The 1056502-nt window shown below is 43.0% G+C and overlaps 13 protein-coding genes, 1 non-coding gene and 4 pseudogenes across 28 annotated transcripts; 9 read left to right on the top strand and 9 right to left on the bottom strand.

Annotated features, from left to right (window-relative positions):
• Positions 1-21440: 21440 nt before the first annotated feature.
• On the bottom strand, positions 21441-29906 carry GARIN1A (golgi associated RAB2 interactor 1A). Its single transcript, XM_053608718.1, has 5 exons — positions 29754-29906; positions 26719-26900; positions 25319-25568; positions 24090-24208; positions 21441-21633 (listed from the first exon to the last, which is right to left on the bottom strand). Exons 1-5 carry the CDS (start codon positions 29904-29906, stop codon positions 21441-21443), a joined length of 897 nt encoding a protein of 298 aa, XP_053464693.1.
• Positions 29907-39347: 9441 nt separating this feature from the next.
• LOC128560156 (procathepsin L-like) lies at positions 39348-40554 on the top strand (annotated as a pseudogene).
• A 12804-nt stretch (positions 40555-53358) lies between these two features.
• On the bottom strand, positions 53359-55224 carry HILPDA (hypoxia inducible lipid droplet associated). Its single transcript, XM_053608862.1, has 2 exons — positions 55081-55224; positions 53359-54273 (listed from the first exon to the last, which is right to left on the bottom strand). The coding sequence occupies exon 2, from the start codon at positions 54203-54205 to the stop codon at positions 54014-54016; it is 192 nt and encodes a 63-aa protein (XP_053464837.1). The 5' UTR covers positions 54206-54273; positions 55081-55224; the 3' UTR covers positions 53359-54013.
• Positions 55225-64678: 9454 nt separating this feature from the next.
• LOC128598463 (pleckstrin homology domain-containing family B member 2-like) lies at positions 64679-65357 on the bottom strand (annotated as a pseudogene). Its single transcript, XR_008383631.1, has one exon. The product of XR_008383631.1 is annotated as a pleckstrin homology domain-containing family B member 2-like (transcript).
• A 598-nt stretch (positions 65358-65955) lies between these two features.
• On the top strand, positions 65956-115166 carry IMPDH1 (inosine monophosphate dehydrogenase 1). Of its 7 annotated transcripts, none has more exons than XM_053608858.1 (16): positions 65956-66011; positions 98144-98236; positions 102753-102851; positions 105200-105248; positions 107872-107973; positions 108092-108166; positions 108459-108665; positions 108818-108905; positions 109711-109910; positions 110478-110568; positions 110802-110897; positions 112168-112311; positions 112411-112555; positions 112818-112961; positions 113065-113148; positions 114403-115166. In XM_053608858.1, the coding sequence occupies exons 1-16, from the start codon at positions 65998-66000 to the stop codon at positions 114422-114424; spliced, it is 1653 nt and encodes a 550-aa protein (XP_053464833.1). In that variant the 5' UTR covers positions 65956-65997; the 3' UTR covers positions 114425-115166. The 7 variants fall into 7 exon arrangements, with proteins under 7 accessions (XP_053464833.1, XP_053464832.1, XP_053464829.1 ...); XM_053608857.1 differs by having other exon boundaries at positions 102750-102851; XM_053608854.1 differs by lacking the exons at positions 65956-66011; positions 98144-98236 and adding exons at positions 98249-98727; positions 99137-99301.
• LOC128560653 (small nucleolar RNA U13) lies at positions 73612-73715 on the bottom strand. Its single transcript, XR_008373122.1, has one exon. It is a non-coding gene; the product is annotated as a small nucleolar RNA U13 (small nucleolar RNA).
• A 22310-nt stretch (positions 115167-137476) lies between the features above and the next one.
• Positions 137477-147919, top strand: PRRT4 (proline rich transmembrane protein 4). Of its 5 annotated transcripts, none has more exons than XM_053553962.1 (5): positions 137477-137610; positions 139042-139766; positions 139847-139951; positions 140246-140365; positions 145601-147919. In XM_053553962.1, the coding sequence occupies exons 2-5, from the start codon at positions 139115-139117 to the stop codon at positions 147421-147423; spliced, it is 2700 nt and encodes an 899-aa protein (XP_053409937.1). In that variant the 5' UTR covers positions 137477-137610; positions 139042-139114; the 3' UTR covers positions 147424-147919. The 5 variants fall into 5 exon arrangements, with proteins under 5 accessions (XP_053409937.1, XP_053409938.1, XP_053409940.1 ...); XM_053553963.1 differs by having other exon boundaries at positions 137517-137856; XM_053553966.1 differs by lacking the exon at positions 137477-137610 and having other exon boundaries at positions 138662-139106; positions 139556-139766; positions 145601-147900.
• A 6346-nt stretch (positions 147920-154265) lies between these two features.
• On the top strand, positions 154266-184982 carry RBM28 (RNA binding motif protein 28). The gene is made up of 19 exons (XM_053553481.1): positions 154266-154450; positions 159260-159418; positions 159729-159823; positions 160833-160908; positions 161284-161376; positions 162157-162228; positions 163037-163238; positions 163357-163493; positions 165808-165880; positions 168466-168575; positions 171441-171514; positions 172302-172437; positions 173679-173743; positions 175540-175698; positions 178129-178278; positions 178553-178627; positions 180852-181102; positions 181802-181901; positions 184440-184982. Exons 1-19 carry the CDS (start codon positions 154333-154335, stop codon positions 184572-184574), a joined length of 2280 nt encoding a protein of 759 aa, XP_053409456.1. The 5' UTR covers positions 154266-154332; the 3' UTR covers positions 184575-184982.
• A 38546-nt stretch (positions 184983-223528) lies between these two features.
• On the bottom strand, positions 223529-234042 carry LEP (leptin). Of its 2 annotated transcripts, none has more exons than XM_053609424.1 (3): positions 233823-234042; positions 226076-226247; positions 223529-224285 (listed from the first exon to the last, which is right to left on the bottom strand). In XM_053609424.1, the coding sequence occupies exons 2-3, from the start codon at positions 226217-226219 to the stop codon at positions 223926-223928; spliced, it is 504 nt and encodes a 167-aa protein (XP_053465399.1). In that variant the 5' UTR covers positions 226220-226247; positions 233823-234042; the 3' UTR covers positions 223529-223925. The 2 variants fall into 2 exon arrangements, with proteins under 2 accessions (XP_053465399.1, XP_053465400.1); XM_053609425.1 differs by having other exon boundaries at positions 223529-224282.
• A 148361-nt stretch (positions 234043-382403) lies between these two features.
• SND1 (staphylococcal nuclease and tudor domain containing 1) lies at positions 382404-868606 on the bottom strand. Its single transcript, XM_053553506.1, has 24 exons — positions 868145-868606; positions 830778-830927; positions 822452-822572; positions 811830-811908; positions 808992-809152; positions 807783-807874; positions 807015-807173; positions 805640-805746; positions 803254-803344; positions 791754-791867; positions 682836-682925; positions 644008-644108; positions 594899-595009; positions 577463-577535; positions 553058-553199; positions 494789-494898; positions 398997-399185; positions 392226-392367; positions 388629-388752; positions 387768-387837; positions 386530-386643; positions 384900-385103; positions 383111-383155; positions 382404-382991 (listed from the first exon to the last, which is right to left on the bottom strand). Exons 1-24 carry the CDS (start codon positions 868220-868222, stop codon positions 382926-382928), a joined length of 2733 nt encoding a protein of 910 aa, XP_053409481.1. The 5' UTR covers positions 868223-868606; the 3' UTR covers positions 382404-382925.
• LOC128560044 (7-methylguanosine phosphate-specific 5'-nucleotidase-like) lies at positions 448161-449282 on the top strand (annotated as a pseudogene). The gene has a single exon (XR_008372864.1). The product of XR_008372864.1 is annotated as a 7-methylguanosine phosphate-specific 5'-nucleotidase-like (transcript).
• LRRC4 (leucine rich repeat containing 4) lies at positions 455729-486342 on the top strand. 2 transcript variants are annotated; one of them, XM_053553508.1, is made up of 3 exons: positions 455729-455858; positions 456037-457910; positions 486284-486342. In XM_053553508.1, the coding sequence occupies exons 2-3, from the start codon at positions 456137-456139 to the stop codon at positions 486325-486327; spliced, it is 1818 nt and encodes a 605-aa protein (XP_053409483.1). In that variant the 5' UTR covers positions 455729-455858; positions 456037-456136; the 3' UTR covers positions 486328-486342. The 2 variants fall into 2 exon arrangements, with proteins under 2 accessions (XP_053409483.1, XP_053409482.1); XM_053553507.1 differs by lacking the exon at positions 486284-486342 and having other exon boundaries at positions 456037-458579.
• LOC128560045 (MOB-like protein phocein) lies at positions 812651-813620 on the top strand. The gene has a single exon (XM_053553509.1). It carries the CDS (start codon positions 812672-812674, stop codon positions 813347-813349), a length of 678 nt encoding a protein of 225 aa, XP_053409484.1. The 5' UTR covers positions 812651-812671; the 3' UTR covers positions 813350-813620.
• A 5897-nt stretch (positions 868607-874503) lies between the features above and the next one.
• LOC128560690 (uncharacterized) lies at positions 874504-874701 on the bottom strand (annotated as a pseudogene).
• Positions 874702-910988: 36287 nt separating this feature from the next.
• PAX4 (paired box 4) lies at positions 910989-915464 on the top strand. The gene is made up of 10 exons (XM_053608915.1): positions 910989-911095; positions 911426-911556; positions 911833-912048; positions 912357-912432; positions 913015-913140; positions 913331-913413; positions 913933-914002; positions 914327-914382; positions 914897-915035; positions 915394-915464. The coding sequence occupies exons 1-10, from the start codon at positions 911083-911085 to the stop codon at positions 915462-915464; spliced, it is 981 nt and encodes a 326-aa protein (XP_053464890.1). The 5' UTR covers positions 910989-911082.
• An 8148-nt stretch (positions 915465-923612) lies between these two features.
• Positions 923613-929123, bottom strand: FSCN3 (fascin actin-bundling protein 3). Its single transcript, XM_053608914.1, has 6 exons — positions 928874-929123; positions 927189-927885; positions 926725-926843; positions 924738-924897; positions 924083-924253; positions 923613-923818 (listed from the first exon to the last, which is right to left on the bottom strand). Exons 1-6 carry the CDS (start codon positions 929015-929017, stop codon positions 923613-923615), a joined length of 1497 nt encoding a protein of 498 aa, XP_053464889.1. The 5' UTR covers positions 929018-929123.
• A 1447-nt stretch (positions 929124-930570) lies between these two features.
• On the bottom strand, positions 930571-933625 carry ARF5 (ADP ribosylation factor 5). The gene is made up of 6 exons (XM_053608913.1): positions 933422-933625; positions 932821-932901; positions 932387-932496; positions 931847-931918; positions 931182-931307; positions 930571-931052 (listed from the first exon to the last, which is right to left on the bottom strand). The coding sequence occupies exons 1-6, from the start codon at positions 933486-933488 to the stop codon at positions 930966-930968; spliced, it is 543 nt and encodes a 180-aa protein (XP_053464888.1). The 5' UTR covers positions 933489-933625; the 3' UTR covers positions 930571-930965.
• Positions 933626-936596: 2971 nt separating this feature from the next.
• Positions 936597-941575, top strand: GCC1 (GRIP and coiled-coil domain containing 1). The gene is made up of 2 exons (XM_053608912.1): positions 936597-938045; positions 938899-941575. Exons 1-2 carry the CDS (start codon positions 937014-937016, stop codon positions 940192-940194), a joined length of 2328 nt encoding a protein of 775 aa, XP_053464887.1. The 5' UTR covers positions 936597-937013; the 3' UTR covers positions 940195-941575.
• Positions 941576-1056502: the final 114927 nt, after the last annotated feature.

The raw sequence follows: 1056502 nt of genomic DNA, 5'->3' as shown, positions 1-1056502 counted from the left end.
GTTTGCAAACTCATCCTAGAAATATTGTTACATGCCTCATTGCATAGTCACTTTTGAAGTAATTCCCTTGGGAAACTGCACTGATGCCAGCGCCTAGTCCACCCTTCAAAGCAATTTTGGAACTCTTTTACTGGAATGACCATCACAGCTGTTGTCATATGAAGGTCTCACAATTAAGTTCTCAAACGTGCGCTAATACTGGTAGCACTGTACAAACAACTTGGTAAGGTTCCCTTCCCTTCCCTCCCCTCCCCTTCCCTCCCCTTCCCTTCCCTTCCCTTTTCTCTGAGAGACAGTCTCACTCCATTGCCCAGGCTGGAGTGCCATGGCTTCAGCCTACCTCACAACAACCTCGAATTCCCAGGCTCAAGCAATGCTCCTACCTCAGCCTCCAGAGCAGCTGGGACAACAGGTTACCACCACCACAACACTAGGATAATTTTTCTATTTTTAGTGGAGATGGCTGGTCTTGAACTCCTTATCTCAAGTGATCCTCCCATCTCAGCCTCCCAGAGTGCTAGGCGTGAGCCACCGTGCTCAGGGTGAGTAAGGTTTATAACCTTGGTCTCGCAGCTGTGTTCACATTGATGTGTGGTGAATCCTGAGTGGGGTTCATTATTGTTGTTGCCTATTTTTGTGTGCTGTATGATGACAGCAGTGCCAAGCACTGCTTTGGCAAAATCCTACACATTTTGATATTCTGTCTTTTTGTTTTCATTCAGTTCGGTTCAAAATATTTAAAAATTTTTCTTGAGTCCTCTTTGACCCATAGGTTATTTAGAAGTGTATTGATTTCCAAATATTTTGGGACTTCCCAGAAATCTTGCAGTTACTGATTGGTAGTTTGATTTTGCTGTGGTCTGATTACATACTTTGTATGATTTTTTAATTTTTATTTATTTATTTTTCCTTTCACAGTTTATTTTTTTTATTTTATTATTTTTTTCCAATTTATTTATTTTTTTATTAAATCATAGCTGTGTACATTATGAGGTTTGTGTTATGGCCCCAAATGTGGTCTATCTTAATGAATGTTCCATGTGTACTTGTAAAGAAAGTGCATTGATGGAATGTTCTATAAAAGTATTAAAAGGGTCTAGTTGGTGGACAATGTCCAGGTTTCTGCCTCCTTACTGATTGTTTTGGTCTATGTCATCAACTTATTAAGAGAAGAGTATGAAGTTTCCATCTGTAATTGTAGACTTCATTTCTTTTTTTAAGTTCTATCAATTTTTGCCTCATGTATTTTGTTTGGTTTTTGTTTGGCTTATAAACAACAGAAATTCATTTCTCACAGTTCCAGAAGCTAGGAAGTCCAAGATCAAGGTGTCACACATTCAACGTCTGGTGAGGGCCCTCTCCTGGTTCACAGACAGCTGTCCTCTCACTGTTGACAGAGCCTCATATTTTGAAGAGCCTCATATATTTTGAAGCTCTGTTGTTACATGCACGCACCTTTGGGATGGTTATCTTCTTGGAGAATTGATCCCTTTATCACTATGCATGTCCCCCCATCTCTGAGACTATTCCTTGTTCTGAAGTCTACCTTATCTGATATTAAAATAGCTATTCCATCCTCTTTCCTTTAGCCTCTTTGCACTCCTGAAAGCAAGGTGGGCCACCAGGAGCTTTACTGAAACCACCTGTGAAAATTTGGCTAGTGTTTTCACTTTAATCATATTTGCTTAAATCACTATGGTCTGATCAGGAAATAAAGCCTCAATGTGTGCTGCCAGTGTTTCTATCAGTCCGTGAAGAAAACAGATTTCATTAAGTTGGACTAAGCAAACTTCCTTGGATGGGTTATCCACGGCATCCACCCAATGGAAGAAACCATGCTAGTTTTTCATACATAAAATTAAAAAGAAATAGTTACTCCAGCTTTCTTTGGGAATATCTGTGTTTTATAGCTTACCTGTCCTGTTACTTTTAGCTTCTTTTTGTCTTTTTATTTTAAACTAGATTTCTTGCACAGTTGGGGTCCTGTTTTTTTAATCCAATCTGATAACCTCTGACTTTTTTTTTTTTTGGCCGGGGCAGGGTTTGAACTCGCCACCTCTGGCATATGGGACCAGCGCCCTACTGCTTGAGCCACAGGTGCCGCCCGATAATCTCTGCCTTTTAACTGATGTACTTAGAGCAGCGGTTCCCAACCTGTGGGCCGCGGCATTAGGAGGGTTGAGAACCACTGATTTAGCGTAACCATCCACATTTAATCTGCTTATTGTTACAGTTAGATTAACATCTGCCATATTGATCAATGTTTTCTTTTCTTTTCTTTCTTTCTCTTTTTTTTATGAGACAGAGTCTCAAGCTGTTGCCCTGGGTAGAGTGTGTGGTGTCACAACTCACACCAACCTTAAATTCTTGGGCTTAAGTGATCCTCCTATCTCAGCCTCCCGGGTACCTGGGACTACAGGCGCCTGCCACAATGCCTGGGTATTTTTTGGCTGTAGTTGTCATTATTGTTCGGCAGGCCCAGGCTGGATTCGAACCCGCCAGCTCCCGGGTATGTGGCTGGTGCCCTAGCCACTTGAGCACAGGCACGGAGCCTGATTACTGTTTTCTATTTGTTCCACTATTGTTTATTTCTTTCTCTTTTTCTGCCTTCTCTTGGGTTGGTCATTTTTGATGACACCCTTTTATCATCTCTACTATCTTATAAATGTATATCACATTTAAAATGTTAAAAAACTAATTATCAAGTACTTTTAGTGGTTGTCCTAATGTTTATAATGTACATCTTTAATTAAAATCAACCTGCAAATATTAATAATATTATACTGCCTCCTTTCACAACAGGTCCTTCCAACCCCTCCTTCCTATCTTTTTTGCTACTTTTGTCATACATTTTACTTTTATATATTCCATAAACCCACAATATATTGCTACTATTTTCTGCTGTAAGCAGCCAGTTATCTTTTACAGAAACCAAAATTTAAAAAAATGAATTCCCTCTTACCTTCTCTTCATGTCTTTGTGTAGATCCATGTTTCAGTCTGATACCACGTGATTCGTTCTGCGTAAAGAACTTTTTATTTCCAGATTTGAACAATTAAAGAACTTTTAAAAATATTTTTTGTAGAGTAAGTCTGCCAATTATGCACTTTCAATTCTTGTTTGGGGAAGTTTTTATTTCTCTTTTATAATTTGAAGGATATTTTCACTAAGTATAGAATTGTGTGTTGCCAAAGGTCGCCCCCACCACCACCTTTCTGCACTTGAAAGATGTCAGCCATTTTCTTTTGGTGTATGTGGTTTCTAATAAGAAGTTTATAGCAATTCTTATTTTTATTTTTCTGTATGTAAAGCAGTTGACTTGTGTACCACATGAGTTTGAACTGGTCAGATTCACTTACACAGGTTTCCTTCAAAACATACAGTTACCCCTCCATGTGGGCAATTTCCATAGCATAACTAAACATGGATGGAAAATGCCATATTTGTGCGATATGAAATATGGAAACCCACATATAAGGAGGGCTGACTTTTCCTATCTTCAGATTGCAAATGGCTGACTGTAGGGATCTGGGTATATTGGATTTCATGGGGGTTCCTGGAATCAAGGAACTGCATTTCTTTTTCTCTGGCTCTTTCAAGATTTTCTTTTTTTGTTTTGTCTTCAGTAATATGAGTTTAAAATGCCTAGGTAGTGTGTTTGTGTGTGTGCAGGTGCGTGCGTGTGTGTTTACACATCAATATATCCTGCTTTGTGTTCTCTGAGCTTCTTGGATCTGTAGTTTTATGTCTATCATTAATTCTGAGAAATTCTAGGCCACTATTTCCTCAAATATTTTTCTGTCTCATTTTTTTCCTTCTCCTTCTAGGATTCCAATTATATCTATGTTTCCATATTTATTTAGATTAATATATATATTTAGATTTATATAAGGGTACAATTAGGTTACATTGTTTGTATTTGTAAGGTAGAGTCAAAGTTGTGGTAGTACCCCTCACCCAGGAGGTGTGCCACATACCCTTACATTGTGCCTATTAGGTGACAGCATACCAATCCTCCTACCTCCTCTCCTTCTCCCTTCTCACCTCATCCCAATTATATTCTTATAAGCCTTGAAAACTCAGGAAAGTAAACTGAAAAACTATTAGAAACAGAGTATTCAATAACATGCTCAGTTATAAAATGAACATTTAAATATCAATAGCTTTCTGTATATATAAATACAATCAGTTAAAAATAAAAATATAGGCTGGATGCAGTGGCTCATGCCTATAATCTTAGCACTCTGGGAGGCTGTACTGGGAAGATTGCTTGAGCTCAGAAATTTGAGAACAGCCTGAGCAAGAGCAAGACTTCATCTCTACTAAAAATAGAAAAATTAGCCAGGCACAGTGGATTTTCCCTGTAGTCCCAACTACTTGAGAGGCGGAGGCAGAATGACTTGAGCAGATGAGTTTGAGGTTGGTATGAGTTAGGCTGGCACTACGGCACTCTAGCCCAGGTGACACAGTGAGACTCTGTCTCAAAAAACAAATAAACAAACAAAAAAAAACCAGAAAAAATATTTCATTCATAGTACTAGCAATAAAAATTATAAAAGAATGGAGATAATTATAATGAGAAATAAACAAGATATTGATGAAGAAAACTGTAAGACCCTAATGATGGATATAAAAACATAACATGAATAAGTAAAAATAAATACAATTAATTACACTTGAATAGAAGATTCTTTCTTTCTTTTTTTCTTTTGAGACAGAGTTTCACTCTGTCACCCCAGGTAGAGTGCCATGGCATCATAGCTCACAGCAGCCTCAGTCTCTTGGGCTCAAGCCATCCGCTTGCTTCAGCCTTCCAAGTAGCTAGGACAATAGGTGCCTGCCACAACACCCAGTTAGTTTTCTATTTTAAGTAGAGATGGGGTCCTGAACTCCTGAGCTCAAGCAATCCACCTGCCTCAGCCTCTCAGAGTGCTTGGATTACAGGCATGAGCCACTGTGCCTGGCCAGGATATTTTTTTTATTATGAAGATGATAGTTTTCCCGGAATTGATTCATAAATTCAGCACAATCTCAATAGGATTTATTTGGGCAGAAACTTGACAAAATGATTCTAAAGGTCATCTTCTTTCAAAGGAGCACTTGGAAGAAGATTAAAGAGGAAGGACTAGCATAAAATAAAATAATTGTGGTAGGTTGAAAAATGCCTCCCCCCAAAGGATATGCACATCTTAATCCCTGAAACCTGCGAATGTTATCTTTTATCACACACAAAAAAGAGTCTTTGTAGAAGGGATTCCCTTCTTTGTAGAAAGGAAGTTAAGGATATTGAGAGGTGAGATTAGTTTGAATTATCCAACTGGGCCCTGAACACAATCCTTATAAGAGGGAGTCAGAAGGAGATTATTCATGCAAAAAAGGGAAGGCAGTGTGAAGTCAGAGGCAGAAATTGGAGAGATGTGGCCACAAGCTAAGAAATGTCAGCAACCACCTTGAAAAGGCAAGGTGCAGATTCACCTCTAGAGGGAGCATGGTTCCGCCAACACCTTGATTTTGTCCCAGTGATGCTGATTTTGTACTTCTGGCCTCTAGAGCCAGAAGAAAGTACTACAGAGAAGGTACATCATCTCTGTTGTTTAAGTCACCAAGTCTGTAGTAATTTTATAGCAACCACAGTAAACAAATATAATATAAATTAAAATAGGTTGGTACTAGTTCAAGAATAGAATGGACCAGTAGAGGGTCCCAAATAGGACAAAATACTCATGAAAATTTTATATGTATAAGCCTGGCATTTAAAATCACTGGAGGGTAAATGGGGTTTAATTGGAAATAGTATTAAGACAAATAATGGTATTAAAAAAATCAAGGCCTAGTGCTGTGGCTCACACCTATGATCCTAGTACTTTGGAAGGCTGAAGTGGGAATATTGTTTAAGGTCAGGAGTTCCAAGATAGCCTTTTTTTTTTTTTGAGACAGATTCTCACTTTGTCACCCTGGGTAGAGTGCCATGGCATCATAGCTCAGAGCAACCTCAAACTCTTGAGATGGAGTGGTCCTCTTGCCTCACTTTTTCATTTTATTTATTTATTTATTTATTTATTTTACTTCTTCATTTTTAGTAGAGACAAGTTCTCACTCTTGCTCAGGCTGGTCTTGAACTTGTGAGCTCAAGTAATCCACCTGCCTTGGCCTCCCAGAGTGCTAGGATTATAGGCATGAGCTACCAGTCCCAGCCCCAAGACAGCCTTGAGTAAGAATGAGAACCACATCTCCACTAAAAATAGAAAAACTAGCTGGGTATTATGATGAGTGCCTGTAGTCCCAGGTACTTGTGAGGCTGAGGCAAGAGGATAACCTGAGCCCAAGAGTTTGAGGTTGCTGTGAGCAGTGATGCCACAGCACTCTACTCAGGGCGACAGCTTGAGAATCTGTCTCAAAAAAAAAAAAACTGTATTGGAAAACTATTTTGAACTGCACAATAACAAAAACACAGTATTTCAAACTTGTGGGATTAGAAATCAAGTGACTGTAAATCAAGAGAGTACAGGCATCCCTGAGACCATCTGGAATGATAGAGAGGATGCTTTCTCTAAGTGTAGCCTGAAGTCTTACATTCCTTTCAGGGGTCCTTAAACTTTTTAAACAGGGGGCCAGTTCACTGTCCTTCAGACCGTTGGAGGGCCAGATTTAAAAAAACAAACAAACTATGAACAAATTCCTATGCACACTGCACATATCTTATTTTGTAGTAAAAAGACAAAATGGGAACAAATACAATCACACCGCCTCATGTGGCCCGCGGGCCACAGTTTGAGGATCTCTGATTATATGATAAAGGAATAGGTGCCTTAGAAGGTTATAGAACTTTGGCACGCTAGGATTACACAGGAACAAATAAGTCATTTTATAAAAAAGTTTGTCTGGGGATGGGCCAGTGGCTCATGCCTGTAATCCTAGCACTCTGAAAGGCTGAGGCAGTTGGATTGCCTGAGCTCCAGCCTGAGCAAGAGCAAGATCCCCACTCTCTAAAATATAGCCAGGCATTGTGGCCGGTGCCTGTAGTCCCAGCTGCTTGGGAGGCTGAGGCAAGAGAATCACTTGAGCCTAAAAGTTTGAGATTGCTGTGAGCTATGATGCCACAGCATTCTACCCAGGGCAACACAGTGAGACTATCTAAAAAAAAAAAGTTTGTCAAAATGATATCAATCAATTTTTTTTTTTTTTTTTTTGTAGAGACAGAATCTCACTTTATGGCCCTCGGTAGAGTGCCGTGGCCTCGCACAGCTCACAGCAACCTCCAACTCCTGAGCCTAAGCGATTCTCTTGCCTCAGCCTCCCGCCCAGCTATTTTTTGGTTGCAGTTTGGCCGGGGCTGGGTTTGAACCCGCCACCCTCAGTATATGGGGCCGGCGCCCTACCACTGAACCACAGGCGCCGCCCCAGTTGGTCCTTGTTAAATAGGAGAGACAAAGGTAAAGTTGAGTCGAAGATGACTATTAGGACTTGAACCAGGTTGCCCTGGAATATTGTGGTGGTAAGACAGCAACCAAGACTTCAGAAGAAAGAGCCTCCTGAAGAGACGAGTTCGCTGATGCAGGATGCCCCCTGACCCAAGGGGCTGAAGATATAACAGGACTATGGCAGGGAACCCCGCTGGGCTCAACTGGCTGGAGTAGGGGCTGTGTAACGAGAGGGCCTTGCAGCTTGGTCCTGTGGACAGGACGGGAAGGTCCGTAGAAACCCTCAGCAGTGCAGAAGACCCAGCAGACTGGAGATAAGGACCCAGTCACCAACCTCAATGTAGAAGTATTGACGTGAATAATCCAGTATACTAGTTCTTAACCCTGTCAGACCCAAGTCCTCTTTTTATAGCAAATATTTTGCAACACCCTGTCACCAGCCTAAAATAAAATTCACTGTGATTATATCCTACCTATACAGATACGTTTTTCAAAAACTGATATGGTGCCCCGACTGTAACATAAAAGGAAAAATAGAATATAGGCGCCAATATGTAAATGCTCACAAGCGACTCCATTCGAAGTCACGAAATAGAATCAGAAGCTTGAATCCACCATGCAGTTGGTGCAAAAACAGACACGTAAAGGCTACTTGACCTGGCTACTCAAAAACAGTAAAGCTCCAGTACAGATTGATAAATGGGGTTCAAAGTAGCCAGTCGGGGTGGGGTGGCCTTACCGCGAAGAGCTCGAAGTGCCTGAGACCAGCCTGCGGTTTGACAAGAGGCCGCAAGGGCGGAGCCAAGCCTCTGCGTTCCACTGGCGGCGCGGCGCCACCTGGTGGCAGAGGCCGTCTCTGCCTACGTGGCTCTGTGAAAAATCCGAGTCTTGGGGCTGTCTGGGCTTCCCACCATCTCTGGTTTCCTTGGCTTGGTCTGCGGAGATCGGCGGCGAGAATGCCCCACCCAGAGGAGCCGCCCCACCTCCACGGCCACTTGTCTGTCGGCTTTGCCCTTCCCTCCAAGTTCCATTCAGAGTGAATTCCAGCTAAATTTAAGGTTGGGTAGGGCATCTGAATCCACTTTTTAAATAGATTTTACTGTACTGTGACCAGCTTTGTCATGATTTTTCAAGCTATGAACAACTTTTGGACAAGTGCCAAACAAACAAAGTACCATCTTCCCAATGTATCATCTGGTTACATTCCTGGAAACGTCTGTGTATATTGAAGTGGCAGTGGGGGTGGGGAGAGACCTCTGGCTTAGGGAGTTAGGGTCTAGACTCTAGAGTAGTTGTCAATGAGCTCATGCAGGATGCTGGCCAGGTCTTTACTCTCTGCCGGACTTCTCACATTACGGGCCTTACCTATTAGGTGCTGTTAGAACCATGGTGACTTTCCAAAACACCCCCTATCATTAAAAAATTCAAACACCTCCAATGGTGGGACTCACTAACTTAGAATCCTAGACTTGGAAAAAGTTAACAACATAGTCAAACACGTCAGTTTAGACAAAATTGTAGGCCCTCTGAGTTGACAGAAGGCTAGAGAGAATTAATACAAAGACATTTAAAATGGCCAAGAGAGCCAGTGTGGAGGTACATACCTGTAGTCTCAGCCACTCAGGAGGCTGAGGTGGAGTTCAAGGCTGAAATGAACTGCGATCTTGCCACTGCACTCCAGCCTGGGTTCCAGAGCAAGACTCTGTCTCTAAAAACATAAAATGAAATAGCCAAGCAGATAGAGGGGATTATGGGGCAGATTAGAACAATGAGGTAGAGGGAGAATTTCAAAACTCAAAAAACAAAGTGTAAAGAAGCTCCACACAAGCACCCACACTTCCTTGGGGATACCTCTTAAAACCTAAAAAGTAATTTTGTGAAGCATGATATTATTTGCATAGCATAGGCATGGAATTCATTCTGTGGGAGAAGTTCAAGAAAATAAAGAAATATAAAAAGATGCTCAAGAAAGATTTGTGTCATTCTTCTAAACTCATTCTTCAGAATACTAGTTTCAAGGGATATTACTAGAAGTTTCAGGAGGACAAGAGTGCTCTCAATTCAAGCTGGCTTGGGTGTCATCTATCCCCCTCATGGTGGCCGTGAAAATGCTGTGCCCAGACCTCCAGTTGCTGGGAGACTCCACCTATTGCCCTTCTGGACCCACCACTGCATTTGTGCCATTGTACCAACATTGCCCTCAGTTGTTCCTGCCAGTGGCTGAGGATAACAGGAATAGGGGACTAAGAGGGGCCCATTCTGGGGACACATGGACTCCTGTAATGAACAACTGACTTGAAGGCTCCTCTCCAGTCTGCTATGCTGCAGCCTGCGACTCTCCTGCCTCAGCCTCCTTGCTTTCCTATTGGCCAGACCCATGCAAAGAGGTCCACAGCCTCTGGGGGAGAGAGCAGGATGGGGACGATGGACACTGGCCTGGCCTGGGGTGGGGCAGATGGAAGATACTCAGCATACCACCAACGGACTTGGTTTACCTTGCACAGAAACAACGTGCTCGTGATCTTCTCACTCATAAGGCTCAGGAGAGCAAACTTGGAGACAATTAAGCCACTGTTGACTGTGTTCTCATTGCTTGCAGCTAAATACGAGACGGACTGACAGACTTTAAAGAAAGAAGCTAACTTCCTGGGGAGACAACTAGGAACACACAAAGACCAATGGGTTAGGGAAGAAGGAGTCCAGACAAGATCAGAGCAGAGCAAATTTCAGCCCTTAGTGAAGAAGGCTGGAAATTCAGCCTTCAGAACTCCGCGCATGGGATTCCTAGTTGAGTGGCTATACTTACGCCTAAATTAACTGCCTTGCAAAATATTTTTAGGCTTCATTTCAGGCTGTTTGAGTTTAGTCATTCTCAACAAACCCTTTTCCTGTACACATAACCTCCCAAAGTGTTGTTATATAAAAGTGCATGAACTGGGTGAACTGAATTCTGATGCTCAGAGAGGAAAAATACTTGTGATCATTAACCCTCATAGAATTGTCTTCTTGAAGTTTACTCACATTTTGGTGGGTTACAAGTTGTAGATGCACTAAAGCCCATGCATTGTTTTCTTATTTTTACTGAGGCTACTTACTTTTTTTTTTTTAGATGGAGTCTCACTATGTCGCCCTCAGAGTACCTGTGTCATCAGAGCTCACAGCAACCTCTAACTCTTGGGCTTAAGTGATTCTCTTGCCTCCACCTCCCAAGCAGCTGGGACTGCAGGCACCCACCACAACGCCCTGCAATTTTTTTATTGCAGTTGTCATTGTTGTTTAGCAAGCCTTGGCTGGGTTCAAACCCCACCTGCCTCAGTGTATGTGGCCGGTGCCCTAACCACTGTGCTACAGGCACTGAACCAAGGCTACTTACTTACTTTTATCTTAGATATAGGTAGCAGAAACTAGCTCTTCTCTTTACTTTTAAAAAATATTTACAATCCAAATAGCTCGCAAGAAGAGGGCTCTTCTTGATTGTGGGCCTTTTGTTTGCTGAGCACCTTAGCCAGCTTGTGTATCTTGTTTAGATGTAGGAGTTGAGAGAGCAGAATTACTCTGTGAGTTAGAGGAGGAGGGCCTGGGAGGAAGGGATGTGGAGCCAGGTTCCTGGGGAGGGAGGGAAAGCACCTGCTAAGTGACTTCTTGATCTTTAGTAACATCCCCTGACTCACAAAATGCTTCTTACAAATTTCTTTATAACCCAATGAAAGGAATGAGTCCTATACTCAGAGTAGCCAGGGGATAAAATGGCAATGGCACATTAGCAATGGGAGAGAGGCTAAGAAATGTATATCTGCCTTTCTTAAGGACAAGAGAACTGGGCTACAAATGATTTTAAGAAACACGTCCATCTGGTGTCTTGGCTCCCAGGGATTTTATTTGGCTGCAAGGAAGACTGTTAATCAGGTACGCAGAGAGCTGCTTTGAGAAGCTAGGATGGGGCTTGCTGCCCGTAGCATAGTGATTACGGTGCCAGCCACATACACCAAAGGAGGCAGGTTCGAACCCGGCCTGGGCTAACTAAACAACTGCAACAAAAAAATAAACATGTGTTGGCAGGCTCCTGCAGGCACCTGTAGTCCCAGCTACTTGGGAGGCTGAGGCAAGAGAATCGCTTAAGCCCAGGAATTTGAGGTTGCTGTGAGCTGTGATGCCACAGCATTCTACCAAGGGTGACATAGTGAGACTCTGAGGAAGGAAATGTGGCATTCTAGAAAAGTTTTCTTTTAAAAAATGTTTAAAGTGATAAGGTTTAGTTGTCTGCTGGAAACAAGAGAGAAAGGAGAGAGAGATATGTGTTAAAAGAGAGAAGAGAAAGAAATTGGGAAAATGTGAACACTGGATGTTTGAAGATATTATAATTTATGGGAAATAGGGCTCTGGAGACAGGGCAATGCCAAGGCCTTGGCTGCACATGCTGGGGTCAGAGAAGGGCTCAAATCCCATAGAAACTGAGTTGACTTGGTGAGGGGCAGGGCAGGTCAGGGACTCCACATACCCATCACAGCAACATGGCTTATGTCAGACTGCACCTGCTGAAGGTTGAACACTCATGGTATACCCTTTCCTTGGGTTCATTGGCTTAGCTAGGCTAGACTGAGCCTGCAACCCGAGGTCTTAGTGATGACAACTGAGAGGAATGGGCATGGTGGGGCTGACCCCTGTGAAGAGAGGCCCTGGGGCCATCACCCCACTGCCTGCTGCACTTTGAGAATCACTGCTACCTAGAGCTCACACCTACACTTGATAATAATAATTTAATTAATTATAATTGATTATTATTATTAGCTTATGCTGTTAATAATAGCTTACACTGTTCTGGGCTTTACTTTTCTCATCTGTGAAGTATAGTTAATAATAACAGCTATTTTACACAATAATGAGAATCCCATTAGATTGTAGATGTGGAGACACTTTAAATATGCCGAGCATTTACAAGTGGAGTGTTCCGATATGTGTGTGTGTGCGCGACAATCCCCTACTACATTCTTCTTGCATCTAGATATGATCCTTGAATGGCAGGGAAGAGAGGGGAAGGATGTGACAGACATTCCTTTTCTTTTTTGTCCAAGGCACTGTGCTTAATTAGAGACTCAGGCGGTTATAAAACTAACCTAGAATAAACCACCTATGAATATTTCTTTGCATGTCCTGGGTACATGGTGTGTTTCCAGTTTCTATTGCAATTATTAACATCTAAAAGCAGTGTTTCGTTTGGACATAATGAAAAAGTTTTAGTGACAGTTTACTAAACAGCATTATCCATATCACCCCTGGAGAAATGCACTGATTTATTCTAAGTAAGTCAGACAGAAATTAGAGCAAAAGCCAGAATTGCCTTTTCTCAGAGCATCTTTAGATTATTATTATTCCATTCATTTCCATTCAAATTATAGCTCCTGTAGGTGGCCTTAACCTTAGTAACTCTCATTTTAAATTGTCAAGTTTTACCATTCTCCATGATGGAAACCATTTTTAAAACCATGATCTGGTATTTCTTGAGATTGGCCTCTCGTGTTTTGTGTTTTCTAAATCAGTGGCCTGTGGTTCTGAGAGTTCATTAGCGAACCCCTGAGGACTCTGCGGGTGCAGGTGGAGGCATTCAGAGCACTGCTAGCTTCTCTGTTTCCCCTGAGGCTGGCTGCCTCATCAACACAGTAGAGTCTTAATTACCATGATGTTTATTCGTGTTCTCAAGACTTATAAGGGCATTTGTAAAGCTTTAATCTCATTTCCATCACATATTATTTTTAAATGGGTCTATCTTGCTATTATGCCCTGAAGACATTCCCTCTTTCCTCTGAATTCCATCTCAGGAACTTTAATATGCATTTTTTTTTTTAAGTTCTGGTGTTGAGATTTTTTTTTCTTTTTTTTTAATTAAATCATAGCTGTGTACATTGATATGATCATGGGGCATCATTCACTAGCTTCACAGACTGTTTACCAAGTTTCACATATACTCTTGTAAGATGCACCGCTGGTGTAATCCCACCAATCCCCTTCCCTCTACCCGCCTCCCCCTTTCCTCCCCTCCCTTTCCCCCTTCCCCCTATTCTTAGGTTGTAACTGGGTTATAGCTTTCATGTGAAAACGCTAAATTAGTCTCATAGTAGGGCTGAGTACGTTGGATACTTTCTCTTCCATTCTTGAGTTACTTTACTAAGAAGAATATGTTCCAGCTCCATCCATGTAAACATGAAAGAGGTAAAGTCTCCATCTTTCTTTAAGGCTGCATAATATTCCATGGTGTACATATACCACAATTTATTAATCCATTCGTGGATCGATGGGCACCTGGGCTTCTTCCATGACTTAGCAATTATGAATTGGGCTGCAATAAACATTCTGGTACAAATATCTTTGTTATGATGTGATTTTTGGTCTTCTGGGTATATGCCCAGTAGAGGAATTACAGGATTGAATGGCAGATCTATTTTTAGATCTCTAAGTGTTCTCCATATCTCTTTCCAAAAGGAATGTATTAATTTGCATTCCCACCAGCAGTGCAAAAGTGTTCCCTTTTCTCCACATCCGCGCCAACATCTCTGGTCTTGGGATTTCGTAATATAGGCTAGTCTCACTGGAGTTAGATGGTATCTCAAAGTAGTTTTGATTTGCATTTCTCTGATGATTAAAGATGATGAGCATTTTTTCATATGTCTGAAGGCTGCACGCCTGTCTTCTTCAGAGAAATTTCTCTTCAAATCCCTTGCCCAGCCTGCGATGGGATCCCTTGTTCTAGTCTTGCTAATGCGTTTGAGTTCTCTGTGGATTCTGCTTATTAAACCTTTGTCGGAGACATAACCTGCAAATATCTTCTCCCATTCTGAGGGCTGTTTGCTTGCTTTACTTACTGTGTTCTTGGCTGTGCAGAAGCTTTTTAGTTCGATCAAGTCCCAGTAGTGTATTTTTGAAGCTGCTTCAATTGCCCGGGGGGTCCTCCTCATAAAACACTCGCCCATCCCGATTTCTTCAAGGGTTTTCCCTGCACTCTCCTCTAGTATTTTTATAGTTTCATGTCTTAAGTTTAAATCTTTGATCCAGTGAGAGTCTATCTTAGTTAATGGTGAAAGGTGTGGGTCCAGTTTCAATCTTCTACAGGTCGCCAGCCAGTTCACCCAGCACCATTTGTTAAATAGGGAATCTTTTCCCCACTGAATGTTTTTAATTGGCTTGTCAAAGATTAAATAACGGTAAGTAGCTGGATTCATCTCTTGATTCTCTATTCTATTCCAGACATCTACCTCTCTGTTTTTGTGCCAATACCATGCTGTTTTGATCACTATTGATTTGTAGTATAGTCTGAGGTCTGGTAGTGTAATTCCTCCTGCTTTGTTTTTATTTCTGAGTAATGTCTTGGCTATTCGAAGTTTTTTCTGATTCCATATAAAACGAAGTAATGTTTTTTCCAGATCTTTAAAGTATGACAGTGGAGCTTTAATAGGGATTGCATTGAAATTATATATTGCTTTGGGTAGTATAGACATTTTAACTATGTTGATTCTTCCCAGCCATGAGCATGGTATGTTTTTCCATTTGTTAATATTTTCAGCTATTTCTTTTCTTAGAGTTTCATAGTTCTCTTTATAGAGATCTTTCATGTACTTTGTTAGATAAATTCCCAAATATTTCATCTTCTTTGGCACTACTGTGAATGGGATAGAGTCCTTAACTGTTTTTTCAACTTGACTGTTGTTGGTATATATAAAGGCTACCGATTTATGAATGTTGATTTTGTAACCTGAGACGCTGCTGTATTCCTTGATCACTTCTAAGAGTTTTGTAGTAGAGTCCCTAGTGTTTTCCAGATATACTATCATATCATCCGCGAAGAGTGAAAGTTTGATCTCTTCTGACCCTATATGGATACCCTTGATTGCCTTTTCTTCCCTAATTGAGATGGCTAAAACTTCTATTACAATGTTAAAAAGCAATGGAGACAATGGGCAGCCTTGTCTGGTTCCTGATCTGAGTGGAAATGATTCCAATTTAACTCCATTCAATATGATATTGGCTGTGGGTTTGCTGTAGATGGTCTCTATCAGTTTAAGAAATGTCCCTTCTATACCGATTTTCTTAAGTGTTCTGATCATGAAGGGATGCTGGATATTATCAAAAGCTTTTTCTGCATCGATTGAGAGAATCATATGGTCTTTGTTTTTTAATTTGTTTATGTGCTGGTTTACATTTATAGATTTACGTATATTGAACCAGCCTTGAGATCCTGTGATAAAACTGACTTGGTCATGATGTATAATTTGTTTAATGAGTTGCTGGATTTTTAATATGCATTTTTACATTGTTCTGGATTGTTTTTGCAAATGCCATGTCCTTGTGGATTTTAATTGACTCTGGATAACAATGTTTTGCTTCTTTTCTCTTTTAAATGGTATAAATGGTGTGTTTATTGGTAATTAAAATCTTTAGCAATCCCTTGTGTGGTGTTATTTTCATCTAAGAAATAGTCTTTGAGAAATTAATTTCAGGGATAAGCTCATTTAGCAAAGGTTGTAGTTTCTTCCTTTTTTTGGGGAGAGGAACAATGTGGCAGCCAGAACTGTCTATGAGAGAAATGGGATTATTTCACAATAAATAGACACTGAAGGACAACAAGGCACTGGAGAATACGCACTTGAATAAGACACGCGTTTGGTATGTTTGCCTACACAGCACTCACTTTTCTGGAACAGAGCATGTCAATTAAACTGAAGCTTAAGTTTAAGCTTAAACTTAAGACATGGAGAATTGGCTGGAACCAAAAGCATGGAGCTTCTGTCTCACAACCAGAATGTCCTGGTCAGGATGCTGTCCCCACTGCCACACCTTCAGGGAGATGAGTGGCATCCCTGCGTATGACATGCAATTCAGGAGGCTAAGGATCTGAGGGGTGAGGGGAGGGAGAGGGTTACTGGAACTTCGAAAAAGAGACTCCTGTGTTAGGAACCAGGCCACACAGCAGGAGATGAATGGCGTGGGGTGAGGGAAAAGCTTCATCTGCATTTATAGCCACTCCCCATTGCTTGTGCCATCACCTGAACTCCACTTCCTGTCACATCATCAGTGGCATGAAATTCTCTAGGAGCGTGAACCCTACTGTAAACTGCTCATGTGGGGGAATCTAGGTCGCAGCTCATGAGAATCTAATGCCTGACGATCTGAGGTGGAGCTGAGGCAGTAATGCTAGCTCTGGGAGTGGCTACAAATACAGATCATCATCAGCAGAGAGGTTTGACTGCACAGAGACCATAAAAGATCAATTGCTTGCAGACTTACATCAAAACCCTATCATTGAGGCTGGGCCTGGCATCCAGCTCACAGCAACCTCCTACTCCGGGGCTTAAGTGATTCTCTTGCCTCAGCCTCCCAAGTAGCTGGGAATACAGGTGCCTGCCAAAATGCCCAACTAATTTTTGGTTGCAGTTGTCATTGTTGTTCGGCAGCCCAGGCTGGATTTGAACCCGCCAGCTCTGGTGTATGCGGCTGGCACCTTAGCTGCTTGAGCTGCAGGCACCAAGCCACCCGGCTATTTTTTTTTGCAGTTTGGCTAGAGCTGGGTTCAAACCCTCCACCCTCGGTATATGGGGCCGGCGCCCTACCCACTGAGCCACAGGCGCCACCCATGAGACCTCATCTTTACTAAAAAATAGAAAAATTAACTGTGTGTTGTTGTGGGTGCCTGTAATATCAGCTACTTGGGAGGATCACTTGAATCCAAGACTTTGAGGTTACCATGAGCTATGACATCATGGCACTCTACCCAGGACTACTGAGTGAGACTCTTTCTCAAAAAAACAAAACAATGGCTTGGCACAGTGGTTACAGCGCTGGCCACATGCATTGAGGCTGGTGGGTTTGAACCCACCCCAGGCCAGCTAAACAACAATGACAACTGCAACAACAACAACAACAAAAATAGTCAGGTGTTGTGGCGGGTGCCTGTAGTCCCAGCTACTTGGGAGGCTGAGGCAAGAGAATTGCTTAAGAGTTAGAGGTTGCTGTGAGCTGTGACACGACAGAACTCTACCAAGGGCAACATAGTGAGACTCTGTCTCAAAAACAAAACAAAACAAAAACCCTATCAGTGAGTGGCAAGTGACAATTAAGCTGCCTCCGGTGGCAGGCACACACTTCCGGTGTCCCTGTCTCTCATTAGCCACCAGTGGGACTGTCTAGTTGCAGGAAAGCAAACTCAGGGCTCCTACTGATTCTGCATTATGGTGAGTTGTACAACTATTTAATTATGTATTACAACGTAATAATAATGAAAACAAAGTGCACAATGAACATAATATGTTTGAAACTATACCCCATGCCCCAGTTTGTGGATAAATTGTTTTCCATGAAATTAGTTTCTGCTGTCAGAAAAGGTTGGGAACTGCTGCCCTAGAGGAAGCCACCACCAAAGGAGCAATTTCCATCTGTGAAGGAACACAGCCAGAAAGGGAATAGTTGTCCTGACCTCATTCTCCTCCTCTCCCTGACCTGCTGCCTGGCTTCCCATTGGCCAAACCCACCTGGAAGTCAGATGCAATGAGCCCTTAGATACAGTTTGTGCAGATCAACTTGGAGAACAGGCAGGAACCAAAGAACCAAGGGAACTACAGGCAAAACCATCGAGGGTGCAGGTTTTTCAGAAGTGAAAATTGTGATCTCCTAAAGAACGCCAATCAGCAGCAGTGGTGGTCAAAACAAGAGGTGTATGGACTGGGTTGTAGAGAAGGGAAGTCGCAAATACCACTGCAACGCCTTGTAACCACCATGCAGAAGCAAGAGCTAAACTTCCACCTGTATGTTTTTCTTTGTGGTGATATTGATATTATTTAAATTATTCATTCTCATTAGCGTACCTAAGTTGTGTTTGTGGCATTTAAATTTATCATTCACCCTAGAAGTTTTAAAATACAAAGGTAGATAGAAAAAAACAAGGAGGAATGGATATCATCCCCAAATCTAGACTTAGAGATGAATACAGTAACTGAGAAAGCTGCTATGGTGGGAATGTTCATGTCCCCTCAAGACTTGTGTATTGAAACCTAATCCTCAAAGTGATAGCATTAAAAGGTGGGGAACCTCTGGGAGATGATTAGATTCCGAAGGTGGAGACCTCATGGATGGGATCAGTGCCTGTGTAAAAGAGGCCCCAGAGAACTTGCATGCTGCTTCTACCAGGTGAGGACACAGTAAGAAGGTGCTGTCTAAGAGGAATAGACCTTCACCAGACTCCAGACCTGCCAGTGCCTTGATCTTGGTCTCCAGAACTGTGACAAATAAGTTTGTTTATGGTATTTTTATGGTATTTTTGTTATAGCAGCCTGAACAGACTGAGACAGAAGCTTCGTGTTTTCTCTATAAAGAAGTGTTTTTTTGGTGGCACCTGTGGCTCAAGGAGTAGGGCGCCAGACCCATATGCCAGAGGTGGTGGGTTCAAACCCAGCCCCGGCCAAGAACTGCAAAAAAAATAAAAAAATTAAAAAAAAAAGAAGTGTTTTTTTTTTTTCAAAATAGAGGCAATATGTTAGGTGATTATTTTTAATAGTGAAGAAAAATTATAGAATAAAAATATATGTGGGTTTGAACAGTATCAGAGGAGGGTCCCTGTCTCACAGAGGATGGCAAGGAGTAACAAGTTGACTTACCGCAATCATATAGGTGCCCCAAACTAGAAAGGAGATTCAATTGAACAAAGCAAGACAGGGCAAATAGCAGGAACATCATGATGGCAGCACCAGTTGCCTTGCCTCCAGGCAGCATGATGGGCCCAGAGGAGTGCTGTGTGTGCAACGGATTGCATTGCAGCTGGAGCACCCATGGATAAGGGCCATCACCCTTTACAGCAAACAATAATCAAACCAGTCCCTTCCTCCAGAGAGCAAGTAGTCATAAGGTAGCCATGCTTGGTCACCTTGACCTACTTAATTGCCTATGTGACTAACTACAGAAATGGCTCAGAGTTAGAGGGCATTTAGGTCTTGAAAATTGGCAGACTTAGCAAGGATGTGTAGAGATACTTTAATCCCATGGCAGAAAGCCTTGCCCAACAGTCAGACTTTACTGGACATTTGCTATTATCAGCCACTAGATGTCCATTTCCCTATTTGTTCTTATGTAACACCCTTCAATTTCCTTTAGGGAAACCACCCAGCCTGCAACAGTATTCAATGAGATGGTCAGTTAGCCACCCTTACCTGAATTCCTGGAGCTGCTCTGGTATCAGTGCATCCTGTGACTGGCTCTTTGGTTGCCCTTTGATTCTGTGAGCCAACCCACATCCTTCCAATGATTTGCTTTTGGTTTAAATTAGATTCAGCCTTTCTCAGTGGCAACCAAAGAACTCTAATATAAAATGGTCTATGCTGGCTCGGCGCCCATAGCACAGTGGTTACTGTGCCAGCCACATACACCAAGGCTGGCAGGTTCAAACCCAGCCTGGGCCAGCTAATCAATAATGACAACTGCAAAAAAATAAAAAATAAAAAATAAGCTGGGCGTTGTGGTGGGCGCCTGTAGTCCCAGCTTCTTGGAAGGCTGAGGCTTAAGCCCAAGAGTTAGAGGTTGCTGTGAGCTGTGGCACCATGGTACTCTACCCAGGGCGACAGCTTGAGACTCTGTCTCAAAAAAATAAATAAATAAAAATAAAATAAAAATTAAAATGGGCTGTGTTCTCAAAGAATTCATAGTTCCACCGGGGGACACAGATAAGTGAACAAATAACTATGATGGTATGAGAAATGGTATTATTCAAGGCACATGCAGGGCACAAGAGTAGCATAGAAGAACTCCATCAATAAGGACCAGTGTCATGAGTGCAATAGGCATAGAAAGTGAAAGCTGCACAAGGTGGTGTATACTTATAGTCCCTAATACTTAGGAGGCTGAAGATGGAGTCTAGGAGACCAGCTGGGGCTGTCACAGTCGTCTAGGTGAGAGCACATGGAGGCTAAAGCTGTGGCAAAGAAGTAGAAGTAGGGATGGAAATCCTTTAAGTGTAAGCACATTAAATTAACAGGGTGGCCATACGATTTTACCATTCATACAGGGACATTCTGAGAGCTAAATGGGTAGAGGTTAATAATGATACCAGTACAGTGGGCATAAACTGGGAAGTATGGGAACTCTTCACATTAATCTCGTCTAAGTTTAGCTTCCATGTGTCCCTCACCGGCATCAACAATGCTCAGTGTATTTGATGATAACACGTTGAAAGGAAATTTGCTTTGTTTTTAATTTTTATTGGATACAGGAAGAAACCCACAAACCTTAGGTATCCTCCCAGCTCAGATGTCTTCTCTGGCCCAGTCCAGCCAGGATTTACCACTTGGCCCAAATGAGCCCACAAAGGAGGGTAATTATATTCTTTCTCCCCACAGCCTACAGCCTTTACTTGCTGACTGCAGGGCTTAAATATCATGACAACCTTCATGGCTTTCCCACATCTCCCAAAATAGGGCTTGATATTTCTCCCATGCCCTCCCTAAAGGCAAATAACTTGTCTATGTGTCTTGTTCGAGTATACTCAGCACCAAGCACAGTGTCTGGTACCTAGGAGGAACTTGATTATTAGCCTATTGAATATTGTTTAGTATTTTCTGTTGAAAGGTTGGCCGAAGCTCCTTCTCCATCCCCAGTACACAAAGATGCCTCTATTTCTCTCTCCTCTTTGAAAGAGGAGGTTGATTTCTCCCCAGAGGCCCTCTCCTCTGGATTGGTTGTCTTGGCTTTGCTTGGCTGCTCTGTGATTTCCATTGAGCAGATGGTAACTTTTTCCCCACTTATTTTCCCGATAAGCGAACTCCTGTTCCCATCAGTCCTTCCCCAAGCTGGAGCCTCCCTTTAGTACAACCTACAATAATTAGGGACTCACTTGGAGGTTTATTGGTGGAAGTTCAGAAGCACTTTGTTATAAACATCATCTCACCTCTCTCAGTGGTCACTTGGCCCACAGTGGGAGAACAGCATTATAGGAGTTGGTAGCAAATACATGGATGCCAGGGAAAATCACCCTGTTTTAGCTAGGTGTCAGGGTCCTAAAAAGTTTTCTCCTAGGGAACTGGCTACAGGAACATTCGGGAAGTGCTCATCTGAATCCTCTTGTTCCCAGAGGCTGTGGCCCAAGGTGGCTCTCATGGGTATTTTCAAATTGCATGAAGATGCCACTGGAGAGGGTATCTTCTTGTGTCTGTTGTCTTTTTGATCAGCAGGGTCGATGCTTCTGTTAGAGCCCAGAAAGTTGGGGGGTCATTGAAAATAATAGAAGAAAAAGAAAACGTTGTTAAAAATCTAACTTTGAAACCATCTTTTAATCATGTCTTTTTCCAGCATGAGTGCCTTGATCACGGGTACGAAGGGCAATGACAATATGCATATGTGGAATGGAGTATCTAAGAGCAACCTAAGGAGAGAGAGGATAAGGAGGGACAGGAGCTAAGACCTGCCCTATCGAAGGGGAACAGAAAACCCTCCAAATCTTAGGCATTACTTGGATATGTTGGGAACTTAATGCATTTTATGACTCAAAGGCAAAATGCCAGGGATCAAAAATTTAAGACCAGAGAAGTGAGTATAAGCTGGGGCTGCCCAAGGGATGGCAGCCTTGGTAACCAAGGTAATCATGGGGTTGTTGAGCATGGAGAGAGTCCTTTGTAAGGAGCTGCTGTCTCATTCACCTTTTCTGGAAGACAGATACTTCCCAGAATACCCAGAGAGCTAGACCTATGGCCCCTGGGCTCTCGCAGACCCTGCAGATGGGGCCACAGCTGCTGCTCAGGAACGTGGAGGGCAGGAGAGATGGACAGTGGGTTTCTCTGTGAATGCAGTTAAGAAGAGTTGCTTTTGTGTCCAGGAAGCCTGGTGTTCCTCTCCAGGAAGTAGAGAGGATATTTTTTGAGGCCTGGATATGGACTATTTTAGAGAGAGATTGAGAGAGAGAGAGAGAATTCCAGCCTGGAGCCACTGTAAACCCTTTCTAAGAGGACTTGAAGGAGTGAGGGGACTCTGACAGCTAGGGCTGTGCTGGCATGGATACCTACAGAGCCAGCATGTAAGGTGGGGGGTCAGATGAAAGGGAGATATCACAGGATCATCAGAATTACAATTTAGAGGTCGCTGCGGTAGGGGGAGACTTCAAAGAATGGAAGATAGCTCCAGAGAAAAAGTCAGCTTTCAACATTAGGAAACTAAGGCTGGGTGCGGTGGCTGATGCCTGTAATCCTAGCACTCTGGGAGGCCAAGGCAGGTGGATTGCCTGAGCTCATAGGTTCAAGACCAGCCTGAGCCAGAGCAAGACTTTGTCTCTAAAAATAGCCAAACGTTGTGGTGGGCACCTGTAGTCCCAGCTACTTGGGAGGTTGAGGCAAGAGAATTGCTTGAGCTTAGGAGTTTGAGGTTGCTGTGAGCTATGATGCCACAGAACTCTACTGAGGGAGACAAAGTGAGACTCTGTCTCAAAAAAATAAAAAAAATAAATAAAATTAGGAAACAGAAAGAGAAGAGTGACAGCACAGTCCTCCAGTAGGAAAGAACACCTTGACAAGAGGCCAAGTTGAGGCTAAGGGATATTGTGTGACTTTTGATCATTTTCAGGCACTGATTATTTTAACTTCATAATCGAGGTTGCTTTTGCAATTTAAAGGGACAAAAGGACCTGTTGCATCTAACAGGGAGCCCACATACTATGGACCCTATCCAGAGAACAGGCTTTTATCTGGGGACAAGAAGAAAACTTCTCCCACTGAAAAACCATAAGGGGAAGACAAAAATAAATTTGTATTTTGATGATACCACACAAGTTGTACTTGCTCAGTGTATTGGTTGCACTATTTTGCTTTAGGTTTCTATCACTTGTTACAGAAAGAGTCTAATGCAGGGGTCCTCAAACTTTTTAAACAGGGTGCCAGTTCACTGTCCCTCAGACTGGTTGGAGGGCCGGACTATAGTTAAAAAAAAAAAACTACGAACAAATTCCTATGCACACTGCACATATCTTATTTTGAAGCAAAAAAACAAAACGGGAATAAATACAATCACACCGCTGCATGTGGCCTGCAGGCCATAGTTTGAGGACCCCTGGAATTAGTTAGCAAATTAATAAAACTTTGGAGTTAGTGGCCTTCTCCCCTTTGGGGTCCTATCTTTTTTGTCCATTTTATGGAATACACGGGTGAGACAAAGAGAACCAGGGTCTTACTTAAGAGACCCTTGCGAGCTGGGATTGGAGATAGCCAATAGTTAACTCTATGAACCTGCTTTGTTAGTTTACACTTCTTTGGGTTGTTTTTTTTTAAGCATGAAACAAAGTTCATTGAGAAAGAGAAAGACAGAGCAAGAGCAAGAATAAAGGTTTACAGAACAAGATAGGTTTGGGAACTGGCCCCTGTTGTTGTGAAAGAGAAGGCCAGCTTATACTTTGATTTAATGTACTCATCCATCATTCCTTTTATTGAGCATCTGTCATTAGAAAACACTGGCATTAGCCTAGGAATTAATATTCAGATCACAGATCCTGTTTTTTTTTAAGGACAGGAGTATGACAAAGTTGACAGAAAAAGTCACGCATTTGACTATCTACAATGAAAAGCAAGAACTGGGATAGGCTAGCAGAATGTCCTTTCTCCCACAACGTCATGCTGGGGAGAAAGGACACGGGAGCCAACCCCATGGAGGTCGTACCTGTCTTCTGTGAGCTGGGCCCTTCCCGAGAGTTGTGAGAAATGGTCAGTGGTCTCCTCGGCCGCCAACAGCACGAGGGTCTCGCTGGGCTGGGAGGATGATGGGAGGCTGTTCTCAGGCTGAATGGAGAAATTGGAGTCAGAGGGCCAGTTTCTCTCATTGAGATTTCTTAGCTTCCTTGGTGCAGAATTATGAAGGAACCTGGAGGCTTGCACTTAAGTTCCACAGCCTGGCTTGGGAACCTGTGCCTTTAGCATTAAGCCCTGGGATCATCAGACCAAAAATGGGACCCCTAGCAGGGTTTCCCCTCTCTCTGCTGGGTGGCAGTGACTATTTTGTCTAAAAGACAAGAACTGAATGCTTGGAATCAGAGTGGTTGGGCTATAAAACAGCTGACTTTTTCAAAGTCAATAATAACAAACCAAAAGCACACAACTTAAGTGAGAGAAGACAAGTATTTGGATTCTGCAACCTGAAGATTTGGGGCAGTCCCATATATCAAGCTCTCCTCCTAGAGCCTCTAGGCTACACTAAGCAGGTCCTAGAAAGGCCTTAGGTGTGTCCAGAAGCACCCTAAATAAACTGATAGGGGGAGAGCAAATGCCAGAGGGAATATTTATTAAAAAAGAAAAAACCTTGTAATTAAAGGGTCAAAAATCTTGATGTATAAAAAGCTTTACTTTACGAATCAATTTAGAAAAACACAACACTGCCAATGGAAAGATGGCCGAAGAACATGTTAAAAAAATATATATATACACACACACACAGCCTGTATATGTGTATATATATATACATGTATATATATACACATGTGTGACATTGATTCATTGAAAAATCAGAGATGTCACTTTTTTACCTATCATGTTAGAAAATTTGTTAAAATTTATACTACCAATTGTGATAGGATACAATGACACGGACAAATATTCTTGATGACAGCTTAATAATTTGGTGTGATCTTTATAGAAATAATCTGGTAATATGTATCAAGAGCCTTGAAAAATGGTGTAAAATTATCAAAATGGTGTTTACAAAGCACTTTGAAAAGACATGGAAAAGTGTATATGATATAATCTAAAGTGAAAGAACAGCCTTCGGAAATAGATATTTATATTACATTACATTCTAATAGTGGTCTATTTTAAATTGCACACGCACGTTATGGACATGCAGACTCTACACGTATATGTGTATTTCTCGACTGAGCTTGGAGGGGTGCCACTTACTGTTGACTCAGTGGAGCTGCTGGACATCTTGGGCACCAGACAGTGAGTGAATTGGATTCTCGGGTCTTTAGTAGTGATGGATAGACCTTTCTTCAGAATTTTCACCAAGCGGATCCAGAATTGAAAGACGGCTTCTGGGTGTTTTTTGTGGAGCCGCAGGTAGTAGATCTTTTCTGTCACTGTCCTAACTCTCAGGATGCGTTGGAGCCGGTCGCAGATTCGTAGCTCCACGTACTTCAGGGGGAGAATCCTGGGCATAATCAGGAAATTCCCATAGCAATGCTGGTGATTTTAATCAACCTCTGAGTGCCCACCTCAAGCGTGGGCTCCCCCGGCTCTGGTTGGGGGATGCCAAAGGGAGGAAGCCCTTGTTCTAAGACAGACTCCTCTCTGATGTCCAAGACTTTAGTTTTTAAAGAATTTGCCCACTTCAATAACAATGACTGATATTGATTATATCATATCTCATTTAATTCTCACAACAATCCTTCAATGAAGTAAAGGTAACTATTATTAATTCCATGTTACAGATTTTGAAGCTGAGGCTTAGAGAACCTAAATGATTTGCCTAAGTTTAGATCTTATTAAACAGGAGTTGGAACTGAGGTTTCCTGCCTCCACTTCTAGGCCTCCTTCTCCCTCTATCATGACTATGTTGAAGGGGTAAGGAGAAGGAAGGATGTCTTCCATATGCCTGGTTTGGTTTTTTTAAGACAGTTTCTCTCTGTTGTCTGGGCTACAGTGCTATGGTGTCAGCCTAGCTCAGACCAAACTCAGATTCCTGGACTGAGGTGATCTTCCTGCCTCAGCCTCCTGAGTAGCTAGGATTATAGGCACCTGCCCTCACACCTGGCTAATTTTTCTATTTTTAGTAGAGACAGGGTATTTATTTGCTCAGGTTGGCCTTGAACTCCTGAGTTCAAGCAATCCTCCTGGCTTGCCTTCCCAGTTCACAGGTGTGAGCCACTGTGCCTGGCCATTTCTTTTTTTCCAATCTTAACACCTCGAAGTCCTATTTGACTATATTTTTCACCTTTTCATTAGAAATCCCCTATATCTACAATGACAAAATAAAAACAAAAGTACACAAAAGCCTCTCAGTCTATCAGTACTACTTAAGAAGATTTAAAACAACAACAAAAAAAGGGACACAAAAGCCAAAATCCTCAAAACCTAGGCCTGAGACAGGGTTTGTGTACTGCTCTCTTCCAGCATGAAGCACAGGGCACGGTACATACAGACATTAAATATTTGTTAAATGAATGAATGAATGAATTCTGCATAGCTTATACCCTGAAGAACACCATCTTTTCTTTTGATCTAAAATCAAGCTGTACTGCCATGCATGTGCCAGTCAATCACCCCACCCGTTCCGGCCCCTCCCTCAAGCTTTCCTTTACCTTCTGAGTGTGATGACAGGAGCATCACCAGGTGTTCTCTGGGTGGAAAACTGATGCTGGGGCCAGGTGACATTGGCCATCAGGAGGATGTTGGGGAGAGGCAGGCTTGGCACTGAGGAGGTCACTCCAAGGATCATGGTGGTAGATCTGTCACAGACTTCCATGTTCCCAGGATGGGTGATCTAGAAATCAGCCCCACGTACACAAGTCAGAAAGGAGCAGAGGACAAGGAGGTCAAAGGACACAGGTACTAGAAAGGGGCACTTCATCTAGGTGACAAGTGTGCAGCACACTAGGCTGGGCTGTGACTTGCTATTGATCTCTTTTGGTCTCCCCAAATAGACTTCAAGTTCACCAGCAACAGGAAGTCTGCCTTGCACTTCTGCATGTCCTCTGTTTTATCTAATTGTAAGAAGATGCACTAGGAAGAAAAAGCTGAATGGCATTGAAATCTTTATTCCCTCACCCTTGAGTAGGAGAAGATAGCACTGGTTTCTAGTGGCCAAGATAGGAGATTGGCCAAAGAAAGTTCCAGAAGGGGGCTGGGTGTGGTGGCTCACCTGTAATCCTGGCGCTCTGGAAGGCTGGGGTGGGTGGATTGCCTGAGCTCAGGATTTCAAGACCAGCCTGAGCAAGAGCAAGAGCAAGATCCTGTCTCTACTGAAAATAGAAAACCTAGCTGGGTGTGGTGGTGGGCACCTGTAGTCCCAGCTACTTGGAGGCTGAGGCAAACGGAACTCTTGAGCCCAGGAGTTTAAGGTTGCCGTGAGCTATGATGACACCAAGGCACTCTATCTAGGGTGACGGAGTAAGACTCTGTCTCTAAAAAGAAGAAAAAAATGTTCCAGAAGGGGAGGAAAGTGAGTGAAGAGCTATTGAATGGGGAAGACCCAGACAGCCCAAGTTAAGGGAGGTTTGGGCACTTTCCCCAGGATGAGAGAGGGACCATCTTGTTGGGTCACAAGTAGAGTAAGGATTGTTCTCTTGAAGCACCTGGGGGCTGTGGCAGAGCCCTGGGCCCAATGTCTTGGCTAAGGTACCCCCAACATCACTGTAAGGGACAGATGAGGAGACACCCCCTATTTCCCAAGGCCAGAGGGTCTTCTGTCAAGGTTCTAGACTTTGTAAGCTCATCGGCACCATTGCACGGCACATTTCATTCCCTGATGGAAGTTGGGTCAGGGAAGAGCCCCAGAACAGACTGAAATTTAATTTCCTATCAGCCTGTCCAGAACGTGCTCCAGGAAAAGTAAATTTTGGTTTTGGGAGGAAAAAGTGACATTTCTTGGAGCCCATGTCATGAAATGAAATTCATGTTCCCCACAAAACATAGAGGATTGCACACCTTGAGAGAAAGAACTCAGTAAATATTAGTGGGTGATGCTGCTTTGAGGGGATGACAGTGATGGTGCTAGGGGGGCAGGAAGAGAGGAAGCAGCGTGGCCACCCTGTAACTACACAGCTTTGGCTGTGTGGGTGGCATCATTTCAAGCAAACTTTGAACTCTGCTGTGGGTCTGCCTCTCCCTGGCATGTTCTGAGTTTCCTGCTGCCTAGGTCACTTAGTGTCCATTCAGAAAATCCAAAAGGTTTTGGTATCAGGCCAAAGAGAACAAACCCACTGCCAAAACATCACACCCAAATAGGAATCACCAGAATCTGGATTTCTCGTGTTATTGCTCCTTTTCCACAAACAATGGATTAAGAATGACCTTACCTCCAGGTTTGCCAGTTGACCACCCGATTCTGCCTCCCTCCCAACCCCCCAGGCAACACAGGGACCATGGAACACCAGGAGCCATGAACACAACTCTGTGAAATCCGGGGATTCCACTAAACAGTAGATCACTGCTCTGTTAAGAATTGCCAAATTAAGCCCAACACCCATCTCGAATTGATCCCACCCTCTCTCATAACACCTCCATTTGAATGGATTTTCCACTCTGTTTGAATGGATTCTTGCCTGCAGACTTCCCTGTGCATTCCAGCCTCTTGCCTTTCTTTACCCAGGTACTTTAAAGTCCCTCTGTCTGGAATATCTTCCCCTATGTCCCACTCTTCCACTTACCAACTTCTCAGCTACCTCAAAGAATGGCTTAAGACCATTATGAAAAGCCTTCTTTAGCTGCTAAGATCCAGAGGGAATGCTCCAAATGCTCCCAGCACCAGCTCTCTGTACTCATGCCTTGGGGATCAGCAGGTTCAAACAACCTGACACAGAGCTTGCTTAGACAGTAACCATTTTATGCCAGGCAAACCAAACTTCTAAGATTCTTGGGCCAGGCAGACTCTCTGATCTCTCTTTGCACCCCCAGCCCTGCACACTGGTATTTAGTGTGTGTTTTTTGGCTGATTGACCACACCTGCAAAGGAGCACAGGCACACAGATTCAGGCTGGACTGCTAGAGGGAGGCAGGCAGCACTCGGGTAAGATTTGATACATATGAAAACAATCATTGCCCCCAACTCCCAGTGACTCCACCCCAGGCCATAAATGCCATTTCCATTGGTCATATTACCACCCCTTTGGGGGATGGTAGGATCTGGGCACAGCAGATTTCCCCCAGTGGCTTTCCTTTCCAATAAAGCTGTTTCTAAACCATCCCAGAGGATGGTACTTATTCAAGGGGTAGAATCAGTTCTTTTAAACTCTCAAGAGACACACTACTGTGGTCCACCTGTGATTAGAGTTCAATTTCCTGATACTTCTATTAGCATCCAGAGAAATACCCTCTCCTCATTGGTTTTCCTCAAGAGGAAGGAGCTTGGATTTCAGAGCAGAATTTTTAAAAGCAATTTTCATTTCCTGTGATCATCTCCAGTTTGGAGACAGGACTCTGATTAATCCTTTTGTAAGGTATAGATCTATTTCCTTAAAGCATATGGCCTGCAGGGAGCTCCATGATACTGTAGGTCTAAACAGAGGTGAGGTTGGGCCCAGGCCCTCTCATTTTCTCTAGCCTTGGAGGCCTCTTTGTCCTTAGGAACACATTTTGGAAAGGCAGAGATAGCTAGCCCTGAGCTGCACAAGGGTACCTGTATAAAGTTGCTTTCAAATACCACCGAGTCGGAGAACAAGTTGAATTCTGGAGAATGAATCAGTTGACAAAGAAGGCCATCTTCCACCCCAAGTTCCACTCCAGGCTCTGGTTCCCTGACCTCAGGTGGGAGGCCCCTAATTTTATTCATTGGTTCTTGGGTAAAAAAGGGCTGGGGAACATCTCTGGGGCCCCACGTAGACCCAGCCCAACTTTTAGATGTTGGTGTAACCACTGCCCACCCCCTCCCCAGCTCCACCTGTCCTCCTTACTTGTGGGCAGTCCCCCAGGGCTGGGAGGGCCTGTCATCTCACAATGGCAGGAATGACATCAAGGAATGTGACAGCTAACAGTAGAAAAGGAAAAATGAAGAGAGGGAAGAGAGAGGGCTCTTTCTCACTCTTTCTACCAGTTACAAACCAGCGGTAATATAGCCTATCCCACTTTTTAAGCATTCAGTCTTACCCAAAAGGAAAAATGACCCTCTTGAGGTTGTACCCAGGCAGCAGCGAGCTGGCCAGAACAGCAAGAAAGGCTGTTAGGGATGTTTTCGTCTCACAGTGAAGCCTCTCACAAAACTTCCCCTGTAAATAAGTGTGACTTGTTCATCTAAAGTCAGGCCTTGACCTACCCAGAGGAGTCTCAGGAAGGGGAAAGGTAGTTCCTCTTGCCTCCCTTATCTCATGAGATACAGTGAGAATTTTATTTTTAAATACCAGGCTGTTAACAAAACCAAGAGGCTTATTTATTTGGAAACAGTGGGCAAAGGAAGAGGTAGCAGCCTGGTGGCATGCGGCCCACAGCTCCAAGCAGGTCATGAGAACTCGTTAACATCTCAGGAATTTTATGAGCCAGTTGTTAAACACAACCATTATGAAAACTTACAATTAAATAGCATATCAAAAACAAAGGTAATAAATCAATTTCTTTTTTTTTTTCTTTAGCCGGGGCTGGGTTTGAACCCACCACCTCTGGCATATGGGACCGACGCCCTACTCCTTGAGCCACAGGCGCTGCCCATAAATCAATTTCTTATTTTACTGCTTCATTTACTATTTTCTATATTCTTGATTTTCTTTTTTCATCTATTATATCTACATGGTAGAATTAGTGTGCTACCAAATATCTGCATAGTGTGTGTTCAGCAACTTCCTTTTGGTGGCTAGCTTGAAAGGTCAGCTATGTCGGGAGTTATTTACACCAAGGGAATGAGCATATGCTGCCAATCAGAGGGCTTGCTTTGTTGTTTTGTTGATTGTCTCTAAAATGACAGAGAAAATGTTAATGATGCAGATTAAACTTAAAAGTGTGTCTGTAGCTACCATACTGTGGGCACAGAAAAATCTCACGAAATTGTCTTCCAGTATTTGAAAACCATTCTCTGATTTAGCAAAGAAGTTACTCATGTCATGGACAAATGAACAAAGTTCCAACATATAACTTTGTTATTTCACTTTTGCCCCTTGCTCATTAATGTAAATAAAAATATCAACCAATATTCATGTCAGAACTACCCTTGTTTGTCATAGCTTGGCTGGGAATATAAGAATTTGAGAAAAATCAACAAAAGCTTTCTAAGAATCAATTGACCTCATGAAATTTACAATAAAGAATATTGTCTATTTTATTGTTATTTATTGTATAAGTATGCCATATATACTATGTCAGTAAAATTTATTCAGAAAAAATATATATGCTTATATGTATTGTATGCATACATAATGTATGTGTATATATAATGTTTTTCTCCTAGGAGAGCTGGTTGTTAAACATTTACTAGTACCTCATTATAATGGCACCAATTTGTCCCTACTTCCTATTATCTCCTATCTTCTATAATAGGATAAGAAACTTTCAGCTTTCTTATCCTTTCAACAGATAAGGACCTGTTCTTCAGGTTGCACAAAGTTGTGGAGGAATAAGGCATAAATTAATGTTTCCAGACTATGGATGGACAGTTACATGGCTCTCTAACCTTGATACTTATTCAAGGGGTAGAATCAGTTCTTTTAAACTCTCAAGAGACCCACTATTGTGGTCCTGCCTGTGATTAGAGTTCAATTTCCTGATACTTCTATTAGCATCCAGAGAAATACCCTCTCCTCATTGGTTTTCCTCAAAACTAACTTCAGAAACAGGAGCTTAGAACTCATTGACTTATTTCTTCCTAAAATTTGCTCCTTAGAAGAGGAAACCAACTTTTATTTTGTTTTAGTGATGCAAATTTCTAACACTAGAAATTCCAATCTTCAAAAGTGTTACTCTTGCTTTCTTATAATAATACTCTTTATTCATGACATTTTCTCCCTCCTTTCCTTATAAAAGAAATAGAAAATATCTTTTACAATGTTTGTAGCATACTGGCCAAAATTTTAAATGACACTGAGGATGTCAGCATGGCCTCTTGCACTAGAGTACTTCACTTACTTTTGAAGTAGGTTTTCATTTTAACCAAGAGGATATTTAGTATGACATTATTTGCAATAACTAAAGATTGGAGACAACTTAAATGTCCATCAACGGGGCACCAATGAAATAAATTACGATATATCCATATGAAGTAATGTTATTCAGCCATTAGTAAAAAGTCTATATGCATTGATACAGAATGATCACCAAGATTTATCAAGTTAAAAAAAGATGCAGAATATTATATGTTATATGCTACCACTTGGGTAAAACGAAAAACAGAATATATACACATATATCCTTGAACATGCACAATTTCTAGGAATGAAATGCTAACAGTGGTAGCCTTAGGAGGGGAGTTAACTTAAATGAGAAAAAAGATTTACTTGTCATAGTATACTTTTTGTACTGTTTGAATTATTTACCATAGGAACGAATTTCTTATTTAAATAAACTTAAATAAAATGTGTTAAAGAAGTTCCCTATATACAGCCCTACAAATATTTACGCAGAGGCAAATATGTGCAAAGTATTATAGATATTGAAAAAAATCATTACTAACTCTAAAGGTGGTCTGATCAGATTTGTGAACATGTAGACAGGGCTCTCTTGGAGATAACTGTCTACTTCCCAAGGTAGAGATATATATTTGAAGAAATATGGCTAGAAATTTTCCAAATATAGTGGAAACTATAAACCCACAGGTTCACAAAGCTTAATAAATGCCAGGCAGGATAAACACCCACATCCCCCCCCCCCGCACACACACACAAACCCAAACCCACAAGGCATATCATAATCAAATTGCTAAAAAGCAATGATTAAAAGATAATCATAAAAACATACAGATAAAAAGAGAAGAATTGCAGCAATTATAATTCAACTATTCAATCCAGAAGACATTGAAAATAGCACCTTAAAATTGTTAAAAGAAAAAATTTTCAGCCCAGAATTCTATATCCAGTGAAAATGTCTGCACCTGTAGCACAGTGGTTACGGTGCTGGCCACATATACCCAAGCTGGTGGATTCAAACCCTGCCCAGCCAGGTAACCAACAGTGACAACTACAACAAAAAAATAGCCGGGCATTGTGGCGGGTACCTGTAGTCCCAGCTACTTGGGAGGCTGAGGCAAGAGAATTGCTTAAGCCCAAGGGTTTGAGGTTGCCATGAGCTGTGATGCAACAGCACTTTACTGAGGGTGAAATAGTGAGACTGTCTCAAAATAAATAAATAAATAAATAAATAAGAGCAAAGAATTTTTAAGGCAAACAAAAGCTGAGAAAAATTGTTTTCAGTAGCTCTGAACTACAAGAAACAATAAGAGAAGTTCTTCAGGAGGAAGGAAAATAATGAGGTGGCAACTTGAATCTATGTCTACACAAAGAGTAACGGCACTAGAAAATTTTAATATATGACATATATATATAAGTATACATAAATAATTTTTAAAGCTCTTTAAATGTTAATATTTTTAAAAATTATAACAATGTAATATGTAATGTCAGGCTTAGAACCTATGTAGAAGTAAAATATATGTCAAGAATGGCACAAAGGGTGGGAGGAAGAAAACTAAAGTGTATTTGAAGGGTTCTTTAATTACACATGAAGTGGCGTATTATTTGAAGGTAGACTATAATAAGTTAAAGATACATATTGTAAGCTCTAGAATAGAGAAACCGTTAAAAATTAAAGTGGTATAGCCAATACAAAAATCAATAGTAGAGATAAAATAGAACACTGAAAAAAATCAATTCAAAAGAAGAGGAAAAAAGAAACAAAGAACAGATGGAAAATAGAAAAGAACAAGATGGTAGATTTAAACCCAACCACATGGATAATTACACTAAAGGTAAAAGAGCTAAAAACTTCAATTAAAAACCATATATTGTCAGACTGGATAAAAAGCAAGACCCAACTAGATGCTATCTTCAGGAAACTCATTTGAAATATAAAGAAAGGATAGAGTAAGAAACATTATGCAGCCACTAATTATAAGACAGAGTGACTATATTAATAGCATATAAAGTAGACTGCAGGATGAGGAATAATACAAATAATAAAGAGGAGCATTTTAAAGTGACAAAGAAATTTATCAGGGAGACGTAACAATCCTAAATGTATTTGTACCCAATAATAGAATTTCAAAAAATGTGAAGCAAAAAGCTAAAAGAACTAAAAGGTAAGATAAACAAAACTGTAATCAGAGTTGGCTTTCTCACCATTCTTCTCTCAGAAATTCACAGAGCATGTAGATAGAAAACCAATAAGGATACAGAAGACTTGAAGAACAGTATCAACCAATTTTGTGTAATTGCCACGTATAGAACACTTCACTTGACACCACAGAATTTACGTTCTTTTTAAGTGCATGGTGAATATTCACCATCTATATTATATGCTGGACCACAAAACAAGACTTGATACATCAAAAATAATTAAAATTAGTCTGGGCACAGTGGCTCACACCTGTAATCCTAGCACTCTGGGAGGCCAAGGGGGGTGGATTCCTTGAGCTCACGAGTACAATACCAGCCTGACCAAAAGTGAGACCCTGTCTCTACTAAAAAAAATAAAAACTGAGGCAAGAGGATTGCTTGAACCCAAGAGTTTGAGATTTCTGTTAGCTATGATGCCACAGCACTCTACCCAGGGCAAAAGCTTGAGACTCTATCTCAAAATAATAATAATAATCATAAGTAAAATAAAATAAAATAATTAAAATTATACAGTGTATGTCCTTTTACCACAATAGAATTAAATTAGAAATAAGTAAAATAAAGACATTTAGAAAATTTCAAAGTATTTGCATATAAAACATCACACTTCTAAGCCCATCATCAAAGGGACATTATCATAGTTTTGAACTTAATAAAATGAGTTGGACTGGGTCCCCACCCACAACATACTGGGTCGATCTGTGTGACTGAAATAATAAGGAAGAAGCAATGGTATGTCACTTCCAAGATCAGGTTATAAAAGCTACTGCAGCGGCCATCGGTATTCCTCTTTGTCATTCGCCCTGGGGGGAGCCATCTGCCATGTTATGAGCAGCCCTATGGAGAAGACCACATGATAAACTTAAGCCTCTAGCCAACAGCCATCCAGGAACTAAGGCCACCAACAGCCATGGGAGCAAGCTTGGAAATAAACCCTCCAGCTGCTGAGGAGACTTCAGATGACTGCAGTCCTGTCCAACAGCTTGATCTCAATCTCATGAGAACCACCCAGCTAAGCCACTTCCACATTCCTATCAGACACTGTGTAAGATAATAATTTTTTGAAGCTACTAAGATTAGGAGTAATTTGTTACACAGCAATAGACAACTGATATGGTAACCCCAACAAATCCAACCCCCCTCCCCCCGACCAAGACATGTCCTAGAAAGAAGGGAAAGCTCTACATAAAAAACAAGAGGATGGCTCCTTGCCTGCTGCTCAGTGGTTAGGGTGCCAGCCACATACACTGGGGCTGGTGGGTTTGAACCGGCCCAGGCCTGCTAGTTATGACGTTATGATGAGCACCTGCAGTCTCAGCCTCTCTGGAGGCTGAGGCAAGCAAATTGCTTAGGCCCAAGAGTTTGAGGTTGCTGTGAGCTGTGACACTACAGCACTTTACTGAGGGTGACATAGTGAGACTCTGTCTCAAAAAAAAAAAAGCGAGAGGAAAGCAGGTTTCTTTTTGGTTACTGGATAATAGTTTAGTTTTCCTTTAAAGCACTTTTAACACATTTCCAGTAGGCATTCTCTTCATTCTTCTATCAAATTATTAATTTCCTGTACCTGAACACCTAAGATAAATTTGAATCCGAGAACTTTATACAGTATCCATTTGTTTAACATTGTATTTTGTTAATAAGTCTTATGAATATAATGCTATCAAAATTTAGGATTTCTCAGATTACATAAATATACCTACTTTTGTCAATTATTTAATTCTGTTGTTATAATGCTAAGTTTTTTAAAAAGGAAAAAGGCCAGGTGCAGTGGCTCACACCTGAAATCCTAGCACTCTGGGAGGCCAAGGCAGGTGGATTGCTTGAGCTCATAGGTTCGAGACTAGCCTGAGCAAGAGCGAGACCTCTGTCTCTATTAAAAATACAAAAAACTGAGGCAAGAGGATTGCTTGAGCCCAAGTGTTGGAGGTTCCTGTGAACTATGATGACACCATGGCACTCTACCTAGGGTGACAGCTTGAGACTCTGTCTCAAAAAATAAATAAATAAAATTAAAAAAGAAAAAAATGCCAACTTGAAATCATACCATTACAATAATATGCCTCGTGTGCATGAACATGGTGAAAGAAAAATAAAAACAGTGTTCAGGCAATGAATTATAAGTTACTAATTTTGCATATTTTTTGCCATATAAAACAAATCAAATCTATTGACATTGTTGATGGTCTGTGGGCAAAGCAGTGTGCAAACATTCTAAGTTATACCCATTTTGTGATTTTGAATTTATTTACAATAGATTTTTTTAATCCCACATGTTCTAACATAATAACTGCCTTGGAAATGAGAAGGCTTATTATTAACATGCTTTGTTATACTGCATTTCAGAGTCCTAGAAAAAGAAGGAAAAAAGCATGTTGTAGAGTATAGAGCTACATCTTGGGAATTGAACCCCAATTGGCTCAATGATACTAAGTTACTTAGTCTTCTTTCATTAATTTCCTCAGCATTAAAATGAAAAGACTGAGCCAGATCTGTGCAGTCCAGTGCAGTAGCCACTAGCCTACCACACTAGCCTACCATTGAGCATTTGAAATGTCACTAAGCCAAGCAGAGACATGTTAAAAATGCTAAGTGCCCACCAGTGCAAATACGCAGTTAGTACAACAGGAAAAGATTTTAAAGTATCTTTATGTTAACTATCATGTTGGAGTGATAATGGTTTGAATTTATTGGTTTAAATGCAGTATGTTTAAAAATACCTTCTGTTTCTTTTTACTTTCTAACGTAGCCACTAGAAAATTTTAAATTACGTATGGGTCTTGCATTCAATTTTTATTGGAGAGTGCTGGACTAGATCATATCTTCCAGCCCTTAGTATTTTGGTGTCTTAAGTTTTAGAAGCACAGCCTTTCAAATTCAGAAAGCATTACACAGCATACAATACATGAAGTAGTCCCTTCTTCCTTAGAGTCCACTAGATGGCACTAGAGTTCGGGTTTTAAGCTAATAATAAATAGCGATTTAAAAGTAGTAGTTTTCTAAATGTGCTGTGCATAGGTTCATCTCCATGCTTTTGCTCACATTGAGAAACCCTTTCCTAACTTGGCCATCAATTCCTCAAACATACACATTAAAAAAAATTCAGATCCTCGGCTTGGCGCCTGTAGCTCAAGCGGCTAAGGCACCAGCCACACAGACCAGAGCTGGAGGGTTCAAATCCAGTTGGGACGCCAAACGACAACAACCGCAACCAAAAAATAGCCGGCGTTGTGATGGGTGCGTGTAGTTCCAGCTACTTGGGAGGCTGAGGCAAGAGAATCTCTTAAGCCCAGGAGTTGGAGGTTGTGATCTGTGATGCCACAGCACTCTACCCAAGGTGACAGCTTAAGGTTCTGTCTCAGAAAAAAAAAAGAAAAAATTCAGTTCCTCTTAAAAAGTTTTTCCTTAACATCCCCTCCTGCCTACAAAAAACTTCATGTACCTACAGTTTTATACACATATTTCTATCACAAAACCGTGACACATTATTTGTTCATATCCTTCCCACCTACTATCTTGTGTACATTATCTGAATTAGGTAGGGATGAGGTCTTAGCTGATTTCTGACATCTAATAGGTACTATATGCATTATATCAGTCAGGATGGGCTAAATTACACTGTAGTAACAAAAAGCCCCAAACCTCAGTAGCTTAGCACAAATACGCTTTATTTCCTGCTCATCAGGGATCAATTGAGGGCTCTGTTCCATGGCATCCATACTCTGGGACCTACACTAAGGAAGCATTGCTAGTCATGGCACAGAGGGAAAAAGAGGGTTTTGTTGGGTTTTGAACCAGCACTGAAATGTTCTGACTAGAAGTTACAAAAGTGATTTCCCCCCACAACTCATTAGTTGGAACTAATTACATGGTCCCATCCAACCACAAGGTAATCAGTAAGTCCAGTTCTATCAAGTGCCTGAAAGACATGGGCAGAACTACAGTAGAACAAGGGTGTCTAACTTTTTTCCTCTGGGCCACATTGGAAGAAGAGTTGCATTGGGCCACACATTGAATACACAAACACTAACAAAATCTGATGAGCAAAAAAAAGGTCCATGCATAGTTTTTTATGATATCTGCTGCCACAGATAAGCAAAAAAGTCCTCACATGATAATCCTAATTATGCAGTGGTCTGATCAGTCTTTTAAATTGTCAAGCAGGTCCCAAGTTTGTAATCACTAATACTAGATATGTACATTTCTGTCTCCAGGGTTTTTTTTTGATTTTTTTTTTTATTATAAAAGCAAAAGAAAATATTTGACATTGTATTTGAGAAACTAATGCATCCATATCTGGTTTAATGGAAGTAGTTGCAAGCTCCAATGAGTTCTCAAGGAGCGCGTCAGATTTTTGGGTCCTAGGTTTACTCTTAATGTGCTTAATTCTTAAAAACAATTGCTTGCAAATGTAAGTACTACCAAAAAGCAATGACATGAATAAGGTTCGTGATTGTAAAGTGAGGGATATTTGTTTCTGGCAAGATAGGACATATAAAGATCTAGTAAAGAGAGATGATCACATTTTTCTTTTAAGTTGAATGTCAGATTGCAGTTCTATGCCTTCCATTTGAAAATCGGCAGATAAGAACCACAGACCTCACCAGCCTAGACCCGTGTCCGTGGAGTGCACCTACACAGCTGTGATGTTTTTGGAACATGAATCTTTTACTCATCCTGGCTGCCTTTTGTGTGAGAAAATGGTCCTTGCTGTTGGGAGTTTACAGCCAGAGAATAGCTTCTACAAGCTAGTTCTTAACAGCACAGTAACCTCACGGCACCCATTAATTTGCAACTGTGAACATACACCCCTGTGGTGTCTCAGCTTGGAGAACAGCTCCCAGAAGTATGAGCCATGCTTGGCCATGGTTTTTGTCCATTTCTGTCTGCAAATCCAGTTGATGAGCATGGGTTCAGTTTTAGGTAGAAATAAAGAACACCAGTTATATGTTTGTCTCTAGAATGAAGAAGGATGGAGGAGAGCAGTGTGGAAGAATATGAAAATGATTGAACAGCACAATCAGGAATACAGCCTGCTTCACAATGGCAGTGAATTCCTTTGGTGACATGGTGAGTGTGAAGTGGATTGCTGAATTCTGGGCTTCACTCTTCAGTTCTTTACCAAGATAATCTTCGTCTTGCTTTGTAACATTTTATTTACTCTTCAAGGGAGAGTAAATAAATGAAGAATTCAGGTAGGTGATGAACAGCTTTTGAAAGCAGAAGCACAAGAAGGGGAAAGTGTTCCAAGAGCCTTCATTTCTTCTTTTTTTTTTTTTGTAGAGACAGAGTTTCACTTTATGGCCCTAGGTAGAGTGCCGTGGCATCACACAACTCATACCAACCTCCAACTCCTGGGCTTAAGCGATTCTCTTGCCTCAGCCTCCCAAGTATCTGGGACTACAGGTGCCCACCACAACACCCGGCTATTTTTTTTGTTGTTGCAGTTTGGCCGGGGCTGGGTTTGAACCCACTACCCTCCGTATATGGGACCGGCACCTTACCTACTGAGCCACAGATGCCGCCCGAGCCTTCATTTCTTAAGGTCTCCAAATCTGTTGACTGGAGCAAAAAAGGCTTTGTGACCCCTGTGAAGAATCAGGGTCAGTATGGTTCTTTTTGGCCTTTTAGTGCTACTGGTGCCCTTGAAGGACAGATGTTCTAGAAAACTGGCAAACTTACCTCACTGAGTGAGCAGAACCTGGTGGACTGCTCTTAGCCTCAAGGCAATGAAGGCTGCAATGGTGGCCTAATTCTATCTATATGATGGAATTCTATCTATATGATGCAAAGGATGAATCCTATAACCACAGGTCAGAGTATTCTGTTGCTAATGACACTGGCTTTGTGGACGTCCCTAATGAGAAGAAGGCCCTGATGAAGTCTATAGCAACTGCGGGGCCCGTCTCTGTTACTGTTGATGCAGGCCATCGGTCTTTTCAGTTCTATAAAGAAGGCATTTATTTTGAGACAAACTGCAGCAGTGAAGAGCTGGATCACAGTGTTCTGGTGGTTGGCTATGGATTTGAAAAAGCAGAATTGGGTAACAGTAAGTATCGGCTGGTAAAGAACAGCTAGGGTAAAGAACGGGGCATAAATGGTTACATAAAGATGGGCAAAGACTAGAGAAACCGCTGTGGAATCGCCACTGCAGCCTGCTATCCCACCATGTGAGCTGACAGTGATGAGGACACACTTTACTGGGGACAGCATGTGCAGAGGAAGAACTTTATCTTAAAACTGACCAGCTCCCACTATCTGGGATATACATTTGAATCATTGAAGATCCCAGTGTGATTCTAATTCCATGATACTTGTACATTGGTAAAATGTTACCTCTATTTTAATTACTGCCATAATCACGTTTATATTATTGATTCACTTACTGACTTCGGATTTTTGTTTTTAAAAGGATGTATAAATTTTTACCTGTTTAAATAAAACTTAACATCAAATGTAAAAAAAAAAAGAAAATCAGCAGATAACACATTTATGTTGACTGAAAATGGAGTCACAAATGCTCCAAAATATTATCTCCCCAGAAATCTTGAAATCTGTTTTCAAATTCTTATATCAAATAAAAAAACAAGGCTGCATATTTTTCACTGTTCAAAGGACTGTGTTTAGCCAATGGATCAACATGCATAAAATTGTTTGCCTTAATTTGAGCTTGCCATAATTTTAGTTTCATTTGAAATACTATTATGGTTTGAGACATTGTATTGATCAGTTGGTTTTCACCTTGAAGATGAATGTTTAGGCCAGGTGAAATGGTTCATACCTGTAATCCTAGCACTCTGGGAGGTTGACGTGGGTGGATTGCCTGACCTCACAGGTTCGAGACCAGCCTGAGCAAGAGTGAGACCCCTTCCCTAAAAATATCTGGACACTGGGGCAGACACCTGTAGTCGCAGCTACTTGGGAGGCTGAGGCAAGAGAATTGCTTAAGCCCAAGAGTTTGAAATTGCTGTGATCTACGATGCCATAGCGCTCTACCGAGGGTGCCAAAATAAGATTCTGTCTCAAAAAAAAAAAAAAAGATGCATGTTTAATTCATTTAAATGAGTGGTTAAATCCACTAAAAATGCAAAATCTGCAAACCAATTTTCATGGTCAAGTTCTGGCACAAATTTGACTTTTGATATCATAGACTTGATAACATGTCGCAACTCATAAAATCTTTTCAACATTTGGCCTCCACTTAGCCATCTTATTTCTGAAAAGTAAATGATGTTGCCATAGTCAGTATTAATACTTTTAAGGAATTCCTGGAATTGGTGATGTTTTAATCTGTTGGCCTTTAGGAAATTCAAGGTCTTAATGATGATTTGCATGATATCATCCATTTTTAAAGCTTTTGAGCATAAATTTTCTTGATGTACTGATGCAATGAAACTTCATGAAATATAAGTTGTGAATGGCAATTTCATCATCTCCTATTAATTTTACAAATCCCTCTCTTTTACCTATCACCACTGAGGCATCATCAGTAACTATACCAGATGTGTTGACAATGGACAAAGATAATTGCTTTAACATATTTTTTACTGCTTCATATAAAGCTTTTGATTTAGTTGGTCTTTTAATGGCACTAAAGACACCGTTTCTTCAGTGACATTATATTTGTCATCAATACCTCTAATAAAATTGGCAAGTTGAGCCATATTTATAGCATCAATGCTATCATCCATCACCAAAGCATAAAATTTTAAATTAGCAGCTTTACTCTCCAAACTTCTTTGGATAGATTTTCCAATTTCTTCAGTTTGTCTGGCTATATAGTCTGGTGAGACAAACTGATTTTAGAAATAGCCCCCTTTTTTTCAGGGAAAATTATGTCTGCCATGATTTCCATACATTGCTGAATAATCTCACCATCAGGAAATGGTTTTGATATTTTTGCTATTAAATATGCTGCCACATAACTAGCTTTTACAGTGGAATCGTGTGAGTTATAACTTTTAAAAAAAATTTTGTTGAGGAGACAGATGTTTTTCAGTTCCGCTATTTTTCTCCTTAGGACATAATCCATCATATGCATTTGAAGGAATTTGCAGCATATTTTTCCATATAATGCCTTTTCAAATTATAGTCTTTGAAAACCTGCACAAATTCTCTACAAATTAAGCAGAATGTCTTACTATTTGCCTCAACAAAAAAGTAGCCATCTGTCCACTTTTCATTGAACAATCTTCATCAATAATTTTTCTTTTTTTGAGGTTCTGTTTTCTTTTGAGACATTGCAGAAGCCTTGCTAGTATTAAAAAAATAATAATAGGCTGGGCATGGTAGCTCATACCTGTAATCCCAGGACTCTGGGAGGAGGCAGGAGGATCACTTGAGGGCAGGAGGATCGCTTGAGCGCAGGAGTTTGAGACCAGCCTGATCAAGAGCAAGACTCTTAATGTGCTTAATTCTTGAAAACAATTGCTCACAAAAGTAGGTGCATTTGTTGCTGTTAAAAATAGGAAACAGGCTCAGCGCCCGTAGCACAGTGATTATAGTGCCAGCCACATACACTAAGGCTGTTGGATTCAAAACTGGCCTGGGCCAATTAAACAACAATGACATCTGCAACAAAAAATAGCCAGGCATTGTGGCGATCACCTGTAGTCCCAGCTACTTGGGAGGCTGAGGCAAGAGAATCGCTTAAGCCCAAGAGTTTGAAGTTGCTGTGAGCTGTGACACCATAGCACTCTATCGAGGGTGACACCGTGAGACTCTGTCTCAAAATAAATAAATAAATAAACAAAAATAGGAAACAAATTAGTTAGGTGCTGTGGCAGGAGCCTGTAGTTCCAGCTACTCAGGAGGCTGAGGCAGAAGGATGGGTTGAACCCAGAGTTTAGGTGGTAGTGAGCTACACCATATCATAGCACTAGAGTGACATCACAACACTCTAGCCTGGGTTACAAAATGAGACTCTATCTTGCACTATATTTACTTTTTTTTTTTTGCAGTTTTGGCCAGGGCTGGGTTTGAACCCATCACCTCCAGCAGATGAGACCAGCACCCTACTCCTTTGAGCAACAGGCGCCGCCCACTTTATTTATTTTTATTATGAAAATTAATTGACAGGAAAATAGAAAGCAAGGTTTGGGTTCTTCCACGTCTCAGTTGCTGATGCAGGGAAGGCAGAGGGTCAATTATTAAGTCCTGTGGGCCCTGCCAAGGTGTGGCAGTACCCTTAATAATCAAATAAGAGTGCATGGCCAGGTGCGGTGGCTTACCCCTGCAAATCTAGCACTCCGGGAGGCTGAGGTGCCTGGACTGCTTGAGCTTATGAATCTGAGACCAGCCTGAGAAAGAGTGAGACCCCATCTCTACTAAAAATAGAAAAACAGGCATTGTGGCAGGTACCTGTAGTCCCAGCTACTGGGGAGGCTGATGCAAGAGGATCGCTGGAGCCCAGGAGTCTGAAGTTGCTGTGAGCTATGACACCAGGATATTGTACCCAGGCAACAGAATGAGATTCTGTCTCAAAAAAAAAGCTTATTTGACTTCTAAATAACATGAAACACCTAATATTGCAACAGTACCTTGAAATATTATTGATAATTACTGCCTCACCAAGTCATCATGAGCACATGTAACATCTGATGGTGTCAATTCGACTGTCTGTGCTCGGAAGATAACACACTGGAAGCTGCACACTGCCAAAAAACTGAAACCACGCATGCGCACAAATAGCAAGAGCACAAGTATGTTTATTTTACATGACATTGTCGTCTACAAAGTTCATGCTCGAGAACCAAGCAATGTGGTTGGATGTTAGTTGGACACCACTGCAATAGAATCTCTGTAAGTTGACCACCCAAGGGACTGTAATGAACTGGTCAACATACAGACGTGGTTGACATAAGGAACTAGGACTACTGTACATACATGTGGTGCATATCTGGTCTATGAAAATTAGGTCAGCCTAAGGAGGTAATTAATGTAGGGAGGTGGTCAACTATGGAAGTTGTACTGCATTTGGAGAACATAAGTGACTACCACTAATGACCCTTCTCATCAGTAAGCATTCAGCTCACTCCCTTCTATAGGAGGAATATACTCACTAAATCTCCCACAAAGAAAACAACCCCAAAATTCCATTTAGTTACAATCATCAAGTTCAAATTTAACTCTGAGTGATGCACAAGTTTCTTTTTTTTTTTTGATTTTTATATATATATTTATTTATTTTTATTGTTAAATCATAGCTGTGTACATTAGTGCAATCAAGGGGTACAATGTGCTGGTTTCATATGCAATGTGAAATAGTCTCATCAAACTGTTCAACGTAGCCTTCATAGCATTTGCTTAGTTATTGTATGTAGACATTCGTATTCTGCCTTTAGTAAGTTTCGCCTGTACCCATTCTAAGATGCACTGTAGGTGTGGCCCCACCCATTACCCTCCCTCCACCCCAGCCTCCCCCCTCCCTTCCCCTTCCTTGGCCCTTTCCTCATAATCTGCGCTATAGTTGGGTTATAGCCTTCATGTGAAAGCTATAATTTAGCTTCATGGTAGGGCTGAGTACATTGGATGCTTTTTCTTCCATTCCTGAGATACTTTGCTAAGAAGAATATGTTCCAGCTCCATTCATGTAAACATGAAAGAGGTAAAGTCTCCATCTTTCTTTAAGGCTGCATAGTATTCCATGGTATACATGTACCACAATTTGCTAGTCCATTCGTGGGTCGATGGGCACTTGGGCTTCTTCCATGACTTAGCAATTATGAATTGGGCTGCAATAAACATTCTGGTACAGATGTCTTTGTTACATTGTGATTTTTGGTCTTCTGGGTATAAACCTAGTAAAGGAATTATAGGATCGAATGGCAGGTCTATTTTTAGGTCTCTAAGTATTCTCCAAACATCCTTCCAGAAGGAACGTATTAGTGTTCATTTCAACCAGGAATGTAGAAGTGTGCCCTTTTCTCCACATCCACACCAACATCTCTGGTTTTGGGATTTTGTTATGTGGGCTACTCTTACTGGGATTAGGTGATATCTCAAAGTAGTTTTGATTTGCATTTCTCTGATGATTAAGGGATGAGCTTTTTTTCATGTGTTTGTAGGACGTGCATCTGTCTTCTTTAGAGAAGTTTCTCTTCAAGTCCCTTGCCCACCCTGAGATGAGATCACGTGTTCTTTTCTTGCTAATACATTTGAGTTCTCTATGGATTCTGGTTATTAGACCTTTATTGGAGGTATAACCTGCAAATATTTTCTCCCATTCTGAGGGCTGTCTGCTTGCTTTACTTATATATTCTTGGCTGTGCAGAAGCTTTTTAGTTTGATCAGGTCCCAGTAGTGTATTTATGATACTACTTCAATTGCCTGGGGAGTCCTCCTCATAAAATATTCACCCAGGCCGATTCCTTCAAGAGTTTTCCCTGCACTTTCTTCAACTATTTTTATAGTTTCGTGTCTTAAGTTTAAATCTTTTATCCAGTGAGAGTCTATCTTAGTTAATGGTGAAAGGTGTGGGTCCAGTTTCAATCTTCTATAGGTCGCCAGCCAGTTCACCCAGCACCATTTGTTAAATAGGGAATCTTTTCCCCACTGAATGTTTTTACTTGGCTTGTCAAAGATCAAATAATGGTAAGTAGCTGGATTCATCTCTTGGTTCTCTATTCTATTCCAGACATCTACCTCTCTGTTTTTGTGCCAATACCATGCTGTTTTGATCACTATCGATTTATAGTACAGTCTCAGGTCTGGTAGCTGATTCCTCCTGCTGTGTTTTTATTGCTGAGTAATGTTTTGGCTATTCAAGGTTTTTTCTGATTCCATATAAAACGAAGTATTATTTTTTCAAGATCTTTAAAATATGACAATGGAGCTTTAATAGAAATTGCATTAAAATTATATATTGCTTTGGGTAGCATAGACATTTTAACAATGTTGATTCTTCCCAGCCATGAGCATGGTATGTTTTTCCATTTGTTAACATCTTCAGCTATTTCTTTTCTTAAAGTTTCATAGTTCTCTTTGTAGAGATCTTTCATGTCCTTTGTTAGGTATACTCCCAAATATTTCATCTTCTTTGGCACTACTGCAAAAGGAATAGAGTTCTTGACTGTTTTTTCGGCTAGGTTATTGTTGATATATATAAAGACTACAAATTTATGGGTGTTGATTTGTAGCATAAGACATTGCTGTATTCCTCGATCACTTCTAATAGTTTTGTAGTAGAATCCCTAGTATTTTCCAGATATACAATCATATCATCTGCGAAGAGTGAAAGTTTGATCTCTTCTGACCCTATGTGGATACCCTTGATCGCCTTTTCTTCCCTAATTGCAATGTCTAAAACTTCCATTACAATGTTAAAGAGCAATGGAGACAATGGGCAACCTTGACTGGTTCCTAAGTGGAAATGATTTCAATTTAACTCCATTCAATACGATATTGGCTGTGGGTTTGCTGTAGATAGCCTCTATTAGTTTAAGAAATATCCCTTCTATACCAATTTTCTTAAGTGTTTTGATCATGAAGGGATGCTGGATATTGTCAAAAGCTTTTTCTTCATCAATTGAAAGAATCATATGGTCCTTATTTTTTAGTTTGTTTATGTGCTGAATTACATTTATAGATTTACATATATTGAGACCCTGGGATAAATCCCTCTTGGTCGTGGTGTATAATTTTTTTGATGTGTTGTTGGATTCTGTTTGTTAGGATCTTATTGAGTATTTTAGCATCAATATTCATTAGTGATATTGGTCTATAATTTTCTTTTCTTGTTGGGTCTTTCCCTGGTTTGGGGATCAAGGTGATGTTTGCTTCGTAGAATGTGTTGGGTAATATTCCTTTTTTTTCTATATTTTGGCAGAAGTTTGGTAATATAGGTACTAGTTCTTCTTTAAAGTTTTGGTAGAATTCTGATGTAGAGCCATCTCGTCCGGGGCTTTTCTTTTTAGGGAGATTTTTCTATAGTTGATGCTATTTCAGAACTTGATATAGGCCTGTTCAACATTTCCACTTCATTCTGGCTAAGTCTTGGTAGGTGGCGTACTTCCAGGTATTGGTCAATTTCTTTCAGATTTTTATATTTCTGAGAGTAGAGTTTCTTGTAGTATTCGTTAAGGATTTTTTTAATTTCTGAGGGGTCTGTTGTTATTTCATCGTTATCATTTCTGATTGATGAAATTTGAGATTTTACTCTTTTTTTCCTGGTTAGGTTGGCCAAAGGTTTGTCTATTTTATTGATCTTTTCAAAAAACCAACTTTTGGATTTATTGATCTGTTGTATAATTCTTTTGTTTTCAATTTCATTTAATTCTGCTCTGATTTTGGTTACTTCTTTTCTTCTGCTGGGTTTGGGGTTGGAGTGTTCTTCCTTCTCCAATTGCTTGAGATGTCCCATTAAGTTATTAACTTCCTCTCTTTCCATTTTCTTGAGGAAGGCTTACAGTGCAATAAATTTCCCTCTTAGGACTGCCTTTGCAGTATCCCAGAGGTTCTGCTAATTCATGCCTTGATTGTTGTTTTGTTCCAAAAATTTGGTGATTTCCCTCTTAATCTCATCTATAACCCATCTATCCTTCAGCATAAGGTTGTTTAGCTTCCATGTTTTTGTATGGGTAGGCAGGTTCCTGTTGTTATTGAGTTCAACTTTTATTCCATGATGGTCTGAGAAGATGCAAGGAATAATTTCTATTTTTTAAAATATGCTGAGGTTAGATTTGTGGCCTAGGATGTGGTCAATTTTGGAATATGTTCTGTGGGCTGATGAGAGGAATGTGTATTCAGTTTTGTGGGGGTGAAATGTTCTGTAGATGTCTGTTAAGTCCCGATGTTGAATGGTTAAGTTTAAATCTAAAATTTCTTTGCTTAGCTTCTTTTTGGAGGATCTATCCAGCACTGCTAAAGAGGTGTTAAAATCTCCAACTACTATGGAAGTGGAGGAAATCAAGTTGCTCATGTCTGTTAGAGCTTCTCTTATAAATTGTGGTGGGTTCTGGTTGGGTGCATATATACTAATAATTGAAATCTCATCATATTGAGTATTACCTTTAACAAATATAAAGTGTCCATCCTTCCTTATTTTGGTTGGTTTAAAGCCTATTGCATCTGCAAATAGGATTGCAATGCCTGCTTTTTTCTGCTTTCCATTTGCCTGGAGTATAGATGACCATCTCTTCACTTTGAGTCTATATTTGTCTTTTAAAGTAAGATGAGATTCTTGTATGCAGCAGATATCTGGCTTGAGTTTTTGTATCCAGTCCGCCAACCCATCCCTCTTTAGAAGAAAATTTAAACCATTCACATTAATTGAGAATATTGATAAGCCTTTTGAGAGTCCGGTGGACATTTTTAATCCTTTTGCAACTGTGGAAGTTGGAATTTGATCAAAATTTTCTGGGTGGGTTTACTTTTGTGGTGGAGGATTATGCTGGTCTTTATGGATGATAGGTCTGAGAATATCCTGGAGAGCTGGTTTAGTTATGGCAAATTTATTTAACATGTAAATGTCATTGAAGTATGTAATTTCTCCGTCATAAATGAAACTCAGTTTAGCCGGGTACAGGATCCTGGATTGAAAGTTATTTTGTTTTAGGAGATTAAAAGTCGATGACCATCCTCTTCTAGCTTGAAAGGTTTCAGCAGAGAGATCTGCAGTTATTCTAATATTTTTGCCCTTGTAGGTAATGGTTTTCTTTTGTCTGGCTGCTTCAGAATTTTCTCCTTCATATTAACTTTGGTGAAGATGATTATGATGTGTCTGGGTGATGTCTTATTTGGGTTGAGTTGTGCTGGAGTTCTGAAACTGTCTGCTATCTGAATTTCAGAATCTCTTGGCATGTCTGGAAAGTTCTCCTTCATAATCTCATGGAGAAGAGACTCTGCCTTGTGAAGCCACTTTGTTGCTTTCGGGGATCCCTATAAGACGAATATTGATTTTCTTCAAATTATCCCAGAGCTCTCTGAGAGACTGATCTGTTTTTGCCCTCCATTTCTCTTCCTCTTTAAGAGTTTGGGAGCATTTGAAAGCTTTGTCTTCAATGTCAGAAATCCTTTCTTCTGCTTGCTCCATTCTGTTACTGAAGGATTCTACTGTGTTTCTCAGATCTTTGAGGGATGCAACTTCTTGTCTCAGTGTGTCAAAATCTTTGGTCATTTGGTCTTTGAATTTGTTGAATTCCTGAGATATCTTTTGGGTTACTGCTTGGAATTCTAATTCGATCTTATTTGCTATCCAGATTCTGAATTTGATTTCTGACATCTCAGCTATTTGTTTGTGCATGGGATCTTGTGCTGTTTCTGCCCCATTGATCCTTGGGGGAGTTGATCTACTCTGACTATTCATATTGCCAGAGTTTTTCTGTGGCTTTCGCCTCATGATTGTTTTTCACCATTGCCTCTGGCCGTCCTCAGAGTTGGGCAGTTGCTTCTCCAAGATTAGACCCCAGCAGGATCACTCTATTGTTGCTAGATCTTTGTAGGGAGTGGCCCTGTGTAGTTCCTCTGGCGTTGCCACAGCCAGGGAGTTCTGGTTGTGGAAGCAGCACTGGAGTGTGACACACCCGGATCGGCAACAGGGTGGGAGGTAGTGCGCACAGTCTGGGAGTGCCTGGCCCCCAGTGACTTTGGCACAGAGAGCCCAAGGCTCCAGCAGTCTCTGGCCAGGAGAAGAGCTCTGCACAGAGGCAGGGAGGGCTCCAGAGGGCACACAGCTACCAGAGTTCCTGGCCAGACGAGCGGGCTGGTGTGTAGGCAGGGAGGGTATAAGAGGGAGGACGCAGGGTTGCGCAGCTCCCACAGTTCCTGGTCAGGGCATGCAGAAGCCCAGTGGGCGCGAGTCACAGGTTGGGGGTCGGGGCGCAGCTCTTATGGAGGTTCAGGCAGGGCCAAGCCTAGGAGTTTGAGGTTGCTATGAGCTGTGACGCCACAGCACTCTACCCAGGGCAACAGCCTGAGGCTCCAGTGTGCCAAAACCGGTCTTACTCTGCCCCTGAGGGTTAAGGCTGTAAGGCAGTTCAGTCCCCTCCTTTAGGCTGCTCAGTCACTAGGTTACTAGCTTCTGCCTGATCCTTGCTCTGCGACCCTGAGGGCGGAGCTTGTCGGGGCAGTTCTCTCACAATGGCTCCCTGTGGCCCAAAGCCTAACACTATTAGCTCCATCCAGCTCAGCGGCTCAGTCTGGGTCCCTAGACAATGCCCAAAGTTCTCTGCACTCCTGCTCAAGCTCTCCCCAAAGGCAGTTCAACTGAGTTCCAAGTCCAAAAACACTGAAACAGTTCACAAGTAAGGCCTTTCCGGTTTGCAGTCTCACTGCTGCTTGTACTTATGGCTGTGGGCGGGATTAGGTCGATTGGACACACGCAACCACTTGCCAGTCTTCCACTGCTTTTGTCCTCCTCTTGGGGTCCAGAAGTCCCTTGCTGACTCCCTGTATCCTCAAAGGGATGATTATAGGCAGATCCCACCAGCCAGAGATGCCTGGAGTCTTATCTCCCCAGACTCACGGTGCCCTATTGCAGGGAGGCTGTTACTCGGCCACCATCTTGGATTGTCCTCGATGCACAAGTTTCTATACGAGTTTCAGATGTGGCTTGAGGTGCAGATCTATAAACTAAAAAGACAAGCCACGTATCCCTATACACCTAATTAATACACAACAGTGGAACAGGGACAGGCAAAATGCAGTAAGGGAGAAGAGGAAGAATGAGACATACAGCAGCCAGGTGACTGGGACGTCCAATTAACTGAGCAGAGGTGGTGAGAGTTCCTTACCCCGGAGGATAGACTATGCTTTGCTTAGGCCTCAATTCTGCTTCCTTGGAGGGGATTCTTATGCAACTGCTATTTTAAACTACTGAGATTTTAAGGTTCTTGCAGTATCCTAATCTAACCTAATGTGTCTTTAACTGATACGGAAATTGGAATTGGGTGGGGGGTGTTGCTGCATGTTAAAAAACAAAATTTACATAAAGGGCAACAAAGAGATCTTACTGGAGACTGGAAGGCAAGTAAACTTGTTATGAAAAATATTGTGAAATATTTGGGTAGAAACGTAGGCTGCAGAGACTTAGAAGACTTATCTTAGGAGTTTGTGTATCTAGGACAAAAAGAGTCAAGAGAACAGATTTTAGCAGCATGAACTGGTTACTGTTGGTTGCCATTGAAAAAGCAGCACAGGGCAGCACCTGTGGCTCAGTCGGTAAGGCGCCGGCCCCATATACCAAGGGTGGCGGGTTCAAACCCGGCCCCGGCTGAACTGCAACCAAAAAATAGCTGGGTGTTGTGGCGGACACCTGTAGTCTCAGCTACTCGGGAGGCTGAGGCAAGAGAATCGCTTAAGCCCAGGAGTTGGAGGTTGCTGTGAGCTGTGTGACGCCATGGCACTCTACCGAGGGCCATAAAGCGAGACTCTGTCTCTACAAAAAAAAAGAAAAAGCAGCACATGGAAAGATGAGCTCGAGAATTGGCCAGCTTGCAAGCAGGCACACAGGACCTAGGGAGACTACAGAAATCAGTGTGCTTGCAGGGCTGGCAGAAGCAATTACTGCTTGTCCTAACGGTAACAGATAAAATTGAGAACTGTTTGGTGTGACAAAAGTCAATTCAAATTCAAAATTGTCTGGTTTCCTCAGTCTGTCTCTGTTTGAGCACTGAAAGACCTGCATCCAGGAAATCTCTCTTCTGGAAAAACAGGGACAGCAGTTGACCACTCTACTTGTAGGAAAGATGGAAACAATGATATGGCCATCGCATGTGTTGTTGAAACCTCCAAGTATATTAAGTTGTCTTAGTGCAAAGACCTCATTAAAAGATACAGCTGATCATTTCACTTAAACTAAAGCACTTGGGAAGACTGAGGGTAAACCTCTCCAATTAAAAGTTCAAAAGTACCCTCAAGTTAGTCAGAAAGCTTGAGAATGAGAAAATATATAAAATTTAAAAAGTATGTCTAGAAAAGTGCAGCTACTGGCCCGTGAAAACTGAGAGAAATAAGAGAGAAAAAGCCAACTACATTTTTGAGAACTATGCTAACAAAATAGGAGTCATGTAAACCCAGCCAACTGCAAAGGGACCAACTTACCAGGTGCCCAGTAGGTTGGAAGCTGGAAATAACAGAGAACACCAATAACTACTCCAGTACAATAAATGAAAGTGATGCCTACACCACCAGCTTTCAGGGTGCTGGCACTTTAAAAAAGTTTAACAACAGAGCGGTGCCTGTGGCTCAAAGGAGTAGTGCACCGGCCCCATATGCCGGAGTGGCAGGTTCAAACTCAGCCCCTGCCAAAAACAGCAAAAAAAAAAAGTTTAAGAACAGGCTCAGTGCCTGTAGCTCAAGTGGCTAAGGCGCTAGCCACATACACTAGAGCTGGCAGGTTCCAATCCAACCTAGGCCTACCAAACAATGACAATTACAACCAAAAGAAATAGCTGGGCGTTGCAGCAGGCGCCTGTAGTCCCAGCTACTTGGGAGGCTGAGGCAAGAGAATTGCTTAAGCCCAGGAGTTGGAGGTAGCTGTGAGCTGTGATGCCACAGCACTCTACCCAGGGCAATAGTTTGAGGCTGTCTCAGAAAAAAAAAGTTTAAGAACAGTCAGGGCTGGGTAAGGTGGCTCACACTTGTAACCCTAGCACTTTGAGAACATTCTGAATCAAGCAGTCATTTTGGTGGATAAGGAAAAGATTCATGAGAACAGAAGAAAAAAGCCAAGGCCTCTTGGACCCGTGGTCCTTTTTCCCCCTCAGACTCAAGGTGAAGGGCTGGAAGAGGTGATCATTTTCTTCTTTACGGATGAATAGTCAGGGAGGACTTAATATAACTCAGAGAACTGGTTGATACAGCGCAGACCTGACTGCTCCTGCTCTCAAATTCAGAGGTTTACTGACATTGTGTTTTAAACAAAGTGATCTAAGCACTTTTGTGCTCTAATGGTTTAAGATGTTAAACCTCAGCTAAGAATTAAGATCCTCCCCTCCCACTAATTCCAAGAGCGGAAGTCAATATGACACATAGTAGAAACATATGTTCAACTTTATTGCATTAGAAAAATTAATTTAAGCCACATGGTGGCCATAATGTCCATGTCTTGAGTAGGCTTTGTCATCCCATGACCCACATATACACTCGCATATACACTTTGTTGGAGGAAAGACCTTAAAATGTGAAACAAAGAATAATGAGAATGACACTGAATATTTCACCCTCTCCCTCCCTACAGTCAACCTACACACCTCTTCAACTGCTATCCAAATATAAAGGAGCTCTCAGAAGAGAAGCTGAACACCAAATAAACTGAGCACATGACACCTAATGCCAAAGGAACTCTTGGCAGATGTTTAGGAAGGTTGAAAACATCTCCCAACAGCTGAAGTTGCATACAGCCCAAGTCTCCATCTAAGAGATGTCAGAGCCACACTGATGAGGCCAACAAAGCACACAGCAGACCCTGGGAAGAAGAGTGAGATCACTCCATCTCACAGGCAAAGGCAACCCATGCACACTTGTGCATTAAACAGGATCTTTTTCCAGGGCAAGGAGCATACTGTTGGACAAGTCCTTCCAGGGCCAGTAACAGTTCCCTATAGACACCAGTGCTCAGCTTGCCAGCTAGGAAATGGGACGGACATGTTTAAGTTAGTGTTCCAAAGTATGGCCAACTCAGGGGAAGTCTTTATCACACTCCTCTGGATGGATGGTCTGGAAGGCCGTTGGGGGGCTCTGTGTTGGTCAGCTGACTTCTGGTGATCCAGGAGCTCCCAGGCAACGGGCTCTCCAGTAAGCCCCCCAGGGACTCCATCAGTCTAACAAAGATGGAGAGCAGGCTCAGCCCTGCCCCTAAAAGGTAGAGGTTTAACACATGCTTCATGGCTGAAAGGATCCCGCTCCTTAGCAAAGCAGTCGGGTTGCCTTCTGCTTCCGGGGGGCCTCTGGATCCTGAGGAAAGAGAAGAAAGGATTAATCTACTGCTTTCTGGGATATGCATACATCCCGGACCCTTTTGTCTTCCCATAGAGTTAAGAAGAGGCTTGCTGAGGCCAGTGAAACAGGGACCAGTGGATGTTCCTCCACAGCAGAATCTACAAGTATATTTACAAACCCCATGACTTTGGAGCCAGTCTTGCTTCTTGGACTAATTCAAGAGCATATCTTAAAACTAACTTCTCTTCAAACTTTGTTCCTGCCTGGTGCAATGCACAATTCCTGTGCTACAGCGCAGGTGCCATTAACCTACCTTAAGTATAGGCCGAGTCCTTTTGTGGGGAGAAGAATAAGAACATGCCCTGGAGAAAGCAAGCTGCCTGTAAGTCTCCCCCATGCCACAGTCAGACTTAAACTATAAACATCTCAAAAGTCAATTTATTCAACAAATATAGCCTGAATGTATGCGGTATACTAGGAAGGTACTAGGGTCCAAACCTTAGCCATGAACCCTGTCCCCGGGGGGGGGGTAGTTACCCCACAACACGACTGATGGGAAGGAGATGTTAAGGATGTTTTGTAAGGACATGACAGGGGCCCCTAACCCACCACTGGTGAGCAGGGGATCGTGGATCCTAGTTATGGCCACCCAGGAGAAAACAGAGCTACGGCGGCTGACTGGGAATCCCGGATGGAGGTGAGGGGGCTCCCGGCAGCGCAGCCCCAGTCCGAGAACTCTAGGTGGGCAAAAACCCCGGGGAGGTGGGGTCGGGAAGCCGGAGAATCGGATCTCGGACCGCGGAAGCACATAGGGCCACTTACCTCGAGGAGAAAAAGCCAGAGGCGACTCGCTTTTGGTCGCAGGAGTCGTGCAAGAGTCGAGAAAGTGGGCCAACGAGCAGCAGCACGGGAGCACCACAGACGCAGCTCTCTAATCCCAACAGCACAGCCCATAGGGTCTCCCGCGTGCGCCAGTTTATAGCTGCGTCCCCGCCCACGGACGCGCGCGCACGCGCATTCGCGTCCGCACGTACTCGCCGGGACGCACGTCCGCGGTCCCGCCCCCGAGGTGAGGGTGGTCTGGGGTTCCGGACTGTCAGCGGTTGCAACCCGGCTGAGCTGTGCCCGAAGGCTCACGCGCGTTTCTGAGTCATGGTGGTGTGGACTGGGACTAGGCGTATGTATTAACTTTCACTGCCTTCTCCTGGTGTAGGAATTTCAGCAAACTTACCCCCCGCCCCCACCCCCACCCTGTACCCAGTGGGGTAAGACACTTGAGAGGACCCCGGTCCGAGGGTCTTTGTATCGGATTAGGTACCAGCAGCCAGGAATGGGTTCTTCTTCACCGCGTTATTTCAACGACGTGCACATTGTCAGAGGCACCAGACCGATGTCTCACCCCGTTTTTCTCCGTTTCAGCGACTGGAGAGCAGATTTTGTTTCACTTCGTAGAGACTAAGATTCTAGACTCCGCCCTCTATTCCAAATCCTGCGGTTTAATTTGCTTGTACATCTCTGGAATGCTGAGGACCTTCTGCATCATATTAGGCTCTGCTTTTCCACGAGAATTTGTTAATGTTATTTAAGAAAATATGAAATATTCCTAACACTGGTGTGGGCTCCTTAGTGCGTGTGGGCAAGTCTCTTTGCATTCACTGGGGCTGAGTTTCCTCATCTAAAATGAAGGTGTTGGCCACTAGATGACTTTAAGGGTGTTTTTGGTTTCATGCGAAGAGCCAGGAGGCCACAGTCCAGTCTCATGCTGAGATTTGGGGCCCAGGCTCCCTTACTTAGCACCACCCACCCCAATCCAGACAATTAGACCCAATGCAAAGTAGGATCTTAGAAAATAGAATTTGGGAGAGACACTGGGAATGGGGAAGAACTTCCTGTGAAGGGAAGCCTCTTGATGGCTTTTAGGACCGGCTGTTCCGTATGTACGGGTCAAATACCGGGGCAGGATGAGTGAGACTGGGCGATCCTAAGTCTCTGTGAGGCCCCGCGGGCTCTGCGGAAAAGGGACTGAACGAACTACTAGAAGGGAGGAACCAAATCCATCCCCACCCCTAGCCCCGCCCTTGACCTTTCCCCTACTTCTCAGCTTGCTTGCTTGTCCGCCTCGGAGGAGGGAGTGGGAAGGAGTGGTGGCCGGCAGGCTCTTGGAAACCAATTTTCCCTGTTAGCCCGCAGCATTTTTTGTCTTTAATTGTACCAGAGTTTGGTCTATTTTTGTGCTTGACTCTGTGACTCTCAAGCTCTGAAAGCACACTGCCAGGTGCCCCAAACTCCACCGCTTGCGTTTTGGGGGGCCTTGGGCGAATCCTTTAACTTTATTGTACTTTCGTTTTCTCACCTGCTGCAAGGGATAGTAACAGACCTTACCTGAATATGAAATGAGTTAATCCATATTATACAGCACTTGAAACAATGCCTGGCACATAGAAAACATTATTTGTATCATCAACTACAAGACTCCCAGTGGGGGACTTTGTTCACTGGGAGCCTATTCTGCGTGAGAGAATGTAAGAATTCCACAGTGACCCCCTGGGTTCTGTCAGGGGTCTATGAAGACCCCAGCCGTCCCCACACCCCCTACATCCCCCACCCATGTTGGAGCTTTCTCTGGGTGCAATTTCCTTCTTTCACCCTGTTCCCTGTCTGGCCCTAACAGGCTCTACTTATTGTGTAATATTAAATTTGCGCTTAAATTTGTATTTTTACACAACTAGAAGGGGTTGGTCCCTCTCTTAAAAATTTTCTCTCCCATTATCTCATGCCCAATGGAGATAGGCAGGTATTGTGAGTGTAGCCTTGTCCTTTCTCCTCTACTAACTACAAATGTTACTGATGGCATTTCTGGGTAGATACTAGGCCTAAATAATGGGGATTTTAGTCCTGTCTGCACTACCTTGGCCAAGTTAGTTAACCCCTTTGTTTTATCTTTCCCCTGTTGTTTTATCTGCCAACTGGGGAAAATAATGTATAAAATACAGGGTGGTTGTGAGGATTAGCATAATGCGTGTAAGAGTGTGTGTCACATAGTTAGATACTCAGTAAACAGTAGATATTATTTTACTGAAGACTGTACATACCCTGTTCTTGTCCTAAATAAGCTTGTCACCTGGTTAGGTAACAACAATAGCAGTGTAGAGTACTGGTTAGAAATACTCATTTCTAGGCTCAGCGTCTATATCTCAATGGTTAGGGCTCCAGCCACATGCACAGGGGCTGGCAGGTTTGAACCTGGCCTGGGCCTGCTAAACACCAATGACAACTGCCTGTAGTCCCAGCTACTCCGGAGGCTGAGGCAAGAGAATTGCTTAAGCCCAGGAGTTGGAGGTAGCTGTGAGCTATGATGCCACAGCACTCTACTGAGGGTGACAAAGTGAGACTCTGTCTCTAAAAAAAAAAAAAAATAGCTGGGCGTTGTGGCAGCCACCTGTATTCCCAGCTACTTGGGAGGCTGAGGCAAGAGAATCACTTATGCCCAAGAGTTTGAGATTGCTGTGAGCCATAATGCCGGGGCAACATAGTGAGATTCTGTCTCAAAAAAAAAAAGGCAGTGCCTGTGGCTCAAAGGAGTAGGGTGCCCGCCCCATGTACCAGAGGTGGTGGTTTCAAACCCAGCCCAGCCAAAAACTGTAAAAAAAAAAAAAAAAAAGAAATACTCATTTCTAGACTCTGCTCTGCAATTTATTAGCTATTGTCCTTGGGCTCTGCTTGCTTCAGTTTCTTCATTTATAAAATAAAACTAATAATACTTCTTACCTACTAACATTGTTATGAAGATTAACTTAAATAATGAATGTACTTAGTATTAACATATATTAGCAGCAAAATAAGTGCTGGTTATTAACTTAATTAGCTCCTGAGGTAGACTGTGATCAATGTATTGCAGTGCTTGGGAGCCCAGAAATGGGGTCCCAAGAAGGAATAAATGAAATACAAGGTAAGAATATAACTAAGGTAGAAATACTTTTTGCTTGGGGAACTAGAGTTTTAACATCCACCATGGTCATTAAAAAAAGAAAAAGAGTAGAAACAAAATAATCATTCACCAAATAACTGACATGTGCCAAGCATTTTGCTAAATCCATTACATGTATTATTTAATTCTGGTAATATCACTATGAGGTAGGACTATAGGACCCTTCTTTATTTGTTAACCATGCCTTTTTCTGCCAAAGGGAAAAATAGATTTCCCTTCACCTAGTCTTTAACTCATCCTTCATATCTCAATTCAAACACACTTCCCCTGGGAACACTTTGCTGACACTTGTTACAGGTGCCAGTGGTAGGATACACGTTTCCCTCCTAAAGTGTTACTTTACTATTAGTTATGTTAACGTTTGCTTCCCTTCAAAAACTGAAAACATGTATGAAAGGAGTGTCTGCTCTGAATTGGGGGTTTTGTTTGTTTTTGAGACAGAGTCTCACTATGTCACCTTTAGTAGGGTGCCGTGGCACCGCAGCTCACAGCAACCTCAAACTCTTGGGCTTAAGTGATTCTCTTGCCTCAGCCTCCCAAGTAGCTGGGACTACAGGTGCCCACCACGATGCCTGGCTATTTTTTTGTGGCAGTTGTCATTGTTGTTTAGCTGGTGTTGGCCAGGTTTGAACCCTCCAGCCTCAGGGTATGTGACTGGTGCCCTACACACTGAGCTACAGGTGCCACGTCTGATTTGGATTTTATTCTATCCCCACCACCTAGGACCACATAGTAGGATTTCAATAAATACTTGTTGTTTGAAGGAATAAATTACTATGTTACCCAGCGTCTTCAAGTGAATATTCATTGTTCTACTAAGGAAAGATACATAGAAGACCCAAGACAAACCATTTTCAGATTCCACCTCCTCAAGAACTGCTCATCAACAAAAGCTCTTTATGAGATGTCCTTGCTTCAAAGTCCCTAAAAATAACTGATTCTAAAGTCTGCCCGTGCAGGAGTCCCATACTGAGAACATAGTGCTTTCACAAATTTGATCTTATGATCCTGTGTCCATTTAAAGAACATATTCCTACATTGCTGGTGAGTATAAATTGATACACTATGTATGGAAATCAATTTGGCAATAATCATAAAAATAAAAGCATACATATGCCCTTTAACTCAGAATTTCACTTTTAGGAGTTATCCTTACAAACTCCTATGTGTGGAGGAATGGAAAACACTGTAATAGCAAAAGACTGGATAAACAGCACATTGATAGGGAACTGGTTAAATAAATTATGGTACAGCCATATGTATAATTATGGTACATATGGATTACTATAAAGTCAGCAAAAAATATAAAAACAGTTCTGTGTTTACTGATATGATCTCCATAATACATTATTAAATGATAAAAGTTAAGCATATAGTATGATATAGTTTGTGTTAAAATAAAGATAAAATGTACTTAGTGAGATACCACCTCACACTCACTAGGATGGCTATAATAAAATGAAAAAATAAACACACAAACCAGAAAAAAACCAATGTTGATAAATTGAACTCTTTTTTTTTTTCTCCCCTTCTTTTTTTTTTGAGTCAGGGTCTCACTATGTCACCCAGGCTGGGGTGCAGTGGCATGACCATAGCTCACTGTAATTTCAAATTCCTGGGTTCAAGCAATCCTCCCACCTCAACCTCCAGATGAGCTGGGACAACAGGTCCACACTACCATGCTTTGCTGATTTTTTAGTGTTTTTTTTTGTTTTTGTTTTTGTTTTTTTGGTGTTTTTTGTAGAGACATGGTCTCACTATGTTGCTCAGGATGGTCTTCAACTCCCAACCTCAAACCATTCTCCTGCCTCAGCTCCCCAAAGTGCTAGAATTACAGATGTGATAATAACAGTCACCACACTTGGCCTGGAACTCTCATATGCTTCTGTTGGGAATATTAAATGATACAGCTGCTTTGGAAAACAGATTGACAGTTCCTCAAAACGTTAAGCATATGATCCAGCAATTTCACTCCTAATTATATACCTGAGAGAATTGTAAACATGTTCACACTACAACTTGTCCATAAATGTTCATAGCAGCATTATTCATAATGACCAAAGAAGTGGACACAACCTACATGTTCATCAGCTGGTGAAATGATAAAATGTGATGCAATGGAATGGTATTCAGCCATAAAAAACAAGGTACTGACACGTGCTGCAATATGAATGAACCTTGAAAACATCATGCAAAGTAAAAGAAACCAGACAAAGGGCACATAGTGTATAATTTCACCTATGAAATGACAGAATAGGCAAATCCACAGAGACAGAAAGTAGGTTAGTAGTAGCCAGCAGGAGAAGGAGAGGGGAGTGAGAAGGGACTACTAATGGGTACAGGGTATTTTTGTGGGGAAAAGATTTGGTGAAATGTTCTGAAATTAGTGGAGATAGTTGCATGAGTCTGTGAAGATACTTAAAACCACTGAATATTGTACACTTTAAAATGATGAATTTTGGGCTTGCTGCCTGTAGCTCAGTGGCTAGGGCGCCAGCCACATACACCAGAGTTGGTGGGTTCGAATCCAGCCTAGACCTGCCAAACAACAATGACAACTACAACCAAAAAATAGCCGGGTATTATGATGGGTGCCTGTAGTCCAGCTACTTGAGAGATTGAGGGAAGGAGAATCACTTAAGCCCAAGAGTTTGAGGTTGCTGTGAGCTGTGACGTCACAGCACTCTACCAAGGGCAACACAGTGAGACTCTGGCTCAAAAAAAATAAATAAAAAATAAAATGATGAATTTGGGTTGCGAATTTTATCTGAACAAGGCATTATATTTTTAAAGGAAGAGCAAATTAAAGACATCTTCCAATGAGGAACAAAAACAAAGACTTAAGTGCCGTAGGCCTTCCTAAAGAAACTTGAAGTGTGAACCTAAGAAGGAAGAAAATTGAACCCAAAAGGAAAGTGAGACACAAGAAGAAATGGTGAGTGAATATTTAGATAACATTTGTGTACATCAAATTATGACTACTCAAAGCTATTTTTAATGACATGATTAATTTGGGAAAATAAAAATAAGATGAACAAAAGATATTTGGTAAACATTTAAGATGAAAGCAATGAGTAAAGTTGAACAAGTCTTTTTATTTCTGAGGAAAATAGATATTGATTAATTTTAGAGTTTTGATGTGTTTATACTAAAATGTTAAGCGGCTGAGTGCACCGGGTCATGCCTTTACTCCAGCACTTTGGAAGGCTGAGGATTGCTTGAGGTCAGGAGTTTGAGACCAGATTGGCAACATGGTGAGACCCTGTCTTTGTAAAAATAAAAATATTAGCTAGGTGTGGTGGCTACTGGGGAGACTGAGGTGGGAGGATCGCGTGAGCCCAGGAGTTACAGTGAGCTATTATCATGCCCCTGCACTCCAGCCTGGGCAACAGGGCAAGATTCTGACTCTAAAAAGTAAAATAAAATTAAAAAAATACTAAGGGTAGCTCTTCTTCCTTCCACTCTTCAGTCTTCACGCTATTAAGTAGAACAGAGCAGTATCTGCAATAAAGAGGAGGACGGTGGCCCAGAGTGGCTTGCCTCTTTCATTAGCTGCTTTGCACTCAGTGTCTGAAACATGATCAGTAAATAGTTGGTGAGTGAAAGGATGGATGAATGGTTTACTCTCTCACTTCCTTCTGGATCCTGATCAAATGTTGTTTCCCGGGGATGCTTTCCTGATCATCCTATAATACAGCAACATTCACCACCCTCTCCATCCACCTTAGTCTGTTTCATTTTCTCTTCATAGTACTCAACACCACTGAATGTCGTTTTTTGGTTTTTTGGTTTTGTTTTTTTTTTTGCTTTAAGGTTAACGATCATTTAATGTATTGACATTTTCAGTTATAAATGTGTAATTCGCATATACAGGGGAAAACAGGTTCTATAGACAATACTAGAGACCAGGAAGCAATCACAAAAAAGACCAACTCCGGAAAGAGAAGTGGAACTGTATTCCATGCCTTATGTCTATATAAACTACGGAAAAAAAAAATAAAGATTACACAGGACCAACACTTGATGTGAAAAATAAACTTGGGTCATTTGTCCCAATTGCAGGGCCTTCTTCTCGTGATCTAAATGGCAAACCTGTGTCCTATGAACTAAAATAGATATAGTCTGGCCTTGTTCGTGAATGACAATCTGAGACATTAACAATAGGTCTCCCTCTTCTCTTTAGAGAAGTTAACTGAAGTTAACTCAAGAAATTAAAAGGACAATCAGATCAGCATGTATACAATGTCAATGGCTAACTTTTCCCAGGTACAGATCATCATTTAAAAGCACACATGGAAGGAAAATGCTTACTCAAACTTCCAACAAAATTCTTCCAACTCACACACTTAAAAAAAGACATCGCTATGAAATGGAGGTGATGAGAAGGTGGGCATTTATGCAAGTTCTGGCAGGCAATTGATCTGAGCTCACCATCACCCCCAGTATGCATCTCATACCAGGCTCAAGTCTACTGACAGTGAATTCCCAGGCCCCACTGTGGCTGCCTCATGAGGCTGGCCCCATGGGCGACAGGGACTGGGACACACAGGTACCCAGGCTTCCATCCACACCTCTCCCTCTTCAGCCAGAAGGAGCCAGGGAAGCCCACAGGTGCTTTTTCCTTTAAGAGCACCCAGGGATAACTGAATTCTGTGTGGTTCCTGTAATTCCTGCCCAGTAACTCCAAGTTCAAATTCTACTTGATGCAACAGGAAAAACTATGAATGGTTTGAAAGTAAAACACACTGCTTTGACAATGATTATAATCTGAACAAAAGCTACTTATATCACACAGGACATAAAATCCTCATAACAGCATTTTAAACCACTGACACCATTGTTGTAACACACCACTTCTATCCTGAGAGGACACATTTCCCTCCTGGTGGAAACAAACACCCCCTTGGCAACAAGACCCAAACAGACCAGCAGTCACTATTCAGTTTCTTTGGCATCTGGGGTAACATGGAGACGTATGTAAGTGTGTCTCAGAGACAGAGCCAACTAGTACGAGACAGTATCACACAACCAGCCAGGGAAAACAAAACAGAGTCTGTGCAACCTGGAGTGTATTTGGGGAAAAAAAGGACCACATGAAATGTGGGGCAGGGACACTCACTGTGCTAACCTGCCCTTGCAAGAAGGGACTGCTCACAGAATGCAAGACAGAAAACGGAGTCACTAGGAGCTGTGAAACGTGAAATGTGTGAATATGTGAAATACATACTTCATAACACTGGACATAAGAGTACTGGATGGAAAGGCAAGACTATGGGTTTTCAAGAGATTCACATGTTTGGGGCTCAAAACTCAATGTTCTAAGGTTCTCTATCACATGTGGGTCAGGAACAAGAACAAAGCTGGGGGCCTGGCCGAGCTGAGTGGTCCTCTGAGCAGGTCTCTCACATCCCTGGGCCCCACTTGCGTGTAGCCTGAGTCTTCCAGCCCTGGTCTGTCCCAGCACTCAGTGGACAGTCACAAGGCCCTGTCTGGCACAGGACAGGTCCTCAGAGGAACAGAAGAGCATCCTCCACCCAGCACAATCCCCAGAGGGCCAGAAATAGGAAATGTTCTAACTATGGCTCTCCTATTTCCCTCACATTCTTTTACTATCACTCTCACAACCCGTAGAAAAATAGGCTCCACGTAGGCTTAGGCAGCAATAAAAATACCCAGAGCAGACACAAAACCACAACTCTGAATAAAGCAAATCTACCTCCATATACTTGTTTGTTATTGTTCTGCCTTCTTCAAGTGTTAAAGGATAAAGCCCTAAAACTTTGAGGTGCAAATCAATTCCTAATTTGAGATGTTTTCTAAATCCTACTACCAAGACCTACCAAAATAACGGGAGAATAAGCAGCTAGGGTTAGGCAGGTTTCTGAAGCATCCTTTCCTAAAGCGGGGCTGTCCCCTGTCATCCTGAATGGATGGGGCTTGTGGAATCCACAGGGCGGGTCTGGGGCTCTCACATCACAGCCTCAGGGAAGCTGCCCAGGACCCAACCAGCCCAGCTCTGGCCTGAGCTTTGAAGGTCTGAAGTTAAACAGAAGCTGCAGGTTTTCTTGCCATGATCACTCATTTACTAACACATCACTATATTACTGGCACAACACAAAAAATAAATTATCCCTGAAGTTGCTACACTCAACTCTAAAAAGAAAATGCCTTTCAAAATAGGTATATTCAAATAAGGTATTCGAAGAGTTGCATTAGGAATGAACTTGTGCCCCTAAAGCGTTCGTGTTCATCTAAACAGCACAGTGCAAACTCTCCTCTGAGATACTTATATGGATCAGTTACAATTAAGACATCACTACTTTCAAAGGAACTATTACAACTATGATTAAAAACGTGTGTCACGAACGGAAATGCCCTGCAGATCCTATGGGGGCGTTATCAGAAGCTGTGCACGTCCAGATCTCAAGGCCTCTAGAAGACGCAGAAGAGAGAGCCTAAGGCCATGCCCGTGGCTGCCCCAGCCAGCATGCCCAGTGCCAAATCACTGTCCTTGTCTGGATACGGCTCACAGATGATGACTTGGTTGGTAGGCTGCTGTCCGTAAAGTCCTGCATATGGGTACTGGTGGGGCACAGCATAGGCTTGTCCATTTGCAGCATAGACAACTTGAGTTCCTGGTGGGTATGCACCACCGTATGGACCATAGCTGTTTGCCTGCTCAGGTGTCGGTGTGGCATACGCCATGTACGGAGGAGGAAGAAACCACAGCTGTCTTATCAGTCCTGACCACTGAGCCCACATAGGCTGGGTTGGTCCTGGAATCCTGGAGTGTAAATTTCCACGCCAAACAATCATCTGTACTTTCTGCACAAAGACTGACAGTTTTCCCATCTCGGCAAACAATCTGCAGCATACAGTCTTTAGACTTCCCTTCTGGGGGCTGAGTACCCCGACGTTCGTGCCCCGTGCGGATGTTGATGCAGTCCACTGGCATGTGGACCTTGTCCTCGATCCTCTGACGGGGCTGGTCATCATAATAGATCAGGCGACCATCCGACCACAGATCAAACCAATTCTTCTTCCAGCGTTTCAAAATAGTACTCTGTCGCAGCAACCATCCACTCTTCACAAACGCCATCTCTGCACCGGAGAACTCTAGCAGCGCGCGAACCAGGGCGGGGAAAGTAAGGACGCAGCTCGGCCTCCCCTGCCAGGATTGCCGCAGTCAGTGACCTGGCCGCCGCCTGAATGCAGTTTTTATTTATTAGTTGATTATTTATCTTCCCTCACTAGAATGTAGCTCCTTGAGAACAGGAGTTGGACTATTTTGTCAGTTACTATGTACCTAAACCCAGAACTGCGCTAATGTATAGCAGATGCCCAACCAATATTTATTGAATGAATTAATCATTTTTTGTACCTCAGATTTTATATAATTTTTTTTAAAAAGGAACAGAACAACTGATCAATGGCCAATTCTATTCGTTGATATTTATTATATAACAACACTGTAATGATCATTTCTAGATGATATGATGACCTCTTTTTTTCTTTTATTCTCCCCAGTTTTCTCCAACATGCATCTCTTTTTTCTCTTTTACAATCAGAGAAAAAATTAAAACTTAACTTTTTGTAAATTTACTGCTTGAGCAAACATTGTGACAACAGTTATGCAATGAAAGGTAAACAAACAAGGGAGTTTAAATGGGGAAATTGGGTCAAGAGCTTAGGGCCGGTGGTAGAGGCAGGAGTGGAATAGGCGGGCCTGGCTGTGTGTACTGCAGAGGAGCATGCCCCGTGAGAGGTGAGTCCAGCCCTGAAAGATGAGCAAAGGACAATAGCTTCTTTACCTCCAACCTGAGCCAGTAGCCTCAATTCTGAGTCTGATTCTGGCATTCCCACCCACCTAGCACCAGTCAGTTCTCCAGGACTCAGTTTCCTTATCTGGGAAATGAACCAAGAGGCTGCACCGTGGATTTGGGGCTGCCTCTGGCACAACAGGCCTCTGCTCTTGAGCTTCATTTGGGAAATATTGGATGAACAATACAAAGGAGGAAAAAAGCAGTAACCAAAACTATATGGGCCCTGTAAGTTATCCATGATAAATGTGTATAGAGAGAGACTGACAAGATATTGACTCTTAAATATTAACCATTTTCCCCCCACTGAGCAAGGTCTTTTTATTCACTACTCATAATAAACACAGTTCCTGGGGCCTAGAGACTTTTTGAAGACTCTCAAAGATACACTGAGATATAGAATGCAAAATATAATGGCTTCAAAATCTTTTAAAGGCAAAATTAAAATTAATAAACATTTGATCTGCAAAATTAGAGATCTGTAAAATGGGACAGATGTCAGCCAGACAGTTTCAACTTAATACAGTAACGTCTGGGGTGGAGGGGCTCCTATAGCAAGCATGTCTGGGGCCTGTAGAAGCAAAGTGAGGCTAAGGTGAATTATAGAAGTTTTATGGTTTCCTGAATTTCAAATCTTCTACTATGAGCATGTATCATTAGAAGAAGAAAAAATTCAATGAATGTTTTTGAAAAAGCTTAGGAAAGATCTGGGGTAAAGTCGTCCCTATTTCCTCATCTCAATAAAGGCTTGTGGATAGTTCACTGTCTTGTATAGGGACCCTGTTTCCCCCAAAATAAGACACCTTCCGAAAATAAGACCTACTTACAGGAAAAATAAGATGTCCCCCGAAAATAAGACCTAGGGCATCTTTGGGAGCACACCTTAAAATAAGACACTGTCTTATTTTCAGGGAAACGGGGTAATAAGAATCAAAAAGGAAACTCTCTGGAAATGTGCATTTTAAGACAGTCTACTTCAAGACCGCAATTGGGATAAATCTGCATATTGACACTTTGGTCTCTACTTCCATCATGGAATCATAAAAGTATTAAACATTAGAATCTAGAGCAGGGTCCTCAAAGTGCCGCCCGCGGGCCACATGAGGCGGTGTGATTGTATTTGTTCATGTTTTGTTTTTTTACTTCAAAATAAGATATATGCAGTGTGCATAGGAATTTGTTCATAGTTTGTTTTTTTTTTAAACTATAGTCCGGCCCTGCAATGGTCTGAGGGACAGTGAATTGGCCCCCTGTTTAAAAAGTTTGAGGACACCTGATCTGGAGGGAACTTCCTCCTTGCTGTCACCTCTTCTCACTGGTCATGGTGGGCTCTTTGAGCATGTCCGAGCCCAGGCCACTGCAAATGGCCAAGCCTGGATGAGCTCCGTGCTGCTTACAAAGTGACTGTGCGAGCTAGCAGAGGTGGCAAGTGTCTGCTGTCCTGACAGGGAGGTGTAGAGGCTGGGGTTGAGAGGTAGGAAGGCAGTGGGGTTCTCATGTTTTCAGTCCTGCTTTCATTCATCATTATGACAGCTACTTCACACACACATGCCCTGCACTGACAGATGTGCGTGCGTGCATCTGGGCACATTCTCAGTCTGCCTAGCTGGCTGGCACTTCTCCCCCAGACATCTCTGTTACCTGCTGACTAACTCCATGGCTCTCCTGCAAGTCGGCTAGTACAGGGCAGGGGAATGTCCTGCTACCTCTCATCCCAGCCAAGGACAGCAGCTGCTGTCGGCAGAGGCAGTAAAGAAGGGAATAGGACAACCAGCCTTTGAGGGAAACTTTTTTCCTCTTCCCAGCTGACTTCCCCTGCTTTGGCTAAGATAAGAGGACCAGTGCCCCGGCCCGCGGGGAATTCAACGAGGACCTGGGAAACAAAGGGGTCAGTCGAATGAGGGGACAAGAGACAGGAAAGAATGAGAGCAAGTCAAGAGTCTGATCAAGCTCCGTTGAGTTTATTTTTCAGCTGGACTTATAAGCACACAAACGAGGAAGTAACTAAGGGCTGTTCCTAACAGGGCGGGGAGGGGGCTAGTTTCTGGAAAATTATTAGGAGAAGGTCCCTAAGGCGGGGGGTGCATTTTTGAGGAGATATGCAAGGGGAAAGTACCGTTGCTGTTTACGGTTGAATTCCTGAGAATAGTTTGCTCGTAAAATCAAGATAGCAAGGGGCATTTTTGTGAGATGTTTTGGCTCCCGGCAGACCAGAGAAAAGGGCTGTCCAGTGAGAATTGCTCCCTTCCCCAAAATGATGATGGCCTTGTCTTCTAAGCCCTGTCTCCACCACACTTCTCTACCCTCTCCTATTATGGATCCCAAAAAGCAGCTAAAATCATCTGGTATCTCAGCTCTCAGCTGTTGGTGTCTCAGCTCCCAGCTGTCCCATTTGGCCCTGGAAACTTCCCAGTCCCCTATTCTTAGTTCTTCTGCATGTTGGGGTACTGCTTGCTGATATCATAGCATTTGATGTTTATGCCTCTCAGTTGCTAAGCATATTGTATCTAGATAACTTCTTGTATTACTCTTAAAAATTATTACAAACATTTTACTTTTTTGTAGGGATGGGTCTTGCTATGTTGCCTAGGCTGGACTCAAGCTCCTGGGCTCAAAAGATCCTCCCACCTCAGCTTCCTGAGTAGTAGGAACTATAGGCTGTGCCTTTTGTTCACTCATCTCTTCTGTTAGATTATGATTACTTTGAGAAGGTTATCTGAAAATTATAAAATATATTATCTTGGCCAGGTGGGGTGGCTCATGCCTATAATCCTAACACTCTGGGATGCCAAGGCAGGAGGATCACTTGAGCCCAGGAATTTAAGCCTGAGCAAGGGCAAGACCCAATCTCTTCAAAAAATAGAAAAATTAGAGGCTGGGTGTGGTGGCTCATGCCTGTAATCCTAGCACTCTGGGAGGCTGAGGCAGGAGGTTGAGCCCAGAAGTCTGAGGTTGCAGTGAGCTACTATGATGCCACTATACTCTAGCTCAGACACCAGAGAGACACCCTCCCTCATAGTGAAAGCAAATTGACTGAGCTCCATATGGCTCCAACATTCCCCCTAGCCCTTTATATTTTATTTTATTTATTTATTTTTGAGACAGAGTCTCACTATGTCGCCCTGGTAGAGTGCCATGGCGTTACAGCTCACAGCAACCTCCAACTCTTGGGCTTAAGCGATTCTCTTGCCTCAGCCTCCCAAGTAGCTGGGACTACAGGCACCTGCCACAGCGCCTGGCTATTTTTTGTTATAGTTGTCATTCATTGTTGTTTGGCAGGCCGGGGCTGGATTCGAATCCACCAGCTCTGGTGTATGTGGCTGGCGCCCTAGCTGCTGAGCTACAGGCACTCAGCCCCCTCTAGCCCTTTAGATTCTGGTATACAACTAAGTGCTTCTGTGGAGTCCTTGCAGCCTCCTTCCCTCAGTTTTCTGGAATGAATTTATTGCTGTCCCTGCCTCTTCTCTCTCTGCATGACAGGGAAAAGAAGTCCAGGAGAGGGTGGACTAGAAAGTGTACAGGATCTCCTTTCATAAATAGCCTTGGAACTCACTTAAAAGGATGGCTAGGCTAAATTAGCTGCATAATGAGCTGTCAACAGCCCAGGGGGCCCTGAGGGTAAATTAGGACAGATGTTTATACAGGATAGCAGGTGTGCGGATACTAGGAACCTTTGCACCTGTCAGTGGCTCCAGGTCTGTTGATGTGCTCATTGCTTGTGTGCCTTGAGTGCCTGGGCCTGGGCCTTCACAGCCTCTGGCATAGGTCTCTGAGTCAAAGGACATGTGACTGTTGGTGGTTTTGTGTACCTGAGACTGTGTGCTGCCTTGTCACTGCAGGAAGTTCAGGTTCTTTGGTTGGATTAGTGAATCACCCAGGAAACAGCAGAAACAGGCTGCCCAAGCTCCCCTACTTTTTCTAAGCCAGGAAAGGAAGGAAGGGTATGCTCTCAAAGACCAGCATACCCTTCCCACAAGGGAGGTGTGCTGTGCCTTATCTCCCGAAGATGAGGCTTCATTTATGAGGCCCCTCGAGGGAAGGGCACAAAGACAAAGTTGTTCCAAAGTCTGGAGACAGGGCAAGGGCCAGTAACCAAGTACAGTGACCAGTCTCTGCAGTTGCTAAGCCCCAGAGTCACGTCACCTGATTGACCAAGGAAAAGATATTTTCATGTGCCAGGCAGGACTGAGAAGTGGCTGCTGCCGTCAGTGCCCAGGTTTCAACTTACTCTGCTCCTACGGCTGGGCCACCTGACCTGTCAGAGCAGGGTAGACAGCTGCCCCTGCTCTGAGGAGGATCTCGCCTTCCTCCTCTTTCTCCATCTCCTCCTCCAGCTCTCTCCCCAGACTGCCATCTACTCATAGATTTGGATTTCCTCTTGAAAGGGTGGGCTCACCTTCCAATCACATCCTGGCAAAGGCCATATTCCTTCTTCCAAACAGGGAGTTCACCAGTGTATACACTGTCTACTTTCCCCAACTTGGGACATCTGATCATCCTGTCAGGACATGAAGCAATTCCTCTCCTGCCTTCTAGCTCATCTGAAAAAAGGCTTAACCCAGCTCTGCAGCTGAGTTCTTTTGCATTTTCTTATCCAGGTGGTACTGGATGTTCTCTTGCAAAATTAATGCACTAGGACGGCGCCTGTGGCTCAGTGAGTAGGGCGCTGGCCTCATATACCAAGGGTGGTGGGTTCAAACCTAGCCCTGGCCAAACTGCAACAAAAAAATAGCCAGATGTTGTGGTGGGTACCTGTAGTCCCAGCTACTTGGGAGGCTGAGGCAAGAGAATCACCTAAGCCCAAGAGCTGGAGATTGCAGGGAGCTGTGACACCACAGCACTCTACCGAGGGTGACAAAGTGAGACTCTATCTCTAAAAATAAATAAATTAATTAAATTAAATTAAATTAATATGCTAAATTCCAGGAAAGCTATTTCTCCAGGAGCCTCCACTCAACCATTCATTCATTGCATATTTAGCATTGTTGTTTTTCTATAAAAGATTTCATCTTTTTCTTATCAATTTTCCAAGTTCTTGATATATAAGTTGTACCCTTCCCTATTGTATTTATGAGAATATTTCCTGACTTATTTGCTTTTAATTTTGTTTATGATCATTTTCCTATTTTTTACTGTTCATTCAACAACTATTTGTTAGATGTCAACTATAAAAAAGCAGCAGGCAAAGGATGTTGGAGACTGAACGATATGCCTTTAGGACTTTTCCTCTCTCCTATCCCATAATTACTTAACTTATAGGTCTGGAAGTTTGGTAATATCCACAAACTCTTAGGTGGTAAGGCTTTGGGCCTTATTACTTAAATCACTTAAACTTGTATATGACTCACATATATTCTATACAATAAAACTTTAAAGTTAACAAAAATATCAGGGTAGACATAAAGTTCATGTGCAATTTACAATACTTTAACATAGTAAATTGTACACGAACTTCATGCCCACCCTATATAATATTTACAGTTACTATAGTAACTCACTTGAAATTAACTCACACAAAATTAACTTTCTTTTTCTTTTTTTTTTAGAGACAAGAGTTTCACTCAGTTGCCCTCCATAGAGTGCTGTGGCATCTCAGCTCACAGCAACCTCCAGCTCTCGGGCTTAGCCTCCCAGTAGCTGGGACCACAGGCGCCTGCCACAAGGCCTGGCTATTTTTTGTTAGTTTGGCCAGGGCCAGGCTTGAACCCACCACCATCACATATGGGGCTGTTGCCATACTCACTGAGCCACAGGTGCTGCCCACAAAATTAACTTTCATTTATTAAATTACAGTGATAAATAAACCTGCCAGGCTGTGTGCAGATTGGTCAATCAATGTTCTCTGTCTTCTATGCAGAAGTCTAGTTGGGGACCCAAAACACAACAGGAAGTAGATTAAGCTATAAAACCAGAGCTGGGGAAGCTGGCTAGGGGATCACGAAGGCAAGTGTCACCAAGCTTTGCCAGCCTGCTGTCCTCATTGTCCCTGCAAGAAAAGATCCATCGAGAGGACTGGAATTTTCAAATTGGTGTTTCAGGCATCTCATGTGCTCAACAAATGTTAGTTATATTTTATTGTTATTATCACTATTATTATTCTTATCCTTATGAAGGTGTCAGGGAGGCAGCAATGAACAAGACAGATGGGGTTTCTGCTCCATCCCACCTTCAAGTGAGACAGGGAACTGGCAGATACTGCTTTGGGTACAGCATTGCCACAGGCATTACTCTGGGCATTGCTGCCGCATGGACTAAATCACAAAGTCTCAAAGTTTCTGATGGCCTTGATCAAAACAAGATAAAGGCAGAAGTTCCAACTGTTAGAACCAAGATAGTGGAGAAACACTGCCCCTTCCATGAGTATTTCTCCCCTTATTTAGCCTGATGCTTAAACAGAAAGGCAACAGGCACTAGGGTGCTTGTCCTCTGTGCAAGGCTGGTTTCCTCTGCGCCAACCCGTTCTCTTTTGCAAGGAAAGCTAGCCTCTACTCTGTCTGTGAAGTAGACTTTCTAGCTTTCTATAGTTTCTGAATAAATCTTGCTTTTGCTTTATTCTGTCAGCTTGCTCCTGACTTCTTTCTTGTACTAACCCAAGAACTCTATCTTGGATATCAAGTGGCTCCCAGCATTGGGGGGTCACTTTCCTAAGTTACAAGGATCTGATTGATTATACACAAGTTTTCAGCACCAAACTCAGCCTCATTTACACACATGGCCTTATGATATCCCTTCCTGCACTGCATTTTTGAAAAAAGTCTCTTTAAATCAAGGGAAATTTTAGACTATAAACTCAGGGAAAAACTTTGAATTCTTATTCCACTGAATTACACAATAATACATATTTGGAAAATTAAAGAGTCTTAATAATCTCTTATGTGTGTGCAGGGCTGTCAGTTGTCAAAGCTTTTTTTTTTTGAGACAGAGTCTCACCCTGGGTAGACTGCCATAGCATCATGGCTCACAGCAACCTCAAACTCCTTGATTTGAGCAATCCTCTTGCCTCAACCTCCCAAGTAGCTAGGACTACAGGCACTCAGCACAATGCTTGCTAGTTTTTCTATTTTACCTGTAGTAGAGATAGGGATCTAACTCTTGCTCAGGCTGGTCTCGAACTCCAGAGATCAAGCCATCCACCCATCTCAGCCTCCCAGAGTGCTAGGATTATAGGCGTGAGCCACTGCCCAATCAAGTTGTCAAAGGACTTTCATACTTATTTCATGCTAGACAACAACCTGAAAAGAGAAATAGATAACATTTTTTAAAAATACATACAGAGAAATGTCAATAGAACAACCTTACAGGTTGTGATAACCTAGAAGATACTATAAAAACAGATTTCAATTAGACATTTCCTTTGTGTAACTTTTATGATGAAGAGTTTAGGTTATACAAAAGTATGCCCATTCTTAAATTGGGGGATTTGTTTTTTATTGTTGAGTTGTAAAACCTCTTTATATATTCTGAATATAAGTCTCTTATCAGATACTTGATTTGCAAATACTTTCTCCTATTCTATGAGTGCTCTTGTTTTCTTTTCTTTTTCCACACCAGACAGGTAATGTGCTAACATATTAACAAGGTTTGAGGGAGGCACATCTCACATATGAATGTGAAAACTCAATCATCATGTTTATGAACTACAAAAGAATCAATGTTCTTGATTTTAAAGGCAGTTTGCCTAAGTATAAAATTCCAATTTGCCAGTTATTTCCTCTTACACTGATGATCGAAATTAAAGATTTAATGTCATTCATCATTGCTTCTGAACAATTCTCAGCCACTACTTCTTAGAATATTGCCTCTATTCTATTTTGTCTTACAATATCCCAATCGGGTGTTGGTCCTACTCATTTTGGTCTTTGTGTGTCTTCAGCTTTCTTTCAGATTTTTCGAATTTTTATCCCTATCTGCTGCATTCTGTATAATTTTTTAGATCTTAGAGGTTTTTTTAGTTTAGTAATTCTGTCTTCTATTCTATCTAATCTGCTGTTTAACTTGCCTATTGAGTTTTGTTTTGTTTTTTGAGATAGAGTCTCAAGCTGTCACCCAGTGTAGAGTGCGGTGGCATCATAGCTCACAGCAACCTCAAACTCTTGGGCTCAAGTGGTCCTCTTGCCTCAGATTTTCTATTTTTAGTAGAGATGGGGATCTCACTTTTAGTCAGGTTGGTCTCAAACTTCTAAGCTCAAGCAATCCACCTGCCTCAGCCTCCCAGAGTGCTAGGATTACAGGTGTGAGCCATCGCACCCAGCCTTCTATTGAGTTTTTGATTTTAATTATCATGGCTTTCATTTCTAGATGTTCTATTTGATTTATTTTTCAAATCTCTCACATCTTTTTTGATAGCATATGGTTCCTTTCTCATATTTTCAACTTTTTCTTACTTTTCTTTAACCACTTTAAGAAGTTCTTATTTTTTACTTCACATCTAATATTGTGAGTCTGTTATAGGAAGATGGAAAATATGCTGCCGTTTATTGAGTATGCTGACATTTGTTCATGCAGATTTGTTTCCATGTTCTTATTTATTTACTTTTTGTGTTCGAGCTTCATTTGTTCAAACTTTTTGTGTGAGAATCCTACATAGCTTGGGTTAAGAGCTGGCATCTTCAGAGAAGCTTTGTGCAAAGCTTCTTCAAGGAATGAATAATTCACTACTAATTTTTATTAAGGTTTCATCTTGTGTTTTCCCAGATCATGCATCTTACACATTCTGTCTTCAAAAGTACCTGAAGCCCAGGATTGTAAATTCTCAATGGAAACATTTTTTTCAGTAGCAGAACTCAGTTGAGACAAACAAATTTCCCTTTCCCCTCATTTTGCAAATGCCAGATTTTTCCTGGTTCATCATTCCTTAAAAGTATAGCCTTTAAAACAAAGCCTTGCAAACACTACTTTAATGACAGTCCTTGGTTATCAAGATTAGCCAACAACTCCAGGCAGCCATAGCATCAGGGTCCACTTAAAATAACGTTGGTTTTCTGGTTTCTTTTTCTTCCTGTGCTTTGTGTAAGATTTGTGTAAGATTTTTCTTCCTCCTCCCCCCAACCCCCAGCTGGTCTATGTATTTACAAGAACATTTGTCATGTTTTAGGTGTTTTTGTACTGGGAACATTGTCGTGTTATCTAGTTCCCACATTGCCTGAAATAGAACTCTAGTGGGGGGAAAAGCATAAATACAGGAGCAGATAGTTGCTAGAGTTCACAGCTCCCCCTTGGAGCCTTTTCTGGATCTTCGTGTTACAGAAGATGACTTAACCAGATAATGGAATTCCTATGCTGTTAGGTATCAGATGACGTCTCTGGGTAATTTAGAACTCTGACCCAATCAGAATGCATTATTTTTAAGAAGAGTTTGAGGAAGGGAAATCAGTGCTCTACATCTTGCATGCAGTCAGGAGGAGGGATGTTTGAGATAAAGGTGGATTTTCTGAGACTCTTCAATCACCTTCTGCCTAATACTCCTACATGGGGCTCTAGGGGAAGCCCTGTGGAACCATGGTACCTGCCACATGGTAATGCTCAATAAATGTTTGCTGATGAAATGTTGAAGCATAACTGAGTCATTGTGTCACAAGACAACTTTGATTTTCCGCAGTAAACTTCCCTCTATTGTTGATGTGACCAATCCAGAACCCTGTGTTGGAGAATATATTTTTTAAAACATTGATAAAGAGAAATAAGTGTAGGTTAGTGCATTGGGGTGATGGGCAAGAGATAACCATTTCCGATTAATTAAAGATCGTTTTCATTACAGGTGTACGTAGGGTTGAATGGTGAGAGAAAGAGAGCTGCTCCAATGCTTAGGTATGAATTGAGAATAGTAATGCCTAACACTTACGGTGCCCTTAGTATACCCCAGCACTGTTCTGAGTTCTCTTCATTGATGAGTTCATTTACTCCTCCCCCAAACCCTTGGAAGTGGATACTATTATGATCTTATTTTATAGATAGAATCGAGGCACACAGAAATTAAAGAACTTGCTAAGAAGTGATAGAGTCAGAATTCTAACCCAGGCAGTGTAGCCCATGAGGTTGTATGTTAAGCTATTATGCCGCATGGCTGGGCTTGGACCTTGGTTCCTATACACAGAGCTGCCTGTTGTTCCACAGATATTATACCCCGGGAAGCCTTTGAGCCTTATCTGTATTGTTCTCCAGATTGAAAATGACCAGTTCTTTCTTTATCTGATGAACTCTTTATCTTTTATGCCACTGCTGGGATTTTTGTAATTTCCAGAAATTGACTAGTTTGGACAAGTGTAATAAGGACAAAGGGAATGGCCATGTATGGTGGCTCAGGCCTGTAATCCCAGCCCTCTGGGAAACCGAGGCAAGTGGATCCCCAGAGTTTAGGAGTTTGAGACCAGCCTGAGCAAGAGCAACACCCTGTCTCTACTAAAAATAGAAAATATAGCCAGGCCTTGTCGTGGGTCCCTGTAGTTCCAGCTACTCTGGAGACTGAGGTAAGAGGGTCATTCAAGCCTAGGAGTTTGAGGATGCTGTGAGCTATGATGCCAGAGCACGCTAGCCTGAGGCAACAAAGTGAAACTGTCTCAAAAAAAAAGACAAAAGAAAAAGAAGGGAAGAATCTGTACTCTGTGATTCTGATATTTTTTTAAAAAATCAAAAACTCTGGAGGCCAGGCACAGTGGCTTACACCTGTAATCTGAGCACTTTGGGAGACTGAGGCAGGTGGATTGCCTGAGCTAATGGGTTTGAGACCAGCCTGAGCAAGAGCAAGACCCCATCTCTAAAATATCTGGGCATTGTGGCAGGCACCTGTAGTCCCAACTACTTGGGAGGCTGAGGTCAGAGAATTGCTTGAGCCCAAGAGTTTGAGATTGCTGTGAGCTATGACACCACAGCACTTTGCTGAGGTCAACAAAGTGAGACTCTGTCTCAAGAAACAAATTCAAAAACTTTGATTATATGAACAGAGAAAAATCCAGGTTGTTTCCCTTCCTGTGGCTCTGGGGAACCAGGATGCAACCTCATGTGTACCCGTGCGTGTGCAGGGAGAAGAGAATTGATTAAGTTATGTTTAGGAATTTTCAGAAACACTATTTGGATCCCAGTTCCCAGCTTTTCTTAATTAGAACTGTTTTATCCAGAAAAGAAACAGAAGTAGTGGGTAGTCTATTCAGTATGATTTGGGTGGCAAGGCAAAACCTGCCTGCCCAAACATATATTCCTCTTTCTGTGAAACCCCACTCTCTGAAGTTAAATGTTGTCCTGAGAAAGGCACACTTCTCGGCACCCGTAGCACAGTGGTTATGGCTCCAGCTATATACACCAAGGCTGGTAGGTTCGAACCCAGCCCAGGCCAGTTAAACAACAATGACAACTGCAACAAAAAATAGCCAGGCATTGTGACGGGCTCCTGTAGTCCCAGCTACTGGGGAGGCTGAGGCAAGAGAATCTCTTAAGCCTAAGAGTTTGAGGTTGCTGTGAGCTGTAATACCATAGCACTCTACTGAGGGTGACATAGTAAGACTCTGTCTCAAAAAATAAATGAATAAATAAAGCCGTGTACCAAGCTCCTACTATGTGCCAGGTCCATTCCTTTCTTTTCTTTTCTTTCTTTTTTTTTTTTTTTTGAGACAGAATCTTAATCTGTTGCCCTGAGTAGAGTGCTATGGTGTCATAGCTCACGGCAATCTCAAACTCTTGGGCTCAAGCGATCCTCTTTGCTGCCCAGGCTGGCCTCAAACTCCTAGGTTCAAGTGATCTTTTTGCCTCAGCCTCCCAAGCCAGGACTACATGGCATTGCCATGTTTTGTCTCATTTAATCTTCACAGTAATTCTAAGAAACACTCAATCATAATTATGAAGCGTTTTACAAATGAAGAAATTGGCTTCTGAGAAAAGGAACTCACCTAGGGCAACACTGAAAGGTGCAAACAGTGGTGCCCAGAGACGAGGTGGCAGAGATGCTCAGGCTAGGCTTATCGAAAGGGGAGGTGACCCACCTGGGCAGTGCACAGATGGCCTCTGCCACGGGTGCGGGTGGGGGAAGGTTAGAGACCACCTTTATATGGGGGGATGGGGGTTGGGCACATTCCACAGATTGCCTGTAAGGTTAGGGTCTTTCATGAACTTCTGGGGGGTGGGGCCAGCCATCTCCTTTGTCTTAGGAGGAGAGATGGAGGAGGAGGAGGAAAAAAGGAGGCCCCCCAACAAACAACTCAAAAAATGTCTGAGTCAGGACTTAAGCCTAAGTTAGGATGCTAGAATCCCAACTTTTAATGATTTCTCGTACTCTCCTTTATAATTATGCTTTTTTCCAGTTTCTGGAGAGTGGAAAGGGACCCTCATAGGAGCGAAGTCTTCACTCTTTGCAGTAATAATTACTTTGCTGGGAGAAGTCCTGAGCCGCTAAGTTTCATTTCTCGTGCAAATGCCTGGTTGACAAGGTTTGTCCCGGGGAGGGGAAGGAGATCTAAGCTCCTGCTCAGACCTTTAGGGGTCAAGGATTGGTCAGGTCCCTGACAGCTTGCCTGGAGGCAGCTGCCAGGTGCCTGGAGGAAGTGAGCGAGCCAGTCCCCAGCACACCCGGAGCCTGAAGCTGACCCAGCGGTGCTGGCGCTCTCCCCACAGGGCTGACTCAGCCGGAAGCCGCTCTGGGCCGCCTTAACGGAACGGGTCTGTCCTCACCTTTACCCTTCAACTGAAACATAGAGGCTGGGAGAGGCCAGGCTGATGCAAGAACCAGAATTCCTGCTTGTGGGGTAGGGGCAGGGCAGATGTGTTTGCAAGTGATTTGGGGGTACCACGGATGCCTGGTCCCATAGCCAGGGAGAGTTTTCCTGTCACCTGGAAAGTCACTCTATTCTTAGGTGTTAGCCCAGAGGTCTGCGGGTGCCTTCAGGGTACTGTTTTAGATTGTGCTGTGTGTGGAAGAGCCTCCAAAAAGGATGGTTCCCGAACTCAGGGAGGCAGCTGCTCCCCCTTTCTTGCTGAGGATGGCCACGCTGCAACCTCAGATGATTGCTGCTAGTGTGGCCACAGGCTCCTGGAGGAGGAACCCCAGAGAGTCACCACAGTTGGCCAGAATTGCAAAGCCTCTTAGGGTGGTAGAGCCCAATCCAATTTCCCTGAGCCAGAGAGGAGTCAGTCTAGTGTGGCAGGTGTCTACCCGCACACTGTGGGGACCTGTGGCTGCAACAGGGAAGTAAGTGGGCAGGAAAGAGGTGAAAGGTCTCTCTCCAGCTAGGTCTCCACCTGCACCTATGACGTCAGCAAACCTGGGCTGGGCAGGGAAGGCAAAGAGACTGAGTCTTTCCCAAAAGCTAGGACAGGGCGTGGGCCGTGTCCTAGTCACAAGCAGGTCAGGCTCTAAGCAGTCAGCTCAAAGGCTTCTCTGAAGCAGTGCTTTTTAAGGACAGGACCAATTTCTATTCTAACCAATTTTGCTTATAATAATTTTTTAAGAAAGTAGTGAGGTTGGTGTTTTGTATTAGGCAACTCAGGGTTCCAGAGTGGGAATGGACGTGGGCATTCGGACTGGCCTGGGACATTACACCCTGATGTCATGCTACCACGTGGACATTGGATAGCAAACAAGTTCAGACTGGGTTTTTTTTTTTTTTGGAGACAGAGTCTCACTCTGTCCCCCTGGGTAGTGTACCATGGTGTAATAGTTTAATAGCTTACAGCAATCTCAAACTCCTGGCCTCAAGAGCTCCTCTTGCCTCAGCCTCCCGAGTAGCTAGGACTACAGGCGCCTGCCACAATACCTGGCTGTATTTTTAGAGATGAGCTCTTGCTCAGGTTGATCACAAACTCCCGAGTTCAGGTTATCCACCTGCATTGGCCTCCCTGAATGTTAGGATTACAGGCATGAGTCACCAATCCTGGTTGCAACTGGCTTTCTAACACTAACCCCTCAAGCTTCTGTGTTGCACAATCTGGGGGCAACAAAAGTATAAATAGAATAAGTCAAATCACCTCCTCCTCTGTGGTCAGTATTCTGGTGTCCACCCCTTAGCTAAAAAGCAAATATTATCTTTGCCACTTTTCTCTACACTCAAGTATCCCAGGGAGCAACAGGAGGTCTCAGGCCTGGGAACTCAAAATTGGCTTTGTTGCTTCACCTCTGACCTCCTGCTCCCTGAGACTTTTCCATGAGGGCTGCTGGAATTCAAAGCATGTCCATAGCTAGGACATATGACAACCAACACTCAAACAAGTCCTGCTATCTGGTAGGGTGCAATCTTGGGGTCAGTAGAGTCTTAAGAAGGTGTGTCCAGATGTGGCAAGGTCAGGGAAGAAGAGCACGGGGCCCATACCATTGTGTTTTGCGGGCGTACTTACACACAGCCCATGCAACAGCAAAGGGTCTTTACACATGGGGAACTCAGTAAATACTCATTAAAGGAACATTTGGAGCTCAATTTTGGACCTGAAAAAAGTGGTTCTAACCACATCTCTACCCTTCACACAGTTGTGAGGTACACTGCAGTCCCATACCCCACACTTCTTCGCCTCTGTACTTCTGCTTTTGTCCTGTTTCCTTACTTAGGATGGTCCTTCACGGGCCTAACTCCTCCTCATCTGTTAAGTTTTGGTCTAGATGTCACTTCCTTCAGGAAGTCTTTGCTGACCCTCTGGGTCTGGGTTCAGTGTCAGTCCTATGTGCTGCCCGTTAACACCTATACTGCCCTCCTGAATTAGCATACATCACACGGGATCTGTAGCTGCCCATTTCCCAGCCTGGAGCCTTCATTAGACCATAAGCCTTGAGGGCAATGACTGGGTCTTGTTCATGCCCATGCCTTTGTGCCTAGCACATAGTAGGTGCTCACTAGATATTTATGGGATGACTGTGTTAGGGACACTGTTGCTTCCTCCACTTCCTCCTCTGTAGTTGACCTGGAGTTCAACCTCCTGCCATGTGAGACATAAGATTTACTTCTTGCAAAGAGAGGTCTGTTTTATAAGTCTTCAAGTTCAAAGAAATAATATCTGAAGGTAAAAGTTCAAGCACCTCAGCTGGTGTAGAGAGCTTCTTCCTGGAAATAACACCTGGGAGAGTGTGATAATCTGATCTGGGGCTGATACTGTTCTTTTTTTTTTTTTTGAGACAGAGTCTCACTATGTCGCCCTTGGTAGAGTACCTTGGTGTCACACCTCAAAGCAACCTCAAACTCTTGGGCTTAAGCGATTCTCTTGCCTCAGCCTCCCAAGTAGCTGGGATTACAGGCACCTGTCACAATGCCCAGATATTTTTTGGTTGTAGTTGTCATGGTTGTTTGGCAGGCCTGGGCTGGATTCAAACCCGCCAGGTCCCGTGTATGTGGCTGATGCCTTAGCTGCTTGAGCCACAGGTGCCAAGTGGGGGTGGGAGGCACTGATACTGTTAAGAACCAATGTGTGTGTGTGCTGAGATGAAATGGAGAACATTTTTAGGTCCTGAGTGTCCCTTTGATCCAGCGGCATAATGAACAGTGATATGATGGACAACTGGAAAAGGAGATAGATGTGGACCTATTGACTCTGCAGTATACTGTGGGGCTGGTAGAGGATCTCCCAATAGCAGTAGCTCTCCATGGAGGATATGTGGGGAGAGGAGAGGGAGTTCCAGGCTTATTTTGCCAGGCACCTGGCTCACGCCTATAATCTCAGCACTTTGGGAATCTGAGGCGGGAAGATTGAAGCCAGGGGAGTTCAAGCCCAAGGTAAGCTGCGATTGCACCATTGTACCCCATCCTGGGCAACAGAGTGAGTCCCTATCTATTAAGAAAAAGAGAGAAAGCTTATTTTATTTGCTTCATTGTTCTGCCCATTTATTTTGTGCTGATTTAATCAGCCAAGATGCTGTCATTTTATGTGTGTCTCTGTGTCTTCAGATCTGCCATGGAAGTGAGGAGGGAAAATAGGGACAGAACACTTATTGAGTACCTGTTCTATACCAGATGGTTGAGGGGTTTTATCTTGTTTAATCTTTGTAACTACCCTATAGATTTTGATATCCTTATATACAGATAAGAAAACTGAGATTCAAAGACATAATGTAATTTGCCAAAGACATTGTAATAATTTGTGGTCCCAACAGTAATGTTTAATTTGTGTCTGCTCTATCATTTTCAAGTTGACCCCTTACTCAATGTTTAGAGTTTGGCGTCTAGAATAGGACACAGAAGAAAAGCTCAGATTGAGCCCAGTTCAGAGGAAGGGTTAAGCAGTTGGGCTCAGGGATCAGACTAATCAAATTTAAATCCTACCTCTGCCCCTTTATTGTGTGACCTTGGCATTAGGAAGGTGCTTTCCTTTTTCAAAAATACATAAATTTACCTTTTCTAAGTAAATTAAGTTAGGTCCAAACAATATAATTAGTATTTATGCCTTCACGACTTAGCCATTTAAAAAGAATAATACATATAAATTGAAAGAAAAAAACATTTATTTTATCCTAAAATTATCACGATTACTTACTAATGAGATATCTGTGCCTATTGGGCACTGTACTACTTCTCCAGCTTTGGAATAAAATTGAAGACAGCCACACTCATATCCTCTCCACTGATTTTCACGCTGAAAAATCCAGATTTGCAAAGACGTTCATTAGCAGGAATGTAGCGCCATCTACTGTAGAAATGATGAACGACCGTAAACTAGTGTAATAACTCGCACGGTGTCCGGCAAATGCCAAGTACTGTGCGGTGTTTCCCTGAAACATTTCCACTAGCATTGGAATCCCTATGAGTTCACTGTGGACTTGGAGCACTTTAGTGAACAGTTTGGAAATTTTAGTATCAGGCACTATCCAGGATCAGTTGGGCATTTTATCCCTTCTGTACCTTGGTCTCCTCACCCAAAACACAGGAATCGTAATACCCTGCTGATGGGATTCTCCTGAAGTCTCAATGAGAGGACGTTTATAAAGCCCCTACACAATGGTATTTGAAGAGCTACATTAGAAACACCCAATGGAAGAAACAACAACAACAACAAAAACCCCACACAAACTTGGGTTTGGAACCCAAGTACAGATGCTGATGTAATTGGTTGGAGAGGAGCCTGGGCTGGGGGGTTGGGGGGTGGGGGTGTTACTTCTTAATATACCCCAGGAGATTTTAATGTGCAGCCGGGTTGAGAAGCGCAGACCTAACACATACTAAATAAGTCTTTTAAAAATAAAAATAGCCAGGGTGCGGTGGCTCGCACCTGTAATCCTAGCACTCTGGGAGGCCGAGAAGGGCGTACTGCTTGAGCTCAGGAGTTCGAGACCAGCCTGAGTAAGAGGGAGACCCCCATTTCTAAAAATAGCCACGTGTGGTGCCAGGCGATTGTAGTCCCAGCTACTCCAGAGGTTGAGGCAAGAGGATGGCTTGAGTCCAAAAGTTTGAGGTTGCTGTGAGCTATGATGCAACAGCACTCAACCTTAGGGCGACTGAGTGAGACTCGGTCTCAAAAAAAAAAAAGTAATATTTTTTATTATGGCTAGGCAGAAAGAATCCAAACCCAAGTATGGGAAGGCCTGGTTCCAGAATTTCTTTTCCGTGTGGTCTTGGGCAAGTCACTTACTATCTGTTAACCTATGTTCTTCCATGTAAAATGGGGAAAATAATTTGTGTCCAGTTTCAAGTCACAAGATTATCATGACCTGTGAAATAATAACGTGTGAAACTTTTTAAACTGTATAGTACTGTACCAGTGCAAGGCATTTTTTAGAAGCAGATGTAGTCTCTTTCCTCAAAGAGTAATCTGGAAAGGCTTCCAGAAACCTAAGACACTGAAAACCACTGTTCTTTGATGGTCTGTGCATCGTAGAGACACCTGCTCAACCCCAGCAGTGAAGAGGGAAAGGGATACCCCTGGCTCACTCAGGGCCCTTTTGCAGGAGGTGAAGGTCAAGAGCCCACATGCTTAAGGAGTCACTGCAGTAGTGAAGAGTCCCAGAAAGGAGCAGCCCTGTCTCAACCCCAGCATGGGTTGAAGTACAGCCAAACCAATTTGTCTAAGTGAATACTTACAAATTTAGTTTATTTTTATTAGCCACTGTACCTTAATACATAAAGTAATTTAAAAACTTGGGAATTAAAACCAGAATCAAGGAGAAACCTCAGAGCACTCAAGCTAGACCTCCCATTTGATCCTGCAATCCCATTACTGTGCATCTACCCAGAAGGAAAAAATCCTTTTATCGTAAGGACACTTGTACTAGACTGTTTATTGCAGCTCAATTTACAATCACCAAAATGTGGAAACAGCCTAAATGCCCACCAACCCAGGAATGGATTAACAAGCTGTGGTATATGTATACCATGGAATACTATTCAGCCATTAAAAAAAATGGAGACTTTACATCCTTTGTATTAACCTGGATGGAAGTGGAAGACATTATTCTTAGTAAAGCATCACAAGAATGGAGAAGCATGAATCCTATGTACTCAATTTTGATATGAGGACAATTAATGACAATTAAGGTTATGGGGGGGAGGGAAAGCAGAAAGAGGGACGGAGGGGGGAGTAGGGCCTTGGTGTGTGTCACACTTTATGGGGGCAAGACATGATTGCAAGGGGGACTTTATCTAACAATTGCAATCAGTGTAACCTGGCTTATTGTACCCTCAATGAATCCCCAACAATAAAAAAAAAAAAAAACAGAATCAAGACTGTATATTGTAAAAACTGAAAGCTAATTTTTATTTTGTTTATGGTTCTTTGGCAATAGATCTTAGCAAAAGTTTCTCCAGAGTTCTTTTTAATTTTGACTTTGATTATTACATCTATATTCAAACTAGGCTTATATTCATCCATGCAGATTAGATATGCACATGTAATGAAATAGTTATTATAATAGGAGACAAAGCACCAGTTTTAGTGAATTAGCAATAATACCTCATCCTTTTACTCTGAACATAGCTTGAGTTCAAGGGAAATCAAGTTCCAGGCTCCCAGAGCTCTTTCTGCAGAGACTTTACAGAAATGCACAAGGCTTCTGTTTAGTTCCAGGTATAAGGGCAATATTATTAATATAATAGTTACCATTTATTGTATTCCAAGTGCTTCATTTTACAAACTGCTATTCCTCATAGCATGTTAACAGAGGTTACTAGCATCCTCATTTTCTGGAAAAAGAAACAACTCAGAAAGTCTGTCCATTGGTGGCACCCATAGCTCAGTAGGTAGGGCACCGGCCACATACACTGAGGCTGGCAGGTTCGAACCCTGCCAGGCCAGCTAAAACACCAATGACAACTGCAAACAACTACTTGGGAGACTGAGGAAAAAGAATCACTTAAGCCCAAGAGTTTGAGGTTGCTGTGAGCTGTGATGTTACAGGACTCTACCGAGAGTGACAGAGTGAGACTTTGACTCAAAAAAAAAAAAAAAAAAAAAGGAAGAAAGAAAGTCTGTTCATGGTTACACATGGGATGACTGGAGAGTTTCAGCCAGGCCTTCTGTCTGCCAAACTCATTATCATTCACTGTACTACTCAGTTGTTCTAGTTCCAATAACTTTGGCTGAGGGACTCTCTGAGACAAGTCCAAGGCCTCAGGCAGGACCATGCAGAAGTTCCTTTACCCAAAGTTTCCTGCTTCCTCCCACATGCTCTGCCCTGTGGCTTCATGACCTTGGGGTTCAGGGTATAGCTGCCACCTATTCCAAGAAATAGAATTAGGGTGTGACTAGATTAACAGGAATCCAGCAAATTGGCTTTTCAGCCCATTTATTGCCAGACTTAATGGGAACCATGTTTATAAGGCATGTGGTCCTTCCTGAATCTAGGTAGATGGGCAGCTTGAGGGCCTGTCTATATTGTTGCTGGGTCTCTGCACTCAGCCAAATCGTTCTGAGACAACTGTGAAAAGGGGGTTGAAAATCTCAGATAGGGTTAGTCTTCTAACCATGTTTATAAAAACCCCTTTCCACTTAGGTTGCCCTGCATCTTCTGAATAATCAACAGTGATTTCTAATGCATATAGCTCACATTAAAGCTGTTCACCCAATTTTTCCTCCTCTCTGCTCTCCAGCCATTTGAAAGGATTACACTCCCTGGTCCCTGGCCCCTTGTGATTATTGGATGTGGCCATGGATTACAATAGTTATGGCCAACGGGATGTTAGTGGAAGTGACATTTCACTATGAGGCTGGAGCATTTTATTGACTTTGTGAGATCTTCAGTGCTCTCTTCCCTCTGCCACAGCTAGTGGTAACGCTCCAGATAGTGGCTGCTCCAGTATCCTGAGTTTGACAGTGGCCCCATCTGACCCACAGTGGACATGCAGGATACATGAGAAATACGCCTTTGTTGTCTTGAGCACTGAGCAGTCAGGTTTTGTTGTTCTTCTTACTGACACTCAATAACCCAGGCTATCTGACTAGTAGAGCGTATTTAGTATTTCCCTGGCAATGTGCTCTCAGTTAAGGTGGAGTAAATGAATTGCTTAAAGAGCAGGGTGTGTAGTAGAAAGAGAAGAGATGGACAAAGTACAATTACATTTCAGCTCTGCCACTTCCAATATGTATGATTTTAAGTAACTTTTTAAAGCACACCTGTTGAATGGCAGAAAACAAACAAAAAACCCCTGACAGTACCAAATCCTGGGAAGGATACAGAGCAACTGGAACTGGGGGTGCAAAATGGTATGGCTACTTTGGAAAACAATCTGACAGTTTCTTATACAATTAAACATATGCTTACCATATGCCTCATCAAGCCCACTCTGATTTACCCAAGAAATGAAATCTTCATTTAACCAAAAACCTGTCCATGGATGTTTATAATATAGTGGCTTTATTCATAATTGCCCTAGACTGAAAAGCACCCCAAATGTCCTTCAGCTGGTGAGTGGACAAACAACCTGCTACATCCATGCAATGAACTGCTGCTCAGAATAAAAAGGCGGGCGCTGTGGATGCAGAAACCAGGCAAGTGAACTGCAGGGGCACTTCCCTACGTAAGAAAGGGCTCCAAAAGTGATATGATGTGATTCCATTCATAGCGCTGTCTGGAAAAGGTAAAATTATAGGAACAGAAAACATATTCAGGGTTCTCAGGATGAGGATCAAAGTGGGGGGGAGGGTGGCAGGACAGTTGATGACAACAGGGCAGTGTCAGGTAGTGAGGACTGTTTTATATCTTGTTTGCATTGACCATCACATGACTATCTATTGTCAAAACTAAGGACTGAATATTAAAAGGAGTGAGTCTTATTGTATGTAAATAGAAATTTAAAGTGAATTAAAAACCAGACATGAAAGGCCCCATATTTTTTGATTTCATTTATATGAAAAGTCCAAAATAGACAAATCCATAGAGACAGAAAGTAGATTAGCTGTTGCCAGGGGCTGAGGGGAAGGAAGGACAGACAGTGACTATGAATGGGTGTAGGGTTTCTTTTTGGGGTGAAAAGAATGTTGTGGAATTAGTAGTGATGGTTGTAAACCTTGTAAATATGCTAAGAACTAATGAATTATACACTTTAAAATAGTGAATTCTATGGCATGTGAGTTATATCCGAACATTTTAAAGTGAATTAAAAAATTTTTTTCTCAGCCAGTTTCTTCAACTATAATTTGTTTCGTTTTGTGTTGGTTTTTTTTTTTTTGAGATAGAGTCTCACTCTGTTGCCCAGGTTAGAGTGCTGGGATGTCAGTCTAGCTCACAGCAACCTCAAACTTCTGGCTTAAGCTGTCCTCCTGCTTCAGCCTCCCCGGTAGCTGGGACTATAAGCACCTGCCACAGTGCCCAGCTAATTTTTCTATTTTTAATGGAGACAGGGTCTCATTTTGCTCAAGCTGGTCTTGAATCCTGGAGCTCAAGCAATCCTCCTGCATGGGCCTCCCAGAGTGCTAGGATTACAGGCGTGAGCCACCACACCTGGCCCAGGATAAAATTAACCTTCTTCATAGGATGGTTGTTCATGTTGTAGAATACAGCACCATGATTATAGTGGATGCTCAGTGAACAGCCAGCCACCCAGGAGTCCAGCTTTGGCTGAATTGCTCTGTGAACACTGCAAAAATCCATTTACTTCACTGAGCCTCACAGTTCTCACTTGCTAAAATGAAGAGTTGGATTAGACGAATTCTCAGATCCTTCTCAATCTGCTAAGGACCTCTGTGGTACTCCGTGATCATGAAAACACTAAGAATAATGACTTGTGTTTGCGTAGTTCTTGCCCTCTTTCGAAGCATTTTCAGTTAACTTACTTCATTTGTTATCTCACCCCACATTTCATATGTTCTATCCTAGTGACAGTCTTCAGAAAAATGTGTGAGCTGAGGCTGCAGTGTGACAGGGCCAGAGCAGGGGAAGATGACATACTCCCCCAGTAGGTCCCTGGCACAGAGTTGCTGCAGAAGCCCCTGTCTGCTCATGAGCAACCACCCCCCGCCAGGACAAGTGCCAGGCCCTGCTCCTGTGCAGCATGCAGGGCGACAGTGGCAGAACTTGGAGTGTACGTGATGGGCTTATCCCAGATGTCCAGGCTTGACCCTCCCCCTGCTGGCTCATGCTACGAGGGGCCATAGAACCCACTCTTACAGCCTGCGATGATGGCAGTTTTCCAGACCACGTCCTACACTACCCTCTGTCTTGGGAGAAGTATTCTTGATTTCACTGAACAGGGCAGTATCTCACAGAGCTTCAAGACTGCAAATGTGATGTATTTTTGCCATTTATCAGCATGTGAAGAGGGAGCCTTAGGGCATCCTCCTTCCCTCCTCCTCCTCGCTCTCTCTCTCTGACACACACACACACACACACACACACACACACACACACACACTCTTGGGCATGCCTGGGGGGGTGGAGTGGGATTGGGTCAGTGGTTCCATAGCCTTAATGGGGGTAAAGACCACATAGGACTTATAACAAGGGGTGATAGCAGCATGAAAGATGCTTCTTGTGAACCCAACAAGATCTCACCTGGCCTGGAGCATTTGCCCCACCCCTGTATTTCAAGGGGTAGAAGTATCCTCTGCTCCCCTCTTACCCCCAGGTGGCTCTGGGCTGAGCTGCAGGCACACCTGTGGGAGGGAACATGGTGCTATGGGTCAGTCAGGAGGCCCAGGTCTCCAGAAAGGAAACCCTGAGGACCGAGGGGTGGAGACAGGAACATGAGTACTTCCCCTTGGGCGTCCCCTTGAGGGAACCAGTGGGTACAGGAGGGAGATACAGCAGCTGTGGGAACTGTGAGGGTCTCAAGACCTGGGAGCAAGGTGGGAGGTGCCACCTCCTAAGGTGCCCTTGAACTGATCAGGCAAGTCGGAAGCAACCCCTGGGGTGGAGGGAGGCTTGGGGCAGTGAGGTGGGCCTGAAATAGCCCATAGCCTGCCCTGGACTGGGACCCTACCCTTTCCCTACTTCTCCCAATGATGGGCCTTCACTCCAGAAAGAAACTCCAGTCCCCCTCTCTTTCCCTTACCTCTGTTCTAAAACACAGCAGCCTGCTTGTGCCCTATGATCTGGCAGGAGACAGGGGGAGGCAGGACCTAGGCAGGCAGGGAGGGGGGGCCTATTGCCCTTCTGAACCTGGAACATCTTCTTCTTTCTGCCCTCCTGGTACTCTTTGGACTAAAATATACCCCCCGCAGCAATTCCCAGGCCAGGCAATGCACAGGCCAGGCTGGGGGCCCACCCTGGTGTCTTGGGCCCAACACTGCAGTACCAGCACCCCATGTCCCTCTGCTTTCAAGCCCCAGGCAAGAGGCAAGAGTGGGTTGGGGTGAAGGCCAGGGTTTGTTGTCGCTCTGATAATGTCAGGGCCTCTTAGGCAAGAGAAAAGTGCAGCTTGCACATTGCTTACATTTTTCTTATGAGGCCACACTGGGAAATGATTGGAAATAAAAACAAGGGAGGGTAGGCACTGTGGCCTCAGAGACAGGCTGTTGGTGTTCCCTGAACCCCTAGGGGTGAGGGGAGGGTACTGCAGTGGGGTCCAGGGCAGAAGGTGCTGTGGGCCTGGGAGGAAGGAATTGCTGGGTCTTGGCCTGGACGTTCCTGGATCAGGGACTCCCACAGTTGCCCCAGCTCTGCGTGAGCCCAGCTTCTCCTTCAGAGGAGGTGCAGAGGCATGCACAGCTAGGCAGAGCATGGCAAAGCTTTCAGGCCACTGTGGCCCCACTTACCTTTGGGAGATTCCTTCCAAGACTCTCAGTGGATGCTTGAAACCGAATCCTGTATGTACTAGGTGTGTGTTCTTTTGATCTGATGATCCAGATGGCTCCTAAGGGACTAATATGCAACCTGTAGACAATATGCATATGCTGGAAAAAGGAATGATTCATGACCTGGGCAGGATAGAGCGGGATGGCTTGAGATTTCACCCTACCGCTCAGAAGGGCACATAATTTCAAACGTACAAATTGGTTTTATCTCTGAAATTTCCCATGTAATACATTTGGACCTTGGTTGATCGCAGGTAACTAAAACTACAGAAAGCAAAACTTCAGATAATAGGAGACTACTGTATTTAAGCCATATAGATCAGGGCTGGGACAAGGAGGGGTGCTGGGGACACTGCTTCCTCCCATCAGCCCCATCCTGGGGAAGTGGGTGGCTGGCAAGGGTGGAGAGAGACCCAGACTTGGAGCCCTGCCTCCTGCATGGGCCTGTCATTTCTATCTGCTAAGCAGGAGTCAGGGTGGGGGGCAGCCTCCCAGCAATCTAGATGATTCCTTCCCCAAGTCCCATTCCCCTCTGGCCTAAAGCACTTGCAGTTACACTTTCTTTTTTCCTGCCCTTCATTCTCCTTTTCTCTCTTTTCTGACACACTCCAGGCTGCTTTACCTTAGGGTCCCTAAATGCAGAATGGAGAGTAGAGATACTAGGTAGTCAAAACAGACTTTCAGGAACTGAAGTTGTGTAATAATTCCCTAGGGATCTTAACTGCTCCCTTCTTCTCAGATTTGCAACAGCCTTTGCCTCAAAGTGTCTGAGTGAGAAGTTCCCAGCCAGGGGATGTTTCTCCCCTACTGGCCCTGCCCTGGCAATGCTGAACACCCATTGTCCTGGCTCCCTTTCCCCCTTCCCCACCACTGATGGATCCCTGACTTCTTCATTTGCATTTTAGCCGATCAGAGCTGTTCTGTTGCTATTGCATCAGCCAGTTCACTGATGTTCCATACTAATTGTGTGTCTGTGCTCTTTAGGATGTGATTGCATTTTCAATCAGCCTTTCTCTCCATTCCTTGTGTAGGAAGTGTATGTTTCTATAGGGTGGCCTTTCAAATAAAGAGACAGTGATATTCTGAAGGACTGCTGGATGTGGGACAGAAGAAAGCCTTTGTTTGGGCGATACCTGTGAAGGTTCTATTTGGCTCCTGCTGGCTGGTAGCACAGGGTGAAGGTCAAGGCTCAAGTGAGGTAGATTACACTGGGGGAGGGTCATGCCTGGGCAACAGGTGGACTGGCTTCTAACCCCAGCTCTGGGATGATCACAGAACCTTCTCTTAAGCTTCCTATGCTTTGGTTTCTGTCACCTGGAGTAACATTACCTGCCTGGCCCAACCCACAGGCTGTGGAGTGACGGTGATATGCCACCCAGGGTGGCCTCCTAGCTCACACCACCTCAGCATTTTGCCCATGTTTCCTCCTCGGAATGTTCTCTCTAGTCTCCCTCCCTTCCTAGATCCTAACTCCTCTTCAAAGACTCAGTATAATTTTTTCTCCTCTGTGGCACTGTCCCTGAATGGTGCAGCTGATAGTGTTGTGTCTCTTCTTTCAACTTCTATTACACTCATAGTTGGCACTACCCAGTGAGCATGTAATTCTTATATCAGGATTTCTCAACTCAGCACTGTTGACATTTTGAGCTGTATAATTCTTTGTTGTGGGGGTTACCCTGTGCATTCTCAAATGTTCAGCAGCAATGTTAGATGCCAGCAGCACCCCTTCAGTGACAACCCAAGTGTCCCCAACGTGGCCAAGTAAATCCTGGGGGCAAAATTCCTCCCAGCTGAGAATCACTACTTTATGTTGTTATTTAACTTTTAATGTTTCATTTCCCTGCCTAGATTCTGTTTTGTGCCCTCGCATGCCTAGTGCACTGTTACACATATCATGTGCTTCATAACTATCTGTTGAACAAATCGATATGCTCTTTTCAAGCGTTAAAGGTACAAGTAGGCTGAGTACAATGGCTCATGCCTGTAATCCTAGCACTCTGGGAGGCTGAGGTCAGGAATTCAAGAACAGCCTAAGCAAGAGCAAGACCCTGTCTCTAAAAAAAAAAAAAAAAAAAAAAAAAAAAATAGCTAGGCATGGTGGCATTCACCTGTTGTCTAGCTACTAGGGAGGCTAAAGTAGGAGGATTGCTTGAGCCCAAGAGTTTGAGGTTGCAATGAGCTATGATTCTTCCACTGCACTCTAGCTCTGGTGACAGAGTGAGGCCCTGTCTTAAAAAGGGTGGGAAAAGTAGAAGTTATAACTATCTTTAGGCCTAGGTTACACTTTTATGAGTTGGAGACATTCACATTTGTTTCTAGGTAATCAGTGTACTCTCTTCCCACAATTAGATGATGAAAGTACTTGTTAGTAATGGACTTTGCTGTGTCTACTGCAGAAATTTTGTTATATTGAATGTAACCACAATACTGTAGTCCTAGTTACTTGGGAGGCTGAGGCAAAAGGATCACTGTAGCCCAAGGGCTTGAGGTTGCTGTGAGCTATGATGATGCCATGGCAGTCTACCAGGTTAATGGAGTGAGACTGTTTCAAAAAATAAATAAATAAATGTAACCATAAAAAAAACATTTCCAAGCTAAAATCCACCTATTTCGTTGATATTTGTTTACTCAGATCAAAATCTGAATCAGAAAATAATCTGAACCTTGCAAAGGCCCCTGTGATGAGCTGTGGCTTGTGTTAGGTTCCCCGCTGATGTGTCAAGTTCTGTGAGCTAGAAGAGAAAAGAAAGTCACTAGGAAGATATTTAGAAGAACCCCTGTCCAGGAAGTCTCTCTGGTTTTCCTTCCAGGTTGGACTATCTCCCTCTTTTTGATCTTCAGAGATCTTCATTTGTGCCTCTCCCCCTCTTTTGGCTCAGCCCAGGCAGTTAGAGTTGTTAGAAAGGGCTCAAGTGTTAGAATAAACAGGCCGAAGGACTTACCCCAGCTCCAACAATCATCATTGTCTGACTGTGGACAAACTGCTTAACTTTCCTGAGCTTCCGTTCTGTTGCCTGAGAAATAGGCATAAGAAATGGGATGCAAAGTGCCTAGCCTTCCATCTTCCCATATTGTGGGTAACTCAAGGGCAAGAACCATATCTAATTCCTCTTTGGACCCCTCTAACACCTAACGTGGTGCCTTGCCCATCGTAGATATTCCATCAAGTTTTGATAAAAGGATGCAAGAGAAGTCTGGAAGATGAGGGAGTGCAGACAGATTAGTGCCTGAACCGACCACCACCCCTCTATCTTATAGCCCCATGTTAATTGCATCTTATGTCTGTAACTATACATATATTAGTTTTTCTTTTCTTTTTCTTTTTTTTTGAGACAGAGTCTCAAGCTTTCACCTTGGGTAGAGTGCCATAACATCATCATAGCTCACAGCAACCTTTAATTCTTGGGCTCAAGTGATACTCTTGCCTCAGTTTTTTGTATTTGTAGTAGAGACAGGGTCTCTCTCTTGCTCAGGCTGGTCTTGAACCTGTGAGCTCAAGCAATCGACCCACCTTAGCCTCCCAGAGTGCTAGGTTATCGGGGCAAGCTACTGCCCCTGGCCCTGTAACTATATTTCATTCAAGTTGGAAAGGACTTGCTACATAGTCTTAACCAATACTCTCATTTCTTAGATGAGGAAACTGAGGCCCAGTGAGGATACATAGTTCTTTCATATACAAAAGATCAGTCCCTTGTTCTGATGCCTTTAAGAAGATTAAAAACTTCGGTGTTTTTAATCTAGCTAGTTTCTTCCCATAATTCCTCTAGACCAAGATCTCTCAATCTCAGCACTATTGACATGTGGGGCCAGATAATTCTGTTATATAGGGCTGCCCTGTACAGTGCAACAAGTTTAGCAGCACCCCTGGCCTCTACACGCTAGAGCAGTGATTTTCAACCAGTGTGCCATGAAACATTTTAAAGATAATTAATTGAATTATCTTTGAAAGAAGTTCAAAATATGATAAGTATATTCTTTTTTTTTTTTCTGATCAACGCAATTTAAGTGTGCTGTGAAAGTTTAAATATAGGTTCGAGTGTGCTGTGAGATAAAAACATGTTGAAAAACAATGCACTATGGGTGGCGCCTATGGCTCAGTGGGTAGGGTGCCAGCCCCATATACCAAGGGTGGCGAGTTCGAACCCGGCCCCAGGACAAACTGCACCAAACAAATAGCTGGGCGTTCTGGTGGGTGCCTGTAGTCTCAGCTACTTGGGAGGCTGAGGCAAGTGAATCACCTAAGCCCAAGAGCTGGAGGTTGCTGTGATCCGTGACACCATGACACTCTACCGAGGGTGATAAAAGTGAGCCTCTGTCTCAAAAAAAAAGAAAAGAGAAGAAAAACAATGCACTAGAGGCTTCTAATACACCCTTTCTCCCCCTAGATATTATCAAAATTAAGGGGCTCTTTTCATTCATTCATGTCTACTAGTATTCATATTAATGAATGAGTACTAAGCCCCTTAGTCTTGACAATAAAAAGTGTCTCCATACATTGCCAAATGTCCCACAGAGAACCACTGGTCTAGATATATCTGTAGGTACAATCCTTTCATATAAAATGCTGAGGTCCTCAGGTTATTTCTTCATAATATAGTTGTTTTAATGAATAGTTTGCTGGCAAATCTCATTTGTAGCCAATAAGCTCTGCAGATAAGACAGAGCTGCTCTGTAGCGAGTGCCAGGTCTCATCACTACTCAAGCCCTCTCATTATGTCATTACGTATGTGTGTTCATTTATTTATCATATTCTGCCTACTTTTAGGAGCCTTTAAAGTGGTCCTAACTCATCTCTATTTTGGAACATCTGGTCATGTCTGTGCATTGCCCAGGCATCTGGGCTGTGTGGAAGTGTGTCCGTCCCTGTCAGAACCCTTCTCACATTGTATTCTGATTTTTCCTGTCTGTTTTTTTTTTCTCTGTCCCACTGTATTTTAAGACCCACAGTAAAGGGGCGGCACCTGTGGCTCAGTCGGTAGGGTGCCGGCCCCACATACCGAGGGTGGCGGGTTCAAACCCAGCCCCGGCCAAACTGCAACCAAAAAATAGCCAGGCGTTGTGGCGGGCGCCTGTAGTCCCAGCTACTCGGGAGGCTGAGGCAAGAGAATCGCTTAAGCCCAGGAGTTGGAGGTTGTTGTGAGCTGTGTGAGGCCACGGCACTCTACTGAGGGCCATAAAGTGAGACTCTGTCTCTGCAAAAAAAAAAAAAAAAAAGACCCACAGTAAAAACAATGACCTTCTTGTTCACCATTGTATTCTTAGCATCTAGTTGGCACATGGGAGGTGCCCAATAAACATTTGTTGAATGAGTATGTAATAAAAGTTATATATTTTATTTATAACTGTGGGTCAAAAATACAGAAATTAGCTACTTTGTACCCTAAAATACAGCTTACAGCTTATTTATTTTAGTTTACAATAATCATTGCTTGTGTTTATTAAGAGCCTCCTTGGTACCTTAGCATGTGTTATCTCACTTCACAAAGCAGCCTTATCTTAAGGCTCAGAGAGAGTTTATGGCTTGGGCGATTATGTAGTAAGAAGCCCCTATTTGGACCTAGGCTTCAGGACCTAACTGCAGGACCTGGGCCTAGTCTGCCTTGATATATTAGGATTATTTTTAAAGTTCATGAAAAATGCATACTTTGAAAAAACAATGCATGGATTTCAAAATTTTTTTGCACCAATATAAACTCCTACTAACTTGTTAAAACATTTCTGAATAGGATCTAGTCTGAGGCACTGAGAAGGATAAGATATTAGTATGAAAAGAGCACCTATCAGAACATGAATTCTGCTAAAATTGAAGCAAGAACAGACATTAAATTTGTGGCGAAATCATTGGTGCTTTAGGAAAAATTTATGGGGACAATGCCCCAAAGAAATTGGCAGTTTACAAATGGATAACTCGTTTTTTTTTTTTTTTATCTGAATGTCTATAGCATCTTTATTTGAATAGCTCCTAAATGGAAACAACCTGAATATCTTCAGTGGGCCAGTGGAGAAGCATATTGTGGTATATCCATAAATGGATAACTCATTTTAAGAAGGGACAAGATGATGTTGAAGAGGAAGCCTGCAGTATCAGACCACCAGCATCAATTTAAAAGCAAAAAATTAACCTTGTTTGCACACTAATTAGAGCAAAATTATGATTAACAGCAGAAACAACAGCCATAGCCATCTAAATCCACTCAGCTTACACAATTCTAACTGAAAACTTAAAATTGAGCAAATTTTCCAAACCATGGGTGCCAGAACTGTTGCACCAGATCAGCTATAGACAATCAACAACAGAGCTTTCAATGTAGATTTTGAACAAATGTGATCAATATCCTGAAGCGTCTCTTTGAAGAATTGTAACTGGAGATGAAACATGGCTTTACCAGGATGATCCTGAAGACAAAGCACAAAGTGATGGCTACCAAGAGTTGGAAGTGGTCCAGTTAAAGGGCAAGCAAAAAAGTCAAGAGCAAAAGTCATGGCAACAGATTTTTGTGATGCTCAAGACATTTTGCTTGTTGACTTTCTGGTAGACCAAAGAAAAACAACATCTGCTTATTATCAGAGTGTTTCAAGAAAGTTAGCCAAAGCTTTAATAGAAAAACACCTGGGCGGCTCCACACCTATGGCTCAAGCGGCTAAGGCACCAGCCATATACACCTGAGCTGGCGGGTTCGAATCCAGCCCGGGCCCACCAAACAACAATGACGCTGCAACCAAAAAATAGCCGGGCATTGTGGCAGGTGCCTGTAGTCCCAGCTACTTGGGAGGCAGAGGCAGGAGAATCGCTTGAGCCCAGGAGTTGGAGGTTGCTGTGAGCTATGATGCCAGAGCACTCTACCCAGGGTGACAGCTTGAGGCTCTGTCTCAAAAAAAAAAAAAAGAAAGAAAGAAAGAAAAACACCTGGGAAATCTTTACTAGTGAATCATTCTCCACCATGACAATGCTCCTGTTCGTTCCTCTCATCAAATGAGGGTAATTTTGTGAACACTTTCATGGGAATCATTAGCTATCCACTTTACAGTCCTGATTTGGCTCCTTTTGACTACTTTTTATTCCTTAATCTTTAAAAATATGTAAAGGGCACCCATTTTTTTTCTGATTGAATTGACATGGTTAAATTCCCAGCACACTCAGTTCTTCAGGTATGGGCTAAATGGCTGATATTATCACTTACAAAAATGTCTTGAACTTGACAGAGCTTATGTTGAGAAACAAAGTTTATTTTATTTACTTATTTATTTATTTTGAGACAAGGTCTCATTTTGTACCTGGCTAGAGTGTAGTGGTGATGTCATACCTCACTACACCCCCAAATTCCTAGGCTTAAGTGATCCTCCTGCTTCAGCCTCCCAAGTAGCTGTGCCACCACACCCATCTAATTTTTCTATTTGTTGTAGAGATGGAATCTTGCTCTTGCTCAGGCTGGTACTTTAATCTTTTAATTCAAATTCCTATGAACTTTTTTTTTTTGAGACAGAGTCTCACTTTTTCACCCTGGGTAGAGTGCGGTGGCATCATAGCTCACAGCAATCTCAAATTCTTGGGCTCAAACGATTCTCTTGCCTCAGCCTTCCAAGTAGCTGGGACTATAGGCACCTGCTATAATGCCAGGCGATTTTCAGAGAGGGGGGTCTTGCTCTTGCTCAGGTTGGTCTCGAACCTGTAAACTCAGGCAATCCACCCAGGTCGTCCTCCCAGGTTGCTAGGATTACAGGCATGAGCTACTGCGCCCGGCCCAAACTTTTTATTTTTATTTTAAAATTGCTTTTGACACAGCCTTGCTCTGTTGCCCAGGCTGGAGTGCAGTGGCATCATCATAGCTCACTGCAACCTCAAACTTCTAGGCTCAAGCGATCTTCCCCCGCCTCAGCCTCCCAAGTAGCTGGTACTACAGGCATGCACCACTTTGCCTGGCTAATTTTTCTTTTCTTTTCTTTTTTTTTGGAGAGAGGGGGTGAGGAGACAAGATCCCAGGAGAACCCCTGCCTCTGGAATCACTCCCCGCTGCTTTCTTCAGACTGGACTAGGAGAACCTGGAAGGTCTGGACGGAGGGGAAGGGGCGAGGGACCTTTCTAATACCACCCTTGGAGACACATCCTCTCGATCTTCGGATTAACCTTGGGGAACCAGGGATGGGAGGGACACTTTCAGTCCTCCTCTACTCCTAGAGAGGGAAGTGCGGGGAGCCAAGGGCGGAGCCGGGCGAACTCCTGGATACCGCCCCCCTGGAGCACGCCCCGCCCCTGGCAGCACGTCCCGCCCCCTCCGCGGGACCCGACTGGGCTGCGCGCACTGCCCAGCCGGGGCCCGGGAGCCTCCAGGCGGAGAGGCTCCCACCCGCCCTGAGCCGCGACCTCCGCATGGAGTGGCCGCTCGCTCTGTCATCGGGGTCGGAGCCGCTCTCGCCGCCGGTGCTTGGAGGCGCAGACGCCGCTGTTCTGGAGCCCGGAGTCCGGCAGCACTCGGGACACGAGACAGCAGCGCAGCGGTACAGTGCCCGCCTGCTGCAGGCCGGCTACGAGCCCGAGAGGTGACGCCCAGGGCAGAGCGCGCGGGGCGCATCCGGGGCGGGCGGCTTAGGAGGGCGCGGCGGCTCCGGGAGCCCGCGGCGCTGCGGGAGAGGGGAGGGGCAAGCCCCCCCTATACCCTTCCTCTCCTACCGCCTCGACCTCTAACTTCCTGAAACGCCACTCTCCGGGCTTTGGTTGGGGGATCCAGACTGATACAGTGCAAAGGATTCGGTGCTGCGTTGCACAGGAGAGCAGGAGGGAGGGAGCGAGCAGGTGGTTAAAACATTCCTTAAAATCTTAGCCGTGGATCGGATCTCGATTACACACCCAAAGGCACCCAGTCCAAGTGACTCCAACTCGTGGGGTTCATATAGTTTGTTGGAGTCCCTGGCCAACTTTGCTTACTCCTCCTTAGCTGTTTCCTCCTAGAACTATCTTCACTAGTCTTACTGGCAGGAGTAGATGTCCAGATGGGTGGCCTCTGCAGGGCCAGGTGAGGACACTGTCCCCTCCTCACCATGCACTGAGGTCAGAAGAGGCTGCCCGGGCAGCTCATCTCAAGCTCTCTCTGAAGACCCAGGTCCCCATACTGGGGTATGTATGGCATGAGGGGGACTGGAGGGACAGTGGGATAGTGAAATGGGCTCCAGAGGTACTGGCTGAAAAGGAGACAGCGGCTAATCTCTGGATTGCATCGCAGCTTGAAATGCAATCCCACTGTCCTTCCGGTCCAGGGGATTTGGACTTCTTTCTCTGCCCCATCTGCTGGTGCTCAGCAGCTTGGGGAGGTGACCTGGCATCTGGGTTTGGGGAGGGTGATCTGGGGGAATTAGCTTGGCAGCTCTGCCCAGGGGCTGGCTGCTTATGTAAGAACTTTTAATGGCTTAAGGGGCTGCAGGGCAGCCAGTTTGCCAGGTGAAACCTGGTCCCTCCTGTCCTAGAAGGCCTCTCTAGAATTGACACAGGCTTAGGCAACCCCTCTATTTCCTCTTATCCTAGAAATCCAGCTCCTGAGCTCAGGGCCCAGGGTGATCAGGAAGGGTGGGGCCAGAGAAGGCAGGCTGGGGCACTTGCAGCGTGGATGGGTAATTAGAGCAGTTATTGCAAAGGCATCGCTTCAGAGCTCATGCCAGGGCCTTGCAGGTGTACCTCTTCTCCAGGTTGTAATTCTGCAGCAAGGGGCCATCCCTATCCCACACCCACATTTAGGCTCAGAACCATCTGTGTAAACCTGAGCCCCAGCCAGGTGGTATAATGAGATTCAAAACCTGCCTGCTAGACCTGCATCTGCCTTCACCAACCTGGAGCCGTGGGAAGAGGGCAGGGTTCCATGGGGAATGCTAGGTTTGAGTCCAGTGTTAGTGTTCTCTGGCTTGAACTTGGGCAAACCATGACCCTGTTCCAGCTTAACAATGCTAATGTTGTTATCACCTCTTCTCCCCTCAAAAGTGTTTTGAAATCTTGTTCCTTAAAAAAGTTCCAGGCCAGATAGAGATGTTCTGGCTCCCTGTCTGGCCCTCTGTACCTAGCTGGGCACCACTGCTCTACTAGCTTGAGGAAGGGGCTTAGACCAGCTCTCCTACCCTCACAGCTGGCTGTGAAGTGGGGAATCTCAGGGGACCAGCAGCTCTTCCTCAGGCTGAGGAGGGCCACTGGTTGCCTGGTGTCTCCTCCCCATGGAGGAAGCAGCTGGGGAAGATCAGGAAGAGAGAGGAGGAAAAGGGGGGGGGGTGTGGATTAACAGCTTCTCTGGAAAAGGACAGCCTAGCTCAGGCCTGAGCCTGCAGCTTAGAGTAAGGAGGCAAACTGACACAGGTCACAATGGGGGGTTGGGAGAACAAGAAAAAGGGAATGGAGTCCTGAAGTCTGTAATCACTGGGAAGGTGACTCTCCCCTCAACTTGGCCTGGCAGGCTCTTTTGGGTCCCAGAGTTCTAGGCTGGGGCGTATGTCACATTAAGGTTACCTGAGATGGCAGAACCTAGCTGTTCTCTTGGGCTCCAGCTCTGGGGGAACCCTGAGTAGTAACCTAGACATTCTGGACCCATGCTGTAGGGGATGGTGACCCAGAGCAGCTCCCTTAGAGACCCAGACAGACCACTGGGGCAACCTCTGCTCTGTGCGTGCAACTGGACAGCTCTGTCCTTCTATGGCCAGAAACGTGCCCTAGGGCAGCCCTGAATGGCCAGAGTCTCACTGCCTTGCTCCAGGCAGCCAGCATGCACCTCAGGATACTCTCCTGCCTTACCCCCTATGGCCTGGGCTCCCTGCCTGGTTTTATGAATACTAAAGTTTCAGAGGTTCTTCCCAGGCATCCTAGCAAGATGGCCCCAGCCCCCACTCAGCAGAGCACCCCAGCATAACTACTGCCTCCCTTCCAATGCCAGAGGCCCCCATCAGGAACACTGCTGTGGGCTCCACTGGTGGGGAGGAAAGTTTAGGGGGATGTTATGTCCTTGTCCCCATAGTAAGGGTAAAGTCTCTTCTCACACTCTCTGCCAAACAGGCCTTATGACTTGAGCTCCTTGGGAAGCCTCCCCTCTGCACACAGATGGAACAGTCTGTGTTTTCCTGGCAGGGTCCCGGGGGGCATCATGGGGGAGGGGGAATGGGCATCCCAGAGAGAGGCTTAGAGGCCAAACATCCCCTGGGCCTGCCTGTAACCACACTATTGAGAGGTAAACAAACAGCCTCCCAGGGCCACAGCCAGCCACCATGCCAAGGAGAGGACTGTGTCCCTGCCCCACTGTATTCTCTCACCTCACCAAGAAGTGAGCTGTGGGGACCACAGGAGGACACCAGGATGAGGCTGTGGAGTTTGGGTGGGGGGACCCACTCTCTAGCTTTTGCTCAAGGAGGAACACTGGCAGTTCTGGAACATGAGAGGGAAGGGTCTGCCTCCTACCATCCTGCCTTTCCCCATATGGATCAATTTGCTGCCTTATCTTACTGCCTCCCATGCAGAAATTTGGGTCTTGCTGGGCACCCAGGGCCACTAACTTCTGCTTTGGGAATTTTTCAGAAGTTCCCTAGCCTATTCTCATTTCTATTCGTACTTGTCTAAGCTAGGCCTGTGAGGGTTCCCTCATCTTACCACCAGCCTACTCTTTCAAATAAAAACAAACTTTCCTCTTTGGGGTTAGAATCCCTGGTATCTACACCATTTTCTGAGCTGGTGATAGGACTGTCTGACTGAAACATTGGACCAGAGTCCAAAGCAGTACCCTTCTCCCCTTCTAAAGTGTAGGTTTGCATCTGTAAAGTGGGGGAATACCTAATTGGCAATTAATTGATCGTGAAGTGAATGGGATCATTTATGAAAAATGCTTTGTCAACTGCAGAGGGCCCCAAGGCCACCCAAAGTTCAAGGAGTGTCACTGTTAAGAATACTGGGCCACATAGACATGATGTCCGGGTGGACTTAGGGGTCCAACTTCAAACTCCTGTGTGTTTGGGAGCTGTGAGCTCAGACCAGTTTCTCAGGGATCCAGGCCTTGAAAGGGTCCAGGGATTAGTACTGCGGAAAGGTAGAACTATGTTAGAGGTACCCCTGGGAGTGGGGAGTAGGGCAGGAGGGGACTCAAGCTGGCTGGGGCCCAGAGGCCTTGGGTGGCTCAGGCTGGCTGCGAACCTAGGAGGCGCGCTGCCGCGGGTCCCGGAACTCTGCCAAGAGGAGCGGCCGAGGGGGCGTGTCCAGCCCTGGCTCAGTCCCCTCCCGCCTGGACTCCCTAAAACCCGGTGAACCAGGTGGCGGTGCCACTGCAGGAGGCCCGAGGCGTGCGCCCCACAGCCGCTGCTGGGCCAGGCTCCGCTGGGCCCTTTGTGCGGCGCGGGGCGGAGGCGGTCTCGGGGGCGGGGCGGAAGGGGAAGGCGGTGCCCGGGCCCGCCCCGCCGCTGCCGCAGCCCCGGCCCCCGGCCCTCCCGGCCCGCGGCGGCAGCGTGTCCGCGGCGCGGCGTCAGCAGCAGCGGCAGCCACAGCAGCTGTGGCAGCAGCAGCGGGGCGGCCCGCACTGGTGTTTATGTCGGGTCCCGGGTTCTCCCAGCAGCATGGCGGACTACCTAATCAGCGGCGGCACCGGCTACGTGCCCGAGGATGGGCTCACCGCGCAGCAGCTCTTCGCCAACGCCGACGGTCTCACCTACAAGTAAGCGCGGGGAGCCGAGGCCCCACTCGGTGCGCGCATCAACGCCGGGGATCCCCCGGCCCGGCCCTGAGAGCGCACGCCTCTCCGCTCGCAGGCGCCACGTTTCCTGGCCCAGTACGAGTGACTTGGAGGGGGTGGCGGGCTGGGGGGATGGCCAGGGGAAGGAAGGAGGCCCGCGCTGAGAGCAGAGGGACGTGGCACAGTGACATCGCGGCCCTCAGCGCCCTGCTCCGTTTCTGGCCAGATCTAGGTTTGGCCTGCCCTCCTTCTCCTCTCGTGGGCATGGAGGGGCCTTGGGGCGAGGAGGAACTTGTGGGCGTCCTGGGAAGACTTCCTAGCCATTGGTCCGGGACACACTCTCCCAGCCTCACCACGAGGGCATCAGGGGCTGTGGCAGCTGCTTGATTGTTGCTCCCAGGGAGAGGCTGGGCTGGGTGGTCACAGGCCTGGCTCCTTTTCTCCACTTCCCAGTCCAGCCCTCCTTCCGCTTGTGTACTTGTCTGCCCACAGGTTGGTATGGTGCCCTCCTGACACACACACACACACACACACCCCGCGCAAGTATTCTATGACTACTACCCCCAAACCCATCCCATGCAGGATTTTGGAGGAGGATGGAGACCTACTGGTCTGCCTCTGGCTTAGTTTGCCTTCTCTTATGGGCCCTAGGCCAGTTGTCCTGCCAGCTGCAGGCCTGGCACTAGTGCTGACTACTGGCTGCCGGATAGTGTCCCTGCCATGAAGGAGCATCAGGAGTGGGTGGAAAGGGGACATTGGCCAACCAAGAGCATCCCTGGTTTGTCTCCTGTCATTCCTACCTTCTGCTTGGTAGGCAGTGTTTCTAAACATTGGATACCCAGTCACTCCTCAGGACCATCTCCTCCTGCCTGCCATAGGTCAGGGTTATATATAATACCTAGAAAATGCAAAGAGTTCCGGATACCAGCATTTCCTCTCTGGCATCTAAGTGAGCCAATAAAGCCTTCTTGCTATACAGAAGAAGGACTGCCAAGGAGTGGGGACAGCTGAAATTCTTTATTTCAGAATAAAGTGGGTTTGAAATAAAAACCCACTTGGGTGGGTTTGGTGATGGGAGAGAGTATATCTTTGCATGTTTTTCACTGGAGGCTTCTGGGGAAACTCCTAGTGGTTTCTCTAGGCCTTGGGGCAGATTAATGACCCCATTCCCATCCACCGTATGGCTTTTCCTTCCTGCACTAGGGATGCCTGCTGCTTTGCTTAGCCCAGTTCAGAGTGTTCCTGAAGCATGGGGTATTTGTTTTTGGGTGTGTCTGTCAAGGCCTGCTGTGATTTCAGGCAGCTTGAGCCTGTGAGGCCCCTGGGCTATGGCACTGCACCTAGATATGCCAATGCAGGCTTCCCCTAATGGGATGCACCATGGCCATGGCCCATGAGAATGTTGGCAGCTGCCACACTTTACTGGGGCCCCCATGTCCTGGACCCAACTGCAGGACCTACCTCCTCCCCTCTCTCATCCCAATGATATTTATTGGTTACCCCAGTCCCAAGTGCCTGCTCTGTCAGAACATGCCCTGTGCTTGACCCCCTGAGGTCCCTCCATGCTTTCTGAACCTCATGTAACTCAGCAGCCCAAGCACTGTGGTATGCAGCTTGTCCTGTGCTGGGTTATGTTCATGCCATATTGCACTACAGGATTGTTTTTGGGTTCCTTCCCTGTGTTTAATTATTGTCTCTCCCTATCAAGAGTGAGAAGTTAGGCCAGGTGCAGTGGCTTATGCCTGTAATCCTAGCACTCTGGGAGGCCGAGGTAGCGGATTGCCTGAGCTCACAGGTTCGAGACCAGCCTGAGCAAGACAGAGGCTCTGTCTCTAAAAGTAGCCAGGCGTTGTAGCGGGCGCCTGTAGTCCCAGCTACTTAGGAGGTGGAGGCAAGAGAATCACTTGTGCCCAAGAGTTTGAGGTTGCTATGAGCTATGATGCCATAGCGTTCTACTGAGGGCAAAAAAGTAAGATTCTGTTTCAAAAAAAAAAAATTGAGAAGTTGTCAAAGGCAGACACTGTATTTGATGTATGTGGCACATGACAAACTCTGAGCCCTGAAGGCAATGGATGTTTTGGGCCAGCTGCCTTAATGGTACCCTCAGCTACACAGACCTTTGCTATCTTTGGCTCTAGATCTCTGGGCTGGAATCAGAAAGACACTAGTGTACAGCACAGGGCAAGTTCAGCCCTGATGGGGTAGCAGGGATCAGAGGGTTCCAGCCAATGCTCCTCTGGTCTTTTCTCCACACCCATGCTACCTCCCCTGGCAAGGACCCTGTGGGCCACTCCTCCCCACCAATAACCCTCCCCTTTCTGTCTTCACAGCGACTTCCTGATTCTCCCAGGATTCATAGACTTCATAGCTGATGAGGTGGTGAGTACCTCTTCCTTTGACAAGGGGGCAAGGGTTGTGTATATGGTGGAAGAGACTGACTTCTTGCCCATTTCAAGGGCAGGGTGTAGGAGAGATTTTTCTTGGGAATGTGGTGGACGTAGCCTTTATGTTGCCAGGGACCCTGGCACTGTGCAGTGTTATGTCTGATGGGCAGAGGTAGCTACGGGAATTCAGGAGGTATCCCTGATTCAGGAGGTACAGGCCTGAGTAACAGAGCCTGTGGGCAGGGCTCAGAAAAGGCCCTAAGTGGGGCTTGGGTGTGGCTGCCTTATTGTAGACCATAAGGATTGAAGTTGGTCTGAAATGCTGAGCAACCACATGATAGAAGCCAGTGAAATTAGGTAGAGTTTGGATACAGTGAGTGGACTTGTTCACTGGTTCACAATGTATAAGCACTAGAGAGAAGGGTGGCACCTGTGCTTCAGTGAGCAGGGCGCTGGCCCCGTATACCACGGGTGGCGGGTTCAAACCTGGCCCCAGCCAAACTGCAACAAAAAAATAGCCGGGTGTTGTGGCAGGTGCCTGTAGTTCCAGCTACTTGGGAGGCTAAGGCAAGAGAATTGCCTAAGTCCAAGAGCTGGAAGTTGCTTTGAGCTGTGACGCCATGGCACTTTATGGAGGATGAAAAAGTGAGACTCTGTCTAAAAAAATGAAAGAATTAGAAAAGAACTAGGGAAAAGAACCGAAGGAGTTAGATTTTGGACAAATACAAGGAAATACTGCCTTACTTTTCAGGCGATGAGCCAAATCAGTGAACAATTAAATACAGGGTGCCGATGAAGTCCATGTGTATTTTAAAATTGCACATTATTTTGAGGAGGAGGAAGAGGAAAAAAATTGCACATTATTTTAAATTGCACACAAACTTTATGGCCACGCTGTATATGATACACTCAAAAAAGTCAAAGGGAGGTAGTGATGATGGTATAAGTCATTTCAAGAAAAAGTTTGGGCCAGGTGAGGTAGCTCATACCTATAATTCTAGCCCTCTGGGAGGCTGAGATGCAGGAATCACTTGAGCTCAGGAGTTCAAGACCAACTAAGCAAAAGGGAGACCCCCTTTATACTAAAAATTCAAAAAATTAGCTGGGTGTTATGGCAGGCACCTGTCATCCTAGCTACTCTGGAGGCTGAGGCACAAGATCACTTGAGTCCAGGAGTTAGAGATTGCTGTGAGCTAGGCGGAAGCCATGGCACTCTAGCCTAGACAACAGAGTGAGACTCTGTCTCAAAAACAAAAAAAGTTCCATGATTCTACAATGAGTTCATTTACATTTTTAAAAGCCCATTTCTTTTTCTATTGCTGTCATTACTGCTATTTATTCTGGTCTCATTCTCGTGAGAGGCAAGAGAGCTTGAGTGTGCTTAGATCACTTATGTGTTAGGGAAGGTTACATTCAGCCTGTGGGTAGCCAGGGCTGGCCCAGTCAGGTTTTTAGAGGGAAATTAGTGCTATTCTGGATATTTCTTTTATGACAGCAACCAGGAAGCCTTCTTCATTCAGCTGTTCGGTTAACAAAGTTTACTGAGCACCCTGGTTTTGTCCAGACCCCGGGCTGGGTGCTAGGAAGAGAGGGATGGAAAAGACCCCTGTCTGGCTTGACAGAGTCTCCCTGTCCTGTAATCTCTGTCCGGAAATTTGTGTCTCTTTTTCTCTTTTCCTATGGCATGATGAGGAAGGAACAGGTATCATTTTCTAAACTACTGGGCCACGGTTCTGAACCAAGGTCAGTGATGGACTTACATAGCCTATAAATCTCAAAAATTACACACCCAAATCAGTGTCTGAGTGTTTTGGGGACTGGAATCTACAACTATTGTCACAAATCTCAGAAGGGTCTGGCCTTCCATACCATTCATGGGAAGACAACTCCTAAATGTGTATTTGCAATTTCAACTACTTGCTTGAGCTCTACACCCTTAGTCACCTACTTTCTTGGATGGCCAGTAGCCTCCATCCTGTGCCTCTCCCATGTCAGCCATTGGTACCCAGAATCCATTCTTCACATCAGAGCCCATGTGATCCCTTGAAAACATACATCAGACCATGTCTGTCCTCTGCCTAAGACTGTCCCTTGGCTTCTCCTTTCAGAACAGAACTTGAGCCACTCTCTGTGGCTTCTCAGCCACACATACCTGCCTCTGCCTGCCCCTGACTCCCTCCTTCCTCTCCACTCCATTAGCCTTCTTTTTCTTTCCTAAATACACCTCACAGGGACTAGGAATCAGAGGGGGGCTTGCATGCACTGCTCTTGCCGCCTGCAGTGACTGTTCCACAGACTTTTCCTTGACTGGCTTCCACCTGTCGCCTCCCAAGAAAGAGACTCTCCCTGATCATTCACTTTCCCAGTGGTCACTGGCTTTGTTGTTTTTCTTCATAGCCTTTTTGTCCTGACTGTAATTATCTTGTCCCTGTATCTCATGTCTGTCATCTTTCTTTCCAAGTAGAAAGTAAGCTTAGTTGGACTAGCAGGGACCTCATCCTCCTTGTTCACTGCCGTATCCCCAGGGCCTGTCCTGGTGCCACATACATGTAGGAGGTTGGTGAATGTTTGTCTTCTGGATGATAAATTCTTCACATGGACTGTGCCTCTGTCCTCAGGACCTGACTTCAGCCCTGACTCGGAAGGTCACGCTGAAGACACCATTGATCTCCTCTCCCATGGACACTGTGACAGAGGCCGACATGGCCATCGCGATGGCTGTGAGTCCTTTACCCGGGTGGGAACTTCATGGCATAGGGAACTGAGCAGGGCTACACTGAGGGGCAGGGGCAAGGAAGGTTGTGTCCCAGCTCTGACCACCCTTCCCTTCCACACCAGCTGATGGGAGGTATCGGTTTCATTCACCACAACTGCACCCCAGAGTTCCAGGCCAATGAGGTTCGGAAGGTCAAGGCAAGTACCAGGCTTACCCCAGAAAGATGCCACCTGCAGCTCCCACCTCAGGGAGGGAGCTGGCCTTCCTTGCCAGCCCTGCAGGCTGCTGCATTCCCTGGCTGATTGCTTTGGAGTCCCACTGCCTTTCCTCTCAGTGAGGCCATAGGGCTGAGCCCTCACTGTTCCACTGGCCCCTTACCCCACTGAGTGTCCTGGCTTCTTTGTGGCACACTTGCTGTTCCCTATGGCCAGGCTGGGCACCATCCTTGACTTTCTCCCAGCCTTTTCTTTCCTCTGTCTCTGCCCGCAGAAGTTTGAACAGGGTTTCATCACAGACCCTGTGGTGCTGAGCCCCTCGCACACGGTGGGCGATGTGCTGGAGGCCAAGTTTCGCCATGGTTTCTCTGGCATCCCCATCACTGAAACAGGCACAATGGGCAGCAAGCTTGTGGGCATTGTCACCTCTCGAGACATCGACTTCCTTGCTGAGAAGGACCACACCACTCTCCTTCGTGAGGTACCTGCAGGGCAGGCAGAGCGGGCCTGGGGTGCAAAGAGGACCCTTAGCCCTGGGGCCTCAGGCTGGTGCCTGTGACCAGGGACCAGAGGGAGGCCTGGCTCCTTCTTTCTCACCTGCCAACCTACAGGCAAATGTTCCTGGCCCTACAGGTGATGACGCCGAGGATTGAGCTGGTGGTGGCTCCAGCAGGTGTGACGTTGAAAGAGGCAAATGAGATCCTGCAGCGTAGCAAGAAAGGTACCAGGGAGTAGGCAGAAAACTCAACACACCTTACTCCCTGCACCCTAGGACCCCATTCCTTGACAGCCTTGCAGATTTTCCTAGCAACCAAACTGGGCCATAGGGAAGGCTTTCTAATAACCTCAGGCAGGCTAGATTCCTGACATCCTTCTCCAGGCTTAGGGAAACATGTCCCTAATTTAGCCTCTTCCTGGTGTGTTACCCAAAACTAGTCCTGTGAGATGCTCATCATGAAAAACTGCTCTAGGGTCTTAAAGGTCTGAAAAATGCTGCTTTCTGTATTCCCCATCTTACATTTGAAAAATTGCGTGTTAGCTTATTAAAAGCTCTGAGAGTTCCTGCCATTAATTTATTTGACATTACATAATATTCACTAGGTCCTGTGGGCTATACTGGAAATGCTTCACTAATTCATACTGGAGAGTTCTTTGGGGTTTGTATTGGGCAGAATACATGTTCCCCCTTCAAGACAGCCTGACATTTGTGCCCTGGCTAGGCGTTTTCAACCACTGTAACTCAGCAGCTGAAAGGCTGCCAGTGCTCAGGAGCCGCCCATTCCAGCAAGGCCAGGTTGCAGGGCAGGAAGAGCCCCAGGAACCCGCTTGGCTGGGAGGTTTCTCTGATTTCCTGTTCCTCAGAAGAGGTCCAGGTGCCTAGAAGCACTTCCTGGTGGGTGCTGTCACCTAGTGGCTGGTTTGGATACTTCATTGGAATTCTGGTGTGGGCTACTTTTACATTCACTGTCCACTCTGCCCACCCTGCCCAGCCTGGTTCTTCATCTCACCTCTGCATTCCTTGCCAGGGAAGCTGCCTATTGTTAATGACCGTGATGAGCTAGTGGCCATAATTGCCCGTACAGACCTGAAGAAGAACCGAGACTACCCTCTGGCCTCCAAGGATTCCCACAAACAACTGTTGTGCGGGGCAGCCGTGGGCACCCGCGAGGATGACAAGTACCGCCTGGACCTGCTCACTCAGGCTGGTGCCGATGTCATAGTGCTGGTAAGGGTGCCTCCTGGGTGGAGGGTGGGGGTGGGGGCTCAGAGCAGAGTAGAGGCTTATGAGGACCCCGGTTCACCTCTACTAAAGCTTGTGACCCTCCCTCACTAATAATTATAGCTCACGTTTACTGACAGAATCTCCCACATGCCAGGCACTGTGCTAAGACCTTTATGTATATCAGCCCATTGCAGTATGGTTCCATTCCCAGTTGTCAGATGAAGAAACTAAGGCTCAAAGGTGAAGTTATTTTGTTTGGTTAGTGAGTTGATGGGAGCAGGATACAACCCCTGGAGGTGTCTCCTTGTGAGGGGAACAGTCTGCACAGTGAGCAGGGAGGGCTGTGTCTGTGCTGGGAGAGTGTGCATTAGTGGTGTTTAGCTTTGGGGGCAAAGCAGGCCTCTTTGAGAATCAGCTGAGAGCTGTCAAGTGACTTTTCAAAAACAAAAAAAGGAAAAGCATTATCATAACAATTTTCCTGGGATTTCAGAGTTCTGTCTACTTAGGACCTCCCTCCCCCAGTGAGGATCTTACCTTCTAAGCCCTGGCTTTTCCGTCCCCTTCTCACAGGACTCATCCCAAGGAAACTCAGTGTATCAGATAGCCATGGTGCACTACATCAAGCAGAAGTACCCCCACCTCCAGGTGATTGGGGGGAATGGTGAGTGAGGGTTCCCCTCTCACCCCCTGCTCTTGTCCCCTCACTGTGTAACCCCTCTCTGTTGTTTAGTATTCCTAGGTGAAGCCATCGCTGTTGGCATGCAGTGCAGGGAGCATGTTGGACTTTGGTTGTGGAAGGGGGGTCAGGGGACTAGGCTGGGGTCCCAGGAAGCCCATGGGAAGGACAAGGCATCCTATCCTCACATTGTTCCTCTGTCCCACCCCCACTCTCAGTGGTGACAGCAGCCCAGGCCAAGAACCTGATTGATGCGGGTGTGGACGGGCTGCGTGTGGGCATGGGCTGCGGATCCATCTGCATCACCCAAGAAGGTGGGTGTCAATAAGAGGGTGGTGCTGGCCCCTTAGGCCCCCCATGGGCCCAGCCCTGCCCTAGGATATCCCTCTTGTGCCACAAATGCAGGCTGAGTTCTCTCTGTTCCAGGCCCCTTCCTCAAGTAGGTGGGGGGCTCTGCCCTGTATGGCTCCTGCCCCAAGCGCAGCAAGGGGTAAGCAGGTGAGGGTGCTGACATGCACCAGCCCACTTCTCACATTCTGGCCAAGGAGACCCAGTCTGGAGGCCTGAGGCTGGTGTGACTACCTTCCCAAGGGGCTTGTGGGAAGCCAGCTCAGGGTTTGGATTAGATTTGTGACGAGGCAGATGCTTAAGACATGGAGACAACATGCCCCTGCATACGTAGGAATACACACCCACATTGCTGTGTGGTCACACTGTGGGGGCTATTCCTCTCAATCACAAAGCCCTTTTGCAAGGTAGGTTTCTGACAGGGAGGAAGGAGGAGTGACCCTGACACATGTCCATAACCCTGCCCTGTGGTTGAGGGGTGCTCCCTGGAGCTGGTGTCTGTCTTGTGGAGTGGGTGCCTGGAGAAGTGAGTCCTGGTGAGGCCTGAGGGGTTATGTCTGGGCCCTCTTGTGCAGGTCATTTGGCTTTCCCTTCCCGAATAGCTCTCCCTTTTGGTCTTTGGAGCCTCTGTTTTTTAAGTGTCTACCCTTCACCTTGGCTGATCACAGAGTAAAATGTGGGCCATCTCTCACTTAGCAAATATTAATTGAGCTATGTGTCAGGCAGTTCTAAACCTTGAGATATAGTAGGGACAAAACAAATAAAGGTTTCTTCCCTAGTTCATCCAGCCTTGCATCTATCCCAGGTTCCTTACAATTCCCACTTAAATTCTAACACTTTGAGGACCTTGGACAATTAAACATGATAAAATGCAAACCAGTACCCCAAAGGAGGCCATAAATACATAAACCTAGTAACAACCTTTGCAAATGAAGGCCTCAAAGGGGAACTTGAACACTGAGGGTAGGTGAGGCTGCGGACCACCTAACTGGGGGTGCTGTATGGTGAAGGCCAGTTCTGCTTCCTCGTCAGAACCCTGGTAGTGCTGGTATGGGTAGGGTAGCCCATGTTCCTGGAGTGGTGTTAGCACCTCTAATATGCTCCACAAACACCATCCAGCCCCATCCCTCTCCAGGGTAGAGGTAGGGTACAAGGAGAAAGGGCTGGCCTAGACCTGGGCCTGGCCTTGGTGCTATGTTAACTCCCTTCTGCTTTGTGTACCCCACCCTCCCCCAGTGATGGCCTGTGGCCGGCCCCAGGGTACTGCGGTGTACAAGGTGGCCGAATATGCTAGGCGCTTTGGTGTGCCCGTCATAGCCGATGGCGGCATCCAGACCGTGGGGCACGTGGTCAAGGCCCTGGCCCTTGGAGCCTCCACAGGTGAGGGGGTGCTGCTGGAGCTTGGATAGGTAGGGGCCTGGGAGTGGGCAGGGCAGCAGGAGGACAGGGCCTGAGGCACTGACCCCTCAACTGCCATAGTGATGATGGGCTCCCTGCTGGCTGCCACCACGGAGGCCCCTGGCGAGTACTTCTTCTCAGACGGGGTGAGGCTCAAGAAGTACCGGGGCATGGGCTCACTGGACGCCATGGAGAAGAGCAGTAGCAGCCAGAAGCGATACTTCAGGTGCCCCAGCCCTGGCAGATCAGCCCCACCCCTTGGGCCCACAAGTGCCACTGACTCCCGAGAGTGTGTCCACCATATTGTAGTTCTGGAAACTGAAGCCCAGAGCAGCAACAGCAGACACAGAGCCATGCTTGCTTATGCTGTAGCCAGTGAGCAGCCAGGGACTATTCCGAGTGGTTCCCCTCTCCCTGTTTCCATGAGAAGTAGGGTGGGGTCCTCTGGGCATTGGGCTGCTGGGCTGAGTCTCCCACCCTCCATGCAGTGAGGGGGATAAGGTGAAGATTGCACAGGGCGTGTCAGGCTCCATCCAGGACAAAGGCTCCATTCAGAAGTTCGTGCCCTACCTCATAGCGGGCATCCAACATGGCTGCCAGGACATTGGGGCCCGCAGCTTGTCTGTCCTGCGGTGAGTATGTGACCCTGGGAGGCTCCATCTCCCTCCTGCTTCCTTCCTCTCTCTCTCCTTGGCCCTTGGTGCCCCTGACATGCCCTACTTACCTGCCTGCCAGGTCCATGATGTACTCAGGAGAGCTCAAGTTTGAGAAGCGGACCATGTCGGCCCAGATTGAGGGTGGCGTCCATGGCCTGCACTCGTAAGTGTGGTGGACTTCTCGTCCTTGCCTGCTGGCAGGGGTTGGGCAGCTGAGGCCAGACTTACAAGGCCAAGCTGAGATTCCAGGGACCCCATGGCCCATCTGCAGCAGGGATGCTATGGCAGGATGACCCCCCACTCTCTCCTGCAGTGCCCAGCCCACCCTGTCCCTTGTCCTATTGCCCTAATGCAGGCAGGCGCCTCCCCTCCCCTCGGGCCTCTTCCCAAGCAGCGAATGGGAGGTGTAGCCGCTAGCCTAGCAGCAGCTGGGCTCCCAGCCTTTGTTTGCTCAGGAAGCTTGGTGGCTGGTGGCAGGGGGCTACTGGTGCTGGGCTCTTGCTGGTGGTGGCCCCAGGCAGGCAGGTAGAAGGCAGGGGTGTGAGCCCTCTGGTGGGGACAAGGGCAGAGAGATGGATGACAGGGCCAGCGTCAGTGACCGTGGGTGGGGGGCAGTGCTAGTTGGCAGCAGTAGTCTTCGCAGGCATGCACCCTGCCCTGGTGGAAAGGCCCGTCTCCCCAGACATGGGGGCCATCTAACTGTGTCTCTTTCTGCCCCGCCCTCCCATAGCTATACCTTTCTGCCGTGTAAGTAACCGCGCTGCCGAGGCCAAGCATAGAGTAGAGCAGGGGCAGTATGGGTGGGACCTGGGCTGGGGTGGCTATTAGATGGGAATGGCACTCGGGTATAGTCATGGGACATGGACCCTGGGATTGGGCCCTCCCAGACCCCTGTCCCTAATACTATAGTGGAGGAATCCAGCAGCAGCCCCTCATCTAGCCAAAACACAAATCCCCTTCTGTGGTACAGAGATATGCCTGGGACCCTAGGCTTGAGGCCGCCTTGTCTTAGACTGGACCCAGTGATGACAAGGGGCCTGGGCCACTATGCGTGCAGGGGTGGGGTAGAGACATGGCAGCAGAGTTTCATCATCTGGTTGGAGCTTACTCTGTGAAGATAGGCCATGCCTTTCTGAGCTGTCTCTCCATCCCGGGCACTGAGGACAGTCCACTCAGATGTGGCAATGGCCTAAAAGAGCATTAGCCTCTCTGGACCTAAACAGTCAGTCAAGGAGTTCTGGCCTGGGGAGGACAGAGGCCCAGCGCCTGCTCGCTGCCCACTCCTGTGGCTGAGAGGCTGGGGTTCCTGCAGCTCCCTGTCCTCCCCCATATCTGGGGACTGTAGGTGAGGGCATTTGGGGAAGGGAGCAGGGTCCACATACCCACTCTTTGTCCTCCTCTTGCCTTGTCCCCACAGTTATGAGAAGCGGCTGTACTGAGGACAGTGGCGGAGGCCGAGGTGGTGGAGCAGATGCAGCCCTGGGTCCCCCTTTGGGCACAGCCTCCCTCCATAACTGAGTGGTCCACAGATTTGCACTACGGGTTCCCCAGTTCCTTTCCAGGGAGAGAGGAGGGGAGTCCTTGAGGGGTCTGCAGCCCCTCCCTGGGCATCCCCTACAGAGTCAGGACTGCTCCCTGGGCCAGGCTGCCCTAGGAGTCCCTGGGTTCTCCCTTCCTCAGCCCCCTGAGCCCAGCCAGCCCGGGCTCTCCGGCCCTGCGCCTGCCTCAGGTCTTTCTTGCTGCAGCCTGCTCCGGCCTGGCTCCTGCCCTGGGGCAGGTGGCCCCTCCTGGCTTTTGTAGGGCACCTCCTCCCTAGCCCCACCCCAGGAAATGGTGCTCTCCTGGCCCTGCCTCTGGCCCTTCCCAGGCTGCTGCCCCCTCAGCCATGTGGCACTTCTGGGCTCCTGACCTAGACCAGGGGGAAGGTTTCTGCCCCCTTTCCCTGTCCCTGGGCTACCCTTGGGTCCTGCTCCTCAGGCCACTCCCCCGACCCTGGCCCCAGGAGGAGGCTGCCCTCATAATGGCCGCCTGCCCATCATTCCTGACTCACCACCATCCCCAGGCGCACCATTCCTGCCCTCTCCTCAGCTGCAGTTGAAGGCTTTAACTTTGCACACTTTGGGGTCACAGTTGCATCATTGTATATTAAATCTGAATAAATCAAGCAGGTCTCAACACCTCTGCTGTCCTTTCTCCATCCCTTGAGATCACTTAGTGGCTGCAGCCCCACAGGCACCAGGCCCAGCCTCCCCAGAAAAATGACAAAAGCTTTATAGTACTCTAGGTGGTATAGACACAGGTGGGCTGCATGGCGAGAGGTCTCTCAGACCTGTGTCCACACCAGCATTCCTGCCTGCTGCCCCCTGGCCAGCAGCTCCTGTAGCCAGGCAGTTTCACAGAGGGGATCACCATGGCTATAGCAACAGAGGCCTTGTGAGCAGCTGCTAGAAAGCAGCACCTGCAGCCTCATAATGTCGAAGTGTAGCCCAGGCAGAGGCAGAGGTGTAGCGTGGCTGCAGCCCTGACCACTGAGCCCAGGCCTGTGGTCTTATCAGGGTACACAGAAGAGCAGGTCAGCAGGTCAGCTCCCACTCAGGACCTGCTTCCTAGTCTCGGACCCCCACTGGAGGAAACAGCACTGCCACATGGCTGCTGAATACCCCTTGGAGGTGAGGGGTCTCGGGACATTCACATTGGCTTCCTGTGCCTCTGTCATAGTTGGGCAGGGGCCACAAAGCTGTCCCACTGAGGTATAGAAACCACTTGAATGAGCAGAAGCAAGGACGATGGCCTGGGAATGCTCTGGTGGCAGGAATGAGCAGAGGGTGAAGAAAAGCCTGGTTTGTGGGAAATGAAGGTCTGGAAACATTCCCATGACTATGGAGAGGAGCTTCCGCAGCTCTCTGTTGGCAACTGCCTTCTCCCAGGCCCCTTCTGACAGAGAGCCACTTGGTCTGGGGCCAGATATATATAGATGGTGTACCTGGAACCTGATTTTTACTGCATCATTTTCCAGATCAGTGCTTCTTCAAGGATGAGAAGGAAAGAGCTGGATGGCAAGAATGTCAGTTGGTTCAGGGATGGATGGACAATTGCTTCAGAAGTTGCGGCAAAGTGATTGGGTCATTGACAGTCCCTGGAGGCCTTGTGCCCTAGAGTCTGTGGCCTTGGTGAGCACTTAGAGTCAGAGGTGGCCCAGCTGGAAGGAAAGATGATTCCCAGATCCCAGGGGATGGTAACAGATGAGAGGGGACAGACCAAAATGAGGCCTTGTTTCATGGTTTGCCTTGCACATGGGTTTACAAAAATCAGACAGGAATCAGCTTGACCAGCCATTGAGATGAGAACGGTTTAAGGGTGTTCAGATAAATGCCAAGTCACTCTGAATCAAGAGTGTGAATGGTTCAAAGGGAGAAGTTTCCTTTTGAACTAAACCTAGTTGGTCAATAGAACTGAAAAGGCTACCTTGTAAGTCAGAGCATTACCTTGTAATGCTTCCGTACATTAGCATTAGTGTGGCTCCTCTAGAGCAGCGGTTCTCAACCTGTGGGTCGCGACCCACAGGAACTGTATTAAAGGGCTGCGGCATTAGGAAGGTTGAGAACCACTGCTCTAGAGGAAGATTTAGTGCTATTGTCCTTGAATTTTGGTGTGTGTCAGAATCACCTGGAGAGCTAATACTGAACAGAGGCCCAGGCTTCCCACAGGTGGATGGCGGTCTGGGCTGCAGAACTGCAACTTAGTCCCAGGTGCTGATACATAATAGCTTGAGAATCAACTGTTATAGAGGAAATTTGTGCATCCAGTTCTGTGATTTCTGAGACAATGTCCAAAGCATATATCCTAAGAAAGGAATTTCAGGTGTCAGAGCACCCATCTCATGCCTCATGGTGAGGATTAGGTGAGGTTGGTTATAGGCACTCAGCAAATTAGTCTGTCTCCTATTTGCCCTCCACTTGTTGGATGAATAGGGTGGGAGATAAATGTACATAAGTCTGGGCCTGACAGCACACTCATGCTGGGTTGCAAATTCAGCCACAATGGGGGAGGTCCAGGTGGGATAAAGGGACAGATGCTCTGGGTATGAAGGCCGCATCAGGTGGATATTCAGAGGCAGCCCAGAACCACATTTGGGATGCAGATCAGAGACATCTTGTTCAGCAGAACTGCATCTCCACCTGGAGTCCAGCCAGGTCTGTGCAGCTCAGGCGCCACTCCCTAACTCCCAGGAACATTCACCCAGTGCCATTCAGCCCAGGCTCCTCACTAGCAGTCTATCAAAAGTGGCCTGGCAGACGCCGAACCTGCTGTGGCATCACAGGTCCAGCTCATAAGCAGCAGCGCCTGCCTGTGTGAAAGTGTAGAGACCCAGGGAGAGAGTGTGCACCACTGCTGGGCAGCCAGCCTGTGCCCCAGGGCCTCACAGCAACCCCAGCACCTGGGCAGCCTGCATAGGAAGTGGCTCAGCATGCTGCATTGTCAGCATCACAGGCCAGGCAGAGCTGCAAGTGCTTGGCCTGGGCAGCTGGCCTCTCCCCCAGCCGGAGCAGCGTGCAGGGGCCAGGAGATCCTGGGAGGCCTGGCAGGTAGTACAGCTGGATGGAGGGGGAGAGTGGGTGGCAGGGAGCCATCTCTGGTGAACTTTGGGGTACCCGTGGATGAGGAGCGGTGAGTGTCCTTGGCCTTTGGTCCCTCCCAAGGCTGAGAACAGGGACTCTGACAGGGCATGACCTGGTCATTCTGGGGGGCCAGGCCAGCCCTCTGAGGCCCCTTTCAGCTCTAGTACCAATCAGGAAATGGGCTGCCACCTGCAGGGAAGGAGGGGTCAGCGTCCCAACTGTGTGCAGCTCAGTGCCCTCGATCCCTCCTTTCACCCCCTCACTTCACATCTGGAGTCAGGTAAGGAAGAGGGGCCACCAGATGAGCATGAGGGGGTTCTCCTCCTGTGCTTCTGCTGAGCTTTTTATTTTACTTTATTTTATTTATTTATTTATTTATTTTGCAGTTTTGGCTGGGCCTGGGTTTGAACCTGCCACCCCAGGTATATGGGGCTAGCACCCTACTCCTTGAGCCACAGGCACCACCCCTGAGCCTTTTATTTTTTCAGCATCCCTCCTGCTCAAAAGACCAGACTCCAACCTCAGTCCTCTGCCCTCTGCCTTACACACAAACTCAACTAATTAGGGGTTGGGAGACCAATCCTGTTCACCTCACCACACCCCCTGATGCGGAGAGTTTGGAGGCCAGGACCTGGGCAGAGGAGAGTGGCCGGGTCAGAGCACCCTATCTCCTACAACCTTTACCCAGCCCCAGCGCCCAGGCCTGTTTCTCACAACTCTTGTCCTCAGGGCAGGGCCCCCCACCTGCAGGGTGCAGGAGTCACTAGCTTCCTCCTCTGTCACCTTACTTGTGGCTCAGCTCAGGAGGGAAATGAGTGGGGCCGGGGACCCAAGGAGACCTGGTCCCCTGCCTCCTGCTCCACTCTCTGCTAAGCTCATTGGTGACAACAGTTTCTAAGCTAAGAGCCAGGGTGTCTGGCTCCCGAGTTAGCTATGTCCTGAGCTCAGCTAGAGTTGGAGAGAGGGCATCTGGACAGCAAGGTGCAGGAGGATTAGCACAGGACAGGTAGAGATCAGACTTCCTTGCCCCCTGCCTTGATTTCTCTACTTGTGATCCTAACAGGGAGAGGAGCACTCCTACACCCCCGACACTCCATGGGCTTCCTGAGTCTTGACCCCACGACTCAGCTATTCCACTTCACCTTTCAGGGCAAGCCCCAGGATGTGGATGTCTAGGAGCAGGGCTGGCTCCCGCGGGGCTGAGCGCTGGCAGCAGGCGTCTTTTTGCTTCTCCCTCTTCTGCTTGCAAACAGGATGACAGAGGCTCCAAGAAGTTCATCTGACAACTGTCACGGTGGGTAGAAAGGTTTTTCCCAGAGAAAAAAAGGGGACCAGGAGCTGAGCTGAACTGCTCCTCACAGGGAGAGATGGTTGTCTCCTGTGGCCCTTTCCCATGCCCAACTTTAACCTCTTCATTCCCACGGCTCCCTCCCCGTGGAAAGCGGGCTAGTGGGAAACAAAGTGGGTATCTGAGCTGCGGATTTGGAGCTTCAGGAAATAGATTAAGGGGAGAGACTTTCAGGGACCGCGCACAGGGAGTCCTGCTCTGAATCCTCTTTCCTTGCATGGGAGAAAGGACATCGCTCCCAGTCCTCCCCGGGGTCATAGTGCTTCCAACTCCCTCCCATACCGCTGGTCTCTGGGAAAATCTGGGGACAAAAAGAGCAAAGAGCTTTTATGTGGAGAAGTTAGGGTGAGAAATGAGACGGAGGCGTGTGCCCTGCTTCTGGCTGCGACTCCGGGTCTGGGAGCTTCAGAAGCAGTGCGGCCCTGCGGCCAGCAGATGGCGCCAGCACCCACCGACCTGTGGGACCCTCGGAAGCCGGAGCCGAGCAGTTTCCTAGGCAACAGGCTGCACTTCCGAAAGCCCTACCCTTAACAACCATTCCCGGGTCACCCGGGTCCCAGTAAAATTTGGCTTCTGAAGGACAGGAAGGGACTGGGGGTAAAATAATCTCTCAGAAAGGCGAGAGGCTGGCTGGCATGGGGAAGGCAGCCTAAAAGACCTCCGTTTTCGGCGCCATTTATTACGACGCGCCAGACGGTGCGCTAGGTGCTTCTTATTCTCAGCAACTCTGTTGACAGCAATGCATGTTCTTTCACTGTGGAAGGGGAAAGACAAGTCTCAGAGATATAAAGCGACTCCCCCAAGTACAGCTGGTAGGAACCTATGCCCGCCTGGATGTCCTCCTGTCCACACTATTCTGCCTCCTGCCAAGGGTCAAGTGTCCAAGCCCGCGTGAGGAGGACTGAGGCCAGGCTTGCTGGGAAACCCGGAGCAGCTGCAGGGGGTGAAGAGAGACAAAAAGAAATCCAGCCCCTTCTGGCCGAGTTCTTTCCTTGACCAGCCCGAGTGGGGAGCCCTGACCTCTACCTGGGGCTTCTATCAAAGGACCACAGAGATGGATGGAGGGGGCTTTAGGAATTCTGGCTGCTGTGTGGCCTATCCGAACCACGGGCAGGAGAGCGCTCTCCAAGAAGGGCACGAAACTGGAGCACAGGACTATTCTAGGGAGAGAATTCAGGAAAAGATTCAGTTTCAGGAATTGTGCAGACAAGGAAACCAACTTCAAGCAGGTCAAGAGAAAGATCCGGAGGATTCAAATTCAGTTCAATTGTCAATCCATGTTCCCTTGAGATCTCATCTTCCTGACTATGCCACATTTCACACTGAACATAACTAATACTGAATTTCTGGCTCCCTGCATTATTATTGTTATTAGAGAAACAAAACCAATTGTACACACACACACACACATAGAGAGAGACTTATTATAAAGAATTGCTCACATGATTATGGAAGCTGACAAGCCCAAAGGTCTGCAGTTGGCAAGCTGGAGATCCAGGAAAGCCAATGATGCAGTTGCAGTTTGAGTCCAAAGACCTGAGAACTAGGAAAGCTGATAGGGTAAGTCTGAAGTCCAAAGAAGACCAAAGTTCCAGCTCTAAGACAGTCAGGCAGAGAGAGCAAATTCTGTCTTAGTCAGCCTTTTTGTCCTATTCAAGCTTTCTACTGATTGGATGAGGGCCACCCACATTGGGAGGGCACTCTCCTTTATTCAATTTGCCAATTCAAATGCTAATCTCATCCAGAAACGCCCTCACAGACATGCCCAGAAATATATTTAACCAAATATCTGGGCACCCTGTGGCCCAGCCAAGTTGTCGGGTATCATTAACCATCACACTCCTCACCACCCTCCCAGATCTGGTCCTCTTTAAATCTACCCCATCTCAAGAAATAGCGATTCCGTTCCTCTAGTTTCATAGATAAATAAAACAAAACATTTTTTGACACTTCTTCCTTTCACACTCCATGTTTAATCTGTCAGCAAATCCTCTGGGCACTGCCTCCATAAAGTATCTTCAGCGTGTACTTCCTCCAGGCTCTTCCCAACCATGCCAGCCCAGGGTATCACATCTCCTGCATGGATTACTGCAATGAGCTCCAATTTTCCCAGTCCCCTTTGTTGCCTCCCTCTAGAGTTTTCTTAGCACAGCAGCCAGGGTGATTCTTTTAAACTATAAGTTAGAGCATGACATTTCTGTGTTCAAAACCCTCCAGTGGTTTCCCTGGAGTTAATGTAAAAGCCAGTCTTCACTGCAGCCCACAGGCCCTTCATTAGCTGGCTTCCACTGTCTTGGGCCTTGTTTTCTCTAGCTTTCCCTTTACCCATTCTGTCCCAGTCACACTGGCCTCCTTGCTGTCCTTGCTTCCCTAGACCAGTTTCCTCCCTCTCGCCATATGCCCCGTGGCTCACTCTCTCACATCCTCCAGTCTCTGCTCAAGGGCAGCATGTTAGACCCTCTCTACACACACCCCCAAACAAAAGACGAAACCACTCTAACCCCCCTACTTGCTTTACTGCTTTCCATAACACATCGTAAACATGCACTCTGCTTATATGCATAGTGTCTGTTTCCCCTCATATGTCTTTATCCCCTAAAATGGTGTCACTTGCAAATACTTGTTAAATGAATGGATGCAGAAAACACGTATTCATCACCCAGTATCCACCTGGAAGTATGGCAAATGCTGAGGATACAAAAATAGACAGAGGATACATGTTCCCTCAAAGAACTTGGCACCAACCAGGAGATCAGTGATCAGCTTTATTTTTGTATTTGTGGGTAGTACAGTGTGTATACAATGATAACACAAAGACCCAGTACACTTGGAAGGTTTGCTCTACACTGGACTTGGTGTTTACATGCGTTATGCCTTTTAACACAGTCCTGGGATGTGGGGACTGTTATTGTCCCATTTCCAGAGAAGAAAATAGTCTCAGTAGGACACAATCTTTTGCACCAATTTCCTCAGTCCCCGAACTGAGGTTGTGACCCTCTCTAGCCCTTGCTCTTTCTACTCTTCTAGGGGAGGTCAGGAAAACCCTGGGATGGAGAAGGGAAGAAGAAGGGGATGTGGGTAAGGGGGAGGCTTCCTGCCCACCAGGAGAGTGGGAGAGAAGCACTGAGCTGGCAGGGGGCCCTGGGCAACAGGTTGCTGTGCCAGCCCTTCCAGCCTCCTCCCTCCACCCCTGTGTGTGTTCTACAGCCCTAGGGCTGACTGGGCTCCCTCTCTGGCATTGGCTGTCTTGCCAAACCCCACCCTTGCCTCAGGCCTGGCTGTACAGGGATCCCTTTCTGGCTCAGTCAGGCGTATAACCCCAGGCTGACAGGCATCCGGGTGCCAGGACAGCTGTGGCTGGCCAACGGTGAGGTCACAGGCTGAGCACTCATGGTCTGCCCCTCCTCCCTCTCATCACAGGCTCAGTCTTTGCCCTGCCTGTCTGCAGAATTCCTCCAACTCCCTCCCATCCCACAGCTTCACCACAGAAGGCTCTGGCCTCTACCTGACAAGGCTGAGTGTATTAGTTTCCTGTTGCTGCTGTAACAAATTACCACAAATTTAGCTGTTTACACAACAGAAATTTCTTAACCTTCTCTTCTGGAGGTCAGAAGTCTAAAAGTTCCTCTAGGCTGCATTTCTTCTGGAGGCTCTAGGAGAGAATCCATTCCCTCACTGTTCCAGCTTCTAAAGGCTGTCTGAATTCTTTGGCTCATGCCCCTTCCTCCATCTTCAAAGCCAACAGCATAGTATCTTCCAACCTGTCTACCTTTCTGACATGCCTCCATTTTCATATCTGCTCTGTCTCTGACACTCCTGCCTCCATTATAATGATCCTTGTGATTACACAGGGCTCACCAGATAATCTGAGGTAATCTCTTCATCTCAAAACCCTTAACCCAATCACATCTGTAAAGTCCCTTTTGCAATGTACAGTAACATATACACAGGTCCTTGAGAATACGACATAGACATCATTGGAGGGCCATTATTCTGCTTCCCCTTAAGTGTATTTATAGCACACTTACCATGAGCCATGCTCATCGTATGAAATGAAATCTTTCCTCCTGGGAACTACTGCTTCCCCTCCATGGCCCTCTGCTTTGGTCTTGAATCCCTTGGGTTTGCATCTTGGACTGGCCTGCAAGCTCCAGAGGCAGAGGTCGTGTCTTAAACCTTGGGGCCCTGGCATGGGGCATAGAGAAGTAGGCACTCAGGCAACATCAGGTTGGAAGGAAAGAGGAGACTTTGTGGGCTGGGGTACACAAATGGGCTCTGGAGGATCTAGGGCATGCCCATACCCCTCAGCCATGTATATGGCATTGTGTGTCTGTCCATTTTTCTGGGCAGAGAGAGAGCAGAGCTTCCACTATATTTTCAGGGGGGGATTAACACCTCCCCCTCCAGATCAAGAATCATCTTGATCTTTGGCTGCTCCTCATCCTGGGCTCCCTTCTCTGAGCCTACCTGTCTCCAGGGTTCACTCAGCACCAGGGGCCACGCTCAGGGAGGTAGTGGTGAGGGTGTGGGATGAGGCACCATTCTATACTCCCTGCCTGTTGTCACAAATTCTGGAAGAACATACCCAGACCTGCTTGGACATTGGGCAGGGGAGCTTCCTGGGCCTGGCTTAAGCAAGGGCAGGGCACCAAGGAGGCTGAATGTCTATAAGGAGACACCATAGTGGTGGTGGTGGCAGCAGTACTCCCTTGCTGTCCCCTCTAGACAGCTCTACTCACACTGGATTGGGAGGGCAGTCACCTGCTGCCACTTTTTTTTTTTGGTAGAGACAGAGTTTCACTTTAGGGCCCTCGGTAGAGTGCCGTGGCGTCACACAGCTCACAGCAACCTCCAACTCCTGGGCTTAAGCGATTCTCTTGCCTCAGCCTCCCGAGTAGCTGGGACTACAGGCGCCGGCCACAACGCCCGGCTATTTTTAGGTTGCAGTCCAGCCGGGGCCGGGTTTGAACCCACCACCCTCGGTATATGGGGCCAGCACCTGCTCACTGAGCCACAGGCTGCCACTTTTTAAACAAGCATCTGGGTAGTGCTAACAGTGCTGCTGGTCAATGGACCATACTTTGAACAAAGGCCCTAGGAGATCTTGGTCCACTCCTGTCCCTTTCTTTTCTTCTGCATTCATTCTGTCATTATTTTTGAAGCTCCCACAATATGTCATGTTCACCCCCTGTGCCAGCTGTGAGGGGCCAGGTGGAAGAAGCTGCCCCCTCTCCTTTCCCTGGCAAAAAGCAGCCCCTTGGGGGTGGAACATGGCCTTACTTGGGTGCCAGAATGAAGCAGGGTGTTCCTCCCTTCAGCTTCTCAACATCCACCTCTAGGATCCTGGTTGCCTCCCAACCTCTTGCCTGCCCTCAAGTTCCACGGTGGTCTCCGCCCTTCCAGTCTTTCCTGCCCAGGGCCCTGCAGACGTGACTTCACTCTGCTATCAGCAACGGGCCGCCTGGGAGAAGAAGGGGTGTGGTCCTCACAGCTTTGCCAAGACGGGACTGGAACACAGCTCTCCCAGCTCCCAAGGAAGCCTGATCCAGACACATGATTACAGGATTACAGAAAGGAGTGCGACAAATGGCTTATTTCACCTTGTAAAACAGAAAGTGCATTTTGAGCAATCTCCTCCAATAGCCACAGGCACTAACTAGTATTTCCAGAATGCCCCTTTACCCAGGCCCTCATGCCTGGGCTGGTGTTTCAAAGGGGGTCCTCCAGCGCCCCCTGCAGGCCACATGCTCAGGGGCTCCACCTGTGGTGGGGTGGGCAGAGCAGAGAACAGAAACATGTAGAAGTCAGGCTGTTTATGCTCACAGCCCTCACTTCAGATACCAAACTGCCCTCCCATAGCCCAGGAAAGGGGTAGGGGTCAAGATGTAGAGAAAAGATGTAGAGGGCATCCAGAAGATCGCCTCTCTTCTCCCCAGCATCCCCAGGCATGGAGCATGTCCTTTATTGAAGTCCCAGCCCCAGCCCAGGCCCTCTAGTAGGGGAGGGAGACAGGTGGCCCCAGCATCAGCGTTGCCATTTAGGAATCCTGCCATTTACACGAAGAAGGCCTCAGATCTCAGGGGAAATAAGGGGAGGGCTGAGACCAGGGAGCAACATGAGGTTTCTCTCCAGCTCTTGGCTGCAGTGAGTGGGGAGGCCTGCAGAGGAGAGGTGGGGCCCTGGATTAGGGGCACTCTCCTCCCCTGTGCATTCACAGCCTGATTAGGCCTCTTGTGGGTGCTGACCTGGTGGCTCTGTTGTCATCCCCCCTCAGCCACAGGCCCCTCAGCTGCTCCTGTCCCTGCTCTCTGAGGACCTGAGGGTCAGAGGTATGCCCTAGGAGGACAGCGGGGGTCTCCACTCCCCTACTGCATGAAGCAGCTGAGTTCACCTGGCACTTGTGGAAATCCTTCAGGCTGTCAAAAGCCAAAGCCCTCCAGAGGTTTGTCCCCACTGTTGGTGTTGGCCTTCATGTGGGAGGAGGAGCTTGGATTAGAGCCTCCAGCACTGCCACAGACCTATCACCCCACCTCCCCTTATGCTGTGCCTGGGTGGTCCATGGGTCTGAGGCAGAGTGGGAGGGGCAGAGGTACAGCCTCTGCTCTAAGCAGGCAAGACGTGTACTTTTTCACAAGTGACGTATCACCCAGGATAGTTTTCCCTGCGTCCCACTCTGACATACAAAACAAACAGATCAATCTCTCAAGGTGATACCAGCCACCAGCCTTGTTACCTCTACCTGCTGGCAAGAGTGCACCTTGCAGCCCAGCCCCTGGCCATGTAGTCTCTTCCTCTCCCCTTGTCCTGGTATCCCCCCCACCAATCTCTTCTGTTCGCTGACCCAGACTTCTCCACTTTTCCCACCCCCACCCCATGGTTTCATCTTTCATTCCTGGAACCATAGCACCATAGTACAGATAGCAGCAAAAACACACCCAGCACATTTATATGCCAGGCATAGTGCAAAGTACTCTGTAGCTATTGACTTATTTAATGGTCACAGTGACTCTACGAGGGAAGAACTGTTATTATCCCCACTCTGCAAATGAGGGGACTGATACACTGGAGAGCAATAAGGTAGAGTGAAGTCTGAGGGCTGAAGAAAGAAGGAGAATGAGACCCACAAAGCAGACATTTGGAAGCAGCTGCCCTTGACACAAGATGAAAACACTGTTGTTTTGGGCGGTGCCTGTGGCTCAGTCGGTAAGGCGCCAGCCCCATATACCGAGGGTGGTGGGTTCAAACCCGGCCCCGGCTGAACTGCAATCAAAAAAATAGCTGGGTGTTGTGGTGGGCACCTGTAGTCCCAGCTCCTCGGGAGGCTGAGGCAAGAGAATTGCTTAAGCCCAGGAGTTGGAGGTTGCTGTGAGCCGTGTGACACCACGGCACTCTAACGAGGGCCATAGAGTGAGACTCTGTCTCTACAAAAAAAAAAAAAGCACTGTTGTTTTAATTACAAAGTAATGTGTGCAGCAGACTTCCCTGACCTTTGCTCTGCTCATACCTAATCCCCAAGACCTAAAGACACAAAGAGATGAAAAGCAGGAACTCACCTGAGGGCCCCCTCTGCTGGCCTGTCCAGGTTCCCCGCCCTAGGAGCCAGAGCAGGAGGCAGAAGACAGGGACCAGGACAGAAGGGGGAACAGGGCAGGGAAGGTTCCTACTCATCAAGTCCCTCCCCCGACTGAGCTTCTTATTTGCCGTTTTTCTTCGTCTGTCTTGGAGAGAGCAGGGAGTCACCTGCTGGTCTTGAACCTGTGGGTGGTGAGGAAGGTGTCTGACCTGCCTGTGACACGGCAGCCTCACAGAGCTGGGCTGAGAAACCCTGGTTCCGGGCCTGAATCTTCTCAACAGTCCTGACATAGCCCCTCCATCCCATCATCCCCTTTCTCTGCCTCCCTGGCCCAAGCCAACTCTGCTGTCAGGTGGCTGGTGCACGAGCCCCATGATGTTCCTGCTCCACTGTCCCCTCCCAGGAGAACTCAGCCCCAGGAGTCTCCCTGGAATGTGGCCTCACTCTCTGTCCTGGGAGAAGAGGCAGAAAGCTTTGGAACATCGTCAGAGAGGGAGTAAAAATAGCTGGGCTTAGGAAGGCTAGACAAGGAAGTGGCTATTGGGATGATGTTGGCCAGGGCCATCGGGAGTCGGTGATGGATATCCTAGTCTGGGACCCAGGAAGATCACAGGATTCTTAAGTGACAGAGGTGCATAAGGTGTTGAGAACCACACCTGGTTGATTCATTTCGTATTTATCTGAATAGGCCTTTTTTTTTTTTTTTTTTTTTTAACTGAGACAGAGTCACCCGTGGTAGAGTGCCATGGCATCATAGCTCACAGCAACCTCAAATTCTTGGGCTCAAATGATCCTCAGCTTCCCAAGTAGCTGGGACTACAGGAGCCCACCACAAACCTGGCTATTTTTTTTAGAGCTGGGGTCTTGCTCTTGCTCAGGCTGTTCTCAAACTCGTGAGCTCAGGCCATCTACACACCTCAGCCTCCCAGAATGCAGCACTTTTTTTCTTTATTAAAAAGTAATTATGGAGAAGCAAAGACTGAGAGAAAATATCTTCAAAAGACATAGCTGATAAAGGACTGTTATTAAAAATATAAAAAAAAAAACTTAAAACTCCATGAAAAAACAAATAACCTGACTTTAAAATGGGCAAGACCTGGAAGAATAGCCCACCAAAGATATACAGGTAGTAAATAAGCATATGAAAGACTCTTGACATTACATGTTGTTAGGAAATTGCAAACTAAAACGAGATGCCACGACACACATATTAGAATGGCCAAAGTCCAAAACACCAAATGCTGGCAATGATATAGAGCAATAGGAATTCTCACTCTTTGCTGGTTGGAATGCAAAATGGTACAGCCACTTTGGAAGACAGTTTGATGGCTTCTTTCAAAACTAAACATACTCTTACCATCTAATCCAACAATCATGCTCCTTGGCATTTATGCAAATGAATTGAAAACATGTCCACACAAAAATTGGCACACCACACCCCCCCAGGAAAAAGACTGGTACAAGGCTGTTTATAGCTGCTCCATTCATAATTAAAAATGTGGAAGCAGTCAAGATATCCTTCAGTTGGTGAATGGATAAACTGTGATACATCCAGATAATGGAATATTATTCAGTGCTAAAAAGAAATGAGTTATCAAGCCATGAAAATAAATGGAGGAAACTTAAAAGAATATTACTGAGCGAAAGAAGCCAGTCTAAAAACATACTGTATGACTCCAACTATACGATCTTCTGGAAAAGGCAGCACTATGGAGACAGTAAAAGGATCCGTAGTGACCAGGGGTTAGAGGAAAGGGAGGGATGAACAGGTGGGGCACAGAGGATTTTTTACGCAGCAAAACTGCTTTATATGATATTATAATGGTGGACCATGTGTCATTTTGCATTTTTCTGAACCCACAGAATGTACCTGACCAGGATTGAACCCTAATGTAAACTATGGTCTTTGTGTGACCATAGTCTTCCTGTTTCCAGATCCTGGTTCTGCCACTTCCTCATTATGAGACTTTAGACAAGTCGTGTAACCTCTTTGCTTCAGTTTCCATATCTAGCAGTAAAATAGGATTATGTTGGGAGGATTAAATAAATTAATACATATAAAATACTTAAAATAGTACTCAATATAAACTAAGCCCTTGATAAAGGGTAGTTATTATTGTTATTGATAATTTGACTGCAAGGAACAAAGACTTAAGTTAGCTCAAGAGAACAGGAGTGTGGTGAAGGGACATATGTGAACTAGAACTGGAATCCTGTCAGGAGTAAGGACAGTTGTGTTTGTTGTCTGTCTTTCTGCCTCTTCTGTCTCTATTCTTCTTTCTGCCTATAGGTATCTTCTGCAAATTCAAAATTTCTGACTTGTACGCAGCCACAGTACACAGACTTGTACACCATGACTTTTCCATTTTCCCTTTAACTAGAATCTTAGAAATTTTGTATCCTGTTATATTGATAGTTTCAGTTAGAGAGGGAAGGAAAAAGAGAAAGAGAAAGAATAAGAGAATATGAATCTAATAAAGTCAGCTCATCTTTCTCCATCAGGTTGTAAGTCACAAGTATCACTCTTGCCCTTGTTCATTGGCTAAAGAGGGAATAGGGATTTTGTGGACAAAATATGGCTATTACATCCCAGTAAGTCAGAGTAGCCAGTGTTCCTTAAGGAGATTTGGGGGGAAAAGTGCAGATAAAAAAATTCAGTAAAGTTGCAGTATATAAAATTAATATACATTAATTTTTAATATGGTAAGTAGCATCTCTATATATCAAAAATTAGAGAAGTCAAGAAAGCAACCTTATTTACAATAGTTACAAAAACATTAACATACCTAGGAATACATTTAATCAAGGAGGTGAAAGATCTCTACAAGGAAAATTATAATACATTGATGAAAGAATTGAAGAGATCATAGTAAAATGGAAAGATATCCCATGTCCATGTCGTGGAAGAATTGATATTGTGAAAATGCTCATACCTACCAAAAGTGATCTACAAATTCAATGCAATCTTTATCAAAAGACTAATGACATGACATTCTTCACAGACATAGAAAAAAATTATAAAATGTATACGGAACCACAGAGGACACTGAATAGCAAAAGCAATCCTGACCGAAAAGATCTGGAGTTTTCACTCTGCAGAGCAGTGATAGATAGTAAAGCAGTAAGCAGGTAGAGAGAGAGAGAGAGAGAGAAAAAAAAAAAAGAATGTGAAATGACCTTTAAGTTGCATCTGTAATGAATGGCATGAGGGAGCTCGTTCTGTGAAGACCTGGGGAAGTATCTCCTAGGCAGAAAGACAGTTCAAAGGCTCTGAGGTAAGAACCGATATGGAGCATTTGCAGGAGAGAAAGAAGAGAAATATGTCTAAAGTACTAAAAACGAGGAGGAGATCCGGCAGATGAGAGTGGAGGAAGAGATGGTGTAAAACAGGTTCGGATGGGCAAGCGGGGACCAGACTATGTAAGTAAGCCCTACATGCATCACCAAGAAACAGAATTTTATTCAGGGATTGATCTGGTCTGATCTGTGTTTTTTAAAAATCATTTTGTCTGCTGGTTGGATAACAGGTGGTAGGAGCAAAAATGGAAGCTAGAAGTCTATTGTAGTAATCTAGGCAAGATATGATGGCACCAGAGGTGGGGGGAAGTATTTTGGAGATAAAGCTGACAGAATTTGCTGATGAATTAGATGTATGAGTGAGAGAAAGAAAGGAATCCAGAACAACACAGTTTTGACTGTATCAACTGAGTAGAGAAAGGTGGTGCTATTAAGTAACATTGGAAAGAATGGAGAAAACGAAAAGAAAAGTTCTTTTGGTGGGAAGATAGGAGAAGGGGTGTGTGTGTGTGTGTGAGAAATAATTGGGGAAAGAGAGTTCTATTTGAGGCATGACAAGTTTGAAGCATCTCTAGAAGGCTAAGTAGAGAGATGTCAGGTAAGTGGTCAGACAATGAATCTGCAGCTTAGGGGTCAGAGTTGAAATTTCTTAGGGAGATGAGTGAGATTACCTAGACCAAACTATAAGTAAAGGAGGCAGAGCTATAAAGGAGTAGAGCCAAGAAAGTGCAGTGTCTCAGAAAGGAAGAAAGCAAGTCTTCATGAAGAAAGAGTAAATGGTTACGATGGTAAATTTTATTTGTCAACTTGACTGGGCTTGGGGCTACCCAGATAGCTGGTAAAACCACTTCTTGGTGTGACTATGATGGTGTTTGGGGAAGAGATTAGCACTTGAATTGGTAGGCTGAGTAAAGATCACCCTCACCAATCCTTTGAGGGGCTGAACAGAACAAAAAGGCAGAGGAAAGGTGCATTTTCTCTCTCTGCTTAAGCTGGGACATCCATCTTCTTCTGCCCTTGAAAATTGCTGTTCCTTATTCTCCAGCCTTTGGGCTTGAACTGAGACTTACACCATTGGCTTCTCTGTTTCTCAGCCTTCAGATTTGGACTGGAACTATCCCACCAGCCTTCCTGGGCCTCCAGCTTATAGACAGCAGATTGCAAGACTTCTCAACTCCCATAATTGTTTCAGCTAATCTGTTATAATAAATCTCTTTCAATATGTCTATATATCCTGTTGGTTCTGTTTCTCCGGGGAAACCTGACAAATACAGTGATCAATAGTATTTACTGTTTCAACAAGGTCAGGAAGACTCAGGTCCACTAGACTTAGCAAGCTTAAGGTCATAATGACTTGACAAGAGCTCTCTTTGTAGAGCAGTAGGATGGAAACCAGCCTGGAGTAGGAGGTAAGAACATGGCAATGGTAGGAGCAGACTACTTTGCTGTGAAGACCAAAGAAATGGGATGGTAGTTTGATTCCTGCTGCTTCCCACTCCTTTGAACTTCCTATTGATTTTTGGGCTAGCATCACAGCTTATTTACATATTTATTTTTTAGTTTTTGAAAAATCACTGTAGCTTTGTAGTGTAGTTTAACATGTATGTAAATGAGTGAATGCATACCATTCAAAGGAGCTAGTTTCTGCTATGCATCCCATTTGCTACTTTCCTTTTTCCAAAGAATTTTGCTCATTATTCTTACAAATGAGCTTTAAAATAATTATTTCAAATTTAAAAAGATTATATTGCTATTTTAACAACAATAATACTAAAAATAAAAATAAATTTAGAGAGAATTAATGACCTTATAAAATACTGATGGGTTCTATCCATAAATGAAGCAAGAGTTGGCTGGGTGTGGTGGCTCAAAAATCCCAGCACTTTGGGAGGCTGGGGGAGGAGAATTGCTTGAGGCCAGGATTCAAAACCAGCGTGGGCAAATTAGCAAGAACATTGTCTCTACAAAAATAACAATAAAAAAATTAGCCAGGCACAGTGACTCATGCCTGTAGTCCCAGCTATTCAGAAGGCTGAGGCAAGAGGATCATTTGAGCCCTGGAGTTCAAGGCTGCCGTGAGCTATGATTGCACTGCACTCTAGCCTGGGAAACAGGGCAAGACTCTGTCTCTAAAAAACAAACAAAAACAAACAAATCCCACCCCCAAAGCATATTGAGACTCCATTTGTCTCAATGAAGTTTTGTAATTATTGTCACATAAGTTCTTTCCATTTCTTGATCAACATTTCTTTTTTTAAGGCACTTTGTCTTTATTGAATGGGATTTTCTCCTCCCCATTCCTATATAGAAAAGCTATTAAGTTATTGATGAGAATATTTACCTTTCATCTAACCACAATGTTTTTCCTAATATTTTTCCATTTTTTCACACAGAAGATGATATTTTGGCTTTTCCTTTACTCTTTTCCAACATTCAGTACTGATTATACCTCCTCCTCTTCTTCTATTCTTTATCTGCCTTCTCCTCTTACTTCTGGTCCTATTGCACTGGCTACAACTTGTAAAACAAAGTTAAATGTCAGCATTGATAGCAGAATCTCCATTTCTAATTCTATGGAAATTCTTCTTATATTTAACTAAGTAGGAGGTTAGCTGTTCTTTCGATATGGAGTTTTTATCAATTAAGGAAATGCCCTTCCATTATTAATTTTTGAATATGCCTCTTGAATATCTATTAAAGTGATCATATATTTTCCTAAGTTGGCCTATTGATGTAATCAATTATATTAATGTATTTACATTTTTATTGAAAAATGAATCATGCATTCAGTACATTAAAGTGTATGTAAAAATGAGGGGAGGTATGTGTGTGCTTTTTTAAAGATGAGAAGATAAACACCAGTGTATTTGCCACATAGGTTAAGAAACAAAATATGACTTGTCTAGAAGTCTCTTGAGTTCCTCGTCCCTGTCATAACCATTCTGTCCCTGCCTCCTCTATCCTCAGGAGTTCTAAAGTTCTCTTGACTTTTAGTTAATTGTTCATTGCTTTTGTTTATGGTTTCACCACATATGAGTATATAATTAAACAATACTGAGAGGGAAGCATAATTCTAACTGTGAAAGAAAAGGACAATCCTGTGCTAGATGAACACTCCCAGGAAAAGAGATGCTGACCAGCCCCTCTGGGTCTTGGTGTGGTTTTAGCTTCCCTGAGAATTTATAAGACTCTTTCCTGGAGATGTTAGGGCAAGGTCAAGAGAAGTCCTGGGAAACACAGAGCTCCCTACATACCGGGCATATGGCAGGGCTGTTGTGTTGACCAGATCTTGGACCTCTGGATGGAAGAGGATCAGAGGCAGTTGACTGCCCTGTGCTTTCTGCTTAGGAACGAACTCCTATCTCCTCCTCTCATGAGCAGGTCAAGTAGAACACTTCCGGGTCAGGCAGCAGGGTGTGGGGGGAGAGCAGGAGCCTCATAGCACTTGGTCAAGACAATGCAAGTACAAACAAGAATGGGGTCAGGCTCACCAGACATTCTAACCTGAGGTTTCCAAAAATGGTATACTGGCAGCAGGGATCTTGGTGATGACAGCTGTCTGCCTGCAGAGTTAAGTCACATTGCTGCAGTCTGAACTGGTGTCTCTCGACATGTGACAGCCTGGGACCCCCTTTCACTGTCTTCCATGGAGCTTCCTCTGCCTCTCTCCTGTGGTGGATCTCTATCTTTTGCATCCAGGTCTTCTACTTTCCTGTTTTACTCTCTGGTTTTAGTGGAGCACTTTCTCCAGTATCTTTTTCAGAAATTGTGTGTGTGGGGGTGAACCTTTTGAAATTTCATATGTCTGAAAATGTACATACTTGTATTCTAACTTCTCACTTGATCAACTGTTTGAATGGGTAATACAAATTATAGGTTGAAAGTAATCTTTTTCAGAATTTTGAAAGTATTGCTTTTAACTTCTGGTATTGCTGTTGAGAAATTCAAAGCCTTTCTGATAATTGATTCTTTGTACATTTATTTTTTTCTTCTTTCTGGGAGTTTCTGGACTCTTCTCTTTAATTTGTCTTGGTGTAAGTTTATTTTCATCTACAGTGCTGGGGTCTTGGTGGACCCACCCAGGTGATCTCATGGGCTTCTGTTATGGAAAATTTCCTCAAATTAGTTAACTGTGACTTCCTCCCTTTCACTTTCCTCTCACTCTTCTTTTCTTTTTGGAACTTCTATTATTTTGATGTTGAACTGGAATTTGAAAGGTAACAGAGCCAAAGATGAAAGATTATTCTCGATGTGCAAGATGAAAGAAAACCAGAGGCCTGGTTTGTGCAATTACAATGGCTTTATTCCACCTGGCTGCAGGTGGGATTTCCAACCAGGGAGAAATCCACATGTGGGTATTGGGAAACAGGGTAGGGGGATTAAAGGTCAGAAAGGTGGAGGTCGGGACATTTCCTTTCCTGGGTTGGACATCTGTTGTAAGGGTGGGAATTGGCCCATTTACCTTTCCTAGGTGGGACATCCAGTGTTGTAGGGTACGGGGTTGACCCATTTTCTTAGGTGGGACATCTGGTGGGAGAGGGTAGGGGGTTAATTCTTTTAAGTGGGTCCACTCTATTTGGGCGGGGTTTGACCCTATCAGAATTGTCCTCTAATGTTGTTATATTTTCTTTCCTGTATTTTCTGTCTTATTATATGTGCTTAAATTAACTTCCTAGAGAGATTTAAGCAACCCCACCTTGCTATCTTTCTGTTGAACTTTTTGTTTCTGTTGTCATGATTTTATTTCCCAAGTCACTGTTGCTGTTGCTGTTCTCTCAGTGTTCCTTTGTATAGCATCTTATTCTTGTTTCATGGATACAGTATCTTCTGATCTCTCTAAGGATGTTAACAATCATCTTTTTGATGCATTCTAACTTGTTTTCTCCAAGTTATTTTTTTCTGATTGTTTGTTTTGTCTTTCTCTTCTGTGTTAGAAAATCTCCTGGATGTCTGGTTATCTTTGGTAATGAGTAAGATTTGGAAATGGGGCTGTGAAGTTGGTCAGGTTGGGCTTGCCACAGTAGGATGATCAAGCTGGGCTTGGAGAACCTCCTTATGTCAGTATCTTTAGATGTTTCCTCTTGGGCTGGTATAATGCCTCCAGATAGAATCTTCCAGTCTCCAATCTGGCAAGCCTAGGTCCGTCCTGCTTCCACCACTTTTGTGAGGTAGTTGTGGGAGAAGGCTCAGGATCTCTGTATTCAGCATTCCATATGACATGGCCACTTAAAACCTCATTTTCAGCATTTTCTGTATGGGATCTCTGTTCACAACTGTGCATGAAGCTTCCCCAGTCCAAATACCTTCTATTTTCACTTCATTAGAGAAAAATCCTCCAGACTCTCCTGGGATATGAGAGAAACTGTTGCCCAGTAGTTTGGAGTTAAAGAAGAGATCTAGTGATCCAACTACATTTTAGTCCAGTCCTGCCTTTAGCAATCTCTTGCGCAGTTCTGGAGGGACCTTGAACCGCCAGTTTCTGTGCCTTCTGAGAACTTTTCAATGTAAATTGGCTCTCGGTTATCCCCACTGTCAGTTCAGAGATGTCTTTTTCCTTAGAGCTGATAAGTCAGTAACCTCATGAGTGCCTGCCATCCTGTCTCAAAAATTATTCTGCTGTTGTCTCCTTTCATGATCTCTCTCTCTCTGGAGGTTTATCAAATCTCTTGATTTGAAAATCTCTTTACTGATATTTAATAGGTTATAAGAAGGGAGTGAAATTACATGTATGCATTTAATCACCATCTTAACCCACAACCCTAACTTCCTTTTCAATATGTTTTTAAAATTATAGTGCCTGGGAATAACCCTACTTGGTCTTGGAGGATTGCTATTTTAATGTACTGGGATATGTTTATTTCTGTCTTTCCATTTAAAAGTCTTTAAGTGAACATGATTAGCAGGAAATGGGCCTTTCTGTAAGGAGGATTCAAAGAAAATGTCTCCAATGGGATAACTTTTATTAAGTAGATGAGAAAAAAACAAAGGCTGAGTCCTAGTACGCAGCCTCCAAGCAGCCCCTAATGGACTGGGGAGGGGGCACAATAGTAACCCTGAGGGTGCATCTGGAAATGAAATGTTTTGTTTAGGGACCCAGCATAAATCTCAGACTTTATCCTTGATGACCCTGAAAGAAGCTCAATTGGTGGCCTAATTTGATTTGACATCAATTGGGAGGATTCTGTGATAAGGAAGTGAGTCCTTAATACCTTTCTGAAATGCAACGCATGGCCCTTACGAGCCTCTGAACAGTTCATTCATTCTTCACTTACCAGTCATGGCGCTTCTACCATGGACAAAGTGCTTATGCGACCTCTTGACAACTAAGACAACTAAGACTGAACTTGCCCTCAGTCACTCTTTAAGCAATGCTCCTCTTTACCTCCAAAAGCAGAAGGAGGGGCATACATAGAAAGGGGGTTCAGGGTCATCCAGAGTTATTACATGGTGACAATAATTTGTTTTTTTCTCTCCAAGGTTTGTGATGAGGAATAAATGAGGAGACTCACATAGAGCATCTACCATGGTGCCTGGCACATGGTTAGATGTATGGATATTTAGGGAAAACTTTAGTTTAAATGGTGCAGGGAGCCTCAGGTATTTAATATTCACTCTCCTGATACTTTAAAATCATTAGCATTTCGGGGAGAAAACACGAAGTGATTTAGAGACTTAAAAGCACACAAGTGAATTAGTTCTACTTAAGTCAGTCATGATTACAGCCTAACAGAGCCGGTGCAGTATCCACAGTAACATCTCTGTTGTATTGGTCATCTTCAACGCGAGTCAGCTTTTGTCCCATCTGTCTTATTTTCTGGGGAGGCTGCACACTCCTGTGATTTTGCTGTACTCTCACCTCTTACTAGAAACAAATTGCAATCCACCTCACTCAAGCAGTTTAACTCAACCATTTTTCCTGGCGGACGTTTTGGAAACAGTATTTGTGAAAGATACTTTTAGCGAAAAGAAATGTTACACGGGGATTGACATACGGCAATTCACCCGTGACCTGTTGGAGGCACCCCAGTGTGGCCATACAACTGGTGAAAACCACCAGGTGGCAGAGAGGGCGGGTGAGAGAGTGGGTTCAAGTCTCCGCCAAGCTGTGCAATCATGGGCAAATTCAATGAATTTTCTGAGTCTTCATTTACCTGTCTGCAAAATGGGGACACACACAGGGCTGTAGTGAGTACTAATGAGATAAGGAATGTAGAAGTGCCTATTACACTTCTATTTATGGTGGAGGATTAACAAACGGAGCGGCTCTTATTGCCTGGGGTGCCATCCTGGGACAGGCTGAGTTTGTGTGCGTGTGTGTAGGGGTGTGTGTGTGTGTGTGTGTGTGTGTGTGTGTGTGTGTGCTCGCGCGCTCTGACCTGCCAGTGTGTTTTCTGGTTAAGGCATGCGTGTGGATGTGTGTGCTGGGCTGCCCGGGGAGTGCCTGGCTGTCCTCGCCGGGCTGAGGGCGCGGCGCCCGCCGCGGCTGATTGGCAGCGCTGGGTGAATGAGCGCGCGTGGGGGCCACCGGCCCCGGGCTGCTGCGCCTCGGCGCGGCTGTGTGCCGGCCTTGCTGCCCGGTGTGGGGCGTACGGCGGGCGGCGGGCTGGGTGGGAGGAGGAGGAGGAGGGGGAGAGGAAGGGAGGGCGCGGGAGCAGCGAGGGAGGGCGGGCCGTCAGAGCCGCCGCCGCGGAGCCCCGGCGCGGGCTGCAACGCCGGGGAGCGAGGCTCGGAGCCAGGAGGCGGCGCAGCGGGAGGGAGCGCGGAGCCCCAAGCCCGGCTGCCCGCCTGGTGAGAGCGCCGCGGACGGGCGCTGGGCCGGGGGCAGCGGGTCGGTGGAGCTGCGGTCGCCCAACGGGCCGAGGGGGCGTGGGGAAGTCGGGCTCCGGATCTCCAGTCAGGGCGCTGGGCGCCCCAGAGAGATCGGGAGAAACGCTACGGAGCGTTGCCCAGCTGGGCGCCTGGGCCGCCGCGACCGCCCCTTCTCTGGGGACTTGGCGGAAGAGACCTGCCTGCGGGAGCGAGAGAGAGGAGCAGGTTGGCCGGTCCCGGGCGTGTGTGCGTGTGTGTGGGTGCATGTGTGCCTGCAAGGGGTGGTGGGTGTGTAGGGGCATGGGGCAACGATGTGTGGGGTGTGCTTCTACGGTGTGTCAATGCGTGTGTAGGGGGTGTGCTCCTCTCTGTACAGTATATGCTGTGTGTGTGTGTGCGCGTGTGTGCGTGTGAGAGAGAGAGAGGTTGGGAGCTCTCACAGCTTGGGTCAGAACCCACGTAGGAGGGAGGGGGCTCAGCAGGATGGAGTGCTTGTGTGTGCAGGGGCAGGAGTGTACTGAGTGTGAATGGCTGAGTGTACCACGGGTGCTAGGTGTGGCTTTGTGTGTGATGTAAGGGTGTCGGGTGCACGTGTGTCCCTAGCTCACCCTCCCTTCCTCCACCAGATGTGTGCAGGTGGAGGGGAGAATTCTGGGGAGGAGTGGGAGGTACTGCAGCTGGCCCTTGCCAGAGTGCTTGCCTGGCCTTCTCCCCTAGGAAAGCACGGATCAACCAAGCTACCCCTCCCCCCAAATACTGGTAGGGCCCTGGGGAAGGGAGCAGGCCAGCCCCCAGGAAAGAGGGGAGGGTGCTTCTGCCTTATTGGGAACCCTGCTTCTCTGGTGGGAACCTTGGCTGCCTTCCAGGCTAGACCAGATCACTCTAGGCTGGGCTTCGCCCTCCTGCGGCCCTGTACTCCCAGGGGTCTGAGAGGGAGGGCCAGCACCTGAGATTGGGGATGGAGGTGGGAGTGGGGAGGGCTTGCTTATTCAGAGCTGTGTGCCTAGAAGGGTGTGTGTCTCACAGTAGCCCCAGTAAATATTTGAGGGAGGAGGGAAGGCTCAGGGAAGCAGAGGGAGTGATGGAGGGAAGGAATCTTCATCTGGGGACCCAAGTCCATCCCCTCTGCTGTCAGTTAAGGATGAAGGCCACTGGCTGTAGTCAGACCCCAGTCCCACCACCAGCAGGTTGAGGGGAGAAACTGCAAGGCAAGAATTTGTGCTGGAGCCTGAAGGTACAGGAAGGACTCTGCAAAAAGAGCCATCATGTCTTTCTCCTTGGGCAGAACATTGCATCCTGCCCCTACCACCTGCTTCTCTGTGATCAGAAGCCTCTCTCTGGGGCATCCCATCCTGGGAAAGGGAAGAGGGAGGCAGCAGCCAGGGCTCACAGGACCTCTCCTCTTTCTAGGACCTTCGTGCTCAAAAGGCGCTGAACAACTGAGCCCACTGCCCACCAAGGGCACCCACGGCCAGGTGGGGCCATGGCAGGGCATGGCTGTCTGGGGCTGGGGCTGTTCTGCTGGGTCTTGCTTGCTGTTCCTGTGGGCCCCCAGCCTGCATCCTCTGTTCCAGGTGTCCCTCTCACCACTTTGACCCCACCACCTCAGAGTGAGGACTCTATGCTCTCTCTCAACCTGGGACTTAACTTTAAATTCCATCTTCGGGGACCTGCGGCTGTCTGGGGAAGCCCTGTCACAGAGACCCAGTCTCTCTCTCTTGGGCCAGGCCAGGAGGCTGGGGAAGAGGTGGCCAGTGGGCTGAGGACTGACCCCCTTTGGGGACTGCTGGTGGGCTCTGCTAGGAACTCTCCCCCAGAGTGGGGTTCCGCCGAAGGCAGCTCTACACCCTGGGCCTTGCCCCTGCCTCCAGAGTCCACATCCCCCCTCTCTGGGCTAACCAACGGGCCCACTGCCCCCTATCAGCCAAGGACGGGCACTGTGATCTGGGACACTGCTTTGGTGGCCACAGCACCTGCATCCAGTGCTCCTAGGCCTCACCAGAGTGAGCTGGAGCTGAAGTTTGACATGGCACTGAGAGCAGGAGCAGCCCCAACACTTGGGCATCGGACACTGCCCCTGCTGCCCAGCCTGCGGGCCAGCCTAGCAGAGATTGCTGGGCGCCTGGGACCCTTTGGTGAGTACCCACATCCCAAGGAGTCCCTACTGGGCACCATGGCAGGTAGAAGGCAGCTTCAACCTGGGCTTCTTTTGCAGCATTCTTTGGCACTACACTGTCCCCACTACGGAACTTCTCAGGTCTGAACACCCCAGGTGAAGCTACATCTCCAACCTCTGCGTCTGGAGTTTCACCTTCTCCAGGTGAATGTTTTTTCATTGCAACAAACAATCATGGAAAACCTTTACATGCCACACTGTGCTCAGGGCCTAACCAGCAATCCCTCCATTGGAAGGATTCTTTCTGCCATATTCTGTGTCCAATGTGGTCCCTGTAGCTTAGCTCATGGTGTACATAAGCTTAGCACATGGCTACAATTCCTGGGACAGTGGCTTCCTTGGGGCCAGCTCTGGGGAAGAGCAGGATTTTCTCCAAAACCCCGGAGGCCAAGGCCAGCTGGTAAGGTGGCACTTGAGCCCCCTGTGCTCCTTTGGCAGGGTCCTTTGTCACCACTCTGTCCCCACCCCTGAGCCCCCTGGAGAGGAAGCTTTCCAGCTCAAGCCTGCTAGACACAGCTGCTTCCCCAAATTCTGCCTTGATTGCAACAACATCACTAGGTAAGTGTCCAGTTCATTTGAACTTTCCAATTATTATTGAGCACTTTACAACATGTTAGTTGCTCATCAGTATTCTGAGACCCTCTTATTTCACTACCATCATAATAATCACCAATCCCTTCATCATCACATGGAGATATATATTAATGGTCTGAGAACAAGTGTTTCCGGGGAAAGTCCCAAACAGAATTAAGTAATGGTCCTCTGAGAGTTTTGCAGCCACAGGCAGAGCAGGATGTAGACAGAAGTATCAGGGCGGACAGACACAGGAATTCCTTCCTGATTCCCACAGCCTTGCTGCTAGCCCTGCCCTCCACTCCAGCTGGCTGACCTGCCTCCCCACACTCACCCCCATGTGAGGGCTCTCTCCTTTGCTGTCTGATCTGACATGACATGTTGTCAAATGTGGGCAGAGCTGGGCACCTCCCTGGGAGACATTGAGGAGGAGTGATTGAGCAGACAGGTGCCACCTTCATTCAAAGTCGCCTTTCAGAACATGCACACAGATAAGCCAGTGATGCAGAGGAAAGACCACAGGCTCTGGAACCCTGAGACCTGGCTTTGAATCTCAACTCATGTACCTCCCAGCTGAGTGACCTTGGACAAGTTATTTAACCTCTCTGAAGCTAAATTTTCTCACATAGCTCGCATTTCTCACATATCATATATTTAATAACAGTACTTACTTTGCTGAGTTATTATTAAGCTTCCAGATAGTATAAGCTCTTGGCATGATGCTAGGCATGAAGTATAATAGAGACTAATTTTATGGTAGCTATAAACCTTGCTTCTTTCCCCTGCTGCACCCCAAATACACTTCCAGACCTTACCTCTTTCCCCTGCTGCACCCCAAATACACTTCCAGACCTTACCTCTCAGACATATGCCCCAGGCCCCAGGTGAGGGTGGGACAACACATAGCCCACAGGGAGAGGACACAGGTGCTCCAGGAGAGGTTCTGGTAGCTGAGGCCAAGGGAGCCATAGACAGAGACTTTGCTCTGCAGAGGGTTTACTGTGATTGTGAAGCTTCTCAGCTACCCCACACTAGGTTCAGCAGTGGGAACCAGTGGTCCCCTCAGCTTCTTCCAGCTCCAGACTTCACCCAGCATCTGATTCTCTGGCTCACTCCGGCTGTAGTCACTGCCCTCCCTCAGAGAGTGGGTGAGGGGCCTGCCATCCCTCCCCACTCTGTCCAGCCCAGTGTGCAACAGTGGCAAGATCCACTGTGGGGTAGGAGGCAGGCTCTGTGCCTCAGGGAAAGGATGTTGGCTGGCAGTCTGTCAGCCTCAGTGACAGCACTGGCCAGGCAGGTTTAATGAGTCTGGACAGTATCAGAGGTAACATAGCTGGGCAGGCTGATGGCCCCACCCTCACCCATCATCCTCACTGCTGGCTGCAGGAACCCAGCCTCTCACTGGCTGATAAGCCAAGGAGGACTATAGGCCTCCTGGAGAGAAGGCCAGTAGCTTTGCTCATGCCAGCAGCATGCATGTATGGGGTAGGCGATTATGGGACAATAAAGTGTCTCTGTCTCCTCTAGGATCTCTCTCTTTTTCTCTCCATCTCCCTTTTTTTCTTTCTTTCTTTCTTTTTGAGACAGGGGTCTCACTATGTTGCCCAGACTGGTCTCAAACTCCTGAGCTCAAGTGATCCTCCTGTCGCAGTCCCCTCAGTAGCTGGGATCATAGGTGTGTGCCACTGTGCCTAGCACTTCTAACCGAGGTGCAGTTAACCTTTGACTCCTGGGCCTTCCTTTCATTAGGTGTCCTTTACCTTAGTTGGACACAGCTTATATTCAGTCATATATACATCAAAATAGTTGCACAGGTCATAGCCTATTGAAGGACTTTCATACCAGTCGATCTGTACCCACTTCCCTTAGTCCCCTGAGTGTTCCCCTTTACTCCCTGACCACCCTGGCTGTTCTGATTGGCTGGCATCTGTACTATCCCTGTTAAATATTTTGAGTGTCACCCCTACAAAGAGTATCAATCTTCCGTGATCCTGGAGGTGGGGATGGGGGAGAAGGTTAGGGCCAGGCTACTGAATGGGCCGCAGCATCCAGAGTGATGTGACTCTTGGCCCTTTGATCTAGACATCTGGGGGATAATCAGGCCTGATCTTTCTCTGAGTGGAGTTGCCCCTTTCCTGCTAGGTCCTGCCTCACCACTTATGCACATTGATATCCCATGTTCTCCCTTACCCTGAGTTAAGAGGGGGTACAGTACCAAAGTAGGACCTCCTATAGAGGAGGCCTGCCCAGGAGAGGACCTTGGAAAGAGAGGACCAGAGATCACTGTCATCTAGGTTCTTTGAGTGGGAAAATAAAGGCTTTTTCTGGGGAAGTTTCCAAGGGGAGACAGGAGGTGAGGTCAAGTGAGCCATTCAAAGGCAGCATCTGGGTTTTCTCCCACCTGTCACCACGCCTCACCTGGAACAGAGCACACATGGTCTGACCCTAAGGATCAGTGACCCTATTTCAGAACTCCTTCTCTAACATTTGAGCTGTCTCTGTACTTTGCCTATTTTCTGGTTTTTATTCCTTTTCTGGATTCCTATGTTGAAATTTTTTCTAGTTGCCCTAGTGCTTGGGGACATAGATAAGAGATGGGGTTTTCTGTGGTTCATGGGTGAGAAGTGAAGATGGAAGAAGGTAAAGTGGAACTGACCTCTGAGAGCTGCACTTGTCTAGACAGTGAGCAAAGTGGATGGGTAAGGAGCGACTGGTTGGGGCAGACTCTAGGCTCCCAGACAGGGTCTTCCTGCCTCTCAGCAGAGCCCACAGAGGTCAAAAAAGACCAAGCAAATTCATTCCCTTTGCAGAAGTGGGTTGGGCAGGGGCCAGGGAATGAGGAGGAAGGGAGAGTGTGTGTTTGAGCCTCCTAGTGCCAGACAGATGCCATCCTTGACCAGCAAGCTCTCTGTTCCCAGCTGAGTGGTTTCTCATTTAATTGAGGCCTGGCATCTTAACTCATGTTCAGGGGGTGGTTAGGCCATCAGAATGGCATTATTTAAGCAGAGTTCATAAAGTGAGACAATGTGTTTATATTATTCATATGACTAATCATTGTCTTTCTAAGCAAGTTTAGGATGTGCCAAGGGCTTTTAAAATGGACCACAGCCTTTAGTTGTTAAATCAAGTATTAGTTTGAGGCCAAAAGTGGTTACAGTCACACACACACAAACTGAGGACTGATCAGTGATGAACATTAGCCACTAACAATGACACCGACAGCAATCATATACTGAAGAATTATTATGTACCGGGCACTCCCAGAGAGTTTTACCTGCATCATCTCATTTATCCTCATACTGCCTTAGGCAGCAGGTGCTCTCACTCCTTTGGATTTGAGGCATGCGGTGGAAGGGAGCCGTCACATGCTGCCATTTGCAGGTGGCAGTGACTATGTATGTGATTTTTTAGCTGCTTCCTCTCTTCCCTCTCGGGTTGTCCATTTCATCCTCCCTTCCCTTCTCCTTGGAGCCACTGTCTGGCCCCCTCACTCCTTTCTTGTTCTCAGAATTGCTGTGTTTGCATGTCCCCAGCACGGGCTGGTCCTGCCTGGGGGTGGGGGTGCTCCTGGGCTCTTCCTGTATTGTCCATCTGGGATATGGTGGGGTATGGCCAGGCACTTGGGGCAGAAGTCTGATCGGAAGGACACCCTTCTCACACATTCCACTTCTATCTATTGTCCCCATCCTCTCCTGTAGCTGCAGTCCTGCTAAGACTGCTAGGTGGGTGTAGGGCTCATTTATTCAATGAATATCTGGGAGAGGTTCAGCTTCCAGGATCTTCCCTTGCTGCCTAACCACAGGAAGAATCCTTGGGTCTAAAGCAGTGGTTCTCAACCTTCCTAATGCTGCTACCCTTTAATACAGTTCCTCATGTTGTGGTGACCCTCAATCATAAAATTATTTTCATGGCTACTTCATAACTGTAATTTTGCTACTGTTATGAATCATAATGTAAATATCTGATATGCAGAATGGTCTTAGGTGACCCCTGTGAAAGGGTTGTTCGACTCCCAAAGGGGTCATGACCCACAGGTTGAGAACCGCTGGTCTAAATCTAACTCCTCTCTTGCTCTAGGAAAATAGAATTTAGGGAACTTACTCCTGCCCCTCTCTTAGCTGACTTCTCTTTCCCCAAGGGATGTGGGAAGATGTTGGAGGGTGGGGCTGGTGGCCTGAATTAGCAAATCCCAGAGCACCCTAGATACCTACTTGCTCAGGTGGTGTTTTATCTACTATGATCTCAATTGTTCCTCCCTGGAACAATTCAAGGACAATTTCTCAGACTCAGGTGAGTCCGTCTTAATGTCACTTTCTGTAAAAGGTGGGGGAGGGCAAAGGGGCATATACATTAAGGCAGTTAGACTTGGCTTTTTGATGAGTCAAGATGGGGACCACAGCCACTGATAAGCCAAGAGTTGGAGTGCAGCAGGCAGGAAGGCCAGTGAATGAGGAACTGATGTTCTTACCTCTCCCCCTGCTGTGTGTGTGCACACAAGTGCATCAGTTTTTCCTGAAGCCAGGGACGAGAGGAGCAATTGAAAAAGGGCCTGGAAAACTAGCTCCTCCTGGCATCAAGTTGGGGGTGGAGGTGAGAGTCAGGGATGAAGAACAAGAGATAAGCAAACTAGTACTGTGAAGAGGTTTTAGAATCTTTAGATCTGCATTCTAGTTGCTGCTTGCTAATATGTGACCTTGGGCAAGTAATTTTGCCTGTCAGCAGAGCCTCATTATCTTCATCTGCCAACAAGAGGGCTCATTTATTCAATGATTATCTGCTGTATGCAAACTAAGCGATAGAAACCATTTTAGGCATGGAGATTTGGAAGTGAACAAAGCAAACAATAATCCTTGTTCTCATAAAACTTCCTTTCTGGTGGGGGGATTGAATTGGAGGTGGCATCCAAAGTTCCGTCCAGTTGAAAGTTCTGCCACATCTTAAGAAAAACTCTTTTAGTAGAATCACAAGTGAACAAAATTTTGAGCTAGGGTGGGAGGACTGTGGGGTGAGAATCAAGAGAAAAGGGGGAGAACTAGAGTGGAAACTTCAGGGTGAGGAGTTTGGGTGGGGCAGTGAGGCGACAAGTGGTCTGATGAGTCTCTTCTAAGATAAGTACGTCCTGGATACTTTGAGGAATTCTTTGGCACTCAGGATATTGGCTGTGGGGCCAGCAAGGGAAGGGCTGTATAACTGTCTCAGCCAAACGTTCTTTGCCCACAGACCCCACCAACTCCACCTCTGGCTCGGATGACCCCTCTCCTGTCAGCCTTGGGAGCCCATCAGTACAGCCAGAGTGTGGGCCTGAGTCCTGCAGCAAGAGCGGATTGCCTGAACACGAGGGGCATCCTCCTGCAGCCTCGCTGCCCCTCTTCTTCCTGACGCTGGAGGCCGACTGGGCAGAGGCCAGGGCTCGCTGGGGGCTTGCCTGGGAGGCCCATGTGTATGGGGTAGGCGCGCTCTTCGGCCTGGTGGCCCTGGTGGCGCTGCTCGCTCTGGCCCTGTTACCCTGGCGCTGCCCGCCCGGCGCCCCCTGCCTGGCGCTGCTGGACCTGCTGCTGCTCTCGGCCGGGACCTCGCGGGCCTTCCCGCTCTTCTACGACGCTTATGGGCACAGGGAGCGACTGCCGACGCTCGCCTGGTTGCTGCTGCAGGACCTTCCGCTGCCCTGCCTGGCGGCCGGCCTGGGGTTGGCCTGCATGCTACTGGCCCGGCCGCGTCCCCCGCGGTGCCCCGCCGGCCTGGCTGCGCTGCTGTTCCTGGGGCTTGGGCTGGCAGCCGCCGCCGCCCTCGGCAGCGCCGCGCACCGCCCGCTGCGGCCTCTGAGGCTCGCCTCGCGCGGGCTGCACGCCTTCCTCGCCGCCCTTCTTTCGGGGCTCCTGCTGGCGCTCTCCTGCTGGCGGGGCCGGCGGCGGCGGGCCGGAGCGCCCCTGGGAGGGTCTGGCTTCAAGGGAGCCACCCCTCTCCCGCAGGCGCGCAGCCCCTTTGCCCCGCGGGCGTCCTGGCGGCGCGCGGCGCGCACGGCCCCAGTGGCCGGCACCTTCGGGTTGCTGAGCGGAGCCCTGCAGGGCTATGAGGTGCTGCACGCCCTGGGCTACGGCGGCCAACCTGGCCTGGAAGGGCCCTGGCCCTGGTGGGCATTCCAACTAGGCCTGCGCCTGGGCGAGGTGGGCGTCGCGTTGCCGTTGGCGCTGCTGGGCCTCTACCCCGCGCTATGTAGTCCCCGCGTGCCGCCGCGCTGCTGGGCCAAGCTCTTCCGCTTGTCCCCAGGCCATGCGGCCCCGCTGCTGCCCGGAGGCTGGGTCTCCGGGCCTCCAGACAAGGAGCCCCTGGGCAGTGCCATCGCGCGTGGCGACGCGGAGCTGCTGCAGCTGTGCGCCGTAGCAGGGCCAGGCCCGGATCTCCTACTACAGGGCTACGGCGGGTTCGAAGGAGCGGCGGTGGCGAACCCCGCCCCATCCCCAGCCTCCTCCCCCTGCAGCGATTACACCGTGGACTTCCGCCCTCCCTCCCCAATCAACCTGAGGCGCAGCATCGAGGAGGCCCTCTGCAGCGAGGCCCTGCTGGCGCCTGGCCTCTTCCGGGGCCCTGCCTTTGGGGACGCTCTGCCTGGGCTCGGACTCTACCGCACTGCCTCGCTGGGGACGAAGACAGGGGCCGGGCCCAGTGAGAAGTCGGAGGAGGCCCCTGGCTCCCCGGCGCCCCTGGAGCTCCCCTCCCCCGGGGCTTGGCCTGCAGGCAGCAGCGCCTCATCTGGCTCGCTGTGCGGACTCTCACGGGACAGCTCGTCCATGCTGCTCTGCTCCAGCCCCGACAGACCCCCGCGCTGCCCTCTGGTCCGCGTCCTCAGTCCCACGCGGCCCTCAGGAAGTAGCCCCAGCCTTCCCGCCTCAGGATCCTACCAGGCCCTGTCCCCACCCTCGCACGACTCCCCAGAGCCAGCTCCTGAGCTGCAGGCTGAGGAGGCCTTGCTGCAGGAGCAATTTCTGGACGCCTGCCGACAGATCGACGAGCTGAGCATGGGCAGCGACACCATAGACCTGTGAAGAGGCAGCCGACTCGCTGTGATGGGCCATATGCCCCTTTCTGGCGCCTGTTCTGCCCCAGACCTGCACACTGTAACCCCTTCTCCAATCCTGTCTGGCTCAGATACCTCTTCCCGTTTCCTTCCCCATCCAGGGTGGGTGGGTCAGCAACCAGGCTCTTTAGATTGGGAGTCAGCACCACCTGCTTTGGAGCCCTGGGCACTGATGCGCTCAGCTGCAATTCTAGGCTGGCAGGGGTCCTACTCACCTTGGCATTCACCAGCAATAAAGCTCCAAGGTGCTGTACTCCTGACCACCACTCCCCACTCTGGTGCTGAGTGAGAGGGGCTGTCCTCAGGCCCCTTACTCACCTCTGCCACACCCAGGAATCCCACTCCTGTGAGAGTGAGACTCCCTGCCCTACAGGGGCCCATAGACCATCTAGGAGACTTCACAGCATTTTGGTGGGAAGGGAATGCTTTCAGAGTTAATTTATCAATAAAATATTTTCAGAGGAGAAAGGTCTGACCTTCTTGGGAAAGCTTAGATGGGAAAACAGTAGGAATCACCTGAAGTGGAATACAGGCAGGTTTGGGATGTGCCTCAGATCCCAGGAACCTTCACACAAGACCAAGGAGTCTCGCCTTGTGTCTGAGATAGGTGAGGGTCCTAGGAGCAGCCCCTTGAAGACCCTGGTGACTCTCTGGGAAGTAGCTTTTCTTTTTTTTTTTTTTTTTTGTGGTTTTTGGCCAGGGCTGGGTTTGAACCCGCCACCTCCGGCATATGGGACCGGCGCCCTACTCACTGAGCCACAGGCACCGCCCGGGGAAGTAGCTTTTCACAAAGATAGAACATGACCCTGAGAAATGAAACAGAAATCTTATAGTCATCAATGGGAATGTCTGTGTTCTTAGGAGCCTGGATTCAGGTCCTGGTAGACAGCTGGCTAAGGACTAGTTCGTGGTAAAGTTCATGAAAATGTTAATAAACATGCATAAGGGTCTGATAACCTTGAACTGGGACGCCCAGCACCACCTTCCTCCCCCTCCACATGCCCATAGTTTGGGATTTCCAAAGAGGAAATTACCTTCTTCAGCCAGCAGCAGGGCCTCACAACACCCTCTCCTGCACAGGGCTCTCATCTCTCTAGGTGCAGATCCTCCCTGAAGAAAGTCTGTCCAGCCCCAGCCATCCCTCAAAGCAGAAACCCACAAACACATCCAGCCACCAGGCGCTCCCTAATCCCTCCCTTGCCTGGAGCATTTGGCTCTGAGCTCTATGGTATGCATTTGTCATTTGGCTAAAATGCAGTGGTTTAGAGTGGCACAAAAACAGCATTGTGAATTAGGTTAAAAAATGAAAATCTGACATGTTTTGGCAGATGCCCTGCACATCACAGGGAGACCTGCAGGAGTACACACACTAGGCTCAAAAAGTGGAAAACACAAATGTAGTTATTTTTCTTCCAACTCTGCCCATCAGCTTCTGAGGACTAGAAAAGGGGAGAGCCCAGAGGGAAGCAGGCAGGGAGGCTGAGAAGGGGATGGAGCCCTCAGCTAGGTTAGGTCCAATGCAGTTGGGGAAGGATTCAAGCCCTGCTTTCCTTGCAGATGAACATCTGTCTTGGCCAAGAAGAATGTTCAAGGCCTGGCACCTCAGATGGAGGAGGGAAGTCAGTGATATTTGGGGAGAGTGGGAATCACAGGGAAGAGAAATGAGAGGGAGGGTGTAGAAGCACGGTGGAGGAATGGTCCTGGAATGGTTTTGATTCTGTCTCCTCCATCACCTGGCACAGCCTGGCTCAGAAATTCTTGCTGCATCGTCACTCTGGGCTCAGGCCCAGAGAACTGCCAACCTCCTAATTACAGGCATTTCTCACTGGTGTTGTAGCAGCGACAGCAGGCCCAGCATCGAACTTGCTTTGTGTCATGCAAGGAGTGCTTGCTGCTCTGAGAAATTGCTCCCTTTCTTCCCCACTTAACCCTTCCAGCTGCCTCTCATCTGCCCCTGCTCACAACTTAGTTCTTCTCTGCCATCTTTCTCTTCCTCACTCTAATCCTTGCCAACTGTTCCTCTTACCCTGCCCTTCAAGGCTCCAAGCCTGAATATTCCCAGCCAGTCTCTTTGTTTGCCTGTTTTTTTCTCTCTTGCTCTCCCTGTCATACACATACACATGTGCACTCTCAGTTTCTGTCTGGAAGCTCTGAATGGGGCTGTTGAGGGGAGAGGGATGAGGGAATTTAGCTCAGTGCTCTCCAGCTTCAACACTTCTCTGATTTTCTGCAGCAAGAATTAGCTCAGCCCTTTGACTTTGTAAAGAGGCCAAGACTTTGAGATGACTCTTCTATCTCAGGCTTCATTTCTTACCCAAAGCAAGTTTCCCAGAAAGAGTCCAGGTAGATGCTAACGCATACACCCTTCCATTCTAAATCTTGGTCCCACGGAGGACTGAAAGAGAAATCACTTCATTCAGACATTCAATCTTTTAAAAACTATTTCTTTTGAGACAGGGTCTTATGCTGTCACCCATGCTGGAGTGCAGTGGCACAATCATAGATCATTGCAACCTCAAATTCCTGGGTTCAAGTGATCTGACCACAGGTGCTGCTACCATGCCTGGCTAATATTTTTTAATTCTTTATAGAGATGTGGTGTTGCCTAGTCTGGTCTTGAACTTCTAGCCTCAAGTAGTTCTTCTGTCTTGGTCTCCCAAAGTGCTGGGATTACAAGTGTGAATCACTGAAAAATATTATTTAATACTTACAATGTGCTAGATACTGGGAATAGAGAGGTGAAAAGGGTGCACACCAGCTCTAAATTATGAAATTTTTGAGAGAAGGCAGACATTAAACTAATCACATAAATAATCACAGTAGCACAAGTAATTAATTACAGTTGTGAGGAGTGCTAAGAACAAGAGGTATATTGTATGATAACAAGGTTTGGCTTGCAAGAGGGAGTGGATACAGAGGTATGGAATCTGGGAAAGGCCTGCTGAGAATAGCTCAGGCCTCTCTTCTTTCCCTTCTGGGCTTCTGCACAGTGATGGATGAGGAGGAGGCTAGCAGTTTATTTCCCCTGGAAGTCACATTGCTGTTGTGATGCAAGGTACCACGACTCCTGCTATTTAATAAAGAATGTTGCTTGTATCCTGGGGAGATGGATGAGCAAATATTCTCACCCTGAAGAATGTGCCCTCTCTGATTTAAATGGATAGGAGGGGTGGGGCTTAAAGACAAACGGGGAAACAGGTCTGAACTATGAGTTGAAAAGATTAGCTGGGCTGTTGTCTTCTCAGAGGGGCATAGAACCCTGCACTGTGGGTGGCTGCTGCCCCCTGATGGGCATAGAGACACACTTTAGTTTTGTCCTTTAAGGAAGATATGGGTCCAAAGTATTTAAGGGATGTCAGAACAACCCTCTCAGGGTTCTTTTCTCTGTACATTTTGCAGCCAGAACTGGGAAGACCTCCCCACAGATGGGGCCTTGAAGCTTGCAATTTTAGTGTTTGAGGATGGAATTTTAATTCCTAAGGTTGTGAGAGTAGTCAGCAGGGAAGGAAAAAGAAGAGGGAGGAATGTGGAATTCCAAACAAATTTGGTTCAAATGACCCATCCCATTTCCTTTATCTACTTATGCTGGGTAGGATTAACCCAGCAGCCTTAAAAATATGTTCTGTTTTTTTTTTTTTCTTTTTTGAGACAGCGTCTCACTATGTCACCCTCGGTAGAGTACCATGGCATCACAGCTCATAGCAATCTCAAACTTTTGGGCTTAAGCAATTCCTTTGCCTCAGCCTCCCAAGTAGCTGGGACCACAGATACCCGCCTGGCCATTTTTTTGTTGCAGTTGTCTTTGTTGTTTAGCTGGCCCAGGTCGGGCTTGAACCCACCAGCCTCCGTGCATGTGGCTGGTGCCATAACCACTGTGCTATGGGTGCCAAACCTATGTTCTGTATTTTAATACTTCCTCTCCTGAATTATGTTTTTAAAAAATAATTGATGTTATCTTTTTTTTTTTTTTTTTTGAGACAGAGTCTCACTTTGTTGCCCAACCTAGAGTGCCATGGACTCAGCCAAGTTCACAGTAACCTCAAACTCCTGGGCACAAGTGATCCTCTTGCCTCAGTCTCTCGAGGAGCTGGGACTATAGGTCCCCCACCACAACACCTGGCTAATTTTTCTATTCTTAGTAGAAATGGGGTCTTGCTCTTGCTCAGGCTGGTCTTGAACTCCTAAGCTCAAGGAATTTTCCCACCTCAGCCTCACAGAGTGCTAGGATTACAGGCGTGAGCTACCACGCCTGGCCTAAATGAACATAACCATTAGATATATGTTACTTCCTTAGAGCAAGAGCTTTATAAATCCAATGTTTAGTGTTCTCCCCCCCAATCCCTACCCAATCACTACCAACGAGTTATCCATCCATCTGAAATGCATTGACAACTTACTTTGTACATTTTATGCAATTTGAGTGTTCTGCCTAATATGTCACTACTATTTTAAAGTAATGCTTTAAAAAATGTCTTAAGTGTTTGTTTTAGCTAGACAGTCTGCATGATGCAGCTGTCTTGCACACAGGCCTACTCTTGAGTCTGGTGGGATGGCAAACTCTGTGTTCCAGAATCCAGGACTACCTGGATCTATACTTGGCCAAGTGAGACCTCTCAGCTTTGGGCCTGTCTGGTGAACTTATCTAAGGGAAGATCTTCTGTGTACCAGCTGGATGTTATATTTGCTTTGTGTGTTCTGATGTGGTTTTGCAGTGTGCCTGGTATTATTTATTTGTAAGAATTTTTTTTTAAACAGGGTTTCACTTTGTCACCCTGGGTAGAGTGCTGTGGCATCATAGCCCACAGTTATCTCAAAATCCTGGGCTCAAGCAATCATCTTGCCTCAGCCTCCCAAGTAGCTGGAACTACAGGTGCCCACCATAATGCCCAGCTATTTTTTGGATATGGAGTCTAGCTCTTGCTCAGGCTGGTTTCAAACTCCTGAGCTCAAGCAATCCACTCACCTCAGCTTTCCAGAGTGGTAGGGTTACAGGCGTGAGCCACCATTCCCAGCTGATTTTTTTTTTTTTTTTAAATAGGAGGTCTTGCTCTGTCACACAGACTGGAAAGCAGTGGCATGATCATTAGGTCACTGCAGCCTCAAACTCCTGGGCTTCAGTGATTTTCCTGCCTCAGACTTCAAATTACTGGCATTACAGTCCTGAGCCAGTGCACCTGGCCCTATTTGTAAGATTTTTTAAAATGAATATTAAATCATAGCTGTGTACATTAATGCGATCATGGGGCACCATACATTGGTTTTATAAACAGTTTGACACATTTTCATCACACTGGTTAACATAGCCTTCCTGGCATTTTCTTAGTGTAAGATTTTTTTTGAATTGTCTGTCTTCCCTACTACACTATATTCTTTATGAGGGTGAGGAACCTGTCTTTTGGTAGCTCACCAAAAAATTTTTGGTTCTCTTCTCTTCTCTTCTCTTCTCTTCTCTTCTCTTCTCTTCTTTTCCTTTCTTTTCTTTCAGTCTAAATTTGCCTCCCAGGCTGGAGAGCAGCAGCATGATCAAAGCACATAGCAATCTTGAATGTCTGGACACAAGTGATCCTCCTACCTTAGCCCTCAGAGTGGCTGGGTCCACACAGGTGTGCGCCACTATATCCAGCTAATTTTAAGCTCATTACTTTTATCCCTAATTCCTGACACATGGTAGGATCTCAGTAAATATATATTGAAAGATCAATGTACTCAATACTAATATATATGTATACACATCATGTGTAGGTGGTATATATATATATATACATATAATCACTTACACATTCATATGAATGATTACACAGGACTATAGTCCAGAAAGGAGGGAAGAGGAGGGAGAAGGGGAGTTAGGTTGGGAGGAGAGAGGGTATTTGGTGGGAACTCACCTAATGTGCACAACGCAATGGTATATTTCTTCTCTCTCTCTTTTTTTTTTTTTGAGACAGAGTCTCAGTATGTCACCCTCAGTGTCACAGCTCATAGCAACCTCAAACTCTTGGGCTTAAGCGATTCTCTTGCCTCAGCCTCCCAAGTAGCTGAGACTACAGGCACCCACCACAATGCCTGGCTATTTTTTGTTGCAGTTGTTTAGCTGGCCTGGACCGGGTTTGAACCCGCCACCCTCCATGTATGTGGCTGGCACCATAACCACTGTGCTACAGGTGCTGAGCCGGAATGGTACATTTCAAAACTATTTAGAGTATAAATGTCTTACCACAACAAATAAGTAAGTGTACCAAATCAGCACATTATACCCCATAAATGCATTAGTGTACAGTTATGATTTAATAAAAATATATATAAATAAAATTCAGTTTATGAACTAAATATATTCTATATATGTATACAGAATAATTGTGCACAATCTGTGTCTGTGTGCACTTTAGTAACCACAATTTTTTTCTGAGGCCGAAGTGACAGATGTCTTACATTCTCATGATAATCTCCCAAGTGATGTAAATGACATACTTGAGTTTCTGTCTGTGTACTGGCTGTGTTCCACAAATGTGGAAACACTTCAGAAGGTGTTTATTCAACAACTTGGACGGAGGCAAAAATGATTTCTCCAGCCTATCCTAGTGAATTTGGGGTCGATCTCCTGGAGGTGAGATTTTTTTTTAGGCAGGTAGAAATTGTTGATGCCAAGTTTCCCTCAAGAGGCGGGAGCACCGCTTAAAAAGCTCCGTCTCTGGGACGTCACTATTTTTTTCATTCCGGAACGCTTTTTCTCTCTTTCCTCTCTGTTTTCCTCCGGACTCTTTTGAGCAACGAGCACTTCCGGGATCTACCGTCAATTCGGCTGCGGCTCGGCGCGGTCGTCCTGTTAAAGCAACCTCTCGGCTCCCTTCCATCGAGCCCCTTCGCTCGCGCCCTCGCTCGCATGGCCGGCCTGACCCTGTTTGTGGGCAGTCTCCCGCCCTCGGCCCGCAGTGAGCAGCTGGAGCAGCTGTTCAGTCAGGTGGGGCCGGTGAAGCAGTGCTTCGTGGTGACTGAGAAAGGTAGGGGCGGGGCGGCCGAGGATGGGGCTGGGGTTTGTTGGGAGCGGGATCGGACGACGACACCTTCCCAAGCTCCAAGGAGCCATATAATTCTTTATCCTCTAAGTGCGTTTCTTTTTGGGGTTCTGTAGAGGTCAGTTTATGAAAAGCAAAGCATTTTCTGACGTTTCTACAGCACTTTCTATTATTATGTATGCTCTCATATGCAGTCTTACTTGGCAGTAATGAAAATAGCTAACTTAAAAAGTATCAGTAACGCTTATTGTGAGTCGCCTGATTGCTAGGCCCTGTATTGAGTTCGACACGGGCTATCTTGTTAAATTTTCTCGAAAGCCTTAGTCTTTACCGACAGGAATCTGGGACTTGGGGAAATTTAGTAACTTTAGTTTACGTTCGTACAGCTATTAACTAATGCAGATTTGAATTATCACACCTGGAGTTCTTAGCCAGTATACTATTCATTTGTCAGTTTATTTATTCAGCAAATACTTATTGAAGGCCTGCTATGTGCTAGGCACTGTGGAAGGTCCTGAAGATACAGCAGTCCACAACACCAAACCAAGCCATCATTGCTTTTATGTTTTCAGGGGGGAGAAGACAGCCAATAAACAAATGAGCCACATATATAGTGATTGATAATGATGATAAATGCTAAGGAGAAAAATAGAGAAAGGAGTTAGAAAGTATATGTGTATATGTAGGTAGAGGAAGAGGAGGTAAGAAATAGCAATAAAAACAGAGTGGCTAGGAAAGATCTAGATTGAATTAAATTCCTCTTGGGGAAATAGCAGTTGGGCAGAGGAAGAAGCAAGCTCAAAGAAACTGAAGCAGGAATGTGCCTGGTATACTGGAGGAGCAGCAAGGAGGCCAGGGTGACTGGAGTGAAGTGATGAAGGGAAGAGTTAGGAAATGAAATCTAGAGTACCGTATCATGTAAGTCCTTATAGGCTGTTGCAAAGACATTGCCTTTTACCCTGAGCTAGGAAGCCTGAAGTAGGGACATAAGGATTTTAATTGTAGAATCATTTCTTCCTCTTACCTGGACTGTTAAGGGGCACCTGAGACAGGTACTTGATATTACCCCAAACATTTTGCCCTCTTCCAAGTTACCATGCAGTTTCTGTCGGTGGCTTCCTCTTTTCTCTGCCTTTAGTGGGAGTGGAATCTCATGGACTAAGTCTGCCCCTCCCTGCCATGGTATCTGAATATGTGAGTAGGCAGACTACCCTGTTAATATCACCCCATCCTTAGCTTCTATTTTGTTGTAACAGAAGTTATACCTAGGATTGTCAGCATAGCTTTGGATTATACCTAGGATTGTCAGCATACCTTATGTCCCCACTTCAGAGTGACATGATGAGCATTAAACAGAATGTGAAGTATATAGGATTTTCCACAAAGTCAGTAAATCTCTCCAGTGACTCAGGACAAAAGTCAAGTCTGACTCCTCTTTTTCTTATACTCCACACCTGACCCATCAGCAAATCTTCTCAGCTCTACCTTCAAAAATGTCCACATTCTAACCACCTTTTCCCACCTCCTCTGCTACCATCCTAGTTTAACATCATTATCTCTCACCTGGATTATTGTAAGAGACTACTAACTGGTCTGTTTTCATCATATTCACCAGCAGTCTATTCAGAACACAGCAGCCAGAGAATCTGGCTTTGAGAATCTTTCAAAATGTAAGCTAGATCAACAAGCCATGGTACCTGCCTGTAATTTGTCATTTTAAGTATAGAAGAAGATAAATGAGAGAATGGGGTTGTTGTACAATAATGTTTCTTAAACTCTTGAGTGCATCATGACTAGAGTTTTGTTTTTTTTTTAATTTATTTTTTTTCCTTTTTTTTTTAGAAACAGAGTCTCACTTTATCACTCTCGGTAGAGTGCTGTGACATCACAACTCACAGAAACCGCCAGCTCTTGGGCTTAGGCGATTCTCTAGCCTCAGCCTCCCGAGTAGCTGGGACTACAGGTGCCCACCACAACACCTATTTTTGGTTGCAGTTTGGCCAGAGCCGGATTTGAACCCACCACCCTTGGTATGTGGGGCCAGTGCCCTACTCACTGAGCCACAGGCACTGCCATTGACTAGAATTTTTAAAAAGTGAAATAGTACAGAAGGAGCACATCGCATATGGTAAAGGATAAGCATTTGTAAAAATTTTATTTTGGTTTCAAAGAATATATACATGGTGCTGGGGTTCCACATTCCTTACTGCGAGTTGTCTAAACATTTTGAGAAACACTGCTATACAGTGCTAGGTGGTTCTGCTCCAGGGAAAAACAGGCCATTGAATGGGAATTCTCCTTTGAGTCCACAGAATATTGGCTACATGTAACCTTATCATAAGCCTTGTGTACTTGGTATACATTCTTAACAATCTCTTATTCCCTTTTTTAAAAAACTATGCACTTTCCTTATTCAGACAGCTGAGATGTATTGAAAAGAGTGCTGCACTCAGTGGAATTGGAAGGAGGGTATGTGGAGTGACGTCTTTGTCAATGGTAATAGCATGTCACTTAACATCTTTAAGATGGGAATAATTTCACAGGGTCATGAAGGATTCTAAAGGTATATGAGAGTGCTTTGCAGACATATAAAATGAATTGTTATTTATTGTGAGTGTGTCTTTTTATTTGGGCATTTCAGCTGCTTCATTTTTGTTTTTTTTTTGAGGGTTTTGGGGGACAGTCTCACTATGTTGCCCTTGGTAGAGTGTCGTCGCGTCACAGCTCACTACAACCTCAAACTCCTGGGCTTAAGCGATTCTCTTGCCTCAGCCTCCCAAGTAGCTGGGACTACAGGCTTCCCCCCACAATGCCCAGCTATTTTTTGGTTGTAGTTGTCATTGTTTAGCAGGCCCAAGCTGGGTTTGAACTTGCCAGTTTTCGTATATAGGGCTGGCACCTAGCTGCTGAGCTCCAGGTGCTGAGTCAACTGCTGCTTCATTTTTGGTTGTACTGATCAGGAGATGGGCCCTGAGGTTTTTTGCTCTTATTTTCTGAAGGTGAGTGGGTAGGTTTATGTGAGGAGTTCCAAGAGAAAATAAATCAGTCTCTACATCACAGTATGCTTTCCTTTACCCAGTTTATATGGATCAGCATCCTCTCAGGCTTGTAACCTGAAGCATATTCAAGTGTAGTGCACATGAGCGCTGTTTCTCTTCTTCAGGTAGTAGGCAGACTTCTTAGTCTGTCCTTTTCCTTTTTCAACCAATAAATTACTTAAAATTTTACTGAATGAAAATATTACATAGGGCGGTGCCTGTGGCTCAGTGAGTAGGGCGCTGGCCCCATATACCAAGGGTGGCGGGTTCAAACCCAACCCTGGCCAAACTGCAACAACAACAACAAAAAAATAGCCAGGCGTTGTGGTGGGCGTCTGTAGTCCCAGCTACTTGGGAGGCTGGGGCAAGAGAATCGCCTAAGCCCAAGAGCTGGAGGTTGCTGTGAGCTGTGACACCACAGCACTCTACCAAGGGTGATAAAATGAGACTCTGTCTCTTAAAAAAAAAAAAAAAAGAAAAGAAAAGAAAATATTAAATAAAAAAGGACAAAGATAGGTTATAGTTGATATTGATAATTTTTCATTTGCTTGGTACTTATATTCTTCTCTGTGGAGTCCTGTGGAAGAACATGGGGCTAATAGGGAGGAATTAATTCAGCTGCTAAAATGCTGTTGTGACGTTAACCAGTTCACTTGCTCTCCTCTATCTCAAATTATTCATTTGGAAAGAAGGCATGATAATTGCTTTTCCCATGTTAGGTATTCTGAAGCTAAATGAAAGAAGAGATTCCAACTGCTTTGGAAGGGTTTAATTTGATATTTCTGGCTAAGACATTAGTAATGGTAATAACATCTACAGGCTCCTAAGGCAGAGTTTTTTGTTTGAGGTTCTTTTGTCAGGACTTCAGGCATTTAGTGCTGATGTATTCTGAGAAGGGAACTGCATTATATTCTGATTTTTGAAAGTACTATACTGTCTTAGTCCATTTTCTGTTGCTTATAACAGAATACCTAAAACCAAATAATTTATAAAGGAAAGAAATTTACTTCTTAACAGTTTTAGAGCCTGAGAAGTCCCAAGTGGAGGGGTCATATCTGGTGAGAGCCTTCTTGCTGGTGGGAACTCTGGCAGAGTCTTGAGGGGACTCAGTATTATCACCTCAAGGGGGCTGAGCTAACATGCTCGCTCAAGTTTGTTGTCCCCTTATGATAAAGCCGCCTGTTCACTCTCAACAGTAACCTGTTCATTCATTAACTCATCAACACGTGAATTAATCAGGATCCATTTATTTCTTAGAGGCCCCACCTTTCAGTACTGCCACATTGGGGATTAAATTTCTATCACATCAAATTTAGGGGACACATTCAGAATATAGCACATACCTTTCCTACCTTCTCTGGTGATGTTTCTTTTTTTCTTTCTCTCTTTTTTTTTTTTTTTCACAATCTGGATTGGCAGTAGTTGTTCTTTTTGAGATTGAGTTCTTCTTTGAGGGGCTAATGTATGTCATGGATCCTCCATAGTATTGAGATTATCAACATGGAGGAAGAAGGTACTAGCATCAAAGACACCAACTTAAAGAGGAGGAAGCCTAACAGTTTCTGAGCAAAGTGGGGAAGGGACCACTGATGTCACTCTTGTTTCTTTCCCTCATGAGACTTTTTGCAAACTGATAGCATGGTGGCTTGTTGGTACATCTGCTACTAAGAGTTTAGGCTTTGCGGATTTACTCATTTAGTGTTCTTCTTGGCTTATGATCCTCTCTCCTTTTCATTCCCCACTTGCATTGTTCCAGGGAGCCAGGCATGTAGAGGCTTTGGATATGTCACTTTTTCTATGCTGGAAGATGTTCAGAGGGCCCTCAAGGAGATTACCACCTTCGAAGATCGCAAGATCAATGTGACTGTTGCCAAGAAAAAACTGAGGAACAAGGCAAAGGAAAAGGGGAAAAATGGTGAGTTTCTAGGAATTGAAGGAAGTTTTCCTTCAGGGTTAGGAGCACTGTGTCAGTGAGGAAGAGGCAGAGTGGGAGCTGCTAGAACTTAAGGTTCCTGTGTTTCTTTTTGGGATCATTTAGTATATTTTGATACTCATTTTAGTTCCTTTTTTTCCATCTCAGTCTGAAAAATCCAGTGTTCCTGGGTATTGCTGCATTTAACCCTGTGGTAAATGGCATCTGTCACTAGTAGCTTTTTTCTGGGCTGTTCTGGCCTACAACTGGGTGTTTGGAGCACAGACTTATTCCATTGCTTTTTACTTTGTAGAAAATCTAGAGTTCTCAAAGAAGGACTTGAAGCCTACAAAAGCTAAAGTGGCAGATAAGAAAGCCAGATTAATTATTCGGAACCTAAGCTTTAAGGTAAGTGAGAGTAAAAACTTATACTGCATATAGCCAGGTATTGTGGCAGGCGCCTATAGTCCCAGCCACTTGGGAAGCTGAGGCAGGAGAATTGCTTAAGCTCAAAAGTTTGAGGTTGCTGTGAGCTGTGACAACATGGCCTCTACCAAGGGTGACATAATGAGACTCTGTCTCAAAAAAACAAAACAAAACAAAAAAACTTACATTGCATGTTCTGAAGGCTTAGAGCCAAGGAATGCTCGCTGATGGAAGTCCTAACTAAGATGGTATCATTGGGCTTAATTCCTTTTGGGAATGAACCTTAGTGCTTTTGAATTCAGAAAGTGAGCCTGTATAAGAACTTATTAAGGACACTAAATGTGAAGATGCCTTCCTTTTAGAGAAACTACTACTGAGAAGGAGAAGAAAGAAAAATTTCTCTGATGTCTGTTTTTTTGCCTCATAGATACTAAATAAGATGTCTTCTATTCAGAAACATTTTATGTCCTGGTCTCAGATGTAGGCTGGGCACAGTGGCTCATACCTACAATTCTAGAACTTCTGGAGTCAGGAGGATCACTTGAGACCCAGAGTTCGATACCAGTCTAGGCAACATAGTGAGATCCCATCTCTACCAAAATTAAAATTAGTTGGATGTGCACATCTTTTACCCTAGCTACTTGAGAGACTGAGGCAGGAGACTCACTTGAGCCCAGAAGTTTGAGGTTATTGTGCAAAATGATTGTGTTGCTGTACTCTAGCCTGTGCAACAAAGTGACAAGACTCTGTCTCAAAAAAAAAAAAAGATTAGAAAAGGAGTTAAAATATTCAACTTTTTTCTTTTTTTTTGTGGTTTTTGGCTGGGGCTGGGTTTGAACCCGCCACCTCCGGCATATGGGACCAGCGCCCTACTCCTTGAGCCACAGGCGTCACCCCAACTTTTTTCTTAATGAATAAACTTAGTAGGAGATGTTTTATGGTTATTTGCTATAGTAATATTTCTCTTTTTCTTTCTTCACTTTGGTTTCAGTGTTCAGAAGTTGACTTGAAGACAATATTTGCTCAATTTGGAGCTGTCCTGGAAGTAAATATTCCTAGGAAACCAGGTAATAGTAAAATTTCCATTGGTGTGGATTGGCTATTACCCTTGAACTAAGTACCTTTTCAAATAGAAATACAAGGTTCATGTCATACTTTTTGTGATCTTTGGACAATACGATGTATGTGAAGTATTTGGTATAGTGCTTGACAAGCGATAAAACCCCAAATAGTATTGTTATTCCCCTGATAGTATTATTAATTAGATCAGAATGAATTTTAGAAGACTAGTTGCAGTTTGAGAAAATGCATTACTCTCTCCAAGCCCAAATCAAAGTATACTCAGCAAAAGGCCATCTTGCCAGCCCAAGTTGCTGTAATTTTCTTAGTACTCTGTTGCCGTCCCCCTGCTGCCTCTAACTTCTTTGTACATTTGCACATAGATGGAAAGATGCGTGGTTTTGCTTTTGTTCAGTTCAAAAACCTCCTAGAAGCAGGTAAAGCTCTCAAAAACATGAACATGAAAGAAATAAAAGGTAAGTTTTCTCTCTGTATAACATTGACCTAGATATTTCTGGTGTTGTGGTGAATTAGCAGAGTAACCCACTTTCTATATTTTCAAAAAGGCATTTTCCATTGTTGGGGTTTTTATGGCTAATATGGAAGCCATCTTGGTGAAATATTCCTAACACATGATCTTGGAGTCAAACTTGAAAGACCTCATGCCAATATTCTTTCCTTTATTTAGAGAGTGTCCTTTTAAATTCCTCATGAAAATGTCCCTGACATAATTGCTGATAGATGCAGGTTGGTGTCTAGGTTCCTCTTTCTTGGCTGTGATCACTGTTGAGCATCCATGAGCTATTAAGCTGACTGTGACTCTTAATAGAGCTATTAAGCTGTCTGTGACTATTAAGCTGACTCTAGGTATCAATGTATTAAGTATTATGCCTAAAGAAGGGCTTGGCTTAGAGACTTCCTATCTTCTGAGGAGGGTGTGGGTGATTCCAGAATGCCTGTTTTGCTTCTTGCTAGTCTAACAGGAGAGGATAGTCTAATTCTTTATTTTTTTATTCCATCTTATCCCAGGATGGTGGCTGTATAGAAAGCAAAATTTTTGTTTATTGATAAAAAGGTTAAGGATTAAAAAATGTAGGCAGTTACTGGGTGCTTTATTAAAGGACCAGCATTCTCTGATTTGACAGTTTATTGTCTCTTCTGGTTCTATTATTATCGTTGATGACTAGAGATCATTTATAGGAGATAAGGATGTTAAAGGAGGGCAGTCTTTCCAAGGCCACTTTTTTGTTTGACAGGGCGGACAGTGGCCGTAGATTGGGCTGTCGCAAAGGATAAATATAAAGATACTCAGTCTCTTTCTGCCCCAGGTAAGATGTGATAGTGTTGGGTAAGGGGGGTTGTATGTCCTGGGTGAGAGTGTGGAAACAACTCTTGTTTTTATGATAAAAATATAAGTGAACCTGCTTGTCAGAGTGAGAATATTGCAGAAGATTAACTTAAAGAATGAGACTGAGTGTTAAGGAAAACCTCTAGATTCCTGCCAGCTCAGAAATGAGCCCTGGGCTATTTGTCAGTTCATACTGTACCATCTGGTAATCTGTTCCCAAAATGTAGAACCTTTTGAGTCTAAGCCCACTCCTGGGGGTGGCTGTGAATGGGAAGTAGAGCCTGAGTTCATTGTCTCTTCTACTTGCTATCTTTTCCCAGCTTTTCATAATAAGATGTAATGGAATATTATTAGAGAAACTTAACACTTGAGTTTTACCTATGTTTAGAAAATAATTGGCTATTAAGCCACCAGAGTCTTTAACTGAGGTCAAAGTTCATGATTTGGCTTTACCCCAGAGTGAGCATCGTGCTGGCTGTGGTATTTGGTGTATGGATGGTAGTCTATTTGTGGAGACTTAGTGGCAGTTTTCATTGTGGACCAGATAACCTTCAGGCTTCAGGTGAATGGGACAAAGATTCCAAAGAAATTTGAGTGGTGAGGGTTGTTTGTTTTGTTTTTTTCTCCCCTTCATATTTTCTCATACTTAACTATATTATGTATAGTAAGAAAAATACATGAAATTCTAGAAAATCAAAGAAACTAAGAACTTGGAATATTAGTCAATCCTGTTAAAATAATCTTGTTTGTGATATTAAATGGATACCTAACTTTATCTCCCTCCATAGGTGAGGAAAAGAGCCATGAACCTAAACCTCAGTCATCAGTTAAAAAGAACAGTGGGAAGAAAGAGGATATGGAAAAGGAAGAAGATGATGATGTTGAAGTTGATGGTGATAACGATGACGATGATGACGATGACAGTGACAGCAATGAAGAGGAGGAGGATAAAGACTCAAAGGTGACGAAGACTGCGCAGATTCAAAAGAGGTAAGCAGCTCAGTAGAGGAAGATTCAGGATTGTCTTTCTCCATCATTGCAGAATTAATGTGTGTAAGTAGGTCCCTCTGTGAGCCCATATTCTTTGTTCTGAACTGTGCTATTGCAGAGCAATCAAGAGAGCAGCCCCTGCAGAAAGCAGTGAAGAAGACCATTCTGATGAGGACCTGGAGGAAAGAGTTAGTATTGGTGGTGAAGAGGAACTGGCTCAGAGTGATGCTAGTACTGAGGCCCAAGAGGATGAAGGTTTGCTCGAATCTTCATAAATGCCTTTAAACTTTAAGTTACTGAGAAGTGTGCATCAGTTCTACTCAGGCCTTTTTAAAATAGGACACCAGGATGTTCTATCAAATTTATTTAAATACTGAAAAGAAAACAATTTGTTTGTTTAAATGAGTTTGTAGTGGCGTTTGAGGGTGAAGATTCTTTCTTAGAGAATTTAAAACCTAGCTTAATGCTGAATTACTACCTCTCTCTCGATTGTCCAAGTTAAATGCATAACTGGATAAACAGGATATTGCATCTTAACACCAAAGTAGATTTTAAGCCAACTCTTTCAAGCTGACACAGGAATAAAGAACTATATATTAGGGCGGCGCCTGTGGCTCAGTGAGTAGGGCGCCGGCCCCATATGCCGAGGGTGGCGGGTTCAAACCCAGCCCTGGCCACACTGCAACAACAACAACAAAAAAATAGCCGGGCGTTGTGGCGGGCGCCTGTAGTCCCAGCTACAGCTACTCGGGAGGCTGAGGCAAGAGAATCGCGTAAGCCCAAGAGTTAGAGGTTGCTGTGAGCCGTGTGACGCCACGGCACTCTACCAAGGGCGGTACAGTGAGACTGTCGCTACAAAAAAAAAAAAAAAAAGAACTATATATTATCAGTTCAGGCTGCCATAACAAAATGCCATAGACACCTACGGTGCATCTTAGAATGGGTACGGGCGAAACTTACTAAAGGCAGAATACAAATGTCTACATACAATAACTAAGAAAATGCCATGAAGGCTACATTGAACAGTTTGATGAGAATATTTCAGATTGTATATGAAACCAGCCATTGTACCCCTTGATTGCATTAATGTACACAGCTATGATTTAACAATAAAAAAAAAAAAAATGCCATAGACAGGGTGGCTTAAACGTTAGAAGTGTGTTTTCTCAGAGTTCATAGGCTTGAAGTCCCAGAACAAGGTACTGGCTGATTGAGCTCCTGAGGAGGCCCTCTTCCTGGCTTATAGACTGCTGCCTTCTTGCTGTGGTCTCATATGGCCTTTCCTCTGTGTTCTTGAGGGGAAAGAGAGAGGAGTAAAGATGATGACATCTTGTCTCTTTCTTATATGGACGCCAGCCCTTTTGGATTAGGGCTTATGACCTTCTGTAGCCTAATTCCCTAATGCCTCTTTCTCCAAATATAGTCACACTGGGTATTAGGGCTTCAGTATATGAGTTTTGGAGGCACACAATTCAGTTCATAACAAGGACTTCTTTGAGCGTTTTGTGAAACTTACCAGTCCCTATTGCTACCTTTACAAGAATAAACTTGATAAAGTTTATCTTTATAAACATTTAATTATTAATAATAACACATTTATTGAGGAAAGCAGGCATTATAGAATAAGAAATGGCCAATAACTGTTCCTTTGGTTTGTCATGGGTGGAGATTTTTATTCAGCTATGTTTTTTCTACTTTCATTTCTGTAAGTCTGGAATGTTGGTTTGACAATATAAGAAATCTGAGGAAATAAGCTTTTTCTGTGAAGAGAGAATGATAGTCACGTTAGAATTGAAGAAGCTTTTAAACTGAAGGGACTTTAAGACCTTGTAGAATATTCTACAATCCACATTCAGCTGTCTCTTGCCATTCTTTCACTGAAAAACATTATAGGACAAATACATGATGAGAAAAGATTAATAAAAAATACCAGTCCCAACAAGTCCTGCAAAGTAACCACTGTTGTTTCTTATGTTTCCTTTTAGACATTTTCTGTGTATATATAAGCACGTACCTCTATCCTTCAAGGCAGTGTGTCTCCTTTGTACCCAGATCCTCAGCATCTTAGGGCACTTCTCCAGGAAGAACCAATGTTGTATGTCTCTTGTGTATCTAGAGATATTTTAATATCTTTATAAGCAAAAACCTGCATATATGCAAATTACACAGGCACACTGTAGTGTATTTTGTAGTTTGTGCGTGAATATATGTGCATTTCTCCTCAAAGGTTCTATATATCCTATACAATATTTCCAGAAAGTTTATACTGTCACAGTAGTATATGGGAATGTCTTTTTCCCTTCACCCTTACCTCACTGGATTTCATCATTCTTTTTGATTTTGCCAATCTGTTAGTGAAAAATAGTATTGCGTTTCTTGTGCTATGTTTTTCTTTAATTATGAGTGAGTTCAAACTTCTTTTCATGTATTTAGTTGTATATTCTTTGTCTATTAAATTTTTTTCTATTTTATCAATTTATGCAAGATTTTTATATGTTCAAGAAGTTAGCTCTTTGTCATACGGCTTATACTAGTCTTTTTCAGTTTGTTGTTTTTCTTTTTACCTTAGATGTGGAAGTCTCAAGGAAAAAGAAAAAGAAATTACCATCTGATGTGAATGAAGGAAAAACTGTTTTTATCAGGTATGCCTTTCTACCTCGAGAACTGCTGTTTTTGTCACCGTCATAGATCTCTTTTTCTTTCTTCTTTTCTTTTCTCTTTTTCCCTTCTCTCTTTCTTTCCTCCCTTCCTCCCCTCCTTCTCTCTTCCCCCCTTCCATGCCTCTTCTTCTCTTTCTCTCTTCCTCTCTTCCTTCTTTTTGGCACTTTTACCTAGCCCCAAAATTAGATGCCTCTGAAACTTTTAGTACATCTAGTCCCAGGAACTTACCAAACAATGAGAAGTGTGGGAGAATCAGAACTATATCACAGAAAATAGGTAGCATGGGTTCTGATAGCTTGTCCTTATTTAGATTTCATTCTTTGTAATTGGGTGGCAAATCAGTTCAACTGTTAGAAATATCTTGCTTGTTTCTGGCCTTTGTTTTAGGAGGAGTGCTGGGGAGTGGTGAGGCCATTTGTCCCAAATGATTACTGTCTTTGTGCCCAGCTTATGGTCTAAAGCAGTGTCCACAATAAAGTAAAATATCTGATTTGTTTCCAAAAAAACTAGGAGTGGGGATAGAGATAGGTTTTATTTCAAGTTGCTGTTAATATTTCATCTCTCCTGATTGCAATAGATTGGCATTTTTATAAGTTCAGGCTATCTTCAGAACACCTCAAATGTGCTTTCTCGCCCTTCCTTATCATTTTTTTTTTCTTACAGCAAACACTGCCTAACAATCATACTTAAATACCAAGGTACTAGGGCCATTTGGGCCTGATTTTAGAGGTATATATTTTGTCCTCTTATATACTCTTTTAAGATCCTTTTTGTTTTACAAGTAGCCTATGTTCATTGTAGGAAATTTATGAACTACATGAGCAAAAATGACAAAATTAACCTTAATCACAACTCAGAGAACACCTACACACATGCCCACATCATAAATATTTATAAAGATGAGGTTAGCCTATACATGCTGTGCTGTAGCCCACTTTCTCCCGCAGCAGCATGTCTTTCCATGTATTTTTTTAGTTATGTTACTTGGAACTGCCATATGAATAACTTTGTATTCATGGAGGATTCTAACAGGAAAGAAGACAAGTCACATTCAGAAGCTTTGCCCTCAGAACTAATGATGCCATTCTTCATGCATCTTTTTATTAATAAAGAACTTAGGGAAATAAAGAAATGGAAGAGAGAGAACTATGTATATGATAAAGTAAATTAGAAGAAATAATGTAGTTAGTATATGTCTTAACTGCAGGAAACCTCTTTTATATGGGTTACTTCATAAAATAGAATAATGTATGGGACTGTTACTGAGTACAAAATATTAAATAATTATCAGAGACTGTTATTCTTACCCCTGGAAGGAGTGCATAGCTGGGGAAATGACTAATCTTTATACTATTTTGAAATTTAGGACAACAGAATCTTCTTCCAACATTTTTAAATCCCATCGAGAGAATTAAGTAGTTTTCTTTTTTTTTTTTTTTCAGTTAGCTAGTAAACTTTACCGTATTTGTTTTTGTGTTATTATTTTGAAAGATTTTCCAACATTTATAAAATTTTAACTGAAATCTTGGTTTTCTCCTCAACTCAGAGGAGAAAATTGCTAATTGAAAGAAAGGGATATGAGAGAAAGAGATATTTGACTTTTCTTACTAGCCTGCTAGTCTTCTGGTTGTAGTAACAAACTAATTTTGGCCAATATATGTGAAAAGGGGGGTTTGTTGGATGAACATTGGGGTGGTTCACAGAACCGAAGTTGTCAAAAAGCAAACCTCAAGAAGAGGATGAAAACGTAGGCAGTTCTGGAGACTCCACTGCTAAAGGCTTTGGGTCTTTTCTCTGGAACACTACTTTTTTTTCCTTTTAGGTATGACATAAAGTGCATTAATTGAAGGGTACAACTCAGTGAAAGTTGTCATATGTGTATATCCATGTAACTACCACCCAGATCAAGGTATAGAACATTTCCAGCACTCCAGAGGATGTGTCACTGCTATTTTGAGGTCAATCTGCACCTACAACTTCTATTTTTTGTTTATCTGTTCATGTTTAAAATTCCTGGGAAAGGGAACCTGATTGATGAAAACAGGTCCGTCAGTTGTGAGAAAGGGGCAGAGTCATATAGCAGAGGCTTGGCCACTGGGGGCATCCCTATTTATTGGTGCTATTTCTGAAAAAAGAAGGTGGTTGCAAGTAAGGGAATCACCTCAGCTGATGTCTAACTCACTTTGTACCATAACATAGGGTCTCATTTTTGTAACTGACTTTTTTTTTTTTTTTTTTGAGACAGGATCTCGCTCTGTCACCTAGGCTAGAGTGCAGTAGCGCAATCATAGCTCACTGCAGCCTCAAACTCCTGGGCTTAAGTGACCCTCCTGCCTCAGCTTCTGAGTAGCTGAGACTGCAGGTGCATGCCACCACACCTGGCTAATTTTTTAATTTATTATTTTTTATAGAAAAGAAGTTTCCCTGTGTGGCCTAGGCTGCTTTCAAACTCTGGCTTCAGGCAGTCCTCTCACCTTGGCCTCCCAAATTTCTGGGATCACAAGTAGGAGCCACCTTACCTGGCCTGTAATTGATCTTTCTCGTGACCTTTGGTTGTCTTTCATAGAAATCTGTCTTTTGACTCAGAAGAAGAAGACCTTGGGGAACTCCTCCAGCAGTTTGGAGATCTTAAATATATCCGAATTGTCTTGCATCCTGACACAGAGCATTCTAAAGGTATGTGCTGTAACGGGCCAGGCCCTAAAAGAGTTGAGATCACTGCCTTGGGCTTTAATTAAGTAGGTTACACAAGATCATAGTGTGTGCCATTTTGAGGAGTCCACAGTCAATCCAGCCCAAGTTTCTGGGTTCCATGGAAGCATTAAAGTCCTGAGGTTGTCTTCTGTGATATCAAACTCAGCATCTTAAGTGGTGCTGCCAGCCATAATTTTGTCTAAGCTTTTTAAACTCTTGATTATTGACCTTAGTGTAAGACATTTCATTTATTATTCTCCTTTGAATTTCAGATGTGATAACATTTCATAGGTGGTAATTATTCCACATTGCTTGAGATTTGGGGGATATTTTTTTCCCCTCTGTTGCTCCTGTTAGAGATAGAAGCTGAAGGAGAAACTCTGTTGCATTGGCAACAATCAGAAGGAAAAATGTAAGTCCTAGGAGTCCTGTCTTTTTTTTTTTTTTTTTTCTAAAGCTATTTCTCTGGAGTTTCAAGGCTTGACTATTCTTCATCCTAGTATACTATTGTTAGGTAAGCATCTTTTATTGATTCCTTTGTGATCTAGCAAAAGCTATGGACCCTTTGCCCAGAAAGTGCCACTTCTGAGAGTTCGTGCGAGCTTTCTTAAGCCTATCCATGGTTAAGAACTTCCATTCTAAACCTCTTTGTTTTCCAAATTGGTAAGACCTGAAAATTTTTGGTTACCCAACTAAAAAAAAAAAAAAAAAAAAAAGATGTAAATAAGGCAGTACTGTGCAACGAAAACACTGAACTGCTTCATGGTGATTAGGGTCTAATCCCAGCTATGCCAGCTGGGTAGTTTTTTTGCAAATCATTTAACCACTGTCGGTTTTGGTTTCTTATCTATAAAATGGATGGATTCAAGTAGAGTAATCATTTAAGAGGCCTTTAGTCCTCATGTTTTGTTACACATCTCAAGCTTTCTTCATTTTCAGAACATTTTTTAAAAGTAGGCAATTAGAATAGCATAGAATCTTCTAAGTACTGGCATGATATTGCTTTTCTTTGATGATAGTCAGCATCTTTTGTTCCTTTTGTAGTACAGTAGTACATTGGGTTAATATTTTCAGAATAAAGTCTACAGTTGACTTACTACATGTCCTCTTTGGTCTATTAATGTTAGAAGAGTTAATGATCTTAGTAAGCATAGTTTTAATTATGTTTTTCTTAATGTATTGTCTTTCTCTAGCTCACTAAATTTTTCTGACAACTTTTTTGCTTACTCATACAGTCTTTTGCTCTTTCCATAATTTATTCCTCTCAGCATGCCATTTCACCACCTGGAAGGGCTAAATATCTACAGGCTTGTAGGGAAATGTTAAGACTGAACCCAGTAATGATGATGGAAATTCCAGTGTAAGAGTCTTTCCATTCAGAGAGAAGTACTTATTTTTTTCATATTGAATGACTGGGCTCATCTTCCTATTAGAAATATTTTTTCCCATTATTCTTTTTTTATTATTTGTTTCTTCCTATTGATTATCCATTAATTCTGTACACTATGGGAAGTGCTAAGAATATAGAAACAGCCAAAATATGTGGTCCTCTTTGAGGCATTCATTCTGTTTGGGAAGATGCCACCTGGCCAGTGTTATAATCAAGGTGTCAGTAGATGATAGGAGGTAAGAACACAGAAGTAGGATCACTCAGCCCCTCGATGGTAATCCTTGGCTTGCTTGGCCTCCCACATGTGTCCTTTCAGTTTGTCTACTGCCTTTCATTGAAGATCAGTGCCCCAGAAATATGGCACTGTTTTTTATATATAAGAGGATATTTAAAATTTAAAGAAATACTAACACAATATTATGAACTGTGTATTTCTTTTTTTGGAATCTACTATAAGGTGAACTTTCCTTTGCTAATAAAAACTGCTTTTTTTGGCAGTAACAAATTCAAATGGGTCAAGTGGCCCTGCATCTGATCAACAAAGACTTGCCTTGTTGGAAATTCTAGAGTGTGAGCCAAGAATGCAGCTCATAGCTGTCTGGTTCCTGGCTGTATTTGTGAAGTAGAGGTCAGGACTTTCACCCCAGGATATAGATCTATCCTTATCTGATGCATCCCAAGTGACTGTGACACAGTGAGATCTGTAATTTCAGGGTTAAGTCATTCCTGCCTCATTTTTTAGTCCTCTCCATAAGTGATGTTGAATTAAGTGTTAGGCTAGAATTTCTCTTACCATTTCATCTGAATATTTCTTAAGAGAGGAGGTAATGAGATTAAAGTTCTGAGAAGCACTAGAAAAGATGAAGGAAGTAATAATAAGATTTCATTGAGAGCAGATATGGCACCTTATTTGTTTTTGACCTTTCAACACCTGAAATACTGCCTGTCTCATAGTTCGGTATGCATCACTAATAATGGGGATACATTCTGAGAAATGCATCCTTAGGTGATTTTGTTCTTGTGTGAACATCATGGTGGTACACAAACCTAGGGGTAAAGCCTGCTACACTTCTAGGCTGTATCGGATGGCCTGTGGCTCCTGGGCTGCAAATCTGCACAGCATGTTACTATAATGTGTACTGTAGGCAATTGTAGTACAAAGGTAAGTATCTGTATACCTAAACATAGACAAGGTATAGTAAAAATACAGTATAAAAGATTAAAAATCTTACACCTATATAGGGCAGCTCCATTATAGTCTTATGGGACCACCATCATATATATGGTCTGTTGTTGACTGAAATGGCTGTTATTATATGGTGCAGGGCTGTACTTCGTAAATCGATGCTACCTACCCCTTCTGCTCTGTGTCAGGCTGCTGCGTTTGTGGTGTTAACCATTGGCTTCCTGCTGGGCTATGGCAGTTTAGGATCTCATTTAATTTTGTGTCTCTGTAGGTTGTGCATTTGCCCAGTTTGTGACTCAAGAAGCAGCTCAGAAATGCCTCAGTGCTGCTTCTGCAGAGAATGAGGTAGGGAAGATACTTCTTTTATATCCTTTTTTACCCTTTAACACCTTTTATACCCTTTGTGACTCCTAGAGTAAAGTCTAATGTTTAGTCAAAGTGTAATTATTACTATTGATAATAATAAAGCTAACATTTATTGAGCACTTAGTGTGTGTTAGACCCTGACCTTTCATGTATTACCTCATTTAATCCTTGTATCAGCCCTATGAGGTAGGTAGAATTATTATTGCTACTTCACAGGTGAGGAAACAGGAATTATAAGGTATCCGATAGTTACTGGTTACGTGTCAGACTCAATCCTAGATTGATAACATGAAAGACTGAGACAAGAAGGTATTAAGCCTATTTATTAAGTAGAGTAAATGTTTGAAAGAAAAAGTGTGTGGGTGACAGAGAATTTTTGTGTGTGTTCTATAATCAAGTCTAAATTGTTTTGAGATAAATTAATCTGTGTTGCCATTATTTCTTAAATTCTCTTGAGTAAACTACCATTTTCATTAGATTTCTTTAGAATACTAAAATTTTGCCTGTTTACAGGTCATTTTTCTCATTTTGGGCCTACTTTGGGATTAATTAACTCCAATAAAATAAATTCTTTACTGCCTACTGCCTAAATACACATGTGGCCTTTTGCATAGCTATAATAAATATTGAAGTTCAGTGATCTGCTTGTAGCCAGCTGGGCTCAGACCTCCAGGGGGTTGGCTTCCATAGCATAATTGAAGTTTGCCTTTTCCCTTTCCCTAGTGTTCCTTGTTAGGGGTTTGGTTTCATTATGTGTTTTTTGTAGGGTGGTGGGCTTAAATTGGATGGCCGGCAGCTCAAGGTTGACTTGGCAGTAACCCGTGATGAGGCTGCAAAGCTTCAGACAAAGAAAGTGAAGAAGCCGACAGGAACCCGGAACCTCTATCTGGCCCGAGAAGGCTGTGAGTAGCGGAAGGGAGATATGAACCAGGCTTCTGTGTGGCCAGCCTTGTGCCATTACAGTGATCCAGCAATAGTATTTTTTAGAGCAAGTTTAAGATTAAAAACCCAAAAGTACTCTTTAACAATGTCATGTTGTCATTCTCCTTTACTAGGTGTGACTTTCTGTTAGGAAACCTTCATCCATTTTGTGGCCTAACCAGTCCCATTCTCTTTCCTGCATGGTTGCCTTTGGTCTTTCATTAGAGGACTGACAAGGCAAAGAGGGAGGAAAACTAAAATTACCTTTGCTTCTTGTTATCCTTTCATTATGTCTAAAATTACTCTTTCAGATTAATTTAAAATGTACATTTGATACCTTTCCCTTAATGTTGGAGAGATAATCAGAAATTAGCTTCAAGATTAAAAAATATATATCCCTGGCTGGGTGCAGTGGCTCATGCCTGTAATCCTAGCACTTTGAGAGGCCAAGACAGGAGGATCATTTGAGACCAGGAGTTCAAGACTAACCTGAGCAATATAGTGAGACCCATCTCTCCAAAAATCAGCTGGGCATGGTGATACCCACATGCAGTCCCACCTACTCAGTTAGGCTGAGGCAGGAGGGTCATTTGAGCCTAGGTGTTTGAGGTTGCAGTTCTAGCCCAAACAACAGAGAGACCCTCTCTCCAAAAAAAACAAAAAAAGAAAATCTCTTCTGGGTTACACAGTATTTATCATGTTTATTAGCCTACTTCCTGCATAGCTTAACAGCCTAGACTAGTAATGTTAGTCTGTTTGCCTTTGATACTAGTTTATCTATGATGATGATAGCCTTTTCCAGGCTCCCTTATCTCAGGGCATAATAATGGCCCCCAAGAATATAAAGAACAGGTATGTTCCAGGACCAGATTATGGACAGAAGATTTTTTCATTCCAAGTACCTAAAATGCACTTACGTTCAGAACTTCTCGCACTCCTTTGCATTTGATTTTGGGCATGCACATGAAGTTTCTTTGAGGGGAGATAAGGAGAAGAAGAACAAAATCACAAAATGTTCAGAGTTTTAGTCATTGAAAGCAGCTCTGAACCTAGAACTTAGCCCTGTATCCTATTTCTGGACCTAACCAAATGCCACCATGTCCTGGCCAACATAGTCCTCTGGGCCCTGTACAAAGAGCTTGCATCATTCAAATCACATTCTTCTTGTTGCTCAGTGAAAATTCCCTTGGTGATATCTTGGCCTTTTTCCCTATTTCTGCAGTGATTCGTGCTGGGACGAAGGCTGCAGAGGGTGTGAGTGCCGCTGATATGGCCAAAAGAGAACGGGTAAGTATAATAGGCACCAGCCTTCAGTCTCTGCATAGTGTATAGATCAGTCAAAAATAATTATTGCATTCTAGATGTGCTCACCAAAGAGCCAAGTATAGGTCATAGACCATACTCACAGTCTTGTTAGAAAAGAAGCACATAGGTAAAACAGCAAATAACCCAATGTTATATATAGTATTACATCAGCCTCACATACAAGTCTAAGTACTGCATCTTATTCTGTTTCCCTAACACTCAACTGTGAATGTTTGCTGAATAGCATCCTGCTAGTTCATGTTGTAGACACTTAGAGGTTAGGGCTGCATATAATTAGGTGTCAGTGTAAATGCATAATAACATAAGAAAGGAAGATCAGTATGGGCTGTAGTTATAGAAAAGGAAGAAGATGTGGCTCATGGAAGGGGTAGCTAAGATGTCAGTTGGGAGGAGTTGGTATCTCCAATGATAAAATTGTCTTAGGAAAATGGTGTCTTATAGGAGTTTTCATTATTAACTGATACCATTAAGTTCCTTTGCTGCTTGGTACTGTTAGTTCTCAGTGATTTTTACTTTTGCCATGTAACTTACTTTCAAAAGCTAAGCCAGCCTAGAATGGTAAAGAAAGAAGCATAACCATTAACAGAATTAGCTATGGCACCTTAACATGCAGGAGATGATGAAAAGAGGTGACGATAAAAGGCAGTGTGTCCTTTTTCAGTGTGCACAGGTTCCAGACTAGTGTTCTTTTTTGGTAGTGGGCATCTGGAAACCATGGTATTTGGGAGCTATTGTATACTCTTTTCTTACCATGCTGCAATAACGACATATTTAATTTTATAACTAATTTTGTTAGCAAAAATCTCACTAGATTATATCTGTATTTCTATGTATACATTATAAATTCACAGTAAGGACAGCTTTTCGTAGGAGAAAAATAGTCTGTTGAACATAGACATGATAGCCTCTTCAGAAGTATTTGTTTATTTTGTGATTTGCTGGTACCTTTATCAAACAAGAAGTAGCAGGACTGAAAAGACTAGTGAAAGAAAAACTTTAATTGAAAACTTTTTACTAGTAACTTGGTTTTTCCTTTTTCTGATTTGTTTCCTTTTCTTTTTCTTTCCCTTACACCCTCACCTTTGATCTGTTAACTTAGTTTTAAAGAACCAGTTAGGAGAAAAATGTCGTCTTCCATTTCGTTGTAGATACAGATCTAAAATGCCAGCATAGTTGAGGGTGCTGCTCTAAGCAGAGTATGTTTCTGTGGTTGTGGACATTCCTTTGCCTCAGGGTGGCAGAGTTGAGACAAGGCAACATTATATCAAGTATTCTTTGAATAAGTTCGTTTGAGTTGGTGGGTTGAGGACTGGGCATAGGTGTTAACCACAGAATTAATTATTACTTACTCTGGGCTGCATTTTGAGCTGAAGATATTTTGTTTATGATCTCATTTTGGCTTCATGTCAGTGGTGAGAGTTCTTGATCTGCAGTTTCATTTTGTAGATGAAAAATTGAGCCTTTAAATTTTCAGGCAATGTTCCAGTTGGGCTTACTTTCTTTTTCCTCTCTGACTCCAGAGCCCAGTATCTTACTACCCCCTTCCCACCATCTTGTCCCGTGAACTTTTCTCTCCTTATGCTGAGCAACCTAAGGTTGTAGGTGGGCCATTTCCTTCCTTTTTTCTATGGAAAAGGATGGGGGGAGGGTGATTCTTTCCTTTTGGAGAATTACAGACCTTTCTCTTTAAAGGGTGGGTTGTACTGTTAACAGTCTATTGGGGTTTTTTTGTTTTTGTTTTTGTTTTTTTTTTTCAGTTTGAGCTGCTAAAGCACCAGAAACTCAAGAACCAGAATATCTTTGTCTCCCGGACCAGACTCTGCCTGCACAATCTCCCAAAGGCACTGGATGACAGACAACTCAGAAAGCTACTGCTGGATGCTACAAGAGTGGAGAAGAGGGTGCGCATCAAGGAGGTGAGAGTTGGCCCTGCCTGTTTGGAACTTTCCTTCTCATCCTGGTCAGATCAAGCATTTATTTCAGGCTGTCGAGATGTGGTCCTGTCTCAACAGATTTTCTCTTGGACATGCCAGCACACAGAGCTGAGTTCAGCAGTTTCTTGGTTTTATTTTTTTTTTCTTCTTCTAAGAATTGTCTTTCACTTCTGACCAAATTGCACCAGAATGTGAGGAAGTCTCTGTCCTCATGAATTAACTAGGCAAGCATTTTTAAAATGCCTGACATGTCCTTATCATTAAACTAGGTGCTATCATGTGAATTTTCTTTCAGAGAAAATGACCTGTGTGTTTTGTTCTTTGGAAGAGCATTTTTCTAGCAATTAGGCTCTTACTCTTTGGTCAGAGCCCCTGTGGCCCCATGGTGATCAAGGAGTCACATAGGTCTTCAACAGTTGAATTAGAAGAACACTGGTATCAACCCAAAACTTGTTTTAGACTCTGTGTAAATATGGAACCTCTCCTCTGCCCCCATGACCCCCTTTTCGTGCCTCTGTTGTGACACTTTTATTACACTGGCCTGAAATTATCTGTCAGTTATTTCTCCTGACCTGATTGTGCTCATGTAGGGCAAGTATCCTCAGTCCTTGGCATACTACCTGACATACAGTAATCTTTCAATCACTGTTCATTTGAAAAGTACCAATGCCAATATTTTGGGTCTGCTTTTGTCTGGTTATCTCCATAAACAGTTTTCCTAATCCCTGAAATGTATATATTTGGGAAATTACATGAGAGATTGTGAATACATCAACACATATCTAATCTCTTAGTAAAACGTCTCAAAGTGTTATATGGCATGAGGGGGGTCAGTTGAGTGATTTCTCATATCAGTATCCATAATATTTAATAAGTATCTACATACTTAAAACCTGTCTCATTTAGAGGGATTTTTTTTTTTTTCAGAGACAGTGGACTTTATTATTCTCTGCAAAAATAGTGGCCAGAACTTTGTTGGTTTGTGTTTATTCAATTTAGAGAAATTTATATGTATTCTACAATATTTGCATTATATTGAATTTTTCTCTTCTTTCATGTGTTTAAGTATAGTGTCTCAGTAAGATAGTGTCTTGAGGACAGGAACCTCATTTCTCTTGATTCTCTTGCAGTACATGACAGTTTTAGGCACTAAACAGCAGATATAAACCAAATGTGATATCCAAGTGTCCCCAGTACCTACACTTTCTCTCTTACAGGAGAATGGCAGTTTCTAGGAGTAATCGCTTATAAATGATCAGTTTTTTCAAAATACTTTACCATACTTCAGCACTCTGGGATACTGCCATATCTTAAAGATTTAGGGGAAAATCACATCAGAGGAGCCGGGTGTGGTGGCTCATGCCTATAATCCTAGCACTCTGGGAGGCCAAGGGGAGTGGATAGCTTGAGCTTACGGGTTCAAGACCAGCCTGAGCAAAAAGTAAGACCCCGTCTCTACTAAAAATAGAAAAACTGAGGCAAGAGGATCACTTGGGCCCAAGAGTTGGAGGTTGCTGTGAGTTATGACACCACGGCACTCTACCTAGGGTGACAGCTTGAGACTCTGTCTCAAAAAAAAAAAAAAAAGAAGAAGAAGAAAATCACATCAGAGGGGATCTGAGCTCCAGGCAAAGAAAATTGAAACTTCTCTTGTTATCTTTGAGACTGTATGTTGGGGAGGCTTTTCCCCATACCTGAAATGTGTTTCTTATTTAAAGCCATCAGGCCTGCCTTCTTCCCTTCTTCAATAATTTCTTCCAGAGGCCCTTCTTCAGTACTCCATCCTCCGTGATAAATTGTTATACAAGTTAGAGTACCATGTACCTTTCAACTTGTATATTTTATGAATAGTTAACTATTATAAATTTTCCTTGGAAAGTTTTATTTCATTTGCGTGATTTATGGTCCTCTGTTGATGTCTATACACTCTTAAAAAACAATAAAATATCAACTTAATCATTTTGTGCACTCAGTAGATATATTTTAATAAGAGGGACATTCATGTTATCAGTACGGTTTTTGTAACAGTGTTATAAATGATTCTGTTTCAATAACCTGATTTTTTTTTTTTTTTTTGAGACAAGAGTCTTACTTTGTCACCCTTGATAGAGTGCTGTGGCTTCATAGCTTACACAACCTCAAACTCCTGGGCTTAAGTGATTCTCTTGCTTCAGGCGCCTGCCACAACACCCAACTATTTTTTGAGATAAGGTCTCACTCACGCTCAGGTTGGTCTTGAACCTGTGAGCTCAGGCAGTCCGACTGCCTCAGGATCCCAAGTGCTGGGATTATAGGAATGAGCCACTGTGCCTGGCCAATAACCTGATTTCTTATTGAATCTACTAAAGCAGTTCATGTCAGGAAAGCCTTCTCATTCTGTAATAATTGATTATTATTATGTTCTATTCATAGTGTAGGGTAATGCGAGACCTTAAAGGAGTTCATGGGAACACAAAGGGTCAGTCCCTGGGCTATGCCTTTGCAGACTTCCAGGAGCACGAGCATGCCCTGCGAGCCCTCCGCCACATCAACAACAACCCAGAAATCTTTGGGCCTCAGAAGGTGAGCCTCGTCTGCTGGGAGACCTGTTTCTTGGGGGCCATTTACAGAAAGCTAGGCTTCTTTTTCTTGTCGGTGTCCTCTGACATGGTGGGAAGGAGTAGCAAGTTGATGTGGGGACTACGGGGAAGGGAATGTGAGTAGTGATTCTTAAGTAGAGGAAGTGAGCAACACCTCTGATTTGAGAAATGAAAAGGGCAGCAGGAGGACAACCCAGCTCATTGCACTCGTAGATAAAGTAGTCTAATGAATGACATTTTGTCTTCCTCTGACACAGAGACCAATAGTGGAGTTCTCTTTGGAAGATCGAAGGAAACTTAAAATAAAGGAACTAAGGATCCAGCGCAGCCTGGTACAGAATTTAAATGGTTCTTTTTTTTTCTTTCTTTTAACTAAATGCATCTGTTACTATTTTGTTCAGTTTGTGCTTCTACTATATTAGAGTAGTTCTCTACCTAGTTAGGGTTTTTGTTTCCCTTTACTGCCGGTTCCCTAAGCCTCTCCAGGTCTTCTCTCCGAGCCCTTCTGTGGTAGTGCCACAGGAGAAGGGAAAGAAAAGGGAGGAGAAGCAGACGGTGTTATTAACAGGTAGCAGTTCTTGTACAGAGTCTGGTGAGGGTACATGGCAGAATTAATGGTGAGGTTAAGGTTTTACATTATTTGTAGATTTCAGTGACAAATTTCTATTTTCTTCTTAGATGGCTCTAAAGTGTGATGCCTGTTAGTTTTAGTACCGTTTTTTAAACTAATAGAGGGAAGAACAGAGACTCTGGAAACAAGCATACTCATGTTCATACTCTGGCTGTGCCCCTTTCTTGCTACATGTTCCTTGGCAAGTTACCATCTTTCTGCCCTTTAGTTTGTAAAAATGTGTAAATAAGATCTGCTTCACGTGATTGATGAGTGTGCAAGAGATAATACATGTCCCTTGTCCAGCATACTACATGGTCAGTACACAATCAATACTCATTCTCTTAGGGCTAAATTATTCTGAACTCTGTAACTCTTAGCGTTCTCATTAATATTGTACCTTAACTTGCATATATAGCACACATTTGTAGTCTTTGTGGTGTATACCAAGAGCATGACCAATAGATAAGCAATTTTGGAATTTCAATGGGTAAGGTTAATATAATGGTCCTGGGTTGGAAAACCTGGGATCTGGTTATTGTTTAAGGCAACTTTGTTATCCTGAATAATAGAATTGTTCATTACCTTTAACCATTGTTTCAGAGGTGATTTTAAAGCTACTGGCTTTTTTTTTGTAATATCCAAATTATTTTATTTGTTGTCTATACTTAGGTACATACTGCTCTTTCTGTATAAACATACTTTTTTTTTTCTGGATAGTTCTATTCACTTTCCATATTCATATTAAATGATCCGTTTAAAGCAGCAAAAGAGATGATAAACCTTGGCCTTTCATGAACTTCCCTAAACTGTTTAGTTTTTTTACTTTGCTTTATTTGCATATGCATCTCTTTTCTCCACTACACTATGAGTCCTGAAAGGCAAACACCTTATTCTTTCCTTCTGTATCCTCACCATTTACAACAGACTGGCACATAGTAGGAAAGTGTTGGTTGTGTCAAGATGCCATCTGGATTTTTAAGATGAAAAGGCTGAGTAACAGATGATAATACTTATTACATTAATTTCACTTGAATCTTTTCTTCCACTTTAATGCAAATAAATCTGTAACATCCTTTATGCCTAGCTTTTCCTTTTATCTTGTCTTCTTTACTTCATGTATTCTTTCTCTGTGCTCTTCCTCTTATAAATCTGAGTTTCTGACCTATGTCATTTTTCTTCTCTTTGAAGAAATTCATTTAGCATTTCCTGCAAGACAAGTCTTCTGGTGACCGATTTCTCTTAATTTTTGTTTGTCTGAGAAAATCTTTATTTCTCCTTCATTTTTTCAAGGATAATTTCATTGGTGATTTTTCTCTTTCAAAATTAATATTCCACTCTCTTCTTGCTTTTGTGGTTTCTGAAGAGAAATTCAGCATAACCTTATGTTAAGAACCTTATGTTCTTCTATAGGTACATTTTTTTGTCCTCTGGAGTCTTTCAAGGTTGTATCTTTGATTTTCTGCAATTTGACTATGATATGGCTAGGTATTAATAGTATAGATAGATTGGTATTTATCTTGTTTGATGTAATTTTTTAGTATTTTCCTAACTCTGTGGTTTAATGTCTATTGTTAATTTTGAAAAATTCTCAGTCCTCATTACTTCAAATATTTTTTCTGTTGCATTCCTTCTTCTCCTTACACGTATATTACACCTTTTTGTAATTATTCCACTCTATTGGCTTTTGAGTCTTGAGTGTGTACTCTTCTTTATTTCTGTGTTATGAGACAAGAATGCTTATTGTGTGTCCCCTAGTCAGTAACCATTTGTTACTAGGACAGGGCTTGTGAACTTGTACTTACTTTTCTGTAGTCTCCAACAGTGGCAGGGAAGAGTTCCCCTTTTTTCACCCAGCTCAAATAAAGCTATGCTTTGGCTGAGTGTTTGCAGCAAACAAACCTCATCCAGTATCCAGAAACCGGATGTCATTTTGTTTTATGCAGCAAAAGATGAAATCCAAGCCTGCAACCAGTGAGCCCCAGAAGGGCCAACCTAAGAAAGACCAGCAACAGAAGGCAGCTCAAAACCACACAAAGGAACAAAGCAAGCCTCCCCCAGAGCAGAAGGGGAGGGCAGGCTCCACCTCATGGGCAGGGTTCCAGACCAGGGCCGAAGTGGAGCAGGTAGAGCTGCCTGATGGAAAGAAGAGAAGAAAGGTCCTGGCTCTCCCTTCACACCGGGGCCCCAAGATCAGGTGAGATGGAGGAGAGTGTCATGAAATGGTGGGTGGCTTCTGAGTGGTTGGATGAAGGGGTGCTTTTTGCTGTGTTTGTTCTACATGAAGGGTTAATACACAAGTCTGTACATCGGCAGAGATGTCACTCCTGGATCACATGGCAGAAGGGGCCAAGAGGAGCCTTCATGGCAGACTATTGTGCTGTTTTTCCCCCTCTTTTGAAGATTTTTCTCCTTTCCAAATGGCCGTATCTGTCAGCTGTGAGGCCACATGTTTGAGGTTTACCTGTAGTTTCTGTTTGGGGCAACAGATAACTACTATGTACCAAAGTTGATCTTTACAAAATATTTGTTAAGTAAATGAAGGTTTTTAAGATGTACATAGAGTTTCAAGCAAAACAACGACAAAAAAACCCACAAACAGTAAGTACACAAAAATGTTAAACTTTATGGTAGTCTTTTGCAGTATACCTCTTTAGAATAATTTAACTTATGGGCTTTGAAAGAGCTAGTGTAAAGCCCAAGAGTTTGAAGTTGCTATGTGCTGTGATGCCACAGCACTCTATCCCGGGCAACAGAGTGAGACTCTTATCTCAAAAAAAAAAAAAAAACAAGGCTGGTATACAAAAAGTAAATTTATTTCTTGAACTTAGAGAACCAAGGGGTGGGGTATCAATTAGATGAGTACTCTGGGTAACACTTGGCCATCTTATTTCAGGTTGCGGGACAAAGGCAAAATGAAATCCCTCCCTCCCAAAAAGCCAAAGCTTCAGAAAAACCAGTGGAGGCAAGAGAAACAGCAGTTATCTTCCAAGCAGGTAAGTTCTGCCAAGCTGGCAGCCACTTTTGTATCTTGGTTAGTTGGGCAAAAAGAAAGGGCTTCTGCATTGCAGCTCCATGCAGGACTGTAGCATTTTAGAGGATGTTGAAGTTCACAGTCATCTTCTACTCTGCTTCAGCAGTTACCATGCTTTCCCTGTCCTCATACATGCTGTCCCCACTGGAGTATATGAAAGCAAACTCTACTTCGCATATTAAAATGTACCTCATGGCCAGGCACGGTAATTCACACCTGTAATCCCAGCACTCTGAGAGGCCAAGGTGGATGGATTGCCTGAGATCACAAGTTGGAGACCAGCTCTGAGCTAGAGTGAGACTTCATCTCTAAAAATAGCCAGGTGTTGTGGCAGGCACCTGTAGTCCCCGCTACTTGGAAGGCTGAGGCAAGAGAATCACTTGAGCCCAAGAGCTTGAGGTTGCTGTGAGCTATGACGCCTTGACAACTCTACTGGGGGTGACAAAGTAAGACTCTGTCTCAAAAAAAAAAAATACCTCATATGGAAATGAGGTATATTACCTACCACACAGCCCTTATTAAAATTTTCCTAATTGCCTCAAAAAATGTTGTTAAAGTTAATATAAATTGGATCCAATGTCTGCAAATTACATTAGTTTTTATTTTTATTTAATTTTTTTTTTTGTAGAGACAGAGTCTCATCCTATGGCCCTCGGTAGAGTGCCGTGGCCTCACACAGCTCACAGCAACCTCCAACTCCTGGGCTTAGGCGATTCTATTGCCTCAGCCTCCCGAGAAGCTGGGACTACAGGTGCCCGCCACAACGCCCAGCTATTTTTTGGTTGCAGTTTGGCCGGGGCTGGGTTTGAACCCGCTACCCTCGGTATATGGGGCCAGTACCTTACCGACTGAGCCACAGGTGCCGCCCAGTTTTTATATTTCTTAAATCGTTTTTCTATAATTTCCGCTCTCCCTTATACTCCTCTTTATTCCATGCTATTAATTTATTTGAAAATTTATTTGCCTGATAGAATATGTTACATTTTGAATTTAACTATTTGCTTCCTTGTGGTATCATTTAACTTATTCCTGTGACAGCCCATGTTACTTGTCAACTGGTAGTTAGATCTGAAGGCATGGTCAAATTCAGTTTTCTTGACGAGAGTATGTCCTAAGTGGTGCTGTGTGTTTCCTTGCATCACATGAGACACATACTCCCTCGTTGCACATTTTTAGTGATAGTAAGATTGATCAGTAGATTTGGGGTTGTCTGCCTTTTCCCTGCATTGAAAAAGTTTCTTTTCAATCAGCCTTTACTTAATGGCTTTAGCAACCACTGTTGAGTGTTATCTAGATCCATTATTTCATTATGGGTTATAGAATGATGATTTTCTAATTCTGTCCTTTTGAATTTTTTAGTAAAATTCTAGGAAGAATCTTCCCATGTCAATTATTTAGTTGTCATAAAATATCATTTGTATAGGAAAGGCAGGATAAATACTTGATTTTTTTTCTCTGTATCAGTTTCCAGAGTAATGAGCTATTGCCCTACTAACCTCTTGTGGTGACCAGTAAAAATTTTTTAGTATTATGAAATCCTAAGGTTTTTGTACTTGACGTGTGTTAAATGTAGGCATTATTCTTATCCCATCTTAGGCCAGCAAAAGCCCACTCAGGTTGGCTCCTGTGTCCTGACATGACCTTATTTGTCTTTGGTAATGTCCTTCCTTTCTAGTACAACAAGAAGTCCCAGGCTTATCTCATGAATACTTCTTCCCCAGTTCCAGCATTAGCCAGTTTTCCAAGGAACCCTAGCTCCTTTTAGTAGAAAATGGTGGTCCCACATTCTTGAGCATTTGAAGTCAAGCTTTCTTCTCCACTTCTCTAGTCCCTTTCTTTTAAGGATTAAAAAAGTATTAGCTTCTCATCTTACTCAAGAAATCTGTCTGTGGGCTCGGCACCTATAGCTCAAGAGTTTGAGGTTGCTGTGAGCTGTGACGCCATAGCATTCTACCGAGGGTGACGTAATAAAACTCTGTCTCAAACAAAAAGCTGACTGTGGTAGGTTTCTGATCTATACCATACTATATTACAGAGATCTCTGAAATCTCTTTTTTGTTGTTGTTGGATATTCATTGAGGGTACAAGAAACCAAGTTATACTGATTGCATTGGTTAGGTAAAGTCCCTCGATCTCTGAAATCTCTTAAGCAGTGTTCTCATTGAGGAAACAGGTAGTGAAAATGTCCAAACTCTGGACTGGCTCATCTGTGTCAATCTGAGATTAGAGTGAGCATTTGGTATCTGCAGTGGGGGAGGCCTCCTAATCACCCACACAGTGTTAGGTGGGCCCTGCTCTTATGCATTCTTGGTCCGATTTCTTACCAATGGATGATTCTTTTTGAATTTTTCTCTCTAGGAGTCTCTCTCTGGAAGCCTACCTCTTCCTGGTGGACATGAATTGTGTACCTATGTGGTTTCTTTCTTGGGTGGCTTAAGGCTAAGGTGATATTTAACGTTTGAAATTGATTATCTGATGATTCTTTTCCTTCCATTTGTAGGTACCTAAGAAAAAAGCTAAAGGAAATAAGACAGAAACCCGCTTCAACCAACTGGTCGAACAATATAAGCAGAAATTGTTGGGACCTTCTAAAGGTGCACCACTTGCAAAGAGGAGCAAATGGTTTGATAGTTGATAATGCCAGCAGACTGGCTAGAGGCCAGGTTGTGTACTTTTTGATGAAGCTCCCAAGTTCCTTCTTACCCCTGATGTCTTCTAAAGGAAAGAAAATCCCTGAGGGCATTGTTACTGTGTTGGGAGGCTCCCTGAGCTATGCACATCTGAGCTTTGGTCCCTCCTTCAGTGTGTGGTTGGTTAGCCACAAAGGGAAATGTCCAAAAAACATCATGATGCTTCTTACACATTATCCAGATTATTATATGAAGTTATGTCTATAATTATGACCATTTTCTTTGTTTCTCAAATGGAAACAAATGTAAAGAGTATTCTAGAGTGCTGAATTTTTAAGATGTATGTTTTGTTAAGCATTTTCTCTAAATCAAATATTGTGTGGCTTTTTAATAATAGACTCTGATTTCTAATAATGCAAATTGTTTATTATTTATGAACTTTCTTGACTTACCTAATTCAGTTACATCATCCTACACACAGCAGGAGTTGACTAGGAGCAGAAAAAACTGCTTCCTAACCTAATCTCTGTAGGTGGGAGACACTTGGAAAGTCACAGGGGTGGAAAGGCCTAGCAGAGAGTGGGGCCTGACACCCAATAGATGTTTGCCGAGCAAGGGGGTGATTGTTGATAGTTGACCAGAAATCAGCTTGCAGTGGCCAAAAGATATCAGTCTGCTGAGTGAGGACTTGCAGTTCTCTCAGAGAGCACCTCTTTCTGAGGAGTTAGAGAGTTAATGCGTATGGCAGAACAAGCAGTAAGCCTGAGGCCAGGCTCTAGCCCAACCTGCCATCCCCAGTGGGTGGCCTTAGGCCATATAGTAGTTCTATGAGTCTTAGTTTTCTCATCTAGAATAAGGAGTTTTCTCTGATCCTCCCCAGCTCTAAACTCTTTCTGTAATTTATTCCCATCTACATTCATATTTTTTCCCTTTTCTAAATTTTAGAGGTGTCAACAGAAGCTGGGAGGAATGGTAAATATTAGAGAGTCACGGTCCATAAGGCCACTTGTGGCATGATGGAATAGGCTAAGTCTGATAAGATGAAAATCAGTGAAACAAGCATAAATCCTCATGCCTGGGTCTAAAAACTCACCTGTACACCTTCTGATGGGGTATTTCAGTTAATTGAATTCACACTGTGAAGCACCAGCCTGGCCACCACACATGTAATAGGATTACCAGGCTATATTAGTGGACATGTGATATCTCAGGTAAGTGAGCTCCTAGTACCCTGAGCTGGCCAGGCAACCTGTAAGACAAATGTAATGACCATGTTGGTGAAGGAAATCAAACTGTCAGATGAAAGCAAAATCGGTCATGAGTTGATGCTTGTTGAAGCTGCTTATTGGTTAGCAAAGATTTGTTAATGATATTTCTCTCTGCTTTTGTGAATATTTGGAATTTTCCATTTTTATGAAAAGTTAGAAAAGTCAGATGAGTAACTGAAGGAAACTGAAACTGACCTGCTTACAAAGGGATTCTTGGAGTATAATAGTTGGTGATAGAGCTCAGAAGGGCATCTGCAGGCAGATGACTAAACACCATAAGGAATCAGATTTTGGCTAGGTATAAGGAAGAACTTTTTATTGTTGCTGTCAGAAGGGTATGGGTCCATCCCAAACAGTCTGAGTGTGGATCTAAGCCTGTAATACTGTACTGGGGACTCTAATACCAGCGGGTTGGGCTGGAGGAGATGGTATGGATTCGTCAGCTTGTGAAAGTTTGGCCCCAGGATGACCTGGAGATGTACCTCAAGCCCTGGTCCCAGAGGCCCTTGCTAGAGAATATGTCTGTCATTCTCTGTGAAGTAGCCTTCTTGCATATGATCATTAGGTCTGCCCCAGAGATGGCGCAGGTCCTGCTTAAACTCTCCGGTGATTTCTCAGCTCACTTTGGTTGAAGTAAGAGCATCTTCCCTTGACGTGCAGTGCCCTGGGTTCTACAGCCCCATCACCTCTCCTGTCTTCATCCATTCTCTCCTCTTCATCCACTCTTGGCCACTTCAGTCTCTTCACTCTTTGTCTCTCAGAGCCTTCGTATCTGCTCCTTCTGCCTGGAAAGCTGGTCCCTTACATCCTTCGCTTATCATTTGGATCTCTCCTGAGCTGTCACCTCTTCCTGGAGCTCTTTCCAGACTATCTAAAGTAGGGCTTTTCTTCCCCTCTTCTCTGTCCTGCTCCCTAACTTAGTTCTGTTACTTGCTCTCTTTTCTTCCTAGTACTAACCTTTATCTGAAGTCATTCATCTCCCCAGTTAGAATGTATGGGATTTTATCTCTTTTGTCCCTCCTGTAGACCCCGCACCTAGCACTGACCTTGACACACAGGCGTCGAATGCATTTTTTTTTTTTTGAGACAGAGCCTCAAGCTGTCGCCGTGGGTAGAGTGCAGTGACATCGCAGCTCCCAGCAACCTCCAACTCCTGGGCTCGAATGCATATTTGTTGAATGAAAAAAATAAAGGAGGAAAAGAGGAAACAGTACTCAATAGACAAAAGAAAAAGTTGGAAACTTAGTCCAAAGGTCTTGCTTCCCTAGTCCAGTCCAGTGCTTTAAATGATGCTTTCACAGAACCACTGCTGAACTAGGGATATGGCAGTATCTTGGGTAACCAGTGAATGCTCACACATGCCCTCGTTTGGTTTAGAGGTACACGAAGAAGAAGCCCTAAGGACAAGCGCTGCCAGATGGAATGGCTCACGCCTGTAATCCCGGGACTCTTGGGAGACCAAGGTGGGTGGCTTCCTTGAGCTCAGGAATTCCAGACTAGCCTGAGTAAGAGTGAGATTCCGTCTCAACTAAAAATACAAAAAACAGGGCGGCACCTGTGGCTTAGTGGGTAGGGCGCCAGTCCCATGTACCAAGGGTGGTGGGCTCGAACTCAGCCCCGACCAAACTACAACAAAAAAATAGCTGGGCCCTGAGATAGTGTGACTTGGGGATTTTCACAGGTTCTTGCAAGAGCCTGGCAACACATCTGTCCTAGCATGGTCTACATGGTGTGGAGGAAGTCAGGGACTTCATTAACGGTCATCTGTTTGCCCTTTGCCAAGCTGTGTCTGCTCACCACTTTTTTTTTCTAGGATAACAAATATCTTTAACATTGAACCATGTATCTTGCATTTAGGATAGATAAAAATTGGTATTCATTTAGATAGCGTTGCCAGATTGAGATCCAGATATTTCTTCTAACAGCTTTAGTAACCTAGTGTGTTAAAACCTCATTCAATTGTTTGGAAAGTTACTGCATAGTTGTTTTAAAAGAGTAATATGAAGAGAAATCATCCGCTTTCTCAACACGCAGATTCCACATATGGTGTCTTCCTTTGGGACACCTTACCATGGGCTATTTGGTCAGCTCCATTCCCTTGGGAGTGTTAACGCAGTGAGTTGTGCTCACTTCTGCTTCACTTCAGAGCCTGCTGTGTAAGGAAATGAAGTTTTTCTGAATGAACACGAAGGCTGAGGTACACACTGCTTGGTTAAAAACAACAGCAAACATTTCTGTTAACATCCAAGACTGATGGCCACCTGTGAAAACTATCAAGTTTCAGTAGCATTTTCCTGTTTGATTATGTGGTGGCCTGGTTCAGTGACAAGACCTTTAAATAAAGAATTGTAAGATGATGTGTGGCTTTGTCTTTGCCTATTGATAGATTAGTTTATGTTGGTTAGTTTGTAGTTTTGAAGAATCTGCTCCACTCCAGCTGTACAAGCCCTTCTTCTAGAGTGGCAAGGATTATGCATCAGCTGTTAACAGAAATCCATGGTTTCCTCTATAATAAAGTCAGAGTATGTGATTCATTCTTCGAAATACTTCCAAATGTTCTTTGGTATGTTTTTATCCTGAAAAGAGGTTTTCCAACTAGAAATTCACAGCCCATAACCTCAAGTCTCCAGAGATCCCCTTTTCATCATGAACTTGGCCTTCAGTTCTCTGAGGAGGCAGAGGGTCAAATGTGTCACAATGTGTGCTGACACCCCCAGAGTCTGGAGTCCTGTGCTCTCCAGCTGACCCAAGTAGCCCCTTCTCTGCCTGGTGTGCCTGACTCACTGTGAAGTGACTGACAGGCAGCTGCCAATTCTGTCATATGAGAAGCAGCTCAGCTTGAGCAACTTTGAAAATTCCTGCACTTCTCCAGACTGTTCCTTCATAGAGATAGGCATGTTGTCAATTGTGAGGATGCCTGAGATAAGTTTGTTTTCATTTTGTCTCAGGCACCACTCAACTCCTACCTTTAACTCAGCAATTACTGGGGCTTTAAGGGCCAGGATGAGGTTTCTCTTGGGCCAAGTAAAGATTTCCAAATTTCCCTTTGCCCGTGATTGACTAATTTAGAAATTATCCACATGCATTGCCTTGTTTTGGTTCTTTTATTCTTGTCGTGGTACATCTTCCTTTCCAGGATTATTTGCAGAGTCTGAGACCACACATTGTTTGGGTAGTTATTCAGTTGCCCCCACAGGGGGGCAAGTTACTAGTATAATCTGCAGTTACTTTGGCTTCTCATTCTGAGCTAGGGACTGGCTACACACAAGCTTCCGTATGAAGGAATATACTGGGAAGACCGTGGAGAATATAGCTGGGAACCAGTACTGAGAAGAAAACTGCAGAGTCACTGAAAGACCTTTTGGACCACTCCCAAATGGAGCATCTTGATAAATAGCAAATCCAATTTTCCTTAGACTTGTTCACTCTGCCCAGAGCCCACTGCCTTTTATCAGAATCTTCACTGGACATTTGATAGAACACAAATCCTTTATATCCTTGAGGGCAGGGAGTATATTTTGTGCTCTTCCCCATACTTTGCAACACCCAATATTGATTTACTCATAGTAGGAATTACTGTGGAACTCCCCAAAGGCCGTTTGTTCCTGTGCTTAGTGCAGCTTGTGAAAGGACCCTGCAGTACAGTGATAGGAAAATGGTAATCAACTGCTAATTGCAGTGTCTTGACTACCTCATACGTGCTTCCTGCTGTGCCTCGTCCACGTGAGCCTGGACAGTTTCTCTTGTCCTTCTCCATTCAAGTACCATCCAGCATTCAGGTCTGGGCTCAAGGCCCAACTTCTCCCCAGAGATCTCAGCCATCCCAGGGCATTGTGATCTCTCCCCCTAAGTCCCTGGCACACTTCCTGTTTAGCATCATCTCACTTGACAAAGCATGTACTACCGTAGTTAATTGTCATTTCTCACTTTGTCACTTTCAGTAGAGTTGATATGGCGTTACAGCTCACAGCAACCTCCAGCTCTTGGGCTTAGGCGATTCTCTTGCCTCAGCCTCCCAAGTAGCTGGGACCACAGGTGCCCGCCACAATGCCCAGCTATTTTGTTATTGTTGTTGCAGTTTGGCCAGGGTCAGGTTCGAACTCGCCACCCTCAGTATATGGGTCTGGTGCCCTTCTTGTCATTTCTTTAGGTTGTGCCTGCCCAAATGTGAGCCCCTTCATGGCACAAACTAGCTCCCCGTAGGCTCAGCTCTGGGCCTGGCTTGTGGCTGTCCTTGGTGATTGGCTACTGAGGATGATGAAGGTGAAGGACATACCAGAAAGTCATGTGCTGCAGTAATCTTGCCCCAACCTGTCCTTATTTTGTGTATTTTTTCTTTTTTGTCTTCAGACAAGAGTCTCACTATGTCACCCTCGGCACAGTGTCGTGGCATCACAGCTCACAGCAACCTCAAACTCTCGGGCTCAGGCAATTCTTTTGCCTCAGCCTCCCAAGTAGCTGGGGCCATAGGTGCCCGCCACAATGCCCAGCTATTTTTTTTTGGTTGCAGTTGTCGTCGTTTGGCAGGCCTGGGCTAGATTTGAACCCACAAGCTCTGGTCCATGTGGCTGATGCCCTAGCTGCTGAGCTACAAGCGCCAAGCCATATTTTTTCTTTTTTGCTCAGCCTTGTTCTTAGTAAATGATCAAAAAACGTCAGTTCCTCCCACTCTTCCACTCCGTTTCTTTTTCTCTTCTTCCCTGTTCTGGTGTCTAGGCCTCAGTCCACCAGCAACTCCTCTCAGATGTTGCTTAATTTGCCTTGTGGAGGTGCCAATCCCATTCCTGTCTCCCTGCTTCCCAAGGGACTCCCAGCCTATGTGCACCGGGCTGGATGTGCAAGAAACCTGGCTGCCAGAAACCGGTTCTCAAGTGTTGTTTCCTCTCCTTACTCTCAACCTGTCCCCCCAGTTCCTCCTCCTTTTACTCTCCCCTGGATCTGATGCTCCATTGTCCGGATGTACTTTTCAACTGAAAGTTACTCAAATGCCTTATTTTCAAAGTTTTCCCTTCAGATGCTACCACAGAAAAGATGCTTTGTAATTTGGTCCATAGTGGGGAAGCCCCTATTGCAGCACTTTGCACCTCAGATGGAGGAAGAGGCCCAGAACATTATTCCTGTGCTATTTGCAATAATATGTCTGGACTAGTGCATGACTTTCTTTTCTTTTTTCATTTTATTTTATTATTTATTTATTTTAATTGAGACAGAGTCTCACTTTGTGGCCCTTGGTAGAGTGCCACGGCATCATAGCTCACAGCAACCTCCAACTCTTGGGCTCAAGCGATTCTCTTGCCTCAGCCTCTCCAGTAGCTGGGACTACAGGCACCCACTACAATACCTAGCTTTTTCTTTTCTTTTCTTTTTTTTTTTTTTTTTAGAGATAGGGTCTCTGGCTCAGGTTGGTCTCAAACTCCTGAGCTCAGGGCAATCCACCTGCCTTGGCCTCCCAGAGTGCTAGGATTATATGGGTGAGCCATCACTCCTGACCTAATGCATAACTTTCTAATAACATACTCCTAAAAACACTTGGACAGACATCCCTCCTTAGGCACAGGGATCATCATGCCAGAGAATGTGAAATTGTCCAGCCCTCAACACACCACCAGCTCTGCAGCAGAGTTCTGGGGAGTGGGGCAGGCCTGAGCTACTTCAGAGGTAGGCGACACCACAAATAAAATGAAGAACAATTTTTGGAGGTGAGCCCTTGGGCCCTTTCCAAGCCAACAGCACCCACATGAAGTCTGAAATCTGCCTTCTGCACCAAATCAGCAAGAGGGAAAACCTCTCCTAGTTGGCATGTTCCCTGGGAAGTGTGTGTTCTACCTCTCAGGAAGAAGCAGAGGTGCCATCCCAGTGCCAACTCCACTCACCTGTGTGGTACACCTGACTCTGACCCTGTCAATGGGATGAAAACATTCTGGCATTTTCTGTCAGAAGGATAAGTTAGCACTGAACCATCTCACATGTCCTCTCACTGACCAACAGCCCATATCCATTCAATGACATGAGTGACTTCCTTGCTGATCAGGTAGTATCAAACATTTATTTGTGGTCCGATTACATCAAATTATGGTTGAAATGCAACCACAGATTCCCTACTGATATGAAAGTCGGCAAAAATCAATGAAAGTATTCTGTAAGAATCAGTTATATACAATTATAATGGCCAAGCATGGTGGTTCATGCCTGTAATCCTAGCACTCTGGGAAGCTGAGGGAGGAGGATCACAGCTCAGAAATTCAAGATCAGCTTGAGCAAGAGCAAGACCCTGTCTCTACTAAAAATAGAAAAATAAGTCAGGCAACATGGAAGGCACCTGTAGTCCCAGCTACTTGGGAGGCTGAGGCGGGAGGATTACTTGTGCCCAGGCTTTTGAGGTTGCAGTGAGCTATGATCCCATCAAGAAGCACTCCTGGGGTGACAAAGCAAGACTCTGTCTCAAAAAAAAAAAAACAAAGAGACAAGAAATAGCCTTGTGTATTTTATTATTTGTGAATGATGTGCTGCACATCCTTTTTAATCAATAAAATTTATAGTAAACATATACAATATACGTACAGTTTTAGATCAGAGAACCAGTTGTTAAGCAGTTACCAGCACATCACTAGTAGCCTAGATCCTTTCTGGCTCCTGCTTACACGGGCTCTAAGAGTGGCCTGCCCACTACTTTGAGCATGCCCACTCCCCTTTTCAGTTGCCTGAGTAGTGTTCTGTCCATTTTCTTTCTTTTTTTTTTTTTTTGTAGAGACAGAGTCTCACTTTATGGCCCTCGGTAGAGTGCCGTGGCCTCACACAGCTCACAGCAACCTCCAACTCCTGGGCTTAAGCGATTCTCCTGCCTCAGCCTCCCGAGTAGCTGGGACCACAGGCGCCTGCCATAACGCCCGGCTATTTTTTGGTTGCAGTTTGGCCGGGGCCGGGTTTGAACCCGCCACCTCGGTATATGGGGCTGGTGCCCTACCGACTGAGCCACAGGCGCCGCCCTGTTCTGTCCATTTTCTTATCCTCCCCTCAAAACTGTTCTGTTCCTATGTTTAGACATTTGGCAGATCTGAGAGTTCCACGTGGCCTTTCATGCTTAGCTCCTGATGTATGCATGGATGTTAATAGGAGGGGGCTGGCCTTACCTGGTAAAAATAATGAGAACAGGAGACCTGGCCCTTTCTCTTTAGTCTTCTCTAAGTGACAAGCATTCAGGTCAGATAGGTTCCCACATGGAAAGATAATGTGGGTCAGAAGGAGTTACGAACCCCTTTCTAACAACACCTAGGGGCAGCTGCCTATGGGGTGAGGGGGCTTTACACAGTCTCCCCGAGCAAGGACCAGTTTTGTGGAGTTGTCAGCATGCAGCCTATGATGTGTGCTGAGTATGGACATTGTCCCTTTCCCGTGAAGGCTGGCTGAGCAGGGCTTAGACCTCTGCTTCTTCAAAGCCCCTATCTTAGGTAACCTTCATAACAAGCCTGCAGAAGGTCAGAAAGTCACTGAGGGACAGGTATCGCCACCCAGGCCTGCCACTGATAAATGCAGGATTCGAGGAAGTCTGGACCCTCTGCTAAGATCCCTTGGCCACCGGAGCTCAGACCAGAGCAAGGACCCACCTGGCCTGAACCCAGTCTCCAGGACCTGTTGATGGAACTATCTTGCATAATGTTTGAAAACACTTTTTGCCAGGTACACTAAATGTTTTTAGGGCAAAAAAAAAAAAGTTTGTTCTTGCTCTAATTAGGTGATAAGGAAAGGGCATTTTCATTCTCACATTCCTTGGGCGGTGAAACCTTTTAAAATTTGCTTTGTGTTATCAGCAATGCCAACTTTTTATGATACATTATTAATGTAAAGCCCTTTGCTTGACCAGATTCTTCCCCACCCCCTATACCAGGGCAAAATAAACCATCATGTATTTTTGTACTTGTTTTGTTGTATTTGTTTTTCTCTTTTGCCCTCCTGTGCTACCAGAAGCCAAATGTACCCACACACATACAAATAGGTGTAAAGAGAGTTTGCTAGGACTCCTATTGAGGCTGCTAATGCGAAAAGTGTGGATTGGCTCTACGTGGTTTTCTTACTGCCTTTCCCCGAATTCTGCAGACATCTCCATTCCCCTGGAGGTCAGATAATGGTTATTTATTTTCCATAGTCATGGAAATCTCCTGGGAGAGCCATGGCAATTTGACAAGGGCTATTAAAGGGACATTGGGATTGGAATGGCTGCTCAGGAAATCACATACCCTTGATCCCTGTCTGCGGGGAAGCTGCCAGCAAAAACGAGCCCAGCCTGGCTTGCCTGCCCAGTGACCAGCTGCATGTGGGTATGGCTGGTGTACTGACCAGCCATTGGATTGAGTCCCAGGGAAGGGGACAAGTTTTTAGAATAACTGTTTATCTCTGCTCTTTCATTCTCCACAAGAGGATGAGAGTTCTAAACTCAAATAACAGTTAATATAATAATAGCAGCTAGCAATTACTGAGTGCCTGCTATATGTCAAGCTTGTGCTGAGAATGATCTCCACGAGTAAAATGGTTATCCATCCCCATCAGCCCAGATGGGAAGGCAGGGGGGTCCTTTGTCTCAGGACGCTCACCGCCTGTTCTAAGTACCTCTTGCATTTTCACACAGCTTGGAACACATGTTCTAGGACTTCGGCTAATTGACAGAGTAAGTTTCCTCTGGGCCCCCAGAGCTCCTTAGGACCCCTCAGCAGAGCCTTGGCAAGTGTCCTTCTGGGCCCGTCTTCCCTGTAGGAGTGTCTCCTTCCCTTACCTACTCCCAGGGGCATCCTAGGCAGACAGCAGGCACTTAATAGAGAATATGGTGAGAGTGGTCTCCAGGCTGGCCCCAGCTGCGCCAGTCATTTCAGGCAGCATAATGTCCATGGGGGCCGGGGATTGGCGTCCATTCCTGGGGCATTGGGGTGCCACGGGTGGGAAGAAGAATGAGCAGATCTGAGCTGCTCTAGGAGAGAAAGGGACAAAAGGGGGAAAGCCAGAGAAAGGCTAAGACACTCTCCCAAGAGATTCTAAGTCCTGAGGGCAAGTAGCACAGTGAGAATTGTGTCTGACCCAGTGCTGTCCTGTCAGCAAAAGGAGAGGCTGCTGTGATGTGTGCCCCTGATGCTGAAACAGGTTACAGGCCATGAGATGAGGTGTGGCCTCAGCCCCTCCAGTCCTCTTTGCTTATCTGTAAACAGAGGAGGTAAAGCCCCCTTTGCAGAATTGTTGTATTTCATGAAATAGCCACTGTAGACCAGCATAGAAAATAGATGATGGGGACCTGGTCTCTGAGGAATATGGAAGAAGGGTCTCTTTGATGTTAGTGTACTGAGTGGATTCACAGGAAAGGGGAACAGCTCCCGGGTGACTGGTTGATTTCCACTTCTCTTTTGGCAGGGGAGCAGAGCCCCCCTCTGGTCAGAACAAACAGCCAGAATCCTGGGGAGCTTGTGTGTCCTGGGGTGGCTGGCCCTACCTCCAGCCACTGTGGGGGCTGTCTTTCCTCTTTCTCTTACAACTGCAGGGAGGAGGAGAGTGTATCTTGTCCCTCTGAGGAGCTGGCTCTGCCATTTGAGCAAGCCCCGAGGTGAGCACTGTCAGGGCTCCCGGCCCTGGAGTTCTTCCTTTGTGAGCAAACTTTGCTAATCATTCACAACACTCCCTCCACGGAGCCCAGACTGGACCTTGGCAGCCTTTCTGACATAGCAGTCTGGGTAACTGCACCCAACTACTGGAGCTGGTGCATGAGATGAAACTCACTTACCAATTCTGCTATGAAGGAACAGCTTTCTTTGTTAAAGCATAACACAGCATCTGTAACAACAAGGCCAGGAGGTGGATGCTGCTGCTCTCTGGCTTATTGAAGGGTCGGAGCAGTCAGGCTTGAGACAGGTCGCTCTTCACTTGCTCAGCCACTATTAACTGAGCACCTGCTTTGTGCTAGTACTTCTCCAGAAGCTGCAGAAGGCATTACACAGAACTGCTTCCTGTCCCTCTGGAGCTCAGATTCTAGCAGCCAGGTGCTGACTCACCCCAGACATGTGAGCCATGCCCAGGCTTTAGCCTTGCCCTTCTCAGGGTCCTCAGAGGAGAGGTGGGAAGAGCCCAGAAACCAGAGCTCCTGCAGGAAAGCTCATTGTCACCACCTTACCAGGCATGAAAGAAAGGAGGCATGAAATGTGCTTGCCAGGGTTATACCAAGGAAGTCTGGGTTTCGAGGGAAAAGTCAAGAAAGAGCCTGTATTGGTTTAGTCAGGCCACTGTAACAAAGAACCCACAGGCCAGGTGCCTAAAAACAACAGAAATTTCCAGTCTTATGGTTCTGGTGGCTAGAAGTTCATATCAAGGTGTTGGCCAGGTTGGGTCCTTCTGAGGGCTCTGAGGTAGAACTGTTGCAACTTCAGGTTTTTGCCAGCAGTTCTAGGTTTTGCTTGATTTATAGAATCATCACTCTAATCTCTACCTCACTGTCACTGTGGTCGTCTTTGTGGCTGGGTTCTCCCTGTGTCTGTGTCCAAATTCCCCTCTTCTTATACCAGTCTATTGGATTAGGCCTTCCCCAATGGCCTCATCTGAACTTGATTACATCTGCAAAGACCCTATGCTATGGTCTGAAAGTGTCCCCTTCAACATTCAGGTGCTAATATGGTGGTATTGAGAAGTGTGGGCTTCACCTTTATTAAAGGGCTTGGTGGAGGGAGTTGGTTTTCTCTTGCCCTTCTGCCTCCTGCCACATGAGGACACAGCAAGAGGCCCTCGCCAGAGCAAAGCTGGCATCTTGAAGATCTCAGACTTCCCAGTCTCCATACATGTGAGAAATAAATTTCTCTTCCTTATAAATTACCTGGTCACAGGTATTCTGCTTAGCAGCACAAATGGACCAAAATACTCTTTCCAAATAATAGATACCATTCACTGGTACCAAGAGGTAGGATTTTTGGAGGACACAGTTGGATCCATTAACAGAGCCTCTGACTTTTCCCCTTTAAAAAATCTTAACACAATTCTTTTAGAAATAGGCAACACACCCACATGGCACAAAAAGGAAAAGATACAGTAACTATGTCCCTCCCAACTTTGGTCCTTAGCTACTGAGTTCTGTGCCCTGGAAGTAGCATGGTTAAGGGTTCTTGTCTATCCTTCCAAGAGATACTCTGCATTTGCAAGCACAGAGGTATGCATGGTGGAGAATATTTAATATAAACTTTTTCACCAGGGTTTTTTTTTTTTCTTTTTATGATACCTTGGAGATTATTTGGTCTTTTTCATGGCTGCATAGTGTTTAATTGTATCAATGTACCAGCATTTATTTAATCGATTCTTTATATGATGGAAATTCCATTGATTTCCAACCTTTGATACTACAAACTGCTATAAAGAGAAACTAATTATGGGTTGTTGTCACTGCTGTTGTGATGACACTTTGACATATTGGGGGGCAGCTCCTCCCAGGGCTAGCTACTTCCTAGAGATAGTAAATGACTGGCCTTTGACCACTCCTTTCATACACAAACCAACCAAGCCAGAGTCCATACCCCAGCTACCTCCTTTGTCTAACTCTCACACACTAAGTCAATATTCCTCCTGCCCTAAAGCATCCCAGGGCCAGGTGCTGGACAACTAAGGACCACTCCTACAACCAGAGCCTGCTGAAATTGTTCAAACTGGCCAATGCAAGTCTGCTTATCCTGGCTTCACTTGCTTTGCTTGGGGAGCCCCAGTGAAGGCTCCTGCTTTCCCCTCACTCCATCTGCTTCCTGATAGACCCTAGCGTTCCCCCCGTGGTGTTCATGGTGTAACATATGCTCTCCTCTTGGGAACTGTGAGTAATAAACTTCTCTCAAAGGTAGGTGTTTCTGTGTCTGTCACCTTACCATGGCTGATTAAAACAAATCCTGGGTACGTTTTAAAGTAGTCATTTTGTTCATGTGCAGTCCTTCCTCTCAGTTAAGGTGCAAATATTGAGTGATCTTTTGGTTGGCTCTGATGGAATGATGCTTTCTATGCAAAAAGAAGAAAGAAAAGCAATGGGAAGCATTTGAAAATAAATACATTCCTTTCTCTGATTATAAAATAATAATACATATTCAGTACAGAAAAAATGAAAAATGTAGAAGACATTTTTAAAAATTAGAACCAAATGTTCCTCAAAAAATTAAAAATAGAATTACCATATGATCTAGCAGTTTCACTCCTTGGTATATACCCAAGAGAATTGAAAGCAAGGACGCAAGCACTGATTTGTATACTAATGTTTATAGCATGATTTGCAATAGCCAAAAGGCAGAAATCACACAAGTGTCCATTGACAGATGAATGGATGAACAAAATCTGGTATTTAAGTTATAAACAAGGCAATATTATTCAACCATAAAAAGGAATGAAATTCCGATACATGCTACAACATAGATGAACCTCAAAAACATTATGTGAGATAAGACATAAAAGGAAAATATTGTATGATTCATCTTGTACAAAATATCTCAGATAGTCAAATTCGTAAAAGACGGAAAGTCCAATAAAGGTTACCAAAGACTGAGGGTAAGCGGAATGGGGAGTTTTTTTTTTTCCTTTTTAGAGACAGGGTCTGCACTCACCTAGACTGGAGTTCAGTGGGGTCATCACAGCTCACTGCAGCCTCCAACTCCAACTCCTGAGTTGAAGTGGCCTTCCCTCCTCAGCCTCCCAAGTAGCTGGGACTACAGGCATGCACTACCATACCTAATTTTTTGGGTTTTTGGAGAAACAGGGTTTCACTATATTTCCCAGGTTGGTCTCAAACTCCTGACTTTAAGCAATCCTCCCACCTTGGTCTCCCAAAGTTCTGGGATTATAGGTATAAGCCATCATACCTGGCCAAGGTATTATTTAATGGGTACAGAGTTTCAGTATAGGAAGATAAAAAAGTTCTGGAAAATCATACTAGTGATGGTTACACTAGTATTGTGGAAGTACTTAATGCCACTGAATTATACACTAAAAAGATTAAAATGATAAATTTTATTACATATATTTTACCAGAATAAAAGCAATTAAATACAGCCATAAGTCATGCTATCTATAAGAAAATTCCCCTGTAGGCATGGTGTTTTGTCAAATTTGGTTTATAATATGCATGTAATAGTGAGATCATTAATTTTACATTTTTATGGTGGATATTTTCCATGTTACTAAAAATGTCAACATCACCACCTTCAAAAGTTGCATAATTTAACATTACATGAACGTGCCATGATGTTGTTAGACATTGAGGCTGTTTCTAATTTTTCATTATTATAACAATACAGTCATGAACATCTTTGTAGATAAACATTGGCCTAAATTTTTTATTGTTTCCTTAAGATAGATTTTTAGAAGGAGAATGCTGAGTCGAAGACTATCGATTTTCAAACGTCTATACGTAGCACCAGATTCTAAAACATGTAGAAATGTATACTTTGAACAGTATTATTGGGGGAGGTACAGTTTTTATTGTACCCTTATCAGGGCTATTTGAAAAGCAAAAATGATCTTTTATTTCTATGGATTTGATTATAGCAAGGTTGGATAATTTTTATGTTCGTAGTCATGTATATTCTGTGAATTGTTTGTGGTCTGCACCCAGTTTCCTATGGGTGTTTTAGGGTTCTCCTTACATATTAAGAAAGTGTCCATGTGTCATTTTGTGGCAATTATTATATATTTCTCAGTTTGCTATTTACCTTTTAGTTTTGGTAAAGCTATTTCTCTAATTTGTTTATATAAGAAATATTGATTTTCCCTTTGGATCTTTGGCTTTTGCTTGTATGCTCATAATGTTTTTACTGGTTTTGAAAGTGCAATACATACATTTCCACCTACATTTTCTTTGAATTTTTCAAATGGTTCTAAAGTCATACATTTATATTGGTTTCCCAGGGTGGTTGTAACAAAGTACCACAAATTAGGTGACTTGGAACAACAGAAATGTATGGTCTCACGGTGCGGGAGGACAGAAGTCTGAAATCAAGGTGTAAGCAGGGCCATGCTGCCTCTGAAACCTGGAGGGGAAGGATCTCAAACTCCTGAGCTCAAGTGATCCTCCTGCCTCGCCTCCCAAATTGGTGGGATTACAGGCACCTACCATAAGGTCCTGTTAAGTTTTTCTACTTTTAGTAGCAATGGGGGCTCACTCTTGTTCAGGCTGGTCTTGAACTCCTAAGCTCAAACTTCCCAGAGTGCTGGGATTACAGGCATGAGTCATCATGCCCAGCCTAACATGTTCTCTTTTTATAAGGATGCTAGTTATAGTGGGGCCTACTCTACTCTAGTTTGACTTCATTTTAGCTTAATTAATTATAATGGACTGATTTCCAAATAAGGTCACATTCCAAGGTGCTGGGGCTTAGGACTTCAACATGTCTGTTTTTATCCACACAGAACTTATTAATTTGAATGCATACTATGCACAAGGTATAATTTTTTCCCAAAATTTTAACTAATTTTCTCCATACCATTCATCAAATAATGCTGCCTCTCCTCACAGGATTGCGATTCTGCCTTTATAGGACACTGAACCCTTGCACACTAACATCTGCCAATTCTTGCATCATGGTACACTATTTTCATTATTTTAGCTTTATTGCATAGTACTTAATATCCAATAAAGCAAAATGCCTCATCATTCATCTTTGAGGTTTTCTCAGCTGCTTTTGCCTATGTATTATATTTATTCTGAGTAAACTTTAGAGTTACTATGGCCTGCTTAACAGCAACAAAACAATAAATCTCCTTAGACTTTTAAATGGTCTGTGTTCGATGTGTAAGTTAACTCTACAGCATAGTCAGTCTTCTCATTTGGGAACATGGCATGCTTTTTCATCTAGTTAATTATTTAATGGTTGTTTTTTTTTTAAGTTTAAAAACTTGTAAGATGTAGGATTTTGTCTCCAAAACTTATTGGTACAGGGAATCCTACATATTTTTGTTACCATTGTTTGCTATCTCTTCCCCCATCCACCCACCCCCGTTTTATTTTCTAATTGGTCATTGCTGGTTGATGAGGAAGCTATTGAATTTTGCATCCAGCCACTTTATTAAATTCTCCTGTTAGTTCTAATAGCTTTTCAATTTATTCTTGTGGGCTCTCTGGGGCTTTTTGCACAAACCAATTCAAATGAATAATTAACTCTCCAGCTGAATCAGTGACCTTACCTAAATTGGGCCTCTTGTAACTTTAGGGAAATTTGGCTGAAGGAGAATGCTGTGTAAATGCAGTGTAAAAACGAGGCCTTGGAAAATTCTTGTAGCCTCCATATTCTTGAATGCATCATTTTGTTGCTCAAAATCTGTAATCAGAATTGTGGATAAAAGAGTTTAGGTTCAAGAAATGTATGGCAAATATTTTTTTTATGGCAATGAAAATTGAAGACAAGCTAATGATTAATATTAGCAGATTGGCTAAATGAATATCCAAGGTTTTCACTTAAACCTTGTGACCCCTTACTCTGCCCATTCCCTCATGAGCCTAGACCTCTCCCTCGGACCTCCCTCGGACCTCTCCCTCGGACCATGGGAGCAGGGCCTCCCATGCCCTGCTGCTGCAGAAGACTCCAATTGCATGTTGGAGCTCAACTTAACCAACATATCCCCTGTCAGAGCTCGGCTCTGGGTGGAGGTCAGATTCTTCAGTTTCAGCCAGACTCCTGCCAAAGGTCCTGGGGCAGTGATTTAAGTGCAGCAGATGACCAGAGAAGACATGAGGGATGAGCATCTGCAAGGGAGTGAGGCAAGTGGGGTCGGGCAGCAGGAGAGCCGAGCTGTGGTGCAGCTGCAACAGAGCCATCAGCTAGTCCCTTGGGGAGCGCTGGAGCTTGTCTTTTGCCCCGACTGACAATGTGGCCATCAGATGAATTCAGGGCTATTATTCTTTTAATAAAATTATTGATTTTCCTTAGGCCTGGTCAGTATTTTACATCTGGGGTATAAGGTTCAGTTGCTACAGTAGCAGTGGCTATAGTATTTAGAACACATCATATTTGTAGTATTTAGTAGCTCTCCTATTTCATTTCAGTGGTATTTAGCGGCCATAGTACTCAGTAGCTGTCCTGTTTGGAATCTATCACGCTGTGCGGTGGTTGTAGAATTCAGCGCCTCCTGGACTGCAGTGATTAAGCGTGTGCGCTGAGCTCTCTTGCTGCCTCTGAACAAACTTAGCAGTCTGTCTGCCCTGCCAGTTCAACTGCTCCCTGGGCAGATGTCCTCTGCTCATAAGCAATTTTTCACAACTTTCAAATGAAGCACAACTTCATTTATAAATGCACTTCTCTGCAGTGCCTGAAAGATTTTTCTTCTGTTTTTCAAAGTTCAGCTGTTTCTGAATCATTTTCTATACTTCTATCCTCCCTTCACTCCCTCTTGCCCCCAAATTGAAGGTCTTTTCAAAGTGGAATCTGTGGATTTTCCTGCCTCTACCTACAGAGCAAGACAGTGATTCTGCACAAGCCTGGACCAGACAGGGGAGGTGTTTGTCCAAAGGGACCATGGGTACCAGCTCTGAGCAGGTGACAGGAGAACGATGGGCGGGCTGTGACTCCATTGTGACTGGCTGTCCACAATGGGCAGCTGCAGAGTAGCTGTAGGCAGAACGAGTTTTTGCACCAGGCTCACCCTGGCCAGTGGTGTCACCCTAGGGCCTCTCTGACCCCAAAGGTGCTGATTTATGCACTGGCCCCAGAAGAGTCCCCCACTCCACGGGCAGTGTGAGGCTGAAACGGCATCGGCTATTCAGAACTGCTCAGCACAGGGGCTGGCACTCAAGGGCTGCTGAGGCAACTGAGCAGTGTCTGGCAAGCTGTGCCGACCAACGCGGCTGGGGTTGGGGGCCCCAGGACCATGTGAGAAGCAAAGGAAGACTCTTCCCACCTATTCTTCCCCAAGAGAACAGGAAACCATCCACGAAGAGCTGGGAGTCCACTCTGAGAGAGTTATTTATGCTGATACTTTCTTGCTTCTCCATTTTACATTGGAGACTATAATTTTGTCATTTCAAGTATACTATACAAATGGAATCATACAGTATACAACCTCTTTTGAATGTATTTTTAAATTAAACTTTTAATTTTGAGATGATTGTAGATTCGCATGGAGTTGTAAGAAACGATATAGAGATACCTTGTACTCAGTTGCTCCCAATAGTAACATCTTACATGACAATAAGGCAATATTGCAACCGGCATATTGCTGTTGATATTGTCAGGATAGAGAACATTTCTATCACCACAGGGATCTCTCCTGCGCTCCTTTTAAAGCCACTACCTCTTCCATCCCTAATGCTTGGCAGCTATTAATCTGTTCTCCATTTCTATAATTGTGTCTTTCTGAGAATGTCAAGTGAATGAAATAATACAGTCCGTGGTCTTTAAGCACAGTGACCTGGAAAGCCATCTAAGTTGGTGCATCTATATCAACAGTTCCTCTCTTTTTCTTGTTGATTACCTGTGAATGGATGCACCACTCTTTGTTTACCATCCACCCACTTCAGGGCATCTGGGTTGTTTCCAGCGTTTGCTTATTACAAATAGAGCTGCTATGAACAATCATATACAGGTCTTTGTGTGAACATGAAGCTTTCATTTCTCTGGGATAAATGCCTGAGAGGGTAATTGCTGGGTCATATGGGAAGCACATGTTTAACTTTGTAGGAAACGGCCATATTATTTTCCAGAGTGGCTGTACCATTTTGCATTCTCAACAGCAGTATGTGAGTGACCCAATTGCCCACATCCTCAGCAGCATTTGGTGGCATCATTATTTCTGATGTTCGTTTTTCTGGTAGGTGTGCAGTGATATTTCATTCGCCATTTTCCTAGTGTCTAATGATGCTGAACATCAGCCATCTGTATATCCTCTTCTGGGGAGAAGTCTGTCCACGTCTTTTGTTCATTTTCTAATTGGATTGCTTGTTTTTTCATGGTTGAGTTTTGAGAGTACTTTACATAGTCTAGATCTTTTGTCAGATACATAGTTTGCATAGATTTTCTCCCAATCTGTAGCCTGGCTTTTCACCCTTTTAACAAATTCTTTCACTGAGGAAAAGTTACTAATTTTGATGAGGTCTCTATTAAATTCCTTTTTTACCTTTGCCAAAAATTGTTGGGCATACTTGTTTAGAACTTTTATACTATTTATTTATTTATAAATGTAACTGCAATATTTTATTTTTTCTTTTTAAGAGGCTGAGTTAAGTTACCCGGGCTAGAATGCAGTGGCATAATCATAGTTTATGGCAGCCTGGAACTTCCAGCTTAAGTGATCCTCTTGCCTAAGCCTCCCAAGTAGCTGGGACTATAGGAATGTGCCATCATGCTCAGCTAATATATATATTTTTAATGTTTTGTAGAGCTGGGGTCTCACTATGTTGCCCAAGCTGGTCTTTTTAATAATAGCTATGTTTAATAATTGGTGCACAAAATTCTTGGAAATTTAACAATTGGCTTGGCTGTCTGAGCAGATTCTGACTTAAGAGGTCAGACGTGAATTCATCCCCCCAGAAAGTGCTACATACCTTATTGCTGAATATCACTACAGTCACCTTTGAAGCGCTCCCCCAGGAAGCTATGCACTGATTCCAGGCCACTCTTAGAAGCGATTTTGGAACTCTTTTTCTGGAATGGCCATCAGAGCTATTGTTGCATGAGGTCTGACAATTAAGTTCGCTAACTCATCCTAGAAAATGTGCTACATACCTCATTGCCCAGTATCACTATGGTCACCTTCGCAGTACTCCTCTTGGCCTTCTGGGGAGCATATTTATATTCAGCAATGAGGTATGTAGTACTTTTTCTAGGATGAGTTTGTCAACTTAATTGTGTAACCTCGTAAGCGTGCTCAGCCCCTCTGGTTTTACTACAGCCTCAGTCTTTGACCTTGTTCCCTGCTTCAGTGAGAAAACAGAGGCTGCATGAAAATTCTCTTTCCTCATCTCTGGGTCTACAACCCACCCCTGGCCCCTGCCTCATCGCTGTCCCTGCCTCCACCCTGCTACTACATAGAAAGATCCTCAAGCCCCCTGGGCCTGAGGCCAAAACACCTGCTGTTCTCATTTCTGGCTGCTGTCCACTTCCATGGACACCTCAGCTCAACGTCTGTCTCTCCTTCCCTGCAGGCTCTCAGAATTTGAAAAGATGCGCTTCCCTCATCATGCCTTCCTTTCATAGACTTGTTCTGAGAACCAGCTTCTGGTTCTTCCTCCTCCAGTCACCTTCCTCGAGGCACTCTGGTCTTTCTTCAGTCCTGCCACCGTGCCGAACCTGTCCTCAGGGTCTCCAGAGACTGGCCTGTCTCCAAATCCCACTACATGATCCCCAGGGGAGGCCCAGCCAGCTCACCTCATGTTCTCATGACATTCCTTCCCTGAGCCCCCACGCGGCCCTGTCTTCCGGTTGGCTACTGGTTTCTGAACCTTCTCTTCTCGTCCCTCACCTACTGGGGCTCTTTAGGGCTTTGCTTGGCCTTCACTTCGCCACAGCAGAGTAACCCTACCTGCTGTTCCTCCTGGACCCTCCTGTGTACTTAAGCTGTCTCCTGGGTATTGTCCCTGGTGAAGAACACCTCCTCAAGTCCCTGTGGGTCTCTTAAAAGCACCTCAAACTCAACATGGCCAAGCAGATGGAGCCTACTCCTCCCTAATGCTTCACTGTCCCAATTGATGGTGCCTAGTCCCATTTGCCTCAGTCATTGTAGCTCCTTTCTCTCCTCCCCCCTCCCCTGCCCCCTGTCCATTCTGCCTGCCTCTCCCTTGAATCCTGCTTTCCCCCTTCCCTGCTGCCACTGGTTCCCTGATCACCACACTCCCTCCTCTGGCCCATGGCAGCAGTCTCCTAACTGCTCTGTCCATGCTTCATTGGTGCATCCTCTACAGCCAGAGTGGTCTTCCCAGAGTGCAAAAATGGCCACGTCCCTCCCTAGATTAAAACCTTCTACTGGTTTCCACAACCCTCATGATCAAGTCCACCTAAAGGTGGCCCTTCAGGATCCAGTGGGCCCAACTCTCCCTTTCATTCCCATACTATGCAATTCATCATTTTAAAGTAAAATTCCATGGGTTTAAGTATATTCACAAGATTGTCCAATCATTACCACTATCTAATTCCACGTGTTTTTATCACCCCAGAAAGAAACCTGAACTCATTAGCAGTCACTGCTGATTCTCCCCTCCCAATCCTAGCAGCCACTAGTCTACTTTCTGTCTCTATGGATTTCCTGATTCTGAACATTTCAGGTACAGGAAATCACACATGTGCCCTTTACATCTGGCTTTTCTCTTTTTTTTTTTTTTGACAGAGTCTCACTCTATCATCCTCAGTAGAGTGCTGTGGCATCACAGCTCACAGCAACCTCAAAGTCTTGGGCTTAAGCAATTCTCTTGCCTCAGCCTCCCGAGTAGCTGGGACTACAGGCACATGCCACAATGACTGGCTATTTTTTGTTGCAGTTGCCATTGCTGTTTTAGCTGGCGGGGTCCGGGTTCAAACCTGCCACCCTCAGTATATGGGGGTCAGCGCCCTACCCACTGAGCCACAGGCTCTGCCTACATCTGGCTTCTTTTACTACACATAATGTTTCCAAGGTTCCAGTGCCTCTCTCTTGTCCTGGAAATCTCAAAAACACTGTCACTCTGTCCCTAGCTAGCGACATCCCCCCACTCCAACCCTCCACCTGGAGAGCTCCTATTCCTCCTCAGGGCTTGTCTTCTTTGGGGAGCCTTTTCGGACCCAGACTCCTGTCCCCAGGCTTGCCTGGGACACCAGCTTTAGGCCATAGCAGCCTCACTTCTACCAGCATGACACCTTATCACACCTTATTGTTGTTACTGATCTCATTTGTTCTTTTGCTACACTGTAAACTCCATCAGGGCAAGGACCCAATGTCCTGTTTCCTCCTACATCTTAGGGCCTTGCCAGGCCTGGTACATAAAAGGCCCTCAATAACCATGTGCTGCATGAAAAAAGGAAATCGATATTTACTGAGTCTTGGGCCTCACTGAGCTTCTCATTCTTTCCCTATCTTTCTCCTCTTTGACACTGAGATGGAATTAGGGGCATGTAGGGAAGGGTACTGGACAAGACCCTCTATCTCAGAGAATCTGGATAGTGGTGGGGAGGGTGCAAAGGAGCTGCCAGCCCAGAGCCATGCAGAGTTTTTACAGAGAGTGATTCAGTAGAGGCAAAGCTGGAAGGGTGAGGCTCTGAGCTCCTGAAGACCACCCAGGCCTTGTTTGTCCTTGTCCTCCCATCCCCAGTACTGGAGAAGAAAGAAGTGTCCAATATGTGTTTGGTGAAGGGGTCAGTGGAGACAGGACTTAGCTTAGGGATTTTCAGTAACAGCACCCTGACTCCACCTGCGCTTCTGCAGTGTCAGGGTGAGGTTCTGCTAGGGTCTGGCCTACAACAGTAATGAGTTTCTGTCCTTCCTGTCATGCTGGTACTGTGAGGTGGTATCCCAGAAAGAGCTGTGTCCTGGGAGACTTATGCTGGGCCCAAGTCGGAGGGGATGGAAGCCTAGAGTCTGGGCTAAGGACTGTCTGAGTCTTTTGCCAAAAAGGCAGCTGCCTCCTTGGGGAGGTCTGCAGGAAAGAGTCAACCCTAAAAACATGCATAGAAGCGGAAGCCCTGCTCTCTGAGTCAGCAGTGGGTCAGAAAGCAAAGCTGGGGGCCTTATTTCCAGAAGGTTCACTGTGGCCTGCTTGGACCCTATTGTCACCCAAGGCTCTATCTAATGGTCGGTGGGGATGTTGCTAACACAGACGTACATGCTGCCCAAGAATTGGATGGTAGGGAGCGAGAATGCTGAAGATCTGCATGTTTTGTCCATAGTTAGCCTTGAGGCACTTACATTCTCTCATCTAACTCTCACTATGATGGGAGTTAGGCATTATTAGCCAAATTATATAGATGTTTGACATTGCCTGAGAACACTGGGAGCAGTATTCAGCTGGGGCAGAACCAAGGTCTCTGGACTCCAAGTCCTTTTCTCTGCACCCTCCCCCACTTCCCAAGCAGGTGGTGAGAGGGGGGTGGATACACACTTCAAGCAGGACCTCTCATCTCCCTTGTGGGGTAAGAAAGGTGGCTTCCGGGCGGCGCCTGTGGCTCAGTCGGTAAGGTGCCGGCCCCATATACCGAGGGTGGCGGGTTCAAACCCGACCCCGGCCAAATTGCAACCAAAAAATAGCCGGGCATTGTGGCAGGCACCTGTAGTCCCAGCTACCTGGGAGGCTGAGGCAAGAGAATTGCTTAAGCCCAGGAGTTGGAGGTTGCTGTGAGCTGTGTGAGGCCACGGCACTCTACCGAGGGCCATAAAGTGAGACTCTGTCTCTACAAAAAAAAAAAAAAAAAGAAGAAAGGTGGCTTCCGAAAGAGGTCCAAGCTGCATGAGTCCAAGCCAGAGGGACTGTCTCACTGAGCCCCATGCATGTAAAGAGGGCTTCTGTTGCCGTATCCTAGACAGTGGCTGTCAGCAAGCTGCTCATTCCCGCAGGGACCTGGGACCAGGCTGGAACTTCAGGGAGGAGGAAGGAGAATAGATCCTGGGCAAGGGTGCCCAGAAAGACAAAGCAGGAATGGGGGCCACCTGCCTCTGACCAACCCAAATGGGCGTCCCGAGAGAGAGTTTCCAGGTTGGCAGGGCCCCTCTGCAGTCTGCCAATCCAACTTCAGACTTTTGGCCCTGTGAGACTCAGTGCAGGGATCACAGGCTTAGGTCAGCCAGCTTTTGCAAATAAAGAGACAGGACACCCAGTCAAATTTGAATTTCAAACAAACAATGGATTGTTTCTTGGTATAAATATGCCCTAGATAAACAACAGATAAATTTCTTGTATAAATATATCTCCAGTATTGCACGGAACTTATACTCATGCAAAGTCCAGACAGCTGGACTTGTCTGTCCAAGCCAGACAGAGGACAGCAATTAATTTGAAGGAAGGAATCGTGACTGGTAGATTTTTAGACCTGAGTGTAGGATAATATTTTTGTGGGCAGGGACCTTTCAGATATTCCCCTCAAATCTTAATGCTCAGATGAAAAATTACTGGTTTGCCATGCTTTGATTGTTATGTTATTATTGCCTGGTTTGGCTGCCGACAATAACAATGTAGGATAATAATAGCACCTGCTCACAGAACAGCGGGTGAGGATGAAATGAGTTAAATGCAAAGCACTTGTTAAAGGGGCGGAAGTCATCCTGGTACAATTAGCTGGGTTTGGGGAGGGAGCCTCAGGCAGGCGGAGCGCCCGCGGCCACAGGTGACCCTCGGGGGCCCGCATTCAGTTGCCTTGGCAGAAAAGAGGTTCAGAAACGCGCGTCTCGTTGCCGGGGGCTGGCTGGGGGCCACCGGGGCGAACCACGCGGCGTCTGTCCCTGTTCGCCCCATCTGCGACGCTGGGCTCGGCATTGCTGACTCAGGGGAGGAAGGAAAAAGAGAAAGGAGGGGAAAGCCAACAGACAAAACCCACAATAAAGGGAAATTTGCTGAGCAGGGGGGAATTGTCTCCGCAGCTCCAGCGAGGCAGGGCGCGGGGCGGCAGGGCGGCGGCCGCGGCGCGTGGCTCCCCCGCCCACAGGCACCGCTAGGCTGCGGGAAGCGTAGACGGCGGGGGTCGCCAAGGTTTTTGATGTCATGATAGATTCCGCCCAAGCCAAAAAGAAAAGGCAGGGGAGCAGCTCTCCTCGAACTCGATTCTGTCCTTATGAAGATTCCTGGTCTCCCCTTCTGGGAGGGCAGCGGGAATGAGCCTGGGTCCCGAGGAGCCGGGTAGAGTGGAGGGCGCCCTTTCCTCACCCCCACCCCCGCAGGAGTAGTCTCCTTCCATTCCCACCCCGAGAGGCAGTCACCGATACCGTCCCGAGCCGGGAGAGAGCCAGCAACCTGCCCAAGATCACACAGCGGGCGTCTGCCTCTGAATCCAACGTTTAACCTGTGTTACCCCATCTCCTGCTGGACCCAGACTCCTTATGCAGCATTACGGACAGCCGCCACCAATGTACTTGAGTTGGCTCATGAAATAAAACTTGTTTTCCGAACTTGTTAAACTGGTGTGTGGATTCAGAGGCAAATGACTGTGGCCCCTGGACGACGTCGCCCCACCGGATATATTAACCTACGTCTGTGGAATCAGAGAATAGTCGATCCAGGATAGACCCAGGCGGTGGATTCTAGGAGTTGGTTTTCCAGGTGAGGAAATTGAGGGCCAGAAAAATGAAAACGTCTACCCGGGGCTATACAGCATTAGGATTAGAATCCGACGTCTGGCATTCCAGAGGGGGACACTTGTTAACTCTCCCGTGTGGCTGCGCTCCTCTCCCCAGCCTAGCCTGGAAAGCCTTGACCCAGGACGGCGTCCTTGGGCCCCAACCTTGCTCTCTGCCCCTCTTTCAGAGGGGTTGGAGATGCAGAGTGGGAACCAGGCCTGGCAGGGAGAGGGGGCTGCAGACAAGGGGACACTGCCTTTCCCCAGCGCCGCGCGGAGGATGAGGCTCTGTCTTTTGGCCAAGCGCCGCCTAGCGGCAGAAGCCTACGGAGGGCACGAGGCACTGGGCCCCGACACAGGAGGCTGAATTTGGGGAGAGGAGTTCGGGCCAGCGTTTACTGAGTAGCCACCAGACGTTGGACGCAAATAGGGGTTAAATCAGCCTTAAGGACTGACAACTGGGAGACCCACAGCCTCCCCTGCCCAGGTCCTGGGAAAATCTGGTTCTCTTTGGTCTATTTTAGATGGTCCTGAAGCTGTCTTTGCAGATGCCCAGAGCCATGAAATGTGGGAGTCTCAAAGAACCCCCCTACCCCCGCACACACACAGGGGCTCCTCTGTTTAGTCCCATAGCTCTATGAATATACAGTAGAACCTCTATGAGTTGTCCACCCAAGGGTCTGTAACAAACTGGTCAACATATGGAGGTAGTCAATGTAGGGAGGTGGTCAACGATGGAGATTCTACTGTTGTTTTTTTGTTTTTGTCTTTGTTTTGAGATAGAGAGAGAGTCTTGCTCTGTTGCCTGGACTAAAGTACAGGGGTATTACCGTAGCTCACTAAAACCTCAAACTCCTGGGCTTAAGTGATCCTCCTGCCTCAGCATCGCAAGTAGCTGGGACTATAGGAATGTGCCCCCACATCTAGCTAATTTTACTATTTTTCCTGTTTTTTGAAGAGATGAGGTCTTGCTATGTTGCTCAGGCTGGCCTTTAACTCCTGGTCTCCAGGGATCCTCCTGCCGTGGCCTCCCAAACTCTTGGAATTACAGGTGGGAGCCACTGCACCTGGTCTATTTTCAACTACTTACGCACAATGAGTATGAACAGAGATCCATATAAAACCTGGCAGCAAGCGCACATGGATGCATATGCGAGGCCCACGTGCCTCTGCAGGGTGAAGACAGAAGACTCCCACCGTGGAAGGGGCAGGGGTCTGCCTGCTCCTCTTCCTGCCAAAAACATCATCTGCTCTAAGCCACACAGAATTGTGAGAGGGAGGCTTGGAGAGCTTAGTGACTTGCCCCAGCTCAGCCAGCTCAAGTGACAGGACACAGAGGAGACACCAGATAGCCTGACCTCAGAACAGCAAGTGATTTATTAGATACCATCCCCCAAATTCTTCCCCCTCCTAGATCTGTCATGATGTCTAAAACTTTGCCATTATAATCCCTTTTCCCCTTTTACTACTAGAGGGTTTGAGGGCTTTAAGAGTTTCCTCTCTAAAGAAACTATCCTGGAAATAATTCTTCACTAATTTTTAATACTGTAAAAGGATCATGGCAGCTGTGGAGAGGAGGGAGTCTGGAGAGTGACCCCAGACTTGATCTCCATGTGTTCCCCACAGCTCAGGAAGTCCCCTCTGTCCATTGGGCTATGAGCTCCTCAGGTTTGTACCTGGCACAGTACCTGGCACATAGTAGGCACACAAGAAATGTTTGCCCAGCTCCTCACATACCATAATTTAATCTGCCTGACCCAGGACCTGCCAGGATTGACCAAAGGGCTGCCATTTGCATTCCTCTCCTCAAACCCCCCACCCCTGGACAGCCCCCAAATGAGTGTATGGCGGAGGAGGCCTCAGGATTCCTCTAGAATCCTGTTTCTCATAAATCTAGGCTCCAAAAAGGGACTTGGGAATTCCTCACACAGCCAGTGTGCATTTGGGCATAAACACTTGGGCTGCCAGCATCCCCACATGTCTGTGAAAAGCATCCACCAAGCACCCTCCTGGCCAGGCTGGCTGGGCAGCCCCAGACGTCCAGGATGTTGTCCGGACCCCTTGGGGCTTCCTATTCTGTGCCAGCAGCTTCATTCCTCTCCCTAGGTCCCCCTGCCAGCCACAGCTGGCCCCTGAGACAGCAGCTGCTTGTCCTCCCTCGTGGGATGGGGACTCATCTGCATTTGGCAGTGCCCAGATTAATCCCTTTACCTTCTCTGCAGTGATTTCTCTGGCCCCCACCCCCATCCCCTGGGAAAACAAGGCTGAATGTTCCCGCAACCAATGTCCTCACTAACCAAGGAGATTATGGCTGTGTGGGGTTCTAGGAAGAGCAAGGGCAGAGTGTGTTCTTAGGAGGGCAAGGAGGCACCGAGGGATCTGACAGCTTCCTGAACAGGGCAAACAAAGAGAGGCTGTGAGATGGAGTGATGCAACACGAACAAGTGGAAGCTGGGGAGAAGACAGAGAGAGGAGGCCGTAGGGAGGAGGAGGAAAGCCTCTTTTGCAGGATATTTTATTTATTTCTATTCTCTTTGAAGTCAGACTTCAAGAAGAATCAGGAGAGGAACGGAGTAAAGAAGCAGGGAAGGAAAAGGTGGAGATGTCAGGCATGTGCTTTGGAGTCCTGCAAGGGGACTTGTTCCACGCCCAGCCCCAGGCCAAGGGCAGAATGCCAGGAACAACCCCACCCTCAGGGATGCAAACACAAGACCACCAGAGAGGGGCTTCCAGGGCAAGGAGGGCAAGGACTATGGCTCTCCGGATTGTTTCTGTATCTATGGTAACTGGTACAGAGCCTGGTATACCCTAATTGCTCAATAAACAATAGCTATGTGCTAGGAGTTATTCAATGTTCTTTGAATAATTCCGCTTAGCCTTTCACAAGGCTATGAGGTAGATACTATTACCTTCGTGTTACAAAAGAGTAAATGGATGCACAGAGAAGTTAAGTTACTTGCTCAAGGTCACATAGTTTGAAAGTGACAGACCTGCGATTCAGACCTGTGCAGGCTGATTTGAAAGACTGTGCTCTTATTCACCATGCTTTTTCGATGCTTGAAAACATAAAGAGAGCAAAAAGAAAGAAAAATATATTAGTTGCATCATTGAAATAGACCATGGATGTCATTTAAATCCAATTTCTTGTTTTATCAACTAAAACTAGAGAGGAGAAGGGAGTTGTCCAAGACCCTTGGCACTAGCCACCTATTGGCAGAGCTGGGATTAGAACCCAGATCTGCTGACATCCAGTCCTAGACACCTTCTACTCCACTAGCTTATTGTGGGAGAGAACAGCAGTGTCTTCCATGGTCTGTAAACTCACTAACAGCATCAGTGTCTGCCAAGCATGGGAAAACTTGGAAACTGGTTTTCTCTCGTTCCCCAACTGTCTGCCAAGCATGGGAAAACTTGGAAACTGGTTTTCTCTCGTTCCCCAACTGTCCCCACACCTGGTCAGCCTGGCTCCATATAACAGACCCTAGTTCTTCATGCCTTGGCAACCCCACTCTACAGGGAGGCCTTGCAGCTTCGAGTCCCCAGGGGGTGGGAAGGAGTGTCCCTGAGGGAAGCTGCTGAGACTGGCTTTAGGAGCCAAGGCTCTGTCTGTGGCACCCGCTCTCCAGGGCCCAGTCAGGGACATGTGTGTGTCCAGTGTGGACTTTTTGTGCTTGGATTTTGGCCTAAATTCCCAATTCTTTGGCAACCTGAATACTAATCATGTTCAGGGTAATTTTTCTCCCAAGGCATTTGTTCTGGATCTCTAATGGCTGATATATAAGATATTTTTGATTCAACATATTTAAAACTCATTTTTCCCCTAGACAAGACAAATAGAATTTGTAGCTTCCTATATGAGGCTTTTCAAAAAGATTGGAGCTGGGATGCATTGGCTTCCTAGACTCATGTCATTTGATTAGTTCTGGTATATATTTCCCCCCCCATTTGTGGGGGGCAGGTAATTGTAGTTATTCCAACAGGGAAAAGGTATGATTGGGTTTTCTCCTATGAGGGAAAAACAAATCCTATCAGATAGATGAGTTTCTGCCATCTCCTATTTTTCTCTGCTGCTTGACAGTTCCTTCCAGAATAGAAGCTTCAGTGCACAAGTAAACCATTCAGGGAAGCCTTCACCCAGGCCAGGTAGGGCAGTGCTTAATATGTCCTGAGGTGCTATTCACCTCAGACAAGGCTGGGAAACCACCTTGACTTACTATTAATAAACTCCATGGTGGAGTCAGAGGCCAAGGCTGACTTGGTTTCCCAGAGTACACTGGGGCTGGCTACTTCCCCTCTGGCCAGTCTGTCCTACTGAGTCCCCAGGACATTTGGACATTTGATCCTAGAGACGGTGCTGGAAGGGTGGGAGTCAGGGCCCATTTCTGTAGGTGTTCCTTCCCATTTACCTTGTTTGTTCAAGACACAAGCAAATCTTCGAATAGGAGAGAATTTCCTGGAGATTCCTAGGGTCATGGCAAGAAAAGGAAGGGATCTTCAGTTTCCTAAAGGCTCTTCCTCCCATGGGAGGGGAGATGATAGAGATATCGTCCCCTGTGGTGACCTTGGCTTTCTGAGTTTCTTTGGTATGAGTAGACTTTATGTATCATGGGGAAACCAAGTAGGCCTGTCAGCTGCCTCCTCATTTGGGCTTTTCAGTGTGGGAGCTCAGCTGGGCATAAGAGAAAAGGCAAGGATGTGGTAAGGAGAGGAGAGACCCTCAAAAGGAAGCTCCCAGTCTGGAGTTCCCATTCAGGACCTCAACCACTCAGGGGTTGAGACCATTCAAATCTCAACCATTCAGGGCTTGAGATTTCCCCAACCCCAGTGCCAACCAGATTTGCCCCCTCCCTTGTGGCAAAGTTCTGTCTGCACCCATGGCCCCAGACACCAGCCCTGCTGAGGAGAGAAAGGGCAGGGCAGGATGAAGGAGGTCCATATCAGGGCTGAACCAAGCTGCCCTGAGCCACTGTCCGCTCTCCAGGGGGAAGACTATGGGTAAGCCCACATGCTGACAGGCTCCAGTCATAGCTGCTGGTGGCCCCGTGATTGTGTTTTTGTCCTTCTGAGTTATGTAGTTAGTGCATTGAAATAAAAAGAAGTGGAGTTGGAGAGTTAGCCTTGATTAGCTTTGCAGTAATAAAGCCTAATCTTGTTAAGTAAATCAAGCCTCGAACAAATGCCTGCTGATTCCTTGCCAATATTTTCCTGCTACCTAAGGCGACATGGCTCTGTCACCTTTAGCCAGTCACTTAACCCCCCTGAATCTAGCCATATTCCATAGAAAGTGAGTATAATACTATTTGCTCTTCTCCACCCTGGTTATTGTGAAGATCAAATGTAATAATACATGTAAAAGTCCTTTATAGACGGCAAGGTGCTGTTTCACTGCAAGGAATCGTTATCATCATTATGCTTATTATAAAGCGACCAGAACAGCCATCCCTTACGACATAGGATGACAGTGACATGAGCGCCATTATAAGAAAGGGAAAAAGGGAACCAATTTCCCAGTGAAAAAGAGTGATCCCAGACAAAACAGGAAGACCAATAAAATAACCCCCAGGAGAGCAATGACAATTTGGATGATTTACTATCAAGGCCCATTCCAGTATAACCAATACCAAAAGTGTTCTTCGTTCTTGTCAGAAGCAGTTGTCAGAGCCAAGGACAATCATTCCACCCTTTTCTAAGCCAGGGTCAAACATTATTTTTTATTTGATGCTATCTAGTTGAAGGTAAGACCCAATTAGAGCCAGTTTTGGTTCTCAGTACAAAAGGGCAAAATGGTCTCCTCTCTGCCATCTCTCAGAAAGAAATCCAGACTGGGACAAGGTTCTGGAGAGCTATCAGGAATCAGAAAGGCCGGGAAAGAAAAGCTCTGAGCATTCCTGGAGGAAATCTGTTGTTTCTGCCTTCCCAGGGTCCCTTCCTCCCTCTTTTTGGTAACATAGCCCTCTTTTCCTCTGGGAAGCTACCCTTCGCCCATGCGCTTTCCAAATGTGATTGACGCCTTCCTTCCCTGGGTTGATTCAGACCTGACCATAGTGATTGGTTCAGCAGTAGGCAGGTGACTGAGCCAGGTCAATGAGTGTCAGCTTTGGGTTTGTGCTGGAACAAATTAGGACGGGCGAAGCTGTCTTTCCTGGAGAGTTGCCAAGCTGGAGGTTATGTGTCTGGAGTGTTTGGTGGTTGCTGTTGTGGCCACCTAAGAATGAAGCCAATGTTGAAGGAAGCACAGCAGAGAAGACAGAAGGATTTCCCTGGCCATGGTTTGAGCACTAGCTCAACGGCATGGGAAACGTAAGGCAATCAGGTGAGCAGGTTTAGGATTCGCTAGTTTGAATGATTTCAATGGGCTCTGGGGCACAGGGGCTGTCTCTAATTGTGTGATACCTGGCCCTGGGATGATTAGGGCAGGGAGCTAGTGATCTTGACTATGAGAGCCAGATGAGCTGGTAGTTGAGGTGTGGGCTCAGCATTGGTTGATTTGCATTCAAAGGTATGCTCCCCTTTCTGGGAATTAGCTAACCCTAGGAGAATCAATCCCTCCAGGGTCAACAGATTTGGGGTCAGACAAAGTCTAAGTCCCAGGGAGAAAGGGAACGTCCCCCTCCTCTGACCATCTTGGACTTGTGTAGGAGAGGCTCCACTTCAGATGGTGTGGGCTGCACCTGCTTGTTTGCCCTCAGAGAAATACACATTTTATACAAAGAAAAGGTGAAGCTGTAATGGCTGGTGTTTCCTTAAGAATTATGGCAAAAAAAAGGATGAGGCTGTCATCAAAACCTCAGGCTTGGTTTTCTGATGTGTGACTGGGGACATCTGCCTGAGATGAAAATCTGTGTTCAGCATCTTTCAGCACCAAAGGGCCTGGCTTAGGCCAGCGGAAGGGAGGCCCAAAGGACGCGCATAGCATGAACTCTGAATAAGTCCCTTGGCCTGCCTGGTTCCACACTCTCTGAATCTCCCGAATTCAGGAGAATTCTCTGGGTTGGGGAGGGACTGGGAGTGTGAACTGTGGTCTGCTCCCAGCCCTGGGAGGAGTCCGAAGTGACAAGGGGAGAGACAGGATGAACCTGCTTGAGATTGCTGCCAGATCCTCAGGAGAAAGGTTTTGAAGATAGGGATTAGGCACCTCATTTTATAGTGATTCAAGTGGAAAAGCAGACAGGAGTGCCACCTGCCTCCTCCCAGGTCTAAGGAGCATGTTCAATAGGGAGGGAAAGCTGCACAGTGGGAACACCGGGACCAGCTGCGCAGTGAGCTTCTGGGAGCACCGCAGGCCCAGCAGGACTGGGGCCAGGCTGAGGCCCTTACACCTGCTCCTTCGGCTTTCTCCAGGGAGCATCAGACTCGCCTCTCCTGCGTCTTGCAGCTGGCTCTTAACCACTCACTCCTTGTTTGATTAGCTAAATCTGTTTAGTTCACTGTTTCAGCCTCACACTGACAGTCTGCCACCCCTCAAGGCCCTGGGACAGTGCCAGGCAGTGAAATCAAATGATACGTTACATACAACTCGGCTTCCCATCACATTCTCATTCTTTCTCTTCCCAGGAGGGTGCCCAGGTAGGGGAGGGCTGGGCTGAACCAAACCTTTCCCCAAAATGTTTATTCTGGAAATTTCAACCAAAAGTAAAGGGCCTGATATAATAAACTCCCACTTACCTATCACCCAGCTTTAACAATTCTCAATATGTTGCTGATCTTGTTTAATCTAACCTCATATATGTATATACAAATACTGGTTTTCGCTGAAGTAATCCCATTTCTGGATAATCCCATTATCACATCATCCCATTTCTCCCTAAACTATGTCAGTTTGCATCTCTAATGCATAAGGAAGCATTTAAAAATAAGCAACCACCACAGCATCATTACATCTAATAATATCAACAATAATTCCTATTTATCATCTTAAACCCACATTTCAATTTCCCTTATTATTTCAGAGTTGTCACTTACAGTTGGCTGGGACCTGTATCTTTGAACTCAAAGGTGTTTGCTGAACAAATTTCAAGTGAGCAGAATTCTAATAGTTTAACCTTTTTAGTTCATACTGTTTTCAGGCTTTTTGGATAATTTACTGACATATTAAATAATGGGCTTGTTATATAAGAGTCTCAATTTTTTTAGCCGCCAAATAAGAGCAGAGGTCCTGCACTGTGCCCAACACTCTACCCAATTGGCGGCCATAAGGTGATATTTAAGTTTGTATATAATTCTCTCTTCAGTCCTCTCATTGCTTTTTTTTTTTTTTTTTATGGCTCTTTCTTCCATCTCAGTAGCTGCCTCTTCCTGTCCTCACTCTCTTTCCCTGTCCAGGAGTTTCCTCTGGAGTAGATCCCTTCTTCCTAAGGACCCCTCTATTGGGCACAGGGCTGTTTCTCTGGGTCCTGGTGTATGTTTCCTGTGCATCTCTGCAACCTTGCTTCAGAGTTCACTCAGCATCCAAACTCATCTTCGTTTTCTTTGTAGTTGTCTTAGTTTTGGTACCTCTAAGAGAAGAGCCTGAGATGAGGATTTGGTGCAGGTTTATGTGGGAGGATTTGGTACAGGCGTTTTATGTGGGGGGTGTCCCTGGGAAGCAGGAGTGAGGATGGGGAGGGTGAGGCCAGGCAGAGGTAGAGCCAATAAAGAGTGCCTTCCTGATCTGGTTACTGGTGTGGGCCCCAGGCTTCAGTCACAACTGCCCTGGGGGATGGGGAGAGGCTGGGCATTTGCCCACAGACCCCAGTCCTCATTGGCAGACTTGGTGTCCAGTAAGTGCAGGGGTTGACAGAACCCAGGGACCAGCAGGATGGGCTCACTTGGTGGGAAAAGGTGGGCAGTAGCCGGGACTGCCCAGGAGTGAGAGGCGGGACTCAAGATCTGCCCAAGCTAAGTCATGAAGATCATGGGACTCCAGAGAGCAGACGATATGGTGGTAGGTGTATGTTTCCTATTTTTTTTACACATTTGTTTTATTTATCTGTTTATTTTTCTGAGCATCTCAGGGTGGGACTACTGCTCCCCAGTCTCAGCCCATGTGGTTTACATGGGCTTCCCCATCCTTGGTAATATAATACAGACCTCCCATAGGACAGCCCTCCTGAACACGTTTGCTGGAAGTACTGAGAGACACACTCGTCTCCCGTGGTCCTGGAGGTGCTGGAGGCCGACTCCACTGCGTGGAGAGGCACAGGCTGCCTGAGGAATCGGTAAGAGGTGTCAGAGTTGCTGCCTTGCATTTCATCCCTTGCAGCTAAAGGAGTCCTGACCTGGACAGAGGCCTGCCACTTCTTCAAGCTGCCAAGTAGCCCGCAGAAGCTGCTCTACCCATATCGGATATTCCTTCACGGCCTCCCCTTAGGCAGGAACTTGGCTCCCCGTTCCAAGCTGGTACACTGGTACAGCTTGTGGATAATTTTTGTATATAATTCTGAATGTTTGAAACTGAATGTTTGAAACCCCAATGTGATGATATTAAGTGAGGCCTTAGGGGTGATTAGGCCATGAGGGCGGAGCCCACATGAGTGAGATTAGTGCCTTTAGAAAAAGGACCCCAGAAAGGTCTGTTGCTCTCCTTCTGAGGATACAGGAAGGTGACAGCATGCTTCTGCAACCCAGAAGGGGGTCCTAACTAGAACCTGACCATGCTGGCACCCTGATCTTGCACTTCTTGCCTCCAGAACTATGAGAAATAAAAGTCTGTTGTCCAAGTCACCCAGTCTATGTACTGTCAGGTAGTCAGTGGGACATGAGCAGGGTGGAAGGCACACATGTTTAGGCTATTTTGGGTTTCACTATGTCACCCTTGGTAGAGTGCTGCATCACAGCTCACAGCAACCTCAAACTCTTGGGTTTAAGTGATTCTCTTGCCTCAGCCTCCCAAGAAGCTGGAATCACAGGCACCCACCACCACACCCTGCTATTTTTTGGTTGCAGTTGTCATTGTTGTTTAGCTGGCCTGGACTGCGCTCGAACCTGCCAGCCTCAGTGTATGTAGCGGGCGCCCTACTCACTGAGCTATGGGCACCAAGCCAATTTTGGCTATTTTGGATTAGCTTTGGTAAGGCTGGCCTGAGCTTTTATGAGAATGGGGCTAATTGAGACCTTGCGGGAGCTGGTTGTCTTGGGGAGCTGGTTGTTTTGGGGGACTGATTAATATTGCTGGGACTTTCTGATGTGGACAAATAGATACAAATTGTTATAGGAACATGTTGTAGGAGCAGAGTTGATCAAGACCCTGGGAATTTCCAAGAAGCAGGTGATATCCCCCCATAAGTTATGTGTAAAATCCAGCACTGTGCTCTCCAAGATTCCTGGATCACTAGGATGGGACCTGGTTTTCTGCCCATATCATTAAAATAAACTTTGCCTTCCTTGCTAAAAGTTTACTTGCTCTTGCTCTCTTTGGTTATTTTGGTGACTACCTGAGCTGTCACCACGTCACCCTAATAGTACTGTGCTGTTGCAGCCTAAACTAAGGCAGCAGGAAAGGATCCATCCATGCTTACTGTGAGTTGACACCCCTGTGCTCCCTGGTCCAGGATCACTAACTTTTAAAGCCTGTTGCTGATTGGGATGGGAAGGGAAGATAGGTTCACTCAAATCCAGACACTATGCTGAGTCATTATCTCATTTAATCCCTGGAGCAACCAGCAACTCTTTTTGAAGAGGGGAGCATCTTTGAAATCACTCGTAGAAGTGATGGCCTTTGGTGGGCTGCTCTCCAAGTCCCCTGGGATTCGGGTGGGAACTGTCAGGTTCTGTGTGTACTGCAGAGGTGGCAAGAGGAGGGCCCTGTTTTTCTTTGACTCAATGCACCTGGTCGGCTATATTATTGGGCGGCATAGTTCTTTTGTTTTGTTTGATTGTTTGCATGGATTTTGGTTGTTGTTTTGTTTCATTTTGTTTTGTTTTTTAATAATTTAGTGCTTCTCAAGGCTGATTTGCAGCCCCACACAGACTCTGGTGCAGAATGTGCTCACCAGCCAGCCCTGGCTCTAGGGTAATCCTTTTGCCTGAATAACTGGCCACTGGCTGTGGCCAAGCCAGGGGTGGAGCTGACCCCAGTGGTGGATGGGGGCCAGCCAGGCCTTGCCCTGTCACACACAAACAGCTCTCCCGAAGCCCCTCTACGAAAAGCAACAGAAAACAAAGACTAGGGAGCAAAGTTAATTTATTTAGTTTTTTTAAACAACAACAAAAAATGTTTTAAGTATAAAAAGATAATCACTTACATTTGGGAAGTTTCACACACTGGTAATGAGCCAGAGTGCCAGGTTTTGTGAGCAAAAGGCTCAAGACACCTCCACCGGTTAGCAGGCTGTGATGACCTGCGGCTTGTTTTCCAGAGCAGGTGGGACCCTGACCATCGCACAAGCCTCTGCTCCTGAACTTGTGACTTAACTCTTGACAAACTTCTTTCCCTCTCAAGGTTCCTTTAGCATGTCTTTTTCCCTCCCATCTCTTCTTTTTCTGCCTTTCACTATAACCCAATGCTCACATCTTTACCTCTGTGTCTCCATGTACCAAAGCTTCCAACAAAACAGCCTCCTCCCGGCAGATGATTCACACCCCGTACCTCCTTCAAAATCAGCCTCAAAACACCTCTCTTCCAGAAAGCGCTCTGGTCTTCCCTGTTCCAGTTTCTCTCTGGAGAGGATAACCTGGCTCGGAGGATGCTCTGGGAGTCAGGGGACCTGGTCCTGCTACCTATCGGCTTTATGCTCTTAAATACTTTCTTATTTCTAAAGTCTCAGTCATCCTGCTTCAAAGGGATGTGGCTGCACAGTAATAGATGCTAACGTTCCCTGAAAAGTAAAAAATGCTACAAAGTATAGGCAGGGTTACCTGTGGGCCCCTGGGCACTGACATCCTCAGTTCATACCATTTCCCACCTGCCAACGACCCTGATGCTTTCGGTTATTCAGCTGCTGGGCTGAAACACCCGCCTCAGCACATGGGTGAGTGGGGTTTGAATGTTGGGAACACAAGGTCCCTGGGGGCAGGACTGGGTCTTAATGTCTATTTGGTGAGCTTCTCTAGCCCACAGCACCAGTTAGGGCTGAGCACGAAGGAGGTGCTCAGTCTTAAAGTTTATTGCTCTCATTCAAGTTTCCTTGGACAGATCCACCACTCACAGCGTGATTTCTACATCACAGCAGCAAAATGGTAGAAAAACCCAAGCCTTCTTGTCCATGCCATGGAACATGACTTCCAGCAGGAAGAGTGATTCTATTGGCCTGACCTGGGGTTGTGGCATTCACCCCGCAGTGCCTGCCCAAGTCTCAGGACCACCTGCTAAAGGATTTTGCTTTCCCATTGGAATAAAAATTCACAGTCTTGGTGGAAGACTTGGCTTTGCTTTAAATTAGCCAATCAGATGAGAACTACAATTTGGTATGCAAACCCCAAACAGGGATAATAAACCTGTAATAAAGTAATAAACCCAGAGTGAATCAAGCCTGGACCATTTGGAGGGACCCTTGCTCTGAAGAACACTGTCTCTCCTGTGGGACCCTCTCTCCCTGCTAGAAAAGACCACTGTCCAACAGTCAGAGGCAGTCAGATCTCACCACTGCCCTGACAATAGTCTCTGGCTTCTCACCTTTCTTTCATAGGGGCTCCCCCAAGACCTCAGAGCTCCCCTCCTCCCCGTGAAAGAGTTATTCTTTGCTATTTTCATGAAAAACATCTTAAGTGGTTACAGAAGATCAGAAAACTACCTCACCCCTCCTAAAAAGCCCAACATACAAATGTTATTCAGAAAACACATTCTGGATCCCTCCCTTGCCTGCCAACCCCTGGGTGCACATATTACACTTGACAAAATTAATCTTCTTTTTGAAAGAACTTGGTCCTTGAATCTCTGCTCAGGGCAATGCCATTGCAATGACTGTGACTTAGCATCACAGCAGAAACAAAATCAGTTGTACGAGCTCCAACCTTGATGGGCTCAACACCTCTGCCAGCTTTTGCTCAGACAATTCCAGCCTTCAAGTCACTCAGTATGGGTTTGCCTTGGCCAGACCCTTTGATGAGATTGGAAAAGCACCCCAGGAGCATGTCTGTCCTTGGCTGTCCCCAAAATGCCTGGGAAAGCCAATGCTTTGCTTCAAATCCATCCAGAATAAAATATATAGTAATAGGGCGGCGCCTGTGGCTCAGTCGGTAAGGCGCCGGCCCCATATACCGAGTGTGGCGGGTTCAAACCTGGCCCCAGGCAAACTGCAACCAAAAAATAGCCGGGCGTTGTGGCGGGCGCCTGTAGTCCCAGCTACTCAGGAGGCTGAGGCAAGAGAATCGCTTAAGCCCAGGAGTTGGAGGTTGCTGTGAGCTGTGTGAGGCCACGGCACTCTACCGAGGGCCATAAAGTGAGACTCTGTCTCTACAAAAAAAAAAAAAAAAAAAATACATAGTAATAAATAAGTGCTTCCAACTTGTTCTGCTTAGGAGTTTCCAGCTGTGTATGGATGTAGCCTTCATGGTACTCCTCGGAATTCTTAGATGGAATCTTGTTCTGATTGTGCAAATCACCCCAGGTCACATTGAAGCATGCTGTGAGAGGGAGACAAAATGGGGAGGGGACAAGACAGTCTTGCTGATGGCTGAAGAATTTGGTGAGAATCACAAACATAGTCTACTCTGCTGGACAGACCCTCCACCCCCTTCCATGGTGAGAGTGGGATCATATATATATATAAATATATCTTTGGTTTCAAGCAACATGGAGGCTTAGGGCCTTATGCCTATCCAAGGGTGGCCTAAAGCAGTGAGAGAAATGGACAGAGTCCTGGATAAGAGTTGCCCACACGAGGCTCTCTTCTCCTGGGGACACCTGGAAGCCAAGGTTTCTTCCCTCCATGTCGTCCTTGGGGGAAGAGCAACCTTGATGGGCTCAACACCCAGGGCTGAAGTCCAGCTGCCACAGCATGTCCTGCAGAGACCCTTGCAGCCTGCTCAGGGCCACCACCTCTGTGGAGTAGAGTGAGGCTTCCAGGACACTGCCTAGGTTTGCCAAAGTCTCCAGGCCACTGGTCCAGGGCAAGGGGCAGTTCTTCGAGGAGGCCAGCAGGTGGAGAAGGTCCCGGAGGTTCTCCAGGTCATTAGATATTTGGATCACATTTCTGGAAGGCAGACTGGTGAGGATCTGTTGGTAGACTGCTAACGTCTGGTCCATCTTGGACAAACTCAGCACAGGGTGGACTGCAGGAATGAAGTCCAAACCGGTGACCCTCTGTTTGGAGGAGACCAACTGCTGTGCAGGAGGAAGCAGGACAGTAGGTGCTCAGTACAGCGGGGGGTCATTATCAAGGCTCTCTGCCTTCCCCACAACCATGGAAGCTCATTCTCTGGGCTCCTTCCCTCCCCACTCCTCACCATTTTGGTCCAGGCCCCTATTTCTTGTGCCCAAGTGACTGCTGAGCCCTCAGATGGTCTCCTGGACTCTTGCCCTCCCCAAACCACCTCACCTTCCACTTCTTGCTCTTCCCAAACCATCTCACCCTCCACTTCCAGACCAGTGTTCGCAGACCATTTCCTTCTCCTAATAGCCTCTGCAGAAAAACCAGCCATGAAGCCCCAGTTCCTCCCCAGGCATCTGAGGTCCTGCATAAGCACCCTCACCCCCCAGCCATCCCACTATTCCCACCCTCAACAGACTCCTCCCTCCCAGTCGGTTCTTCATGCAGCCCGCCTTGTTTTGCTGGGCCCCCAGGGGATCCCCACCTCCCTCTACTGCTCCAGTGACTCTCTGTTGCCAGGAGGGGCTCCCTGTCCCACTGCCTACAGCACTGAGGCTGACCACCCCAGCAGTCTCCCCCTTTGCTCCCGTGATAGCCTGTGTTGGCATCACCCAACTTGGGACATCCTGGTTCTATCATAGGCAGCCTTGTTGAATGATTATTTTCAAAGAAGTAGGCTTAAAGGTTTTTCTCTATGAAATGCTCAAAACTCTAATTCTGAGCTATCTCTGCTTCGAGACACTTAACTTCTTCCTGGTTTTCCAAGGCCACTGTCAGACACCCACAGAGACCAGAAGATGTGAAAGTCTCCGGGTGGCTCTATGTGGCGTGGGGGAAGGGGGGACTCACTTGCTTTATCTAATTTGGGTCTTATAACAGCTGGTGAAATTCTACAATATTCCTATTATCTAGATGAGGACATCAAATCTTAAAGATATTGGGCGGCGCCTGTGGCTCAGCGGGTAGGGCGCCGGTCCCATATGCCGGAGGTGGCGGGTTCAAACCCAGCCCCGGCCAAAAAAAAATCTTAAAGATATTAAAGAACTTGTTTAAGATTTCACCAAGAAAAGAAGCATGAAGAATCACACTTAGTCTTCCTAATTCCAAATACAGACCTCAACTGGGGAATGGCTGAAGGTCTAGGCCTGTCGGACCCCAGGAAAAAGCCCAGGCTAGTCTTTGACTGCTACTTGAAAACATGCAGAAGGCTAAATGCAAAAGAGGGTGGACTTGCAATTCTGGGTAGCCTTGAGAGGCAGTAGTGCGCTTTACAGGCACAAGGCCAGCTGACACTACAAGAACCATAACGACAAGCACATTTGAAGAAGGGGCAGAGGCGAGAGGCGCTGGTACCAGGGTCTGCTAAGGAAGTGAAGTCAGGGAAGAAGGCACGTGTGGGAGCCAGAGACAGAGGAGAGAAGAAGACCTGAGGCGCTGAGTGCACCTGCTCATGCCATCGCTGATCCTCGGTTTCCCTGAGGTGGAGTGAAAACAAGCACACGTGGCCTCCTGATATCAGGGAATCCGATGATTTATAAACGGAAACATGTGGCAAGCTTAAATGCTTCTAGGGTGGTTTTGAATGAGAACCATTCATCCCTGACTCCCATCAGGAAGAGGGGCCAGAAGAAATAATCAGAAAGAATGGGAGCCCTGGCCTTTCAAATCCTCCTCAGCTTCCGGGGGGGATGTGGCATTCAGAAGGTGCTCAATGAACATTTCTTGGACTATTTGGTTCCAGTCCCATTGGGAGCCAGTGCTGGGGTGGCCATAGTTCTACTTTGTCCCCCCAGGCCCTCCCTACCGTGTGTGAAATATCACTGATCCTGGTGACAATTGTCTTGATGAGGGTTTTGGTGTCATCCTGGACTTTTTGGATGGGCACAGCATGGACGTAGGAGAGGTAGGGCCAAAGCCACAGGAATTGGCACAGGGGTCCACAGCGCATTTTCCTTCCTGGGATGTGCTTCTTGGGCCTGAAAACAGAAGGAACCACATGTTGCAAGGGGCTGGTATCTCAGAATACAGCGTTCTGCCCATATCACAGAACACGGGTGAAATGGAAGCTTTGCTTTCTGCCCTGGCTTCCAGCTCCTCAAAGTCAGAGACAAGTCACAATCTAGACATGTGGTAATGAAATGCATCTCCTTGGGAAGAGGATTATGGCCTGCTCCATAAAACCGCCATGAGAGCACAGAGCAGTAAGACGGGCTGTGATCAAAGGGGTGTGGGGCGGGGGGAGATGGTAGTAAAGTTAATCTCTGCTTTTTGTGTTCTTCCTCAGCTGGGTTTTGATGGAAACAGGTAATACATTTTCTGTCCATGGGTGGCAATATTAGAATTCATTTTCTGGCAATATCATATAAACAAGGAGTCTGTTTACAGATTATTTATAATGTTTGATCGAAGGCATTTGTTAAAAATCTGAATCTTACAGAAGAGAAAAAAAGTGAGACTCAGGAAGATAAGTTAACTGTGGCAGAGCCAAGATGCAGAGCCAAGATACAGACCCAGGGCTGCCTGACCCAGCAGGCAGGTACACTCCCAACTCCACCCCACCACCTTCTCCAGGCTTTAAGGAAAAGCCCAAATTACAAACCACCTCAATTCCCAACCAAGGGTAGCTCCTGCAAACATGGCGCTTGGAAACAAATGCCCTGCTCTAGGATGAAGCTATGAAATTTGACCCCCATGTTTTTGTGTATTGTGTCTTTCTTACAGAAGTAAAACTTCCTCTATTAACTACTTGTTACCTGAGTAATGCACCAAGTGTTTGTGGAACAGTGTTGAATAGTGCTAATCCCTAGCATGACCCCAGGAAACCCTAGCAAAGGCTGGAGGTTGTAGTGGTTAGGCCCCAGGGCTCAGCAGCACACTCTGTCTTCATTGGCTGAGTGTCTCTGGGTGGGATAATTTAACTTCCCTAAAGCCTCAGTTCCCCATCAGTAAGGTGGAGCAAGTGCCACTACCTGGCTCAAAGAGTAAATGAGATGAACGCCTGACGCCCCTGCCTACAGTGTGTGTGTGTCCACCACAGGGTGCGCGGAGTACATGCTGGCTTCTTTACCATTATTATAATTTCCCGGGCAGGGCTTGAAGCGCTTGGGCCACACTGCCTATAGCCAACTCTGAATCTAGCATCTGGCCCACAGGCCATCTCAACAGGGTATTTCTGGGTATTCCCCCTACCCCAACACCCTCACCAAGGTGCAATATGGAGCTGAATCCTTTTCTAAGATTCATGTGTTAATGGCTCCTTCCTCCCCAAGAGAATTTATTACCAGATTAATTCTGGTCATAGTCACTTTCACATAATGACTACCCTCTGAAACCTAAATGCAAAAACAGTTTATAAGCCACTGCCATCACCACTGGTAAAATGCTTCAGTGGGTGCTGAAAAGAAATTGCACTTCCTTGAAAACATGGCAATGAGAAGATGCTGCTCCGTAAGTCTGCCTAAGAGGAGAGGCCAGGTGTAGGCAAGATGTAGGGGGGCTGCAGAGAGAGCTGGTAATGGGTCCATCTGAGATCAGAGTGCTGGTGAGAACCTGCCCTACACATACCTGCTCATGCACACATTCCCACACTCACACATAAACACACAAGACAGGATGCCCTTTCAGTAGAGGCTGCCAGTCGTCCCCAATAGCTACTCTTCCCTTCTTCCCCACCAGTAGAAAATTCCACATCTTAGGCAAGGCTGCAGCCATCCAGAATAAATACTATACTTCTCAGCTTCCCCCAACTACATATGGTCGTGAAACTAAACTCTGGCCCATTAAACACAGACCACCACACCAGGTGGCAGCTCTGAGGACCCTGTCATGGACCTCTGCCTCTTCCTTTTTCATCCTTTCCTGCATTCTGCTGCCTGAAACATGGGTGTGATCACTGGCATCCTAGTATCAGCTTGGACCAGGAGGATGAAGCCCTCACTGTATGATCAACAGAGCCTGGAGCCGCAGGAGCCATGCTGGGCTTGGACTGAATCCCTAACTCTGGACACGTGCTGCACCGTTCCTTCAGGTCACAGCTAAATGCAGCTGAACTTAATTAAAACTGACTTAATGCATCCCCAACATAAGCATCAGAAAAAAATGGACATCAAGTCTTCCTTGGTTCACCTGAATCTCAGTACTGGAGTGGGACCTGGCTTTGGCTGATAAGGGAAGACAGAATATCTAGGAAGAGCCGGGTGGAGGGACCAGGAGAGGAGGGAGAATTCAAGGCAGCAAATGCAGCATCATCTGGCATAGTGCCTGAGACATCATAATTGCTCAATATAGGTCTGGTGGCTGGCTGTTCATTGACTGCCTGTGATGGGCCAGGTACAGAGATGAAAGAGACACAGACATAGGCCGTGTACTACTGTATTTAATTTTGTCAATTGAATCCCAGGAAAGTGGGATCAGGACTAGAGAGGGACAGGGTAGAGGCCGGTGGTGTTCCCAGGAAGCATAGGCCATGTACTACCGTATTCAATTTTGTCAACTATTTTCATAAAGTATTTGTTAAAAATAAAAGAACAAAATTGTACCCTCAAGCCACTGGTGTAAGAATTTACATAATTAACTGCAACGCAAGGAGGACATTTAAACAGATAAAATGTCTTAGGGAATTCAGGGATGGAAGTCATTGTTCTTAAATTTATAAATGCTAAGGTTCAGCAAATTGTTTGAGTCAGGGTACAGGCCCTTGGGAAAGTTAGCTGACCTCTCTGGGACTCAGTTTTCCTAGCTATAAAATGGGGGTGACCAAATCATAATGACCACCTGTGGCTATTATGTAGCCGAAATGAGATTAAGCACCTCAAGAGCTAATTCTGTCCCTGGCACATAGCCAACCACAGTGTTAGGTCTCGTGACCATTATTTCCAGTAAAGGAATCAGGAGGCATCATGGAGGAGATGGCATTTGGTAAATTCCTACCTGAGAATGGGTAGGAATTGGATTTGTGAAGGTGGAAAAGAGGGGCAGCCTTGGTGGAGGCGAAAGGACACAGGTGGTTTGGGGGTGTGCATCCTACCTCGCAGGGAGGGTGTGATGGGCCATGAGGCAGGGCATGGATTGTGGGGCTGTGAGGCTTCCTTCTGCTCTCCGAGAGCCAAATGTTTTCAGCCTGGTTGACCAGAGGGATGGAGATAGAAACTGGGAGAGGCACAAAGAGAGATTTGAGAAAGAGGAGGCTGCTAGTACTAGCAGGACATTCAAGTGACCTGTCCAGCTGCCAGGTGGAGTCTGGAGTCTAAGGTCCTGGGACATAGACCTAGGGGCAGCAGCTGGGTAGGCCACAGGAGAGTGGGCGGGGGAGCCAGGGAATGGGATGCTTTGGTCAGGAAGAAAGGCTGCGGTCAGCCATCAGTGGTCAGCCATCTTCCTGGGCAGCAAAAGCTTCCTCCCCCCAAATTTCCAAAGTGGTTTTGAACATTTAGGGGCTGTCAGTTTCTAAAAGTTAAAAGATGAACCACTGAAATGTTGATGCAGCATCTTTTCTGTCCTCTGAGCATGGTTGAAGGGGTGTGTGGAGAGAGGAGGGGAGCTCCAGGGTGGTGGGCAGCCCCTCTCTGCTATCTCCATCACGTCCTGTGCCTCTTGCTCCCCAGGGCCACCTCACTCTAGCTATTCCCAGGCTGTCTTCCTTCTCCTTTAATTAAGGGCCTGCTTCTCCCATTATCTCTGCCATCATCGCCTGCCATGGTGCACTGGAGGAGAAAAGAGAAAAAGTAGGAAGAGCAGCCCCCGGGGAAGCCCTAGATAATGAAACGTAATCACAGAAAGTAGGCTGGGGCCAGTGAGAGGCTCAGAGAGCTGCACCATCCACCTTGATAAGATTGCCTCTGTCTGACTTCACCCAGTCCCATCTGTACTCATCCTCAGGTGTACCCCCCCACACTTCCCCAAGAAGCTGGTGGCCTCCAGACCCAAGCTGCCTGGCCTTCTGTCCACCCCAGGAGAGAAGGCAGACTAAGAGAGGCCTCAGTGTGGAGGTGGGAGTGGGGGTGGGCAGAGATGTCCACTGCTTCTCTAGATCCACTTCTCTAGATAGCCATTGATTGTTTAGATACACGACTGAGGCCTTAAGGACAGGAGTCCCCAGAGGAGAAAGGGGACATAGGACAGGCTAGGGCCAGGTTAGGGAGTTGGAGAAACCATGGTGGGTCTGAGAGAATTGAGCATAGTAGACGACTAGAGCATGGGAGGCTGGAGAAATACACTTTGGGGGGCTTGATTCCACATGTAGTGGGGGCCTGCTGAGAGATCTGACTTACTCAGGACACACACACACACGCATGTGTGCTCCCTGGTGGCTGTGCTTGCATATACCCTCTAGTCCCCCTTGGCCACAATTGCTTGACTGGTGGTAGGCAAGAGACCAAGATGTTCTTCTCTCCTGTTCATGGAGTAGCTGAGAGAGACCAGAGTCTCCACGGCTACTGAGACATGGATTATGGTCACTGCCCGGGCTCCCTGTTGACCATCTTCGTACTTCTTGGCATTTTTGGTTCTGGACTGGCATGAGACTTGGTGGCCCTCCTCATGCTTAGTCTCCAGTGCAAAATACTCTTTTCCATTTATACTCCCTAGAAAAGCTTTCAACTTTCTAAACATATTTTTGCTTGAGACATACATATACATGTAAGAGATATGAATGTCAAGAAATAAAATTTACCTTTACTATGGAGGATACACTCTTGAGAGTCTTAGTTCTTTTTTCAAATGTTGGTCACAATATACAATTTGAAAACCACTGAGCTTACATGCATTATTTTTCTCGTTTGCAACCAAAGCCTCATTAGAAATCATGTTAACATACTTAACCAGTAGCCAGGTTGTAAATATGGAGGTTATTGGAAACTACCCTTAGATCTAATCCCATCAGGAAAAAAGTAAGTTTCAACTTCCTGTGTCAGTTTTGATCAATTGCTACAGTCTCCCTGGAGGCTATGTGAGGGGAATCTGCAGCCCCATCCAGACTCAGAAGGGGCCATGATCTATTAGTGACACCTGTACTCATCCCAGCACCTACCACAGGTCTGACACAGAGCAGGTATTCGTTAAGTATTTGTTAAATAAATAAATGAAATATTTCCCATTCTTGATCTTCATCGGCTAATCAGGTTAACCTACCTCCGCCTTACTCCCATCTTAAAGTCACATCCTAGAATTCACTTTTCTCCAGCAGGAACTCTTAAGAAGCTGTCTTAATTAAAACAGAAAAAGCTTCAGTGCCCGTGTATTCCTTTCTTGGGTATCTCAGTCTGTTTCCTGCCCCTCCTCTGTGGCCCTGACTCTGCTCCATCTAGACCAGTGGTTCTCAACCTTCCTAATGTTGCGGCCCTTTAATACAGCTCCTGTGGGTTGCGACCCGCAGGTTGAGAACCGCTGTTCTAGACTCATCCCTGGGTGCTCCCTGCCATGGACCCATTCATGAGCCTGGCTGTCACTCCTGCTCTCTGGGCCCTGCCCTTCCCAGACACCTCTGCTCTGCTCCCTATCTTCTCTGTAGTTTCTCTCCTCTTCCTTGGCACCCCTCCAGCCTGGAGTCCCCTAGATGGGGACTAAATCTTCTATATCAGTGAAATGAATGTTGGTATGGACACTGATTACAGATTCCATTCCAGAGAGCTACCAAACTGAGCAGGAAAGGTGGAAATGTGCCATTTGCTGAGAAAAACGGCTTATCTATTGTCACATGTGGAATAAGTGCAAAGAATTCTGTGGGCCCAAGCACCAAGTGTGTTGTTTTTAAGTAGAAACAACCTCTTTCTGTTTTTCTGAGACGACTGTGTGGACAAAGAATTTCAAGGCTCTCTGCTAGGAGGCCAGAGGGCGCTGCAGGCTGCTGGAGGCCTGCAGGTGCGGGTGGGACCTATTGATTGAATGGCTGACTACTGGAGAATTTGGCTTGATTTTCCTTTAAGTCACATCAATTCTGTTCACAGATGACCACCCTACAAGGACGCTATCTCCCTGGAACCTCTCTTCTCTCCCTGACTCCAATGCTCCCCTGGGTGGCAGCAAGGCAGAGGTGGGACAATGACTTGGGAGGAGAGCTCTCCCAGGGCAGCCACCTTCGCAACCTGCATAGGTCACTGAGACAGGCCACCTTCACATCCTGCATAGGTCACTGAGACAGGCAAGGAATCCGCCTGGGGCTCATGGGCAGGAATTCACTGCAACTTCCCTGGCTCTGTCCTTGGCTCTTGGAGCCATTTCCTGGAATGGAGGGGGAGGGAAATATTTTCCCCAAATACCAAGAAGAGTTATTTTGGGTAGAAGATGTACAAAATATGAGAAGGATGCTCCTTTAGCCAACATGGAAATGTTCCCCTCAGCCCAATTGCTTGAGAAAGGAAAGAACCAAAGGCATCCCCCATTTTCTCCTTTTTTTCTCTTGATCGCCTAGAAGCCTTCCTCCTCCCATATTTGGTTCTGCAGACCATCCTGGTGGGAAAGAGATTGGGAACTCGCTCCCCAGTCCCAGCTGTCCCCTGCCCACTGCCCACCTTAGAATCCTACAGAGCAAACACAACTCGAGCTAATAGAGGTCAATTCCTGCACTGTGAGGGATAATCAGAGAGCTTGGTCTGCTGGCATGGTACTGCCAAGCCCCTGCCCTCCACCCACCTCCCCAAAGACCGCCCTTCCAACAGAAATGAATTATCACATGGTCTTCAAACCTGCTATTCTCAAATGACAACCAGGCCACTTATCTCACTTGCATCTAACTGTATGTGAGTCACTTTTCCAAATTGCTTCCATCTTTAAGCTATAGAAACAGGAGTGTAAGTCTGGAGAGAAGGAAGGTGATAGGTGGGCCTGAGGGTCTCACCCGGAGTCCACCTGCCAATGGTGTGACTGGAAATCATAACATGCTGGCAAAAGGCCTTTCCCATGAAATCCCACTTTATCCTTATGAGAAAGGCAGTCTGCGTGGCTTTAAAGCCACACGTGGTGAGACCCGACACAATTTCCTGGGAGCTTAGGATTCTTCCTGACAGTTTCTCTCCCCACCTCTACACATCCTCTTCCTGGGCATCAGCCTTTTACAGCCCCTCCCTTTCAGGGTCAGGCCCTTCTCTGGAAAATGATGCCTGGATTATCCTCAGCCAAGGGGATGTCTCATCCTCAGAAATTGGCCGCTGGCACTGGCGTCCCCTGCACCTCCGAATTGATCCTCTCAAGATGAGAGTAGGCTCCCTGATCTTTGGGGACGTGCTCAAGGCAATTTCCAGAGCACCTCGGCTCCGCTGGCGCGTTGAGGCTGGAGGTTCAGAAGGTCTCCTGGGGTCCTCGCTGGCTCCACAAGGACAGAGTCCTCACTTTTGGGCACTTGGCACAGCCCCAACCCCGAATCCAACGCTTACCAGCTCCCAGCGCTTTCCCCCTGCCTAGAGCTCGGTGCAAAGCCACGGAAGTCCGGAACCAAACCATCCACCCTGCCTCCTGCCTGCCTCAGTTTCCCCGGGCTCTAGAGTTGAGTGGGTGCTGCGGCCTGCGAAGGAAGACCAGCGGAGAAAGGGAAAGGAGCGCGCTGGGTCCTTACTTACCTCGCAGCTGTTGGCGCCGCGACTCCTCCGGGACTCCATGCCTGCCCGCCCCTCTTATAGCCGCCCAGCACAACTTGCGCAAGTGCCCGGCAGGCCCAGGCGCACCCCAAGCGCCAGCTCCTGCCCCGCCCCGCGGGGTAGCGTCAGGTCTGGGGGCTGCGGGCTGGGGCCGGTGCACGCCTCGGGCACCTCAAGGGAGGGCCTCGGCTGCGCCAGGAGCCACGAGCGCACCCTCGGGTACGTCCAGAAAGTGTGGGGGCAGTTGGCAGGAGCCAGAAATCCTTGAGGTCCGGTCAGACGCTCTGGCGCAACTGTGGCACAGGGATCGGCTGCTCAGGACAGGGCTTCCAGCAGCGCGGGGAGCGGCCGGAGTTGGGTGGTTGCGAGGGACTCGGCGGAGCCGGCTGGGGGACCGGGCGGCATCCCCGCGGGCGGGTGGCGCGAACCCTGCCCGATGGAGAGCCCAGCGCAGCCAGCACTGCGGGGCGGTGGGGGAGAGCGAGTTCTCCGCGCCGGCGGCTCTAGACGTCCGGGCAGCCCGGGGTTAGAGGGAGCGGCCCTGCGTGTGTCCGGCGTCCACACGAAGAGTGTGTGTATGAGGGACCAGGGCGGATGGTCTCTGGCTCCCTCCACTCCAGGACACGCGTCCCCTAGTAGTGAGGAGTCTGTCTCCAAAGCTATAGGAAGCGCACTCGCTCGGGGGTGGGATGGGGCTCCAGGCACTGCCGCCTGTGGGGACGCTCTGAACGCGCCCCATCAGCAGCCCAGTATTTCCTGTGTACAAGTGGAGGTGTCCCAGGCATAGCCACACTTCCCTCACAGCAGCCTGTGCGTAAGGTGGTGTCATCCTCAGCCTTTCTGGAAGAGGAAACTGAGGTCCAGTGACGTTCCCGAGAAGCCCCAGCTGGTAAGGAGCTGTCATCAGCTGGGAACTCAGGTGAGAAGACTAGATCAAGACCGTTCTAGAAGAGCAGCTCCAGAAACAAACCATTCCATTTAGAAGCATCGTGTCAGGTGGGAGTTCGGAAACTGCTGGTGAACTAAATCCTGCCGCCACCTTCCTCGTTTGGTACCGCCCATAAACCAAAAATAGTTTTTATCTTTTAAAAAAGGTGAAAAAAATCAAAAGAAGAATAAGAGTTCTGACATGAGAAAATTAAAGGAAATTTACATTATGTTGTGTATCCAAAAGTTTGGATTTTATCCACAAAAAAATTGTGGAAATGTTTTCACTCTTGTTGTATAAGGATCTACATAATGTCCTTGATTTAGCCTTTTGACCCACAAAGCCTGAAATGTTTACTCTCTGGCCCTTTAGAGAAAAGGGGAACCCACACCCACCATGTGCTGGCCCCTTAGGGGCCTTCTATTCCAGTCCCTCTGCGGGGACGCGGGATGGTTTGTCCATCCCTTTTCTAGCCAGAATCTCTCCATTCCACTGGGGTCTCTCTCTCCACCATGAAGAAGCCTGTCCAGGTTGCCCTCCAACCAACTTCCCTCCTGGATGTTGAGGCTGGGTTGTGTGGAGAGAACAGGGGTAAGGACATCCACTTTTTAAATCCTGGCACCTTTGCAGTGCCAAACACACATGGGTGCCCAGGAAATGTTTACCCGAACCCTAGGGGTGCCCCACTCCACAGAGCTGATTTTTTATGTGTATTATATGATTGTGCCGCTGTTTGAAAATTCCCAGTTAAGCCCATTAGAGAGTAGATGTTTTTTAAAACTTGGAAAAATACATCTGTAGTAATAATGGTGTGAAGGGAACAAGAAAAGCAAAGCTCACACAGACCTTGGAGACATCAGTCATATTGTCTTTGAGACTTCCTAATGGAAACATGACCCCCGATGACTCTGTGTTCCCTGAGATGGTAGGAGTCTGATTTGCCCACCCCTATACCCCCAGCTAATAGTGCCTAGCTCAAAGTATTTCATTTTTTAAAGCATATTTTAAATGAAAATGTCAAATGTCAAGGTAGGCAATAGTATAATGAACTACAATGTACCCATCACCTAGATATAATAATTATTTTCTACATTTGCTTCTTTTTTGGCAAAAATATTTTGAAGCAAATTGCACACATCATGAAATTTTACTTCAGTACTTGATAAGAAATAAGAATTTCTACATAACCGTAAGCCTATTTTCACAAAATAATAATTCCTTCACATCATGAAAGAACTAGTCTACATCAAATTTCTCCAAATGTCTCTCAAATGACTTTTAGTTGCTTTGCTTGAACCTGGTTGTTTTGCTCTTTATAATTGGTTGTTGAAGAAAAGAAAGGAAGAAGGAAGTAAATTGAGCTATATATTTGTGGAAACCATCTAAATGTCCAACATAGGAAATTGGTATGGCTATTAAAAAGCCACATTAGAGCAATATACAGACATTGAAATTCATTTTGTAAAATAATATTTAATGATGTAGGAAAAACTGTATTTTGTAAACTGGAGAGGATCAGATTACAAAGTGGTACAAATCAAATTACAAAGTACATTTTTTCTGATCATATACATCAGGCGCATACACATGCACATCAAAATATAATGCCGTTACTGGGAGTAAGATCAGGAATGATTTTTAACCCTTCTTTATGCTCTTCTGTTTTTTTTTTAAATGTCTGCAATGGCATTACTTTTTAAAGTGAGTTTTTTTTATATCCCATGGAAATAGGTTTTGTTATGTTTTGTTTTTCATATTCAGGCTGTAGCGCTTGGTATTGATGCCGTATATAATCAAGCTTTTCCAACATTTTTGTAACTTTGCTAGCATTAAAGACAGCTTATTTGCAACCTGGGGCTTACCTGTCTCAGCATCACCTTTTTGGGGGCTACTGGGCAGATTAGGACCTGGGATTATTGCCTGAACTCATGCAACACTTGAGACCATATTGAGAGGGTATGGGCTGCCTGTCTATCTATAACCTACCTGTTTTTTGCATTAGTTAAATTTTTAAATATTTTATTTTATTTTTATTGTTGGGGATTCATTGAGGGTACAATAAGCCAGGTTACACTGATTGCAATTGTTAGGTAAAGTCCCTCTTGCAATCATGTCTTGCCCCCATAAAGTGTGACACACACCAAGGCCCCACCCCCCTCCCTCCGTCCCTCTTTCTGCTTCCCCCCCATAACCTTAATTGTCATTAATTGTCCTCATATCAAAATTGAGTACATAGGATTCATGCTTCTCCATTCTTAAATATTTTATTTTTTAAATAAATAATATATGACAGGGTTTAATAAGTTCAAAAAGGACAAAGAGCTATGAAGACTCAGTTTCCCCCTAAGTTCTCCTCCTCTCCCTAGAGGTAAATGTTGTCACCAGTTTCTGATGTGCCCTTCCAGCAATATGTTTTCATGTTTCAAATATGTATTCTCTCTCTCACACACACACACATCATACTATTCACACTGCTGTTGCTGCCCTTATCTTTAAACTTTTTTAATTTTCTTTTTCCCATAATAAATTTACAAGAAAAATAAGCATAACAAATCTCCATGTGCCCATTATCTGGCTTTAGCCAGTATTAATCTTCTCTCACTTACTGTATCTAGAATATAATTCCTTACTGGTATACAGAGCTGGGCCAATCTTTTTAAACTCAGCATATATCCTATTTTATGGATGCAGCACAATGCCCCTAACCATATCGTTACATACATAATATAATTAATATGTTTAAATATACTTCTTTGAGCACTACGTGAAAAGACTGGTGGGGGAAATTCTGATAAGTGGAATTGAGTCAAAGGGTATGTACATTCTAAATAGAAATATATCGCCAAGTTACATTCCTTAGAGATTGAACCAATTTACATATGCAATGGCTGCAAGTAGCCGCAGTGACTTAAGTATTAACAGCGTTTAGTTATCTCTCATAACCAGGAGCCTGGAGAGGGCAGGTACAGTTTGCACTGTGGCATCATTGAGAGTCCTACCTCACTTCTGCTATTCTGCCATTGTGTCCTGGCTTTGCAGTTGCGAGAGGGATGCATCATGTCTGCACATAAGTAGCAAAGACAGGATGGAGGCAATAGGTTTTCTCTTTTTGAAATTCTTTGTTTCCAGTCAGGGAAGGGACATGAGACTTTCCCCTATTTCTAATTAGTCAGAATTGGGACATACGCCCTCGGTAGACAAGTCACTGGCAAAATGGAACGTGACCGCCATTACCAATACCAATCACAGTTCTTCCTAAGGAGTTGGTGTAGATCAAGCTAGATCTGTCCTTACCTGTACAAACTGGGGTACCCTGAGCTTAGAAGGAGAGGAGAAATACCTATCAGGTCGGGGGTGCAGAGTAGTCCGAGTTCATTCTGCTATAATGATTGACCTCCTGTTGTTATCCATTGTCCTCTTTATTTCTACATAGAACCAATTGAAAACTAAAATCAGTTAGTTAATTACTAATTTATCTATGTTTTTGTCTCCATCATGAGAATGTAAGTTTCCTGAGGGTCAAAACTGTGTCTTCCCAGTGTCTCCCTTGAATGAACAGTGTCTTCATTGTTAAATGAAACTTTGGGGAAATGGTGGTATTTTTATAATTTAGCAGTGCCCGGTGCATAATAGCCTTGATAAACACCTATAGGGGCGGCGCCTGTGGCTCAAGGAGTAGGGTGCCGGTCCCATATGCCGGAGGTGGCGGGTTCAAACCCAGCCCCGGCCAAAAACCACACACACACACACACAAAAAGATAAACACCTATAGACCACATGGCCAACTAAATATGATGGTGACTTTGTGTTAAGACACTACTGACAGGCGGGCTAGGGTGAAGACAGCAGGTTAACAAAGCAGAGTGACAGCAAGGGACCAGGCTGCCCAGCAGTGCCACAGACAGCGCAGGGGGTTGGGGGATGGCCAGGACAGCCCACCAGAAGCTCCCTGCTTCCATGAGACACACCCACACGTGCAACCTCTCACCATTCTTGTGTCTGACCTATTTCTCAACTTTCTCTAGTTCTGCCTGATGGTTTTGTTTACTAACAAATGATCCATTGTATTTATTCAAGTCCCCCCAGTACTGATTTTCACTTCCTTGTGCTATACTTGGGTGATTCTGGCTCAGGCTCGGAGCATCCCACAGACTTTCTTAGTTGGGGAGAATGGGGAAGACAGACACACCATAACTGAACCCTGACTTACTCATGTTTTCTGTGAAAGGAGCTGCTTCCTATAGCAGAGGACTCTATGGGCTCTCCACTTTCTAAAGGCTCAGTTTATGCAAACATAAGGTTACCAAGCCTGTTTGATTTTGCCCCCTTACCCCTGCTAACAGACTGGGTCTGTTCTCTCTAGGAGTAGGGCTCTGGGTAGCTGGGAAGGGAAGGATTTTGATTTGGTCTTTGGGCAGGTCAGACAGCTGTGCTGTGCACCCAGTTCCACAGATATTGCTTGAGCCCTAGGGTCAATGTGAATCATGAAAATGAGAAGCCAGGGCTTACCTTTAGGAGATACCCAGCCCCAGGCCAGTCTTGCAATGGGGTAGGTACGCATGTGAAAGGGAGGAAGTGGCTGAGGGAACCAAGTGGTCCCTTGAACAAATGGCCCCAGCGTCCTCCAGCCAGGTCCTGCTGGCATGTCAGGCTGGACACCCTCCTACCTGGCTTCTGGGGATGCTGCCAGGAAGGGTCCACACTCATAACCTCGTGTTCTCTGTCTCCGCTTTCCTCTTGTGTTTTCCTTCTCTTCTTTCTCCAACTTTCCTCCTTCCTCCCCTATGAACCTTCTTAAACAAAATAATAAAAAGTAAACCACAAATTTTAGTGTGTGTCCTCATACCTCCATCAGGATGTCTGTAGTCATACCTGGGAAGTTTCAAAAGGTGGTCCGCATAGCATCTCTTCCTCCGGTCAGCAGACACACAGTCTTACAGATTCATGAGCTACATAACACTTTACTCCCAAAACTTAGTGGCTTAAGGCAGTAACAGCTTATTTAGCTCATAATTCTCTGGGCCCAGCAGTATGCCGTGACTCATACATTGGCTGGCTGTCAGCTGAGATGGTGAGGGCAACTGGGCTAGCCTGGGTTTAAGTGGTAACAATTGCTGGATTTCCAAGAGCAGAAAAAGATGGGCGAGCACTTCTCAAGTCTCTGTTAACATCCTGTTTACTGTTTCCCATTAACTAAAGTAAGTCATAAGGTCAAGTGCAGACTACCAAATTGAACAATAGAGGGAGACACAAACAGAGAGGGACTGTTACTGTCATCAGCCCACTACAGAACAGGGGCCCGTACTGACCTCATGAAAAAATTAGCCAAGAGTAAGCATGAGCGTAGGAGGCCGGATTGTTAAGCAGAGAAGATCAAAGGAGGGGGAGGACGAGATGCTTCTTGTGAACATGGTGGTTGAGGACACACAGCTGCAGGTGTTGGACAGTTAATTGGAGCTAAAGTCTAGGAGACCAACCAAAAATAAATACACAATCTAGATATCATCTGCAAAGACACGAAAGATGACTTCTCATGGCAGCAGGGCTGTGGGGACCAGCAGGCCAGTGAAATGCTGTGTAATCTGCACGGTATTGACCAGGTTAGTATACAGTGAGAGGAAGGACAAAGTGGGGGTGGGATTTGCTGGTGTGAAGCTCTGAAAGAGCTTGGGGAAGCTACATAAAATAGAGGGTGCTAGGAGCTCAGCAGCCTACAATAGGCTGGGGAAAGAGTCCTTCAAGGGCCAGCATAAAACCGTGACTTTCCTCTCCTTTTAATCACTTAATTGCCCAAATAATCATGTGCATTGCAGAAAATTAGAAAAAGCAGAGAAGCAAAGCCAAGAAAAAAGTCATCTGTAATCCTACCATGCTGAGATAACCCCTGTTAACATGTCTGTACTGGATCTGCCCAGCCTCTTACAACCGGGGCTGGAATCCAGCCTGGAAACCCGGCAGAAACAAATGTCAACCGAGAGGTCCACTTGCACCCAGCTCGCCTGCTGGTGGCATGCTGTTTCTCTCACAGGGTCTTTCTTTCCCAGTGGAGTGGAAGCTCTTGGGCCATGATCCTTTGTAGAGCTGGGTCCCGTCCAGGTACCTGGGGCTAAACAGGCATTTGGGAGGATGATCTGGAGAAGTGGCAAGAAACCAGGAGCCCTGCAGAAAGCCGAGACTTAGCGCATCCTGAGTCTGGGAATAAGGTGCTTCCAGCCTCACATTTTTCCCTAAAGACATGTTTTGCCAGATTGGCTGCATAATTACTTAGACACAAGGCTCCAGCTGCAGGAGTCTAGCTGGAGTAGTAAAGAAGGTGGGCTGTGTGTGCCCGTGGCACAAGCCCAGGGAAGCTGCTGTGTGCGCAGCACGCTCTTTGGTCCTGGGAGGTCTCAGGGAAATAAAAGGCACAGTTCAGATCCTTGAGGAATCCAGTCTTCCAGGAAAGGTCTTGGAACAACTCAGAATCACCATGGAAACATGACCGTGATAGCCATTGTCTACCAGAGAGGCTGCATGGCATGGTGTCCCCCAGGGCTGATCTTGGGGCCGCACTGCCTGGGTCTGACTCCATGCTCTGCCATTCATCGGCCTGTGACTTTGAGTAAGTTGTTTATGCTCTGCCTTCACGGCCTCATGTGTAACGAGAGCGTGACAGTACCACCTCATAGGGTTGTTGGGAGAATCATTCCGGCTATTAGAAGTAAAGCACTCTACAAGTGTCAATTATTAGTGCGGGAGCAGGGCAAGCTCACAGCAGAGCAGGGTGGTCAGGAAGGCTGCCTGAAGAGGGTGCCTGCTTTGTAAGGGCTGAGCAGTCCAGGAGGGAAGAAGTTCTAACATGCCTGCTCTGCTGAGCTGAACATACTGACCCAAAAATCCATCCGTCCTGCTTTTACGCAACTATCAGGCCTGAGGTCTGATTTGCCCCATTGGGGCCCGCAATGGAGCTGAGGAGTCAGAAAATCTGTTTGCTCAGGGCTGAGGCAAGGCCGCCAGGCGCATTTCCCTTGCAGCTCTTTGCATAAGCAGGGTTGCTGTGCAGAGCCCAGCAGAGGAAGGTGCTCCAGCAGCCTAGGGCTGCCCTGGGCAGTGCAGCTTTTCTGCACCCAGCACCCAGCTCCCACCTTCCAGTGCCTCAGATGGAAACCATTGTCCTGTGCTTGGGAGATGTCATTTTAAAAAATAGACTGTCTTTTATTCTCATTATACAAGTAATGAACATTTCTTGTAGGAAACATTCAGAGAAGATCATTCAAAGTTCTTATAATTCCACTATTTTGAAATCATGAATGTTTTATGTTTTTGACCCATAACTTTTCTCTCTCCCTTGTGTTTTTACATACACGTACATATATTTTCTATCAGAAATGGGATCATATAGTACACGTTGTTTTGCAGTTGTCTTAAGTTTCTCTTCATGTCATTAAATATTCTTCCATGATGTAATTTATAATGCCTGCATTGTGTGAATACACCATAAACTATTTAACCAAGCCCTATGGATGGAAATTGAGATCATTTTCAATGATTTTTCCCCCCTCATAAACAAGGCTCTTATGCATAATCTTGCAGATAAATCTCTGTAAATACTCACACTTATTTCCTTAGGATTTCTAAAAGCCAGGTTAACGGGCATGCATATTTTTAAGGCCTTGGATGCCCACTGAAGTGGCTCCCCATCATCCCAGTGATGGCTTTCCAGCCCAGAGCCTGAGAAGGCACAGCTGAGCCACTTAACAGGCAGCTGGGCAGATTCCTCCAAGCACCTCAGAAATTCTTCCAGTGCTGAAGGGCAAGTGGCAGGGATAAGGAATGTAGCAGGAAGTGGGGTCGGCCAATGTGCAGCCAGGATATCTACCTGTCCTCTGGAGAATCAGGGAACCTAAGGAGAGCTGGTGGATCTGTGTGAATAATTCACAGAATGAGGCGCCTCCGAAAGGAAGAACCCAGAAGGGACAGAATTTTCCCAGCTTGCAAACCTGCTTGCAGCTTTCAAAGGAGCCCTGGCTTTGCCCAGACAGCTGGGCTATGGTCTGTCTCTCCCAGCAGGCTGTGTTCCCTGAGGACAGAATGTGTCCATTCACCCCTGCACAGCACACCCAGCCCAGTGATGGGCAAAGATTTGCTGAGTGGATAAGACAAACCCCTACTCCCACTCCCAGCCGCTGTACCTCCTCCTCCTCCTGCATTTTCAGACCAAGGCTGCCGGCATCTGCCTACTGCAGTGTATATTGAAGCATCCTTTCTGGAGGACACTTGAGCAATGTGTACCAAAGGCTTTAAATATGCATACCTCATCTCTAGAAATATCCCCTAAGTAATCTAAGATCTCCTGCCTCACAACCTGGGCTACCTGACATCCTTGACATTGGGAGAAGGGCATTTCCTGCTTCATTACCCAAACTCTGCTTCCCTTCAATGCACAGTCAAAATACTACCTCCTCTAGCCAGGCTGCTCTGACTCCTGGCCTGGCCTCTCCTCAACTGGGTGTTAGAGTTAGTTACATGCATGGCTTATCTGAACTTCTGCACCTCAATCTATCTGAAGGCAGGTAAGCACAATTTGTATCTATTTTATCTTTAGCCCTGTCTACACCCGGCAGAGTACAGAACCAGTAGCCGTTCAGAAAAGGGCTGCTCAGGAAAAGCTGGTTCTCTACTGCCTCTCCTGCAGTGCTGCAGAAGTGTGTCCTTCTCCCACTGAGTCTGCAGGAGGCATGAGGAATGCCACAGTCTTCACAGCATTTTCAATCTCACTTTTCAGAACCACAATCTAAAATTTAGTGGAGCAAATGGAGGCTAGAAGAGGTCGGGGTATTAGTCAAAGGCACACGAATGTCTAAAACCCGTGTGACCTGACATTAAGTTCCTATTTATATTGAGATACAAAGGTGATTATTTCTAACAGAAAAGGATCCATTTCTTTTCAATAAGGTCTAATATATAAGACCTTAAGTATATGCAAAGAGTTCCCTGGAAACTCCCCTGAGTTTCAGGGAGACTTTAGTAAACTACCATTTGAGTCTCGAGAGCCAGCATCCTGAAACGGGATTTTTTCCGAGAGAAGGAAAGGAGCCTGTTGTGACATTTGCCAAAGACTTGGAGGACAGGAGGGCCCTGGCATCTTCTTTTTCACATCCCCCAAAGCAGCACCTTTTTATTGATAAAAACCGGGTTTTTATTGGTAACATAGTTAATTACTAACAGTAAATTTACACTTTCTGACAAGGGAGAATTATTGAGGTCGACCACCTGTAGTCGACCCAGTGTTGGCAATGAGAAAGCTGAAGTTCAGAGAAGTTAATTAAGCTGCTCAAAAGTGCCAAACAGAGCCTCAACTCCAGTCTGGTCAGTCTGATTGAGAACTTGGGGTTCCGTTCTCTGTCCTGGTGAGTTTTACCCTGCCACACATCAGAGGCTCCTGGTGCCCAGGCCAGCACAGTCCAATAAAATCAGAAACTCTGGGAGTGGAGTCTGTACATTAGCACACATAAGCTCCTGGGGCGATTCTAAAGTGCAGCCAGTGTTGAGAATTAGAGTCCAGAGGCTTAAACCAAGTCACCTCTTGAGGCCTTCCCCTTAGGCTGACCAGCCCCCAGCCTGACCAGGGCAGAGCCCAGAGCCACTCAGACCACCGTTTGTAGGATTCTCACTTAGCTGTGGGGATGAAGGAGAAAAATAATCAACATTCAACATTCCACAATCCAGTGTGCAAAGATGTAACCCCGCGCTCAGAGAGAATTCCTGCTCTCAAGTCAATTCAATGGTTCTCAGCAAATTTGTTGACACATGTACTTGACAATAATCTTGTCTTCACAGAGAAAGCAAAATACACTTTAATCTTTGCTTAGAAACATGATTTTTAAAAATGCCATGAATGGGGTCCAGATGAATAGGGTTCACTGTGTAACAAAGGGGACAGGTAGAGGATGGTATTTCAGGCACATCTGTTATATGAAGCTGGAACTGCTAAAGGGGAAAACAAAAGAAATTTAACAAGCAATGCATAAAAGACGGCGGATGAACCTGGGACAGAGAGCCCTGCTAGGAAGGCAGACTGGGGCCAGGGAATCAGGACACTGCTGAGATTGCACCGCCCAGGATGGATTGAACCTGTTTGTTCCTGGTAACACCCGGCCTCTGTTATCCCAGCAGGGCTGACCTTGGCAGGGCCTGTGTGCCTCTCCTCGCTTCCTCCCTGCCAGCCTCCCACTCCTAAAAGGCCTGGGCAGAGCATTGCCATATCTTCTCTGTAGGAGAGCCTGGAAATTACCAGGGAATTGTAATTAAAAACAAAATCTGCCCCAACCCAGAAAACCTCTCTTTAAAGGTAGAAGAGAAAGAAAACATTTTATTAATGAATGAGCATTCAACCAGAACGTGAAAAGGTGCAAACACAGGAGTTTCAGCCTTGTATACAACCAAGCACCACCCACCCGTTATGTACATTTTCTTAGGATAAATAATAACTAGTCCTCAGGTAAGAGGACTTGGCAGCACCATTGGTCATACAGAGTTCATCCTAGACTCACTTGGTTATTGGGGTAGTCAATTGTCTTTGTTAATCGCCTTTATCCACAGGGAAAATGAACTTCTCTCGTTACGACTAGAGGTAGTTTTGTAGTTTATAGCCAAAGGTGGTCTCCTACCCTCCACCCCCAGAAACTAGGAGATCAGGGCGCTGTGTTCCCTTTCAAAGGGATGGTGCCCAAGTCCCTGAGAAGGACATGCCTGGGTGGCAAGAGGCTTATTTAGCATTTTAAAAGAGTTACAAATGTTTCAAAGAGACAGTGAAAAAACTGCCAGTTACAGATTTTCTAGAGTAAGTGAGTGCTCTAGGAAAAGGAGGTAAGATGTGGGAGACTGGTTACTTTTTTTTCCCTACACATTATTATTACCATTATTATTATTTTAGAGACAAAGTCTTGCTCTGTTGCCCAGACTGGAATGTAGTGGTATGATCCTAGTTCACTGTAACCTTGAACTCTTGGGCTCAAGAGAGCCTCCTGTTTCAATTTCCTGAGTAGCTGGGACTACCAGCGTGTGCCACTATGCCTAGTTAATTTAAAAAAATGTTTTTATGTAGAGGTAAAATCTCGTTATGTTGCCCCAGCTGTTCTCAAAACCCTGGCCTCAAGCGATCCTCCTGTCTGGACCTCCCAAAGTGCTGGGATTACAGATGTGAGCCACCACACGGGGCCTCTTCCATTTCTTTCAACAGGAAGAATTAAGCCTCTTATTTTTAATTGAATGTGTCTTTACACACTTCAGCTTTAGCCCTCACATAGTGTCTGCCTGGGAGGGTATGTGAATATTTGAACCCAGGGACAGGTGTTGGCTCAGGACACGAGAAAATCCAAGGGGTGGAGTAGATTTAAACTGGATTTGAATTTATGACCTTGGGAGTTAACAAAGGTAGACTGAGAGCTTTTAGGAGTCTCCAGGGCTTGGGTAGTTTCTGGATTTGGCTAGGGTATTAGCAAGGATGGAGTTGGAACCCTCTGGCTTCCTGCCTTTCCCGGTCTTTTCCTTTGTCCAGTGTCCACCCCCATCTCCTCTGCAGGTTGTCCCTCAGCTGCCTGCAGGGGAGGAGAGCTGTCTGCAGATGATGGCCTGGTGTGGTTCCCTCCCTCCCCTTGCCAGCATGGCTCATGGCTTATGCTCTACTCCAATTAGACTCTAACCCACTAGAAGATACAGCCAATTCTGCAGAAAGTTCAGGTCTTTAGGGACTTCATAAATTAGCCTTTACTGCTAAATGTTCTCAAAAAAAAAAAAAAAAAGAATTGGGTAGTGGGGGTGAGGGGCAGTTGCAAAGCATAGCAAAATTGTGCTTACCCTTACCAAGCTCTTAGCACTGGGGTTGCAAACAATTAAGGCAGAGCCATCAGGAAAGGGCAACTGGGGTAGTGGGTCAATGCAGCAAATCCTGGCTGGCCCAGGGGGCCTGGATGGCTCTGGGCAGGTCAGAGGAAGGACAGTGCTGAGGTGGAGGTGCTATGACAGAGCTTGTCTTGTGTTGGCACATTCTGAGCAGCTGAATTTCTAGAGAGTGCTTGTGAACACATTGGGTATGTGGCCTTTCAGGTTTATGTCAGCGAATTCAGAGCAGCAGCTTGTGTTTCTGCACACATGTGTCTCTGAGAATGTCTGCTGTTGTTAGGCCTTCAACTACTTGGATGAGGCCCACCCACATTATGGAGGGCAATCTGCTTTACGTGAAGTCCACTGTTCTAAATGTCTAATCTCATCCAGAATAGCCGGAACAAAGTTGACCAACTATCCAGGCACTGTGGCCCAACCAGTTTGATACACAAAATTAACCATCACAGTAAGGGACACAGAGAAGGGGAGGCAAATTGCTGAGTCCCAAACAATATTTCAGTTGTCCCAGACCCGTTTATAACGAAACAAGAGTAAAATGGACCAATGGATACATGGAAGGATGGTTGGATGGATGTGTGGCAGGGTAGATGGAAGGTTGAATGGGTGGGAGAAAGGATAGATAGGAGAAATGACAGATGGATGGGAGGATGGATGGATAAATGAGCAGACAGATGGGTGAGTGGAGAGGTGTATGGGGAGATAAATAGAGATAGGACACTAGAATTGGTAACTTGTTGCTTTTCAGTCAGCCTTAGACTGAAATTTTCAAATATACAAAACTGGAAAATGACAGAGCAGAGAGGCCAACTTATCCAACTCTAAATTTTCTACATGAAGAAGAAAGATGCCCTACTCAAGGTCACACATGGGTTATTGGAGGTTATTCTATTGCCTCCCAGTCTGGTGCTGGGAAGGAGAAATGTATGTGCCACATCAGGTGAAGCCAAACAGCAGGAGCAAACGACCCTCTGCCGTCTCAGAGGCCTTCCGCCTGCGGGGCTGACTGCACGCTTGCTCGGTGGGCACCGCACTCTGGTTGGTGGGGGAGCTCTACTAGTGGCCCCCTGGCCCCGAGGCAGGGGAAGAGAGAGGGATAGTATGTTGGGTTCCATTCTTACATGCTTCAGTCCTAGGGCAACACCCACCACTTTTTCTCTCAGCCACGTGAGAGGGGCTAGAAATGAAGTGAGCACATGGACTTTAGGTAAGAAGCAAGGGTTTCTGCCACAGAGTGGTTTCTCATCTCTTTGTTAGGATCTCAGCATTTCCTTTTCTATATATACATACATATTTGAGACAGAGTCTCATTTTCACCCTCAGTAGAGTGCTCTGGCATCACAGCTCACAGCAATCTCAAACTCTTGGGCTCAAGTGATTCTCTTGCCTCAGCCTCCCGAGTAGCTGGGACTACAGGCGCCCACTGCAACACCTGGCTATTTTTAGAGATGGGGTCTGACTCATGCTCAGGCTGGTCTCAAACCTGAGTGCTCAGGCAATGCACCGGCCTTGGCCTCCCAGAGTGCTAGGATTACAGGTGTGAGCCACCACACCCAGCCCTCCCTTTTCTCAAACAAACAAATGAGTTGCCTCAGGATATCTCAGGACCCCAAGGATCTCCCTGAGCCTGTTGGAGCCTCCAAGGGGTCTGATTTTACATAACACAGAATGAATACACTTTTTGCTATTGCAGAACTTGAAGTGTTTTTTGTGCATATAAGGGTTTGAAAGAACTCTTCCATCTCTGCCATCTAAACAAAGGGAGGCTGATCCATTTACTGCCATTTTTACCCAAAGCACAGCGGTGTCACCCCAGGAACATATCTGGCTCCTTCTTCTCACTGTTACTCACTTTTAGGACATTGGCTGTCCACACTTTAAGGCTTTTAACACTTGCTTCTTCTAGGATGTGGCCTATTAATAAGTATTGATTAAGCACTATGACAGTTCCAAGAATCTTATAGGTTCACACTGCTTGTACCCCATAAACTGTTCATTTCCTCTGAAGTTCCTTGCCTATTCTGGGAACTAACTACCACCAGGGAGTTAGCTGAGTTTGAATTGGTTCCCCAGAGGCAATAGTAATTAAAATATTCTTTTCTAATAGCATTAGTTTTCTTTAAACAAATTTAAATAGAGCTTTTTATTAAAATAATAAAAAAAATGGAGAATAATGAATTTTAACTTAAAATAGGATAAGTAGTTGGAGTTAGATCTAAAGAAATAACAAACAAATATGCACAAGCTGGTATCTTCCCAAGCCACTGTTAGGGCCTTCATCCTTCATTTGGTTTAATCATGGTTCCTTCTTAGGCTTAGTTAGAATTGATTCTGAATGTTTTAACTTTCTCAAGTGTGTACTGACTCTGGTCATATTCATCAATAGTGCTGGTCCATCTTCTCCCCAGAGTTGATCTCTGATGTCTAATAAAGGGCCCCACTCCTGACTCCCTGTAACTGCTCTGAAGAAGCCTTTGGTTTCTTCTGGATTTGTCTCAGCTCAGCCTCCTTGTCATCTGTGGGGAGAAAGAGAGAGTAAATATGGTAAAAGTGGGATGTTTCCAGAATGTTTGAAACTTGTGACTGCCTTTTTCTTTTTTCTGAATCAGCGGGAGGATTTGCTTTACCTGGATTCTTTTCTCAGCCTCAGCTCTTTGCTGAGTTTGTTATCACTAATCTCCACAGAAAGGTCCTTAGCAACCAGGTCCCTGATAAGGTTAGATTGTAAACTGACCCTTTATGTCTCCTGACTGCAAAGCCCTATCTTTTGTAGGTACAAAGCAGGCCATTCCAGAACATGATTTTTAAAGTACTTTTAACTAGAAGGAGGCACAGAGACACAAGGTGACTTCTTCCTGAGCATCCCTGTGTGCTCAGCAAGATCCCAGGGGACAGGAAAATGGGAAAGTGCTGAAGGAGCTTGCAGACAATGGAGGGGGAGGCCCCTGGACAGCTGGATTCAAAGCGCCACGGCCCAGATGTCACAGAGCTGACTCAACATGGTAAACTCCTGGTGTCACAGGGTTCATCATTCCTGGGTTCAGACCACCTGTTAGCAGAGCCCTGTTTCCTGTGGCTTGAGCACTGGAGGCAGGGCTGGTGCCCTTCAGCACTCTCATCAGGTCCCCAGGTGCCATCGCTCTGGAGGCAGGAAAACAGAAGAGTGGGAAGGCGAGGTGGGGGGAGTCCTGCATCAGCAGATGTGGCCAGGGGGATCAGGGAGTCAGGCAGGCCTGCCCTGAGGGCTCGTGCTGGCTTCTGGCATGGAGTATTCTTGGGGCAGCTCAGCCTGTTTCATCTTCGGTACTTGGGAACAGCTTGGCATGAATGGAGCACTTCTCCTTAGTAAAGCTGAACCAAGTTGGTTAATAAAGTTACCCAAAGCTGTTCCTATCGACAGTGTCCAAATTATGCCTCAATTCTGTAGCCACAGCTGTGCTGGGGGGTGGCGCAAAAACTGCTTGCGGGAGCTGTATATATAGAAATCATTAACATGTATTGAGTGCTCGCCGAGCGCCGGGCTCTCTGTGAAAGCGTTACCTCATTATCTTAGTTATTGCGATGCACAATGTTCTCCTTGAAGGGTTCTGTCCTGTTTGAGAACAACCAGGAGGAAGAAAAATTCAGCTGCAGGGGAGTCTTGATGCCAGAAGGAGCTGTGCAAGGAAGGTGACTTGCCCCCACACCCTTCCAGTCTCCCCCACTCAGCCGGTGCCAGGGCAAGCAGACCTATCTCCGAGCCAGGCTGTGCCCAGGGGCTTTGCTTCAGGGGGATTGTTTGCCCCGCGCTGTGCTGTGTGCGTATCATTCCGTTCCCTTGTTTTATCTTCATCACAATCTCATGAGGGAAGGATAGTATTGTTGTCTTTATTCTACAGATGAGGACACTGAGGCACAAAAGGATGAGACTTTGCTCAACATGCAGCAGCTAAAAGCTGCCAGTGCCAAATTCTACTCATGTTCAACCTGATTGTCACCCCCTGTGGTCATCTGCCCAGTTCTGAGTCCATCTACACAGCCCCAGTCAGGTGACTGGGCACACTGAGATTCTCGGGAAGGGTCAGGAGGGTCTGAGGAATTGTGGTGGAGGGGGGCAATTATCCTGTCAAACTGGTCAATCTGGACTGCAAATGGTGCTAATCAGAATACCAGAGTGTGTGGCTTCAACAACAGAAATATGTCCCTCCCCCCACCCTTCTAGAGTCCAAGATCAAGGAACCAACAAAGTTGGTTTCTGGTGAGACCTTACTCTTTGGCTTGTGGACACAACCTTCTCAATGTTTCTTCTTGTGGCCTTTTTTCTGAGCGCTCTTGTCCCCAGTGTCTCTCTGTGCACCCAGATTTCCTCTGTGTATATTGATACCAATCAGATTGAATTAAGGTTCCACTTTTATGACCTTATTTAACCTTAATTACCCTTTTAAAGACCCTATCTCCAAATACAGTCACATTGGAGGTTACGGCTTCAACATACGAGTTTTCGAAGACAGATACAATTTGGTCCACAGCATGGCAGACCCCACAGCGCTGGGTGCAGTCAGCTGTAATCTCTGCAAGGTGTGGGGGCTGGACGTGCCCTCCCTGGAAGCCACATCAATGAGAATCCGCTGCTCCACTGAGAATTCAATAAAGGCTTTTTACAGAACATGACTACAGACTCCTGCAGCTCTATACAACCCAACATTTACATGTAATTTTCACTTCTGCTAAAGCTTGTAAATTTAAAATTTCAACACAGTGATTGAAGCCACAACCCCTGTCTAATCAAAGTTCCTATCAATGCTAAAAGTTATCATTTTAAAGAGTCCTCAAAGCTTTCTGTGGTTCCAGAGTGCTATGTTCTTCCCACATACAAAAATGATTCCTCTGATACCTTCCTTGGAATAGTTTTTCCACTGAAGAAATGGCTTTGCAAGAAGCCACACATACTTTGGTAAACGATCTCTTAAAACAATTAAGCCCTGATTTATTACCAATTTTCATATTGTCAATATTCCCACTGCAATAGATTTCAAGCTGCTAATTATTTAAAATTGGCTTGCAAGGTTCCAGAGCATTTTAAACTTGGCTCTCAGAAGCCAACATGAGCCTGCCCCAGCACATCACCACTGGTTCCTCTCATGATCATAGATGCCCATTTTGTAGACTCTAATCTGGGTCAGGGATACAATCTGGGATCTTGATCAATATGAGGTTGACTGGCCCTTCCAGGACTCAGTCTCACACAATCTTATTTCCAGTTTCATTATGCTTTATCCTCTGAGCACAGGCCAGCTTCTATGTGCATCTCATACAAATCTAACTTAGAAGATTCACCCATTTTCGGGAGATCAGAGTTACCCCACTAACTGTGAGAGTTCTCATGGAACATTGCCCCCTCTTTCCCTGACTGTGCTCCTCCTCGCCTGTCAGGACAGACTTGGTGGAAGCAGGAGGTGGCAAAGGGCCCTCAAGCCCCTCCTGCCTCATGGACATTCTCTTTTTCTCCCCTCCTGTATAGTCCACTCTCCAAATTATTCCTGGGTTCCCAAGGAGCCAGCTGAAGTGGTCATGATAATACTAATAAGCTGATTTAAGAGAAGAATTTAGCTCATTGGACCTTTGGGAAAGACCTCGGCTGGTGCTTTGCTTGGTAGGATAACAAGCTTCAGTGACTAACAGACTAACAGGGACACCAGCTCACTCCACTGCTGTATTCCTATTTTATATGCTGACAGCATCAGTAATCACTCCCGTAAGTGGAATTTGCCTTTCCTCTGGCAATGGAAAGGCTAAATTGTAAATAGTATCTTTGGGGCCTCTTTTCCCTTCTAGAGCTTCTCTGCACTCAGAAGAGGATGGGCACAGGTGATTCCACACATTCACTTGCCCTTGGGGTCCTTGGCCAGTGTTCTCCATAAGTAGGTTGGCATTTGAAACATCAATAATGAATTCTCTTTTCTCTTACGCTCCCATGTTCTCTCTTTACTCGTAGGTCTATTTGGACGAATACATCAAATTAAAATAATTATAATTGAGCATCTGCTAGGTCCCAAATGCTGTGCTAAAGATATGTCATAAATATTATTTCCAAACCTAATACAACTGTTATGAGATAGAAATCATAACTGCCTTTTATAGGTGAAGAAGCTGAGACTCAGAGAAGTTAATAGATTCCCCCACTGTCAGTAAGTGTTAAGATTCAGGCCGAGGTCTTTTTAAAACTCTAAAGCTCACATTTTCGTACTCTGTTACTGTGTTATGTAAACCATTGCATCAGTCAGCACAAAATTAGGTTCTACTGCCATTACAAGTGACCCTAAAATCTGAGTGGCTTATAAAACGGAGTTTTACTTTCTCCTCCTGTGTGACACATGATTCATATGCATACAAGCTTGGCTGGGGGCTCTGCCCCCTAGTGTCTCAGGACTTGGGCTCATGATGGAAGAACCACCAGACTGTTCCTGGTCACTATGCTAGAGGGAGAGGGAGCTCCGGAGGGTCTAAAACTAGCAGTGAAATGCCCTGGCATGGAATTGACACACGTCACTTCTACCCACAGCTCACTGGCCAGAGTATTAGATTACTCTTCCAAACCACAAGAGAGAGGAAGTGCAGTCCCACTGGGCATCTGAGAATAGAAAGTACTAAAACCTGCCACGAGTGTCTAGCCCAGGGCTTGGCACCTACACGCTCAAGAAACACTTTAGCGCTCCCTTTCCTTCCTCAGCTATGAACAGATTATGGCAAAACCCCATGTATCAGGAGTTTCCATCAGTTGTTCTGAATACCTTGTTTCAGATGATGGGTGACATTCACATGCATGGCACATGACTCCCTCTCAAGGGCATACCACAGGCACAGAGCTGCAGGCAATCGCTGTTGGGCAGCTGTAACCTCACCCCTTCTTCTGCCTTTCATGGAGGCATATCAGAATGCAAGTGAGTGGCAGGAATATATTGAATTTGTTCTAATTAATAAAAAGGTCATCAATCATTTGAAAACCTTGACAGTTTATTTTTAATAACCAATCACCTGTGACATACCTGTAACTGTTCTGGGTATGTAGTACGTCAGGACACCTCCACCGAAGAACCACAGGTCAAGATAACGCTAGGGCAGCAGTTATGAAAAGCGGTGCCAATTAACTGGTCGTTTTATCCTGTGGTGCCAAAGAATTGATTGAAGGGAACATTTTGTCCACATTCACTGAATTAGCTAGTGGTCCTGGCACTGTGGAGACACAGCCTAAGTATTAAGAATGTCAGCATAGTATCATCAAATCACAGAATGTTGGCCTGGAAAGAATCTCCCGAGATAGCTTTCATACATTCCTCTGGTGTTACAGATGAGGAAACTAAGGACCAGCCAGGTTAAAAGACTTGCTTAAGGACATGCACCATAACTGTTAACTATTGTTTTAGAAAAGAGGTAAATGCGGGCACATCTTCACCCACTGCATTTTTAACATTTTCTGTAGCTATTTCAGAATCAAAATGCCCACTGAATGGCATTGCGTACTCCTTCTAAAAGTAGACAAGAATTTGAGAAACACCCCGTGGTGCAATTGTTCATTGCCTAAACTTGCTGCTGACTCATTCGCCCTCCACTCCATCTTCACCAACTTTGACCGTGGCCCTCTCGTCACTTCCGCTGGCTCTTTTCCCCAGCTTGTCCCATTCCCACTGGCTGTGCCGAGAGACAGGATCCAGTGACGTCACCACTGTCCGTCCTCATTGGTTGGCGGGCGGGGCTTGGAGGAGAGCCCTGACAGGGCGCCTTGGGCAGTGTGGCTCCGGGCTGAAGCCAGACACCTGTTGACCAGAGGTCCAGAATGTTGTGGGCCAAAAGGAGTCTGTGGAACAAGGAAGACAAGGTTTTCCGGCTTCACCTTTTTGATACAGGAGAAACACCCCCTCCAAACAAACATCTCTTGTAGGCCACATTTCAGGCATTGGTTGAAAAAAGTCCCATCCAAAGATAGTCTTTGGATCAGGGCCTTCCCTACTTGTGCTCAACTGCGAATTGCACTTTTTCCTTCACTTTCTGTTCCTGCCTCTTGAAATATATTGAGTTTAACCTGGGCAATTTGGTGGTACTCTCTTGCCTCTTCACCCCTTTCTCAAATCCACTCAGAGGGCTTGGGGGCTCCGTGCTTCAGGGACCATGAGGGAAGGCTCTCCAGACCAGTTCCACGTGGCCCTGGGACTGAAGGGTCCGGCTCAGTGGCCAAGATCTAGGCTCTTCCCCATCACCGCCCAGTCTAGCATTTTGGCAGCTCTCCCAGTCCACAAGCCCAGATGCAGAAGCAGTCTTTGGCATGGAGAGAGAGCCCTTAGGCTCAAGGCCAAAAGTCAGCCCTTTACCCCAGATGGACACATGGGGCTGCTCCTCCCCTGCAAAGCACACCTCTTTCCCTCTCTATGGGTTTACACAGTTCAGAGAAGTGTTTGGAGTTTGGTGGGGGAGGGGAGCAGAGAAGATGAACCATAGGGTGACGTCTTCAGACAAATCTCCCCCCGACCTGCAACAAGTAGAAGGGAGAAGAAAGGATCTATAGCTTGAGAGTGGATTCTAGGTCACATTGTTTTACCCCCCTTTCTCCTGGGTTTGATGCATTGTTGAAAAGATGTTGTGGAAATCTTGCTCTTCCCAGCTCTTTCTTGTTGGCTTTGTTACAAAGCTACAAATATAGACAGACACAGACACACATTGCTCTACCCTATAAAATACCAATCATTCCTTCTTGGCTACTTGGCGGCTGTACCCTATAAAATACCAGTCGTTCCTTCTTGGCCACCAAGGCTCACTAGCTGCCAAAGCCATTCAGTGGGCATTGGCCATTAGTGAACCTTAGACACTAGGTTCCAGATTCTGGAAAACCCTAGTTGTAGAAGAATTCATGGCTGAAGAATTTAAGACTTTAAGGGAAAGAACAGTTAGGAGAACAAAGGTCACAAACGAACCAGAGAAAATCTTTACAATTGGTTTTGCATTCAGGAAAGAAGTCAACACACTACATGAGGAACATTTTAGGATGTCATTTGCTGCTGGTGGAAATTTGAACTGGCTTAAAGTTAGTGAGCAAATTGATGGTGTTGCCTGTAATTGAGCATGCATCCTCCCTATAGCCCAGTGTCACCACCTGCAGGGATCTACTCTAGAGAAACATGCTCGAAGATGTTCACTGCAGATTCATTTGTGGTAGTGAAACACAGGGAACAACTTAAATGTCCATCAGTAAGTGAGTGGATGAATAGTGGTCTCTTTGTACAGTATAATGTTAGTTAGCTGTTAAAATGAATGGGTAGGTGAAAAAAAAGTAAGATTCAGAAGAATAGGTTCAGCGTAATAACCTTGAGTAAATCACGAAGCACTCAAAGTATTGCTAGATATAATTTATGAGTAATACATATGTGGTGAAGTATGAATGCGTGTATGAGAAGAAGACCCACCAGTTTCAGGATAGTTGCTGCATTTGAGGAACAAGAAAGGGGCCCAGCGGGGACTTCAGCTGTGTCTATAAAGTTTTCTTTTTAAAAATAATGTGACATAAATGTGACAAAATGTTAGCATCTGCCATTTCTGGTGATGGGTACAAGGCTTTTTTAATATTACTCCTTGCATTTTTATGTATGTTTGAAATATTTTAAGAAGGAAAAAAAATTCCAGTGGTATTTTGCACGCATTTACATGAGTAGAAATGGGTATGGTACAGAGATTTTCCATTTTCATCCCTTCCCTGAAAGAATCAGGATTTCCGGTCCTTGTGTTTCCAATGAAATGATCATGAGTGTGTTTTTCTTTGTTGCAGAAATATGCATCCAGATGGGCATTTTTCCAGCCAAGTATCCTCTGCCCTTCTGATCTCATGATTCAGAACAATTGACACCACTTCCCTCATTCAGATAAACGGAAAAAGGAGAGCACCCATGTAAAGTAAGTGCATCCACCCTCCTGGCAGGTCCTCCCTTCTCTTTCCATTCCCTGGTGTAGTAGGGCTCATGTCTGCCCAGGGGACCTTCTGCCACACACCTAGTTGCTCTTCTACTGAAAGGAAAGCCCCATGGTCAGGTTTAATTTCTCTCTTCTTTCTTTACCTTTCCCAAAGTTTTCTTTGCAAAACCCTGCCCCTTGGGCACCCCAGTATTTCTTTCTTTCTTATGATTCCACCAGACCTGAACCACTGGAAGCTGATTCTACACTTGAGTGCATATCAGAATTACCTGAAAGGTTATTAAAACATAGATCTCTAGGCTCTGCCTTCAGGGTTTCTGATTCAGTAGGTCTGGATGGTATTCAGCAGTGTGCTGGAAGCTGGTTTTTGTTTGTTTTTTGACTCACTCGGTCACTTGGGCTACAGTGCAGTGGCATCATCCGTGGCTCACAGCAGCCTTAACTTCTGGGCTGGGCTCAAGTAATCCTCCTGTCTCATCCTCCCAAGCAGCTGGGACTACATGTGTGGGCCACCATACCCAGACAATTTTTCTATTTTTTGTGGAGATGAGAGTCTCACTATGTTGTTCAGGCTGGTTTTGAACTTCTGCCTCAAGTGATCCTCCTGCCCTGGCCTCCCAGAGTGCTGGGATGACAGGTGTGAGCCACTATGCCCAGTCACAGAAACTGTTTAGCAACAAGCTCTCTGAAGGAAAAACTGGCACTGACCCGTATGTTGGCCAATTTCCACAGCATAAATACTCCCACCATGGCTGATTTCAAGCCTCCAACATGACTGTCACTAAATGTAGAGTTGGGGAGTGCAGAATGGGTTCCCCTGAGGAGATGCACGCCATCTCCAGCCCACCCTTTGGCACTGGGACCTTAGAATTTGCATTTCTAAAAAGATACCAGTTAATGCTGGGCTTATATAATACTTTGAGAACCACTGCCTGAGAAGGCTGAGCACAGAAGTGCAGAGTTTGGGAAGAGATTACTGGATTGTCTCAATGATCCAGCAACCTTGACCTTAAAAATCCCATTTCCTACAAAGGAGCCCAGAAAGAAATTTCCTGCTCTCACAGCAAAGGAATGACATGGGGACTGGCATAGGTTATGCTGTGGAGTTAGATAAAACAAGCCTGGGTTCCATCCTGCCTGGTGCACTGGCCTGGAAGTTCTGTCCCCTATTCAGAGGACACTAACTACGCTGCTCCCATGTTCCCCAGCTCCAGACCCTGCAGCTCAGAAGCACAGTTCCGCAGGAGGGGCACACATGGATGCCAAGAGATTCTTGAGAGAAAGAATCATGTCTCTGAGCGTGTTCCTGGTAGAATGAGGCACGATGCCAGAAAGAAAGGAAAGAAAACAGAAAAGGAGGAAGGATGGGAAAGAAGAGTTTGGGGGCTCAGGAGTGAGACAAGAAGATCCAAAACAGAGATGCTGATGAGTCAGGGAACTTAAAAAATGAAAGCATCAAATGACACTGCTCCCTTCCTCCACTAGTGACATGCCAGCTTCATTCAAGTGACTTTCCCTTCTCTGGTCACTTCCCCCAGGTCTAGCCATGAGGCCACCTCTGGGGAAGAACAAAGGAGACTCTGTAGGCTCTGCTGGGATGAGAAAGATCATCCCAGGAGACAGACAGGATTAACACCCCGCTGTGTTGCCACACACTCTGTGATATTATCCTGTTGGTATATAGGATTATATGTCATTAGGATTACAGGGTATGACAACTCCAGAAGCATTTGACATTTCTATTCAAATTGTACTTTGGGTAAACCTATAGTGTTTCCTTGTTCATGATTTCTCTGGCTTCCGCCTCCCAGAGCCTGGCATTGCCCCCACTCCTTTCTCCCCTCTCAGCTTGCTTCCCTGCTTGGCTCCCCAGAAGCTCCTTCCTTGCCCTCCACAGCTCTAGCCAGTTGGAGCCCTAGCCCTAGCTTGCCTGTTTTGAGCTGAATAGATTGTGTGGCTGGAAGGGGAGGAGACTATAGCTGAGAGCTACAGTCTGTAGCTGTGCTGGAGCTGGATGTATCCAGCACCTTCCTTTCAGGGAGTTTTGGGGATTTTGGTTTTTTTTACAGATGCAGAAGCTGAGACCCAGAGAAGGAAGGAGAATAGCAGAGGCCACTCCATCTGTGTGGCCCAACCAGATCCATCAGTCTCCTGGGAGAAGTATGCTGTGCCCAGGTGCCCCTGCTGGCTTCCCTGAGCGGTCGGAGAGAGGGACATCAGCCACCTGGAGCCGACTTCCCATTTGGCCTCTCTTTCTTCCATTTCATTCTTGCCTTTCCTTTGCCCTTCTGTGCCACCTGCCATCGCCTCCCTCCGTCCCTGAAAGGCTCTAATGACTGTCAAGTTGGGACATCCCCTCCCAGCCTGTGCCTCTCTGGCTCTAGGGTCTGGGGCTGGGGAACTGAGGTGAGCCTCTGACTTCCTCCAGCCTCTCTGTCCAAGGCCTAGGTCCTTCCTGCTTCCCGTGGGGTTGAGGACTGGCAGCCGCCTCATGGTGCCTCAGCTCTCAGCTCACTTCCTGTCTCTTTGGGTGGCTTGAGTAGGGGGCAAATAGCTCTGTGATTTCAACCAATTTGTTGCCAAACACCACACACAAAAACACAACTGTAACACACACACACACACACACTCACGGGCACACACCAACAACCAAGAAGATGCCTCCCTGGAGCTGACAGCCCCAGACTCAGACAGGGGCTGAGCTTTCTCCTGCAGGGACGGCTCCTTGACGAGGACCCAGGACACTGCAAGGTGGGCGTTATTATCCTTGTTTCACAGAGGAGAACACTGACCCATAGAGGGTTAAGGACTTTCCCGCAGCTAGTGCAAGGAGGATCTGAGGTGTGAATCCAGATCTGATTGAGCCTGAGGACTGGGTTCTGTCTAGTAACTTTAGAAACAGGTCCCTTTTCTGAATAATGCCTCTCCTGAGGCCCTCTTCCTCTGATGGGAACAGCCTCCCTAGGGTGGCAGGGATTTGAGGGTGGTCTCACTTGGGATGTGGACCCAGGAACCCACTTTGCGAGGCGGTCTAGACCCAAGGAAAGGAGGCTGGCTGTGGACACGCTCACTGAGCACTCCCACCCACCAGCAACCCTTCCCTTCTCCCCTCCTCTCCTCTTCTCTTTCCCTTCTCCCCCATCTCCTCTCAGGCTCTGATCCCCTCAAGACTGCTCCTCTCAGAGACTGATTCTGTGGGGACCCGACTTTCTGTCCTGGAACAGCGCCCAGCGCAAAGCTCTCTGGAGGCTGTCTGATGCGCTACCGGTTTTGGCCACACGATGCCACCCTTGAGCTGCACATACATTCCCCGCCCGCCGGCTGACGGCAGGTGGCGGCACGGCCTTTTCTGCAGCTGTCGGGGACTGAGAGGTCGGTAGCATCAGGTGGTCACAGGCATTATTCAGCCCTGCGGCTTTGCCTGGCACTGTCCGGCCCGCGCCCCCTGATCCCTAGCTGTCTCCAGGAGGGGCTCAGTTTGCCTCACTGCCGGGGTCTGTGGGTCTGGGAATGGCCCCCCGGAACCAGAAACCCAATCCTCCTTCCTGAACCTCTACAGGTAACCCCCAGCCCACCTAGAACAGTTCAACACCTCTGAACTCAGTGGGGGCCACACACCAGTTCACCCGTTGCCTTAGAATTGCCTTCTAGCAGCTTCTGCACGGGGAAGGAACCTTCCAGGAGCCTTTTATCAGACAGCTATGGCTGTTACAGGGGGAAGGCTGACGCCATGCCCCTCACCTTGTGCTGCTTCACCACAAATGCCACAGGGCCAAGCGGGAGGATTCCATTTAAGCGGGAGGATTCCCCTGGTGCCCAGGGGGCCCGTGTCATCCAACTGGTCGTCAGTGGTATACAATAACATGGATGCCCATATGGTCATCCTTGACCTGCTGTGGACTCGGCGCAGCTGCAGTGCCCATCCCCCACCCCCTGGCACTGGGAGGGCCCACAGGGAACACACAGCCACTGTAATAGGTGTGACCCATTTCTGCTCCCTTTAAAAGTGAAGCGCCCCTTTACTCCTCTATCACATCTCTCCTAATTGCACAGGTCTTCCTCTGTGCTTTATCCCGACATCGTTCTCACCTGGAGGGAAGTTTCCTTGGGCTGTAACCCAACCCTCGTCTATGACCCCTGCCTTTGGCTGTGCCACTCCCCTCCTGGTGTTCATTCACTCAGGTGACCCCCTCCCGCCTACTCCATGGTATGTAGTCTCACCCCCCCTCTCTAGAGGGCGCCATACTGAGGCAAGCAATAATACCAACTCCTGAGTGTAAGCAATCAAGGATTTTATTTGGCGGGATTGAGGGTGGTTCACAGGATGAAGGGCCAGGGAATGGCAGGCACGTCAGTGACACAGGCAGCAGAAGTTCCAATTCTTCTTGTCGCAGGTGAGGCTGCTGGGATCAATCAGTTTTAACCATTTTGTTCCCAATCTTGTATCCTTTTGCACAAGACTCTAATTCCTGGGCCTGCCTTAGGTTTCATGTCCACTGTGGGTAGGGAGAGGGCAGGACATCTTGAGTGAACATCCATCCAGGATGGACTGGCCACGATGTGTGTGGGGGCAGGGGTTACCCCAAAAGGAGCTCTAATGGAGGTCATCTGCATACAGAGGACAGAATACCGAGAGGACCCAGCCACCTGAGGGTGCCACAACAGTCTCCCTGGCCTTAAATTGAGCCATTCCTTTTTTTCTTACCGTGGGGAGTCTTCCAGTAGACACCTGTAAATAATTAAAAGTGGCACACGGAGCCTCAGCACTTGAGTTGCTCAGCACCTCTTAGGGAGAGCCAGGAGCCCCAGCTCCACTCATAGTCTTGGGTTTGTGTGTGACTCACCCGGAGCCCTGGCCCCCCCTGTGGACAAAGCCTCCCGCAGATACTTTTTGGGGTAAGGGCTTCCTGACTACTGTTGAGAGGAACAGCAAGCCCAGACCGCAAAAAGATCCAAAGGAGACAGCAGCCACCCAGTGGCAGGAGGGCTGGCCCCCCCAGGGCTCCGGGTGCACCTGAGACAAGGTTGCAGTCACAGAGGTGGAGCTGGGACCCAGGAGGGGAGGGAAGGAGAGGGGAAAGGAGATGAGAGCCCAGGAAGGAGGAATCCCAGCTGTGGTAGCCCCTCCACCACCCAGTGTCACACGTGCATTTCTCCCCAGCCCAGTTGGTGAGAAGCGGTGGAGGCTATAGTGCCCGTCCAGCACAGGGAATGTTTGAACATGCATCTCCCTGTCAGTGCCCATGTCTCCCTGCAGCCGCCTCTGCCTTGGAGTATTTTACAGCCTCCCACTGTGTCTGGGGCTCAGTCAGGTAGTCTTGCCTGTGGTCTCACAAGGCCTTGGTGCTTCCTTGGTTCCACAGAATCAGAATACCTGGTTCCCACTGTAGACACTCACAGTCACATAATGCCAAGAACCCCAAGAAGAAGATGCCATCACTGGTTGAGACATCTGTGGACAGACACATTTGAACTTTCCTTTCAGCAGACACAACTGCCAGGCTGACTTAGCCTGAATAAACCTCTCCTGCCCATCTCGAATGAGCCACTTCTCAAAGGCGCCTGTGGCTCAGTGAGTAGGGCACCGGCCCCATATGCCGAGGGTGGCCGGTTCAAACCCAGCCCCGGCCAAACTGCAACAAAAAAAAATAGCCGGGCGTTGTGGCGGGCGCCTGTAGTCCCAGCTGCTCAGGAGGCTGAGGCAAGAGAATCGCGTAAGCCCAAGAGTTAGAGGTTGCTGTGAGCTGTGTGACGCCACGGCACTCTACCGAGGGCGGTACAATGAGACTCTGTCTCTACAAAAAAAAAAAAAAAAAAAAAAAGTGGCAGTTAAGCCTCCCATGTCCCACAGTGGCCTCCTGCGTCCATAATGTGTGAGAAATGTTTCCTGGAAGTCAGCCAACCAGCCTGACTTGGGTCTTACCTGCCTCACCTGAAGGGCGCCCCAGAGACTGTAGCCATGAGGAGAGGAGGGGGTCCTAGAAGAGAACACTGCAGGTGTGTAGATGGATGCTGTTTGCCCCAGGTCCACTGCAAAGCTCAGGATAGGACGGTTTATCTCTTGCTTTTCCTGGAGATGAAGAGGCATTCTGGAACCTGCTGCAGGGGGTGGGCCCCAGGACCTTCCTCGGACCCCACTGCAACACAGGCTTCTCAGCAGAGGCCACCTGGAGACAGTGGCACTGCTCTGCAGTCCAGTCCAGGGAAGAGACAGAATGTGGGACACACAGCTGTGAATGAGAGGATGTGGCCACAAGGCAGGCTACAGCAGAGAACGTGGGGCGACGGGCTACTGAGGGTGCCCATGGCTGGACCTCCCCCAGAGTGGGCCTGCATTTGCTGTCTCAGGAGGGGGAGGAGAACATCCTTTCTAGCCCAGGAAGCAGACCACTTTTTAGTTGCTCATCTTTGGGCCAGGGTGCCTATGCCTGGAGGTGACTCGGGGCAGTAGGCAGCTGCATCACGAGGATGGGGACTACTGTCTCCCACAGGACAAAGGATTGCCTATGGCCAACTTTGAGCTCTGGCTGCCCCAGGGTCTGCCTGGGACCCATCGTCATGCTCCATGAAATCTCTTGGGGCTGTCCCTGGCTCCCTCCTGCCCCAAATTCCTGGCAGCAGCCTGTGCCAGAACACAGGACAACACTGACTGGCAGGGGGCAGCGGGAGGGGATTGAGCTGAGCCGTGGGGCTAGTGGGGCCATGGGGAGGTCAGTGGCCCCTGCCCCACCTGCACAGGTTCCACCTCCCATGAGACAGGAGATGGCTTCATCTTCCAAGTCTCCTCCATCTGACTGAATTTCTGGCGCTTAATTTCTCAGGCACTCACTACAAGCCCACTCAGACCTGTGGGACCTCACTTGTTCCTATATCAGGAAATGGGAAGTCCTACTTCCAGCTTTAGGGAAAAAAACCTCAGTGTCCTCCCTGACTCCTCCCTCTCTGCTTCACCTCTTACTTCTCCTTTCCTTTTCTTTTTTGAGACAGAGTCTCACTTTGTCACCCTTGGTAGAGTGCCGTCGGCATCACAGCTCACAGCAACCTCAAACTACAGGCACCTGCCACAATGCCCAGCTATTTTCTTGAGATGGGGCTCTCACTCTTACTTCAGCTGGTCTCAAACTCATGAGCTGAGGCAATCCACCCTTCTTGGCCTCCCAAGTGCTGGGATTACAGGCGTGAGCCACCGTGTCAGCCTTTTTTTTTTTTTTTTTCTGAAACAGGTTTCACTCTGGTGCCCGGGCCTGAGCTGGAGTACAATAGCATCATCATAGCTCATTTTTAACCTCGAACTCTTGGGCTCAAGTGATCTTCCTGCCTCAGCCTACCAAGTAGCTGGGATTATAGCTGAGGCTATAAGTTCAAGTGTCACCATGCCCAGCTGATCCTACCCCCTCAGCCCCTCTATCAGCCACTGTTTCTCATCTCCTGACAGGCTCCCCACAATCTAGCCTCCACACAGCAGCCTCAGTGAAGTCAGGCTAGTCAGGCCAGTCTCATCTCTGCTTAAAGCCTCCTTCCCCAGTATCCTCCCACTCTCTCACAGTAAAGTCCCCAGTATTTACCATAGCTGATGAAGCCACTCATAATCCTGCATCCTTCCCACCTCCATACCCACTACTGTCTCTCTGATGAGTTCCCCATATACCAGACACACTGGCCTTGCTGGGCTTCACACCACAAAGCAGGCCACTGCCTCAGGGCCTTTACACTTGCTGTCACTTTTGGCTGGTTGTTTTTCTCCTATATATCCCATGGCTCTTTCCCACTCCTCACTAGGTTTCTTCTCAAATTGCTGTCTTCTTAGATAGGCTGTGATGGTTAATTTCATGTATCAACTTGACCAGGCTACAGGGTGCCCAGATATTTAGTCAAATATTATTTCAGAAGTATCTGTGAGGGTATTTCTGGACAAGTTTAACATCTGAATCTGCACACTGAGTAGAGCAGGTTGCCCTCAAGAATGTGGTAGGTCTCACCCAAGCAGTTGATGGTCTGACTGAGCACAAAGCCTGGGTAGGTGGAAATTCTCTCTGCCTGGCTGTCTTTAAGCTGGGACATTATTTTTTTCTTGACTTCAGGACATCAACTCTTCCTGGGTCTCAAGCCTGTCAGACTGGGAGTAAAACTAAACCTTCTGCTCTCCTGGGTCTCTAGCTCACCCAGTGTAGATTTTGGAACTTATTGGCCTCCATATTTACGTGAGCCAATTCCTTACAGTCTCTCTCTTTAAACACACAAACACACACCCTCTTTGATCTCTGGACAATCCTGACAACAGAGCGCTTTCCTGACTAGTCTGACTAAATATCTCTCTCTCACACACACACACACAACACATGTCCTCATTCTCCATGTCCTCATCTGCTTGGTTAAACTTCACGATACGTACCACAGCCATGTGTGTGTGTATGTGTGTCTGTGTGTGTGTGTGTGTGTGTGTGTTTTGTTTGAGACGGAGTCTCACTTTGTCGCCACTGGTAGCTCACAGCAACCTCAAACTCTTGGGCTTATGTGATTCTCTTGCCTCAGCCTCCCAAGTAGCTGGGACTTCAGGTGCCTGCCACAACGCCCAGCTGTTTTTTTTTTTTTTTTTTTTTGAGATGGGGTTTGCTTTTGCTCAGGCTGGTCTTGAACCTGTGAGCTCAGGCAATCCACCAATCTCAGCCCCCACAAGTGCTAAGATTATAGGCGTGAGCCACCGCGCCTGGCCCCAGACATTATATTTTAAAATTTGATACTATGAGGCAGGACCTTACTTGTTTTAATCATTGCTGGATTTCCTGGGGTGCCCAGCACATAGTATTTGCCCGATGAGTATTTATAATTGAAATGAGACCACAGGTGAGGCTATGTGCTTGGCAGACTATGGAAAGTGTTCAGACTATGGGTGGAGCAATTAAACATCAGCCCCATTCTCTCCACAGCTCTTCCTTCCAGAGCTCACTCACCCTCACCCAAGCTGGCACAGAAGCCATCCCGGTCATTTCTGATTATACTATTAAAAGAACAGCTCCCTGGCTGAGTGTGGTTCACATCCATAACCCTAGCACTTTGAGAGGCCCAGGTAGTGAATCACCTGAGCTCAGGAGTCTGATATCAGCCTGAGCAAAAGTGAGACCCCATCTCTAACAATAACCAGGTGCTGTGGTGAGTCACCTATAGTCCCAGCTACTCAGGAGGCTGAGGCAAGAGGATTGCTGGAATCCAGGAGTTTGGGATTGAAGTTGCTGTGAGCTATGATGACATGCCATGGCACTCTACCAAGGGTAACAAAGTGAGACTCTTTCCAAAAAAATAAAAATAAATAAATAAAAAGAACTGCTCCACATGTGTGTTCTTCTGCTGCTAGAAGCCTATGTTTATTGAAAACTGAATTCACAACCTTTCCTTTCAAACCAGTGACCCTCCAGGAATTCTCTGGTCACCCGCTCCACCCAATCTGGCCATTAATGGTAAGGGAGTCTGCCTGCCAATCTGCAAATGAGGAGGCCACAGGAAAGTTCCATTTCTCTCTAGTTCTCCAAACTGCTACCTCCCACTAAATAGGAACAAAGGTTTTTTTTTTTCACAAAGGTAACAGGAAAGACAGAGCCTGAAACATCCTCCTGTGGAGGTGAAAATGGCTGATATCTGAGCCTTTCCTTAGAGCTCTCTGCCTTTTACCCTGATGTGTAACTGGGGAGGAGGAAACAGGCCTTGAAGGGCTAAAACGGAGGGAAGGGGGAAGGAGGCACGGGAGGGGTGTGTGTGGTGTGGAAAGGGATAGGGTAGGACCACTCTAGTCCAAACAGAGCATTTGTGCAAGTGAGAAAGGTCCTCCTTCTTCCAGATGGCATGCATGGCTCTGCCCACAGCCCTAGCCCACAGCCTGTCCCCTTGGCCAGCGCTGTCAAGGACAGAGGACACAGGGAAATACCCTTCCTGAATGGGCGAGCCTGACTCACAGACTTGGTCCTCAGGGTCAACTGTGACTTCCTCTTCCCCCACCCCTATTTCTTACCCCACCAGGATCAGCCCAACGTGCTGACTGCGGCCCCTCACCCCTGGGGAAGAAGCTGTGTACTTTGCTGAGATTCTCACCTTGCAAATGTCCTTTCTGGAGCTTGCAAGCATAAAACATGAGCCAGCTCAAAGCAAGAGGTCTTCAGCTTCCCTCTCCCGCTCCTAGCTCCTGGGCTCCTGTTCTTCCCACACACGGCTGCTGGACCAGGTTCTGAAAAGGGCTGGAAGGGGTGAGGACTCCACCCAGCCTCCATGATCTCAAGGCACAGGGCAGGAGGTTGGAGCTCCCTCTGGCTTAGATGTCTGCCCAACCTGCCCCCACCCCAGGGCACCCTGGTTGCATTGACAGGACCCCCCCCAGACCACCCTCCTCCTCTTCCAGGACCAGCCACACGGCTGCTTACCTCCCATTCCTCCTCCCCAAATCCCTCCCTCCTCTCTCTCAGAAAGTCTTCATCATCACCCTCCTCCTCCCTTTCTCTGTCCCAACCACTCTGGCTCAGTCTTCATCAATTCTACCTCCTTCCTGGAACTTCCCTTCTCCCACCTTAATCCCTTTCCCGAAATCCCTGCAACTTTCACATCTGGTCCCTCACCCCATAAACATCAACTGGGTGGCTGCACATGCCACGCCCTGTGCTGGCTGCTAAGCCCATGAAGTCCCTGCCCTCTAGGAACTCCCAGGTCAGAAAGGAAGTGTGGCCATTGCCCCTGGAGTTCCAGCCCCTCCAACAAGACATGCTGCAGCCAGCTCCTCACCTTTCCCAAGGCCTAATCTTGCTCCCGGGCTGCCTTTGCCAACAGCATAGGCCCAAACGATGCTGGGGTAAGGTAGGCAGCTGTAGATGCAGGAGCAGGGTCCGAGTGCTGTGTGGGGTGCCCAGGAAGAGGAGACTCTCCAGGCTGGATGGGAGCGAGTGGGAGGAGACGGGTAGAGAGAGAAAGGCGGAAGCAAGGACTCAAGACGGCAGCATATTCAGGGGAGCCGGTTTATCGGCACAGGAAGGGGAGAAGGGAGAGAAAAGGTGGGAAAGAAGCTTCAGCCAAAGCTTGGTCTTCGGTGCCAGGCAGAAGAGCTTGCATTTTCTCCAGCAGGCAACAGGCATCCTCTGAAGGTTTTCAGCAGGAAAAATCTGTGAAATTCACTGGAGGAGGGAAGGCTGCTGGAGGGATTGAAAATAGAGACTTTACAATGCTGATGAGGAGGCTGACCCTGAGGGGTGGAAGGAGGAGACAGGCAGCAAATTTATGAGGATGTAATACACTGGAAAGGACAAGGTGCAGGTCGCCCGGAAGGCGGGAAGAGGGGTTCCAGCGATGAGGACAGAGGGGCAGCCACAAGAGAAAAGTGAGATGATTGGATCACATCCAGCATGCAGCCCAATTTAATAAACAGACTTTGAAGACCCACCACATACAGGGTTGCTTTCAGCTCTCAAAGTGTAGGACTTGATAATGACAGAAATATGTGAAGGGCAAAAGGGACAGAGGGAGGCAGAAATAGAAGCTGGAGGAAAAAGGAAGGCGTGCAGACCTAGGGGCCTTGCCGCGCGGTGGACACTTTCATCGTGCTCCAGGCGAGTGCTCTCTGGCCCAGTGCCAGGGCCCAACTGGGAAGTGGTGAGCAAGGCAGCCTGCAGAGCAGAACACGGCGGGAAGCCCCGCCCCCTGGGAGGAACTCTCGGAGCCACGCCCACATCGAAGACTAGATGGGGCGTGGCCTCCTGAGACCCCACCCCAAGGACCACAACACTCTCCCCACCCCCGCTCTCTGAGCTGAAAACCACAAAGGGGCATACACTTGGCGCAGGTAGTTTCCAGTTTCAATACCGGCTCTGCCCGCTGCAGGAGAGACCTTGGGTGCCTCCCTGCGGCTCTCAAAGGCCGGCCCCAGTGCACCTTAGTTGTAAAACAGGAGAGTTTCAGACACAAAAGAGAGGTTGCCCCGCCTCAGTGACAGAAGCCTCCATCCTCCTGGCTGCACCTGCTACCGACGGTACCTGTATTTCTTCATCTCCCGTTGATAATGTCTCAGGGTCGGATTCCTACATGTCTTCTAGATCTATCCACCTGTTTCCTGCCACTACACTGCTCTGCTCTGTAGAGGACCACTGTGTAACCACCATGTCCTCACGACCTTGATGACCACAGTGATATCATACGTGGTCTCTCCACACCTATGCTTACCCCTCCAACCCATACAACCCTCACAGGGGTCCTCAAATATTTTAAACAGGGGGCCAGTTCCCTCAGACCATTGGAGGGCCGGACTATAGTTTAAAAAAAAAACTATGAACAAATTCCTATGCACACTACACATATCTTGTTTTGAAGTGAAAAAACAAAACAGGAACAAATACAATCACACCGTTTCATGTGGCCTGCGGGCTGTAGTTTGAGGACTCCTGCATCTACAGCCATGATAATTTTAAAAAAATTTTTTTCTCACTATGTTGCCCAGGCTGGATTCGAATTCCTGGGGTCAAGTGATTCTCCTGCCTCAGCCTCCTGAGATAGCTACAACTTTTCAATGCAAATCTGCTTCTGTTCATTCCTCCACTGCTCAAACAATCCTTAAATGGTTCCTCGCCACTCCAACTAAACTGCCTGCCATCACCTGCCTGCTCCCCAGGCTCTTCCTATGTCAATCTTTCCCTGTCTCCTGGAGCTTTAGCCACACTGGCATTTTCCCAGCTTCTTAAACAGACCAAGCTTGCCTTAGGGCCCTTGCCCTGGCTGTCCCCTCTGCCAGGAACACCATCCCTCCCAGTCAGCCTTAAAAACTCCCACGCAGTCTGCAGCAGGGAGCTTAATTATCACTCCCCCAAGAGACCTTCCTGGCACCCAAATTCAATCCACCCTAATAGTCTGTTGTATAGCACCCCTGTACCTCTTCTCAGCACTTAATCTCCTTTTGCATATATACATATAAATATACATACATACACATACATATATAGACTAATAATCACTACTACGTGATTGTTTAATGTGTTCCCAGTGGACTGTAAATCCATGAGGACAGAAGTTGTTAACTGCTATATACTAAGCACCCATACTTAGTGTTGATGGAATGAAAGAAGGAAAGAATTAAACAGGAAGGAAAGAGGAAAAGAAAGAGGAAGGGAGGAAAGAAAGTGGGAGAGAGAGAGAAAAGAAAGGATAAGGGAAGGAGGGAAGAAGGGAGGGAGGGTCTGGAGGCAGGAGGCTGAAGGTCACCTCTGGATCTATGGTCTGCAACTATTCTAAGATTCATGTCAATGAAGGTGGGAGATTGGTCAGGATCTGATCCTTCACCACCAGGGGACAGAGGAAAGCAGGGGCACTGGCCTAAGCTCTAAGCTGAGTGCTCTCTGTCCCCTGCTTCCTGGTCATGCTACAAGATGAGGCAAAGAGCAACACGCAGAGGGAGGCTGGGGTCTGAGCAAAAATGTGCCTAAAAGTCATATGCCAGAGAAAGCCATTGTGCTAGACTTCAGGCAGCACCAAGAGGCCGCTGGTGAGGCATTTTTGGCCCTGGCCTAGGGGTCCTTTGCACTGCCGGCAAAGCAGGGAAGAGAAGCAGCATGAGGCTTCATCACAACTGCTGATCTTGGCCTTGTGTCTTGTTCTAAGAGTCACAGGGCTGCTTGCTGCTCAGAGAGGCTGATTCTCACTGTTCTTGGCCTCTCCTACATCGTTTTGCCAGCAGCAATTGGCTTCTGAGCTCCCCCACTAAGGGCCCTGTGCTCCTGCTGTAACTGCATCTACCTCTAGAGACCCCCTACCTTCCTGGAGAGCTCTGGGTGGGGGGGCTCTTCAAACAGGCACCCCATCTTCCCATGTACGCTCCCCATACACAGTAGGCAATTTACATTAGGACTTCACCTGGTGAATAACTTTTATATATCTTTCTTCATTTTAGCTTCATATTTTTTTATTTGTCACCTGCTTGGTGATGAGTTTGTCACATGTAATTTTCTCCATTTAGTATTAATTTTCCTTAGTTCATGTTAAAACAGAAATATTTCTTATTCAAGTCTTCCTCGTAAATTTATAGGCCATTATTTACATTCTTTATATCAGCTCAGTAATGATATTTTCCAGATCTATTGTAAGTTCTTATTGTCTTCGTCGTTTCATTAGCCATGAAATGAAACTAAATAGAGCTACGGTTGTTTTATTTAACATCTGAATCTTATTCTTGTTCAGGAAATAATTTAGATAAAAATAACTATTGTATACCCTGAATGGGGTATGAATCGACATGTGGCTGTTTATAGAATTCCATTCTATTAATAATTTTAGAGTTTCCTGGTTTCTTTCTGATGCTAATAGAAACTCTGCCTCCCACTCTCACTCCACCCATCTGAACTCGCTATATCTGGGAATTTGGACTATGAGGTAAGGAGTGGCCTCAAAATCTGAAAGCTGTCATCCTACACTGGGGTTCTTCAGGTTCTCAAGGAAAAACAACCCTTCCCAAGGGTCAGATATTCCCATGTGCAGAGAGAACTCTTTTTCCCATTTAAGTGGTGCCTAGGTTTGCAAGGACCATGCTCGGTATTGGGGGTAAGGCAAGAAACAACATAAATAAAACGGCACATCTGGTGATCACATTGCAACCCAGGAGTGGCCCAGAGAGTTGTGCTGTTGGACCTGCCTGGAGAGGCCCTCAGAGATGGTCTGGGAGCTCAGAACTTTGGGCAAGGGGACAGCCAAGTAGCTGGGAGCTGGTTCTAACACATGCAAGCACAGGAGCTTGTGTGAAAGGAGTCAGGACAGAGAAACCGGAGGTGAGGGTCTGTCCAGGAGGTGGCTGCTATAGAGGTAGCACTCCCTCCCAGTCCCTGGCCCTCCACAGTGACCTCACCCCAGACGGGCGACAATGCAGCTTCCTAGGTTGTGGTTCCATCTGGAAACTGACTTGGCAGTGAGCAGCTGCTGGACAAGAACGTGGCAGTCTCCAGAGAGTTACCCCTGACCCCCTCTTACCCATAACAACCTGCCTTCAGTCTTCTCTCCTATTTTTAACCCAGGCCCCCTATGCCTGGCCCCCTTCAAAAAATGAAGCTAAAATGAAGAAATGAAATAGATGGGAAATTGTGATTCTGTCCCGCAAGGTTGTTTCCAGACAACCTGTGGAGCCTGAAGCACAGACCCACATGAAGCCCTGAAGAAAAGCCATGGCCACCCCCTCTGCCCTCTCCGGCCTCCTCTCCCCTCCTCCCGGCCTTGCTGTCCCTGCTCTAGGGCTTTGTCTCCTTCTTTCTGTCCCTGCCTCTGTCTCTCTGCCTTTCTCTCCATCAAACTACCTCCAGTGGAAATTTGACTGTTTTCTTCCTAGGGCAACAAATGAAGCAGAGGAAGAAAAAGGAAGCGAGAAACGCAAAGGTAAAGGTGTTCTTCACTTAATGTGGATCTAAAGTCTACAGGATAAAGCTGGGCGCAATGGCTCATGTCTGTCATCCCAGCACTCTGGGAGGCTGAGGCAGGTAGATTGCTTGTGCTCAGGAGTTCGAAACAGTCTGAGCAAGAGTGAAACCTGTCTCTACTAAAAATAGAAAAATTAGTCAGGCATTGTGACAGGCACCTATATCCCCAGCTACTCGGGAGGCTGAGGCAGAAGGATTGCTTAAGCCCAGGAGTTTGAGGTTCCTGTCAGCTAGGCTGACACCAAGGTACTCTACCCAGAGTGACAGAATGAGACTCTGTCTCTAATAATAATAATAATAATAATAATAATAATAATATCTATAGGATGGTAGACCCAGGCACACTGGGAGGGAGACTTTAGGTCGGCAAGGCCAGTAGGTACCTGCCCTTTGCTCAACACACAGCATACCTGTGGCATAAGGGCAAGAAAATCTGAACTCACAGATATGGTGAGGAAGTTTTGATTGCCATCAGGAGTAATCTTAATAACTGATCTGGGACAGAGAAGGCAAAAAGCTGGAGTTGGATTTTCTCTACCAGCCATGTTAGAGTTACTAGTACTGGACTTGCTCTCCTGACCCAAAAACAGAACACGTGAAGCAACTGTTCCCAGCCGTAGTCCACAAGCAGCCAGACTAGAATTGTTGAGAGAAGGAAACCACGTGAGGCAAGGCTCACGTTTGCCTCAGATTTCTGCCCGGGGTGCTTTTTAGGTGGCACAGATCAGACTGCAGGGCTGCCAGAGTGGCTAGAATTTGAGGCCAGGATAGCAGGTACGGACTGAGTTCTGTCCCTTCCTCTCTCCCATTCATATGTTGAAACTTTAGTGCCTCAGACTGTGACTAGATTTGGAAATAAAGCATTTAAGGAGGTGATTAAGTTAAAATGAGACAGTGACCTCCAATCTGATGTGTCCTTCTAAGACAGCAGTTCTCAACCTGTGGGTCATGACCCATAGGAACTGTATTAAAGGGCCGCGGCATTAGGAAGGTTGAGAACTGCTAGGAAATGCAGACACACAGAGAAACACTTTGTCTTTGTACTTCCAGCCCCCAGAACTGTGAGGAGAAGGTGACGTCTCCAGGGGGACTCCTGGTGGGTGACTGGCTGAGGCCTGGGTTGCTATGAGCAGGGCAAGACTTCATAAAGCCCAACAGAGAATGGCTTCTGGCTGCATGGGGCGAGAGCTGCACAGGGTTTACACAGTTTGCACAAGGTCTGAGACAAAGTTGCAGTCCAGTGAAGAGTAGGTAGATCTCAGCAAGTACCTCAAGCATTCAGGAAACAGCCTAGAAAAGCCACATTGTCAGGAGTAACAACCACTCCCTAGAGTAGGTGCCATACTCTAGAACCAAGGGAAAAAAACATAGCAAAGAAAAAAAAAATAAAGTCTACCTGTAGCTTAATGTCCACCAGAACAAAACCCAACACCTATTTTTAAATTTTTTTTTTATTGTTTTAAGACAGAGTCTCAAGCTGTTGTCCTGGGTAGAGTGCCATGGCATCATAGCTCACAGCAACCTCCAATTCTTGGGCTCAAGTGACCCTCTTGCCTCAGTTTTTCTATCTTTAGTAGAGACGAGGTCTCACTTTTGCTCAGGCTGGTCTTGAACTTGTGAGCTCAAGCAATCCTCTGGCCTCAGCCTCGCAGAGTGCTAGGATTACAGGCATGAGCAACTGCGCCTGGCCAAACCCAACATCTTATAAAGGAAGAAAATAAATTATCATCCATAATGTCCAGCATACAATAAAAACTTTTTGACATGAGAAGCAGGAAAATATAACTCATGATCAAGAAAAGTAAACCCACCATTGCTCGTAGTAAGCCAAGAGAAGTGTTTGGTCTCAAGGCAGCTGCCTGTCTCCTAAAACGTCAGGATTTCATGCAGCTGCCTGGGTCCTTGGTTCTTGGATCTCTCTTGGTCGAAAAATGACATCCCAAAGTAAGGCATGTATGGAACAAAGTTTACTGAGGAAGAGAAACGTAAGAGCAAGATAAGGCTTACAGAGTAAGATATGTTCACCGTAGACAGCAAAAGGGCCTTCATTGCCAGGGCAAGTAGGTAAAGAGGCAAAGAGGCCTTGAACATGGCCAGGAGTTCCCTGTTATACGGCCTGGTCAGCCCTACCTCATGGTGCAGAGGTCACCTTAGAACCAGAGTCTTACTACACATGCAGACCTCCCATGAGCCCTTTTGAGAACTCATGGAGGTGTTGGAGCACACCATATGATTAGTCTTAAGGCTGTTTCAGGTCACCTTCAAGACTCTATTGTCCCCTTTGTTAGGCTAGATAGTCTACTATATCCTTTTGCAGCTGGGACACTAAGTCTGATTAATGAATAGGTAGGGTAACTCCTCCTCCTTAGGTGTAAGCAATCACCTGGGACAAAATTAAGGTGGATGGAACCAAGATGGTAGCCTGGGAGCTCAGCCCTTGTCCTCCTTCCCCAGGAGAGCTGTTTCTTTCTTTTTTTTTTTTTTTATAGAGACAGAGTCTCACTTTATGGCCCTCTGTAGAGTGCCGTGGTCTCACACAGCTCACAGCAACCTCCAACTCCTGGGCTTAAGCGATTCTCTTGCCTCAGCCTCCCGAGCAGCTGGGACTACAGGCGCCCGCCACAACGCCCGGCTAAGGAGAGCTGTTTCTAACTAACTATTTAACAGAAGCAGGCCCTCAAGTAATGGATGTGAGAATTAGTAGATAAGAATTTTTAAAGAGCTGTTATAAATTATATTCAGGAATTTTTTTTTTTTTTTTTTTTGAGGCAAAGTCTCAAGCTGTCACCCTGGGTAGACATAGCTTAAGCAACCTCCAACTCTTTTGGGCTCAAGTGATCCTCTTGTCTCATTTTTTTCTATTTTTAGTAGAGACAAGGTCTTGATTTTGCTCAGGTTGGTTTTGAACTCGTGAGCTAAGAAATCCACCCACCTCAGCCTCCCAGAGTGCTAGGATTACAGGCATGTACCACCATGCCTGGCTATGTTCAGGAATTTAAAAGAAAAAAAAAGTATGTATACATATAAAATGAGTGAACAAATGTAGGAGTTTTAGCAGAAAAATGGAAACTACAAATGATCCAGGGTGGGAGCAGTGGCTCACACCTATAATCCAGCATATTGGGAGGCTGAGGCTGGAGGATCACTTGAGGCCAGGAGTTTGAGACAAGACTGGGCAACATAGCAAGACTCCATCTCTAAATAAAAAAACTTAGCCAGGAATAATGGTGCATGCGTGTAGCTAAGGAGGTTTGGGAGGCTAAGGCTGGAGGATCCCTTGAGCCCAAGAGTTCAAGGTTATAGTGAGCACTTCAACCTGGACAACAGAGCAAGCCATTGTCTCTAAAAAAATTGTTTTAAAGTGCTACAAGAAAACAAATAAAAAGCCCATCAGTCCAGAATTCTATATCCAGAAAAAATATTTTTCAGACATTTTTTTGAAAAAATAAAGGAATATAGTTTCAAAGTGAAAGCTGAGAGAATTCATTGCCAGAAGATATGCATACAAAAAATGATAAAGGAAGTTCTTCAAGCTGAATGGAAAGGACAACAGATGAAAACTGTGACCCAAAGGAAGAGGTAAGAATACCAGAAAGTAAATACATGGGTAAATATAAAGACTGTGCTTTTTTTCCCTCTCAATTATTTTAAAGAATACTGTTAAAACTAATAACATCATATCGTTGAGCGTGCAGCCTGTATACTCAGTGAAATATATGACAACAATAGCACAAAGGGTGAGGGAGCAGGGAATAATCCCAATGTAAATTCTTACATTTTCTGTGAAGTAGGACAATATTAAACAAGCAGACTTGATGTATTAAGGAAGCAAATTGTAATTTCTAGAGCTTGTTTGGAAGAATCTCAAAAACATTATGCTAAGCAAAAGATACCAGACATAAAATACTATATACCACATGATTCAATTTATGTGAAAAAATTTTAAAACATGAACCCATAGTGACAAAAGCAGATTTGTCTGGGACAGGGTAGTGTCGACAGCAAAGGGGCGTGAAGAAATTGTTTAAGGAGAGGAGCAGCTCTATATCAGGATTGTGGTGGAGGTTACATCACAGGATGCAGCTATCAAAATTCATCAAACTGTGTACCTAAAATGAGTGAATTTTATTATACATGAAGAGCACCTCAATAAAGCTAAAAAGTTTCAAAAATATAAAATTTGTACAAAAAATGCAAAGAACTTAGAATATCCACATAATTTTGAAAAAGGAAAACAAAGTCAGAGAACTCAGACTGTATTATCTCTGCTTTCTAGAAACTGCAGTCCCTCCTGGAGTGAGCAAACGGGGGTGGGGGAGAAAGCTCCACCCAGATCAAGAGGATGGGGCTTTCCGCTCAGCTCTGCCTTGTGGCCTGTATCCCCAGCCAGCCTCACATTTGCAGCAAAGGCTGCCCATTTCACTCTAAGTCACACCAAAGTCCCTAAGATCACCTAGAAGGCTATGCTCTGCCCACCCACGTTCTCCCAACTTCCTCTCCTGCACTCTCTCCCTCATCACTTGCCCCCATCCACACTGGCTACCTTGCTGTTCCTCAAACTCACCAGATGCATACGCTAAGGCCTTTGCTCACGCTGTTCCCTCTGCCTGGAATGCTGTTCCCCCAGATATCTCTGGGTTACTCCTCCCTTCTTTTAAGTCTTTGCACAAATCTCACTTTCTCAATTCACCTTCTCAAAGGCCTGTGCTGAGCCCTTTGTTTAATCTTGCAAATTGCCTTCTTCCCCTTTACTGGGCTATTTGTCTCTGTTTTTGTTAGCGCACTACAACCTTCTAATATACTTTCTAATTTGCTTATTCCTATGTCTATTGTGTTTTGTCTGTGTACCCCTGCTAGAATGCAAGCTCCTTGAGGGCAGAGATGTTCATCAGACTTATTTATCAGCACATCCTAGGATGCAAAACACTGCTCAGTACCTAGTAGGCTTCTATAAACATATACTGAATAAGTAAAATCTCTTTCATGTCTTTTGCCCATTGTTCATTTCTTATTATTGATTTGTAAACTATTTTAAATTGCATGTGAGCTTTATGGCCACCCAGTATTACCTGCTCTTGGCCTTTGCTGGTTTAATGTGTTACTGATATTTTCTTCCCATTTATGACTTTCCATTTTATACTCTTTTTATTTATGATTATTGGATGAAAGAGGTCCTTAATTTTAATGTTGTTTGATTTACCTATTTTCTTCTTTATTGTTTGTACCTTTTTTATTTGTTTAGAAAATCCTTCCCTGCCCAAGATCATGAAGGTAATCTCTGTTTATCTTCCAAAAGTGAATGATTTTGCCTTTTAAATTACAGTATTGAATATACATGAAATTGAGTTTTGTGAAGGGTGTGATGTATGGGAACAGTTTCATTTTCTTTTCTATACAGATAATCAATTGTCCCCACTCTGTTTATCAAATAGTCCAACCAATCGCAATGTATCTGCAGTGCCCATCTGTCATAAATCAAGCTTCCATTATATGTACCCCTTTATCCATTTATCTGTTCCTATACCATGACACACTATCTTAATTACTGTAGCATTAAAACAGTTTTTGATTTCTGGTATTTCAAATCTTCCAAGTTCCTTTTCTCCTTGTGACATTTTGAAGTTTTATACAATGCATAAATTGCTTATTTTTTTAAATAAAAAATATAGATGCAATAAAATATTTAACTAGATGGAAATGTTCCTTTCATGGATTTAAAAATCAGGTTACAAAAGGATTTGAATAGTTTTAAGTTGACAGAATTAAAAGATTTATTTATACTCAGTAATATATGTGTGTATATATATATACATGTGTGTATATATACACATATACACTTTTTAAAAGATAGAAAGGCTATCTTCCTAAATTTAACAGTGATTATCTTTGCTTGGTGAAATTGTGGGTGCTTTCTATTTTTTTTCTTTGTCTGTATCTCTATTTTCCAAATTTTTTTACCATGAGCTTGTACTATTCATTCTGAGGAAAAAAAATAACCGAGTTATTTTTAGGTAATGCTGTGTAACAGTAAGGAAGCACAGAAACAAATGGGGCAGGAGGGAGTGGGGCATGTCTGGGCCAGGGGCATGTGGGCAGGAAGGCGTCCCAGCAAGTCCAGGAGGACAGAGCCATTCTCACAAAAAGAAACCAGAAGGAGGAGCTAATTTAGGGACAAGTAGGAAATGTTAAATTTGCATTTAAAGAAGTCAAAATAGAAAGAAAGCCCAGTATGGGAGCAGCGGGAAGAGTCTGGCCCAGAGGCAGACCCCAGGCTGGAGGGGGCAGAGCCTCTGAGTTGGATTATTGGATCTGAGGAGCTGAGAGCTAGGAGAGCCCACTGCGCCCTGGGACAGGGGATTTGAGAGGCCAGAGACTAGGGGTGGGCTGGTAAGCCAGGGGTCAGATTAAGAGTGTGAAGGATGCCAGATGGTGGAGGTGGAGGTGGTCAGAGAGCCAAATTGAGTGGACTCCAAGAAGGGACACAAGCTGCCCACCCCACCTCAAGAGAGCAGCTTCAGGGAGATGAATCCCACAGTCAGGGCTGGAGGAAGGGGAAAGGCCTCGCTGAATCCATCTTCAACACGAAGCTCTCACATAGGTATAACCATTCGCATTTCACAGGTGAGGAGACTGAGGCTCACAGGGCAGAGTTTAGATCCTCATGCCCATGCCAAACCTTTTAGGTTAGGACCAGTGTGGTGGTTACAGAATTGGAGGAGGCGGCAGAGGGGGAAGGGATTCTAGAGGATTCTTGAGGTCTAGAGAGGTCTTCCATGACATGACCTGTTGGAGAAGCAGGAAGTTAACCCCTCCCAACCCAGTGAATCCATACAGGGGCTGACCCAGGCCTGGCTCTGAAGGTGGAGTGTTGACAGTCCATCCAGAGCCAGGCCCCTGCTTGTCTGCTTGAAGCTGCATTGACAACAGTGTCATCTGACAAATGCATGAGGGCCCCGCTGTGACGCACAGACTGGATCCCCCTTTACAAAGAGCCCAACCTGAGGGCTTGTTCCCCAGCTGCTGGGCATGCCACAGTCCTCCATCTCTCATCCCTCTTCAGGAAATGTCCTTGACTACAAAGAGTCACCTCACCCAGAGTGAGGTGTCCTTCCCGGGGGCAAACCACTTCCATGACTGACTCTGGAGAGCTCTGCAGGGCTGCAGGGGCGGGGGGGGGGATGGGAGGGCGGGGGGTGGGTCAAAGCTCCCTGGGGGTTGGGGAAGTCTTCAATGGGCCTGCACAGGCAGCCCAGTACCTTCTCCTACCCAATCCCGCCTCCTAGGTCCCCTCTGCAGGTGTCAGTCCTGAGAGCTGTCCCAAGTAAGCCCCCCCAATGCTACACCCACCCTCAGGGAACCTGAGCAGTGACACACAGACTCTGCTTTCATCAGGAAAGCAACTAGCAGGGGAAATGTAATCTAAATATTGTCACCCCCTTTTTTCAGAGAGAAAATTGAAACTCAGAGATGGCCATTTGCCCAAGGTCACACAGCTGGCAATGGTACAATCATGGTTTGAACCCAGTCTCCAGGAAACCAAATCCCATACTCACTGCACCCTCCTGGCATCTGTGAGGGGCAGTCAGGAAGCAAAGACACATCCTCTTGGGCCTGGAAAGGTGAGCTGTCCTGGTGTTCCCCAGCAGCCTGGGCACATTCAGGGTTGGACACTTCTAAGTTACTCCAGCCCTAGCCAAGGAAGGAGGATGGAGGTGTCTGGGCTGAGCTGCACTGCTGGCCACCAGAGCCAGTCTCCCATCAATGCCCTAAGTGCCCAAAGTGAAGGCAGGGGCTCAGGGCCCCCCATCACAATGTGCCCCCACATTAGAACACTCATCCCATTGTCCCAACATGATGTCCCCACGGTGCAGCCTTTTTGTAACTGTCAGGAACGTGGCAGAGCATGAAATCCGTTACATAAGTGATCTAGCTTAAGCCTTGGTGCATCCTGTTTGTTTTATGACAGGGAAGAAATGGAAAATTTTGCCACAAGGTGGAAATAGAAAACAAAGACAGGCTATGATAGCCTCTCACAGGAGGCCTGTCCCTTGCAGAGATGAGACCTGTGCCTCCTCTGTGCTTTCCACACTCAGCCATCAAAACCCCAGCCCAGGTCGGCCCGGCTCCCACCACACCACTAGAATGAATAATGACAAAAAATCATGGTCTTTAACTTCCATGGGGCCTCTGTACCCCATGATCTTTTGAGTCATCCTCATTTCTCTGTTTTCAACTATTTTCTTTTCTTTCTTTCTTTTTTTTTTTTGAGACAGAATATCACTATGTTGCCCTCGGTAGAGTGCTGTCACCTCATAGCTCACAGCAACCTCAAACTCTTGGGCTTAAGCAACTCTCTTGCCTCAGCCTCCCAAGTAGCTGGCACTACAAGTGCCCACCACAAAGCGCAGTTTTTTTTTGTTGTTGTTGTTGTTGTTGTTGTCATTGTTGTTTAGCTAGCCCAGGCCAGGCTCGAACCCACCAGCCTCGGTGTATGTGCCACCACCCTACTTACTGAGCTACAGGCGCCAAGCCATGTTTTCAACTATTTTCAACTTTCATGACTGGCGTCTGGTCTTCACCCACTAGCTCCTCTGACAATCTTGCATCCATGGCCTGATACCCACCAAGGCCGCTAACTGTTCCCTGCCCCATGTCCTCCTGTGCTCAGCTGATTTGGCCAGTCTTGCTCACCCTTCATCCTCCTTCCTTTTGTGAGTGGTCTGTTCTGCTCTCATGCCACCTGGCCACTTGTGTGCCAGCCCCACTGCCTCTTCTTTCCCCTGGCACCTTATTGCCCTCATTCTCTCTTTTCTCCAAGCTCTTCCTCCCTCCCGGCTTCCTCCCCACAGCCTATGAATACACTCACAGTGAACGCTTCCTCCACTTGGAGTCTCTCTAGACAGCTTCAGCCCTCTCTCCTCCCTTCTCAGCTCAGCTTTTCAAAAAGCTTTCGGGAGTAATCTGTACTCTCATATACCAACGATAATGGGAACAAAACCAAAATATTACACAGAGACTCCAGCAGAAGAGTAATAAAAATAATAACATAAATGACAAAGTGAAGTTTATTTCAGGAATTTGAAGACTGTCAGCGCCAGAATACCGATTAATGCAATTGATCTCATGAATAGATTAAAAAAGAAAAATCATATGATCCATTAGATAGATGCCCAAAAGACATTTTATAAAATCAATGTATATTTTTTGTTAAAGTTCTTTTAGTAAACTAGGAGTAAAAGGATAATTCCAACGCAGGATAAAGAACAAATCTACATGTGAAACTTAGTAAATGTAGAATATAAATGTCTTAACACAATAACTAAGAAAATGCCAGGAAGGCTGTGTTAACCAGTGTGATGAAAATATGTCAAATGGTCTATAAAACCAATGCATGGTGCCCCATGATCACATTAATGTACACAGCTATGATTTAATAATAAATAAATTTTTTAAAAAAGAACAAATCTAAACCAGGAACTGATGTCATTCTGAAAGATGAAACACCACCTTACGATGGCACAAGGATGTCCTTGTTCAGAGCTATCACGAAATATTGTTTGGAAGTAAGTTCTAGTCAATATAATCACAAAAGAAAAATAAAACCTGATCTAATTATTGGAAGAGAGAGTCGAAAACCTGACTGACTCCAAAGAACATTCAAAGATCAAGTGATAATTATTATAATTAATAAGAATTTAATAAGGCAGGTAGTTACCAAAGAAATATAGATAATTTTATTAACTTTTCTATAGAGTGGCAAGCACCAGAAAATATAAGCAGAAAAAGGATTTCATTCATCATAGGAACCAAAATATAAAATTCCAACAGAGATCCCTAACAAGAGGACAGGACCGCCTAAAGAAAAGCCCTTGTACTTTTCTGAACAATTTGAATTAATAGGAGGCTATGCTTTGTTTCAAAGGTAAGACTCAATATTGTAACTATGTCAATCTTCCCCCAATTCATCCATACATTTCCCATAATGCCAATCAAAATCGCAAGTGAGTCTTGAGTAGAATTTGATGAAATGAGTCTCACATTATTCTGGATGAATAAGTGTAAGGAAATTCATAAGAAAATTAAAAAAAAACAGAGCAGGGCACGCTTGTCATTATCAAATATGAAAAAATGTATTTTAAACCTGTAGTAATTGCAGCAGTAAAATCCTGGTGGCAGAGTAAACAGACAGATCAAAGGAGCAGAACAGAAGAAAGAGGGGAAAAAATGAGCTATTCAAGAAATGGTGCTGGGATAACACAAAGGCTGTTTTCTCCTGATGATCTGATTTACTGAAACATTAAAAAGTTCCATATTTCAAAGACACAGTATCACTGAAATCTTTACAGAAAACATGATATGATGTCTGGGTTTTGCTTCAAAATAATTGGGGAGATTTTGGCAGGGTGTCAACGAAACAAAATTGACTGTGTTAATGGTTGAGGCGGGGCACTGGCTATGTGGGGGTTCGTTCTACCAGTCTGCCTTCTTTCACATGTGTTTGACGTTTCCCATAATAAAAAGTTTTAAATAGAGGGCAGTGCTTGTGGCTCAGAGGGTGGGGCGCTGGCCCTATATACCGAGGGTGGCGGGTTCAAACCCCGCCCCAGCCAAACTGCAACAAAAAAATAGCCCAGCATTGTGGCGGGCACCTGTAGTCCCAGCTAATTGGGAGACTGAGGCAAGAGAATGTCCTAAGCCCAAGAGCTGGAGGTTGCTGTGAGCTGTGTATGCCACAGCACTCTACCGAGGGTGACAAAATGAGACTCTGTCTCAAAAAAAAAAAGTTTTAAATATAATATGGATTAAAAAGTCCAACTAGGAAAATATTCACACACAGAGATAAATGTCCTCGAGATATAAATTGCTCTTACAAAGAGATACAAATGTTCAGTCCCGATAGTAATCAAAGACATACAATTCTTTTTAGTTTTTAGCCTTTAATAGCAGCAAAGACCCAAATGGATGATAATGCTCAGAACAGGTGAAGGTGTGAAGAAATGGGCACTCATATACAGGGGTGGAGGAGTAAACTGGTCCAACTATACCTACGGGCAAATTGTGAGTCCGTACTGGAGCCTTTAAAATATGCTTACACTTTAACTGAGCAATTCAATTTTTAAGAATTTTTCTAACAGATACAAATACTCAAGTATGTTCACAGAGATATTTATACATACGTGTTTATCACAATATTGTTTACGACAATGAAACATTGGGAAAATGCCCCAAATATTATTAGTCAATAGGTATAATAAATTAATTATGGTGCATCCACACATTAAAACTGATGGTGTAGCAGGGCACAGTGGCTCCTGCCTCCTAGCACTTTGGGAGGCCTAGGTGGGAGGATCATTTGAGATCAGGAGTTCAAGACCAGCCTGAGCAACATAGCAAGACCCCCATCTCTACAAAAAAATTTAAAAATCTGCCAGGCGCGGTAGCATATACCTGTACTCTCGGCTACTTGGAGACTAAGGCAGGAAGACTGCTTGAGCCCAAGAGTTCGAGGCTTTAGTGAGCCATGATTGAGCCACTGTACTCCAGCTTGGGTGACAGAATAAGATTTTTTTGAAAGAATAATCATGAGTGCAGATTTAAATTTAATGACATAGAAAGAGATGCTGTTGTATGAGAAAAATTAGAATAAAAGTAGTGTGCACTGTGAAGCTAGTGAATGATGCCCCATGAATATATCAATGTACACAGCTATGATTTAATAAAAAAAAAAGTAGTGTGCAAGGTAGGATGCCATTTCAAAAATATCATGAAAAATATTGGAAAGAATGCACATCAAAATGTTAATAATGATTTTTCTTTAGTTAGTTAAACTGTGAGTGTTTTTGCTTTCTTTTTAATCTCCTTTTTATGAGAAGACAATTTTATAATTTGAAAAATAAAATTATTTCTATTTATTTATTTATTTATTTTTTTGTAGAGACAGAGTCTCACTGTACCGCCCTCGGGTAGAGTGCCGTGGCGTCACACGGCTCACAGCAACCTCTAACTCTTGGGCTTCCACAATTCTCTTGCCTCAGCCTCCCAAGCAGCTGGGACTACAGGCACCTGCCACAACGCCCGGCTATTTTTTTTTTTGTTGTTGCAGTTTGGCCGGGGCTGGGTTTGAACCCGCCACCCTCGGCATATGGGGCCGGCGCCTTACTCACTGAGCCACAGGCACCGCCCTATTTCTGTTTTTTTAAAAGAAGAAAGGAGAGGAGGAAGGGGGAAGGGAAGGAAAGGGAAGGGAAGAAAAGATAACTGTATGTGACGTGTCCTTCCAAAGGTACTTTATATTGATAGAAAATTGTGGAGTTTTTTTTTAAACACGAATGGTAGGTAGTGTGCTTTACACATTGTTCTATCCTTGCCTTTTGCACTTGACAGTAGATCTTGGTCACAGCAAATTAGTCTCCCACCAATAATGCTCCCCTGCCCCCAGCTACACTCTTGCCAATACACTGTGCTACCAAATTTCTTGGTCTTTACTAAGTTTTGACGGATGGAAAATGATATCTCACTGTAATTTTACTTTGAGATATCTCATTTTATATGAGAAGGAACAACTTCTCATATTGTAAGAGAAATGAATTCTTCTCTACCTGTGAACTTTATTCACATTCTTTGCCCATTTATCATTTTTTTAATATTGATTTGTAGTGGCTCTTTATATAGAAGGAAGTGGGCATTCATCTGTTTTATGGCTTCATGAGCACAAAACCCTCTCCATGCTAAGATTTTATATGTATATAATATTATATTATATATACATACAATGCTCCATGTTTTCTTCTAGCACTTTTATTATTTCAATTTTAAATTAAATATTTTCTCCATTGTTTTGACACACAAAGTGAAGTCAGAATCACTATTTCTCTTAGACATGTCCCCAGCTGTCCCAGTTCTACATATTGAACCAATTGTCTTTCCCCCTATCATGTGAGATGGCATTTTATAATACATTAAATTCCTATATTAATTTGGGTCTATTTCTGAGCTGTTTATTCTATTCTGTTGATCTGACTGAATTTGCTACAGTATATCTCTATTTTAATTATGTTTTCACATATGGTATAGCTGATCTTTTCTGATGACTCTTTTTTTTTTTGAGATAGAGTTTCACAGCGTCACCCTCGGTAGAGTGCCATGGCGTCACAGCTCACGGCAACCTAGAATTCTCAGGCTTAAGCAATTCTCTTGCCTCAGCCTCCCACTAGCTGGGACTACAGGTACCCGCCACAATGCCTGGCTATTTTTTGGTTGTAGTTGTCATCGTTTGGCAGGCCTGGGCCGGGTTGACCCTGCCAGCCCCAGTGTATGTTTCTGGCACCCTAGCTGCTGAGTTACACGTGCCAAGCCTGATGACTCTTTTTAAAGAGAATTTCTTGGATATTTGTCCATGTTTATTTTTTCAAATAAACTTGAGAATAAGCTTGTCTGGATCCAAGAAAAAAACTTATCTAAGTATTTAAGTGTAAAGTATAATTTAAGAAGAATTAACATCTTTGTAATATATAAAATCAACATTTTTCAATTCAGGATTTTTTTTTCATGTTTTTCATTTCTATTTCATGAGTTCTTCTATTCTTTTCTGCAATAATGTTTTAAAACCTTCATATGGTTTTAAACCTTGCATGCTTATTGCTATTACACTCAGTTTTTCTCTTCCATTGTATTCTTGTTGTTTTTATATTGGAATGCCACTAATGTACCATGTTAATGTTGTTATCAGCAATCTAATAGAATCCTTATCCTTTGTAATTTTTCCCATTAATTCTCTTGGGTTTTCAAGTTATACAATCATTTCATTTTATATTATTGATATAAATTTATTTCCTGTTTTCTAACTTGGTGGTTTATTTCTTTTTCTTATTTAACTGCTTTAGTTAATAATTCATCTAACCGCTCCTTACTCTAGTGGGAATCTTTCTATCATTTTATCATTAAGCTCAATAATTGATTTAATTTACAATAAGTAGAAATAGAAAAATAATCAAAACACAAAATAGGTATTTCACAGAAGAGGAAATAAAAATGACTCACGAAAACAGGAAAAAATGTTCAACTCCTCTGAAGTGTTACTAGCCTGCTGTTTAAATGCTAAAACCCAGACTTTCATCCTCTGTCTCCTGATTTTCTTGCTCGATGCTTTTTGGGCCATGGCCCCTGCTGCCTACTCTAGGCTGATGGCTCCAGGATCATAGCTCCAGAACTGGCCTTTCCCCAGAGTGTCCAATCTGTATGTTCAACTGCCTCCTAGCCATCCTCACTGTGCTTCCTACAAGCACCTCAAACTCAGCACGTTCAAAACTGAACCAGTCATCTTGGCCACCAAACCTTATTTAGTGAACTGTGTGTCATCTGCCCGCTCCTCCCAGTCCAAGTTTCCTCCCACTTCCTCATCCTGCCTATTCACACAATCAAATCTTGCCACTCATTTACCTCCTAAATATCTGCTTTAATTTGCCCCCTCCAATTCTCTACCCATCGACTTGGATCAGACCCTCACATCTCCTCCTACCTGGCTTATTACAGTGAATTCCTAAATGAATTTTCCTTCTCCATTGCTGACCTTTTAGGATCAGCTTCCAGAATTATTCCTGTCAAAGTGTATTTCCAAAACCCAAATTTAATCACATTGTTTTCCATCTTATAACCTCTAAATGGCTCCCCATTGCCACCAGGATCAAGGCCGAGCTCCTGAGACAATCTACAGGGCTCCTGTGGCCTGGTCCCATCATCCGTCCTTGCTTTCCTGGAAGCCCCTACTGGACGCTCTGCTCTGGGAATGCTGGAGCCTTCTTGTAATGCTGTGCTGCTCATCTCAGCCAGCTCGCAGCCTCTTGTGGACTGCATCTTCTCTCAAAGCATGCTGCTTGCTACTTACTACATTTTGATTTGAAGTTTTTATGTGTTTATCAAACCAATATGAACCCACGGTTTAAAAAATCAAATTTTATCAAAAGTCTGAAAATGAATAAAACTCCCAGGGGTGGCGCCTGTGGCTCAGTCAGTGGGGCGCCGGCCCCATATACTAAGAGTGGCAGGTTCAAGCCCGGCCCTGGCCAAGCTGCAGCAAAAAATAGCTGGGCATTGTGGCGGGTGCCTGTAGTCCCAGCTACTTGGGAGCCTGAGGCAGGAGAATTGCCTAGGCCTGGGAGTTGGAGGTTACTGTGAACTGTGTGACACCATGGCCCTCGCAATAAAGTGAGACTCTGTCTCTATTAAAAAAAAAAAAAAAAGAAAGAAAGAAAGAAAGAAAGAAAAATTACTTCTGTTTTTAAAAAGAAAAACTGTAGGTCAGGTGTGGTGGCTCATGCCTGTAATCCTAGCACTCTGGGAGGCTGAGACTAGAGGATCACTTGAGTTCAGGAGTTCAAGACTAGCCTGAGCAAGAGTGAGACTCCATCTCTACTAAAAAAAAAACAACTCAACCCAGGCCCATCTTTCCCATCCCCATTCCTACTCCCTGGAGTCAACCACTTTTAATTCTGTCAGCTGTTTCTTCTGATATTTACTTTTGTATCTCCAAATAATATGTTTATATAGTTATTTCCTGACTTACCAAATTTATACATCATTCTCAGATGAGGGTTGAGTTCCATTATGCTCCCCACTCCTTGTCTCTCCCATTCTTTGAATGTTTACATTACTGGGACTATATAGGCATTGTCATATAGACTCAACTAAGGCATAAGGATTGAATTTTCTTGGTGTGTACAGATTTTTTGTTTTCCAGGGATTTCTGATTTCCTCTTTTTTTTTTTTGTTTTTTACTTTCCAACACCCCCATATGCTTTCTTCAAATGCTCTGTCATCTGGGTACTTTATCCAGTCTTCCTTTTTTCAGGACACCCCCTGCCATGAGCCTTCTATCCTCAGACTCCAGGCTGAAAGACAGCTCCCTGCACTCATTCCAGCAATAAGCCTAGGACTTCATCCAGCCACTTTCCAGAATGGACCCATTGTTTTTGGAATTTTTTGTCTGCCTTTCTTGGCTTACTCCTTTATTTTGCTGGAATACATTATGAATCACTGCCATAACTAGGGTGCTGGGTTCTTACCTATCTGACAAATATCTTTATTCTACCCTCATGCTTGATGATAATTTGTCTGGGTGTTGAATATGGGTGGAAATTACTTTCTTTCCAAGTTTTGAAGGCCAAGTTGCTCTATATTTCAGGGTCTGGTGCTGCCATTAAGAATTCTCATGACGCTGGGTGTTGTGGTGGGTGCGTGTAGCCCCAGCTACGTGGGAGGCTGAGGCAAGAGAATCAGTTAAGCCCAAGAGTTTGAGGTAAGAGTTCAAGGTTGCTGTGAGCTGTAACGCCACAGCACTCTACCCAGGTGACACGGTGAGACTCTGTCTCAAAAAAATAAAAATAAATAAAAGAATTCTCATGCCATTGTGAGATTCACTGGGATTTTTCATTTTCCCCCTGGAAGTGTTTTGGTTTTTCTTGCTGTTCCTGGTATACTGAGATTTTAGGTTGACATACATTGTTGTGGATCTATTTTTATTCTTTGTGAAAGACAAAGGGTAGGCCCAGTGGACTTTTTAAAGACCTCTAAACTTCAGGTTGAGAATTTTCCTGTGTTATTTATTTGATCATTTCCTCACCTCAATTTTATCTGTTCTCTCTTTCTGGAATTCCTAGGAGTCTAATATGAACCTATCAAATTGATTGTCTTTTTAGTTCTATTATCTTTTCCTTCCATCTTGTAACTCTGCTTTCTCCAAGATTTACTCAACTTCACCTTCCAAGTCTACTGAATTTCTATCTACTTTCTGGGAGGCTTCCTTAACTTTATCTTCAATTCTACTGAATGTTTTATACTGGTAGACATTTTTAAAGTGTTTTAATTTCCAAGAGCACTTTCTTATTCTTTGAATTTTGTTCTTTTTTATTCCTTATGTTATTTCCATTTCCTCAGAGTCTTTTTCTCTGTTTCCCTCGATCTCAATCATATTGGACTCTCTTTGGGGTGGAATAACTTTGGCTATATCTACTTACACATTTAAGAATAAAGCATGTTGGCTCACACCTGTAATCCTAGCACTCTGAGAGACTGAGGTGGGTGGATTACTTGAACTCAGAAGTTCAAGACCAGACTGAGAAAGAGCGAGACACCCCTCATCCATGCCCTGCGCTGACCCTACTAAAAATAGAAAAAACTAGCTGGGTGTGGAGGCACATGCCTGTAATCCCAGCTATTCAGGAGGCTGAGGTAAGAGGATCGCTTGAGTCCAGGAGCTTGAGGTTACTGTGAGCTTTGACGCCAAGGCACACTACCCAGGGTGACAGAGTGAGACTCTGTCTCAAAGAAGAACAAAAAAGAAAGAATAAAGCACTGATCATTTAGGATGTGGGTGAATGGGGTTTGCTTAATAGCTGAGCTTGGTTTTGGGGTTCTCAGTGAGAGCCTGGTCACCGGGATCCTCACGTGCCTGCTTCGTGGGACCACTCAACATTCCTGAGAAGGAACTTCCAATCTACAGATCGCACAGTGCAGGCCTCCCTAAAAATATTTTCTCTGGTGTAGGAGTTGACTGTTAAACAAGTGGGCTTTCTAGTACCAGATCCCATTTCTTCCTTCTGCCACACCTCACTCCTTGTGGACCCCTTCTCAGGGGCTCTCTAGGGGCAAATAAGCTTCTCTTTCCCACGCCTGCTTCTTTGAGCACTCTAAGCTAATGCTTCTTCCTCTGTCTTTTTTTTTTTTTTTTTTTTGAGACAAAAATCTCACTCCATGGCCCTGGGTAGAATGGCATGGCATTATAGCTCACAGCAAGCTCAAACTCCTGGGTTCAAGCGATCCTCTTGCCTCAGCCTCCCAAATAGCTGGGATTACAGGTGCCCGCCACAACACCTGGCTAGTTTTTTCTATCTTTAGTAGAGTCGGGATCAAGCTCTTGCTCAGGCTGGTCTCAAACTCCTGAGCTCAAGGGATCCACCTGCCTAAGCCTCCCAGAGTGCTAGGATTACAGGCATGAGCCACTGTGCCCAGCCGCTTCCTCCTCTTTTGTACACAGCCGCGGTCATCCCCACCTCTGCCGCCTCTGCTCTTAGTCTTCTACATTTTGGTGGAAGCTTCTCATCTGCTGATGGCCTCTCTTCCTCATTGCTTGTTTTTTGTTTTTTTCTTGCTTTAACTTTAGAGGGGCCTTGGGAGGGAAGCAAGACGAATAAGTGTTTAATCCTCTGTTTTATGGGACTGTTTCACTGCTGGCTGAGCTCCCAGGGACAACGGCTGCTTCTAAATCATCTGCGTCTCCAGAGCTGAGCACAGTGAATGGTATAGGTCAGTCAACAGTCTATAAAACATCCACTAAGTGGAAATGAGCCTGCTAGTCTGTCTGAAGCCCTCATGCTTTGTACAAATACCTGGGTTGGCCAGGATAACAAGGGCACACAAGAGAAGGCAGTGCTGGTGGGTGAGGGGAGTGCATGGGGTTTATGGTCATCCACAAACATCGGGGAACCCTCACATAGAAGAATCTACACTTTCTATGTAGCCTCAGAGGACACAACCAGGAAGTCTGAGGTGGGAGATACTCTGTGACAGGTCAGCTCCTTATATGCCATCTCTTTTGAACAGCCAGACTCCTGATGATGGAACAGATGACCTGGAGAGGCAGAGCCCTGCCCTGGAGATATTCACGCAGAGCTGGACAACTGGTTACTAGAATTGCTATAGAGAGGATTCAACTCACTGGTTGAGAGATTGGCATGAGATCCTTTTCTTTAACTCTACCAGAAATAAAATACCCACTTTTATAGCAAATATTTGGTTATATCCCCTTTATTATCCTGAAATAAAACAGAATAAAACCTGCTTTTAACAAAATAACGTTTTTGTAAAAAATCAATACAATTCTCTAATGGGTATATAAAATAAAAATGACCTAATTTATAAGAATATGTGTTCTCACACGTAAATGTCTCAGCATGATTACACATAATAGAAGGAGATGAGATACTTGCACTGATACTGTAGAATCATCCTGAACGCAACTGGTGCGGTGTGGACGGTTACAGGTTCAGGTGCAGTGTGGACGGTTACAGGTGTACAGGTGTGGGTGTGGTGTGGACAGTTACAGGTGTAGGTGCAGTGTGGACGGTTACAGGTGTACAGATGTATGCAGTATGGACGGTTACAGGTGTACAGGTGTAGGTGCAGTGTGGACCAGTTACATGTGTACAGGTGTAAGTGCAGTGTGGATGGTTACAGGTGCACACGTGTAAGTGCAGTGTGGATGGTTACAGGTGCACAGGTGTAGGTGCAGTGTGGATGGTTACAGGTGTACAGGTGTAGGTGCAGTGTGGACCTGTTACAGGTGTACAGGTGTAAGTGCAGTGTGGATGGTTACAGGTGCACAGGTGTAGGTGCAGTGTGGATGGTTACAGGTGTACAGGTGTAGGTGCAGTGTGGACGGTTACAGGTGTACAGATGTATGCAGTATGGACGGTTACAGGTGTACAGGTGTAGGTGCAGTGTGGACCAGTTACATGTGTACAGGTGTAAGTGCAGTGTGGATGGTTACAGGTGCACAGGTGTAAGTGCAGTGTGGATGGTTACAGGTGCACAGGTGTAGGTGCAGTGTGGATGGTTACAGGTGTACAGGTGTAGGTGCAGTATGGACCTGTTATAGGTGTACAGGTGTAAGTGCAGTGTGGATGGTTACAGGTGCACAGGTGTAGGTGCAGTGTGGATGGTTACAGGTGTACAGGTGTAGGTGCAGTGTGGACCTGTTACAGGTGTACAGGTGTAAGTGCAGTGTGGATGGTTACAGGTGTACAGGTGTAGGTGCAGTGTGGACCTGTTACAGGTGTACAGGTGTAAGTGCAGTGTGGATGGTTACAGGTGCACAGGTGTAGGTGCAGTGTGGACCTGTTACAGGTGTACAGGTGTAAGTGCAGTGTGGATGGTTACAGGTGCACAGGTGTAGGTGCAGTGTGGATGGTTACAGGTGTACAGGTGTAGGTGCAGTGTGGACCTGTTACAGGTGCACAGGTGTAAGTGAAGTGTGGATGGTTACAGGTGCACAGGTGTAGGTGCAGTGTGGATGGTTACAGGTGTACAGGTGTAGGTGCAGTGTGGACCTGTTACAGGTGTACAGGTGTAAGTGCAGTGTGGATGGTTACAGGTGTACAGGTGTAGGTGCAGTGTGGACCTGTTACAGGTGTACAGGTGTAGGTGCAGTGTGGACCTGTTACAGGTGTACAGGTGTCAGTGCAGTGTGGATGGTTACAGGTGTACAGGTGTAGGTGCAGTGTGGATGGTTACAGGTGTACAGGTGTAGGTGCAGTGTGGACCTGTTACAGGTGTACAGGTGTCAGTGCAGTGTGGATGGTTATAGGTGTACAGGTGTAGGTGCAGTGTGGACGGTTACAGGTGTACAGGTGTAGGTGCAGTGTGGACGGTTACAGGTGTACAGGTGTCAGTGCAGTGTGGACCTGTTACAGGTGTACAAGTATAAGTGCAGTGTGGATGGTTACGGGTGTACAGGTGTAGGTTCAGTGTGGACCTGTTACAGGTGTACAGGTGTAGGTGCAGTGTGGATGGTTACATGTGTACAGGTATAGGTGCAGTGTGGACCTATTACAGGTGTACGGGTGTATTGTTTCAGCAATTCCACTACTGTGGGGAGCTTTGCCTTCATAGATGTAATTTTCCAAAATGACACACAACCATTAGTAAAGTTCTGAAATACAATCCCCTCCATTTATATACAGAAACATCCCTAGAAAATTGAACTGTGTTTTTCTGTTAACCATAGTTCGCACATAATCTGCACAGCTTTCTACTGCTTGGCAAGGCATTTGAAAGCCGTGAAAGATGTGGGACACGTGCCTGGCACAGTGGATCCCACTTGAAATCCTAGCACTCTCGGAGGCCAAGGAGGGTGGATTGTCTGAGCTCAGGAGTTTGAGACCAGCCTGAGCAAGAGTAGACTCCATCTCCAAAAATAAGCCAGGCATTGTGGTGGGTGCCTGTAGTCCCAGCTATTTGGGAGGCTGAGGCAAGAGAATTGCTCGAGCCCAAGAATTTGAGGTTGCTGTGAGTTGTGATGCCACAGCACTCTACCAACGGCAACAAAGTGAGACTCTGTCTCAAAAACAAAAGAAAAAGATATGGGACACATCTTTGCCATGCAAGACTGAATAGTGCCTTGCATGAGGCCAGGTAGAATATAGTAGCATTCCTCTAATCATTGTTTTTGTCCCACATATATCCAAAATGTCCTCAAAGGTCACAACTGCCTGAGAACCACTGGTCTAGCTGATCACCAAGATTCCTTCCAACCCCAGGGTCTTGATTCCTTCAGGGGCTGGGGAGTCAATGGGAGGCAGGTGAGTCTGCGTCCCAGTCTCTAGAGCCACCAAGGCTGGTGGACACAGCAACACTGCCAGAGGCACCTGTGGGTCTTCCTCTTTCCAAACAGATCTGGAACAGCCAGGGAGCCAGCAGCACATCCCCATGAAAGAGGTGCATTGAGTGGATGTGAGTGGCCCTGCATCTGAGCCTTCTGAGACAAGGGTCAGGAGAACATGTCTCCAAAGATGACGGCATCAACAATTCTCAGAGCACCCTGGATAGTCTTCCTTTTGTGCCCTTCAGCTTAGCTAATCCCCAAACTGGGAGGAAACCGGCCACCTTCACTCTCTTCACCTCCTGCGCCTCTGCTGGGACTGCTGCGAGTGGGGGCAGGTGGAGGCCACAGCTGCCCACCTCTTTCCACTACCAGGCTCCTCAGCTGCCCAGCCCAGCATCGTCCTGGCTGTCAGCAGATGGCTTTGCCCCTTGTCAGAGAGCATCAGTAGGACTGCTTTCACAGCCCTCTCCTCTCCAGGATTAATCCCTCTCTCTGTGCTCTGCATGTATCTCCTCCCAGCACTTGAGACAGACTCTGTAGATATCTTCTGTGTGTCTTTTAACTCTTGCCTCTCAGCTCAGAAACTGAATGGCCTAATTACCAAACCCTGTTTCCCATCACCATCTTCTACCTCAACTCTCTGCAGCGCTTCCTTCCATGAGTCTTGCTCTTTCCCCTGAATAGCTGTTTCTGTTTTCAGGTGTTGTTTCCTCTTCTGACACATTCTTTGAGTTTGGCTTTGCTGGCTTCTTCCCCCTCCCCCAGACCCCTTCTCCTCTTCTCCTTTTCCTCTTCCCTCAGTCTCCCCTCTAAATAATGAGACCCCAGGACTGTCTCTCCTCTCCCCTCCCTGAGTCGTTCCATTCACCCCTGCGGCTTCAGCAAACCCTTGGGAACTGTTGACTCCCAGATCTACATCCAGCCTCAATTTCCTCAGCTCCCATCCCAAATACAAAACTGCCCATTCCACCTGGCCAAGCCTGCCCTGCCGCTGAGCTCTCATGTTGCTGAACTGGGGTGCTCCACCACCTTTGCTTAGATGCCTGAACTGTACTCCTGGGGTCCTGTTCATCTTCTCTCCTTCTAACCCCATGTGCAATCTGCCCCAAACCCAAACCCTGCAGATCCTGGTCCTTTCACAACTGTCTCCGGGACCTGGCCCTCCCCTCCACCCCGTCTGCCACCCCCTCCACCATTAGGTCTCTGGATTCTAAACGTCCCACCAGGTCTTCTCTATCCTGTTCTTCTTCCTGCTCTTCTAGATTCTCCACCACCAAGGCCAAGCTGACTCACAACATTCTTCTCCTTCTTACCTAAAGCCTCCAGAGGCTTCTCATTGTCCACAGCTAAGGACACAGACTGTCCCCTGAAGGCACAGACGTCTTCCCCTTCCTGTGTTGCCCACCTCGACTGCAGCCATCCTGAGTCTCTGTAAGCCCTGAACATCCCAGACCCCAAAGGATGGCTCCTCTGCTCTGCAGGACAGAAGGACACTTCCCTGTACCTTCCCTCAGAGACCTGGTATTGCTTTTGTGCACTTGCCCGGCCCCTCACCTGGCCTGGTGCAACCACTTAGCAAGGATATACTCAGTGATTATCAGCGAGATGACTGAATAAGTGAATGAACAGGGGGATTGACTCAAAAATTAAGCCTTATCTGCTCTTTTATCATATCATTCCCTAGGCCAAATTTGTTTTATATGTATACAAATTAACTGGAAATCCTGTTACAATGCAGATTCTGATTCTAGGGTCCAGGGTAGGGCCTGAACTTCTGCATTTTGACAAGCTCCCAGGAGACCCTGATGCTGCCAGTCTGCTGCCCACACTTAGGGAGCAAGGTTCTATCCTGTGCCAATGGTTTCTCAAACTTTGCTGAATATTGGAATCACCTAGAGAGCTTTTACCACTCCTGATTTTATGCTAATTGAATCAGGATGTCTGGGGAGGGAATCAGGTGTATTTTCACAGATCCCTGATGATCCCTGATGATTCTGATGTGCAGTAAAGTCTGGGAAGTGGATGCATCACTTCCTTCCTCAGTGGTGCTCCCGGGAGCTCTCACTAACCACTGAGGCCCCGGAGGCACCAAGAGCAATTACATCAGTCTCTGGAAGCTGTACCTGAGCAGAGCTAAGGCTCCCCAGGTGATTCTAATATGCAGCCAGGGCAAGACTTTGCTTTCAAACTGTGCTTCTAAGGAAGAACTGCAGATATGAGGGATGGTAGGTCCAGAATGATGAGTAGGTGTGAAGTCAGACTTGAGTACCTGCTCTCCGGCAATGCACTGTATAATCTCAGAAAAATTAATTTAGCCTCATATAATCTCAGAAAAATTAATTTAACCTCATCTCTAAAATGAGATTAAAAGTACATCCCCCCCCCCAATTTTAGTGGAGATTTCTGGAAGTCATCAAGCTTCAAATGGAATTTTGGAAAGTGTCCACATAGGAGCCTGTCTTCACCTCCCTAATATTTGGTTCCCATTCTTCCAGTTGGCTTCAAAGGCCCAGTGCTGGCAGGAAAAGTCTCTATCATGCATCTGCAAGCCCAGCTAAGGAGCAACCAGGTCCACCAAAGGGGAAGTCACGAGGATGCACAGACTACAAGGTGGAATCAAACACACCCCCTGCAAAGCTGTCTGGCCTGCAGCCTAATGCTGCTTGGGGGGCTGGTTGGCCCAGTACAGGAATAGGGCACACCCGCTCTTCCCAGCACACCCTGCAACTCTGCCACCTGACCCACAGCAACGAGCCTGTGGGTTGCACCAGACTCCTCTTATGAGCTCTGTAAATCTATCCTGGTTCTGAGGCTTCCCTCATACACAAATGCACAAAATAAACACAAAAACTTAGGTTCAAATCCAGCCTGCCCCAGCTGTATGAGATTGGATCTCAATTTCCTTGGCTGCTATCATTATTTTCTATTTTATCAGCAGCAAAATGGGCTGTTAGGGTCTCAGCCCCTCCTCATGAATGGAAGCCCAAGCATCACAATTCAGTAATACAAGCTGGCACACTCCTATCCCTAGGCAAGGGGCTGGAGATGGAGGAGACAGATTCCAGCGTGGATGGATTCTGGGTCCTAGGTACAAAGAATCTTGAGATATATTTACATCAAAAATTATTTGTATTTATCTAAACTTAAAATTTAACTGGGCATTTATATTTAAAAAACCCGCAACCCTACAGGAGGGGAAGGAAAGAGTTAAAAGGCAGAGCAAATGCCCAAGGCCCAAGAGACAGGCCTGCAAGGGGAAGGCCTGCCTGGTGAGCTGGGTTTGGGCTGAGAACTTCAGGGCTCCAAAAACCAGATGGCAAAATTACATAAACTTCTCTGTCCCCTGAGCACCTTCTGGAAATAGGCCTTGGCAGGTGGGGCTGGGCTGAGGACAGAGGAAGTGTCTTAACTTACACTCATCATGCCACCTTCTATTCACCCCAAAAAACTAAGTCAACACGACTCTACAAGAACAAAAATGCCCTCCTACCACTTGCCTTCAAACCCCCAGCCTGCATGGCTGGGGCCTGTTTGTTCCAGAGGCAGAGCCCTTAAGATTCATGGCTGGAGGGAACTGAAAGAGCCTTTGAGTTTATCCAGTCCCCTTTGGTTACTGCTGAGAAGTCTGAGCCCATAGAAGGATGAATCTGCCCATAGAAGGATGAGTCTGCCCATAGAAGGATGAATCTGCCCACAACCACACAGCAAGGGAGAGGCTGGAACCCAGGTTTCCCCACCAATCTGGTCAGCTCAACTCCATCCACGTCCTTGAATGTACCCTGACCTTTAGGACTTAACACACAGATCCATTCATCAGCTCCACTCTCTGGAATAAATAGGTACCAAAGAGAGCCTTGGGTTCCCTCCAGTTACATCCCAACTAGAGGCAAAACTGCAGAGAATTCTGTCCTGAAAAGGGCAAAGGCCTTCCATAGGCATCTGGAGACAGCCCCACTCAGTCCACTGGCTCTGAGAAGCAGCTGCTATCTACCATGTTCTCACTCATGGGCAGTGTGCACAGAGCATGCGCTGTGGAGTCAGGATGCCTGGGTGCAGAGCCTGAGCCAATGATCAGGGCTCACACCCAGCCTCAGTCTTCTCATCTGTGAAATGGAACTATCTCACAGGGGTGTCATGAATGATACTGGGGACAGGGTCTGAGCATTATATCACAAGGCCTACAAATTCAAGGGCTACATTGACATCTTTGCTTTCCATAGGCCTGTTAGTTCCCTTGCTCTCTCCAGGTGGGACCCTCCTCACCCAGTGAAAAAGGCTCCCCACCCGGCTAGTCCCCATCAGCCAGGCCCATTCCACTCCACCTGGTTTTCAGCCTAATGGCCTTCACCTCCCTACCAGCCCAGGAGATTATTCAAACAAGGATCACAACCTTCTGTAGGAGCTAGGGGACACCTTACACCTATGTCACCCTCAAGCTGCCTCCCACAGCCCCTGGTGGTTCACTCAGCTCCTGGAGCAGCTCCAAGGTCAGCCCTTGTGTGGCCTTGCATGGTGTGCTGTGTCCCCCTCCCCCAGGCTGTGATTGCATGTGACCAATGTGCTGCCCCCAGTTGCCTCTGTCATTGTCAGGTGTGGTATGTCCTGCCATCTCATACTATAGAGTGAGGGATCCCTCCTTTTCTAAGACAGTGAATAGGAGGTGGCCCCAATAGGTGACTTCACAAGATTATGGACTCTGATGATAATAAACATATTCAATCACTGTCCTTCTGGGCAGAGGGTCCTCCTTGTATTCCTGAATTGTGGTGCCTGGGCTTCCATTCACAGGGGGAGGCTGAGACCCTGACAGCAAAAGAACTTGCCAGGAAGAGAGAGCATCTGGGGTCTTCTTGATGTCCCAGGGTCAACAGTTCCTACCAACTCCCGTGACACATTCATCTTCACTGTATCTGATTATACTCCAACTACTGCCCCATGAAGGGCTGTGGCAGGTGTTTTCGGGCTGTGAGAAGAAATGACTAGTCCAAGGTCATACAAACAGGAGCAATAGCCCCCCTCTCTAACTGTCAGCATCAACTCTGTACCCCACAGCCTTCTGCCCCTTATACTGAAGTGACATCCCCCTATGCTCACCAACTTCACCCTCAGTAAAATGGAATTAGAAACCTCCACGCTGTGAGCCCCCTTCATGAGGTCTGCACAATCCAAAGGATGGCCTCTGTCATGAGATCCAGGTATTCTGGGAAGCTCCACATGGGGAAGGGAACACAGTTACCTGTCCCAGCTCACCTGGACCTTGGCTCAGTCCTGACTGGGCCCAGAGATCCAGCCGATAGGCAGCAAGGTGACTAGGGGTCTCTACATGATTCCTTGCAGATGGGAAGACCCTGAGCTTCTTGGCCCCAAGAGTAAACCTTAGGACTATTTCTATTTTGCTGTAGACCTTCTGTCCTTTGTGGGGTTGAAGGCTGCTAGCTAGAGTCCTCAGCAAGGGGCCAGAGCTAGGTGGCTTTGGCTGGCCTGGAACTTTTCCTCACACAGGCGTCCTATGGGTACAATGAGTCTCTGATTTCTGATCAGTGGGATCTAGGCTTCTATCTACATGGAAAGGCTGAAGCCTGGCAGGAAGTGAGCTTGCCCAGGAGGCAGTGAAGTTACCACTTAACTTGGACCTGCCTTTCCTGTACTCTGGGCATGCTGAGCCTCTCAGGAACCCAAGCATTTTAGTGAACAAAGGAGCCAGCTCTCCTGGCAAGTTCTGACTTCAGATGCTAATAAAGTGTTCAGACATACTCAGAACAAGCTGACTCTCAAGCTGCAGATGCCATTGCTGCCTCAGCTAATCCCCATTATGCAGATGGAGAAATTGAGGCTTGTTATAAGGACTTACTTAAGCAAAGGACTGAATAAGAATTTGGCCCCCTGTGCTGGGAAGCAAGCTGTGTCGGTCCAGCGCCTTGCTGAGTACCTAACCCAGGTGACTTGAAGCTCTCTGGCCTGTGATGTCTGCAGTCAGGTAAGGATAACTGGAGAGGTAGGCCTGGGCTCTCTGTGACACTCACATGATGTCAAGTGCTAGCTTCCTGCAGGGTAGGAGCCACTTCTCTGGCTTTCCTCTCCAAGGTCCCTATTGTGCACAACCAAAAGAGAAGCCACGCTTATACTACATATCCATAAGGCAAACTTCCTTGTACCTACCTGACCTTGGCAGGCTATCTCCTAAGGCCATGGCCAGATGTTACCCAGATAAGCACAGAGGAAGGTGAGGAAGTCAGGGAAGCTTGGAAGTGGCCAGGACTTGGGCTAGGCAGATCATGGCAACTTTGCACCCCCAGAGGACCAAATTTTGGCTGAAAGACCCTGGGGAGGCACTGTCCTTTAGTAGAAGGTGCATCTCTTTGACTTCTGCATGTTTTGCCAACACTGCCACCTCCTTAAGCAGATCATGCACAGCTCTTTTGGTCATGAAAATTAATTCATTTAGGAGAACAGCCATTTCTAGTTTCCCTTGAGACCTCTGGAAACTCTTTGGATGTCAGAGGAGCAGGCCTAGGCTTCTACTCTGTCAGAATAAAGTGCCACTATCCTGGGGTGGCTGGCCTCCTCCCCTGTCCCCAGCACAGGGGCACTTTCTCTCCTTCCTCTGGTAGTTCAGCAGCAGACAGAACAATGGCTGTTTCAGAGAAAAGGACATTTCCTGCCACAGTATACATGCCTTGCCCCAGGTCCCAGAGCTTCTGCAAAGAGGCATCATCCCCGCAAGCCCAGACCTCCTCTAGTGCTCTGGCCTCAGTAAGACAAAGACAACATGTGGATCTGCCTCGGGGTCAGATCTGACAAGGGTAGCTTAATCTCTGCTGCCAGATGGAGGAGAATACAAGTATCTAGAAACATCGGATACCCAGGTAGAGAAAGGGGCTCACCATCTCCAGCTTGCCAGGGTCTTCTGCAACAGGGTGGGGCAGAAAACAAGAGAGGTGGCTTCTCCTCGACTTCCTCCACCCATCTCTGAGCACATAGACCCTTTTTGCTTTTCCTGGAGAACTGGGGACGACAGCAAGAAGACACATTTCCAAGGAGGAGGTGCCTGGGACAATATTCCAGGAACACCTCTGGTGCTTTGTTAGTAAAGGAACTCAGAAGTGGGGAGAGCCACAGGGAGAGTTGCTGTATCCTGGATTCCCCCTGGGGTGGTGACTATCTCAGGTGTTAGGATAGCTACAGGCCAGGGAGTGTGGTTTCCATGGAGCCCTGTCGCTACAAAAATCACTTTTGGGAGCCTCTTGAATGGCCCAGGGCACATCTCTGGTGAGAATCTACACAGACATCATCCTGTCCAGAGTTCCCAAGTCCATGACATCATCTAAACCCTGACTGAGACCGCAGGTGGAGACATGGTCAGGATTCACCCCCACCCCTCTCCACCTGATGAGGCCTGGATTTAAGAAAAGAGAGGAAGGAGGGGCTGCAGGGATATCTACAAGGAAATCTCACGGGCTACCACCTGCATTTCTAGAATCCAGAATATCCTGGCTTCCCCCAGGGCCTTTGGAAGGCCAGCGTGCCTTTTGGGCAAGGAATCTGGCTTTATTCTCTTATTTTAGTGAACTGAGAGCCTGCGCCAGAGCTTTGGCAGTCCTCCTCAGGGTCACTGCCCCTTGGAGAAAGCCAGGCTGCGGTGTGGCAATGCCTGCTAGTCAGCTTCAGAGATTTCCCAGGCCACCCAACAGAGGTCTGGGATGGAGAGGAGAGGCCCCAATTTGCGAGCGTTGCGGGCAGAGAGGAAGGTCTAGGATGGGGCCTGGAACTAGTTAGAAGCTGTAAAAACAGGGGCTGGGCGTCCCAAGCCAGAGCTCCTCATTGGCAAGAAAAAGCAGCAGCCCAAGGCCAAATGTGGAGCTGTCCGGACTATGGTGCTGAAAACGGAGAGGGGCGGTACAAGGGGCTGGGAGCAGCCAGCCAAGCTGGTGCTTTCGCCCCAGGTGAGAGGAGGGTGGAAGGAAAGGGATTCCCCGGTCCCCTCTCCTACTCACTCTCCAAGGAGGTAAGGAAACAAGAGAGTTGCGGGGAGGTGGGTTGAGCATTGATACGTATGCAGCTTCCAGAAGCTGCAGCCACTGTGGGGAAAGTGGGCCACGACCCAGCAGTGAGTAGGATGCAATCTGGGCCAGCTGTAGGGTCTCAGCAGGAACGAAAGCCTGGACTTGGGCCCGTCTCACTGGTCTCCTACACCCCAAGCAAGTACCCTGGGTCCATGGCAAGGAGGGGTGCACGAGGTGTTCCCACGCGCATGGCACAGACTTGTGTGCACAGCAGACTTCCATGGGTACATACACAGTCCATGGACGCATGGGGTCCGCTCCCAGAACGGGCATGCACCAGTCACACACAGGCAGTCCCCTACACGCGCCCTACACACGAGCACCGGTTCCAACCAAGCTGCCCAGGCCTCCCCCTCCAGCCTCACATCCCCTGACCTGGACGTCCCTTCCGCTTTGCTTCTGGCCTCAGATGGTGCCTCCAAGGGAGACACAGCCAGTGGGAAGCCCCCATTCTAACCTGAGACCAGGGTAGATGCTGGAGAGGAGCAGCCAGCCAGCTCCCATGCCCAAAAGCAGAGGGCGAGACTTGTGCAGGGGATGGGTCTCAGCACCCTTCTTTCCCCAGCGTCCCAGTTATGGTGCCAGGACACGAGAGGAGTGTGGACGGGAGTTGAGTGTGAGTGTGTCTCCCTCCCAAACTGGGGACACCCCAAGGACCAGCGTACCTGTGCGTGGGAGGCCCGGGTGGAGCCCCCTCAGCGAGTCCGGACCTGCTGGCTCCTCTGGCTCCCCTGGATAAAAGTGGGGTGGGAGTGGGGTTACCCCACCTGCCCTCCACACGCCTCCCGGATGTCAGTGGGCAACCGAGAAACTCCGTCCAGGCGGCGGGAAGTTGCCCGTGCTCAGGAGCTGGGAGGGAGAGCCCTCCCGGCCCCCGGCTTGGCCGGGGCCTCCGTGCCCCCGCGCCCGCCGCCCTCGCCACCTCGCCGGCGCCCTCCCGCCCGCAGACTGCGCCGCGCTGAGAGCCGGGAGCCCGCCCGCCCTCCGGGAGAGTCTGCTGCTGACCTGCATTGACGTCATTGCGTCATTAGGTTTCCCCTGGAAACACTGGCTCGCCCGAAATAGTAACACATTAATTCAGGCCGGGGGAGCAGGGAGAGACTGTTTGTAACCCTGCAGCTAACTCGGCTCGCGCGAGCGGGCGCGCGGCGGCCCCCACCCCTCGTTAGGGCAGCGCCGGCCGCGCTCGCCTACTATTTTGAGAACAAAGAAAGAGAAAATATAGAACTCTGGAAAGAAGGTGCAGGGGACGCCGAGACCCTGCACGGCTGCAGACACTCGCACCTATGCTCACAACACCTGCGGCTCCCTCTCCTGGGGCGGGCGCTCCCCAGTCCCGGCTCTTTCCAGGACCTGCTGAGGTGTGCTCCCAAATCCCCTGCGCTCAAGGACCGGCTGGGGTCGGGGCTCCCTCCCACCACCCCACCCCCCACTGGCCCATCTCCATCCGCTCACCCTGCCTTTCTCCCTCGGCCACGCTCCCCGCGCGTGAGTGGGTCCCTGTCGGGATCCAGCCGGCCACCCTGCGGTCCCTACCATCCCTCCTCGGGCCACCCTGCTTGCCCCCACGGAGGACTGACGTGGGACAGGAAGACTGGAGGACATGGGTGCTGTCGCAGGCTTCAGAATTTGGGCCAGGGAGCCACTGACATTTTTGAGCATCTCCTCTGGCTCTCCGGGCTCTCGGCCTGGCCCGCAGGCGGGGAACATGGGGCCGACGGAGCGGCCGGCCGAGGGCTGCCCTCGGCTTCAGAGGCTCCTTCTTAGCTGTGGATCCTCCCATGACTGCCCCCTCGACTCGGTCTCTCTGGGAGGGTGAGGAGAATCCTTCTCTGGATCAAAACGGCAAGCGCTTAGCCTCGCGGTCAGCAGAGGCGGGACTCTGAGGGCGAAGGTGGGAGCCGGCGGGGAGAGCAGGCGGCCGGCTCCCTCTGGCGCCCGAGTCGGTGCGGGGAGCAAGGAGGTGCGTGTGAGAGGGCGTAGGCCTTTCGTGACCTCGAAAGCGCTCAGGAAACCTTCGAAGGGCGTAGAGAGGCCTGTGCTGTTTTGTTCCATCTTGGGTTTGTCTCACCTCTACTCTCTCTGGCTAGGGGTGAAAGGTGTGCCTGGGATTTAGGGACACATCCCCCAAGGTCTGTGCACACGCAGAGCCCACTGTGTGACTCATCTCACACAGCTCAGGGTGAGATGGTCCTTGACTATGGCCTTTGTTCCTTGTTGACCACAGAAATTATGAACAGGTAGCCACACGCTGACCTTCATGGACAGATAAACCCAGATGTCCCCATCAGGTAGGAGCCAGACCAAAGGACACTGTTTGGAGAGGACAGGCCTGGCCTTGCCCCCTTGGGGGTCCTGTGTACCCCTCTCCCTTTCTCTCCCCGAGCTGCAGTGGTCTCATCTGTAAAACTGGGCATGAAGCTCAGTCTATGGGCTGCTCTGGAGATTACAAGAGATGGTCCCTCAAATGTGCTAGAAAAATGATATGCCCTATCCCTGCCTCTGTCCCTGTGGGGAGGTTCTCTCAGTAATGAATGAACCCACACTCTTCACTATACACACACACTCCCCAGTGACATATTTGGGAGAAGCTGATCAAGGGACGCTCAGGAAATGGTGACATTGAGGGCCTGGCTCCCCAAGAGAATGGTATCTGTGTTCCTTGCCTGCACATTATCAGCCTCTGACAAACTCCCTACCCCCAAAGCAACCCTCTACTGCCTTCAGATTCAAGTGCAATCAAGTGGGTGGGGGGGGTCATGATATGGCTCCGCCTCGCTTTCTCTGGGCTTACTTCCCAGCAGGACACCCACTTGCTGCCCCTGCCCTCCCTCATCCTGGCTCTTATCTCTGAGCTGCAGCCAGCCTCTGCCTGTGTGGCTCCCTCTCTGGACCATGGCAGGGACCACATGACACCTACTTCTGTCTTCCCCTCCTTCCCCCCTTTTCCTGGCACAGTGCCTGACACAGCTGATGTTAATCGTGAACAAAGGCTGAGAGTACCTTTCTCCGGAGACTATGACCCCAGTCCCCTGCTCTTATCTGCTTCTTTGTGTCAAAGTCCACATGGCCCCCCAAGGCCCAGGTCAAATACTGACCCTTCTGTGTAGGCTTCTCTTGTCCCCAGGGTTATGAGTTCACCTGTTATTGCTCCCTAGATTGCTGGGGAGGACACTCAGGGCTTTGATTATGCCCTGTCCTGAATTGCCTTTCTCTGTGTAACCTGTACATCACCCTGCCGGGTTGTAATTTCTCAGAGCCAGAAGTGGGGTCTCACCCATCTCTCTGTGCTCCATCCATGTGACTCAGCTGTGCCAGCTAGGCTGGAATGTTTGCCAGGATGAACTCTGCAGGTCCACTTGCTATTTCTCAGCTGAGGGCCTGGCCAGAGATAGAGAGTGATGCTGGTGGTGATACTGCTGCAGGCCTGGGCTGAGAGAGACCTGGCCACGTTGGCAGGAGATGCCCCAGTGTGCTCAGCCCAAGGAGAGAGGCCCAAGAGGAGTGACATTTCTGCTTTTCTCTTATCCTGGTGGAAAGTGCAGTATGTCTGGCTACTTGGGAGGATGAAGGAGAGTGGGGGAAAGGAAGAAACCCACCAAGGTCAAAGCCACAATTTGTCCAAAGAGCTGTTTGGAAGGCAAGCTAGTGTTTACAGTCACAGGACAGACCCCAGTCTTGTCTGGACTCACGGCAGCATCTGTTACTCAGTGAACAACAGTAAACTGGAGACTCAGAGTGAGCAGGGCCCAGCCAGCCAGGGGGAATAGGGCCCCTGCCGGCCTCAGCCACACCCGTACTGGCCCAGGGCTAGTTCTCTGCGGCCCAGCCTTATCCTGGCCACTCTGCTTCCACAGACTACCGGCATGTTAATGTCAGCCTGAGTTCCCAGGGGCCTGCTGGGTCCCCTGATGTAACATTCTCTGTCCTCCAAGGTGGGGAGTAGAAGGTTCTCTGTATGGGGAGGCACAACTACACCCCATTAGTGTCTCTGCTGCCATCAAGGGGGCCTTTGGAAAAGGGCCTCACTCAGGCTGCCCCAAGTGACCAGGTCTACTGTGAGTAGACACATGGGAATGAAGGATCTGGGAGGCTGGGTATGTTCATATATGGTCACTGGGGTGCAGAGGCAACTCCCAGAAGGCCACTTGGTATCCTGGAGGCTCCACTGACTCTGGACTGTCCCATTGCTCTGAGGCAGCTGGAGCTGCCAGAACCCAGGTTGGAGTGCTGCAATGAAGGTTGCTTGTGGCTCATTTGTCCTTGTTTCCTTCTGGATTTCTCCCCACATCTCCAGTTCAAATTACTAGGGTCCCTAGTTATCCAACAGCCTCTGACCCAGGCCACCTCTGGCCTCTTGGGATGTCTGCAAATCACAGCCCTTGGGTCAGGCATCCCCCACTGGCCTAGATCATCTGGCTGGACTAGGACTAGGAGAAAGGAGAGGATTGCCATCTGAACTGATGTGGTCATAGCTCACCCTCAGAAGAACTTTAGGAAGGGCCATTCCTTGGAAAGACTCTATTGCTGTTGAGCAATAGGAAAGACTCTATTGAGCGCCTCAGCTGGCCTGTGCAATGCAATCATGCTCTGGAATCGACCTTGACCTTCCCCTCTACCTCCAGCCTGGCAAGATCAGGATGCTGTTGATCACGTGAGCAGCCAGTTTCAGTGCTGAGTTGATCTTCACACCAGGCCTCCCATGGGCCTAGAAGAAGTGGCTGACCTCACTGCAGAGTGTTGGTGGCAATGGGACCAGAGGGGCCCTGATCTAGTGAAAAGCCTGCCAGAGGCTGCTCTGTGTCCCATATCAGCCCCCACATAGTGTGCAAGACCAAGACTGGGGCTTCTGCTGACTGCAGGGAGGTCGGAGGAGAACCCCCCAGCATCCCACCAGAGGCCTCGTTCTGAGCTCCACAAAGGCAAAGTGATTAACTTAGGCAAGAGAGTCAAGAAGAAAGAGACTGGTCTGGGAATTAGGAAAATGAGTTTCTATTCCTAGCACCACAATTAAGTCAGAGTATAACCCAAGATGAGTGACTTTCCACTGCCTGCTTCATACACTGGTGGAATGGGATGATCAAGTAGAGTATCACTGAGCGCTGGAGACTGGGCAATGCTCTCAGCTTCAGTGGAAATTGGCCCAGTCAACAGGAGCCCATGCCCCTTGAGCCCACTGACACAGGTGGGCAGGTGGTAAAGTGAACTGCTGTCATGAGATTGGGCCTCTGGTCGCCACAGACCCTCTCTTTCCCACCATGCCCTCCATCTGACCCCTTCTTAGCCCCTCTTGCAGCAAGGGTACTACAGCCCCTTAAGTTCTCCCCCAATGATATGATGAACAGCCATTCATACAGTTACTCCACAACCTCCATTGGCCCAGTGCCACTTATCCCCAGGGTATTCCTCTTTTGGTTCCGTTCCTTGGTCACTGAACTCTATCCTGATCCCTGCCCAAGTTTTTCTTTCAACATTTTCCAGCCCATGGGGCCAACCTGTTGCCTAAGGTGCCATCACCACCACCATCGTCAGGTCTGGGTCTGGGTCTGAGAAGCCAGGAGGCCTTCTCCACACTATCCACCACCACCCTGGTACCCCTGTCTCTCAACCACAGTCTGCATTCCCAAATTCTCCCCATTTCCATCCCTAGGAGGGGAGCATTGAGTCTAGGATACCAGTTGGCAGGACCCTGAATCCAAGTCTTGCTCTCAGTAGAAGCACAATTGTGCTTGTTGCTCTTCAGGGAAGGGGTAGAGACAGCTGAGCGGCAAATAACTCAATATGTAAAGTTTCCCCGGGATCCTGCTAAGGATCGAAGCCAAGAGTTAGATTCAAACTGAGGGGTAGGAACCAGACCAAACCACTTCAGGGGGACAAGTTTTGCATCTGGAATTCAGAAAAGGGAGGACTCAAGCAGGCTGGTGAAAGCAGTCAGGACACACAGGGAGATGACACTTGGACTGAGCCCCAAAGACAAGTAGGACATGGGGTGGGGAGAAGGAAGGTGAGAAGGAAGGTGCTCCAGTGGGAGCACCTGCGAGAAGCAGTGTTTTCTTTTCTTTTCTCTTTTTTTCTTTGACAGAATCTCATTTTGTCACCCTCAGTAGAATACCATGGTGTCAGAGCTCACAGCAACCTCAAACTCTTGGGCTCAAGCAATCCTCTTGTCTCAGCCTACCAAGGAGCTGGGATTATAGGCGCCCCCACAATGTTAGGCTATTTTTAGAGATGGGGTCTCGCTTTGGCTCAGTCTGGTCTCTTAACTCCTAAACTCAAGCAATCCACCTGCCTCTGCCTCCCAGAATGCTAGGATTACACACAGAGAGGTAATGTTTTCATCCCCAGCTACACATTGACATCACGGCGGGTAAACCTGGGCTTCGCCTACAGCTAATGTAAAGATTCTCAGCTCCTACCACCAAGAAATTCAAATTTCATTGGTTTGAAGTGACACTCCAATATATTAAATTTTCCATTTGTGCTTGGCAATGTATTGGCAATTATATGGCATGCTATCGGAAATTATTTTTAATTTGTAATATAATTCAAGAGACTACAGAGTAGTGGTTTACGGGGAAGTCCTGTCCTTGGGAATCCTGGCTCCCCATTTGCTGGCCATGTGACCATGAATGATGTCCTGAACTTGCTAAGTTCATACTCCCTCCCCTATGGGACAGTGACAGTAATAGCCCCTATACCTCACTTGAGGTAAGGCCTTCAAACGTTGGACACTAACTCACTGGGCACGACCTTGAGCAGTTCCACTGCAGATTCCCATGTTCAACTGGGGCAGGAAACCTCTGGTATGTGTGCAAAGCAAAGGCAAAGAAGTCAGGGCAAAATGGGCTTTGTTGGGGACTCTCTTGGGTATGGGGAAGGCATGTATCAGAGGAAGGAGAAACCAAAAAAGTTGGGTCAGGACTATGTTATGAAAAAGTTTAATGCTACAGCGAGATGTTGGGACTCAATTCAGTTAAACACAACAGAAGCCTAAATTTTGGAGGTGTGAGGACATGGAGTGACATGATGAACATAATCCCTCAGGAATCTGGGGGTTGTACAGCCTTGATTGGAGGGATAGAGATGGAGCCAAGAGAATATTCTGAGATCAGGAGGGCCGTGGAAATGGAAAAGCAGGGATGATGTGAGGTGAAGCGTGAAGGAAGAATCAGCAGAGCTTAGGACCCTGGTGGCTAAAGGAGCTTAAAGAGATTGAGGGAAGACAAATATATGCAAGTTTTCAAGTCTAGGGGGAACTAAGGAAACAACTCCTGTGTTGGTTAGGATTATATTTAACTGCAATTATCAGGTAATTCAAATCAATAGAGGCTCAAGTAAAATGAAGTTTATTTCTATACCAGTTAAAAGTCCAGAAGTATGCAGTCCAGCACTGGTAGGGCAGTTCTGCCCCACAAAGTTCTTGGAGATCCAGGCTCTCACCAGCTCACTCACCTGCCGTCCCTAGGGCATGGGCTTTATTCTCATGGTACTAGATGGTGGTTGTTGGATTCCAGCATTCAGAAAGGAATGGAGAAGAACTGGCAGAAAGCAGGAGCCAAGGTCTCTTGGGGGTTGGGGGGAGTGTTCCTTATAGCCACTTATCACATCCACTTACATTCTATTATATAGAAATTAGCCTCGTGGCTATGCTGAATTGCAGAGGAAGCTTGGAAGTATGGTGATTGTTTCCCAAGTGTCCTTGTACCTGGGGAAAAATGCTATGGTACCTCCGGTGGTAGAGGTAGATTCTGTTTCTACAAAGAAGAGGAGGAGAGCTAACAGTCTTCATCATTGCCTCATATCCTTAAATGGTGAACTTGAATCATGGAGTCATTTTAGGAAAAGTGGGCAACAAGAGACAGACCTATGGGCTATGGTAGAGAGAATTCCAAAGGGGCTCTGCGATTCCTGATGCCTGTTGTACACACTCACCCATGGGTGGGACTTGGGAATATGATAGGAGCTTTCGAAGGAACTTTTTTTTTTTTTTCTTTGAGACAGAGTCTCACTATGTCGTCCTTGGTAGAGTTCCATGGCATCACAGCTCACAGCAACCTCCAACCTCTTGGGCTTAAGCGATTCTCTTGCCTCAGCCTCCCAAGTAGCTGGGACTACAGGTTCCCGTCACAATGCCTGGCTATTTTTTTGTTGTAGTTGTCACTGTTGTTTAGCAGGCCCGGGCCGGGTTCAAACCCACTAGCCTCAGTGTATATGGCCAGAACCCTAACCACTGAGCTACGGGTGCCGAGCTGAGCCATCAAGGGAGCATTGAAAGCAGCCAGGCAGGGATCCGGGCCAAATGTAAGGAGTTGATGAGGAAATAGCCAATGAGAAAAGTCTGGGCACAGTACACAGATTGTCAACTCTACCCAACTGCTCCACAGCTGCTGGTCTCATCTCTGTGCCACCTGGAATGCCCGTCACCTGTCCCCTGTACTGTGGTTAACTCCTATTCAAGCTCCCAAGCTCAGATCAGACATGGCCTCATCAGGGAAGTGTCTCCTTTTGCCACTCACAGGCTGTCCTGACCCTCGCTCCTTCCCTGAATTTATCACGTTGTTAGAACATTACAGTTGATCAGGAGTTTCTCTCCCCTGTCAGCTCCTGGAAGGCAAGCACAGAGCAGATTGCCTTTGTAGCCACAGATTGCACCCAACTCTTGGTGTGGTCAACTCTCAAATATGTGGGCAGCAGATAAACAGAGCTCTCTCCAGACTGGGATCAAGGGAACATAAGACAAGGCGCATTTATTCTGAGACTGACAAACAGAAGGAGAGCACAAATGTGGAGTGAGATGCTTTACATGAGGAATCATTTTAATCAGTTGCCATTATTACAACCAAGAAAGGATGTTTCTTGGCATTTTTAATAATCAAGCTCAAGTGAAGGTAGGTTGAGGAAGTTGGAAATATCATCTCAGGAACAAGATAGAATGGGAGGGTGTCAGGGAGGCACGGAAGTCTATTTTCAAAGCAAAAAGAAAATCTAAACTGACAAGAAACAAACAAACCAAAACAAAGCAGCAACAAGAAGGCAAGGATTCAATCCATAAATTAACCACAAATCTCAGCTGGAATAGAGGGCTGTCAAATTCTGAGGAGAACCTTGGGGCTCTTCTGTTCTTGGGCACCTCTCTCCCGACCCCCATTCAATTCAATTCACTGCAGCAAATATTAACTGTTTACCTCTGTGTGCTGAGTGTTCGCTGCTGCAGTAGGCCTGGCACCAAGGAGGTGGCTATGAGGAGACAAACGCAGGGACTCTGCTCATGGAAGAAGGGAGATAAACACTGAGCAGGTGCACCAGCTGCAAGCGTGATGAAGGTGGCCGGAGGAGGCCATCTGGTTCCTTGCGTCAGGTGCCCTGGACCCTCCTCTGATTTCAGCACCAGTGGTGGCGGGCAGTTCCACGTGAGCCCAGACTCCCCCTTCCTGAAGCTCGCGAGCTGCCAGGCTTTTGCTGGCTGCCTCAGTCAGGGTCTTCTCCAACTCTCTGAGATCCCGAGGGAGTCCCGGAGCCGCCCTCCTCCTTGTATACCCAGCAACCTCAGTGATGCCCCCTGCCCCCAGCTGTTTCTCCTTCCCTGTCTCTTCCCATGCCTGCAGTTCTGACGTCTGCGCCACACCCCAGTACACGACCTGCACCCAGTCTGTGGCTCATACCCTGTTTTAGTGGATCTAACTCGACACAATGGAGCACAGTGCTAAGAGAGGCTATAACAAGGGGATTTAGCCTGGTTGGACTTTCTAAGGTCTCCTGAGGAAGGTCTTCTTAGGAGGTGGCATGTAAGCAGAGACTAAAGAATGGGTAGGAATTCTCCCAGAGGAGAGGGGGAGGCGAGATGTCACAGAGCCTGAATGTGCAGAGGTCCAGAGCCCGCACTGCGTGTTGTGTCTTTTCAGAAACACTATGGGGCTGTAGCAATACTGCAGGAGACGGAGTGAAATGGGGCAACACTTGGGTGTGGAGCAGCCCTACCTCAAAGAAACTTGTACTGTAAACATGGTAAGAACTTTTGACTGAAACCTAAGACATTGGGTAGCAACTGAAGGGTTCTAAGCAGGACTAAAACAGATTTTTTTTTAATAGAGTTTTGTGCTGTTACCCTGGGTAGAGTGCAGTGGCATCATCACAGCCTACTACAACTTCAAAGTCCTGGGCTCAAGTGGTCTTCCTACCTCAGCCTCCCAACTAGCTGGAACTACAGGCGCTGCCACCACGTTTGGCTAACTTTCTATCTTTAGTAGAGAGGGGTTTCACTCTACTGTGGCTAGTCTTGAACTCCTGAGCTCAAATGATCCTCCCACATCAGCCTCCCAGAGTGCTAGGATTATAGCCATGAGCCACTGCACCCAGCCAGATCATGTATTTTTAAAGATCATATTGGCTGCTGTACAGAGACTGGAGGGGAGGCAATATGGAGACAGTTTGGATAGTTCAGAGGCTGACAAAATAATCCCAGGATGTGTGGGTAAAAGTCATGGCTGAGGGGACAGACTCAAGGAGGGAACTGGAGCACTGGGTGTCTGATTAGATGTGGGGAAGGGGTGAGTCAAGGACTTTCAGGCTTCTGATTTGAGAAACTAGGTGGACATGTTGGAAAATACTGGCAAAAGTGTACATTTGGGGAAGAAGACAAGGAGTTCTGTTTTTATTGAGTTTGAGGTGTCCCAGAGAATACCAAATGCAGAGAGCCCAGAAACAGTTGGAAAGAGTACAGAGGGATGGCCTCAAATGGTCGCTTCCCCCCACAACCCCCACCTGGCTTTGTCAATTAACAGCTTGCTAGCTCAGCCCACAGATCAGCTCAGGAGCAGAAGAATGCCTCCTCAGGCTGATCCTGGAGGCGATCCTTCCCAGCAGGGCCACAGCCTTGGCCAGGGAGCTTCCCCTGTTGCAACCTGGCACAGATGTTTCTGCCCACCCCACCCCCGTCCCTATAAATAGGTAAGGAAGAGAACAGAGTCCCTCCTGACCAAATGGCTCCAGTCTCATCTTTAGATGTCTCCATCAATATCTGTGAAACGGAGTCTAGGAAAAAGACTAAAAAAGCTATCTTTATTTAGCCTGAAGAAGAGAAGGAGGAGAGCTGTGATGTTGCTAGGAATAAACTGCTGCTCTTATCTTTTCCTCCTAAGGAGGCCAGAGGAGGTGGACTTGGGATACAGTCAGAGAATTGACTCTCGAGGCCGGGAGGCGGGAGGTGGAGAGTTTTGCTTCCATCCCCTCCCACTCCAGGGACCGTCGCAAAGTCTGGAGGCATTTTGGGTCACCATGACTGGTGGTGGGTGGGTGTGGTTTGCTACTGGCACTCGTGGGTAGAGGCAGGGATATTGCATGAACAGGACAGCCCCCATCACAAAAAATGGTACACCCCAAAATGCCAGTAGTGCGAAGGCCGAGGTAGCCTGAGTTGAAGGAATTTGAGTTGCTTGATTTCGTCTGAAACAAAGAATAAATAGTCACTCAGTCCACTTTAAAGGAAAGGGCATTTATGTGTGTGTTTGTTTAAGGATGTATAGGGTTGGGAGCTGGGATTAGGGCAGGACAGCTGTCAGGCTCCCACACCATAATGTCTTTGTTTCGAGTTGCTGCCTTTCTGCCTGTCTCACTGCTGACTGGCCAAACCTTTTAAAATTCTAAAGAAAGGGGCAGTGCCTGTGGCTCAGTGGGTAGGGCGCCCGCCCCATATACCGAGGGTGGCAGATTCAAACCCAGCCCTGGCCAAACTGCAACCAAAAAATAGCTGGGCATTGTGGCAGGTGCCTGTAGTCCCAGCTACTCGGGAGGCTGACGCAAGAGAATCGCCTAAGCCCGGGATGTGGAGGTTGCTGTGAGCTGCGTGACACCACGGCACTCTACCGAGGGTGATAAAGTGAGACTCTGTCTCTACAAAAAAAAAAAAAATTCTTAAGAAAGCAGCCTGATGAGCTTAGCAGTCACCATCACTGCGGAGACTCCATCTGAGGCCACCCTCCTGGGCTCTGACTTGCCCGTGGATGGAAGAATAGCCTTTGGCCAGTGGTCCACGAACCCATCCAATTAGAGGTCACTCTTGTACAAGGAACAGTCTAGACATCATCCCTGGATGGGAGACTGAGCAGGGCAGTATGAGTCAGAGATTTCAGAATCAAACACACCAGAGCCGGCATTTATTTTGGTCTTCCTGGCACACAGCTGTCTTTTTCTTGGCATAGCAAAGACAGGGTCTGAATACAAAGCTGTGGTTTTCCTTCAGGCTCCCACACTGCACTGTCCAAGGTAGCCACTAGCCACATGTGGCTAATTAAATTTAAATTATTTAAAATTAAATAAAATGAAAAACTCCGTGCCTCAGGATTAAGCACATTTCAAGTGCTCGATTGCCAGATGTGACCAGTGGCTACCATACCAGATAGAGAACATTTTCATCACTGCAGAAACTCCTTCTCCAAAGGAAGACACAGACCAAACTGGAAGGTTGGATGGGACTGAAGAAGCCATTTTAGGGTTAGCCCTCAAGAAAAATCCGAGCCTGCTTTGATTCATTCATAGTCCTTACTGCTAGGTACGTGTGAAATACTGTGAGCAACCGTGTTCGCTACAGCGGTCATGCCTTGGCTTGGCATATCCCCAGTGACAACGGTCTCTGCTCACTGAAGCAAGAGCGTGGGGAATAATTTTTACCTGGGAGGACTGCTGTAACTTACCCACTCAGAAGGGTTCTATCTGTGTTTAAGAGCAAACAGCAGTTAAAGAGCTATTGATGGTGCATAATTAGATTTTCAAATACCAGGACAAGAGATGGCACACAGAAATTTATAGCTCCGGTGAATAACAGCATGTGACCAGGGCAGCACCTGTGGCTCAGTGAGCAGGGCACCGGCCCCATATACCCATGGTGGTGGGTTCAAACCCAGCCCCAGCCAAACTGCAACAACAACAAAAAAATAGCCAGGCGTTGTGGCAGGTGCCTATAGTCTCAGCTACTGGGGAGGCTGAGGCAAGAGAATCGCTTAAACCCAGGAGGTAGAGGTTGCTGTGAGCTGTGATGTCATAGCACTCTACCAAGGGTGATAAAGTGAGACTCTGTCTCTAAAAAAAAAAAACAAAAAAAGAGCGTGTGACCAGAGTGTTAGCCCCACTGATAGGCCTTTAAGAGCCTACAAGGTCTTTCTTTGTCAACTCCCATCTCTTCTCCTACCCTGGTCTTATTTTGCCTCTAAATAGAACAGTTTCTTCCTCCCATGTGGCTGCTGTTTATCAAATACTCTGGGCCCCTCTGCCTCCCAGGCACAGAACAGGATAGCACATCTGTCCCTTGTGATGGGAGACTGAGCCCACAAGACTCGTCTGGCTCTCTGCACTCCTCTGTCAGAGCATCCGATTGCTGATATGAGACCATTCAGAGGTCCCTTCTTGGCACAGCCAGCAACATTGAAGATGGAGCAACCCCCCATCCTGAATCTCTGAGTGACCACCATTTTGATGGTCCAGTCAGCCCACAATGGTGATATAATGTGAGTATGAAACGAATCCGTGTTGTTTGCAGACACATAGATTTGGGGATTGTTTTTTTAACTGCAGCATAATGTAGTCAATCCAGCCTGGTCACTGAGTCTTTCACGTATTCATACCCCAGCCATACTATTTATGACCTTGCAATTGGTTGTGTTTATTAGCTGATGCTCTTTCCTGTTACTTAGCGGGAACTTTTTATATTTGTACCAATCACTAAATTCAGATGGTGACATGATTAATCTTTTTTTAGAGATTGGGTCTCTTGATACTAGAAAAAGAAGTCTCTTCAGCTGCTGAGAAGGGGGGACATTTCTTCCTTAACTGGTTAAATACCAGCTGTCTCCTTGGTTCCTTGCAGAATGACCTTAAGGCTGACAACATCTTTGGAAAAGAAACTCATAGTGGTTAATAACGGCGATGAGTCTAAAAGGAGAATAAAACACCAAGGAGGAATTAATTGATGGAAATGATCTTAATCCAAGAGACAGAAGTCACCCTGCTAGGGAAATGTACACACAGCTGCTAGGCCAAGAAAGGCCTCATTCATTCATTAGTGGAGATTCATTGAGTATTTAATATGTGCTGTGCGCAGATGGAGCCGATGTCCATTCAGGAAAGGAAGGCCTCTCTGTCCACTCCAGGTTTTAGCTGAAGGAGAAAAAGGAATCAATCGGTCATGTAAAAAGCAGAAGAGCATCGCAGACTGAGAGACAGCAGCTCAGAGGCCTAAGGAGGAAAGGGCTTAGTAGAGACAATGGGAGGAGAGGAGGACCAGGCTGACAGATTAGAGGGCGGTGATGAAGAGAACAGGAGGAGATGAGCCAGAGGGGCAGCAGGGCCCATAGGCCAGAGTAAGGCCTGGGAGGACCAGGGAGGGAGATGAGAGGGCGCGATGTCAGCAAACTTCTGTGAAGGCCCTGACAGTATCTCAGGCTTAGTGAGCCACACCACCTCAGCTGCCACTGCTCAGCTCTGGAAGCAGGCACAGACACTACGGAAAGAATGACTGTGACTGTATTCCAATAAAGCCTTACTTACAGACAATAACATCTGATTTTCAAAGTTTCCTAGACACAGACCAAACTGAAAGGTTGGACGTGACTGGAAAAGACATTTATTATTCTGCAGTTTTTCTCAACCATTTAAAAATGTAAAAATAGGGCGGCGCCTGTGGCTCAGTGAGTAGGGCGCCGGCCCCATATGCCGAGGGTGGCGGGTTCAAACCCAACCCCGGCCAAACTGCAACAAAAAAATAGCTGGGTGCTGTGGCGGGCACCTGTAGTCCCAGCTACTCGGGAGGCTGAGGCAAGAGAATCGCTTAAGCCCAGGAGCTGGAGGTTGCTGTGAGCTGTGTGATGCCACGGCACTCTACCAAGGGCCATAAAGTGAGACTCTGTCTCTACAAAAAAAAAAAAAAAAAATGTAAAAATAGGCTGGGCCGTGGCTCACACCTGTAATCCTAGCACTTTGGGAGGCCAACACAGGTGGATTACCTGAACTCGCCAGTTTGAGACCAACCTGAGCCAGAGCTAGACCATGTCTCTCTCTTTTTTTTTTATGTTCTGCTGACTTTGTTTATTCTTGCATTAAATTCTACAAACCAGCTAACTTAATAGGTCGCTCCAATTTGAAGAAATTTGGCAGCAAAAGAAAAGATGTAGGTATTAGAATAAAAAAATTAAAATGATTTCAGGCAACCTTTATTTATTTATTTTATTTATTTATTTATTTATTTATTAAATCATAGCTGTGTACATTAGTATGATCATGGGGCACCATACACTTGGTTCATAGACCGTTTGACACATTTTCATCACACTAGTTAACATAGCTTTCGTGGCATTTTCTTAGTTATTTTGCTAAGATCTTTACATTCCACATTTACTAGGATTCACATATACCCTTGTAAGATGCACCGCAGGTGTAATCCCATTAATCCCCCTCCCTCCACCGACCTCCCCCCTCCCTCCCCTCCCTTTCCCCCTTCTCCCTATCAATAAATCAAAAAGCTGGTTTTTTGAAAAGGTCAACAAAATAGATAAACCTCTGGCCAACCTAATCAGGAAAAAAAGAGTAAAATCTCTAATCTCATCAATCAGAAATAACAAAGACGAAATAACAACAGACTCCTCAGAAATCCAAAAAATCCTTAATGAATATTACAAGAAACTTTACTCTCAGAAATACGAAAATCTGAAGGAAATTGACCATTACTTGGAAGCACGTCACCTTCCAAGACTTAACCAAAATCAAGTGGAAATGTTGAACAGGCCCATATCAAGTTCGGAAATAACATCAACCATACAAAATCTCCCCAAAAAGAAAAGCCCGGGACCAGATGGTTTTACGTCAGAATTCTACCAAACCTTTAAAGAGGAATTAGTACCTATATTACTCAACCTGTTCCAAAAGGTAGAAAAAGAAGGAAGACTACCCAACACGTTCTATGAAGCAAACATCACCCTGATCCCCAAACCAGGAAAAGACCCAACAAGAAAAGAAAATTATAGACCAATATCACTAATGAATATAGATGCAAAAATATTCAACAAGATTCTAACAAACAGAATCCAGCAACATATCAAACAAATCATACGTCATGACCAAGTCGGTTTTATCCCAGGGTCTCAAGGCTGGTTCAATATACGTAAATCTATAAATGTAATTCAGCACATGTCTCTTAAAAAAAAAAAAAAAGCCAGGCATTGTGGTGGGCACCTGTAGTCCCAGCTACTCGGGAGGCTGAGGCAAGAGAATCACTTGAGGCCAGGAGTTTGAGGTTGCTGTGAGCTATGACGCCACAGCACTCTACCAGGGATGACAAAGTGAGACTCTGTCTCAAAGCAGAATAAAAATGTAAAAATCACTTGTAGCTTCTGCACCATACAAAAGCAGGCAGCAGCTAGGACTCAGCCTGCAAGGCATAGTTCATAGACCCCTGGTTTATATCACTCAGGGCATTCCACAGTAGAGACAGAGGAACATTTTGGAGGCTTTTGCAAAATAATTTGTCAGGAGGTGAGGAAGGCTTGACGTACATGGTTGTGTTGGAGGCGAAGAGAAGGATTCCAGATGTGTTTCAGGGCCAGGGTGCAGGATGTGGGGACACACAAGGTACAGGGGTAGGAGACACAGGGGACGTAGGGCGACTCAGCGCTGGTGCCATTTGGGAAGGAGGGCACTGGAAGAGGCAGGAGTTCTCACCGGGCCACTTGGAGCTGGTTTCAAATCACATCTCCATGGACTTAGTCAGACTTGATTTGGAGCCCAGGAAGTGAGATTTCCACAACTAGATTTTTCTAGAGCCTGTTGCTTATGAACTATACGACCTCAGGCAAGTCACTTCTGTCCATCATTTTTTTCTTGTCTCCATAATGGACATAGCGTTTCCCACCCATCCTTTGTCAAGACAGTGGTGAGGATCAAGTGAGACTCCACTTGAATCTGGTAAGGAATTCCTAACAGACTCCGCACCTCAGCAACCCCTTCCCCAACCCACACCACCAGCTCCAACTCCAAATGATTAAGGGGTGAGTCCTTAGGTTTTGTGAGTTAATAGAGGAGCCATACTCACTTGGTGCACAGCAAAACTTTCTGGAAGCCTCCTTTAAAGTACTCTGTCCTTTCTGTGAACTCTCTCTGCTGCAGGTGCCTGGACCACCAGGAGCTTGCCTCATTTTTTTTTTCTCCTGTACTCACCCTCTCCTTAGGCTCTCACTTACCCCTCAGAAACTCCTAGCTAGGGTTGAAGACACGGGGACCCTTGTGGTGATGGAACTGTTTCGTATCTTATTTTTTTTTTTTTTTTTGAGACATGGTCTCACTCAGTCACCCTGGGTAGAGTGCCGTGGTGTCATAGCTCACAATTCTCCTGCCTCAGTCTCCCGAGTAGCTGGAACTACAGGCATCCACTATAATGTCCTGCTATTTTTAGAGACTGGGTCTCACTCTTGCTCAGGCTGATCTCAAACTCCTTAGCTCAAGCAATCCACCCGCCTCGGCCTCCCCGAGTGCTAGGATTACAGACATGGCCACCGCGCCTACCCTGTTTGGTATCTCCACTGTGGTACTGTGGAGATACACAAACCTACATGTGTGTTAAAATGGTGTACCAGAGTGTCCAACCTTTTTCTTTTCTGACATACACTGAAAGATGAAGCGTTATCTTGAGCAACACATTAAATACACAAACACTAACGAAGGCTGATGAGCAAAAGAATTTTCATAATATCTGACACCACAGATGAGCAAAACAGCCTTCAAATAATCCTAATGTGGCATGTGGGCTACAGGTTGGACAGTTGGGCCAAAGCATGTGTGCATGTGCCCCCCCCCCCCCAGTACAAGCGAAAATGGGAGAAATTGGAATGAGATTGTTAGATTGTATGAAGGTCACATGCCTTGTTACGATGTTGCACCTATAGCTTTGGGAGATGTTACTACTGGGGGACTTGGAGGAAGGGCACACAGGATCTCTCTGTACCATTTCTTTTTTCTTTTAAGACAAAGTCTCACTTTGTTGCCCTTGGTAGAATGTCAGGAGCTCACAGCAACCTCAAACTCTTGGGCTCAAGCAATTCTCTTGCCTCAGCCTCCCAAGTAGCTGGGACTACAGTGCCCGCCACAATGCCTGGCTATTTTTAGAGATGAGGTATGGCTGTGGCTCAGGCTGGTCTCAAACCTGTGAGCTCAGGCAATCCACCCACCTTGGCCTCCCAGAGTGCTGGGATTACAGGTGTGAGCCACCATGCCCAGCCTTTATCATTTTTTACAGTGCCCTCAAAATGAAAAGTTTAATTGAGGCTTGGCACCATAGCTCAGTGGTTAGGGCACTGGCCACATACACTGGGGCTGGCCAGTTTGAACCCAGCCCAGGCCTACTAAACAACAATGACCACTGCAAAAAAAAAAAAAAGAAAAAATAGACAGGCATTGTGCCAGGCACCTGTAGTCCCAGCTACTTGGGAGGCTGAAGCAAGAGAATCTCTTAAGCCCAAGAGTTGGGGTTTGCTATAAGCTGTGATGCCATGGCACTCTATCAAGTGTGACGTAGTGAGACTCTGTCTCAAAAAAAAAAAAAGAAAGAAAGAAAGAAAGAAAAAAGGAAAGAAAAGTTTGATTGAATGAGAAAACACAATCAAAAAAACTCTGGCTTATAAACCCCACTCACCAAGTAGCCTAACCTTGAGAGCAAAATTCCCTCTTTGGGTTCATTACATGATTTTCTCTAACAATGTCTGAAATTGTTTATTAAAAAAAAGTTAACAAATACATCCCCTCACTAGCCAAACATAATTACCATATTTTAAACCTGAAGAGCTTTAATAGACCCACACTAAAAATATGAAAATCCTTGGGTGGCGCCTGTGGCTCAGTGAGTAGGGCACCAGCCCCATATACCGAGGGTGGCGGATTCAAACCCGTCCCAGCCAAACTGCAACAAAAAAATAGCTGGGCATTGTGGCGGGCGCCTGTAGTCCCAGCTACTCGGGAGGCTGAGGCAAGAGAATCGCCTAAGTCCAGGAGTAGGAGGTTGCTGTGAGCTGTGTGATGCCACGGCACTCTACCGAGGGCAATAAAGTGAGACTCTGTCTCTACAATATATATGTATATATTTTCATATATATATGAAAATCCTTTTAAAAATGTTTCCGGAACTGTCTTATGGTTAAACGAGCATGAACTGAGCACCAACTTGTACCAGACCCTATGCTAAAAGCCAGGGAGAGTGCGGGAGAGCCCAGGTCTGGGGGCTACTGGGCAGATGAGGAGAGGGAGGTGCAGGTGGAGGGGGAGGAGATGTGGGCTGGAAAAGTTCTCCAGGTGGTTAAAATATGAGACCCCTGTAGGAAACCTTGCTCCCATAATTGAGGATGAAATTGGATGCTTTGGGTCACCGTCCTAGCCTCCCAGGCCCAGTCTAGAAGCCCAAGGTTTCAGATGGCAAAGGATGAGAATGAAGATTACTGTAATACAATTATGCGTTGTTGCCGCCCATTCTGTTCATCTGCCCACTGCCCAGGAGAAAACCAACGTCCAGACACAGTAGGGTACACAGCAGAGAGTTTATTCCGTATAGGGCCAAGTGGGGAGGCAGGAGAATTCTCTCCAATCTGCCTCTTCAAGAAATGGGGACAAGGTTTTTGAAAACAGTTGGTGGGGGCCGGGGTAGGTGGCTCACACCTGTAATCCCAGCACTCTGCAGCAGGAGTTTGAGGTTGCTGTGAGCTGTGACAACAGGGCACACTCTACCCAGGGCACAGAGTGAGACTGTCAGAAAGGAAGGAAAGAAGGAAGGAAGGGAGGAAAAGAGAGAAAGAGAACAATTTAGTGGGCAGGGTCTGCTGATTGGTTGGTTTCAGGGCAGAACAAACCGTCCTTTGGTCTGGGCCTCTGCCTGGGTGGGTCAGCCCATCCACCACAATGCAGTTCCTTGGATGGGGGTCCAAGACCAGTTGAGTCAGTTTCTTATTCTGAGGGGGTGAGTCAATCCACTGGAAGGCAGGACCTGGAAGATTATCTCAAAAACTACCCCTAGGTTCCAAACAGGTGGTATTATTTATGGAGAAAAACTAAAAATCTTTACAACCACTAGCTGTGCCCTCTAGAGTAGCAATTATAGAGAAGCAAACAAGGGGACAGTGACTATTATCAGCAAACGAGGGGACAGTGGCTGATTATTATCATTATTTTAGCTAAGCCTGTTCCTTCACAGAGTTTAATTATTATAATTATTTTAGCTAGGCCTGTTCCTTCGCAGAGTTTTGGGTCTCGCCTTGCACCCTTTCCTTAATTTGTAAGGGTGGTTTCACAATCTCTTTGCCTAGAATCTGATTTCTAAAGGGTGGTCCTCAGACTCTAGTTCCACAAGAGACTTACAGGTGTTCCTTGAACGAAAAGCCCCTCAGTCAGGAAATTTAGGAAACTGTGTACTGTTTTCCTCTGTAAATTTCTCCTTGGAAATTCACAAGGTGCGCAGAATTGGAAAGTCCAGACAATTCCTGCAATAAATCTGTTTAATCGTGTTTAAATCAGCAATTCTCCAGTTTGTTAGATGATGGTTAGTACAGTATTGCTTCCCCAGTGTTTAGAGAAAAGCACTTTTGCTGTGATTTAATGGCACCTGATATGCACCAGGCATTGCACCATCTCAATTCCTTTTGCCACAGGGGTGAGAGTTCAGAACATCTGCCCTGTGCCTCCCCTTTCTCTGCTGCCTCCAGAGGGGCTGCAGTTTTAAGCCTTCCCAAAAAGGGGAACTATTTTTAGGTGGGTTCAAGCCTTGGGGTTAAGGAGCCATCAAGTATTATTATGCAATAAATGAAGGGGAGGTGTTTCCTGGGGGGGGGGGGGAGCGGCAATTTCCTAAGAGAAGGACGGGCCCTCCCTGAACAGAGCTCAGAAAGACAGACTTGACTCAAGACCACTAAAGGAGGATTGTTTGAAACCCAGCCCCCTATGGCAGCAGAGTCCCCCCACCCCCTGTGACCTAGGAAGGCCTCCCCACCATTCTAACAGTTGTTACCACCATCTGTACCCAGGCCTCCGCTGGTTGCCCTTCCTGTAGGCAATTGGCCTGGCCCAATGAGCACAAGCAGAGGCCATGCTTTGTGTAAGCCACCTTTTAACCTTCCACGTAGTCCTCCCCACTCTCTACCTTTCCATACCCCTCAAACCCCAGAAAAGGGGTGTGTGATCCTAAATTCTTAATAGGGTGGAGGCCTGAGGTGGGTATTTTGAGGATGAACTAAACCAGTTCAGGATCTCCAGAGCTAAGTCAGTGCTGACTAGCTCCTCTGCAAGGTTAACATTATCCCCATTACACAGATGAGAAACTTGAGGCCCAAGCAGTTTTAAGTGATATTCCTGAAAAAAAATTTTTGAGACAGAGTCCCACTATGTTGCCTTCGGTAGAGTGCCGTTGCGTCATAGCTCACAGCTACCTCTAACTCTTAAGCAATTCTCTTGCCTCAGCCTCCCAAGTACCTGGAACTACAGGAGCCTGCCACAACACCCAGCTATTTTTTGTTGTAGTTGTCATTGTTATTTAGCTGGCCCATTTAGCTGGCCCGGCTGGTTGGAACCCATCAGCCTCGGTCTATGTACATGGTGCCGTAAGCACTGTGCTACGGGTGCCACAGAGATTCCTGAAATTTATATAGCTACTTAGAGGCAAAATAATTTGAACTCAAGTGGATCATACTTAAAAGCCTGGGTTCTTCACATTAGACAGATGCACCCCATCCCAACTGAGCTCCAGGACCGTCCATCATCACATGCGCCACCACCCATGGTCCCCTCCCCAGCACAGTAGTTGGACTTCTCCAAAGCAGTTGTTGCCAAATCTCTACCTCTACTTACTTTTTAAAATGAGCAAGTATTTATTGGGACTCTGTTATCATGATCCATTGTTTATTCTGCAGGGCAGCTTCACAGCCTCCTCAAATGGCTAGTTTAAAAAGTTTTAAATTAAAATAATACAAAAAAAGCACAAAGGTAAAGATGCCATCCACACTCTCACACCCAAGAAATCCCCTCTGTGGAACATTTTGGCATTTTTGCTCTTCTGCCTGTATTTTATGTCTATACTTTTAAAAATTACATAAATAATGAATTCAGTGTCCCTTGCCAAAAAATGTTAGGCATACTGAATAAACCTGACCTCTACCACTATCCCATCCTAATGCCCCCACTACCGGCAGGAGAAACACAATTATGAATTTAATGAGTAGCACCTTCCAATTGTTAAAATGCATTGCATGTAGGTAACTGTGCCCACAGAAACTATGTAGCTTGGTTCTGTGGCTATATTTACACACACCGGTGCAATGCTGCACACATCATTTGGCACTGTGTTTTCTTCACTCATTATTGTTTTTGAAATCTACCCATGTTGATAACATTCTGTTCCAACAATAAGCCAGACATTAGGGGCCCATCCAGGTTCAAGGATTGGAGAGAAGAATTCTGACTTGACTTCTTTCAAGGTTTCTTGATGGAGCAGAATTCACTCATCTCCACGATCTAGACCTGCCCCTTCCTCTGCCCAGTGGAGTAGGGCCTGTCTTTGGCAGCATCCTATACGGACTGAGGATTCTGCATGGTTTGAAGATAAAGGAACTTGGGTTTACCATTTAGAGATGGCTACAGCTGCTCCCAATATCCAGACTCAGCGTTATTATACGGGGGTTTGTAATCATTTGCTGTACCTTAGAAACAGGCACTTTCCTATTTTATTTTTGCACTGTAAGCACTACCCAAGATTCCAAGGCATCAGCCTGGCAAAGTTCTGAGGCAAGTATCATAGGATGGCAGCCCAGGTATGTGCCATAGCCTACTGACCCATCCTTCTTTGGCGGGACACTGAAGTCACTGTTGCACTGAATGACCTTGCATGGGACTCCCTGCACCCTAAACGTGATTTGAGCCACCACTGAATGGCCAGCAAAGCCCCTGAACTCATTTGTTCCCAGACCAGCACTGGTAAGGGTGCTTTTTCCCCACATTGATGATAAGCACCGGAAGTTGTTAGACTTTAAAACTTTTTCCTTGGCCAGGCACAGTGGCACGCTCCCAGGAATCTGGGAGGCCAAGGCAGGAGGGTCAGGAGGATCCCTTGAGCTCAAGAGTTTGAGACCAGCTGAGCAAGAGGGAGACCCCACCTCTACTAAAAATAAAAAAATTAGCTGGGCATGGTGTCAGGTACCTGTAATCCCAGCTACTTGGGAGGCTGAGCCAGAGGATTGCTAAATAAACAAAACAAAAAACGCAAACCAAAACATTTTTTATTCAGGGCCCCGCATTCACACAGTTGTTCAAGACAAAAACAAAGTAAAACAAAACAACAACAAACTCACATCCACAAGAACAAATTTAAAATCCACCCTCCTGGCCAGGGGCGTGGCTCACACCTGTAATCCTAGCCCTCTGGGAGGCCGAGGTGGGTGGATAGTTTAAGCTCAGAAATTCGAGACCAACCTGAGCAAAAGCAAGACCTCCCCTTCTCTACTAAGAATAGAAAAACTGAGGGATCGCTTGAGCCCGAGTTGGAGGTTGCTGTGAGCTATGATGCCATAGAACTCTACCCAGGGTGACAGGCAAGGTTTGAAGATAAAGGAACTTGGTTTTACTTGAGACTCTGTCTCAAACATAAATAAATAAATGAATAAAATAAAATCTCTCCACCACTGCAAAAGCCACCATGGGTCTTGCTCCATTCTCATCCATTCCCCACACAGCCGCAGAGTGCTTTCTATAAATTAAATGTTTCAAAACTTGAGACAAGAGAATAATATCATGAAAAGACTCCTTTATCAATTATTCAGCTTTATCAATTTTTGACATGTTGTTTTAGTTACTTCCTATGCAGGTTTTTATACTTTTCCCACTAATTTATGTAGTAACTACAACCATAAACAACATTTAGAATGGTTTTGCATATTCTGGAACTTTTTATAAGTGACAGTATGCAGGAGGCATTCTTGCGCCTCTTGCTTGATTTAGATCCTGTGGGTTTAGAGGCATTGGTGTTGATATATGCAGCTCTTGTTCATTTGCTCTAACTGCTGCAGTGTATTCTGTTACAGGCATACCTCACAGTTTATCCATTCTCCTGTGATTCTGCTTCTCATTACTGCAAATGGTGCTCTGTAAGGGTGAGTGTTCCTGTACACAGCCTCTTTATGCATATGTATAAGAACATCCCCCGGGAATATGCCTGTGAGTGGAATTGCTGGGTGTAGAGATAAACCCCTCAGCTCTGCTACATTTTGCTGAATTGCTCTTGAAAGTGTTTATACCAGTTTACACTCCTAGAAGTACATTTATTAATATTCAATGTTTAATACCAGTGATACCATCTTGATGTGTATTTAATGTGGACTTTCTTGAAAATGATTGAGGTCAAGAAGCTTTTCAGATGCTTGTGGACCAGTTTGGGCTTCCACTTTTGTGAAATGTCTGTTTGCATCATTGGTGATGCAAACTGTGTCTTTTATTATAAAAGGAAAAAGATTTGTAAGACTTTTGAATAGATACTAGATCCGGGCTCATTGATTATTTGCATTGTGAAAACGTTCTCCAATCTATGTCTTGTCTTTATGTTCATAGTACCTTTGGTTGTACAAAAGTTCTAAATTTTAATAAAGTCAAAATTATCAATGATTTTCTGGAATTGGGAGATTTTACATCTTCTTTAAGAAATTCTTCCCCTTTTCAGGTGGCACCTGTGGCTCAGTGGGTAGGGCGCCGGCCCCATATACCGAGGGTGGCGGGTTCAAACCTGGCCCCAGCCAAACTGCAACAAAAAATAGCTGGGCGTTGTGATGGGCGCCTGTAGTCCCAGCTGCTCAGGAGGCTGAGGGAAGAGAATCGCCTAAGCCCAAGAGTTGGAGGTTGCTGTGAGCTGTGACACCATGGCACTCTACCAAGGGTGACAGAGTGAGACTGTTTTTTTTTTTTTGTGGAGACAGTCTCACTTTATGGCCCTCGGTAGAGTGCCATGGCCTCACACAGCTCACAGCAACCTCCAACTCCTGGGCTTAAGTGATTCTCCTGCCTCAGCCTCCTGAGTAGCTGGGACTATAGGCGCCCGCCACAACGCCCGGCTATTTTTTGTTGCAGTTTGGCCGGGGCCGGGTTTGAACTCTCCACTCTCGGTACGTGGGGCCGGCGCCCTACTCACTGAGCCACAGGCACTGCCTGAGACTCTGTTTCAAAAAATATAAAAAAAAATAAAGCATACAGAATGTTTGTATGGTATCTGTGGAGATTTATTATCCTATGAAGGGGATAATTTGTCCCAGTAATGCAACTTCTCTCATATATCAAGTTCCCAAATATGAGTGGGCTTATTTTCTGGACTCTGGTCTGTTTAAATGAGGTTACTTTTCTGTCCCTGTGCTAATGCCACACTGTCGTAGTATAACTTTATTTATTTATTTAATTTTCTCTATACATTTACATGTGTTTATTTGGTTTCCACTTTTTGCCTTTCACAAAATTAAAAAGGCTTAAAATTTAATAACAATAACAATGTTTAAGATAAGGACTAGAAACAAAAACCTCGTAAAGAACGAACGAAGATAAATACATTCAGAAAAGAAATCAGACAATTGCTGCACCAAAATATTGAGTGATAATAATATGAATAATGCAAAAAAGTAACATTCATGTTGTCAGATAAGAGTATATCTATCATAGAATGCTTGGACTCTGAGGTTCAGTACGGAGTCATCAGTTAACTTTTTCTTCTTTATTTTTCCAAAGTCTCAAAAAATAGACAACTGATATTTGTAAATAAAGATAAAAGACAATTTCAAAAAACAGATCATGCCAAATCTTATAGACAATAGGAAAAGAAGAAATACTACAAAATTATTTTACTTCATCTGAATATACCTGATATTAAAATTGGAAAAAATATATTATTAGAAAGGGAAATTACAGACATATTTCACTTATAAATGAGGATGCAATATCCTAAACAACATATTAACAAGTTGAATTAAAAATTAATGTTCAAGTAATATACTTTGGTCAAAATTAAATCCAATTCATGTGAGAATTAGTCACTATTGTCTTTTCTTTTCTTTTTTTTTCTTTTCCTTTCCCTCACCCCCTCCCTCCTTCCTTCTCTGTCTGCTTTCCCCTTCCCCCATGCCCCACCGTGTCATTAATTGTCCTCATATCAAAGTTGAATACACAGGATTCATGCTTCTCCATTCCTGTGATGCTTCGCTAAGAATAATGTGTTCCACTTCCATCCAGGTTAATGCAAATGCTGCAAAATCTCCATTTTTTTAATGGCTGAATAGTATTCCGTTGTATACATATACCACAGCTTGCCAATCCATTTCTGGGTTGAGAGGCATTTAGGCTGTTTCCACATTTCAGTGATTGGAAATTGACCTGCGACAAACAGTCTAGTACAAGTATATTTATTTTTTATTTTTTTTAGAGACAGAGTCTCACTTTGTTGCCCTCGGTAGAGTGCCATGGCGTTGCAGCTCACAGCAACCTCCAACTCCTGGGCTTAGGTGATTCTCTTGCCTTGGCTACCCGAGTAGCTGGGACTACAGATGCCTGCCACAACGCCCAGCTATTTTTTGGTTGCATTTGGCTGGGGCGGAGTTCAAACCCGCCACCCTCAGTATATGGGGCCTGTGTCCTACCAAATGAGCCATAGGCGCCACCCTACAAGTGTCTTTATAATAAAAGGTTTGTTTGTTTGTTTTTTTCCTTCTGGATAGATGCCCAGCAATGGAATTGCAGGATCAAACGGGAGGTCTAGGTTGAGTTCTTTAAGGTTCTCAAGTATAAATTTATAGGAAATCTCCACATCTTCTATGGAAAGTCCCCTTCCTCCCTACTTTATAATCATCTTAGTACATCTTTTCCTTTTGTTCTTCCACATTAATATTAGAATAAACTTGTCAAGTCCCACAAAAAAATTCCACAGAAATTGTCATTTGTGTTGCATTAAATTGATAGATTAAAATAAGAAGAGTAACCACCTTTATGATAGTATCTTCCAACCCATGAATATTTAAAAATCTCCATTTATTCAGATCTTCTTTTATGTCCTTCAATAATATTTTTATGATTTTTCTCCATAAAAGCCTTGCATGTCTTTGGCTAGATTTATTCTTAAGCATCTTTTTTTTTTGAGACAATAAATTGTATATTGAGATAATATATTATTTCCAATGGGGGGGTCACTTTATTACCCTCGATAGAGTGCTGTGGCATCATAGCTTACAGCAGCCTCTAACTCTTGGGCTCAAGCGATTCTCTTGCCTCAGCCTCCCAAGTAGCTGGGACTCTAGGTACCTGCCACAACACCCAACTATTTTTAGAGATGGGGTCTCGCTCTTGTTCAGGCTGATTTCGAACCTGTGAGCTCAGGGCAATCCACCTGCCTTAGCCTCCCAGAGGATTATAGGTGTGAGCTACTGAGCCTGACCTATTCCTAAGTATCTTGAAGTATATATTAATTGTTAATAATGTTAGTTTCCATTCTATTTTCTTTTTCTTTCTTTTTTTTTTTTTTGTACAGACATAGTTTCACTTTATTGCCCTCGGTAGAGTGCCGTGGCATCACACAGCTCACAGCAACCTCCAACTCCTGGGCTTAGGTGATTCTCCTGCCTCAGCCTCCCGAGTAGCTGGGACTACAGGCGCCCACCACAACGTCTGGCTTTTTTTTTTTGTTGCAGTTGCAGTTTGGCCGGGGCTGGGTTTGAACCCGCCACCCTCGGTATATGGGGCTGGCGCCCTGCTCACTGAGCCACAGGCGCCGCCCTCCATTATATTTTCTAATTGGCTATTACTTGTGTATAGGAATAGTAGGAATTTTTCTATCCTGACCTCTTTCAGCAAACTTGCCTTATTCTTTTTTATTTTTTAATTTTTTATTTTTATTTTATTTTATTTTTGTGTGGTTTTTGGTCAGGGCTGGGTTTGAACCCGCCACCTCCAGCATATGGGACCGGCGCCCTACTCCTTGAGTCACAGGCGCCGCCCACGTTATTCTCTTAATAGTTCTACCTGGCCAGGTGTGGCAGCTCATGCCTATAATCCTAGCATTCTGGGAGCATTGCTTGAGCTCAGGAGTTCGAGACTTGTCTAAGTAAGAGTGAGACCTCTTCTCCACAAAAAATTGAAAAACTCAGCTGGGCAGCCTGGTGGGCACCTGTAGTCCCAGCTACTTGGAAGGCTGAGGCAAGAGAATCCGTGGAGCCCAGTAGTCTGAGGTTGCTGTGAGCTATGATGATGCCACTACACTTTACCTGGGACTTAGAGTGAGACTCTATCTCAACAACAGCAGCAAGAAAAATAGTTCTATTTGTTTTTCTGGGTGTTTTCATGGTAAAAAATTCCTGGGACCTCCCTCCACTTCTGCAAGTAACAGCCTAGATACTCAGACACGTCACAGTCATTTATCCTGCTGGGAACATAATTCCTCTCGTACAACCGGCATTGCAGGAAGCATGTAAAATCTCCAAGGGACCAAGTGAGCTGAAACCAAGTGGAGGAATAACCATACAGGGGAGATGGGGTTGCTACGAGGACAGATGTCCAAAGTGCGGCAAGATAAACTTTGCAAGACTAAATTGAAAGGTGTAGGCAGTGGTGCCCAGAGAAGAGACGGGACTGGAGATGTTCAGGCCAGGTTTATTGAAAGGGACAGTGACCCCATCTGAGCAGTGCAAAGAGGGCACCTGTGTCCTGGGGGCAATTGGACACCCCTTTTCTATGGGGCTGGAGGGGGTGGGCAAATTTCACAGCTTGCCCAGAGGGCTTTGGTGAGTCGGGTCCTTTGGCGTGGGGTTAACTAGGTTCTTTGTGTTCTCTGTCTGAGGAGGAGAGATGCGGGGGGGGGGGGGGGGGGAAGGAGGAGGGGAAGAAGGAGGGGAGGAGGAGGAGGGGAAGAGGAGGAAGAGAAGGGGGAGGAAGGGGGTAGGAGGAGGAGGAAGGGTTGGTGTGGGGCTGAGTTAAACCCCCCAACAGAAACTTTGGGCCAGAAGCAAGGAGAAGCTGAACCAAGTCACGTACAATAAGCTAGGATCTGGGAAGATGGCTACAGTGATCAGATTGGCCCATTGGCACCCAGAAAAAGCAAATGTGAATTATTCTCTGAAGAAAGTCATCTTCAGTTAAGGCCTAAATACTCCCACAGTTAATATTTACAAATATGAACTCATGATCAAAAATCAACAGAGACATAGGAAATAAACTTCTATAATTGAGAGCCAGGAGAACAACCAACCAAAAACTTAGGTCCCCAAGGATATAAGATAATTGGAATCATCAGAAGAAGAGCATAAAGTAACCGTGTAGGGAGTGCCTAAGAAAATAAAAGGTTGAATCACAAAAATAGGCTAGCAATGAGAGACTATACAAAATTGACACACACTGAAAAAATGTATAACTTTTAGAAATTAAAAATATAATTTTAAAATAAAAAGTCAGAATGTGGTGAATGGCATATTAGGCCCAAATGAAGATTTAGTTGAAGAGATCATTTGTGAACTAGAGGCTAACAAGAAGGCCCAGCGCCCATAGCACAGGGGTTATAGTGCCGGCCACATACACTGAGGCTGGCGGGTTCATGAGCCTGGTGGGTTTGAACCCAGCCCGGACCAGCTAAACAATGGCAACTGCAAAAACAACAACAGAAAAAATAGCCAGGTGTTGTGGTGGGCACCTGTAGTCCCAGCTACTTGGAGGCTGAGGCAAGAGAATCACTTGAGCCCAAGTGTTGGAGGTTGCTGTGAGCTGTGACGCCACAGCACTCTCCCCTTGAGCATGATCTTGGTTTAATGATTTCCATGTCTCTTAGTTTTTCTTTTCTATTTTCTATTCTTTGGTCCTTCCTTCTTCCTTCTTGAAGATTTTCTTACATGAATCTCCAGTTCACTCCTTAGTCTGTAGCTATCCTAACTGTTTTGTTGTTCATTTTAATAATTGTATTTTCCATCCTAACACTGTATTTCAACTATTACACTGATCATGTCTAATGCTCTGTTTCGGCTGTTTTCTATGTTCATCCGTTGTCTTATTTTGTTTCATATTGCTTATATTTTTCTTTATCTTTCTGTGTTTATGAGGCTAATTAAAAATTTTTGGCCCATCTGTTGTAATATATTTATGCTTCTGATGGAGTCTGAAATCCAATATGTTGTTTTCCTTTTGAACTATTTGTGCTCCTCTGTCAGGCAACACAGAAGGCCAGACCTCTGTGCTTGTCAGTCAATTAGCTCTGTGGGAATAGGAGTTGAGCAAATGAGATTTAGGGTGGAAAGCCACAGATACCAGAAAATGTCAATCCTCACCCACAAAACATCTTCTTGTGTCAGGGGAACATTCTCCTTTCCCTCATTCCTCTTGGCAGGGAAAAGCAGCATTAGGACAGGAAACTTAGATTATGATTTACCGGCCTTGGGGAATTTGTAAAATGAAAAGAAACCACCCAAAGGAAGTTAGTCCCTCTCTGTTTTTCTCAGATCCTTATGATCACAGGGCTTCTCATTTAATTGCTGGTGACTTCTGGACCAGTGGTCTGAGACACAGCAGCTGTGTACAGAGCAGGTAACATTTCTCCCAAAGTAATGGCAGAGAAGAAGCAAGAAAACAATTCCAACCATTCCCAGAGAGGTTCCTCAGAGCTTTCTTGGTGTTTCCCCCCAAAGTTCCTCTGGCATTGGTCTCTAGAGAAGGAGTTAGAAGTTGTGCTGGTTCAGCATCTGGTAAGAAACAGAACTACATCCTGTTCTCCTTTCAGGGATGCAAAACTTCTCTTTTGTTCAACTTTTATCTTTTGAAGCTGTCTTCTACTTTCCTAGTCTGTTTGTGCCTGTGTGCTCTTTAATGTTGGTTTGGCTCCTTTCTTTCTTGCTGGAGGCTTTCTTCAGCTGCTGATAATCCTTGGTTGTCTGTTATGACCAAGAGCGAGAAGCCACAAAGCCGTTTCAGAGCTCTGAGCTCATGGGAGGTGTGGGGTGGCAGTGGCGGTGTCAATCCGGAGCTTTTTTGTGGAGTCCTCTGGATGGACTGTTTGGTGTATCCCAGTGTGGTAGTTTTAGGTCTTTCTTCTTCTTGGGTACCTCGTAGGGCAGGAGGCTAGACAGTTTCAGCAGTTGTGAAGCACATATTAACTTAATTCCCTCTTTCTTGGGTAATCCATCTTCACAACTGACTTTCTCAGTCCACAAGATAATTCTCCAGATTTCTCCCGGCAGGGAGGGGTCATTGCTCAGCAGTGTGGAGATGAGGGAGGGCTGAGATCTTGGGTGTAACTGACTCCTACCTGGCTTTCGACCAATTATCCCATTTATTCCCACACCTATCACCTCCTGTCCCAGCAGTAGCAAAGGTATACCCATCTCTGAGCCTTTGAGAATGCTGCTGGGTGGATCAGGTGGAGCCCCCCTCAGCGACGGTCAGCTGGGATCCGGCTTTCTTGGACCTGTTAAGTCGGTAACTTCTTGTCCAGCTGCTTCCTAATTGCTAAATGTTATTGAAGGTAACTTTTCTCTTGTTTTCCTTGTTCTTGTGGATTTATGTCTAATTTTTTAAAATCAATAAAAGTTGAGCTATCATACATACCATCTTTGCTGTAGTTTTAGTAGCATAGCAGGAGGGAGAAAAATTAGATTCATGTGTTCAATCCATCATCTTTACCTGAAAATCTAAATTTTCTATATTTAAAATCATTATGCCGGGCAGCGCCTGTGGCTCAGTCAGTAAGGCGCCGGCCCCATATACTGAGGGTGGCGGGTTCAAACCCAGCCCCGGCCAAACAGCAACCAAAAAAAAAAAAAAAAAAATAGCCGGGCGTTGTGGCGGGCGCCTGTAGTCCCAGCTACTCAGGAGGCTGAGGCAAGAGAATCGCCTAAGCCCAGGAGTTGGAGGTTGCTGCGAGCTGTGTGAGGCCACGGCACTCTATCGAGGGCCATAAAGTGAGACTCTGTCTCTACAAAAAAAAAAAAAAAAAGTTTATTTCTTAATAAATTGGTTAAATAAGGCTTAAATGAGTTAGAAGTTGATTTCTTCCTATTTTTTCATTTTATAGAGACAAGGCCTCGCTACATTGCCCAAACTGGAGTGCAGTGGCTACTCACAGACATGATCACTGCCCATTACATAGCACAGCCTTAACCTCCAGGGCTCACGAGATCCTCCTGCACCAGCCTCCCAAGTAGCCAGGACTAGAGGCACACACCACCTTACCTGGCTTATCCATCTATTTCTACCAGCACTCCACAGCTGGAGTGGAAGTCCCTAAGTCCTTAGGGATCTGGGCTCCCTCCATGCCTTCTCCTCCCTCTTTAATTTGAGGCTCACATCCCATGTTCCAGAATGGCTGCTCTAACTTTAGACAGCAAGTCTGCATTCCAGGAAGGAGGAAAAGACAAAGAAAGGGAAGGGCATGCTCCCTCCCTTGAAGGATTTAGATTAGAAGTTTTACATAGCATTTCTATTTACATCTCATGGGCCAGAAGTAATTCATTGGGACACACCTTGCTGAAAGAGAGTCTAGGAAATGTTTTTTATTTTAACCCATTACGTGTGTGGCTAATCTGAGTTTTAAGTCTTTCCTTTATCTGTTAGTAACACTAATACCATTTTTCTTTTCTTTCTTTCTTTTTTGAGACAGAGTCTCATTTTGTCACCTTCAGTAGAGTGCTATAGAGTCATAGCTCACAGCAACCTCAAACTGTTAGGCACAAGTGATCCTCTTGCCTCAGCCTCCCAAGTAGCTGGGACTACAGGCACCCGCCACAATGCCCAGCTATTTTTAGAGAGAGGTTTTGCTCTTTCTCAGGTTGGTCTCCAACTCCTGAGCTTAGGCAATCCTCCTCTCTAAGCCTCCCAGAATGCTAGAATTACAGGCGTGAGCCACTGCACGGGGCCACCTGTTTTCATTCTTAATATACTTATGCCTTTTCTCATTTCCTCAACTTGTTTTTTTATTTTTCTTATTCCCTCTATCATTTGTTTTCTATTGTATTAATTTCTAGTCTTGCCTTTATTTTCTTCCATTATTTTTTAACTGTTTTTTCACCTCTTTGAAGTGAACACTTATTATTACTCTTTCTTGCTTCTTTTCTTTTCTTTCTTTTTTTTTTTTTTTTTTTGTAGAGACAGAGTCTCACTTTATGGCCCTTGGTAGAGTGCTGTGGCCTCACACAGCTCACAGCAACCTCCAACTCCTGGGCTTAAGCGATTCTCTTGCCTCAGCCTCCCGAGTAGCTGGGACTACAGGCGCCCGCCACAACGCCTGGCTATTTTTTGGTTGCAGTTTGGCCGGGGCCAGGTTTGAACCCGCCACCCTCAGTATATGGGGCCGGCGCCTTACCGACTGAGCCACAGGTGCCGCCCTTCTTTCTTTCTTTCTTTCTTTTTTTTTTGAGTCAGAGCCTCAAGCTGTCACCCTGGGTAGAGTGCCATGGAGTCATAGCTCACAGCAACCTCCAACTCTTGAGCACAAGTGATCCTTTTGCCTCAGTATTCTATTTCTAGTAGAGACAGGGGTTGGGGGGGGGTCTTGATTTTTGCTCAGGCTGGTCTTGAACTCGTGAGCTCAAGCTATCCACCCACCTTGGCCTCTCAGAGTGCTAGGATTACAGGTGTGAGCCACCATGCCCGGCCTCTTTCCTGCTTAATAAATTTAAGGGCCAGGCACGGTGGCTCACACCTGTAATCCTAGCACTCTGGGAGTCTAAGGCAGGTGGATCATTCGCACTCACGAGTTCAAGATTAGCCTGAGCAAGAGCAAGACCCCAATCCCTAAAAGTCGCAGGCATTTTGTAAGGTGCCTGTAGTGCCAGCTACTTGGGAGGCTGAGGAAAGAGGATCATTTGAGCCCAAGAGTTTGAGGTTGTTGTGAGCAATCCGCCATGGCATTCAATCCCAGGGCAACAGAGTGAGACTCTGTCTCAAAAATAAAAATAAAAATAAAAATAAATAAGTAAAGACTACAAACTTAATGAGTATCACTTTAACTGCAGTAAATTTTGTTATGTATTAATAGTAAGCACTGTAGCAGCGCCTGTGGCTCAGTGAGTAGGGTGCTGGTCCCATATACTGAGAGTGGAGGGTCCAAACCCAGCCCCTGCCAAACTGCAACAAAAAAATAGCCGAGCGTTGTGACAGGCGCCTGTAGTCCCAGCTACTCAGGAGGCTGAGGCAAGAGAATGTTGCTGTGAGCTGTGATGCCACAGCACTCTACCTCGAGTGACAAAGTGAGACTCTGTCTCTTAAAAAAAAAAAAAGTAAGCACTATATTGTTACTCAGTTGTAAATAGTTGGTATTTTCTTATTTGATTTCCTCTTCGAACCATAAATCATTTAGTTTTCAAAATGTGAAGGTGGTATTTTTTTGGTGGGTTGGTTTATTTGTACATTTTAAGTCATTTAAAAATTGTAATTGCATTGTGATCAGGGAAAATGGTCTGTAGGATATCAATTTTTTAAAATTCATTTAAGATGATGCTTGTGTTTTATTTATTTTTATGAGACAGATTCTCACTTTGTCACTTGGTAGAGTGCCATGGCACAGCTCACAGCAACCTCAAACTCTTGGGCTCAAGTGATTCACTCATTTCAGCCTCCCAAGTAGCTGGGGCTACAGGTGCCCACCACAATGCCCAGCTATTTTTAGAGACAGGGGTCTCCCTCTTGCTCAGGCTGGTCTCGAACCTGTGGTCTCAGGCAATCCACCTGCTTCAGCCTTCCAGAGTGCTGGGATTACAGGCATGAGCCACCACACCCAGCTGATTCTTGTGTTTTTAAAAAGAATGTAATATTTTCTCTGTGTTTGGTGTAGACTTCTAAATATGTCTATTTGATCCTCCACTTAATTTGTTTATTTAATCTCTCAGTTTCTATAGAAGTATGTTAAAATCTCCCAGATGGCTATGATTTCTTTATTTTCTCCTTGAAATTCTATGAGTTTTTTGCCTTATATATGCCAGTATTTAGGCTATGTTGCTAGATGAAAACAGGCATGTGAATTTTAAATCTTTTCAGATTTTTCCTTTTATTATTATGTGATGTCCCTCTTTATTTCCATTAGTAGAACTGTATTAAAATCTACTTTGTCTCATATTAGCATTTTTATGATATCTCTTTTCCACGTCTTTAATTTCATCATACTTTAGGGTTTTGTTTCAAGTATGTTACTTAAAAGCAGCATAGAGCTGAATTTTAAAAAATTCAATCTAGTGAATTTAATCAGTTTGTGCTTAATTTCATTACTAACGTATTTTAATTCATTTCTACCACGTTGTTCTGTCAGTTATGCTTACTTCCTTTTCCTTTGCTTCTTTTATTCTCCTTTCTTGCCTTCCTTTGGATTGATCAAGTTTTCTACATTTTCTTCCTGCTCATTTGAAAGATAAGGATTATATTTCTTCTCCTTTAATGATTACCTTTACTTTTTAATATGCATGCTTAACTATAAATTATTCCAAAATTATGAAAATTTAGTATTTCTATTCTCCGTCCAAATAGAAGTTCATTAGCTTATTTTAATCACCAACTGAACACCATCCTTCCCTATGTTTATATTGTCTTTTTAGAGTTTCCCTCTCACCTTTTTTAAGTTCCAAAGGCTTTCTTTTTAAAGCTGGAAGTTTACCAACGTTTTATCAATGGCTGTGCTCACGTGGGTTGTCTGTTGCAACCCACATCTTCCTTCTGGGTTCATTTCTCTTGCTGAATTGCTTTTTCTTGTAGTGAACACTTGTGGGAGGCAAATTCTCTTAGTCTTTGTATGTCTGAAAATATCTTTATTTTGTCTTTGTTTCTAAATGATAATTAGCTGCATATGAACTCAAGGCTTTGAGATATTACTGCATCTGACTTCTCAGCTACTTAAAAAAAAGATATTATTGCATTGTCTTCTGGTATTGTTGCTTATGAGAACTAGGCTGACAGTCGAAAGACATGCCTTTAGGTGGATTTTATATTTCCCCTCTGATAGCTTTTCCAATTATCTTGTTATCCTTCATATTGTGCAGTACAGTGTGTAGTACGACATGTCTAGATGTACACTGCTTTGTATTTACCTTGCTTGGCACCTCAAATGTACTTATAACCAGAGAATTCATGTCCTCTTTAATCCAGTAAATTCTCAGCTTTATTTTCCCAAATATTACTTCTCTGTGCTCTTCCTCTGAGACATCTGTTTTCATACCGTGGAGCCTCTTTCAGTCAATCATTCATGTATCTTAATTAGTCTTTATTTTAATCTCTTCATCAGTCTGTGCTGTATTCTAGGCTGATTTTTTTTAATTAATACTATCTTCCAATTCACTAATATATTCTTGGATTCTATTTTAGAACTTATCCTATTGCATTTTTTTCAATAACTAATAACTAATCACCCCGTTTCCAACATATCTTCTTGGTTTATTTCTTCTTATTTGAATGCCTTGGTCCTTTTTGATTTAATAGGAGTCAGCCGTCAGTCATTTCTTTCTTTTTTTTTTTTTTTTGTGGTTTTTGGCCAGAGCTAGGTTAGAACCCACCACCTCCGGCATATGGGACTGGCGCCCTACTCCTTGAGCCACAGGCGCCACCCCGTCAGTCATTTCTTTGACCTCCTTAAACATGTTTATAATTTTCAGTGGGAGGTTTCAATGGTTTGTTTGTATGGTTTGGGGTTTCTTTTCTTTTCTTTTCTTTTTTTTTTTTTTTTTGAGACACAGTCTTGCTCTGTTGCCCAGACTAGAGTGCAATAGCAGCACCATAGCTCACCAAGACCTCAAATTCTTAGCCTCAAGCAATCGTCCCACTTCAGCCTCACGACTACTACAGGGAGCACTATGGCTAATTTTTAAAATTTTTTTTGTAGAGATGGGGTGTTGCTATGTTCCTCAGATTGGTCTCAAAATCCTGGGTCTCAAAGGATCCTCTCACTTCAGCCTCCCAAATTGCTAGGATTACAGGCATGAACCACTGTAAGCCAGACATTTTTTTTTATTATTATTACTATAGCCTCTACCTGGCTTCCCTGGAACTCCTGTCTAGAACTAGATTTCTTTTTCTTTTTGAGACAGGGCCTTGCTTTGTCACTCAGATTGGAATGCAGTGGCATCATCATAGCTCAAACTCCTGGGCTCAAGCAATCCTCCTGCCTCAGCTTCCCCAGTACCTGGGACTATAGGTGTGTGCCACCGTGCCTGGCTATAGAACCAGATATTTTATTTTATTTTTTTAGAACTAGATATTTTAACAAATCATTGTCTTTGTCTTTGTGAAGCATAAATATTAATGGGGAAGGATTAACAATAAACAAATCTGTACGGCAGGTGGTAGTAAGTGCTACAGAAAACATAGCAGAATAAGGAGACAAGGATTGCAGCAGAGAGAGACCAGAAGGAAGTAGTAGGGCCGTGCAGCTGTCTGGGGGAATGGCATACACAGCAGAGAGAGGCAAATGAGTCAGGAGTTCCTGCAGCCCCAGCACCTAGCACACGGGGGACATTCTACTTTACCCCTCCACATCTGCTAAATGGTTGCAAGAACACAGGGGAAGGGCCTTCAAGAATGGGGCTCTGTGTGACGTTTTTCATGGCTTAAGTTTGTGGCCTGGAGCAGGTATGATACAATTCTGCTCACAAGGTTGGTACCACCTCCTGCCCCCAAGCAGGAGAAGCCATCCCACAGCACCTCTCAGCCCCTGTGGGGGCTCAGCAAGGCCAGCTCTAATACCACCCAGGGGAGTCAAGCACCCCCCACTGAAGCCCGGGTCCAGCTGGCTCCTTCATTCAGGAACTCTGAGTTGCAGAAAGGACTTTCCCCTTCCAGCTGCCTCCCAGTGGGTGTCCTTGGCCTCCAGGTTCAAGGATGGTCCAGAGACTGTGGGGAAGGTACCGGACAGATGAAGCAAAGGCTGAGTCTCAAAGTATTTGTCTGTTTCTGAAGTTCCTTGGGAACACTCTAGGGCGGGTTGGGGGGGAGGGAAGGACTTCTGGTATTAGCGAAGTCCAAATTTCATCCAGGCAGAGGGCAGAAAACAGAAAATCGACTCCTCCCCAGAATACACCTTTAAAGTGGAGCAAGGGCACCAGCAGCGGGGCCTGGGGTGAGGGAGCAGCCCTTCTGGGAGTGCATCACCTTCTGGCGCCATCTGCATGCAGAGACCAGCAGCTGCTCACCAGGCGGCGGCCGGGAAGCTTTACGATGACAGAGGAGCTGCTGGGGCGCAGGATGTGCCGCTAGTTGGGGCGGGAAGAGAGGAGAGAGGACGAGGCCACTCCCAGGACCTCAGTAGGGGCCATCAGAGCGTGTGGGGGAAAGGGAGTGGGCAGAGAACCACTTGTCAGCCTGGCTCAGGTGGGCACACGGTCCCCGGTAAGCATCTGCTGAGCCCAGAGGTCTGTCAAGAGCCTGCGATGTGCGGGCCCCAGTTCTAAGGTCTTTACCGAGAGTCTCATTAAATTCTCACAACTAATCCTGTGGCAGGTGCCTTCATGCGTCCCATTTCTCAGTGTGACGGGGAATAAAAAGAGGCCTGGAAGGTTAAGTGACCCCAAATCCCCAGCTGGTTAACCGGAATTTGACCTTGAGTCTGTCATTGTCATCACCACAAACACAGAGCAGCGGCCCTCACCCAGCCCAAAGTCAGGGTCGGGGGAGCTGGTAAGGACCCCTCCTAGAGAAGTGACCAGGAAAAGCCCGAGTCTGACCCAGGAGGCGGGCGGGGCGCGCTGCCGGAGGAGGGTCCCCGCCCCGGCGCCGCGTTCCTCAACCGCATCACTCCCGGGAGACTGGCCCAGGGTGGCAAACTCCCTGCCGCCTGGGGCCACCGTGGCAGCGCCTGGAAGCAGAAACGTCCAATCCAGGGCCTGTGGGCCAGCTGCTGCCACCCGCACCCGCCCCACCACGCCCCCTCAGCCCTTTCGGCCTAAAGCCTCGCAGCGGAGCCGCCTTTTGTCACGCAGATGCCCGCAGAGGGACTAGGTGGGCTGTAACTAGCACGGTCTCTAATGTCGCGGTGTAACTGGGGGCTTGGCGCGTTCATTCAGTCTGTGAAGACTAGGTAAGGGCCTGCTGCGCTGTAGAGGCAAAGCCCACCTCTCCCAGGGCCGTGGTTCGCGGGGGTCGTTCGGGGAGCGGAACCCGGGCGCCCCGGGGCTCCCCGGGGCTCCCCACGGCCTCCCGCTGCCTCCCGCGCCCGCCGCTGAGCTCGCGCGCCCCCTCGTGGGGGCTCCGGGCACGGCGCGGCGCCGCCCCAGACCCGGGACCCTGACGGTCCCTTTAAATCCAGGGGAGCGTCCCGAGGGTCTGGCCACGTCCGCAGTCCCGCTATGTCCCCAAAACCCCTTCCCACGCTCAGAAGCCTTGATCCCTCATCTGTCTTCGTGGCGGGACCCCCAGCTCACCCTCTCCCGTGCCTCCGCCGCCACTGTATCCAGACTTCCCTGAACTCTTTCTGGGCTCCAGTCCGCGAGGGCAGAGGTGGAAACAGGGTCCCCACTCAGACGCCCCCTATTCCAGGTAAACATCTCACAGCCTGCTCCTGGCTTGGGGAGGATCCAGGGGGCGCTGGTGTTGCCGCTGAAGCCAGGGGCTTTCCCAAATGTGACCCCAAAGTGAAGCGTCTGCTTTCAGGGTCTCATCCTTATTCTCTTTCCTGTCCCATAAAGATGAAAAGATGTAGCTGACGGGCTACACTGGCGCGATTTCCCGGGGACGGGGAGCAAAGGGACAGTCATCTGGCCTTTAAAGACTCACCCTAAAGATAATCATGGATGAGGATGAGGGTTTAGTTGGTTTTTGCAGCTCGGGTCCTCCCTGCTACTTACCTCTAAGGAGAATGTCAAACCAATAGTACAACCAACTTTAAAGAAAACCAAGATAATTTGAAGAACAAAAGAAAAACATTTATATGCATGTAGAGATGAGGGAACAAAAAGTAAGAATTTAGGAAATTAAAATTTTAACTGCCAAAACACAAGCTTTAAAATCCATGTAGACAATCTATCCAGTTCTCCAACTTCTCCAACCCTAACTTCTTCTCCAGTAATTTCCACTCACCTGGGGCACCCAGTCCAGGGCCATAGTGTAGACATCGTCTTTATTAATTCCCACATCCTTCCAAAATTTCCATTTCAAGCCTCCCATTTGCTCATCACACTTCCCGTATTTTCAGCAAATTCTCTCTAATGTTCTGAGCAATGTGATTATAATCACCTCATCTTTATAATCACTCCCCACGTACATGCCTCACTTCCTGGGTTCCTCTCCCTCATTGTATTTTCCTGACCAAATTCCAACACTTATTAAATCCAGAGTTCCATGTCTTCCACATCACCACCTGAGCCACTGAAGAGAGCTGTCACTGTTTTAAATTCATGAACACAACCCTCAGAGGGCTCCCTGATTCTTGGCACTGCCTCTCCATCTCCCTGTTCAATTCACTCTCAACTCTCCTAACAAAATTTCATGCCTTCTCTCCTCTCCTAAAATCTCCAGCGTTGCTGCTTACTTCTCTGAGGAGCGTGACCACTGGGAAGGGGATCTCCACACTCCGCAGCAGCCAGGGCCAGCAGCACCTCCGTTTCATCTGTATTCCGTGCCCTCTTGCCTGCTAAAGACTTCCACCTGCAACTATCCCCTCTCTCTTTCATCAGACATAATTGCTTTCTCTGTACTAGGCCCTCCCTACCGCCATACAAATTCGCCACTATAGCAGTCATGTTAAAAGAAAAACGTTGACCCTGTATCCCTCCTCCAGGAATGATTCCATTTCTCCAATGTCTTCTGCAACAAACTCCGCAAAAGACCTGTCTTTAGTGGTGATCTGCACTTTCCTTCTCTGCATTTATTTTTATTATGAAAAACTTTAATTATGCAAATTCAACATTCACCCAAGTGAGAGAATGGCATAATAAACCGTCTATTCTTGTTATATGGTGAATTATCTCCCTTAAAATTCCTATGTTGAGGTCCTAACCCCCAGTACCTCAGAGTTAAGGTAAAACGAGGTCATATGGATGGGACCTTATCCAGTACACCTGGTGCTCCTCTAAGAAGAGGAACATGAACACCACCAACTGAGGAACCACCATGTGAGGACACAGCAAGGAGGCAGTCTTAAAGTGGAGCAACTAAACCTGCTGACACCTTGAACTTGGACTTCCAGCTGCCACACTGTGAGAGAATAACTTTCTGTTGTTTTAGCTACCTGGTCTGTGGTGCCTTATTACACAGCCCTAGCTGACTATTACAGCGCCTGTCACCCAGATTTAATCATTGTCAAAGGTCTTTCTCTACATCATCTCTCCCCTTTTTTCTGAAGTTTTTTAAAGCCAACTCCAGACTTCCTACCTTTTCATTTCCGTGTGACTCCATGTGCATCTGGAGGGAAAGCGCATTTTCTTAACATCATCACAATGGCTTCTGCACACTTAGAATATTAGCAAGAATTGCCTGGTAATGTCCAATACTCAGCCCCTACTGAGATTACCCTGATTGTCTTTGAAATGTCTTTTCAGACCTGGTTTGTTGGACTCAGGATCTGCACTGGTTTGCTGTGTCTCTTAAATCTTAAATTAGTCGATTAGCCCCTCCCCCATTTCTGCCCTTTCATTTCTCATCTCACTGACTGGCTTCTTCATCCATCTTTCCTGTGTATTTGTTTATTGTTTTATTCTTCTAGTATTTCAAACTTAGAAGGTGCAAGAACAGCATAAAAACTTTTACTTGGATTGGAGCATAGGTTGTTGGCATGACGCCTCGCCCCCAAGAGTACTTTAGTGAGCATTCGCTGCAAATAAGGACCTTCTCCCACAACACCCTAGCAAAATGAAGAAATTAACATGCATGCATGGGTGCTACCTCATTTGTACCTCCACTCAAATTTCACCAACTTTCTCACCAATAATGCTTTTCCCACCAAAAGAACTCAATCCAAGACGGGCATACAACAGTCCCTTGGGTTTCCCTTGAATTTCATGATCTTGTTACTTTTGAGGATTACAGGCCAGGTTTCCAGAGTGTACGTTGGGTTGGTCTGTTGTTTCTTCGTGATTAGATTTGGGTTTTACTCTGGCAGAGGTATCTCAGAGCTAATGCTGCGTTCTTACTGAGTCCCAGCAGGTGGAACATGAATTCAGTTTGTCCCCTACTGGTGATGTTAACCTGGATTAGCTGACTGAGGCAGTGACTGCCAGGCACTAAAAGCCGTGCCTCGGCTGTTGGTATCAATGCATATTGAGAAGCTCTGTAATATTCTGCTATCCTTCAAGCTTCCACTCACGCTTTAGTGTCCATTGATGTTTCTTGGCTGGTTCATTATTACCAGGAGGGCTGCCAAATTTTCTAATTCTATCATTCCTTCTATATTTATTAGTTGGCATTCTATTATAAGAAAAAGCTTTGTTGTCTCTCTCCTTTCTATCAGTATAGACTCATGGATGGATTCCTATTTTATTTATGGGGTTTTAACATGTTATTTTTATTTAATGTGATGCTCAAACATCCAGATCTGACCAGACAGAGCCCAGCTCTCCCAGTAAGTCTGGCTTTCCATGTCCCTGAGTACTGTCTTACATTCCAGTATAGATATTCCAGGTTTATTTTGTCATTTTTCCACCTTAATCATTTCTCCAGGGAACCCTGATTCCTTTTAGAGGAAAATAGCATTTAGGGACCGAGATCTGACTCAAGGTGCTCTTTGCTATTGGATGGCACTGCTCCCAGGCCCTCTCTCTCCCCACACATTATCATCTGTATTTCTCTATCTACCTAATCTCTCCGAGTATGTGTGTACCCATACAGCCATTAGTTCATACTGACGGAACCAATTCCAGCTCAACATCAGAGGATTCTTTCTAACTTTCTCCTTTCAAATTTCAATTGCTCCTTTCCTTTTTCTACCAATGAGAAGCCTAAAGCCCATGATCCTTACTATATTTGCTTATTTGATCAATTTCTATATGTGACTGACCTCCTACTGATGCTGCTGTCACACAAATACAGTGATGGCCTCCTAATCTGCTCAGGCTCCAATACCCAGGACAAAGCTGTCCCCCACCCACCAACTTCCAGCCATAGACACCTGCCTGGCTCAGCCCCATCCAAAGGCTTTTGGACTGAATGATTCTGGGAGAAAGGAAGTGAGGGAGGGAGGGAAAGAAGGAAAATCTATTTTTCTCTGAATGGGAAACAATGCAACTTCCCCAGCCCTCTCCCTCAGCCCAGTCCCCCAGCTTTGGCTCCTGCCCAGCCTCCTGCTTCTCTTATTCCACTGGCTTCTTCTCAGCTTTGTAGGCTCCAGATGCAGGAAGGCTTCAGGGCTCATGCTCAGCCCTCTTCTCCTCCCTCTTCCCCTCACTTTCTTTTCAGGGGTGGGTGGGTGACTTTCAGTCCCAAGACTTTATTTATTTATTTTTTAGAGACAGAGTTTCACTTTGTCATTCTTGGTAGAGTGCGGTGGCATCACAGCTCACAGCAACCTCCAGCTCTTGGGCTTAAGCGATTCTCTTGCCTCAGCCTCCCAAGTAGCTGGTAATACAGGCACCTGCCACAACGCCCAGCTTTTTTTTTTTGCAGTTTAACAGTCTTGCTGGGGCCGGGTTTGAACCCACCACTCTCGGTATGTGGGGCCTGCACCCTACTCACTGAGCTACAGGCGCCGCCCAAGACTTTAAATTCTATATGCTGAGGGCTTCCAATTTTTTCTCTCCAGCCTCAACCTCTCGCCTAACTCCAGGCTCAAACATCCCATTGCCTTCTCTAATTGCACATCTAATAGAAAACCCAAAGTTAACACACCCAAAAACAAATTCTTCACTTTTCCCCCTCCAAGGAATTCTCTAGTGTTTCCCATTTCAGAAAATGACATCTTCATCCAGCTAATGTCTCAGTTGCTTGATTTCTGTCTCTCTGTCTCTTACCTAATAATCCAGCTGTACATTCTAGCAGTTATGCTTCAAGCGACACCCCGCCTCCCCCCGCCACCCCCACTGCTCCTTCACACAGTGTTCTTCACCACCTTCCAGTCCAAGCCATCTCCTTGTCCTAGGACTTCTGCAAGAGTCTCCTAACTGGGCTGTCTGCTTCCTCTCCTGCTCCAATCTCCATGCCTCTCCATGCCACAGCCAGAATGATGCTGTTAATATGCAAATCCCATTTCCAGCTCCCATAATAGAAATGACAAAACCATTTTAGAATTTAAAACTAAAGGACGAAGAATGCAAAAGAGAATGGATACTATATAAATGAGAAAATAAAATAAAACAGAAACAAAGGTGATTTTTTTTTAAATTAGAAAATGACAGATGTGTAGGCAAATGTTGCATAATTCTAATCCTCAGAGGAGACAGCCAGACAGTGGAACCAAAAAGATAATTTCAATTGGAATTGAAAAAATAAGGGGACACTTGAATCTATGTATTGAAAGGACAAATTGACTCAACACAGTTGACTTGGAAACATATCTTAGTATGTCTCCAAGCACCAGAATGAGCTTCATGACCAGAGGAGGTAAATCCTGGGAGGAGAAGGCCCAGGGACAACTGACCAGGGGTTGGTCGAAGCTGCCAGAACATAAGTGTGCAGATGACACGCTGCCCTTTGAGTCAGGCAGCGATAAGTTGGCTATTTGTCTAGGGTGAGATAGAGCATGTGAAAGCTTAGATTGTAAACATAGGGCCATACTCCAGCCCTTCTGCTGACAGAAACAGAGAACAACTCCACTGAAGACTGGAAACCCTATCTGGTTGTGTCTGAGTACCCCGGTCCCCAGGTGCACTCATTGCCAACAGTCATATCCGGTCTCCTCCTCGAGGCAAGACAGAGACACAAATACGGAAGGTTCTCCCAGCATTGGAAGAAAGCCATACTCATTGACTAGAACAACAGTTGCAAGAATTATACTTGAGGAAACAGTTAATGGAGAGGGCAGGAGAAAATTTTAAAATTTATATTATATATTTTTCATTTTTATTTTTATTTTTTTACTTTTTGTAGAGGCAGGTCTTGCTATTGCCCAAGTTGGTCTCAAACTCTTGGCCTCAAGGGACACTCCCGCTTCAGCCTCCCAAAGTGCTAGGATTACAGGCATGAGTGCCTGGCCTAAAATTAATATTAAAAATACCTTCAAAGGCATGAAAGTTTGTGGCCTACATGAAACAAGAATAGTTTATTTTGAAAAATATTCAGTAAGAGATCAAAGAAATTAAAAATACATTTCTTGAAGATTCAGTAAGACAGAATGGACCTAGTTAAAGAACAAATGAAAGACAGAGGTGAATTCTCTGTAGAAGAAGCTGCAGCAAAGAAGTATAAAGTTATGTAAGTTATGAAAGGAAAGATACAAGACATGGAGAGCAAATTGGGAATTAACACCCATTTACTAGGTATTTAAAGAAGAAAAACAGGGTTAGAGAAAAGGCTATATATATTTAATGGAGGATAAAGTAGAAAATAAATATAAAATTTCCCCAAACTGAAGCAAGATACGAGTCTCAGATTAAAAGGCCCACTGATGTTAAGTCACTTCATAACCTGACGCATTTGTTGTATAATTTAAGAATAAAGAGAAAAGTCTAAAACAATTCTATAAGAAAATAATACGTTACAGATTAAGTATCCATAATCTGAAAATCCAACATGTAAAATGCTCCAAAATCCAAAACTCTTCAATATAACACTACAAGGGAAAATTTTACACCTGACCTCATATCCAAGTTGCAGTCAAAATGCAGTCAGGGCTGGGCATGATGTCTCATGCCTGTAACCCTAGAACTTTAGGAGACCAAAGTCAAAGGATTGCTTGAGGTCAGGAGTTGAAGACCAGCCTGAGCAAGAGAAGGACCTCATCTCCACAAAAAATAGAAAAATTAGTCAGGAGTGGTGAAATGTGCCTGTAGTCTCAGCTACCTGGGAGGCTGAGGCAGAAGGAACACTTGAACCCAAGAGTTTGAGGTTGCTGTGTACTATGATAACTTCGCTGAACTCTTGGCAGGGCAGCAGAGTGAGGCTCTGTCTCAAAAAACAAAACAAAAAATACTACAATTCAAACTTTGTTTCATGCATAAAATTATTACCTTCAGACTGTGTGTATAAGGTGTATATGAAACAAATGAACTTCATGTTTAGACTTGAATTGGTCCCATCCCCAAGATATCTCATTATGTGTATAGAAATATTCCAAAACTCAAAAAAATCAAGAATCCAAAACATATTTAGTTCCAAGCATTTTGAGTAAGAGATACACAACCCATACCTACAGAAACAGACAATCATGTTGCTATAAGTAGATCTATTCAAAAGAAAGCCAGAATTATCATGTTAATATCGACCAAAACAGATTTCAAAGTAGCAAGAATTACAACCTCTAAATAACATAGGTTAAGAAAAAAGTAAAAATCAAACACTATAACTGAACACAAATGTGAGCACTATATAACCTATGGGAGGTACTTAAAGAAAAAGTTATAGTCTTAATACCTTTATTAGAAGACGAGAAAGGCAAAAAATAAATAAGCTGTGCTTTCAAATAAAAAACCCAGCAAAATAACAACAAAATTAATGTAGAGAAAGTAGAAAGAATAATGATAAAAGCAAGATTTAAAGAAAGATAAAAAACAGAGGAGTTTCTGAACGAAAATAAGACATTGTTCTTTAAAAGCATTATCAGTATAGACAAACTTTGGACAAGTATAATAAAAAAGTGAGAATGCTAAATAATCAGAATTAGGAATAAAAACTGGGTATAACCACAGACAGAAATGACTTATAAAGAACATGTGAAAAACTACATAAAAATAAATTATAAAAATAAATTCAAGAAAAAGGAAAATAAACATAGAAAATAGACTAATAAACATTGAAAAACCTGTAATGGTGGTCATTGACTGAATTTAAAAAGCACCTGCAATGGACTGAATGCTTGTGTCTCCCCCAAATTCATATGTTGAAATCCTAACCCACAAGATGATTGTATTAGGAGGTGGTGCCTTTGGGAAGTGATTAAGTCATAGGCTAGAGCCCTCACAAACAGAATTAGAGAACCCAGAGAGCTAGCTTGCCCCTTCTATCACGTGAAGACACAGCACGAAGGCACTGTCTATGAGGAAGCAGGTCCTAATCTGAACCAAATCTGTTGGCACCTTGATCTTGAACTTCTCAACCTCTAGAACTGTGAGAACTAAATTTCTGTGGTTTGTAATCTACTCAGTTGATGGTATTTTGTAATAGTTCCCAACTAAGGCAATACCAGATCCAGACAATAGTTAGGTGAGTTCTACATTACTAAAGAATACCCATTTTGTATAAATGTTTCAGTATATACTGAAAGAAGATGGGAAAGTTTCAATCTCATTTTCTGAGGATAGTATCACCCTGACCATATAGAAAAGTGGACACGGGCAACACAAGAGGGAAAACTACAGGCTACTCTCATTTATACCCACAAATACAATTTAGGCAGTCTCTGGGTGATGAACAAGATAAGTTCTACAGGTTTGTTCTTAAGTTGAATTTGTACATAAGTTGGCACTGGTACATTTATCTATTATCTGTAATAACCTCCATTCATAAGTGTGAGTCAGCCAGATGTTTGTAACTTGGGGACTTATTGTAATAGCCTCCATTTATAAGTCAGATGTTTGGTACTTGAGGACTGCCTGTAATACTAATCAGTCAATGACCAAGTAGGATTGTTCCAGAAGAATATGCAAGAAAAGAGTTGAATAAATAGAAGTTATACCATGTTCATGGATGAGAAAGCTCCATGATAGGTTTTATACATGTTTTATTAGGTTTACTTAAGAGTTTACACTGTTATTAACACACTGTGCACAGAATATACTGGGCCCAAAAGGATAAAAGCCAAATACTAACAAAAGTAGAGAAAAAAGAAAGAAGTTCAGTTTGTTGTCAATGTTGTGGAGTCTTTACATTAGCTTTGGTCTTCATTTCTTTATAATTATTAGTTAAATGAAACTAAAATTCCTATTATTTTAAGTGTCTGTTTGCCTCAGTTATTCAATGCTGATGTGGATCCCAACTAAACTTCTAATTAGATTTATCATGGAACTTGACAAACTAATTCTAAAATTCTTATGAAAGAATAACACTTACATACCAGGCAGTGAAAGAAGGAAATGAGAAAGAGGAAAGAGTGGTGTAAGAAAGTACTGTATTTTGCTACATATTATGTGCCATTTTCTACCCAAAATTTTTGAGGGAAAAACAAGGATGCCCATTATACATGGGTAGTACTAGTTCCATATCCATATAAATATTTTTAATTCTTGTATTAATGCTTATGCATTAAAAGCATAACGCCAGAAAAAAAAAATACTATCCATGTGCAAAATAATACCCTAGAATACTGTAATCAATTTTGTTGAATTTATGACAAACTAGCAATGAAAGCATTTTTGGCCAACAAAGAGAGACATATTTCTTTTCATACACTTTAGGCAGAAGCTAGTAATCTAGCTGACATTTTTACAAAAATGATTGGAAAGTCTCTTGGAAAATGTTGAAACAGTTTTCATATATTGTAAGCACTGAGCTTTGGATATGAATTAAAAAATTAAAATGAAATTTTTTTCCAGCAAGTTTGTGCCAAAAATGTGTGTGCGCATTATACACAGCAAAATATGGTAAAAATTTTCCCAGAAATTTCCCCACAGACTTTTGCTTACTTTTCCTAGGCCAGAGCTAGGTCGCATGGGAGTCCCTTGCTTCAAAGGAGATTGGGAAATGCAGTTTTGTTTTGTTTTTTTCTGAGACATTATTGCCACAAAAGAATACTACAGGCCAAGAGTGGGGGTTCCTACCTGTAGTCCTAGTACTTTAGGAGACTGAAGCAGGAGGATCACTTGAGCTCAGGAGTTTGAGGTTGGAGTGAGCTATAATGACACCACTGCACTCTAGCCAGGGCGAAAGAGCAAAACTCTGTCAAAAAAAAGTAGAGAAGGACGGGAGGAAGGGAGGAAGGAAGAAAAGGTAGTCCAGAGAAATTAGACATCTAAATGGTTTTTTCTTTTTTTGCAGTTTTTGGCCAGGGCTGGATTTGAACCCGCCACTTCCGGCATATGGGGCTGGCACCCTACTCCTTTGAGCCACAGGCGCTGCCCTAGACATCTAAATGTAAAGAAGAAAAACTTTTAAATTACTAGAATAAATTAAGAAGACCATCTTTTTTTCACTTTGAGGTAAGGAAGGCTTATTAAAATAAGACACAAAATCTACAAACCAAATCATAAAAGATATTTTTACAGAAAGAACATTTTTACAAATCAAAATTTAAAATCAGTGTAGGGTACAAGATACCATAAACACACCTGCTTAAAGGGCAACCAACAGACTGAAGGCAAACATTTTAAATATGTAAAAAAGGAATTAAAATCTAGCACTCATAGGAAGGAAGTGCAAAAGTATACTCTACAAATCAATAGGAAACGAGAAAAATGATCCTTGGGCTGAGTGCAGTGGTTCACGCCTGTAAATCCTAGCACTTTGGAAGGTCAAGGTGGGTGAATTGCCTGAGCTCAGGAGTTTGAGACCAGCCCAAGCAAGCGCAAGACCCCTGTCTCTAAAAGTAGCCAGTGGTTGTGGCAGTTGCCTGTAGTCCCAGCTACTTGGAAGGCAGAGGCTAGAAAATCACTTGAACCCAAGAGTTTGAGGTTGGTATGAGCTATGATGGCACGGCCCTCTACCAAGGGTGAAAAAGTGAGACTGTTTCAAAAGAAAGAAAAATGGCCCAACAGGGGAAACATGAGCAATGAATATAAGAGCACAATTCACAAAGGAGAAAATATAAATGATCAATAAGCATATCAAAGGATGCTCAGCTCTGGGCGGCACCTGTGGCTCACTGGGTAGGGCCCCGGCCCCATATACCGAGGGTGGCAGGTTCAAACCTGGCCTCAGCCAAACTGCAACAAAAAAATAGCTGGGTGTTGTGGCGGGTGTCTGTGGTCCCAGCTACTCGGGAGGCTGAGGCAAGAGAATCACCTAAGTCTAAGAGCTGGAAGTTGCTGTGAGCTGTGATGCCACAGCACTCTACCAAGGGTGATAAAGTGAGACTCTGTCTCTACAAAAAAAAAAAAAAAAAAGCTCAGCTCCAGCAGCAACCAAGGAAATGCAAATCAAAACTCCAAGGAGATTCTATTTTTAATCACCAGTTTGGCAAAAAATAATTTTATTATAATATCAAGTGCTAGCAAGGGGCATGGGAATTGGCATGCTCCTATAACTGCTGGGGAAAGGGCATTAGCTACTCCAGAGAGTGACTTGGTAGTATATTCAAAACAGAAAGTGTTCACATCCTACAACATAGTGATTATGCTTCTGTGTGTCAGCACTAAAAACTCACACGTGTACACAGGGAAGAATGCCCAGGAATGAGCATCGGGATATTTTTGAAATAGCAAAATAGTGGGATGGATAAATAAAATGTGTTATGTTAAAAAAAAAAAAAAGTGTTATGTTTTTAGGGTAGAAGACTATGCTGCAGCCAGAATGAGTGAACCAGGTTTAAATCTATCAATGTATATAAACGTAAAAAATATCATTAAGTGAAAAAAGTGGTTATAGAATATGTATGATACTATCTATCTATGTGTGTGTGTGTGTGTGTATTAAAAGCGTACACCCCGGATAACACTGTTTTCTGCGGCATATCTAATGGATTTTAAAATATTTTCAAATACCTGAAGGATCCACACCAAAATCATAATACTGGCTACCTCTTGGAGATGGGGGAAGGGTAAAATTGTTAGCTTAGTGAAGACTTTAGATTTATTTCTGATAATTTTTAAGAGGAATAAATTCATATATGGAGATATTAATTTGTAAGTGAAATGAATTCAAACTTCAGATCATTAAAATACGAACTTATAGCAGGGTGGTGTGTACGTCGTCAGCCGTCTGTTGTGCCTACTTGTGTTTAATTGAGAGCAAACCATATATGGCTCTCCTTCCGGGAGTTTTCAACAAATCCTTTTGCTGTCTTCATAAAGAGCTCATTCCAGCTCTCCCTTCACAGAGGAGGCAGAGGCCTGGAACAGCGTCTTTAGGGAGTGCTGATGTGGCCAGGCATATTTTAAAAGGCTGCATAGCTATGGAGTGCCTGTGGAAGCCCGATTTCCTAAGCTTTCCTGATCTCCACAGCTCATATCCCTTGGATTCTCTCTGTCAGGGTCCTCCAGTGCCACCAGGTGCACTTGGCAGCTGAGAAGATGGGGCCCAGCGTTCCTGGATAGCTGGGGTGAATACTCGTATTTGCAGTCCTGTGGAGCTCCTGAGGCTGCTTTCACAGAAAGGGCTCTGGAGGGGTTAAGAGTGGGTGGCATTTCTCTTCCTCACATGCTGGTTGGTCCTGCTTGGTGCCAGCTCAGAGGGGTCCCTTGTCACTGCTGTGGGCTCAGAGGTCACCCTGGGGACGTGGAGCCTGGGTAGTGGTTGCACTGCCTGCGTAGGGAGGCCCTATCCATGCCCAGCTGTGTCCCCAGAACCTCTGCAGCTGTTCCTCCCGGCCAGGGGCACAAGCTAAAGCCCTGCCCCAGCCTGTAGAAGGTGGGAGGGAAGGGGCAGGCTAGAAGGCAGGGCTGGGGCGGGGGCGTCGTGCACGCACCAGGCTGAGACTGCTCACTGCACCCCCGCTCCCGGGAAAAGCAAGCCTGGCACACCCGAGACGTCAAGGTGAACTCATCAACTGATGAAATACTGAAAAGGGGGCACAAAGGGCAGGGTGCTCCACTGAGGGGCACCTTGCAGAATGAAAGGTTCACGAAATTGTCTTTGGTCTCTAGCTCTAAAGCCCCCAGTTCTTGGCCAGGTAGAGGCTGTCCCTGAGGAAGAGTCAGAGGCCGGAGCCCTGGTCCCCCGTAACCATCACGTTGCTGCCCACCTGGGCTGGGCTCAGACAGGTGAGTGGAGCCCAGGCTGGTCCATCTCCCACATCTCCCTACTCCCAGCCCATCCTTGGCAGTCTTAATTAACTTCCAGAGACACTCCATAGCTCTGGGTGATGGGAGCCATAAATTGCATAGTCTGATTAAAAATAATAATGAGAAGCTTATTGCCCATTAGCCTGTGCCTGAGCCCTGAACTAGGGCTAATTAAGCAGCCTCCTGGTGGCCTGAGGAGGGTTCAAGGGTCACTGGCACCCTTTTAGAGGCAGGCAGGGGTCAGTGAGGGGCTGGTGCTGGGAGGAGGGGCTTTGCCTGAACTACCTGGACCCCTCTAGCTCCTGGGTCACAGCAGAGAGCTGGGGGCTACCAGCAGAGATCACCCCTTTAAGGTGGACACCTGCTATGTGACTTAGGGAGGCCGAGCCCCCTTCTCCAGCCTCAGTTTCCTTATCTGTAAAGTCCAGAGTTTGGAATGACTGCTTTGCAGGGCTTCTTCCCCAGCCACAGTAGGACTATACCTACCATGTCTGCTGCCACCTCCCTGGGGAGGAGGGCAGGGCCGGGGTCTTCTTCAGGGACAGGAGAGCCAGCCCCTGCCCCTGCCCTGCAGAGAGACCCTGGCTTGTTAAGTGAGCCCAGTTATCTCCTGCCCCTGATGCTCTCATTTTTGTTTTTGTTTTTCTAAATTGTGGTTAATACAAAACATAAAATGTATCATCTTAACCATGTTTAAGCATATGGCTTAGTGACATTAAGTATATTCATACTGTTGTGCAACCGTCACCACTGTCCAGCTCCGGAAACTGTCCCTATTAAGCACTCACTATCTCTCTGTGCTCCTCGGCTGCCCCCGTCCCTGGAAACCACCATTCTCCTTGTCTTTGTGAATGTGGCTGATCTGAGAACCTCATGTGAGGGGAATCGCACATATTTCTTCTTTTGTGACTGGCTTGTATCACTTACCATGTTGTCCTCAAGGTGCCTCTGTGCTGTCTGGGTGGGCATTTCCCCACCTTCCAGGACTGCAGCCTGGGTGGGCGGGGTGGAGGTGGCAAGGGCCCGGAGGCTGGTTCTCATGGGGGCTCCCAGGCCTCACCTGGGGCTGCCGTGAAACCAGGACAAAGTAGCACAGTCTCCAGGCTTGTCAGTTTTACTCAATGGTAGATATTGTAAAACTTTGTGCATTAAAATAAACATGGATGCATTAAGGGGCAGCATACAACCTGCACTGTGAATTTTGAAACTGGGACGTGAAAGAATCTTGTGCCTGGGGCAGATTTTCTTCCACCCTTGGTCCCTGGGGGAATTGGATGGGAAGTTGACAGAAGCACAAACCCAAGTCCCCGGCCCAAACACCAGCTTGCTTTGGCAGTGTGCAGGACAGCCTGGGAGGGAAGGGGCAGCTGGAGGGGCTGTGTCCTGCAGAGTAGCTAATTTAGGCCTTTGGAACCCAGGGATCAAAATTGTAGTAGTCCTAGTGGGCACCCTCAGCCCACGGCTGCCAATTGAAGATGATCCTCCTCCAGTCGAGGGGGCTGGAGCTGGGACTGCCCATCTCGGGTTCAGGTCTCACCATGCCAGGGACCTCATGGAAGAAGCAGGAAGAATGAAAGAGGCAGGGGAGGGGCCAGATTTGAGGTTCTGGGCAATCTGCACTGGGAGAAATTGCCAGAGGCAGCAACCCCCACACCCGCACCTCCCCCCGCCTCTAAGGGCCGGTGGAAAGCTGAGCCCGTGAAGACCAGTACCCCACAGCGGGCTCTGGGGCAGCTGCCAGGACCTGACAGAATCTGCCATCAGGGCCCTCTCCCCAGCAGCCAGAAGCACTCCACAATAATTTGGCCTGAGAGATGAGCACCGGAAAGTTGCCGGTTTAATTTAATTTATTTCAATTTAACTTTAATTCCAGCTATTCCACATTTGCTCCCCAGCTATCTTTTCGTTCCTGAGGTTGTTAAATTATTGCAGCTCATGAAGAAAGGGAAGATGGAAAATGTGCAGAAAATCGGGAGGAACCAGCCCTAACCCTGAGGCCCTCATGTGTCCTGTGTCTCCTTGGCACTCTGAAAATGCAAGGCCAGATGGAGGCAGGTAGTCAGGGGCACCTCTGAGGCACCCAGAGAGGGGCTGTTTTCACCCCAGAGTGGAAATAGTAATAACACTCACAACTCACTGAGCGTCTGCTGTGTGCCAAGACTCTACCTCCTAGGTTATGGACCATGCCCTGCAGGGTGGCAGGCATTGTTCTCACCTCTCAGAAGCAAGCTGAGGCTCTGAGGCCAAGGTCAGGAGGAGGGACTCGGACAGCAGGTGCGAAATCCTGTCCAGCCACAGTGAGGAGAGTGTGCCGGCTCTGGGCTCAATATTACATCCCGAGGGCCACGGGGCCTGCACCCAAGGGGCCTTTCCCAACCACATAGGCAGCCAGGCTGGGGACCTCTAGACCCTCTACTTGAATCCCATATGACAGTTCCAGAAAAGACACCCGCATCAGAAGGGACCACAGAGGGAGCACCCAGGTTTGCATATGAGGTCCGTTACCAGCTGGCTATGTGTTTCTGGGTGTGGGAATTGCTCTCTCAGAACCTCAGTTTAAAAATTGCAAAATGGGGTATTAGTAATTGTACCTAAAATGGTCTCACAGGTATACTGATCACAGAAAATTAAAGGAGGCAGAGAGGTTGTTCAAGAAAGACTGGACTGAAATGTGGGAGGGCTGCTACGATTGTTCTTTTTGTATTAACAGTAAATTCTTCCTTGTGGACAGAAACCTGAATTTGTCTTTGGGATCAGGTTTCCATTTTATTCTGAAATGGAGCCTTTGGATAGCCATTTGGTCATTCCTTGTGAGACGAGGACCTTACTGGGGGTCCAGGGTAGGTAGACACCTGCCGGCCCGAAAGCCTAACCCCAAAGAGGAAGCTTGATATATTCCCATGGCAGGCCCTCTCCTCCACTTCAGGATTTTACTTAATACCACCCTCTCAGTGAAGCCTTCCCTGACCATCCTGTCAAAACTGCAGCACAGCCTCCACCCCACAATCTCCATTCCTTTGCCGGGTTTAGCACCCTCCACATGGCACTTGGGGGGTTGCTTACAATGTGCAGTATCAGGTACTCAGGGGGTGTCTCACATGTCTCCCAGTCTTAGATCAGGCTAGTATTACAAAATACCATCAATGGAATGGCTTATAAACAGTGGAGATTTATTGCTCACAGTTCTGGAGGCTGGGAAGTCCAAGATCAAGTGCTAGCAGATTCAGTGTCTAGTGAGGGTCACTTTCTGGCTCACAGATGATGCTTTTTTACTGTTCCTCACATGGTGGAAGGGCCCAGAGAGCTCGCTGAGGTCTGTTTTATTAATATAGGAGCACTAATCCCATTCATTAGGGTTCTACCCTCATGACCAAAATAAGCTCCCAAAGACATCTTCCAGGGCAGCGCCTGTGGCTCAGTGGATAGGGCACCGGCCCCATATACCGAGGGTGGCGGGTTCAAACCCGGCCCCAGCCAAACTGCAAAAAAATAAATAAATAAATAAAAATAGCCAGGTGTTGTGGTGGGCACCTGTAGTCCCAGCTACTTGGGAGGCTGAAGCAAGAGAATCGCCTAAGCCCAGGAGTTGGAGGTTGCTGTGAGCTGTGATGCGATGGCACTCTACTGAGGGCGATAAAGTGAGACTCTCTATAAAAAAAAAAAAAAAAAGACATCTTCCAAATACGATCACACTGTGTATTAGATTTCAACCTATGAATCTGGGGATGAGGTTCAAACATTCTGTTGTGAATACTGCCTCACTAGACCACAGGGAACTTGAGGGAAGGGATTTTTCCTGTTTTGTTTACTGCTGAATGGCTAGTGCTTAGAATATCACCTGGCACAGGGTGCACGCTCAGTAAAAGTCAGGTGACTAGATTACAGGGAAGCCTTTGCTCATTGGAGAGCCTGTGGCTGGGTGGGGTAGGGACCAAGCAAGCCCAATGTTCTTGCCGTCTCACACCAGAAGAAAGACCTAGTTGAGAACTGAGGTGGCTCTGCCCAGCACTACCTAGGGATAGATGGTTGGTGACCTCACAAAAGGGCTTAACCGCATAAACTGGGGTCTGGAAGGACATTACTGGACTCTGGGGATGGACTTGCCAGGACGGAGGCCACCACACCCTCCTGTGGTTACCTTTAAAAGGTACAGCCAGCCCCATGGGAGATGAGGCAGGCCCAGGCGTGAGGACCTAGAGGTTCTCGTCAAGCTGGGATGGGCTTGGCATGGAACACTCTCAGGACAGTGAGCTGCTCTTGGCCTGCACAGGTGAGTTGTGCTGGGCAGGGTCCCAGTCCCCCTAGAACAGGATGGGACAGTGGGCTCTGTTGATGGCCTCTTTTAACGGCAGCTGGAAGGCCTGGCCTGGGCTTCAGAGGAAGAGCCAGAGGGGGTAGGAGGGACCTGTCTGAGGCTGGAGCGAGGGCATGGGTCCAGGTCTCCAGGGGAGGCCTGGTGACTGGAAGGAGAAGCGACAACATATTGCAGCTGAAGTCTAAGGCAGATCACCTGCAGGGGCCTTTTCGAGAGTGTATGTGTGGCGTGTTTGGCTGCATTGTTCACGAATATTCAATTCTGATATAAAACGTTAACAGAAGCTACTTATAGGAGTGAAAAGCTGGTGAAACATATTAAAGATCAAGTATATAGAATATAGGTATGTTGAACAGAGATTTTAAAAAAAGAATGGAACAGGCCAGCCATGGTGACTCATGCTTGTAATCCTAGTACTCTGGGAGGCTGAGGCAAGCGGATTGCTTGAGCTCAGGAGTTCAAGACCAGCCTGAACAAGAATGAGACCCCTCCTCTCCACTAAAAATAGAAAAACCATCTGGGTGTAGTAGCAGGTGCCTATAGTCCAAGCTACTCAGAGGCTGAGGCAAGAGGATTGCTTAAGCCCAAGAGTTTGAGGTTGCTGTGAGCTATGACACCATAGTACTCTACCCAGGGTGACAGACTGAGACTTTGTCTCAAAAAAAGGGGGGGGGGACAAATAAGAGTGTTACTGATGGTGGGAAGGATGGAAAACACAGTAAGATAGCAAATATTCCTGCTACACTAGTTATATTCCAGGCACTTAACCCATTCCATATTCATGAGATCTTAAGTCGGCCACCCACTGGTGACACTCATTCTGGCCCCATGTGTCTTATGCCCAAGAAAATTAGTAAATTTTTTACTTAAAACATCCCAGATGCTACTTCTATGAACGCTTGCCACAGAAAATGCTTTCTCTAATCTATGTAAATTAGGTGGGTTTGAATCTTTAAAATAAACCAAATAGCTGCTCTTTGGGCTCATTGGCAAGCCCAAGTCGCTCCCAAACCCCTCCGCTGGAGCGCGAGTGCCTGCCCCAGGCATCGTCAGCCTGCTCGCCCCCACCCTGGTCCTCGTAACCCCACCACCAGCACCAGAGAAGACTGACACGGCAGAGAGCAAAGGGACCAGTGAACACCCCACACCCAGATTCAGTGGTGCGTGTGCTCCCTCCTCCCCGAGGGCATCGAGCCCAAGTGCATTAACTTTCTCATCTCTGTCCTCTTGCTTCTTGCTGTGTATTTTTAATTAATCTAATAAACCGTGTAATTTGAGAATCTTCATTTCATCTGTCCTGTGACCCCGAGACAGCTGACACACAGAGGCTACCATTGACTCGAGGTAATTTCCCCGAGGACAATGTGGAGTATCTTTGGAACACTCACACCTGAGCGCTGTGGTTTGAATGTCCCCTCCAAAATTCAGGTTGAGGTTTAATTGCCAATGTGATGGTGCTGGAGGAGGGACTTTTTAAGAGGTGATTAGGTCATGAGGGCTCAGCCCTCAGGAATGGATTCATGCTGTTATCTTGGCATTAATGGGTTGATTGATTAGTAATGGATTAGTTATTTAGGGAGCAGGTTCATGATAAAAGGATAGTTTGGTCTGGTTTCCCCTCTGCCCTGAGTGTCTCTTACCACATGATGTGTCCTCCGTGTCACAGCGCAGGTGTGGCCCTTCCATTTTGGACTTCCCAGCCTCCAGGTGAGAGAGCCACATAACTTCTTTATAAACTACACACTCGTTGGTGTTCTGTTATAGTAGCAGAAAATAGGCTGAGATGTTGGGGGAGAACATCTGGGACTCAGGTCATGGTAATTGGGATATGCAGGGAGGGACCACCCTGTCCTGCAGGTATAGTCCAGTGAGGCAGATTACCCTCTCCAGCAGATTACCCTCTCCAGCAGTGACTACGACGCTATCTCCCATCCCATTTGCTCTTTTCGCAGCGTGACCTTGAGTGGTACAAGAATGTGGACGTCCCTACCCTTTGAACCCGGGGTGGCTCACTGTGACTGTTGGGGCTAGAAGGTAGTGCTGGCCAGGGTGCTGGAAGTGGTGCTCTGTGACTTTTGACTGGCCAGGATGGTGGAAGTGGCATCCTGTGACTTCTGAGGCTATCTGAGGCTCACTCCAGATGCAGCAGGGTGGGGGTTCAGACAGGTCTCAGGATACCATCCTGCCCTCCACCCCTGCCTGGTCCCCATCCTGCCACTCCAGCCATCCGGCATGAAAGGAGCGTGTGTCCTAGAGAGGGTGTGCCCTCTCCTGGGGGGTTCTTTTGAGGCAGGAGGGCCATGCTGGGTGCCCAGCTCCTCTTTATTTGGGATGTCTAGCAGGGAAGGGACATTTTTGTCCACGTGGTTTGGAACCCTCTCCAAGTTGACCCACAGGGCTGGGTCTGTTGGTCCTGAGAGAAAGTGGCATTTCTTGGAGAGGACATCTGTGAGTGGTAGCTGAAACCCACCCCAGGCCTGATCACAGCCCCAGGTGCACCCGGCGCCTCTCACCCCATCTCCATCATCCCAGTTGCCAGGGTCTTATACAAAAGCTTGATCAGACGCCCCTGGATTTATCAAGGACCTGTGAGGGGTGGAGGCAGCATCAGGGAGGATGGTTGGAGCCAGACCTCCAGGCCAATCCTACTCGGGATGAGGCCTTTCCTGACCCTCAAGTTAGGTGGCACCTTTGTAAGAGGTGAGAGGAGCACCCAGGCTGCTCGGCGCCATTGGTGTGGGGTTGTCCATGTATCTCTCCAGGGTCCTTCTCCTCTTCCCATCACAATCCTTTATTTATTTGGGACAGAGCCTCAAGCTGTTGCCCTGGGTAGAGTGCTGTGGCATCACAGCTCACAGCAACCTCCAACTCCTAGGCTTAAGTGATTCTCTTGCCTCAGCCTCCCAAGTGTCTGGAACTATAGGTGCCCACCTCAATGCTTGGCTATTTTTTGGTTGTAGTTGTCATTGTTGCTTGGCAGGCCTGGGCTGGATTCGAACCCACCAGCTCTGGCATACGTGGCTAGCACCTCAGCCACTTGAGTTACAAGCGCTGAGCCGCATCACATCCTTTAATAGGAGCATTTCCTCCCCTCAGCATCCAGCAGTATCTCCAGTGCCTCCCAGTTGCTCCCAGTTCCATTCAATCCACTTAGTTCACCTGGAGGCCTCCCTCTTTGCCCCTGGTCCTGAGGCCCTCTTAGTCACCCTGAGGAAATCTACCAAGCACCACACAGAGGAAGCTGTTTCTGGGTAACACTTGGGGCCTTACCCCATCTTGATCATCCCAGTTGCCAGGGTTTGTTTGGGGTGAAGGGTTATTCACAGGGTTTCGGGATTGACCAAAGAGCAACGGCGCTGTTTGGGATGAGGGTTACAAACACAGCCTTGGAGCCAGACTGCAGGGTCAGTTTGGGCCTTACCACTTAACCAGCTGTGTAACCTTGGGCAAGTTATTCGATCTGTCTGTGCTTCAGTGTCTCCTGCAAAATGGGGTGTAATGGAAGCTGCCCCACAGGACAGTGACTGAGTGTGAAGTCACTTCTGAGGCTATCCGTCACAGGTACATCCCCCAAGGACCTCTCACAGGTCCTTGGTAAATCCAGGGGTGTCTGAACAAGCTTTTGTATAAGACCCTGGCAACTGTGTGGCAAAGGAGTGACTATGTGTGAAGCGTTTAGAACAGGACTTAGCACGAGTGGACGCTGGGTATTACTGCATGATGCTGCCAGCAGTATGGAGCCCAGATGGAGGGCTTGCTTCCCCTGGAGGGGGCTATGTGCCTGGAATTCTCAGCAGAAGAGGAGGAGGGTATCCTGCCTTAATGCCTGCCACAGACTACCCTTCTTGCCTACTCTCCACTGCATTTGTCACTGCTATAGCCCAGTAGAGGAATGGAAGACCATGGCCTCCAGTTATCCAGACAGAGAAGCGGTGGTGCAGTGCAGGCCTTCATGCCCCACCTTCCCTGCCAACACTCTTTCCACCCAGTCTTCCAGCCATTGCATATCTTCCTGTGGCCTTGGTGGGGCATAGGGGTCCAGCAAGCTAGAGCCACCTACTCACACCAGTGCCAGATGCTGGAGACAGCAGATGTCTACAGGAGTCAATCCTCCATTCTCCCGATTTGTAGATTTAGGATACTGGGTGCTGGGAGCACCCCCTACCCCTGTCCCACACACATGGTGCCTCTGCTCCTTGGTCGATCCCGAGACCCTCTGAACAACCATTCACTCCAGATGCTGGCAACTGGGATGATCAAGATGGGGTGAAGCCCCAAGTGGTGCCCAGAAAGAGCTGCCTCTGTGTGGTGCTTGGTAGATTTCCTCAGGGTGACTAAGAGGGTCTCAGGACCAGGAACAAAGTCCAGGAGGAGCTTTCTGTTTGGGGATGTTTGCAGGCCAGGCTGACAAGAGGCTACTGTGGAGGTCTGCTCCTCCTGAGAAGGGCCGCTGTGGTCCCTCAAAGGCAGCTCTCTACACAGAATGGGCCATATGGAGAGGCACAGGGTGAGCCCAGGAGACCCCAGATGCCCTTCTCCATTTACCCAAGGTCTTGACATCTTACGCCCTCCTGGGAATTCCTAGAAAATTCTGGCATACTTTCCTCATGGGATATTTTGCTGGGCGCTTTGAGAGTCCTGTTAGTACATGATGCTGTAACTTGCTCAGCTATTTCCTGCATCCCTCCAGCCACTCCAGCCAGACTAGAAAATTCCAGAAGACAGGACCCATGCTACCTCCATCTCTGAATCCCCACAGTCTCTGTTTTTGGGGGACATGGTTAGAATGACTCTCTGCAGATGTCACCAACAAAGAGGTGACTGTGGACTCTCTAGAATAGAGAGTGGATTAGAATAGAGGCAACTAGAATTAGAATAGAATGGAATAAGGTATCCATAACACCTCTAGAAACACGAGGAAGTGGGTCCACATGACTCACAGGAGCTGGGAGATGAAGTCTTCACTACCGCTGCCTCCCTTTTTTTGGTCAAGCCTTTCCTCTCTGAGATGTGACCTTCTCTCTGAGCTCCAAGGAAAGCAGCTGGAGCCACACTCACTCCCTCTGCGGGAAGGCAGGACATGGCTGCTGCCACTGAGCTTGGGTAGAATGTCATGGGTTGGAGAGGAAACACAGGGAACCCACAGAGGAGCATCACTTCTCTCACTCTGTGCCCCTCTAGACACAGCACAGACTGCACAGGGCAGGGCGGGGAGCAGCAAGCTGTGCCCAGGGAGGAGGGCCAGGGCTGGCCACTGGCAATGACTCACAGGCAGTGATAGTAGGTGCTCATGGGGCCCTCACGGTGTCTCCCTTGTCTCCTAGAGCAGCCCTGCGACACAGATCTTTCTATCATCATTCCCATTTTATAGATGGGAAAAATGAGTCACAGAGCGTTTGAGACACACACATTAGCAGCAAGCGGCAGGCTGGCAAGGCAAGAGCAATTTAACTCTTGCCTTCAGTCCTCACCACACCTATGGGACAACGTCCTGCCAATAAGTGCCATGAGCTTGGTCCCAGACTGCCCACGCTCCCCGGGTCCATTTGTCTCAGCCAGCTACCAGCACAACAGTGCTGTGTAACAAAGCAGAAAATCTCAGCAGTTTGTAACAAAAATCATTTACATCATGGGGCTGAGTGTCGGCTGCAATTTGGCTGCATTTATTAGCCCCCTGTTATGTGCCAGGCACTGTTCTCAGTCAGGCCTTCAGGATCTAGTCCTCCAGCAGGGGAGATATACAAGAAACTCACTTTCTTGTATATCTTGTAACGAGGAACACAAGCACTGTGACAGAAGCTGTCCAAAGTGCAGAGGAGACGGAGGGAGGGACCAAGTTTTCCTTGGGAAGAATTGGGGATAGAGAGTAGCGTGTGCTGGGCTTTGAAAATATTTATAAAGAATTTCAAGGGACAATGACAATGGAGAATGTGTTCTGGGAGGTGGGAACTGACCCTAGCAAATGAATGGGGGCATGAAGAGACGACCACAAGCATTTCGGGGACAACAGGTAGTTTAACTGCTGAGGAATAGGATGGAACAGGACACACAGGCAGGCATAGGTGAAGCAGGTTGGCCACAGCTTGGAAAGGGCCAGGCCAAGCAGTTTGAGAGGCCCTTGAATTTTTTAAGCTGGAGAGTGGACTGACCAGCTCTTAACAGGGAGGAGAACCAGGGCTTGAGGGCGGGAATATAGCTAGAAGATCTTGGCAGTTCTCCAGGCAAGGAGCAAACCCCGGGCCAGCTGGATGCAGGTGGTGGGGCAGGGGGGATTGGGTGTGCATGATCCCAGGGTAGGAGGGGAACAGAAGGGTTCCTCCAAGAGTTCACACAACATGTGATCAAAAAGCAATATAAGGAATATTTCTGTGAGGCTGACACACAGGCTCTGTTTCCAAAGAAGCATTATTGAAATGTTTTTAATCAATGGCAGCAGAGCTGAGAGAAATCCATGCCCTGACTCCTAACCCCAGGTGGATGTTTGCAGAACCCAATTCCTTACTGAAGTGCTTATTCTTCTAATTTTTTTTTTAAACCCAACTCGATCTTTAGAAACTATACATAGTACATGCTGGAAACTGAGGTTCACCCTGGTGTCCTTTCTATGGGTCACAGACCATACTTTAAAGAGCTGGCACCAAGTGCAGACAGATGAGCCCCAGGTTACCAGCACCAGCACAGTGCTCAGTGTCCTTCTCCAGTGACAGTTGGATGCTCAGTGCTGACGGGAAGCAGCCTGGGGCGAATGGGGCCTGGGGGAGTCAGAGGGGCTTACGTCCTTTCCCTTTGCGCACCCTGCAGCCTGTGCCCCTCACTTCAGGCCACTGTGGCCAGGCCTGAGGCGAGGCGTCAGAGCAGACAGACACCTGCCCGGATGTGAGAAATTCACCCGGAGTCTGAGGGACCCATGTGGCCAGCTCAAGTCAGGGAAAGGAGAGCGCTGCTGCAGCTGGGCCAGGCTGCTTATTTTTAGCTTGCTTATTGGCCGTGGCTTTGCAGACTAAGATGCAGCGGCTGCTCCTCGCTGATGCTGTTATTTCTCCCCACTAGGGCTGGGAATTGGTTTATTTTCCAGGCAGCCACCTCAGCAGCTGCCACTCCAGCGGCAGGCCCTGGGCACGTTGTTGTGTCTATTATTTTGATTGTACGTCTTATGGGGCATGAAATCACCTTGGGGGTATAGGCTCTGTGCTGCCCTTGGTACAGCTTGAGAGGTGGCAGGAGGCAGCCCCTCTCCCTAGGGCACAGGGTGGCTCCAGTCAGAGATCCCAGGCCCACAGGGCTCCCACCCTGCTCTGTGTCACGCCCTCTGGCCCTGAGAGGGCAGAGTGAAAGGTGCCCAGTGCGGGAGGAAGCCTTCAGCTGGGAGGCAGGGCACCTGGCTTCCAGCCCCATCTCTGCCCGGCCTTCCATGCTTGGGTGTCTCAGTTTCCTTTTCCTTTTTTTGCAAAATTAGCAGGGCCATGCTCCCTTTAGGGAAACGCTCTAGAGGAGAATTCCTTGCCTTTTCTAACTTCTGGTGGTTTCTGGCGTTCCTTCATTTGTGTAGCAAAACTCTAACCTCTGCCTCTGCCTAACTTCTTCACATGGCCTTCTCCCCTGTGACTGTCTCAAATCTCCCTCTCATTTCCTTTACCAGGACACCACTCACCAGATTCAAGGCCCACGCCCCCCTTCCCCAAATCCAGAATGATCTCACCTTGAGAGCCTTTCTTAAGTACTACTGTGGTCTGAATGTTCATGGTCCCACAGAATTCACATATTGAAACCTAATCCCCAACACGATAGTGTTAGAAAGTGGAGCCTTTGGGAGGTGATTAGTGTCCTTATAAAAGAGACCCCAGAGAGTCTGCTTGTTCCTTCCACTGTGTGAGGACACAACGAGAAGATGCCATCTGTGAAGCAGAGAGCGCGCCTCCGCCAGACACCAACTCGGCCAGCACCTTGATCTTGGACCTCCCAGCCTCCAGAACTATGAGCAATACATTTCTGTTGTCTCTAAGGCCGCTAGTTTATGGTATTTTTGACACAGCAGCCTGAACGGACTAAGACAAGCACTGACTTAATTACATTTACAAAGGCCTTATTTCCGAATCAGTTACATTCACAGGTACTGGGGATTTGGACCTGGACAGCTTGTGTTTTTTTGGTGATGGTGGAGGTAGGGGGTGCACTATTCAACCTGCTATAGCCAGGTACTTGTGGAGATGCTTCTTAGTTTTCTCCCCCAGGGTGGTATGACACGGTCAGAGGGCAGCAGGGTCAGAGGGAAGTGAGGTCAGAGGGCGTAAGGCCTACAAAAGGAGTTTTGCTGAGAGCTGTTTCCATGGTGGGCTGTTTACTCACCTCCCCGTCCTGGTGCAAATGAAGAATTTGGCCAGAGTCTGTGCTTGAGCACAGAGTAAAAATTTATATCAAGCTCTTCTCCTTCCTCCCTGTGAGGACGTTTAAAGAAAGGGAAGGCAGGACACACGCAAAGGTGACGGGACCCAGGGCTGAAAGCTGTACGCCTCCCAGATGTTGCAGCCCGGGATTGCCCCCACCTGGGCAAGGAGCAGAGGAGTAGGCTGGCGCCCTGGGAGCCCCAGCAGCTCTTGGCAAACTCCGATGCTTACCTCCAGCTCTCCTGCCTCAATGTGGACCCTTTTCAAACTATGGTCCTTGGCTCGGCACCTGTAGCTCAGCAGCTAGGGCGCCAGCCACATACACTGGAGCTGGTGCATTTGAATCCAGCCCGGGCCCGCCAAACAACAATGACAACTACAACCAAAAAATAAAATAGCAGGGCGTTGTGGCAGGCACCTGTAGTCCCAACTCTTTGGGAGGCTGAGGCAAGAGAATTGTTTAAGACCAAGAGTTTGAGGTTGCCATGAGCTGTGACATCACTGCACTCTACTGAGGGTGAAAAAATCAGACTTTGTCTCAAAAAACAAACAACAACAACAACAACAAAACAAAACTAAGGTCCTTCCCTGGAGAGGCCAGGCTCCCCACTCAGCCCCAGAGTTCTAACCCACCTTGGGTGGTGCCCTTCACACACAGCACCCTCTTCTCTCATCAAGATGCCTCAGGCACATGTCTCATTCCCTCAGCCTCCTCACAGCTTTTCTGGTGATAGGGAACTCTTCCTACAAAGAAATTCCTCCCATCTGGAAAGTTAATGACTGAAACCATTAATGGCTGCTAACAACAAAACCGGTTGATGGGAGGGGGGCATTTTTGTGCAGAAAAGGCTTTAACTTGAAAAAAGGAATCCCTAATAGTGGCTTGACAGCCCGGTGACTGGCTGTGGGACATATTTTTGAGTTGACGGGCTTTATCAGAGCTCTGGACATCATCCCTGGGTCATGCATTGACCCCACAAGCACAGCTGCCCTTCCAAGCAGCTGATGGGCCCCTTGGCCCTGCACTTGAAAACCCTTTGCCTTCCTGCCCCATAACAGGTCTCAGTGGACAGCGCCTCAGACAGGTTTAGCTAGGTCACATTAGCATGTGTCAGGTTTTATTTATTACTGTTTCCTCCTGTTTTAAAGGTGGAACCACGAGCGCTATGCCTGCCCAAGGTCACAAACAGCAAAGCTGCTTCGACCTGAGCACAGGTGTTCTTCTGTCTCTGTTTTTATTCAGAGGATTTCTTTATCCCCTTTCAATGCTATTCCCCCCCTCTCCCCCTCCTCTCAAAATGACGCCATCCTAGGTTTGCAAGAGTGATTACAAAACGAGGTTTTTCTATGTGCCTGTGTGCGTGCATGTATTTTTAATCTACTGGAGTGGTTCAGAATTACGAATCTCATTCTCTTTCTTACTCTTTCTACTTAGCACTGCTTTGAACTCTTCCATGTTCTATGTGAACAGTGTGATTTCCTGCCTGCTGCAGAGAACCTGTGGTTTGTTTCTGCTGCATTTTATCCATCCAACCACCCAGGAACCCCACCTCCCACTATCTCAAGGAATATTGCCATATAGATGTCCTCACACCTGTCTCCATATGAGAGTGTGTGTGAAGATTCCTGGCACTCCCAGGAGGAGCCATGCTGGGCCTTGGGTGGGCATGGCCTGCATTTCACCTGCCAGGACGGCAACTTGATCTACACCCACCTACTCTCCTTAGGGAATTCTTTCCCACCTTTCATACAGGCTGCCTGACTGTGAAACAGAGTGTGGAGTCATGTGAGATTGTCAGGGCTGACACTGAGTATAAGTTCTGGTGAGCCACAAATGTGAGAAGAGAAAACCTACAAAGTCGCACTGCATAGACACATAAATCATAGTCACTGATGTTCTGTTCCACATTTGTCAAATGACCAGACTGCCCAGTAATTCCCAACATTTGCCTGTGCTGAGGTCTCCTGTCTGCACCCCCCAGACCCATTCTTCCCCTGCCCCGCGGGCAGATCAGCTGGGCCGCTCGCATCTCTGGCTTGGCCACACAGAGGCCCCTGGCAAGGGCCTCTCCTGGTGGGACAGGGAGATAGGGCTTCACTCGTCTGGCTCCTTTCTCCCATCTAAACATGTCCTTCCCTTAGGCCTTCTTTTCTCAACTTTTCAGGTGACCCACCTCAGTGCTTCAGATGCTGGCAAGCCAGGTCACCTGCCTGCTGGCCTTCACACAACTCCTCTCACAGGATCTGCCAGCTGTCCTCATGCCTTGTCCTTGTAGGCCTAGGGGTGGTGAGGACTCCTCTCTCTCTGGATAGCCCTAGGTCACCACACTATGTCTTGTTGATTTCCCTGAACTCTGCCTATATACCTCTGTGCATATTCCTTTCTTCAATGGAGTCTGTCACCTGTTTCCTGTTGGTACCCTATGGCTGATGTCCAGTGTCTGATATTTTAAAGGAATACATAATATGATGGGCCAGACTAGATGACAGCTAAGGACAGTGTCAGTAGTAACACCATGTGTCTAAGGATGGCTACCATGTCTTCCAATATGCCTGCCTCAATGCCTCCCCTCTGGGACACACTAATTTTCATATTTGCAACTCTCTCACTTACCCTGTCCCCAGTAGAGGCTTCAGGTTAGTGCTATGCTTCACACACCTTACCCCACCTAAGATGCCCCTTTGTACCCCATCTGCTCCCTGGGCTTAGCTGTGACATAGCTTTGATCTTTTATCCACACCAGGACTCTAAAAAGCTTGTGAGCTCTAGAAGCCAGACACAGGGTCCCAAGTTCCTGGCACAGTGCCTTGCCCATAGCAAACCCTCGGTGTGTGTGGAGCACTTGCTGGCCCTGGGGTATTTTCTCTGATGCCACCAGGATCCTCCCTGGCCAAATGGAGATAGTGTCATTGTCTGTTTGGCACCTCCACCACCCTGTCCTGGACCCATGGCCTGTCCCACCTTTGAGAAGGAGCCAATGACAGAAGCTGGAAGATGTGGTTGGGAGATCCTGGGGGGCTGGAGGGCTGCCACTTTCATTGCATAATTATTTCCTCAATAATGATGCTGCTGGGGAAGATGAGGCCTACTGCCTCCAGGATGGATGGTGTGAAGATGGGTGAGCTATATTTTCCCAGATAAAAGCACCGATTGCCTATAAACTCTGATTCTGCCTGATGTGAAAGCCACTTTATTGCATATCCAGAAATTACAACCCGTATAAAAGCACATTATTGTGATGTAAAAATAGATTTTTATATAATTTTTTCATGCCGCTACCTTGTAATTCCTCATTTCCGAGCATCCTGAGATTGCACTGAGGTTTATTTTTCTCTTTTAATTGTTTGCCATGGCATGCCAATTTATGGTGAAATATTCTCTCTGAGATCAGAGTGGGGCCAGGGCATAAATATCAGCATCACCGTGTGGCAGGCAGGGTTCTGGGGCACTCAAAATGCCATCAAACATCAGGTTCTATGCAGTACCACAGTTTGGGTTGGTCTGAGTTTCAGACTCACCTGAAGCCTTCCAGAAGGGCAGGCAGGGGGAGGGACCCAGCCTCTCCCCCACCCCAGGATGTAGTATATCCCTACCTTTCTGGACTCCTGTCCCAAGGCAGCCAAAAAAAGGGCTGGGCTCTGGGATGTGCCTATAGACAGGCTTGAACCATCTGGCTTATGAGTCTGCTCCTTCTCTGGTCCTCCAGTTGTATGGAGAATCCTTCATCCCATAAAGCTTCCCTTCCAGAACTCTTGACATTTTCCACCTTGAATCTCTTTGCCTGGGTTTCCTTCCAGATGGATAGACCTTACTTTGGGAGAGATGAATGAATTTTCTCCCCTGCTGGCAGTCATGTTCCCTTGGTTGCCCACCCAGTCAGGGGTCCTCCCTGCTGCAGAAAGCAAGCTGTTCCTGGCCTTCCTGAGACTCTGTCCTCACTTACCAGGGGCAAAGTGAGACTCTGTCCTCACTTACCAGGGGCAACCTGTCCATACAGGTTGGTGAATGGGTGCTGCAAGTGCAGCACAGTGAATTCACACAGGGTCTCCCCACCGCCACGTCCACTGGAGGGCGGGACACACAGAACAGGTGCTTTCCGGGTGCCCCGCCTCCACTGGCAGTGCTGGTGGGTCAGGTGAAGAATGAATAGTGGCTTCCAACTGCAGCATACATCAGAATCTCCTGCTGCGCTCCAGTTTCTGTTTAGGCGGATCTGGAGTGGGGCCCGAGAATTTGCACTGATCATACTAATGTACACAGCTATAATTTAATAAAAAAAAAAAAAAAGAAGAAGAAGTTCCCAAGTGATGCTGATGCTGCTCCTCAGGGAACCGTACCTTGAGAACCACTAGCTCAGACTACTTGTGTGTCTGTCACCCAGAGCGAAGAGGGATCATCGGAGGGCGCGTAGTGTAGCCCAACAGGAGATGAGGAGCAATCAGCTGACTTCATAGCAGTTCCTGAGGCAGGGGCGGGGGGGAGAGGGGACGGGAGAGTAAGAACAGGGGACAGGAGGTCCGGATTGCTAGGAGAACCCGGAGACAAAGTCGTGGGGAGTCAGATCCAGCGGGCGGAGAAGCGGCGGCCCAGGGAGTGCCGGTTTTCCGAGCGGCCGGAGGGTGGAGAAAGCCGAAGACCCGGGCGGTACCGCACCGTAGAATCAGGCACCGAAGTTAAGCCGCCTCGGGACACTCCCGGCAGGGTAGCCCAAGGCACCCACAGCCTCCTCCCGCGGCCACCAAACTGGGGGTGTAGGCCCGTGTCGCGCCCTCTGCCCTGCCCCCTCCCCGCCTCATGGGGCGCACGTAGTACAGTCACCGCGAGGGACTGGCAGCGGCCCCCGCGAACCCCGTGAACCCCGCGGCGCAGCCCGGGTGTGCGCGCCGAGACGCAGTTGTCCTTCTGTCGCGGGCAGGATGCGGCCCCGGACGCGGATGCCGGGAGCTAGACTGGCCCTCCAGCTAACTCGTTATACGATATTGGCCAAGTCGCTTCCCCTCCTCAGTTCTCAGTTTCTTCACCTGTTAAATGGGGCTGGGGACGGCAGTTTCCGGTTCTGAGGCTCTGCAGATCTGTAATGTGGAAGGCTGAGAAGCCCCCGCCCAAACCATTCAGCGATACCCTAGGCGGGTGTCCTTGGAAGAACCGCCACTCACTCGGCCTCCCTCCTTGGTAACCAAGCGACCGCGGCAAACAGGGCCTGCACCACCATCCGCGTCCGCCTCCCTCTGCCTGGCCTTGGCCCTCTAGGGGCCGCTGTCTGCGAAGCTCGGGCGTGGTTGCCGGGACAAAAGACCGCCTCGGTCTGTGACCCACCTTGGACGGTAAGACCCTGGACCGCAGCAGGACGCCTGTGGGATGCAGGCATAAGACATGTGTGGCGCAGAACGAGGCCTAAGGGCAGAACTCTAAGTGTAAGGCCATTCGGATAACCGGGGCCTGACCACCTAAACTTTACCAGGCCCTGCCCTGCCCCTCTCAGCACAGCAAACGGATTTAGTGTTTTCCAAATAGAACTAGGGAATCAATCAACCTGGAGCAGCACAGGGCTTAGGTAAAGATTGCACTTTTCCAACTAGTAAAGACTGACTGCAGGTTCCCAGACTACTTGTTGGGATCAAGCCTTGCCTGGGCCTGGTGGATATGTGAGAAGTGGTCTAGAAAACTGCATCTGGCCCCACACAACGCCCTCTGGACTGAAGGGCACTTTAGTCATTCATTCATCCATCCACATCCTTCCAGTACTTGTTACTGGCCTTCCAGAGGAAGTCTGAACAATGCCGGCCAAAGATCCCACTCTCCTAAGGGTATGTAAGCACTTGATTAGAGATCTAAGGCTTATTCCACATAGAACTCCAATCAAACGGACATCCGGAGAGCATACACCCTGGCACTCCTAAGGGCAGAGAGTGTCTAAGGTAGCCCTGGCCCCTCCCCCTAGGTAAGGTTAACCAACAGAGCTACAGCAGAGGCTGGTCCCTTCCCTAGATTTCTGGCTCTGTGTAGCATGAGTGTCCTTTCCCAAGCACCTCTGTGGGGACCAAGTGGGATTCTCTACTTACTTACCTCCTGCTGGTAGCCTTGGGCCTGAAAAGGGAGGTGAGGAGAGGCTAGCTCTTCACAGGGTGGTCCTGGCCCAAAGAATCTACAGGAAGTTGGCTAAAAATGCAGATTCTTGCCCCAGACTTACTGAATCAGAATCTGCATTTTTAACAGGCTGCCACGATGATTCATTTTGTAAGACAGAAGGCTGGTCTTCTGGAAATGCCACAAGCCCAAGGAGTGCAGCCACCTTGAGGTACAGGGCCTTAACACTTCCTGCTTCTGGAGAACTGCCATACCCTGCCTTCAGGGAATTGGTCTGGCCAGCCAGATGGCTGATAATCTGCAGATGATATCTGGCAGACAGGGTAGAAGACTAGGTGCTTAACTCATGTCTATTGAATTGCAAAACATTCTTTGCATCTGGAACACAAGAACAGTAATAGAGCGAGAACTAAGAGGGTTTCCAGTACTTTGCTAAAGTTGATCCCTGTGACCCCTACTTTGATGGAGTTAGATTCTGGAACCTTCTTCCCACAAAAGAACCAAGAGAAGGATGGCAAATGTATGGGACACACGTGACCATCCCCCTTTCCCACACCCTTGGTAGAGACATTAGTAATCGATTACAGCTGACTTTCTGACATGACCTTAGAATCTTTTTCTACATAACACCCCAGGGAACCACTATTGATTGATTGGACATGTCACTATTTGTGATGTTTGCCTCAGGTCTCCCCAGAGAACTGCCCTCTACAGATAAGGCCAGATAAGGCAGCCAGGATAGTTCCCAAGGACGCCCATTGCTCTACCATCTCACCGAATGGGTCAGAATGGGGGTGTTGCTGCAGGTTGGGGCACACCCCATTTAACAGGCCATTTCCAATACAGCTGTGTGGGTGAGATGCAGTCCTAACTCTGTCTTTGCCCACACAGCTTCTTCTCACTAGGGGTCATGGAGATCAGGTAAGTGGCTCACCATAGTGGGACTGTGTGCAGCTCACACCTATCTGCAGTTCACCAGGTTCACACTCTGTAAACTTGAGACCAGGCACTGACACCTCAAGGTCTGCATGGCCCTGTCAAATGAGAATGCCCCCACAACAGTCATGCACTATGCTGAGTGTGCCCTCAGACCCCAAGGTTTCAGTGGACTCATGAGGATGGTCTGGGAAGTGCCTGTCAATGTCAACATTTTCTGCATGGCATGGAGCCCTCAGCTTGAGTCTCAAGGACTTGCTCTCATAGCTCTGCTGTGTCTTTGCCCCCCTTCACTCTCCCAGAGGAGTGTGGCACTGGTGACTACTTCCTGAGCCAGTAACCTCCAGCATGGGGCTTCCTGCTGGGTGTGGGTTAGGGTGGGGTGCACAGCAGCTCCTCACTGTCCCAATACTTCCCCTACTCCCATCCCATTCTGCCCAATGCTCCTGCAGCTGCCCCACCACATTGCTTTCCCAAGACCCGCCCCACCGCAGAGGAGAGGATTCATTTTCTGGTGCAAGTTATCAGAGTTGCTAATCAGAATGGTTGATGCAAGACATACACACACCGTCCCTAACACCAATCACCACCTTTTCCTTCTGGCTGCAAAGTCCAGATGTTATCACAGGTCCAAGGAAAGGCATCTATGTGCAAGTTGTGGCTGGGCAGGCATCCTTCCACGCTGAGCTGAGCATGGGCATATGCCCTCTCACTAGTCCATTTGGTCAGGGACTCTGTGCCTTTTGCGGCTCTATCTTCAGCACCAAACAGTGCCTGGAACATGATAGGTACTCAGTACACATGGGTTGACTGCCACAGCTGCAGGACTAGTCACACAGGCCAGTAAGATGGAGGGGCCCAGCGCCCCCTGCATCCTGTCTCCCACCACCATTTCATAACTGGAGACACTCGGGAACTTGGCCAAGTAGCCCAGATCCCTCTCCCTCCTCTCCTGACACCCTGGCTCCCATCTATCCTCACTCCCAAGACACTTTTTTTTGGATATAGAGTCTCATTTTGTCATCCTTGGTCGAGTGTTATGGCACCACAGCTCACAGCAACTTCAAACTCTTGGGCACAAGCGATTCTCTTACCTCAGCCTCCTGAGTAGCTGGGACTACAGTCCCCTGCCACAACGCCTGGCTTTTTTTTTTTTTTTTTTAAGAGATGAGGTCTCACTCTGGCTCGGGCTGGTCTCAAACTTGTGAGCTCAGGCGATCCACTCACCCTGGCCTCCCAGAGTGCTAGGATTACAGGTGTGAGCCACTGCACCTGCCACCCCTAAGATTCTCGAGAGCAGGATGCTTTGATTTGATAACATCATTTGATAACATTATCACTAGTTCTCTTTACCAATAGTTCTAGATTGCTCAGATACCTGCTGAATAGGTCAGCCACTGGTGACCCAGGTATTGGTGGGTCACCTGCACTGTCTTCCCAGAGCTGTATCAACATACATTGAACACAGTCTGTGCTGGGTCCTGTGCAAAGCACTTTACAAGTATCTCTGAATTCTTTTTTTTGGCTGGGGCTGGGTTTGAATCCACCATCCCCAGCATATGGGGCCAGCACCCTACTCCTTTGAGCCACAGGCACCACCCATATCTCTGAATTCTTTTATCACCCATAAGGGGTGGGAATTTTTATTTTTTTCTTCAGTCTGCAGAGAACAGCCTCTGAGAGGTTCAATAGCTTGCTTGGGAACACTAAGCCTGTGCATGGGAAGCTGGAACTCAAAATCAGCTTGTCTGCCTTTAAAGTTCACGTTCTCAACCACTATGCTGCATTGACTCCTTGAGATAAATCTCATTACTAAGTCCTTTGCCAGCATCAACTCAGCCTAATTACTAATCTGGTTGACATCTATTGACTCAGTCTCTGAATGCAACTTAAGGCTCTGTAAGAAATTCTTTGAAACTCAAACTCTTGATCACCCACTGCAGAATAGGCTGGAGACAGGAGGCCAGCTCTGGCAGGGAGGCCCTGGTATATTTATCAACATAGGGGGAGGAGGGAGGTTGGCCCCATCAATACCATTTCCCCTTCTGTGAAACCTGAGTCTCAGACACTCTTGATCACAGGGGAGTGGAGCATGTGACACCCCAGAGCCAAGTAGAAGCAGCACCTATTAAATTAATTGTAGCTTTGGCTTCTCCTTCTACACAATTGAGAATATGAAATGTTCACATCACAGGATCTGTCCCTGGGCCATACTCACTGTGGCCTGGACCTCTAGCACGTAGGTGGCTGCAGTAGTCACCTGAGATCTGCCTCAGAGTGAAAGGGGAGCTGGTCTCCTAGGTCCAGGCAGCCAGATGACTGCTATGATTGCTATAGATTGAGACCACCTGCTCACTGAATTGCTTCAGTACCACAGGCCCAGGGCCTGGAATGATGACTCCACAGAACTGAGGTGATTTATCTGTACTTCCAGACTGGACATGGCCAAGGCCTCAGGCAGCCATGGTGGGCTCTGAGGCTCCATCCTACCCAGTGTCAATTTTGGTCCCAGATTTAGGTGCTTTAGCAAAGGTACCTAGAGATCGTGTGGTCCCGTCACTCCCCCAGGGCTGTTTTGGGTAAAAGTGATTTCTAAAAGATCCCCGCACCAAGAACAAAACTATGGTGAAAGATAAAAACTGTCTCAAACTCAGCCTGTCTGCCTTTGGTATGTTTGGTAGTGAGCTTTCTGGGATGCTTGATCAGAGGGGTAGTTTCAGAAGTGCATAAATTTGTCAAAACCCACAAGCCATATACTGAAGACCTGTGCAGCTTACTGTAAGTTACACTTCAATTTGAAATGTGAGAGGGTCCTGCAGGCCCTGTCAGCTCTCCCCATTCTCACTGGCTGCTTTTTCCCAAAAGGGTGGGGCTTCAGCCAGTCAGCACTCAATGCCAGGGAGGACAAAGTCCTTAGTTCTGTGGCCACATACTATGGAAACATGAGCAGTCTTCTCAAAAGAGTCCCACCAGCCAGGAAAGGGCTTTGCCCAGTGTGTCCCCTCAACTAGACCCATTCTTCATTTGGCAATCTGTTGGAAGTTACCACCTTGTCCATAAAACCTTCCACAATCCCTGGAGGCATTCTTCAGGAAGTGCTTCATCCCCAGCATTGGTCCCAGGCAAAGTTTTCTCCTTTGAGCTCCCACACCACTCTATACATTTAATAATGGAAAACCATCTATAGATTCACTTCTCAAACCAAGATACAGAGCACTGCTAGTAACTTGTGTCTCCCTAACATCCTCCCTTATCCTGTTCTCAGGATCCCCCGCCCCACCTGGAGGTGACCACTATCTATATTTTTGTGTTCATCATTTTTTTGCTTTTGTATTTTATCACCGCTTTGCAGGGTGTTCATACTTCCCCATGACAGTGCCAGCTTTCACTGTGGCACAAATGTAAGGATTTAAGACTGTTCCTTGTCACTTGCCAATTTAATCCAATTTGGACAATAAATCAAATGATTATTCAACATATATGTATGAAGCAATGTTATGACTTGATCGTGAACTTTATAATGATATCTACGCTATAATGCCAGCCCTCTGAGATGTGCTTTACTTACGATCATTTCTAACATTTTCCCATGTTTTGTGTGGTCACAGTTCATTCATTCTCATTGTTGAGTGACATTCCATTGTGTGAATACATCTTGCCCAGTCTGTGCTTAGTTTCTTGTCAGCAGAAACAATGCTGCAATACCCACTTCTGGCAGGTGTGTTCTAATATGTAGAGGTAGAGCCTTTGATCATGGAATTCCAGGAAGGAATTCCTAGATCATGGGGCATGCACATTACCAACTTAACAAGCTAACGTCACGGCATTTGTACAAACATAAATTACACTAAACAGACTTTTCTTTCTTTTTTTTTTTTTTAAGAGACAGAGTCTCACTTTGTCACCCTTGGTAGAGTGCTGTGGTGTCACACAGCTCACAGCAACCTCCAGCTCTTGGGCTTAGGCGATTCTCTTGCCTCAGTCTCCCGAGTAGCTGGGACTACAGGCACCCACCACAATGCCCGGGTATTTTTTGTTGTTGTTGTTGCAGTTTGGCCGGGGCTGGGTTCGAACCCGCCACCCTAGGTATATGGGGCCGGCGCCCCACTCCCTGAGCCACAGGCACCACCCACTAATCAGACTTTTCTATTGCCAATATGCTTTTCTTACTAGACTGTAAGACCCATGAGGGATTACTTCCCTTGCTTCCATAGCCTTTATGATAGTGCCTGGAACTATCAGCTCAGTAACTGCTAGATGTCTAGCTAATTGACGGGAGGCTATGAGTGGTACAGGAAAAAAACGGAAAGGTGTTGCTGCTGGCAGGGCTGCAGGAGCAGCTGTCTTTTTACCTTTGCCAGTCCCTGCAACAGTTCTGCACAGATCCAGGGCTGTGGTTAGAAACATCCTGCTTGCTTGAGGGCTCTGGGTCTGAGGCAGGAAGAGTTGAGACCTCTGCGCCTGTGCAAGGGCACCCTAGCCTTCCACTGAACTAGGACCCCAGCTCACGCTGAAGTCCCTAAGGGCCAGGACTGTGGAGATGGACACCCACCATGATGAAAGCCATGATGTAGAGAAAAAGCACAGGCCTGAGGCCAGGAGACCTGTTTTCTATTCCTGGCCCTGCCATTAATAAGCTGGGTGACCTTGGGCAAGTCACTTTGTCTCTTTTCTCAACTTATAAAATGAGTTTGGACAGTAATAGCTATTTTTTTTTTTTTTTGAGACAGTCTCACTCAGTCACTCTGGGGTTGAGTGCCATAGTCTCATATAGCTCACAGCAACCTTGGGCTCTAGTGATCCTCTTGCCTCAGCCTCCCAAGTAGCTGGGACTATAGATGCCTGCCACAATGCCTGGCTATTTTTTAGAGACAGAGGTCTTGCTTTTGCTAAGGTTGGTCTGGAACTCCTGAGCTCAGGCAATCCGCCTGCCTCGGCCTCTCAGAGTGTTGGGATTACAGGTGTGAGCCACTGTGAACTAAGAATACATTAGAATCACCTAAGAAGCTTGTTAAAAGTCCAGCTTCTCCAGCCCCACCCCCACAGGGATGGAAGAAGTAGGTCTGGGGCGGCACATACATGCATGCATATTTACACGATAATGAATAAAAAGAACACCAGAAAAGCGAGCATATGGTTGAAAATTCAATAGTAGTCAAGGAATTAAAACAAAAAGCAGTGATTCCTACTCCTACTGATGCTATCCTACAGGCAAGCAACCATTTTTAATCTTCTGGTGGTTACCATCTTTTTGCTAAATAATAAGCTAGTTTTCGTTTTACAAACCTCAAACACTACCCATTGTCTTTCCTGCTATGACAGATGAGGACTTAGATCACTTTCCCCAACCTCACTCCCAAGATAGTTCTGATGCTATTTTTGGAAGCTGCATTTTAACAAGCACCCCGGTGACTCTGATGAAGGTGGCCTGCCAGCCACACTTACAGACTCCTTGGTGGAGACACAGAAGCTCCCATACCCCATCTCTTAGGCTCCTGGGCTTGCTGACAGGTCCTCGTCCACCTCTGGAAGCTCTGAAGCCAGCTGCTGGGGTCGCACAGACCCTCGCTGTTCTGGGTCTGCTGGGGCTGGGAGCACCTTCCTGTCATCTTGCTACCTCTTCTATTGCCACTTCCAGTCCCCCAGGACCTGATTTCTCCTTTAGGGCCTGGCTCTAGCAGATTGTTGAATGTAAGAATGAAGGAGTAGTATACTCATACAATGCACCACACAGAAACAAGAATGCACAAACTAAAACTAATGTAACCACACAGAGGAATCTTTTAGACATGCTGAGTCAAAGTCAAGCACGTGAGAGTATGCATGAGTCCACTTCCATAAAATTTAAAACCAGGCAAAACAGAAAAACAAGATCAAGTCAACGCAAAAACATACAAACAAAATAGGCAAAACTCAATTACTGCGATAGAGGTGAAGAGGGGAATTACCTTTGGGGGTGACAGTGACTGTGGATGGAGCTCCTGGGGTGGGGTAATGCTATTTTGGTGCGTGCTGTTTACATAGGTAATGGTCACTCTGTGAGTACTTGATTTGTGCACTTTTCTGAATGTCTATCTCCTTATAGATGTTACCCCCACCCCAAAATGGAGAAATACCAGGCAGCTTTCCTTTCTCCTTCCTAAAGATGCCCTTTCCTGGGTTGGCCCAGGAAGGCTGGGAAGCCAGGAACATGCCTGTGTGGCAGGGAGGAGGGTGGGCAGAGGAGCTGGAGCCCGGAGTCCTGACTGCCAGTCTTGATGTATTTCTGAGTTCCCGCCTGGCGCCCCAAAGAGCAGAGCCACCTGCTAGGTCAAGAAAGTGGCTGGAAATGAGACCCAAGCATGTTCCCTGGGAAAGATGACAAGATTCTAGCCAACCAAGACTTATGAGCCTTCTTCCCCACCTGCTAGCCGCCAAGCTGTCCAGGGGGAGGGTGGCGTATAGGCCCCCAGCCCGCCTCCCCAGGCTGCTGGCCAACCTAGTGTAAATATTATTACACTCCTACGCATCTGAAGGACGTTAATTATTAAAACACATGCCACCCAGGGTAGTGCACTGTAATTAGGTTCAAATTAAATTAGCATCCTCTTGTAATTAGGACATCAATAACCACTCTTGAGGCACCAGCTCTCTAGCCCCTCCCTATTACTTCCCATCATGGGCTAATGCAAGAAGAGGGGTCCATCGACTCTCTCCCCAGGATGCAGAAATAATCAACCCAATAAATAAAACAGAGGCAGCCACAAGAGTCCTTCTCTCCACTGCCTGCCTTCTCTACTGATCCTGCATGTTGGCAGGGAGGAGGAAGATGCTGGGGCGGGGTCTTGGGTATCCATACTTCCCAGGTGGCTATCCCAAAACCTGGCTTCTGCTGTAGCCACCCTCAGAGATGGGGAGACTCCTGAACCTGCTCAGAGATGACAAGACTTTCCTGCCACCTGCTAGCCCCAACTCTTGCCCTTCCCTCCTCTGGGAAGCATCCAGACACTCAGGCCAGGCCCTCAGCCCTTTGAAGTCCTGGGGGCGCTGCTACTGCTATGGCTTATCTCAGATGTTACAGCGCTGGCTGCTCCTCCACACCTAGCCAGCGTATCTTGCTTGAGAGCCTACAAAGATGGCTTCAGCGCTCACTGGACCCAGCTCTGCACTTGGTGCTCCCTGGGTCTTCCCTGTTGGTGATGCACAGATGGGTGGATAATAGGAGTTCAAGAAATTCTGTTGTTCAACTGGAAAGATGACTGGGGAAATAGAACCCATGACTCTGAGGCCAAGGAGCACATTGTTCTAACTCAAGGGGTAGGGGAAGAACCTATGGAGAGTCTTTTTTGTGATACTGGTGCAAGCGCTGATGCTGACTGGACAAGTCTGGATGAAAATAGAACATGCTAAGGCATGTGCACACTCAGAGCGCCTCCTTCAATGCTGCAGCCCAGGCACGTGGCTGGCCTCACTGTGGCCCCAACCCTGCCCCAGACAAACCTCAGGAACTCTACAGATGTGGTAGGGAAGAAAGGAACACCAAGTAGCAGAACCTTCCTGCCTGGTGACTGCTCTGACCTTTGTCTAAACCAGCCTTGGAAGAGAAAGGAAGTAAGAAGTGGGAAGGCTCACGCATAATTTCAATTGGAAAACTAAGGAGGGTTTATTCTTGGGCGCAGATGTAACCAAGGCAACTGTTAAGACAGTGAGATGATTTCAGACCCTTTTGCAGAAGAGTGGGCTGGCATCTTGCCCCTCTGCTGACTGAGTTCACGATGAACGCACACTGACCTACCTTGTGCCCTACCAGGAGCACCTTAAGGTCAACAAATGGGTGACATGGACATCTTCTCCGTGGATAAAAATAAAATGAGACCATGATGAGCGTGTTTGCCTGCTTGCTGGGGGCAGGACAGCTTCTTCAGGAGCAGGCAGGATGGAGAAATTCTCACCAAGTTATTATCCACACTTCTGCTGACTCATTGGGCCCCCTGTAGGGCTGCACGTAGTTATGGGAAATGCAGTTCACTGGACCACGAAGGGTCTGATTCCGGGAGCCTAAGTGCTTGCTGTCACCAAACCAGAGGGTCTGTAGGCAGAAACCGCGGGTCTTTAAGATGAGAAAGGGGAATATAGTGGTTTCTGGAGCTGAACTGCCCTAACCATTGCCCCTCTTTGATTCTTCTCACTCTTGTCTCTCTTAACTAGTGCATCCTGAGTACAAGAAACATGTATCTTTTTGCCGGAAAGGAGGAGTCTTGGCAGAACCCCACATGAATCCCAGCCAGCACAAGTGTGTGTTAGAGCAGGACTTCTGCTTTAGGAATGAGAGCTGGCTAGCCAGGCTCTGTCCCCACCACTGACTCCCCCTATCCCAAGATCAAAGGACCAATCTTATATGGCAGCTTGGCGTACCATATATGGCACCACAGATTAGAAGGTCAAAATGGAACACAAGCGTGCCAGAAAGATGTGCCACCAGGTTTCACCAGAGTTTAGGAGTAGGGCCAAACAAATGATGCCATGGATGGAGAATGAGGGGCTGGATGCTGGGAACCCCAGGAGTGGCAATCTCTATCTCATACACCTTTCTCTCTCTGCCATTCCCTGCGTACGATAGGCCCCTCACTGCACACCACAGTGGCTGTTTAGGGGCTCTCTCTCTTCCCTTGTGGGCTAGAAGTAATCTGGAAGACTCTGAGATGCAGGGTCAGCTCTACCCTAAGGACCTCTGGGGAGAGCTTATCACATCAGACATGAGCAGGAGCTAAGCTGCGGTAGACAGACCTCTCCTTGCTTGGGACCTAGGTCCCTCTTGGAGAGACCTGTCATCTTAGCCCTCTCTAACAAAGAACAAGGGCTGTGTTCTAACCCACTCTATGCCAGCCACAGCAGGGATTAGGGATATTGCCTCATTTCCCTCACCTGATCCCCTTTTGAATCCTTGCTGGGGCTGTAGCAGGGCCCATCGACGGCAGGCTCAGCAATCCCCTGCCTGGGCCTTTCGTGCCATGCACATGTTCACAGTGGGTGAGTGATACTGGGCACTGGCACTGAGCTGCTCTAATTCTCCAAGATCCTTAAGGACAGCCACTTGCAACGAGTCAAAGACATGCAGCCTTTGCATGATGGCCGTAGTGCCCAGTGGTGCCCACCGGGGTCTAGGAATTACTTGCTTGGGACTCTGAAGAACAGGTTTGCTTTCCCCAGCAGACCAGGTTTTAGGAATGGCTGGACATTTGCATGACTACCTTGAGGGTCAATCAAGTGTCCAGGTCTCCTCCTGGCTGGAACTGCAAAGACCCAGGCTCTGGGCTCTACTATAACCAATAAAGGCTGCAGACAGCATGTACTATTTTATTGGGCCTTGAAAGCTTTAAATACAGAATGGGCTGGCCAGGGGGCACATGTGGCATCTGAGAATGGACATATCAGAGAAATCACATAATCAAGAGTTGGACAGAGAGCTGGGGAAGAAGGGCAGTCTGGGATAGAGGTGGGGGCCAGCTGGCCCGGGTGTTAGGATTACTCTCTCCACTGGGACAAAGTCTTTCATGTTTCTTCCTGATTGAGGACAACTTTTAAAAACCATAACCCCCAAATAAAAATACAAAATCAGCTGGGAGAGACAGTGGACAGCAGTGCCTGTTGTCCCAGAGGATAATGGTCTGCCCCCAGAAAACCCTAGGGTTCCCCTGCCCCTGATGCCACCCTATAAGACATTTCCACAACTGAAGCAAAGCTGGACCCAATCTACACCCCTTCTCTGGGTTTGGAGTTGAAAACACCCTCCCGGCAGAGAAAGAGGTACTGGCATGAGCAGTGCTGGGGGCCAGACTCTTCCCTTCCTTAGCGGCTGTAGCCAAACTCGTCAGCGTCATCAGCTCTGAAGTCTCCATAGCGCCACAGGTTCAGCTGTGAGAGAAAACAGAAGACAACTCTTCAGGGATGCTTCAGGGATGTGAAGCCTGCTGAACTCGGAGGGGCAAGCCCTTTAACTCAGCACCCTGTGGGCTCTCCAGGCAAGGACTCACCCTGGCGCTCTTGGCTGACTCCTGGGCGTTCAGGTATTCTGTGATCTGCAGGGAAGAGAGAGGAAAGGGAGCAGTCAAGATGTGGGGGGAAGAGTCCCCAACTGAGTGGCCAGCATGACCCTGCAGAATGCTTAGGGCAGGTGCACACGACTCCCTACTCAGGCCCCTCCTGTGGAGTCCCAGTTTCCTTAAAGTAAAACCCAAGTGCACAGTCATATTTGTTTCCCTGGTTTTCCCTCAATTCTTTGCTGTTCCATCTGCCCGAATGCTCTTCCCCTTAGGTCCTCCTGCCTACCTATTCCCCATCCTCTGAGTCTATGATAAGTATCTCTTTTTCATGCACCCCATGTAAAATGAAAACCATCCCTCCTACCCCTGATTCCCTTGACTCTGTTTTTTCTCTTTTCCACTGCAGTTATCATCTTCTACTGTGCTATTTACTCATTATATTCATTTTTATTATTTGTTTCCTCATGTTTGAACATAAGCTCTAAGGGGCAGGGATGTTGTCTCTTGCTCACTGATATATGGTAGGCCCTCAATAAATGTTTGCTGGAAGAATAAATAAATGAATGAACACATGTTAGGTGTTTATCTCAGGGACTGGGAAGAAGGAATTTTCTAGATAACCAAAGACATCATGGGCAGTTTTTTATGGGGGACGTTAAGAGCTCCAATTCTATAGGGAAACATAAGTAATCTCATAGGAGCCATTTTGAGAAATTGAGGGTCCCCCAGGGGAGAAGCAGAGGTCAGGCTTCTCCCAAGACACAACAGCATTTCACACTGGCGTCTTGTTTTGAATGAATTGTCACCCAATGTCACTGATCCACAAACCACCAATAAGAAATGTGGGCCTGAGGGGTTGTGGGGAGAGTGGTGCGGAGGGGCTGGGAAGGAAAGCAGCACACACTGAAGACAGAGAGGGAGCAGGGAGCAGGTCTTCACGCCCTGCCTTTCCCACCCCTGACCTCTGAGCTGCAGCCTGCTGCCAGTTCCTGCCTCAAGGCGGTGGCCCTCTCGGATGGTTCCCCAACTCAGCTTGGTTGGGGAGCAGGGCTGGTCTGCAAGGGGCCTTAGCTGTTGCTTGGTAAGAAGGCAGGTGGGACTCAGGTTTGTGAGGTGCGGAGTGCATGGGGCTGCCTAGTATCCAGAGCTGCACAGGCCAAGGTGTTCCACAGGGATTGGCTCACTGACTGTCACCATCAACTCCACAAAGTGGCAAGGCAGAGAGTGCTCTCATTGTACAACCAAGGAGACGTGGGCTTCAGAAGGCTGACTTCTTCGTCTCATCAGTGGTGGAGGCAGGACTAGTGCCCAGCTCCAAGTCCTTTTGGGCTCTTTAGTGCTGCTTCCTAGACAACTCTGGCTCTGGGTGGCACTGGGTGCTAGGAGTTACTTATGGACTTGAAGTTGTATGTTGAAGGGAAGGAAGTGAGACCGGGACAGAAAGACAGGTTTTAACCCTCTTCATACCACCCTTGGCAAAAGCTTCTTAGCCTGTCACCTGGGGGTGTAAGGGAAGGGAAACTTTCCACTCCAGTTTGCAGCTGCAGTCTCAGCCATGCCCATAGCCAATTAATTCGGGATGTAATTAGCTTTTTTATAAAAAAGAAAAATAAACTTTAACAAACCCAAGTCTATTATCTTTCTCCAGCAGGAGCAGCAAGATGGTGGGTTCCCTGCTCTGTGCCTAGACACAGTCCCCAGTCCCTTCATCTGTGAAGGGATGGGGGTGGGGGTGATGGCAGAGGCCTGCCCGGAGTGGGTGGTGCCTCTTATTACATACCACTTTCTGGAACTGTTTCTCCTTGCGCACCTCCACCATGACCAGACCCTCCTTCACCAAGCCCAGCCCCACGTCACCCTTGGAATCTGCAAACTGCAGGGTGACATGGGGGCAGCCAGCACTCAGGTGTTCCACGTTGAGCAGGCACTGAGTGTTCTGGATATCCCGGACCACACTGTCCACAGCATCCGTGCGAGCATCGTCCTGCAGTAGGGACACACCCAGGAGAGCAGATGGAAGATAAAGAACAGCCACTTGGGCCTCAGATCCAGTCCACAGAATTCCAAGAAAGTCTGGCCAGAAGAGGCCTCCAACTCACTCTGCTTTGGATCCTAATGAGGGTAAACAGTCCCTGGACAGGAAAGATCCCCCTTTCCCTCTCATTTCCTTTCCTGCAGCCGGAGCCTATCTGCATATAAACCTATTCTTCTTTCTTACCATCACACTCCACCCACCTGCCTATGTGTCCGAGGAGAAGTGGCTTTTTCCCACTCAAAACTCCCCTACCCTTGGCACCATGGCTCTCTCACCTCCTGCCCCTTGAAGGACCTTGCTCCAGCAAAGTGAGCCATCCTCACAGACTTCCCCTTGAATGTTTTGTGTAACTTGTCCTCAACATTTTTTTTGTTCTTTCTCTCTTGCCCTTTGGCAACTTTGTGAAAAGGTAGGGAGTAGTCAATCATACCAATTCTTACTCAAGTTTTTTTCATTTGCACCCCGTATCTGGTGGCAGTGCCAACCATGCTGTTCACACAGCTCTCACTCCTGGTACCAGGCACCTCCGTAAGGCTAAAGCCTCTAACTGCCTGAGCCCGCTGGGGATGATGTAGGCTGGGTCTCCCCTTCTGGAAGTGGGGATGCCTAGGACCCTGAGCATAGGCTCCTCTCTGTCTGCACGTGCTGCCTCTGGGTTCTCATCCTCAGGTCACGAGACCCCAGTCCTTCCTAAGGCTCTCTTTCTTTACCTATTACGTGGGCCCACATACTCTGGGTCATCTATAATTCTAGATCTCATCTCACTTCCAAATTGAAAACTATAAAGCCACCTGAGGTCCCACAGCCCCAAATTGACTCTTTCTTGTTCCTCTTGGCTAAAAGCAGTGCATGCACATGTAAGAAATCCAGTATCACCTAGTCTTCAATCCAGACTGTTATGAACTGTCTCCCCCCCATTCCTCCCAGTCCTCCCATCCATAGTGCCACTAGGACATATTTGCAGGAACACACTAGACTACATCACACTTCTGCTGAACATCGTGCCACATCCTGTCTGCTTAGGGCACAAAGAATGAACACACAAGGGCAGACAAGCTCATGACACCCAGGCCCTAGCTTCCCCTTCCTTTTCACCTTTTGCCACTGTCCATAAGCCCCCTGGGGTCCAGCTGTGGTGGCCTAGTCTTTTTCCAAACACATCCTGGGCAAAAGGCTTGCCTGTTTCTCATGAACTAACTGTAAGGCTCTAATGTCACCTCTTTGGTGCCACCTCCCCTCAGCTTCCCATCTCTTGAGTCCTATTACTAACACACTATAAACAATTGTTTCCATCTTCTCCTGTCAACCTGTGAGGGCCGCAGCAGTGACTGTCAGTGGACAGTTCCCTTCGGAAGAAGAAAGGGTCTATACTTACATCTTGGGGCACCTGGATGAAGGCAAAGGCATACTCTGTGGCTTGAGCTGGCAGCACCCGAGTGCTGAAGGCAGGTGGCAGGGCACCCAAGCGGGTGGATGGCAAGACCTCTCTCTGCAGAAGAAGCACCAGGTCAACTGCATCATATACTCAACGCCCCCTTGTTCTCACATGACAGCTCTGTGGCCAGGTCTTGGGAATGCTAACTGTGGGCCTCCCCTGTTCACCCTATGACTTGCTTCCACTTCTCCATGTGCACGGGGGAAGCCTTGGGAGAACCTGCCTGGCTGCTGCCTGCAATAGCTGGGGAGCTGTGACTCACGCCCTCTCACCTTCGGACTGCTGCTGGCATACCTGGTGGCTCCCTTGAAAACAATCACAGTGGTAACTGGGCTTTAACTGCTGTTTGCATTTCTTTCCAATGCCTGTTGGTTCTCAGACTACTTTTTCAGAGCTGCTGGCTGGAAGATCACAACAGGACAAGGGTCTCTGCAGTCTCTGGGCCTGCCTATGGTCCTGGCCCAGGTGTGTGGGATCACCCTAGACTGGGTAGGACCTCTTCTATTGTGTACTCCTGGGAGGTAGTTGGGAGCAGGGCTCAGCTCTGAGCTGTCACTAATAGATCCTCAGCTCTAGTACTTGTGGAGGGCATGGGAGGAAAGCAGAGAACCATAGCCACACCTTGGTGCCATCATGTTCCTAAACTACAACTTTCTCTGCTCCTTGCGGCTGCACCTACAGGGAATCTCCAAGGAACTGTCGACAGACTTCCAGGTGCAGCCTGAGAGATTTTTCTCCCAAGGGGTACCAGTCACTCTGTTACCTTGTGACTGTCCCTTCCCTGCCAATCTGGATTTTAGGATGTACCGGGGATTAGCAGATGGAACAACACCTGGCTCAGCATGAACACTAGGAGCTGTGGGGGAGAAAGGGCCTTCACGTGCTGTAGAGGCCCCACAGCCCTTCACAGGGCTGCTGGGCAGAAGAGCAATGGTGCATGTGGCTGGGGACTCACGTGGGCCTGATGTAGGACCTTTTAGTGCTTGTAGCCACTGGCCACAGACACCAGTTTTGCCTGGTTACTCAGGGGACCTGGCCTGTCATGCACACAGCAGAGATGCCCAAATGCTCATCACTGTGTCAGTAAGCTCAGAGGGACCTTCCAGAGATCAAATGATTTGACCTGGGGGCTACTGCTTTTGGCAGCCTCCCACCCTGCCCTGGTTCCCAGCACTCACATTCCCGTAGTCGATGTAGAAGACGTGTACTTTGGCAGGAGATTCGACTTTCTCTACTCGAGCACGGTACCTACAATGGCAGCACGGGGAGAGCTCAAGGGACAGCCCTGAGGGGTCTGGGAACCCAGCTATGGCAGGGCAGAGGGCGCAGCACCTCGCTGTCAAGGCTCATGGGTGTCACAGAGGACAGTTCTGAGACCCCATACAGGCCCAGCCTCAGGCACTGTGGCCACCACCTAATGGAATCAGAGCGTAGCTGGGAGCAGAGAGCATGTGGAGCAGATTAATATGTCCTTGGGGCATAAAGCAACAAGACTAATGACTAGATTGATGTCTGCTGTTTAAACCCAGCACACTAAACAGCAGCTGTAATTAGCCGGCAGATCTGTCTGGGAGGCCACAGCAGGGAACACATCCAAATCACTTCGTCACCCTGGAAAGGCCATAGGCCCTACCCTTGGTACATCACATGTAAGTGACCTTCTTCCAGCTTGTGCTGCTTCTCATGTCCCAGACAGCTGAGGTGGAGGGTCAAGTGGCTGGTCTGGGCTTACTGTGGACCAGCCTCTCCCTCAGCTCCTGTGACATCATTCTTCCCAGAGAGGGTGGGGAGGGTGCTAGAGAAGCCTGGCCAGCCAGCCAGGACTCCCACCCTGGGATTCCCCAGGAGAGAGGAAGGGATGTCACGTCTGTTCTCCAAGGGCTGTTGGACTGCAGGGGGCTCACAAATCAAAGTGCAGGGCCCCAGATGGCTGTGGTCATGAAGGGGGACACCCAAGAGAGCTGGTGGTCACCACCAACACCAACCCAGGGCAAAGCTGACAGCTGAGACTTCCTGCCCTGCTATCCCCCACAGCTTACCATTCTCCATCCACAAATTTGGCAATGCAGAACTCTCCCCGGCGGGGGGCATAGGAGCCCTCGACAGGGGGGTGGCTGGCAATGTCATTACGCATGTTCTCCATCAGCTTCTCCAGCTGGGTGCCTGCCGGAGAGGTAGGGGGCAGTGAGACATGGGTGACCTGCCCTTGGGGCCTCCTCTGGGCCAACCTGGGCAATGAGAAGGATGTGAGATTCTGGAGGGCACTGTGTGGGGAAACCTTTTTGGCCCCATTCAAGAGGCTTATGAGATTTCATGCTGTCTTTAGAAGTGGGACTGGTGACTCGCTGACACATCAGGCTTTAAAGGCACACAGCCTTCCTATCTCAGCTCTCCAGGCTACTGACCAGGCCACAGCAGGAATATGCCTGGGCTTTGAGTAAGGAGGTGAAGCCAAGGAACATGGAACAAGGCTGAGACCAGCCTCCTTCATAGGGAAAAATTACCAGCCCATATCCAGTTCCTACAAGGGCCAGCTAGCTCCTGGCCTGGGAGGCCCAAGTTCTCCTAGGGTGCACAAGGGAGGATGAAGGATGGGCCCCCTACAATATTGGGTAAGGAAAGGACCTCAGAATTGGATCCATAAATGATGGGGGAGGAATTCTGGGAGCAGGGCCTATAGCCTCAAGTTGGCCACTCTGATCCTTGTCACTTTGCATGTGTCACCTCGCAAGTTCTGAGCAGAACTTCTAGCACTGGAAGAGCTAGGCTGGGTTCTGCTTTCTTGGTCCTAACCCAGTGCTTCTCCTTAGCTGGGGTGGGAGTCCCCTTCCCTGCCTTGTCTTTCCCTACTCACCCTGACCTTGGGTCAACTGTCCTGTTTGTCTGCTAGTTTTTGTCTTTTTTGGCAACTCCTGAGGCCTTCTCAGTTTCCCTTCTGCTATGCCCTCTCCCTCTTACTTCCACCCTACTTTGTAGCTCAGCCTCACACGTTTTTGCCTCTTTTCCTCTCAGAGGTGAGGGTGACTATGGCTGTGGGGTTTATCTTCAGGGCCCAAGGCTATGCTGTAACAGGTGTATGATGCAAGTTTATTGTAGTTACACTTCCACAGTCAGCCTTATAAGTTCACTGCCATTACACTGTGAGCTCTTTTAGAGCACAGACCATTGGTCACTTGTTTCTGTTTACTCGTACAAGGCCTAGCGGAATCTCCAATGCGTGCAGGGTACTTAATAATTCAACTGTATGGAAAATAAATTCAGCATATGCGTGCTAGGATATGTGTCTACTATCAGGCTGCTGCATGGGCCACTGGGCAGTTACACAACCTGGTTTCAGGACAGGGACTGTCCATTTCCCCACCATTGGCAATGCTTCGACAACTCTCCTTAGCAAGTGCTCTTTGCTCACAGACAGTAAAATTCCAGGGACTAAGAAGAAACCTCGATACAGACAGGTTTCTCTATTACTTAGTTGACTTTTATTTTTCTGCTCCAAGGCAACAAAGTTAAGAGTTTGTCTACTACAAACAGGCAAAGTCCTCTGGGAGGTCCTTACGCAGAGCCTGGATGGTCATTTGCAGCAAATGGCAGTGCTTTTGTCAGATCCTTCCTGAAGACAGGCTTTAATTGAGAGAAGGGGCACTGGCAAGATGATGTCCCCCTAGGGGAGATAAAAGGTTTCTGAAGACAGAGGCTGTGGATTCCAATGTTTATTTTTTTTTATTTTTATTTTTTTTGTAGAGACAGAGTCTCACTATACCGCCCTCGGGTAGAGTGCCGTGGCGTCACACAGCTCACAGCAACCTCCAACTCTTGGGCTTACGCAATTCTCCTGCCTCAGCCTCCCGAGCAGCTGGGACTACAGGCGCCCGCCACAACGCCCGGCTATTTTTTTTTTTGTTGCAGTTTGGCCGGGGCTGGGTTTGAACCCGCCACCCTCGGCATATGGGGCCGGTGCCCTACTCACCAATGTTTATTTTTATGGATTTTATGGAGCCACCTGAGGGCAGGGGCCTCTCTGGAGCCTACCACAACTCCCCACGAGGCTTGCCATGAAGTGCCCTCTTCCCTTCTCTTCCAACATTCTAAGAACATACTGTTTTCTCTAGTTCTCTTTCTTTCCTTATTTTCTGCCTTAGGTATCACTCACTTCAGTGTCCTGGCTTCCTAGAGCTGCCAGAGATTCCCAGGTGGGGTACAGGGCCGACACATGAACCCTTATACCCTTAGGTTTATGCAAATCCCGAACAGGGCCCAGTGCCCAGAGGAGCCTGCCTGGGAATCATTGCACCCTTTTTTCTTTCATTTTTTAAAATTTTAGATTAATATGAAGGTACAAAGAATTAGGTTACAATGTTTGTTTGTTAGATAAGATCCTGTTGTAGCTATGTCCCATCCCCAGAAGGTGTATTGCACCAATTTCACCCAACCTCTCAGAGGGCCTTTCTAGCTGGCTCCTCTGCTCAACCTCAACCACTACTGCAGGACTCCTCCCTGTCACACAACCCAGACCTGGAGGCTCCGGCCACCCCGAACCCCCCACCTCTTCATTTCCAAGCCAATTGCTTGTCTAGCTCTCACCAAGATGCCACTGGTGCATGACCTCAGGAGAACCTAATTTTGACGGCTCATCAGTCCCTTCCCTACCCCTCCCTGCATTTTTCTTTCCCAAGCATGGCCAGCTCAAGGCCAGGAATGGTCAAGTTTTTCCGGGTGAAATGACTCTGCCACACAAACAGCAGGCTAGGAAATATCATTAGAAGGGAAGTGGCTGAGACAAGGCTGTTGGCAGTCTGGAGTGGGCCTGACGTGGGGCTGCGGAGGTCAGATGGAGATGCATCCTGGCATCTGTGGAGCTGTCCTGAGTGCTGGTGACACCTTCAGCCTCCTCTGCTGGGATTGGGCTCCTTGGACCCAGAGGTGGCTTTAGAGCTTTTTCTGGTGCTTTCAACTAAATCATTTCCCTGCACGGGGTGGAAAGAGCATGCGGGTGGAGGCAGGAAGTTGGGCCAGCTGCTGCCAAAAAGCCCTCCTGTCCTCTGGTCTCCAGAAGCCTCTGCCTAGGAGACCCTGGCCACAGTGCACAGCACTCGAGGAGAGGGTCCTTCAGAAAGACTGCCCAGGGATGACTTCCTGTTTCCATGGAAACCAACTACCACTCGGGGCTATGTTAACCTCTAGAGAAGGAGAAACCCCAGCAGATACAAGTCCAGCTCCCTCCTTCCCAAGGAAGTGGAGGGAGAGGGGCTGAGCCAGGTCCAGCTAGTGCTTCCTGACGGACTCTGGGGGCTACAGCTCCTTATGCCCAGCCCAGCTGAGGATGCATGGGGGAAAACCGTTACGTAAGAGTCTCAGCACCACCCAGGCAAAATCTGTTGCCTCATGGATCCTCAGGACCTGCTCAGCCTTACCCATGACTGACTGAGTCCATTGCACATGTGGGCTCATGACATGACTCTTGGGCCCAGGGAACAGTGTGACAGGCCTGGGAGTGGGCGGCACCAGCATACACTCTTCAGGGCAGGCTACTAGGAGTAGTACACTAGGCCGTGCTCCTTCTTTCTCCCCCCACGCCCTGCCGAGCAAAGCTACCCCCTCAGGTGAGGGGCACTGAGCCAGTAGCCCCTAGCACTCACCGGTCTCCACATCCTGCACGTAGAAGTGCAGGTCATCAGTGATCTCGGTCACGAACACTGGCTTGTAGCTGGCTGACCGCTCCTTCTCCTCCAGCACAGGCGTCACCTCCTCTACTGGCTGCTCCTCATAATGGGCCCAGACCTAGATGTCCAGTCAGCAGAGGAGAGGCGAGACCAGGAAGTAAAGTCAAAAAGGACACTGGGATAGAGGCTTTGGGCAAATGGGGTTACCCCAGATGAGTGTGTGTGTGTGTGGGTCACTGCCAGGCACCTGAATCACACTGGGCTGAGCTCGAGGTCCTGGTGCCTCTGAGCAGGATGGCAGGCTCTCTAAAGTTCTTCTCATCCAGAGACTTAAAATTCCAGAAGGCATCAGAAATAACTACGGAGATTATTAAAAATACATGTCCCGGGGCGGCGCCTGTGGCTCAGTCGGTAAGGAGCCGGCCCCATATACCGAGGGTGGCGGGTTCAAACCCAGCCCCGGCTGAACTGCAACCAAAAAATAGCCAGGCGTTGTGGCGGGCGCCTGTAGTCCCAGCTACTCGGGCGGCTGAGGCAAGAGAATGGCTTAAGCCCAGGAGTTGGAGGTTGCTGTGAGCTGTGTGATGCCATGGCATTCTACCGAGGGCCATAAAGTGAGACTCTGTCTCTACCAAAAAAAAAAAAATACATGTCCCCAGGTCCCACCTTAGGCCTACCAAATTATAATCCAAGGGTCCCAGAGAGTGAAACAAGCAAAACCAGACTCTGAGTTGGTGCTCATGCATACGTGAGTGAAGACCAATTGCTATCTATGGCTTGGGGGTCTCCACTCTGCTACGTCTCTTCCCCCATGGCACTCTGCAGGGCTTACTCTGAACTCTCTAGGCCCGCTCACCCACTCAGCCACCAGCACTCCTCAGGCAGTCCAAGTGACGGCCCTGGGCTGTGGTGGGCTGGGCACTGTGCAAGATGTGTCTCTGCAGCAACTTTTCTTTTCTCCATCCTCCTCACCTCCAGCAGGTTGCTCTGACCTCAGCACAAAAGCTGAGCCATCCCCTTCCTACCTCCCTTCCTCAAGCCCTGCACTGTCAGGGCTATAGTGGCTCAGAAGTTGATTTGACGTGACAATGAGTCAAGTCCAATTCTGCAGCCAGGAGATTATCCAAGTAGTGACGCCTGTCAGAGCAGGAGAGGGAGATAGCTTTCTGGCTGAGCAGCAGGAAGGGGTTGAGGGAGCAGTGGAGTACAGAATTAGACCACACATGGGGTCCCACAGACACATGCCCCTGGTAATAGGGATGATAAAAGTATTTGCCCCAAACTTATCTGCTTACTAGATAGCCAGGTGTTATTCTAAACATTCTCCAAATATTAATACATTTCTCCCAACAGCCCTTTGAATAGGTATTGACATTACCCTTGTTTTACAAAGGGGAAACTGAGGTACACAGGCTTGCAGCTAGAAGTAGTGAAACCATAATCCAAACCCTGGCAGCCTACTCTAGAGCTCTGGTGGGACATTTTGGCATTGGCTGGGCGTCTTGGAAATAAAGGCAGGGCTGAGCAGCAGGAAGAGCTGTGGAGAGTAGATGTTGCCTTGTGTCCTTACAGTCTCTGAATTTGCTGTTTTGACTCTGGTCAAACTAACTACCTCCTCTGGGTTTCTTCTTCCCTTGAAATTAGGTAGTTTATTTGCTCACCCAATCACTAAGATGAGACCTTTTGGGTGATACGTAGATTCTGGGGCCTCAGGAAGCAGCTGAGGGGCAGGAATGCTGGAATTCTGGAACCACCTGACTCACACATCAGCACCCATAATTCTGCATTTAACACAATGCAAGTGTGTTCTTCCACTAGAAGGTATGGCTGCTGGGGAGTGGCTGAGACATCGCCTAGGCCCAAGCTTTCTGCCATCCTGAGCAGAGCAGTACCTTCTTAGGCTGTGCTTGTCGGCACCTGGTCAGATGCTGGTCAGGGCTTCTACCCAAACAGCTCCTGAACTCCTCTCAGCTTCTAGGCTCCAGACACCCCAATATCTGTAACCCACAGCTCTGCCCCTAGTCAGAAGAGAGACTCTCAGCCTAATTCCTCAAGGGCCCAGCTGCCAATATGGGAAAAGTGGGGTCTGTAGCTCGCAGACTTCCCTGTAAAAGGGACTTGGGAGAGAGCCACAATGTTCCACCTCCAAGGCCTACGTCCTGATGAGGCTGAGGCTTTGCCAGTCATTCTTATCAACATCTGGTACCTAGGCTACAGCTCTGAGGCCCAATGGGACACACTGCCTCTGGGAGGTAAGACTGTCAACCCTATCTTACGTGAGCTGGAGCTGAGCCCTTCATACCTGCTGCCCCTTTCTCCCCATAGCACCCATCTCTGCAGTACTGCCTCTCTCAGCACTCTGCGCTCTCCAGACCAAGAAGTCGGCCCTTCCCTCGACCCCTCCTGCTCTTCCTCTAGCTCCTTCCCTTCCCAGCACTCAGATGGTTAAAGGGACAGCGTGCCCTGCCCTGGTTCCAGATTGAGCTCTGAGCCTGGGAGCAGTTCAGGGCTCCTGTCCTAACCCTGCCCTGCACCCCTTCGCTGTGGGGAAGGCGGCTCCTCAGCTGTGTTGATGAACTGGGAACAGACTGACAGGCCGAGAGCAGAAACCACTAATGACTCCTCAAGTGAAAATGCCTTAGGCGACATCATCAGGTTTCCTCCTTGGGGAAGAGTGAAGCTTCCTTCCCTGGCAGGCTCAGGTGGACAGCAAGCATGAGGTCATGGAGGATGTAAACAAAGGCCTCAGGGATGACCCTTTGCCCCCAGCAATGGGCCCTATTACAAGGTCCCACAGCTCAAGTCGGGGTAGAAGGGGGAAGTACATACTGCCACCTGACTTGAGAAGACAACATATCTCCACACAAAGTGTGGCTGGCTCCTGAGGTTGCCAAGAAGCACCCAAAGGGTATTAAGACAATGCTGAACTTGGCCCTTTGGACAGTGGAACCATGAAGGCCCCTCTTCCCTTCAGGATGGAGGTGACTAGCTGCCCTCTGGGACTTGGCCTGCGCCAGGGGCATGCTGCTAAATGCAGCCTGGACAGGTGACTTCTTGGTGGGAAAGAGTCACTCAGCTGGGCACGGCTTTGCTCCCCATGTCCCACTCTTAAAACAGGGTGCATTTTGCTCATGTTGACTTACACTGCCCTTTGGCAGAGCTGGTGTAGAGAGGAGACACATATGTTGAAAAGATACCTGCCACACAAGTGCCACCTTTCCACAGCCATTCTAGCCCTTCTACAGCTCAGATCCCTGACAAGGAGCTTTCTTCTGGGAAGCCCCATGGAAGGTGTTCTGTTTTTTTTTTTTTCAGAGACAGAGTCTCATTTTGCACTCACTGGTCCTTGGTAGAGTGCTATGACGTCACAGCTCACAGCAACCTCCAGCTCTTGGGCTTAGGCGATTCTCTTGCCTCAGCCTCCCAAGTAGCTGGGACTATAGGTACCTGCCACAATGCCCGGCTATTTTTTTGTTACAGTTTGGCCGGGACTGGGTTCAAACCCACCACCCTTGGTATATGGGGCCAGCGCCCTACTCACTGAGCCACAGGCGCCACCCATGGAAGGTGTTCTTTTTCCTGTAACTTTGGGGGAAGTGAGGAAAGAACTCTGACCAAAAGAACAGTGACTGTGCACACAGGTAAGTAAAGTTAGTGCTGATGGCCCTACCCCTAGACTCTTGGCCTGTGGACAAGCTGGGAAGAGGACAGGGATCCTACACCTGTGAATTCTCTGGGCATTTGGCAGAGCAAACTTGAGCCTGACTGAAGTAGCAGGGTCCAGGGATGCTGGACAACCGGCCCATGGAGATCTGCTCCAGTTCTTGGACCACTCTGAGCTGCATCACTGGGGAAGAGTCTGTCCTAACTCTATGACTGATGGCAGGGTGTGGTCAGGTTGAGGAATAGTGTCTTTTCTGTTGTAAGACTGGGGCCAGGACAGAGTTCTGCCCTGAGGCAGGGCACTGCTAGCACCCCTCCATGACCTTGGCTATAGACCAAGATCAAGAATGGATGAGGCAAGTACTTCCCTCCTCTGATTGCTACAGGCTTCTTCCATATACGTTCCTGCCTTGGTCAGGTCCCTTCCATGCTCTGGGGCTCCTTGTGGTCCCCTGTTACTGCAGCTGCTAAAATGGAAGGAGCCTACTATGCTAGCCACGAGCAAGCCCAGTTCTAGAGTGGAGGCTGTCTCTCCTTTGGTCCTCTCCTTGCCCTGGCCTTTTCTTTTCCTTGTACTTCCTCATCAGGGAGCCCCAGGTCCCCTTCTGGCAGGACAAGCGGAATGTGGACCGAGGATCCACTGGTTGGAATCTTTCCTTTTAAAATCCTGTTTAATATCACTGCTCACAAGCCTCCAGGGGTGGGGCTGGCACAGGGCTAGGATACCAGGCTTTAAGCCTGTAGCAAGGAAGCCAAGTTCAATAAAAACCAATCAATGGTCAGTCCAGCTCTGTCCAGGTCCCTGCTGGGCCAAATGAAGGGGTGGGGTTAGGAGGGAGGGGATAGGTGTTTGCCATCTGCAGCTCCTTCTTTGGTTCTTGGGTCTGCCCAGGAGTTGGGGGGTACCCTCCTATATAGGAAGGGGAGGGCCCTACCTGCCTTCACTGAGAGAGTCCACAGAGTACAGGGAGGAATTAAATCCAGCAGGGAGGCAGCTAAGTCCTTGTAGGTGGGAAACCAGCATTGTCAGGTTCTCCCAGAAAGACACATTCACAAATGCATGCACACATAATCACATTCTCTAAAGACTTCTGCACACTTCTGGTCTCACAGAATCTCTCAGCATTTCCTTTCCTTGGTTTAGCTAGCAGACAGAAACATTTATGCATCCCAATGCTAACATCATCTCTAAACCCCAGTGTCTTGACAGGTAAGGCAGCCCTCACTGGGATCACAAGCGAGTACACTCAGGTTACTGTCCCAAGCTGGCCACCAAATGCTCTCATCTGTGTCTAGCCAACTCTGAAGGCTGTTACAAAGTCTGCCACTGGGAAACAGCCCCACCAGGACTAGGAAAGCCAGCTTAGGCTCCTCAGGATCCTTGGAGAGAATAGGGATTTTCAGAAGAGGGACCCAGGAGGCAGCAGGCCCAGCACTGAGGGTTGTGCACTGCATTTTAATTGAACTGGAATAAAAACACGCAGCCCATGCAAGTAATTAATCACTGGTAATTACTCCTTAGCATCATCAAGTGGCACCAGCAAAATGTTGACTTGGGCTCTTCCAGCAAACCTAGTAAATAATGATGCCCAGTTCAGCACAGTACCTGGCAAGGAACCTGCCTCTTGATCTTGGGCCACATTCCCCTCCCTGCCATACCCTGGGTCCCTCTGGGGTTTCTACTCTGGGGGCGGAGATGTCTTGGCTCTAAGGGGCAGCCATGAGGCTTACTTGTGAGGAGCCAGGAAGCAGGGCCAGGGGCAAAGATGCTTTCAGAATTTGGGCCTTATGCTCTGTGCTTGCTACTCTGACCCCTAGCTGCTAACTCTTCTGTGAAGATTAAGCCCTTTGAATAGAAGGGTCCCAGTACTGCCTCTTTTCTGTCTCCCTGCTGTAGGCAGAGGACATGGGGGTGGCAGTCTTAAGATCAGCTGTCAAAGCAGGAAATCCAGGAGGAAGCTGTGTGACTCCTTTCCTGTAGGAGCCAAGGCTGCCTGCTTTCCCCATTGTTCTGGGAAGACAGGGTTTAATGTCAGCAGGAGGTGGAAACCTCCTCTGAAGCTTCATGGGGGCTGCTTCCTCAAGGGCCATAGATAGTCACTTTCTACTTGTCTTAGCTTTTTGGTCCCCCTCTCCCTGGAGTCCTTCTACTTCCATTATCCTGCTACCACCAAAGGGCTGGTTGTCTGCCCTAATCCAGAGGATGGGAAGAGAGGCCCTGAGTGAAGAGGTTGCTGCTCTGGGCTGAAGGAGCTTTTGGGGCCCCAAACCCCCCGCTCTTTTAGGCAGGTGTCTGGGATTTGGCTCTGGGAAGTGAGTTTTGAGCCAGACGGCTGCTCCATAGGGAAGGAAACATTTATTCCTGGAACAATTTATTGCTCAGCACGGCTGTCCCAAGAAATCCTCCTCAAGCCCAGAGAAGCCCTGACAAATTGGTGGCCAACTGATTTATCCCCATTATCAGGGCTGGGCTGTAAGTCAACAGTGACAGGCTGAGTGCAGTGGGTGCTGAGCCTGGCTACCATCACCAAACCACTGTGTTCCTTAATTGCAAATTGGTTTCCAAAAGCTGCTTTCTGACCCACCCTCCTTGTCTCTTCAATGCAGTGTCTGCAGAGACCAGTGGGCCATCCATCTGCTGCCCTAACAGCTATGCGCGTCTCCTGGGGCCATCTGCCCACCTGGGCAAAGCAAAGGAGATGCCTCTGAACTGATGCAGAGGGGTCAGGGCTGGGAAAGAGGGACATCCCCGGCATTTCTCCCATGGCTCCAAGGTCACCTTCTAGACATCTTTCTGCCCTAGGTACAGCTGAGCGGGCCTGGGGATCTCTCGTGATCTTCCAGGTTGGCAGCCCAAGTCCAACACAAGTCTGCGACAGGCTCTGGCCAAGGACATGTAAACTGGCAGCCTCTTCCTTAGTGTGTATGGCTCCTTGGTGTGGGTCTGAGATCAACACCTTCATAGGCCACTCACAGAAGGGATAACAGAACCATTTCCACCTGTTCTCTGGAGACAGCGAGTGACTGTGGGGGTGGGAGGGAAGTGAGAGAGAGGGAGAACATGCCTGGGCTGTGACACTCTACCTTCTCTTTCTTCTGCTTTGCGGTCTCCTCAGCAGACAGTAGGGACTTGTAGTAGGAGCTGCGCTCGGCGGTGAAGTGGACCTTGGAGAGCGCATGCTCGACCAGCAGGACGGACAAGTTGGTGCCATCGATGTGCAGCCAGCCGATGAAGTTGCCAGCCTTGTCCATGCTCTCCACCTCTACCTCCACCTGGGACAGAGAGACATGTGTCAGTCCACAGGGGCCAGGCCTGGGTGTGCAGGAGCTGAGTCCACAGAGAGGAGAGTGGTGCTGTGGCCTTGGGCAGCTGCAGCCATACCTGCTCCATGTGGCAGCTAGTGAGGAAAGCAGAAGAGCAGCAGCCTGTTGGGATCCCTCTTAGAATGCTTCACACTGGGCGGTGCCTGTGGCTCAGTGAGTAGGGTGCTGGCCTCATACACTGAGGGGGGCGGGTTCGAACCCAGCCCAGGCCAAACTGCAACAAAAAATAGCTGGGCGTTGTGGCAGGCACCTGTGGTCCCAGCTACTCAGGAGGCTGAGGCAAGAGAATCGCCTAAGCCCAAGAGCTGGAAGTTGCTGTGAGCTGTGATGCCACAGCACTCTACCAGGGCGACAAAGTGAAACTGTCTCAAAAAAAAAGCTTCACACTTCAGTTCTGTAAAATGGGTCTGAGTGTATAGCCACTCATACTCATATCCAGAATCACCTTTGACAGACATATCACTGATGAAGCAAGCTCCACACTCCCTTCCTCCCAGTGACAGCTTCTGGGGGCAAGCGTGACTCTCCTTAGCCTGTGTGTATGTGTATGTGCACACACTTGGGGATTAGGAGCTCCAGCACCCACCCCCAGCTCTGCACTAGGAAGACAGGCCCTTAGGGAGCAAGGCAATCCCTGGGGAGAGGGAGACCACTTTTCCCAGCAGAAATGAGTGGATTCATGTTTAATGAAGATAATTAAAGTGGCTGCATGAAAGCCAGGAGAGGACAGGTGAGGCAGAAAGATGTGGCAGGAAGGGCATTAACACACAGGGCAGTTAGGGCCAACCCCAGCAGAAGGAGCAACCAGAGGGTGTGGTCACTGCCAGAAGCCCATCCCTGGGGCCATAGGCTGTGGCTGAACCCCTAAACTTTCAGGAATCTCCACAAGGCTCAAGAGATCTCTGGGCCTTCTCCACTGAGGGCCTCATTGCAGTATATCACACCCTAGACCTGGCAATGACTGTGCCTTAAAAAAGGCAGCCTCAGGGTCATGGTCCTCCTGGTGGTTCATCTCCCACCCCATGAAGGCAACAGCCCAGGGTAAATTCCTTCTTTGATACCCTCCGGACCTCCTTCCTCTTCTACTTAAGGGGCCTATAAAAGTCTTTGCTGCCAAATGTAAAAACTGGTATTAATTTAAACAGCTTCAAGCTTGATTAAGCAATAAAATGAATGTCTAAATACTGGGAATTCTTGAAGTCTGGGCTGGAACTAGTGGTAGAGAGTTAGAAGGGATGAATTGGGGAGCAAGAGACATTGAGTGACATGGCTCCCCAGAAGGACACAGAGGAGGCCTGGGTATGCAGAGAGACAGTAGCAAGGAGGAAAAGAAGGGGTCAGGCCAGGGAGACAGGACTCTCACTGCCTCCCATTCTTGAACACCTTCCAACTTAACGCCCATAATTAATCCATTCAGAGGAATGCAAGTTCAACAATGCCTGAAGTTGGAGTGTGGAACAGAAGGGGATATGTTAAGTCTATTAGGGTTAGAGAGACCAAGTCCATTGTGTTGATCTTGGAGGTGGCATGGACAAAGTAAGTGCAGCTGGTGAAAGGCAGAGCTGAGACCAGAATCCAGGTTTCCCACTGCCTCCTGGCAGAAGAGATTGTCCCCTCACATCCTACTCCATGTCCACAGCCTTCTGTTTCAGGTGTAGCCCTTTCTTCAGTCAGCCATACCTCTGCCCCCACTTACTCTCTTCTCACTGGGGTAATACCTGCTTTCTCCACTATCCAGGACTATGGGACCTTTCAGCTCATGAGCAGAGTCCGGTGGAAGTACCGGGACACAGCGTGCTTCCAGGCTCTCTGCTGGGCTGGGCCAACCTGGTGCCTGTACCACACTGCTGAGGGGCAGAAGCAGGAAGAAACTGTTAAAACAGACTTCTCCTTTTCCTTCCTCTAATTCTGGCCATTAACTCAATTAACTGAAAGACCTATCTATGTTTGTGTGAGAGAGGAGCAGGTGGACAAAATCTGAGTCTACTCAGATTTCAGCACCTGTGATCTACTTTGCAAATGCCTCGAGTGCTGGAGCAAAGGGGAAGCTTGGCCAGTGGAAGATTGGGCACTCGGTACTGGGGTGGGATAGGGATGGGGAAAAGGCGGTCAGACCTGGGGATGAGGTGGATGAGAACTGCGATGGGTAAAAGGACACACAGGAAGATCATCTCTTGTTTGTTTTAATTTGCCAAACTTTAACAAAAATGCTAAAGTTAAACAGCAGCAGGTTCCAGAAGAATTCTAGGGAAGCAGGAAAAAACAGAGAGGCTGTCTGCTTGTGTTGAGGGCTCATGAGACATATGCCTAACTAAAAGCAAATGAGGCTGGGACAGTTTCCAGCCAACACTGAACCCAGACCCAAGGCAGTTTTCCCATTCCCTAACCTCTTGTCTCCCACAGACTTAGTAGCCATGTGTCCTTTCCCTAAAACCAAAGATGGCTTCCTTGCTTGGACACAAAGCCTCTCTCCAGGCCTGGTAGCCTCCCAGCTTGTGGTGGGTCAGTGTGGCTGCTGGGATAGATGCAAGAACTTCAGAGACAGGCTGCAGAGGCAGCCAGGCTGGCACAGCTGTGCTCAACCTATAAGGTGCCCATGCTTAAACCTCACTCTCACAGCAAACCCCAAATTCATATAACCTCACTCTCACGGCAACCCCCAAATTCACACATGGCTCTCTTCTGAAGCTAGAATCAGATGCTTGCCTCTCCTCTCTCTAGGACTCACATTAGACAGACGAGCAGGCATACATTGGGCCAACATCGCCAGGGAGCCATCAGGCTCTCCTGGGCAGGTGAGACTGACTTCACACTTAACCAGCCTCTCACGGCAATCAATACGCTAACTTGAGCTTGACAAGTCTCTAGGCCCAGCCAGCCACAGAGGAGAGAAATTTCCAGCCTTGGGCACTGTGCTGCCATTGAATCTGTCTCCATTTCAGTTGTAGAGAGAGATAAAGCTGTCACTCATGGGACTCTGATCCCCTTTTATTACAGTGCCACAGTCACAGTAATTTCTCAATCAAACAAAGGCAATCAGAAGAAGGTGGGTTGGACTCCTGTTCCTGCTGGGTTCTCTCTAACCCAACCCTGTGTTGTGTCTGCTCTTCTGGACATGCCTCACCCTGGATGGCTGCATGGATTTACTATGACTTTTCTCTAGCCCTAGGAGAATCATGGGAGTTGCAAGCAGTGGGGTAAGCAAGGAGCTCCAAGGTGGTTGGTATGTATGTTCATCCTTCATCATGTTCTCCTTTATACTGACTGCCAGTAACTTGTGGGTTAATTATAACATTATGTGGTTCCATGTCTGTACAAATGTTATTTCTTTTTTTTTTTTTAATTGTTGGGGATTCATTGAGGGTACAATAAGCCAGGTTACACTGATTGCATTTGTTAGGTAAAGTCCCTCTTGCAATCATGTCTTGCCCCCAGAAGGTGTGGCACGCACCAAGGCCCCGCCCCGACTCAAATTTCTCTTCCATTTTCTCTCAGTGAAAACTTATGATGCTTTTGGTATATGCTATAGATTTTTGTTATGTTGTATTTCCATTTTCATTTAAGACAATTTAATTATTTTTAATTTTTTAATTTTTTTGAGACAGAGTCTCAAGCTGTCACCCTGGGTAGAGTGCCATGGCGTCATAGCTCACAGCAGCCTCAAACTCTCAGGCTTAAGCAATTCTCTTGCCTCAGCCTCCCAAGTAGCTGGGACATATAGGCGCCTACCACAACACCCAGCTATTTTTTGTTGCAGTTGCCATTGTTGTTTGGCAGGCTGGGGCTGGATTAGAACCTGCCAGCTCTGGTGTATGTGGCTGGGGCCCTAGCCGCTTGAGCTACAGGCACCGAGCCTAAGATATTCTAAAATTTCTTTATTAACCAACTGATCATTCAGCAGCACACTGTTTAACTTCTGTGTTTGTGCAGAAACTGCGGGTCATGATGTTAAGTAAAATAAGCCAAGCACAGAAAGACAAATATTGTATGTTCTCACTCATATGCAGGAGTTTAAAAAACTGGATCTCATGAAGACAGGGAATAGTGGTTGCCAGAGGCTAGGGAGGGAAGGAGGGAAGAGAAATGAAGAGAGATTGATCAATGGATACAAATATTAATGGGTACAAACTTACTTAGATAGAAGACGTAAGACCTGGTGTTCCACAGATCAGTAGAGTGATTATAGTTAACATTAACTGATTATAAATTTTAAAATAGCAAGAAAAGAATAATCTAAATATTCCTAGTATAAAGAAAATAGGGATCAGTGCCCATGCTCAGTCGTTAGGGCGCCAGCCACATACACCGAGGTTGGCAAGTTTGAGCCTGGCCTGGGCCTGCTAAACAATAATGACAACTACAAAAAAAAAAAAAAAATTAGCCAGGCATTGTGGTGGGTGCCTATAGTCCCAGCTACTTAGGAGGCTAAGGCAAGAGAATTGCTTAAGCCCAAGAGTTAGAGGTTGCTGTGAGCTCTGATGCCACAGCACTCTACCAAGGGCAACATAGTGAGACTCTGTCTCTAAAAAAAAAAAAAGAAAAAGAAAATAGAAATATTTAAGGTGAAGGAAATCTCAGTTATCTTGATTATATAAATGTATCAAATTGTCACACGTACCCTGAAAATGAATGTGTATATAATAGGTATCAATGCAAAATATATATATACTCACACAGATACAGATATATATACACTCTAGTTATGGTCTATAAAGTGATCGCAAACACTAAATTAGCAAATACTGAACCACTGCTCCTAGAGGAAATACAGGGTTTGAGTTACTGAGAGCCTCTGATCACAATATTTTCATCCAATCAAAATATAACTTTATTCCAATGTGTCTCTGTTTAAAAACGCCTTACTTAATTAACATAGTCATTGATTCAGTAACATCGAAATTATGACCAATAGCATAACCCATGCCTGAATGAAGCTTAACAATCACAAGCCGTTCTCCATAAGGCACATCCCAGCGTTCTTCCTTCTAGCTCAGGAACACTAGACAGAACTTCAGCATTATGCTTGGAGACCATTTAAAACTATAAAATCATCAACAACAACAAAAGCCAAAAAAGGAAAAAATATGGTACTAAGTAGGCCATGATAAGGACGCTTGTTCATATTATGAGAGATGAAACAAGAAGGCAGAGTATTGCCTTGTTCAACCTAAGATGAAAACTTGCTTACCAGGTGACTACAATTTTTTGTCCCTCTGTAATGACCATAAATGATCCCAAAAGTACCACATGTATTGATTTGGGGGTTACAAATAATCTTGGCAAGTAGATGAATATACATATACATAATCTGCAAATAAAGAAGACCAACTATATACCATATAGATGTCTAGAGAGAGCCATTTCCTATAAGGTTCCTCAGACTAATGATAAGAATTAGGGGAGGGAGACTCATTCCTGTCAAATATGAAAGAAACCTCTTTATCTCACCAAACTAGATGCTGCAAGCATTAAACGAGATATTATTGATGGAGTATAAACTGCAGATTGATCATGCCAACAGAGCTACCTGTCTCTGTGGCATCTTGGAGTGTTTCTGGAAGAGATCTGGACTCAACAGCTTCCATAGGCAGCCTCCCACAATGGCAGGTGACTTGGGGGAGTTTAGGCTTAGGTGACTACCATGGGTTGCCAGAAGTCTGGGAGCAGGTTGCATGTGAGTGGGCATTTGGTGTGTACACATGTGGGCAGATATCACCTTAAAGGTATCAGAGTATGTGTGTGCACATATACAGGCAGTGTAACTGACAAACTGTGGGTCTTCTCTTTATTCTTCTCTGCTTAGTGTACACGCTAAAGCTGAGACCCAGAAAGATACGTGGCTCCGGGAGAGGGAAGTGACTCCTAAGAAGCGGTTTGGCAGTAAGTGTTTAAGAAAGAAGTAGAGCCTAGATGCCTGCAGGTCAGCCATGCCCCTCAGGTGTTCAAGGCTATCTTGGTGCTGCCTCACTTGCAGCCCTGCTGGTCAGCTAGTCTGCCAGCATCCATTCCTGATGCTGGCAGAGTGGGTAGGGATTTCATGGTTGCTAAGTACCTATGTTCTTCCCAGCTTTGATGCCTCTTTCTCTGTGAAGGCTTCCTTCACCCACACTTGCCATGAGCTGCCCTCTGAATGCCCATGGGCTATCCTCCCTGTGGCATTTAGCGGGCAGTGTACAGCACAGAGGTTGGGAGTGTGGAACTCTGGCACCAGATGGCTTGTACCTGTATGAACTCAGGGGAGTCACTTAACTTCTCTATGCCTCTGATTACTTTGTTGTAAAACTGGCATTGCAATAGTGTCTACCTCGAGGATTTGTTATGATGATAAAATGAGCTTATATATATATATATATATATATATATATATGAAGCACTTAGAAGAGCTCTTGGTACATGAAAGCTTCAGCATGATCATTGTACACACATTATCTACTTCCTGGTAGGGGCAGTTATTTCATTTCCAAATGTCTTTTTTCACCAATTAGATGGTCAGATCCATGGAGAATGAAGCTTGATCTAGATACCAAAACTTCTCCAGAGCGAGGCATGCTGACTGGGCCATGAGGTAGTAGAAACAACATGGATTTTGGAGTTAGACTAGGTTTAGCTCCTAGATCTAGCTGTGAGTTTTGGGGTAAGTCACACGACCTCTCCTAGACGTTTTCCTATCTGTAAATTGAGAAGAGGGTCCTATGTATTAAATGAGGTAATAAAACTAACTGTTTCTTCTTCAACAAATGACAGCAGTACACTGATAGTCTGGGGTCTCTCCAAGATGGTGACATCTAGCAGCTGTCTTGCTTTGCTGAGCTGTGCATAGGGGTCTTCCCATCAGAAAAGACCAACCATTGACTGGGTGCAGTGGCACATGCCTGTAATCCTTGCACTCTGGAAGGCTGAGGCAGTAGAGCTCCTGAGCTCAGGCATTTGAGACCAGACTGAACAAGAGTGAGATCCCTTCTCTACTAAACACAGAAAAATTAGCCAGGTGTTGTACAGGGAGCCTGTAGTCCTAGTTACGTGGGAGGCTGAGGTAGGAGGATAGCTTGAGCCCAAGAGTCTGAGGTTGCTGTGAGAACTCTATTCAGGGTGACCGAGTGAGACTCTGTCTCAGAAAAAAAAAAAAAAAAAGAAATGACCAACCACTGCTATCCTCATACAAATACAAAGTGAAGGTAAGGCAAGTGGGGGCTGACTGTCCCCAACCCCAAACAGACAAATGCCTTCCTGCTCAGTGTGAGGAGTGAAACATGCTGGACGTGGCCTCTCTGTGGGCTGGGGCAGCCAGCAGGCCCTGTTGCCTCACAGTGGGATGCATCCTCCTGCTCCCAAGCACATTAATGTGGCACTAATGAAATTGTTCTGGCTTATTTACCAAATTAATACAAACGGCACAGACTGTTAATTTGCATGTCTCCTAATTACTGAGGAAGAGCTCCCTCGTGCCCAGGCAATACACACACCTCAGTGATCACCCAGCCAGGCTGTGGTCTCACCCTTCCCAGTTGAGGTGGTGAGGAAGGGGAGAAGAGGGAAGAAGAAAGATGAGAAGGGGAGTAACCCTCAGCTCCTTGCTGGGAGCAAAGTTGGGGTAAGGTGTGGCCAGAAATTTTTTCATTTCCTAGAGCCTCTTTCTCAGCAGTCTCAGTGCTCTGGCCTCAGAAATATCCACTTCTCCTTCCTTCTCCCTACTGTCTGGATTCTGTCCAGCTCCTTGAAACAGGAAGCTGAAACAGGAAGTACTTCAGTCAAACAGCATTCTCCTCCTCTAAGCAGTGGGGTACATTCCCACCTGGGGCCCAGGGCAAGGAGGCACTTGGGCTTTGCTGAGGGCTTGAAGGAAGGAAAATAAGTGAAAGCCAGGCCAAAGCTGATGGTTTTATATATGTTAACACACTCTCCCAGCTTCTCCTGAGTATCCCAGCCAATCGACCTTCAGATTCTGAGATCTTCCCTAACAGTATGTGTTTAGGATGGAGGTGGGGGAGTATGTTTTGACCGCCTTGGGGGGTCAGTTGGCTGTGTCTGTCCTGACTTTCCCAGTATGAGAGCCAATGTGGATGCCAAGAGGCTCTAGTGACGGACAAAGCTGAAGGCTTAGCTCTTCCTCCTGAGGCCTCCTCTGGATCATGGGCAAGGGGAGTATGTAGGGGAGGAGGGAGAATGTGCCCTAGAGGCTGCCTCCACTGAAAGGTCAGGTTAAATCAGGGAGCCAGGGGCACTGAGGGCCAAAGAACCAGAATACATGGAACAGGGGATGACAGCAGGGGTACATGTTCCACTTGATGACTTGGGGCACCCAAAACAGGTAGTCCACACAGGGAACCTCCTGGCAGTGGGGAGGGCAGGGAGACACCCTCCACTCCAGTCTTTCCCTTAGGATTTGCCAGGAGGATGGAGAAGAGGTATCATCTCCCCCAAGTGCACAGGAGTTGCCACTAAGCACAATGCCTGAGGCAGCACGGGAAATTACTGAGCCTCAACCAGCCTCAAGCCTGTGAGTCGGGAGGCCACAGAAGGCCTGAACATAGCTGGGGAGGACACTCCCTTCTCAGGGCAGGTGGCTGCCTCAGGCAGGACAGGCCCTCCCCGGTAAGGAAGAGCTGCAGCACAGGACATCCTGCCCTGGGGCATCTGGAGAAGAAGACTTCCTCACAAAGTGGGGTAGTGGCTGCCAGTTCCTCCACATTGTGAAGGTGAGCTCAGGGCTACCTCTGGAGAGGCGACATCAGGCTTAAGTCTCTATCCGATGACAGGCTTAAGTCTCTATCCTTTCCCTATGCTGTCTGGCCACATTCCTGCTTTCGATACTCCCAAAGCAATGAGCATCAATCAAGTGCAGTAAGATGCTGGGTGGGGGGAAAGGCACAGGGGAGTAGAAAGAGCCTTGGACTAGAACTGAGATCCAGGGACCAGACCCACCTCTTACAGCCTGGGCATATCACACCCTCCTTTGGGCTCAGTTTTTCTATCTCTGAAATGAGAGTTGAACCAAGTTTCTAAGGTTTCCTGTGCTCTGAATTTCTGAGGACAGACGCAGAGGATGGCAGAGTTGAGAGTATAACAGGATGGGGGAAAGGCTGTGCCTGGGGGCTGATGACAGAGAAGAAAAGCAGTGGGTTCTAAAGAAAGAAGAGCAAGTGGGGAAGCCCTGCTCATTAACTGTCAAGTCCCCTGGGAGAACTTCCAGTGGGCTGGAAGAAATAGAGGGGAACTGAATAATAATGTGGGGCGCAAGGCATGTCAACCTCCTGCCAACCGACAGCTTTTGGTGAGAATATTAGTGATCCACAGCCACCAGAGTGTAACTGAGGTCCCTTCCTGCTGTGCAGAAGAGCTGGGTTTCCCACCATCACTGATGCTGCACGTGGGCTGTAAGCGTGTTGTCACAGCCAGAGCTATGAACTTGAAGAGACACCTTACCTTAACACAGTAGCAGTTTAACACAGCCAGCTCATGCCCTCCACTCCCGGCCGCCCACAACACAACAACCTTTTTCAGAGGTGATGAACACAAAGCAATTAATAATGTAATACTCTGGGAGCTGAGAGGCAGTGCCTATGAAATGCCTCCTGACTCCTACTGCCGCTATGGGAAATGGGCAGGACAGCGGTGGCAGTGGCATAGATCTTCCACATGCTGCTGAGCAGTGTGGCTCCTAATTCACTATCACCTCCAGGCCACCAGATGACTCTTTGAAGTCTAATTCAAAGAGCAGATTGCCTGTTTTTTTTTTTTTTTTTTTTTTTTTTTGAGACAGAGTGCCATGGCTGTCAGTGTAGCTCACAGTAAACTCAAACTCCTGTGCTCAAGTGATTCTCCTGCCTCAGCCTCCAGAGTAGCTGGGACTACAGGTGCTAATTTTCTATTTTTAGTAGAGACAGGGGTCTTGCTCTTGCTCAGGGTGGTCTTGAGGTCCTGAGCTCAAGTCATCTTCTCACCTTGGCCTCCCAGAGTGCTAGGATTATAGGTGTGAACCTGGCCTGCTCCTGGCTAGAGCAGATTGCTTTTGTAGAAAGCCTCTTTTCTGACCCTTGAGCCTGGGTCAACATTAGCAAGAGGGGCCAAAAGGCTTCTAGAAATGGAGGGAAGGCAGGGGCCATCTTCTAGAGCAAGATGGCTCTAGAAGCTCGGGGCATCTTCCTCTCTTCCTTTGAATGCCTTTTGCCTACTTGAGGTATGAGGGGTTGTATGACAGGGGTAGAGATGAGGGGCAGCTTCTGGGCCTGCCTGAGGTAGAGAGGCAGCAACCAAGGCCATCAGCATCATCTGGGTCTGCTGGGAAATACAAACTTGCTGACTCCAGGCCTTTTGCAAGCCGTAACACAGTTTACAAACTGACGCAATCTGTTCCTTTAGTGCAGACAATAAGAAAAGCAGACTGTTTATCTTCCCCAGATAGCCCTGGGCTGGAGACTGGAGGGATATTTAACTCTTTCTCTTCCCTGAGGGTTGTATGCTGTGAATGTAGCTGGTAAGGGGGCCCTCGTTTTGCCCCTAGCTCCCACTGCTGTGGTCTTCTCTCAAAGGTTTCTGCAGCCTTAGCAGGCTGTGGAATGCCTCCTGAGAGCCAGCACACCTGACCCACGCAGCTCCTGCTCATTCTCCCTGACAGACATGGAGAAAGGCAAAATGAGGAGTGAAGACTGCCTTCCATCAGATACCTACAGACAGCATCCTTTATCTTGAACACTGGCTGGGGCCAGGGCATGAGCCACAGTGGCATTCTCCCAAGCCCAGCCAGTGTATCTCTATGGCTTCAGACTAAGTACCCATGCCCTAAAGGGATAGAGCTACGGGTAAGAAGGCAGTTGGCCTCTTTTCTCAGGGGAAATCAATGTATGATCTATGCAGTAAGTACATGACCTGATCTGAAAATCATCAAATGTTGTCCAATTGGGTCAAGTTCAAATACCAGTTCCCCTCCATAGGCTCCTGTACCCATATAACTGACCCCAAGGCCTGCTCTGGGAACTGGTGCAGACCCCTGTTCTGTGCACTGTAGTTTGCTGACCTCGACTGTCAGGCTCTACCTGAAACACTGTGGGTTTCTACGGGGACCCCATAATTTGCCATTAAAAATCACTTGGGGTTGCAAGTGGGTTCGCAAGAGTTTGAGGTTGCTGTAAGCTAAGCCACCATGGCACTCTTCTGAGGGTCACCAAGTCAAACTCTGTCTCCAAAAAAACCTTCCCAAAACAATCGAACAAAAAAAACAACTTGGGGCTAGGCATGATGGCTCGTGCCTATAATCCTAGCATTTTGGGAAGCCAAGGCAGGAGGCTTGCTTAAGACCAGGAGTTTGAGACCAGCCTGGGCAACACAAGGAGACCCTGTCTCTAAAAAAATTAAAAAAAAAAATTTTTTTTTTTAATCAGCTGGGCATAGTAGTGCAGGTCTATAGCCCTAGCTACTTGGGAGGCCAATGCAGGAGGAATACTTGAGTCCAGGAGTTTGAGGCTGCAGTGAGTTCTGACCATGCCATTGCACTCAAACTTGGGCAGCAGAGTGAGACCCTGTCTCTACAATAACAGTAACAACACCACCCCTCTCCCCCCAACAAAGCACTTAAGTTGGCATCCATGATTACTTTCTCTTCCTTCCCATCTTAAAAAGAAATTACACTGGCTCTCCTACGTCCTCAGTCACCCAATTCCATCACTTATTTTTCACGTACAAGCATCTTGCCCATTTTGGGAGCCTTGCTTTGCCCTCATACCCCATTAAGTCTCTTTCTCTTTAGCCAGAGAGCATTCTACACTCACCCAGCCCCTTCTCTAATGCAGACTTACCAATGTCAGTACTACAGTGTAATTATCATTTCAAAGGTCACTCAGAACCTCTTTTTTTTTTTTTCACTCAGAACCTCTTAATTGACATTTCAACAACTCCTTCTCAAATTTCATCATTTTTGATGTTTCAAGTAATCTGATGAAGCTAAGCACCCCCTTTCTTTTGTGAAACTTTCTTTTTAATGCCTCTGTGCTTCTGAAACTTGGCTTTTTCTCCCTGCTCTTTGTTAGTCTGCATTGTTAATTCTTTCCCAACACAGCCCTGGAATATGGATATTCCCCAAGGGCCAGTTTAATCTGTAGATAGGCTCTGTGGTTCACCACTCTCTGAGTTATAGGAAACCACATAACTTCTACCTCCAGTCCAGGGCTTTTTTCAGAATTCAAGTCCACCAGGTAAATCTCAAATGTGACGAGTCCCATCCTGAATCTCTTGCTCTCACAATGAAATCTGGCTCTTCCATCTGTACCTCCCACCCCAGGTGGTAGCATTGAGTAGAATAAAAATCACTCCAGGATCCTTGTACATTTATACCCATCTCCAGTGCACACTGGTTCGATTTCAGAAATGTATCTTGGCTTCTGCCCCTCATTTTTATTCTTATTGCCATATCCCACATTGAGGTTCTAGCTTTGAGTAATAGTCCCCTCACTATGTCCCCGCCACCAGCCTTGCCTCTTTCCTGCAGAATGAAGCCTGTCACAGAGGTTAGATGAAGGCTCTGGAGCCAGACCACTTGATTCAAATCATGCCCTGCTGTTTACTAGCTGTGTGACATTGAGTAGGTTATTTTACCTCTCTGAGTCTAGGTTTTCCTTTTTGTCAAATGGGAATAATGAATGCTATCTACCTCAAAGGGCTTTGGTGAAGAGTAAGTAAACTGATTTAAGTTAAACACTTAAGAGGAGTCCAGCAAATATTAAGTGCTCAATAAATGTTGTTGTAATACTTCCCCCCCCTGAATCCCAGTCTGATCACTATACTTTTCTGCTGAAATGCTTTCCTTGCTCTCTGCTAATATTCAAATTCCACCCAGCATGGGAAAGTATAAGCTCCTCATAGCCAGGCTCTCCCTGCTTTCAACCCCTGCCACTCTTGCTCTCATTATTTTGCTTTAGTCATGCCACACAATGCCCAGCTCCACACACATGCTGCATAGTTCCAGGCCCTGGCACCTACTATTCCCTTTGACTGGAATGCTGCTTTCTACTATATCTGCAAACTTCTACCCAACCCACTCATTAGGGTTTTGCACAGATATGATTCCATTTGAACCATTCCAACATTTACTTAGGGAGGGCTTTTCCCCATAGCATATTGTTCACTTACTACAGCGGTATCATAATGGTCATTTATTAGTGGCAACTGATGGGCACTTAATAAATAGATGATGAAAGGTAAAAGGCCCTAATACTTTCTCCAGATCACCAGCAGTGAACTGGGAGAAGGAAAGGTCCTGGGCAGAAAATGCAGAGCACCAAACTGATTGTAGAAGGCCTATTTAGAGAGCCCCTCTGAGGTGAGCAGGTTGTCTCTTAGCTGCCCCTCTTGCTTGTAGGAGCCCAGGGGGGCAGAAACTGGCTTTGGTCAGTGCAGTCAGCGCCAATGACTCAGAGGCAGCCCAGACTTCTGTGAGCAGAAGGGGCTGCTTCGCACTTAGCTTTGCTGGTACCAACTGTAATCAGAGCGAGATGGCTTCCTCTATTTATCTGGCATGAGCACAGGCAGCAGCTGTGTGAGCTCCTACATACCCACAACCTCCTGGTCACTGATTCCTTAGGAAGGAAAAGTAAACAGCAGAAGGAGACATGAGATAGCCCAGGAGGAGCTACAAGGACAGGGCAGGAGTTGTTGAGATTGAGCTGAGGTGAGGTGAGGCCACAGATGCCAGGGAGCCTGGACCCCTGGATCCCAGATCACTGTCTAGTGTGAAACCTTCCAAGCAAGGAGATAGGTTGTGCTGGTCAGGGTGCTGTCACCTTAGGAAACATCTAAGTACAAAGACTGAGAAAGCCTGAAGGTACAAGTCACCTGCCAAGTGAGAGAAAGTCTCAGACTCTCTAGAACACAGAAACCTTTGAGGAAAAACCATTGCTGTTGGGTTTAAAGGCATCTGAAATTTGGATTGGGAAGCCAACCTCTGAGTTGTTAAAATTGGGCTGTGGCCATGGAGGCCAAAAGCTTTCAGGATAGGGTAGGGGTGTCCTATGTATGTGTCTGTGGCAGGAAGAAATGGGGACATGAAATGCCTTCTTTTGTTTTACCATTCTGATCTCTTGGCAAAAAAAGGACACAGACACCAATCCCTCTGCAGTCCAGAAAAAGGCATTAGACAAAAATTCTGTATTTGCAGCTAGGGATCAGGCAATTTACTTGCTTCATTAAACTGAATACAAGAAATGACAGACAATTTCAACACAAAAGCATGGAATGCCCATGTGATGTCACATCAACTGCATGAGAGGCACAACTGAAGGCATCGAGAGGATAAAGAAGTGCTGTCACCAAAGGAGACTCCCTTGCCCCTTCCTCTTGCCTTTTCCCCTCATGCCTGCGTTATCACCAGGCTGCCTGAGAGGGTACCATCCACTCTGAGGCCCCTGTACTTACCCCTACCCTTCCTCAACTCCACCCTGCCTCTGTGTGCCAAGCAGGAAGCCGCATGCCATGTAAGCTGTACCTGGCTGCCCAGGAAGGATTTCAGATTCACAAAAAGGCATTGTTGAGGGCTGGTAGCAGTCTTGTTAACCTACACCTCTAGATAGGACACAGAGAAAAAAAGTCTCAGCTTCTGCTCTCACACTACTCAGGAGCTGCTCTTAGGCCCAGGAGAGAGAGATCTGGGCATTCAGAACTATGTATGTTCCCAACTATTTCAAACCTATCATAACATGGCAAGGAAAGTGAACAGCTTTTGCAATGATGCTGAGTCTGAGACTGGTTTCTGAGCTCAAGCAGCACCAGAGGGCTCCTGAGCACAGGGCCACTGGATTCTTGCTTGATATGACCTGGAAGGCCTGCGATTGCTCTGGCCTTTCCATGATACAAAGAAAAGCCTGTGGGTAAAAGCCACCAATTATAAGGTTTGAGCACGTGCACAGAAAGTGAGGATAAATGCAGCATACCAGAGGCCAGATCAGCCTGGTTAATGACCCTGGCCCCTGCCCTCTGCTGTGTAGAGGTCGGGCTTCCTTGAAGCTGTTTTTGTATTGCTAATGACAATTAAAATATGACATTGCTTATACTCTCACAGTAGAGCTCTAAAGTGCCAGTCCTCCCAAATGCCTAGTGCAGGGCTGGAGTTTGCACCTGGGGACGACTGGGTTACAGTCATCAGCCTTACCCATCTCCTGCCCTCCTCCCTCTGCAGTGGGTCCCAGCAGTCCTCCCTCAGTCTGGCATCTTGACCCCAGTGCATCCCCACACTGGGGCACATTCCTTCTTCCTCTACTTTACCCACTCCCCAAGGCATGGGCTCCTGATGTTCTTTTGGGCTTGTGTTCAGCTCATGGAAATTTTAAAAGCCACCTTAGTGACATCAGAGGCAAGACAGGAAGAAATATTAGTGACGGGAAAGAATAATATGTAGGATGGGTCAGCAGCTCGGTTATTAAAGTGACTCTGCCCATTTGCTTGACAGGAGCCAGGATCCCATTCATCTCAATTACTGAACTCTCTCTCATTTCAACCAAATGTCCCAAAGACAATTCAGAGTAATGAGGTCCTGGGACCCACTGGGTGGCCCTCAGACCTATTATTTGCCCAGGTTGATTTTGCCTTGTTCTTAGGTGGGAAGTAGCTGTCCTGTAGTCCACCCATGGGGGTAGGGTGGCCTCATTTGCCCTGTTTTACCTCCTAGTTCTGTTGCGCTAACCAGAATTCCACTGACACCTGCTCTGTACCTCATGTGGGGAGCATTTCTCCAAGTAGGTGTGTTCTGAAATGGAGAGAGGAAATGAAACTCAGTGTCTCCAGCTAAGATGTCACAATTGAGGTTTTAAAGAGAATCTCTTTGACTCTGGAGGAAGAACACTGATCTGTCCCTTGCATAAGCTAGCTGCCTCTCCTGATGGTGGACACTTGGATACAGCTACTGATGGCTTCTCCCACTGTGGACTTCCTGCCACAGTGCCTATGGAAAAAGCTTCGAGACACCTGCCACCACTCTGCCTCTCAGTGTAAATACTGTTTAAGCGATTTGATTTCTTTTAATGCTATCTGGAGTTGTTCTCAATTGCCTGCTGCTCCTGAGCTGCTGCTTGGAGCCAGTGGGCAGGAAAATGCAGAGGGGGAAGGTCAGGAGCAGCAAGTAGGAAGGGAAAGGCCAGGCCCATTTTTTATTTTAAGCAGTTGCTCACAGAGATGTTGCGGGGAGGATAGGAAAAAAAGGATTCGGGAGATTCTCAGCATCTTCTCAAAGAGAAAGTATATCATATGGTGTTCCTGCTCCCCTCTCACCAACCTCATTTGCACTGACTTTCCTTTTAGGACCTTCTGCTGGATCCCAGTTGATCTGCTTGTTGCATGAGCTGCCCAACCCACCTCCTGCAGCCCTGTCAGTTCCTAATACCATGAACCTGCATCACAGATACAAAGGCAGACAAGGGAGGTGGAGCCCACTTACAAAGACATCTGTCCATCTACTGGTAAAGGGACGCTAAGCCAACCTCCTTTGGGATGATGGTGCCCAGGAATGCTGAATGAAAATATCTGCAAATGCTCACAAGGCGCAACCCACACCCACCACTCTGTTGTCTTGTTCCTTCTTTCTAACAAATGACTCCATCTTCGTGCTCATGCTCTGTTCTATGTCAACTTGCTCTTGTTAACCTATCACCTTTTGCATGTTATGCCCTCTAAATGAGCCGGTTTTCCTGTTTCTTTGAAACACAGCTCTAGTTGCCACAGCTTGAGCATGTGCAGCAGGATTCTAGGTGGTGCCTGACAAAGAGAAGGTGCTGGATGGAGGATCCCAGACTCCTGGGGGAGACTGTGCTTGGCAGGGCTTTTGTTTCTGGGCAGCACCTTCCATGTGACTACTCTTGTGGTTGCTGCCCAGAGCTTTCCTAACAAAGACAGCTTCCACAGCCAGGAAAATGGCAGAACATGGAGGTTGAAGTTATAATAGAGTACCATGTACACTGCAAGGGAACAGGGTGGTGGTTCAGTGTTGCATCTCCAGAAAGATGGCAGGGCTGGAGGATGACTAGGGATGCCTAGTTGAAGTTATTAAAAAGATGAGAATACCCAGGCCTGCTAAACAACAATGACAATTACCACCAAAAAAGAGCCGGGCATTGTGCCAGGCGCCTGTAGTCCCAGCTACTAGGGAGGTTGAGGCAAGAGAATCGCGTAAGCCCAAGAGTTTGAGGTTGCTATGTGACACCATGGCACTCTACCAAGGGCAACATAGTGAGACTCTGTCTCAAAAAACAAAAAAGTAATGTAGTGGTAAATAGTGTAACTTAGTCATATGTACCCTCATATTAAATCATAATAAATAAATAAATAGACGAATAAATAAATAAAATAGACTGTAAAAAAAAAAAAAGATGAGAATATCCAAAACTGATTAGGATTCTCCAAAATGAGAAGACAAATGCTGAGGGAACTACAATGCACAAAACTCATTAAGAGTATGTAAAGAAACTGAGGACTCATTGCAACCAATCATCCAAGAAATAGTTATTTGCCATCTCCTGAGTAGAGAAGCATTGCACTAAGCTCTTTAGTAGATCTAAAAGGAGAAAAAAACTAACCTCTGTCTTCAAAGAACTTAAGATTGATAAAGCCACATCATGTCAGTTAGTGACAAAATGCCATGTAAAACACAAAACTGCAGAGTGACAAAGGTAGCACATACTAGATGGGTTCAAAGGAGAGGGCTAGCACTGAAGGCTAAAGGGTTGGGACACTCTTTAGGCAGAGGCCAGGCTGTAAAGGATGTGACTTCACAGGTGGGCAGAAAAGCAAACACACCCAGCATAAGATGGGTGAATAATCATATGAATGACACTGTGGAAATAGTATGTAACTGGTAGGAGACGGAATGAGGGTAGAATTTTGGGGCAGAAAGCGATGCTGAGGTTATGGAGGTGGAAGCAGACATTAGAGCAAGAAAGAGGATGATGGAGAGAGCAGAGGCCAGGACAACGTGCAAACAACTCAGAGGAAAAGCTGGAGAGGGCAGACCTTGAGGGATAGGTAAGGGGTAAGCCAGAGCCCAACTCCCAGCTGGGATAGATCTGGGATGAATGAATCAGGAGCTAGAGTCCATGGATTCCACAAATTCTTAGGATGGCAAGAAGGTAAGATGGAAGGATAGGAATCCTATTGCAATCATGATGTTGGGAGGATGGAATGGAAAGAAATGAAAATGCACGGTGGTAGTTTGTTAATGAACTATACTGAACTGGAGTTAGAATGTACAGAAGAGAGACATCAAAGGAATCAGAAAGAACAGAAAGTGGCTGAAGGGCCAGCTTTTTCCAGATGTTGTTGGTTAGCATGAATTTTCCTTCTTTCCTGTATAAGAGATAAGAACAATGCTTTTGTACCTACTCCCACTGTCACTCACCTGCCTCAATTCCAACATTTTTCTCTGAGTTTTGAGTTAACCGTTGGCTGAACTGCACAGTGGTAACCAGTGAGGGCTCTGGAGCCAGACTATCTGGGTTGAAATTCAGCTTCTGCTATTTAGTGACCTTCGGTGAGCTATTTTAAGTTGCTTGCTTCAGTTTCTTCAAGCTGTAACATGGGAGTAATAAGGCTGAATACTCCCTCATAAGGTTTAAATGAGTTAATACACATAAAGCTCTTAGAAAAACATCTAGTGCTCAGTAAGCACTTAATAAATGCTGGCTCTTTTTACTGGGTTAAGCCCATGTAGGGAGAATAGAAATGCATGCTGAGTGTACTTAGGTCACAGAGTGACCATGCTCTGTGGTTCTCTAAAGAAAAAACTGTAGGCTTTCAGCCAATGTAAAGTCCAGTTTGTTTGCTCCTAGCCTTGGCAGTGTGTCAGGCCTTTGAGACTCATAGAACCACATGCAAGATTTCCCTTGAGACAGGGAAGGGTGTGAAGCAGAGGTTCTGAGACCTGGCCTGATAGTCCAGGGACTAGTGTCTTGGGCAGATTCTGCCTGCCTAGCCCTGACCTAAGCATTGGCCACCGCACTGTTCAGCTCAATACCTAGATGGAAATGTGGATCTGCTTGTCTAGTCTCATGTTCAGCACCTCCTATCTGCCTTATGCTGCATGGACACTTTGATCTGAGCTAAGCGAACTTTCTGTTCCCTCAATAGACACTGAAGTTTCCTATCTCTAAGCCTTTGGATGTGCTGTATGTGGTAGAGATCTATCTCCCAGTATCCATTCTGTCCTTTTTCTTTTCCTTTTATCCCAGGCATCAAATGTGATCAACTAAAAGACTACATTTTCTAGTCTCCTTTCTCATTGGTCACATCAGTGAGATATGGCAGAAATTTCTGGGTGGAACTTTTAGCAAAGTATTCCCTATCTTTGTGCTTTCTCCTTGTCTTTTGGTCCTGACTGAATGGAAGAAGTGAATGGCTGCAGTTCCAGACACCTTGGACCTTGAGAATGGAAGGCAAAATTTTCTAAGAGCTAGCTGAGCAGGAGAGTGAAGGGTCTTGAATCCCTGATGACATTAGGAGTCACTGACCTAATTTTGGACTGCCTACCTCTAGACTTCTTTTATGAGAAAAGAGTAGGCTGGGCACAGTGGCTCCAGCCTGTAATCCCAGCATTTTGAGAGGCCAAGGTTGGAAGACTATTTGAGGTCAGAAGTTGGAGACTAGGCTGGGCAAAATAATGAAACCCTGCCTTAACGAAAAGATGAAAGAGTCAGCCAGGCATTATTATATACACTGGTAGTCCCAGCTACTCAGAAGGCTAAGGCTGGAGGACTGCTTGAGCACAGGACTTGGAAATTGTAGTAAGCTATGATTGGGCCACTGCATTCAGGCCTGGGTGACAGAATGAGACTCTATCCCTAAAAAATAAATAAATAAATAAATAAAATGAGGAAAGAGTAAACTTCAGTCTTGGTACAAATGCTTGTTTTGACATTTATCACCAGCAACTGAATGCAAATAATAACTGTTGCATTTGTATCTCTCTCTGGAATGCATTTCCTTCCTCTACCCTTGGCTGGGCAGACTTTCTCATGGACTTGACCTAAGCAGTACTTGTATCAGGATAACTTTTCTAAACCGCTAGTTGAATAACATAGAGCTTATAAAGTAGTCTCCTCTCATCTGCAGTTTTGCTTTCCACAGTTTCAGTCACCCGTGGTCAAAAGTGGTCAAGAAATATTAAATGGAAAATTTTAGAAATAATTCATATGTTTTAAATTGTGTGCCATTTTGAGTAGTATGATGAAATTGTACCTTCCCACCCAGGCCACAAATCATCCTTTGTCCAGGGTATCCAGGGTGTAGACATTATCTGCCCATGAGTCACTTAGAAGCCATCTTGATTATCAGATTGACTATCATGGTACTGAAGTGCTTGAGTTCAAGAGCTGTCCTTACTTAATAGTAGCCGCAAAGTGCAAAAGTAGTGATATTGGCATATTATCATAATTGTTCTATTTTATTATTATTGTTAATCTCTTACTGGGTGTCTAATTTATAAATTAAACCTTATCATAGCTTCATATGAATAGGAAAAAACACAGTACATGTAGAGTTCAGTACTATCTCAGTTTTAGGCATCCACTGAGGGTCTTGGAACATATCCCCTGTAGATAAGGAAGTACCCACCCTGTACTCTGATTGCTGATGAGCTCCTAAGCCTGCCAACTCCTTGATGGCAGAAAACATAGCTTGACTTTGTAGTCCTAACTCCTAGCACGGTGCCTGACACACAGTGGAAGGTCAATATGTGTTTGTTAAGTGAATCTAATGAAAAGGAAATACAGATGCCAATCATGGGCAACTCAACTATTGATTTGTCTTTGCTCTCAAGAATGTTTGATTCAAAGAACATAAAAGGAAGACAATCTCAGAGAAACAAGGCCCTTTCTTCTTTTGTTACAGATCCAAATGCAGTCCCTGGCATATGGCATCAGGGGCAAAGGCCTGCTCATTATGGCTGTACCCTTCCCTCTAGGCCCCTGAACACAGGTTCTGTCCAACAGCCAGGCTCAGTGGGGGGTGGATCATAAATGCTCTTGGCCGAGGCTCTGCAGTTGTCCAATTTCACATCTGAAGGAAAGATCAGCAGCTTCTTGTTACAGGGAAGAAGGAAGAGAATTAACATTTATTGAATACCTGCTGTGTGCCACACATTGAATTAGGTTCACAGACACATATGTCCTTTTACTTAATCCTTACAACCATTTTGTGAAGTGGTTAAGATTCATTTTACTGATAAGAAAATGGGGCTAACAGAAATTAAAAGAACTTGCCCAAGGTTATTTGGTAAGTAGAGAGGCCAGATTTGAACTCAGTCCTGCCTAATTCTAGAGTCTGGCTCTTGTCAATAACCAGTGGGCAGAATGATTCTGTAGATATCTGGGAGACTCCTAGATGATGAAATTTTCTGAAGCAGCCAAGGGGAGCTGAGGGTGGGGGTAGGAAGTGGACCTGGGGAAAGGCATCTGTCTTCCTGCTGGCCCTGGTTGCTCTGCCCTTAGGCCCAGGGGTGATGTGTCAGTGTAAAGGAAAAAAGTCATTAAGAAAGCAGAGATCCCCCTCAGCACCAATTTGCCTGAACTCTTCTCCCCAGTGAGCTCACGCTGAGCACTCCAGTTAAAGTGTTCTGGGCTCATTACCCTCTGGGACTCGTTGAGTCTCTTCTCTGTTGGTTACGCAGCATGAGCCCAGCCTCCAGAAACTCACTGTCACCTCCCTGACTGCCTGGGAGCCACTAGTTGCACACATCTGCCTGCATCGGAGGTGGACATGCTATGGCAGCTCCTCGCCATGAGGCCAAGAGGTTCCCACTTCATTCCTTTCCTGCTTCCCTTGCTCTGCAGAGGAACACTAAAGCATACATCAGAGAGGGCCTCCCCTAGACTCCTGTGGTGGGAACAGCAGCTACCCTGAGAATGATGACAAGAACAAGTCAAACTATGGTCACACAGAGCTGCCTGGGGCCGGGGCTCAGGCTGTAGAGAAGGCAAAGAAGGAAGGATGAACAAAACCTGGCAAACCTTCCTGCCTCCCACCCTCTGATTGGATCTGCCTTTTTTATCCTTTGACCAGAACAATCGCCTTCTGGCTTCCCCAACTGAAAAAACGAAGCTTATAATTGAAAGGCCAGAGAATTTATTGCTGTGGAGACGAGGAAATGTAAAACTCATAACCATCCTCCAGGCCAATAGATGAGGCAGATATCCCTCCTATTAGAATAACTCCACACTGTAGATATCCATCTTATTCAACCAAATGGTTAAGAAAGCCTTTCCTCATATCACAGAGATGCTGCATATGGTTTTCTGCTCACTTTGAGTCCATTCATCAACCCATTTTGTTTCCTCTGTTGAGTTCAGCATCAGAATTACAAACTGCTGAGAGGCAGCAGAAGTTTTAAATTAAGCATTCATGGACATAGGTGAGCTTGGGAAATGATGGTGGGTGAGGAGGCAGGCAGGAAGATTTAGTGCCTCATGTGTGGGGCAGTGGGGGGGAAAGCTGAGGCGCATCAACAAGTTTGGATCAAGCCTGGGGATAGGAGCCAGGGAGAGGAAGAGGAGAAAGCGGGCTAGAGAGGAGGAATTTAAAAGCTCTTTGGTGAAAGGGCCAGACATGCCAGAAAATAAAATGAAAATTATTGGAGACTTTGAACCACTATAGATATCTGCTCTGCAGGGCAATGTACATGTGAGGTCAGGACCTTGGTAGGACTGTCAGCTAGGTGCCTCTTCCCTTCAGGCATTTTCAGACCCCACCTCTTCCAGCTAGTTCTACATCTCCAGCACTTGTAACAGACACAGTGCAGTTCGGGCTGTCTCTGAGGAACACTGACCTCTGCTCCTCTGCCATCTCTGGGCAGGACTTCTTTCTAGCCCACTCCAGTCTGCCTTACGAGGGGAAATGCCTCTTTCTGACCCCTGCCTCCTGCCACTGGAGGGCTGTCCCCTAGAGAAGGAACCGAGGCCTGTGGTATTTGGAGCTCTAAGAAAGCATGCCAGTATACATGCTGCTGCTCCATCTGACCACCATGTGGGTCACTCACTCAGCCCCAGAAAGGAGGCTCCGGGGACTGCAGATGACTTACTGACAGCGGTCTTAATGGCCATCGGTGGTGCTGGGAAGATGGACAGCAGCAGGCCCAGTTCTCTTGGGGACCGCCCCCTGCACAAGCCATTCCCATTACCTTGTTTTATTTTCTTTTACTGCAGAGCAGCTCCAGTGTGTGGGCAATAAAGCTTTGACTGCTGCACTGACAGGGCTGAGGTAGGGAGAGCTCAGCTTGTCGAAGCAGGGCAGCATGGAGAGAGAAGGCCCAAGCAGGCAGCTGACTGCAGCAAGCGTATCTCCAGGGAAGCAATACCAGAGAATCCTTCTGTAGTTTGAAAGGCCCTTTGAGGACCAGCATAAAAAGGAACCACTCTGAAACTATGGCTTCTCCTGGGTCACCCATTCATTCAGGATCCCCATCTTCTGTTTGAGGTTTTGGAAGACTCCCACCCCTGGGAAAACTCTAATGTCCCTCAGCTGCTATGTTCCACACTCTTGCTTCTGGGCTGACCTCTTTCCCCATTACCCAGACATTTCACTTCTGTCTTTTGAACAATTTTGTGTTACACAATCTTCTAGGTATGGGGGGAAATAATACCCTCCAGAATGACTGGCCCCATGTAACAGCTGTCCTTGAACCGTGAGAGTCATTCAGACCCTGAAGGGAGGATAGGCCGAGGGGAGAGAATTAGCTGGCACAGCTTTTGACAGAGGTGGGAAGAGGGCAGCTCTTCACTTAAGCACCAGCAGCCTCAGGAGATGGAAGTGCTAGAGTGGCTGAGGCAAGAGAGGGGCTTCTTGAAGTTCAGGTACATGCTTGTAGGGGATAAAAGAGGCTTTAGGAAGAGGAAAAAGAAGCAGCTAGCTGGCTTCCTGCCAAGACATGGGGTGACAGAGCTTCTTGTAGCCCCAAATGGTTTACAAACATAGAACCTCTGCCAAAACTTGTACTTGTCAATTTTGAAAGCCTTAAAACCCCATAATTGCCTCTCTAATGAGATCTGTAAAAGAGACCCTTCCCCACCAATTGTCTACAATACACTTATTTAACCTGACTACTCCCTCTCAATATACGTTCGGAAAATGTTTTATTAAATTCATTTGACTTATGCTCTAATTTATACCAATCAGTTTAAGAGAATTATGTGTCAATTTTGTATTGCTCTAGACCTGCACTGTCCAGGTAGTAGGCACTAGCTCTGAACTGGAAGTTCCTAAAGAGTATGGGGTATTGGTCCTTTCACACAATTTTCCTGATTATAATTCTCCTGCCCCAGGGGACCCATCGGTGTAACACAGGAATTCTAGGCGGAATGATTTTCAGGTCAGGGCATAAAAGTAGGGTGGGATACAAGACTGGCATTCCAGACACAGCCTATTGGGACAGCGTTTGGACAAGGAGATGAATTTCGTCTGATTTCCCTTGACGGACGAGTTGTGTTCAGCAAACAGCTCGGCATGCAGCTGTCACTCTGATGCTGAGCTCTGACAGGCATCGATCAGGCTGCAGTGTGAGCATGCAGATACATATACAGGCCTCATCAACACCCCCGGCACAGAAGACAGCTCTGTCTAGGGCCAGGATGGCTACACCCACCTGAGCGGATGCTGCTGAGAGAAGACTGCATCAGTGGAGAAAAAGAGACAGGATGGATGTTCTTCAAAATGCCCATTCCCAGGAAGGAAGACAAGCTGTGGCATTGAAGCAGAGTCAAACAGGGGAGGAGAGACAGATCCAACCTTGACAGACAAGTTGTCAGGATGAGATGAGCAAATAGAGGTGCGAGGCTAAAGCTGGACATAAATGGCCTGTGATCTATAAGCCCGAGCAGGAGTGGGTGGACCACTGGCAGCTCCAGCTTCCTAACCTGTCAAGCAGCTCTCCTGTGCCAGATGCACCCTGCCTGAACCAAAGGTCATAGGTACCTCCCTCCCCAGTACAATGTCCTCCTCACTTCTGATAGCAGCTTCTATCAATTTCCTCCTACTTTAAGAAGAGCCCTTTCACTATTAGTAAAGTCCTCTTTTACGTGGAAACTCTAACCTGAACTTCTTCCTACTGGTCTAAGTTTTGTACTCTGAAGCAATTTGGAACAAATCTGATCCTCTTTTCTTATTTATCAGTGGGTGGCTTTTGGAAAGCTCTCTGAGCCCAAATATCACTTAGCTCAGAGGGCTACATTGGGGAGAAAGTGAGAAAAGACCTGTTAAATGACACCGGACACAGTGCTCAGCAACAGCAAGTACACCAAAGTGTTCACGCTCTGCCTCCTTCTGCAGCATTTGCTCTGTCCTTTCTTTCCATTGCTAGGGATTTCCATTACTCATTGGACCTGAATCCCATATTCTGTACCACCCAAGTCTCTTCCTAGGGATGTCCCTCCATTTATCAAGAACCCTCTAAACCTCAATGCTTAGAACTGAAGACAATGTTCTACATGCTGTTTAGGCAGTGCAGAATAATTACTGCCTTCGATCTATACTATTTCTCTATTAATGCAATCTTTATCAGTCACTTTACACTGTTGTTAGCATACATTCTGTAGTAAACAAACCCACTCCCCCCCCCCCCCGAGTAATTTTCAGATAAGTGCTGTCAAGCTAGGTCACCTTCATCTTGTAATTGTGTAGCTGATTTTTACACTTAAACATAGGACTTGGCATTTGTTACAACAAGTAAATTACATTTCACATTGTAACTTGCAGAGCATCTTTCTCTATGCTTGTAAGAAAATTTCAACCTTGATTTTCTGTTCTAACAGAAAAGTCTTGTTCATTTCAAATGTTTTTCTGAACATGTGTGAAGTCCTCGAAAGGTTAAGCCGGGGAAGGAACATAAACACGCGTGATAGCTCCAACATGCCCCATGTGAAAGGATTTGGTGACACTGCTGAGAGGGAAAATCCCTACCCTGGGACTTCTGGGAAGCCCCGAAGAAACAGCACACAGGCAGAACCAAGGAAGGACTCACCTGAACTCTACCCTCAGGGAACCCTGACCCACCTCTTTCATATTTATCGGACTTGATGCTTTCACTCGAGTGCAGCTCCTGTCATTTACATGGGTCCAGGGATGGAAGTGGGATAGCCTACACTCAAAGTGGAAGCAAGGCAGAGAAAAGCTTAGAAATGTCTAGGAAATCAGGCTTAGCTCAGGAGAACCGACTTGGCCCTGTCACCTCCTAGAACCCCTCATCTGGGGGGCTCTGCCTGTCTTCTTGGAACAATGGTTCTCTCGGGTAAGTTCAGAAGACTGGCTGGGCTATGGGAACACAGGGAAGGATCTGGGCAGAAGCACAGAAGGTGGATTTGTGGCTGATAAGATAAATGGAAGAGGGATTTGGACTCTCACACCAGGGGAAAATTGTGAGAGGGAAGACTGAAAAATCAGCCAGAAACTTGAGGCTAAAGTGAGCTTTTCTCACGAATTGCTCCAATGGCAAAACTGCTGGGGGTCTGGGGAACATGTGGGACTTATTTGGGGTCCAGTTCCCAGATTTTACATAGCAATAAGGTCCTCTTTCTACATGGATTGCCAATAATTAACTTCTTGCTATAGTGTGGTAACTGGATTGTTCAAATCAGTGAAGGTAAAACTAGCTCCTTTCCTAGAAAACAAAACCTAGACTGCGAGACTCATTCTTGGTTGATGCTGTAAGTGTGGGTTATGTGGGGAAAAGGGTAGGAGAACAAGGTAGGGGATTATTATTATTTTTTTCTTTTTTGAGACAGACTCACTATGTTGCCCTTGGTACAGTGCCGTGGCATCACAACTCACAGCAACCTCAAACTCTTGGGCTTAAGCGATTCTCTTGCTTCAGCCTCCCAAGTAGCTCAGACTACAGACCTTAACACAACGCCTGGCTATATTTTGTTGTTGTTGTTGTCATTGTTGTTTAGCAGGCCCATGCTGGGTTCAAACCTACCAGCTCCGGTGCATGTGGCTGGCGCCCTAACCACTGAGTGTGCGCACTGAGCCAGGGGGACCCTTATTGTACTTTTTTCTTCATGACCTGCTATATCACTCAGACTTGCTTTTCTGCAAATGATATAAAAAAGGAGTAAAGATGGCTAGAAAACAGTAGCTTTTGCAAAAATTATTTGTCTCCATAGGCATTCAAACAGAAAAAACCTCTACCTGGGTATACTCCATGCCTCATCCTATGAAGTCCTCCTTTATATATGCGCCTGGCTTAGCCTTCTGAGGAGCACTGGGTGGAAGCAATCATGTGGTCCCTGAGGCTACCTGTCTGGATAGAGAATGTCACTGAGGTCAGTTCTTAGTGACTGAGAATGCAGTGTTCTCTGGGAAACCCTTTGTGTGCGTTTATCCCAGCCCTCCCCCCCCAATTTAGCCAAGCTTCATTTGATGATCCTACAATATCAGCTCAGAATCTCATTCACCTTCACATTGCTCTTGAGATTCTGCTGCAGCAAATCTCCAACTCCCCTAAAAATTCTACTTATTATTGTCGTCCTCATTTTATGGATGAGGAATCTGAAGCTTAAAGAGTTAAGTGCTTTAGGTCTAGGGCCATATAGCTCGTAAGTGAAAGGGCCAGAATTTAAAAGCAGGTCTCTGATTCCAAAGTCCATGGTGCTAACCATATCATGCTGTCTTGCTGCACTGACAAGTCACTAGACTTGAAGGTCCTCAAGTCTCTGTTCTCATCAGAAAGAGGTGATGCTTGGAGAACTGAATGTCCTCAGAACCGCGGTGGACCTGAGGGAAAGGAAAAGGAAAGGGAGGGGAGAGGGGAACTGGTGTGCACTGTGTTGGTATGGCCCCTAAAGAGAAGACTGTCCTCTATGGGAGACCTTGGATGGAGTGGGGGCAGCTTGGGCAAATGAGCAGTTAAGAGAGGAGGGGTGGAAGAGCAGAGACATGTTTCTTTTATCTAGAATAGAAGATGTTCTGGGGAACTTGACAGAGTGACATATCAACCATGGAGCCCTCCTTAGCACTGTGAAACTCAGGCATGGAAGGAAAGGGAAGAGTGAACATGGTGTGGGTTGAAAAATCCTTTAGGTTTTGTTCCTATAATGGTAGCAAAGAAAAAGGGGTGACAAGGGAGGACTGGGGAGAAAGCAAACCATGAAGGGGAAGGGCTCTGGCCCCACTTCCACCTCCTCAGATCAGTACAGGGCCAAAGTATTCAAGGCTGTTTAGAAGAAGCTCTGAAAGGTTCTGCCATGCGGCCAACCCAAAGGGCCTGCTCTTTAGTAGACAGAAAGATGGAGTAGAAACCCATGTGAATACTTGAAGAAGGAGCTGTAAATCAGAGACAGCATTCTCTCTCTACGGACTGAAAGTGCACTGCACTGGCCAGTGGGGTAGAGGAGGTGCACAGGGGTGGGATGGGCGGCAGCAGGGACGATACGCAGACACTTTGCATCACTTGAGAACTCCATGCGGCCCCTCTTCTAATAGCTTTCTGCTCTCTTGACCTCCAGAACAAAAAGCCGATCGATCCCAGCAGTGCTCTCCCCAGTCACACAGCTGGCTGGGCGGCCACTGAGAAGCTCTTTTCAGGGGCAATATCTTCCTTCCCTCCCTCTGTTCACAAGGCTGTCACCAAACAGGCTGTGTTTCCCCAGTTCATCCCACTCTTTCCAATCAGTGCTAATTGAACCACTTAACTCAAAGACAATAACATTTGTCATTTCAAACCATTAAGAAAAGCAGCTCAGTTGAGGCATCATGCATGAAGCCTGCTTTGGCATCTGCGTACACACTCACAAACATGCCCACAGAAGCCTGTATGGCACACTCAACATGTAAACATGCACATAGCTAACAGAGCTCAAGGAGAAATTCTGCAAAGCATAGTCAGCAAGTGTCAACCTGTCTTTCTTAACAGGGTTTCCTGAATTAAAAAAAAAAAAAAAATTGCTGCCAGTTCTAATCTGGGGCCTGGAAAATACAGTTGTGGTCTCATGGTCCTCCAGAGCTTCTGCTTCTTATATTCTCTGCAGTTCAGGTAAGAAGAGAAATGCAGACCTCAGATCCCACTACACTGGGGGACATGAGAATATTTAGGAGAGGAGGACAGAGGGGAGAGAAGGAGAGGCCCTCCTCCAAGCCCCTGTTGGGCACTGTTTCCTTCTAATCAAGTCCCTATCAGAAAGGGTTACTATCCCTAAAAGAACATCCTCTCCCAGTCTCACCGCAGGGCCTGAAGGCCCAAGGAAGAAGAGGAGAGTAGGCTCTGGAGAAGCAGAGCTACAGTCAAGGTCAAGAAACTTGGGATGGTGTGCTACTCTGGCCCTCATGGGCTTTGGTCAGAGGAAAAGTGAGAAGAACAAGGAAGAAGGATAGAAAAATGACCAGTGAGGAAAGAAGAAAAGAGCACAGGAGAAGGTAGGGAGGGTCTCTAGACTGATTTGGACATACTGTATTTTCCTCTGAGAATGACTTAAAATATTAAGTGGAAACAGATCAGAACAGATCTTAGCTCTGCTACTCCTTTATGCCATTATGACTTTAAGGTAAACCATTTAACTTCTCTGGGTTTGTGTTTCCTCAAGTCTCGATGGGGAATGGGATTAGAACTCTATGCTTCCTTCCTGCTCTCAAATACTTGGCTCCGAATCCTTGGCTCTCCACCTTCAAGTTGCATGCTCTGTTCCATCCACATGCATGTGTTCCTGTCCTGCTGGTACCAGGGCCAACTGCTTGGTGCAGCCCTGTACTGAATTTTAGAGCCTCTGTTCAGCTGGTTTGCCTCTTCTTGGGTCTGGGGCAGGGCCAAGAAGGGGCAATCTCTTCTGCTATAGGTTTCCAAGACTGATGTCTCCCACCTTAAAGTCCCATAGTGTAAGATCAAGGCTAATCAAGTGACTAATAATTGCTGAATTCCAATCTGTATTCTTTAGGGGATCACAGAGAACAGAGTTGTTAGGATGCAGACAGGCAAATGATAGTCTGAGCTTTGCAAAGGGGGAAAAAGAAAGAAGAAAAGAGAAAGATAATGAATTCCACATAGTATAGGTAAGAATGTGTGCATTCTGTCCCAGCCAAATTCTAGAACTAGTTGTTGAAACTTGGTTTATAAACTCTTAGAAAATGAAGAAAATATGGCCAGGCATGGTGGCTTACGCCTGTAATCCTAACACTCTGGGAGGCAGAGGTGGGTGGACTGAACTCACGAGTTCAAGACCAGCCAGAGCAAGACCTTATGTCTGAAAGTACTGGGTGTTGTGGTGGGTATCTGTATTCCCAGCTACTTGGGAGGCTGAGGCAAGAGAATCACTTAAGCCCAAGAGTTTGAGGTTGTTGTGAGCTGGGATGCCACAGCACTCTATGGAGGGTGAAAAAGTGAGACTCTGTCTCAAAAAAAAAAAAAAAAAAAAGACAATGAAAACGATGGTTTAGAGATGATATATGCTTATTAAAAAAAAAAAGGTCTAACCTCATTTCTTTTGTAGGTGGGATCACTAGTCTGTAAAACAAGGAATCTATCTTTTTTTTGTTTTCATTTTTTTTAAAGGGATCTATCTTAAACCTGCTTTTCCCCAGTGACTGAAAAACACTGACCCATTTAAGGTGGGTCAATGACAGGACACAAAATAAAAACCACAAACTGAATTATTTCCTTTTCAATTATTTCTCAACTGATTATGTTAAATTAGAGGTCGCAGCCTGCAGCTAACCTGTCTTTAGCACCTCTTTAACAAAAGGGGGGTAGAGCCTTGCAGGCAAGTAAGATTTAACTAGGATTCAGTGACACTACTGTGTATTCTATGCGTTTATTTTTAAGGTTTCCTTTTATTTATACATTTGTGGTTCCCAATATTTTTTCTTCTTGTGACTCAGGAAAATGCTAACTGGGCTAAGTTATTTTTTGTGCTACTGACCCCTCTGGAAGTGGGTCTGGCGGGAAGCCTATGGATCCCTTCATAGAATATTTTTAAATACATAGGAATGCTAAGGAAACCAGTTACAGCAAAACAGGTACTAAAATATTTTTAAAAATCATCAGAATTGGGCATGGTGGCTCAAGCCTGTAATCCTAGCACTGTGGGAAGCCAAGCAGTGGACTGCCTGAGCTCACAGGTTCAAGACCAGCCTAAGCCAGAGTGAGACCCCATCTCTAAAAAAAAAATAGGCAGGTGGGCAGCGCCTGTGGCTCAGTGAGTAGGGCGCTGGCCCCATATACCGAGCGTGGCGGGTTCAAACTCAGCCCCCGCCAAACTGCAACAAATAACAGCTGGCGTGGTGGCGGGCGCCTGTAGTCCCAGCTGCTCGGGAGGGTGAGGCAAGAGAATCGCGTAAGCCCAAGAGTTAGAGGTTGCTGTGAGCCGTGTGACGCCACGGCACTCTACCCGAGGGTGGTACAGTGAGACTCTGTCTCTACAAAAAAAAAAAAAAATAGGCAGGTGTTGTGGCTATAGTCCCACATACTTGGGAGGCTGAGGCAAGAGAATTGCTTGAGCCCAAGAGTTTGAGGTTGCTGTGAGCTGTGACACCATAGCACCATACCGAGGGCAACAAAGTGAGACTGTTGGAAAAAAAAACAAAACACCCTATCAAAATCAGTATATAATAAACACATGTTTCTTTATTAACACATTAAATAACGAGATCTAGTAATAGGTATAAAAAACGACTATCTTGCAAAGCAGTGATTAACATCAAACAGTATTTTGGAATTCTTGCAATTAATGTAATGTAATTTGAAAACATTTTTGATTTCTATTGGTGGTAAAATCGTAGATAAACTAGTTTTACTTTGATTTGTTCCATACATTCATATTCAAAAGAAATGCTAAATTTCAGTTAGAGGTTCATAAAAATAAAAATGAAAAATTTTTTCCTATCCAAGTTCATGGACCCTACAAATCCCAGTCTCAGCCAATCGGTGGGGTTGTGGTGGAGAGTTCCCTTTCCTGGTCTCACATACTGGCTTAGGAGTGGGCATATCATCCAGAGTTTCATAATAAAACGTAAACGGAAGTCAGCTAACAGGCTTGTAGAGAAGGTTTTTTTTAGTTTGTGTTTGTTTTAAAAAGGCGCAAAAGGCAGGGCATGGTGGTTCATGCCTGTAATCCTAGAACTCTGGGAGGCTGAGGTGGGTGAATTGCTTGAGTTCATAAGTTCTAAGACGAGCCTGAGTAAGAGTGAGACCCCTATCTCTATTAAAAATAGAAAAACACTAGCTGGGCATTGTGGCAGGTGCTTGTAGTGCTGAGGCAGGAGGCTCACTTGAGCCCAAGAGTTTGAGCTTGCTGTGAGCTATGATGCCATGGCACTCTACCCAGGGCATGCTATGAGACTTTGTCTCAAAACAAATAAACAAACAAATGCAAAACAAAAAAATAAAAAGGCAGGTGGGGCACAGTGGCTTATGCCTATAATCCTAGCATTCTGGGAGGCCAAGCAGTGGACTGCCTGAGCTCACAGGTTCAAGACCAGCCTGAGCCAGAGCCAGACCCTGTCTATAACAATAGCCGGCTATTGTGGCGGGCACCTGTAGTCCCAGCTAATTGGAGGCTGAGGCAAGAGAATCGCTTGAGCCCAAGAGTTTGAGGTTGCTGTGAGCTATGATGCCATAGCACTGTACTGAGGGCAACAGAATGAAACTGTCCCCAAAATAAATAAATAGGCACAAAATAAGAAACTATGCTTCTCTTGACTTTGGAGATTGGTATGTGAGCATGCAATGCGTAGAGCCATGGCAACCATCTTGCAGCCAAAGAAAGGCACTTGTTTGCATAGAGAATGAATGGCAGAACAGAAAGATGGAAAGAACCAAGGGACCTCATTCTGATCTGGAGCCTCTTCTCAGTTAAACCAACCTACCCTAGAGCTATCCTACTTTGGGGCTGTTTTTCACGTGAGATGATAAATCTCCTGATTATTTAAGCTGCTTGCATGTTTTATTACTTGAAGCATAAAACACCTATAGCCTAAAGTGACCCCTGAGTCTTTACCATAGTGACATGTCTTTTTCAACCTCCATAAAAAAATCCAGATGGCCTGATCCCCCACTATTTCTGTGTCACAGGGTAGAGTGGCAGGGGTTGCTCTGTGCCCCAAGCTCATCTCCGTTCTTTTTTTCAGCCTCTTAGCCTCCTCAATGTGGAGCAGAAGAGCTGTCTAATGAGAACTGACAAGACAGAGGCCACAGGGACTACTGACGACAGGAGAGAGAGCTCTTGACAGGAGAGAGAGCTCTTAGCAGAGGATGCCGCCCAGAGGGCTGGAGTATTGGCTTATAGCTCCATTCTGGGTGTAGCTACAGGGTGGGGAGGAGGCAGAGCCAGGGTCCTGGAAATTTCATAGAAAAGGGATCAGGCAGCTCAGCAGGGTTGTAAAGTCAAGAGATTGATAAGAAGTTGATGTTTTCATGTTCTTAAATAACAGAGCTGATACCACTCCAATTTCTTTCTAAGAGTTCTTATCAACATGCAAATTTCTGAATTTATAGCCATACATCTGATAGAAAGCTCAGGGAAGACTTCAGACAGACTATAGTCTATAATCTCTGCTAATTCTGTAATTGAGAGCTAAACCCAGGACAGTTGGATTTGTAAAAGTATGCATTTTAGAAACTAAAATGGCATTAGCAGGCCTCAGAGACAAATGTACATAACGAATGAGATCCATCAATACAGAAACAGATACAGCATGCTGCTTCTACTCAATATCTGGAAAAACAAAGGCCTGAATGGGATACAGCTGTTATACCTCTGAGGATGAGAGCAAAGCCATCTCAACAAGTCCCTTCTTGAAGGTTCTCGCAAACTACTTGCAACAGAAATGAGAGGAGGGATAAAGGGTGGCAGAGGGGGGAGAAAGGGAAAAGAAGTTCCTTTTTATTATCTTCTTTGTGAAAAATAATGACGGATTTAAAAAGTGTGTTTACATGCACGGGCCCATGCAGAAAATTCTGTAGTGACTGGCTCCCAAGTCACTGATTTCACATTGTCTGCTCACCCGACCTATCCTAGGGACAAGAGAATCAGGGAGGACTGCATTTGTAGGAGCCCATCTACCACTTTGTGGACTCAGCCTGAATAAATCTTTCTTGCTTACATGTCAGGGCTGCAAAGCTCCTTGACCACATTGAGTGGAAAAGTGATAAGATACACACTGTTAAGTGCCACTAACCCAAGTGCAGCAATGGAGAATGCGAGAGAGGAGATGGGTCTGGAAAACCCTTTCTTTCAGCTGGATTTCCAGAAACATTACCTTGAGTTTTCTTCTCCAATTACCCCGATGTGAAAGCAATGAGTATGGGGGAGTCATGTCTTTGTTCCTTTTGGGAATAAATGCTCCTGAGTAGATGGTGAATGCAGACTAGTATAGGAAACCCCATTCTGCTAGCTTCTGTCCCCCAGTTTCTCTCAGGCCCACAGCCCTTCCCTTTGCATTATCCCTCTCCTAGTGGCTTCTGAAATACATTGGGGAAAAAAATTGGTTACATCGCTCTATTTATTTATTTATTTTTTAGAAACAGAGTCTCACTTTATTATTCTCGGTAAAGTGCCGTAGCATCGCAGCTCACAGAAACCTCCAACTCCTGGGCTTAGGCGATTCTCTTGTCTCAGCCTCCCGAGTAGCTGGGACTATAGGCCCCTGGCACAATGCCCGACTATTTTTTTGTTGTTGTTGCAGTTTGGCCGGGGCCAGGTTTGAACCCACCATCCTTGGTATATAGGGCTGGTGCCCTACCCAGTGAACCACAGGTGCTGCTCACATTGCTCTATTTAATAGACATTCTTTAGAAAATGTTGTGATATTGGGCGGCGCCTGTGGCTCAGTGAGTAGGGCGCCAGCCCCATATGCCGAGGGTGGCGGGTTCAAACCCGGCCCCGGCCAAACTGCAACAAAAAAAAAGCCGGGTGCTATGGCGGGCACCTGTAGTCCCAGCTACTCGGGAGGCTGAGGCAAGAGAATCGCTTAAGCCCAGGAGCTGGAGGTTGCTGTGAGCTGTGTGATGCCACGGCACTCTACCGAGGGCCATAAAGTGAGACTCTGTCTCTACAAAAAAAAAAAAAAGAAAGTGTTGTGATATTGATGACATGTATATTATTATGATGGACCAAATATGGGCAACTAAATATGCTTGTCATATGATAGGGACCTATCATCAGGCCTCTTGATCAATATATTCAGAATAATTAGGGCAAATAAGACACAAGGAGGTTTTTACGCTGGCAAATGTGAAGCCACTATGATCAAACCAGCATCACTTAAGTAGGAGGAGGCAAGGAGAACTGGTGTCACCTCTGAGATGGAGATGTTTGGGGGCCAAAGACTGAGGTCCACTCTCCACTCATCTGCCAGTACTACTGTCCTCTAGGCTCACATGGGAGTGTGGGACCTTAGAAAATTCTTCAATACCTACTTAATTCTTTTCTTCCCTAGAAAATAGTACTTAATGAGAATGGTCTTGTTCACCTAAGCGAGCGAGTCAAGGTTACATGTTTCGAAAACTCATTAATAACAACATTTTAAAAGAGACAGACTCAGACAGCAGGAGAAAAGTACTTAGGAGGCATTTAAAATGGGGCAAGGCTGCTAGTGGTGGTGCTGACGGCCAGAGACATACTTGATTTCCTGTCAGGGCAGGAATGCCTCACCTCTTGGTCTCAAATTGATAAGGAATTTTACCCTTAAGCTGCCAGATGTTCAGAAGCCCAGGTTCTTATTTCTGTCCCTTTTCATACAATAGGAACAAAAGATGTCTTTTATTGGTTAGGAAATCAAACAGGTTGAGGCCAACACAGGTCCTGCTTAGGGTAAGAGAGGACCGATCTGGCAGGAAGAGCAGCAGCAGGGCAATGGGCACAGGTTACATCCTTCTCAGAAGCATGAGAATGTCCCCAGTTTCTTGATGGGTCTGTTCAGGTTCATGTTCTCTTTTTTTCTCTTACTCTTTGTCTCTCTGACATGCAGATGCAGACTTGAATGGATCCCACTGACTGGTATTTGGACGCAGACTGCCAGGTGCCAGGATAGGAAGAACGGAGCCTAAATTGCTCCATGTGTCTGGGATCCTATTGGGGAGGGATCCCCAAGGGCTCTGTGCCAGCTCCAAAGCACCACCAAGTTGCTAGGGCAGAGAGGCCATTTTGGGGAGAGGGAGGGGAGCCCGATTCTGCTCAGACACTGCTTACTTACACAAAGAATCCTTTCACAGTTATTGGCTGGCAGGGCTCCTCACAGGTTTTTTCAGGGTTTGTTCCCTGAATACAAATTAAGCAGCCTCACTGGGCTGCCACACAAACTGGCCCCAGTTACCAAGAAAGTGATACAGAATGAGGCCTCTTCTAGCCAGGCTATCAGTGTCCAGGCATCACGGTAGGAGATTCCAGACCCCCCCGCTGGTAGTTCCACAAAGGCTGGGGCTTTAGTGGCTCCCATAGAAGTAGAGCCATCTCAGTCTGGTGTGCTTCGGAGAAATAGTTTAAGTAGACCAGGATAAAAGGTTCCCCAGAGCACCCTGCTTAGCATTCTTGGCTGATGGTGAGGCAGAAAGATGAGGATTCATGGCTGGAGGATGGTATCCTTGGGGAAGGAAGAATGAAATTCAAGGTAGTCACGTCACCCATGGTTAAAAAGAAATAAATCTACAAATCTACCTATCAGTTATAGCCAAATTCAGAATTGTATGCAAGAGAGACAAAGTAAAAGAAAGAAAATATGCACATGAAGAGAACAACTTAGCAACCAACAAACTGGGGACACTCTAACCTCCTCTAAATCTGATAGAGAACCTCAGGGCCCTAGCTCCTTTACTTCATGTTCACCTATCCCTATTTCCTCTAGATATAAAAGTGATCTTCCACTGACAGCATTTGTGAGAGAGCTGTATCTAAAAACATACACCAGGAACAGGCAGGTCCATCTAACCCCGGAAGAAGCTCATATCATAAAGAAAAGCAAGGCAGCATCCAAGAAACTGGGTGTCAGTCAACCCACACATCATCCCTCACTTGGTGACACATCAGTCTTGTGGGCTTCAGGCTGGTCTCCTGGTGTTCCTAATGCTGCGTTCCCCTCTACCTCTAAGGTAAAGCTTATCCTTTTGCTCAAGGATGAGGATGGTCACACCAGCAACTGAGACAAAATTTAAGCTTACTTTCCATTTTGGGTCCTTTAATTCTCCCTTAGATGAGACAAATGAACACACTGAGGAATTCGTGTCACTAGACCAGTATCGAATGAAGTACAGATATCATACCAACTGGAAGCAGGAAGACCCCAGATAATGCTGGAAGCCGACCGTTGAAAACAATTAGTAACCTGTGCAAGGCAGCCTGACAGCCACAGATGCTGATGTGCAAAGTGTACAACAGATCAAGAAAACTGGCAGAAAGAAGGCAGTGATGGCACTACCATACAGACCAAGGGGATCAGAGTGGCATGGAGGCCATGGAAGAGATGTAAGAAACCACAGAAAAGAACACAGATGGTTTCAAGCCAAATTGAATAGATTAAAAATATGGACAAAGTTCCAACCCAAGTAGTAGTCTTAAATGTAGTCAGAAATTCCACAAAGTAGAAAAAGTATGTTCCCATTTTGTTCACGCTTTCTAAATGCTAAGATTTTCTCTGGAGCACAAAATTGCTCAGTAAGGGACCCTAGGATATTCCTGGGAGAAGAGCCCTAAACCATGTGACTTGAAAAAAAATTAATTTCTGTGACACACCCCTGGGTTGAAGGAAATGAAGTCACAACATCAATAAACATCTTCCCTCAAGGCAAAAGGAAAAGTCAATAAGAAACCTGCAGAAGGACGCGGATGGTCTAGGCTCCCAGTCAGACTTCCATATAGCTATTAACTTTGTCTCCCCCTGAGTATTTTAAATTAAGAGTTTGTTGATGGAGTTGTTTGTTCTTTAATCAAACAAAATTTGGAGACTGACAGCTAATAAAGATGAGGATGTTGGACAGAAGGGGACCGAGGCTCTAGACTCCTCTCCTTGCCCAGCTGCATGCCACCAACTGTGCTACAGATCAGGCACTCAGTGGGATATTTATAGCTGTCTTTAAATTTACCCAGCTCTCCATAAAGCGAGGTAATGGGGCGCCCTTTACTGCTGCTGATGGTGATTGTCCTAACACTCTTTAATTAGCAAAAAGCGTTGGCACAGCCACTTTCAAAGCATTCCTATTTCAGGAACAGCCCCCACTCCCTTTGGAGAAAATGCACTTTAGCAAAGTTGAAAATGACTGGCATATGTGTACATGAGCCCAGATATGTGTATTTGTATACTTATGCTCACTGTCAAGAACCTGTGATCCTTCATAATACTTATTTAAAACTCTGGTTCATAAATTTGTCAGCAAGAGATTGGAATTCTAAAAATTGAGGCCTAGAAAAACCTTAAGGATCCTCCTTAATTTTTTCAGTATTAAAAAAGTAAAGTTGGTAATTTTTCACCTACCTTTTCAAAGAATATGTGTACACAGAGTAGGTATAGGTATGGGGCTAGGGCTAGGGCTCTACCAGGGAAGCCTGAGCTCTTACCAACGTGGGACATCACCAGTAGTTCTCAGAAACAAGATGGCCTCTGTTTTCACAAAGATATGCAATAAACAAACATATAAATAATATAATTTCAAGTAATGGTAAATAGAATAGGAAAATAAAACTGGGTGATGTGACCAGGATTGGTGGGGTTACTCCACCAATGGGAGGAGTAGCATGGAAAGTCTCTCTGAGGAGACCTGCTCAAGAAGAAACCAGCCACCTGAAGATGTGGGGGAAGAACACACCTAGATGGAACGGAGAACAAAGGCCTTAATAAGGGGACCAGCTTAAGAGTATTCCAGGCAAAGAAAGATGACCAGCGAGGCTGAAGTGTAGGAAACGAACAGGAATAAGAAAACAGAGGTGCAGGCAAGGGATGAAGGCTCAGGCCTGTGGGGCATGGTAGGCAGTTTGGTTATTATTCAAATTTTCAGGGGGACGACATAGGAATATTTTAAGTAAATCAGTAACATAACCTGATCTAATGTCACAAAGATCACTCTGGTTGCTCTGGAGAAGAGATTGTAGAATGAAAGAGTATTTATGTCTCAGATTAATTTCTTAGTTTTGAATAAATGTTCTGTGGTCACATAAGACGTTAACGTAGGAGAAACCTGGGTGAAGGGCATATGGGAACTCTGTATCATTTTGATCTCCCTGTATGCCTAAAATTACCTCAAAGTTAAAAACAAAAAACACTTATACCTTGAATCAAGAATTAAAAGTTCTAAATTAGGTACAATATTAAGCGAGTAGATGAGTCTAACGGGAAAAAAAGGAAAAAGATTCTGACTTTGAGAAAAATAGTGCCTTTTTTTGGTGGGGGAAAGGGTATAAAGTCTTGGTCTGTCACTGGGGCTAGAGTGCCATGGCCTTGGTCCCTAGCTCACAGCAACCTCAAACTCCTGGGCTCAAGTGATCCTCCTGCTTCAGACTCCCAAGTAGCAGAGACTACAGATGCTATGGCCTCACTCCCTAGTTCAAAGCAACCTCAAACTCCTGGGCTCAAGTGATCCTCCTGCCTCAGCCTCCCAAGTAGCAGGGGCTTCAGGTGTCCAACATGTCACCCACCTTATTTTTCTATTTTTAGTAGAAATGGAGTCTCACTCTGGCTCAGGCTGGTCTCAAACTCCTGCCCTCAAGCGATCCTCCTGCCTTGGTCTCCCAGAGTGCTAGGATTACAGGCATGGGCCACTATGCCTAGTCAATAGTGTCTTTCTACAATAGTTTCCATCTTAGAAAATAATAGGTTCTACTATTACTACAATTTGCTGAGATTGACTATGATTTCCCTTACTTGCTTCAACAATACCATAAAATAAGTGCAGTTATTAATCCCACTTTACACATGAAGGGTCTGAGGCTCCAAGAACAAACTTACATAAACACAGTATGTAAGAGGCTGAATTGGGATTTGAACCCCGCTTTGTCTGACTCCAGAGATACATCGTACCCACGACTTTGCTATAATGCCCACTAGCATATAATCTCAATCTCTTCCTCATGACAAATTTTGCAGAAGTCAATTTTGGGGAAAAAAATGTTTAGGCTTCTCTCAACCAAAATATGAACAAATTTAAACACACATTGTATGTGTTTCTGTGAAAAGGCTAATTACATTGTAGGCATGATTAATGATCAAGTTTATGTTTGAGATACTTGAAAAGCCATTTTATTCATAACTCTCAGTTCCACATCTATAGCTGCTAGCTTTGATCTAGATGTATCCTTTACTCTCCAATGAACATAAAGCTCAATGCCTTTGACAGGTGAGCCAAATTTTGTAGCAAGTACAATGAGGTCCTTTTAGTGTTGCTGGTAAACACTTAAAAGTTCCAAGATCTATGGAATAAAATCTAGAGACCACGTAAAGAGAATCATTAAGAAACAGAATCTGGAGACCTTTCAAGAGAAGGGTGGTGAAGAGGGATGTGGGAGGATGTCAGCGAAGGAACACTTCACCTACTTGGTCCAGACCTCCTGCTGCTCAACCTGGGGATTCTGCTGTCTGCCTCAGTTTATGGCCAAATGACACCTCTCTTGATGAACCAGAGAAAGACAAAGTTGGAAAAATGAGCAAGAAGGCGGGCGAGTAACAGCTTCCCTGCAACTGGGCACAGTGAGTCTGGGGAGATAAGACTCCAGGCATCTCTGGCTGGTGGGATTGCCTATCCTTTTGAGGATACAGGGAGTTAGCAAGGGACTTCTGGACTCCAAGAGGAGGACAAAAACAGTGGAAAACTGGCAAGTGGTTGCATGTGCTCAATCAACATAATCCCGCCGGCAGCCGTAAGTACAAGCAGCAGCAAGACTGCAAACCAGAAAGGCCTTACCTGTGAACTGTTTCGGTGTTTGTGGACTTGGCACTCAGTTGAACTGCCTTGGGGAGAGCTTGAGCAGGATTGCGGAGAACTTTGGGCATTGTCTAGGGCCCCAGACTGAGCCGCTGAGCAGGATGGAGCTAATAGTATTCGGCTATGGGCTGCAGGGAGCCATTGTGAGAGAACTGCCCAGGCAAGCTCCGCCCTCAGGGTCACAGAGCAAGGATGGGCGGGAGCTAGTAACCTAGTGAGCAGGCTAAAGGCGGGGACTGAGCTGCCTTACAGCCTTAACCCTGAGGGGCAGAGTGAGACCGGTTTTGGCACACGGGAGCCTCGGGCTATTGCCCTGGGTAGAGTGGCGTGGCATCACAGCTCATAGCAACCTCAAACTCCTGGGCTTGGCGCCGCCTGGACCTCCATAAGAGCTGTGCTGCGACTCCTGACCTGCAACTTGCGCTGGCTGGGCCTCCGCATGCCCTGACCAGGAACTGTGGGAGCCGCGCAACCCTGCATCCTCCCCCCTGTCTCCACACCTGCCCACTCATCTGGCCAGGGACTCTGGTAGCCGAGTGCCCTCCGGAGCCCTCCCTGCCTCTGCGCAGAGCCCTTCTCCTGGCCAGAGACTGCTGGAGCCTTGGGCTCTGTGCCAAAGTCACTAGGCGTCAGGCACTCCCAGAACCGTGCACACCACCTCCCGCCCTGTTGCTGGATCCGGGTGTGTCACACTCCGTAGCTGCTTCCACAACCAGAACTACCTTGCTGGGGGAACCCCAGAGGAACTACACAGGGTCACTCCCTACAAAGATCCAGCAACAATACAGTGATCCTGCTGGGGTCTAATCTTAGACAGACACCTCCCCATCTCTGAGGATAACCAGAGGCAACGGTGAAAAACAATCATGAGGCGACGGTGAAAAACAATCATGAGGCGAAATCAACAGAAAAACTCTGGCAATATGAATAATCAGAGTAGATCAACTCTCCCAGGGATCAATGGGGCAGACACAGCACAAGATCCCATGCACAAACAAATAGCTGAGATGTCAGAAATCAAATTCAGAATCTGGATAGCAAATAAGATCGAATTAGAATTCCAAGCAGTAACCCAAAAGATATCTCAAGAATTCAACAAATTCAAAGACCAAATGACCAAAGATTTTGACACATTGAGACAAGAAGTTGCAGCCCTCAAAGATCTGAGAAACACAGTAGAATCCCTCAGTAACAGAATGGAGCAAGCAGAAGAAAGGATTTCTGACACTGAAGACAAAGCTTTCAAATGCGCCCAAACTCTCAAAGAGGAAGAGAAATGGAGGGCAAAAACAGATCACTCTCTCAGAGAGCTCTGGGATAATTCAAAGAAAACCAATATTCGTCTTATAGGGATCCCCGAAAGCGACAGAGTGGCTTCACAAGGCAGAGTCTCTTCTCCATGAGATTATGAAGGAGAACTTTCCAGACATGCCAAGAGATTCTGAAATTCAGATAGCAGACAGTTTCAGAACTCCAGGATGACTCAACCCAAACACATCATAATCAATTTCACTAAAGTTAACATGAAGGAGAAAATTCTGAAAGCTGCCAGATGAAAGAAAACCATCACCTACAAGGGCAAGAATATTAGAATAACTGCAGATCTCTCTGCTGAAACCTTTCAAGCTAGAAGAGGATGGTCACTGACTTTTAATCTCCTAAAACAAAATAACTTTCAACCCAGGATCCTGTACCCAGCTAAACTGAGTTTCATTAATGACGGAGAAATTAAATACTTCAATGAGATTCACATGTTGAAGAAATTTGCCATAACTAAACCAGCTTTCCAGGATATTCTCAGACCTATCCTCCATGAAGACCAGCGTAATCCTCCACCACAAAAGTACACCACCCAGAAAATTTTGATCAAATTCTAACTTCCACAGTTGCAAAAGGATTAAAAATGTCCGCCGGACTCTCGAAAGGCTTATCAATATTCTCAATTAATGTGAATGGTTTAAATTATCCTCTAAAGAGGCACAGGTTGGCTGACTGGATACAAAAACTCAAGCCAGATATCTGCTGCATACAAGGATTGCATCTTACATTAAAAGACAAATATAGACTCAAGGTGAAGGGATGGTCATCTATACTCCAGGCAAATGGAAAGCAGAAAAAAAGCAGGTGTTGCAATCCTATTCGCAGACGCGATGGGCTTTAAACCAACCAAAATAAGGAAGGATAAGGATGGACATTTCATATTTGTTAAAGGTAATACTCAATATGATGAGATTTCAATTATTAATATTTATGCACCCAACCAGAATGCACCTCAATTTATAAGAGAAACTCTAACAGACATGAGCAACTTGATTTCCTCCAGTTCCATAGAAGTTGGAGATTTTAACGCCCCTTTAGCAGTGCTGGATAGATCCTCCAAAAAGAAGCTAAGCAAAGAAATCTTAGATTTAAACTTAACCATTCAACATCTGGACTTAACAGACATCTACAGAACCTTTCATCACAACAAAACTGAATACACATTCTTCTCATCAGCCCACGGAACATACTCCAAAATCGACCACATCCTAGGCCACAAATCTAACCTCAGAAAATTAAAAAAAGTAGAAATTATTCCTTGCATCTTCTCAGACCATCATGGAATAAAAGTTGAACTCAATAACAACAGGAACCTGCATACCCATACAAAAACATGGAAGCTAAATAACCTTATGCTGAAGGATAGATGGGTTATAGACAAGATTAAAAAGGAAATCACTAAATTTTTGGAACAAAACAACAATCAAGACACAAATTACCAGAACCTCTGGGATACTGCAAAGGCAGTCCTAAGAGGGAAATTTGTAGCACTGCAAGTCTTCCTCAAGAAAACGGAAAGAGAGGAAGTTAATAACTTAATGGGACATCTCCAGCAACTGGAGAAGGAAGAACACTCCAACCCCAAACCCAGCAGAAGAAAAGAAATAACCAAAATCAGAGCAGAATTAAATGAAATTGAAAACAAAAGAATTATACAACAGATCAATAAATCCAAAAGTTGGTTTTTTGAAAAGATCAATAAAATAGATAAACCTTTGGCCAACCTATCCAGGAAAAAAAGAGTAAATTCTCGAATTTCATCAATTAGAAATGGTAATGATGAAATAACAACAGACCCCTCAGAAATTAAAAAAAATCTTTAACGAATACTACAAGAAACTCTACTCTCAGAAATATGAAAATCTGAAAGAAATCAACCAATACCTGCAAGTACGCCACCTACCAAGACTTAGCCAGAATGCAGTGGAAATGTTGAAAACGCCTATATCAAGTTCTGAAATAGCATCAACTATACAAAATCTCCCTAAAAAGAAAAGCCCAGGACCAGATGGCTTTACGTCAGAATTCTACCAAACTTTTTTTTTTTTAATTTTTTTAAACTAATTTTTTTTTTTTTTTGTAGAGACAGAGTCTCACTTTACTGCCCTCAGGTAGAGTGCCGTGGTGTCACATGGCTCACAGCAACCTCTAACTCTTGGGCTTCCGCGATTCTCTTGCCTCAGCCTCCCGAGCAGCTGGGACTACAGGCGCCCGCCACAACGCCCAGCTATTTTTCTGTTGCAGTTTGGCCGGGGCTGGGTTTGAACCCGCCACCCTCGGCATATGGGGCCGGCACCCTACTCACTGAGCCACAGGCGCCGCCCTCTACCAAACTTTTAAAGAAGAACTAGTACCTATATTACTACACCTCTTCCAAAATATAGAAAAAGAAGGAATATTACCCAGCACATTCTACGAAGCAAATATCACCTTGATCCCCAAACCACGGAAAGACCCAACAAGAAAAGAAAATTATACACCAATATCACTAATGAGTATTGATGCTAAAATACTCAGTAAGATCCTAACAAACAGAATCCAACAACACATCAAAAAAATTATACACCATGACCAACTGGGATTATCAAGGCTGGTTCAGTATATGTAAATCTATAAATGTAATTCAGCACATAAACAAACTAAAAAATAAGGACCATATGATTCTTTCAATTGATGCAGAAAAAGCTTTTGATAATATCCAGCATCCCTTCATGATCAGAACACTTAAGAACATTGGTATAGAAGGGTCATTTCTAAAACTAATAGAGGCTATCTAGAGTAAACCCACAGCCAATATTGTATTGAATGGAGTTAAATTGAAATCATTTCCACTTAGATCAGGAACCAGGCAAGGTTGCCTATTGTCTCCATTGCTCTTTAACATTGTAATGGAAGTTTTAGCCATTGCAATTAGGGAAGAAAAGGCGATCAAGGGTATCCACATAGGGTCAGAGGAGATCAAACTTTCACTCTTTGCAGATGATATAATCGTATATCTGGAAAACACTAGGGATTCTACTACAAAACTTTTAGAAGTGATCAAGGAATACAGCAATGTTTCGGGCTATAAAATCAATACCCATAAATCTATAGCCTTTATATATACCAACAATAACCAAGCCGAAAAAACAGTCAAGGACTCTATTCCTCTCACAGTAGTGCCAAAGAAGATGAAATATTTGGGAGTATACCTAACAAAGGACATGAAAGATCTTTACAAAGAGAACTATGAAACTTTAAGAAAAGAAATAGCTGAAGATGTTAACAAATGGAAAAACATATCATGCTCATGGCTGGGAAGAATCAACATTGTTAAAAGGTCTCTACTACCCAAACCAATATATAATTTTAATGTAATTCCTATTAAAGCTCTATTGTCATATTTTAAAGATCTTGAAAAAATAATACTTCGTTTTATATGGAATCAGAAAAAACCTCAAATAGCCAAAACATTACTCAGCAATAAAAACACAGCAGGAGGAATCACGCTACCAGACCTGAGACTGTACTATAAATCCATAGTGATCAAAACAGCATGGTATTGGCACAAAAACAGAGAAGTAGATGTCTGGAACAGAATAGAGAACCAAGAGATGAATCCAGCTACTTAACTGTTATTTGATCTTTGACAAACCAATTAAAAACATCCAGTGGGGAAAAGACTCCCTATTTAACAAATGGTGCTGGGTGAACTGGCTGGCAACCTGTAGAAGATTGAAACTGGACTCACGCCTTTCACCATTAACTAAGATAGAATCTCACTGGATAAAAGATTTAAACTTAAGACATTAAACTATAAAAATACTTGAAGAAAGTGCAGGGAAAACTCTTGAAGGAATTAGCCTGGTTGAATATTTTATGAGGAGGACTCCCCAGGCAATTGAAGCAGTATCAAAAATACACTATTGGGATCTGATCAAACTAAAAAGCTTCTGCACAGCCAAGAACTTAGTAAGTAAAGCAAGCAGACAGCCCTCAGAATGGGAGAAAATATTTGCAGGTTATACCTCCGATAAAGGTCTAACAATCAGAATCCACAGAGAACTCAAACATATTAGCAAGAAAAGAACATGTGATCCCATCTCAGAATGGGCAAGAGACTTGAAGAGAAACTTCTTTAAAGAAGATAGACACAAGATCTAGAAACACATGAAAAAAAGCTCATCATCCTTAATCATCAGAGAAATACAAATCAAAACTACTTTGAGATATCACCTAACCCCAGTAAGAGCAGCCCACAGAACAAAATCCCCAAACCAGAGATGTTGGCGTGGATGTGGAGAAAAGGGCACACTTCTACACTGCTGGTGGGAATGCACACTAATACGTTCCTTCTGGAAGGATGTTTGGAGAATACTTAGAGACCTAAAAATAGACCTGCCATTCGATCCTATAATTCCTTTACTAGGTTTATACCCAGAAGACCAAAAATCACAATATAACAAAGACATCTGTACCAGAATGTTTATTGCAGCCCGATTCATAATTGCTAAGTCATGGAAGAAGCCCAAGTGCCCATCAACCCAGGAATGGACTAGCAAATTGTGGTACATGTATACCATGGAATATTATGCAGCCTTAAAGAAAGATGGAGACTTTACCTGTTTCATGTTTACATGGATGGAGCTGGAACATATTCTTCTTAGCAAAGTATCTCAGGAATGGAAGATAAAGTATCCAATGTACTCAGCCCTACTATGAAGCTAAATTATAGCTTTCACCTGAAGCCTATAACCCAACTATAGCACAAGACTCTGAGGAAAGGGCCAAGGAAGGGGAAGGAAGGGGGGAGGTTATGGTGGAGGGAGGGTAATGGGTGGGGCCACACCTACGGTGAATCTTAGAATGGGTACAGGCGAAACTTACTAAAGGCAGAATACAAATGTCTATGGAGGGAGGGTAATGGGTGGGGCCACATCTATGGTGCATCTTAGAATGGGTACAGGCGATTGCACTAATGTACACAGCTATCATGTAACAATAAAAAAATAATAATTAAAAAAAGAATACAAATGTCTACATACAATAACTAAGAAAATGCCATGAAAGCTACGTTGAACAGTTTGATGAGAATATTTCACATTGTATATGAAGCCAGCACATTGTATCCCTTGTTTGCACTAATGTACATAGCTATGATTTAACAATAAAAACAAAGCATCTGTACCAGAATGTTTATTGCAGCCCAATTCATGATTGCTAAGTCATGGAAGAAGCCCAAGTGCCCATCGAACCATGAATGGACTAGCAAATTGTGGTATATGTATACCATGGAATATTATGCAGCCTTAAGGAAAGATGGAGACTTTACCTCTTTCATGGATGGAGCTGGAACATATTCTTCTTAGCAAAGTATCTTAGGAATGGAAGAAAAAGTATCCAATGTACTCAGTCCTACTATGAATACTATGAAGCTAAATTATAGCTTTCACATGAAGGCTATAACCAAACTATAGCACAAGACTATGAGGAAAGGGCCAAGGAAGGGGAAGGGAGGGGGGAGGTTATGGTGGAGGGAGGGTAATGGGTGGGGCCACACCTACGGTGCATCTTAGAATGGGTACAGGCGAAACTTACTAAAGGCAGAATAGAAATGTCTACATACAATAACTAAGAAAATGCCATGAAGGCTACGTTGAACAGTTTGATGAGAATATTTCAGATTGTATATGAAACCAGCACATTGTACCCCTTGATTGCACTAATGTACACAGGTATGATTTAACAATAAAGAAAAATAATAATAAAAAAAGGAAACAGAATCTGAAAGAAAGAGAAACAAAGTAAGAGGAGGCAGATTTCTTTTTGTTGTTGTTTTTTTGAGATAGTCTCACTATGTCTTTGGTAGGGTGCCGTGGTGTCACAGCTCACAGCAACCTCAAACTCTTGGGCTTAAGTGATTCTCTTGCCTCAGCCTCCCGAGCAGTTGGGATTACAGGCACCCACCACAATGCCTGGCTATTTTTTGGTTGCAGCTGTCACTGTTGTTTAGTAGGCCTGGGCCGGGCTCAAACCCATCAGCTTTTGGTGTATGTGGCTGGCACCCTAGTCACTGAGCTATGGATGCCGAGCCAAGGAGGCAGATTTCTTTTTTTTTGTAGAGACAGAGTCTCACTTTATGGCCCTCGGTAGAGTGCCGTGGCGTCACACAGCTCACAGCAACCTCCAACTCCTGGGCTTAAGTGATTCTCTTGCCTCAGCCTTCCGAGTAGCTGGGACTACAGGTGCCCGCCACAACGCCCGGCTATTTTTTGGTTGCAGTTCAGCCAGGGCCGGGTTTGAACCTGCCACCCTCGGTATATGGGGCCGGCGCCTTACCGACTGAGCCACTCCTTTCCAGTGGGAAGACCCAAACTGGAAAAGTCATTTCCATGGCTATATACCTCATGTGTGGCTCTTCAACCTCTCACAGCATAGATGACTGGAAGAGTCACCTATTGGCTGTCTGATGCATCATCTCTTTTCCCTTCCTTTAAAGATGCACATTGTAACATCACAATAGTTCAGAATCTGAGCTCTAGACAGAGATTGAAAGCTGGTTCTATCAATGCAGAAGTTTGAATGAGCCCCAGAGAGATAGGTGCAGAACTTGTGACTATTGCCCTATTTGTCAAAAGTCTTTACAGACATTACTAAGGATCTTGAGATGAGGAGATCATTCTGGATTATCCAGGTGGGCCCTAAATTCAATGGCAAGTGTCTTCGTATGTCATTAAAAGGAGATAGGCAGTCTTCTGCGCCACCAACTGGTTCCGAGCGACATGGCTGAAGAGCTGAGCACCCTGATGAAGGCCTCGGTCCTGATGTGGCATCCCGGGTGGGTGCAGGAGATTGTCGGTGCCCTCCACAGGGGCAGGGGAGACCAGTTACAGGTGATTTCTGATTTTGACACGACCTTAAGAATGTTTGCATATAATGGGAAGCTCCTTCTTCTCACAATATTCTGGACAACAGCAAGATCATCAGCCATGATTGTAGGAAAGAGCTCATGGAGCTCCTTCACCACTACTACCCAATTGAGATTGACCCCCACTGGACCATCAAGGAGAAGCTACCACATATGGTGGAGTGGTGGACCAAAGCACACAATCTCCTGTGTCAGCAGAAGATCCAGAAGTTTCAGATAGCCCAAGTGGTTAGAGAGTCCAGTGCAATGCTCAGGGAGGGATACAAGACATTCTTCAACACACTTTATCAGAACAACATTCCCCTTTTCATCTTCTCAGCGGGCACTGGTGATATCCTGGAAGAAATTATCCGACTGATGAAAGTATTCCGCCCCAACATCCACATCGTGTCTAACTACATGGATTTTAATGAAGATGGTTTCCTACAGGGATTTAAGGGCCAACTCATATACACATACAATAAGAACAGCTCTGTGTGTGAGAACTCCAGTTACTTCCAGCAGCTTTAGGGCAAAACCAACATCATCCTGCTTGGAGACTCCATGGGGGACCTCACTATGGCCGATGGGGTTCCAGGTGTGCAGAACATTCTGAAGATCGGCTTCCTAAATGACAAGGTGGAGGAACGGCAGGACCGCTACATGGAGTCCTATGACATTGTGCTGGAGAAAGATGAGACGCTGGATGTGGTCAACAGGCTGCTGCAACACATCCTGCACCAGGTGGAGATACAGGGCTTGTGAGGATGCAGGCTCAGGCCAGGCCCTGCAAGCCAAGATGAGGAGGGGCCACCAATTTGGTCAGCTGTTTTTCTGTGAGCACAGAGAAAAGTTTAGGGTGGCCAAGACTGGGCTCTTCCATGCCCCTCCCTCCTCCTCTCTCCTGCTGCCTTCATCACTGGAGGCTTAAGGGAGGCCCTGCCCGGCACACAAGCACCATTCCTGCTGAACTGTTGACCATGGCATGTTAGTGCTGTAAGGCTTGTCTAGTCCAGCAATTCTTTTTTTCAAAATGTTTAAACATGGAAAGCTGTTCTTCAAACAAATGTATGAGACAAATAAAAATTAAAAAACTGAAAAAACAAGAACAACAAAAAAAGGAGATAGGCAAAAGAGGAGGAGGCAGCGTGACCACGGAGGCAGAGATTGAAGTGATACAGCTATAAATCAAGAAATGTTTATAGTCACTTGAAGCTAGAGCTAGAAAGGGCAAGAGGCAAGGAATGATTCTCCCTGAAGGCCTTTGGAGGGAGAGAAGCCTTGGCACATTTTTAGCTTTTAGCCTCTAGAACCATGACAGGATAAATTTCTGTGTTTTAAACCACCAACTATGTGATGATTTGCTATTGCAGCCTCAAGAAACTAATTCATTTGCTCATTAGTTGTATGATGCTGAAAAAGCTTCTTAAATTCATCTGTAAAATGGGGAAATCCAATGATACTCACCATGCAGAAGTATTATAAGGATTAAATATGTGTAACTTAACTCAGTGCCAAATACCTATCAATGCTGCAGTAAAGGTTGCTATTAAAATCATTATTACTACTGCTATACACAGGCAATTAAAAGAGGATAAACCACAAGGGCCTAGAATGGGTTAGTTTACCGGCAAAGGCCCAGTTTTAAGATTCCTGGCTGGACCTCTTTGGTGAATATGTAGGTTGTTGTGGCTAGAAAGGGCACCAAACTATTCCAAAACAGGAGACAGTAGGGGCAGTTGGGAGATTTTCTCTATCAATCAAGCCTGGCAGCCCTCAAAGGAATTAAGCCCTGGAAACTAACCTCAAAAGAGAGGAAAAGGCCCTTCAATTCTATTGTTCTTTGCCATTCATATTAAGCATCTTGTCTTTTCTTAGCCCAGGTTTTAAAAACTGCTCTTGATGGGACCTGCAGGGAGAATGGTTTTGTGTCCACTCCGTCTGATTTCTTTAAAGAGCTGAGTCCTTGGGGGGAAAGAACAATGGATTCTGAGCATACTGAGAAGAGTGAGTAACTGAAACAGCTATCTTTACCTGAATCATGGGCTCGAAGGAATAAAATCCATTCCTTTCATGACTGTAGGTAGTAGCAGTACAGCCAGGCTCACCAAGGGACCACAGGCTAGAAAATGAACCTTCCTTTTACAATTCTGTCTTCCTCTATTAAATTGAAAGTTCATGACTAGTTGACCCTGAGAAGTATCTGCACATGTGGGTGGAGGTGAGTGAGATATGTGTGTATATATACACACAAAAGGTATTCATTACTCTGGGAAGAGTAGCTATTTCCATGCAGATGATTTCTACTACTCTTTTGTCATTACTAATTTCCAATCGATATCTTTCCTTCTCTTTGTGCCAATTTCCATACTATAGTTTTCCTTCTTGTTCCTCAAATTCCTTTTTTGTTTTTGCTCTTGTTCTGTTCCTGCCATCAACAACCTATCTGAAATGGACCCCAAAACCTGCTAGAGGCAAAATGGTACCCTGTGGAAGACGGCTCATTTCCAGCACTCGCTGTGGGGCATTATAGACATCTAGTGGCTGCTCAGGATAATGCCTCAGGTATGCATGTCAGGTTGGGGAATGGTCTAGCCCTGGACTTTACCGAAGCTCAATAACCCTGGCGGGACAGTCCTAAGTCCTCTAGATGACCATTTCTGCCACTTTCTCTTAGGAGCTTGGAGTTATTAGAAATGGCAGACAGGCTCTATTGAAGACCCATCTTTATCCCAGTGAAGCTAAGTATAGCAGCTCCTGCATATAAGACCACAGAAGGCAAGCATTTGGAACTGTCTTCAAGCCTCAGGTTTAAATGCCAATTAGCTATACACTGTCATCTTGACTGAGGGACTGAACTCAGAAAGGACAGACTCTGATCTAGTCATATGGCTCACTGTGCCTATCTTAACTTCATTAGTGACATCTGTACAATGAGAGGTTAAATCCAGATAATCGCTGTGGTCTTTTTAGCTTTAACATCCTGTATCTATGTACATTTTTGGTAGCTGGGAAAATAGTCTGATCTGGTCTCCTCTGGCACTGTGGATCTCTAGATTAAATGAGGAACGCATCTTCTCCTCAACTTTGCGGTCCATTTCCAAAGACTTGGCTATAATCCCACAGGATCAACCTTTTTACACAGAGCTATGTATCTGAGACAGGGCAGTAATCATGGACTAAGAGTTGCAAGAATCTTTCTAGTCCATTTCCTTCATTTTACAAATGAAGAAATCAAAGTTTAGAGCTATTTTAAGAATTGTCACATGTCTAATCAGTGGCAGAAAAGGGAATAGCACTCAGGTATCCCAATCGTGGGGCAGTGCCCATTCTACAATCCCAAACTGCTGACACAGGTCTTGCCCAATCACTGCTCTGTCAACTTGCTCTGGCTTTATCTAGTCTCTCTGTGTGCAACTGCTAGTGAAAACATTCTCAAGCCACTTTTTTCCTTCTCTTCCTCTTAAGTTGCTTTCTTCCCTTGTTCTTTGGTGATATCATCCCAAATCAAGGAACTAGCCACTGCTAGATGGTACTTGGGCTCCAAGATGAGAAGCTGTGGCCTCACTTTCAATTCAGAAAGGCTGTGTGCTACATTGGCCCCACAGCCTCCCTGCAGTCCAGTTGGTAGGTTCAATGGTGCTTTCCTCACCCAGCTGGCCTACAGAGGGAAAAGTAGGCCCTTACAGAGCTCCATGAAGAAGTACCAACAGCAGTCACAAATATTTGTGGTGAGACAACCTTATTACTAAGTACTGCTCTAAGCCTAGTCAGCCCACTCACCCATCTACCTCCACAGGGTGGAGGAGCAGCTTTCACTTTTTGGGTGTGGATTTGAACAGATGTGGTCTAAATGTGTCTACAACAGCAGGAAACCAGCCTAGGTAGAACCCCTCTTTTGTGTAAGAAAGGACAAATACATGCCACTGTGCTGTCCAGACCCTGGCCAGGGGTCTCCTCAGTCACTGGACGACTCTATTCAGTTGGTGCCAGCTATGATAAAGAGCAGAACCTGGCACAAGAGTTTCTGATTTTCTCTACAAATCTCAGTCAGTCTAGGTTTACATTTCCCAGTCTACGAGACTATAGTGTGCTGAGTGAAACTAAGAATAGACAGATGAGGTTTTAGACAGAACCCAGGTGGAACTAAACTCTAGTGTTGGGGTTTGACTTGCCTCCATTCTTCTCCCATTTCTTATCTTGATTAGATGTGGTATGAGAAACAAGTTTATCTTCTCAGCCCTTCTCCCAACCTCATCCTATTTCTCTCTCAGACATTCTGCTCTGAACTCTCAGTCTTCCCTTCCTCCAATGTCTACACTGCTTACTCTATGCAGAGCAGACACAGTGTATATCCTTGTTAGTGACAAAAACCCTGGACTCAGGGCTTAAAGACTGGACTGGAAGACTGACTCTGTCACTTTCTAGGTGTATGACTTTGAACAAGTTACTTGCTGCCTGAGCTAAGTGCCTTCATCTATAAAATGGGGACAAGTATCACAATTACTTCACTGGGTAAATAAAGAAGATTAAACAAGAACAAATATAAGTTCTTTGTATGATGGATAGCACACAGCAAACATCACAATAAATGACTATTGAAGTGGATGAATGAAATCTGAGTTGTAATCCCACTGAGAGAATTCTTTTGGGGAATCATTTTCATACCCAAGTTCTTTGACATCTGAGGTCTGCCAGAGTTCAAATCCACAACCACTTACTAGTAACCCTAGGCAACATATAAGCCATATAAAATGGATAATAAATAGGGTTGCTGGAAGATTAACAGTGGTACATGCAGAGTGAGGGTTCAATAAATATTAACTACTAATGTTATTATGTGACTGAAAATGCAAATTGAAAGGTCTTGGTAAAGAATGGTGAATCCAACTTGCCTATAAAGAAACTGTTTTGGGGACTTCAAGAATTCCATGCCAGGTCAGGCACCGTGGCTCATGCCTGTAGTCCTAGCACTCTGGGAGGCTGAGGAGGGTAGACTGGCTGAGCTCAGGAGTTTAACTGAGCAACAGACAATACTGAAATATGGGTGTGCTGGAATCCAGACAGCTGAGAAATCCAGGACCTCCTCATGCTTAGGCAACAGAGCAGGTGCAGGTGATGTGGCTTTAACAAGTGAGCTTGTCAGAAATCACACAAGGGGGGTAGGGAGTGAGGAGTCTGGAGGCAGCTCTTGAAAGGATATTAAACCATGGCATATTTTACTGGATCTGCTTCCCAGGGTTTAGCCACAGATTGTCACACCCCAATTCAGCAGAAAAAGAAGGGTTTTTTTTCCCCCGTGAGTTACAAAGGGCTGATCTAGACCTCTTATCCACTGGTCTGTCAAATGCTGCCGATGAAGTTCTCAGGAAGTCAAAGTAAGAGAGGGGCTGTTGAAGCTCACAGAGTAAGCTGCTTATCACCCCTCTCCGTCCCTTGCCATCATTCCCTGGGTGCAGGGGAGAGGCAAGAGTGGACATAGGGCTGCAAAGAGAAACCACCGCCTTAGCTCTATGAACGAACGGGTAGTGCTGAGTTCTGGGAGTTCACCTCAATCCTCCTACCGGCCTCGGATTTTGTCCCAGGTTGTCATTCCCCCACGCTTCTCGCACTTGGTCTTTCCTTCTACTGTTTCTCACCCCCGCAACCCCCATTAAGGAAAGTATTTAAAGTCCTAGTTGGAGCCCAGGAGGGGCAAGGAAACGTGCGGGGGAGGGGGGCAGGCAGGACTGGCATCAGTAGCGCAGCGAAGCCCCACTCTCCGTCTTCGGACTCTGAGCATCCCCGGCCGCCGCCCCCAAGTCCGAACTCCGAGTACGAGTCCGCTGCCCAGGCGGCGCGGCCAGGCGCCCCGTCAGCATTCGGCGGGAGTGAGGATGACGCGGTCCCGGCGGGCGGGACGCGGGCCAACTGCAGCGGCCCGCCGTGCCTCCTGCTGGTCGGCCCCTGAGCCCACCTCCCCAGGGCCAGAGGGTGCCGGGCGGCTGGGTGCGGGCGGGAGGGCGGGGGCCGGCGCGGCCTCTTCTGCGGCAGCCCCGTGCTCTCTCCAGCCTATCAGCGGCCACCCGGCGGCTCCCTCCAACCGGACCAAAATAACTGCGAACGCCTGCGACTTGCGCGCGGCCCTTCACTTGACGCTCACTCCAGCTTGCTCGCCCGGGCCCTCTCCCCTCGTCTCTTCTCGAGGGGGCGGGGAGGAAGCGTCTGGGGAGGGGGGTGGGGGGTGGGGGACAGGAGGAGGAGGGAGGAGGAAGGGAGGCGGACGGGCGGGTTGAGGCGCGGGGCTGCGCGGCGGGCGCGGCGCTGGAAGGCGCCGGCGTTAACCCCTCGAGGGCAGGCAGCGAAGGGGGAGCTGTGTTAATACATAAGAGCACTGCATCACGCTAATCTTCTCCCCAGAACAGTATGCGTCAGCAGTCCATTCACGTTCTGACTGAAGGACAAAAGGATGAGAGAGCAGTCTGCGTGGCTGCTGCCTGCAACACCGCGAGCCAGGCGCGAGGAGGAGACGGTGGGCGCGGAGCGCAAGGGCCCCGCTGCCGCCGCCGCTAGCCGGCGGGGACCATGTTCCTGGGCTCCGGAGCGTTTCCCGCAGCCGCGACCCCCGCTGCTCACGCCTCTGCAGCAGTCCGCGAGCGGCGCAGCCACTGAAGGCGTCAGGAGCCGGAGCCGCGAACTCGCTTCCTCCTCACAAAGCCGGAGCCGGCGGCGCGCCGGGGGCCCGGCAGCGGCGGGCGGAGACGGGCGGTTGCGCGCCTCCGGGGGCTGCGGCCGCCGCCGGACCCGCGCCCGCCCCCGGACTCCCTGAAGGCGCCGCGCGCTCCTCCGGCCAGCAGACCTGGTCTGGGCGCAGCAGCCACGCCGCGGCCCCTCAGGGGGCTGGACGGATTACCGCTCCTCGCGCCAGCAGACCGCGGACTGGAGAACTAAGCCCAGTTTTTGTGTTTTTAACCCCTCCAAGAAGAGGCGAGGAGAAAGGGGGTGTGTGTCTGGGGAGGGCGAAGGCGCCGCGAACACCTCCTCTTAACTCTCGCAGCACCGCAAGCTCACGACTGCAATCAGCTGCCACCGGCCGGGAGCAGCCGACGCCGGGAGAGAAGAGCGCAGCACAGAGCGAGCGCGGCCTGGGAGGCTTCGGGGCGCCCCCGCACCCCCCTCCGGCGGCAGCCCAGGGAGTGGGCTGGGGGCGCCGGAGACGCACTTTGGCGATGAAGCGCCTTCCCCTGTGGCTGGAGCGAGCCGGTGCTAGGGTCCAAGGACAAAGCAGGGAAGCGCTGGTGGCGCTGCTCCTCGGGTGGAGGGGGGGGCATGCACCTGCATAGCCCGCCGGGCCTTGGCTCTCCCTGGCGCGCCTCAACTCCGCGGCTTCCGCGTCTCCTGCTTCGGATTTACTAGAAGCCATTTTGTCTCCCCCACCCCTCCTTTCCCCTCCCCTCCCCTCTGCCCTCCCCGCCCCCACCACTTCCCCCTTTTGTTAATTAAAACTAAGAAGTCAGAATGGGAACGAGGTGCCTAGCTCCCGAGGAGAAGCCTTAAGGACACCACGCCAGTTCTTTCCAGCCTTCCTTCCGAGGTAGGTGACAGCGAATTGGGTGGGGATGCTTGCAGCGTGGGAGAGAAAGTCGTAGCCTTCGGAGGGCTTGCCTTGAGGGGGGCTGGGAGATGAAGGACCACTCTTTAGTTTGGCAGGCTTTTTTTCGGCCGATCTGCTCCGTCTCTCTAATCGTCCCCCTCCCCACCTCCTTCTCCAGATGGAAAGAGGAGCTCCTAGCTCACTTAAGCCGGGGTAGGGCTGGTTCTCCTTTCCGAGCCAAAATCCCAGGCGATGGTGAATTATGAACGTGCCACACCATGAAGCTCTTGTGGCAGGTAACTGTGCACCACCACACCTGGAATGCCATCCTGCTCCCGGTCGTCTACCTCACAGCTCAAGTGTGGATTCTGTGTGCAGCCATCGCTGCTGCCGCTTCAGCCGGGCCCCAGAACTGCCCCTCCGTCTGCTCGTGCAGTAACCAGTTCAGCAAGGTGGTGTGCACCCGGCGGGGCCTGTCCGAGGTCCCGCAGGGTATCCCCTCCAACACCCGGTACCTCAACCTCATGGAAAACAACATCCAGATGATCCAGGCTGACACCTTCCGCCACCTCCACCACCTGGAGGTCCTGCAATTGGGCAGGAACTCCATCCGACAGATAGAGGTGGGGGCCTTCAATGGCCTGGCCAGCCTCAACACCCTGGAGCTGTTTGACAACTGGCTGACAGTCATCCCCAGTGGGGCCTTTGAATACCTGTCCAAGCTTCGGGAGCTCTGGCTTCGCAATAACCCCATAGAAAGCATCCCTTCTTACGCCTTCAACCGGGTGCCCTCCCTTATGCGCCTGGACCTGGGGGAGCTCAAGAAGCTGGAGTATATCTCTGAGGGGGCTTTTGAGGGGCTGTTCAACCTCAAGTACCTGAACTTGGGCATGTGCAACATTAAAGATATGCCCAATCTCACCCCCCTGGTGGGGCTAGAAGAGCTGGAGATGTCAGGGAATCATTTCCCTGAGATCAGGCCTGGCTCTTTCCATGGCCTAAGCTCTCTCAAGAAGTTGTGGGTCATGAACTCACAGGTCAGCCTGATTGAGCGGAATGCTTTTGATGGGCTAGCCTCACTTGTGGAACTCAACTTGGCCCACAATAATCTCTCTTCTTTGCCCCATGACCTCTTTACCCCTTTGAGGTACCTGGTGGAATTGCACCTACACCACAATCCTTGGAACTGTGATTGTGACATTCTGTGGCTAGCCTGGTGGCTTCGAGAGTATATACCGACCAATTCCACCTGCTGTGGCCGCTGTCATGCTCCCATGCACATGCGAGGCCGCTACTTGGTGGAGGTGGACCAGGCCTCCTTCCAGTGTTCTGCCCCTTTCATCATGGACGCACCTCGAGACCTCAATATTTCCGAGGGTCGGATAGCGGAACTTAAGTGTCGGACTCCCCCCATGTCCTCTGTGAAGTGGATGCTGCCCAATGGGACAGTGCTCAGCCACGCTTCCCGACACCCACGGATCTCTGTCCTCAATGACGGCACCTTGAACTTTTCCCATGTGCTGCTATCAGATACTGGGGTGTACACATGCATGGTGACCAATGTGGCAGGAAACTCCAATGCTTCGGCCTACCTCAATGTGAGCACGGCTGAGCTCAACACCTCCAACTACAGCTTCTTCACCACGGTAACGGTGGAGACCACGGAGATCTCGCCTGAGGACACAACACGAAAGTACAAGCCTGTTCCTACCACATCCACTGGTTACCAGCCGGCATATACCACCTCTACCACGGTGCTCATTCAGACCACCCGTGTGCCCAAGCAGGTGGCAGTCCCCGCGACAGACACGACTGATAAGATGCAGACCAGCCTGGATGAAGTTATGAAGACCACCAAGATCATCATTGGCTGCTTTGTGGCAGTGACTCTACTAGCTGCCGCCATGTTGATTGTCTTCTATAAACTTCGCAAACGGCACCAGCAGCGGAGTACAGTCACAGCCGCCCGGACAGTAGAGATTATTCAGGTGGATGAAGACATCCCAGCGGCAGCATCTGCAGCAGCAACAGCAGCTCCATCCGGTGTATCAGGTGAGGGGGCAGTAGTGCTGCCCACAATTCATGACCATATTAACTACAACACCTACAAACCAGCACATGGGGCCCACTGGACAGAAAACAGCCTGGGGAACTCTCTGCACCCCACAGTCACCACTATCTCTGAACCTTATATAATTCAGACCCATACCAAGGACAAGGTACAGGAAACTCAAATATGACTCCCCTCCCCCCAAAAACTTATAAGATGCAATAGAATGCACAAAAAAAGAGACAGCAACTTTTGTACAGAGTGGGGAGAGACTTTTTCTTGTATATGCTTATATATTAAATCTATGGGCTGGTAAAAAAAACAGATTATATTAAAATTTAAAAACAAAAAATTAAAACAAAACTATTTTCTAACTTGTAAGTTCTATTTAAAGGGGGGGGGGAGGGGAAATACTGGGAATGTTGTGGGTAATAAGCAACTTGCTATGCTGCCAGAAGGGATATCTGGTATAAGGTTGAAACTGCTAAGATAAAACAAACTAAAACAACAAATATCCCTAAAAGAGGTAGAATGTGGGCTGCTGAGGAAGTAGGAGGGATAGACTGAATCTGTCATTTTTTTAGATGACGATGCTTCATAGGATACAGGAATACCCATTTCTACAGACATCTTTCTTAAACTGAGAGCTGTCTTTGCAGTTTTATCTTATTTAAAAAAACAAAAACAAACAAAAAAAAAGCATCATGAATTTGTACTGTGCCAAATGTTAGAGGCAATAATTTTTTTCTTTAGAAGCCAAGGGGAGGATAGATCTGCAAATGTATTTTAAACAGGAAAACCACCAAAATTCAAATCAACCTGTTAAGGGGCTGAGTCTTTGACCATGTGCACAAGTCATTGGGACATGCATGTGCCTTGCCTGACACAGTGCTTCAGGAAGGAGAAGAGAAGGAAGAGAGCTGGCGTAGCTCTCGTGTAATGCTTTCACACTGCACCAGATTCCCGCAGTTGGGTTTAACCTACTCTGCAAGGCATGTGTCTGATCAGGGTTTCCCATAAAAAAGAGGAGGTCCCTGAAGGGGGTGCGGCAATGGGGAGTGGGGGTGGGAAGAGAGGGCAGAAGCTGAGAGAATGTACTCACAGGAGGCCACAAATTAGCTTTGTGCCATGTCCACCTGTTGTTCCTGGTATCTGACAAATGATTGTAGATGATGGCATTTTATGATTTTTTAAAAAGGTTTTGTTTTAAGGTGGAGATCAAGGAAAGACTGGGAGTGGGGAACCTGGGGGAGTGGAAGCTTTTCTCATGCTTGTGATTTGGTGACTACAGTAAGTGCTGATTCATTAGGGATTATTACAGCTGATGTCAACTGGTTGTGGTGATGGGGTGGGGGTAGAGAAGAGGAGAGACAAAAAGGGCACAGGCTTATTTAAAGTATCCAACTAGTATGGGTCACAAAAAAATGATGTGAGATCCACAGTTACAGGAGACACACATGCACACATGAGTGAGTTCTGCATGGAGTCCTGCTGAAAAGAGCACTCTGAGGGGAAGCTTCCCTCCCCCAGGCCCACCTCAGGAGGAGGTGGGAGAGAAGGGGTGGCGTGGGTGGGGAAGGCAGAGATCTCTGTTATTCCGGTCCACTTAATGATGTAACTTCAATTATTATTTTAGCTTTAAAAGAAAATAAGGGGGTCAGATTTGAAAGGGGGTGGTATGGGTGGGGGGAATTGCCAACAAAAGAACACTGATTGTAATGTGAGAAAAGTGTATTTTTGTATTTTAATAAATACTGTTCAATTTTTAATTCAGTGTCCCAAAAGGGTTAAATTGAGTAAGACCCTGAACCTATAGATTCTTATGAGCATCAACCAAGTCATTTCTATTTAAAGAAAAAAGGGGGGGAGGGGAGGGGAGAAGTACAATGGTGGGGAGACAAATGTTATTTTTTATTAAGTGTGGGAAAATGCTAAAGTTGTCAACAACCTTTCCTTAGCTCAAATAAAAGCACCCCAATTCTAGTGCACCTTCCACAAGCTAATTGTGTTAGTCCCTGGCTTTGTTGGGGGTACAACCAAATTACCAATGCCCTGGAAAAGCAGGGGAAATGGGTCAGCCTCAGCTCCTGGGAATGGGCCAAAAGTTAAATGCCACCTCAGCGGAAGCTAGTCAGGCAGCAACAGCTCTACCCAAGGACCCTGGGGGATCTGGATTTAAGAGATCTGCAATAATGCAGTTTGTCTTAAATTTCCCACAGACAGTATTTTTTGTTCTCTGGGTGTTAAATAGTCAAACATGTCTTGATGGTGGGTGTCTAATCTCCTGAAGCTTACTGAGTAACGATGTCTGGAGAGGCTACATGAACTAGGACCTTGTGTTTCTTCAGTGCTAATATTGGTACTAATGCAGGGAATCGGGACTGAGTGGGAACTCTCTGGCATTGAGGAGGAAAAGAGAGAAAGGCAGCACTTTGCAGCAGTTGGCTAAGAAAGGGCCAATTCTTAATCCTCTTGGGTACAAAGATCGTTTCTGGGTATCAGTGTTAGTGGCAGCATATATGCTTAGGTACACACTTATAAACTGCCACTCATTTTTCTAGGCACCAAACATAATGTTCCCTCTGCCTCTCCTTTACCAGCATATATCCTTAGGAAAAGGAAAGAAAACAGCAAAGCAAAGGGTGGAACTTGGCTAGGACCAGTTGAAAAAGCAAGAAATTATTCTCTTTCCTAATGCCACAAACTCAGGCTGTTTAAAACACTTTACTGGGTATGCATTCAGAAGCAATTGTGGAGGAAGTTGCTGCTTCAGACATAATGGATGGGGAGCCTGTTTCCTAACACTCCCCCCACCCTTTTTTTGGAGATAGAGTCTCACTTTGTTGCCCCCAGTAGAGTGCTGTAGTGTCATAGCTCACAGCAACCTCTAACTCCTAGACTTAAACGATTTTCTTGCCTCAGCCTAGCTGGGACTACAGGCACCTACCACAATGCCTGGCTATTTTTAGAGATGGGGTCTCACTCTAGCTCAGGGTGGTCTCGAACTCGTGAGCTCAGGCGATCCACCCACCTCGGCCTCCCAAAATGCTGGGATTAGACGTGAGTCACTGTGCCTGGCCACCTCTTTTTTTGGGGGATAGCTATTTAGGCAGAAGCTAGTCAGGCAACAACAGCTTTACCCAAGAACCCTGGTGGATCTGGATTTAAGTGCAGTAACTATGCAGTGACTAAGGGTCTATGGCTAATGGTCTGAGGGGAAAGGTAGAAAAACAGGCCTACAACAATCTGTGGAAGAGTCTAAGAACAAACGTATTTGTTTTGAGGAAGAGCATATTCAGATTTTAGAATCAGTGTGAGTAGTACTTTCTAAATGGAATCTTAAAGGAAGTTGGAGACTAAGAATATGGATCCTAAGTGTAAGCATCCTTGGAGCTGCAAGTATAACTTCCTGTCCCCAGTGGGTTAACCCTCCGATCTGGGCACCGTTTCAGGCCTTCAGAGCAGTAAGCTTCCTTTGCCATAACATTGAGTATATTCTCTGGAGCAGGCACCTGGGACAGCTCTTCAGAGAGGAGTCCTATGAGCACCAAAAGAACAGCCATTAATGCTTTGTTAGTGACTCATCCTCAGGCCTGGCCCAGGTTTGTTACCTGGGAATGGAACATGAGTTGGTAGCTCTTCAGAGGGGTAGTTATAGTAACACATTAGAGGTAAAGACTGTTGCAGAATATATGGAATTAAAGAATTTTTCTTAGAACTGAAGGCTGTAAAAAATCATTTAGACCAATCCTTTCACATTTTTGGTTAAGGAAACTGAGCCCTAGGGAAACTGAAAGATATATCAAAGGTTACATTACTAGGTAGTGGAAGAGGTGAGACTAAAATCCAGAACTCTTGACGTGCAAGTCAATGTGCTCAGGCTCTTACGATCAAGAAAGTATTTCTTTCCCTGCCAATATGCAGTTAAAATGGGACCTGCCTGCAGATACTTCTGTGTTCTTTTCTTCCCTTATAGCTGTTTAATTTCCTTCAGAATTGGTTCCACTGCCCTCCAGGGCCTGACCAACATTCTGAACACAGGGGCTGCACAGTTGGCCCAGGGGCAACATGCGCTAAGGGGTTAGAATTTCAGGATTGTATATAACAGCTACCTGATTCTTAGGCCCAATAGTAATCAGAAACTGTAGGGTCCCACAGAGGATGACAACTACAGGGGAAAGGGTAAATTAGGTAAAGATGGAGTGTTCATAGTAAGAAAGGTAGCTTGGCCTCCTCCCAACCTTTGACTTAGAAGCTTTGCGGAGTAGAGACCTGACAGAAATCTTCAAGTACCTCCCAGAAAAGTTCTCCTTACTAGAGTGGTTTTTGCTTATTTGGCTCAACAGAGAATACTGGAGGCCTCCTTAACACCCCCATTCCTGTATCTACCCTAGCTCTAACTTTTTAAGTGCCAGGCTGTAGCTATCACTTCCACGATCTGCTCTAGGGCTTGTTAACACCTTTCAGTGTAATGCTGCATTCCATTACCAATGAAGGTAAAGGTAGACAGCTAGTTTCTACGCCTGGAGACAGTAGCTTTATCATGGCTATTTAACATGTATTGAGGCCAGCAACTTGCTGGGTGTTGGATGGAACAATGCAAGACAATTCCTATTGTTGGGTAAGAGGGCCAGAGTCTGTGGTCTCAGTGCTAATGGAGGGGGGTGATGAGAAAAAAAGGGAGAGACGGGGAGAGAGAGAAGGCTGGGTAGACCTTACTCACTCTAGGGTTCTACCTCAGGGGGTCACACCCCACAATTAAGGCTCTACCGTATCACTGCAACAAAGCAGCAGGGGCTTAAAATTAGAAAAAGGAAAGAGAGAACATTTATATCCAAACATATGTCTGATTTTATCTCCTCTGCTAGCACTCGGCAGCACTCTATGCCATCGACTAATGCAGGCACTCACTGTTCATGCCATTTCTAAATCTTGCCTCAGCTAAACTGCAAGGCAGCTTTTGGTTCAGAGCAACTCTCTTGGTCTCCATCCATTCAGAAAGCACCCTTTTCCCTACAGGGGGAAGAATGGTTTGGACAGTGGATTAACATTTATCATCTTTGCTTCAAATTAAAATGAAGTAAATTACTTCTTGGAGCAGAGATAAGGGCTTCAGGAACAAGATCAGTAAAACACGCACATGCATGCTCACCCACATAGAACAATATAGCATAGTGTTTGAAAGCACAGATTCTGGAACTTGTCTTCCTGGGTTGAATCATAGGTTCCATCACTTACTAGCAGAGTGACTTTGGGCAAATAAGTGCCCAAGGCACTTGGTCCAGGAATGGATTACCTTTTCTTATGGTAAACCAGAAGAAAGTAAAGGTGCTGGTAATATTATACAAGCTCAGCACAGGGACAAGAAATATCTTTCTCGGAAGCCTTGGTCCTTTATTAACAAGGCAAGCTTCCTAGAGTCTTTTCCACCTATCCCTGTTTCTCTGTCAGGGTGCAGTCAAAGCAATATTATTAAGAAGGTCAATGATAAAATCATCCCTGACCACAGAGTGTCACCAGGACTGGCAGTGGAGAGGGAGGAGGCATGCGGAGGGAGAAGGTAGCACAGAGAGGGCTTCCAGTTAGTACTAGAGAGCATGGAGAAAAGAAAGGCAGTAAAAAAGCACCATAATTTGAGCAAGTGAGAAAAGAATGGAGCTATATGACAGATACACAGGCAAAGGGTCTGCAATGCAGTTAAGGAGGAAAGCCAAGGAGATTCTTCTGTCTGAGCAAGTGGGAGGCTGGCTAGACCCTGGATGGGGGAGGACTTCTAGTGGGAAATTTCATGTTGCGAAACAGAGGAGAAAAAAAGCAGAAAGATCAACTTTTCCAAGAGAGGTGAAGAAAGAAAGATGCTTCGATTTCCTAATGAGAGGCTAGAATTAGATTTTAGGATGATCATAGGTTTTATCTTCTAGTACATGCTAGCTCTGCTGTCAGTACCTGGGCCAAACCCCCTACCCACAATAGTCCTCTCCTACCCTGAGGTTGTCCACTGCTTGGGGAAGCAACCAGCCTTCAGGGCTGTAATCTAATCTGGACCCAGACAGGCTCCCTCAGTGATCTGTTCTGACCCTATTCCCTCATTTCTATTAAGGCTTATTCATAGGGGGGAGAGGAGAAGATGCAACTCTCTGTCCACAAAAGGAGTATTATTCCAGAGAGAGAATGTTATATAAATCATGTTTTCCAATAAAAATAATGATGACTATGAGTTCAGTGCACATAGACCCTTCTAGTGAGTCAGACAGATTAGGACTAGGCCTGTGGGGATATCCCTGGGAGAAAATATCTTGTCAAAGGAAGTTAGCATTTGGGGAGGATAGAGTGATTTTCTCTAGCTTATCCCATTAATAAGAGTTTTGAACCTTTAGTAGTAAAGCACTGAGATGAGAGGCTACTCTAATGCTAGGTGTGAGGGCTAGATGGACCAAAGTAGCACTTAACCCTTCAGGTTCATTTATCCTGTATATCCAGGAATAATACTAGAGCCAACTACTCAAGTTTAGAGTGGTTACAGAATGCCAAAGCAATAGCCTTTGATCCACTATTTCTTTTATAACTACCCATTTTCTTATATTCCCACTAATAAAAAACATCCTCCAATTAATTATCATTTCAGGTTTTCCTTTTTTTTTTTGAAACAGAGTCTTACTTTGTCACCCTTGGTAGAGTGCTGTAGTGTCACAGCTCACAGCAATCTCAAACTCCTGGGCTCAAGGGATTTTCTTGCTTCAGCCTCCCAAGTAGTTGGGACTACAGGTGCCTGCCACAACGCCTGGCTAGTTTTAGAGAGGAGGTCTTGTTCTGGCTCAGGCTGGTCTCAAATTTATGAACTCAGGCAATCCACCCGCCTCATCATCTCAGAATGCTAGGATTATAGGCATGAGCCACTGTGCTTGGCCCCATGTTTTCTTTTCTTTTTTGTTTTTTGAGTGAGAGTCTCACTATATCGCCCTGGGTAGAGTGCTGTGGCATCATAGCACACAGCAACCTCAAACTCTTAGGTTTGAGTAATCCTCTTGCCTCAGCCTCTTGAGTAGCTGAGACTACAGGTGCCTGCCACAACACCAGGCTAGTTTTTCTATTTTTAGTAGAGATGGGATCTTGCTTTGCTCAGGCTGGTCTTGAACTCTTGAGCTCAAGCAAACCATCTGCTGCGGCCTCCCAGAGTGCTGGGATTACAGGCGTGAGCTACTGTGCCTGGCCCATTTTAGGTTTTCTTTCCCATAAACCCCATTTGAGTACATTCATCTGCCATGACAGGACCTAGGAAATCCTATATGATCTGTTTTGAAGAATGATAGCTTTCTTCTAATAGTTCTCATGATATTTCCTCTCCAAGGCAACGCCTTAATCTGTAGTCTCTCTTATAGTTCCTTTAAGGTCTCAACCCTGGTTTCTCTGCATCTCTAAGCTAGGGCTGATTTAGTTACTAGATAAGTCATTCTACCTGCTCAGTAAGTCAGCAAGGATAACTGAGAGGAGCTTTCACACACCGTTTCCTGTACAAAGTTTGGTTTCCTGGCCTCGAGCTATTTCTGCCCTGTCTTCAAGTCTTCCTCCCTTCACCTGCCCACTCATCCAGCTTCATTAAGATCATTTAGATAGCTTTGCCCATCGTAGGAGAACTGGAAGAGTTATTGGCAGCTCTCTGCAGAAGCAGTTCCAATCATGAACCAAGTACCAGTTCCCTGGATTGTGCAGATTTGTCTGGAGGAATGCTCAGTGCATCCTACACAATAGGGCCAGAAACAGAGCTCAGGCCACAGATACTAACAACCTGTTCCTGCAGCCTGCCAGCCACAGTGGTTATAAGTTATAATCTACTACCATTGCAAGAAGACTTAATTTTTGGACTTAAAGTAAGTTGGATAATACTTTATCCTATTAGTGTCTGCCTGTGTGAACTGACAATGGCTTCCTTCTGACATGACAGCATATTCTTCCAATTCATCTCTTTAAGGCTGGGCAGGGGTGAGGCTAGAATAAGAAAGGAGGGAGGAAAAGAAAAGCCTAAGGAAGACACTACTAAAGAAACCGGGGAAAGGGAAGACAATTTCCATTAGAAATGATGAGAGGGCCAGCTACTTGGGAGGCTGAGGCAAAGGTATCGCCTAAGCCCAAGAGCTGGAGGTTGCTGTGAGCTGTGATGCCATGGCACTCTACCAAGGGCAACAAGGTGAGACTCTGTCTCTAAAAAAAAAAAAAAAGAAAATGATGAGAGGGGCCTCAGAAAGACAAGATGGAGCTATTTCAAAGCACGTTTGCATTTCATTTTATTTCTCTCATGAAGAAAGTTATTACAAGCACTGGGGGTGTTGTGTGCATGTGTGACAGAAGAAATACTCTGAAACCACAGAGAAGGATGGATACAAGAATAAGGCACTGGCCTCTGCTGTGTTCTGTGCATTTCAGTCCATTGTGCCTTCTGGGTAGCTTTCCCTTTCCTTACTTCCGCTTCCTCCTTCCTGTCTAAATCCACTTCTGCTCTGATTAGTGGTACCTCGTCAGAGAAGGCATCTTCACTTCATGGGTGTGGCACTGAGATGGAATGTTTATGGTTTCTAAATTCTGAGATGTGGAGTCAGTGAACAGAACTTTTAAGTTAATTCAGAAAATCTAGTTGAGCCCCCTCTTTTTTTTCCTGATACAGAGTCTCACTTTGTCACCCCTGGTAGACTGCTGTTGTATAACAGCTCACAGTAACCTCAAACTCTTGGGCTTAAGTGATTCTCTAGCCCCAGCCTCCCAAGTATCTGGGACTATAGGTGCCCACCACAATGCTTCGTTATTATTTTTTTTTTTTTAGAGACAAAATCTCGCTCTGGCTTAGGCTGGTCTTGAACCTGTGAGCTCAGATAGTCCACCTGTCTCTGCTTCCCAGAGTGCTAGGATTACAGGTATGAGCCGCTGTGCCCGGCAGAACCCCCTCATTTTTTTTTTTTTTTGTCTTTATTATCAAAGTTTATTGTTAGGGTCAGTTCCTGTCTACTAGGGAGTACAACTACGTCTCAATATGTGCTAGAACCCCCTCATTTTATCATGAGAGAAATAAAGCCCAGGGAAGTGTGACTGGCCCAGTGTCACACAACTGGTGATACAGAAACCAGATCTCTGGTCCCTCCCTGAGTTCTCATCCCAATACTATCACTGAGCACCACCAGCAAGGCCACCTGACCATCACCTTCAGGGGGGACCATTTATAGAAATGGCAAAGCAATTAGTGTCCCCAGGAATTTGCAATTCAGTGTAATCCCTTAGTTCCCCTCCAAGAGAAAGGAAGGCCTTTCTGCCCAGCACTTTATTATGCTTAATGCTTGAGACAGGTAGTGCCCACTCATGATTCATTGGAACAGCTAGGGCTGAGAAATCAGACAACTTTTCCTTTCTCTTCAACTACTAGTATCGCAGGGCATGTGGGTTCTGATGGCAGCCCAAAGAGCTAATAAATAAAAAATGGCATTTGTTGCTTATATCGGCTTCCACTTCTCCCTACAAGAGTGGAGGGTAGTTAGGTAAAGAACATCTATTCCCATGCAGGAAAGGCTTGCAGAAGCTAAATTACATTAGAGGTCCGTTCAAGGTTAAGAAGACCACTAGTGAAGCAGAGAAGTCTGGAGTCCTGCTTTACTTCCCTTGTCTTCCCTGGTATTGTGTAATCAAAGACTCTCTCAGAGAGAAAGCTTAGCCCAGGCTGTCTAAGGAGCCCACTCTGAAATAGGGGTCTAAGAAACTAGTAAATTGTCTCCTCTTCCTCTGTCTGAACAAAGCCTCTCTTGGGAATTGGAGTGGCCCTGGCTATAATTTTATCACATACATTTAATTAGAATTTGTCTCCTTCATGATGGTTTCAAATGAAATCCCTGTAGAAACATTCTAAAAGAACAGTCACTTTCCGCCAAGGATCTCTTTTAACCAAGTTAATTTAGCAGAAATTTGCCGTCTTGCATTGGGTGGAGTTACCTCCCTTTTCAACTTCAAAGCAGAGAAGCAAAGGGAGGTGGAGAATGCAGAGAAATAAAGAGGAGGGCGGGGGGCTTCAAGCAAATGAGTTTCCATCTATTAAGGAGCAGTAATTTCTGCTAGCTCCCCTAGAGACCGGTCCCCTCCAATAATGGCCTGACTCTAATGATTCCCACTCCTAAGCAACAGCCTGTGTTATGCTGGTGCTGAGACAAACTGTGCCAGAGAAATTCCCTTTCTCTCAGAGGTGCTGCTGTCATTACGCAGGAGAGATTAGCCAGCCAGGAGAATGTGCTCTTAGAGGGGAGAGAGAGAGAGAACCAAAGAGAATACACTTCTCTAGCAGGCTTGGTATAGCTTACCCAGGACAGCAAAGCCTGAGGGGTTAAGAATGTGCATATTCTGTGAACAAGGGGCTGACAATAAGAGGAAGAAAAAGCCTTGCTGGGTGCCTCCTGATGAGTAGATGAACTCAATGCAAAACAAGCACAGGCTGGCTGGGAGACAGGAGCAGGTCTCTGTGGTATGCAGTATGGCTGTGGGTTAAATTCAGGCATAAATAACAAAACTGATGAGCATCTGAAATAAGAAACATAGCAGTAAGTTCACTGGAAGTAAGGACGGGGGAATTGATTCCAGGTCCCTAAATGTCAGTCATTTGCAGGGCAAAGTACAAGGTTATGGTCTAATAATTCTGAAATTAGGGCTGTGGCTGTTACTGAGGCTGTAATATCAGGTGTGTGTGTGTGTGTGGTGTTTCATTCTGTTTTCTCCATCCTAAATATACTGAAATTTGTGGTTAAAGCTAAAACTGTGGCTTTAGTTATTGCTGAACTTGCTGCCAGCAGATCTAGAGTAGGGGGTAGGGAGTCCACTTATTTTGCCTCCTGGGGTTTCCCAGTGATGGAGACAGACTGCTTCCAGAGGTTGCCTTGCCAGATGTGCCAGCAGACTGCCTGGCCGGACAGCCTGCAGTGCAGACAGATGCTCTGGGCCATACTCAGGATGGTGAGACCCTTTATGGTACTATGGCTTGGCTCTGGGGCAGCGCCAGAGCGGCAGGGTAATGTTCCTCAGCCAGATTCATTTCCCCCCAAACCTCTTCGAATATGTGGGCCATGGAGGGAGGCAAATGTAATTAAATTACTGTGTCATGAACTGCCCTTCCTGGGCAAGGGCTAAAAATGGGCTCATGCTGACATGCAAGCTCATCTGTGTACACAGAGCATGAGTTTTCATTGTGCTGGGCTCTCAGCAGCGGGGTGAGGTTGGCAATATCCACAGCTGGCCCCAGTGAGCTGGCCCCTTTGCTGGAGCAAGGCAGAGTCAACAATAATCCAACCCCGGCACCATACAGCTCCGATGACCTTTTCTACTTAAAAGATGACTGAGCTGCACTCCCCCTTCCTACATCAATCTGTTTCTCCTCAAACGCCTTTCTTGCTGACACCCAGGACCCTCCCATAAGGTGGTGTCCTAAGAGAAGAAGGAACTAAGCTGCAGTGAGGTGTGATTCAGAAGGGTGCATGGGCAGGGTTTGTTTAGCTTGGCAGGAAATGGAGGGGTCCCCCGGGTGATTCTCCAGAGTGCTACTTTAGTAGTTCCCCACTGGCAATGCCAAGGATGGATAGAGAACCCCTGTCAGGTGCCAGAGTACAGCAGGAAAGCTGCTTCTCCCTCATACCCTGCATGGATGCCACAGTACATACAGGACCTGACCAACAAACTGTGGTGAGGAAGGTCAGGATCTATTAGAAGCATTTAACATGTGGAAATCAGCAACGAAAAGAAAAAAAGGTTGCTTTACTGAACCTGCCACCTCCAATGCCACCTCCAACTTCTCTCCTGGAAGTTCAAGTCTTGCTGCTTCAGCCAACAAAATATCACAAGGATAAAGATTTTGCTCTGAAGGAGTGCTGCTGGAGCTGTAAGAGGTCTTTCCCTGCTGGGAAACGGTCTCAGATGGGATCAGGTGTCTATAGAAGGTAGCAGACACTGAGAGCCACTGAGGGTTTTCTGTTTGGAACAGAGACTGGGGAAGAGTTGGCTGGGCAGTGTTTTCCTGACTTGGCCCCCAGACAGAACAGAGCCGCTTCTCTGTCCAGAACTTCAGTGGACGCCACACAAGCAGCCTAAGAAGTAACCTTGTTATGGGACAATGGGAAAAATCTTCATGGGTGATTAGTAGTTGTACTTATACAGCCCCTGACATCCAGGGCAGCAGTGAAGGTAGCTCTAAGGGCCATGGCAGCCTTCTGTAGGTCCCTGTCTATGCAGGTTTGCAGGCAATGCCCTGGGAGAATGGGGGTAGAACTGAGCTGTTTCCTTGGCACTGTGCTGAGGAGCTCCAGGGCAGTGCTCCAACATGATGGGTGTGTGTGTGTGTGTGTGTGTGTGTGTGAGGGGGGTGGTGTATCTGCTATATGTTGTTGCTGGCTAATGTTTTTGGTTATCAATCTGATCGTTATTAATAGGACTAAAACAGATATTGTCAATTCAGGTCCTTGGGACTAGACCCCAAGAACCTGAATTGTGTCTACAGATCACTCAGTCTAGCACTTCCAAATGACTAGAATTTCTAGATCAAAAGCAAACAGGTCACTATGACTAGGTCAGACACAAGAAGAGAATAGACCCAAGAGAATAAATAACAATTATAACAGGAAGAGAAAGTGACATAATATTCTGCATAAGGAGGGCAGGGTAGTTACGAAGAACATACAATTGCTTTGGGGAGATCTATCATATGGCTCTAGAGAGAAAAGGTTTCTGAGTGCTAAAGGATTCCGTGATAAAGGATCTTTCTTCCTTACCAAATTGGATAGAAGGGAGCAGACCCTAGCTCTAAACATAGTGAAATAAGGCCCTTTAATTCCATGCCATCCACACGGCTTGATGCCCACTCAGGCATGAAAGAGCTCACCAAATAATGTTTTCTTTAGTTAGTTTATTACTGGTCCTTGGATGGCAATTAAGATATTAAATCTTAATCTTGATATCATTATCAAAGATTTAAAAATACCCATATCCTGAAGAAAACATTTCCAGTTGTGTAGAGAGTTGATAATACATATCTCAATCCTAATATTCGTCTATAAAAAAGGTTTGCTTTGGAGGCTTATGTTCCTCCTGTTTAAACAGCCTTGGACTAGAAGAATTTTCTTCAAAGGAGAAAAAGCCTTGAAATAAGGTAATAGCAAACTAAGTATTAGGGTAAATAATGTAAATACTGGTATGGCTGTACCAGTGGCATTCTAACAGCTGCTGCTAGGATCCCTTCAGATTATAGATGAACCAAATGAGCCAATGTATTTGCATTGTATGGCCACATCCAAAGTGGAACAGTCTACAGTGTAGTAGACTGCTGCCCCAGGATCCCCTCCTTTAACACACGCTGTTGCCAGAGTGGATGGCTGTGGGTCTTGCTCAGGCAGAGCCTGCTAGATGGGACAGCCTATTCCTGCGCAGCTCTAAACTCAGTGTATGCCAACAGAGAAAGGCAGAGTGGTGCCCTACAGCTGCTGCAGCCTATCTTTCTCCTATACAAGGTCACTCACTATCCCCTTTTTTGCACTTGTTGGCAATCACTTCATTTCTGTAGGAAAGGGACAAGGAGAAGAAAAACTAACTGATTATAATGGTATATTACAGGGGACTACCTTTTAGCACCTGAACCACAATGAAAAAATGAGGAGCAGTACTTTGAGACGTTGCCGAAGTCTGTTATTAAAATAAGGATAGGAAATAAAAAGAAAGGTGGTTTCTGTTCCTCTGATTCTCAGCTCCTAGTAATACTCAGGAAGCAAAGTGTGTGGTATTAAGGCCATTTGCAAAAACAGATCAGCTGACGCAGGATACAAAATGTTTTCTGCAAAACTGACCTTAAACCTTGCCCTGTCCTTCTCCTATGAGTTTTAGGTAAAATCTTTTTATCATCTTAGCTCCAGGTTGACCTGCAGGTGAGGCTTAGCCAAGCCCTTTCATCTTGGGAAAGCAGGGAGGAGAGGGGATGGGAGTGGCAGACATTGCTGGGTATGGCTGGGGCCATTTGCACTACTGTGAATCAAGGTTGGCCTAGACAGAAGGCGCGAGGGAGGAGGTGCAGCTGCTGATGGCTCAGACAGCTTGGACCTGTCCAGGCAAACAAGCCGCTCAAGTGCAAGAACAGCCAGCCAAGTAGGCAGAGCACAAATAAGGACTTAAAGCTTGAAATATCTGACAAGATACGGAGGGAGGGTAGGAAGCTGTCTGGGATTTCAACTGGTGTCTGGCCTTTCCTGTTCCTGCTAAGTCAGGCTCTTCTGCTACCAGTCATGGGATGTGATGCTCAGGAACTGGTGGGATGGATGCAGGCGAGCATTCCTTGAACTAGAATGTTTAAAAACCATCATCTCTGGTAACAAACTACAGAGAAGGCTGTGGATTGTTCACTGCTATCCCCCAAAGCAAAATTGAACCTGTCCACAGATACATCTGTCTTCCCTCCATGTTTCTGTGCACAGTTAAGATGCAGTGTGCTTCATGTGGGTGGGTGGGTAGGAAGCTGCACAACTAACTGCGTGATGTGGGAGTTCTGTCTTAGAACTAACAAGGAGGGTGACACCAGTGCTCCACTGTCCTACTCTCCTTGGGGACAGGGAGGCCAGCTATGCACTGTTCAGGAAGGACAAGTGCTACTTCAGCTCCTCTGGTGAAGACTTAGACCATACCTCTCAGCCCTATGTGAATATTACCAGCATTGAGGGAGCTATTAAAAAGATCAATCTCTAGGGATGATGACAGGACTTTGATACACTTTGAAGGAGAATTGGTACACCTAGGATAAGAACCTCTGGCTCTACACTTAAGACAGAGAGAAGACTCAGTGCCATACTGGCTTTTGGATAAACAGGATGGCTCTGTCACTAACTTCAGAAGCACTTGTACGTGATTATGCTTAAGCTGAGGTATTGTCCCTGACGTTTCATTCGGGTTCAGAAGGAGTAACTTCCAAGGCAGCTGGCCAGGTGTCAACTAGAGGACTGCCTGGGAAAAAAGAAAAACCTTCCTATTGAAACCCCTTCTATAAACATGTCACCCTCTTCAGAGCCTCAGGCAAAAAGAGAAACCAAGGAACAGAAAGGTTACCCTTTACTCCAAAGGGAAGAGTATCAGGTAGCATGTTTCTTTCTAACCACTACCAGCCATAGACTGTCCCTAATTAGTCATAGGTTACTCTCCAGGCTAATTTAGACAGAGCTCGAGATCACTATATAATTTAGATTCATAACTCATGTAAATGTGAGATTTCTGTCCTTTAGCACCGTGGCACTCCCTGCCATAACCCTTTTGTGGTTCACTGATTCACTACTACTATCAAGCTTATTTAGAACCAGTATAGCGACAGCACCTTGCCAGGTGCTGGGGAACAAAGGAGATGAAAGAGATTGTCCTTGCCCTAGAGGTGGTTAGCATCCAGGGACAAACAGTTATTATGGAGAGTCTGAGAGTGGTGACAGTGGAGGCATGTGCAGGGAAGCACTCTGGAGGGAGCAGGCCAGATTTGGGGGAAGCCTCTGCCTCCACCTATCCAAAGAGTCCCATGAAGAAATGCAGAGTAGGCATATGGTAGGCCTTGAGTTTTAAATTTTAGCACCTTGTTGGCTGCTTAAGGTAGCCTTGTTTGGATTTTAGATGTAGGCACATGACAGTGATGAGGCCAATGCTGACTCTGACTCTGTAGAAGACAGAGACGCCCCAGGCCCTCCTCAGAGGTGCAGGGGTGACCTGTGTACTTTTCTCAGGAAGGCACTGGCTGAAAGGACTGTCTAAGAGCTCCTGGGAAGAAAGGAGGGCAGCCAAGCAAGCCTCTGGTCTGGATGAGTGACAGGGGCATCCACAGGCCTCCCTCTGCTCCAGCTTCTCTGTGCAACTTACAGACTAGCTTAATATTTAGTTATAAATCACAAAGCCCCCTGAATAAAGAAGAGTTAGCACTCTCGCCCCAAATGAACAAGTGCTAAGCCAGGGTCCTAGGCTAGGTTGGGGTGTATAAAAAAGCACAGAAGCTTCTGGCTTGAGCTCCATTTAGTTAGGCTGCAGCAAGCTGCTGTTCTTCCCACATGCTGAGCAGCCAGAGCAAAACAGTACTTGGGAAATGGAACAGGCACTAAGGACACAAAACCACCCTCACATACATGCAGAGCTGAGAGCACAAGGACTCCTGCGAAGGAGGGAGGCAGAAACTTCAGTCCTCACTCCTTAGTTTCAGCCAAATCCCACCTGGTATAGAGCTTGAGCACTCCTAGATCAGCTTTCTTGTGGCATGTTTCATAATGCAGCTCTCTTCCATTGTCCTGGTATAGCCAGAGAGAGCCATAAGATGGGGCATGCAGGGTTGGCAGGTGACAAAGCAGGTTAACTCCAAGGCACAACAACTCTCAGGGGCAGTTACAGGGAAGCCACTCCTGCATTCAGATTCTAGATATGGGTCTAACTTGATCACTGTACACATCCTGTCTCCCACCTACCAAAAGTCCACATTGCTCCAGAAAAATCAGGCTTAAGTTAGACAAAGTCCTAAGTCAAACCTGATCTTCTAGGATATGGGACTCTAAATTTAACCTCCTAAACCAGCAGTTCTCAATCTTAGCACCTGGGGAGCCATAAAGTTTTTTAAAAAAAAATCTGTAGGCCAGGTGTGGTGGTTCATGTCTGAGGAGGGAGGATGGCTAGTGGCCAGGAGTTTGAGATCAGCCTGAGGCCCCGTCTCAGCCATAAAGTGTAAAATTTAGCAAGGATGGTGGTGCAGGCCTGTAGTCCCAGCTACTCAGGAGACTGAGACAGAAGGACCACTTTAGCCCAGGAGCTATGACCTATGATGACACCACTCAGGAGACTGAGACAGGAAGACCACGTTAGCTCTGGAGCTATGACCTATGATAACACCACTGCATTCTAGACCTGGGTGACAGAGAAGACCCTGTCTCAAGAAATAAACAAAAATCTCAAACAAAAAAATACATCTACCCAACAAAACAAACTCATTTGTATCATTTTTTTTTGGAAAAAAAAGCAGCAAGTTTATTGAAGTAACAAAAGAAGCAGAAGGGAGGCTTGCTCTATAAGCAGAGCAGCAACTGTCTCTCACAGCAAATGAGTAGCTCATTTGTTTTATTAAGAAAACTTCTATAACATGAAAAATGTGAAACACTGGAAATAGAATATTAATGAACTCCCATATACCCATCAGTCAGATCCAACAGTTACCAAAGTTGTCATATTTGCTTTATCTATAGCCCCCTTTTCTTTGGGGAATTATTTTTTTGGGGGGCGGAATTACAGCTTAGACATGATGCCATTTCAACCTTTCATACTTCAGTATGCATCTCTAAAAATCACAGTCATTTTCTTATATAACTAGAGTGCTGTTATCACACCGACCAAAATTAACAAAGTTGTTCTTTGGTTAATATGCCTGGGTTAATATACCTTTAACTTATAACAAAATAAAAAGCTGGTGCTTGATTAAGCCAGAATCTTTGGAGAGAGGCCCCGGCATTAGCTACCCTGTCCCATGATTCCAATGTGCAGCCAGGGTTGAGAACCATTTGCTCTGATAAATCTAGCATCTTGCGATGGGGTATGAAGCAAGCTCCATGAATGTCCTCTAGCCCCGATCACATGATAGTACAACATAAAAAGGCCAAGGAAAACGTGACAAGCCACAGATAGGATGAAGAGAAGGAAAACAAAAGCATTAAAAAGTCAGCAAAGCACTGAACTGAGGAGTCCTTTGTACACTGCAAGGCTGCCCTCTCCTCAGGAGTTGAGGCCCACTCACTTGATCTACCAGATCCATCAAAGTTCTGAAAGGCCTGGAATGAGGGTAGTTCTCAGCTGCCCAGGCTGCTCCCAAGGCCCTCAGCACCTCTGCACTGAGCCACTCTGCATCATTCCTCCTATTTCTAGCTCTTCTAGCTTCTGTACACACTGTCTATACCGGCTAATATTCTGGCAAACTCTGAGCCTCAGCACCTGGTCTTAGGATTAATTTCATTGGCCTGTGTTGAGTGGGGTATGCCAGAACTTCTTGGGTGTTGGCACTAGCGTGAAGTACCACAGTCTTCAATTTTACTTATTTATTTCATTAAAAAAATAACCAAACAGGCTCGGTGCCCATCGCTCAGTGATTAGGGCGCTGGCCGTATATACTGACTGAGGCTGGAGGCTTGAACCCAGCCTGGGCCATCTAAACAACAATGCAACAACATTGCAGAATGACAACTGCAACAACAACAACAAGATAGCTGGGCATTGTGGCAGGTGCCTGTAGTCCCAGCTACTTGGGAGGCTGAGGCAAGAAAATCACTTAAGCCCAAGTTTGAGGTTGCTGTGAGGTGTGGTGCCACAGCACTCTACTGAGGGTGACATAGTGAGACTCTGTCTCAAACAAACAAACAAACCAAACAAACAAAAAAACAAAACACCAAACAAACAAACAAACAAAAAAAAAACAACCCCCAAATAACCAAACAAAACATCCTACAAAAAGATGAGGCTGTATTATTGTAGCTAAAAATACCTCTACTGAGGGCGTCTGCTCACCAGCTCCTCAATTAGAGATGCTACAAGGCCCTTTGTGAGCTGTGCAGTGTTGGCAGCTCCACAGGGGCTCTGGGAGGCTGGGGACAATCCTGGAGTAGTGACTACTGACTGCTGGGTGGAGAGGGGCTGGCAAACAGCCAGTGAACCAGCACGGACATCTGCACACTTTAGGTAGCTCCCAAGTCCCTTTTTATGGACCCACTACCTAATCCAAGAAACACCTTGCCCTCTTCTGCAATGGGGTCAAATGGCATCTTGGAAACTGTTCTTGGCTTCCCCGGGGTTCCCCCAGTGCAGAAACCACTAGAGGCAATAATGTAAAGCAGTCTGGCTGAGGGCATGTCTGTGGTGCTGGACAACAACTTGCAGTTGGTAAGTGGTAACTAGGTACACTTGAAGACTCTGGGTGGCCTCAGGAAAGGGCTGCTTAAATGCAGGCTGACATCTAAAGAGGGAGACTGCATGGAGGCATAGGGCTTCATGGCAACAAGGACCTCTTTCTATATCCTCTCATACCACAGGTCATTTAGTCTAACACACTCGAATGTCAGAAGAGTGTTGCCTGGTTGACCTGGCAATTCTGCAATCCCTGCAGTTCTGGGAAACTCAAGGGTTAGACTCAGCAACTGAATCAGATGTTCAGTGGGAACAGTGACAACTTCACAGATCTGCGATTTTCAGCACAGATCCAAAGCCATTTCCTTCTTTTCTTTCTGGGAGATACCTAGTATTAGCTTGACTAGGGAATAAGGCCAAGGCTGTCTGATTTGATTCAGGCATTTGAACTCCTTTCTCACTTCTTGACAGTATGTGTGGCCCTTATAAAAGAATTTGGAAGTTTATGTCAAGGGCATGAGGGGTAATGGTAAAAAAATAAAGGACTGAGGAGACACACTCATGGTATGGGGAAGGTAGAGATTTGTTGTAGAATCACTATGGAAATCACATTTTCATAGTGCCCAATGGGCAGGGGACTATCTAGAGTCCTACACTGTCCAATATGGTGGTTACTCTTCACATGTGTCTATTTAAATTAAAATGAACTAAATTTTATTAAATATTGTATTCCTTAGGTTCACTAACCACATTTAAAGAGCTCAAAGTCTACGCGTAGCTAGTGGCTACTGATTTGGACAGCACAGATAAAGAACATTTCCATCACACAGAAAGTTTTGTTAGACAGCACTGGTAGACTGTGGCTGTCTTCTCTCATCTCTTGCTGGCTAAAATGAGCAGTTTCTGAAACCCCTTTGAGGAAGAACTGAACTTAGAAAAGGTAGAGGGTACCACAATTCACTGCCCAGCAAGCCTCCTAAACATTTAGCTCAAAGAAGCTAAGAGTACCTGGGCACATGAATCCACCAGTGTACTAGGCTCACAGGTCCTAACCCTTCTTCTCCTAGCGCCTTGTCTGTGTGTTCACAGCCATTCTGACCTTTGCCTATTTTATTCAGTTTCTATTTTACAGTGTTTTAATTGATGTTTAATATAGCTTAACTTGCATGGCATTCCAAGCCCTTCACTAGGGGGCTGTTCACAGGCAGAAGCACAATTAATAGCAGTCCCCGGAAAATTATGGCCTGTATCAAAGTTGTCATTGCACCACATAAATGCTTATTATCACTATTGAATTCTCCAGCCCTGACACCTCCCTGTGTTTACTAGGTAGCAGATAAACTTCTATGTTGTGCCTTTTCTACTCTACCACGCCATTAGGACTAAATATAGCCCTTGTGTGTGTGTTTAGCTCCATTTAGCTGTGCTTTGGAAAACGGTGGGGGTGAAATCAGAGTTAATAAAATTAAAATTGCTGGAAAATGGGATCTGTTCCTCCCCCACTTCATAACCCCTTAAAAGACAAATAGATGTCACTGCTAACAAGATGGGTAACCAGCCTCAGCTACAGAGTGGGAGAAACTCCCAGGCCCTGACAAAATGGCCCAGCTGCCGAATCAGCCTTCTGTGAGAGTATAGGAAATGGGACCAAAAGCACAGGATGCTGGGATTTCAAAAGGGGTGGCCCTGTCTGAATTTGACCAGAATATAGTGTTTGAGCTGGAGTCCTACCTAGGGAATTCAAGGGCAATCCTAACTAGGTAATTTGACCTCCCCTCTACTCTCATAATAAAAAAATAGAGTATAATCCCTCACTCAGAAGAAAAAAATAAATAAAAAAAATCCCTCATAATAAGTTTAGCATTCCTGGGTCGTTTCCTTTGGGCTTGTCTGAAGCATAGATTTGGCATGAGTAGACAGCAGCTTTTCTATAATTACGTACCAGGAAAGGCAGTGGAAAATTCCAGGTCTGTCAGACACCTGTATTCCTTCCTCTCTGACATGCCTTCTTATCCTGTGTACAGTTGCCTTTGCAACCCTATCTAGGACGAGTCTCCTTAAAGAAAGCCAAGGCCCTAGATGACTTCATCTGACTTAGCCTCCTGTCCTTTTCTCACTAAAATAATACCATTTAAAGAGGATTCACTTGTTTACCTCTTCTGTCTGCCTCTGTCACATCACTTACTCCCTTTTATATGCTACTGGCATATTCTCAAATTATTACTTCAAGTGGATGATCAGGTGTTGGTGGCTGTTGACTGGGAGGCACTGTGGGGATAAAGGGGAGAGCAGTACAATGGGGGATGTGGAGACTTCAGCTCTATTGGGAATTTACTAAGTGAATGTGCCCAAGTAATTAACTTCTTCATGTCTCAGTTTTCTCAAATACTGCAAAATGTTTGGTTTGGACTATATAGCCTCTAAAGTCCTTATAGCTATAAAATGCTCCAATTCAGTATTATGGAGGCTGGATGCCTAAGTCCTTGGAAACTGAATGGGTCATACTCATTTCTATTTATAATCTGTTTATTATTGCTGCACTCAGTATTTTATGGAGAAAAGTAGATTTCTATTCTAAATTCTTTTAGCCAACAAAGGAAATGCTCTATTTTAGTTTGTTTGACAAGGAAATGTTTGTAACTAGATTGAGTTTCCCATATTATATTTGCTTTGCCTTCTTCCGTCTTTGCCTAAAAAAGGAGTTTCTAAAAAATCAGAAATGCTTTCTGTATGCAGGCATAGCAGGAATGAGGCTGCCTTGGCTGAAGGAAGAAGATGGTTTGTATCTTGAGCCCCAGTGGAGCAGGACTATTTGCCATCTGCCGCACTAGTTCCCTTGTCTCCAAAATCAGGCCTGGTCTATAGTTTGCTGCAAATATTAGGAGCTGAGCCACTAGCACTTCCCATCCATGGCAAGCCTTAAACCCTTTGTACTCTGGTTGCCAAGATGATCTGAAAGCAGGGGCCACTTCCCAGCTTAGGAAAAAAAAAGTGCATTAGGGTGGCGCCTGTGGCTCAAGGGGTAGAGTGCCGGTCCCATATGCCGGAGGTGGCGGGTTCAAACCCAGCCCCGGCCAAAAACCAAAAAAAAAAAAAAAAAAAAGTGCATTAAATGGAAATAGATTCTTCTTTTCTCTCCTTCTTGCCATTCCCAGCCATTTTTTAAAGTTTTAGTCTAAAAAGGAGGAAGACCTGTCTGAAAAAGCTGAGGAAGATGATGGAACTGTCAGGCTAGAATGGTTTATTAATGATCCACGAGAAAAAAACAATCATCCTGCTGGCAGCTTCACATGTAATTAACCAGCTTCACAGAGAGCTGGCTGCCTTTTCCAGGTCTGGCATCCAGACTGCAGAACTACCTGACATAGTGACTACCTGACATAGTGACTAGGTTTCTAGTGAGATCTCCCTACTGGGAGAGGGGCATCCAGAATAGTGACCTTAACCCACTGGGTGCTCAGGAATCAGGAAACATGACTGAGATGGCAGTGCTCCTCTGGAGAAGCCTGACTGTGTGCTGGGCCTGACATAAGAGGCTGCAACCTCCCTGATGGCAACCACCACCTATGGGAACTGCCACTCCCACTGGTCACCATTAACTGCCCACTCAGGTAAGTGGCTGAGCAGGGTTATCCAGTACGCTTCCAAATATTAGCTCTCTGCCAAAACTCTACACACGCAGGAGTTTCTGGGAATTGGCTCACTTTATACTATGAAAACAACTTCAGGACTGTGGAGGGGTTAAGAGGGTTGAATAATCACAATGGGCATGGTAGACAATAGTCCCTTCTGTGTAAGAACCAACAAAATTCAAAATAGGATGTATCAAAGAGAAGCAGGAACTGGGTTAACCAAGCTTGGGCTTTGTAGTTAATGCTGACTTCCCTTTAAGAGTTTTGAGATTCATTGAAAGCAGAAAGAAGGACGGAGGGAGGGGGGTGGGGCCTTGGTGTGTGTCACGCTTAACGGGGGCAAGACATGATTGCAAGAGGGACTTTACCTAACAATTGCAATCAGTGTAACCTGGCTTATTGTACCCTCAATGAATCCCCAACAATAAAAAAAAAAAAGAGTTTTGAGATTCAAAGAACCCTGGTCTTTTCACCAGGTGAGTGAACTAATAAGTATTTGCCATTTGCCATGCAGTTTGGCAGCTAAAATATCATTATTTGAGAGGATGAGGGAGCGCATTCCTTTCCTGAGTGAGAGTCAGAGGTGTTCCTAGTGAGTGTGAATGAAACATACACATATGTCCTCTCTGTTTGCTTGTTTCTGTGGTAGAGAAAGATGATAAAAACTCTACTTTTCACTCCCTGGTAGATAATAGAACCTCCTAAGAATAAGAGCTCTTTCCTCATTCCCAACTGCACTAAGACCTGACTGTGAGGACCACATATTCCCATATTTGGGTGTGCCAAAGCTATGACATAGAGGATCATAAAAGGAATAACAGAACCTTTGCACCTGTAGCAAAAATGGAGCCAATTCATAGGAGTCACGGACTTTTCACTCACCATGCTCAATTTACATTCTGTGGAAAAACAGATAACAAAGGCAGGCTGTGCCCTTTAGAAAAATGTCACATTGGAGGAGGGGGTGCTACTGGAGAAAGGATGGGTGAGACAGCAACGTCTTTCATGATGCCATACTGCCTCTGCTCAAGAGCACAACACATGTGGTGAGCTCCTCAAATAAAGTCACAGAGCCAAAAAAAAAAAGACCCCACAGCGATTTTCCTGTTCAATACTTGTAGTCTCCTCCTTCACCTAGGAGGAGGAGACTTTTACCACAGGAGCCAATTACAGTGTTATCCCCATTAAAGCAACTTGGAAATAGGAGTAACCCAACTACAAATCAACAATGTCACAGGCAAAGGGTGGTGGCTTGGTAGAAAATGGATGGCTTATGATAAATGGATTGGTATTGCCTGCCATTTTTTCTGGGGGTTGCTTTAATCAAAAACGGAAAAGGTGAATTGCTATTGATCTCTTCAACACCTCTCAACAATACTATACAAATTACAGAAACATGGGGGTGGGAGAAAGAAAGGAAGGGAGGGAGAGAGGAAGGGAGGAAGGGAAGGGGGGAAGTAAAGAAGAAAGCCTGGGCTATGTGAGGCTACTGTATTTTCCTGGAGGTTGTCTTCCAGTCACTGGGTGTTAGGCATGCTGGGGCATGCCTGTGAGGGGGGCATGAGGAGGCCTGCCTCGCACCTGGAGGGGCTGGGCCATGGAGAGCTGTTTCAATGCCTCCCTCCCACACTTCATGCACTGGTGATGCATCACCAGGGCCAAAGGGCATTTGGAGCCATATGATTTCTCTTGATGTAAGGCCAGATGCTTATATTGAGAAGTGCTGTCGATCCCAAGGTCTCATAAATTTTTTAAGTTGCCATCCTTTAGTGGTGTTGGCCTGGGCAGGGCTATCTCAACAACTGACTGTAATTCTAGACAGGAAAGTAAGAATCTAAAACTTCAAGGGCAATTTCTACCTAACCCTGCTCTTAGCTCACATGCCAAGAAAATATAGACAGGCAGAAAATAAGGCAAAACTATCTCATGATCTTTATTATTTTCAAGTATGATGTGACTTCTGGGGCACAGGCCTGTCCTTGAAAGACATGGCACAAATATCAGAGGTCTGGGCCAAAATGTTAAGAGGTCTGCTAGTAATTCCATGGCAAAAAGTATATTGACCATACTCTGGCAAGAAGACAAACTGTGTATGTAAATAGGTCTTATCTAGCCAACCAGGAAACAAGATATGGTGTTATAACAGATGGGTACAACAATCCATGACAGAAAGACATCACATTCAGCATTTTCAACTCAGGGCTTCGACCAAAGTAGACTACAAAGACAACTGAGGGAACATCTAAGTCCTCTGAGACAGGTTCTATTTAGGATATTCTGCTTATCAGAAATCAAATTCAGTACACTGCTTCTAACAAGGAAAAGCCAATGCAACAGACATATTTCATGGCAGAGAAAAGGGAATACAGACCAAAGTTAGCCCAGTGGAGGGAAAAAAAGGGTCAGATGTCAGAGTCCCATACCAGCATTATTCTACCAACTGGGTCTAATTATTCAGATGCTAGTGAAAAAAGAAACTGTCAGACCAGGGATCCCTTTCCAGGTCCTACGGCACTCTCAGCATGTCACCTGTGCCTAAAAGTGCCTCAGAAAACTCCCTGCTATACCTGAGTGTTCACTTTTCAGCATTCTCAAGGCAGGAGAAGGGTTAATACTCCCATTTTGCATCCCGGTGAAACTAAGGCCCGGCTGTCACTAGTGTGGGAGAATGCGAGCCCTTCAGAAGGCTCCTGGAACTCTTGCTTAGAGGATTCTCCAGAGATAATGACTCAGGGTGTAAATGTATCATTCTGAAATCAGTGATACCACAGTTTGCCAGTGTCCCCACCTTCCTCCCACAAATACCTGAAGGACTGAAATGGAGAGGAAAAAAAAAGTAAGTTACAAAGCTGCTGATGTGTTTAGAGTGGAAGTGCTGAGATTAGAAGGAGGAAGTGGTTAAGTGCACCCTGGGTGTTTGGAAATAGCCACGTCTACAGCCCTGGGAGCTGATGAAGAAGGAGCTCTGGCCTTCTCTGCCAGGCAGGCCATGAGACTGGCCCCCAACTCTGGAGGTACAGTGCATGATGATAAGAAGCAACTATTTAGCAAACACCAGTCTCCTCCTCCAATGTATCTTTCAGTTTCAAAAGTGACCCTATTCTAAAATTATCAAGTGGCAGGTGGCCAGGCCAAAAATCCATATCCAATCAGTAGTAATGGACTATTTGTTGCATGTCCTCATATAAGGCTGAAGCACTGCTATAAAAACTCTGGGTCAGTGGTTTTAAATTTATTTAACTAGAAAGGTAACAGCACCCCAGCACTGCAAGAACGTCCAATGACAAGACCCTTTTCGGGTAACCATTAAAAAGAATTCCACTGCATCACGAGAAGGGAATGAGTGAAGAGGAAGGCATAATGCTAACCTGGGAAGAAAAGTAGCAGCCATCCTGGTTCAATGGATAGCTGTTTTTGTTGTAGTGATCATCCCAAATGATTCTTCTTGGGGTTCGTTTTCTATCCTTTTCAGTCCTAGTTAACAGCTAGATCTTCTATATAGTTCCTGCTGACACTATGCTATCTTCCAACTTTCCAACTTAATGCAGATCAAAATAGCCCCATGGCAATCTTAGATTGCAGTGGTCGTGGTAAGACAGCATGAGGACAAAAAGGGGCACTGCTACTCCATGAGAGGATAAGGAAGACTGAGCCTGCCAGGATCTAGATAGGCCATCCAGGTAGCCTTAATTTTCAAGTTATAGCAATAAGGGGAAAGTAGCCCTGATGCTGCCAGATCATTCTCCAAATACTCCCATGGCAGTCTTGAGTTTGTGGCAAAGATACTCAAGCCATTATTCCTTATTCATCTATGAAGTATCTGAAATCCCTGGCTTCACTACTCCCTCTTGGTGATGGTAGGCCTTATCAGTCCACAATGAAGTCTAGAAAAGGCTTTTTTGCGTAGGTTAGGACTCAATGGCATTACCTCCAGATCTTTGCTTTTCCACTGAATGTGATACTACCTAACTTATAGGATCATGCAGAAAAAGAATCAAAGGAAGAGCAACTCTTTTACCTTACTTAGACTGGCCCTGAGGTAAAGAAAACACTCTTTTGTGAACTTAGATCAAGGATGGAAAACAGGCTTCCATGCAAGTGCCAAATCCACCCAACTGGTATTAGTTTAGAGGAGCCCTGTTTGAGAAAGATTTGAGCCCCAAGCTGAAATAGAGCTGTGACTTACTGGCAATGTCTGGCCTAGGTAGCTAGATTAAATGCGGGAGCATATGTGTATTTGCCATCACTGGCTTAAACAGGACAGATTTGGGAGGTGAAGAATACTGGAGAGGATTGTTCTTTGCTGATTCTAATATGAATGCTGCTCACAACATACATACCTATACTCAGCCTATGACTCTACTTAGGTATAATGTTTTGTCTATTATGAATTTCAAATCCTAGATTTTAGTTCAACTCAGAGAATGTCTGTTAATAATATGAATGAGGCCATAAGCTGCAGTTCACTGAATGGTTATTATCTATCAGGTTCTGTGTTGAACACTTTACATACTTTCTTTTCACAATAACCAAATACCTTTTCAAATACCTTGAAAAGGTACCCTCAAAGGCAAGGCAGTTAGGTTTAGTAGGGCTGCTGTACCGCACAATACTAGTCACTGAGATTGCCCTGGGTTTAGAGAGGGTAAGGATTGTGTCCTAGGGTCACACAGGAAATGCTGAAGCTGAATGAGAATCCAGGTGTGACTTTTCACATTACTAACAGAGGTTTTTTAAATAACCAAGAAGGAAAACTTCTACTACCCTTCCAGGTCTTGATGAGAAATCTAAGAATGAGCTATTCCTTTCTGACTGTGTGACACATGTTGTTTGAGCAGGTTAGGATATCTCTGCTGTTAATTCTCAAGCTTCCTCATAATCTTATTTCATGTACCACAGAATTTCATAACAGACCATTGGTCACTTTTATTTTCAAAATCCATTTAAGTTCAGCTGACCAGAAACTCATCAATAAAGCCAAGTTCATCAATAAAGTCAAGTATGGAACACAGGGGTTCTCTTCAAGTCCACGGCAACAGACACAGGGAGTAGGCATGCAAGAAGAGGGCAGGGTTGAGGCCAACTCATCCACCACAACAGTCACTCCTGTGTCCTTGGGGAGTCACATGTAAAACAGCAGAATGTTTGTATTATCCCGAGAACAAATGCAATCTGTAATATGCTTATGACTTGCTGGTGGCTCGGGTAGTCTTGCTATTGTATATTACGAGTTGTAGTATATAAAAAATACTGAGTTGAATTATGTAACTCCAAGGAGGAAATTCAGACAGTGGGCATGGCTTAAAATGCTTAGGACAAATAGAGCAGGGAGGCAGGAGGCCTGAAGACACTCCAAACATGTGAAAGCTCACAAGGCTGCATGGGGGTTTAGCTAGTATGTTAGGTTCAGAAGCTCCTCCGAAAACCGGTAGTAGGGAGGTCTGTATGAGGTCATCTTTAGTTTGTAAAAGAAATATCTGCTTGTCAGAAGATAATTCCAAATTAGGCGTTGAGAAGGAAGTGGACAGATTTCACAGTAAGGTATTTCACCTGAAATACAAAAATTCTCAGCCTGGGCAACACAGTGAGACCCTGTCTTTATAAAAATAATAATTTAAAAAATCAGCTGTGTGTGGTGGCACATGCCTATACTCTCAGGTGGCAGGAAGATCAATTGCGTTGGGGTGGGGAGCGTTGAGGTTTCAGTGAGCCACGTTAGTGCCACTGCACTCCAGCCTGCATGACAGAGCAAGACCTTGTCACAAACAAACAAAGAAAAAAACTGAGCTGGTTTTCCTCAGCCCTTTGTTATACATTAAGAATATTAGCTCACATTTTTTTTTTTTTTTTAGAGAACCCTCACCAAAGCTCAAGAAGCAGTGAATATTCAGGATGATTGAGGAGGTAAGAGAAAGCAGAAATTGCTACCAGGAGCATCTGATACTCCTGAATGAAATAAATGGCACCCAGCTCTCCTAGCACAAACCTTACCTCGGGGGACTCCAGTAGTCTCTTCCTCCTGATAACATTTTCTTATTTGCTGTGGGTCATAGGCCCTACATGCACATAAGGAAGGCAGTCCAGGATTTGAATGTGCCTGGCAACAGCTGTCTTCCAGAGGGATGGCTCCTAAAGAACCTCATTTAGTATAAGATGGATGGACAGCAGCAAAGAGTACTGAGTAGCAAGGGTTTGCAAGGCTCGGTCTCAAGGATTCTCACGACCATCTATGCACCAGTAAATACAATGGCATTCACAGCTCACTATCCTCATGACCAGGCATCAGTTTAGATGAGGTATAAAGTAAGTACTATGGACCTCTGTAGTAAAAAATACAAGAAGAAATCATGTTAGAGCCTTTCTCATCTTTACTCTAGGACTGAGCTGAGTCAGAACTAAAGATGGAAAGGAAAAGTAAGTGCCAGGATAGTCTTGGCACTGCCAAGGTTCTACTGCTTCTACTTAGGGGAAGAAAGTGAAATTGTCAGATCTAAGAACTATATTTCTTTCTTCCTTTTTCTGATAGAAATAACGATAAGAAAAACACATTGACCTGGTGGAGAAAATGTAAATGTCTCTAAAGGAAGAGATTATTATAGTAGGGAACAATTCCCTAGGGAGAGGTAAGAAATGCTTCTGCTGAAAAAGATTTTCTTCCCTATGATAGAATTATATCCTTGAGATCTTCCTACCTGTCCCAAGAAGCCAAAATCTCTTGTGGTCTTAAAGCATGCCTGTTCCACCCCTAATCCCAACAGTCAGCCTGGGATATAAACACTAGCCTCTGGAGGGCAGTGAAGCCTATCAAAACTACACCAGTCAGCATGTATGACATAATTATAGGTAATAGGATCTTGGCCAAGCCAATGAAAAATTATGCGCAGTAACTATTTCAGAAGAATGAATGTACTTCTATGCTTGACTGGCTATGAAAGTTCTAAGCAGAAGAATAGGGAAACAGCCTAGCTGAGCCAGCAGCTTTCCAGAGAGGAATCCCACCGGAGCCAGCACACTGTTGGCACCCATCAGCATATGCTGCTGAGTTTGCTTGGGGCAGGCCACCAGTGACTGGAGACTAAGCTACCTTGCAAGGGAGACCTAGCAGCCAGGTGCAAAAAAGGGCAATGGGACAGCATTTTCCATTCTAAATTGTTATCTCATCTCTTTTCACGGTGATGCCTCTTTCATTTACAGACTGGAATGGGATTCGAGGGCCGTCCTTCCAGAGCTTTTAGAAGTACTTGGCAAAGGCCAGGCGCTCAGAAAGGAAGGGGTTGTAGGTGGTAAGATAACAGTCTGGTATTCACATAGTGCTTATAGCCTGTCTCCAAATAGGAATTTGTTGACCTTAACTTTAAAATAAACTCTTCACCTCATTTAATAAACTAATCCAAAAAAGCAGAGGACAGGAAATATACCAGGAAGGGAGAGGCAGGTAGCAGATATTCAGAGAGTGAAGGAACACTAATAGTTTCTATTTGAACACTACAATGTTTTCAAAATACTCCTTTATACATCATTATCTCATTACCTTTAAACAGACAGGGAGACCCATGGAGGTCAAGGTCCTATAGTAAGTGGTAGTCAGGTCTAGGTTATGGACTTTTTCAACGTTAAGTTCCTGAATTAGCAGCTAATATGTCCACCCTCAGTACTCTAAAGCCTCCCTACCTCCTCTACAAATGGCAACTTTAGAGTGCATTCCCAAAGAACTATAAAGAAGAAAGAATAGGACTTATCCCCTAATCTGTAGAATTAGGTCACAGGGAGTCAATTAGTTGATTTAACAAATATCTATTTACTGAGTATCTCTTATATACTAGGCACTGGTTCAAAGACAAAATATGGTTCCTGTCCTTGAAGAGGTTACGGTCTAGTGGGGAGAGATGTTGGTCATAGATCCCTTCAATACTGTTGGGAAGTGCATGATAGATGCACCCACAGGGTGTGGTTGGGACCACCCACCCTGAAAGAGCAAGAGAAAGTTTCTGAAAAAAGGCGCTGGACCCAAGGAAGAGGCATGAATAAGAAAGCAAAGAAGGGGGATGACTGCTCTGCTGCGTGGAGAGCATAAGTCTACCAAGAGATGGGAGAGACAAAACACAGTAATATATAAGAGGAACTGTGAGGTTTTTTTTTTTTTTTGTAGAGATAGAGTCTCACTTTATGGCCCTCGGTAGAGTGCCAGGCGTCACACAGCTCACAGCAACCTCCTACTCCTGGGCTTAGGTGATTCTCTTGCCTCAGCCTCCTGAGTAGCTGGGACTACAGGCGCCCGCCACAACGCCCGGCTGCAACATGGATACACATGAGCACATGGAAATTAAGCAGTCACTACATAAACAAGTAAGGTCCACAAAGGTGTAACAACAGATGAAGCAGGAGTCAGGTAGTCACAAGACAGAAGAACTGTGATAAGAGCAAGGTGAGTATGTAGGGGAGGTGTAGCCACAGCAAATCCTTCAAATTCCTCTGTGGTCTTGCAGGTGCTCACAATCAGAATCCATGCCTTACAGAACACGGATTCTTCTTGATGAACCTTTAGGGATGTCCTTCACTAGTTCTTTAATTAGTTTCAGATATTCTAGGGTTGAAAAATGATAAAATATGGCTAAAAGAAAGATCACCTTCTAATAGGAAAACTGGCAAAATCTGAGGAGACTAAGCATTTGATTTGGAATGCAGACATTTGAGTTTTAGTATTTGTCCCATTGCTAGTTCTGCAAATAGAGGCAAGTTATTGTATATCTCTGTTTCCTGGACTATAAAACTCAGATAATATTTTTCTCATAGTTTGTTGTAAGATTAAAATGAAATATTAGATATGAAAACACTTTTAAACTACAAAATACTATATAAAATTAAGGTTTTATCACTATTAAGATAGAAAGGTCTTTTGTTTGCTTTTAAGCTGAGCCCTCTTCAAAGAAAATAACACTTAAGAACAAACTGAATTTAAAGACTACTGGTGAGTGATGAGCTGTCAAGCATGTGTGAGGAGGTAAGAAAGGCCTTAGCCATCAAAGAGCCTTTAAAACCTCATGCGATGAGAGTTGACCATAAGATAGTCTCTTTTTCTCGGGTGGTGGCTGAGATAATCTGGAATAAGGTGTCTTTGTGCAAATAAATGAAACACGGCTGGACAGCCTGGACAGCAATTATTAGTAGCTCAGGGAGAGTTCCCAAGGGACATGGCAGTCAGGGAGAGCAGGTTTCCCTGGCTTCACCCACACTAGATATCCTTTAGCCTCTTGGAATTCCCTGTGGCTTGAACAATTCTCATCACTTTGATGCAGAGATACAAAACGTTGCTACTGTTCCTCCGTCCATGTATCTCCTCAACAGGGAAGGGACCTGCATAGACTGAAGGAATAAAAAGGGCTAAGAGTATATACCACAGCATGTACAGGACAATTTGAGGAAAAGAGAGAGGGTGTGGGAAGGAGCACAGATTTAGATTAACTTTAAACTGCTTAGACCAGGTTATCTTTTCAGACAGAATACAGCACATTTGGAGCTAAAACAAAGGGGACGAAAATCACCTTTTCTTTAACTTTTCTTTCCAGACATATGCCCCTTCATAAATACATACCAGTATTCATGACTGGGGCCACATATCCCTTGAAACAGAAATACATTTTCTTCAAATAGCTAGTTACTTGTAATGCTTTTATGTATTTTTGTTTTTTTTTTTCAAAAGCAGGGGGTAGGGGCAAGAGAGGAAATCCAGGACTGTGCCCTGGCCACTGCAGCCTGCAGAATGAGCTCCCCAGGGGGACATCCTCCCTTTTAATGCCAACAGGAAGAAGGGAAATAGGTCAGGACAGCAGTCTTGAGTTTTCAGCTGGGGCTGTCCAGCATGAGGACATCTTTTTCAGGCAGCAGCAAAGAGCAATTTCTGAGGTCTCAGAGAGGACATAGGGGTCGTTGCAAAGGCTCTGGAAATGATCACCAAATCCCCGTATATTATCTCTGTTCTCTGAGAACTGCACCTCCCACACCTGTGAAGAGAGTTAAACTGTGGCACTGATCTTTTAACAATACCTATGGCTGTTTCTCTAAAAGTTCAGGTTTCCCCAACACAGCAACAATCACAGTGCTGCACAGGCAGCAGCCTATCAGTGTGTGCTGGGAGCTGTCCTCTTGGAGGAAGGGGGACAAGATCTCCAATTACTGTTTTATTCAAAAGAAGGGCTTCAGAGGAAGAGAAGATGGCTTGGGATTGCTAGATCAGTATTTTAAACAGGAATACCAAGATAGGAAAGAATCACATAGCCAGGACCAAATAAAAAGTAGAGTGTGAAAACCTAGGAGTTTGCATTTTTAAGCCAAATTATCTACCCATTAGCTACTGCTATCTCTCATCACTACTTCTGAGAGGATGCTAGCAATGGGCACAATTCCCCATCTGGAAAATCAGACCAGATCTTCCTGTCCTTGACAGTGTGGCGGGGAACTGCCTTAAAGAGGCAGGTGTTTAGGGGGAGGGGTGCCGTCAAGCACATGCTATCCAATGGGACAGAGCACTCAGCTCACAGTTGGCAGCTATGGAAATAGATACAATAATCTCATGTAGTATGGTCCAGAAGTAGTCCAGCCTCAATGGCAGGGGACAAGAAGGCCAACTCGTACTTTTAGGTCACAACAAGCTATTTGAACCCAATTCAGCATACCCTGTACAGCAGCGGCCAGAAAATGTATCCTCTGTCACAACTACTCTGTTGTAGATGTGAAAGCACCATGGACAATACATGAAAGGAATAGCATGGCTGTGTTTCAATGAAACTTTATTTGTAAAAAAAAAAAAAAAATGGTAGTGGGTGAGATTTGCCCATTCCTGCTATATGCCAACTGAGGCAAGCTGGAAAGAAATGTTGAACTTATTGGATTTCCTTTGAGTAAAAGTAAGTGTTAAGTCCTTTGAGAATTGCTTGGCTGCTCTGGGCTTCAAGGTCACAAAGAGAATCAGGTAATGAGACTGTTTTTCCTGTCCTGAGGCTGGCAGCACCACCAGAATGCCCAGACCACTGACCTGGAACATTCTTCCCAGACTTCCAACCCACAGAAAAGAAAACAAAACCCAATAGCAATCAACAGATGAGGATAAGCAACATGTGAAGTGATGGAGAAAGAGAAGAAATGCAGTGGAAGAGGGGCAGGAGAGTGAGTCAGGAAAATGGAGCTTAGTGGGGCCAGAAATGTCAGTAGCTCTGTGCTGAGTAGTGTCACTGTAAAGCAAATATAAGGAAAGCAGTGTTATGAGGAACTGAGTCCCTGGGGGCCACCTGAAACTGCAGAGAAAAGGCCTGTCTTAACACTTGCAGGCTCCACATGGGGACATGGGATGTAAAGACTACAATTTTCTCTTCACTCTAAACAGAGGAAGAGACAGGCAGGGATTCCTGCACTGCTCACCAAAGGACAGCACAATGCAGTTAATAAAACATGGTATCACTCTTTTCAGCACCAGTGACCATTACACAGTCCTGCTCTCACTCTAGATCCTCCTCAAATCAGCTTACAGTTTTCAAGAGGGGAGTCAAACTCCACAGGCCTCTGGGGTCACACAGAGGGGGCCCAGGAAGCACTCTGACATCACTAAAGCTGTGTGCTTCTATGCTATGATAATACAGATGTATCGTAACTGGGGAAAAGTATGCAGGGGACAGAGAAATCCTAGAGGAAAATAAGCTAAGAGGAACACAAATTTTAAAATTTAAATGGAAAGGATGGGGCAGGGCCAAGGACTCAATCATATCTTCAACATATCTGGCTATCTGAACTAAGTCTGATTATCAAGAGAAAGACACAAGGTATAAAAAAATAGTAACAGTTTAATGGTGGCCATTCCAGCAGCAGCTCAGCTCCAGAAGAATTCCAGGAGTGCACTGTGGCCCAGAGGCTGCCCTGAAGGTAAGAGCTTCATGCGGTGGGATGGGCCCATACCCAGGCATGCATGCAATTTCTGGGTACTTTCACTAAGGGCAGGAAAGACTCTGCTTGAAGAAGTACCAACGCAGCAGGCTGTTCTCCTTTGACAGATCTTATGGGGGAGGGGAGGGAGTAGGGCAAAGAGAAATGTTTCCCAAGACAATTCATGAAATAAAAGTGAAGGTACTACCCAGGTAAAAGTAAATGAATAAACCTGTAACAAAACAAACACTTCTCTTTATTCCTATGGTGTTCAGAAAACAGTTTTCATATATTACATGAAGGGAAATGTCCAGGAGAAATTGGCTACAACTGGTTCCTTTAGTCAAAATCTTTAATTATTCCTAGTTTAGGATATACTCATATTTCCTATGGCTAAGAGCTTTTAAAATAGCCAGCCCAAGTAATCATATAAGAAGCTATGAATATGCAGAAAGGTTCTTTCTTGAGAGACACTCAATATATGCATATGAAAGACAGGGTCACTATAATCAAGAAAAATCAGCTTTGCATTAGACTAAGGATATGCAAACTCAAACACATGCCAAGGCCATCAAAGAAGGTAGGGGAAAAGCTTGATCCTTTCCAACAAATGTTATCAAATATAGATTAAGGTAAGGTCTCCATAACCATTATAAAAGAGCTGGCTATTGCTCCTGTTAGCAGTCAGTATTCTCTTTGACCCCCTGTACTTTTGGATACCACCAGGAGGCCAGAAACAAGATCAGAAAACTGGCTGGGAAAACAAGAGTTAAAAAAAGAAAGGGAAAGAAACTTTAGGAGATGTGAAGCAGGAGATGACTATGGTGAGAAATTTGATTCAGATGTTAAGTGGTGAGAACACCACCAGCAAATATCCTAGGTAACCAATGAAAAGATATCCTGCCTCTATCCAAAGCATAACAACAAAACCACACAAAAGTCTTGTGCTGCATCTTCTGTAATGTCTGTAAGGTATAAATCTGAGTGGACTCACCTGCTTGTTACTTCGCAGTTCATTATCCAAAGACCTCGGTCAGAGGGAAAGGCTACAACATTTGCCTTGTTCACCTGATTACTGGGGCCACTCCCCAAACTGCAATAGGTACTGATGGACAACTGAGTGTTTAGATTCTTGAAATACTTCTCTATCAGGGGCTATCATTAACTGATAAAAATTCAGGCTACAAAACAAGAGGGAGGGTGGCACAGTCCGTGTCAATATGAGGATTTCTACTCACAAGCATCTTCACAAAAACAAGAGAGGGCAACGTGAATCTGATGATTCAATTGAGCCTGCAACACCCCAACTATTGTTAGATGGCTAACAAAGCAGATGTAATACCCAGGTCTTCCCAGTTGATGTTTGGGAAATGGAACTGAGAATTCAGGATTTGTTTTGCAGCACTACTTTCTTTCACAAAATGAGAAGGCAAGTGCTAGAGAAATCCCAAAGAGGTGACAAATGACAGGAATAATATTGCTTAGTTAGAAGTCAAAGCTGTGGTTCTCTGCAGGTCAGGGTAGTCCAAGATAAGCATCTTGGGATGGCTTGTTCTCCTTTACCTCTCACATCTGCCTATCACATGTACTTGCTAGTGATTCAAATCAAAATGAGATGCTAAAGGTTATAAACAGGTAGTTGTGTCACTGAACATTGTAAAGAACTCCATGTGCCTGCTCTTAAGGATGTGCAAAGACCCATGAGAGAGATAACCTCTGGGACCTCATATTGTAGCTCTGTGCACACTATCATACTGCATGAAAGCTGGAGGGACTCTATAGATTTGATTGTAAAAGAAATGAGGACAAAGACAGATCACCAACCCTAAGCCCAGCACACTCCCCCACTGTTTCTGTGGAGCCCACCTAGCAGGATGAATGGCTGGCATACTCCAGGAAAGAAGATGGATCTGTTGATGATGCTTCAGCAAAATGAGCAGGTAGAAGGGCACCACAGCAGCTGAGAGCCTAAATCCTGCCTGCAAGAGCCAGCCCAACAGGCAGCAACAGAAATACAATTAAATTAAGTCAGAAAACCCGCTACAGAAAAAGCAATTACTCAAAGATACAAATAAATGTTCAAAGAAAATTGGCCCCTGATAGGGTTAGTCAAGCTTCTAAATCCAGCTAGAGGCAGGCAGCTTGGGCTAATTCACCAAGGAGGAGGAATGCAAAGGTTCTGCATTAGGATCCCAGCTAGGCTAGCCTGGAGTTTACCACACATCCCAGACCACCAGTGGACAGGAACAATTTGGGAGTAGATGGCCAAGGATGCAGGGCTCAAAGAAATAAGATTTGGGCAGACACAGAATGAATCATAGATGTACAAGGGTAAGCAATGGAAAAAGCAACAGACTGACCTCTGACATGGTAGAAAAGCATCAGACCAAGGCGCTTTTTTTCTCACCCTTCTCCATACAAGAATCAATAGGAAGATGTCCTACCTCTCGTTGAAGAACCAGTTCCTTGGTAAAAAGCATAGCTTCTTCACTGAAGGGTTCTCCTTCTTGCACCAAGCCTGGGAGGTTTCGGGCTCCTCTAGGGCATTCAATGCCTGTGTCAGCAGAAAAAGAGAATTTGTGATGAAAAGGGACCCACGAGGCCTGCTGTCCAGCAAGGACAGTCTCCTGACACCTCCAAAGAAGCAGGTGTTATATGTAACTTCCATCCAATCTGAGACTAAGGTAGAGTCAGTGAGAGAAGGAGGAGGGGTTTTGTTCCCCCAGGTAGAAAAAACCAACACTGGCACATCAGCAGCAATGAAGAGGGACTCTCAGCCACTGCACCTGGGAATTATCAAGGACACCTGTGGAAAAGGAATGTTCCACGTAAGATGAGCAGAAAACTCCTCTTCCCTAAGAGGAGTCCTCAGCTTGTATAGCTCATACCTTACAGTCCCCTAGTCGCACAGCTTTGGCTATCATGGAAATGCTCTCACCTAAATGTAACTGATGTCCTGTTCTGTCTCCTGAGAGCCCCTAGCTGACTCCTAGACATTTTCTTCTTACTATCTGACCTTCACATCACATTCAGAAGGGTTAATTCAGTGCCCTTTTCTTCTTCAAATAAGCTTCCCCACTCTGTCCTCTGGTTATATTTTGAACAACAGTGCTATCAGTTTTTCATTCAGAATGAAAAATAGAATACTGATGAAGTATGAGGGGTCTGGAGCCAGAAAGACCTAGACTGACATCTTAACTTAATAACTTACTAGCTTTGTGACCTTGGCCAAAAAACTGAACAAAGTTCAGTAAACAATACAGTATCTGTAAAACAGATAATATACCTATGTCTTCAGGTGTATTTGGGCAGACACAGAATGGATCATAGATGTGTAAGGGTAAGCAATGGAAAAAGGAAAAATAATACAATATCTAAAAAACAGATAATATACCTATGTCTTCAGGTTGCTATGTAAATTAGGAGAGATTATGAACGATGTCTGCACATGGAAAGGTTTACTATATTTTGGCTATTATTAACATAATCTTTATCACTCTTAGCAATTTCCACACTCAAAGTCTTCTTGAATCCTATCCTTCATACTTCATTATATTCAATAGTACTCTGTGCTAAAGCACACACAGGCCAACTTAGGCTGCCTTTTCTTTCTTTGAGTCAATCATTCATTTTGCGAATATATTTATCGCTACCAGTGATCAAATGTGACAGATCATGAAATATATGTTGCATTTTTATATGAATGAAGACTTATAAATATTTCAAAGAAATTCATACTGCAGGTATAATTATGAGACAAAAAGCTGAGCTGGGCTAGAGACATATAAAAATGTATGATGAAAATTCAGGGGGAGGAAGCATTTAAGTGTCCATGTCTCTGAATCAGGAGTGGTCTCTCCTGCTGCAGTAAGGCAGAACTGGGAGGTGCTACTCTTATTTACAAGGGAAGATATAAGAGATCTGGCACAAGAAGACCACAGTTGGGGCTTTTTGGTGATTGCAAACACCTAGGTGGGCCTCAGGAAGATGAGGTTCCACCATTGGTTGGATAGAAGGTACATCTCCTTTTGTATGAATAAAAAAATAAAAAAGGAGGTTGCTATTGTTTCTGGCCAGGGCTTAGATTCAAGATGACAAAGCTCAGAAGGAAGGGAACGGCCTATATTCTGGGCTTTCACAAGATGAAGAACAGAGCTGTCTCCCTGAGCCTCAAAGTCTCACAAATGGAAGATACCATTATGAAATAAAATGCTAGGCCAGGAGAGAGACAGCAGTAGGAGAGCAGCCTGAGCTGGCAGCAGGAACCGTTCTCCCACCCTTGCAAAGATGGGACAGATGAAGGCCTTTCCCAAGTGTCACATGGGTAAGAAGATCACCAGGGCTGCCTAGCACTTCAGTGCCAGGCTGCAGGGGAGGAGTGGAACTTATTTTTGTAAAAGACAGCAGTAAACTCATGAGCCAAAGAGCTTGAGATTAACCCTGCAGGGAGAGATAAGGCTAGAGAAAAAAGGAATAAAGGATAGACCATGTTTTCTACAACGTCAACAACCAACAACATTTTTCATTTTGTATCTCCAAACCAAGCAAGAACAGAATTGTCAGAGAGAAAAATAAACAATTTTACTGAACTATCTTGCTACATAACCATAGAAAAGGTGTTGTGACACAAAAAGAATAATGCTAAAACAAGTGTTCACTTTGTTTCTGACTATTAGCAGCCATTTGGGAGGGATAGGACTGGCGTGCTGCTGTGTGAGGCTGCTATAAACTGGGGACCAAGTACTAGGGTGTAGTTTGGGTAATCCACTGGGCAGCAGGAACTAGGGTGAAATTTTTTTCCCTATGAAGGCTCAAAAGATTGCTGAGTCTCAATGTTTGAGTATTTACTCCTTTGTCACTCACTTGGTAATTTGAAAGCTCCAGAGGGTGGTAAAGATTCAGAGATCCAGCAGCCATCAGAATCCTGGAGACCACCAAGTGATTAAATCAAGAAAATGTGGCTCAATAAGTCCAAGGAGTTAAGCAAGTCAAGCAAATATATTCAAAACATTTTTCATGACAGTCCTTTGGGCCTGTGGAAACCAAAGACCAACCACTCTAGGTAGAGGAAACAAGTAAGGGCCTTTGTTACACTGTGTCTACTTCCCAGCAGCTGAGCTCCAGTACAACAGAGGGGAATCTGAAGTTGGCTGTTTCTGTGCCCTTTTAAAGTGGAAATAAGTAAACATCTATTCTTGTCAGGCAGGTAGGTAAGAAAAAAAAAGAAAGAAATTTCTCTTTTACCTGTGTCCTCTAAAGTAACTCCTCTTAAGGAACAAGGGATCCCTATTCAAGTAACCAAAACAGGGATCAGAAACATGGAGTAGGCAGGCAGAGGCAGACTATTACCAGACCAAGCTGCAAAGTCAGAGCCAGGACAGCAGGAAGGATTTCATGACAACTGAATGTCTGAGAGTTAGAAATTTGCTGAGTCAAGCTATGTATGCAGATAAAGGATAATGTAGATGAATGTTTTTCAAAGTTTTTCTTGGAGGTGGGGAGACAAAGTTTAACTCCATTGCCCTGTGTAGATTGCTGTGGAGTCATCACAGCTTACAGGAACCTCCAACTCTTGGTTTCAATTAATCCTCCTGCCTCAGCCTCCTGAGTACTCAAGACTATAAGCACCTGCTACCAGTTTTCCTATTTGTAGTAGAGATGGGATCTTGTTCTTCCTTAGGGTGGTCTCACACTCCTGAGCTCAAGGGATCCTCCCACCTCGGCCTCCCAGAGTGCTAGGATTACAGGTGTGAGCCACCATGCCCGGCCTTACATTTTTCCCCCTTATATCCACATACACAGATGTATGGGCACGGACACCTATATATAACAAAGTTTCCACAAACAAATGGTTAATCTTAACTATATGTATTATACTAATAGTTTCTCTCTGGTACATTTCATTAAAGAAAAAAATAAGATGGCCATTAACACTGAGTTGATTTAAGACTTCTAGTGGGACACAAGACCCAGCTTGAAAAACCTTGGGATACATTGAGGTGTGAAGACAGAAGGCTGGAAGGATGGTGCAGGTCCTGATGGTCTTCTTAGAGAGTGCAAAAGCTGTTTTTCTAATAGAGGGTTTTTCCAGACTTGCTTTTGTGTCCTAAGGGATAACGAAACAGGGCAAAAATGTTCTTTCTACTGGGAGAGAAGTCAAATGTTAACATCTTGAAGCCAGAAAGTGACTTGTTATTGCCGAAAACCAGGTGAAGACACATGCTTGGCAGCAAGAAGAGTTCTGGTGTGCCCTCCTCTCTCTCTCTCTCTCTCTCTCTCTCTCTCTTCCTCCTCTCTCTCTCTCTCTCTCTCTCTCTCAGCTCAGGCAGCAGGTCAACCCAGCCCATGCTGAACCTTCACTCAAACAGTGCCTGTATTGCTGCACTGGTGTCCCTGCTGTGCTGCTTTCTTACCTATAAAATGGACTTTAAAAGAAAAAAAAAAAAGAAGAGTTAAAGAAAGTAGATAAAGGGAAAGAAAGTTGGGTTCTAAGAAGGCAACCCTTGCTGAGCTGGGCAGGCTGACAAGCAGCACTGGAGAGCTCCCAAGCTATGGGGGGACTCAAGACTGTAAATATAGAGTATCACCAGAGTTGCAGACGTTCTCCCCAGCCAGTACGGAAGTGCCCATAGTTCTGGATTCTGCATATCACCACTAATAAGCCACATCTTTTCTGGTAATGTATCAGTACAGTGCTGCCTGTTGCTAAGGAGGTATTAACTTAGCTGTGCTTCAAATGTCACAGGTGCAAGCTAAGTGCCAAGTTTACCTCTGACACAAACATTGAAGAAACAAAACTACTTTGTTTTAATTAAAAAGAAAAATAAATCACACTACACCTAAAAAAGAACTCAATCATTTTTGAACATTTTCCTTCCCTATTATGAGGTATTCCAGAACAAAGAGAGACACCCCACCCCCTGTGGGCTTTCACAGCTGACTGCCACAAAGGCAGGCTAGACACATGCTCGCCCTCACACTTCATGTGGCCCACTGACCTCTTATAACTGCCCGCCCATGTGCCTACTGGTAAAAGCTCAGTATTTTTCACACCTTTTCTAGACAATCTGAGATATAAATGGTTGACCAAGGATCACTTAAAACAAAACAAAAATAAATGAAATTAAATTTTATAAAGAGGATTTTGCCTGACTTTGGTTTAGGAAGACAAAGTTTATTACTAGCCATCAGCACATCATAGTTCTGGTTTCTGCTGTGCCACTGATAGAGTATTAAACGTCTCTAGACCTCATGGTCTCTGCCTATAAAATGAAGGATCTGCAAAATCTCACCTGGACATAGAATCTTACAATTTTGGCTACTTTGCCTACTTGCTGTAGCATTGGAGGCCTGTTCACTTGTCTGTGGTGAATGTATCCTGCTCTGTAAGCCTACATCTTGCTCTTCCTCTGTAAACCTCTCTTTCTCTTCCTCAATAAACTTTGTTCCCTGCTTGCCTTAAAAAAAAAGATCTTACAATTTTGGTCATGCACTTTTGAGATTTCTCACTCCAGGCTTGACTCATATAGTATAGGGTGCCTCTCTTCAAACTTAAAATGCTGGGCTCTCGAGCAATCATTCTATTAAAAAAAAATTATACACTTAGAGACATTGACTAGGTCAATTAACACAAACACTTTGGTCAGTTAGCTTTGGAACAAGAAGTGCAAATTCTTGTTAATGACAAGATAATGGCTATAAAAAGAGATTCTATTGATGGCTATGTTAGAGTTATGTATTGCTCTGATATTTTACACTCTATGTTGAGTTTTATGATGACTAAGCCTTAGGACTCAAAGTGTGTTCACTTTTCCCTTTATTGGGCAGTGGAAACTAAAGGGAAGTGTGGCAAATCTTGCCTTGACTAGAAGTACATGACAGTTTCCCAATAGTACTTAGTCTAGCAACAAAAGACCAAGCATTTAGCTGATGGAAACAAAACTCTAGTGGAAACAAAAACCAATCTGAAGGATTAGTCAACAATGCTTACTGTATGTTCACTGTGTTCCCACCAATGCATCAGACATCACAGAGAGAAGGGCACAGGAGGCATGCAGAATCTGCCTTTGGCCCACTTACGTTTTTTTTTTTTTTTTTGGAAACCCTGGGTAGAGTGCCATGTTGTCACCATAGCTCACAATAACCTCAATCTCTTGGGCTCAGGTGGTCCTCTTGCCTCAGCCTCACAAATAGCTGGGACTACAGGTCCCCAGGACTACACTGAGCTAGTGCTTTAATTTTTTTATTTTTACCGTTAGTAGAGATGGGGTCTCATTCTTGCTCAGGCTTGTCCTGAACTCCTGAACTAAAGCAATCTATGTGTCTCAGCTTCCCAGAGTGCCAGGATTACAGGCATGAGCCATTGTGCTGGGCCTCCACTTAGGATTCTTAAAAACACCATAGTTTACCTAGAAGACTTTCTGTTCCTTTGTCTAATTAATACTGGCCAGTGCCTACTCTGGGCTAGGCATTGTGTGGGAAGGTGAGAATTCAATGATGAAAAAGAAAGACTTTGTATTCATGAAGCTTAATTACCAGCTAAAAAAGGTTATTTTTTTCCTACTATGGTATAAGGTATTAACTGGTGACTGACCATGCCATTTGGCCTATAGGTTGCACAGTGTTAGGAAATAAGACGTGATAGATGTAGTAGATTATGTAGGGCAGACGCGTGTGTCTCTGGGAGATTGCTAGCAGAATGTAGTGGAAAAGCCAATGAGTGGGCACGCCACGACACATTCCTTGCTAAGGAGACAACCTCCAGCAGCTATGTTTTGCAGCACTTGACCCTGGCCTCTGTTCTCTCCTCTCATCACAGCTGAAGATGGGAAGTCAGAGCAGAAGGTGGGGAATGGCAGCAAGGGGAGGGAGGGGTGCTGCTGCATCAGAGTCGAGGGTAGCAAATCTGCAGTCAGGCCAGCAGCGGGGAAAAATTCTGTTCAAAGAGAAGAGCATCAGGTGAGCTAACAAGGGGCTCTTTTTGAAATGTGAACTGGGCAGTACGCAAAACATTGGGAGTCAAAGGGAAGAGGCAATGAGCAGAGAGACCTACCTGGCATTAACACTGGAGATCTACAGCAAGGTCCCTAGAGCAATCTCAGACCCATAATCACCCTCTTGTTCCAGGTTCTGCAAGCAAGAATGACCCTAGCAAGAATCCTGTTCTGCAAGCAAGGTGACCCTAGCAAGAATCCTGTTAGATTTTCATTGATATTCTCTGCTCTCTCTTCTTGTTGCCAACATGGGCTATGGGCCTGTCTGCGAGAATTTCCTATTTTCAACCAAAATAAAACTAAAGCTAAAATAGAAATTGTTTCTTAGGTTAGGCACTGTGTCATGCTCAAGATTTTATTCTTTCTAGCACCCAATACAAAGACTAGCACACAGATCCTCGATAAATGTTGAATGAATATTAGTGAAAACCAGTTCTGGAAAAAAGTAAACACACAGAGAGAAATGGTTAATGAGCTGTGAGGATTGCAGACCTTAAATCAGGTCTAGTCTGACACATTTGGAGAACAGAAGTGTTTAGGCAAATACCAGGACAGGGCTCTGCAGAATCCCTAACTATATACATTCCATTTCCCATGGTTATATAATACCTCAAGGTTGAAAAAATATGGCACAGCTACACCCATTTACCCCACTGGTCCTTAAGTGGGCACCTGGGGAGAATATGGTTTAAATACAGAGATAAAGTGGTCAACACTGACCAGCAATGCCAGAGACACCTGAAGCTGGAGCACAGCAGAGATGTTTAGCTTCCGGTACAACAAAGGAGAATAATAATTCTCACTCATGACCTATGTTCAGTTCTAGGAAGCTGTGTGGCCACATGGAAATGGAGAAAACTGGAGCACACATAAAGAGAACAAGAGAAAATGACTCAGGGGCGTGGAGGCCTGCCTTTAAAGGGAAGATAAAAGGTGCTAAATATGTACAGCTCTGCTAAGCGGTGACTAAGAGGGTGACACGATAACAATCTGCAAATATTTGAAAGGTGTAAACACAAGAGAGGAGGGAGTATGCTTAGCCTGGAAACAGGGGGTATAATTATTAGGGGAAAGAAAATCTGGACAAAATGTTGAAAAAACTTAGTGTGAGGATGACTACTGGGATATAAATAAGTTTCCCAATGGAAATGAAAATGTTATTTGGTCCTAAAGCTGAAACATGGTTGCTAAGTCCACCCCTCTGCTTATACTGAAGCAGTCCAGACCAGTAAAATGCAATTTTATTTTCTATATTTAGATAAAGACCTCTTTGATAATATTCAAATCTAAATACCCCTGCTTTAAATACCGCTTCCTGAAATTTTAATACAATTTTTGTTGATCAAGCCACAGAGACAAAAATGGCAGTTTTGGTGGGCTAGCCGAAAAAGTGGGCTGGGTGTACAGACACAGCTAGGAAGGGTCAGGAGTCTAGATCTAGATTGTGCTATTTAGCTTTCATCTTCCTCCCTAGTCTGCAAGACCCCAGCCAGGAATGCTGTAAAAATAATCCCAATAGGAAATGATGTCTCCCTTCTTTCTACATACTGTACACAGTCCCTCAGAGTAACTGTCAAGGACAAGGCAAGGCACAAAAAGAACACCAAAATAAGCTTCCTGTCACACTGACTGCACTCCTATACCTTTGCCGGAGTTCCTGCTGCTGCAGCTACTCAATTTATGATGCACAGGCTCTTTGCAGTTTTTCATACCCCCAATTCAATTAGTTCCACTTCTCCTGCCACCCTTTCCCCACCAAAAAAACCCTTGAAATACACCGCCTCCCCCCCCCAATTTTGAAAAGCCCCACTACACATAAGAGAATAAAGCACTTACACTCTTTATATAGGCTAAGAAAAGCAACACTTTTTAAGCCTGTTCAGGCCAATTTAAAAATCTCTTGGCAGAATAGGTACAGTGGCTCACACCTGTATCCTAGCACTCTGGGAGGCCAATGTAGAAGAAGCACTTGAGATCAGCCTGAGCAAGACCCCAGCTCTACAAATATAGAAAAATTAGCCGCACCTCTAATCCCAGCTACTCAGGAGACTGAGATAGAACGGCTTGAGCTCAGGAGTTTGAGGTTGTAGTGAGCTATGATAAGGTCACTATGCTCTTCCCCAGGTAAGAGAGAAAGATCCTGCCTTTAAAAAAAATAAAAGTCCTATGGTGATAACAACATATAGACAGCTATTTCTTCTATAAGCATCAAGAATACAATCAAGAACTCTGTTACTTTTTTCTTTTTTTTTTTAAGAGATAGTGGTCTTGCTCTATCATCCAGGCTGGACTACAGTAGCATATCTAGCTCACTGTAGCCTTGAACTCCTGGGCTCAAGCAGGAGTCCTTCTGCCTTGGCCACCTGAGTAGCTGGCACTACAGGCATATGCTACAACACCTGGCTAAATTTTCTTAGTTTTGGCAGACAGGGGTCTTGCTATGTTGTCCAAGCTGGTCTTGTACTCCTGGTCTCAAGCAATCTTTCTGCCTCAGCCTCCCAAAGTGCTAGGATTTCAGGCATAAGCCCCTTGCCCCTGGCCCCAAATCAAGAACTCTTAACTATCAACCATGAAAGGCAAAGGCAGACAAACCATCTGCCTAATTTTAACAAAGCCAAATCATTTCACATCAGCTGGTTGTCAAAGGGGTAACATCTCACACACTGAAAACTTGCTCTCAGTTCTTGCTCATAAGATTTAAGGCAGAAAGAATTTTGAGGTCTCAAGCTGCAAATGCTGTCAATGAATCAGTTAATAATTGAAAACTACAAGCCATCTTACATAGGGCCTACATTTTTATGTTCTTAAAATGGCCCAAAGAGAAAGGCAAATGGTAGACCAGTTGGTTCCTAAGAGTTCTACATGGTATGAGGCTTCAATTTATATTAAAAGCTTCAGAAGTAAAATAAGGATTTTGCATTGTCTCAAATTCTTTATTCTCTCCCTTGTTCTTTAAACCTCTACTTTGTTACCTCAGGGGAGGTAGCACCTTGTGGGCCAATTTTGGAACATGTCACTGCTAAAGCTCTTTCGATAATCAGAAAAAAGGGATAAAAGAAGAATGAAGGGATCCTAATTAAAGGGATGAAACACCTCAGGTAATTGCAGTCAGGGGAGTCAGAACTGGGCAGAAACTGAGACTGAGCTGTTTTTAGTAGCTTCAATGGCTTCAATTTTTCATAGCTTCAATTTTTTAGGATAGACTTTTATGAGGTTGTTCTGATTTTGTAATGTCTGATATAGCTGTTGAAAGATCAGGAACTGAACTTAATTGGAAATAGAAACAATAAGACCAAGTCTTCACCATGGAAGAGAAACTCAGCTCCCTTTGAAGGAAGGAAGGGAATAGAGGGAGGCATCTACAGAAAGGAAGTACAGTGCTTGGCTGTGAAACACGCTTTAAGTGTTTCTGATTTAAGTCATAATAGTTGTTAGCTTGTAAGTAGTAGATCCTGCAGAACAGTAGATTCTGCAATTATTTAAGTCTGCTCTATACCCCAGTATCTAGCAAACAGTAGATGCTCAATAATTGTTTGCTACATTAATGCCAGAGAGGAGAAAAATCTAGCAAAACCAGATATACCAAACCCGTCATAACAATCTTTCCTGAGTTCCATATGCATGTAAGTTAACACAGGGAGAGTTGATGAGGAATTCTAGTACTGCTTATTTCCAAGACTTTAAAGCATGTATTAAATGTGCTATCACTGACCACAGTCAGTGGAAGAGACAAGGAAGGGATGGTTTAGAGGCCTTATACTGGATTTCTTGCTCTCAATCTAGCTGGGCAGTGTGAAAAACCGGCTTTACCAAATTTGATTTACTGTTAGCTTCAGACACCATAGCATCACTCCCAAATGGGAGAAAAGCTTTTTTAAATGGAGCTGGTACAGCAGATAACAATCAGGCCAGCATGGGAACAACCTTTTATAATTTTCCTTATTGCAGAGTAAGATCTGAAAACAATTTTTAAAGGGAGGAAAAACTCCCACTGATTAATGCGGCCTTTCCGTTCCTGTGGCATCCCAAGAGCAGGCTGTAAACAATCCTGCCAGGCTGGTTTCTGGGGCTATGCTTGGGAAGGGGACTGGAGATAGCAGGCTGTCTGCTTCCCCATACACATGTTCATTGCTGCGTTTGCTATAAGTAGCAGCCGCACTAACATCAACTAATAGGAGAATAGAACATTCTTCCTCTGGGTTTCTCTTCGTAATCGCTAACAAAACAATAATCTCATACCTTCATTAACAAACTCACAGAAAACAAAGCATTTGAGGTCAAAAGCCAGAGCCACATGGTCTTTGAATGAACAGAAAACTCCTACATGGCTCAAGTGTTTATGTAACAAAGTGGCACTGTGGAGACAGAACCCAGCAAGCACAAACGTTATGTCTGAGCAAGGTGGGAGTGTTGGTTTCTATGAGAACCTCAACTTTTGCTTTTTCGGACTTATTTTAAATATAGAACTTTATCTTTAAATCAAATAAAACTTAGATACCCTCCCCCCTTTTCATTTTCTGACCAAACATTTCCTAATCTTGGTCTTTTTTCTTTCTTATTAATGGATAAAGAGAAAAATTTCAATCTACAGTCTAGGCTGGTAGAGATTAGCTAAAGGTGGGGAGAAAGCCATTGGAAATGCCCATGTGGATCTTGCAAATCTAGGCTTCCAGAAGGTATTCTGGCATACACCTGGCAGCAAAATGTAAAAGCTACTTACTTGCATAAATTTAGAGTGACTTTTCCTAAACCAAGCTGTGTTGTTATTGGTTTTGAGGCACGTGGAGTATACTTCCAAACTATTGCACTTTTGAGCTTTTACTGAAAATTGCTGTGAGCTCCTCTTCCTAAAGCAAATGAATTCCAAATGTCTAAAGACTAGTAGGACAGGGAAGAAAGGTCCATGTGAAGACCCAAGAATCAAGGAGAATTAATAAAAAATGTGGGAGCTAACAAACTCTTTGTAAGAACCCTTTACCACACTAATTTTAAAGAAAAAGAAAAGAAAAATCAAGCAAAAAAGGGGCTACTCCTGTTTTTATCTTTGGCTTTTAAACAAGGAAAGGAATTCTGAAAAGCAAAGGTCCTTCAAGAATGCATGCCAATATTTACACATCCAGTCCTAGTGAGCACTTCGAACTCTGAGGTGTGGGTAAAGAGTGGCATTTTTTTTCCTTGGGTACCTGGTTACCATACTCTAAAGCAGGGGTCAGGAGACAACTTTTTGAGGACTAGGTCTGCCGACTGTCTATTTTCGTACAGTCCATGAGCTAAGAATGAGTTTAACATGTTTGAATGGGAAAGAAAAGAACACTTATGACCTAAAAATTATTTGAAATTCAGATTTCAGCATCCATAAATTAAATTTCATAAGAACAGAGCCACATGTATTCACTGACTATGACTGCTCTCATGGTACAAGGGCAGAGTTAAGTATTTGTGACAGAGACCGTAAGGCTCACAAAGCCTAAAATATTTACTATCTGGTCCTTTATGGAAAACATTTGTAGCTCTTGCTGTAAAGGATGTTGCATGGTGATTAACAAAAATACAGGGAAGGTGGAGTTCAATTTCCCATAACTATAATATCGGTATAGTGACAACCTAAGAATACCTTAACTTATAAAACTATGGTCATGTGACCTTAGAAGGTAAAAGGAAAGGAAAACTGAGGCAAGTGACATTAACCTTTTACTCCTGGGCCCAGTCTCAGGATCAGAGATCAGTCCCCTTAATTTCCACTCTCCTCCCACAGACTCATATTTCTTTAGTCAAAACATACATGGCATAAGCTCCAACCCTGAAAATGCCAGAGCTGCCATTCTTTGCTGCCTCATCATAACTGCTTCGCCCGCTCTCTGACAATATCCCTTCACTATCACAATTCTGCTGCAGAAGTTTGCTCTTTGGGTCTCTCTACGGCATTCACCACTGCACACCTTTCCTCTTTTTTGGTTCTCTCTGCTGGTTGTCCTATTTTTCTGGGCTGCTTGTTCTGCTTCCTGCTGTTGCCCTCAGTCATTTCTTTTCTTTTTTTCTCTGTTATCCCTTGGCAGGCTCATCCAATTTCACCATTTTCAACATCATGATCATGCAGAACTCACAGACATGTAATTGTCACCTATTCTCTAAGTTCAACACCCAATTCCCAAATGCCTACCAGAGATCTCCCCTGGGATGTCCTGCCAATACAGCAAACCCAATAGGTCTTAAAATGAAACTCATCGTCTCACTTTTAACTCTCCACTTCCTTTTCTCCTGAGGGTCTCTATTCTGGTTTCAGCAGGCTAAAAACCTCACTTACACCTTTGCATCTTTCCTACTCTACCCACTTAACCAAATGATTTTTTTTTTGAGACAGTCACACTTTGTCTCCCTCAGTAGAGGGCCATGGCATCATAGCTCACCACAACCTCATGGGCTAAAGCTATTCTTTTGCCTCAGCCTCCCAAGTAGCTGGGACTACAGGCACCTGCCACAACGCCCAGCTATTTTTAGAGATGGGGGTCTCACTTTTGCTCAGGCTGGTCTCGAACCCAGGAGCTCAGGCAATCCACCCACCTTGGCCTCCCAGAGTGCTAGGATTATAGGTGTGAGCTACTGTGGCCGGCCCTAACCCAATGACTGCTACAAGCTATCAATTCTATTAATTTCACCCCCACTGTTTGTCTCACTCTTCAATATAACTCTTCTAGTTTAGGCTCTTACCAGTTCTAGCCAAGAATCTTCTCACCTATCTGCCTGCCCTCCATTTTTCCCTGTGTGTATTCCTCATACACACAACTACCAGATTAATCTTCCTAAAGTACAATGATCTGCTGAAAACCCAAAAGTTTATAAACTAAAATTGTACCTCCACAACCTGACATTTTAGGTCTTCTAAAATCTAGTCCAATTCCTTGGGACCATATAAATCATTCATTACCCACTTGACAGCCTTTCGAGTATTTGAAGATAGCTGCAACATCTATTTCTTCTCATGTTCATGTCTCATTTTCTTTCTCTGGGCTGAACATTCCCAAAGTCCTCATGAGACAAGAGTTCTGATTTCCTACCATTCTACTTTTTCCTTTTTAAACCTATGTAATATGAAGGGAATCTTCAAACTGAAAATATCTTTCCAGTTTATTTAATTAAAAATGGTCTGATGCGAGCGGTGGAGAGCATGAAGTGGGGAGCATCCCTTCTCCTGCGCTGTCAAGCGCCAACTTTGGAAGGCGAGGCAGTGAATATGCTGCTTTTGCTGGATAAACGGGGCAGAGCTGTGGAGTAACTCCATATCATTCTGTCAGCAGGCAGAGTTAGACTTTCACTACAGCAGGATGCTGTAGTGAGAGACAACTCCATTAGGCAGGAGGAGTCCCCAGGCTGAGGAAAAAGGAAAACCCTCAAGTGGCTGGGGCAGGGGGAGGTTGGAAGGAGGTAGCTGGAGGTGTGCTGGGGAAGGCTTCCTGCCCCATGGCCTCCCTTCCAGCCCATTTTCATTCTCTGTCTCTCAGTAGCAGCCCCAGGCACCGTGTAGACCCTGGTGGTGTTGTGACAAGTAGTCTATTCATTTCCTTCCCTCATTCAAACAGCTCTTGGGGATAAAAAGGAATAGCAAATCCAAACCACTGCATAGAATCTACTTTGCAGAATTCGGGGAAAGAGTGTTGTATTGAAGTGATTATTTCCCCGTTTGGGAGACCCGAGGTGGGAAAAAAAAGACTTCTGCACCCTTTTCTTTCTACTGATGCAAGGTCGCGGAAATGACTACTCCAGCCACAGCTGTGGCTGGTGGTTAGGGAAGGCATGGTGTGCACTTAATTGAGGCTTTTTAAGTTCCTGTCACAGTGTGGCAACAAACAGGGTACCAAAGCACCAGGCCTTGAACTGTGATGCTGGACACAAAGCTGCAGTTGAACAGGTACCTGATGACCTGCATCCTGAGATACTAACCTAAACTGTCAGGCTGTGCCTGTCTTCCAGAGGGTGGAAAGGTGCTCTGATATGCTTCGCACAACTGAAGGCCAGAACTACGGAGGAAAACTTGCTAGAAACCACAATTCCTAATAAAGGTAGGGAAGGGGAGCGAGAAAACGTCTTGAACACGACTCTCAACCAAGCTCATGCCCTGACTAATTCCTAGTGACTGTGACAGCTAAGGGGTATGCGTGTGTGTACTTGTGTGTGCTCACTCACCCAAGGCAAGAGGGTGGAGAAAGGTGGGGGTAAAGGGAGGGGGATGGGGAGGAGGAAGGAGGAGGAGCTGAAGAAACTGCAGTGGCCATCTCTAAGGGCTGAGCTCACATGTTCAAAGTTATGGTATAGACAGCAACTGTCCTAATGACCCAACTCAGAAACTGATGTTTGGGAAGGAGGTGGGAAGAATGATGCTGAGGCTGTACTGACAGGACTACCGACAGGCATAAACACACCCAGTGGGAGTGTCTGAAGCGGAGTAAAGCAGAGAGGAATTGATGAGCGTATTCAGCACAGCTCACACTAAGGTCTTATCACAGGGAAAGGAAGGGGAGCCACCTATCTGCAAGGGATTTGCCTGCCTCACACACTACACAACTCTTCCAAAGCACCGGGCTGTCTGCCACTCCCTTTGACCATCCTGCACACCTTTGTCGATGCTGGCTTGCTCCTGCCTTCTCATTCTCTTTTGTTCTTTGCTCATTCTTCACCATATCCGAGCCCTACTCTCCATCAGGCCGTTCTTGTCCATTAACACAAGCACAGAGAAACTGAGCTAAAACCTTTTTAACTGTGGTTACTGGATCCTCGGGGGTGCGAGTGGAGGAGGGAATTGCTCTCTCTCATACACAAACATGTGCACCACACAAACACCACCAATGCTTCGCCTAAAGAGCCCACTTCCATGTCTCCCTACCATGTCCACTGCTGGCATATATAACACAGGCCGGTGAAAAAACATCTAAGTTAAAAGAAAAATACAGGGTGGCACCTCTTTGTAGGAAAATTTGGGGTATCTGGGAAAGCTTTATGCTTTGTGGTTTTGCCTATTTTATATAACGATATATTTTTGTTTCCGTACTTTTGTCATTTAAGTAATTGTATGTATTTTAAAAATATAAGACAAAACAAAATCAAGTGGCTAGTTACCAACAAGGTTCTTTTTTTCTGGGCACTTCCTTTGCAATCTATCAAATGCCTGGATGCCCCGTGGCCCAAACGAATTCCTCCAGGTCAGAAGGCAATTAGATGTTTTGGCACAAGAAAGTCTTCAGCTGTACAACTACAGACCCAGGGTAAAAAGGAAGAACAGCCTTTTCCATCTCAGCCAACATCCTACGGAGATACTAGCTCCTGAATGGCAAAGAGGACAGCTGTCAGCAAGAGGGCGGGGGAGCGGCGAGGCAAATTTCACAGCCTAACAGCCAAGAGAAAAACAAAAACAAGAGAAGCATTTCATATGGAGGCTGTCTCCCCTAATGTCACTAAACTGGAAAATCCTATGTTCTGTAATTCACCCACCCTTAGCAGACAGCTGTTCACGCTACAGCCAGAAGGGAAGGTGAATGCTCTGGAAGGGGTTTTCTCCCAGCCAGCCTGGAACTTCAAGAAGCTCAATCATCTAAATAATGTCAGTATTTTGGGCTGCCACAAAAAGTGGGATTACTTCTCTATCTCCTAGGAAACCAATTTGCTCCCTAGGTAGTGAGTGAGAGGGCAATCAAAGTGCTGCTCCAGAGGGAGCCAGGCCATGCCCACAGAAGGCAATTCTGTATTCCACTTAGTGTCTTCAGGGCAGACTGGACCAAGGCAGGAATATGAAAGAATCTTGAGGTGCCAGGTTTGATCCCAACTACTTGAAGTCACCTTGTGTGGACCGAGGGAACTGGCATCTATCTGTTGGGGCCCTCACATTCTTATTTGCCTTTTACCAACATTCTAGCTGAGATGCTGTAACGTATTAATCTTTGTAGAAGACTGATGTGGCTTAAAATACCGCAGGCTTTGGCTGCCATTCCCTCCCCTGGGGTCTCAAAATAACTCCACACAAATCATTTTTGCTAAACACTCACTCAAGCAGCTCTTCCCTGCCAGAACACGCATATCTTATGTAACTGAAGAAGCCACCTAGCTTGCTGGAAGACAATAGTGTTCCCAGACAGGCAGTACTGCTTACTGCCCCCAAGACTCTGCACAGCTGGATTTTCAAAGTATCCCTGTCCCCTGCCAAAAAGTAGGCAAACAGCCTGGCCGGCATAAGCGTCCTCAGCAAGAGAGCCACAAAGGAGGTTCAGGCGGTCAGGTCAGGGAAGGTCATCCAATTCAGGGCTGCCTTTGAAACAAAGGCAACTCAGACAGTTTGTGACCACTTGCTACGCAAAAGGCCTGTCGGCTAGATTTTCAAAAGTAATGGGGGGAGTAATGTGGCCTCTCTCCTTTAAGAATCACAGTTTATCATGGAAGATAGGCACAGATATGATATAATACAAAGATACAGGAAAGAAACTGAAAGAATATAGTCAGAGAACAGGAACAGTGAGTGGGAGTGGCTGGGGAGAGGTGGTAGTGACCCCCTCACCTTAGGTAGCTTCAAAGCCTCCTCTTCCCAAATCTAAGGACACTGACAGCTAAGGCTTCTGTGACATACTACCCTGACCTTGGCTTGATTTATTTGTTAATTCTATCTACTGATGCCCTTCCTACCTCTTCTGTCTCTAAATCTCTGCTGTCAGATCCTCTTCTGACTTTCAAAGCCTCGGACCTTCACAGTGTTCTGTTCTTAGCTCCTTTCCACTCCAAACCCAGTCTGTAGGCCAGTGGTTTTCAACCTTCTTTATCTCATGGCATACTTTAACCTATAGTTGAACTTCTGCAGCACACTTAAATTATGTTGATAAAAAAAAAAGAATGAAAAAAAGAATTTACTTACTGTGCTTTGAACGTCTTTCAAAAATAATTTAATTAATGATCTTTAAAAATTTTCATGGCACACCTAAGATCCTCTCATGGCACACCAGTGTGCTGTGGCACAGCAGTTGAAAATCACTGCTCTAGGCAATCAGATTCACTCTCAGTGCTTCAAATTTCACTATAAGCTGCTGACTCTCAAAGTTTTAATCTCCATTTCTGACCTGTCTATTGAACTCATCTGGACCTGCAAACATCCACAGGTATCTAACATCAAAGGTGTCAAAATTGACCTCATCAAACCTTACATGATTTACAAGCCAGAAAACTGATCTCTTTCTTCCTTACCCTCTAATATCAAATCACCAATTGAGTTCCACAGATTAAAGCCCTCCTACACAGTTCTGAGAGCTGCCTTTTCTTGTTCACTCCCAGTGCAGCCGAGTTCGGGCTGCCATACCTCTTCTGAGGTCCATGGCAACCACCTCCCAGCCACACTTCTTCACCTTAGTTTGGGCCCTCTCCAATCTAGTCTCCAAACTGCCAAAGTGATCTTTTAAAAGTACAATGAAAAAGGAGGAGCTACAGCGATATCTAGTAACATGGATGAATCCCACAGACAACATCTGGATACACTAAGATTATGATTCCATTTTCAAAGTCCAAAACAGGCAGAACTAGCCAGCCATGGTGGTTTACACCTACAATCCCAACACTTTGGGACGCTGAGGCAAGAGGATTGCTTAAGACCAGGAGTTTCAGACCAGGCTGGGTAACACAGCAAGACACTTCTCTCTAAAAAAATTAAAATGAGCTGGGCATGGTGGCATGCACCTGTAGTTCCAGCACTCAGAAAGCTGAGACGGCAGATTGCTTGAGCTCAGGAGTTAGAGGCTACAGTGAGCTATGACTGTATTCCAGTCTGGGTGACAGAGTGAGACTCTGTCTCTAAAAAACAAAACAAAATATGCATCATGCTGTTTAATAGTTAGAACAACTCTTACTCATATTTGAGAAAACTAAGGCAAAGATAGGTTAAATAACTTGTCCTAGATCAGTGTTTCTTAACCCCCTTGGGGGGGTCTCCTGCATATCAGATTTTTATATTATGATTCATAACAGTAGCAAAATTACAGTTATGAAGTAGCAACGAAAATAATTTTATGGTTGGGGGTCACCACAACATGAGGAATTGTATTAAAGGGTTGCGGCATCAGGAAGGTTGAGAACCACTGTCCTAGATCACAGGGATTATAAAGAGCAGATCGAGGATTTAAACCTATTCTTGTGATTCTAAAAGTGCATCCCTCAAAAAGTGATATGTCCTAGAATCTCCAAAGCTGGAGTTAAGAGACCATTGATCATCTCTGTTCACTTTCTCATTTTACATATGAGGCAGTGGAGCCAGAAACTGAGTATCTTGTCTCTTAAATCATTTACTTTTGCCTATGTAACACCAGTACTAACAGGGACCTAAAACACAATAGCTGATTTTGCTTGGACATGTATAGAAAAGCTCAGCATGCCAGGGGAGCTCTTCCCTTCCCTGGTTCCCGGCACTCACAATGACTGACTAGAGAAATGTGCACTTTGCTATACCTCTCTTCCTCAGGACTCAGCGGACTCAACAGCTCATGAACCCATCTGCCCACCAAGTATTTATTAAGTTTCTACTCTGTTGAAAGTGCCAAAACTCCAAACAAAGGAGCAGTGACAAGGTAGTAAACTCATGCAATGACAGAGGCAGCAAAGGATGCCACGTGAGCAAACTGTGTTAGGTAGAGAGGACTCACAGAGGCAGCAATTCTGGAGCTGAATCCTAGAGAACATAAAAGTTACCCAAAAGACCATGCTTTAGGCAACCATGGGGGTGCTAAATGATGCTCCTAGTAACAAAGGAGTATCATGAATAATAGAAGGGGAAGAAAAAGCAAGGTATACATGCTCTAGCAGGGCATTCAAGTTTCTTTTGAGAACCACAGTCCAGTTTAGGAGACATCAGATCTGCTGCGTTGCCCTTAGCAGAACACATCACTGAGTATTTCTGCTACATCCTCACCTCTAAGCCAGAAAAGGAACTGGCTTCACAAAACACAACTAAATCCTATGTACTCTTCCCTGCCACAAATTCTCTTATAACTTCATAGACATCAAACAAGGTAGTAATTATTCAGACTCTCTGAGTGTCTAACTACTTATATGAACAGAGCATTTCATGTTATCAGTCAGATTTAGTTTTAATTAAAACTGTGATCTGAGAACCATTATCACAGTATTTTTCTTCCCTCTGTCAATGTCTTAATCATCAAACCTTCTGAATAAAAATTCAAAGAGAGCTAAAGGAGGAAAAAGTGGGCTATTTCATACTTCTTCACCACTTTACAAAAATCTTTCACTTCCTACTACTATGGAGATGGCTTTTCTTAGCATTACATCCATATATCAGACGACAGGGACTGCAGGTCTCTGTGTTACTGACACAACTTTAAAAACCAAGAGTAAAATGGTTAAAAGGGGACAGAAATATTTGATTGATAGGAGGTCACAATTCACTGGCAGAAGAATAAAGAACTTGTCTCAATGGAAGATTGGAATTGAAAAGCTTAAAATATTCTTTGGAAAAAAGAAACATTGTTCTGACTAATCTAAAGAGGACAAATCAAATTGGTCTCCTCCCTCAGACTCTGAAAAGAAGAAAAAGGAAATGGTGAAGTGTCAATTTCATCCTTAATTAAGCTGTGTGACCTTGGCCAATTAACAACTTTATAGAGCCTTAATGTTTTCAATTGTAAAATGGCTATAATAGCTCCTCCTATGTCACAGAATTGTAATAAGCATCTAAGGAAAAAAACATATGGGAAAATACCCTGAAAATTGTGTCTTATTATATAAATTATACTTGTGGAGGATAATCTCCCCAGTAAGTTTTAGCATATTTAACCATGAGTTAAGCCAGTGCTTAAAAATGGCAACAATGGCTATGAGACAGCTAATGACCTCACTAACTTCCAGAAATACCTCTTGGAAATATTTTTTTTTTTTTTTTTTATTGTTGGGGATTCATCGAGGGTACAATAAGCCAGGTTACATTGATTGCAATTGTTAGGCAAAGTCCCTCTTGCAATCATGTCTTGCCCCCATAAAGTGTGACACACACCAAGGCCCCACCCCCTCCCTTTGTCCCTCTTTATGCTTTTCCTCCCCCCGGCCTTGGAAATATTTTTACAAACTCTAGAAAATGCAAAGTAACCATATCCCAATGTAAAATCAGGGTCCTAGAAGAAAAAATAAGTTTGGATAAATGCATATCATAAATGCAATTTGAGAATACTTTTAATTTTAAAGAACAAAGCCAAAGTAAGGATGAGGCAGCAGAGATAGGGTGCTAGTAGGAAGAAAGGGCCTCTCTGACATCCCAGGATCTGTTTCTAGCTAAAGTTTGTGAAGCATGAAGAACAGACAACAGCTGGGAAATCATGAAGGAAGTAAATCAAACTGCAGTTATTCATGCTCCTGGAAAGATACAGCATGGACGGCACCAAGTGATGATAACATGAAAGCAGAAATCATATTCCTCGCTGATTCTCTCCATCATATCTTGGCAAACACATTTTTTTTCCCCACCACTCCCACCCCTGCCACTAACTTGTGCACGAAGCATCAAGGAAGTATGGGAGATTTTTCCTCTGCATGTCATGTCATGTCATGTCAGTAAACACCGATCTCGCTGAAAAGGAGAGGGCCAAACTCCTAAGCCAGAAGAACTATTTTTCAGTGTTCCCTCAGTTTCTACCTTCTGTCTTTTCCAACACTCCTCCTATCAACCAAGAGATCTGATGACTCTGCAACACCTCCTGGGAGTGTGTGTAAAACTGTGAGGGTAGTTTATTGAGGCTCCCAATGTTTCTGATGGAAGAAAGATGCTATGTAAGGCATTTGGGAAGAGGAGCTAAGATGCTATACATTTTACAATTCATAGAAGTCTCCCACAAAAGGAAATGTTCCACCCAAATGCCACTACGTACAACTCTAGTCATACCTGTCAGTACTCAGCCACCATCTACACTCCTTACAATGTGAACAATGTGCTGCAGCCTATCCAGGCCTTGCAGTTTCACTCATCTTAGAATAGACCTATCCAATCTCCTTGTTCAGGTCAGAACATAATGATTTTTGCCAAAGGCGTTTAGCAACTTAGAGAAAAATAGATCAAATGGAAGGCAATCATCAGAATAAACTCTAAGAAATTGTTGATTTGATTTGAGATTCTAAGGAGGAGGAAAATATGTTCTACTCCAAAGTGTTCTTCAGACGCCAAGAGATTACAGTATCATCTGAACTGACACGTAAAGTAGCTTTGGTTTTGAGCTGAGAGCTATCTGTACAAAAAAGGCAAGTGAAGTTAAGTACCTGTTATGCCTGAGTGCAAGGTGTAGAGCTGAAAGTCCAGGGGACAAAGCCCCTGCTTTTGCCACGGTTTATGACTGTAGCAATGCCATTCCATTTCTTTGTGCTGTGTTTCCTCATCTACAAGATGATTAGATAGTTTTCATGATAAGATGATTGGATAGTTTTCAACCCTTGCTCCAGAAATGCTGTCAAGAGCTGCCTGCAGGGTGGGGTTGAAGAATAAACAGACTGGACTTGATCCCTGTGACCCATCCCATGATTTATATATGATAGCCAGAAAAGTGGTAAGAAACAAAACTCAAAAAAGTTTTTTTAATTAAACATGGGAAATATGAGGATCCTTAAAGATAGAAAAACCATATATGCCCTGCTGCCTACAGGCAACAAGTTTTTCTATATTTGATAAAGGATACCCTTTTCTATTTGGGGGATATATATATATATGCTTCAGTTCTCTTCTTCACAGATGGGTAATACTTTTTGCCAAAGAAGCCTGACCAAGGGAGTAGCAATGTGAAGACTTCTTAAATATATCAAGAGAAATAAACACATATATACAAAGAGCCTGGTTTTGTTTGGCCTCAACTAGGATCATGTATTCTTTAGCAAACACTTCTGTTTGATTTGTAGTCAGCTTGCTTACATAGCACTATTTGGGTTTCAAGGCTTAATTTATTGACTATATTCATTCCCTTTTCCCATCTTTTTTCCAGCATAGCCAATTGCAAGCAGTGAGTGAACCCATCAGAACACTCCTTTATGCAAAGAATATTTCAGCCTTATAGTGTAACTCTCTAGAATTACTTTTTCTTTTTAGTAACAGCAAGAAAAGGCATAAATTATGTGTACCAATGTAGCTATCCTACCCTTAAACTTTCTTTCTAATTTTTTTTTTTTTTTGAGACAGTGTCTCAAGTTGGGTAGAGTGTTGTGACGTCATAGCTCACAGCAACCTCCAACTCAGGCTCAAGCGTTCCTCTTGCTTCAGCTTTTCTATTTTTAGTAGAGATGGGGTCTTGCTTTTTGCTCAGGCTGGTCTCAAACCTATGACCTCAAGCTATCTACCCGCCTAGGCCTCCCAGAGTGCTAGGATTGTAGGCATGAGCCACCGCGCCTGGCCTTTCTAATTTTTAAGAGTTATGCAATATGATCTTAATATGTGTATGGGACCTGATCATTGCAATGCACAGGGTAGGTGGTGAGAATAGTCTGGCTGATCAGCTTGCAAAGGTAATAGTAAGATGCCCTTCCTGTCAATTCACATGGCTTATTAAAATATACTTTTTTTTTCTGATTAGTCTCAAAGGCCTGGTGAGGGAATGGACACTGACATTTGCATTGATTTATTTTGGTTGAGAATGGACACATAGGAAATGGTAGAAAATCTTGTTCCAACCCAGGCAATCTTTCTGCTTTCATAAGCCCATAACGATACTAAAAATGAATCATCAGAACAAACAGAAGTTGATGATGGCAATAGAAGAAAATGAGGCTGATTAGACAATTTCAGATGGCAAAAGTAGTATTTAAATTTTGGTTGTTTAGGTTTTAGGTTCTTCTTTTTTTGTTCCTTTCTTGAAAATGAGTGCTTTTGCACGTGTGTTTTACAGTGGCAAACACTCAAAGAATTTAATTTTATTTGTTTTGCTATTATCCTGAGTTTTCATCTATTCTCAAGTTTCAGCTTGTTTTTCAAGTAGCTCAGAACAAAGATGCCTGAATCTTACTATCATGTTGCTTTTTTTTTTTTTCTTAAATCATAGTTGTGTACATTGATATGATCATGGAGCATCATTCCATGTTGCTTTATTTGTAAAGAAGAAAACATACAAGTAAATATCATTTGTATTTAGTATATAAGAAAAAATTGCCATTATTTTAGAAATACATATGTAACGTATTATAACTTTATCTTCCTAAATTAAGCAAGTATTGTAGTTTTAGTTCTGTGAAGATGCTATTTACAAATTTAAGAACTATCTGGATAATAGGCTGTGGCTGTGGGAAAACCAAAAGTGGGGTTGTATGTGAAAGGGATGCATTTAATTAATGTCTTTCTTTTCAAGAAGAAGAAAAGTTGACTTTTTAAGACCCTCCTATGCTTCCCAAGTCCAGGCAGAAAGGAAGGGCTTGGCACTATAAAACTCTTTTCCCCAAGATCTAACTTCCCTGGGGATTTCCCTAAACTTCATCCCAGGATGTTCCTGAGCAGCTGGCAGCATAGTATTGAATCTCACAGAAGTTAAGTTTTCATTCCAATTTCACTGTAACACTGCAGCATCTGATAAAACCCCATAAAGGCTCCGAGTCTGATCCTAATCTCTCTCCTAAAATATAATGTAGAGATGATCTGAATATAGATGGCAACCTGGTCCACTTTTTTCTTCACACATCAACACAAATGGATCATAGTGAATGCAGATTTAATGTCTAATTTCTCAGCTACCAATGTGCCTGGGGCTGCAGAACAGAACTCAATGGAAAAAGTCCCATAACTAGGCTGATTGCACTTTATTATTAATTCATCTTTACTTAACCCCAGCTGAGGCCTCGATGCTCTGCAGCAAAAATGCTGCACCCTACCCCTTTCCAGATGACTGTAATAAAATCTTTTCTTTCTTCTACTACAGACAAATGATTCTCAAGAAGGAGCAGTATCAACTGCTAGAAAGGATGTTAGAAAATGTGTGTGTGTGTGAGGGTTGAGGGAATCATTTTGGTTGCTGTAATGGCTGAGGCTGGTGCTATGGCATTTAGTGAGGAAGGACGAATGATGCTAACATGGGCAGTCCACACAATGCATTTACTGTCGGTGCTAGGTAATACTGCCTATGACTCTTTCTGCCCCCGTATGGTAGGAAATCAATAATGAGAACCTATTCTAGAAAAACAGGGTATCAGGCCGGGTGCAGTGGCTTACACCTGTAATCCTAGCACTTTGGAAGGCCGAGGTGGGAGGATTGCCTGAGCTCAGGAGCTCGAGAGCAGCCTGAGCAAGAGCAAGACCCTGTCTCTACTAAAAATAGAAGAAAAAAACAAATATCTAATCTTTATGGTGGGCACCTGTAGTCCCAGATCCTGGGGAGGATGAGGCAAGAGGATAGCTTGAGCCCAGGAGTTTGAGGTTGTTGTGAGCTATGATACCGCATCACTCTATCCAAGGGTAACAGTGAGACTCTGTGAAAGAAAGAGAGAAGGAAGGAGGGGAGAGAAAACCAGGGTGCCTGTGCCAGCAATTATGATATTGGCTCAGATATTATAATGAGAACCTGGGAAAGGAGTGACAGAAGCAGAGTTGCGATTGGACCTTGTCTTGCCACGCAGTAAGTTTTAGAGGACAAACAGGTAGCAGCCAAGGGAGTGTTATTTGTTTTCACTTTCTTTTCCACCTGAGAACAGACAGCACATGAGAGGAGACAGGGGAACAAGAAGTGGAATGAGAGGGAATGAGTGAATGAATTCTTCACCCCATTTCCTCAGACAGTAAAGACACAGAGCATGCAGCAGTGCCTGGGAAGGGGCTGAGGGGGAATCACCCCCACCCTCTTCTGAACCCGTGGGCTGCTGCTATTACCATCACTACCATTCTAGGGGGGTGTTAAATTAGCCAATTTAACAACAAAAAGCCCCACACAAATGTAGCTTCCAACGGAATATTCATTTTTATTAATTGGCTACTTTAACACTGCCTAGAACTGTAATAAGAACAGCAGTCAGTGAACATGCCGCATGGTGCATGCTCTCTCTTATCATCCCTGCACCCCCACTCTCATCAGGTCATAGTTTCCTGTGTGTGTTGAGAATTCAGGAAACAGGGCAGTGAATGTTTCTATTCTGGTAATTGTACTGAATGCCTCTAATGTCTTGTCCAGTAGAGTTTACTCTTCAACAACTCTCTGCTCACCCCATATTATACAGTGGCCTTAAGAAAAGGCAGAAGAAGAGGCAACTGATGATGCTGGGAGAACTCCGCTTGCTTTTTTCAAAATGAAGTGGGCAGATTTCCATAAAGATGGGGCACATAAGTCTGGATGAAAATAAGGTAAATTTGTCAGCCTCTTATGTGTCATATTTATCCAGGGGCTTCACATACCTTCACACAGAAGCCTGATCCTCTTTGAGGAACCTGAACCTTATCCTTATAGTACTCTATTAGAAACATTCCTGCCAAGCCTCATATGCAAAGACAGAGTAAAGTGGTTCACAGTTAGTCTTACTTCCATGTACCTCAGGGCCAACGTACTTAGCTATGCAGCTCATGCCCTGAAAAATCCGAGGGTGACATGTACACAGACTATGGGGCTCAGGTTCCTTACCAGTAAGATAGAAATAAAAGTGAAAATGAATAAGCTTAGTTACTGTATGAATTAAATCAGACAATTTATTATAAATGTAACAGTGTTGGTAAACATCAAGTGCCTACTAAAGTAACTCATAAGAGCTTAATCCTAAATTACTGGTGGTGAGGACCAGTGAGATTTGATAGCCAGGTACTCGCTGATCACAGCCCAATTAACTGCAGCCATAATTCTTGGTCTAAGAATCCTAAGAAATCCTGCTCTGGAAAACCCAGAACCTCCACTGTATAGCTGAGGGACAAGGACAAGCCTAAATCTCATTTAAAGGGTACATAACTAGTGAAATAGAAATAACAGCTTTCCAAGAAACACATGGTCAGAAACAAAAGGTTAGGAGGTCATATTCTTTGTTTCCTTTTGAAACTACAGGATGGAAGTTTTGGTACCAAAAAAAGATGAGGGAACAAGTTTCAGTTCATCAAAGGCACCCTCAAAATGATATGACCGTCTAACTGGCTACTATTGCCCACACAGGGTCAGATTTCATCAGGATGCTAAGAACCTATGCAGAAGAGGAAACTAGTTAGTGAATTACCTACTGAGCTGCTTTGCTGGTGTCCAAGTGATGCCAACATGGCAAGAAACCTTTGAAGAAAAATTGTACTTGGATTTATCTTCTTGCAGATCTGGGGACAGAACTATAGGATTGTGCAAATTAATAATTTGCTATTCCATAGGCCACAGAACACTGAATAGCAGACTGGTAAACGCTAGGTTTCCAGATAGCCTCTCAGGATTTCCCTGTTTAGGAAAAAGGTCACTACTGAGTAAATACTCATTCTGAAATAGGCAATGTTCTAGTGTTGAGAATATGGCTGGGAATGATACAGACAAGAATCCCTGCCTCCATGGACTTTATATTCTCAAAAGGAAAAAAAAAGATAATAAAAAACAAATAAATTGTACAGTGTGACAGAAGGTTTTAAGTGTTAGGCAGTAAAACAAAGAGAGATAATATCACGGAATTGAGAAAAAATTACACACGTGTGCAGATATACACATGTATATGTATCATCAAACTACTCAAACCACAGTGCCCATGGCTAGGAGAATGAGGTGATAACTTGTCTTAAACTGCAGTTTGCTCATTTTTTTCTTGGAATTCAGCTACAGGCCAATAATAATCACTGGCAGACCAGGAAACAGACCTCCGGGCTCTGCCGAAGCTCTAGGCCCTCCAAGGAGTCTCTCCTGACCATCACAGATCTGTCACCTCTTTCTCACCTGGACTTTCTGTGACAACCTGTAATCACACCTTCAGGTGTCTACTGCCTTGAGTATTTAATCTGATTTAATAAGCATACCATCTTTCCAGCATGGACCTGCTTCTATGGATAAGGTATCCAGATGTATCCTCTACTGTTCTACTATAAAAGGTGGGAGGGGGAGCAAATGGAGCAAGTAGGGTACTTGGGCTTTAGATTTCAATGTACATGCAGGGTCATGGAGGAAGGAGATGGGAGGAGAGACCTGGCATATGCAATCTTTGTTCATTTTACATACATAGATGTGATACCTGCTATGTGTTAAGCATTGTGCTAAGGATTGTGCACACAGAGATGGACTAGGAACATACAGGCTAGTGGAAGTGGCAGAAATGTACGCTAAGCCAAGGATTCTCTGGGAGCATATACCTACACCAAGTTCTGGGGGTAGGGGAGTGATCATGGAAGGAGGGAAGGGAATGGGCAATCTAAGCTGAAAGAGCAAAATGTGGTTAAGATGCCCAAGGCCATCATGACCCTTCAAGTGCCTCTGCGCAGGAAGAGGACTTGGTAAGGGGTATAATTAGCAAAGCTAGAAAGATGAACAGGGCTTGGGTCATGCAAGGCCATGAATGTCTTATTTTGAAGGTAAAGAAGTGGCTGCAGATGTGTTTTGAGTCCTGTCTGAGCATAAAGAATGAAATAAACTGACTCTATGAACACCACAGATTTCTACTAATATGCCTGAGAAAGGGAGCTGGGCTAAGTGTACCAGGAAGCAGGTCAAACAAAATATGACACCCAAAGAAGAGTTTATTAGAAGCGACACTTTTCTCTCTTCTATTTTAAATCCTAGAAAATTTTACCACCAAAATCTCCCTCACATGCATGACCATGTGCCACTCCCCCAACACCGCTGGCTGGGATGGTGAAGTGGCTTCCCACACTGCAGTGCCAGTGCCTGGCAGGATGAGTTATGGGAATGCTCTCATCTTACTCTCTCTCAAGATAAGGTACAGCTCTCCATGGGAGATACAGGCAGATATATATCAGTGCCCTAACCAACATAGATAAATGCCATAACTCCAGCCCCTGCCCATAAATACACAGCAGCAGAAACATCTTAAACATCCCATTGTGCTCAGAGGAGGTAAGATTTAGTGGGCTTCGTTACTTGCTCATGTGCTGAAAAGTGCTTTTAGGAGGGTGTTAAATAGGCACATTACACAAGCTCATGGACCCAAAATATATAAGGCGTTTTCCTTATGTGGACATCGCCCACACGGACAGGCTGCATGTGCCCCGCTCAATGAGAAAGGAGAGAAGAGACTTAACAGAGCTGCTAGATACTGCTCTTGAGCCAGTGTCCTTCAAACCAGTGCCAGCGAGAAGGCAGGGAAGGAGATTTTTTTTTTTTTTTCTGTAGCAGGATCCCACCGCAGACACTAGGGATACTCATTCTGGACAAGACGTGAGTCTGAACAAGAGAACCTGCAGCCTGTCATCTCCTCCAGTCTCGCAATTTCTTGAGGTGTAACTGGTCAGAGACTTCTTGGTGAGACACCATTTATGATTATGGTGGTTGTGTTTTATTTATCTCCTATCATCTACTTGTTGCCCTTAGGTTCAGTTCACCAATTTGGCTTTCATACAAAGCTCTGCTCCTAAACAGGCAAGAGGCTCATCTCTTGAAATCAAGGAAGCTTTCCCGCTCCCTGGAGAGGGATATATTAAATATCAATCATGCATACTATTTTACAATACAATTACTTTGGCAATTAATCTGTAAGAAAGATTGCTGTCCAGAATCTAACTTCTGCCAACACAAAGCTCTTAAAGCTCCACACGAATAGAGTCTGAGTTTCTACAATGCACAAAGCTGAAGACGTAAGACATAAAAGGAGAAGACAGTCTCCCCAGAGACTCTTTCAAGCCTGCGTCAGGAGACCATCAGAGCCACTGGTGTAGTCATGAAAAAGCAGAATTCAAGCAGAAATGGGGAAGGCATTATCCTTACCCAAACAGGTAATAATAACAAAGGCTCTTTGTGCAGTCACGAGGTTTACATTCTGCATTTTGGGGGGAGAAAATATTTTCACAGATAAGATCTTTAGTACAGCACCTCCATACAAAACCACTGTTAGCTTAACGAAGGTGGGTTTTTGTCTTGTTCCCTACCGTGTTCTGAGAACAAGGTGTACATTCAACAAATACTAAAGTACAGGGAAAGGAAAGAAAGCAAGTACTCCAAGACTCATTTCATAGAGAGACACTCACCTAGCTGTTCCATCTACCAGCCAGTCCATCTTTGCCCACAATCCTAAGTGGAGCTTGTAAGATAGAATTTTTTTTAAAAGCCAAATCTATTTCCAAAACCTAAAGTTTGTCGGTCCCAAACCTAAAGATTGCTTCATAATAATCTGCTGATACCATTAAAATGTAAGTGTCTACATTTACTGCTTAAATTTTAGTTCCTTCCCCCTCTCCTTCTCCATGGTGAAGGAAGAACAGCAAAAAGGCTAAGATAAGAATCGCAGCAGGAGAAACCAGAGAAGGAAGTGATAACTGCCAAATTGAATAAGTAGCTGTTGAATATATGAAAATTAATAAGACTTGTTTTCCAATACCTTCAAATCTAAGCAAAGATTTGCTGATGTTAGGAGGAAAAAAAATTTCACTTTATCAAAAGCACTTTTCCTTTTTTACTTGACATTTCTTTTACTGCCCCCATTAGAGTCATGACAATAAACTAAATGAGGGACAGATTGAGTGTTAAGGGAGATTAAATGAGTAATCCATGTAAAAGCTGTGAACTCGACGACTAACTGGTACAGTCCACACACACAAAAATGTTTATTTCCTCCTTGATTCCTTTTCCTATTAAGAGTGAATAGAGAAAGGAAAAAAAATAGCGGCAGGAAAAATACAAGTAAGTGTGATAAATACAGAGGCAAAGAAGTTGAAACTAAACAGGATTGGAAGAGGACAAAGAAATAAGAAGTATGTATGTGTGTGTGGTGAAGCAGGAGGGAGGAGAATTTCAGGAAGGTAAGAGAGCAGGCCTCTGAGGGGAGTCCCTTAGCTGACCTCAGGGGCTGGTGGGTAAGGAGTTAGATACTCCCTCCCTGATGTCTCCTTCTCCTCTAATCACGTGTCTGTCTTTCTTGTGCTACAGTCACTCGTACTAGGAAAAAAGGGTTGAGAATCTAGTGATTAAAAAAAGATGTTTTACAGGCATCTACATTATGTAAAAATGTTCTAGTTAATTACTGGCCTCAAAATATTGGGTAAATGACATTTAATTTTGATGAGCAACTTCAGAAAATATCTAGATTGTTGTAAACTGTCATGTCAAAAATGAGTTATTAGCACAGAAAGCTAAAGCTAACAGCCATAAAAATCTCACATAGCTGTTTTACTCAGTGGCTAATACTGAGGAATCTCTGGAGGCTACTAGCTCTAGAGGTTTGAAAAAAATACAAGCAAACTGCAAACTAAGAGTTTCTAATTTTCAGCGTAGTGCTGATGGTTTTTCTCAGGGAAGTTGGGAAATCAGAGATGATCTCTATTTATGTCTGGTCTTCATTCCTGGAGGTAGACTATACTCTCAAGAGACTCTTAGAAATGCCTGCTGGTGCCACGAATATGCCTACAAAGAAGAATCCATGAGTATCTTAAAAATGATATCCAAAGGAAATTAAGACCAAAAACAGCTAAGGAACGAAGCTGTATGTATGTAAGAACATACATAACTTTCTTGTTCTCTATTTTCTACTCAAGAATGCATGGCTTTGAAAGTATATGAAATGTCTACTTATTCAGTACACATTTACTGAGTTCCTACTCTGTGACAGGGACTGTTAGGCACTGGGAATACAACAGAGATAAGCAACAACAAAGACCTTAGGAAGCAGAGGCTATGGAGAAGGTCTTTACTAAGAAATGTAAGTAAGGTAGGGGAACTACAGAAATAGATAATGAGAGAGAAGGGCTTGTTCTACTCTAGAAGCTAGCAAAGTTCTCCAGGAAATAGGGGTGTTTAAACGAAGTGAAGGATGAGTGGGAGCTAGCTCCTTTGATGTGGCAAGTGTTCATTTTCCAACATGCAGGCCCAAAGAGGGCCAGGAAAAGAAATAAAGGATTCTTAGATAGAGAAAGTATTAATAGAGTTTTTTGTTGTTACTGTTTTGTTTTTGCTTTTTCAGTGCAGCGAGACAACACTTGAGCCATATGCTGAGGCTCTCACACTTACTCCTAACAGAGGGCCAGGGACTAAGATTTGTGAAAGGTCCCCTAATGGCAGGCACATTCTTTAATCAATTTGGCCTCATATTTCCAACCCCTACTTTTGACCATCACATTCTATCTCAAACAAATTAGCTTTACTCCCTAGTAAGAACACATTTACAGAAGCAGAATTTCTCTGTGCTTCCCCCTTTTAATGTGGTAAGAACAGCTGACATAAGATCTACCCTTTCAAAAAAATTTATACATACAAGATAGAGTTATTGACAATAGGTACAATATTGTACAGCACACCTCTAAATTTATTCATCTTGCAAAACTGAAACTTTAAGACCCACTAAACAGCAATACCCTATTTTTCTCACCTCCCAGTGCCTGACAAACACCATTTATTCTACTCTCTGTTTCTATGAGTTTGACTATTGTAGTGACCTCATGTAATTGGAATCATGCAGCATTTGTCTTTCCGTGACTGGCTTATCTTACATCACTTCGCATCCTGCAAGTTCATCCATGTTGTCTCAAATGGTAAGAGCTCCTCCTTTTTGTCTTTAGGTTAAATAACATTCCGTTGCAGGTATATGAGGTCTGACAATTAAGTCTGAGAACTGGCCATTGTGCGCTTACACTGGCAGTGCTGTACTAACAGCTCAGTAGGTTTCATAAGTTGGATAGATTAGTGTCTCCCAGCTGTATTCATGTTGATATGTGGTGGTGGTGTCTTACTGAGAGGCATTCATTACTGGAGTTGCATGTTTCTGCGTGCTGTTGTGAGAATGTCTGTGCTTGAATTAGATCAATGAACAAACATTACATTTCTTGTTAAACTTGGCAAGAGGAAGTAAAAATCAAAGACATGTTAGTTCAAGTTTATGGGGATAATGCCACGGAGAAAATGGCAGAGTGTAAAAGGAGTAGACATTTTTCGAGGAACCATCATGAGGAAGAGAGATCAGGGCAGCCAGTAACAGGCAAGCAGAACTGATGAAAAGATTGCAGAAATTAATCAAATTGTGCATCAAAATCGTTGGCTGACTGTGGTAAGTGTAGCTGACCAAGTAAACATTGATAAAGAAACATATGAAAATCTTAACTGAAAATCTTGTCTTGAGAAAGGTGTGTGCAAAAATGGTTGTCAAGGAGCTCAGTGATGAACAAAAGCAAAGAGCTCACAGGACACTGTCTCTCTTTAGACAGAGAACAAATAACCGTATTGGAACACTCTCCCTACTCACCTGATCTGGCCCCCAATGATAAAGGAAAGATAAAGGAAATATTGAAAGGAAGACACTTTGGGGCGGCGCCTGTGCCTCAGTGAGCAGGGCGCTGGCCCCATATGCCAAGGGTGGCGGGTTCAAGCCCGGCCCCGGCCAAACTGCAACAAAAAAATAGCCGGGCATTGTGGTGGGCGCCTGTAGTCCCAGCTACTTGGAAGGCTGAGGCAAGAGAATCGCCTAAGCCCAGGAGTTGGAGGTTGCTGTGAGCTGTGTGAGGCCACGGCACTCTACCGAGGGCCATAAAGTGAAACTCTGTCTCTACAAAAAAAAAAAAAAAGAAAGGAAGACACTTTGATGATATTCAGGATATCAAGGATAATATGATGACAGTTCTGATGGCCATTCCAGAAAAAGAGTTCCAAAATTGCTCTGAAGGGATGGATAGGTGCTGGCATTAGTGTAAAGCTTCCTAAGAGGAGTATTTTGAAAGCAACAGTAGTGATACTCAGCAATGAGGTTTATAGCATTTTTTCTAGGATAAGCTCAAGAACTTGACTGTCAGATCTCATATACCATATTCTCTTCCCCCATTCATCCTGGATGACCATTTATGTTGTTTTATATCTTGGCTATTGTGAATAGTGCTGAAATGAAAATGGGATTGCAGATACCTCTTTTGAAATTCTGATTTCATTTCTTTTGTATATATACACCTAGAAGTATTCATGGAATTGCTGGATCATATGGTATTTATATTTAAAATTTTGGGGGAACCTTCATTCCATTTTTCCATAGAAGCTACACCATTTTACAATCCCAACAGTGCAGAGGGGTTCCAATTTCTCCACATCCTTGCCAATACTTGGAGTAGCCATGCTAATGGATGTGAGATTTGGCATCTTTTAAAGAGTCTAGGCTGGACATCATGGCCTACCCCGGTAATACTAGCACTCTGGGAGGTCAAGATGGGTGGACTGCTTGAGCTCAGAAGTTCAAGACCAGCCTGAGCAAGAGCGAAACCTTGTCTCTACTAAAAAGAGAAAAATTTAGCCAGGCGTAGTGGAGCACACTTGTAGTCTTGGCCACTTGGAAAGCTGAGGAAGAGGACTGGTCAAGCCCAAGAATTTGAGGTTGCTGTGAACTATGATGACGCCACAGCACTCTACCCAGAGTGAGACTCTGTCTCAAATAAATAAATAAATAAATAAATAAAAATAAAGAGCCTGTAATCTTATATACATCTAAGATTTAATCAACAACTACCATTGCTACTGGAAACAGTGCCTGAATACCCTCCAAGGTGGGAGGCTAATAGCCCTACTCTATCCTACCACACAGAGAATGCCACTATAGACAGCAAGGCAGGAAACAGCCATCACAGATCTACAAGATGTAGCCTTAGTCACAGAACATTAGTCTGTACATGTCACTAAAGGCCCAGCACTTTGATCAAGCAAGAGCTAACCTCAGCAAGAGAAAGGGAATAATAGTACGACCACAGTTTTGTTTTCATGGATGAAAAAGAAAGCCACATAAAGTGCTAGTTCAAGGGTATGCCTTAGAATGTCATAAGGCAGAGAGAGGCCTTCCCAGATAATGGTATTTATGCATACAAGATCATGCATCCTCAAACCATGCATTAAGTTTTGGCTCAAAATGGCCACCTAGGGTTTTGACTATATCATATAAATATGTATTTTTATTTAAGACAGAGTCTCAAGCTGTTGCCCTGGGTAGAGTGCTGTGGAGTGATCATAGCTCACAGCAACCTCCAACTCTTGAGTTCAAGTGATCCTCTTGCCTCAGTTCTTTCTATTATTAGTAGAGATGGGGTCTCGCTCTTGCTTGGGCTGATCTCAAACTCGTGAGCTCAAGTAATCCACCTGCCTCAGCCTCCCAGAGTACTAGGATTACAGGTGTGAGCCACTGTGCCTGTGCCTATTTAAAATAAATTTTTTTCATATAAATATTATGTCATTGGATGAGAGGCAACTCATAGGGATGATTTCTTGATCACAATGACATTAGTCCATCTTCAGTTTTATAATACAAAATTAAGAATTTCAAATATCGGGCGGCGCCTGTGGCTCAGTCGGTAAGGCGCCGGCCCCATATACCGAGGGTGACGGGTTCAAACCTGACCCCAGCTGAATTGCAACCAAAAAATAGCTGGGCGTTGTGGCGGGCGCCTGTAGTCCCAGCTACTCGGGAGGCTGAGGCAAGAGAATCGCTTCAGCCCAGGAGTTGGAGGTTGCTGTGAGCTGTGTGAGGCCACGGCACTCTACCGAGGGCGATAAAGTGAGACTGTCTCTACAAAAAAAAAAAAAAAAGAATTTCAAATATCTAGCAAGTAAAAGATCCTAAACTCAGACTAGATGGGGATTAGTTTTAAAACTTGTTTTCTTAGACACTAAGGCTTTGTGCATGCAATGAATATTTCATAATTCCCAAACCTAAGGTAAAAAAGAGGGGGAAAGTTTAGACCCTTTCTATTCAAAAGAGAGGTCTCCAAATCACCAGCACTGATGTCACCTGGAAACTTGTTAGAAATGCAATAAATCTTTTGGCCCTTTCCAGACTTATTAAGCAAGTTTGGGAAGCCCGGTCCTAAAGCTCATCAAGGTCCTGGTGACACAGTCCCTACAGCTTCTGCTCCAAAATGCAAACCAAGAAGTTCTGACCCAACACTTCACATTTCTTTCAAGTACAGTGAGAAGAGGAGAACTGATGGAGGAGGAGTATAAGCCTTCTTTATCTTCTATTCAGCATAAAACTTTGCCCATCAAATAAGGGAAAGACAAAAACAAAGTGTTAGGGCACTGAACACAGCTGGCTGACAAATTAGTGCTGACAAAGGCTGAGGGAAGCACCTTTTCCTTCTTTAGAAGAGCTAACCCACACTTAACCCTGTGCTAGGGCCAAATTTTGAGCTGGGAGCAAGCTTGGAAGGAGGAAGAGAAGCTTGGTTTAACAGAAATTTTGTTCTGAGATGAAGTTTCAAACAAATAAAGGTGACTTCTGAGCTACTAAGTAAAGAGTATTTTTAAAATTCAAGACTCCACACACAGGTACACATTGTAGATTAGATGCTTTTCTGCTTCCAAAAACCAAACAACAACAACAAAAGAACCCCGTGAAGTTTTTTGGTTCTTAAATGATGCTGAGAGAGTGATTCAGTTTTGAATTCAATAGTTAAAGCTGTAAACTTAATTTCTCAGTGTGTATGCAAATCTCATGTCCTTCCAAACATTGAGAGATTAAAATCCAGCTCTTCTAAACTTGGCTCATTAAAGGGAATCTTCCTGCTAAGTACTGAACTTGAACTGCTTTTAAGTTTGTTGCAAACAAAGGTCAAACTATTTTACTTTCTTCTTAAGGATTTAGGGAAAACAAACATGCATGAGAGTAAAAGGTGGAAGAACTGAATGAGCACTGAGAACTAACCATTCATTCAAAGTGATTTAGAGAGAACAGGGTTTCATTTATTTGCCAGCTCCCTGTCTTCTCATCTCTCCCTTCAAACCTCTTCACATTTGCATTGTTCATGTAAAATGAGTCAGGGAATGCAAAAGTGAAGGTTCTCATAGCAACTGTTAACAATCCCACAGTACACATAAGCAATACTGGTAATTGGTAATTGGGCTGTTGCTAAAGGTGAACCCTTAATATACCACATGTGTGAAGTGGGCGAACCAGCGTTCTAAAAGTATTTTAGATTTATGTATTCCACAACTTATTAGTTTAAATTTCTAACTTTAAAAATGGGCACCTGACAAGACAAATCCCAGATAAAGCAAATGGTTAGCAAGATGAAACTATAATCCCAACACAAAGAAAACTGGGACTAGAAGAGGGTTGGGGCTACATAGGGGACTAAATCTTGCACAGACATCTGGGAGGCATTTGAACAAAAAGTGGACCCCAAAGAAGCAGTTGCCCCACAAAAGCTGATAAGACCATTCAACACAGCTTCTCCACTTCTCCCTGGTGCTAACCCAAAAGGCCAAAGCCCTCATCTCACTAGGACTTTAATTGCTCTTGTGAGAACTGGATCAATGACATTAGCATTAGCCCTTGGCTAGCTCACCTTTGAGCTCAGGATACTTTAAAAGTGAGCTCTGTCATCCAATTACAGTGTTTATCTGATGAACTAAGGGAAGACACAACCTGTCTTCTGCGTTGTGACCTCCTACTCATATAGCTTACATTTATGGCGGGGCAAAGATTTAAACACTCCATTTACTTATCAGCTGACTTGATTTCATTTCTCAAAATGTAAGAGTATAAGAAGAAGCATTCATAAGGTCATGGCATTTTAGGCCTTGAGAGAATTTCAGCTGCCATTTAATATAATCTAAGGCCATAGAGCTAGGACTATAACTTGGAGTTAATGATGGGGGACTGGGGATGGGGTAAAGCCTATAAAAGCACAATGAGACTCAAAGAAGTGAAGATAGACACCTGTGTTGATCTTTGCTTTAAGCTGGATGAGAGTTTGGATGAGAAACAAGATCTTTCAATTTCTTATTCAGTAAACTTTATTACCAACTTCCCTTTAAAATGCATCTTCTCCTATTTTATTCCCCTACAATTAGGCTTTCCTATGTTAATCTTACTACATTATTTCCTGCTTAATTGAAAAGTAACAATCTCCTTGCCTCTACAGAATCACAGAAAGCATGGGGGCAAAACAAAAGTACCAATGTGGCCAGGTGTGGTGGCTCACACCTGTAATCCTAGCACTCTGGGAGGTTAAGGTGGGAAGATTGCTTGAGGTCAGGAGTTTGAGATCAGCCTGAGCAAAGCAAGACCCGGTCTTTACTAAAAATAGAAAAATTAGTTGGGCCTGGTGGCATGTGCCTGTAGTCTCAGCTACTTGGGAGGCTGAGGTAGGAGGATAGCTTAAGCCTAGGAGTTTGAGCTTGAGGTTGCTGTGAGCTAGGCAGAGGCCACAGCACTCTATCCTGGGGCGACAGAGAAAGACTTTGTTCCCCCGCCCTAAAAAAGAAGCAGCACAAATTCTAAGAATGGTGGGGTCCTCTTTGGCTCAATGCTTGCTATTATAAAATCAAGACCATTCACTGAAGAATGAGAAAACAGAGCTGAGTAAGGCTAAAAGAGACAATCAATGAGGACAAGTACACACCCCAACATGTTATTCATTTAGGTGAAAACGGAGGACATAAAACACAGAGTATCTGATAAGTGACGATCAGTCCAGGGGCCTCGGGTATTAGTTGTCATTCATACTTTTTTAGCTGAAATGCTGGGAAGCATTGGCCTTGAGATCCCTCTTCTATTTGCGGTGTCCTCTGCTTTCAGCGGGTTGCAATTCAGCCAGTATTTATACTTTATCAGGAAATCACAGATATTCTCATAATGTCATTAAATAATAGAATCCAAATATGCTTTGAAGTATATGAATGAATCATTTTGCCATTCTTCTACCCCATTATTTCCTGAAATGTGAACTAAAATTATAAAGCCCTTATCATATCTAGGGACTGCTTGAAAAACTCATACAGCAAACATGCAGATATTCTGGATGTGCAAATTCCCAGTGGCTTCCAGACAAAGGCTATAAACTATATTACTTAACTGTTACTTCCAGGTTTTCTCATCCTGGAAGTATCTGGGCCTAACAGATGACCCAAGCTGACAGAAAGGTGGTTGAACCCAAAACACCCACTGGCCTCACAATGGCTTAAAATTTGAACAGAGGGAGGGTGGCGCCTGTGGCTCAGTAGGTAAGGCGCCGGTCCCATATACCGAGGGTGGTGGGTTCAAACCCGGCCCCGGCCAAACTGCAACCAAAAAATAGCCAGGCGTTGTGGCGGGCGCCTGTAGTCCCAGCTACTCGGGAGGCTGAGGCAAGAGAATCGCTTAAGCCCAGGAGTTGGAGGTTGCTGTGAGCTGTGTGAGGCCACGGCACTCTACCGAGGGCCATAAAGTGAGACTCCGTCTCTACAAAAAAAAAAAAAAAAAAAATTTGAACAGAGGACTTAAAAGCAAGAATTTCCCTAAAAAGCCAGGATATACAATTGCCATGGTCACCTTCCAAACTGGGGCAATATCACTATTATTGCCACAGAACAAGTTTGGGGACTACTTGAACTTTTTAAAATAGTATGAGAGACCATTCAGCCAAAATATTCAAATTCTATTATAAAAATACACAGAGGTGGTGATGGCTCATACCTCTAATCCTGGCACTCTAGAAGGACAAGGTGGGAGAACTGCTTGAGGTCATAAATCTGAGACCAACCCGAGTAACTGAGAGACCCCCATCTCTACTAAAAACAGAAAAATTAGCTGGGCACAGTAACACATGGCTGTAGTCCCAACTCCTCCAGAGGCTTGAGGCAGGAGGATTGCCTGAGTCCAGGAGTTTGAGGTTGCAGTGAGCTATGAAGAATGACATCACTGCGCTCTAGCCTGGGTGACAAAGTGAGAGACTCTGTCTTAAAAAATTAAGTAAATACAAATACACAGATGGCAAATGGGGAAATAGGTTGTCAAGTCAATAAAGGGCAAATGGAAGATCCTTATAACTTTCTATAAATATGAAATTATATCAAATAGAACAGAATCAAATGATCCTGGGACATCTGATCACCACAATCACACCACTCAGTGAAAGGTACATCACATGCAGTGGTTATCTGCAGAGGAAAGCCCTTTGTTAGCAGACAGTGTTAACATCTCTGCACCAGTTTTGTTTAACCCTTTCATCTCCAATTAGAAAGGAGGGCTCCTGGGTGGTCAGCAAATATTCTGTCCCTCTAACCTGTTCATTCTATAAAGTCATACTCTTAAGTATCACCAGGATTAGGCAAGTTGCTTGGCTTTTTATTAATAAAGCAGCTGAATAATTTATAAGGGTTGCACAGGGCCCATTAGAAGTGCCAGCGCAGTAATAACTGGGTTAGGACTTTGCTTGCTCAGGGCTAAAGTTTAATTTGTCCATAAATGCCTTAGCTCATAAACCCATCCCACAGGTCTGACCTGCTCTCTACTCTTCTATCACATGTCTTAGTCATGCGAGTCTCATCTTGACTGTGGTCCTATCCGTGTCATCTCCGAGACAAATAAAACCATCCAAACCCTCAGACAACAACAAAAACTCCATACTTCCCTTACTCTATTTCCTAAATAGGGCCACTACCACCGGGCCCCCTTTGTAAGCTTTGCTTTTGGTCATACCGAAAGAAAGGCAGTGCCAGGTTGATTCCTGGCCAACAAGAGAGCATAGGCAGATGCAGTCATTGAAGGGAAGACTGGAAAGCTCCCTCATTACCTGGAGAAATTTAAGAGGTAAAGCGTAGGTAAGAGTATGTTCAAGGTCAGTACAGGTACTGCATTCTAAATGAGGGCACCTACAATGAGGTCAAGAAAATGTGCTCTGCTATTTATTTAGCAAGTTAATTTCTTTTCTAGTCCTCGGTTTTCTCATCTGCAAAATGAGGATTTAATGGTACCTACCTCATAGGGCTATGGTAAGGATTAAATTAACCCATGGATATAAGAACCCTTAAAAGCTATTATTAGACATTCAGACCTGGAATGAACCTTAGAAAAACCTAATCCAACCTCCTTATTCTACAAAAAAAATAAATAAATAAAATGCAGGCCCACTGAGGCTATATGACCTACTCAAGGCTCTGCGACTTTGGGGGTCCAGGCATTAGTCTAATTCTCCTGAAAACCATCCAGTTTGGTTCTCTGGTTATGGTTTCAGCACTGCTGTGGCTCTAGAACTCTTTCTCTATAGAAACAGTAGGGTTAATTTGTTTTCTGAATTTTAAAGTAATCAAAATGTTAGTCCAGAAATATCAGTGCTCATTCATTCATCCATCCAAGAACAAACTAGTGAGTGCTCACTCAGTGAAGCACTATTCTAGGCACTGTTGCAGTGGACTCAGTGGTGACAAGAAAGTCCTCACCCTCAAGCATTTTACATGCTGGTGATGGAAAGAGTGACATGAGAGTGAGTGATGACAGGGATTGAAGGCAGGAGGGATGTACCTAGACAGAGGTGATTTCTTTGCAGTGTAATCTCTAGGAAGATGGCACTATAACACTTGTTTCAACATATGCATATATAAACATTCATGGATATATGTGATAGGAAGAAATTATACAAAGTGGCATCACCCTCTAAAAATTTCACTCTTGAGAAATCATATCAAAAATAAACACACTACTCATTAATGACTTTATCAGAATTGACCTTTTCTGGTCTTTGGGCCTTACCTCCCTGGCTGTTTTGGAGCAGATGGGTGGGTCAAAGCAAAAGGGCACCACAGTAACGGAAGCAGGCATTATTTCACTCTTTCAGGTGAAGTTCATTTCTCTACCCTCTCAAGGTTGGGGTCTTAGCCATGAAATCCCTGCCCCAAAAACCAGTTCAGGGGATCAAAGAGCTATTATTAATGTTTCAGTTTAGGCCAACTGAGAGAGGGAATGGTGGTAGAGGCAGGCCACTCACCCCTCCATTCACCAGCCCTGTTCCACAATGGGGCCATTGAGCAGGCGCCATAATAGAGGGCTGAGAATAAAAGGCCGAAGGAAAGCATACAGAGTCCCCTTGCACAGACTCGGTCATTCATCACCAGGCAAGTGCCAATATCTGGGAACAGCAATCTCAATTTCTGCAAATCCTCCAACTTGCAACAGCTGCTAGTGACTCTGGTGGGCGGCTTTGCTGCTTACGCAAGTTTCCAATACTGAGCCCTGGCCCACAGCCAAGTAGACATTGCTTAGGTTAGAGACACGCTGGCTACAGAGAGCAGCAACAATGGACTTCACAGCTTATAAAGCAGCTTACAAAGGGCTCCCGTGTATTTCAAAAAGCACTTCAGATAGCTGGTGAGAGAAGCTATCTGCACAAATGCATTCAAGCAGTTTATTCCTAACCCACTTAATTCAAGGTTTCTGTCAGGAGCCAGTGACACAGTGGAGGAAGGTGCAGAGAACTGCAAAAGGGCTGGATAGACTGGCTGCTGGAGGAATGCAGTCAAGGCACATCCACCCTCCTCTGGAGCATCAGCTCAGCAGGATGGGGAGTGACTGGCAGCAATCAGCTCTTCACCGGTTAACAAACATAATGAAAAAATGAGATAATCCATGCAATTCCATAGCTCTTTAGTGAGCTGTCTTTTAAAACTGCTTTCATCAGTATTGCTAAGTAGCATTTCTAATGCTGAATGAACCCCCCAAGTGCCATCTAGATGCCTGCTGCCACACCATCCAAATGTACTTTCATCTGACTGAATAGGTGACACCAGCCAATGGCATCTTCTTGTACTGCCCATTCTACTCTGAAGTATCTAGGGCCCCACTCATCTCCTCTATGACAGCTAGGCCTGTCCTGTTAGGCCAGTGGTTCTCAGCCCTCCTAATGCTGCGATGTATTTTTATTGTTACAAAGGGGTCGTGACCCACAGGTTGAGAACCGCTATGTTAGGCAAACCTTATTAGTTATTAGAGAACAATTTCACTAGGTAATAGGCTCAGAGATCAAAAGAAGCTAGAGACTGAGGCATAAAAGCCCATGTTTGGAGCCTGGAGTTCAAGAAAGCCACAAAAGGGTACAGAAAACAGCCGAAAAGGGAGCATCTCAAGAGAAGAAATACAGAAGCAGGTAACAACTCTTTATCAAATTTGTCTTGCTCATCAACTTTTCAAAAGGATTTCTTTAGATCTTTGTTTATAAAAATGAACTAATGTGAAGATGTGAGGTGATAACCAGCTCTAACTGAACTCTTAGATATTTAAGTGAAAGGAGGCCTCACGTGACTTTGGATCCCACATAGAAACCTGACCGCAGATAATGCTTGTCGTGCTAGGTATGGGGTTTCTTAGAGAACTCTCTGAGTCAGCAGATCCCAGGATGAGAAATTATTATAAGAATAATTGGCCTGGCATGGTGGCTCATGCCTATAATCCTAGGACTCAGAGGCTAAGGCGGGAAGATCCCTTGAGATCAGGAATTCGAGACCAGCCTAAGCAAGATCAAGACCTTGTCTCTAGCATTGTCTCTGGCACCTGAAGTCCCAGCTACTGGGGAGGCTTGAGGCAGAAGGATCACTTGAGCCCACGAGTTTGAGGTTGCTGTGAGCTACGCTGTTGCCACAGCACTCTAGACTGGGCAACAGAGTGAGATTCTGTCTGAAAAAAAGGACAAAAAAAAAAAGAATAATTAATAGGATCAAAAGAGATATAAAAAGCCATATCAAACATAAACTGGATTCTAGTCTAAACTAGAATCTGGACTGTGAAGTAGCACAACTCAAGTGCTACTACACTGAAGCAATAAAAGCCTGATCAACCTCCTAGCGCTCATTCCAATGGGTAAAACCTATTTTCTAAAGGAACAGGGAGTGAGTATAACATGGCAATGTTTACTGTGAGGCCAGCTTCACAGCATGAAATGGGTCAAAGTCAGAGTAGGCTTAGAATGCTATTACTCCATACCATGTAATTTCTCTTACTATTATATGATATGCCATGAGCAGCAATGAGATGCCTTAATGAGATCACATTCTGAATTAATACATCATCTGTACTTGGATCATCAGCCTCAAATGTAACCCTTCATGTCTTGGTTATTCCAACAGCTAACAGAATGAGGATTATATGGGAGACAATCTTTAGGGAGAATGTGGGAAATTAAGTTTTTACCAATTGCAGAATTTATTTATTTTCTTCTTCTTCTTTTTTTTTTTAATTGTTGGGGATTCATTGAGGGTACAATAAGCCAGGTTACACTGATTGCATTTGTTAGGTAAAGTCCCTCTTGTAATCGTGTCTTGCCTCCAAAACGTGTGGCACGCACCAAGGCCCCACCCCCTCCCTACTTCCCTCTCTCCAATTGCAGAAATTTTATTTGCCTACCTATAATGCACATCTATTTCCAGTGTGACTTCCCTACATGTTTCATGTTATATTTTCAAAGTTACAGTTTAGCCATGTATGGTGGCTCATACCTATAATCCTAGCACTCTGGAAAGCCAAGGCAAGAGGATCGCTTAAGCTCAAGAGTTCGGGACCAGCCTGAGCAAGAGTGAGACACCATCTCTACAAAAAACAGAAAAGTTACCCAAGCATGGTGGTAGATGCCTATAGTCCCACCTATTCAGGATGGGGCAGGATGATCCCTTGAACCTAGGAGTTTGAGGTTGTAGTAAGCTACAATGATGCCCCCACACTCTTACCAGGGTGACAGAGCAAGACTTAGTCTCAAAGAAAAAAGTTTAACAATTCACTAATAGGAAGGATTCCTCCAACAGAAATCAGAGAACCAAAATTAGAGATCACAGAGGACCACAGACCTACCCACCAGAGCTTGCTTTTTTCTGCCCCATTCTGCTAACAGAAACCCGCCAAAGACTAGGTTAAGCAGAGTTGGGCAAGGATAGGAAGGCTTCGATCACAGATCCACAATCCATGACTGTTCATTTCTGATTTGTTTCTTGTCCTCTAGATGCTGAAGTGACCGTCTGCCAAGAGCAATGGTTGCTCCAAGAAGATTTGCTACTGGCAACTTTTATTTAAGAAGCCTACCTCTGACCTGGTATTTTACACTTTAAAAGAACATGCAGTCCTATAGTGTAATCTAATTGCCTCTTGTCAAAAATAAGTTCCTTACAGGCATACACTATTTCCTCTTTTTTTCCCTTGCAGTGGCAAGGGATTAATAGGTGTTAATAAATAACCACTGACTAATCAATTATAAAAAAAAGAGATTTGTGAGCACACATACTAGCAAGAACAAGTATTCGTTACCATATCTTCCCACCCACCGAACTGCGGAGGAGTACATTCTCTCCGCTGAAATCAAGGCAGGCTGCTTACAAGGAATACCATGTGAAAGGGAAAGATGGCCACTCTACGCAATATGCCTATTTTCATCTGAAGGGTTGGTCTGTCCTTAGCACTTCCCAATCAGAAGCACTCACAAATAAGTCTAAACTTGGAAAAGAACAACAACAAAAAAATTTCCCTATCAAACAATGAGAATCAAGAGTAAAAAAGAAACAGTTTGCAGAAAAAGAGACTAAAATACATCAGAGCCTTAGAAGAGTTATTTCTGCATTCCCTGCACATACGACATCATTCATGAAGAAGGCAGTGGGACAAATATAGCATAAATGTCGTCTGCTCTAGCTTGTAATTTAAAATGCAAATGCTAATGAGTGAACTGGTATATCAGTGGAGTTAATAACCGCATGCCTAGCGCAGGGGCTGCATCCAAAACACACACAGAGAAGAGACAGACACCATGTTCCAATTTAAAAATAAAAACACCCAAATTAACCCTAGAAAAATCACTAGCAGATGTACCAGCTCAGGAAAAGGAGGCACACAAGGGCAGGGAAATAGGAACTTCTCTACCGGTGGTAGACTAACTAGTTGATTTAAATATTTTCCTACATATAGTAAAGGTAAGCATGGGAGTTACTAGGGTTCATTGAGGAATGCTATTGTAAAAGCGTTATAGAGTATAATAAGTATAATAGGGAAACACTACAGGGAGTCCAGAAAGCTTGAACAGGAAGTTTTCCCCAAAGCTCACTTTAGAAGCCTGTATTCTTTCAGGAGCCATGAGATGTAGATCTCATTTACTTTATCATAGGCAAAGGGTGAAGTAGCTTTGGTTAAAAAGACCTAAAAACTTACAAGGTCTGGATTAAGTGCATAATTTAAATAAATAGGAAAAGGCTCTAATGACGCAAAAACACAACTGAGAGAATACGGTTGTGTCTCAAATGCCTTCCAAATATGAAAGGAACTTCTGTGAACCATTTTTGCTCCTACTATGACGGTGGTTGATGGTCCTGCAGCAGAATCTGGGAGTACTCTGCTGCACTGAGATGAAGGGCAGCTCACTGGGCTTCTTCAGAGCCCCCCACAGGCGGTGTGAGGAAGTGTATGCTTCGGTCAGTGGCGCTGCCCAGTTCCAGGACAGAAACTCTGTGACGCCCTCTCCAAGCCAACAGGAGGGTGTCCCTGCAAACGCTGCCTGTACTGGACATCTACTGTGTTCTAATTCCCATGTTAGTGCTATTCATTCAAATTTTATACAAAGGACCCAGCACAACTCTGGCAAATCCAGCCCATAAAATTGGAGAAGCTTCAGGAAAACTTTGTAAGAAACTTGGAAAGAAATTCAAGGTGCTCAAAGATCTAGGGTTTGGGAGGGGGGCAAAAAGTTTTTCAAAGATGAAGAACAGTTTTATTTTTAAACCCGGTCAAATCTGGATTTTTTTGGGGTGTGTGCGTATGTGTGTGTGCATGTGTGTGAGAGGTGGTTTCCACAGCAACCAAGATTAAATCTTACAGCAGTATGCACTGTTCACCCTGGGGTTGCCCATTACCAGATTTCAAAGCATTAACCTTTAATTTCAAATTACCACACCATTTCCACTCCCTTTCCTGCATCGAGGTTCTGCCATTTTCTATTATTAGTATGGCCAAATGGAGTCTCCCCACAGAACTGAAATAGTGATGAGTAGCCCAGTAGCTTGTCAACATTACTAAGTGGGTGCCGGGAAATGTCCACAGGCTGACAAGATGGTGCTGAAAAATCCACGCTGAAATCTATTCTTCTGGGAAAGTCACAAGAATGAAATTAGAACAGAGGTATTTGGGCACAACCGAAAACACAGGTGCTGAAACTGGGAAACAATCTAGCAGAGAAAGCCACTGATGGCTTTTTGTTAAGATGTCCATTCTATCCCCCAATGCCCACCAGCTAGTGGGCAGCGCAGACAAACCTAAACTCAGCGCAGACTCAAAAAGGACATTAAAGCAGAAAGGAGGAAGACAGACCTGAAAGGGATGCTTAGGGGAAAGCTCATAGGTCTGACCTTCTGGACCACGCTACTGGCTCTTATTAGTAAAGAATACGCCTCATTCCCATCCAAGATACTTATCTCATCCATTTTAAAACTCAAAAGTAGAGGGGTTCAATAGAAGCACTAGTCAAGACAATTTAGGAGGAAAGAATTATTTCTAATCACTGCAGTCCCCACGCCCCAGGCCGCCAACTGGTACTGGTCCGTGGCCTGCTAGGAACTGGGCTACACAGCATCATCACCTGAGCTTTCCCCCCATCCCATCTCTCTGTCTTTCCCTTGCACCCTCCCCTGCTCTGTGGAAAAACTTCCATGAAACCAGTCCCTGGTACCAAAAAGGTTGGGGACCACTGATGTAACAGCAGAGGATAAATAACATCTATCTTTTCTTGGCACACAAAACACAACATCCAATTAGAAAGCTATACCATCCTCATCCATCTGATTTCACAGAAGGTAATGCCTTTTCTAGGACAATCTTTCCCTTAGTTATAGGAGGCCCTAGATAGGATGGCACATAAATGCCATATGGGACTTGCTGTCTTCCTGACATCCAGGTCACCAGCATCACATCAAGATAAGCAGACCAGTCTGACGGAAATAATTAATTTGGAAGCAGGAAAGCAAGAATTCATCTTTAAGTGTTTTAGCTCTAAGGTCTGTGACTGCCATTAAACCATGCTGAATAACCCTTATTTTTATTGACAGCTTTATTTATTACTGTGCCTCAATCAAGAAAATATTTGAAATCATTACTGAACAAATTGAATCCCTCCGGCTGTTACCCTGAAACACTCCACGATGCCATGGAAGTCTGTTCTTTATTCCTGCTATATTAGCCTTTGAGTATAGGCATTTTTAGGTTCTTTACCATCCAGATCATCCTCCTCTGATCTGATCCACCTGCATTTGCTGATGTCCTTCATAAAAGGATGGACCTCAGTTGGAACGCCACACTGTCCCCAGCTAAGCCAGCAGTTGGCCCCACCCATCTGGATTATTTCTGGGTTACAGACCAAGACTGCCTTAGTCTTCTTAACAGTAGCACCATATCTACTTTTATTATTTTGCAAAATCTGACTTGTTTTCATTTGTATGGTATTTAAAGCATGTTTCTCCTACTGTACCCTTAAACTTTTAAAAAATATTATTTCCCCATGTTTACATATTCTTTATGTCAGTACACACAATTACTTTGCTTGAAGGCTAGAATTTTAGCACACATTTCTATATTTCTAGCATTGTGCTCAGTGGATATAAAAGAAAATCATAAATAATCATGTGTTTGAATGACCCTGAAGTATCATGAGGCTCATTCTGGGAATGATTTGTGATGTAACGATAGAAAATAAGCAGGCATAATTGGAGATTTCCACATTCACCCACTGACCCGTGGGAATGCTGCAGAGACTGGGAAGTGAGGGCAGAGGAGTGACTGCTCAATGGGAAGCGAGGGGAGAGGATATTTACACCCCAGCATAAAAGCAGAGAGAAAAATGATGAGCATACATCCATTTCTGTTAGGTAACTCTTCCCAAAATCTGATATAGACAAAACTGTTGTGTACAGATGAATCAAACCCCCTGCCCAAACAAAATATTGCAGATCTTCTTGGAACCTCACATGCTATCTCCCTGGGGAAGTCTCTCCCCTTCCCCTGAAATCTTTTTCATTCAAAAATTCATTGTGGTCTTTCTTCTACACTCTCATAGTATGGTGCTTATACTTCTGATTAACTGGTCTCTTGTTTTTCTTTATTTATATTTTTCATATGGCTGCATACATTATTAGACTTAAAGATATTTGAGGTAGAAGATACCTTATTAATTTATTTATCATCACAATTTATCTTTTGAAGACTGTCTTTCTTATAGTATGCTTGTGAACATCTTGACCTCATTAAAAAAGCACTCCCCAAATTTGTTCACTGTGCTAATTCTTTCCTAGAAGTGACCCTCTAGGATCCCCTGATAAGAACATAATTCTGTTAATTCCTATAATGATTATATTTAAAAGTAGAGAACTAGACCAACTCCAAAAAGTGTCACGTGAAGCTGCCATTTCTAACAATAGGACACAACTGAAGGGAAGTAGGCAGTGAAGACAGAATCAAACTGTGAAGTCCCAAGAGAAAGAATACCCCACTTTACAAATACCCATTAAGTTGCAATTCAATTAAAGCATCTGAAAGGAATTCATAAGTATCAGCAGACCCTGTAATTGCTTAATTAAGGATAGAAGCCTAGGAAACACACAACCACAATAACAGCCTGATTCATTAGCACCTCTGTGATAGCAGAATGGGATTTCTCACTTAAACATACATTGGCTTTAATTGTGTAATTTAGTTAGGCACTGGTAATCAATGGGGACCCACCATTCCTGGGGCCAGGAGATGAGAAGGATATTCCTGTTCACCTTCCCTCCCTTCCTCTCATTACAAGTTTTTGGTCTATTAAAATTAAAATAGGCAGTGGATATTCCAATTTGGATTGGCTGGAGAAGAGACCTTAAGGAGAAAGGAGGAAATGAGGCACCTTATTCAAAGGCATTCAGGGTGGAAGAACACAAACTAACCACCATTTGTCAAATCCCAGACACCCAAAACCTTTGTCATTGCCTCCCATGTCAAAATGCAGCTCCAAAGGGGAGCTGTAATGGGAGGAGGGAGGCAAAGAGATTGAGAGAGGACAAAGGCAGGGGAGTAAGGAGAAGGAGAGAGAAAAAGTGAGAATGAGGGTGATGGAGAGGGAGAAAGAGGAGAAAAGAGTAGAAATTTAAAGAAGAAGAGAAAAGAAAAATGCCGAAGAGCAGGAAATGGTAAGTCTTAGATTCTAGTCTCATTTCATGTGAATAGGCAACTGGTTCATTATAAGTCACCTGCTGTGATCCACTCATCCACATGGGAACCCCCTGGCAAGTGGCTGCTGCCTTCCAAGTGGTTTGTACCATGAGTTCCAAGCAAGGTGACTGACATCCATTCCCCAACCTCTTATCTGCCTCTGTCTGTAATTCATCGTGCTTATTGCTGTATCGCCCTTAAGAATATGAAAATTCAAAAGGGATTGGACTAAGTTGCAAAAGACTCTAAATACTTGATATAAGACTCTTTAGATGACTTTGCTTTGAAATCTCAAATTATTCTCTTCCAACTCAGAAGAAAAGCATTTGGTTTACAGGCACTATACTTTGAGACCTGCTATGCTTATCCAACAAGACAACTTCCTGAACTGTGCCCACAGCATGACCCTGATTTTCAAGAGCAAAGAAGATAATTCAAATTAAGGAAACTTAATATACAGGTTATAGTAGGCTGGGTGCAGGGGCTCACCCCTGTAATCCTACCACTCTGGGAGGCTGAGGTAGGTGCATTGCCTGAGCTCACAAGTTTGAGACCAGCATGAGCCAGAGCAAGACCTCATCTCTAAAAATAACTGGGCATTGTGGCAGGCGCCTGTAGTCCCAGCTACATAGGAGGCTGAGGCAAGAGAATTGCTTGAGCCCAAGAGTTTGAGGTTGCTGTGAGCTGTGATGTTGCAGCACTCTACCAGGGGCAAGAAAATGAGCCCCTCTCTCTATATATTAAGTATAGATATATATATATGTGTGTGTGTGTGTGTATGTATATATATATAAAGGTCATAGTAATAAGACACAAACTCCATGCTTACTGGTGCTGCTATTAAAAAAAATGTGAATCAAGGGCCAAGTGATTTCCAAATATGTGACTCAGTCTCCCGTTAGACAAGACACTAACGTCTGACACATATGACAAGTGACAGTAAACTAAAAATAAAGATTGCAGATGAACTGCTTTCGCTATCATGCAAGAAAATGTATGGAGTTCACTGCATGTTAGCTGAGGGAAAAGAGTGCTTTTTTTACAAATGCAGGCTGCATGGGGTTCTTGGCTTCCGGGCTAACTTAGGACAAGAACTGACTGTGACTGCCTCCTAGACTGAAATAAGCATACACAGGAGGCCACTGCAGCAGCAGGCAGAGACATCTTGAACTGTGTCAGCTCTGGTGTAAAGTCACCTCGCCAACCAAACCTAAGCCAGGTGCTTAAAGGACCAAAGGACAAGAGTGCTCAGGAGGCACTGACCTGTTAGTTACAGCTGACTGTCCCCGGCCCCACCTGCTAGCCCATCTGATCACACAATCACTCCACATACAGGGGTGCAGGAACCGTGACAGAGAGGCCAGCTGGCTCCGGCCAAATGCCACTCCCTATCAAGCTGTGGGGCCGTCTGCCCAAAAAACGCACACAAAAATGGAAAGTGTTAACCCCACCTTGAAATACAGAGGGCTCTCCAAAAGGCTGGGATTAATGAGAGGAGCACATAAGGGAGTGCTCCCAAAAATTATCTGGACTTTCCCCTTGAGGGTCACACCCCAACTCCCTTGCTGCAAAGAGACATCATTTCCATCAGAATGCCACGTTTACATAACGGAGAGTGCACACCACAGACATCTGCAACGTCCGATGGCGATCGCTGTCCTGGCGAGCAATCCTACACAAATACTGTGTCTGCACCTACACTCATTTTTAGCTTTTTCTCAGAGGACCAAGGGGTCCTTCCTTCACTAAGGCTACTCCCCCCGCCCACACTCTCTGTCCATGTCATTCATTCTGTTTCCTCTAGGTCACTGCTCTATTAATTATCTATTGCAGACTTTCCTAGTTCCTTCTCAGAATACAAACCAGTGCTTTTAACATTTTAAATCTCATATTGCCCAAGATATTTTTTCACTCCATCTTTTTTATAACCTCATTTGCCAAGATTTTTGTTGAGTTTTACATTCTGTAATTGGTATTATGAAAACAATAGGTATATAGAACAGCTTTTTCGACTATACTTGCCATCTTCTTGATGCCTGAATAAGAATTATAGTTCCAAAAGTACTAAAGATGCTGACATCCTTAAAATGTAGTTACCTTGACCCTTCGGCTTTCACTTTTCTCTATTACTTTTCCATTCTGTTAGATATTTACTTGTGAAAAGTAATCTATATTTTGTAACTCTTCTTTACCTCCCACATTTACTTCCTAAACACCTGTCATCTGCCTTAGTTGACTCAACTGTGATGAAACTGTACTAAGGTCACCTGTGATTTACTAATTGAAATTGATAAATAAAATCACTCCACAGTTTTTATGTATTTGATCTTTAGTGTAAAACCTGACACTGGTGATGTGCCTCAGAATTCTCTGCTGCTTTGGTTTCCAGAAGACAGATTACTCACTCATGATTCTCCTATTCCTCTGACTGTGCCTTCTCTGCCCATATATATGAATCCTTAGCCTATTCCACACAGGTTGGTGTTTTCTAAGGTTATAAACTTGTCCTCTAATTTACTGCTTATATACTGATGACTCCCCAACCTAAATACTGGGTCCAGGCTCCTCTGCTGAGCTTCAACATTCTAAAACCAAACCCCAGTGATCTCTTCCTAAAACCTGATCATAATTTTCATGTTGCACTAAATTTGTGGACATCACAATCTATCTGAGTGCTCAAGCCTAGGGAACTTCACTTTCTCCCTGACACTCAACATCATCCCTAATTCCTGACCAAAAAGAGTCCAGTCAATCTCCAAATCCTACCAAGTTAACCTCCCACTTGTCCAAATCCCTCTGCTTGTCTTCACTATCAGATTTCAGACCTCTACTCTCTTGTCTCCTAACTATTCTCCCAGAGTTTTGCCTCATTAATTCCTATTTACCCAGTAAAATGAACTTTCTTAACCTGAGTCTGAGCGTGTGACTCCCACGCTTAATACCTTCCAGTGACTCTGAGGGTCCATAACATAATTCAAGGAAAAAACACCAGCTCCTGAGTTTTGAGCTTCATCCTCACCCTCCTCACTCTTTGCACTCCACTTGTAGTCAAGGGTATGTGGTTGCCCGGAGGCATGCACACATGTCAGACTTCTACAATTCTGTACGGGCTGCTCCCTCCACCTAGACTCACCTCTCCTCTTACTCCTTTTTCTCAACACAGTGCACTCGTTTTGTTTTGTTTTTTGCAATTTTTGGCCGGGGCCGGGTTTGAACCCGCCAACTCCAGTACATGGGGCCGGTGCCCTATTCCTTTGAGCCACAGGTGCTGCCCAACACAGTGCACTGTTACTTCAAATCTCAGCTCAGAAACTAACACTTCAGGTAGGTGTTTCCTGATCTATACCTTAAGAAATAATCATTCCCGGCCAGGGTGCAGTGGCTCACGTCTATAATTCTACCACTCCGTGAGGCTGACGCAGGTAGATTGCCTGTGCTCATAGGTTGGAGATCAGCCTGAGCAAGAGCAAGACCCCATCTCTAAAAAATAGCTGGGTATTGTGGCAAGCACCTGTAGTCCCAGCTATTTGGGAGGCTGAGGCAAGAGAATCACTTAAGCCCAGGAGTTTGAGGTTGCTGTGAGCTGTGACACCATAGCACTCTACCCAGCATGGCCAAGTAAGATTGTCTCAAAAGGAAAAAAAAAAAAACAAAAAACAAAAAAGAAATAATCATTCTCTATTCAATGCTACTTCTATACCTTCTATACCTTCCATAATTCTCTCATCAAGTGTCAAACACTACAGCTTGCTTACATGACTGTATTACTTTGAGAGTTCCCTGAGGCCTAGCACTGTGTCTTAGCTGCGTAGTCTTTGTGATAGGGTTAGGACAATACAGATTTGCTTGCTCCCAAATCTCAGAGGGAAAAGCCAGGATCCTTCCTTTCACTGAGCTTAGTCAGAAGGAGGTTGGCACAGTTCCATATTTTGATTTATTTCTATTAATAGAAAGGTCAAAATCTTCATGGTAGAGCCAAAGGTATATGCATACACGGAACACAACCATACCATTCCAAATTGAGATTTAAGGCAAAGTCTAGTTATAGAAACACTAACTCTTTGCCAGGGGAAGGAAGCATATGTATTATTTGCTTCACGGTAGGCTTGTTCTAGATTCACCTCATTAAAACCTCCCAACGATCCTGAGAGGCAGGAAACAATTTACAGTTATAACTAATATGTACACTGAGGCTCGAAGAGGGTAAATAACCTTCCTAAAGTCATTTGCTTATATATAGTAAAGCTAGGATTCAAACTGAGATCTGCCTTCTCTTAAGACTTTTCCATGTCCTGTATCCTTGCCAGGTTTCTAAAGAAACCAAAAGATGCTTCATATAACAGCACATACTATGGCAAGAGAAAAACGTAAAAGCTTTTATTTTTATCATGCATTTACCTCTGTGTAATTTATCTTTCAGAATGTAAGTTAACTCAGGAAATGCTTTTGGAATTGCTAAGCTTAGAATAATGCCAAGTTCACAGAGGAACAGGCTGATGCAGAGTCAAGCGATCAGCCTGCTTGTGTCTAAGCAAGGAAGAACTAGGATTCCACAGATAAATGCCAGCCAAGGGAGAGAGGTCTGTGCTCTGAGCCAATTCCATTCACGTAGTTTTGAGTTCAAAAGTCAGAACTTCAATGTTTTCATTCCCATATAGATCTGCCCAAGTTTCCCCAGAAAGAATAATACTGTTTCTCTCTTTTTCATTTCTGGTATAAAGCTCTACACTACCAAAGGAATGATTTTGTTTTTCAGCTACATAGCAGAGGATGAGGTGAATATACACAGGGATACCTCAGAGATATTGCAGGTTTAGTTCCAGACCACTGCAATAAAGTGAATATGGTACAAAAGTGAGTCATACGATTGTTTTTAGTTTCTCAGTGCATGTAAGTTTACAATATACTGTGGTCTATTAGATGTACAATAGCATTATGTGTAAAAAACAATATGCATACCCTATTTAAAAAATATTTTACTGATGAAAATGCTAGCAATCATCTGAGCCTTCAGCAGAGAACAGTAATCTTTTTGCTAGTGGAAGTTATTGCCTTGATGTTGAAGGCTGCTGACCGATCATGGTGATGGTTGCATAGATAGGGTGGCTGTGCCAATTTCTTAAAGTAACAGAACAATGAAGTTTCCTGCATTGATTGACTCTTTCCTTAATGAAAGATTTCTCTGTAGCATGCAACACTGTTTCACAGCATTTTACCTAGAGAATTTCTTTCAAAATTGGGACTCAATACTCTCAAACCTCCACCCACTGCTTCATCCACTCAGCTTATATAATAGTCTAAATTCTTTGTTGTAGAAGAACTCTTACATGTTGTAGGTGGGAATGTAAATTCATATAGCCATTATAGAAAACAGTAGGAAATTCCTTAAAAAAAAAAGAGAGAAAACGAAAAAAACCAGAATAATTCCTTTGTGGTTATTTCAACAATGTTTATGGCATCTTACCAGTTGTTTCCATCTCAAGAAATCAGTTTTTCTGTTCATCCATAAGAAGCAACTCATCTGTTCAAGTTTAATCATGAGATTGCAATTCAGTCACATCTTCGGGTTCCACTTCTAATTCTACTCCTCTTTCTATTTCTATAACATCTGCTGTTCCTTCTTCCTCTGAAGTCTTGAATCCTTCAAAGTCATCCTTAAAGGTGGGAAATCAACTTCCTCTAAGCTTCTATTAAGGTTGATATTATAAACTCCTCCCATGAGTCACAAACGATCTTAATGGCATCTAGAAGGGTGAATCCTTTCTAAGAGGCTTGGCAGCTATAGCCCTACGAGAATGTTATTTCTTAAATAATAAGACTTTAAAGTCAAAATTAATCTTGATCTATGGGCTACAGAATGGATATTGTGTTAGCAGGGACGAAAACATTAACCTCCTTGTGCATCTCCATTAAAGCTCTTGGGTTACCAGGTGCGCTGTTGATGAGCTGTAATATCTAGAAAGAGATCTTCTATGAGCAATAGGTCTCAACAGTGGACTTCAAAGATTCCATAAACCATGCCGTAAACAGATGTGTTGTCATCCGGGCTTTGTTGTTTCATTTTATAAAGGCCAAGCAGAACAGATTTAGCACCATTCTTAAGGGCCCTAGGATTTACAGAATGGTCCATGGTCATTGACTTCAAATGATGATTACCAGCTGCATCATCCCCTAACAAGAAAGTCAGCTTGTCCTTTGAAGCTTTGAAGCCAGGCATTGGCTTCTCCTCTCTAGCTAGCTATGAATGTCCTAGAGGGTACCTGCTTCCAGTAGGAGGCTGTTTTGTTTACATTGAAAATCTGAGTTTAGTGTAGCCACCTTCATCAATGCACTTAGCTGGATCTTCCAGATACCCGACTGCAGCTTCTACATTAACATTTGCTACTTCACCTTGTACTTTCACGTTACAGAGATGGCTTCTTTCCTTAAATGTCATGAACCAACCACTGTTAGCTTCAAACTTCTCTTCTGGAACTTCTTCACCTCTCTTAGCCTTCATAAAATTAAAGAGAATTAGGGCTTTACTCTGGATCAGGCTTGCTTTAAAAGGCAATATTATGGTTGATTTGATTTTCTATCCAGATCACTGAAACTTGCTTTATCAGCAGTAAAACGGTTTCACTTGCTTTCTTTTTCTTTTGAGATGGGGTTTTCGCTATGTTGACCCTCCCATTTCAGCCTCTTTCTTTCTTTGATTTTTTTTTTTGAGACACAGTCTCAAGCTGTTGCCTTGGGTAGAGTGCTGTGACCATCACAGCTCACAGTAACCTCAAACTCTTGGGCTCAAGCGATTCTCTTGCTTCAGCCTCCCACATAGCTGGGACCACAGGTGCCCACCACAACAGCCGGCTATTTGTTGTTGTTGTTGTTGCAGTTGTCATTGTTGTTTTAGCTTGGCTGGCACCCTAGCCAGGGATACGGCTACCACCCATTTCAGCCTCTTTCGAGTAAGCATGCACCACCGCACCAGGCTTTATTTTGCTTTCTGATAAGTGATGATTGCTTGGTTGGTGGAGCAGTTAGAACACACACAACATTTAGTTATCATATGGCTGTGATTTGTGGTGTACCAGAACAATTAATACACTAACATCAAAGATCATTGATTATAGATCCCCATAATATATGTAATAAAGTTTAAAATATTATGAGAATTACTAGAATGTGACACAGAGGCATGAAGTGAGTACATACTGTTAGAAAAATGGTACCAATAGACTTGATTGACATAGGGTTGTGACAACCTTCTGTTTGTAAACACTTTTGGCAAAGCGCAATAAAAAAAGGTATGCCTGTGCATCAAACTGTGTGACAGGATTTCACCACTCAGAAATTTCTCAATTACAGAAGCCTTAGCAAAAAGGCACAAATGGCTCCACGAAAGTACTCTCTTCTACCCTAGTATGCTATCCCTTGGTTTTACTACAACTCACATTTGCAGAAAAACCACAGCCTTTCAATAAGGAGAGGATTTGTTGTGGTCCTTCTTTGCAATGGCTATCCCTGAGCTTGCTGTCACACTTCAATTAGTCTCTTCAGAAAGCCCACAGAGCTGTGCAGTGATCAAGTTCATAAGAGTGTGCAAGATAAGCTCAATTTGAAGTGACAGCCCAGCAGCAGCAGTGAGCTTTACAGTCATGTATTCAGGGAGTGATTTATCTCACATAACTCAATCCATTTAGTTGGGGCCTGAGGGAGACCCTTATCCAGACAAGAAACTACCGGTGCCTTCTAGGAAAAGGAGACCAAGGCAATCTGGCAGGAGACAGCAAGTATGGCTCCTGTTTCTCTTTCCCCATAGCAAATTCTAGTCAAGAACTCAACAGAAGAAGTGCTGAGGCAACAGAAAAGGCAATGTGCATCTGTGGACTACAATGGAATATGTCCTTTGTGAATGAATGAGTTTTTGTGTGCGTTAGGGCTGAGCTGGGGGTGTGTAGAAGTGAAATGACAGCTTTCCCTCAAAGACCACAGTCTATGTGAAGTAGTGAGTGGAAATAAATAACTATTATTTGCCAGCAGCGAAGAAATGAAGCAGTTTCCTTCTTGAATGCATAAATGTAAATTGCTCAAAGGGCACAGTGCATACACGGCTTTGTGAAATATTAAGTTACTGGGAAAGACAGGATAAGAGAGACACACATTCAGTCAGCAAAGAAAGGAGCAAGGCTTGCCTTGGCATGTCAACCTTAGTGCAACAAGAAATACTACAGACATAGGAGCCTGTGAAAGTATCATCATGGCTGCGGTCTCATTAAGGATTCCAATCCTGATGGCATTTGAATGAAAGAGACAAACGGCACTGCTTAGGGAGCTATAAGGACAGGTATCTCAGCTCCTCTGAGGCCTGTCCATGACTAATACGGCAGGAATGGTTGCTCTCAAGTGGGTAATGCCAATTCTGAGAATTCCAACATTGAGATTTTTCTAAGTCTAGAGTTCCCTTTGCTTGAGGTATATCAGGTGACATGCTGCTTTTAAGCTGCTTTATTCCTTTGTCCTGTGCTTTGTGAAAATGTGAAACAGGAAGAGGGTCCACCGCTGGCTCTGCAGTCACAGGTGATCCAATTTAGAAATTGTGGATTCATATCCCAACTAGAGAAGAATGCATCTCAGTGGGCTGTAGGGCCTATCTAAAACAGAAAAGGAGGGTGCATGGGATGACTTCTGAGCTCCAGAAAGAATATTTGGAGTAGCATTTAACCTAAGACTTACCTGCAAGCAAGAAGGTGATAAGGCAAGTTTCCTTTGGCAAGTAGAGTTTGAGGCGAGAACCACTGAAGACATATTCCACCACAGCTTCAGAACGACCTGCCCGCTGAAGAAAAGGCAGGAATTGCTTTGCTTTTTGGGTATCCTAATGAAGAAAAAAAGAAAAGAATCATTGGAAAGTAATGGAATCCAAGTAAATGTTTCCTTCTCTCTGGTCTAGGACAAAAAGTCTGACAGATCACAGGGATCTAAGATGCCTATAAATTATAATAGGCATTTCTGAAATCGTGACATGTGATCTCAATAGAAGAGATGTAATCAACAGTTTCCACAACATTCTCATTGACTGGATGCTTCCTTCTGTACAGTAATTAAGTACTCAGTGAATGTACAAGTTAGGAGGGTTTTTGGAAACTGAGATGTTCATACCTTCTCTGGATAGGAGAAATAGCTCATCTTTCTTTAATAAAAATTGAGATCAGAAGAACAGAATTCACTTTTTATGGAGGTACATTTGACCTGTAATTTTCATCTTAAAATAAAAGTGATATTTGGCCCTTGTCATAAAGCTCCTAAAATCCTTCCCCAGGAAACCAAAAGTAGTTCATCTTCAGTCTTAAATGGGTTATGTAAAATTGAGAGCTCACTGTTTCTTAACCTTGAGAAGAGGTCAGCCTTCTTTGGGTACTACTATAGCAACCCCTGCACTATGTGCATTTTGGGAATGAGACGGCACCTGGGGCACACTGTTCCTACCCAGGGAAATCTATAACAGCAGGATGTGCTCCCATGGAGACAAACAGCACATCATGTCAGCATGAATAATTATAGAAACAATGAGAACACATAAAATGGCATAGCACTTTTTAAACTTTTTCCATGCATCAACGCAAAGTCCATGCATTCTATCCTCAAGAGTACCAAATCATGGACATTTCCAACCTCAGAACTCTCAGCCACATAGGAGCCAAGGGCCTTCAAATCCTTTCAGCCTCTCTAGCTATTTAAACAGATGATAGAATAAGCAAACATCAAAATATCTCATCGCATATACTGGGGGAAGAGTCACTGGATGTCAGAATTTGAGGTTTTCAGCCCAGCCAGCAAAACTGTAAACCTCTTCTGAGGACAGCAAGTTCTACACACTTCCTGACTTCTGTGACACAAGCAGTCTGTACTCAGCCAAGCTCTTCCTTTCTAACTCTTCTCCTAGCAACAGAGCTATTGTATCTAAATTAATGCACATTAGATAATGAAAATTTAACAAGCCGTCAAGTATTTCAAGAGTTTTCACAGCAACCAAAGGGGCTCCTCTCATTCAGAAGCAGCCGAGGTAGGCTGGGATGAAAACAATATTTATAGTAATGAGATTCATCCTTCCCATCAAACAGATTCTCAGAGAAAAAGAGAGACAGTCATCCATTCTCAGTATCTTGAATGGCACAGTAGTAAAAGGTAAGGAAACAATGAGCTTTAGTGCGTTGGAAACTTCCCCACTGAACACTTAAGCAACATACACTCTTCTATTCATATACAGCATTAAAAACGCCTTTCTGGCAGTTGGCTAAAGTCCAGAACAGTCAAGCAAAACAAATATTCATGGGAAAGAAAGCACTACCCGATTAAAATCCTTTTGCCACACTCGTTTAAATCTGGGACATTATTCGTGAGCAGAGCTGGTAAGTCAACAACAATTATCAAATTGATTATTGCAAATCATGAGGTAAATGAACGTCTCTGAAGAGAAGACCTTTTCCCTGAAGACTGGAGTAATCTATACTTTTCAGAAATACTTTTGCTCTTCACTGTCCTTCAGATATATTTACCTGAAAAAAATGCTTGTAATAAAAATAGTAGTACCACACACATAGAAACATCCATTTAATGTTAACACTAACAGTATTAGTTATCATGATATAACCAAACTCATCCCTTTTTGCTAAATATTACCTTCTTTATAAAGACAGATACCTTCCCAGACTAAGGATAATCAAGGAGAATCAAAGGGCCCTTACTGTTACACATATAATAAAAATCAACAGATGCTCTTGATTCCTTCTAAGCCTCAATGCACAACTCAACAGCCCTATTCCAGACATGACGTATGTGAAGATAGCAAAGAGAATGACATGTCATGGATTATGGCAAAGATTAGAAGCGAAAGGCCACTATGAAAATCAGAGGCATAAAAGCAAATATTAAAAGACTACTAAAACTGACCATGTTTATTTCTAGAAAAAAAATTATACAACATGGAGCTCCCCATCTTCTTGAGTCAAGTGCCCCAAGGCTTGGATAGGATGATATGCCTGTGGACCACATTAAGAGAAAAGATGAACATTTCATCCATACTGACAGAATTTTAAGTTCTTATTAAGTCAAATGATTAAAACTAACTGAAAGATGTTAGTTCTTTCAAATCTCAGTTACAGACACAACGGTGCCTGTCTTTCCTTGTCATCTCAAGCACTTTTTACTCGGCATGTTCTGTTCTTTTTTAGGGAAAAAATTCTTAAAAATGTTAAGAAAAGACTGGGAAGAAAGATTTGCAAGCTTCCTTAGGTGATACAGCCATAAATAATTCCCCGATAACTTAGGGAAATTATTTATTTTAGGCATTGTGATTATATCATTATAAAATTCACTGAATGTGGTTAAGTAAATTGCCTCCCAAAGAGCCTGTGCAAGTATGTTAATGTGCTTAAGTCTCTTTTACTCATTTCTATGGTTAAAAGGAGAAAGGTAAATGGAAGGTAAATAAGCCAGGCATGGTGGCATGCACCTGTGGCCCTGCTACTTGAAAGGCTCAGCTAGGAGGATCCCTTGAGTCCAGGAGTTTGAGGTCAGCCTGCAAAATACAATGAGACCTCACCTCTTAAAAAAAATGTAAATAAGAGAAAACTTGATTATGAGGAATAAGGTATATAACAGAGACCAGTGTAGGCCCTACTGAGAAGTTGAAGATACCAGATGGATTTTACTGTGATAAAGTACAAAACACGTCATTAAGATAACGTTTCTAATTCTCTTCCAATAATCCTGAAGTAGGACTCAGTGAGATTTAGTGCAATTAAAGATTTCTTTAGAAAAAATTTTCATCCAGGGCGGCACCTGTGGCTCAGTCGGTAAGGCGCCAGCCCCATATACCAAGGGTGGCGGGTTCAAACCCGGCCCCGGCCAAACTGCAACCAAAAAATAGCTGGGCGTTGTGGTGGGCGCCTGTAGTCCCAGCTACTCAGGAGGCTGAGGCAAGAGAATCACTTAAGCCCAGGAGTTGGAGGTTGCTGTGAGCTGTGTGAGGCCACCGCACTCTACCGAGGGCCATAAAGTGAGACTCTGTCTCTACAAAAAAAAAAAAAAAAAGAAAATTGTCATCCAAAATGTATTTTTAAAAACAGATTAGGCTCAGCACCTGTAGCACAGAGGTTATGGTGCAAGCCACGTACACTGAGGGTGGCAGGTTCGATCCTGGCCCAGGCCAGCTAAATAACAATGACAACTGCAACAAAAAATAGCCAGGCATTGTGGCGGGCGCCTGTAGTCTCAGCTACTTGGGAGGTTGAAGCAAGAGAATTGCTTAAACCTAAGAGTTTGAGGTTGCTGTGAGCTGTGACACCATACCACTCTACTGAGGGCGATGTACTGAGACTCTGTCTCAAAAATAAATAAATAAATAAATAAATAAAAACAAAGATTAAAGGCTTCAGATTTAAAGAAAGAACAACATTGGTACTTGTTATACAGAATGCTTATTTCAAGGTAATATAAATATTTCTTTACATATCAAGATTTCTGCTTAGATACCTGTCTGTAGAGACTTTCACCCTCAGGTTTTCTATGTTGTAGCTGATTTACAGAAGGTCTGGGATTCTATTTGACATAGTTTTCTGGCATTATGTTGACTCATAGCTTTGAGAATTCAAGTAGATAAATTAGGTATGGTTTTCTGTTATCTATACCAATAGTCCCCTCCACTGATATAAATAATCAGGGAGCAACTGTACTTCTGAGCAGAGGAGTCTTTTTGCATTGCACTGGTAGTTTTCATGTTACTTGTGCTCCAAAACAAACCACATGTAAGTATTTTCCTGTACTCTTAGAGAAGCTCATTTAAGGTTGTATTAGCTACATTTAACCTGCTATTATGGATGGCATCTTTTTTTTTTCTTTTTAGAGACAGAGTCTCACTTTGTTGCCCTTGGTAGAGTGCCGTGGCATCACAGCTCATAGCAACCTCCAGCTCTTGGGCTTAGGCGATTCTCCTGCCTCAGCCTCCCGAGTAGCTGGGACTACAGGCGCCAGCCACAATGCCTGGCTATTTTTTTGTTGCAGTTTGGCTGGGGCTGGGTTTGAACCTGCCACCCTCAGTATATGGGGCCGGCGCCCTACTCACAGAGCCACAGGTGCCGTCCGTGGAAGGCATATCTTTAAGGAATGTTTCTGGCTCTTCAATGCACCTTGAAATTGAGAAAGTAATGATGTAACAAATGTGCCTGGAGTGACTTCATTTCAAAAGATATTAATATCTATATCTCAAACTTAGAGGAACAGGGTTTTAAGTGATCCCCCAGAAAGGCAGGACCATCCTTAGATAGAAGCAGAGGTTATAAAGGAACATAATTATACATTCCCACTCTGCCCCCACTTCTGCCTGCCAAGAAAACTTACAATCAAGTTTTCTCTTATTTATATTTTTTTAGGAGGGGAGGTCTCACTGCTTGCCAGAAGTGGGGGCAGAGTGGGAATGTATAATTATGTATCTTCTAAGCTTGAGTACATTGATTGGTCTATGGCTGTAAGAAATCCCCCTCAGCAGTAAGGTTGCAATTTATCTCCACAAAGTACCTTGCTGTGTATAAACAATTTATACAATGAATTCCCAAGTTTGGGAGAGTGGGAAAGTTGAGCAAGTAAGTAGAGGAGCCAAGGAAGCAGAATCCTAACAGAGCAGGCACAAGGAGAGGTGCTCTGAGACAACACAGCTTAGACGGGTTACCCGTATCCCAGAAGAGCAGAACTTACAGAAATCAAAACACTGTGAATTCTAGACCAGAATTTTAGGCTGTCAATGTGCACCAGATGTTCGCAAAGTGAATTCTGTGATTTTTCCAGTGAAAATTTCCATATAGTAAGGCATGAAACTAGAAAGGACTGGGGAGAGGCAAAGATCACAGCACACAAAACTGCATGGGGAAATGGGACTAGAGTAAACCTATTAGTTAACAATTAACCACTTAGGATTATCATGGGCAAGACTCAAATGGCAACTGTTAATAATGAAGCTCAGTAATGAGTCTCATCATCACAATCATTCTTTGATTAACATTCTAGAAAAAAGAACTAAAAAAATATATATATACAGAACTCATTGGGCGGCACCTGTGGCTCAGTGAGTAGGGCGCTGGCTCCATATAACAAGGGTGGCAGGTTCGAATCTGGCTCCAGCCAAACCTCAACAATAAAATAGCCAGGCATTGTGGTGGGCGCCTGTAGTCCCAACCACTCGGGAGGCTGAGGCAAGAGAATCGCCTAAGCCCAAGACCTGGAGGTTGCTGTGAGCTGTGATATCACAGCCTCTACGGAGGGAGACAAAGTCTCAAAAAAAAAAAAAAAAAAAAATAGAATATTTCAGATTGTATATGAAACCAGCACATTGTACCCCTTGATTGCACTAATGTACACAGCTATGATTTAACAATAAAAAAAAGTAACACATAGGAAAAAAAAACTGGAAAAGAATAAATAAATTACCTCTAAAGTAAAAAAAAAAAAAAAGAACTCATTATGTTACCATGGGGGCACTCTACCAGCACATGAGAAAGCCACCTACCATGACAAACCTTCCTGGAGGTACAACCATTTCCTTTATTGCTCACTCCAGAGGTTTCTTCCCTGTGAAAGCTGACTGTACTGCTAGGTCTCACCAGGGCCAACCTGAGGATAAACAACTCCAGAGCATAATGCTATTGGGGTCCAACGAATCTTAATCTCGAAGTAGTAAAATCCTTGTGAATAAGAGAACAGATACAGATAAAGGACCATGGAGATTAGAACTATTTGCTAAGGATACTGAAGCAAATGTCCTCTCACATTTTAGAGTGCACTGTGATCATTCATTTCCATAGTTATCTATCTTTTCAGGGCTGCACAGACCAGGAGAATTACTTTTCAGTGATGTGGGAGACAAATCATAACTATATCCCCTACCAAAAAGGCAAAAACATCATCTATCACTGCACATTCTCCTTTTCACATCTTGGGCTCTATGGCCCCAAATGACATTTTAATTCACAGAATGAGTTTATGAGTCTTTGTGAAGAGTCAGCTGTATAGCATAATAATCTCTTGAAATAAATGAGACCCTTGGTGGATAGGGTAGGGAGGACACCTGGGAATGCTCTAGCTCCAATGTTACCAAAAAGCACTTGAAAATGAGAAACCAAGCTTCACTGGCTGGTTGGTTTTCAAAGTTTCCTGGTGAGAGCTGTGGGCCTGGGGGAGGGCAAAAACTTTAGTAAGTTTTAAGTTCATAGCAATGAAGTGAAAATAGGAGAGAATCTAGAAAAGAACACTGACCCAAAAAAACTAAAAAAGCACCCCAAAAATTACAACAGGGAAAACGGTGCTAAAGCTACATCATCAATAATCTTTCATTTAGTGTTGTCTGTGGTTTATAATTTCTCACACTGTTTTGTTAGCTGGCATAGTTACTTGCTCAGGGCTCCACCATGTTCAGAGGAGAAACCCCGAGCAGGCCCTGGGCTCTGCTCCTGGGAGCATGGATCAAGAGCACATCAGTCGTTTTTATTTAGTTGATCCTGCCTACCATCTATTTCCTTTCTGCAATATGCAATACTGAGGAAAGAAACCAGAACTTGGCAAATGTTAAAAAAAGAAAACACATCCTTGTGTTTAGAATGAAAATATATGAAGTTGCATTCTGACTGACCATCATGGAAGTCCAATGAACAGAGAGCCAAATCATGTTACAGAAATAGATTAGGGACCCCCAGAAGAAAATGGCTTGGGTTTCATTTGTAATCACTCAAAACTGGAAATAACTTAAATATCCTTCAACTGGGAATAAATGAACTATAGTACAATACACAATGGGATATTGATCTGCACTAAAAATGACATAGGCAACGACATGGATGAATCTCAAACACTTGATTCCATTTACATGACATTCTTACAAAGGTTAAACGATAGGGACGTAACAACAGATCAGTGGTTGTTAGAGGCTAGGCATTGACTCCAAAAGGAAGAGACATTTCCTATGATGATAAAATGGTCCTATTATCTTTTTTTTCTTTTTTTAAGAGACAGGGTCTTGCTCTGTGGCCCAGTATGAAGTACAGTGGTGCAATTACAGCTAACTGTAACCTTAAACTCCCAGGCTTAAGCAATTCTTCTACTTCAGCCTCCTGAATAGCTATGACAATAGGCACAGGCCACCAAACCTGGCTAAAAAAAAAAAAAAAAAAATGTAAGAGCCAGGGTCTTGCTATTTTGCCCAAGTTGGTCTCAAACTCCTGAGCTCAAGAAATCTTCCCCCCTCAGCCTCTTCCCTACCTTTCTGGGATTACAGACATGAGCCACTGTGCCCAGCCCAGTCCTCTTACCTAGATTGTGGTGATGGTTACATGTATATGTGTTTCTTAAAATTCACGCTTGCCAAAACTCATCAAGTTATGTGAAAAAAAAAAAAAAGATGTATATTGCATAAAAACTATACTTTGATTTTAAAAATATACAATGTAAGAAATGACCTAGATATGAAGAATATGTAATATTTTATTTTTTAACTCAAGAAAACTTTAATTCACCAATAAACTAGTTGGTAAGTAGCTCAGAGAGAATAACATATTCAAAATTAACCACTCAGTAATTATGTTTTAGATCAACTACTTTGATATAATTAGCTATTCACTGTATTCAAGTACTTTAAAAATATTAAAGCAGAAAGTAGTTTAGATGAGAAAGCAAGGGGTTGGAAGACATAGAAAAAACTCATTGGTTCTCCAAAGTAGCACAAGAATGTCTCAATTCTCTGACAGTGGCTAAAAGAAAAGCATCAGAGCATGAGGTCATCTTCAAATAGCCATACAGAGGACATGTTTTGTTCAAATAAAAAAGTTCTACTAAGTACATATGCCTACTGACATTTATTTTCTACCTTGAAACAAAATCATGGGATATGGATTAATGTGAATAAAAAAAATCCAATTCTCAAATAAATTTGAGATTAATCTATTATTGAATGACTTTCAGTTTCCCATACTTAACCAGCTAAAATTATTCTGTGAGAACCATTCAATTTAACCTTTAGAAATCAAGTTATTGCCTTTTAATGGTAAAATCTGCATTTTATCATCAACAGGATATATAATGCCCTTGGCTTATTCTATAGTACTGTTTTTGTAAGATAAGTTAGACAGAGAAAGTGCAGATGATGGTATATCTGTGCCTCATTTAAAAAGGGTAGAAGTAAGTATGTGGGTATAAAAGTTTTGAAATACACAAAAATGAAGAAATGTAAAATCCATGTGGATGGAAACAAATGAAGCCCTCCCATCAACACCCATAAGCTCAGCAAGTGAACTTGCATGGGTAAATCAGAAATGATGCTGTCAACTATGTTTCTTGGAAGTGAAATAATGGACCATAACACAGTCTGTCTAAAACTTTCGTAGTGACCCACCTATATACTGTTAATAGTTAAAGTAACAACTACATAAACTTGCTTCCTTCCTATGATCAATCCTCTTTCTCTAACTTGGATCAGATATGGATGTCAAAACAGTTCCAAAGGTGCAAAGTGACATCCCTCCTCAGGCCTGCCAATCCATAAATTATCTGAAAATTATGCCTTATAATTCATGGTCAAGAAGTTTCCATTAAGTAATTTCCACCTCTTCCTGCTCCCTACCTTACCCTAAATTGCCCACTTTCCCATACTCCAACAGAGCTGAGCAGTCTTCCTCTGCAAAGTGGCTTGCTAAGCTTTCCATTTAGCAGGACCCTGGAAATTCCCTTTGCTGCCTTCCTCTGTTTGTGTTTTCTGGACGTGTGCCTTCTGCTTTTTTGGTTTACTCCCCTTTGTTGTTATTTCACGGAAAAACTATCTCATCTCTCTGAGGTCAAATAAGTAAATACAGAATTGCTCTTATAGTTTTATTTAGGAGAAAGACTATAACCCATGAGTACTTTGAATCAACAGATAAACTCCTTTCACTGTTCATCAGCAGAGTAATACACTATAGTTTTGATACAACTGAATATTTTAATAATGATGTGAAGAAAACTTGAGTGTGAAACCTAATTGCATCTACTAAAAAATATGTGTATAAGACATAGTGATTCAGAAATATCAACCTGTAAAAAGAAAATTATTTACAAGAGAGCTTAACACACTGTATACTTTCCAATTATTTTCAGGTAAAATGTTCTCTGAAATCAGGTACTTTATTCAAATCGCAAACAAACAATATACATCAAATAAACCACAAATTGAAAAGAAAATAGTCAAAGGTAGCATTTCTACTTTGAACTGGTAAGGATAAACACAACCAAAGGGAATGTAGTTGGATTTTTAACAACTCTACTGTCACTTTCCCCAAAGTCAAAAGATAATGAATTTTTATAGGAATACCACAAGAAACGTCTTGGACATTTTCAGAATTGAGACACAAGACTAGTCTAAAAATCATAACTTATACATGGTGTGTGACATTGTGATTACTGAATATAGCATATGAATCGGCATCTGTAACTTGGGATATCAATTCCAGGCTAGGGTTAAAAAAATAACTTTACACATTTGAAATACTATTTTTTCTTTAAAAGTTTTAGATCAATTTTTATCACTTGAAAGTTTCCATAGGCAAGAGGTAAGGATTTATTATAGTATCAGAAAAGAACTTGAGATATAATTAAAATAAAATGTGCAGAGTAAAGAATTTAAAAGACATCTGATGAAGTATAAGTTTCATTTCATGGGCAAATCAAATACTCAGGGGCAAGGAAATTGATGTCATGCTAAACTATGTCCCACCCAAGACAAGAACACAACTTCAGAAAAGGATAGAGGAAAAATGTCAGCAAATAACGCATAATATGAAGCTGTTTTAAGATAAAAATAAAAGTTAGTAAGTTTTAAATGGCTAAATAGTTTCAACATGCCCTAGAAGTACTTAAACATTCATTTTTGGATGCAGACAACCAGTGCTTCAATAAACTGTAAGTAAAAGCTTTTTTATTACATCTAATTAGTCTTTTTAAAGCCTTACATTTTAAAGAGTTAATAAAATTAGATAATAGTACAATTTGGAAGAGTAAGTTTGAAGAAAAAAGGCAACAATTATGGTACAAATTTATTAGTAATTAGAACGAAAGGTGGTCAGTGTTCTGAAGAACAAGTATCAAATTAAAAAGTCAATCATTTTGCTCAATAAAGATTCACAGAATCTTGTTAAGAGATCTATGCTATTCTTTGGCCTAGATTTTTACTTTATGAATATGTTGTGAGACAATAATCTCAGACTATGATTTAGCTAAAGGAACAAATGAACAAATGTTTATGATGGGAAAAAACAATACAAACAAGCTTGATATCCAATAATAGGAGGCTGTTTAAACCATCCATAGTAAGGTAATTTGCAGCATTTATTCATCTAAGAATATCTGCTAAACTCTACTTCGTGTCAGACACTGTTCTAGGCACTGATTTTATAGTTAATAACACAGAAGATTCATGTCCAGAAAAAATCTTAAAACAACAACAACAAAAAAAGGGCAGTTCATTTACACCTTTAACTTGACTACAAAACCAATGATTCACAAAACAATCTCTCCCAACACACATATTCTGGTAAATAAAAGTATTAGCATAGAAAAATTTCTGGTGATAGCAGCACAAATGATTTGTTTCCACTCACTCATATTTGATGGATTTAAAAACAAACATTAACAGAAAATTTTTGTAAAGAAAAAATATATATATAAGTTTTTGTTTTTCAAAGAAAAAAATAAGGCTGGGTATGGTAGGGTAGGCCTGTAATCCCAGCTACTCTGGAGGATCACTTAAGACCAGTGTGGGCAATATATCTCAAGACGAAACAAAATAAATAAAAAAATAAAATAACATTTAATATGACTATATTTTCAGGGGTCATTTCTATAGTCCATATTAATAGGCAAGCCTGATTCAGCTTTGCCCAGATAAACTTCAGCGGAAGGTCCCTTCAGCTTGTTAATGCTACCACTCACCATTCTCCACAGTGAATCAGTTCTTTATAGTTGTTCTATATATTTTGAGACAAATAAATATTATTGATGTGCTAATAAAGTCTATAAATTGACATGGAAAAGTCTTGATCTGAAACTGCATGTGAAATTCGCTCCATGATTCCATCAAAAACAGATTTAAGCATGGTGTTTTGTGGGGCTGATGACATCAAACTAAGTAGCTCTTTGGTAAGGAATAAAAGTTTAATGCAGATAATTATCATTCAGAGCCAAAGAGTGTGGGCAATAGGCAGAAAACAAACAAACAAAACCCACAAATCAGTGTGATGTGAAAATGTAAAAAGCCCTAGAGTCAGACTCTGCAAAGAATTTGATAAAGTGTACCCAGAATTGCATGCATATGTGAAAAGTATGTGAAAATAGGCTTAAACAACAAACAACAAAACTACTCTTACAGAAAAATATCTTCAAAGTAGTTAAAGATGTAGTACATTAGGGAATTTTAATTCTTCTTAAGGAAAATATAGAATTAACCCTACAATTTTGATATGATATAACCACATGCAGATATTGTACTGGGATTCTAGAATGGTGACTCTAGTGATCTGGTCTATCAGTGGAAAACCACATACCACACAGTACATGCATGACAGTGGAGAACTGAGACAGAGTGGGTTTCGATAAGAGAAGTTAGCTTGTTTACTTGAGGACCTCACGACATTGTTATTTCTTTCTCCATCAGTTGACACGTAATTATGGATGCTCTCAAGACTTTTCACTCATTCAGCACTACACAGGCACCATCATTATGGACATTTATGCATTTCCTATTGTTATGAAACTCCTAAAACCATAGGTCTAGAGAAGTAAGACACAGTTTCTCCTGATAACCCAGCCAGGCAGACATCAAACTTTCACACATCCCCACCAGCACTGATTCCTTCATTTCACAAAAACTGCTTTAAGGTCACTATAACCTGTGTAGCTACACTGTCCATTGGACAGGTCTTAGTCTTCATCTTACTTGACCTTGAAGCAGCAGAGTCAACTTTTGTGTTGCAAAGCTCTCTCCCCTATTGATTTGTACATCACATTTGCCCAATTTTCCTCCAACAGCCTGGGAAGTAATTTTTATAGTTTGTTTGGCCCCTGGCTCTCCATGCCTTGGCCTATAGACTCTTCTCTCTTATTATCCTCTGGGCAATTTTGTACACTTAAGTCTATGTGTCAAATAGTCCTGAATCTATGCACTAATCTCATGCCAATATTCTGGGCTTACTGACAACTTCAAAAGGTTTATTAGAATGGCTCATGGGTGCCTCAATTTTAAAATGTTCAGAAATCCTTAATTTAATCCTTAATCCCAAATCTACTCTGGCAGTGCTTACCATATTGGGTCATTCATTTTCTTACTGCTGAATGTTATTTTGGGGGAGACAGGGTCTTGCTATGTTGCCCAGGGTAACTCCTGGCCTCAAACAATTCTCTCTCCTTTGCCTCCCAAAGTGCTTGGGATTATAGGGGTGAGCCACCATGCTAGGCCCAGTGTTAACACATTGAAAAAAAGAGTAGCATCATCAGCCAGTTTATATGTGCCAGGTATTAGAATAGGTCGTGTATGACACCTGATTTTACTTCCCCTCCTTGACCCCCATCTAGTCAATCACTTAACTGTACCAGTTTTTCTCACAAACTAGAGCTCAAATTTATCTTTCCACTTCTATTGCTACAATCCTAGGTCCAGCCTCTATTTAGCTATCACTGTGTACACTACAGCTTCAACCCCCATGATCCTGTAGCTATACTTATCAAACCTATCTATACATCAGAGGCAGAATGGAAAAAAATATATAGATAATTGATTTCTCATTGTTCTTCAGAGAAAATTCAAAACCTTGTCAAGTACTAGAAGTCCAAATGATGTAATCATTCACTGTTGTGTTTCTGGTTACTATCTTTACATTGCGGCAAGACTGGCCAAAAAAAAAAAAGAAGAAGAAGAAGATGAAGAAGAAGAAGAAGAGGAAGAAAGAAAAAAGATTGATTGGTCTTAACTTTTTTTTTTTTGCAGTTTTTGGCGAGCCTGGGTTTGAACCCGAAACCTCCAGCATATGGGGCCAGCACCCTACTCCTTTGAGCCACAAGCACCGCCCTGGCCTCCTTACCTTTTGAATCCGAGCATTGTCCCACCTCAGGATCTTCCTATATATACTTTATCCTTTGACTATAAGCAAGATCTTCTGCTAACTCCTTCTTTGGGTCTCGTTTTGAAATCAGTTAGAAGACTTTCTTAGACCACCTAGAATGAGCTGTGGCCATCACACATGCCCAGGACCTTGTACTTCCACCACGACTGTAGTGATACAGTAAATTGTGTATCCCCTACAAAGACCGTATCTGTCTTGTTTAAATTTATATCCTTAATATCCAGCATTGTGCCTGGCATATAAAAGGCTATAGATAAACACTTATTGTTTGATCATTCATTCCGTAATTCAACATGAAAAACGCATTTAAAAAACAAGCCAGAGATGGCATATGTTAAATGTCAAAAGAGAGAAAAGAGGAGAGGGAATAGTATGATTTGGGACTTGAAATGGATGAAGGGTTTGTGATGTAAATACTACCGATAATGATAATGACAGCTACTACATATCATTTAGAGAGGACTTTCTTATGCTAGGCAGAATGTTAAGCAATTTAGTAACAATAAACACTACCATGTGAATCACTGCTCTCTGCTGAGCTCTTACTGTTCTAAACACTTTGAATGTATTAGTTCATTCAATCACCCCACAACCTAATGAGGTATGTACCATTATCATACCCATTTCCCACATGGAAAAACTCAGGCACACAGATATTAAATAACCTCTTCAAGATGATATTAAATAACATCTCCAAGGAGCCATGATGTAAAACTCCAGTAATCTTAGAGTCTATGATAATCATGACTTACATACTGCCACTATATTCTCAAAGACAAACACATTTTCTGCTGTATCCTCTTACTAGCCTTCCCACACTTGTACTTACTAACCAATGGTTAAACGTTCAGCTACAAACCAGCAGGTTTTTCTTTCTTTCTTCTTTTTTTTTTTTTGCAGTTTTTGGCCGGAGCTGGGTTTGAACCCGCCACCTCCGGCATATGGGGTTGGCACCCTACTCCTTTGAGCCACAGGCACCACCCAAACCAACAGGTTTTTTTCAAATAAATTTGTCTTGCTTGAGTCTGTCACTTTGTAAATAAAATCTCAACTAGGCACTGTGAAGACGTACTAAAAAAAAAATTCTCCTTTTTTTAGGGGTGAGCAAAGAAACCCAGTGTACATGTAATTAAACAACTTGAGAAGAAGTTATCTATCAATTTACCAACAAGTGCAAGTACTATGATTATGTAAATGCCAAGGAAAGACATGATCAGAAAGGGGAGATAAAAAGGGGAAATTTCTGGGGAAAAGAGTCATATGCTGAAGAGGAGGAAGGCATGGTAAGGAGAAGAGAAGACACAGGAGTCCCAAAAGAAGAACCGCCATTTAACAACTGCTAATTAATAAGGGAGTCAGCCGACTGAGAACCTTGAAGAGTGGAATTGATGAATATGATATAAAAGAAGATAAACAGGCTCTCCCTGGGTGAAGTATCCTTGCTTACTGCAGGTATGCACAATCAGTAGAACATAGAACATTGGTCTTCTCCAAATTAGAAACTCTGGTAACAGCTTATACTCTTAGGCACCTTCCAAATACAACACTGTAATAGGAATTCCATAATTTCTTTCTGAGAATACCACTTTCTGAAGAACTGAGACAGAAAACTATTAAGGCATTCCAACACAACCCTGAGCTCTAATTTAAAATATCCGAATGTCAACACTCAAAAAGAGTGTCCAAAATTCTACAGACATCTTCTGTAGGGAATATGTTAGAATTATGCTAAATAAAGACTTAAAATACAAGTAAGCAGAATGTCTATGTTAGTAAAATGACTTACTTTGAGATGTTTACATAAGCAATAGCCACAGGACAAAATGAGTTCAATCTAAGGCTAAGTAGTGCTATGATGATGAAGTTGAGAGTGAATCTGGGGCTATGCAGAAATACTTCAAGTTTTATCACATCACTCAGCAGCCATAGGATGGATCAGACTACACAATCATACACCTCACCTTGGGAATCCAGGAATTTTGTCAAATGCCTTCAAATTATGCTTACATTCATTCCAGCCAAGCCTGTAATGGGCTCATTTAACCAATTTGGATCCATGAAATAGAATTGCAGAGCAATATCTATGTATCCAGAGAATGGGAAAGAGAATAGAAGGTCATGAACCAGCTATAGCAGAAACTTTGCTACAGGGGAAATTTCTTTGGTAAAAAGAGGCCACTTTTTTGGAGAAAAAGTTCCCCAACCCCCTCAATTTCCTTTCTCCTGTCTTTGAACAAAGGAAGAAAGGCAAAAATCATTATATCTCAGTGCACATAAATAAAAACTAGGAGCTCATTTGTATACACTCCCATCTGTGAAGTCATAGTTAAACAAAGAATCAGAGGGAAACTAGAAAAAAAATTATTATTATTATAATTTTTATTTTTGAGACAGAGTCTCACTCTGTCACCCAGGATAGAGTGCCCTGGCGTCAGCCTAGCTCACAGTAACCTCGAACTCCTGGGCTCAAGCAATCCTCCTGACTCAGTCTCCCGAGTAGCTGAAACTACAGGTGAGTGCCACAATACCCAGCTAATTTTTCTAGTTTCAGTAGAGATGGGGTCTTGCTTTGCTTAGGCTGGTCTTGAACTCTTGAGCTTAAGGGATCCTCCCTCCTTGGCTTCCCAGAGTACTAGGATTATAGGTATGAGCCACCATACCTGGCCAGGGAACTAGAAAAATTTATAGCGGTAAGTTTCTTTTCTTTTTTTTTTTTTTTTTATTGTTGGGGATTCATTGAGGGTACAATAAGCCAGGTTACACTGATTGCAATTGTTAGGTAAAGTCCCTCTTGCAATCATGAGCAGTAAGTTTCTTATAACAGAATTCATGGCAATGACATACCAAGGTTACTAGTTATTTTAGGGTGATTTCAAACTTGATGTTTTTACTCTGTATTTTGACTACACTTTGCACTTCTAGCAAATTCACTTCAGCATTCCTAGTAACCTATCAATGTCTGTTTTTCAGTCTTCTTCGAGTCTTTCTGGCTCCTGTACTACTTACTGGGTTAAAATAAAAACTTTGGCATGTGTTCATTTTCTATTTGTAAAAGGGTCACAATTTTACCTTATTGAAAATTATCTTTTAACATGGGTAAAAGCTGCAGAAGAAAGAGAAATACCAAACTGTTTATAACAGTGAGCAATAAACAATCACAGAATTATGTGCTTTGAAAATCTTTGTTTTAGTGCCTTCTCTATATCTAGAAACATGAAGACATGAAGAGTAACTTGGTTGTGAAAGTTTGAAAAGGAGAGAAGAGGCGGAGGGGAACAGAGGGGAGGGGAGAGAAAGAAGGGGAGAAGAAGGGAGAGGAGAGAAGGGGAGAAAATCAAATTCTAACGTGAATCTCTCTCTCATCTGCAGAATGTCTGGTTCTAAGCCTGTGCACTATATGATCTACTATTTTGTCTAAAACAGTCTTGGGTTTGGAATATTCAGGCACCACAGCAGATAACCTGGAGGTAGGGAGTCCAGACAATGAAGTCAGGGCACAGAGTCTAGCCCTTTTTGGGGAGTGTCCCAACTCTGCAACTCAAAGCCTCTGAGGAAACGTTTCATCAGATGACTTGGAGAAGACAAGGCTGTTTTTGCCTCCCTTACACTTCCCTCCTTGTAACAAAAACACACTGCCTAGCACCAGACTCCCCAAGGAATCACATAACTTCAGAGGTTTACTAGGTAGTACCCAGCACTTCATTGGAAAGATGATGGGTACTCAGTAACCTTCTTGATCATTCCAAAGTCCTGAACAATTTTTTCTTACCTTACCAACTAAAGAAATGAGATACCATGTACTAATAAATTTGGTGCCCTACAAAAGGAACACAACTCAGTCAAAATGTGGGTTAAAATCTGTAAAAGGAGGTACTTAAAGTCAACTACCAATGATCTTAAAAAATTCCCATGGTAATTATAAATGCTTCCAAATGTATGGGATGCTCCTGTGGGAACTCTACTAGCCAGCAGCTAGTGTGGGAATGAAGCTCCAGCCCCAGGCCACCCTTGCAGTTATAGACACTCAGCAGGCAGAACCACAGCCTTGACCTTGTGCCATCTGTACAATAACTGCAGTTGGCACAAGATATAAATGAGAACCTCATGCAGGGCCAAAGAGAGTTAAGAAAGGGAAAGGCTATAAAAAATGAGGTGGTGGCTCATGCCTATAATTCTAGCCCTTTGAGAGGCTGAGGAGGGAGCATCACTTGAGGCCTTAAGTTAGAGGTCAGCCTGGGCAACACAGAGTGATCCTGTCTCTATCAGAAAAATCTTATAAAAAACAATAGCTGGGTGTCGTGGCGCACACCTATGCTACCTGGGAGGCTGAGGCAGGAGATCGCTGGAACCCAGCAGTTTAAGAATGCAGTGAGTTACTGCATTTTGACTTGGGCAAAAAAGTGCGAGACTCTGTTTTAAAACAAAAACAAAAATAGCACAAAACACTTAGAGATTAAAAAGAACAGAGATGCAGCTGAAATGAACTTTAGATCTATAGAATAAAAAGGAAACTAAACTAAGGGGCCAGAAGAAATAAGGAAAACTGAAATTTAACACAGACCTAACTTGCAAAGCCCCTGGGTGATTCTATTGCTTTTACCTTCCTGGCATCTATTGGGAAAACCACTCTTTTCTGTTTTTAATTATCTTTAGCCAAAAAGAGTACTAATTCTTTTCATATTCTTCCATCAAAGCCCAAGTCCCTAAGTAGCTAAGGAAAGGTAACTCCCTTTAAGAGGACTGCTTTAGGAATTTCAAGGAAAGAGCAGTGTTATAACCATAAATCAAAGGAAGAAATCAGGAGGAGAGTCTAGGAAATATCCTACCCTATCTGTCTATCTCTAGATACCTCTTGTCTATCTATCTACTCTCATTAGCTAACTATTTTAAAGGAACACTTTCATCCTTCATATTTGCACTGGTCAACTCTTTAAGTCTTCATTTCATGACTCACTTCATCTCATGAGTAACAGGGCCCCCCAAAGTGCGACCTCCTTCCTTTGCATCCCCCAGACGTAACTGTTGGATCACCCCAGGCCACAGCTTTGGCATATTTTTCTCAGTAATACCATGAATCTACAATGAAATCAGTCGTGGAAACAGAAGGTTATTAAAAAGTTAGTGTGTAACATGAGCAAGAAACCAAGTAGCAACATCATCAATTTCTTTTTTTTTTTGTAGAGACAGAGTTTCACTTTATTGCCCTCGGTAGAGTGCCGTGGCATCACACAGCTCACGCAACCTCCAACTCCTGGGCTTAGGCGATTCTCTTGCCTCAGCCTCCCAAGTAGCTGGGACTACAGGCGCCGGCCACAACACCCGGCTTTTTTTTTTGTTGCAGTTTGGCCAGGGCTGGGTTTAAACTCGCCACCCTCGGCATATGGGGCCGGCGCCCTGCTCACTGAGCCACAGGCACCGCCCTTTTTAGTCTCACTTTATCACCCTCGGTACAGTGCCATGGTATCACAGCTCACAGCAATCTCCAACTCCTGGGTTTAGGCGATTCTCTTGCCTCAGCCTCCCGAATAGCTGGGGCTACAGGCGCCCGCCACAGCGCCCGGCTATTTTTTGTTGTTGTTGTTGCAGTTTGGCCAGGGCTAGGTTTGAACCCGCCACCCTCGGTACATGGGGCCGGTGCTCTACTCACTGAGCCACAGGTGCCGCCCGCAATATCATCAATTTCTAAGGGAGCATGGTAGCAGTTAAGAGAAAGAAAGATCGATAGATAAAGAGAGTAAATAGTGTAACAATGAAATAAACAGGTGAGTTGTCAGAACTATATGTATGAAAAGGGAGAATACTCTTATATTAAAAAAAAAAAATCCCCATTCTGAGACTTTCCGAATAAGATTGAAGTGGATACTGGTCTAGGCCCTATCTTCTTTTTGTGCTGTCAACAAAGAAACAAACATCCTAACCCTTCATGCACAGAGGAAAGAGACGGTGACAGGAGGGAGAACTCAAATAGACACTCTCACTCCCCAGGTACAAATGGAGAAGGAAGAGGAGTGGGGGTAAAGGAGGAAATCAGCACTCGCAGGGATGGCTGCAGCCTGAGGAGGGGGGAGCTCGCTCTAATCTCAGAACCATAATTGATTTGTCTGATCTACCAAAACAGTAAGACAAGCACCAGCCCTATTTTATTGCCTGTTTTACACTGTGTATCTGCAAGAGATCGTATTTATTACAGAGCGGGCTATAGCAAAAACAATAATAAACCTAAGATAAAGAGCAGCTGAGAAATCTAAGATAAAGAACACTGACATACACATTCTAACTTTTTCTGTGAGAGCAAGGGAGGTAGTTGAGACAGGATCAGGAAAAAACAAAACCAACTAATAATGAAAACATGGGTATAAAAAGAGAAGCAGTCACTGCAGAATCATCCTCCAAAGCGCATCAGGTCAACTACCCAGCTGGTCAAATTCTCAGTTGGTTCTCCATACATAGGAATATCCTGGCCCGAACGAAAACCAGACTATTACAGAAATGACAGCACCGGCTGGTACCTGTAATAGCTCACTTCCTATACCTTCAGAAACTGGAAATAAAGAACAGCTAACTTCTTCAGGATCTGAGTTACCAGTTTGGCAGTAAGTACTTTTCTTCCTTAGTGCTTTCCCTGAAAATAAGTGTAAAATATGCAAATAGACCGAGTTTTATCAAAGTCCCAGATCAGTGATTTTCAACTGGCGTGCTGTGAAAAATTGTTAAAGATCATTAAATTATTTTACAAAGAAGTTTAAAGCACATTGAGTATATTCTTTTTAAAATTAACATAATTTAGGTGTGCTGTGGAAGTTTAACTATAGGTTCAAGTGTGCTGTGACTAGATAAACGGGCTTTTGCTCAGTTGGTGTTACGTGCAGATGTGCTGTCCATCTTATGGAAGACACAACACTCAGCTGACACTAACCTAAAAAGCCATCTATAACAACAAAAAGCCTTGCTAGTTTTAGCTACTGTGGAGGCTGGTGTCTCACCTGCCAAGGCAGGCCAGCAACCTCCCACTCCAGTGCCTGGATTACTTACTTCTCACAATATGCAGTCAGCCAAGCAGGTCTTGCACTTGTTAAATTTCCACACAAATGCATTTTGGGGGCGAGGGAAAGAGGAGGAGGAAACAGCCTCACTCTATTGCCTCAGGTGCAGTGCAGTAGCCTCATCATAGTTCACTGCAATCTCTCTCTTTTTTTTTTTTTTTGTAGAGACAGAGTCTCACTGTACCGCCCTCGGGTAGAGTGCTGTGGTGTCACACGGCTCACAGCAACCTCTAACTCTTGGGCTTACGCAATTCTCTTGCCTCAGCCTCCCAAGCAGCTGGGACTACAGGCGCCCACTACAACACCCAGCTATTTTTTTTTGTTGTTGCAGTTTGGCAGGGGCTGGGTTTGAACCCGCCACCCTCGGCATATGGGGCCGGTGCCCTACTCACTGAGCCACAGGCGCTGCAATCTCAAACCCCTAGGCTCAAGTAGTCTTCCTGCCTCAACCTCCCAAGAAGCTGGGACAACAGGCCCACCATGCTGAGATACTTTTTTTTTTTTCTATTTTTGGTGCAGATGGGTCTTGCTTTTGCTCAAGCTGGTCTTGAACCCCCGACCTCAAGCGATCCTCCCACCTCAGCCTCTCAGAGGCTAGGATTATAGGCATGAGCTACTGCACCAGGCCTATACAAAAGTATTTTAAGGAAAGAGAAGAGATATGGAGAATGAGTAGAAACTCAATTCTTAAAAGAGGCAGTTAACACAACAACAAAATTATAGGTTATTTGCCTCACAACAATGATATAAGCTCTTCCATATGGCACATTTTTTGAGCGTTTAGGGGATAAAATGCCTTTTTTTTTCTGTACAAGGATATATACCAGGGTAGAAAAGAGGATGGTGGGAGGTATTAGGCATGAATACCAGTTCATAGTAAATTATTTTGGCAGTATGTTGTTTATTCTGTCAGCTCACAAAAACCTTCATTTACCATGACCTACAACTAAAAGGGGGGTCGATCTAGACCAGTGGGGAACACAGCTGAAGATTACAAAAAGATTAAGAAGCCTTTATAAAAACATTACATTTGTGTATCCCATGCTGCCTTTTCCCCAGGTGTTTATTCTTCATCAGGCTATAAGCTGTTTGCCTGTCTGACCCCACATGCCAACCTGTCTCTCAGATAGTGAAATGGCCAGCATGGTTTGGAAAGCATAAAACTCATACATCTCACTTAAATGGGATGAGGGCACCCAGCACCCACACACAAACTTAACACTATGATGGAAATAAGGGAGGTTATAAGGGGGAAAAAGACAAAACTCCTCTTTTGCAGAGGTCAGAAAAGACTGCAATCTTAGCTGAATAATTTGTGATTCAGGCAGCAAGGTCATATCTGACATCTATTTAAAATTGAATAGCTTTTTCACTTTCAGTCTCCCACTTGTTCAAGCTTTCCTCTTTTATTTATGTGGTGACTGAGAGAAATTTAACTGGCACTTATTTTTAAATAACATAAGAGTAAGCCAATTCGCCAATATCCAGATAGATATGAAACTAAGCAATAGATTATGGGAGAGTTGGTGGAGTAGGCATAAACAACAACAACGAAATGAAGACAAGTTTCACAAGACCTAAAACTACCAAGAACAGAACAAAGGAATAAAAAAGCACCAGAAAGCCTCAAAGTAAAAGGCAGCACAAGACTGAAAGACAGCAACAAGATCTTTAGGACACTACAATGGCAGGTGCTATCCAGCCCCGAGGCAGGTACACCTCAACTTCAAAAACCTTCTTAGAGTCCTTCACCTAATTGCCAGTAGGAAATGGAAGCAAGAACATGAACTTGTGCAGGACAAAAGAAAGCACCAATCTCCAAGGTTGAATTCAGCTCCCCCTGGAGGGCAGCTCTTTAGGTAAACTTCTGGATGAGCATTCTTGGCCCTTTCATGGAGAAGCCTGCATTATGTTTTCCAAAACAAGTATTTATGACTTTTTTCCTATAGTTGAACAGCCAAAAAATGGCCCTCTGATTACTACAACATCTTTACCAAAAGAACATTAAGGAAAGTATTGCTGAGAATGCCACAGTGCTCACATATTAAAGTAAATAATACACTTGTATGTAAAGAGTAACTAGCTGGGTAAGCCACAGAGAAAATGGGTCGAATAACATTGCACTGGGTGAGTCACACCTGTTAAAAATGAGCCTTAGCAGATACACCATAGTCACCTGTGGTCAAAGGCCATTAACTATAGGTTTCTGAACTCAGAATTCTAAGCCACAAAGAATGTGTATTACTGTACATCACCCACCCAGCAGAGGCCCCGACTTCTTCACTAATGCATGGTAGGTAAACACTGTTTAACTTATGAGTGTGTGACCATAGAGGAAAAAAAAGTTCATTAGAGTCCCACTGCTTAAAATTAGCATGGTACTACTAAATCTAGGTAAGGGTGAGCTGGCCAGACACATTTGTAATAAGCAAACACCAGGAACAACAGAAAAAGCCTCAGCCAGGCCTGGGCACACAACATAACAAGATAATATGCTCTAATTCATCACTGCTGTGGGCTATGGTAAGCTCTGGAAGCTTTTGTTTATACTAGTGTTTTCTTCTCAGTGCCCCAGGCAAATTCTCTGAGTGTCCAACCTAAGATTTACTAGCCTTCCTTCTTCGTCTTCCCCGGGCTACGTGGTCTTCCCTACCCTTGACACATACCTGATCCCTTCCTTAACCATTAACGACTATAAGACTTGAAATAAATGGTGTGTCTCAGGAACAGAGGGTGCCTTCCCTGGCCACCTAATCAAAATCCTGTACCACTCACTATCCCCTTAGCTGGTTTTATTTCTTTTCACAGCAGCTGTCACCACCTGACATGGCAATTCTCTCCCTTTCCCACTTGAATGTAGGGACTTTATCAGTTTTCTTCATTGTTACAGTCTCAGGGCCTAGAGCAATTCCTGGCACACAGCAGGCACACAAACACTTATGGAATAAATGAATAGACTCATCCAACTAACAAGGGGATCTATTCAGCCAAAAGAGATCCTAAATGTGTAAGAGTAAAGCAAAGCCCTTTCTGCTAAACAGTCATCTGGACACAGCGGTTGGGGAACTTCATTTGTGTTATGAATTCTTCTATATAATCTACATATGTTATTGCAAAGGCTTTTCTCCATTCTCTCCTATTTATTACAGGCAAGGTGAAGAAAAATAAGTCATGAGGATATCATGATGAATTCTTACACTTGTTCTAAAAATCTATACTAGATTGTCTACTCCTAAGACTTCCCACTCACAGTAAGGATTAAACAGGTATTAAAAAATGGGTATTCTGATTCTGCCTTGGGAAGAGAAAAAAAGGGGGGAGGGTAATTTTATTTTAACTGGGAAGAAGTACCTCTAACTACAAAATACAGTAATAAAAAATATAAAGATTGCCGGCTCGGCACCCACAGCACAGTGGTTACGGTGCCAGCCACATGCACCGAGGGTGGAGGGTTCGAATTTGGCCCGGACCTGCTAAACAATAATGACAACTGCAACAACAACAACAACAAAATAGCTGGGCATTGTGGTGAGCACCTGTAGTCCTAGCTACTTGGGAGGCTGAGGCAAGAGAATTGCTTAAGCCCAAGAGTTTGAGGTTGCTGTGAGCTATGACGCCACAGCACTCTACCTAGGGTAACATAGTGAGACTCTGTCTCAAAACAAACAAACAAAAAAATAGATTGTCACAGACTTGGGCATCAGTTCAGGCAGAGAAATGGAATGAGGTTTTAAATTCTTCCTTTCTGGAGTCCTATTGATGCCCAAGTAGAATGCCCTGGAAAAATTCATCTTCAATGTCTGAAAGAGTGAGCTGGAGAATACACATAAGCTCTGGTCTTCAGCAAATACACAAACATGTTCTTGGAGCCTTGGAGCTCCACAGCTCCACCCAGGGACATGACTTACCCCAGATATATCTGCAACCCGGTGGATAGGCACTTCCTTCTTGCTGTGCAATCCTTTGCCATTCTTAATAGCTCTGCAAAGGAAGAAGAGAAAACTGATTACAAAATAAAAATTACAATGTTTGGAAAGGGTAGGACAGTAGGAAAATGGGAAAGTATGACTACACAAGTCACACTGTATCATGCTGAGTAGCCAGTCTGGGCAAAAGGATTTGCTGGAGGGAAGAATATAAGGCTGCTCTTCTCCTAAACCCAGTTACTTACTAGCACTTGGCTGCCAGTTGCAGCTAACCATGTGCTTTATAATCAGAGGGCTTACTTGTTTCCAAATTAAAGGCATTGTTCCAGGTACAAAAGAAGAATAAGTTGGAAGGGCATACTCCTAAGAAACAGAAGTAATAATGTTTTCTTTTAGTGTTTAATCACATGAAACATTTTAAATGCAAAATATGTAGCTAGTATTCCAATTCTAATGGAAATAAGTTCCTCCCAGGTAAAAAGATAAGGTATTCTGAATGGAGCAATAGTGTACAGAAAAGTCATTTAACACTAAGGAAAAAAATAGTAAATGCTACATAACTGAAATGAAGCCTCATTTCCGATCAGTTTTAGGTTGTAATAAAACAGAGATTTATTATTATAACCAAGGACTGTGAGACTTCACCACACACTGCATCATGGATTGGTTTGCTCCAGTCTCCCAATCCTTTGAGTGGGAGTACTTAAGCATCTCTGGGCATAATCACTAGTGTAACAATGAAGGACCAAGGAATAAAATGTGATTGGTAAATCACAGGCTCCTACACTATTAGGTAAGGCCTTCTTGTGTATACTGCCAGCCTGAAGACTCTAGTAGGGAAGAGTTTCAGAGTTTAGAGACAGAGAAATAGAGATTCAGGGTATTTCCTCTCTGTGGTTTCTGAATTCCAGAGGAAATACAGAGAAAGCTGCCCAGACCAAGGCCAAGGTCAGTCTGTGAGACCCTCACACTCGCAGCCATGTGTACCTTCTCACACTTAGGTGAAGTGTGGAGTACTTGGAGAAGTATGAAGTACCTGGAGAAGAGGACACTGCTCTGCAGGGGCTACTTTTAAGGTCATTGCTTTTTAAACCGAACGCGCATAAACCAAATGTTGTGGGTGTTGCTCAGTGCAAAATGGAACTGTCATATTTCTTATATACTTGGGTTTTTATCATCCACCTGAGCTCTTCCTCCATTTCCAGGGATCTGTCTCTCACTCCACTGACTTGAAATGCTTTTGCTTCAGAAACAACAAATAAAAGCTTTCCTTGCTGCCTAGTTTCTACTCCATGATGAGTTTCTACTCCAGAATTAACGAGAAAAAAAATCCGACCATACGTTCTCTAATTCACTCTGATGTGAAAGCTAACTCAAGTAAAGCATTTCCAAGTTCTGTGAATCCCATGGTTCCTCCTGAATATGAATCAAGGGCTTCAGCTTTAGAAATTGCACATGGATCACAATATTTCCCTTCACAATTTAGTCCAGTGATTTACCATTCAGGGATCCTGTCAATGGTCACTGACCAAGGCTGATTCTCAAAGTTTGCTCTGTGTCCCTTAGGATTTTGTAAGGTAACAGAAGAGGATGAAAGGATGGTTTATATGGGGAACCAGTGGCTAGCAGCCAACTAAGGATATCTCTTCCACCTCCCAAAGCCCAGTTTACATCTTTCCTCATGTCTTATTTCTATAACCTCCTCTGCCACCAACAGGCTCTCTCTGTTTTGCTACTGTAAACTGGAAGAAGCAACCTTACCGTGGAAGCCTCTGTGAGGCGAGGCAAGCTCCCTCCTACCCTGCCTGTGCTTCACCTCTTTCAAGGTACGCCTGCAAAACTTGCAGGTCCTATGGGCACTAAATGCCTATAGCCTTATTATCCTCTAACCAAGGACAACCAAAATAAATAGATCTGCAGGTTCTATAAACAGGTTCATGTTAGAGCACTGCTAAATTCCTGGGCTTTCCTGAGGGCTAAAGAACATCTCCTACACTACGAGGAAGAAGGAAGAAAGAACGGCCTAGGCGGTAAGCTAGGAAGCAAAGGTCCTCCAAGCAAAAGCAATGAGGTGGTAAACTATAATTCTCTTTCTTTCTGTGACCCCAAGGCAGCTCTGTACCATAAGCAGAAATCTAGGGCTTAACCAAGACTAAGCACACTGCCAGGGAAAAATAAAACACCAAAAACTGAGGCTAACAGTGTATATATGAATTTTTAAAAAAACAATAAATATCTTAAAAATTAAATTTTAATATTTTTCTTCTTTCCCCATCCCACCCCTCTTTTTCTTTTGGATAGAATCTCTCTCTGTCACGCTGAGTAGTGTGTCGTGGCATCATTATAGCTCACAAGAACCTCAAACTCTTGGGCTCAGGTGATCCTCCTGCCTCAGCTCCTGTATAGCTGGACTTACAGGCACCTGCCACAATGCTCAGCTAGTTTTTCCATTTTTAGTAGAGACAAGGTTTTGTTTTTTGCTTAGATTGGTCTGGAACTCTCAAACTCAAACAATCTACTCACTCTGGCCTCCCAGATGGTAGGATTACAGACGTGAGCCCAGCCTAAATCTTAATATTAGGGAAAAAAGGTTATTTATGTTCTGTCTGGTTTTTAGACAGATTTTTATCAGATGTTATTTGCATTCAGGCATTAATTTTGAAAAAACTTTCAAAGACTTGATTTTTTCACATAAAAGATATTGTTAAATTAGATCAATTTCCGGCACATTCAAAATATAACCGTATATACACTGAGAAATAGTTCTTACTTTTGTTAATAGAAGATAAGCAATATTGAAAGTCAACAGTAGGTAGTAAACTACCAAGTTCAAATAATGTCCATCTAGGAAGCACTCTAAAGTCATAGTGGTCCACCAGATCCAGGCTACTAAGTTTGAGGGATCTGTGAGAACTAAGCAGATTGACCTACTTCAGCTTGGGTCTTCTTCCCTGTACTGAGGTTGCTTTGGTTCTCATTCCCACATTGCTGCAGAAATGACCCTAAATGAGCCATACGCAGAAAACCTTCCTCTGCCTGCTGCAAGGCTCATGCCGCACCAAGTGATTCTCCCCGAGAGACTATCTGGTGTAGAAGCGCAGGCGTGTATCTCAAAGAGGAGAGGAGGGACAGACTTAGAGCAGCCCTTGCCAAAAGGGAGTGTCCATCTGTGTTACAGGACCATGAGGACACACATGACTGCCTGAGAAGAGTTGTACACATGGGAAATAAAATGTGGAGGTCCAGGCTCTTCTGAGAACAAGGTACGCTGCCTCGGCATTTTTCAGTGGGGCTGTCCTTTTGCATCTCACATATTCCAGTTTCTCTGGGTTAGATTAATGGAGCTCTGTCTTTGCAAAATGGAAGGGTAGGCAGACAGAAGTTTTGCTTCCACTGATACCTGCTCCACAGAGCAAACACTAACTCCCTCTCCACATTGCCTATCCCTGCAGGCCACAGCCACAGCTCTACATTCCTTTTCATTAGGCAGGGAATGAAACTCCTGACTCCTCAACTTCTCCTGCTGTGTCTGCTTAATAGCCACTTCCTCACAAAGGCAGGCTGGTGTTTAGGCTGGCCAGGAGAAAGGAACCAGCGGGGCAGAACACAGCCTGCTTCATCTCAGAAGCTTTCTTTTCCAAGATGCAGCAGTACAAAGACAGCAAAGACTACCAGGGTCGGTAACGGACAAAAATCATCACCAGCCAGGAAAAGTGAGCGGATACATCCATACAGATGCCAAGAGATGACAGGGCATCAGAGGGACGAAAATTATGCTTTCCAGGCTGCTTGTAGAAGATGCAGAACTATAAGGTGTTATAATGGGGGAGATGAACTCCATTCAAATCACTAAAAAACTGTTTTATTTAAACAGCAAAGTTTGAAATTTACATATTGACTGCCTTCCTTCTATCTAGAATAGTGATTTTCAACTGGTGTGCCACGAGAGAATCTTAGGTATGCTGCAAAAATTTTTAAAGATCATTAATTAAATTATTTTGAAAGAAGTTCAAAGCACAGTAAGTATACTCTTTTTTCCCCCATCCCCAGTTTTTGGCCCAGAGCCAGGCTTGAACCTGTCACCTCCAGTATATGGGGCCGGTGCCCTACTCCTTGGCACCGCACTCTTTATTTCACTCTTTTTCTTTCATCAACATAATTCAAGTGTGCCATGGAAATTTAACTATAGATTCAAGTGTGCTGTGAGATAAAAAAGATTGAAAACACTGGCCCAGAAGATAAAACCTACAACTCTGAAAAGGCAGATGAGGACCTTGTGAGAGCATTCCCATGGCCTCAGCACAAGAGGATTAGAATCTTCATATACACTTCAGGCAAAGGAATATAGAGTTTGCCTTCAGTTTTGTGTCTCTAACTCCACCTGAAAATCCTAAAACCAACCCTCTCTAAGCCAGAAGTTTCAGCACCACAGTAACGGTCCCTCCTATGCCAGCACAAAGACCCTGTTCTTACTGCCAGTTCGATGATGGCGGATTATTATTCTGAACAAATATTTTTATGAGTTTACAAAAAAACCCAAAGGATTTATGGTTAGATCCAACCTTATCACGATCATAAAACAGTTGTCACATCAAGAATTCTTAACCTGGGGACATAGTAAGCTTCTGCTAGGAGGCTAGAAATATCTATGAACACCCCCCTCCCAAAGTATATCTGTGAATCTTCCTGGGGAGCAGGAGCTTTCAACAGAGTTTTCACAAAAAGAACTACTTTCTCACATCAAAGAGATCTAGGAAAAATAAAGTGATAGCAGAAATGGCGAGTAACAGAGAGGTAGCGGGAGATGAAGGGACAGGGAAGGCTGTAGAGCTGAGAGAGATCAGGAGCCGCTGAACATCTCTCCTCATTTACAATCTCCTTTTAACAATGCTTTCCTGATAACTGGGGTTCAACATGTCCCTGTGTTCTGCTTTGCTTTATCTCCAACATCCAATGCCTTCTTCTTTCATAACTATGCTCCCTTAGCCCTTTTGTAATCCTCCTGGTCTAGGCCTTCACCAGTTCATTTCAAGATAACATCAGGAACATTTTAATTAGATTCATTCAATCCTTCTTGGTACTGGACACCACTTTGATTCAACATTACATAAAAATGCCGTGTAGCCTTAATTGTCATTATGGGGGGGAAGCAGAAAGAGGGACGGAGGGAGGAAGGTGGGGCCTTGGTGTGTGTCACACTTCATGGGGGCAAGACATGATTGCAAGAGGGACTTTACCTAACAATTGCAATCAGTGTAACCTGGCTTATTGTACCCTCAATGAATCCCCAACAATAAAAAAAAAATGCCATGTAGCTTCTCAATAAAAATCTACTTCATCAATTCACCCAAAACAAAGACTACCAGCCTATGAAGTAAGTGGAAATCCTATGCTTGACTTTCACGGGCTCCTACCATGTGGGTCCAAGGCATGTATTCACATAATTTCACATTACTCCCTCAAATCCAACTAGATCCATTTTCCCCATTCCCCTTCCATGCAAATGACTGATTACATGTGCCCCTTGTGCTTTTGATCCTCCTTGATCCTACCTGTCCTTTTAGGTGAATATTATAGAAGGAAAAGAGTTGTCACATATCTGTAGCCACAACTTCACGGTAATCATAAAATAGTTGTCATAGCAGAAATTCTTAATCTGGGGCCTGAGGTTGATGTCTTTGAAATTGTAATAAAATTATACACAGTATGTGAAAGACTGTATGTGTGTTATCACTTCAGTATGTAATTATAAACTACAACATACAACTTTAAATTTGCTTCATGTGATAATTTTTATTTCTATTACTGGACTATAGACCCCTTGAGGGTTAGAATTCTGTCCATAGTACTTGCTATGGTGTTTACCACAGAGTTATGTACCCATAATTATATAAACTCAGGGCCATCTTGTTCGCTTAAAGTATGCCTATAAAGCTAAATAGGCTGGATGTGGTGGCTCATGCCTGTAACTCTAATACCATAGGAGAACGAGGCAGGAAGATCCAGGAGTTTGAAACCAGAATGGATAACACAGGGAGACCTCTTTAAAAAAAAAAAAAAAGAAAGAAAGGAAAAAGGATAAGAAAACTTTGGACAAATGCCTGGTAACTGACTGACTAATGCAGAACAGTGAACACATTTCAGACTGAAGACACGGACAACACCAAAGCAACTGTATGGCAAAAGAATGAGGTTTCATGACCTGTGCTCCAGGGCAGAAAAGGTTAAAGCTTGCCCTCTGAGCAGAAACACAAGCAGTGTATCCAGAACAAAAGCATCACCTCCCACGTCAAGTTTCCTGGAACAGGAGGAGATGGGCAAGAGTCTGAGCGGCAGCGAGTGGAAGCAAAGCTCTGACCACCATAAACAATAAAACAGAACCCTAGTGGCAGGAACGTAAAGAACTCCTACTAGACAAGAAAGGAGAAACGACTCAGAAAAGAGAAAAATTAATTCCAACACAAAAGGTTAAAAAGAACAAAGACTGAAAAGCTGCTAAACTTCTAAAGTACTTCTTACTATGTTTCAGGTCACAGTAAAGAATACGGTGTTTCAGCAGGAACCAAATACAGGTATCAGTGAAACATGGCAGCAATGAACAGTTCCTTTGGCCTTTCTTCCATTGGCTCCTTGGAAGCCGGAGGAAGCAATAGGGGCCCATCAATCAAAAAAGAAGATACAGAGCAGGAGCAGGTGCAGAATGGTAGGTGGGAAAGCTAGGGTTATGTAGCTGTAATTCCAATCAAAATGAAAATCACTGATAAGAAGAAAGACAGAAAATATAGAGAGTGCATCTACTGGAAATGAGGAAATCGGGTCCTACTAGGATCAAGGGAAGGTGGGCAGACTAATGAGTCAGTAGATATAATGTGGCAATGAAGCAAATAACAGAAAACTCTAAGCTATCATCTTATCTAAAAAGCTAATATAAGGAATAAATGAAGACACATGCTATCGAGCCAGGATGACAATGGATCCTCAGTGGTAGAGAAGGGGGCAGGGAGGAATCCTGAGCTCCAGGACAGGGAACAACCAACCCAATACTGCCCCAGATTAGGATCAAAGGAATACTGCAGCTAGGTAGAAATGGTCCTGAATAGTCTATCTTCTTCAGAGGACAGGGCTTCAGGAAGGTGGAATTACTCAAAACTGTCTCAACATTGTTTCTTGTTTTATCTGTCCTGATCATAAAGTCTATCAGAAAAACATTTTGGGAAACAATGATTCACAATCCTATTACAAGATAAAGCATCCTTAACATATTTGCAGAGTGCTTATACACACTCACCCACGTAACCTTTTTTTTTGTGAGAGAGAGAGAGTCTCACTTTCTTGTCCCTGGTAGAGTACCGTGGCATCATAACTCAGAGCAACCTCAAATTCCTAGGCTCCAGCAAGCCTCTTGCCTCCGAGCCTCCCTACTAGCTGGAACTGGAGGCAACTGCCACAATGCCCAGCTATTTTTTGGAGATGGGGGGGGGTCTCACTCTTGGTGAGGTTGGTCTTAAACTCATAAGCTCAAGCGATCCACCCACCTCAGCCTCCCAGAGTGCTGAGATTACAGGTGTGAACCACTGCACCCAGCCCCACTTAAACTTTTTTTTTTCTTGAGACAGTCTCACTTTGTCGCCCTCAGTAGAGTGCCATGGCATCATAACTCACAGCAACCTCAAATTCTTGGGCTCAAGCAATTCTCTTGCCTCAGCCTCCAGAATAGCTGGGACTACAGGTGCCTGCCAAAATGCTGGCTTTTTTTTTTTTTTTTTAAGAGATGGGACCTCACTCTTGCTCAGGCTGGTCTTGAACCTGTGAGCTCAGGCAATCCACCTACCTCTGCCTCCCAGAGTGGCAGGATTACAGGCATGAGTCACTGTGTCTGGCCCCACTTACACTTTTAAGGAATTACATCACCGAGGAAAAAGTTTTACAGGCTCTTCTTTCTTTCACCAGAAACACTAGCTAAATGAAAACTTCCCTATGCTATTAATTTCTTTAAATCATTTTAAATAGCTGCAGAGTAAATCCACCATATATGGATGCATATGTCAAAACCCTCTAGTATGAGGTATTTATGTGACCATGACATTTCTACTATTACAAATAACATCACGAGGAATAACTTTTTATTTTTTTTGAGACAGAGTCTCACTATGTCGCCCTTAGTGACCTCAAACTCTTGGGCTTAATCAATTCTCTTGCCTCAGCCTCCCAAATAGCTGGGACTATAGGTGCCCACCACAATGCCTGGCTATTTTTTTTGTTGTAGTTGTCATTGTTGTTTAGCAGGCCCAGGCTGGGTTTGAACCTGCCAGCCTTGGTGGATGTGGCTGGTGCCTCAACCACTGAGGTACGGGCGGCGCCGAGTCGAGGAATAACTTTTAAACAAACTGATGGGCACTTTGCTAATTGCCTCCTTAGCATAAATCCATAGAAGTGGAACTGCTATGTCACAGGGCAAAGTAGTAGTATTTGTTTTCCATTTCCTTTAACCAAAGCAAACAAAACAGAGTATGCCTTGCCTTGTGAACTCTTTTTTGTGGATTCCCTCTGCATCCCAGGTACCCATATGTATCTTCACTTTTGCAATTATTTACAATATTTTCCTGTCAACCAAATCACCACTGGATCATGCTTTTTGTTTTTATCTCCCAATACCTGATAAAATATGTTACTGTAACATTAACAAATCAGTTATAGAAAATGTTAATGTGTCTTTTGCCTTTGTGACATTCAGTTTGGAAAATCATTTTCCAATGTGAGGTACATTCACCTGGACCTACTGGAAAAAATTCATTGCCATTCTCTAGAGATTTGGCTCTCTGAACTTGATATAAAAGCAAGAGGAATGGGAAGTAATCCTTCTCAACTTCTGGGCCCAACGCTGGAGAGGGAGGAGTTGGAGGAGTCAGAAGCAGCTTAGTGTAGAACAGAAACACATAAGGGAATTTACAAGATATTTAGATGCAAAAGTCTTGCAAATGAAAAAGCTATGAAGTAGATTTACCACTCACAAGCCCCTATAAAATTCTGTGCATTGACGTATCAGTGATTAATTATTAGAACTATAGTCTTCCTGAGAGATTTCTAAGGATTAGAGGAGGAGAAAAAGGATAGGGATATGCCTAAAAAAGACTCTGCTCTTCATCCCACTCATCCACCTGACACTGCAGATGAACCAAAGCAAGCAAGCAAGTAAGCACTGCAACACTCAACATGATTTCACATTAAATTAACCAAGAGCTGGTGGAAGCTACTCATAAGGATTGAATTAAGGAGCCGTGAATGCAGAGTATGAGGCAGGGGAAAGAGACAGAAGTCAAGGGGAATAAATAGCCAGGACATAATATAGAAATCCAAAGCTGGTCCACTCCATGCTTGCCCTCTGTTACTTGCAGACATGACTTATACAGATTATTGTAGTACACATTAAATGGTTAATCTGGTAAAAAAGGACACAAACTGGTTTCACAGTGGTCAGGAAATGTTTAGGGCAATGCCTCTCAAAATTTAGTGTGCATCCAAATCACCTGAAGAACACGTGGAAAGAGGCTGAGCTGGGAGGGAGGGATGGCAGCCAAGAATTCACATTTCTAACAAGTTCTCAAGTGACAATGATGCTGCTGGTTTATAAAGTCAAGTAATAAGACATTCAAGAAAGTCAAGGGTGAAGAATTATCACTTTATTGCTACAACTTACTTTAGATTGAAATGCTATTCCCAGTATAAGCCAAATGTATCAAATATTTTGGGGTTGTGTGAAAAGGGGCAAAAGCCTCTTTACCAAAAGAATAGTGAAATGGGAAAGAGTGACAAGGTGCTCTGGAAAGATAAGGGCATAGCTGAACATATTTTGGGAGGTGGTGTTTCGCAGGACACAGTCACAACCAAATCATCTAGTAAGGTAAGTCTAGAAAAATTTTCTCTGAAGGAATACAACCAGTGCAGACTAATACTACAGAAAAGATAAGGCAAAGAGGATTTCTTCCCACCAGTTCATCACTTGACTGTGACTTGTAGAACTACTCATTGCCTGGTATGCAAGAGAGCAAATAAAGCTAAAATCTCCAACTAAACCCCAGGCCCCTCACACTAGTCAGCAAGTAAAGAACTGGGGGAGGGGAGGGTAGAGAAGGATAGAATGGAGGGAGTGAACAGATCCTCTTAATATCCTGAAGGAGAAAACTATTTGGAAATGGAGACATTATACAGCTCTCCAGAAGTGGCCATTTGTGCTGCCTTAAATGCAGATTGATTACTGCTATTTGGATGTTGAGTGCATCATCTTTTCTGAAGAAAGGGAAAAGCTAAATTTCCCCACATTCAGCTGCATCGTCAAATCACATCCCACACCAGCTCTTTTAGCGCATTTTCCTGTTATCACATCCACTTGCAATAACTGATCTTCCCTACTCCTCAACAGTGACCCCCCCCACCACCACTGACTTGTGCTGGATCCAACCAGCAACCTCATGACCATGGCACCTAACTCCATGTCCAAAATATAGTGTGGGAGGGGTGCATTTCCAGAGTTAAGAAAGAAAGGAGGCCATTAGAATATTTAAGAGAAAGGCCAGTCTCCTTGCTCTGTGCTGGCTTCCAACCTGTAGCAGCATGATGTAATGCCTCTGGGTGAAGAGGGCAAGCGATAAGTCACCCAACTCCTGCTCCCTGTCATGCTCAAGCTAAAATTCCAACAACACCCTGGTGTTACAGGAATCTATGATTAAACTTCAAGTAAAAGCTCTGTTTTTTCACAGTACTCAATAGGATCTAGTTTTATTCAGAAAGAATTTTCACTTGTTGAGGTCATTAGTTTGAGAAATCTTGCTTTATTTAAAGCTGCACCATTAAACCACTGAGAAGATAAGAAGAGAGGCTGGGCAGAAAAGATGAATTTCAGAGAGATGCTCTCATGGGAAAATTTAATAGAAATGAAAAATGGAATATAAAAGATGTTAAGGCAAGCAGAGTTAAAAATAAAGTGGGAGAAAAGAGGAAGGGCTAAGAAAACAGGCAAGGAAAGAGAAGAAATAGGAAAAATAGCAATATCCAGAGGTACTATTAAAATTACTTAATCTATGATCCTCTGAGATCACATGATTTGTAAAGGGTTGTATCTATTATCTTTTTGTTCAGCGCTATTATCCCCAATGAAGGGGACCCAAGACACACTCAAGAAAATGAGAATAAAGAGAAGACATGAATGCAAAGCCATCAGATGCAACATAAACCAGGCTTGAATAACTATTCCTGACAGAGGAAAATGATTTATTTGAGAACTGATTAACCATGTAATCTACACCACATGATAGGATACACACACACACACACACACATATATATATACACATATATACAATAGTTTTAAAATTTCAGAACACACACAAATCCAATGCTAATATTCTCAGTGGACTGGTGCAGAAAGAAATGAAACCTGCTTCTTCCTGTCAAGATACTTAATAAATTAGAACTGTGTCAAACCAGTATACTGACCTCTTCCATGTAAGAGTCCTAAAGAAATATCTTTTAATGTGTCAATAGAAAGTGCTGGCAAGTAACTCTACACATAAGCTCATATCCAGTATTTGAATGCCAGTAAAAGTGAAGATACATATATGAAATACCCTGATGATTTTTTTTAAAGGCATAGTAACTTTTTTCCCTCATTTATTGAAATTTTATGGGAAAATCTTCCCTATAAATCAGGAAAAGGTAAAGCTCCTCTGGCTAAGTCAAGAGTGGAAGTCCAAGAGCACATGTTCTCAGTGGTATCAAAAGTATTTCAGTGAAACTGCAAAATATAAATATATAGAAATGAGAAAGCCCAACCTGGCCCCTAATAACTAAATCACCAAGAGAGATACATGATTAAAACTGCATTCCTCGGTCAGGTGTCACGATTGTCATCCTACAACTCAGGGAGGCCGAGCCTGGGGGATCCCTTGAGTTCAATATTAGCCTGAGCAAGAGCGAGACCCTGTCTCTACAAAAACTAGAAAATTTAGCCAGCTTGCTGGTGGGCGCCTGTATTTAGGCCCAGCTATTTGAGAGGTTGGGGCAGGAGGATCACTTGAACCCAGGAGTTTGAGGTTGCTGTGAGTGAGGCTGATGCCCTAGCACTCTAGCCAGGCTAACAGTGACACTCTGCCTCAAAAACAACAACAAAAAAACTGCATCCCTTTTATTTATTTATTTATTTTTTGGCCTGGGCTAGGTTTGAACCCGCCACCTCCGGCATATGGGGCCGGCACCCTACTCCTTGAGCCACAGGGTTGCCCATGCATCACTTTTAATAATGACCACTGATGCCAGTCTAGGAAAGAGTGATCAACAAGTTTCTAGCCTTTTTTTTTTTTTTTTTTTTGAGACAGTCTCGAACTGTTGCCCTGGGTAGAGTGCTATGGCATTATAGCTCACAGCAACCTCCAAATCAGGCTCAAGCAAGCCTCTTGCCTCAGTTTTTCTATATTTTAGTAGAGATGGGGTCTTGCTTTTGCTCAGGCTGGTCTTGAACTTGCTTGTGAACTCAAGCAATCCACCCACTGCGGCCTCCCAGAGTGCTAGAATTACAGGTGTGAGAAAACCACACTGGGCCAAGTTTCTAGCCTTTTGATCAAAGTCTGTGATAGAAATGACAGCACAGATTTCTTAGATGTTCAAACAAAGAGAAGCTTTTGAAAGGAAGGTGACCTCAGTCACACTGACAAAAAGTAACAGATTGATTGGTACTTATGGGGTTCAGAGATTGGAGATGTAGAAGTAAGGCAGGAACACTAATATTTCGGGCTTGCTCAATCAGAAAAATGAGCCCTTAAGGGGACCAGGAAAAGAGGGAGCTACGGCAAAGCTGAGAGAAGGGCAGGTCCATGTGTGCCTCTAAAAGACAGAGGACAACCACGGATTTCTGAATCTGCAGTGTGCAAGGCAAGAAACAGAATACAAACGAAAAGATAAGACACAGTCTGCCCTTTTCTCTTCTGAGATAACCCTAACCTCATTAGGTAGGTCTAGAATGAATCTAAATTCATTTAAATCTGCTCAGACACCAGATTGTTCAATAGAATTACTTTCCCACAGTCAAGCTGGGGCAGCAGTTTCTTTTTTGAATATATACATTCTATATTGAAATTACAAAATCTCAGAATTAAAGGGTGCCTTAAAGGAATAAAGCCTCAACATTGGAACTTCTGTGTTTTCCTGCAATGAGCCATAGATTCTAATAGTTTCTAGAAATTTTTAAAGTATTACATTTAAAAACAAAGCCACTGGTAGCATCAGCACGATGCACATAAGATGATATTCTCCGTGTCTGAAGGAGAGTGCACAAAGCCAGGTTTTGAACTGACTCTAATCACTATCAACTTGTCTTTAGTGTCCATAAATGCTCAACAAAAGCCCAACTGGAAGACATCTACTATGATAATGAAATTCTCATTGTGGCCTTTACAAAATCATACTAGATGTATTACACCAAGTACATGGGATAGAGTATATGGAAGTTTGTCAAAGCAACTTAGAAAGTAAGAAGGGTCCCAATAATGACTATCTTAAAAATGCCTCACAAGGATATAGGAGAAATTCCCTGAAAATCAAAACCTCTGCCTTAATTTTAGAACACATATGAAGACTAGGAATATAATAGGCCAGCTAAATGAGAAAGACTGAAGTAAAATGAGAATTGGAAATGGTAGAAAGTCAATATGGAGATCAAACATTAGAATCATGCAGAACAGAATAGATGTGTCACACTCCCTAAGGAGTTTATATGATGCATCCAAAAGGGGGGGGGACCAAGTTTAGGAGTACCACAGAGAACTGTGGGTCTGCTGCACTGAAATCCTTCTTGTAAAAAATATGGAGGATATGCGTAGTGGAGCTTTCAGAACCCTGGGACAAAATCAATGGCTTTTCAGTGGCGCCCACGAGAGAAATAAGACCTGAGAGCACATGAGAAAATGGCAAAACCTTATCTTGTCAGTACACAAGGTAATAAGGGAGGAGGCAGCTGATGATAGACAACTGCTCTGGAAAGGAAAGCTGCCTTTTGGGAATTTGATGTTTATTTATCCTTTAAACAAAAAAGATGTGGCTTCCTTGAGATGGGCCACATACTTGAGACATAAAGCAGCCTGGCATCTGAATGAAGGCGCTTCAATGGCTTAGCAAACTGAGCCGAGCTGCTGTGGTTGTAGAGGTTGTCTGCAACAGGCAAAGGGATATGCCTGAAAGCAACAGCCGAACTGCAAATTGGTATTCTTTTTCCCCTTCCATCTCATCTGGTCTCCCAAAGAGCACCTACCACATTACTCCCAGAGCTCCCATCAGATGACCTAAGAAAGACTAGATCACATACCGCCTTGCAGACCAAGTAGGGATTGCAGAGCCCTGTGAAAGCTCATCAACTCCTAGGCAGGCAGTTGTACCAGGCTGACCTTTCCCCAAAGCTTACAATGTTTCTCTAAAGGGATTAATGACCAAGTAGTGTGCTGGAAAGCAAAATCAGTGGAAGAGCACTCTGCACCATTGCCAATAACACTAGTGATAACCAGAGAGACAAACAGGAAATTAAGGCCAGGGTCAAAGAAGTCTGTTGGAATCAGTGGCCTTGGGGGGAGCGACTGATCAGAATGATGGCATTCACCATCATGTTACTTTCACCCACTTATTATTCACCTAAAGAGTTTCAGAATGAATGACTAATATGAATGCAGCAGATGTTATGAGTTTGGCCTTTGCTAAAGCATTAGATACAGTACCTCAAGAAATTTTACTTGAGAAATTAATTCAAACAGGCTTGGTTCAATACACAATCACGGAAGATTAAAAAGTGGCTGAAGGATGATAAACAAAAGACAGTTAAGTGACAGTTCACGCAGTGAGAGACTTGGGGTCAACACCAAAGCCATTCTTATTTAGGGGTTCCATTCAGGGCCCAGAAAAGGAGTAAACAACTCGCTAATGAGATCTGCAGAGGACACAAAGCTGGGAGGTAGACAAACTGCATTGACAGGAGCATAAAATCACAAAGCAGAGTTCAACTGGAAAAAATATAGCTAATCTATCTAGGGGAAAACAATCCTTAACTCAGATAATATTCAATAAATAACAGGATAAGGGCAGAAGCAGCATGTCAAAGAGCTCTGATACTCTGTAATGTGACAGAAGGTAAGAATGCTAAGGGAACACAGGGAGTGTGTCATGAGAGAACCAAGTGCTTCAAACAAAAGCAAACTCAAAGTAGTGTCAGAAGGTAAGTGGTCTTGCAAGGGGTTGACTTTATCATTTTCAAACAGGTACATTCTGCACCAAAATCTTTCCTAATGGCTACAAAGCTGCCATTCCCATACAGCAGGTGTTCTGATCTTTCGTGAATGTGTCTTCACCTCCCTGAGGGTTACCATCTAGAAGATGGCACTGGGCCACCATCCTGGGGCTTGCTGACAATACTGTTCCAAATGAAAACCTACTCACAGTTCATGCTAGATATTTCTCCCTGTTCTTTATGAGACCTGTATTGCCTTATGGCAATGCCTCACAGGCTTAAGGAAGTGGTTAATTTCTCTCCATTTACTCAACCTGCAACAGTGCAATGACCCCAAAGCCAATTTTTCCACCATCAGTCTGAAAGCAATGGCTTAACACAATTATCTCTAGGCAGCTTGCTGCTTTAGCAAGCAAGCATCTTGTTACATGACTTCAGCACAAAATGAGCACTAAAGAGGCTATTTTCTTCTTAAAACCTAAAGCTTAAAATATTTTACTACCTATGTATATTCAATAAACATTATAGTTCAACATGGCTATTTCTAACAGGACAATAAATGAGCTTTATTCTGACCTTACTTTCTGGAGCTCCCTTGCAAATTATTTCCATGCTTACCTGTCTGTCAGAATTAAAAATTCACCAGTGGCAGTGTGAACTCAGCAAAGAAAATATGACTACATATCCCACTGTATTACAAAGCACTGTTGCTACTCTGGAAATGTATAAGTTACCATCAGGTCAGGCTGAACATGCCCACTATGATCTACCCTCTGAATCCCATCTATCTTTTAGTAATTGTCCATTTCCTACAGGAGCTAGATGATCAAACAGTACCAGGAAATGTGAAGCTACATTTCTCACCATGGGCTGTTTGGGCCTACCTGGCTTAGCTGTAACACAGGTAGGGAGAGAAGAAAATAAGTGAGGTTTATGAGAAACACTAGTTACAGACTATATATCACATTACTTTTACATGGCCATTAATAAGCCTTAAACAATCAAGCTATGGATATTTTCACTATATTTTTTGTATTTAAGAATCAGATGCTAGACAGGGACTACTGGGAAAAGCCCACAAGAAAGAATTGAAAAAGCCGCAGTAGCTGGACAGACTGATTTCTTAGCTAACATTCTGTGTGACATTCCACAGATGCTCTATCCACCAGGACATGGTGGTGTTAGAGGTCAATGTCACTTATCAGGGCAATGTTCTAGGCCAGAGAGCAAGAGAAGTGATCTCAATGTCAAAATCTGAAGTTGAGATTAGATAACATGTGCCCAAACTCATTTTTCCTCTAAATGTGGAGAATAACCTGACAATTACCAAAATTCTAGAACTAAATGGGTCCGAGAGACCACAGAAAAACTGCTGAGCGAGGCAAACCTATTGAAATGACAGACACATTTTGGTTGAGTACAAGCAGTCTGCTGAGTTACCCAAATCAGTTCAGCAATAAGCAGCTCAGTTCTTGCTCTGCTTCCCAGGAAGTCTGGGAATCACTCAACTACCACACTGCCCACTGACAAAAGTCTCCTTGAATAAAAGCCTTGAGGAATGTCAATGGCAAGAAATACTGCTAAGCAGTACCATGTCCTTGGGGCAACCTGCCACCCGGATAAAGGACAAAAGTAAAATGTCACAGGGCTTCTCAAATGCTCTCCTGCCAGCTGTCAGTGTTTGAAACCAAAACTAATTTTCTAATAAATGTTTTCATTTCCTTTGTACATGACAAAAGGTCTAGAGGTGATCAATGGGATAGGTTGGGAATAGAGGTCTCTGGAGGTAAGAAACAGGCAAAAGTAGTGCTCACATAAGCAGGACTTCCCTGTTAGTTGCAGAAATGATGATCAAAGTATCTCTTAGAATGCTCTCATTCATGTTTCCTTTTATAATGTCTAAATAGGGACCTATCTAATATATACCAACTTTGCATATAAAAAAAAAAAGGAAGCTCAAGTGTACCTAACCAAGGTTAGATGGCATGTTCAAAGTGTGCCCTTCTTTTCATGGGGAAAAACTGAAATAATAAAAGGACACAAGCTTTATCAGCATATTATTTTCTAACACATTCTGCTCAAGTAGAGCCACAATAGTGGGAGAGAAAAAAACGGGGCTGTGGGTCCCAATGTGTCTAGTAATTATTTTGTCTCACCTGGCCTCTGCAGCAAGCAGTTCATCATAGTGTGAGGATCGCTGGTCGTCATCCTGCCGGTATCTGATCACTGTGGCTAGACCTTTGCTGACAAGAGCCTCAGCGATGTTTCTGCAACAGAAAAGATAGGTCAGTGAGCACTAGAAGTGCATATGGGGCTCAGTCAACAGAAATAATAACAGTTAGCACCTGGAGGTCTTAATGCATTCTGGCAGTGGGAGGGAGAAGTCAAGGATTTCAAGACCAATGAGCTGCTAAGTTAGAAATCCAAATAAAAGGTTGAATAACAAAGTTCCCTAGCTCAGCATTTTTCTGGTTAGTATAGTCAGATGCTGTAGCAATCCACACATAAAAACTAGCTGAAAATGTGTGTAAAAAGCCCACATTAGGGCAGGCTATTTACAGAATGTTATAAACAAGCCACTACCCTCAAGAAAAGTCTGCTCTAAAATATTAGGCATATAGATGAAAAACTGAACACATAAAAGCATGACCTGAATTTCCCAAAATTTCTTTTCTAGCCTTTATGGCTCCTAGAAAATGTCTTGTTTTATTTTACTTAATTTTATTTATTTATTTATTTAATCAATTTTTTGAGACAGGGTCTTACTCTTTCTTCTGGGCTAGAGTGCAGTGGCATCATCATAGCTCACTGCAACCTCAATCTCTTGGGCTTAAGCAATCCTCTTGCCTCAGCCTCCCGAGTAGCTGGGACTATAGGAAGGTGCCTCTATGCCCTGCTAATTTTTTCTATTTTTAGTAGAGATGGGGTCTCCTTGCTCAGGCTGGAAAAATGTCTTGTTTTAGTTTTGTAATGTTAGAAACATTGGTTTGACTTAATAGTCAAAATGTTTCTTTTCTTGTTACAACGCTTGAGAGTGGCTCTCTTGTCCAAAGTGGGCTTAGAGAAGGTAAGAATTGGAGAGAAGAGGAGAGGTGGGGAGGAAAGCATTTTAGTACAAAGGAAATTCTTTCTAAAAAACAAAACAAAGTAAAAAAGTACAAAATCTGAGATGAACAGTTCTGGAGCAATACTCCAAAGCAGGCAAATGTACTGCTCCAAAGGGGCAAAAGAAGATTTCGGGTTAGAATCTAACTTAACGCAATTCTCAAATGCACGAGCCTTCTTTTTTCACCGGAAGAAAACTGTTCCCACTTTGGAATGAGAGGTGCCATAATAAAGTGGCCTGCATCTACTAACTAGAGAAAAATGCTTAGGAGATGACAACTCAGATAACTAAAAGAAACAAATTTCCACGGTTTCTCCTGAACCTGGAAAGGGAGCTTTGATATAAACAATCAAACCCCAAATACAAATTTCCAACAAATTAACTGTAATTAACAAAAGCAAGAGGAATGATATTATTGAGGCAACATGGTGCTTATGTCTTTCTTTGTGTCTGCCACAATTACATGAAAGGCCCCACTCTAACCATCTGGTTTGGTGCCCTTTAGGGAGAGGGTATGGTAAGCAATAGGCTACTGGGCCATATGCTATGATTTACTATTGTTTGAAAATGTAGTTAACTCTTAACACACTAGTGGTTCTTAGAAAGTCATACTGTGGGGATGCTGGGAGCTGAACTAATCAGTATTTGTGTATATTTAAGCCCTTTATGGGTTCTATTTATCAAAACCCAGGAGAACATACTTTTTTAAAAAGAAGGGAAAATGTGCTAGTAGAGAAAGGAAGATGCTGTGGCTGACAATATTCTCATTATATGCCCCTCTGCTGCCTGTTTATCTACTGCCAGGATGATATTAATATCTCCAAACTGCCACGGAATTAGCACTTCTCAAAATCTACTCCCACAAAGAGGCTGCTTTGCTGGCCACTCTGTCTCCTGAGTCACTGCAAAAGCATGCTGGCAAATGCTGTCGTTATCACAGAGTTGTGTTTGGCAGCACGGAGAAGGCAACAGCCCCAAATCAGCAGATGTAGATGTTGATACATAATGAGGATTTAACTAAGATGTCACCAAGGAGCTCTAACAGGGCAAGAGGGAGCCCCCCCCCCGCCCCCGCATCCCCGAGAGCCAGCAAGAAGGCTAGAAAGTGGAGTGGGGAACAACTCCACTTCTGACAGCTTGAGATGTTCTGGTAATTTTAAATGCCAAGAGAACAAAGAAATATTTGTTACTGCATTCTGAATTAGTGAGCATTGACATTTTATAGTCAATACATGGGGTCTGTGGGAAAAAGCTGGAATGGCAAAAAAATTCACATAAACAAGTCCTTATATGAAAAGCTAGAAAATACTAAGCAAACCAACAAATGTTTAATGATCCACTCCTGTTAATGCTGCTCAAATCAATTCCCAGTATTACTGAGTACCCACCTGCCTGGACAGCAAAGGACCAAAGGTCCTTGCCCCTTTATTCTATCAGCAAATGTTAGAGACCTGTCAAGCCCTGCCATATGGAATTCCTAAGTCCTTACATTCTCAAATCACTCCACACCTGCCCACTACTTTCCTTTATTTTCCTTTTAAGCTTAGCATCTAAGCCATGTTCTCTTAGCTTCTTTTCCCTGAGTACAGATTTCTTCTGGAGGAACAGTTGTGGTGCTGCTGCTGCTTAGTAGTAAGGACAGTAAAAATACATGAAATTATAACTGTCACTATGGGGAGTTTATTATGTGCTAGGTATGTCAAAATCACAGGTACTGCCTAGATGCGTTCCCCATGTGATAAATCATCATGCAATAATATATTACAATTACTAATTCATTACCTATCTTCTGAACGTTCATCATTCATTAAGGGCATGGGTCACATTTTTCTTGCTCTGTAACCCAGTGCCTAACATAGTACTTTGTATAGGAAGATAGTAAATATTTTCTGAATGGAATTATTTAGCTAATCTAGGATAAATAAAATATTTTAAAGGTAAAGCAAATTCTCTTGTTTTCAAATACCCAGAAAAATTTGAGCTATCCTAATCATTTTGGAAACACAGCTTTGGAATGTTATTTATTTTCCTAGCCAGGTATGCCCAGCATAGAATCATGGACAGTAACTTCCTACTTTCCTTCACAGCTTGTCTTTTTCCTCCTGGTTACCTGAGACTTCAATTTAAAAAGAGAAGGAAAGGGAGAGAAAGAAGATGGAATTAGCCAGGATCCATATACTTGACTATCTCATTCATTTCTTTTGGCTGCTAATTAAAGGTCAGGAGATTTTCTCCTGGCTAAAGATGACTCAGAACCTGACACTAGCGTGTTGATCAGTTACTCAGTAAGAAAGAAGAACATTGAATTGCTTTGGGTAAATGTGCAAGTTTTGCTTTCTTGAGTGTATCAGTAGTTCTACTCCAAATAAACGTGTGTGGCCTGAATGGATAATTTACAATCAACATACAAAAAGAGACCCAACAGCCTTGGAAGCCCTAACAGTAAGTCAACTCTCTGTAACAGTAGAAACACAAAGAGAATTTGTGCTGGGACTGAAATGCTTCTCTAAACTAAAACAGAAATTTAGGGTTCTATTATAAGGGAACAGTTTCCACTGAGCCTGATCAGGCGTTCCGGATACAAGCCAACACAAGGGACATGGATCTCACATACATGCTTTCTAAAAAGATCTACAAGTAGCTGGGCATGGTGGCTCACCCCTGTAATCCTTAGCACTCTTGGAGGCCAAGGTGGGTGGATTCCCTGAGCTCACAGTTTCGAGACCAGCCTAAGCCAGAGTGAGACCTCATCACTTGCATTGTGGCGGGTGCCTATAGTCCCAGCTACTCAGGAGGCTGAGGCAAGAGAATCGCTTGAGCCCAGGAGTTTGAGCTATGACATCACGGCACTCTATCAGCGGTGACAAAGTGAGACTCTGTTTACAAAAAAAAAAAAAAATAGATCTGCAAGTACTTACATCTTCCCCTCCAACTCCTTTCCACAGCAAGCAGGCTGTAATAAGCTCATACTTTCCCACTGTAAGACAGCTGTGAAACTACGAGGTCCTATATTATGCCAACATGGAGAAAAATGTGTTCTATGTCCAAATACAAGAATAAGAATCTTAAGGAGTAAACTTCAATTATAGTAGGTTATAACTGTTTGATCACATTTCTGCCTGTTTTCCTCACCTCTACCAATATCTGAAGCAACAAACAAGTCATTACTATGTCAGGTAATTATCTAAAACTATATAGATTACTTCACAGTATATGTCTGTATTAATTTTGAAACCATCTAAACTTATAGAAAAGTTACACATACTGTACATGCCCCTCCTCTTTAAACCAACTGAGATCAAGTGGCTGACTTGCAGTACCATCACCCCAAATAACTTAGCATGCATTTCCCACAAGCCAGGACATTTTCTTACATATTCAAAAAATGAGAACCAGGATATTAACATAGCCACATTATTACCATCTAATCCACAAACCCACTCAATTTTTGTCAATTGTTCTAATGGAGTACTTAGAGAAAAGGGATCTAGTTCAGAAACATATCTCTTTAGTCTGGAACAGTTCTTCAGTCTTAATCTTTGATTAAGATGCCCTGATAACTTTTGAAGAGTACATGCCAGTTATTCTGGCGTGCCTGGTGTTTCTTGGTGATCACATTCAAGTTAAGCACTAATGTATAATTTATTGATGATGCTAACCTTGATCACTTGATTTGGGAGGTCTATCAGGACTCTCCATATTAAATAGGTATTTTGTGAGGAGACACTTAAAACTATAATTCTCATCTCCCAACAAACTCCCAAGTTATTCATTTATTTGTTATTTGTATTAGAAGAATTCATGAAAAATCTCATTTTATTCGAACAGTTGCAATTTACTACTATTGCTTTCATTTTGATGCTCACATTGTTCCCAACTTGGCCAGTACAAACTGGCTTTTGTGTCCTTGAAACACATCTTCTTTCCTTCTTTGAGCTCGTCTCTGTTTTCTAGTGCATATACTGCAGGTTCCAGGTTTATCTTGTACGGTCTGCCCAGCTCTGGAATTAACCACTTATCTTAAAGATTCCACATGTATGTTTGTATTTATTTCTATGTCTATCTAAAACTACTAAAAACCATGTGTGATGGTCATGAAAATGGGTCTCCAAGAGCAAGAAGCATAATTAATTGATGGCCCAGCTGCTATGCTCAGAAACCCACCACTTTTATTTCAGCCAAGACTACATTTTTACCAGCTACTCCCAGCCAATAACTGAGCACAGCAGAGATACTAAGGCAGACTCATTGCTGAGAGACACGGAGTTCGCCGATGGAATTTTGACTCCTTATCAGTTTTGAGGAAACTTCCTTTAGAACTTCCCAACAACTTAAGACTTTCCCTAATCCAACCTTCCTTCATTCCCTTTCTTCTCTGCCTTGGTTTGAACTGCACTGCAGTATGGCAGCTCTCCAAGCCTCCCATGACCCATTTTCTCTCAGGTAGTTTCCCCCAATTAATCTCTTGCACGTCTAATCCTTTTTGGCATCTGCTTTTTGGAGAATCTGAAATAACACAGCATGAGTTCATACAGATATTCACAATTTAGTTCACTACTACAGGGTTTATTCTAGTTTTCTTCCTTTTAATATTTGTAACTCCTTTCTCTGACCCTGAGAAATTTGGCTTATCTTTAGGTACTTTTAGTTACCGGATCAGGTCTCCTAAATGTAACTAATCTGTATCATAATATCACATATTTCAACAGTGACAATAAAGATAAAATCTTCCCCATATATACACATTTGCTCTTTATCACTCAATTCATACATTCTGTGACTTCAAGGATTTGGTGCCTATAAGTAGAATTAACTTAAGTGACTATACTACTTGACAAACTAGAACCTGGACTGAACGGATAAAGATACTGTAGGGACTAAGGGAAAAGCTCTCCTTGGCCTCTGAAGGTTCCCTGAATATCAACTGATAAAAAGTAGATTAACATGAGAAAAAGACATATGAAATTTTAATTTAAAATGCATAGCATGGGGGAATTGCAGGGGAATGATTACTCAGTTACCCAGTGTGGTACACAAGCATATATAGCCTTTTTCATAGGGGACTGGGGAGATGAGGGACACAGATAACTCTTTGGAAGGGTAGTAAATCATTATGGAGAATAAATGGACCCAGGGGGTGGGGCGCAAACATTGCTGGGAAGTTAGAGGTGGAATTGCACAGCAACAAAGGCTGTTTTTGTTGTTGTTGTTTTTTTTTTTTTTGTATTAAGCTAAAGTTGTCTTATTAAGTAGATAAAATTCCCCAGGTAATCTTTTGAAGCTGTCCTCAATAGAACAGATGAAAAGTTGGTCTGAGCATGGTGCTGACTCCCGGTCTCTCCTATATGCCAGTGGTCCATCTTTCCTGGTTATTTGATAAGATCCCTAGGGAGGGGGTTTAAGGCCAATGCATTTCTTCAAGAAAGAAGCTTTCTTAGATAAGGATATTCCAGAGTCTGTCCTTCTCTGTCCTTGGGGATAGGGGAATAAGACAAGGTCTGAGGGAATCTTGATTCTGAGACAGCTTCTAAGACCTCTCAGTACATCAAACTGTTAAGTCTTTGGGGCATCATGTTCTCAGCCCCAACAATATCAAAAGAGTGGGCATAGTGAATAATTCGCCAACACCCCCTCATATACCCACCTCTTCATTCTCCATCTGAAAAAAGTAATAGATAAACTCTGTCACTCTGGCTCACAGACCTTTATCTAGCCTTTTGAGCTTAACATTTTCCACTTAAAAACTATCTACATTTTATCAGTCACTGAGGTATCCATGGAGATTACAAAAGCAGAATATTTTCCTTAAGGCAAATACATGTGGGTATATATTCAGAATAAAGCAAACCTATAAAGAAATGCTTCTATAATATATTTATGTCAAAGTTAAAGGGAAGGACTGAAAGATAATCTACAGAACAGAATATTCATAATACAACAGCCTCCCCTTCCCCTTATTTGCAGGTGATACCTTCCAAGACCCTCAGTAAATGCCTGAAACTGCAGATAGTACCAAACCCTACATATACTATGTTTTTTCATACCTATGAAAAAGTTTAACTGATCAATAGGAACAGTAAAAGGGTAATGACAATAATTAATAAAGAATAGAACAATTATAACAATATGCTAGCATCAACAGCCAGTTGATGTAATAACCTAGATGGTTACTAAGGGACAAATAGTGTACACAGCATGGATACTATGCTGAACTAAGGAATGATTCACGTGTTCTGAGCTGGGTGGTGTGAGATTACATCACTGGATGGGGAGTCTCAGAAAAGGTGTGTAATTTAAAACTGATAAACTGTTTATTTCTGGAAGTTTCAATCTAATGTGTTAAGAATGTAACTAGCTATGGGTAAGTGAAACTGTGGGTAAATGTAGACTAATACAGTCACTTTATCTTTATAGAGATACATCTCAGGGAGATGTATGCACGCACACACATATACTTACTATATTATTTCTTTACAGTAATTTTAAGGGGTTACGTTTTATATACTAAGCACCAAAAGCTGTTACTATGAGACATCAGGTATGTATCCTGGGCCTCTGTCACCCATGACCCTCAAAGGTTCCAATGTCTTAAAGCTGAAAAACTGCTTCTACTTCCTTTACATACTGATTGTACTTTCATCATAAGTACAGGCATTTTCTTTTTTTCTTTTTTTTTGCAGTTTTTGGCCGGGGCTGGGTTTGAACCCGTCACCTCCGGCATATGGGGCCGGCACCCTCCTCCTTCGAGCCATAGGCACCGCCCCAAATACAGGCATTTTCGTAAGTGGTGGGATGGAGATCCCCAGTTGACCAAGTTCCAATATTGATTTCTAACATACCAGATGGGTAATCTCACTTCTTGTCAGCTGTTCAGAGGATAATGTGGAGCTGATCTACAAGGGAAGCTACAGCATGCAGGTGTCTTTCTCTGTAACTAGATTAGAGATAAGTAAGGAGGAAAAGATCATCATGGGTTTCAATGAGACAGCTCTGAAGATCAAAAAATTGTCTTCAGAAATTTAGCTTCACTTTTGCTCATATACATGGAAGATATGGGTTCCTTATCCCAAAAGACAGCAAATAAGTAAGAAAAATGTTCAATGGCTAACAGGCCCAAAGCCAAGATCCCTTCAGATCTTCTCTATATTTAATTACTTAGGGTCTCTAACCATCCATGCTCTTTGAGGCAGGAACCTGACAGTGTTAAGCTTGAGACAGACTTACTTGGCTTTTATAAGTTCACAAAATAAATCTGTAAAGGGTGAGAGCAACATTCTAGATGAGAGAGATCTAGAGACAATGGGCAATGATAAAGTATCTTTTATTAAGTTTCTATTTTCCAACCAGGCCTTGAACCAGAAAAAAGTCTTATGAAGCAACAGGCAACTTCCAAATACTAGTCTGATGGCATCTTCAACAAGTTAGAGTAAGCTCTCCTACCTACTGTTTTCATTGTCCAATCTCCACTGGCTAAACCCCTGAATCACTGATTTTTTAATCTGAATCTCTGATTTTTTTTTGTTTGTATTTTATTCTTCATATACATCCAGGAGACACTTCTCATATGAACAAGCAGTATCTGTAGACAGGAGATTCTATTTTGGAAGCATCTATAACTGGAAACATTTTAGGTGGCACACCTCCTTTATAGATTTACTAAACATCTTCGCTATTTTTTTTTCACTTGCTCCTTAAACTTAAATAATTATAAAATAACTAAAATTGATTTGTAAAACCTTTTTACATTGAATGAATCCCTTTTCCTACTCAAAAAGTCCTGTCTTCAGGACAACCACTGAAGGATGGAAACAGTGGCTGAAGACTTTCCAAGCATTTACAAACAGAGGGAAAACAAAGAGGAAGAATCAAAAGCTTGTATGTCCCTTTAACGTTAGGCTTTAGTGACTAGGGTGAACTAAGGGGAAAATCCAGGATTATTAAGAGCTGCATTAAGGCACAGGGAGTCCTGGGGCAGGGCATCATAATTCCAGGCTCTAGGAGCCAACTGTCCTTCATAGAAAGATAAGGCACAGCTTGACCAACAGAGAACATGACTCAAAAAAGCCAAACTCACAAATGGGCAAGTTATGGAATGGAACTTAAAAGCAAAAAAAAAAAAAAAAGGCACAAACAAATCTCTCCATAAAGTTTTAGTTCATATTTAATAAGCATTAAAATATGTACAGGTCTATGATTCTAAACACAGCTAAAAGTTGAGAGCATTTCCCAGATACTAGAGTTGAGATATAAAAATCAAGAACTCTTGGGAATAATGACCGTGCTTTAATGAATCCTAATCATTCATCCTTATGATTTAAGGAAGGACTGTGCTTTAATGAATCCTAATCATTCTTCCTTATGATTCATCCTTATGAGGATGAATTGGAAAGAAAACAATGAAGACTGATATGGACTTAGTCTTATTTTAAGAATTCAAAAGGATGCGTGGTTAGAATGAAACCAAAGGAGACCTATAAACAAGACTGGAAGAAATGCTTGATGAAAGAAACAATGGAAGGAAGGAAGAATAAAGGGGAGACAGAGGGGAGAGAGGGAGAAAGGGACAGAAAGGGGGAAAAAAAAAAAAAAGAAAATAATTCCATGAAAATATTGCTGCTTTATGGACATATAAATCCTTGAATCCCTATAGCATATATCCACTTAAACTTCATTATTAATGAGAAACTTACACTCAAGGACCAACAAAAGCCTCTGTAGCTTCAGAAGCCACATCTCAGTGGGCACCAATAGCTCACTTTCTTTGGGAAGAAAAAAAATAAAACTAAAGATACCTATGAACTTAGCTTTTAAAAGTGGGTGATAAAAAGATGTCACTTCATATTCACCTTGCTAATTGTCTACTCCAAGGTATCCCTGAACCATATCCTATGTGTTACCTTATTTCTACTCATGCCCTACCTATCCACCTAGATGAGTATACCTAGCCTTGATCTCCTCAAAGAAAAACTAACAGAAGAAAATAAGACAGAAATATTTGGAAACAAGAGAATTAAACAACTAACCTACTTCATAAATCTGGCTAGTGGAGAATATAGTATGAAAAATACAGGTCAAAGTGATTAGAAGAAGAGGGCGAAGAAGCATAACATCAAATAGTTATATCAAAATACTTATGCTTAGTAAATAGACAATTTTATTCTGCCCTCAGGATTTCTGCAGAGCTGTAATCTTATTGCCACCTCTTATATGATGGCTTCATCTATTCAGCAATACTATAGTTATGGCTTTATAAGACAAGTAAAATTGTGATATTATGCTCCATTATGCCAACTCCTTTCTGAGTACCACTGCACTTCCAAGTCAACAAAATTTGGGGGGAAGTTAGGACAATGATGAATGTTGGCTGAAGAATGCAGGGCATATTATATAAGTGGCAATAAAACAATGTCCACCTTCAAATATCTGATATTCCCCTGGATTACCAATCATTACAATAAAAGAAAAGAAACGGTGAAGAAAAAGTATTGTTTCATAGATAGCAACTGCATTGTCTCACTATATGACAGAATATGGATGAATGTCCCCCAAGTGGCACCCCCGTCTATATGATTAACATGCTTCGAACCCAGACAAACACCCTTCAAAAACAAGATCACAATTTTGAAGAAAGTAAACTGTCTAATAAACATGCACTTCCAATCTAGCCAAATTGGTCCACTCATTGCTAAATATGCCATGAATTCACATTTCCAACTATTTGTAGGACATGTGAATTTGTATGATTCATCATCATGTAAAACTCAGCATTTTAAAAATAAAATTCACTTCCCTAGACTAAAGCTTTTCTGAATCCTACCAAATACGCTCCTCCTTCCAATAGCCCCATCTATAGGACCGTCATATTTCCAACAACTAGGCCTGACATCTCTTTCATTCCCACATAAAATATCTGAACTCGGGTGGCGCCTGTGGCTCAGCGGGTAGGGCGCCGGTCCCATATGCCGGAGGTGGCGGGTTCAAACCCAGCCCCAGCCAAATTAAAAAAAAAAAAAAAATATCTGAACTCAAACCTATAATGTTTCTGCCAGAAATGTTTTCTTTTCCATTCTTTGTCTCTACCCCAGTGAAGGTTTCCACTGCTTCTCACATGGACTATTACAGTCTCCCCTACCTGGTCTCCTCAGAACACTGACCAATCCCTACCGCCGTTACTTTAATCCTCTTAAAGCATTAGCTGGCAAGTAATCCTCATTTTCAAATGCACCACCACTACAGAAAACTTGTTAGAAATACTGAATATGGAGACAAATATTAAGGTATTATATCTGAAATGATGATGACAGAGAGGGAAAGAGAGGAGGGGAAGGGAGAAAAAGAGTGGGATGGGGACAGAGGGAGAGAAAAAGGGGACAGAATAGGAGAGGGGCAAAGGGAAGGGGGGAAAGGAAAGACTTAGGGGACAGGGAAAAAGACTAAGCTTATTGACCACCATTCTAAAGGGTCTATATTTATTAACTCATGTAATGTTCACAAAATTCTGATGAGACAGACACTGTTATCATTCCCTACTTTACAAATGAGAAAACTGAAGCACAGAAAACTTACAAAGCCTGGGCTGTAACAACACAAGGCTACAAAGGGGCTTTCAGTACCAATGTGGCATTCCATAATGAAAAGAACCTTGCCAGTCACCTCATCCAACACCTAACCTAAAAACAACTCATGACAAAACTCTTTCATTCGTTTTCACTCAAAAGATAATTTCAGATTTAATGACCATCTACTGGTTGTTTAATACAGGATAAGCATTTTAATATTCATTAGCCTAATCCTTTAAGCAATACAGAGATAGTATATATTGCTTCCAAAAAAGAGCATACCATTGCACACTTGGTCCAAGGAATATTTTTGTAAGAGGCAGAGTCCTTACAAGCTTCCTGATTCCAAATCCAGTTTTCTTTTGAGTTAAACAGCACCACAAATTACAGGGTAACTCAATAGACAATGAAAGGCATTCCATAACCTTGCACTCATATATCTCTAACCCTATTTATTAAATCCCTTCCAACTTTCCATTTTAGCCCAAATAGGCTGCTTCTTAGCCACCTAACTAAGCCCTGCTTCTCTCCATGTCTGCGTGTCTGCCTGCATCACTCGCTTGGCACTTATCTTTTATTGCTGTATATTATTATCTTCTCTGTGTACATATCTTGTCTTTCCAACTAGATCATATTCCCTACTGGTCCAAGAAGAAGAAAACACTTAGTAGGCACTCAATAAATATTTATTGGCTAGCTGATTGATTTTACTCACTGAGTTCTCAGGAGAGTCTGTGGGCTGTTGGATAAAAACAAAGTAATAACTGACTGAGTCATAGAATTTTTGAGCAAAAAGGGCCCACAGAGATAAACTAATCCAAATGCTTCCATATACAGATGAAGACAGATCCAGAGATAAACCAGTAACAATTTTTAAACAAGTCTTCTAAGAGCAAAACAGAGTAGCAACATCACAATGGTCATCAAACAGCCTCCCCACCTCTCTTTTTTTAGACAAGAGTCTCACTTGGTCACCCTTTAGGTAGAGTGCCGTGGCCATCTTAAGCTCACATAAACCTCACACTCTTGGGTTCAAACAATTCTTTTGCCTCAGCCTCCAGGTAGCTGGGATTACAGGCACACACTACAGTGCCCAGCTATTTTCTTAGAGACGGGGGTCTCACTGTTGTTCAGGTTGGTCTCAAACTCGTGAGCTCAGGCATTCCACCCACCTCAGCCTCTTTGAATCTCAGCCTATTTCCCTTTATCATATTGCTGTCCTTTTACAATTATTTCAAATAGAAATACATATATGTCACACATAATTATCTAAGATTGCCTTAATAAATTAAAAATGTATCAGCACATTAAAAATAATCTATCCACATCACATTATAAATTTTACCACTCTAATACTAATATGCTAGCTAAATTATATATTAAACATTTATTTACAGTAATTTGTGGGCCTTCTGGGGATTCAGGGACTTTTTTGAGTGGTGATGAAATGATTTGAAAGTGTCTGATGACTTCTCTTTTTCTCTCAAAATATATTCTAACACAAAGTAGAAATGCTCAGTGTATATAAGTATGTTTCCCTTATTCCTTATTTTCTCTGCCCCACTTTCCTTTTGAGAAATACTGTTTCACAAAAGAATGGTGTGAGGAACATGAATAGAGGTATCAAAGCATCCTTGGCCAGGCGCAGGAGCTCATGCCTGTAATTCCAGCATCTGGGGGGGCCAAAGAAGAAGTATTGCTTGAAGTCAGGAGTTTCAAATCAGCTTGGGCAATATAACAGGACCTCACCTTTACAATTTTTTAAAAAAACAGTTAGCCATGGTGGCATGGTGGCTTACACCTATAGTCTTAGCTACTTGGGAGGCTAAGGTAGGAAGATCATCTCAGCCCAGGAGTTTGAGGCTGTGGTGAGCTCTGATCGCACCACTGTAACTCGTGCTTAGGGAACAGAGTGAGACCCTGTTTCTAAAAAGACAAAACAAAAACAAAACAAAACCTTCAACTTCTCTCACTCAATGATGGTGGAAAGTGCAGTTCCTCAGGGGACTCTTTCTTTACCCAACCATTGCCCTAAACTCCTTCCTGATGGAGGTCATTAACCTATGAGGGGTATGGAAATAAAAACTGACTGTAGTCATTCCATACTTTTGTGTATTATAGGGTCTTTAAATATGAATTAGAAAGCCAAATACTTACATGTTAAACAATGGGATGTAACAGAAAATTGCATCTCTCTTTTATAGCATATCTCACTATTGTAGTCTTAATGGGATATAATGCTGAGCTGTATACTATGGTAGATGAAAATCATGAAGTGTTCACCCTTGTCCCTGTCCCTGGCAGAAGGGACACAGACACATGATGGAGGCCCTGCCTATTAAATGCTCCTGCTTAGGAAAGGATACAAAATAGAAGGGATGTCAGAAGTCATTTACGTTGTGTTCTGCCCCTGTTGCAGTGCCCAGTGGAGGTGATGGAGGTGTGCGGGCAGCTATTTCTAATTCATACAGCTATTCTGCTTCCTCTTCTCTTCTCTCTCATTTTTTTACTTTTCTTTCCTTCTCTCCCTTTCTTCCTCTTTCTTTCTCTGTTTCTTTCGGCTCTTCCTTCTCTCTCTTTTTCTTTTTAAAAAAATAGGGTCTCACTCTTGCTCAGGATGGTCTGTAACTCCTGACTGCAAGCGATCTTCCCACCTCAGGTTTCCAGAGTGCTAGGATTTACAGATATGAACCACCACACTGTTTGTCTCTCTGCAGCTGCCCTAGTCCCCATCTATTTTTCCTAGCCTAATATTCCATCTTACAACGGTTCTACAAGTTTTCCCCACATATCTTTCTTTTGCTTAGCATACTTAGAATTGTTGTTCCTTGCAACCAAAAGCATCTTAACAGTTTAAAATGACTCTGACATTATAAAGTTTTCAATCCCAAGAGTTTAAAAATAAAAGATCCAGCTGGGTATGGTAGCTTGTGCCTAACAGTTATACAACTGTCAGTGAGAAGCTAAGGCAGAAAATCACTTGAGCTCAGGAGTTCAAGGCTGCAGTATGCTATGATTGTACCTGAGAATAGCCATTTGCTAACAGAGAGTGCAACACAGCAAGACCCTGTCTTTAATAATATAAAAAATTAAAGGTCCTAAGCATGGACTACATAGGCCATGCTTTCCTCTAAACCAGGAAACATGGGATCCCAGTGCCAGGGTGACAGGTGAATAGTAAGGCTTTAAGAAGTTTGTATGGCCCAACAAAGAACATACAGAATTTTCTCTTTTCATGGTTCCCATTCCAACTGGAAGGTCCAGGACAAGTCGTTGGACAAATCTCACTCCAAATACATAGACCCAGGCAAGCAGTTTAGGTAACACTTAACTTTAACCCTCTGCTTAGGCACTGGGAGAAGTGGAAGAGGAACAGACTCTATCTTGCTATGTCACCTCACCACTAGCTGAAAAGGGGCGTAAGGATGTACTCTCTACCTGAACATGTGAATCTCCGTGAGATTCCCCAATCCACCTGTAACCTCTTAGTCCCAGCAACCCTGCTCAGAAGCAGCAGGAGGGCAGGAAAAGAAGTAAGGGTGACTGTGAAGATACTGCCATTGGGGGAAGAATCAAGGCAAATTTAGGGATATCCATGAACAACACATTTAAGTGTAGAATATTTGAAAGAGTAGTATCTTAAAGTCAAGAAAATATGGACCATTGTCTTTACAATGATACCACTATATACTTAGGCAAAGGAATCGAGCATAAATGTTTATAAGAATGAACAAGGTAAATGTGAAGTAGGTCTGCCATTGGTGAAAAACATAATCTCCTACTTATTTTCTTTACAATTCTAAACAAAAATGATGCCTCAACTACATTCATTTTCTTAGTAGAAAAAAACAAATCAGTTAAAATTATTTCATATCTTTAGGCACCAAAAATATATTAATAGCTTAGCTTACTTTGTTTTCCAAAACTCACTAAAGAGCAATATAACTTTCCAAAAAAGACATTTCACAGTGTGGCAGGGTTTAACAAAGAGAAAAAAAAAATAAGACAGAGAAAAGGAAGGTCTAATAAGAAATATTATTTCTTGGCTCGGTGCCAGCAGCTCAATGAGTACGGTGCTGGCCACATACTTTGAAGCTGGTGGGTTCGAACCCAGCCCAGGCCTGCTAAACAATAATGACCACTGCAAACAAAAAATAGCCGGGCATTGTGGGGGGCACTGCTAGTTCCAGGTACTTGGGAGGCTGAGGCAAGAGAATCACTTAAGCCCAAGAGTTTGAGGTTGCTATGAGCTATGATGCCACGGCACTGTACTAAGGGTAACATAGTGAGACTCTGTCTCCAAAAAAAAAAAAAAGAAATATTATTTCTTATCCATCCTTTAATAGGGAAAAAAATCCTCACCTAAAATTATAAAAATTAAGTGAGGGGAGAAGAACACAGCAAAACAAATGCATATGGCAAAAAAGGAATGTTAATAATAAATGTTGGGAGGACCAGGTAACAGTGGCTCGCATCTATGTAATCCTAGCATTCTGGGAGGCTGAGATGGGTAGATTGTCTGAGCTCACAAGTTCAAGACCAGCCTGAGCAAGAGCAAGAGCCCGCCTCTAAAAAGTAGCTGGGCATTGTGGCAGGCACTTGTAGTTCCAGCTACTTGGGAGGCTGAGGTAAGAGGATTGATCACTTGAGCCCAGGAGCTTGAGGTTGCTGTGAGTTATGATACCGTGGTACTTTGAGGAGGGTGACAAAGTGAGACTCTGTCTCAAAAAAAAAAAAAAACCCAAAACTCCAATAAATGTTGGTCAATTTTCCATCACCCATACTAATGTTACACACTTCCTCCAACCCTCTTTAGCCAAAGAGAGCAATTCTGAACCTGTTTCATAAAGCCAGCATGGCACAGAGCAGTGACGTGCAGTAGAGGATCTCGGCTCTTACCTGACCCAACCCTCACTCTGTTTCACTCCAAGTAAATGGGCTGAGCCTATGCCAATTTCCATATCTATAAAATGAGAGGGCAGATCTAAATGCTCTACAAAATAACTTCCGGATCAAAGAAGGTGAACTAGGATTTACTGATCAATAGTCATGGAGTGTATATTCAATTTAGCTTTATCTTTTATCTGTATTTTTGTATAATACTTGATGATAATATTCGAGGCCAACAAGATTGTATATCATTTCAATAAGCACTAAACATACCTTAGGGTTTATACATATCTCTAGCTGTAAAGCACTATGGCAGCAGGAAGAATTTTTAAGCCTTCCACAAGTGACTCAAAGGGCCCTATGGCCATGCACACACACAGTGCTGATAATGGTAGGAGGCCAGGCTGCTTGGCAAATTAAGGAGAAAATATTTTCTTCCTTTTCAATTCTTTAATACAGACCCTTTTCCTATGATATACAATGTATTCCCCAAATGCTCTGGAGTATATGTTAAAGAAAAGGGAGGGATGAGGAAATGAAAAGTAGTGTATTTTCTACCAAGGAAACCAAAGTCTAAACCAGGGGTCCTCAAACTTTTAAAACAGGGGGCCAGTTCACTGTCCCTCACACCACTGGAGGGGCGGACTATAGTTAAAAAAAACAAACAAACAAAACTATGAACAAATTCCTATATACACTGCACATATCTTATTTTGAAGTAAAAAAACAAAACGGGAACAAATACAATCATACTACCTCATGTGGCTCGTGGGCCGTAGTTTGAGGACCCCTGGACTCTAAACTTTTGAATTCTTTAGCTAAGTACTTTTTTCATATGCAACAAACTGACTTGGCTCATTAGCAGAAATGTGTTCAACGAATTGATTCAAGAATGAAGAGCTGATGTAAGAGTAGGACTGACATTTAATAGCAATTTACCATACTTCTTATACTACCGTGGCTCACTACAATGTGTTAACTAAGAGGTTTACTTTTGTATCTTTGCACTGAAAATAGTGAAAAATCAAACACTCATCTTCACATTTATACACATTCACACACTGCCTAACAATGACAGTTATAACAAAACTTGTATAAGCAGGGGATCCCATAATGGAGCTGAAAAAAATTCCTAATGCCTCTAACAACAGGGACACTGTTGTTATAGCCATTGTAATGTCTCAGCGCAATGCATTGCTCCCATGTTTGTGGTGATGCTGGTGGAAACAAACCTACTGCATTGGCAATTGGATAAAAGTCTAGCACATACAATTATGTGTGGTACATAATACTAGATAATGATAAACAGCCATGTTGCTGGTTTGTGCACTTAATATACAATGCCTCTTGTTATTTCAGAGTACACTCCTGCTTACAAAAAAAAAAAAAAAACAACTAACTGTAAAACAGCCTCAGGCAGGTCCCTCAGGAGATATTGCAAGAAAAAGGCATTGTCATCATGGGAGATGACAGCTTCACGCATGTTATTGCACCTGAAGACCTTCCAGTGGGACAAGATACGGAGGTGGAAGACAGCAATATTAATGATTCTGACTCTGTGTAGACCTAGGCTAATGTGTATGTCTGTGTTATAGTTTTTAACAAAAAGGTTTTAAAAGGGAAAAAAATGCATAATAGAAAAAAGCTTATATAATGAGACTATAAAGCAGGAAAATATTTTTGTACAGCTGTACAATATATGTTTTAAGCTAAGTGTTATTACAAAAGCATTAAAAAGTTTTAACTTTTTTTTTTTTTTTTTTTTTTTGAGACAGAGCCTCAAGCTGTCACTCTGAGTAGAGTGCCGTGGCATCTGGACTGCTCCAGATGGACGTTGGACTGCTCACAGCAACGTCCAACTCCTGGGCTTAAGCGATTCTCTTGCCTCAGCTTCCCAAGTAGCTGGGACTACAGGTGCCCGCCACAGTGCCCAGCTATTTTTTGGTTGCAGCCATCATTGTTGCATTGTTGTTTGGTGGGCCCAGGCTGGATTCGAATCCACCAGCTCAGGTATATGTGGCTGGCAACTTAGCCGTTTGAGCCGCAGGTGCTGAGCCAAGTTTTAACTTCTTAAAAAAATTATAAAATAAAAAGTTATAACAATTTATTATTGAAGAATGAATATTTTTAAGAACAAATTTAGTGTAGCCTAGGTGTACAGTATTTATAGAGTAAATGTTCTAGGCCTTCACATTTATTCACTATTGACTCAGTGAGTCACCCAGGCAACTTCTGTTCCAGAATAGTCCATTCATTGTGATAGCTTTTTTTTTTGTGGTTTTTGGCTGAGGCTGGGTTTGAACCCACCACCTCCAGCATATGGGACTGGCGCCCTATCCCTTTGAGCCACAGGCGCCGCCCAATAGTCCATTCATTGTAAATGCTCTATACAGGTATACAATTTTTAATCTTTTCTACCATGTTTACTGTACATTTTTATGTTTAGATACACATATACCTTCGATTGTGTTACAACTGCCTATACTATTCAGCACAGCAATATGCTGTCCAGGTAGATAGCACAGGAAGAACAGACTATATAATAGAACTTAGATGTGTAGTAGGCAATACCACGTAAGTTTGTGTAAGTACATTCTATGATGTTTGCACAATGACAAAATTGCTTGTGAAAGCATTTCTCAGGAGCTATCCCTAATGTTAAGCAATGTATGACTATATATTAAGTATATATTGGCCTATCAAGCTTACACTTGAAAAATATAAGTAGCAACAATATGTCAATAAAACCATCATGAGATGTTTCTTGAGTGAGCATTATAAGCTTACAATATCCTAATTACCATAGGTGATTACTACACAGGAAATATTAAGACAGATGGATTTCATTACTGTATCAGGAGAAATCAGGGTATACTACTAAAAGAATCTTGGTATTCTACTCCAATTCCTTCATTTTATAGATGACTAAACTGAGATTTAGAGACAATAAATAATGTTTTGTGATGAATTTGGAGTAGGACTCAGGTCTGAAGTCATAAAACAGGTGTCCTTCCACCATGACAGCCTGTCTGCTGCTTTCATACACAGATCAGAAGTCAAGAGGAACTACTGATACAAGCAATGGCTTAGACAGATCTCGAGGGCATTATGCTGAATGAAAAAAAGCCCATCTCAGAGGATCACATACAATACAATTCTATTTATGTAATGTTCTTAAATGACAAAATTATAAAGATGGAAAATGGTTTAGTATATTGTCAGGGATGATAAGAGGAGAAAGCAGTAGGAGAGAGAACACAAGGAGGTCTTTGCATGACTCAATAATTTTCTACATGAATTGAGGTGCACATGAATCATTGTGTGTGATAAAAGGGCATAGAACTATACACGCATACACAGCAGTGTCAAATTCCTGGTTTTGACAACACATTCTAATTATTAGTGGAAACTAGGTGAAAGGTACATGGGACGGACCTCTCTCTGCTTCTCTAATGTCTTTTGTAAATCTATAATTACTTCAAAATAAAAAATTTATTTTAAAAAAAGCCAATAGGGCTGGGTACACTGGTTCAGACCTGTAATCCCAGCAAGCTGGGAAGCTGAGAAGGGCTTCACCTGAGCCCAGGAATTTGAGACTAGCCTAGAAAACACAGTGAGAGTCCATCTCTAGAAAGTCTTAAAAATAAAAAAAACTTAGCTGAGCATGGTGGTCGCACACTTAAAGTTCCAGCTGTTTGGGAGGCTGAGATAGGAGGATGGCTTACGTCAAGGAGTTCAAGGCTGCACTGAGTTACAATCACACGACCGCCTGGGCAACAGTGAGACCCTGACTTTAAAATAAAATCAATAGGATTTAAACTTACTAAAAGGTGAGAAGTATAGAAGACCCTAAACTCCATTCTCAATAAGAATAATTCTCAGCTGGAAGAAATTTTTGAAGATGAAAGCAGACAGAGCTTGTCACTACTCTTCTACTCCAAACTCTGCAATGGCTCTATCTCAACCAAAGTAAAAGCCAAGTTCTCCCCACGCCCACCTCTACTCCAGCCGAGAAGACTTCTTTACTTTGTAGACACACCTGCACCACCAGAACTTTGTCTCTGTGGCTTCATCTGCCTTCTACTGCTTGCTCCTTCCCATCTGTCAGGTCTTTGCTCACATTATCTTGTCACCTAATCCTCCCTGCCTCCTTCCAACTATCTGTCTGAAAATTTTCCTCCTCCCAATTCTGAATACTTCCTTCTACTCTTTTTTAGCTTACTTTTCTCTATATAACTTCTTGTCATTTACATATTTCATTGTGTCTTTATCTGATTATCCTCACTGGGATGTAAGCTCCACGAAAAGCAAATTTCACTCTACTTTATTCACTGCTTTATCCTCAATGTAAAGAATGTTATGTACTAAACTCAGTAAATAATCTGTTGAATAAAGGAAAAAAACCACAAACTAAAGCACAAAAGTGAAATGGTTATATAATATTCACATAGTCTAAGAAAAAGTGCAGTTTGGGGATTATACATAAATGAGGTTGAGTTTCACCTACACTTGGAACCAGGAGATTCTTTTTTATTTTTTTTGTAGAGACAGAGTCTCACTTTATGGCCCTCGGTAGAGTGCCGTGGCCTCACACAGCTCACAGCAACCTCCAACTCCTGGGCTTAAGCGATTCTCTTGCCTCAGCCTCCCGAGTAGCTGGGACTACAGGCGCCGGCCACAACGCCCGGCTAGTTTTTTTTGGTTGCAGTTTGGCCGGGGCCGGGTTTGAACCCGCCACCCTTGGTATATGGGGCTGGCGCCCTATGGACTGAGCCACAGGCGCCGCCGGAACCAGGAGATTCTAAATTTCAATTGTGGCTTTAGTTAAATGAAACTTTGAGAAAAACAATGAACTTTTAGATCATATTTCTCTGTTCTACCATACTAAGGGGGCTAACCTGAAGGACCTCTAGGGTCCCAGACAAAGCTTAAGTTCTAAATTAGGCATGGTACATCTGTATTTCAGACCCAGGCCAACCCTGGAAATAGTAACATAACTCACAGGAAGCCATATAAAGAATTTGAACGTTTGTTAATTCAAAGACCCTCTACATGCCAGGAAATGTATTATATGCAGAGAATAAATTAAGAGAATTTTGTAACCTAGTTTTGGAAGTGCTATCAACCCTACTGTAAGTAAGCACAAGGTTGTACACAAAGTGCCCAATTCAGATTTTAGGCAGAGTACCTAAGGAAAAGCCTTCCTCAGAAGGTGCTGAAGGGTAAGCAAGAGGCAGCCAGGTGAAACGTATGTTCCAGGCAGAGAGAGCATACTGAATTCAAGAATAGTGGGTTTGCCTTGGCGCCAGTTGCTCAATGGTTAGGGCACTGGCCACATACACCGGGGCTGGCGGATTCGAACCCAGCCTGAGCCTGCTAAACAACAATGACAACAACAACAACAAAAGAAACAACTGAGTGTTGTGGCAGTCACCTGTAGTCCCAGCTACTTCGGAGGCTGAGGCAAGAGAATTGCTTAAACCCAAGAGTTTGAGGCTGTGAGCTATGATGCTACAGCACTCTACTGAGGAAGACATAGTGAGACTCTGTCTCAAAAAAAAAATAGTGGGTTTGTGCTGTTTTTTTACAGAAATGATGAAATGAGAAGAGGGGAATGATAAAGATAAACAAAAAGAGGTAGGCGGGTGCCAGATCACGGGTTTGTATAATCTTAAAGGTTGTGGAGTGATTAATGAAGACTTTTAAGCAAGAGAATATTTAGATTTGTGTTTCAGAAAGAGAATTACATCAGAAATGGTAGAAAATGATCAGAAGGGAATAAGATTAGAAATAGAGAGGCCAGTAAGGAAATTGTTGAGTTATTTTATGCTGACAGCATAAGCCAGGAAGAGAGGAGACAAAGGGTGAAATGAACCTGAGATACAACAGTAGATAATAAACAGGGAATTTTATTATTTATTATTATATTTATTATCATAGGGAGTAATTGAGGAGATAAAGACAGCACCTCAATTTCTGGACTAAAAATGTGACACCACCAATCAACATGGGATGATTTGAGTAAAGGAACAGGTTTAAAGAAGAGATGATGAGCCCATTTTTAGCCATGTTGTGCTTCAGCATCTAAGTGATGATATCTAGTCAGCAGATGAATATTGGTGGGGCACTTGGTAGAAGACTTGGGTTAGACATGAGGATATGGGAATCAGCAGCATCTGCATGTAAACTGAAGCCATAGCGTGAATGAGATCACCCACAGAGACAGAGCAGAGGGGGGGACGAGGACAGATATGTAAGGGTAACTCAAAGCAGACTCAGAAAAAGTAATCAGACTCGTAGAAAGAAATCCAGAAAAGTATAGTGCAATGAAAAGGAGAAAGAAATTTCAAAAAAGGCCGGCGCCTGTGGCTCAAGAGGTAGGGCGCCAGCTCCATATACCAGAGGTGGTGGGTTCAAACCCAGCCCCGGCCAAAGAAAACTGCAAAAAAAATTAAAATTAAAAAAAGAAAAGGAAATTTCAAATAAGATTCAGATACATATTGAATACTGCAGAAAGATTAAGTAAAGGTAAAGATTGAGAAGTTTTTTTGAGGGAGATATTGGTGAATGATGTGGAGGGGTCAAAGAAGAAGTAAAGGAATAAACTGTAAATAAAGACAGAATTAAAATGTGTTTCTTGCTTTTGGTAGGGACAGAGTCTTGCTATGGTGCCCAGGCTGATCTTGAACTCTTGGCCTCAACTCTCGGCCTCCCCCAAATTTCTTTTAATTCTTCTAATTTACTTGGCTATAAAGAGAAGGCAAGAAGAAGAAAAGTAGATATGAAAGGACAGAGCACTGAAGAACAATTTTTGAAATATAGTTAAAAAGGAAATAACTGATGGGTCAAAATCCTAATACCAAAAGAACCAGAATCCAGAGCATGCAGTTAAAAAAAAAAAAAAATTAGTTTCGGCTTGTGCCTGTAGCTCAGTGGCTAGGGTGCCAGCCACATACACTGGAGCTGGTGGTTTCAAACCCAGTCTGGGCCTTCAAACAATGACAACTACAAACAAAAAATAGCCAGGGATTGTGGCGGACGCCTGTAGTCCCAGATACTTGGGAGGCTGAGGCAAGAGTATCACATAAGCCCAAGAGTTTGAGATTGCTGTGAGATGTGATGCCATGGCACTCTACTGAGGGCAACATAGTGAGACTGTCTCGAAAAAAAAAAAAGTTTTGAAAGAAAGGAGGTAACACCTACTGAGATAGGAATACAGAAAATAAGAAAACAGTCAAGAGAGATGCATGTGGTGCCTCATCCCTATAACCCTGGGGACACAGGAGCTGAGGCAGGAGGATTATTTAAACACAAGAGTTTGAGACCAGGTTAGGCCTTCTCCTTTTACAAAAAGAAAAGGAAAAAAAAAAAAGGCAAGAAAGAAAGACAGAACAAGGAAAACCAACAAGTTTGGAGTTGATAGGATAAGAAATTAAAGGGATTTCCCTGATAAGCATATATTTTCTTCATAAATTAAGAGATGAGGTTGTTTTCGGATAGGAAAGGAAGACATTACGGAGTAGGGGACTTGACTGAAAACAGATGTTAGAATCAAAAATAGCTGTTGTGGTGAAGTAACAGCAGAACATCCTTTATGCAGAAACATTTGGTAGGGGGGAAACCAGTAAGAAAAGGCTTTGATTTGACTTGTTGCGTGACATGGAATAAAGGCAAGAGTAACAGGAAAAAGTGAGGAGGGAATTCTTTAATATGTAAACAACTAAATCACCACCTTCCTAATGCAACTGCTTTGTCCCAAAATTCCAAGCAGACTCAAACACTCTCAATTACTTTAGGTCCTGGTTGGACCCAAAGCTATAGATGGCAGCCCCTCAGGTTTTAGGTTTCCCAGTCCAGAATGCTTATATGTTTTTGAAGCATGGCTCATAATCCAGTTTACTAACCCAGTAAATCTAAATGACCATGCCTATTTAAAGCACATCTGGAACTGTACCCTGTATAAGCAGTGATCACCCTGCTGGACAACCCTTCAACATGCCCCTTTTATCTAGATTCTTGGCTTCTCTCTAAGCTCAATGTATGAATACTAGATATAAAAAGGAATGGAATCACTTGAGGGGAGAAAACTATCTTTCATGAATACTACAAAAGGTGGGTCTAGCCTAATGTCTGGGGTATAGTTCAACAAGCAACACATGTGAGTTTGAAACACACTTGAGTTTGAAACCTTCATTTTAACCAGCATTAGCATTAAGCATGTTAGCTTTGAGATGAAAGTTAAGACATATAAATGAAATGAAAAGCAGGTATGGGGTAAGTTGGGAATAGAGATAAGATAAGCAAAGAGAAAAAAAATATTGATAATCATCAGCATACATCAGATAGGGAAAGCTATGATTTAACAAAATACCTAAGGGAAATCATTTATAAAGAAAAACTTTCAGGATGAAGAGACCCTTAGAGAATGTGAAGCCAAAGGATTTAATTAAGTTTTTTAAAATCCTGCACCAAAGGTAAGAGATAGCTCTTAGAGCACATTCAGTTCTTGTTTCTCCTCTCATCTCTTAAGTTCACATCTAAAGATTGACAATCAATGATAGGCTGGGCGTGGTGGCTCACGCCTATAATCCTAGCACTCTGGGAGACCGAAGAGGGTGGATTGCTTGAGCTCATGGGTTCAAGACCAGCCTGAGCCACAGAGAGATCCCATCTCTAAAATAATATAGTCAGGTTTTGTGGTGGGCTCCTGTAGTCCCAGCTTCTTGGGAGGTTAAGGCAAGAGAATCACTTGAGCCCAAGAGTTTGAGGTTGCTGTGAGCTATGATGCCACGCCACTCTACCACAGGCAACAAAGTGAGACTCTGTCTCAAAAAACAAAACAAACAAAAAAAACCCCACAAAAAAACTATGATACAATAATGCTTTGGGCCACAATGACCTAACCTAGTTCCAATCTTTATCTTCCTAAATTAATCAAATGAAGAGAAAACAGTTCACATTTTTTATAGATAGAAGGAAGATGTCTTGTAACTTTAGACTCATGGCCAAGAATCTGTAAATTCAAGAAACCCAGTATATGTGCTAGATTCCTCAGAGGGACACAGTAATGTAACAGTTAGATAGTGAGGGATCTCGAGCCCTCCTAGGGACAATTGCCAGCACCCAGGCTTGTTGCTGCCTTAAGCAATTGCCACACCCAGGGAAGAAGGGCTAGGGCAGCCACTCCACCTTGATGCTGCCTCACATTGACACCCAAGTAAATGTCACACTTGGGAGAAGGAGGACCATTCAGCTAATCTGCAAAAGAATGAAGGGAATGGGAATAGCCCACCTGAGGACTGGGCAGCCCACACACAATAGGGTCTAGAAAGTGACCTAGAGTAACCTAAAGCTAATTAACTGTCAATCGAGTGGTTCCACAGTGACACTAGGAGGAGGGCCCAATCTAGACAATATAGAACAGGACCCCCACCATAACCAGAGCCTCTTGTTATGACGGGGGTGTGCTCATTATCTGTGACCAATGTATTTTGCTCTTGCTCTATAAACCTATCTTGCCCTTCCTCAATAAACTTAGTTTCATGCTTGCCTTGCTTTCAATGTGTCTGTTCATTCTTTGGCCAAGAGTACACCAAGAACTGAGAACAGACTGCCAACCCCACATAATCACCAGTAGTGTTTATCTCTCAATGGAATTCCTGCCTGACTGCTGATCTGGGTGCAAGCTAATTTCCCCCGGGTGAATATTGCTGTTGAGATGCAGAATCCTCCACCATCTGTTACTCAGAATTAGCATAATGACAAATTATCTAATCCCTTACATTTAACAGATACAAATGGCTCTTCTACAACACCGGTTTATTCATATCCTTGTTCCTACGGTCTACCCGCACCTGATAAAAATTGGTCCTCCCACCCTGCTTGTGATGGATCTGTTCTGAAGTTTACCCCCAATCTTGCCTAAGAGTCCAGGTGTTTTGCCAATGAGTAGCTTTCCTAACCCATCTTTATTGGCATGAGAATGCAGCTGTTATTCTAGATGCTTCTGAAAAGGGGCATGTTAAAAATAAAGAAAAACTGTCTCTAGTAGACCAGCAAAACTCACTGTACAAGAAAGTGCCTTCAGTTATAACAGATTAAAGATTTCAACAAGGTAGACAAAGAAAAGGGTAAGTCAGTACCGAACTGTTGAGAATGACGAAAAGGAAAAAGACACCAGAAAGAAACTAGAAAATTAAATAGGAAGCAAAATGATAAAATTCTAACAGGAAAGAGTCTGCTGTTCTACAGATTCTAAAGTATTCAAGATAGTAAGATTTAGGTAACATTAACAAAGAGTGAGAATCAAATACCCAGAAAATAGGGACATGCTCATAGAATTAAATAACAGGAGCATAGCACAATCAGTAACAAGTGGATGGACCACCGGAGGAGGTGGTGAACAGTCTCATTCCCAGTGACCAGTGCAGAGCAGCTCAATTAGAAGTGAGAAGCCATCAGATTATATTGAAACCAATTTCCCAAACGAGCCATTTCCTCATAAACTGAGCCTTTGGCAGGGGTCATGAGAAAAAGATTACAAAAAAATGTAACTGTATACAAAGTGCTACCAAATTGCATGGCGGGGGGGAAGAGTTAAAAAAGTGAAAGACATTTCTTGTTTATCTCAAATATCTCACTTTACAGATAGGTGAAATCATCAAAAATTTATTTCTACTATTTACATAGTATTCTGTTGTTTAAATCATTATATTTCAGAAAAATTTCAGTCAAGCAAAATTGTATGAATGTATTAGACACCAGAATATACATCATCATTAAAGACATTCTTCCAGATATTTGCACCAGAATGTTTATTGCAGCCCAATTCATAATTGTCAAGTCATGGAAGAAGCCCAAGTGCCCATCGACCCATGAATGGATTAATAACTTGTGGTATATGTACACCATGGAATATTATGTAGTCTTAAAAAAGATGGTGGCTTTACCTCTTTTATGTTTACATGGAACATATTCTTCTTAGTAAAGTATCTCAAGAATGGAAGAAAAAGTATCCCATGTACTCAGCTCTACTATGAAACCAATATATAATCACCCACACTTCCATATGAAAGCTATAACCAAACTACAGTCCAAGATGAAGGGAGAAGAGGAGGAGGAGAGGAGAGGAGGGAGGAGGATGAGTGCAGGGAGGGTAATCAGTGGGAACACACCTACGGTGCACTTTACAAGGGTACATGTCAAATCTATTAAGCGTAGAGTATAAATGTCTTAACACAATAATTAAGAAACTGCAGTGAAGACTATGTTAATCAGTTTGTTGTATTTCATATTGTATATAAAATCAGCACATTGTACCCCATAAATGCATTAATGTACACAGCTATAATTTAATAAAAAAATATATATATATAAAAAAAAAAAAAGACATTCTTCCAGAAAGTTTTTTTCTCGTTTTCTCCTTATCTTAAAATTTAATCATTTGTTCCATAGGTATGCTGCATATTCATACATCTACAACCAATGTGCCTAGAACGCGGGTTGGAAAACTCACCTCTTGTTTTTGTAATTAAAGCTGTATTGGAACACAGCCACACACATTTGTTTTCACATCACCTATGGCTGCTTTAGCTCTACAAGGGCAGAGTTGAATAGCTGGGAGAGACCATATGGTTCTCAAAGCTGAAAATATTTACTATCTGGCCTGTTATAGAAAAAGACTGCCAACCTCTGCCTCAGAGCTCTGCTCTTTAAGGTGAGCTTTAAAAGGTCATTTTCCATGACACTTTTAATTAGAGGGTCATATCACAGAAATAATTATTGCATTTGTGTAAAAAAAAATTTCTGGCTTTTTTTTTTTTTTATTCTTCCCATGTGACATTCAAAAGCATTGGCTGAGGTTATACCAGGCTAATTGATATGTTTAAAACAAAGTAACTGAGGAAGCACTCTGTAAGACTAAGTGTAAGGTCACTTCCTCTCTCCTAAGCAATTTTTTTAAGGGAAAAAAGAACTTGGTAATTTTCCAAAATAAAAAAGACACAAATCCTTAAGAAAAAAAAACAACTTGGCATTTATTCAGGGTATTAATAAAATTCTATTGTAAATAAACTCGTATCTCTCTTCCAACAAACACTCACAATGCTTCCATTAAGATTAGTAAGGAGAACAACCAATGTCATCTCTGCTTCTGTTTGTTTATTTCAGAGTCTCACTCTGAGTGCCAAGGTGTCAGCCTAGCTCACAGCAACCTTGCAATCCCCCTGCCTCAGTGTCCCCAGTAGCTGGGTTACTATAGGCGCCTGCCACAATGCCTAGCTAATGTTTTCTATTTTTAGTAAAGATGGAGTCTCACCCTTGCTGAGGCTGGTCTCAAACTCCTGAGTTTAAGGGATCCTCCTGCCTCAGCCTCCCAGAGTGCTAGGATTACAGGTATGAGCCATTGCACCATACCTTCTTTGCTTTTAATAGCAGGAGATGCTAGACTTGCTATGCAGTGTTACCTCTTGAAGCTTTTGTGAGGAAAAAAGAGAATGATGACATTTAGATACTGCCTGGAATATAGTAAGCATTCTATGTTCTAGTGGTCACTACTGTTGTTATTAATTTTCATTACTATTAAAACTGGCCTTAGTTGTATCACTCCTCCTGGACTCAGCTATGTTGTCTGTAAAATGAGGGAGGTGGATTAGTGAGTCTTATAGGTATCTTGCTCCTATAAAATTCTATGACTTTACTAGAAGAAAAAAAGTCCCAAATGTAGACATTAAGGTACAAAGAAAGCATCTTTTAGGAAATAACTGAAAAGCCTAACTTCACAAGTCCAGAGATCTGTCTAGTACACAAAACTGTCAGTGCAGATTCCTGCTTCAAATCCAGTGTCCTAGGAAGAGGTCACCCTGAGCTGATAAAGATATTGTGCTCACCTCTTCAGCAGCAGTGCACGGCCTGGGAGAGTACCCATCCATCCTCAGCTCTCTCAATCATACATGCCATCGCAGAAACAAGATTCACGGCCCAGGCAACAATCCAGTATTATCCAATATGCATGAAATCAAAGTTTTCATCATTTCCAATGGTCAAAGGCCAGTGAGTGTTAAATCCCAGCATACCAGGATTAATGAAAGAGTCATTAAAACTCAGCGTTAAATCACTTCTGTAGCCAATGTTGAGAATGATGTCTATAATACATTACAAGGCTGATTAAAAAGAAACAAGTTCCAATTTAGAAATGAATTACCTGATTTTTTTTTAACTGGTTGGATGGCTATCACAGCAATTTTGTTATTATAGAAGTAAGAGAGATTAGATAACATGTAAGTTAAGCCATGAACAAGGAATATCATATTAAAATCATAGGGCACAGAATTCCAGAGTGAAAAATGTCCTAGAAACATAAAGAGGGAGAAGAAATGGGGGGACTATCTGGCCAACTTTTACTCCTTTTTAGAAAATGAGATCTGCTAACACTTTGTGTCCAGGAAATAAATGTAATCTAAAAAAGTTTTAGAATAATTACAGTCTCAGTTCCACAGTTCCAGCTTTATTAAACTGTAGAAAAAGCGAATGCACTCTTCGGCTTATACTTTTGGAGCTGCCACACATAAAGCAGTATGCTTTCCAGAAAAAGATTTCTTAGCTAGTAAAAATGAAGGGTAAACAATAAAGAAAGGGGCAATACAAGGATTACCTTCTAATTCATGATGAATACTACTGTTTTATTGCTAGACATAATCTAACAAGGTGAAAAAACAAATGCCCTCAACAAATGCATTAAAATCTGGGCATGGTGGCTCAGACCTATAATCGTAGCACTTTGCAAGGCCAAGGTAGGAAAACTGCTTGAGTCTAAAAGCTCAAGACCAGCCAGAGGAACAGAGCAAGCCTCTGTCTCTACAAAAAAATAGAAAAAATTAGTTGGGCATGGTGGCACATGCCTATAGTTCCAGATATCTGGGAGGCTAAGACAGGAGGATCACTCGAGCACGGGAGTTTGAAGTTTCAGTGAACTATGACACTCAGGCAACAGAGCAAGATCCAGTCTCCAAAACAAAACAAGAAAAAAAATGCATTAAAGACAATGCATGGTGACAAACCAAAAGTTGGTAAAAATGGGCATGGCCATACTTAGCCTACACACTCCACTGTTTCCCCAAGTTTCTGGATGTGAAAATCATAGCGTCCAGAGACTTCTATTTATTGTTTTAGGTTCTGACCTAGGATGGTGCATTGCTAAAAAAAAAAAAAAAAAAAAAAAAATACAATAATTAGATGGTCAAGCTGAGAGAATTCCTTTATAGGCAATAATTCTCAGCCACACTCTCAACATACAAATTCAACAGTGCAGGGCAAGGTATAGAAAACAGTTCCAATTCAAAGGATCCAAATCAAAGTGGGTATATTGGTTCTTCACTCTCTCCTCTCTGCTAATCCAATATAAAAAAAAGATTTATGTCTCTTCTTGAAAAGCAGCCTTGAAGGGTTCTCTAAGACCATGTGATACTACATGTTATAAACATGGATATTTAAAATGTAACATATGGCACTAGTTAATATCCTGTATCTCTAGGATAAGAGCCCTTTTTATAAATAGAAAGGTGTGAAACAAACTAAGCTGGGTCATAAATAGAAGGGAATCAAAATAAAACAGTGAATCTACTCCAGGATATTAGTTTGGCTCAAAGGCTGCCACATAACTATGCTTCAGTCACCAAAACATACCTTATTAATTTCGGACACATCAGTTCACAACCCTCCCCAAACAAAACTGGATTAAGTCTTTATAATCGTCACATGTGGCACTAATGAGCCTGAAAAATGGATAAATTATTTTTTTAATTTCTTTCTTTTCTTCTTTTTTTTACAGTTTTTGGCTGGGGCTGGGTTTGAACCTGCCACCTTCCAGCATATAGGGCTGGTGCCCTACTCCTTTAAGCCACAGGCACTGCCCTATTCTTGGATTTCTTTTGTCTCCAAAGGTATTTATTACATGGAGATTAACAGTTTTGGTTAATCAGCAAAACAGGGACAAGAAAAGAGGCTAACATCTTTCACTACTTAAGAGCTCCTACTGAGAAAGAAATTTTGAAACAGTATCTTAACAGTTATTAACTATAGACAAAAATCTATAAATTTGATAATCAATTTTAGGTGGAGTTAAAAGGAACCTTACAGGTCAAAATTCACTATACCACTATTCCACTACACTAGTGGTCTCTCAAGTAAGCAACTTAATTAAGGTGATGTCACAGGCTAGTGGCAATGAGGCCACTGAACCAACTGGCAGAGATTACTAAGAGTTAACCGTGCATTCCTTCAATCGCTGCTAATAAGAAAAAAAAAAAAGTTAACTGCGTAAAGTCTGATTACATTAGTAAAGGATATGCATCTTGAGCAGGCTTAAATTCACAGACTTCAAGCAAATCTCATTACTTTATGATCAAGAGCCTGAGAAGAAAGGACTACAAAAGGAAAAAGACATAGGTAGACGGTAAAGTGATGGGAAACTTGTGGCTTCATTGTTAAATGCTACTCTCACCCACAAACACACCCACCTCTGAAAAAGCCCCCTCTATCAATAACCTGAGAAGAGGTTTAAAGGAATTTTAGATTTCTAAAAAGAGACACATCAAGGAAGCATATTAACAGTACTGTTTATGCCACTTTAAAAAAAAAAAGAAAAAGACCAGATAAGGGCCTTAGGAAAAGAGGTTAAATGACTTACAAGGTCATGCTTTAACCTAGAGGCAGAGCTAGAAATAACCATCACACACATCCTTAGCCTCTCCATGACTCTGCTATCATGTACATTTTCTAAACAGAATTGGTGCAGGAGAAATATTGAGTTGTAAAAGGATGGGTTTAGGAACCAAAAGTATTACTGAGAACATAGACACTTGCAAAAAATCTTTGTTCATTCTTCCCATTACCTATATTTATGGTGCAGACATATTCCCAGAATAGAGGAGAATTTTGGTTTTGAAACTTCCTGTTTCCATTAGACTTCCTTTCTTGTCAACACGGGCTGCACATTAGAATCATCCTCAAAAACACCACTGCCAGACCACACACCAGAACGATAAAACAAGAACCTCTGGGGGTGAAGATCTGCATTGTTAAATCACCAAGCATCAGTACCTAGATTTTAAATTTGGACTCCATTATTTTTTGTAAGTGCCCCAGGTGAGTCTATCAAGTTTTGTGGAAAACTGCCCAGACAGAAGACTTCATCAAGAGATAAAGTCAGAGTCCTGAAGAGATCAGGGCCAAGAATGACCACAGCCACAAATGTATCAAAACACCTGGTTCTGGTTCCCAAAGAACCAGAAGCTGAGAATTGTGGGCAGGGAACAGAGCAAACATTGGAAATATGTCAGGAACAGCAATCTCATTCCTATTGATTCTTTAGGTTATAGGAAGCTGAGCAGTCAGTTGTGGTGGCAACCAGAGAGAAGATTCCTCATCTTCACCTCTTTAGATCAGAACTGCCAATTGCCATGCGGCATTTCCTAGGCATCTGTGATGTCAAGAGCCCCCGCTAAAATGTAGACATCACTTTGGGTGGGAGACAATGGCTCTCTATCTCTCTAGAGAATAGGGATAAATAAGCTAACTCGTGGTCATTATGACAAAATTAGGCCTATGGATCCAGTTTATTATTAGCTTGACATTAAACACCACTTAAAAACAAAATAAAACCACCCGCTCACACAAACACATACCCCAAGACAGAAAATTACATAATGGCCCCTAGAATGATCTGCTTTGACAGTGAAAGTAGAACCAGCCAAACCAGAGAGGTCCAGTAAGGTACAAAAAGGGGAAGGAGCAGCCCTAAAGAGTATATTAACATTTCAAATAGCTTTAGGTAAATGCTGATGTACACAAACAATGCTTTGTTCAGAGGAAGAAACTAAAAAAATAGTCTAGATTCTAGAAGGCTGTCATTCGCTAGGAGAAATACCAAGATACTACTACTAACTGAAAATACATAAATAATTCTATGTTCTTCTACCAATCCTAATCATTCTAAATAAGTTAGAAGAAATCTGACTTAGCACACATTGCTTCTTAGAGTGGAAGCTCAAGATAAGTTTAATTTTGTATAGGTCAGAAAGGAATAAGATCCAGTAAAAGGAAACTTCAGTAACTACCCCATTATGGTTTATGACCCACAACCTTGCCAGCTGACACTGTGGAAGCAGAAGAGTGGTGTTCTTATTCCCCAGAGTCCATTAGCAACTGGACCAAACCCCATGTCAGTGTTGCTGAAGTCTATGGGGTGTCCCAAAGGTTGCCATACATAGAAAATTAACAGACTCGTATTATATTTTATATTTGTGATATTTATGTCAACTATAGAGAAATATTTTGCCAATATTTTGTAAAATTTTATAGTGAATATTTTGTAAATAGAGGTACATTGAGCTATGATTTCCCATTTTCCCTATGCATGTATGGCAACCTTTTGGATACCCTGGAGATTATAGCAGATGCTGTAGACTTTCACTGTATAAACAAAGTATAGAACTTCTGCAGGTAAAAGCTCTAGTGCACCTGATTCTCAACTGGTGTGCCATGAGAGGATCTTAGGTGTGCTGTGAAAATTTTTAAAGATGATTAATTAAATTATTTTTGAAAGAAGTTCAAAGTACAGTAAGTATATTCTTATTTTGTACTGTTTTTTTTTTTTTTTTTTTGATCAACATAATGCAAGTGTGCTGTATAAGTTTAAGTACAGGTTCAAGCATGCCATGAGATAAAAAAGGTTGAAAAGCACTGCTGTAGAAACAAGACCATACTTAGAAAACTAATTAGGTGAAAACAAAAATGTGGGAAAAATGGTCAAGATTTTTCCTAAGAATTGGAAAACAGAATATTTTTTAATTTAACAAGTCATAGTTCTAATATAGGCAACAAATGGTCCCAATAAAAAGTTAAGCGTTTTTAAACTTCTACGTATTCTCTTCTTCTCTTTGGGGAGGGGGGTGGTTGTTGTGGTTCCCAGTTTTGAAATACCAAAAACTAGTATAGATACTCTGTGGTCAACCTTCACTCAATGGTATGATCCTTCACAGCTGCAGATTGTGCTAAGCGATATTTGAAGGGACACAAACATTTCATGTTTTTGTTTTTTTTTAATTAATTAATTAATTATTTTTTAGAGACAGAGTTTCACTTTGTCACCCTCGGCAGAGTGCTGTGGCATCATAGCTCAAAGCAACCTCAAACTCCTGGGCTCAAGCGATTCTTTTGCCTCAGCCTCCACAGTAGCTGGGACTACAGGTGCCCCCATACAACACCCAGCTTTTTTTTTTTTTTTTTTTTTAAAGACAGGGTCTTGCTCTTGCTCAGGCTGGTCTTAAACTCCCGAGCTCAGGCAATCCCCCCACATTGGCCTCCTAGAGTGCTAGGATTACAGGCATGAGCCACCATGTCCAGCCAATGAAAACATTTCAGAGGGTGGTTTTGGAAAAAATTTGACAGAAATAAATGCATTATATAGTTACTTCTTGTTTTTCTTTTTCAAAAAGTGGTTCTGCCGTCAAACCAAGATGATGCTCCCTACCTTTTTGGGAAAGGAAAAGGGATAGCATGAGAACTGTAATATATAGTTCCCCTTGCTACTGACCTGTTATCTGAAGGCTTATAAATCACATGCTTAATACAAGTTCTCATTAAAGCATCAGTCTCCTAAATCACAGTTTATATGTAAGCAAATATAGCAGAAAGCCAAAAGGCTCCATGTAAAAACCACAGTGGAGATCCAACAGACTGTAGTCCCATGTCCCTTTATGAAGCTCATGATGGTAAACATCTCCAAATTCTACCATAAATATTCACCTCAAGTTGGGCGCAGTGGCTCATGCCTGTAATCCTGCCACTCTGGGAGGCCAGGGCAGGTTGATTGCTTGAGGTCACGAGTTTGAGACCAGCCTGAGCAAAAGTTAGACCCCATCTCTACTAAAAATAGAAAAACTGAGGCAAGAGGATTGCTTGAACCCAAGAGTTGGAAGTTGCTGTGAACTATGACGCCACAGCATTCTACCCAGGGTGAGAGCTTAAGGCTCTGTCTCAAAAAAAAAAAAAAAAAAAAATCACCTCCAAGGTCCCAGTATTTGCTAACCCCCTCCAAATTCCATTGTTAAACATCTCCAAATTCCAAACACAAATTCCACATGTTTCCCTCTTTTAAACATATTTTCACTGAAGGCACAAAAATTCACCAAGGCATCACAGTAGTGGAGAGACTCATTCTAAAAGCTCCACAGACCATGACTTAGACCATGACTTCCTCATGTGGCAGTATAAAAACACATTTCTTAAAATACGAAGAAATTTTTACCACCTCAGATAAATAGGTAGCAGTAGATAGCAAGATCATTAGTGATAGCAAGCACACCTCCTGTTTTGAAAGTATCTGATAAATTGTTTTTATTAAGAAATAAATTTTGTGCCTATTAAATGGTAAATGTGTTAAGCTTCTGGAAAGATCAGGAATTACTCATGAATATCCATTATTTCTACCCTAATGCAATTATTTATCAATCATTAGTCCCAACAGAACATAGTTTACATTCAATATTTAGGGGGGAAATGGATGTAATTGGGCCATCAGGACAATTGAAAAGGTGAGAGAAGAAATAACTCTAAACCAAAGTGCCTCCAATGGAGCAATAAAATGGCTTAGTACAACTAAATATGAACCATAATCCAATGTGGCATTTTATTTTGTTTTAAATTGAACTCTGGGCAACTACTACTTACTAAGTTCATCCCTAGAACATCTGTTAGACAGCAGTACTTTCTTTCTTTCTTTCTTTTTTTTTTGAGACAGAGCCTCAAGCTGTCGCCCTGGTTAGAGTGCTATGGCATCACAGCTCACAGCAATCTCAAACTCCTGGGCTCAAGCGAGTCTCCTGTCTCCGCCTCCCAAGTAGCTGGGACTACAGGCGCCCACCACAACGCCTGGCTATTTTTTGGTTGCAGCCATCATTGTTGTTTGGCGGGCCTGGGCTGGATTCGAACCCGCCAGCTCAGGTGTATGTGGCTGGCGCCTTAGCCGCTTCAGCCACAGGCACCAACCAAGCCAGACAGCAGTACTTTCAGTGGAGGAGTGGAGTTAGGGGTGAAAAATCAGAAAAAATAGAATATAAAATCCCTCAAGAAAAATCCTTATAAAATGAAAAAGTCTGAGCTAAAGGGGAGATGTAGAAGAGAAGTGGGAGAGAAGAAAAGGAAAAAGGATGGATACCACTAATGGGCCTGAAATTAGGCCAACAGTCATCAGTTACCTAGAGGAGTGAGGGCTCATTTTATGTCTAATATATGATAATTATGTTAGTCATCATACTAAACATTTAAAATACAATATCACAGTTAATCCTTATAACATCCCTACGATGTTCTCTAACTTAGAGAAAACAACAACAACTAAGGCTCAAGATTACACAGTATCTAACAGTAGAGCTGAGGTCTTACCTCAGGCCCATTTACTTCCAACCTTCAAATTTAAAAAAAACAAAAATCAAAAGAATTTTAATATCTAATAATAGTCTGCCTTAGACTTCATCTTAACACTTTAACAAGGGATCAATGTTTTCTGCTCCTAAATTAAGTTCTTAAAAAATAATAAGCACTCAAAAGGAATACCCTCCAAATAGCAGCTACTATCTTAGTAGGATGATATATTGGGTAATTCCCCCCATGTCCTAAACTTATTAGAAATATTGCTATGAGTTTTATTACTTTTTAAAAGATCACTCAGCATGAATTGGAGCAAATGCTTTTAAGTCACATCACTTACCGGCAGTTAGAAAAATCTACAAAAACTCCATTCCTAATTCCCTTGACACTTTGTACTATGCTGACCACAGGAATTATAAAGAGAAAGGGGCTGAGAAATGACATATAAAAGACCCAGAAGTTTCACTTATTGGTAACTACATCAAATGTCTCCTCTCCTTACCACATCAATTGCACTATTCAAAGAAATAAAGAAAGAATGCTTGTGGGAGGTCAGAAAGGCCAACTGAGAACTTACGTCTACATGCCATGCCTCACAAGGTCCCACTGAAATAAGAGAAAAGACAGATATGGAAAAGCATAAAGCCTTGATGATGCTGGAAATTAAGAAAGTGTGTTAACAGCATATCAGAAAGTTTATGCAAACCATGCAAAACAAAAAGCAGATGGGATCAGATTGGTGGAGAAACAGTAGCACAAAGATTAAGAAGTAAGAGCACTCCAAGGGCCTTCTATCAACAGATACAAAGCCCCCCAGTGAGTGGGCTTAAGGGACATCATTGCAGCAATTAATTAGAAACGACATTCAGAAAAGCTGGGCTCCTCAGCCCGAATCTCTCCTTTCCTGTGATGCCTACAGAATAGCCAAAAGCAGAGGGTTTTGACCCCTGGCAAAATCCAGGAAATACTCTTATGAATATTAGAACTGCTATATATCGTATACTTGCTTATGTATTTCCAAACAATACACATACCACAAAACTGCATAGAAAACCCTAAACAAATAGGGCTTTGAGAAAAACAGTTATGGGTAGACTACTGTCATAAAAAAAATCCCATGGAACTTTGTAGCCCAGGCACTAGTAAAAACAAGCCTAATAAAAATATAAGCATGGTTAAATCTCTACTGGCAGAACAGCCTAAACCCTGGGCTTCTAGTCCTTTCTCCTCCTTCAGGATGGAGGTACTAGAGGATTCTGGCTTCTCATGGAGACCATTTCAATCAGAAGATAAAATCCGATCAAGGGTTTGGCCTTCTTCATCACCCCATGTTTTAATACTAGACAAGTCTTCACAGCTCTTCCAGCCATACTTGCAGCTACCAAACTTAGCCAAAATGCGGGAGAAAGCATTAAGGTTCCTGAAGCCACAAAGTAGTTCACAGCTCACACTAACAAAAGTTAGATCTGCAGCTTTTCCAGCTTTACATTTTCAGATTTTTCTTTCTTAAGGTGCAAGAAAGTGTATCCTTTATTGTTTCAACTTGGAAATACTGCTTATAAGCCAACATGACTTCAACTTTACACCAACACCATTTCCCAAATCATCAATGTCATGAGTTAATTCACTTCAAAGAAATGTGTTATAGAGGAATAGATGATAGCTAGGTATTTAACATGGGAAGAACCTTAACCAAGTGACTTGAAAGAACAGCAGAGGCATAGCATTTGAGATAGCCTCCACAAGGCTTAAACCAGCCTGCCCCTATAACCCCACTCGTACCAGGGCCTTGGGCAATACATAAAAGCCCTCAACCAGAGAGCTCCCCTTTCCTTGACATTTTAGTGGGGTCTATAATTTGCTTGCTTCCTCTATCCTCTAAGCCCTGACACTTTAGGCACCCCACAAGAAAGACTGCCTCTGATACTCCCTCCCCACTAATTCCCTTCATGACATAGTTATCATGGGAAGCAGACCTACACACCTGTGGTAAACTCCAACTATGAAGCAACCTAGTTGTTCCTTCAGAAACAAATATACATGAAGATGTACAAACATTTAGGACTTCTGAAAGGAAAAGAATAGAGAATAGTTAATCACAGAGGAAACAGAAATATTAGATAATAGAGGAGAATGTTCTTTCTTTTAATTTTATGTTTTCAGAGACATTACAGAAAATAAAAAACAAAAAAATTAAAAAAGGTAAAATGAGCTAGATTAAAAAAATAGTCCATAAATCTTACGAGAAGCAAAAAATCCTTTCAGTTTTAGAATTACCAGTATATTCATAATGCCTAACACAATGTTAGGTACATATGAAGGATTCCATAAATACTTGATAAATGAGCTAATGAAGAAGTAAGATGAATGAATAAGCAAGTGTGTGTGGATAAAGAAAAATAAGTCAGCATGCATGGCTGATTGGCTGCCTAAGCAAATAAACTGGAAGATCAAGTTGCAGACATCTTTTTGACTATAGGACAAAAATGCAAAGGAAGTTTTAAAGCACTTAGACACATGTTACAACAAGACACGAAGCAAGAGTTACAATCCAAATAGATTTGGAGAAAAGCCTTAGTCTTTCCTGGGTTCTCTGTGATAATCTTTGAGAAACTGACAAGGGGGAGCTTCCCATGGATCAGCTCAGTAAATATTCAAGTCATCCATACACAAACTTGACATGCTACTAAACTGATATTATAAAAAGAAAAAGTTATCACATACCTCAGCAAAGGATTTGCTGATTTGCAGCATTCAAGGGTATGCTTATAAAAAGCTAAATTGAACTTCCATCCAGAAATGATGGTAATAAAGTAATCTGAAACCAAGGAAATAAGACTTGGCAGTATGAAGTTTCCATAGATAGACAGCCACAAAATATTTGAACAAAAGAGACAGATTTGTCTAAAATTCAACAGCATTTTCCTAACTACAATCTTGAACCCTGTGCAACAGCCAAGTTCCTTTCTACAGTGCCTTATGGGACAAGTCTCCTAAAATGATTGCTATACTAGAGATAGCAGAGGATAGGCCCAGTTATTTAAGTACTTCTTCTCAAATTTGTGTTACTTAAATGCTACAGTTCCTTCTGGTTTTCTCAGAATGGAAAGGCATGCTTACACTACTCAATGTAAGAGAAGTAGCATGATTTTATTAGTGAAGCAGCCTGTGACTTCTTGGAAACAATCTAAGCTGCTCTTTGGGGGAAGGGAGAGGTTTGAATTGGGCTGTTTAGCACTGTATTTCTGATTTAAGATGGGAAAAATCCTCATTCTGGTGTCTTATTTTTCTTCAAAGTTAGAGGGGGGCGGTCCACCTGCATGTTTTATTAAATACGAGAGTATAAATGATCAATCCATGGGGAAAGGGCTATTTCACAGATGCTACCTCCTGGCCCATTAATGTTCCCTCTATGCTTCCCCTAGTGCTGAAAAGAGATTTTTCATGTTGTTCTGGGCTTCTCTGGGTAAGAAGACAGGCCAGAAAAGGATTCAAGAGGCCACTTTTTCTAAAATGTAGCTTGAAAATCAGGTATTAGCAATATGTTTTAAGATTTGAAAGTCTAAGATTTAGGACGTTTGGCTGACAGTAAAACCCTTAAAGCAACAGAACTCTAGTCAGAGAAGCTGAGGGTTGTATAACACTTAGACCTATTGTGACTGAGAAAAACCAAACTAGGATTAAAAGAAAATGATTTTAGCAAACCAAGGATAAAACCCAACCTAATGCTTCAGTCACTAATAGAACAGCTGGGGGAAAAAAGGTATCCTTGCAAATTAGAACAACCAAAAAAAGGGGAGGGGGTAAAGAAAATGCAAAGGAAGTCTTATTCTTTGCAAGTTTAATATAGTCTGATTCATTCGAATATAATAAAGTTAATTTCTTTCCATGAAGAATCCAAAGAAACAGAAAGGAAGTTCATAAAGATGGCTTTGAATCTGTCGGATAATAACCATTACAGCCAAAAGGTCACCTAAGATGTCCAAAGCCCCACAGAACTTGAACTGTACCTCTGGTAGCAAGGCTCTTTACTCAGCCAAGCCAGACATCAAGGTGGATGGCAGTGGTGACGTGTGACTCGAGAGAGGCAGCCAATGCAAGGAAGCAATTGGATGAAACCGTGTGAAGAATAAATACTTATAAAAAAACAAATCATCTCTCTAAAAAGTTGTGATCTCATGAGAAAATAAACAGGAATTTTCCAAGTTACTAATATTTCATAGTTCCATTTCTGTGCCATTTGTTAACTTTCACAAAATGGGAACAATGAGAAAATGCCTTATGACAATGTATCTTCTGGATCTGGAACAATTTTCCAGGGGTGAAGGGTGAGGTGTGGTGAGAATGAGTGCATTGTATGTCTGAGGCTTGATCTTAGTCTTATTTTTAAGGTGTCCCATCTTAAACGTGAATACATCTTCTTCTAAAAATTTTCTCTGAAAATGTGATACGCAGAAAGACAGGAGGAAGGAGTTAATAGATTATATGGGTTTGCCAAATTGGAGATCAAAGTAATTGTGAAGTCCAGCACAGGGAAAGGTCACCCAGAAAATCTCACTCGGCAAGAAGGAAAGAAGATTTTAATCACTGTAGCTAATTACAGAGAGGACTAAATCACAAGAAGAGTTATTTCAGTGTCTTAAATACAATAAAAAGTAATTAACAGGAAGCACCATCTTGACGGCTTCATGTTGCAAACCAGGCCTAAAAGGATCAGCTTATTTCCAACCCCAGAGTCACGGAATGAGAAATGACTCAAAGTTTGATCTTTTTATTTTTTTATTTAAACTGTTTTGGTTAACAGATAACTCTTGCCAACTCCACAGAGAGGTCAATCAAGAAAAAAATTTTAATCTATTAGAGGAACAATGAACTTTTTTTCCATTGATTCCCTAGAGGGTAAGAGATGAGTTCCAGCCTGTCACGCCAGCAAGGCCCTGCCATGTTCCTGGCAATAATGTCAAGAGGAGAAACAGAAGGATTAGACAGAACTCTCTTGGGGATACAGACAATTCATATACTTTGCATGTGAAATACATCTAAAAATCAGCTTTAAAATAAATCTTTAAGAGATACCATCTCATCTGTCTCTTCTCTTTTCCCTAAAATCACCAGTTTCAAAGAAGCTTTTCTACAGTTAGAGAAGTCTGCTATTCCTTTTAATAACAGGAAAGCCACTAGGTACTTTGAGGGCCTAAATGCAGTTATACAAACCCATAGATTATGATAGACATAACTTAGATTGGATCTCTTCTTAATTCCACATTTCTTTAAGGTTGAACAAACTTACCTTTCAGAGAGTCAATGCATACCATGGAAGCTCTTTTTTTTAGGCAGAGTCTCACTTGCCCCAGGTAGAGTGCCATGGGGTCATAGCTCACAGCAACCTCAAACTCTTGAGCTTAAGTGATCCGCCTGCCTCAGCCTTCCAAGCAGCTGGGACTACAGGCACCCACCACACCGCCCAGCTATTTTTTAGAGACTAGAGACCGTGTCTCGCTCTTGCTCAGGCTGGTCTTGAACTCGTGAGCTCAAGGGATCCACCTGCCTAGGACTCCCAGAGTGCTAGGATTACAGGAAGCTCTTTTAACAAACCCTTTCCTCAACTTATTCACACATTTCATGATCCCACCAAAAGCTATAGGCTGATCCTAGTATGAGTCCCTGAGGGCCACTCTTACACAACCTGTACACTTCTGCCCAACCAGACAAGCCATTTGTTTTTTTGCCCTCAAATCTAATTTATACTGGTTGAGCTTCTTTTAATTATGTGCAATATTAAATACTATATTAATCATTGAAATATGAATACACAAAGAATTTGTGCTTATGAAAACACTTTTATGCTTTAGAAAGTTTAATAAAGGCTCGGCACCTGTGGCTCAACCGGCTAAGGCACCAGCCACATACACCTGAGCTGGATGGTTCAAATCCAGCCTGGGCCCCCCAAAACAACAATGATGGTTGTAACCAAAAATAGCCAGGCATTGTGGCAGGTGACTGTAGTCCCAGCTACTTGGGAGGCAGAGGTAGGAGAATTGCTTGAGCCCAGGAGTTAGAGGTTGCTGTGAGCTGTGATGCCATAGCACTCTACCCAGGTGACAGCTTGAGGCTCTGTCTCAAAACAAAAGTTGAATAAAGAGAAATGGCTTTAAAATGGCTGCAAAGTAAATATGAGTGGGGCAACTGTAACAGATAAGGAGGATGTAGATCACAAAGATACAGGGTTCTATAATTAGTGTGTAAGTCCTCCTTTTTTTTTGAGATGGAGTCTCACTATGTTACCCTTGGTAGAGTGCCATGGAGTCACAGGTCACAGCAACCTCAAACTCTTCGGCTGAAGCGATTCTCTTGCCTCAGCCTCCCAAGTAGCTGGGGCTACAGGTGCCCGCCACAACGCCTAGTTATTTTTTTGTTGTTGTTCTTGCAGCTGTTTAGGTGGCCCAGCAGGATTCAAACCCGCCACCCTCAGTGTATGTGGCTGGCGCCATAACCACTGTGTTACAGCGCTGAGCCTGTAAGTCCTCATTCAAAATAAAGTTATGTAATTCACAAGATATCAAAAAGGTGATCCACGTTGCCCAGATAGCAAAGATTTAGAAATATATTCACATTTTCATGCTTAAAACAAAATACTTGAGATCTTTTTAAAAAAGTCCCCTACTCCAGACAGTGTTTATAAATAACTAACCAATAGGAAGAATGCTATTAGTAGAGTACTTTAATTCTGAATATAAGGTGAATACTTGGAGATTCTTATTTATTAACACCTCAATTTTTCTATAATATTATTTGGAGAGATTGTCTTTTTTAAATTTTTATTTTTATGTTTTGAGACACAGTCTTGCTTTGTAGCCCTTGGTAGAGTGCCATGAGGGTCATAGCTTACAGCAACCTCAGACTCCTAGGCTTCAGCAATCCTCTTGCTTCAACCTCCCAAGTAGCTGGGACTATAAGTGCCTACCACAATGCCCAGATAATATTTTTTTTTTTTTTTTGGAGACAGAGTCTCACTATGTCGCCTTTGGTAGAGTGCCATGATGTCAAAGCTTACAGCAATCTCAAACTCTTGGGCTTAAGCTATTCTCCTGCCTCAGCCTCCCAAGTAGCTGGGACTACAGGTGCCCGCCACAACGCCCGGCAATTTTTTTGTTGCAGTTGTCATTGTTGTTTAGCAGGCCCAGGCTCGGTTCAAACCCTCCAGCCTGGGTATATGTGGCTGACGCCATAAGCACTATGCCCTAATTTGTTGGGTTTTTTTAGAGATGGAGGTCTTGCTCTTGCTTAGGCTAGTCTCAACCTCCTGAGCTCAAGCAAACCACCTGCCTTGGCTTCTCAGAGCACTAGGATTACAGGTATAAGCCATCATACTCTTTTTATTTTTATTTAATTTTTTTTGAGGTAAGGTCTCACTCCATCGCCTTAAGCTGGAGTGTAGTTGCCAACATCATAGCTCATTTAAACCTCAAACTCCTGAGCTCAAGTGATTCTCCATGCCTCAACTTCCCGAGTAGCGGGGACTACAGGTACATGCCACCATATCTGGCTAATTTTTCTATTCTTTGTAGAGAAGGGGCCTCGCACAGGCTACTCTCCAACTCCTGACCACCAGTAATCCTTCCAAAGTGCTAAGATTACAGGTGTGAGCCACCATGCTCATCCTACAGAGATTTTTTAAAGTGTATAAAATTCAGAAAAAAAGATAAATAAGAACAATATCAAGGCAGGGGAAAATATATAGAAGCTAGGAATAAAGTTAGAACATAAAAAGCATGCTGAGGCCCACTTGCTACAGCTGGCCTATCTTTGGCATTACGCTTTCAATCACCAAATAAAAGGGGACAACTATTAGTTACAAGTTTTACAGTATTGATTAGATAAAAACAAACTTTAGCCAACTCAGGTAATGACACCCCCAAGAACCCCTGTTTATGCTTCAAAAAGGGATAGTTTGCAATACAGCGAATAATCATTCAACAAATTCATTGAGCTCCTACCATATGGTGAATACTGGGCCTATAACGGGGAATAAAAAAGACAAAACAGTCTACCTTTAGGAACATAACAGTCTAGCGATGGCTGGCTGAGATGATATCAGTAAATTTTTTGCATTTCTAGTGATCATAGCCCAGTTTAAACACAAAGGCTAGCTCAATAGAAACAACCCTATGAGGAAACTCATAATTCATTGTAGGTATCTTCCAGGCTGGTCTAATCCAAGGAGACTATTTAAATATCGTAGACGCTTACTTCTTTTTTTTTTTTGTAGGGACAGAGTCTCACTTTATGGCCCTCGGTAAAGTGCCATGGCATCACGGCTCACAGCAACCTCCAGCTCCTGGGCTTAAGCGATTCTCTTGCCTCAGCCTCCAGAGTAGCTGGGACTACAGGCGCCTGCCACAACGCCCGGCTATTTTTTTAGTTGCAGTTCAGCCAGGGCCGGGTTTGAACCCGCCACCCTCGGTATATGGGGCCGGTGCCTTACCGATTGAGCCACAGGCGCTGCCCAACGCTTACTTCTAAAATTCTTCTGAACTTGTGTATATTTCTAAAATTCTCAAAAATTTACTTTGATGAGTCACAAAAATAATACTCCACACACTTCAATGACAAGAGCTAGGAAGCAGAAAACTATCTGACAGGAACCTGGAATACAGATATTGGATTAATGTTTAACAACTTGTATGGCGCCTGTGGCTCAGTGAGTAGGGCGCCGGCCCCATATGCCGAGGGTGGTGGGTTCAAACCCAGTCCCAGCCAAACTGCAACAACAACAACAACACAAAATAGCCGGGCGTTGTGGCAGGTGCCTGTAGTCCCAGCTGCTCGGGAGGCTGAGGCAAGAGAATGGCGTAAGCCCAAGAGTTGGAGGTTGCTGTGAGCCGTGTGACGCCACAGCACTCTACCCGAGGGCGGTACAGTGAGACTCTGTCTCTACAAAAAAAAAAAAAAAATAACCAAGCAGAAAACAAGGTTGATACCTTTGAAGGGCCCTGGGTGAATGCTAACCCTGCAGTGGGGTGGGGCAGGGGAAGGGGGTGGGGGGTGGGGGTGGGGGGTGGGGGTGGGGGTGGGGAAGCGGCTACAGTTTAAAAAGACCTTATTTTTTCTCTAGTTCTAAATGAGTAATTGACTTTAGTCTTCTGTGGAATGCCAGCACCTTATCTCAAAACTACTTGTAACATAGCAACCACAGGTTTTTTTGCAGCCAGAAAAAAATAGTTTTTAACAAACTTTGTAGTAATTCTTTATTACTGGAAAGAGAGGGTTTTGACTGCAACACTACAATGTTAACTATCTCCCATCCAGAGATGTTAAGGGCAATGGGAGACATAGGGGATATAAGAGAGAGAGACGATAAAAAGGCTAGTTGGGGGTGGGGGTGGGGGAGCAGAGTCGGTCTTTCCCCAGGAGCTGAGAGATTCTCAGGGCCCTCCCCCTGGGTGAAAGTTGGCCCTGGTGCCCCAGCCACAACTAGGGAAAGCCTGCCCTCCCAAGTCTCACAGCCTCCGGACAAGGTCAGTTCCAGATAGAGGCAGCGAATCCAACATGCACTCCTTTATTCTCACAGCCTCCAGGTAGGGCCAGTCCCGGATAGAACCAGCCAATCCTAAACCTCCTAAGTTACCTCAGTCCCTGCGCCGACCAACCCCCCAGCTTGGTCCCGGTTTCCCCTGGGAAATTTCCCTCACATTTTGTTGCAACCCAAAATGCATCATGCCAAACAGTGTAAAACCTAACATCATTTCTACCTCGGGGTCGTCCTCTCTGAGCAGAGTTCTGCCAGAGGTACGGTCTGAGCATGCTTAAATAAAGTCACTCGTTTGTTTTTTGCATGTGTGTCTGGTGATCTCTCAGTGGCGGAATTTGGTCTTAACACTTTCTTACAAGAATGTAATCAAAATCTAGACTGGAACAGAGAGTGACTCCAGCTCTGAAGAGAGGAAGGCTGAAGGAGTAATATCTGTACAGGCAAAACACATGCAGTTGAAGCCGCAAGGTGTTATGCAAGGAACATGGCAACAATGAGAGAAGGGTGAGGTCTACAAGAACAGGTCTTCTCAAGGAGACCACAAGGATACACAGACAGGGTCCTCTCCACGGTGACTCAGCTCTTGGGAATTTGTAAACTTAACTTCCTGAAACTTGGAAATTTCCAAGTTCTGTGAAATCCTGTAGTTGTGTAGGGGCGGGAATAGCATCTCCTGCTTGATTCAAACTGGCCAATGAGAAGGGTACCTGTGGGGTGGAACTTTTTGACTGGCAATAAAAAGGGAAAGACCAAGGCAGTCGGAGAGCGTAGCCATTTGGAATTCTATGCCATAAGCTCCCGGCTGGTGAATAAAGCCCTTCCTCTTATAAACGTGGTGTTTGGGTGCTCTTTCTCTCTGTTAGGCCTTGTCTTTCTGCAACAACTACACTGTAATCTGGAAATTTTCTAAAGTCATCTGTCTCAAATGATCCTGAAAATAAAAAAAATCCTAATAAAACACACCCTAAATATATATATATATATATATATATATATTTTTTTTTTTTTTGCAGTTTTTGGCCAGGGCTGGGTGTGAACCCACCACCCCCATCGTATGGGGCCGGTGCCCTACTTATTTTAAAATATATACCTATCTCAGTGGTAACTAAATGAGATAGTTTACTCTAATAGAGTGTTAGATAAACATTGGTGGAAGCCATATGCTAAAAATAAAGATACGTTTTTTTACAATAGTGCAGTTGTTTCACCAATAATTAACAACAGTAAAAATTTTAATATAGGGAAATATTAACATTCCAACTCTTCTCAGTAGAGAGGCATGCATCCAGTTCTTAAGGAGTGGTGATAAATTGGTAATAAATCATTATTGCAAGTTATACCCATAGAATGGCCAAAGTTATGTCCTAGTTTTTCCCATTTCAAAAATATCATTTGATTTGTTAAGAACCTGCCTTGCTCCTAACAAAATCTGATGCCTGTGATGGTGTGAAGGTAATAACATCAAAACTATATTGAGCTCTTCCTGGCAAAGATGAAACCTCTCTTTGTTGTGTGAACATTAACAACATTAATAAATATAGGAATGGTAACAGTGGCTAAAAATAGTAATTTCCAAATGTGAAAGCAAGAACAAGAGGAAAAAGGCTCCTGTTTGATAGGAGAGCTTCTAGAAGCTAAATAGCTACAAGATCCTCATTCTTTTCAGAGGCATGCTGAGGCTTAGAGGTATTTCTCCTAATGGGCTTCATTGTACTTTCAATAAGACAATCTTTGTTTTGATGAGAAACCTATTCTTTTCTTCCCCTCCCCTATGCCCCCTTAAAAGAAAAGAAAAATATCAGTTTGGTAACAAACAGCATTTAAGCCTGTTAAATGGAGAAGGAAACAATTACTGTGCTGGTATATTTTATGCAAAGTAAGAATTGCTACTGGGGTCTGACTGATTGTTTTAATATTTATTGTGGAAGCATGGCCCAGCAGGCTTCCTCCTTCCTCTATCAGATACCTCTCTTGAAAGACTCCTTATCAACCAGACTGCCAAGAGACCTTGGAATATGACCAGGTTACAGCCAGTACAGCAGAAAAGGAAGACCTTACCATATACTGATTACATTCTTCTATAGAAAGAAAATGTCCAATTAACAACAACACCCCCACCATGCCCCATCTGAACTTCCTAAAACAATACTACCTAGATAGTAGCTAGGGCTTGCTTGATATTCAATAAATGGCATTATCAATAGTAATAATGTGTACTTCATAGTGCCAAGCACAAAGAGCTCAATAAATCTTAAATAACAACAATAATGAAAGTATATGATTAGTAGGGCGGCGCCTGTGGCTCAGTCGGTAAGGCGCCGGCCCCATATACCGAGGGTGGCGGGTTCAAACCCGGCCCCGGCCAAACTGCAACCAAAAAAATAGCTGGGCGTTGTGGTGGGCGCCTGTAGTCCCAGCTACTCGGGAGGCTGAGGCAGGAGAATCGCTTAAGCCCAGGAGTTGGAGGTTGCTGTGAGCCGTGTGACGCCACGGCACTCTACCGAGGGCCATAAAGTGAGACTCCGTCTCTACAAAAAAAAAAAAAAAAAAAAAAAAAGAAAGTATATGATTAGCTAATGAGTGATTATAAAGTACTTTGCAAATATGAAGTGCTACACAGGCACATAATTATAAACCACTGGGTTAAGAGCAAGAGAAAGCAAAGCAGAGTGAGAGGAAGGAGAGATTTGAATGAGCAGAGAACTCTATCTACTTGAGAGACAGCTGAGTCCCTTCAGCCAGGACACTCACATTCCTCCAATGGTGACAGTGGCACAGGTACGCTCTGAAAAGGCAGGCACCGTCTCTGTAGCTGGGCTAGCTGGTCTAATGTAGTCTACCATCACATTCACCTGGAAATAAAGAATTAAGGGAGTTAGGGTTGAGACTTTGCAAGACAGCTCACCAGAAGCCACATATGCCTAAACGATTGCGAAAGATCATTCACAGTTTGATTTTCTGGGCCTAGGATTTTAAAAAACAACAAACAGTAAGGAAATTATTTCCAAATGACATAACTTTGTAAGAATACAAAGAACTCTTAAAACTTAACAATAAGAAGATCCAGCCTGGTGGCTCACACCTATAATCCCAGCACTTTGTGAGGCCAAGGTGAGTGAATTGCTTAGCTCAGGAGTTTGAGACCAGCCTGACCAAGAGCAAGACCCTCTTTCTACTAAAAATAGAAAAACTAGCTAGACTTTGTGCTGGGGGACTGTAGTCCCAGCTACTTGGGAAGCTAAGGAAAGAGAATTGCTTGAGCCCAAGAGTTTGAAGTTGCTGTGAGCTATGATCCCCTAGTACTTACCAAAGTAAGACTCTGTCTCAAATAAAAAAAAGATAAAACTTTATGAAAAGACAACCTTATTTAAAAATGTAAAAGATCTGAATAGCTCACCAAAGAAGATATACAGATCACAGATAAGCTTAGGAAAAGATTCTCCTTATCATATTGAAATAGTTTCCCCACTCAGGCAGGGACCCTCCGCTATTTTCTAGGCTTGAGTGAGCTCAGAAATCAGTCTCATCACAGACCCCCAACTCTAGACACAAACAGGTTCGTTGCAGGTCCCATTCTATGGACCCCAAAACAAGGTCATAACAAAAAAGTAGCCTGATTGGTATCTCATCTGGGCTACCCCTCCTGGAGCAAGGAACAAACCCTACTGCCTCGCCTGGAGCAAGGACCACATTCCTTTGCACTATGACAGTTTTAAAATTATTTTCTTTCCACAGGTGGCTGATTGTGACTTGTTCCAAACATATATTTCATCTCCTCAAAACCCTGCTGCCTGCAGGATAGGAAAAGCAGTATATAAACTCCCTCATGGGCTTCCCACTTGGGTACTCCTTTGGCTTGCTGAAGGCTCTTTCTTCCCCCCCTTATCATCCAATAAAATCTGTCCTTTCACTTACTTTTGAAGTTTGTGGCTTCATCCCTTAAATCTCCAAAGATCAAGGACTCAGCAGAGAGAACTTCTGGTTACAATGTGTATTAGGGTGGAAAGCTCAGTGTGTGCTCGTGAGAGCGCACGTAGTGAGCTAGGGCTGACAGGACACAGCTTCTGTGGTTGGTTTAGGTCCTGCGTGACCTTTGCCTCAAGCGTTCCATCCTTGTTTTATAAATTTAGCTTTACCTAAAAGTGTATATCTTGAGTAGTTTTGCGCAATTTATTTAGGAGACTAACTTTTGAATTAAAAATGTTGTTTGGGGTCATAGATTATGTTGGTTATTGTTTATCATGGGTCATGGATTATACCGATTATTATTCATTACGGGTCATGGATTATACTAACTATTGTTTATTATGTGTCACAGGTTATGCTGATAATTGTTTAAGATAAGGGTTATAGTTTTTTAAGATAAAGGTTAACATGGTTTCTGCTTTGAACTTTTGTGTAAAAAACTGTGGTTTTAGAAAGGGAAGGGCAGAACAGAATTAAGAGACTACTCTCACCGTTTGCCAGAATTGCTAACCTTGTGAAGGTTCAAAGCTAGTTGGACCTAATCCCCGTCTCTTCATTTGGCTGACAGTGACAGGTGGCTGCACCCTCTTTGATAACACTCAAGGAACAAGAAAAGATTTTCTCTAAACAAAGATTAGAATATAAAAGTATAAAGTTTATTTTATACTCTTACTAGGAAAAGAGGGATTGAGAGTGAAAGAGAGTGAGGAGAGGGAGAAAAGGTAATAGGGAGATGCCCTGGCATCCCCAAAAAAGAAAGAAATATGCTAGCCCTGAAGTCAAGTAGCTAGGTGAATTTAAAGGGGGATGACCTGGGGGGGACAAAGAGAAAAAAAGTAATTGTAGTCAATTCATAGGGTACTGTGAATGCTGTACACATAATCATTTTTTCTCTGGCAGGATGATAATTAGCAGTCACGCTGCTGGGAACAGACTTTTCACAGGTGTTTCTGATCGTATTGTTGATTCTGCCCTGAGATGTGATTTTGGGCCTAGTCTGAGGCCAGACACTCATACCCTACTGTTCCCTGCCAGGAACCCAAGCCTGTGAAACGGGTTCTCAAAAATAGTGAGTTGGTAAAAGTAAAAAGAAGAATTTACATTTCCTATCTCCTCTTGGCAGTGGTTTGTGAAAATGGAACCCTACAGGGTGCCTGCTATCAAGTCCACTAGGCAGAGATAGAAATCAAAGAGCAGAGGGCGAGCTTGATTTTTTAGCCCTTCCTGAAAAACTGTAAGTTAATAACTTCTCTATCATTTCACTACGAAGACTGTAAGTTAATAACTTCTCTATCATTTCACTATGAAGACCAACCACCCTTACAATATGTCATTAGGAAATTGCCAATTTACACAATATTGAAATACTACTACACAGTTATTAGAATGGCTAAAACGCAGAACAATGGCAACACCAAAAACAGGCAACAGGAACTCTACTTCATTGCTGGTGGGAATGCAAACCAATAGAGCCACTTTAGAAGACAGTTTGATTTCTTACAAAACTGAACAAACTTATCATTCGTCTAGGAATACTGCTCCTAGAAATTTACCTAGAAGAGTTGAACTTCTGTTTGCACAGTAAACAACAGCTTTGTTCATATCTGCCAAAACGCAGAAGCAAACCAAGATGTCCTTCTGTAGATAAATGGATAAATTGTGGTACATCCAAACAATAAAATATTCTCTATCCCACCTTTTTTTTTTTGGAGACAGAGTCTCTGTGCCCTAGTGTCATAGATCACAGCAACCTCAAATTCTTGGGCACAAGCGATCCTCTTGCCTCAGCCTCCTGAGTAGCTAGGACTACAGGTGCCTGCCACAATACCCAGCTAATTTTTCTATTTTTTAGTAGAGATGGGGTCTTGCTCTCTTATTCAAACTGGTCTTAGAACTGTTAAGCTCAGGTGATTCACCTGCCTTGGCTTCTTAAAATGCTCCTGTAAAGGAATAAGCCACTATACCCAGCCTTAAAACATTATTCAATGCTCAGAAGAAATGAGCTATCAAGCCATGAAAAGACATAGAAGAATCTTAGATGCATATTACTAAGCAAAAGAAGCCAATCTAAAAGGTGTCAAAAATGATTCTAACAATATGACAGTCTGGAAAAAGCAAAACTGTAAAGACAAAAAAGAAGATCAGTAGTTGCCAGGGGCTTAGGGTGGGGGATGAATGGGCAAAGCGCAGAGGATTTTTTTTTTTTTTTTTGAGACAAGAGTATCACTACGTTGCCCTCGGTAGAGTGCTGTGGAGTCACAGCTCACAGCAACCTCAAACACTTGGGTTTAAGTGATTCTCTTGCCTCAGCCTCCCAAGAAGCTGGGACTATAGGCGCCCCCCACCCCCGGCCCTACTATTTTTTTGTTGTAGTTGTCGTTGTTTTAGCTGGCCCCGGGCGGGGTTCGAACCCACCAGCCTCAGTGTATGTGGCCAGTGCCCTATCTAACTGAGCTATGGGTGCTGCCAGCACATAGGATTTTTAGGACAGTGAAACTATTCTCTATGGTAGTACAACGGAGCAAACATGCCATTAGAAATATCTCAAAGCCCACAGACAGTACAGCACCAAGTGTGAACTGTATGGACTTTGAGTGATGTTGTCAATGTAGGGGAATCAATATACCACAAATATAACACTCTGGTGTGGGACTTTGTATGTATGGCAAGGGCAGAGGGTATATGGGAAATCTCTGTACTTTCTGTTCCACTTTGAACCCAAACTGCTATAAAAAAAATAAAGCCTCACTCTACCCGAGGGCGGTACAGTGAGACTCTGTCTCTACAAAATAAATAAATAAATAAATAAATAAATAAATAAAAATAAAGCCTATTTTTAAAAGAAAGAAAAAAGTGATAAGCAAAAGAGCCAGGACAATTGGAGGAACACATAAGGCCCCACAGAAATTCTACTGGACAGAAGTGGTTGGCAACATTCCTGCATGGCTGCAAGACATTATGATAAAGCACTTCTTTAACCTTTTCTAGGTCAGACTAATTTGAAAATCTGTTTTAAAAAATATGAAATGCCTCCATAGAAAAACTGCATGTAATTTCAGTCTGTCATAGCTTCTCAAGGACCAAGTAAAGAATTATCAAGAACAAAACGAAACGACAATCACAAAGATGCTTGGAATTGGTTTCACAGTATGTAAATCAAAAAGATACAGCTAACGAGGTCCAATACCAACACAGATGCAGTTCTGAAGTTCAGGGGTGAGGGAGATAAAATAGACTAGAAGAATCTTTAGGTTTTGAATTAACAAATGAAATGTATAAAGTTAGGACCCTGAACTGCAAAAACTTGTTTAATCCTAGCATACATTAAATAAATAGACGTAGATACATTAAACAATGCTTTTTCTTTATAAAACAATGTAAGATAAACATGTTTGTATGTTGGTATGTGGTGCCCGTTAGCAAACATACAGGACATATCTTTATAGACGGTACAGGTTTGCCAGAAGTCTAAGGCTACAGTGAGCTATGACTGAGCCACTGCACTCTAGCCTGGGCAATACTGAGTGAAAAAATAAATAAATAAAATCCTTAAAAATGGAAAAAAAAAAAAAAAAGAATTTTAAAAACTATATTTGGCTGGAGGCAGGAAGGTTCCTAGAAGTTTGAGACCAGCCTGAGCAAGAGTGAAACCCCCATTTCCACAAAAAATAGGAAACTTAACAGAGTGTGGTGGTATACAGCTAGTCCCAGATTTGGGGGAGGCCGAGACAGGAGGATCATTTGAGCCCTGGAGGTTGCTATGAACTATTACTTCACTGCACTCTAGCTGGAGTGACAGAGCAAGACCCTGTCTCAAAAAACAAACAAACAAACGAACAGGCATAGCCACCAATACAGTCCAATTTGGGGTCATTCAGTGGGAAGTTAATAAACATGTGGAAAATGGGGGGGGGAGGGGCGTTGCAAGGAGATGATTTTCCCCCCAGGGGTGGGAGGAAATCATCACTGCTTAAAAACAAAATAGGTGAATCTCAAGGTTACCTTATACCTGCCAATGTTAAGCCTCCTCCTCAGCAAGCAGAAAGGGATAGGATGGCAACTTTCAGAAACACTGCACAGAGGAACAAAAACTCCATCCAAAGAGAACACTAATTCATCAAGAATGCCACATGCATGGGGGGAGAAGGGGTGGTCATGATGATGATGGGAGGAGTAATGGAGGAATAACAAACAAAAGTGAATACCTGAACATCTTTGTGGTTAGAAGGCCAAACTCATCAGCTATTCCAAAACTGCCTTCCAAGTAAACAGAGGAAAGACAGAAAAAACTTAACCTTCAATAACCAAAGAAACAACTACATTCATTTGCCAATAAGTCTGAGATTAAAGAGCTCTTTATGGATACAACATTATTAGAAAAAAAAATTTCAAATACAAATGAGGCCCCAAGAATAGCCCAAAGCCAAAAACACACCTGCAGGCAGCTATGACAAATTAGGAATTAAAGTCAAGGTGTAATTAGCATTATGTCCTTCTCTGGTGGATTCCAAAATCCCTTTTTTACCTTCAAGTTTTTCATTTCTAGATACTTATCAGTTACCTGTCAATCGCTTGAAAATGAGCCATAGTCTAAATGGTTTCAACTAAAAACACTGTAAATCTTATCAGTCTTCACCCAAATAAATGATACCCTGAATTTTGCATTTTGGGGTAAGTACATGTTGAATGGCACGAATTAAAAGAGAAAAAACACATTAATATAGATGTGTTCTTCCCTTTAAAGCAAATACTCCTGAAATGTTTGGTATGTAAGTATTTGACAAGTATGACCAAAAGGCTATCTAACTGACCCAGATACTGACCCTTGTTTATAACAATGACCAACCACAAGGAGCACTGACATTCTTTTACAAATGACTCACACATCATCTTTGGATCTGTTTCTCTTCCCCTAGAAAATGACAGCACTAGATTAAAACTTTGATCATTATTTAGAGTGCTAAGAGATAACTTAGCCACTTATAGTATACTATGTAGTTTTCTTAATCTTTTGCATTTCCTATCTTACATTTACTACAATCAACTGAGGCACACAGATTATACGATCCATGAGAGTGCAGACCACATCTTTTATTCACTGAAAGAGTTAGCATAGCACCTGCAAAGTAGTAGGAGAGTATGTAATAAACATGTTTTGTGTGCATAAATATTTATCATCAAAAACTCTTATAGACAGAACATTCTGAAGGACATCTTTGAAGTGAGGTCAGGCATTTTTGAGGCCCACGTGGTCAAGCTGTTGACCATTCTGTTGTTTTATATAACAACATATTTATTTAAACCAAGGGTGTGGTGGTGAGGAGGGAGATAGAGGGAGAAATACTTTGAAATTGTGATAATGCTCTAGCACTTTCATCAAAGCAATACTACAAAAGATAAAGCAAGCAAAATTATGTAATTTTTCACATTATTTTTTCTCAAAGATAAGAAAGGGTAGCAGGTAATCTGATTTATCCTTGGTTCCTTAGATTGTAGAATATTCCTTGAAAGCAATTTCTGGAACCCTTCAGAGGAACTAAGATTGTTAACAAAACTACAAATTTATATCTCAATCTATTATGAAGTCTGAAAGTAGGTTAGTATAAAGTAATAGCTGTGAGCCACACTTAAGGAATTTTGAGGATCACTGGATATTATTCATACATCTTGGGACTAGAACAGTATCAAACTGTCACAGAACTTCTTAGACTTTGATATTGCTGATGATAACACAACTCCACCATTTCACATAGCCATTCATAAATTTATAAGCAGTCATAGTAAATACTTAGCTTCTCAAAATAACCCCTTTATTAGCTCTCCCTCCTGACAGAACTTGCAGGCAGTTATGGAAGGCCTCTATTTGCCCCTTATACAGAAAAGAAAATGCTATCTGGTCTTAATCTGGCTGATACTGCCTTGAAACAAAAGTAAACAAAATATGTCACACATCCTCAGTAAGAGCCTGGACACTTTGGAGCAGCCAGGCTGTGGGGTTTGGATCCCAGCAATTCTACACGACAGCTGTGTGAACCTTGATATGTTATCTAACATCTCTGTGCTTCGGATTAATGCATGGTAAGTGCCGATCTCACTGCTACAGGAAGAAATTCATTAATACACATAAGGCATTTAGAACAGAGTCTGAATCACAGTAGGCTCTGTCTAAGTCAGTTATTTTCAGATAAACATGTACTGGTTTTCTTAGAACAGTGCCTGGCACAGAGTGTTATATAAGTACCGTGAAAAAAATAAATGCACGCATGCACACACACACAGAGATAAATAAGATACATGTTGAACTAAATCATTAGATTACTTAAATCATTAGGCAAAAAGAGTAAATTAAATATACTTTTCTCTTTAAGGAGCCATAGCAAACAAAAACATGCACTTCATACATATTCATATTCAGTGAGCAAAATAGGGCTTACTTTAAAGAAATGATAAACTTTTTAGCACTTACAGATTAATTCAGACATGTTTACAGATTAATTTTGCAGGTACCAGTTATTAGATGTTTTATTTAATGAAGCAGAGTACTGTGAAGCTTCTCAATTAATAGAGATATTCTGGGCAGGGTATTTCTTGCCTTACTAAATTAGGAAGGCAATGAACATCAAATAGTGACCAAGTTTCCATTTGCTTGGGACTTAACAGGACCTCCTGTATATAATACTCTTCATTATTGAAACAATGTATTTTTGAACTTTTTTCCCCCGTTACAAATGCCTTATATAATTATTATAAAATTATGCCAGTCACATATATTTTTTAAATTGTTAAAACACATATCAATCACCCATTCATCTTCGTACAGGAAGAGCTTCAGAACAAAATGCTAAGGAGCATCTTGGTCCTGCCTCTGGGCATGCTCTCAGCTCACCTCCCACCTAAGTGATCTGTTCAGAGACAAGCACTTGTGGAGCTGCTCATCTTACAAGATGTCAAACTTTCCTCCTTCTATACAAGCAACTGTGTAAGAGAAATGTAATGAGAATGACAAATGAGAGCCACAAATGAGTTGTTCCCTAGAACAACATTGAAAAATTAAAAAGAAACAAGCAAAATTAATTTTAATACTATCTTTTTATCTAACTCAAAATTTCTAAAACAAGAGATTGAGGGATGGGAGGTTGTCTTGCTCTTGTTCAGGCTGGTCTTGAACTCCTGAGTTCAAACAATCCACTGGACTTGGCTTCCCAGAGTGCTAGGATTATAGGTGTAAGTCACTGCAGTCGGCTAATACATAATGAATATTTTTAAAGTGTTGAAATTATTTTTTGTACTAACCTTTTAATTGTGATGTGTGCTTTACATACATATGGCACATCTTCAATTTGGATTAGCTACATTTCAAGTGCTCACAACCCATATTTGGTGATGGTTGCCATATGAGATTGTACATACCAAGACTATCTGTTAAGAGTCTCATTCTTGTTCCTGTATCATATGATCTTACCTTTTGCGGTTTAAATTTTCTCCCCTGGAAAAATTTTTGCCTCGTATTTTCTCCTGAAAGCTTAGGTTTAATGAAATTCTCTTAGATGAAGTATGAAACAACATGGCAAGAAAAACCAGGTATTAAAAAAAAGTTATCCTTCATTTTCTTTTTCAAATCTTTTATCTGAATAAATTAGAAAGATAAGCTACATTTTCAGATCCAAAAGAACAATTTCGGGTATGAACATAAATTCGTACAGAGGTAAGAATAGGCCCCAGTCCCTAACTACTATTGTAAAATACACTCTATTCAAATACATTGATGATGATACTTTTGAGAGCCTTCTACCAATTCAATAGCTGGATTTTATTAATTCTTATTTTATGGCCAAGTTTTCTCAAATTTTTATTTTTATACTTAAAAAAATTTTTTTACTTAGATTTTATTAATTCTTGATTTGCCGATATAAATTTAAAACCTTTACCTTGTTTGAAGTTCACTCTAATGTATGGATGGTGAGTGAACAGTGGCCAGAAACTCAGGTTAAAGAAACATCTGCTCTTGTAGTTAATAATTAAACCTTCCTTTGATTATTTATACCATTACAAAGAAAATGAGTAATTGGTAAACACAAAGTACTTATTTTCATAAATTCTTATAATTATAAAATGCTAAAATTTATTCCATTCAGACATCTTTGAGGTGATAAGTCTTAAAACATACAGATACATTCACAAACAATTATATATTTTGTTGTCTCATCTACACCACAAAGATAAGGAGACATAAACCAATGCTCCCATCCTGTCTCTCGAATCCAGCCTAAATATCTTCTGTAACACCCCCTTCCAAATCATTAGAATTAGGTGCTTACCCTGGTTGTTTGTTCACATGTATTTATGCTGCCTTCTACCATCTACAATCATCCTTCCTACCCTACAGAGTCAGAACTATTTTGAGCACATTTCATTTTCATCAATGGAATTTTTTTTAATTTTTAAATATACATGTGTTTATTAGGTTTCCATTTTTTTTGCTTCACAAAATTAAAAAGGCTTAAATTTTAGTAACAATAACAACGTTTAAAATAAGGACTAGAAACAAAAACCTCGTAAAGAACGAATGAACATAAATACATTCAAAAAAGGAATCAGACAATTGCTACATCGAAATATTAAGCAATAATAATGCAAAGAAAGTAACATTCACATTGGCAAATAAGAGTATGTCTATTATAGAATGCTTTGACTCTGAGGTTCAGTATGGAGTCATCAGTTAACTTCTTATTTTTTTTAAGTCTCATAAAATAGACAACTAATATTTATAAATAAAAGTAACAGATAATTTCGAAAAATAGATCATGCCAAATCTTATAGACAATAGAAAAAGAAGACATACTTCAAAATCATTCTACTTGATCTGGGTACATCTGATATTAAAATTGAAGAAAATACATTATTATAAAGGGGAAATTACAAACATATGTCACTTATAAATGAGGATGCAATATCCTAAACAACATATTAACAAGTTGAATTAAAAACTAATGTTTAAATAAGGTACTTTGGTCAAAATTAAATCCAATTTATGTGAGAATTAGTCACTATTTGATTCACAGGGATCAATCCCTCAGTCATTTCTGATTGAGGTTACTAGAGATTTTACTTTTTTATTTCTAGTTAGTCTACCCAAAGGTTTATCTATTTTATTTCTTTTTTCAAAAAACCAATTCCTTGTTTCATTAATTTTCTGAATGATTCTTTTGTTTTCAATTTCATTAATCTCTGATTTAATTTTGGATATTTCTTTTCTTCTGCTGGGTTTAGGCTTAGATTGTTCTTCTTTTTCTAATTCCATCAGATGGCTTGTGAGTTTGTTGATGTGCTCTCTTTCTGTTTTTCGAATGTAGGCTTCTAAAGAGATACATCTTCCTCTTAGGACTGCTTTTGCTGTATCCCATAGGTTTTGGTAACTTGTGTTTTCATTGTTGTTATATTCAAGGAAGTTAATGATTTCCTTTTTTTTTTTTTGAGTGAACTGTCATCTTTACTTGCATATGAACCAGTGTCTGTCCCAGCCATGAAGGAGTGGAGAGGAATTGGTGGAAGATAAAGCAGTTGTTCTTGGGGACCACTGGAGGTCAGGCTGAAGTCTCTGGGCAGCGACTCTGCAAAGAGCAGGCCTGGGAGCATCCTCAGCTTCACTCTCCTTCCTCCTCTCTGCTACCACATCTCAAGGTGGGTGGAGCAGAGGAAGAGTACACTTTGCTTGTCTGTCTCTCCCCTACTGACCTTGCTGGGTGGGTTGACTGTGAAAGCACCAAGCCTCAACTGGTCCTCACCTAGGATCCTGGGATGAGGAGTCGGGTCCTAGAATCTGGCCTCTTTCCTCCTCCCCAGGGCACATTCTCAGCTAGCCCACTGCACTTTCCAGATGAAACAGGGCAAAAATATCTCATGAAACTGATTGGGCAAGGCCTCAAGGCTGACCATCCCTTCATAAGACAAGTCCTTCTCTCTGCCCTTCCCCCCACGATGGGGAGACAGACCTACAAAGGGGCCCTTTCCCGGGCTGTTGCTCCCTCCATCCCTTCACCCCACATCTGGGTCTCCACACCAAGCACCTCCATTGAGGCCACCATAGGCACCACTGGTCCTCCTAGGGGTGAGGTGGGGGCAACAGAGGTGACAGTCTGGCACTGCATTGGGCACTAACCTAAGGCTCCTCCTGGGGAAACCAATCCCGCACACCCTCTATCCATTTCCCTCCTTCCTTCTGTACTAATGGTTTCCTTTTTTATTTCTTCCCTCACCCAACTATCATTCAGTATAAGGTTGTTTAACTTCCATGCCTTTGTGTGAGGTTGAGCATTTTTGTTGGAGTTGAGTTCCACTTTTAGTGCCCTGTGGTCTGAGAAGATGCAAGGTAGAATTTCAATTCTTTTGATTCTTTTGAGGTTTGTTTTGTGTCCTGGGATATGATCAATTTTGGAGAAAGTTCTATGGAATGATAAGAAGAATATATATTCTTTATCTTTGGGATGGAGTATTCTATACACGTCTATCGAGCAAGTTGTTCTAGGGTCTCATTTAAATCTCTAACATCTTTGTTTAATTTCTGTTTAGAGAATCTGTCCAGCTCTGAGAGATGGGTGTTGAAGTCCCCTGTTATTATGATGTTATTATCATATTGCTCAAACTAAGCAAGGTCTGTTTCCAACTTCGAACCTAATTTCCACAATGATGCAAAAGACAAAACTAAGCAATGGACTTTCACAAAATAAGCTGAATAGAATGCTACCACACTTATCAATTATCTCAATAAATGTCAATGGTTTGAATTCCCCACTGAAGAGGCATAGATTGGTTGACTGGATTAAAAATGCGAGGCATAGATTTGCTGTCTGCAGGAAACACACCTCACGTCAAAAAACCAATTAAAACTCAGAGTTAAAGGTTGGAAGTCAATTTTTCAGGCAAACGGAATTCAGAAGAAAAGAGCGGTTGCAATCTTGTTTTCAGATACATGTGGATTTAAAGCAACTAAAGTCAAAAAAGACAATGATGGTCACTTCATATTGGTCAAGGGGAAAATACAACAAGAAGACATTTCAATTCTAAATATTTATGCACCCAATTTAAATGCGCCCAGATTCTTGAAACAGACCATCAATGGAATTTTAATCTACAGTACTTAAAAACCCTTTTAAGCACAGAGTTAAACAGTTTTTCTTATTTGATAAACTAAGAGTCTTCAACAAAATGTGGCTCCTATCCCAATCCTTCCTCTGGCCCCTAATGGATGGACAGATGCTTTTATCTGTTTTGAGAGGAAATTTAAAATATAGCTTAATATAGGGCCCATGGACATATTAAGAGTCTCTACCAGGCATCAGGCATTCATTTAAGTGGACACCACTGCTCCCTGATAAACCTGTAGATTAATAAATATTTAATTAGAGGAATATACAAGCATGAGATCCACAAATATATGTTAAAACATTTTATGTAAGAGGCCATTAGAGAATGGCAGAGATTTCTAGAAGTGGTGATTATGACCCAATAACAAATATAACATTAAAATGACCTGAAAATATAATGCACTATTTATGTACAGAGGTAAGTAACAGTCACACATAAAAATCTAATTTTAAATAATGTGACGGGTACCTTAGAGAAGAACAGAAATCACTATTTGAAAATAACTTCACAGCTGCCAGAATTCCCATTAAACCTCTTGATTCCTAAGTCCTTATAATCCTACAAATACAGTTAAAAAGTATAATCTGTGTTTGTGCTAATGATCCATTATTTTATCATTGCTATAACTCATATCAATACCTCATTTTAATAGCATGCTGCTTGTCCCTAAGGAGGAATGCCAGAAGACCTCAGAGGCACACAGGAAACACTGCTCGCATCCCCTGCATCTCACACTGCCTTCCTCTAAAGGACGGAAGTTGAGTGCGGGGCTTTTTTCTCTTTTATACAGTGTCAATCATAGTCATCTGTGGCCAAAATTTCCAAGGTCACCAGCAGTCAGGGGAAATTAAATCACTCTGTCCAGAACTCTCCCTGGAGGAGTTCCAGCCACACAAGCAGCACAAATACATGGAGATACTTATGCCTTTGTGTGGAATACACACAATGTCACCCAGACTTTAAAGCAACAATAATAAAACCACAATGAGAGGCTCACAAATAATGAAGAAAGAGAATTTGCTTAACGGCTTCTAAGAAGAACTTGGTGTGTGTGTGTGTGTGGGGGGATAATTATTAAAATGGATAAAAGTAAGAGGTTACTTTGTATTGGCACTATCTTCAAAAATTTGGAATGTCTGTACTCACCAAAAGGTGAAAATGGGAAACCTAAGTAATAAAAATAGAGACTACAGTATTCACCCTGCCAAGAGCTCCAATAAATTCCTATTGCTCTGGGGGCTAGGTACTGCTTGGGTGAGCAAAGCCAGTACAGAAAAGCCACCCTGCATTCATTACAGTTCAAAGCACTCCTTATTTCTGCAGCATGCCCAAGATCTGGTATTAAGAAGTGAGAAGGCACTTAGACAGGGAAATATACATTCATGTAAGTTAACTAAACGCCAAAGTTAGAACGGTAACTTGTCCTCAAGGAAGTGTATCATAACTTCAAAGAAGAATTATGGAGAAAAATGTAGGAATTCTTCAGGAATATATACCAATGACTAAACAGGCCCTCCGAGTACAGCATTTGTACATATAAATTACTTAGTAAGCATTTCAAGATATAACCGTGTGTCAATATTTACAGGCCTTCCTGTAGACGTGCTACCCTCTCTCTCGATTTCTCACAGTAGAAGCCTACTAAATGAAACAAAGTTCCTTGATTAAAGACACAGGGTGCACAGAACAATGACTATAACTGAAATGTCAGAAATTACACAGACACTGATTAAAGACTATCCTGCACTGCATCTGTACCAACCTCCAAATTCAGGTCTCTGAACTAATAGCCACTGTTTTGAAAAATAGTATACAACCAGGGCCATCCAGAGAGTATCCAGCCATGTGTATCTCTATTTTTCATATTTACATGGCTGGATACATTCCTCATATATATGCACAACAAATCTCCCAGCTCTCAAAAACTTAACTCTGCTCGTACTTTCCCCTGGAAACTTAGGTTTTATGAAATTCTCTTAGATGAAGTATGAAACAACATGGCATGAAAAACCAGGTATTCAAAAAATACCATTCATGTAACTTAACTTATATTAAGTTCCAGCTCCAGCTTCCACTAAGTTAAAAGAAATATGAAGCAAAAATGTTGCTTCTTAAAAAAAATTAAAAATAGAATTACCATATGATCTAGCACTTCTGCTTCTGGGTATATGTCAAGAGAATTGAAAGTAAGATCTGAAAGAGATACCTGAATATCCAGGTTCATACAAAACTTATTCACAATGGCCAAAAGGTGGAAGCAACTGGAATATCCATTGACGGATAAATGGGCAAACAAAATGTGGTATGTACATGCAATGGAATATTATTCAACCTTAAATAAGAGGGATTGGGGTGGGGAACCTGGGGCCCTAAAGAAATCTGTGGCCTTCCTGGTCCTTAATTGGCCTTCTGACTAAATCCAAATTTTACATAACGAATCTTTTTTATTAAAAGGGGTGCAGCAGAGAAAGATGGAGTTTTCCTCGCCTCTTCTGGTGTTTAAAAAAGAATGATCTTTAAATCATAAAGACACAGGTTACCCACCCTAGCAAAAAAAAAATACTATATAATACTGTATGATTCTGTTTAAATGAGATACCCAGAGCACTCAAATTCATAGCCAGAAAGTAGGAGGATGGTTTGCCAGGAGCAAGAGGGCTCCTCTCTTTTTCCACTCTAGGATGTTCACCCACACATTCCGTAAGTCAAGAACAATGTAGAAGCAGGAGCTGGACAACTCTGGAATATATTGGTTGCTCCAAGAGGAGAACTCAATCATATTCCCAGGAAAATAGATGGTTCCCCAAAGGCAATAATAATTAGGAGTCAATGACCTATAAGTAAAGACAGAGAGGTCTCAGGTAGTGTTATGGGACAAAATAGTTCACCTTTCTCAGGATATAAAATACATTTGTCTATTTTTTTACTTTCTAAAAATAAGAAGGCACAAGCTGTTATGTCTAGGTACCATAAGCCTACTCAAATGTACCTTCTTTGCCATTTCTCAGAGGCAGTTGTAGAAGGGGGATAAGAATAGTCTATGGCTCGTTGACTTCCTATAAAATTGACAAATTGTGATGTCTTTATGCTCTACACATTCCTTCTATGAAGAACAGTCCTCCTTAAAGATCTGTCACCTTCACATCTACAGAATTTTAAGTGCATTTCAACATAATACGAGATAGATACCACCTCTATCTACTTCTCTAGTTGCAGGATTTAATCACTGTTGTCCGTGCTTTTATCTAACGAACCTTCAATTTTCATGTGCTTCTCTAAGTGCTATTTTTCACCATTGGCAGGAACCTAAATTATTACATCTTTGGAGGTCAAGCTGGCAATTCTACTGACATTTAATATGTGGATACCCTTCGACCTAGCAATTCCACTTCTAGGAATTTAGTCTATAGAAACAAAGATGTATGTACAAGCACTGTGTCCTTTGCACACAAATGCATAATTACAACCTGAGATCCAGCCTATACATTCCAGAATTGGCAGAGAGCATGCCTATTTATTTCACAAATATATTACTGGCATTTCTCAATAAATGTGATGCAGCTGTTGAAACCAACAAGGGAGATCTATACATTCTGCTACGGCAAGATGCCCAAATAAAAAAGTAAATGCACAATGGTACATATAATATAATACTATCAGAGGAACAAAAGTGAGGAAAACATAGGAACAGGATCTGGATGAGCATAGTTGATGCTGCTAAAAGGGCTTACCTTTGAAGGTACAATTATAGGGCACTTTCCACATTTTTTACATAATACATTTCCTAAAGATTAAACTTTTAAAATTATAATTCATTAGGGAAAATAAGATTAAGTTTTAAAAAAATAGGGCCAGGCATGGTGGTTCACACCTGTAATCTCAGAACTCTGGGAGGCCGAGGTGGGCAGATCGCCTGAGTGCACCAGTTCGAGACCAGCCTGAGCCAGAGCGAGACCCCGCCTCTAAAAATAGCCGGTGTTGTGGTGGGCGCCTGTAATCGGAGCTACTTGGAAGATTGAGGCAAGAGAATCACTTGAGTCCAAGAGTCTGAGGTCGCTATGAACTATGATGCCACAGCATTCTACCGGTGGCGACAAAATGAGACTCTGTCTCAAAAAAAAAAGTTTTAAGAAAAATAAACAGGGTGGTACCTGTGGCTCAAGGAGTAGGGCGCCGGTCCTATATGCCGGAGGTGGCTGGTTCAAACCCAGCCCCAGCCAAAAACCACACACACACACACACAAAAAAAAAAAAAGAAAGAAACAATAGGGTAAGCTAAATAAATAAAACATAACAGCGAAAATACAAAAAAGCATCAGAACCAGGGTCTTCAATATTGAGCTTCTATTTCATCATGATAGTTCCCACCCTGAGGCCATGGTCACTGCTCAGTCGTGTCTGCCAACCAGTAAGCATTATGCAGACAAGCTAAATACGTTAGAAGGACACAATCACGATGGCTTCCGGGTGCCCAGTGGTATACTATTGCCTATGGCAGGTGGGCATCACTATCTGCAAATGAACTGCCAGTTTCACTCTGAGCTGATAATGATCCTGCCACCACCACCTGCCTGCCATATGTTTTCCCTACTTGTCACATAACAAGGAACTGCATTTTGGCATGCTGATCACCGACAATCTAATACTACTGGTTGATGTTTGTTATACCTAATTGTAGCCCTTCATAGGGCTGGGAAAGAATGGAAAAAGGATATAAAATACTGCTCTGCCAACTCATCTTTCACTAAGGCCCAACATCGTGCAGCAGGCTGGCCAGCTGTTCATCCTTTAGTTCTAAAACTAAGACCTACTAATGTGTGAAGGGCTGTGCCCCATCCCCATTTGTGCCTTTTGATCCTATTCCTCATTAGTAGAGTAGAAAGGGAGCCCAGACTTCCCACTGCAAGAAACTGGATTCACTCTGTCTCCCTAATCATCAAGGTATAGTCAATAAAAATTGATGTTATCCCATGGGGTCTTGTTGTGTACTCTAATGTAATGCATTGCTGAGCAAAGGGTCTGGCATCAGGGAGTCAAGAATTCTCACTGATGAAGCCCTGTCTCAGAGCAGCAGATTATCTGGGGAAAGAGAACAAAATATGGAAAAATATGGTTCATGTACCAATCAACTGCCTCCACTTTTAGCCTCTCTTAGCAGAACTCTATCTCACATATACATAACTCTATATCCCAGAGAATCTTAACATATAAGGCTTGTTATCTACTCCTAGTCAAAAAATTAGGAACTAGTTTCTCGAAGGAGAGCAGGAAGTTTCAACACAGTGCTTAGGTAAAAGATAGCAAACACACAAGAGATTATAACACAGACTAGAATTAACCAAGCATATTAACCAAACCCCTCATATTCCTATTGATAAGGAGAATATAAAGCTGCCCTTATAATAAGTAGATGACACAAGTAAGGTGGCTCAGAGGACAGTTAAGAAGAAGCTTGATATGCAGAGACCTCTAACTTCCGTTGCTCTGGTTCTCTCCCAATCTACCCACTCTATAGCCATACCTTTTGCTGATCTATATGAAAGCAAGTAAAAAATTTTTTAAATTAAAAATTAAAATAGGGCGGTGCCCGTAGCTCAGTGGGTAGGGCACCAGCTACATATACCGAGGGTGGCAGGTTCAAGCCTGGTCAGGGCCTGCTAAACAACAATTGTGCAAAAAAATAGCCAGGCATTGTGGCGGGTGTCTATAGTCCCAGCTACTTGGGAGGCCGAGGCAAGAGAATCACTTAAGCCCACGAGTTTGAGGTTGCTGTGAGCTGTGACACCACAGCACTATATTGAGGGCAACATAGTGAGACTCTGTCTAAAAAAAAAAAAAAATTAAATACAAAAGGAGAATATGTACTGCTATTTTAAAAGAAGGGATTAAGAAATTAACCATTAAGACTTAGGGTAAGTGATATTTAGGATAAAAAAGGAATAAAATACACAGGACTTAAAAAAATGTTAATATCCTACTCAATGACAAAATGCAGTCTAAGAAAAGTAGTCAACACTGTCAATAAATAGACACAGAAAGTTTTTTTGTCTTATACATCTTCCTAGATCCAGATGACGGTAATATTGCAGGGCTAAGAGAATCTAGTTGATATCATTACATTAGTACGACCTGTTACAAACATAAAATAAAACCTCATTATCATAGTTCATAAAAATTTAAGATGAACATATATTGTTCAAATAAATTAAGCAATCATGGAATGAAATGGCAAAGACATTAAAATAACCACATAAAAGTTTATTTAAAGTGGGAAGATGTTAAGGTTTTATTGTCAATTGTTTTTAAAAAAGGGTATATAGATCAATTCAAATATAAAGATACATAAGTAAAAGAAAATGACCGAAAATGTTGTCTGAATTACTTTTATTTTTCCTTGATACTTGTCAAACTTATAATAAACCTATTATTTTATATTCAGAAGAACAACCACAAAAGGAACACAAAAGATCATTCTAGTTAGGGTATGCTCTCAAATAACATTAGTTATTGTTATTCCTAAAAAGCAGTAACCCAGGTTTTACTAACAACAGAGAAGACTAGATTCTCTGAATCTAATTCTCCAAAAGGCTTGTAATCAACCAACTATTTTTTATTTGGTACTCACATGTTCCTACTTCCTTATTTTTAACTAAGAAAACCATTATATTTGTACATACAGTCCAAAGACAGACCAAAAAATTGGCAAATAAACCACCCGAGATTGAAGTCAATGGGGATTTATGATCAAAATTAGAGGTTCGCAACCCTTTCCAAAGTCAAGAAGAAAATAGGATGGTAAACAAAAGCGATGATTAAATGATGACATTACATGGTTCATCAATTATTTTTTAAAGTGAGCTTAAGATTTAAAAAAAAACGCACAAGAAGACATTTGCAAATTACAAAGGAATCATCCACTTTTTCTTACCATTGGGAGAGCTGCCTTCTTGAAATGACAGATGAAAAGTAAAGTGATAAAGACAATGGAAATGGTTAAAAATCAGAATCTGCATTCTAGGCTATAGAGCTGAAATGAATTGCTTTAGTCCTTAAAAGCAATTGCTTATGAAGAATCAAGTAGCAAAAAAGAATATCAGAGAGGTGGTCTTGAACACTTGTTCTGTAGTCAATAAATAAGGAAAGGAAATAGATTTCATATGGATCAGGGAATTTTGCTTAAATGCTTATAAAAGCAAAATAAAACCTAAATCTCGATACTTTCCTAAATATGAAGCACTAACTAACCTTCCACAATGAAGTCAAAGAACTGGCAGAAAAATTTTCTGAGATGACAAATGACACTATTGCTGAAGATGTATATAAAATTACACCTTCTATCAATATTTTGATTAATACGTTCTAATTTTGAAAGGGGCATCATTTAAAATCAGTGGAAACTTAAAATGTAAAACCATAGGAAAAGGATGCTTAATTTTTTCTTTTTTGTTTTACATTTTGCCTATTTTTTTTTTAATAAAGCAGCATTTCTACTTCTTTTTTACTTTATTTTTTTCCCAAGACACAGTCTTGCTCTGTTGCCCAGGGTAGAGTGCTACCTAGTCTAGCTCACAGCAACCTCAAATTCCTAGACGGGCGCAATCCTGCTGCCTTAGCCTCCTGAGTAGCTGGGACTACATGCAAGGGTTACAATGCCCAGCTAATTTTTCTATTTTTAATAGAGATAAGGTCTTGCTTTGCTTAGGCTTATATTGAACTCCTGAGGTCAAAGGATTCTCTTGCCTCAGCCTCGCAGACTTGCTAGGATTACAGGTGTGAGCTATTGCACCCATTTCATTTTGTTTTCAACATACATATTTAATACCAAAGTAAATCCCTCATTGCTTAAGTGTTGACGATGACATGAGTAAACAAGAAGCATCACTCTATAATACAAATCACAACAAATCTCTCACTTGAAGTATCAAGGTACTTTAAACAAACTATGCAACCTATGGGATTATAAATAATCTACTTCATAATATCACCAAAATTTAATCAATACCTGAATTCATCAACACCTCCTCAATTAACGGTCCAGCTTCTAAAAGCAAATGTGCCAAATTGGGGGAAAAAAGATTATTTTGAAATGCTGAATTAATTAGTTGAGCATTCATTTGGGAAGCTGAATAGTAGGACATCCACCATTTGTTCTGAACTAACAATCAGTTATGGTTAGGTAGATAAGTTCAAGAAACTGACATTAATTCTGAGCTTCAAGTTTGGATTTTTCAGAGAATTCAGGAGTTAAAAAAACCACTGGTAGGGACATATTTTGGCCTTTCTTTAGTTTCCTTCAGCCCACAGTAAATTAAGTTCTCCTCAGATGTCCTGCCAGTTCCCATGAGAGCTTAGGCTATGCAAAATGTGCCAAAAACTCAGGAAAGAAGAAAATAAGATGTTAAGAATTCTCTACCAACTTCCTCTCAGATTCAGGAAAACCTAGGCACCTGGGGACAGAAAAGACTTTCTAAAGAAAGAGAACAAGCAATGGACTGTCATCTTGTTAGATAGGTCCTCCCCCCCTTCTTCCCTTCCTCCTTCCTTCCCTTCTTTCTTTTTTCTTGTTTTTGTGGAGGGAGGCACTTCCTCTTGCTCAGGGCTGGTGTCAAACTCCTGAACTCAAGAGATCCTCTGACTCTGGCATCCCAGAGTGCTAGGATTAGAGGTGTGAGCCATATCACTTGGCCTATATTTATTTATTTTTGAGTCCGGGGTAGATTGCCATGGTCTCAGCCTAGCTTACAGCAACCTCCAACTCCTGGCTCAAGCAATTTTCCTCCTTCAGCTTCCTGAGTAGCTGGGATTTCGAAATAGGTATGAGTCACCACACTGGGCTAATTTTTCATTTTTAGTCTTGCTTTGCTTAGGCTAGGCTTGAACTCCTGCCCTCAAGGAATCCTCTTGCCTTGGCCTCCCAAAGTGCAAGTATTACAGGTGTGAGACACTGTGCCCAGCTATTAGACTGGTTTTGAGGAACTGAAGGGGCTAAAGAAAATAAAATACTGGCAACTTTCTTCCCACATAAGAACTCACTCTGAGTATCCCCCCACATCCTACCATCACCCATTGCACATTCTACCCTCTACCTCTGTCTCTCACTCAGCCTCAACAGGACGCAAAGTCTTACAATAAGCCCAGCATTGCACTAAATCCTTAACGTATTCACCTCATTTAATGCTCAAGACAAGACTGAGGTAGGTAATGCTATTCTAGAGATTTCAAATTCATGCCTGTTTTGTTCCAAAGCCCATATACTAAACCCCTACAAATAGCTAACAACAGGATATTGATTAAACATTCACTTGGTATTAAATGACAAAAGTACCTCATGTAGAACACTATTTAATGACACAAAAAAACATCATATTGAAGGTTACAAAATAGTAACATACAATTATAAGCTAAGTTGAAAATTATGCAAATACCCAAATGCATAAAAAAGATCAAAACAATATACACTAAAGTATTAACAGATTTAACAGATGTTACCCTGGGTGGGTAACACTTTTTTCCCCCCTTTATCTTTTTTTTTCAGGCAGTCTCATCTCACTCTTTCCCTCCTGGGTAGAGTGCCATGGCATTGTAGCTCACAGGTCTTCAAACTGTTTTTTCTATTTTTTTTTTTTTAGTAGAGACAGTGTCTCACTCTTTTTTTTTTTGCAGTTTTTGGCTGGGGCTGGGCTTGAACCCACCACCTCCGGCATATGGGGTGGGCACCCTACTCCTTTGATCCACAGGTGCTGCCCTCTTTTTTTTTTTTTTAATGATAAAATTTTTTTTTTTTATTGTTTAGGATTCACTGAGGACACAAAGAATTAGGTTACACTGATTGCATTTGTTAGGTAAAGTCCCTCTTATATTTGTGTCCTTCCCTCAAGAGGTGTGCCGTACACTATAACCCCCGTCCCCCCATCTCCTCTCACCCCATTCCCTCATTCCCTTGCCACCCACCTTGTATTGATTTGAATTTTTCTCCTATGAGGGTATGTATTAGATCATCTACTGCCTTCATATTAGAACTAAGTACATTGGATTCTTGCTTTTCCATTCTTGTGATACTTTACTAAGAAGAAAAGTGTTCCAGCTCAATCCAAGTTAATATAAAAGATGTAAAGCCTCCATCTTTTTAATGACTGAATAATATTCCATGGTATACATATAATACACAAGGCATCAGATGATCTAATACATACACTCATCATGTAATGCTAATCCATTTCTGGGTTGGTGGGCATTTAGGTTGCTTCCACATTTTGGCAATTATAAAGTGAGCTGTGATAAACAGTCTAATGTAAACGTCCTTATGATAAAACAATTTTTTTTCTTCTGGGTATATGCCTAGTAATGGGACTGCAGAATCAAATGGGAGGTCTAATTTGAGTTCTTTGAGGATTCTCCATACTTTCTTCCAAAAAGGTTGTATTAGTTTGCAGTCCCACCAGCAGTGTCAAAATGTTCAAAGTCAAAGACATCATCCTACCAGACTTCAGGCTATATTAGAAGTTCATAGTAATCAAAACAGCATGGTATTGGCACAAAAATAGAGACATGCACATATGGAACTAAACAGAAAACCAAGAGATGAAACCAGTTTCTACTTGTCATCTGATCTTTGATAAACCAAACAGAAGCACACAGTGGGGAAAAGAATCCCTATTCAACAAATGGTGCTGGGAGAATTGGATAACCACATGTAAGACTGAAACTCGACTCACACCTTTCACCACTTACAAAAATTGACTCAATGGCTTGGCGCCCGTAGCCATACATCGAGGGTGGCAGGTTCGAATCCAGTTCAGACCAGCTAAAACAATTACAACAAAAAATAGCCAGGCGTTGTGGTGGGCGCATATAGTCCTAGCTACTCTTGCTGAAGCAAGAGAATTGCTTGAGCCCAAGAGTTTGAGGTTGCTGTGAGTTATGATGCCACAGCACTCTACTGACGGAGACAAAGTGAGACTCTGTTTCAAAAAAAAAAAAAAAAGACTTAAATCTAGACAGAAAATGATAAAAATCCTAGAAGAAAGTGTAGAGAACACTCTTGATGATGTTGGACTGGGGAAAGTTTTTATGACCAGAGACTTCAGCAGCCATAGCAACAACAACAAAAATTAACAAAGGGAATTAATTAAGCTGAAATGCTTCTGCACAGCTAAGAACACAACAAATAAAGGAAAAGACAACCTTCAGAATGGGAAAAGATATTTGCAAGGTATGAATTGGACAAAGGGTTGATACTAGAATCTACAGAGAACTCAAATTTATCAACAATAAAAGAGTAAACAATCCCATCTACCACTGGGCAAGAGATATGTATACACCCTTCCCTGATGAAGACAGACAAACAGCTAATAAGTATTTGAAAAAACAATCATTGCTCCTGATCATTAAGAGAAATTCAAATCAAAACCTCCCTGAGATATCGATATCACCTAACCCCAAGGAGAACAGCCTACACCACAAAGTTTCAAAGCTGCAGATGTGGTCTAACTCTTGCTCAGGCTACTCTTGAATTCCTGAGCTCAAGCAATCTGCCCACCTCAGCCTCCGAGGGTACTAGGAGTACAGGTGTGAGCCACCATGCCCAGCTTTTTTCCCTTTCCTCTTTTTTCAAAAAATTTTCTTAGAACAAACAAGTATTGGCCAGGTGTGGTGGCTCCTTCTTGTAATCCTAGCACTCTGGGAGGCTGAGGCAGGTGGATCACTTGACTTCACCAGTTCAAGAAAAGCCTGAGCAAGAGCAGGATCCCTGTCTCTAAAAAATAGCTGGACGTTGTGGTGGGCTCCTGTAGTCCCAGCTACATGGGAGGCTGAGTCAAGAGGATTGCTTGAGCCCAAGAGCTTGAAGTTGCTGAGAGCTATGATGCTACAGCACTCTACCAGGAACAAGAAAGTGATACTCTGTCTCAAAAAAATATTAACAAGTGTTGCTTTTGTGATTGATAAAGTGATAAACAAAACAGCAAAAACAAAATATAGTATCATGAACAAGAGTAAAATGGACAATATCACCACTATTGACAGAATTCACAGTTGTCTTTTTAAGTAGGAACATTATGCCCACAGAGAAAACTAGGCTAAAATTTTGTAGGAAAATTGTAGGCATGCCTAAAATTACTGCGATCAAATATGATAACCCTTTAGCACTTGAAAGCACAGAGAAATGAAACACAAATGCAAAGATACATTTTGGTGGCATGTACAAAATTTTAAATTTATTTATTAAACACATCTTCCTATATATGCCTAAAATATCTCTGAAAGGATGCACAAAGAAATGGTAATATTAGTTGTTCCTAAGGTAGTAAGCTGGATCCATGAAGGACCAGGGCCAAAGAGACTCTCCATTTGTATTCTATTAGCATTTAAATTCTGAACCAAGTGTATGTACTACCTACTCAAAATAATAAGTAAAATAAACAATATACACCACATCAAGAGAAAACCCGAAAACAATGATATGGGTTTCCCACTGAATAAAAATGTCTGAAAGATATGTTAAATAAATTAAATGTCTGCTTATTTTACAAAATAGTTAGTCAAAAAATATCCTGTATTTCCATACTGGCTTTCCTGCCAAATGACGTCAAAATGTCTGTTTCAGCAAATAAAACAACCAAATTCATTTACTTTCTTGATTTGACTTTAAAAATCTTTAGGAGAAAATTTTAAGAGAATCACTGCTGTATCCATATACGTACTTTCTACACATCTATTTTTTTTCACATCCTTTCTACATCTATTTTTAAAATGTAAAGAACAAGTTGTGTTACATAAAACAAAATTTTAAAAAATTATGTCTTCCTGTCTGTTTAAAAATTAAATGGAAACAAAAAATCTGAAAGGAAAAGTAGCATTGCCTGGCCATAGAAATCATCTCAATGCAACAGTATTCCCTATAAAAAAAGAAAGAAAACAAAGATGCAGAAAAACTAATGCCATGCTGCTACTCTAGACATGAGAGGGAGAATATAGAGATGAAGACACGGAGTCAAGGAAGCAGCAATCAAATGCAAATGTGAATTATAGTAAGCTGGGTCAAGAAACACACAGACTCTGAAGCAGGCCAGAGTGTTACTCAAATAATTATTCTTTTTACTAGTGGATACAATATCCAAAACACAGCTACCTGTGTTTGTCAGCATGAAGCTGACATATCATTAGAGTACCCAGCTAGGACACACATACCCTGGCTCTGGCCTATCAGGCAGAATTCCTTGGGGAAGGAAAATCCAGACTAAATGGGGTGACTCACATGATTTCTTTCTTGTCCATGTTTTCCCTCTTCCAACAACAGGAAATGACAATTAAAGCAGGTAGAGAGTTTTAAAGGTGCCACAATATTAACTAGCTTGGAAAATTCTGAATGTTCAAGAGAACGTAAGCCCAAGAAGAAACTGGGACCATCAAGCAAATAATAAGTGGACCTTGTTCAGAGAAAAGATAACACTCCGTTAACTCTGGTACTAAACCAAGCTTCAAGCTGCTGGGAGGAAGAACAGAGCAACGGGGTGGGGGTGGGGGGAAGCATTTAGCAAAATCACTTTTTTTTCTTGTTAAGGCCAGAAAGGTCTCAGATCTACTGCTATAGCCAAGTGAAACATTAAGGCAGACAGAGTGTATATATTGGAAAGTCAGAGCTACTACACGCTTAGTATTTTGACATAGTTCATATTGAAAGTCCAAGAACCTGAGAAGGGGATGGAAAATGGAAGGCAGAGAGAAAGGAGTAAAAAGGAAGGATAGTTAGAGAAAGAAGAAATAAAATACAAAGTTAGAGAGACAGAAAGAAAGGAAAGGGAAACTTTGTGACTGTAAAGTAGAGGATATGAAAGACTATCAATCCCAAGCTCAGTCTCTGAAAAGAAACATAAAAGAAAACAAAAAAGAAACATGTCTCTGAAAGAGACATAATAAATCTCTCTAGACTTAGTGATCTTATTACCATTTGCCCCTTGGAAAGCTATGATTAACTACCACCAAAGCAGAAATACCAAAGAACAGCAACACGACTCATCTTTGTCTTTCATCTTTGAAAGCTCTTCCACGCTGTGGAGTTCAAACTGCGTGCTGCTTTTCTTCCACACTCCTGGCAGCAAGCAAACTCTACCATGGGAGAAACTGGGGGAAAATGTGAAAAAGCACCTGGCTAATGCCAATCATTCTGATGGAGTTTGATTCCTAAAGCCATTATTTCAAAATTTAGGGAACCAACAGATGATGGAGAGAAACAAATACCCATCATCAAATGGGAGAAAACTATTAGCAACTACAAGTCCAGGAGAAGGAGAAAAGAGGTCCTCATTCCAATAAATAACTGGACTGTAACTTGAGCATAGCCAGCCATCTCAACATTTCAGATACAAAGATATGCTTTGACCATAACTCAGTAACATAAGCAGAGGTGAGGAAGCAGTGAATTCAATCTCTTAAATGGGAAACGAAGGAGGGGTGTGCCAGGTATGATGCATAATTAAGATAATTAAAGCCATTCTACAAAAGCAGTAAAGATTTATTAACACTCTAAACAACAGATCTCTAACATTCTATTCACTTAAGTACAAAGAACTACCCACGGACACAAGACTCAGGTCTGTGTGTGACACACATTTAACATATCAGGTATTCACATTCACTAATATTTAAAATCTTTGATGTCAAAACAATTAAACTTTTAGAAATTAAGAATAGGTCAATGAATGCAAAACAGGGCAACAAATCATAAACAAAGGATTCCTAAACAGATTCCTGGAGACTGCCAATCTCTTCCCTTTTAGAGCTGAGTTAACTAAGGGCCAAAATACAAAGGGAGTGAGGTGAACAACTAGAGCACTTTAGGTCCAGGGCTCCAGGCTCCTGAGCTTTTCTAGCTCCAGCCTATCTTGTGGGGGTGGGGCCAGCATCCTGCAATGGAAATTCACCTCAGTATAGTGGCCCTCCTGAAGAGTCAAAACTAGTAAAACTCTATACTTGTAAGTAAATGTTGTTACATCACAGTCTGATTAGAGATGCCACGATGACTAATACAGCCTTTCTGGATCCTTTATTAAGATCATCTTTTTAGAGAATGAAAAAGATCCCTTTAGATTTTCTAAATTAAGAAAATAAGAAATACTAAAAGAAATGAATCCATCCCTAGTATAAGAATTTGAACATATGCATTCTTCAATTGCATTTCTTCCTGTCCTTGAAGTCACAGAAATGTCCCAACTCTTCATTTTGATGTAGTCTGACAAACTGTGGATAAGGCTGGTCTGCATTTAAGGTGCTCATATATCTTCCATTTCCATTCTGCAGAATTTAGAAAGTCCCACCCAATCTGCCTTGCCCAAAATTATTCTAATGTAACTGCCTGCTTAAATTCCCTCCCTTTACTATTATACATAAGGAATCATGGCTGTCAAAAATATTGTCCCCACTCTGTAAATGAAGAAACAAAGGGATCATGAACATGCAGACCACACATACACTTACCATGTTCTCTCTCGGGTGTCACGATCTAACCAGGAAGCTAATGAAGCCTCCGCAGCTCTCTACTGAATGTGGTACCATTTCACCAAACCACAGCCACTTAACTTCTAATCAAAGACCAAGACACTCCTGTGGTTTTCTTCCTTTCTTCTTTCCATTATTTCTCCTTTCCTTATCTTTTTTTTCTTTATGTTTTTCATAAATACACAGGGGCTAAGAGTGCTTAGAAATGAGGTCTGCTGGGGAGAAGTCAGGTGTTTAACTGGCCACCCGTTTCAAAACGTAGAGCATAAAAGTATATACGACAAGCTCCAAAGGACTAAACTCAGCAACAACGAGGCAGGCAAAAAGGTACACCACACAGGCAGACAAGGCAAAATGGAGCAAGGCACTGACTTATTTACTTCCACTTCATTTGCACTACTATTGGGGAATAGGAACATTATGAATCCCAAGTCAGTGGAGAGATGAAACAGCAGGGCACAGTCAGGGTTTATCAACCTTCTGTTAGAGTTTTAAAATAATAATGGGGAATTCAAGCCAAAAAATATTAGTTTATTGCTTACTAGTTGAATAAATTCTTCTGTAATTTTTAAGAAGAAATTATAATTGTTGCACAATCTCAATTACAGGGGTAAAAAAACCCCACAAAGGTCTATAACACTAAAGAGTGACCCCGCAGGTTGCCTCATGGAGTCTTTGAACATCAGCCAGACCATGGATTTGAATTCTGACTACACCCAGCATCAAGCATGCTTATGATCAAATGAAGTGATGAACTAATAATTGTAATTCACAAATAGCAAAACCTAAGAAAAAAACATACATAGCCTGGCTATTTTTAAAGATTTGGTTTGTGTTTCCAGTCAGAAAGTACTATGCCTAAGTTTCCTTGAATTAGGGCTCCAAGTCCATACTAGAATGAGAAAATTTAAAAAGCAGGTGGCAAGAAAACCCTTTCTCTAGCTCAGAGCTACATGGTGAGCTCAGTATACCCCTTCTCTACATATAAATACTCCCATTTCTTGTAACAAAGCATAGGACAAATCCCACCACTTCTAAAAAGGCTTACTGAAAACCTTAACTTGGTTCTTCTCAACATCAGGGCAAAGTCTCAGGAACTGTAAGCTGAGGAAAACACAAGGAAGAGGTTAGACATGGGAACTACTACTACAGAAATGAACACGAAATTATAGGAGGGCAGAGAATGCCGGACTTTGCATGGGGGGCCAGGAATACAGAATCAGGGTAAGCTTCTTGACAGAAAAACAAGTGTGAAGGCAAGAAGCTGTGAAATGGTTTAGCGTGTCCAAACCTAACCCTAACCCTAACCCTAACCCCACAGCTGTCTTTCTTTTGTTTTAATATTCACGTATGGAGTTGGATTGTTTTCTGCAGGCAACTGGGTATCACCAGAGCTTGTGACACAATCAGGACTACGCATTCTGAAAGCAACTGCCACAGAAACGTGCAAGATGGCACAGACTAAAAGGAATGTTAAAGTAAAGTTACAGTAATTAACATGAGAGATAATGAACACAGAGACTAAAAGGTTCGCTGGAAAAGAACACAAAAGCAGGATAACGAGGCAGAATCTGATATCTGGTGAATTTGGTTCATTAGAAGAGTGGAGTAGTGGTCAGGAGATTACTGGCTCTGAAGCTTAGCACAATAGATGGATGATGACATTAACAAAATCAGCAACAAAGCCAAGTCAGTTTGTAGGTAGAGAGGAAAAGAAAAAAAAAAAAAATCACACGGAAACCCTAAACTTTATTTTGGACTTCACAGATGTTAGCTAACCACTGGAATCTGTAGGTGGGTATCCAGTAGTCCGCAGCTGGAAAGAGATTTGGAAGCAGAGAAAGAAGACAGGAGTAGAAATATTCATGAGTACAAGTCAGCAGTATGTCTGGTAGCTGAGGCCATTAAATACATAAGGTCACACAGCAGGAGAGACCTCTCTTATCTATGAAAGATAACCGTGATTTGTACAATTCACATTAATATTAATCAAATACTGCCAAGTGACACATTTTTGTTATCTTACCAGTTATTCAAATCTGTTCCTATTCAACTTCTCACATGACAATCTTACAGTAAGACAGATTCTAAGCAATTTGTGACAGAGATGATACTTTATTCATTTTTATTCCACCTCCACAAAGGTACCCAACAACTATATAATGTATTAGTTCTCTGAGAATAGGCTCTATCCTCAATGCCTAGATCATAGTTTGGCACAGATTAGTTGCTCCAAAAATGTTTACTAAATGAGTAATAGAAATGAGTTGGTTTCACTAGGCTACTTCTTATCACATGAAGGCCTTCTTAACATAGTGTTTATGCATGACCAAAGCGTCAAGGACTGAGTCCTAAAGAGAATAAATATACCAACTACTGACATTTATTTTCAGAGGACTAACTGCTCGTCAGCCCCGACCAGATCAGCACCGTAAAGCCCACTTGCAAAAACTAGAAGAGGTGAAAAAGCAAAGTTGAAGAAAAAACACCTAATCTAAAATCTAAAAATGCCCAACTGAAGAGAAAACCTGGGATTTCTATAGTTATTGAAGAAAAATCCTGGAATTCCTATAGTTACCGAAGGAAAGTCCTGTATAGCTCCCCATGTAAGCTCCAATGCTCACTGTAAGCAGGCAGAGTGTTAAGAGACGGTGTTTCAGAAGACAGGCTTGCGCTAATTATGCCTAACGTTCTATTCATCAACCTTGAATGGGATGAGCAAGGCTCATCAAGAGCTACTGCCAGGAATGTTTTCTCCCAGGGTGTGTCATATTTCAAAATGCTAATTACTGAAGCAGAAGTGATGGAGGCCGTGCGACTAGTATGGCCATGAGACAGGGTAGCTTCTTAAGTGGACATCAGTACTCATCCTTGAAGGAAGGAAAACAGGGCAACAGTCTCAGGGTGAACCAACTGACAAAACTGGAAATATACTTGGATTGTATCAATTCCTCTGTATCAACTGTCAGCTGGTCTGGAGGAGGGAAAGCATTACCATCCAGGAGGAATACTGACAGAAAGAATAAACATACAGGAAGCAACAGGCAGGGAATCAGAGAGGAGAGAACTCTGCCTTTACCAGATACCTTCCCACAGATTACTTTAGCAAAAGAATTACTGAAGTATATACCCAGAAATTACAAGTCTGGCCAAGAGTTAAGTGACCACATATAAAAGGAATTGAAATTGCTTTCTTACTGTATTAGTTTCCTGAGGCTGCCATAACAAAATACTATAAATCGGATAGCTTAAAACAACAGAAGTTTACCCCCTCAAAGTTCTGGAAGCTTTTAAGTCTAAAATCAAAGGGTAGACAGGGTCATTATACCTCCAAAGGCCCTAGGGAAGTGTAATCCCTGGCTTCTTCCTAGCTTGGGTGCCTCTCGACAATCACTTTCCAGTTTATAGCTTGAATCACTCCAATCTCTACTTCCATTGCCGCATGGGCTCCCACCCTCTGTGTCCAATGCTCTTTTTATGAGGACACTGGTCATCGATTTCAGGGTCCACAATAACCCAATATTAGTAAGTTTTTAACTTAACTAATTACATCTGCAAAGACTGTATTTCCAAATAAGGTCCCATTCTAAGGTTCCAGAAGGTATATTGGAGGGATGCTATTCAACCCACTACACGTATCACCAGGAAGCCTGAAATAGTCATGGAGTAGAATTTACATTTCAGGAATACCTGAAAATTGGCCAGAAAAAAAAAGATAACCACATAAGTGAAAGTAAAAAGGGCAACTCTAGTTAACAATGAAAGAATTTCTTTCTGATAAAAGCAAAGTGTCACGCAGACTTTAAATACATTAAAACAAGGAGCCCATATTTTTAAATTTATAACTGCATGACCCCGATTATGAAGATGTAGCTTCAAAATATCACTTCCATCACCCAGTTATAAAAAGCTGACAAAATTTAACATTGGAACCAATGTAGACACTTGTGTATCCTATCTTCTCATACAGGCATAAATTATTCATACCCTTAGAAATATTCAGGCAACCTAAATGATTAACCCAACCTTACTCACCATAATAAGCCACAGAGAAATAAACCCGGGAGTGTTGGTGCTCCCAAGTTGGACTATTTCTGAATGATACATGTTATAATCATGTATTATTATGTTATCCCTACACAGACCCTTAAAAGCAGATGAAACCATTCATATTATGGAGAAAAAAATATTGAAAAAAGATAGCAAGTCCAGTTTCTTTTCCAAATGAGCACATCTTTATCCAGTCTTGCTTTATACTCTTCTACAGCTTAAAGATATTCTGCACAGTATCATCAAGCCCAAGCTCAAAAGAATCTATTCTCTGTAAACCAAGAGGTATAGGAAGTTGGAAGATTTGCAATTCAGCATTTTTTATAGGTTTTTTGGCACATAAGGGTTATTTTTAAAGTGGGGAAAAAAGCCTGTCCTCTCCCTACCCCCAAACACAGCTGAGCTGATTCAGCACAAACCTCCCCCTAAAATAAAATCTCAGCTTGCAGAGAATAAGCATGGAAAGTTCCAGCCCCAAGGACGACATTTCAGAAATCTAGCTAAGAAGAGCAGGAGTGGGTGGCTTAAGACAAGCCAACCACAAATCACGTTATAAATACAAGAACTTTAACCAGAAAACTACGAGCAACTTAGGAGTCCAAGGAAGAAAATCTTTAATAATATGCAAAATAATAAGAGTATTACCCAGAGGTATGAGAATCTCGAGGATTCTGGTAGGTAATAAATCATTTCCCACAGGTGAGCATACGGAGAACTCTCCAGAAATGCAGTTGAAAACTCTAGTTTCTTCATTTAACTTAGAGATGTTTTCTGAAGAGGATATTACAATATACATCACACAAACAACACACTTCCCCAAGAGCTATGTGCTCAGCTCAAGACCCTGATGGCCCCCAAAGTGCAGAGGTTCACAATCTGCAGACAAAAACAAAAACAAAAACAAAAGAGCATTTAAGTGGCAGCAAGAAGAAAGGTACCTTGCTGAGTTTCCAGCAATAGGTAACTCCACAGTCATTCATTTCTGTTCAACCTTCACCAAACAAGGGAGCTAATGACTCAAGGTATAAAAGATTAGCAACATCCCCCAAACCCAAAGGGTAAAGGGCATATATATAATAAACGTTGTTCGCCAACACCTACTGACACATTTCTATTATGTCCTCTCTACTCTTGCTAGAAAAAGGAATGGTCAGAAGTTTTAAGTCATTCAAAACATCTCTCAAATTTGGTTAATGTATTCAATCATTTACTGAAAAAATTTGCAGCCACACTGATGGTAACAGCTGGCACTGAGAAGGCAAGGACAAGCCACCTTGTATACACCTGTCAATTTAAATCACAATGCATTCACAACCTTAGGGCCTATTTTGATCATTAATGTAAAGAACTTTTCTATAGTGCGAATGAATCAAATTAATATGAAATGAAAAATGTGGAGATGGCAAAAGAGATGTTTATAAAAATCCAAACTAAAATACATCAGAGATAATTAAGAACAAGAAGCTTTGTAACACAGCTGATCAAGTAAAACACCGCAACAGACAGAACTTAAAAGTGTTTCTAATGAAAAAGACAACCCTGTTAAACAGCCAGAAAGAAAGTTGAAGTCCTTCTCAGGACAGCTCTGTGCCCTTGAAGAGCTCACACTAGCTGAGTGAAAAACCGCTCCTGCTAAGCCATGTTACTCCCAGTACCGTCAGAGATCCGTCCTTGTAAAGTGGAACAAGCACCTAGAGTGCGCCTTCACTTCTCCCTGGCTCTGGGCCCAGATGAAAAAAAGCAACACCTGTCCTTCCTTTCTCCCTGACACTCCCAGAACTCCCATCCATGCCAAGGGATTGAAGAGAAAGGGAACTCAAGCTTCAACATAGGTTTAGCAATATTACCTATGATCTTTCATTGTCTGTCTAACTAGGAGCAGAACATGTAATCTGACACTGGTTTCTCTGAAGAATAATTTAATGAAACACTACCTCACAGGGACACCTCAAAGACTAATGAGATAATGTCTGAGGGCCGAAAGCACTATGAAGGCAGATATACAGTGCTGTTACTACCTGCTGAGAGCTGTAAACTAGGACAAGGCAGCTGAAGAACCAACTTCATGTAGCAAGTACAGTGTATGTTTTATACAGGAAGAGACATTAGCCCCAAAAAGTATCTGGGCCTTTCTCGATGGTCTTTGATTCAGCACAGGAATTTAAAACATTATTATCTGGGTAAAGTACTTAATTTCTGAGGGCTCTGGTTTCTTTACCTTGTAAAGACAGAACAATATGTAAATCTTGCCAGGTGGAGGTAAAATTTAAAAATGAAAATAATGCTCACAGAGTTCAGTGCTTACCACAAACTCAATAAATGGGAGTCCTAATCCTTTAAAATATAATGGACATTATTCAAAGGCTTTAAAAAAAAAAACGAGTCCATCTCATTCACAGAACAAATTTGAATGGTATGAAATTAAACAAAGGTGGCCATCAAATTACAAATGAACCACATCTCCTAAAGGTCACTTAGACAGTTAGATTATTTTGTTCCATAGAAACAAGGCTATAAACAGTAGCTGGGTTGCCAACCTAATTCACAGAAGCACATTTAACCAGAATAGAGATAATATCATTACCTGTAATATTAACTGTTTCCAGACTGATTTCAGACTACTGAAACGAGGAGGCTCCCTTACCCTGATTCTTGAGGGAAAACCAGTAAGGTGGCTACAAGAATTCAAGACAGAAGAAATAAAAGCAAGGCTTCAACAGTACAGTGGAAGAGGAGGAAACATTCAGACATATCCCCCAGGCCATTGTGAGAGACTGGAATAACAGGGTGTCAAAGATATCCTGACAACAACAGATAATGGAATAACTCCCCAAACACTGAAGTAGACCCAACTGTCTGCTAGATGATCATGACTTTAGTCTTGGACATGCTGGATTTATATTTCGGTTGTGTACATTGAGATGATTTCTATCACCATACCCCAAAAGTATGTACCTCAGAAAAGATAGATTTTGAAAAGAGACAAACAATCTAAAGCCATCTGGACTTGAAATAACTCACTAAATGATTTACAGCCCCATAATTTCACAAATGTCTGCACTGATCAAGAAAAATGCTCAATTTTAAGTGCCTAAAAAAGTAGCCAGTCTAGTTCACAGAACAAATTTCAGTTGCATGAAAATCATACAAAGAGGCTCAGTGCCCGTAGCTCAGTGAGTGGGGTGCCAGCCACATACACCGAGGCTGGCAGGTTGAAGCCCAGCCTGGGCCTACTAAACAACAATGACAACTGCAACCAAAGAATAGCTGGGTGTTGTGGCAGGCGTTAAGGCAAGAGAATCGCTTAAGCACACGAGTTTGAGGATGCTGTGACCATGGGACTCTACCGAGGGTGACATAGTGAGACTCTATCTCAAAAAAAAAAAAAAAAAATCATACAAAGGATGCTACTAGTTTACAAATGAAGATAATCTCCACAACTGCTTATACAAAAGAAATAGTAAAAAAGACATTAACAGAATAGGCATATATTTGGGGAGAAAGGTCTCTAATGATAGGACAGCCTGCAATGAGAGCCTTTATTGCCAACATTAAAGTGTCAGTGCACTCTGGCTTCTTGTAATTCCATCTGTTCTACCATTTTTGACCCTCCAATTGTCCAAATACCACCTTTAAATACAATGGTTCCCATGGTGACAGAAAATCTGCAATTAAGGGACTGAAGTTATAGGAATGATTCATATGTCATTTGTGAATGCTGTATTACATGGATAAAAAATATTGAGCCTCAACTTTAGAGATTTTATGTTGGGAGGAAATTCCCATGAAGATCCCAGTTATTACCTTATTCTGCTGAGAGCAAAATGACCAGCACATACAAAGTCTTGCATTCCATCAGCTGACCTCTAAGCATTAAGGACAAAAAAATAATTGCACAGAAATAAATTGCTCTTGCTATAATAGAAGGATGGTAGCCCTGGTTCTTTCAGAAGGGCATGAACCTCACCATCTTACACATTAAGGAAGTCATTCTGGAAAACTAGAAGACATGTTAAAGTTACCATGAATTCCATTTCATCATAAGCCCCTAAAGAAATAAACGTGAATTTTTTTTTAACCACGAGTATTCCATAGTCAAGATTTTAGTGGAAGGATGGCAGATGGCAAACAGGGGGATTGGAAGGGCATTCTACCAAGCAGAATGGCAATCTAGATAGCTGTTAAAACACTTCAAGAATAAACATGTATTCTTCTACTGCTTCCTCAATTAGAAAGACACATGCACACTCTTCAGCACTAGCATATACTCATTTTGTGAAATCTAAAGCCCCGATGCCACATCTAACTAGGTAACACTTGAATCCATGCAATGGATTGAAAAGCAGAACCAACAATGAAAGACATGGAAAAATATAACTTATGATAGTTCAGTTGCACACTGGTATACTTCTCTTGATCTCAGAGCCAGGAATAAGTCGTATCTGAAAAAGAAGGGCTATGCTAGATTCTATACAAACACAGTATGATTTAGCAAAATCAAACCATCTACTTTACTGGCATCTGGGCAGACATGAAACTCTACCACCATCCTGGATTCTCACAACACAACTTCATGAGAGAGAGAAGGCAAATAGTACTCCCAGTTCACAAATGATAAAACCAAGTCTTTGAGAGTAGTATGGTTACTTTAATCAGGTATTTATCCAGAATTAAATCTAAAGAGTGAATCAACATGAATTTCCAAAACTGGGATGGAGGTCATCAGAGTCAACAACCTTAGCATCATTTGCCATCAATCTTATTTCTCTACACTTTAGAAACTCCTTAAAATTGTCATATTATGCACTCTCCGGGAGGATCAAATAATAGTGCAGGCAGAGAAGATGATTTTACTGCCATCATCTTCCTTAAGCTGTGTCAGGCTGCCATAATCAGCTTTCATGCACATAGGCACAAAGACACACATGCTCCCATGTGGTGTCTCTTAATCACCATGTGCCATGCTGAACAGCTGCAGAGGTCTGAAGGGAATTGGCAGAAATGTGCAGTGATGTGCTAGCCACCCCCCTGAGGCAGCAACTGCCCTGCCTGCTCCCAGACGCCAGAGCACATGGGTGTTCACTGTCACAACTAATGGGCCCAGAAGACAGGCAAGTGGTTTCAGGTGGTGAGTCAGGAAAAGTAGTTTGCATCAGGAAATGTTCCAGCCCAGCAGAGCTGAGCTGCATCCTACTCCCTACACACAGATACAATATTCATCATTTATACAATGTCAGTGTGGGGGACAAAACAGGCTCAGCACAAACAGAATCCAATCAACTTTGTTGCAAGGGAACCAGCAAAAAAGGCTTCTCTCACTAAGAAAGAACGTAACTGTTTAAGAATCGACACTACATCTGACACTGAAGGTCAGTCCTTTTATCCTGTGATAGAAGACTTTACAATGGCCTGGCACACAGTCCTTGAGAGCAGAGGCTTGGGCTAACCTCCCAGGACCATTCAGCAGCTGCTGCAATAAGCTGTGATCTATGTTCCCAGGGATGAAACAGAATCAGGATGAGGTAACATTCAAAGAAACCAGGTGATTTCAGGATTGAAATCCACACATGTGAGGCAATTCCTTGGTTGTCTATTTGCAATTATTTATGAGCCAATAAATGAGTGATATGATATGAACTTGGTGAAAGAGATGTTAGACGTTAGATCAGACAGCATTCTGTCAAGTTTTATACAATGACAAATGAGCCTATTCTCTGAAGAAACCTGAGAAGATTTAATACTCATTTTAGGGAATCCACTTTGGTTTCCCTACTTCAAAATTAGCAATTTCACCTATGTCCTACTTCAAAATTTCTTGTTATAATTTACCATCCCAGTGACCATGATATAAAATAAAATAGGTCATGTTTATATTTATAATATATTATTCTGGCATAGCAAAAGCCTTACCAAATCTGTCACAACATCAATAGTTTAAAAGTAAGAAATGCTAATATAGCTTTCATGTGTTATGACCAGACAAAATAAGGAGTAGTCTTACCTTTCTGAGGATAGAATAAAAATCAACTCAAAAGGTGGTCTATCTCCTAAAATCCCAACTGAAATAAGGAAAAGATGAATCATAGTCCTTGCCTGAATGGAGTTCCCTCAATGACCAGCAAAGGAACCATTCCATTCATTTTCTTTGTTCACCTACGCCCTAAGGAACCACTCAGGACTGGTGTAAGTTAAGAAAAATAAGGAGATAACTGGAAGGCTCACCATTAGCTTCCCAGAATACAAATTCTGTAGCTGGTCACAGAATATTATGCTTTAATGAAAGACACAGAAAATGCACTCCAAGGTCTCCAAGCTGTAATACTAGGCTACAAAGTCAATGTGCTACATACAAATTTGCACAGGAACTTCCAGGAAGCCACGTTACACCTACCTGACCAACAAAAGGTTCCCATGGCACTGCAGTAGAGGCTACAGGAAACTTTACAAGCCATGGAAACAGAAGTCGCGTTCACATCATAGTGCATTCCAATAAGCACACTCCTATCCCAAGAGAGCCCCTCTTCCCCTTTTTATAGCCAGCCTATCCCTCAGAAGCAGGGGAGGCATGAAAAAGCAGCAACCTTCCCTTACTAGTAAATCCCATAAGCCCAGACTTTTAATGAAGGTAGCTGGAGAGAACAACAGAGCCAAGTGAATGAAGCTCAGGGCAATATGCAAATATTGAAACTTGAATTAAGCCTGTCATCAGAGTGTTGGCAAACTGTGGTCAGGGCCCCAATTTAAAACCTTTCCCAAAGGGTAGACTTCCGGACACACAGATACACCTCTCTTCATATCAAAGTAATTCCACTTGACTTGATGGAGAGGTATCATGTGCTGTAAAAGGGCCCAGCTTAAAATAATCACCTCCAAAGGATTACCGTAAGCCCAACCATTTGCAAATATGTTGTATCATCACTTACCTTCTTCCCAATAAGCTTTTTTCGAAGAAATTCCCGGGCCTCAAACATGTAGGGAATGTCATACAGGGGACGCAATTTCTTGTTCTTATCCTAAAAACAAAATAAAATACCATATAAGGAATGAAAAAACAAAATAAAAACAAATGAACACTGCCAAGAGCACAAGATACTGGAATGTCTCTGACAATGGCTATCTCTTAGTATCATAAATATTAAGTGAGTGTGAGACATAGAATAAAAGATTAATGAATATTTGTTTGAAATGCTTTATTAGGACTAGAATTATCTTGTCCACATGGCAGCGTCAAAGATAAGAAATGAAATGCTTGTAATTATGTAAACAGGAAACAAATGTTCATCAACAGGAAAACAACTACATAAACTGTGATATAGGAGCAGCAGCTCAATATGTATTAGGACTATTCGAATATTCAGATACTCTATAAGTCTCATTCCACTACTCCAAAAACCTTATTAAGCTTTGTCTCTATACAAAGCATTCTATAAATAAATGCATATATTGATACTTGAAAATCTTGAAACTTAACATAGTAATAAAAGAAATCTTGGGTGGTGCCTGTGGCTCAAAGGGGCAGGGCACCGGCCCCATATGTTGGAGGTGGTGGGATCAAGCCCAGCCCTGGCCAAAAATTGCAAAAAAAAAAGAAGAAGAAGAAGAAATCTTACAGATATGAAGTAGTACCACAAAGCAGGTTCGATTAAGTGCTAAATTATGTGATACATAGTAGGGACTAAATGTTTTAAGAGTTCAGGGAAGTGGAAAGAAAGAAGTAATCAGGAAATGTTTCATTGACAAGGTGAAATTTAACATGAGCTTGCAGGATAGGAAAGAACTAGGAAAATAATTAGAATTGTAAAAAAAAAAAAAAAAACAGAACAAGCAGAAGGAGAGGGGCTGGAAGAAACAGTATGTCAATAAGCAAAACACACACAATTACTTTATTATATCATGGACCCCAGACCCTTCCTACACTTGAAATGAGGTGACGATTCTAAACAATGTCATTTTGAGAAGACGCAGGAGAATCTAAGATAGAGGTGACATGAGTGGGAAGGGATAGGAATCTGAGAGATGTAAGAACCATTTGAAAAAAATGATTTAACAAAAACTGACAATGAAATAAAGAGAGGGGATAAAAGAGTAAGAATCAATAATGAGTTATAATAACATGCATAGCAAGTCATGGGGTGGGGAGGAGTGGAAGGTATGAATAAGAAACATAAGATCTTGGCCAGACCAGGTGGTATAAATACTTTAAAGTCTCTGTCTCATTAGCCTGTAAGTTCCAAGACAACAGAGACCCTGCTCTTAACTCTCCAGAACACAGTACCTCCTAAAGGGTATATTCAATGACAGTTAAAGTAGCTACAAAGGAAAAATGCAGAATGATACACAAAGATAAAGTATACTGGGTGAACAGAACTGCATATACAGACTTCCAGATATCTGTTATTTCCAGATAATATTTGGAAAAAGCAAAGAAAGAAAGGAGAAAATCAAGGACTAACTCCTAACCTAGATGTACATCACAGATCGCCCCTCCTCTATGGTTATCCACAGGTCAAAACTTTGCCATCTATGACACACCTGATAAAACCAGACACCTCTATGTAATCTACTCTGTACTCAAAGAAGATAAAAATATTTTTTTCTTAAATAGCGAACTACTGGTTAAAGGGATCAAAATAGATGTTTCCTTCTTGATGCACACTAAGCCTCAGTGTCCTGAACACATCATACAAATATTTTAATTCATTGATTGTGACCAAGAAAATATTTTATTAGAATATAGATAACTCTGTTGGTCGCAAGGAAACTTGAGCTACACATTTCTTGTTCAACAAAATCTTCCAGGCCAGGGGTGGCTCATGCCTGAAATCCTGGCACTCTGGGTGGCTGAGGCAGGTCGACTGCCCGAGCTCACAGGTTTGGGATGAGCCTGAGCCAGAGCCAGACCTTGTCTCTAAAAATAGACAAGCATTGGACAGCACCTGTGGCTCAAAGGGGTAGGGTGCTGGCCCCATATGCCGGAGGTAGCGGGTTCAAACCCAGCCCCAGACAAAAACTGCAAAAAAAAAAAAAAAAATAGCCGATCATTGTGGTGGGTGCCTGTAGTCCCAGCTATTTCGGAGACTGAGGCAAGAGAATTAATTGAGCCCAAGAGTTTGAGGTTGCTATGAAGTATGAGACAACAGCACTCTACCAAGGGTGACAAAGTAAGACTCTGTCTTAAAACAAAAACAAAAACTTCCTGATTAAAACATACAACAACAAAAAAAGGCCATTGTCACCATTATTCCTGGTGTTCCCTTAGGAGGTTAATGAACCTCCTGTGATGTGTGGGAATCTATATACTCAAACAAAAAGAACTGGGAGGGTTGAGCTCTAACCCAGATCCCAGGATATCATGATAAAGGTCTTAAGTAATGAGATATGACCCAACATATGATATTCTTAAAGGAACAAAATAATGTCAAGACTTTCTTATAGAAAATAACAACAAAAATGTGATATATAAAAGTTGCCTGGGGCAGATACACAGGATAATGGATATTTTATAAACATCTTGGAAGCCACTTGAAAAGAGGTGACAATTTGGGGATTTATTTAGAAGCCAAGTATAGTATATAAAGCCATAAAATAGTGGTGACACTTGATACCAGAAGAATGAAGATGCTAGGTGCCAGTAATACACAGGATCTTTTATTTTTTTGAGACAGAGACTCACTTTGTCACCTCAAACTTTTGGGCTCAAGTGATCCTCTTGCCTCAAGTCTTTCATTTTTAGTAGACACAGGGTCTCTCTCTTGCTCAGGCTGGTCTTGAACTCCTGAGTCCAAGCAATCCACCTGCCTTGGCCTCCCAGGGTGCTGGAATTACAGATGGGAGCCACCGCACCAGCCAACTAACAGGATTTTTAATAAAGACAAAATCAATGGTTATCAGAATCAGCCCTCAGGAACAAAGAAGTGCCAGTGTATTCACACTCACCAAGCAAAAGAGTACAATCTATTTACAGAGAGTAGCTGTGTAATTAGAAAAGCCTAAGCTAACATTTTCAAAAATGAATAAATGAATTAAATGTGGGCAGCGCCTGTAGCTCAAAGGAGTAGGGCGCTGGCCCCATATGTCAGAGGTGGTGGGTTCAAACCCAGCCCCAGCCAAAAACTGCAAAAAAAAAAAAAATGAATTGAACGAAAGAAGACTGACCTTACATAGCTTTCTAATTTGCTACAGAACCTGAAATTCTGCACTGTACCCTACATATTCTGAAACAACGCAGAAGTACAAACAAGCCTTCAAATGAAGATCATGGGGATGAGATATTCTAAATAAGAATAATTATCTAAGTAAGAATCTGGCTTTTAAGACACTCCATAGGACTGAGCCAACCAAAACAGCCTCGAAAGAATGAAAGAGAATAAAAAGTATACCAATAAATGCCCCCAATAAAAAAACAGTACAACTTCAGAGTCTGATTATATGTCTCTCATGAAGCTAGGAAAGAACTAATAGCACAAGCAGAAAACAAGATATCACAAGTGAAAACAGAATGATCTTGTTACTCTAACCCTTCAGAGCTCGTAGGTATTGACATCTGCAAACATCTTTCAAGAGAGATAATAGAAGTCCCTGAGAAACCACAAAATAAAAGCAATTCCTCCAAATTACCAGGTACATAAAAGCCTTTGAAATCTCTAAGAGGCAATTGAGGTATGGAATGTAGTCTGAGAAAACAGGACTTTAGCTGAATCTTGCCTGCTTAAAAAGAACTGTCTAGGTTAGATTCTAATTTACATGGACTTTTTTTTAAATAATAAAAATAGAAAAAAAATGCTTGCTTTATCTGGTGGGCGGATAATATACAAACTGCTGTGCGCTGTAATCACTATTCATCCTGAGAAATGACATTGCATGTAGACCCTGCAATGACTCACATTAGAGAAAGAAAAGATAACGTCCATCACCTGTACCTCTCACAGGCTTGGGAGGGAGGCCCAATCTCAGCATCTAAGACATGGCTGGTATTTTTACACGAAGATATTTTGGCTGGTTGCCAAACTGGACAGTGTCAGCAATGTTCATTAGAATGGAATGAAAGGGAGTTCTATTCAAATGTCTATTCTCTACCCGTTTTTAAGTCTGGTTTTACCTAGCCTATTCTTAAAAACTCCAGGCATAAAACTTAAATGACCTTGGCATAGTGCAGGATTTGTTAAACAAGGCCGAATAGACACACAGTATGAAACAAAGATTGATAACTGTGGCTCTGCTAAAATTTAAAAAGTTCTTTACTGAAAGGACACAGTGAGAGGTCAAAGCACAGACTGTAGGTAGGTGTCAAGTGAAACAGAGATAGAAAAAGTAGAGCAGGAGGAGAAGAAACAGGGGTGTATCGTCTCACTAAGATTACATTTTATCAAAGACTCAAAAGAGGCACGGGACATCTAGTCATCTGAAGAAAGGCAAAGAGAACAGCCGATGCAAATTAGGAGTATGCCTGGGGAATTCAGAAAAACCAAAGACACCACTGTGGCTAGCGATCAGGAGGGTGGGCGGTAAGAAATGAAGACACAAATCTGACTTAACATTTGAAAGAATAACTTTGGCTTTTATATTGAGAACAGAAACTGCACCTGGTAAGAGTGGGGCAAGGAAGACAAATTAGAAGATTATGATAGTAATAAGCAGGAAACGATGGTAGATTACACCAAGGTGGTAGCCGATTCAGAAATATTCTGAAAGTAGACAGATGTAAAGTGAAGTGTGAAAGAAAAAGAGGAATTATCTTTATATCTAAGCAAAATGGGGGAAAGAGTGGGATCATAAGATGAGATGGGGACAAGAAGACAAGACTGGAGGGAGAGCAGTTCAGGACCTGCTAAACTTCAGCTGTTAGATAACCAAACAGAGATTGTGAGTGGGCAGTTGTTTATACAAATGTGGAGTTTGGCTTGCACTGGTGAAATACTTTTGGGAGTTGTAGGCATATACCTGGTATCTTCTAACATTAAAACGCAACTAATCTGCAAAAGGAGACTGGAAGGAGCAACCAGTAATTGCACAGGGCAGGAGGAAACTACCAGAGTTTTTGCATCTTGGAAGCCAAGAAAGAAAGTCAATTGACAAGGAATAATGATCAACTGCGTCAAATGCCCTAAAATAAGCAAAATGGGAACTAAGATTTGCACTTGGGATCTAGCTAAGTGTGTATGTGTGTGTGTGGGGGATGCGCATCACTGGTACCTGGGCCAGGATAGTTTGGGCAGAGCATTAGAGGTAAGAAGAAAGCAAGCACAGTTGGCCCTTGAACTGTATGGGTTGAACCTGTGTGGATCCATTCACGCTCAGATTTCTTTCCTGCCTCTGCCACTTAGTACCTCCTCTTCTGGTCAGTAACAAGCTATAAGCAGTCAGTTTTCTGGGGAGTCAAAAGTTGTAGGTCAGTGCTCCAATTCCCAGCTTGTTAAGGAATCAACTAGTCCTTTTTTTTTTTTTTTTTTTTGTAGAGACAGAGTCTCACTGTACCGCCCTCGGGTAGAGTGCCATAACGTCACCCAGCTCACAGCAACCTCTAACTCTTAGGCTTCCGTGATGCTCTTGCCTCAGCCTCCCGAGCAGCTGGGACTACAGGCGCCCGCCACAACGCCCGGCTATTTTTTGATTGCAGTTTGGCCCGGGCTGGGTTTGAACCCAATACCCTTGGCGTATGGGGCCGGCGCCCTACTCACTGAGCCACAGGCGCTGCCCCAGTCCTTTCTTTTTCATTTTGGAGACACAGTCTCACTTTGTCACCCTCCGTAGAGTGCCACAGCGGTGTCACAGCTCACAGCAATCTCAAACTCTTGGGCCCAAATGATCCACTTACCTCAGCCTCTCAAGTAGCTGGGATTACAAAGGGCCCACCACAATGCCACGCTAGTTGTTTTCATTTTTATTAGAGACAGTGTCTCACTCTTGGTCAAACTGGTCTCACACTTCTGAGCTTAGGCAATCCATGTGCTCAGCCTCTAAGAGTGCGAGGATAACAGTCATGAGTCACCATGCCCAGCACCTATATACAGTCCTTTTAAAAACTGTGCTACAAAGGAGTACAAAGAGATTATGTGGATTAAGAGATTGACTGGCAGGGGAGGAGCAGAGTGAAAAGAAAGTTTTTCGGTTTTGATTTCAGGCAATGGTCCAGTGGTGAGCAAATAAATGGTAATGCAGAAGACAGAACAGAGAACTGATAAAGCAATGTCCATGCCACGGAAAGAATGGCTTTCCATAGGGGCACCTACAGTGCATCATCTGTAGGAAACTGGATGTAGATTCTGTTAGGTGGATGGATAGATAGATGTGGTAGTAAAAATCAATGGAAGTTCTCTTCCGATTAATTTGATTTACTCAGTAAATAACTAACAAATCAATAACAAACAAAAGAATTGAGTATAAACAGGAATTTGACTAAAGTATTCCAATTAGACAATAAGTATGGGGAAAAAGTATAATTTTGATAATAATCAGAGAAATATAAACTGAGATACTACATTATATCATATTGGCAAAAATTTTAAAGAATGTTGAGACGAGGAATGCCTGGGAATATAAAACGACTTTATTGTTTTAACCATGCCTGGGAATATAAAATGGCTTAACTACTTGGGACTTTTACATGGGGCCAGGTGGCACTATCTGGTTAAAGTGAAGACATGTATACTTCTAACTAGGAAATGGTATTTAAAGGTAGGTATATATCCTAGAAAATTTTTACCCTGTACAAGATAAGTATAACTATGTCCATGTTAACACTAGGTATGGTTAGTCATACAACAGAATACATACCAGTTAAGCTGAATTAGAACAACCTGACAAATGAATAAATTTAGAAAAAGATATAGTAAAACTCCATATAAAAGCCCTCTAAAACCAGACAAGAACAATAGTGTAATGTTCACAGAGCTAAGCAAGCAACAAAAGTATAAATAGGCACAGAAATGAAAAACAAGATTAGTGATGTGGATGGGCCGGGAGAGAAAAAGACAGGAGGAACAAAATAGGTTTTAGGTTTGAGGACAAATACAGAGGGACTTCTAACTGTATCTTTAATGTTTAATGTTAAAAATATAAAAAAGGAATCTAAAGCAAATAGAGGAGAATATAAAGGCTAAAAAAGGAACCCAGATGTTTGTTAAATTATTCTGTACATTTGCGAGTTTTTTTAAAGCCAAAAATGTTCAGGGAAAAACAAAATATCTCCAAACCTTGTTCGATCACCTTTTCCTCACTTCTCACAATGTCTAACACTTTCATTCCTCTCTTTAACAGAATAAATATTCTTTTCCTCATAAGAAATGTACTAAATTACATTTTTTCCTCAAAAAAAATTCTCTTTCATAGATATATCCCTTTCTGAGGCAGATGGGATAATTTAACTACAAACATGCTATTAAATAAACAGGGTCAACCACAAGTTTTATTTTTACTTTTAAGAGGAGACTCAAACTATAAATATTAATTAATGTAGCCAAGCAGAATTATACTCCATGGTGATCTTAAAACTGTTGATTTAAAATAAGAACTACAGACATGATCAGATTAAAATGAATAAAATTTCAAACAGTAAATAATGGACCAGTCCCAGTTGCCCTGCCACACATGCCATTTTAATAAACAAAGGCTGCAATTTCCATTTCAATTATAGACTTAAAATAGGAACATTACCACATGCCCTGGGCATATTTACAATTAAGGACCTTTCAATTCCCTTGGCAGCCAGGAGACAGAAGACACAGGGATAGCCATTGTTTTATGGTCCTTAACACGTACAGTAGCACATTTCTATAAAAGGTAAGCAGACGAGGGAACGTTTAAAATTGCAATCATCTTGTACAATAGAAGATATCTTTTCTCTTCCTAAAAGAGACCTAAAAGGACATGTCTAGAAGCCTCCCATATCCAAAAACCTCCTCAGGAGACCCCTGCAATCTAGTTGCCAGAGACCTTTTAAACTCTCCCACCTGAGACAGGTGCTGACTGAGACAATTCAGGTGGAGCTTTTGAACTGAGTCAATCGCCTGAGGACTATCCAAGTGGTACCCTGGGGGTGTGCTTGTAGGAAGGTTTGATTTTCCTTTTCCAATTGTTGCCTGTAAGGAGCAGGGTGACTTACTTTCTGGTATTTCTCCACAGCTAAGACTTCAACCCAGGGTAACTGTTTCACTAGGGTCAGACAGAGAGCAGCTAAAAATAAGACAGAGCCACTTAGCCCCACCACACCAGCAGATCCCCAGTTTCTCAGGCTGTAGCTCTCAAACTACAGGGGAAAAGTAGTTGGTAGGGTCCTCAACAAACTACAGGGGAAAAGTCAAACAGTGCAAAATAATCATGGGGCGGAATCAGCGGAAAAACTATCGTAACATGAATAGTCAGAATAGATCAACACCCCAAGGAAAGATATGGCAGATGTAACTGAAGATCCCATTCATAAAGAGATGGCCAAGACGTCAGAAATCGAATTCAGAATTTGTATTGCAAACAAGATTAATAGAATGGAGGAAAAGTTGGAATTAGAAATCAGAGGAGCAATTCAAAAGTGGTCTCAAGGATTCAATGAATTTAAAGACAAACCACCAAAGATTTTAACACATTGAAGCAAGAATTGGCAGACCTCAAAGATTTGAAAAATACAGTAGACTCCCTCAGTAACAGAATGGAGCAAGCAGAAGAAAGGATTTCTGACATTGAAGACAAAGCCTTTCAACGCTCCTAAACTCTCAAAGAGGAAGAGAAATGGAGAGCAAAAATGGATCATTCTCTCAGAGTTCTGGGATAATTTGAAGAAGGCTAATATCCGCCTGGCTGGAATCCTTGAAAGCAATGAAATGGATTCGCAAGGCACAGAGGCTCTTCTCCATGAAATTATGCAGGAGAATTTTCCAGATATGCCAAGATTCTGAAATTCAGAGAGCAGGCAGTTTGAGAACAGCAGCACAATTCAATCCGAATAAGACATCCCCAAGGCGCATCATAATTAACTTCACTAAAGGTAACATGAAAGAGAAAATTCTGAAAGCAGCCAGACGTAAGAAAACCATTACCTACAAAGGGAAGAATATTAGAATGACTGCAGATCTCTCTGCTGAAACCTTTCAAGGCAGAAGAGGGAGGTCATAGACTTTTAATCTCCTAAAACAAAATAACTTTCAACCCCGAATCCTGTATCCAGCTAAACTGAGTTTCATTTATGATAGAGAAATTAAATATTTTAATGACATTCACATGTTGAAGAAATTTGCCATACCAAACCAGCTCTTCAGAATATTCTCAGAACTACCCTCCATAATGACCAGCACAATCCTCTACCACAAAAGTAAACTCACTCAGAAACTTTTTTTTTTTTTTTGTAGAGACAGAGTTTCACTTTATGGCCCTTGGTAGAGTGCCATGGCATCATACAGCTCACAGCAACCTCCAACTACTGGGCTTAAGCGATTCTCTTGCCTCAGCCTCCCAAGTAGCTGGGACTACAGGCACCTGCCACAACGCCCGGCTATTTTTTGGTTGCAGTTCAGCCGGGGCCGGGTTTGAACCCGCCACCCTCAGTATATGGGGCCAGCGCCCTACCAACCGAGCCACAGGCACCACCCTCACTCAGAAACTTTTGATCAAACTCCAACTTCCACATGGCGAAAGGATTAAAAACGTCCACTGGACTTTTGAAAAACTTAATACCCAAAATTCCACCAGGCTTATCAATGTTCTCCATTAATGTGAATGGCTTAAACTGTCCTCTAAAGAGACACAGGTTGGCTAACTGGATACAAAAACTCAGGCCAGATATTTGCTGCATACAAGAATCTCATCTTACTTTAAAAGTAAAATGTAGACTCAGCATGATGGGATGCTCGTCCATATTTCAGGCAAATGGTAATCAGAAAAAAGCAGGTGTTGCAATTCTATTTGCAGACACAATAGGCTTTAAACCAACAAACGTAAGGAAGGATAAGAATGGTCACTTCATATTTGTTAAGGGTAAGACAAAATATGATGAGATTTCAATTATTAATATTTATGCGTCCAACCAGAATACGCCTCAATTTATAAGAGAAACTCTAACAGACATCAACAACTTGATTTCCTCAAGTTCCATAAGCGCTGGAGATTTTAACACTCCTTTGGCAGTGTTGGATAGATCCTCCAATAAGAAGCTGAGCAAAAAAATTTTAGATTTAAACCTAACCATCTAACATTTGGATTTAACAGACATCTACAGAACATCTCATCCCAACAAAACTGAATACACATACTTCTCATCAGCCCCTGGAACATACTCCAAAACTGATCACATCTTAAGTCACAAGTCTAACCTCAGTAAATTTAAAGGAATAGAAATTATTCCTTGCATCTTCTTGGACCACCATGGAATAAAAGTTGAACTGAGTAACAGCAGGAATCTGCATACTCATACAAAAACATGGAAGTTAAATAACTTTATGCTGAAAGATAACTGGGTCATAGATGAGATTAAGAAGGAAATTGTCAAATTTTTGGAACAAAACGACAACGAAGACACGAATTATCAGAACCTCTGGGATATTGCAAAGGTAGTCCTAAGAGGGCAATTTATAGCACTGTAAGCCTTCCTCAAGAGAATGGAAAGAGAGGAAGTTAACAACTTAATGGGACAGCTCAAGCAACTGGAAAAGGAATAACATTCCAACCCCAAACCCAGTAGAAGAAATGAAATAACCAAAATTAGAGCACAATTAAATGAAATTGAAAACAAAAGGATTATACAACAGATAAATAACTCAAAAAGTTGGTTTTTTGAAAAGGTTAATAAAATAGATAAACCGTTGGCTAACCTAACCAGGTAAAAAAGAGTAAAATCTCTAATTTCATCAATCAGAAATGACAAAGACAAAAGAACAACAGCCTCCTCGGAAATCCAAAAAATCCTTAATGAATATTACAAGAAACTTTATTCTCAGAAATATGAAAATCTGAAGGAAACTGACCAATACTCGGAAGCACCTTCCAAGACTTAGCCAGAATCAAGTGGAAATGCTGAACAGGCCTATATCAAGTTCTGAAATAGCATCAACCATACAAAGTCTCCCTAAAAAGAAAAGCCTGGGACAAGGTGGCTTTACGTCAGAATTCTACCAAACCTTTAAAGAGGAACTAGTACCTATATTACTCAACCTCTTCCAAAATATAGAAAAAGAAGAAATACTACCCAACATGTTCTATGAAGCAAACATCACCCTAATCCCCAAACCAGGAAAAGATCCAACAAGAAAATTATAGACCAATATCACTAATGAACATAGATGCAAAAATATTCAACAAGATCCTAACAAACAGAATCCAGCAACACATCATACAAATTACATCATGACCACGTCAGTTTTAACCCAGGGTCTCAAGGCTGGTTCAAAGGTTTAATAACCAGAATCCACAGAGAACTCAAACGTATTAGCTACAAAAGAACAAGTGATCCCATCTCAGGCTGGGCAAGGGACTTGAAGAGAAACTTCTCTGAAGAAGACAGGCACACAGCCTACAGACATATGAAAAAATGCTCCTCATCTTTAATCATCAGAGAAATGAAAATCAAAACTACTTTGAGATATCATCTAACTCCAGTAAGATTAGCCCATATCACAAAATCCCAAGACCAAAGACATTGGCATGGATGTGGAGTAAAGGGAACACTTCTACACTGCTGGTGGGAATGCAAATTAATACATTCCTTTTGGAAAGATGTTTGGAGAACACTTAGAGATCTAAAAATAGACCTGCCATTTAATCCTGTAATTCCTCTACTAGGTATATACCCAGAAGACCAAAAGTCACATTATAACAAAGATATTTGTACCAGAATGATTATTGCAGCCCAATTCGTAATTGCTAAGTCACGGAAAAATCGCAAGTGCCCATTGACCCACGAATGGATTAATAAACTGTGGTATATGTACACCACGGAATATTATGCAGCCTTAAAGAAAGATGGAGACTTTACCTCTTTCATGTTTACATGGATGGAGCTGGAACATATTCTTCTTAGTAAAGTATCTCAAGAATGGAAGAAAAGTATCCAATGTACTCAGCCCTGCTATGAAACTAATTTATGGCTTTCATATGAAAGCTATAACCCAGTTATAACCTAAAAATATGAGGAAGGGGGAGAGGGAGGGGTAAGAGATTGGAGGTGGGGTAGAGGGAGGGTGATTGGTGGGATTACACCTATGGTGCATCTTACAAGGGTACATGTGAAACTTACTAAATGTAGAATATAAATGTCTTAACACAATAAATAAGAAAATGCCAGGAAGGTTACATTAACCAGTGTGATGAAAATATGTCAAATGGTACTAAAAAAAAAAAAAAAAAAAAAAAGAAGAAGAAAAAGCAGTAAAATGAATATAGGCAACCTCATGTCCTTGAAGAGAGTGACCCGTTATCTCTAGTGCACAGCATATGATAGTATTGCACAGGAACTTACACATTAAAAATTAAAGTACCATTTTCAAGACCATCCTGTAAGAAACAACACAAAACAACACAACAACAATAAAAAATGTCTCCGGTGCCTCTGGAGACTGCTCTTCTGCTCAGTTACATCAGCCAACTAGAGCATTTTCAGAAGTACTTGCCATTTACTGCTCGGATACAGTAAGAATGGGGAAAGGAGGAAGACAGAGAGAATAGAGGAATGAGAAGGGAAGTAAGAGAAGCCAAGTATCAGGTCTTTTCCCCCTCCAAGTCCCTGTCAAGACTTTATGAATAAACAGCTTAAAGGCTCTAAGGGCTCCCAAACCAGCAAGTCATATGTGGTCTGCTCACTTAGCTACAAATACTTCTGCAAAAACAGGAGACAGGCTGGAATAAAATGCTAATGGAGGCAAAGGCTCACAAGAAGCTGTGCAACCAGCACAAAGTGGCTCCCAGACCAGAAGAAAACTGAAAATAAAAAAGACATTCCCTTCCCTGCATAGGTATAGCTTCCAACACGTAAATGGGCACAAAAGTTTTTCCCACCCATGAAATGCTCTAGAAATAAAAATCTGTTTCAAGAGGGAATGAAGTCTATGACATCTTTCCTAGAGGAACAGTGAGGCTTCCGCCAGGAAGCCTGGGATAATGAGATAAAGAGAGCATCACATCCTTGAAGAGAACAAAGCCTGGCCATGCCAGGCTTCAGTACTTCAGGTTCAGTACTCTTAAAGGTTGTCTTGGACCTTGAAATCAAACATCCTCCAAATATTTCATTGGACTAAATGATGAAGAGTAATGAGCAGCTTATTGTTGATCTACATAGAAACATGGGCTTCTAGACAGTTAATTCTGGCACAAGCAGGCTTCCTCCTGGTTTACCTGCCTCAGTTTCCTCTTAAGAATCAGCAATGTAGGATAGTGCCTATGGCTCAGTGAGTAGGATGCCAGCCCCATATACTGAGGGTCGCGGGTTCAAACCCAGCCCCGGGCAAACTGCAAGAAAAAAATAGCTGGGAGTTGTGGCGGGCGCCTGTAGTCCCAGCTCCTCGGGAGGCTGAGGCAACAGAATCGCCTAAGCCCAGGAGTTGGAGGTTGCTGTGAGCTGTGTGATGCCACGGCACTCTACCGAGGGTGATAAAGTGAGACTCTGTCTCTACCAAAAAAAAAAAAGAATCAGCAATGTAAGACTTATTTGGCCTTGTATATGACTTTGCAGTGAAAGCCAAGCCAAATTATCTAAACATTAAGTAAAAAATTAGAAAACTGAAAAATACAGTAAATTGACCACTCAAGAGACTGTAACAAACTGGTCAACATATGGAGGTGGTCAATGTAGGCACCCAACCACAGGTACCCTAATACATGCCCAGTCTAGGAAAAGTAGGTCAAGTTAAAGATGTGGTCAACACAGGGAGGTGGTCAACTATGGAGGTTCTACTGTATTAGGACAAAGGGTTAAATATAGTAGGTAAGTTCACACTAAAGGAACACTTCACCAAATAACTCCATGAGAAAACCAATTCCGCACTTTTACTGTTACCAAGAAGCAAAGCTACTTGGCTAAGTTTCACAACATCTAATATGGATGTTAACAAGAGCTAAAATGTCAAGAGACAGAAAAAGAGATAAGACAAAGTTACAACACTAATCACTTTCTGCCTTGTATTACTATAATTTAATTACTTCATACAGGTCTTATCTTCTCTCCCAGACTACATGAGGGAAGATCTATGTGAGAGGAAAAAAGATATTTTATGGTACCTAGTAAGTACCCCAAACAGTGCCACATTCCTAGTAAATGCTAACATACTGAAGAGAATAAATGGAGAATACAAAAAGGTCTATCACAAAGATTTTTAACCACTCAAACTCACCTCTTGTAATTATGGCAATAAAAAAACTAGTTAATAATCTCCTAGTGAATTAAAAAGGGGGGACAATATCACTGCAGCTTCCTACCGTTGTTAGCAAATTCACTGAATGAAGGTCAGTTATATTGCACAGGTTAGATGCAAACTATTCCTCAATCTTGTGGTTACTATTACTAAATACGATTCTATGCTATACACAAACAAATCCATTAATGAATAAAGATTATAAAGACTAGAAATCTTGACTGGGTGTGGTGGCTCACATTGTAATCCTAGCACTCTGGGAGGGTGACCAGCCTGAGCAAGAGTGAGACCCTGACTTCACCAAAGAAAAGAAAGAACTAGCCTTGGTGTCATGGCAGGCATCTGTAGTCCCAACTACTCGGGAGGCTGAGGCAAGAGGATTGCTTGACCCCAAGAATTTGAGGTTGCTGTTAGCTAAGATGATGTCACGATACTGTACCCAGGGTCACATAGTGAGTCTCTGTCCCCCCTCACCCCCCCAAAAGCAATACTCCAAGCAGACTGTGTGTAATGTCAGAGAAAATGCACGCTTACATAAGCCAAATAATCAGCAAGGTCTCTTTTTATGTGGCTGAGACTAAGACTTTAAGGCAATTTTCTAAATTTTAATGAATTTTCTTACAGTCTTTGCAAAAACACACCCTCAATCTATCATTAACACGTATTTAGCAGAAATCCTAACAGAACACATATAATACCTTCTGAATTCAAGTAAAGATGAACTATATACTAAAAATATCTCAAGTATGACAGTTCAACACTAAAGTAAACATGATATTAAGTAAGCTATAATATAAAAAGGGGTAATTTCCTAACCACACTCATGAATTTGAGCCAGGGCAATTGATGTTGTAGTATATTTGGGGGTTAAAATGGAAGAAAAGAAGGAAAGGGTAGTGACGGATAGTAGAGCCCTGTTTTCCGGAAAGACAAATCTGTAGCAAAACTAACAGGCGCAAAGTTTTGCTAAATTAAGAGTACAATTCATATGCTGTTTAAATGAGCAAATAGAGCTGAAAAGAAATAAAATATAACTAGTGTCTCTGCAGAAGAGCCTCTTTCCACCTAGCTAATAGATCTGATGAGCAATTGGAAATGTGAATCAATGTTAAAAGGGGAAATTACTTCATTGCAATGGACATTTAAAAAAAAAATCCATGAATAAGAAACTAGAATTTTAAAGCAGTAGGGAAAAGGGAGTGAAGAGAAAAAACTACTCAAAGACAAAAGCAGGCCTGGAGGTTTGAAGGTAATGGATACCAGTGTGGTAAAGGGTAGCAACAGGGACCAGTATAGCACAACTGGCTCTGCCCTTCTGGCAATACTCTTCCTTTCCACTGGAAGCTCATAATTAACCAGTTGGCCCCAAATCATGTTTTCTAGTAATGGAGAAATCTTCTCCCACATTTCTTACTGTTCATACCCAGGCTAAAAATGGAGAGCCAAAGCCCTCCATAGAGACAACCCTGTTACTTAAAGCACAGGCTCCAAGCCAGATGAACCCCATCCAGCATAGTGATTTGCCACCAGCCCGCCCACAGTTCTAAAAAAGGGGAAAGGAGCAAGAGGAAAAGAATATAAATCTCTGACAATAGAAAACCAATTTTCTCTGTAACAGACAGCAGGAATGGGTGAGACCATTCAGAGGATAGTATCATTCTGTTAGAGAAATGCTTCTTTGTGAATGTTTTCCTTTCTTCACCATATTAAAACATAACAATTATTATGTTTCAGGAAGGAAGTTTAATTATTATTAAATTACTAAACTTTAATTATTATTAAAGTTTCTTCCTGAAAGAACACAGAAGGGAAAATGATGCTGGATATGACACCACTATTTAACTGGTGCCAGGGGAATCTTCAATTGAGCCAGATTTCCAGTCAAATTTGTGCAATAAATTACTGTGCAGTTCAAAAAACAAGACTGAATTATGTAAGTGCACAGTAGAAAGGTCTCCCTTTAGATACTGGGTTTCTTCTTTGCCAGTTGCATCCCTCCAAGGTCTAAATCAGGCTGCCAGGTCTAGTGCCATATATCTTATCCACCAAATTCAAAGTACTCTCAGCCTATGTATAAATATTTAGTAAAATGACGCCTGTGCCTTTTCAGGACAGGTATTAGTCTAACCATACAGAATAAAGATGACTTTCTTTTACCGTATAGTATCCTTGACATCAGTCAGAAAGCTCCAACATTTATCACCCACTACTACCACAGAGAAATATGGGCAAATGAACTTAAAAGAACTGTGAACAACACAGACAGTTGGATTCAGCCTTCAGCTGATCTAGCAACTTCATTATATACACATAACATTCTTTACCCTGCTGCATAAATGGATCTTAACAAGCCTGAAGCCAGTGGAGATGGGAACAAAGCTATCCCTTTGCCCAATCTGAAATAAACATATAAGGCATTTGTTGGGGTTCTTTTCTCCCCACTGTTTGAACCTTGTGAACAAGCAGGCAAGTAACAAACGTGCAAAGAATGGTCAGGTGAGGGTAGAGGCCAGGAGGGGAGAATAGAAAGCTTCTCACTCTGCAACCACGGTTGTCATGCACAGCTGTTTTGACTGTGTGAGGAATGACACAGGACCTGAGGTTGGTGCCTTCATCTGTGAGAGTACAGTTTTATCTCTTGCTTTCTGTAATGTCACCCTGAATTTGCTTGTTCTTCTAGCCATAAAAGGAACTGAAACGGTGCCTATTTAACAACGTTTTTATGTCAATCCTATCACCACTGCATTGTGACAACCATACTCTCCCTGACTTTCCTATTGCTAGCCTCCCAACTTAATTCCCTAAGCACAAAGGGAAGAGTGGACTCTTCTCTAAATTTCTATACTTCATTAAAAAGCAAAATAAATACCATTAACTCTCCAAGTGCCTGCTTAATGCTTGGCAGATTAGATGTATTAATTCCAATCCTCTCATTAACAAATTAAGCTGGAATTACTAGCTTTACATCACAGAGAACTGAGAAGCTAGAAGCCCAGAGAAATAACATGCCCAATATCAAGAGTGAAAGACCAAAGATCTTCTGACCTTTAGCCCATTCTATTTTCTATCATCTTTAACCCATTCTAGTTTCTATCATCTCTCCATGACTGTGATGGTAGCAAGAGCTAGCTTATTACCCAGTGGCTTTTCACTCACACCTGGTTCTACCCACAATCCCCCACAGACCTGAAAGGTCAATTGATTTCAACATGCAGCGCACACTGATTCAAAGTCACCAACTCCTGGGAAGCTCATCAAGCTTTAAAAAGGTGGACCCTATTGGGCGGCACCTGTGGCTCAAAAGGGTAGGGTGCCAGTCCCATATGCCGGGAGGTGGCGGGTTCAAACCCAGCCCTGGCCAAAAACCACACACACACACACACACAAAAAGGTGGACCCAGTAGTTGTGCCAGTTAGGAAGCTATGGTCATTCAGTTTTGAAACTGATCTTTTTAAAATTTTGCTTTGTGGTGCTACAGGAGGGAATCTGCAAACCACACTTCTGCTTTTCCAGCTGGTTCCCTGTGAGGCTCTACCAAACAGGAAGAAGTATACTCCACTTCATCCTCTCCACAATGGCGCTTTGTTCCAGTAGCAGCAGTTGAGTTCAGCTTGCAGTTTTCTCAACACTCTCAGAAACAGGTTTATCATACTTCCCCAAACACACCAGAACCAATCAGTGGTAGTGCTCTAGGGAGGTATGGGTCTCACTCAGAGTCAGAGTTCTAGTCCCAGCCCCAGTCTTCCAAGGGGTCTGTATCCCAGTTTCAAGGGGTCTACTTCCAAATTCCAAAGTTTTCACATTTTCTCTTGTCTTTATTCCCCCAATCGTTGGACAGAAGTTATATCTCGTAGTTATTACCTCCGTGCTGGGGTTCTCTTTTCACCTGGTTAATATTCCCTTACCTGGTTAATAAATTCTTATATTATCTTCTCTCTGTTAAAATACCTAGTGTGGTTTCTGTCTCCTGACTGGATCCTGACACTGTAGCCAAAAGGATGACTAGACAAAGAAAATTGACCATCAGATAAGTAGCAGTCCATGTCTGCTAATAACAAACACTCCATGGAGAAAATTCCTTATCCACACCACCTGTCTCCACATACCATGGCCACTTACACTGTCCAAGTATGCACAAAAGACCCAATATAAACAGAACAAATGTATATAAAGAGCTTCCACAGTTAAAATATGTGACTGAAAAATGCTCAAAAGGTTTAACAACTCATACCATAACATATAGCAGAGATTTTTAAGCCAGTATGTGTCTAATCCAGGGAGTCTACAAGATATAAAAATTACATGATAAGAGAACAATATAACCTATAATTTTTTCTAGCTGATATGCTGTTCAACACTCTATGGACAACAGAATTGTTTTGTGGTTTTAAAGCCCAATCACAGGGAGGCTACATTCATTACTTCATGGTAAAGATTGAAAACTAAGACTTAGCTTAAATGTGCCAGCGTGATTACTATATTGCCTAAGGCAGAATGTAAATAAAGTAAGGGTTAACAGAGATGGCAAAACTCACAGGAGGGCCAAAATACCAACATCTACTATAGCAAGATGAAAAAAATTCCATATTTGCTATCACATAATTTATTATGCAATGTGACTAAACTCTAAAAACTTCTCCTAAGAAAGCATTAAAAAAAAAAGTGGAGCTGGGTACATACTCAGGGCTGAAGAGGGGGAGGGAAATTGTTGTTTAATGGAGATAAAGTCTCAGTTCTACAAAAAGAAAAAGTTCTGTAGATATGTTTCACAATAATGTGAATGTACAAAATGCTTCTAACTGTACTTAAAAATGGTTATGATATTAAATTGTGTATGTGTTTAACCACAATAAAAAAAGGTAAAACACATTCAAGATAATATTCCACTGATTTCCTTTAATCTGGGAAAAGCATCAGGCATGCTATCAAATTCAATTTCCATGTTAATATGAGACTTTTCAGATATGAATCCCAGTCTTTGGTTGACTGCAAAAAGAGATTATTTAGTTACTATTTATGGACATAATCAAGCATGCTAGCCCAGTTCTGCTCTCAACAACTGTATTCCAAACTGTTTGCTGGCTGAACCATCTCCATGAATGAATCTTCTTTTTTTTTTTTTTTTTGTAGAGACAGAGTTTCACTTTATTGCCCTGGGTAGAGTGCTGTGGTATCACACAGCTCACAGCAACCTCCAACTCCTGGGCTTAGGCGATTCTCCTGCCTCAGCCTCCCAAGTAGCTGGGACTACAGGTGCCCGCCACAACGCCCGGCTATTTTTTTTTGTTGCAGTTTGGCTGGGGCCGGGTTTGAACCCACCACCCTTGGCTTATGGGGCCCGGCGCCCCTGCTCACTGAGCCACAGGCGCCGCCCCATGAATGAATCTTCTTGTCCTCTTTTATGTTATTTTGTTCTGCCTAGATGTGACTACAGTCTCAGTGTGAAAGATTTTGTTTACTAAAAGGCCAAACGGTCTGCAAGTCATGCTTAAATGCCACCCACTGCCTCCAGGAAGCCTTTTGTAAATTATTTAATCAAATATAAGCTCTTCTCTCAAGTCACACCTGACCCAACTCAGCATGTATTCATCTTACATCTCATAGGTGATTAGAAGTTATCTGAAGTTTTATAAAAAAGCATCTTACTACTGACATTTATGATAATACCATGCTCACTTAATCCTCAAAACAATTGGACAGAGTCCTCAAATACTTTTTTTTTTCCAGATAGAATCTCACTGTGTCACCCTGGATAGAGTACCATGGCGTCATCACTGCTCCCAGCAACCACAAACTCTTGGGCTTGAGTAATCCTCTTGCCTCAGCCTCCCAAGCAGCTGGGACTACAGGTGTGTGCCACCATGCCCAACTAGTTTTTTCTATTTTTAGTAGAGACAAGGTCTCGCTCTTGTTCAAGCTGGCCTCAAACTCCTGAGCTCAAGCAATATACCCACCTCGGCCATCCAGAGTGCAAAGATTACAGGTGTGAGCCACCACACCCAGCTGGAGTCCTCAAATATTATCTATATTTTTACAGATGAAGAAAAAGAGGATCAGAGAAATTGAGACCCTTAGCCATGCCACTGGCAGAAAGGTAATCCCAGCACTTTTGGAGGGCAAGGCAGGAGGATTGCTTAAGGATAGGAGTTAGAGAGAAGCCTGAGCAACATAGTGAGATCCCATCTCCGTATGCCACTGGATGCTATCACAGACCATCTAACAATCTGAATACCTCTCCAACAGCTTAGAGCAGGAAAAAAGCTGTCATTTTGCTTCTAAGCACTAAACTCCTTGCCTGAGAAGAGCAGAACTCCCATATATAAGGAATAGAGGAAGCACAGTCAGCCTGAGCATTCCGTACAAAGCTCCCCACCCCCAATCCTTCCTTAGCCCTCACTATGGGAGATGTGCATAAGGTGACCTCCTCACCAGAATCCAAGCTCTGCCTCGCCACCAGATGACAAAAGCACTGGGTAGCTCCTAACAAATACTGCTGAATTCGACAAAACTATCCAGGGTCACTGCTAGTGACAAGCCTGAATATCTTGCTCGCCACCTAGCTACAGAGTGTTCACCTAATAAATCTTACAGATTTGAACACAACCCAAGACCAGAAGGTTATATGAGAAAATAAACAAACAAAAAATTCAGAACCATAATCAAACAAAAAACTCAGAACCATATATCATCACTTCTATACTTCTAGTGGTATATAAGGTTTGATAGCAGAACTAATCAGAAATAAAAGGCTGTAAGAAAAAAAAAACACACCGATATAGGAGAACTTCTGTAAGTTGACCACCCAAGATCAACAGAGGTGGTTGACCTTGGGTTACATACAGAGGTGGTTAATATAAGGAATGAGGCCTACTGTACTGATACGTAGGCGTTGTGCGTATCTATGAAAATTAGGTAAACTTAAGGAGATGGTCAATGTAGGGAGATGGTTAACTATGGAGTTTCTATATATTTCTTTCTGAACAGTTTCATGGTAACCTATGGTCACTATTTCTTTTGAGGACACTCTTCTTTTTACCTTGCATTAGTTTTATTCATTTAATTTTTATCAGGTATAAGTGTTCAACGAAGGATGAAAGGTTAACACCTAAATGAAATGGAAAAATCAACAGAAAAATATTCTAGCTCAGCAAATGAACAGCATACTAACAGGCCCAAAAGAACTATCATGGCCACTTAACAAGATGATGATTAGGCATTAGGGAAAATCAACCTATATGTCTTTTATATTGTAGTACAGGATTTCCTTAAAGACTGATAGGGTATCAGGGTGCTGCCAGCATGCTCATGACCATAATGTTTAGGTTATAATTAGGTACAGAAACAATACCATCATGTAGCATATTCTCTCTACCATAGTGAAAAGTGCAGAACTCCCTTATTTAAGCTATAAAACATTTTCAATTATTTATATTTATCCGATTAAATCTGAGTTCGGTAATTATGAACTCAGATTTAATCAGACAGGGCCAGGCTCACATTTATGCATGTGTAATTTATGAATTTTTTAAAAAGGCTTTGCAATTGATTTGAGTGTAACTAAGGGTTATGTTTAAGCTTCTTAACTGAATTAATATACTGACAGACAATTGATAGAACTATAAATCTACCATTAACAGTGAATCACTACAGGCTGTTTTTTGGCAGCAACATACTGGCCCAGACCACAGAACTGGTAGAAAGGAGGAGGGAGACAATGGGACCGACTAGTGGGGAGCTTGGAGGAAGGAGCCCAGAAGCCTTCACACATACTTGCCTAAGGTCATTTGGGGTAAAACTATACTTTTAAAAATCCATCTGCTTGTTACTAGAGAAGTTGTCCCTTGTTCTCAAGAGAGAAAAAGTTAAAAGAAGCTTGATATATAGACGAAAAGATTTTAAGATTGAGAAATATATATAAGGTGCTATAAGAGCATAAAGAAGAGCATAAAGAAGGATGGAAGACCACTTGCTACAGACAGGTGCAAAAGTGTGGCCTGTTGGGTAAGAAGTGGGCAGTTGAAACCCGAAGGAAAAGGAAAACCAAAAAAGAAAAAGAGGCAGGTGAATCAGCACACCAGCGATCCAAGGGAGAAGAGCCTTAGAAGAAGGAAGGTGTGACAACGAGAGTCATAACTTTCAAAGACATAAAGACTGACTTTGTTCACAAGAAGTATAGCTTCAGCAGGGGATAGTTTCAGTCAGATTTTAGTGTGTGGAATAGTTGATAAAATGTAGATGGCTAATGCAGACTAATCTTTTAAGAAAGAGTAGTAGTGTAGTAGATCTAGGGAAGACATGGATTTTATTTTTAAAAATAAGCGAAAATTATCTTTATTAAACAAGTAAATTAAAAGGCAGGGAAAAGGACAGACAGTTGAGATCATTTCTGTCACATCAATATAGAAAGAACTCATCATGAATGATTCAAAAACATTCTATTAGCTGATCTGCTAATTACAAACTGTATCATCTGGGAACTACATGTTTCCTGTTTGTCTCCAAATGGCACTCAAACTTATTCATCTCTGTAGCCCCCAGCACCTAATACTGAGTCTGACACATGGTACAGGCTCAATTAATGTTTGTTGAATAAAATTACTTAATCTCTCTGGACTTCAATTTCCTCCTCTATGAAAAAAATGATGTTCCTTCTAGTTCTAAATGCCCATCATCTTGTAAATGTTATATAAAATGGGTCATTTCTCTGTTATCCTTAAAAATGTGCCATGTTATAACATTCACATTCCAACCAAGAGCATAAGAACATCAAAGCAGCACCCATTTGTCTAATAGTGAGCTTATATGCATTCTTGAGATATTCCTTTGAGGTGGAAATGTCTCCATTAAATCGGGTCACAGAAAGAAAACAGAAGTTAGATCATCACTTTGGAAAATGTTTTGATGAATGTAACTTTTCTTGTCTTCCCCTCCCCTAGTGTTTGTCAGTCTGCACAGATACTGGCACGACTTGGAAAACCTTAAAAATGAGAAAGAAACCTGTAACAGTTCATTTTCAAAAATGTTACATCTTTTATATTTACCTGGATGGGGCTGATATACATTCTTCTTTGTAAGTATTATAAGAATGGAAAAAATAAATATCCAATGTACTCCATACTAATATGAAATCAATATATAAACAATTTATATGTTCCTAAGAACAATAAAACACTAATGTGGTCCAGTTTGGGGGTAGAAGGAAGGGGGGGGGCGTTTGGCAGAAGGAGGGAGGACAGGAGGCAGGATCTCATCTGATGTGCACATTGTGAGGGTGTATAACACGCCCCCTGGGTGAGCGGCTCTTCTGCAAAGGGAACTTCACCCTGGAAGTGAGAACAAGGTAACCTAAATATTGTACTCTCATATTAATTTGAATAAAGTTTTTTAAAAAGTCGTCTATAAAATATCTAGAAGAGAGTACTTGAAATGTTCTCAACACATAGAAATAGTAAGTACTCCAGGTGATGGATACCCTAAATAGTGTTACTTGATCATTACACATTCTATACCTGTAACAAAATATCACATGTGCCCTATACATATATACAAATCATTATATCAATGAAAAAGGAAAATAAGAATCTTCAATTAAAAATACATTAAAAATAAAGTCTTTGCCTAAAAAAAAAGTCAACATAATAAATCTATAGTCATATAAATGCCTTATGTCTTCTAGGCCTAAACTATTTAACTTTTAATCCAAATTGTGAACTAGGGAGGAAGAAAAGGAAGAACAGGGAGAGTAGGAAATGGAACAAAGAAACAAATTTCAGAAGTCCCTGCATCTGCAGGCAGTAAACAGGAAGGAAATACTTGTGACACATTAAAACATCAACACTAATCAAAGCAATCAAATGAATAATCAATATCCCATTATTACCAAGAAAGCCAGGTAGCCCTGAAATCAGAAGGCAACTGTGTCCCATACTTCGAAAAACTAGAAATGCCAGAGACCCAGACTCTGATGAGGCAGCAGTAAGAACACCTCCACCAGAATCAATCACTCCACTTGGGGTGCAGGGAGGAAATCAATAGCCAGAAGAGCTGCAGTTGTCTTAAGACAAAGCTACTGCCTGATGACCATACCAACTCCTTACTCAAGGTACCTCTGTATGGCACTCTAAATTGTTCCAGTCTTTTCTAAAACTTCTATTTAACCTGCAAAATCAGAATTTAAAAATAAAATAATTGGATCCTATCCATAGGGATTTTGAATGGACAGATCAGGTAGGTATCAACAAGATAATCTACCCTAATCCATTGGAAACAGCTAAACTGTGGGTTTTAGCAATGAAGTTTTTTTTCCTGAGATCATTTTCTAAGAACATAATGTAAGTCTCTAAATGGCCACGTAGTCATACTTGATAAATTACATCACATTGTCTTCTCTATTTTCTATAATGTTCAGCAAACATTTAGTTGTCCATTATGTCAATCAATCGAAACAGAAATCAAGTAACACGGTTTAAAATGCGCTGCAGCAAAAAATATTTCCAACAAAAAAAATACCACTATGATTATGCATGTTAAAAAAGACTCTTCTCCCTATATAGAAATTTTAAAAATCATTTCTTTACACAGTTATTTTCCCAGTGCTTCTAAAACATAAATTGATTTACCATTTTTATTTGCAATATCCCAGGAACATTATGTTAATAAGAAGCTACACTTTTTCCCTTTGCGTTTCCAATGACTTCAAAATATCTCTTTATTTAATTTAGCATCAGTAATGTCAAACTCTTCAAGAGTGGAGAATAGCTAAGAGATAAAGAAAACACAAAGGATTTCGCTCATTTTTATCCCATTTTCCCAGAACCTTTATATAATAATCAATGATTGCAGGTATTATCCTTCCTGATTCTGTGCCTAGGTTATAACCTAAAAGTTTATGAGTGCTAAGGGGCCAGAGAAGTAAGTAGAAAGTGTTTCAATGGAAGGATGGACAATGATTAGATGTTCAAGGTATGTACCAGATGTTCACCCAGGAGAGATAGGGAAGGAAGTACAAGCAAATATGCAAATTGACCAATCACAAAGAAGCTTCTTGAATTCAGACAGCTCCTGTGGGTTATGTACATGATAGAAGATCCATTTAATTGTTCCAAACTTCCTTCTAGTTGTAATTCATGTGCTCACTCTTTCTTTAAAAAAATAAAACACAAATATCTAAGAAACCTATAGCAAGGTTTTCCAAGGAAAACCAGAAATAAGTCAAAGGAAAAAGTAGATAGTAAAGAAAGCCTTCGTCTTTGTCTTGGGCTGTTACCTCAAATCCTGATCTCCATGGTTTATTTTAACTCTTGGGAAAAGTTAAGCACTGTACACTGACAGAATACAGGGTTAACGAAGGGTGGGCAGAGAAATTGTTCCTAATGAGATTTTAAGTGAGTCATGCTCAATAATCCAGACGATTTCATTTACTTATCTCACTGAACTATTTTATCCAAGAAGCCATTAAGAGGACACCACATATGCCTAAAATACACAGTGATCAATTTAAAATGAAATGCAAGAGAAAATGATACGGATATAAAACAACAGCCCATCCTTTATAGAGCTCCAGATTTACCAAATTTACCCTCAAAGGGTAAGTTGAAAGTTTAAGTTGAAGTTGAAATGTGGTAAACCCTGGGTCTTTAAGAATAATTAAAGAGTAATCTTTTAAAAAGGAAAAAGAAAATGTCAACAAACCACATAAAAATGGTCTGCTCTAGGGTCTAGGCCTCAGGCTTTCGGAAGCACTCTGAAAAACGTCCCTCTCTTATTTTTAGACATCTTTCTTAATACAAGCAGATGTGAAGGTAGAAACCAAAACTGTTTTATTTTCTTCTGTACATGCTTAGAAAGCAGAAGGCACAGGAAGGTCTTGGAACGAAATAAACATGCAGCACAGTTGAGGTTATTAAGGCAGCCAGATTTTTTGCAATCTCAGTACAACTTAAATTCAATGATCTGTGCCAAGAGCCAGACAATAGAAAAATTTAAGTATCCAATACATATTGTCCTTAAACACCATCCTGTCAGCCACCATTACATACCATTTTGCTAGCCTGTAAAATTGATATTTCTTATCTAGTGAGTATGCAATGGATAACTGGGAAAGCACTCAAGGCTTCAGATACACAGTAGGTTTTGCAAATAAACATTAAGAATCAATTCAACAGCAAAAGATGCTAACTAAATTTCATGACTATCAAACATCTAGCAATTACAGTCACCCAGAAAGACACTGAATTGTTATATTACTTTTAGGCCAAAATGCTTAAATGGCTCCAGTTTTCCGATGGTCATCATGGATAATATTTCTTAAAGTATGTCATCTTACCACTAATAAACTTGTACAAGAATTTTCTTTCTTTCCTTCTCTGACTAGCATGCATCAAAATTCTCAAGATGAATCAATATCACTTTTGTCTCTGAATAATCAGGAATCAATTCGCAAAACTGTAGCAGTCATTAAAGAAGCTTGAAGGAGGGTTTCATGTCTTGCCCTTGTTTCTTTATGCTATTCATCCTCCAATTAATTTCTACTTTGACTTCCCTTCCTTCCACTGGTTAATCAAAATGTATTCATTTAAGTCACCCCCTCTCTTCCTGGTTACCAGGATTCTTTAGGCCATTCTGCTTTCATATTGCTCATAACTTTCTCTAAAAACATTCTTTTCCAATACCTTTCACTAAATAGAACCTGCTTAGTTCACATCTTCACAACTCTAACCTCTCTGCCACCTTCACTACCTACTCAAGAGGTTCAAAGATACAGGTCTGTGATGAACTAGGGACAACTGCCGTGAAGTTTTCCCCTATTCTCACATAACAAAAAAGGGAGAACAATGAGGTGAATCTGGGCGTGGATGAATTTATTGCAAATTATTCCAGATTGAAGGACTGTCCATTATTTTGAAATTATACTTTTAAAAAACTATGAAAATAAGTTGTTCATTCTTTTAAGAAATAAGGATGTCACAAGTAGAAGAAGGGAGAGGTACTTCTCTCAAACTTCAAACTTAAAGGATGAGTTAGAGTTTTCCAGAGGGAGGGAGAAAGCATGGAGAGTTCAAAAAGGAACATGACTAGAGGTAATGCTAGACTGGGAGCCAGCAGACAGATCTGCAAGGGCCTAGCTTTTGTTTGCTCAACAGAGATACTGACCTGCTGAACATAACAACAAAGAAAATTTGGGGCAGGAGACGTGGTTTCAATTTTACAAAGACTAAATGAGCAACTGAGTGGGACAATAGATGCAGAGAATGACACCTGAATCAGGGAGCTGGAAAAAAAGAAAAAAGAAAAAGAAAAGAAAGAAACAGGGAGCTGACAGGCCTGTGCAATAAACGAGACAGGAGTTGAAGGTTTCAACAGAAGGGGGAGGAAAAGTTGTGAAATAATACTCCGAAGCTTAAATCACTTAATATAGCCCATGTGCAGAAACTCAACAATAGTAACTTCTGTTCACTTTTTCTTTATACCTTGAAATATTCATCTAGGTGTGTTGGCATTGATCCGAAGATCTATGAACCTAGAGGTTTCCATTTAACATGCTTGCTAGCAACACAATAAAAATGTCAATGTAAAATAACGGTTACAGGTCTTCACCTTAGTGAACACTAATTATCCAAGTCCAAATTATAACACGACTAAAGACATGACCAAACTAGTGGATATTTTATAAAGCATATAAAAAGATCTAAGTACATACAGTATGTGCTCAATAAATACTTGATAATTAAAGAGGAAAATTTTCTTTTTTCTCATGAAATGTCTCATGAAGCAAATGAGCAAAGAAACTCAAACTAAACTATAGGTACAGCTGCTACAAGGGTCCCCAAAATGAGCAAGCATGCCTGGCCTACAACCATCCCATTAGCCTAGTAATCTTTATCACCAATGTGTAAAGAGTAGCCAGCCTCTCTACCACAGGTACAAGCATATAAAAGCTAAAAATGAAAGGAAATCCATCACAGTAGCAGAAAGCTGCTGTTGGTCTGTTAACACAATATTCATCAGGGGAAAATAAGAATCACAACATTCTGCTACTCACTGTCTGTGACCAGTATCTTGTCAATCACCAAGGAGAGAAAACCTGTTCCCCATGGGCTCTAGTTGTTCATATTTAATAAGGCTTTGAAAAATCTAAAAAATGCTGAAGTAGATAGAATAAGGAATATTGAGTGTAGGTAACAGCTGTGAGGCTTCACTTCACACCTGGTTCAATGTCTGCTGGTAACAGTAACCTGTAGCTCTACATATCCAAATTAAAAGGGGTGCCATACTGGAAGAGGGCATGTGATAACTACCCTTTAATGGAAATATATTCAGACTTGATTCCTCTCCCCAATTCTCAATGACAGAGTCTTACCATGAGTCCCTGCTCTCCTGCATTACCTTTGTTGGACTTAAGAGGAAAGCACTGGCCATGTACATTACTACACTAAGTGCAGTACTTCTCTTTTCTAATATCAAAATGGGGAGGAAGATAATGATGCACTTGCTGGGCAGTTCTAGTTTTCAGCATTTCTTTGGCATAAACAAACTTATGGCAGTTGAAAAACTCAGACAAGGCCAGTAAGAAGGATCAGTGGTAGGGCAGATACTCCTGTCCCACTCCCCCCAAGCTCCCCTAACTACTCGTGATGATCAGAATGTATACAACCCATCGTCACACACAGAGGTCAATGGCTCTGGTTTGCAGGAGGAGCAAAGTGTTCCCAGTGAGGCTTTAGTTACTTTCTCTAACTTCCGTACGACTTTAAAAATCTAATAGGCTGATTGAATCATGACTCTCTTGCCAAATTAAAAATCATTACTCTGTACAGTAGCCAATTAAATTCTATTTTCAGCAAACTAACAACCCATTTCTGCCCCCAAAGTATTGTAACCTATGACAGAATGAGGTTTAAATAGAAAAATAAGCTCCTAGGGCTGCTTAAAGATGACTTAGCATCAAAGGAAATAAACATCTCACCTAAAGACCACTATCTTATTAGAGTCCCTGGCAAAGGGTAGTGCAGGCCAATGTGAGAAATGTAGGACCCCAGGATTGCTTTTGAAACTGATGCACATGTATCACAGAAACCACTATTCTGATTAAGATGCTATTAAATTAACTTCCCTTTTCCCTCTGGAAAATCAGACCTCAACTGTGATCATCTTCAACAACCACAAAGAAGGTCAATGTGTTTACATTAATCTCCCTTCCTTGGGAGAGATGAATCAAGGAGCAACAGGAAATCAGACAAATAAATAAAGTACTGGACCAAGAATAGTTACAGGGTATCCAGTCAAGCATGGCATGAAACCATTTCTGCCTTCTCAAAGATGTGCAACCTTGAGTAGAATCACGGATATGACTGCTTGACTGTGAATACATTTAAAAAGAACCATTGCCAAAATGTGGAAATAGCCTAAATGCCCACCAACCCAGGAATGGATTAACAAGCTGTGGTATATGTATACCATGGAATACTATTCAGCTATTAAAAAAAATGGAGACTTTACATCCTTTGTATTAACCTGGATGGAAGTGGAAGACATTATTCTTAGTAAAGCATCACAAAAATGGAGAAGCATGAATCCTATGTACTCAATCTTGATATGAGGACAATTAATGACAATTAAGTTTATGGGGGGGGAAGCAGAAAGAGGGATGGAGGGAGGAGGGTGGGGCCTTAGTGTGTGTCACACTTTATGGGGGCAAGACATGATTGCAAGAGGGACTTTACCTAACAATTGCAATCAGTGTAACTGGCTTATTGTACCCTCAATGAATCCCCAACAACAACAAAAAAAAAAAATGGAAAAGAAAAAAAAAAAAAAAAAAAGAACTGGTCACAACTTAGATAAATGGTACAATAAACCTAGGCTAAAAATGTGCGGGAACTTGGAAATGGAAAGAGGAAATCTGGACCAGGTTCTGATAAATAATTATCTGATTTTAGTATCTTGGGTTTCTCTTCTATAAAATGTCTACTGTAAATAAATAATACAGGTAATTATTCCTATATTTCTATGAGATTACAAATCTGAACATGCTTTTGAACATTTTCATTATTACTAGAATGACATTTCATTATGATTGCTTTTACTTTAATTATTAATAAGGGAAAGCTCTATCAAATATATAAGCATCTGGCTAATTTGCACTAAGGTTAGCAAAAAGACTTTCCTTGGATAAAAAGTAGGATTTATAAATCAAACCATGAAATAAGGTTCAGATCTGGATTTCTATTCCAAATGAAAAAAAAGAAAAGGGCAAAAAAGCTGCTTCTTCCTTTCTTGACTCCACAGAGTCAAAACACTGCTGCTCTGGCTGTTATCATCTCCATCCCAGAGACCTGGCAAAACTGGGATGAGTTACAATTATAAAGGAAATTCAATATCATAGGCAATAAACGAGTTTCCATTTTTCTTGATGAATTCTGTAGTTCAATTATATCAATTAGTACAATGAAAAAGGGAGGATCACTACTGCATAATACAAACCAGCTAAGTCACTTGTGATCACTGTATGGAATGAAGTATTATTTCTGCAGTGAACTAATTCACCTTTCTTTTCAGAACACCACAGATTCACATAGTCTGTGGGCTGGATGGATAAGAACTTGCAAGTCTTTTAAGTCTGGCCTTCTACATGTTGTCAAATCCCCTCCACATTTCTAACATGAGGTTATTTGGCTCATTCCTAAACATCTTCAATAAAAAGAAATGATAACCTCCTCTTGGAGCAACTCACCCTCTAACTGGACACCTTTCTTAGGAAGTCATTTTTTTTCCACATTAAGCAGACATATGTTCCCATATATCTGATCCTAGTTTTATTCTTTGATGTCTCACAGAACAAACCCAGTAATTTTTCTCACTGACTAGGCAATATTACAATGTCTCTGCAGTGCAGCCTAACAAAGAGGTCATAAAACTCGAGTTTTCTATACCTCAGTAGAATTCTAACTGCTGCCCAAAATAATAAAGAACTCACTTTTCAGCCATAGGACACATTGGGCAATTAAATCCCTGGGGTACTAGGAAACCCATTCTTTAGGAACTAGATTGCCAGTTGCTCTAACCGGATAAAAAGGGACCTAAAATGAAGGATTTTTTCTTCTTGTTATCTAATTTGTATATAAAGGCATTGAAACAATTCTAGTAAAAGAGGTAAGAAAGACTAATGGTGTCATTACGGTTACTGGGCTAAACCCTAAACAGAGAACACTAAGACAAGCTTTCATTATGTCAAGGAAGAAAAGCTGCAAAGGAAGCTCTCTTTGAAGAGGCAGGTGATTTGAAGTCCAAATTTGAGATGTCAAAGAAGACAGAAATACAAAAACACTGAAATTATTTCTCTTGGTATTCATACTGTTGCCTTAAACAAACTGGCCTCACATGATACATGTATCTGTAACACTAGACCCATGTACTTGAAAAGGCTCAGACAATTTTGGTACTGAAACTCCCTTACTCTAACTGTGAAAAGAATTCTGACTAAGGCACCCATCGTACTGCTTCCACCAAAGAATATGAAGAATATGATCCTACTATGCAAGAAATTTTCTCACTGTTACACATGCTAGCTAGATTGCACAACTAGCCACTACCATACCTTCATCAGTGTGTTATGAAAATGATTATGAAACACGTAAGATATATGAGAAACCAAAACTACTGCAAAATTATTCAGTCCCTGTTAGTGAGGATTTTCAAGCAACAAACAATTTGAAAACTTGCCATTGCTTCAAGGCAGAAATCGACCTCCATTAACACAAAACAAGTGTATCGGACCTGTAAGGCCCCATGTGGGAATACAAAAATGAATCAAACAAGCATCCTACTTAGAAAGGAGTTAAAAGTTGAGGAATGGCGATAAGACATGTGCCTACAATGCAAAAGAAAAAAATGGAACCATAAAACAAGATATGGATCAAGTACTATAGTAGCTCAGCAGGACAGATTACTTCTGACACAAAGATCTGAGGGAGCATCAGATGGTCCTGCCTGCCTGAATATTTAAAGTGCATAACCTTGTACCACAGATAAGGGGAAAGAGCAATCCAAGTGGAGAGAGATTACTAAACATTAACAGGAAAGAATGTGTGAAGCATGTATGGAAAACCACAAATCCAATTTGGGGAACTTGTGCTGAAGTGCTCAATGGGTCCACCACCCCTGCCCTTCTGGCTAGGTCAAATCTCCAATAGGCAGGACAGTTCCATTTAGGATTTTTGTCCTCCATCCACTAAGTGTCCCCAGGGACATGCACACAAAAAATGTCCCTACACATTTCTAATTTCTCCCTGTTTAGAGGCACTCTAAAAGTAAACAGTATATACAAGAATGTGGACAGTCAGGCCATATCACAGAACTTTAGTAGGAATTTTGCCTTTTTCTCTATGAAATGAGAAGCTTTTTAAAGTGGAGGATAAGGAGAATGGCAGAATCAGAAGTATATTTCAGGAACATTAATCTGGAAGCCATATATAGAACTGGATAAGAAGAGGTAACAACTAGAAATAAGGAGGCCATTTAGAAGGCTATCAAGTGGTAGAGGAAAGATGTAATTAGGACCAAAAATACTCAAAAGGTGTTGTGTTAAACAGCAGACCGTTCGAACCAATTTTAAATAACTCCAACAACCACATATTCCTTGCTTTCATGATTTACTCGAGTGAAGTATGTCACTTCCCTTCATATTAGTGAAAGAACAGATTTCTTTATGTGTTGTAACAATGCCCCCCATGATGCAAAGCTGAGCTGAGGGTTTTTTGCATAGAAAATTTTATATGCAAGTATGCAGGTTAAGTACCTTGCCTTATTACATATGGACTAATTAGGAAGCAAATTATTTGTTAGGTATTAGCATAACATATCAACTTAAACTAACACCTGAAAAGAGGTGATTCAAAATGAAAGCCAAGGTTATTAGTATGTTTTCAACAGGAAAAAAATCTTTCAGACCTAAGATAACACCTAGCAGCTTCTCAGGTGAGGCAGATGTGCAACAAATGAACAGTGAGAGGCTGTGTTAGGCACTTTCTTATTTGGGGATCCAAAATGAGCTCAGATCTACTCAATAAGCTTTAGTGACAACAATAATTAGTAAATAACTATGTTAACATTGGAATGCCTAATGTACATAGGCACTATATGGGACCATTTAATATTCACATAGATTAAGAATTCAACATTTTATAGACCAGAAAACCAGACATCAAAGATGTTAAATAACTCATTGAAGGTTAATCATCTCCTAAGTGACAGAAACTCTTGTCAGTCTGACTATAAACTGTTCTCTAGTTTCTACAGTATTCAATTCAAAAAACACTATATGATGAGTAGGCAAGCATTTTGTAAACACAAGTTAATGGGACTGGCAAAGGGGTGGCCAAACTTGACCAGTTAAGGTCAAGAAATCCTATGTGGAGAATGAGAGCCCTAGTATGAAGGCAAGTGCTAACTTCTGAGGAAGCCCAACAGAGCCACTACACTAGGCTGAGCCAGTGTGGCTGTGAAGAAAGGAGAGCATCTCATTTTAACAAGGTCTTAGGGCTACCACTTAGGTAAAAGGTAGAGGAACAAATATGGACAACAGAAACACAATATCTTTCTCTTTCATTCATGTGCTCTGCTGTTGTAAAAACTTCAATACCATAGTGAAAAAAAAAATCTCAAAAATCAAACGAACTTCATTTGTAAACTGGCATTTTTTACCTTTATATACTTTAAAATACTTTCTCCTGTAGAATATACTGTAGTTACTTTTTTTTGAAATCAACAACATAATATCCATCTCCTCTAGTAACATCAGCTCTACTACTTGCCCATTCCCACCTCCTGCCTCCATCCCCAAATATGGACAACCAAACCCCTTCTTCCCTTATCCAGTTGAGAAGGAAGAAGAGTGGATACCCAAGTCTGTGCTCCAAAGAATCTATTCACTCTACCAAATCCTCCCCAAGGCTGAACTTCATCAACTCTTCCTGAGAATTTTTCAACATCTAGTTCTGCTGACTCCAATAGGATATTTTGCATATAGTGTTAAAATACCAGAATAGTAACAATATAGTTTTCTCCTAAATTCAATCTCTTCTGCCACAAGAAGGCTGCATTTCTTCTGTTCAGCAATTTGTTTCCACTTGTTATGGGGAGGTAGGCAGGAGTGTACAGCAAGCCTTGATCATACAATGAAGCAGCAACAATTTTGACTCTCTGTAACAAGCTGGGTCAGTGGATAACTTCTTAACCTAAGAGTTATAAAATTCACTATTTGTGAATGAGGATGAAAAAGGCCCTGGTGACTAAAAATCAGAAGGAGAGCATGCAGCAGACTACAGAAGAAATGTATCACAATTCTGTGGGTGACAACAGGAATAAAGAGCAATGTGCTTTCCCTATACCCACAGATCCCAAAGGGCAAAGGCCATGAAGTTCTTAAAACTAATTGGTCCCGAAGCAGAAATTTCTGTTCTAAGCTGCAGTTAAATTGGGCCTTGTCTGTATAAGCTCCAGCCTAAGAGAGTGAACCCAACCCTAACATATTTATTCCAGGTGCTAGCCATTAATATAAAAGCACTGACCCTTTGCCTATAAGAAATACCCACTGTTTCTTTTTTTTTGTAGAGACAGAGTCTCACTGTACCGCCTGGGGTAGAGTGCCGTGGCGTCACACGGCTCACAGCAACCTCTAACTCTTGGGCTTACGCGATTCTCTTGCCTCAGCCTCCCGAGCAGCTGGGACTACAGGCGCCCGCAACAACGCCCGGCTATTTTTTTGTTGCAGTTTGGCCGGGGCTGAGTTTGAACCCGCCACCCTCGGTATATGGGGCCGGCGCCCTACTCACTGAGCCACAGGCGCCGCCCCACTACCCACTATTTCATACCACCCCCCCTATACTTTAATGTCTAAATGAGATAGTAACTGGATTCACACGTTAGTTCTTTACAAATATTCGTAGGTTTAATTCCTTTTTTTTTTTTTGAGACAGAGTCTCACTATGTTGCTCCTGGGTAGAGTGCCATGACATCACAGCTTACAGCAACCTCAAACTCTTGGGCTTAAGTGATTCTCTTGCCTCAGCCTCCCAAGTAACTCAGCCTGCCAGCCCCCGTTTATGTGGCTGGAGCCCTAGCCACTGAGCTATGAGCACTGAGCCTGTAGGTTTAATTCTAATAATGTGTGACTGAAAGGACTTATTATTTCCAGCCACAAACTGAGAAAACAGAGGCACAAATAGTTCAGCAAACTTACCCAAGTTAATGACACTAATAAGTGGTAGTGAGTAAAGTTCGGATGAGAAAATGTATTATTTGAAACTGTTCCCTATTCCCTTTTATTTCTTTTATTACACTCATATATACAAGTACTACCATATTCACACATTTTACACAATATTTATAATTATAGATATTTGTTACACTACACTTGAGAAAGGCTCAGAAAGTAGAGAGGAGGAGAATTGTTTGCTGAGTAATAGAAATATTTTATAAAATTATTTCAGTTCTCTTCAGGAAACTGCATACTGCATGATATCACCAAGCACATACCTTTCAATTTAAAGTATTATCACCCACAAATGGGGCTTCAAACCAACAAAAGTAAAGAAAGACAAAGATGGGCCAGGGGGCGGCTCATGTCTGTAAAGCCAGCACTCTGGGAAGGAGAGGTGGGTGGATTATCTGAGATCAGGGGTTTGAGACGAGCCTGAGCAAGAGCTAGACCCTATCTCCACTAAAAATAAAAAAACTACCTGGGTGATTTGGCAGGCACCGGTAGTCCCAGCTACTCAGGCGGCTGAGGCAAGATGATCACATGACACCATGGTACTCTACCCAGAGCAACAGAGCAAGATGGTGTCTTTAAAAGAGAGAAAGCGAGATAAAAGATGGATACTACATACTGGTCGAGGGAACAATACAAGAAGAAGACATTTCAATCCTAATATCCATGCACCCAACTCACATGCTCCCAGATATGTAAAATGAACCCTGACCAGGCTGAACAATATGAAATCCTGTAACACCATAGTGACTGGGACTTCAACACCTCACTGAGAGAACTGGACCAATCCTCCAAGCAGAAACAGAACAAAGAAGGGATGGACTTAAACGTGGTTTTAGAACGAACGGGCTTAAACATATACAGACCATTCTACCCCAATAATATGGAGTATATGTTCTTCTCATCAGCTCATGGATAATTTTCCAATATTGATCATATCTTAGGGCACAAGTAAAATCTCAACAAATTTAAAACAATAGAGATTATACTTTGTATCTTTTTAGATCATAATGGAATAAAAGTAGAACTCAGGGCGGCACCTGTGGCTCAGTCGGTAAGGCGCCGGCCCCATATACTGAGGGTGGCGGGTTCAAACCCGGTCCCGGCTGAACTACAATCAAAAAAATAGCTGGGTGTTGTGGCGGGCACCTGTAGTCCCAGCTACTCGGGAGGCTGAGGCAAGAGAATCGCTTAAGCCCAGGAGTTGGAGGTTGCTGTGAGCCGTGTGACGCCACGGCACTTTACCGAGGGCCATAAAGTGAGACTCGGTCTCTACAAAAAAAAAAGTAGAACTCAACTTCAACAAAAACCTTCATCCCCACACAAAGTCATGGAAACTAAACAACCTTATGGCAAAAGACAGGTAGGTCAAGGAAGAGATAAAGAAGGAAATCATTAGATTTCCCAAACAAAATGAAAATGAAGCCACAAGCTATCAAAATCTGTGACATACTGCAAAGGCAGTCTTAAGAGAGAAATTTATCTCATTAAAAGCAGAGAGAGCACAAATCAACAACCTAATGAACTATCTCAAGCAACTGGAAAAGGAAAAGCAACCAATCCCAAACCTAGGAGAAAAAAAAAGAAATAACCAAAATTAGATCAGAAGTAAATAAAACTGAGAACAAAAGAATCATTCAGAAGATTAGCAAAACAAAAAGTTGGTTCATGGAAACAGAAAACTAAGATCTCTAATAACTTCACATCAGAAATGAAAAAGGCGAAATAACAACAGACAGCACAGAGATCAGAGATACAAAAGACCATCCATCACTGATCACTACAAAAAATGCTACACCCAGAAATTTGACAATGGGGAGGAAATGAGCCAGTATCTGGAATCATAATACCTCCCCAAACTTAATTCAGGAAGAATTAGAACTCTTGAACAGATTAATATCAGGGACTGAAATTACAACAATAAAAAAGCTTCCAACAAAAAAAAGTCTTAGACCAGACGGTTTCACACTAGAATTCTATGAAACCTTCAAAGAAGAGCTTGTACCTATAATGTAGAACCTATTCTAAAACAGGTAGAAGAAAGGAACCCTTCCCATCTCCTCCTATGAAGCAAACATCACCCTGATACCAAAACCAGGAAAGGACCCAAATAAAAAGGAGAACTACAGCCAGGCATGGTGGCTCACGCCTGTAATCCCAGCAGTGTGGGAGGCTGAGAAGGGAGAATTGCTTGAGCTCAGGAGTTTGAAACTCGCCTGAGTGAGAGTGAGACCCCCGACTCCTGAAAAAATGGAAAAACCCAGCCGGGAGCTGCGGCAAGCACCTGTAATCCCAGTGGCTTCTGGAGGCTGAGGCAGTGGGATGCCCACAGCCAAATCTGAGGTTGCAGTACTGCACTCTGCTCAGGGCATAGGGTGGGATTCTGATTCAACAACAACAAAAAAAAAAAAAAAAGAAGGAAAGAAAAAAGAAAAGAAATAAAAAATCAGCAAGGAAACAAAATTAACCATCCCCCCAAAGGAGAACTACAGAACAATATCATTAATGAATACTAGCGCAAAAATACTCAACAAAATCCTAGCAAATGGAATACAGCTACATATTAAAAAATTTGATCAAGTGGGCTTTATCCCAGGGATGCAAGCAAGGCTAGTTCAACATATGCAAACCCATAAACATAATTCACCATATAAATAAAAGCAAAATCAAAGCCCATATGATCCTCTTGATAGATGCAGAAAAAGCATTTGACAAAATTCAACGTTCTTTTCTGATAACACTTAAGAAATAGGCATATTTCTAGGGACATTTCTTAAATTAATAGAAGCCATTTACAACAAACCCACAGACAACATAGCACTGAATGGAGTAAAATTGAAAGCTTTTCCACTTAGACCAGACAAGGATATCCACTGTCACCACTACTATGCAACATAGCACTGGAAGTCCTAGCCAATGCAATCAGGCAAGGGAAGGAGACCAAAGGTATCCAGATGAGGACATAGAAAATCAAATTTTTCTTTTTGTTGATATGATCTTATGCTTAGAAAACCCCAGGGACTCAACCATGAGACTCTTGGATGTGATCAAGAATTACAATAATGTCTTGGGAAATAAAACCAATGCCCATAAATCAGTAGTCTTCATATACATCAACAACAGTCAAGCTGAGAATCAAATCATAGACACAATTCCTTTAATAGTAGCTTCAAAGAAAATGAAATACCTTGTAATATACCTTAAAAAGGATATGAAGGATCTCTACAGAAAGAATGATCAAATGCTGAGAAAAGAAATAACAGAAGGCATTAACAAATGGAAAAACACACCATGTGCATGGCTGGGAAGAATAAACATTGTTAAAAATGTCTATATTACCCAAGTGATCAACAGATTTAATGCAATGTCCATTAAATCACCAACATCATACTTTGAAGAACTTGAAAAAAATAGTTCCTTATTTCATATGGAACCAGGAAAAAAACCAAATGGCCAACATAATTCTAAGAGATAAAAAGAAATCTGGAGGCATCATGTTACCAGACTTCAGGTTATACTACAAGTGTATAGTAATCAAAACAGTTCGGTACTGGCACAAAAATAGAGACAGACCTATGGAACAGAATAGATAACCTAAAGATGAAACCAGCTGCATTTGATCTTCGACAAACCAAACAAAAGCATACACTGAAGAAAAGAATCCCTATTTAATAAATGGTGCTGGAAAAACTAGTTAGTCACATGAAAAGACTGAGACTGGACCCATACCTCTCACCACTTACAAAAATTGACTCACATTGGACAAAAGATTTAAACCTAAGACACAAAATAAAAAACTCCCGAAGAAATGGGGGAAAATTTTTCATGACAATGACCTAGGAAAAGATTTTATGAAGAAGACTCTACGGGCAATTGCAATAACAACACAAATGAGTAACTGGGACCTGATCAAGCTTAAAAGGCTTCTGCACAGATAAGGGGACAACAAATAAAGCAAATAGACAACCCTCAGACTGGGAGAAGATATTTACATGTTACAAATCTGACAAAGGCCTAATAATTAGAATCTACAGAGAACTCAAACTCATCAACAAGAAAAGAGCAAACAATGCCATAGATCACTGTGTAAGGGACATGAACAGAATTTTCCCCAAGAAGACAGACGAATGGCCAACAAACACATGAAGAAATGTTGATCGTCCCTAATCATTGGACAAGGGTAAACAATGTAACCTAATTGTATGTACCCTTATATTAATCTGAAATAAAATAATAAACTATTGCTACTGTAGTATGTATTATTTTCTTAAAACCAAAACACTAGATTTTAAACCAAAGAAGAAAGGTTAAATAAAAATAGACTTTAGTTTCAATGAGTAAAGTTGGCATATAAAAATCATAAGGAAAATTAGCTGCTCCTTTTATTTAAAGCAAGTTCAAGAGCTATGTCAAGTATTTAAAGTCAACTCAAACAAATAAATTACTCAGATTTTACCAGGTTCTGCCCTAGAACAACAGAACAGGAGCCAAAAAGATGAGGACTTAATGCCCATCTGGCCAAAACATGAAACAGTCAATATAAATTAATGTAGTAATTAGAAAGTAGAGTTAGAAATGCCTGATCATTACATAGATCAGTAAGCTTCTATTATGTACAACAGTAAATTTATATTAAAATGATACAAATTATAATTCCAAACCATGTTCAATTTCCTATGAAATAGTATCTTAGATTTCAAAAGAAAACCTAACTGACATGAGGACAATTGCACAGTGTATCATTCAAGGTTTATAATGTAAACACCATTTTTTTCACACTTAAAGGTAAGTACATTAGGCAGAATCCTATCTGCTTATGATCATGAAACCTGTACTCTGTGACCACTGTGAACTTTTATGACTAGCTTTTAGCTTCAATAAATACATAGGTCTCTAGCTATTCATGCTTCTCTTCTTTATCTACAATGCAGTACAGACTGAAAATAGGGAACAGTCTCAGATAATACATTTTTTTTCATCCAAACTTAACTAGCTGCCACTTACTAGTCTCATTATCTTGGGCAAGTTTATCAAACTATTTGTGTCTCTATTGTCTTAGTCTGTAACGGGAAATAGTAAGTCCTTTCAGTCACACTATTAGAACTAAAACTAAAGATATTTGTCAAGTACTTATGCTAGGATTTGTCTCCACGAATACTCATGTTGAAATGTGGCCTAGGGGAAGCTGACTGGTTCCGGAGGTTGGATCGCTTATGAATGGCTTGGAGCCCTTTACATAGTGAGTCTGCTGTCTGATAATACTGCATTAGTTACCTCAAGTGCCAAGACTCCCCTGAGGGTTTTCCTCTTTGCATGTGGCTACTTTCCCTTTGACTTTCCATCATTTTGTGACACACCATGAATGCTGTCACCAGCTAATGATGACATCACACCCCTTGAACTTCTCAGCCTGCAGAATTGCTGAGCTAAATCTCTTTTCTTTATACAGGGTATCCATAAAGTTCATGTGTGATTTATGCACACCCTGTTTATTACCTAGCTCCCAGTATTCTGTTACAGCAACACAAAACAGAAGACACTTAACAGTGTCTGGCACCTAGAGAGAGTGCCATCAGCAAATGTGTTACACTTCAAACCTATGTCCACACACAACTTTGCATGTGTGCTTATATATAAGTTAACAAAGACATTAAACCTCAGGGGGATTCCAGATATCTTTCACACCTCATGGAACACACAGCAAGGTCCATATTAAAGCCAATTTTCAGAGATTATTAAACTTTACTAAACAACATTAGGCACTAAGTGTTTTATGACTAGGACATTTTTGAACTTCAGTAGGCTCTTAAATATCTATGTGACTGAGTCATAGAAGATGCTGGTTGAAAAAAAGAAAACAAGCTTTCAACAAGCAGTTTTAGAATAGTTTGGGATGAAAAAAAAAGGAGATGGGACACCAATTATAACTACACCAAGAGAGTTTATGTCCAAAAAAAATATTATTTGTTTCATGGCCCTGCAATAAACTTCCACTTATATCCTAGACTGAAGCATTAAATAAATAAATAAATGGGGAATAGGATAAAGAAAATATTGAAGAAAGATTTAAGCTCAGCTATGGAAAAATAACAAATTTACTATATAAACTGGTAACATCAGTGGCAAGACCAATGTTCAAGAATACAAACATAGGGCGGCACCTGTGGCTCAAGGAGTAGGGCGCCGGTCCCATATGCCGGAGGTGGCGGGTTCAAACCCAGCCCCGGCCAAAAACCAAGAAAAAAAAAAAAAAGAATACAAACATAAAAAACTTCTATAAAGTGAAATGTATTTTTAAAATAAAATATCCAAATATAGGAAAGTAAACAAATAATGAAACTCATAAAAGCCACACAAGAAAAATGAAACTATGCAGCCAATAAATTATTTTACTTTAATCAAAGATGATGAATGTTTACACAAAGTTGAATAAAATGTGGTAATCCATTACATTAAAAAAATGGATATCTTTACTAGCAATACTATATGCAAATCAAGACCATTTTTAGGTCCTGTTAATACAAGAATAGTGGCAAAAGAAAACTGGATTATGACCGGTCATGGAGGCAGAGCTTGAGGTCAGGAGTAGATAAGACAAGGAGGACTGCTTGAGGTCAAGAGTAGATAAGACAAGCCTGAGAAACACAGCAAGACCTATAAGACAAGCCTGAGAAACACAGCAAGACCCTGGCTCTACAAAAAATAGAGAAATCAGCCAGTCATGGTGGTACATTCCTAATCTTAGCCACTCAGGAGGCTTGAGTCCAGGAGTTTAAGTTACAGTGAGCTATGATGGTGTTACTACACTCTAGCCCAGGAAACAGAAAAAGACCCTGTCTCAAAAAAAAAAAAAAGAAAGAAAGAAAAGATAGCAAGGGCGGGAGGAAGGGAGGAAGGGAAGGAGAGAGAGAGGGAGGGAGGCAGGCAGGCAGGCAGGCATAAACTAGATTATAAGAAATTTAAAAAATTTATGTGGTGCAACATAAAAATTAGCTTTACCCTTTAACCTACTAACCTACTTTAGGAATAGCTCTTTATTTTCTTCGTTTTGTTGTTATCACTAAAATATTTTATGAAACATACAATTTTAGCACAAAAAGAAATTAACATGCAGTTACATTTAAACTAAAACTGAGACTAGTTATTGCTACCAGACCTGTCCTATAACAAAGACTGAAGGAAACCCCCCAGGCTAGTATGAAAGGGCACCAGATAATAACTCAAATGCACATGAAGAAATAAAGGTCATCAATCAGTAGAGGTAACTACTTGGGTAAAAATTTATTTAAAAAAGTATAAATATATTTTTGTTGATCTCCTTTTCTCCTATTTCATTTAAAAACAACTTTAACAAAATCATATTGCAATAGATTTAGGGATACAGTGTTTTTGGTTACACAGATAAATTTGGACACCAATGATGTCTGGGTTTTTAGTGTATTGATCACCCAGTGAACATTGTATGAGATATAGTTCTATAATAAATAATCCTAAATAGGAAAAAAGTGCATGTTTAATGCTAGTAAGAAAATTAAAATCTAGAACAAAGGAATGAATGGGAAATAGCATATTAACATAATGGAATATGTATGTATAAAATGTAAAGTGTAGTAATTCAAGAAAAGTATGGAAATTCTGAACTTCTGTTGCCATCCAAAATGTACCCTCTCCTGCCTAAATGGTGGTGGTGGTGGGGCAACATATGGTTTTAAGGCACTGGATAACAGGTAACCAAGTACAATGATCCCTAAAGGAGAGGAAACAAGCATGCCTTTGCAACTTTCCAAGCTTACTGCCTTGTAAGAACTTCTAGTGAGAACAGACAAGGTCTCGGAAGACAAAGTGGCTAGAGTTCATGAGAGATCTGCAAAGGACCCTCTCTTGAGCACAGGACGATAAGCCACCAATGTGCACAAATCAATCAACTGAAGCCAGAGTAGAAGCCATCAGAAAGAACTGAACAAACAGTATCAACACCTATGTAGTATACATGATCCAACCAGTCCATTCCAGGGCATTTACCCAAGAAACAAGAAAAAATATGTCCATGCAATACTTATACACAAATCATTATCTGTATATAGCCCAAAACCGAAAAATATAAAAAGTCCAAATGACTACCAACAGGTAAATGGATAAACAAACCATGATGCATCCATACAAAGGAAAACGACTCAGTAATAAAAGAAATGAATATTGATACACACTACAACATGGATACATTTCTAAATTATAAGGCTGAAAGAAACCAGATTAAAAGAATATATACTATATGATTCTATTTATATAAGACTGGCAAATGCAAAATAATCTATAATGACAGAAAGCAAACCAGTGGCTGAGTGTATAGCAGGGGCAGAAGGGAAAGAATACAAAAAGATGTAAGAAAACTTCTTGGGGATAAAGAGTATGTTCACTACCTTATTTTCAGTGATGGTTTCAAGGTTATATTCATTTCTCAACATTTACCAAATCGTACACTTTAAATATGTGTGGTTTTCTTGCATATCAATTAAATCTCAGTAAAGCTGTTTTTAAAAACAGGTGGTATATGAATAATTTTAAATGTCAGATTTCATTAAAATGTGTATATACTGGCCACAATTGTCAGAAATTTAGAGCCATCTATATAAAGTTTAAGGTCTTTGGAGTTTTCTTCATTACATTTTTTTGTTTTTTAATTTTGACACCCACAGAGTTAATTAAATTTAAGGGGCCATTCTTATTCACTAGAAACAGGAGCTGGAAGAGAGTTTGGCCATGATCGCATGAAAAGACATTTTTGTATGTGTATAATAATGCCCTAGGCCTTCGCATTCACTCACTACTCACTCACTGACTCATTCAGAGCAACTGCTAGTCCTGCAAGCTCTACTCATGGTAAGTGCCCTATAAAGGCGTACCACTCTTTATCTTTTATAATGTATTTTAAATATAGAATAAATATAAAGTGCATATACATGCAATAAGTGTAAATAAAATGTATGCAACACATACAATACAAAGTGCCTAAGATGTATACCTCTTTTCTACATTTATCATCACTGCCATGCAAAATCTCACCAGCACCAAATTGAGAGAACACACTTAAAACAACAAGATGCTTGGAAAACAGGTCTTTAGGAAGAGATGCAGAGAACAATGTTTGGAAATTAGCCCACTCTAACAATTTCCAGAAACACCAGTTCTTCTGTGATCAATAGAAACATTCAAAACAACATTCTAGAAACACAATGAACACTTTTGACACATGTGATGGTCACTTAAAAATCCTGTGTGTTTATTGGGCAGCGCCTGTGGCTCAGTCAGTAAGGCGCCGGCCCCATATACCGAGGGTGGGGGTTCAAACCGGGCCCTGGCCGAACTGCAACCAAAAAATAGCCGGGCGTTGTGGCGGGCACCTGTAGTCCCAGCTACTCGGGAGGCTGAGGCAAGAGAATCGCTTAAGCGCAGGAGTTGGAGGTTGCTGTGAGCCGTGTGAGGCCACAGTACTCTACTGAGGGCCATAAAGTGAGACTCTGTCTCTACAAAAAAAAAAAATCTTGTGTGTTTGTTATGTGTTTGCTATTGTTCTTGTTATGAAAAATTAAGTCATTCTTAATCACAAAATGTAAACTTTTATAAAAGGGGAGAATTGGTTTACAAGGGCTGTCACAACAAATTACCATAATCAGGGTGGCTAAGTCAGAAACTCAAGTGACAGGGCCAGGCTCCCTCTAAAGCAGTGGTTCTCAACCTGTGGGTTGCAACCTACAGGAACTGTATTAAAGGGCCGCACAGCATTAGGAAGGTTGAGAACCACTGCTCTAAAGGCTCTAGGGAAGAATCCTTTCTTATCTCTCCTAGCTTGCTGTGGCTGCTGGCAATCTTTGGCATTCCTGTATCATTCCAATTTTTGCCTCATCATCACATGACTTTCTTCCCTCTGTATACCTTTGTCCTTACATATTCTTTAAGGACACCAAATTAGATTTAGGGCCTAGCCTTAGCCAGTGTGACTTCATCTGAATGTGATAACAAATGAAAAGACTCTACAATATAGAACAATTGTGATAATCCTTCTGTCTTGGCCTCTTACCATAGTAGGATTATAGGTGAAAGCCACCATTTTGTTTTTTTTCCTATATATTTGCAATAATCACCCCAACTGTTATTCCATCCTAACTCCCTCTCATTAATAATTTTCATTCTTAAACATACTGTTTGAACCTTGGGAGGTAGAAAAAAAAAATACAGCTCATTTAAGTCAGACGTGAATTGCTTCTACGGGGGTATTAGTCTTGTCCTTTCAAAGTATCGTTTATTAAGATTATTTAATAATCTTTATAAACGTATAAGATGTTTGTATGATATAAACTTATTTATACATTCAGAAAAAAATACTGTTAGAATGTACTCTAGTTTAGGGCTGTGGCTTCTCATTCGGTCTCTATGCTAGTGTTTTTAAGCTTTTTTATCTCACAGCACACTTGAACCTATAAACTTCCATGACACACTTAAATTATGTTGATCAAAACAAACAAAAAAAAAAGAATATACTTATTGTGCTTTGAACTTCTGCAAATAATTTAATTAATGATCTTTAAAAATTATTGCAGCACACCAGTTGAAAATTACTGGTCTAGAATGTGTTAATCAAAGTTAATGATACAGAAAATAAAAAGTTTGGGCTCATTCTCTAGATTTCCAAGTGGAAAACAAAACAAATTTTATTATTAAATAGCGAAATAGGGCTGGGCGTGGTGACTCTCACCTATAATCCTACTATATGGTAAGAGACCAAGACAGAAGGATCACTTGCACCCAGGAGTCGTAGGCCAGCCTGAGCAAGGGGGAGACACCCACCTCTACTAAACTCAGGAATAAAAAAATGAGCTGGCCGGCTGAGGCAGGAGGATTGCTTGAGCCCAGGACTTTGAGGGTCCAGTGAGCTATAACAACGCCACTGCACTCTACCTGAAATACAGAGTGAAACTCTATTTAAAAAAATTGAGAAATAAAAGGGTGGGGGTCATGGTGTATGGCACACCTCTTGAGGGTAGGACACAATTAATTATAAGAGGGAATTTACCTAACAAATGCAACTGGTGTAACCTAATTCTTTGTACCTTCAATGAATCCCAAACAAAAAAAAAGACAAGGAAAAAAAAGGATGGGGGGTGAAATATACCTATTGACTGACATCAAATAGTGATACTTACTATATGAATATGGAAGAAAATGATGACAGAGTTATATTAATTATCTGAGATTCAAATAAACTCAGAGATTGACAATTTGGTGACAGATGACTGAGGGTTCACTCTGCTACCAAAGCAAATGTATCAAACAAATGTCTCTGGTTCATTCAATTTGTTTGCAAGAGAGTAGTTGGGAGATATTTGATATGTTCTTTGGTAATTAAAAAAATGGGGGAAAGCCCCAGAAACTACACTTCATAATTTATTTAATTGTAGGCAGCATGTAAAAGCATCAGAAGGGCCCTCTAATGCTCTGCATTGTGTTGGCAGAGATGAGGAACTGGAGAAATTTTTTTAAAAATAACTTCTGTAACGAGCATAATATGGTTACATTTCAGGAGTAGATCTAGATTGGCACAAACACACACCAAATCTAATATAGTCTATTTCTTCCAAACCTAAAAACTGTCATATATGAGAGGGGTAACTAAACACAGACATTATACCTGACTTTTTAAAAAAGATAATAAAGCAACATTTCTTTAGAACTGAAGGCACATACCACTATCGACAGTAAAGGTTCTGTGAGCATAGGAATATACTCTTACAGAATAGGTGAGGAAATACTAAACTTTTGTTTACATGGAAAAAAGCCATTCATGTGAGGTAATTAAACTTAATTTTGACTAGACAGAAAAGACATACTCTCGGGGTCTCGTCTAAGTCTCTAAGACGCAAAGAGAATATAAACAGCATTATCTTACCTGGGTGAATACAAACAGCATTAGCTCTAAATGAGTATTCCCTGACATATGTTCTGCACACACCCCTCCTCTAATGCCCCTTGCATTGATTATATGAGAAGACTATGCTTCCGATGCATTTGAACCAGTATCTTTTCTATCACCCCAAACATTCAAATACCACATAAACTCTGAAGTGTTACATACATTATCTGATGGGTACAAAAGTACCAGTAATGAACAGTGAATAACACATCTTTTTAAATAGATGGGTGGGTCAGACGCAGTAAGTTCAGGTGCTCCAAATCTGTTGAACAATCTACCAAATCAATAGAAATAAAGATAAAAGTGGGGGTTAAAACCAAATAACAATGCATAACAGAGCCATTACATTGAATTAAACCTGTCTCCAAAACCCTAAAAATGTAAGGCTCCATTTACTGTAAGACTCACTATCAAATTTAAGATTCCACTTATTTTAAGAAGCACTATCTTGTTATATGCCCTCAATTTTGACTGCAAGTTTCACCACAAATTCAGAGATGTTTTTTTGGGGGGGGAAGTGTCTATTTTTAAAAACTAAAGAAATGTGGCGTTTCTCCAGTAAAGACATAAAAAGCAGGATATACAAAGCTTTTTTTTCATCTGTCGACGTTGAAAAAAGTTATTAGCAAAAACTACCTTATAGTTAAACTCACTCTTTAAATTCATTTGTGATGTTTTATATTAAGTATAATTAATAGAAAGTATAATTGATCTACCTGCAAGTGGACCTCATGAGTTAGTAGTATACTGTACCATCCATTTGGAAAAATAGGAATGCAGAAGGCATCTAACTAACTTACAGCTTGGCCACATATCATCAAGTCTAGGGAAACTTAAAAAACTTAATACCAGTCTAGGGAAACTTAAAAAACTTAAATTTGGTCCCTTGAAAAAACAATGGTATATATATATGCCAAGAATTAGCCTGTGGCCCCCAAGCTGATCATTTTCTTTGCATTAACTCGGGGTGAATAATGATCAGAAGGCAATTGGAGAGACAAACAGCCCCCAGTTCTGCTTGATGTATGATCCTATGACAATACGATTAGCAAGAACCATTTCTCCTACACCAAAATACTGAGTCCAGATGTCATCCTGGTGCCTGGAAAAGATGCTACACAGTGACAGCTGTTTGATGCTTCCATGCTGAATAGCTGAATTCTGACCAGACACATGCTTTGACCAATTCGAGATTATCAGTGCACTCCTAAAGAAAATATTAACGCCCCCTCCGCCCCCCAGAAAAAAACAACTTTGGTCACCAAAATTTAAAATTAGCACTCTCTTTCTTTTTAGTCTACTTAAATCACAGTAAATAAGGGGCACTTTTGCAGAAAGATGATAAAGGACTACTCTATTTTATGTAATTAAGCAGTAAGCATATAGAAGCAATTAGCGTATAGCATGAAATAGCAATAAACATTCAGCACAACACAAATTACTAAACACATCTATTCCACTAGTTTTTTAATTGAAAGAACTGGTGACCTAGATAAAGCACTGAAGTGAAAATCAAGAGAATTTTAAAAGTAAAATGTAGGAGTGACAAGAGAATTTTAGAAGTAAGATGTCGTAGTGACAAGTACAGACTTTGGGCCAGATTTCAATTCTATTCTCAAATGTTCCACTTAACCAGTTGTGTGCAGGTAACTTAACTTTTTCAAGCCTCTCCCAAAGCGCTTTTATTCTACCTTGCATTGTATTTATTTGTATTTTATTCTGACCCACCCATCCACTGTCCACAATTACTTTTAAAAACATCTTTGTATTCTCACCCCTTGCTAGCTAACATGGTACTACTGAAAAATATTTAAGTTCTATAGGGGTGCTACAGAAATATCTGAGCAATGAATGCATGTAATTCTGTGGGTTTAAGACCTTCTGGGCCTTAGCATTCACTGCCTGCCACTCTGCACACTGGTAGTGTTCAGTGGCACAAAGTTGGAAGGTTAGGCAGCAGCCAGAGGTCCCAAAGCATTTCCATTTCCCTCCATTCAGAAAGATGCCGCTACATAAATGCATCAACTCAAAGAAGACACTAATGGGCTTCTGTGGAATTCTGCCAGCCTGACCCATAAATATTCTTATCGGGAAGAGTCAAAAACTATTTAATTCATTATAGGCTGAGAGTTTAAAAAGCAACAGAGGATTAAGCAATGCACACTCCAGCATCGGGCTACAAAAGGACACTATTCCAGTAACTACAGCTGTCTCTGGAATGGAAAAGGAAAAGTGAAGGTAAATATATATGGAATCCTATATTAAAAACACATATTCACACACACATACGTACACACAAAAATGCACAAGCAAAAAAAAAAAAAAACACACCACACATGTAAAAAAAAGATCCCATCAACATTATGAAAGGGGAAAAAAGACACATTTCAAAGAACTCCGGGCAGGAATAAGATACACGAAACCCAGACCTGGACTAGGAAAAGAAACTGGTCAGACTATACTAACAGAAGGGAAATCAGAGAAGGACTGCCAGAAAAAGAAGTAACCAGAATTGATTGGGTAGGTTGCTAAAGAAAAACCAAAACAGTCCTCTAAATTCAGCAGTAACTTGATATTTTAGGTAAGATAAGTCACCATGTAATAGCACAAAGAATTCAAGAGGGCTGGGCAAACACGTTGTATCCTGCCCTGTGGCAAAGATGATCATCCACCTCCTTGACTTCGGGGCAAATAACGTGGGCTTCTAATTAATCACCACCAGAAGAGGGAGTTTAGCACTGTCACTTCTAAAAAACACCAGCTGGTGCTTCTGGGACTCAAGAAACAAACCTAAGCTCAACTCTCTCTGTGGACCACTCTTAATTCTGTGTCTGCAACTGACATATTTTTACCAGCAGTTATCAAGACCTTGTCTATCACCAGTTCATTCTCCTAAAACATACCCAAATCAGATGGGATTTACTTCTCTAGGGGCAATTAATCATAAACTCCAGAGGTGTTTACTTCTCCAGGGGCAATTAATTATAAACTTCAGAGGTGTGATGCAAACAAAAAATTTGCCACACACCCATATTCAACTTACTGGTGTATAACTGTATTCTCTCAGAGAGGAAGATGATGGAGGAGAGGTTGAGGAGGGAGGAAAATAACTTTAAATATTGCTGGTTATCTATATAACCCTGCCCCCTCCCAATGCACTCAAAGAGAAAAGGAGTGGTTATAAACTGTTCCCTATCCAAAATAATGCATCTGACTACCCTGAAGCCCTTCAGTTTCAGCAAAATCCACTGAATGAATTTTCCCTTTTTTTAGAGACAGTCTCACTTTATTGCCCCCAGTAGAGTACCATGGTGTCACAGCTCACAGCAACCTCCAACTCCTGGGTTTAGGCGATTCTCTTGCCTCAGACTCCTGAGTAGCTAGGACTACAGGTGCCCGCCACAACGCCCACCTATTTTTTTAATATTTTTTTTGTAGTTTGGCCATGGCCGGGTTCGAACCTGCCACCCTTGGTATATGAGGCCAGCACCCTACCCACTGAGCACAGGCGCTGCCCACAGAATGAATTTTCATGGATAATTTTCACTATATACAATTCTCATCTCATACTCTGACCTTAGACTCTACTCCACAGTAAGATACAACTCTACTGTAATTACGTTGTCATTCTGATATTTAAATAAAAACCCACAACTGCTCTATTTGAGCAGCTACAGAGAATATGAATACCATCTATACAAGTTTGAAACCACAGAAAAATGGCACTTCCAACCACAGAGATGTTCACACAAAGACAAAACTCACCACCTCCAAATTTTGAGACAGTTTTATTCTTTCATCTGAAAATATTCCTAAACTACCAAGATCATAGAAAACTTCTCTGTTCCATAATGATTCACAATGATTCCATTCAGGTGGCTACAATGATAAGAGCACAATCATAAGACAGATTATGAACCCATACAACAAAACATGCTTGGTGACCATTCTGACTCTCTGAGCATACCCAAAGCAGTTACTTGCCTCTCTAATCCCTCTGTAATCCTCTCCTACTAGAAAGGCATACTACTCTGCCCACAAATACCAGCCTGCCTCAAATACTTTGTCAAAACTTCCTATGAATATCTTTAGTGAAAAGAGAAATTTATATGCCCTGAAGAAAAACCAGAAAACCAGAGTATCCACAAGTTTAACATGTATTAGGATAAAGTATAAGGTTCTTTGAGAATTAATCGTGAACAAGATTGAAAAGACAGACTTTGATTACAATCAGAGAACACAAACATTGCCTCTAATAAGGAAAGATGGATGGTGACAGGCTGTTAATGAGGTGCTGAGAGATAGCCCAGCCCTGCCAACTATTCTAGCTCAATACACATCCAGATTATGCTAGCTGAGGAGCTATAGCATATTCAATTATACAGCCCAGTTTTACCAGAAAATGCTCTTCCATGCTGTTCCATAAGGCTCGCAGGTATGTACAGAAGGGGTTGAATGGATGGAATGTTCAAGAAATTAAGTTTCAGATGGTGTCTAGTCTTCAATTAATTCTATGGATGCATTTATTTTCCATTCCTACCCCCTCCACACCAAAACAAATGCTTTAAGGACTAATATAAACAGCAGGTTTTATGGGCAATTCCAAACATAGACGCTGATAACCTGCATATATGTATTTGGCTTTACTCAGACCTAGGATGTACTTAAAGAGCAGAATTAAAGGAAATAAGCCCTTAGAATGATGGACAAAAGCAAATAGATGGCATTAAGGACTTTATATGACAAAACCATCCAGAAATTATATCCTCTGGTCCCCAGCATTAATCACCGAAGAGAACTAATAGATTTGTTAGAATCATTACTAGCACCTAAGAGTTATTAGAACCTCATTAACAGAGTCCAATTACAGACAGAAAGCCAAGCTATTTTAACTGAACATTCATACCAATGGGAAAAAATAGAGCCTTCTTAATCACTTTCATTATCAAAACAGACTCCCTGCTGGAGACTTTTAATTGGAAGTCTACCATTTTAAAGACATTTGCATTTTATCAAACTATATATTGACAGGGCTAATAGATATAGCTTCTAGCTTCTAGCTTCACATCTCCCAAATGTAAGAAGGCAGCTGTGGTGATCAACTGAAACAAAACAGGAAGACCAGGATAGGAAGCTGGGCTCCCAGCAGGCAAGCATCTGGTTGGAAATCTCATCATACTGTGAACCAACCTTTCTCCTCTTCATTTCTACTACTCTAAAACAGAGGGACAGGGACACAGCGGTGACAGAAGAAGAGAACAGTACCATATCTGATTTCTATATATATTAATGACCCAATGATAAAAAGATATCATCTACCTGTTAGTCAACAAAAATCAGAAGCAGTGTAGATTAGTATGTGGCGATAAGTTGTTTTGCATTCTAGACATTTTGTACCCTAGATATATGTCTCTTTTTCTCTCCATCTTTCAAACACACACTATCTCTAAACATCTAGGGTGCCACAGTGTTATTGCCATGAGCTATATTTTGTTATTTATAGAGGCTATAAAAGCACACAGCACTTTACAATCCACAAAACATAGGCACTAGAGCCTGGAGGAACTCAGCCTAAATTAGATATGAACAGTGGTGGGGAAAACAGGAAAATATTTAGTTGCACCAAATTTTTGGCAAGAATAATTTTGAGCTAGTTAAAAAGGGATTATTAAACAGGGATCAGGAGAAGAGTTCACAGAACCCCAAATCAACCCACCAGTAATCCAAAGCCCTAATTTCGGGAGGGCAAAGAGGTGATATCAATCATAGCAAATCTATAGCAATTTCTACCTTTGGCATTGTCTTAGCCCATTTGTGCTACTTTAACAGAATATTGGAGACTGAGTAATTTTATTTAAAAAAAAAAAACAGACATTCATTTCTCACAGTTCTGAAGACTGGAAGACCAAGGTCAGGGCATTGGTAGGTTTGATGTCTGATAAGAGTCCAGTCTCTGCTTCCATGATGACATCTTATTGCTACATCCTCCCATAGAGAAAAACTGTATTCTCACATGATAAGAGGGACAGAGTGACAAGAAATCAAACTCCCTCTTATCAAGCACTTACATATGGGTATAAATCCATTCATGAGGGCAAAGCCCTCAAGATCTAAACACCTTCCGAAAGGCCCTACCTCCCAGTATTGTCAACATTGGGGATTAAGTTTCCAGCAATGAAGAACACCTTCAGACCATAACAGGCATTATACACAAATTTTGTTTTTTTATAAACATATGATGCTACGTTCATCCAAGTGATATTAAAATGTGAATGGCAAATAAACACCCAAATGATTATAGATAAACAACAGTGGGGTAGGGTGGCTCACACTGGTAATCCTAACACTTTGGAAGGCCAAGATAGGAGAATTGCTTGAGCCCAAAAGTTTGAGACCAACTTGAAGAACAAAGTCAGACCCTGTCTCTACAAAAAATAGAAAAACTAACTGGGTGTGGCAGCATGCACCTATAGTCCCAACCACCCAGGAGGCTGAGGCAGGAGGATTACCTGAGCCCAGGAATTTGAGGTTACAGTGAGCTATGATAACACCACTGTGCTCTAGCCTGGGAGACAGAGCAGCACCCTGCCTCTTAAAAAAAAAAAGAGGGGGGTGCATTATGATCTTATAATGGGTCCTGGGTCTGGGAGAACTGCAAACCTATTAATTATATTGAGTTCAGCCCACACGAGCGACAGACACCCAGTTCTCATCAACTAAGCAGGCCATCGCATCCTTTATTCTTCCTTCATACAAATGAAAGATTTGATCTTCTAAAACTTCTACAAAGAAACAATTCCAAGAGTGAGACAGCTAACAGAACAAGAAATTCTCTCAGCCTTGGAATCTTTAATTGAAGGATTTTTAAAGCCTGGTCAGTACTCTCTGTGCTCACCAGAGATTGAGAAAATGAATAGAAAGATGCTGTTAGTATCAAGTTTTACAAATTATATATAAAGGAGCTAATGTTGCCATATACTTCTGTGATATTTTATTATTACCATTTTACAGAGAGCCTAACAGACTTTCTAAATACAGAGTATATGTCCGGAAGAAACATAACCCAGGTCATCAGAATCCCAATCACAAATGCATGATGACCTCTATTCTAACATTCTACCACAAAGAGTCAAAACTAGCCATGTCCATTTTTTTAAGGGTAAATCAAAAAATGATTGGTGGTTAATTGTTAAATAGAAATTCAAAAACTCTGAATCCCTCAGCCTCTGAGCTCACTGAGGGTAAACGCCACAGAGTCTCTTGGTGCTATTTTTCTACTACAAATCACTATAGTCCACAGCATCAAGGTGTGTTCTTAGATGTCATTTGCAGCCAATATTGAAAATAATGACCTAACTGATTCTGATAGTCTCCTCATAAATTTCTCTTTAGTTTCCCAAAGAGCATGTTACCAATTCATTGCAAAAATCAGTCTTTAATCTCCTCCCATTCATCAACAGCAACACCAGCCCCTTTCTCTATTCAAAGGGGAAACCATCTGCAATAGTTCTGCCCGATTTTCCCTGAAATTTTAGCTTTGACTGCCTGGTTTCTGAACCCTCAGCAATGGGAGCAATTTACCTCGATCGACTTCACCAGTCACCACTGCAATTTAGCTAAGACATTTCCCAGGGGCCCATTAGAAAAGGTTCCAATTTGAAAAACTCACATCTGATCCTACAAACCAGTCCTGGAAACATCATTTAGTACCGACTTAGAAATTATTCTTTTTCTGATTCCAAATCCTTCATTTTGACACAGAAATGCAAATATTTTTTTAAAAACCAAGAGCTTTAAAAATCAGCTCAGCGAAAGCTCAAATAGGCAAGCATTAAAAGACATTCTGATAGCCTGTGGGATGGCTCACTCCTATAATTCTAGCACTCTGGGAGGTGGGAGGCTTATTTGAGCTCAGGAGTTTAAGAACAGCCTGAGTAAAAACAAGACCCTGTCTCTGCCAAAAATAGAAAAATTAGCCAGGCATTGTGGCATATGCCCATAGTACCAGCTACTCAGGAGGCTGAGGCAGAAGGATTGCTTAAGCCCAGGAATTTCAGGTTGCAACCAGCTACGATGACACCACTGCATTGAGGGCGAAAAAGTGAGACTCTTGTCTCAAAAAAAAAAAAAAAAAAAAAAAAAAAAAAGACCTTCTGATAATAACCATAGCCTGCTACATGTGTGTCAAGGTTCTGATTTAGTTTGGTTTTGCTATGCTAAGCAAACTAAAGATGGGATCCCAGTGCAAAGGGAGCCTTCAGCAGCATCTGCAACACAGCAACATCAGAAGCCTAATGAGTATGTGGAGTTCCTTCTAGAGTTAAGGACCGTGAAAAGACAAATTGCACTATTAAAATACTTTGCGCTCTCACATACATTGCCCCTACTCAGTGGAGCTAACTAAAAGAAATGTAGGAGCACACACTGGGTAGCCATGGGTACCGAATTGGAGATAGTACCTCTGGCAAAAGGAATGAAAAACATCATTATCAGTAGGTAAAAGGCCAGTAGTAACCTTCACATTAGTGTTGCGAAGAAAGTTCCAATATTCAGTTTTGAATTACATACTATTTCTGGAAGGAATGAAATAATTACATGTTATCCTCTAAAAATTATATCATTATTTGAAATTAGACTTGACAATATATTTTAACAAGTTTCAGCAAATCTCAATCTGTGCCTTTCTAGAACACTGGTCCTTCCAAAACAGAATGTAGAAAAGTGTTCTTATCACTACTTAGAAAAATAATATTACCAAAAATTAAGTTAGTAAATAGAATAACCTGTTTGGGATTTTTGCCCATAAGTTTTTCCTTAATAAAAAAGACCCCTGCTATATCAAGGGGGCCAAATGTCAATAACTCAGTGAACAAATATCAAATTACTATTGATAAAATCATGCTTAATTTGATTGGGTTCATTTATTTTGTGTGCACATATACTTGATTTCAGATTACATATATTTTACACCAGGAAAATTATCTCAGATTAAAATGAAGCATTAAATATTTTTTATGTACAATGAGTTCTAGGAGTTTTGCCACCCAAACATGTTGACTATTCCCCTATTTCTGTCTACTTAGTCTATTTCTGCTTTTTCTGGGAAACCATGCTATAGTGAACACTTTTAGGCACTAACAGAAGCTTGGTGCTTCCTTTATATCCTCTCCTTAGGTAGAGCTTTAAAAGGGGGACAACCCTGATAAGCATTATGTATCATTAGATGAAGTCACTTACATATTTAGTCAGTTTGCTTGCCAATAGCAAAGTATATGATGCCACTGCATATAGAATTTCTTTCATCATTATTCCTTGCAAATAAAATGAAGAGAGTTTCACAAATGTATGACAGCTATGAATTGAATTTAGAAATTTATTTAAGAGTGTCCAGACTGTTTCAGCAAATCTAAGACTCATCAGAGTCAGCACCCTGTGTTACGACTAACTTGGGTCTCCGTCATAGCTGTACACATAAAGATGAGGGCAAAGTTGTTTCTCCGTTAGACAAAGCTGCCAAATATATTTAGATAACTTAACTTTTTTCTCCCCTAAGTCAGAGGTTGAAGCCCTAACTCCATATAAGTTCCTCAGGACACGACTACATTTGGAGATAGGGCTTTTAAATAAGTGATTAATTAAATTGAGGTCATTAAGGGAGGTCCTAGGCCAAATGGTGCTCTCTTAAGAAGAGAAGCTTACAGCAGAGAGATATTAGGGGTATCACGTGCAAAGAGGGATTACTATGCAAAAGAGAAGTCAAGGAAACAGGCATCTGCAAGCCAGGAGAGAGGCCTCAGAAGAAACCAAACCTGAGACCAAGGGACACCTTGATCTTTCCTGCACTACTGGCCTCCAGAACAGTAAGAAAATACATCACTGCTGTTTAAGCCACTGGGTCTGAGGTATTTAGTAGGCCTAACAAATGAATAAAGTTATCAATTTGACCCCTGAGGACATTTCCATGTGTCACTCCCAATCTACTCTAAACTTTCTCATTTATAGACATGAAATCAAACTTGGGTGGAGATATGTTTTCACCCGTGACCACAAAGTAATTAAGTGTTTTTCTTTTCAAAAGAAAAACAAGCAAGAAAACCTAGATCTCATTCTCTCACACCCAAATTTCTTCCATCACATTACTATAATAATTATAAAAAAGAGCTCCAGATGTTTCTAAGCATCAATGCCGAGGGCCCAGAATTTAATCGTAAATTAATTTATAAAACACAGTTCCTGAGAGGGCTCAAAAACAGCCAGTAGTTTTGAACAAAAACGTATCAAGGTATAAACCTTTAAAGAACACCATAACAATCAGTTGCAATACAGATGTCCCTTCAAAGAAAAACTGAAACTGGGCAATATAAAAAGACAAGGGCTATGAACAAATAAGAGGAACTTGCTCTGGCAGGGGAATCAAGGTAATTACAACAGTTTTCAAGGAAACATGAGTTTTAAGAATGAGGCCAAACAACCAATGAGACCAGATGGATGCAAGCTTAGAACTACAGACAATAAAATCCAATAAAATAATACATTTTTTTCAAATGTAAAGATTTTTATTAATAGAAAAAGATGGAAGAAATTGTTGAGCGTTACAGAACAGCATGAATATGACTGAGTGTTTACTTAAAGCATCTGTCTCTGCAAATCTTCTACCTTTAGCCTGTTAATTTTTGTTGACGTTGTGTAGCCTACCTCCCTTAGTTGATACTTTCTCAGCTAATTGAGGTAAAATACCTGATATACCAATAAGACCACCCCTTGAAATCCTAAAGCGAATCCACCAAACTATAGCTGAAAAAATAACAACCACGGATGGCTTTAGATATTAACCCCTGGAGTCTAGGGATTTCTTTTATAAATGAATTTATATAGAGATATAAAGTACTGTCCTCCCCAAAACCCTAATAACTGTCACACAAAATGAAACTTGGATTCAGGAATGATTAACTTAGCTAAAGTCAGGGAATTTCAAATGTAAATAGATGCAGGCAAAATATTCAAATTTCATCAGCATGTTAATTTTGTACTTGATGGCCAAAATGATAGAGGTAGGTGGCCTAAAAAACCATATGGAGATGTGCTGAAAACTGTGCTCTCCAGAAGTCCTAGTTAAGGTATATATGGAGAGCAATATACCACTTGAAATCTATTTTTAAAATCTTTTTATATGGTTTAAATGTTCTCTAAAAATTATGCTATAAACTGGAATTGTGAGGATCTAGAAATTTGTTCAGAATATAGTTTGCAATTATAACATAGTTTCTATTTCCTTGTGTCCATATCCTTGCAACACCGGTAATTAGTGAACCCTGGAAACACAGTAGCGTCTCAACGCTTGAAAGCAAGAATAAACAACTAAAGAAGGGAAAAGTCATCAGAAAAAAGCTAATACTAAAGGACTACATGATAATTAAGCTAATGAAAGATTTTTGCAGAGGGTTTTCCCTTAATGATGGCAAAGAGAAGACTGAAAAGCAAAACATATGGCAGAGTGATGTCTTTTGAGACTTTTGCAAAGTTATACATTAACCTCACAACTAATTTTTCTTATTGTCATTGAGGTACATAATGATTTTCCTAGGCAAAGCTAGAAAAGTTCAAAATTAATGTGTCAAACAAAATACTTTGCCCTTAGTTGGCTAAAAGCAGGTGATTAGATTCCTCTAGAAAGCAAAGAGATAGCAATGTTTATTAAATATCTATTATCTTATTCAGCTTCATTTACTAAACAACAACCATGAAAAGTCATCAATATAATGTCCATTTTACATATTCAAACACAAATTCAAATTTAGTTATCCTCTTACTATTTAACAACTACCTCATTATCTCCAATGATGGAGCTGGTTTCAGACACAAACTAGCCCAATCCTTTAAAGCCCATTCCTTTTCCATTCTAGTAATGGGATTTCAGGATCAAACGGGAGGTCTAATTTGAATTCTTTGAGGATTCTCCGTAATTCCTTCCAAAAAGGGTATATTAGTTTACAGTCTCACCAGCAGTGTAAAAGTGTTCCCTTCTCTCCACATCCATGCCAGCATCTGTAGCTTTGTGATATGGGCCATTCACGATAACCCCAGAGAGAACGGCCCAGATCTTGACTTCTAAATACCCTTTTCTACTAAAAGTAACAAAACTCCTTGGAGCAATGGCTGGCTGTATGGCCGAGGTGGAGATAATTTAAGATAAAGCTTCATCCTAGAAAGCAAGAAATTAATTGAAGAACAATAAGGATACATCAAAAAGGACACAGGAGCCAAATTAAAGAGCTCTTGCTGGCCAAATCAGGACAATTTGAGAATTTAAACAAAAAATACTGATAGATTACTGAGTATTTAAACAAAAAGTATGGAATGAAACCGTAAGTCTATATTAGTACCAAATTAATGCAAGTTTACATGATTTGAAAGTACCTCTGCACAAAATATTTATTAATAGCAAGGAGGGAGTTCCTTTACAGTAGAAAGGAACTGACAGATGCCACCTTCAGTCACAAATTGCATCTGACAGTTCTTAGCCAATCATTCAACTGGTGTGTAAGATGGCTACTAAGCAATACATGTCTGTTACTTTAAGTCTGAAAGTAATGGCTCCATTTCATTTTTGAAAACGGCTTATTTCAAATTTCCACTAAATCAAAATGGATTATATGTGAGTTAAAAATATTAGCAAGTTTCTACTATAAAAATTTACATCTTAAAACCACATGACCGAGTAGGGATAAATGTTGAAACCAAACCAAAGTTTTAACACTTCCGACATACACATCAGAAATTTTATAATAAAAAAAAACTACAGGAACAAAATAACTCTAGCCATTTATATCCTTTAATATACCAGCAAACTTCTAACTTTATAGAGACAATTCACAGAAGGAATAGGACATGGAATGTAAACTCTATAAGGATAGGGGCCTTTTTCTTTTACAATTTACTATCTAAAGATGTGCTTTCAACACAGCTGCCAATGAAATAAGAACATGATGCTGCAAGGATCCCATCAATGCCATGCCTAGTGTTCTATCCACAGGAAACCTCTCTGAGCTTTAATTTCCTCATTTGTCAAATGGGAACTGTATTAGTAGCACCTACTCAGCAATGCTGTTCTATGTCTTAAATGAGTATGTATTTAAAAAGCTTAGAAAGTGCACAGTAAGTTCTCAATATGTGGTGACTACTACTATTCCTATGGAATGACACTATTTTAACTTTCTCTGAAGTGAATTTTATATAGGTTCCTTATACAGAAACCTTTTGAGCTCACCAGAGAGTTAGGAAGATCTTGCAGCAAAACAATTGCTCTACGTGTATAGGTTGTATAACCCCTATATTCTAGCATGCAGAAGATTAACGGTAGGAAAGTTTTTTTGAAAATGAAGTGAACAGGAAAAAAATGAATGTCTTTACAAACATAAAATGAGAAGTAAGAACATGGGAAACATTTTCAGAAACATCTAATAAACTCTGCCAGGCATTCAAAGAGTTGAAAGGTCAGCCACTAATCAGAAAAGGTATTTACAATATACTTTTAACTATTAATAGAAGGTCACATTCAGAAAATAATACGAAGAACTCCTAACAATCAATAAGAAAAGATGAACCCAGTTTTATAAACTAAAATCATCAGAAGACCTGAACAAACATTTCACAAAAGATATTCAAATACGGGCGGCGCCTGTGGCTCAGCGGGTAGGGCGCCGGTCCCATATGCCGGAGGTGGCGGGTTCAAACCCAGCCCCGGCCAAAAAAAAAAAAAAAAAAAAAAAAAAAGATATTCAAATACCCAACAACCTTGTGAAAAGCTGCTCAATACATCTGGTCATCAAAAAAATGTAAATTACAACAAATGAGATGGTTTTAATCTCTCACATCAGAATAGCAAAATTTAAAAACATAAAAACACCAAGTGTTGAGATGGACATGGAGTATGTCCACCAAAAGACATATACAAGAAAGCTCATTAGTAGCTTTATCATCATAGACTCAAGCTGAAAACAATCTAAATGGCACTTAACAAAAAAATGGATAAACAAATTGTAGTTTATTGTAACAACAGAATAGTATACAGAAAAGAATCACTACTGACACAAATAATACCACTCTCAGAGACATTATGTTGCATAACAGATGTCAGACATTAAAGGATACATACTCTAAGAGTCTACTTAATGAAGTTTAAGAATAGGTGCAACGAACTAATGATAACAAATTATAGAATGCGGTAAACATTAATGTCAAGGAATGGACACAGGGAGATCCTCTCAAATGCGAAACATTCTACGTCTGATTTGGATGATAGACACACTGTGTATAAAAATATAAAAGCTGTACGTTTAAGATTATTGTACTGTTTACATGTGGATGTTGATCTTAATAAAAAGTTTTTGTTACAAAAAACTATGTGGCAAAGATACATAGAGTAATACTATTTACCTTGAAAGACAGAACAATTCTTATTTAGTATCAGGAGCAGAATCTGAAAATTACTTGAAATTCATACCACTATACGAATAATACTGCTATTATTGGCAGCAAGTGGCAATTCTCCTCCTTAAGAAATAAAGAAACTGTCTATCTAATTTTTCTGGGGGCAAAAATATAATTTGGGGAAGCTCAGATGGTATGTTGCCACAGATCATAGCAGAAGATAAACTATGGCGAGCAGGAATCCGAGAGGAATTGCTAAAGCAGAGGCTGGTGGTAAGAAAGGAATTCAATTTACACGAGAAGATACAATAAGAAGCAGAGTTAAGGGCAGCAGAAGGCCAGAAGCTCTACATTCCAGAATTCAGCTTCTGCTTCAGAAGATTAAGCTAAAATGGAAAACATACCCCCAACTATTCTCTACTTTGTGATTTTTTTTTTTTAATTACACAAAATGCTCTTACAGAACTTGGCTGCAGTCCTCTCTTCCTCCTCCATCCCCATATGCTTTGAAACAACATACAGGTCTGAAGTACATAAGCTACTACTAAACCAGATGTTGTGAGGGAGGTACCAGGGAGAGAGAAAAGGAGGGCAAACAGGCAGAAACCTCATAATTGGTGGGGTGCAATTGCCATACCTATGGCTGCAAGACACAATGATGCATACAGCTGACAAGCCTCACTTGCTAACTTTAGATTTAGTAAATATAATAGAGAAAGTCACATTTTTATGCCTGCACCCTAAATTCTTGATTGCCTGCCATATTAACTTGAGCCAGTTTATAGCCTGCACTCTCTAAATGTGGCATGGTGGTAGCCTACATAAGTAGCAAGGGCCTGCTACATTGTTACATTTCTTATCCAACCTCCTCAAAGGAGAAATCCACTATTGGTGGATCTGAAACTCCGAAATATAACCACTCTAGCTGAAATTATCTCAACATTCACATAATCTTACATGTTCTCAAACTCCTTTGTGTTTATACTGGGTCATTTTCCTCTCTAGGAACACAGCTCTTGTATCTCAGAATGAGATTATATAAAATTCATAGAAAATGCCTGTTATATAATTGGACTAGCCCAGTTTCTTTTGGTTGATAAATTTCTTTCATAAACATAGCTAATCAATCCTGGTCAATAATCCAAGATTCAACTACCACAAATTATCAAGTTCATGCATAAGAACATGGGAACATTTAAAATTAAAATGCTGGGGCCGGAGGCAAGATGGCCGACTGGAGCCAGCTTTCCACAGAGGCTCCAGTTCAGAAGGAGAGTTAAAGAACAGAAGTTTAACGAGTAAGCTGATGGTTTGGAGCTGAGCCAGGAGAGAAGGTTGAAGAACGCACATCAACCCTACTGAGGCGAGCTGCGACCCCAAGGATACAAACAAAAGGTACAAAATCCATCGCCAAGCGGACAAGAATCCCCTCCCACAGGAGAATGGCTCACAGTATACTTTCTACAAACAAGCGAGCAGAGTTCAAACATCCTCCCATTTTATCCCACAGGACAGAGTCACTAAAAACCGGACCTCCTTCCCCTACAAGGGTGCCATGGCACTCTCCTACCAGGGATAAAACTGTATAAAACTGTATATATTCTCTACCTGCAATTCTGACCTCCCAGCACTCCCCTCCACTCTCACCCCAAGGTCTGGAAGCCTGTCCGCCACTGAGTCCAGATTCATGGGCATTTTCTCAAGAGGTGTGGACAGGGCGTGGGCTGTTGCAGGTCTGTGCTGATTATGCAGCACAGGGGTAAGGAGAAAACTGTGGACTGAAGGAACCATATGGGAAAGGGAGAGGAGGTACACACACACACAGACATCCCCCAGCACAGAGCAGCAGCAGCAGCAGCAGCGGGAACAATAGGGCTCAAACCCCTGGGAATATTTTGGAAGGGCACTCCCTGTCTCTCTGGGCAACCAGAGAAAGCCAGGCATCTTCTCCAGTGGCAGACAGTAGCAGAATAGATCTAGGACAGTAACGCAGACACCATGAGCAAAGGGTACACCTGAGGCGGTACTGGCCTGGGCAGAGCGAGGTGGGCTGGAGAATTGAAGACACCTGCACAGAGATAGCATACTCCCAGGGCAGGGCTGCGCCAGGACTGCTTTAGTGAGCCTAAGAATACCTGGCCTTCAGGGAATCATAGCTGAGACAAAGGCAGAAGGGAAACCGAAAGCTGAGTGTAAGCTCTAACCTGATCCACCTCCACAAAGACTGCAGGAGAAAGAGAAACACCAGCTCTCGCCAGCAGCACAGACCAGGGCTGGTTCGCAGTTTCTGTGAACTCAAACAGCACCTGGTCCAAAGGGGAATATACCCAGGACAGAATCACAAATTCTGCACAAATGTAAGTGTCAGCAACATCAATCAAGGGCAGGGTTGGAACTGAGTGAACCACCCCAGCCTCCATTAACCACCCAAGGTTGTCAGGTCTCAGCTTCCCCTGCCAGATGGTGGCAGAGTGCTGAGGCCTGGCTGAGGAGACATAAGATCTCTCTGTAACTTAGGCAGATTCAAACCCCTGGGCATCTGCTCATGGGAGGGAACTGGGTCATAGCCCTGCGGGGTTACCAGTGACTGGGTGTGACAGAGATGCAAGGTGGGGAAGGAGGCATCAACCTTACCAGCCTAATTTATTTGCTGGGGCGAGGGGTGGGGGGGGTTCCTTCTGACTCCACAGAGCACCAGAACGAGTCACACTTGAGCTGCCAGCAAACCACGGCTATCTAGTTGCTGGAGACCTTTTGAACTCCCTCACTTTAGACCAGGTACAGACTGGGAAAACTGATTTGGATCTCTTGGACTGGACCAATCACCCGAGGACTATCGAAAGTGGTACCCTGGGTGTGTGATTGTGGGAAGTTTTGATATTTCTTTTCCTGTTGTTGCACATAGACGGTGGGGTGACTTAATTGCTGGTATTTCTACACAGTTGAGACTTCAAGCAGAGTAACTAATGAACTGGGGTAGGACACAGACCACCTGAAAACAAGACAGAGCCACTTAGCCCCACTACACCAAGTAAGTCCCCAGTGTCTCAGGCCGTAGTACTATACAGGTCTATTGCAAAGCTCTAGAGCAGGGGTCCTCAAACTGCGGCCCATGGGCCACATGAGGCGGTGTGATTATATTTGTTCCCATTTTGTTTTTTAACTTCAAAATAAGATATGTGCAGTGTGCATAGGAATTTGGTCATAATTTTTTTTTTTTTTAACTATAGTCCGGCCTTCCAACAGTGTGAGGGACAGTAAACTGGCCCCCTGTTTAAAAAGTTTGAGGACCCCTGCTATAGAGGAAAAGGTACAGACACTAGGCACAGCTCACAGGCAAAGGGCTGGTTAATCACTACTCCAGGAGCCCCCCAACCCAACTTCACCTTATCTGCTCATCTAGCCAAACGATGTAAAATAATCATGGGGCGGAATCAGAAGGAAAACTCCGGTAACATGAATAACCAGAGGGTTATTCCCCCAAGGAAGGATCCGGTGGACACTACTAAAGATCCCACTCATAGACAATGGCTGAGATGTCGGAAATCAAATTCACAGTTTGGATTGCAAATAAGATTAACAGAATGGAGGTAAAGTTGGAATTAGAAATTCAAGGAGCATTCAAAAGTTCTCTCACGAATTCAATGAATTCAAAGACAGTATCACCAAAGATTTTGACACACTGAGACAAGAATTTGCAGCCCTCAAAGATCTGAGAAATATAGTAGAATCCCACAGTAACAGAGTGGAGCAAACAGAAGAAAGGACTTCTGATATTGAAGACAAAGCCTTTGAACGCTCCCAAACTCTCAAAGAGGAAGAGAAATGGAGAGCAAAAACGGATCATTCTCTCAGAGAGCTCTGGGATAATTTGAAGAAGGCTAATATCTGCCTCACTGGAATCCTTGAAAGTGATGAAATGGCTTTGTAAAGCACAGAGGCCCTTCTCCATGAAATTATGAAAGAGAATTTTCCAGACATGCCAAGAGCTGAAATTCAGATAGCAGACACTTTCAGAACCCCAGCACGACTCAACCCGGTTAAAACATCCCCCAAGCATATCATAATTAACTTCACTAAAGTTAATATGAAGGAGAAAATTCTGAAAGCAGTCAGACGTAAGAAATCCATTACCTACGAAGGGAAGAATATTAGAATGACTGCAGATCTCTCTGCTGAAACCTTTGAGCTAGAAGAAAGTAGTCATTGACTTTTAATCTCCTAAAACAAAATAACTTTCAACCCAGAATCCTATATCCAGCTAAACTGAGTTTCATTTAAGATGGAGAAATTAAATACTTTAATGACATTCACATGTTGAAGAAATTTGCCATAACCAAAATAGCTCTTCAGGACATTCTCAGACGAATCTTCCATAATGACCAGTGCAATCCTCCACAACAAAAGTAAACTCACTCAAACTTTTGATCAAATTCCAACTTCCACAGTAGCAAAAGGATTAAAAATGTCCACTGGACTTTCGAAAAACTCCATACCCCAAATTCTACCAGGCTTATCAATACTCTCCATTAATGTGAATGGCTTAAACTGTCCTCTAAACAGACACAGGTTGGCTGACTGGATACAAAAACTCAGGCCAGATATCTGCTGCATACTAGAATCTCATCTTACCTTAAAAGATAAATATAGACTCAGGGTGAAGGAATGGTCATCTATGTTCCAGGCAAACGGAAAGCAGAAAAAAGCAGGTGTTGCAATTTTATTCGCAGATTCAATAGGCTTTAAACCAACAAAAGTAAGGGAAGATAAGGATGGTCACTTCATATTTGTTAAGGGTAACACTCAATATGATGAGATTTCAATTGTTAACATTTATGCACCCAACCAGAATGCACCTCAATTTATGAGAGAGACTCTAACAGACATGAGCAACTTGATTTCCTCCAGCTCCATTATAGTCAGAGAATTTAACACTTCTTTGGCAGTGTTGATAGATCCTCCAATAAGAAGCTAAGCAAAAAAACTTTAGATTTAAACTTAACCATTCAACTTTTGGATTTAACAGACATCTACAAAACATTTCATCCTAATAAAACTGAATACACATTCTTCTCATCAGCCCACGGAACATACTCCAAAATTGATCACACCTTAGGTCACAAGACTAACCTCAGCAAATTTACAAGAATATAAATTATTCCTTGCATCTTCGTGGACCATAATGGAATAAAAGTTGAACTCAGTAACAACAGGAATCTACATACTCATACAAAAACATGGAAGCTCAACACCCTTTTGCTGAATGATAGCTGGGTCACAGATGAGATTAAGAAGGAAATTACCAAATTTTTGGAATAAAACGATAATGAAGACATGAATTATCAGAACCTCTGGGATACTGCTAAGGCAGTACCAAGAGGGAAATTTATAGCACTTTCTCAAGAGAAAAGAAGGAGTGGAAGTTAACAACTTAATGGGATATATCAAGCAACTGGAAAAGGAAGAACATTCCAATCCCAGACACAGCTGAAGAAAAGAAATAACCAAAATTAGAGCAGAATTAAATGAAATTGAAAACAAAGAATTATACAATAGATCAATAAATCAAAAAGTTGGCTTTTTTGAAAAGGTCAATAAAATAGATAAACCTTTGGCTAACCTAACCAGGAAAAAAAAGAGTAAAATATTTAATTTCATTAATCAGAAATGGTAATGATGAAATAATAACAGACTCCTCATAAACTCAAAAAATCCATAATGAAAATTACAAGAAACTTTATTCTCAGAAACATGAAAATCTGAAGGAAATTAACCAATACTTGGAAACATGCCACTTTCCTAGACTTAGCCAGAATCAAGTGGAAATGTTAAACAGGCCTATATCAAGTTCTGAAATAACATCAACCATACAAAATCTCCATAGAAAGAAAAGCCAGTTGGCTTCACGTCAGAATTCTACCAAATCTTTAAAGCTGAACTAGTAATATAGAAAAAGAAGGAATACTACCCAACATGTTCTACAAAGCAAACATCACCTTGATCCCCAAACTAGGAAAAGACCCAACAAAAGAAAATTATAGACCAATATCACTAATGAATATTGATGCAAAAATATTCAACAAGATCCTAGTAAACAGTATCCAGCAACACATTAAACAAATTATACCTCATGACCAAGTGGGTTTTATCCCAGGATCTCAAGGCTGGTTTAATATATGTAAATCTATAAATATAATTCAGCACATAAACAAATTAAAAAACAAAGACCATATGATTCTCTTAATCGATGCAGAAAAAGCTTTTTGATAATATCCAGTATCCATTCTTGATCAGAACACTTAAGAAAATTGGTTTGGATGGGACATTTCTTAAACCAATAGAGGCCATCTACAGCAAACCCACAGCCAATATCATATTGAATGGAGTTAAATTGAAATCATTTCCACTCAGATCAGGAACCAGGCAAGTTTGCCCATTGTCTCCACTGCTTTTTAACATTGTAATGGAAGTCTTAGCCATCGCATTCAGGCAAGAAAGGGCAATCAAGGGTATCCATGTAGGGTCAGAAGAGATCAAACTTTCACTCTTTGCAGATAATATGATGGTCTATCTGGAAAACACCAGAGATACTACTACAAAACTCTTAGAAGTGATCAAGGAATACAGCAGCATCTCAGGTTACACAATCAACACTCATAAATTGTTAGCCTTTATATATACCAACAATAGTCAAGTTGAAAAAACAGTCAAGGACTCTATTCCGTTCACAGTAGTGCCAAAGAAGATGAAATTTTTGGGAGTTTACCTAACAAAGAACGTGAAAGATCTCTATAAAGAGAACTATGAAACTCTAAGAAAAAAAATAGCTGAAAATGTTAACAAATGGACAAACATATCATGCTCATGGCTGGGAAGAATCAACATTGTTAAAACGTCCATATTATCCAAAGCAATATACAATTTTAATGCAATCCCTATTAAAGCTCCACTGTCATACTTTAAAGTTCTCAAAAAAATACTTTGTTTTATATGGAATCAGAAAAAACCTCGAATACCCAAGACATTACTCAGAAATAAAAACAAAGCAGGAGGAATCATGCTACCAGACCTCAGACTATACTATAAATCGATAGTGACCAAAACAGCATGGTACTGGCACAAAAACAGAGAGGTAGATGTATGGAACAGAATAGAGAAACAAGAGATGAACCCAGCTACTTACCGTTATTTGATCTTTGAGAAGCCAATTAAAAACATTCAGGGGGGAAAGATTCCCTATTTAACAAATGGTGCTGGGTGAACTGGCTGGCAACCTGTAGAAGACTGAAACTGGACCCACACCTCTCACCATTAACTAAGATAGACTCTCACTGGATTAAAGACTTAAACGTAAAACATGAAACTATAAAAAATACTACAAGAAAATGCAGGGAAAACTCTTGAAGAAATCAGCCTGGGCAAATATTTTATGAAGACCCCCGGGGAATTGAAGCAACATCAAAAATACACTACTGGGACCTGATGAAAAACTAAAACACTTCTGCACAGCCAAGAACACAGTAAGTGTTAGAATTGGAGAAGATATTTGCAGGTTATGTCTCTGACAAAGGTTTAATAACCAGAATCCACAGAGAACTCAAACGTATTAGCAAGAAAAGAACAAGTGACCCCATCTCAGGCTGGGCAAGGGACTTGAAGAGAAACTTCTCTGAAGAGGACAGGCACATAGCCTACAGACATATGAAAAAATGCTCATCATCCTTAATCATCAGAGAAATGCAAATCAAAACTACTTTGAGATATCATCTAACTCCAGTAAGATTAGCCCACATCACAAAATTCCAAAACCAGAGATGTTGGCTTGGATGTGGAGAAAAGGGAATATTTCTACATTGCTGTTGGGAATGCAAACTAATACATTCCTTTTGGAAAGATGTTTGGAGAACACTTAGAGATCTAAAAATAGACCTGCCATTGGATCCTACGATTCCTCTACTAGGTATATATCCAGAAGACCAAAAATCACATTGTAACAAGGATGTATGTACCAGAATGTTTATTGCAGCCCAATTCATAATTGCTAAATCATGGAAGAAGCCCAAGTGCCCACTGATCCACAAATGGATTAATAAATTGTGGTATATGTACACCATGGAATAGTATGCAGCCTTAAAGAAAGATGGAGACTTTACCTCTTTCATGTTTACATGAATGGAGTTGGAACATATTCTTCATAGCAAAGTATCTCAAGAATGGACAAAAAAGTATCCAAGTATTCAGTCTTACTATGAAACCAATTTATAGCTTTCTTATGAAACCTATAACCCAATTATAGCCCAAGAAGAAGGTGAAAGGGGAGAGGGAGGGGAAAAGAGGGAAGGGGGGAGGATAGGTGGAGGGAAAATAATTGGTGGGAGCACACTTATGGTGCATCTTACAAGGATACATGTGAAATTTACTAAGTGTAGAATATAAATGTCTTAACACAATAACTAAGAAAATGCCGTGAAGGCTATGTTGACCAGTTTGATGAAATCATTTCAAATTGTATGTAAAACCAGCACATTGTACCCCATGATTGCATTAATGTACACAGGTATGATTTAATAAAGAAAAAAAAAAAAAGGAAAAGAGGAAGATATAAAATATTACCCTGAGTAAAAAAAATTAATTAATTAAATTAAATTAAAATGCTACAGATCAAAGGCCATGAACTGAAAATATAATCTATCTCCTCCCAGGTTGTAGCATTCTCCCAACTAAAGATCAAACTCCAGACACATTTAAGACAAAAGCGCCTCTAGCTGTAATTGGTTTGTAACAACCCCAAGTTTATCTACTGTCCACTGGCATTTATCAACTCTAATATTTTCAAAGGCTAATATTATGGCCCAGTTATTTAAGCTCTACAAATATCCCCAAACATTCTTAAGTATTTTTCAACTCAAATCCATCTGAATTTTATTTTATTGAAGAGAAATGGAAACATTAAACACTGCTTGAAAAAAAATTAATAGACTATTCTTATTACCAAACGCAGACTACCAAGTATTTACAGAGTAGCATACTCTAATATTTGTGTATAATACTCCTATATTCATACAGCACTGCAATCCCATTAGCAGCAGGCTTAAATTAATAAAATTGTTTGTCTTGTCAGCTTGTGTTACACATTGTACAAACTTGTTAGATAATCAGCAGAGGCATGACAATTCATTATCCTACAGGGAACCGGTCTGAAACCAGCAGCTTCCGCTTTCAAAGGGAGCCACCACATCAAATTAGACCATCATTTGCAGCCGGTTGCTGCATATTCTGAAGGGCACAGACACAGAATCTCTATATACATCCTATCGTTCACCAGCCAGCAAAAGAGATTTTAAATTTCACTCCCAAATGCAAGGTACCTAAGGCTTCCCAGCATCAGTAGGATTATATTTTAAGAAGTCTCTGAAAGGAGACAGATTCAAATTTTTTCAAGACCTCAACTTGTTGGCAAGGGCAAAAGATATGGTTAGATTTTACAGTGGGTTTTAGCATCAAGACTTGGCTCATACCAACAACCAAAGGTTATTCTCCTCTGTCAAAGAGGGAGAAGTAAGGATGAGAAAAGAAAAGAATCTCTTATAAACAGAACTCCCTTTTGTCTCAGCTTTCTGAATCAGATGCTTCCACACTACAATTGCACAGAGTTAGGGGAATTTAGTTGCCACTCCGTTAGTTACAGAAGAACAAGCTGTCACTCTCCTCTTGGGCTCCTTGCTACCCTATAGATAAGTAACCACATAGCAAATTAAGATGGCATGAATTGACCTACTCAGGTATTTCAGGCAACAGGAAGTAGATGTCAGTTACATTATAACTTCTTGGCATCATTTACCCAAAATACAAACTGGTGGCAGGTGGAAGATCGTGTGCCCAATGTTTCTGTAGGTTATAGAGATCACCCCTACAACTTGGCCCCTGAGCTAAGTATAGCTATGCAAATTAGAACAAGTCCAAGGACCCAAAGGGATGTGTTTAGGTCTAAAGGAAATGATGCTTTTGGAAAAGTGAAAATGAAAATAAGACACACAACTTGAATACTATATTCCTTTAGGCTTTCCATACTATTGACCCATCAGACCAGTAAAACTTTCTTTGCAAGCCAAAAAGTAGTTTTTAACCTTTTTCTCCACTGAAAGGAATATGGAAACATTTGGGACTGAATATCTTTGACCAACAATAGTATTACTTCAAAATTTTGTCTGCCCTTCTCTGGGAGAGAATAACACTGTTGGGCCTGGCCACTTATAGTACTCTTCCCTGAAGAAGGATTACCCATACACATCACTGCTCTGAGGATTTGGGAGTGGTCAGTGAAATCAGAATGACTCAGCTCTTGACTGCCATTATCTCTCTTTTTTTCTCCATTGAGAAATTGGTAAAATGCCAGATAGCAAATGATCTGTCAGCCTGGATCCCAAAGTGAAGACAATCTGAAACAGAGCTATAGTCTACCTGTCATAGACATATGAGTGAGAAATAAGCCTCTATTGGTATTAGCCACTGAGCTGTTACTGCAACACAGCTTAGCCTAAGCAGACTGAATTAAGCCTATAGGAAATATGGTCCCAGTAAGAATACTGATGATAGTGAAAAGCAACAAAATATTCAATCAGAGAGGCAAAATAGGCTCTTTCAGAGCATGATATGACCCACTTTAGGAAAGAAAAATTATTTTATTCTACCTGACCTTCACAACCTGAGCCCTATTTTCACTCAAGAAGATAATCTATACAATTCCAACAGAGAAATCATTTTCTAGTCTCCAAACAGAAAATACTATGATACAAAATGGCATATCATATTCAGAAAGTTTACTATCTGTTTTATCTTTCTTTGCTTCCTTTCTTGCTAAGAGGATGGTAGATCTAATTCATTTCTAACTGATAATCTACTTTGGACTAAATGTGAATAAAAGGCTAATAAATAGGCTCTGAGTGTTAAAGGGGGCTCTAGTGAAATCTAATTTGGGGACAGAGATCTATTTTTGTCCTCCAGGCATCAAAATTTTAGTTTCTCACTCTAATCTGGATAGGTAAGGCACTGACAAAGAGAGGAAACCATTTCAGTAGAACTTTCTGGCCAGAGTTCAAGAGATAGGATATAGTAAGAGTTGAAGAGTAGTTCAGGGCCAGAAAAATTCTTCAGAGTCCTAAGGAAGCAGAATATAATAAACAGTGCCCTAATGAACATAACAAAGGGGTAAGGAAAATCTACAACACCAGACTGCTCCACCTAACTTTGTTTACCCACAGCTGGATTTTTTTGATGCCAAAGCATCAAAAGATTTATCAGAAATTAGAGGCACACTGTGTACCTAGGCACCCTAGGAGCCTCTTGCTTATCTCTGCCCAACCCCTGAGATGCCACCAATAACAGAATAAGCAAGGATTTGGCACCTGGGGACAGGAGTTTCATCTCAGTGACAGGAGAGAGAAAAGGGGACTTTTTCAATCAAAAAAAAAAAAAAAAAAGTGGGGAAGGGGTTTAGAAATATCAACATGAATTTTTATGCCAAACACACCTACAAACATCTAGCTCCCAGCATCCAAGCTTCAACGGTACTATTCTGTACTGTCTCTGCTTTTCAAGAGATAAAAGCACACTCTTTCCTAAAAAATTTCCATTCATACCATTCTCCCCAAAGCAGAGGAGTAGTAGGAGTTTAAAACATCTTCCTCTAGTCTCTTTCTTATCACACTCTGAGTCAAGATACTTGACAGGAATTTATTATCCAAGAGCAGGCACTGAGCTTCCGGCACTCTGCAGCTCTGAAGCAGAACACTAAAAAACTAGGGAGGAGTTACGATCACTAGGTCAATACCATGTTTACCACCATGCTGCCAAATCACTCAGGAGTTGAGGAAAATACAGTACTTGAGCAATGCTAATCTATCTGACCTAGAACAGACACTCCTGAGACAATAATGGAAGAAAAAGAGGCAGAGTTAGATACAGAGGCCAAAGGCCAGAGGTTGGTAAATCTGTCCTTTTTGTGTGGCCTGTGAGTTGAAAATAGTTTTGATATTTTTAAATGATTTTAAAAAAAGAACAAGTATTAAAATTATAAAATTCAGATTTCAGTGTTTAAAAACAAAAGTTTTGTTTGGAACACAGCCATACCCATTAGACAGTTAGTGATACATTGGATGATGTCTGCTCCAATGGCACAGTGACAGAAATTATATTGTCTACAAAGCTTAACTGTTGCTTAAATATTTGCTATTTGGCCCTTTATAGAAAAAAAAAATTGTACTTCTGCCTTATACTCTCTAAATTCCTCCTCTGCTTTCCCCGAAAGAAACTGAGTCTAAAACTCTAGAACTCACCACTGGAATAACCACAGAGCACAGCAGAGCCGCCTGACCAGCAGAAAGAGGCTGGCTGGGTCTCTGAAGGAAAGTGGTCATATTCATCTCTCTATTTCTCATGCCTGGCACACATAGGTATTTAATAAATGTATGATGCTGGCTGACCACACAGTGTGTTTACCAACATACCTACCTCCTCCAAATTTCTAAATAATCATTTTGAGAAACCACAATACATTAATAAAGAGCAAAATAAAAACCAGTCTTATGATTTATATGGAGAACAGCGTGTCCAGTACAATTCTTGTTGGAATAAACACTCCAGTTGTATCAGGAAGACAATATGCTAGGATGTGACAAAAAGGAAAAGATGAGAAAGGGAGAGGCAGAAATGCTCCATCTAACAACATGGCTGGCTTAGCTGGATCCCAGCCAAGACCGGGCCCCATCGATCGGATATTCACAGAGCAACAAGCAGAAAGTAAGAGGAGAGGGGCGAGCGCTAGCCTTACACTTGGATGCTACTTGGGATTCAGGCAACAGCTGCACATCGGATAATGCTCCTGCAAGCAGTCAGCTGGGGAAATGCTGTGCCTCATCCTCACAAAGAGCTCCGGCTGCAAACCAGTGCACGCTATTTGGACAGCCAATTGCCCATGACTAGGCCAGTGTCCAGAGGGTGCTTTGCAACCAGGGAGTGCAACAGGGTCACTTGTTCACAACAACAATTCTGCAAAACTGCAAGGACTCTCCTTATTTTCAAATATTCCCTATCCACAGATTTGCTAGAACAGGGATAGCACTGTGGGTCACACAGAACCTTATATCATTCATTATCTTTCAAACAAACCAGACATCGAGGCCTGTCTCTATAGAAAGAATATTGTTAGGCCAAATGAAGGATATAACCTAAGGTTCTGTCTAGCCAAGATTCTTTCTTAATAAGTGATCTTCTCTGCACTGAAAACCTTCCTCATTCTAAACCATTGCTCAATTCTCTTATATAAAACAAGGAAAAATACCAGGAGTGGTATACTAGTTTGATATGGGCAGCCCATACCTGCCTTTCTGCCCATTGTTGCCCATATCAAACTAGTATACCACGCCTGGTATTGTTAGAATGTCCTTACTTGACATTCTAAACAATGCAAACCACTCTACCATGGAAAGAGGCAGGACTTAGCTACTGAAACTACAGTGTCCTCGTTAATGGTCCATAATCTCAAACAAGGCACCCAAACCTACAAAAGCCCGCTAGACAAGTGAAGAATGCTTCCTTAGAACCAAGTCTGGATCTCCATAACCTGGGGGCTAAGTAGGCTTTCATATCTTCTAATAAGAGGGGAAAGAAAAAATGGGTTTTGGCAGAAAATCCTGCCATGGAAACAAAACACCGCCGACAACACTTGAAATGAAGCTGTTTGCTTATGTTGCCTAATTTTTTAGATCCATCTCAGTAACCAAGTATGCTGTACCTCTTTATAGCTATTGGTCAACCAAAGGCACATATTACCATTACATACACCCCAAAACAGAGACTAGGTTAAATGAAGGAGTGAAAGAAGAATCATGTCATACTAATCCCAAAAGACTAGTATAAACGGGTGGCGCCTGTGGCTCAGTCGGTAGGGCGCCGGCCCCATATACCGAGGGTGGCGGGTTCAAACCCAGCCCCGGCCAAACTGCAACCAAAAAAATAGCCGGGCGTTGTGGCGGGCGCCTGTAGTCCCAGCTACTCGGGAGGCTGAGGCAAGAGAATCGCTTAAGCCCAGGAGTTGGAGGTTGCTGTGAGCTGTGTGAGGCCACGGCACTCTACCGAGGGCCATAAAGTGAGACTCTGTCTCTACAAAAAAAAAAAAAAAAAAAAGACTAGTATAAACTCATCCTTTTTTTTTTTTTTTTTTGAGACTGTCTCACTGTCGCCATGGGTAGAGGTGACAAAGAAATTTCCTACATTTGACTTTTTGCCTTTCTCCTTTCCTTGTCCGTTTCTTGTCATAGATTTCTAAGAGTAGCCTCAAACTACAAGTCCAAAATAAAATGCTTTGAAAAACAAATGATTGCTCATACAACATATTTGGTAGAAACTTAACCTAACCTGAAAGTATTTGCCACAAAACTTCACCTGAACAGACGTGAGATTAAAGCCTTCATCTCATTTAGTATAAATACAAATTGAATATCTCCAATCCAAAAATCCAAAATCTGAAACTTTTTTGAGCAATAACATGACATTCAAAAGAAATGCTCACTGAACCTTTTCAGATTTTCAGATTAGGGATACTGAATCAGTAAGTAAAATACAAATACTCTAAATCCCCCCCCCAAAAAAAAAATGCCAACCTGCCCCAGAAACACTTGCCCCAAGCATTTTGTTTTTGAGACAGAGTCTCACTTTATCACCCTTGGTAGAGTGCCGTGGTGGCACAGCTCACAGCAAACTCCAATTCCAGGGTTTAGGTGATTCTCTTGCCTCAGCCTCCCGAGGAGCTGGGACTATAGGCGCCCACCACAACACCCAGCTATTTTTTTGTTTTGCAGTTTGGCCGGGCCAGGTTCGAACCTGCCACCCTTGGTATATGGGGCCGGTGCCCTAACCACTGAGCCACACGTGCCACCCGCCCCAAGCATTTTTAAAGGATGCTCCACCTGTATTCATATGTTTCACTACAGAATTATTAATATATTTAATTATAATATAATAACCTCAGTGAGGATAGCATGTAATTAATAAATTCATGAACATCACATATGTATCAGATAGCCTTCTTCTAAAATTTACAAACTTCTGAATTCAATTCGTAAGGATTTCTGTGAAGGGACTGAAGACCTACATGACCTTAATCTCCCATATAACTCCTACTGGTGGCCCAGCTGTTAAACTTTCCACTCGTGAGAACCAGCACACTAAGAGCCTCCAAATCCTCCAACCCAATACTCAGCTTTCTCAATTCTTATTCTATGACCCATCTGCAGCCTGTGCAACATTCAACTGGATTAACAACAGACCTTGATAAAATGAATCAAATTTCTGTTGTCACACAAAACTGTTTAGCTAAACCTCACTTACTTTCAACTTCCTGTTTGAATGTTCCCACTTGAAAGCTGTACCTTCAACCCAACATGTTTGAAACTGAACTTCCTGTGCTACTCTCCCAAACCAGTTGTATATGTTTTTATTAACTAAATTCCTACCCTCCTGGATCAAAATCTTGAATCTCTTTATAAATTCACACCCACTGATCTGCAACTTGACCACCTCCTTCCAAATTTAATCAGTAAACAAACCTTGCTGACTCTTGCCAGTGTGAATATTCCTGTATCCTTTTATTCCTTCTCAGGTACACTACCTAATTAAGACTCTCCACGTCTCATTATTAACACCATCAAAAGCTTCCTCACAAGATGAAACAACACACACAATACTTCAATCACATTAAATCCCTCCTGCTCAAAAACCTTCCATGACTTCTCATCCCACAGAAAGAAGCCAAACCACCCTTATTGTAGATTTCAAGACTTCAATTTTGGTTCCAAGCTACTTTTCCAGGCTTATCTCTGTAAGGCTAGAAATACATCTGAATTATCAGGGAAGCTTTTAGAAATACAAGAGAACCTCCATAGTTGACCTCCTCCTTAAATTGACCTAATTTTCACAGACCAGACATGGTCTGGTCATGTATGTATGTATCAGTATAGCAGGCCTAGTTCCTTATGTTGACCACCTCAACGTTGACCAGTTGGTTACAGTACCTTGGAAGATCAACTTTCAGAGGTTCTATTGTGTATCCATGTCTGTGTATCCCCTTCCTAAACATATTTTCTTGGGCGAGGGAAGGGGATGGGGGTGCAGCAGGATGCTATTTTGTTATTGTTATTCTTTCTTTATTTGGGCTTTTTTGCCTTTTGAGACACTGTCTCACTACGTTTCCCTAGGTAGGTAGAGTGTTGTTGCATCATAACTCACAGCAACCTCAAACTCTTGGGCTTAAATGATTCTCTTGCCTCAGCCTCCCAAGTAGCTGTGACTATAAGTGCCCATCACAATGCCCAGCTATTTTTTTGTTGTAGTTGTCATTGTTGTTTAGCAGGCCCGGGCCGAGTTTAAACCCACCAGCCCCACTGTATGTGCCGGCACCCTAACCACTGAGCTTACAGGCACCAAGCTGGGTTTTTTTTTTTTTTTTTTTGCTTAAGCTCCTTTGTGAGTCCAGTGTGTACTCACAGTCTGGGGTCCACCAGCCTAGATTTTTTTTTTTTTAGACAGAGCCTTTCCTCTGTCATCTCAGCTACAGTACAGTGGTGTCATTATTGCTGTTTGCAATCTCAAACTCCATGCTCAAGGAAATCTTTCTGCCTCAGCTGTCCCAGGTGTGTGCCCCATGCCCGGTTAAGGTTTTCTCTTTTAAGTACATACGGGATCTTTTGCTCTTGCTCAGGCTAGTCTGAGGTTCTGAGCTCAAATAATCCTCCTGCACTGGCCTCCCAGAGTACAAGGATTTTACAGGCATAAGCCACTGTATACACTGAGAACATCTTGTTATTCCAAGCACCCACATATGTCTTGAATCTTCCCTTCAGCTACCCTTCAAGGCCTGCTCAAATGCCATTTCTTCTACTAAACCAGCCTGTTTCACCCCATATTGAAACACTTCTCCTACCTCATGTAACAGCTATAGAAATTTCTGATGACTTCTTATAACTTTATTTTCTACTGAAGTAGAAATATGATTTTTAATGCATATTTTCCTTCTTTTCAAAACTTTTTGTGTATATAAGCTTTTTGCTCAATCATGTTACAAATTCTTTAGAGGAAGTAGAAATATTTCATTTCTTTTCTACTCTCACCAGGCACTTAGCCTAACTCTCATGGAATACTATTAGGGTATCTTTTGATTTTAAAATTACTTCTTTCAAACATCAGAAGGTTAACAGACATCATGGCTTCCAATTCAAACATACAACTATAGTATATGCCTAGCTGACATGGTTCCAATTCAGAACAAAAGGGGGGATGGGCACGCCCCTGAAGTATAGTATCTTACACATAAGCTTTAGTCCAGCAGTTCTCAACCTGTGGGTCACAACCCACAGGAACTATATTAAAGGGATGTGGCATTAGGAAGGTTGAGAACCACTGCTTTACTAGAGAGAAAGCCTAAAGCAAAAGACCTCCTCTGAGCACGCATAGTATGGTCAGTATTTGGTTAAGCTGGCATGGAGTCAAAAGGCAGGAAACGAGATCAGGAAGATACAGAAGTCTAGGCCTAGAGCACAAAACAAGGAATCATAGGCACAAGAAAAAGAAAACAAACAGAGAATCATAGGCACAGTCTAGCCAACATGGAATGATTCCCAGTGAGCACCAAATTCTCATTTCAGTATCCTGTTTTCATTCAAGTTTGTGTTTGCACTGGACCAGAAACAAGGCCATCACTTACTTGGGCAGTTGGGAACCAAATATAGTAGAACTTCTTAAATTGACCATCAAGGGACTATAACAAAATGGTCAACATACAGATGTGGTCAATGTAAGGAATTTCCATTGCACATATGTAGGGGATGCGTGGTCTATAAAAACTAGGTCAACTTAAGGAGATGGTCTACTATATGGAGATTCTACTGTATGTAAGAAAGAGAGCAAAAACCAAGATGTTTCCTGGCCTAAGGGAATGATACATCCAGAAAGGGGTGGGAAGGAAGAACAATAACTACATCTGGACCATCATCATACAAAAATGTATTAATTCTACAATGATTTCCTCTGCTGTCTTCTATGGTCTGTTCTTTGTACTCTAGTACAAAGACTTTGTACTCCAAAGGGCAGATATCCATGTTCTAGCCTAAGGTACCACTACATTAGTCAAATAGAAGGCAAAGAAATGAAAGAAAACCCAAATAAGTGACAATATGACAAGATGACCCTGCCAATGGAAAGATACAAGTCACCTTTAGCTAAAGCACTGCTAAAAATTATTACAGTGGCATGTCCTGAAAAATTCGTCCTTATAAGAAAACAGCATGTTGTGGGCCTATATAAGCAAAAGTCATTTCTTCAAAGCAATGATGTTCAGTGTTGTCAAATATGTCATAACCAGGCACTGATAATTGGTATCGGTAGGAAAAAAAATGTTTTTTCTCTAAAGGATCATCCAGGCTGGACATGCTTTCAGATTGTCTGACTCCAGCTTCCCTGTAAGACTGAAGCTAGAGAAACCATTTGTATACACTCTTACAGAAATGTCCCTTGATAGTCAATGCCAATTCCTTGTAATCCCATTTGAGCCTTGAACAGAAACAATGTATTGTGGCAATTTACCATGTTAGTGCAACTGTTAACAATCTACATGAGTGAAAAGCAAAAGCCAAGAATAGTCCAAATCCATGATTCTTCAGAGAGACAAGGGCAGGAATTGTTGCAGGCAATCCTACACTTAAGGGAGTCCTTTCCATAACCACATATGCTATTTATGTCCAAAGCATAGGATCCAGGGCCCTGGACAACTCATTTATGTCAGGGCACACCAGCATGTCTGCAATTTTCAAAGGAATACAGATGTTTGTCACTTTGATGAACTTGGTCATTTTGGAAAGTAGCTCTGCAAATGACATTTTCCCTTCATTTCCATATACAAACTCTAACTCTGCCACCCAAGCAGCATCATCCACATACACAATCAGAAAACATGTGTACCGAATACAAAGTCATTTATAATGCGCTGATTCAATTATTCTAACATAAATTTTTGTAAAAAAAAAAAAAATTACTTTAATAACAAAAAAATACAGAAAAACAAAATGTGCTAGCAAAGAAGTACAGAACATCCTGCCTCGGAGTCATGCTGAATATAGTAAAACATTACTAGCATAGGCTGACTACTCAGATGTCTTAAGACTGAATGTTAGCAGCCTTGCCCAGCCACATTTACAGCTCACTGACCACAGGCTCAAAGTGGCTAGTCAGTGCTATCAACTGACAGAGCCAGAGACTAGATAGCAATGAAGTCACATAAGCTAGGGTATAAATAGGTATTATTGTACTCCAAAGGGCAGATATCCATTTTCTAGCCTAAGGTACCACTATATTCAAAAGATGAATGTTCACGGGAAGAAAGGAATTAGTAAGAAAAGGCCAGCCACATAAACCAGTCTGAAATATCTCCCAATGAAATAAAGCCCAGAAAATTAGAAAGGAGAGAGGTTTTCACTCTACCAGCAGGATGTCTGTGTTTCCATTCTTCCTTTCCTTCTCTCTTGCCCTCCTCTGATGAGTCTGTGACATTACTAACAGATTTCTCATTTAAGCATTCATTGGTTCCTGCTATTCACTCCTACTGCAAATCACAACCCCTAGAGTTTGAGGCACAACAACGGGTTGTTATAGAAATGAATGTAAGACCACAGGGGCTAGGGCACAAATAGTCAGTATAGCTGGCAAGAAAGCCAAATGAAATCTTCAACCTTGTATCTGTAAGAGAATTAAATTAAATTAAGATCCCTGCCTGTTTCTGAGGCAATGATATGGTCAAAGCTATATATATATATTTTTAAATACTTATAAAGTTACAACATATCATAATAGCAGGCAAAGACCGTATTATGAAATAAAGCAAAAAAGGAGTCCCATAGATGCACAACTACCACTACCATTCCCTCCAGGTACTTCTTACTGTTTCTTACTGGTGCTTACAGGTAACATACAACACTGACACAAACAGATATGCACACAATCACAGCTTCTTCACCAGTTAAAAGAGTTGACTACTTCAAAATGGCCTCAAAGTAAACAGTGTTTAGACAGACAGCAGTTGAAGTTAAAAGTCTCTACTGGAGGCCCCTTGGCATGATACCTGTGTTAAACACTCAGATCATTAAATGGCCCAGGCCATCCAGGACCACCATCAGTAGTTAGCACTTAATCTGACTACACAAGATTTCAGAAGTTGGAGGTTTTTCTCAAACCAAATCTATGATAGAGCCACTTAGTAATCAAAAGAAGATATGCATGTTCTTGTATCAATCATAACTTTATACACAGGAAAACAATCTGGACTCACTTTACCCTTGTGCTAACAAGATGTCTCTCTCCATCAGTACTATTCACTGATAATGGCATGCTACAAGAGGCATCTTAATCAGAGAAGATTCTGGTCAACTAAGTAGAATTCTGAAAAAAAGACAAGGCAACATCCTTAAAGTTGTAAATAAATAAATAAATAAATAAATATCCTGAATCAAGTCACTTGTTTCAATCCTTTTCCCAACTGTCATCACTCAGTTGAGAAAAGTCATATACCAGATGGCATTTCAGTCTGTAGTGGTGCAATAGGCTAAAACATATAGCCTAAGTATGCAGCAGGCTCTACCACCTAGGTTCATGTAAGTACACCAGGTGTGTAATAGGCTCTACTACTTTGGTTTGTGTGAATACAATGTTTGACAAAATCTCCTAATGATACATTTCTCTGAATGAATACTTAGAAAAGAATAATCAGCTGCAGTGGTGGTCATCTTTGCTCCAAGCAGCAATCCCAAGCATTCAGGGGAGTCGTGAGTGTATCTTTACAAACAAGAGTATTTATTTCATCTCCAAACCTCTCTTCCCACTATGATATTGTACTCTTCGAAAATCATTTCCCCTTCTGCACCTGTATTTCTGAATTTACGCCAAAAGACTAAGATTAAAGGTTATCATCTGACAAGGGACTTTAGCAAGTACATTATCTTCTTAAACACACAAAAGGGAAACGATGATCACATACAGGTGATCCCTCTGAGAAAAAGCACAAGGCAGGTAGGGGAAAATGAACACATCATCATGTAATGACAGTCCACTTCAAAATGTCTCTTGGACAGGATAGGCCAAGAGACATAAAAATATGTGCCAAATCGGTCAACAGTATTTACTTCATGTCCACTGTACACACAACATCTCTAAGCTTGGCAAAGCATGGATGAACAAGAATAAAGACTGGCTTACTAGAGGGACTTTACCTAACAATTGCAATCACTGTAACCTGGCTTATTGTACCCTCAATGAATCCCCAACAATAAAAAATAAATACATAAATAAATAAATAAAAGACTGGCTTACTTAGCAAGCAAATATTTCATCATAGAGTACACTGGTTTAAAAAAAAATCAGTGTACATATACAAAAAGAAGTAAACATAAGCAGAGATCTTTCAGATGGTCTTTAAATACACCAAAAAGGACAAAAATTGGAAAGAACAGGAGCCTAAATATATTTAGTACACCTTAAATATCTATTAATTATAAATGTAGATCTTCCCTAAATCAGTGTTAATTGCAAAGAGAATATTCATGATCACTTTGCTAAATAAACAGATGTTTGACTAAACTTGCAATTTAATCACCATCATGGAAGATATGTTAAAATCTACTATCATTAAAAATCACCACATACAAACTTAAATGAGAGTTTTATAGCAACTCTAGGTTATTCCATAAAACTAGCATCATTATACATTTGAAAAATATTTGTGGCTGTGTACAATTTCACATGCCAGGTACAAGACCTATGAGATGAAAGGGGACCCCAACAACAGGTAGGAATTCTACCACTAAAAACATCATGATTGCCCTAGTCCATCTCAATAAGAAAATTACTCAAAAGTACAATTATGCTTAAGTTGTGAAATAATCCAAGAATGATAGGCATAGACGGAAAAAAAAGTTAAAAAAAAAAAAAATCTTTTTTTTTTTTTTTTTTTGAGACAGTCTCAGTCTGTGACCTGGGTAGAATGCGATGGCATCATCATAGCTCACTACAGCCTCAAACTCCTGGGGCTCAAGCGATCATTCCTTCTCATGCCACAATGCCTGGCTATGTTTTCTATTTTCAGAGACAGGAATTTGCTCTTACTCAGGCTGGTCTTGAACTCCTGAGCTAAAGCAATCCTCTTCCCTCAGCTTCCCAGAGTACTAGGACTACAGGCATAAGCCACACACGTGGTCTAAAAATACTAATAATAATCTTAAATAAATAATCTTAAAAGTAATAGAAATAATAATAACCTAACTTTCTTCCCAGAGCCAGAAACTGTAAATTATGAACTTCCTCCTAAGGAACAAAGTGACCATCTCAAGCTCTCCATCAACATTAGCAACCTTCAGACTTACTAAAACCAGTCTCTTTACAACATGGCTCCAAAGCTTTTTAAAAAAACAACTTTCAGAAGTGACAGGTTATAAAGATGACAGTGAGAACACAGGAAGCAACAGAGCAACAGAAGGAGAGAGAGGGTAGTGACCTTTAAATGTAGTGCTACCAAAAGGCGGGGGGCTATTTTGCTAGAAAGTGAAAGCATCACCTTCCTCCCTGACATCAGAGCAGTGACAGTAAATGCTTGCTGACATTCAGCAAAATGACAAGGGCTGCCTGAGGAGTGGCCTTCACAAAATGTCTAGGTAAGAAGCAAAGTTTTAAGAGAGAACACGCTGCACACCAAGGTTCCTACAGACCTTGGAATTAAAGGAATCCCTTCAAATTAAAAACACTCATATATAATGACCTATAATGACCAACACCCTTGTAAGTTCACAGGGTTTACACCAGTTTAATGGTTCAGTTCTATTCCTAGTGTCAAGCTCAGGGGTCCTCAAACTGCAGCCCACGGGCCACATGAGGCAGTGTGTTGTATTTGTTCCCATTTTATTTTTTTACTTCAAAATAAGATAGGTGCAGTGTGCATAGGAATTTGTTCATAGTTGTTTTTTTAAACTATAGTCTGGCCCTCCTACGGTCTGAGGGACAGTGAACTGGCCCCCTGTTTAAAAAGTTTGAGGACGCCTGGTCAAGCTCATCAGCAACCTCCACTGAAAAGTTAAGTTTTTTTGGATATGAGGTTGGCTCCTACAATACTGGGGATGACAAAGTTTTAAAAGGAGAAAACAGAGGCAAAAATTCCTAAAGCAAAAATAAAGTTGGGGTGAGGTGATGATAACACGCTACCTCCACAACCCTGCCCAGTGCTAAGTCTCTAAAAGCCCTATATTTGTGGTCTAGGTTGCACCTCACAAGGGATAAAACCAAGAACAGCACCAGAATCTAAGTGGTAAAGTAAGTCAAAAGTGATTCCTCTCTCCTTTTAGTCCCCACACCATGTCTCACACGCTGCCTTGATTACCGTGTGTTTGAGTTATTCCTACCCCCAGACAGCCAAGACTTCACCTTGCATACATTTCTACCTCTCTTCAGCAACATAATACAGTGCTCAGAGTAGGGACAAAGAAACCATCTGATGAACCAAACTGTTAGAAAATAGCTAGACACTTAAACCATTCCTATGCTCATTCTTTGTGGGGCATTTTCACAAGAGAGTTACATGGTGCTTGTCACAATCCTTTCACTATCATGCCCAGTACTTTCTGCCCCATTAGTATGACTGATAGGCATTGAAAAGAAGTTCTTCTTACTCTACATGGTTTTTTTTTTTTGTTTGTTTGTTTTTTTGGAGACAGAGCCCCAAACTGTCGTCCTTGGTAGAGTACCGTGGTGTCACAGCTCACGGCAACCTCCAACTCCTGGACTTAAGTGATTCTTGTTCCTCAGCCTCCCAAGTAGCTGGGACCACCACAATGCCCAGCTATTTTTTGGTTGTAGTTGTCATTGTTGTTTGGTGGGCCCGGGCTGGATTCAAATCTGCCAGCTCTAGTGTATGTGCCTGGCACCTTAGTCACTTGAGCTATAGGCACTGAGCCTCTACATGTTTTTTAAAAAGAAAAAGCATTGTAGGAAAAACAAAGATAAGTAGTGGACCTGGAATGGTAGGTAACTCTTTTAAGTTCTCCAACAGAGAGGTTTATTGCCTTTTCAGAACATGAAATGCTCATGAGCTACTAACCCTACTAACTCTCTGACAGAGAGTGACAATTGCAGAAGCTCAAAGCTGCTGAAAATGACATTAATTCTGCCCTTATGTGACACCACAATGGAGAATGAGAAATACCCTTTAATTTGATGCAATTTATACATCAGCCACAGACACATCCTGATGGCACATGTCTTCTCAACTCATTGGCTGTGCCTTGAATCAGTCCAGCATTTAATTCCACTTTTACATACCAATGCTAACATTAAAGCATCCTTCTAAGACTACCCACACCTAACTCCAGCTGCCCATCAAGCAGATCTCTTCAGCAAAGACTAGAAAGAACATCCGTCTCATCTTCTTGCAAGACTTACCTTCTGGCTACGAAAAGCTAGGTTTGGTAAATCTTACTACTCAAACCTGCAAGGCACCCTGGGAACTGATTCAACCCCATAGGGAGAACATTCAACTTGAGGACAGCAGAGACAAGATAACAGAGCCCAGCAATTTCAGTATATTAGATTTAACGAGGAAACCATTACATGACTCTAGGGAAACATTGAGGAAATTAATAATAAGTTTTTAAAGAGATGTGAGCTACCCCAAAAGAACACTAAATATGCACACAGTGTTGTCATTTGTTTGTTTGTTTGTTTTTGAGTCAGACTCTCACTCTGTGGCCCTTGGTATAATGCCATGGCATCATAGCTCACAGCAACCTTAAAATCATGACTTAAGCAATTCTCTTGCTTCTTGACTAGAGCCCCCCGTCACAAAGCCCAGCTATTCTATTTTATTTTTTCTGTACAGACAGAGTCTCACTTTATTGCCCTCGGTAGAGTGCCGTGGCATCACACAGCTCACAGCAACCTCCAACTCCTGGGCTTAGGCGAGTCTCTTGCCTCAGCCTCCCAAGTAGATGCCCAGCTATTTTTTAGAGATAGGATCATGCTCTTGCTCAGGTAGAGTGCTGGGATTAAGGCATGAGCCACCATGCCCAGCCTAGTGTTGTCATTTGTTAAAAGTAAAGTTCAAGAATAGAGGGAACTACTGTGCTTTATTCTATCAAGTGGGCCTTTCATGGGGGGTCATAACAAGAAACACAGCAGAGGGCAATGTTAGCAAAGGCTGAGGAAGGAAGAGTAAGGGCTTCCTAAGCAATGCCCCAACACTATGTATGCCTTGCAATACTATTTAAGAACTAGAATCACCTGTGGCATAGCAATGCCTGAGCACCACTCCCAGAAATTTGGTTTAATTATTCTTTTTTTTTTTTTGCAGTTTTGGCCAAGGCCAGGTTCCAACCCGCTACCCCTGGTATATGGGGCCGGCGCCCTAATCCTTGAGCCACAGGCGCCGCCCTGGTTTAATTACTCTTATTGAGGCTTGAGCATTGGTAGTTTTGTTTTTAAGTTATCTCCAGGTGATTTTAGGGTAATGACATAAACATTTTTTATAAAACACTCGCACAAATATAAAATACATGTAAACAGATAAAAGACAGAGGGAAAAGGGGTAGTTCAAGGATCCATCTTATAAAAGAGAAATGCAAAAAAAAAAACAAAAACAATAACCCAATACATTGTTTAAAAGTCATTTTAGTTTTTATTTCCTGAGAGATTAATTACATACAGGACAAATCAAGCCAGGAATGAAATACTCACCTAAGTATACTGTCTACGTTACAGGTATACTTATGGAAGAATAAAAGCATCCCAAATAATTTCCTAAGTCAGGCCACATTATGACTTTTAAGGTAACTATTGGCTGAAATCATAGGACAGGAAAGGGAAGTCAGACAATATAACTATGTTAATGATTTTCTCTCTCTACTTCTAGAAGAGACAGATAAACAATGCTTTAAGGGAAGAGTTTTCCAGATGGGAAATATTTACACTCATCATTTAAGAAATGAGTGGTATTGACCCCTTTATTATGGAACAAGTAAAAATTCTCCAACGTATGAAAGAGTATGATTACCTTATACAAGTCTTAAGGCAAGCTAAACAACACCTGCATCTACGAGATTTTATTTGGGTTAAATGCCATCACTTTCAACCCTAAGACCAGCCCCCCCATCCAGATCTGTTCTACCACAGCCACAAAGGACACACAAAAAATGTGGTTCTCAATCCTAGCTGCACATCAGGGCTTAAGAGAAGAAGGTGGAGAGAAACGGAAAAGCCATCAAGGTGCTCCCCTCCTCTACCCCCAGAAATTCAGCAGACATGGGGCAAATATGCTGATGAAGAGCTCCCTGGGTTATTTCTGCTGGGCAGCCAAGGGTCCGTAACCCCTGCATTAAAAGCACTGGTGCCTAACATTTTTCCTCTGCATTACTCTGCTGATTGAGCCTTGTTGCTACAGAGTCAGACCCAAAGTAGGCAATAATCACTTCTGTTCCTTTATACACAGATGAGTTACTGCGATTCTGCGGGGCTCTAATTTAGTGGGGTTGAGACACTGATGAGTTCATGGCTTTGTTTCTCATTAGTCTTTTATTGTGTTCCAAGTTGTATGAGCTTTTCATTCCATGATACCAAATTAACACATAAAATACTCAAGCTACTTGCTAAGGAAAATGACTTAAAGAAAAAACTTTATCCATTCAATAGCTGTTTGGTGAATAAAAAAAAAAGATCCTGACCTCCCCACACATACACAGCTAGGTATGTGTCCATTACAAACAAATGCAGCCAGATAAACTGTGAGCAGGACAGATTACAGAACCCCATTTTGCCTTGAACCCTGAAACAACACCTGAGACCTGTCCTTGCAGGCAATGCGAATTTAATCATACAGTATAACCTGAGCACAGACTTAGCAAGTGAAACTCTGCCAGGAAGATGTGTAAATGCTTTGTGCTGCAAAAAGAGAAGGGAGTGAAGGAAACAAGCATTGTACAAAGAGAGTGTTTCCACTAAGCCACTCTATGACCAATCTTTTATCACCATGATGTTAAGACTTGGGCAAAAGATCTGTTATATATTTCCAGAGCAACATCTCAGAGACCATCCTCATCAGCAACTAAATGGTCCAGACAGAGGTGGGTACCTGAGAGTGTCTGGAGTACCTTGGCCTGCAAATTAACCACCATGGCTGGCCCTGGGAATCAGGGGCCCAGGATGCTGAGTCTTATCCACTGATTTGACACATGCCCTAATGTGAGCTATAGTGTCCCTTGGTGGGGGCATTCTGGGTGGATTTATTTCTACTCACTCAGGGGACAAGACCGAAGCTTATTAAAGCTGGTGGTGCCAAGTGGTCCCCGCAGGATGCAGGCCAGGAGAGGGCAGATATCACCAAAGAAATCATCATGGTTGTTCTGGGCCTCAGGAAAGCACCCAGCACTAGAGAGAAGCAAGTTATTAAAAAAGACAATAAAATAAATAAATCAGCCTTCTGGGTCCACATAAATATTTCACTAATCAGTAAAAGAACAGTAAAGGGAATATAGAAAGAATACCTAAACTTAATGAGATTTAGGTAAAATATTAAACTTTCCGAAAGTTACTCAAGTGTAACAAGAGAGTGTGTAAGCTAAAATTACCTTCTCAAATGATCAAGATATGAATGAATTTCTTCTTCAGGACCACAGGGAATGACCCACATAAATGACGCAGTCTCACTGAACCATCACCAGCCCTGAACCCTTTCTCCCCCTTCCTGAAATTGCAAACACATTTCAGCATAAACTCACTGCTCTGCTTCATCAGAACTGAACCAGAGGGAGCAAATGTCGCTTCAAGCTACACACCTGTGCACAAATTAAAATACCTCCACTCACATTTCCTGTGTACCAAACAAAACTAATCCTGCAAGTATCCTTCCAAAGCCCTCTACCGGCTCTTACAGCCAGCTCTCCAGAGCCAGCAAGAAGGTAACAAAGAGAAAGTAAGAAATGGAGGCAGGAAGGTGAGAAGAAAGGAGTGGAAGACCATCTCTTGGGTCCTACAGGGTGATCCCCTATAGCAGTGGTTCTCACCTTCCTAATGTCTCCTAATGCTGCAACCCTTTCATACAGTTCCTCATGTTGTGGTGACCCCCAACTATAAAATTATTTTCGTTGCTACTTCATAACTGTAATTTTGCTACGGTTATGAATTGTAATGTAAATATCTAATATGAAGGATGTATTTTCATCGTTACAAAGGGTCACGACCCACAGGTTGAGAACTGCTGCCCTATAGTAAGCCAGCAATGGGTAACTCAGCTCTTATTCCTCCTCTGGCGTCCTTGCAGCACGTTTATCCCTGCAGCACGTTTATCTGAACAAATGATCCTCTCTGAGGCGAAGGGAGAAAGGGAGGAGAAAGACTCAAGTAAAAAAGCAGCAAATAGATGCAACTTCCATTTGGGGCCCTCTTCCCTCCTGGTAATCCACTTCTCCCAGATAAAGCAGTGATCCTTAAAGAAACAGCTTTCAGCAAGGTCAGAGTAGACTGCCAGTGGGTGAGAGAGAGAAGTAGGAGTAATCAGTGTTCTAGTCCTTGGGATTAGGGGGAAGAGTCTGGCCTAGAAAAAGAACACACAAAAAATAATCAGAGAAAAGAATGCAAATTTGAGTATGTGAACATTACAGAAGATCTGAGAGGGCCTTCTAATTATGCCACACCGATCTTAATCATATAAAGAGTTATAGTAACTTCTAGATTGGATTATTCTATCAAGCCAATAAAGAGTGAGAAGCTCAACTGCTAAGGGACACAGAAAACAGACATCCAGGTCTGCATTTGTCAATGGCCACCTTGTTGCTTTAAGGCACATGTGAGATGCTAGGTTCTACAATTTTTTCCCTAATCCGAAAATAAAAATGCTCCAAAATCCACAGTCTTTTAAGTGTCAACATGATCCTCAAAGGAAATGCTCACTGGAGCATTTCAGATTTTCAGATTGAGATGCAAATGTTGCAAAATAAAAAAAAAAAAGAAATCTGAAATACTTCTGGTTCTAACAACTTCCAATAAGAAATACTGAACCTATAGCACACTCAACATTTTCAGCCTGTACATACTATACCACTTCTTGAGATTAAATAAGACTATGTTGACAGTACTCTGATTTCATGCGCGTAGACAGAATGGCTCCAGGAACCCTCATTTGTCTCATTTCCTTCCAACCGTGAACTGACAGCATCTTCCTCCTCAAGGTAGGGATGTGGTATATCCCTTTACACTAGTACTAATGATTTTAATTATCTACTGGTCACTCATGCTGTTATATTTTAATTAAATATAATTGCTTTACATATACTTAGTTGGGACAGACTGTTATTACCACAATAGGATACCACAATATAAGTGTACTGTGGAAATGTCTGACAAAATAGCACTTGGCCCAAAACAAGTAAATACTGTAGGTTGCATGTATGAGGCTACCATGGAGCTTTGTGTCCCCATTACAGTGTCTCACCATCTCCCAGCCAGAAAAAAGTTGTGATCTCCAGGAGAAGATTTACCCATCTGCTTTACCCTTTATTTCAAAAGCTACAAGTTGAGCTATTGAGGAGAAAGAGAAAACCATTCTGGCAACAAAATACAAAAGGCCTGGAACATAACGTGCTTCTAAATAAAAATACATAAGGAATTAGGTGATTACAGAGTATACTGACAGCAGGACTAAATATCAGCCCCTTTGGGTCATGTATCTGTGGTAGGAATTTCATATACTGCACTTAGCACAACATATCTAAGAGTTATCTCCGATCGGAACAGATTTTCAAAGTTTCCTACTTCGAGCCAAATCTTCATTTCAAGAATGAAGATACAGTCCAAAAAATTGGAAATAATTTATATATCCAAAAACAGTTGGAAACTAGTTAAGTTATAAGTCCTTGTTAAAAACTGCATAACCAGTAACACACTGACAGCCACACTAAAAAAAAAAATGTTTCCCCTTGGGGCCATAGAGTGTTATTAGGTCAAGACAGGTCAAGAGATATGTGAGTTATATATACTTCATGAGGCACTGGGCTCATAACTAGCATAAGTTATATACAACTCACATAGTAGTTAATGTGTCAAAAATTATGCTTTAAGGCCAGGGGAAATGCTTGATTACAAAACATTAATAGAGAAGCTGGTGAAAAGGCCATGAGATAATCAACAATTGTGATTTTGCCTATGAGTGGTAGGATTTAAGAAATTCATATTTTCTTCTTTAACTTTCCCCAAATTTATAAAATCAGTATGTCATACTTATAATCAGGAAATTTTATGGGTAGAGAAACATAAGCCATCTGTCTAACAGTATTAATATATGAAAATATTGAATGAAAGTTAAGTTGATAATGAACTCTCTAGAAGCAGGTCCTCACAGGGCTCAAAAACTTGTACAACAGAGACTAGTACTCAGACTTTATTTAAGAGGGAGAATTTAATCCTTTCATGGGGTTGGCTGACTATTCTAAACAGCGAGATAATTGCCAGGAATACTTCATACAGAAGACGAGACTATTAAAAAGGTCTCACAGTCACTCCCTTTTTTATAGTTAACACCCATTAGAAATATAAATTAGAATTTCTCTTGAAATAAATTAAGTTGCCTCCAAAAATGATTGCAGTAATTATTTTAATTTGTAAAAATACATTGCAATAAGGAAACATGCGTTACAGTAACAAAGACAATCAGCTATAGCTTCTGCTAGATAGCAGAAATCCTGAAGAAAAACAGGAGCCGGAGGAGAAGTCCACACAACACTGCAGGAGGAGGTCACCAACCCACCCAACTGAGTCCAGATGGTACATATGCTTAGAATCCTGGTTCCTCCACTTAACACAGAAGGAAACTTGAGCAAGTTATCAAATCTTCCAAAGCCTCTGCTTCTTCATCTTTCTAACAGCAATGGTTATGGAGATTAAACAAAATACAGTGCATATCGAGCCCCTCACACTCTGCCTGGACCATTACTCAGGGGGCACTTCCTCAGTGTTCAGCAACTTCTTTACTCAAATTCTGTAACTAATCAGAAAACTTCCTCAATACGAAAGAGAATGCCCTTGTTTCATCAAAACATTCTGGTCTGTTTGGCAGCTGGAATTCACATCATGAATTAATAAACCCACAAACTGGCTTTTAAATCATATTTTTGTGTATTTATTTAGCATAAATCAGATAATCAGTCTGATAGACAGCATTTCTCAGCCTGTGAAGCTCAGAGCTGAGTCCTGAAAACAACTGAGCAGACTATTGAAGGCCTTTAAAAAGAAGAAGCTTTCCTCTTCATTAGTCTTAATACAGAGTCATCCCTTAACACTAAGCCTGGACAACGTATTTAAGTGTGCCAATCACTATTGACAAGGTGCTTAAGGATTTTGCTGTGCTATATCCTGAACTGTTACCAGGCTCCTGGCTTCTCCATATGTACCATAAAGCACCTGTATTTTCTTCCAACCATTTGAGAGCTGCTTGCACATGCGGGAGGCAAGCACATTCTTTACTTTGTATCCTTTTCTCTGCCTCACTGAGTCCTGCTAATATAATCGGACACGAGGTGTGACCCCAGATCTAACAAGGCACCACTCCATAAACCTTTTCTCTTTCTAACATGAAGTGAAATTCACCCAGAAACTGTAAATAACAGGCCCCACCTAAACATCAGCTCAAATAGTATGTTATAAGCCCTAAGAAACTCTACTATTCCCTAGAGAACCCCGTTCTCTGAAGCAGATAAATTTCTTCAGGCAGAACTCTCATATCTCCTTTCACTAGAATCCTCAGGAGAAGTTCTAAGCTAAGAGGGACATGTCTGCTTGGCATTGAGACCTGGGGGGGGGGGGGGGGGGAGGGGCGTGACTTATACAGGAAATAGCAGAGATACTACTGTGCCTAAGTCCGGCTCAATAAGGAAAAATGGCATTGCCAGAAAGGAAAATCCGAGAAACAGAGCTTTAGAAAGCCCCCCACTCTTCTGCTGATAAGAGCAACAATCTAAAACAGTGCTTCTCAAGCTGAAGGGAAACAGAAATACCTAGCAATTGTGAAAAACGAACATTCCAATCAGAGATTTTTAACACAAGTAGCTTATGAACTGCATCTTAAGAAAAACTGATCTGGCCTCTCCTCTAAGGGAAGAGCTCAACTGGATTTCATTGAAACAGCCAACAGGGCACACACATGTGCCTCCAAGCTAGGGGCAGGCGTCCTCAAACTGCGGCCTGCAGGCCACATGAAGCAGTGTGAATTGTATTTGTTCCTGTTTTGTTTTTTACTTCAAAATAAGATATGTGCAGTGTGCATAGGAATTTGTTCATAGTTTTGTTTTTTTTTAAACTATAGTCCGGCCCTCCAACGGTCTGAAGGACAGTGAATTGGCCCTCTGTTTAAAAAGTTTGAGGACGCCTGGCTTAGAGGAAAGGAGTGGGAAGAGAAACCACAAAAAGAAGGGCAGTGGCGGTCAGCAGCAGACCCCAAATACACACTGCAACTCTGCTATGCAATCAAAATACATGACATCAAAGAAATCCACTTCATCTTTGTCCTCAGAGCAGTCTTGTGTAAACCCAGAAGGCTTGGGGCTCATTTGTAGCAAATGAGAAGCAATAATGTTGGGAAGCCACATTTGCAGCGACTCTAACAGCTAACAATAAAACAATTTGCCCTTATAGAACTCTGCATCAGGGGATACCTTGGAACTGTACATATGAGCATCATTTCCTTGGCAGGGAACCTTGATAAAAGAGAGATGTACCAAGATCAAACAGCGGCCAGAAATAACAATGAATCCCTACTCCTCCGCTTCAGAACCCCAAGTTGCCTCAGTAGCACCATGATGCTGAAGAATACACAAGTGTGTGGATGGAAGAGTCAAGAACTGCTCCCTTAGGTTTTTAAGTGTCCTGTTGCTTTGAGACTAGTTATCTCAAATACCATGAGGGGCCTTACATGCCTGAAATAGCCATGGCAGAGGGTTATAATTAGTCAATGTGAACTTAAGATAAAAGGAGAAATAAGGAATATAAAACCAATCTCTTCATTCATCATATTAATTATGATCAACACCAAGATGGTCCAGGATAGATGAGGACCAAGCTAGGAGAAGAGACAAATGTAAAGATGGAAATGAAGAGGAAGAAAGTAAAAACATTATCTTGAAGCTGCAACTAAGGCCTGCTTCCTCCCACAGTCACCAAGGAAGTAAACCTTACAATCTCTTCACAGCTGGAGTTTCAAAACTTTCCACCATGGCTCGGTGCCTGTGGCTCAAGCGGCTAAGGCGCCAGTCACCTACACCTGAGCTGGTGGGTTCAAATCCACCCTGGGCCCGCCAAACAACAATGACAACTGCAACAAAAAATAGCCGGGCGTTGTGGCAGGCACCTGTAGTCCCAGCTACTTGGGAGGCAGAGGCCGGAGAATCACTTAAGCCCAGGAGTTGGAGGTTGCGGTGAGCTGTGATGCCGCGACACTCTACCCAGGGAGACAGCTTGAGGCTCTGTCTCAAAAAAAAAAAAAAAACTTCCACCACTAGTTACAGACACCAAGGTTGAAACCTGATATTCCAAACAAGCCAGAATGAAGAAAAATATGCCACACCATGAAGATGCTACACACACTCATCTAAAGCAACTCCCACTGCAATCAATGAGGTGCCTGCTTCAAATCAACACCTATGAGCTATAAATTTAAAGATTTTCCAAATTAAAATAACAATTTAGGTAACTTCTAAGAATGGAATATTGGTCTTCAACTATAGAAATGTAGTTTTCTAGAACATAAAGTTGCACTAAATAAGCAACTTATATGTGGATGCTCAAGAAAACTAGAACAATATAGTTTTGGTTTTGCCCATGCTTTACTTAGGGACTCTCTCTGGCTGAACCCAAAGCAAAATAGCTAAAGGGAAAGAGTCAACTTCAACAATGCTAAGCATTCATTTGCAGGCTCATGTAGCATCCAAAACATAGCACAGAGGATTTAAGAGCAATCCAAGACAAGGGGGATATAGGAACAGCAAAAAGCTATTTCATAAGGTCTGCATTAACAAGTAAGGGAATGAAAAAATTAATGGTCTCATCATTCAAATCCAAGTTTGCAAACTTCCTGTCTACACTCCAGGAGAAAGGGTAGCAGGTAGAAATGGCAGGAACCACAGTGTGGGATGGGGTAGGTTAATTCAAAGAAATCCAGATGCATACTAAATAAAGTAGCAGGAGCACATACCTAAACTATTAGCGTTCAGACACTGTCAGAAATATCTGCAAACCAAAACACAAAAGCAAATATAAACTTTTGATAACCACAGGTGAGGAAGACAAAGTACTTAGAAAAAACAGGTCACAAGTCCACAAATCTACCAGCTGGGGAGAGGGGCACTAGAGCAAAAAGAGAGCATGTTCCCATCTGAGCACATCTGATTATATTCTCAGACAGACAAGACAGAGACATTACACACCATCAGCTTCTGCCCTCAGTTCACTACTTGCTGGGTGACGCGGGTGAGAAATGAAAGGCTATAGGATTTTATTACACTGAATTGCCCATTTGTCAGGTTCCATCTGCATTATCAAGTACCCTGGGACTACTCTGTATCTTTTAGAACTGAGACATATCTCTCCAGCAGAGCACCAATGACTATTCTCCACCTACTGTATTTTATGGATGTCTAATAACAACGAGGGGCCCAAACGCTGTTATAAACTGAAGTGCTTTAGTGGTTTCTCAAATGAGCTTCATTTTCCTAAACACTGATACTACTGAGTCCATGCACTTTCAGAAGAACTTTAACTTGGTATGCAAACAGGAAATGTCCAGGTTGAAAGCACCAGTCACTTCACTGAGAGAAAAAGAATGGGAGGAGGTGAGGGAAGATGGTGAAGCCAAAAAACTTTAAGAGCCGGGCATCACAGAGAAACCTGAGAAGACAAGACAGAGCCTGGCTCAAATGGCTGGGAAGAATCCTGGATGTCTTCCTGAGGAAAACACTCAGCTGTGGTTTATTACACTCCAAAAGGAATAGCAAAGGGCTCAGATAACTTCTGCCCCTTTCTAAGAAATAAATAAAATTCTACTCTGAGTGATATCCATTTTCCTTCTTCTTAAAATACAAACTGCCCTAATAATCCTAGATGTCCCAATGGCCAACACCAGCAAAAGGAGCTACCTGCCAGTTTCACCATGCAGAATACTGTGCACTCACTCACACTCCTTCCACAGAGGAAACGAGGTCCAACAAGAATAGAGCAGGCAGTACAGACTGCACCCCCATCCTCAGAGACCAGGCCTCAGCCCAAAGCCAGAGGGAGCCAGGAGGCTTGGAAGGACAGCCCTGGGCATGCAGCCCAGCAGCAGCCCCTCTGCAGAGCTCCACCTACAGCTTCTGCATGCCAGTCTTTCTAAAACAAGCCCCTCCAGCTGGAGAAGCAGATGCTAAAGGCAGCTAAATATGAATAAGAATGTGGCTTTCTCCTAAGTGCAGCCTACCTTACAAAAGACAAGACCAAGTGAAGAAAGCCTAGCCTCCCTGGTGACTATGAAGAAAATGTCCTAGGAATAGTGGAGGGGTAGAAATAGAAAATCAAGCATTAGTATATTCTGCATGTCTCCCATGCCCAATTATGAATAATGAGCAAAATGGCCAATGAGAATGCAATGAGACATTATATAACGCTTAAGTATCAAGTATGTGCTAGGCAGTTAGCTAGCAATAGATTTTAAGAAATGAAAAATCTACTTGACCCAGAAAATCAAACTGAGTAGGGAAGAAGGAAAAAAACACGAGGTGGGGGAAGTGAAGGAAAAAGTATTTTAAAGCAGAAACAAGAAACTATGGGCATCTATCATGTGAGTTATCCAGAATCAGCAGGACAGCAAAAGCAACCAAATTCTGGAGACACACAAAAAGGAGAAATTTCTTTTTAGCCTAATTACCCAATAAAGTGAAACAAGGATGAAAAGAGATTACATCAAGTGGCCTCTAGCAGAGAAATGGAAAGGTAAGGAGCACAAAGTCTCCAGAATGTCTCCACAGCTAAAGTGAATAGAAATCCTACTGTGAAACAGGAATACTCCACAGAGGCCACCAATATATTACCGAACCAGGGAAAGGCATTTGCAGCCCAAAACAGACAGATATCATAGTAGATGGTGAGATTAAGGACTATAAAATGTGAACAACTCATAAACTGACTGTAGATTTTCAAAGGAAGTCTAAAATGAAAAGTGACATGAAAATATATGGCTAAGCAATAGGCCTGTCATTTGCCAGGGGGGGAAAAAAACAAGCACGTATCCTTCAGCTTTCCCTTCTGGTCTCAGTTCTGAAAAGCCTTTACAAAGAAACACTGGCATGAACTGATGCTGCTTCATCCATAATCCATCATCCAGTCTATCGGCCACCTACACACACACATACACACACACTGGTCAAGACTCGGCATTTGGTTCCTAAAATTATCAAATGGCCGGGAGGAACCCTGGATATCTTCCTGAGGAACACACTGAACTGGTGGTTTACTACACTCTAAAAAGAATAGCAAAGGACTAGGATAACTTCTTTCCCCTCCATGAGAAATAAATAGCCTATGGTGGCTATTTATTACAGGTGGCTCACACCTGTAATCATAACACTCTGGGAGGCTGAGGCAGGTGTAATGCTTGAGCTCAGGAGTTCAAGACCAATCTGAGCAAGTGCAAGCTTCAACTCTAGTAAATATAGAAAAAACTAACCAAGCACTGTTACAGCACCTATAGTCCCAGCTACTCACAAGGCTGAAGCAAGACGATCACTTGTGCCCAAGATTTTGAGGTTGCTGTGAGCTATGACACCACAGCACTCTACCCACGGTGGGAAAGTGAGACTCTATCTCAGATGGACAAAAAAAAAAGAAAAGAAAAGAAATAAACACCTCATACATAAAAATTTCTCAGACCAATAGTGCCTACATAGTACACAAGAAACTTAAATGTTTGGTTTTTGAACTAAACAAAATTTTCCCAGTACAAAGCTAATTAGCTCACCAAGGAATGAAATCTACAGTCCTGGCCTGCAAAAATGAAAAAAGGATGGATGACTGCACTAAACTTGCCTTGAATATAAATATTATGCAAAAATTTTAGAAAGTAATTTATCTAAACACAGTGTAGGTAGCTCTGCAATCAGTAACTCATAAATAGAGAAAGATGAAGGGAAAGCTCTCTAATTGATTTTAAAATTAGTTCCAAGCAAAAGAAATAATCTGACAACCAACAAGGTCAACAACAGTTGAAAAAAAAAAAAAAAAAAAGAATATATATATATATTCCTCAGTAAAAAGCACAGCTAAAAACTTCAATGAATCAAGATATCTGACCTACCGTGAAAGGAAGATATCAGGAAAAGCCTGAATCAGAGTAGAGGTGTTGAAAGAACGTCAATTGGGGACCAATCTTCAAAAGCACTTAAAATCCTGAAATTAACCCCTCTGGTAAACTGAACTCAGTCTGCACTATGCTAATGGAATACATATTATGAGGAAAATCACCTTACAGACAGCAGAAGGGCTAGTCAACCCAATGGCAGCAACCAGATTAAAACTGGAGTGGGGAAGAGGAAGTGCCTAAGAAAACTAACCCACATGTGACCTAGCCAGCAAAACAAGCAATGCAATTAGGAAGCAGGAAAAAACAGGATTACAAAAACTTCTCCAGAGACTGGTTAAAAGGCTCAGAAAGAGGCTATGGAGGAATGCTCACCTCACTAATAAATAGATGAATTCCAGGCAGGGGTTGGAGGGGTCTCCCATTTCCCTTTCTCTCGTCAGAACAAGAGTCCGTCTAGTTGGTAGTGGGTCCAACAGGGTGTATCTCAGCCCCCCACCAAGGGGGCTTCTTCCCATCCCCCCACCAAAATGAGAGGTTAAGGACTGAAAATGAGAGGTCATTCAGAGACATGAACGAAAGGAAGTGGAATCCAGGTTCTGTGTGGGTAACACGGCCTTTACTTGGGTGCAAGCATAAAAGAGGTCAGCAGGTGGGTTACGGCGGGGTGGGAATACAAGAATTGGGGGGGTAGGGACTAGTACACTTATTCATTCCTTCCTGAGCAGGACATTCTTTCCTGGGAGGGAAGGTTCTATTTGGGCAGGTCCCTACATTGGGCCCTATGAACTGGGTCACCCTGTAAAGGCTATCAGAAGCAGTCAGGGAGGTTAAACAGTTTGGGGAGGTGATACACCTACTCAAAAGGAACATATGGAATTAGGTCTTATGCCTTTGATTTAAATATCTATTAAATGCCTACTACATTTACAGCTCTCTGCAAGATTCAGAAAGAGGGGATATGGAACTGAGAAAACTATGTCATTCCTGATCTGAGTGAAGTTTAGATTTCACAATGGAAAACGGGCATGTATATAAATAAATATTAACAAGATGTTATCGAAAAGGGGAAGAAAATGCCTACGGACATCTCTGGCCTAAAGGAGCCTCAAGAACTAAAGCAAGAAAGAGGGTTACCTTAGCATAGCAAATATGTTAAATACTCACAGGACAGTGATATGATAGTGCTGTCAACTCTGGAAACAACAGAGAATTACTGCAGCTCACATGACTGAAAAGAGGCAAGAAATATGAACATACTAGCACCAGGAAGATTTAGATAAACTGAAGGTGTAGAACTCTGTGATAGTCATGATTAAAGGAACTGGGCAGGGAAAGACAGAGAGAGATGGATTGAAAGAGGTAAATGGTTATGGTTCAAGGAAGGATTAGCCTCCAAAACCCATTAGGAGATTGTTAAAATCCCACAAAAATTATTTGAAGGAGATAGGTAATATCATGGGAAAGGGAATACACAACTAAAGAAAATGAAAGAAAATATAATTTGTAATAGAAGAAAGCAAATTACAGAGCAACAAGACAAGGGACATGCTTGTCCTTGTATAAAATTCACTGAGAGCCATCAGCGGAATGTGCATTTTAGGAAACTCTATTATCTACCCAAATTCCAAGACCTCATCACCTGGAGTCATGCTCTAAACCCATCCCTTCTCCAGCTAAGGAACAGGTCACGGTAATGTGTTAAATGGTGGTACCTAGATATCAATCTTAAAGAATCAGACATATACATCTTATAATCTTAAATAGATGAGCTAAGACCCATCCACTGTCTCCTAATAGTAATTTTTTTCAGTCTTCTAACAAAGATTTTTAGAATTCTTCTCAAAAATGCCCAGATCAAACAAATCTAAAACTGATACAGAATGCCTCTGCCAGCCTCTGACATATTCTATGTCTTTTGATCACATTGCTACTTCCCCACATCTCCCCACTGGAGACTGGTAAAATGCTATATCCATTTCAAAGAGCTTCTGCTTTTCTCCAAGGTCCTTAATGCCAAGCTGGAGTTCCTGTCTAATTTGCTATTTACCTTATGCTCCCAGTCACGGTGCAAGATCACAGTCAGTGGGGTTTATTGGTCTACCTACATCTACTTCACTTAGGGACTCTAATCCCTCAGCTTTCTGTTGGTATGCACCTCAGCATCGGCAAAGTCTGCTTGAGGATTTAGAGGGAACAGTCACCTTGCTTTCGGAAATGTAAGCTGGAGGAAATAGGTTGAGAACTGCTTTTAATGGCAAAGCACCCTGGGGCCTGTACAAGGAATGTAGTTATCAGTGCCCCTCCCCCACTATCCTGCATCTGACAAAAAACCTTTTAAGAATCCAGGGGCATCACTAAAAATGTACCTACCTGCAGCTCCTTTCTACCAACTGTCTGTACGAGAAACCAGGTAGATCAGGTCTGGAAGATGAATTCCCAAGACAGCAAGGACATTATGAGATTAGGCAGATTGCAGTTTTAACAAAACTGATCCGTTGGGCGGCGCCTGTGGCTCAGTCTGTAAGGCGCCGGCCCCATATATGGAGGGTGGCGGGTTCAAACCCGGCCCGGCTGAACTGCAACCAAAAAATAGCCGGGCCTTGTGGCAGGCGCCTGTAATCCCAGCTACTCGGGAGGCTGAGGCAAGATAATCACTCAAGCCCAGGAGTTGGAGGTTGCTGTGAGCTGTGTGATGCCATGGCACTCTACCGAGGGCCATAAAGTGAAACTCTTGTCTCTACAAAAAAAAAAACTGATCCATTAATGTCCCGGTCCACATATTTAGAGGTCTCGATGTGAAAGAACCTTTATGTGGTAAATAAATGCACAGGGAGGAGGCTGAAAGACAGGATGGTGTAAATGAATAGAAGTTGACAGCAGTGGGACTACCAGCTGAGGGGAAGGACTCCAGGTCTCCACCTTTGGGTTTCCACATTTTTCTGGAATACAAAACTGCAGGGCTTGGGCCAGAGGATGAAGGGATGGAGGAGGTGTGGGTCTAGAAGCAGAAAAACAGAGACAGAAAACAGCTTGGAGAAACAGACAAGCCAAGGAAAGGAGATTGATGAAAAGACCCTGCAACTGAAAGCAAATTTTATACACATAACTCCTGGGGGTTGGATAATTTATGTACCCGTTTTCAAGGTAAATTTCAACTCTGGTTCTCTTACTCAACTACAATAGCACTGCCAGAGCAGACAGCATGGGGGAATAAGTCAGCCCCTTCATCAGATGCCTGGGGGCTGTTTCCTTTGTCATTAACACTCCAAGTGTAACACAAAGCCCACAGCAGCCCTGGGCAATAGAGCAATAGGCTTTCCAGTTTCAGATCAAAGCCTACCGCTCTCTAGGAAGTCCAGAGATTGCACAATGTGTTACCTCCTTTAAGGCAGCTGCTCCGGAAACCCATAGCCTTTCTCCAAGACTTAGCACTTATTTCTTTATGGCAAACAACTGGATAAAACAAACTGCAGCTTTACAGAAACCCAGACACATGGTCAGGTTCACAAGAACATCACATGTCAGTTTTCTAAACTGGCTCAGCCTACAGAAGGTAAAGTCTCTTAAGAATTGACCCTGGATTAATACAGAAGAACAGTACTGCAAAAACACAATTAACATCAGACACATCCAATGTGAATCCTCCTGAGAAATATTGCACACCTCTGCTTTTAACTCTCCCTGTTCAATAAGACATAGTGGAAGAAAAAGCACCAGGGAATCCCATTGTGGCCGTAACTACACAAGTGCAAAGACTGGTCAACAGGCATCTCCTCCGGGTCTGGGGTTTCTACTTTCCTTTACTACATACCAACTCTTGTTGCTGACAAGAGCAACAAGCTCTAACCAAAATTCAGGCTACCCATAAATATTGGAAAGTCTTGGGTGAAAATAATTCCTCTAATCACAGTGTTTTGTCCAACCAAGCACTTCCTGTGGCTCCAATTAGAAAGTGCCCAAAAAAGCAGAGCGAAAGTGTTAGCCAAGGACAAAACCTCAACTTCCTGTATAAATTAAGAGAAATGAACATGTCTCTGTGTATGGACACAGAGCCTAAGGACAGTGATTCCTTGAAATCTGCCCTTAGAGAATCCAATTTGCCCTATTATTCCCCAAGTTTATAGCTATCTCAGAGGAAAAGAAACAAAAGAACTCCAAGCTTTCTTGAAGCTAAAGTCCCATTGGATCCTCATCAAAAAGCTTACAGGGCTCACTGCCCCATGGTTGGGAATCACTGCCTGCTCTCTGGCAACAGACTTCCCTCTTCACCTACTCTTCCAGTTCCTTAATATGTATCCTCTTCTTTGTTCTTTGGTTTAGAAAAGAATCCAATACTATAAGCTTTCAGGGTATCTTCTTCTCCATTTCAAAGCCACAGGTCTGCAGAAAGAGGCCTCCAGAATTAGAGAAGTAATTGGAGAGTAGGTAATATCCTGAGCCTTTCTTTCCAGGTTCCCCACAGTCCACAATCATCCATCACATACCTTCATCTCTAAACAATCCCCAGTACTCTGTGTTTCTGCAACTGCAAGACCACCCAATTCCTAAAACACACCCTTGATGTTTTCCTTGCGGATTCTACCAGCCCTATTCTAACTAGGGCAGGCACACATTCTTGTGCAAGCTGTGCCTTGCAGAAGGGCACCTGACCAAGAGGACAAAGGAAGAATAAGAGCTGAAATTCAGCCTTCATTCTACTTGCCAAGCCATGTTCCCTGACACACTGCCTAGAGAAAGGAGCACCCTTCTCTAAATTTGCACAAAGGCACCACAGGGGCTAACAGAGGTCCTGCCCCCAACCAAAAAAAAAAAAAAAAAAAAAAAATATATATATATATACACACACACAAACACATATATATTTTTAAATACTTTACTGACTCACCTTGTAACTACAAGAGTAGTTGGTATGTAGTAAAGGAAGTTGAAATCCAAGACTCTGAAGGATTTACACACGTTGCTCAATCTTTACACACACAGTTATAGCCACGCAGGGATGCCCAGGTAATTTTTATTTTTACACCCATGATGTAAATCTGTGTGAACTTTGAAATAAGCATAGAACAAAATCCTGCGCTCTTTTTGTAAGAGTTCTGCAGGTCTCTAAGTAGAAAAGCAAGTACCCTGACTCATCCAGTATAAAGACATACTACTGGCTCAACATCCACCATTCTCATTCATCACACCATTCTCCCCTAGTCCTTGGTCAGCTGAGGCTTACCAAAAGAAATACTGGAATTCCTGGCTATAATCAATTTTTATCTAGCATACTCTTCTCATAAATGCAAATTATTTTCACATCTTGTAAATTCAAACCACCAAAACAAAGTGCTTAAATCTAAGCATCCCATTCCCCAGTTTAAAATTCCTCAAAATAAAACCTAAAAAGCATAGTATATGTCTTCAACACGTGTGCCCCCCCCACCCCCGCCTAATTCTCAAACCTATTTCTTATCCTAACATTTAACTATCCTCTATTCTTTTTTTTTTTTTTTTTTTGGAGACAGAGCCTCAAGCTGTCACCCTGGGTAGAGTGCATCACAGCTCACAGCAACCTCCAACTCCTGGGCTCAAACGATTCTCCTGCCTCAGCCTTCCAAGTAGCTGAGACTACAGGCACCCGCCACAATGCCCAGCTATTTTTTGGTTGCAGCCGTCAATGTTCTTTGGTGGGCCCGGACTGGATTTGAACCTGCCAGGCTCAGGATGTATGTGGCTTACGCCTTAGCCACTTGAGCCACAGGCGCCGAGACAATTCTAATCATACAAAATCACTTCCAGTTCTTCATATGCCCCACCTTCTCTCTCCCTTCATGATTTTCTTGAGATATTCATAGGGCAAGTGTGATCTATCCCTGTCATAACACTCATGAACCATCCACGGTGGTCATCCATTCTCTATTCCCCAAAACTCACCCCTAATTCTTGTCACTGCTGTTTTTCATGTCAGAAATGTCTTTCTCTCACTTTTAATCTCACTAACTCTTAATTGACCTTTGGGCCTTAAATGTCACTTCCTCAAAGAAGCCTTCCCAAATTACACACTCCCCTAAATTCTAAAGTTTTCTTTCGTAGCACTTGGCATACATGAAATTGCCTGTGTATTTCTGCTACTAGACTTTAAAATCCCCCAAGAGCTGAGACAGGGCAGTATCTTTTCATTCCCTGCTGCATCCTCAGCATAGGACCTGGTGCAAAGTAGGCACCCAATAAATATTATCAACGATGACTGCCCCATTCATTTGAATCCCTAGAGCTACACTGTCCGTAACAGTAGCCACTTAACTCTTGTGGCTGTTGAGTCCTTTAAAATATGCTAGAATGAATGACGATGTGGTGCCAGTGTAAAGTACACACAAGATTTCAAAGACTTATAAGAAGAGGAGAAGATCTCAATTTTTTTTTATTAAATCATAGCTGTGTGTATTATTAATTTTTATATTCTTTAAATGCTGACATAATTTGGATATAAGTCAAACTAAAATTATTAAAATCAATGTTTCTCTTTTGTTTTTTTTTTTTTTTTTGTAGAGACAGAGTCTCACTGTACCGCCCTCGGGTAGAGTGCCGTGGCGTCACACGGCTCACAGCAACCTCCAACTCCTGGGCTTACGCGATTCTCTTGCCTCAGCCTCCCGAGCAGCTGGGACTACAGGCGCCCACCACAACGCCCGGCTATTTTTTTGTTGCAGTTTGGCCGGGCTGGGTCTGAACCCGCCACCCTCGGCATATGGGGCCGGCGCCCTACTCACTGAGCCACAGGCGCCGCCCTCTCTTTTGTTTTTTAATATAGCTATTTGAAAACTTAAAATAACAAATACAGCTTACCTATATGATGCACATTACTAACCTACTACATAGCGCTGGCCTAGAGAGCCCTTCCTCCCATTTGTTAATAACTTTTTGTTCTGAACATTTAAGATGTACCAAAATTGGCTTCTCTTCAGGATATTCTCCACCATTATACTCAAGGCACATTATATTACTTCTTATGTGGCTCCTTAGTAAACTCTTCTAAAGTAATTTAATGAACAAATAATGGAAATCATTCCTGATTTCCCTCACAAGCCATATGTTGTAGACTGTTACAGCTAAGCCTTATTTAGAACTTACTTAAAATGGAGTAGGATCTCAAGAGTGAACAGCAAAGAAGAAAAAGGTAACATGCCATGGTAAGACAACAAATTTTATAATCAGGATCTGGCCTAAACCAGGAAATATATTTCAACAATTTCCCATCAGCCATTATACAAAGGGAAATGCATCTTTTACCCCCTGAGGAGTTCCAAAGGATCCTGGAAAAACTAAAAATACTCAGTACTAGGATAGCTCTTACTGCAGAAAATCTGCTTTCATCCTACCTAAGCTGTAACACACACTCCCCCTAAAAACTGCTTGAAATTCAGCTACATAATCTGTATTAACATAATGCTTTGGCTGGTGATGCAGCCACAAAAATTAACGTTCAAGAATTTCAAAGCTGTGGTTGCTGTGGGAACCTTAATTCCAACTGTATGGCACAGATGCATAAGTGTGGAGTACCTCCGATACTGATAAAATTGGAGATATGTATTTACTCTGTGCAATGAGGCAGAGCTACTGTTACTGAGAGAACCTCATTTTGGCATTTCTAGGCTTTCATGCATTTAAATTCTCAACCCCACCACAATATTGTTTGCTGCATTAAACTGCCTCCTCTATGGGGGAAAAAGGGAGAGAATGAACTGATTGGTCAAACATTCAAATCACTCATCCAGTATGTGTTTTTTATACATGATCTGATTCAAAAGACAATCATGATATTTTTATTTTACTCTTATGGGCTGTCTATAAACTCTCACACAAATGAAAACAGTACATGAATTTCAACTTGTGAATCCACTAAGACATGTAAGACGTGCAAAACATCACAAAAGCAAATTTCACATCTTCAGAACTATAAAAGGAATAAATTTAAAAGGTACATAAGCCTGGTGCAATGGTACACACCTATAGTCTCAGCTATTTGGAAGGCTATGGCTGGAGGATCTTTTGAATCCCCAAGTTCAAGAAGGGTTCAAAGTGCTCTGATTATAACTGTGATAGCTACTACACTTCAACTTGGGCAACAAAGCAAAACATCTCTTTAAAAAGGTAGATAGTAGGGCGGTGCCTGTGGCTCAGTCGGTAAGGCGCTGGCCCCATATACCGAGGGTGGCGGGTTCAAACCCAGCCCTGGCTGAACTGCAACCAAAAAATAGCCGGGCGTTGTGGTGGGCACCTGTAGTCCCAGCTACTTGGGAGGCTGAGGCAACGGAATAGCTTAAGCCCAGGAGTTGGAGGTTGCTGTGAGCTGTGTGAGGTCACGGCATTCTACTGAGGGCCATAGAGTGAGACTCTGTCTCTACAAAAAAAAAAAAAAAAGGTAGATAGTATACAGAACTAACTGCAACCACAATATTTCAATTTCTGAAAACTGTTCAGTCACTTCCCAATGGCTCTCACTGAGGACCAAGTCCCGTAACTAGTCAAGGCTGTTACACATGTTATCAGAAGGCAAAAAAGGAGTCGGAAGATGTTTGTAAAATAAGAGATAACCAAACCCCCAAAGTGTGCAACCTCAATTCCTGTCCCCAATTTCTCACAATTCATAAAGATAGAAAGAAAACCACAACAGTCAACATTTCAAACAAAGAAAACCTCTGCTCCCCAGGAGTTTGAGGTTGCCGTGAGCTGTGACACCACGGCACCCTACCAAGGGTGACATAGTAAGATTCTGCCACCAAAAAAAAAAAAAAAACCTCTGCTCATCTGCAAGCTGAATACCAACTCCTGGAGTTTGTAGGCAAAGCATAATTTCTCAAAATTGATACACCCAAGTCAGATACTGAACTATTCTACCATAAAACTAGAGACACCATACAACAGTATAACTAATATTTATAGTTACTACCTACAAAAAGATGAGCAGGTGACCCATTTAATATATACATCAAGATTCTTTTCTTCCTAGAGCAAAAACATAAGAAATATCAAAATGACCAGCAGAAACAGGCCCTATTACCATGCATGTTGAGACACAAGACTTTCTTTCTTGTGTTATTCACCAAGAAATAAACTAAACAAACTACACTAAACAAAACTCACCTACCATCTCAAGTATCACAACCCTAACAGCTCTTGAGCCCCCTAGGAAGAAGTGCCAATTCTGCCCATCTGAAATGGAGCAGAGCAGTGAGTGTGGTTCACAAGACATTGTGACCTGCCCAATGGTAGCCAGGCAACAACTATTAGAGAAGAATATCACAGAGATTTGAAATATTTCTTCTTTTGTATTCTCACATATACAGACATAGCATTGTATGGAGCATATTTAATTAACTTCCCCCAGCTCCTTCTCTTTAGTTCCCTGTGCTCACCTGAGTGTTCTCCCCTTCCAGTCTTGGTGGTCGGATGCTAGACAGGTGGATCGTCTTATAGTCTCCGGAGTTCAGCTTCACAACAATGGCATCAGCATTCAGAACTTGCATCACCTGTGAGCAAGAAGGCAAAAATGCTTAAACCTGCTTTGATGTCCCTCAACACAAGTCAAAGAACAGGGTGTAGCAGTCATATGTAAAAGTGAAATCAACAGCCATTTGAGGAAAATGAATAATATCCTTCATGATATAACAATGTTAGCAGAAAAATCAAAGGCAAGTGAAGGACAAAAGGAATTGTCATCTCAGCACAGGAAAGGAGATGCTCAGCTATAAATCTCACAGGCAGGATCATTAAATTACTAAAATATTACATCAGGTACTCTGAAAGCCACCTTATTCAGAGTACTACTATGGACATCTTTGCTTTACAACCCCAAATCAGTAACACTGGGCCCCATTTTCCACTAAAAAGATTAAATTCCAGTCTGGAGTGACTTACAAGGATATGTATTTGAAGAGCAAAAGCACAAATATTACTCTATGAAAGTTATTGGAACACTCCACCAACGTGTACAGAATGAAACTCATTTCAAACCAGGATAGAACCATGCCAGGGTTATAACTAGAATCATAATGCAGCCAGAAGTCTACGATTCATCCAATTACATTCAGAGTCTGTTGTTTTAAGACTGTTTGGATTTTTTTTTTTAATAACACTTTGCTACAAGGTAGCTGCTGACTAAAAAACACTGTCACCATCCACTTCCTCTCCAGAATCAAAAATCAAACCTTTTAGGTGCTATAAGACTGAATAAACTTATAGGGTCAGCTGACACAGTAAGGGTAGACTGGCAAAATTTCCTTATTTTATGCTTGAAACAAAAGGTGCCCCACTCTCCTTTGCCATCATGGATGTCACACTGATAAGTATCTTGAAGCCTCAATAGAGGGTGACCATAAAGTTCATATGCAATTTTAAACTGCACACTATTTTAAACTGCACACAAACTTTATGGCCACCCTATATTTCTTAAAGGGTCTCAGATCTTTTAGCACAGAATATAGTCATTTACTTGCATCCTCCTCCAAAACCAGCAATTCTTTGTCTTTTCTAAAGAACTAGCCAATCACATACCAAAAAGACTAAGAAAGACAAAAATCAAAAACAAGTGAGAAATTATACACAACAGGAAACAGCAGAAGCCAAGTGCCATCAAATAGAATGAACAAAAAATGAAAGATGACAGTTGGAATCAAGCTGTAATTCCATGGAAGGCTGACTATGGCTGGTGAATGGGAAGGTATCTCTGGGTTTTACCATTGCAAATGATGGAAACAGGGTGGAGATGCACAGCCTAGATCAGAAAAGTAATGAAAGGTCTGAGAAAGAATTGAGTAAATCAAGAGAGAGGAAACTTTTAACTAAATGTTAAGATTGACTTATAACAAAGAAGAAAGCATAAGCATAAGACAGTCTCAAATTACCAGCCAATAGCTAGCTTCCTTTAACTTTTTGACAGATCCGATAATCTGTCAGATTCTACTAAACCATAATTAAAACCCAGATAGTTAGAACCCAAAATTCATCTGGCCAGAAAAGCCTAAAGATAGGCATAATGCGTAATAACACCAAAGCCAGGGCTGGTTACCTGTATAGGTGGCACCAAAGGGTATACATACAGGATCCTGCAAATCAAAGAGCCTCTTAATACCAACCAGCCCAATTACAAAAACATGTCATGAATTTACAACTTAAAAACTGCCTAGAAAGTATAACCAAAAATACAGATTCAGTAACTGAAAGGACAAAAAGAGTACATGGTATTCCTGTTACCTACCATCTAGACACATTAATGCCAGGTAAAAATGCACATAGTAATAGAATTACCAGTAGTGGTATAGACAATTGACCAAAACAGAACCCAGCTAATCGCTTACCTATCATTCAAAATTCTGCATTTGGGTGAAGAAAAAAGTATTACAAAATGGATAAAAGAATACGAAGGTGAGGGGGTGAGGTTTCCATGATATGCGCTATCCTGCTACTCTAACCTCAAACAAAAGAGGAGGAAAATATCCCACTAAGCCATACCAAGCAAAACAGCTAACATAACAAATCAATACAGCTCCTCCCTCAAAAAGATACCCAAAGGAAAAGAGAGTAATCAGCAAGCATCTTAAATGTACATGCCTCACAGTATTTCCAAAATCTATATGCAAGACAAGACCTATACCTTCTCTCAAACCAAAACTAACTTGTATTAAATTGTCAAAGGCCAAAGACGTAGGGAAATTCCTACAATCGAGACATGAGAAATACTTGACATTCTCTGTACCCTAGTCATGCTAGAAGTATAGTGCTTCATCCCCGATTACAAAACTTGAAGATCTAAGCAGACCCAGTGACAAGTTACTGGTATTCATCACTCCTTATAATACATTATCAGCAGCAGCAGCAAATGGATTCTTAGAGCTGTAAATTTTAGGCCCCAGCCGCAGACTCTCTGCTCAGCAGCTCCCTGATTAGAAACCTCCTCTTCAGGAACTGTGCACACTGCCGCTGCCACTAAGTGAGGTTCAGCATTCTGGTGAAGTGGGGGAGGTGAGGGTATGTGTGCGTGTCTGTGTGTGCGTAAGTGAGGTTTATGCTTTTTTATTCCACTGTAAATTGTGCCATTACTGCCCAGAGAACAAGCAGCTCCTGAGCAGAGACACGGAATATGCAATAAAATACTGGTTATAGTCACATACTATGCAATAAGTAAAATGCAGAGTAGATTACTACCCAAAGCCTGCTCATCAGCACTGTTAGGGACCACATTCTAACAGTGGCATTTCTCACAGTGCTTTTCAACAGGATAACTGAAGTATGCCCACATCGCTCACTTTCTCTGTGAGCCCCAGATCCCTCATCAAGCCAAGCCCATGCATAACTCACCATACCACATACCAAGAGAAAACCTGAGATGCAGGAGCAGAAATCTGTACCAAAAAAGTCACCAGCTAGACTCAAGATATGTGGTTCAGTTCAATTCCCTCCCCATTTCTTGAAGCCCAATTGTAAGAGGAAAAATGGTTTAATGATGACAAGGTATAGACTAAGGGCTGCCATAAGTCAAGAAAACTACAGAGTTCTGTGAGGGGCAAGGAACATTCGTTCCTATCTCCAGCCTTCTGCCCACTCCCTATCTATAGCTCATCCATGGTGCCTACTGGGTGTGAGAGCTGTTGCTGTTCTGCTTCTTAAAACTCTGCAGCACACATAAAACAAACAAAAAGAGCCACAAAACAGCCACTATTTGTGGGGATGTAAAATGGCATAGTATAGCAGTTCCTCAAAAAAATAACAATTATTGGCTCAGTGCCCATAGCACAGTGGTTATGGCACTGGCCACATACACCGAGGGTGGTGGTGGGTTGGAACGCAGCCCAGGCCAGCGAAACAACAATGACAACTGCAACAAAAAATAGCCGGGCATTGTGGCAGGCGCCTGTAGTCCCAGCTACTTGGAGGCTGAGGCAAGAGAACTGCTTGAGAGTTTGAGGTTGCTGTGAGCTATGACACAACAGCACCCTATGAAGGGCGACATAGTGAGACTCTGTCTCAGAAAAAAAAAAATTACCATATGATCCAGTAATTCTACTTCTAGGAACAAACTCAAAAGAATTGAAAATAGAGTCTCAGAGATATCTGTGCATCCATGTTCGTGGCAGCATTGTTCCCATCAATGGAACATACATACAATGGAACATTATTCTGCCTTAAAAAGGAAATTCTGACACATCCTATAACATGAATGAACCCTGAGGACATTATGCTAAGTGAAAGAAGACAGTCACAAAAAGACAAATACTGTACAATTCTACTTATATCAGTTACTCATCAAGGCAGAAAGCAAAATGGTGTGGGGGGGTAGAGAATGAATTATTGTTTGTTACAGAGTTTCATTTTTGTAAGGTAAAGAGTTCTGAAAATGGATGGTTGCAGAACAATTTGCATATGCTTAACACCACTCAACTGTACACCTACAAATGGTTAAAATAGTAAGTTTTATGTTGCGTGAACTTTATTACAATAAAAAAAAATGGGAGGAAAGTACCTCAGAGACATGATAATGAACTCCATCTAGAGCTGTAACAGAAAAAACAATCAGGGCAAAACCAAATGCATTCTAAAATCCATTGTATCCATGTTTGCTTATAAACATTGATCTCCAAAACTGGACATTGGACATGCCAGTTAACCACTTAGGGCTCCCAGACCAAAGTCTTAGAAGGTGAACTCCTTGAAGGCAGGAACTACTTCCAGTTCTTTTATATCTTCTCAAAGCACCTAGTTCGGGGCTCTGTTTAAGCTATCTCAGAGAATCAAGCAAGGGGCCTCCAAGGAGGCAGAACAGTGAGAAGACACCTCTTGAGGACATGCTTCCAACCCAGCCCTCCTCCCTGCTGTAGCAATGTTATTCAGGTCCATGAAATCTGCAATGCCCGTAGATCCAGCAGCAGGAACAGGGAAGCTAAGCCACGTGCTCAGGGGACCATATGGCTACAAACAGCACAGATCAGCTAAAACGCCACAGGGAAGGAAGGGAGGGAACTGGCAGGCCACGACAGGCACAAAAGTCTCAGGCAGGCTCTGCTAATCGCTGTGAAGTGAACATGCTTCTCTGCTAACCTGGAGAGACAGAGAGCCCTCCCCTGCATTTCATTCCTTAAGAAGTAAAACTGCTCAAGCAGACAACAGAAACCAGTCTTTCAGTAGGCCACTTTTATGCAGAGAATACTGTGTTGAGTTTCATATTTCTCAGGAGTGAGCCTCTTGGCAAACACCGATCTACAGCTTTGCAACACTTCTAGAAATCAGTAATAGGACCCCAGAGGCATCCCGTTAAAAAGGCCAAAGACTATCCTACGCAGGCTCTTTTCTGTTTATTTTAGCTATGTCTTGTACAATTAATTCCTTTAAAAAAAAAAAAAACAGGGAGACTGCTGAAGAGAGAATCACTATTTGCTAAGGCCTTACAATCACATGATTTTTAGAGCAGAATGGCTCAGCAAAGATGTGTAGGACTTTCAGACTACAAGTGTGAGGACTCGAGTACCTTATGACATTTTTTTTGGTTTCCTTGAAAAAGTTGCTTGGCATTAACAGACACTTTAAATCAAGTAAAATGACAACAGAACTATAGTTGGGTTCTAGGTTATAAAAACTAATGCACATAAATTTTCTTTTTAAATTTAATGCTGATGTCTACTATTCTACAACAGAGACTGGCAAACCATGTGGCCCAAGAGCCATCCAACTAGCTTCATATTGTTAAGTTGTTGTATTGGAATACTGCCACACTCATTCATTTACATATTGTCTATTTTCATGCTACCATGGCAGAGTTCAGTAGTTACAACACAGACTATTACGGCCCACAAAACCTAAAATAATTATTATGCAGTTCTTTAAAAAAAGCTGGCCAACACCTATACTAGAACATATTAAAGAATAACATACTTAGGAGTATATGCCAGTTAATATTTATGAAGAGCTAAATGATCCAAATCATTTCTAAGCAAATAACTGCCATTTACTTGGAGATTTAATCCTAATTTTCTAAACAACGAAAAAAAATCAACTATGTGAATATCAACCTATTAGGGACTGGTTAATTAAATTATGGTGCAGCCTTACTGATAGGACATTATCATCAATTAAAGAAGTAAACCAAAACATTTATTTTGGTTCCCTTTTTGAACACCCCTAGACACAGATAAAGTAATCTATCTACCCTACCTATCCATCTATCTACATAAGCCCCCAAAAAGAAAGATAACGGAAGACAAGAGCACTGCAACACAACTCCGGAAGCTAGTAAGCAGGTGGATGAGAGTACCTGACGCACTGACCCACAAAAGCAAAATTCTTTCCTAGTGATGAGAAAACACAATAGCAAATCTGCTTTATATTGCAGAATCCCTCTCTACTCCCCAGCTTGCCAAAAGACTCAGAAACCGTTAAATCAAGCATTTTAATTGGGAATGAAAATGTGACTAAAAACTAGTATTGGTTTCAAATCTTTATAAGCAGCAGCTAGATTTTTTTTTTTTTTTTTGGCTGGGGCTGGGTTTGAACCCACCACCTCCAGCATATGGGGCTGGCACCCTACTCCTTTGAGCCACAGACGCCGCCCAGCAGCAGCTAGATTTTAAGATGTATACCCTAAATTCCACATACCTGTTCATTGCTTCTAACCCAGTGTTTTAATAGCTCATTCTTAAATAAAAGATTAGCAAATATTGGAGGTACATTTCTAATATGAAAACTAAGTAACAAAAATAACCAAAGGGGGAGGAGGGAAAGATATGGGTAGTGGAAGAGGGCCTCGAAGAACACAAAAATTTAAGAACCAGACCTGGTGGCTCACACCTGTAATTCTAGCACTCTGAGAGGCCAAGGAAGGAGGATTCCCTTGAGCTCAGGAGTTAAGAGACCAGCCTGAACAAGAGCAAGACACTATCTCTACTAAAAACAGAAAAACTAGCCGGGCATCGTGGCAAGTGTCCCATAGTACCTGCTACTCAGGAGGCTGAGGCAGGAAGATCACTTGAACCCAAAGTTTGAAGTTGCTATGCGCAAGGCTGACATCATGGCACTCCTGCTTGGCCAACAGAGTGAAACTCTATCTCATTAAATCTAAAAAATAATTACTCAGACTGGCTTGGCGCCCATAGCTCAGAGAGTAGGGTGCCAGCCACATACACCGAAGCTGGCGGGTTCAAGCCTGGCCCAGGCCAGCTAACCAATGATAACTGCAACTAAAAAATAGCTGGGCAGTGTGGCAAGCACCTGTAATCCCAACTACTTGGGAGGCTGAGGCAAGAAAATTGCTTAAGCCCAAGAGTTTGAGGTTGCTGCGAGCTATGACGCTTCAGCACTCTACCGAGGGCAACATAGTGAGACTCTGTCCCCCCACCGCAAAAAAAAAAATTGCTCAAAGAGCTAAAAGATGATATTCACCTCTGAAATAAATACTGAAAAAGTAATTTAAAAATTACTTTTTAAAACAGTAGTAAGAAAAGAGAAATATCCAGAGAATCAAAAAAAAGAGCTCTTTAGAAGTTAAAACAATATCACATCAATGAAACAGCAGAAAGATAAATACACAGAAATTTGAAAGAATAGAAGATGAGATAGAAAATAGGAGGAAAATTTTGGAAGACTACCCCATAAAGTCCAATATCCAAATATAAGAGTTCTATGGGGGCAGGAAACAATTACGAGAGGGAATTTACCTAACAAACGCAATCAGTGTAACCTAATTCTTTGTACCCTCAATGAATCCCAAATAATAAAACACACACACACACAAACACACACAACAAATATAGGAGTTCTAGAAAGAAGAAAACAGAGCAACTAGATAGATAGTTGGGGGAGGGGGAGTGATTCCCAAAACTAAAAAACTAAATATTGAGGCACAATATACTCATGTATGGATAAGCAAAGCATATCACTGTTACATATCAGACACCAAGATCAGAATGAAGAAACCATACCCATATAGGAATGTGATATCACAATGTTTTCCCACTCCTAAGAAAACAAACAAAAGAAAAAACCTCTGATAGCTGACAACTGAAGCAATACTTTAACAATTCTGATGGAAAATGACTTCTAAAATCAAATTCTGTATCCAGCTAAACTATCAAGGGTAAGCAGAGAATGAACATCAAAGTTCTCAGAAAATTTACCTCCCAGACACTCTTCTGCAATGAAGTTAAGAGACTATGTGCCAACAAAATGAAGTTATAAATCATAAAGAAAAAGCCACAAGATCTAGTAAGCATACTTCCAATCCAAAAGTAGGGCAAAGAAACTCCCTCAGGATAATGGTGAAGAAAAACTCAGATGACAGGTCTAGAACTGACAAAAAGAGTAACTAGTACAGACTGATGAAGGTCACAGGTTCCAACGAAGTATTACTGAAGATCAATTAAAAGACTGGTAAGTTTTTGATAAAGGAAGCAATGCCTTAATTTACAATCTGACCCAAGCACCCCATGTCTTATCAATGTACTTTAAGGAGGAACAGTATAGATAGATTAGGGATCATCATACTTTTAGGTAAAGGGTCAAGCAGCAAATATCCTAGGCTTTGCAGGCTATCTATTCTGTTACAACTACTCAACTCTGCCATTATAGCATGAAAACAGCCATAGACAAATATGTTAACAAATACACATGGCTATGTTCCAATTTACTCGCAAAAATAAATTTTAATTTCACATAATTTTTACATGCCACAAAATATTTTGTATCAATACAAACCCCACTTTTTAATGTAAAATCCACAGGCCATACAAAAAGAAGTGCTAAGCTGACTTTGGCCCATGGGCCATGAGATAAAGAGTATGATCAACTCTGTCTTTAGGGGAAAAAAAAACAGTATGATCAACTCTGTCTTTAGGGAAAAAAAAAGCTATGTCACAGTGTTTCATGTACTCTAGTTTGGGTATTTTTGCCTATCTTTTTTATGATTTTTTTTCCCTATTTTAAAAGCAAATATAATGCTGAAGAATTTTTAAAACTCAAGAAGTTTTAAAACCCTTTACCTACCTATAAATACATTTTTCTCTCTACCCTCCAAGTAGGCCTATGTCCAAATGAACTAAATGTATGTTTCAGGTTCTACATGAGATTGGTCATTCCTCATAATTCTCAATTAGATGGTTTCCAGAGGCAATCTACTCTACTTTGGCATTGTAATGAATAAAACTTCATTGTAATGATAAAAGCCTCACTTTGTTACTTTAAAAAGTCCTAGAGTCCTAGATTTTAAAAAAGACAAAAGGTTCTTATAGGCAGTTCTCCCTTTTCTAGTTACCAATTAAGTCATATTTAAGATAAATGTGAAGCTATTGGCTCAATTATCTAAATCCTTTGAATTTCCTTCTTCTGCAGTACCTTCGTTCCCTAAGCAGCAAAGGCCCACAATTCTTCAAAATAGTCTAGGTTTTTCTATAAACTCAGTTTCAACTAAGGAGGGGCTGGTAAGGACAAGGTAAAGGATCCTCTCTCACAGACCCTCTAACCAGCGGTTCTCAACCTGTGGGTCGTGACCCACAGATACTGTATTAAAGGGCCTTGGCATTAGGAAGGTTGAGAACCACTGCTCTAAACAAAGATGGTGAATACCAGAATGCCGGCCTCCCTTCTTGAGTGAATAATTATCCTTTCATTGTGTAGCTACAATCTTACAACAAGCCTGTGGCTCAGTGAGTAGGGCGCCGGCCCCATATGCTGGGGGGGGGGGGGGGGGGGTTCAAACCCAGCCCCAGCCAAACTGCAACAACAACAACAACAAAAAATAGTCGGGCGTTGTGGCAGGCGCCTGTTATCCCAGCTGCTTGGGAGGCTGAGGCAAGAGAATAGCTTAAGCCCAGGAGCTAGAGGTTGCTGTGAGCCATGTGATGCCTAGGCACTCTACCCGAGGGCGGTACAGTGAGACTCTGTCTCTGCAAAAAAAAAAAAAAAAAAAGATTCTAACAGGAAGCATGAGTACAGAATAAGTGAGTTCCAAATAGGTAGAGCAACCCGAGATCAAGTTTCTGTATTAGTACACTCCTCACACAGAAAGAAGTGGAGGTCCATTTTGGTCGGCATCAAGACTTGGAAGATGCAAGGGACCAGGGTGACTCCCATACCCATCCACTGAAAGGGGTGATTATGGCTTACAGCTGCCTAGATACCACCTACTAAAAGAGGGAAAGAAGCCACCTACCCATTCTGTGACCTACTGCTTTAAACAACATAAAAAAGAAACTGAAGGAAAAAAAAATGGAGACTTTACCTCTTTAATGTTTACATGGATGGAGCTGGAAAATATTCTTCTTAGTAAAGTATCTCAGAAATGGGAAAAAAAGTATCCAATGTACTCAATACTACTGTGAAACCAATTTATAATAACTCACACTTGCATATGAAAAATGAAACACAACTTTAGCCTAGGATGAAGGAGGGAAGGGGAGGGAGAGGGAAGGGGAGGGAGAGGGAAGGGGAGGGGGTGGGAGGGATAATAGGGGATAGTAGGGGGACCACAACTATGGAGCACATTGGAAACACAAGTTGGATCTACATGTGTAGAACACAAATGTCCTAATGCTATAATTGGGTAAATGAGGTGAAAGCTAATGTTGATTAGTACGATGTAAGCACTCCACTTTGTACAACACACTGAAATTGGCATAAATGAATTTATGATCTATGTACAAAAGACGTAATTAAAAAAAATAAAATGAAAAAAAAAAAAAAGAAAAGAAAAAGAAACTGAAGAAATCCAGCCAATCCCTCAGAGAATTTGCTAAAATTTTATCAAAGATAAACAGCCTCAGGATTTTTCAGGCTGACATTGCCACCTAGTGGCTTTCCAACTTAAACTCAGGCTTAGCAGACAGAAAATAGCCATCTGCCAATCCAAGAATATGAACACTTAACCACTTTCGGCCCATAAAGACAAAACTTCCAAAATATCTTGGCAAAAGTGAAAATGGGATGGAAAATATTATAGCATTTTGGAAAGAAATGGAGAACATGTTGACAACTCAAGTTACTAAAACCTGCAATTACGAAAAAAAATTATTATAGCACTGCTGATACAACAAGGAATCTATTTCATAATAGCTCTAATTCCCTTCAAAGCAATCCATCCCAAGACACACCAATGGAGAACTCTCAGAAACAAAACAAAGCCACAAAAGCTCCAGAACACAAAGAAGGGAAACTTGAGGTCAACAGATGCTCCTTAATTTATAATTTACCTACATCCATCACAACTTGAAAATGTTTTAAGTAGAAATACATTTAATACACTACATTTATAATTTCTACATTTACCATTCTACATTATTAAATGTAGAAATACATTTAATAACTACTACTTCTACTTAATACACTCTATTTAACACCACAGCTTAGCCTAGCCTACCTTAAATGTGCTTAGAATGTACAGAAGCCTATATTTAGACAAAATAATCTAACACAAAGCCTATTTAATAATAAAGTATTGAATATCTCATGTAATTTACTGAATACTGCACTAAAAGTGAAAAAAATATACTCAAAGTATAGTTTCTACTAAAAACTGTATTACTCTCACACCATCATAAAGTCAAAAAAATCGTTAAATCAAAATCACCTTAGGTCAGGGATTGTCTGTACTTAGGCAGAGAAAATCTTAGAAAATGCCATTTGCTAAGCAGATAAAAAAAGAACCCCTAAAATATGAGAGATATTTCAAGCTAGCTAGCTAGAAATTCCAAAGTTCTTAGGTTTCTAAGCCCCTTAAAATAAACAAACAAACATACACATATTCACACACACACTCCCACCCCACTGGCTTGCCTTGAAATATTCAAGAGCTGCAGCATTTCTAAGTGTTCAAATCCTTGTATTATCACTTCTCTGGAAATATCCACTATGCATATCAAGATGCTGAGAATGACTCACCTTGGCAACAAACTGCTTGTCCTTTTGGTCCAAATTAGCAGTGGGAGCCACATAGTCTCTCCATATTCTCAGCCTGCGCTCCTTAGCAAACCTAGCAACAAAGAAAGGATACAAGATCATTCAGGCAGACTATGTTAGCAAATGAAATCCACCACCACCAAGGGAGCACACAACTAATGCAGAATTCTTCCCTTCCCTATAGACACAACCAGGAGAAAGACCAACAGTCACACCAGAACAAAGAGTGACAGCAAAAGAAAATATCCACGAGGTATGTATACCATAAACCCATGGCTAGAAGACTGGTCCAGGTGTGCAATTTTTTGAGCCCAGACAGACAAATCTACCTTGACAATTAACCCTGGTTTATGCAGTATTTTCTTAGTGACTATTAGAAAATTTCAGTTAACAAATACAGAGCAATTGCTTTCTTAAATGGGACACACACATAAGCAAACCTTTAGAAGCATGGGCCTGGTCAATTTCTACTTGAGTTATAAAAAGGTTATCAACAATCAAATTCTGTTTAGAGCAAAATGTCACCAATTTTAGTGCTCTAAAATAGATGAAAAATAGATAAAAATTCCTATAGAAGTTTACTGACAAGAGTTTAAAGAATAGTTGAAAAATAGATAAAATTCCTATAGAAGTTTACTGACAAGAGTTTAAAAACCATGTAACCAAAAATTCATTTTGAAGTATTAAGCTTAGTAGATATTTTCTGAGTCAATCTAAGAATGGGAAAAGGAATATGTACAAAGATGTGAAAAAAAAAAAATCAATGAATAGCTGTCTTAAAAACTACTTACAAGTAAGTGTATACATGTGCAGTGAAAAGGAACTATCATTCCTGAAAATAGAATTGCAATCTTTTGCACTAAAATGAGAAAAATACAAAGAATGTAGTAGCTATAAAAGCACATTAATTCCATGCAGAGAATACAATCTTACCTATAACACAAATAGCTCAAATGCAGCATGCAAAACAGCAGACAGTAGTCACATATTATAGAAATACGATTTGCATTCCCTGGTCTATAGCCTATTTTTTAATGATGAACAATCTGCAAAAAGTCTATAAATCTCCTAAAGATGTTATAAAACATGTAGATACTACTTTCATTGTATTCACGTTTCTTTAAAAAGGGGCAGTAACTTAATGCAAAAAAACTGCATCAACCAAAAGTATAATTTAGACTACCTAACAAGATTTTCTGCACCATACAAAAGAAATTGAGCGTCACAGAATAATGAGAAGTATTTGGAATACTGTACTTGATAAGGGTATTATATCTTTCTAATTTAACTGAAGAACAACATAATAACTAAAAAAAAATTTAAGTAATCACTCTTTTTTCATCAGACAATGTATATTTTTGTTCAATGTGCCATATGAAATGAGCCAGATTAAAATCTAATTTTAAAAAAAACTTGCAAATATTTCTGCTTACAAGGTACAGAAGAATATAAAAGACCTAAGAAAGGGAATGAATAGTATAGTTATTCAATTCATGCTGTTGCACATCTCTTTGCTGTACATCTCAATGGCAAAAATATAGTTATCAAGACCATAATAATTTTGAAATTCTGAAATAAGCCATACAACAAGCCTTGAGAGTAGACCATAGTTATTGACTGTCTTAGTGCAAATGCACCCTGGGAGGTGGTGATTCGGATTTTCCTAAGCATCATTTCCATTCATTTACTCTTACTACCTGCTTTATTTTCTTCTATTTACCCTTCAAATGGAGCAAGTTCACCAATTTACCCCTTCAAGTGGAACAAATTCACCTACATCTTGACCTTGACATTGCAATGGCCACCAATTTTTAGAATTTCCACACACGGTTTTCTGGAAATTATTTAGTTCTACATCGGCTTTAATCATAGGAACTAAGCCAAAAACATGACAAAAGTACCTTAGAGTAGTATTAGCACTTTTAATTTAAAAAATACTTTTAAATAAACTGAACAGTAAGCTTCATAAGATCGAATGGTCCTGGTTTAGGACCCACAGGTTCTATCTTTCCATCATATCCTGACTCTAGCCTTTCTCATTCATCTTCATCAAATGAGCCTCAAGTTTATTTCATTCCAAATGCCTAAAACCCAGAAGATAAAAGAGAGACTCAGGAAAAAGTGACCTGAAAACATTTAAAAAGCAGATCAAGTGAAGAATAATGTCTGAGTGAAAAACCTAAGCTCTTACTATCCAGCACTGAATTAGACAGACCGAGGTGTAAGTCACTCCTCTATGAGGAATTTCCCTATCTCTTTACTGAAACAAAATGGACCCCACATACAGGGCGAGAGAAGATCAGTAGGTGTCTTTCTCTAAAGATCCTTAATAAGATGCTGGCTATAAGGCCTCCCTGATGGACCTTACCTCTCAGCCGCCCTCAACTTCTCTGCACCCCGAGTGTAAACTGCAATCGACCAATCCACACAGCGTGCAAAACCTTCCTTCAAGAGGAGCTCTGTGATGTTGCCATTCTGAAAAACAAAGCACAAGAGAAGGCAAATACAGATTAGATTCTGTCACAAGAGAATCCATTCTCTAGACTTCTGACAAAATTAACATTGTCCCAATGTATTCTACAGTTTGTGATTGTTTTCAAAGAAGTTTCTCTCATTAGGAAACCATCCCCAAGATGGGAAACACAACTCTGAGACTCCTCTCAACAAACAGCCATAGCTTCATATCCCCACAACACACAGCATGGTAATTCTACTTAATAGAAGTAGGATAAATGTTAGTGGCATTGAATGGAATTGACATTTCAATAGTTCTTCTTATGGGCAGAGGAGGATGTTAATCTTTAGCAGAGATTATACCTTATTCTTCCTTCCCCTAAGATCAGCACTTCCTCCCCTTTCATAAGGGGAGAGCCAAAGAACAGGCTGAGTAGGGAATAAAAGAAGCTACATTTTGCCCAGTGAATTACAATTCACATTCTACAGTGACACAGAGCCATCTGGCAGGGCACAGCCAGACATTCAGTACTTCAGAAGAAACAGACATGACCTTGGCACACTCCAAACCAAGCCTCACAGCCTTCCACAACTGCCACCGTGAAAGAATTATCTAGCCAAAGAATAAATAATAGTAGTTTAACTGTATTTGGACATAGGTTACAATAATGGAAATCCATTCAAACTTAGGTGTTAAAAAACAAGGTCATTTCATGTTTAAGAATAAACTCATCTACCAAAGTGTACAACAGGGTAAAACTCCCCAACAGAACTACAAGAACATAATTTCCTGCTACAAGCAGAAGTAACAGACCAACTAAATAAAGACTGGAATACACAAAATAATTAATTTTTCCATACAATAGTTTCCTCCTCTTTGGTCTACCAATAATCCAGAAAACTGACCTCTTGACCTGAATACAAACCTCACCAATCCTATTTTATAAATTTCAGTTTTACTTCTAAATTCAGCAGTGGTCAGCCTTTCCTGTTGGCATCCTCTAGGACCAAACACTTGGAAAAATAAGTGATAAAGTTCCTCTTCCCTTTATAAACCCAATAACATTGGGGATTAATTTTCTAAAGGTGAGAAAATACACAGATTTGTGCAAATCCTTAAGACAAAGGGATTCTCCCAAAAAAAGTCTCAAAATCAGTAGATGGTAATCCTGCCAAAATATTTAAACAGATATTAAAAACAGAGAGAAAGAAGAGAAGCAAACACCAGCTCTACAAACCCCAAAAGCACCCCTGATCCATTACAACATAGTCTGCACAGGAATACTCACTGGATGAAGGATGGTACCCAAAATGTTCTGGTTGTGGCAGCTCTCCAGAATGATCTGAACATCTCTCTGAAGCAGTCGCGACTCAGTGAAAAATTTGGCTTCTGCAGCAAAAGGCTCTGGTGTTTCACTGCCATCTGCTTCCCGTCGAAAAGTCGGGCACTAAAGTGAATTAAGACAGGTGAATATCACCCCACAGTGAGCTTTCCAGATTGTACACATGCCAGAAAGCTAAGTTCAGGAAAGTCTGAAATCAGGTCTTCTAACGCTTTTAAAAACATACTGACAAGAAAAGGACTGGAAATATCATTTCAGACTTTTTGATAAAGGCAAATAAAACCATACTACCATGAAGAAAATAATTTTATTATAATTACAGTTGAGAATGGCCCCTTACTAAGATAAGATTTGTCAGTACTTAGCTTTTAATCTTTGGCATTTCAAAAATCAAAATTAGTATTTTATGTCAATAGATGCCATATTCAGCAAACTTCAGAGTCTCTCATCTCTCCTATTCTAGGTTTACATACTGAACAATCTCTAAGCACAGCCCATTCCAAAGAGACCGAGAGTACTTAAAAAAAAAAAAAAAAAATCCAATTAGAATTGCCCCACCATGATGTTTAAACCAAAACAAGAATAAAGTACTCTAAAGTCAATGTTAATGGTCCATACCAGAAAGACAGTGGATCTGAAATACCCAAGTAAAAGAATATACCTATAAACGAACACTTCTACACACCCTGTGCCCACCACATAACCCAGTCTGACCTTGATCCCTGACAGCATGACTGTAACCAGGTAGTAATCTGGGAGGAGCAGGGCCCTGACCACACTGCCGTCCCGCACGTGCTCGATGATGGCTGCATGACAGAAAAAAATACTTTAAATCATTAGCAAAAGGTGTGCCAAGGAAAAACAATGCCCAATCAAACTGCATTTAGCACAGTTCCCCTCTCCGAAACCTCTGAAAAGTGAGGGTACGCTGGCAGATCATTTAGTTTTGCACAACAGACACTTGCGCAGATGATTCCTGGAGAATACAGGCCAGACCTGCTTCTCTGTCTTCTGAATCTTGAGGAACCTCGTGGCTTACATTAAAGCTTTGTTATTCATAAGCAAGAATGTTCTCTTGAGTACCAGGTACCCAGCAAAAACTAATTCAGGACTGGTAATAATTTCATTTTACTATCTGTGGTTAGTAAGGTCTCAAAGAAGGGCCAAAAACTACACACACATACACATATATTATATTATATATACACACATACATACAGACAGACAGACATACACACACACAGTTGGTCCTCCAGATCAGCAGGTTCCCATGTTTGTGGATTCAACTAATCAGAGATTGAAAATATTCAGAAAAAAAGGAAAAAATTCCTCCAATTTCTAAAAACCAAAACTTAAATTTGTTGCACACCAAGTATTACATTGAATCCAAGAAGATAAAGTGATGCATAGGCATTATATGAGGTATCATAAGTAATCTAGACATGATTTAACGCATATAGGAAGATGTGTGTAAATTACAGTCAAATGCTATGCCATTTTTTATCAGGGATTTGAGCACCCTCAATTTTGGTATCTGTGGGTGATAATCTTCCCCATGGATACTGAGGGACAACTATATGTGTTTAGATAAACACAGAATATGTGTTTCTACCTCTAAGTTTTAGGGGTAGTATTTAAGTAGCCTTATTTTAGTAAACAAAACATCTCTAATGTACAAAATACCAGCAATTTACCACTTTGCAACACTAAAGGACTAACCTCTGCAAAATACATCTGCTATAACCTATGTGAAATGAATACAAATTCCTTTCCAAATTGGTGTTATTTACCTTTAAAGATTTCCTTTGGATACTAAGTAAGTAAAACAAAGGCTTGCTAGATTTTTATAAACCTCAGGAAGCAAAGAGCGCAATTAGAAGGAAATGATCCTGAGTCATAGCTGTCTTTTCCCGCCAGCCTCACCATTGACAGGCTTCTGGTGGTGTGAGTCCACAAAGTGTCTTGGATTCTCAATGGTGTACTTGAGGTCCCGGATAGTATGTGAACCGTTCCCCTCACTCCACATCCCTTTCTTAGCTGCCTTTGCTTGTTCCTCACATTCTGAAAGCCGATTCTGCTCAGGACTGGAACATGAAAAAATAAACAAGTGGGGTCAGTGAGTTCACAAATAGAAATATGAGGCTCTATCCCCCAGGTCCCCCGCTCCCCGCCCTGGCCACCAAGTTGGTCTTACATCTTTTTTGGGGTTTGAATGAAAGTTTTAAATAACAAATTATTAAAAACGGGGAGGGATGGTAGGTAATAACTGTATATAACATTAAATAATGTAACACAGGTGTAGATTCCCAAATGCATTCAGATGCACAGATTGACTACAGAGTACTTTTTTCTGATGATGACTGGTGTAGAAATGTGTGAATCTGGGTGGCTTTTTACATCTAGCCTACCATTGCATGAAATATTGGGATTTCTTCAAAATGTGTGTGTCATACTTCTTTTGGGAGGGGGGTTGTTTTCTTCTTTTTTCTTTTTGAGACTCCTACAGAAGCTGAATTTATAATTTAGAAACCTTTAATTTTGTTAATCCTGTCTGGGACACTTAAGTATAAAATCTGAAGCATTATTGCTTTAGAATATTCAAATAAAATTTCCTGACCAAAAAAAAAAAAAGAGAAAGAAAGAAATAAGAGGCTCTTTGACAGGGGGTTTCTTTCTTCAGCATCTTATCCCCTTGAAGAAACTCAAACATTTGTTTCAGATCCATGACTTACAACTCATTCTATCACCAGAAAATCACCATGAGTGCAATTTCCAGGTTCCAAACTTGTTCCTTCAAACAACAGATTGAATTGAAAAGAGCATTTAATGAGAAAAACTTAACACACATCTCAGTATTGCCACCATTAGTGATTACAAAAAAACAAGTTAGTGGCTCAGAGGGGTGCTACTCCAGGGGGGTACAGCTTCATTTAACCACCCCAGATTCAGGAACCAGAATCCAGACACAGCTCAGCAGGACATAGCACAGGCAAGGTGACTAAGAACCACCCTTACTCTTTCTTAGTCTACAGAACTAGCCTGGGGAATGCTGAGTGAACACCGTTATTGCAAATAACGTTACCTCAAAACTACCTGTACACAAGACCAGCTAAGCAAAAACAGTTTGAAATGGAAGCCTCCTCCTTCATTAAGAGAAAACCAAACTACATGAAGGAACAGTGTACGTACGTTAAGTAGACAGACCAAAGCAACTTAAAAAAAAAGGCTAGAAATGGCTCTTCTCTCCCTTCACACCTGGTACCAAGGCCTACATGCATAAAACGCATTTCCTCCCATGGTCACCAGTAGGGACTTCAAAGCAGACACAGATAACCTACCATGGCTCTCAAGCAAGCAAGTTTTCAGTTTCTCTCTTCCCTTCTTTCAGTTTCTCCTCTCCCCAAAAGCAACCACATCCTCAAGGATTCAAATCCACAGCCATAATTAGATGAAGAAATGTAGTATAAGAGACAGAAGCACATACAAAACTGAGGAAAAGAGACTTTAGATCAAGACAATGTTGGAGGAAAAAGAAGGATGGTACTCCAGGGGAGATTTCCTTGTTTAGACGATACAATAAATGCTATGGGATTTTATTATTCGTTGTGATTGCAAACTCAATTCCCCAAAGAACACTGCAAGGATAATAATCAAGCCAGAAATTGCCCTTAAATAAAACCTTGGAATGTTTCAAAAAATACCACTTAAATCAAACATCTTAATTCAAAAAATTCTCACATGCACACACCCTAATTACAAAGTCCAGTAAATGTCTCTCTGCAGTCAGAAAGAAGTATATGGTGAAAAACATGACCCCAAAGTCTATGAAAGCAGAAAGAAGGCAAAAGGTGCACGTCTGCCTTTGCTCATCCTCATCACTGGCACACCTCATACCAATATTTTTCTAAAGTCTTTTCTAAGGCTACAATAGTCATCTAAAATAGCAAGAATTTAATGATTTAAAAACAGTGTGTTTACAGACTCCAAATTACTAATGTGGCATATCACTTTTCAGAGACTAAAGTGTTCATTAAAGCCAGCTGCAATCCATCCTACCGCGAGCCAACACTAGTGAACTTAAGCATAATAAATGTGCTATAAAACTTACATATATAACACTCCTTTCTAATAAGTTCACATTGCCATAAGCTAAACAAATATTCTTATCTGCTAATTAAGTATCTACACATTCATAAACCAGCACACACTTCAAAGTCTTTGTATATAAATTTTCCCCTGAATTTCAAAACAGAACAATTGAGGTCTTATTCACCTGCTTAATCTTCACTGCACTTATTCCTTGTACTTGATACGAGAACAGACATATAACAGATGATATATCTGTTTCTTGGTTTATTGTCTGTCTCCACATTAGAGTCTGCTCACTGCTATAGTCTCAGTGCCTAGAACACAACCTAGAACATAGTAAGTGCTAAATAAATATTTGGGGATGGATGAGTGGATAAGTAACTGAACATCTATGATCTAAAACCTGTTGACTCTTATGAGTAGACTTGCCTGTTTTCAAAACCTGCTGTTAAAGTAGCTATACATGTCAAACACCACTAATGAATTCTGAGTGACCTCAGGGCACAAAATAATCCATAACTAACAAGAATGTCCTAGAAGCGAGCCATGAAAGCATCTGAAGTTACCAATTTTGTTAGGGGACAAGAATGAAAATGCAGCGAAGCCAATTTACAGTTGACTACCCAACCAGCTGAAGGAGGTTGGAGGGACTGAAGGATAATGAATACTTACTTATTAGCTCTCATGCCTTCTCTTCGGGTGGCTAAGCCCTCTGCAACCAACGACTCTGCAATGTTTTCCCCATTGGTATCTAAGGAGGGAAAAAAGTGATTTAAAAGCAAGATTCAAACTTGCCTCCAATAGAAACAGAGCACAAATGGGACCACTTTCATACTCTGCTCTTCAAGGAGAACAATGCTGCCAGAGAAGTAGACAAGGCAGCAACATAGCACTGGCTTGTTCAGAAAACCTCTTCTCCCAAAATGTCTAGTCTCTAGCACTCAAAGGCCTATTAATCTTCTTCTTGAGAACTTTATTCTTCATTTTCCAGTGTATCTTCAAGCCAAAGGCAATCTCAGGATCCACAGGAGACGGTAAAGAAAGCAGGACACATGCAGCTGGCATCTCACAAGAACATAAAGCCGTGACCAAAGGAGCAGAGACCTGGAGCTGAACACAAACTCCGCTGCACAGCAGCCTAGACATGCTCTCTTACTACCTGAATCTGCTCATCTCTAACGTGGCAGAGCTCTTGCCTTAACGGGTAATGTACATAAATTACCAAGCACAGCGTCAAGCACATGGTTAAGAATTAGGAAAAGTGTGTCACTTCACCCTGTAAAATCAGAGATTCATTTAGGGTTGTCTATCACACTTTATACCACAGAGCTGAATTCCTTTCTAGGATGTCCTATTCCTTGCTACAAGAAGACACCAAAACAAGCGATATCAACTTAAGAATGATTTTCTCTTGTCCTCACAAATATACAGAGAGAACACTGGCTAGACTTCTGCTCTCTGACACAACAGCCTTCAAAACCGACGAGAAGTCCAGCCGCCCAGACGCTGGCACTATGGTCATGGCGGAGGGGACGGCTGTGCTTAGGAGGAATAGGCCGGGCACCAAAGCGCAGGATTTCTATAATTGGCCTGATGAATCATTTGATGAAATGGACAGTACACTAGCTGTTCAGCAGTATATTCAACAGAACATAAGAGCAGATTGTTCCAATATTGACAAAATTCTTGAACCCCCTGAAGGCCAAGATGAAGGTGTATGGAAGTATGAACATTTGAGGCAGTTCTGCCTTGAGCTAAATGGACTTGCTGTCAAACTTCAGAGTGAATGCCATCCAGATACTTGTACTCAAATGACAGCAACTGAACAATGGATTTTTCTTTGTGCAGCTCATAAAACTCCAAAAGAGTGTCCTGCTATAGACTATACTAGACACACACTTGATGGTGCTGCATGTCTTCTGAATAGCAATAAATATTTTCCCAGCAGGGTTAGCATAAAGGAATCATCTGTAGCAAAACTAGGATCAGTATGCCGTAGGATTTACAGAATATTTTCACATGCTTATTTTCATCACCGGCAGATATTTGATGAATATGAAAATGAAACATTTTTGTGTCATCGGTTTACTAAATTTGTGATGAAATATAATTTGATGTCCAAGGATAACCTGATTGTACCAATTTTAGAAGAGGAAGTTCAGAATTCAGTTTCTGGGGAAAGCGAAGCATGAAGGGAATCATAGAAAAATGTACTGATCACATAATTAACATTAATTATGTACTGTATATATATCATTTTAGACACATCAATCATGTATTCATATTATAGCTTCTTTGTTTATTGTAGGTTTTGTATGCTATGTTTGCCTTTTAAAATGGGAAATACTTTTTAAGTTATTCATAAGCTGTATATTCAATGGTGTGGCACTCATGGTTTTTAAATAAGATTAGTATTATCTGTTTATAATGCCTGTTAATAAAAGAATTTACAGTTTGGTAAAATTGCTGCTAAACAATCATTGGATTACAATCCTCATCAAATAAACCCATGTGTAAAAAGATGAGTGAGCTTGAGGTTTCACAGAAGCCATTTACTAAAGAAATAGTAATGTTTTCCTTTGGTTTTACCCTGAGTTTAGATGTTCTAGGAAATTCTATAGTACATAATTCCAACTTAACTTTTCACGTTCCTAAAATGAGATAAAAGTGTTTTAAAAATCTGTTCATAGTTTTTGGTATGCATATATGATTATGTGTATATCAAAATATAAAATGCACATGAAACATTAGTAATACTTAATCTTACTATGCTACATAAAGTATATTCTAAACCAGCATACTTGGATTCATCTTGCTGCAACAGTGTGCTGTTACATACAAGATGATAAGGCACGTAAATAATGTTCCCACTGGAAACTTGTCCTGGCTGCCTTTCTCATTACTTTTAACTCTCTCAAACTAAGTTAGCTAAGAAGCTTTTCACCAGACTGTGATTTAGTGGTGGCTTATATCTATTTATATTTGTATTAATTGCTTAAAGATTATACCTCAGATTAGCAATTATTTTACACTACAGGAAAAATGTATTTGCATAGGCTCTTATCTTTGTTTTGCAAAATTGTTCTAACTTCTTAGAGAACAGTCCTTAAAATAGTTTGACTCTTCCTGTTAGTAATATTAATCTAACCATCTAGGCAGCATTAGAGTTGAAGAAATATTATCATATTTATTTTACACCCCCTACCCACAAAGTTTGTTTGAATTATATGCACATGTGAGATTATTTACAGTAAATCACAGGTTCCAAGGGTATTAATGAATGTTCGTACATTTCTTTGGACTTTGTTATAATTCAGTGTTTTAAGAAGGATTCAAGTAGAGATTTAACAGTCTTATAATCTATTGAATGCAGTTTTTGATAAAGCACTGGAAGTCTTATTGCCAAATTATAACGAGGCAGTAAGATGGTCTGAAAAATTGTACATCCCATGAAGAAAATATTTAAATCCATCTCTTGACTAGATTGAACAGACATGAAGAACTTCTTTTTTCATTTATAAGAGGTTATTTTGAAGATGAAAATGTATTCATCTTGTTTTTCAAATTTGAGGGAGTAATTTATACCAAATTATAAGTATGTATAGCAAAAATGTGGGAAATAGGCTTGCGCCTCCCCTCTCCACCCACCCCAGTAACACAGTGGTTATAGCGCCGGCCACATACACCGAGACTGGTGGGTTCGAACACAGCCTGGGCCTGCTAAACAGCAATGACAACTGCAACAAAAAAATAGCCGGGCATTGTGGTGGGTGCCTGTGGTCCCAGCTGCTTGGGAGGCTGAGGCAGGAGAGTCACTTGAGCTCAGGAGTCTGAGATTGCTGTGAGCTGTGATGCCGCGGCACTCTACCGAGGGTGAAAGAGTGAGACTCTTGTCTCAAAAAAAAAAAAAAAATGTGGGAAATAGTAGCATACTGAGTGTGTACATATAGTTTATGCCTTTCCAAACCTGCCAGTCTTTGGGGCTTTGAAAAGTGGTATCCCAGCAGCCATAGTCATTTCAGTACCCCAAACCACAACTATCTTTTTTTTTTTTTTTTTTGTAGAGACAGGGTCTCGCTTTATGGCCCTCGGTAGAGTGCCGTGGCCCCACACAGCTCACAGCAACCTCCAAATCCTGGGCTTAAGCGACTCTCTTGCCTCGGCCTCCCGCGTAGCTGGGACTGCAGGTGCCCGCCACAACGCCCGGCTAGTTTTTTTTTTTGGTTGCAGTTTGGCCGGGGTCGGGCTTGGACCCGTCACCCTCGGTGTATGGGGCCGGCGCCTCGCCGACTGAGCCACAGGCGCCGCCCACCACAACTATCTTTTAAGAAGTTTTATGTTCACAATGAAAGGAATGTTGGTTTTGAAATTATGCATTTTTATTTATGTTACTATAAACCAATGAGAATAGTAATTTTTTAAAAAAACTTGCTAAATACTGGAAGACTAAAATATTAAGTTTATAAATTATATATAGCAATGTAGCTATTCTCTCTAGACAGTGTCTCAGAATGGATTTCTGTTGCTTGACTATTAGTGAACTTTTGAACTAAGGTAGTGACTGGCATTCGTGATCTGGTTGAGTATTTTGAAACACAGTTTGAATAATATGGTTTAGTGTTAATGGGGAAATAAAATATGATTTTTTCCTTACTCATTCCATAAAAAAAAAAAAAAAAAAAAAACCGACGAGAAAGATGAACTTAAACATAAAAACCCAACCTGATTAGGTTCTACCCAGACACTTGAAACATTAATTGCATTGCCATGCTACTGAAAAAGCTTTTAGGCTCACTGTCGTCTCTTAAATCTCTGTTTGTCAGCTAAAACCATAAAGGAAGACATCTGTGAGGGAATCATCACATAAAATCTTTAATGTGTCAGAGAAAGCTCCTAGATGCACTGAAACATAGCAGTCTTAAGTAATAGGTAATGCTGGCACAGAATAAAATTCTATGATTTATATTTGCACACTACCCATCAGCTTCTGTAAGCAGTAACAATTACACACACCACTCCCAAGCCCAACCCATGTGTCTCACCACTAGCATACACAAATTTCTTCAGAGACAAATTGTAAGCCTCTTTTCCTACCAAGAAAAGTTGAGGTGCATGATATTTATACAATATCAGAATGCTCAGGTTCTGAGGCTAAGTATGAATCACTTCACCCTTCCCATCGAGATTACTGCTGAGGCCAGACAAAAACACACAATAATAAATTTTACGTTGGCTCTTTCAAAGCAACAGAAACCCCAAAGAATAGAATGTCTGAAGGAAGAATGTCTGAAGGAAGGATTCAACAATTAAAGATCAAGGGCCCGGGTAACAACAAGGTGAGTGACCATAAAACCAGCAAATCAACAATACGCTTAATAGTTCTCGGACATTTTCTTGGTACAGAGCACTCTGAAATTATCTGCTTCTAAAGAATGAGTTCTGAATGCTCCTGCAGAAAAAAAAGCAGAAAAAAATCCATTCCCCTAGGCTGAACCCTCAAAGGAGGCAACCAAAGATGATGGATAAGACAAGGAGACAGAAGTGTGTGGGTCAAGGATCTCACTCTTATTACTTAGAAAATTATGAATTTGATCAAGTCATATATGGAGATAGTATTCAGAGCAAGCAAGTGACTATACCATCTTCAAAAGGCAAAAGACTAATCATCTTCTTTTTATTAAGTTCTAGGTTAACCATAAATTCTCATATTCTACCACTCTTCTCTACCATCAAAAGATTAGCAATACTGGGAACGGTGGCTCACACCTGGAATCCCAGCACTTGGAAGGCAAGTGGATTGCCTGAGGAGTTTGAGACCCACGTCTCTAAAAACAGCCAGGCCTTATGGCAAGTGCCTGTCATCCCAGCTACTTGGGAGGCTGAGGCAAGAGAATCACTTGAGCCCAACAGTTTGAGATTGCTGTGAGTTGTGACACCACAGCACTCTACCAAGGGTGACAGAGTAAGACTCTGTTTAAAAAAAAACAAACTGAAAGATACAGGCAATTTCAATCATTTCTTCAGTACATATTTACTGATTACCTACTATGTGCCAAGCTTTAATTCTAAACACTAGCATGCTAGTATACTAAATTATATCCAGTTTATAATTTGGGTCAATTTCAAAAACAAAGTTTTTAAAAACAACTTTCAAGATAATTTAAAATGTCAGCTTCACTTAACCTAACCCAGCTTATGAAAATGAACTCTTAGAGGTGGTCTCCTTTACAGAAATATCTGTGCCAGCAATTATCCATGGTGCAGTGAAGTCCCTTGCAGGGTATAAAAGACTGACCAATGTCATTACGGCAATGAAATTTTTAAGCAATGAAATCCTTGAATAACTGCATTCTTGAAGACAGTACACTTCACTTTGTCTTACACTCTTTCTAACCAATAACTACTAAGCAATTATCCTTAAGTGCTTGGTTTCCTTCTATATTATTAGAATTCTGAGTAAAGGCAAACATTTGTTTCTCTTTTTGAAAAGATTCATTGTATTTCTAGAACTTCCCATTCAATCAAGCAGCAGCCATTTTCTGGGAGGCTAAAAACAATGTTTCTCTACCAGGTGAGAAATTGGACAAGACACCTGTAAAGTCATTTCCAACTTATTTTTCTAACACCTCTACAGCTAAAATCAGAATCTTAACAGAATATTATCTGCCTTGCCATTCTACCCCGTTCATCTCTAGCCTGATTACCCAAGTCAAATAGACTACCTAAAGCAGCTCAGTTACATGAACTATCAGGAAAGGTTTTTATTTCTTTAATTATTTATTTATTTAGAGATAAAGTCCCAGTTTATCACACTCTGTAAAGTGCTATCACAGCTCACAGCAACCTCAAACTCTTGGATTAAAACAATCCACTCGCCTTGGCCTCCCAGAGTGCTAGGATTACAGATATAAGCCACTGTACCTGGCCTAGGAAAGTTTTTCTGAATCAAAGAATCACAGGAAACTTTTTAAGAAATCTGTTCTACAAATAATTCAATGAATATGACTATTCATGTTCATCTGGATGCTTTCTGAAGAACATCTTACCAGTTCTTTCAATGTCCTATTTCTGTGCAAACTCCACTGCTGTCTTATTCTCTTTCTACCTAATCTAAAAAGAGACCAAAAACACTTAATATCCTATGAGTCATATGGCCCAGATAAACAGTAGGTATATGTGGACACATACACAAATATGTTTATTGAGTCATACCCTGTGTCAGAGCAAGGTGCGAGGTGCTTTATATATACTACCTCTTTTTTTTTTTTTATTGTTGGGGAATCATTGAGGATACAACCAACCAGGTTACACTGCTTGCATTTGTTAGGTAAAGTCTCACTTATAATTGTGTCCTGCCCCCAAGCATTGTGTCACACATCATTACTCCCCATCCCCCACCCTTCCCTCTCTCTGCTCCTCCCTTCCCCCACCTCCCACCATGTACTAGAATCAACTGTCCTCAAATCAGAATTGAGTACATTGGATTCTTGCTTCTCCATTCTTATGATGCTTTACTAAGAAGAATGTTTTCCAACTCTGTCCGGGTTAATATGTAAGATATAAAGTCTCCATCCTTTTTAATGGCTGAATAGTATTCCATGGTATACACCTACCACAGCTTGTTGATCCATTCCTGGGTTGGTGGGCATTTAGGTTGTTTCCACAGTTTAGTGATTGTAAATTGAGCTACAATAAACAATCTAGTGCAAATGTCCTTATGATAACATGTTTTTTTTTCTTCTTCTGAGTACATGCCTAGCAATAGGATTGTAGGATCAAATGGGAGGTCTAGATTGAATTCTTTGAATATTCTCCATACTTCCTTCCAAAAAGGTTGCAGTCCACCAGCAGTATAAAAGTGTTCCCTCCTCTCCACATCCATGCCAGCATCTGCAGCTTTGAGACTTTGTGATGTGGGCCATTCTCACTGGTGTTAGGTGATATATCAGGGTGGTTTTGATTAGCATTTTTCTGATAATTAGGGACAATGAGCATCTTTTCATGTTTGTTAGCTACTCTGTCTTCTTTAGGGAAGGTTCTATTCATCTCACTTGCCCATTGATATAAGGGATTGCTGGATCTTTCTTTTGTTGCTTAATTTGAGTTCTTCTGTAGATTCTAGTTATCAAGCTTTTATTCAATTCACAATATGCAAATATCTTTTCCCATTCTGATGACTGTCTATTTGCTTCGGTTGTTGCCTCCTTAGCTAAACAGAAGCTATTCGGTTTAATTAAATCCCATTTATTTATTTTTGTTGTTATTGCAATTGCCTCAGGGGTCTTCTTCATAAAGTCTTTCCCTAGGCCAATACCTTCAAGAGTTCTCCCCACACTTTTAAGGATTTTTATTGTTTCATGCCTTAGATTTAGACCTTTTATCCATCTTGAATCAATTTTAGTGAGTGGAGAAAGGTGCAGGCCCATTTTCAGTCTTTTACATGTAGTTATCCAGTTGTCCCAGCACCATTTATTGAATAGGGATTCTTTCCCCCAGTGTATGTTCTTGTTTGGTTTATCAAAGATCAGGTGGCTCTAACATATTAGTTTCGTTTCGTGGATTTCTATTCGGATCCAGATATCTATGTCTCTGTTTCTGTCTCAATACCATGCTGTTTTGATCACTATGGCTTTGTAGTATAGCCTAAAGTCTGGTAGGCTAATGCCCCTGGACTTGTTTTTATTACTAAGAAGTGCCTTAGCTATGCAGTGGTTTTTTTGGTTCCATACAAAACAAAGAATTATTTTTTCCAAATCATGAAAGTATGATGATGGGGACTGCATTGAATCTGTAGATTGCTTTGGAAAGTATAGACATTTTAACAATGTTGATTCTTCCCAGCCATGAGCATGGTATATTCTTCCATTTGTTAATATCTTCTGCTAATTCTTTTCTTAGGGTTTCATAATTTTCTTCATAGAGGTCCTTCACCTATTTTGTTAGGTATATGCCTAAGTATTTCATTTTCTTTGACGCTACTGTGAAAGGAATTGTATCTTTGATTAGTTTCTCATCTTGGCTGTTACTGGCATATACAAAAGCTACTGATTTGTGGATATTGATATTATATCCTGAGACATTACTGTATTTTTTGATCACTTCTAGGAGTTTTGGGGTTAAGTCTTTGGGGTTCTCTAAGATCATATCATTGGCAAAAAGGGAGAGTTTAACTTCCTCTGCCCCCATTTGGATGTCCTTTATTTCTTTCTCTTGACTAATTGTGTTGGCTAGAACTTCAAGCACTATGTTGAACAGTAGTGATGATAGAAGACACACCTTGTCTTATTCCAGTTCTAAGTTGAAAAGCTTTCAGTTTTACTCCATTCAGTAAAATATTAGCTGTGGGTCTATTGTAGATGGCTTTGATCAGTTTATGAAATGTGCCACCTATGCCTACATTCTTCAGAGTTCTAATTAGAAAAGGATGTTGAATTTTAGCAAATGCTTTTTCTGCATCTTTTGAGAAGATCAGATGGTCTTTGTTTTTGCTTCTGTTGACATGTTAAATTACATTTATGGACTTGCATATGTTTAACCAGCCTTGCATCCTAGAGATGAAACCTACTTGATCATGATGTATGACTTTTTTAATGAGAAGCTATAATCTAGTGGCTAGGATTTTATTGAGAATTTTTGCATCTACATTCATTAGTGAAATTGGTCTGAACTTTTCTTTTTTAGTTGGGTCTTTTCCTGGTTTTGGTATCAGGGTGATGTTTCCTTCATAGAATGTGTTGGGGAAGATTCCTTCCTTCTCAACTTTCTGGAATAGTTTCTGAGTATAAGCTCTTTTTTGAAAGTTTGATAGAATTTTGGTGTGAAGCCATCTGGACCAGGGAATTATTTTGCTGGGAGAATTTTTATTGTTCCTTTGATCTCAATGCTTGAAATTCATCTGTTCAGGAGATCTATTTCTTCTTGATTAAGTCTAGGGAAAGGGTGTGATCCCAAGTCTAGATCTATTTCCTCCAGATTGTCAAATTTCTGGGTGTGGAGTTTCTTGTATCATTCAGAGATGATCTCTTGTATTTCTGTGGCATCTGTTGTTAATTCCCCTTTGTCATTTCTGATTGAGATTGTTAGAGTTTTTACTTTTCTGTTTCTAGTCAGTTTGGCCAAAGGTTTGTCAATTTTATTTATTTTTTCAAAAACCAACTTTTTGTTTCATTAATTTTCTGAATGATTTTGTTTTCAATTTAATTAATCTCTGGTTTCATTCTGGTCAATTCTTTTCTTTTGCTAGGCTTAGGGTTAGATTATTCTTCTTTTTCCAATTCCATAAGACGGTTTGTGAGTATTCTGATGTGCTCACTTTTGTTTTTCTAACATTGGCATCTAGTACAATAAATTTTCCCCTCAGGACTGCTTTTGCTGTATCCCACAGGTTTTGGTAACTTATGTCTTCATTGTTGTTATGCTTAAGGAATTCAACAATTTCTTCTTGAAACCCAACTATCTTGAATCTCTTCCTGAACCCAACTATCATTCAGCATAAGGTTGTTTAATTTCCCTGCCTTTGTGTAGGGATGAACGTTTTTGTTGGAGTTGAGTTCCACTTTTAATGCCTTGTGGTCTCAGAAGAAACAAGGTATAATTTCTATTCCTTTTATTTTGCTGAGGTTTGATTTGTATCCTAGGATGTGATCTATTTTAGAGTATGTGCTTTGGGCCATACTATCTCTTTAAATTAAGTTTATCTCAATAACTTAATGAATGAAGACACCAGGGCACAGAGAAGTAAAGAGTAAAGGAAAGGTACATAAAAGGAAGTCAGAATTCGAACCCACATCCATGTAACTCCAACATGTGTGCTCCTACCATTCCATTACAAGACATGTAGACAGCAAAAAACCACAGGCCCTAAACAAATTTTCCTTTCCTGAAGAGAGTACTCAGCAGGAGAAGAAAAGCCACAAGACAGATAGAGGAAACAGAAGATGCAGTAGGAAAATCTATAGAGATTCAATTACCACTCTGACCATAAGCACAGAGCCACTGAGTTCCCTGAGCTGAATGGCCTCAATATGAGGAAGAATGCAGCTCTGTACTACATACACCTAAACCAAGCTGAGAAAGCAGATAAAGGAGTAAACAAGGAGTAGGAATACAGTGGTGTTCCCCTACCCCTGTGTGCCTTGTGCCCAGTACCAAAAGCACTTTCAATGACACCCTCTGCTAACTGTCCTAGCGCTACCTCTAACAGCACCCACACTGGCCATCCACCACATAAAAACTGATCTTTAGAGGAACTTAAAACTCAGGGAGAAATGAGTCCTTTCCTCCTTGCAGCTCACCTTTTCCAAGGTAGATCATGCCATACTCTCGCCCCTGGGGAGTCTTGTTTTCTATCGTGAAACAGACTTCCTTCCCAATCAGCTTCTTCCGAAGGAACTCTCGAGCAGGAAATGCCCAGGGCTGAAAGACAAAACAAATGTGTCACAGGAGAACTACCTAGTTCCACACTCTAATCAGCATTCAAGCAACTTCGCTCCTTCAATAAATGTCTGAGCACCTACCACATCCTGATCCTATGCTAGGTTGGCCCTGAGAACATAAAAATGAAATGCAGATTGCACACATCAAGGGCTCATAAAAAAGGAGGGTCCAGCAGTTGGTTTAACTAGTACAGACCCCAAAACAGGCCTCAGAGTTTCCAAGATATTCACAGCAGCACTTCTTCCCCACTACTGTCTGTTCAGAGTTATAGCTAACTTTATGAATACCATTTGCCAGTGCTTTTATAACACTTAGCATGTGCCAGCCACTGCTCTAAATGCTGTACATATATCAACCTGCTCACTGTAATAGGAAGTCCAGACCCCAGGAACCCACCCAGGTAGAGGGAAGTCATAAATAATGACTGCCACCTCCATTTGTTCACCTCTCCCCAGTTTACAAAAGCACTTTCCCTGACTATTTAAACTAACCTGAAACCAGTTCAAGGCATTGATAGAGTAGAGATAAGGTTCTAGCGCTATTATTATTTCTGGGTGAATCCACTGCTCAACTGAGAGCCTTTTTTGTGTCATTTCCATCTGCTTTTCAAAGATCAGGAGCAGTGTGAAAGACATTCCCCAAAATGTCTCCTTTTATACTTCTGTTCCAGTCTGAAGCCATTATAGGTCCCAGAATCTTGGAGAGGACCCCTGTAACAGACCCTGAATGATCACCTTGACAATGGTGATTCTTCCAATCTTCAAGACAAAGACACAGGAGGATGAGCCAGACATCCATACAGTGAGAAGCAGTCTCCAGGTTACCTCAAGGTAATGTGCAAAGAGATGGTTTTGCCTTATCTCCATTCTATCATTGCTAGGACAGTTTAGACAAAGAGAGGTGCCTCCTCTGAAGCAGCCCTGTCATAGTGGCCACTGGCGCTTGAATTTATGGTCTGGACCTACTTCAACCTCCCAAATTACCTTAGAAAAGAAATGAGGAGGAATGAGGAAAGAGTTCAAGGAGTTTATGATCAGCAGGGGCTTATGTACCAAAAAAAATACTAAGTATAAAAGGGAAAAGCGGTTGTCTGCTATATCTCCTGAAACCTCAGGTTACACACAGTAAAGGCAAAACAGTACCTTGGTGGCCTAAAAGGAAGCCTCTGCTAACCTTTCCAGTCTAAGAAGATTATTCCATGTAGTCGTCCAATAAGCTTTTCTGGGAGGAAAGCATCCATATGACTTCCCAGAAATCAGAGGCCAATCAAAAGCTGGCTTCCCCAATCTATCAGGCTGGTATACATAAGAATAGTACTATAATCTCAAGAATGGAAGAAAAAGTACCCAATGTACTCAGCCCTACTATGAAGCTAATTTATAGCTTTTATATGAAGGCTATAACCCAACTATAGCACAAGAATATGGGGAAAGGGCCAAGGGAGGGGAAGGGAGGTCAGAGGTCAGGGTGGAGGGAGGGCAATGGGTGGGGCCACACCTACGGTGCATCTTAGAATGGGTACAGGCGATATCTACTAAATGCAGAATACAAATGCCTACATACAATAACTAAGAAAATGCCATGAAGGCTATGTTGAACAGTTTGATGAGAATATTTCATATTGTATAGGAAACCAGCACATGTACCCCTTGATTGCACAAATGTACACAGCTATGATTTAACAATAAAAAAATAAATTGAAAAAAATTAAAAAAAAAAAAAGAAGAATAGTACTATAGCATAACATCAATCACGAATGGTTCTAGGAACAACTGACCCTGAATAAGGGCTTTCAAAGACACAAAAACAAGTGTATATTTGCTAACCTGATGCTTTCTCCTCAAAAGTACCAACAAGGAGCACTTCACTCAATGGCAATATTGACTTAACTTTATTTTTATGTCCTATTTCTACTTCAACATCTTTTAAAAAGTCTGAAGGTTAGTAAATCACCTCAATTATCTAACACGTCACAGATACAGTAGTGAAATAACTAACACAGCCTCCCATTTTATAACCTCAGTGAACAACTTATTCTTAAAAACATATCCAAGGCCAAGTGTGGTGGCTCACACCTGTAATGCTAGCACTTGGGGAGGCCGAGGCAGGTGGATTGCGTGAGCTCATAGATTTGAGACTAGCCTGAGTCTGAGTGAGACCTCGTCTCTAAAAATAGCTAGGCGTTGTGGAAGGCACCTGTAGTCCCAGCTACTTAGGAGGTTGAGGCAAGAGAACTGCTTGAGTCCAAGAGTTGAATATTGCTGTGAACTATGACACCATGGCACTCTGTCGAGGATGGCGAAGTTAGACTCTATCTAAAAAAAAAAAAAAATCCAGCCACAGGTATATTAAAGGTTTGGTCCAGAGTACCATATTAATATTCAAAATTCAGTAACAAACAGCTTTCCTTAATACTTGGAAAAGTTTTATAAAACAAGTACTCCTTAAGGAAACAAGCATTTCCTAAAGGAGACTTTGGTGAACACTCACCAAAAGTCAGTTCACCAAACTAGAAAAGAAGTATCTAGCCTCTGTGTGAAAATCTCTGATTTCTACTAGTCAGGCAGAACATCTCTAAAAACTTTTAATGCCTACTGAAAGAATATCATCCTCATAGGACCTAATGTTTATGCTAGTGAGTCACTGATCAACAAGAAAAGCCACAATGGAAGTCTTGAGAAGGACATATACCTAACCCTACCAAAAAAAAAAAAAAAAATCTACCTTCTCTAATCTTTCTTTCCTAAACCAGCCTTCTCAAATTGTCTTCATCCAGGATTGAGCAAATTCAGTAAATGCACAAGATATCGGGTAAGACAGGCTATCAGGAGACTCCAAGAGATGTGCAGGAAACTGACCACATCATTCCTCACAAGGGCAAGAGAGCGCTCAGGGAGAGAATTCTTATAGATGTAAGGCCAATACTATCCATGTGTCCACACACATGACACCCAGGCAGAAGGCGATCTGATGGAGTGGTCTGTCCCAATAGGATCTCCCAAAACAACTCTAAGATTCAGGAATACAGAAATTTGCTCAAAGCATTTATCAAGTAAGGGTCAGAACAGTCTAGTAAAAGAATAACTATGGTCTATTCAAATGATATTCCAGAACTCCACCTAAGAAGCAAATGGCCCAACACAGCAGGCAAGCTAGCAGCTCACTCTGCACTCCAGGACCCTAGCAAAGTTGTGATGTCTACCACAATGAAAGAGAACTTTTCATTCCAATCTTCTCTTTGATCAGGTAGACTCCTACAACTACTGGGACAAGAATAAACACCAGACAATATAAAACCCTAAAGCTAGTTATTCTTACACACAGCCCAATGTCAATACTTCTTGCCCCTCCTTCTCTGACTGTCCACTGTACCATCTGACCCATACCTGATAACCCTGCTCTGCAATCTCTTCCCCCATCACCCCAGTCCTCAAAAGCACAATGAACATGGGACTGTGACAGTCATTATTATATTTCTCATGAAACTAACATATACCTTCACAGCAGGAGCTCAATAAATCTGCGGGAAATAAATATACAATTCCCACAGTGCCCACCAATGCAGTATCTAAGCTGCCTGGAGTAGCCAGGCAACACTGGGGATTAGCCTGGAACAGGGCAGGGATGGCGGGGACATACAGTGGAGCTGCTTTCATTTCCATAAGACTTAGAAGAAATCTTAGTTTCTTTGAAAGAAGATACCATAAGAGAAAACAATGAATAATCAAATGTGATATTAGGGACACTGATACAAAGGGAACAATGTCCTTGATTTTTTTTGAATATAAAAAAACTAGACAACATGCTCCAAAGCAATAGAAAGCTGGAGAGAGAAAGTAGTGCCACATTGCACATTCCATTGACCCCCATTCCCCAAAAGGAGACACTTAAGTTCTTTTCCTCATTATTCAATTAAACATTTTTCACTTTGTTAGGTATTGATCAGGCACAAGGACCTGGAGATGAGAGAAAGGGATACTTCCTTTGAAGAGCTCACAATCTAGTAGCAAAAGATACACAAACAAGAAATGAATGGTGTGAATGCTATGACAACATAAAGACGGCATGATGAAAGGAAATGTCAGGTCTGACTTCTCAAGTGGTTGAATCTTAAAAGACAGCAGGTGTGTACCAGGCCAAACAGGTGGGAAAGGAACTCCTAATGGAGAGAGCAGCACGAGGAGGCAGAACTCAACGGGCCTGTGAGAAGACCTAAGTATTGCAGCATGGCTGGGGCTTAGCATTGCAGAGGGGGCTCAGTAAGAGAAATCTAAAAGTCAAATCACAAATGGGCTTGTATCTCAGGCTAAGGCATTTAGATTTGTCACAGAAATAATGAGGAATCACTAAAATGTCTGGAATATGAAGAATCACTGAAGAGTCTGGGAATAACACTGAACAAGGGAATAAATGAAATTAGGTTTCAAAAAGATTTGGGAACATATGGAGAAAGGATTAGAGGGAAAGAAAACGAAGGCAAAGAGACTATTATTTCAACATTGTAAGCACCTTATCAGACTTGAACAAAGAACAATAGCAGTATTATTGAAATGTCAAGGATGGATAAGAGAACTTTTGAGGAGGCAGAATCTCTAGGTCTTGATAAAGGCCTGGATGCTGGTGTGGGGGCTGGTAGAGAGTGCCAGAATCAGGTTTGAGACTCAGTTAGCATTATTGGTAACTTGCGTCAGAGCAGCTTTCAGGACACAGTAGGAAGAAAACCAGATCACAGCAGGGGAAGGAGAGATCAGATTATTAGGAAAGAGAAATAGTAACTATGGGCTAAGAAAGGATGAATCTCTAGCTATCCAAGTACATCAGCTCACAGGGATCTTTGAAGAGTTACTAGGAGAAACTGAGTTGCTCTGGAAGAGACAAAAAGCACCAGACTGTATAAATACATGAAGCTGTAATGTAATGCTAGAATCAGATGGCATAGTATCTGTTCACCTAGGAAAATTCTAATAAAATTTCATTGTCCTGTTAATGTGGATACAGTTGTGTTATTTTAGAAAAAATTCCAAATGGCTTTGTATTTGTCTGCCCAAAGTTCTCATCCACAAAGCAGGAAATTAAAATCCAACCATTTTTCTTAGTGGCTCCACTTCTTCTTACATCTAGGAAAATGAATTTGATCAGCTCCAAGAAATGTCAACACTCTTCTCTCAGAAATAGTCAAGCTGTTACATATCATGCAACTGAAAAGAACTACTCAAAATGCTAGTTCTTTGGTTAGTACCCAAAGTCTGAAAAATACTGAAAGAGATTTAATCTTCAGTGCTTAATCTAACAGTACCAGGAGTTAACAAGCAGCAGCAGTGACTACCACAACTGATAATTTATTAAGTACTTTATAAGCGCACACTAAGTATTTCATGTCATCTGGTTTAATCCTGACTAAACATACCCTGGGGTATACATTATTATTTCCAATACTTACAGTCACAAAAGGAAGACCAGTGAAAAAGAAATGATTTTTTTTTTTTTTGTAGAGACAGAGTCTCACTTTATTGCCCTCGGTAGAGTGCCGTGGCGTCACACAGCTCACAGCAACCTCTAACTCCTGGGCTTAGGCGATTCTCTTGCCTCAGCCTCCCGAGTAGCTGGGACTACAGGCACCCGCCACAACACCGGCTATTTTTTGTTATTGTTGTTGCAGTTTGACCGGGGCTGGGTTTGAACCTGGCACCCTCAGTATATGGGGCTGGCACCCTACCCACTGAGCCACAGGCGCCACCCTTGAAAGAACTGATTTTAATCTATTTAGTCTGATTGCTGTTTATAGCAGAACTGTGGGTGATTTTTCTCTAGTTCTACTATCTATTACATTGCTTCACTATCGTCCTAATTCTGACAATATCCTTTATTATAGATGAAAGAAACTAAATGCTTTCCATAAATACAAACCCCATGAACTCTGGCCTTTTCTTCTTCACTCTGTGGAAGGTAATAGCTTAAGAAAGCTGAGGGGCCAACCTGCTCAATCTCATTAAGTTGGAGCAGAGAACAAAAAATTACAATCCAGAAACTTCATTTCTGACAGCCAAAGTATTACTAAAGGAGAGCCAAGTACCAATGTTTTCCAATTGTAGAGGAGCCACAGGAGCCAAGAAGCCTAACGATGCCTAGTTGGTACTCACAGCAGCTGCCTCAGTCGGCAGTAACTTAAAAGAATCAAAGCAGACCTCAATGAAGACAGAGAGGCCAGGGTGGGGACGGAGCATGGAGAAATGATGAAAGAAGCTCAGATTCTCAATTCATCATAACACAGTAGTTTTGAACTACTCCAGCCACAAGTTGGCCTTAAAAAATTGATAACAGGGTGGCACCTGTGGCTCAGTGAGTAGGGCGCAGACCCCATATACCGAGGGTGGCGGGTTCAAACCCAGCCCCGGCCAAAGTGCAACAAAAAACAGCTGGGCATTGTGGCGGGCACCTGTAGTCCCAGCTACTCGGGAGGCTGAGGCAAGAGAATAGCCTAAGCCCAGGAGTTGGAGGTTGCTGTGAGCTCTCTACCATGGCACTCTACTGAGGGCAGTAAAGTGAGACTCTGTCTCTACAAAAAAAAAAAAAAAAAAAAAAAAAATTGATAACAAAGCTCAGTGCTAGAGGCTACGGCACCAGCCACATACCCCAAGGCTGGCGGGTTCGAACCTGGCCCAGGCCGGCTAAACAACAACTTCAACAAAAAAATAGCCAGGCGTTATGGCAGGCACCTGTAGTCCAGCTACTTGGGAGGCTGAAGCAAGACAATCATTTAAGCCCAAGAGTTAGAGGTTGCTATGAGCTGTGATGCCACAGCACTCTATCCAGGATAACATCCATCTCAAAAAAAAAAAAAAAAAAAGAGAGAGAGAAAGAAAAAGAAACTGATAACAACTTCCTCTCTTAAAAAATTCAGATTTGAGGGCAGCGCCTGTGGCTCAAGGAGTAGGGCGCTGGTCCCATATGCCAGAGGTGGCGGGTTCAAACCCAGCCCCGGCCAAAAAAAAAAAAAAAAAAAAAAAAAAGAAAATTTAAAAAATTCAGATTTGTGGCTCGGCGCCTGTGGCTCAAACGGCTAAGGCGCCAGCCACATACACCTGAGCTGGTGGGTTCAAATCCAGCCTGGCCCCGCCAAACAACAATGACGGCTGCAACCAAAAAAATAGCTGGGCGTTATGGCGGGTGCCTGTAGTCCCAGCTACTTGGAAGGCAAAGGCAAGAGAAGTGCTTGAGCCCAGGAGTTTGAGGTTGCTGTGAGCTGTGATGCCATGGTACTCTACCCAGGGCAACAGCTTGAGGCTCTGTCTCAAAAAAAAAAAAAAAATTCAGATTTGCACAAAATTTTGCAATTTCTTGGGGTTCACAGATGCCTTTCAGGTATATGAATCCCAGGTTAAAAATTTGTAATAAAGGGCAGCGCCTGTGGCTCAGTCGGTGGGGCGCCAGCCCCATATACCGAGGGTGATGGGTTCAAACCCGGCCCCGGCCAAACTGCAACCAAAAAATAGCCGGGCATTGTGGCGGGCGCCTGTAGTCCCAGCTACTCAGGAGGCTGAGGCAAGAGAATCGCTTAGGCCCAGGAGTTGGAGGTTGCTGTGGGCTGTGTGAGGCCACGGCACTCTACCAAGAGCCATAGAGTGAGACCCTGTCTCTACAAAAAAATAAAAAATTTGTAATAAAGTATGAATCCAGCGTTCACAGTATGTTATCACTTATAAAAAACAGAGTGGCTGCTCTTATAAGCATTAAAGATCTCTGAAAGGAGACACAAGACCCTAATAACATCACTTATCTCTGAGGGAAGTACCCGAGTTTTCACTGTATAACCTTCTGAATTTTGAGCAATGAATAAAGAATTCAAAAATAAATTAATAAGAGAGCTCTGTCATAACCAATGGTGACTTTAAATGGCTGAGACTACCAAGAAAATGTTCCTAACATATTCCAAGACAAGGAGTAGTGAAAATATGACAAACCTAAGCCTATGGGAAAGGGTAATAGAAAAAACTCCAAGACTGCAATTGCTGCTAAAGGTAGAAAATGTATAAACAACAGATGGAAGCCGCTGTGGGTAGATCCATCAGTCTGATGACACAAAAATACTCAAAATACACAGCAAAAGAACACATTAAAACTGCACCAGTGACGGAAGAGAGTAGTCTATTACTTAGGTCAACAGCCTCAGGAAGCACATCGTACCTCATCAGGGGTGTCTTTTGCATCAGGTTGTGTGGCAGCGGCCCGGCGGGCCAGATTTCCAGCACGAATGTTGCTGAGGTTGATCTGCCGCTCAGGAGGAGGTCCACCACGAGGCTGCCCTCGGACAATGATGGCACACCCTGACAGGACCTAAGTGGAAGAAAAAATGAGATAATTAGTGCTAAAGATAATACCGCCATAATATAGGTTGTCCACTCCTGTATCCTGTATCTAGAGCAACATTAGAGGCACTCAGTATTTGTCAAATCACTAAATGACTACCACTGCTATTAATTTCACTTAATGTAAGTGAAATACCTACATTAAGCCTTGGCTCATATTCTGAATTGATGGACCCAGAAATACCAGTAGGAATTAAACAATAGGAAAGTCATAAAATAAACAAGACTGAGGTGAAAAGGCATGTGAGACATGGAGACAAATGACCTTTCAATTTCATCCTAGCAAACACCACTTGTGTTCCTTTCAATTATTAAAAAGTTATTATCTCAGGCCAGGCATGGTGGCTCATGCCTACAATTCCAGCACTTTGGGAGGCCAAGGCAGAAGGACTGTTTGAAGCCAAGAGCTTGAGACTAGTCTGGGCAACACAGTAAAACCTCATCTCTACAAAAAAAATGATTAAAAAAAAAATAGTATCTTTAGCCATACTTTCCATTCTGGGATGGAAACAAACAATGGAATACTTAAAAGGGGGGAAGCTCAAAGAAGACCCCACATACCATCCAGGAGAAAATAATCATGCCCAAGGCTAACAAGGAAACAGTAATCCAGAGTTCATACTTCCCTTGTAGACAGTGCAGACAGCTCTTAACAGTCGAGGTCAAGACAGAAATTACAGAAATAATCTAGAAAACCCATGCCCTGAAAGACTGAAACAGAAGCACCTTTGGGTTCCCAACCGCAGCAGTTCCTTTCATTTCACTAATCAAATGTACCAGGCATAGTGTCCACTTGCAACTATGAAGAACTCTGAAGCCCATGGGCATTTAACTTTTAAATATTTGTAGGAGAGAAGAAAGGAAGATTTCAAATGAGAAAAGGGGCAAAGAGGCCTATAAAAAAAATAACCCAAATGACCTAAGATATTCACATTATCTTTGTTCAGAGGGGCACGATGTAACAAACAGGTTGATGGGGGCAGGGGTGAGGGGGTTTTCAAACACTGACTTCATGAGATCTGAAAAACTCAATTCCACACTTCAAAATAAGAAATACCCACTGGGCACCCTGACATCCACCTGTAGTCCCACCTACTGAGGAAGTTAGAACAGGAAGATTGCCTGAGGCCAGAAATTTGAGGCACTAGGATCACACTTGTGAACAGCCCCTTCACTCCAGCCTGGGCAACAGCTAGACTCTGTCTATTAAAACAAAACAAAAAAACAAGACCAAGAAGTAAAAAATAGCTGCTGAAAAGGTTTAGCGGATAGAAGGTTGGAGGCTTGTGTCAATATATAGAAAATTTCTCAAACAAGACCCTAGAGTTCTCTGTAAAGGAATCATCCTTTTGAAGTAAAAGAGAAAGGAGTATGAAGGAAGTCACTCCTATATATCCACTTTCACACTTGGTGGACATTTCTTCCTCACCTCTCCATCTTAACTAATGCTTTAAATTGTGACATATTAATGTAAATACAGAAGTGCATTTAAACCCATATGTATAAGTTAAAGAATAAGGAAAGTAATAAATACCAACCAAGTTAAGAACTACAACACTGCCATTACCTTTCCCTTTAGGCCCCTCTCTAAATAGACCCTCTTAAAGATTCCCACCACTATCCTGACCGTGTCATAATCCCTCTCTTGTTTTTCGTTCTGTACAGTTCATCCCTAAGCAATGTGGTTTTATTTTCCCTATTTCTAAACATTATTTAAATTAAGTCTGCTGCATGTGCCCACCAACAACTTGCTTCTTTTGCTCATCTCATATCTTGTTTGGTGAAACTCATCCATGTTGATAAGAAACTACAGAAGCTAAGCATTCCAAATGTGAAAACCTGAAATGCTCCAAAATTCAAAACTCTTTGAGCACTGACCTAAGACTCAAAAGAAATGTTCATTGGAGCATGTCAGATTTTGGATTTTTGAATTAGGGATGCTTAACTAGTAAGTACAATGGAAAGATTACAAAATGTAAAACAAATTCCAAATCTGAAACATTTACAACTCTGAGTATTTCAGATAAGGGATATTCTATCTGCAGTTTATTCATTTTTTCACAGCTATAGAGAATTCCATTGTATTAATACACAAAAATTCCTTTACCTGCTCTTTTATTTTAATGAAAATTCTATCAAACAAGTATGCCACATCCTAGTTCTTAAAAATTAGTGGTCAGATTAATTTCTAATCACCCTCAGTACCCCAAGCAAACAGATGTAGGCCTAAATTGCTTCTCCCTGGCTACACTATGACAACACACCCAAAGACTGTCTTCCTAATCCAGTTTAAAGGTGTGCTTTTCATTTTTACCTTTTCTGATCAGCAATTAGACTCTGAAACTTCCACCAAAAGGCTTTGTTCAATGTCTGTCTTAAGAACCCACACCCTGGCCATCATTTCAGGGAACTCTAAAATAAGCTCTCAAACAAACCAGCCAAAAAATAGGGCAGAGAAGGCTTGAAGTTCCTGAATGAGAAAGCCTAGGAAAAGAAAAGAGCTTGGATCTGACTCATTTATAGACAACTCCTCCTCACAAATGACGAAAACAAAACACACAGCGAGAATAGCACAGTGGAGAATACCTGCACGTAAAACCATCCACGCACAGATGCCAAGTGGGGCTGAGGAGAGCCAAGTTAGATACAGCATACAAATCACATCACCTGTCTCAGGGCCTGCACCTCAACCTTAGTCAAGTTTTCACAAAAAGTAATAAAGCACTCCAGAAAATCTCTTGGTAATAATGTACAATTGGAACGGCAAAGGCCCATTTACACGAAAACTCCTATTTACCTTGGATGACCAAAGTAAACCCTGATAAATAAGCACTGATCCAGGCTAGGAAACCATCTTTGTGCCTCAAGTCTGACTAATGTTACTGAAAAACTCAAGAACACAGTGACTGATAAGAAGAGCCCCTTTCACCTCTAAATGAGTATGGCTTCTAATGTCTCTGCCTAGTAAACTATTAATAGAGCCCTTGGGGCAATGGGTCGACAACAATCATCCTTGTCCCTTTAAGGGCTTTGGCACATAACTTATACTTAGTTCATTGTGCAAAACTCCTTATATTCGCCCTCTCTCTCCCCAAATGGGATTTTAAAGACTGCTGTCAGAACATCTTTGCATTACTGCATCCAAAATGCCATTTAGAGAACAGTCAATGCTTGAATTAAACTGTTATAGAGATAATTTATACTTTCTTCACTGCTCTATAGCTTTATACTATTGACTATACAAACGCAAGCAGCAGTCAACTAATTCAAACTCCTGAACAAGAACAGATTCACTGGAGCAGGTGTTGCTTATTCCTATTCCTTCAGGAGGAAAAGCCTGGTATGTATACATCTTTCCTCTGAAACTCTCTTTCCCTTATCTAGTCACTGCCTTGGTGGTAAAGTGGGAAAAGATAGTGTCTGTCAATGATTATCAAAGCAACAGACATATTTCTATCAGGGAAGAATGAGTTTCCTTCCTGCTGTTCATAGGAACTGAAATCATTCAAAGCACACTAACCACACCTTTTCACTATCTCCATTCCATCTTCTAAAGCACTGTTAAACTTTTCCCGCCTGTTTAACCTGCCAACAGTCTTCACTCAAGTTTTTACCTTAATAAAAATATTTTAATGGTTACAATTGCCAAAATGTGGAAACAACCTAAATGTCCTTCAATCCAGGAATGGATCGGTAAGCTGTGGTATATGTACATGATGGAATATTATTCAGCCATTTATACTAACCTGGATGGAGGTGGAACACATTATTCTTAGTGAAGCATCACAGGAGTGGAGAAGTATGAATCCTATGTACTCAATTTTGATTTGAAGACAATTAATGACAATTAATGACACGGTGGGGCATAGGGAAAGGGGAGAGCAGACAGAGAAGGGCTAAGGGGAGAGCAGGAGGGAAGGGCTGAGGAAAAGGAAAAGAAGAAAAAAAAGAACAAGAAAAGAAAAGAAAATAGTGACTAATTAAAAATAAACAAATGGGACTTAATTAAACTGAAAAGCTTCTGTACAGCTAAGGAGACAACAACCAAAGCAAATAGACAACCTACACAATGGGAAAGGATATTTGCATATTTTGAATCAGACAAAAGTTTGATAACTAGGATCTATAGAGAACTCAAATTAATCCACACGAAAATAGCCAACAATCCCATACATCAATGGGCAAGAGACATGTCTCTAAAGAAGACAGACGAATGGCTAACAAACATATGAAAAAATGTTCATCATCCCTATCTATTAGAGAAATGCAAATCAAAACCATCCTGAGATACCATCTAACCCCAGTGAGAATGGCCCACATCACAAAATCTCAAAACTGCAGATGCTGGCGTGGATGTGGAGAGAAGGGAACACTTTTACACTGCTGGTGGGACTGCAAACTTGTACAACCTTTTTGGAAGGAAGTATGGAGAAACCTCAAAGCACTCAAGCTAGACCTCCCATTTGATCCTGCAATCCCATTACTGGGCATCTACCCAGAAGGAAAAAAATCCTTTTATCACAAGGACACTTGTACTAGACTGTTTATTGCAGCACAATTTACAATTGCCAAAATGTAGAAACAGCCTAATGCCCACCAACCCTGGAATGGATTAACAAGCTGTGGTAGGGCGGCGCCTATGACTCAGTCGGTAAGGCACCAGCCCCATATACCAAGGGTGGCGGGTTCAAACCTGGCCCCGGCCAAACTGCAACCAAAAAATAGCCGGGCGTTGTGGCGGGCGCCTGTAGTCCCAGCTACTCGGGAGGCTGAGGCAAGAGAATCGCCTTAAGCCCAGGAGTTGGAGGTTGCTGTGAGCTGTGTGAGGCCACGGCACTCTACCGAGGGCCATAAAGTGAGACTCTGTCTCTAAAAAAAAAAAAAAAAACAAGCTGTGGTATATGTACACCATGGAATACTATTCAGACATTTAAAAAAATGGAGACTTTACATCCTTCATATTAACCTGGATGGAAGTGGAAGACATTATTCTTAGTAAAGCATCACAAGAATGGAGAAGCATGAATCCTATGTACTCAATTTTGATATGAGGACAATTAATCACAATTAAGGTCACAGTGGGGGGGAGAGGAGAGAGAGAAAGAAGGAGGGGTGGGGAAAGGAAGAGCAGAGAGAGGGAAGGAGGGAGGGGGTGGAGTCTTGGCGTGTGACACACCTTTTGGGGGCAAGACATGATTGCAAGAGGGACTTTACCTAACAAATGCAATCAGTGTAACCTGGCTTATTGTACCCTCAATGAATCCGCAACAATAAAAAAAAAAGAAAATAGTGACTAATTTTCACATAAATCGGTTTCAATTTTGACCAAAGTATATTACTTAAACATTAATTTTTAACTCAACACGTTGATATGTTGTTTAGGATATTGTATCCTCATTTATGAGTGACATATGTTTGTAATTTCTCCTTTAAAATAATATATTTTCTCCAACTTTAATATCAGGTGTACCCAGATCAAGTAGAATGATCGTGATGTATTTCTTCTTTTTTCTATTGTCTATAAGATTTAGCATGATCTGTTTTTTGAAATTATCTTTTACTTTTTATTTATAAATATTAGTTGTCTATTTTTTGATACTTAAAAAAAATAAGAAGTTAACTGATGACTCCATACTGAATCTCAGAGTCAAAGCATTCTATAATAGACATACTCTTATTTGACAATGTGAATGTTACTTTCTTTGCATTATTATTATTGCTTAATATTTCGATGTAGAAATTGTCTAATTCCTTTTCTGAATGTATTTATGTTCGTTTGTTCTTTACAAGGTTTTTGTTTCTAATCCTTATCTTAAACATTGTTATTGCTATTAAATTTTAAGTCTTTTTAATTTTGTAAAGGCAAAAAAATAAAAACCTAATTAACACATGTGTATGTAAAAATTAAAATTAAAATATTTTAACGACCTTCCCATAACTAAGGTTCTCCATGAAATAAAGCCAAGAAAAAGTACCTTCTGAAGGAAAAATACTTAAAATATTCAAGTAAAATAAGAAAAAAGCCAGGAGTCTATGTTAGACAACTTATATCACATATGGCACCAAAACAAGTCAGTTTTCCTCTCCAAAAGACATTCCATCTAAACTGGACTTTTTTTTTTGAGACAGAGTCTCACTATGTTGCCCTTGGTAGAGTGCTGTGGTGTCACAGCTCACAGCAACCTAAAACTCTTTGGGCTTAAGCGATTCTCTTGCCTCAGCCTCCCAAGTAGCTGGGACTATTGGCACCCATCACAATACCTGGCTTTTTTTTTGCTGCAGTTGTCATTGCTGGCCTGGCCTGGGTTCAAACCCGCCAACTTCGGTGTATGTGGCTGGTGCCATAAATACTGTGCTATGGGTGCCCAGCCTAAACCAGACTATTTTTATAATTTTCATCAAGTGATTCATTTGTTCATTTGTTAAATCAATACAAACTTACTGAGTGCCAACTATGTGTTTGGTATTGTTCAAGGCAACCAATATATTTCAATGAAATAAAACAGATAAAAATTTCTACTCTCAGGGAGCTGACATTCTACTGGGGAGAGAGGGAAAAACAATAAACATCACATACAAGTAAAATATATTGTTTATCAAAAATATATTGTTGAAATTTTAATTTCAGAAAAATAATATTAAGATTCAGAAGAAACTGTCACCCCTAATTGGTCTGCCAAAGCTGCACTAATTCATGTTGCAAACTTTCATGGATGCAGTAATTATACTTAATTGCTAATTTATAGAGCATAGAAGGCAAGTCAAATGGTTATTGCTTTATCCAATTATATTAATAAAATGACATTCTAGAAAAACGATCATAGGACTACATGATACAGCAGGAGGTTTGTGAAACTAGCTGTCACAATGAGTCAGTTTGATTGAGGTTATGGATTAGACATTTCTCAGCTCTGCCAATAAAGGTTGCAGAGGGACATCGTGTGATTCAAAGTATCTGGCTGCAGGGCATAAGTCAGACAGTTACAAAAGCTGAAACAAGGCAGACAAGAAGGAAAATGGGGACTCAAACTGTTCAAACCCACTTATAGGTTTACTGGGAGATTTACCTACAGAGAAACACGATATTGGCCAGCCACTAAAATGCTGCCCAGCAACAGGAACACCACAGTAAATCTTCACTAGACTCTGATTAACGATTTGGTATGCTTAACTCTTTTATTTCCAGGTCACCGATACAAAAAGATAGAAAACTTCTATACAAAAACCGAGCCACACTGTTCTTAAAACAGTGTCTCAAGCGGCTAAGGCACCAGCCACATACACCTGAGCTGGCAGATTCGAATCTAGCCTGGGCCCACCAAACAATGATGGCTGCAAAAAAAAAAAAAGCCAGGCTTTGTGGCGGACACCTGTAGTTCCAACTACTTGGGAGGTGGAGGCAAGAGAATTACTTGAGCCCAGAAGTTGGAGGTTGCTGTGAGCTGTGATGTCACAGCACTCTACCCAGGGTGACAGCTTGAGGTTCTGTCTCAAAAAAAAAAACAAAACAGAAATTTGTCACTAAAGCCAGTATGTTTCCCAGCCCAAAGCAAAAATCATCTTGACCTGAGAATGCCATCTTATCAGCCCCGCTGGCTTAACGGGCACATCTAGTGAGTAAGGTATACACAAGAGGTAGACTGTAATGGCAATATTATCAGCACAAAGGACAAACATAAACCATGAAGGAGGACATCTGATGGTGATTATTACAAAAAAGTCCAAAACAAATTCATACAATTACAGCCAAATGATTTTCAACAAGCAGTTTGAGATAATTCAATGGAGAAAGAGTAGTCCTTTCAACAAAAACAGGTTGGGATAACATGCATCCAGATGCAAAAGAATGAAGTTGGACCTCTACCTCACACTTTATACAACAAATTTCTCAAAAAAGGACCAGAGACCTAAATGTAAGAACTAAAGCATAGGGCGGCGCCTGTGGTTCAGTGAGTAGGGCGCCGGCCCCATTTACCGAGGGTGGCGGGTTCAAACCCAGCCCCGGCCAAACTGCAACAAAAAAATAGCCAAGCGTTGTGGCGGGTGCCTGTAGTCCCAGCTACTCGGGAGGCTGAGGCAAGAGAATCACCTAAGCCCAAGAGCTGGAGGTTGCTGTGAGTTCCATGACGCCACAGCACTCTACCGAGGGCGGTAAAGTGAGACTCTGTCTCTACAAAAAAAAAAAAAAAAAGAATTAAAGCATAACACAGAAGTATTTGAAGAAAACAGGCTTAAATCTTCATGACTTTGCGTTAAGTGATAATTTCTTAGATATGACACCAAAACCACAAGAAACAAAAAAAGGTAAACTGGACTTCATCAAAATTAAAAACATTGTGCTTTAAAGGACACTATCAGGAAACTATTAAAAAAGATTACAAAGCACAAATCTGATAAGGATCTAGTACAAATAATAAAGAACGATTGTTAACTCATAATAAAAAGTCAACCCAATTAAAAATGAGCAAAAGGGGCAGCACCTGTGGCTCAAAGGAGTAGGGCACCAGCCCCATATACCGGAGGTGGTGGGTTCAAACCTGGCCCTGGCCCAAAACTGCAAAAAAAAAAAAATAATGAGCAAAGGAGTTTAGTTGACAAGTACCCAAATGAGAAACACAGATGGCCAATAAGCATGTGAAAAGATGGTCATCATCAGTCACCAGGGTAATGCAACTCAAAACCACAATGACATACCACTTTATAACCACTAAGATGGCTACAATCAATAAGACAAATAATATAGCAAGTGTTGACAAGGATATGGATGAATTGGAACCCTCATACATTGTGGTAGTATAGGTGCTTTGCAAAACAGTCTAGCAGTTCTTCTAAAGTTAAACACAGGGTTACCATATGACCTAGCAAGCCATTCCTAGGTATCAACCTAAAAGAAATAAAAATATATGTGCCCACAAAAACTTAGGCATATATTCATTACAACATTATTCGTAAGAGTCCAAAAAAACAGAAAACAACCCCAATGTTTATCAACTGAGAATGGTTAAAAAAGTGATATATCCATACAAGATGAATACTACCCAGAAACAAAAGGAAATTAAGTACTGATTAATGCTACAACATGGATAAACCTTGAAAACTTCATGCTAAGTGAAGGAAGCCAGGCACAAGAGGCCACACACTGAATGATTCCATTTATATGATATGTCTGGAACAGGCAGATCCAGAGAGACAGAAAATATAGTGAGTCCCAGCAACTGATGGTGGGGGAGAATGGGGAGTAACTGCTAATGGGTACAGGTTTCTTTTGAGATGAAAAAATGTTCTGAAATTAGTGGTGGTGGTTGTGTGAATATAGTAAAGACCACCGAATTAGATACTTAAAATTCAGTGAGTGAATTTTATGGCATGTGAATTGTCTTAAACAAAAAATGTTTTAAAGCTCCATATGGAAGTACAAAAACATGAGGACATAAAATGTATATTTCACTACAGAGATTTCTACATTCTTGCAAGAGGATTGGATGCTTAAACAATATTAACAAAAATTGAAAGAAAAAAAAAGAAGATGACTAAAAACCAAAATAAAGCCTAGTGACTCACCACACAAGAAGCTGTAGAATAAACCTTTAAGTCCTCTAGATACAACTAGGTAGGAAGCCACACGAAGGAGACAGAACTTCAGTGAAATGTACAAAGCTCCAAAAAGGATGAAAATAGCCAGAAACAATATAAGCTTTTTCTCAGAAACCATACAAGTATTCCACGTAATACGCAGGAAGGAGAGCCAATAAAGGTCCATGGTGCCACCCAGAAGTTTTCAACTACCACAGCCCAAAGGCTGCATGTGTAGGGGGCTCTATGACAGGGTGGCAGAGAAGTGGGCCAGGAACTTCTTCTGGACAAAACATTTTTCACACCTAAAAATACCATCAGGGGATGGTGAAGGTTTGGTCCTACGAGATCCACTTCAATAAAGCAAATCATCTGAAGAATCTAAATAAAAGGAAAAATCACTAAAGAGAAACTCAATTGGAGAAAATACCCAAAAGTATACCAGGAAAAAAAGTTCCTGGCAATCAGGGCTGTTGCTCCACAGGAAGAATCATCTTTTGAAAATTAAAGTCATTTAGACAAAGCAAGCAATCCTGAAAGAATATAAGCTGTATGGCCTGGGAGGTCTTTCCCAGAATACTCACCAACGTGGCCAGCTTTTTTTCCCCTACTTTTCTGGCAAGAACAAGAATCAAACCTAAATTAGAGAATCTAACATTCAAACCCAGTGAAGTGGAAGCCCAGGAGCTTACAGCATTGTGGTTTCACTGGCCTCGATACACTAGCAGACCCAGCAGATACAAACCCAAGCTGCTGCTGAGCCACTTGTGACATGATTCAAGACAAACAGAGAATGCAAAACTCAGAACCAAAACAGTCATATATAGAAGTCAGATAAAGAGAACATCTAATCTGGGCTCTAATTCTTTTATTTTATAGCTAAAAAACCTGAAAGCAAGATATGTAAAGTAACTTTTGCCTAAAATAAGAAGGTATTGATAGTGGAGGAAGGGCTGGAACTGAAGTTTCCCAATCCTGATACCTCACCATGCCAGTGAGCATTTGGGAACTTATTTCTCTGTTAAAATGGTATCTGAAGTTACCTACTGATTAAATCTTTTTCCAATTAAAATCTCCATTTGTATGTGCCAGTAGAGCAGGTGTTGGAGACCAAATCACTAAGCAAGTAAAGCTTCCTTGAGCTGGCTGCCCCAAATCAAACCAGCATTTATTAAACACTACCATCTGCTAGGCAGGCAAGGACTTCAAGCCCAATATTGCAAGACATCTAAAAAGGAGACATAATGAAAGAGAACTTCAGAATGATAAATAGTAGGATTGGCAAACTATAGCCCACTAGCCAAATTCAGCCTACTACCTATCTTTGTACAGTCCATGAGCTAAAAATGTTTTTTACATTTTGAGAGACTTAGAAAAATATCAAAGGAATATTATGTAACATGCGAAAAGAGTATGAAATTCAAATTTGTGTCCATAAATAAAGTTTTATTGGAACATGCCAAGCTGATTCATTTATGTAGTGTCTATGGCTGCTTTCACACTAGAATTGAGTAGTTGTGACAGAGACCATATGGCTGGCAAAACCAATATTTATTACCTGGCCTTTTACAGAGTAAGTTTGTCAACCTCTGATAGAAAGCATTATGACAAGGGAATGAGATTAAAATTAGTCTTATGTTAGTCTAGCAAGTGAATGGCAAAAATAAATTCTGGACCGCTTCAAGTTACACAAACTGCTTGTTTTTGTAATCAAAGAATTTAGCTTCAGAATCAAATCAATGTCAGCAGTAATTATGGAAAGTTACTCAATTGGCTCCATTAGCCTGTTTCATCGCCTAGAAAACTAAATACAGTAGAACCTCTATAAGTTGGCCACCCACAGGACAGCATTAAACTTGTCAACATGTGGAGGTGGTCTACTATACTGATACATACACATGGTGCATGTCCATTCTATGAAAATTAGGTTAACTTAAGGAGGTGGTCAATTTGGGAGGTGGTCAACTGTGGAGGTTCTACTATATATAAGAATATCCCTAAGAGTTGTTATGAAACCTAAACAAGAGCCCAAAGACATAATAAATAACAGCCAATGCGGCTATTATAAAGAAATGGCTCAAACTGTGCTCTAAAGATTAGAAGAGTGTGTACAATAGAAAAAATGGGACATTTCCTCTGGGGGTATAAAAGTAAATACCAAAGTCCAAGAATGGTGGCTCATGCCTGTAATCCTAGTACTCTAGGAAGCTGAGGTATTGCCTGAACTCAGGAGACCAGCTTGAGCAAGAGCAGGACCCCATCTCTAAAAAAAAAAAAAAAAAAATATATATATATATATATATATATATATATATATATATATATGTATGTATGTATGTATGTATGTATATATAGCCAGACGTTGTTGTGGGTGACTGTAGTACCAGCTACTCAGGAGGCTGAGGCAAAAGGATTGCTGTTTCTTGAGCCCAGGAGTTTGAGGTTGCTCTGAGCTATCATGCCATGGCACTCTACCCAGGGGTAGAAACTCTGTCTCCAAAAAAAGAAAAAAAGTAAGCATCAAAGTCATAGAAATTCTACCACCACTGAATTCAGCCACAATTAATAGATAACCTGTAATCTATCAGTTTTTGGAGAAACCTATGATTTATCAGTTAAGATACCCACTCTTCCAGAAAAAAGTTTAAGTGCCTATTTCAGAATCTTTATCCTCAGAGGTAATGGTACTGAATATCATCTCTTACATTTGAACAAACTTCATACTTAACTAAGTATCTTGGCAATCATAGTCTCAGATGGTGTGGGTGCTGCAATGACCATGAGCTCTGAAATCAGACAGTCTTGAGTTTGAACACAAACTCAGGTGAAAACCATTCTGAACACTGTGATATTCCCTCATCTACAAATGAAGACAGTACTACCATCTTCTCTGGGTTATTAAATTTTTAAATGACATGCCTAAAACTTGGGAGGCAATTCTAAAAATGTTAAGGGAACATGGGTCTCCACGCACACAACAATGCTCTCAGGAAGCAGGACAAGCATACTTATCCTATTTTTATAGGCATGAACCTATTCCAACTTACATACAAATCCAACTTAAGAACAAACCTACAGAACTTATTTCATTTGTAACCTGAGGGACTGCCTATAACATGCAAATATTAAATCTATGATATAAGAACCATGAGCCAAAATATTGGTAACTTAACACAGAAAGCCACCACCAATCATGTAGCTTTGCCATTACCAACCCTGTAGCTTAAAGGCCTTCATAATCTCAGCATTACCATGAAGAAACTAACTTATTCTCCTAGAAACCAGTACCAGGACCATCTCCAGGAAAATAGTCCTCTTCAAAGCCAAGTTCTCTCCCGTCATAGAATAAGCTGTTCTTGCCAAGGATCTGGGAGATCAAGGCATATTTACTCAAAAATAAGAAAGAAGAACTAAGGAAGCCACATACAGCAGACAAATGTGAAGGGACATTTCAGAGAAATCTACCCTAGGTGTCAAAAGAAAATTTTTCAAAGTGATTAACAGTCATGGGTTAACCTTCAGAGTAAGAAGTAAAAATGAACTGACTCCAGAGAATAAAAAGAACATCACTACAGAGAGGACGTTCTCCTCTACCAAATGACTAGGGTCAAATACTCAGATTGTTAAAGTAAAGGAAAATTACTGCAGTGATCAGGGCTCTTTCTTCTCTTCCTATGTTCCCTTCAGAAAGAAAACATTTCTGAATCTCCTTCAGTGTTATAATCTGGAAACAAAATGTAAAGAAAGAATAGCACAGCAAACGAAAGCATTCAATGAGATTAATGACTACATATTATTTTCTTGAACAATTATAATACCAGGTCAGATTAACCAGAAGTCTAGAATGTATATCTAAATGTAGATACTATACAACACTGAGGTTTGCTTCTGAACAGCCACTAAGAAACACTGGCCTAACAGTGATCACCACTCCCAAATTCAACATTCTGATGAATATTGGAAAAAGAATCAAACACATACAACAGGAGTGAATTTATAAACTCCCGATGCAGAAACATGTTTTAATTAAGAAAAACAATGAAGGTTTCTTAAACATTAAATAAACCACAGAAAAACTGGAGATAATTTTTTAAAGTGCTTTATTTCAATTCCAGATAAATACTAAAAGTACATGGAATTTGAAGAAACAGCCCAGCTCAAGCCTTCCAAAAAGTTTAAACAGGAAGTTGGAAATATTTCAAAGAAAAAAAAGCCTAAAAGCAAAGTATTTTTCTTTTCTCCAAAAACAAAAGAAACACTATGTTTCTGCTATGGTGCTATGCAGTCTTTATTTAAAGGGTGAACTTTTTTACATGGCCACATCTCTTTAAGCTACCAACAGGTCAAAAAAGGAGGTCTAACAAACCCTCCTTCCCTTGGTCAGCACAGGGTGGTACAGCACTGTTGCTGAAAGAGTTGGGCAGCCCTGTACTGTAAAGTCACTGGAAGCTGAGGATTCACCTACTGCAAGCAGGAAACTGGTAACCCACAGGGGAACTGAGCAAATCATATTGAGAGTTAGGTTTCTTGGAGTGGAATTACAAATACAGAAAGATTAGGAAAAAAATCCTGTGGGGTTGTAAATAAAGGTAACTCCCTGCTTTTTAATATATAAAGATAAAAACAGAAACAGATAAATGTATGTATGTTCACACACATACTTCCTAGCTCCATCAACTAAGAAAGAGGGGGCCTAAAAACTATAATGCTCTAGTAGCAGTGAGCATACCTGGTACCCAGATTTTGGCTTCTAAACACTCTTCCCTGCTAATAAGATCCAAGGCTCCTTACAGAAACAGCAGATTCCAGAGTTGGGGCAGGGAAAGTACAATATGAGCGTGGAATACCATGCTATGTCAGAAAGTAAGAAAGTGGTCAAAGAATAATAGGGACATAGAAAAATGTCAGAGAAGCCAGCTTATAAGAGCTCTCATTGGCCAAACCGGGACAACCTGAAAAGCAAAAATAATTAATAGCAGCAATTATAATACAGTGAATAAATAAATGAACAAATGTGCAAGAGACAATTCTATAAAATTCTTATGAACTGGCTCGGTGCCTGTAGCTCAGTGGTTATGATGCTGGCCACATATACTGGGGCTGGCGGGTTCGAACCCGGCCGGGGGCCTGCCAGACAACAGTGACAACTGCAACAAAAAAAACAGCCAGGCATTGTGACAGGAGCTACTCGGGAGTCTGAGGCAAGAGAATCGCTTAAGTCCAACAGTTTGAGGTTCCTGTGAGCTGGAACGCCATGGCACTCTACCCAGAGCGACACAGTGAGACTCTGTCTAAAAAAAAAAAAATTCTTGTTAACTAAAATTACACTGGAAAAACCAGATAGACACCATTCTAATCAAAAAATTAAAGTTTATTGGTACCAGTAATGGGACAATGATATGCTATGGCCTCACTGATAATGCACTGAGGAGAACACAGCTTCATTCATGTGGTATTCCTGCCAAAATTCACAAGTTTAAATCTAATCATAAGGAAGCAAGAAATCTATAATGAAGCACATTCTATAAAGTAACTCTTGGGAAATGTCAGGTTCAGTAAAATCAAGGAAAGACTGAAGAATTATTCCTAATTTAAGGAAACTAAAGAGATTGGATCCTACACTTTCAGGGCTAATGGCAAAAATCTGAAGGAAGCATTATAGCCATGTTAATTTCTGATTTTATTGTTTCCTTGTTTTCAGGACAATAAGAAGTATAAAAGGGTAACAGGATATCCTATCTATAGATAACTCTCAAATATTTCAGAAAAAAATATAGAAGGTCCTCACTATTCAGATTATGAACTTGCAATTTCACCTACTCATTACAATTTATTTGTAACCTCCATATCAATACTCTCAATATTTTAGCTGTTATTTGCAGGCATGCACATGCAGAAAAAGCAGCAAAGATTTGAGTAGCCCGATGCCCTCATTCCCAGCAGAGGTCAAACAAGGCAATGCTCTGCCTTCTTATTTCGGTTCTCACATGGTGAACAAGTATTCCCCTTCATAGTCAATTTACTGCCACATTTTTTTACATTTTTGTCTTTTTTGTTGATTTCACTGTTTAAAATAGCCCCTGGGTAATCCTGATGTATTTCCCAGCACAAGAAAGCTGTTGTGATGTTACTTTCAGAGAAAATGTTACATACACTTAGTTATAGTCATAAGTTATAGTGCCGTTGGCTATTAAGTTCAAAGTTAATCAATCAACAATATATATCAAATAAGGTGACTTTGAACAGAATTATACATAGAACAAGGTTATATATTGACCAGGTGATGAAAATGTTGTGACCAGAGGTTCAGAGGGACCTAACCTTGTATCTCCCCCAGCAGCAATAGTTCAGTATTTACTAATTCAGCATTTGCAACCTTATAGAACATATGAATACCAACTATATATGCAAAGAGGAAGATTACGCAAGTGAGTACTCTGGACGAAGGCAATATTGCAGTTGTCTGTACTATTCTCTCTTTTTTGTAGAGACAGAGTCTCACTTTACCGCCTTCGGTAGAGTGCCATGATGTCACAGGACTCACAGCAACCTCTAGCTCTTGGGCTTCCGCGATTCTCCTGCCTCAGCCTCCCGAGCAGCTGGGACTACAGGCACCCGCCACAACGCCCAGCTATTTTTTCAACTTTTCTCAAAGTTTGAAATTATTTCAAAATAAAAACCTTTTTAAAGTAGGTTTTAAGATGGTAAACATACTATAGGCTCTTTTGGACACTCAATGATAAACCTATCACTAGAATTAGGTCTCAATGGTGGTTCTGAAATTTTGCCTCTCTCCCTAATCCTAATCTCTCTTCTATGTACACACAACTTCTAAAAATGCATATGTCAAACTATTAGTGTTACAGGGCCCATATCTTTCAATGTGATCCATTATTTCACATTCTTTCCCAAATGAAATGTTAGATGCTTTCAAATCATAGAAATCAAAACTTCTCTGAGCTTATCATTCAAAAAGACCATCATCCCCCAAAAGATCTCAGGTTTTAAGGAGATTCCTTTTCCTTTCTATGCCAGTTATTTGGTGGGGATTTTTTAATTACATATAAATATGATCTTATTAGATTTTATATTCATAAAACCAGAAACCCCTAATGACTCAAAATTTTGAGAAACAAATGATACAAGTTCAGAATTACAGTAATTAGGAACTATCACTACACATATTTTTGGTTTAAGGGAAGCTCTGTAATCTTGTTTGTAATCTCTTTACTCCTGAAAGTTGCCTTTCTTCATTATTAAAAAGGTATTAGTTTATCAAAGCCAATGTCTGAGTCTTCCACCTCAATCTAAAAACAGAAATGATACTTTGGGAAATGCCAAGAGAAATTTTTGCAAGACACTGAGTTTTCTTTTTTCCTTATCAAATCCTAATATTTCCTCCTCCTGTCCCTACACCTGTGATCTCTTCTATAATATAGGCTTGTGGATCAAAATGCCTGGGCAATATAGTAATATTTTCAGCCAACACTCTACATGGAAGGAAAAGAAGGAGCCCCTACTGCTCATCAACTACAGTTTGAAAGCACTGGACAGTTAAGTTATAGCACTGCAGCTACCACAGTTGCAGACTTAAGGGGAAGAAAAATGACAGAATTTAATTCCATCATCTTTTGGTAGAAATGAAAGGAAAAAATGAAAGGCAAAAGTGAGGAGAGGCATACAGAGGAAGCTTCCGAAGGAGATTATACACCAGCAATCTCCTGACAACTTGTTAGAAATGCAAACCCTGATTACCTGAGTGTTAGTACCCATAGTCCCAGAGACACACTCAGGAGGCTGAGGTAGGAGATGACTTAAGCCCTGGAGTTAGAAATTGCAGTGGGCTACAATGACATCACTGCACTCTAGCCTGGGCAGCAGAGTAAGACCCTGTCTCAAAACAAACAAAGAAATGTGAACCTGGACCTTACCCGAGACCTACTGCATCAGAATCTGGATTTTCACAAGATTCCTGTGATTATTATACAAGTAAAGTTTGCGAAGTGCGGCCATTAATTCTCTGCCTCTATTTCCCACCCTAACTGCCTGGCTCATAACCTAGAGCACCAGCCAATCTGCTCAAATTTTGGCCTTCTTCAGAAAGGCCTTCCCAAGCCCCAGACTTAGGTCAGATCACCCTGCTATGCATCTTCCCTGAATACTAAACTTATTTCCTATCAAGCTCATCATAATATTAAATGCAGTAGAACCTCTGTAAGTTAGCCATGCAAGAGACCATAACAAACTAGTCAACATATGGATATGCTCAAAAAAAGGAAGTAGGACTGCCATACTGACATGTACATGTGGTACATGTCCAGTCTATGAAAATTAGGTCAAACTTAAGGAGGTGGTCAATTACGGGGATTCTACCATAGTGTAATTGTTAAGTAACAGTCTTCCTCTCTATGCTGGAAACTCTGTAAGGGCAAGGACTATGTCTATCTTGTTGACAATGATAAACCAGGAGCCCAAAATAAGATCAGAGACAAAGCATTTTTACTGATAAATGAATGGCCCTGTATGTCAAGTACAGTGCTAGACTCCGGTGAAAGAAGACAAGACAAATTAAGACAGTGTCCTTGCTTGGCTCGGCACCTGTAGCACAGTGTTTACAACGCCAGCCACATACAATGAGGCTGGCAGGTTCAAACCTAGCCTGGGCCAGCTAAACAATAATGACAACTGCAAAAAAAAAAAAAAAAAGCCAGGTGTTGTGGCAGGCGCCTGTAGTCCCAGCTACTTGGAAGGCTGAGGAGGCAAGACAATCAATTAAGCCCAAGAGTTTGAGGTTGCTGTGAGCTGTGGTCACCACAACACTCTACCCAGAGCAACACAGCGAGACTGTCTCAAAAAAAAAAAAAAAAAGACAGTGTTCTTGCCAGCCTAAGCAAGAGTTGAGACCCCATGTCTAAAAATAGCAAGGTGTTGTGGTGGGTGCCTGTAGTTCCAGCTACTTGGGCGGCTGAGTCAAGAGAATTGCGAGTGCCCAAGAGACACTAGCAATTGCTGTGAGTTGTGAAGCCTTGGCACTCTACCACCAAACACAATGAGACTCTGTCTCAAAAAAAACTGAACAAAACAAAAGACAGTGTGCTTGTCCTGAAGCAGTTCAAGGTTTAATGGATTTCTAGTGAGGCTAACAAGAGCCAAACCCCTAACAGCAGGTGCTACACTCACAAGTACTTTACTTGTTTCCCTGCCAAATGACAAGAGGTAGCCCAAATGTACTCTGAAGCCTTCCACTCTGGCAGCATGACCTACAGACAAGTATGCCCTCACCTATTCCTCCCACACTTGGATTCTCTATTCCCAAAGTACAATCCCTCATCTCATCTTCTGTCTCTGCCCTCTCTAATACAATTCCAACTTACTCAGCATTGTTTCATTCTCTCCTAAGAAGTACATGTTATTTCTGGCAAGACACTCTCCAGCTTGTTTTCCTCATCAGTCCTCTTATTGTAAGATGTCGAATTTCCCTTGTTACGCACATCAGTAATGTCTTATCTAACTCATTTCTGACCACTCAATTGATTACTTCCTTGAGCTGTCAAGCCTACTGTATTCTCAACAAAAAACCAATCAAATCTATATTCCTAACCACTTTGGAGAATTTCCCAATTAACTGTTCCATATTCAATTGTCTTCCCACTTTTCTCAGTCACTTCCTATCTCCCCCAAAGGGATACTTGGTGTCTGAGCAAATGTTATCTTTCCATTCTCCATGATTCTTATTCTTGCTTAATAGACAAGAATCTCTCAGTAGATTTATATCCCAAAGCCTACATCCAAATACCCTGGTAACAAAAACACATCCAAATGCTTAAACTGCTAGCAATGAGAGGGTAACATTATTTCCTTTTTATTTATTTATTTATTTTTTGAGACAGAGCCTCAAGCTGTCACCCTGGGTAGAGTGCCATGACATACAGCTCACAGCAACCTCCAAATCCTTGGCTTAAGCGATTCTCTAGCCTCAGCCTCCCAAGTAGCTGGGACTACAGGCGCCCACCACAACGCCCAGCTATTTTTTGGTTGTAGTTATCATTGTTGTTTGGCAGGCCCGGGCTGGATTCGAACCCACCACCTCTGGTGCATGTGGCTGGTACTTTAGCCACTTGAGCTACAGGCGCCGAGCCAACATTTCCTTTTATTTTTGGCAAAGAATCTCAAACGCAAGTAAGTGCATAGGCAAAGGACATTGTGACAGGGAGGGAGGTACTCAGTGGGGCATGCACAAACAAGCTTAGGCTACCATCAAGCCAGGTCACAGTCTCTTGACAGTCTCAAAATCCAACCCTACCCCTACTACCACCAGATCCCAGCTAGACAAAGCTAATGTAGCAGTTTACAAAAAGAAATACAATGCAGCCCCTACAAACATCAAATTCTAAACTATATGACTTTGATGAAAAGGTCAGTCTAGAAACTATATGTGCATATGTATGTATCACAGATGTAATCTCGCACTCGTCAGGCATAAGATTAATAATGCCTGGAATTAATAATGTTTACCAAACAATGATGGACTGGGGTCCTAGTCCAAAGATTTGGTTTTGGGATTACCAGAAATTTTAAAGTACTCAAAGCACTTTAATAAAACATCAATTATTTTCTGTTTTCTTAAACATTTCAATGTATACACTTCTATGGTATCTGGTCACAGCCTATTCTGTGGGTTTGAAATAACTGCTGAAGTGTTTTTGTTCATATTTTACATGTATGTTCAGAATACATATAGTTTCAGTACTATTCCATGGGGATACATACTAGAAAGGAAGATTGAGGCTTTTCCCTTGAATGTATGTTATAGTATTGCAGGTATAGAAAGCCAATTGCCCAACTGGTCTTCTGTTAAGGAAACTCAAGATCATGAAAGAGTCTGCCTGGCTTCAGGAGTAGATGGAGGTGAAGTAGGGTAGAGAATCCTGAGGATTCCAATCCAGGGCTACTCACCTCGCAGGACCCATGTGTCCAGCTCCTTTAACTGGGGCTCTTTCCTCCTCCCCAACTCCTATTCCCAGAGAAAGGAAAGAATTCCATCTATAGTTCCTGATCCAGAAAAAAGGGAGAGAGCAGCTGCTGCATGACTTACTCGCCACAATGACTGTGACTGCTGTCACCTCTTCTCATAGCACACCATCCTTGTGACCTTGAGTGAAATGTAGTATACAAAATATCAAATGACAATAAAATGATAAAAGGGGGATGGGGACCTGTGTACCACATACAACTAAATGAAGGCACAACAGAGATCCTGAAATATCTTAGAGAAATGAGAAGTATTGCATTAACTGTTCCTGAGGTTTGTTTATATATATAAGGTCATGTACATTTTTCTTAAAATTGACCTACAGCAATAGGGATACTAAGCATTCAGGGGTCCTCAAACTATGGCCCGTGGGCCACATGAGGCGGTGTGTTATATTTGTTCTCATTTTGTTTTTTTACTTCAAAATAAGATATGTGCAGTGTGCATAGGAATTTGTTCATAGTTTTTTTTTTTAAACTATAGTCCAGCCCTCCAACGGTCTGAGGGACAGTGAACTGGCCTCCTGTTTCAAAAGTTTGAGGACCTCTGCCAGAGTGAATCATCTCCAAAGAATGTCTAAGATATTTATTTTGGTTTATATGGAGGATTGGTCCATAACTTGAGAAAAATAAGACAACTTCTATGATACTCATGACAAGCATTAATTTTCCCAACTTATTTTCCAAATTTTTTGGAAATTTTTTCTATTTAAAATGTTGATAGTCAATTTTAAATGTCAAAATAAAGTACAAAGCATAAACCCACCAAAAAACATTTCTGAGTCCTTTACAGCTGAATTAACATACTATCCCAGGATTCTCCTTATTAAAATCCTAGGAAGACTATCAAAAGGAATAAAAACTGAAGTCCCCAGTCACCTAACACAGCTGGTCCCCCAGCCCACGTCCATCCTCCACCATAATATACAGAGCTGGGCCAGGCATAGTAGCTCATGCTTGTAATCCCAGCACTTTCGGAGGCCAAGGCAGGAAGATCACTTGAGACCAAGAGTTCGAGAACAGCCTGGGCAACATGATCAGGCACTGTCTCTACAAAAAGTAAAAATAAATATTAATTGGCCAAGCACGGTGGCACATGTCTGTGGCCCTGGCTACCTGGGAAACAGAGATGGGAGGAACAGTTGAGGCCAGAAGTTCACGCTTACAGTGAGCTGGGATTGTGCCACAGCATGGGTGACAAAGCAAAACCCCATCTCTCAAAAAAAAAAAGAAAATAACCCACACAGATCTGGATGCTTTCTCAAGAAGTTAAATGCAAAGGCTACATGGCCACCATCTGGAACTTGTTTATGATTATCTTTACTGCAAGCACACTGCCAATAAAAGACTCCTCATCCAATAAAATGACACCCGTATTACTCTACCTACCCTAATGCTATCACCAAAGCAAAGCTCTGTTATTTTCCCCATGCCTTTTCTTTTTTTGAGGAGGGGACTCTCTCCAGTGAATAATAAATTAATTAAATTCTTTAACATACAAAGCATAGAGACTTCAAATGAAAGTTTATGAACAACTCAGATTCAGGGTGCATCTTTATTGTATATATAGCCTTGTGCTATCAACCACTTTCAAAAATCAATTTTCTGAGTTCCTTTTCCTCAAATAATCAGAGTCCTAAGCCCACTATTCTTTCTACATTGCCTTCCAGCTTCTCCTGTTGATATCTAAGAGACACTTTCTCTTCTCACCCAAGAGTAAGTACATACTTTCAGTAAAAGCATCAATATAGAAACTATGAATTATTATTTTTTTCTTTATTTGAGACAGAGTCTCACTTTGCCACCCTTGGTAGAATGTCGTGGCTTCATAGCTCACAGCAACCTCAAACTCTTAGGCTCAAGCGATCCTCTTGCCTCAGCCTCCCAAGTACTGGGACTAAAGGCGCCCACCACGAAGCCCAACTATTTTTTAGAGATGGGGTCTCGCTCTTGCTCAGGCTGGTCTTGAACTCATGAGTTCAAGCAATCCACCCACCTCGGCCTCCCAAGTGCTAGGATTACAGGCGTGAGCGACTGCAGCTGGCCCAAACTCTTTAGGAATTAGAGGGAAACCAACCAGTCTGACTAGCAGTCTCACATTGATCTACTATGTATGTAATAAAATTATTCTTCCAGAGCCAGAAATCTGATACCTAATACGAGGGCGGGGCTGGTCCTGTGCCCCACAGAGAGCCTGAGGGAGGTCTCAGGAAATTCTAAAGCTCTCAGAAGAAGTTTCACAAGATAACTCAACCCTTTTTTGTTGTTGTTGTTGAGACAGTATCTTACTTTGTTGCCCTCAGTAGAGAGGCATTATAGCTCACAGCAACCTCAAACTTTTGGGCTCAAGTGATCCTCTTGCCTCAGCCTCCCTAGTAGCTGGGACTACTGGCACCTGCCACAACACCTGGCTATTTTTTAGAAAAGGAGTCTTGCTCTTGTTCAGGCTGGGCTGAAACTCCTGAGCTCAAGCAATCCACCTGCCTTGGCCTCCCAGAATGCTAGGATTACAAAGCGTGTGCCACCACACCCGGACCAAGATAACTCAGCTTTTAAGTAACAGTAGTAGTCTCTTGGCCTCCATGGTGTCAAAGGGCTCACCTGCAATGCAAGAAATTACCACACACAGAGTAACAGATCTCAGTGGAATACAGGACCAGGTAATCTGAAATAGGCTTCTGCTTTCCACACAGAAATAGAAAGCACCACTTTTCTCATTAAGACCTGGCATAGAGTTCTGATAGGTAAGCAGATAAATTTCACTTGGCACAGTCATTCTGTTTTGGATTGTTACCAAAAATTAAAATGTCCCTGTGTTAAATAAAGGCTATGAAACAGTGGATTTTCTCTCCTCTAAAACAGAATTCATAGGTTGAAAAGTTCACTAACATCACATTAGGGTATTCTAGAGACTAAACAAAAACTTTGATGCTCATTTTTTTCCTTTCTCTTCTACAAACTTCAGGTGACCCTTAGTCACATTAGGCAAGTTGAATCTAGATGGCTCATAGCTGCTTTCAAGAACATGTGTGCGGCGCCTTCTAGAGAAAACAAAATGTTTTAAATTTAATTTTTTTTAAAAGAATATCCTAAGCATTCCTAGCTATATTTCTCCTGCCTTTTATTTCATCCATTTTATTCTTTTGCCTCTGTCAAGTCACCTCTCATTTTCACTATCTCTCCTGAAAAGATTTTTTAAGCAAATAAACTGATCTAAAAATACATCTGAATTTTCCAGCCCATCCATTCTCTAAGAAAACCATCAGTATTTAAATTCACAAGTTCCTCTTTCCATGAAAAAACAAAGCTATTTCCCTCTACTGTCAACATCATGAGACTGACAACTAAAACCTCATCAGCCCAAAGCTTCACCCAGAATCAGACAAATGGCCCAGGGTCCCAAGCTCAGCTTAATTCTCCACGAAAAGCTCTCTTCTCAGCTATGAGACTTTCCTCCTCTCTGGCAATCTCAACAGTGAGACTTACAAAAATTGTCTACCTTCAGTTTATATTGGTCTCTAAGAACTGGACCACCTCACACTCTTTCTCCCCAACTTGTTCTTACAAAACCCATGAAGCACAAATTTTATAATGCAGATCAGGACACTTATGAGAATGAAAACAACATTTTGCTGATAACTATGCCAGGACAACAGCTGTTGAACCACAACAGTTATGAACAGACTGGGATATAAGTTACCCTATCCTTACAATGGTGCTGAGGCCAAGTAAAGGGTCCTTAATTGCAAAGAATTAATTTCTACTGATAGGATCTATTGTTCTTCCCTAGGAGAACAGCAGTCTGGGGAGTCAGCAAAGAACAGAAAACCTGCAAACAAGTTGGAATTACCTAGTTCCCCCTTGGTGTAGAGAAAATATAAAATGGGCCGGGCATCGTGGCCTGGGAGGCCGAGGCAGCAGATTGCCTGAGCTCATGAGTTTGAGACCCTGTCTCTAAAAAACAGCTGGGCGTTGTGGCAGGTGCCTGAAGTCCCAGCTACTTGGGAGGCTGAGGCAAGAGGATCACTTGAGCCCAAGAGTTTGAGGTTGCTGTGAGCTATGAGTTACAGCACTCTACCAAGGGCGACAATGTGGCTCTGTCTGAAAAAGAAAATATAAAATGCATTATACTACAATAAAAATTTTGTTCAAAATACTGTATCTTAAGTTTGATAAGTGTTTTTCAGGGGAGGGGCATGACAAGTATGCTAGAAGAGAGGGTAAGACAGGGAGAATCTGTTGTACATTTGCTTATCTAGACATACTGAATAACAGCTACCATTCACACACACAACCGCACTAAGTACCTGAATTTGCTTAGTCTTTCTTAAATAACTTTGATGGATGATCCCACTGAACTCAGCAGAGTCACACATTTGCCAGTTTTCACTACACCAGACTAAAATTCACAAACCCATAAAGTCTCTCCCACCTCCAAAAATTTAGGGACATGTTAGCCACTATTCATATTATTTGGCAAACACATTAAAGAAAATATATTTATAAAGTATATTTACTATTCCCCCACCAAAAAAAGGCAGGAATGATATTTTCTCAAAACTAAAGCCAGTTCTTCAAAGTGAGTAACATCACAAAAACTTGCTGTGTCTGTTTCCTCGCATTTTGCTGTAGTCAGTTCCATTTTCATCCTCATTTAACATGGGCTTTATCTGGAAACCACTGGACTACTACTAATAGCTAATGTTTACCAAACACCAAATGAGCCAAACACTGTACCGAGTATTTACAAGCATTCTCTCATTTAATCAGCAACAGCCCCGAGAGTGAGCACTATTACTATCAATTATACAGGTGAGGCTAGAAATTTAAAAGATAAAATTACTTGCCCAAGGCTACAGAGCTAGTCATCAGTGAAACTAACAATTTTAACTACAGACAGAAAATCAGTTCAGTTCTGCTCAAGACATAAAGTATGTCTCTGTTTCCCAAACCATGGACTGGTTCAAAAAAAAAAAAAAAGAATGTTTTAGTTGGTACATGATCACTGTACGTACTAGCACTTATTATCTGCACAAATGTAAGACCTATTCCCCTTTCAATTCTCTCCCTATTCTTTCTATTAAGTCAAGAAGAAAGTTTCAGCTTGGTGCCAGGAAGCCTTTAATAGGTCTCCATCACCTGCTAAACTTGCTTGTTAGAGAGCAGACCTCAGATTCAGAACTCTCTGCTAAATGACAACACCTAGCTAGAATTCAGTAACATTCCTTTGTTTTCATTGTGGCTTACTTTAGCGAGGTTCCTCTGAGTCCTCTGCTTGACTAGGCATGACTTTGGGTTTCCCTCTCTGTCCTTGTAGAAGCCAGTTTGAGCATGAATCTTGCTAAGTCAGTTTAGAGAAAATCCTCCACCTTTGGTATCCAACCACTCTGGATATTTCATCACCCTTGCCAGCCTTCAACAAGAATCTTATTAAGTCAGTTTAGTCAGAAACCCCTTGTAATTGACAATTCCTCTTAGTAATTTCCCATCCACTGACTTCCACCTTCCCTGTTCCTTGAGTATAAACCTCCCACTTGACCTTATTGGAGTCACAGTTGAGACAATCTCTAAATCAGGGGTATCCAACCTGTAGTCAGGTTGGATGGGCTGCGTGCTGATTTTGTGAGGACTTTTTTTTTGCTTATCTGTAGTGTCAGATATCACAATAAGTATGCATGGGCCTCCCCCCCATCCCAATCACCTTTTGTTACTATTTGTGTATTTAATGTTGACTATAAAAAAAACATTTCCTAGGGGCGCCCTTAGCTCAGTGGTTAGGGCACTGGCCACATGCTTTGGGGCTGATGGGTTCGAATCTGGCACAGCCTACTAAACCAAAAAAAAAAAAAAAAAAAAATAGCCAGGCATTGTGGCAGGTGCCTGTAGTCCCAGCTACTAGGGAGGCTGAGGCAAGAAGATTGCTTGAGCCCAAAAGTTTGCGGTTGCTGTGAGCTGTGACACCATGGCACTCTACCAAGGGTGACAAAGTGAGACTCTATCTCAATAAAAAAATTAAAAAAGAAAGATTTCCTAAAATTCAATAACGTGATATGTCAAAACCCATGGTAGGAGTGAGCACACACACATCTGAAGCCTGGTAAACAAGCAATACCAGAATTGGAATGAGCACCTCCCAATCCCAAAAGCCTACAAACCAGATCCCCTCGCCCAGTGGTTTCTCTCCAAATAACTCTTAAAAATGAGTTTTCCCCAATCTGGATGTTGTACTATCACCTATCATCTTAAAAAGGAAAAAATTACTCTTTCTCATCTATACCCAAACCAGTATTTCTGATACCAAATGTTTGGATTTTTTCTCACACTAAGCCAGTGGGTATCCTACAACTCAATTCAATTCAGACACTGTCTTTCTGGAGGCAGCACCAGATCCCACAGTTCAGGGCACAGCTCCACAAGACTGTCCCCACTGTAGATCCAAGTCCAAGCCTCTTATGACTGACTGGCTATTGAGTCGCCCTTATGAGTCTCTTCTCAGGTTTGTTACTTTGCTAGAACAGCTTACAGAACTCTAGAAAAATAGTTTACTTGCTACATTACCGAAATTTTTCATTTTAATATTTTTTTTAAATCATAGCTGTGTACATTAATGCAATTATAGGGTACAATGTGCTGGTTTTATATACAATTTGAAATACTTTCATCAAACCGGTTAACATTACTGAATTTTTATGTACCTCCTTGGTTCACCAACCCCAAAACTCTCCAAACCCTCCAATCCCTGTCATTTAAGGGGGTTACAGTATACGAGCATGAGTGATTACATCACTGGCCATCAGTGATCATGTTCAATCTCCAGCCCCTCCCTTCATCCCTTCTCCCCCCTCTAGAGAAAGGGCAGAGTGAGGCTGAAGGGGCCAACTCCCATTCTTAGAGGAGTTTTCCAAAGTCACTCATTAACATATATCCAGATGAGGTTGAAAGGGTTAGTTATGAACAACTAAAGAGGCTCCTTTCACCTTTATCACTCAATAAATTAAGAGGGTTTTAGGAGCTGTGTGCCAGGAAGACCAAGACCAAATATAAACATTCTTATTATATCACAATATCACCCCCTCACCTTCTTACCCGAGAAGAAAAAGAAAAAAGAGGAAGAGCTATGTGCCAGCCAATAGGAAGAAAATCAGACTTCTCTCCCATGACTTTGCTTCTCAAGTCCGCTTCCACAAATTTCCTTAGTCCTGGGCTCTTCTGAACGCAGAGAAAGAAAAGTTCCACAGTGCCCACTCCAGTCAGTACTAAGTCGTTAAAACAGAGGGGGGGTCAAGCAATTAAGAATTATAGTAGGGGGCGGCACCTGTGGCTCAAAGGAGTGGGGCACTGGCCCCATAGCCGGAGGTGGCGGGTTCAAACCCAGCCCTGGCCAAAAACTACAAAAAAAAACAAAAAAGAAGTATAGTAGGCCTGCAAATCCATGGATTCGACCAAGTGGGGACCAAAAGATTTGGGAATGAGAGGAAATAATAAAATAGAACACCATTAAAAAACAGTACAGTGGGGGCGGCGCCTGTGGCTCAGTGAGTAGGGCGCCGGCCCCATATGCCGAGGGTGGCGGGTTCAAACCCAGCCCCGGCCAAACTGCAACCAAAAAATAGCCGGGCGTTGTGGCGGGCGCCTGTAGTCCCAGCTGCTCGGGAGGCTGAGGCAAGAGAATCGCGTAAGCCCAAGAGTTAGAGGTTGCTGTGAGCTGTGTGAGGCCACGGCACTCTACCTGAGGGCGGTACAGTGAGACTCTGTCTCTACAAAAAAAAAAAAAAAAACAGTACGGTGTAACAACTATTCATATAGCATTTTTATTATGGTAGGTATCATAAGTAATCCACAGATAATTTAAACTATACAGGAGGATGTGCATAAAATGCATAATACTATGCCATTTTATACAAGGGACTTAAGCATCTCTGGATTTTGGTATCCAAGGGATGGAAGAGGCTGGGAGGTCCTAGAACCATACAGCAGCAACTGTAGTTATTTACCAAGTCCCAAGTGCTAGGCTCTGTCCTCCACAGAAGAGACAAAGTGGCTTTTAAGAATACTCTTACTGAGGAAATAAAACCACCAAGCATGGAATTAATAAGTAATGAGGTGTTAAGCTGTGTTGCCCTAAATTTGATCTAAGATGATACTTCCAAGAAATAAACAGTTAAAGTAAAGCACCCCCTGGCTCGGCGCCCATAGCTCAGTGGCTAGGGTGCCATCCACATACACGGGGGCTGGCGGGTTCAAGCCCAGCCCAGATCTGCTAAACAATAATGACAAGTCCAACAAAAAAATAGCTGGGCATTGTGGCAGGCGCCTGTAGTCCCAGCTACTTCGGAAGCTGAGGCAAGAGAATAGCTTAAGCCCAAGAGTTTGAGGTTTCTAATTAGCTGTGACGTTACAGCATTCTACTGAGGGCAACATAGTGAGACTGTCTCAAAAAAAATAATAAATAAATAAAGTACAGTACCCCAACCACCACCAAAAACATTAAATCATAAAAAAAAGTATCAGTGATTACATTGTTATAAATTTATCTTATAGAAATCCTAGCACAAGAACACAAAGATATGTGGTTCAATCAATGCACCAGTGTTTTGAATTGTGAAAAGCTAAAAACAAAATATATCAACAAAAAGAAAGATATAATGTCTAAACTATGGAATACTGCACAATCATTAAAAAAGAATAAGGTAGATCTATAAATATGACATAGAAAGATAAACCATCGCAATAAACTAAAAAAGAATATTGGTAGACATACAGACTCTGATCCCATCTCTGTTTCTATAATCCCCACCACTCAAGAGACTGAGATGAGACGATCACTTGAGCCCAGAAGTTCTATCCTGGGTGACAGAGTGAGACCCTGCCTCTATAAAAATTAAAAAAAAAAAAAAGAGCATGTATCTACATGAAAAATTTTGCATGTAAACATACTGTTGACATATGGTAAAGGGAATAAGAAATGAACGGTAGAAAATGGAGGGGCAAGAAGGGCAGAGAGAGAAAGATCTTTGTACTTAACTGTACATGCTTCTATACTTTTTGAAGTTTTAAGAGCAAGTCTAGAATTTAAATTCTCTATCATTAAATTAATCTTGGATGGCATCCACTTGAGCATTTTGAAGAATTCTAGAAAAACTGTAAAACTGTTTGCCAAAATGAGGAAAGGCCCCCAAGTAAACTACAAATGTGATCCCCAATCATAAAGACTTCATGAGACCTGAAATTTCCATGAGACAAGGAAACTTTATTTACATATTAGACAAGCTAGTGAAATAAAAAGTAAACACTAAGACCAGTGTGTAGATCATTTTGGATTTCAGTTGTTGTTAAGAATGGGACTTATAAATAAGAGAGGACAGATCTAAATAGACAATTAAGCAAAAAGGCCCAAGGATGAGGCTCCTCAGGATTGCAAGAAAAGAAACCGAGCAACACAGAATCTTTGTATTTGAAAATGACACTAAAGACTTCCATAGCAATAATGTGCCAAGTTATTGGTGCCCAATTATAGAAAGATGCTAGGAATCTATGCAAATACAAGAAAATGTGGCAGATGAGTGTTAAAATGAGCATATGGCCTAAATCAAGCAGATAAAACAACTCAGCTGTCAGTCATGACCCAGGAATAGGATCTCAGAGTCACTGTAAATGGACCCTAAGGACACCAGCCCAATAATGAGCCACAAATTAAAAGCAATACAAAGTATCCTGGGAACTATCAAGACAAAAGCCAAAAAAGAGAGAGAGAGAAACCACTATCCTTCCTTCATAAAATTCGGGTGCACCCGCCCCCATCAACATCCACTTCATTTATCATTTGCATCCTGCCCCTTCAGCTACACACAGTACAGGAGTTAAACAAGATCAATGGTTCTCAAATGCCTGCCTTGGAGTAATCCCAAACTGACTCTTTGAGAACTGCCTAGCAGTGGCTTTTTAGAAAACAGATTCCCAGGCCAGTACAGAGATTCCAATTCAGTGCCTATAAAAAGTCTTTTTGATGGTCCTGATGCAACGATTTAGGAATCATTGGACTCGTTTCTCTCACTCTAAATCTACTCCCAGATAGGATTTGGGAAGTCATACTATAAAAAATAAACTCAAAAGAAACTATGTGAGAAACTACCAAGAATAGTTTGAAAGGCAGTGCCTGTGGCTCAGTGGGTAGGGCGCCGGCCCCATATACAGAGGGTGGCGGGCTCAAACCCGGCCCAGCCAATTTGCAACAAAAAAATAGCTGGACGTTGTGGCAGGCACCTGGAGTCCCAACTACTTGGGAGACTGAGGCAACAGAATCACCTAAGCCAAGGAGTTGGAGGTTGCTGTGAGCTGTGATGCTACAGAACTCTACCGAGGGCGATAAAGTGAGACTCTGTCTCTAAAAAACAAATCTGAAATGCTTCAAAATCCACAACTTTTTGAGCACATGACATGTTACTCAAAGGAAATGCTCACTGGAACATTTCAGATTTCAGGTTTTTACATTAAGGATGCTGAACTGTACAAAATCCGAAAAAATCCAAACCACTTCTGGTCCCAAGCATTTTGGGTAGGGGACACTCCCTCAGCCTGACCCTGCACATTAAATGGAAGAGGAAAAGACATGAGAGAATAGAAAAACAAAGATCTGGCTCCAAGCAAGAAGAGTAGAACTTAGAACCCTACCCTGCCCCACATTCCCACTAGAATCCCCCAGGAAAGAGCAGGGCAAGAATAGGCTCTCCCCTTGAGCTAGACTGCAGTGATTCTCAATCTTCCTAATGCCGTGATATATTTTCTTTGTTACAAAGGGGTCGTGACCCACAGGTTGAGAACCACTGAGCTAGAGTATCCCAAATCCCTTCCAAGTCAGGTAAAAGTCAGGTGTTCTGAGACAGAGATAAGACTGGGTGAGTAAAATCTACTGGCACCATGTTCCTCTGGCTTCCAAGCTATCACTTTCACTAGTTCATCCTGATAGCTGAAGCCAAGAAGCTCCCTCACTACTATCCACCCTTTTCCCACTCCACCATCTAGTTACTCAAAGTCTAACCCTCTAGCCTTCCACACTAGAAAACCATATTTCCACTAATCCACCTTCTCCCTCCCTGTACCAAGAAAAAAAAAAAAAAGTAACACAGGGTTTAAGATATTTAGAGACCAGTCACCTCACTTCAGAGAAAAGAAGTTTGAGGTGGAATATCTGACCCAACATTAAGCAGATGGAGAATGGCAGCACCCGGGTAGAAGGGTCCAAACTTCTAAGCCAATCACAGCACCTCTCTGCCATGCTGCTTCCAGGAACAATATTAAGAAATTAGATTTATTAACTTTAATATATTAGATTCCCCAAATCTCCCTAATTCCTCCTATTACAACTGAGGTTGTATTATAAGACCATCCCAAGCAGACTACTTCACACAGAGAGAGAAGTCAAAAACCTCAAAATTTATTGAGGAATAGAGGAGATGTTACTTTAAGTCACTAATCGCAAGTATATAAATGAAGAAAATGTGTCAATCCAGGTTTATATCATACATTAAACATTTTAAAAGTAGCATCTGTAAAAGATCAATATTTTTATTAGTTTTATTTTTCCTGTAAGTTGCTTAACTTCCTAATTTTTAAAAAATGCCAACTGAAACCACTTCATTTTTTTCTTAAACATCAAAGCTAAGTGAGAAAAATACAACATTAATTTATCATATTGACTGTCATAAAAGTGAAATCCCCTAACACTCCATCTGTATCAAATGCTCACAACCTGTGATTCTACACCAATTTCTGCTATAAAAACAAAAAGCATATGTCAGTCTCCCAGAGAGGAAGCAGCAACAGAAACTGAGTGTGTATCCATCTCCCAACAAGAAGAGGAAAAGCTACACATAACCTGTAAGAGTTGAGTCTATTTCATTTCTTTTCACTGATAAGACTTCCTATAGTTTTTAGCTATGCTCTTCTTAAAGAAATGAAATTAATCCAAAGGCCAGACACCAAAGGATATCTACTATACCTCTGATATAACCACACCTGTGAAATAGCTAGCTAGCCCATGCTGAGAAGTGAGCACTCAACAGGCCTCAGATAACATTACCTTAATTTAAAAACATAGCAAATTTTCTCTTTGATCCTACAAACAGAAACTAAAACTTTTACTTGTCTCCAAATGTCACTCTCCAAGTAAACTGGGCAAAGACTTCAGCAAATCATTTGCCTACCACTACCATCACTGGTCAGTGGCCTGAGAAGTCCTGACCCATGTTAATAAGCCACACTGTGTATGAGCTAGTCCCTTCCTAATCATTAGTTTTGAGCCCTAAAGCATGCTACTCTGCTCTTCACCAGACCTCAGGGCACGGTAAAGTCCATGGAGTAACAAAATGCTAACAAGTATGAACACTGACAAGTTCACAAGTTCTAGATGCTATTTTACTCTTATTGAGCCAGCTCTTGGCATTTTTCATGCATGTTTCCTCCACTAAAAGAAAAATAATGACTTGGAAATACACAGGACTAGCTGACATTAAGTCAAAAATCTTAGTCTTGGTCCTATAAGAAGCAAGTATATGACTAAGAGCAAGGTTTTTTCCATATCTCTCTCCCATTCTTTATATTCAGTGGACTTAATGTCAGCTATTGATCTCACCAGGATACCAAAACAATGACCACCTCCACTGTCTCTTCCTTTTATCACCCTTGGACATGTATATTACATAGTAACTCATGTTAAATCCATACCATGTTTATGGACATTGAATTTGAAGACACTGAAGAAGCAAGAATCATGGTTCTTAAGGTAAAAAAGAAGACTGGCAGAGGGATTCCTTTCCCCTTCTTAGGCAATTAAATGGTTGTCGGAGAAAATGGAGAGAAATGAGAAGTGGAATTTGGCAATGTCCTCCCTTTGGCCTCCGACACCACAGTCAAGACAAGATAGGCTGTTTCCACGGCTGCTTTTGATAAGCACAGAAGATTCAAAAACAGTGGTTAATTCATTCTACTGTTGCAAAATGTTCTCCTGCTTGAAAAGGCATACAAACATATGAAATTAGAAGGAAAAGTTAAAAGTGAAAAGACAGAAACAGGCTCTATCCCCAGAGAGTAAACCAGGTCAGTAAAACAAGAGAAAATAATTATTTCTAAGTGTAATAACAGCTAAGTGGAGGGACTGAATTCATACCGAGTACCCAATAATTTTTCCTAACCTCACTGATTTAGCATCTGCAGACAATATTCTGTTGCAGTTAAAAAAGGTCTAGCAAATTATTCAAAGAAACCCAGATTTAGAATCCTTGGTTTTAATAAGATCTGACTTGATAAAAGATGTTTATTTAACCAGGTTATATTTTGTCCACCCACACACTTGGTAGTCTCATCGTAACTCAGAAAATATAAATCTATAGCGGGGCATTGTGGCAGGCGCCTGTAGTCCCAAGCTACTTGGGAGGCTGAGGCAAGAGAATCGCTTAAGCCCAAGAGTTTGAGGTTACTGTGAGCTGTGATACCACAGCACTCTACCGAGGGCAACATAATGAGACTCTGTCTCAAAAACGAAAATATAAATCTTCCATTTTTCCATCATCCTCACTGATTTTATGAGTAACAGAAAAGCTCCAAAATGCTTACAACTTACTGCCCACTTCCTCCTTAAACATCCCAGAACGAACTCTGTCCCTTCACCCTATTCTCAATAGCAGACAGGGACTACCATCATGATAATTTTTTTAATAACTGATAAAAGTGTTTTACAACTTGATTCCCAAGTTGCTCAACATCAAACACAATAATACAGGATTTACTAGAGGAAATCTTTAAAAGAGAGACCAGAAGAAATTTGCATCTTCCATGGCCCTACAGCACTTTGCAAAGGAATAACTAACTATTCCCCTTCACTGCAGCACACCTCAACCCTAGAACATATCAGACCTTCAGCTCAGCCTGAGTCCACACAAATCCAGAGGGTTCATAAAGAAAAGCACACCTACCTCTGGTTAGTCAGTGTTCCAATTTCTGCTCCCTTCCAAAAAGCAGAAAAGTAGTGTCTCCTGTTTTCCTACTCAACAAACTCTTTCTCACTTTCATCTGTCATAGAGCTCCATCCTTCTTTGTAGGGTTTTTACAAAGAAGTTCCTAGTATCACTGGAAAAGGTTACTACCCAGGAAAATACAACTTTGCTTAGCAGAAGAGCTTCACACAGAGAAGTTTGCCAGTGGTCAATTTTTCATTTCAGAAGAGGCTTCTAAGCCTGGCACAAATCTGCCTGTCGCTCTGCAGTTTACCCGGCTTTCCTTCCTTAATCCTTGCCTGTAACTCACTCACCCATTCTCTGTAGTGTGGTTAGAGAACACAGTGCAGCCTGCTCAACACAGACTGCTCAAAGCACTGAATTTTAAATACCACCTCTTAGACTGAAACATCTTCCACACCACGCTCCTATGCACACAAAGACCACAAGCACCAAATGAAGTCATCACAATATCAGCTTCCATATAAGACAGGAGTAACATCTAATCTTTTCTCAACTGAATTATAGTCTGCTTCACTTTCCTGCAATTTGCAGCCAAACTGGTCACGCTCTCCATGTTTATAAAGTAATACCCTGGAGTCCTAGAGTCAGAGGTATCACAGTATGATGTTAAAGAATGTGTGCTCTGGGGTGGCGCCTGTGGCTCAAAGGAGTAGGGCGCCAGCCCCATATGCCAGAGGTGGCGGGTTCAAACCCAGCCCTGGCCAAAAACTGCAAAAAAAAAAAAGAATGTGTGCTTTGGCAGACAGGCCTGGGTTCAAGACTCAGCTCTGCCTCTTATCACCAATAAAAAGTGCCTGCCCTAGGGTAAACCAATCTTTCTAAACCTCAAATTACACATCTGTAAAATGTAACCAAAACTCGTATCTACTTGTTAGGTGTTATAAATGAGATAATATAAATATAATATCTAGCACAAGACATAACAATAAAAATTACTGTCATTCGGTATCCATGGGGATAATTTGTAGGCAGAATCCAGCTGTCCTGGAAGTCTCCAGTATTGTAGAAGAAAAAACATATTCAGCTTCATTCCCTTCCCATCCCATAAACAAAAGGTGCCTTTAAGAACAATCTAAGACTTAGCAAGGAAAAAATTCAGAAAGATCTACTTGGTGCTGCCAATCCCAACACCAGACAGCCAAGCAATGCTTTGTTCCTATGATGAAGGGAGGATCAGTGCAACTGAAAAAGTGAATGAAAGAGAAGATGCTTCAGGATAATCATGTCATGAGTCGTCAATATTTCAAATGGCGAAAAATATATGGAAGTCAGGAATTCCCCCCTAACTCAATTTCTGATAAATTCTGACTCTCCATTATGTATAAATAAAGGGAAAAGGAAATATTTAAAATCCCAAGAATCCCAGCTGGCAGCAGAAATGTACACATGAGAATTTGGGGGGAAAAATCTTGAAATCAAATTTATTCCCAAGCTGTAGAACATTTTAATTCTGTGAAAGATAATAGGACAATAAAACCCAGAATTTTTAAAAACTACAATAGCAAAAACCGTGCCGCTTGGGAGAAAGTTTCATAAAGGATATTTGCTGTTCCAGATGAAAAAGTCAGACTGCAGTAGGAAATGAAACCTGGGAAGTTTATAGTCACTGCAACCAGAAAGTCCAGTAACTAAGAAATGTCAAGTTCCAAGAACTGGGAAGGCTTGGGGGAAGAACAACAGAGGGAGTAAGCGGGAAAGCAAATTTATATAACAAAATTATCAAAGGAACTAGGGGTGAATTTTAAAAATGAACCCTGAAGGGCTGAATTCAAAATTCAACAATGTAGAAAGTGAAGGGATATAAAATCGGACAGAATCTGTGGTATTATGCGCCCTGGATCTTCAAACCACCACGACCACCACGACCACCAGCCTGGCTTGTCCTGGCTTCAAACTACCATGCAACCTTAGGCAAGTCACTCGTCTTCCTTAAACCTCTCTCCTTATCTGTAAGACTTAGGAGAACCACAATGATTACTAAGATTGCTGCCAGCGTAAAAGTCAAAAGGACACTAGGATCAGCAGCTCTCAGGCCTGCACACTAGAAACAAGAGGTGGAGCGGAAAAGACAGGAAAAAAGAGGTCCTGAGAGAAAGAAAACTTCAAGTAACTGAGCATCGGTGGAAAGAGAGAAGCTTCATGAAGGCCAAGTACTCCTGGGGTTCCAGGCAAGAGCAGATGTTAGGATCTCGGAAAAACTGCCAATTGCTCAGCACATGTCAAAATGGACCGAAAGACGGGGGATGGGAGGACAGATAGCAATTAATTATCTCCGTTTATCAATAAGTAATTGATCTGTTCCGGTAAACAGCCAGGAGATTCGAATGCCACGGCCATGGAATTCACTGTGACCCCTGATGCTAGGGTGTCCGGAAGCAAGGACCAAGGGGAGTCCGTGCCGGGTTCTGTCTAGTGAGGGGATTCGAAGAATGAGGGAAAAGTGTAAAAGGAAAGAGGTAAGGACATCTGGGAAAACATGCAGGCTGGCGGGAGGTGAAGAGTAGTCAACGCCTGACTCCCGCCCTAAAGCAGGCAGAGGGGTCAGTGTCCCGGGCCCCGTTCTCACCATCTTGACGATGCCCCGCTGCACAGTGGGGACCGCGGGTCCCCCGGAGGAGCCACCGCTCTGCGCGGAGGAGGCCATGTGTGGAGATGCAAAGACAGCGAACGAGGCGGCCCGCCTGGCTGGAGATGTCAATGTGGGTGTCGGTGTTAGTGAGAGGCCGCCGAGACCAGGAGTGGGTTGGCGACCAGCTGGCGGGCGACGGACTGGACGGACGCGCTGGACGCTCACAGAGCAGCAGCGGGACTGGGAGCGAAAGAGGAGACGCGATCTCCGCCGCCGCCACACGTTCTACTCGCCGCGCAGGCGTGCCAGAGCGCCACCGCCTCCCGGCCAATTAGCACCCAGAGCCCGCTGGACCTCAAGCCAATAGATACCCTGCCCTCAGAGCCCCGCCCCTTGATCAAGAAATGAGCGGCCAGCTCCAGGAAGCGCTGAAAGAGTTGATTTGCGGTGATGGGCTAAGTGTGGGGCGGAACTTCCGGGGCAGCCTGAGTAGGTAGTGTCGGGAGGTGTAGTGGCAAGGAAAGGACACGTCAGCATCTCCGCAGGGCGCTGGGAGCCTTGGCAGCCCGGGGGCGGGACCGGCCGCTGGCTCTTAGCCCCGCCCATTTCTCCCCGCCCCACGGGCCGTGGGATTAGAGAGCGCACCCACGCTGAAGAGTGCGGGCTGTAACTGTGGGACCCCGGAAGCTAGGGCCTTCAGGAATCATCGTACCAGCTGCACGCCGACTTCCGACATTTAACCTCTGCTGAAAGTATGGAATGAAACCTCCTACCGATATTGGCCTTGACACAGAATGTGGCCCTGCGCCCTGCCTACAGTCGAGACTGTGTCTCTCTCGTATTTGTGTCGCTTGAGTCAAGCACTTGTAAGGCGCTCCATTAATGTTTGTTGATGGTAGGAGTAAATGTACCCTGGAGGAATCACACGCCCTGGGCATAGGTGATAATAAGGCTCTGCACTCGACCTCTTCCTAGCTGCTTCAGTGAAGTTAGGAAATGCCTCCTTCCATGCTTTCCCTGGGCCAGAAGGAGGTAGCCCCTGATCGAGTGTGAAACTCTTCCCCTCTCCTGATCCGCTCACCTAGCCCCAGCTTTTAGGGTAAAGAGGTGGGGGAAGGGACAGGAAAATCAGGGCCTGCAAATATTTAAGTGAATGTTTAGTGAAAGCTAATATTGGTTGAGTGCCCACTGTGTGGAGCCAATGGACCCTGCATGGCTTAAGTCATTTAGTTGTAAAGCCTGACTATACTGAAGATCCCATTTAACCCTCAGCTCCGTTGAGAGGTTTGTTTATTCTCCCACATGTCACATTGCCCAAGGTCAAGTTTTAAGGTCAGCATCTTCCTAGATCCCTAGTGCTTTTTCCATGCTATAAATTCACTGCTATGTACAAAAAAAAACTTTGTGGAGGTTCATTCCTTCTGATTATACCACTCTCTGTCTCTTGAGATTGTTGTCTACCCTGCCCCAACTCATACCCTGTCCACGGAAATGTTTGACACGTGATGCACACTCTTCCATTCATTGATCCCAAAATACTTTAATATTTCTGACTATTACCTATCCAATACTCTGTTCTCTGAGCTCCTTGACCTCCTCTTCAGTAAATTTGACCTCTGCACCAGGTTAACCATGTTTTCCAGGACAGATGAAACATTATACCTATATGGCCAAAACTGTAAACTCAAGGAATAGGGCACTGGCTTCATATACCAGAGGTGGTGGGTTCAAATCTGTCCCTGCCCAAAAACTGCAAAAAAAAAACTGTAAACTCAAACACCTCATTCTATGATCATAATTGCTATCCTCTTCCACCTCAGTTAATTATCTTATATCTTGTATTAGTTGCTTAACAGTTTACCCCCAAACTTAAGGTTTTATGAGCATTTATTTATCTCAGAGTTTCTATGGGTAAAAAAATCTGGATGTGGCTTGCTGTATACTTTTTCCTCCAGGTCTCTCACAAAGCTACAACCAGATATCAAGAGGGACATGGGGAAACTCTCATCTGGAGGTCCATCCACTGACTGAAGGCAGATCTGAATCCAAATTTCATTTCAAGCTCACTCATAGTTTTTGTCAAGATTCAGTTCCTTGAGAATGTTGCACAGAGAGCCTCAGTTCCTCAGTGGCTCACTTTCTTGCACATGGGTTTCTCCATAGGGCTGCTCATAGCATGGCAGCTGGTTTCCATCAAAGCAAACAAGCAAGAGAGAAAGAGAAGACAAGTATACCTGGAATGTAAAATCCCTTAACCCTTTTACTCTCTCTTTTTCTGTTCCCTTCTGCTTTCTCTATTCTCTAGTGATGTATCCATGCCTGCCACCTGAAGAACACAAATTCAGCATGTCTCACAAGGAACTAATTTTCTTTCTTTCCAAACCTGCCCTAATGTGTGTCTCAGCCCAAATAATGACACCAAAAGCTATTTAGTTGCAAGCCCCAAAATCTGGATTTCACTTGTGATTCTTCCCTCATTCCCCATATGACCCAGGCCCTAGAACCACACTGCCTGGGTTTACATCCCAACAATATATAACCTTCAGAAGATGGTATCTCTGTGCCTTAGATTTTTCATCTGTAAAATAAAAATGACAATAGGGGGTGGTGCCTTGGCTCAGTGGGTAGGGCGCTGGCCCCATATACTGAGGGTAGCAGGTTCAAACCTGGCCCCAGCCAAACTGCAACAAAAAAAAAATAGCTGGGCGTTGTGGCAGGTGCCTGTAGTCCCAGCTACTCGGGAGGCTGAGGCAAGAGAATCCGCTAAGCCCTGGAGTTGGAGGTTGCTGTGAGCTGAGACGCTACAGCACTCTACTGAGGGTGATAAAGTGAGATTCTGTCTCTACAAAAAAAAAAAAAAAAAAATGACAATAGGACCTACCTTTTAGGGTTGCTTCAATTTTGAGAATCATGAGATACTATGTGTTAAAACTTTGCCCGAATCTATGTTAAATTTTTAATGATTACCCATAGAGAAAGGATTGGGTTGCTGGTTCCTATGATTCTAATGCTCATGATCTTTCCAATATGACTTTACAGGAAGGAAAGGGACTTTGAAATCCTTCCAGAAGGCTTCTTTTGTGCAGTGGAGAAGACACACACACACCTATATACAAAGGTGTATGTGCAATCTGAAATTGGACAGGATTCATTGAAAAGAACAAAAAAAAAAACCCTCTAATTTCTAAAGTTAGAAAGTAAATTTAGGGGGTGGTGCCTGTGGCTCAAGGAGTAGAGCGCTGGCCCCATATGCCGGAGGTGGTGGGCTCAAACCCAGCCCTGGCCAAAAACTGCAAAAATAAAAAAAAGTAAATTTAGGAAATGTTCCTAGCAGTATTGAGCCTAAATATATTGATATTAATCATATACATCTAACAGACTCTATGCTAAGCAAACTCTATATGTACTAACATGTGCACTAAACAGACTCTATGCTTTTACCTACTTTACATAATTAAATCCTTAGAATGACCCTGTGAAGTAGATATAATCCATCTCTTTCTATAAAGGAAAACATCAGTGCATAGAAAAGGCAGACGACTAACTCTAAGCCAAAAGCTGTGAGAATGGGGTCAAAATTTGAGCCCAGAACTTTCTACTGCAAATAGTTTGCTCTTGAGGCATCCAAATGTGCCCCCCTTCAGCCTGGCCTTTACCTGTAGAATCCAGAAGCTGGCCAAAGAAAGAGTTTTCAACTCTCTGGGTAAGTTTCTTTTGGGAAAACAGAATAAACTCAACACTGGAGTAACATCCTGCCTCTATTCTCCCCAGCCTACCTCCAACTTCAACCCATCCTCCATATAACAAAGTTGGTATTCATTCTAAAATGAAATTTTGAATCAGATTAACTCCCTTCTTAAAATTCCAGTGGCCACCCCCTCTTCAGGATAAAATTTCAACTCTTTAGCATAGCACATTGTGCAGTATCCTTACCACTTGGCCCTGACCTACTTTTCATCTTCTCCATTTTTTCCTTCTCCTCCTCCACCTCATGTTTTGAAGTTTCACTGTATGTTTATTTAGAAGAAAATCTTCATAAACACAAGTTGTCTAAATTAGTGCTATCTAAAAGAAGTTTCTGCAATGATGAAAATGTATATATGCTTTGTTCAACAAAGGAGCCACCAGCCCCACATGGCTAATGAGCCCTTGAAATGTGACTAGTGCCACTGAGGAAGTGAGTTTTTAATGTTCTTTCTTTCTCTTTCTTTCTTTTTTTTTTTGAGACAGAGTCTCAAGCTGTTGCCCTGGGTGGAGTGCTGTGGCATCATAGCTTACAGCAACCTCAAACTCTTGGGTTCAAGCAATTCCCTTGCCTCAGCCTCCCAAGTAGCTGGGACTACAGGTGCCCACCACAACATTCAGCTATTTTGTTGTTGTTGTGGTTGTTGTTGCAGTTGTCAGTGTTGTTTTAGCTTGTCCCGGGAACCTGCCAGCCTTGGTGCGTATGGCCGGCGACCTACCCACTGAGCTTCAGGCACCACCCAATGTTATTTCATTTTAATTATTTTAACACACATGGCTAATGACTTTACTGTACTATATCAGCCTCCGTGATGGAATTTGAATGTTGCTATCATATCTGTTATCGTAATTCTCTATGTAGGTTTTTAATCTTCTATGTAGGTTTAAAATTATTTCATCAGTATGCTTTTTGTGGTCCAAACTTGATTAAAATGCATAATGGTATAAGCCATCATTTAGAAAAACATTTTAAGGCTCATGCCTATAATCCTAGCACTCAGGGAAGGAAGCTGAGATGGAGGATTGCATGAGGCCAGGAGCTTGAGACAAGTCTGAGCAACATAGTGAGACTGTATCTCTAAAAAAAAAAAAATTTTTTTTAATTTATTTATTTTTATTGTTAAGTCATAGCTGTGTACATTAGTGCAATCAAGGGGTACAATGTGCGGGTTTCATATACAATCTGAAATATTCTCATCAAACTGTTCAACGTAGCCTTCATGGCATTTTCTTAGTTACTGTACGTAGGCATTTGTATTCTGCATTTAGTAAGCTTCACCTGTTTAAAAAAAAATTTTTTTTAATAAAAAAAATTAGCCAGGTATGCTGGTATATACCTGTAGTCCCAACTGTTTGGGAAGCTGAGGTGAGAGGATCACTTTGGTCCAGGAGGTTGAAGCTGCCAACAACAAAAGTTTATAATTAAAAGTTTGATTCAAATGCTATTTTCAACCGTAGCCATACTAGGAAAGTCACTCCATACACACCTAGGACTTCCCGTCCCTCTGTTTTTCCATACCTATTTCCCTCTATGTGAAATGCCCTTTTCAGTTCAGACACAGCTTTTCCCATGAAGTCTTCTATAAGACCTCCAAGTAGAAGTGAGTCCTCTCTTCCCTGGATCCCCAGCCCTATTGAATGATACCTTTCACACGGTGTCTGCTGCATTCTCCCTGTGTCACAGTTACTGTGAAAAGAAAAGAAAACAATTTATCCTATGTTTTAGGCTTAAGTATTATTTCTCAAACCTCATAATAAAACACGTTTTATTTCAACCTTAGGAAGACAATGCATTCTTCCTCCCTACATATATAGTAACTTTATGTAAAGTAGTTATAATATGCATTTTTACAGCTATATGATTTGGGTAATATTGTGAAACTTTTGGTTAATATATCAACTTTATATCCTGCCTTGTTGTCATTTAATGGCAAGGCCAATTTTTATTCTATTCTCCCAAATGTCATTAATCAATGCCTCTGGGCTTTCTCAGTAGCCTTAGATAATTGTATATTGATTTGTTCCTGCTACTTCTAAAGCCTTTGACACTGTTAGGTTTTATCACTCCAGACTGTCTGCCACACAAATTTCTTGTTAAAAAAAAAAATGCATAAGGAAAACTCCATTCAAGGGTACCACCTTTATTATAGGGCAGCATGTTGGTCTGGAGCTCTGTAAACTGAGATGATTACAAAAGAATAGAATCTGAGGATTCCTTTCTTTCTATCCCCAGACTTCTGAAGTCAGCAAACTCAAGAGTTAGGAAAACTTCAGCACGTGACAGCAAACTAGATAACCCAAGAGATAAACAAACATTAGTTACCCCTTATCCACCAGGGATATGTTCCAAGACTCCCAGTGTATGCCTGAAACCTTGGATAATACCAAAAAAACTCTCTCTCTCTCTCTCTCTCTCTCTCTCTCTCTATATATATATATATATATATATATATATAAAATGTTTTTTCATATACATGTGTATTTTTCTTTTCTTTTTTTTTTTTTGCAGTTTTTGGCTGGGGCTGGGCTTAAACCCGCCACCTCTGGCATATGGGGCTAGAGCCCTACTCCTTTGAGCCACAGGTGCTGCCCTATTTTTCTTTTTAAAGGGAGCCATTCAAACTATGTTCTCCATCTGAAGAGAACAATCATCAACAGCAAGTGGCAGTTGCAGCAAAGCAACACCAGAAGCCGGCTTCATGCTCAGGGGAGAACGCTGCACCGCCTTCTCATAGTTTCTGGTGCTCTACACATTCAGAGAAATTTCTCTAGTAACAAACTACAGAAATGATCCCAGAAAGTATAGTCTTCATACCTATAGTAAAGCTTAACTTATAAATTAGGCACAGTAAGAGATTAACAACACTAGTAATAAAATAGAACACTTAAAACAATATGTTGTAATAAAGTTATATGAATGTGGTCTCTCTCTTTCTCTCAGAATATCTTATTACTTTTTTTGTTTGTTTGTTATTGTTGTTGTCATTGTTTAGCAGGCCCTGGCCGGGTTTGAACCCACCAGCCCTGGTGCATATGGCCAGCGCACTAACCACTGAGCTATGGGCACTGAGCCATCTTATTATTTTTGGACTGTAATTGACCACTGGTAACTGAAAATGCAGAAAGCAACATCTAGGACTGGGGGTGGAGGTGGCGGAGACTACGTATGTTTTCCTTTCACAGATCAATAAGTTGAAGGTATTTGTTTAGAGGCTTAAACATCTCAGTGCAGGCATCTTTGCAATTTTCTTGGCTTTTTCCCTTGTAGTTGCAAAATAGCTGTTTCAGCACCAGACCCTGGAAGAAGAAAGAGGAAGAAGAGAGGGCAGGGGGAGGAAGGGATGAAGAGAGGAGGAAGGGAGGAGGTGAAGGGAGATGCCGGGAGCCAAAACATCTCACAAAAATGCCCCTTGCTATCTTGATTTTACGAGCAAACTATTCTCAGGAATTCAACCGTAAACAGCAATGGTACTTTCCCCTTGCGTATCTCCTCAAAAATGCACCCCCCGCCTTAGGGACCTTCTCCTAGTAATTTTCCAGAAACTAGCCCCCTCCCCACCCTGTTAGGAATAGCCCTTAGTTACTTCCTCGTTTGTGTGCTTATAAGTCCAGCTGAAAAATAAACTCGACGGAGCTTGATCAGACCCTTGACTTGCTCTCATTCTTTCGTGTCTCTTGTCCCCTCATTCGACTGACCCCTTTGTTTCCCAGGTCCCTGTTGAATTCCCCGCGGGCCGGGGCAGGGAGATGAAGAGGAAAAGGAAGAAGAGGGGAGGGAAGGAGAAGAAGGCTTCAAGAAGAAGGACTATACCAGTTCCAGAAATATCTGCCCATTTTTATCAGGAGAGCAAATGTTTTCCCAGAAGCGCCTTTCCTAAGGCCTCTCCTCACTGCAGGGGGTGCTAAGAATGCATTTAGATTGACAAGAGAGGGGGAATCAGGAATGGGTGGTAGAGTGACCGGAACATTGAACCCCTTCTTTGCTTCTGGGCTTGTTTTGCCCTTCTACAACTCTGTACTATTTATTCCCAAACCCCATTCCTGGCTTTTATCAAGGCAAAATCCTAGTCCCTCATTCTCTCTAGACTAGCAAAACCTAAAGCAGCCAGCTTGCGTTTCATCCCTGCTGTCTCCACTCTGAAAGCCAGCCTTCATGGAGTGTGCAGGCCAAGGAGCATGGGCTTCCTCCACTTCTGCTTGTGGGAAGGCTTCTGTCCACTGGAGGACATAACCCTGTGTGCATTGCCCTCTGCTGCTCACTGTAGGTCTGGCAGCTCTAGCTATGCTAGAAAGTCACCCCAAACACACCTAGGGCTTCCCGTCCCTCTGTTTTTTCCATACCCATTTCACTCCACGTGAAATGCCCTTTTCAGTTCAGACACAGCTTTTCCCATGAAGTCTTCTGCAAGACCTCCAACTAGAAGTGAGTCCTCTCTTCCCTGAATCCCCAGCCCCTTTGAATGATACCTTTCGCACGTGTCTGCTGCATTGTCCCTGTGTCACAGTTACTTGTATAACAGTTGAACTGGCCTGAAACTTTTTGATAACAATCTCCTATGAGTCTTGTTAATTTTTGTTCTCTGTAGGCCTGGCACTGCCTTATAAATAATAGGCACTCCATAAGTATGTTTTGAATTCAATTGACATATTCAGTCTGTTTGAATGTCTGTGGTGACTTATTTATCTACTCTTTGCATTCTGTGTATCTATTATATATCCTTTGTGTTTTCTGGAAATTGAACTAAGAATGTTGAGGGCATTCAGAGTGAAAGTTGGGCATTAGAGATTATGGTCATTGGACAGGTCCCAAAATAGGATAGTTCATTGAGTCATAAATTTCATTTAACTTCTGCCAATAATAGAATGTGTCTCATCCCTCCCCCTTCCACACATGCCTTAACTTTAGTTTGCCAACGATTATTCAGTGACTTAAATAATATAGATGTGTATTTCCCCCTCACATAACAGCCCAGGATGGTGACTTTCCTTCTGTAATTGTCCAAAGACAGAGGTTGGTAGCAGCTCTCCCATCCATTAGCAGGGATTCTAATTTGAAAAAAAAAACCTTTTCTCATTCAAGTCAAGAGCAAAGGAAGAGGGATCTTGTGATGATGCAGAAATATTTTGAGGAGGAAAATAAAGATGTTGAGGTGGTCACATTGGATTTTCTCAATCTTCTAAATAAAGTGGGAAGGCTGGGCAATCAGAAGACAAGATGAGTTCCTATAAAAGCAGTGACTCAGAAGACAAATACATTCAGAAAAGAAATCAGACGATTGCTGCAACAAAGTATTAAGCATAATAATAATAGTAATGCAAAGAAAGTAACATTCACATTGTCAAATAAGAGTATGTCTATTATAGACTGCTTTGACTCTGAGGTTCAGTATGGAGTCATCAATTAACTACTTCTTGTATTTGTCCTCATTTGTTCTTTGGGAGGTTTTTGTTTCTGGTCCCTGTCTTAATCATCGTCATTGTTATTGTTGTTAAAGTTTCAACCTTTTTAATTTTGTGAAGGCAAAAAGTAGAAGCCTAATGAACACATGTATATGTGAAAATAATAATAAAAAAAAAAAGCAGTGACTCAGGATTAAAGATGAGGCCCTTTTCAGGGAAGGCAGTGCCCTGGAGCTGATCCAAACCAAAGCTGGACTTCTGGAATGGATGGGCATATTGTCAGCTGTCAGAGCTTGGGGACCTTCAGAGGAACAAAGACAAAGAAAACAGGAGGTCAGGATCTGAGTGGATGGTGAAGATTGGGTGTACAGGGCAAACCCAGAAGTGGAAAAATAGGCCCCAGGCTTTGTGAACAGAGGTGGGTGGGCTGGAGTGTTGATTGTGGAGCAGCCATAGTGAATGACCAGAGTCCAGACAGACATGTCCTTGCTGGGAGTCAAGGGGCAGAGTGGAGCTAAGGCAGGAGGCCAGGCTTCAGGTGACAGCTTGAGTGCACAGTCCACTCAGGGCATTTTTCAGGAGGGTTTGTGCATTTTTTTTCAGGTGCCCTTTTCTGAATCTCTTCCAAATTAATTCTCCCAAAGGATGACTATTTCAGGTGGACTAATACTCCATTTCAGCCACATTCCACATAAATACCACAGAGATGCCAAAAAACAGAAAATCAGCTCTTTCCTCTCTAACCCAAGTCTTTGTTTCATGTATTTGAGAGTGGCATAAATTTCAATAAGAAACAATTTTATGAAATGGCAAGATAATTCTAAAATTATACTACACCCTGTTGTTCAGTGGAGAACAGTTAATAGAGTTTGCTCTCTTAAGAGTGCTTCAGAAGATAGGATGTTATTTTATGCTGCAATTGAAACAGGCTAAACAACCGAAGAGTTATGTGATGTTTATATTCTCAAAAAAAATAAGAAAGAAGGGAAGCTCTTTCCCAACACCACAGAGCCCTTGTGCTATTTCCCTCTGCCTACAGCCTTGTCCTTAGAACAAGGAACAAAAATGGACAAAAATCTCTACCTTCCAGGAACCACATTGTAATATCAGAAACTCAAGATGATTAAACTTTAAACTTGAATTAAAAGTACTTGCAACCAAGGCAAAAACAAAAAAGACACTTTAAGGTTATATAATTCTCACTGTCTAATCAAAGAAAGCATATTATTTAATAGGAAGAGAAACATTTCTCTTGACATTGAATTCTAGAAGACTTTCATTATATGACTCTTTATCTAAAGAGCAATGAGTAATATAATGGGCACTGTTTTTAACAAAGTTTTATAAGAGATGCAGAAATGTGGTTATTTCTTATAAAAGATCACATAAAACCTAAAGGAATACTAGTAAATTATCCAATGAAAGATCTCATGGTAGAAAATAGTGATCACGAAAGAAAAAAATATGCTTACAAATACAGGGCCAAAATACCTACTTCTCTCTGACAGTCAACCAAAATAGGTATCCATTCCGTGACCTTGAAATTCCTCTCATTAAATGTCCCTTTCCCTTGATTCTGGGTGTGGCGTTGCTCTGCCTTAGCCAATAGAGTGCAGCAAAACAAACTTCTGAGGGTCTGTGGTAAAAGTGGCATGTGCTTTCCCCTTGTTCTTCCAGGATGCTTGCACTTGGAACCTACTAGTTTCCTTCGAGAAAGCCCAATCTACAACATGGCAAAGCTACATAGCCATGTTCTGGCTGGTAGGTCCAGATGAGTTCTTAGACAACAGTCGGCCTTAGCAGCCAGATAGACATGTGAATGAACACATCTTTAGCTGACTCCAGCCCCTCACCATTGAGTCACAGCCTTTGAGATTTCCAGCAGAGGCCTTAGACATTGTGGAACTGAGACAAGCAATCCCCTGTAGGCCTTTTTTGAACTCTTGATCCACAGAACCCATAAGCATAATAAAATGGTGGTTGGTTTATATCGGTAAGTATGAAGTGGTTTAATACACAGAAATAGTATCTGGGACAAGGCTGTATATAGTATTTAGTCACTACAAATAAACATTCATGTGCATGCATTTCTTTTGGGAACATATAGGGGTCATAGGTTTTGAAGATATTTAACTTTGGTAGATAATGCCAAACTTTTCCCAAAATTATTGTATCAAGTTTTACTTCCACTTGCAGTATATGAGAGTTTGAGTTCTGCATTCTCCCTAACATTTAATATTGTCGATCTTTTTTAATTCTAGCCATTCTGGTGGATATGTAACAGTATCTCATGGTCATCTTAATTTTCATTTCCCTGATTTCTAATGAGGTCAAGCATTTTACAATATGGGTATCTGGCACATGGTCATAAAGATATTTTCCGATATTATCCTCTAGGAGCTTTATTATTTTTCCCTTCACATTAATAGGAACAATTCTAGAAAATACTATGATAGATATAATTTCATTTTTATTCCCTTCAATCTTTCTCTTGTAGCTATTTAAATCCCAGCCTAATCCAAAATGAGTTAATAGAGTGAAAAAGAATCTAACTGTGGGGTAGTCTCCTATTTCCAGAGTTTAGAATTTTTTTTGTTGTTGTTGTTGCAGTTTGGCCGGGGCTGGGTTTGAACCCACCATCCTTGGTATATGGGGCCGGTGCCCTACTCACTGAGCTACAGACACCACCCTAGAATTTCTTAATTACAAACCAAATGATAAACTCAAATGCTGGCTGGAACTGATGGTTCATACCTGTAATCCTAACACTCTGAGAGGCTGAGGCAGGAGAATTGCTTGAGGTCAAGAGTTCGAGAACAGCCTGAGCAAGAATGAGACCTCATCTCTACTAAAAATAGAAAAATTAGCACAGTATCACTGCAGGAGCCTATAGTCCCAGCTACTTGAGAAGCTGAGGCAGGAGAATAACTTGAGTCCAGGAGTTTGAGGTTGCTGTGAACTATGATGACGCTATGGCACTCTAGCTAGGCAACAGAGTGACACTCTATTTCAAAAAAAAAAGAAAGAAAGAAAAAAGAAAGAAAATCAAAATGCTAAGGCTGTAGAAGAGTAAAACTCTTTATTCTTTAATCAGTCTAATCCAAGTCACTTGAGACCCAACCTCTACAGAAAGATCTGAACCTACACTGTTGCCTACTCGCTCTGGTCCCCCCATCTCAGCCCCCTCTCCAAACCAAGTTCCGCTAGAAGCTCTGGCTTTCCACTTCTCTCACTGTGACAGCCAGACAAGCATAACCCTTTTCACTCTCACCTGGACTTTGTGGCCAAAACAAGGTAATTAAGTGGGATGCTTCCTCTGAACTCTGGATCCACAGATTCACCAGCAAACACAAGATGTCAGTTCATTTTGACTGAAACGTTAGACATTTCCATCTTGGTATTTGAGTACTTGTGGAAAGATTAGGATGGATTCTCTTCCTGGGGGTTGCTATCCATGGAATTCCAAGGAAATGAGATTTCTAGCTTACTCTTTTCTAAGAGATGAGACCAATTTCTTCTTCCTAGCCAGGAAAGGCAAATGGGAAAATATGTTCGGTTACCCTAATGTTTACTGCTACACGACTCTAGTCCTTCACTTCCCTCCTTCTTTCTTCTCTTCATGCCATTCATCCTCCTTCTTGCTCATTACTTCTCTGTACTGTTAAATGGCTTTGTCTCTTCCTGCAAACTAAAAATAAACAAATTATAATTAAAACGCACCCAACTAAAAAGATGTTCTGCCTTTATACATTATTTTTTAAAAAGAATTTTAGCCTCCATCTCCTGTCAGTGTAAAAACTTTATAGAGCCAGGAAATGCCAGAGAGATAAAAGAAGTTAGATCATAGTGATAGCGTAATAAAGGCTCACATAAAAGGTTGTAATTGGTTAGGAGGTAGGTGGTGCTAATGAACTTTTCTCCAACAAGGTGGTCCTACAGTGCTTAGGAGCTCACAGAGGTCACCACCTCCTTCTTACTCTCAGCCTTTATAAGGAGAGCATTTCTCAGGGTCAGTTCCTCATGGGGACAGAATGGGGGAGTTGTTGGTTAAATAATGCTAGAGAAAAGCCCAGAAGTTCAGTTTTAATCACTCATTCAGGGAATAGTGTTGTTACTCTGCAGGACTTGGTCCTACCAAGTGAACTGGCCAACACAATCCAGCATGCACCCTGGAAGGAAAGCAAATTGCTCCTCTTCAGAGCCAGAATGATTGACAGTTATCCTGTTCTAACCTCCAGAAAGAATACACCTAGGTGAGAAGAATGGATAGGAGTCAGTCTCATGTCACCATAGAAAGCAGCCCAGAAAAGCAGCCAAAGGCTCTTTCCTACTATGAGTTTTTGCTTAGTCTTGTTTTGTTGTGCACCATTTCTGTATACCTGTATACTCCATATGCTCATAAGTTTTGACAGCTATGTGGTCTCTTGTTGCCTTTTATTGGTGCTTAATTAAATTATGAAAGCTAGGGCGGCATCTGTGGCTCAGCGGGTAGGGCGCCGGCCCCATATGCCGAGGGTGGCGGGTTCAAACCCAGCCCCGGCCAAACTGCAACAACAACAAAAAAAAAAATAGCCGGGCATTGTGGTGGGCCCCTGTAGTCCCAGCTACTTGGGAGGCTGAGTCAAGTGAATCGCCTAAGCCCAAGGATTTGGAGGTTGCTGTGAGCTGTGTGACGCCACGGCACTCTACCGAGGGCAATAAGGTGAGACTCTGTCTCTACAAAAAAAAAAAAAAAAAATTATGAAAGCTACCATTTATTCAGTCTACTGAGCAGGCACAGTTACAGGAACTTTATATAGATTATCATATTATCTCATGAAATTGCTTCAATAATTCCATAGGAATGTGTTATTTCCATTTTAATGGTGATAAAACTGAGGCTCAGGAGGACAAGATCCCTACTCAGTCTATTTGTCTTCTACATTCAAGCTAGTAGTCCTTCTACCAGTTAATCTATTCACGAGGCATAATTTTTGGAAGCCTCAGAGAGCACCCAACCCTGCACAAAGGCTAGTGTCACTGGTGAAGACCTCTTCCATTTCATGATGTTCACCATACCTCATTTTTTCTTATTTCCCATGCATCTTTGTTTTCTCCATTCCATGAGCCCTTTTTCCCTCCAGTCCTAGAAACAACACTAGGCTGGATGAATCATTGCTTCAAGTTACTGTGGCAATTCTCTGTGTTCCTCCTGCAGAAACTTCTATCCAGAACCTTGAGTAATTTTTTCCATTTTATCCGACTTGATTATCCTTTATCTGCCAAGAAATGTTTAGTTCCTAAAAATTACAGATTAGACGGAATCTTCTCTAACTGCCTTATTGATTAAGACAGAGCTGACAATATCTGAGAAGTTTCAGAAGACCCGGGAATGATTTTTAAGATAAGGATTTGCTTTTATAGTCCTTGATTATCTCAACCCCAGATTCATTTGCAGGGGTTTCTCCTTCCTAGGTCCTTAATAGCCAAACACTGTCCTGAGGCTGCCCAGCAGACACTGTTGGCAGTCATGCCCAGTACTCTAGCCAATGTCCTCACTCTCCACTCTAACTCATAGGTCCTGGTCCCATGGTCAGGGGTTTTCAGGAGACAGCAAGTAACTCAAGGACTGTGTTTATCAGATGGACCCTGGACACTTCCTGGTCTTCTGTTTACCCTGGGGCCTAGAATCTTCAGGGAAAGACAGGATGAATCTAAATTGAGGTCTAAAAGTGCTGACAGCAATATGATGACTGGCAGAAAGTGGTGTTGGCTCCATGGTCCCCAAAGAAGAGCTTGTGGTGAGGGTAAAAGGAGAAATGGCACATTAGTGAGAGCCAGGGGAATTATTGCCTTGCTAGGCACTCACTCTACTATCCCTGGAAGTCAGATAGGACCTGATCCTGGGGGCAGGCAGGAAAGGACAGAGCAGAAGGTGCTTGTTTCTTGCGATGTGGCTTGGAAGGGGCCTCTGTCCCAGTCTCAATGCTTAGGGATTACCATACGAGAGGTTCTAATGAAAACAATGAAATTATTCATGTTAGGGGTTCAATGTGTCTTTCCAAAATTTTTATGTTAACATCCTTATACCTCAAAATGTGACTGTGTTTGGAGATAAGGTCATTGTAGATGTAATTAGTTAAGATAAGTGCATACCTGCATAGGGTGTGGCCCTGATTCCAAAGTGACTGGTGCCCTTAGGGAAAGAATGCAAAGATAGAGTGAAATGATACACAGACACCCAGGATTTGAGTTATACTGCCATAAGCCAAGGAACTATCAGAATCTAGAAAGGACTGGAATAGAACTTTCCCAAGTGCCTTCAGAGGCAGCATGGCCCTGCCAACATCTTGATAGTAGACTTTTAGACTTTCAAACTGTGAGGCAAGATAAATGTATGCTGTTCAAACCACTTTGTTTGCAGTACTTTGTTATAACAGCTTGTTGCAAATGAATATGATTCCCTGTGATGAAAAGAAAAAAGTGAACTAGGGTTAGTTTATTCATTAGACAGCTGAGATCTCACTGCAAAAAGAACAGCAGTTTGTCCTAAATCTCAGTTTTTCTAGGCAATGTGCTCCCTCTCTATACACTGGACGGCGTGTCTTCCCACTCTTTCCTGATGGAGCAGGTCAGAAGAAGCCAGAAGTACAGAGGATGGAGTTTCCTGTACCTTCTCTTTCTCCATTCCCCTCCTACACACTCCTTCCTCCTACTTCAAAATTTCTCCCTTTGTCTCCTATTCCATGAGTTTTTGAGAATACAGCTTAACTGTCTTCTAAAAGTTGAGAATGAATAAGGAGAGAAAGAACTTAGAAACTGGGACCCAGGACTCACTCTGGCATCTTAATTCCTGTTTTGCTCCTCTCTTTATGGCCTCTCTGAGTGGATCAGAGCTCAGGGATCCTTACTCCTCAGTTCAGAGAAGTCCAGGCATCTGGGGTACAAGGTGCCCCAGTTCACCCAACTTTCTTTCTGCATTCTGACTGAGAATCACAGAGCGTCTTGACCACTCTTTGACTCAGCCAGCTTCAAGTTTTCCCTGCAGGCTTGAACCCAACCTGGGTCCTTGAACATTCCCAAGTACTGATAAAGGTATCCAGGTTGTTGCCCAAAACACTCAAAGAAACTCCCCCTACCCGTGAGCCAAATTCCTTACACTTTTCCTATAAACTCTATACCTTGACCCCTCGCTGTGGAAGAACATGCCTTTTCTCTTGCTGTCTGAAGGATACTCTACAGTCCACTCTGTATGTACGTTCCCCTAATAAATGCTTTGAATTGATCACTTTGGTGTTTAGTGCTTCTTTCTTTGGAACCCAGACTGGCCCCATCCAGATACTTTGGGGGCACTGCCCTGTGGGAACTCCCTCGTCGGGTTTGGTGGGAAGAAACATGGGAGGGAGGCAAGCTACCATTTCTCATTTGAATTGTCTCTGTGGGCTGGCTGATGAATTTCTCTTGCCTTATTTTTTCTCTTATGTGGGGCTTTCCCAACGCTCCAGATGTGTGAACTCTGAACTATAAAGGAGTCTGTTCTTATTTCATGGACTGGAACCTTTGAACATTTGTTTTTCTTTTACCATTCATCTTCATAGATTGAAATCTTTGTTATTGTCCAAGGCTCCATTCTTCCTCAAGTCTCCAAAAGCAGCTTTCATTTTTTTCTTGAGACCATGGTGTTAAAGAGGAGGAAAGTAAAAGCTGGATGAGAACTCTACTGTGCCTATAATCCCAGCACTTGGGAGGCCAAGATGGGAGGATTGCTTGATGAGTTGGAAACCAGCCTGGGAAACATAGTAAAACCCTGACTCTACAAAAAAAAATTTTTTTTAACTAGCCAGGTGTGGTGGCAAATGCCTGTAGTCCCAGCTACTCAGGAGGCTGAGGAAGGAGGATCCCATCAGCTCAGTAGTCTGAGGCTGTAATGAGTTAAGATCAGGCCACTGCATTCCAGTTGAGGCAACAAAGCAAAACCCAAACAAACAACAACAACAACAAAATCCCATCATGCTAAGTGAAATAAGCCAGACAGAAAAGGACAAATTCTATATGATCTCACTTATATATAGTATCTAGAATAGGCAAATTAAATCCACAGAGACAAAGAATAGAATAGAGGTTCCCAAGGGCTGTGAGTGGGTGGGGGTTATTATTTAATTGGTTCAGAGTTTCTGTTTGTGATTTTGAAAAAGCTCTGGAGAGGATTGTACAACATTGAGAATGCATTTGATGTCTGTGAATCATACACTTAAAAATGGCTAAAATGGCAAGTTTTATTGTGATTTATATTTTACCACAGTTAAAAAGAAAAATGTCGGAAGCCATATAAGGTACAGCTCGGCCTTACTTCCTCTTCAAGTAAAAAACAGTTTTACCTTTTTTCGGTAATTTTACCTGGCAACTAGCCAACCAATCACCTTATGCCCCATCTTACTTACTCTAGCCAATCCCCAGTTAACAACTCCTCTGAACCTCCCAACAAGACCCACCCACCTTCCCCGTAATGCTTATAAGGCACAAGTTTTTTCAATAAAGTTGGAGACTTGATCAGAAAACTGTCTTGTCTCCCTTTCTCGCGCCCCTTGTTTGTTTTTCTCCTTTAGGTGGTTCCTGCGCCCCCCATTGCTGTCCCACGGGTCGGGACATCCTGGCGCCCAACGTGGGGGATCGGGACCCTCTGGAGGAGAACGCTTGCCTACGGAAGCCCCGCCGGGCACCCTTCGGAGCTGCAGCGAGGACCCGCGTGCACTCCCCATTCAGATCGCCTTGGTTCACCCGCCGTGAGACGGATCAGAAGAGAAGGTAGGCAAAGGATAACTTCAAGATTTCAAACATTTCATCCCTTTGTCTTGGTTGTTATTATTGGCTCTCCCCGATCTAATCCACTTATCAACACTCACATCGCCAAAGCGGGGAAGGACGAGAGGTACCGTTTAGGCAGTGAGAACTCCAAAACACTTGGACTAGTTTTTCTGCCTAACACTCTCTAACAAACTCTGAGCTCACTAAGTCTTATACGGTCGTCCACCTCAAGGGCACTCCCAGGGACGCTGCCTCCCAAAGGCTATGCCTGAGGGCGGTAGGCAGCTGTCCTGCCTGAGCGGGTCTGAGCAGGCGGATTATACCTGCCGACCTATGACACGCGAGCAGAGATCATAAGGCACAGAGAGAGTGGTCACAGAGAAACTTAAGTTCCGAGTGGACTGGAGACTTGCGTGAACCGAGATCCTGAGAGAGCCATCCAGCCAACATAATGGGGAATTCGCTTAGTACACATGAAATGTTCCACGGACTCAAAGGATCACTCAGAGTGCGAGGAGTAAGGGTTAAAAGAAAGGACCTTAAAGAATTTTTTAATTTTATTCATGACACCTGCCCCTGGTTCTTTTTAGAGGGAACAATCAGCCAAAAACGCTGGGAACGAGTAGGAGATGCCTTGCAAGAATTTTACCACACCTTTGGTCCTGACAAAGTCCCAGTTACAGCCTTTTCCTACTGGAATTTAATTCATGACATGTTAAAAGTTCATTCACTAGATCCTGACATTCGAGATGTCATCAAAGTAGGAGAAGAAGTCCTTAAAGAGGCTTCTCGCCCTCCTTCCACCTGCCCCTCTGTCACGGTAGAAATTCCTGACAACCCCCCAGTTTCCCCTAAAACCCCGAACAGCCCCGACAACGCTCTTAAAACTCCAAATGTTACCAACCCTTTCCCTCAAAAACCTTCATCTCCCAAACTCTACCCATCGCTCATTTCTAATAATCAAATACATCATTTAAACCCTGAGGAAGAAGAATCCCTAGAAAATCAAGCTGTCCATTACCATAACCCCTGGGGCCTTACAGCCCCTGTCATCAATAAACCCCCCCCCCATAACCCACACTCTTACAACCTCAACACCTCAGTTATTCCAAAACCTCCCTCAATACCCAATAATCTCCCACTTGACCCTATTCGACTAGCAAAAACAACACTCACTCAAGAAGTCTCCTCCCTCAAAGAAATATTACAAACCAAGCATGAGCACCTTCACCTTATTAAAGAAATTCAGGCCCTTGAAACTGAACTTTTGAAACTAAACCCCAACCTCACCACCAATAATCCATCTCCCTCACCACCACAAAAAATAGGGAAAACAAAAAGAGCCAAAGACAACCCCCCTGTTCTTACATTTCCAGTCACCGGTAGCCAAAATTATAACCCTGCCGTAGCAGAATCTGAAGACAATGAGATTGAGGAAGACCCTTCTAATGAAAATGAAACCTCCTCCAACTCCACAAAACCTGATCCTGATAATTCAGACACGGAGGATTTAGACACTGACCAAAAAAATCTTGTTAAAGGACAAATACTGCCGCCTAAACCTTAAACATTTAAAAGACCTAAAAGCGGCAGTTACCAATTATGGCCTCACTGCTCCTTATACACTTACCATCCTTGAGAGTCTTAGTGACCGATGGCTAACACCTAATGATTGGCTCTCCCTGGCACGAGCGACATTATCAGGAGGTGACTATGTCCTTTGGCGGACTGACTTTGTAGAAAATTGTTGAGAAACCGCCCAGCGCAATAGTGAAAATAAAACCACATGCTCTTGGACCTGAGATAAACTACTCGGCCAGAGTCCCTATGAAACTAATGAAATCCAAGCAACATTTCCCCCTGGATTACTAGCTCAAATGCAGAATGCAGGCCTCAAAGCTTGGCGACGACTCCCTCCTAAAGGCTCAGCCACCACTTCCTTGGCTAAAGTTCGCCAAGGCTCTGATGAACCCTATAGTGACTTTGTCAGCCACCTCACTGACGCTGCCGAAAGATTATTAGGGGAAGCAGAAGTCGAGGGCACCTTCATTAAACATCTTGCTTATGAAAATGCAAATTTTCCTGAACATGCCAGGAAATCCTTAGACCCCATCATTGTGGCAGTCTGTCCGACTACATAAAATTATGCTCAGGCATTGGCACTTCTCACACGCTTGGTCTAGCCATTGGGGCAGCCTTAAAAGACCTCACCTCAAATAACCAACACAAAACCTGTTATAATTGTAAACAGCCAGGGCACTTCGCCCGTAACTGCCCTAACGAAAAACAATCAGCAGCTACCACCAATTCCCCGCCTAAATGTTCCTAGCCCCTAGCACCTCCCAAAACTCATTGCCCACGTTGCAAGCATGGCCTTCACTGAGCTAATGAATGCTACTCCAAAACTGATATCGAAGGTAAACTCCTTACCCCTTCGCGGGAAAACCCCAACCAGGGAAACTCCCTGAGGGGCCAGCCCCTGGCCCCAACTCAGGGACTGAACCAAGGGGCCACCAGGTTCATCCCTCAAGCCCAGGAAAACCAACAACAAATTCTCCCCGCTCAGATGTCAAATCTCTCCTCCACCCTACCCCAGGTAGCGCAGGATTGGACCTCTGTGCCGCCACCGATACAATATTAATTCCTGACCAAGGAATACAGCTCGTACCCACAGAGTCATATGGGCCCCTACCTCCTGAGACCTTTGGCCTTGTCTTAGGCAGAGGAAGTATTACACTGGCCGGTCTCCACATCACTCCGGAATTATTGATAATAATTATACAGGACAAATAACACTCTTAGCCTCAGCACCATCAGGACCTGTGTCCATCCCCAAAGGCAAAAAAATAGCCCAACTTATATTGCTCCCCATAAATTCCTCCAATAAAAATAGTTCCTCCTTCCCCAGACTAAATGCTGCTCTCAGATCAGCTGATGCTTATTGGGCACAAGAAATAACCCCTGAAAGACCATTGTTAACTTTACATCTTGATGGCAAAGCCTTTACAGGCCTAGTAGATACAGGGGCTGATGCTACAGTCATCGCTGCCCAAAACTGGCCCTCTAGTTGGCCCTGTGAAGCCTCCATAACTCACCTTAAAGGTATTGGTCAATCCACCAGCCCTAAACAAAGTTCCAAAATATTAACATGGAAAGATGAAGAAGGTAATACCGGACAAGTACAACCTTACATTGTTTCAGGACTGCCCATCAATCTTTGGGGGCGAGACATCTTATCCCAGATGAAAATCATTATGTGCAGTCCCAGTGAAATCATCACTCATCAAATGCTTAAGCAGGGCTTTTTACCAGGGCAAGGATTAGGTAAAAACAGCCAAGGAATAAAACAGCCCCTTTCCCTAGTACAAAACAGTAACCGCTCGGGTTTAGGGAGTGAACATTTTCCATAATGGCCATTGACTTTCCTGTACCCCACGCTGATAAGATAAAATGGAAATCCGACGCACCGGTGTGGGTAGATCAATGGCCTCTAAGTAATGAAAAACTTACAGCGGCTACTCAGTTAGTACAGGAACAACTAGCAGCTGGCCACTTAGAACCTACTACTTCCCCCTGAAACACCCCCATATTTACAATAAAAAAGAAAACAGGATCCTGGAGACTTCTCCAAGATCTCAGAGAAATTAATAAAACCATGTATACCATGGGAGCCCTTCAACCAGGCCTCCCCTCCCCAATTGCTATTCCAGCCAATTATTTCAAAATTATTATTGATCTTAAAGATTGTTTCTTCACCATTCCTTTACACCCTCAGGACAGGGAGTGTTTTGCCTTCAGCCTCCCCGTTATCAACTTCAAAGGGCCTATGCCCCGCTATCAATGGAAAGTACTCCCACAGGGAATGGCAAACAGTCCCACCCTATGTCAAAAATTTGTCGCCCAAGCCATAGACTCCCTCTGGCCACTATGGCCCTCTATGTATATCATTCACTATATGGATGATATTCTTCTAGCAGGACCTTTGGCCTCGAAAGTACTCAAATGCAGCCAAGAACTAACAAATCAACTCAACACCTTAGGACTCCAAATAGCTCCCAATAAAACACAACTCAAAGACCCCTATTATTATCTTGGATTCGAATTAAACTCAAATAAAATTACAACTCAAAAAATCCAACTAAAAACTTCACACCTTCAAACCCTTAATGACTTCCAAAAATTCCTTGGCGATATTAACTGGTTAAGACCCTACCTAAAACTTACAACCGAGGAACTTAAGCCCCTTTTTAACACCCTACAGGGTGATTCTAATCCTCTCTCCCTGCGCTCCCTCTCCCCTGAAGCAAAGAAAGCCCTTTGCTCAGTTGAGAATGCCATTCAACAGCAACAAATTACATTCCTTTCCTACAATAAACCTTTCTCTCTTATCATATGCCCTACACCTCACACACCAACTGGAGTTTTATGGCAAAACAATCCCCTTCTTGGATTCACCTACCCTCCTCTCCCTCCCGGGTACTTACCCCCTACCCTTCATTAGTCACAAAAATCATACGACAAGGGAGAGAAAAAAGCTTACAATACTTCGGAAGAGATCTCAATCAACTTATTCTTCCATATACTAAGGAACAATTAAATTGGCTTATTCAACATGATGACGATTGGACCATTTCCCTCACTTCATTCCAAGGAACAATAGATAACCATTTCCCTCCCCACAAATTACTCCAATTTGCACGATTACATCCCTTCGTTATCCCCAAAATCATCTCAAAAACACCACTTAAACAAGCATTCTTAGTATTTACGGATGGCTCCTCCAATGGCACGGCTGCCTTTACTATCAATGATAAAGAACATTCCATTAAATCCCCTTTCAAATCTGCCCAACTTGTAGAACTTTTTGCAATCCTTCAAGTCTTTACAAAGTTACCCAATTCTCCCTTTAATCTTTACACTGATAGTTCTTATCTAGCCTTTTCCATCCCTTTGTTAGAAACTATTCCCTATATCAAACCTACCACTAATGCAGTACCTCTATTCTATCAACTACAAAAGTTAATAAGAACCAGGCAAACTCCCTTTTACACTTAGGAGCACATACAGAACTACCAGGACCCCTTTCCCAGGGCAATGCTATCACTGACAAAAATACCCGACCTATATACCCCATCTTTACAGACCCTATTACCAAAGCCCAAAAAACTCATGCTACTCACCATCTTAATGCTCACACCCTCCGACTCCTATTCAGAATTTCCAGAGAACAAGCTCGACAAATTGTCAAGTCCTGTCCCGGATGTGTAACCTCATTACCGGTTCCTCACTTAGGAGTCAATCCCAGGGGTATACTCCCCAATGAAATTTGGCAAATGGATGTTACCCATCTCCCTGAATTTGGCACCCTTAAATATGTCCATGTCACTATTGACACTTTCAGTGGATTCATCTTCGCCACTCTTCAAAGCGGTAAAGCCACAAAAAATGTCATAGCCCATATTCTCCAATGTCTTACTACCATGAATAAACCTCAAAAAATCAAAACTGACAACGGCCCTGGATACATTTCCAAAGCCTTTCAATCATTCTGCCATCAATTAGAAATCAAGCACATTACCGGGATCCCTTATAACCTGCAAGGCCAAGGGATCGTTGAAAGAGCACATCAAACCTTAAAAACCACAATTAACAAACTTAAAACTACCTCCTTTTATCCCACCAAAGGCTCCCCTCGTAACCTCCTTAACCATGCTCTATTTGTCCTAAACTTCTTACAATTAGATTACCACGGAAAGTCTGCAGCTGACAGACTCTGGCACCAAGAAACAAACACCCAATATGCTAAAGTCATGTGGAAAGATCCCTTTACTTTAAAATGGAATGGCCCCGATCTCGTTCTCATTTGGGGTCAAGGACATGCTTGTATATATGATACCAAAGAAGATGGACCTCGTTGGCTCCCAGAACGATTAATCAAACCCATCAACACCTCCATAATACTATCAGTTCCAGGGAAAATCCCTGAGAAAACTTTATCTTCCCCTACAGATACGGCCCTGGAACACGACCTTCCTGAAGACACTACTTCTCAATAAACTCCTACCTGCTAGAACAAAATCAATCAAAACCATGGTTTTCTACCCTACCATAATATTCTTTACCTTATAAAACACTACCCTAGGTGGCATGGGGCCCCCAATTACCACAGAACAACTACTCCAAAAATTATATGGGGCACCTTGTGACTGTAAGGGAGGAACAACTACAATAATACCCACCTCCCATACTAGCCAAGTTGATTGCAGCGGCAAAACCGTCTATTTAACTTTCACATCACAGGTAGGAGGAGGACATAAACAAAACTGGCAGTGTGTTAATGCACCCAAAATAATACTCCCAGTTCAAAACAAACCAGGACCTTGTCCCACGGAGTGCGAAATAACCGATCAAATGCACTCTATGTGCTACAATAGTGTCCAGCAGTGCACCCACACAAACGGCAACACATATCTAACAGCCATTTTACAAAGAACTTATTCTGGCTCCTTTGGAGGTGAGCTTGATTCTACTCATAACCTGGGACATTCCAAATACGCCCACGCCTCCTGCTTAGGCACTATTGGCAAAAATGTTTGCTGGCCACTAAAACCACCAATTCACACATCTGATGGCGGTGGGCCATCAGATAGGATAAGAGAAGATGCAGTTCAAAAACAAATTGAAAAAATAATTAAAGAAAAATATACTCCCCTACAATACCACCCCTTAGCTTTACCTAAATCTCGAGACATAGATCTCTACATCCAAACCTCTGATATTTTAGAAGCCACTTTCAAAGCTTTAAATAATTCCAACCCAACCCTCGCGGAAAACTGCTGGCTATGTCTAACTCTTGGCACACCTATGCCGCTAGCCCTACTAACAAACACCTCCACTTCACATCTAAACAACTCACATCTAAACTGTAGCGACAGTCTACCTTTTAGAGTCCAACCTATAGAATTTACACAAACCCCTTGTATATACAAACCTCCCCAGAACAATAATTATGATGTAGACTTAGGAAGCATCACCTTCACAAACTGCTCCTGCATTTCTAACATCACCTCACACCGGTGCCCCCCTCCCGGACATGTTTTTGTATGTGGAGGAAATTTGGCCTACACAGCCCTACCAGGTAACTGGACAGGCTATTGCATAACCGCCCAACTACTCCCTGATATCTCTATTATACTAGGAGATCAACCTGTTCCTCTCCCCAGTCTTGATTATACAGCTGGACATCCACGCTCTAAAAGAGCTATTCAACTTATCCCACTAATAGCAGGACTAGGCATCACTACAGCAGTAGCCACAGGAGTTACTGGAACAGGAATATCTATACATTCCTACCACAAACTGTCTCATCAACTAATAGAGGATGTCTCAACTCTTTCTGAAACAATTCACGATCTTCAAGATCAAATAGACTCCCTAGCAGAAGTAGTCCTACAAAACCGTAGAGGCTTAGATCTCCTCACGGCAGAGCAGGGAGGTATCTGTTTGGCTTTACAGGAAAAATGCTGTTTCTATGCCAACAAGTCAGGCATTGTTTGAGACAAGATAAAAAACCTGCAAGACCAGCTCGAAGAAAGAAGAAAGGAACTTCGTGATAACCCCCTTTGGTCAGGACTCAATGGACTTCTTCCTTATCTCCTCCCACTTCTAGGCCACCTTTTAGGTCTTCTATTAATCCTTTCCTTCGGCCCCTGGCTATTCAAAAAGGTCACCACCTTCATTAAACAACAAATAGACTCTGCCCTAGCAAAACCAATTCAAATTCACTACCATCGCCTGGCTTTGTCTGACCAAGAAACCGACTCTCATGGCTTCCCCTCATAATGAGGGCAGTGTATAGATCAGAGGTACACTTACCCATTCCTAATAAAAGGAAAAAAGGGTATGGGCACTGAGTTGAGTGCACAGCAAGGCATTGCAAGAGAAGGTCCCACAATCCTTCGACCTCCCGATCCCAAGGAGAAGTCAAATGAAGGATCAGACCCCCTCTGATTTTTCTCTGAGAGCAAACCTGGCTTGCATAGAGGTTGGTATCAAAAATTTCGCTTACCTCTCCTCTCCAAAAGATACCGCAAATAACAAATGTGGATCTGGGAAATCCACGAGAGGAGCCAGGTCACTACTCCCTCTCTCGGTTAATGCCCACCTCCTTAAAACAAAAAGGGAGGAGATGTCCGAAGCCATATAAGGTACAGCTCGGCCTTACTTCCTCTTCAAGTAAAAAACAGTTTTACCTTTTTTCGGTAACTTTACCTGGCAACTAGCCAACCAATCACCTTGTGCCCCATCTTACTTACTCTAGCCAATCCCCAGTTAACGACTCCTCTGAACCTCCCAACAAGACCCACCCACCTTCCCCGTAATGCTTATAAGGCACAAGTTTTTTCAATGAAGTTGGAGACTTGATCAGAAAACTGTCTTGTCTCCCTTTCTCGGCCCCTTGTTTGTTTTTCTTCTTTAGGTGGTTCCTGCGCCCCCCGTTGCTGTCCCGTGGGTCGGGACAGAAAAAGAGAAGAAAAGATAATTCCAGAGGCAAAAAACAGCATTCTTTACACTAATTCCAACATAATTACTATTCTTTCTGAGTTACTAAGATCAGCACCTTTGGGCAATGGTGTTAGATAATTTCATTGATCTTTTTACTGGTTGTTTAAAAATACATTCCTCATTTTTTCAAGAAAACAAAGAATTCCATCCTCAGACCGAGCTTCCTCTAACAATGCCAATAAGACACAAGGGATTTTACTCTGCTGGGTTCCAGAGCCTGTCTTTTCAATTGCATCCCTAGAGAAAGTCCAACACATAGTGCAGGCTTTGGTCCCCAAGAACACTCACTGCAGCTCTTCCCCAAGACCGCATCTCCTTTTGCACTGTCTGTTCTGGTGCCAAGTCCCCTTCCAGTCACAAAGCTGAGAGGCGTGAAGAGGGAGCCTGGGTTGCTGACAATTACCCTTCTGCCGGGTCCGGACAAAATGCAAGCTCTGGGAAGGCTGCAGGGGGCGCTCCGGTGCTGAGCCAGCGGGACTGTCCGGGTCTGCAAGGCTCCCAAGTGACTGATCCAAGAGGCTGGAGTCAAGCCGCTGTAGCACGCATTTCTCCAAACACTGGTTGTTGGAACAACTACAATTATACATTCAAGTATGAGAAATACAAAGGCATCTAAGAGAAAGAATTCAAAATACCTGAGCCTAAAGAGCAACTGGCATAGTAGGTGGAGAATGTGTTGCTGTGAAAGGTCTAAATGCTGGACTGCTGGGGAAGGCAGAAAATAAGAGAGTAAAAAAGAGGTTTCCAGATTGGTATTGGGCTGTCTTCCAGAAAGAGAAAGGGGGGTTGGGGGGAGGTGTGGAGCAGCTCAGGGAAGACTAACATGGTTGACTTTTAGGTAGTGGAGACTTCAGAGTAGAGTAAGAACTGTTTTTATCTAGAACCAAGAAATGGACCTGAAGACCCAGAAGAGAAAATAGGTGAGCTGAGGATTAGTGGTAGAGGAGAAGCCAGCTGGGCTGACCATAAAACCTGGGACAATGGATCACTCAAAGTCTGGGTGTTTAATGGTGCCAAGCCCAAGATAGTAATGAGACTTTATTTATATTATCTATCTCTGCATAGCTTGTTCCCTGGGTAGTGCAGTGCTTCTGTTGGGCTGAGCAGATGTTTTTCTGGGGGTCTTTGTGGGCACAGTAAAGATGAAGAGCTCTGGGACAGAGGAGAATCCTTATCCTTAGGGAGTGACTTTTATTTCCCATTTCCTTTGGGTCTTGTTAAGCAGTGGAAAAGTACCCAAGTTGGACTACTGAGTTTTCCTATATGGAGCTTGTTACAGATTTAGTTTCAGTGATGGCTAGAAAAAACCAATACAGGCCTTTTCACTCTAACCTAGGCCAGGATAAGACTCCACGACCTTTAGAAAGCATGTAGGTAAATATCTTGGATCGTTGGTGACTTATGATCTCCTCTCTTTAAAACAAGCAAAAGTTGGTCAAGCATGGTGGCTTTCCCCTGTAATCCTAGCACTCTGGGAGGCTGAGGCAGGAGGATCCTTTGAGCTCAGAAGTTAGAGACCAGCATGAGCAAGAGCTAGACCCCACCTCCAGTAAAAATAGAAAAAATTAGGAGGGCATCTATAGTCACAGCTACTCAAAGAGAAATGCTTGAGCCCAGAAGTTTGAGATTGCTGTAAGCTAGGCTGATGCCATGGCACTCTAGACTGGGCAACAGAGCAAGAATCTGCCTACATAAATAAATAAATGACACGCAAAAAAAAATGTGTGCACATTCTCTCCAAGCAGCAGGAAGATAGCCTCACTCAACTATCTCCTAGGCAAAGTACGTAACCCTCAGTCAGAGAAGGAATTTCATATAATAGGCTGACGATCAAGAGGGCCAAGTGAAGAAGCAGAGAGACAGACATGACAGCAGCACAGAGTCAGGGCAGGGAGGGTGGCTTAGTGATCTTCTAGATGGTAACTACTAAACTCAGTCAATAGGTAATAACAGTAACTACTGGTGTATAATAGTAGTAGTAATAATAATATCAAATATTTACACAGAATGTTCTTACAAATGGTAACATATATAATTCAACAATTCTTTGAGGTAGCTACTATTGTCATTTCTATTTTATAGAGGTAGAAAAATGATGTACAGAAAGTTTAAATATGTAAACTTTAAAAAAAGGATATAAGCTCCAAGAGGGCAGGGGTTTCTGTTTTTTTATTTTTTTTTTATTTGCGGCTGTTATCCCAGTACCTAGCATGTGTTCAGTAATTATTTGCAGAATTAACAGTTACCTGATCCAAGATCATACAGATGGCATGGCAGGACTGGGATAAGAAATGAGGCTTGATGGCTCTAGAAGTCCCCTGTTAATTACTGAGCCATACTATCCTAGATACTGTTACAGGAGATGAGCTTTGTGCGTTTCTCAGCCAAAGTTATATCTGTTTAATAAATCCTGCCCTCACCCTCAAAGCTGTTCAAGGAAACATTTCCTAAATCACTGTATGAGGCCCATGTTATACTAATATCACTAGGTAAAGACATTAGGCCAACCGCGGTGGCTCACACCTGTAATCCCAGCACTTTGGGAGGCCGAGACTGGTGGATTACCTGATTTCAGGAGTTCGAGACCAGCTCAAGCAAGAATAAGACCCCCATCTCTAAAAAATCCCTGGGCGCTGTGGTGGGTACCTGTATTCCCACCTACTTAGGAGGCTGAGGCAAGAGGATCACTTGGGCCCAAGAGTTTGATGTTACTGTGAGCTATAATGCCACAGCACTCTGCTGAGGGTGACAAAGTAAGACTGTGTCTCAAAAAAAAAAAAAAAAAGAGATAAAGACATTACTAGAAAGGAAGACTATAAACCAATATCTCTCATGAATGTAGATGCAAAAACCCTTAACAAAATATTAGCAAATTGAACCCACAACTTCCAAAAATAATTAAATATCATAATATATATCATAGTATCATAACATAAAACATAACCAAGTGGGATTTATTCCAGGCATACTAAACTGGTTCAAAATATTTAGAAGTCATTCGTTGTAACCCACGATGTCAACAAGTTAAATAAGAAGAAATCACATAACCATATCAATTTATGTAGAAGAAGTATTTAATAAAATCCAGCACCAGCTCATGATAAAATCTGTTAGCAAACTAGGAGTGAAGGGAGAACTTCTACTCCATAAAGCAAACAAACAAAAATCCTATGGCTTAAGTCCATCAATTCTAACAAATGTATCACTCTGGTGGACATTATTCATAATGCAGGAGGCTATGCATGTTTGGGAACAAGCGGCACATGGGACATCTCAATTTTGCTGTGAACTTAAAACTGCTCTAAAAAATAAAGGGTATTAAAAAACACATTGCACTCTGGGAGGCTGAGGTGGGCGGATCACTTGAGCTAACGAGTTCAAGACCAGCCCGAGCAAGAGCAAGACCCCGTCTCTAAAAAATAGTCTGGCATTGTGGGGGGTGCCTGTAGTTCTAGCTACTCAGGAGGCTGAGGCAAGAGGATTCCTTGAACCCAAGAGTTTGAGGTTGCTGTGAGCTGTGACACCGTGGCTTCTACCAAAGGTGACAAAGTGACACTCTGTCTCAAATTAAAAAACAAACAAACATATTGCCTTAGATAGGGAGTCTTGATATTATAAAGATGTCAATCTTTCTAAATTATTTATTATATATCAAAATAATTTTAACTTATCAAATTAATACTAATGCTTAACTGAAAAATAAACTTAAGCAGGACAAATAAAGGATTCTAAATAAAGAGTAATGAAAGGGAGACTCTTTCAGCTATTAAAATGTATTATAGCATAATTATAAGTCTGAAAGTGTAGTTGCCATGTGGAAATAGAGAATAAAGCTGAATAGAATCCAGAAGATTAAAAAAATAATACCTACAACTAGCATCATAATTAGTGGTGAATACATACCCAAGATAGGAACAAGGCAAGGATGTTCTCTCTCACCACTAGTATTCAACATCACATTGAAAATACTTAAGTGGCACTTCTCTAGTGATTAATGAGGTTGAACATCTTTTTATGTTACTAGCCTTTTGGATATTCTCTTTGTGAAGTACCTGTTCAAGTCTGCCCATTAAAAAAAACTGTTTCTCATTTTCTTGTTTTTTATATATGTTATATTCTTTACATATGCCATGTTTATGCCAGATAGATAAAGATACAGCTATAGCTATATATGGCAGTTAACATGAGTGTCTTCTCCTACTTCTACTTTGTAGCTTATCTTCTCAGTCTCATTACAATTTTTTCTAGTAGGCACTGGGCATGGTGGCTCACACCAGTAATCCTAGCACTCTGGGAGGCTGAGGCTGGTGGATTGCTTGAGCTCACGAATTCAAAATCAGCCTAAATAAGAGTGAGAATGGTCTCCACTAAAAATGGAAAAACTAGCCAGATGCTGTGGTGGGCACCTGTAGTCCCAGCTACTGGGGAGGCTGAGGCAAGAGGATTGCTTAAGCCCAAGAGTTTCAGGTCACTGTGAACTGTGACACTATGGCACTCTACCTAGGGTGACAGAGTGAGACTCTGCCCCCCACCCCCGCCAAAATTTATTTTTTATTAAGTCTTTTGTACATAGATCATAAAGACAGTTATGCCAATTTAGTGTGTTGATTATTTGTACAAATTGGAGTGCTTACATCATACTAATCAGCATAGCTTTCATCTCAATTCAAACCATAATGAGATGACATGTCAGTGGCTAAAGTGAAAAGGACTGACAATAGTAAGTGTTGGTGAAGATGTTGAGTAATTGAAACCCTTTTATATTACTGGTGAGATTGATACAGCCATGTTGAAAAATAGTTTGGGAGAATATACTAATACACATCAACCTTATGACACAGCAATTTCACATAACCAATGTGTGCAGATGTCCATCAAAAGATAGGTATGTGAATGGTCATAACTGCTTTATTCATAATAGCTGTGAACTAGAAACAACCCTTACCATCCATGAACAAAACAAAAAAGTAAATTTTGTTATAGTCATACTGTGAAATACTACCTGACAACAGTTAAACACACAACATAAGTCAAAATGACAGATATAATGGAACAAAAAAAAGTCCAAGCCAAGAGTATAGACTGTGTGATTTCAGTTATATGATGTTCAAATTAAGTAAAACTTAATTATAGTGGTGGAAGTCAGAATAGTGGCAACCTTTTGAGTATTGACTGGAAGGGGTCTAAGGGAAAGTTCTAAGGGAACTTTTTAGGGTGTGGGGAATATTCTCCATCTTGAACTGTGTGGTTATGATTTGTAAACTTTGCAGTGTTTGTTAAACTTCAATAAAAATGTTTTTAAAATGTTGCTCATAAAAATAGCAAAAAAAAAAAAAAGAAAAAGAAAATACTAACTGGTACAATAAGAAAAGGAAATAAAAGATATATAAATTGGGAAGGAATAAATAAAACTGTCTTTGCTTACAGAATACATGATTGTTTTATGTGTAAAAGCCTAGAGAATCAATCAAAGAAACGTAGATTAATAAGTGCATATAACAAATTTTCAGGATACAAAGTTAATTTGCAAAAGGCAATTGCCTTCTTTCATACTAGCAAGAAACAATTGGAATGGGAAATTTAAAGTTGATACCATTTACTAAAACAAAGTACAAAAAAAGTTAACTTAAGTATAAATCTTTCGAAATATATCAGGCTTTATATGGGGGAAAACTATAAAACTCTGATGGAAGAAATCGAAGAAAACATGGATAAAGAAATAGACCATGTTCATAGATTTGTAAAACTCAATATTGTTAAAATGTTGATTCTTCCTAACTTGGTCTATAGAGTCAATGAAATCTCAATCAAAATCACAGCAAGGTATTTTATAGATATTGACAAACTGATTCTAAAGTTTATATGAAAAGGCAAACACATGGATTAGCCAACACAATATTGAAGAAGAGTAAAGTTGGGGAACTCACTTTACCCAATTTCAAGACTTATAAAGCTACATACTCAAGACAGTATTGTGTTGAAGAAAGAATAGACTTACAGAACAAAGGAACAAAATTGAGAACCCAGAAATTAATCCACATAAATATAGCCAATTAATCTATGATAAAGGAACAAAGGCAATTCAATGGAAAAAAGATACTCTTTTGAAACAAAAGAATGAACCTAGACACAGATCTTACACATTTTATAAAATTAACTCAAAATGGATCATAAACCTAAATGTAAAACACAAAACTACAAAACTCTAAGAAAGAATATAGAAGAAAATCTAGGAGACCTAGGATTTGGTGACAAGTTTTTAGATTCAAAAACTTTAATAAAGTCCAATTTGTCAATAAAAAATCGACAAATTGGACTTTATTAAAATTAAATGTTTCTTCTCTGCAAAATACACTATTAAAAACATCAAAAGACAAAATATTTTAAGGAAAATATTTGCATTACACTAGGTTATTTATTGTGGCTCAATTTACAGTCTCTCTGAGGTGGAAACAACCTAAATACCCCTCAACTCAGGAATGGATTAACAAATCGTGGAACATGCACACCATGGAATACTATTCAGTCATAAAAAGATGTTGACTGCACATCTTTTGTAATATAGTTGAAACACATTCTTCTTGGTAAAAAATCACAAGAATGGAAAAGCAATTATCCAATGTACTCAATACTAATATGAAGCCAGTAGGAGATCTAACGCATGCCCACATAGGAGAATAACTCATTTCAATTAAAGCTGGGGGGAGAGGTAATGGGGATGTTGGGGTGCTCTCATCGAACGGGCATGGGCTGAGGGTGTTTGGCACACCTTTTGTTTGTGGGATGTAACCACAAGAGGGACTGTACCTAACAAAATCAAATATTTTGACCTCGTTGTTTATATACTCACATTAACCTGAAATAAATTTACTTAAAAAAAAAATTTGCAAAACAGGTATCTGGGCTCGGTGCCTATGGCTCAAGTGGCTAAGGCGCCAGCCACACACACCTGAGCTGGCGGGTTCGAATCCAGCCCGGGCCCGCCAAACAATGATGGCTGCAACCAAAAACTAGCCAGGCATTGTGACGGGCGCCTGTAGTCCCAGCTACTTGGGAGGTGGAAGCAGGAGAATCACTTGAGCCCAGGAGTTGGAGGCTGCTTGTGAGCTGTGATGCCACCGCACTCTACCCAGGGTGACAGCTTAAGGCTCTGTCTCAAAAAAAAGAAACAAAAAAACAGGTATCTGATAAAGGATTTGTATCCAAAATATACAAAGAACCCTTAAAACTCAACAATAAGCCATGCCTTAGAAAGCTGAGGCAGGAGGGTTGCTTGAACCCAGGAGTTTGAGACCAGCCTGGGCCACAGAGTGAGACTCTACCTCTTTTAAATCAATTAATCATTTAAAACATCCAATGATTAAAAAATGAGCAATCCAATTTTTTAAAATGGGCAAAAAGCTCTGATCAGACACTTCACCAAAGAATATATACAAAAAGCAAGTAAGCATATGAAAAAATACTCGAATTATTTGTTACTAGGGAATTGCAAATTAAAATAATGAGATTCCACTATACATCTAATAGAAAAGCTGACATACAAAAACTGAGGCAAAAATGCAAAGCAACTATTATTGCCAGGAATGCAAAGTGGTACCATAACTGTGGAAGACAGATAGTTTCTTACCAAGTCAACATACTCTGGGCATACAATCCAGTAATTATGCTCCTTGGCATTTACCCAAATGAGTTGAAAAATTATGTCTAAATAAAAACCTGAACATAAAGAAAATGCCATGAAGGCTATGTTAAACAGTTTGATGAAAATATTTCAGATTGTATATGAAACCAGCACATTGTACCCCTTGACTGCACTAATGTACACAGCTATGATTTAATAATAATATAAAAAAAACCTGAACATAAATGTTTATAGTAACCTTATTTATAATTGCCCAAACTTGGAAGCACCCAAGATGTCCTTCGATGTCTTTCACTATGTGAACAAACTAACTGTGGTACATTTGTACAATAAAATATTATTTAGCAATAAAAAGAAATAAACTATTAAAGCTTGAATATACATGGATGAATCTCAAAGGGAAAAAAGTGAACCTGAAAAGGCTATGTACTCTGTGATTTCATTATATGCCTTTTTGCAGAAGGTAAAACCACCTTCTCCAGGTGTTTGGGGAAGTGAGGGAGGGTTGTTGAATAGGTAAAGCACCAGGATTTCTTAGGGTGGTGAAACTACAGTAGAACCTCCATAGTTGACCACCTCCCTGTATTGACCACTTCCTAAAGTTGAGCTAATTTGCATAGACCAGACATACACCACATGTACATCAGTACAGTAGGCCTAGTTCCTCATGTTGACCACCTCCATATATTAACCAGTTTGTTATAGTCCCTCAGGTCATCAACTTACAGAGGTTCTACTGTATTCTGTATGATACTGTAATTGTGGGTATATAACACTATACATTTGTCAAAACCTATAGAATTTTAGAATACAAAGAGTGAACATTAATGTATGCAAATTAAAAAAATCATGTAAGATGTCAGGGGAATTCCAAGATAGAATGCAGAATGTGATAAAATAATCAAACTATATTAGACATGTATGAAACTACCCCCACTGAAGGGGGTGGTGGTAAAGGTGTTGATTTAAGTAACTTTGGGAATGAGTGGAGCCCATAAGATGAAAGGTGAAAGAAATTGTACATAAGCATTATACTCTAGTTAATAAAGATTTTTCCTATGACGGTTAGTGTTAACAATTCTGATGCTATAATAATGTGTACTAGGACTGAACAATTAAATAAATAGATGGCAGATTAGGGATCCAGGTTTCTTACTGTTGGAGTGGGAGTTTTAAGCAGAAAGGAAACTAGAATGATCCATGTAATAATGGATTAGCTCTGGGGACATCGGTATAAATTTATGTTTAGTCTAACATAGATAAAAATGGTTACATGTAGAAATATTTATAGATATGTGTATACACACAGGCTAGAATACACACATATACACATATTTCTTTGTCCTGTCAGATGAAAGAACTAAGAAACATTGACATCCCCATAGCAACAAGCACAACTAGTATCCAGATGCTTGTTTCTTATACCATTTTTCAATAAAAGGAACCCAGGGAATCTTAGAGAAATGGCTGATAATAAAACTGGGGCAGGAAATACATAAGATGAACTTGGAGCATCTGGTAGTGTCAGAAAGTTAGGAAATGCTGAAAATAACCAACCAACCAACCAAACCCCACAATAATGGAAACATGTCAAAGAACACAGGAGCTAACTGAGTTTCCAATGGCCAAAGCTGGAACAATTTGACAATAAAATAAAGTAGTATATTGGATTATAATACCCCCCCAACATGTTTCCTTATAAATAAAATAAGCCCACCCTAATATAAATAAATTATTGAATAAGCTAAAGAATAAAAGAGAGGAGACAAATTTCTCCAGCAAAAGAAATGCAAATGACTTATGTAGATACTCCAGTCTCAAGTAAGTGGAGCATAACTCCTTACTCCTTATGTGTGAATTGTACATAATGACTTTCTTCCCAAAACTACTGTTTGGACCAATCTGACAAACACTACCTCAACCAGGTATTCAAGGTCAGCATCCACAGTGATAAATCATGTTCACAGTATGGACCCTCAATATGATGCAATAGAAATGATACTTCATCTCTTTGGTCTTCTTCCTCCAAATCGATAAGTCCAGTCTAATCATGAAGAAAGCATTAGACAGATCCCAATCAAGGGATATTCTGTGCAAACCTGACTCTTCAAAACTGTCCAAGTCACCAAAACAAGAAAACTCCAAGAGACTGTCACAGGCAAGAGGAACCCAAGACATGATTAATGGAAAATAGTCTCTTGGAAGGGATTCTGGAACAGAAAAATGACAATCGGGAAACACTGAGAAAATCTGGACAAAGTATGGGCTCTATTTAATAATAACATTAATATGAGTTTATTAATTATAACAAATGTACCATACCATTGTCAAATGTTATTAGCAATAGAAATAAAGGAAACAGTGTGGGGTGCTGTGGGAACTATCTGACGCTGAAATTTCTCTGTAAATTTCAAATTATCTTAAATACTACAGCTCATTAAAATAAAATTTATTTAAAAACAGACAACCGACTATATGTGCTTCCTGAGATCAGGAAGTGGCGCGAAGTACTGAGCAAAGCTGCTGAGCACGCAGAGCCGGCAGTTCGTAGGGAACGGTCTGAACGTTAGGTCTCCAGTTTCCAGTTCCCAGGTGTTCTGAAAACCTTCCCCGCACTGTCGGTGTGGGTGCTCACACAGACCCAAGGAGGCCCTCTCCAAGGGTGGCTGGTGGAGTGTCATTTGACTGTCCTGGTGCATCCCCTGTGGTGGGGGCTCACAGTCCCTGCCTGTCCTGGTAACCCTGTGCTGGGTTCATCACAGGCTGCCCTTCACATCCCCATGGGCTTCATCTCCCGGCCTCCTTAGGCCCTTGGCTCTATCCCTTGAAATGCCCAGCCCTGCCGGGAGTTAATCTAGGGGTGTGTGACTCATCACCTACTCCGACTCACCTTAGTTTAGCGAGAAACTGGAGGCAGGATTGAGCGCAGAGGTTAGGGGCTTATGCTAAGAAAGAGAGAGGAAAGAGGGCTTTTTTGTGCCCCAGTTAAAGGCATGGTTGGCAGGGCGTGCTCTTCCTACCTCCCCCGGGCGTTTAGAGGGAGGGAGCCGGTTGCCAGCTTTCCAGAAGCAGAGCTGAAAACCGCCGGGATTTGCAGGGGAAGAGAGTTTGATGTTAGAGCAGAGTCTGGGCAGGAAGAACAGGATAACTGCATAAAGCTTGGGGTGGGGTGTGTTCAACATTAGCGTGAAGGTCCCAAGCTCAGGAATATCTATGGAATATCCGTGTTTTGTAGCAAGAGAACCGCTTTGAGTATGAAGTGGGAGGTGCCAGATGCCTGAGAGTGGTTTTGGACAGGTAGCGCGTGCGCTCTGGTTAGCTGAGGGCTGGCATGGGATGAGGCTTTCTACTGAGAAGAAACGGGGCCAGGACCTCACAGCCTACCAAAAGGCTCCTTAGAAAGGGGTGGAAGCAGCCTGAAACTGGTGTCACCTCCCCCAGTGGGTGCTAAGAGCCTATGTCGAGGTATCAGACCAAAGACAGCGGGTCTCCTGCGCTGACCGCGCCCTGTCCTCTCCAGCTTTACGCACGGGCTTGGCTCGCCTTCTGGCACCTTGAGGAAGGCAGGGGAACTCCAGCCGCCTCTCCCGAGGACAGGACTTTTTCTACAGCCGCGGGCCTTTATACCGGGGGCTCCCAAGGGAAGAAGAAGCCAGCGCTCAGCGCTCTGCATCAGGGCGAGGGACAGGCTGGAATGGCTACGGCTGGCCCCGGAGAGGGGCGCACAGCCTGGTTGGCGGGTGACAAGACCTATGAGTTAATGTATAATTGTGAGCAGATGGCGGGGGCTGGCGGCAGCCTGGGGCCTGGGCCCAGCTAATGAGGGACAATTAGCCCTAGACCCGGTGAGGGTGGTTGAGAGAGTCAGACAGTGAAGGCAGATATTTGCTCCTCAAACAGTCTGGCGCGCTGGGCAGAGGGCTGAGTGGCTGAGCCTTTGGGCTCTCTAGGCCCCCCTGCCAGGTCCCTTTCCCCCTTTTCCCTCCCTTCATCACCTCTGGGTCGAAAGCCTCTGTTTGTTCAGACCTGAGAGCATGTCGTCATAAAGGCGGAGGGAGAGGGTAGTTTATGGGGGAAATCACTGCTACCACCATCTGCCAGGGCTTGTCCCTTTTCCCCCTCCCCCAGCACCCCATCTCTGCCTTCATGCACCTGTTTATAGGAACAGCTGATCAGAACATGAGCCTTGAGCCCCCACATGCAAGGGCAGATACATGGGGAGGGATGCGCCAGGAAAAGGGTGCTAAGAATAGGACCACCCCAGGCATTGCTGGGACCTCCCCTCACCCAGGCATGGCCAAGCAAAGTGACCAGGGGTCCTCAGCTGCCCTGGGATGGAATGGGCTTTACAGGCCAGGGACATGTACTATATCCTGCTTGCTGAGCTGAAATCACCTGCTGCGGTCTCCCCTGTACCCCCGGGCTCTGGGCCCACCTGAGGAGGCTGGAAGAGGAAGAAAGGGAGTAAGTGTCGGGAAAATAGGAAACCCACTTTTGTGGGACATTTGGCTTTTGAGAACAAGAGAGCTCCACCTTAGGATCAAGCTGAAGGTACAACACCCATTCCCACTTCCCCCCCAAACCTAAAGCATTTACCAGTGGAATTTAGTTTTCCCTTCTCTGACTTCTGGGTTTAGTCTAATTGCCCTAAATCTTGCTTACTTTCTGCCTGACTTCTGCAACACTTTCATGGGATCTGAGATGTGGAAGGGATCCAGAGGGCTTTTCATGTTGGCTTCTTCACACACACCCCACCAGGGATCTGCCCAGGACTGAGCTGGCAACAAAGCTTCCAGGTGCTGGAGGTCGAGTTTCACTTCCAGCTTCCCACTCTCCAGGAAGCACATACCCAGCCACTGGGGCCCCTTAGCCCACCAATGGCCCAGATAACCTGTGGTGTCTTTTGTGGGAACAAGGGTGCCATTAATAACTTAGAGTTTAAAAGCATCAAATCCCTAGTGAAACAGAGCCTGATAGCATCTAGAGAAGGTAGACGGAAAAGCATACTGCACATCTCCTCCTAAACAGTCCACATGTGTGTCTAACTACCCTCAAAGGCTCATTCCCACCATGTCAGTGTTCTGAAGTCCACGGTCCCCCTGTTTCCAGGAAAGAGAGAACACACCCCTGGTGTCACCTCAGTCTAGGAGCCAACTGGAGAATTGGTGAGGATACTCTCTGGGGAGACCTGATGCTATGTGACAATCTTCCCCATTTACCCCCACTCTCTTGAGTTTTAGGTACCAAGTAAGTCAGTGTTTAGTTATCAGTCTATATATCCATCCACCTTTCATAGTAATGCACACAGACCCAGAAGTTGGCCCCAAAGCCCAAGCATGTGCGCTCTGACTGGGAAGTTGTGTTGGTGGTGGCGCTGGAAGACTCCTTTATGCTTCTGTGCATTCAAAGTGTTCGGATCATTGTCTGAAGTTCTCCATCTTCCATGTCCCCTTTCTCTTCAGGAGTACTCGTCCCTGTGTGGATGCTCTCTGGGCCCAGGGACCCTGTGTGAGAAAGGTTCTGTCCCTGCTTCAGGGTGATAGGTGGACAGAAAGTGAGCTCTGAGGACTCCCCATGGAAGGACACAATGGGTCATTGGCTGTGGTTTGCCCTGCCTTGGGGCCGGTGTCAGTCAGCCCATGCACACCTCCCTCCTCCTTTCTCCTTTGCTCATGGCCTGTGACATCACTGGCTGCTCTCAGAAGGCTGTCCTCTGTTCCAGAGCACGGGCTTTCTGTAGCTCTGGACCCTCTGGCAGGACTGAAGCAGGAGCAGAGTGGAGGCTGTTGCCAGGACCAGACCACCACCAGCCCTGGAGACTTCAGGGTCTCAGAAGGCCAGCACAGGAGACTGAGGTCTCCCACTGATGCTCCCACCTCATTCCCTCCACACAGGTAGCTCACCTGCAGGCTCATTGTCTGCTCTGCTTCCCATGCTGTCTCCATGTCTTTGTGTGGCCAAGCCCAACTTCTCTCCCCTCTGTCTTTGCAGCTTCCCATCCTCCTACTCTTTCCATCTCCCATCCTGCTTTCCCATTTTTCCAGAACTGGTCACTTTTTCAGACAAGTTAATATGAAGTTGGGAATGTGTGGGGTGGCTATTGGAAATGGGATTTCTGTTTGTAAGTTGGAGCATGATGATTTTAGGTTTGGAGATTACTTAGGTTTTGATATTGAACTTGCATCCCCACTGCTCCTTTGAGTTCTGGACTTGGGAGGACGAGTCCTATCAGGATTCAGGGTTTGGCTCATATTCTGAGCTCCTTTTCCTGCCCTGGCACAGCCCTTTGCATTCCCAGATTGATTCCGTTGTTTTGGTGGCAATTACACAAACATGGAGAGGGGTGGGGGGCAGAGAAAGAGAGCTGAGGATTGGGAGCTGGATAACTTAGCTTCTGGTGAGGAACCGTCTTCTAAACCTTGAGTTTTACTCTCTGAGTGGCCAACTAGTGGGAATTCCAATCTGTGCCTCAGTTTTCTCTTTGGAAAACCCTGTGCCTTCCTTCCCTACTTTCTGGAAAGATGAGAGATTAAAGGGTAATGTGTCTCTACCCGCCTAGAAAAGAGCGAGTAAAAGCTAATTTTTAAATAGCTGCTAATCTTAAAAAGAGGCTCTGGATTCCATACTCGCTGGAATTCATTGTTGTGTACCTATGCTAGTCTCCTTTCCTGGAGTGCCCAGTCATCTCTTAGAGAGCAAAGACCTTCTCCTTTTCTTTTTACTCCCTTCATTATTTTTTTTGACACATTAAAATTTGCTTTAATACTTCTTTGGGGCAAAAAAATCACACTTGTAGTGAATGAACAAGAAACATTTTTACACTATTATTTGTATCTACCATGCCATGAATTCATAGGGAAGAGGTTCCAGTAGCTCAGGGAGGCACCTTGCCATTGAATGTGACAAAGTGTTGATTGACTTTTGAATTCATGGGAAATAGGTTCTACCACCTTGTATCATTATTACATGGGGACTATTGGTTATCCTGCGTGCTATCCTGTACACCTATTATGACATGAGCTCATGGGGAATAAATAGGTACTTGCACCTAAAAACGTGGGTCCATTGGTACTCCTGTGTGCTAGGTTATATGCTTATTATGCCATGAATTCATAGGGAATGGGTTCCAGGAGCTCAGGCTCCTTTCCGTTAGTTCTCACACAGTGGGCTTCTCTGGGTGGCGCAGGCTGGAGCTTCAGTTGAACCCAGGTACCTTTCTCTTTGGCTTCCTTCTTTTTCTGATCATTTTCCTTCACACATTTCAGGAAGCTATCTAAGCTCTTAGTGTGCTTAATATGCTCAATGCGAACGTTAATCCTCTTGGCAAGAATCTTGCCCTTAAACTTGTTTGTTTACAACAATGCCAACAGCATGCTGGGTAACATTGTAGACTCTTCCAGTTTTGTCATGGTAACGTTTGTGCGGCATGCCTTTTTGAACAGTACCCATTCCCTTGATGTCTACAATATCACCTTTCTTGTAGATTCGCATATATGTGGCCAAAGGAACAACTCCATGTTTTCTAAAGGCCTAGAGAACATGGATCGGTGCCTCTCCTCTTTCCCTTTGTGTTTGCCATTTTGGTGAATTACTGGAAGATGGTGTCTCCAGCCAAAAAGTTACTCCCTTCATTCTAAACAACCTGCAGTGAGCTAATGCTTAATACTTTATTTGGTAAATAATTGGAAATGAATTAACTGAACCAAGATGTCATGGTTATTACAAGAAAGGTTCTATGCATAAGCTGTTCCCTCCAGCCCTGCCAGCATTCCAGGCACGAAAGGAGGTAGCTTCAACTCCCATTAATTTCTGATGGAAGCAGGAAAGACATGGGGGCCCATGACCTGTGTCCCTTGCTGATCAGAGACTCTCTTGTGGTCATAATGGGTCACAGACAGTCCTCTCTGACTTCTCATTCCCTCCCTTCAGTATGCTTTCAATAAATTTGAATGAATGAGTGTGGATACAAGAAAGATGGTCTCTAAAACTGAAGTTTCTCTGTGAGACCTGGAACTCTTCAGAGTTAGCAGGAATCAACAACCCTAGCAGGTTAGAAATGCCCAGAGGTGTGTTGCCTAGAAGAAGCCAGTGCTTCAGGCTTCATTATCTCTACCTCCAGTGCAGGGATCAGAGCCCCAAGCCTGGGGGACAGAGCTGAGCCCCATGTTTCTCCAGAGCTTCCTGAAAAGTATAATGCACAGGGGCAAAGCCTTCCTCTGAAGTGCTCTGTATGACACATCCAGCTGGTGGTTTGGAGAACATAACCCAAGACTGTCTGAGGGTGAAGGTGGAGCCCTAAACTTGGACACTCCAGGGGCTCTGGCTCATGTGTGTCAGCCAGGGTGGAGAAGGATTATAAGTGGTCAGATACAGCAGTTGCTCATTTGGAAAAGGGAAAGCTTGAGCATTCCAAAACATTACCCCTTTCTACTTTCCTGATTTTCTGTAATGGATACAAAAAATGTGGGAAATGAAAACCCTTCCAGCTCTCCCTTGTCAGGATATCCAGAAAGATCCAGTCTGTAGCCAGCTGTCATGTTTTAGTTCATTGCATCAGGGTTTAAGTAAAAGGAATCCTAATTTTCTAATTTGGGCCAACCTCCTGGCCAATTTTAGAGACTTGACCATCTACCACAAAATATTACATCTCAAGACCATTCCAAGCAAGAGATTTCATCCAAATAACCTCCTATTATTGAAGACCTTGCCTCTAAACAAGAAAAGAAGCTCCTAGAAGGATCTTACCTCCCCAGTCTTCCCAGTTAGTTTCTTATTCTTCTGTGGAGGGTCAACCTGGAGCATGCAGCAGGAAGGTAAGCAGGGGGACTCTGGAGATGGGATGATCTCAAGGCTTTGCTTCCATTAACATGGTTTTATCTGCCATTGGCCAAAGTTCTGGGGAAAGCTTTTTCAGGTCACTTCCTCCCTACTCCACCCTGCTTCTCCTAGATCAGAAGAGTCACTCAGGAGCCAGCATCCAACAACAGTGGCATATTTTGAGAGCCTAGAAGTGGAAGGGGGGGGCATCCTCCTGGGGGAGGACTTTCACTATAGTGGGAAGCCAGGCTGGAGAGGCCTGAGGTACCCTTTGCACAGGTGGGTGGGGGAGAGCTGGGGTGTGGCTGCCTCTTTCTCATGCCCAGGGATCAGCAGCATGAATCAGCTGGGGGGACTCTTTGTGAATGGTCGGCCCCTGCCTTTGGACACCCGGCAGCAGATTGTGCAGCTGGCAGTCAGCGGGATGCGGCCTTGCGACATCTCACGGAGTCTTAAGGTAGTGTGCAAGGGCCTTAATGAGCTGGAAGAAAAGGCTTCTCTGAAGGCAAGAGGCTGGGGCTGCTGCAGACTCTGAGGGCTTGTGTTACTTCCCTAGAAGATCCTCTTGGAGGTTGGGTAGGGTTGCTTCAGGCTCTCAGAAATGAGGTTAGACTCTCAACTTCATGGCATGGTCTACTAAGTCTCACTTTGCCTTGTAACCACCTTTTGTTCTAGAGACACTCACTGTTCTGCCCATTCTGATTCACCCATCCCTGATTCTCACCCGACTCAGGTATCTAATGGCTGTGTGAGCAAGATCCTAGGGCGTTACTACCGCACAGGTGTCTTGGAGCCCAAAGGTATTGGGGGAAGCAAGCCCCGTCTGGCCACACCCCCTGTGGTGGCTCGAATTGCCCAGCTGAAGGGTGAGTGCCCATCCCTCTTTGCCTGGGAGATCCAACACCAGCTTCGTGCTGAAGGGGTTTGCACCCAGGACAAGACTCCTAGTGTAAGTAACCCCCCTCTGTGCTGGGGCTGGCAAGCAGGCTCTCTGGGGGAGAATAGAAGCTCTTCTAACTTGGCAGTGTGGGCATGCCAGGCTGGGGGGAAGGATTCCTGGGCCCTTCTAACTTATAAGTTTCTCCTCTAAAAAGTGGTGGTGGAGTGAAGATGCAAGAGTGGGGGAGAGAAGAGGCTGCCCTTGGGAACAATATGTGGGTGGAGACAGAAGGGAAGAAATGATCTTGGGGTGAATGTTCTCACAATGCAACTCTGGGTCTGTGTACCATCCTCTCACTCAACACCCTGACATCTCAGGTGTCTTCCATCAACCGAGTCCTGCGGACACTGCAGGAGGACCAGGGACGGCCCTGGGAACAGCTCAGGTCACCAGGTGGGTCTTGGAGTTGCCCCCAAGGATACTCAGAGCCAAATCTTCAGCATTTTACAGTTCTCAAAGTCTCCATTCTTTCTTGGAGCATCCTCATAACAACCCAATAAGGGGGGCACAGACAAGGAGTCTTATTCCCTCCCAGAAAACTGAAGCTCAGAGAAGTGAAATGACTTGCTCAAGGTCACCAGCTAGTTGATGGCAGAGCCTGGAAGTGAACCCAGGTCCCCAACCCCCCTAGGTTCTGCTGAGGAAGAGGCAGAACTGTGTATTTCAAATCCTTCCTCTGCCTCGTGCACAGCTTCTTAGAGCATCCTTCATATTCTTTGGGACCACACAAACCTGGACCGATCCTGCTGCTATTTCCCCATCGAACAATAAGAGTGGACCCCACCAAGGCATTGAGAGCATTTTCTCACCAAGTACCCTTATGGCCATCTTCAAGTGACTGTGAACACTCCAAGCAGCTCAGCTGTGCTCTTGCACCCATTTCTTCCCCTGGCAAAGGCATAGGCACTAAATGACCCCATCTGATCAGAGGAATCATGGTCACGAACTTCCATAAGCCATTGTTCTCCTTTACAGCTGTTTTGGCTCTGGCTCCTCCCAATCCCCAAAGTGGCTCTGAGGCTCCCCGGGGTCCCCACCCAGGGGCTGGCCACCGGAATCGGACTATATTCTCCCCAGGCCAAGCAGAGGCACTGGAAAAAGGTGCTGGGCTGGGGCAGATGGCAGATTAGAGGGTGTTTGGGGTGACATGGCGAGAACAGCCTGAAGTCTGGGGGTGCAGACTGTGGGTAGACCTGTCTGGGGAGGAAGGCAGTTTAGGGCGTGACAGGTGGGGAGCAGGGCCAGGCAAAACTTGTCCCTTGTGCCTTTGCATGAGCCCTGATCTCTGCAGAGTTCCAGCGCGGGCAGTATCCTGATTCCGTGGCCCGTGGAAAGCTGGCTGCTGCCACCTGTCTGCCGGAGGACACGGTGAGGGTGAGTGAGCCCTGTGGCACAGCACGGTGTGCACAAACCACACGGAGCAGGCTGTGCCAGGAGTCTGTGCTGGCCAGGGCTTCAGGTTCCAATGAGGTGGAGAGGAGGCAAGAAGGTGGAAACAGCTACTCGGGACGCTGAGGCAAGAGAATCGCTTAAGCCCAAGAGTTGAGGTTGGTGTGAGCTGTGACGCCATGGTACTCTAGGTACTCGCCAAGGGCGACATAGTGAGACTCTGTCTAAAAAAAAAAAAAAAAAGGAAAAAGAAGGTGGAAACAACTTTGTTTGGAAAAAAATCGGAGATGAGACCCTCCTCACTCCCTTTCTGCATATTGCTCTCCTCTCCTCTCCTCCCCACCCCAGGCCTCTGAGTTGAGGAAGGAGCCGGAGAGCAGGGGTTAAAGCGCGGAGGGAGGATGTGAGGGCTGAGGAAGAGCCACGTTCTGAGACAGGAGCACATGGCTAGAGCAGGGGCTGGTGGGCAGAAAGCACAGCGGCGTTGTTCTCGTCCTCCCTCAGGTCTGGTTTTCCAACAGAAGAGCCAAATGGCGCCGGCAAGAGAAGCTCAAGTGGGAAATGCAACTGCCAGGTGATTTCTCAGCTCGCGCATCCACCCCACACGTACCCAGCACATTCCACAAGCCAAGCCTTGAGCCAGGTGCTGGGCACACACAGTCCCTGTTCTTACGGGCTGCCCGTTCCCAGCGCCAACCCTGATTCAATCCTCCTTCCCTGTTCCCCAAGGCCCTGCCTTGTGGAGGACTGTTTAGAGCTGTAACATCCATCTCCTCCCAACCCTGACAGAAATTGCTGCCCTTCCTAGAACCTCCCTACCTTTCACTGCCTTCCCGCTCCCCGCACCAGATCTCCCCACCAAATCCTCCCTCTGAGTAGAGCCACCTTCATCTTACAGGTGCTTCCCAGGGTCTGACTGTACCAAAGGTTTCCTCAGGGATCATCTCTGCACAGGTACTCCAGAGGAGAAGGAGGGCTTGCTGCCTCTCCCATTTCTAGGGAAGGCTTGAGCTAGGAGCCATGACTCCCTGGGCCCCGCGGTGCACATTTCTAGAAAGTGCCATCCACTGGGCGGCGCCTGTGGCTCAGTGAGTAGGGCACCGGCCCCATATGCCGAGGGTGGCGGGTTCAAACCCAGCTCCGGCCAAACTGCAACAAAAAAATAGCCGGGCATTGTGGCGGACGCCTGAAGTCCCAGCTGCTCGGGAGGCTGAGGCAAGAGAATCGCGTATGCCCAAGAGTTAGAGGTTGCTGTGAGCCATGTGACGCCACGGCACTCTACCCAAGGGCGGTACAGTGAGACTCTGTCTCTACAAAAAAAAAAAAAAAGAAAGAAAAGAAAGTGCCATCCACATAGTCTATGCGAATGGTGCCCTCTGGAGTTGTGCAGGATGCAGCCTGGGTGATCCCACATCTTCTGAAGAGGAAGCGTCACTAGCAACTGAGGGCCTCCTCTCACTGTTTCTAGCAGGCCTCTGGCAGTGTGCCCACAGCAGCTCTGCCTGCTCTGGAACTACTGGATCCCTCCCGCTGTCAGCTATGCTGGGCAATAGCACCAGATGGGTTTCTGAGTGACACTCCACCCCAAATTGGACTCAAACCTTGGGGTAAGAACTCAGGCCGGGCCTCAATCCTGAAAGGTGTGAGGAGGATCTGTGGGGACTCCTTGACCTCCAGAGGGCATGGATCTCCAGTTGAGATCATCAAATCCACCTTGATACAGTTCTCCTAAAGCTACTTTGAGGGGTGGGTCAGGAACGGTAAGCCAAACTCCCTTTTCCTTGTCCTTGCAGGATACTTTTCCCCACAGCAGAGTTCCCAAGACTCAGCACTACTTTGTTGTCCTCGTTGGTGCCCCTCCGGCCCTGCTCAGGCCTGGCTCCCTGCTACTGTAAGACCTGGGATGAGGCAAGAGGCCCTGCTTGGGAAGGAGATGGAGTAGGGGGCATTTAATACTGCCAATGCACTGTCGCCACTTCCTCCTTCCTGTGGTCTCCCCTTCATGTGTGTGGACTTTGCCTGGCCCTGCCACCTGATTGGAGGGGCTGGTGGAGCAACACCCACCTGAGTCTCACATTGACCTTAAGAGGCATTTATACTGCAGTAATAACATTGTTGATTAGCAGTGGTTCTTGTCATCCATCATATTCTCCCCATGAGCACCCCTATTCCCACCCCTGTATTTAACAATTATAAACAGTTGGCTCTGTGCCTGTAACTAAAGTGGCTAAGGTACCAGCTACATACATCAAAGCTGGCAGGTTCAAATCCAGCCCGGACCTACCAAACAACGACAACTACAATCAAAAAATAGCGGGACATTGTGGCTGGCGCCTGTAGTCCCAGCTACTTGGGAGGCTGAGGCAAGAGAATCGCTTAAGTCCAGGGGTTGGCGGTTGCTGTGAGCTGTGATGTCACAGCACTCTACCCAGGGCGACAGCTTGAGGTTCTGTCTCAAAAAAAAAATTATGAACAGTTGTCCCATCATCTATCTATACCTATTGTCTAATCAATATGTATATGTATCTAATCTGTTTGTCTACATATCAATGCATCTGTGTACTCATATGTGTATCCATGCATGTATCGATCTGTCTTGGTGTCCGGGTGCTCATGTGCCCACACATATGTGCATGTGCACAAACACACACTAATATTTCATGGCACTTTGTTCCCAAGTCTTCCAGCATGTGTCACTAAAAATAAGGATTTTTTTCTTACCTAACCACAGTACCTTATCTACAGCTAAGAAAATTTGCTTTAATTCCTTAATCTAAGAAAAATAGACATCAATTCCCTAATTGCATATGTATTTTTTGTCACAGCAGTAAATAAATAATTTTTTTTTCATATTCTGCTTTTCCACTTATACATGCTCCAGCATTCTCTTGGTTCTTCTTGGCAGTGAGTTTCAAATCTTCTCAATTCTGTCCTCCTGCAGAGAAAGCTCTAGGCCCCTCCTGGGAAGTCTTGGGATTCAGGGAAAAGGAGGAATATGGGGGGAAGGAAGTGAAGAAAGGAGCACCGGCTCATCCCTCCAGATCCTTTTCCTTTTGAGAGGCAGGGGGAAATAGATAATGATGGTGGGGAAAGGGATAGGAATGGGGAGTGATGACATATCTACTACCATCTGGGGACGGGTACTAACCTTGATGTTCTTTAAGAGGTCTCTTGATTATCAAATACTCTCAAGCTGTGCTGTTCAAGAAGCAGCCACCAATCACCTGTGGCTATTTAAATGTAATTGCAATTAAACTAAATGAACAATTCAGCTCCTCCAGCTCCTCACTGGCCACACTGGCCACAGTTCAAATGCCCAACAGTTTACATGTGGCTCATAGCTGAGTTTGATGGTAAGAATTATGGAGCCCTTGCCTGTAGTCCCAGCTACTCGGGAGGCTGAGGCAAGAGAATCGCTTAAGCCCAGGAGTTGGAGGTTGCTGTGAGCTGTGTGAGGCCATGGCACTCTGCCGAGGGCCATAAAGTGAGACTCTGTCTCTACAAAAAAAAAAAAAAAAAAAGAATTATGGAGCCTTTCTAATCAGTGAAGAAAGTTCTATAGGCCCACAGGGTTCTAGAATTAAATCTCAAGGATAACAGAGCATACTCTGCTTCTGCTCTGCCTTCTCTATTTAAGACTAGAGGCCTTGGTGGGCAGAACTGTCTAGGGACATAGTTGAGGTTTTATGGGGCAACAAAAATAGGATAGTGCAGCCTGAGAATAAGCCATGCACTTTGGTGACAGGAGTGATGTTAGCAGCAGATGAAACTACTCAGTGGAGGCCCCATGCCTGGCCACTTATGGGGAACCTGGCATAAGACTGTGTGTGTGTGTCTGTGCACATGCTTGTAATATCCCCTTGCACACACATGCCCAGGCATCTGAGTGTGTATGGTAGTCTCCCTTATCCATGGTTTAGCTTTCTGAGTTTTAGTTACCTGTGACCAACAGCAGTCCAAAAATATTAAATGGAAAATACCAGAAATAATCCGTAAGTTTTAAATTGCATGCCATTCTGAGTAGCACAATGAAATCTCACATCCTCATCCTGTCTACTTTGCTACCCACCTGCTAGTCACTTGAGTAGCCACAGTCCCGGTTATCAGATCGACTGTCATGGTATCGCAGTGCTGGTGTTCAAGCAACACCTATTTAACTTAATAACGGCCCCAAAGTACACCAGTAGTGATGCTAGCATTGTTATAATTGTTCTATTGTTAGTATCTTACCGCCCCTAATTCATAAATCAATCTTTATCATAGGTATGTATGTTTAGGAATGTTGTGTATATATGTAAAGCATTCAGTACCATCAGTGGTTCAGCATCTGCTGCAGGTCTTGAAATGAATCCCTTGCAGATAAGGGGAGACTACTATTTATGAATTCATGGGGTTCTGAGGAAGAGATTCTGTATTAAACAACCTCTAAGGTCCTATCTCTCTGAAAAGTGTATACCTCTGCACATCTTAGCTTGTTCTTAATGCTGTCTAGAAAAGAAGATTCCCTAGTCTCTGGTATTCTCAATCTTCACTTATTGGATTAATTTTTTTAAAGTTCTTTTCTATGTCTTGGGGAACAATATAACCTGAGGTCATTTTCCTCCAACCAGACTGAATCTCTGTCATGTTTGGGTTTCAGCCTTCTCTTCTCAATGGATTTTAAAACTAGGCATTTATTATGACAAATGCAATTTTTTCCAAAGTGGTGGAAATATTGTGTTCTGTATTTAGGAGGCAATGTGGATGCTGCTTTAAATAATATTGAGTCAAAAGTAAGAAAATGATTTTCTTTTCATCTCCCCTTTAATTCTGGTTATATCCAGTTCCATTTTGGTCATTGTCTCTTTAATCATTGTTAATCTCCTTTATCAAGAAAGGGAAAGGAACCTCAAGCTTTAAGCCTCGGGCCAGCAAGGAAAATCTTACTAGGATTTGATAATATCACTTTGTCATCATTATACAGGCATACCTCATTATATTGTGTTTTTTATAAATTGGAGGTTTGTGGTAAGTCTATCAGCACAAGTTTTCTAATGGCATGTGCTCACTGCATGTCTCTGTATCACATTTTGTTATTTCTTGCATTATTTCAAAACTTTTTCATTATTATTAAATCTGCCCTGGTATCTTTACTGTTACCATTGTAATTTGGAGATGCCATGACTCACACCGTGTAAAATGGTGAACTTAATTGATAAATGTTGCATGTATCTTTTTTTTTATGTTGCTTGTATTCTGATTACACCACCAAATGTCTGTTCCCACTTTTCCTCTTTTGCTCCTCCAGCCTCCCTATTCCCCAAGACAAATGAAATTAAGCCAATTAATAACCCTACAGTGGCCTCCTAGTGTTCAAGTAAGAATAACATTTCTCTCACTTTAAATTAAAAGCTAGAAATAATTAAGCTTGGTGAAGAAGGCAGATTGAAAGCCAATACAGGCCAAAAGCCAAACCTCTTACCCCAGTTAGCCAAGTTGTAAATGCAGAAGAAAAGCTCTTGAAGGAAATAAACACTGCTACTGCAAGGAACATATGAATGATAAGAAAGAGAATCAGCCTTATTGCTTTTAATGGTCTAGATAGATCAAACCAGTCACAATATGTCCTTAAGCCAAAGCTTAACCCAGCTTAACTCCTGACTCTCTTTAAGTCCATGAAGGCTGAGAGAGATGAGGAAGCTTCAGAAGAAATGTCTGAAGGTAGCAGAGGTCAGTTCATGATATTTAAGGACAGCAGCCATCACTATAACATAAAAGTACAAGGTGAAGCAGCAAGTGCTGAGGTAGAAGCTGCAGCAAGTTATCCGGAAGATCTAGCTAAGATCACTGTTGAAAGGTGCTACACTAAACCACAGATTTTCAATGTGGACAAAACAGCCCTCTATTGGAAGAAGATGCCACCTAGGACTTTCCTAGCTAGAAAGAAGCCAATGCCTTGCTTTAAAGCTTTGAAAGACAGGCAGACTCTCTTGTTAGGGGCTAAAGTAGCTAGTAACTTTAAATTGAAGCCAATGTTCATTTATCATTCTGAAAATCCTAGGTACCTTAAGAAAAATGCTAAATCTATTCTGCCTGCACTCTAGAAAAGAGAATAACAAAATCTGGATGACAGTCATCCATTTACATCATGGTTTATGGAACAATTTAAGTCTACTGTTGAGACCTACTGCTCAGAAAAAAAGATTTCTTTCAAAATATTTCTGTTCACTGACAATGTATTTCATTACCCAAGAGATCCGATGGTGACATACAGGGGATTAATATTATTTTCATACCTGTTAACATGATATTCATTCTGCAGCCCCTGGATAGAGGAGTAATTTCAACTTTCAAGTCTTATTACTTAAGAAATTTATTTTGTAAGGCTATAGCTGCCATTGAAAGTGATTCCTCTGGTGGATCTGAGCAAAGTAATTAAAAACCTTCTGGAAAGGATTCACCATTTTAGATGCCTTAAAGGAGATGAACAGTGCTACTCCAGAACATTTGTGATTCACAGGAGGTCAAAGTATCAACCTTAACAGGAGTTTTGAGGAACCGGATTCTAACCCTCGTGCATGACTTTGAGGGGTTCAAGACTTCAGTGGAGAAGGGAACTGCAGATGAGGTGGAAATAGGAAGAGAACTAGAATTAGAAGTGGAGCCCGAAGAAGTGACTGAATTTCCACAATCTCATGATAAAACTTCAACAAGGAAGGAGTTGCTTCTTATGGATGAAGTGGTTTCTTGAGATGAAATCTACTCCTGGTGAAAGTGCTATGAACATTGTTGCGCCCTACCCCTTTGAGCCACAGGCACCACCCCGGTTGTTTTTTTTTTTTTGCAGTTTCTGGCCGGGGCTGGGTTTGAACCCACCACCTCTGGCATATGGGGCTGGCGCCCTAAGCTATGAAATTGTTGACATGACAACAAAGGATTTAGAATATTTCATAAACTTAGTTGATAAAGCAGCAGTACATGTTGAGAGGATTGACTCCAATTTTGAAAGAAATTCTACTGTGAGTCAAACGCTATCAAACAGCATCACATCCTACAGAGAAATCATTAGTATAAGGGAGAGTCAATCAATGTGGCAAACTTCATGTTGTCTTATTTTAATTGCCACAGTCACCCCAACCTTCAGAGAAATCATTAGTATTAGGGAGAGTCAATCAATGTGGCAAACTTCATGTTATCTTATATTAAGAAATTGCCACAGTAGCCCTAACCTTCAGCAACCACCATCCTGATCAGGCAGCAGTTATCATCATGGCAAGACACTCCAACAGCAAAAAGATCATAAATCCTTTGAAGGCTCAAATGATCATTAGCATTACTATTTAGCAATAAAGTTTTTTTTGTTTTTTTGTGACAGGGTCTTGCTTTGTTGCCTGGGCTAGAGTATGGTGGTATCATAGATCACTGCAATCTCAAACTCCTGGGCTCAAGCAATCCTCTTCCCTCAGCTTCCTGAATAGCTAGGGTGACAGGCATGTGCCAACACACTCAGCTAATTAAAATTTTTTTTTTTTTTTTTTTGCAGAGATGGGTCTTACTATGTTGCTCAGCTGGTCTTGAACTCCTAGGCTTAAGCCATCCTTCCACTTTGGCCTCCAAAAGTGCTGGGATTACACATGAGCCACCATATCCAGTCTTCAGGTATTTTAAAATTAAGGCATATACATTGGGTTTTTTAGACACAGTGCTATTGCACACTTAATTAGACTATAGTATAGCTTAAAGATCACTTTTTTTTTTTAATAGTATCCCACTTTTTTATCCAGGGTAGAGTATAGTGGTATAATCTTAACTCACTGCAGCTTTGAACTTCTGGGTCAAGCAATCATCCCATCTCAGCCTCCCAGGTAGCTGGGCCTACAGGCAGGCATCTCCTCTCCTGGCTAATCTTTTCTATTTTTAGTAGAGATGGGCCTCTGCTCTTGCTCAGGCTGGTTTTGAACTCCTGACATCAAGTGATGCTCCACCTCAGCATCCCAAAGTACTAGAATTACAGGCATGGGCCACCACACCTGGCCATAAACATAACTTTTATATGTACTGGGAAACTAAAAAATTCATGTGACTCATTTTATTATGGTATTTGCTTATTGCAGTGACCTGAAACTGAATGTACAATGTCTCTGAGGTATGCCTGTATTTATTTCTATAGTGACTTTTAATTTATGGCAAGTGATTCTGGTTTTCCATTTTAGGATAATGATAAAAATATGCCTTTCTAAACAAATATATTTAGGAGCATATGCCAATAAAAGCATTAATAGAGCAGATGGGAGGTGGCTAAAGGCCAAAATCATGAAGACAGTGAAAGAATGGCAGGCATTTTACAAATCCTGCTTTGATGGAAAGAATAGTGGGCATTACAGTCAGAAGATATGAATTAGAGGCCTAGCTCTGTTGTGATTGTCATGGAACAATGGAAAATCCCTTCAGCTTCCTGTAAAAGGTGAGAAGTGGTGGAGGAAATACTCATCTCACTGGATCAAAGGTAATGACTGTGTAGGGAAGTTTGGTAAACTATGGTAGAGGAGGTGGGGAGGCTATACAGTCAGAAGGCATTCCTACTATTACCTTATGCCCTCAGGATTAATAATCCTTCCTTCTTTCTAAATCAGAGCCACATTTCAGCTTACAATTGGATTCTGAATCCTTTGGGGCAAGGCTGGCTCTACATGGAGCCGTTGGGAAAAGCCTGGTGGTTCTGGATGGGGATAGGGACAGATCAGTAGAAGAACCAGGGTACTATTTACTTTCCCCTCTTCTGGAAAGAAAATAGAGCAGCCAGGGGCCTCAATCTCCATCCTCATTCAAACCCCTGCTTTGTACTGAGTCAGATTCACACCAGGATCTTAGAGGTGGCCTGTTGTTTTGTATTATTCCTTGAAACGGGTGTTTTGCTAAACTGGGTAGGAAAAGTTGTATAACAGATATTCTTTTCTTGGATCTTGACTGTGGGGTTCTTGTTCTGTTTGGTGTAGTAGTTTTTCCTGGAGGATTTGGATTTTGATAAGTGGTCTCCCATTGAACTGTGGAGGAGAGAGGAAATAGAATCCTTCAGCAATCAGTCAATCCTTTGTTGATCACTGGCTTTTAGAACACTGGATAAAATCCTGTGGGAGAAGAGAGAAGAAAGTGATTTGTCCCATTCTTGATGAACAAGTTAATTTATAGGAAAAGGCTTCATTGCTCTTGATTTCAGGTCTGTCTGATGTCAAAACTGAAGTGCTTTCTGCAACAAGCAAGGACAGGGAGGTTGACTGTAAAAGGACAGGACTAAGAGCAAAGAGGTGCCCTGAAGAGTGTGAATGAGGAATGATGGGAGGCAGCATCTAAAGAAGGCAAAGTTGGTGTGGCCATGACACTACTGGGGCCAGATCTCATGGTAGGGAGCAGTGCTGGGGAGCCTGGGAAGCCATACTCCTGCTGGTGAACAGCCTGGAACTGAGGGGTGGTGGTGATAATCATAAAAGAAGCACTCAAGAGGCATGTTAAGGAAATATTCCAAAATTTTCAGGGTTTGGTGAAGGAAGAGAAAGGAAGGATGGAGAGATGGTGCTGAGGTCTTGAGCCTGAGCACTGGGAAGGTGGAATGTCGGGGGATGACAGGAAGAAGAAAATTGCCTTAGGAGGGAAGGCTGATTTCAGCTATGTGAATTTTGAGGGACTAGCAGGACAAAAAAAGTCAACTGTCCATCAGGAGGTAGGAAGGAGATGACGTAGGAGTTCAGGAGGAGGGTCAGGGCTGGAGATAAATGCCTTAGAGTCATCTGTTTCCCAGGGATCTGGGGTAAGGATAGAAAGTGCATAGGATCAAAATCATCTTTTTCTCACCTGTTTTTCCTGAAAATGGGGAAAAATTCTGCATCTTAATGGAGTCAGAGAGAGAGGGACAAGAACACCTTACCTTGTCCTCTCCAGGCTTCCTTGCAAGCCCACATGTCAGTGCAGCATTAATAGCAGGACACCTAGATCTGATTTCTTCTCCTCTCTCTACCAAGTTCAGATTTAGAAGCCCTCAGGGAATACACAGATTTGGAATAAATGCCTGGAGTCAATCAAATTGTGGGAAGTGTGCCTGTGAGTGCATTTTGGTCTTCCCATCGCATGCCTCCTCAGCCAGCTCCTTTTTCCTCTCACCCTTGGCTCCTGTTCCCCTGGGCCCCACACTCTTATCTTCTTTCTCTTACCTAAAATTCCCAGATACACTCTTTGGTAATGTCCTCGCTGTCTGCCAATAGGGTGCCACTGCGGTCTGCTCGCAAGTAGAAGCCATTGGGTGCCAGCACCGTGAGCAAGTTGCTCCCATGGAGCTCTATACAGAAGTTCAGGGCAAACTTTCCCCATGGGCGAAAGGTGCCAAAGGATGTTATTGACCAGAAGGATCCACCCTGTGCTGGGGAGGGAAGAGCTCAGGTTTGAGGACCATTCATCGAGGCAGGCCACCTGCCCCCCATGGTGGTCCCCTCCTGCCTGTGTTGGCAGGTCTGCCTATGGAAATGAAGGAGGGTCAGCAGGGTTTCCATTGGTTTCTGTCTGCCAACCCACTGTGGGGCTTTGAAGGAGCCCTGCTTTTCCTTTAATAATGAACAGGCCCGAAGTCTGAGCTAAGGTGGGGGCCAGACTGTGAACCCAGGGGCAGGGAAGAGGAGCCACTCACCCTGGAAATGGTAGATGCCCTGACGGCAGGGTAGTAAATGAATGCAGTCGGGCTGGTTCATATTGCACTGTATGAGGTCACGGTCTGACGAGGAGCCCACGTACCCGTACCGACCGCGCAGCGCAAGGAAGGGGCGGTTGGCTAATCGAATCGCAAATTCCTCATTTGAGCCTGAATGAAATAGGAAGGAGTTATCTGGATGGGCTGCCTCCAGATGTTTCCCCAGATGGAAGCAGGAGGGGAAGCACTAATTGCAAAGGGTGTTGCCAGTATTTTAACATTGAATGAACACCTACTCTGTCAGGTCTGATGCTAAATGCATGAGAATCGTTTGTGAGAGCATCTAGTACAGTGGGGCACCCAAGAAATTTTAATATTCTTTCTTCCTTGAGATGTATTGATTTGTTCAATCCTCATGACAACTGTGTGAGGCAACAGGGTGAATATTATCTCTATACAGAAGTTGACAGACTATGAAACTGAGGTGGTGTGCTCAAGTGATGACAAAAATTCAACAAATGAGAGAGTATCCAGAGCAAAATCTTCTGACACAACTCCAGGGCTTATTTTTCTTTTTTTGGAAATATCATATTCCACTTTCCTCGAAAAGCATCCCTGACTTAGAACAACCTGACAGGAGGGCCGCTCCGCTCACCTGGAAGGGTAGCATTGGCCATCAGCAGGCCATTGGCTGCAATGCCCAGGTAGCGCCCGTTAGAGGACTGCATGATGATCTTGCCACAGTTCCAGTGCACTCGGAAGAAGGTATCAGGCTCCAGGGGGTGTCCATCAGCCATCACTGTCCTGTGGCGCCTCTGAGGAGAGTATCAGGAACAGGGACAAGGAGTAAGGATTGGCTTGGAGTGGTGGCTCATGCTTGAGTGGATTGCCTGAGCTCTCGAGTTCGAGACCAGCCTGAGTCAGAGAGATGCCTTGTCTCTAAAAAAAAAAAATAGCCAGGCATTGTGGTGGTGCCTGTAGGCCCAAGTACTTGGGAGTCTGAGGCAAGAGAATTACTTAAGCCCAGGAGTTTGAGGTTGCTGTGAGCTGTGATTACATAGCATTCTGCTGAGGGTGACAAAGTGAGATTCTACCTCAAAAAGAAAGGAATAAGGATTGACAACTTCAGCCTTCTTCCCATCATTTTTATTACCGTATTGTCTTCCCACATCCCACCCCCCCAACCCTTTTCTTTCTTTTCTTATTGAGAAAAAAAATGTCCTCCTTTCATTGTAGAAAGCTGATTTTCTTATAAAGTTAAGCATGTGTCTATCATATGATTTGGTAATTTCATTCCTGGGTATTTATCCAAGATAAATGAAAATGTAAGCTCACAAAAAGATTTGCTCACAAACGCTCATAGAAACTTCATTCATAACAGCCTGAACTGGAAACAATCCAAGTGTACATCAACAAGTAAATGAATAAACAAATTTTGTTTATAAGTGGTATTACAGAATACTACCCAATAATAAAAAGGAATGAACTACTAATACATGCAATGTCATGGGTGAATCTTAAAACCACTGTGCTGAGAAAAAGGAGAGCATACATAAATATGTAACATACATACTGTATGGTTCTGTTTATATGAAATTTCCAAGTGGGCAAATCTAGTCTCCAGGGAAAAACACAGGCGAGTGGTAGCAGGGGTGGAGGTAAGGAGAAGAGGAAGGATGGAGGGAAACTGCAAAGGGGCGAGAGGGAATTTTTGTGGTGATGGAAATATTCTCCAACTGTGGTATGGCATGACACGGTTGTAGGATTATATATATATTTCAAAACTTGCCGACTTTTATACTTAAAATAGGTGCATTTATAAAAACACCATATTATACATATTTATATATAATATACATATATGTAACTTATAATTTGTATATATTTAAATTATGCCTCAGAAAAGCTTTTTTTTTTTAAAGAAGCTCCACTGAGGCTCAGCGCTCATAGCTCAGTGAGTAGGGCACCAGCCACGTACACCGAGGCTGGTGGGTTTGAGCCCACCCTGGGCCTGCTAAACAACAATGACAACTGCAACCAAAAAATAGCCAGGCATTGTGCCCATAGTCCCAGCTACTAGGGAGGCAGAGGCGAGAGAATCGCTTAAGCCCAGGAGTTGGAGGTTGCTGTGAGCTGTGACTCCGCAGTATTCTACAAAGGGTGACAAAGTGAGATTCTGTCTTAATTAAAAAAAAAAAAAAAGAAGAAGCTCCATTGAGTGAAAATAAATGTGTACAGATAAGGGCCTCCCAATTCACCTCACCATCTGCTCATCTGTCTTGAGGAAAGAGAAAGGGGGTTTGGCACCCATAGCACAGTGGTTACAGTGTCAGCCACATACACTGAGGCTGGCAGATTTGAATCCATCCAGCCTGGGTCAGCTAAACAACCATGACAATTGCAGCAAAAAATAGCTGGGCATTGTGGTGGGCTCCTATAGTCCCAGCTACTTGGGAGGCTGAGGCAAGAGAATTGCCTAAGCCCAAGAGTTTGAGGTTGTTGTGAGCAGCTCAACAGAGGGTGACATAGTGAGATTCTGTCTCAAAAAAAAATAAATAAATAAATAAAAATAAAAAGAAAGGGTATCTAGAGAGGGAGAGGTCAGAGCTTAAAATCTTTTGCTCCAAAAGACAAGGTCTCACCTGGGCTAGGTAGCAGCCGGTGGCTGAACGAAGCTGCAAGGTGGAGTTTTCACTGTCACATTCAAACTGGAATATGGACATTGGGATTAGGCGCTCAGAGGTACCATGTACCTCACCATCTGCAGAGAAAAAAAATGTCACTAGGAGCCTGAGTCTGGTCTCACTGTGGGTCTCAGTCCTTCCTCCATGCTTTGTACCCAGGGCTTTCTTTCCTTCACTATTCCTTTTCAACTTTAATCACCTTATGTCAGACCATGGTAGTCTGCAGAAGACCCAGGTGACTTGCCTCTACAGTTCATAACCCTACTTTTCTGTCCCTCTCCATAGCAAAAAATGGTCCCCATGATACCCCAGAATCTTTCTTATCAGCAGATTCAAAAAATTCTTGCTGATCCCAAACACATTTTCCTTTTTCCAGCACCCAGCACCTCTCCCTCCATGGCTGTGTTGGACCCAGCACTTACCGTAGGTGATGGAGATGAACCTCCGAGACTTTGACCTGAGGCTGACCCAGGTGGGGCAGTGCTGTAGGATGAACCATTCTTCACCCCTCATAGGACTGGAGCCCAGGCCCAGGAGCAGATGCGTGCCCTGTGGATATAACATGCCGCCTTCTCCATCGCACAGCGCCACAAGCCCTCCAGGCCGCACTTGCATGTGAAAAGCTGTCTGTGATGAGGGTTGGGAGACCAGCCGGTCTAAGTGGGACAAGAAGTGGTGTGTAGAGGTCTCCAGGTGGTAGCATCCATCTTGGAAATGCAATAGGAAGCCACATTCCTCCAGGCAGGGGACTTCTGCATCCACCCAGATGCGGCCCATGGTGGGGTCAGTCCGTGCATAGCAGTGGTGGATGGGGCTGTAGAGGATTACATGGACGTGTAGGGCTGGCTGGGGGGTCCACATGTGGTAAGCTGAGAGGACCCTGGAATTGCAGAACACATCCTCGCCATTGGACTCCAGATAACGACCAGAAATTAAGCACTGGAGTGTCCACTTGCTGTTACGGTGGAAACGGAGTAGGAAGCATCCATGGTGGCTGGTCCTTGGCCGGCCATAACTCACAGTGCCATCCCCCTCACACAGCAGGTAGAGCCCCTGCAAACTCTTTAGTCGTACCACGGCCTGTGTATCATGCTCATTGCTCACCAGAAGCTCCCAGGTCTGGAGGCATTGGGAGAAGAGGGAATTAGGACTGCTGAGTGACTAAGCTGAGGAGCCCTACAACCATCACCCGGACAGTACCCCAGCACCTTCATCAAGGCCAACCACTTCTGCCTCCATTACCATTAGCACTTTCACCCTCCCAGCCAAGAGTAATTAAAGGATCTCTGGATCCCTCCATCACTGGACCATAGGGCTTCTCTAGGTCCAAAGAGAAGTTCTAGATGGCACTTTCAGAAGGTAAACCTCCCTCTCCTTTCCTTGATCCATTACAATACCTAATTTTTCAAGAAATGCTGTGGTTTAAAAGCTTACTTTCTTCTTTCTAACTGTTGCCCCTGGATAGCACACTCAGCCAGTACCTCCATCCCCAAAGCCTGCCTCCCCAGCATGGTAGGAGAAAAGAAAGAGCTCTGATAGGCAGGCTGGGGCTCCAGGGAAAAAGACCAGAACATGGAGAATCGAGAGAAATCGTCTGGTTCAGCTGGTCAACCTTGTTATAAGAGGACTTTGCTTCTGCCTAACTCTGACACCCATTCTGGAGGTGCCTATTCCTCTCTCAAATTAAGACCAGTTCTGCTAGGGCTTTTTGAGATTCTCATTTTCAACCAGAACAGAAACAGAGGCCTTGCAATAAACTCCACTAGCCCGACTTGCTCTGGATGTCCACAATTCTGCCTTCCAGCCTGGCTCTCCACCGCTCCTCTTTGCAAAAGACACAACCATCCTGTGCTGAGATGGAGATAGGAAGCAGCTACAGCAAGGCCAGGGCTGAGGCTTCACCTTGTGGAATACATTTGGAGGATTCCACAGTGGAGCAATGGGGACTGTGAACAAAAGTCTGGAGTAGAAGGGTCTTGGGCTGTCAATGACAGAAGCTAGAAATATGATTAGGTTGAGAGTGCATCCCTGCTGACACACACATGCCCCCCCGCCCCCCTGCAACACACACCAGGAGAGCTTGGCCATTAAACTGATTCCAGTTTACCTGTCTCCTGCCCAAACTCTTTGCGGTAGCAGTGACTGTGTTCTTGCATGACTCATAGGTAAGGTAGGTTCCTGCCCAGCTGATGAGCCCAACCCTTAGGTCCTCGACCCTGGGATGTCTGGGTATCCATTCCACCCCATCCATGGGGCCGGTGTCACGGGTGATGACTCTATCCGGCCCAGCCTTCCCCCCAGTGGTGAAGTTCCACAGGCCATAAGGCCTGGAAAAAGGCCCGTAGTACTCACAAGAAGTTTCCAGAGGGAACTTCTCAGGCAGAGGCTGGCCTAGGGCCCAGTGCCTCTGTGACCCGGGAGCATTGTGACTGTGGGCCTGCCCCTTATCTTACCACAGTGGGAGAGGGCCCTGGCTCAAGTTGCGTCAATTTACGGCCTAGAGGAATTGGGCCCAGAGCTTCTGGTATACGCCTTCCTACGCCACTCCAGGCAACAAAATAGGCTGAGCTGAGACTAGGAATCAGAACCTCAACTTGTGACTTTAGGCAAGTTGTTCCCTTTCCTTATCTCTATTTTTCCTTTTGATAACAGGATAGAAACCAATCTCTTTCTCCCTAATAAGTGGGTTCTTCTTGGCTCCCTTCCAGCTCATATTTTTTTAAGTTCAAGAGATCCAAGAAAAATCTATCAGCTTTTATGGTGCTTGAGAGGATGAGGCCAAAATATCCCAGAAGTTACTTTCCAGGTAGTGTAAGGAAACCCTAGATAGATAACCAGCAGGGATCAAATTACCCACACTAGTTAGGAAGGCTGGCTCAGAACCAGGGTAAGGAGAGTGGCCTAGATGAAGACAGCACAGAGCCCCATCTCATCAATGCCCAGCTGCACTACTGGTGGGTAGGACAGCTGGCTGGCAAACAGCCAGAGCTCCTGTAAGACTACCAGCCTTTCCTGTTCAAAGAGTCTCTATTGTCTAGGCGTCTCTGGGACTCACTTCCACAAAGCTCAAGGAGAGAAATCCTAGCCCAGAATCTGAAGAAACTGACAACATGAAAAACCAGAGAAAGGCAAAATAATAATGGTGATGATGGGTTTTGTTTAAACTTTGCTGGGATCCAAAAGCAAGTGGGTAGAGTCAACCACAATTGGAGAAAAGGTCACCCCTGGTTCTTGTGCACACTTTCCTAGTCCCCCTAGTTGGGGTGTTCCTGGGTAGAAAGAATCCCAGCGGTGCATAGTGAGGAACTGCAACCCCTAGGCTCCATCAACGTTTTGTAAAATAAGGCTAATAGACTATTAGTACCAGTATCATCTGAGAAATTTTAAAGATGCATGTTGTTGGGCCTCATACTAATCCTGATGAGTTGTGCTTTCTGAAGTGCACCTCGGGACCTATATTTTAAACACACATTCCCTCCCCCTTAAATTTTAATGTGCAAAGCAATCATTAAGAACTATTGCTCTAAGTAGCTAGAATGATGATGAGGGGAACTATGTGGTTTATGGATCCATGCTTCAGCAGAGGTTCCTTGGAGTTGGGGAAGGAATGATATTTCTACCACTGAAAACCCCGTGGTATTTCCAGCGCAAGAATATGCAGGGAGACATGAGCTAGATGAGGGTATGTGTGTGTTGGGGAAGGCTTTAGTGTTGGCCCTGTTCCTTTAGTTTGAGACTCTCCCCCATTGTCTCTTTGCACCCAACAACCCAGTCTCCCACTTCTAGGCTACAGACAACACCATATACAAACCACAGCAAATTTATTACTCAATATCCAGTGCCACATCATAGCACCACTTGGAGCCCTCACCTTCCCCCCTCACCTGGCCCCAAGGGTACACCCAAAACTGAAAAAATGAAAGTAAACTCAGATCCCTGCTCCTCCTCTGGAAGAGGGGGCCTTGGCCAGGAAACCCCTTTCACAGGTCCCAGCAGGCAGGAGAGTGGACCCCTCTGTGGCCAGAAAAGAGGCTCCAGGCTCCAACAGAGAGAACATGCAGGCAGGAGCAGGGGCAGAGGCCTCTGTCTGTGGGAGTGAAGAGTGGGAGGGAAGGGCACTGCCTGAGGAGTCCGGGAGTCTGGTCATCCCGGGGATGCACGCGGGAGCTTCTGGGCAGCAGGGGCCTGCCCCTGGCTGGTTAGCGCTTTGACAGCTCATGGGACAGCCAGTCCAGCCCATCATATAAGCCTGTACCTTGGGTGGCACAGGTAGCCTGGACATACCACTGTGGGAAGAAGGAAAGAAAGAGGTCAGCAGCAGAGAAGGAAAGGGGATGCTTTGCCATCCCTGTCCCACCCAGCCTATGGCTCTCCTGGAAAGGCAGGGTCCACTGTGATGTGGGCAGGACCCTTACCGTGCGGCTGCGCAAGTGCTGTAGCCCCAGCTTGTCGGTCAGCTCACTCACGGGCATGGCATTAGGCATGTCCTGCTTGTTAGCGAACACCAGCAGCACTGCATCCCGCAGCTCATCCTCTTGCAACTGAAAAGGGAGAAGAAAGGTTCAGACCCTGTGGTTCCATCTTCCAGCAAGGTCCACAGGCTCCCCTTACCCTGCTGTGTTGGGGGGGTGGTGTCCCCCTTCCTGTCTTCTAGCTTCTTTGTGGGATAAAAATACAGTATCATTTACTGCTGCACACAAGACACAATTATCAGTGAGCTTGAGGTCACCTAAGCCTTAAGTCCAGAAAAGGCCATTTTCTAATTTGATTACTTACCTAAAGAAAAATGACAAAATTTCCAAATGAACAAATCAAGAATATAAGATGACATTTTCCTTTAACACATATAATTTCCTCTCCCCATCAGCTTCTCAGATCCAGATGTAAAGGCATGAGAACTCATAGAAAAAGTCAGTCCTATCCAAAATAAGGCGAGAGATACAACGTCTTTGTGCCCACAAAGATAAATTCACATTCCTGGCCTTTGATGCCTGTGGAGGATTCCCTGACTTCCATACCACCAAAGACCTCTCTCTGTACCCAGGCCAAGGGCTCAGTTCCCAGGACTTTGGGTACTCACCATCTTCTGGAGTTCATCGGCAGATTCTTGGACCCGTTCCCGGTCATTACTGTCCACCACAAAGATGAGGCCCTGGGCAGGAAGGAAGTATCATTCCCACCTGGGACATACCCACTTCTGGCCCTCTCTCTTTTCTTCCCATCTTTAATTGTGCTAACTTTTCTTATCTAGTAAATTTCTACTAAGGATCTGCAGAAGTCCTAGCACAAACTAGAGATGCTACTGCAAGGATACAGCCTCTACTCTCAAGGAGAAATAAATCAATTTAAAGATGTGCAAGGAAATAGGAGGGAGGTATGTGATGAGAGCTAAATCAGGCAGCATGGTCCTAGATCCCTGCTTCTCAGAGGAAGTTCTAGGTGGCTAACTCTATGAAGACTAAGCTGAGTTTTGAGAGATGAGTAAGGGCTGGCCAACTAAATGACGCATTAAGCAGGAAGGGGTTTTTCCTGGCTTGGGAGGGTAGCCCAGGCCAGTATCTCAGTCTTCCCAGTCCTAACACCTCTTCCCCTGGAATTCGCGGTCCCCCACACACTCCACCTGAGTGTTCTGGAAGTAGTGCCGCCACAGAGGCCGAATCTTGTCCTGGCCTCCCACATCCCACACTGTGAAACAGATGTTCTTATATTCCACTGTTTCTACATTGAAGCCTGCAGATAATTGGGAAAAAAAAAATGAGGAAAAGTCCAGAAAAGAAGGAACTCACTAAAACTACTAGGATCTTAGCAGGGACACAAAACCAGAAAGCATTGATCAAGGCCAGGAGAACAGAGTCCCAGAAGACCAGCAGTCAACATACAGGGCGGGGCTAGGGGGACATCCACTGTGCAGGCACACAGAGGTACCTTGACCCACTTCTCAAGTGGCCATATCTGATGTCAGGGTCAGCGCCAGATAAGAGGCAGAACCAGGAGCAGACCCAGAGAAGGCCTGCCACGGCGCTCCCGCTCCTCCCTGCCCCACCGTGGGCTCACCTATTGTTGGGATGGTGGTGACAATCTCCCCCAACTTGAGTTTGTACAGGATTGTGGTCTTGCCAGCCGCATCTAAACCAACTGCAACAGAGAGGGGCATAGGGATGGAGAGGGGAGCAAGGGAGCCCCCTAGAGACCAGGGAAAGGGAGAGGCCAGGACAGCTGATGGTGACAGGGGCGGAGAGCCCGAGCGCCTCCAGGTGTGCGCTCTTATCTACCTTCGGGCCTTGAGGGCAGTCTGGGTGGCTTGCGCCAACTCCTGCCCAAAGTGGGCAATGGACAGGAGAGGACTGGGAGGTAAGGGGCAGGAGAGGAAGGCCGCGCTCCTTTTAAAAGTCGTCTCCAAGGTTGGAATCCTCCCTTCTTACCAGCCGGGTTGGGGCGGAGGGAGCTTCACCCCACCCAGGCCCACAGCACCGGGTCTCAGACCCCACGGGCAGCGATGCAGACCCGCCGAGGACAGAGGCCCCAGGCAGTAAGGAGGGGGGTGAGTCGGAGTCAGAGACCCAGGTGAAAAGGGCTGGAGGGACGCGGGGGCGGGAGGGCTGCGCAGGGGCCGGGGCCGGCGCCGGGTCCGGGCCGCGCGCTTGGTATGCCTCACCCATGAGAATCCGCATCTGCTTCTTCCCGAAGATCCGCGAAAAGAGCGCGGACACGGTGAGGCCCATGGCCCGGCCCGGGGGAGGGGGTGCGGACGCGGACGCGGGGTTCGGGCTGGAACCGGCCGGCCGCGGGGGGATGGGGCGCAGCAGCAGCAGAAGGTGGAGGTTCCGCCGCCGCCTCCGCGCGTCCCGGCCCGCCCGACGTCACCGCGGGCCCGCCCCCGCAGGCCCCGCCCCCAGCCGGGAGCCGCGAGCCGCTGAAGCCCTGCGATCCTCTGTAGTCCTGCTGGGTCCCCCGCGGCCCTAGGGAGAGAGCGCGAGTGGGGCAAGCCTGTGGCCGCTGCACCGGCAGCCCAGACCGGCATCGCTGCACAGCGGCCTCCTCCCCCAGTGGCCGGACTCTGGGGTCTGGTTTGTTTGGTCCGGCCCGCTGTGGGCTCCGACTAGCACAACCGACTGTGTGCACTTGCGACAGGGGTCTTAATCTTTCCTCTTGCCGTTTTGGCTTCTCTGGAGGGCATTTGCCTTAGTGGTGGTCGTGCGAGCGTGCCAGAGGTAGGGGACGAAGATGCCCGAGAAGTCTCTGCTAGCTTTCATAGTTCCTTAAAACCTTCAATAGGTTGATCTCTAATCAGCAGCACCAGTAGAAGATTCCCAGCCTTGGGCAGAGTGGTCACAGACCCACTCCTGCACTATTGGAGAACTCCACCTTCCCCTGCTTGCCACGCGGGCACCGTCTTTCAATCCAGGCTCAGTCTACCTTTCTGAAGTTCTTTCTTCACTTTGCTAAAGATTTGCAGACCTGTATTATTATGCACACCTATTCTGGATTTTGTGAGGATCTTGCCTCCCTAGAGCCCAAGAGCCTCACATATAATTTCCCCCCCTCATTTTAGCATCAGAGGGTAATAGTAAAATAGAAATTACATTTCTTCTATGGCGAGTTAAATGCTTGACACTTCTAGCTCAGGGCCAAGCATTTAACAAATTTGCTTAACAGGTGCCTATCGGGTTATACTGGACTAATAAGTTGCTCAGCGGAGTAAGGGCAGGCATTATGCCCTTTCTGGATTCCTAGAGGGCTTCTAAGAATTGCTGATGGGCTGGAGGTGAAGCTGAGCCAAGAATCAGAAAACTTTCACTCATTCATTCACTTTTCCAACAAATATTTACTGACCATAATTAAATAGGACAGTACTACTTCAAGCCTTACTTCATATCTTAGTGCTGCCATTTATTGAGGATTTGGCTTCAATGGTACAACTCTTCCACTACTTTCTCAGATGTAAAAGAGGACATAGTTGTTCTAACTCAAGGAATTATGGTGAATATTAAGATGATGAAATAATGTAAATGAATGTTATATATAGTGTACCTGGACATCATATGAGGCACTGAGAAACTGGGTCTGAACACAACTCTAGGGCTTGCCTGATCCTACCTGCAAAGTCTGTAAGGAGAACAGACTTTGGGAAACCAGTGTGAGTGAGGGCATGAATTTCCCTTTCTCTTTAGTCACAGATTTGCATTCCTAAAAGGGCTTTTACAAGAGTATGGCACATCTTAAAGAGTCCCAATATAATAATTATCGATCACCAAGTCCGGTCAATTCTATATTTAGCTCTTTCATCAGCGTCTTTCTCTCCATCTCTGTTGTCACTACTTTATTTCACTGCTTTCTCTTCCCCTTGACTGAAAGGGTCTGCTCTTTGGTATCTCTACCCAATGATACAAATCTTCACAATGCCTCACTCTTCGGATTAAAATCCTTTAGGCCTAGTATCACCTAAGATAAAAGCTAAATGGTATAAGTTGGGTCTCCACCGATTGTGCCACCCTCACTGTTGTCACCTCTTTTGCATACACTAAACTACTGCCTTGAGATTATTCTTAGTATCTCTTGGGTGAGTCAGACTTTTTGATACTCCAGAGGTCCTTGCAGTGTTTTTCAGATGTCTGGAATGGTGGTTTCCCTCATCTCTGGTTAGATGGGTAATCATTATTCATTCTTCAAAACTCAAAAGTATTTTTCCTGAGAGGCTACCTTCTTTTAACTTTCATACCACTTTGGATATACCCATACATACTAGCATGACAGCATGCCTGGTTCCTCACTGGACTGTGAGCTTCTTGAGGGCAAGGCCATGTCTTTTTACTGTGTTATGACCAGGCACAGCACTTGTATGTTCAGAATCAGACTAATTTGGATAGAATTCCTAATCTTACTAGCTGTGTGACTTTGTGCATGTTTACTTAGCCTTTCTATGCCTCAGATGCTTATATGTGTAAAATAGCTAAGGATACCCCCTGAGCACAATTATTGTAAAGACTAAATAGCAAAACTCTTGTGAGGCTCCTGGCATATAGTCAGCACTCAGGATAGATTTCATGGCTGTAGGGTGCTCTCTATAAATATGGAGGTTGCCAAAAAATTGTATACACATTTTAAGAAAGGAAAAAAACAACTATTAAAATTCTAACACAAGTCACGTTTGACTTCAGCAATTACAAGACATACAGATACAATATGCAAGATAACAAAGGACATCATATACAGGGTGTCCATAAAGTTCGTATACAATTTAAAATAGTTTATGGTGTATATTGAGTATTACAATTTTTTTATATTCGTTGCAGTTTGGCCGGGGCCGGGTTTGAACCCGCCACCCTAAGTATTACAATTTTAATAGTTTTTTTCTTTCTTAAAATGTGTATACATTTTTTGCCACCTCCTGTATTTACTGAATCAACTAGGTAGAAGAAGGGTCATAACTATTTTACCATATGCCTACTAGCTGCCAAAGACTGTGCTAGAAAGGGCTGCAGTTTTCGTGGTCTTAATTGTTGTCTGGGAGTCTTAATTGTTGTCCTTTATGGGCATAGTCCCGAGCCCCAAATTACTGGATGCTTCTAAGTGAGAACGCAGTGCGGCGTGGCCCTCTGTTGCTCTCTGACCACAATCCAAGGTTAAGTTTCGGCGCGCTCACTCCCGCGTCTTGAACTTAGCTTGCTCGCCTCTTCCCAAGGCCGGTCCTCTTCTTTTTTTTTTTTTTTTATTAAATCATAGCTGTGAAATTGATATGATCAAGGGGCATCATTCGCCGGTCCTCTTCTGTTTGGCAACCACTGGGAAGCGGCCCCACACACCTAGCTGCCACTGGGGGTGGAGCCTGCGGCGTCGCGCTTACGTCACTTCCAGCGAACCCGGAAGCGCGGTTGTCGCTGGGCGGCTGTAGTTAGGAAGTCTTGATGGAGCTGCGTTCAGCTTAAACCCTTGGCGCACCGGGGGCCCAGGGATCTGGCCCCGGCTGCCGTGGCCCGGACCAGCGGAGAGTGCGGATTGGCTTTGGGTTTTAGAGGGAGAGCCCTGGCAGCGTCGCCCGCCTCCCGGGTAGGACCCGATCCAGTCTTTGCGGCCTGGGACCCAGCGGACGCTTTTGGCAGGCCGTCCCAACAACCTGCTTTTGGTCGCAGACAGCTGGGTGGAGCGGATGTGCGGGCTGAAGCTGGACAGCCCTCTCCCTGTCTCTTTAAGCCCCCTCCCACGTCTTCTAGACCCTTCCTCCGTGAAGCACTTCGCACAGAACTGCTATGGAGAAGTTTGGGATGAATTTTGGGGGCGGCCCGAGCAAAAAGGACCTACTGGAGACCATAGAGACGCAGAAGAAACAGCTCCTCCAGTATCAGGCACGGCTCAAGGATGTGGTTCGCGCCTATAAAAGCCTCCTGAAGGAGAAAGAGGCATTAGAGGCCAGCATCAAGGTGCTGTCAGTGTCCCACGAGGCAGATGTGGGCCTCACAGGTGTCCAGTCCCCAGGCCTCCCCTTTCCTGACTCTGTGGATGACCGGTGCTCCACTCACAGTGAGGACAGCACTGGCACTGCCACCAGCTTGGATACTGCAGCCAGTCTCACCAGCACCAAGGGTGAGTTTGGTATAGAGGATGACAGAGCTGCCCGTGGACCACCACTTCCAAAGTCTGAAGAGGCCAGTGGGTCAGAGAGTGGTGTTAGCAGTAGCAGTGGGGATGGGCCGTTTGCAGGTGGGGAGGTGGACAAAAGACTGCACCAGCTGAAGACTCAGTTGGCTACTTTGACCAGCTCTTTGGCTACAGTTACCCAGGAGAAGTCCCGCATGGAGGCTTCTTACCTGGCTGACAAGAAGAAAATGAAACAGGACTTAGAGGATGCCAATAAAAAGGCAGAGGAGGAAAGGAGCCATCTGGAGGGAGAACTGAAGGGGCTGCAGGAGCAGATAGCAGAAACCAAAGCCCGACTTATCACACAGCAGCATGATAGGGCCCAAGAGCAGAGTGACCATGCCTTAATGCTTCGTGAGCTCCAGAAATTGCTGCAGGAAGAGAGGACCCAGCGCCAGGACTTGGAGCTTCGGCTAGAAGAGACGCGAGAAGCCCTGGCAGGGCGGGCATATGCAGCTGAACAGATGGAAGGGTTTGAATTGCAGACCAAGCAGCTGACCCGTGAAGTAGAGGAGCTGAAAGGTGAGCTGCAGGCTGTTCGAGATGAGAAGAATCAGCCAGACCCTCAGCTGCAAGAACTTCAGGAAGAGGCTGCCTGCCTTAAGAGCCATTTCCAGGCTCAGTTGCAGCAGGAAATGAGAAAGGTAATTATCCTCATCTCCTTCAAATATTAGTCACTTGACCTACAATGAGAAATATAGTTTTTATTTTTCTCTTTTGACAGAACTAAGTGGCTGCACTGTCATTTTTGATGCTGCCTGGAAAGTTCCACTAGTGAGTCCTTGGAGATCCTCTTCTATATAGTGTTGATGATATCCACAGGGTGTGCCTCCACCAGGATATGGAGTTTCAGAATGTAGGTTGGGTTGGAGCCAGACAGCTCTGAGCTCTTGGGCATTGGCATCTTACCAGCTGTGCTCTATGAAGCAATATAGTGGCAGTTGTACAGTGAAAGGTGGTGTGTGTGCCTGTAGGTATGTACCTATAAGTAAGGTGGCTGAAGGAAAATCCCTTTTTCTCAGAAAAAATAACCGCTTGTAATTGCTTTTAGTCAGGATTTGCTTGTTTTGGAAAAGTGCTATTTTAATGGCCTATTTTCTACATAAAGAGAGAGCACCGACTCAGTTTTGAACTTCCAGGAATATAGAACAAGGAAAGGAATGTCGTATGATTTCTTAATAGGATTTGGGGAAGCACATGATAACCAAGAGAAGAGAGTACACTTTATATATGAGTTAGTGGGAAAGTGAAAGTTGTAAAGCAAAACAACAGGGGCTCAGTATTGTTTGGTATAATATATGACTTGGAGCAGAACCCAAGCAGGTTATAGGAATTTTTGTTAGCTCCTGAATCAACAGAAAAAAACCCCTGGTTCCCATTCCTGCTAGGCCATCCCAAACTTGTGACCCTTTTGCTCCCTCTCTTGCCTTCTCACAGTTTAGTATAAGGCTTTGTGGCTTTTCTGGATGTATTTTTGTCTGTTCCCTTGTTTTGCAGACAGCCCTTGCAGAGGATCAACTCCGTCAGCAATCTCAGGTGGAAGAGCAGAGGGTAGCAGCCCTGGAGAATCAAATATCTGAAGTGTCTGAGCTGCTGGGCACCTACGAGAAAGCCAAGCAGAAGGACCAGCTGACCATCCAGAAGCTGAAAGAGCGTGTTCTGCAGCTGGACCTGGAGAATAAGACGTTGGCTTTAGCAGCCTCCAGCCGTTCCTCTCTAGAGAGCCATGGAGAGGATTCCAGTCTGGATGTCAATGTCCTGAAGGATAAGATGGAAAAGCTGAAGAGGCTGCTGCAGGTTGCAGCCAGGAAAAGCCAGGTGACCTTGGATGTGGAGAAGCTCTGTGATCTGGAGATAATGCCCAGCTCAGAGGCTGCCGACGGGGAGAAGGCTACTGCACTCTACTACCAACAGGAGCTGAAACAGCTGAAGGAAGAGTTTGAGAGGTACAAGATGAGGGCCCAGGTTGTTCTCAAGAGCAAGAATACCAAAGATGGTAACTTGGCAAAAGAGCTGGAGGCAGCCCAGGAACAGCTTGCTGAGTTGAAGGAGAAGTACATCTCTTTGCGGCTGTCCTGTGAAGAACTCGAGCACCAGCAGCAGCAGGAGGCTGAGAACTGGAAGCAGGAGCTGGCCCGGCTGCAGCAGCTCCACCGGCAGGAACTGGAGCGAAGTCAGCTGGACTTCAGGGACCGCACACTGAAGCTGGAGGAGGAGCTGCACAAGCAGCGGGACCGTGCCTTGGCTGTCCTTGCTGAGAAGGACTTGGAGTTGGAGCAACTGCGTTCTATGGCCTTGTCCTCCGGGCTGCCAGGACGCAGAAGCCCTGTGGGTGGCGGGGTTCCTGGGGACCCGGCTGATACATCTTCCCCAGATAGCTTGACCCACGCACTACATCTTGCTGCAGCCAGTGAGCCCACTTTCTTTCTATATGCTGAGCAGTTGGCCCGCAAGGAGGTGGAGATCACATCGCTGAAGAAGCAGAAGCACAAGCTGGAAGTGGAGTTGCACCAGCTGCAGGACCGACTGCTGGAGGAGGGTGAGCGGCACCGTGAGGAGGTTGCGGTCCTGCAGAGCCACATTGAAAAGAATATCAGGGATCAGAGCAGGGAGGGAGCCAACCTGGAGTACCTCAAAAACATCATCTACCGCTTCCTGACCTTACCTGACTCCCTGGGACGCCAGCAGACTCTCACAGCCATACTGACTATCCTACACTTCAGTCCAGAGGAGAAACAAGTGATAATGCGGCTGCCAACCAGTGGTAGTTGGTGGCTGTCTGGCAAGAGATGATGCCATTTTCATTAACTCTTGTAATTTCTGTGCCTCTTTTATGTGGGAAGGGGGCAGGCTCTGGTTTTTACTGCCTATTCTCTTGGATTATCATTTATTTCTTCACTGTGTTGAACCGGGAGGAATCTTCACTGTGGGATGGGATGTTCTGCCAAATGCCATTAATGCTGCTTTAGCTTTCGGTCCTTAAAGATACTGAAAGTGTTGGGATGGCATCTTGGGGTGGAGGGTATGTGAGAGGAAGAGGGAAGAGAGGTTGGGACTTAGAGGTGGAAAAGCTGAGGAAGTAGTAGGAATCTTTTAAAATATTTTTTGTTTTAATATTTAAAAGTGCTCTTAGCACTTTTGAGCTGGAGTAAATGTGACTCCAAAGGGAGTTTGGACAATTTCTGAACATGCACAAGAGTGGCTAATTTCTCCATCTCATCACAATCAGAATTTGGCCCATTGCTACCCCAATTCTCTGGGGACAAAGCCAAGCTGAAAAGGGACCAGGAAGTTTGAAATAGTGACAAGTTATTTACAGTACAAAGGGCCAAGGAATAGTGAGTTCATTCTGGAACTGGAAAGCTTGGTCTAGTTAGGACCTGGGGACGATCTATGCTATTTAGACTAAACACACCACTTGTGACCATCCTAGGAGGGCTCTGAGTACCACTTTGATCTTAGGGATTTCCTGGGTGATTGGCTTTTGGCCCAGATAAGGTTAAAATAGACCTCTTGCTTTTCCCTGCCTTAACCTGTCTGCGGTAAGATTGGCTTGAGATTGTGAGTCAATGACTGCTGTCTTTAAGTTGAAAATTCATTAAGAAATAAGATCCCCGGTTCTTACAGAGAGGAGTTTGAACAGTAAGCTCTGATCCTGCCTGGATATAAAGAACTAGCGCAGAGATTTGCTCCCAGCTGTTTCTGCCTTTGTAGTGACAGGGAAGAGGAGGACTTCCAAAATTTTGTTGTTCTCACAGTAAAGTGGTGGAGGTTCAGCTGAAGCTGGGCTGGGTGCCTTTCTGCCCTCTGGTTCTTGGCATACGCAGTTAACTCTGCTCTTTAAGGAAAGGCAACTTATTATTCAGGCAGTCTAGAAAGGAGGTTCTCAAAAAACTTAGGTTCAAACAGTATCAGTCAGTGTCTCTGTTCTTTCTCCCATCTGCTGTTACTGTGCATAGAGGTTTTTGGACCCGAAAGGCAAATGCTTGGCTACTAGCTGTATATCTTTCTGTTATTTTATCATAGTGATCTGTTTTAGAGGGTTTGAAGTACACCCAAATTTGATTAAATGTTCTGAATGAGATGGTAGGTGACCTGGAATATTTACAGCGACCAAGCTTAAATGGAACAGAAGATGTGTTCAAATGATGATAATATAAACTATGGAACATCAGACTTGACTTGTGTGTTTCCTTATTGGTGTCTATATCTAGACAAAAATAGAGTGAATGTAAATGGTGAATGAAAAAGATGGAGACAGTATTTCTATATATTAATCTATGAGCTTAATCAGTGTTGTAACAACATCAGAAATAGGTCAGAGTTTTAAACACTTCAGTACAACCCAAGTTTCTTAGCCTGGAATTGTGTGTGTATGTGTTTGTGTATGGGCAGCTACACTGGAAAGGTTTTTTCATGGGGTTAGTGGGTGGACTTGACACTTCCATAACTACTGTTTCAAACTCTAGAAGTAATCTGTTTACTTATCCTTAAAATCAGGATTCATGGTCTTCTGGAAAAGTATCTCAGGACATCAAGCTAAACTAAATAATGATAATAAACTTCCTTAGTTTTCTTACCTTGCTTCCTCTAAACACAGGATGTCTTGTGATTGTTAATTCTAAGTGGCTGTGGACAGAATCAAAAGATCCAAAGACCCAGTTATCTTGTTATGAGTAATAATTCCCGTGCTTTTGACTTTTGAGAAGATGCCAAATAGACAAAGAAACAAGTCAATTTCTGATTAATAATTTTAAGTGTCTGGATATATATAAAGCTGTGAGTGTTCCCAACTGGAACTAAAAGATGTGATTTCTTTCTTCCCTTAGGGACACTTAGAGCCTAGAAACAGACAATGTTAATGCGAACATGCTAAATTCAACATTCGGTGTCTCTACACCCTTTTCCCTGAAATATGTTTTCCAGTTTGTCTGTGGCTACGTAGATACTCTTAAGAAAGGAAAGGGAGAATTGAGATCAGAAGGAGTCATAGAAAAATTTTCCTTGGGCCCTGGTGCCAGAGTATTAGATGATGTATGAGGTGTGTTGTGAGGTAATGAGACTGAACCTTATTTAACTATTACAACACCAGTCAGAGAGGATCATGGTGAAAGAGACATGGAGGGAGAAAGTGGAGGGAAGCCTATCTGACCACTCAACTGTCAGGATTTTCTACACTTTTCTCTCCCTTTTGGGTATCTCCCATCTATGGAACAAATGTCCATAAGTCATCCCCTCGATCAGTGATTTTCAACTGGTGTACAGCACACTGGTGTGTCATGAGAGGATCTTAAATAATGCCATGAAAAATTTTAAAGATCATTATTTTCAAAAGTTCAAAGCACAGGTTTTTTTTATTCTTTTTTTTGATCAACATAATTTAAATGTGCCATCGTTTATAGGTTCACATGTGCTATAAGATAAAAAAGGTTGAAAAACACTGCCCTAGGGTGGCGCCTGTGACTCAAGGAGTAGGGCGCCCGTCCCATATGCCGGAGGTGGCGGGTTCAAACCTAGCCCCGGCCAAAAAAAAAAAAAAAAAAAGAAAAACACTGCCCTAGATGTTAATAAGTTCCTGTCTATTGTCCAGAACTCCGAGACTCAACATGTTCTCTTGTGAAGCTGCTAGTATGGATAATTTTTGCTAATTCTTGTTAAGTGTGCCAGCATCATGTTGAGCCATTAACACCACTTTATCGTTTATCCCCCCTAGATGCTCTTATTTACCATTTTGCAGATATTAAATTTGATTATGTCTTATTAGCTCCAAAGCCCCCTCAATCTGGATGTGCGCCTGCCTCCTTAGCATTTGGGAGGGCCAGAGCATGTCTTCATAGATTTCTAGGTATGGAGAAACTGACTTTTGGGCTAAACTAGGCTGGTTCAAATGGAGAGAACTCCAGCTATAAACTTCAGCCAAGCAAAGTTGCTATGCTGTATATTGGGACAGGAAACGGTGCTTCTTCATAAGAGCCCTAAGGCTGCTGTGCCCCCATTTTCTAGTTTGTTGCTAAGTTTAGAACTCAAATAATTTTGACAAAAAAGGAAAACTGGGTACTAGCAATTGCTGCAGTGCCCTGCAACTATCACCTCTGGTAAATCTGGGGAAACCGCTTTGGAAATTGGAAACAATCCTCATGAACAATCCTCATGAATGGGGCTTACACCCCCACGCCACCCGCCTGCCCCCATTTTCCCACCTCCCTTAGGCAGCTTGATCACCTCAGATAGATAGATGGTTTTTGAAACAAGGAACTAGTTGAAATCCAAGTCCAACCCCCCACCAGCTATGTGACATTGGTAAATTTCTTAACCTCTTTGAGACTAATTTTCAATATATATATATATATATATTTTTTTTTTTTTTTTTGGATACAAAGTCTATTCTGTCACCCAGGCTGGCATAATCATAGCTCACAGCAGCCTCAAACTCCTGTGCTCAGGTGATTCACCACAGCCTCCTGATAAGCTGAGACTACAGGCATGCACCTGGTTAATTTTTAAATTTTTTGTAGAGATGGGTCTCACAGTGTTGATCAGTCTGGTCTTGAATTCCTGGGCTCAAGCCATCCTCTTGCCTTGGCTTTCCAAAGTGCTGGGATTATAGGCATGAGCCACCATGCTTGGCTGTGAACTTAATTTTCTTATATTGGGGATAATATCTCAGTCCTCAGATTAAAGAAAAACTAAGTACGTAGACAGCCAGAACAGAATCTGAAACAAAGTCTGTGCTAAAGCACATTCAGTCTCTTTTCTTTCTTTGAGACAAGATCTCCCTCTGTTACCTGGGCTACAGTTTAGTGGGGTCATCGTACCTCACAGAAATGTCAAACTCCTGGGCACAAGTAATCCTCTTGGCTGGTCTCTCCTGTAGCTGGAGCTACAGTTGCATGCCACCATACCTGGTTAATTTCTCCATTTTTTTTTTTTTTTATAAAGATGGAAGGTTCTGGCTGTGTTGCTCAGGGTGGTCTCAAACACCTGGTCTCAAGTGATCCTCTCACCTCAGCCTTGCAAAGTGCTAGGAGTATAAACATTAGGCACCGCACTTTACACCCACACCCCACAACAATGTTAAGTGGCAGAATTGGAAGTCAGACAGAGGACTTCTGCATTTAAATCCAGTGATTCTTTCTTTTTTTTTTTTTTTGAGACAGACTCTTACTATGTCACCCTTGGTAGAGTGCTGTGGCATCACAGCTCACAGCAAACTCCAACTCTTGGGCTTAAGCCAGTGGTTCTCAACCTTCCTAATGCCACAACTCTTTAATACAGTTCCACATGCTGTGACCCCCCCAACCATAAAATTATTTTCTTTTTATTATTAAATCATAGCTATGTACATTAATGTGATCATGGGGCACCATACACTGGTTTTATAGACTGTTTGACACATTTTCATCACACTGGTTAACATAGCCTTTCTGGCATTTTCTTAGTTATTGTGTTAAGACATTTACATTCTACGTTTACTAAGTTTAACATGTACTCTTGTAAGATGCACCGCAGGTGTAATCCCACCAATCACCCTCCCTCCGCCCACTTCCCCCCTCCCTCCCTCCCTTTCCCCCTTCCCCCTATTCTTAGGTTATAACTGGGTTATAGCTTTCATGTGAAAGCCATAAATTAGTTTCATAGTAGGGCTGAGTACATTGGATACTTTTTCTTCAATTCTTGAGATACTTTACTAAGAAGAATATGTTCCAGCTCCATCCATGTAAACATGTACGAGGTAAAGTCTCCATCTTTCTTTAAGGCTGCATAATATTCCATGGCGTACATATACCACAATTTATTAATCCATTCGTGGATCGATGGGCACTTGGGCTTTTTCCATGACTTAGCAATTATGAATTGGGCTGCAATAAACATTCTGGTATAAATATCTTTTTTATAATGTGATTTTTGGTCTTCTGGGTTTATACCTAGTAAAGGAATTATAGGATTGAATGGCAGGTCTATTTTTCGATCTCTAAGTGTTCTCCAAACATCTTTCCAAAAGGAATGTATTAATTTTCATTCCCACCAGCAGTGTAGAAGTGTTCCCTTTTCTCCACATCCATGCCAACATCTCTGGTCTTGGGATTTTGTGATATGGGCTAATCTTACTAGAGTTAGATGATATCTCAAAGTAGTTTTGATTTGCATTTCTCTGATGATTAAAGATGATGAGCATTTTTTCATATGTCTGTAGGCCGTGTGCCAGTCTTCTTCAGAGAAGTTTCTCTTCAAGTCTCTTCCCCACCTGCGATGGGATCACTTGTTCTTTTCTTCGAATTATCCCAGAGCTCTCTGAGAGCATGATTCGTTTTTGCTCTCCATTTCTCTTCCTCTTTGAGAGTTTCGGAGCTTTCAAAGGCTTTGTCTTCAATGTCCGAAATCCTTTCTTCTGTTGCTCCACTCTGTTACTGAGGGATTCTACTCTATTTTTCAGATCTTTAAGGGCTGCAAATTCTTGCTTCAGTATGTCAAAATCTTTGGTGGTTTTTTGTCTTCAAATTTGTTAAATTCTTGAGACAACTTTTGAATTGCTCCTTGAATTTCTAATTCCAACTTTTGAATGGCTCCTTGAATTTCTAATTCCAAATTTTCCTCCATTCTATTAATCTTGTTTGCAGTCCAAATTCTGAATTCAATTTCTGACATCTCAGCCAGCTGTTTATGAATGGGATCTTCAGTTACACCTGCCATATCTTTCCTGGGTGGGGGGGGTGTTTGATCTATTCTGGTTATTCATGTTACCAGAGGTTTCCCGCTGATTCCGCCTCATCATTATTTTACACTGTTCGATTTTTCCCCTGGGGCTTTGTTGAGGACCCGTACAGTGCTATGGCCTGAGAAACTGGGGACCTGTTTGGTGTGGTGGGGCTAAGTGGTTCTGTCTTATTTTCAGCTGGTCTCTGTTTGACCCTAGTGAAACAGTTACTTTGGGTTGAAGTCTCAGCTGTGGAGAAATACCAGCAATTAAGTCACCCTGCCCCCCACAGGCAACAATTGGAAAAGGAAAATCAAACCTCCTATAACCACACACCCAGGGCACCACTTGAATAGTCCTCAGGTGGTTGGCTCAGTTCAAAAGGTCCAAATCAATTGTCTCAGTCAGCACCTGTCTCAGGTGGAAGAGTTTAAAAGGTTTCTGGCAACTGAATCGCAGGGGTCTGTTGACAACTCAGATATGACTTGCTCCAGTGCTCCGTGAAATCAGGAGGACCCACCCAACACACAGAATAGTTTGGGAAGGTTGATGCCTCCTTCCCCACCTTGCACCTCTGTCACACCTAGTCACTGATAGCCCCACAGGGCTGTGACCCAGTTGCCTCTAGTGAACAGATACTCCAGGGGGTTGCACCTGCCTGAATCACAAGGAAATCTATATCTGCTCAGCCAGGCCACTGCACTCTGCCTCTATCCAGCAGGGGAAGTTGAGACCTGACACCCTCAGGTGCTTGATGGTGGCTGGGGGGGTGTTCACTCAGTTCAAGCCCCGCTCCTGGTTGATGTTACTGACAGAACAGAACAGAACAACTTTGTGGGAATTTGTTTCTGTCCCTGCTAAGTTCCCCTACAGAAGAGAAGCTGTTTTGAGTTCCCAGAGCCTAAGCCTCAGGCCCTGTCTTTGCTCTTGCAGGTTTGTATTTGGTTAGCTGCCAGTTCTAGCCTCCTGCCTTCCTTTGTCTATAGGCTGACGATCCCCTGAGGGTCGGGTGCGTCTTAGGCTCAATAAAGCAGTCTTTTGGGTCAGCCCTGCCCTGGGAATTTCCCAGCTCTGCGCGTGCATTTTCTAGTCCCTGCACTCCACCCAGGCCGGTACCATCTCAGGCAAACCCTTTACTCACGAGGCCTGCATTTCCATCCCAGATCTGTTCTGAGGTGGTTGCCACCTGAGAAGATGCCCGGCCTCCTCTGGTTGCCCAGGGAGACAGGGGATGTGGCTTCAGAATATCCAGGAGTGAGCCCTATTGTTGCCAAAAAATGGTTGCTGCTATGCGCCTTGGGGCACCATCACTGCGGCGTGGTTCCCTCTCAGCTGACTATCCTCTCCTCACTCCCGTGCTGCAGAATCAGCCCTGACCAGCTGCAGTCTAGGCCCTGTCCACACCCCTCGAGAAATCACCCAAGAGTCTGGACTCTTTGGGGGTTGGCCTCCAGACCTCAGAGTGAGAGTGGGAGGGGAGTGCTGGGAGCTCAGAATTGCAGGTAGAGAATATATACAGTTTTATGCCTGGCAGGAGAATGCCATGGCACCCTCATAGGTGAGGTAGGTCCAGTTTTTAGAGGGTCTGTCCCGTGAAGTGTAGTGGAGGACCTTTGAACTCTGCTCGTTTGTTTGTGGGACACTCTGAGCTGTTCGCATGGGGGATGGGACTCCTGTCCACTTGGTGATGGATTTTGTACCTTTTGTTTGTATCCTTGGGGTCGCAGCTCGCCTCAGCGGGGTTGATGTGCGTTCTTCAATCTTCTCTCTTGGTGCAGCTCTAAACCACCAGGTTACTTGCTAAATTTCTGTCCTTTAACTCTCCTTTTGGACGGGAGTCTCTGTGGGAAGCTGGCTTCAGTCAGCTATGTTGTGTCTGCCCTGTTATTGGCCACTTGCAGGAGATCTGCAATGTAAGGATCATCTGGCCAGGAACTGGATATGAACTGACTTCAGAGGAAGGAACTGGTTCATCGATTTCCATATGCTGATGCCTAAAAGAAATGCTTCTTTTGTTGCCACCAGCAGCTCCGGCACTGCTTCCTCCTTCTGCCCATAAAATTATTTTTGTTATATACAGTTCCTCGTGTTGTGACCCCTAACCATAAAATTATTTTTGTGAGGAAATACACAAAATAATACACCATGAGGAACTGTATTAAAGGGTTGCAGCATTAGGAAAGTTAAGAACCACTGGCTTAAGCAATTCTCTTGCCTCAGCCTCCAAGTAGCTGGAACTACAGGCACCCGCCACAGTGCCCAGCTATTTTTTTAGTTGCAGTTGTCATAGTTGTTTAGCTGGCCTGGGCTGGGTTCAAACCCGCCAGCCTTGGTGCATGTGGCCAGGACGGTAACCACTGTGCTACAGGTGCTGAGCCTAAATCCAGTGTTTCTTGATCACAAATGTTGATGTAAACAGAAGGGAAAAGGACCGTCTTTTTTTTTTTTTAATTTTTTTTTTATTGTTGGGGATTCACTGAGGGTACAAGAAACCAAGTTACATTGATTACATTTGTTAGGTAAAGTCCCTCTTATAATTGTGTCCTACACCCAGAAGGTGTGTCACACACTGAGAATGACTGTCTTTTATCAAATGCCTACTATGAGGCAGAGAATTAGCATTTCCCCTATGTTATTTTATTTGATTGTCACTACTGCTTGGCAGTTGAGGAAATGTTGGCTTGGTGAGATGATATTGATGGGCCAAGGCCTGGAGCCAGTCTCAGCAGAATCAGAAATCAAACCCATTTGTTTTTATGGTGCAACTGGTCTGGGCCCTTTCTGCTGTCTGTGCTGTCTCCCAGCAGAGGGCAACATGGAATACGGAAAAGATGTCACTCGCTGAGAAACATAGGGGGTTGTGTTTCTGGCACAGGCTGGGGAAGGAGGGGGTCCTTGTCCAGGTAGTCTTGTCTTTGGAGGGAACTGACTGCCTCAATTTCTCTGAAGGTGTCCACTTTCTCAGCAGCCCAGCTGTTTCACACCGAAAATTACAAAATGGACTATTGTTACAAGTTAGTTTTATGTGAATTGCTTAGTGACAGCCTGTTTCTCTGTGAACCCAGAGCTCCTGGATAACCTAACTATCAAAGGGGCTGACAGACTTACAGTGTAGGGTGCCCTGAAAAGGAAAGGAAGCTTGGAGGCCAATGGCCCTTATAAGAAGGAAACCTTGTCCCTTGACTTTAGCAACCAGAGACTATCTCTGGTTCAGGGTAAATTCATCCATCAGCATGGTTTACTGCCAAGGGACCAAAAGGTATCTCTTTTATATCTGAAAAAAGGACTCTGAATATTGATACTACCTTACAGAAATGTGTTTTTAATGTAGATTTACACATAAATTTTATATTAATTGAGGCTGGGCTGTGAATAGTCAAAATACTGTATTTGGAGGTTAATATTTAGAGTAGGGTCCGTTGTCTTTGTCTTTGTTGAACACCCACCAAGCTTCTGAAAATGAGGCCTTCTTCTAGGTAATTTCACAGGCACTTTGGGGATGTCTTGCTCTGGTGTCCTGTTTATTTTTCTGGGGTAGCTGCCCAACAGGGAACCTCAGCCAGCTGAGATGTGATTTAAGATGAGTTCAAAGGCCAAAATTCTTTGGCTTGGTGTTGTTTTTAAAGCCCTGCCTTGTATGCCCTGATGTGTACATTTTCCCAATCTAGGATGCTTAGGAGCACTGTATCATTCACCTTCAAAGTACCTACCCCATCAAACCCTCCGTAGTACGGTCCTATCCTTTAAGACTCAACCTAAATGTCACTTCTTCCATGCTGATGCTTGTGAGACCCAAGGGGTGTCCAGGTGCTTCATCCTCTGAGGTCCTTCAGCAATTTATTCGTACTGACCTTGGACACACTTTCAGTTTTCAGTTATTTCCCTATCTCCTTGATTACTCTATAATCCCCTCAAGGTCATGCCCATGCCCCATTCATCTTTGGGCTTTCAAGCCTTTTCATATAGCTTTACACAGTACATAGTAAGTGCTCAAACAGCTGAATGAAGAAGACACTGTAAAATATCATGTACTTTCAGAGCAAAAGATTTAATTTTTTGCTAATATCATTTTCTCCCATTAGTCATCTCCTTAGCTGTACTAGCCAATGGGTTATGCTTTGTTTCTCTAGGTCCTTGGGAATATGACTAGACTGGACTTAAGGTAAAATAGCTCCCTTTTGTTGTTAGAGGAGTTGAGGGGCTAACTTTAGTCCCATCAGGGAATTTTTTTCAGAGCTAATAAGAAGACCACTGAGAAGAGGACAATATAAGATATGCACGTGCTTTAGGCTCAGCCACAAAGCCAAATTTGGGGCTGCAGGTCTTACTCTTGATGATGATCCCAGCAGTGAGCCTCTCGTCAGTAGAGCCTCTCGTCATTTACTAATGAGCTTTCTGGGAACCCCTCTACACTCTCGTCGGTACTTGTGTATGTCTTGTGATCACTGAGTCCCTGGGTATGGAAGGAAACAGCATTTTCAGTGATTAGTGAGCAGTGCTTTGGAGACACCTGAGGCAAAAATCACTCAAGCCAACACCCTCTGGTCATTCAGCCCTCAGGGTGACTCATTGATATCTGGGTGTCATACAAGCAAGAATTGTGACTCCCGTGATTGGTCCTGCAATCCTTTCCAGTTGTGGTGGCCAGTTGGCCAAGAAGCCTAAGGAAGCAGAGGCTGATCTACCTACCAGAGTGGATCTTTTAACCTGGCATGAGTGATGCTGCTGCACCTGTCTCCTCTCCTGTCCCCTCCTATCTCTCTTTCTGCCCTGATGCTTCTCCAACATAAATCATGATTCCTGCCCTGAAGTTGCTTATAGTTTGTTGAGGTTCATTCAGCATGTCCATCCAAACTGCAACTCCAGGAGGATTCTGTACACTGAGAGGATGATCAATGGCTCATATGAGGATGAGAGGTAGGAGTGATCCAGGATGAGAAAGGCTTCAGGATATGCCCCTGACCATGAATGAAGATATGACCTGCATAAAGTGGCTTAGATGAGGAAGAGCAACCCCCACAGAAGAAAAGCAAGGTTTGATATTGAGAGAGGGAATCATGGAATATTAGATCTGAAAAGGATATTAGTATTTGTTCAGTCATGCCCCTCTCTTAACAAAAGATGAAACCAAGACCTGCACAGGACAAACTGGCTGTATCTCAATTGGAGCTTAAGAGTAAAGTAGAAGCTCTTGTCCAGAGTGCTGATCAGTGGCTGGCTGGCTGGCAGAGCAGGGGCCAGATGCACAGCGGGCTTGTGCACTGTCAGCCTGGGCAGTGAGGGAGGGGATAGGGAGGTTGCAGTCATAGGCAGCGGCTCCACTGATGTCTCCTGCCCTTGCTTCTGGGTCTGTTAAAGCAACAATCCTTAATTGTTTTGGCACCAGAGACTGATTTTATGGAAGACAATTTTTCCATAGCCCAGGGCATGGGGGAGGATGGAGGGATGGGACAGGAGGCAGAACTCAGGCTATGATGTTCCTAATGGGCCAGGGGTTGGAGACCACAGTGTTGAAGAGATTCAAGAAGGGAAAGTGGAAAGACCAGAGGGATGGTGCTGTTGACTCAGACAACTAAGGATGCCTCACCCAGGAACTCCCACCTGTCAGTGCTAGTGCTTGTGGACCAAAATTTTAACCCTATAGGTGATGCCTGGAATATTTACATTATATGTATAGGTTACACAATCATGTGTTACTTAACTGCTGGGATACATTCTGAGAAATGTTTCATTAGGCAATTTTGTCATTGTACAAACGTCATAGAGTGTCCTTATATAAGCTTAGGTGGTATAGCCTGTTACACACCTAGGCTATATGGTATAGCCAGTTGCTCCTAGGCTACAAACCTGTACACAATTGTAACACAATGGTACATATTTGTGTCTCTAAACATATCTGAATATAGAGAAGGTACAGTAAAAATATGGTATAAAAGATAATAAATGGTACAACTGAGCTGGGCACATTGCCTCATGCTTGTAGTCCTAGCATTTTGGGAGGCTGAGGCAGGAGGATTGCTTAAGGCTAAGAGTTCACAGCCTCATAAACATGGGGAGACTGTGTCTATAAAAAATTAGCTGAGCATAGTGGAGTATACCTGTAGTCCTTAGCTACTTCAGAGGATGAAATAGAAGGATCAGTTGAACCCGGAATTAGAGGTTGTATCAAGCTATGAGTATACTAATGCACTCTAGATAGGGCAACAGAGTGAGACCGTATCTCAAACAACAACAACAGCCACAAAACAAATAAATGGTACATCTGGAGACCATGCATGGATCTTTCATGACTCTAAGTAGCTTTGGGTGAGTCAGTGAGTGAGTGTTGATTGATTGTGAAGGCCTAGTACGTTACTGTAAACTCCTCTAGACTTTAGAAATGCTATACACTTTGGCTACATTAAATATGAAAGAAAGTATTTTCTCCTTAATAATAAATTAACCTTAGCTTACTTTATAAACCTTTAGATTTTTCAACTTTCTTTTTTTGTAATGCACTTAACTTAAAACATGAATCCATTGTACAGCAGAACAAAAACATTTCCTTATTCTATAAGCTTTTATCTATTTTCAAAATTATTATTATTTTTTTAACTCTGTAAAAAACTAAGACATAAACACACACATTACCCTAGAGCCTAGGCCTACACAGGGTCAGTATCATCAATATCACTGTGTTCCACCTACACATCTTCCCCCGGTAAGGTCTTCAGGGACAGTAACACACATGGAGCTGTCATCTCTGATAACAATGGCTTATTCTGGAATATTCCTCAAGGACCTGCTGAAGGATGTTTTACAGTTAACTTTTTTAATAGGTAGAAGGATTAGACTTTAAAATGATGATAAAAAGTATAGTATAGTAAATAAATAAACCAACACTAGAGTTGTGTATTAACATCAGGTTTTATGTACTGTACATAATTGTAGGTGCTATACTTTTATATGACTGGCAGTGCAGTAGACTTGTTTACACGAGCATCACCAAAACACAGGAGTAGTGTGTTACACTAAGACAGCAGTTCTCAACTTGTGGGTTGCAAACCATTGGGGGTCGAATGACCCTTTCACAGGGATCGCCTAAATAAATCCTGCATATCAGATATTTACATTATGATTCATAACGGTAGCAAAATTATAGTTATGAAGTAGCAACGAAAATAATTTTATAGCTGGGGCTCACCACAACATGAGGAACTATGTTAAAGGGTCATGGCGTTAGGAAGGTTGAGAACTACTGCGCTAAGACCTTATGACATCAGATAGGAAATTTTCAGCTCTATTACAAACTTACAGGACTCCCACTGTACATGTGGTCATTACAGAAACATCATGTGGCACATGACTGTATTGATGTTTGTTCATCCATTCAGTGAACACATGTGAGCCCCTATTCCATCCCAGGCACTGTGCTAGGCAGTATAAATAAATCCTATTAATATTTAGAGCAGGATATAGACTCAACGATTAATGATTATAATTCAATGTGGCAAGTGTTATAATGGAGGAGTACAGGAGAGGGACAGGCCGTGAAATTCATTCTGCAAGGAATCAGGAAACTAAAGTGAAGGTGACACTTGGATGGAGCTTTGCAAGACTAGGATCAACTGGTATTAGCCACATGGATGAACAGCAGTGATGACAATGGTAGGGGGACGTGTAGCAGACAGAGTAGATTAGCTCATCCATTTGTTCCAATCTCCTTGAGGTTCAGTCTTCCTGAACGTGCAGAGACTAGCATGTCAAACACAATGTTTGTCAGTTCCTCTTGCAAGAAGGATTCTGGAGGTAATGGAAGCTTTGTCAGAGATTAGAATCAGGAACTGAGTTGATAGGAGATAGTGGGAGAGAGGGTTGGCACATGAGGCTCCCATTTTTCTGATGTGGCTCCAGTAGCCGTGTCTTTCCTGTTCCCCAGAGGTGGAAGAGGAGGTATAACTCCCAGGTCCATGCTGAGTAGCTGGGGGGGAGACTGGTACTCAGAGAATCAAGAAGATGCCTTCAGGATAGAGTGGGTATTTAAATTCAGGCACATCTGAGTGGACATGTCTAGAGTTGGAAATAGTTTGGGAACCTCAGAGTACTGCTTTGAGTAGATACAAAGATTGATGTAGTGTGAGACGTAGGCATTAGTGTGGGTGTGATTGCTCAGGAGATGTGTAGAATTTGGAGAGAAGTGGGCCGAGAGTACCACCTAACTGCTTTAAGAAAAACTTTTGTGGGTCATTTCACATTTACTGAAAAGTGCAAAGAGTAGGGCAAAGAACACTCATATATCCTTTACCCAGCCTCATGTATTGTTAACATTTAATCCATTTGCTTTATCCTTTGCTCTCTCTGTGCACATGTATATATATTTTTTCTGAACCACTTGATAGCAAATTGCCTACATCATGGCCCTTTACCCTTTACATCTTCAGTGAGTATTTCCTAAGAACAAGAATATTCTGTTATATAACCACAGTACAGTTATGAGCTTCAGTAAATTTAACATTTGTACCATTCCATGATCTAATCTACCATCTGCATTTCAATTGTTAATTAACCCAATAATATCCCTTGTAGGATTTTTTTTTCCCTCTCTAGTACGGAATCCTGTCTGGGATCACGTATTACATTTAGTTGTTATGTCTCTTTGGTCTTGTTTAATGTGGAGCAGCTTGTCACCTTTTTGTTGCCTCTTAATATTGACGTTTTAAAAAAGATTACAGCCCTCCCCACCCCTTTTAAAATAGAAAGTTCCTTCTTTGGGGTTTTTGTTATTTTTCCTCATGATGAGATTTAGGTTATATGTCTCCTGTCAGAATATTAGATAAGTAATGTTGTGATCTTCTCAGGCTATCACAACCAAAGGCAAATTATACCCATCTGTCCCTTCACTGGTGATATTTAATTTTGATCACTCAGACACGGTATCCAGTTTCACTATCTAGTTAATATTTTCTGTTTTGCTGCTAATAGGTCATCTATGAGGAGACACAAATCCACACAAATATCCTGCTTCTCACAAACTTTCCCTCCTAAATTTAGCCTCTGCTGATGACAATCCAGGGGTAATTGTGAATGGTTGAGGAATGATGGTTTTGGAACTCTAGCTCTGTGCTGCATTTGCCTTTTAGTCCTTTGCATTCTCTAAGCCAGTGGTTCTCTACCTGTGGGTCGCGACCCCTTGTAACATGAAAATACATTGCAGCATTAGGAAGGTTGAGACCCACTGCTAAGCAAAAGCCCTGCCTTCTATGCCATTTTAAATTTATTTAGCTATTTATTATAAGTATGGATTAACAGATTCTTATTTTTTAGTGGTTTATAATTTGTTGTTTTACTTTATAGTTTAGGCGCTCAAATTTCCCCAGATTTCAAACTCCTGTGGCCTTGTGACATACCTCTATTACTTTCTTGAGCACTTTCTTACTTTGTAGCAGAAAAACATCTTTCTGGTTCATCTTATACCTTCTGCACCCCAGCTCTGGAACCAGCTACTTGTCCAGGGATCCCTGGTTCCTTTCAGTGGTAACCAGGATTAGAAACCAGCATCTGGGTGTTGTATGGGTTTGTTGTCCCTGAGGTGTCTTTGTTTCTAGGTTCTTACGGCAGACAGAGCTGAGAAATGTATGTTTGCATTGCACATACACACACCCACACATGTAGCTATACACCCACATACATGCACATACACACTTTAGAAATGAGTTTATACCAACCTCTCCCCTTTCAATTCACTTTCACAGGGTTTTCCTTGCTGCCTCCCATTCCATATTTGTTTTTCCTTTCTTTTAGAGCAAGAACTGTGGGATGGAGCCTCTGATGTGTTTCATTAATATTAAATGTTTCATTAACATTTAAAAAGTAGGTGTGAGGAGAGCATAGAAACAGACAAGGAACAACTAGAAAAGGATGAGAAAACCAGCAGAGGGAATATCCAAGGCATCCAGGGAGAAATGAGTTTCAGCCCTGTCAAATTTCATTTCCACTAAAATAAGAGACAAAAGAAGGAAGAACACATTTTAGGGGAAGACTTTGGCCATAGTAAGATCAGTTTTGGATATATTGAGCTTGGTTATATGGAATATGAAAGGGCCATGGGGGATCCAGGTGAAGTCCCTAAAATAGGCTCAAGAATACATCTGGAACTCGGGAGAGTGTTCATGGCCACAGATGTAAATTTTAGAGCCTTTGTTCATTTACTGAATATATATTTATGAAACACTCACTCTGCAGGTGCTGTGCTGGCCATTGGTAATATCCAAAGCCACTGGCTGTCATGGAGCTAATCAATTGCAGGGATTCTGGTGGTGGGAGCAGGCAGGGAGACAGGACATAAACAAAAGTAAATTTATGGGATATAATTTTAGATGGTGATAATTACTATGAAGAAAATAACAAAGAATATTTGATGAGGGTATAGACCAGTGGTTCTCAAACTTCTTAATGCTGCGGCCCTTTAATACAGTCTCGACCCACAGGTGAGAACCACTGGTATAGACAAAGGGTGAATGGAGGGGTGAGTGCTTACTTAGCATGATTAAGGAGAAACTTTTCTTTAAAAACTTTTTATTTTTATTTTCATTGCTTTGTATCCTGTTTATTTTTGTTGTTGCTGTTTCGTTTTTAGTAACATAGTTTATTGAAAAAATATTTTCTGAGTGTCTAGTCTGTGCTAAGAACTGTGCTGGGCACTGATAGAAGAGAAGGGGTCCCTCTCAAGGTGACTGGTGTTATGAGAGATATATATTAAACAAATAACAACACATACAGATGTATAATTATCATGATGCTATCAAACAGACAAATGAGTTGCTCTGCAAACATCTAGTTAAGAAACTCCTGGTGGTTGGTGGCATCTGTGGCTCAAAGGAGTAGGGCGCCGGCCCCATGTGCCGCAGGTGGTGGGTTCAAACCTAGCCCCGGCCAAAAACTGCAAAAAAAGAGAAAGAAACTCCTGGTGGCCCTTTCTTTTCTTTTTTTTTTTTTTTATTAAATCATAACTGTATACATTGATATGATCATGGGGCATCATACACTCGCTTCATAAACCATGTGACACATTTTTATCACAGTGGTTAACATAGCCTTTCCAGCATTATCTCAGTTACTGTGCCAAAACATTTACATTCTACATTTACCAAGTTTCGCAAATACCCCTGTAATATGCACCACAGGTGTGATCCCACCGATCCCCCTCCCTCTACCCACCCACCCCCTTTCCCACTTCCCCCTATTGTTAAGTTGTAGCTGGGTTATAGCTTTCATGTGAGAGTCCCAAATTAGTTTCATAGTAGGGCTGTGTACATTGGGTACTTTTTCTTCCATTCTTGGGATACTTTACTAAGAAGAATATGTTCCAGCTCCATCCATGTAAACATGAAAGAGGTAAAGTGTCCATCTTTCTTTAAGGCTGCATAGTATTCCATGGTATACATATACCACAATTTATTAATCCATTCGTGGATCGATGGGCACTTGGGCTTTTTCCATGACTTAGCTATTATGAATTGGGCTGCAATAAACATTCTGGTACAAATATCTTTGTTATGTTGTGATTTTTGGTCTTCTGGTCTTCCTCCAGCAGAGGAATTACAGGATTGAATGGCAGATCTATTTTTAGATCTCTGAGTGTTCTCCATATATCTTTCCGAAAGGAATGTATTAATTTGCATTCCCACCAGCAGTGCAGAAGTGTTCCCTTTTCTCCGCATCCACGCCAACATCTCTGGTCTTGAGATTTTGTGATATAGGCTAGTCTCATTGGAGTTAGATGATATCTCAAAGTAGTTTTGATTTGCATTTCTCTGATGATTAAAGATGATGAGCATTTTTTCATATGTCTGAAGGCCGTGCGCCTGTCTTCTTCAGAGAAGTTTCTCTTCAAATCCCTTGCCCAGCCTGCAATGGGATCCCTTGTTTTTTTCTTGCTGATGCGTTTGAGTTCTCTGTGGATTCTGCTTATTAAACCTTTGTCAGAGATATACCCTGCAAATATCTTCTCCCATTCTGAGGGCTGTCTGCTTGCTCTGCTTACTGTGTTCTTAGCTGTGCAGAAGCTTTTTAGTTTGATCAAGTCCCAGTAGTGTATTTTTGAAGCTGCTTCAATTGCCCGGGGGGTTCTCCTCATGAAATACTCACCCAGACCAATTTCTTCAAGGGTTTTCCCTACATTCTCCTCTAGTATTTTTATAGTTTCATGTCTTAAGTTTAAATCTTTAATCCAATGAGAGTCTATCTTAGTTAATGGTGAAAGGTGTGGGTCCAATTTCAGTCTTCTGCAGGTTGCCAGCCAGTTCACCCAGCACCATTTGTTAAATAGGGAATCTTTTCCCCACTGAATGTTTTTAATTGGCTTGTCAAAAATCAAATAGCGGTAAGTAGCTGGATTCATCTCTTGGTTCTCTATTCTGTTCCAGATATCTACTTCTCTGTTTTTGTGCCAATACCATGCTGTTTTGATCACTATCGATTTGTAGTAAAGTCTGAGGTCTGGTAGTGTGATTCCTCCTGTTTTGTTTTTATTTCTGAGTAATGTCTTGGCTATTCGAGGTTTTTCGTTATGGTTTTTCGGGTTTTCGAAAAAACGAAGTAATGGTTTTTCAAGATCTTTAAAATGTTACAGTGGAGCTTTAATAGGGAGTGCGTTGAAATTATATATTGCTTTGGGTAGTATGGACATTTTGATAATGTTGATTCTTCCCAGCCATGAGCATGGTATGTTTTTCCATTTGTTAACATTTTCAGCTATTTCTTTTCTTAGAGTTTCATAGTTCTCTTTATAGAGATCTTTCACGTCTTTTGTTAGGTAAATTCCCAAATATTTCATCTTCTTTGGCACTACTGTGAATGGGATAGAGTCCTTAACTGCTTTTTCAATTTGACTGTTGTTGGTGTATATAAAGGCTACCGATTTATGAATGTTGATTTTGTAACCTGAGATGCTGCTGTATTCCTTGATCACTTCTAGGAGTTTTGTAGTAGAGTCCCTAGTGTTTTCCAGATACACAATCATATCATCTGTGAAGAGCGAGAGTTTGATCTCTTCTGACCCTATATGGATACCCTTGATCGCCTTTTCTTCCCTAATTGCGGTGGCTAAAACTTCCATTACAATGTTGAAAAGCAATGGAGACAATGGGCAGCCTTGTCTGGTTCCTGATCTGAGTGGAAATGATTCCAATTTAACTCCATTCAATATGATATTGGCTGTGGGTTTGCTGTAGATAGCCTCTATCAGTTTAAGAAAAGTCCCTTCTAGACCAATTTTCTTGAGTGTTCTGATCATGAAGGGATGCTGGATATTATCAAAAGCTTTTTCTGCATCAATGGAGAGAATCATATGGTCTTTGTTTTTTAATTTGTTTATGTGCTGAATTACATTTATAGATTTACGTATATTGAACCAGCCTTGAGACCCTGGGATAAAACCAACTTGGTCATGATGTATAATTTGTTTGATGTGTTGCTGGATTCTGTTTGTTAGGATCTTGTTGAATATTTTTGCATCTATATTCATTAGTGATATTGGTCTACAATTTTCTTTTCTTGTTGGGTCTTTTCCTGGTTTGGGGATCAGGGTGATGTTTGCTTCATAGAACATGTTGGGTAGTCTTCCTTCTTTTTCTACATTTTGGAACAGGTTGAGTAATATAGGTACTAATTCCTCTTTAAAGGTTTGGTAGAATTCTGACGTGAAACCATCTGGTCCCAGGCTTTTCTTTTTAGGGAGTTTTTTTATAGTTGATGCTATTTCTGAACTTGATATGGGTCTGTTCAACATTTCTACTTGATTCTGGTTAAGTCTTGGAAGGTGGCGTGCTTCCAAGTATCAGTCTATTTCCTTCAGATTTTCATATTTCTGAGAATAAAGTTTCTTGTAATATTCATTAAGGATTTTTTGGATTTCTGATGAGTCTGTGGTTATTTCGTCTTTTGTTTCTGATTGATGATATTAGAGATTTTACTCTTTTTTTCCTGATTAGGTTGGCCAGAGGTTTATCTATGTTATTGACCTTTTCAAAAAACCAGCTTTTTGATTTATTGATCTGTTGTATTATTCTTTTGTTTTCAATTTCATTTAATTCTGCTCTAATTTTTGTTATTTCTTTTCTTCTACTGGGTTTGGGGTTGGAATGTTCTTCCTTTTCCAGTTGCGTGAGATGTCCCATTAAGTTGTTAACTTCCTCTCTTTCCGTTCTCTTGAGGAAGGCTTGCAGTGCTATAAATTTCCCTCTTAGAACTGCCTTTGCAGTGTCCCAGAGGTTCTGATAGTTTGTGTCTTCATTGTCGTTTTGTTCCAAAAAATTGGCGATTTCTTTCTTAATCTCATCTCTGACCCAGCTATCATTCAGCATAAGGTTATTTAACTTCCATGTTTTTGTATGGGTATGCAGATTCCTGTTGTTACTCAATTCAAGTTTTATTCCGTGATGGTCCGAGAAGATGCATGGAATAATTTCTATTCCTTTAAATTTACTGAGGTTAGACTTGTGACCTAAAATGTGGTCAATTTTGGAGTAAGTTCCGTGGGCTGATGAGAAGTATGTGTATTCAGTTTTGTTGGGATGAAATGTTCTGTAGATGTCTGCTAAATCTAAATATTGGATGGTTAGGTTTAAATCTAAGATTTCTTTGCTCAGCTTCTTTCTGGAGGATCGATCCAACACTGCCAAGGGAGTGTTGAAATCTCCGACGATTATGGAGCTGGAGGAAATCAAGTTACTCATGTCTGTTAGAATTTCTCTTATAAATTGAGGTGCATTCTGGTTGGGTGCATAGATATTAATAATTGAGATCTCATCATATTGAGTATTACCCTTAACAAATATGAAGTGACCATTCTTGTCCTTCCTTACTTTTGATGGTTTAAAGCCTACTGTATCTGCAAAGAAAATTGCAACACCTGCTTTTTTCTGATTACCATTTGCCTGAAATATGGATGACCATCCTTTCACCCTGAGTCTGTATTTGTCTTTTAAGTTGAGATGTGACTCTTGCATGCAACAAATATCTGGCTTGAGTTTTTGTATCCAGTCAGCTAACCTATGCCTCTTTAGAGGACAGTTTAAGCCATTCACATTGATGGAGAGTATTGATAAGTCTGGTGGAATTTTGGGTATCGAGTTTTTCAAAGGTCCAGTGGACATTTTTAATCCTTTCGCCAGTGTGGAAGTTGGAGTTTGATCCGAAGTTTCTGAGTGAGTTTACTTTTGTGGTATAGGATTGGGTTGGTCATTGTGGAGGATAGGTCTGAGAACATCCTGAAGAGCTGGTTTACTTATGGCAAATTTTTTCAACATATGAATGTCATTGAAGTATTTAATTTCCCCATCATAGATGAAACTCAGTTTAGCTGGATACAAGATCCTGGGTTGAAAGTTTTTTTGCTTTAGGAGATTAAAAGTTGATGACCAGCCTCTTCTGGCTTGAAAAGTTTCAGCAGAGAGATCTGCAGTTATTCTAATATTCTTACCTTTGTACGTTATAGTTTTCTTTCGCCGGGCTGCTTTGAGAATCTTCTCTTTCATGTTAACTTTAGTGAAGCTAATTATGATATGTCTGGGGGATGACTTATTGGGGTTGAATCGTGCTGGGGTTCTGAAGCTGTCTGCTATCTGAATTTCAGATTCTCTAGGCATGTCTGGAAAATTTTCTTTCATAATTTCATGCAGAAGGGCCTCTGTGCCCTCGGAGGCCACTTCATCATTCTCAGAAATTCCTATAATTCTTATGTTTCTTTTTTTTTAATTATCTGAGAGTTCTCTGAGTGAGTGATCCGTTTTTGCTCTCCATTTCTCTTCCTCTTTGAGTGATTGGGAGCGTTCGAAGACTTTATCTTCAATGTCAGAAATCCTTTCTTCTGCTTGCTCCATTCTGTTACTGAGGGATTCTACTGTATTTTTCATATCTTTGAGGGCTGTAAGTTCTTGCTTCAGTGTGTCTAAGTCTTTGGTGGTTTTGTCTTTAAATTCGTTAAATTCTTGAGACAATTTTTGAATTTCTCCTCGAATTCCTAATTCCATTTTATTAATCTTGTCTGCAAACCAAATTCTGAATTCGATTTCTGACATCTCAGCCAGTTGTTTATGAATGGGATCTTCAATCACATCTGCCGTATCTTTTCTTGGGGGGGTTGATCTATTCTGGTTATTCATGTTACCAGAGTTTTTCCGCTGATTCCGCCCCATGGTTATTTTACTCCCTTTGGTTTTTCCCCTGGGGTTTTATTGAGGGCCCGTACAGTGTTGTGGCCTGAGAAACTGGGGCCCTGTCTGGTGTGGTGGAGCAAAGTGGTTCTGTCTTGTTTTCAGCTGGTTTCTGTTCGATCCTATTGCAACTTCTACTCTGGCTTGAAGTCTCAGCTGTGTGGAAAAATCAGCAATTAAGTCACCCTGCCTGCCCACCTCTGGCCCCAGTTGGAAAAGGAGAATCAAACCTTCCTACAATCGCACACCCAGGGCACCGCCTGAAAAGTCCTCAGTCTATTAGCCCAGTTCAAAAGGTCCAAATCAACTGTCTCAATCGGCACTTGTCTCGGGTGGGAGAGTTCAAGAGGTCTCTGGGAACTGGATCACAGGGGCCTGGTGACTCCTCTGACACGGCTCACCCCAGTGCAGCGTGGAGTCAGGAGGAGCCACCCAGCAAACAGAGCAGTCTAGGAAGGTTGACATCTCCTTCCCCACTTTGCCCCTCCATTGGACCCAGTCACTGGTATCTCTGCAGATGGCTAACCCAGTTGCCTGCAGTGAACAGACACTCCAGGGGTTTGCACCTGCCTGAATTGCAAGGAAGTCTGCCAGGCCCCCGCAGACTGCCGCTATCTAGCAGGAGGAGATGGGGTCTGACATCTTTGAGTGTTTGATGCAGGTGATGGGAAGGAGGTGTTCACTCAGGCTTAGCCCCATCCCTGATGGATGGTGCGAACAGAACAGAACAGAACAGAACAGAACAGACAACTTTGCGGGGTTCTGTCTCTGTTCCTGTCGAAATCGCCTACAGAAGACGGGCTGTTTTGAGTTCAAACGTCTTTGCTGCTGGAGATTTGCGTCCGAACACCTCTCTGGGTCGGCCCCGCCCTGGAAGCTTCCCGGGTTTGTGAGCCGTGTCAGGAAATCCCCCACTCACAGGTGGCCTCCTCTGGTTGCCCAGGGATACAGGGGGTGTGGCCTCAGAATATCCAGAAGTGAGCGTTCTGCCGTTAAAGAAAAAACGGCTGTTGATCTACCTCCAGGGAACTGCTGCTCTGGTGTGGGCACTCGGGAGACCCTTTTCTCCTCTGTCCCGCGCCCCAGAGTCAGCACTGAGCGGCCACAGTTTGTGCTGGGTCCACACCCCTCAAGAGATCCCCCAAGAATCAGAACTCTTGGGGGATGGGCCCCCAGACCCCGATTGGGAGTGGGTGGGGGGAAGCTAGAGTTTCATTCAGTTTTACGCAACACTACGGCCCGGGGAGGGCTCCTGCACTGCACTGCAGGGAAGTGCCGCCAAGGCTTGATTTCCCCTCAGCAGAGTGCCCTCTCCTTGCTCACGTGTCCCAGAGTCAGCACTGACCTGACGCAGCTCAGGCACTGTGCACTCCCCTCGAGAAATCACCCAAGGAACCGAACTCCTGGGGGATAGGCCCTCAGACCCCCAGTGAGAGTAGAGGCTCTCAGCTCTCAGCGGGGAGGCTAGAGTCTTATTCAGTCTTGTGCCCCGTAATGTTGCCCGGGGGAGGGTTGCTGCACTGCACCGCAGGGAAGTGCCGTGAGGCGTGACTCCCCCTCAGCCTGGTGCCCTCTCCTCACTCGCGCACCTCAGAGTCAATGCTGACCAGTCGCAACTCGGGGACTGTCCACTCCCCTTGAGAAATCACCCAAGGATCCGAACTCCTGGGGGACAGGCCTCCAGACCTCAGTGGGCGGGAGGGGAGCGCCAGGAGGGTTGCCGGCGAAGGATTCCCAAAGTTTTATTCAGTTTTATGCCTGGCAGGAGAACGCCACGACACCCCAGTAGGGGAGGTAGGTCCAGTTTTTAGAAGGTCTCTCCCGTGGAGTGTAGTGGGAGGGCCTTTAATTTCTGCCCGCTTGTTTAATTGTGGGGCTCTTGAGCTGGTCTCATGGGGGAGGGGGACTCCCGTCCGCTTGGTGGTGGATTTTGTACCTTTTGTTTTTGTCCTTGTGATCACAACTTGCCTCAGCGGTGTTGATGTGTGTTCTTCAACCTTCTCTCTTGGTGAGGCTCAAGTCCACCAGGATACTTACTAAATTCCTGTCCCTTAACTCTCCTTCTGGACGGGAGCCTCTGTTGAAAGCTGGCTTCAGTCCGCCATCTTGTCTCCCTCTCCTGGTGGCCCTTTCGTGTTTGCCTATCCAGGATTCCTTGCCCCAACTTCCTGTCATTCCAGTTTGGGTTTGGTGACACACCTCAAATGTAATCTGTCAGTGTCAGGGGAGACCCAGTTCTACCTGGTCAATCAAACACCAAGGATTGATTTTGAAAGAGGAATATGCCCAGAGTCAAGTCATCCAAGCCAAGAAGGGTAATTCCTGGGACTTTTTTTTTTTTTTTTGTGACAGAGTCTCACTTTGTTGCCCTTGGTACAGTGCTATGACATCATAGCTCACAGCAACCTCAAAGTCTTGGGCTTAAGCAATTCTCTTGCCTCAGCCTCCCAAGTGCCTGGGATTACAGGTGTCTGCCATAATGCCCAGCTGTTTTTTTAGAGATGGGGTCTTGCTCTTGCTCAGACTGCTCTTGAACCTGTGAGCTCAGGCAATCCACCTGCCTTGGCCTCCCCGAGTGCTAGGATTACAGGTGTGAGCCAGTGTGCCTGGCCCCCTGGGACTGTTTTTGGAAACCCTCTTGGAGAAGTAAATGCACTCTCCCTTCTAGGTTTGAATGTGAGGGAGGAGGCTGGAGCCGCTGCCATTATGAAGGATGAGACTCTCTGAGGATGGAGCCAACACAGGAAATGGGACCAATAGGTGGAGGATTAAGTAGGTCCTGATGACACTTCTTGAGGCCTGGTTCAAGCTTGAAGCTGACTCTGGACTTTGTGGTTACCTGAACCCACTTGGGCTGTCACTTGTGACCAAGATGAATTGAAACATAATTGAGTCAGTAAAAGTTTCCTTAGGGAAGGGATATGAAACCTGAGACCTGAGGGATGAGTAGGAATTAAGCTGGCCCAGAGCAGATGGAGGTGAGGGAAGAAGTAGAAGCAGAGCAAATAGCACCACGTGCCCAAGGGGCCTACAGCAGGTGAAGCAGCAGAACGTTGGAGGAATGGGGAGTGGGCCTGTGTGCAGGGAGGGGATGGATTCTCGACAAACTTTTTTAACATGAGAAACTTCAAATGTATTAAAAATAAAGAGAATAGAATAACAAACACCCAGGAATCCATCACCCAGCATCATTGAGACCTACATCTCTGATTCCTCCTTGACTTCTGTCTTGATTGTTTTTAAGCCAAGGACTCCTGTTCCTCCAGAGTTCTTGCTTTGGAGATGATGTTCTTAGTTTTTATGCTATAACATCTCTCTAGAATGGCATCACTCTAGGCTGAGTACCAGTGCCCTAGTGCCCTGTATTTCTCCCTTTTTAGAATTTGTTGTTTGGTGTATGTGTGTATATGTGCATTCCCCAATAGCCATAGGGGACCAGAGGCTATTCTTTCCTGTTTCATTCTAGTGCCTTGTAGGGTATGTAAAATAAACATGCCCCTTAATATTTACTGCAGGAAAAAAAAGAAGGAAGGAAGGAAGGTGAAAAGTGGAAGGTGGGAGGTAGGGCGTAGGCTAGGGACCAGAAAGGTAGGTGCGGTAAGTTATAGAAATGTGCCTGACTTGTGTGGGGATTGGGCTTTGAGGAGCCACAAACAGGGTGCTATCTTCTATTTCAGGCATCCAGAGTAGGACTGCTGTTAGGATGGGCGTGATGGGCTCAAGGCAGAAATTCTTATTGTCTATCAACTGATGAACCCCTTCAGGGCTGGGGTTGAAGTTGAGAAGTGGGTGGAGGCATTGTGGTAGGGGTAAGCCTGAGTGTCTGAGGGCTCCCTTTAGCCCTAAGAAGTGTTGTATGGTACAAAGGTATGCCTGGAACGTGTTAGACCTGCCTGTCTACCGGACTCCGGGTTATTGCCTGAAAGCCTGATGGTGGGAACCTTACATTAACTTGACCCCTTGGAATTTTTTCCTTAGGTGCTGGATATGGCAATAGAATGCCTGCAAACAATCTCATGTGCTCAGGAAAGTGAACTTTTGTTTCCAGCACTCTGGGACCTAAGTTCTTTGAATGAATAAGACATTATAAAAGACTAGAACAACTCCTAAAGAAGATAAATACAAGGTGCTGATTATGCCACCAGCTACCTCTGAGACTTTCTCTGTGACTCATTGTTTCTTAACTGTCAAAAGGGAGGCAATGTGTTTACACAGCTTCCCAATGTTACTGAGGTGATCAAATCAATGTGGTGAAAGTCTTTGGAAAAGGGTAAAGTACTGTAAAATGTAATTATTATTACTGCCTGTAATTGTGTCTATTAGATGACATAATAGAATGATAAATTAAGTGTATGTTGGTGAGCTGTCACCTAACCCTTCCTCCCTTATTACAGTATCTTCCTAAGAGGTCAGTTTACACTTTCAAAATGAAGTGGGGAAAAACTTTATTAGCAAATGTATTAATTTTCTATTGCTGTCATAACAAATTACCACAAACTTAGTGACTTTAAAACATACACGTTTACTATCTTACAGTTCTGGAGGTCAGAAGTATGAAAGGGGTCTGTCTAGGTTAAAACCAAGGTGTTGACAGGGCTGCATTCCTTCTGGAGGCTCAAGAGGAGAATCTGTTTCCTTCTTTCTTCCAACTCCTAGAGGCCACCTGTATTCCTTTTCTCATGGTCCTCTTCCTTCAAAGCTGGCAGTGTTGCATTGCCTTGTGTCTTTCTTCCACAGTCACATCCTCCTCTGCTGCTTCTCTTCCACTCTTAAGGACCTTGTGATTACATTAGGATCACCCAGATAATCTGGGATAATCTCTTTAAAGTCAGCCAATTAGCAACTATGAGTCCTTTTTACCATGTAACCTAACATAGTCATAAGTTCTGGGGATGGTACACGGCTATTCGTGGGGTGCTATTAATCTGACTACCACAGTGTATGTTTTATAAATTTTCTATCTGAAAATAACTTTGGAAAAAGCAAAATGGAATGAGAATCTAGCAACACCTAGTGTATCTGCAGATAAATTTCAACAGAAAACTTATTGAAAGTGTCCTGTGATTATGCTCAATGACTGATGGAGAAGAGAGGAAATTCTTGCTATGCAAAGGGGAAGAAGACTGGCAATTCTCCTTCTGTATGTTTCTTGGATTGATTCTGAGTCCCGTATCTCTGCTCCTATTTACAAACCTCTATATTAATTTGTGTGGGGGGCATGGCACCGTACTGGGCTCTGTGGTAGATATACAAAGATAAGAATGTGATCCTCATCCTCAAATGGCTTATAGTCTCATCGGGCAGACGAGATGCATTCTGATGAAAGCATATATACTAATTTACAAAACATCAAAGACGTAAGGGCCAAGTGTACCAGTTATAATTAGGTTTAGTTGTACATAAATTGAAACCCAAAAGAACAGTGAATTAAACAGCAGAGACATTTGTTTCTTGCTCTTGGAAAGAATTGGTGTAGCTACTTTGGAAAACACTTTGGCAGTTCCTCAAAAAGTTAAATATGGAGATACTATATGACCAATTGATTCTTCTCTTAGAAATGAAAACATACATCCACAGAAAAACTTGTGCATGAATGTTTGTTGTAGCATTATTCAGAAAAGCCAAAAAGTGGAACTAATACAAATAGTCATCAACTGATAATTGATGAGAAAAATGTGATATATCCACAGATAGAATATTATTTAACCACCAAAAGGAATAAAGTATTGATACATGCAAAAACATGGATGAAACACAAAAGGCCATATATTGTGTGACCCCATTTACATGAAATGCCTGGAGAGGCATTTTCATAGAGGCAGAAACAGATTAGTGGTTGCTAGGGGGCTGGAGGACAAAGAAGGGATAATGGGGGATGACTGCTGATGGATACAGTGTTTATTTATGGAGGGACAAAAATTTTCTAAAATTAGTGATGATGATTGAACAACTTTTTAGTTGTAACAGGAACCCCCCCCAACACTGGATTGTACACTATAAGTGAGTGAATTGTTTTGTATGTAAATAATACAATAAACTCATTTAGTAACTTAGTAAGATTACTAAAAAAGTTCCAAGAGAATCAAGTAGACAAAATGGGTGATGAATAATTAGAGGACATGAAGAAGAAATTAGAAAATCACCTCTTACTGGTATTTTGCCTCCTGAATTCCTTCTCTGGGTCTTAGAGTAGCCACACCATGTGTTGGGTCTCCCTTCCTACCCCTCCACATAGTATGGTTAGCAGAATGTTCACTCTGTGAGGCAGACTGTGGCTCTTGACTAAGAGAGAGATGGTAATTTTGTTCTCTATGAAGATATAATGGAGAAAGTGCTGATGGAAACACACATTTCTAGAGAAAGGAATAGGATTCACAGCCCTTGAAGGTATCTCCACACAAGAGGAATCTCTGAGGCACCTCTGGCCCTGTGGAACAAATGTCCTTGGGAGTCCCTGGCTCTGTGGGGGCTCTGTGGGCCTGATATATCCCAGTGCCCACTGCATAGTTTGCTCATTTCTTTGGAGAATGAAGAATCTTGGGGTGGCAATGCTCAAAGCTAACTGTTTCTCTAATCTCCACAGTGGACTAGAATTGTTTGAATCTGTCCTTGCTTCTCTGCCTGGCCTGTGCTCAGGACCCTCCAACTACCTTCTCATGTATCCCCTTTGATAGAGCAGTTCCTCATTAACATACATTCTGATGTTTCCTTCATAGCCATATTGCTTTATTTTTTATCTGTTTCCTGATGTTTATCTTGTGTAGCACAAACAAAAGTACTATTTCTTACAGGGTTACATACCACTTTTCATACCACTGGATAAGTTATTTGCCTTGTAAAGTGCAGACTGAATGAGATCCATGCATCACCCTGAATGACTCATGCCTACTTCTATGATGTTGGTTCTTTCGGGTCTAGAAAGTGTGATTCTGAACTCAGATGGCAGAGTCATTGTAGAAGACAGTGTCCTAACTGTCACAACCAAAAGAAGCCCATGGAGACGAGATGACTAAATGTAATATGTATCCTGGGACAGAAAAAGGACACCAGGTAAAAGCTAAAGACATAAGAGCAAAGTATGGACTTCAGTCAATAATAATATATCAACATTGGATGATTAATTGTGACAATTGTTATACTATTGTAAGATTCCTCATAAGAAAAACTCGATTTGGGGTGTTTGGGAGGGTAGTGGGTATGACCCCGGCCCCGGCCAGCTAAACAACAATGACAAGTGCAACAAAAAATAGCCAGGTGTTGTGGTGGGTGCCTGTAGTCCCAGCTACTTGGGAGGCTGAGGCAAGAGAACTGTTTAAGCCCAAGAGTTTGAGGTTGCTGTGAGCTGTGATGCCATGGCACCCTACCCAGGGTGACATAGTGAGACTCTGTCTCAAAAAACAAACAAAAAACCAAAAAGAAAGAAAAGAAAATTTTCTGTAAATCTAAAATTGTTCTAAAACAGAAACTATTAACTTCCCTTCCCCTCCCTCCCCTCACAAGAGAATGTCCCCAACTATATCATTCAGCTCTGGGCTGGCAGGACCGTTTTCCTTTTTTTAAATTTATTTATTTTTTATAGTTTTTCTATTTTTTTTTATTTTTTATTGTTTTTATTGTTAAATCATAGCTATGTACATTAGTGCAAACAAGGGATACAATGTGCTGGCTTCATATATAATGTGAAATATTCTCATCAAACTGTTCAACGTAGTTTTCATGGCATTTTCTTAGTTATTGTATGTAGACATTTGTATTCTTTTTTTAATTATTATTATTTTTTATTGTTACATGATAGCTGTGTACATTAGTGCAATCGCCTGTACCCATTCTAAGATGCACCATAGATGTGGCCCCACCCATTACCCTCCCTCCATAGACATTTGTATTCTGCCTTTAGTAAGTTTCGCCTGTACCCATTCTAAGATTCACCGAAGGTGTGACCCCACCCATTACCCTCCCTCCACCATAACCTCCCCCCTTCCTTCCCCTTCCTTGGCCCTTTCCTCAGAGTCTTGTGCTATAGTTGGGTTATAGGCTTCAGGTGAAAGCTATAATTTAGCTTCATAGTAGGGCTGAGTACATTGGATACTTTATCTTCCATTCCTGAGATACTTTGCTAAGAAGAATATCTTCCAGCTCCATCCATGTAAACATGAAACAGGTAAAGTCTCCATCTTTCTTTAAGGCTGCATAATATTCCATGGTATACATGTACCACAATTTGCTAGTCCATTCCTGGGTTGATGGGCACTTGGGCTTCTTCCATGACTTAGCAATTATGAATCGGGCTGCAATGAACATTCTGGTACAGATGTCTTTGTTATATTGTGATTTTTGGTCTTCTGGGTATAAACCTAGTAAAGGAATTATAGGATCGAATGGCAGATCTATTTTTAGGTCTCTAAGTATTCTCCAAACATCCTTCCAGAAGGAACGTATTAGTGTGCATTCCCACCAGCAGTGTAGAAGTGTGCCCTTTTCTCCACATCCAAGCCAACATCTCTGGTTTTGGGATTTTGTTATGTGGCCTACTCTTACTGGGGTAAGGTGATATCTCAAAGTAGTTTTGATTTGCATTTCTCTGATGATTAAGGATGATGAGTTTTTTTTCATGTGTTTGTAGATCTTGTGTCTATCTTCTTTAGAGAAGTTTTTCTTCAAGTCCCTTGCCCACTCTGAGATGGGATCACGTGTTCTTTCCTTGCTAATATGTTTGAGTTCTCTGTGGATTCTCGTTATTGGACCTTTATCGGAGGTATAACCTACAAATATTTTCTCCCATTCTGAGGGCTATCTGCTCGCTTTACTTACTAAGTTCTTGGCTGTGCAGAAGCTTTTTAGTTTGATCAGATCCCAGTAGCGTATTTTTGATACTGCTTCAATTGCCTGGGAAGTCCTCCTCATAAAATCTTCACCCAGGCTGATTCCTTCAAGAGTTTTCCCTGCACTTTCTTCAAGTATTTTTATAGTTTCATGTCTTAAGTTTAAATCTTAATCCAGTGAGAGTCTATCTTAGTTAATGGTGAAAGGTGTGGGTCCAGTTTCAATCTTCTATAGGTTGCCAGCCAGTTCACCCAGCACCATTTGTTAAATAGGGAATCTTTTCCCCACTGTCTGTTTTTAATTGGCTTGTCATAGATCAAATAACGGTAAGTAGCTGGATTCATGTCTTGGTTCACTATTCTGTTCCAGACATCTACTTCTCTGTTTTTGTGCCAATACCATGCTGTTTTGATCACTATTGATTTTTAGTACAGTCTCAGGTCTGGCAGCGTGATTCTTCTTGCTGTGTTTTTATTGCTGAGTAATGTTTTGGCGATTCGAGGTTTTTTTTTTTTTTTTCTTTTGAGACAGAGCCTCAAGCTGTTGCCCTGGGTAGAGTGCCGTGGCATCACAACTCATAGCAATCTCCAACTTCTGTGCTCAAGCGATTCTCTTGCTTCTGCCTCCCAAGTATCTGGAATTACAGGCACATGCCACAACGTCTGGCTATTTTTTGGTTGCAGGTGTCATTGTTGTTTGGTGGGCCCGAGCTGGATTCAAACCTGACAGCTCAGGTGTATTTGGCTGGCACCTTAGCCACTTGAGCCACAGACACCAAGCCTCGAGGTTTTTTCTGATTCCATATTAAATTAAGTATTATTTTTTCAAAATCTTTAAAATATGACAATGGAGCTTTAATAGGAATTGCATTAAAATTATTTATTGCTTTGGGTAGTATAGACATTTTAACAATGTTGATTCTTCCCAGCCATGAGCATGGTATGTTTTTCTATTTGTTAAAATCTTCAGCTATTTCTTTTCTTAAAGTTTCATAGTTCTCTTTGTAGAGATCTTTCATGTCCTTTGTTAGGTATACTCCCAAATATTTCATCTTCTTTGGCACTACTGTGGAAGGAATAGAGTCCTTGACTGTTTTTTAGGCTTGGTTATTGTTGGTTTACATAAAGGCTACAGATTTATGCGTGTTGATTTTGTAGCCTGAGACATTGCTGTATTCCTTGATCACTTCTAAAAGTTCTGTAGTAGAATCCCTAGTGTTTTCCAGATATACGATCATATCATCTGTGAAGAGTGAAAGTTTGATCTCTTCTGACTATGTGGATACCCTTGATTGCCTTTTCTTCCCTAATTGCAATGGCTAAAACTTCCATTACAATGTTGAAGAGCAATGGAGACAATAGGCAACCTTGCCTGGTTCCTGATCCAAGTGGAAATGATTTCAATTTAACTCCATTCAATACAATATTGGCTGTCGGTTTGCTATAGATGGTCTCTATTAGTTTAAGAAATGTCCCTTCTATACCAATTTTCTTAAGTGTTCTGATCATGAAGGGATGCTGGATATTATCAAAAGCTTTTTCTGCATCAATTGAAAGAATCGTATTGTCCTTATTTTTTAATTTGTTTATGTGCTGAATTACATTTATAGATTTACATATATTGAACCAGCCTTGAGACCCTGGGATAAATCCCACTTGGTCGTGGTGTATAATTTTTTTGATGTGTTGTTGGATTCTGTTTGTTAGGATCTTATTCAGTATTTTAGCATCAATATTCATTAGTGATATTGGTCTATAATTTTCTTTTCTTGTTGGGTCTTTCCCTGGTTTGGGGATCAAGGTGATGTTTGCTTCATAGAATGTGTTGGGTAATATTCCTTCTTTTTCTATATTTTGGAAGAGGTTTAGTAATATAGGTACTAGTCCTTTTTTAAAGGTTTGGTAGAAATCTGACGTAAAGCCATCTGGTCCTGGGCTTTTCTTTTTAGGGAGATTTTGTATAGTTGATGCTATTTCAGAACTTGATATAGTCCTGTTCAACATTTCCACTTCATTCTGGCTAAGTCTTGGTAGGTGGTGTACTTCCAGGTATTGGTCGATTTCTTTCAGATTTTCATATTTCTCAGAGTAGAGTTTCTTGTAGTGTTCATTAAGGATTTTTTGAATTTCTGAGTGGTCTGTTATTTCATCATTACCATTTCTGATTGATGAAATTCGAGATTTTACTCTGTTTTTCCTGGTTAGGTTGGCCAAAGGTTTATCTATTTTACTGATATTTTCAAACAACCAACTTTTGGATTTATTGATCTGTTGTATAATTCTTTTGTTTTCAATGTCATTTAATTCTGCTCTGATTTTGGTTATTTCTTTTCTTCTGCTGGTTTTGGGGTTAGAGTCTTCTTCCTTCTCCAGTTGCTTGAGATGTCCCATTAAGTTATTAACTTCCTCTCTTTCTGTTTTCTAGAAGAAGGCTTGCAGTGCTATAAATTTCCCTCTTAGGACTGCCTTTACAGTATCCCAGAAGTTCTGGTTATTTGTGTCTGGATTGTTGTTTTGTTTCAAGAATTTGGTGATTTCCTTCTTAATCTCGTCTATAACCCATCTATCCTTCAGCATAAGGTTGTTTAGCTTCCATGTTTTTGTATGGGTAGGCAGGTTCCTGTTGTTATTGAGTTCAACTTTTATTCCATAATGGTCTGAGAAGATGCAAGGAATAATTTCTATTTTTTAAAACTTGCTGAGGTTAGATTTGTGGCCTAGTATATGGTCGATTTTGGAGTATGTTTTGTGGGATGATGAGAAGAATGTGTATTCAGTTTTATTGAAATGAAATGTTCTGTAGATGTCTGTTAAGTCCAGATTTTGAATGGTTAAGTTTAAATCTAAAATTGCTTTGCTTAGCTTCTTTTTGGAGGATCCATCCAGCACTTCTAAAGGAGTGTTAAAATCTCCAACTTTTATGGAACTGGAGGAAATCAAGTTGCTCATGTCAGAGTTTCTCTTATAAATTGAGGTGCATTCTTGTTGGGTGCATGAATATTAATAATTGAAATCTCATCATATTGAGTATTACCTTTAACAAATATGAAGTGTCCATCCTTATCCTTCCTTATTTCAGTTGGGTTAAAGCCTATTGTGTCTGTGAATAGGATTGCAACACCTGCTTTTTTCTGCTTTCCATTTGCCTGGAGTAAAGATGACCATCCCTTCACTTTGAGTCTATATTTGTCTTTTATTGTAAGATGCAATTCTTGTATGCAGCAGATATCTGGCTTGAGTTTTTGTATCTAGTCAGCCAACCTGTGACTCCTTAGAGGATAATTTAAACCATTCACATTAATTGAGAATATTGATAAGCCTTTTGAGAGTCCGGTGGACATTTTTAATCCTTTTGAGACCATGGAAGTTGGAATTTGATCAAAATTTTCTGGGTGGGTTTATTTTTGTGGTGGAGGATTATGCTGGTCTTTATGGAGGATAGGTCTGAGAATATCCTGGAGAGCCGGTTTAGTTATGGCAAATTTCTTCAACATGTGAATGTCATTGAAGTATTTAATTTCTCCGTCATAAATGAAACTCAGTAGAGCTGGGTACAGGATCCTGGGTTGAAAGTTATTTTGTTTTAGGAGATTAAAAGTTGATGACCATTCTCTTCTAGCTTGAAAGGTTTCAGCAGAGAGATCTGCAGTTATTCTAATATTCTTGCCCTTGTATTTGATGGTTTTCTTTCATCTGGCTGCTTTCAGAATTTTCTCCTTCATATTAACTTTAGTGAAATTGATTATGATGTGTCTGGGGGATGTCTTATTTGGGTTGAGTCATGCTGGAGTTCTGAAAGTGTCTGCTATCTGAGTTTCAGAATCTCTTGGCATGTCTGGAATGTTCTCCTTCATAATTCATGGAGAAGAGACTCTATGTCTTGTGAAGCCACTTTGTTGCTTTCAGGGATCCCTATAATATGAATATTGGTTTTCTTCGAATTATCCCAGAGCTCTCTGAGAGAGTGATCTGTTTTTGCCCTCCATTTCTCTTCTTCTTTGAGAGTTTGGGAGTGTTCAAAAGCTTTGTCTTCAATGTCAGAAATCCTTTCTTCTGCTTGCTCCATTCTGTTACTGAGGGATTCTACTGTGTTTCTTACCTCTTTGAGGGCTGCAACTTCTTGTCTCAATGTGTCAAATTTTTTGGTCATTTGGTCTTTGAATTCGTTGAATTCTTGAGATATCTTTTGGGTTACTGCTTGGAATTCTAATTTGATCTTATTTGCTATCCAGATACTGAATTCGATTTCTGACATCTCAGCTATTTGTTTGTGCTTGGGGTCTTGTGTTGCATCTGCTCCATTGACCCTTGGGGGAGTTGATCTACTCTGATTATTCATATTGCTAGAGTTTTTCTGTTGATTTCATCTCATGATTGTTTTTCACCATTGCCTTTGGCTGTCCTTAGAGTTGGGGAGGTGTCTCTCCAAGATTAGATCCCGGCAGGATCACTCTATTGTTGCTGGATCTTTGTGGGGAGTGACCCTATGTAATTCCTCTGGGGCTGCCCCAGCCAGGGAGTTCTGGTTGTGGAACCAGCTCCAGATCCAGGAAAAGGGCTGGAGGTAGTACGCATGGTCTGGGAGTTACTGTTGCCCAGTGACTTTGGTACAGAGAGCCCAAGGCTCTAGTAGTCTTTAGCCAGGAGAAGGACTCTGTGCAGAGGCAGGGAGGCTCTGGAGGGCACACGGTTACCAGAGTCCCTGGCCAGATGAGCGGGCTGGTGTGGAGGCAGGGAGGGTACAGGAGGGAGGATGCAGGGTTGCGCGGCTCCCACAGTTCCTGGTCAGGGCATGTGGAGGCCCAGCGGTCGCGGGTCGCAGGTCGGGGGTCGTGGCGCAGCTCTTATGTAGGTCCAGGTGGCACCAAGCCCAGGTGTTTGAGGTTGTTGTGAGCTGTGACACCATGGCACTCTACCCAGGGCAACAGCCCAAGGCTCCAGTGTGCCAAAACCATTCTCACTCTGTCCCTGAGTGTTAAGGCTGTAAGGCAGCTCAGTGCCCACCTTTAGGCTGCTCAGTCACTATGTTACTAGCTCCTGCCCAATCCTTGCTCTGCGACCCTGAGGGCAGAGCTTGCTGGGGCAGTTCTCTCACAATGGCTCCCCGCGGCCCACAGCTGAACACTATTAGCTCCATCCAGCTCAGTGGCTCAGTCTGGGGCCCCAGAAAATGCCCAAAGTTCTCCACACTCCTGCTCAAGCTCTCCCCAAGGCAGTTCAACTGAGTGCCAAGTCCAAAACCACCAAAACAGTTCACAGGCAAGGCTTTTCCGGTTTGTAGTCTCACTGCTGCTTGCACTTACATTGTTGGTGGGATTAGGTCGATCGAACACACGCAACCACTTGCCAGTTTTCCACTATTTTTGTCCTCCTCTTGGGGTCCAGAAGTCCCTTGCTTTCTCCCTGTATCCTCAAAGGGATGATTATAGGCAGATCCCACCAACCAGAGATGCCTGAAGTCTTATATCCCAGACTCACCATGCCCAGTTGCAGCGAAACTGTTACTTGGCTGCCATCTTGGTGCACCTCCAGGACCATTTTCAAAGCAGAGTGTCATCCAATATGCCTCCTTTGAAGGGTGGTTATTAGATGCCACCTGTACCATCAGTGCAGTCTGGAAATTTTCTGTTTACCTGTCTGGAAAGGAGTGGGCTTTAAAGTCTCCTAGTGCACTATTGAGCACTTAAGACTTCTGTCTAATCATGCTATTTGTTCTGCTTTTGTCAATTTATAACTCCCATAGCCCTTTTGAAATTAAATTGTATGCCCCCAGGCCATACAATTTAGTTTTTTAGTTCTGAAGCATGTTTAGATTTCTCTGTACTTGTATTGGCTTGATTGTTTATGTGGCTTAGCTAAGGTTTCCTAAAGCATCTTCTAGTAGCTGTCATTGGTTTATAAAATAAAATTTGGGCTGTTTAATAATGCAAAAAAAAAAAAAAGTCTCCTAGTGCACAGGAAGATGAGAGTAATGGAGCGAAAGTGCATGTTCTTGTGCAAGGGTGACAGTGAGTTAGCCTGCCATATTCCTGGGCCACATCCATATGGTAGTTAGAGAAGGCTGATCCATGAAGACATCATCTTGAGAATTGCAGTCAGTTTTACATTCATGACATAGAGTCAAGTAAACATCAGGAACTGAAGGTGTAGCCAACTTTCCTGCCAAACCTGAGGGTTTAGTATGGGAACAAACAGGGGGTAAGGCTTGAACAAGCCAGTATGACTGAGTCAGTCAAGAGTGAGTTCAGGAGCCCTGTGTTCCTGGGATTCTGGTCATGTGCACAAGGGGTCCACACACTTCCCATCATGACCTGTGGAAGACAGACAGCCAGGCTGAATGAGATGTCCCTGAAACTACTGCCCACCCTCTAGGGGCACTGACTAGGAGAAAGATGATTGAAGAGGTGGAGAGAAGGAGAAAGGGGGATGACCCAGCAGCCTATCCTACTCCTTAGGCTGTGACTAGTTTTTCTAGAAGATGCTTTCACATTCAGTCTAGTAAATTGAATAGGGTCCCCCCCGATTTGTGTCTACCCTCAGAATATGACCTTATTTTGAATTAGGGTCTTACATGTACAGATTTAATTAGTTAGGTTCATCCTGTCCTTGTAAGAGGAGAGGACACAAAGATATGGATAGAATAGAAGGCCCTGTGAAGATGGTAACAGAGACTGAAGTGACGTGGGACCAGCCAAGGATCACAAAGGATTGCCCAGAGCCACCAGGGTTAGAAGAGGCAAGGGGATTATTCCCTACAGCCTTACATGAGAATGGCCCTGATGACTCCTTAATTTAGGACTGCTAATCTACAAAACTGTAAGAGAATGAACTTTCTGTTGTTTCAAGGTGCTTTGTCATGGCAGCCCTAGGAAATGAAACTTTTGGGAATGACATTTGGAGAGGATGATGCTGACAGGGTGTACAGTACTTAGCTACTTATGTCCCTTTTGAGGGCCCAGGGTATGGAGATTCCTGGTCCCTGGAAGATGTGAGGCCTGAAGTGAGTTTCTTGTACTTGTGGGCTCTAACATGGTCCAAAAATTAATTGGTAATTAGTATAGATGATAAAAGATGTTTCTTCCTGCCTTCCACTCCCCACAGTGAAAGCTACCTCAGTGGGGGATTTGTGAAATCCTTGTTTTGAAGGAACTAGAAGGTGTAGAACCCTCCCGCAAAGAGTGCCCCATGCTGTCATGGTATGTGCCCACTTTTTCTTCTCTAAGATTATCTTTCTTGCAACTCCAAAAAGAAGTACCTCTCTTTTTAGATCCTTGACCTGCTAAGTCCCTGTGGCCTCTGATGCTATTAACCATCTCTATGTGAAACATCTCTCCATTGCAGCAATACCTCTTCTTTCTCCTGTGACTTCTTTCTTACTTTGGTAACTTACTTGTCTTTTTTATTCTTCCTCTACTCTGCTAAAAAAATGATGATGCCCACTTGGGTTCTGTATTTGGTCTTTACACCCTAAAAGTGCCTTAAGTGACCATTCAGTGGCCTTACTTTAGTCCCCACCCACTATGTGACTCGCAAGTCTCTGCTCCATTTCAGATCTTTTCCTGGAGCTCCAGCTTCATGTAGCCAATGCCAGACATCCATCTGGAGGTGCCAGACAGTTCAGACTCTCCATATTCCAAATCCTTTGTTGATTTATCTCTTCTTTGGCTAAAATTACAGACTCCTCTCTTTCAAAATGAAGAATTCATGCAGAATTCATGCAGAATTTTATTAAGATTAAAAAGACATTAAACAGTTTTGTAAGAAGTAAAAGAGAACAAAACCAAAAAACCACCCAAAGAATTATGTTTGATAGCAGTGCAGGAATTGCTCCATCAATAGACTATCAAAGCTTGTCTATATGAACTTTTAATATGATAGCAGGAGATTTTAGTACATAAAATATACATGGTTGTGGAAGTTATAGGCAAAAGTAGAATGCTCCTTCCAGATCTGTTAGTCTCCCCACTTTTCAGTTCTCAGACCTGACATAGAGGCTACTCTTCTTGGCCTCCTTGTTTCACCCTATGGTCAGGCCGAACCTTTTGGAGTCTCTTTAATGGATGGAAAAGCATCTTTCTTATCCTCCTCCTCGACTCTGCAGCTAGATTCTGCCTTTCCTCTCTTTAACATTAGATTCCTGGCCTTGCTCTTGGTACATTCCAGTAGGTGGATGAACGTAGAACTTCTGTTCTGATCTGTTCCTGTGCCTTGGGGCCATCATACTTCTATCTCCACCCTCTTGGGTGAACACATCCATAAAATCATAAGAAAGATCAAAAGGCTGCAATGGCCTAAGGAACACTTTTTTTTTTTCAAACTTAAAGTGTTCATGGATCCAGAAGTGAGCTAGAGAGTTGAGAGGTGGGATGTAAACCCACATAATAACATTTATGCCCAAATGTGGTATAAAATTACCTAATTGCAGCATTCTGCTGCCAAATATGTTGAAATCCTGACACTAGAGGCTCAGGCATGTGAAGATTTTTCAGATGGATATTGCTGGCTTCTTCCCCTGGTATATTAAAGCACAGTTTGTTTTTGAGACACCCAGTAGTGATTAGACATGTGCCCTTAAGCAGCTCTGGGCATGGTTCTGGCACTCATGTCTTAAATGGTTGGGCTTTGACCATCATTATTTAGTTACCTATTTTTTCTTAATAGAGCATTTTAGTTGTTTTGTGCAGTTATTAGGAAGAAGCTCACGAAAGTCATCACATTACAAAGGAGATATGACAGGAAAGATCATTAACTCTACCTTACTGTACAAATCTCTGCAGTAATTAGGGACTTATGTAAACTGCACCCCTTAAATTATTTAGTTGGCAATCTCTAATAACAATGCCAGCAGTGCGGTGTATTTTATTCTTCATTAAAGCAAAAGCAATTAGCCTGCTATATAACTTAACATCTGAAAAATGTAATTCTCTTAACATTTGATATTACTACTTTGTAAAAGGGCAGATTAAAGACAGAATTTTGACACATCAAATAAATAATAATAATAAATAGCATAAAAGTCACTGTTTCCTCCACTAGGGGCTTGCATCTGAACTTTCTTGAAAAGTCCTTCACCTGGATGGCAGCAGGTGATAGAGTTGGGTGAAATCTAATTTTTTCAGTAAGTTTTAATTTTTTCACTACCTGGATGAATTTTAGAAATAAGTAGTGTAAGTTCATTCTTTTGGGGGAGGAGTGGTTCTAGAAAGATGATTGGTTGGATGAGATGATTTGGATTGATTTTATTTTTTTATTTATTTTGAGACAGAGTCCCACTCTGTCACCCTGGGTAGGGTGCTGTGGCGTCATAGCTCACAGCAACCTCAAACTCTTGGGTTCAGGGGACCCTCATATCTCAGCCTCCCATGTAGCCGAAACTACAGGTGCCCACCACAGTCCCCATATGGCTTTTCTATTTTTAGTAGAGATGGGGGGTCTCGCTCTTGCTCAGGCTGGTCTCAAACTCCTGAGCTCAAGCAATCCACTGGCCTCAGCCTCCAAAAGTGCTAGCCTTATGCATGTGAGCCACCATGCCTGGCTAGAGGGATTTTAAAACTTCTACTGAGCAACTAATTCTTCATTTACTGGGATCCTTAGATGCAAAGGTGGTAAGACATTGCTTCTGACCTCAGGGAGCTTGAAATATCAAACTCTTAGTCACCAGTGTTTCCAGATCTCCTCTTAGGCACTTGGTCACCGGCTTGAAGTCAGGTATGGTCATGTTCTTTGGCTTGACTTACTAATAGCCAGATGATCTGAACTGGCATATGAGAGGTGTTGACACAGTTATCCCCTCACATCATTCAGATTAGCTCTACCCTGTAATATGTCTGCCTCTCATACTGTAATATGTACTATTTATTTATTTATTTAGACAGAGTCTCCCTTTGTAGCCCTTGGTAGAGTGCTGAGGCGTCAGCTCATAGCAACCTCAAACTTTTGGGCTCAAGTGATCCTCTTGCCTCAGTTTTTCATTTTCAGTAGAGACAGGGTCTCACCCTTGCTCAGGCTGGTCTCAAACTCCTGAGCTCAAGCAATCCACTCTCTTTGGCCTCTTAGAGTGCTAGGATTACAGGCATGAGCCACCACATCCAGCCTATGTGGCCTTTTTTTTTTTGTGATGTGATGGTCGGAGACCATATCGGAGACATAACCTGCAAATATCTTCTCCCATTCTGAGCGCTGTCTGCTTGCTTTACTTACTGTGTTCTTGGCTGTGCAGAAGCTTTTTAGTTTGATCAGGTCCCAGTAGTGTATTTTTGAAGCTGCTTCCTCTTAAAATATTCACCTAGACTGATTTCTTCAAGAGTTTTCCCTGCGCTTTTTCTAGTATTTTTATAGTTTCATCGCTTAAGTTTAAATCTTTAATCCAGTGAGAGTCTATCTTAGTTAATGGTGAAGGGTATGGGTCCAGTTTCAGTCTTCTATAGGTTGCCAGCCAGTTCACCTAGCACCATTTGTTAAATAGGGAATCTTTTCCCTACTGAATGTTTTTAATTGGCTGGTCAAAGATTAAATAACAGTAAGTAGCTGGGTTCATCTCTTGGTTCTCTATTCTGTTCCAGACCTCTCTGTTTTTGTGCCAGTACCATGCTGTTTTGATCACTATCGATTTATAGTATAGTCTGAGGTCTGGTAGTGTGATTCCTCTTGCTTTGTTTTTATTTCTGAGTAATGTCCTGGCTATTCGAGGTTTTTTCTGATTCCATATAAAACAAAGTATTATTTTTTCAAGATCTTTAAAGTATGACAGAGGAGCTTTAATAGGGATTTCAGTAAAATTGTATATTGCTTTGGGTAGTATGGACATTTTAACAATGTTGATTCTTCCCAGCCACGAGCATGGTAAGTTTTTCCATTTGTTAACATCTTTAGCTATTTCTTTTCTTAGAGTTTCATAGTTCTCTTTATAGAGATCTTTCATGTCCTTTGTTAGATAAACTCCCAAATATTTCATCTTCTTTGGCACTACTGTGAATGGAATAGAGTCCTTGACTGTTTTTTCAGCTTGACTATTATTGGTATATATAAAGGCTACCGATTTATGGATGTTGATTTTGTAACTTGAGATGCTGCTGTATTCCTTGATCACTTCTAAGAGTTCTGTGGTAGAATCCCTGGTGTTTTCCAGATATACAATTGTATCATCTGAGAAGAGTGAAAGTTTGATCTCTTCTGACCCTATATGGACACCCTTGACCTCCTTTTCTTGCCTAATTGTGATGGTTAAAACTTCCATTACAATGTTAAAAAGCAGTGGAGACAATGGGCAACCTTGCCTGGTTCCTGATCTGAGTGGAAAGGATTTCATTTAACTCCATTCAATAAGATATTGGCTGTGGGTTTGCTGTAGATGGTCTCTACCAGTTTAAGAAATGTCCCTTCTATACCAATTTTCTTAAGTGTTCTGATCATGAAGGGATGCTGGATATTATCAAAAGCTTTTTCTGCATCAATTTGGAGAATCATATGGTATTTGTTTTTTAATTTGTTTATGTGCTGTATTACAATTATAGATTACGTATATTGAACCAACCTTGAGATCCTGGGATAAAAACGACTTGGTCATGATCTACAATGTGTTTGATGTGTTGTTGGATTGTTTGTTAGGATCTTGTTGAATATTTTTGCATCTACATAAATTAGTGATATTGGTCTATAATTTTCTTTTCTTGTTGGGTCTTTTCCTGGTTTGGGGATCAGGGTGATGTTTGCTTCATATAACGTGTTGGGTAGTATTCCTTCTTTTTCTATATTTTGGAAGAGGTTGAGTAATATAGGTGCTAGTTCCTTTTTAAAGGTTTGGTAGAATTCTGAGGTGAAGCCATCTGGTCCTGGGCTTTTCTTTTTAGGGAGATTTTGTATGGTTGATACTATTTCAGAACCTTTATCCATCTTGAATCAATTTTTGTGAATAGAGAAAGGTGTGGGTCCAATTTCAGTCTTTTACATGTGGATATCCAGTTCTCTCAGCATCATTTATTGAATAAGGAGTCTTTCCCCCAAGGTATGTTCTTGTTTGGTTTATGGAAGATTAGGTGGTTGTAAGATGTTAGTTTTATTTCCTGGTTTTCTATTCAATTCCTAATGTCTATTTCTCTATTTTTGTGCCAGTACCATGCTGTCTTGACCACTATGGCTTTGTAGTGTAGCCTAAAATCTAATATGCTGATGCCCCTGGCTTTGTTTTTATTACTAAGAACTTCCTTAGCTATACGAGTTTTTTTCTTGTTCCATACAAAATGCAGAATCATTTTTCCCAAGTCTTGAAAGTACAATGTTGGTATTTTAATAGGGGTGGCATTGAAAGGTAGATTGCTTTGGGAAGTATAGACATTTTAACAATGTTGATTCTTCCCAGCTATGAGCATGGTATGTTCTTCCATTTGTTAATATCCTCTGCTATTTCCTTTCTTAGGATTTCATACTTTTCTTTATAGAGGTCCTTCACCTCTTTTGTTAGGTATATTCCTAGGTATTTCATTTTCTTTGAAGCTATGGTGAAGGGAGTTGTGTCCTTAATTAGCCTCTCATGTTGACTGTTATTGCCGTATACAAAGGCTACTGAATTGTGGACATAGATTTTATATCCTGAGACATTACCATATTTTTGATGACTTCCAGGAGTCTTGTGGTTGAGTCTTTGGGGTTCTCTAAGTATAAGATTATATCATCAGCAAAGAGGGAGAGTTTGACCTCTTCTGCTCCCCTTGGATGCCCTTTATTTCTTTGTCTTGCCTAATTGTATTGGCTAGAACTTCCAGCACTGTGTGGAATAATAATGGTGACAGAGGACAACCTTGTCTGGTTCCAGTTCTAAGAGGAAAAGCTTTCAGTTTTACTCCATTCAGTAAAATATTAGCTGTGGGTTTGTCATAGATAGCTTCAATCAGTTTAAGCAATGTGCCACGTATTCCTGTACTCTTCAGTGTTCTAATTAGAAAAGGATACTGGATTTTATGAAATGCTTTTTCTGCATCTATTGAGAGGATCATATGATCTTTGTTTTTGCTTCTGTTAATATGGTGGATAATGTTTATGGACTTGTGTATGTTAAATTAGCCTTGCATCCCTGGGATGAAACCTACTTGATCATGATGTATGACTTTTTTGATGATAAGTTGTAATCTGTTGGGTAGGATTTTGTTGAGAATTTTTGCATCTATATTCATTAGTGGAATTCTTCTTTTCAGTTGGGTTTTTTCCTGGTTTTGGTATCAGGGTGATGTTTGCTTCATAGAATGTGTTGGGGAAGATTCCTTCCTCCTCAATTTTTTGGAATAATTTCTGTAGTACAGGAATAAGCTCTTCCTTGAAGGTTTAATAGAATTCTGGTGTGAAGCCATCCAGACCAGCGCATTTTTTTGTTGGAAGATTTTTTATTGTTTCTTTAATCTCAGTGCTTGAAATTGGTCTGTTCAAGAGATCTATTTCTTCCTGGCTAAGTCTAGGGAGAGGGTGTGATTCCAATTATTGATCCTTTTCCTTCACATTGTCAAATTTCTGGGCATAGAGTTTCTGGTAGTATTCAGAGTTGATCTCTTGTATCTCTGGGGGATCAGTTGTTATTTCCCCTTTATCATTTCTGATTGAGGTTACTAGAGATTTTACTTTTCTTTTTCTGGTTAGTCTGGCCAAAGGTTTATTTATTTTATTTTTTTCAAAAAACCAACTCTGTGTTTCATTGATTTTCTGAATGATTCTTTTGTTTTTAATTTCACTGATCTCTGATTTGATTTTGAATATTTCTTTTCTTCTACTGGGTTTAGGCTTAGATTGTTCTTCTTTTTTCAATTCCATAATGGCTTGTGAGTTTGTTGATGCACTCTCTTTCTGTTTTTTGAATGTTAGGCATCTAAAGCGATAAATTTTCCTCTCAAAACTGCTTTTGCAGTAACCCATAGGTTTTGGTAGCTTCTGTCTTCATTGTTGTTATGCACAAGGAAGTTAATGATTTCCTCCTGCACCCATCTGTTATTCAACAGAAGGGTGTTTAATTTCTATGCCTTTGTGTAGGATTGAATGTTTTCGTTGAAGTTGAGTTTCACCTTTAGTGCCTTATGGTCTGAGAAGATACAAGGTAAAATTTCAATTCTTTTGATTCTGTTGAGGTTTGTTTTGTGTCCTAGGAAATGATCAATTTTGGAGAATGTTCCATGGAGTGATGAGAAGAATATATATTCTTTATCTTTGGGATGGAGTGTTCTACATTTGTCTATCAAGCACAGTTGTTCTAGTGTTTCATTTAAATTTCTTATATCTTTGTTTAATTTCTGTTTAGAGGATCTATGCAGCTCTGTAAGAGGAGTGTTAAAGTCCCCTGTTATTATGTTGTTATTGGATATCATATTGCTCAGACTGAGTAAGGTCTGTTTCAAGAATTTGGCAGCATTTAAGTTGGGTGCGGAAATATTTAGAATTGAAACGTCTTCTTGTTGTATTTTTCCCTTGACCAATATAAAGTGACCATCTTTGTCTTTTTTGACTTTAGTTGCTTTAAATGCACATGTATCTGAAAATAAGATTGCAACTCCTCTTTTCTTCTGAATTCCATTTGCCTGAAAAATTGTCTTCCAACCCTTGACTCAGAATTTTAATTTGTCTTTTGAAGCTAGGTGTGTTTCCTGCAGACAGCAAATGGATGGCTTATTTTTTTAATCCAGTCAGCCAATCTATGCCTCGTCAGTGGGGAATTCAAACCATTAACATTTATTGAGATAATTGATAAGTGTGGTAGTGTACTATTCATCTTATTTTGTGAAAGTCCATTGCTTAGTTTTATCTTTTGCATCATTGTGGAAGTTAGGTTCTGTCCTTTAATTTCTGAGTTCTTACTTTGCTGTTGATCCATTGTGATGGTCAATGTGTAGAACAGGTTGAAGTATTTCCTGTAAAGCTGGTCTTGTTATGGTGAATTTCCTCAATGATTGCATATCAGTAAATGATTTGATTTCTCTGTCTATTTTAAAGCTTGGCTTAGCAGGATATAGAATTCTGGGCTTGAAATTGTTCTGTTTAAGTAGATTAAAGGTAGATGACCATTGTCTTCTTGCTTAGAAAATTTCATTAGTGAAGTCTGCAGTCACCCTGATGGATTTGCCCCTGTAGGTCAACTGGTGCTTATTCCTGGCATCTTGAAGAATCTTTTCTTTTGTCTTGACTTTGGGCAGGTTCATCACAATGTGTCTTGGAGAAGCTCTGTTAGAGTTGAGGTGACCTGGGGTCCTATATCCCTCTGAAAAGAGTGTGTCAGGGGCGGCGCCTGTGGCTCAAGGAGTAGGGCGCTGGTCCCGTATGCCGAAGGTGGTGGGTTCAAACCTATCCCCGGCCAAAAAACAAAAAACAAACAAACAAACAAAAAAAGAGTGTGTCAGAATCTTTGGTGGTATTTGGGAAATTTTCCTTTATAATGTTCTCTAGTATGGCTTCTATTCCTCTGGGGCATTCTTTTTCCCCTTATGGGATACCTATAACTCATAAGTTCGAACACTTCATAAAGTCCCATAATTCTGTCAGTGAATGTTCTGCTTTCTGTCTCTTATTTCTGCCTCTTTAACTATCTGAGTTATCTCAAGAGCTTTGTCCCCTACCTCTGAGATTCTTTCTTCTTCATGGTTTAATCTGTGTTGATACTTTCTATTGCATCTTTAAGTCCCCTAATTGACTTCTTCAGTTCCTTCAGCTCTGCTATATCCTTTCTATATTCTTCATATTGTCCATCTCTTATTTGATTCTGTTTTTGGATTTCCTTTTTGTTATTTTCCACTTTATTAGTAGTTTCCTTCATTGTTTCCATCATTTCCTTCATTGTTTTCATCGTCTGTATTCTAATTCTCTTTCTGTCATTTCTGACATTTCCTTATAGGTGGAATCCTCTGCAACCCTCATGGTCCCTTGGAGGGGTTGCTCTGGACTGGTTTTTCATGTTGCCAAGATTTTTCTGCTGATTTTTCCTCATGAGTGTTTTCTTTTATCCGTTTCCTTGCCCTAATTTTCCTTTCACTTCCTCTTGCTCTTTAAGTTACCGTGCCTCTGGACTAGGGTTCGGATAAGTCCCAGTGTGCCAAACTGAGGGCCAAGGTTGTAATGTGTCTTACTGCCCACCTTTAGGCTGCTCAGTCACTAGATTACTCACCCAAGTTCTCCTGCCTGATCCTTGCTCTGTGACCCTAAGGGCATAGCTTGCCAGGGCAGTTCTCCCACAATGGCTCCACAGCCAAACCCTATTAGCTCCTTCCGGCTCAGTGGCTGAGTCTAGGGCCCTACACAATGCTCAAAGTCCTCCACACTCTTGCCCAAATTTTCTTTTTTTTTTTGTAGAGACAGAGTTTCACTTTATCACCCTTGGTAGAGTGCCGTGGCATCACACAGCTCACAGCAACCTCCAACTCCTGGGCTTAGGCGATTCTCCTGCCTCAGCCTCCCGAGTAGCTGGGACTACAGGTGCCTGCCACAACGCCCGGCAATTTTTTTGTTGCAGTTTAGCTGGGGCTGGGTTTGAACCCGCCACCCTCGGTATATGGGGCCGGTGCCCTGCTCACTGAGCCACAGGCGCCGCCCTGCCCAAATTTTCTTAAGGTAGTTCAACTGAGTGCCAAGTCCAACAAAAAAAAAACAGCTCACAGGTAAGGCCTTTCCAGTTTGCAATCTCACTGCTGCTCTACTTATAACTGCTGGCGGGATTAGACAAAATGAACACATGTAACCACTTGCCAGTTTTCCACTTTTGTGGAGTCCAAAAGTCCCTTGCTGACCCCTTGTGTCCCTAAAGGAATGCTTCTGGGAAGATCCCACCAGCCAGACGCCTAGAGTCTTCTTTCCCCAGTCTCACCATGCCCAGTTGCAAGGAAGCTGTTCCTCTGCCAACCATTCTTATCCACCACAGATACTTTTTACACCATAGTAAATGCTAAATGATAAGACGGCTGAGCTCTAGGGCCTCTGCTTGGATGCCAGCCTTCACAACAGAATGCCATCATGGTTGGGGGAAGGGAAGTGAAGTGAAGCAGGAGAGGAGATTGAAAATATGAGCATGCTCTGACTCAGCTGGCCACCATGTGGATTTAAGAATGACAGATTTCTCAGTCTTGTGGAATAATTTTCTGACAGACTTTGATTTTTATTTTTTCAGGGCAATCCATATGGACGCTGGAGGGAGAGAATTTATCTGTAAGGTGCCATTTTGCCTCAGTCAAAGATTCATGGCATGGAGCATTAATTTCCTCACACTTCCCAAATGTGCTTAGGTGGAAGCTGACCAGGTCTGCCTTAGTAGGATGTCCTTGGTTAGTAGAGGCCCCAGGAATAACCTAGAGGTTAGCAGCTGTGTTTAGAACAAGGGACCCAAGTCCTTGGATTCAAGTGAGACCAAAAAACTTTATCGATTAACTTTAGGCCTCAGATGAACTGGATGGGAGAGATTCTGCTACATTTATCTCTGAGATGAAGTATCTTAATCCATATTATTAACTATGATAGTCATTTACTTTATCTCAATAACATTTTGTCTGCAGCTCTGACCTGTCCCTGCTACTCCATAGCCATGTTTCCTGCTGCACACTTACTCTCTTCACAGGGAGAGGCATCTCAAACTTAACATGTCTACAATGGAGGAAGAGTTCCTCCTGCCCCACCAGACTTGTTGCTTTCCTGGGTCGCTCAGGTTCAACTTCTAGAAGCTGCACTTGTTCCTTTCTTTCTCTCTTTTCCTCAGTGCCCTCTCCCTCTATTCCCCCTCTTTACCGCAGTAACAAACCTTCTGAGACATGTCTTGAATCTGGTGGCTTTTTTCCACACCATTTGAAGCCACTTTTACCTTTACTTGTACTGGTGTGACGGTAACTTCCTAATAGTTCTTCTTCTATATCAGTACCGCATACAGGCCATTCCTCACATAACAGCAGGAGTAATTCTAGAGAAATGTAAAGTAGATCATGTTGCTACTCTACTTAAAACCTTCTAATACACACCTTCCTGTAGTTAGCAGAAACTCCAGTGATGTTCATGGTCTGGTCTTATTGGCATCTCTCACCCTCTGCAATACGGCTTACTTCCTCCACTGCTGCATTCAGCTATATTGGCTTTCTTTCTGTCCTAAGTTTTGAGGACTTTGCACAGGCTGTTCCCTCTGCTCAAAATGCTCTTCTCCCTGATTTTTTTTGTTGTTGTTGAGACAGAGTCTCACACTGTCACCCTGGGTGGAGTGCTGTGGCATCATAGCTCACAGCAACCTCAAACTCCTGGGTTCAAGTGATCCTTATGCCTCAGCCTCTGGAGTAGCTGAGACTACAGGTGCCTGCCACAATACTTGGCTAGTTTTTCTATTTTTAGTAGAGAAGGGTTTTGCTCTTGCTCAGGCTGGTCCCCAACTCTCGAGTTCATGTGATCCTCCTCCCTCAGCTTCCCAGAGCACTAGGATTACAGGAGTGAGCATAGTGCTCTGCCTTCTTCCTGATGGGGCTGGTTCTTGTGATTGATGGCTCAGCCCAAATGTCATCTCAAAGACTCTGCCCAGCCCAATGTAGCCTGCCTAGTATCTATCATATATCCTTATTTCTAATTTTATCTTTCCTTGTTTATTGTTCTGGGCAGAGGGAACAGCTAGTGTTTATTGTTTTGGGCAGAGGGAACAGCTAGTGCAATAAACAACCTCACTGAGATTTGTCCCTCTTAAAGTCTGAGTTCTATGACAGCAGAGAACTTGTCACTCTTTTTCACTCTTGTATTTACTGCACCCAGAAGAGTGCTTGGTGTGAAGTAGGCATTTAAGAAATATTTCTTGAATGAGAACATGAATACTGATACTTATGATGGAAGTATTTATAACTAAAAACAAGACTTCCTCTTCTAAATACAAAACGCTCAAGAAACATATTTGTCAAATAATTTAAAAAAGGGCATCTTGTTTTCCTATTTGACTAAAGAAAACAGAGACTCTTTCCCAAGGACTAACAATTTGAGCCCATGGCTTAGATAGGAAATCTAATCTCCTTATGCTTTCTTAAGGAGGATTTGGGTTTTGAATCAGTTAGTTCAATTAGACATGACTAACATGGCTAAAAATTTTAAATTGACCACATTGAGGTTAATTCATCTGTTTAGAACAGAGATAACTAGATCCGCGATGAGGCTAAGAAAAAAACCTTTGAAACCCAACCCATGCCAGTGAGGTTCTTTTGCAGAAAGCACACAACATAAGACATGTATTTTAGAACACTTGTATTACTATTGTATGCATGCTCCAAAAGAATGCTTTCTCGTCACTCTTTTTTTTTTTTTTTTTGTAGAGACAGTCTCATCCTATGGCCCTCGGTAGAGTGCCGTGGCCTCACACAGCTCACAGCAACCTCCAACTCCTGGGCTTAAGCAATTCTCTTGCCTCAGCCTCCCGAGTAGCTGGGACTACAGGCGCCCGCCACAATGCTCAGCTATTTTTTGGTTGCATGCAGTCTGGCAGGGGCTGGGCTTGAACCCGCCACTCTCGGTATATGGGGCCGGCGCCCTACCGACTGAGCCACAGGCGCCGCCCGCTTTCTCGTCACTCTTTGATGTTACTTTTCAAAGTAATTAGTTTAAGATCATTCTCTTACCTAGAAGCAGAGCCAAGACCAGAATTCGGAGTTCCTAAGAAAGAATTCAAACTTTTACAGTATACTATAGTGTGCTTTCCTTGATTCTTCTATCCCTCTAAAAGACCCCCTGAAAAACAAATAAACAAACCCACTGAGAATTGTCTTAAGCAAAAGCCTTGTGTATGCTGGTGGAATCCCCATGGGTCTCTGAATCCTGCAGTGGTTGGCAATGATCTTCATTTCTAATTTTGTGATTCTTTACCATTCTTGACTCTTCATCAAGCGCATATTTTTTTGTCAAAGGGAAGTCATTGTATTTTCATCTAGGGCTCCAGTGAGACCTAAACAGTCACAGTAAACATTCTCATTCCAACTAGTTATTAGCCTGTTGAAATTCACTAGAAATAAATTACATTGAGTATGTTTTCTCATAGTGACGTATTTTGTCTCATAATGAATCAACAAATGTTATTGTCTTTCCCTTTTTCCTTGACAGGTTTAGATTTTCAGAATTTTAGAAAGTTTATACAGTTCTCAAAAAGTAAAAACATTTTTTGGGGTACTGTATTACTACAATTAACAGCTAGGACCATCAGGACTCCAAATAATTTGTTTGGAAAATTTTGGAGAAAATGAACGTTTTACTTCACTGGAAACAATTCAATTCCATATTATCTTTCCTATGTATGTGTTCGCCATTCCCTTTTTTCCTGTCTTTCTGACTTTAGGGGTGGGAGGTAGGTAGCATTTTTAACTTGCAGAGTTTCACTATTCATATTTATTTTTCTCTATGCAATAGATGGATGGATGGTTAGGTAGATTTTGTGGATGGCGGTGGAAGACATCTATGTACAATTTGAAGTTATTAGCTCTCTAAATTTCTAGCTAAACGTCTGACCAAGAAGTGTGGATCAGTGTATTGTGGTGGGAGCCCCTGGGTAAGCATGCCCTTTCTAAATGTTGTTTTTGATAATTAGAACAACACGATGGTCTTTTTTTCCAGGTTAGGTTTGGGAAAACAGCAGAAAGCCCAGAACTTTGAGTTCATTTCTTTTGGAGCCAAAGATTGAGCCCAGACAACTGGCTAAAATTACCCCTGGTTGCTTCCTCCTGCAGATGAGTTTCAGATTTGCTGCCCCTGCGCCTGTTCTCAGCATTCTCCTGACTCTGCTCTGTTCCTGAGACTGCAGTTGCACATCTTGCTACACACGTCCTGTAGCCCTACCTTTGTGCAGTTGTTCCCTCCTCAGAAAAATGTTCTCAGCACACAAAAGCAGCAGCTGAAGGGAACAGCTTCGGGCAGAGACTAAGGGGAGCCTACCGCTGCAGTGCACCGCTGCACCATTTCCAGCGGTGAAGGACACTGCTAACTGTCTAGGAAACTATTGGAGCGTCCCTAAGACACCCACACTCCAGGTTGGCTCACTCAGCATTCTGCCCCCACCTCCAGACCCCCAGGTGAGACTAAAACAACCCAACTGATCACCAACCAGCAGGCAGCGCAGTCAGCATTCCTGTAAGAACGCGGGCTGGCAGCGTGCTTACAATCCTGGAATTCGACCTGAATCCTAGTATGTGGAAAGAAATGTTGTCATCATCGTTTCCCTTTGTTTTTCAGCACGTTATTTTCTTGTGGTAATGTAAAACATTTCTTCTGGTATTGGGGTGAAAAAGTCTGCTATGAATTTTTACTAGTGCAAAAAGTACTTTGGCCTGACTTCAGAAATGCCTCCTGCTAAGAAGGTTACCCCATGCAAGGTTTCAAACTGCCTCCTGGGAGCAGCAGCTAAAAAGCCCATGGTACAAATGAGATACTGCAATTTGTAGGCGTCTGTTTCAGCATTTATATTTAAATACATTTCTCTCGAAGAATTTTTAATTGGAGATTTCACCTTGAGAGCCAAACCCAGTTATTTCGCTTTGTAACCAAGCTTTATTTGGGGGCATTCTTTCCCCTGCGGTTCTTGCCCCGAAGCGAGCTGTAAAGCAAACCCACTCTGATACAGTTTGAAAAGTGCATTTTGTACTTGGCTCTTTCTTTGATCGAATTAATCTGGGCTTTTTTGTAGTTCTAAATGAGGCCTATGGGCTGACAATGTAGCTGTTTAAAGGGGATTTTAGGGGATAATAGCCAATGCAAATAGTGCCATGAGAATGGCAACTTGCTTTTGCACTTTCAATCACATAATAACAGCAAAGAAAGCTTTTAAAATGAATTGAAATTTTGTGGCATGCCATCTGGGATTATTTGGGGGAAACAGTTCTGAATACTGCAGTTGGGCAAAAGAATGGAGAGACAGTCTGCTCTTAAGCTGACAACTTTCAGATGGCAACCTTATGCTAACTGGTGCAAAGTTGGCTAGCATTTTTTTTTTTTAATTTTCTTTCTCTTGGATTATCTGCAAAAAATCTCTTTGATTGCTGGTATTTGGTTCTGAAAAACTTTCCTATTGTTGAAGAATTCAATTCAATCTCTTGCAGCTGCTGATCCCCTCATTGTTCCACTCGTTATGTGTACGTGGCTCAGATGAATGTAGCCAAGCCTTTTAGGGCCTTAATAGGTGTCTACATAAAGGTCATTTATTTTTCCATACTTGTTTTAACAAAAGTATATACACAAACAACAACCACAGCTAAAACATTTGCATTAATCAATTTCCTCCTGATGCAGAAATGCAAAAACTGCCTCAGACCACGTCTGAAGCATGAAAAATGTTTTCTGTGATGTCATAAAGAAGTAAATAGTTTAATAGGTTTCATTAAGGGCAAAGCATAATTGTTTGTTTCAGCACGTCTACTAGTCTATCGCCCATTCTGGTACTTCGGTGTCCGTGCTGCCATGCTCAGGTTAGGGTTGGGGGCAGGGAGGAGTTTGCAATGGAGTTTGTTGAGATTTTTAGCTGTTTCCCTGATGGTTTATCTGGGTTTGGGAGCTGTTCTGCATCAACTTCTGGTGGGCATCAACTATTGTCTGCAGGAAAGGATGCATAATTGATACCAGAATCTAGGGAACATTGCAGAAAGGGAGTATGATCAGGTATCTAAAATTTTTGAAGAATAAATACTTTCCTCCCAGGTATACGTTCCTCTGTTATACACAAAAGACAATCTCAGCTATCTCTTTTCATCTTGAAACCCCAGAGAAGGCAGCTTTTGGAATGAAGTAAAGGTTGAAAATAATAGCTACCAATCATAAACACTCAGGAGGATGCTGACCTGCTAACTAAATACTGAACTGGATGGAGACAAGTGAAGGTTTCTAAGGGGAGTGGGTGTTGTTCATTGGTGCTGTGAGGGGATTGCCCAGCCAGTGGATGGTGGACGTCATGTGGGAACGTGGGGGAGGGAGCGAGGAGGCCCACCCACCTTGCCTCCTGGGAACAGATCTGAAGAGCCAGCTTCAGCCGCTGGGTAATTCAGAGATACAGCCGCATTCTCAGGTCCATCTCAGGATACCACTTAGTACTTGCTCATGGCTCTGTCTTCACCCCGGAAGTAAAAACAAAGACATTCTGCCTGCTACTTATAGGTTATTCTCCTCTCCTGTGTTGGTTGCTTGCTCATTAATCTTCCAAGATCAAGGCTTAGACTGGAAAGATTAAGGATTCAAGTCATAGGATACCTTAAAGGTTTGGTGAAGGCTGAAACCTCCGTGATTTGGCCTCTAGGTGTGGCTCCAGACCTTCCCCATTCTCATGTGTGGTCTTTGTCCTTCACACCCTGGGCTGTGAGGAAGTTAACAACTTCATGGGGCATCTCAGGTGCCAAGGAGCTACTTCCAGGTGAGCTACTGAATTCTCTCCCAAGGTGGATGACCTGGGGATCTTGTTAAAGTGCAGATTTTGATTTGGTTAGTTCAGAATGGGGCTTGACAATCTGCATTTCTAACAAGCTCCCTGATGAGACCAATGCTGCCTGGAGTTCTGGGTTCTAACTTACCTGGAGATGAGGTATAGCTCTCACTGTCCCAGAGCCAGGGTATCTGTTCAATGATGGGAATAAAAATGTCTATTGATGAAAGCAGCCAGACATAAGAAAACCATAACTTACAAGGGTTATTATATTAGAATGACTGCAGATCTCTCTGCTGAAACCTTTCAAGCTAGAAGAGGGTGGTCATCAACTTTTAATCTCCTAAAACAAAATGACTTTAATCCAGGATTCTGTATCTAGCTAAACTGAGTTTCATTTATGATGGAGAAATTAAATACTTTAATGACATTCACATGTTGAAGAAATTTGCATAACTAAACCAGCTCTCCAGGATATTCTCAGACCTATCCTCCATAATGACCAGCATAATCCTCCACCACAAAAGTAAACTCACTCAGAAACTTTTGATTAAACTCCAACTCCCACAGTGGCGAAAGGATTAAAAATGTCCACTGGACTTTTGAAAAACTTGATACCCCCAAATCTATCAGGCTTATCAATATTCTCAATTAATGTGATTGGCTTAAATTGTGCTCTAAAGAGGCACAGTTTGGCTGACTGGATATAAAAACTTAGGCCAGATATCTGCTGCATACAAGAATCTCATCTTACCTTAAAAGATAAATATAGACTCAGGGTGAAGGGATGGTCATCTATATTTCAGGCAAATGGAAATCAGAAAATAGCAGGTGTTGCAATTTTATTTGCAGGTATATTAGGTTTTAAACCAACAAAAATAAGGAAAGATAAGGATGGTCACTTCATATTTGTTAAGGGTAACACTCAAAATGATGAGATTTCAATCCTTAACATTTATGCACCCAACCAGAATGCGCCTCAATTTATAAGAGAGATTCTAACAGACATGAGCAATTTGATTTCCTCCAGCTCCATAACAGTCAGAGATTTTAACATTGCTTTGGCAGGGTTGGATAGATCCTCCAATAAGAAGCTAAACAAAGAAATTTTAGATTTAAACTTAATCATTCAACATTTGGATTTAACAGACATTTACAGAACATTTCATCCCAACAAAACTGAATACGCAGTCTTCTCATCAGCCCATGAAACATACTCCGAAATCGATCACATCTTAGGTCATAAGTCTAACCTCAGTAAATTTAAAGGAATAGAAATTATTCCTTGCATAATGGAATAAAAGTTGGACCACCATGGAATAAAAGTTGAACTCAGTAACAACAGGAATCTGCATACTCGTGCAAAAACATGGAAGCTAAATAACCTTATGCTGAATGATAGCTGGGTCATAGACGAGATTAAGAAGGAAATTACCAATTTTTTTGAACAAACAAATAATGAAGACACAAATTATCAGAACCTCTGGGATACCACAAAGGCAGTCCTAAGAGGGAAATTTATAGCACTTCAAGCCTTCCTCAAGAGAATGAAAAGAGAGGAAGTTAACAACTTCATGGGACATCTCAAGCAACTGAAAAGGAAGAACATTCCAACACCAAACTCAGAAGAAAAGAAATAACCAAAATTAGAGCAAAATTAAATGAAATTGAAAACAAAAGGATTATATAACAGATCAATAAATCAAAAAGTTGGGTTTTTGAAAAGGTCAATAGAATAGATAAACTTTTGGCTAACCTAATCAGGAAAAAAAAGTTAATCTCTAATTTCATCAATCAGAAATGGCAAAGACAAAATAACAATAGACTCCTCAGAAATTCAAAAAATCCTTAATGAATATTACAAGAAACTTTATTCTCAGAAATATGAAAATCTGAAGGAAATTGACCAATACTTGGAAGCACATCACCTTTCAAGACTTAGCTAGAATCAGGTGGAAATGTTGAACAGGCCTGTATCAAGTTCTGGAATAGCTTCAACTATACAAATTCTCCCTAAAAGGAAAAGCCTGGGACCAGATGGCTTCACCTCAGAAGTCTATCAAACCTTTAAAGAGGAACTAGTATCTATATGACTCAACCTTTTCCAAAATATAGAAAAAGAAGGAATGCTACCCAACACATTCTATGAAGCAAACATCACCTTGATCCCCAACCCAGGAAAAGACCCAACAAGAAAAGAAAATTATAGACCAATATCACTAATGAATATTGATGCAAAAACATTCAACAAGATCCTAGTAAACAGAATCCAGCAAATATCAAACAAATTATACACCATGACCAAGTGGGTTTTATCCCAGGGTGTCAAGGTTGGTTCAATATACGTAAATCTGTAAATATAATTCAGCACATAACAAATTGAAAAACAAAGACCTTATGATTCTCTCAATTGATGCAGAAAAAGCTTTTGATAATATCCAGCATCTGGTGGCGCCTGTGGCTCAAGGAGTAGGGCGCCGGTCCCATATGCTGGAGGTGGTGGGTTCAAACCCAGTCCCGGCCAAACCCCCCCGCCCCCCCCCCAAAAAAAAGAAAACTGATAATATCCAGCATCCCTTCATGATCAGAACACTTAAGAAAATTGGTATAGAAAGGACATTTCTTAAACTGGTAGAGGCCATCTACAGCAAACCCACAGCCAATATCATATTGAATGGAGTTAAATTGAAATCATTTCCACTCAGATCAGGAACCAGGCAAGGTTGCCCATTGTCTCCACTGCTTTTTAACATTGTAATGGAAGTCTTAGCCATCATAATTAGGGAAGAAAAGGCGATCAAGGGTATCCATGTAGGGTCAGAGAAGATCAAACTTTCACTCTTCTCAGATGATAAGATTGTATATCTGGAAAACACCAGGGATTCTACTATAAAACTCTTAGAAGTGATCAAGGAATACAGCATCATCTCAGGTTACGCAATCAACACTCATAAATCTGTAGCCTTTATATATATCAACAATAGGTCAAGCTGAAAGAACAGTCAAGGACTCTATTTCATTCACAGTAGTGCCAAAGAAGATGAAATACTTGTGAGTTTATCTAACAAAGGATGTGAAAGATCTCTATAAAGAGAACTATGAAACTCTAAGAAAAGAAATAGCTGAAGATGTTAACAAATGGAAAAACATACCATGCTCATGGCTGGGAAGAATCAACATTGTTAAAATGTCCATACTACCCAAAGCAATATACAATTTTAATGCAATCTCTGTTAAAACTCCACTGTCATACTTTAAAGATCTTGAAAAAATAATACTTCATTTTATATGGACTCAGAAAAAAAAACCTCGAATAGCCAAGACATTACTCAGAAATAAAAACAAAGCAGGAGAAATCACGCTACCAGACCTCAGACTATATTATAAATCAATAGTGATCAAAACAGGATGGTACTGGCACCAAAACAGAGAGGTAGATGTATGGAACAGAATAGAGAACCAAGATATGAACCCAGCTACTTACCGTTATTTGATCTTTGACAAGCCAATTAAAAACATTTTGTGGGGAAAAGATTCCTTATTTAACAAATGGTGCTGGGTGAACTGGCTGGCGACCTGTAGCAGATTGAAACTGGATCCATACCTTTCACCATTAACTAAGATAGACTCTCACTGGATTAAAGATTTAAACTTAAGATATGAAACTATAAAAATACTAGAAGAGAGTGCAGGGAAAACTCTTGGAAGAAATCAGTTTAGGTGAGTATTTTATGAGGAGGACCCCCGGGCAATTGAAGCAGCTTCAAAAATACACTACTGGGACCTGATCTAACTAAAAAGCTTCTGCACAGCCAAGAACACAATAAGTAAAGCAAGCAGACAGCCCTCAGAATGGGATAAGATATTTGCAAGTTATGACTCTGACAAAAGTTTAATGACCGGAATGCACAGAGAATTCAAACATATTACTCTTTCCCCGAAAATAAGACAGTGTCTTATTTTAAGGTGTGCTCCCAAAGATGCACTAGGTCTTATTTTCAGGGGACATCTTATCTTTCCTGTAAGTAGGTCTTATTTTCGGAGGATGTCTTATTTTCAGGGAAACGGGGTAGCAAGAAAAGAACAAGTGTTCCCATCTCAGGGGGGGCAAGGGACTTGAAGAGAAATTTTTCTGAATAAGACAGGTGTATGGCCTACAGACTTATGAAAAAATGCTCATCATCCTTAATCATCAGAGAAATGCAAATCAAAGCTACATTGATATGTCATCTAACTCCAGTAAGATTAACCCACATCATAAAATCCTAAAACCAGAGATGTTGGTGTGGATGTGGAGAAAACGGAACACTTCTACATTGCTGGTGGGAATGCAAACTAATACATTCCTTTTGGAAAGACGTTTGGAGAACACTTACAAATCTAGAAATAGACCTGCCATTCGATCCTATAATTCAGATTCTGGATATATACCTATCCTATAACTAGGTATATATCCAGAAGACCAAAAATCACATTATAACAAAGATATATGTACCAGAATATTTATTGCAGCTCAATTCATAATTGCTAAGTCATGGAAGAAGCTCAAGTGCCCATCGACCCATGAATGGATATGTACACCATGGAATATTATGCAGCCTTAAAGAAAGATGGAGTCTTTACCTCTTACATGTTTACATGGATGGAGCTGGAACATATTCTTCTTAGCAAAGTATCTTCTTAGCAAAGAATGGAAGAAAAGGTATCCAATGTACTCAGTCTCACTATGAAGCCAATTTATAGCTTTCTTATGAAAGCTATAACCCAATTATAGCCCAAGAAGAAGGGGAAGGGGAATGGGGAGTGGAAGGGAGGGGGGAGGATGAGTGGAGGGAGAATAATTGGTGGGACTACACCTATGGTGCATCTTACAAGGGTATGTGTGAAATTTACTAGGTGTAGAATATAGATGTCTTAACACAATAACTTAGAAAACGCCGTGAAGGCTATGTTAACCAGTTTGTTGAAAACAGTTCAAATTGTATATAAACCAGCACATTGTACCACATGATTGCATTAATGTACACAGCTTTGATTTAATAATAAAAAAAGTCTATTGATAAGATGGGAAATTTCTTGACTTTTCCATTCCAATAACTTTTTGGGAGATGAGGAAGGGCTTGGGAATAGTCTAGTTTTAGGGAGGATTATCTTATGTTTTATCTTGCACCTGATTTGATTCTTTGGCTTTAAGCAGAGGAAGCAAAGTAGACAATAATTGGTTCCAATCTTTGATTATTTCTGTATTCACTCATTTTTAAAATTGCCAAATATATATTAGAGGCACTGTGCCAGATGCTGTGGGTACAATGGTGGCAGGCAGATCTCAACTAGGCTCTTAAGAGGTTTATACTTCTAGAGTTCAGAATAGTGGGGCTCAGCCGTGGCCACACACTGGAATCACCTGGGGAGTGTTTATAAGTAGTAAATGCCTTCACCCCATTCCCACTCCCACAAATCAAAGTTAATTATTTTAGAAGAGGGGACCAGTCATCAGCATTTTTAGAGATTCTCTGATATGCAGCTAGGACTGAGGACCCCTGGCTCAGAGGACTGGACTAGATACAGGAGGATATGGGTAGGAATTGTGAGAAAAGCTGCCTCAGGTCCACAGTCCAGAGCTAAGGAATAGTGGGGTCCATGTAAGGGATATTCTCTTTCTCTGCCAGCCACCTTTGCAGATCATCAGGTCTATAGCTCAGTAGCATTACAACATACCCAATGTGGTTAAGTCATAGGATATGGCATTTCCCTGAAATTAGCTCCTTTTTTTACAGCCGAGGTTACTTTGGTGCAAAAGTGGGGCAGGTTCTAGTTAGTGTGATCAACTGTCTTGGTTTTTCTGGAACTGAGGGATTTCTCAGCATGTGAGAGTTTTATTGCTAAAACCAGGAAAGTCCTAGTGAAACCTAGATGAGTTGGTCACCCTAGTTTTAGTGTAATGACTTACCCTGAAGTTCTCAAACTTGACACCAAAACTATGATTCATGAAAGGAAAATTAGACCTCATTAAATTAAAATCTTTTGCTTTGAGAAAATCTATGGGAAGAGGATGAAAAAATAAGGTATAGATGGGATAAGATATTTACAAACTACCTATCTAATAAAGGACTAGTATCTAGAATACATAAAGAATTTAAGACTTGCCAGTAAAAATCAAATAATCCAATTAGAAAATTCACTGAACATAATACACAGATGGCAAACAAGCACATGAAAAGATGTTCAACACCACAAGCCATTAGAGGTATGCAAATTGAAACCACAATGAAATATCACTACATGCCAATTGGAAAAGCTAAAATGAAAGATAGCAACAAAGACAAATGCTGGTGAGGATGTGGACAAAATGAATCACTCATACAAAGGTGATGGCAATGTAAAATGGCATAGCCACTTTGGAAAACATTTTGTCAGTTTCTTGTAAAACTAAACATGTAGCTACCACACAGTCTAGCAATTACACTCTTGGAAATTTTATTTCAGAGAAATGAAAATCATGTTTTCACAAAAACCTGTGCATTAATGTTTATAGCAGATTTGTGATAGCTAAAATCTGGAAACAACCTAGTTGTTCTTCAGCAAGTAAATGATTAGGCAATACTTGTATTTCAGTAGATAAAACCTTTCAAAATATGGATGTTTGTGGAGAAAGAAAATGAAAGGAGTCTTTAGAGGTGAAAATATTGTTACTTACTATCTACTGCTTAGTAGGGTGCTACATTCAGAGAGTAATCATCCCATGTGATGTGGTGGGGGGTTGGGTAAACAACACATGCTCACAGTAGAAGAAAACACAATGAAGTTCTTATTGCCCAAGACCAAGCGCCTGGGAGAAAAAAAGTAGAAAACACAAAAGTAGTAAGGAAATGTATTCATATCAAGGAGTTAGTGTTAAAGAAAAGACTACTTCTAGGATATAGTTGATACAGGGTCAACTTGTTATTTATGTCTGTGTTTCTATAATATAGCAATAACTAAGGCTTATAATAATTCTGAAATATTGACTCTTGAAGTGTTTTTATATTATCAAAAATATTTTATAAATGTTACTATAGGTTGACTCTACTATATCACAATTTTTTGCAAAGTGGTAATCCGTGGATAGTGTCTTAATGACATCTTCTAATTAATTAATGTTTGTGGATCAGAGCATGTTCTTCTCCAGCCACTGGATGTTCAGGGATTGAAGGTACCTGGAAAAGAGAGAACTCATGACCTACTCTGTAGTATACTGGCCCGAGAGGAAGACCTCTTGCGACCTGGCTCCCGACCTGGCACAAGTGGAGAGAGTTGACCTGAATGGAAAGGTGGGAAATGAACAAGAGGAGTACACGGGAGAACAGAACACACATGAGCGGAGAGATAGGATGGTGTCAGGAGGAGTGATACAGCTGATGGCTGCAGCCAGCACCTGAACCGTGGAAACAGCTTTATTTATACAGTTAATAAAGTTGAGTAAATCTTGGCACATGGGGCAGAGATGAACCTTAAAGAGGAAAAACTGTGTTTGCAGATAACAAGGAAAACATGCATGGGCTACGTATGTGACTTTTGGCAGGTGGAAAGAATGTTTGTTAAAGGAGCATGAGCAGGTGGTAGTTCTCTGAATGCCACTGTAGGCTGTGGGGGCCCTGCTGCCTACAGCCCACTCCTCACACTACTCAACATGTTGCTAATAGAAGGGCTTATTTGTTAGACCAGATCATTAGCCAAATTGGATTTTGGGGTCTCAGCATCCTGAAGTATCAAGCAAAGGGGCTCATTTGTATTGTCATGCTAAAATGATATTCCATCAGAACTTCCACCTTTAGTACCATAAAAATAAAAAACAAATGTCACAAGCTTAACAGAGAAGAACTCAGTTCACCCAATGGCTCTAGAGGCCACTCTCTTTCAAAAAAGTATGCAAATGTATAAACTTTATAATAGGTCATCTATTTGAATGCCAATTTTTTTTTTGAGACAGAGTTTCATTATGTCACCCTTGGTAGAGTGCTATAGCATCATAGCTCACAGCAACCTCAAACTCTTGGGCTTAAGTGATTCTCTTGCCTCAGCCTCCCAAGTAGCTGGGACTACAGGTGCCCACCACAACGCCAGCTTTTTTTTTGTTGCAGTTGTCATTGTTGTTTAGCAGGCTCAGACTGAGTTCGAACCCACTAGCCCTGGTGTATGTGGCTGGTGCCCTAATCACTTAGCTATGGGTGCTGAGCCTGAATGCCAAATATTTTTATTTTAATATGCCCAAATTTTATGGTATTTGTTTTGTTTCTCTTTCCTAATTTATCCATTAAATGTCTGTATCACAAAACCTGCAGACCTTCATGCCATATTCCAGTTTGACAAGATGGTAAAGTCACAGTAGGATGCGTTACTTGCAGAGCCTTTCGGATGGCAAAATAAGATCAAGGTGGAGTAATGTTATTCTAAGTGTCATTGTACATGCTATCTGATGAGGCCTGTGTAATTTACTGGTACTATGGAATAATTTGTTGAATTGTATCATTTTCATTTATTTGAGATTATGACTCAACCTAATGTGTCATTTGTTTACATTCACTGGTTGTTATTTTCCTGTGGGGCCTTTGACGATGAAGGACAAACGCATTGTAGAAACCCTAATAAGTTTTAGAGGAATTATCTGAAAGCACGTATCTGCTTTCCCTCATCACTACAGATGGGCTGACCTATGAACACCAGGATGTTTTACATTTTATGGAATGTTCACAGGTTTGGAGGGATTTGAGTGGCTCTACATTTAATCACAGGCTACTGTTTTTTGGTGTGGTGTGTATTCATTTAAAAGTAAAATACAGTTTCATTATTTCATAACTATGTCTAAGTTTTTTTGCAGAAATTAATTGTTGTGGTTGACATTATTCTGTTGTTTCATTGACAAGGTCTCACTCTGTCACCCAGGCTGGAGTGCAGTGGTGTAATCATAGCTCACTGTAACCTTGAACTCCTGGGCTCAAGTGATCTTGCCTCAGCCTCCTGAGTAGCTGGGAATATAGGTAGGCACAGGTAAATTTTTAAAAATTTTTATAGAGGAGGGGTCTGCCTGTGTTGTCTAGGCTAGTCTCAAATTCCTGACCTAAAGTGATCCTTCTATCTCAGCCTTCCAAAGTACTGGGATTATAGGTGCGAGCCACTTCACCAGCCATATTATTATTATTAACGAGAGTCTCCTTTAGTTTTATTTCTGTTCTTCTATTTTCTGAGAAAAATCAGTGGCTGTACTGGGGATAAATTATATGATTTTCCGTTTTTTCTTCACTCTCAACTTCGACTGCTAGCCCAGCTCTGTGGCGGAGCTCATGGTTGGTAACTAGCTTTTATATAAACTACTGACTGAAGAAAAGGGAAGACACCTTGTGAGCTAGAAGTCAGTCTGTCGAAACAGTCATGGAGACGCCCCTGTAATTTTGTCATTTTGCAAATGATGCCAATAATGTTTGCTTGGTGGTCTAAGAAATAGCATCTCAAGCACACAGGCATCAAAATTAGCAAGGAAAAAACAAAATCCCAAGCCATCATCAAAGTATTGTCTCTCTGACTCAAAATATCATGGTCAGAGAAAACATAACCTGTACTGGTGGCTTGCTATAGACTTACATGTGCACATCCATTATTTTTGTAATCCACCACAGCAATCAATCTTAACTGTGATAAGAAAGTTATAATAATTTAGCTGGATTATGGAGAGAAAATGTTTGTATATTTAGGAAAAAGTGAAGAGAAGTTTGAGACCCACTTTCTGTGGAAATGTCAGTGTGGAGGATGCACCAACAGAGGGGAAGTAGCTGCTCCCAAGAATCCTTGCTCAAGCGTCTCTCTCAGCAGCTGTGGGTGGGGAGGGGAAGAGCAGGAGAAGAGTCTTAATGGAAGAAAGATAGCACCCTGGTTGTCTCTGTCCTCTCCAGAAAGTAGCCTGCTTTATCCAGGCTTGGGTTACATAGATCCCCTGGGACCCACTGACCCACATGGCTCCTGAAGTCTGGGCTGGAGTTGGGAAATGTTTGTGTGGGAACAAATGAGATGAAAACTGAGGGATTGAAGCCTCCTGGGGAAGACAAAGGTTCACAGTGGGTGTAGAAGCAATATGGTACCTACTGTCTTGGCCCAGGCCTGTGGTGACAGGAAGTGACCCCAAGGGGGCTGGCGGCCTGGTGATTTTTCGTTAAGAAGCTCCCAGTTCCCTAGCAGTCGCAGTTTTGGGGTTTGTGAAGGTAGAAAGGCTCTTCAGCAGCTCAGGAGCCTGCTGACTGCCATAGATGTGGGGGAGGGAGAAATAACCACGTCACCTAGCCTTTCTGCTGGATTCCTGACCTTTCAGGGGCTGATCTCTGTTGGTCTCCTGCTTCTTCTCGTCTGCTCTGCATCTTCTTCCTGTGGAGCCTCTGGTAGGTTACAGTACTTTTTTCATGGAATTATACCCAATATATGTTTGTTTGTTTGTTTGTTTTTTCTTTTTCATCTAAAACTTTTCTTTCTTTCTAAGACAATCTAGCACCTGATGGCTCTGGTCAGCCATCTTGTTTCTCCTCTGAGAATTTTTTTCTATACAAACTTGTGGGAGTTGTTCAAGTCAGCATATACCACTTTGATCACAAAACTGATGCATATTAAACAATATAGCAAATTACTTCCAATTATGTGAATGTATTAATCCAATCGTGAAAAGAATTAGAATTTTGGCTTCAAAGTTAAGATTGATTTTGTGTTTTCTCACATTATTTTTCCTAAAGGTAATAATAGTAGATGCTCTGTGATTCTTCAATTTCCATCTATTAAGTTATTATAATGGGGATGTGAAATAATTTTCTCCTAAGGGGCTTTTGCTAATTCCCAGGAAGAAAAAGCAATTCAGAAGTAAAATGTAACTTTATCATTTTAAAGAAAATAATATAATTGAAGAAAAAGAGTCCACTATTATAGTTCCTGCATTAGGAATAGTCAAGTGAAGTCACTATTTAAGTACTTAAGTATTTACGTGTGCTGCAGTTCTGTCTATACATTGACCAATGACTGAGGGAAAGAAAAAGACAGAAAGGATTGGGAGAGAGGATGAGGTAAAATGAAAATAGGAGAGAGATGCACAGTCAGGAAGCCACCCAGATGGCAGTTCATATGGTTTAGGAGGTAACAGAGTGTGAGTAACAAGGAGTGAGGACCACAGCAGAGTGGGGAGTCCTAATGAGTGGGACTAGATTACAAACATCAAAACACATCTGGGCTGTTAAATATGAACAGGTAGAGAGAATACAAGTGGAAAGAAAGAGACTGGAATAAACACATGCATTTTAAGTAGTGATAAAGAGAAACCAAGTTTCATGAAGAGATGCATATTTTGAGATAGTGTGATTAAGTCATTTTACAGGAAGGTTCTGTTTATACAAACCTAATTAAAGATGTCTAGTCTTGGTCCTGTCATCGTGGGCAGAATGAACTAATGGCCAGATTCATGCCACCCCTTTTTCCTGGGAGGGTCTCTCTCTCTTTTTTTTTATTGTTGGGGATTCATTGAGGGTACAATAAGCCAGGTTACACTGACTGCATTTGTTAGGTAAAGTCCCTCTTGCTCCCTCAATGAATCCCCAACAATAAAAAAAAAAAAAAAAAAAAAGTCCCTCTTGCAATCGTGTCTTGCCCCCAAAAGGTGTGGCACACACCAAGGTCCCAACCCCCTCCCTCCTTCCCTCTCTCTGCTCTTCCTTTCCCCAACACTCTCTCCTTCTTTCTCTCTCTGGTCTCCCCTTCCCCCACCCCAACTGTGTCCTAATTGTCATTAATAGTCCTCATATCAAAATTGAGTACATAGGATTCATGCTTCTCCATTCTTGTGATGCTTTACTAAGGATAATGTCTTCCACTTCCATCCAGGTTAATACGAAGGATGTAAAGTCTCCATTTTTTTAACGGCTGAATAGTATTCCATGGTGTACATATACCACAGCTTGTTAATCCATTCCAGGGTTGGTGGGTATTTAGGCTGTTTCCACATTTTGGCGATTGTAAATTGAGCTGCAGTAAACAGTCTAATACAAGTGTCCTTATGATAAAAGGATTTTTTTCCCTTCTGGGTAGATGCCCAGTAATGGGATTGCAGGATCAAATGGGAGGTCTAGCTTGACTGCTTTGAGGTTTCTCCATACTTCCTTCCAAAAGGGTTGTACTAGTTTGCAGTCCCACCAGCAGTGTAAAAGTGTTCCCTTCTCTCTACATCCACGCCAGCATCTGCAGTTTTGAGATTTTGTGATGTGGGCCATTCTCGCTGGGGTTAGATGGTATCTCAGGGTGGTTTTGATTTTCATTTCTCTAATAGATAGGGATGATGAACATTTTTTCATATGTTTGTTAGCCATTCTTATGTCTTCTTTAGAGAAGGTTCTATTCATGTCTCTTGCCCATTGATATATGGGATTGTTGGCTTTTTTCATGTGGATTAATTTGAGTTCTCTATAGATCCTAGTTATCAAGCTTTTGTCTGATTCAAAATATGCAAACATTCTTTCCCATTGTGTAGGTTGTTATCAAGCTTTTGTCTGATTCAAAATATGCAAACATTCTTTCCCATTGTGTAGGCTGTCTCTTTGCTTTGGTTGTTGTCTCCTTGGCTGTACAGAAGCTTTTCAGTTTAATGAAGTCCCATTTGTTTATTTTTGTTGTTGTTGCAATTGCCATGGAAGTCTTCTTCATGAAGTCTTTCCCCAGGCCAATATCTTCCAGTTTTTCCTATCCTTTCTTTGAGGATTTTTATTGTTTCATGCCTTAAATTTAAGTCCTTTATTCATGTTGAATCAATTTTTGTGAGTGGGGAAAGGCGTGGGTTCAGTTTCAGTCTTTTACATGTGGATATCCAGTTCTCCCAACACCATTTATTGAATAGGGAGTCTTTCCTCCAAGGTATGTTCTTGTTTGGTTTATCAAAGATTAGGTGGTTGTAAGATGTTAGTTTCATTTCTTGGTTTTCTATTCGATTCCAAGTGTCTATGTCTCTAATTTTGTGCGAGTACCATGCTTTCTTGATCACTATGGCTTTGTAGTACAGACTAAAATCTGGTATGCTGATGCCCCCAGCTTTATTTTTATTACTAAGAACTGTCTTAGCTATATGGTTTTTTTTCTGGTTCCATACGAAACGCAAAATCATTTTTCCAAATCTTGAAAGTATGATGTTATTTTTTTTATTGTTGGGGATTCATTGAGGGCACAATAAGCCAGGTTACACTAACTGTATTTGTTAGGTAAAGTCCCTCTTGCAATCATGTCTTGCCCCCATAAAGTGTGACACACACCAAGGCCCCACCCCCCCACCCTCCGTCCCTCTTTCTGCTTTTCCTCCCCCCCCCATAACCTTAATTGTCATTAATTGTCCTCATATCAGAATTGAGTACATAGGATTCATGCTTTTCCATTCTTGTGATGCTTTACTAAGAATAATGTCTTCCACTTCCATCCAGGTTAATACGAAGGATGTAAAGTCTCCATTTTTTTTAATGGCTGAATAGTATTCCACTTACCCAGTGTGCCAAAACTGGTTTCACTCTGCCCCTGAGGGTTAGGGCTGCAAGGCGGCTCAGACCCCACCCTTAGGCTACTCAGTCGCTAGGTTACCAGCTCCCAATCGATTCTAGCTCTGCGACCCTGAGGGCAGAGTTTGCCGGGGCAGATCACTCACAATGGCTCCCTGTGGCCCATAGCCAAACACTATTAGCTCTGTCTGGCTCAGCGGCTCAGACTGGGGCCCTAGACAACCACCAAAGTTCTCTGCACTCCCACTCAGGCTCTCCCCAAGGCAGTTCAACTGAGTGCCAAATCAAAAGACACCAAAACAGTTCACAGGTAAGGCCTTACCGGTTTGCAGTCTCGCTGCTACTGAACTTACAGTTGCAGGTGGGTTTAGACTGATTGAGCACACCCGACCACTTGCCGGTTTTCCACTGTTTTGGTCCTCCTCTTGGGGTCCAGAAGTCTCTCACTGACTCCCTGTATCCTCACAGGGGTGATGATAGGCAGATCCCACCAGCCAGAGATGCCTGGAGTCCTATCTCCCCAGACACACGGTGCCAAGATGCAAGGAAGCTGTTACTCAGCCGCCATCTTGCTCTCCACCCTCCACGATGTTGTTATTTTAATAGGAATGGCATTGAATAGGTAGATTGCTTTGGGAAGTATAGACGTCTTAACAATGTTGATTCTTCCCATCCATGAGCGTGGTAAGTTCTTCCATTTGTTAATATCCTCTGCTATTTCCTTTCTGAGGATCTCATAATTTTCTTTCTTTCTTTTTTTTTTTTTGGCTCTTAATAAATGTTTATTGAATAAACAAAGGATTCTCCAGCCTGGCTACACATCAGAATCTTCTGGGAGTTTTTTTTTTTTTTTAATTAATTAATTATTTTTTTATTGTTGGGGATTCACTGAGGGTACAATAAGCCAGTTACATTGATTGCAATTGTTAGGCAAAGTCCCTCTTGCAATCATGTCTTGCTCCCATAAAGTGTGACACACACCAAGGCCCCACCTTCCTCCCTCCATCCCTCTTTCTGCTTTTCCTCCCCCACCCCATAACCTTAATTGTCATTATCATAATTTTTTTTTTTGGCTGGGGCTGGGTTTGAACCCACCACCTCTGGCATCTGGGACCAGCACCCTACTCCTTGAGCCACAGGCGCTGCCCATAATTTTCTTTATAGAGGTCCTTCACCTCCTTCATTAGGTATATTCCTAGGTATTTCATTTTCTTTGAAACTATGGCGAAGGGAGTTGTGTCCTTAATTAGCTTCTCATCTTGACTGTTATTGGTGTATACAAAGGCTACTGACTTGTGGACATTGATTTTATATCCTGAAACATTACTGTATTTTTTGATGACTTCTAGGAGTCTTGTGTTTGAGTCTTTGGTATTCTCTAAGTATAAGATCATGTCATCAGCAAAGAGAGAGAGTTTGACCTCCTCTGCTCCCATTTGGATTCCCTTTATTTCCTTGTCTTGCCTAATTGTATTGGCTAGAACTTCCAGCACTATGTTGAATAGTAAAGGTGACAGAGGACAACCTTGTCTGGTTCCAGTTCTAAGAGGAAAAGCTTTCAGTTTTACTCCATTCAGTAAAATATTAGCTGTGGGTTTGTCATAGATAGCTTCAATCAGTTTTAGAAATGTGCCACCTATACCTATACTCTTCAGTGTTCTAATTATAAAAGGATGCTGGATTTTATCGAATGCTTTTTCTGCATCTATTGAGAGGATCACGTGATCTTTATTTTTGCCTCTGTTAATATGGTGGATAACGTTTATGGACTTGCATATGTTAAACCACCCTTGCATCCCTGGGATGAAACCTACTTGATCATGATGTATGACTTTTTTGATGATAAGCTGTAATCTGTTGGGTAGGATTTTGTTGAGAATTTTTGCATCTATATTCATGAGTGAAATTGGTCTGAAATTCTCCTTTGTAGTTGGGTCTTTTCTTGGTTTTGGTATCAGGGTGATGTTTGCTTCGTAGAATGTGTTTGGGAACATTCCTTCCTCCTCAATTTTTTGGAATAATTTCTGCAGTACAGGAATAAGCTCTTCCTTGAAAATTTGGTAGAATTGTGGTTTGAAGCCATCTGGAGCAGGGCGTATTTTGGTTGGAAGTTTTCTTTATTGTTTCTTTGATCTCAGTGCTTGAAATTGGTCTGTTCAGGAGGTCTATTTCATCCTGGCTAAGTCTAGGGAGAGGGTGTGATTCCAAATATTGATCCATTTCTTTCACATTGTCAAATTTCTGGGCACAGAGTTTCTGGTAGTATTCACAGATGATCTCTCGTATCTCTGGAGGATCAGTTGTTATTTCCCCTTTATCATTTCTGATTGAGGTTACTAGAGATTTTACCTTTCTATTTCTAGTTAGTCTGGCCAATGGTTTATCTATTTTATTTATTTTTTCAAAAAGCCAACTTCTTTTTTCATTAATTTTCTTAAAGATTCTTTTGTTTTCAATTTCATTGATCTCTGATTTGATTTTGAATATTTCTTTTCTTCTACTGGGTTTAGGCTTAGATTGTTTTTCTTTTTCCAATTCCATAAGGTGGCTTGTGAGTTTGCTGATTCACTCTCTTTCTGTTTTTTGAATGTAGGCTTCTAAAGTGATAAATTTTCCTCTCAAAACTGCTTTTGTAGTATCGCACAGGTTTTGGTAGCTTGTGTCTTCATTAAGGAAGTTAATGATTTCCTGTTTTATTTCTTCCTGCACCCATCTGTTATTCAACAGAAGGGTGTTTAATTTCTATGCCTTTGTGTGGGGTTGAACGTTTTTGTTAGAGTTGAGTTCCACCCTTAGTGCCTTATGGTCTGAGAAGATACAAGGTAAAATTTCAATTGTTTTGATTCTGTTGATATTTGTTTTGTGTTCCAGGATATGATTAATTTTGGAGAATGTTCCATGGGGTGATGAGAAGAATGTATATTCTTTATCTTTGGGATGGAGTGTTCTACATTTGTCTATCAAGCACAGTTGTTCTAGGGTCTCATTTAAATTTCTTATATCTTTGTTTAATTTCTGTTAGGATCTATCCAGTTCTGTAAAAGGAGTGTTAAAGTCCCCTGTTATTATGTTGTTATCGGATATCATATTGCTCAAACTGAGTAAGGTCTGTTACAAGAATTTGGCAGCATTTAAGTTGGGTGCAGAAATATTTAGAATTGAAACGTCTTCTTGTTGTATTTTTCCCTTGACCAATATAAAGTGACCATCTTTGTCTTTTTTGCCTTTAGTTGCTTTAAATGCACATGTATCTGAAAATAAGATGGCAACTCCTCTTTTCTTCTGAATTTCATTTGCCTGAAAAATTGTCTTCCAACCCTTGACTTGGAGTTTTAATTTGTCTTTTGAAGCCAGGTATGTTTCCTGCAGACAGCAAATGGATGCTTGTGTTTTTTAATCTAGTCAGCCAATCTATGTCTCTTCAGTGGGGAATTCAAGCCATTAACATTTATTGAGATAATTGATAAGTGTGGTAGTATTGTATTTATCGTATTTTGTGAGAGTCCTTTGCTTAGTTTTATCTTTTGCGTCATTGTGGAAGTTAGGTTCTGTCCTTTAATTTCTGAGTTCTTACTTTGCTGTTGATCCATTGTGATGGTCAGTGTGTAGAACAGGGTGAAGTATTTACTGTAGAGCTGGTCTTGTTGTGGTGAATTTCCTCAATGTTTGTATATCCATAAATGATTTGATTTCTCTGTCAATTTTAAATCTTAGCTTAGCAGGGTATAGAATTCTGGGCTGGAAATTGTTCTTTTTAAGTAGATTAAAGGTAGATGACCACAGTCCTCTTGCTTGGAAAGTTTCATTAGAGAAGTCTGCATTCAGCCTGATGGATTTTCCCCTGTAGGTCAACTGGCATTTACTCCTGGCAGCTTGCAGAATCTTTTCTTTGGTCTTGACTTTGGACAGGTTCACCACCATGTGTCTTGGAGAAGCTCAGTTAGAGTTGAGGCGACCTGGGGTCCGATAGCCCTCTGAAAGCAGTGTGTCAGAATCTTTGGTGATATTTGGGAAATTTTCCTTTATAATATTCTCTAGTATGGCTTCCATTCCTCTGGGGCATTCTTCTTCCCCTTCTGGGATTCCTATAACTCGTATGTTTGAATGCTTCATAAAGTCCCATAATTCTGACAGTGGATGTTCTGCTTTCTCGCTCTTCTTTTCTGTCTCTTTAACTATCTGAGTTATCTCAAGAACTTTGTCCTCTACCTCCGAAATTCTTCTGCATGGTCTGACCTGTTGCTGATACTTTCAGTTGCATCTTTGAATTCCCTAATTGACTGCTTCAGTTCCTTCAGCTCCGCTATATCCTTTCTATATTCTTCATATCATTCATCTCTTATTTGATTCTGTTTTTGGATTTCCTTTTGGTTATTTTCCACTTTATTAGTCATTTCCTTCATTGTTTCCATCATTTCCTTCATTGTTTTCATCATGTGTGTTTTAAATTCTCTTTCTGTCATTCCTAACATTTCTTTATAGGTGGAATCCTCTTTATAGCTTCCTCATGGTCCCTTGGAAGGGTTGCTCTGGACTGGTTCCTCATGTTGCCAGGAGTTTTCTGCTGATTTTTCCTCATGAGTGATTTCCTTTATCTGTTTCCTTGCCCTAATTTTCCTTTCACTTCCTCTTGCTCTTTAAGTTTTGGTGCCTGTGGACTAAGGTTTTGATGAGTCCTTTTGGTACAGGACCAGGAGGATGAAAAGGTTGAAGAGCAAGAAGGGAAAAAAGAAAGAAAAAGAAAGGACGAAAGAAAAGAAAATAGAGAAAGGAGAGGGGGTGGGTAAAAGGGAATATTGACAGAAAGAAGAAAGGCACAGAAAGAGGGAGACAGAGCAATATAGGTGTATAGTAGGGTACTTTGACACAACCTTGATAAAAAACCCCAACCTGTTGGGGTGCCTTGTTGGGAGGTTCCCTTGAAGTCAGCAGCTCTTTGCTAACCTGATTGGACCCAGTACCCCACCTCCACCAAGTAGAGAGGAAAGACAAAAATGCTATAAATGAAACCAAAACAAGCAAACAGAAAACTTTATGGGATAAAATTGGATGAAAAAACAAATAATAAGGGTAAAAACACTAGCAAAAATGAAGTTCTAATTATTGAAAAAGGCAGCAATGGGAAATTGTATTTAAACCAGAAAAGTGGAGAAAGAAAAGAAAGAAAAAGAAAGAAAAAGAAAGAAAAGAAAAAATCTGTATGGAAAAGGTTGAAATTAAGTAAGAAAACAACAACAATAAAATAAAAAAACATGCAAACTAACAACAACAGAAAAAAACAACCAAAAACAAAGCAGTATATATATCTTGTTGAATTTTTTCTGGGCAACAGGTGGTCTTCTGGGGTATGAGATGTTAACAGAATGCTGATACAACTGGAGGCCTCTGCTGATTTCTCAACCCCCACAGGGTGGAGACTCTAAATATCTCTTCAGCCCTCTTAAAAGGCACTTTAAACTTCTAAATGTGGCTGAGCAGAAGCTTTCTCAGGAAAGTGCTTGTTTGGGATCACTGCTGAAGTGGCTATCCACTTACCCAGTGTGCCAAAACTGGTCTCACTCTGCCCCTGACGGTTAAGGCTGTAAGGTGGCTCAGTACCCACCTTTAGGCTGCTCAGTCATTAGGTTACTAGCTCCCACCCGATCCTTGCTCTGCGACCCTGAGGGTGGAGCTTGCCAGGGCAGTTCTCTTGCAATGGCTCTCTGTGGCCCAGAGCCGAACACTATAAGCTCTGTCCGGCTCAGCGGCTCAGTCTGGGACCCTAGACAACACCCAAAGTTCTCCGCATTCCTGTGCAAGCTCTCCCCAAGTCAGTTTAACTGAGTGCCAAGTCCAAAAACACCAAAACAGTTCACAGGTAAGGCTTTTCTGGTTTGCGTCTCACTGCTGCTGTACTTACAGCTGTCGGCAGGATTAGACCAATCGAACACATGCAACCACTTGCCAGTTTTCCACTGTTTTTGTTCTCCTTTTGGGGTCCAGAAGTCTCTCGATGACTCCCTGTATCCTTAAAGGGATATTTATAGGCAGATCCCACCAGCCAGAGATGCCTGGAGTCTTAATTCCCCAGACTCACGGTGCCCAGTTGCAGGGAAGCTGTTACTTGGCCGCCATCTTGCTCTCTCTGAGGGTCTCTTTCTTGCATCACAGCTGGGCCACAGTGCAGAGAAGATGGAATTTCTTCTAGATTTAGACAGCATTGCTGCATATTATTTTGCTTACTTAATATATTTTGTGCAGCCTTAGCACATCAAGTGCCTAGGATCATGTATAAATAACACCCTTTTATTTTGTTTTCAAGAAACAGTTATAATTCAAGTCTGTAGGCAAAAAATTCTAGGTCTTCAATACGTGCACAGCATTAAACATATAATATTACTATAGCAAACTCTAATCCAGACTGTAAACATACTAAAATTCAGTTATACTGAATTGGCATGGGATATAGGCTCTGCAATTTGATAAAGAGGTTTGAAATAATTAAAAGAAAATGTTGATAAATACCCAACAATGTGAGACTATATTAGTATGTGACAAGTTTTTAATTTAAGAACATTACATTCTTTTGTATCACATCCTTCGATAATATTAATTTTCAAGAACATTAAATTCTGTCTAGTGTACTGAAGCTGGTAATTATAATGCATAAAAATAGCTGAATAACCAGGGTAGTGCCAATTACTCTGTCACTCATGAGTAATCAATTATTTTTGTGCAGTACAATATAGATGATGCCTGCACGCAAAGTAATAATGTACAGCACAAAAATGAGAAATAATTTTTCAAAAACAGGGTGAAGCCTGCCTGAAAGCTTTAACAAATTTACTGGTGAGTTAGTTTATGTCTGTTTGAGGAAGGCTTCTTGGATGGTTTGAGGGCTTTTGGTCCTGGGCTGGCCTGTGTGTCTGCATCCCAGGAATGTTGGATGTGTAGTGTCTGGGTAGTAAGACAACTCATGACAATTAGGCAGACCCACTGTCAGATTCTGGTGTATAGTGGACACAGGGGCAGGTGGGTTATGGTGGTGATGATGGTAGCTATATTAGGAGTAGGCCTCCCCTTCAGGATTCCCCAGCAGCCACCCCAGTAAGAGACTCTTTCCCACAGCAGTTCCCTCTGGTGCCTCTTCTATGACTGTGTTCTGGCACACTCACCAAAACCCTTGTCTGTGGAGGCCCCTTGGTAGGGAGATTTTAAGATATTTTAAGTGCATCCCCCTTCCAAAGTTATGGGCTATTTCAAGAAATGAAGCTCAGGAAAAAGCTGATAAATACAAGAACAATAAGAAGATCACTTTATAGGGTTGCTATTGGAATTAAATGAAATGTTTACAGAGCAGTTACTGTGTGTGCTAAACACTGATCTAATAGACATTAAAGAATTATTGTTACTACAGTACAACCTCCATAGCTGATCACCTCCCTACACTGACCACTTCCTTAAGTTGACCTAATTTTCATAAACTAAACGTACCAAATATACATATCAGTACAGCAGGCCTAGTTCCTTATGTGGACCAGTTTGTTACAGTCCCTTGGGGGATCAACTTACAGAGGTTCTACTGTATTGTTAACAATGATATTTTAGACCTAGTTGCTTATTTCATACTATAACAATCTATTTCCTCTTTATGAAAAACAACACAGCCACAAAGGATGTAATAGAAAGATACCTTTCTTTCTCCTTAGTAAAGTATCTCAAGAATGGAAGAAAAAGTACCCAATGTACTCAGCCCTACTATGAAACTAATTTAGGGTTTTCACATGAAAGCTATAACCTAAGAATAGGGGGAAGGGGGAAAGGGAGGGGAGGGAGGGGGGAGGTGGGTAGAGGGAAGGGGATTGGTGGGATTACACCAGTGGTACATCTTACAAGAGTTTATGTGAAACTTGGTAAACGGTCTGTGAAGCTAGTGAATGATGCCCCATGAATATATCAATGTACATAGCTATGATTTAATAAAAAAAAAGATACCTTTCTTTGTAAACATACTGTTTCGGTTTAGATTTATGTATAATTTCCACTAAATTCCTCACATTAATATATACATACTAAAAAAAAAAAGGCCAGATCAAGAAGCACCTCAGAAGATGCATGGCAGAGTACTATACAAAGAAATTTATTGAATTTAGTAGGTGACATTTATTGGCATCCATGGAAGAGCACTATAAAAGAATGAACCTCGATTTATCCCTCAGTGAGTGTGTGATGTAGTGAGGGATGTGGGAAGAAACACGCACCAGAACCAAAGGAGTCACAGAAAGTGCACATGAAAGTCTAGGACAAGATACATAGGCAACAGCTTAACTTTGGTTTTGAGTAATCAGTCCTGGATGACGTTAGGGAGCAGTTCACGGAAGCTCTGGCATGAGCAGCTTGAAATAGCAAGAACCTTGGTAGGAAGGCTGGGGGGAGTTTCAGGGGGGAATTGTCAGCAACAGGGACTAAAAGGAGGTCTCATGTCAATCCTCTGTGAGTGTTTGTGTGTGTGGGATAAGAGATAGAATGAGGAGCACTAGGTAATATAATTAAAACCAGGAGTGGAGGGTGTGAGCTAGGGAGTAATTGGGAAGAAAAGGCCATGGTTTATTTTATTTATTTATTTATTTTCTGAGACAGAGTCTCTCTTTGTTGGCCTTTGTAGAGTGCCATGGCATCATAGCTCACAGCCACCTCAAACTCTTGGGCTCAAGTGATCCTCTTACCTCAGCCTCCCAAGCAGTTGGGACTACAGGCATTGGTCACAGTGCCCGGCTACTTTTTAGAGATGGGGTCTCGCTCTTGCTCAGGTCGTTCTGGAACCTGTGAGCTCAGGCAATCCACCCACCTTGGCCTCCCAGAGTGCTAGGATTATAGCCTTGAGCCACTCCACTGGCCCCTAACTCTGGTTATTTTTGCTGCATATTAGTCACTGTGCCTTGTGGTCGGAGTATCCACTGAATGAGGCAGAGCCAGCCTCCAGCCTCATGGAATTCACACTCTAGAGAGGGACGTAGATAAAACCAAAGGTGCAGAGATCAGCTGGGTGCCACCTATAATGATCTGGGGAGGAATGATGGTAGCTTAAACTAGGTAGTATCAGAGAGTGTTATAGGTGTTATAATGGATATGTCCAGAATTGTCTGTGGTTTGACAAAATAAAGGTGTCAGAGCCCTGGTATTCCTCGCAGACAGCCTTCCAAGGACTCCTTCACAGACGCAGGCTCATTCTATCTTGTGGCTCTATGGTCCTCTAAGACCCAAAAGTCTACTCTATTCAGCTGGTGGATGAAGACAGAGCCTGAGGAAGGCCCACTGGCTTATTAGTACTAAGTAGTACAAGTAATATCAGCTTGAATTCCATGAGCAAGAACTACTTACACTCATATGCCCTTTTCTTCACCCAGACACCAGGAACTTGCAAGATATAGTTCCTGGCTGGATAGTTGTTTCCATGTAATAATTCCACACCACAGAAGAGGAGCACAAATCTTGGGTGACTAAAGAGCCATCTCTGGTATATTTGAAACTTGAATGAAACAAAGAGTAACTCAGGAGCTGAAATCAACATACAAATTAATTAAGCTGCTGTGATTGATTGGATATGATATCTGAGGGACAGGTAGGAGTTATTCATGTAGCTTATGCCTGGATTAATGGGGCAATTATATGAACAGGTGTTTGATTTTGGTTTAGAAAAGAATCAAAATGGCATAAAGTCTTGTTTCCTAAGCGAATTAAAGGCTGACACATAAGAAACCATGAACATTGAGTTTGCAATCTACAGTATCAGGAATGAAGAATATAACATAGCTTAAATGGTTTAGGGTAAGTATGAGATTGATTTAGTAGGAGCTATGAAAGCCACAGAGAAAGAAGGAACAGGATCAGACAAGGAGAATTCAGTACACTTGTAGCCAACAGATGTCAGTGTTGTAATACCATTCACAGCAGGGTTTGAGAGTCTCCTCTCATGACATACTTCAGGCTTTGATTTAATATATGAATTTTGTCAGCTACCTCTCCCCCTAAAACAATGTCTACACAAGTACATTATAATGAAAGGCTTTTCTATATATAGAGAATAGCTTCTTACACCCTGGAAATTCCATCTGATTGTAAGAATGAAGGAGAGTTAAAGCTATTTCAATGCATCATTGTGCAAAAAACTTTAAAATGATAGCACCTAGGCTAAACTATATCTGACAATGAATGTCCCAAACAGGACCAAGGTGGGGAGGGACAGTTAATGGTAAGGAATAAGTTGGCTAAATATTAGCACAGATCTTTTTGTTGACACAGTCACTGGCTCTTAAGAGTGCCATATTTACTCTTTTATCAGATGTCATTGTATCCTTCGAAAATTTATGCTGACTTAAAAATATGCAGTGGCTCTGTAGTTGCTGTGTCCTTGCTTCATGCCTGGCTGTTACGGAGACTTAGTCCCAGTTGTTTTGTGCAGTTCAGACACTCCTGAGAGGACTAAGGGTGAGGTAAGTAGTTGATTTCTTCTTGTTTTTCAGGTAGCCTGATTCTGTGACCAAAAGCACATATTATTAGAGGCTGAACTACACATCTCACCCAGATGCTGCCTTTTACTCAAAGTGGTGGCTAGGAAAACAAAACAAAACAAAGTGGTTGCTAGGATATTAAACTTTCAATCAAATGAGGATACGCTTACAGACTTAGTTCTTTGGCCCAGGTTGTTCGAGGTTGTTCCTGTGGCCCTGACAGAGTTGTTGATAGTATAAGCCAGTGTCTGGTGACAGCACAAGTGAGGAGGGGGATGGCCTGGGCCAAGGTCACATGAAGACAAGCCCCATCTCTGAGAACCTGAAACATCCCAGACACCCCATATTCTGAAGTCTATATGGGGATTATGATCTTCCTGGTTGTCTGGCTTCCTAGATAGGGCCAGTTGTTCTTTTGAGTAAAATTCTATCTGAAAGGAAGGAAACTTGGACTCTGATTGGTGTTACTAGAGAAAAGAATCCTTATTTCCAGAACTCAATTACCTAGTTATAATATAAAAATAATACTGACTTCCTTCGCAGTTGTAAGAATTTGCACAGAGTTATGACTTTTACCCTGACAACTATTAAACTGCTTCGTGTAGTAGTAGGATTCAAATGTAGAGTGGAGGGACCTAATTCTATCACCACAGAAGGTGAATGGTAGAGTCACGATGGTGCATTCTCAGATATTTTACTGCATATAACATTGAGCTACACTGTGTCAGTCTCCCTGTCCATGGCTGAACCTAAGATAGAAACTGGAAGTCTGATAAGGGGACAATGAAGACAGATCTTAACATTATAAGAACACATATTCGGCACCAGTAATTTTTCTGCGATAGTCTGGAAAGTCCAGTGACTCACCAGAAATTGTAGAGGATGTGCCCAGGTCTGATTATGACTCAGAAAGCCCAAATCAGGAGATGTAATGAGAACTCAGACCTGTTCCCTTTGGAGCACCAGCCAGCAATGGGATGGTTTTGTTCTGGGAAGTGAGGGTGTGGTAATGAAGATTTATATATCATGATTCTAGGAGGTAGATTTGGGAGAAGAGCTGTAACCCTTTGCTTTTGGGCTTGCCAGAGTGAGGGTCAGGTTTGGGATCACAGCTGATGATTGTCACAGCTGCCCAAGCACCATGGCCACTGAATTCAACCCACATACTTTCTGTTGATCTAAGATCAGGAAGTGATTTTTTTTTTTTCAGGATCATTGTTAAACTGGAAAATATTGATGTCAGGAATTCCAACCTGAGGAAATAGTATTAGTAAATGTGGACTTTTAGCGTACATGACCTGTGTGGGAGAATGTTGAAATGTTTGGGTTGATGTTAGGAATTCCAGTCTGAGGAAACAAGATCAGTATACCACCTACGTGGGAGAAGGCTGTCTAGCTTTGCAAGGTGCATAGAAGGACATAGGAGAAGATAAGATCAAAAGGTAGTTTGGGCTTAGATCTCAGACAGCTTTAAAATTTATGGTTAGGAATCTAGGTTTGGCCATGTGGGTGATAGGAAGTTATACAAGTCTTTTCAGCTTGGTGATGCTGTAAACCAGCGGTTCTCAACCTATGGGTTGTGACCCACAGGAACTGTATTAAAGGGCTACGGCATTAGGAAGGTTGAGAACCACTGCTGTAAACAGATCTGTCTTTTAGAGAAGGATAATCAAGGCAGCAGAGATCTGATTTTAAGGAGGAGAGGTTTGAGGCAGGGGTGCCAGTTTAAAAGGAGAAGGTTCTGTAAGTGGTAATATAGAACATGAACTTGGGAACAATGAGACATGGAAAATATTTTAGGGAAAAATTAGGGTTCGAATAAGAAGTTTTGAGACCCTAAGAATTGATAAGCTAATGGTTTAAAACAAAAATAGCATTGAATTATAAAATAATTATGCTTTTGGATCTCCTGCTTCTTTGGTGTCCTAGAAAATTGACTATGTTCCTATGGGTTTACTTAGCTATGGATGAAATAGATCTTACTGGGAAACTGGTTAGACGCAGAGGTAAAGAAGAGACTGGAACTTCTGGCTTTTCAGTGGGGAGGAGAATGAAGTCATTGCTAATGGTTACAGGGTGAGTCCTGGGTGCAAAGCACTGACTGGGCGTGGTAGAGGCCAGCAAAGTGAGCGCTAAGAAGATACTGTCCTAAACCTCAGTGAACATAAAAGTCATTCAGCTTACTGACATAATCAATTAAAATATTTGTTGACTCATAATATTGCAAAAAAATCCCTTTATTCATGTCTTCAAAGTTACATCCTTTTAATATCATCTAGAATATATAAGGAACTACTAAACTCAACACAATAAAACCACAAATAATCTGATTAAAGAATGGGCAAAGGAGATATTTCACCAAAGGTAATATACAAATGGCCAATAGGCACATTAAAAGATGCTCAACATCATAATCATCAAAGAAATGAAAGTTAAAGCCACAATGAGATATCACCTTACACCCATTAGAATGTAAATGTCCCCTTATAAAAATTAAAACCAGAAAATAGCAAGTGTTGGCAAGGATGTGGAGAAATTGGAACCTTTGTTTACTATTGATGGGATTATAAAATGGTGCAACTGTTACAGAAGTTATTAAAAATAGAACTATCATATGATCTAGCAGTCCAAATTCAGGGTATGTATCCAAAAGGATTGAAATTAGAGTGTTGAATTTGTATTTTAACACCAATATTTACAGCAATATTGTTCACAGTAGCCAAGAGGTAGAAATAATCCAAATGTCCATGGATGGATAAATGGATAAACAAAATGTGAGATGTACATACAATGGAATATTGTTCAACCTTAAAAAAGAAATCCTGTCACATGCCACAAAAAAACATGATGACTCTTGAGGACATTATGGTAAGTGAATAAGTTTAGTCACAAAAAGACAAATATACATGATTCCATTTATGTAAGGTATCTGAAATGGTCAAATTCATAGAAACAGAAAGTAGAATGGTGGTTTCTGGGGCCTGGGGTGAGGGTAAATGGGGAGTTGTTGTTTCATGAGTATGGATTTTCAGTTTTGCAAGATAAAAAAGTTAGGGAGATCTGTTGCACAATAACATAAATATAATAAAATATTAATAATATTTTACAGAGTCTCACTTTGTTGTCCTCGGTAGAGTGCCGTAGCATCACAGCTCACAGCAACCTGCAGTTCTTGGGCTTAGGCAATTCTCTTGCCTTAGCCTCCCAAATAGCTGGGACTACATCACCCACCACTATGCTCAGCTATTTTTGTCGTTGTTGTTGCAATTTGGCAGGGGCTGGGTTCGAACCTGCCACCCTTGGTATATGGGTCCAGAGCCCTACTCACTGAGCCACAGGTGCTGCCTACTTAACACTATTGAACTGTGCACTTACAAATGGTTACAATGGTAAATATTACATTACTTTTTTTTTGCCACAATTAAAAAATACCCACCTCTGCCTTTTCTCTTACAAATGTAAACCATCTCTTGCAAGTTCCAAACCCACAAGTTGGAAATAAAACACAAGAACATAACATATTTCTTTGTTGGAGGTACCCTCCATTCAGCTTAATCAAAGAGACAAGTTTGTATCATAGAAATGTGGGGAATGGGGATCCAGACAGGAATGGACACAGAAAATCAACTTCTTAGTACAGAAAGAAGGGAGATCTCCAGGAATTAGTCATTGGATTGGCATCGAGGGGTTGCATTCACGCCATTGCAAGGATGATGCTCCCTTGTATGGAATGGGCCACACCCTATAGTGTCTTTTGTAGATCTGTGGATCCTGTCTACGTGCAATCATAATACGCATTTTTATGGTGGTAAAATTGTAAGAATAATGGTATATAGGCAGTTCCTGAGTTACAAACATCTGGTTGATGTATGACTCGCACTTATGAACAGAGGCTATTACAGGTAATAGATAAATGTACCTATAACAACTTAAATACAAATTTCTACTTAAGAGCAAATGTACAGAATCTACCTTGTTCATAAGCCAGGGACTGCCTGCATACTAGAATAATAAGTATCATTTATTGAGTGTTTAATTTGTGTAAGACTCTGTGTCATCTTTATATGTATGTACACATTAACTCATTCAATTATTTCAACAACGCTTTTAAATAAGTGTTAGCTTTTACCCAATTTCTCAGTTGAGGCACCTGAGTCACGGAGAACTTAAAGACACATATATCATAAATAGTGATGTGGGTCTGACTCAAATGATCTGATTTTAGAACTGAAGATCTTAACCACCAATCTAATAGAGATGGTAAGATGAAGGATGTAGTAGTAGAGGGCACTCAGTGATGAATACATGGCAAAAATAAAATCAAATATTTGGAGTATGGCATCGTATCTGACATAAGGGGGTTTTCCTCTATTACTAAAACTTTTATATATATCATATACTATAAATAATAGATATAAAAAGTAGTTCTACTAAACACGAATAATATTTGCCTGGAAGAGGAACATAAAATGCCTATTGAAGAGGAAGAGATTATTTTAGTATGCCATTGGTAATAAATGCCTTTTAAAATTTATCTATTTTCGACCTTTCTCAAGATGCTGGCCAAGTAACAGCTTCCCTGCAAATGGGTACGGTGAGTCTGGGGAGATAAGACTCCAGGCATCTCTGGCTGGTGGGATCTGCCTATAATCATCCATTTGAGGATACAGGGAGTCAGCAAGGGACTTCTGGACCCCAAGACGAGGACAAAAACAGTGGAAAACTGGCAAGTGGTTGCGTGTATTCAATCGACCTAATCCTGCCGGCAGCCATAAGTACAAACAGCAGTGAGACTGCAAACCGGAAAGGCCTTACCTGTGAACTGTTTTGGTGTTTTTGGACTTGGCACTCAGTTGAACTGCCTTGGGGAGAGCTTGCGCAGGAGTGCAGAGAACTTTGGGCATGGTCTAGGGCCCCAGACTGAGCCACTGAGCCGGACGGAGCTAATAGTGTTTGGCTGTGGGCTGCAGGGAGACATTGTGAGAGAACTGCCCTGGCAAGCTCCGCCATCGGGGTCACAAAGCAAGGATTGGGTGGGAGGTAGTAACCTAGTGACTGAGCAGCCTAAAGGTGGGGACTGAGCTGCCTTACAGCCTTAACCCTCAGGGGCAGAGTGAGACTGGTTTTGGCACACTGGAACCTCAGGCTGTTGCCCTGGGTAGAGTGCTGTGGCATCACAGCTCATAGCAACCTCAAACTCCTAGGGTTGGCACTGCCCAGACATCCATAAGAGCTGCGCTGCAACCCCAACCTGCAACCCATGCCTGCCAGGCCTCTGCATGCCCTGACCAGGAACTGCGGGAGCCGTGCAACCCTGCGTCCTCCCTCCTGTACCCTCCCTGCCTCCACACCAGCCCTCTGGTCTGGCCAGGGACTCTGGTAGCAGTGTGCCCTCCAGAGCCCTCCCTGCCTCTGCACAGAGCCCTTCTCCCGGCCAGAGACTGCTGGAGCCTTGGGTTCTCTGTGCCAAAGTCACTGGGCACCAGGCACTCCCAGAACAGTGCGCACCACCTCCTGCCCTGTTGCTGGATCCGGGTGTGTCACACTCTAGAGCTGCTTCCACAACCAGAACTCCCTGGCTGGGCCAGCCCCATAGGAGCTACACAGGGTTACTCCCTACAAAGATCCAGCAACAATAGAGTTATCCTCCTGGGGTCAAATCTTGGAGAGACACCTCCCCAACTCTGAAGATAGCCAGAGGCAATGGTGAAAACCAATCATGAGGCGAAATCAACAGAAAAACTCTGGCAATATCAACTCCCCCAAGGATGAATGGGGCAGACACAGCACAAGATCCCATGCACAAACAAATAGCTGAGATGTCAGAAATCGAATTCAGAATCTGGATAGCAAATAAGATCGAATTAGAATTCCAAGCAGTAACCCAAAAGATATCTCAAGAATTCAACAAATTCAAAGACCAAATGACCAAAGATTTTGACACATTGAGACAAGAAATTGCAGCCCTCAAAGAGCTCAGAAACACAGTAGAATCCCTCAGTAACAGAATGGAGCAAGCCGAAGAAAGGATTTCAGATGAAAGAAAACCATCACCTACAAGGGCAAGAATATTAGAATAACTGCAGATCTCTCTGCTGAAACCTTTCAAGCTAGAAGAGCATGGTCATCGACTTTTAATCTCCTAATACAAAATAACTTTCAACCCAGGATCCTGTGCCCAGCTAAACTGAGTTTCATTTATGATGGAGAAATTAAATACTTCAATGACATTCACATGTTGAAGAAATTTGCCATAACTAAACCAAAGCTCTCCAGGATATTCTCAGACCTATCCTCCATAAAGACCAGCATAATCCTCCACCACAAAAGTAAACCCACCCAGAAAATTTTGATCAAATTCCAACTTCCGCAGTCGCAAAAGGATTAATAATGTCCACCGGACTCTCAAAAGACTTATAAATATTCTCAATTAATGTGAATGGTTTAAATTGTCCTCTAAAGAGGCACAGGTTGGCTGACTGGATACAAAAACTCAAGCCAGATATCTGCTGCATACAAGAATCGCATCTTACATTAAAAGACAAATATAGACTCAAGGTAAAGGGATGGTCATCTATACTCCAGGCAAATGGAAAGCAGAAAAAAGCAGGTGTTGCAATCCTATTCACAGACACAATAAGCTTTAAACCAACCGAAATAAGGAAGGATAAGGATGGACACTTCATATTTGTTAAAGGTAATACTTGATATGATGAGATTTCAATTATTAATATTTATGCACCCCCAAGAACACACCTCAATTTATAAGAGAAACTCTAACAGACATGAGCAACTTGATTTCCTCCAGTTTCATAGAAGTTGGAGATTATAACACCCCTTTAGAAGTGCTGGATAGATCCTCCAAAAAGAAGCTAAGCAAAGAAATTTTAGATTTGAACTTAGCCATTCAACATCTGGACTTAACAGACATCTACAGAACATTTCATACCAACAAAACTGAATACACGTTCTTCTCATCAGTCCATGGAACATACTCCAAAAATTGAGCACATCCGAGGCCACAAATATAACCTCAGCAAATTTTAAAAAATAGAAATTATTCCTTGCATCTTTTCAGACCATCATGGAATAAAAGTTGAACTCAATAACAACAGGAACCTACATACCCATACAAAAACATGGAAGCTAAACAACCTTATGCTGAAGGATGGATGAGTTATACACAAGATTAAGAAGGAAATCACCAAATTTTGGAACAAAACAACAATCAAGACACAAATTATCAGAACCTCTGGGATACTGCAAAGGCAGTCCTAAGAGGGAAATTTATAGCACCGCAAGCCTTCTTCAAGAAAATGGAAAGAGAGGAAGTTAATAACTTAATGGGACATCTTAAACAACTGGAGAAGGAAGAACACTCCAACCCCAAACCCAGCAGAAGAAAAGAAATAACCAAAATCAGAGCAGAATTAAATGAAATTGAAACAAAAGAATTATACAACAGATCAATAAATCCAAAAGTTGGTTGTTTGAAAAGATCAATAAAATAGATAAACCTTTGGCCAACCTAACCAGGAAAAAAAGAGTAAAATCTCTAATTTCATCAATCAGAAATGGTAACGATGAAATAACAACAGACCCCTAAGAAATTCAAAAAATCCTTAATGAATACTACAAGAAACTTTACTCTCAGAAATATGAAAATCTGAAAGAAATCGACCAATACCTGAAAGTACGGCACCTACAAAGACTTAACCAGAATTAAGTGGAAGTGTTGAACAGGCCTGTATCAAGTTCTGAAATAGCATCAACTATACAAAATCTCCCTAAAAAGAAAATCCCAGGACCAGATGGCTTTACATCAGAATTCTACCAAACCTTTAAAGAAGAACTAGTACCTATATTACTAAACCTCTTCCAAAATATAGAAAAAGAAGGAATATTACCCAACACATTCTACGAAGCAAACACCACCTTGATCCCCAAACCAGGGAAAGACCCAACAAGAAAAGAAAATTATAGACCAATATCACTAATGAATATTGATGCTAAAATACTCAATAAGATCCTAACAAACAGAATCCAACAACACATCAAAAAAATTATACACCACGACCAAGTGGGATTTATCCCAGGGTCTCAAGGCTGGTTCAATATACATAAATCTATAAATGTAATTCAGCACATAAGCAAACTAAAAATTAAGGACCATATGATTCTTTCAATTGATGCAGAAAAAGCTTTTGATAATATCCAGCATCCCTTCATGATCAGAACACTTAAGAAAATTGGTATAGAAGGGACATTTCTTAAACTAATAGAGGCCATCTACAACAAACCCACAGCCAATATCATATTGAATGGAGTTAAATTGAAATCATTTCCACTTAGATCAGGAACCAGGCAAGATTGCCCATTGTCTCCATTGCTCTTCAACATTGTAATGGAAGTTTTAGCCATTGCAATTAGGGAAGAAATGGCGATCAAGGGTATCCACATAGGGTCAGAAGAGATCAAACTTTCACTCTTTGCAGATGATATGATCATATATCTGGAAAACACTAGGGATTCTACCACAAAACTTTTAGAAGTGATCAAGGAATACAGCAATGTCTCAAGCTACAAAATCAATACCCATAAATCTGTAGCCTTCATATATACCAGCAATAACCAAGCCAAAAAAAAGTCAAGGACTTTATTCCTCTCACAGTAGTGCCAAAGAAGATGAAATATTTGGGAATATACCTAACAAAGGACGTGAAAGATCTCTACAAAGAGAGCTATGAAACTTTAAGAAAAGAAATAGCTAAAGATGTTAACAAATGGAAAAACACACCATGCTCATGGCTGGGAAGAATCAACATTGTTAAAATGTCTATACTACCCAAAGCAATATATAATTTTAATGCAATTCCTATTAAAGCTCCATTGTCATATATTAAAGATCTTGAAAAAATAATACTTTGTTTTATATGGAATCAGAAAAAACCTCGAATAGTCAAAACATTACTCAGCAATAAAAACACAGCAGGAGGAATCACACTACCAGAACTGATACTGTACTAAAAATCAATAGTGATCAAAACAGCATGGTATTGGCACAAAAACAGAGAAGTAGATGTCTGGAACAGAATAGAGAATCAAGAGATGAATCTAGCTACTTACTATTTTTTGATCTATGACAAGCCAATTAAAAACATTCAGTGGGGAAAAGATTCCCTATTTAACAAATGGTGCTTTGTGAACTGGCTTGCAACCTGTAGAAGATTGAAACTGGACCCAGACCTTTCACCATTAACTAAGATAGACTCTCACTGGATATAAGATTTAAACTTAAGACATGAAACTATAAAAATACTTGAAGAAAGTGCAGGGAAAACTCTTGAAGGAATCAGCCTGGATGAAGATTTTATGAGGAGGACTCCCCAGGCAATTGAAGCACTATCAAAAATACACTACTGGGACCTGATCAAACTAAAAAGCTTCTGCACAGCCAAGAACATAGTAAGTAAAGAAAGCAGACAGCCCTCAGAATGGGAGAAAATATTTGCAGGTTATACCTCCGATAAAGGTCTAATAACCAGAATCCACAGAGAACTCAAATGTATTAGCAAGAAAAGAATATGTGATCCCATCTCAGGGTGGGCAAGGGACTTGAAGAGAAACTTCTCTAAAGAAGACGCACGATCTACAAACACATGAAAAAAAGCTCATCATCCTTAATCATCAGAGAAATGCAAATCAAAAATACTTTGAGATATCACCTAACCCCAATAAGAGTAGTTCACATAACAAAATCCCAAAACCAGAGATGTTGGCGTGGATGTGGAGAAAAGGGCACACTTCTACACTGCTGGTGGGAATGCACACTAATACGTTCCTTCTGAAAGGATGTTTGGAGAATACTTAAAGACCTAAAAATAGACCTGCCATTCGATCCTATAATACCTTTACTAGGTTTATACCCAGAAGACCAAAAATCACAATATAACAAAGCATCTGTACCAGAATGCTTATTGTAGCCCAATTCATAATTGCTAAGTCATGGAAGAAGCCCAAGTGCCCATTGACCCACGAATGGACTAGCAAATTGTGGTACATGTATACCATGGAATATTATGCAACCTTAAAGAAAGATGGAGACTTTACCTCTGTCATATTTACATGGATGGAGCTGGAACACATTCTTCTTAGCAAAGTGTCTCAGGAATGGAAGATAAAGTATCCAATGTACTCAGCCCTACTATGAAGCTAAATTATAGCTTTCACATGAAGGCTATAACCCAACCATAGCACAAGACTATGAGGAAAGGGCCAAGGAAGGGGAAGGGGGGAGGGAGGTTAAGGTGGAGAGAGGGTAATGGATGGGGCCACACCTACGGTGCATCTTAGAATGGGTACAGGTGAAACTTACTAAAGGCAGAATACAAATGTCTACATACAATAACTAAGAAAATGCCATGAAGGCTACGTTGAACAGTTTGATGAGAATATTTCAGATTGTATATGAAACCAGCACATTGTACTCCTTGATTGCAGTAATGTATGCAGCGAACAATAAAAAATAAACTTTTCTATTTTCGAATTGACAAAAATTATTTATATTTATAGTATGTTTATCAATATGATATTTCAAAATATGTATACATTGTGGAATGGCCAAATTGAGCTAATTAACATTTGCATTACCTCAGAGACTTTAATTTTTTGTGGTGAGAACACTTGAAATCTACTCTCAGCAATTTTCAAGTATGAATACATTGTTAGGAAATATTGTACATTGGCTCTCTTAAACTTATTCCTACTGTTACACTGAAATTTTGTATCCATTCACCAATCTCCCCGGAACCCAGAACCCCTAGTAGCCACCGTTCTATTCTCTGCCTCTATGAGTTCATCTTTCTCAGATTCCACATAGAGGTGCAATCATGCCATGTTTGTCCTTCCCTGCCTGGTTTATTTCACTGCACATAATATCCTTCAGTTTTATCCATGTCTCAAATGATAGGATTTCCTTCTTCAATGGGTGCCTCTTTAGTTGAAATTTTATTGAGATAATTATACTTTCACATTCAGTTGTAAAAGTTAATACAGGGAAATTCCATGTACCGCTTCCTCAGTTTACAACCAAGATACTGACAGTGATATAACCTACCTTTCTTATTCATATTCCCTGGTTTTATCCATGTGTGTATATTCTGTTCTCTGTAATTTTATCACAGGTATAACACAACTCCATTGCAGTCAAGATCCTGAGCACTTTTATCATTACAAGGATCCTTTCTGGTGCCCTTTTATAACCACACCTACCTCCCACCCTCCTGCCATGATTTTTATCTCTAATTTGTTCTTCAATTTTATATGTTTGTAATTTTAAGAATGAAAAGTGGAATTTTACATCTATAACCTTTTGGAATGGGCTCTTTTCACTCAGTTTAACTTTCTTGACATTCATCTAAATTCTTGCATGCATCAGTAATGCATCCCTTTTTGTTGCTGAGTAATAATTCTGCAGTGTGTACGAAGACCACTGTTTGTTTAACCCACCTGTTAAAGGATATCTGGGCTGTTTGTGGTTTTAATTAAAGACTTCTCTATTTGCGTACAAGTTTTTGTGTGAACAGAAGTTTCTTTTCTCTGAGATAAACGTCCAAGAGTGCGATTACTGTGTCATCTGGCAGTTGTGAATTTAGTTTTCTAAAACACCGCCTGTATTACTTTCTTGTTGTTGTTGCAAAATTAATGGCTTACAGTAACACAGATTTGTTCTCTTACAGTTCTAGAGGTCTGAAGTCTGCAATGAGTCTTACAGGGTTAGTAGGGACTGATTCCTTCTGGAGGCTCCAAGGGAGAATCTATTCCTGTCTCCTGCAGTGCCTGGAGGTTGCTTCTTCCACACACCTAGATAATCTAGGATAATCTCCTTACCTCAGGGTTTTTTTTTTAACTTTTTTTTTATTATTATTGTTGGGGATTCACTGGAGGTATAAGAAACAAATTTACACTGATTGCATTTGTTAGGTAAGTCCCTCTTATACTTGTGTCTTGCCCCCTAAAGTTGTGTCACACACTGAGACCCCACCCCCATACTCCCTTTCCTCTCTCTGCTCTTCCTTCTCTTACTTTAGGATTTTAACTTAGTCACATCTGCACATATTCCAAGGTTCCAGAGATTGGGACTTGGACATTTTTGGAGGGGCCATAATTCAGCCTCCCATGTTGCCAAACTGTTTTCCAGAGTGACTGCCTTAAAATTGTGTCCTGCCCCCAAGAGATGTGCCATACCCCCTAATGTTGTGCCCCTTAAGTGGGAGCACCCCGTCCCTCTTCCTCTTCCCCTTTCCCCACTCCCTTTTCCCCTGTTCCCTACCTTGAATTGATTTGAGTTTTCTCTTATCTGGGTGTGTGTTAGATCATCTACTGGCTTTACATTAGAATTGAGTACATTGGATTTTTGCTTCTCCATTCTTGTGATGCTTTACTAAGAAGAATATGTTTCAACTCTATCCAGGTTAATATGAAAGATGTAAAGTCTCCATTATTTTTAATGGCTGAATAGTATTCCGTGGTATACATATACCACAGCTTGTTGATCCATTCCTGGGCATTTAGGTTGGTAGGCATTTAGGTCGTTTCCACATTTTGGTGATTGCAAATTGAGCTGTGATAACTAGTTTAGTACAAATGTCCTTATGATAAAAGGATTTTTTTTTCTTCTGGGTAGATGCCTAGTAATGGGATTTCAGGATCAAATGGGAGGTCTAATTGGAGTTCTTTGAGGATTCTCCATAATTCCTTTCAAAAAGATTGTATCAGTTTGCAGTCCCACCAACAGTATAAAAGTGTTCCCTTCTCTCCACATCCACGCCAGCATCTGCAGCTTAAAGACTTCGTGATATGGGCCATTCTAACTATAAGTTTTATACTTTTATGTTTAAAAAATATCACAGACTGATGTCTGTGATCCATTTTGACTTAACTTTTGTAGAAGGAATAGATGCTTTTAATAGAAAAAAATTGGGTGATAAGAGCTGATTTTAGTGTCTCTTGCCTTCTGAAGATTGTATTCTTGGTGTCACTAGTTTAGTAAGACTATCAGTTATTGCCCAAATAGGCATATACTTTGCAGATAAATGCTGTCTCATGAGAGGTTTTAATAGCAGAAAGAAATTTAAAATGTTTCAGATTCCCCCACGCATAGTGCTGGGGTCTTTTTCATGTGTACATACAAAAAGGAATATCAGACTTTGTAGTTATTTCCTGAAGAAAAATAATGGAAAAAGATTTTATGACATTTTGAATCTATGTATCCCGCTCAATTTGTTTTGGTAAGGGCTTGAGTAATTTTAACTGATGCCTTATTAGACAAGAGCTCTGTGAACTGGTTTAATTTTCTTGATACTGTTTATTTTATTATCTATTCTTCTGGTTTTTGAAGTGGGAAGTGCCCTTTTCAGTGGTTGAGCATCTAATGAAGTTCCATGTTATATTGTTTGACTGTGGCTAGAGGGTACTGTTGAGGTAAGTGGCAGAGTAAATTTTGGAAAGGGATCAGCGATAAAATTGTCAAAGCTTAAAACATTATCTTGAGGGATGAGGCAACAATGTAAGGTTTACATATATTAATGTGTATTAGGATTAATACTGCATGGTACTAATAGACCCATGGAGAGGATGATCAGATGTCATTGACTCCATCCCAGATTATATACTAAAGAAGTAAACATAAACTTGTATCTCCCTCTGAAATATTTGGGAGTTTTCACTATCAATTCAGATAAATACTTATTCTGGTTATTTTATATTACAAATTTCATGATGGATTTCATATTCTGCACATGGGAGGAATAAATCCAATAGAATATAATGTATGCACTCTGAGTTTCAGAAAGTCACTATGGAAAGTGGTGTGGCTTTCACAATAAATATAACAACTAGATTGGTAAAGATAATTATGGAGTGATTCTACTCTTGGCCCTTGAAGATAGATTCCACTGAAATCAATGAAATTACATGCATGGATCACAGATGAAATGTTAATTAATTTTCACATGTCAAATTAAATCAGCTCACAAACTAGTAGCTACATGTGCTGGAAGAGCTATTTTAACATACTGTAGTATGTTAAAGTATTTTATACTTTAGCAAAAATTATTACTCGAAAAAAGTTTATACATTATTTTGTTGTCAAAAATATGATAATATGAATATTAGTACTGCACACATATCCTGAAAATGAATGAATAATTTAAAGGCCCTTGGTCATGTATTTCCATAATTGTAATTTGATTATAGATCATCAAACAAAGGGAATAAACCTCCAAAATAAAGGTGGTACTATCATGATTAATCTTTTTCCTTGCAAAGCAAAGAGGGAAACAAAGATGCTAATGGAAGGCAGAAGACTTGGGCTTATCAAGCTAACAGGGCAGTTTTCTCCTTTCACCTGGTCTCAATTTATGTGTTCGTTGTCCCTTGTTCTCAGAGAGAGCACAGACATGTCATATGACCTGCAGACTCCTGCCTCACATGGCAGCTTCCTAACACTACATCTCTAGGTCCTGTGGGCATAGATTGCACTTTCTGAATATACTATTTAAGACTCAGATCTACAGCTGAAGAGGCCCAATGTAAAATATCACTTGTGAGGCTAGTTATTTGACCAGTGTCTCTGCTTTTGTCTTTTTGAATAATCTGATCACATTTTTAGACCTTGACTCACTGTTTTCTGCTTTTAGACATCCCCTTACTTTATTTTTGTGTAGTTTATGCAAGAGGAGGTTACCTGAGTAAGGTAGGACTGCATCCCTGCACAATGATTATGACAAAGTTCACTTTAGCCTGAAAGGGCCTTTCCTGAGGTCTATTCACTTCCATGGTATTAGTTGGCCATTTGGTTGAGGTCCATATTTGACTTCTCTGGTCTCTCCTTGAAAAAGTAAGAACTCCCTTCTGTGAATATCCTCAGCAAATTGATTCTCTCTAAGGGATTTTCTGACTTGACTTTGACATAGTGATCAGCTATGCACCAGTCATCCTTCTCAATAGACTAGAAGCCTCTGGAGGGAGCATGCTATGTCAGTTACTTTTGCATTTTCACATGGCATCTGGTTAGGGCCTGGAGCAGATCTGGCACAAGGTAACTGTGGACAGGTTGTGTTTGTTTTCCATATATTCTGAAGTCTGAGTGAGGCATAGCATGCTACTTAGCTGAGCTGTGGATGTTGTTTCATTTTAATGATAAAGATTTTTGTTAGTCTGGATTATAGCTTTCAGATGAGTGGATCTGCTGTCCTCATGACCAAATTTTCTGCACTTAACATCTTCAAAAAGAGAAATGACTATTGTTTTTCTTTGCTTCCTGCTTTTATCTCCTAGGATACAAAACATGCTTATACATGCACTTCTTATTAATCACTACTTTGTGACTAATCATCAAAGACTTTAAATTTAGAAGAAAATGTATAAAATTCATGCCCTGAATTTGTTTTGAGGGTGTTACTCTGGTGTTCTGCTGAACAAAGAAAATCACAATCTTAATCCTCTTATTATTAACATTAGATCATCCCTAGAGTGAACACATTATATAGTGAACATGAAGAAAGAGCATAATATTCTTCCAGAGGAATTATCTTACATAAAAGAATGCCTCTAGTTCTCATGCAGAAGTGTTGTATAAGTCCAAAGTATGATTATTATTATTTTATGTTTTTAATTATTATTAAAAGTAGGTCTATAAAATAGAAACATTTATGTTTTCCAAGAAAACAGGAAACAAATCTGGTTTTACTAGTCATATCTACTACAAAGCTATTAATTTTCTCCCAAGAGTAAAATAGGATTGCAAGTGGGTATTTAAAAGATGCATTAAAATGGCAATGTGTACATAATTTAAATGAGACACAAGTGCTAATTATTCTGGCAAGTGTTCAGTTACTTTTGTACTATTTCTCTTCTAATATAAACAAGAGGATTCCTCCTAATTGCCCAAAATAGCTTTTAGTAGATATTGCTTGTTTCTATTTTTGTAAGAAAATTGTGCTGTTTTCATATATAGGAACTAGACACAAAATGTAATGATTTAGAATATACTTTTTCTTAAGAAGAATATACGATCACTTATATTTTTCAGCCTTTAAAATCAAATTAAGGTGATAATTAAGCTATTAATTTACTAGAGCAGAAAATTATTATACAATGTGTATCTAGAGGAATAAATGGCCTCATGTGCATCCAAATGAGGTGAAAGTGGGTTTGGACACACTCATATAACATACTTGGAGCACAATGTGTGGTGAAGAAATCAGGCTTTTTGCTGTAGCATTCTTGGCAATTATTCTCCAAGAATGACATTGATTTATGGCTACACTATTCTTCACAGCTCAGAGCCTTCAGCATATGACTAAATAAATACTGCAGCTTTATTCATAAGTCACTTTATCATATATTTATAGCATTTAAATGAGTTACCTTACATTAAATTTATTAGAACAGATTTCTTCTTCCTCCAGTATGGTAACCTAAAAACAGCTAGAGCTCAGACAAAACATTCTTTTGATGAATCCATAGGATGTTGGGTTTAAATTCTTTCCCCTGAGTTTGGCTGAAGCACCAACATAATAGGTACCAAAGAGAACATGAATATTCTGAGAACCAGCTCCATGACACAGTAGATCAATGATATAAAAAGGGATTAGAGGAAAAGTATTTAGTAAGGAGGTATAATTTGTAGAAAACAGTGCCATAATTCCCTCTTCTATACTTTCTTCTTCATCTGAGGTCTAGTGAGGAGGATTATTATGGCATCTGGAGAGTTTTGATGTGTGGGCTGTGGTTTAATGTGCTGTCTAGAAGGAATGAGAATATCTCAGAGCCTGATTATGTACCACTGGTACACAAAGACTAAGTGAGGAATCACAAATGACCACTCAGGTTAGAAATGCACCCATATGGGGCTAGAAGTTGCAAGAGAAACATGTCTAGTGATAGCAACCTTTGAAGAGTGCATTACCCTTAGGAGGAATACAATTCAGGTAAAGTCATTTCCTCTTTGCCATCTTCCTGCTTTGGCCCTAAGGGCTTCAACACATCTGCTGTGGAGAGGGAAGAGGAAGGGGGAGAAGAGAAGCACCAGGTAACAAATCAAGGAAAAAGCCAATTACCCCCTCTTTCTTATGCAGCCTTTTAACCTGAAGCAGGATGAAGCTGGAAGAGGAGAAGATTCACTACTAAGTCAAGCCTAGAGCTATAGTTATTGTCCATAATTGGACATTCTAGTTTCCCAATCAAGACAGTTTTTCATCCAGGCACAGGAAAACATTATCCCTACTACAGAAAGCAGGGGGTCTAAGCTTTGGACTCAATGCAAGGCCAGTCAATGGAACTGGAAGGAGGATAAGCCAGCCCTAGGTTTAGTGCCCCCAGTGGAAGGAAGGGTAACCTGTTCTGGAGGAAGGCAACCTCAATTAGCCCCTCAGGATTCCTTAAAATATACATGTAAAAGACTGAAACTAGACCTGCACCTTTCTCCACTCACAAAAATTGATTCAATATGGATAAAAGACCTAAATTTAAGGCATAAAATGATAAAAATCCTCAAAGAAAGCAGGGGAAAAACACTGGAAGATATTGGCTTGGGGAATGACTTTATGAAGAAGACTTCCGTGTTCATTGCAACAACAAAAATAAACAAATGGGACTTAAACTGAAAAGCTTCTGTACAACTAAGAAGGCAACAACCAAAGCAAACAGATAACCTATACAATAGGAAAGGATATTTGTATATTTTGAATCAGACAAATGCTTGATAATTAGGATCTACAGAGAACTCAAATTAATCACCATGAAAAAAGCCACCAATCCCTTATATCAATGGGCAAGAAAGATGAATAGAACCTTCTCTAAAGAAGACAGATGAATGGCTAACAAACATGAAAAAATGCTACTTATTAGAGAAGTGGAAATCAAAACCACCCTGAGATACCATCTAACCCTAGTAAGAATGGCCCACATCACAAAATCTCAAAGCTGCAGATGCTGGCATGGATGTGGAGAGAAGGAAACACTTATACAATGCTGGTGGGACTGCAAACTAATACAACTTTTTTGGAAGGAAGTATGGAGAACCCTCAAAGAACTCAAACTAGACCTCCCATTGGATCCTGCAATCCCATTACTAGGCAATTATCCAGAAGAAAAAAAATCATTTTATCAAAAAAATACTTGCACTAGACTGTTTATTGAAGCTCAATTTTACAATCGCCAAAATGTGGAAACAGCCTAAATGCCCACCAACCTAGGAATAGGTTAACAAGCTGTGGCATATGTATACTGTGGAATACTACTCAGTCACTAAAAAGATGGAGATTTTACATCTTTTTTATTAACCTGGGTGGAAGTTGAACACATTATTCTTAGTAAAGCATCACAAGAATGGAGAAGCAAGAATCGTATGTACTCAATTCTGATATGAGGACAATTAATGACCTAGTACATGGTGGAGGGTAGGGGAAGGGGAAAGCAGAGAGAGGGAAGAAGGGAGAGGGCTGGGGGGTCACAGTGTGTGACAAGCCTTTTGGGGGCAGGACACAGTTATAAGAGGGACTTTATTAAAAAAAAAGATATACCAAATGTAAACTCACAAAGGTCACCAAAATAGTGTAATGAAAACCTCTGTCTCACGTACAGAGAGTCAGTAGAAATAACAAAGTATTTAGACTGCTAATGAATCCAGATTTTGGAATTATCAGATGAAATATATTAAACAATTATACATAAAATTTAAAGAAGCACCCAAGTATCCCACCAAAATGAAAAAGCAATAAGGAGCTATCCAAAATAGGCAGAAATATAGAAAATAAACCAAATCGAATTCTCAAAATAGAAACATACTTGTTGGTGATGATTTCTCTTTGTTAAACCCAGTGTTTAACCAGAACATTAATTTTAAAATTTTCAACAATTGTGTTTTTTTCTGGTTTGAAAATATTATTTCACTGAGTTATGTAGATGTTCCAAACATTTACACAAAAAGTATGTTTGTTACATCACCAAGTGTTCTCATAAACAAAGTCCAAGTATTGTGAAGCTGTCAAGCTCATAGTGGTTAATAGGAGTTTTCTAAAATTCTTATATTTGCTTGAAAACTTGAATTTTATCATTGGCCACAAATTATGTCAGTTGTTTTCCTTAAAGTAATGGGCTTACTTTATTCAATTTTGAGAAAATATCTGCCAATATTCAAGTCTGAATAGCCATAGTTTATCTGTCGATCATTCCTTTAAGTAAAGATAGTGTTCCTTGCCAAAACCTGTTACATCAGTTTGCAACTCAATTATGCAAGTGTTTTTCCTTGAGACAACCATCATATTTTGGTATTCAGCAGAAGTGCCTTTTGTATTTCTCATTTGGTCACAGAGAATATTAAAAAGACTTTGTTCAAAGGTCAAGATATAATAAAATTTTATATATTTATTTTCTGCTTCACCAAGCACATTGTTAAGGAAAGCTGGTATTGTAGAAATTTACTGTGAATGTGTGGAGGTGAAGAACAATGATTACCGGCACAGTTGATGCCACTGCCTTGATTTGTGCAAAGGCACCAGAAGTTTCACCTACTAGTGCTTTTGTTCCATCGATGTATGTGTCAACACAGTGAAAAAGACAAATGATATTTTGGTATTATTATGTCAGTAATAATACCTTGTGGGCCCCTGAAAGGGTCTTAGTGTCCTTATAGGTCCCTAATCCATACTTTGAGACTGTGATTCTAAAGTAATGAGAAAAAATGTCTCCAGATTAAGGTCTGAAAGAAAAGGGGGGCATAGACAAAATGGCTGACTGAAACCAGCTTTCCACAGAGGCTCCCATCCAGAAGGAGAGTTAAAGGACAGAAATTTAGCAAGTAACCTGGTGGATTAGAGCTGCACCAAGAGAGAAGATTGAAGAACACACATCAACCCTGCTGAGGTGAGCTGCAACCCCAAGGATACAAACAAAAGGTACAAAATCTATTAACAAGCGGATTGGAGTCCCCTCCCCCAGGAGAATGGCTTGGAGTGTCCCACAAACAAATGAGCAGAGTTCAAAGGTCCTTCCACTACACTCCACAGGAGAGACCCTCTAAAAACTGGATATACCTCTCCTACTAGGGTGCTACGGCATTCTCCTGCCAGGCATAAAACTGTATAAAACTGTATATATTCTCTACCTGCAATTCTGAGCTCCCAGCACTCCCCTCCCACTCTCACTCTGAGGTCTGGAGGCCTGTCCCCAAGGAGTCCAGATTCTTGGGTGATTTCTCAAGGGGTGTGGACAGGGCCTACAGTGCAGCTGGTCAGAGCTGATTCTGCATCACAGGAGTGAGGAGAGGACAGTAGAGTGAGAGGGAACCACACCGGAGTGGTGGTTCCCCGAGGCTCAGAGCAGCAGTCATTTTTGGCAACAATAGGGCTCACTCCCGGATATTCTGAAGCCACACCCCCTGTCTCTCTGGGCAACCAGAGAAGGCCGGACATCTTCTCAGGTGGCAACCACTGCAGAACAGATCTGGGATGGAAATGCAGGCCCCGTGAGTAAAGTGTTTGCCTGAGGTAGTACCGGCCTGGGTGGAGCGTGGGGACTAGAAAATTCATGCACAGAGCCAGGAAATTCCCAGGGCAGGGCTACCCTAGAGGAGCACTTTACTGAGCCTAAGATGCACCCGGCCCTCAGGAGATCGTCAGCCTATAGACAAAGGAAGGCAGGAGGCTAGAATTGACAGCTAACCAAATACAAACCTGCAGGAGCAAAGACAGGGCCTGAGGCGCAGACTCTGGGAATTCAAAACAGCTTCTCTTCTGCAGGGGAATTTAGCAGGGACAGAAACAAATTCCTGCAAAGTTGTTCTGTTCTGTTCTTTCAGTAACATCAATCAGGGGCAGGGCTGGAACTGAGTGAACACCCCCCAGCCTCCATCAGGTGCCAGATGTTGTCAGGCTTCACCTCCCCCTGCTGGATAGAGGCAGAGTGCAGCGGTCTGGCTGAGCAGATACAGATTTCCTTGTGATTCAGGCAGGTGCAACCCCCTGGAGTATCTGTTCACTACAGGCAACTGGGTCACAGCCCTGCAGGGCTATCAGTGACTGGGTGTGACAGAGGTGCAAGGTGGGGAAACAGGCATCAACCATCCCAGACTAATCTATTTGCTGGGTGGGTCCTCCTGACTTCACAGAGCACCGGAGCAAGTCATATCTGAGTTGTCACAAGACCCCTGCAATCCAGTTGCCAGAGACCTTTTAAACTCTCTCACCTGAGAAAGGTGCTGACTGAGACAATTGATTTGGACCTTTTGAACTGAGTCAATCACCCAAGGACAATTCAAGTGGTGCCCTGGGTGTGTGGTTGTAGGAAGGTTTGATTTTCCTTTTCTAATTGTTGCCTGTGGGGGGCAGGTTGACTTAAATGCTGGTATTTCTCCACAGCTGAGACTTCAACCCAGAGTAACTGTTTCACTAGGGTCAAACAGAGACCAGCTGAAAACAAGATAGAACCACTTAGCCCCACCACACCAAACAGTTTCTCAGGCCATAGCACTGTATGGGTCCTCAACAAAGGTCCAGGGGAAAAAAATCAAATGGTGTAAAATCATCATGGGGCAGAATCAGTGGAAAAACTCTGGTAACATGAATAACCAGAATAGATCAACTCCCCCCTACCCCCCAGTAGATATGGCAGATGTAACTGAAGATCCCATTCATAAACAGCTGGCCAAGATGTCAGAAATCAAATTCAGAATTTGGATTGCAAACAAGATTAATAGAATGGAGGAAAATTTGGAATTAGAAATTGGAGGAGCAATTCAAAAGTCAGAATTAGAAATTTGAGGAGAAATTCAAAAGTTGTCTCAAGAATTTAATGAATTTAAAGACAAAACCACCAAAGATTTTGACACACTAAAGCAAGAATTCGCAGCCCTCAAAGATCTGAAAAATACAGTAGAATCCCTCAGTAACAGAGTAGAGCAAGCAGAAGTAAGGATTTCTTCCACGTTTACTAGTAAATGTGGAATGTAAAGGTCTTAGCAAAATGACTAGGAAAATGCTATGAAAGCTATGTTAACTAGTGTGATGAAAATGTGTCAAACAATCTATGAACCAAGTGTATGGTGCCCCATGATCATATTAATGTACACAGCTATGATGTAACAAAAAAAAAGTAAGGATTTCTGACATTGAAGACAAAGCCTTTGAAAGCTCCCAAACTCTCAAAGAGGAAGAGAAATGGGGAGCAAAAACGGATCATTCTCTCAGAAAGCTCTGGGATAATTCGAAGAAGGCTAATATCTGCCTCATTGGAATCCCTGAAAGTGATGAAGTGGCCTCACAAGGCACAGAGGCCCTTCTCCATGACATTATGAAAGAGAATTTTCCAGACATGCCAAGAGATTCTGAAATTTAGACATCAGACAGTTTCAGAACCCCAGCACAACTCAATCCCAATAAGACATCCCCCAGGCATATCATAATTAACATCACTAAAGTTAATATGAAGGAGAAAATTCTGAAAGCAGCCAGATATAAGAAATCTATTACCTACAAAGGGAAGAATATTACAATGACTGCAGATCTCTCTGCTGAAACTTTTCAAGCCAGAAGAGGGTGGTCATCGACTTTTAATTTCCTAAAGCAAAATAATTTTCAACCCCAGATCCTGTATCCAGCTAAACTGAGTTTCATATATGATGGAGAAATTAAATACTTTAATGACATTCACATGTTGAAGAAATTTGCCATAACCAAACCAGCCCTTCAGGATATTCTCAGACCTGTCCTCTGTAATTACCAGCCCAATCCTCTACCACAAAAGTAAACTCACTCAGAAACTTTTGATCAAACTCCAACTTCCATAGTGGTGAAAGGATTAAAAATATCCACTGGACTTTTGAAAATCTCGATACCCAAAATTTTACCAGACTTATCAATATTCTCCATTAATGTGAATGGCTTAAACTGTCCTCTAAAGACGCACAGGTTAGTTGACTGGATACAAAAACTCAGGCCAGATATTTGCTGCACACAAGAGTCACATCTTACCTTAAAAGATAAATATAGACTCAGGGTAAGAGGATGGTTGTCCATATCTCAGGCAAATGGTAATCAGAAAAAAGCAGGTGTTGCAATTCTATTTACAGACACAATAGGCTTTAAACCAACAAAGTAAGGAAGAATAAAAATGGTCACTTCATATTTGTTAAGGGTAATACTCAATATGATGAGATTTCAATTATTAATATTTATGCACCCAACCAGAATGCACCTCAATTTATAAGAGAAACTCTAACAGACATGAGCAACTTGATTTCCTCCAGCTCCATAATAGTCAGAGATTTCAACACTCCTTTGGCAGTGTTGGATAGATCCTGCAATAAGAAGCTGAGCAAAGAAATTTTAGATTGAAACCTAACCATCCAACATTTGGATTCAGCAGACATCTATAGAACATTTCATCCCAACAAAACTGAATACACATACTTCTCATCACTCCACAGAACATGCTCCAAAATTGATCACATCTTAGGTCACAAGTCTAACCTTAGTAAATTTAAAGGAATAGAAATTATTCCTTACATCTTCTCGGACTACCATGGAATAAAAGTTGAACTCAATAACAACAGGAATCTGCATACTCATACAAAAACATGGAAGTTAAATAACCTTATGCTGAATTATAGCTGGGTCAGAGATGAGATTAAGAAGGAAATTGCCAAATTTTTGTAACAAAACGACAAAGAAAACACTAATTATCAGAACCTCTGGGGTACTGCAAAGGCAATCCTAAGAGGGAAATTTATAGCACTGCAAGACTTCCTCAAGAAAACGGAAAGGGAGGAAGTTAACAACTTAATGGGACATCTCAAGCAACTGGAAAAGGAAGAACATTCCAACCTCAAACCCAGTAGAATTAAAGAAATAACCAAAATTAGAGCAGAATTAAATGAAATTGAAACAAAAGAATTATACAACAGATCAATAAATCAAAAATTTGTTTTTTTGAACAGGTCAATAAAATAGATAAACTTTTGGCTAACCCAACCAGGAAAAAAAGAGTAAAATCTCTAATTTCATCAATCAGAAATGACAAAGATGAAATAACAACAGACTCCTCAGAAATTCAAAAAATCCTTAATGAATATTAGAAGAAACTTTATTCTCAGAAATATGAAAATCTGAAGGAAATTGACCAATACTTGGAAGCACGTCACCTTCCAAGACTTAGCCAGAATCAAGTGGAAATGTTGAACAGGCCCATATCAAGTTCTGAAATAGCATTAACCATACAAAATCTCCCTAAAAAGAAATGCCTGGCACCAGATGGCTTCATGTCAGAATTCTACCAAACCTGTAAAGAGGAACTAGTACCTATATTACTCAACCTGTTCCAAAATGTAGAAAAAGAAGGAAGACTACCCAACACGTTCTATGAAGCAAACGTCATCCAGATCCCCAAACCAGGAAAAGACCCATCAAGAAAAGAAAAGTATAAACCAGTATCACTAATGAATATAGATGCAAAAATATTCAACAAGATCCTAACAAACAGAATCCAGCAACACATTAAACAAATTATACATCATGACAAGTCGGTTTTATCCCAGGGTCTCAAGGCTGGTTCAATATACGTAAATATATAAGTACAATTCAGCACATAAACAAATTAAAAAACAAAGACCATTTGATTGTCTCAGTTGATGCAGAAAAAGCTTTTGATAATATACAGCATCCCTTCATGACCAGAACACTTAAGAAAATTGGTACAGAAGGGACATTACTTAAGGGGCCATCTACAGCAAACCCACAGCGAATACCATATTGAATGGAGTTAAATTGAAATCATTTCCACTCAGATTGGGAACCAGACAAGGCTGCCCATTGTCTCCACTACTCTTTAACATTGTAATGGACATTTTAGCCATCGCAATTAGGGAAGAAAAGGCGATCACAGGTATCCACATAGGGTTAGAAGAGATCAAACTTTCACTCTTTGCAGATGATATGATTGTATATGTGGAAAACACCAGGGATTCTACTACAAAACTCTTAGAAGTGATCAAGGAATACAGGAAAATCAACATTCATAAATCTGTAGCCTTTATATATACCAACAATAGTCAAGCTGAAAAAAACAGTTAAGGACTTTATTCCATTCACTGTAGTGCCAAAGAAGATGAAATATTTGGGAGTTTATCTAACAAAGGACATGAAAGATGTCTATAAAGAGAACTATGAAACTCTAAGAAAAGAAATAGCTGAAAATGTTAACAAATGGAAAAACATACCATGCTCATTGCTGGGAAGAATCAACATTGTTAAAATGTCCATACTACCCAAAGCAATATACAATTTTAATGCAATTCCTATTAAAGATCATACTTTAAAGATCTTGAAAAAATAATACTTTCGTTTTATATGGAATCAGAAAAAACTTTGAATAGCCAGGACATTACTCAGAAATAAAAACAAAGCAGGAGGAATCACACTACCAGACCTCAGACTATAGTATACATCAATAGTGATCAAAACAGGATGGTACTGGCACAAAAACAGAGAAGAAGATGTCTGGACCAGAATAGAGAACCAAGGGATGAATCTAGCTACTTACCGTTCTTTGATCTTTGACAAGCCAATTAAAAACATTCAGTGGGGAAACGATTCCCTATTTAACAAATGGTGCTAGGTGAACTGGCTGGCAAACTGTAGAAGACTGAAACTGGACCCACACCTTTCACCATTAACTAAGATAGACTCTCACTGGAGTAAAGATTTAAACTTAAGACATGAAAACATAAAATACTAGAAGAGAGTCCAGGGAAAACCCTTGAAGTAATCAGTCTTGGTGAGTATTTTATGAGGAGGACCCCCAGGGCAATTGAAGCATCTTCAAAAATACACTATTGGGACCTGATCAAACTAAAAAGCTTCTGCATAGCCAAGGACACAGTAAGTAAATCATGCAGACAGCCCTCAGAATGGGAGAAGATATTTGGAGGTTATGTCTCCCACAAAGGTTTAATACCCAGAATCCAAAGAGAACTCAAACGTATAAGCAAGAAAAGAACAAATGATCCCATCGCAGGCTGGGCAAGGGACTTGAAGAGAAACTTCTCTGAAGAAGACTGGCGCACGGCCTATAGACGTATGAAAAAATGCTCATCATCTTTAATCATCAGAGAAATGCAAATCAAAACTACTTTGAGATATCATCTAACTCCAGTAAGATTAGCCCATATCACAAAATCCCAAGACCAGAGATGTTGGCATGGATGTGGAGAAAAGGGAACACTTGTACACTGCTGGTGTGAATGCAAATCAATACATTCCTTTAATAAAGATGTTTGGAGAACACTTACAGATCTAAAAATAGATCTGCCATTCAATCCTATAATTCCTCTACTAGGCATATACCCAGAAGACCAAAAATCACATCATAACAAAGATGTTTGTACCAGAATGTTTATAGCAGCCCAATTCATAATTGCTAAGTCTTGGAAAAAGCCCAAGTGCCCATCAATCTACGAATGGATTAATAAATTGTGGTATGTGTACACCATGGAATATTATGCAGCCTTAAAGAAAGATGGGGACTTTATGTCTTTCATGTTTACATGGATGGAGCTGGAACATATTCTTCTTAGTAAAGTATCTCAAGACTGGAAGAAAAATATCCAATGTACTCAGCCCTACTATGAAACTAATTTATGGCTTTCACATGAAAGCTGTAACCCAGTTATAACCTAAGAATAGGGCGAAGGGGGAGAGGGAGGGGAGGGAGGGGTGGAGGATGGGCGGAGGGAGGGTGATTGTGGCATTACACCTGCGGTGCATCTTACAAGGGTACATGTGAAACTTAGTAAATGTAGAATATAAATATCTTAACACAATAACTAAGAAAATGCCAGGAAGTCTATGTTAACCAGTGTGATGAAAATGTGTCAAACGTTCTATAAAACCAGTGTATGGTGCCCCAGGATGGCATTAATGTACACAGGTATAATTTAGTAATAATAAAAAAAGCAAATATGTTAAACCGTCTATAAAACCAGTGTATGGTGCCTCACGATTGCATAATGTACACAGCTGTGATTTAATTAAAAAAAAAAAGAAGGTCTGAAAGAAAAGCTCTTGTGGCCTAAAATATTGGTGATCCAACGAATCTTATTAAAAACAATAATGTCTTAATTTGGGATATTAAAATATTTGAGTTAAATGATAGACAAGAGCAGCATATAAATTGCAAAGGGTGAACATAGCATGTAAGTTGGGGAGAATATTTAACGGGAGGATTATGATATTTATGAACTTTAGCAATGAAGGAAGAATTTTAATGTTGGATAATGTCCAGTTAAAGATTATGGATTTAATATATGTATTTATTTTCATTCTCTACCTGAAGTCACAAAAATAGCAACAAATGAATGTTTTTAGAAGATAGACAGCTGTAAGAACAAGTGAGGAGCCAATAGCAGCCCTAATTAGTTAGGTACAAAGTAGGTAAATGTGTGGTAACTGATTCAAAGTAGGAAAACTGACCTTTAAGCTTGGATGAGACATCAACAGAAAACATGTGACAAATTCAAATCCTATTTATGATGTTAAAAGTTTGCTTGAAGCTAAATATTGAAGGATATTTCCTTAATCAGACAAAATGAAACAAAACGAAACAAAATCCTACAGTGAGCATTATCTTTTCCTTTTTTGAGCCAGAGACTCACTCTGTCACCTTGCATAGAGTGCTATGGTATCATCACTCAAACTCTTGGGCTCAAGTGATCTTTTTGCCTCAGCCTCCTGAGTAGCTGGGACTACAGAGTGCAGCACCATATCCCGCTAATTTTTCTAATTTTTAGTGGAGACAGAGGTCTTGCTTTTCCGGCTAGTCTTAAACTCTCGAGCTCAAGTAATCCACCAGCCTCGGCCTCCCAGAGGACTGGAATTACAGGCATGAGCTACCACGTCTAGCCAGTGAAGATTAATTTTTTTTTTAATTTCAGATTAACGTGAGGGTGCAGACAGTTAGGTTACATTGTTTGCATTTATTAGGTCTAGCCCAAGTTGTGGTTGTGCCCTTCACCCAGTTGGTATGTCATATAGCCTTATATCGTGCCTGTTAGGTGAGAGCACACCAATGCTCCTCCCTTCTCACCTCTCCTCTCTCCTTCCCACTTGAGTTTAACTGTGTTTTTTCTCTTGTGTGAGGGGGTATTTGTTTGATTTGTTCATCTACTGGTTTCATGTTAGTATGGAGCAAATTGGATACTTTTCCATTCTCGTGATACTTTGAAGATTATTCTTAATGGTGAAATCTTAGAAGCATTCTTTTTAAGACTTGGAAAATGTAGCGACACTCACTGTTGTCAGTTCTCATCAACATTTTATTGGATTTCTAGAAAGGCAAGAAACAGACAAAAAGGCTAGGTGTAGTGACTCACACCTCTGATCCTAGCACTCTGGACAAACTCTGCAAGAGGAAGTGGAGACAGTTTTCTCAAAGGAGGCATAATTTATGTTTGGTCTTAGTTATCTGTGGTGGTGGTGGAGGAGATGGCAGAGAGGCAGAGGCACATGCTGTAGAGGTATAGACATGGAGAAACAGAATTTTCCAGATGTGTTTTAGTAACTACAGGGTATCCCAAAGGTTGCTCCTAAAGTCAACATACATAGAGAAAATGGGAAATTGTAGCTAAGTGTACCTTTATTTGCAAAATTCTTCTTCACAAGATTTTACAAAGAGGTGGACAAAACGTAGACAATATTTTGTAAAATTTTGTAATGAATATTTTGTAAATAAAGGTCTATTTAGCTACAATTTCCCATTTTCCCTATGTATGGCAACTTTAGGGGTTGCCTTTGGGACATCTTGAATACTCAAACTCGATCCTCTAAGCACCATCAAAACTTTATAATAATTGTACACACCACAGGGTATCAAGTTTACTGTTGATGAATTTTGAATTCCTGCCTTTCTTTCCTCCTACTTACGTTCTGAGTAATTAATCGTCAAATGATCAAAAATTATGCTGTACTGGAGAAGAGATGGAGAACCAGTGTCTCTTGGGATCGGCTGGCTCCTGGGTGTGGAGTAAGGCAGAATTCAGCATTACAACTTCATGGATTTGTACTATGTAAATGTTTAGAGAAGGATGTAATTTTGTAATCATACGGTTCTGCCTATGACTTAATGTGAGGTTTTTTTCTTAAATTGTATGGTCCTAGTAAATGTCAAGGCATAGCACACTAAAAATTAGTACCAAGTTTGTAAGTGACCTTTTGTGAATTCAGCTCTGGTTAGTGTATTGTTTTCTCATCTAATCATAAACTCAACAGAGTGGAACTGAGACAAAGCAAGCGAATTACATGGATGCAAATAGCACTGCTATCAAACAAGTCTTGCAATCAAAGGTAGGACTCGCAGATTTGAAGAAACTCTGTTTCTTGGAGAGTCTGCTTTTACAGGGACTGCTATAGGGCACCTAAAGAGAAGGAGAATGGGCTCTGGGTAAGGAAAAATTGGGAGAAGCAGAATTTGGCCACATGTTCACAGGAAGCAGAGCCAAATTTTGAGGAATTTAATGGAGGAAATCTTTCCCATAGCTGTCTAATTCCATAAAATCGAAAGTATTTCCTTAAGATGAACACCTTCTACTTGGAATGGAGGATACCACATGCACCATAAAAATTGACGATATGGACAGAATGGTGAAGCTTTAGGTATTCAGAGGTTCCTCCATGTTTCCCCACAGGTATAATCTACAAAGTGCAACCCAAGAGTTCCTGCCTGGAGAATACGCCATGTGTGATGTTTCTTTGAATTTGAGATCTCTCTTGGGAAACAGTTGCTTGGTGAGTTATGGATTAGTTCAGGCAGAGATAATGTCTGATTTAAAGCCTGCAATCTCTTTCAATGGTAACTGAATCTCCTAGAGTTAAAGGGAGAAACATAAGCCATATGGGACTAAGTAGAAACAAATTAAGAGAAAGAGCTAGAAATATGCAAATAAATCCTTACAAAAGTTATTGACGTATTTTAAAATTTCTTCTTATAACCCTGTGTGAATTACTTCAGCCTCATTCCCACATCATTAATGTCCAAGCTCCCCAAAGTGTGTGATGATGGTCATACAGAGCACTCTTGGCTTACCACAACCTTCACTGTCTTGAGGAATTCATCTGCTCATTGGTTTATGTACCAGCTTATGCAGATAAATTACATTTCTAAATCTCTTGCCCTAAATCTTATATTCTCTGCAGACAAAGAATTCTGGGCCTCTACAGAACATTTCTGCATGCTTGAAAATCTAAGTAAAATTAAAAGGTTACATTGCTTTTTCTCATCAAAATAAATGGTACCAGTAGGTCTCTGGTGCTTTAGACCCATCCCATTCTGACACTTTTAATTGATGGACTGTATGTTTTCTCGATAGTTTTTCATCTAGAACTTTACTGCCTTCCTTCTACCATAGTCACCAGGCATATGTGGTAAATTTAAATTTAAATTAATTGAAATAAATACAGTTAAAATTTCAGCTTCTCAGTCACACTAGCCACATTTCAAATGTTCAATAGCCATATGTGGTTATTAGCTACTGAACTGGGAAGAACAGTTCCATCATTAGAGGAGGTTCTGTTGGACAGTGCTGATTTCTCACTTGAGCTTTTAATTTTCTCTACCAACTAACCTAGGCAATACCTGCAATATGCCCGGACTTCTGCACCAAATACTTTTAGCTGGGCGTTGTGGTGGGTAACTGCAGTCTCAGGTACTGGGAAGGCTAAGGCAAGGGGATCACTTGAGCCCAAGAATCTGAGGTTGCTGTGAGCTAGGATGCTATGGCACTCTACCCAGGGCAACAAAGTGAGAGTATGTCTCAAAAAAAAATTAAAAATAATACATAAAAAATATAACAAACAATTTGTGGTCTTCTCTCTGATTTCTCAGTCCTTTCTAGGACTGGGAAGATTCTACTTCCCAGAATCTCAAGGTCACACGCAGGCCTTATCATCACCCAGAATCACTCTGTCTCTGATACTTTAAATCTCAAAGGTGGTTCTCAGCCATTTTGCTCTCTAGTGCCCACCACACCTATTCTTCAGGTGTACTGAGACCTCCAGTTCCCAGGCCTCTCCATTGTTCTCATTTGACTTCTTTCTTATCCAGCCTAGTGTCTATGTATTTCTCTTGCCACTATTCTAGAATATAAACCCATATCCTTCTAATATAGCTGTCTTAACTTCTCTGGTTCCATATCAGGTAAGTGGATTAGGAAAACTGACATTATATGCAACAAAAGTTAAGTGCGCTATCATCATAACCCATTGATGGATTATGACCTCAACTTAGTGGATTTTTAAAAATTATTATTATTTTTAATTAAAAATCACAATTGTATACATTTATGGGATACAATGTAGTGTTTTGCTATATGTACAGAATGTAGAATAATTAAATAAAGCTAATTGACATATCCATCAACTTGCTTACCTATCTTTTTTATGAGGAGGCATTTTAAATTTACCCTCTTAGTTATTTTGAAAGACATAATAAATTATTATTGACTATGCCCACACCTGAACAATCGCCAGTTCCACTTCCCTATCTTTCTCGAATCCATGTCTTCTTTATTCCCAGTGCCACCACCCACTGTGGGCTCTCATACTTTCTTGTTTACATGATGACAGCCTCCTCCTCCCTGGTCTCCCTGTTTCTAACTTTGCTTCTCTTTAATTTTTCTGTATATTGTCATGGAAATGATTTTCATTTTCTGAAAGCTGTGATAGTATCATATAAGTAGACGTTAGCTCATTTTTGTTGTAAAAATTTTAAGTAAAATAGTTGAGTAAGAATTGAAAGTTTCTTTTCCTCAACTTCACTTCCTTACCCAGAAGTAATCATCATGAACAATTCAGTTTGCATCTTTCTAGCCCTTTTCCTATGCATTTACATATACTTATAGGTTCATAAATAAAAATACAGGATTAGGTTTTTCAGAAATGGGATCCTACTGTTCACTTAAGTTCACTTTTTCTCTTAATATATCTTAGCAATCTTTCCATATCAGTAGATACATGGCCATACAATTCTTTCAATTCTTTCAAATGGCTGCATAATTTCACATAATATAGGTTTAATTTCCCTTTCTCCTACTAAGGGATATTTAGATTATTTTCACTTTTTAGCCATTACAGACATTGCTGCTATAAAAATCTTTGTACATATGTTGTATTATAATTGAGAAAGTATTTCTGCGGGATAGATACTTAAAAGTGAAATTGTTAGGCCAAAGAACATATGAATCTAAAATTTCAATAGATATGCTAAATTGTCTGCAAAAAGCTGCAGTCAATGTATATTTACATAAAAACTGTTTCCTGACACCATATGTCAACACTAAATATTTAATATTTGATTATGAAAAATATCTGAGAGTTGCTTTTATCTGCATTTTTTTTTGGTCAATAGTAATATTAAGCATTCTTTCACAAGTGTGGTGTGAAATGTTTTGGAAAAACACTTGTTTTATTCTTTGACTATTGACAAATTGGTTGTTTGTCCTTTTCTTACTGATTTTTAGGAGCTCTTACAAGTATTTCCACACAGTCTGTTCTTGTGTGTTTGGAGTTTATTTATTTTAATTAATTAATTGTTTACCTTTTTAAGGTACCTTTTGTTATATAAAAGTTAAAAATTTGTTTATGTAGTCAAATGGTTAACATAGGGCTTCTGGGTTAGATAAAAACCCTTTGCCCAAATATTATATTTAAATTATCTAGTATTTTCTTAGGATGTCTTTATAATTTTGGTTTTACATTTAGTTCTTTAATCTAAATGGATTTATTTTTATGAAACACAGGCAGTAGGATCTAATTTTGTTTCCAGGTGGTCAGTCAATTTTACCAATTCTATTTGATCACAATAGAAATTATGAATATATGACTTTTCCTTTCCTCATCACCATCTGCCATACTATAATCACCTGGGATTTTAGTTTCCAATTTTTTTTGAATTTTGCATTATCAAATATTAGACTTAACTAGAAATTTTACATGTTTCTTCATTCATCCTTTTTTTCTTGTGTAATGCATTCCTCTCTCTTGAATTCATTTATTTTGCTGTCATAGTATTGCCCTCAGATAATTCTTTCAGAGGAGTTTGACAGCTAGGTATAAGATTCTAAGTTCAAAATTAATTTCTTTAGTAACTGTTAGATATTTTATACATGGCTGGTGCCCCACTCAGATTCTCTTTCTCAGTGTCAGTCACCTATCCTTCAGCTGGTGTGAGTATTGACTACTAACAGCTCACTCATGCCCACGCTTCTGAAGAACTGCTTTTTACTCTATGAGTTAGCTCATTTGGTAAATTACCGACTTACCCACTTCTTGCGGGGATAGGTGCCAGCCAATTGCTGGCTGATAGGGGAGTGTAAGAGGCTTTTCTTATTGCCTCAACATGGGAAGGACTCTGGGTAATAATGTTCACACTCCAGAGCTCTTTCTCCATGGGATTGCCTCAAAGCTAGATTTCCCCCTGCTGATACCATTTGGTTCCTTCCCTGGCTCTATTCTGTTTCCCTTATTCCCTCTCTCTTAGAGCACAGCCTTAATAAATCATGTGCACCCAAATCCCTGTCCTAGGCTCTGCTTCTAGGTAGTGTGACCCAAGACAAGATTGTTTCAGTATTTTCTATTGTCCCATGCCCCTAAGCTTATCCCAGGACCCAATGTTTAGTTGACCTTCAGAAAATGTTCACCAAATGAACAAACAAGGCCATCTTCTTTTGGCAGCATGCTGATCACTTTACATTTTATCTCTAAACATAACTTCTAGTTTTGAAAGTATATTTTGAAATAGTAAAAGAGTGGAATTGGAATATCCTTAACACAAAATGATAAATGCTTGAGGTATTGGATACCTGAATTACCCTGATTTGATCATTGCACACTTTATGACTATATCAAAACATCACCCATACCCCATACATTTATACATCTATTATGTATCCATAATAATAAATATTCTTGATTTTGACTTTTAAACCTTGTTTTAGTGACTCATTCATATCAGTCCCATCTTCTTTTGTTAGTATGCTTGGATTTTTTTACTGCTTTTATGATCCCAAACACACATTTTTACATCAAATTATATATAAATAGTCCTATATTGCTTGTCCATTGTGTCATATGTCTTACTTTCCTTAGCCAGAACACATTCTGTGGACTTTATGTTCTATGTATTGATTAGGACCTAGCATCCTAGCTGCATAATGCTTGACCAATAATTGTATAATTTTATATAACAGCATAATTTAAAGGGATTGTATTTGGACACAAATTCTCTTAGACAGTACTTTTGGTTTATTATTACTGAAGCATTAATGCCTGTTTGGAAACTCTATTTCCATAGCAACAGATTATCATAAAAGAAAGAGGATTATGTGGTCTTTGCTTTGAACAACTAGAAAGAGGACTCTGAAAAGAAAACTTGTAATTGCAAAATTATAAATAAAATGAAGGAACAAGCAGAGGGAAACAGTATAGAGAAGGATAAATCATTTCAACAGTGTTAATAGTATTATTGTACTTTGAGACGATTAAGCTAGTCAGCCAGATTGAGAAGCTCAAACATTACTAATGTGATAAACTTCAGAAGCTGAAGGCAAAAAGCATTAGGTCAATCCCAGGAGTCCTTGCTGGCTTCAAAGCAGTGCCCTCTATTTGATCAATGAGGGCAGGCATATAAAACCTAAGTTCTTTAATGATTTGCAGTATCATCAAGTCTCCAATAAGCTGGTATTTGAGAGTTGCCCGAGGTGACTTTCTCTTTAATTTGCAAAAAGTGTTCAATATCCAAGTAGTGACAAATTGAATCTGGCCCATAAAGAGGGGAAAAATAATGTGACACAAAACAAGCTTCTCTTTGGGGAACATAAAGCAAGTTCAGGGCAACCTTCAGCAGCTGGATTTCAGTGGGTATTTCTTTAAGCTTTACGTGGCAACCCCATATATACAACCACCAATTTAGTGGTTACCATCAAACAGTCTCTCTTGACATGGAGCATGCTCACCTTTTCTTAAAGTTTAAAACTTTGGTTTGGACAAAAAGGAGGACTGAAGGAACGAGATTATATCTGAAGCTCAAAGCTGAACTATAGTCTGGGCTGCAGAGATTCAGTCAAGGAAGCACTATAGTTGGGACACGGGCACTTTGCACAGCTGGGCTCCTGGGGTTTTAGTGTCTTCAGCCATGAAATTAGGGGATTAAATAGTTAGAATGGGCTTGGCAACCGTAGCACAATTGTTATGGTGCCGGCCACATGCACCAAGGGTGGTGGGTTCAATCCCAGCCTGGGCCAGCTAAACAACAATGACAACTGCAACAAAAAATAGCTGGGAAATGTGATGGGTGCCTGTAGTCCCAGCTACTTGGGAGGCCAAGGCAAGAGAATTACTTAAGCCCCAAAATTTGAGGTTGCTGTGAGCTGTGATGCTAGGCTGTCTACTGAGGGTGACATAATGAAACTCTGTCTCAAAAAAAAAAAAAAAGGTAGTTAGAATGATGATCTCTGAGAAAACTGAACTCGGCAACTCCACAATTCTAAATAAAAACAAATGCTACTCTTTATCTGGCTAGTTAGACATACATACATTTTATTAATACATTCCATATTGATGGACACTTAGATTATTTCCACATCTTTGCAATTGTGAATTCTGTTACAATAAACATTCAAGTGCAAGTGTCTTTTTGATAAAATAACTTTTTTTCCTTTGGGTAAAAACCTAATAGTGGCTTCCTGGATCAAATAGTAGGTCTACTTTTAGTTCATACTACTTTCCATAGAGGTGGCACTAGTTTGCAGTCCCGCCAACAGTGTGTAAGTGTTCCTTTCTCTGCATCCACACAAGCATCTGTTGTTTGGGATTTCTTGATAGATCACCTCCCTGGAATTAGGTGATATATCATCGTGGTTTTGATTTGCATTTACTTGATGGCTAAAGACAATGAACTTTTTTTATATGTTTATTAGCCATTAGTCTATCTTCTATTGAAAAGCTGTTCATATCTTTTGCCCATTTTTTAATCAAGTTATTTGATAATTTTTTCCTTGATAATTTGCTTGAATTCTTTATAGATGCTGGTTATTATCCTGTTTCCCCGAAAATAAAGAAAATAAGACAGTGTCTTATTTTAAGGTATGCTCCCAAAGATGCGCTAGGTCTTATTTTCAGGGGAAGTCTTATCTTTCCTGTAAATAGGTCTTATTTTCAGAGGATGTCTTATTTTCAGGGAAACAGGGTAGTTCTTTATCAGATGATAAAATTTAAGATCTATTTATAACTAGAAGCACTTGCTCTGATAGATATGTACATATTATGAAGCTATAGCAAATATAATAGGATGATGTGGTGGGTGTTTGTACAAAAATAGGCAAATAGAACAAATGAGAGAATCCAGAATAGGATACTTTCTTATGAGTATATCAACAATTTATAGTGAAGAGACATAGTATGGCCGATCGATTACAAAAAGGCAAATAGGGCCAGTGAGGTTGGCCACCATTAACACTAGGCCAAGTCAGGAGGATCCCTTGAACTCAAGAGTTCGAGACAAACCTGAGTGAGAGCGAGACCTCATTTCCATATTAAAATAGAAAAGACAAATAGATCTTCAATAAATGTGGTAGAGACAGGTATTCAAATGAAAAAATTAAATTGTACTCCTATATTACATCATATATAATAACCAATTATGGATGGACTAAAGACCTAGATGTATTAGAAAATCATAAAATCTTAAAAATGGCAAAGAAAAATGTATTTATGACTTAAAGGTAGAGAAATATTTTTTAACAAGACACAAAAAGCATAAACTATAGCAGTAGGGTTTGATAACCTACTACATTAGGTACATGTAATGCTACATTAAGTAAGAACTTCTATTTATTGAAAGGCACACTAAGAAAATGAAGACAAGCCACAGAGCAGGAGGAGATATTTGCAACATGTATAACCAGCAAAGAACTAGTGTACAGAATACATAAAAAACTACAGTTGAGGGTGGCAGCTGTAGCTCAGTGGGTATGTGCACCAAGGCTGGCGGGTTCGAGCCCAGCCTGGGCCTGCTGGACAACAATGACAACTGCAACAACAACAAAAAAGTAGCCAGACATTGCGGTAGGCACCTGTGGTCCCAGCTACGTGGGAGTCTGGGGCAGAGAATCTCTTCAGCCCAAGAGTTCGAGGTTGCTGTGAGCTACGAGGCCATAGCACTCTAACCAGGGCAACATAGTGAGACTCTGTCTCAAAAACAAAAACAAAAAACTACAGTTGACACAAAAGATAGTGAGTTTAACCAAGGAGGTAAAAGACCTCTTCAGGGAGAGCTACATATTACTGAGAAGGAAATTGCAGAGGATATAAACAAATAGAAAAATACATGATGTTCATGGATCAGCAGAATCAACATTGTTAAAAATCCCTATACTACCCAAAATTATCTACAGATTCAGTGCAGTCCTTATTAAAATACCGATGTTGTTTTTCACAGATCTTGAAAAAAAAATCCTATGATATGTATGGAACCAGGAAAAAGCCCAAAGAGCCAAAGCAACTGGCTTTGTATTCAAATGAAAAAATTAAATTTCGCCCCTATATTACCTAAGTAAAAAGGACAAATCTAGAGGCATCATTTTACCCAACTTCAAGGCCACAGTAACCAAAACAGCGTGGTACTGGCACAAAAATAGAGACATAGACCAATGGATCAAAACAGAAAATCCAGATATAAAACTGTCCTTGTATTAACATCTGATCTTTGAGAAAGCAGACAATAACATAAACTGGGGAAAAGAATCCTTATTCAATAAAAGGTACTGGGAAAATTGAATAACCATATGAAGAAGATTGAAACAGGATTCACACCTCTCATCACTTACAAAAATTAATTCATGATGGCTAACAGACTTAAACTGAAGGCATGAAACTATAAGAATTCTAGAAGAAAATGTTG

The sequence above is a fragment of the Nycticebus coucang genome, chromosome 11 (assembly GCF_027406575.1).
Source record: "Nycticebus coucang isolate mNycCou1 chromosome 11, mNycCou1.pri, whole genome shotgun sequence".
Taxonomy (NCBI): Eukaryota; Metazoa; Chordata; class Mammalia; order Primates; family Lorisidae; genus Nycticebus; species Nycticebus coucang.
The sequence above is the reverse complement of the archived record's forward strand: the minus strand, read 5'-3'. Positions and strand labels throughout refer to the sequence as shown.

Excerpts from the sequence above, each read along its gene's own strand:
- GARIN1A (XM_053608718.1), bottom strand. The coding sequence starts at position 29,906 with ATGAATAAAATTAGGGGCCTCCCACCTGAGGTCAGGGAACCAGAGCCT. Across the intron at positions 25,569-26,718 it reads CCTGTCATCACACTCAGAAG|GATTCTCCCCCTGAAGTACG; the intron begins GTAAAGGAAAGC and ends GATTATGCCCAG. Across the intron at positions 21,634-24,089 it reads GCCCAGCTCACAGAAGACAG|AAGCATCGACCCTGCTGATC; the intron begins GTACGACCTCCA and ends GGGCTCTAACAG.
- HILPDA (XM_053608862.1), bottom strand. The coding sequence starts at position 54,205 with ATGAAGCATGTGTTAAACCTCTACCTTTTAGGGGCAGGGCTGAGCCTG.
- IMPDH1 (XM_053608853.1), top strand. The coding sequence starts at position 98,558 with ATGGAGTGGCCGCTCGCTCTGTCATCGGGGTCGGAGCCGCTCTCGCCG. Across the intron at positions 108,906-109,710 it reads CCTGCAGCGTAGCAAGAAAG|GGAAGCTGCCTATTGTTAAT; the intron begins GTACCAGGGAGT and ends ATTCCTTGCCAG. Across the intron at positions 110,569-110,801 it reads CCAGGTGATTGGGGGGAATG|TGGTGACAGCAGCCCAGGCC; the intron begins GTGAGTGAGGGT and ends CCCCACTCTCAG.
- PRRT4 (XM_053553962.1), top strand. The coding sequence starts at position 139,115 with ATGGCAGGGCATGGCTGTCTGGGGCTGGGGCTGTTCTGCTGGGTCTTG. Across the intron at positions 139,767-139,846 it reads TGGGCGCCTGGGACCCTTTG|CATTCTTTGGCACTACACTG; the intron begins GTGAGTACCCAC and ends CTTCTTTTGCAG. Across the intron at positions 139,952-140,245 it reads TGGAGTTTCACCTTCTCCAG|GGTCCTTTGTCACCACTCTG; the intron begins GTGAATGTTTTT and ends CTCCTTTGGCAG.
- RBM28 (XM_053553481.1), top strand. The coding sequence starts at position 154,333 with ATGGCCGGCCTGACCCTGTTTGTGGGCAGTCTCCCGCCCTCGGCCCGC. Across the intron at positions 162,229-163,036 it reads TCAGTCTCTTTCTGCCCCAG|GTGAGGAAAAGAGCCATGAA; the intron begins GTAAGATGTGAT and ends CTCCCTCCATAG. Across the intron at positions 165,881-168,465 it reads GGAAAAACTGTTTTTATCAG|AAATCTGTCTTTTGACTCAG; the intron begins GTATGCCTTTCT and ends TGTCTTTCATAG.
- LEP (XM_053609424.1), bottom strand. The coding sequence starts at position 226,219 with ATGCGCTGTGGACCCCTGTGCCAATTCCTGTGGCTTTGGCCCTACCTC. Across the intron at positions 224,286-226,075 it reads TCAGTGATATTTCACACACG|CAGTTGGTCTCCTCCAAACA; the intron begins GTAGGGAGGGCC and ends CCTCCTGCACAG.
- LRRC4 (XM_053553507.1), top strand. The coding sequence starts at position 456,137 with ATGAAGCTCTTGTGGCAGGTAACTGTGCACCACCACACCTGGAATGCC.
- LOC128560045 (XM_053553509.1), top strand. The coding sequence starts at position 812,672 with ATGGTCATGGCGGAGGGGACGGCTGTGCTTAGGAGGAATAGGCCGGGC.
- SND1 (XM_053553506.1), bottom strand. The coding sequence starts at position 868,222 with ATGGCCTCCTCCGCGCAGAGCGGTGGCTCCTCCGGGGGACCCGCGGTC. Across the intron at positions 805,747-807,014 it reads TGGGTACCATCCTTCATCCA|AATGGCAACATCACAGAGCT; the intron begins GTGAGTATTCCT and ends TTTGTTTTTCAG. Across the intron at positions 595,010-644,007 it reads ACTGTCACCATTGGAGGAAT|AAACATCGCTGAGGCTCTTG; the intron begins GTGAGTGTCCTG and ends TTTCTGTTGCAG.
- PAX4 (XM_053608915.1), top strand. Across the intron at positions 911,557-911,832 it reads ACATCTCACGGAGTCTTAAG|GTATCTAATGGCTGTGTGAG; the intron begins GTAGTGTGCAAG and ends CACCCGACTCAG. Across the intron at positions 913,414-913,932 it reads TGCCGGAGGACACGGTGAGG|GTCTGGTTTTCCAACAGAAG; the intron begins GTGAGTGAGCCC and ends GTCCTCCCTCAG.
- FSCN3 (XM_053608914.1), bottom strand. The coding sequence starts at position 929,017 with ATGGATGGGGTGGAATGGATACCCAGACATCCCAGGGTCGAGGACCTA. Across the intron at positions 927,886-928,873 it reads AGAGTTTGGGCAGGAGACAG|ACCTGGGAGCTTCTGGTGAG; the intron begins GTAAACTGGAAT and ends CAATGCCTCCAG. Across the intron at positions 924,898-926,724 it reads CCGGCTGCTACCTAGCCCAG|AGGCGCCACAGGACAGTGAT; the intron begins GTGAGACCTTGT and ends TACTCTCCTCAG.
- ARF5 (XM_053608913.1), bottom strand. The coding sequence starts at position 933,488 with ATGGGCCTCACCGTGTCCGCGCTCTTTTCGCGGATCTTCGGGAAGAAG. Across the intron at positions 931,919-932,386 it reads ACTACTTCCAGAACACTCAG|GGCCTCATCTTTGTGGTGGA; the intron begins GTGGAGTGTGTG and ends CTTCCTGCCCAG. Across the intron at positions 931,053-931,181 it reads AGCACTTGCGCAGCCGCACG|TGGTATGTCCAGGCTACCTG; the intron begins GTAAGGGTCCTG and ends TTCTTCCCACAG.
- GCC1 (XM_053608912.1), top strand. The coding sequence starts at position 937,014 with ATGGAGAAGTTTGGGATGAATTTTGGGGGCGGCCCGAGCAAAAAGGAC. Across the intron at positions 938,046-938,898 it reads TGCAGCAGGAAATGAGAAAG|ACAGCCCTTGCAGAGGATCA; the intron begins GTAATTATCCTC and ends CTTGTTTTGCAG.